Consider the following 1,071,991-nt stretch of genomic DNA (forward strand, 5'->3'; position numbering starts at 1 on the left):
GTTATTGTTTAGTGATCCTTTATATGCTTTCAATCTGAATTGCAAGTCTAAGTAACGTACAGTTTTCTTTTTACAGGGGTTTAACTGAGTGAAGTTGTGTCAATGTGCCAGAATGGAGAAAACTGAGGTGAGAGCTGTGATTAAATATTTTGTGAAGAAGAAGTGGACGGTATCCAAAATTCATGAGGACTTGGTGGATACATTAGGGGACAGTGCTCCTTCATACAATATGGTGAAGAGATGGTGTCGTGAATTTAATTGTGGGAGAGAGTCGTGTGAGGATGAACATGCAGGTGGAGCACCAAAAACTGTCATGACGACCGAAAACATTAACAAAGTCCACGATATCGTGCTGAAGGATCGTCGAGTCACTATCCGTCATGTTGCTGATATGTGTGGCCTGTCATATGGCACTGTGCAAAACATAATTACCCAGGAATTGCAAATGAAAAAAATTGCTGCAAGATGGGTCCCTCGAAACCTCACCCCAGATCAGAAGCGCACCCGAGTGCTCATCAGTCAAGAACTTCTTGCCAAGTTTCGTGCTGATATAGACGATGTTCTTGCCCGATTTGTAACTATGGATGAAACATGGGTCCATCACTTCGACCCAGAAACAAAATCACAAAGCATGGAGTGGAAACACCCACATTCTCCACCAACGAAGAAGTTCAAGGTACAAACGTCAGCCAAGAAGGTGATGGCCTCAATTTTCTGGGACTGCAAGGGTGTCCTTCTTGTGGACTATCTACAAAGAGGCCAAACCATCACTGGCACATACTACAGTGATCTAATCAAGAAATTACGTGATTCCATCAAGAAAAAGAGGCGTGGGATGTTGACCCGTGGTGTGCTCCTTCACCAGGACAATGCACCTGTCCACACCTCACGCATTGCGAGGGCCGCTATCGCAAATGCATCGTTCGAATTGCTGCCCCACCCACCCTATTCCCCAGATTTGGCCCCCAGTGATTTCCATTTGTTCAAACATTTGAAGAATGACATTCGTGGGCAAAAATTTTCTGATGATTCTGAGGTGATAAGGGCTGTGGACTCATGGTTGGAGGACCAGTCGGAAGATTTTTTTTGCAAGGTATCCACGCGTTGGAGCACCGATGGGAGAAGTGCATTGGAGTTGCAGGGGAGTATGTTGAAAAATAAAAATAAAATTGAAACTCTATTACCGCTCTTTCTATGTTAGGGTCAGAGCAACCTGATCGCCCCTCGTATGTGTATACAACAGTTAACAAACCGAGTTATAATAATACATGTTAATTAAAGAGAGTGGAATAAAATATCTAACTATTATCTACAAAATTAGCCTACATGAATACAATATTTCAATTATTAAGTACAATGCACAACGTATTTATCTTTACACTCAGTATTTCAGATCTTTACCACCATGTACAATATATATATGTATAAGGAGATACTAATATAATATATAAATTACAAAAAATATGGAAATAAAATAAACACAGTATAAATCGAGGATAGAAGTTATTTACCTTGAAGAAATACATTAATTATGTATGCAATAAAGGATCTGTAAATAATTGACACTCTAGGAAGTACGTACATATATGTAATTGAGTATAAACTACGAAAGAAATATAGATTTACAAAAATTGCGTTTATGTTTACATTGTTGACATTTATTCTTCCATTCCTTGAATTACTTTTTTGAATGTCCCAATAGGCATGTGAAATATATCTAATTTTGGTTCCCTTTCGGAACATCTGTTGTACAGTTCACACATTCTCCTGATAGGTGATTTATTTATAATGTTCGATCTTCTGTTACTACAGTAAAAGAGGCCCCCTTTGGATCGTGTCTTGGAGATAGGAACACGTATGTGTATTTGTTCTAGAAGATGTTGCACTTGAATATTATTGTTCATGATTTTGTATAAGAAACAGAGCAATTGCATCTTCCTTCTCTTGCTGAGAAAAGGCAGGTTGTGGTGTTTACAGAGGGAAGTGTATGATTCGTATCGCGGATATATGCCTGTTTCTTTATAAGTGGCGTACCTTACGAATTTCAACTGTAGCATTTCTATTTTATGCGTGTACTTTTTGTCCTGAGGAGCCCATATTTCTGCTGCATGTTGTACTTTGCTTCGGCGCTTTGGCAGGGTTGTGGTTTAGCGCTCCCATCCCCCCCCCCTATACCAAGCACCGCCATTTTATGTGCGTGTTTCGATATTTTTTTCGTATGCCATGTTTTGGGATATTCACATCCTACATATTTTGAAATGAAAAACAAAGAAAATCTCATTAAAAATAATATAGGTTTTATTTAAAGACTTGTAGTTTGTTTTTCTGATTTTTTAAAAGAAATTTAGCATATTTAAGTATATCTCAGTTATGCCTTAGTGACCGAAGAACATCTTTGAAAAGGTACTATTACTACTACTTTGGTTAAAGAAACTTCCAGCAGTGTGTTACAAGAATAGTCTGTCAAGTGTAAATTTCTCCTTGATATATTATTAAATATTAGTAATTTCTTATTATTATTTAAAGATGATAATCTGCTGACTTATCCCTGAAGATTTTGTATCGATTCATATTGAGACTTCAAATTTAAAGAATGGATAGGGGCCTCGCATTCTAATCTCGCTCAGGTCCTCGCGATATGTTACTACGACACGACAATGGTCTCCAACGAAACCCGCAAATTCGGAGACAATTGTAGGCTACAAGTTTGAACATACAATGTCAAATAACAATTTTTCCATCATCATGGTAACAGTTGTAATACGGTGTGCATGACTGGTATAAACGTGAACGTAAAGAGTAGTGTTGCGTTCATTATTTCTCTAGTGATAGAGTTTTTTCTACACCTTGTGTATCACACCATGCCATGAAGTCACGTATGATTACAAATATTCTCGATCTCGGCCATAGTAGAGGTGATGTGAACAGCACCACCCTCCGGCTGCCTTTGCCTTCCATCGCTGCCCACAAGTACCCATTAATTAAAGGCTGCATGAGGCACAGAGCCGCTCTAACAAGGGCCTCTCATATATTAAAACAGAACGTTATTGATGCTACATTAGTCAGGTGTTCAACGTTCTCTTAATACAGGGTGGAACATTTTCGACTACACATTTTGAGGTTGGCAACACTGCAAAACAAATGCATTGGGAGGGCGGTTTCCTCCTGCCTCGTGTACACTGTGACTTTGGATTTCAGTAGGAATGGAGCGTTGGCCGCTACAGCAACATATATTTTGTGTGGAGCAGTTCGTGTTGACAAAGTCAATTGTAGGGGTGCAGCGTGCATTCCGCAGGGAGTATGGTGATCAACAATGCCGTGGACGAGTTCCTAACAGGAAAACAATCAATTAATGGTGGAAACAATGGCGTGAAGTTGGAAGTGTTCAAAATAAACCGCATGGGAGAACAAGAACAGCCAGAACACCAGAGAACATGGGTCATGCGTAGCTTCCAAGACCGTCTTGCACAATGTGTTGCCTGCCAGGGACGTTATTTGAAAGATGTTATATTCAAGAAATAATTTTATGCACATTGTTCATGTATATATTTTCTGTAATCCAAAGGTGCGATGTTTGTTCTAGAAATGAAAAATGAAAATAAATGTAATCAGCAAATCATCTGTCTTCATTATAAAATAGGTAGTCGAAAATGCTCCACCCTGTATAATGGATGTCTTCTAAAGTCGCCAATTCTTATAAAAGTTCCAAGGGGTTCAGGATTCAGTTTCTCTGTAAGACATTCTGTGGAACGGATTCAAATTTTGACATATCCCGTCCTGGTTAACCTGTTTGTGAGTAAATTGTCTTTCCAACCTTTGAGAGTAGTTCAAGGGTTGCATCATGTAGTCAGCGAGAGTAACTGAAGTTTTCCTTCAGCTGGTACAGTGATTCATGTATTCCCAGTGGAAAATTCCAGTCATAGGTTTATAAATTATGGCCCATTAATGCCAAAATCAGTCTATATATACGGCAGTAATTGACATCAGACAAGTTCTGTGGCCATAGAAACCGAATTACGTAAAATCAATAATGAGATGTATCCGGGTCAATAGAATACAGGACGTTACCTGAATTACAGGTCAGGACGTTTACTATACATGATGGATAAATAAACGCTAGTTCCCATATGCTTGGTAAAAGTGAGGAGCTACACCCTTATGATGTGATTTATAGAAAAAAATTAATTAATTATGAGAACTAGGCAAAATTGAATTTTCGCCTGGTTTTCAAAAGCATCCCTTTATAAGTATCAGTGCTATAGTCCCAAAATTTTCAGAAGGTATAAGCTAAGTTTAATGAAACATTAAGGACCAGACCTTGTTTCTATTAAATATATAGATGAAATCATTTAAAGTCTGAAAAAAAAACAATTGATAGTAGATTATTGATGATGATATGGAACCGCGGTGGTCTAGTCGTCGACCTACGTGGCGGAGTGGTTAGCACAGCCAGGGGTCCCGGATTCGAATCCCTGTTCGGACGTTTGTGTCCGTCCCAAAGAGATTACAGAGAATTCAGAGAAAGTTGATAAATGAGGAAATTGAGGGGGAAAAGTGAAAAGCGGAGGATACTACCGCTTAAGTGCATTACTTTAAAAAAAAAATCGGTAGGGTGTAGGAATTCCACGCGAGAACCCGGGTTCGATTCCCGGGTTGGGTGATCTGTATAACGTGGCTCTGGGGCTCAACCACTTTCAACCCTGGGTGGGGGTAAAGGCGGCGGGATCGTGGTGCTGATCACATCATCTCCAAATTGGTCTAGATCGAGAATGCTTGTGGCCCTACTCTCACATCTTCTAAATGTACCTTCTTGGCACGGTGCTATATACATGGGGAACTTTACCTTTGCCTTTATACCCATAATTGGCATATATGGGGCATGTTATAATAGAGAAGGTATTTTTAACATATGAAACCCATATTTATTAATTATATTGATACCTAAAGGATAGAGTAGTATTTTGTGGGCAATAGTACATCATGTTATTTTATATTATTTTCTTGTTGATATTGCTTTTGTGAATTGTCACTTTGGATACTGTTAACTACTTTAAAAATATTGCTGATAACGCTAAAAATGAAAAAAAGTTGGAGAATTACTTTGAATACCGCACTCCACTACTTATATTGAGCCATAAAGGCTTCTTCTGGAGTTGTTTTCTTTTTTTTCTGTTTATTCGAAAACACTCCAAAATGCCTCGCTTAATACGTCACCACGTCTTGTGCGAGCCCTTGCTTTAGGTGCATCAAGGTGGTTTTGTAGCCATATCTTTACATATTTCTGAGGCTTACCAATTGGTGGGCTTTCTCGACATTATGTTCCCGATTACATGAAACCAGAAGTATTTGACTGTAATAAGTAGGGAAGGGATTTTAAGGTTCGAAATTATAGTCGGTATAGGAGGAAAATGTTTTCAAAAATGTGCAAAAAAAAAGTGCTGATAAATTGCCCTTATTCGATGCTCTGTTTTTCTACGCATTCTGTATATAATACGCGCGGACCTCAGAGAGAACTGTGGTTCTGCCGAATAGGTTTTGTTAAAGTTTGTGTTTTCTCTCGCGGGTTTTGCTACATTATCTTGGGAGCTATTGGGGCTGCAATGATTATACGATTATACAATTTTATAGCTTTCGTTCTGCTCTACAAAATGAGACTAAGGGATATTATGTAGCTGCGCAAGAAGAATGAAAATAATCTATTTTTCTGTCTAGATTTTTAACAAAACATGAAAGAAAAGGAAGGGAAAAGGTGCTGAATTATCAAAGAGTGGGTAAAAAGGGGATAAATGTGCTAATGTCACGAAAAGGTTGCAAAAAGGTGCAACAAAGTGTGTTCATTTTACTTGATTTAACCGAAAATACATAGGCTATCTCAAAAGATTGGTATGAAAACAGCTATATTTTTGAAAAGGTGCTGCACCTTAAAATCCGTTCTGGAGTAATGACCAAATTACATAAATAAATTTGAACGAAACGAAAGCAGAAAGTATACTATATTGAGTAGGTTTAACCAGAGGGTATGCAGCGTATACCGCCGTCTACCCTCGACTACAGCTCTGTTGATTACACAATAATGGTTCTAGGATTTTCATGACTTAGCATTATTTTTTTGTAAGGTTGATGTGTTCCCTAAATAAATAGAAATTCATGTTATGAAGAAACTAATTACAATAAGGTGCTTTTTAAGGGCATATTTAGTCATTTCTACATGATAGAGTATATTTTGATAGATTTTCTGTCATATTCAGCATATTTTCACTTTTTCAAGGAATATACAGCCATTTTCGAAGTGGATTCGTTCTTACTTCCATGTTCACTCAAGTTGTTGAATTTTACACAATTATAGGTCCCAATTAATTTCCTGAAAAATGGTGAAAACCAGTCTCCTTTTCTAATGGAATGAAATCAGAAAATGGGCTTTGACCCAAAATAACTTTGAGCAAATATTAGCTTATTGTAGATTTTTTTCGAAGTGTAGATCATTGTTTATTTTCTGCAAAATTATGAGAACTACCTTCCTCCCCTATTGCAATGCAGTGCACAAAATGCACTTTACCCCAAAACTTCTGAGTGCACACACTTTCAATTGTTTCGCCACAAGCAGGTAGCTACTGGATTTCAGCAAAATCTTTCATTGTACTCGTATTCGTCTTTTATAGAATGTTGTTGAAGATATGTTGAATTTATTTGAAAATTTACAGAAAGTATTCATTGCACATTGCAACTCAGGGCTCAAAGTGAAGTAAAAGTAGTATGTGAAAATATCTCAGCACATGTTAAATATTTATGTTTGAAACAGTTCAGTTGTAAAGGCATATTTTGCAAATTACATAGAGTGCATAGGCTACATTTTTTTAAAAAAATTAGGTTATAAGACCCCTTCCTATTTTGCATATTTTGGTGCGATTTTTTAGTTCATAAAAATCCTAGCCCTCTACATTGCGCTTAGTGTGCCCAATGATGTTTGATTAATGGCTGCTGTATTTTGACATTTGAAGCAGAGGCGCCGAAACCGAGGGGGGTCTAGTTCTATTTTTGCCCCCCCCCCTCATAAGCCCCGATGTACCTATAACTTTCAACACGATTTCATTTTGAAACAAAATATTATTTGTGTAATGGAAATTTCATAAATTATTTCTGGACTCCGTGGCAAATAAAATACCATTCTACTCTGAAATGGGCGTTTCATTCTATCTCAGTATTTCTTCTTCCAAATACACAGTTAATTAACGAAAACTTTAGTGATTAGTAAACTTTCTACTTATACCGGTAAAGGTATGTGTGTTATTTCATACTGCATTACTGCGGCTTATGTTACATATTTATACAATGCATAACTAACCTTTAAAAAGGTCCCGGGTTCGATCCCCGGCCGGTTCAAATCCGGGAACTTTTCTAACGATGGCAGCGGCCCCGGCGCCCACCCAGCGTCGAATAACATGGGTACCTGGGGGAAACCCTGGAGGGTAAAGGTGGTCAGGGGCGTGATGCTGATCACATCACCCCCCCTCACGACCGGATAAAGAAAATGTGGGGCGTTACCCCCACACCCCCTATACGCCTTCATGGCGTGATGCTATGCACAGGGGAGTACTTTACCTTTACCTTTTATAACTAACCTTTAAAAAGTAACTTTGTGTGTATTGTGTGAACATGTGTGTAGATATTAAACACTCACAAAGCATTGTAGGAAAAAGTACAGTATATAAACAGACTATGAAATCAAATTCTCAATCAAAAGTTCCTATAGTATTATGTTTCATAATTATATGAGGGCGAAAGTGTTGGGAAATCGCATCGTTCAGCACATCAACCCGTAAGAACGTGCACACTAGTGCCTTTTTACACGCCCTTTGAACTACTTAGAGGGCTACCAGCCACTTTTCACGTTTACCACATTATCAAGCATGGCACATTTCACAGTTTAACGTGGAAAACGGTGTTTGAATTCTTGGGGCACTTACAGCGTTTACCAATTTTAGTCTTCATATAATCACAATATAGTGATATTTTCCAGCTCATCAAGTTCGACGTATCTTGATATGTATATTTTTGTTGACAGAGCAACATTTTTTTTTGAAAGATTAATCCAAGACTGTAATTTTTTGGTCTCTACTATTGATTTTTTTTTAAAATAAACTTACTCCCCCTTCCGCCGCAAATTTCAAAGATATTGGTATTTATGCTTTCTTTAGCTTTGTCCCCTTCACCAAAATATCTGAAGAAATCGGCGCCTATGGTTCATCCCTTCCTGCGTTATGTTATTTCACGGATTCGTTCCCGGATACGGATCCCTTCGTAAAATGTACGTCCAATTCCGATTAGCCTGTCAGTGCATAAAGTGGAATTAATGCAGATTGTTGACATAACCCTTGTTAAAGTATCTCCATTCATACGTGCATGTCAGCTCTATTTTCAGTGAAAAACTCTCGAACCCAAAGGGATAAAAAAAAAGTATCTCAAGAGCAAAATGAAGAACATAAGAAACTCGGCCAAACATTGTTTAGAGAGGCAAGAACCGGCATCTCCAGCTTGTTGATTTTTACGATGCGTCGCCATGGCAACCGAATGCTCATTAGACGTTCTTTCACTGCCAGTCGCTTTTATAACGAAATCCTATTCACGGTTCATCAGTGCTCACGGACGAATGACGTCACGCACATTGTACAAATCGGAGAGTTACCTTTCAGAGCTCGAGAGAGCGGCTGGTATCCTGCTTCCTCCATTACACACTGTTGATAGGGAATAACGAATTGATAAAATCTATCACATCACACTAATTCGTCTCACTTTACTGTGAAGATTTGCAATGTGCATTGGCTTTGCTATAACAATTAATTTGATTTCTAAGACAGAAGATACATTAGCTATACTGCGTATCATATTATTCTTATACCACGTAGCCGACCTTCATGGCGGAGTGGTTAGCATCTTCCGCTATGACGCCAGGGATCTCGGGTTCGATTCCCGTCCTGAGCGTGGGTGTTCATTGTTAGTGCCACAAGAATTCAAACACCGTCTTCCACGTTAAACTGTGAAATGTGCCATGTTTGATAATGTGGTAAAGGTGAAAAGTGGCTGGTAGCCCTCTAAGTAGTTCAAAGGGCGTGTAAAAAGTCACTAGTGTGAACGTTCGTACGGGCTGATGTGCTGAACGACGCGATTTCCCAACACTTTCGCTTTTGGCACTTACAACGTTTACCACCTTTAGTCCTCAATTTTTCGTCAATCCTCGTCGTCGAGATTAGCAAAAAGTGGAAGAAAAGCGACGCTAAAAGATCAATCTTATACCACACAGACAAACACACACACACACACACACACACACACACACAGAGAGAGAGAGAGAGAGAGAGAGAGAGACACGCACAGGGTTATTCCATAAGTTTCTTGGCTGATTTATTTGAAAAATAAACTTGAACACTGACTAAACTCTGTCTGTCATTTGGGTCTGGAAGAGGAAGCTTGTCGAGTTCGCATTCAAATGTCGAGGGTGATGGTATTTCTCCAGTCTCCGTAATAACTCCACAACTATGTGACTTATCAAAAACAAAGTTAGTAACGAAAAGAAAGGACATTGCAAATACAGGGTGTACATAAAGTCCTGTAACACTGACAAAAAATTATTGTAAAAAACTATTATTACCATTACTAAGTGACACTGTACTCTTTGCAACATCTTAATTGACGGCCCTGAAAAAATTCAAAGTCCTGAATTCGTAAATTTGGCAACATAGCGCTTCAGAGTCCACAAATAGTATCCAACCTAGCAACAGTTTTTCTTTCTAAACGAAAACGCTCTTGTGAATTTCTTTTATTTTTTCACATTCCATGAAGCCTAAACCAGTAATACGCAATTAAACGAAAATCGTAAATTGGAAATAGAAATGTAGATTTTTTTTAAGACTATTCGTTCTGAAATAGAAAATAGGGGAATTTATGTGCATTTGGAAACACTGAAATCGTTCTCCACCACCTGGAGAGAATTGAAATCCCATATCAATGCAATGAAGCAAATTTCTCTCGTTTTTAGGCAAAATTACAGTAAAGATGAATTGCACAATATCGGTCGATTCTACAAAGTGCGTCTTTTCCCTGATCTGTGGCAAAACATGGTTCGGAACTCCGGCAAAATGTTATTTCAACTTAGATCAACTTGTTTTACAGGCTTTCGCGTTAGCAATCTCCTGGAGCAGTTGGTTAAGTGGTCGTCTCGTTTTGCTTTTCGTCAAGAACGAAACATCATAGATTCAAATCTCACCCACTCCTGAATATTTTTTTTAATTATTGTTATTTACGTAGTACAAGTGTTGTAATAATGTAATATAAGATTATTACATTAAATCACTGTAAATATTTGTATTTGTAAATATCTGGCATTAGCACATACGTCTATTTATAACATAGCATAACGATTATCAAAAATTGATGTGTATTGGTTTCAAAGTTTTAGTAACAGCTTCAAATTCCTTTTTCATACATATTATACACTTGCATAGACTAATAATGATACGAATGTGAATATGGCAGTTTGTAAAATTCCGATGTAAGCATTGCCGGATCTACAACCCGCAAAATCCCACCCAGAGACGAGGGTTCGTATATGCCCATATAAAAAATAAACGTAGTTACTCAGAGGTACTGAAACGAATACAATATCACAGGTAAAGTTAAAGTTTCCTTTGCATGTAGCTCCGTGAAGGCACATTTAGGATATGTGGGGGCAGGGCCTCACATATTTTCCATGTTGTACATCTTGGAGGTGATGTGATCCGGCCGCATTTACAACCCCACCCCCTTTCCAACGGGTACCATTTGATTTGATGCTGGGTGGACCCAGGATCAGTTTTTTGCGGGTACAAAGCCGGAAAAATGCCGACCTTAGATCAAATCAGGCTACAATTTCATGAGAAAATAGTGTCATAGATGTACGTATATCACATCACCACCGGTGTCGAAACTGGGAGGGAGGGGTAGAGGGTCCGGGCCCATCCAGTTCTCGTTTGACTCCCTTCTAAGGGGCCCAATGCATATCTTCCAACATATTACATAACTTTTGCACACAGAAACTTAACACACAACAGGTGGGAAATTACGCAGGATTCTGCTCTGAAATGGCCAGAATCAACAACGTGGGATTATCACTCAATTTGATTGTCTTTCTTGTGTTTGTGCGTTTACTATTTCAGTATTTCTTTTTTCAAAATGACAATGAATTAAGGAAAATTATTGGTATATTATGAATGAATATGTGCGAGAATAGAGGAAGAGGCGTGGAAATACTGTAGTCTTCATGCTCTTGAATGAGTGAGTCCATTGCAAAATAGGCTCCTTTGTTTCCCTTCGGAAATATCAAAAATCGCTCGCCCAGATGAAAATTTTATCTTGGGCCTTCCTTTTTTATGTAAATATGTGTGAAGATATTAAACTCCTATAAACGATTGTAAGAATAAGTATTATAAACAGAATATGATAAAAAATATTCTCTGTCAAAAGTTACATGTAAAGTATTATGTTGTATAATTACATAATCACAGTAGCGCAGTGATTTTTTTGTCCAGCTAAAAAAGTTCTATGTACCCTGATATATATGTTTTGTTGTCAAAGACAGTTATTGCAATTACTATTTTTCAAAGGTTAATTCAAGTGTATTAGGTTCCATCTTAAGGGAAAAAAATGCCCCTCTTCCCGCAAACAGAAATAAATCAGTATTTATGGTTTACTTAGCTTTACCCCCCCCCCAAATCTCTCAACAAATCGGCGCCTATGCACATCACCCCCTTCCCATTAAAAAAAATTAAGTTGAATTCAATATGGCGGCCACTAATATGGTGGACCCGCTTGGAACACACCAACGTGGTTCCCCCTAAGCCTAACCTGTTTCTATCAATTGTACCCAGCCTAACTCCTTTACTTTTTATAGGGGGGTTAACGGACTTTTGAATCACCCTGTAGGCCCTCGTATGTGGTTTGTCAACGTGAGATCAAGAATTACACACACAGACATTATATATGTTATATATATATAATGTGTGAGTGTGAAGGTAGGTAAAGGGGGCCTTTGGTTATATTTTGCGGGGGGAGGGGGCAAGATTTGTAGATCCGGCACTGGATGCAAGAGCACATGCAAATTCAGAAGGAAAGTTTTTAAAGCCTTTTTTTTTACCTTTTACCACTGCGAACTGCCATACGTAACAATAACCATCACGAAAACCACGTTTTCTTTTAATTTTTATGTTGGATTCTATTTTTTTTACGTACGTGACGTTTCTTACGTATTTTACGCGTAATTTACGTGTAATGTAGAAAACCCTTTTTGACACGTAATTGCACAACCCTGGCACAAAAGGAATGAATTTAATATCTGTGAGTCATTCAAACTCTTGAAGGCCAAATTCTTTTCTGCTCGCTGTGTGGAATATCTGTTCCTTATTTGTTGGTTGCCTCCCCCTCCCCCCCGCTATGGCAGTGACAACCGAGTGTTCAAATTCCTCTCCCAAAGAGAACGGCGAAATCTATTCGGCAGAGAACAAAGCACGTACTGTCTTCAGCTCTGCTGCTATCGCACTAACGGAGGGAGTGGCGTTTTTTGTATGGTTCCGACCTTGATATACTCGTATAAATCACATAGATAGAATGTTGCAAAATGGCATCTGGTATCTTTAAATTTCCAGTGTTCGATATCACAATCATCCACGCATCATTCAGTGGCGGATCCAAGATTGCCTCTTGGTCGATTCTCCCAACCAACATTTGCATAGGTTCTACGTAAACAAGTACCACTAACAGGAACCTAGCTGGTCTCTCTCGTATAGGGAGTATCATAACTACACCTCGGATTTTTAGGTTCTAAAAAGTGTGCTTTTAGGTTCTTAAAATAGGCTCTAAAAATCCTAAAATAGGTTCTAAACATCCTAAAATAAGTTCTAAAAATCCTAAAATAGGTTCTAAAATCCTAAAATAGGCTCTAAAATCCGAAAATAGGTTCTAAAAATCCGAAAAAAAGGTTCTAAAAATTCGAAAATAGGTTCTAAAAATCCTAAAATAGGTTCTAAAAACCTTAAATTAGGCTCGAAAAATCCTGAAATAGGTTGCAAAAAGACTCAATTTGGTACAAAATTCCTGAAAAATACTGATTAGATACAATCGTTAAAAACAAAATTTCACAAGAACCGTAATAACCAAATATTAATTTTCTAAACAAATTTTCATTTCTTTATATCATTTTCAAAATTATCTACAAATTATTATAATACTGCCTTGTACTGTTAGAAAAAGTTACTTGTTGATATGAAAAATGAATTACGTATGCATAATTTGCTGCACACTATCAGGGTGGCTACTCACTTGGAATTCCTTGAATTCCGGGAATTACACGTGAATTATTGGATCTGGAAATTATTCATGAATTTTGGCAAGACATGAAATAAGGTACAAGCGGATGTTTTCTCTATTCCATTTTTTTCTCCGCAGACGTGAAAAATTGCAACTTTTATTAATCCATATCCCATTAAATTTATACATGTTTATAAATGCCCAAAGGCAAGTTTCTCCCAGTTTACCTTTTATTTTATTAATTTTTTTGAGGATGAAAAGGAAAGCTACACAGAAAATAAAACAAAATTTTCTCAATCCGTTTACTTTGTTAGTGTCTTTTACATAACAATCTATCTGACAAACGGAAGATTATTACAAAATAATATATCTTGAAGTTGATTTTTGTTTTTTGTTACATTGGAATCATACAAACCCTTTATATTGTCAATATTGTTGTGTGTGGAAGGGAGGGTGAGAGTCGGTAATACGTAAGGTTGGAATGTATCCTTGAATTTTTGGAAAGTTCACCTTGAAAACCAGGAATTATACTTGAATTTTATCATGGTCCTAGTGACCACCATGAATCTTTTTGCGTTATCCACACTCAAACTCCACCTTTTGTCTGTGAGGATCATTTAATTTGCTGAAAATTATCTTACAACAGAAACACAGTTATTAGTGCTAATTTGAATGCTGAAATATTACTTCGCAAGGTGTGAATGCCAAAAACGACCAAACTGATGCGGAAGTGAGCAAGTCCACACTGATCAGAAGTTTGCACTTGGGACTGTGCGGGCAGTAGAGACGATTGGGTGGCAAAACTGAGAATGGAAAGGAGGGGGGAAGGGGGGACAAGGACAGTTTACTTTATCTTAGTGGGCAAGGCTTAGAATTAAGAGTCTATAGTGCAGGGGTAAAAAGTAGGGAGGACTGTCTCCTTTCAACCCCACTGTCTGCAGGTAACAGTGACGTCAGACATTTTTGTTTTGTTTAAAGCTTTGATAAACTTCATATACTTGGGGGGAGGGAAATCGACAGAAAACATGTTTCAAACACGCCAGTCATTGAATTATTTCGCCACCAAACCTAGTAAATACCTCTGTGAGATATAAAAATCCTTGCAAAACAAAAAAAATATAAAAACCTAAAAAAGGTTTAATTTAGGCACATAAATCTAAAATAGGTTCTAACAAGCAAAACAGGTTATTTTAAGCACTATAAAACTTTGTCAGTTGTTTCGTGTTTTTATGAAACGCCGATATAACTTGTTATTTCTTATTTACCTGCAAAGGAAAAAATAGGTTAAAAAAACCTAAAATACGAGGTCTAATCATAACACACTGCGGAAATGAACATCATGGGTTCGAATCCGGATTAAGTAATGGATGTTTATTATTTTCTTCCATCATTATTATAATCCTTCCTATTCTTGCGATAAACATAACGATATAAATGTACGACGTGAAATCAGTAGCTTCCTATCTAGAATCATATTTTTCCTGTTAAGTCAGTGTAAAGGCATACTTTCACATGATGAAGAAGAGAGGCTCCGAATGAAGGAGGATTCCATGGGTTGATATAGTGTTGTCGCATTGTTGCTTTACCTTCAGTCACAAACCATTCTGCGGTTAGTCAGCATCTCATGTCCCTTTACATTTGAACCAAGAAGGCCGGTAATAGCAGAGCCATTCCATGAATTTACCAACCCCTTATCGCTAAGCAGTAGTGTATTTTTGGCGGTTCAAAGTCATACTTGGTACGAGGCCTATTATTTTTATTAATTTAAGCACAATGGAAACCCTATTTTGACAAAGTTTTTGTTGATTTTATAGTATTGCAAATCTGTGTTTTTTCATCTCATACTTCGTACGAGTGTCATAATTTCTTTCGAGTTAAAGTACGTAACACCCACACCCACCCACACCTACACTTACACCCACACAAATTTACTTCCGGTCTACTTCCGGTTTACTTCCGATTTACTTCCGGTCTACTTCCGGTCAACTTCCGGTTTACTTCCGGTCTTCTTCCGGTTTACTTGACAGACACCTGTGGGTTTTTCCAGTTTTTTATAAGTACATATATTTTGGGGGTTCAAAGTCATATTTGGTACGAGGCCTATTGTTTTTATTAATTTAACCACAATGGTAAACCTATTTTGATAATGTTTTTGTCGATTTTATGCTATTGCAAATCTGTGTTTTTTCATCTCGTACTTGGTACGAGTGTCATAATTTCTTTCGAGTTAAATTACGCAACATTGCGATGGCTCGTAAGGTAAACTATTGCGCAATGTTTACGCAACAAGTTATTACGCAGACCGGTATCTAGTGTGTTGTTGGTTATGACGTAATGGGTGTCTTCTGATTGACTTACTGTTTCGGATGCTTTTATCCGCGCTTAGGTTACTTAAAGGGTTTTCGCATTACAGATCAGTCAGTATCGTGAGAGTGTTTGTAGAGCACGGATGTGTTGTTGCAGTGTTAAAAGTTAAGTATTTAATGTATTTTAAAGCTACATACTATTTATTATTTTATAAGTTTAAAAATTGTATCAAGTGATTTTTTTTTCATAGTAATTTCGATTAGATTGAGTTTTGGTGTGATCAGATGTTACTTGTTGTCTCCGGAAATTATGTATAAATAACATAGCTGAAAATTTTATCAATTGTCGTAAGTTTAAAAGTGTTTTTTTTTTCTAGTAAATAGAATCTTATTGAATTTTGAGTTGATTGTGCGTCTTATTGTTATTTACTTAAAGCATATTAAAAAAAATGTCATCTACCAATTTCATCGAATGTGTTATTTGTGGGAAATTAATCTCCAAAACTAATATTAGCAAGCATAGGGCAAGATGTAGCGAAACAGGTTCGAAAATAAATCGTTAGTTACCTACTAAGCCTTGTACTCAATGTGGAAAAATAATTAGCATTGCTAATTTAAGTAAACACATGAAAATTTGCAAAGCATCAACCGGACATGGAACATTGAAAAGAAAAATTGATCATCCTGAAACTGAAGCTTCTACTTCTAAACAAATTAAGATGTCTAATGACCAAAAGCCGATTAGATCTGCATTCAACAACCAACTCCTGGATTTTATTTTTACTTCGAAACCAGGCTGTGATATTTCTAGTTTTTTGAGTGAAATTAAAACATCTATCATAAATATTTTGAAAAATAAACTGGAAAACAACTCCATAAAAGTATATGTTGATCTAATTTGTAAATATGAGAAAACCAATGGTATAAGAAATATTTTTTTCACAAAACGAAAAACCAAGTTCTTTATTTGGCAGACATTGATAATTTGAACGTTTTTTATTCTAATCTTACTAGTGAATTGATTAGGAAACACGATGAATTCGAGGCTAAGGGATCAGGTTGATCTTTATGTGGAAGTCCTCACAGATTAATCGCTTATGTAAACAAATTTACACCTTTTTCTGCTTCGAGCTACGTTCCACTTCCGGTAGAATTTCAGCATAAGAGAGCTGTGCTGAACATTCATAACACTCATAATAAGTGTTTTATGTGGTGCATTTTCGTAGCACATCGCGCTGCGACGCTAAGGGTCCCGGGTTCGAATCCCGCTCGGGCTTGGTTGTTTGTGAATGTCCATTCATCAATTTCATCATTTCATCACTCATCCCCATCTTCGCAAATTAGCCAAGAGGCACAAAACGCGAAGTAAAATAAACTAAATCAATCAATCAATCAATTATGTGGTGCGTTTTGGCGGCGTTTCACCCGGTTCATTGGATAGATAATCCGGAACGGGTTAGTCATTATAAAAAAATATGTAGACGAGATTGAATATGCTATGTTAGGTATCCAGTATTCTGTTGCTATATCCGACATACCAAAATTTGAAAGACAAGCGAATGAATCCTTGGCAATCAATGTGTATGCCTATGCAGCAAATAATTTGGTATATCCTCTTAGAATAAGTACTGTTGATAATGATAATACTATCTATCGTCATCAATTTGTTACTTATTAAGGATAATAAAAACTTTCACCATTGCCTCATTCGTAAACTTTCTCGTTTGGTAAGAAGTCAAACAACAAAGCATGAACACCAGATCGAAGTCTGTCGAAGATGCTTAACTATATTTGATGCTGCTCAAAAACTTGAAGAACATAAAATATATTGCGGTGACAACAGGCCTGTACGCATGATTATGCCCAAACTGAATGAAGTAGAACAATTTAAGTCACTCAGAGGATTATTAGAACATCCGGTATGCATATTTGCAGATTTCGAGTCATTTCTGAAACCGATTGCCTATTGTGATCCGAAACCAGATGCATCTTCAACTACACCGTACCAACTTCATGAGGCATAAAGTTTCGGATACATAGTGGTGTGGAAAGATAACGAAAATAGCAAACCGTATGTATACAGAGGACCTAACGTAGTTAAACATTTTCTTGAAAAAATGGTGGAAGAAACTAAGAAAATTGGTCCTGTGTGACAGAAATCTAAACCGATGTTTTTGCCATCTATTGAAGAAATTCGAGAATTTGATAATGCAATCACTTGTCCAATTTGCAATTTGCAATATACAGAGAGTAATAAAAAAGTTTTCCATCACTGCCACTTTTCGGGAAAAATCATCTCGACAATATGTCAATCGTGCAACCTCCAGATTCAGAAACCTAACTATGTACCTATTTTCTTTCATTATGGTTCGAATTATGATTTTCATCATATGATTAGATGTTTGGGTTACGATAAGCAAAATATAAATATCCTAGCAGAGAACGAGGAGAAATATATTTATATTAGTAAGTACGTAACTATTCCCGAAACAGGTAAACAAATTGAGATGCGATTTTTAGATTCGTATAAATTTCTCTCAGCTAGCTTAGACAATCTAGCTAGCAAACTATCAGATGAACAGTTTAGGTTCACTCGTAACATGTTTCCGAATATAGATACAAAATTAATAAGACGGACCATATGACCATGTTACTGACTCTTCCATATTTTCGGATAGAAGCCTTCCTCCTAAAGAGATGTTTTACAGTCAACTTATAGAAGAGCATATTACAGATAAGGAATACGAATATGAGAAATTAATGTGGGATAAGCTAGTGTGTAAAACATTTGGTGACTATCACGATTATTATTTAAGACTAGACGTAACTATTCTTGCGGATGTGTTTCAATTTTTTAGAAAAACATCTATGTCTATTTATCGTCTGGATCCAGTTCATTTCGACGGTCTGCCTGGTTTAGCCTGGGCAGCTATGCTGTTGGGAACAAATGTAAAATTAGAACTTATTTCAGATGTAGATATGTTACTGTTTATCGAGAGGAGTATACGAGGAGGGATGGTTCAGTGTACACAAAGGCATCCTAAAACAAATAATATTTACACGACTGATGGTTCTAATTCTAATTATATTTTCTATGCTGATGTTTATAATCTGTACGGGTATTCTATGATGGGAAAATTATCCTATGCTGGATTTGAGTGGGTTGATCCTACCAAAATAGACATAGTTAATTTTGATGATGAAGAATGTGGATTTTTTGCAGAAGTAGACTTAGAATTCCCGAATAGTTTACATAATTATTTTTCAGATTTGCCACCTGCACCCGAATTTCAGCGTGCACCTGGTAAACTTATGTTGACTTTAGAGCCCAAAAATAGATACGTACTTTATTATAAAAAATTTAAGAATCATAATAGGTATGATGGTTTGTGTAAAACATGTTCACAAAATTCTCAAATTCAAACATTCAGAGTGGTTAAAATTATATATTGACACCAACACTCAGCATAGAACTAATGCTACTTGCGATTTTGATAAAGACTTTTTTAAATTAATGAATAACTCTGTATACCGGAAAACAATGGAAAATGTAAGAAAACACATAGACGTAAAATTAGTGTCAGATAGTAATAAGTGTAGGAAACTAGTGGCTAAACCCTTATTTAAGTCTAGAAAAATTTGCGATGAAAACTTATCATTTTTTATTATGGAAAAGAAAATAATTAAACTCAATAAACCTATTTATGTTCGTGCAGCAATCCTAGATTTATCTAAACTACATATGTTTGAATTACATTATAATGTAATGAAACCATTCTACAAGAATTGTATTTCTCTTCTCTATATAGATACGGATAGTTTTGTTTATAATATTCAGACATCTAATTTTTACGAAGATTTGAAAAATCCGAAACTGTCCAAATATTTAGATACTTCTAACTATCCTCAGCCAAATACAATAATAAAAAAGTTCCAGGCATGTTAAAAGATGAAAAAAATGGTGATATTATTTTAGAATTTGTGGGATTGAGAGCAAACATTTATGCTGTGAAAACGGAAAATGATGTTACTAAAAAGCTAAGGGAACAAGTAAAGATACAGTAAAAAACTTGTTTTTGAAAACTATGTTGAATGTCTGGAATCGCATAAATCAATATTAAAAATTGAAAGAAGATTTCAAAGTAAGGACCATGTATTAAAAACTAATAAAATTCAAAAAGTAGCCCTGGATCCTCGTGATGACAAAAGGTGTATTTTGTCTTGTGGCATTCACACACTACCTTGGGGACACTATTGTTTAGAAATTAGTAAGATATGCCCACAATGCACTTAGGAAAAAAATCTCACACCATCGTTTAGAAATTAATGAACATTGTAATCAATGCACTTAAAAATTAAAACTTATGTAACTATAACAACATATTCGGATACACCGAGCATGTAGACCACTTGTAGACTATTTATCGAAACGTTTAAATATTTATTGGAACATTATAACATGTAACGTGTAACGTCGAGCTCAATGCCATAAGTGTAAAATTAAGAATTGATACAAATATTATATTTTTTGTTTGTATTTTTATTTAATTTATATATGTGATATAATTATTTTTTTATACATTTTATTGAGTCCCTTAAAAAGAAGCTCTGAAGTAAATAATAAAATAATAAAATTTTATTAAAATTGTTCTATTACTCTCGCATTCTTCACATCATGAACATAAGACTTCTCTACTATTAAAATAGCACTGCATATTGTATTTTCAGGTAGAGTTTCATGAAATTCACAGATTAACTTAATATTAGTTCGATCATTAATAACTACCAATTTTGTTTTTGATGCATTGATTAAAAACATTGGTCTGTGAATTATGAACTCATCTGGATTATAATACATATTTATGTTACCTTCAGTTAATCTTTTAAATGCACTATAAGCTTCATATAATTTTAAATAATCTTGTTCTGTAATGTTTAAATTCTAATTTTCACGAGGGAACACCTCATTTCTGCCATTCTTCATGTAAACATTTTTAATTTTACAATTATCAAACTGGCTGCTATCCTTTTCCTGATTGTCATCTGTCCCTGTTTGAAACAGCACAGCTACAAATTCTGGCATGTCATTTTGCAAAGATTGGAACTGATTACTAAGGTCAAATTAAAAAAAATTACCCTCCACTGCCCTCTGAATGCATTGATAAGTATAAAACTGTATCGGAATTTGGGGATTTTTCAAAATGTTGGCTTTGTATGTGAGAGCATAATTCGATTCATATTCAACTATAGGCATTCGTAACTCCATAGACTGGATCACACATTTCGCAGCTTCGGGTAAACTAGCCTCATTAGCTGTTCCATCTGCATTCAAAATTTTGTATCTCATGATGGCATTATGATCATTGTGTGCTCTGCGAAATATGACACTCAAACCACCTTTCCACATAATTTCTTTATAATCAGAGAAAAATCCAAATAGCAATCTCATGGGTAACAGTACTGTGTGACTTTTTGCTTGAATTTTTGTTCCAGCTTCGAACCCACCAACTTTATAATATGCACTCTCTGATTTGGACAGTTTCAATGTCCCCACTTTAGTGGATGTAATTCCAGGGTTATCGATCCTGTCAATCACTGTACCATGCTTCCTGACTTCAATTTGAGGAAAATAAGAATGGATCAAAATTATCTACAAGTTTTACATTAGCCCCGGATGGGGGATATTCTTCACCAGTACTTTGTTTTACAATATCAAATTTTATATACAGATCGGATCTATGTGGATGAATGAATCCGTCCCCCACCGTAATGTCATACTGTATCTCTTTATTAGGCTGATTCAAATTTGCAAATGTCCTCCTGTTTGGAGGGAAGGGCTGTAATTCATAACTCTCAATATTTTCCATCTTGGTATTTATTAATATTTTCTAAATATTAATTTCTATTATCGCAGTGCTATTAGCACAGGCAATATCGATGATTTCATTTTTCTCATTCGTAATTGTTATTTCTATGTAATTAACTTTATCAATAGAAACAGGGAAATAGACTGGTGGGATTGGGGAATAGAAGATAAATTCCGAATTCGGTTCAAATGTAGCAATAATACCTGTCTCCTTGTGACTGCCAATCGAATTTTCTTCTGCTTTGATAATCATACCTTTGGCAATATTACAATGAATATTCAATGTCTCAATAGCTAAGAATTTTGGTATAAATTTACCTATGTGCCTAATACCTGGTTCTAATTTGCTATTGTTCACAAATCCTAAAATTCTCCCATGGTAGATAAGTCCACTGTTTCATTGGTAGTTACAATCTCTACTCTGTGTGTTACAGAATTTTGAGAAAGCAAGACAGTGGTTGGAAGTTCATATTGTAAAGTAGATAAGTTATACTGTCCAGGAGGAATAATTATTTTTTCATTACCTACTAATATAGTGTTGTTGTAGGTAGTTACATTCGGAATCAGATACATACTGTAGAATGCTCTTAGAGCTATGGCTTTTGGATAGATAATATCATCGTGAAGATGTAGTTTCAAAACCGAAGTCTCGCTGGAGAGATGTGAAAATTCCCATATTTAATATATAATACAGCTTTTTGAAAATATTTTAATTTGATGTTTGGTATTTTATTTAAAATTCTGAACATCGTAATGCAAACGTGGCCACATTAAATTTGATCGAAATCTTGAATACGATCGTCGTTGTAATAAATTTTAACATGTTTCAAGTAACGAATTAATTCTGTAGGGGGCACCCCTCCGAAAGAATCGAAAATAAAAGCATTGTCATTTTGTTTATAATAGCATATCCAGTGAGTACCAACGTTTTCGGACTTGTCCAAATTCACCACGCCACATTCTCTAGAGTGAGGACTACCTTTAGGGAGAGAATCAGACATGAAAACCTCCCTGAAGTGTTTATTTTAAATACTTTTATTAAAGGTTCAATGTCTTGGTTGGTAAGAGCTTCTTCTTTTTTAAAAATTTTCTGAGTGCTCTAAACTTCACACCTTTGCCTATTTTTTTCTCCATGGCAAGATTATGACGCTACTGCTCTTCTAGTTCTGCCCTAGTTCTCACAGTTTTGGCAATAGCAGCACTACCACCAGCTAAGCTCCCAACTGCATCCAATGCAGCCAGGATAGCTGGAATGCTGAATATGAATCCTCCACTGTGTGTTTTCTTTCTTGCATTTTGCAGTCGTTTTAATTGTGGCGTACTGAGTAATAATTTCATTCCATTTTATTTGGCTATTCATTGTCTTTTCTTTTCTTGTTGTTTTTTAGTTAAAATCGAATTAAGTTTTAAATTTTTAAGATCATGATATGGTATTTGGTATACAACTCCTTTTGGTTTCATGTTGTTTTATTATTATTATTATTATTATTATTATTATTTTTTTGGTATTTATATTACAAACCCCACCCTAATTTTTGTTTTGTATTCATAGCAATGGTTGTACCCAACGCTGTTATTTTTTCACCCATTGATGCATCTCTGCTTGTTAATCTTCCAAAAGCTGCCTCTTCCAGTTTTTGATCAGCCACATGACGATCATTCAGATCTTTGTGTGTGTTGTATGCAATATGATGTTCTTTGCAAGCTGCATCCAGAGGATTAATACCCCTGTCCCCTCTTTCTATTCGTTTCTCGAGTTTTGTACCAGGACCACAATATTGGTAACCAGGTACGTGTAACTCGAACGGAAGTTTATTAATAATATCATTCACTAAACCTCGACCCTCTGATATATTCCAGAATTTAGAAGGTAAAGTATTGATAATTTTAATCAAGTATCCTATACCTTTAGGATCGTTTACAATAATATTAGCTAATTTGTCACTTATCATGTTTACAATACCCATTATCTCATTATGGAAATTATTGTTCCCAGCATTTTTCCTCCCCTGCTATAACCAGCAACCTATCTATAAGTTTTCTCACATCGTTTACCCATACAAATTCCTTAGGTAGAGTATTGTATTGATTTATACCACTACCGGTTTTAAGTTGATTCCAGATAGGTTTAATCAGACTTTTGTATTTATCCCCGCTGCTCGATTTCACACGCATTTGTCTGGCATCGTTATTTTGGTACAAAGCATCAGAGAGTGTCAAAATTTCAGAGTAACTTTGATAATCATCTTCTGTAAAATTTTTTGGCTGTATTTTGGAAATGAGCTCCCATAGCCCTACTGTACCAGGATATCTGGACCTGCTGTTTCTCCCACCCAAATTAATTTTTATGTTATCCCATTCGAATGTTACTTTAGATTTGCCAATTTTCCATACTACGCCTTCATTAGCCTCTATAGTTGGATACAAACCAAATACTTCATCTTTTTCAAATTTTCCTGTACTCAGGTAATCCCTTACCAGGGGACCCAACTCGATTTCTATTTTATGTTTCATCATATTTTTTTTTATTTTTATAAATTGTTATCTTATATCGTTTCAACGTTTAAAAAGTCTTTGATTTTATTTCTGAATTTACCATTGTTAGGTTTACGAGTCATGTCGATAGTAACAAATCCAAAATCGTCGCTGTTCCAACAAGATGAACAGAATTTTGAAAATTGGTTGTAATTTAAGTCTCCTCCCACATAATCATCGTATACATGTTTCAAATTAGTATGATCTTGACGAAACAAACAGATTAAGTTTGTATTATCTCGTAGTAATTGTTTGGGAATTTTGGAATAAGTTTGAGCTAAATAAAAGCAGTCTATTTCTTTGTGACGACCCTGCGTAAAAAAAATTCTAATTTCATTCTGATTTTCCAGAATAACATCATCGAACACCACAACATAATTTTTCAAACATTGGTCGAGAGGTTTTATTGTTGATGCAAATGTAGCTATGCCCAGTCCCTCGTACAGCTTCATGAGTTGTTGATATTTCGGTTGTTCTAAACTTTTTGAGAATACGTACAAGTGTATTTTTCCAATCTAGCCAATTGGGGGCAAGCAAGAAATTATCAACCAGCAAAGTGTTTTTGCCACAACCTGATGGGCCTGCAAAGAAGCATCTTATGTTATCAGGTAACAACTCTCCATTTTTTTATTAGTTTCCACTACATCTGGTAAACGCTGTACCACATTCCATGTTGGTGTCAAAGAATCACCTGGTTTGCTTCTATCCAACTTTTGTCGGGCAGACCTAACCATTTCACATACAATTTATTATTTTTCTTCAATATTTTCTCGATTAGATATGTATCTCGATATTTTGTTTTACTAAGTTCCTCTTCATAGAATCTCCCTTTCAATATTTTGTTATGATTATCTTTTATGATATATGTATTTCTATTCCCTGGTAAAACTTGAACCACTGAGAATAACTCCGTACTCCAATTTTTAGTGATTCCCTTCTGGAATAACCGTTTATATTTACTGACTCTTACCTGATCCTATATTTTAAACTTTGGCTTTTTGGTAGTATATTTATATTTTTTACAATAGATAGTAGAAATCATTCGTTGCTCATCAGATTTGGTTGCTTCAGCAGGTTTAATGTGAATAGTACTGTGTACTGTATTATTGTAATCATGAACTAGCTCGGGTAAAATTTGCACCCATTTATAATTGCCTTGTAGAGTAAATGGCCTCTACATGCGGTTTTTTAATGTTCTGTTGAATCGTTCCACTATACTAGCTTTCAGATCACTGTATGTAGAATAATGTTTAATATTATGTTGTTGCATTAACTTAGCAAATGTAGAATTGTAAAATTCTTTCCCTCTATCTGTGTGTAAATATTTTGGTATCCTTCCCTCACTAAATATCGACTTAAAAGCCTCGGTAACACAAGTACCAGTCTTGGATTTTAGGGGAACAGCTCATGCATATTTGCTAAAGTTATCAATAACTGTAAGCATATATTTGTAACCATGATTTATCTTATCCAAATTTTTTAAAGTCCCCCTTGGGGGGGCCATTTCAATCAGATCAGCCTGAAACAATTCATTCACGCCTTTCGTTACCACACTCAGTCGTTTATAGTTACGACGAGCTGGTCTGTGTAATTCATTAACTATATCTTGTCTTGACATCGGATTCTATAAGAAAATATGACATAAAATGGATTATCCTCGGGGTATAATTGTTTCACTTCAAATAATAATTTGTCATTAGCTTGCACAGGGAAAACAGATAATTCTTGATCCTCATGTATTTTATATTTATTTCCAGATTCGTCCCAATATACAACAGGTATTTGTAGTGCTCTGTAGACGCCATCTTTTCCCTGTATGGTGAAATTTGGTACTTCCACATGCTTTCCCTTTTTAACATAGCCAAATTTTAAAAATTTAATTTCACCATCAAGGAAAAATTCATGAGACTGACTGTAAGAGTACATTTTGTAAACATTTCCTGCATTGACATAAGTCCAGTGCCCTCGTACATTTGGTACACTCTCAAGCCTAACTATCTCAACAGTGAAAAATTGACGTAATTCGAGATCGTCTAATCTGCTTAATACCGTTTCTTGATATTCGTTTATGATGCGTACCAATTCATCGTAGCTGGGTTTGATTTTCACATCAACATACAATTGTTTAAATTCTTCTTTGAGATCGTGAAGTTCTGATGTGAAACCAGATAAAGCAGATTCCTGACTTGTTTCGAGGGTAACAATTTGTTCTCTAATGTTGGAAGTAATCTCCAGTAAACTTTCTACAAGTTTCAATTTAGTGCTCTGGTTTGTAAGATCTAATACCTGCCTTCTGATTTCTACAAACAATGCATGTAATTCATTCATAATCTGATTGGTAGGCAAAGTAGCAATAGTATCTTGAATTATGGCAATTTCCGCTTGAATATTCTTAATGTCCTCCCACTTCAATATTCTATTTACTGCTCTTTTTACAGATCTCATCTCCTGGGAAGTGGGTAAATTGGATACTGTGTTTTGAACTGAGGTTAAAGCTTGCTTAACTACATCTAATTCTGTAGCAGATGCTACACTGGTTAAGGCTTTTTTAAGTTGCTGTATGTCATCTTGCGTAGGGGTAGACTGTTGCAGTATTTGCAATTTGTTCTGTATGTCGTCTATGAGATGGTGAAAATGAGATAGTTCAGATTCAGTGTTGAGATTCTCCAACTTTGTGATCTGTCGTTGAATTACATTTAAAGATTCGGTTATGCTTGGCAACTTAAATTCCAGAGTTTCCTGTACATTCGTCAATTCGTTTCTCATGGTTGTCAAAGTATCTTCAATACAAGCTATGGTACCCTGTATCTTTCCAAAATCTTCGTAAGTTTCTAATTGCAATTTGATGCTTGCAATACTTCGAGCGATGGCATTTAATTCGGAAGATGAAGGTAAATTATTGATAAAATCTTCTAGTATTTGTAGTTTTGGTTTGAACTTCTGTTATGGCTGCATGTAATTGGTCTGTTTGCAGTTCGGATTTAATATATTCGAGTGAGAGAATTTCAAAAGATAAAAATTGCTCCCGTAATTCAAGAATACTTGCATTAAGCAGTTCATATTGCTCTTGAGTCTTGATAGTTTCAATTATGGAAAGTAGTTCGATACGAATAGTATTTGCTTGGTTATTTAGTTCTTACTTTAGATGTTCCGAGGTAATTGTTTGAATTTGACGGAATTTCTCAAGATCATTTTTTAATTTAGCTAAATTCTCTTTTAAATTTTCAACATTATCGAGAGACGGTAAATTAGAAAATTTTTAAGTAAAGACTTGAGTTCCCCATCAATTTTTACTATGGGATTAATTAATTCAGACTGTAGATTGGTAATTTCAGCATGTAAGCTTACATTCAAAGAATTTTGTAATATTAATAAATCTGATTTAAGTTTCTTTAGACGTGCATCTAAACTAGCAATCTCGCTGGAATTATCTGGAATCTCCTGACGCCTTCTATTACCAAATATATCCATGTTTTTTTTTGTTTTTAGGTATTTTATATATTAATAAGAGGAGAGATTATTCCTATTTCGATAAACAGAGGAATCAATTTATCATACTCTCCAACTATCTCAGCATACAAAAATTCACCAGCTTCCACATCATAAGACGTATCAGGAATAATGTACTATGTTTAATTCTATACAAATTTCGACCTATGTGCAAAACTGCCGCATTGCGTGATGAAATGTTTATTTGAATTTTCCCACTAACAGGTAACTTATATCGTGTCATTCTATAGAATGAAGGGATCTGAACCAGTTAATTAATGGGGTGATGTAAACTACTCATCATTCATCCTCTTGATGAGACCACTCGTCATTGACATGACGAGTTATTGCTTGGCATGCGAAAGGTACAAATTACACAAAAGAATTAAACTACTGAAAAGACAATGGCAACTCGTTGGATTTTGTGAACCGTTGAACCTGTATCATGGCTGGGTGTAGGATAATTACCTGTCTAACTGAAGTCTCTGAGCTCAATGAAAATAGCGAAGTCCTCTGTAAGCTTCTCTCTAACTTGTTGACCAAAGCGTGCTTCCACTATCGACCTCCTGCCTTGCTGACCTCCTCTCTCTCCCCACTCAATTCCCAAAGTCCACCCACTTCCCAGCTTGTCTCACCTCTATATTCCCTGGCCATCGAGCTCTTCCTCGATGCCGAATCGCCGAATCGTGTTTATTATCATAATTGCTACCATGCAAACCGCTGACTCTAAAACCAGAAGTGTTACCTGTTTCCTGAAAGCTCAGGAGGTTTGCATGGCACAACACAATGCATTGTAAACATGCCTAAGAGGCTTGAGACAGCTGAGAGAAAAACAAGTGAATGCCCTGGTCAACATGAAGCGTTCAGAGAGACTTAATAAAATAAACATACAATCTTAGGGATTGATACGTTCGCGCCTCCTAGGAAAAATTTTCTCCTTTGAAAATTTAAAAGTCAAATCGCAAAGCTTGACATGACTCAGGTTCGCCAATTCCATATATTTTCTTAAAAAACTCAAATATACAAAAGAAATACACCATAACTGTCTGTTGTTTGCCATATCCCGAAAGGAAAAAAGGAAAAAAAAAATTTTATTCCCTAAACTTCATAATGAATAATACCCTTAATACTAACAAATTCGTATGTTTATACGATGTAAAAAACAATAATATATACTATTATAAGACTAGAAATCACAAAAGTTCATGTCGTTAAGCGAGAAAACTCTTAATATATCACATGTGCGTGTACGTAATGTGTATTATGTATAATTGCTCATCAATCCGCTCCTAGTCAAGAGTCTGTGATATCTCGCCACGCGGTAACGACTCTGTGTGTTCCGCGAGGCAAGCGGTTGGAGCGTCGTGCAAGATGGAACGGAATTCACAATGTTTATTTATATTTCCACTTGATATAGACTCTTCAAACAAATAGAAAAACCTTAAAAAGGTGCACAAGTAAGTACACGTAAGTAAGCATGTAAAACATTGTCACATCTCACTGTTTTGTCCGTGTGAAAACCTGATCATATCAAAGTGCGTATGTTTTACAAACTACGTAGCACTGCACTCCTAACATCGTTGAATATATGAACTTGCACGGCTATGTTGCACATTCCAAGGTAGTATTATACAATATTCAATGCATATAGTGAATTACACTGAAAACTGTCGCTGGTAAAAACTTAATTATAGCGTTCCATTTTCTCTTCTACATTAAACTGTACACTGTATACATATATATGGCTTGGTGAATACCTTTGTATGACTGCACACAAAATTAATAATCTTGCAAGTGACAAAACTATGTGCTTGAGTTTAAATATCAAATAAATGTTCTGCGAACAAATGTGTCGCTTTCAATATTCCATGTTGGTGAGAAGAGAAAAAGAAAAAAAAATATCACACTAATATCTGCATGCAATAAACATATGCATAAAATATTGTCACTAACGCATGCTTTCTAAAATGTTCGAAAGTGCTGTAATTATGTTTTTTATTGCTTGCATGTCCGTTTATTATTCAAAGTGCAAAATTTCATCGTAAAAAAAAAATTAGGCACTAATTGATGCACTGGTCAATTGACACCACTGATGCTTGTCGCTTCCTTGCAGTATAATGTAAACTTAAATGCATATAAAACTAGTTCTTATGCATGACACAAAACTGAAAATGTATATAAGGACTATGGAAAAGTACTGTTTCCCATAATGCATGTTAAATGACCAAATAGATACACATGATAGGAGCTCACATGTGTATGTGTAGAAACACTGTAGCACAATTCTGTAATTATTGTTTGTGACCAGAACTGCTGGTTGTAGAATGTATGTTTTCTCTGCTTCCTCTTCTTTCTGGATTGCTTGTCGTCTTGACTGCATTGGGGCAATGTAAAAATGTAATAAATTACCCGTAGAACTTGGGAGATAGGGAAAAATTGTTGTTTTAACTGCAAACAGTGTGGAGGGAAATTTTATTTAGCTCCATCACTAAATATTGTTGATAATGTATAGTCCGCTATACTGGGAAATGTATGGTTGTACATCCTTCCTGTAAAGGGTAGTCTCCGTGCAGTAATAAGTAAAATTGTCTGCATGTCTCCCTCAAATTGGTGGTGACGATTCTCTCCTTGAAGTAGTGCTTAAAAATGTCTGCATGTCTCCCTCAAATTGGTGGTGACGATTCTCTCCTTGAAGTAGTGCTTAAAAATGTCTGCATGTCTCCCTCAAATTGGTGGTGACGATTCTCTCCTTGAAGTAGTGCTTAAAAATGTCTGCATGTCTCCCTCATAGAATAGTAATAAGTCTTTCTGCCTGGTAATTGTAGACTGCCTGCGGATGTCCGTCATGAAAAATGCCCATGGATGGTGTAGGTATTGCTTGTCCATGGCGTTCCGTATAGACAGGTTAGGTTGAATAAAGGGAAAATTGTGACAAAGAAAGGAAATTGCAATAGGATGGGTATATGTAATTCAAGTATGCATGTACACAAAACCAACTAATTTCCACTGCCTTTTCTTTTAAAATTAAATTAAATTGTCTCATCAAAAATAAAATATGATTAAAATAAATTGATAAAATAATTGCCATAACTCTTTGAAAATAAATAAGGAAAAATTTAAATAAAATATCCAACCATAATTAAAATATTAATGTCCATGATTAATGTGTTGCCTTAAGCTATTAATTATTACTGCGCTGCTCAGAATGAATCTGTTTAGAAAGCTGATGATGTTTATACAAATAATACCCAAGTACTGATGTTAATAATAAATTCCAAATAACAAAAACTAATATAGACATAGGCAAAGGGTTTAATACTAATTCATGAAATGAAATGTTCTTACTAATTGATTGATTAAGTTGCTTTAAAGCAAGTTCAAGCGGAGTCCATTGGGGAATAGTGAAATCAGATAAATTCTTGGGAATATTAAGTAATAACTCAATTTCCTGCATTTTAACTTGTTCGAAAGCTAACATTCTTGTGTGTAAAATTTGTTGATCCACAATAATTTGCGAAAAATCCTGATAATTAAAAAATAAAGATTGACCTTCGGTAAGCTGAACTGATCTGTGCGTGTTCAAATTATTATTCAAATTCTGAATGACAATAAATTGACCTGAACCTGATATTAAAATACCATTACGTGTCCTAATAAACTGAAATAATTTATTGTCAGTAATAGACTTCACTACAAAATGTAGAATTAATAAACAAAAGTAAGTGTTGCAAGCATGTTCTAAATTCTGTTGAAATTCAAAAAATTTATTATATTATGAACCCTTAAAATAAATATATAAAATTTGTGTTGCGCAAAGCAAGCTGTTAGTATCTAAAAGGTTGCTATGGCAAGCCTCTAATGGCCTCCTAATAAATGATAGGCCGGTGCAATTTGCCGTGGTTGAAATTAATGCAATATAAGACAAAATTTTCAGTAAATGCTACTTCTGAGTTTCGTTGAAACTCCAGGTGGTAACAAAATATAGCATCAGGGAATTAAAAAGGTGAAATTCAAATTTGAAACACAATAAAAATAATAAAACTTTATCAATTTCCAATTTTCTTTAAACAAAAGAAATTTAACCACTCAAAACTTCTTGAGCCCGCCGTATACCTCAAATCACTTGGTCGTGTAAACAGACCCGCCGCGGAAAGGTATACTTGACCCATATAAGAATGGTGTGTCAATCCCTTAGGTATGTTTAAACAAAATAGATAGAGAATAGTTATGCAATATATTAGAATATAAATAAAAATTACTAATTATTACCTACTGTACTAACATTAACACGAAGTTAATCAGTAAGAAGTAATGAATTTATTGCTGCATTGTCGAATAAGGTGCAAATTGGGTAGATAAACTAAACTTCCTAATAATAAATATTAATAATAATAATAATTCTCAAATGATAACATTTGTGGTAAACCACACTGTTTAAATTTGGAAAGGCTAACGATGCTGTGGCGACTTTTGCTGCACATGCCTGTGCTAATCACCGAGGCTTAGCCTGGGCATGTTGCTAATAATCTTGATTACTCTAAGTGCATAAAGTGCTAAAATTGCCCTTTTGTAGAAATTTCCCTGATTTTATCAAAATTTCGTTTATCTCTATCCTGATTCTAATGAAAAAAAATACGTCGATTTCCCAAAATTTAACTTACTATAAATATCTCTATGAAAAACGGGAAAATTTTGCGAGAAAAACGCAAAAAATTCGTCTTGTTGTTCCTTTGAAAATTTATTGGTCGTGATTAGTCTGAAGTGCATAAATGCGACGTTTTATGACAAAATTTATTTATGTAGAACAAAATATCCCTAACATTGTTAACATGAACTTCTATCGTAAAAATCAAATTCTGATGGCTATATGCGTAACTAAACTGATCCCCTAAAATTTTAATGGACGACCGCCACTAATGCGAAAAAATATGCAAAGCCTATGGTAAGTGTTTTCTGACTTCCAGCGTGTTCAAAGTACTCGGAAGAGCGCTTGAGTGCAGAAAAGGAATTCGCTGATACCAGACATTCTAAATTGTGCAAGGTTGCATTTGTGGTCGCTGGACGTAACTGAAAATTTCTCTATGGCGACAACGAGAGCTCTGGCAAGTTCGCTGCCGTGATCGGCGACTTCGGGTACGTTCGGGTGCCGTCGGAGAGGTGGAGGGGAAAATTCGCTGCTTCGAGCAGCGGGCATAGGAACGGAGAAAGAAAATGCAAGGCGATGGTTCGCTGATACATTGAATGACGCGTAACTGTTTACAAAACTTTAAATTACTACGAACAAAGTCTAGTAAGCGCTGCGGGAGTTCGAAATAAAGTCAAGGTCTTTGAAATGACGTAATAAATTGGATGGAAAGAAAAAAAAACTTCGTTGCGCTTACGACAGCGTGTTACTTGAACACTTCCGTGCTGGTAAAATAACAAAACTTGGAAAGCTGCTAGCAAACTAAATGACTAATAAACCTTGCATAAGGTACAATTAAACGTAAAAAATGAATTATACTTAAAATTTAAATCATAATTAATATAAAATTCTAGGAAAACGTGAAGTCGTAAAAAATATGGTCTGTAAACGATACAACAGGTTCGGGAACCTGAAAATTTGGCTTACTTTCTGCTTTTAAAGTAACACTTGAAACTTTCTCGACTTTTACTGGTGACTGATTCGCAAATGACTCTTTAATTTTTACAACTGGCTGAACACAGTGTAAAATAGGCAATTCACTTTCCATTTTGCGACTGTTTTGAACAAAATTAGGACCCTTGCTTACGGCAAATTTCTGAACTCTATCTTTAACGGATAAAATATTCTTCGGCGAATCTATACTGTCGTCTTTAGTGACTAAACTATTTCTGGATACATCTTGAACTTCTTGTTGTACCCTAGGTTGAATAATAATGGACTGAGGCAGTGGAGGCGGCAGTGGCGGATTTATTGTTCTCAATGGTACCACTTCAACAATCGGTGCAATATCGTCATAAATCTGATCAATGGACGGTGGATCATTATTAAGTTTGCTTAACTGTAACTCGTTGGTACACTCATGGTCATAAGTAATAGATTTCTTGCGTTGACATTGAAAATAACAGATTATGAAAATTATAAAAATACTAATAATAAATGTTGTTAATAATAAAATTGTAATTATATTATAAGGATAGTCAAAGGACTTGTTCAACAGATAAATAAAATTAAAAGCTTTTACGTATGGAAGAAATCCGTTTAAAATAACTAAAATCGCAATGATTTTCATGTTGCTTAGGCAATCAAAACAAACAGTTCTTCAAAGCTAATACGTACTTTAAGCCTGCCTAGTCTAATTAGTAAATATTCTAACTCAACTTTTAATTATTTCTGACTCTAGGCTCAAATTATCTGCGTGATTTATTTATTTAATATAATTTATTTATTCTCTAAATTTATTAGCACTGTTTAACTTATCTTATTTTATATTTTACTGCAAACTTATCTTATTTTAATTATCAGGTGTTAACTTTACGTTTAAATTCTTTGAAATCAATCGAACCGTACTGAGGTACAAGGTAAGAAAAAAAATTGAGACTGATTTACTCCTGACTACCTGAAATAAAATAATAACTATTATTTATGCGATCTTTAAATGCATTAAAATACTAACATCACTAAAACTTGAAGAATCTTTAATTCTCTCAACTCATTCTAAAATATGCTTAGCATATTATTGTGGCAAAGCTTTAAACTAAAACCGTTGTGGTTTACTCATAATCATTCTGCGATGGCAGAATGGATTTCCAGGATTATCGGTTGCAATCCAATATCCGAAGGAAAATACTTGTAACTGGAGCGCAAAAAAAAATCTTGACGTCGACGTCTACATATTCATATAATATAAATATTCTCATAACTGGCGCTTAAAAATAAACTTTGCTAATATAATCATATACCTTCTTCTGAAGAGTAACTATAAAATTCCAGTGATGTATTCGCTGAGCTAGTAATGATACATACTGCAAAAAAAAACTTTTGTGCCTAAAGCACATTATTAAATAATAAGTCTGCTTTTAATTGTTAATATTATTAGTGCTATTTTATTATAAATTATTATTATTATTATGTCATGCAAGTGAAATTAAAATGTTAAACCTGTTACTTATATGAATTTTCAATTTTAGTGACCATTATCCGTGCGTGAGTCCGCGTTGTCTTCTTGATGATCTTCATCTTCACCTGCCAAATTCTCTTCGCCTTCACCGTCATCTGGCGCATAATATTTTTTGAGTCTCTGGACGGCAATAGAGTCCACTACTGTCTTTCCGCGCTTGTTTTGGAATTCCACCAGGTATGTATTCGGATTCTCTTCTCGAATAACTGTGGCTGGGCCTTTATAAATACCTGAAAAGCACCGTGCGGTTCCAATTTTCTGGGTGCTGTCAAAAATTAATACTTGATCGCCTGGTTGAAACTTGATCTGTTTCCTCTTCTGATCATAATATTTCTTCACTTCAACATGTCGTTTTGCTAAGTTATCCGTAGCATTGGTTCTTGCTTTCTCCAATACTCGGAACCGTACATCATTCTCCACATTTTCACAGCTTGGTGTGTGTAATGCAAGCTCCCAGGGCAAAGTAGGTTGGAATCCATGTACTAAAAAGAATGGGCTATACCGCAAATTCTGATTCCTCGTAGTATTGTAACTAAATACACTTGGCTGTAAATATTGGACCCAATCAGTGTGTTTCGAATTAACATAACACTTCATTATACTCTGCAGTACGCCGTGGTTGCGTTCAGAAAGACCTATCGAGTTATGAAGACCGACTGGTGAAAACTTGATGTTGATTCCCAATTTATTGCCAAGTTCCTGGAAAAGCTTAGATTTAAATGCAGATCCGCGATCCGTGTAAATATCCTGTGGGACTCCGTAGCGTAACACAATCTCTTCATACACAAATTCTGCTGCTGTACTGGCTGTACAATCTGCAACTGGTTTGGCTATTAAATAGCGCGTCCCAAAATCTGTTGCAGCGATTATGTATCGATGACGAAGATTGGATGAAGGAGGATATGGACCTGAAAAGTCCAGACAAATCCGCTGGAATGGCTTCTGTGCGGGAAAGGTGCACAGTTCCCCTGCTGGTAGACCTGGACGGCGTTTATTCTGCTGGCATGTTATACATTCCCTAATTTTCCTCTGTATAAATAACTTCATATTTGGAAAATAAATTCTTGGTAAGGCCACATTGTAACACTTGGTAAACCCAAGATGAGAACCTCCTATTGGTGAAGCGTGGAGTGTCTCAACGACAGAATCACGTAATGTCATTGGAATGCATAATAATTTCTTGGTAGTAGCTCCTAATTTCTGCTGTCTATACAATAATCCATCTTCCAACACATGATGATAGACCTGCCTCTGGATGTATAGAGGTAATGTTCCATCGTCCCTGTCTGGGTCCTCCAAAACTTTAATAATTGGGCCAAAAAATGAATCCTGTCTCTGATGTTCCGCGACATCTGTGGTTGCATCAAATAAAGTAAGTGTCCTGGGTTCGGGAATGTCCTCTTCAGTGTTGCCATCCTCTACGTTTTCTCCACATTCTCTGCTGAGGGGATCGGCAATATTCTCCGTAGTTTTAACATGGATCGGTGTAAATGAAAAATCCTCCAAAAGGTTGCTCCATCGAAGAAGCTTTGAGCTCAAATTACGGGATGTCCTAATGTACGTAATTGCTTTGTTGTCCGTATATAAATCAAAATGGCGGCCAACAAGATAAAATCTAAATGATTTGAAAGCATATAAAATTGCTGTTAATTCTTGCTCAATAACACTCAATCTTTTTTCAGTGTCGGTCAACGTTCTACTGCAGTACGCACATGGCAAGTACTCTCCTTCTGCATTGGGCTGCATTAATACGCCACTGACCGCATGAGATGAAGCATCGGTGAAAACTTTGGTGTTCTTCGCTGGATCGTACGGTAACAAAACAGGTGCAGTAATTAGAGCTTCCTTTAATTTCTCAAATGCTGATTGTTGTTCAGGACCCCATGTGAATTTCTTGCCCTTACGAATTAAACCCTGTAATGGTGATGCGATATCAGAAAAATTCTTGACATATTTCCTCACGTAGCTGCACAGACCTAAAAACATTTTAACCTTCTTCGTTGTGGTGGGAACCTTATAATTCTTAATGGATGACAGTATTCTATCACTTATACGATAGCCATATTTGCCCACATTGTGGCCCAAGGCAATTGTCTCATAGTATCCAAATGAACATTTAGGTACAGCCAATTTCAATCCGGCAGATCGTAAACATTGAAACATTTTCTCTAAATTGACCAACATATCCTTAAATGTATTGGCAAAAACAAACATGTCATCGATATAAAAGGCGAAATTATTGTCGTTCATCCCCGCTGTAGCGAGCTGAACACATCGGGTCATTGCCGCAGGAGAAGTCACATGTCCCATAGGTGTAAAGTTCATCGCAAATTGTCCCCTGGCTGGTATAGTAAAGGCAGTGTACTTTTTCGATTGTTCTTCTAATGGTATTTGAAAAAATCCTTGTTTCAAGTCAGCACTACAGTAGTAGCTCTTACCGGCCATATTGTGCAATATCTCTGAGATGTTTCCTATAGACACTGCATCGAAAACAGACCTAGCATTAAGTAATCGGAAATCCTGCACCATGCGATAAGCTCCTGATTTCTTCTTGACAAGAAAAACTGGTGAATTGTACGGTGATGTCGTAGGACTGATGACCCCTGCTTCTAGCAAGTTGTCAATTTGCTGGTTAATTTCCTTACGCAGGTGAACTGGTATAGGGTAGGCTGGGACGTGAAATTCCGAATCGTCCTTTAACTTTATACGATGCGTATAATTAGTGGCACAACCAATGTCTTGCTCAGACCAAGAAAATACATCTACATATTTCTCTAATAATTGTCTAAGTTGCAACTTCTGATCGGGTTCTAATGCTGGATTTATGTCAAATTTAGTAATATCGTGCACTGGTTTTGTCACGGTGCCAGTCTCCTTGGTCACCATAACGTTAGGTCCTTCGTCGTCTGCAATATGACGTGAAGCTGGTACTGGATTTTGCCATGCCTCTGCGGTACCTAAGCGTGCCCCTTTCCTAATTTTAACTTTGTAAGAATTTGGATTAGTAATCCAAATTAAAAATGGCTCCGGATTTACAATGGCTCGAGGCACCATTAAGCCTGTGTCCATTTGAAACTGTAAATCTGGTTCCAAATAAGTTAAATTTTGATTACTAGAATTTGTCAATTTGACAGGAATGCACAAATGAGATCTAGGTTTGATTCTAATTTGTCTGGAAGTTACAAATTCCGGCACATATAAATCCCTGATCAGACTAGCAACTTTTATGGAAACGTCAAAGGTCTTTCGGTGTTCCGTCCTTAACTGGTTTCGCGGAGGAGTACCAAATCTCCTCAATGTGAGTCGATTTTGATCAAAATCCAAATTTGCCTTATGAGCTCTTAAAAAATCGTTTCCCAGGATTGTCCCATGTTCAAAATTTGGAATCATCCGAAAAGGATGGGTAAAATTGCGGCCGTTTATTGCAAAAGTTAATAGGACAATCTCTTTAATTTCAATCTGTTCTTTTGCTACTCCCCTTATGGCCGTATGAATTTTGAAACGTTTGGCGGTTGAAGGAATGCCTCGATCACTGGTGACGGATACTTGGCTTCCGGAATCCACGAGAAACCTCTGACGTTGGCCCCCTAATACTGCGTTAATATAAATTAATTCCTCATAGGGGAAAGTAGAGACTGATATCTGTTTGCCAACGAAATCTGCGCATACGTCTCTTCTATGGGCAGTCATTGTTCGTTTAAAGCCTCCGTGTTCTGAAAACAAGTGGCTGCTGTGTGATTAGGGTAATTACAAATTGAGCAGCGTGGTCTCCCCCGTTGCTCTTCCCTGTTTTCCTGGTCTTGCCCTGCTGAAGACGAGGAACCCCGCGAGTTCTGTCCGCGGAAGTTTCCACGTCCTCGCCATTGTTGGGTGTTACCGTATCGCCTATTGCGATCTGTGTTGTTACCATTATTATTACGTCCATTCCTGTATCCCCTATTGTATTGTCGTCTATTATGATTACCCCGATAGGAGCCTCTATAATTATGACTTGACTGATAATTATCCTTATAATAAGGTTCTCTAATTTGTTTTGGAGTAGATGAGTCGGTGCCAGGGTTCTGTTTTTGATCCTCCATGCTATCCAATCTCAAAGTGAGACTGGCTAATCTCGCTTCCAGACCAGTTTCCTGAGCCTGGACTTGAGCTTTGGTATTGTGAGGATTGTTAAATAATTTTAGTTGCTCAACCTCCTTTTGCAATGCTTTGAATTTTGCCTCAATGTCTGAAGTGGGTCGTGCTTGCGCTGACTCAGCAGTAGCCAGATTGTTACTCTGCAGTAAAATCTGCTGCTGTTGCGAAAGTGCTGGTGTATTATGCAAAGGAGAGAATAAACTCTCTCTTTGCTCTTCGTACCTCAATTCCTTCAGCTTGCGCTGTCTCATCAAAAATTGGAGTTTCTCAAAGGATTTTAAATCTTTAAGCAACCCATGCACGGACTCATACTCTTTATGGTGGATATCTTTCATGTAATCCACCTGTAAGCCTAATATGATCTGTTTGATCTGTTGTTGAATACTCATTTTGGGGTCTGCCTTGAGTAGAAGTAATTGTTTGTCCCGAACATAATTCGTAACTGGCTCAGTTTCTTTGTGTAATCTATATCGAATTTGCTCCTCGATCTGGAGTTGATCCAAGGACCCTGTAAATTCGTCTTTAAATTTTTTCTGTATCTCCTCGTAAGTAACTTCCTGATGTTCTGTACCATCTTTCCAGGTCTGGTACCATCGTAATGCTGGCCCGGCCAGAAGGGCTGGAAATAATTCCAGTTTACGGGCATTATTCCAGCCATTTAATATGGCAAGGCTATCCACTTTATCTAAAAATTTTGAAACGTCCTCCCCGGCTATCCCCTGAAATGGGATACCCTCTAAAATAGTTGGGGGAACAAACTGCGACTGAGCCATTGTTGCGAATTGTGTTTGGTCTAAATCTCTAAAATCCTGATCTTGTTGCTCTAATTGTGGTTCACATTTCTGTTTTTCCAATAATTCTCGCTGAAGGCGTCTAGTTAAAATTGGGCTACGTTTAAACTTGGGGGTGGAACTTGCAGCTGGGCCGCTGACATCTAAATTAAAACTTGTAGTTCCTCGTGCTATATCTAATAATTTATCTAATGTTTCGTCGAGTTCATCAGCAAGGTGAAAGCTCGACATCTATCATGGCACAAGTAAATTCTTCTCCCCCCATAAATGCAAAAGTCTTTAAGCCCTATGTATTTTCAAAATTAATTTTGGCAAGGCTATACCAAAATGACTAAACAAATAAGCAAAAAGTTTGGGGTGGGTAAAGAACTAGCACTCACTACGTGTCAAAATTTGGGGTGGGGTTGAATTTAAACTGGCTAACAATTTCTTTTCATTTCTGAAAAAATGAAAAGACCCGCTAATCTCCACCACGTGTCATTCTATAGAATGAAGGGATCTGAACCAGTTAATTAATGGGGTGATGTAAACTACTCATCATTCATCCTCTTGATGAGACCACTCGTCATTGACATGACGAGTTATTGCTTGGCATGCGAAAGGTACAAATTACACAAAAGAATTAAACTACTGAAAAGACAATGGCAACTCGTTGGATTTTGTGAACCGTTGAACCTGTATCATGGCTGGGTGTAGGATAATTACCTGTCTAACTGAAGTCTCTGAGCTCAATGAAAATAGCGAAGTCCTCTGTAAGCTTCTCTCTAACTTGTTGACCAAAGCGTGCTTCCACTATCGACCTCCTGCCTTGCTGACCTCCTCTCTCTCCCCACTCAATTCCCAAAGTCCACCCACTTCCCAGCTTGTCTCACCTCTATATTCCCTGGCCATCGAGCTCTTCCTCGATGCCGAATCGCCGAATCGTGTTTATTATCATAATTGCTACCATGCAAACCGCTGACTCTAAAACCAGAAGTGTTACCTGTTTCCTGAAAGCTCAGGAGGTTTGCATGGCACAACACAATGCATTGTAAACATGCCTAAGAGGCTTGAGACAGCTGAGAGAAAAACAAGTGAATGCCCTGGTCAACATGAAGCGTTCAGAGAGACTTAATAAAATAAACATACAATCTTAGGGATTGATACGATATGATGATAAGTTATTATTAAATACAAATAAGTGCTTTCCAGTATCGTCGTCAACATGAGACCAAATACTGTTCAAGTGAACAAGAAGTAACCCTTTCAATTGATGATAAATTTCTCTAAATACATCCATGTTTACTGGAATTCTCTCTACAGGCTGATTATGTTGTTGCTTCTTAAACCCAAAAATATTCATGACGTTTTATTTTATATATAATAAAAAATTAATAAGTACATCAAAACTCAAGCTGATCGATTAGTGTGTATACTTAGTATGTTACTATTTTTGTTTTTGGTATTTACATATAGTTTTCTGGGGCTCAAATCAAAAAACTATAACTTAATAAAACTATATACTTAAAAAAACTAGAAAACCTACAGGTGTCTGTCAAGTAGACCGGAAGTAAACCGGAAGTAGACCGGCAGTAGACCGGAAGTAAATTTGTGTGGGTGTAAGTATAGGTGTGGGTGGTTGTGGGTGTTACGTACTTTAACTCGAAAGAAATTATGACACTCGTACCAAGTACGAGATGAAAAACACAGATTTGCAATAGTATAAAATCAACAAAAACATCGTCAAAATAGGTTTTCCATTGTGCTTATATTAATAAAAATAATAGGCCTCGTACCAAGTATGACTTTGAACCGCCAAAAATACACTACTCTAAGCCGTTGCGGCTGTTAGGTTTGGCAATGCAAATCGTCTCCTTGGTGGCCAACCTTCATTGATTGGTTCGAGGGTCAACGCATTCTCTTTCTACCCGTCTACGAAAGTAACAAATGGTCACTGACAGCTCTAAACTGTCGTCGTTGAGAGCAACAATTGAATCTAAAATCCTGCACGAAGGCCTGCTACAGAATTAATAACAATAATAATAATAATATTAATAACAACAACAAATACAGTGGACTCTCTTTAATTTAAACTACAAGGGGACACGAAAAATTCGACTTAGAAAATTAATTAAACAAAACTACTGCACTACAGTATAAACAAAAATAATGAACAAACAGTGGACCTTATTTTTAAAATTGCCGAATTTTGTGCGTAGTCCTAAGTGGAAGCAAGAAACAATTCCTCTCACAATAGTAAATTAAGCTACCTCTAAATGGAAAACACGTTTAAGTAAGTACACGGTATTAATCTACAAAATCAGATGCACGTGTAGTGGTGTCACATTTCCCCTCACACCTCTTTCTACTTCTTATAGAACCAGTGGCGGCGATTGGGTTCCAAAACTGCGTGGGGAAAGGTAAGTACAGTTTACTTTCTCTTGGTAGATAAGGTTTAGCACTGTTCTGAGGCAAAAGTGGCAAAAAGTGTGGGGGGGGGAACTGCCCCATCTCGCCCCACCCCCCTAATCGCCACCATTGCTTGGAACTTTTACTTTTTTCTCTAATGTTAAGAATGACATTGCCAACAACGTGCACTGACTATTCACAACTGGCAACTGAGGGCAGATGAGAAGACTTTCACAAATCATTGGCTATTGGGAAAGGATCTCAAGGACGATAACCTGCACAAGCAAGAGGTGAGCAATCACACATTCTTGAAGAGAAGATGGAGGCTGCATATCAGCAAACAGAAATTTTATCTTCCCTGCGGCTATCCCTGGATAGCTGCCTTCGAATTATCAAAATAAAGGTTCGAAAATTCGAATTGTATATGAATTTTTAACATTGGTTTAAATATGAATTTCAAAGGGAATAAACTTCTGTTCGAATTAAAAACAGTCCACTCTATAGTGGGATGCATAAGTATTCCCAAACAAACTGTCCATCACCATGTTTATTCTCTGCTTGTACGCAATGAGAGCTTCAAAGAATTTAAATAAAAATACAAACAAGCTGCTGATAACTTCTGCACCAGCATTCATAAAAAAAATCTCTTCCTTAAAAACACGCAAAATGCAAGAGAAGAATTAATGAAAATAGTCGTGGATAATTCACCAAGCAATACTTGTGTATCCCACTGTACAAGGAAAATATCTTGTGTAAGTAAAACAAATCATGTATCATGTATTGCCGTGCAATTTGATGCTCGCAGCGTTGCAAACTGCCGTGAAAATGTGCAAAAAGTAGGTTTTTCTGCTGACGTCATAAAATTTCATTTCTCTGTCACCCTACACATTGCAACCAAAAGAAATTAGCCTCTTTCGACATTTCTGTGTACGTAGAGACTAAAAGTTCAGAGAAAGTTGTCGTAAACCAGGAATTAAGAGAAGTTTTGGGGCAAAAACATGATTTTGTTCATTTTTTTTTCTCCACCCTGCACGATACTCCTCTCCCTACTGAGTTTCTTCAGGTACGTGGTGTATTTCTTTCAACCGCAAAAACATGCCAAAGAACCATGCTCTCTTGTGTTAAAGTCCTATTCATCTCCGACAATTCGTTACCAACTTACAGCTATTCAAAGTTCAAGGGACAAGACTTTGTGGACACTCTGTACAATATTGATGTAAACAATACAGTAACGATAAATAAAATGTGCTAAAATATATGCAAAAACTAGTCTGGACAGTTGGTAGTGGAGATCGACTCACATCGCCATCTCCATATCACCATATCACTTATTTATGTCCACTCTACTGTAGCCACTGAGCGTTGACGGGAAAATAATCTTATTCTGAAGGATGCAAATTTCTGGGAAAACGAGACAAATAATATTTCACGAACAAAAGACTGGGACTGAGCTTTGAGCAAGACAGCCTCGTCAAAGCACTCACAAGTGAATGGAACGTAAATGCAAAACATCTTATCCGGTATTCGAACACAATACCCTTTGCTTTGTGCAGCAAGCTAATCTAATTGTTGTATCCCAGAGGCCGGTCAAGAGTACACAACGTTAAGTACCTTCGACCCCGCTCCCTGGCAAACACGGTAGGCTTAGAGCTTCAGGAGCAAACTTCGGACACAAACTCTACATGCACCACTATATGTGCTCCATTTTGGCTTCTGTTGATTTAACCAAAAGTTCAATCAATAGAACACAGAACACTTTTTCATGATGTTAATAAAAACGTTTAAAGATAAACATTAAATATAACCAATCCACCCCTAAACTCGTAGTCGTATAATCACTTACACACTATAAAATATGCATTAAACGCATGGAGTCGGCACAAAGTTGCGACTCCAATAGATACAAAGTGGGAGTATGTGCGCTTGACGAAAGAACGGCTCGCTGTCACTTTAGCAACCTGAACATATACTGTCAGCAGTGGCTGTTGTGATGTCATGTATTTATTATCTGCTGTGCAAAATATGCTAACAATTCTAAACCTAACCTACCTAACCTATTCGATTGTTTATTTCTGCTATAAGATGCATGCGTGAGTAGGTTAGGTAGGTTAGGTTTAGTGTTATGTTCAAGTAGGTATAGCTGTCGCAAGACGCTCGTTCCATACATACGAACATTAAGCGTGTGCTAACATGATACAATTCATGTAAGAACATTACGTGAGCCACTCAGAACCTAATAAAGGGCATTCATTAATTAACAACAATTCAATTAAACATTCGGATATAAGTCAATTGAATCGTAAATACCGAGAAAACGTTCACTGAATAAACTTCACACTCAAAACGTTATGGATATCATCAGGCACGTATCTAGAAATATGTTTTGGGGGGGAGGTCCGAACCAAGTGTCTCAGGAATGATAATAATAATAGTAAATTAAAATAATTATATTAAATCAAATTAATACAAATTACAATACATAAATTAATATTATATTATTATTACAGGAATAGGTAAAGAGATAACAACGCATATTCATTACTTACCTGTAGTTAAAATCGGAATAATTTACATAAAAACAAGTGCCCTAGCAATTAAATTAATGTCAAATAGATGAAGAATTGAATATTTATCGAATAACAAAAATGATGTTACATGTGGTTGGAGAAAAGAAAGTTTCTGATTAATATTTTATGCATATTAATTTGAGTAGTAGTGTACATAAATCTTCCTTGTAATGTCATTCAAACCCATATGATTCCAATATAATCCCTGTCTTCCAATAATTGATTGATTGATTGATTTGCTTTATTTTACTTCGCTTTTTGTGTCACTTTTGGCTAATTTGCGAAGATGGAGATGAGTGATGATGTGGTGAAATTGATGAATAAACACTCACAAACATCCATGCCCAGGTCGGGAGTGTATGATGTGGACGGTCGGCTTACTTCAAGTGAATCCTCCGATGAAATATTTTGGGGTCCACTCGGGTCTTGTGCTTTACTTGTTGCTTGAGGAATGATTTCATCTGCAGAACTGGTTATTGAAGCTTCTTCTGTTTCTATACTTGCGAGATCCACAGTAGAAGGAAGAAAATTATCTTCTGCGAACACTTCTGGGTTCTGTGGAATAATCCCACGTTGTTTAAAGCCAGACACTGCATTACCAATGGTTGCAGCTTTTTAGTAAGCCTCAGCGAACAAAGTTGCAACTTGGGATTGTGTAATTGGGCGTGATGGATGGTTCCTCATCCATTTATCACACGCTGTTGAATACTACGTTTTGAGTGGGCAAAAAAAGGCGCGATCCAGTGGTTGTAACTTATTGCTGGTATGGGGTGGTAAATTCAACATCACAATCCCATTTTCCCTACAGAAATCAATCGCCTCGATGGAAATATGAGAGGACCGATTGTCTAGAATCAACAGTACTATTTTGGTGACCGAATTCGATCGTACATGCTGGTGGAAATGATGCAGCCATTCTACGAAAAGCTGTGCGTTGATGAAACCAGAATCAGAGAGCATTCCCACAGAACCAGGCGGTGCTCCATCGAGTAATTCCTGTTTCATCCGTTTTCTGGGGAAGATAAGCGCAGGTGGAATTAAAGAACCAGATGCACTCATGCAACAGACAGCTGTGATGGTACCTCCAAGATAACCAGATACAATTTTATTCACAACTGATTTCTCTTTATTTAACAGCACTTTTGGAACTTTATTAGAAACCATGTTATGCCAGTTTCGTCCATGTTATCGATATTCTGTGGAGGAAACCGTTTTCTCTTACAGTTCCTTCAAAGATACTTAAAAAAGCGTTCAACTTGTGGCTTTCTAAAAGCACGAGCTTTTCCCAAACCAGTCTTTGAAGGCTGTCGCTAAGGGATAGTTGGATGTCTGCGCCGAAAAGACTCTAACCAATCAATCTCTTCCTGCCATTTGATTCACGTGGCTAAAGGGATGAGGCAAGTGCTTACGTTCAGCAAAATCGTACGCCATTTTTCTTACATATTTTCAAGTTAATCCATAAAAGAGGTGATCGAGTAACGTGATATATTCGACTAACTCGTTCTCCATTTCTTCGGTAAACACTGGCTTCATTGTACCCAAACACACTGCACATTCTCCCTGAAAAACAAGGGAAACACAAATCCTTTATCCTCAGGATACATAAATGATCAGAATACACGGGATACAAAACAATAATATATTTTTTTTATTTTATGAAGATATACTTTCCAACTTCCGCTTAATATTTAGGGGTGTTTGATAAGTTCGTGACTTTTCACGAGATGGCACTCCGATCGCAAGTTTCATTTTGTATTTTGTAGTTGAAGTTGACCATCTTCAATAAATAAACACTGGGTATTCTTTAAAAAAATAGAAGAGAGAATCCTGGCAATACTACTTAATGCTTCTTAATGTAACCGAAAATTGTACCTTCTTTAGCCGTTTCCTGAGTGTTGCCTCATGGACACCAAACATTGCAGCCACGCTCCTCTTGCTCTCCCCACGCTTCACTCTCTCCCTTGCTTCTCTAAATTCACGTTCTGTGACAAGTCGCCTGTTTCTTTTTCTCTGATACGTGCGCACCATGATCTGAAACAACCAGAAATTTAATTTCTAGTTTCATCTTACATTTTAAAAGAAAACTTTTACAAGTCACTGTCTATTACAACGAAATGTGCATTCTTGGTTGTTAGCTCTAAATAAAACTGAACAATTTTTTCGATAACAAAACAAGAGGCAAGAGTAAGCACGCGTATCTTTGTCCGGCCTCTATCTGCGTACTCCAACCCTTACTTACACAATGGGCTTTCCCGTGACGTTAGGGTTACCAGATCGCTATAAGGGAAATGTAGGACATAATGTCCCAAAATGTAGGACTTTAAGTCAAAATGTAGGACACAAAACACTCGCAACAAATAATACACATTTCTAGAACAAGTTAGAAAGTAATTTAAAATTGGCACTTTCAGGTTGTTTTTTGTAAAAAAAAAAAAATTGATTTCTTAATGAATTCTAAAGTGCAAAATTCCCAAACTTGTAATCAAAACTAAACAACACACTTCTTACTACGATTTAACTGATACTTCTTAGAGGAATCAATTTTTCTCAAACTTTCAGGTTTCTCAAAATATACCTTTGAGAAACTGATAAACAGTCAAACTCTTTGAAAATACGTATATTAAACCACTCTCAACATTTGCACCGTGACTCAGAAATTACCGTAACTTGAAATGATTCAAGAAGTTTCATCTGGGGTAGTTTTCAGTTCAATAACTTTGTTCTCTATTCCCCTGCTTTACAATCAAAATATTGAATAAGAAACCCCAAGGCAACAAAAAATATTCATAAATTGCAGGACAAACTTTTATTTCCTTTTTTGGGCAAAGACTAAATCAAAATAAATTTCACTATTGAGTTTGTAAGTGCAGTCCATATTTTAACTTGAATGATTTTCTTTGTTCAACTGAGCCTCCCCGATGGCGTAGTGGTAACGTCGTCGTCTTGTAATCAAGCGATCCTGGGTTCGATACCCGGTGCAGGCACATACCATAGTGGTTCGGATCCCACCTTAATATGTAGGTCAAGTTTAGTTTAGCCTTTCTATGCATAAAGTGGACTTAAAGCAACAATTCAATCAATCTTTATTCAACTCAAACACGTATTTTCCTAATTTATCATATGGCGCTCAAAATGTAGGATATTTACGATATTTTTCAAAGTCCTCCCGGACGCCGGACATAAGGCTAAAATGTAGGACATGTCCGGGAAAAACCGGACGTCTGGTAACCCTACGTGACGTTGCACTGGCAACTGGTGGAAAAAGCTCAAATTACTACACGCTGTTAAACAATGGATATGCTAGAAACTAACGCTTTACAGTGCTTTGAATTGCTTAAAAAATTGTCAGTTATTCTTTAAGTACTTATATCACAATATTATATCAAACTATACGAAAAACATAAATACTTACCCAGATCCCTTGTGGTTTTCCGCAGCACGATCAAAAACGTTTAACTACTAGACGCCATACACATCAAACACCACGTGAAGCAGTGTTGCCATACGCGAATTTTTTCCTCTGGTTTTAGGGAATCGTATTCTTACCCCCCTCTACTCTATAGGCTTTTAAAAATGTGAAGTGATACATTGTTTACATCTCATGCGGCCGCCAGTACACCTGCAGCCGTGACCTATTGTAGAGGTCGCTTCTGATTGGTTATGCTACTAAAAATGCTACGGAAATAGGACGGGTTCAATTCTTGAGAAATTGCATGAAATATCCATGACATCTGAAGGAGCCTCCGAGATACTTATATACGGGCCTCACACCAGCTTCCGTGACGTCACAGGATTAGTCGATTATAGTCCATTTACAACATTTACCAAAGTATATTATAAGAGTATAATATTTATTTTTCTGACTGAATCGTCCTTTCTTATTTGCTCAGAACGTAGCTACCACATCAAGAACATTTCAAATGTTATGTGACTATAGAAAATACATAAATAATATTGATAAAAGTAAAATCCAATCTTTACCGTTCTGCATAATGTACCTTTATTTTCCAAGTTACCAAGGGAAAAAAAGTTGATAGAGATAAAATTTTATCCTACAATCGAAACTTACTCTAAGTTCGTAATAATTATCATCGTTATATATAATTGCTATTGAATTGCTGTGGAGTAAACACTTACGATTCAAGTTATGCATATAATGATAACTTTGTAAAAGTTTACGTACAGAAGGTTGAGGAAAGAGCTTGTAAGATTGAAATTTCGTATTAAATAAACTTTCCAACTTTGGAAACTCAATTCCCGTGTGTAATTTGAATTAATTTTTAATGTTCTAGATATCAGGTAAATATTTGGCTGCACAAGCTTGACTGGTTTGATTGTAGCTTTCAATTTTTTTTTTTAATCAGTTTTCGTATTAAAATTTTTACATCAAGCAAAGAGAAAAAGCGTACACATACTAATGCAACGAACATACTAACCTACCTATTCGAAATACGTGGATGAAGAAAACTAAACGTAAATCATCTAACAGTAATTCAAGCCTATGAGAAGTGTAACCACCTTAAACCTCAAAAAGATAGATACAAATGGTAACTACACTAAATAGCAAGGTATGGCAGTGGACCCATGAATATTTTACCAGATGTCTTGTTGTTTCATTAATTAAAACATGTATTTAAATAAGGATGATTTACTTGTTTATTACAACTATGATCAAATAATTGAGCCACAATTTCATTTACATTCATTATGTATCATCATGATTTAATACAACTCAACGTACTCATTTACCTACAGACAAATAAAGTACAACCAACATAACCAACCTAGAATATATGTGTGCACTCTGCGGCTGCTCAGGAAGGAAGAACTCCGTAACAGGCGGAGCCTTCTCTCGCCGAGCAGAGAACGTCACGTGATCAAACAAAAGACAATCTATTACACGATAGTACCAGATCCTTTTTTTATATTGCCTCGTAACGAGTATGTTACAGAAGGGATTTACGATCACAGGGAAAATGAGAATATTAATGCAAGCAAAAAGCAACTTACTTTAATTAAGAAGTCCAAAGCAAAAAGAAGGAGAACACAATAAAAAAACCTCATGTTCTACAGGAGAATATTGTTAGAAGAATTTCGTATTCTAAAATCCTTATATCTCTTTTCGGAAGACAAGCTAGATATAGCCTAGTAATAATCAAGAGACAATTTCTTTTTTCAGGATACGGCATAAGTTTTAGGAATATCAGCGTGTATTTCATTCATCCCTAACAAGGACAATTTACTTGTAACTGTACCTGGACATGTATTGAAATCGAACCATGCTGACATATAAGTTCATATTTATAATTTCCCCTTGTACTTGGGATATTTAGACACAGGTTGAGATATAATCTCGCTCTCCTTCTTTTCCATAGAGGAATAAATTTAAATAAAGCAAATAGGTTACATGAAATCAAAATTGCTGACTGTGCGAGTGTACGAAACGAATTGTCATTCTTTCAATACTTGTAAATTTTCACTTTAGCAACTTGTCTACAGATTCTCGTTCTACATTTCCAATTACCTTAAATTCTGGTGACGCAAGTACACATTATTTTATAGTTCACTAACTACATCACAATAATCATAAAGATTTCTTCCTGTTTTTGACAGAAATAATCAACAAAGGGAAAATATAACATCCATTACTTAGTACAAAGGTACAAAATTATACACAATGTATTTGTAAAATAGGCTACTAAAATTGAACAAACTCGTAAAATTATATTAATGTACATTAGCTATATTTCTTTCACGTGATGTATATCATCAAGATCATAAATCGTGTGAACCGTAACATAGCTTAAAGAAGTAAGTGATTATCTTTTACTGTGGCTAGAAGTAGAAAGTAAAGAAGATGTTTAAGACGTGACTTTTGAACTTTAAACTACACAATTTCAGACAACGTATGAGCAATAATACGGACATGTAAATAACTATTAACATTTTTCGTGTTAAATAAAGGAATATAATTAGTAGTTACAAGTTCGGCATCCGTGTAATTAATATTACCATACACAAATTCTTAAATGTCGTATTTCGCACTGGCTGAACACACTTTTCTATACTAGCATGTTATTAAATATTGTATTACATAGAAAGGCATAAATTTACTTGCAAATGATCAGGACATAACTATGCTTAATTTGCGATAATATAACTATTATTCCTACTCTGAAATAAGTACATTTACAGGAACTCTTTTTCGAACAACTCGCTCATTTAAATGCATGGTATTTCCACAAAACACACAACTAATCTTTTGACGTCATCAGTCCTTATAACATCACAGGTTGCGGCCCATATATACTCCATACACGAAGTACACACATCTCGGAGGCCCCGGCCTGACACAAGGCAATGGTGGATTGCACATAGAGTTAGGCTCAATTGCAGGTTGTCATGTGGAGAATTGATATGTTTGAAATACACGAAAGAATTAAGAAAGCATTATGTATGTAAAAATACAAATAATTCAGTATTTCATCGCAAATGACAAGATAGTTTATGAAAGAAATGTCCTACTATTTCATGGCTGATGAATCTACACAAAAGATAGGAACAGAGGAGAGGAAAAGGTAGGATACGAGACTAAAGGAGAGAAGGAAGAACATAGAATGGAAGACAATAAGGGATAGAAGAGGAAAGGAGAAGAAATGAGAGGAAAGGAGATGCAAGGAGAAGAGAAAAGACCATGAGAGGAGAGGAGAAGGGAAGGCAAGAAGAGAGTGCAGAAGGAAGAGCAGAGGAGGCAAAAAAGAGGGGGATGGAAGAGGAAAGGAGAAGATAGGAGAGGGAAGGAAATGAGATGCAAGAAGTAGAAGAAAACATGAGAGGAGAGGAGAGGGAGAAGCGAAAACAGAGGAGTGGAGAGTAGAATAAAAGAGAGGAAAAGAGAAGAGCGAAGTAAAGAGTGGAGTCGAGAGTCGAAGGCAGGAGAGGAGATAAGAGGAGTAGAGAAGAACGGAGTGAATAGGAGGGGATATGAGATAATAGCAGAGGAGAGAAGGAGAGGAGAACAACGGCGTGGAGACGAGAAGCGAAGATACGAAAGGGTAGGAAATTGCAAGATAAAATATCTAAACAAACAGCAAGAGAGGCAGGTCCAGAAAATATTATCTGAGTGTCAAGAATTGATGCATTGATCGAATTAGCAACATGAAACAATCGATCAACATTTTTAATAGCGTTCTCGGGTCGAAATGCCTTTAGGTTGAGTTAAGAGCAAGATAAAATCTTCCAAGTGAGATTTTCGATTTTACCTGCGATTACATCACCAACAGCGTGAATTTATTATATTTTTTTTAACTTCTCTGTTCGTTGAAATGGAGAGATTGTGTTCTTTAATATTTCGTCGTTAATGAAAGGTAAACACTACTGCAAGTTGTAACACGATTAAGCCTTGTTCCTATGACAGTAAAAACACTAAATATGCTAACCAAGGCAGTCTATATTTGAGTAATAACAAACCCTTAACATGTATATTTCAACTCTCTATCAGGTCTTTCTCAGACTTGAAACCAGCATAAAAATTAAATTTTTGGTTTGGTTTCAAGTCTGAGGAAATCCATGCTAGAACTGATCTCCAGAGGGCGCTGACAGGTTATCAGGGGGGGGGGGGGCGCTTTGTAAACCAAGTAATTTTTTCAAAAGTTTAACAGTATTAAATGAAGGTAAATTGTGTGTGTTAAGTTAATTTCAAATATAAAATTTGCCTCCCCGATGGCGCAGTGGTAGCGTTCGTTGCCTTCCAACCAAGGGGTCCCGGGTTCGATGCCCGGTGGAGGCACACAGTGGTTCGAATCCCACATTAAACTGTTGGTCCAGTCCCGATTAACCTTACTGTGCATAAAGTGGACTTAAAACACCAAATCAATCAATCAGTTTTTTTCTATATCTTCTAAAACATCTCTTGAAGTGAAGGAATGTGGATGATAACGTCAAAGTCACAGATTTCTGTTTGTTTGTTTATTTGAGTTGGTGTTTTAAGTCCACTTCATGTACAGCAAGGCTAATCGGGACTGGACCTACAGTTTAAAGTGGGATCCGAACCACTTGTGCCTCCACCGGGTATTGAACCCGGGACCCCTTGATTACAAGGCTGCGACGCTACCACTGCGCCATCGGGGAGGCCCTCACAGATTTCTGTCATACGAGAGGCTGCAACAGGGGCAGTGAAGGTACAGGTAAAGAAGGCCCCTATGAAAGAACTTTCAAAAGTCTAGATAATCTTCTAAACACTTGCCTCTGCTTAGACTTCTGCACATAAACAAGAACGAACGAAGTTGTGAAAAAATAATATATGCTGTCTGCGTTTACACTCTTCACCTCAAACAAATTAGAATACAAAATAGTTTTACCTAATGTCAAGGGGGCTGGCGGTAGTGCCAGCGGGGCTTAGCCCCCACCTGGCCCCTGCCTGACTACGGGCCTGATAGAGGGTTGAAACGTCACGTGTTAAGTGTTTTTTCGTTACTCTAATATAGACTGCCTTGGTCAGTATATTTAGTGCTTTTACTACTATAAGCTTTCCATCCTGACTCCCCCCCCCCCTTAGGATTCCGTACCCTGGCCTAAGCTGTTGCTGTTCCCGCCCTTGCCAAACGGTGGCCTTTCTGGCAGAAATCAAACGACGTTCTCTCTTTCTGCAGTCAACCCCTCGTCTGGGGAAACCAGGCAACGAACAAGTTGCACGGAAATGCATGGATGTGCACAAAAAAAGGGCAAGACAATAGTTTTTTTTTTTTTTTTTAAGAAGGCAAAAGAGTGAGGATTAAACTAGAAAGTGGCTACAGCACGTACGCAAGCGCTGCTTGTCTGTTTCCTATATGCCTCTAGCTGTCCAGTACATGACATTTTCCTCGTTTCTGATTGACGCAAGCAGGGGGCTTGGCGGAATTTTAAAATTTGGGCTCCGAGGCTATCCTTTGTTTTGGGCTGCCGACATCATCATCATCATCTTCATTATTATTAGTAGTAGTAGTAGTAGTATATTAACAGTTTCGTTATCATGGTACTTCATTACCACTAATTGCATGTTCTCTATTAATAACACTTGTAAACTTTAAAATAAAGACATGATTAGAAATTATTAAAGAAACTTCAATAAAACAATACACACTTAGATTTAACAAGAGAACACTCACCTAAAACTGTTTCCTTCTGGCTTTCACTGCTGCAGGAAACTGATGAATGAGAGACTCAGTAATTTCTTTGCAGGACATCGGCATTCGCTGGGAAGGATGCCAAAATTAGAAAGTCTGTTATCCGATGATGAATTCCTGAAATTTACACATTGACTGAAGCAAAGTATGATTTATGAAGTGAATTCGACTGGTGACTATTTTTTTTTTTGTGTGTAAATCTTTTGAAAAATCTTAAAGTCGATGGTTTTTGTCACTTCTGCGCCTTCAGCATCTCATTTTTGTGCGCCCCCTTGGACTTCTGGACTCACGGCCCCTAGGCTATAGCCTAAGTTACCTGGGCACAACAACTGTCGAGCGATCGCTAGCGCGGGAAAGGTAACAGATTAGTCCAAAGGCGATTTACACCAACCATCTCACGCGTCGCGTCATCTCAGACCTGAACTCATTCCAGCATTCATTTGAACAGCGCCCAGTTGACATAGCGTGCTTTGTTGTTGTGTTCTTGCAGCTACATTAGAAAATAGAAATTCCGAAACGAAAATGTATTGAAAAACTTAAAAAACGAAGAATTAATAAAAAAAATCAGTTCACAAACTATGCTAACCTAGAAAAACTCTATGCTCCAGTACGCCCCTGCACAAAACAAAAGTATGCATGCAGAAAATATCCTGTGTAGTGTATATGAACACACCAACGCGGCACTTTTCTGACGCTTGTGACTGATCATGACGACGAATGATAATAAGATGAAATTGAAGGACAGCAGCGTAACTTTTGAAGAGGTCAACATTGGAAACTCATGTCATAGGAGATTATCAAAAATACCCTTAACTTCTAAATTTTAAGAAACCTGAAAATTTGTGGGGCTAGTGCCATCTTGCCTCACCCCGCGTGATGATGATTAGGGCTCAGAAGTTGATGACCTAAAATATTATCGCTTTAATCTATCGTTTTAAAGTAAAATTAGTCACGATATTTAAAAATATATATACAGGGTGAACATAAACTATAGGGACAAACTTCAGGAGGTGATTTCTGACAAGTAAAGGAACAAAAAAGTTCATATCAACATATGTCCGGAAACGTATATTTGCCAAGGGAGATGGCACTGAACAACGACATAACAACAATCACAGTGTGTTGTGTTGCAGATTGTGTGATTGGAGCTACGTCGAAGCACCATGGTCCTTTATTCATACCAGGAATAAGCCGAGATGGTCTTCGTATACGGTCAAGCAGATGGAAACGGTCGAGAGGCCGCACGGATTTATCGAGCCACGTACACGGACAGACAGCACCACTGAAGCCACAAAACATTTGCAGCCATTTATGGGCGTTTGTTTGAGCATGGGCCCTTTCATACAGGCGAACATGGAGGACGGCCGCGGCATGTGCGTACACCAGATCTGGAGGAACATCTGCTACGCGATATTGAGAACAACCCCAGTACAAGCTCCAGGCAAGTGGCCCTCCAGCATAGTGTAAGCCAAGTGACGGTGTTGTGTATCTGCATGACAACCGTTACTATCCCTATCACTTGCAACGAGTGCAGGGATTATCACCAGCGGATTTTCCTCCAAGGGAATGGTTTTGTTGCTGGTTTTTGCAACAGGCCACCACCATATTGGGATTTCTGTCGTCTGTCCTCTTCACCGATGAAGCGACCTTTGGTAGAGATGGCATCGTCAACCTACACAATCGTCATCTGTGGGCTACAGCCAATCCTCGGGAAATGGTTGAATCGTCTCATCAGCAACGGTTCAGCATCAATGTTTGGGCAGGAATTATTGCCGACCACCTACTTAGACCATTTGTTCTTCCACAACGCCTTAACGGACAGACGTATCTGGAATTCCTGCAAAATACTCTGCTTCTTTTGCTTCGGAATGTGCCTTTGGCAATACGACAGGTAATTTGGTTGATGCATGATGGAGCGCCAGCCCACTTTCGCATTATTGTTCGTCAACACCAGGCGCGGTTGGCCCTATAGCGCACAGGATCAGTGAACCCCCAGTAATATACGATAATCACCTCGAGAATGAACAATGAACAATGTCTTTAAATTTTCACATTATTTCGCTAAAAATTCTACACAATAAGTCATGTATTTGTGCCCGTAACACGGCGAACTCTCTTGCTGAGAAGAAGAAACCGCGAATCGGCCGCCCTGATACAGACCCTCAGTTGAACCCCCACAGGACAGCTCGTGCCATTGGGCGCCTCCAGGATCACTCAGCAACCTAACATTGGGCGCCTCCAGGATCGCTCAGCATGGTAGCAAATGTTGACCTGCTACGTCACACAGTTTTATGGACTTTCCTGGATGCAGAGTTGAGAAGTAGCGATGTCCCAGCCGAAAACAATTGAAAATCGCATCGCGTTGCCTTGTGGCGTCTGCAGCGAAAATGGCAGGGCGTGTAGTGCTGTTGAATACGGTGTCACTATTCATGGATTATGAATCGATGTGATGACATGTAAGGATGCTATTTCAAATTAAAGTATGTGGTTAATCTCGAAGTAAAACATGAGTAGATCTAGATCTGTGTCTACTGTCTATAGAGATACAATTGGGGGGAAATGTTATATTCCTAATTTGAGAGCATTGGTTACAACAAATTCTCTGTGGTTACAATTTTCTTTCTCAAAAATAATAGGTAACCATAGAGGAGTGACATTGGGTGTAGAAAGGTTGTGGCCAGTTTTATTTAAGGATATATATTTTTAATTAAAGATTATTTTCGTATAGGAGTGCAAGTTCGACACAACACTCTACTTCTTGTGTCTTTGTTTGATTTGGTGTTTTAAGTGCACGTTATGCACAGTAAGGCTAATTGGGACTGGACCTACAGTTTAAAGTGGAATCCGAACCACCATGTGCCTACACGGGTATTGTGTGTGTGTGACCTTATTGGTTGTAAACCTTTGTTAGAGTAATTTCGAGAATGTGCTTTGAAATGGGATCATTATTCCTCAATAGTTTCATGCCATTGTTAATAGGTTGGCCCCCGTTGTGGAGTGGTTCCCGGCCTGGGAATGAATGCTTGTGAGTGTCCTTTCATCAGTTTCATGATATCATCACTCATTCCCATTTCGCAAATTTGTCAAAAGTGGCACGAAAGTGAAGTAAAATAAAACAAATCAATCAATCAACCATTGTTAATAGGACAATAATAAATACGATTTAAGAACAATAGTTTCCTTTGAATTTTGTTTTTTATCGTCGCTTTTCTGCCACTTTTGGCTAATCGCGAACATGATGAAAGTGATGAAAGGACACTTTCAAAGAACGCCAGGCTGGGATTCAAACCCGTGACCCTGGCGTCGTAGCACACCACGGAGGTCGGCTTACGAACAGAAATGTTAAACAGTGAGTATAGGTTGCAAAATGTGTGCAAGATTGTATAACGGTGTTCTCACGTTGATTTCACGCAATAATGTTTGATATAGTTTAAATTATCAATTGCTGATTATGCTTTCGTAGCTGCAAAAAAAATGTAAATTAAACCACTATATATAATTATATATAAATAAACACGTACGAATTGGCGTTTATACATGAATATGACACATTTTCTAGTTGTCTTTATGATTAACTCTGCATGATCATCGTTTAAGTTATTGTAATTGTAAATGGATTTTCAAATATCACACGGTGCATTTCTTGATATCACGCTCCCTTGAAAAGTATGTATTTCACCCAGGAAAAGGCCTCGATACTTGATGCCAATTTTTCTTGCAAAAAGAAGCTGGACACGTACTTGAAGAAGGGACATTCATAAATAATATCCCGGAGTGGTTAACACATCGCGCTACGACGCCAGGGGTTCCGGGTTCGAATACCGGCCTGGGCATGCTGTTCCTTGTGAGTGTTCACCATGTCATCACTCATCCTCATTTTCGCGATTAGCCAAAAGTGGAAAAAGGGTTCTTGTTTCTCAACAATGTTGGGTTGCTGAGTGATCCTGGAGGCGCCCATTGTTGAGTAGCAAGAACCCTGGAGGCGCTTGCTACCTGGTTGTTGAGAAGGAGTGACCGCGGCTTCACTCAACATAAAATTCTCTCGCTACCTGCGGTCAACTGTCGTCTGCAAGTCTGTTGTCTTCTGTTAGTTGCAACATGGCGCGGCGGAAGTAAAAGATGCGTGGAGTAAAACGTATTTGCAAGTTTGATTATGTAGCCCAAGCGCACGTTTAGGTCGCACATCCAATAGCCTTAAATAGTAATAACTTTTTCGCCACTATATTCTCGGAGAATGAGTGATCTGTCAACGGATAATTATGCACTGGCTTCAACTGAAGTATATTTATAAAATACCAACAAAAAAACGCAGTTAAAAAAAGTAATGAACCCAAGTACTGTTCACAACATTCAGTTTTTTTGGCAAAACGGATGAGCATGCTTTGCAAACATGTGTTCAACTTGAGGTGGAGACCACTTTTTATCTTGCTAAGTAAGTTTTGGGTTATAGGCATGGATGTTATTTGATTGATTTAATTTATGAGATTGAATTGCCAGTTTCAAACATTCCATTTTTAATTCTATATCACTTTTTACTTTGCATTTTTTCCACTTTTGGCTAATCGCGAAAATGAGGATGAGTGATGACATGGTGAACACTCACAAGGAACAGCATGCCCAGGCCGGTATTCGAACCCGGAACCCCTGGCGTCGTAGCGCGATGTGTTAACCACTCCGGGATATTATTTATGAATGTCCCTTCTTCAAGTACGTGTCCAGCTTCTTTTTGCAAGAAAAATTGGCATCAAGTATCGAGGCCTTTTCCTGGGTGAAATACATACTTTTCAAGGGAGCGTGATATCAAGAAATGCACCGTGTGATATTTGAAAATCCATTTACAATTACAATAACTTAAACGATGATCATGCAGAGTTAATCATAAAGACAACTAGAAAATGTGTCATATTCATGTATAAACGCCAATTCGTACGTGTTTATTTATATATAATTATATATAGTGGTTTAATTTACATTTTTTTTGCAGCTACGAAAGCATAATCAGCAATTGATAATTTAAACTATATCAAACATTATTGCGTGAAATCAACGTGAGAACACCGTTATACAATCTTGCACACATTTTGCAACCTATACTCACTGTTTAACATTTCTGTTCGTAAGCCGACCTCCGTGGTGTGCTACGACGCCAGGGTCACGGGTTTGAATCCCAGCCTGGCGTTCTTTGAAAGTGTCCTTTCATCACTTTCATCATCTTCGCGATTAGCCAAAAGTAGCAGAAAAGCGACGATAAAAAACAAAATTCAAAGGAAACTATTGTTCTTAAATCGTATTTATTATTGTCCTATTAACAATGGTTGATTGATTGATTTGTTTTATTTTACTTCACTTTCGTGCCACTTTTGACAAATTTGCGAAATGGGAATGAGTGATGATATCATGAAACTGATGAAAGGACACTCACAAGCATTCATTCCCAGGCCGGGAACCACTCCACAACGGGGGCCAACCTATTAACAATGGCATGAAACTATTGAGGAATAATGATCCCATTTCAAAGCACATTCTCGAAATTACTCTAACAAAGGTTTACAACCAATAAGGTCACACACACACACAATACCCGTGTAGGCACATGGTGGTTCGGATTCCACTTTAAACTGTAGGTCCAGTCCCAATTAGCCTTACTGTGCATAACGTGCACTTAAAACACCAAATCAAACAAAGACACAAGAAGTAGAGTGTTGTGTCGAACTTGCACTCCTATACGAAAATAATCTTTAATTAAAAATATATATCCTTAAATAAAACTGGCCACAACCTTTCTACACCCAATGTCACTCCTCTATGGTTACCTATTATTTTTGAGAAAGAAAATTGTAACCACAGAGAATTTGTTGTAACCAATGCTCTCAAATTAGGAATATAACATTTCCCCCCAATTGTATCTCTATAGACAGTAGACACAGATCTAGATCTACTCATGTTTTACTTCGAGATTAACCACATACTTTAATTTGAAATAGCATCCTTACATGTCATCACATCGATTCATAATCCATGAATAGTGACACCGTATTCAACAGCACAACACGCCCTGCCATTTTCGCTGCAGACGCCACAAGGCAACGCGATGCGATTTTCAATTGTTTTCGGCTGGGACATCGCTACTTCTCAACTCTGCATCCAGGAAAGTCCATAAAACTGTGTGACGTAGCAGGTCAACATTTGCTACCATGCTGAGCGATCCTGGAGGCGCCCATTGTGAAAGCTTCGTGCGGGAGCAGAAGCGCGAGGAGCTTGTATCATTTTTGCACCGAACTTCTTGGAATAAATGCAAGATTGTGTCAGAGATGGATGAGTGGAAACAAATAGAAGCTGGAATTAGATGCGATGAATTAAAATAAAGGAGATACATTACCAAAATACCTTGTGCATGCATTCAGAGGTTTTTCCTTAAAGGTGGAAACACTTCGGGTTCGCGAAAGAGAAAGAATGGCGCGAAGACGTGTCGCTCGGTGTCAAAGTCTCAAGTTTTTTAGTTTTTGAAGTGCTTGGATACTTGTTGGAAAGTATTAAGTGATGCTGCGAGTGAAACGAGGGATGGACTTTACCTAGGTTATGTCATTTGATGCAGTGTAGGCGTTGCTGTCCGCGCAGGTAAGAAATGACCGATAGAAATGCACATAATTAACGTAAACAAACTTCCTTGTCCACTGAAAAAAAGCGTGTGCTGGTCGACCAGCCCCAAATTTGAACAAACCTGTCGCGTATAAATGAAAGGGTCTCAGGTTCGATTTCTAGTATGCGCATGCCATTAGTTGCCATTTCCCTTTAACAAATGTAGGACCAGTTCTGATTAGTCAGCATGGACTTCCGGAAGGGGAAAAGGGGGCCGCCCCCCCATGGAAATTGAATGTAAACCAAAAATTATATATTACACGCATATAAATTAATTTCAGTCACAGTAATTTTTGGTAATTATTATAAAAGCGTTGCAGTAACTTCAGAATGAAGGAGTGTTTTTTGCTCCTCGTGGGGAAAAAATATATTACTTGCCCCTACTTGAGGACGTCCATGATATTCCAACAAAACTCAACTTTTTTCATAAAGGCACAATTTATTGTAGTTTCAGCCCTAAATTTATTCGCACACCCCTACAACAAAACCTTATACTCCCAGATAAAAAGAATTCTTGACAAAGCTTTTAAACCCTCCCCCATCCTTTTGTTGGGCGAAGGAAGTATATTTTGCGGAAAGTGAATATATGTCACATCACTTCAGTGAACCCCCGGGTAAATAATGCACGAGCCGCGCCTGGTCAACACCTCAAGAACATCTTCCCCAGAAGATGGATCGGATGAGGAGGCTCTGTGGTATGGCCTGCTCGATCACCGGACTTAAACACCCTTGATTTTCACTTGTGTGGACATCTGAAAAGTTTTGTGTATGCTGAGCCAGTTCCTGATGTTCAGACCCTTGAACAGCGCGTCTGTGTAGCCTGTGACGCTATTCGGGTACAGGCTGGAACATTGGGACGAGTGAGGCAATCAATGATGCGACGTGTGGACGCTTGCATTGCATCCCTTGGAGGCCACTTTGGACACCTGTTGTAACATTGATGAAAATCATGCCATGTAATGTGTACCGGCACTAATTGCTTTATTGCAGATTCACCGTCCATTTCCGGACATATGTTGATATGAACTTTTTTGTTCCTTTACCTGTCAGGAATCACCTCCTGAAGTTTGTCCCTATAGTTTCTGTTCACCCTGTATATAAACTGATGTACGCGAAACACAACCGTATTTTCAGATATTGGCCGACTACTGTATCGTGCAAGGGCCACTCTGAAAGGAGGAGATAAACATTGAGGTGTATTTTATGTAACCTTGAAGTAAAAATAAAAAACCCTACATTGACACTTAATTCCTTTTATCCCTTTGCTTCAGTAGTTTGAACCACCAAACAATTGGTTTTATCGAATTATTCAAGTAGACTCTTGTAATTTATGAAAAATCGAGCTTTCATTTTCAGAGCGAAAAATAAGTTTACCACAACAAATTATTTTCGATTAATGGCGAACTTGCTAAAAGGACAATGGCAGGAAATTTAAATATGTAATTTATACTAGCAAATGCATTTAAAGTTAACGAAACAGCAGGAAAGGAGAAGAAAAAGCCTAAAAAATGAGGAAAGATGCAATAAAAACGGGAAAAAATACTGAAAAATGACCCAAAAGTAAAAAAAATGCCGATGTCTCAGATCATAATTAATATGTTTGATAATGTTAACAATAGATGTCAGGGGCTTTTGTGATTAAGCGACACGCAGTAAGCATGGGCGGAGTTTGAGCTTTTTCTTTGGAGGGGCAGACTCTGGGAGAAGCATATGACGTACCTGAGGGTTGTTGAATATCCCCTAGCTTATAAGGGGTCCGGAGGCCTTCCCCCGGAAATTTAAAAAACAACAACTTAAAAACACTGAGTTTCAGGCCTTTTAGATTTGAAAATGTTAAATTTGCTCGCTTAAGTAAACAAATATTTATTAGTATATTGGTTGTCAGTTTTAAAAGAAGCAAAACAGTGCGATTATTGCATTTTGCATTTCATTATTTTTTTATTAATACAATACTAGTATTACTTTAAAAAATTTACGGTACAATAGTAAGCTTCAGAAATTTTAGAAAAATTAAATTAAAAGGTTCTTTGGATGCCTCAACAGTAACTGTTGACTCAACACAAAGTCATTTTACGTTTTCCTTTCTCCAAACTGTACACATCAATCAAATCGTCTAAGTTAATTGTTATAACAACATCTGATTCAGAGTATAAGATCATTAAATTGTTCAATTTCCTTGACCCATTGATCAACGCAACCAGATGTGGATTCGCCTCATAGCAGAAAATATCGTCTCACAAGTGCCCACTTGTAAGAACTACCCGCTATTGCGGCGCAATTACCGCACATGCCATCATGCCAAACGTCAAGATTTGCGGTATGGCTTCATAACAAAAATGTAGTCATGAACTTAATCGTGTTTTATTCTTTTAGTATTTTTTTAAGTTGGGGGGGGCAGAAGGCCCCCTGTCCCCTCCAGAACTCCGCCTATGACAGTGTGTGTTACGCCCTCCCTTGCCCGGGAAAACAAATGCTACCACTACCTAGATAGAGGCGGCAAAATCTCCCTCGGACAAGCGAAATAGCGTTACGGTACAGGTTAAGTTCGTGTGTAGGAACCGGTGACCAACAGTGCATAGTAATAAGCAATATCGAATAAAAACAAAGACATATGTACTTTCAAATTACCACCTCTTTACCTGTAGCCGGGAAGCGGCTAGCTGCGTACCTGAAAATCACGGGTAGCGACATGCATACGAAAATGATATAGCCCAAAATTAACATGAAAATAAAAAGTATATTCTATTCATAACCAACAAAAATGGAATTATTACAGGTCCCCACACTTGCACTCTCACATTCTCTCTCAGATTCAATCCTCATGGGGTCATCGACACAAGAAATTATACATGACATGTACAGGTTTTATGACGACAAGCCCTAATTATTGCATTCTCAATTAATTTTATCTTACTTTTTGTCTAATCAGGTCATTTGTGATTTTGCTCCAGTGCTACTTAAATCCTAGCCAGCTCTTACTTAAGTTCACCTTTTGTTTTTTAAAAAAGAAACTAGTCGGCGCGGTGACCATACATTACTTGACCAGTATAAACAAAGGCGTCTCAACGGCAATTACATTCACGTGGGCGGACGTTTTCCTTTTACAAGACCTCACGTGGTTCCAAACATAACAAATAACCTCCGTTGAGTGGCGCAAACATATACTCTCTAGCAGGCGGGATTTGCGGTATGGCTTCGCCGCGACGAGCAATTCACATTACCAGGCAAATACTTTAACAAATAATCACATATGCGACCGGACATAGCTAGCAGCGACACAGCGCTGACACATAAAAATGAACAAACCTCAAGTAGAATATGCAATTAAGCGGGCGGCGCTTTACTCTAATAGTACGCACTTTAAACAAATACAAAGGAGCACAAACAACAATGAATTTAAGATCATAAAAAAAATATCACAAGGAATACGAAAAATTGACCTGAGACGAATAGATTACAAATGACAAGCGCGACGGGAGTTTGGTATGAAGTTCGAGTTGAGTGGGCGTTTTCAAAATGTCGACGAATTTCAAGGGCGTTCTCTAAATCAATCGGGCCGTCACGTGTTAAGGTTCACACAGATGAATACTTTACCATCTCTCAGCTTCCGGGGTGCATCCTGGCGTCTTTATGGGCGATTGAAAACACATAGTATCCACGCGAAAGGTTTCCTTGGTCGTGACGATGAAGATGCAAAAAGGGTTCAAACACCTAGTTCCCCCGGCTCCTCTTCCTCTCGGGATCGGTGGATCTCCGTGGTATGGCGCGGTTCGGACGTCGCATCTGAGCGGTCGTTGTAGGCGTCGTCGGCGTCGTCGGGGCGTCAACATCTCTCTCTACGTCTCTCTGTCGCGGCTGGTAGGCGTCGTCGGCGTCGTCGGGGCGTCAACATCTCTCTCTACGTCTCTCTGTCGCGGCCGGTAGGCGTCGTCGGCGTCGTCGGGGCGTCAACGTGGCGGATGGTAGGCATCGTCGGCGTATCAATAGGGCGGCGTTCGACGTTCTCTCTCTCTCCATGGCGGCGGATAGGCATCATCGGCGTAGCTTCTTCTGACATCGGGCGAATCGACGTAACGCCCTCATCTCTCTTCTCCCTCTAGCCCGCCATAGTTTCCGGTGTTCCTCGTTTCTCAAAAATTATAAATGGCGTAAGGTAATCACGGAAACACGGTTTCGCTTCAACTTCCCCCAGCGGTTGAGGTAGGCGCACTCGTGTAGACTTACTGCCTATCACACACACTGGTGTTCGCACAACACAACAAAGTCCACTGTACACGAAAGGTAGCACGAAGGTGCTCTCGTTCCAAGAATCGCTGCAAAACTGTATATGGAGAGGTAGCACGGAGCTGCTCTCGTTACAAGGATCGCGGTAAGACTGTGTATCGAAAAACCATGTCCTTCGTTTTATTTGGATTTTGAAAAAGGACGCCAGGCGCACGTTGGAGTGACGCTTCCGAAGAGGTTATTCCACCACGCTCTATTGTCTCCAAACTAGGACGGACCGTGTCCGAAGTTTACTTGTGTGGATTAAGCTTCCGCCTGGCTGTCGCCCATAGCTCAATTGCGATCGCTGTCCACAAACTGATCAATTAGAACCGATTTGATCTGGCGTCCGTAATTGTCGCTTGATCGTGACGAAACTCCACACATCCGTCCTTGCACACATGCCGCTGCGCTGGTATAAGTTTCACATGAATCTGACCGTTGGAAACCGAGATATTTAAATGTTTGTCATTACGGTCGAATTTCCTAAGCTTTAGACGCATAGCGTGACCCTTCAGGTGCTCGCCCTTAACACACGCGAACGTCTCGTTCCTCCCGTCGGCTTGGAAAAAAATCAACTATGTAATCTTACAAATTAAAACACTCAACACTTTGAATCAACACGTCTTTTTACCGCTACATACATGAATAATAATGATAATAATAATAATGACGTTAAATCTGACTGTCACAACAGTAAGTACTATCATTTTCTTTGCCGTGCATCGAACATATTAGGCACAACCAGCTCGGACCAACAGGCAAGCACATTTTGGTACATCAGGCCAACACAGTACACATTTTGGTCCACCAGGATCGCACAAAAAACAGCCGAAAAATGCAAAATTAAAATTATGTTTTCTGGTTCTAACTGAAGGGAAACGGACTGATATCAGGATTAGCATTGTTTCCAAGGCTCAGAAAAAGAGATGAGCTGTCATCAACTCCCAATCCCTATTGATGATCATGGAATATTTGTTTCCGGTGGGCAGGGCTCGAAGGCTGAACATTATGAAAATAAATGCGCTCGGCCGCCGAAGCGGACAGAGTATAGTTTATTTAGTGACGTGTTAACTAGCGAAGTAACTGTAATAGTAATGTGTGCATTTAGCAGTGGCGTAGCGTTATAGTATGCCCGGCGTTCCCTGATTTAAAATTTTAAAAAATCCGTAAATGCTGTAAATATAAAGTAAAACTTGACTAATTTCATATATGTTTGACCTTCATGACATTAAAATAGCTATTTTTCGAGATCCGCTTACAACGTTCGTTCTAGTATTTTTTTCCAATGCCTTTCCTGGCCGGACGCCGGGCAGGTTCGGCGTAAAGGACTCTATCTATATTCCTTGCTGTCCATCTGAAGGGAAAGCTTGGATCTCTACAGCACGCGAGCAAATGCTCTCTCGTACGTCAGCGTATAGAGCAGAGGGCTGGCTACGTGATTGGTTCATGTGACCCTTCCTGCCTTCTGAAGCAGACGGCAGCGGTAGAATTTCTACCCTCGTGCTATGTGATTCTACAATACGCAATATTGACTGATGTAACTTTACCAATCTCAAATATACCACTTCTTAATGGCCACTGTATTGTATAATTTATCGCACGAACAGCGATGTGCATTAAACACTAAAAGATCAACACAGTTCTTGTCAAATAAGTTGGTGAAGTCCTCGTGGTAGAAATTCAGCCTGTGGCTGCTCTACCACTTAACCCGCAAAACTATTTTTTTTAAAATTATTTTTTCGTTATTATCTAACTGCTTAATTTTGTGTCAATGGAAATGTTTAGCATTCATTTAAACTCTTAACATCGAATGGTCTCTGGACAAAATTATTTTAAAATGTTTATCAGCATTCTCAAGATGTAATAAACAGTGGTCTGAATTACTAATCGGCACTATTACGTCAGTAGAGTGTATGATAGTTGGATCATCCACCCCCATCCATGTCAGAGTGTTTTGCACAGCGCGCCAAGACGACAGAGGGCACTGATTCGAATCCCGGCGTGAGCACGGGTGTTCTTTCTGAGTGCCATCACTCATATTCATATTCGCGATTAACCAAAAGTGGTAGAAAGGCGAAGTAAAATAAAGCAAATCAATCAGTAGTTGGATCATCCACAACAATGACGTCTACTGTTGTTCAGAGGCGCTTGTGATTCAGGTAGGTTTTTTAATGACTTGCGTCATGCCGAAAAATATAAAAAAGGGTATAAGACACCAGAGTTCAAAACATTTGTTGCATAGTGAGGCTTCTCATTTTCTAGCTAAAACATGCATGGATGATGTTTTATTGAAAACCAAGCTGACTTCAGTCAAATAAACAATACCTGTGGCGACTAATACCATAAGTAAATTATTAAGCAAAAAGAACCGACCCTTCCTTCGGACTTCGCGTTCCCACCCGAAATGCCCATGCTACGCCACTGATATTTAGAAGAGGGGTTTCAGATTAATCTCAAATCGTCTAGCAGTGCAATGCTCAGTGACATGAAGATAAAAAAAAATAATAAAAGTTTGTTACAAATACGCCCCTAACCAGTGCTCATGCCCGCTTGTTGACGTCACACATACAGTCCAGTTACGTATCAAAACAAGTGCCGGTAAATGAAAGAAAGCGTTCTTACTTTCAAAGCTTACTTATTTTTGCAGAAATTGTACGATCAATTCTATTCTCGTTTCACTTCAACAAGGGAAATGTTTGGCACTGAGATAGAAATTGTTTAATAAAAATAATGCATGGCTGAATTTCGTTGCACCTCGAGAGAGGCTAACTCCATGCTTTCATCCGGGCAACACACACACTTTATGATTGCTTGCGAGTGGTGTACAAGGTTAAAATCAATCCCAATTCATACTGTTTTGTTTTTGTTATTATCATTCCTGCATTCGAGCTACTGATAAGAGATCACGAGCATCAACTTTGCAGTCAATTGTGAAGTAGTGCATCAAAGAGTGCCGAAAGGTAAGCATTTCGAGTTGACGAAATCAGTAGCGAGTCGTCTTGCACAGTGAACAGCGCAGAATCGCAGGATTCTGTCAGTCGGTGGTTGCTTGGTCTGGATCGACGCCTGCTTATACGGCTATTTGTAGAGGTGTCTGTGCTTGCAATGAACGGCGGTAGCGTGGAGCAAGGAATCCAAACCAACAGAAGTGAAATGTCTGTGAAATCAGATGTCCTGGACACACTGGGCATGGTGAATGGTCAGACCTGTGCCCCCGGAACCGGCCAAACGGTAAGGAAGGACACACGTCATGTTTCTTGTGTACCCTTGAACGTGTGCCCCGTACGTGAAATTTGCCGATGCTGTGCTGTTTGTGTAACGCTTTGCCGCTTGCGGTCGGTGTCTTTCATCTAGAGATTGCTTGTTTGTCAGTGTAGCAATTATTTATTCATATTTTAATGGGGTTATATGCTATGATTTTTATATTTATTGAATATTTCCGGAAGAATCCGAAAATATGAGCGCAGAGTTAAGGACTGAAAAATGAAATCGATAACGCGATGTTATTTTTGTTGCTTCTTGACAGCATGGCCTTCGTAGCAAGCCAGTTGCAGCACAGGCTCTTCTTTTCTGTGATTGTAGGATAAAAATTAATGTTTCATTTATATGAAGAAGTTAAACAAAAGCTATTAGCATATTCTGGAATTAATCTCCGATTTTGCAATGTCTGCTGTAGAATATAAACAAATTGATCGTCTGAACCAGCATTACATCTTAGATTTAGACACGAAGACTGTTTAATTTTCAATATTCAAGTTACCGGAATTGAACTTAGAAGTGTTAATTTGAGGTAGTTTATGAAGGTCTTAAGCGTAGTCCAGTATAAATAATAGAAAGAGAATGTTTATTTCTAGTCTGATTTTCACTTTCCATTGATATCGATTACAAACATTTGTTGGAAATTATCGAGACTTGCTCCCTAATTTCTTATAATGACGTTGATTTATTTGTAATCAAAACACATAGAGAGAGAGAGAGAGAGGTGTCTGCTTCCTTGGTGGAATATATATTTCCATGTTATTTCGGCCTTTAATGGATATTTACGTGAAGCTTATATTCATATTTTCGGTAACTGTACTGTTACCATATTTTCTTCCTCGGTTTACATTTGTAGATACGAAATGTATCAGTTCTATTTCCATTTATAATTTGGAAAATTTATTGCACTGACGAATTTTAAAGTGACTGTGACCCTCCACAAAGAATAGAAGCCAGTCTTCTATTATTAAATTTTATTACCTTGACCACTCAGCTGTCAATAACCATATTTTTTTTGTTTACATATATTTGACTGTTTTATGAAAGCTTATTTTCAAAGTCTAAATAGTTGTAGGCGTTAAATGTAATTTTCTTGCATTTTTGTGGAGATTACTAATTCACATAGTTACATGTATGTCTGAACAATTTGGGCATTACTTCTTATGGGGTCGAGATGATTATAATAAACATAAATGAATCCTTGATATCCATGTCAAAAGCATGCCCATTTCCTCACCAGTGCATCAGTTTACACAACTTAGAATAGAGAAAGAAATGCAGGCTACATTGACTCATTAAAAGATGCATGATAACATGGATTGCTGTGTTAAAACTAAGAGAGATAATGGGTAACGGTTCAGATTGTTTTATGATTTCTCCTAACACAAAGACTAATTATCGTAGAATTTTGGAAATCATTGTCACACGAAATTTCAATGTTCCTTAAAGTAATGAGCACTGTTTGGACTCAAAGAAAGTTATTTATGTTGAAAAAAAAAACAACTTTAAAATTACCTTACACACTTCTCATGGACAAGATATTCTCCGTCGACAAGCGACAGTAAATATCGTAAAAATGAATGTAGAAGTAAATTGGAACCTTAGTAGAATGCATTTAGGGACTTTATTTTAATGCTAAGGGGACCAAACCTAGCCTGCCTAACCTAACCACGAAAGCATATATTGAACAAAACCTTAAGTAATCGCTAAAACTTCGCAGTATGTATTAACGGTACATCAAAATTGAACCATGTAAAAATTGCATTCGTAGCATGATGAAATCGCAATAAAACAAAAGGAACTTGGGCCAGATAATCTCTTTAACGGCCCAAGTTCCGATTGTTTAAGTCTGAATTTATTATGGTGGACAGGCAATTTTTACATGATTCAATTTCTAATTATGTCTGTTAACACATCAGTGTCAGTGTTTACTTACTGCATTTTTGTGTGAAGAGCAATTTTGTCCCTTCCATATAGTCCTACATGATTCTTTGTTTGTGAGCGCTCCTTCGTTTACTGTTGTCTTTGATCCGGAGCACTGCTGGTATCCACATTATGTGCAGGGGTGTAAATAGGGTTACCAGATCGCTGTAAGGGAAATGTAGGACATGCTGACCCAAAATATAGGACATTAAGTCAAAATGTAGGACACAAAACATTCCCAATAAATAATACATATTTCTATAGAACACGTTAGAAAGTAGTTGAAAATTGACACTTTTCAGTTTCAAAAAAATGAATTCTTAATGCATTTTTAAATGTAAAATTTCAAAACTTGTAATCATACTAATCAATGCACCTCTTACCTTACTACATGATTTAAGTGGTCCTTCTCAGAGGAGACAATTCTTATTAAAATTTCAAGTTTAGTCAAACTATATTTATTATTTATGTTAGGGTGGACAGTCAAACTCTTTGAAATTATAGGGACCAGTACCAAATATTTTACAGACATTATGAAAAAATAATTTCTCTCGTGAGTCGGTTGTGCTGATTGTAATGAAAGTACTCTCTCAACATTTGAATTATGGCCTGTAATGGCAAACAAATATTCAGCATTTACCGTAATTTAAAATAGTTCCAGAAGTTTCATCTTGGGTAGTTTTTAGTTCAATAACAGCGTGTCTACAAAAATAACAAATCCAGAAATCTTGACTTTTTCTGGACTTTTCTAGACCTTTTTCCAGTTTTTCTTAACGTTTATTTATTCGACCCCTACTTAGATAAAGTTGGAAATTAGTAATTAAGAAAATACATATTTATTTAATGAAAACCCCTACCAAAGGGCCAGTTAAGATGAAAACTGAAGCTGAATTTAAGAAGAGAATTAGATCTGCTTTCTCGTATTAATGCATCCTGAACTGTGTTTGGCAGACAAGCGAGGCTTTGGCGTCTGGACACACAGCCAGTATAATCTTATGTGGGGCTTGTGTCGGTTGTCCCTATATGTTCGTGACTGTCCCTTCATCCATTTTATCTTACCACCATTCATCCTCATCTTCGCGATTAGCCAGAGGGACAGAGAAATGTGAAGTAATATATACTAAATCAACCAATCAGTCATTATGATAGTAAAAATTCTTGACCTCAAGAATACTTTATTGCCTTTTAAATGACTTCTTTTTTATTTCTTTACTTTTTCTTGACTTCCACGACTTTCTTGACTGGCAGACACCCTGAATAACTTCGCTCTATATAACCCTGCTTTACAATCAAATTATATTGAATATTGAATAACAACACCTTGTTCCATCAGTATAAACCCTAAGGCAAAAAATTCTACTCAGGCATTGAACAGTGACGTTATCAGAATGTGGTCCCAAAACTTTGTTCATTAATTGCTTCCGTTTTCCCGTTTGGTTAATAGCAGGACAAACTTTTTCTTTTTGGCCAATGATTGAATCGAAATATATTTTACTATTGAGTTTGGAAGCACAGTCCATAGACTTGTAACTTGCATGATTTTTTCTGTTACATATTTTCCTAATTAATATTATGTGATGCTCAAAATGTAGGACATTTATAATATTTTTCAAATTCCTCCCGGACGCCGGACATAAGGCTAAAATGTTGGACATGTCCGGGAAAATCCGGACGTCTGGTAACCCTAGGTGTAAAGGGGTAGTTTATCGCTAATTGCTTTTGTTGTTAGGCAGGTCAGGTTTATTGCTCTTAACATAAAAATAACATCAAAAAATGATTTAACATCAGATCACGTAAAATCTTGATCACGAAACTCCTTCGAGCCTCGCATGAAAACTAGTCCTAGTCAACAGGCGACCAAGTAAGCCTGCTCACAAACTTACTCCCACAATCGTTACCAGTATTCTAAAGCACTTCCTAATACTCCTATGAAACTTTAAAATAGAGCATTAGACATTCGGAACCATTACCTAATATTCAGTTATTTTGTGTCACATTCTGCCTCCTTGCATAATTGGGCTGGCAAGGATGTAAGATGAACTGATTAAATAGATTGATGAAGGAACAGTCATGCCTTCTTACATAGAATTAAACCTAGAACTTCTTGTTTCATATGTGAGTGAAGCATCACAAGAAATGTAGATATTTTATTATTTATTATTAGAAGCAGTGCTCAAAGTGAGGGGGTGATGGTATCCCCTCAGTTAGCAAAATGTTTGCAAGGCATCCCCCTAGCTAACCCCAAGGCTCGACCAAACACCCCCCTCCCCAGGCCAACATTTTCTGCTTATGTGATTTTTTACTTGATAGAGTGCATAAATGCAGATAGGGGAGTGGAGGTTAATTACAGAAAGCCTTTACATGATAATTTGAACTGAAGTTCAAATGGAATGATGTCATAAACTAAAAGAAAGAAAGAAATAGCTTTGATAGAAATTGAGTATAATGTAATACAGATTGGTGGATTCAAAAAGCCAGTTTATATTAACTATTTGATTGGGTCAACAAAAAATTTAACTCTTTTGTACCAGTCGTTAGACCATTTTTTAAAGTTATTTATGACCAATGTTATGGATCATTGAGATCTTAGCTTTGGAGAAACTTGAGCAAATTAATAGTTAGGTAATCTGCAAGCACAGTTCTTATTAATAATAGTGTTTTCAATATTATGCGAAAAACTTGAATAATATTTAATGTGCATGAAAAGAGTTATACCTTCTTCTTTCTTTTCCCACAAGAAGAATGCTGAAATCTGTCCGAAGTTTGCAGACCAGAAACAGTGTGTTTGTAGCTTGTCGCATCCATGACCAACCACATTGAATGATGTACTAAGTTTTTCTTTTTCCGTAAAGTTCCATGTTCAAGTCTCGGCCCAAGCATGAGTTCATGCATGAAATTCCAGTTCAATTAGCCAAGAGTGGGATAAAAATTATATAAAATAAAATAAAGGAAATTCAGTAATCCACTCTGAATCTCAAGTTAGGCATGGATTTTTATTGCCATTCTTTTTCATTATTTAATCCATTCTATTGTTGCGGTATAAATATGTGATGTACAATTGTGACACATACAAATTGAACATGAACTACATATGCCCAAACCATTAAAAAGTAGCAGCTATCTAGAGAAATTGTTATAATCTTTGGAGAGGACTGTCACACCTTTTCAATGTGTCTTGAAATCGTGGATCCGTAGTTTTTCTTAGCAGTTACCTTGTGTCAATTTTTACTCATGTAACAAAACTGTGGCTTTGTATTGCTCTGTGTGTCATGTAAAAACAAACTTCTTCCTTTCTCGAAGGCTTTTGTACATATATTCTACATGCATGAAATTAAAATGCAAACATATTCTTTAGACTCTGAAGTACTGTAGACCAATATCTGCTGGGGCTGGAAAATGGTCAGTAAACGTCAGTTTCTTCTTTTTTTAAAAAAATATTAAAGTCTGTAGTTTTTTGTTTTCATGAATTCAGTTTGTGATTCTGTGTCTGGTGCCTGTGATTCGTGGATTGCTTTGGAATCAGTAAATTACAGAAATGTTTAGGAAATAAGTGATGCATTGTTGGTGTGCACTTTATTCCTCTTTCCTAGCACTAGTCAGGTGGTTTGTGTTTGTTGTTTTTGATGTGCCAGAATGTTTGCCCAGCTGATCTGATGCATGGCATGGCTGCAACAGTGAATGAGTGTCGATTTTCTTGGGTGGGGGAGAAGTGGGGTTTACCAAACACAACTCACAAGGAAGGAATCTGTTGAAGAAAGTTTATAATAATAACCTGTGCCACAACAGTTACAGGGTGATGTGTGGTCAGCACAACCCCCAGTCGTTGTAGGTTTCCATGACCGAGTTATGTTACTCATTGGTAGCTCCCCAATTTCCTCACAATGGTAGGTGGTCGTTAGTGCCATACACAGGCTGAAATTCCGAGAGAGAAATACTTATGCTTCCCCTAGGAGAGACTAACCTGCACGTGTCTCGTAGCCAGAGCCCAAAGCATGACTCCTTATTCCACACATCCACAGTGCGGGACTGAAGCAAGTTTGGGTTTGAAATCAGTGTCATGGATAAAATATGAAATCAAATTACCGTGAATGGACAATACTCTCGCCCAGCTTTCCGATACTGCAGATTTAAAATTCATTTAGTTTGGAAATAGGCTATTACTGATTTGCCAAGTTTGTCTTCAACTAATTCGGGGTAGTGTGATGTTATAAAGGGAAACAAAGAATGCTGGTGGTGGTACACTTTTTCAAAACTCATTTCAGGGCAAACCTCTGTGGATTGTTTTACAATAATATTAAAAAAAAATAGTGTTATGTAAAGTATGCAAGGAAGCTAAGATAAAAAAAAAAAAACTATTTTTTTCATCAAAGGGAAGCCTTGTTTAATTTTTTGTAGTTTCTAACTTGAAACATGCTTGAATAGAATTCAGTTCCCATGAAACCTCCCAGTGTCACAAAGAGTACTTTGCCTGGTGTTAGGATGGGACGATTATGAGATTATTTTTGTGAACTTATTGCTCAAGTGTTTGAGCCCACCCAATGTTTTTCAAAATTTGGCATCCCTACTCTCTCCATCAAAGTTCCCAGGTACAAGTCCTGCCGTATGCATTGGCATTCATTCTGAATGTCATGTCATAAATTTCATCTAATCATCACTCAATTCTCATGACTGCGATTTGCCAAAAGTGGCAGAAAAGCAATGCTAAGTGACAACATTACAAGTACAGCATTTTGTGATTTTCTTGTTTTTGCTACTGCATTTTGGGGGGAACAAGAAGGCTGCTGGGAAAGATAACATTGCTTCGTTCAAATACAATACACAACACAAAAACAGCATAGTAAGAGAGGCACTAACATTGGAGCTGTGCTTTCAAATCCTTCCTGTAACTGTAATTTTCACTTGTAAATTAAAGCAATGCAAGGAATCGGTAAGAAAAATGCACACAGAAGCAGGGCAGAAAACTATTGAGAAAGAGTTTTTTAATACAGTAAAACCTCGTTAATCCAGACCCGATAAGCCAAATTTTGCTTAATCCGGACAGGCAAAAAAAAAGCAAGGTTTTAAATGTGGCTAGAAGTCAACAAGAGAACTTCTCAAAGAAAAGGCAGTCAACCACTGATGAAATTCTGTTTCCCGCAGACTTTGTACTGTACTGTATAGTGTATTTAGGCCTATGCCCTTTAAATACACCATAATAAACATGTTTTGTTGCTACTTTCATTAAACTGATCAACTTATCCCCCATTAGTCCGGATTAATGAGGTGTTACTCTATCTTCTATTATCCACAAAAATAAAATTGCAATAATGACAAGTTTTCCTTCCAGTAATGATATTTTGTTCTCAAAATTATTATCTTTAATTTGGAATATTTTTACATTAAATGTTTTTGTACAATATTGAAAACAAATTTTAATCTTCATAAATACATTAATTTTGTGTTCAATAGAAATGTGCAAAAGGGGATTTGGAGGCCAAATGACATATTTTTTAAATTAAATCCCAGTTTTCTTTTGAAGATGATAACTTATCACTAATCAGTATTTGGTCAGTTTCCAAGGCTTGCACTAATGTGTATTTGTGCATAATTTACGCACATATTTTGAACTTCTCTGCTGGATGTCATGTGACAATTCATTTTTTTGGTGCAGAATTGGTTATTCAACGAATTTAGTAGTACTGTGTAATTTATACAGCACAATTTTGTTGCACTCATTTAATGTTATGTAAAATTAATTAGAAATATAATTAACTTACAAACCTAAAAGACTAATTGTATGAAGTAAGAGAACAATGAACTTGCTTAAAAACAATGAAATAATGTCGGTCGAATTTCACCTTGGAAGAAAATGGTGTATAAAGTAGCAAATCGTTGCACTAGTAGGTGAGACTTGTGTACTACAGTCATAGCACTGTTTATTACAAGCATTCTTATCTTTGGGCCATTTAACTCGTGTCCATTTCTTTACTGTAAAGCACGGACAGTTTGCTCAGGAAAAATCAACTGCGCATTGGTCAGTTCAGTAGAGTTACTTGCCCTCCTGCAGTGCGATTACTAGACGTTGGGTTTTCTCTTGTCAAAACAAACTAATTTAAATATTACTGGAATGATTTCTCAGTGCATGAGGATTACAACTTTGATCATCCTGACATTCAGCACCAAATATTGGTAATCGAAGGAAAAACTTTAACAAGAGTGCTGCTGTGAATGTATTTTAGTGGAATGTGGCCATAACATGCCCATAGTAATAAGTAACAAATAAATTAAACACCTTAATAATTATTTTTCTACATTTTAGTGTACATAAATAAAACAAGAACAAAATACTTTTTGAAAGGAACAAAATGGATGTTTTGGTTTGATATCAGTGCCTCAAGAATTCTGACTCCCCAAAATTTGATATCATACAAATATTACACCATGGGAATCAAATGACTCCAAATTTCATTACCTTAGTGCGAGCACTGAGGTTTTATTTTTATTTTTTATTATTTGTTTTGGTCAAATAAAGCAGTATTTTCCACTCCTGTAATGCCATGTCATGTGAATAAAAACTGTTAATTTCAAGCAATATCAGACACTTATAGTGCAGATAATATCAAGAATTAGCCTCTTTTAAATAAGATTTTTTGGAATTTCTCTTCTGCTTGGGATTACCAAAAGTCGGAATCTGACCTCTGCAATTCACACCCCGTTATTTTCAATTATTACTTTTTTTTTTTTTACAGTATCCTTCGGCATGTAAAAACATGGATCAGGGGTACCATTAAAGTAGTATCTGTGCTTTGTGAAAAAGTACAAAAAGACAAAAGAACTGTTCATCAATAAAGTGATATTAGATGTTTATTGAAAGGAAGTAAGGCAAATCCAGTTTTGGAGTCTGAACTTGTGTACAGCGCCAAAGTACACCTACCCCGAGATTCGAAGCCAGGTCTTGTGCATGGTAGCCAGATACTATACCAAATGAGCTTCTACAGCTCCGCATCCTATAGTAATAATGTGATCTTACACAGGGGTGCTCATCCATTTCTTTGCGGGCTTTCAAGAATATTAATTTAATATAATGTCAATACTCTTTCTCATGGCCGTAGGCAGGAAAAAATTTCGGAGGGGGGGGTTCATTCATAATTGTTTCCATGGGCGTCGCCAGAAATTTTAATAATAGAAATAATAACAATAATTGCACAATAATAATTAAAATTTCATAATAATAATACTACTAATAATTATTATTATATTATTGTTATATCCTTGAGGAGGCTTATTCAATCCAACAGATGAGTGAATATCCAGCACAATTTTTTTTTTTTTTTACGTTTCATACAGTGTGTACTGAAATGCACAATTATTATACTTCGTCATTAATCTTTAGATACCTTCAAGAGAAAAGCTTTAAAAGTTAGATGGAAATTTTAGTCATAAAGTTTTTGTTGTTTGACTTTAAAATTAAATCTTTGGAATTTTGAAAGGTGTGGAACCAGTTATTCTTTTTAAAAACTTAGCCTGGTGCTTGGATTGTAACCTCAATCGTGAACGTAATGTGCTACAAAACTGGAGATCCTAGGTTTGAACTCCTATCAAGGGGGATTTTCGACTTTATCGGACAGGGAATTTAAAAGCTGGAAAGGGAATTTTGGGACAATCATAAGGGAATCTTCAGTCTATATTCCTTGTGACGCTGGAAAGATGACAGCAGAAGTGATAATGGAGGGGTCGCGGGTGGGCTAAGATTCTGAGAATAAATCCTGTTTCACTCAAGTTTCAGAATTCCAAATGTATGAAAATTCTAGCTCGATCGTTTCAACATTGTCTCCATGTATTTGTGTGATGCTTCGAAAAAAAATTAAAAATTTGTTACAATATTGGTTTCTGAACTTCCATTAATCCAACATGTCAGAAGTTTTGTTTGTGAATATTTCTAATGTACTGAAAATCATATTTTTGTGCACTTTTAGTGCTTCTGTAGAATTATCATCCTCTATAGTTGGCCTCTTGTCAAATAGAGTTTTAGTTTGAAATCTTGGTAAGAGTGCTCTATGGTGTTTATTCTCCATTTATCATGCATTGTCATTGTAACCATTAAGGTTGAGAAGTTGAAGAATTCTGAAAAATAAGTAAATTAATATTTTTTTTCATACTGTTTTCATTGACATTTTATCTATTCTTCAGAGATTGATTTTGATTTCATTTATTATTGAAATTGTTGGCAAAATTGTAACTTTTGGAATATATGTGCGATACTTTTGTAGGTGTATTATAGGTAAATATTCAGTCCAATGTTGAACGACAGTTTTTGAGAAACCGTTACCAACTTTGTAATTGCTTCAGGGGCAGCCACAATGTATTCTAGTAGGGTATAAGATCAATGTGTATACTACAGAGTAGCCAAACCATGATGATTGCACCCCTACCACAGGCAGCAGATGCTGATTTCTGTGGCTGAGGGGCACTATGCGCTATGACGGCAGGGGTCCTGGGTTTGAATTTCAGCCTGGACATGGGTATACTTTGTGAGTGTCCCTTCATCAGTTTCATCATATCATCACTTATCCTAATCTTCACAAGTGGCAGAGAAGCACAGTAAAATAAATCTGTCAGTGTTTTGAGGGAAAGTAATTGCAATAATCATCCAATACACTAGAATCATTTTCAATCTCGCATGAAATACCAATGGAAATAACAAATTGTAGGGTAATAATCTACATATTCAACCTGTCTGGCTGTCAATATCTCAAAAACTAATAAATATGATGTTCCAAAATGTTCAAGATCTTGCAGATACCAGTTAACAGGACATATTTTTCCCCCCTCCTCTCTGCCTGTGTATTAAAGAGAATAATTTCATTCTATCTTGAAATTTATATGGATCTGGAGATCGTGTGTGTGTGTGTATTGCAATCCACTCTTGTTAACTTATCTTTAATTTTCAAATATGGGAAAATAGTCTCTGGGATGGCATATTCCTGAACCTCGCCAGCTCCCATTCACAGAATGGTTATTTTGACAAAATTCTGTTTCCCTGTTGGCTGCTTCGTGGAGGGGGGATTTTAAGGTTGCTGCTTGTTGCCCTTAAGGGGGCAGCGGTAAACCTAATTTACTGCAAGTTTCTTTCTAGGTAAATGCGGCAACAGTGGGTCACTGCCATAAAGACAGGTCCTGCACCAGGAGTTAGCTTGGCTTTACTCTAGTGGTAATGTCTCCTTGTATCAAGGAGTGGGTCTTGGCTTCGATATCTGGTGCAGGTGCATAGTGGTTTGGATCCCACTTTAAACTGTAGGTCCAGTCACGATTAGCCTTTCCGTGCATAAAGTGAACTTAAAAAGAAACTCGGATGTAGAAAGTAACTCCATGGCTTGGGAGTTTAGCTATTTCTTGTCTACTGACCCTGAATTAAATATTCGTATGAAAATTTTGGCTATTGCAAATCCGCAGCAATTGAAACTATAGCAGAGGTCTGTATCATGCATGCTTATTAATGCCCGTAGACATGTTGGGGAAGGTGGAGGTTGTCCCTGTAGAGGATCCAGCAGAACCAAGAACAATGATACATGTACTTGTGTACGTATTGAATTAACAGAAACTCTATAATGTATTAGCCCTTGAAATTTGGATAATTTATCCTTGAATGTTTTGCTTTAATATTGTCTTATAGCCATCCAGAGACCCACTCTTGTTGGTTCTGGTTTATGGTTCTCTTGTTCAAAGCCCATGTGCGCATGCACATAGTCTTAATAAAATTGTCAAACCTGAATAGTCTAACCACTGTCGACCAACCACCTTGCAGTGGGACTTTTCAAGTGGCAAATATACTTGCACCAAATTGGAATTTTGAATTTTAATACTTTCAGTTAAATGGAACACTATCAATAAATTTGGATATGCTGAACGACTGATTCAAAGTGCTCAAACCTTTCTGTACACATTAAAATAGAAGACAAACCATGTGGTACTTAATCTCCTTCAGGATTAAAAATAAAATTTATTTTATATTGTGTAAATGATGCTGTGTATTTGCATAGTAATTGCCTGGCTATAAGTTACACCTAGGGTGGATAAAACTCATGATTTTTATTTTAAAAAATCATTGTTGATCATTTTTTTTATTTAAATCGATTTTTAATTTTAAAAACATGCTTAAAATTACCTGCATGTTTTTTAGCACCACACATATAGATATATTTTTTATACATAGAAAGGCCTTTTTTCTGGTAAACATCTCTGTAAAATATTTGAACAGTTTGATTAAAGTAAGTAAATATTCAAGCCAGACTTAAAGTTCTTGGTGAAAAAGATAATTATTCTTATATTAAATTTTCGTTTCCATTTAATTGAATTTTGTCCCTGTGCAAATCATGTACTCTCTCTCCTGTATACTTGAGTGAGTATAATAGCCAGGTCAGATGCCACTTTTCACTTTTGATTAACCTCTCTGTACTGTAAACAAACTTCATCAATTGTACTCTCAAAAAAGTCACCCTAGTTCGTGTTTATGCATAAGTCGCATCCAAAATTTAGCTTGTAATGTCAAAAAACTGCATCTTTGACTTCAGCACCTAACTACAAATCTCTCACTAAAAATATTTATTCTTGGGGAGGAAAGAACATTAAAGTAACTGTATGTGTGAGGAGGAATGCTATAAAGAAATAAATATATATGCAACAATTTGAGTTAGACCAAAGTCACAACACACTTTAATTTTAGTCCAGATTTTGAAATTCACCTAGATTCTTCATCATGGCAGGAAAGAATAAATTGGTGACAATTTATTTCCTTTCTTGCTCTGGTGGAATAGTAAAGTTTTGTAAGTTATATGTTGTTAATGTCAAGGGGCATTAAACACAATATTTTGTTTGTGAACAGTGTACATTTACATTTTTTTGTAAATGTAAGTAAACATCTCTGTCTGTTAGTATGTTTTAATGTCTTTATGTACAAGAGAGTTCGAGATTAACAGAAACAATTGGAAAAATGTGTGACTTTAATATTTAGTTTGCAGCACTTGAAATGGAAATTCCTAGCTGGGAGATGCTTTGTGACTGTGATGATAGGTGGGATGGGGATTGAAATGGAGACAATACAGTACATGGGGATTGCTTATGCAAATTATTCTAGCTTGGGATGGATGCTTTATGGTGGATAGCATCATGTTCCCCATACTTTGATCACTGGTTTGACACCTATCTTGAATGATTAAATTTGTACTTTGCCTGCTGCACAGATTTTATGCTTGTAATGGGAATTTTAAAATTACATTTTTCAGATGTTTTTGATGCATAATATTTATCGATGTTAAGGGTAATTAAAAAAAAGGAGGGTAGAAACGAGGAGATGATTTCACAAAAAAATAAAATTGACGAAAATTTGTAAAAATACTTAAAATTAAGTATTCTGCCCTTAAAGAACCTAATCAAATGCTAACCTTGGCCGAGATCATTTGCTCCTAGTTCATTAGAAAATTAAATAAAATAAATTTGGCTTGTCCATGACGGGGACTTTCATCTCCGTAGAGTGGATTTTAAAGTCTTTGGAATGGATTTCTGTGTTATTTCCTTTTTAAGCAATCAAACCTTTTCTGTACATAACCTTTCCCTTGGTGAAAAGTAGACAAGAACTTTATTTCTTTTTGATAATACAAATTTTCTTCCATGGTATTTATCTTCCACAACAGTATTTCCTTGTAATCTTGCAGCATAGTGGCTTTCTTCTTTATGGAACATTCTTTTTGGAAATGCTTAATTATCTGGTCTCTGATGACTTCACTAAGCAAAAATGTATTTTTAAAAACTCTACAGGTACTGACCAAGGCAGTTTTATTATAAACTAAACACACTGTACATGTTACGTTTCTACCCTATATCAGGGTGTTCTTCAGGTGAAGAACTAAGCTAAAAGAACTAGAAACGTAACGTGTACAGTGTTTTTAGTTTATAATAATACTGCCTTAGTCAGCACCTGTAGTGTTTTTAATATGGAAACAAGGCTTAATAATATTACCACCTTTTTTTAGTTTCTTCAGAGGGTATTATAAAATTTGGGCCCTAGTTTATCCTTTGTTTTGGACCATACTGACATTATTATTATTATTATTATTATTATTGTTATCATGGTGCTTCATTTCCATTAATTGCATGTGCTCTGTATTAAACCTTTAAAATATACACACAACTGATTAAAAATTATTCATTAATTATAAAAAATATCCTACACGTAGATTTAACATCACCTAAAATTGCTTCCGCAGACATCTGCACTATGTATTTCGCCAACACTAATACCACACACATAACAAAGGAAAAGAAATTGACAAGGATATTGATTTCAACCGCCAGTATCCCTCTGTTTGACTTCCAATTGTCGGCATTCAAAATATTTACATTCATTTCTTAAAGTAATAATTGTTCATATTAATAAAGTGTGAAGTGAATAGATGGAAGAGAGCATTTTGTAAAGTAGCATCCTACGACAGAAAATTGACTTGTTTATTTTCTTCCCCTCACCCTTCAGTTTATTTCAGTTTCTTATTCAGAATTAAGAAAATTGAAGAGAGTATAGTCATTTTCGGAAACATTATTGAAATACTCTAAATTACCACAAATTTGGGAGGTTAATCTTTTTAAAAAATGAATTGCTTATCAATAAGTTAGCTTATTCATTTGGTGAAGAAGAAAATAAATAAATGTATTCGAATCTACAAGAACTCACTTTAAAAGGATAAGTGGGTCTAAAATTACAAATAGTTTTATTGATTAGGATTCAACAAATGATAAAAACATGAAATTTTCCCCACCGTGCACAATAGTATCCTCTCTGTCAGCATCTCAGAGCACGAAGTGGACATTCACAGAGGTGACAAAATGTCTTCTTTTATTGTATCACTGCGTGGAAATACAAGTTAGGAAAACCTAAATTTTCGGATGAGTTCTGTATATAATGTTTATCACTAAATTCATAATACATAATTAATGTGCAAAATTTCTCAGGAAATGTGATCTCAACAAAGTTCGGATATGGAAACTTATTCCCAAAAATCTCATACAAGATGCAAGGCAACTACCTCCAACTGTCCCTTGAAATCACAATGGCTTCCATTACCTTCAATTTCCTGATGTGGAGTGAACAGTGGTACACTCTGTGGATTTTTATAGGAACTTTTTACCAGTGTATACAGTTCCCGCTGGGACATTATATTTTGATATTTTACTCAACTAAGATTTTCATAAAATATTTTTTTTGATATTCATAGGAGGTTCTAAGGTTATTAATCAGTTAATTGCAATATATTAAAACTTAACTTATCTAAAGAAAAAGCTATTAAAATAATCTACATTCATAAATTTTTATTGCAGACAGTCCACAGAGTGGAAAAATGTAAAATTCTGAAAAGAGGAAAAACTTTTCTGGGAGAAATAAAGCTGATGAACCTTGCAACTAATGAGTAAATTAACTCCCATTGAAAAAATGTGTAAATATTTAAAAAAATATATTTTATGACTTCCGGACAAGGTTTCTACCTTTTCTTTTTAATGACCCTTAAAGATAGTTTAACAATTTATTTTATAATTCTTTAGTCAAGCAGCTTTCATTATTGTATTTTGGCTATTTCTATTTATTACTGTGAATGGCTGCCATATGAGTGCTTAATTTTGGATTCTAATCTAAGGCTCCTTGCTTTACGGCACTTACCAATAACTACACTGTCCAAGATTGACGCATGATGTATCAGTAGCTTTCTGAAAAGTTTTGTTGATCAAAATTTTTCACCTTCCAAGAAGTGTAACAGTGCAAAAATGAAAGATATATATATATTTTTTGTATCAAATCATATTGCATTGGGTGCATTCTTCTTTGCTGTCTGATCTTAAAAATAGCAGAAATGTGTTAGTACTGGTATTTACAGTTGATTTTTTGTTAATAAAATTTTCAGCTTTTGCTTCTCAAATTCAAAGTCCAGTTTCAAACCTTGGGTGAAAAATCTTCTCCCTGTATGCTTAGAACCTAGTAAATGGGTTTGAATACAATACCACATCAGTCTCGTTGGTGTAATGATTGGCATAACTCTACTGAGACTAGTTTGAATCATATTTAATACATGGATGCTTTTTGTAAGCACCCCTTATCTATCTCATCGAGTCAGCATTCATACTCATTATTGAAATTAAAATTCAGTCTCATAATAACAAGAAGAGTACCTTAGGTATTATCACCTTTGTAGATCAAAAAAACTAAACCATGGACATCAAGAAATTTCCACTTTAGTATCTGGATTGAAACCAATATTTTTATTTGTAGTAGAAATGTTGAGAGTAAACAGTATTACTTGTTTTGAACAAGTATTTTTATTATGTGTATGACAAATCAGAATATTTGTTGACATGACTTCTTCAAAAACAAAATAAAATTGAGTTGCATTAAATAAACAATGGCTGGTGTTCATTAAATAGCTATCAGCTATTCAACATTGATTAAATGGGTGACGGTACAAAAATATAATGACAGTTACAATTACACACTATTTGAAACTAGAACTCCTGTTTTTGAAGCACCTTTTTTTAATGCCGGTCTTTGTGGCGGAGTTGTTATCACAGTGCGCTACAACATTAGAAGTCCCAGGTTCGAATCCTGTCCTGGGCATGGGTGTTCTTTGTGAGTGTCCCTTCATCATATGATCATCATCTTCGCGATTAACCAGATCAATGGCAGAAATGTGAAGTAAAATAAACCAAATCAATCAAGCTATTCTAACTACTCTTCTACATAAGGCTGAGAAAAATTGTTGTCTTGCATAATTTGAGTGGATTTTTTTTCTGGTAATATTGTTGATGATTTTCTTGTTTCTGTCGTATTATGTGGCTTTCTTTATTTTTGGATATTTAACATGATTGTAGTCAAAGTTTGTTCTTATGTAGGGCCACTTAACAAGACAAAATTCTGATTCATACTTTTAACATTATGCATTATTGGTTAAACAATAATGGGTGTTCCTGTATCTCCCACTGCCAGTGATATAGGCAGCATTGTGACATTTTTCATTGTCATGCTTCCAACTGGTGCCATTGTTTTTCTCCTCTGTGCTGGATGAAGGTGTCATCTATCTCACCACTGCTTGTGGTGGTAATGCTGTGAATATTGCTCCAATCTAGTAAAAATGTCTTAATCCTTTTAAATTTGAGGCAAAGCCCACTGCTACATAAACACAGGACTGTTGCCTCTATGTTCACACATACATCTTGCATTCCAAATGGGGTAGACACCCAAATGTCAACCTCACTTTCACGTAGTAGCATTTACAAACTAAGGAAGCTCTGGCGCCAGAAGGCAGTGAATTTTCAGTTGAAGATGTTCCATTCTTCCAGATCTAGAAGCTTCTAGAATCCGAAAAAGGGTTTGATTTTCGGTGCACTGGTTATCTTATTAACTCTCATTGTCGGCTTGACGAAGACCTTCCGCTTAGGTGTGTTGGTGGTTCCACTCAAATTGTCTGCCCGTAGTTACTGTTTTGTCTATTCTTGTGAAGTGTAAATGTATTGTTACTAAAATAATTTATAAAATGTAAGGATAAAGTGCCCACATTGGAATTAGCTCGAAAAATTGTACATAGCCATATCCCAGAAACTAGTAGCCCCATTATTCTCAAACTTGCTGTAATTTAAACATTTCTTATTTCTGTTGCATACAATGATTATACCGAAAAATAAGGCGTAGAAGACAGCATTCGATACATTGTACACAATCACGAACAGATCATATGTTTTATCTGTAAGCAATAAGCATAAACTTGTGAATCTTACCGGCGTGGTTGTAATGCTAGTGAGCGAGCAGTTTATGCGCAAACTGACAATAATATTATTATAATGTGGTATTTGAAAAATCCCAAGAGCCAAAAGTTGGCAAGTAGAAGGGGGTGCAGAAACCAGAAGGGGGAATCCGCCCTCACTCCCTTCAAATACCACCTTGAAGAAATCTCTTAAATGGAAGTGTTCTTTCGGTACATGTTATATGTAGTTTGTGTGGTCTGTTCAGATAATAATTTTACAATGCGGGAACGCTAGCTTCCACCGTGTAATATGCCACTGTTGGAGTGGGCCTACTGGATAACGTCGTTGCATTGTAATTTAGGGGTCCCAGGTTCGATACCCGGTGGTGGATCCCACTTTAAACTGTAGGTGCAGTCCCGATTAGCCTTCACGTGCATAAAAGTGGACTTACAATTCAAACTCATGCCACTGTTAGTGAAATGCATCTGGATAAACCCAAAAGATTATTCAAGTAAAAATCCGTTTCGTATGTTATTTCCTGTTTAATCTGAAGTTTTATTAATCTCTTAAGAATATGCTATGGGTGGAAAAATTCTCAGGACTTTCTCCAAATTCGCCCGAATCGATATGCAACAGGATGTAAATAGACATAGCGAAGTTAAACTTGGAAATTGGATTTGCCACATACAGACGTCAGCTGTCCCGCTGACGCAAGTAAATGCAGTGTGCGTGTGGAGCTCCTCTGTGCGTCTGAGTTCGTTAGCTGCTAAAATGGATTTAATGTCCTTCTCGAGCACAGAGACAAGGGTCCTAGTGAAAGGGCAAATAGAACAACTGCTACTGGAAAGTGGAAATTTGGTAATTTTTTTGTGGGCTGACGAAGTTTATTTTCTGCGTAACTTAGGCATTTGACACTCCTGTCGTAGGGAATTGTCATCTCTTGCGGCGGACAAGGCATATATACTAATGTTAAAATTAGTGACCAGACCCTTCGAGACGTCAAAATTAGTCCGAGACAGGCTTCTGTAAAATCCTGACGAGAGGAGAGACTATTCATGTGTTTGTATGATATTTGAAAAAGTTTATAGTAATCCAACTCTACTTAAGTATTCGACTTCAGATATACAAAGCGGATAAGGTATATATATATATTCTTATAATAATAAGGTCAGTTCAACAGGGTCAGTTGCGAACCTTCCGTATATTCAATTTAAATTTCCATTTTGGAGGGTTTATAGCGTCGGAACGAGGCGTGTAAAGCCTGACGTCCACTGAAACACGGAAATATCCGGCAACAGAAGTTCTGTTGTCTGCTTCTATTGAAATCAAATGGTGTAACACCCACTACATGGAAAAGCGCGGAACGGAAGTCCGAATTTCCATGCCAGAAGTCTGCAGGTTTTTGCCAACTTGGCCAAAGCCAGGGGTCCCGGGTTCGAATCCCGGTCTGGGCATGGCTGTTTGTGAGTGTGCATTCATCTACATCATCATCTCATCCTCATCTTTGCAATTAGCCATAAGTGGCACAGAAGCGAGACCCGGAAAGCGAGTCTGTTGAGTTCTGTTGGCGCGTTTCCGGTGTGTCAGTTTGCGTCCAGCTTAAGAGACAAATATTCAATTAGGAAACTTTGTCTCGTTGAGACGCTGTTTATATTTCGAGAACGAGGCGGATGTTTATAAATCGAAGCGAGACGGGCATTTTCTACTCGGGACGAGGCACAAGCTGTGTCAATCCTCTTATATACAATATTTCATAATTACCATTTCGTTTTTTTCCCGACTTCTTTACTATCATCATGTCAAAATCTTGATTTTCCCAAAATTTCGGGAGGGGCTGTAACCCCATCAGCCGCTCTGCTTACGCCAGTGATTATGGCAGAGAAAATAAGAATATCACCAGTTAGCATGAGTTAAACTCAACCTTCGACAAAAGTTTAAACGCGTAAAATATTTCCAATAAAAGAAAAGTATTTGAACTCTCGTCAAATCGCTTCCCCTCCACCAGTAATACATGACTGTTGGATGATATATAAAGAAAAGAGTTTTGTTTTCAATCATCAGACACGTGCAAAGTGGATAGTAGTTAAATACGAGGGGAGAGTGAAAAGTTTTGAGCTTTACAGAGAAGGGGTGTTTGAGCTACAGTTTCTCATTATGATTTCTCTACATGATCATATAATCTCTATAATCACCCCACAGATCAATGCACCTATGCATTCTGTGCTGCAAGTTGTTTACAGTCATCTGGTAGAATGATTTGTCCTGAGTCTGTCACCACTGAATGACCGCCTTCGTCCGTGTGGAAGTGACGTCCTCGAAGTGAATTCTTCATAGCAGGGAAAAGATGAAAATCTGAGGGGGGTAGGTCGGGGGATAAGGTGGATGGGGAAGTGCGGTGAAGCCACACTCGACCAAAGCAGCCTGTGCAGTGAGGCCTTGACGACAGAGGTACCGAATCACGGCCAATCTCTTCTCTGGCACTTCATAAATGTTCGCACAGAGTGTCCTAAAAGTCAAACCTCACATCCTCCAGAATTTTAACTACCTAGCATCACTCCTTCCATGTTAGGCTTAAAACTTTTCACTCTCCCCTCGTACAAAATAAACAATTAGGAAAACTCCACATAACCCAACAAAGGCGATAGCTTATCCACGAGAGTAATATAGTTCGTAAATATTCACCACAATCTCGTACAAACAGCATTATGGATGAACACCCTATAGAAATTCCAACAGACGCTCATGTCTGTAGTTGGGCATAAAATGTGTATGATTTGGATACAGAAGCTAGGTAATAAGGGATTGAAAGAGGGAATTAAAAAGAAGTGATTATGGACAATAAAACTAAAACCAAAGCCAAAAAATATTTTTTTAAAATGCATTTCTGCGGTCCTATAATTCCATTCTTGGCGTAACACGATTTTCCATAAATGAACAAGTGTGTACATAACATCGATAAGCTTATACTGAAGCACAATTTGTGCAAGTTTTTTTCTTTGTGAGAGGGCTTTGTGCATAAGTGAAGCGGTATTAATAATTTCCCGCAGGTAGATTCGCCTTGTTTTAGACCAGTTCCTTTGCAACGAGTTTATACATCAAAATAATAACTCATGTTATTTCAGCTTCGCTGTCCTTAGGTTGCCATAGCAATGACAATGGAGCGTTACAAATGCTGTCTGGCAAGTGGTCAGTGAACTGGAAGCAGGAGCTGGCTCCATTGAGCAAAAAGGTATTTTGACAGCAGAATTTGTTTTCATAAATTGCAAAGAAAGATCAAAAAGAGGATTTCTATCCAACTTCACAAAAGACTATTCTTACCTAATTATGCGCATGAATTCAACAGTTTCTACATTGAGGATTCGTCCCATTGTAAAGTATAAGGACAGGCTCTCTGAAACGGTGTTCCGACGATCCTTGATGTGTTTCTCTTTGAATAAATGTTATTTTGAATGTTTGAAATCATGAATGCATGAAATACCCTTGTAGGCACATCAGTTTCACATTCATTATAACTTTTCAAAGCAACAATACTAATTATCTCTTTATTAGCACGTGAGGTTCAGCAGCTAAACCATTCATTAGCAGTGGCGTGCCAAGGATATTCGAATGGGGGAGGGCACGTGTACTTTTTGAGTAGACATCCCTCATTTTGGCATATTTTCCTGCCTTTGAGTTTTTTTTGTTTTGTTAGGAATACTGACCTCCACCAACTACCTTCGGCACGCCACTGTTCATTAGCTACATGCCCCTGCTCATTACAGCATACCGTAAAGGCGTATGGGTAGAAGTGCCCCATGATCCATAATATCACTATAAATCTTGAATAAATTCAATATTCAGTCAAATGTATGTAATTTATTCAAGTTGTGTAGTGTTCAAGTAGTAAATTTTACGAAGTGAAAAAGCCACAATAGTAACGTGGACGTGCCACTAATTAAGCGTTGATTATGCTTGATAATAGTTATAAATACACTAATAGCAGCGATTCAGACACAGAACTTTTGATTGAGTCAAGTGAACTTCAATATCTTCATATACAATTTCTGAACCCAATCGCGATTGTTCAACTCATCTGTGGACCATTAGCATTATTTTTTTATTACCATAATATTAGAAGCGCAACCACCACTACCCAGTTACTTTGAAAACAATGTTTTATTGAAATTGAGTTCCCAAACGCCCAACAGTGAATTTCTCAATGTAGCTCTGATATCATCCATGTGACCCTTCAATACATGGTAGTTGTGTTCCTTCTCCTCACTTTCTTTGGCTTCGGGTTACCGAAAAGTGAAAGTTCAAGAAGGAAAATGTCTGAAAGGATTCACCTTCACCTTTCCTCACCTTTGGAAAAGCATCCCGTCTACCTGACATCATCCCGTATCGGCGGACTTCCATGAACCCAACAATAGGCGCATATTTTATCACTTTCGGTTAAGTGTGCCGCATCGAATGGAATTTGGGACAAGCTTGCACAAAAGGCCGAATTGTACAACCTTTCAGCCGTCAATATATTATTTTCCCTTTGTTCGGTAAATTGCGTTTTTAGGGACTGGCGAAGTTGGATTATTGTTGTGCTTTATAGCTAGCTCTCCCTGGTGTTTTCTGCTATTTTGGACTGACTTTGGAGCAGTGGAAAACTGATACACGTAACCCTATCTCAGGAAAATAAAAGATGTCAATATCTATAACATGTATTATATTATTATATAACAATTCTTTCGTAAACAATCCTCATGTTGAATTCAAACGAACGTAATTCTATTTATTGCTACATTTAAAGAGTTATAAATTAAGCAACGTTTTTCTTAGAGCTTCTGGGCAATGAAATATGAAACTTAACACTGTTAACTACCCTTAAAATACTTTCCCAGATTTATAGCTATAAGCGAACAATTTTGTGTCACGGGTGGGACAGACAAAACACTGCCTCTTTACTTAATAAGAAATTTATTGTAATTTCTGTGAATTGTCAAATTAGGAAAAATAAATCATGAATATTCTAGTGGAGTTGAAGGGGAAATGTAACAATTAATTCTTTTTTGGTGTCACGGTAATTCCAAGGTAATTCAACAAGTTAAAATAAGCAAACAATATGTAAAATACCTTTTACGTTGTAACTTAATTATGTATAATACTTGAAATTTTATCCAAATGACAATTTTATATTGTTCACTAACAAGGTAAAATAAAGTTACAGAATTGCATTTCATTTTAAAAATTGAGATTGAGGGTCACTTTCACATGGAATTCCCCTTCAACAATAATCATGGATAATCTTTGACAGTATAGTTCGTCTGCCTTAGTCATGATTATCGACACAAGTGCGCATGTGCTGACTGAACGACTAAATTGCGAAAAAGAGGTGGGACGGATAAGCGTAACAGGTTCTGTGAAGATCGTCTGCTGCTGAAACAGCTTCGAAGTTTCACACATTCACACATAGTAGTTGTAACGCCCATCGTAAACCACAAGGACAACGAAGCGAGCGATGAAATGAACAAAAGAACCAAACACATACAAACAAAATACTGATCCGGAAGCTACAGTGAGCAATTAAATGAACAAAACAACCAAACAAATACAAACGAATTACTGATCCGGAAGCTACAGTGAGCGATTAAATGAACAAAACAACCAAACAAATACAAACGAAATACTGATCCGGAAGCTACAGTGAGCAATTAAATTAACAAAACAACCAACACACAAACGAAATACTGGTCCGGAAGCTACAGCGTTGTTTCGTGTTCCGTGGTGAGTAGATTCGTCCTCGAGTACTCTGCTTCATTTTTAATGTTATAGTGAAGCCGAATGAATGTAAGTGTACATCACTATTACATCAGTACATGTCTTGTAATTATCGCTTGAAGTGGAAATCGTTAGCCGGGGGGATGTTTGCTAGAGCCTTAGCTGTGGAGAAGCTCCTATATTTTAACGTAGGGACAATCTGACAGCTGGGAGATGTTATGCATATTTTTTTCCTAGCTTGGGAGGATACCATCCCCCCCCCGCATCCCCCTTCACTTCGAGTTCTGCTTGCAATACAAAATTCTCCTTGATTCTATTATAGTTTATCGTCAAGAAATTTGTGATCGTTTAATCATGCAAATCTCAAACTTCTCATTGTTAAAACTTCTAAATTTAAAAATCCAACCTTTTAAATACAATTTTCAAGTACACGTGCTTAAAGATGTTTTATGTTTACAGGTGTGAGAGCCGTGGTAGCTCAGTCGTTAGGTATACTACGTAATTACCATGTGCGAGACCCAGGCTCGATCCCTGGCGGGAGAGAACCGTTTTTTTTCCACCTGTTGAAGCGGCTCCAACGCCCACCCAGCGTCGTATAAAGTGTGTACCTGGAGGAAACTCTGGGGGGTAAAGGCGGCCAAGGGCGTGGTGCTGATCACATCACCCCCACCATTGGCCGTGATCAAGAAAGTGTGGAACCCTAACTCCAAACCCCCTACACGCCTTCATGATGTGGTGCAAAGCACAGGGGAGCACTTTACTTTGCTTACTTTACAAGTGGACCCATTCAATGAAGTTCACCTTCCTTCGGATCTGTTGGGTTAAACATTTATTATTATTATTACTTTGTAGAATCATATTACAACAGGTAAGTCAATGAACACCCTGCACCATTGAGTGGTGCAAGATCATAATTATAAATGTGTATTAAAACAAGTTTTCGATCGCATATTTTTAGTTCAACAAAAGATAGTTGATTCAAACTTGGGGGTGTGATCAAAACGTTGCTTTAATACAAATAAGATGAAATCTTTCCCAGGCAGTCCTTGGGAATGTTTGCTCCTACTTTCAAAGGGAATCATTTGGTGATTATTGTGGCGTGGCCTTTCTCTCTCGTGACTATTGAAGAGGCAGAAGTTTGCACGAGTGCTCTGTCTTCCTTCTTAAACAATTATTACATAATTCCACTGATGGCTTCGGCAAGAGAGTTTAACTGCACAGTCGGGATGAGTCAACAGTGGGAGTTAATTCGTAGAATCCTTTTGCTTTTTCCACGAAAAGATTCATAAGGTTCTCAGTTTTCTAAGTAGCAGGGCTCGAAATTAGCTTCTCCAAGTCGTAAAAAAATTAACGACTTTTCTGATTTTTCAAAGTTTTGTATTTTGTAAGTGGAGAAGTGTTTCTAGTAAATTAAGATTGTTTTTCTTTGTCACGTGACCCTAGTAAATTATTTTATTATTGATGATGATTTTTTTTAGCTCTGATGCTTCGACGTGGTACTTCAAATGTCATTTGATGTCATGTGTCAATCTCCGCGCACGGTGGTTAGGCCTCTGTGAACAGAATGATTCAATTATAATTATCTGAAACCTTAATGGTATAACATTTTTGCATATGGGGTGAACTATTTTTTCCTACTTTTATACTTCACAGGCGGATTTAAAATTAAATTTGATTCTACATAAAGTGTAGAAATCCGTGCAATCCGTTCGCTTTTTTAGTACTACTTAATTATTTTTTTTTTTAAATTTTGGAGTTATGCTACGTTTAGGCCATTGCCAGTCTGGCTGTGCCAGTTAAAGAAATTAGTGTGAAGTCACATACATCTGTTTAGTAAACGGGAAGTAGAATCAACGCATTAAACCAGATAAAAAATATGATTTCAGTTTATTCGGGAGTTCCGAATTAGCCTTCTCCCCTGTAATTTGTTTTCAGAGGCCCAATACCTGCCCTTCCGCCAACAGTTGCTGTCAAAATCTACAGCCACCACACGCCAGCTGCGTTCTCCATACACGAGTGCGATTTCGTTGCATCAGTTCTTTTGGTTAACCTTTTGGCAGCTGTTTGGAAGCGGATTCCAAGCTTTTTTCTACCCTGAAGATAGGAGTGACGTTAGTTCTCGAAAGTTTGGAATGCTTTCCACAACTCACCTGGTCGATAGCCCGAGAGAATGTTTCCATCATTCGTCGCCAGGAAAGCTTCAGGACTTACTTCAGTTTGTCAACTGTTGCACCGAGGCTATAATCGATTGCAGACTTGGATTTTTGGTGAAATGGCAATGTTTGATGTGTCACATCATCCCTTCAAAATGGCGGCCATGTATCAGTGTGCATGGTAGACATCTGACCCCAACTAAGATGGTATGCCCATATTGTCCATAACCACTCACATTTCGAAACTGCAGGACTACCAGGGAACTTAACGATTGATTGATTTGGTTTAATTAACTTCACATTTTCTGCCACTTTTGGCTAATCGCCAAGATGAGGTAGAGTAATGATATGATGGAATTGATGATGAGACACTCACAAAGAACACATACGTATGTATAGGCCGAGTTTCGAACCCAGGCGTCGTAGCGTGCTGTACTAAAGGCAACGTACGAATAACCCTGTAGAGTTGCCATGTGGATTCATCAACCAAGTATAGCGGTCGTGTGTCTTTTCATATACGTACATTATATATATATATATATATATATATATATATATATATATATATATATATATAATGTTGTAATTAATAGCCGCGTCTAGTTTGTTACACTGTGCAACACCGATTCGTTTACTTCGTTGATTTGGTGTCAAGTAATGTATTTGATGTATGCACTGTTTTCTCTACGTTCTGGAGCGGTGTAATGGTCACGTGGTGCGTCCTAACTAATCAAATGAACGAACGTTTAAAGCAGCAGACAGGCATTTGTTAACTCTCCTCTTGAACACCGTTATCCGTTTACTTGGTTGAATGTCATTTCCTTGCACTAGCCTGACACTGGAATGAATATACCTGCACTACACCTAGTGTCAAAAAGTGCAGCGACTACACGGGGTTATTGAGTTGTTAGAGGAACACACCGAAGTGTATTTTGGAATATTTATTACGAATCATCAAGTGGAATCAAGGGGTGGTCCGTCTACCGAATATTAACCAGTGACCATTACAGACAGATCGTCCGAAGGCGTGGCCAGTTTGCCACTGCTACATGTCATTCAGAGCATAATCTGCTTCATCTTTTTAGTAACCGTCATCTGGGAAATGTTAGTTTTTCGGAGAAGACAAAAACACGCAGGAACTTGATTTTGACGATAATGGAGAACAGCAGCTTGCTTTGTTTAGCTTCGTTCTCGGGATCCGGACGGGAAGCCTCGGTTTGCCTTTCATTCGGCAGATCTTATGATCTTATTTTTTTCTGTGCCGCGAGGGGAGTCCTGCAGAGCCGTATCGATTTCGGTGTATTTTGAACAGGCCTCGTAAAGTCGTGATGGCGCTGACGATGCCGGACATTATTACTTAGGGTTAACGTTTATGGACGGCTGGCAGGACGAGGGATTCTACCTGTCTGTCTGTTCAGTATCTAGGTGGAATGAACTGGTTCAGAAGAACGGGTTGGGCAGCATGATGGATCCTACAGTAACAGTTTTCTAAGGCCATGTTTGCAGATTTTGCTGAAAATTTGATCTGTGGCCAAAGATAAGTGCAATTTCATTTTTTTCTGTCCGTGGCTGTAGACAGAAATTATTGATTGATTTGGTTTATCTTCGCTTTTCTGCCACTTTCGTCTAATCGCGAAGGCGCGGATGAATGATGATGAAATTGCTGAAGGGATACTCACAAGAACGCTTATTCTCAGTCCAGGATTCGAACCCGGGACCTCTTAGGTCGTAGCGCACTGTGCTAAGCACCCCGCCACGCCAGAAAAGAACGTTGGGGTGGGGTTTCACTCATAATTGATCCTACTTAAAATGCAGGGTTATATTTAAAGTTGCTCACATTTTGCTCTTAGAGGCAGAGAGTATGTATTATGTAATACACCGATGCTTCAAGAGTAGATACTGGAACCCGCCCACCCACCCCAATATTCTGAAACACCACAGTGGTTTTATGAGATATAATATGGATTGAATCTAGACACTACGCCGACCACTGTGAGCGTAACGTACTACAAGGCCAGAGGTCTCAGGTTCGAACTTTTCCACCAGCATAGGGAATTTAGAAATCGGAAAAATAATTGTGTGACAACCATAAGAGAATTTTCAGTCTGAACCAGGAAGAACACTAGAAACAGGACGGTCAGATCGCAAAAATAAGTTTCAGGAATTCCAAACGTTTGAAAACTCTTGTCTCCATTGTCCCAAGGAACGGTTCTCTCAGCAGTGTCCCCCGGTTGTGTTTTTGTAAATATTTGAATGAATACCGATTTCGTTTTCTGAACTTTCATTAATCCAACTATTAGAAGTTTCGGAAGGGTTGAACCCTACCACGTCCTTTAAATACAGTCTAAGAAATGTGCTGTTTGTCAGGTACGGAAACCAGACATGTGCAGATGCCATTACCAGCATTTGTCCTGAGATGAAGGCGGTACAGAATTCAGGGTTCTCGGGTGACACCCCCTCCCCCTTGATTGCAAGGCGATATTGTTACCAGCACGCCATCGGGAAGGCCCAGTTATTGGAGAAGAGAGAGGTTATGATCAGTGGCGGGCCCAGGATTTTCGAAAGAGGAGGTTGCGTATACATTTTTTTTAGTTGTCGGCCCTAAGTTTGCCATCTTTCTCTGCATTTGACGTTCTTTTTTAGAAACACTGGGTGAGAGAGGGCGTTGATGACCCCCAACCAATTCCCCGTACGGCACTGGTTATGATAGACCAATCACAATGGCAATGGCAGATGGTATGAGTACAACCACAGCAAGTGTAACAATTCTTCTAATATGGTGCGATTATCTTCATTTAATGCACCTTATCCAAAACTTCCTAGTTGTCCATTTTGAAATATCAGCGAATTTTTTATCCTTACCATGGGAGTGAGATGTGTAACATTAGCTATTCTTTTCACTTTCTTCATTTTCCTTGTCCGCAAGAACAAGGACCATTGAGTTGACAGCATGGGGGCGATCTTTACTGTAAGACGAAAGAGAATAAGGGCTGCTTGATGTCGGGGAAGCTATAAAGTGGCGGCGACGTTGCGAACAACGGTCAGTTCTTGGCAGAGCGCCATCGATCTCTGCCTGCCTAAAAGTGGGCGCTCATCATTCGTTTAAGAGAGTTTCAGGGGGAAAAGGGGATGAGGGGGGGATACGTGGAGCAGAGATGATGTTCTGAGCGTGCTTTGCAAACACTTGGTGAGCAGGGTGAAGCCGAGTAGAGGAGGTCCTTTTAACACGTGTACGGTTTATACTTACCCTTAGCAATCTACAATACACAACATACCAGCGTTACACTGCACACACATTCACAGCTTAAAAAGGTTATTAAGGGGAAGAGTAACAGTTTCGCACGAGGCGCCCATTTACTTCAGTATTGTCGAAATGGTGGGCACTGCTACTAAAAAGAAACCGGCTTTCCATGTTGCAAGTGAAAGCGATTTTTCAAGCTGATTATTAAGCTGGACACTAGGTTTTAAGATTGTCTATATAAGAATTTTCACACTCCTATGCACTTTTTATGGAGCAAATAACGCAACACCTTCAAGTTACAGCTAATGAGGAGTTTTCGACTTTTCCTACGTCAATTTAAATCTTCAACATGTCCTCTTTCTGTTCATGTGTTTTTCTACATCGGAAGTGTGGTTTTTCGCAAGAGAAAAAGTAAAATAATACTCCCATAATCGTAATGCTAAGTTTTCTCCTCCTCCTCCTACTATCCAGCGCACATACCTCTCTTTCCCCAGCTTACCGCGGGGAAAGGTCGGTGGGGGATGATCAGTTTAAGGTCCTCGCATCTGGCTGGACACAAACTGTTCCTCCTGCCCTTAAGGTAAAAAAATCTTCATAACGTTTCCCTCTTCGCCGCCTGGTTTCGATGCAACGAACAATCGAAAACTGAAATTTATCATGAATGTGTGTAAAACGACTCTTCAGGCACATAGTTATCATTAATTAATTTTCTAATTACTACAAACAAAATACACAACCTATACACAATTAATCAGGTAGATATCCGCTTGCTTTATCTTAATAAGTTGCACATTAAGGTACATTTGGTTTTAAAGTACCATACACGACACAGAGTCCAGGACAGCAAGCTTTCTTTCGAAATATCTAATCTTGTTCTCGAACCTATTTTTTAAAATGGTGTTTCGCTGTTGATCTTGTCTCAAATTTCGAGGCGGGACAAAATTTTTCGTCTCGGTACCATCCCTAATATCCCCAATATTTGGTTCTTGAACTGTCAGTGAAGCATGACATACGATACGAGTAGCTATCGACAGGTTTTCGAATGCAACATAGGTTTCAATTAGAAAATATAGGAATAAGTAAATTGATTTATTCGTAGTTTCTTTTTCCGAATGCGCTAGTTTTTGCAATCTGTTCTGTTATTGAATCTCAGTTTGGCGTCTGAGTTGCCAGTCTTCAGGCCACAGTCTCGTAGATTAATCGCCAAATCGCGTATATATATATATATATATATATATATATATATATATATATATATATATATATATATATAGAAGTCTAATTTCTCTAGTATTAACAAGGGAGGTACTGCAAGTTTGTATCAAGTAGACCAAGCCTACATCAAATTCAACAAGTTTTATTTATTTCGGAATTTTGGGCTACTTGTCGACTTGTGTATGGATTAGCTGTATAAACTTTCCTTTGTGCCATCCTTTGTTTTGTTGTGCCCCATATCCAGACGAAGTTTCATTGCTTTAAAACTGATACTGGATTCAAGGCGTTTTGCTACAAAATGCCAGAAAGATGAACCCTGTACCCATAAAGTTGTGTTGTTTTGCGCATGATCAATATTTATGGGAAAGTTACTGAAATGTACCACATGACATATTTCCCAGCTTTGGCGGTTGAGGAAGGAAGCTGAATGGTGTGTGCCGATACATTAGGAAACTCTGCGAAAGTTCTCCATCGGAAGCGATGAAAAGCCTCCGATATTAAGCGGATTAAGTGTTGCGTGTCATACGGGGCCTACTTAGAAATTTATTTCTGGAAGATGAGGTTGAAATTGATAGATAATATTAAGGATTCGATGAAGGAATGTAATAGGTTCAGCTTTGATTTAACACCGCAGTAAACATGATAATTACTTTTTCTTTATCACATCAAATCACCACGAAAAAATATCAAATTGTCGTTCTTTGCAGAAGTATACTAATTCTTCCACAGTGTCCATTTGGGATATAGTTGATCTTGTCAACAGATTTATTGAAGTGGTTTTTAAATGGACACTGTGTTTATTTTTGTTCTATTTATGTTGTCACAATTAAATATATTTTATTTTATATGTTCAGCTGTTGCTTCTCAGTAGCCGGAAATTGAAGGCATTTCTGGTTAGGTTGATAATGAATTAAAACATATCTCAATGGGCAAGGTTTCGTATTGCCGAAAAGCTGATGTAAATGCTGTAGCTCTTGTCCAGTCTTACGGCAGGCGCCCTACGTGCTCGCAAGGGGAGCGGGGAAGCGACCAATCCAGGCCGATAAGAAACTCAGCAGCGTGTAGAACGAGGTGCCCGTAGTACTTTCTCCCGACACGTCCTAACTGTCGGCACCACCGTTGTTGCCTCGTTGGCCTGCGACGTATTCCCCGCACCCCACTTCTCTTGCCAGAATGTAGGCCGCATGCCGTAAGAGTAGACAAGACCTATAGTATCTCTAAAATTTTAAATACAGGGTGGCCCATAAGTCAGTTGGCTTTTCAATGGGAATCATAACTGCTAGTGCCAACTGACTTATGGGCCACCTGGTATTTTAAGTAATCAACGTTGGGTTTTGCTCGACTTTTGATAAATTCTGTACAGCAATATTGTTTTTCGAAACATCTTCGCATTTGCAACTAGGAAGGGAGTCACTGACGTCATCTGAACCTACCACTTCGCTAAACCTCTTCCTCAAGCTCTAAATATTGATAGGTTCGCTAGCTGAGCGAAGTTGCGAAAATAATTTGACTCTTTTGTCCGACAATAATAATAAAAAGGGTACTGTATACGTATTTGATATTAGTGGCTTTAATATTCCAAGTAGTTGCTGAAGCCATGTTTACTTCTTCTTCGAGCCACAGCACAGGGTGGAGACGACATGAATGCGCATCTGGTCACAAAAATATACACTGTACAGTGGGATGCGCACGTAAAGCCGGACAAATTGTTCACGGCTGCTTTTCATATACTTCTCTCTTGTATCCTACGTGCTTTCAAAAATATATTTTTATTTTTACTCATGCTGATGCAGAGATTGTCAACAGCTTGTTTAGCGTTCTGTTTCAATTCTTGAAGATTCTCTCATTGGGTAAACCAGATAGAAGAAACATACCATTGGACAATTAGCGTGGTAATGCTTAACGTCTACAGTCACTGTATTTAGTACTAACTCTGAAGCATTCTTAAATCTGAAGGTTTATGGCTGCAGCAACACAAGCTTTCCATCTGTCCCTATCCGGGGCGAGATGAGAATCAATTATTTTCTATCCGTACCTATTTCCTTTAGGTCCATCTCAGCGTTATCCCTCCATCTTCGTCTTAACCTTCCTACAGGTCTCTTAACATCAGGTTGCCAAACAAGAATAGTGTAAACTCTTCTTTCCTCTTCCATTCGTGCCACATGGCCTGCCAACCTAAGTCTCCTTGATTTAATCATTCTAATAATATTTGGACATGCAGTTCACCGAATTTAGTAGCACTGTAGAATTTGTGCACTTATTTTTAACGGTTTGTAAAATTGATTATAAATGTTCACACCTTCAGTATAAAGAATTAAAGACTAATTATGCGAAGGAATTGAAAAATTCTACTTAAAAACAATCGGACAATGTCGGTCGAATTATAAATGTCAGCGAATTGTGGCGAGTGTGCAAGGGCAAACTTCGTCCACTTTTAGAAACTGTTCCCAACTCCGTTATGGAAAAAGGAACTTTCTCACGATTTTAGGCACAACCCCGAGGGGGTCATAGGGAGGACATATCAATGGCATGTGGTCGTCTATCATGTCCATGAGCTCACGGGTTAAGAAACTGTCAAATATTCCTGGAGTCATTCTGCAATGTGTAAGTAACTGATGAAAAAAAGAAAGAAATGTACATAAACCAGTGATTGATTGGCACTCCATTAATAGTGTCATTGATCAAACCTCAGCAAGAGTTTGTTCAAGATAAGCCGAGTATTTCAAGAGCTCATTAACTTGTGATTTATCGTGTACTAATAGCAGTTTATCTGCTTAATGTTATGGTCAGAAAAAACTGATAAAATGCTGTTTTCTGTTGACCTTCCAGGCATGGTCATTACGATATCACACAACTGCTAACAGATAAGATCAACAGTTAATTAATTTTCTTCTCTGGCCATTTTGAAATCATATAGTCTTTCTTATCTCTCGCTAACTCCAAGCAAGGCATTAATCTGACTTAGGTGGCATTGCATTTGTCATTACATTGTATTTTGGTTACTTAACGTCACTGTTACACCCTTTTGGCTAATTGTAGCAGTATGTATTATTGAAGACCTGAGTTTCAACGTGTGTAATGTGTGCAACAAGATAACCGAGGGGAAGAGTGAATGAATGAATGAATGAATTAAAATTTTTGGGTGCGTCGGCACTTAAGGCCATTTTGCACCCTTCAATATGTTTGGGGAAATATCCCCTTACCTAAAATTCTGACTTAAGAGATTAAAACAAGGGGTGTATAAAGCCTCTTGGGAAAAATTAAAAGTGCAAGCTTGTAAAGAGACCTGCACAGGACAAACAATACATTAAGGGCCAGTTGGAGATATCGCCACTCCTAACCAGCACCGGGTTTTTCAATGTGAAAGTAACTGGCAGTTAGCAAATCCTATGTTTGTACTCCAAAATAGTATGTTGGTAATGCTGAAGCGCGGAAAAATAGGGAATCGATCTGTGCGCCATCTACTAGTATAGTTCCAAACCGCGTCGATTGACACAAAGCCTGGCGTTTAATAATAGAACTACAAGCACGCCGCGCTCGAAAGCACGTTATTCCATAGGAAAAGATTGGAACAATGGCTGCGTATCCATTCCGTATGCTTAAGAAATAAATTAACGAAAGCAAGCACTACAGATTTGGTTTTCTTCTAATAAAGGTCAATTCAATTCCATGTGGGGGAAATGCTGTTATGAAGCGCAAGCGCAGATACTTTCTTGTAGAAAAAGCGTGAAGAACTGGAAAGTCGAAATATTAATAATACCTGTCTGTTGATATAAACACTATTAATATGTATATATTGTGCATTTGACTGCATGATTTGTACCTATCTTGCATGCTTGTTGAGCGAGAAAAGAACATGTTAGTAAGCATGCTTTGTAGGTCAGGTTCTAAAAATATGAAAGTACGACCGTACGAGTAAAAATAATTTGAAAATTTGCTGTAACAGTGATCCGAGAACATCATTCAACAATAAAGCATGAATTGAAGGCAACACACGTAATAAATAATTGACAAGAAAAAGAAATGATCCGTGACCAGGACTCGAACACGTATTACAAAACACTCGTAACAACACACTCCGGAAGGTGGTGCTGCTAACCACTGTACTAAATTCCCGTTTGGAGATTGTCCCGCATGGTAGAACGGACATATAGTGTTTATATCAACACAGGTATTATTAATATTTCGACTTTCCAGTTCTTCACGCTTCTTCTCCAACACGACCTCGCCAAGCGAATTCTTAGCAACTACGCTGTTTAATTTCCATATTTGCATCGACATTGGTAAACTCTGCCAAACAAAATAAGTTTTCTGCACCAATTTAACATTTTTATGAATCATATCTTGTTTAATGTGACAGTGAAGTTGCGAATGTGGAACTTCGATAGCTGCATGAGGCAGCCATGTTGCTTCGTAACTTCCAGTTAGGCTGGTAACTACAAGAAGAAGTAGCGCTAAAGGTAATCTCCACCAGAGTTCCAGTTGTGAGCTAACTGTACATTGATAAACATAAATTTTCACAAACTTCCAGTTACGTGCTAACATGATCCTTAACTGTACATTGAAAAACCGGCCCTAAAAGGTCAGAAAGAAACTGAAAGCTTCCTCACAGACGGTGGAAGAGACGACAAACAACCGGAAAGGTTAAAAGTCTGCCGGAGGTAAGCAAGATCGGCACATTCAACAAGAATATGTCGAATGCTTAAATCAGTATTACAAACACGACACAACGGAGGGTCCTGCCCTTGCAGCAAGCGACCGTGGGTTAGGTGGCTGTTCCCAATACGCATTCGGGTTAGAAGAACTTCTTCTCGACGAGAGGGGAAGAAATCGACAAGGCCAATACTTTGTATTGGAATCGAGGAAAGACTAATATTAGCAAGTTATTTTTAAATATTATTATTATTATTTGCTAACAGTGGAGTTAATTTTAATGCCATAATTTCTACATAAAAGTAGTCGTGGACTGCACGCTTCACATTTAGTGTAACTAAATGGAAATTGATCAGTAAAATAGATTTTTCATCTTGGTTTATAATTGATCGATCAAGAAAAAAACTATCAGTAAAGTCAATATTTTTTGTCGTCCTGATTGCATTTTTTTCGATGTTGCATTGCGAGGATACGTGATGACTTCTCATTGAATATCAAACATTTGTGTGTGTGTTTTTTTTAAAAAGTAATATAACTAAGGCTGTTGAGGGAAACAACATTATTTTGTTTTGAAATCAAGACACAACACAAGAACAGCATGATAGAAAACACTAAAATTGGTCCCGATCTTTCGACTCCTTCCCGGAGCCGTCATCTGTCAGTGCAATTTGTGACTGCCTTGAATGTCTAACATTACGGGAATCAACATGGCACAACTCGTGCTAGAAGGAATAGAAGAAGAGAATAATAAAATGCTTGCAAAAGAAGTGCAGAAAACTATTTTAAAGAATTCCTTAATTTCTTTTTTTCACTAGAACCAAGGTAGCTAAATAAAGGCAAGTTCCTTACTCTAATTAATATTGTTCTTGCTATTAATATTTTTTTTAAAATAATGCTTTTGTACAATTATAAAAACATATTTTAATATTCACAAAAACATGAATTTTGTGTTTAGTGAAACAATGCGCGAATGTTGGCTGTGAGATGTGGAGGCCAGATAATATTATACGAAATCTTGTTTTTCATTTAAAATGATGATTTATTACTAGGCCAGTAATGAGTATTTTTATTTTTTACTTTATTTTATCAGTAAAGTCTGTTATTTTGACCTTTTAGTTCGTTTCCACCACTGGAATTGCTAAAACTTCTAACAATAATTTTAAAGTTTGTCAAATCCCAATTAGCCTATATAAGCATAAAGTGGACCCAACTTTTGACAAGGAACTTTCGATGACAAAATGGCTAGTTTAGCACACGCGCATATGTGCATGAATTTTTATTAATGAGGAAATAAGTAATGCAGCAAGAAGTTGATTGGTTTAGTTTATTTTCCTTCACATGTGTTTCTACTTTTGTCTAATCGCGAAGATGATGATGAATGGTGATAAAGTGATATGGATGAAGTGGCAATCATAAACATATAGTCCAGACGCCAGGGCCTAGTTAGTCTGCAAATTGCAATCCAGGGTGTACTACTACGTGGAAGGAAGGTTGACATTTGTCTGTCTTTATAAAGGGTCGTCCCCTTACACCCTAGCAAGATGAAGCAGCAAGGCATTGAAAATTTAATTACAATTTACATATTTATAAACCCCCTCTGTCCATCTCCAACAGATGGGTATTGTGCTGGACTCGGTGAAGTACATCACAGAAGGACGAGAGATCACTAGATTGGACACTTCCTGTTGAGACAGGTACTTCGTGCGGTCCTTATAGGTACTCAAAATGCAGTCGATGAAACTTACCACTTCATAACCGTGAATTATCTTGAGTTTGAATCTGAGAACGAGATATTTTTCTTTGTTGTCAGGTGCTTGAATTTTTACCGTTTTAATAAGTAAGGGCTTTCCAAGCTTCATTGGTACTCGGTGGGCATGCTGACTGAAATCTAGAGAAGCTTCAGGAGCCAATTTATTAACCAGTTTTAGTGCAAATTTATGGAGATTCTTGATAAACCATGTGCCACGACATTGTCAAATACGTTCGGGTAGAATAATGTTGGCTTGTCAGTAGGTTGCTTGATAAACACCATCCCGTGCACTAGCAATGTTAAAAAGAAAACAGTGTAATAATCTTTACGGTAAGAAGTATCATATAACGAAAACTTGATTCAGGATAATTGGGTTTGAAACCCAGAAACGTTAAGGACCTCCACGATGGTGTAGTGGTAACGTCGTAGCAATGTAATCAAGTTGTTGTGAGTTCGTTTCTCGTTGGATGCATGATCCCACTTTAACTGTAGATCCAGTCCCGATTAGTATGTTCGCATAAAAGTGGACGTAGACGCAATCCAGAAAGGTTATGAATAGGGCTAGGATTTTTATGACCTAAAAATCACCAAAATATGACCTAAAATTTTACAAAATATGCACTATAATTTGAAAAATATGCCCTTATAAGTAGACTGTTTCAAACATCAATATCAAACTTATGCTGAAATAGTTTCATATACATACTGTTTTTAGTTCACTTTATGGGCCCTGATGAGTTGAAATGCACAATGAATACTTTCTGTAAATTTTCAATTAAAAATGAAAAAGATTTAGCTGCAGTCCACCCCCCCCCAAAGAATAAACAAACAAAAAAAAAAACCCTGGAGTGAACATGTGAGTAAGAAGGAATCCACTTTGAAAATGACTGTATATTTCTTGAGAAAGCGAAATATACTGAATATGACCGAAAATCCATCAAAATATGCCCTTAAAAAGCACCTTACTTCAATTAGTTTCTTCACAATATGAATTTCTATATATTTAGGGAACGCATCACCGTTACCAAAAAAAAAAAATGTTAAGTCATAAAAATCCTAACCCTATGAATACTGTGGCTCATTTGTCATATTGCCTTTGTCCAATCAGTTAAACATTTTTCTGTTTAGCATTAGTCATTATTGCGTTGCATTTCTAACACAATTCTCAACATTGTTTTTTGTAAAGTTGTTCATATGTTAGAATGGACGTTGAGGCATCTTGAATCCAGTATGTAGTTGTACATTAAAATCTTTGTTGCTGTGAATCCTCATAATGTTTATTGTGCCAAGATGAAGTAACGTGTTTGTATGTTGGTGTTCATTTCGCCTTGTCTACATACCTGCATTACTTTGTACAGATTTTGGCATATTCTAATGTGCCCAGCAAAATCCGTAGCGAGTGACAACACGAAAATTATACGCGAGGAACACTTTGTTTTTTACAAATGTACTGAAGGAATACCAAAGAAATTCCAAAATATTAGGGGGCGAATACCTCAGCATTTTGGTGACGAAGTTACCCCAGAAAATGGGCTAACTTCGTCATCTCTGCTTACGTTCCTAGCAGGTCAAAATTACCCCCATGAAGAGGTATGATCGTTACGCAAAATGGTATGAAGTGCAAAATATGTCCTCTTGTCAAAGTAGTGACGTTTGTGTCATTTATTCTTATTTTATTTCAATTTTTTATTGGTTTTTAAACATTTAAATCTTACAACGTGTTTGAAAACAAAACAAGTTCAGCACATGTATCATAAGGAAACAAAGCGCAAGGTGTTTCGGTACAAAACATAGACAATACAATCAGTCATCATCTTCACTTCTACAGACATCTATCGGTCTCATGACGAAGTTACCTCGTTTGATGGTATCTTAAACTGTTCTGTGTCATTGTAACTTGCGCCAATCGACTAGCAATCGCATTGACTCGCGTCTGAAAGTCCTGGGTTTTGCATTGTTTGTATTCATTCGCTAATCTCGTCGTGGCGAGGTAAAAAAAAAGCGACGTTAAGGGCATGCGGGACAGTTATTCACGGGCCTCTTCCAAAGCTCTTCCCCCCGTGGCAGTGTTGCCAACTTCGCTCTCTTGAAGCCAGATCTGGCTCTTTCGTGCACTCGTTTGGCTGTGAACTGGGACGCCTGCCGTCATGCCCCACTATGAAGCCATCACTGGTTCCGGTCCACATAGACCAATTTTTGCCATGATTATACATTTTGCACGTGATGTGATATTGGCTGCGTCACCCCACTCCCTCTTATCTCCCCATCTACTTTTTTTATAGCGCAGTGTTGACGTGAAATTGACATAATATTGTTATCCTTTCTTTTCGATTTCATACCCAATCGGTGGATTATTGAAATGGGTGGTGCCGCCGGATCTAAGAATAAATTGTCATCAATTTAGAGTGAACGGTAATAGCAGCGCCCTACCCCTTTGACAACTAACATTACCCTAGGAAACACTTTATAAAGCCTTCGTAAATCTAGCTCCTTGAAAGTCAGTTTGAACTCCATTTAAGGTGAAATTGAGCTCTTTTATGCGCACCAGGTTTGGCAACACTGCCAGCATGGCCGTAGGAGGCAAGGAGAAGTGCATTGGGCTTATGGGAGTATTATTTGATTTGTTCTCTTGGGAATATCAAACTTCCGAAGGAATAGAAAAAAAAATATATATCAACGGGAAGAAGGCAGTTTGAAGATGCATTTCACCAGCGGAAAATTCGAAACTTCCATTTAATTAGCCGTAACTTGTTGAAGTTGATTCCCCATAAGGAATACATGGGATTCCGAAAATTTTTATTCATTAAAGTTTCAAACATCGTGGCCAGCTTAATAATCAACATAAAAAAACGCTTCCACTTGCGACATGGAGAGAAATTCATACTCTTGGATACACCCAGGTTATTATTAGTAGCAGTGTCCATTCGGGCGATACTGAAATAAATGCACAATTGGTGAGTAACTGTATCTCCTCCCCTTAAACGCACTTCTGATATGTCCTTTCTCTTCTCCTCTCTCTCTCGCTCGCCCTTTGCCATTCACTCAGCGTCACCGTAATTACATAATGGTACGGAGATGAGACGAGACTTGGTAATGTCTTGTTTCTGTTTTTTTCTCCCTGAGTGTAAAAGCTCTATTGTTCACTGTCACATGTAGAATTGTACGAGGGCGGGCTGAAAAGTAATGCCTCCTATTTTTTTTTGACTGTGTAAAGACATTTTCGATTTTGTGCAACCATGCATTGTACTCTTCAGACTTTCCTCCTTCTCCATTCCAAGTTTCAAACATATATCACCATGGGTTGCTGAACTAGAGAGGAAAATGGCAGCATGTAACCATACTATGTCGGTGCACCTGAAACTGCGTGTGGTGAGCTTAAATACTCTACTTTGACGTAATGAACATAAAATTGCCTGAAGTCATAGGAGTAATAAGCGACATGCGACAGCAACAAGTGTAGTTTGGAAATGAACCCTCAGTAATAAATGCAGCCTTCCAAACGGAAACGACTCGACCGACAAGCGGCACGTGTTGCTTTGTCGCTCGCATGTCGTTCGTACTGGCCAGTTTTCTAATAGCGTGCATAGTGTCGTGTCTGTCTGTTGGTAGGGAATTCACATTGAAAGCTTGCATATAGACTAAGGGAGATTTCACATCTAAGCGACCCGCGATCCGTAACAGGATCGTTTCAGGATTTCACCAATCGAACGCAGGTTTGTGCGGTCTGCCATTCCCCCACGCTGTCAAACGTTGCTGTTGATTGGCTCGTTCCAAAGCGACATGTGTCGCGTGTCGCTTCGGTCTGAAAACTCCCTAAAGGAGCTTGTCGCTTCAACCTGAAAGCCATCTTGGGGAAATTCACACCGAAGCGACAAGCGACAGGTATAATTCACACACAAACGACACAATCCCCTTCAGTCTGAAGGAAAACATTCACCCCGCATCCGTGAACAACGGACCGAGGCGATAAGATACAAGTGCAGCTTCTCGTGTGTCTTCTGTTCGAAAGGTTGCATTGACTACTGAAAGTTCGCTTCCAAGCGACTCGTGTCGCTTGTCGCCTGTAACTTTGGTGTGAAATCTTCCTCACAGGAACCGAAGCGACACAACAAGTTGCTCGTCTCTCTTGTCGCTTGCGTTGGTCAGCTTAGGCCGTTTTCTAGATACCGTGTATCGTCGCGAGGGTTGTTATCCGCGCATGCGCGGTGAGTACTTGCTTATAAACTGAAGTGTCCCTGTAGTTCGTTGCTTCAGTGTGATACTTGCATGTCGCTTCTCACATTCAACAAGCCACAGGAGAGAAGCGACAATCAACATGTTTAGTTTGGAAACGAACCCTCAGTAAACGTAACCTTCCGAACCGAAACACCACGTGTCTTTTGTCGCTTGCGTGTCGCTCAAAGTGGGTCGTTTTCTTAATATCGAGTGTAGAATAGCCTCGATCTGTTGGTACTGTCCGTGCGGTGAATACTTTTATCATAGACGGAACGGAAGGGGATCCTATCGCTTGTCACTTCAGTGTAAACCCCCGTGTGGTTTGTCGCGTGTTCCTTCTGAAAGCTCCTTACGTGTACGATGGGTGAAGAGTGGATGGGAGCCAGAAAAGCAAGGCAGATTCTATACACTATCTAGCTATTGATAATCAATACACTTTATTTGAAATACTCGTGTTCTTATGTTTAAGGAATCATATTTATTTTCACTTTTGTTGGCATATTATCCTGCATTACTTTTCGAGACGGCACGAGACGAGACGAGACAGACCAAAGTCTCGTCTCGTGGGCAACACTACTCATCTTAATATTGTGAATAAGCTACTTAATGGGAGGAAATACAGCTAATCAAAACCTAGGGAGGCCTCCCCGAAGGCGTAGTGGTAATGTCATCGGCCTGCAATCAAGGGGTTCCAATACTTGGTACTCGGTGGAGGCCCATAGCAGTTCGGATCCCACTTTAAACTGTAAGTCCAGTCCCAATTAGCCTATCAGTGCATGAAAGAGGACTTAAAAACTCCCAACTTAAATCCTAGGGTGAAACGGAGACGAGGTTGGCAACCATCGACCAATGGGACCGGAGGTTGTTCCCATCCTTGATTGCATTCCTCAGCGTGTACGTAATGATTAGTATCTGGCACATCTTCGTGCATACAAACACGTTGAAAGTTCCTTAATTCGCATTAACTTCGTGAGCATTCGCCGAGCACTTTCACCTCTCCTAATGAGCTTTTACCTGCAGGAACGTTTCCTACGTGTTCGGGAAGTAGCTTACGTGAGAAACACGATCGTGACTGCCTGAACCACATGAGCTTCCGTAGGATGGCAAATGTATTATTTTTATCTCTACTACTGGCTGTGGATTCAGTCGGCAAAGTTTCAGCTCTTTTGAACGCAACTGCTTCTTTCATAACCCACAAGTACGTCGGATTTTTAGGTTCTTAAAATAGCCTCTAAAATCTTAAGGTTCTAAAAACCTTTAGGTTGGAGAAATCCTGAACTAGGTTCTAAAAGAATTAAATATGTTCAAATTTCCAGAAAAACTGATTAGGTACAATCGTTAAAAACAAAATTTCAAAAGAACTTTAAGAAATTTAAATAGATGTATATAACAACCAAATATTAATTTTCTAACCTAATTTTCATTTGTGTACATAATTTTCAAAATTATCCACTAATCATTGTAATACCAATACTTGCGCTGTTAGTGAAAGTTATTTGTTGATATGAGAAATGAATTATTATACAAGGTGGCGCAAAAGTCATCATCACCTGAATTTCTTAGCCTATAGCTTGGGGTTTAAATTAAACGAAGTAGTTTTTTTTGTGTTGAACTTTTATTGATACTTGTAAGTTTTATGTCCTCAATTTTTAAAGATAACATCCAATAAATGACCACTATTCGAATTGGTGCAAATTTGGCTCTTTTTATTGCGTTTTCCATGGTGTTGTATATCTGCGGGGAAATGTTTTCAATTTCATGCTGAATATTGTCCTTTAGTTGCTGTAACGTTTCTGGCTTATTCACATAAACCAATTACTTCAAATTTTCCCAAAGGAAAAAATCTGGAGCGTAAAATCGGGGGACCTGGCCGGCCATGTCAAATCACCAAAACGGGATATTACTCTGTCCCGGAAAAGTGTCACGCAAAATTGTCACAATTTTTCCGCGTTCTTGTGGGGTAGGGCCTATACTTATTCATTTTCGTACACAATAAATTTCGTGAGTATCTTCTATTTAACTGACAAAACACTACTGATATAAACAACAAAACGTCAAAATAAAGGTCAATTCAAATAGGATGACTTTATGTATTATTTTCTACACAGTACATAACAACAATCTTTTCCATGTTATCCACAGTCAAACTCCACCTTTGTCTGTGAGGATCATCTTGCATGCTGAAAATTATTTTGCACAGAAACATAGTCAGTGGTACAAATTCGAATGCTGAAAGGTTGCTTTGCAAGGCGTGAATGCCACAAAGCACCAAATTGTAATGAAAGTGAGCAAGACCACACGGGTCAGAAGTTTGCACTTTGGACTGTGCCAGCAGCAGCGGCGCCAGACATTTCGCTGCGCTTCGAGCTTCGAAAGGACGTAATGGATATGGGAAGAGAGAAATCGTCATAGTGTATGATTCGAACATACTCATTGAATTTGTTCGTCCCGAAACTGAGCTAATACAAGGCTCATTCATTATATAACCGGAAATATGTTGTAAGAAATATTTGTTACAAGCATCAAAAGAACTACAGTACTATGTTTCAACATCCCCCCCCCAGTTCAATGTATCTACCCAAGCGATTGATAAAGGCACTGATTCCACAGAAGAAAAAAAATGAACGCGTGCGTAACCACTCATGCACCGCTGACTGGACTTCGTCGTCATTCTGGAACTTCGATCTACTGTACTTAGTTCATCTTTCAGTGTGCCAAAGGTGTGGAAATCGGAAGGTGCAAGATCGGGCGAATATGGAGGGTAATGTGTCCTCGATGGTAGACATTGTGACACTGGCAGTGTGTGGTCTCACATTGTCATGGAGCAAAAGCACCAGTGGACACCAGACCTCGTCGTCTCAGTTTCAGTTTTTCGCGCAAAAGGTTGGAGTAAGTGGTACTGTTTACATTATGCTTCCATCTGGGAAGCAATTTCACTGACAGTAATACGCCGGTTCTTCCGTATCAAGTACTCCACTTCAGCAATGTTCCTTTCCGTGAAAGCAGTGACAGCGACCTAGACGCGGAGAATCTTTCAACACTGGTTATGTCCTGTTTGAACTTCTCAGCCCACTCGTACAGGTGTGATCGATTGATACAGTTGTCACCGTACTGAACTGTCATGCGGCGATGAATTTCTATCTGTTACACGCCTTCACTAAACGAAAATCTCAGGACACTTCGCTGCTCCAGCCTGGAGCACTCCTGTAAGGGTGCCGCCATCTTTTGTAACTGTTTCCCAGCGTCCCGTGTGCCACGCAAGCGTGCCAGCCCCAGCTATGAATAGCTTATAGATGCCTTCACAAAATATCAAACGTATAACACTCACGGTCGTATTCTAGATTTTTTAAACTACTTTTCCTGCTATTTATTGAATGCACCTTGTATCTTTGTGTGAGATAAAAAAGGCGCATAATCCTACAATAGGTTCTAACACGAAAGATATATCTTTTAGGCACTATAAAACCTCATCAGTTGTTGCATTTTTGAAAATGAAGGACTGATAACTTGATATTTCTTATTTACGCGTAGATTTAGTCTCGAGCGTTTCCGGCTTCTTTCATAATCTCCTTGTCTAGTAGTAAGTAGACCTAGGATTTTTAGAATCTAAAAGTGTGATTTTAGGTTTCTAAAATGGGCTCTAAAAATCGTAAGGTTCTAAAAACCTTAAATTATGTTACAAAATCCTGAACTTGGTTCTAAAAAACTTAAAATGGTTCAAATTTCATATAAAATACCGAAAAACAAAATTTCAGTGGAACCTTAAAAATTTTTAATAGGTGTTAACAACAAAATATTAATTTTCTTGTTATTTCTTAGTTACCTGCAAAGGAAAAATAGGGTTTTAACATAAAATCCGAGGTCTCCAGTGGTTCAGATCTCACTCAAAACTATTTCCAGCTTGGCCTATGTGCATAAAATGGTGTTCACTTGGAAGCGTCTTAGTCCTGGGAGAATTCAAAGATCTTTAGTTGAGTAGACGAAGAGTTTTCCCAATGAGCAGCCGAGCACTGCTCACCGAGCACTCGGATGCTTGACGTGTCCCCGGAGGACCATTTCTTGGCTGGAGCTTAAGAAAGTGTCAAAAACTTCCTGAGAACCAGCATTTACAACTGTTGCATGGATGACTGGAATCTTTAAAGATTCGTCTCATTCAACGAAGAAAGTAGAGACGGAAACTGCGTTGGATATTGTCACTAAATAACCTCTTCACTCAGGGGTTTATACAGAATTTTTCATCTGTTTAGGAGGAGGGATTGTTATGGTAAATTAGGAGCCGACATTTCCATAAGGCGTTAGTGGTGTGTGGAAAAATCACCGTCTCGGCGTATCATTGCTCGGAAGTTGAAGAATCAACGTTGAAGACCATGCTGAAATTGTTACGTTTACTTCAGTTAGAAGCAGAAAACATTGGTTTTATTTTGCATTTGGCCCCTTTTTAATAAGGTTATTGGCTATATTGGAGTAATTTTTTCAGAGTTTTAATGCATTTTTTAAAATCTTTTTCAAACTGCCTTTTGCTCCTTCGCGGACTTTTTGTGCATTTTAGTCATGTGTACATCTCACAAATTTTTTCAATGGAAAATGGTGCCTCCCCGATGGCGCAGTGGTAGCGTCGTTGCCTTGTAATCAAGGGGTCCCGGGTTCGATACCCGGTGGAGGCACAAGCGGTTCGGATTCCACTTTAAACTGTAGTCCACTCCCGATTAACCTTACCGTGCATAAAGTCGACTTAAAACAACAAATCAATCAATCAAAAATCTTCAGTGGAAAATTAATATTTTCCTTAAAAATATTAGTGACTTTCTAATGCATGCTAATTCATCTTTTACTTCGGTTCAAGTGGAGTTTTCTGGGCGCTTGTTGAAAGCTAAAGACAGAGATAGGAAAAAGTTGTGACATTTACTTATTTTTCTTTCTTTCTTGTATGTACGCATTGCTTGCATTGTAGAATTATTTCTCTTGTAGTCTACGGTTATTACAAGCATAAAAACACAGTTTTTCGTTGTGATTTTTTTTTTAAGGATACAAGATGGCACAGAAAAAAATTAGTTACACGTACATTCTTACCGATTGTCGGAAACTGCGTTATGACAAGAAAATATCAATATTTGCAGGCAGGCTATTAGAAAAGAGACCGCTGTAGAAGGGAGAGCCTTGTAGTAGGAATATGGAAGAACTTTACGTTGCGGGTTGGCCGATTGGCCCTGTCATGTATTGACATGTTAAATCATTATAGAGGGGCCTAGAAAGTTATTTAAAAGTAAGGAAATTTTGTTTTGCAAAACGAGTGAAAACCCAGAATTTATTCGAGAATGTGTGGGGCCGTACCCCGACATCCCCTAAATGTGGCTTCATGGCAGAGTGCTATACGCACGGGTAACTTTACCTTGTACCTTTACGAACTTCTCAATGCAACTTTATTCTTGAAATGGAGTCCTGTATCAACTTTGGACGCAATGTCGCAGACTTCAGTTACATTCAGTTCGTGGTGTAATGGTTAGCGCAGCGCCAGGGGTTCCAGGTTGAAATCCCGGCATGTTTGGTATGATTCATCTTCATCTCGATTAACCAATAGTGGCAAAGAAGCGAAGTAAAATAAACCAAATAAACCAGTAATCAATCAAGTTACATTGTCCTTTAAGCCTCTTGGAAGTTATAGTCGTTCTAATTGTATCCACTTATTACTTGATGCCGCGTGAAAATATATCCTAACGTATTATACGTGCTTTTATTGATAAGCGGAGAGCATCTTTTATTGCTGCACCGCTCATAAATAAATGCAAGAACAAAAGGAAGCGTTAATGGTCACTTCGCACTCCCTGCTCTGTATTCATGCAGCCGAGGGTAGAGGACGCCGCATCATTGTCCCTCAAAGAGAGCGCCACATTTGAATTGCACGCTACACTTGAATCTTCCTTTTTTTTTCTTTTCTCCCTTTTTTATAATAGTGGATAAACAACTCGCTTCGTCGGGTTGGGACGGCACAGGCGTGTGTTTCCGGTCTGGGATTTCAAGATTGCGTGCCTCGACTGGCGATGATTTCTAGAAGAAAAGGCGTCGGCAGTGGAACAACGCGAGAATGGATGACAATGCTTGCGGGAGTGCCAATGGAAGGTTTTTTTCTTTAGCCCTTAACTACTGCAGTTAGGCAAAAACACCAGTATTACAGTGGGCGAATTTTTATCCGTCCTTAGCTTTTATTATTGTTATTATTATTATTTTTATTTATTATGCATGGATATTGTTACGTTCCTCCTGGTTAGTTACAAGTATCCCTTTGCTCCTACAGTCAGGAACACGCACGAAGGTAAAGAGATGTCCCGTATTAGCCGCGTCAGTCCCAATTTTTTTTTAACGTAAAACGGGAGGCCAAAATGTATCTTTTTTGTGACAATAACTTATCGCCGTAGAATTCCTTATCTACTATCACTATGAACTATGGCATAAAACATTCAGTCATCTCAGTCATCCGAATCTCACTACATCGTGATTTGTATTAGAGTATTTATGTAGTTTTAAAACATAACTGTATTTATGACAAAACAGGTTTCATATTTGTGTACATTTTTCCGTCGTGTTTGGTCGTGTTTTTGCTTCAAGAAAATATGACAAATGTCTCGTTTTCTTGTTTTAAAAAGCTGGTCACCTGAACACACACTCTACTGCTGTAACTACTTTGAGACCATCTCAGGTTCACGACAAAGGAACTCGTATGCAACTGCTTCAGTATATTGACCACTTTATTTGAAGAAAACAGCGTACATCCACTGGATACTGGGCATGGAGTAAAAACTCAGATACCTCCACACGGACACAAGATACTGGGTTCTCAAATGCTTAGTGAATACCCGGCTAGCGATTCCTGCCGAAATGGTCCTATACTGGAGTTCCAGATAGAGGAACTGTTTAAGCTAAGCCACCTGGAGTTCCAGGCCAACTACTTCCTCATTCACTGCCTCTCGGAGATTCCGTGGGCCTGCTGGCGATTCCAGTCAGTAATTAGGTATTAGTAGAAAAACTAATTATGCCGAAATTTCGGGGTTTTATATCTGAGCTTTTAACCTCCCAACTTCTTTGATTCGAACTTGACATCATCTTTAATTAACATAAATTCAAATTATTTGGTTGTACATTCAATGATAGTACAGTTTTTAAAGCCTGAAATTATACTTTTCTTTTATTTTACTTCTTTTACAAATAAGAAAATAATTTTCCATTGTGCAGCCATTAGTGGATTACGTAAATGTGGTAGGTTTTGAATAATTGAACATCTCTTTCTCTGTCGCATAAAAATTCCCAACATAACAAAATACCAAAACATATACTGTATCTTTGAAGATTTGTTAAAAAATGTACAGAGTCGTTACAATATATATTCGTATTTTCTTCATTTTGTGTCGCCTCACTCCTGGTGCCGTGGGTATGGATCCCTTTATGAGTGTCATCTTCAATTCATCTAATTATCATTCATTCTTATTCTCGCGATTTGGTTAAAGAGGCAGTAAAGCGACATAAAATAATTAGAAATTAATTTTGACTAAATGTAATTGATGAAAGGACACAAAGGAAGTAACATTTGTACTAGACTGCGACTCGAACCCAGAAGTAGGTAATAGACAATACGACATTATTTTTCTTAGGATAAAGTGTTTTCTTCAGAAGTTTTATCGTGGTACAGTTCTCGACATTATGTGGTGGGTCATCTGCTGGAATAACCATCACGTGAGTGTTTTTTACCCACTGAGAGGAACGATTGAGACACGTGCTTTGTTCTCTGCCAGCCATGCTCGGCGTTCTTTCAATAAGTTCCTAACAAGGAAGTTTCCTCCTGACGTTGATTAAATAAGTATAAGACTACGTAAAAGACACCTCTCATACTAACTTGGCTGAATTAGTCATCCCTAGGCCTAGGACTTTTTATGACTTACCATATTTTTTTTTTTTTTGGTAAGGGTGATGTGTTCCCTAAATATATACAAATTCATATTGTGAAGAAACTAATTGAATTGAGATGCTTTTTAAGGGCATATTTTGTCATTTCTACGTGATATAGTATATTTTGACGGATTTTCGGTCATATTCAGCATATTTTCGCTTTTTCAAGAAATGTACATTCATTTTCCAAGTGGATTCATTCTTACTCCCATGTTCTCTTTTTTTTTTACTGCAGCAAAATCTTTTTCATTTTTAATTGAAAATTTACAGAAAGTATTCATTGTGCATTTTAACTCATCAGGGCCCATAAAGTGAACTAAAAATAGTAAGTAATGAAAATATTTCAACATAAGTTAGATATTGATGTTTGAAACAGTCTAGTTATAAGGGCATATTTTTCAAATTATTGTGCATATTTTGTAAAATTTTAGATCATAAGAGCATATTTTATTTTGCATATTTAGGTGATTTTTTGGTCATAAAAATCCTAGCCCTAGTCATCCCACATCAGCGGCTGAGCGGTCACGATCTCGCTAACGAAAATTTCAATTTCGAGTTCGACCTGGTATGAGTGTTAATTTGTGCCCCTTCATCCATTTTAGGACGATGTTAATGTAGGGCCCCATACATACACGATACAGGTCCTTTTTCAGAGTTGAAGTGATCAGCACAACGCCCTGGCCGCCTCCCCCAGGGTTGCCTCCAGGTAGCTATTTATTAGATGTTGAATGAACCCCATAGCCGCTTCATGCAGGAACGTTGCTGGACAAATTCAATTCTCACTTTAGATCACACATCCCGAGAATCGAAGCTAGTTTCCCACATGGCAGTCAGGCACCATACCTATTGGATCGTCGCAGCTTTACATAATTTATTTTATTTTATGTCGCCTTTCCTCCACTTTCGGCTAATATATACTCCCTCAATACCCTACAAATCTTCTAATCTTTATGATCTTACAGACTCCCTATCAGCGCCGTTTACTGAATGATTTTAGGTACATTTACAAAATTGTCACTGGCAAAATCCGTTGCAACACGCTCCTCCAGGAATCACACTTTCGAGTGCCTATGCGCACAACACACAACACAAAACACAAATCTATTTTACACAAAAAAGCCTAGACTGGAAATTCAAAGAAGATTTCTCTTCCACAGACTTCCCACTCAATATAACGACCTCCCATCAAGTGCTGATGTATTTTCCACAGAGTACGCCTTTCGGTCAACCTTCAGAAAATATCTTGCTAAATAATTAATTACGCTATCTTGACTTATTTATATTAATATTTTGTTATTTTTATTTTTGTTCTTTTCATTGTTACTGATTTCAGTCTAAAATGGCTACGTGCTGTATCTGAAAATTTCTCAATAAAGAAATAAATCTGTGCATCAGTTTTAGTGGTTACGTTGCGTGGTGTACTTGATCCAAATATCATCGGTACTGTGTCGATGAATTGCATTAGATGAACCACGAGAAAATGACGGCAACATTTGTTGGTAAACTAAACGTAGCTGTTGCGAAAGGTTTGTTAACGCTTTCGACCTTCAATAGCTTCCTGTTGCAGCTATTGATTTACTGAGAAGTGACCGCAGCGTTATTATGGAGTTAATTTTCAACCCTTGTACAGGCACGCACACACAAGAGCCATTGAACCAATGTTGGGATTGCGTTGTCGATCGATGCGGGTTTTTAAGGCGCTTGCTGTTAGTGTTGCGTAATTACTATTAGCATCCTGGAATCGGAGATTCCCCGGGTGGTTACTGGATTAAAGCTCTGGAGTCGGATTTTGACCGTTCTTTTCTGCGGTATAAATACTGTGTGCGCGTGCGAGGGAGCGAATTTAAATATAATACGATTCGATTTACTTTCGTAAGAATCAAACTCAGAACTTCAAGTACTACAGTGCTTGGATGTCCAGCAGAAGTCAGTTTTTAGACGTAAACCGAAGTAGGAAAGTGCTTTGATATTAATGGCAGGGTTGGCAAGGTAATTTACTCGTTACTTTTTTTGCGTAAATTACGTCACGTACAAAACCAGTTTTTTACGCAGATGTGGAGAAACTACTTTTCTTTTGTAAATTAATAATAGCTATAAAAACTACTTTAATTATATTATTTTTTAAACTTTAATTTTCTTACATATTATTTCAACACAAAATCCTTATTTTCTGAAGATTGTTTATACAGCCACCTCACACCCTCATCCTCACTAACAGGTTTTTCAAAATAGAACTGTTCATTCACATATTTTTAAAAATACAGAAACCTGTTAATACGACATAACATAACGGTTAATAACAATTTATTTGGATTGAATTTTAAAGTTTTACTAACTGCTTCAAATTTCTTTTCCATGCGTACACTTTCATAGGCTAATTATGATGTGTATGGTAGTTTGTAAAATTCCAATACAAGAGCCCATATAGTATTCGTAAGGAAATTTTTAAAGACTTTTTGTTTTCTGCCACTGGCAACTGCCTGCCATACATAACAATAACCATTGCAAAAAAAAAAATCATGTTTTCTTTTATTGTTTGTTTTTTTACGTATTTTACGCGTAATTTACGTGTCATTTAGAAAACCCTTTTTTAACGCGTAATTCCACAACCCTGATAAATTGTAATGTCAGGAGATATTGTTTTGTGTAAGGGTCCCAGATTCGAAAACCAGTGTGGACACACAATGTTTTGCACTTGACTGTAAACTTTGGACCCATTCCATAAGCCTTCAAGCTGAACGTAAATCTGCGTGATCCATCAGCTTCAATTCAGCACGCGAATTTTTATTTTCGTATGGCTCTTATTTTATTATTGGTATATTCATATATGGAAAGTAAACTTACTGAACTTGCATATTTTTTTCTTAGTTTTATGTTCCATTCTGTTTTTACGCCCGTGCCACTTTCGAATTTTCAATTAGTATCGCATTTTTATTACTATTTTAAACGGGTATATCCTTAAATTTATGGTCAGTTAAAATTCTTCGTTTTTCCTTTAGTTATGTCTCGTGTCATTTTTGTGCATTCATATTATCTATGTATACTCTTAACCAGTCCTCTTTTTTTTCTGGGAAGAAAGATTCCGATACTCGTCAGCTTGCAATGAGAAAAAATGTCCGCCGCAACCGAATTGCGCACACTTTAGATCCAGGATTGCGCACAAATCTCACTGACTTGTTTTGCGCACAGATTTTGATCAAACGTTGCCACTTTGATAGCTTTAACGTCTGTGCGCAAAAGTTTTTTTTTTCTTTAGATAAGAAGAGAGAAATTAGAAATAAAATAGTAAATCATACCAATTTACTCAAACTCAAAAAAGTTATATTAGGTTAGGTACTGCAAAAACACGTGTAAGTCCACACACACACAAACTAACACAACAGAAGTGAGAACTGCTTGAGAACATTTTACATCTGACGACATCCACTCATTTTTTGTGCGCAATCCTGTACATTGTGACAGCTTGTCAACGGCTTATCAGATACACTTATAAAACCGGAAAAGTGTGCGCAATCCGGCTGTAGCCAAAATGTCTACTTCTCCTTCTAGTGTTCGTTGTTTTCTCAGTTCCATTCGTGTTCGTGTCCTTTCCCTTTTCTGTTTTCCCTCCCATTTTCTGTTTTCTTTATTCTTTCTATCGACCTGTTATTTCTCTCCCTCTTTTTGCCTATTTTCTTTCAAATTTCTCTTTTCTTTCTCTCTGGCTTATCTATTTTTTCTAGTTTCTCTTTTTCTCTCTGTCCGTTTCATTTCCCTTTCGCTCTCTCTTTTTCCGAGTGTGCCGCTCTGCTTTTTTATTTCTCTTTGTCTCTCGTTTTTTCCCTTCTCTTTCCTTTGCTCTCTCTCTGGCTTCTTTAATAATCTTCCTTTCCCTCATTCTTCACACCGTCTTCCTTCGTTCTTTTCTATAACACTTCTTTCTTCTGATGACATGATGTTGGAAACACTCGGGTGGAGGCACATAGTGGTTCGGACCACTAGGTCCAGTCCCGTTTTGCCTCAAAGTGCATAAAGTGGACTTGAAACACCAACTCGATCGATCAATCAATGATGGAAAATTTTCTGCTGCATCCATTTTAGAAAATACGCAAAATGTTGCGGTATGTTCATAAATGATTGTGTATTCATGTAGCTACACGCACGTGCTCCCGCGCGCCGCGCACACACACCCAAACACAATTATTTCATTAAAATGAAACCTTGTTACTTTTTTCTCACCTACAAAAATATTCCGGTACTGCGTACCGTTGCCTACCGCCAAAAAAGGAAAAAGAGAAACACTGTCTTTACTATGCAACCAATGGAAAGAGCTAGTAGAATATCTTATGGGTGAACTTCGCCGCAAAATACCAAGTGACAGTGCTGTATTGTTTTTTTTTATGCGCATGGGCCGATCTCCGTGGCGGAGTGCCTCGACGCCAGGGGTGTCTGGTTCGAATCCCGACCTGGGCATGAATGGATAGCCTTAGTAAGTGTCTCTTCATCAAATTCATATTATCATAACTCATCGTCATCGTCGCGAATAGCGAAAAAGTGGCAACACTTCTCGGTGAGTGGCTAAGATGAGGAACATACGATGACCTTATCAGATGATAACGATGCTTTTTTATCGTGATGCTCTTCTGTTATATCGAATCGAACAGAGGAATTTGCATCGAGAAGAAGGAGATATAGAGAGTTGAGAACAAGATCTCCTTTGCACGTGATGAAATGGAAGTATTCTGTATTGGATTCCGTTGATGAATGAATGATCCAAAAGATGGCATAGGCAGCGGATGATAATGGAGCCATAAATCCTCTCTTGCCAGAGCGAGAGGCTAATGGTAACTCCTCCCAGAGTTTTTAGATTTGTGGGGTCTTTCCCCCAAAGTCTGGAGAATAATCACCGCCCGATTCAGGCAGTGGAAAATAAAAAGTCTGCTGGCGAAGTAATTTGAAAACCGAGAAGGGATTTTGTTGCGGCGGGAGTTGTTTGTCTCTTCTGAACTTCGGAAGTCGCCAACCGATGCGGGGATAAAGAGAAAAATGGCAGAGGGGCGGAATTTTAGATTTAGGGTAAGTAGTGCGATAATTGCACTGCTTTTAGTAAAGAGATGTGTAAGAATAGAAGAGCCGATTGTTGCGCAGTTCTTATTGTCGGATTCTCTTGCGTGCTCACGCTCATCTTTAAAGGGTTAACTCTTTTGTGTGAAGAACAAGTTATTCATCTGTTCCAGTATTTGGAAAGCTCCTTTTTAAAAGAAACAGTTCAATTTACTGATTTTAGAAACTGTTTTGCTAAGCGATGGCATTCCAGATGGCGTAGTGGTAACGCATTCGCCTTAAAATCAAGAGATGTCGGGTTCCATTTGCGGTGGACTCTCATAGTGATTCGGTTCAGTTTAAAGCTGTAGATCCAGTTCCTATTAGCCTATCTGTGCACAAAGTGGACTTAAAATAAAAACAAACAAATCCACAGCTTTGATGTCTCGTCAGATATGTTTGTCCATTCATCCCTCTAATCGTGATATTCCGATCGTCGCGATTAGCCAGAAGTGACAAAAAGCGACATAGCAAATTAACGAAGCTATTTTTACAGTTACTTTATTCTAGGCAAGATATATACATTCTCGATCTCGGCCATTTTGGAGGTGATGCGATCAGCATCACACTCCGGCCGCTTTAACCCCAGGTACAGTGGGATCCACTAGTATTCCTCGGCAAATTGTCCATGACTATTTTTATTAATTTTTCTCTTGCATGCTATGTGTTTTTAAGCGGTGGATTTTTATGTATGCCGGTGCAGAAGTTGTCAACAGCTTGCTTTCAGTGTTCTTTTAATTCTTGAAGCTCTTATTGGATCAAATAAATTGCACGAACGTGGTGATGAACAATTTCCACGGTTAACACTCATGGATCCCACTGTACCCATTGATTTGAGGCTGGTTGAGCCCCAGAGTCGCTTTATGCGGGTGGGGGGACAAGGACGGAAAAATCCGACCTTAGATCACCCACCCCGGAAATCGGACCCGGGTCTCACCCGTGGCAATTAGACATCCTAACGACTAGACCACCGCGGCTCTTAATGGATATTTGGTTCAGTTTAAATATCTGGCACAGTGTAATTTAAGTGTTTAATTTCGTTTCGACTGTGTTGAAAGTTTGTGTTACAGTTGCTTATTTCAGAAAAGAACTACTTGCAGTTATCGTTACTCGAAAAAGTACAAGTAATTTCTTACTCCCGCTGACGTCAGACTCGCTTTTAACATGTGTCTCTACTTCGTAGCATTTCTAGAAACCACGGCAAGTCAAAATAAATCTAATCTTGCCACAACGCGTCCCATCCCTCCGTCTAATGTTAGCCCGCCTCTCGAAGACTCCAGACACTGAAGCGAACGTATATTTTGGTATTGGTCAGCGATTTTCGATTTGAAGACAATGGAGCAGCGGAGAGTAACCCCGAGGGATAATCCGAAAGCGGTGGTCCCTGGACATTAGACGAGGCAGCCTCCTGAAGTGGCCTTTACTACTTCCAATTTGAGAGAAATCCAATTACGGACTCCTAGCCACCGGGAGTCACTCGACACAATGACGAGGGTTCACTCGACCAATCTCCCCCCGCTTTCTCCAAGAAGTGACTTCCTAAAAGCAGTAAACAGAATGCAATGCAAGTAGACCACTTAAGGTGCCGTCTCTGGAAGGGGACCCAAACAAAAGGTTATCACCTCTAAACGACTGTTTTAAAGTCAAAAGGCGCGAAAAAAAAACAATTTCTTCCCCCGCTACAACTTTTCAAATAATTAGCTGTGTAGTGACATTGATAAAAGTATCGAAACCTCAGGGTACTATTTTATTTATCCCCTTCTAGAGGTGTATAGTATTGTTTCATGTTTTATGTCGATTTTTTTTCTCTAGCTTAATCGCCACGTGAATGGTGAATTAATATAAAAGGGTATGCCACCAAGGTGGATTGATTTAAATCAGGTGATTTTTTTTAAAAAAAAATCCCTGATTTAAATTACTTTAAATAAATAATTTATAGAATAATGTACATAACGATTTTGTAGATATCAGAATCACTTTTGGTGAATTTACATTAATCTTGCAATCATAAGCTCATATAAAAATAAATGTAGTATGTACACTGTAAACACACTTACATTTCTCTTGACTGAAAATTCAATAATTTTGATAGGCAAAAATCGCAAATATTTTGTGTGGAGAAATATACAAAATTCAAGTCATATTACACCGTAAATAGTAAATTAAACTGTAAATATACATGGCGGCTGATATTTTGGAAACTATCATTAGAAAAATTGACAAAATTCACTGCAAAAACAATTGTAGAGTACATCCGTGTTTTATTTTCACTGTAAGAAAAGTTACTGAAATTATTATAGTTTCATTAACACTCAACAAACATTTCCATAGTAGGTTCATATATGCAGTATCAGTACATTTACATATAATTTTTTATTTGCTTTAATCAAACTGTTCAAATATTTTACAGGGCCGATTACTATTAGAAAAAACTTTTTATAATAAATATCTCTATGTATGGTCCCAAAAACCATAGAAGCAATTTTAAGCATGTTTTTAAAAGACATGAAAAAAATCGAATTAAATAAATCATCAAAAATGATTTTTTCAAATTAAAAATAATGATTTTTATCCACCCTGGTTGCCACTAAGCTGGAAATGCTGGGAAAAAGATAAAAGTACGAGAAATCAGCTTAGGAATGATAAGGCCATGGTAAAGCTAGGGAAACTGGATTGTCAGTATTAGAGGCTGAGAATACACGTTTCACATTTTCTTTTAAAAAATGTTGAGTATGCGTCATTCGTTTGATTAGCATGCAATGTTGAGGCCTTAACATTTACATATTACTATGTTAAAGCATTAATAAATGGTCTACAAATAATTTGAAAAAAAAAATGGCACTGGTGGGAACGTCAGATTTGGCGAAACGAGTTGGATTGGAATGTTCGTGCGTAAAAGCTATTTGGAGATTGTGAATTCCTGTACTCGTACCTAGCTAGCGTACTGATTTCTAAATCAGATGTTGACAGACGTTATCATGGAATATGCCATGGTAACGTAACAATATTTCTCACAAAAGCCAATCGCGGGGAACATTGTGGTTTTTTTTTTGTTTGTTTTTTTTTAAAAAAAAAACTATCCAAGTTTCTAATAATGTATTTTTCTTTGCCGTGTCTTCCCTTTCATATTTTATATTATGCCTTTTGAAATTTCTGAAGGTATTGCCGCGTTTAAGTTAGTTGACACTTTATTGATATTGTGAGACACCTTGGGTGGGGGATACCCAATATACTGCAGTATTATGACATGAACCATGTCAGGAATCTTATTTTGTCAATCGAATCCATTCCACGAAATCTACGAAAAGACTAAGTCGTCCTTGATGATAAGAAGAAAAAAAATATTTATTCTAGAGTTTCACTTTCGAGAACGAGGGTGAAATATTAACGAGTTGAAATGCACTGTGTTTCTTTTTTCACCAGCTTTGTGCATATTGAAGCATTGTGGAACTTTTCCAGTTCTGTTTCCCCTATCCCTGTTGTTGAACTATCTGAATATTTTATGATGTTGCAGAGCATTGTGCAATACACATTTCTGAATAATTTAAAAAGGATGGTCAATATGCGAAAATCCATTTTTTCTCCGGCGCCTTTCCGTTCTGCGCACCGTTATTTTAATTTTTTATGACTCAACCTAGTTGCTATTGGTCGTGCCATTTTGTGTTAGTACTAACTTCGCAGCAGAAAATTTTACGCATCTGATGTGGCGTATGCAGATTCGCACACGAAGTTAAACATTCCAGTGTTGTACCGGCATAGTAATTATCGTCAAAGTTTTTCAGTCGCCGAGATTTTCCAAAGTATGGAAAGGCGTGGAATTGTTCCTAATTTAGGGCTTGGAACTTGATGGAAAATCATATTTTTTTCTGAGCCTTGCAAACAATTCTAAACCTGATAGCAGTCTGTTTCCCTTCACTTAGAACCAGGAAACGTTGTTTTTATTTTGGATTTTTCCGGCCTTTTTTTCGCTTTTAGGTTATTTTTAGTATTTTTGTGCCTTTTTTATTGCATTTTTCTTCAGTTCTGAGGTTTATTTTCCTCTTACCCTGTTTCGTGAACTTCCTGACATAGTCTTTTTAGCAAGTTCGCCGTTAATCAAAAATACAGTCAATGGAAAAGTGTATTTTGTGTAACCTTCAAGTAAAAAAAAAAAAGAACAGTAGCACTTAATTGATCCCCCCTTCCTTCGGTAGTTTAAACCACCAACAACAAGATTTATCGAATTATTCAACTATTGTCTTGTAATTTATGCAAAAATCAAGCTTTGATTTTAAGATCGAAAGTTATTTTTAGGTCATTTTTTATATAATTTTCAAGTCATTTTTTTTATTATTTTAAGGTCATTCTGTAGGTCATTTTTTAAACAATTTTTAGGTCTTCAACTTCCGAGCCAATCTTTGAATGTCCAATAGCAGTAAGTTTTCAGGATGGCTACTCGCCGGGAATTCCGTGAATTATGCGTGAATTCTCCGTGATTTTTCTCCGTAGACGTGAAAAATCGCAAATTTTATTAATCCAGATGAATTCATACATTTTCAAATGCCCCGAGGCAAGTTTTTAACAGTTTAGCTTTTATTTTAATCGAGGAAGGAAAATAAAGAAAACTGCGTGGAAATAAAACAGAATTCGCTTAATCCGTTTACTTTGTTAGTGTCTTTTGCAGAACAACCTACACGCAGATTATTGCAAGATAAGATATCATGGATGTTGATTAGGCAAATTTCAATGTAAAATTATTGTACAATTAACAACTTTATGTAGATTAGTATATCCCGTAACATTTGTAACTTCTGTTTGCAGACGTATTTTGAGTCGTGAGTATTTGAAATGGCAAATGTAAACTCCACACCTTAAATTGAATATTTATATATATTTAAATATATTATATATATATATCATACCGTTTAATTGAATTGAATTAAAATGTTTGTATTTGTTGTAATCACACAGACCCTTTATTTTCTTAATATAATTGAGTGTGTATGTGTGTGAGTGCTGAGAGGTGGTAATACTTAAGTTGGACTAGAGAAAACATCGGCTTGTTACCTTTGAATTTTTTGAAAGCTCACCTTGAAAACCGGGAATTATACTTGAATTTTATCATGGTTCTACAGTGGCCACCCTGGTTTTAGCCTGATCGGCGTTCGATCGTATTAACTGGTCGCCTTTCAGACTCGCAAGTCAAGTTACCGGTTTGGACTCCCGACCTGGGTTAATGTCCCTCATCGTTATCATGTGATAATCATTCATCCTTATTGTCGTGATTAGCCGCAAGTTGCGGAAAAGTGACGCTAAACAACAGCAATACAAACACAGTTTTCGCTGGTCAAACTCTCCGTCATAGATTCGTAGACGGATTGATTTCGTTATTGCCATGGACCCTTGTTGACGCAAAATAAAGAAGTTGATATTCGAGTCGGGATAACACACCTGTCTGTTTACATATTCTACAACGCGTATAGAATGAAATACAGTATAATGAAAATTAGAACGGAAACAATATGGTCATTCTTCTGTAGCTGTAGTGTGGTACTAATTGTGAGCATTATACACATTTTATAACTGTTTATATCTATGATAATTCAGGAACGACAGGACAAAATAATATTTCGTAATTTTTTTTTCTTATTATTAAATATTCCAAATGTTCAAATTAATGGTATAAAGTAATAACGATAAGAGCACGTCCATATTACTCGTGTGACCATCACAGTTTTCAATTTGAAAAATAAATAAATACAGATCTATATTCCGTAAAGGCACCCTCCAAGTTCACGATCGCGGACAGTTGTGGAGGTGACGTGATCAGCATCACGCTCTGGCCACCTTTATCCCAAGGTACCCATTTATTAGAGGCTGGATGAACCCCAAAGACTTTCTGCAGGAAAATCTAGGGAAAAAAATCCTACCTTAGATAACTCGCCCCTGGAATCGAGCCCAGGTCTTCCGCATGGCAGTTAGAAGGCCTACTGACTGAATCATCCTGGTTCTACAGTTTTTTTAAAAATTATATCATAAAATGTACTACTTGAGTAAAACTTTAATAAATTCAGTTCTCTTTTGAATGTATTTGAAACGTAGTCGCGGCAATGGAAGTAATTTTGTTAGTACTGTACCAATGCTACTTTTGTTATGTTCAGGTGCTAATGTAATATTTTCTCCTTTACAGGTATGTATCTCAGGTTTACTGTTTCATAGATATACAGTGGCGTTACTTGATTTCCAAAGGTAAGTTAAAATTACTAAAGTAAGATTTTGTTTTATCGAAAAATTAAAGTGAATCTTTGCATAGTTTGATTTGATCCCATTTCGCCTAATGCTTATCAGTTACTTCTCAAACAGATCTGAGTAGCGCCGTCGCCAACCCGGTGGAGGCACATGGCACAGTGGTTCGGATCCCACTTTAAACTGTAGGTCCAGTCCCGATTAGCCTTACTGTGCATAAAGTGGATTTAAAACATCAACTCAACCAACCAAATCAATATCCGATCTAACAGCTATCCGCCATTTTAGGCGAAATGGGATATCCCATTTCGCCTAAACCGATTGGAAGGGAAATTTTGATGGCGATCAACATAAAGTACAAACAATTTGGAACTAATTTCGAACAGTCTCATGAGCCAAATAGGTGTTCCTAAAAAGGAGCATTATCACACAGTCCAGCAGCCGTTTGTCTAATTTTCCCCACCAAACTTTTCCTGGGTGAGAGCTTTTGTTCTAACAACAAACATAAACAATTAGTTCGGGAGTCGAATATACTTTACTGGAATAATATCTAAAACATACACAAAGAACGGACAACGTAGAGCTTCATCTGTACGGAAACTTAACCAAGCAATCCCCAGAACGCAGAAATTAGTCAGACTTGTTATTTCTTCTCCATTTCTCATCGCCTTTCGTCAGCTACCACAAAGTATATAAATATATTAATAAAACACGTAATAACATTTAGATGTGAATTTTATACAGAAAGCTATTATCTTCTTAACCCTCGCATTACCAAGCGGGGTATTCTGACTACCCCAGGTTGATTTTTCCCTATAATAATTTTATCTGAAGAGCTACATACTTGTGGTTTTATGACTTTGTCCTAAAATGTTTGAAATTGTATTTACACTCGTGACTGACCCAATTTTTTTTGTTTTTATAGTTATTATTGACGGAATATATTGGTGGGGTTGTGAGACTACCCCGCTTGGTATGAAATGTCTTATCTTCTTATTTGTCAAAAATGAAGTTTTTACGAAATCTCTCTCTCATTCATCTTAGTTATTTATTTTTTCCATTGTTGAGTTTTACCATACATCCATTGTTTAGCTCAAATAACATATATTGTTCTCTGTTGTTTCAGGTTACTATTGTTGAGTTGAATTAGAGTGCGCATACATGGCAACGCTGCACTAGTGTCACCATACGGTTTTTATGTTCAGTTTAAATACTTTTAATAATTTGAAAAACTGTATTTCAATACTAAATAAAGCAATTAATTGAAAATAACAGGATCTAGAAACAAATATTACACTAAATAACAAAATTGTATTGGGGTAGTCAAAATACCCCGCTTGGTAAAATAATGGTGTCGAAAAGCTTGGCAACGGGAGGGTTAATGTCTTAATTTCGTTTGCCCTCCCCCCCCCCCCCCTTTAGTCACGCAAGTCGTTGTTCATGTTCATACTGTATTAAAATCTTCAATTTGCAATCGAATTTTAAATGAAGGACGGTCGATGTAATATATTGTATTTTAATTATTTAGTAATTGTAATTGACACATTTGTAATGACTATATATATATATATATATATATATATATATATATATATATATGTATGTATGTATGTGTGTGTTTTTTTTGTGTGTCTGCTCCTTCCCCCACCAATTTGCAGTGATTTCGCACCCTGCACAGAGTATACATGTACACCTACTAACATAACCCAACCTCTGTCCCTTTTTCCATTGGCTGGACCGATCACTGGATCAGGTGTGTAACATCAAGGAGATCTAAGGATGAATTAACATAACAAAACACAGCACATATCTCCGTGTTGAGAGACCATTAAATTTTCTTTATTTGAAATATTTTACTTTCAACCAATTTAGCCGAAAGGGGAAATCCCGTTTCGTCTGAAATGGCGACCAGGTCATTAATCACATTATATTTATCTTAAAAGCAATTATGCGAAACGGGAGTACACGGTTCGATTTCGTTGATTATGTATTTGTGATAGTTTCGTGGCACCGGTAGATTATTTTATATCACAGATAGGACAAATCGCATGAAGAATCATGTGAATATTCCAGAAGGAATTAATAGATGTACATGTGCCGAATTTGGAATACATTTCCCGAAATGCGGGAATCTTTGAAAATGACTTTGCAGGAGATCCAGCTTGAAGGTTAAAACTTTCTCTCGATAACAATAGATCGGATGTTTCTCAATGATTCGTTTATCGAATGCAAATGCATATCATTGCGAGCAAGACGGGAAATAGGCTGCGGAGAGTAATTGCTATCGTGGTTCTTGTTGTTCGCTGCAATTTATCAGACATTTCAAGTTTCTCCCTGCCTAAATTGAATTTATTACTTCCGAGAGTCCCGAGCAAGTTGAACGGGGTTTCATAGAAACAACTCTGCAATTATATCAGTGTTAACCCGGAACCGGAGACACGCTTTCCAACAATACGAAATGCTCGTAAATAATATCATCTTTGCCCATTGTTATTGTTAGTAATTGTGACGCATACGATCACTGTACTTGTAACATTATCTTCTTGCGGTAAGCCGACCCATTAAATGTCTTGAATTATTGTCTATGTTGTTTGTCTCTGTTGTGGGTATCGTATGTGGAACTTTTCAACTGAGCAGAGCGGCTTCTGTATAACCTCAATGGCTGTCAACCGATTTCTACTTGGCTTTCTGTATTTTGTGTGTGACTGGGGTTTAAAGCGGAAGAAATATTTTCCCTCATTTCTTGCTCCATCTCTCTTCTTTTCAATCTTTCTTACTCCCCTTCTTCCTGTTTTTACCATATCTTGCTTTGATTCCCTCTCTCTCTCTTTCACCATCATTTCCTGTTTCTCCATCTCTTTCAGTTTTCGCCTATTTCTCTCTCTCTTTCTTCCTCTGTTTTTTCTTTTCTGCGTTTCCATCCTAAGATTGTTCTTCCTCTTTCATTCTCAATCTGTTTCTTACTCTTCTCCTCCCTGTGTCGAATTTTGGCTATGTTTTTACAGTATAGTGAACTTACATTGGTATATATATATACCTGTATTGGGATTTGATGAAATTGAATATTTGGGAATATAAAATTTATTTAGTTGTGGTTAAGATTTGTGCACATTGTTTCGTAAGAATTACATTCTTTGTATGCGTGAAGTTTTGTAAAAATATTTTTAAAAATGTGACCATTCCCCGTCCAGGATGATGTCTGAAGCAGTTATGTTACATGTATTAAGCAAGTCTAAATCTCTTGTTAAAGTACAGCTTCAGCTTTCCTGTAAACCGGCCTTATGGTAAGGGTTTTCATTGATTAAAAATATATATTTCTCTTAATTTCCAACTCTAAATAGGAGGCGATTAAATAAATGTTAAGAAGAATGAAAAGGTCAAGAGAAAGTCATGAAAAAGTCAAGCATGTTTGATTTGTTATTTTGGTAGACACCCTGTTTTAGCTGAACAAGCGAACACTGTTCAGTAAGCAAAGTTCATTTGTCCGTCAAGGAGCTAAGCGATCACTTTTGTTGCCCGAACGCTTGATGCACCAAGGTTTTTTTCCCTCTGCACAAAATACCGAGCCGATGTCTTCACACGACATCTAAAAACCTTCTGTGCCAAGAACGAAGAGTCGGGTTGGTTTCTTTCCCAGTCCGTTTGATTTGATGCCTCGACGTTGTCGCCCTGTTAACTAGGGTCGGTTAGAATTTGTTCGTGTTCGTTCTGGAAAGAGTTAGTTTCGTCGAATTAGACTGTTGCCTCGACTATATTTATAACTTTGCATGCGGTATGCAAAGTTTTGCTGTTTCTTTAATATTTATGAATCTTATTCGACGATGTTCAACACTGGCGGTAGTTCGCATGATTCATGGATCGCATGCATCGGGAATTCTTTCTCTCTCCCCAACCTCCCAACTAACCTGATTAGCAAGACTGAAACAAGCATAAACCTTTCCTTCCAGATCCTTACATGTTGAGGCAGCAGCTCACCTGCTTAATTTCCTACGCGAAATGCAGGGAGGTGGTAAATTACCAAAGGCTTCTGCTAACTTGGCAGAATTTTATTGAGGAACTGGGGGGAAAGTGTCCTCGCCTCCTGATGCTTGCAGTTACGACATTGTGAATCTCTGGAGTCGTTAAAAGGTGGTGCTGAATTATTTAGTATGTAATCTCGTGCCTCTGGGTTGTGTGAAATATGGAGGTAGTCATTTCCAGATTAGAATTGAAGTTACACCCTGTCCCAGCTGCTGCAGACTTGCTAACGAAGCTACTGAAAGACCTAATAGGTGTCTTTTTTTTTCTCTTTGAAAAATGGTTGGGCGAGAGTGCCGCACTAAATACAGGGTTACCAATAAGGCAGTGTGCGTTTTCTGCTGTGAAAATAGTATGCTTTTGATCCATTGACTACTCAAAGTCTGGAATCTGTGAAGCAAGGCCGCTCATAACGGTAGGGAAGGGGAGAAATCGAGTGGGCGGAGCAAAGCAGTATGCGCTAATGCAAACTGCTAGTAGCTGGAGCCGCGTTTCCCCTCCATGCACTCACTTCCCCTCTTGCGCGTTCATTCTTCCGAGTCCTACTTGCGCAGAGACTTGTTTTCGTTCGTTTGCTCCTCTGACAGGGTGTAATAAAATTATTCATAACAAGCGTTCTAATTATCAGGTACATTTTTATGCAGTCACGAAACGTTTTGTATTTAAAGCAATAAGTACATGCTTCAGTGATTTTTTTACTAGTTCTTAGAAAATGTAATCAGAAAGACTGTAATTAAATATCATAGTGAACAAAGTCATTACCCCATTCCAGCACTTGACATAACTTCCAGATGTCCTGGAATTTGTTAATCTTGTGTTGGTTGAATAAATGAAAGTTCGCATAGATGAAAGTTAGTGCATGATTCGAGTTCTTTCATGCAACAGAATCTCACTGCCAGCTAGTGAGCAACTTAATATTAATTTATAATCTCATGACAATACTGAACGCATACGTTTGTCAAGAAACCAAAAATAAAACAGTCAGTAACAGCAATGCTGCAACTCAGTCTCGTGGCAATCTTAGACAGGGGCTTCGCGTGTGTGCACGTGTTCATTAGGAACCATGTGTTGTATTTCTTGCTAATAGCCGCATAATTTGTGGCCACCATAAAAGTGGTTCGTCTGCCAGTATAAATCGAGTCAATTGTGGCATTCGGACGAAATCAAATATTTTCTTTGCTTTTGATTTGCTCTTTAAGCCCATTTTTGCCAATTGTTGAGATTGAAAATTCAACAATACAGAGTTCCTATTAATGTGAGAATATGCCCGGAACCCCCACAAATGGATCAAGTATTCGTGGCAAGGGACGTAATTTTTAATCTCTGTCAGGAATGATTTACCTCTACCTGTCACTTGTAACAAATATTTCTTCAATGTAAACTGCCGGTCCACGTGGCAGAGTGGTTAGCACATCGCGCTACGACGCGAGGGGTCTCTGGTTAGAATCCTTGCTTGGGCATGGATGTTTGCGAGTGTCCATTCATCAATTTCATCGTATCATCACTCATCCTCATCTTCGCAAATTAGCCAAAAGTAGCACAAGAAGCGAAGTAAAATAAAGCAATTCAATCAATCAATCAAATGTAAACTTGTTTATGAAGCAAGAATCGTTTCGAACAAAAGTACAATGTGTGACAAAATATCTTAAGTATTACAAAATTTACGATAAGTGCCTAGCCTACAACCAAGAAATTGTCAGTTCTAAGTATTTGTTATTGTTAATTAAAAACAATAATATGTGAGTACATTCAAAGTGAAGAATTTTCAAATAAAAGAGATGTAATAGTATACCCAATTCATAATCCTAATAAAATGCAAATAACTGCCCCAATCCTTAAATATAATGTGATAATAACTCAAAGATTGGAGGGAAAATTAATCATCTTAAAATATATCCACCTATAATAGATAAAAATAATAAACCTTAATATACCTTTAAATATACGTACATCTGAAAAAGATTGAAATGTTACACTACTATAAAATTTACCAACTATATAATAATTAAACCGAAAACTATATGATATGGTTATCCTAGTAGAAACCCACAATAAAATAAATACTACCAAATTCAAAAAAGATGTATTTAATACTTCCAAAATTAAATCCTTAGAATAAAATCCAGCTAAAAATGGTATTCCCCATAATCCAAGACTAGAAATACTCGTACATATACAAGAAATAGTTACAGGTATTTTATTAATTAATCCACCTATACAACGACTATCTTGAACATATCCTACAACATGAATTACTGCCCCTACACATAAAAATAGGGATTCAAACATAGCATGTGTTAATAAATGAAAAAAATGCTAACTCCTTAAGTCCTATAGATAATGTCAAGACTGATACATTTCAAAGTTTTGTATTACGATTGTTATATATATTTTTATCTCGTACTTGTATTCGGTTGGAGAGACACCTATTACTTGGTCTATACATTGGCAGGCGATCAGTATATGTTCATAACTTCGCCACGTCATCACTTGGAGATAAATGTACCTCTTTTTCATTGAAATGTACGGAAGCACTGGGCTGAAGATTCTTCCGTGCACCTTGGATATCTTGTTACAGCCGATAGCTGGGGTCGCCGGAGGCAATTTATTATCTGGATGACTCCCCTGTGGCTTGTATGATCGCATCTCGATAAGTGCCTTCATATTTTATCAGCTCCAATAAATTCCCCTCTTTACGGGACGAGGTCAAGCGTCTACGTGTCTCTGTTTTTACTGGTTTCCGATTTTTATCTTCCTTATTGGTCCGATTCCCCCTCCCCGTTTTTTCACTGTTTGTATTGTTAGTTAATTAACGTCACGTTTGTACCTCTGTAGATTAATCGCTGCGACCAGAATGGATAATTAAATGTAATTTATAAAAGGAGCAATAGTGTTCACCTGGGACTCGAACCAGAATATTGAGAGAGCATAGGATGCACATGTGTTCCAATTCTGTTACAGGATGCCTACTCACTGGGAATTCCTTGAAGTCCATGAATTCAGCGTAAATTATAGGCTCCGGGAATTCTGCGTGTTTTCTCCGTAGACGTGAAAAACTGCAACTTTTATTAATGCAAATCTCATTGAATTTATAAATGCCTCGAGAAAAGTTTTTTAGTTTAGCTTTTATTTTTCTGTTTGCTTTTTGTTTTCACTGTGTGAAAAATAAAACATTATCTCTGAATCAGTTTACTTTGATAGTGTCCTTTGCAGAACGATCTATCCGACAGACTAAGATGATTGCAAGATAATGAAGTTGATCAGTTAAATTTGAGTTTTGAATTCTCGTTTAATTAACAGATTTCGTAGATTAGTATACTCCTTGCGTAACATTTGTAACTTGTGTTTGTAGATGTATTTCGAGGCTGAGTATGGGAAATGGCAAATGTAAACTCCACACCTTAAATTAAATATTTGAAATATTAGGACTATACCGTTTAATTGAATTGAATTAGAATTTTTGGATTCACACAGACCTTTTATATTATTAATACTATATATGTGCGTGTGTGGGGGGGGGAGGCAGAAATGTGGAAGGTTGAAATAGAAAAAAAAAACAAATGATTTTACCCCCGAATTTTTAGAAAGTTCACCTTCAAAACCGGGAATGATTCTTGAATTTTATCATGGTTCTAGAGTGGCAACCCTGTCTTAAAATGCGTGCGACTATTTATGTACACATAAACTGTGAGTTTTAAATGTGGATTCCTCACATTGCAGTTGTAAGCTGGTGTTGAGTTAATTATATAATTCCGTGCCAAAGTGTCAAAGCCTCGAACCTGACCATCTCCAATTTTCCTGATTTTTCGGACATTGGTTCACCGTAATGGGTGTAATATAGAAACCAAATTCCAACCTGGACATGCTCTAAGTTTTGGAATTATGAAGGGGGGTCAGCGCCTTGTCAACTTCAAACTCGGTTACTATTGATGTTAAAGATGTGATTTGTGGCTCATTGAAAAGCATTTAAAACAACCTTTAACACATTTACATTTGCACGTGTTGTATTGTCAAGGCCTAAGATCTTGACTTTGAATATCTAACCAAAATTTCAACCCTTCAGTAATTTATCCACACACATCACCCTTCAACACCCCTCCTAAATGTTTTTCACAATGGCAGTATTTATGCTACTTTGGCTAAAATTCCTTCCTACCCTTTTGGAAACATTACCACAACACTAGAATGGCAATTCTGAAAAAAAAAAAAAAAAACCTTCCTAACCACAATCCCACTTGATACTTTCTATGCTAGGAAGGGCCAGGGGTTCATGCAGCTGTAATTTTCGGATTCGGGATCTCCATCAATGGACTTTACTTACACTTGGTTGTGGCCGTTGTGGTTAACAGCAAGAATGTACGAAGGCTTGAAGCAATACCACGTAAAACAGAAGTGACGTACGGAAAATGAACCGGCGTCTCAACTGGCTCGACGTGAGGTGCAGTTATATCAGAGCCTTCGGCTTGGGAACAGAAGGCGGTTTATTCCCTTTATGAAATTAGCCTCGTATTTCCTCAGGGTTGACGTTTCTGGGTAGGAACCTGTGACGCGCGTTTGCTCGACAAATTTACACCGCGGGCGCAGTGGTTACAAGACTGGTGTCACTTCAATTTCTCGCAACTTGTATTTTTACCCCAAACTCCGTTCAAACATGGTATAACCTCTGTAAAAGTCATTAACGCACGGGGAGCATCAGGTGTCGGCAGGGCATAAAGAAGGAATTTTGTCGTCCAGTTGACAGGTTGGTAGGCCCATGTACATGTTCGATTCATTGCGACAGTGAGGATGGATGGCGAATTAATATACAGGAAAGAACAAATGCGGTAAAACGTCTGCTGATTCGAACCCAGTACACCTGGCTCCGTTGACCAGTGACGATACACGGACGAGACGGCGTGATTAAGAATTCAAGTCTCGATTAACGCCCGTCTCGATGTTGCTGTCGTTGCCTCGTTCTGTTTCAGTGTCTCGAAGTACATTAGTTGTTGGTTCTACCTTTTAATTACTATATCAAAAGCATGGCGATCAGTTTGTCCTAAGGTACATATTTAGTTCAGTTCTGTTAAAATGCGTGCGAGTATTAGAAAAAGATTGATTGATTTGGTTTATTTACTTCGCTTTTCTGTCACTTTTGGCTAATCGTGAAGATGAGAACACCCATGCCCACCATGGCCAGGGCGAATTTCGAATCAGGAACCCCTGGACTCGTAGAGCGCTGTGCTAACCACTGCACTACGGAGGTGCCTATTAGAAACTGAGAACAGTGAGTTCTACCTAAGAGTTCCTCCTCGCCTTTCAGTTGTAACACGTTATGTTTCGACACTCATGTGTTCCTTATGGAAAATCGTAATGGTGTTTATTGTTTGTTAAGTATAATTCTTACTTGAAGCATTTGAGTGCCTTCCTGATGGCGTAGTGGTAACTGTGGGCTCAGTCCCGATTAACCTCTATGTGCATAAAGTAGACTTCAAAACAAACTCAAGGGCCTCCCTGATGGCGCAGCGGTAGCGTCGTCGCCTTGTAATCAAGGGTCCCGGGTTCGATACCCGGTGGAGGCACATAGTGGTTCGGATCCCACTTTAAACTGTAGGTCCAGTCCCGATTAGCCTTACTGTGCATAAAGTGGACTTTAAACACCAACTCAATCAATCAAAAACAAACTCAAACCGAATCAAATCAATTGAAATTCTTGGATGTGTATAAATATGTGTGATAGATGAACACAGTTGTGCCAAATAATGAGATAAATGGTTTCATAAAAAGGCAGTGAATGTATTGAAACGTCGCGAATTAAAGAAATGCAAGATTTATGATTTTGTTACATTGAAGAATGAAAGCTCTGATTCTTCGGAGTTACGTTGAAGAGCGGATGTTTTCATCCTCTTCAAGAAATGCATGGGACCGATACACATCAAGTTCGAATCTCTTGATCGCATGGCAGTCCCAGAAGAAACTTGGCCTAACATTAGAACAGTGGTTCTCACACTGTGGTACGCGTACCCCCAGGGGTACATGAACTACTTGAAGGTGGTGCGCAATCAGCTCGAAGACTGGTTTTTCATCAATGGTGTACCCAAAAATAAAACAAGTACCGAAATAGACTAAATTTGGAGCCGAATCTCTGCTTGAAAGTTTCAAGTGCACAGTAAGACATGAAGAAACTTCGTCAGTCTACGCAGGCACATCCTTCTCACTTGAAACTTTGTGGATTTACAATTAAAACTACAAAATTGTGCTTGAATGTTTGTTTACAAAGTTATTTTTTACTTTTTTCAATAACTCGGAAAAATGCATGAAAATTAGTTTTTTATATACTCTATAGCATACATGTGTTTGGCATTTTTTATTTTTGTAATTAATTATAAAAGATTATAAACGCAGGAACACCCAATAAATAGGATTCTAATGTTTTTCTTCTATCTATACACGTACAGCCCGGATGCTATTTTTCATTATTGCAAATACACACCTCCAACATATGAAAATCAGCAATCATATCAGGCAGCCAAACAAACAAAATAAAAAAAATCCCCAAAACCAACTTTTCGGAGAAAACCTATTGGGGGGATACATTAGACATTCAGTTACGACTAAAGGGTTACAATGAGAAAAAGTTTGAGAAGCATTAGAGTATTCTTACGTGCTCAAAATACACTTTTTCCTCCCACGTTTCTCACAAAAGAACTTTTTCAGGTATTCACCGCTTCGGGATTGCGGGTAGAATGTTGCTCATCCCGTCACCGCCACGATTGTGATCCTGAACATGTTGGACCCTACCTTGCACCCCCTACAGGCCTTCGTTGCACAGAACATAGTTTTACGTTTCTTTACAAGGAATGTTGTCCATGTATGTACAGTGTGTAACTCTTCCCACCCGTACCCTCTGTGTGGACTACGTTGTATTCGTTAAAAACAAAAAAGAGGCTTTTTACGGCGCTACGGAAAGGTCATATACGAATATGGCACTGGGGGGAGTATTTGGAACGACATGTAACGAATGCCCCTCGGGGTGAAATATTCATTAAGCCATTTCGACGGTGTCATTTAGACCTACACATTCACAGGGCGTCGCTTGCATGTTTCGAACTCGGTCCTTTGGCTCGCGGATAGTTCTCCAGGCGCAAGTGCTCTTGGCAGAGTTTCCCTTGTAATTCAGTATTCAAGTGGTTTTTCCAGGAATAAATTGGGTTTGAGCGCATTCATCTTCATTGAAGGCGAGAGAATTTGTTATTGGCGAAATGTGCCCGTTCTCCTAACGAGATAATTTGGAAGCTGGGGGACGCTTTGAAATCATTACGGAAAGTTTCAGCTGAACTGAAAGCAGATGTCGTCACCGGTGACCGAATCACTGCGCGAATCTCAAAATTGATGATGTGGAAATAATGTAATTTTTTGTCTCGCTGCACGTCGTTTTCTTCTGGTAATGAGAATACTTTTCAACGTTGCCGTTATATTGGTATTTGCTATTAATTTATCGGGGATCGAACTGAATGAACCACAATCACAATAAAAGGAATGAAGATAAATATAGGTTGTGAATGGCAGTAAGTGGTGAATTGTGCCTTTTCGTCCGAAAAAAGAAAAATAATAACCACCCTACAGTGTACAGTGGAGAAAGGAGGGCCTGCCCGATTGTTGTTGACTTGTAATCAATGAAAGCACATTTCACGGTGCGAAGGCAGTTTTTTTAGAAAGGAGAGGAAAAAAAAAACACTCGCGTCGGCTAAAGTTGCAGCCGGACCATAAACTGTAGGTCCAGTACCGATTGGCCTGTGCTTGCATTCGTGGCGGAGTGGTCAGCCTCGTGCTCTATATTCTCGTTTAGGTTTAGGATATGCAAAGGATTTATCATTGTGATTATCTCTTCATCATTTCATAGTTCATCATTAGAGGCATACAAATTTCGTTTTTGACGAAAACACGAAATATGAAAGAACATGCTGCAATGTTCATTTTTCATGTTTCTGAAAGGTCTGAGGTGCATTTTTCTACCCTGTTTCGTCACGAAATAATGCGAAATGAACTGCAAAATGCGAAATTGACTCTTAAACACGAAATTTACCGTTTTTTACCGACGCGACACTTTCTGAAGTATCCTGTGAGTTATGCAATTTACGGAAAATGGATTAATTCTGCTGTAAATATTTTAGAAGCAAGAATGGACCCCTTTACACAGGATAAACTTAATACTCTGGTAACTTCATAAATGTGCTATTAGAAGGGATAAGTTTATTTTGTGTAATAAGTGCAGTTTTAAAATCAAATTTAGGATTATATTCACAATTTTTAAAGCAAAATGTCATTTTATATGGCACTTTTGATGTGATTATTCACCGCTATAACACCAAAATTTTATTTTATTTACCGCTTTTGAACCCGAAATCGACCCTGTTTTTGTACCGAAATTTTGCTTTTTTATTTACCAAAAATATGTGCCTCTATTCATCATCCATTCTCATCGTCGAGAGAAGAAGAGGAAACTGACATAAAGTAACTGAAATACGAGATTAGACTATCCGAGCACTAAGTGAATTTTAAACAAACAAACAAAGGAGAAAGGATGACCCAAGGTATTTGATACATAATCATCGTGGTGAAAGACAAGGTCGATTGGTTACCAATTAGGATGTGTTGTGTTACAATGGAGTATTTCTCTTCCCACTGACCGCTTCTGTTCAGAACATTGCGTCGTGAGGAAAAGAGGGTCAAGCATCGAATTGCACAGTCAGAGCATACTGCAAGGACAATAGCTTGTGTCAAGAGGTTTGACCTACCGGTGTACTCGCTTATATTCGAACGCCTTTCTGAAATCTACGGTGGTCATAGAAGAGATGAAAGTTGTTCGTGAGACAGTCGGTGGTTCTTTTTTTCGCTTTGTTTGTCTTTGGATTTCTCCCAGTTGGTGATGTTTCTGAGGTTCCATTGTCGTTCGAAGGCCTTCGTGTACTGGAATCTTGAGAATCTTTATAATGTAAATAACACAGCACTTCTTAGGATGGAATATAAGTATTTATACAAGTGATTGTCTGTTTTTTCCCCACCTTTTGTAAATGAATGTGTTTATCTCCCTTTCGGTGCGATTCCAGTTGTGTAGGTCTGGAAAGTTTTGTGTCCCTTGTTGTACGATAACTTTAATATGAAGTTGTGAGTGCCTTTTTGTAACTAGATGACTTATTTTGCAAGGAATAAAAGGAGTATTTGCGCCTTAAATTTTATTGAAACTAAACTATTTATCATGCAATTAGACCAATCCATGTTTTTATCGAAGATTAATTTTCCAATTTTCAAGATGATATGGTGTTTTAAGTCCATTTTATGCACAGTAAGGCTAATCGGTACTGGACCTACAGTTTAAAGTGGGATCCGAACCACTGTGCCTCCACCGGGTATCGAACCCGGGACCCCTTAATTAACAAGTAAAGACAATACACGGAACACCATAGATAAATCGTAGTCATAGAACCTCGTTAATCTGCCATGATTCAGTTTCCAGGATGCATTGGTTTCTGAAGAGCAAAATTGGGTGGGATAGGTTATACTTGATGCAATTTATTTGTATTAAATTTTCCTTATTTTTTCGTTGATTTTCTACCTCTCAAGGCTTACCACGACGATGAGAAGGAATGGGGGTTAGATTAAATAGATTGCAAGGAATCACGCATCTGCACTAAAGGATTCGAACCCGGGACCCATTCGGCCATCCAGGGAACTAATTCAGTTTCTTTCATAGGAAATCGAAATTAATTTTTTAAGTGATAACACATTGAGTCTCTCTCACATATTTTACTTCTCTTTTGCCCCACTTTTTGGCTAATCGCGAAGATGGGGACAAGTGACGAAGTGATTCTCACAACAAACGTCCATGCCCAGAGGCCGCGATTCGAACCCAGAATCCCAGCGCCGTGGCTTGTTGTGCTAACCACTCCGTCACTGAGGGCGGCTCGTGTCGATATCATGCCCATTTCAAATATTCTGAGTAGGTGTCTTTTACCCGGTCCATCATAAATAGTCCTTTACTTTCACGACTGAAATTAACGTAGAAGAGGTAGATTAGCCCCCCCCCCCCCATTCAACCTCAACGTTGAGCAACAAAAGGCCAAATAGTTCAATGCTGATATACATGTAATAATAAAGAAGCGAAAAATGCAAGAAATTTCTAAATAATCTGAAACCGGAAAGAAGTCACTTGAGTGGCACGTTGCTGGAGAATCGCAGAATGAGATTTGCCATCGCCAGGGAAAATCTCACATTTAGTTCCGGAAAACTTGGAAAAGTCGAGGAATTTGATAAGGGCCTTTCTGTAGCCGGCCTGATCTTGGCTTTCTTCTTGAAATTATCTCGCCCGCGGCAGTGAACAAGCGAAGATGACAGCTCGCGGTGTGCTGGAAGTTGGGGAAAGTTTTCTTGCCGTGATTATACTGCAAGTATTTTGGAAAATGGGAACAGTGATAATGCGGGCTTCATTCGTAGTTGCACAACCCCGCAGAAACCCACAGAGGTGTTGGCTGGAAAGAAGCCAGCCTAGCTCGGAAACTTGAGACTGGGACGAGGGTTACACAAAAAGTCACTTTCAAGTTTGCAGTATACCACTCAGTGACATGTTGGTAGGAAGTTTTATCGAACTCTGATACATTAATTACCTTTCTTTTGTATGGTCAGTAATTATTACTGCAGTACTATTAATTGCTCGCCAATCAACTTCCTCGTTTGCGAAGTCACACTTCTCTTATATGTACGAATGAACTTCACCATAATACAACTGGAATGCCTGGAATTGATTTCCAGCGTAAGAACAGGGCAAGTCTTTACATTTCTATGTGTTTGCCCAGACTTAAATGTTCAAATTGTAACACGTTCTATCTTCCTAGTCTTCTTTAAACCGAAGGTGTATGGCTGCAGCAACACAACCATCTGTCCCAATACTGGGCAAGATCAGTCCAATCTTTTCCATCCTTACGGATTTCCTCTAGGTCCATCTCAACGTTATCCCTCCATCTTCTCTTTGGTTTTTCTACAGGTCTCTTACCATCAGGTTTCCCAACAAGAATCCTGTACTCTTCTTTCCTCTCCTATTCGTGCCACATGGCCTGCCCACCTAAGTCTTCTTGATTTAACTATTCTAATAATATGTGGACATGAATACAAATTGTACAGTTCTAAATTATGTAATCTTCTCAACTCATCTGTCCCCTCATCCCGTATACAGTAAAACCTCGTTAATCCGGACTAATGGTGAGGGTAAGTTGACCGGTTTAACGAAAGTCCGGATGAACTGAAATAACATAAAAGAACAGTAGAAAGTGGATTAGAACTCCGTTTATAGCAACAAAACACGTTTATTATGGTGTATTTAAAGAGCATAGGCCAAAATACACTATACAGTACAGTACAAAGTCTGCAGGAAACAGAATTTCATCAGTAGTTGACTGCCTTTTCTTTGAGAATTTCTCATGTTGGTTTGTAGCCACATTTAAAAACCTTGCATTCTGCTTCTTTTTTTCTCCCTTTTGCCTATCCGGATTAAGCTAAGTTCGGCTTATCGGGGTCCGGATTAACGAGGTTTTACTGTATATATAAATTATAAGATATATATAATGTATAACACGCGATTTATATTAATATTAATCGACAAAACTTGGGATATAGTACGGAACACGTTCATTTAGATATGGAGTCTAGTCTCTAGTATGGTCTTGAAACATATAATCCACATATACTACGTGTTAACACACAACAAACGTTATATAATGGTCGTTAGGGAAACAACCTGTTTTAAATGTTTTCCTTCACTTACTGCAAAAACCTTACATGTAAGCAGATATTTGCTCTTTTTTTCAGCTGATGTGATTTAGTTCGTAATAAATGTAAAAAGACGCACTTCTGAATTCTTCCACACACTCTTGTTTACTTTACACTGCTGTTTTATAAATGAAAGAAAGTTTACATTCCTTACAGATCATGATTACAAAACAATTTCTCAAATTTTTGACCTTGAAGCTTTTGTTTTCGGCAAGAATATTTTTATACTCGGAAAAAAACATCGCTCTACTTCACAAGATACAATTGGATAACATTTTAAGGCATCAATCTTAAAAGTCAGTATGGAAGTAAATGGAGTACTTCCCTCTCTCTCTAATACATAAGTTTTCCCAATAGCTCTGTCCTTCTCTACCACCGCTGCGTCGCCAGATGTTACAAAATTTACAAAATGTAAAAGTCATAAATTTCAAACAGTGAAATCATTACCTGTAGAGTTTTTTATGCTCTATTTACTGACGGCATTATATAGCCTGTCATAAATTCATGTGATTTGAAGTTTCCATAATTATGGAATTCTGCAAAACGCTTAATTTTTTTCTAGTAAATACTTCAAAAGCCATAAATATCAAAGCGCTTGATCAACTTCGCCAGTTTTTTTCTATGGGATCTATGGTGTTTGTAGATATGATATTCTTCGCCTGAGTGAATTAATTTGCTTACGAAGAGTGTTATATATATATTCGATATTTTGTATAAATCTTAAGACCGTAACACAAAAAATGTGGTTAGCGAGAAACTTTTCGGTTTGTCGCAATAAACGTGCAGACCAAGCGAGAAAAGTGTTGACAATTGTTTGAAGTTATTTTTAGAATGTATTGTTACTCCACAGCACCATTATTTATTGCAGAATCGTAGTTTGTTTACGTATATCAAATTCATTGCGCGCCGCCGAGGTTAAAATTCTGTTGCAGGCAGGTGCCCCGTTTCGTAGAAAGTGCAGTGTTCTGTGTGATAATTGTGGATTGCATGTAAGTTACATACTTTGTTTAATAATGTATAGAGAAGCTGGAAAAATACACAGTATTGGTAAACTTCGAGGTAAAGAACGCATAATAGTTACACATATAATGGAAATGTAAAATAGTACTAAATAGTTACGTCGAAATATAAACTTTTACATGCAAATCTTGAGGTAACTCGCTTTTTCTACGATATTAAGGAAGTAAATTTGTCGCAATCGTTAGCGATTAAGAGCGACTCGATGCGCCTCCGTTTGTTGATCTGTCAACGCCGCGCTCCATTTGACCCATACTTTCCGCATTGTTGACGTTTCTCTCTCAAAAAGAGTAGTATTTGAGTGTTCACGCGAGAACAACAAAGGATTTTTTATCTCCTTTGTTTTGTAAAAGAAAGTGGAGAATAAGCAGCAGTGACGGAATGAAATACGAAGCTCTTTACGTATTAAGAAGACAACACGCCCAACGCACAGACATAAAATACAACTTTAGTAGTCGTTGGCTCTAAAATATGCAAGAAGTTCATATACGTGATTCATAAATGCATTCGCACATGCAATATGCATTTATAAAAAAAAAAACGTTTAAATATTCATATGCATATGCAATATGCATAACTATCCGGACCCTATTAATCTCCCTTCTTTACATCGCATATGTGTATGGGTTGTGAAGATAATATATATGTGAAGAAAACAGGAGAGTATGGCTTTCATTTGTCAGGAAATAAGTAGCAATAAAGTTGCTCCATGCACTCTGCCATGAAGGCACGTGGAGACATGAAGTGAGGGCTTCACACATTTTCGGTCTCTGGCCACGGTGGTAATATCTTCAGCACCATCTTTCGACCACCTCATACCACAGTATGGGCAGGCTCTTCCCTCCGAGTCAGTGTTACCAACTTAGGTCTTTTGGGGCCAGATCTGGCTCTTTCGTGCACTCGATTGGCTGTGAACTGGGGCACCTGCCCTCATGCCCCACTATGAGGTCATCACTGGCTCCGGCCCATATAGACCAACTTTTGTCATGAGTATATATTTTGCACGTGACGTGATATTGTTATATTTGCTGCGTCACCCCCCACCCCTTCTTACCTTCCCAGCTTTTTTATAGCGCCGTGGAGATGACGTAATATTGTTATCCGAGAATCCTTTATTTGCGATTTCATACGACCATCGGTAGATCATTGAGATGGGTGATGCCGCCGGAAAACTTCGAGTAAATTTTCATTACTTCAAAGTTAACGGTAATAGCAGCGCCCCTACCCCTTTGACACCTAAAATTAAAATTTTACTATGAGGCAATTTATCCAGCCTTCGTAAATCTAGCTCCTTGAAAGTAAGGTTTAACTCCATTTAATGTGAAATTTAGCTCTTTTATGCGCATCAGGTTTTGCAACACTGCCGGGATGCCGTAGGTTTGATTTGATTTGATTTAGTTTATTTTACTTCGCGTTTTATGCCTCTTGGCTAATTAGCGAAGATGGGGGATGAGTGATGAAATTGATGAATGGACATTCACAAACAACCAAGCCCGACCAGGATTCGAACCCGGGACCCTTGGCGTCGCAGCGCGATGTGCTAACCACTCGGCCACAGGGTCGGGCGGGGTGCCGTAGGAGGCAAGGAGAAATGCATTGCGCTGATGAGAGTATTATTTGATTTGTTCCCTTGGTAATATCAAACTTCCGATGGCATAGAAAAATATATCAACGGAAAGAGAGCAGTTTGATGAAGCTTTTGACCGGCGGAAAAGTAAAAACTTCCATTTGAAGTTGTTGAGTTTTTTCCTCCATAAGGAATACATGGGATTCTGAAAGTTCTCACTCATCATATTTTTCAAGTATTGTGTCTAGCTTACGCTCCCATTTGCAACATTGTGAGAAATTCATACTCTTGCATACGCCCAGATTTATTTTCAGTAGCAGTGCCCATTGTGACGATATGGAAATAAATGTACTCATGGTGCGTAACTGTAACTCTTCACCTTAAGGACCTTAATAATTTTGTCTGGAACAGTGGCATTCGTGTTTTTGCGAATTTGTTGGCTTAAGAATTTCTTGTTGATTAGTCGGTATACGTTGTGTAATGCTTTACTTCCGTGGGAAATTAATGTCGTCGTCCTTGCTTTTGTGAGTGAAAAAAACTTCCTTCTCTTTCAGAAGTCCTATCTGCATCTGTTTCTGCTGCGAAACGTTGCTAATTCGCAACTTACATTTCCTTTGCAAATCAGCCCAAATTTCTTCATCTCAGGAAGGTGGTGGATGGCAATTTCCAAGAGCGAGACCCGCTAATCGCTCCTGACGAGCTGTTAGCGGCGACGAAGCTGCGATAAAAGGGTGGCAACGAGTGACAGGGATGTCTTCGCCTAGGAGTCCATTTGTTCTGAAGGTCGTTTCTCTTCACTCGAGTCGCGGGGTTATATAGGAGAGCCATCTCGTGTCTTCTCCGTTAAGGCAAGTGCATATTGCAGACTGAATTGAGGGTGATGTGACGTTCATCACGTCGAACAGAGATACAGGCAATATTCAGGATTCCTGCTGGTCAAGAACTCGGGGAAGAAAGGGTCATGGAAAAGTCGAGGGAATTAAATGTTTTTTTTTTTTTTTTCTGTTTCCCAAGATTGTAACTGGAAACTAAGGGCTAGGAACTCTTCAACTTTGGAGCAAAGCGATATTTCTAGGTTGGTCGTGTTTTATGGCATTTCCTGGATGCATAGTTGAATAGCAGGGAGCTACAGCTGATAACAATTGACAATCATATTGCGACCCATGGTTTTCACACCACACACTGTCCGGGTAATCTCTTGAACAAGCGAAGGAAAACATGTCTCTGCGCAAGTAGTGTCTCGAGAGGACAAGGCTCGAGAACGATTGAGAGTGAAAACGCGTCTGTAGTTACCAGCAGTTACCACTCGCTTCCTCCCCTTCTCTACCAGTATGCAGGGCGCAGTGGTAGCGTCGTTGCCTTCTAATCAAGGGGTCCCAGGTTTATTACCCGGTGAAGACACACAGTTGTTCGGATCCCACTTTAAACTGTAAGTTCAGTCCCGATTAGCCTTTCTGTGCGTAAAGTGGACTTAAAACACAAAATTAGTCAATTAACCAATGTACCATTTCTTGTACTTTCTCCGTAGAATCCTGGGACAAGGTTGTACATCTCAAACTTCACAGACGGGCTACGAAAGTTAAGAAGGAGAACCGATCTCATTGTATATTATAACCTTAAAGCTATGCTGCACGTGCCTCCGCCATCTTGCCACTTTACTCCCTCCCAGGAATCTGTGGAGGGACACAGCGCATAACGGCAGAGAAGGGGAGAAAGCGAATGGATAGAACGAACATATGGTAGCTGCAGTAGCCCCATCTTTCCCTCACGCGTTCATTGGTGGAGCCTTCTCGAGTCACTAATTGCGCAGAGGACTCGTTATCGTTCGCTTGCTGCACCACTTCCTTGGACAGAGTAAAACAGACGACCATGTTCAAATTCAAATTCAAAATTTTCTTTATTAAAGGGCGAGGTTCAGCCTGTGGCTGTTCTCCCACCTAACCCCGTTTGACATTTACCTAGTGTACATAAACAAAATCATAAAAAAGAGAAGAAAATACAATAAAAAATGGTTACAAGGTAAGAACAAAGATGAGATTTTAAAAAAAAATCAAGACAACACGTAAAAAAAGAAAGAGAAAAAAAACACATTCACGCACACACACACACACACATTAAAACACACATACTAAACATTTCTGAGCAGGACATTCACGCACGGATGTTGAGATTGATGTACATGATTATGGTAGTTTTGTGAGATACGATAGAACAACGCATACGTAAATATTACAATATAGTTGTAGATTTGTCAAGCATTGGATTGGATTGGCGAGGCTCGTATGTAATCTAAACTGTATTGTGTAGTGTTACTCGTGGGAGCTTGAACAGAGATATTGTTCATCTAACAGAAAATTCTTTAGGTTATTCTTAAATTTGTTAGGACTGGGGAGGGAGGTAATGGAGGGCGGAAGTTCATTCCATGTTTTTGCCGCTGAAAATGTAAAAGACGATTTGAAAATTTCCAGTGAGTGTTTGAAGAGTTCAAGTTTCGCTGTTCCTCTTGTTTTGTAGTTGTGTATTTCCCTTCTGGTTTTTAGTTTCTCGAATAAATTTTCGGGAATTTTTTTATGCAAAAGATTCTGTATAAAGCAACAGAAATGAAGTCTGCGACGTCTGTTCATGTTTAGCATTTTGTTCTCGTTCAGGGTTGGAAGAATATGATCGAATTTTTTAATGCTATATACGAAGCGTAAACACGAATTTTGAACTTTTTGAATTTTGACCTTATTTCGAACAGACAAGTTTGCACCGTATACTATATCACAGTAGTCTAGAAGAGGGAGAATCAGTGTTTGCACAAGTTTCATTTTAGTATTTGTATTTAAGTATTCATTAAATTTATAGAGGGATCTTAGTGCTGCGTAGGCTTTCTTAGTTTGCTCTTGAACGTGAAGGTCCCAGTTCAAGTGTTCGTCTAACATAACTCCTAAATTCTTTATACTTTTTGAATGTGGAATTTCGGATGTCTCTATTTTGACGCGTGGATTATTCGGGTTTATCATTGCAAGGCTATTCTTGGAACCCATGACGGTGAAAACAGACTTTTGAGGATTTATTTTCAGACCATTTGCATTACACCAGGTATTTATGGCTGCCAAATCTTTGTTAAGTAATGCTATTGCATAATCTGGTGATTTTGGTGGAAATGGGATTTGAATTTGGGTGTCATCTGCATAAAAGTGTACGGTACTATGCTCTATGTTGGTTTCTAAATCTGCTGTGAAGATTGTATATAGGAGAGGAGCTAGAATTGATCCTTGCGGAACGCCAGTTTCTAGCGGAAGCGTGTTCGAGAGAGGGGGCGTGGCAGTTTTTAGGAACACGTTCTGTTGCCTGTTTGTCAAGTACGATCTGAACCATTTGAGTGCGGGGTGTGAAAAATTATAATATTTCAACTTGCTTAAGAGTAGGTCGTGATGAACCTTGTCAAAAGCCTTTGTCAGATCCAGTGAAACCAGAGCAACTGTCATACCCTTGTCCATTGAGCGAAATATATCATCCGTGACTTTTAGCAACGCCGTCGCCGTGCTGTGAACAGGGCGGAAGCCCGATTGGCATTTCGGAAGGAGATTGAGGCTGTTCACATGATTTCTGACTTGATTGTAAACAATTTTTTCGGTGATCTTGGAAAGGGTGGGTAGTAGACTTATAGGACGAAGATCGTTTAAAGACGATGTTACTTTTTTCTTAGGTAGAGGGATCACGCGCGCTGTTTTCCAGCTGATTGGATATTGTCCAGTCCGAAAGGAGAAATTTATTATATGTGTCAGGTGACTTAAGATAAACGGAAGTGATAGTTTGAGCATTTTTATTGTTATTCCATCATTGCCAGAGGCATTGGATCGTATATTATTTACTGCTTTAATTGTGTCATATTCACTGATTTCTTTAAGATGAAATTGTTGTGAACTTTCATTAAATATTTTGGAGTTAAAAAAATTACTGGTTTTATTTAAGGCTGATTTCTAGCAGTCGGCCTCACGACAAATGTTTGAAAAATGTTCGTTTATTTTATCTACGTCTCGTATATCAGAGGGTATTTCATTATTAGTAGTTTTACTATACACTCCCCACGAATTGAGTTTGCTCCACAGGTCTTTGTTGTTTTCATTAGATCGTAGGTGATGGTTAAAGAATGCTTTCTTCTCTTGTCGTTGCACCGTAGTTGTAAAGTTTCTTAGTTCCTTGTAGTGTTCCCAGTTGGAGTTTGTCTTTTCGCGTTTATATTTTAATAAAGCTCTGTCGCGGAGTTTCATGAGTAATTTCGTGTTTTCGGATATCCACGGAACACTTTTATGCTTAACCGGTTTAGTGTGGAGAGGTGCATGTTTGTCAAAAAGGTGGATAATATTGGTAGATGTATACTGTACCTTATCTTCGATGTTGTCATAGCTGTTAATTTGTGCCCAATCAATTTTTGCAGCATCATCATCAAATTTCTCCTTATTGAAATTTGAGAAATTACGGTATGTGACATAATGTTTTTCTCTTTTCGGTTTTTCAGTGGCAAGGGTGACACTTACCATGCAGTGATCTGAGTTTCCGATCTGAGTACGGTTACATTTGATGAACGTACAATGGCAGGGTCATCTGTTATTACGACATCCAGGAGTGATTCGCTATTTTCCGTTATTCTAGTTGGTTTATTGATAATTTGCGTAAGGCCGACAGAATTAAGAATCGATCGAAAGTATTTTGTCTCCGGTTTGTGTGGCGAAAGAAAGTCTACGTTTGTATCTCCTAAAATAATCAATTTGTCAACATGCGGGAAAACTTCAGAGATTGCGGTTTCTAAACGTGATAATTTTGTGTAGGATATATTGGGTGCTTTGTATATCCCGATTATTCCCAGGGTTGTGTTTCGAATCTTTATCGCTACGTTTATAATTTCAACTTCATCGTTATTTTCATAATTGGTGGATGTTGAAAGGACCTTGACATTTAAGTCTTCGCGATGATATAAGATAATACCACCTCCACCCTTCGTAGTCCTGTCTTTTTTGATGGCCGTGTAACCAGGGATAGCGAAAGAGGACGTGGGCGCTTCTTCACAGGACCAGCTCTCGGTGATTAGGAGGAAGTCGGGAGGGCACTCGCGTGTGATTGTTATTATTATTATTATTTTTTTTTTATATAGTTCCTCTAATTTTGTCCGCGACAGAGACCTGACGTTAGCCTGTGCGAGGGTGAGGAGGGGTGGTTGGTCTTTCCCTGAAAGGCGATGACCAGGGGGGGAGGGAACAGTTTCTTGCGGTTGCGTCACGTGATGTCGTTGACATGGAAGGCATTTTTGCAGAGAGGAACGGACAGGGGTACCATTTGTTGAGATTGGGACCAGGATGGGTAACAGTTTTTATCAAGGCAGTCGGGTGTTTTTCTTTTTAAAAACGACATAAAAACATTGAATACTATTTGGTGTTTTAAAAATAGATCACGCTGGAGGGATGAAAAGAAGAGAGTGTACGGGTACTTACATGCTGTCTCCTTGTAAAAACTAGCCTCGCCAAACCTCACACAGTTAGCAGTTAACATCTTCACATTTTTAAGCGCTTTCTTACATGTAACTTCACTAAACACAAACACACACACACAAAACACACGAAAGTACACAATAATCAAATACCAAATGAGATAATATGAATTTTTCCAGTAACTGGGGAGTGATAAATTGTGAGTTAATTTCTGGATGGAGTTCATGAGGTACACACACACGCACAAGTTGCAGACAGATAGCACATGAAATCCTTTCTTTCTTCGTAACATCCAAATAACAAGTGCTTTCAGTGCTATGCTGACATGATACTGTATCCGTAAAATATTATCCGACATAAAAGTTTATGCTAGTGGCAACCTTGAATTTGTAACACACGGCTGCATGCACACAGGATAGAAAGCGCCACTCAATCGTCGGCTTGTAGCGTCGAGACCATGCTTTAACGAGCGAAATGTTATCAAGAAAACTTGATGTCCTCTACTCACTGTAAAATTTTTCGTTACTGTGTGAATATTTTCTGAAACGAGCCTGAAGCAACAGGAAAAAATTAATGAAACAAAATTAGTGGAGACATTTTCGAGCCTTGGCTGTACTCTTTGTCCTCCACACATGAATTCCAGGGCTAAATATACGATATGACGTGGTAGGTTTTATATTTCCTCTCTACGCTGAAGCGCGCGTATAAAATGGTGTTTTTCTGCCGTAAAGTCTTCTGTGGAGCATCGTGACGAATATAATACACTGTAAAGTATCCAATGCTTTGCAGTACGCACAGACAGGCACTTGTTTCACTCTCTCCTACTCGGCTTTGTGGCAGCGAGCTCCTATACGCTTTTTTTTGGTCAAATGTTTAAGCGCCATTTATTAGATACTACCTGATTACCCTGCGTGTAAGTACAATTATTAAGTAAAATCTTTTCAAATTCACTATAATATTAATTTAACTCAAAACTTAATTATAAACAACATTTTTAGTTTCACCTCCAGGAGCAAGAATAAATAAATTGAACGGCATTGGGAGTGTCACTATTCATCTTAGCGACCCCGAAAGCTATGGATTCCACATTAATATCGGTCATTTTCGATTATTTTTACATGCCCCCCCTTCCCACCCCCACCCCTAGGGGTGCCAGGGGTGTCTTACCCGCACAGTATTTCTTTCCAGATTCTAAGTCATATGTGTACCAAGTTTGGTTGAAATCGCTCCAGGCGTTCGAGAGTTATGCCGGAACAAACATACATACATACATTTTTTATATATAAATACGCGTAGTTGCGGAGAGTAACTATTTCCAAGTGGAAGCATTCAATCCAATCCGTCGTCATAGTACATCGTGCCCATTTATTCACCCCCATAAATGTTGTCCATAAAAAAAAAATAAGTAAATAAAAGACTTTCTATGCGAGTGGAGTGGAGGTCGTTAGTATTAACATGAAGAATATCTCACACATCTTCCATGTATGTAGCAACACTCGGTACATACATTGCGGCAAAACAGTGAAACATTGAAAATGACGATGCTGCAGGAAAAAGCAGTGTGTGTGATCGTGGGGAACGAAATCTCCTGTAACTGTTCAGTGTCGTTGTAGGGAAGAATACAAGATTAATCCGCCTACGAAACAAATTGCTGGGACGTTGGTTAAAACAATTGCAGGAAACTGGGAACGTGTTACACCAAAAGGGGGCGGGTAGGCCAAGGGTTTCAGATGTAAAAGGTAAAGATATTTGATCTGTTATAAGGGTGAATAATTTATGGCCACACTGTATGGCTACTAACGAGGAGGGGGAAAGGGTGGGGCGTACTTATTTGTTAAGTCCACTTTATGCAAGTACGATGCGAACGACTCTGTCTCTCCACCGTGTATCGAACCCGGGACCGCTTGATTACAAGACGTTGATGTTACCACTACCTCATCAGGGAAGCCTATGGGCGCCAAAGGGTCTGTTTCAAATGTAGCACGTATACCGGGACCTACGTCAAATGCCTTTAATCGTAACGACGTGTTTATGGAAGCTCGAGCATCTACCTTTTGTTTTATTTCCATAGTGAATGTCGGAAAGATAGTAGAACGCATTCGTAGAGGAACTAATTTCGTCTCTAGAAATCTCCGAACTTCTCGCATGAAAAATTCCTCACGTTTGGGCGAAAAGCACTGCAATCCAGGTTAGGTCAGTTGATTTCATACGAAGCAAAGTAATTTTTTCTTCGCGACGTAGAGCAGTGAATTCAGGGCAATTTCGATGATTTTGACGGTGAAGGTCATTTTACAAATTAATGGTAGGACAATTACGACGATCAGGAGTCAGAACCTAACCTAACCAAAGGCGCCACAGAACTAATAATGCTGTAGAAGGTTGGAACAATAAAGTAAATAGGTGGCTTGGAAGACCGCATCCAAAAATTCATGATGTTCTGGCCTGCCTCAAGAGCCAAGCAGAAGACACCGACATGAAGTACATGCGAATGGAACTTAATCTTGAAGGTCAGGAAAGGAAGAAACGTGACGAGAGAGTTGGGAAGTGTATTCGCACATATGAGGAAACGGACAGGTGACTTCAAAAGGTATCTGTTGGCTCTAGTCCATGGTCAAAAACTTGATTGAACAAATTTCCAGCCGAAAATATCAATATTTCACATAATTCTCTTGTAAGAGGTATTATACAGGGTGTTAAGTCACCCTTCAATTTGACAGAAGATTTAAAATGTAATCGCAATTGTCCACCCGCCATTTCACTTCTAAATGTGTTCATCGCAATTGTCCACTATCGCAATTGTCCGGCTACCCGGAGTAGTTCGTGGTTTCGTACAGAGCGATATGCTTTAAGTATCTCCCCTTCTTAGGCCTCTCGGTTAATAGAGAGAAATCGATAGTGTCTGTTGGCAGTCCTTGTTAAAAAGGTGAACAGAATGTGAGAAACGAAACTTATTTGATTGCAATAACATTTTGGCATAATGTATTTTCTAATACAGATCTTACCACCCTTCCTTTCGCAACTACCCCCTTTTGTTCTCGTACCAACGAAAAGTGAGTGGTAAGTAATTCTGGAAGTAAAGCTTACTGGGCCTGTTTTTAAGTGCAGGAAATACACTAACTTTTCAAAACCGAACAAAATGTGCCTACTTTGAAAGAAGAATGCACATTGCTTACCAAATTGAATTGCAACTGACAGTACTAAGCTGATTTCAACAATGTTTCCAAGATTATACTAGCATCATCTAATCGGAATTTTTTAGGTATGTGGCAAACAGACTGCATTTCCTTACCACGGCAGTATTGACTACAGGGACCTTATGCACAGAATTTAACACTACGTGTGAACATTTACACAAGTGGAAAATCTGCCAATGGTAACACTGTTTTTATTATTGCACGATAGTTAAGCGGCCCGAGTTCAAAGCTCTGTTTATTTCCCGATAAAAAACTATAGACTCACCCTTGATAAGCCTCTGTATTAGAGTACTGCATAGGACCACTTTTGCTCGCTGGTGTATTTGTTCGAGTCTCCCGCCCTCCAGGGTTCTACGCACTCAAGCGTACACAATAGAAATACAGGGTGGCCCATAAGTCAGTTGGCATTAGTATTACTTGACTAGAGCAGCAGTTGCCAATTAACTTACGGGCCACCCGGTATTATTTTAATGTGACAATAATCCTAGACACATGTAAAATAGCTGCCTTGGTAGTTTCAGCCCACAATCATTAATTTCATTTTCATGTGTCACTGTGTATTGGTAAGATGGGCTAAACTCCATTTTAACATGGATATGATGACTATATTAGTTTCAATTTTACTGCGTTTTTCACTTCACGATCTATATTTGAGGGTCCACTACCGCAGACAAATTACGGTTATACGTGTACTATTGGGCTTCGAGCGTGTACCTCTTGTTTTTCGCTCGAATGAAGAAGCTCTCAATTCCGTACGCTACCTAGCGTCGTCCGTGCGTAGTATTTGGCGCTCGAGCGAAATCGTCTCCCTGCAGTACTCTACTCTGTATGCATGGAACGGGCCTGAAACGAACATTTGCCATTGCATTAATCAAGAGGGTCCTCGGTAATTTTTCCGAACCTGAAGGGGTGGTTTCTAAGAGTTTCTTGGAGACTATTGGGTATGCTGTCTGCATCTCTGATACACCATAGTCATTTGAATGGAAGCCTCGGCTCTCTCGAACAATGGAAGAGAGTGAGCGTCCGGTAAGCGTTGAGAGCCGTTTCCTTGAGCAGAACTTTGGTAACAAAAGGCAGTCCGGAAGTGGGTGCATGTTGCGGCGAGGAGCAGGCACGCACTTGTCGGAGACAGACGGAGATACATGTCGGGTGGATGGACGTGGATTATTGATTTTGCGTGACAGGGGAAGGTTACGAGGGACGCTCTTCGTCTTCCTGTCTTGTCCTTCAGAAACGGACCATATAAGGCATCGTTGGTTCCTCTTCAGCAGTTTTGGCACCAACGCAGGAGAGTGCTTCTTCCTTTTGGTGGGTGCTCACCTTATGTTTGTACAGTAGACGTGTAAAGTTGAAGTTTATAAGATTCCCTTGAGAGGTAGACAAACCCCACTACACGGCAATACATTCGGTCTCCTACTATCAAGGATTTAACTTTCAAGAGAAAGCCACTCTGCTCCTCGGATCTAAAATGGTCTATGTAAAATTTCAATGAAAGTGACTCCGTGGAATTCAGCTCCCCAGGCCGCTAATTTTCTAATAAGAAAAGGTACCGCTTGATTGGGTTGTGGTTTCCAGTGCCAGATGTTGAACACTCGATGTGACACCTTTTTCAGAAGATGATTAAGGGGTTAAATTTTACTGAAATATAATTTTCATCAAAAATTTGACATTGATATTTTTGGAACCAGGTACAGAATGGAGGAAAAGGCAAGAGTTTTTGAGCTTCAAGGACCATCGCCATGACTTTAACGTACAGTAGTGTCAAAAAGTTAAGCATGACGAAGATATGAGAAAATGTGTTATTGATAAAGTGTCAGAAGTGCACAAAACATAGTGAAAATTAATGAAAACGTTACATGAATTAACAATTATTTTTAGTGTGAAGACACAAAGTACAAACATACGAAAATTGAAGATCGCTTCCTTAACAAGAAAAAGAGGTTTGTATGGCGCGTTATCATCCCAACAGCTACACAGCCTTGCAACGACGTAATATGTGGTTCAAGAGCTCTGCGGGCAGCTGGCGACATTCCCCACGAAGATCAGTGCGGAGTTCTGAAAATGTCTTTGGTGGAGGCTGGAGACCTCAGTGGCCAGACCATGTGCTGATTTCTTCATCTTCAAGAAAGTAATCGAACAATTTGGCTCGATGCGCACATGCATTATCATCCTAGAAGATGAAATCTGGGTCGACTGCGCATCTGAAAAGTTGCACATGTTGTTGGAGTACCTCGTCTCTGACTCTGACTTATGAGCAGTAGTAGTACCTCCAGCAAAAAGGTGCAGCTCTGTACGACCACTTAACGTGATGTCTGCCCACACTAGTATTCCATCAACACTACACTGATCACTTTCCACGATATTCCTCGGATCAAATCGTTCTTGAGGTTCTCTCCAGATGAATGTGCGACGGGAATAATTTTGCACACTGAATGTGGACTGATCTGTGAAGAGCATGTTCCCCCCATTCGTTGGGGGTCCAATTTTGATGGTGCTGGCTCCACTGTAAATGTAGAGCACTTGAACCACATTTTACGTCGTTGCAAGGCTGTGTAGCTGTTGGGATGATCACGCCCCATACAAATCTCTTTTTCTTGTTAAGGAAGCGATCTTCAATTTTCGTATGTTTGTACTTTTTGTCTTCACACTAAAAATAATTGTTAATTCATGTAACGTTTTCATTAATTTTCACTATGTTTTGTGCAGTTCTGACACTTCATCAATAACACATTTTCTCTTCGTCATGCTTAACTTTTGGACACTGCTGTATATTGCAGATATCCTCATTGCAGATTGACTCTACTGTGTCAAGGAAGTAAAATATAATTTTATTATGTTTTGAACTGTAGTGAACAATAAAATTAAAATAATTGGATATTATAGAAATCATGTCTTTGAACATTGGACTCCACGCATCCTCGATCTCTCCCATGGTGAAAGTGGTGTGATATGCACCAAGTATCTGGTGATGACAGCCTTGGAGACGTAAAATTTCCTGCCTGAGATCCCCAACCATGAGAAATCAAGCACTATACTATAAAGCGACCACAAGGGAAAGAACCTTCGGCCAAAAGTCTCCGCTGACCTTCCCCTCCATCGGTTTAACTCAGGCCATGAGGAAGCATGCTCCACTCTGCCTCCCCCCTCCACGCGGGAGTACGATGCACAGGAGTCGAGGGTCTGCGCAGGCTCTTTTTCTTGTGGTTCCACTATAACTGGACCACCAGGTCTTCCTACGGAACAACTGTCTGTAATAACAATTTAAGAAAAATGCATTTATTCATTGAATCAACTTGTAACATATTGATATACAGAAGGTTGTTTCACGTTGATGGTAACGATTTCGATCACCAGGGATCAGCACGTAGGCACAGCACAGAGCAGCCAGAGCCAGTAGGACGAAAGTACTGTGTGTTGACTTGCAAAGACGATGGTTGGTGTGTGAGTGAGTGTTTATATGGCACCAAAAATTCCAGTATTTTGGGAGAGGTACATCTGTGCCCTTTCCGACGTTTGTTATAGTTATAGCCAGATAATTAAACAGTGCCATATGAAAGCATTCCATGTGTCAAAGAAGGGCATCAATGCAGTGTTGAATCGCCATAAAGCTTCCACCGTACATGTTGCTGGAACCAGTCAAAGTGGGCCTCGGACATATCGGAAACCCAGGCGTTCCTCCGATGTTGTGCGGAAAGTGAGATCCTTGGTGTGATGTGAAAACCCTGCAACGCAAAGAGTGATTGCACAGCCAGTGCAATGTTTCCCTGCAACTGTAAATCGCATCATAGCCCAAGATTTACAACTTGTGCGGAAGCACAAGGCTCAAGTTCATAAGTTGCTTTCCTCACATGTCCAAGATAGGAAGACCAACAGTCGGAAGCTCTACGAACGCCATCTGGCAGGGGACCGCTGGAAGTATGTGGTGTCCCTGGATGAAGCATGGGTGTATCTGTCGGGATGTGGTAAAAAAAGGGCCATCTACTATCGTCCACGTGATGCAAGAGGTCTATCTGAGGGGGTACGTGAATGTGCTGAAAGTTTTCCACGCGGGTTCATGGTTGTTGGTGGCTACTGCCATAACGGCAAACTTCCAATGCGCAGAGTGGTAAAAAAGGCTAAAATAAATGCAGCCTATTACCAGACGAATATTTTGGAGCCACTTTACAAATATGAAATTACTTCTCTCTATGACAGCGACACATCTCGTGTTGTCATCCACCAGGACAAGGCTTCCAGTCATACGGCAAAGTCCACGCAGGCATACATGGATCGGATGGCACGTGAAACGGACATTCATGCAATCCCCTTTACAGACATCCCTGTGAAATCCCCCGATGCCTCTTCCATGGATTTTTGTGGGTTTCCGTTGTTGAAACGAGCCTTGGGAAGCAGACGGCTCCGCACAATTGAGGGTCTTTGGAAAGCTTGTCAGGAGGAATATGATCGTTTGGACCAATGTGTTCTTCAACGCAGTCTCCTCCAATGGAAACTCCGCTGCAGGGCCATTGCTGAAAGACAGGGGTATCACGTGGAGCACCACCGCTCGTGGCGTCATGATTTTTCTTAGGGTGAGGTGGGTTCTAACTTTGTTACCATGGCCATGAAACGACCTTCTGTATTTTGTTCATTTCAAAATTGTATTTCCCATCGCTACGAAAATCAGTAAAACATGCACAACCTATTTGTTATCTGTTTTTAGATTCTGTGTTTAAGGGATATGCATGGCAGTTTCCCGAAGTACTGAAATGATTACTCGTAATTTACAAATTTGATTTTACTATCAATGGAGCAACCAACCACCTGGTTTTTAAGGGTACTGATTCGAATGCCCACAATATAAGGATGTAGCAATTGAAACTAATGGCCTCTAAAAACATGTTTAATTCTTTGCTGAAAATGATGGGTTCAGCTGAGTGAGGGGGAGAGAGAGATAGTGTGTGCGCGTGTGTGTGTAAGGCGGCCGACAGGGCACCTACTTTGTACACATATGGGGTAACTTTGTCACTGACGCGCGACCAGGACCTGTCCTTCCGAGTACCCTGTACCCTCGTTCAACGATCCTCAATGCACCATGGTCGATAGCTCAAAAGAGAAAGATGATTCCTCCCTGATCGCCTATTTTATGCCCTGCGAAATACATGTTCCACAGCAGGGCTTCCTCATCAACGACCGCCTATTGCGCAATCTTAGTGCATTGCCAGACCCCGAAACTGCTGCCGAAGCGGAAGTGATTCGACGTCGATACATTCCCTGTCTCACACACTGATCATTCACTGCATATGCACACAAAACCAATTTGAACTACACAATTTACAGAGGTTGTGATTTCTTTTTTAGTGTTTGACGAATAGACTTTTGTTTTGCATGCAACATGAAAGCATTGGTCTGTATGTTTAATTCATTTGATTCTTTTCAGTCTTTGTTATTTGTGTTTGGTGCATAACTGATTAGAAGTAGAATATCAAACATCCTTTGTTTCATATGTTCACGTTTTAGAGTTCTTCGTTGTATGCTAAGTAATCATTTTCCTCTTGTGTCAGCAATTTCGCTTACTTAGTTTTCTACGAGATTCACGGCCGGCCTCCGTGGCGGAGCGGTTAGCACAGCGCGCTACGATGCCAGCAGTCCCGGGTTCGAATCCCGGACTGACCATTGGTTTTCTTCGCGAGCGCCTTTTCATCAATTTCATCGTATCGTCACTCGTTCTCATCTTCGCGACGTGGCTGAAATGCGAAATAAATTAAACCAAATCAACCACTCCCATGACATCCACAAGATGGAAGAGTACACATGACGTTTCTATGTAATTGGCATTTCATTACCTTAGTGCTAACCTAGGTGATGTAGTCCTATGTATAAATAGTTGCGGCAAATTTTGGGAGAGGAATACTACTACTGATCCCTTTGTGGCAACGTCAGTGTAACTAAGCTTGCAATTTTATTGCATTCCAGATGGCAATATGTGAATTTGTATTTGTAATACGACACGTTGAATATGCTGGGTTTAGGTATATCTTCCTCATTGTCCCCTGCGCTCGCCCATTTTGTTTTTTGTGGTGCTGTCCGAAAGCTTGCAAAGCCGGAAAGGTTGCAAATACTAAATGTTGCATTCATCTCTCTTTCAGTCAACACAATGTTTAATCGAGCAAAATAATCGAAGAGAAGATTGATTGATTTAGTTTATTTTACTTCGCGTTTTGCGCCTCTTGGCTAATTTGCGAAGATGGGGATGAGTGATGAAATGATGAATGGACATTCACAAACAACCAAGCCCGAGCGGGATTCGAACCCAGGACCCTTGGCGTCGCAGTGCGATGTGCTAACCACTCCGCTTTAAGAGAAGAGAGAGGAGCAAATCATGTAATAATAAACGAGCCAGCGTGTGGACTTTGTTGTAGAAACACCTGTATTTTTCCTAATTGTAGTGAAATGTGTCTTATCAAATTGTTCGCCGTCGCTCTCTCCCTCTGTGAATGAGTCCGGCTTAGCCGAATGGCTAGCGCTGTCACCTTCGGTGCGAGCAGTCCCTGGTTTGATCCCCAATGGGAGCTCCAACATTTCGGTGTTAATCCAGCATCGTGATGACAGTTGGAAAAGAGTCGTCGCGGACAGCGTCTCGAAAGCCAGAGAAAGCAGCGTGCGAGATCCGAACCACTATGTGCCTCGAACGCGTATCGAACCCAGAACCCTTTGATTACAAGGCCACTACGCCATCTGAGAGGCCTTCCTGCATGTTTGAATATACGTAAGAAAAAATACCATTCTTTTCACTTTCTACCTTCAGATCTTACACACGTTTAATGTGTGCCTGGCAGTCATAAATGTTTTGGAATAAAAGTCCTTTGGTACGTTTACAATGTTCTACAAGTTACACAGTCACCGGGCGCATAGAAATAAAAATCAGGATTCAAATTATACTTGTTTATCTGATAACTTTGAAGTACAGATGACATATTTGTGAACATTGATTTCACAAACGTCTCAAAGTTGTAACAAATCGTATTATAACGATGATTCCTTAATCGGTATTGGCGATTGGATGCCAGAACTGAGGGAGAGGGGCATCTTTCCCCCTAACCCCCATAGGGTATAGAGAAAAGAAGGGGGCAACTACCCCCCGTAATCGCCACTACTACCATACTAACATGTTTAAATTATCGTACTTAATATGTTGTTCTTTGATTCCGAAGGATTTCGGGAACTGTCAAGTGACAATTTTTCCCTTTTGCCGCATTCCTTGTTTTGTTCTGAATTCAGAGGAGGGATGTGGTTGAGTGGAATCCTGCAGCGAAGTCCCAATTTGTCACGTTTCACTTCAGGTGCGCCTGACGCGTAGGCATGTGGAAATGACATCGGGGAACTCTGTGCATGGATAGCATTACGGCAGGCAATAACACTTTCCCTGGGGTACCTCTATACGAGTACAATGCGACAGTAATGATTCGACGCTGTTTGTAATGGCTACCGGAAATGGAAATTTCCTTATTGATGACAGTAATTTCCTTCTGTTATTCGCTGAATACCTTATCAGGCTTGCGAACCGAACTAAATCTCGAACGTCGTCGTACTACTTCAGTTGGATTTCGTAATTGTGCCACTTTAACCCTTAAACGCCCGGGTTGATTTCGCGGTGTTAGCCTCAGCGCGCGAAATTTAAAATTATGTTCTGCTCATAAATACATTTTAATATCGAAAACTAAGAATGCTTGGGTTACAAATTGTAGGAGATAAACGTAAACTGCCCTAATAACTGTGAGCTTTTTGTACGTCCACTTTCTGCACAGATAGGCTAATCGGGATTGGACCTACAGTTTAAAGTGGCATCCGAACCACTATGTGCATACACCGGGTATCGAATCCAGTGCCCCTTGATTTCAAGGCGATGTAGTTACCCCTACGCCATCAGGGAGGCATTGCTCGATTGAGATTGGTGTCAAGAAAAAACCTGCGCAGACCCTCGACTTCTGTGTAGCGTACTCCCGCGTGGAGGTGAGGAGCAGAGTGGAGCATGCTTCCTTATGGCCCGAGCTGAAAGGAAGAAGGGAGAGCTGCGCGGAGACTTTTCGTCGAAGGTTATTTGCCTTGTGGTCGCTCTATATCTAGAATAATGTTGCAAGACGTTTGTCTACCATTGTCGTATAAGCTTGTACAGGAGGAGAACATTGCCGTTGTTACAGAAGCTTTAAAATACACCCTAATATTTCCAAGTTTACATTCCTTTTTTGCATATAAGCGATCAAACTATAATGTACGGTGCAAGTCTGTTTTTTTTCCAGTTAGTGTGTAAGAAGTTGTAGGAATTTCAAAAGCTACTAACAACAGAATTTTTTTTTCTGACTGTACAGTGATGTTCACAAGTACGTGTACTCAAATTCAGTTAAGGAATGTGAGTTCAAAAAAATAAACTATCGACAAACCATAGAGTACGATATCTGATAATATCCTGTAATCCCATTGGATCTAATAGGAAAACTGATTGGAAAGTACTGCAGTTTGGTGTGCAAGGTGTGACCCTTTCCGAAGATACCCAAATGTCAGACTCACTTCCAGGTAGTAAGTACACACTGGACTTCATTTGGTACACTTATGAGGCTCTGGTGTCTGGATCTGCAGCCAGGGCTTCTGTCATCCGTATATTTTTGCGATTGTTTCTTCATCTATCTCACCGCGCATAGCGGAAAAGAAGGGGTTGAAATCGAGTTGGCAGAGCGAAGCAGTACACGCTTCTGCGAAGGCTGGTAACTGCAATCGCTTCCCCCTCCACGCAATCCCGTTCCCTCTCACGTGTTCATTGGTGTAGCCGTCTCGCGTCACTACTTGCGCAGGCACTTTTTTCGTTCTCCTGCTCCATCGATAGCTGGGACAGGGTATATGTTGGAGCTTCAGTGCAAATCCCTTGAACATTAATGCCAGGAAACTTGTTCTTTGTACATAACAAAGTTTATGCCAGGAGATACCATTTCTTGCAGGCAATACGAGAGTGCACATGGGATAAATTGGCAAGGGAGATGAGATTGAGTTTAACTTGGCCAGAGTATAGAGCTCCTGAGGCAAGTAATTTCGAGGTTTGATGGAGCCAGGGAATTAACTAAATGAAATGTTAATTAATGTTCTTTTGACCAACTGAAGTACAGTAAAACCTCGCTAATCCGGACAGGGAAACAGAAAGGGGGGGGAAGCAGAATGCAAGACAGCAAGAGTTTCGAGTGATGGAGAGCCAGGTCCGCCGGGCACATATCATAATATGGGTATCGCGTATGTACGTATTGCTTTACATTTTACTGTACTGTATAGTGTATTTAGGCCTATGCCCTTTAAATACACCATAATAAACGTGTTTTGTTGCTAGAAATGGAGTTCTAATGCACTTTCTACTGTTCTTTTAGGTTATTTCAGTTAATCCGGACTTTCGATAAACCGGTCAACTTATCCCACCCCATTAGTTCGGATTAACGAGGTTTTACTGTATAGCGGAGCAGTGTAGCCAAACCAGTTGGAATCCCACCAATTCCCAAGCGTAAGTTGTGCACGTTCCCCTTTAGTAACTCAACCCTCGCATTCTTTCCTTTGAGTCGCCGTCCCGATAGTCTTTTGAAATCCTGCCAAGCGCCCGTGACGTATTCGGAATATTGTCGAAGGTCTGAACCTGTAGCTCTGGCATTATTAATGCTTCTTGTTCGTTGAGTAACGTATCTGGGTCTCTTAACAGTAATCTTCCTATTGACTTTCATCTCGCCTCGGTGCATGTATCCTTGACCTCGTAAGAATTACTCAAGTCATTCGATTGCATCTAAACTGGAGAGAGAGAGAAATCGGGTCTATTATGTGATCAGACGTGATGATGGTTCGCACCGAAAGAGGTACTTTGTTTCGGCCACGTTTCTTGGAAGATTGGTAATTTTCGCAAATCGCACGGATGATTCAGGATCTGAAGGTTGTTCGTTGCGGCCGCAGAAACGGAGGGGGGCGATGGGGGGAGGCGAGGGCAATGAGTTACGATTGTTTGGCCCCGCTTTAGACGAAAGCATTTTCCTTAGCATTTTTCTTAACATTTATGTCATCAGCAAAAAGGCAACCGTGTAAAGTGAATAATCTTAATGGCATATGCCAGATGGCGTATTTCATGGCATTTCTCAAAGACAGAATTGACCCTATTTCGGTAGCATGACCAATCAGAAGCGACCTCTAGGCCACGAGTGCAGATGTAATGGCGGCTGAGTGAGATGTAAACAATGTGTCACTTCATATTTTTAAAAGCCGGCAACTATTCATCCAAGAGGAATAACGTTTACTAGAAAAGGGCATTAGTTACAAATCAATGGCGCTGCTTAAATGCATACTTTATAGCGTATAATATACGTATGCAAGAATAAATTTGTTGTTTCAATTCGGCTCATCTCATGTCGCCTTCGTGCTCTATATACAGGGTTATTCAAAAAGAATGATACAAAAGTAAAGTTAATTTATTTGTAAGTGAAAAGAGATACGAAAGCAATTCTGGTGGGAAACAAGAAACGAAGGTTGTAAATTTATCTGGACAATTACAAATGTTGGATATAAGCACCCTGGGTAACACGGCAGATGTCAAAACGATAATCCATTTCTTGCCAGACGCTAGTGTTGCCCACGGGACGAGACGGGACAGGCTTTTAAAAATTCGAGACGAGACGAGTTTGATCATGTGTCCCGAGACAAACGAATATTTTCGAGACGAGACAGCATTTCCACGAGACGAGACAGGCCAAAGTCTTGTCTCGTGGGCAACACTACCAGCCGCGTTCCAACATATCCTCGGTTATCAGCTCCACTGTATGAGAGATGCGCTGCTTTAAATTATCCAGGTCCTGCGGTAACGGAGGAACGTATTTTAACTCATTCGCACTAAAGTGTCTCTGAACTGTAACAACTGCCCCTGTTCGTGCAAATTCCATTACGCAATATGCTTGCTCTACCTTCGTTGTTGCCATTTTAGCTATCAACAACAAGTAGCGCCTCTAGCGGATTTTGCGTCAACTACAACCACAGGCTATAAATTTATAACCTTCCTTTCTTCTGTCCTACCAGAATTGCTTTTGTATCTCTTTCCACTTAAAAATAAATTAACCTTACTTTTATAGCATTCTTTTTCAATAACGCTGTATTATCTAACGTTCTCTGCACGCTTCGCATCGCAATTTCAAATGCTAACAGGAATGTTAAAGTAAATGCTTCCGTGTAAAGTATTGTGTACTATGAAAAATGCTTTAAGAATTTTGCTTCCGTCTAGAGCGGGGCTTAGGATCCTCCGGCGATGCAGTCGTCGCTGTGCGGTTGGTAGTATCCTTTCATTATCTACCTACGTTCTGGATACCTCCCCAAAATTCAGGGTCTTTTGAAAGGTTTTCCACTTTAACTTTGTTTGAAGGATACACAAGTCCAAACTGAAAATGATTTTGAATGGACAATTTCATTCACATCACCATACAGGGTACATTCTATAATCTTGTAATTGATGTACACGGGGTAACATTAATCACAACGATATTATTACTTGTAAAGTAATACAGAAGTTGTTCTAACTCGGCTGCGTATTATACACAGCCGTCTCACTCACACCTTACAATGTGTCGTGTCTGTAATGCCATTTTAAGCGTTCGGCATATTCTTATTGAATGTGCAGTTTTTGCTTTCCTCACGCAGACTTTTAATCATCCCTGTTTGAAGTTGACGACTGTGTTTTGCCAATTGTTTTTAGCTTTTTGCGAAGATCTGGTCTCTTCCACTGTCTGTGAGGAAGCTTTTTAGTACATTCTTACTTTTTAATGTGCTGTATTTGTCTTGTGCAGGTCCCTTTACAACCTTGCGCTTTTAACTTTTTCCTACAGGCTTTTTACACCCCTTTTTAAAACTTCTGGTGAGGATTTTGGGTAAGGTGCTATTTCCCCGTGTACATTGAAGGGTGCAAAATGGCCACATGTGCCGAAGCACCCAAACATTTTAATTCATTCATTCATAATTCAGTAACAGTAACTTGGCTTATAAAAAGAAGGAATCCTGCTCCTATTCACCGTTACATACACACAGCTCATGGACACTTGAACCTTAGCTTACCGCGACTAATTTATCTTCCCTACCGCTGATGCGTCCGTGCGTCATCATTACATTATGACATCATTTTACGCAATTACATCACTTGGATTTTGTGTCCTAAAGTTAAAATAAGTACAATGGTTTAGAGAGGAAGTACCACTCTTCCAATGAATAGAGTATAATTAATAAAGAATGCGGGGCTATGATGTCGTTTTAGTAGTAACTTTTCTTCAAGCAAATTCAGAACATTTACTGATCTTAATGTAAAGTATTATTATTGCAGATTTGATGTTGTTCAATATTTGTGTGTTCATAAGCCTAGAGAATAATTTTATCAAATTATTTTTATTAAGGCTGAGCGGATGCCGATGTATCGGTATCGGAAAGTGTCAGTTGGAATTCATCTACCCATACCAGCCGATACTTTTGTGGCATGTTGGTCTTTCACAGGGTCCGCAAAAATGCTGCGCGACACTTTCAAGAGTCAAACTTTATTTTTATTTTTCACCAATTTGCACGAAAAACTATATTTTGTGATTCCATAACATATTCTGATCTTGAATATTCTAAAACAAATTTATTGGTAAATTGATCAATATAATTGAAGAAGAATATTTACACACAAATATCGATCAATATTTTGAAATAATTTTAATTATTGCTGTTTTCAAGTATCGGTGTCTTTGGGAATCGGTAAGAATTTTTATTTAATTTGATTTCTGTTATTGACCTTCGCTTTAATTTCTTTTAACAATACAATGTCGTGACGTCTAGAAGGCTCGTCGTGCTTGAATCTCTGTTTAATGGACTTTTCCGGCTGGTTTGCGCGTGGGATTATACTTAGTTTTTCAGCAAGAACGTAATTATCAGGCTGTCAAAAATGTGTCAGGAAGAAATATCAAAATTGAGAAACTGAAAGGAACAGATTGTGGTCGTTTCCTGCGGTCGATTTAATCAAATGGTTGCCATTCAACAAGATTTGCGAGCGCAATTTTTGCCTTTTAATCAAGAGAAATGAATATTAATGATAAGTTTGGTGTGATTTATTTTGGGAATCCACACTAACGTCCTCTATAATTGATTCAAATCCGCCCGAAGACTTTAGTGAATTTAGTAGGCGCTGCCTGTGATGGAGGAGGCGGGTGTTAAGCCCGTCCTTAAGTTTGCAGCGGCCTCTGAGATTCTTGGGGAACAAAGCAGGATCAGTCCCCGGGTTCAGAAGGAGCTGTTGCCATGGATACCGCGGGCAATGGTCCGGAACACCCTCATGGGGCTGCTCCTCATCCATGCAAGGTTGCTAAAACTCCAGACCGCGATATGCGCTGGTGTTAAGTCAACATACCCAGCAACGGAGCATGGTGCGTTGTCGGGAATGTCTGTCTGATGCTACTTTGAAACTGTTTGATGAGTTTGCTCGCGGGGGATCTTTGCTCGTTTTGCGGGGCACTTGACGCTCTCGTGTTGTGGCGTCAGGCTTGGTTTCAAGAAGTTTTGCAAAGATTCAGCACTTTCTGGTGTTCACGGTACCGGGACAGGAAAATCGTGATTGTAAATCAGAGCTGTGATTTTTACGCGCAATGTAAAGAAACCAGGCAGTGCAAGACTTTGACCTCTAACTTGAACACTTGGTAGATACAACATGCCCTTCAGCACAACTTTAGCCCATTCTTCTATTGTCAAGCTTTAGTATTCCTCAAGTATTTTTTTTATTTCCCTAAGTCCTCTATATTCCCCTACAATTTTTCATTCTCTGTCTTCCGTTTGATTTTCCTTCACGAATTTGTCAACCTTAAGACATACCCAAAACTCACGTTCTATTTCCTATTCTTAATCTGTCACTTTAGGCATTAGTTCCTATTTTCTATTGTGTTTTCATATTTAGCCATTACATTCTTCGGAAGATGGTTTTCATCTAGCTCGAGTAGCCTAACGGACAGAAACTAGACTTGTACACGGACGCTTTTGGAAGTATTGCTCTTTTTAAAAGTATTATTGTGTTACTTGATATGGCTGCATGAAGGACAAGAACGGAAAGAATAATTGATTTTGATGTGATTTTTCTTATTTAGAATCGCTTTTCCGCTTTTCCCACCCCTGTCGTCGTAGCGCGTTATGCTAACCACTCCGCAAAGTATGTTGGTGAAACAGAAGAAAAATGGAAAAGATAAGGTTGTTACGAAAAGTGATAAAACATTGCTTCGATTATTGAAAACTTCAAGATGAAGGAAAATATTTTTTCATTCTTTATAAGAAATACACGCCAGTTGAATAACATTCATTAATGTTATTTTTAAGAAGCTTTATCTAGTCTAATAATAGACTTGGGGTTCCACGTACAACTGCAACGTGAAGAGAAGTCCATAAAGTAGATCTCAGTTTTCTCTTTTTTTCTCTAATACTCGCGTTCATTTCGACTGAATGGAAATGATTTTGTACACCGTAATTGTTCATAATTTTATCATACCTCTTGTATATTACAGCTGAACATATGTTCTTTGTTGACTTTCTTTGCTAGTTCTCGTTTATAAAATACACTTCAATTCATGTTAACATCTATGTTCTTCCATGTGTATTTTCCATTCAACTACCGTTTGAATTCGACCACGTTTCTACGTAATTGACTGGTGGTTGTGTGTGGCAGCTGATCTGTAAATGAGAATGGTACTACAGTAAAGCTTGTTAAAGCATGAAATACTCAATTCTGCAAAATGTTGTAGCAACAGGAGACTGAAATTCGATAGCTCACGATGAGAGAAAATGAAATAGTAACATGTTTATTCTCGTGTTAACGTGTGGGCAGATATGCAAGGGCTTAGTGGCAACGCTGTCGCCTGGGGCACGTCAAGTATCTGAGCGACGCTCTCTGAGCAAGATTTTCGCTCGTTGAGCAGACAGATCATTTACTTGACGCAGTTTGTTCATTGATCAAAATATCAGTGCGTGATCAATGTGGCTGCGTCGAATTGACAAGATTTCGGCGTTTGAGAAGCTGTTAATTATGGAAATAGAATAGTTGATGTGAACAAAACTGTCTAAATTTTCATCTTCACACCCTTGCATTTGGTTAATATTTGGAATAAACAACACTTTCATTTTTATACAATTACAAAAACTGAATATTACATCACCTGTTACTTGAACTTCCTCTCTAATTACGCTATATCGCAAGCCGTTCATCACTAACATAATATTTCCTCATTGATCACCTCGCATCGCCACTCGCGGCTCGCCACCCCGCCATCCTCATACAGTTTTATCTTCGTCTTCCCTTTGCCTCACGAGATCGAAGTACAGAAACGCTATATTCTGTGGCTCAAACCTGTGGCGAGCAAGATTCAAGTTTCCTCAGCGATCAAGTGAGCAGCGCTCGCGGAGCAACGCCTATTTGGCCATGCCTATTTGGCCGTCAAGTAGCTGAGCGATCACGTTGCTCGCTGAGCGCTCAGATACTTGACGCTCCTCTGGTGACCAGAGCGTTCCTTGTTGGATCCAGGTAGAGGTACACTCACCAGCAATGAAAATGGGACACGTAGATCCTCAAATACTATCTTCCCTGCAAGGCGTTATGTGTGTTGCCTAACTACGGGGATGAGTGGATCCTAATAGCAAATTTTCAATGGCAACTTCTACCACGGCCGTAGAATTAGTCAACACACATAACGCCTTGCAGGGAAGCGAGTATTTCAGGATCTGGATGTCCCATTTTTATTGCCGGTGACTGTACATTGCACGGTGGTTATGCTCTCACTATAGGTTCAGGGGTGTAAGGGGTACCTTCACGTAGGCGCCCAAAAGTCAACCTCACTTCCACGCAGTACAACCTGGACAGCAATTTGCAGACGAACGAGCCTCTTGCGACTGGCACTATGGCCAGTATAATTTTGTGTGTGTTGTCCTGTTTTTGTCCTTATGTGTTATTTGTTTTTTGTTATTTTTAGTTATTTGTAATGGTAAAAGGCTTGCCCCGTATAATGTGACGGGTGCAAAATAGCCTAAGTGCAGACGCATCCAAAATTTTCAATTCAAATTAACAAATTCAAATTCTATAGGTTCAGTCCCGATTAGCATATCTCAACATAAAGTCCACTTAAAACATATTTTGCCGAACTTGAATAGGTGCACTTGATTATTTTTTTTCTGTAATGAAAATTTGATGTTCACAAATCGTTTTGTATAACACAGGTTAGAATGCTGAATTAATAGCTCAATAATTTAAAAATATAATATACAGCTTAAAATTGACAGAGAGCGAGTTAACAACCTGAACAACGTGTATAAATGGATACAAAAACATTTTGCTCTTTCTCGGCGTCTTCAAGGAAGTATCGTTGCCAACTCATAACAAATCAGGTTGCCAACTCCAGAACTACCATCATCTAATTGAAATTAATAATTTTATTCACATTTTATAATAAGATTTTTCTTCTGTATTCTACTCTTTAGTTTTCAGGCTTCACAGATAGCCTAGGTACCCTCGAATGTACGCTCCTATAAAATATGTTCTCGTATCCTAGGCAAGGCGCACGTCAAAAATACTGTTCGGTGGCGAGCGCCTTAAGTGGTCGGCTTTGGATCTCGCCAGCGAAGTTCAAGTCACGGCTTAGGCATGCGTGTTGTTTGTGTTTGTACATCAATTTAATGTAATCGTCACTTATATTATTCTTATCGTCGCGATGTAGCAGGAAAGTAACATTAAATAACAAAAATATTAATAAGACGGACAACAATTTAAGTTGGGTAGGAATCCAACAGTTATCTCTGGATACGCCATTGTGTAGAAGAGATACACCGTTCTTTCAGAAGTACATTCTCAACAAGATGGATGGCATAAAAACAAATCTGTATTTCAGATCCATCACGACTGGCAAGATGATGACAGAACTTACGCCTCTCCATCAAGAATTTATGCGTGCGTAATGCTATTCGTCGAAAAACCGGCACCAAAATGGCATTCTGAACTGACGTCACGGCACTATACATGAACTGCCTGACGCATTGAATTTTTAAAATCTCTTATATTTCATGTTTATGCCTGCTTATGATCAGAATATGTTAGTGAGTTCACAGAAAATGTTGATAATGAGCATTAAAGGTTCTGTAACTCCATAAAAACACATAATGTTGCACGAACCCATCTTAAATGAACAAATAATTTGTTTTGTACACATTTTGTGGATCCATTGTTTTTCATCAACTTTTAGGTAATCGCGACGAAGACGATGAATGGTGATTAAATGAGATGATAGAACATCGCAAACACATGTGGACAACACTATACAAATCTCACAGAGGATAGGTTGTTGGTTCGGGCCCCAGATCCTTGCTATTCTGTAAATATTCAGGCCTTTGCGTGCCTTACCACAACGTTACCCCTTACACCCCCAAAATCAGTGTATGTAGTCGATAAATAACCACTGTATGTACTGAACAGCCATGGATTAATTCCGGACATCTATCATCATTGCTACCATTCAGAATAGCACTCGGTTTTCTTCGATACAATCTTAAGATGATTGTGAATGTAATAGTGTGGCGGATTGCCTGTTACTTTAGTAAGGAGAACTTAATATGCCATCTAATTTGGTTACGATTGTGTTGGATTTCTGCATTTTCTGTAATGAAAAATGGTTTGTTGCATATAAATGGTGTTCCTTGACGCTTATATTTGTGTTGTCTCAGTACCTTTATTCTTATTTCGGTTACATCTTCGTCTATTTTGGTTATTTCATATAGATTTTGTACCTCGAGTAATATTAATCGTGATGATGATGTACCGATGAAATGAGTAATGGGACAGACAGAATTGTTAACCAAGGTTCTAACCTAGGGCCTCTGCCTTCGTAGCGCTGACCCCTCTGCCACGAAAATGGGTATAAAAGTAACATAAATGCTGTCTGGAACATGACTGAAAACATGACGGAAACCGCATCTTATATATAGTCGCCGGCAATAAAAAATTGAAAATTTGCTATTAAAATAGCAACGCCGTAGACTTAGGCAACACACATAACGCCTTGCAGGAAAGTGAGTATTGCAGGATCTACGTGTCCCATTTTCATTGCTGGTGACTGTACAAATGTTATGTAGTAATCTACTTGATACGTTTCACAACTGCAACATTCAAATAAATGCCTTTGACATCTTGCATGTATGTAGGAGTTTTCCACCCTGACGTTCACCTGTTTGTTTCTGTGCAAGGTTTTCTTTTGTTCCTGTAGATCGATTGCATTGCGTGCATCTGGCCTTGCTTCTTTTGTTTCTTTATTGTAGTCTGTTCCACCAACAACCAAGTCGATTGATCATCTGAAAGAAACATTGTGCTCTTTTCATGGCGGGTGGTTGGCTAGTCTTCTCTCCATTGTAACAAGAATGTAGCATTCATGTTAACTGGATAGTTATATTTGAAAAGTACACGTGGGATTGAAATAGGGGTAAATTTCTCGTATCGGACAAACGGATTTCGTCAAATTTACAGGAGAAATTACTTACCGAATGCAGTTTATTTATAGTTGTGGAAGTTCGGGGAAGTGTTTTCTCGCATCGTTCATTCAATTTTGCCGGTTAATCATCTTTTTTTCGATATAAATGTGTGACCGTTGCACGAGAGCTCTTGCATCCATTTACTTCCAGGTGGATGTAGCCTGTGCGTGATGACGTAATCCGGTCCAGTGTTTCCAAACATACGTTTATGTAACTGGTCACACGTTTAAATACGTATGATCAGTTGAACGTGATGAACATTTTGAAAATGAGGTGTGCAGGATGCGTGGATGCTAAATTGAACGAAAGGAGTGCTAATGGAACCGAACCTAACAGGCCTAACCTAACCTAGTAGGCATACCTCGTCCCCGTGATGGTCCGTGGGGCTATCTAGAGTTTTGGGCTAACGTCAATGGTTTTTGGGGCTACCCGTGCATGGTTTGTGGGAAATAAGGAACAACAGTAAGTACTCGTTAATGTAGTTAACGTAACATTCTGCATTGCGGAACATTTCTTTAGGTGAAATAATGAATTTGTAACGAAAATAATGTATATTTCTTACATTATCGAGTACTTACTGTTGTTCTTTATTTCCCTCAAACCATCCACGGGTAGCCCCAAAAACCATTGACGTTAGCCTAAAAATTCACAATAGCCCCACGGACCATCACGGGGACGAGAAATGCCTACTAGGTTAGGTTAGGCCTGTTAGGTTAGGTTCCATTAGCACTCCTTTCGTCCAATTTAGCATATACGGACAACGTCGGCTTCTAGCAGCAGCAATAGCGTGTATTTTGCTCTTGTGCAGAAAGCAAATGGCGGCAGCAGCAATAGCTCGTCGGAAATAGATTTTCGTAGAAAACCACAGCAGCAATAGCTCGTCGGAAATAGATTTTCGTAGAAAACCACATGCATTCGCATTAAAATGGATCAAAACTTCATTCCCGAACACGTTTCCCACATTCGGACAACATCGGCTTCTAGCAGCAGCAATAGCGTGTATTGTGCTCTTGTGCAGAAAGCAAATGGCGGCAGCAGCAATAGCTCGTCGAAAATAGATTTTCGTAGAAAACCACAGCAGCAATAGCTCGTCGGAAATAGATTTTCGTAGAAAACTACAGCAGCAATAGCTCGTCGGAAATAGATTTTCGTAGAAAACCACATGCATTCGCATTAAAATGGATCAAAACTACATTCCCGAACACATTTCCGACATTCCTCCTCACCCCTAAATAATGAGCAATTGTGCCGATCGCGGATCACTCAATTTCGCTTATCTTGCACTTTCTACGCGTGGTGGGGTTGAAACATTGCATATGGACTACGGTGATGAAACTGTGACGGCCATTTCCCGTGTTGCGGAAGGAAAGAAGCAACCAAGAAAACTTACTCGATATGACGCAAATATAGCTATTTTCGGTGAAATTAGCGAAATGTAACCTTCAGCAATGTTTGTCAGTGCAGAATACGTAAGTGCGAATATTGAAATGAAAAGAAGTAGGAAATTTCAGCTGTTTGTCCGATACGAGAAATTTACCGAAATAGGATTTTAGTAACTTCAAGACGCTAAACTGAACGCAACTCCAACTTGTCACGTTCATGGTAACTATTCTTACCCTTTACTCCAGTAGCCCAGGGCATAAAGACTCTAATGGTCTTCAATGAAACCCATCTCAAGTTAGTTTTTAGGAAGAATCCAACCAAGGTTGTAAAGTTTTAAGATAAATGTTTATTATACCACTTGTACACTAACAACGAGTAGGTAGATAACTCGTAACTGGAACTTGAAAATCAGCATTTTGTAGATAAAATAATACTCACTGTAAGGTCAACACTAAGGTGGCCCAAATCTAGGATTTACAGAAGAGCGGATTAAACCTATGTCACTTCTTCCTAGACGTGGAGTTATCACCTAAGATGACCAATTTAGGTTTTACAGAAGAGCGGCTTTAACCTATAGCCTTGAACCTATACATATAACTTCTTCCTAAACTGGCACTTTCATCCCATTCGGCCAACCTAGGGTTTACAGAAGAGCGGCTTAAACCTATAGGCTTGAACCTATATAACTTCTTCCTAGACTGACACAGAACTCCTTTCCAAACCAAAATGCTTCGTTTTTATACTTAAGTTTCCAGTCCTTTACGTAATTTCCTGATACAAAATTCAGAATTATAACAGATGGATATCCGAAAAATACATAGTTTTGTTTGTAGTAATTTACAGAGAAAGTTTACATATTCATTTGAGTTAACAATTATTTCTTTAACTGTGATAAACTTCTTACATGTTGGAAAATATACACATTTAAATGTTCCGCCATTATCTAATTACAATTTGGTTAGCTCATTAACATTGGTAATCTGTGATTGGCGAATTTATATTTACATCATAATAAATGCATGTTACGTTAAATGAACTGACTTCATTAGACTAATACATAAAGGTTAATACATTGGATCATAAGCGCTCTGGTTGGTGCGTTCACGTTTGCGTCACAAACTGAGCCATAGCCTACAACATGTAAATTTATAAACATTATCAAGCAATCGAGATTATACTACATCTTTCTTCTTTAAATAGTACATTCACAATCATAATGCGAAATTACAAAATGTGCAAGGTCGTAACAAACTGGCGGCTGGGAAACAGCGAATCCGCGATCAGTTGAATTTTCTTCGACCGAAATCGGGCATTTTCGAGTAACAAGGTACCGAACGTTGTTCGCGGGACGGGACAAATGAGCTTTAGCTCCACCACATGTTGCCGAACGTACGGTAAAACGCGAGAGAGTATTCTTGGGCAACGATATTGCCAGCACCAGAAATCAGCGGGGTGTTAATGGTACAGTGGGATCCTTGAGTATTACCGGGCAAATTGTCCATCACCATGTTCGTGCACTTTATTTGACCCAATAAGAGCTTCAAGAATTAAAAGAACACTCAAAACAAGCTGTTGACAACTTCTGCACCAGCATACATAAAAAATCCATCGCTTAAAAACACACAGAATGCAAGAGAAAAATGAATGAAAATAGTCATGGACAATTTGCACGGTAATACTCATGGATCCCACTGTACAGTCAACGACAAAGATAATGGTAAGCAAATTGTCCACCGCTATTTTCATTACTTTTTTATTCTACATCCGACGTTGTTTTAAGGGATGAAACTATGTTAGTTCGAAGCAGGCATTGTTCTCTCCTAATTGACGTCTTTATTTCAATACATTGTCATCACATTGTGTAATTCAGATCGAATGAAAATGGTGGTGGACAAATCGCCTACTGTTTCTTTCGCCGTTGGGTGTACAACTGCACACGTGGTCCTACATGAGAGAGTTTCACACACAAACACGCAAATAGACAACTGGCAAAAACAGAAATACGCTTGGCAACGTTTCATCGGGAGAGCGATATGACCCCTTCAGCTTTTACTTCGCAACTGAGTTTCTTGATACCCTTCGAGCCACACACCCCCGAAGACGATTGGGGGACAGAAGGGGCCAGAAATAGCCGTCAAGGTCAGCCACCAGTTGAAGTTTCGTTCAGTGTAGCTTTATTGGATTGGCCAAGTAGTTAGCTTAGTGCGATACGAAGCAATGGATCCTGGGTCAAATTCGAATCCTCGATAAGGCAGGAACATTTGATTGAATTTCTTCACTCGTGTATTTTAACAGATCTCTGTTCATACTCATCGCCGGTATTGGCTACAAAGGAACAGCAGTGAGGCCACGTACCACATTTTTTGGCACATTTTTTTGGAGAAAAGTCTGTATACATCGGCGTTTTCTGTTTGAATTTGTATTTTTGTTGTTTAGGGTCGCTTTTCTGTCACTTTTGACGACGGGAATGAACGAAAATCTAAATATGCTGAGCAAGGCAGAATCTATTTTATTTTAAAATATAAACTTAACATTACATTTCAACCTTCTAGCAAGGTCTTCTTCAGACTCTGTACCAAATACAAATTTGTAATGTTTAGCTTGTTTTAAATTAAAATAAATTCTGCCTTGGTCAGCATATTTGTTTTTGGTTGTCATGGAAACAAGGCTTAATGGTGTTATCGTGACGAGAATGAACAATCATTATATTAAATTGATAACGAGACGATCACAAACACAGCTATACGGTGGAGCTCGAACCGGAAGGCGATCTGTCATAACACCATTTATTTCTTCAATCATGTTGCGACATGACCATCTTACTTTAGCGTGTACTACTTGTTTAGTGTCACCAAACCCCTTGAAGTATTATTTTCTTCCCAGCAGGAATAAATTAATTCTAGTATCATATTGGAGAGTTTGAAATGTCTAGTAATTACTGGTGAATTACGAAAAACTAAATATGCTGACCAAGGCAGTAATTTATTTTATTATAAAACATAAACTAACGTAACGTTTCAACCTTCTAGCAAGGTCTTCTTCAGACTCTGTATCAAGTACAAAAAGACTTTTGTACTTGATACAGAGTCTGAAGAAGACCTTGCTAGAAGGTTGAAACGTTACGTTAGTTTATGTTTTATAATAAAATAAATTACTGCCTTGGTCAGCATATTTAGTTTTTCATAATCATGGAAACAAGGCTTAATGGAGTTATAAATGGTGAATTACGAATCGCTGAAACCAGCTATACGCCAGTGGTCTCGGGTTGGTATCCCGGCCTTACCATGGCATGGGTGTTATTTGTGAGCGTCTCCGGCTCCCGTGGCGGAGTGGTTAGAACATCGCGCTACGACGCCAAGGCATGGATGTTTGCGAGTGTCCATTCATCATGTCATCACTCATCCACATCTTTGCAAATTAGCCAAAAGTGGCACAAAAAGTGAAGTAAAATGAATCAATGCAATCAATTAATCATCTTCGCGATTAGCCAAAAGTGACAGAAAAGCGAAGTATAACCCAAACATTGCCAGTTGGGCGACGAAGGTCCTTGGTATTTCTCATCTCCAATTTTTTTTTTTTAGTTCTGATCTGGGCATGATTATATCTCTTTGCCCCATTTTCCCAGTGAAATTGTACAAATCTATATTTGATTGATTGATTGATTTGTTGTTTTAAGTCCACTTTATGCACAGTAAGGCTAATTTGGACTGGACCTACAGTTTAAAGTGGGATCCGAACCACTATGTGCCTCCAGCGGGTATCGAACCCGGGACCCCTTGATTACAAGGCGACGACGCTACCACTGCGCCATCGGGGAGGCCCAAAAAAAATCTATATTTGAACTTGGAGTTGTTAATAATGGCATTTACCAAGAGAAGCTGCATTTACCCAATTGAATATACGTAGCTATACATCAGCCGTTGCTCCTCGCCTCCTATTCAGTCGTCGCAACCAATCTATATTCATGCGATTAATCAGACGTACATTGACTATTCGTTGCACGGATTCATTCATGAAGGGTGTGTATGAGAATTGATCTCGCAGTACGTTAACCAAACGTAGCTGTCAAAAGAGAGAAAGTAATTGGGCTCTCTCGCGGACAGGTGCAGTCCGCAACTAGCGGGACCTGTGTTTATTCTACTTAAGAGAAAACCACGTGGGCAGGTAAAAGCGGCCTTCATGTTCTGAATATTTGTTAACGTCGAGACTTGGAATAATATTTTCACTTGGATCTGGGTCTTAAGACTATTACAAAGAAGTTGCTTCTCGATATGAAATAAGCGCGCGTTCTTAATGGTTGCCCCACCTTTCCTCTGTGTCCTTTTTTAGGTGTACCCGCGAAGCCCTCGTTTGGGGACAACTTTCTTCGTTCCGTTGTTCTCGTTATATTTACAAACGTAGGAAGATCGTCCGTGAATTGGATTTCAAGCTTTTGTGTCTGCTTTGTGTGGTGATATCTCTATAGTTCTAGTTCTGATTCGAACGCCAGTTCTCAGGCACGTATCTAGAAATATATTTCGTGGTGTCCGAACCAAGTGTGCCAGAAATAATAATACTAATAATAATAAAAAAGATGGTGTAAGAATCTAAATATAACAGGATATATTTATTATCCAGTTTGCGTGTACTTAGAATCGCCAAATTTGTATAAGAACAAGGAAATTAATGTCAAATAGATAAGAAATTGAATAATAAAAATGGATGTTCCTGATTAATATTTTATGCATATTTTCTTTAGTATTGTGCATTAATGTTCTTTGGTAATGTCCTTCAAAGCAGCGGCTTGTCTTCCAAGTTCATAGGAAATAAATAACCATGGATTATAGTACAACAAATGCTACAAAGAATATTTTCATAATTTTATTACTTGGCAAGTCTTTGTGTGTGGGGGCGGGGTCCGGAACCCCAACCCCCCTAAATCTTTGAAATAGCCCGAGAGGAAGCCGACCGGAGGGATCAAGCCATTACCTGTTTTTCTGAGAAGCGCTGCTGTCGCTTTTGCCTGCAGTGTTTAGACATCCAACACGATCTGCGACGACGTTACACTCGTAAGGTCTCCACATTGTATAAAGAAAATAGCTGAACACAATAACACAACCTAGCAGAGATAACCGAAACCTCACGTTGTGAAATCTCTAAAGAAACTGAATTGGCAATATCTCATTTACTCCACGTGAACATGAGGACTTTCTTTGAAGTAAAGTGGCGTTCGAATCAGGACTTCAACTTTACTGGACGGGTTGTGTGGTTGAGCTTGTGGTTCACGGTCGATCCATGGCGAGGGCTTGGCCTTTTCCAGTGTTGACATCTGGGGAGCTACAGGAACAAGAAGTAATGGTCTGCCGCGAAGCAAGCCGGAAGATGCTGCGATGGGAGTCGATGTGCTGACCAGACGTCACCGTGCAAGAAAGCCTTCTGACTCCCCAGAGAATTTTTGTCTCGTTGACGAAGAATGATGCAGAGAAGCCTTTTTTTCTTTCGGTATCGACGCCTGGTAGCTGCGTGGTCGGTAAGAAGAAATCCCTGTGTCGCTGCAGCGTCGAAGAAAGTGGCTAGGAAGAGATTAGCAAAATACTTGTGTTTTTAGCTACCATAAGTGGAGAGTCTTCGTTTTAACGCATGCATAATTTTTTGTTCAGACTGGGTATCCTAGACAACAAACGACGTCACGTGACCCCGAGACCAATTTCAAGTTTGCAGAGTTGAAAACGTTGCAAAACTAGAAGACAGAAGCTCCGTTCGTCTGATAATTGTAATCAATCAAACTGTTTTCAATAATCGACAACAATTTTATTTCAGTATCTTCAATTACATGGGCTACACGTTTGAAATTTGGGTGGCTGAATGTCCACTTTATTCCCAACTTAATTCGACATGAAATACCTTGATTGGTCTATTCGTGCGACTGAAACTAGTCAACACTAATGTATTGCTTAGTAATTACTATAGATAACAACATAGAAAACAGCTGGTTCGATACAAGTTGTAGACTGGTTCGGATCCAACTTTAAACTGTAGGTCCATTCACTATTAGCATATCTGTGCATAAAGTGGACTTAAAGCTCGACTGGACCTTTTTCAAATTTTCCTCTCCATTCGAGAAACCTCTCTGATATTCCAATATATTTACATACGCTTAGAATTCCTTCTACTAGAGCATTGATGTGAATTTTCGTGTAGTTTGCTTTCACTGTTATCTACATATTCGCGATTACGTAAGTCTATTAAACTATTGAAAATATCTAGATGACAGTGAAAGCAAACTACGCGAAAATTCACATCAATGCTCTAGTAGAAGGAATTCTAAGCGTATGTAATTTTTCATATTTTGGAATATCAAAGAGGTTTTTCAAATGGAGAGGAAAATTTGAAAAACAAACAAAACAAAAAAACAATTGCCTTTACGGATGCCAAAGGTCCAGTCGAGCCTTAAGAACAAACTCAAACAATCAATAGATAACAGCCCTTGAAAAATCTGCCTAACACGGCATAAATTATCCCCACCGATTCACGCATCTGGTTACTGGAGACAGACAATGTAAAGTAGATAATCGATATTTCTTTATCCTTCGTTATCTCGGAGGCAGATAAGGCTACAAGTGAATAATTTGATGGGCCGATTGACATTCGAAACGAATACTCTCGATCTTCGCGTCTGTTTGCCTGTTCGATTCAACAATCGAACTATTTGATATTTAGTGATTACCCTGAAACTACTTCCGAACATTATACTTCCTCCTGGTTCGATACCCAATGGAGGCACAGTGTGTGTTGGGTCTCGTTTATCGCACAGAGAGCTACCAACTTCGTGTTCTGACGTCAGACTCAGAATGCGTACGTTGTTAGGTTAGGCCTGTTAGCATAAATGCACTGCAAATGTATTATTTATGCTAAGAGAACTAAACCTAACAAGCCTAACAATGAAACCCTTCCGCAATGACGTTAGAAAGTAAGGTTGGTAGCGCGTTGTGCGATAAGGGGGACCCCCAGAGTGTGTTAGAATCCCACTTCAACTGTAGGTCCAATCACTATTATCATATCTGTATAAATTGGACTTGATACAAAGAAACTCAAAATAAACCTGTTGTTTTACCCAAAAGAAGAAAGAACATGATTGATCTCTTATTTCGAAACTCCAAGTATTGAAAGTACAGTAACAGTTATAAGTTCGCAGTGCTCTACCATCACATTGGCTGTCACTAACCAATGAAATGAGGGTCTAAATGTTCGTGCTTTTCGTGTGAGAGACCTTGCTTGAAGCAAACCACGATTAGCAGTGTGTTGATATGGCTTACATGCCAGTGTCCTCACAACTAAACGAAATTCGAGTAGTATGCATCCTACCAGATGAGAGCGGAACATCCAGGCACTTGAATCGTTGGGATTAAACGCAACTGCTGTCTTTGGTAGATAAGGCGCACTTTGCATTGCGGTAGAAGCAGCGGTACGGAAGCAATTATCTCATTTCATGGTTAACAAGAGAGGAAACTTCACAGATGTTCGAATCGCAGGTAATTCAAGTGACCTTTCACCTCTCGACGCTAATCTTGATTTTCGGCATGGCCGTCCGAGGAAGATTAAAACATTAGCTTACTTTTTCTTGGTAGACAAGGCTTAGCATTAAGAGGCCATAGTGCGGGTGCAAAAAGTGGTTCCCTTCATCCCCGCTCCTTATCTGTGGGGGTGCCATTTTGATGAGCTACCTAAACTGGAAATTGTGGTTGAGTATACCCATATTGTGTTAAAATTTTCCATGTACGACACATCATTTCAATTGTTGTGACAACCTTATAATTGTTGTTTATATTCTGACGCATTTGTATGCGTAGTAATGGTGGTTAGGTACGAACCTGTGTGTTGCAATCTCTACAATATATGTTATCTGTTGATTTGGTTTATTTTACTATGCTTTTCTGCCACGTTTTGCCCATCGCGAAGATGAGGATGAGTGATGAGACAATGAAATCGATTCGTACACTCACAAACACGCCCATGCCCAGACCGGGATTCGAACCCGGGACCCCTGTCGTCGTAGCGCTCTGTGCCTTATTATCTGTGTTTTGCATGATGTTGATTGAGTTTTGTTTTTCAAGTCTGTTGTTGTTTGTCTTATTGATTATTATTATTTCCTGAACGGACATTAGACAAGATAAATGGAGATACACCAGTTTGTTGCTTGTAAAGAGCCGAGAGGTCCAATTTAAGAGACTACTGTGTCAGTATTTCAAAATCCCTTTGTGCAGAGCAGAAGATGCGTGTCATCGTGCCATGTTCGTCATGATGCAGTCTTTGCCGTGGTTAACTTTCAGAGAGTGATTAAATAGACGCGGAACCAAATATTTCATAGTTAAGTGGAATGTAAATTGCAATAAATACCCGCTGTATTCGCGCAACGTCGTCTATTTGTAATCTATACCAATGAAGGTTTAATGAGTGTTTTTTAAAACTGTTATTAATATGTGATTATATTTTTATTTATATTACTAATATACAGTGTTTTTTTTTTTGAAGCCGTACGCAACGGTATGTCGTACCGGCATCTTTTTATGGGTGATCATTTATAAATATTGCACTATATTTTCAGGAGTTGGTTTGTTTTTGTATGTAATGAACAGAAGAGCAAACCATCTTGAAGAGTGCCTCTCCGTTTCCTTGCAATCAAGGGGTTCCGGGTTCGATACTCGGTGGAGGCACATAGGGTTTCGGATTCCACTTTAAACTGTAGGTCCAGTCCTGATTAGCCTTACTGTGCATAAAGTGGACTTAAAAAACAAACTCAGACAAACAGACAATCAAACCAACTTGAAGAGTACCGGAACCTTTCTCCCGAGAAAAAAGAAAACATACCATTATTCTTTAATGCAAGATTTAACAGTGTGAATGAAACATGAATTATTGCATGAAATGAATTAAACTTGTATTTTAAGTCGAGGTAAATTTACAAACATGTTCTTACAGGAATTATATTCATAGGAACGTGTTTATAAACGTAAAAGTTCGTAAAACATTTAATCAGAGTCGTATCCACAGTATTTCAGTCTCAGGTTATAGTAACCCAATAATTGCTTCTGCATCGCAAGCTACAGACAGGTCGATACACGCGGTTATCAAACTGACCTCTGAAAACTGACCTCGGTCGTGGAAAGTCTATTCGTGTCAGTCACCAAGAGGTGCTCACGGAACTTGCTGTTCCAGCTTCCGAGTTGTCCACCCACACTTGGCACTTCTCCAACCGAGAGGAGAGGAGTTGACAACCTTCTCACGAGGGAAGCTTCATTAGCTCTGCGTGGCTTTATGGAGGCTCTGAGGTAAAAATCTTCTTTTTTATATTTTTTTTATTTTTAGTTCTTTAGTGCTGTTTTTTCATCTTTAGGTTAATTTCGATAATGGGGATGGATGTATAGATGATGACCAGGGCTCGGAATTTGAAAAATCATATTTTCTGAACCTTGAAGGCAATGCTAAGCCTAATTGTAGTCCGTTTCCCTTCACTTAGAAGCAGAAGGAAAAAGCACTGTTTTTATTTTTTCAAATTTTTTCTTTGCATTTTTATTTTTTTAGGTCATTTTCAGTATTTTCCGTTTTGGCGCTTTTTTTTTCATTTTTGAGGTTTCTTCTTGCTCCTTCCATGTTGTTTTGTGAATTTAAAATGCACGTAATAGCATAACTAACATATTTAAATTTCCTAACACGTTTTTTTTTAGCAAGTAGGCTATGCCATAGCTCGAAAATATGGTCAATACACTCTGAAACCTGGCAATGGATGATATATTTATTTGTGGTAATTGTATTTTTCCTCCAGCAAACTTAAAATACTTTGTGTGAAGCTAACTTCGAGGTCTCCTTGCTCGCCAGCCGGCCCCCGTGCCGGAGTGTTTAGCACATCGCGCTACGACGTCAGGGGTCCCTTGTTCGAATCTTGGCCTGGACATGGATGTTTGTAAGGGTCCATTCATCAATTTCATCATGTCATCCTCATCTTCGCAAATTTGCCAGAAGTAGCGCAAAAAGCGAAGTAAAATAAAGCAAATCAATCAATCCTTGCTGGCCACTATTATCGCTTTAATCTCTGTGGTTTTAGCCACAATATAAAAAATTATAATCTGATGTACACGAAACACAAGTGTATTTTCAGATTCTGACCGACTACTGTACCGTGCAAGGCCCACAGACAGAAAAACCTTGCCGTGTATTTCAAATAACCTTGAAGTAAAACTAAATAAAATTACTAAAGCACTTAATTGCTTCGGTATAATTTAAACCACCAAACACCGGTTTTTGTCGAATTATTCAACTAATAATTATGTAGGTCATTTCTCGAAATTTTTTAGGTCATAAACTTCCAAGCCCTGTGTTGTGTGTATACTATTTCATTAAGCACGAGCTAGCCTGTTATTCGATTGATTCATTTATTTTGTGTTTTAAGTGCACTTTATGCACATTAAGGCTAATCGGGACTGGACCTACAGTTTAAAGTTGGATCCGAACCACTATATGCCTCCACCGTGTATCGAACCCGGGAGCCCTTGATTACAAGCGACGACGCTACCACTGCGCCATCGGAGAGACCCATAGCCTGTTATTCAAACAGGAAGAAGTATTGCACTACGTCAGAACTGTGTTTTCCAATGCAGTTTATCGTACAGTCTCTGGATAGGTGAAATAGAAATCGTACAGTACTCTCATTGATAATGTGTTTCAAGTCCCCCAACTTAGGATTGAGATCTTATCGATGCTAACATGTAAGCTCTAAGAGGAGATAGATACTCATTCTGAAGCCTCTTCCTTTGAGACATTTTAAAATATTTGTCGTTGTCAGTTCACTCCATTTAAAAAATAGTAGAAATTAATTAAGGACTCAAGCCAAAGTGAGTCATTTCCCCACTGATTTCGGGAGAGAAAGACAAGTTCCTTGACTGCCATATTAATCTGTGCTTTGTGACCAGTGGTTATGTGCAGCATCTGATGGATTTGAGAATACATGCATTTGGTTTGAGTTTTGATAATATGATGATGATGAAGGGACACTCACAAAGAACACCCATGTTCAGGCCGGGGATACATGCAGTCAATAAAGAAGTTGTAAGAAGATTCATAATATTAGGCTACTTAGTAATAAAACATTAGCCCTTCAAATATGAATACGAATTTTGATAACGTGATTGTTTCATGTCACTTGCCAATTTTTTTTTGCATTATCGCAAATTCCCATCAGCGGGACCTCCTCTTGAAACACGCCTGTTTTATCTACATATTGTTGTATGTGATGGATATTGCATATAGGATAGATATAGGATCTACCTATAGGATAGATATTGACTACGTATCCGTGGCATGTAATTTGCTGTCGTTATGGAGTCATTAAAGCACACTAAAAGCTACATAATGTGTACTACTTTTTTGACACACAAGTCAGATAATGATAAAAGTTGGAGAGTACACAATGCAAGGTTGTTTTTCAGAATAGGGTGTAAGTTGCACGTAATTTGACGTGTTTTTCATTACGTCCCAAAAAGGTCCATTTTCACCGGATTGTCTAAGAAAGGAAAGAGAACATTTTTAAAGAATGGAGGAAAATTCATTTTTTTTTGTTGCAGTCTATGCCAATGCCATGAAGCATTGGATCATGATTATTGTGAATGGACACGCATTTCCAAATACCACATGCATCCATTTCAGAAGTTACTCATTAACTAGAGTTTACTGCTTTTCAGCACATCATTAATTCGCCACGGCCGTCAATGAAGCCTTTGCCCATTGACTTTTACAAAGATTGCATCCATTCAGTTTCATATCGTGAGACGCGAACATATAAACTAATTTCCCTTCGCCATGGACAGAGTGGCGGAGACATTGTAAGTGTTGCCACAACCAGAAAGCAAAGTTTCCCTTTTGAACGTACAAAATTAATTTGTTTCATCTAAAGTTTCCAAAAAACAAAATTGCTACCATATAACTTTATCTATTATTATTAGTAGTAGCAGCAGCAGTCGTTGTGAAATTATTATTGCTGTTTCATAGAAAACATGAATTCACAGAAATATTAGGTTTGATTGAATGAAAAAAATATATACGAAATATGAAAAACTAGCAAATTTCAATTTTAATCAAGGAAAACGTACTTCACACTCGAATATATGTCTTTCAATTTTGATACTTTTCATAAAATTCCTCTTTTCCAATGAGGGAAATTGCCTTTCATATGGCAAAACTGTCTTTCACGTCCGCAGTCTGAGAGGTTCCGTACACTACAAGGGTCGCTTTTTAACCACTATCGACTGAATCTTGACTCGTGAAGGAAATATTTCCAATATTGATCCATTTCCTGTGAATTGAATGATCTTGTGCTTTGGTTTTGATGTTAAAAAGCATTTGCAAAAATGAGAGGAGGCATGAAGGAATCAATTCATATGGACGTTTTTGCAGAACGATTTAAAAACCAGATTTTTAATTTAATTCAGAGTATTGGCGCAATTTACCGAAAAAAAGATACATGTGTTTGGAAAGGTCTTTGCAACACGACGTGTAATGTTTCTTTAATAGGTTACCGCACGTTCTAGTTGAATCTGAAGACTTACATTATTATCCTCAGAGTTTTGACACACTGTTCGTAGATAAGTTATAACAACTCTATTCATTTTAAATATAAATATATTGCTTTCGTTCTATGCCGTCCTATACGCGTACAACCTAGCACTTTTACCTTCACTCAGGGGCAGTTACGCTCCTTTCTTAAGTAGGAATTTTAGAAAATGTTTTTTTCCCCATATGAAAGGTGCAAATAAGTGTTTACGTACCAAGTAAATTTTAACCCGTTCACTCACATCTATAATATCCAGTCGGTTATTAAATATAAGATTCCGCTGCCATCTGTTTCCACTAACAGTACTTTGAAGTTTTTTTTCACGTCTACCTATTGCTAACACGAGAAAAAAAAACTTTACCTAGAACTTAGTATTCTCTTGTTTCTGTACTCACTGATTTTTTTTTTAAAGTGATTTTGTTGTTCTTGTTTTGGAAGGTAGTACTGCCCATATCAATGTCGCTATATGCAACACCAATGCCATCATGAAATGTAGAGCCAACCTCCGTGGCGGAGTGGTTAGCGAGCTAAGACGCCAGAGTTCCCGTGTTTGAATACCGGCCCAGGCATGGGTGTTCTTTGTGAGTGTCCGTTCATCAATTTTTTCACATCATCGCCAGAGGCGCAACCACGAAATTTTATCGGGGAGGGGCAAGTACCGGGATAAACGTACCAATAATAATAATAACAAGGGCATTATTATTATTGTTGTTACTAGTGGTAGTATCAAAAACGTTATTATCCTCATAAATTACGCAAAAAGGGGGTAGAACAAACGATTTGAAATATTTTTTCAACACCGTTAATTTCATATTAGCTAATAATAGAAAACAACCACACAAACTGTATTTTTGAATGGCAGAAAATGAGTGATAAATGCATTCCGAATATAATTCTTTTTGTACATATAACATCCTATGACTTTCATTTACAACATATATTTTACACACACATGCAACATGCTAACATTAATTGTGTACGTATTCAAAGTTTATTCAATACATATATACACAACACATATTATTTAAATACACATTACAAAAACCAAGCATAATGCGAGCGAAGCGAACAAGAAAATTTTTAGAGCCAATTTTTGCAATTGAAAACAATATTGATTTAATGGGGAACACATAATTTCACTGGACGCCATGGCATTCTCTCTTTTACAACTTTTTTCATTTAGATCGCTCGGCACCTATGGCCGACTCCCGCCGCCGCCTAGTGGCTCTGAACTTGACGAAACTGAGAAAAGGAGAAACTGCTTACGAAGCGAGCTAGAAAATTTTACGAAATATACTTTCATTTGCATAAAATTTGAAATCGAAGGGGCAACTCTCCTCTGTGTCCCCCTAGAATTGACTCCCGTCGAAGGTTGTGGGGGGGGGGGGCAATGCCCCACTGTGGTTGCTCCACTGATCATTTCCTATCCTCATCTTCGCGATTATCCAAAAGTGGCAGAAAAACGAAGTAAAATAAAGTAAATCAATCGGGGAAATTTAGTTTTGAAACACACACGTTTTTGTTTTATGGAAAGACCAAAACCGAAATGAAATCGTAAACACTCCACTGGTTCAAATGAATGTTTCCAGCAATTCCAGAGGCACGCTGGATGCCGGGCGCAACCTGGTTTTGGAGTAAGAATTGATTTTTGATTAACCGGGATCCCCGCGCGCGCTATTCGAGCTGCAGGTTGTCGCGAGCCGGCGCTGGAAACGACGGATATAGAGGGAGGTTTCATTGGGACTCCGGCGGGCGTTTGGACTGGGCATTCTATTTTTAGAAGGGTCGCGAACTTGTTCAACACCTCCCTCGTTGGCCGGCGCTTTCCGCTCTCGGCTTGGCTTGGGTCGGGATGATCAATACGGATTAATGAGAGATGCTTGGAGGCAGGGGGTGCGGGGGGGATTTAAATCTGGTTTCCTTCCATGGAGGCCGCGGTAATGGGACCGAAGCTCATTTCGCATCCGTAACTACCCCGGAGTTGGAAGGTGAGCCTCCGTTCCATAATTTTTGCAGGAAGGTGGGCTTTGCTGGAGGGAGAGTGCATTAAGGGCTTGTGAGGTGTCTGCCGTGACAAATAAGCGTGCATGTTCTCGGATCTGGGTTCAGCAATCGCATCGTCCGCCCTTCACACTTGCTGCTCCCGTTAATAACATTAACTAAGTCAACTTCGGAGCGACACAATCGTGCACCATATCATTCCTGCATACATGGACACCGGCTTGTGTGTGAGTCACCTGTGGTTTGACTCATCAGATGTGGTATTATAAGCAGGGGGTAGAAAAAACGAAAACTAATTCAGGCGCAAGCCCCTTCTTCTCAGGAGCCAGTTTCTTCTTCTTTTTTTCAAATATGGTCTAAGAAAGCCACGAAATTAACTAAGCTACACATTTTGAAACCTGATCTTAAAACATTAGTTTATTAAAATACAAGAATGATAAAAAAGGTAAAGTGCTCCCCTGTGCATAGCACCACACCATGAAGGCGTATATTGGGTGTGGGGGTAACGCCCCAAACTTTCTTGATCCGGTCGTGAATGGGGGTGATGTGATCAGCATCACGCCCCTGAATAAAAAGTAATTAATTCTTGCGCCAAAGGAGCATTCCCTTGATTTGCTTTATTTTACTTCGCTTTTTGTGCCGCTTTTGGCTAATTTGCGAAGATGGGAATGAGGGATGATATGATGAAATTGATGAATGAACACTCCGAAACATCCATCTCCAGGCCAGGATTCGAACCCGAGATCCCTAGCGTTTAGTGTTGCCCACGAGACGAGACTTTGGCCTGTCTCGTCTCGTGGAAATGCTGTGAAATGCTGTCTCGTCTCGAAAATATTCGTTTGTCTCGGGACACATGATCAATCTCGTCTCGTCACGAATTTTTAAAATCCTGTCCCGTCTCGTCCCGTGGGCAACACTAGTAGCGTTGTAGCGCGATGTGCTAACCACTCCGCCACAGAGGCCGGCTGACTAGCATTCCTAAAGAAGGCTAAACTGTTAACAGCATAAATAACTATGCCATCGCGCTACGACGCCAGGGGTCCCGGGTTCGAATCCTGGCCTGGGCATGGATGTTTGTGAGTGTCCATTCATCATGTCATCACTCATCCCCGTCTTCGCATGGCACAAAAAGCGAAGTAAAATAAAGCAAATCAATCAATAAATAACTATGCAGTATATTCTACGTTTGGTTTGATTCAAGGTGGCTCCTATAGCTGTGTATAAGAGGAAGGTTTGACGGGTCCAAACCCCTCACATTTTTGCATTAATTATAGCATTAAAATAGCAAAACCACAACATAATTAAACACTATAGTCCTCGAAAAGGTTTTCGAAACTTTATACGTTAATCTAGTTACTCGAACAGGCCCTCAAAATACCCCAGGGCTTTATTTTCGATGTCTTAGAATTTTTGATTTTACTACATTATGGTGCAATGAATGAAAGTAAGTAATATTTTGGTGTTGAATTCACAGACCAAATTCTTATATTCGGAGGAAAAGTTCTCTTTTTTAAACGGGATTTTGTTCATATTCTCATGGTAGTGTCACTAAAGAATAATATAAAATTGACCTAGACGGTATTGATTGATATGATTTGTTGTTTTAAGTCCACCTTATGGACATTAAGGCTAATCGGGACTGGACCTACAGTTTAAAGTAGAACCGAACCACCATGTGCCTCCACCTGGTTTCGAACCCGGGACATCTTGATTACAAGGCAACAACGCTACCACTGCGGCATCGTGGAGGTCGACCTAGACGGTAGAACTAATAAACGTACATGCATAGTATACTAATGAAATGGTGATTGCTTTGTATGTATATGAGCAATCAACAAACAACATAAATATTGTATACGTAATCTGATGGCGATGATACATTTAATGCCCTTGAAATACTTCTCTTCCCTTCTACGGCAAGGGTGATTGTGCTAAGTGGAAAATGCATGATTTTTGCTGTTTTTTAGGTTGTATTACCTTCCGAAGGAAAAGGTTTTCTGGTTATATTATGCCCAACACGTTACCATGCACAGACAGGGAAGCCATTTGACATTTGACCCGAAGAGTGGGTGGGAACACACGAATCTACTTGAATGGCGCTAAGTAGTTTTGTCTCGGGGATGCACTTATCCCGTCACGACGCTTCTCACCACAAAGAGATGAAAGGAAATATGCATTCGTCTCCTATCCCGCCTGAGCGAGGGGATGATATCTCCGCTTCTGTCTCCGGAGTGCCCCATTTTTCGCCCACGGTTTGATGCGTATTCCCGTCTCGTTGCTGCCTGAATTATAAATTGCGTGGATGGAATTTCGTTCGCGAGTTGGCTGCGAAACCGTGCTATTGATACATAAACGGGGGCTTTACGAGCGGTGGGCCGAGGCCGCTTTTCGTGTTATGGAACTTGTTTAACTGTGTCGAGCGTTTAGACTGTCTCCTGGAGATCACACACGGCTTTTCCATTTTCTTAGTGTTGCTTTGAGGCCTTTTTAAACGTTTGCAAGTTCCAGTTCAACCCCCCCTCTTTACAGTCCCTCCCCAATAAAAATAAAAAGTTAATAAAATAGTTTCCATTAAGGGAAATTTTAGAGCATTCATCCTGAAGTATGTGAATGTTTTCGTAAAATATTACATTGAAATCTCTCTTTCTTTGTTTCCGTTAAGTAGTTTTTTTTCCACGTAAGTTTATCGCAACAATGAGGATGTATGATGAACTGATTAAATTGACGATGAGACATTCGCCGACCCCCGTGGCAGAGTAGTTAGGGTGCTACGATGCCATGGGTCTCCGGTTCGAATTTCGGCCTGGGCATGGGTGCTCTGTTTGAGTGCTCCTTCAATTTAATCATGTCATCACTCATCCTCATCGTCGCGATTAGCCCAAAGTGCCAGAAAAGCTACGCTAAATAACAAAAATCAAACCAGAATATTAACTTGGTTTCGAACCTGCAACCTCTGGTTTCTTTCCGCGTTACATCCAGGACTTATCCACGGAAATCGGCAAAATCAGTTTGTCAGAGTTCCATTTTCTAAGTTTACTTTATACTCAAATCCGCTAATTGGCATTATACCTATAATTTGAAATTGAATCTGAACGGATGTGTAATATTCTTCCTCCCCCCGCTGATCGAGCGCGGTGCTCCTTGATTACAAGGTGCCATGTGAAAGGCCCTGAATATAAAATTACTCTTACTTCATTTCAAGTTACTCTACCTTTTACGGCGCAACTTCCATACGATTAACCGGTACCTTTTTTCTGTATTTTTAGGCAAACAATAGCGACAAAGGAGGATGAATAAGTATAGATGAAAACAACGAAAGAACACTCGCAAGGGAACACTCATGCCCCACCATGATTCGGAACGTGGGACCGTGAGTGGTAGGGATAGTACAGGGACGAAATAAGAGTCGTTGGTCTCGTTTTGACATTAGACACGTGACCGAAACTGCCTTATAGAAATGGAGAGCAGAACGAGACGAGTCTCTGTAAAATCGGTCTCGTTCGATACGGAAAATTTTATCTAAACCAAACGTAATTTACTATGAGACTTCTTTACACATACCGAGCGAATGTCTACCTGATTATTTATAGCATACTTTGTTTATAGTAAATACGAAAACAATCCGTAGTGGTGCTTGTGAACCTGTTTTTCGTGTTTGCATATATATTCAGAATAGTTTTTTGTTATTCGACGACTCGCAGCGACGGAGACACCAAACAGAAACTTCGTATCAAGGAAAGTTCTTTGCCTTAATGAACCCTTTACGACGTGAAAGTTTGTTCGATAACTGCCACACTGTGTATGTTGTTTACACTACATATTGCGGGACTCGAGAGAAGATCGAGAAGAGCCGGCCCCCGTGGCGGAGTGGTTAGCACATCGCGCTACGACGCCGGGGGTCCCGGTTTCGTATCCTCGCCTTGGCATGGATGTTTGTGAGTGTCCATGCATCAATATCATTATATCATCACTCATCTTTGCAAATTAGCCAAAAGTGGCACAAGAAGCGAAGTAAAATAAAGCAAATCAAATTACCCTTGGAGACGAGTCCCAGACTGCCAAGTCTTCGTCTCTCTCGATATCATCCATAGCCAGTGGCGAGATCCACTGTTACGGGCATAACTGGATACTTAAGAATTAGAAACAAAGGAATCGCAGCAGATATGTCGCCATCGTATTGATTTAGCCTCTATGAGAGACAGTTAACACACATTTCAACCTGTGTCATGCACCAATTTTTCAATTACGAGTTGAGTTGATTTGGTGTTTTAAGTCCACTTTATGCACAGTAAGGCTAATCGGGACTGGACCTACAGTTTAAAGTGTGATCCGAACCACTTGTGCCTCCACCGGGTATCGGACCCAGCACCCCTTGATTACAAGGCGACGACGCTACCACTGCGCCATCGGGGAGGCCCTTTTCGATTACGACACACACATGTTAATTTATGCATTATATTGTAAATACAGTTGTGAAAACTGAGCTGGATAATGAACTTGTGTTAAAGAAATATTTTGTAAAAATGATTGGTTTCAAGAACGAAATTCTATAAAGTTCAACATCACATGTTTTAACATGATCTCCGCGATGATGCAGTTGTAGCGTGTCGCTTCGTAATTAAGGGGTACCGAGTTCAATTTCCAGCGAAATCTTATTGCTTCGGTTCACACTTTAATCTGTAAGCGCAGTCCAGATTGACCTATCTCTGCATAAAGTGGGCTTAAAAGAAACATCTTACTGTTGCTGGTAAGTTTTATGGCTCCGGCGATACGGCTAAGCAAATGTTTGTTTTTTTCTCAAAAGATCCACATAGCAGCCCGACCGCCCTCGTTAAAAGAAACTCATTAACGTTAAGATTAAATTTTTCAGCCAGAATTATCAGCGGTGTACTGAAGACGGGAGACATTTATTAAAAAAGCAATTACTATCTCAGATCCACGGTCCAGCAAATACACAAATTTACATTGCATGTGTGCGACTGTGTGTTTATTACCATGGAGCTAGTGTTTTTCTTCTTTTCCCGAGATCGGCAGTGACTTGAAAACCTTCTGAAGCTTTCATATCCAGACTTCCGAGGACATACAATTTCAGCGTGTTTCCTTACTAAATTGCAATATTTCGCACATTGTCGTTCAGCAGTTGTCCTCTGCATACACATTGAATAACTGGCAGTTGATTTCTAGTGAAAAATGAAAAAGCAGTGTCCTGTGAACGAATTTCTTTTCCAATCCTGAGAGATTGCATAGGAACCTTACCCCACCATTATTTGGAGTTTTGTCTGACCTTTACACCACAGGCTGCTCGGCCCCCTTCTTCGTTCCCCCTGTCCCAGACTCCCCTTCCCTCATTTTTTTGAATGTCTCCCCACGGATAAGATGAGTGCTGCGTGTTGCCTAGCAACGTGACGGGGACGCAGAATTGCTAGTAACAAGAGTTCGGAACAATAGTAGAAGTCGTCCCCCTCGCGTGTAGGAGTGGATCGAAGCAGTTAAGTAGTAATTCTAAAAGGGAAATTCTATCCACGTACTCCGGTCATTTGGCAAGAAAACTCGATAAAATATTGATGTACTCTTCCGGCGGATGGCGAAATGGGAATTTGCACCGTGAGTGTAATTTGAAAATTGTTGTTGTTCCCTCTTCTTGCTCGCTTTTACTGCCTTCTTACCCGTTTTCCAAGGCAATCTTACCGTCTGGATTGGCTGGATTCAGTATGGTTGCTTTAATTTTATATTTTTAAACACAGCAATGCACTCTTATCCTGTTCAATAGGCGGCAAGAAACAGGAAGCAAATTGTTCAAGGCTGTATCTATTCTTTTTGAGTTGATGGAACAGAAGCTGTCTGCTTGCTACTGCTTTTGTTTCTATTCTTGAAACTCAAATTGTGAAATCTACAGGATGAGACAAAAGTCATAGGTGAATGGCCACCACGGTCACCAGACCTAACACCCGTGCATTTTAACTTGTGAGGGCACGTAAAGGACATCGTGTACGCTCATAAAATTAAGAGCCTGGGTCACCCCAAAGTAAGGCGTCATCTCCGAAATCACCCACCCCACTAGAAACTTACACAACTGGGAGCATGTACTTGAAGCATGCATTCGACTAGATGGTGCATATATTGAACATACACTAAATGTAACCGTTGCATATCAGTCATGTGTATGCTTGTATGCACGTATTTGTTTTCCTATGTAAACTAATTTGTAGATTGAATGAACTCCATAATGAGCAATTAACCTTATTATCTTGCCCTCGGCTATACATGTTAATGGAACCATTTTAAAAGTGTTGTCCTCTTTTAAAGAGATCTTTTGATGTAACCTTAAGTGGCATAATATTAGAATCAATTATCCACTGACAGCCTTGGTTACCTTGAAGGAGCCGCTTTTTCATCTTTTGTTTTCCACCGATTCAGGTTACCTTGGGCTTCTAGTCATCCTCAGTTGTATACTGATTTCGGAGCATAACAAACAAAACACGTCAATTTTATGGCAACATTTGTAATTTCATAACACACAGTGCGATACATGTTGAGGGATTTTCAGTGAAATTATCGAGTACCAAGATGACTTCACTTTAAACCCACAAAATCAACTGCTGTTTGTGAAAAAAAAGTGTATTTGTAATATATATGATAGTTGAAATTAAGCTTTTTCATCGGTAACCCAGAGTGGTAGATTTGATAGAAATTACGAATTTATGAATGTGAAATAATTTATTTGTAATTCTTTTATTGGAAATATACAATAGGAAATGTATACCTAGTAGAAAATCTAGTACCTACTTTATTATATGGGGTGTAAGGGGTGACCTTCCACGTAGTGCACCCATTTGTCAACCTCACTTCCATGTAGTACCCACCCTGGACTGCATTTTGCAGACGAACGAAGCTCTGGCGACTTGCCCTGGCCAGTATATTTCTATGTCTTGTCCTTATGTGTGCTGGGTGCCTCTTTACAGCCTCAGCTTTTAACCGAAGTCAGGATATTTTATTTACGACACGACATTACAGTTATGTTTATTTCAGTTGTCTTAATCTAAGTCAGAATATTTTAGTCTTCCAACGTTACAGTTATGTTATAAGTTACATTTTAGTTCAGGTAAGGGGCTGGACCCCGTATAAAGTGACGGTGCAAAATAGCCTAAGTGCTGACGCACCCAAAATTTTAAATTCCAATTCCAAATCCTACTTTTTTATATGAACCAGTAAATTATTTTCGTGTAATATTTACGAAGTTTTTCTTTTCATTACAGGTAAGTTTATCCTGGAACTGGAGATCTTAGTAATAGGAAACTGAAAGAGCTGATGCCTGGTAAGTTAACTTATATTGTGGGAACAAGTGGCAACTGCAGAAATTTCGGTGACGACCGTCGCCAACCTCTGACGCATTGAAAGCTGCCAAAGGACCATTTTTTTTTCTGGTGGACCGCACATCGTGTTGTAAGAATTTCCAAACGTCCGTGAGTTTGTGCGAGGGAGTGGTATAAAAATCTCCCATATGTTGTTTGAAAGATTTTTCGATCGGTGTGGTTTGTGCCTGGTTGTAGGAACCGAAAATTGTTCCCCCTTTAATGTACTAGTATTTATTGTTGCAAGTGCTTTAAAAAACACTGTTTCGAACTGTTGAAGCTAGTGAGTGAGAATTTCAAGGGCTAGTATCTGACGTGTTTACAACATACGCGTGCTAGCCACTGCTGAGTCACGAAGTTCGTATTGCCGTTCTATTTAGACTCATTTTCGTAAAGAAAATAGAGTAATTTAATTATTTGTCTCCATTTTCCTTATCATAGTTGCAATCCAAATATTTATCACTTCTTGACGTCTTAAAAATTTCCTAGTTTGTCTATACTGACAAGTCAATATATCTAAACGTTTCTCCACGTTCCTACATTAAGTGTACGGTCCAAAGTTAGAGCAGTACAATTCTCAATATTGTTCTGGGTTATGTACTTCGACCTTTTCGACTGTTACTTTTAAGCTGCTTTTGTATTGTTTTACAAAATACGTGTTTCAGAGCATTTAGAAAGTAATTCCCTTTTTGATATTTACTTGTACCTTCTTGACGATTCCACAAATTACATGAAGATGAAAGCTTGTGTGCGTTCTGTAAGTATGTTTCCCAAGTTGAAACTAAGAGTTCAAGCCCGAACACATACTAAGCAAGGGACCAAAAACTCAATATGCTGACCAAGGCAGAATTTATTTTATTTTAAAACATAAACCAAACGTTACGTTTCAACCTTCTAGCAAGGTCTTCTTCAGACTCTGTATCAAATACAATTGAAATAAGGTACAAAACAGGAAAATATATATATATATATATATACAGAAAAATCACTCCCCTCCAGACACAGGATTATTAGAAAGTGTTGATCTGGAATGGGGGACTGAAGATAAACAAAGAATGGAAGAAGATGTTAAAAAGAGTGGAGAGGACAAGAGCGAAGGAGGAGAAAAGAAGGAAGAGGAATGAAGAAAGAAAGGATAAGGAAAAAGAGCGTCAGATAAGGAGTCCAACCACGTTCCAGATGAAAGGAAATGTTTATCTAAGTCGCCTGTCAGGTGAAACAAAGTTGACAGGAAAAGGCCACCTGCTGGAACACCTGGAAAGGAATGTTCGAGATATACAACTTTCTAATAATCTTGTTGTGTGGAGGGGAGTGATTTTTGTGTATATACTTGTACATATCTTCCTGTTTTGTACCTTATTTCATGTGTGTTTGGTACAGAGTCTGAAGAAGACCTTGCTAGAAGGTTGAAACGTAACGTTTAGTTTATGTTTTATAATAAAATAAATTCTGCCTTGGTCAGCATATTGAGTTTTTGGTTATCATGGAAACAAGGCTTAATGGTGTTATAAGCAAAGGAATCTACTAAGTTTGAGTAGATTATTTGTTTTGAGTTTTTAGTCCACTCTATATAGGTTAATTGGGTCTGGTCCTGTAGTTTAAAGTGGGATCTGAACCACTGTGTTTCTCCACCTTGGTATCCCTTTAATTACAAGTATACTAAATAGTAGCAATTGATGATATAGTTCATGAATGTGTAGAAGGAAACACATCAGTGGATATGCGCTCATGAAAAGAAGAGAAGAAGAAAAAAAAATCGCTGTATGTATGGAACATTTGAATGAACAAAAAGGAATCTATTTTTGCCACGTATAGTGGATAGTTATAGTATAGTAACTATATCGTGAAAAATATGCTCTTCGACTACTGTGTCGACCAGCCCTCTTTACAAGAAAAAACTATATTTTATCCCAAATACGCATTTTAGTATCTCCTTTTGAAGTTGTTTGTGTCCTCTGTCAAATAATCAGAGCAAGGGAATAGGAGAAAGCGCGCAAAATCCGAACAAGCGGATAAGTGAGCGAACAAAGTAACGAACAAATGGTTGAAAGTGAGTATCAGAAATTCAGTAGTCTTAATTTTTGGCATCATTAATTTTTATAGGTACATTATGCCATGCCTTTAGACCTCATCTATTCTTTAGCCAGAACAGGCCAGGCTCCGGCATTTTAAAGGGAATAGTTTGGTTTCTTTCGAGATCTGTAGCCTTTCGTTGACCGACAGTGCTCGGCAAGTAAAGTCGAATACCAGATGGGTATAGTGTGACTTCAGTTAATATTCTCCGCCATGCCCCTCCACCCGTTTTCTTCTTTTAGCGAGTTTGATATGACGTTCTGTCAAAATATTTTTGAAGATTACTTCAAATATTTTTCTTTTCTCGACGTATTTTTTGTACAGCGCAGACTCAAAATTGGTTTATTTTCTGTTTTTCGATCTTCAGTGGGGAAGAGCGCCGAGAGTGAGACTAACGGTGATGCCTTCAAGGGCAACGTATACAGGATAATTCAAAATGAATGGCACCAAAATACACCATACCTGTGACTGCTGTAATAAATTTAATTCACAATTATCAACATAACATGATAGTTAACTTTCCAGGTTTCATCTGGCAACACTGAATCAAAACAAGCTTGTCATCCAAAATGGCGGCATCAGCAAAAGAAAAGGCTTATTGTGTGCTAGAATGCGCAAAAACTTCATCGGTAACCGTTGTTCAGGGGCGTTTCCGGACGAAATTTTCCAAAGAAGATCATCACCGTCACAACATCGCAAGGTGGGTAAAACAGTTTGAGGACACACGATGCTTAGCAAGGGGAACATCACAGGACAGCCATTTGTCAAGAACGAAGTGGTTGAAAACATTTGTGTGACTTACCTACGAAGCCCCACCAAGTCAACATCATATGGCAGCAGACATCTGTGAATGTCGGTAGAAACGTGTAGTTTGTACCAAGTAACTTGATGAGTTGACTTTTCATGTTATATCGATAATTGTGAATTGCATTCATTACAGGAATCACAGGCATGGTTTCTTTTTGCACTATTCATTTTGAATTAACCTATATTATTGTTTAAGGAAGCATATATAAGTAGGGTCCACTCTTGTTTCCTCAAAACTGCTTGTCCAAGTTTTCCAGAGATTGTAAAATAACTTTCCAGATCAATGTAATGTTTTACGTTGCTTTAATACTATTTACGGTACATTTTGGGGGGAAATATTAAATATAGGAACACAGTTACAATTAACTAACCACTAACTAACTCTCTAGCCTTCTTAAACCCGAAGGTTCATGGCTGCAGCAACACAGGTCTTCCATCTGTCCCTATCTTGAGCAAGATCTATATACTCTTTTCCATCCCTACCGATTTCCTTTAGGTCCATCTCAACGTTGTCCCTCCATTTTCGTCTTGGCCTTCCTACAGGTCTCTTACCATCAGGTTTCCCAACAAGAATCCTGTAAACTCCTCTTTCCTCTCCCATTCGTGCCACATGGCCTGCCCACCTAAGTCTTCTTGATTTAATTATTCTAATAATATCTGGACATGAATACAAATTATGTAGTTTTAAATTATGTAACCTTCTCCATTCACCTGTCTCCTCATCCCTTTTAGGTCCAAAGATTTTCCTAAGGATCTTATTTTCAAATACTCTCAACTTATGTTCCTCTTTCAATGTAAGGGACCAAGTTTCACATCCATATAATACTACAGGCAAAATTACTGTTTTGTATATTTTAACTTTTAGTTTCTTAGATATTAAACGAGAAGACAAAAGTTTATGAAGAGAGAAGAGTAGGTGGAAGGGGCGACTCTGGGCCTGTCCTTTGACCTACTTTTCTCACCTTAATGGATTTCTCTCGTAAGGCATGAGCAGTGTTGCCAACTCCTCACTCGAAAAATCACCAAGGTTTTTGTTTTTGGGTATAACCTAACCTACAATGAGAGAAAAATGGACAGAAGAAAAGCTCTGGCATTATTTTTTAAGCTATTTTTTATGCTAACTCGTTTTTTGACGTACATTTGAAATGACTTACGATATTTTCCTATAAGGCTGTCTCCTCTTACTGTAAGGCCCCCCCCCCCAGTGTAATCTACTACAACCTGCTAATAGGCTTTTGCTCTCGGCGTAATCTGTTTTACGCACTAAACTAACCTACAATAAAAGAAAATTAGGCAGAAGAAAAGCTCTGGCATCATTTTTTTAAGCTATTTTTTTATCTTCTGCAAATATTGCTCTTATGCTACCTCGCTTTTTGACCTACATTTGAAATGACTTACGATATTTTCCTATAAGGCTGTCTCCTCTTACTGTAAGGCCCCCCCCCCCCCCCAGTGTAATCTACTACAACCTGCTAATAGGCTTTTGCTCTCGGCGTAATCTGTTTTACGCACTAAACTAACCTACAATAAAAGAAAATTAGGCAGAAGAAAAGCTCTGGCATCACTTTTTAAGCTATTTTTTTTTTTTTTACCTTCTGTAAATTTTGCTCTTATGCTACCTCGCTTTTTGACCTATATTTGAAATGACTTACGATATTTTCCTATAAGGCTGTCTCCTCTTACTGTAAGGTCCCTCAGTGTAATCTACCACGACCTTGCACTCTCAGCGTAATCTGCCACAATGTTTTGTTATTAAAACTCTCAGGTGTGATCTTCTACAATGTGTGTGTGTGATAATCAAAATTTTATTTTTTTGTTAAGGAAATCCCTGGCCCCCCAAAAAAGAAAATATCCCGCCAGGGGTGCGTGGTGCCCAACACAGTTCTAATGGCCACGGCTAACAAAGCCATGCCTTTGTAGAGTTTCATGGTTTTTTTTTTTTTAAACCCCCCCATGACTCCCTACAGAGGACTTCCGTGTGTAATGTGTGTGTTTTATGATTGAAGAGAAGAAAAATTTTTTGGTTAAGAATGGAATGTGTAAGAACTAAAAAAGTTTCCGTAGGGGGTGCAGCATCTGAAAGAAATAAAAAAATATCCTCAAAATAGTGTACATAATATGATAGAAAAATATTAAAAAAAAGTGTGAATGCAAAAATTAGTGTGAATAATTGTTTTTTTTAAAAAAATATAGAAAAATATAAAAAAAAATGTGAATGCAAAAATAAGTGTGAATAATTGTTTTTTTTTAAAAAAAAAAAAGTGGTGCAAGAAATAATACGTATTTTTTTGATGCGGAAGTCTAATGGTGCGAGCAGATTTCTTCCTCGTCATGGCATCCCCATTCTCGGGTGTGGATGTTGCAGTCTAGCAACCTCAATTTGGTGTCGTGGGGATCAAGCGCCACTTTGTTGATCGTGGATGTATGCAACTGGTCGATGGTGCTCGTGATCCGATGTTCGGTCATGCGTTTGATTTTTTTGTCGAACAAGCACGACTTGTAATCTTCTACGGTTAGTTTGTTTGTGCTTGAACGCCCCACCCCTTTTGCCTTTTTTATTTCAGTCTCATCCTGAATTTTGATGGCATACATTTTTGCTCGAAGACCCGCAAACTCTGTGATGATGCGGCCGTTGACTTCATCCTTCATCTTCCCGATCGTCATTTTCTGGCTGTCGTCGAAGAGAGCGTGATCTTTCGGATAGTTTGAGAAGTCGAAATGCTGGCTCATGTTTTTCAGATCTTCGTATAGATCATCAGTGTGGATGTTGTACACGAAGCTGTCCGTGTCGGTGTACGCCACCTCGATGGCCTCTCCATAGCGTGGTTTCATGATGTCGTAGTGAAACTTGTACATGGCCAGCTTCGACAACTCGAGGATCGCGACTCCCGCGGCGATTGGTTTGTTGAATGTTATGAGGTGGAGAGCACGTTCGATCAATACCAACGTGTCGCTCAGTATCGTGAAGTTTTTGTACGTGGGCTGAGCGACGCGCTTGTTTATTTTCTTCGGGTCGGAGACCAAGTTGATATTTCTTCTTTTCCTCGCATCTTCCATGCTCTTGCCGTAGATGCTGTTGTTCATCAATTTGTATAGGTCTTTGTCTGCGGAAGAAGAAGCTGATGCTCGACGTTGAGTGTTGCCGTCGATATAGGGTGCTAGCCACCTGGTCTGTCTAAACTTCAATCCCGAGTGCACGCGCTTCAAAACCAATCCATGCCGGAGGTAGAATTGTAGGAGACGATAATGCACCACGTAATTCTCTTTGCTCTTGAAGGTGAGCATCAGCTTCTTCTCCGGAGCCGATTCCATCACAGGTGCCATCGCAAATCCATGGTGTTTTCGATGAAGCGATGCAGGATATTCCAAATCTACTTTCAGAAAACATCCATTTTCATGATCTTCGCTCCATTCCAAACAATCTTGAAGTTCCTGCTCGCTCATCCATTCGTATTCTCCGATGGGCAGAGGCTCGGACATGGCATAACCATACAGATTGTTCATGTCCCAGTATGCCAAGAAGTTTGTCGGTTTTTTTGCATCAAAATCGGCGACATATGGATTGTTGGCTTTGACGTATCGAAGGGGACACTGGACGATTCCACCACGTTTTGCCTCTTCGACAAACAAAAGTTGATTGACGTCTTTGATGAGTTCTATCTTCACCTTCGTGGATTTTAACATCGCCTGCCAAGAATAACCCGGTGTGGTGTAGCTGAAAGCGGGGTCCAAACCATATGCTGCTATTCCTCTCGAGCGATGGAGATGAAAACGATCGCTCAATAGCGTAACATCTAGTTTCAGATACAGATCGTGATAGTCGGCCATGGTTTGACAAGAGAATGTAGACCACACGAGCTGAGCATGATGGTAGTCCTCTTCGGTGCAACAGGTGTCGCTAAGGCGACTGTAGAATGCTTCTCTCGGTGGTAACGATGTTTCTGAGAATTTGGAAGCATCCGTCATGTATTCGTACGGGTAAACACCCTTGCGTCTCAACAGTGCTAAATGTTGGTCGCCGAAACATTTCCTGGTGGCGACCAAATCATCGTCGGTGAGTTGAGACGCGAGTGTCGCCAAACTCGAAGACAGAAAGTTGTAGGAGTCCAAGAAGCGAATTTCTACGTGATTGCGATTTCCAACGTCCACCTTCTTGCTGAATGAAATGAATTTCTCGTTGGTGCGAGGTATGACGCTAATGGGTTGAGCGTCGCATCCCATCTCCTTTATGAAGATTTTGGCGTCGTAGCCCTCCAAATTGTGAATGAATACGGGAATAAAATTTGGTTTTTTGATTTGAAGATTACAGTTGTTACACACGGGGGCCACATATTTTCCCGTGTGATGGTTGTGGTGGCGAACTTTGACATTTTCGAGGGTGAAGTTACTTTCGCACACACCACACTGAGAGGCAAGGTCGTATGCTTCCTTCTCTTCCTGGGTGAGAGGCTCCATTGCTTTGTCTTCTCTTAGTAGAGGAGCGAATTGTATGGCCATCTGTTTCAGGGTTTGAATGAATTTTTGTGGAGCATCATTGCCACGATGTAAAATAACATTGCCTGTGTTGTTGACCATCAATCCAAAAGCGCAGGCTTCGTGATGTAGAATTTCGGTGGTGCTCGATACGCTGGGATTCGGTTCGCATGTGGCGAGTGGAAGTTGGAAACTTTCAAAGTCGGCGCATATCACCACGGGATGCCAGAATAATGCCTTGTAGTTGGAAAATGTCATGTCATGAGAAGGCATTTTGATAGCCGTAGCCGGATGTTTACTACAAATTTCATGATGATCTTGGAGTTCTTCATCAGCATTCTTTTTTCCTCGACCGTAGAATATACTCAGACATCTGTCGCATACTCGAATTTTATGTTGATGTGTGGTAATTTGACTTCTTGTTAATTTTGGAAGATTCTGAATTAGACAGTAATGATAATTATCATCATCTTCGATCAGGAGTAATCTGATGACACGATTACTTTTAATGTTGCTGTGTCTGAGAACGTAGATGGTGTTGTTTTTGTCTAATCCGAAGATGTGTACTGCTATACTTTCGTTTTTATCTGTCTTGTACTGTGCCTCAAATTTACTGTCTCGTAGATTTACAGGGTAATTAATGCCAGCCATAGGTTTTTCAAATTCTGAGAGATATTCTGGCTTGTTGTAGTGGTATAAACGATGTTTGTGATCATTGACTGGGTGATGATCGGCAATGATGCACCACAAAAAGCATCTGTTATCCTCATTTTGTATGTTGATTATGGCTTTCTTAGCGGCTATTTCCCGAGGCAAATTGATGTAGCTGGATGCTCCCATCGGGTTGTATCGTGCCACCTTCAAAGTTAAAGTGTGAGGCGAACCGCAAAGTGTCCAACCCGATCCACGTTTTTGGAAAGTCTCGTGCTTGTTCAACAAAGCGTCAAACATCTGGTTGCAAATGGCATCCACCTCATCGACGTCGGCGGCGTGGAGGCTCTTTACACCAGTGTAATGATGGAAAGTTTCTCGCTCTTTTTTCATGTTTTCGTAAATGACGGAAACGATGAGGTGGATTTTCAACGAGCATTGCAACAAAACTTCGGTGATAGACGAAATTAACTTGCTTTTGACCGAGCGAAAAAAGTTGTTTAGATCAGATGTTTCTTCAGATCGGAAAGTCTCCTCGGTTAAAATATTTTTAATATTTTCGCCGGCACTTTTCTGCTTTTTTCGTGGCGCTTGATCGTCAACATCGAGCTCTCTCTTACTTGATCCTTCGCCATGCATATCCTTCCGATGTCTACTCAAGTTAGAAATGGATATATATTTCCCACATTGGTCGCATGCACGTTTCGCTTCCTTCTTCTCCATTTTTTGTGCTAAGAAAAAAAAGATGAAGTTACTAAATTGCACACATTTTTTTGTGGTGTTATTTATATTAGATACGATCTCAATTTTTTTCTTAAATAACCAACATGAATCTTTTTGGTTTCCGAAAGCAAACAATGGAGACTGTACACCGCACGACGACAGATCATGAATTTCTACCTTCCGCGTTAACTAAACTCAACGGTCTGTTGATTATTCACCTCAACAGCATTTGGACGAAATTGGATGAGGACGTGGGCAAGATGTTTTATGTTTTTAATAACAATTTACATTTCTATGAAATTCCGATCGAGGGGAAACTTCGGATCACCGTGAATCCGGAGAACGTAGGCGAAATCAAAATATCTACCGGCAAGAACATTTTTCGAATCAAGCACGACAAAATGCTTTCTAACATGGCATACGATGTTTCCGCAGGAGATTACTTTTACGTGGAACTCCTCGGAGATTATGACAAACTTATTCCTCTCTTCGTAGAATTACGAATCGTCTATCCTATTATAAATAACCGTTAACCCAAAATGCCTAACGACATTTTCATTAACACCAAGCGTGTAGACCATGCAGAAGAGATTCTCATGTTGGACATTCGAGTTAAGAAGTTGAGGAGCGATTTGATTGCTTTGCAGGAGACCTTAAACAAAAGTTTAGAGTCGGAAATCGCCACGCTCCAAACGCAATGTCTCGACCCCATTCTGAAAATTGATTCCGAACTGAAGACGCTGATAAAAAATTATGTCGACGTACCTTCTTACGACAGCGTTCAAAATATACAGTTGAGCGTGGATTCGCTTCAAAATGATTTGGCCAAATTACAGCAATTTCAATCGAAAAATGAAGATTTGGAAAAATTGAAACTCGAAATCGAAGAACGAACTTCCGCAATCGAAAAAAATTTCTCCGAACTTCAAACCGTGGTGAACGATATTGATGTAGAACGCTTGCACGTCGTCGTTTCCAAATTACAAGAAGAATTCACCGGCACGTTGGAAGAAATTAAATCCAAGTTACAGACTTTGGAAGATACCATAACGAACCTACCATCGTCGGACGAACTGCAGGTCATCGGTAAAAGCGTCGCGAACATAAAAATTCAATTGGAGGCGTATCGAGATTTCGAACACATTCAAACCACCATCGCTACGCTTCAGGCGTCCTTGGAATTGATCAACGAAGAAATTAAAAATATTCACGCTGAAGCAAGAGCGTTGACGAGCATTCAAGACACGTTAAGCACGGTTCAGCAGAAGATCGAATATTTAGAAAATTTGAACGTCGAAACGAATCTCGCTCATTTTCATCACGTACTCGACAACATACAGGGTGACTTGGAATCGTTACGGACGAGCGTGCCTTCGAGCGAAGATTTGGAAAAATTGAAAACGGCGGTGACGGCACTATCCGATTCGAGCGACATCAAAAGTTCGTTGAGCGAACTCGAGAGTAGGGTGGCCAATCTCCCCACCTCCAAAGAATTACACGCTTTGAAAAGGAACATATCACGTATGCTGAAACGACTGGAAACGGAAACGGCGAACGTGGAACAGATTCGAGAAGAAATTAGTTCGCTGGTGTCGACGCTGCCCACTTCGCAGAGCGTTGCCGACCTTCACACGCAGTTTACAGAGATGCGAAGCATCGTGAACGATCTTACCGAGAAGAGCTCGAAATTGAATCAAGTCGAGAACCTTCAGAACATTGTCGTCAACATCAGAGATCAAGTTGGAGTGCTGGAATCCACGCAGGAATCGACGCTAGCCTCTTTCGGTGCCAAGTTGCAAGAACTCAACGAAAACTACAAGCAGTTGAACGTGGAAGTGAAAATCAAACCGTCGTTTTCTGCCGTAACGGATACCATAGTCGAGCATTTGCTGCCCATCGAAAATAAACTCGGACAAGTTCACAGTAATCTGCTCGGCGTCGACACTAAATTCGCTAAACTGCATTCTCTGCAAGCCATCGAAATCAACAGCGTACCCAATCAACAGAGAATCTCCACGTTCGTCGAAGGTAACAAACTGTACATGTTGCATCCTTATCATCCGTACTACAAGTTTCTCCTCGATGGCACGATTCAGATAAACGAATTTTCGTACTGGTCTCACGGTAGAAAAGCTAGCGTTCCTACCATGACTTTGATATCGAATCGTGGTGTCCAGAAAGCAGGAAACATTCCTCTGGCACGTTGGAACGAAACGCGCAACATATATGAAATACACGAAGACGAAGATCTTACCGTTTTCGACGTGAGTGCCGGCGATAAGCTGATCATTCAAAACACGAGCGAAGTGCCACCCTCTTTGAATCCCATCACGCTTGTGCTTCTCTTGAAACGTAATCTCTAAAAAAAATGTCTAGGCAAGCCATCGTCGAAGAATTGCATAAACCTGCACGCCGCAACTACGAACGTTTGGCTGTGGTAACCAAGGGCATCGACGACCTCTGGCAAAGCGACCTCGTGGAGATGAGCAGCGGCAATTTGAAAAACGTACATAAATTGAACAAGGGCAACAAGTACCTCCTCACCGTCATAGACACATTTTCGAAATTCGCATGGGCTCTACCTTTGAAGGCGAAAACGGGATCGTGTGTCACGGAAGCATTCAAGACAATTTTTCGCGAAAGCGGCGGCAGACGACCTCGGTTTCTGCAAACGGACAAGGGGAAGGAATTTTACAACGCCGTATTCCAAAAATTTATTCAAAAACATGGCATTCGACATTATTCGACCTTCAGTCACATCAAAGCCAGCATCGTGGAAAGATTCAATCGAACCTTGAAAACACACATGTGGAAACGATTCACGCTTCGGGGAAATTACAAATGGGTCGACATCCTGACGGAACTCGTCGACACCTATAATGATACGGTACACAGAACGATAGGCATGAAGCCAGCCGACGTTACGAAATCTGACGAGCAGCGTTTAATTTCTACAGTTTACTGTGCAAAGTACACACCCGCGACAAAAAAAGCTAAATACAAAATTGGAGACCGGGTGAGGATCAGCAAATTCAAACGCACCTTCGAGAAGGGATTCACAAAAAATTGGAGCACGGAACTTTTTACGGTGGTTCGAGTTTTACCCGGAAACCGACACACGTATATAATAAAAGATAGTAGCGGCGAGATTTTGAAAGGAAGATTTTACGAAGAGGAACTCTCTAAAACGAAACACCCCGACACGTACCTCATCGAGAAAGTATTGCGTAGGAAAGGTGACAAACTGTTTGTCAAATGGCTGGGACTTCCGGAAAAAAGTTGGATCGACGCGAACGAAGTGATCTTGTGAGTACGTGGAACGTGGTGAAGCGTCTACCGGATCCGGAAAATCAAACGAAGAAAAAGAACGGTAAGTTGCTTCCCGACAGCATCCGCTGTCTGATCGTAGGTCCTTCGGGGTGTGGGAAAACGACATTGCTCGTGGACAATTTTCTCCTCGCACCGAATTGGTTAGATTGGAAGAACAGGCACCTGTACGTGTTCTCGAAAAGTTTGGAGCAAACCAAATACCAGCAACTGATGAAACTGTACGATGGTCTGGACATTGCAACGTTCGCCTCGGAAATAAAACCACTCGACGATTGTCGTGAAAATTCAGTCGTTGTGTTCGACGATGCCATCCTGGAAAATCAAAATGAAATTCGCAACTTTTTCACGCAAGGTCGTCACAAAGGAATGGATTGTTTTTACCTAGCTCAAACGTTTTCCAAAATTCCAAAACAGTTAGTGCGCGACAACGCTAATTTCATATGTTTGTTTCGTCAAGATCACACCAACCTCAAGCACGCGTACGATGACTACGTAGGCGGAGACATGAACTACAATCAATTTTCGGAACGCTGCTGCTCTACTTGCTGGAACGGTGACGATTTCGGATTCGCGACGATCGACATGACGAGGAAACCCAACGAGGGAAAATACAGAAACAAAATCAACGACTTTCTAAACGTTGCAACGTTGTGAGAAACGACGTATATAAATAACGTCATGGCGAAACGAAAAATCGAAGACGAAAATCTCAAGCTTCGCGATTACCTCGCGAAACGCTTCAAAGGTTGGAAATCCGAGAATCGCGGATTCTACGAAGAGAAGAAACGTCAGGATCAACCCGTGATCGATGCCATCAGCAGTCTAGGTAAAGAAATTAAAAGTGTCACGGAACAAAATAAAAATTTGATCAACGAACTCGTACCGCTCGCAGCTAAAAGTTACGCCGTACCCACACCCATTTCGAGCATTCCTTCGACACCGTTCGAACTGAAGGATGCACCGGCACGACGTCGAGCTATTGGTAGCACGTCTTCGGATAAAATCGAGTTGGGGCCTTTGGCACAAAACTACCTGAGTACGGGGAAATTCGACAAGGATGAAGTGTTCGGATTGTATCCCAGCATGGAAACCAACGAAGGCGGTGGTGTGGTGTGGAAGATTGGGAAATCGAAGGTGACCTTCGAGGGCAACGATATTAAAGTCAATTTAGGCGACAAGGATAGTTGGAACAGGTATCCGGGTACGGTGGGACTGGGGAACTCGTCGCCAAAAAGCAGCCGAAAGATTACACCGACGAAGATTACCAGAGTTACAAGGAAATTCTGATCATGACGGATGCCTTGTACCAGAACAACGACGCCTCGCAGAATAGGGTGAAATCGAGCAGCGGCGAGAAGTACAGGAATCTCATCAAACCGATTTGGAACCAGGTCAAAACAGGCAGCGGCGTCAAACGCTACAACACGTTACCCAAAGAATTCGTTTGGGTGGATGATGTGAGGAAACTCGTGGACCGATTGTTGGTGATAGCCGGCGAAGAGAATGCAGGCAACCGTAATTTCTACAACGAGAAGGTTGGCATCGTGGACATGATCAGCACGAAACTTTCCAACTTCATCGTGAACGACGACAAGGGCATAGGTTACCTGATCAAAATCATCAACACGCTGCCTCCGAAATTTTGGAACGTGGCCGAAGGAAAGGGACTCGTGAACGACATCATCAACAAGTTACCTTTCGAGATGCATCTACCTGGCTACCAGTACTGCGGACCGGGTACCAAACTCGAGAAAAGATTGGAGAGAGGAGACAAGGGTGTGAATCCGTTGGACGCCGCATACAAAGATCACGACATCGCCTACAACACCACGCAGACGGATCTGGATGCACGTCACGAAGCAGACAGAAAATTAGAGCACGCAGCTTTCGAAAGATTCGTGAGCAGAGACGCATCGTTGGGTGAACGGGTCGCCGCACTGGGTACCACCATCGCCATGAACACAAAACAAAAATTGGGGTGGGGTATATAAATAACATACAGTAAAAAAAAACAACATGGCTTGCATAACTGATTTGCCGCACGAACTACTATCTAAAATATTCAAAAAGGTAGTTAACGGAGATGTTAATAAACTTGTGATCATAGCTAGAACGACGCCGGCATTTCGCATGGGATGCGAAATAGTTCTCAAGGACCATCTTCGGGAGATCAGCGGCCTGAGGTGCGGTGATCTCAACATTCTGCTTTTGGCTGCAGGGGAGAAATTGAACGAGAGGTTGGATGAACTGCACGAGGCGAGGCAGGGAAGAAGACGGTATACTGATGATTGGTGTAAGTCCAAACAGGAAACTGAAGAAATCATCACGCAAATCATCGCGTTCTCCGAAGCACGAACTTTCTTCCTCTGTTAAAAAAATCTTCGATACAAATCGTGAAAAAAATATATATAAATAACACGCATCGTGAAAAAAATAATCTTCGGTATAAATAACACACATCGTGAAAAAAAAAATTAAATTTCTCTAACACACACACTGAAAATTTCTCTTCTTCGATATGACAACTGAAAAAATGAGTGACCTCCAAGCATTAAAACAAATGCTAAATTTGTCAGTCGAGTATGTAAAAATTCGGGGATTGGAAGTCGACAAATCTTACACGATAACTTCCGGTTCAATTGTTTCTACCCAGTATGGTCCCAAGGTACGCCTGTTGCTCAACGCACAATACAGTCTATTTTTACCAGATCGATACGCTAACATGTTATCGGACGAGAAGCTATCTATTTTAATCGAGAACAAAACTCAAATCGTGTACAAGGGGGCAAAGGAACTTCTTGGCAAGAAAACGAAGCACGTAATAGAATTTGTGTAGCGACTGCGGGGCCGTGAAAAAAAAAATCTCAGAATATTTATATATAAATAACATACCGTAAAAAAACTACACAAGAGAAAAATATCAGAATATATATATAAATAACATACCGTGAAAATAACACACAGAGCATCAACATGAAGCCCAAGGGTGTCGTGTACCAGATACCATACTCCAATCTGAAAAATCTAGGTGCCCTCGATGGGTTACTCACCAAGAAACAACGTGAGAAGAAACGTTCTTGCTTGTCGAAAGGACATGGAATGAAATTACTTCTCAGCACACCTCAATTGAGACGCTTGCAGCGTTCGCGGAAACAGCAAAAGGTCGGAGGTTTCATATTCAGCATCCCGGCCATCCTGGCAGCATTGGGGGCCGTTGGAAGTTTAGCCGGCGGTAGCGCCGCCATCGCGAAAACCGTCATCGACTCGAAGAAGAACAAGGCGGAATTGGAAGAACAGAAACGTCACAACCTGGCCATGGAGAAGAAAGGGGGCAAGGGGGTGGGCGTGATGAGAAAGTTTAAAAAAAAGAAACAGAAGCACTCACCAACCGAGACATTGAATCTCTGATCGAACCGTTACAAATCAAATACTTCAGAGGAGTTTTCATGTCCGACTCGCTTCCTTCAAGCGTTAAAAGAAGAGAATGCGGAGTAGTCAACTTGGACGGTCAAGAAAATCCAGGCACGCATTGGATATGTTACCACAAAAACGATGATAAAGCATTTGTTTTCGATTCTTTCGGAGGTGTTCCACCTACAAATTTAATTTATTATCTGAAAACGAACAAAACCTCTATATACTACAACGACGAACGCATTCAAAATTTCGGAGACGTGAACTGCGGCCATCTCTGCCTCTCCGTGCTCGCGTTTCTCTCTAAAATAAATAACCCTACGATCGAGGATTTCCAGAAAGCATTGTGGAACCTCAAACAGCATCACTAGGATGGGCGTGTTCCATCTCACGAGCGAATCTTCAATCTTGAAACTCACGCTGCACGACGACATCGTCTATCCTAAATCCGTGGCTCTGCGTGCATTCTACAGCATGTACCTCATACCTAACGTCACGCAGCACAACAACAAAATTAGCGTCGGAAGCGAACACATCGTCGTCACGCCAGGACAATACAATCTTTCCACTTTGCAAGCTCAGTTACCCAAAGGCACATACCTTTCTCAAAATTCGGTCACGCACAGAGTGGAAATCCTATCCGCGACGGAAACCGTGGACCTGGGCACCATGGGAGAACTTTTAGGTTTCGAGAACGACACCAAACTCGAAGCTGGCATCAAGCACGTAGCAACCAACATTCCTAAATTCTTGGCCATAGAGACTCTGAACGTACACTGCAACGTGGCGGAAGGTATGATCACGAAATCTTCGGACGGATTGTTAAGAAGTCACAAGCAGACGGGAATCATAGCCACTTTCAAACCAAGTTCCGAGTTCATGGAACCGATCATCTACACGCCCTCTTCGCCGATCTATTTTCCAGTATGTCGCAACCGCATAGACGACATAGAGTTGGTGGTGACGAACGAGAAAGGAGACGTGGTGGATTTCGCAGGTGCCACTACGACGGCCATCGTGGAGATCAACATATAATAAATAACCATACATGTAAAATGGAGCAAATCGAAAGTTACGAATTGCAATCTTTCCCTCCCAACCGTCGCACGTTCGCCAATCTCAACGAGGCGAACAGAGAGATCGAATACGACGTGGACGTAGGCGACGGGTTCGTTCATCCTCACAGAGCGGACCTCTACCTTCAATTCGACGTGGTGAAGAAAGAAAGCGGAGACGCGTTTCCGCCCAATGCCAATTTGAAACTCGTGGACAACTTCGTGCCTCACCTGTTCTCGCAGGTGGAGGTGAGGAAACACAACACCGTCATCGACAGAATAGATTATCCAGGCATCACGTCGACGGCAGTGGGAACATTGAAATTATCCAAAACGGACGCAGCGTACTACCAGGCCGGGGGATTCGAAGCCGCGACCAAAATATCGACGAGAAGTCACACGGTGCTCTTTCCCATGCGTCTGCTGCCTGGTTTCTTCTCGGACTACAAGGAGATCATGTGGAAGGGGGGACTGAGGATCACGTTTCGAAGAGCGGCCAACGACAACGACGCACTGATGCGATACACCAACTTAAACGCCGACGGCACGCCGATAGCCAACACTTTACCCGAAGCGGCGAAATGCGTCATCCGAAGCATGGAATTGAGAATGCCAGTGCTGGAATACGAAACGAACTACGCCCTCAAGTACAAAGCGGAGATCTTGAAAAGTCCGCAGGTGCCGATTCACTTTCACGGGTACCAGTGCGTGCAGAAGATGGCGTCGGGAAGTCACATGGAATTCGACGTGACGACGCAGTTCAACAACATACAGTTCGACATGCCAGATTTCGTCGTAGTGCTCTTTCAAACCGGGCGCGATAACAATCAGGAAAAAGATTCCAGCAAATTCGACGACTGCAAGATCAAGAACGTTTATCTCAAGAATGGACGCAACGAAGTGTTCCCGCGCGAGAATTACAACCTGGACATAACCAAAGATGATTACCTCAAACTTTACGAAGCTTACACGGCTTACAAACGCGTGACCGAGGGAAGTGTGGACATGTACTACACCCCCAGCGAATTCAAAATCCGCAGGCCGATGTTCGTCATCAACACCACAAAAAGAAAACAGGTGGTGGTCAACGATCGAACCAACATCAAGGTCGTCTGCGAGTTCCACGACGCGCTGCCTGCCGATACTCTGTGCAGCGTCATCCTGATTGCAGAGAAGTCCTTCGCGTACGACGTGAAAAACGAGAGGGTCACAGAGCTGTTTTAAAAAATATCGCCAACAAGCAAGAATAGCTTTTCTACATTCCCAATTACAAAATTTTTTAATCTAAAAACACATCCAAAGCATCAAATCGAATTTCTTAAACAAATTGATGGGGGGAAAGGGGGGGGGGCTTGCTTGTAGTTGAGTAGTTATTATCAAAACCTATCCAACAAACCCACAATCATCATCCTAGCTCAATTAGGAGCCGAGAAAATCAATGTCTTAGAAAACGTCTTAAGATAATTGTCTTAAGAATATTTTCTTGACAGACCGGAAGTAACATCTTGAGAGACCGGAAGTTGACTTTCTTAAAGATTAAGATATTTGTCTTAAGACGTTTTCCAAGACGTTGATTTTCTCGGCTCCTATGGGGTCTAGAACCATGTAACTTTGATCTATGTATATACCAGTACTTGCCCAACCCTGTGGCCGAGTGGTTAGCACATCGCGCTGCGATGCCAAGGGTCCCGGGTTCGAATCCCGGTCGAGCATGGTTGTTTGTGAATATCTATTCATCCATTTCATCACTCATCCCCAATCTTCGCAAATTAGCCAAAAGATACAAAACGCGAAGTAAAATAAACTAAATCAATAAATCGATCATTAAGTTCCGTGTGTTGCAATCATGAAATTAAATTTTAATTAACTTTTTTTCCTATCCATCTCTCTCTCTCAAATCTATATAGCCTGTTCATATTTGGCATGTTGGCCATTTTGTTTACGTGGTAAAAAAAAATCTCAAGCCACTTTTTTGCGAATGCTCGTTCTGTAGCCATAAGTATAATTGGATATAGTTGTCAGATTTTATTTAATTTGAGGTTTAATATCAATAAGCGTGCATAAAAACTAAATATTTTAAATGAAATAAGATTCGAATAACTATGTACTTTCACTAGACTTTGCGATGGCGCAGCGGTAGCGTCGTTGCCTTGTAATCAAGGCTTCGATACCCGCACAAGTAGTTCTTGAAACTGTAGGTCCACCCCCGATTCGTCTTAATGTGCATAAAATGGACTTAAAACATCAAATCAATCAGTACTTCCACTAGCCTCTGCGATGGCGCAGCGATAACGTTGTTGTCTTGTAATCAAGAGTTCGATACCCCGGTGGAGGTACAAGTGGTTCTTGAAACTGTAGGTCCAGTCTCGATTAGTCTTACTGTGTATAAAGTGTACTTAAACCATCAAATCAATCAGTACTTCCACTAGATATCAAAAACTCGCAACTCTCCTCTATTTTTTTTCTTGCTTTCCTCTAACAATTTAACACATTTATTTTTTTTAAATATGCCCCCTTTCCCCCCCACACACATATTTCCTACCTACCAACAACGGCACACGGAACAAAAAAAAATATTCCAGCTACCAAGATGCATGCTTCAAATATATAAAAAGCAGAGAGAGACGTGAAACATCTTCTATATTCTCTCTCTTTTTTTGCATGTTTTGTGAGTATATTTTCTTCCACAATACATAAAAGCTATTTGGTTTTCAAGAAGTTATACCTTCCTTCCACAATCTCTTATATCTGTTTTGGCTAGTTTCAAAAATCAACTCACAAAAGCAAAGTTATACTTATAAATCAAAACCAACTCATGCAAGCTAAGAAACAAAGTTACTTACTTTTGGAAAATACTGCAGAAATACTCTTCACTATCGTTCAAAATAAAAACAGAACTTTCTACACCAGTGCTTTAAGTTTTATACGGTTTTCTAATAAGGTCAAAAATGAAATGTTAGCCAACGCAGCGTGGACCAATAGAAATCCGAGACAATCCGCTCTAGAAGATTCTTCTTTTATATTTCAGCCACATCATTTTGAATAATGCATCGCATTGCATTACTGGTATCTATGCTGCTAACTGACGTCACTATATATACTTCCGTCATCCCAAGGCCTACATATTGTTGAATTTTGTGTTATTGCGTCAATATTGATAGCACGCGAAATCCCCTTTCGCATTACAGGTATTTCAATGTAATAAAAAAGCTTTAGAATTTCATTAGAGATAAGAGGACTTGCATCACTGGTATCTATGCTGCTAACTGACATTACTATATATACTTCCGTCATCCCAAGGCCTACATATTGTTGAATTTGTGTTATTGCGTCAATGTTGATAGCACGCGAAATCCCCTTTCGCATTACAGGTATTTCAATATAATAAAAAGCTTTAGAATTTCATTAGAGATAAGAGGATGGTATTTCGAAACCAACACAATACAATTTCCTGCTCAGTCTCGTAACCTACTCCATATTTGAGTGAACACTCTCTTGTTCAACATCCGTCTGTCATTTGACAGACTTGACCGGGACTTGCAAAATTGCAATAAAATATATTCATCCTTCCCCCTTCACGCAGCACACTCGATTTCAAATATCGCTACAATACCAATTTTTACATCATGAGGAGAAAAATATCATAACAGGGGCTTAAAATATTATAGGAGAAGTTTTGTTAGGTTGTAGTTTGTTAGGTTGTAGTAGGGATTTCCTTAACAAAAAATAAAATTTTGATTATCACACACACACATTGTAGAAGATCACACCTGAGAGTTTTAATAACAAAACATTGTGGCAGATTACGCTGAGAGTGCAAGGTCGTGGTAGATTACACTGAGGGACCTTACAGTAAGAGGAGACAGCCTTATAGGAAAATATCGTAAGTCATTTCAAATATAGGTCAAAAAGCGAGGTAGCATAAGAGCAAAATTTACAGAAGGTAAAAAAAAAAAAATAGCTTAAAAAGTGATGCCAGAGCTTTTCTTCTGCCTAATTTTTCTTTTATTGTAGGTTAGTTTAGTGCGTAAAACAGATTACGCCGAGAGCAAAAGCCTATTAGCAGGTTGTAGTAGATTACACTGGGGGGGGGGGGGGGCCTTACAGTAAGAGGAGACAGCCTTATAGGAAAATATCGTAAGTCATTTCAAATGTAGGTCAAAAAACGAGTTAGCATAAAAAATAGCTTAAAAAATAATGCCAGAGCTTTTCTTCTGTCCATTTTTCTCTCATTGTAGGTTAGGTTATACCCAAAAACAAGAACCTTGGTGATTTTTCGAGTGAGGAGTTGGCAACACTGCTCATGCCTTACGAGAGAAATCCATTAAGGTGAGAAAAGTAGGTCAAAGGACAGGCCCAGAGTCGCCCCTTCCACCTACTGAGAAGTAACATGCATTTCCTGAATTAAGCCTACTTTTTATTTCCTCTTTAATATATTTTTCATTTGTTAATATTACTCTTATGTACTTGAATTTGGAAACTGTTTCAAACGAGTTGTTATCAATAATTAGATTTTGATTATTACCTAACACTTGGTTTCGGCCTGTAAGCATATATTTAGTTTTCTCTTTGTTAACTTCCAAACCTATCTCTTTAGCAGTTTTGAAAAATATTTTAGCATTATTCTTAATTGTATTCACATCATCCCCCAGTAAGTCTACATCATCTGCATATGCTAACAACTGAGTCACACCATTTAATTTTAGTCCTTCTTTAGTTTCTTTTACCTTCCTTACAGCATATTCTAAGGCAAAATTAAAGAGCAATGGAGAAAATGCATCTCCTTGTTTTAACCCATCATGAATTGTAAATTTGTCAGACATATTAATACCCACACGAATTTTACTATGTTTCACTGGTGCATATTTTTATCATACTAAATACAATGGACACCGTATTTCAAAGATTTTCTTTCAGCTTGTAATGTTTGTTGTATCAGATCAGGATGTGGGAATTTGTATAATATTCGTAATCACTGCAATTGCAAAAATCATTAAAATTCCCCGACTTTCCAATATTTCTTGGAAATTCCCTAAATGACTTTCTGACAGGTGAATTTTACTGAGTTTTAAAGCTTACGTAGATATTTCAGAATATTACTATTATTGTTATATCCAAATCGAAAAAAGTAAGTTTCCTACAAAATAACGTAATAGAATATTTTAATGAGAAAATGATAGAATCTGAGAGCTAGCCTTCGTGGCAGAGTTGGTATCTCATTTTGCTACAAGTCATAGGTCCCAGGTTCGAACCCTGGTCAGCCATACATGTTTGATTGATTGAAATGAAAATTTTGGGTGCGTCAGCACTTGCACTATATGAACTCGTCACATTACACGTCATTGACAGAGTCTAAGCCTATTACAGTAATAAAAATCAAAACGTTTCTTTCAGGACTAAGATCTTGTTACCCAGGTTAAAAGCTGGGGTTGTAAAAGGTCGCTCAATAGCTACATTATAAGGGCAACACACAGCCCTACAGAGGACTACACTGACTGTAGATCCAGACGCCAGAGCCTCGTTGGTCTACAGCTACCAGGGTTACGCAGAGGTGAGGTTGACTTTTGGGTGCCATTCCTCGCATCCCACCAGACATGGATGTGTCGTCGTGTTGGCCCCATCACCAGTTTCATCAATTCATTATTCTTCCTCATCGTCGCGATTAACCCAAGATATGATTAAGGCACGGAAAATAATCGTTTCTTTGTGTCGAGCCACGAAGATGTCAACTTAGTACACCTGAATTGGATTTTTCAGACTAGCGAGGCTCAGGCGTCTGGACTCCCGGCCAATATAATCCTTGGTTGTTAAAGGTCCAGGAATTGTAAATAAATTCAATTCCGGTCCGGGAGAAAAGTAAAAAAGTAAAGTGTTCCCCTGTGCATAGCATCACGCCATGAAGGCGTATAGGGGGTGTGGGGGTAACGCCCCACACTTTCTTGATCCGGTCGTGAGTGGGGTGATGTGATCAGCATCACGCCCCTGACCACCTTTACCCCCCAGGGTTTCCCCCAGGTACCCATGTTATTCGACGCTGGGTGGGCGCCGGGGCCGCTTCCATCGTTAGAAAAGTTCCCGGATTTGAACCGGCCGGGGATCGAACCCGGAACTTTTAGCATGGTAGTCAGACGCGTTACCGACTGAGCCACCGCGGCCACGGGAGAGGAAATCTGAAAGCTTAAATGAGTTGTGGACCCAGTGGCGTATTCTGAGTCCAATATCTGGGCTATCTCACGTGCTCCTAGGCTATGAATAGAAATAAATTTACCAACTCCTAAGAAATCAAGTTGCCAACTCATAAGAATTCAGGTTACCAACGCATAAGAAATCAGGTTACCAACGCATAAGAAATCAGGTTACCAACTGAAAGGAAATCAGGTTGCCAACCCATAGGAAATCCGGTTACCAGCTCATAGGAAATCCGGTTACCAGCTCATAAGAAATATCATAAGGTTGCCAACCCCAGAATCAGCATCATCATCTTACTGATATGAATAATATTATCTACAATTTCTGATCGATTTTTCTCCTGTATTTTATTCTCTAGGCTTCGCAGATAGCCTAGCTAGCCTAGAATATATACACCTGTCTGGACCGTAAAGTATTTGAATCCGGTCCTGGAACCTTTTTTTCCGGATCTATTTAAATACAGTCCAAGTTCGGTATTGAAATGAAACAATACGCAACTTGGACCAAATTTAAATTGTGCTAGAAAAAAGATTCGGTTCTTGGTCCCGTCAGGGAACCCAATATAACCCATTAGAATTTATGGGTTCCCGGACCTGTAACAATCCTGGTATAATCAATCCTGTGTGGGACTCCTGTTGTGTTGTCCCAATGTGTCTGTCATTGTCCCTTCATCCATCTCATCTTATCATCATTCATGTTCGCGATTAGCCACGAAGATCAAGATTTAGATTGGATAATTTTTTTTTAAAACAAATCACTGATTAAATCACTTTAAATAAATAATTGATAGAATAATGTGCATAAGTATTTTGTAGATATCACAATCAATTTTGGTGAAAGTACATTAATCTCCTAATCATTTAATGGTGTTTATTGGGCTCTAAGAAAGGAAACATAATATATGTACTGATGGTGTGAAGCTCATACGAAGGAACATGTAAACATTTCTCTTGATTTAAAATTCAATAATTTGTATAGGCAAAAATGGCAAACATTTTGTGTAGAAAAGTATACAATATACTAATCATGTTAAGCCATAAATAGTGTCATTATCATTAAACTGTAAATAAACAAGGCAGGTGATGTTTTTGAAAGTACCATTAAAAAAAAGTCTCCAAAATTCAGTCACAACGACTATAAAATTATTTAAGTCAATATTTTAAGTTACACTTATAGAGCAGATCCAGAATGTTTATCATCACTGGAAGAAAAGTTACTGAAAATTATAGTTTCATTGACACGCTCAACAAACATTTCCATAGTAGGTACAGTATCAGAAACAGAAAAATGTTTATTTACATATAATTTTGTAATTGCATTAATCAAACTGTTTACAGGGCCGTTTACTAGAAAAAGCCTTTCTATAGAAACATAGATCTATATAAAATGGTGCCAGAAAACATGCAAGCAATTTTAAGCGTGTTTTTTTTTAAAGAAAATCCTATTTAAATTTAAAAAATCAACAAAAATTATTTTTTTAAAACAAAAATCATGATTTTTATCCACCCTTGCTCTAAGCCTAAATAATACGCCGTTAGTGTAATAATTTATGGTCAAGCCTCGAATAATTGCAGTGTATTTATGCTAAGAACCCTAAATAACATGCCTAACCTAACAATGAAAGTAATCGCGCGAAGGTGCTCAATACGGTGTGCGATCAGTGAGAGCAGTCCACTTGCATGTGTACCTCTTCGCCGCTGGACTGCGGGCCAGTACGTCTACCAGAGGAGCAAATAGAAGACTGGAAACATTTTGTTGCGCCCAAGTGTTTCAGCTGGATGAGGAATGTAATTAGGCTGTCTCAGACTGCTGCAAAACAGACGCTCGCGGGCTAAGTGATGGCTCTGCCTCGTGGAGCGTGGGAGCGTGAGAAAACAAATATTTCATCGCTCTTTGGATATCGGCCATTTCCGGTTTTTGGATCGGAACCAAGTCGATTAGGAAACGTAATCCTGTGTTATCGCTGCCTTGGCACGGATTCCATGGTTCGGCTCTTCAGCGCCAGATGCCTTCATCCCTCGCGAATCTCCTGCGATGGATTCCCGTCATGCAAAACACTCCATTACCGTGAGATCGGGGATGTTGCTCGTGATGAGTTCGTGCGTTATCGTGTGATTTTATTGCCGACTGCGATATGTGGATTTGTTCTTCATTCGGTCTGTTTGTGTTTATTGTGTGCGAAGTGCTGGCAGCTTCAAGTGTTGAAGTGTCGAGCCATTTGTCCTCTATAGGTGAAAACAAATCCACGTGCTTTTTGAGAATCCCTATTTGTTGTTCGAATGGGAAACTTACAGGAATCTTGCACATAGGAATATATTGGATTTACTCCTAATTCTTGTGTGCGTGCCATCGGCTTTGAGTAGAGTTGAGTTGGTGTTTTAAGTCACTTTTATGCACAGTAAGTCTAATCGGGACTGGACCTACAGTTTAAAGTGGAATCCGAACCACCGGGTATCGAACCCTGGACCCCTTGATTACAAGGCGACGACGCTACCTCTACGCCATCGGCTGTGAGCAATACATCAACTTTAATACTAGGGATGGTCGAATCTATAAAATTTTATCCGGATATCGGATAATTTTCTATTCGGATTATCCTGATATTCAGATTATTCGAATTATCCGGACCCTTTTATCGTTTTATCTCTTATATGGGCTATCCACATTTTTTTTTCATGTTCGTATTTCACTGTACGGATTTTCTAAAAATATTCTTCAGTTTTGTACTATCCGGGTATCCAAATTATCCGTTGTATCCGAAGCGGATATCGGATAATTTGAAATCCGGATATCCGTTATCCGAATTTTGTGGTCATCCCTATTTAATACATCTTTTTTTCTCCTCTTTCAGTATAGTATACATTATCAAATGCACTTCGTATGGGCGTTATCATAGAGTTCTTTACTTAAGCTTCCATTTCGTCCTCTTCCTTCCATTTCGTCCTCTTCTTTTTTCCGCCTCCTCATTGCACCCCTTTTCACCCTAATTTTGTGTTCGAACACTCCTTTTTCTCCAGTTTCCATCTTCCTTTCTCGTACCGTTGTTTCATGCACTCTGCACCAGCTTCGATGTACACGAAAGGACCCACAATTCCAACATATGGTATGGCTTTATTCCATCCACTATATTCCTGCAGCGTGATTGCATTTATATTCATGATATTTTTTATTTTCAATTTTTAAAGGGTCCATACCATCAAAACGAGCCACGATACAGAACATTGAGAAAAATTGTTTCTCTTATGACCTCTATACGCTATTGAAGTTTGTTCCATGACATATTGTTGGCTATTTATTATATATATATTTATATATATATATATATATATATATATATATATATATATATATATATATAATATTATATATATATATATATTTCGAGACGGGACCTAGACTTGCCTCTCGAATCACAAACGAGAAGAGGCAGTTTTTTTATCAGTTGCTAGGAGGCCGAGAATGAGGCATTTGCAACTCGAGACAAGACAATACAAATATTCGTCGCCTCTCGATATCATCCGTAATTGATTCACTCACGATTTCGTCACAGAGGGTTCGAGTTTTCGACATTATGAGGTTCAGAGCACATGCGACGTAACTCCACTTTTCATGAAAATTGAGTTGTATAACTTAGAACAAAACATTAAAATGCTGACCAAGGCAAAACTTAATGTATAAAAAATATACACTAAAAACGTAACGTTTCCACCCTCTAACAGAGTCTTCTTTAGACGAAGGTTGATTTTCAGTCCCCCATTCCAGTTCATTATTTCTTCCTCTCATTTTTTCTCTATTTCCTTGGCCTTTTTTCCACTTCCTCACTAGTTTTCTCGTCTCCCTCCCTATCTTCCTAGCCTTCTCCCATTCTATGTCTTGTCCCGTTTCTTTTGTATGCTCTCCCTTTTTAGTCTTACGCCATCCTTATGTTGCTTCAACCTGTTTTTCAGTCTCTTTTTCGTTTCCTCTATGTACACACTATCACATTATTTGCACTGAACCTCATAGACAATCCCTTCCTCTTCCTCTTGTCTGACCGGCCCCCTTGGCGGAGTGGTTAGCACATCGCGCTACGACGCCAGGGGTCCCGGGTTCGAATCCTGGCCTGGGCATGGTTGTTTGTGAGTATCCATTCATCAATTTCATTATATCATCGCTCATCCCCATCTTCGGAAATTAGCCAAAAGTGGCACAAAAGGCAAAGTAAAATAAAGGAAATGAAATCAAATCAAATCCTCTTCTCTGTTTTCTTCCTTCTTCTTGTTCGCTATCCTTAAAATGCAGCGGCCTCCCTTTCTGTACGTTCTTATGCCCGCTTTTCTAGTACTTTGCTTATCCATACTGTGGCTTTCCCCATAGGCCTACACCTTATGCCAAACCACATCTCTTTTTATTTCTTCTTCTCCCTCTCCTGTTTCTTTATCTTCTTTCTTCCTTCTTCTGTTTACGTAAAGTCTGTCTTCCTTTTCGTACATACTCGTTTCTAGCTGCTTCCATAGGCTATCTATTTTGCTTTCTTTTTCCTCTTCTTTTGTGCATATTTTCTTGATTCTGTCTTCCATATTCTTTATGAAAAGAAGACCCCTGCTGCACACTTTTTCTGATGCCAAGTGGTCTCAATATCCTTTCCCATTTCATCATTATATCTAGGGAACTTATCTTCTCTTCCTCTTCTATTTCAAACCCCAGCAATATCACTCGTGTTTCATCTTCTATTTCTTTGACAAATATATCCAGCTGCCTCCTTGTTCCCTTCCTTTTCCGATCACTTTCTTTTCCCATTCGTTCGTCACCAATTCTGCTTGCTAACACTGGGCTTAAGCTAGAGCCTATATTTAGGCCTTCACTCATTTTCATTATATTATCCCCCACTTTGCAGTAACCATTATCCCAAACAGTTTGCAGTGCTTTCACTACGTGTTCACCGTCCCTTTCTCCTATTATTTCTTGCCCCATCTTCTTCCTAACAATTTTCACTGTGTGTTCCCTCTTGATGCTCGGGAACATGCTTTTCACATCCAAGCTAAACATAGTCGTCTTGTCACCACTCACCTTCAGTCCTTTTATAAGTTTCATCACCTGCTCACTGTTCCTCACTGCTCTGCTTTCTTGCTCTTTCCCTAACACTCCAGTCATCTTATTTAACTTCTTCTCTAAGGGTTCCAAAACTTTGTTCCTGCAATCCATTACTGGTCTCAATTGTATCTCCTCTTTGTGTATCTATGGAAAGCCTTTCAAACTGGGCAGTTTCCTGTCTCCTTTATGCACTTTTTAAATCCTCTCCTCCCACAGTCTTTTATGATCTTCTCTCTAATATTTTGTTCCTGTTCTGATCCACAAATCTCCTCATAGCCGTCCCCTTTTAGATCTTCATACTTCTCTCGTACCATTCTTTTTTCCATAACTACAATGGCTTTTCCCTTATCTGCCTGCTCCGCCACCATATCATTTCTTGCCTTGATTTTCTTCTTTCCGGTTCTTTCTTCAATATAGCTGCCGTCTTCCTTCTAATTTTGTCCCTTTCTGCCTCTTCTTTTATCTGGAGCACTGCTTCCTTGATGTCATATATAATTTTTCATAGTCTACATTTCTCTCCTTCACTTTGAAACCTCGGCCTAGTTTCAAAATGGCTTCCTCTTCTTCTGCTGTCCTCCTTCTCTTCCCATTCTCTTCTTTCCTCTTTCCATCCTAGTCTCTCTCCTTTTTTAATCTTCATTCTTATGTTCTCTCTAAACTTTTCCTGCCAGCTTCTCATTTCTTGGAACGTATATTCTCTTGTTTAGTGGAACCACAAGCAAAGAAACCTGCGCAGACCCGCGACTCCTGTGCAGCATACTCCCGCGAGGACGGGAGGGGGAGAGTGGACCATGCTTCCTTATGGCCCGAGCTGAAGGGAAAGCTTTTCGTCCAAGGTCTTTTTTCCTTGTGGTCGATCTATAAATATGGAGAGCCCATCTTCTATGGTTTCCTCTATTATTGTCAGGTCCTCCTTTAATCTTTGCATCTTCTTTCTTCTCGCTCTTATTTCATTCCATATCAGTTCCTTCTTCATTTTGTGCACAATTCTCTGCCATCTGGTGTGGCAATTTACTCCCTTCTTATTTATCTTCAATCCTTTCGGCGTTGTACCCCTCTCCAAACATTATCTCAAAAATTGTTCTTGTTCCTGCTTGTGTACTTCTTTCCTCTTCAAGTCCTTCCAGTTGTCAGCGTCGGAAAATGTCCAATGGTAACCAGTAATGGATTGCAGGAACACTGTTTTGGAACCCTTAGGGAAGAAGTTAAAGAAGATTATTGGAGTGTTAGTGAAAGAGCAAGAAAGCAGAGCAGTGAGCAGGTGGTGTTAGAAAGAGTGGAAAGGATGAGAGAAAAGGAGGAAAGAAGAATAACGAAGAGAGAAAGTAGGAGGAAGGAGTCCAGGAGATAAGGAATCTGTCCACATCCAGATGTTGAGGAATTGATAAGGCACAGACTCTCACCAGGTACCTGTCATTCACCTGTCAGGAGATTCCACACTCAGGTATTCCTAACAGGAAATGTTCTCTGATAAGGACTGTCACCTTCTTGTTGTTTCGTGTATGGACCCTGTACTGTGAGTGTATATATAAAATGATGGTAGGATCGTTCATCAAGTTATTGTGAATCTTCGTCTGAAGAACACCCTGTTAGAGGGTGGAAACGTTACGTTTTTAGTGTATATTTTTTATACAACAAATTTTGCCTTGGTCAGCATTTTAATGTTTTATTAACATTGAAACAAGGCTCAACAGTGTTACATAACTTAGAAGTGTCAAGTATCAACTTTTCAGTGCTAGAAGTAACTGTCTCCTAAGTTCCAAATCCCTGCTCATAGAGGCACCACTATGCTTGTTCTTCAGTAGCTAAGCATAGTACTAAGCTATCTAAATGTGCCTTTTTCTCAAATCTGTCCTCAATGCAGTTACACCACTTGTCCCCTGGATCCCTTATATCTGGATATGTGTGTCCTTTTGAGAGTGTCAGGAAGGGTCTGTAGAGAGCCGGTATAATTTTTTATCCCCTTGGATCAATAAAGTTAAACTCATTCGCGCTCTCTTTCACCAAAAAAATCTGACGTCATGCCATGACCTGTTTCTCCTTTGTAGAAACGTCCAATCGTTTCCTCGTTTAGGTTTCAATTTCATCTCGAAGACATTTTGCGAAGACGTACAAAGGCTTCCTTTCCGCTAAAGCTTGGAATTGGAATTAACAAATTGTGTCTTTTGTTTCTCGATCTGCGCTTCATTCATGTTAATTCTTGCCGTAAGTGAATTATCGGAAGTAAATTGTAAGCAAGCGAGGGAAAAAAGAATTCTGAAAGCGTGGATTAAGCTGTGGTTAAGACAATTGACTTAGTTTTGCAGAAAGGCTATTAGATGGCGTTACCAGTCTTCCTTGCAGCGATGAAATTGTAAACTTGATTAGTGAATGAAATTGGAAGTTCTTTTGCTTCACAAAGAACCACTCTAATTGTGTAGCGTTGTGGGTGGACGCAAGTACATCAGTATCCCACCATGCAAAGCAATAAAGAAAATATTATTGTACTATATTTTCTATATGAACATTTAAAAAGGTTTACATGAAATTATATGGCGACAATTTTCGAATTAATTATTGCGTATTGTCGGCCTTCGTGACTGAGTGGCTAGTGTGCTACGACGGCAGGGATCCCGGGTACGAATCCCGGCCTGGGTGTTTTTGTGAACGTACATCCAATTCATCATCCCATCCCTCATTCCCATCTTCGCGATAGCCAAAAGTGGAAGAAAAGCGAAGTAAAATAAAACAAATCGAAATAAAGAAAGTATTGAGTTTCCTGTGTGATACAAAATATGTATTTTGATTATGTATGCGGTTTTGACGCAGTAAGGATATGTATTTTGTGCGAATTGCTATTATGAAACTGGTACTGTAATCAGAAGAAAGATGCTACTTCACCAAGAAGACAGAAACCCTTCGGCGCTTTCGTCGAATTTTCAACCGAAGTGGTCGCAGGGAGCGTGCGTGATACAGTTCGGTGCTTGGCATGTAATCCTGACCCTGTGTTGCCAATATGAGTGACATTCATCAACACACGTTGTCATCCCGATTCGCTTTCGAGTGTTGATATCATCATCAATGGGAAAACCATATACATTGCAAGCAGAATTGGTTAACGTTTTTGAAATTTTTGACGATGACGCACGGGAGAGGAGTTATTATGGCAACACGAGGGCATTCGTATACAAGCGAAGGAGACAATTTTCGTCTGGGCCCCAACTGCATATCAGGAGAAAATCACGAAACGTTGGACAAGTGCAGAAACAGTTGTGAGCAATGGCCTAAATAAATGCTTGGTGCCGTATTGGACCTGGGACCAGTGCTCTTTTGCAAGCTTATTTTCTCAATAACTAATGGACTAAATTGTCACCGAACGTTTTGAACCGCCCATAATACACATATGACAATATACTTCAAGAATATAAACTGAAGTAGTTAATTTGATTCATTGTTATTTTACGTCGCTTTTATGCCACTTTTTGCTAATCGTGGCGACCCATTTCCTTAATTTTGATTATACAGTGTTTGCTTTCAAGTCACGTGGACGCAGGGGCGTCAGGTGGATCCCTAGCACCGGTTCCAGGCTATGGAGAGGCCCGCCCTAGTGACAATATAATAATCCTTCTAAATGTTGGAGTACACTTCCTTCTTGTATGTGTCCATATGCATCTAGTCACTGAATCATGACAGAGGTGATAGTTACAATAGCCGGCCCCCGTGGCAGAGTGGTTAACACATCACGCTACTACGCCAGGGGTCCCGGGTTCGAATTCTGGCCTGGGCATGGATGTTTGTGAGTGTCCATTCATCAATTTCATCATATCATCACTCATCCTCATCTACGTAAATTAGCCAAAAGTGGCACAAGAAGCGAAGTAAAATAAAGCAATTCAATCAATCAAGTTACAACAATAATGGAATTAATTGTGACTTTTTGTTTACAAGCAATTGTTGACCGTATGCTTATCATCCCTCTAGGCTGTGTAGTCGGGCACGTTAAAACAAATGCTACCAATATGCGGGCCATATTGCAAAGTAACCGAATGTCAACAACAGACTCGATAGGGAGGGCAACACCCCCGGGCCTTCAGCTGCAAAGAGAATATTTATTGCAATTTTGTTACAGCTTATTGGAATATTCGCCTCTATTATAATTAACTGCTATATCGAATTCGATTCTCGCCGGAAATACAAATAATGACGTCATCAAACACACGGCGGCAGACGACGCATTTTCTCATATGAGGAATCAGCGGGGTGCAAACTGCTCATTCACCTACAAGTGAAAGTCTCGTAGACAAATTTTTACAAAGATGCTATAGTTACATGCTAAATCGGCAGTGGCACTGCATGACTCAAGTGAATATTTTCTAATATACACAACAATTTACCTACGGCCACAAAGATCTCTCAGAATAGAATAGAATAGAAAGTATTTTTATTTACTACAGAGCGAGGTTCAGCCTGTTCAGGCTGCTCTACCACCTAACACTGGTAATCGAAGGAAGTTCTATATAAAATCCTTAAGAGGCAGTGCAAGTTCGAAGAACTAGTGACTTGCAAAGTCGTATGGCTAATTAGTGGAAATTAATTAGCGATTGTGAGGACATTGACGTTCCCGTTAAACGGATTGATAGTGTGGAATTAAGTGTAGTTCTATCAAGATTTGACTATGTATGGACGCGAAGTGAATAATGGAAATTTGGGAACTGGTATAGTGTGAACTTTGATATGATGAGAATCATTAAGAAGAATGAAGAAGATGACCACAACCTTATGGAATAAAGAAGAAGCCCTTGGAACTTCCTTCTCTTCTGGAAGTCCATTTCATATGATTCTTTTATGAAGCTCAAGGTCTAAGGACTTATAATTTGGTATGTTCTAATTATTCAATATATATAAAATTTCTCTTTCATTACTTATTCATTGTTTATTCTTAATGAAGAAGATAGCCTAAATTCCTTGAAAGCAAAATAAGAAGAAGCCTTTGGAACGTCCTACTTCTGGAAGACCAGATACGAGGGAGAATCAAATGAAAACTGCAATTAATTTTTTTCAACTATTTTAATGCAGGGATAATGTTTGATTGTACATTATTTTTCTGTATAGTCCCCTCCCAGTTCAATGCACTTACGCCATTGGATAGGTAGTGCTTCGATACCGCGTGAGAAAAATTCTTTCGGTTGACTGTGTAGCCACTCGTGCACCGCCGATTGGACGTCTTCATCAGACTTGATCCTCTGCCCTCCAAGGTGCTCCTTTAATGGACCAAAGATGTTGGAAATCAGATGGTGCCAAATCTGGTGAGTATGGCGGATGTGGTAGGTACTTGAAGCGTAGGTCATCGATGGTTTTCATGGTTGCACGAGCAGAATGAGAACGGGCGTTATCGTGTTGAAGCAAAACACCTGCAGTCAGCAATCCCCTTCGCTTTGTGCGTATCGCAGGCCTCAAATGGTTCTTGAGAAGGTCGGTGTAGGTGGCACTAGTCACTGTCGTACGGGGGGACATGTAGTGTTCCAGAATAGGACCTTTCTTGTCCCAGAATAAAGTCAACATGACTTTCCCTGCAGAGGGCTGGCTGCGAAACTTCTTTGGTTTCGGCGAAGACGAATGTCGCCATTCTTTGCTTGCACGTTTCGTCTCAGGTTGAAAATGGTGCACCCAACTTTCATCCCCGGTGACAGTGTGAGTTAGAAAATCCTCACCTTCCTCTTCATAACGCCTCACCAGCTCTTGACATGCGTCAACCCGACGGGCTTTCAGTTGCTGCGTCAGCTGTCGAAGAACCCACCTGGCGGACACTTTTCTGTAGAGGAGTTCGTCATGGACTATGTATTGTACTGAACCGAAGCTCATATTCAGCAAGATAGCCATTTCAGCTAGGGCGACACGCCGGTTTTCCTGAATAAGCCGATCTGCTGCGGCTATGAACTTCTCTGTCACAACTCGCTGAGCCTGACCCGGACGGGGAGCATCAGTCAATAAAGTCGTACCTTCTGCGAATTTCTTGCACCAATCGTAGACTTGCCGTTGTGACAGACAGTCGTCCCCATACTTCGTCTGCATTCTCCGATGAATATCAACCGGTTTCATACCTTCACTCCATAAAAATCGAATAACTCCACGCTGTTCCTGCTTGGTGCAACTGCGTAGTGGTGCCGCCATCTTGAATCAGCTGTTACTTACATCCAACCCCACCTACTGGCACTGCTTCGTACTACCAGCTCGGAAAGACGTCAAGGACTGTGTCTGTAAATTACCAAATGCCTAGAAAGAAAAAAGATTTTTAATGGCACTTTTGCGGTTTTCATTTGATTCTCCCTCGTACTTGCAACACCTGTTCCTTTGGGAGGCTTAAGGTCTAAGGACCTATATTACTCAATAAATTTACAAGATAATATCATGTATTCCAAGTTAGTATTTTATTATATTTATCATTATAAATTTCCGTAAGATTTTCAAGCTGAATATTAGCACCAAACAAATCCTTAACATATACAAGTCAATTTAGAAATTTTGGAAACACTGGTCAAACATATGTATGATTTTGTTTGTTATGTTTTATATTCATATTCTGTATATACTTTTCTTTTATTATATTTATTCCTCAAGTACAATAATCTTAGAAAACACAAATATGTATATACACACCTTGGTTTTATTACAGTAATAGGTACCAAGCTCTGAAACTTTTCCCTACAAATACTCGAATCCTCTTCCATATTCCAATCCTAAACAGGACACTGCCGCTCTTGGCGAAATAACAGCTATGATAAGCAATATACACAAAAGTATACGAAGAGAGAGGGTTGCGTAGTGTGAGTGACGAGAGGAGGCTGGAGGACCTCGTCCCTCAGTGTCCCGATCCTTAACTCTGGTAATTGAAAGTTACAATACATATATTTATAACACTAAAATCAAATGTATAAGATAAATGAAAAATAATAAAAGTTTAAGAGAATACAATGACAAATACATTAACACACACACATACCCGCACGTGTACGTACCGACGTTCCAAATCGAGACTAAAATATTTTATACAATACGAAATATTCGTTGTGTCAGGTAAGTGCTCGCAAAATACAGAGTTTTATTTGGTTCTTGTAGGTGCTTACAATTAGTTGTACGAGCTAATGCTCAGTTTTTGTTTTTGCAATAAAAATAGTAGAACTCGTTGTTTGAAACTTTTGGGTGATGTAGTAGATGAAACGTAATCGGGAAGAACATTCCAAATCTTAGCAGACCAGAGGGAGAAGGAGCCTTCGAAACTGACAGCAGAATGGCGTGGAATGTCGATTTTTGTGCCGACCTCTCGTATGAATGTATTGAATTTCTAAATGCCAGTTTCTCGTGGAAATAGCTAGGTGTTTGTAATTTTAATATCTTATATACTAAACAACATTCATGTAAAAGACGTCGCCTAGACATGTTAAGAATTTCGTATGCATTGAGCAAGTGTAAGATATGCTCGTGTATCCTGATTGAGAGAAAGAACGTAACTAATTCAGGAATTCTGTATTTTGAGTGTTCTGTTCAATATTTTACGTTGTAAATTCGTTTCGTACACCACATCAGAATACTCGTAACTACGTGATCATTTAAATATTTCTCTAAACAGCAGTTCGTTGATCATTGTTTGTATCTACCCTTTCACAAAACAATAGTGAAGCCGAATGTAAACGATATTTGCAGTCATTTTTAACTGAAGCTCTTGATATCTATGCGCGAATAATAACGTTTCGTGTTAGGCCAACAAGCTTCCCTGGATCACTGGTGGCCTTCTTAGATTCATATCACTCAAGAATCGGATTAGTTGTCCGAAAAATTAAAATAAAATTACCCATCGTGCAGTACTGTGAAAATATTAGTTTTTACAAGCTCTTGTATTAGAAGATTCCAGATAAAGTGAAGCTATGATACTTGCAAAGGCATATTGCTGAATTAATATAGGGAGGTGCAGTAAAAAAAAAAATGTTTTGAAGCGGGACTATGGTCCCAGGAGTTCCACAAAACATTTTGGTCAACTTTTAACCTCACTGGTATTAAAATAATACAGATAAATGTTTGTAATCAACACAATTTTGACATCAATGACGTTGAACGTTGACGAAAATGTGGCAAGAATCTCTTGGGACTATTTTCTATTAGCTTTAAGGCGCAGAGTGAGTTTCGCACCAGGCGTGCATTTTAATTTTATTTCAGTATCATCGGAATGGGATACTCGTTTGAACCAGTTTCCAAATTCAAATACTTAGGAGTAATATTAACAAATGAAAATTATATTAAAGAGGAAATAAAAAGTAGGCTTAATTCAGGAAATGCATGTTACTTCTCTCTTCATAAACTTTTGTCTTCTCGTTTAATATCTAAGAAACTAAAAGTTAAAATATACAAAACAGTAATTTTGCCTGTAGTATTATACGGGTGTGAAACTTGGTCCCTTACATTAAAAGAGGAACATAAATTGAGAGTATTTGAAAATAAGATTCTTAGGAAAATCTTTGGACCTAAAAGGGATGAGGAGACAGGTGAATGGAGAAAGTTACATAATTTAGAACTACATAATTTGTATTCATGTCCAGATATTATTAGAATAATTAAATCAAGAAGACTTAGGTGGGCAGGCCATGTGGCACGAATGGGAGAGGAAAGAGGAGTTTACAGGATTCTTGTTCGGAAACCAGATGGTAAGAGACCTGTAGGAAGGCCAAGACGAAGATGGAGGGACAACGTTGAGATGGACCTAAAGGAAATCGGTAGGGATGGAAAAGAGTATATAGATCTTGCTCAAGATAGGGACAGATGGAAGGCCTGTGTTGCTGCAGCCATGAACCTTCGGGTTTAAGAAGGCTAGAGAGTTAGTTAGTTATCATCGGAATGGGAAATGCTACTAAAAGTATGCAAGAGAGCATGGATTTCTCCCCATTTTGCAAGAGGAACAGTTTTCTCAAGTTGGTTTCTAGACACGATGTTTGAAAAATAATTAGAAAGTATTTTCAAAATCCCATGCATTGCTTATGGAGAAAAAGAAAACAGCATCAACTTCAACTTCAAGCTAATCAAATTGGAGTTTTCAACTTTTCCGACGGCAAATAAAATCTTCAGTGTGTCCTCTTTCCGTTCATGTGTTTTTCTACGCCATCGGAAGTTTGATATTCCCAATAAAACAAGAAAAATAATACTCTCATAAGCGCATTGCTAACTTTCCTCCACGACTCGGCGCGCAGACCTCTCTTTCTCCAGCTCGCCGCGGGAAAGGTATATGGGGGAGGAGCGGTTTAGGATCCACTGAAACTGTTCCTCCTGGCCTTAACGCTGATGGTTTTTCAGTGTGTTTTTCATAATAGTTACAAGAAGGATAGGAATAAAGACAGAAATCTTGATCCGCAAGGAGAAGAAAGTGGACCCTTCAAGTACTATACTCTGTCCCAGGTATCTGGAGCAAGCGAACGAAAACACGTCTCTGCGCAAGTAGAGACGGCTCACACGTGCGAGGGAATGGGATTGCGTGGAGGGGTGGAAAACGACTGCAATTACCAGCTTCGCAGCAGCGTATACAGCTTCGCTCTGCCCACTCAATCCCCCCCTTCTCCGACGCTATGCGCGGCCTTGCTCTAGAGATATCCTGGACAGAGTATAGAAGGTGACGAGCTATCCATAAAGAGGAAGCACGAGAGAGCTCGATAACATGTAAGATAGCCTTGCCATCTTCCTGACACAAATGGAGTAAGGACCCAATCATGGGATTTCCCGCTCCGTCATCTTAAGGGATTTCACTGCTGAAAATAATAGGACCGGAAGCACCAAGGAACGCGACATCGTCGAACTCGGAATATCGAAATTGCCGACGGAAGATCCCTTATCTGACGTCATGCTTAAGCGTGTTCACGTCATCTAGTTTGGAAATATTCTCCCGGACAATTTCTTCTGCTCCTTTCCCCTATCCTTTATGGGGGAGTGGTGCTAGTTATAATATTCAAGATTCAGTTCACGATATAGACCCGTTCAATTATTAATTCTCAACCAGGAGCAAGGGCGTTGTTAGAAATTTTTGTAAGAGTGGGTGATAAGCAGTGCTCGGATTTTGATGGCCTAAAATATCTGAAAAATGATATATAAAATGACATAAAAAATCAGTAAAATGACTTAAAAATGACTAAAATTGTGTCCTTATTTCATGGTATGATAGTACGACACAGTTCTTAGTTCAGTAACGTTAGAACTGAAAGTACAAAGTGTATGGGAATTTTTAGTATAACCATCTTATTCAAAATTATTACAGTAGGTAATTTCGATGTTGCTTTGATCCTACAATCGCGTAGCGATATAATTCTTGTTTTCATTGTTACAGACAAGGTGATAAATCTCAGTTCCTTGCTTAAAATGAGTTAGTGAAACGCAATGAAATTTCATTACGATATTTTGCTATTACGCAAAGAAAGACCAGAAAAGGACGTGAAACGCGAAAATTATCCAAAACATGGCCTAAAACTTAGAAAATATAACGAGAAAATGCACAATAAAATTAACATTTTTATAACCAGACGTTCATATTCAGAATTTTAATACTTAAGTGCTATGGGAAAAGAATATGACGTCATCAAAATCGGGGCCCTGGTGATAAGGCAGATAAAAACCTGAATAGTATTTAAAATTAATAATTCAACAACTTCAATTAATTTTTGTCTACACAAATCTGACTCTTTTAAAAACAAATAGCCAGGCTTAACTAATCAGAAATAAGATTTTCACGCTACTCTAGGAGAACTCCGCTGTTTGGAGACCCCTAGGGCGGCACTCCGGGTAGTGTTATAGTACGTTGTCATAACTAACTTGTATACAAAATATATTTGTCAAATTTCATTCTGTTATGAGTCCGGACCATTATCATACCAAATATTGAAATTATCCGTCATTTTTCAAATATGGCGGTCTTACCGTGCTAATAATCAACAAAACATTTGATATAATGTTGTTAGTAATGTTTGATATATATATATATATATATATATATATATATATATATATATATATATATATATGTAGCAAGTCCAAGCTGTCATTCTTCAATACTTAACGACAAGGCTTTGATTTATTGATTTGGTGTTTTTAGTCCACTTTATGCACATAAAGGCTAATCGGAACTGGACCTACAGTTTAAAGTGGGATCCGAACCACTATGTGCCTCCACCGGGTATCGAACTCTGAAACCCCTTGATTACAAGGCGACGACGCTACCTACCACTGCGCCATCGAGGAGGCCCCTTAACGACAAGGTGATCGGCGGGGACTTTAATGTTTTTTTATTATTGTCATAATAATGTCATATACTACTTAATTTTATCTTATGAATTAGTTCCTTTATTTTTCCTATTTTTAGTGTACTAAGTTAGCATTATCGTATTTTTAATGAGTCTTCAATATTTTCAAATTTACAGTTAAGTACAAAATTCTCCAGTTTATTTTAAAACAAAATCAACCTACTTTACTCGGTGTAAAATTATCGTTTACTGAGTGCATTGATATTTCGGGTGTCAGGATATGCTATACCCCATTTCTGCAACCTCCCGCATTTTGATACGGCGTTGTCGATCATATTTCAGTGTGTTTGTCATGAGCTGAAATTGCAACCATTCACAGATATGGGGGTCGTACAATAGAATAACCTCCCCTACAGTGCAGTAGGAACACAGACGATGCGGGTGAAAACGTATGCCATTCATATTGAGCATATCATTCAACGAAAACTTTTGTAGACGCGACTAAAGATGCGTAAGTATTCTAAAATCTTAAGATCATCTGGTGTATAACCTTTATTGGTTGTCCAACATAATCTGTTGAAGATGTGCAGACCAACACATCATTGTCATGTTTATTTTAACACGGATTTAAATTAAATTCTTAGGGCCTCCCCGATAGCGTAGTGGTAGCGTCGTCGCCTTGTAATCAAGGCGTCCCGTTTATCGATACCCGGTGGAGGCACAGTGATTCGTATCCCACTTTAAACTGTAGGTCCAGTCCCGATTAGCCTTCCTGTGCATCAAAGTTGACTTAAAACACCAACTCGATTGATTTCGTTTATTTTACTTTTCTGCAACTTTCGGCTAAATGCGAAGATGATGATGATGATTAATGGTAATACGATGAATTTCATAAAGGGACGCTCACAAAGAATGCCCATGCCGTAATTCGAACACGGGACCCCTGGCGTCATAGCGCTATCTAATCCGCCACGGAAGTTGGCATAGAATAGTTCGAAGTCGCAGCATTTTCTTGGAATCCGCGTTCTCTACCATAGTAGCCTTAATATTCCATACTAGCTGATTACCCGGCGTTGCCCGGGTATTTATTTATCCCAATCTTGTATTAGACAGGGACATAATGGATTTTAGCTATAGTGTAAAATGTAGCCAATTTTAAATGTGATCGTGGATGTCACCGATTAGCTTAGTGACTCCGAAAACTATGGATTCGACACTAATGTAGGTCATTTGTGGCCTTTTATTCCCCCCCCATCCATGTCGATAGGTGATGAACTTGGGACTTGAACCGCATTGGGAGTGTCACGAGAACTATGGATTCCATTCGCAACACAGCCTGAATATTAGACAACCCGAGAGACACTATCGTAGTGCGGATTGCATAGAGTCACGGATGTCTGTTTGTGCGGAATTTAATATCGGTGGTTCTCGATTATTTTTACATGTCACCCCTTCCCACCCCAACCCTAGGGGTGCCAGGGATGTCTTACCCCAAAATATTATTTCCAGATAACAAGCGGTACGTGTACCAAGTTTGGTTGAAATTGCTCCAGGCGTTCGAGAGTTATGCCAGAATAAACAAATATACACACCCACACACATCCATCCATTTTTATATATACGTAGGGGAGACCGGGGTAATTAGAACAGGAAACAGCCTGTAGAAGTTCCACTATAAATTACTCAGAAAGTTACTGATGGATTTTTTAAAAAATTCTACCATTTAAAAGGACATCTTTTGCATATTTTTGAAAAAAATAATGACCATACCTGCATTGCAAATACTCGTCCAAAAAAAAAAAAAAATTGTCATGACACCATAAAATTGTTCCAATTACCCCATTTGGGGTTAATGGAACATAAGTTAGAAGTTTCAACTGAATAGCTTTAGATTGCTGTTGGGGTAATAAGAACATCATATATAAATGTCCCATTTACCCTGCAAATTTAAACACAATAGCTCTACTTCTTCTGGAGTTATCAATGCTTGTTTAAATAAAATCCCAAGTTAACGTCTTTTTTCATAAAGTTCAATTTCCCAGCTGTGAAGCAAACATGTGTGAATGAAAATCAGTGTTCTATGATTTATTTGAAAGGTTACAGGCCATTCTACAATGTAGTAAAGAAAAAACTTCTAATAGTTACATGTACAATCTAGTATACCCAAGCGAAATCAAGCAAATTCCGCAATGTTCTAATAACCCCTTTGCAGAAATTTTTGCGGTAATAATAACTTTGCTTATAAAAACCAGGCAAATTGCCCATAGACAACCAAACTCACATGAAAAGATGTGTGCCCTTATGTTTTATTATAGGCGTGAAGAAAATTTTGCAAGGGTTCTTTTATTCACATCCAGTATATGCAGAAGCAGAGAAACACCAAGCATGTGTAACATCATTTTTTGCAGGTGTATAATAAAAGTAAAATAAAACTTACTTTTGTGTAATTCCAATAACAAATTTTATGCATGTAGGTTTAGTGTAGGTAGATAGGTATGAAATGTTATTACACCAGTCTTTTCGTTTTAAATTATTCTACATTAACATGTTCCAATAACCCCATGATCTAATTACCCCGGTCTCCCCTATATAGAAGATCGATAGGTTTAAATATTACATTATGCTTTACTTGTTCTATTGTTTTATTGTTATATTACCCATTTAATTGTACCCAAGTGTACAAAAAGTATATTATTTTTACAGTGCATCAAAACTGTCGTTAACTTATATGGAGATTGACATATGCTACTACTTTCTCACTTCTTCGCGTCCATTCTATTGTTCTCGTTCTTACATATGGGCGTTGATAGACCTACACTAGGGCGTTTGTTTTTGTAATGTCGCTCATTAACGAATCCAATCAAACAATGATTCTACAATTACTGCAAACTACCGTCAAACGGGGTAACTTCGTCTTTGAGGGTAACTTCGTCATGAGACCGATAGATGTCAGTAGGAGTCACATGCTGGTGGAACAAAGGGAGTGTGAAGCCACACACGTGCAGTTGTGGAGCGGACATCAAGGGAGGAAGTGTGTTGTGTGCAAGTGCACTGTGCTTTGGCCCTGTTTGCAGCATTTCCTCCATGCAAATACTACTATGACACAGAGGAGGAGGAGAGGCGAAAAGATTGTTTCTGGCGTCAGTATTGAGCCAATGGCAAATTGGAAATACCAGTAACACGAATGGTCGCACGGGGGAATCGTCCAATGAAGATCTTTGTGCGTGATATGCAAGTGTGAATACAGCACGTACAGGGGGCCTGATTGGCTTCGGTGCGTTTCCTTTATGAAATTGATTTGTGGTGTGTGTAACAAGAGATCCAAAGACAAATATTACACTTGTGAGGCATGTGAAGATGATGACTGATGGTATTCTCTATGTTTTGTACCGAAACACCTTGCTCTTTGTTTCCTTATGATACATGTGCTGAACTTGTTTTGTTTTCAAACACGTTGTAGATTTCAATGCTTAAAGTCCAATAAAAAATTAAAATAAAATAAGAATAAAAGACACACAAACGTCACTACTTCGACAAGAGGATATATTTTGCAATTCATACCATTTTGCGTAACGATCTTACCTCTTCATGGGGGTAATTTTGACCTGCTAGGAACGTAAGCAGAAATGACGAAGTTTACCCCATTTTCTGGGGTAACTTCGTCACGAAAATGCTTATGTATTTATCCCCTAATATTTTGGAATTTCTTTGGTATTCCTTCAGTGCATTTATAAAGGACAAGGTTTTCCTCGCGTATAATGTTCGTGTTGTCAATCGCCACAGATTTTGCAGGGCACATTGGAATATGCCAAAATCTGTACCAGGTTGCCCCGTTTGACGGTATATTCTTTGGTCACCAAAAAAATAAAAGCATTAAAAGTTTCAAACAGATTGCAGTAATTTTTAAGTACTAAGTGGAAGTATCTTAAAGCTTTCATGAAATACTGAATCTGTTATGCTGAATCATAATGGACGAAGTTAACTGATAAAGGGTGGATGCAAATGAACTTTTCATTCAATAAAGGAGAAACGTATTATTAAAACAGCGGGAAGAAAAAATGTCTCAAGAAAAAGTCAAATCAAGAATATCTGATCAGCCCCCACCCCCTTCCACCGCATTTTTTGTAATAATTGAAGGGAAAAGGTTGAGGACGGAAGAAAGGGGGCGGGGGAGGAAAGACGAAGACTGCTAAACGTGCAGAGGAAGCCAGAGCTCTTAAATAAATAGACTTGAAATGAAGCCACTGAAATACTTTTTTAGGAAAGTCGACCATGTCTTTATTTGATTCCACAATGGTTTTTGCTGCGAAATGCTTCATCATTGCGAACTTCTCACTTGAGTAAATTATTTTCTAATATCGAGAAAAGAACGTTTATTTTTTCTTAGAAAGCAACTGGGTTTGCGGATGATGAAAAGCAAACACTCGTCACGCACAAAAGACTAACACATTCGAGTGTTTTCGTTGTGGATGAATTAACTTTGTAGCCAGTAACACGAAAGTGATGCAGGAATTGTTTGTCTTTGGCGCTGAAATTTAATTTCAGTAAGGTCTCGTATGTTATTTTTATTCGCAACGTCGTCTTTAAAATGGTGTAAACCACACATGTAAGTAAACCTGACGAAATAGAGTAATTCCCTACAAAGAACTGAAAATTCGCCCGAATTCCAGTGTGTTTGTGATTGTTTTTGTTTCATTTATTTAAAAGTTTCTTGGTTAAAGCTGCGTTTATTTAATACACATATTATCATGGCTTGCACTTGTATGCGTTATTTCAAGTCCAAAAAGTTAGCTTTTGACAAATAAAAATAATATTTTATTCGTCACCGGGTGATTTAAAAAAAATAACCGATTTTAATAACTAAGTTAATAATTTATAGAATACTGTACATAAGGAATTAGTAGATAATCACTTTTGGGGAAAGTACATTAATCTCTTGATCATTGAATGGTGCTTATTAGGCTGTAAGAAAGGAAAAGGAAGGATATGAAATATGTGTACTGATGGGGTGAAGCTCATACGAAAGGCAATGTAATGTGGAAACACTGAAATTTCTAGATTTAAAATTCAATAATTTTTATAGCAAATAGCAAAAAATTTGAGTAGAATAATATACAAAATACTAATCATGTTAAACCGTAAATAGTGTCATTTGTCATTAAACTGTAAACATGGCAACTCATATTTTGCAAACTATCATTTAAAAAATCGACACAATTCAAGTACAATTCAGGTTCATAAAAAATATTTAAAGTTACAATTATAGCCTATAGTACATCCAGAATGTTTTATTTTCACCGAATTAAAAGTTACTGAAATTATTATATAGGGTGAGGCAGTCAAACGGGAAGATTTTAAAACTTCACAAAAAAAATAGAGAAAGCAATTAGTTAATTTTTGATCATGAATGTACTGTACATGAGTTGAAATTGCTAGTGTACCTGAAAAATTTTCATTCTTTTTTAAATATGGTGTCAGTAAGATGGCGTCCTTGGTTTTGCACACATTGTCTTGAGTCTCATAGTAAATCCGCCCATGACGTTATGCTGACATATTGGTAACCTGTCCTCGATGAATATAACACAGATGGAGAAACACTGTTCCAGCAAGATGATGCAACTAGCCATACTGCCAGAGTGTCTATGGATGTGCTCAGACTCGCATTTCATGGTCGTCTCATCAGCACATTCGGCGATATTCCGTGGCCTGCCCGTTCATCCGATTTGCGGGCTCCTCACTTTTTCTTTTGGGGTTACCTCAAATTCAAAGTATTCAAGGACAACCCTCCCAAGAACCAGGGATGATTTGAAGGATCGAATGCGGCAAGAGATCCACTTCATTCCGTTGGAGATGCTACGAAGCGTCATGGGCGGATTTACTCTGAGACTCCGACAATGCGTGCAACACCTAGGACGCCATCTTACTGACACCATATTAAAGAAAATGAACGTTTTTCAGGTACACTAGTAATTTCAACTCATGTACAGTACATTCATGTTAAAGAATAAACTAATATTTGCTCTCTCTATTGTTTGTGAATTTTTAAATCTTCCCGTTTCACTGCCTCACCCTATAGTTTCATTAACACACTCGACGAACATTTCCATAGTAGGTTCATATACAGGGTGTTTCTGTGACCGTGTTACAGACTTGCAGGGATGATGGAATATGAACGCAACAAAATGAGATAGGGAACCCTGGTCAGGAAATGCCCCAGTCAAAAGTTACAAGGCAAAACCTTCCAAGCACAGGAAACCACGCACAACACGGAGGGGAACCATAAAATATGTCTGAGGAAGTGGAAAACAAACACAGAAGAATCACTGCAGTGGCTTTAATGAATAGTAACTTCAGCCATCATTACAGCAGTTGTTCAAAGTGCCAACACTTTTGACATGACCCCACAAAAAAATCAAGTGGGGTCACGTCAAATAGAAGGAGGAAATAGAGTTGGCAGAGCGAAGCAGTACACGCTGCTGTGAAGCCTGGTAACTGCAGTCGCTTACCCACCTCCAGTCAATCCATTTCTCTCTCCGGTGTTCATTGCACAGACACTTGTTTTCGTTCGCTTGCTCCAGAGATAGATGTGACAGGGTATAGAGCAATAAAAGTTGAATGTTACGATACATTACTATTAGGGGGAAAATGTTTTCATTTTTAAAATATATATTTTTAAACATAACCTGAAAGAAACCAATAAAACCCAGTGTTGCCCGGGTTTTATCTGAAAAGAACCGGGCAAAATGCCAACCCTGTTCTAGACTACACACGTCGAGTTTGACGTTACGTGTTCTCCAGGGCATGCGCGGTGGATTCTTTCCCCCTTTCTTTTATGGTTCCCCTCCGCGTTGTGCGTGGTTGCCTACCCTTCGAAGGTTTTGCCTTGTAACTTTTGATTAAGGCATTTCCGGACCAGGGTTCTCTATCTCATTTTGTTGCCTTTTTTCCCTTCCATTATTCCTGCAAGTCTGTAACACGATCACAGAAACACCCTGTATACAGAATCAGAAACAGATAATGTTTACCCTGAAACATAACTATATGTACGTGTATAGAAGCAATTTAAGCGTCTGTAACGATATAAAAGATCGATTTAAATCCAAATCATGAGATTAAATAAAAAATCATCAAAAATTATTTTTTAAATAATATTTAACCAACAATATAGTTTCTCTTCCATCAACCTCGTTAACGTATCGCACCCTATGATGCTGATCCTGCGTATTTGTAGCATCATCTATTTTTATGAATTCATCTACAATTCTCTTCGTCGCGATTAGCCTATAGAACTACGTAAAATAACCAGAAAGGAAATAGCCTCTGAAAGAAAAGGGAAAACCTTTTGACAGAATAATCATGCATGATCTGCTCCTAGGATGGGATTCCCATTGTAACGAGACCCCGAGAGTAATCGGCTTGGAGTGGGTCTCCGACCTTCGGATTTTTGCTTCCGCCGCTGCAGTCCTGAAAAGGCCCCCGTCACAGGAGGATAATCCTCAGGGTCTGGTGGCCTCTTTGTGGGACGCTGCATTCAGGTACGGACTTCGGCTGGCCCGGTGGCGTCCGGCTCGCTTGGTCATCTGACGTCTACCTTGTGTGAGCAACTGAAAAGCATGTTGGCGAAGCGGAGAAAATGGCGGCAGTAAAGAGTTTTAAAGCGGGAATCACTGACTAGTAGGGGAAAGGTACTGAAAGGGTGAATGGGTGGGGGCAACGTAGGCGAAATTGCAACCCCGGTTTTGAAGTTTCATTTAGGAGAGGAAAGCTTTGGCATCAAAATGTCCGAAGTCGTCTGTCACAGCTTGAGAACTCAAATTCCCTTCATAATGTTAAAAATTCCCTCGTTTTAACCTATTTCCCCTTCCCGTATTTTAACCCATATCGTTGAAATATTGAGTCATGTTCATGAAGCTTCAGTTTCTATTATTAATCAAACATCAATTCATAGAAATTATGAAAACGAGGAAAATTATTAACATCAAATTTCTATACATTTTGCTTAAAATATACTAAATACTAAGGTTTTCATGTCGATAACTAACACTAGAAATATATTATGCGTCTTATTACAGTAATCGCCATCGGTATTATTTTCAAACTAAATTTTAATTATGGGAAACAATTACGTGAAAAAGAAAGGAAGAAAATTTGTGCTAGACCGGTGTCTTCAAATTTCCATGCACTTTTGATATTTTTCACGGAATTTAACTTTTCCTCTTTTTTTTTTACCTAAAATTATGAGGGGAATTTCCCTTCATATGTCACTATCTGAAACTGAATTCTAAGTCTACCAATTCGCGTAGGGGCATAACTCAGTCCGTGGACTTTTGGTTGGAGGAAACGAATGGATATTGGGATGCACTGTGAATGCTATTATCTGTTAACAAAATGGGCTTGTGCTGAACTTTCGCCATGTTTCCTGTGTGACGTCATAAATCCAAGATGAACGCCACAAATCTCAATCAATGGCGGTGGTTCTCAACCTCTCAGTCCGGGACCCACCTTGAAGCATATTAATATTACACTTTATAGGACCCATAAGCATGGGCGCAGAATTACTTGTAGGGGTGTGCACCCAGTTTATAATCATTTTTGCTAACATCGAGTACTTTAAGAAGCCCTATTTTACTAACTAACTAACTAACTCTCTAGCCTTCGTTCATGGCTGCAGCAACACAGGCCTTCCATCTGTTCCTATCTTGAGCAAGTTCTATATACTCTTTTCCATCCCTACCGATTTCCTTTAGGTCCATCTCAACGTTGTCCCTCCATCTTCGTCTTGGCCTTCCTACAGGTCTCTTACCATCAGGTTTCCCAACAAGAATCCTGTAAACTCCTCTTTCCTCTCCCATTCGTGCCACATGGCCTGCCCGCCTAAGTCTTCTTGATTTAATTATTCTAATAATATGTGGACATGAATACAAATTATGTAGTTCTAAATTATGTAACCTTCTCCACTCACCTGTCTCCTCATCCCTTTTAGGTCCAAAGATTTTCCTAAGGATCTTATTTCCAAATACTCTCAATTTATGTTCCTCTTTCAATGTAAGGGACCAAGTTTCACATCCATATAATACTACAGGCAAAATTACTGTTTTGTATATTTTAACTTTTAGTTTCTTAGATATTAAACGAGAAGACAAAAGTTTATGAAGAGAGAAGTAACATGGATTTCCTGAATTAAGCCTACTTTTTATTTCCTCTTTAATATAATTTTCATTTGTTAATATTACTCCTAAGTATTTGAATTTGGAAACTGGTTCAAACGAGTTGTTATCAATAATTAGATTTTGATTATTACCTAACACTTGGTTTCGGCCTGTAAGCATATATTTAGTTTTCTCTGTTAACTTCCAAACCTATCTCTTTAGAAGTTTTGAAAAATATTTTAGCATTATTCTTAATTGTATTTATATCATCCAATATATATATAGCCCCAATCCCACCACTCACTCACTCACTGACATAAATGTTCTCCATGAAGGAAGCCCCGGAGGCGAAAAATACCCGATTACGACCCCCCATGAAATCGTCCCGAAAGGCCGAGAAAATTAAGAAATCGCTCACTTTGCCCTTCCTTAAGGGTGAAAATGCCCTTTTTTCACGTCCCTAGCAACCGTTGCCACGGGCATTTCTTTCGCACACATTGTTTCCTTTAATTCTTAATTGTCGAGATACATTATATTTCTCACAGATCAATAGCACACAGATGAATCATCCAATATATATACAGGGTGTTTCTAAAGGTCGTTTACAACGCTTGGGAGGTGATTCCTCACACGAAAACAAGCCAAAAGTCTAAGTTCCATTTTTACGACTGAGGCTTCGTTTCCGAGATAGGAGCCTCGCAAAAGGTGACAAAGTGAACGTCACACCTGACTGGGACGAATACTATAACAGATAGAGAGGCGGTTCCAAGGGAATCATAAAGGAATCGTATGTGCTCAGTCCGGAAGTCACTATGAAAAGTTCACTGCACGCATGCGCAATGGAGTCCTCAAAGGAATTGGGGATTTCCAGCAAGAACAATACATGGAAAGGGTATGTAACGCAGCAAGAAAGACCGTGACAATGAGAAATGCGTTAAAGACAACACATCCCGACCTCAAACATAAAAACATGAGCACGGAACACAAAATCCGAAAAGTTGAGCACGGTTGCATACCCCAGTTACACGCGAGGAATGAACGAATCATGTCATGTGACATACGAGAGACACATTACTCCACCAGGAGGAGGGAAAGAAAAACACAATATCAGATGATTGCGACAACGTGTATTTTTACACGCGACAACTACGTAATATCCCCCCCCCCCACACACACAACAAACAACAAATGCTCGAATGGTTGGTTCTCTCCGGCAGTCGTTCCAGTCGTGTTGCAGGTGCTGGGATATGATCAGCAGTTGTGTTCGTACGGTGATACGGCCAATTTGTGCAGTGGGCCAGTGTTAACCAAAAACAATACTTTGCAGTTCCAGCTCCCTATTACACAGATGGCTGCGTATACGACCCAGCAGCTAGCAGACATGCATCTCATGTATGGGGAGGCACGTGGTAATAGCCGTGAGGCAAGGCGTCTTATGGAGAACGCTTTCCACATAGACGTTTACCGTCTCACACCTTCTTTCAGGTAGTGGACAGTCGACTGCGTGAAACAGGGTCAGTGTTACCACCGCGGCAAGAAGTTGGAAGACCCCGAAGTGTACGCACACATCAGTTTGCAGAAGATGTGTTAACAGCGGTCGCAGAACATCCTGGCACCAGTACGCGAGTGCTTGCTCGGGCACGAAACACGTCTCATGTGAATTTGTGGCGAGTGTTGTCAGAGGAAGGAATGCACCCTTTTAAACTGCAGAAAGTACAAGAACGGTTACCTCGTGACTTTCGCCCTCGTATAGAGTTTTGCCAATGATTGTTGCATCAGCTGGACACAAACCCTCACTTCGGGGCAAACGTATTGTGGACAGATGAAGCCATTTTTACCAGGATGGATGTCTTCAATAGTAGAAACAGTCATGTATGGGACTTTGACAACCCACATGCACTTTTTGTGGCCCATCACCAGCACAGGTTTTCAGTGAATGTGTGGTGCGGGATAGTACATGATCATTTAATTGGACCATACATTCTCCCTGTTCGCCTGAATGGTCGCACGTATCATGCATTTCTTAGTGAGGTTCTGCCTGAACTGTTGGAGACCGTACCTTTGGCACTGCGGCAAGAAATGTGGTACCAACACGATGGTGCACCAGCTCATTTCGATTGTAATGTACGACATTTCCTGCATGACGTGTTTCGCAATACGTTCATTGGTAGGGATGAGCGTGTTCCTTGGCCACCGAGGTCGCCAGATCTCAACCCTCTCGATTTTTTCTTCTGGGGAGAAATGAAAACCCTCGTATACGACACACCTGTCACATCAGCTGAGGACCTCGTTGCTCGCATCAACGTCGCCGCCGCGACGGTAGCAGATACACCTGGCTTGTTTGCTCGTACTCGACAATCCTTGATTCGTCGCTGTCATCTCTGCGTAGAAGTAAACGGCAGACATTTTGAAAACCGTCTGTGATTATTATCCTCGGCAATCTCAGTGAGAACACTCTTGGTATTGCTCCCCACCCCCTTTGTGTGGTGAAAGTGACATCTTCAGTTGGTGTACAGTGACAGGACTGTCTGTGCGTAAGATATTGTAGCATTTGTTGTTTGTTGTGTGTGGGGGGATATTACGTAGTTGTCGCGTGTAAAAATACACGTTGTCGCAATCATCTGATATTGTGTTTTTCTTTCCCTCCTCCTGGTGGAGTAGTGTCTCTCTTGTATGCCACATGACATAATTCGTTCATTCCTCGCGTGTAACTGGGGTATGCAACCGTGCTCAACTTTTCGGATTTTGTGTTCCGTGCTCATATTTTTATGTTTGAGGTCGGGATGTGTTGTCTTTAACGCATTTCTCATTGTCACGGTCTTTCTTGCTGCGTTACATACCCTTTCCATGTATTGTTCTTGCTGGAAATCCCCAATTCCTTTGAGGACTCCATTGCGCATGCGTGCAGTGAACTTTTCATAGTGACTTCCGGACTGAGCACATACGATTCCTTTATGATTCCCTTGGAACCGCCTCTCTATCTGTTATAGTATTCGTCCCAGTCAGGTGTGACGTTCACTTTGTCACCTTTTGCGAGGCTCCTATCTCGGAAACGAAGCCTCAGTCGTAAAAATGGAACTTAGACTTTTGGCTTGTTTTCGTGTGAGGAATCACCTCCCAAGCGTTGTAAACGACCTTTAGAAACACCCTGTATAGCCCCAATCCCACCACTCACTCATTCACTGACATAAATGTTCTCCATGAAGGAAGCCCCGGAGGCGAAAAATGCCCGATTACGACCCCCCATGAAATCGTCCCGAAAGGCCGAGAAAATTCAAAAATCGCTCAATCGGCCCTTCCTTAAGGGTGAAAATGCCCTTTTCTCACGTCCTTAGCAACTGTTGCCACGGAAATTTTTTGTAGCACACATTGTTTCCTTCAATTCTTAATTGTCGAGATACATTATATTTCTCACAGATCAATAGCACACAGATGAATGAACTCGTGACTTGGAAAAGGTGCCTGAAAGAAGGGTGACATCTACATAATAAGGAGTTTCAGCCCAGATACAATTCCGTATATATTGTTATACTCAATGCGTAAATATCTGCATCGTGCTTGTTTTAACTAAATGTTTAGGGGGTATAATGACATGCAATTCCTTAGAGCTTTGCCGTGCCTGTTGTTGTCCATGGAAACGAACCTTGCTAGGGAACTTAAAGAATGTTTATTTTCACCCCGAAAGCTACTGTAAGGGAATTATGCTAGACTCTTCGAATTTCAAAATGCGAGCATCAGAATTTATTACAGAGGCAAGGTAAGCAAAAGAGGGGAATGACGGAAAACAGTTATTATCCAATTACGTTCAAAAATGTGAAAATGACAAAAGAAGTAAATATAACATTTTCAATTTAGTGTCGCAATTTAATTCGTAAATGCAAAACATCCAACTACTTATCTTGAAACGGTTATTACTTACTCAGTTCATTATTAAGAAAATAGACAATAATATTTTGAATATTTGTACCTTATTAGAGCCCATACACACATAAAGTTACTTTCTAAACTTTTCAAACTTATACATATGTTCCCAATCATCCAATACAACATGCAGATATTTTCAAAGTCATTAAGATCATTGAGGAACCCCATCTAAAACATGATTGCGATCACAACGTGGCCGAAGGTCACGCATGCGAGCGTACAAGACGTGGCCAGAGGCCACGTCGACAGTACGCGAGTCCAATATATATAAAGCCCCAATCCCACCACTCACTCACTCACTGACATAAATGTTCTCCATGAAGGAAGCCCCGGAGGCGAAAAATGCCCGATTACGACCCCCCCATGAAATCGTCCCGAAAGGCCGAGAAAATTAAGAAATCGCTCACTTTGCCCTTCCTTAAGGGTGAAAATGCCCTTTTTTCACGTCCCTAGCAACCGTTGCCACGGGCATTTCTTTCGCACACATTGTTTCCTTTAATTCTTAATTGTCGAGATACATTATATTTCTCACAGATCAATAGCACACAGATGAATCAACTCCTGGCTTTGAAAAGGTGCCTGAAACAAGGGTGACATCTACATAATAAGGAGTTTCAGCCCAGATACAATTACGTATATATTGGTAAACTCAATGCGTAAATATCTGCATCGTGCTTGTTTCAACTAAATGTTTAGGGGGTATAATGACATGCAATTCCTTAGAGCTTGCCGTGCTTGTTGTTCACCATGGAAACGGACGTTGCTAGGGAACTTAAAGAAAGTTTATTTTCACCCCGAATGCTACTGTAAGGGAATTATGCTAGAGTTTTCGATTGATTGATTGATTGATTGATTTGGTGTTTTAAGTCCACTTTGTGCACAGTATTAGAGTTTTCGAATTTTAAAATGTGAGCATCAAAATTCATTGCAGAGGAGAGATAGAAATTTGCGAAGAATGAAGGAAAACATTTCTTTATTTCAATTATGTTTAAAAATGTAAAACTCACTACAGAAGTAAAATGTTACTTTTCCAATTTAATGTCGCTATTGAATTCGTTTACATAAAACATATAACTAACTATCTTGTAACTGTTATTACTTACCCAGCTTATTATTAAGAAAAAAACAATAATATTTTGATTATTTGTACATATTACAGCGCAAACACACATAAATTTACGTTCAAAACTTTCCAAATAAGAAAACCACGTCGGCGAGCGCACGAGACGTGGCCAAAGGCCACGTCGAAAGTGCGCGAGTCCAATATATATAAAGCCCCAATCCCACCACTCACTCACTCACTGACATAAATGTTCTCCATGAAGGAAGCCCCGGAGGCGAAAAATGCCCGATTACGACCCCCCATGAAATCGTCCCGAAAGGCCGAGAAAATTAAGAAATCGCTCACTTTGCCCTTCCTTAAGGGTGAAAATGCCCTTTTTTCACGTCCCTAGCAACCGTTGCCACGGGCATTTCTTTCGCACACATTGTTTCCTTTAATTCTTAATTGTCGAGATACATTATGAATGAAGGAAAACATTTCTTTATTTCAATTATGTTTAAAAATGTAAAACTCACTACAGAAGTAAAATGTTACTTTTCCAATTTAGTGTCGCTATTGAATTCGTTTACATAAAACATATAATTAACTATCTTGTAACTGTTATTACTTACCCAGCTTATTATTAAGAAAAAAACAATAATATTTTGATTATTTGTACATATTACAGCGCAAACACACATAAATTTACGTTCAAAACTTTCCAAATAAGAAAACCACGTCGTGCGCGAGTCCCCTAATAAGTCTACATCATCTGCATATCCTAACAACTGAGTCATACCATTTAATTTTAGTCCTTCATTAGTTTCTTTTACCTTCCTAACAGCATATTCTAAGGCAAAATTAAAGAACAATGGAGATAATGCATCTCCTTGTTTTAACCCATCATGAATTGTAAATTTGTCAGACACATTAATACCCACACGAATTTTACTTTCTGTTTCACTGGTGCATACTTTTATCATACTAACAAGCTTCTTAGGTATTCCAAACTCTACTAATATATTATGTAATTTATCTCTCTTGACCGAATCATATGCTTTTTTGAAATCAATGAATAGCTGATGGACATTTTGATTATATTCCCACTTTTTTTCAAGTGTCTGTCTGATGAAAAATTTGATCTGTAGTTGATCTGTTACGTTTAAATCCACATTGATAATCACCTATAATTTCATTAGCATATGGGGTTAGTCTTGTTAAAATAATGTTAGATAATATTTTATATGTTGTTGAGAGTAGAGAAATTCCACGGTAATTATTGCAGTTCATTTTATCACCTTTTTTAAACACAGGAACAATTATGGATTCTTTCCACTGTTGAGGTATTTCTTCTTTATTCCATATTAAACAAATTAATTTATGAATTTTACATATTAATGAATTTCCACCATATTTAATTAACTCAGCTGATATTAAATCAATGCCAGGTGCTTCGTTATTCTTTAGCCTTTTAATAGCATCTTTAACTTCAGTTAAGTTAGGTTCTGGAACTAAAGTTTCTGCTGTGTGCACTTCATTTACTTCTGATTTATCTCCTACATGAACATTTAAAAGGTCATTAAAGTAGTTCTTCCATCTATTTAGAATATCACATGGGCCAGCTAGAAAATCACCGTTTTTACTTTAGGTTGCCATCCCTTTCTAAATTCATTTACACCTTTATATAAATCTCCGATATTTTTGTTTTTGCTGTTTGTTTCAATTTCGTTAATTTTGCTTTTCAAGTAATCTCTTTTTTTACTTCTAAACGTGCGGTTAACTTCTCGCTTTATTCTATTATAATTGCTTAGATTTGTATCATCAGAGTTATTTAACCACCTAAGTCTAGCCTGATTCCTTATTTCTATTAGATTATGACATTCATTATCAAACCATGGCTTACTTTTTCTTGGTTTATGGTATCCTACACTTTCTTTAGCTGCTGATTCTATTGCATTACGTATGTGCTCCCAATTCTTATTTATGTCTTTTTCATTTATATTTTCATCATCATTTAAATCCTGCAAAACATCAAATCTATTTGACAGTTTAATTTGGTAATCTTTCTTAATTCCAGCAAATTTTCCTGTATTAAATTTTAGAACTTTTAGATTTTGTTGCATATGATTTATCACTGCGACTCTTTCTCTTAATTTAGCAATTACTAAATAATGGTCACTGGCACAGTCAGCACCTCTATGTGTACGAACGTCAATTATATTAGTATGCCTTCTCTTATCAACGATAATATGATCTATCTGATTATGAGTTTTACCATCTGAAGAAGACCAGCTATATTTATGGATATATTTATGTTTAAAAGTGGTACTTTTCACATTTAAATTCTGTGAGGTTGCAAAAGTAATCAATCTATTTTACGCTTGCTTAAATAAATTGCAAATACTACTTCACTCTAGGAAAGTAAATATGTAATTTAAAATAATAATGCTATAAGAATCACCTTTTATTTTCCATTTAACAGAGCATCATATAATTAAATACACATGCTGTAATTGAAAACAAAATATATTTTCACTCACCGAACTAATGTGACCAATGTGCAATGGTAGAGCGCGAATAACAGAAATGTAGAGTTTAGACTACGCACAAAACGGGTTTAATTTAAATGGTTAAAGCAATATATCTTGTTATTTAAATGTAATATTTTTTAAGACTCACAAAAGAAATTTTCGAGCCCGACTTCGCGACCCTCCAAACGCGCCCTCGGGACCCAGCAACCTTCCCTTTGTAATGATGCGATCATTGCTTGATCCTTTTTATTTTATATATTTTTAAATTAATTTAATTATGTCGGTCAGTTTTTAGTTTCATGTGTTTTGGTAATGTTAGTGTGCAACTTTTGTGTAGGTCTTATGTATTCCTGTACGTTTGAATTCTTGGCGGTTGGGGAGGTAGGTGTGTCGCTGGACAGTCGACCAGCGGAAAGTTTCCAGAAACGGGTTAGGTCATTAGCGGGGCCTATAAATAGGAAGGGCAGGGGAGCAGTGGCTCTCAGATGTTTGGCGGAGTATAGTGATGTAAGAGGTATCTATCTCTTTCTCTAAGGGGAGCGGCTGGTCGAACTTTCTTTCCTTACTATGTGAACCAACGGGGATATTATCTTTCTTTCTTTTAATACACACACTTGCTCTTTTCACATTATTTCAGTAGTTCATTTCATGTGGGAAACCGGGTACACACACCTTCAGCCACCCTTTTTGGTACTGAAGGGTTATTTTTTTTTTATTCGTAAAGTCAGTGTCTACACGAGTCTACACACTCCCTTCGGGAAGGGGGGACGGCACCAAGTACATTTAATGTGGGAAACCGGGTACACATACCTTCAGCCACCTTTTTTGGTACTGAAGGGTTATTTTTTTTTACTCGTGAAGCCAGTGGCTACACGGGTCTGCACACTCTCTTCGGGAAGGGGGGACAGGGCACACTGAAATGTGGATTTTGCGAATAACTGCCAAGATTTAAGTTATGTAAATAAGATGATATGAATAAACCTATATATATCAAAAGGGAAATGGGCGTTAAGTTATAATTTGAAAAAAAAATACCTGTCTATTGCCAATAGTTATATCCACTTCAGATACTGCATGTTTTGAACCTAGGGACAAGGTTTTGTAATGTATGGTGAGGGCGCGAGGTGTGAATCGCTTAAAAAACACAATTTATACCTTTACACCTTATAGGGGAGCGTAAATGTTAGACGATGCAGTTGGGCTACATATCGTGCAAACCACACAAATACCACAGTACATGCACATAGGATGTTCGTAGCGAGACACTATTCGGTCTATAATCCTTCCCCTTACTAACGTATATTGTTTCCCTTGGTGCTCATGGACAGGCTCGAGTTAATGCCTAGCTTTAATGCTTTGGAACAAGAGAGCCCGTAATACTCGAGCATGGAACTTCCCACAGTCTGAGCCCGTAACTCACGATCTAGACTGAAGTAAGCTCAGCTGGGGAAACTCAGGAACTGGTTGGGTAGATTGGTGCAAGGGAGAACTACAGTATTTGCATAGAGCGAGATTCTAGTTTTTAAATTATTTTTTTGTATTATAATTTCCTGACAACTATTTCGCCAATTGAATTTCTCTGTTATGAGCAAGTGAGGCGGTCAAATATAGTTTGTGAGAAGAGAATGGCAAGTCGCCCATATCTGAAGGCAGGGTACCTTCCTGCGAATCAGTCCCAGGATTCGAATCCATGGTTAGTAATGAAGACTGTTCGTAATTACCACTCCATCAAAGTCGGTGTATTGTAATCAAATGCCTCTAATTCGACTCCCAGTGGCGGCGATTGGGTTCCAAAACGGGGGGATACAAGGTACCAAAACTGGGGGAACCCAATAAAACCCATTAGAATTTATGTGTTCCTGCACCTTTAACAACCCTGCCGTCAGCATTACATTCTGAAACGGTGTGTGTATGGTCACGTGCTGCGTGCTAATGTTTAAAGCAGCAGACAGGTATTTGTTGAATTGTCTCAACTTGAACAGCGCTATTCGTCTACTTGGTTGAAAGTCATTTCCTTGCACCAGCCACACCCACACTACACCTAGCTCAAAATGTGCAGCTAAGAAGACGGGCCAATTGATAAAAGGACACTCGGATTCGAACTCTGTACCCCTGGCGTCGTAGCGCGTTGTGATACCTACTCCGGCAAGGACAAGGAGCTCGGTTCTTAGAGTTTCTGAATGAAGATGATGGAATGCCACCAAAATAGTGACCCTTGGAAACTATCCGATAGGCAGCCTTACGACACACATTGGCTTATTACGACGGGAGTTACATGGTGATTCAACGCACGGCTGCTTTTTAGTACACATCGATTTGGTCAAAACGTCACAGTGGGGCCAGAGATGGATGCCCGGAGAAATGCCACCGAAGTCGTTATTCCACTAATAACGGTTCGTTTCATTAGCGAAGATTCTTCCATATCCCTCATCTTTTTGTTCGGGACGGAGTTTCCGCTGGTTTCATTGGCTATATAAAGTATTATGATGTTTGTGGTCGCTGTAAAATCTTTGATTGACGAGGCTTAATGTGGCTTTTCTCGGGGTAAAAGGCCCATTATTATTATTACTCGGGTGATATTCTATTCAATCAGGCTTGGCGGCGTGTTTCATGCTTATGCAAGTAGAAAGTCCTTGACCTCCCACTATTTTTTTAAAATTAATGACGTAACAAGTAGTTTTTACAATTGAAGAGTACAGAAGAAAAACCTAAGTCCAATTTTATCAATTTGCTGCTGTCAATTGTATTAAATAGATCCGTCGTTGTAGTTTTGTATGGTGTAACTGTACAGACGAAAAATTTGTTGAGTCCTGAGAAATGTGGAAGTTTAAAAATGGTATACAGGAGGGAAAAATGTATACAAGTTTAAAAAAGAAAAGAGGTTTAAAAAAGAAGAGTTTAAAAAATGATATACTACAAGGTAATGTGACTTATCAGTTTTTTTCCCCTGATCTCTTCAATTGTGTGTGTGCTCACCACAATGCGAGACAAACATACTCTCTTCAACAGGCGTTTACACAATTTTCTGTGCAAGGGTGTTGCTATAGCCTTCGTTTATTTATTGAGTTGGTGTTTCAAATCCAATTTATTCACAGTAAGGCTAATCGGGACTGGACCTACAGTTTAAAGTGGGATCCGAACCACTATGTGCTTCCACCGGGAATCGATTTAGCAACACAACTAACTAGGGAGGTTATCTAAGCATCCCCTTCCGATTTCCATGAAACTTGGCAGGTGTATAGAGGGGCCCAGAGGAAGAAATACGTGTTTTTTTTGTTTCGGCTAAAAAAACTGTTTTAGAAGGCAAAACCCCCCCTCAAATGTCAAGATGAGGACAAATTGAAGTGGGGATCTGACCCCTGTGTCCCCCTCCGATTTCAATGAAACTTGGCAGGTGTATAGAAGGGCCCAAAGGAAGAAATACGTGCTTTCTTGTTTCAGCTAAAAAACTGTTTTAGGGGGGCAAAACACCCCTCAAATGTCAAGATGAGGAGAAATTGAAGTGGGGATCTGACCCCTGTGTTCCCCTCGGATTTCAATGAAACTCGGCAGGTGTACAGAGGGGCCAAAAGGAAGAAATACTTGTTGTTTTTTTTCGGCTAAAAAACTGTTTTAAGGGGCAAAACCTCACCTCTAATGTCAAGATGAGGACAAATTGAAGTGAGGATGTGACCCCTGTGTTCCCATCGGATTTCAATGAAACTTGGCAGGTGTATAGAGGGGCCAAAAGGAAGAAATACCAAGGTGACGAGGTGACACAAAGGGACAAAAACATTACTCTGTTGAGAATACCTCAATGATTGACTGGCTCTCTCCAACCATTAGATTTGTATGGATTTGTGCGACTGTTTTCCGATCTTGTCCTGTTATTACATAGTGACATTAATCTCCACCTACGCAATAACATTATGAAACTACAATCCTCACCCAGGTTTCGACACGGCTTCCAATACGCACGGTATAAGAGTGGGTATCTTCCCGAAAGGCCACCTCCATTTGAAAATCCGGTTACATTCTGTTTTGGTGGTGACAGTAATCAGATATGTGATGTTTTTGGTGCAGTGGCAGTAATCAGATGTGCATGATGTAATCGAACATTATGTTTAAATCATTTTTTTGAGGAGTACCATTACCGTGACGAGTATGTACATTGACACCTTGGAAGCAACAAAATAGGGGCGGTTTTCAATGTGATGCATGGGTGCTTGCCTTTACTTTGTGTTGGCAGATCGGTTACCATAACGTTGTTTCGTGTTACTTCCTGATGGTAATAAATGTTTTATACATGCTGTGTATTCATCTATGGAACTATCCTCTTGTGTCCTTGGCTATGGATATCACCTATATTGATATCTAGGTCATGCTTGATAGGGTTATGGTTCCCGTGTGCGGCTATTTTGATGCTCCTTTGACCTGCTCTGGTCCGTCTATTGTTATGCCCATGCCTATCCGGGAACAACGGTGTCTGTGAACTCGGCATCTCTCAACAATTGCACTGCGTTTGGTACCGACAATCCTACAGTTCTGAGCTGTGTGTGTTCCAATTATAATTATATGAGCGTGTTGTTCCTATGCCAGATTTACGTGGTTTCGGAGTCAGATCCCCACTTCAATCTGTCCTCATCTCGACATTTGAGGGCGGTTTTTAACCCCTAAAACATTTTTTTAGCCGAAACAAAAAAACCGGTATATCTTCCTTTGGCCCCCTCTATACACCTGTCAAGTTTCATGGAAATCTGAGTTGGACACAGGGGTCAGATCCCCACTTCATTTTGACATTTGAAGGATAGTTTTGCCCCCTAAAACCGTTTTTTAGCCGAAACAAAAAAATACCTATTTCTTCCTTTGGGCACCTCTATACACCTGTCAAGTTTCATGGAAATCGGAGTTGGACACAGGGGTCAGATCCCCACTTCATTTTGACATTTGAGGGAGGGTTTTGCCCCCTAAAACAGTTTTTTAGCCGAAACAAAAAAATACGTATTTCTTCCTTTGGGCACCTCTATACACCTTCCAAGTTCATGGAAATCGGAGGGGGACACAGGGGTCAGATCCCCACTTCAGTTTGTCCTCATCTTGACATTACAGGGGAGGTTTTGCCACCTAAAACCGTTCTTTAGCGGAAACAAAAAAAATACGTATTTCTTCCTTTGGGCCTCTCTATACACCTGCCAAGTTTCATAAAATCGGAGGGGAGCACTTAGATAACCTCCCTTGTAAGTGCGTACACACTGCACACGTTGTCAAGTACTTTCAAAATTATCTTAAAATCCGTACAGGTAAACCTTCTATACAGCATGTATTAGTCCCGTTAGGCGATCGATCAAAGTATCGTTGGGAAGGTTGGCTACAAATGCAAAATCGGGCACAGCAATACAAGAAAACAATTCGGTCTACACAATACCGAATCCAAGAAAAAATGTGTTGTCAGACAATTGCATTATTTTATTACAAACATTTAACTCACTGTGACGCAAATAATCGAATCCCATGATAGTAATCCCCCGGTCTCTTTTCGGTCAATTCATACATCCTATTGTAGAGTCAGGTGCGGTATAGTATCGTTATGGAAATGTCAAAATATACGATAAAGTCTCTTCAGTTTACCCTCTTTACTAAAGACAGTGTTGCTTCGTTTTTACTGTTATCTAGTTTGTCTTCCAGAAAAATGAATAAAGCATAAGGATTTCAGGGTGACATTACCAAATGTAGTAAAATATACTATGCGTTTCTATTATGGTTAACATGAGTGTTCAAGGGGTGTCCCTCTGGAAAGCCAACAAACAAAAGAAGTCAACCTATAAACTGCATTGTTGCAAGAAAAGGCTGATTTGGAGCGTGGCGTCAGTCAGTATAATCAGGGTGCCTACCATTCAAGAACGTCAAGAAAAAGTCAAGAAATCAGCTGGTAGGTCAAGAAAGCCAAGAAAAAAAACTATGCTCGTGATCAAGAATTTTTGCTATATTTTACGGTATAGTAAATTTACATTGCTAATACCTGTACTGGGATTTGATAAAATTGAATATTTGGAAATCTAAAATTGTATTTAGTTGTGGTTAAAATTTGTTCACCTAGTTTCTTAAGAATTACATTCTTGTATGCGTGAAGTTTTGTAAAAATATCATATAATGTGCCCATTCCCCATCCAGGATGAAGTCTGTAGCATTAATTTTTACATGCATTAATACTCTTAAAGTACAGCTTCAGCTTTCCTCTTTAACCAGCCTTCTGGTAGAAGTTTTTCATTGAATAAAAATATCTACATATTTTCTTAATTTCCAACTAAACCCAAGTAGTAGGGGGGGAGGGTGATTAAATAAATGTTAAGAAAAAGGTCAAGAATTTTGGATTTGTTATTTTGGTGGACACCCTGATAACCTTCAGTGAGGTTTGTGTTTTGTGTGCCCATAATTTCATCTCATCACAATTCATCTTCACACTTACTGTTAACCAAAAGTAGCAGGAAAGTGACGGAATACAACCAATCAATTTCAACAAAAGGTTTATGATTAATCCCAACAATCCATTTTCTTTCTTCTGTGCTTAAGAGCTTCCCTTTTTCTTTACAGCTGCGGTGGTCCTGTCTTGACTGAATTCGATCCCCGGGTTGGGTAATTGCAGGTGGGGAATTTTTTTCCATCAATGTTCCTACATGGAGCTGCTCTGAGGTTCACCAAGCCTGTAACATGGATACCTGGGATTAACTCTTGAGGGCGGGGATGTAAAGGCGGCCGAAGCGCGGTACTGCTCACATCACATCCACAATTGATTGAATGATTAATTGATTTAGTTTATTTGCCATTTTTGGCTAATCGTAAAGCTGAGAATGAGTAATGACATAATGAAATTGATGAGAGGACACTCACAAACAACACCCACGTCCATGCCGGGATTCGAATCCGGGACACCTGATATCTGCGTCAAATTCACAAATGGACTGGATTCTGAATGTGTGAACCTCTACCTCCACCGCATTTTACAATCTGCGTGAGCTGCTTTTACCCATTTTTAATGAAGTAATATGAATTGAGTTTTATTTTGTAGGCCATGTATTAAATCACAACGAAATATGAATGAAGCCACCCCTTGAACCTGTATTTTTTCATTTTGCAGAGAATGTGTACATTATTAATTGTACTCTGTGAAGTGTCTAATTGTTCGTCCTCCTTTGGCAATTGGTTCTTTCAATAATTATGTAATAATAGTTGTACAAGACGAAGAAGTGGAATTGCAAGAAATTATCGCAAATGGTTAGATGAATTAATTACCTTTTTGAGCACCCTAATTGACGGTGCTTGGCCGGTTGTTTTCGTCGCAGCAGCAGTCGAGGTGGCTACCCAAAACCATCAACGGCTCCTAGCATTCCCACAGGAGACATTTCACAACTCGGGAGTTTTTCTTTCTCGGAACGTGTCAATTTTTGCCTGCAGTTTAGCAGCAGGAGACATCATCAAACTCAAGAGGAAAGGACCTGCGCACGTATGTAACACGGCACGAATTTCCATATTTCAGCTGAAGCACCCAATGGGAGGTGAGTGACAGGTCAAGTGCCCAGCCGTTTTCTCTTCTGCACCAACTTTTTCGGCACTAGGAAAGCAATTTTTACATCGGGTACCTTGTTACTACCATGGTCATACTATGTCCTGTGGCCTGTCTCATTCCCTGTACATGGGGAGCAGTTTTTTAAAGTATCAACATGCCCTACTCGGTTCGTACCGTGTTCGTACCATGATGTGTTTGGTGGTTGGGAGAACGATTCGCGACAAATGAACAGAACATGGACAGCACATGCATCACCGTTTGGCATTACTAACAATATAGTTCTTGTATTTGTATTCTCACAACACGACCATGAAGATGAATGGTGATTATGTTAAATTCATATAATGAGGGTTCTCACTCATACTGAAGCCACGACTCGAACGTAGAACTTTCGGTGGTGAGATCATGAGTCGAAAGCTCATCTATGGCTGGTCCATAAGTGGACGGAGATAGGCGAAGCAGCAAATGATTTCGATGGGTTGCACCGTGATCGCATTCGGAACACGGCTTGTTGCGCGAAAATAAACGCAACAAGACCCCGTCACATGAATGTCGGAACGCAACATGAAGTGTAAGTCTAAAAGCGTTTCTTGCTGGCAACTGAACTTTGTAGCTCTATCTACAGGTAGTCGTTCAAGGTTGACCGAGACATGTGTGAATAAAAAAAGTGGTACATTGTTTGGGAACGATTAAACTGCCAGAAGATGTATCTTCATCCTTCGTCATTATTGTCGTTCGCCCCGACGTAGTTGGCGCATGCGCAGTAGTGTTAGCAAAAATGGCGGCAAGTTGTGTGTCTGTATGATCAAATTCCGTGTGAAGGAGAACTTGAAGTCAGCTAAAACTTTGAGAAGAGTGCAAGCCATAGGGAACAAACGATGTCACGGGCAAGAGTGTACGAATGATGTCAATGGCGAAGAACGCTAGTTGCTGACGAATGAACAGTATGGACACATTTGTCCGACTGGGACATGCAACAACTCTCCGAAATGGTTTTGCTCCATGTTCTTACACTCCGGACTTAGCCCTCGGTGATTATCAGATTTGTTTGGGCCGTTTAAAGAACATATAAGATGGAGGAAATTGAACACTGCAATGACAAAGGATGTCCTGCAGTGTTTACGACAGCAGTCAATTCCTTCTACGCCAACAGACTCGGGGAACTGACACAATGAAGGCTGCCCTGCCTGGATGCTCATCGGGGATTCCTTGGAAAACTCATAGTTTGGTGCTTGTAGGACTTTCCATTTTTTTCCTAGAAATAAAAGTCTCGGTCAACCGTGAACGACCCTTGTACTAATCGTCTTCGAGGGCCTGGATGCTACGGAATGGGCGGGGGAGGGGGTGTTCAGTCTTAGTTGCGAAAACATTATGCTAGGAAGATGATAGACTGTTCTGTTGCCACGTTGTCAAGCGTTACTCGTAATAGGACTGACTCTTCATTAACCCCCGCGTTGACAACTGCGGGAGAGAAGAAACTATGCTCCTACAGTAAGTTTGGCAACATGGGCTATCTCAGATTCCCTCTGGTACCACGACCAGCGTTCGTCATATCTGCGTACATGAAAATAAACGATGCCCGCCGAACACAATTAACCGATCTCTGATTTCCAAACGCCAGTTTAAAAGGTACCCAGCATAAAGGCCGATGCCACTTACATTTATACTTCAACAAATGTTTTTTTAGGTGATCAAACTATTTTTACCTTGTCCTAAGATAACATTAGACGAAATAAGTGATCTGCGAGTCCTTTCTAGTACAGTGAACTAAATTGTCTGCAGCCATATAGATATAAACCTGTAAATTGCAGACAGAGTAAAGCACATTAAAAGTGTAAGTCTTCAGCAATTTGGTTCGAATCCCGGCCTGTGCACGAGTGTGTGTCCGTTCATCAATTTCTTCATAACGCCTTACGGTTCTTATTGGGGATGGAATCTAAGTTTCTGTGAGGGACTGGGTCCAGTGGTAATGGCAACGGGAGGTACACGTTTAGCTTGGGGTAGCACACCGGAGACACAACGTTAACACGTAATATGAGCAAAGGGAGCTCGCCCCTGTGAAATAAGAACAGCACTTAAATATTAGATTTTAACACTTCGATGGTTGACTGGTCTGGCAGGTTCGTTTACCTCTGGTTTCCTGTAGCGTGAAGGTCTGGTTGAATCCAGATCTAGATGTGAAGATACGGTCCTGAAATAAAACTTCTTTCGTTAGCGCAACTCCACGGTAGCTCTTTACTTAACAATCGCAGTTCAGATAACTCGGAGGCAACGACTGTTTACGCGATAGATATCAGAGTACAACTGGACGAGAAATGGTCTTCCGAACTATTTATGTGGAATTGGAATTTCTGATCGTTAAAACCGTTGGCGAGAGCCCGTCTTTTCCCAACGGTGCTTTTAGCATAAAGCTGCGTTTACTATATCTATACGATTTCCGGTAGAATTCACGTCAGCGGATTTTTCAGATCCACTGAAGGTCGCTGGTGTAATTTGCTTCTAAGAAGCTCTTTTCCAGCACTTCAGCGGGACTCCTTTATGAAGTGATTAGACTATCGGGTTATGACGCCCGGGGTACCGGGTTCTAGTCATGCCTTCGGCATGATACGATATCTTAACTCAACCTCATCGTCACGATCAGCCAAAAGTCTCAGAAAAGCGACGCTAAATAACATAAATAAAATTAAATTCGGTGTATATTTTAAATACGTACGTCTTATGCAGTTGTTTTCCTGGCATCTTGTTTTAACGACGCTTTTCTCCTGAGTGTACAGTCTTTTTTTTTATTGTTTCAAATTAAAACAGAAATGTTGGCATTTGTAAAAAAAACACATATGCATTTACTTTAATCCTGTGTGAGAAACTGTTTTTGGAAGTTTGTATTTTGCCTCAGGTTAATTTACATTAATGGTTTCTATAATATTTTAGTGATTGAAGCTTGTTTATAATATTAAAATATTAATGATGTTTTTTTCTTTCTCCTTGCAGGTAAGCCCTTCTCGTAATTGAGATCCATAGAGCTGTTTGGAGGAAGAGGTGATTTTTCGTAAGTTTCGTACTGTTAGGCTGTTTGTTTATTTGGATTTTACCAACAAGAATCTGGCCTCCCCGAATGCTTAGTAGTAACGTTGTCACCTTGAAATCAAGGGTTCACGGTTTCGATCCCTGGCCGAAGCAAATTGCACAGTGGTTATGATACAACTTTAAACTGTAGGTCCAGTTCCAATTAACGTGTTTTACCATAGTAGCCCCAAGATAAACTTTTCATTGTTCTTCGGACTTCGGGAGTATCATTATTCGTTAGGCTATTGATCTGTCGAGACTCCCACGCTGTTGTTTTGAAGCCTTCTCTGTTAACAATGGACGCTGCTGCCAACCCTGTCACGCTTCTCTGGACCAGTAGCGTGGCGTCATTTGTTGGGTTGGCTTGTATACTTACAGGATAAATGTGAGGCGTTTTCGAGGCAGTGTTTATCAGGAAACCATACTTGAATTCATGGTATCTACGATCATCCAACATTTATTGAAGTTGTTTTTGTCCACTCTGTATGTACAGGGTGTATCATAATAGAGTAAACAACTTTAAGAATTTATTTCGACTAAACAATATGGAATACAACAATGATAATTGTTATGTATCAATGAGTAACACTTCAATTTTCTATGGATGTCTATAAATGTTCAGCGTGGCTTCGACCAGTTGTGCGACACACATCCTATCGAAATTCGAGTTCTTTCCACACTTTTCCCAAGAACTCGTCGTTCACCAATAAAAGGTAGTTTCTTATTCTCTCGTTTATCTGTTGCACATTGTGTAGCGTAGGTGGCACATAGACTTTGTCTTTCACAAAGCCCCAAATTCAGAAGTGTATGGTCTGGGGACCTGTTTAAGTCGCAATTTTCTTTAACACTACACCAGTGCCACCATGACCGTGTTTACAAAAATCTTGCTCATGAAAACAAAACTTGAAGATTTTCTCATTGTTAAACAACGAACCTCATTGTTGTGTTCCAGATATTTTGTAAACAATGAACCTGATAAATTGTTTACTCTATTACGATACACGCTGCATGGGTGTGTGACATAGTGATTGGGAACTGTATTTGGCTGTAAGATGAAAACCTTTGTATATTCAAATCATGTCTAACAAATCAGGGTGACCGGTCGTGGTGTCTCTATGGATGGTGATAACGTGAGTACGGAATGATGGGCATTGAGGACGGTCGAAAACCGTTTAGGGGATTGAACTCACTTAACCCCGCATCATTTCATTATGAAGTGGTGACGTCAGTGGCTACGGCAGACTGTTCACATCTAAACCGTCTTGTATTCACTTCATGGAGTCTTCTTCACAACCAGAGAATTAATATACACGTAAAATGGAAATACAGTAAAACCTGTTTAATCCGGACTAATGGGGGACGAGTTGACCGGTTTAACTGAAATAACCTAAAAGAACAATAGAAAGTGCATTAAAATTCCGTTTTGACTTAGCCACATTTAAAACCTTGCATTCTGCCCTTTTTTTATAGCTTGTCCGGATTAAGCAAAGTCCGGCTTATCGGGATCCGGATTAACGAGGTTTTACTGTAAATCGTTGATAGTTTCAGTTGAGAGTAAAGTTTCCACTTGATTCGTTCAGATAAATTACTTTCGCAACGTAATTCAATGAACGTGTAGTATACGATAGAGAATTGATTGATTTGTTAAAATTAAGGTACGTCAGCACATTGGCTACTTACGTTCGTCACCTAATACGGGAACAACGAGAACAAAGGAATGAACAGGACTTCAACAAGATATTGTTTTAAAACTCACAGATTTCTTTTTCTGACACTAATACAGACATCCAACTCATATCTAGACTAAAACTACAGAGACTAAGATCGTCGTGCTTGTGATGAAAGCTCAGGCACTCGGTACACATAAGTGAAGCCACTGTGGTCTGATCGGTATGCCGTGTGACTGCTACGCTGAAGACCCAGGTTCTATTTCCGGTGAGGGCGATCTAAGATCGAAAGTTTTCCGGCCTTGACCCTGCATACTAGCGGCTCTGAGGTTCACCCAGCCTCAAACAAATAGGCGAATGTCGGCAACGCTGCGTGTAAATCGGCCGGAGCGTGGTGCTGATCTGATCACTGGATCGAGACAGTTTGGGACCGTACCTCAACATCCCTTAAATGTGCCTTCATGACACGGTGCAATATGCACGGAAACTTTTACCTACCTTACATAGAAGGACACAACCGTACAGATGATAATATCAGCCAGGGAGTCCTTACTTTTCAGTTTTGCATTTAAAATAATTAAGATTGATTTTTTTAACAAAATACTATCATGAAGTGTGTGACTTGACCACACAAAACATGTTTCGATTGTGTACACTACCAGTTGAAACTCACTGACGTTAACAATTGTTGGTCAGAAATAATATAATGTTCTACGAAATTCCCGAATAAGAAAATATGCTAGTTGAGAGAGTATCCTGACAGTAAGGGTTTTTCGAAAAGTTCTTTGTCCAGCCAAAGGGCAGGAAATAGTTCTAGGGATTAAATTACAGATTTCTGCATCAGTCGCTGTATCACACTGGTTCTGTACTGACCATTGTGCAACACGTTGCGGACGTCAGCTGAAATGTATGTCCCATTATGTTTCAAAGCCCGCAAGGGCTATCGGAAATGTGGCGGTGCAGATATTGTCAATACGCTCCTTTTGTCCGCCGGTTCAAAAAATGATTTGCAATGTTCATAAATTTCGATTGAACGCGGCTCGTTACCTAGAAGTTAGAACCGACCTGAAATTTCCTGCGCGCCGAACAAGAGGGATCGGATCGGGAGTGAAATAATGAAGAACCCTTCTTATAGTAGCCTGCCCGTGTGCCCAATTAATTAACGTTTCTAATTGGGTAAGATGAGAGTTCATCTCCACGGTATCCTTTCGTTTCCACTTCAAGACTCGCTAATTAGTTTTTCTTTAATATTTTCGCTAATGAGAAGTACTTTTTTTTTCTAAAGTTATGTTCGTTACATAGTGGGAAATACTTTGAAAATATGCTGAGGTATTAATTGAATATTGAATTAGTAAAGATCTCACTCGTAAGTCCTCAGATTGCTGCATAAAGTTGCATTCAGGAAATTATTGTTACATTTCAGTTTTTTAATAAAATCTCGTTACCACGTACATACCCTAAATGGTCTCCAAATGCCCAATTTGAAATAGTTTATACATGTTCCGTGATGTTTTTTCAGTGCCATGAAAACATAAGGTATGCAAAACGTAACGCCTTGTTCCTTGTAGTTCTTGATAAAGTGGCTTCCCTTTTTTTTCACAGAAATGCCCCGCGTATGTTACACTGGAACCTGAAATAATTGCATGGCAACATAGTTTGGAGAACTTGTGGGTTTTCAGCCAAGACAATCACCTGTGGCGTTTTTATATTATCTTCCCTTTAAATTGTATTTTTGCATTGTTTTGTGTAGAGTCGAATTACTTTCGGAACATCTCCAGCGGAGTGCGCGAGTCTGTCTAGCGAGCCTAGTGGGCGTGTAGAACCTGAGTAAGGAGCTTAGCGATAGGTTCTGGGTGGAGATGACGTCAGCGGCTCGCTTGGTTAATTGGCTGCTTCGAGAGTTGTGACTCGTTCCGAAGCTTCAAATGCATAACTGCCAAAGATGTTACGGAAATCCCTCTACTGGGCGCTTTACTTAGATCTACTTCTTAGTTTTAATAGTTCTCATACAGCAAAATACCTGGCCTGTGATAACTTTTTTCAATTTGTAATGCATTGTCTGTTCTTACTTCACTATTATGAAATTAATAAAGGAATAGCGCAGTGAAATTCCCTACAAAGGATTTGAAACTGTGTAGACCATCATAACTGGCGACTGACCTTAATGGCTATTTATTTCTGCCAATCGTTTTCCTGTTTCCTGGTTGTATAGGAATGTGTTTAATTTATTCTTGTTTTCATTATTTGGTTTCGGTATGCGAGTTTAATTATTTTTGAGAATGAGCTGTTTGCGTAGGCGCCAAGGGGAGAGAACCGTTATACTCTGTCCAAGCTAACTGTAGGGCAGGCAAACGAAATCAAGTCTCTGCGCAAGTAGTGACGCTGGACGGCTCCACCAATGAACACGTGAGAGTAACGGAATTGCGTGGAGTTGGGGAAAGCTACTGCCTTCCCAGTAGCGTGTACTGCTTCGCTCTGTCCACTCAATATTCTTCGCTTCTCTGACGCAATGCCCGGGCTTGCTCCACAGTTAGATGGGACAGGGTATAGTGTGGAAGAAGCAACATGGCGCGAGTCGCGGTGCTAATTGTGCAGCTGGACAATACAAAGGACAATCGCCCACTAATGTACTCTTTAGCATTCGTGTGCTTTATATCGTTGTGTTTTCATGTGTGAATCAACACAATCCCCAACACTGGTGGAGCTGCAAGACGAGTAATAATTATCTATATCCTGTGGCGAAGCATAATTCTGCCCAGGGTGGATACAAATCATGATTTTATTTAAAAATTCATTTTTGTTGATTTTTTTTTATTTAAATCGATTTTTTTAAACTCTTAAAATTGCTTGTTTGATTTTTGGAATCATACATATAGATATATGCTTTTTTATAGAAAGGCTTTTTCTAGTAAACAGCCTTGTAAAATATTTGCACAGTTTGATTAAAGCAAATAAAAATATATGTAAATATACATTTTTCTGTTTCTGATACTGTACCTACTATGGAAATGTTTGTTCAGTGTGTTGATGAAACTAATAATAATTTTAGCAACTTTTCATCCAGTGAAAATAAAACATTCTGTATGTACTCTGTATTTGTAACTTAAAATATTAACGTAAAATATTTTTATAGTCTTTGTAGCTGAATTTTGGAGATTTTTTTAGTGATAGTTTCAAAAATACCAGCTGCTATGTTTATTTACAGTTTAGTGATAATGACATTATTTATTTTTTAACATGATTAGTAGTTTGTATGTTTTTCTATTTTTGCCTATAAAAATTATTGAATTTTTAATCAAGAGAAATGCGTTTACATTTCCTTTCGTATGAGCTTCACACAATCAGTACGGTATTTTATTTCCTTCTTTTTTCCTATCTTAGAGCGTAATAAACACCATTAAATGATTACGAGATTAATGTGCTTTCAGCAAAAGTGATTCTGATATCTACAAAATCCTTATGTACATTATTTATTTAAAACTGATCAGTCCACCTTGATTCTGCCTCTTGGATGTTTGTGTCTCCTGAGTTTGTTACAAAATCATTCACTTTTTCGTGAAATCTTTTTTGAGCTTTGTTTTCTTGTTATTAATTTTTTATACTAGCTGCGGTTACAACAACGTGAGATGTGTCTTGACACTAATGATGGCAGGAAATGAAACAATGTCGCTGAACACACTTGAACCCTCTCAGATTCGTTACTTTCCGACGGCTAGTATAGCACCCCTGACCCTGTCCATAATTAGTAACAATTCATTTCATATTATTTCCTTCTAAGGAAACACACCTCCATAAAAATACTCCGTAATTCTGTAAATCTCTTCCCAGTTTGTTGCTTTATCGCTCCTACGAATTTCTTGATTGCTTTCAGAGCGTGGTTAATTCAATTGGAAAGTGCTTAAGACCTAGAATCAGAAGACTACGTGCTCGAGAATATCTGTAGCTGGATGCTCGGAAATATTGATAGAAGGGCCTTGGAGTGGGTGAGGAGTGGCTCGTGCTGGAAGTCTGAGCTCTTCAATAGGTGGCAGGTCCTGCTACTTCCGGTGCTGGCAACCTGTCGTTGATCAAGAGGATCTTTCTGTAGGACTATATTCATAATAACTGCCTAAGCAGGATTCATGAGTTGGTGTTTTAAGTTCACTTTATGCACAGTAAGGCTAATTGGAACTACAGTTTAAAGTGGGATACGAAACACTATTGAGTCTCCACCGGGTATCGAAAACGGGCCCCCTTGATTACAAGGCGACGACGTTACCACTACGCCATCGGGGAGGCCCTAAGCAGGATTGAGTATCAAGATTTCTTTATCAATTGCTCTTTCTGAAGTAGATTTCAAGGAATCTTGGAAACTTTTGGTTCATATGTTTTCCCCAAATCAGTCACATTATCTTGGAGTCGTAACTCTTCGCTGTTATTGACACTTATAACTACGTACCTACAAAATCAATGTCATGTACACATGTTGCCCATTGATAACTTTGCACTTGTGTGTAATTTTGAGTGATTGTCCTCATTGCTGATTGTTATTAATCATTGAAGATATAAACGTTAGAGGCTGTGAACCTTCTACACTGGTATAGTCGAATCCGAAGCGCGGAATAATAATAACTTTCTTATAGGCTGAAGGAGCCGTGTAGCTTGACACTTCGGCCTGAAAGACCCCATAAAAGAGTGTATCCACTGCAAATTTTGTTTCTTGCACTGTGATTATAACTACCCGGACAGTATGGGAAAAAAATCTGGTATTTTATTGCATTGGAGGAAAACCAGTCAACGTGTCTCAAGACGAAGAACGACATACTGATATTCCATATATTGCATGTGTTCAAAGTTCTATAAACTCGGTTGATAAAAAAACCGTGGCCGACAAGATTGCAGTTCAGCGAAATCTGTTGACGTGTTTCTCTTTTTCTTTGTTTGTTATTGTACAAACATTTAGTAGGTAGAATGTATTTAGTATGTATATGTATCCATCGGGGTTAGGTGGTAGAACAGCCGCAGGCTGAATCTCGCCCTTTAATAACGGAAAATTGAATTGAATTGAATTGAATATGGTGGACTTTAAAGGTACATTCACCAAACTAGGAGGATACATTAGGTCATTGACTCTGAACCCTTCAGCCTGAACAAACGTCTTTCTGTCTCGATGACCTCACACAGTTTATTGATATGATTTTCTTTTTTGAATGCTCATTTAGTGCTTAATGAAAGCACACTTGAGTCCGCAGCCCATAATGCCCTTGCTTAAAAATATACAAGCAGAGATAAGTAGCGCATTACGCGTAATTCAGGAAAAGAGGAAACATACGTACATGTCAAGCACGAGTTATTGCATGTTATTCTAACCAACCCATGAAGACTCGTTGACATACTTTGATATTAAAATCTAACTGCGAAGAAAAAGGCCAGTAGAGAATTTAACCCCCCACACATGTGTCATTATACAGTCACCAGCAATGAAAATGGAAATACTCGCTTCACTGCAAGTCGTCACGTGTGTTGTTTAACTCTACTGTGATTTTAGTAGTTGCCATTGAAAATTTGCTATTACAGGGTGGCTACTTACCGGGAATTCCAGGAATTCTGCGTGATTTCTCCGTATACTTAATAATTGCAACTTTTATTAATCGAATTCCCATTGAATTTATAGCCCTGAGGCAAGTTTTTCACAGTTTAGCTTAGGTAAATTTGAGTTTGAAATTCATATACAATTAATAATGTTTCGTAGATTAGTGTATCCCGTAACATTTACGATGTATGTTGTTTGTACATGTATTTCGAATCTAAGAAATGAAATTCCAAATTTGCACCTTAACTTAAATATTTTAAGTCTGTATATATTACACTCTTTATATTGTTAATATATTTGTGTGTGTATGTACAGCGGGATCCATGAGGAGTACCGTGCAAATTGTCCATCACCATGTTCGTCCACTTTATTTGACACAATAAGAGCTTCAAGAATTAAAGGAAACCTCAAAGCAACCTGTTGACAACTTCTGCAGCAGCATACATAAAAATCCATTGCTTAAAGACATATACTCCCTCTGTCCCATAATTATTGTCCGGTACACTTTTGTTTGTTGTCACAAAATACTTGTCCGATATTCAAACTGTGACACTTGTGTATACTGAAGAAGAAAATGAAACACGGCAATGAGTCATACAACGTTATTACTCAAGGATCAGTACAAATTGGCCGATCAAGTATCCAAAAGAACATAAATATAAAGTTACCTTTTTGGCATACCGGACTATAATTATGGGACAGAGGGAGTAGGATGTAAGAGGAAAATTAATGAATATAGTCATGTACAATTTGCACGGTTATACCCATGGATTTCACTGTACGAGTTTGGTGAGAGGCGTTAATACATACGGTTCAACAGAGAAAACGTCTGCTTGTACACTTGAATATTTGGAAAGTTCAGCTTGAAAACCGGGAATTGTACTTGAGTTTTATCACGGCCCTGTATTAAAACCCACTTATCGCCGTACAGTTAGGCAACACGCACAACGCCTTGCAGGCAAGCGAGTCTTTCAGAATCTAGGTGTCCTATTTTTATTGCCGATGACCGTACGTGTTTTTCCATTTGCAATTATGTTTTGTTTAGCATCTTCTTCGATGATGGATAACGTTCTAAATTTTTCCATACGAAGGAAAGAAATACAATTTTTATATTTGTGTTTATATAATGTAAGAGAAGGTAGTTCTCTACAGTGCAGGCAGTGCGAATTTTAGGGATAATGTCGTTTTATACAATGATCAAACATTCCTTTGTAGGAGTTGCAAGAGCGGAATTGTGGAAATGGAAAATTCTACTTCCATTAGTAAAACGTGGACGGAATGTCAGAACGTGTTATGGGCATACTTTGTTTTCGAGAGAAGTAGCAAGTCCTGTGCTGCCTTTTCTCGTTCCATTATTCTGATAGGAGAGTGTAGGTACTTAATTCGTTCTTGTAAATATTCCATTTGGAGATTTTCTTGCAGCCGAAGCAGACACGCCCAAGCGGGGAGTGCAGGGCTAAAAAGCGTCGTGTGCAGAGAAACCCTCTTCGTAATCCATGGTGGCAAGTTAATCTAGCTATTTCTGCGCTGGAGTTGGACGGTTCTTCCAAAATGCCTTCACGCTTTCCCGCCACGAGGCTGTAATTTCTGTTGGAGTGGCAGTGCTTCACCCCATCCCAAAGTGTAGTCTTGTTACATTAGCTTTTCCCTCTGCTCTGGGGAAACTGGGTGTGATGCATTAATGTTCGTTTCATTTCTGCGTGGAAACTGTGCTGAGCGTCTGTGATTTAATAATGTTGGGTTTTGCAGCTTTATGGATGATATCATCCTAGAGGTAAGAAGCGGGTGCTGCTTTTGTAGCCAAAATATCGGCCAAGGAAGCGACACGGTATAGTAAGAAAGGGGTTTGATTTAGTACAGAACTCTTGAGACACCATTTTCGTGCGAAGGAAATGCCTCTTTTGGTGGAAAGAGCTTGAAATGTAATTAATTATCATTTAATGAATAATGAATCTATGAACTTCAGTACTATCACAATTGTATAGTTTGCTTTCTTGTATCTGGCAATTACAACAGATTGTCGGGTGTAGAGATTGAAGGTATGAAGTGATGTCACGCCATCTCGAGCACATAAGCACAGACTGTACCAAGAACTACAGTTTAAAGTGGTGTGTGTCTAATCTTGAAAAGTAGCGTCACCAGGATTTGCAGCCCGGTCCTCTCCACTGCAAAGCCAGAACGTTAAAACTTGGCCATTGGAGAATCTAATTTCCAACTTGAGCCCGCTCTATGGCGGAATGGTTAGCACTGCGCGCTGCGTCGCCTGGGGTCCTGGATTCGACTCTCGCCCTGGGCATGGGTCTTCTCCCTTTATCAGCTTCATCATATCATCACTCATCCTAAGTGGCAGAAAACTGTAGTAAAATAAATCAATCGGTCATTTCGAACTTGATTTTACTTTTAACATTTTAAACTTAAAATACCGGACCTTGTACTGTATTCTAAATTATATTTGATATTTTAAATATTTTATCTAATGTAAATTGAAGTCAGAATATGCCGGCGATATTAAAATTAAAATAAGTGACGTAGTAACAAGCTGATTTGATCAGGTGCTGCCAATTCACTACCTTTATATACGTTGTTGACGTGAATGCTTTATATTTCTAGCATCGATTTATCCACACACCCCAACACCCCCTACAATTTATCATGGATGCTCAATTTATGGTCATTTTGGCTAGATTTACCCTTACAGCCCCATAAAGTTGGATTTACACCCCCCCCCCAAATAGAAAATTCTGGCTAAAATCCTGATTTGTGATCATTCGTTGATGTAATTCTGTAACAATCTCTTACGTAGCCTTTAATTGATGCAAAGGTCTTACATATGATTGTCTTGCAGTACCTACATTCAGAAAAATGTGCACCTAAGCTGCCTCAAAAAGTGTTGTAACACCCTATACCCTGTCCCAGCTAACTGTGGAGCAGGGCTGCGCATAGCGGCAGAGGAGGAGTAGAGAAATCGAGTGGTGAACAACCAACCAAACGGTCCTGACCGTACATGTACGGAAATTTCATGGCACGTGCGGACGTACGGTCCAGACCTTAGTCCGTACGCTATATGCACGGCTTGTCAAAATTTGCACTTCTTGTTTTATCCCTAATATTTCCCTGAGAAGTTTTTAAACCAAGCGTACGGACCTGGAGACAAAAATACGGCTCGTTTGCCATGTGCGTACAGGATTGTGGCTTTCAAAAGTGCAACGCTTACAGAGTGAAGCAGAAAATCGAGTAACTCCAGTCGCCCATTACGCAATCCCTTCTCTCTCACTGTTCATTGGTGGAGCCGTCTCGCGTCACTACTTGCGCACCGACTTGTTCTCGTTCTGGTCTACAGTTAGCTGGTATGGACTTTAACTGGTCTGAAAGGCGTCCGTACTTGGTATGGTTTGACAGCAAATGGATTAACAAGACACGAAACGTAGTGCTACAAAACGCCAATTCCGCCTTAACACCAACCGGAGTGTCCTGTTACCACTGTTGGTGGGAAATCGATTGCACATTTTTTACAGCATAGAATATCTAGCAGTAAAAATCTATTGCCCCATCTAGTTGCAACATCAACTTGTCTATTTTGTTGATTTGGTGTCTGCACCGTTTGTACTCCGTTCTGGAGCGTGTGGTGTTGTGTGCTAACTAATCAAATAAACGTTTCATGTAGCAGATAGGCATTTGTTGCAACTTCTGAACTTGAACACCGGTAGCTGGTTCCTTGCACCAGCTCTGACACCGGGACACATCTGCACTACAACTATAGCTCTCGCCACGAAAACAGTCCAGTCACGCCATCCACCTACAGCATCAATTTCAACTTTCAATAATAATTCCCCCCCCCCAAATAATAGAAAGTAATGCTTAACGTAAAAAACATTACGAGGTAATTTTTACACTGAAATACTTTCTTGGCCATTCAGAAAAAAATAAAAAACACGTTTCCATGAAATTGACGAGATTTTTTTTTCTAACAATGCAGCGAATTAGACGGGGTCTATGGTATCAATCATGAAAATTTTCCCCATTGGTTCTGGTATAGTGACTATATTTGTAAACAACTAGTAATTACAAAGTATCACTCGAGCAGACAACGGCTTCAGTCTTCAGGGGCGCTTTAGAGTAAATGAGTGGTAGTTCGAAACTGCGTGTTGTTGGGTCACTAATTGAAGAGCTACCCTCAAGAGAGCGCTGGTTATATATTTCATGACAGGGCTCCATTTGTGAGCACGTGTGAGCAAATGGCAGTTACGACCTCCCCTCCTTTCAATATGCAAGATTTTCACACATGATATAGTGTTACCGTGGGACGTTTGTGGAAGTAATTGCCAGCCTGCAGTGCAATTTGTTGGCAGAGGTCAACGGGAGGGGATTTGTTCTAGGCATGGCTAGCTCTTCACCTTGGTCAAAGACCTCAGTGCTGCATTAACATGGAAATCCGTTTTACTACTATAACTTGACAAGTTTAAAAACAAGACGCTGCAAATAGCTGTTGCGCAGCTCACACCACATTTCCCCACTTCATTTACAGCAGCGACGTTGGTTCGCAGTGTTGCAACCTGGAGGGAGAGGAATGGTCTGAGGATTTTCAACGAAATTTGTATTCCCTTTTCCTGGGCTGTTTTCTACCTGTCGGAGTACAGAGCTTCAGCTCACCTTTCGCCAACGACTATTTTCCTTATTTTGAAACTTGAACTCCCCGATGGCGCAGTGGTAGCGTCGTCGCCTTGTAATCAAGGGATCCCGGGTTCGATTCCCGGTGGAGGCACATAGTGGTTCGGATCCCACTTTAAACTGTACGTCCAGTCCCGATTAGCCTTACTGTGCATAAAGTGGACTTACAACAACAAATCAATCCAATCCATTTCTTTCAAAACTTGAGAAACTATCCATTTAGATACTCCCGTGGCGGCGCTTGTGGACTGATTTCGCAAATATGTTGCAACATTGTAAACAATTTATCTGGCCTGTCCTCTAAGGGGATTTCCAGAGCAGATTGTGGATTTCGTTGGACCCGGCATGATTTGATTTTTGCATTTAAAAAATATGCAGCCAAGAGTAAAGAGCAAGAACATTTAAATGCTTTAAAAAAGAACACAGGCAAGCATGTTATCAGATTGCCTTCTCGTAGTGATTGTTGTACGATAAAGAAAATAACCCCCACCCCACTCGGCTTTAAAAAAAAAAAAACAGGCCACTGCTCGATGTCGCATTCAGAAAATGAAGTCATTCGCCCAGTAGTTTCTCTTCGTTATAAACGTTAACGCGCGTGCGTAATACTACAGTTTACGATCCGCGTACCGCACGCATTTTCAAAGATCGGATTAAATCAAATGAACCACTGATAAACTGATATGAGCCGGCACCGACAATCTACACAATAAAAATGGTTTGTCATATTTGTTTTAGCTTAATTTTGCTGAGTTGGCACCACTCGTAGTCTCAAGGCCAGACCAGTACGTAGAAGAGTGGTGGGGAGGATGACGTAATAGGAAGTGCTCCGCAGCTATCTGCGCATATCGGGACTTAACTTGTCAGGCTTTTCTTGCGTAACACGCTGTGTATTTGAAGACACAGTGCACCTCACACGCACATATTAACTCCCTATTGCAGTCTTACTGGTCACAACTCATATGCATTGTTCTAATTGCGTGTGCGCATATACTTTGTTTAAGTCTACTGATGCATTCAAGGGTAACTGCTGTACACTCGGAAAAAGGTTCATTGGTAGGTACGTGAAGTTTTCGTTTTAAAGATAACATCGAAAAATTGAGTGAAGCAAAATAAAGTGTTTAAAATGCATTTGGGTGGGTACAGGAGGCAATTTTTGGGTGTTTCGTAATCGCGAAATAACGCGAATTATGCTTTTTTTTTTTTTTCAGAATAACACCAAATTTTACACTTTAACACGAAAAACGCCGCGAAATATGCAATATAAACTGGAGATGGCAGTTCTTCTGTTCAAAAAGAATTACCTGAAGCGCTATTCTGTCATTTGTGGTTTAGCTGATGATAGTTCCGATTCAAAAGAGATTATCACGATTCATTTATTGCAGTTTGGCGCAGACATGACTGACAATGTTTAACCTCGTCGTGAAATAGATTTCGCTCGGGGGGGATTTTCCCAGAAGGAAAATTTCGTAGAAACGAGAAAATTTTCAGGGAGAAGCAAGTGTTGTGTTTTGGAAAGGGGGGTGGGGGTGGGGGCGTGTGTGTACACAAACCGGTATTTTGAGGTCGCATAGGGATTTTTGGGCATTATTAGGGAAATGTGATGTGTATGATTGTGTACAAAGATTTGGGTGTTATCATTCAATAAATATTTTATATTTAGTGGCTGATGAGATGAAATAGTTTTCCAAATGGAAACATTTGGTCATTTCTCACAAAGGTAAGCAATACTTTATTTTTGTCATTAAAAAATAAAATGTGTCTAAATTTTCCAGAACTAACACAATGTGAAAATCTTTAGCATAGAAGGAACAGTAAAAATGTACGTTGTAAAAATAACATTGATTTTAAATTAATAACACAGAATTTTGCCCTAAACCATGAAAAATAACATCGAATTGCAGTAAAAAATAACTATCGAAATTTAGGGAAAAGTAAAACTGAAACTTCACGTCCCTATTCATTGGTCGTTAATTGTCCATAAAATCCTAGCATGGAGACTCGAATCTGTCAACTATACTGATCACGGGCCCATAGATCACCTACATAGCTCCATCTGTCCACGGATCCTCTTCAGGGGTGTGTGCCTGCCTCTATGGGCGTCAACAACCTCAGTTGCGATTTGCGAAGTAAAAGCTGTAGGGGTAACATCGCTCTCCGGTTACAACGTTGCCAAGCTTACGTCCGTTTTTGTCGTGGTTTTTCATTATCTTGTTTATAGTGTGTTTGGTTGCTGTGTACTAATTTTCCGTCCTTGGTGTACTATTGTACAACTTTTATCCAGTAACGACGCTGATCAGCTCTCTCTCTTCCCCGCGTTGTAATACGTTTGGCAACATGGTCCATATCCGACACTCATTTGTTTCGTCCTACCGGCATCCGACGAAAAATGCCGGATGAGAGTTCAGATGATCGCTGATTCATTGTTTCGCAGCCGCAAGCTGGAAATGCGAGTACTATAGGTGTGTCATACCGCCATTTAGACCATTTACTTGATTAGTATTTTTTCTATTTTATGTAGTTTTTCTACCACTTTTGGCCGATAGCGATTAGGATGAGTGATGATTAAGTGAAATTCATGAACTTACACTCACAGTCACTAGCGTACGCAGGATATTCATTCAAAATTGTCTGGATTTGTAAAAGTGGATGTCACGTAGCTGCTTTCTAGGTTGAGACAGGATACGCCATGAAATACCAGATAACTGCAATTCATAACCAACGTTTTCAAGGTGTCCAATGACAAAAATTATAATCGGGTGTAATTTTAGGTGGAGTTTGCATTTACCACTTTGGTTTTACCAAATCAAAATTTCGGATGGGACTACTGCCCTGTCAGCTTCCTCTACGTACGCAACAGCTAATACTAATGCCCAGGGCGCGATTCTAACCCGGAAAATTCGATGATCGCCCACGTATCCGGCGAACATGTGTTTTTTGTCCATGTTTATTTTGGGGAAAAAATATTAATTTTTAGACTAAATTTTAAAATTATGATGTTTTATCCAGTTGTATAGAATTCAGTATCCTCGAAAATGTCCACATGCTCAAAGTGGCCATTAGAAAAATTATCGAAATTATATTATCCGTTTTTACAATCATCTTCAATCCTAACAAGTACTTATTATTCGTCTCTCTCTGATATGTATTGTATTGTTGTGATGTATACAGAAGAAGCCTATGTTGCATATTTTCCTAGTGTGAAGCCAATACTGTAGTTGCCGTATATTTCCTCTTGTTATTATACCTGCAAGCCTCTTTCCTTTAACTCTGAACATTTAGTTCGTATGTAAATTGCGTCACCATTTTCTCAAATTTGTATTTTTCACACAACATTTCGGAGGACTGTAAACTTCCCAGTTTTTCCTATCATTTCGTTTGATTTAGAATTAATAACAGAATCTCATGCTTGGACGCAAATCATGCAATGGGTTTTGTAATCAACTGTCGTAGCAATTTCAATTTGTGTTTTGTCATTTATCCTCGTATTTATTATCGTAATTACAAAATATTAGTTTCCCTTATTTTTTTTTATTCCGTGAGGTGGTATTATTACTTTATCGAAACACTGACATGTCGCTATTTTCAAATCAATAATGACAGCTAACATTAATTACATTGTTGCAGAGTATGATATTACTGTCATGGTCAATTGAATATCAGCACACAAACATACAAGGGAACCGCGGCGGTCTAGTTGTTAGGGCGTCTGGCTGCAACGCGAGAGACCTGGGTTCGATTCCGTGGGTGGGATCCAAGGTCAGAATTTTTCAGGCCTCGTCCCTGCAAATGCGGCTTTCGGGTTCACGTAGCCTCAAATCAGAGGGTACCTGGGGCAACCCTGGGTGGTAATGGCGGCCGGAACGTGTTGCTGATCACATTACCTCCAAAATGGACGAGATCGAAAATGTGTGGAAGTATTTCCCCATATCCCCCAAATGTGTCTTCATGGCACGGTGACTTTACCTTACCTTGTCCCTGCAGCTCTAGGGCTCACCCAGCCTAAAATAAAAGGGGAGTAAGTGTGATCAGCACTTAATTAATTTGAAACCTACGATTCATCTGAGCATTGCTCTACCGGCGTGTATATGTATTGTGTCTATAGTGTTCCAACTTCAGGGTGAAACAAGAAACAATGCTGAGAATCCCCGCCAAGTCCGTTAGTGGAACACTGAAAGCGATTCCCGTACAGAGGGCGCCATTGCGAAGTGACAGCTCCCAGTTGAGATTTGCAAATATTGCTAGGCAGAACATTGCTTTGCTCTTTTGTGGTATGACTGGAACGGTGTCTGCATTCATCAGCCTGCTTTCAGTGTTCGAAACTATCCATCATGTTCGCTGGCTGACAGACACCAACCGCTAACAAGAGAAGCGTGTTATTATTTTAAACTTTATTTTGCTTTTATTTCCTTTATGTCATTTTCGTGTAGTCGCAGCGATCAATACCTTGCTTTGTTGTGTGGACTGGAAACGAACAATACGATGTTATTTTAAAACTTGAGAGGTATTCGTGCTTATTTTTATTGTTTCTAATGAACTCTGGTCTCCCCGGTGGCGCAGTGGTAGCGTCATCGCATCGAAATCAAGGGGTCCTGAGTTCGATACCCGGTGGAGGCACATGGCGCAGTGGTTCGGATCCCACTTTAAACTCTAGGGCCAGTCCCGATTAGCCTTACTGTGCATAAAGTGGACTTAAAACAGCAAATCAATCAATCTAATAAACTCTCTGTCAATCCTAACACCGAAGGATTATTGCCACAGCACATAATGTTTTCCATCTATCTTAATTGTGGGGGCAAGTTCAACTCTTGCTAAAATCATCCACGTCCATCTTAATATCGTAATTCTAGGATTCTTTATTATTTCAAGTACTTGAACGTGTTCACTGTTGCATCTTTTGTATTTTAATTGTATGTCTTATGATTTTCGGTCATTTTTGTTAAATCCTGGTATTCAGGATGGACAAAATGAGATTAAATTCATGAAGGGTTACTCAAAAAGAACACTCACGGCCAGGTCGTGAGTCGAACCCACAACCTTCGGTAGCGAGATAGAAAGCAGGGTTGTTAAAGGTCCAGGAACCCATATATTCTAATGGGTTCTTTTCGGTTCCGCTACAGGACCGAAACCTTTTCTCTCGCACAATTAAAATTCGGTTAAAGCTGTGCATTGTTTCATTGAAAAATTGTTTGTGGCCTGTATTAAATTGATCCGGTAAAAATGTTCCTGGACCGAATTGAAATACTTTACAGATAAAGAGGTTATTTAAAGGGGTCCCGGGTTCGATACCCGGTGGAGGCACATAGTGGTTCGGATCCCACTTTAAACTGTAGGTCCAGTCCCAATTAGCCTTACTGTGCATAAAGTGGACTTAAAACACCAAATCAACAACAACAAAAAGTTTATTTACTGTCCAGAACCCATTTACGGTTGCTGATTTTCTCTCACTGTCGGAAATTGAATTTATTTCCAATTCCTGTACCTTAAACAACCCTGAGATTGTTAAAGATCCAGGAACACATACATTCTAATGGGTTCTATTGGGTTCCGAAACAAGACCGAAACGTTTTTTCTTGCACAATTTAAATTCGGTCTAAGCTGTGTATTGTTTCATTACAATACGGTTGATTGATTGCTTTATTACTACTCTTTTTGTGCCACTTTTGGCTAATTTGCGAAGATAGGGATGAGTGATGAAAGATGATATGATGAAATTGATGAATGGACACTCACAAACATCCATGCCCAGGCCATGAATCGAACCCGAGAAACCTTGCGTCGTAGCGCGATGTGCTAACCACTCCTCCACGGGGGCCTGGTATATTACAATACGGAACTGATCCGGAAAAGAGGTTCCTGGACCGTATTTAAATTAATCCAGAAAGAAAAGGTTCCTGTACAGAATTGAAATACTTTACAGATAAAAACGTTCTTTACGGTCCAGAATCCATTTACGCCTACTGATTTTCTCTCCTGGATCGGAATTGAATTTATCTAAAATTCCTGGACGTTTAACAACCCTCATCGAAAGACACAAACACAATCGAGCCATGCCAAATGTGTATGAAGTGTCTTACACCGTGACAACAGTTTTGGTCGCCAGTGTCGGTGGCAAACAGATAGCGCGCTAATTGTGGGTAGAACATTAACGTTTCATTCTGTTGGTTGATATAATCATTATTTTCCATGGTATCGATTAACCGAAGAAGGTACAAAGGCAGCGTTAAATTACCAAAAATACATGCAAGGTATTTTCGTGTTTTGAGTTTTCTGCCTTGGCGTCCTATTGCATTTAGTGATGGATTCACATCCACAAGTTCCCCCGGCCTGTATATGGATGGGAGTTTCTTCGTGAGTGGCCTTCTTCAACTTCATTTGATCGTAATTCATCCTATTTGTCACGATCGGCCAAAAGTGGAAAACAGGGACGTAAAATACTTTGCCTTGAGAAAAAAATGTTAGTATTGTTGAGAAGCTATGATACTGCCAGTCTAGTTTTAAACCCTTGCACTAAGGTGTTTTTGTAACGAATTACGTGAGTTGCTTTTAGGCCTCCGTATTCAATCTAAGCCCAATTCACGATGTACCTACCGACAACTTGTGAGACGTGGCTTAACGGGCATGGTCGCTTTATTCTTAGAACAGAAAGGGGAGGGGTGACAAGGTATTGTTACATGGTAATCTGTAGGGGTGATCGGTTAATTCTCGATTTCAAGGTGAACGGCAATCGCCTTTTAAACTTTTAAGTGTGGATCGGCATTACAACTAGCATTATTTATATATATATATATATATATATATATATATATATATATATATATACACGCGACTCGGCGTTAATTTTGGATGTTAAGGAGGTAGGGAAGAGAATCGTCTCGTATATTAATTGTTAGTTTTCTATTGCGGGGGGGGGGCTTCCTGATGGTGCAGTGGGAGCGTCGTCGCCTTGTAATCAAGGGGTCCCGGGTTCGATACTCGGAGGAGGCACTTAGTGGTTCGGATCCCACTTTAAACTGTATGTCCAGTCCCGATTAGCCTTACTGTGTTTAAAGTGGACTTAAAACGCCAAACCAATCAACTCTATTGGGGGGGGGGAAGGTGTTACGTAAATGATTCACATAGTTCATATGTGTGTGTGTGTTTGTGTAATATATCATCCTGAGGGCATGTGACTGCCATGTGAGAGACCCGGGTTCGATCTCCGGCGAGGGAGAACCGGGATTTTTTTTTTTGTTGTTCAAGCGGCTTCGGCACCCTCCCAGCGTCGTATAAAGTGGGCACCTGGAGGAAACTCTGCGAGCTAAAGGCGGCCATGGACGTGGTGCTGTTCACATCACCACCACCTTCGGCTGTGATCAAGAAAGTGTGTGGCCCTAACGTCACACTCAAAATACGCCTTCGGGGGGGGGTGCAAAGCACAGGGGGCACTTTACTTGTATTTACTTAATACATTAAATGAACTGTTCTAAAACATTTGCGCTACGATGCGAGGAGTCCCGGGTTTGAATCCCGGCCTGGGCATGTATGTTTCTGAGTGTCCATTCATCAATTTCATCACCCATCCCCATCTACTCAAGTTGGCCAAAAGTGGCACAAAAAGCGTAGTAAAATAAAGCAATCAATCAATCTAAACATCATGTCGCTTAGCAACTACGGTACAATTCCATGCAGTAGGGTTTTGAAAGCACCCTAATGCAAAGCCCAGAAAGCATCCCAAAGCCTCCGTGTCATTGTTCGCCGATGGGATTTGTAAACTGGGAACGAACGGACTATGAAACTATGTGGAAAATTCAGAGCTGCTCAGCCACGTCGATGCGAGGCTGTGTTATTGTGCGAACCAACAAACCAGTAGAAAATATTTTGCATTGGACAAAAGGCTGGAATGTTAGCCACGTCGGAGCGAGTCTAGGTATAATATTAAGCCGGAAAGTCCCACGTATTCTCGTTCGTAATCCATTCTGAGCAAGAACGCTTTGAAGAGAAGAATTTACCCCTATTGCCCCGATGGAAATTTGGTACTGCAGGAGCATAACACTGCACGCACGGCCACATTTCCACCACTTTTTTCTTTTAATGCCAAATCCCATTTCTAGACCTCTTGTTATAATTGTCAAATGATATGTTACTTGATTACGATTATATATATTTTTTTAGACTTGTGCGCTTTCCAACCAGTGTAATTCCATATTAGGCGTATTTTTAGAAAATTATCAGGGAAATTAAAAAATTACTGACCTATTTACCGTACCTACACGAGCGTAGGCGCGGACGAGGGGCAGGGGAATGAAATTGTAGTTGGATATTACATAATTGCTTTCGAAGGGGCTATATGCCCTATAATATATAAATATTTCGTAATTAGTTTTTAACCGTCGTTTTTAAAGTTGCTTTCATTTTAATGGAGTTTCATATAAAAGTTTATTTTTTTTCCTTTAATTCTTTTCTGCTTTCGTTTGAAAATTTTGTTATTTTCAAAATTTCAGGAAGGGCGTAAGCCAGTGTAACCTTCGAAAAGAAAAGGATCTTATTAGTGCCGTTCACGGAGGAGGCGGATGGTGTTGGGTGTCATACCCTTTCCCCTCCTTTGGTCCATTCAGGATTCCTGGGAAAAAAGAGGATAGCCTAATGAATGCAAAAACATTTTAAAACGATTTATTTTGCGTCTTTTTTCCTCCACTTTGAACTCATCGCTGCGATGATTGATGATTAGGTGAAATTGATGAAGGGAGACTCACCATGTCCAGGGCGGTATTCGAACTCGGGAACATCGGTGGCCTGATCGCGAAATTCGACCAGCTGGCACACTCAGAGAATGGAATTTCTAAAACACGATAGATTGGAAACATGTGTCCATGATATTTCATTGAACGACCATCATTTTTGGCATTTGAAATGCCATGAACTTCGTTCTCTTTACGGTTTGTTTCGTTTCGTGAATCCGATATTATTCCCCATATTGGTTGGTAAGGTGCGTGCTGCCCTGATTATTTTTGTAAGCAGTTTTAATTGATTGATTTTGTTTATTTTACTTCGCTTTTCTGACAGTTTTGGCTAATCGCGAGGATGTGAGTGATGATACGATGAAATTGATGAAGGGACACTCACAAAAACACCCATACCCAGAGTGGGATTCGAACGCGGAACCCCTGGCGTCGTAGCGTACTGTATTCACCATCCCGTCACTGAGGTCGGCGTAAGCAACTTTGAGTGCTAACGCAAGAACAGGTGACGAAAGTGTTTGAATATTCAATTTTCGTAAGTTTCGATTTGAATTAGCTGTCTGATACGCAGCAAACGTACCTCCCGTTGCTTCCCAGCCGACTTCCTGATCGGACAAGGAGTTGTGCACTGCTGGGTGTGCAGTGAGTGATTCATTGCTCTTAGAGAAACTTATGAACGCTATGTCTCAGACTGTGGTTTCTATCAAGGCCTGCTGGCGGCGTGTTTGGAAATGTTCTGTCGCCGGACCTTCTAATGTTAAGAGATCCATTTATGAAAGGTCGTTCACGTCGTTTTTTGTTCCTTTCAATCATGAATGTGCTCAGGATGTGACTGGGGAACTGTTGGCAAGAGTACTTCAATGGTCTTGTGGTGAATTTTCAAGATGATGGATCTAGTGTGACTATTTGAAAAAGACTGAACAAATTTGGTAGAATCATGCTAATAATCAACAAACAGTCATCATACACACAATACCAAAATGTGTCAGGTGACACTAACGTGTTGACTCCTGTAATACATGCAAGTGCATAAATTGCTAATGACATACAAAAAAAACACAGAAATACAGAAAAGGTGTACTTTTATGACCTGTTTTTCCTTTCAATGCACTAAAATGCATAATTCGAGATGATCAGAAACGACTATTTGAAAGAAATCAAATTTACTATATCAGTGGTTCTCAAACTTTTCTCATTGTACCCTTTAGTTGTAACTAAACGTGTAATGTACCCTCACCATACGTTTTCTCCGAATGGTGGATTTTGGGTAATTTTTTTGGCTGCCTGATTGGTGGGGTGTTTTTGCTATGTAGGAGGCGTGTATCTGCAATAGAGCAAAATAGCATTCGGGCTGTATCTGGAAAGATTGTAAACAAATAAGCATTAGAATCCTACGTTTATTATTTACTGGGTGTTTCTACGTTTACAATCTTTATGATTAATTACAAGAATAAAAATGCAAATTAAAAACTTTAATTTTTCACATATTTCTTTCAGAGTTGTTGAAATAAGTAATGATCATAAATAAGTAAACAAACTGTCAAGCACAATTTTGGAGTTATAAATCCTCAGAGTTTCTAGTAAGAAGGATATGCCTGCATAGCCTGAGACAGTCTCTTGATGTCTAGTTATGCACTTGAAACTTTCAAGCGGAGATTCGGCTCCATATTTAGTCTGTTGTAGATTTCGAACGAGTATTTTATTTCAAAACACACGAAACAAAGATAAGAGTATCAGTGACAAAATCAGCTTTATTTTCCTGTTCAGTGTTAAAGCTATGGAGTCTGAAACAATGAAGTCTGCTCTACACACCTGCAGCAAAAATGTCGTGTGGGTATTCTCGACAGTTCTCTTCAGAGCTGATCTCGTAGCACCTTCAAGTCGTTCATGTACCCCTGGGGGTACGCGTACCACAGTTTGAGAACCACTGTACTATATCATTGATGTATTTCGAGTTGTGTGTTATTTGATGAGACTATTTTAAACCAAACTCAACATTCAATCTCCTCTAGTTCGCAGTTGACGCAACATCATATTTCAATCTCTCTTCCTTCAGTATTAGAAGAAGGCTAATTCAACGGAATATTCAGTTGCGTACCTGCTAAGAATCGAATCCTTGACGACTGTACCAAAGCCGAAATCATAGAACTTTCCTAGTTGTGAGTTCTATCATTTTCTACTGGCATTAGTTACTGGAATATTCGTTCGTTTTGAAAGCCTCGGCGACACTGTATCCGGGCTTGATTTGCCACTCTGTTACCCGTTAATCTTATTTGATCAAAGAGAATAGGTATACGTTTTACAGTGCGTTTTAATGATTCCATAATAATGGCCAATTTGGTCAAATGAATGGGAACCCTGATTAAGAGTCATCGGAAAGCAGACATTTTGTTGACGGAAAGCATTGAAAAATATCCAGAGAGTTGGTACAATCAGCGCGAGAAAATTATTTACATACAATACAACGCATAGAGCTAATATCAGTTGAGGACTGTTCCTCGGCTCAGCTACACAATACCAGGTTTGTATACTGTAGTGTTCTTAGACCTGAATTTACGATAAGGTATAATGCTGAATCAAGCAATCGAGTATGTGGTCTCTCTTAGATTTATTATTCACAGAAAAATTTTACCGATGTCCTTCTATGAACTTGTGTGCAATGTTGGTTTCACGTTTTCAGCCAAAATCCGTTGCAATTGTTTTGTGTATATGATAATAAGAAAGGAACGTGCCCTTCTGTGCGAATGCCAGACGGTTGCAGTTTCGCAGGGCTGGCTGTGGGGAACCGGAGATCCCGGGAGTCGGTTTCTGAGTTAATTGCCTTGGCAGCCAGTGCAGAGGATTAATTACGAATTGTAAGCGATTAACAAACTTCTCCCTTGTTCGCAATGCTTACACCATGTTGCTAATAATATTAATGTAATCTGGTCTTTGTGGAGAGGGCTGCTGTTCCAAATTAGTTAGTTCAGTCTCGCAGGGCTCTTGTTCATCCCGGATTTGGTAAATAGCAAATTTTCTTTGCTTCTAACTAAAGGCCTCTGCTAGGACATATAATATCCTGTGCTTTTTTCCGCTTTAGTTTGTTGTAGTTTTTCCTAACCCAACTTTTGCAATTGGAAGCAAAACAAATTGTTTGTATGATGTCCTTTAAACAACTGTTGTTATAAAAATTTGGAAGTATAAGCAATAAGAGATATTAATCTCGCTGGAAAAATTATAATATTGGAATGCCCAATGCACAATTCAGCATAAATTGAAATTGAATTAAATTTTTTTGGGGTGCGTCAGCACTGAGGATATTTTGCACCCGTCACACTATACGGGGTCCAGCCCCTTATCATAACAAAAATAAAAGCGTGTTTGAAAACTAAAATTTCCTTACCTTGGTTAAAAGCTGAGGCTAAAAAGGGCGCTCAGCACAAATAAGGACAACACACAGGACAACACAAACAAAATTATACTGGCCATGTGGCCAGTCGCCAGAGCCTCGTTAGTCTGCAGTCTAGGGTGTACTACGTGGAAGTGAGGTTGAATATTGAGTGCACTATGTGGAAGGAGCACCCCTTACACCCCAATTCGGCAAAAAGTTAACGGTTATACAGGTACAATTTCCGATAAATTTGACAAGTTTGGTGTGGAATCCAAATGTTTTTATTTAGTTTAAGAGTGTGTAGCATAAAACTGTAAATGAGGCAATTTTTTATCCTATTGTATAACTATTGTATAGAAAAAAGATATGCAAAGATATACAGGGTGAAGCAAAAATCTCCATTTATGGTGATATTGAAGTTTGTCACTCTGCAGCAGATTTATTGCAATATGTGTTCGATATGTGCCCCCTGCACGTCATTGATTGCAAAGTGACACGCTGTTCTTTTACTCACGGCAAACACTTGATCTCTCATTCTTCCCTTCTGGTGGTCGATATCACGAATTTTCTCCCGATGTGGTCTGGTGACCTCGCCGGCCACTCCACCGAGCCACGTTAGCCGATCCGATATCCATGAAACTGCTGATCTAGCCATTCGCGGACCTGCCTGCACGGAACCTGTCTTCTTTAATTTCTGAATCAGTTTGGCCGTTGTGTTGTGGGTAATTTGCGCATCGTGCGTCACATTGAAAGTCTGCGCCACGTAGCGGGTGCAAACCACTCCTTGCAAGAAGGATTATGTCAATCCGCTCTTCCTTCGTTAGTGGCATTATCTCGTCTTACTTGTTGTTCCGCAACACTCCACCCTTACCGGGTCGCTTCTGGCAGGAAAAAAAGAAAATAAACAACTAAATAAGCTTGTTAGTCCTGGGTTCCCATCCCGTTCCTCACCAGAGCGCTCGGAACCAAAGAATCAGTCACTGGTAAGAACGTACTGAATTAATGTTGCAGGGCGATGGCTGAAAACTTGCAGAAATGGACTTTGTACATTTATTTACAATTCAACAAACAAGCCTCGGATTCTTCCATTAGTTCGCTCATTTACATTATTCACATTTCTCTAATTTGAGTCCCACGGCAGAACTGCCAAGTGGAAGCTAGCATCGGCGGAACCGCCTCGGGATGCTTTTTCTGATGGGAGGCCGCTGAAGACCGAAAGATTACTCTCCCTTCTACAGGGTGATTTTTTTAAAACTCATGGTTTTCTTTGTTCTGTAAAATTTGTAAATGAAGTATTATTTCCATGCGGTTTGTGGCAAATGAATAAGGAAGGATGGGAGATTTATTGGAGTATGTTTACCGGTTTATATGCATCCCGGGTAATATCGCCCATGCCTCAACAAAAACAGCAAATATTCACCAGTGTACCTTTCGCGTCTATATGGTCTGGGGGTTTGGATGCAGTGCGGAGGTTTAAGTTTCCTCCTGTAGATAGCACTGTTGTCATTGTCAACAATAACCAGGAAACTGAGCTGTTATATTGTTGTGCTGGAAAGTTGTGTGCTTTTGCGTAATTGTTGTGCTGAAAAGTTGCGTTATTGTGATCAGGACACACAGTAAGAATGGTGTTCTCCTTGCAGGAACGTGTGTTTATCGTGAAAAGTTTTTGGAAAACTGATTCTGTTGTTGCCACGCAAAGGGTATTTAGAAACAAATTTGCCTCACGTTCTGCCCCAAACAGTAACACAATATTCTCGCTAGTGAAGAAATTGGAAGAAACAGGATCGCTTCTGAGTGAGACAGGGAAGCATCGGACCCCGCGGGCAGGTGTTGTGGAAGATGTCAGTGCTCGACTCTTGAGGTCGCCCAAGAAATCTCTCCGTCGTTTGTCACAAGAAACCGGCTATAGCTATTCAACATGTCAAAAGGCAGCGAAAACTGCGAAACTAAGGGCGTACAAAATTACAGCTGTTCAAGAATTGAAGGATCCAGATAAAGTTAAACGTGTAGATTACTGTAATTGGTTTTTAATGTTTATTGTGCGTAATCCTGATATTCTGAAAATAACGTGGTTTACTGATGAAGCCTGGTTTCATCTCTGGGTATGTTAATTCTCAGAATACACAGATATGGGCAGCTGAAAATCCACATAGTGTAATCGAAATTCCGTTGCACTCACAGAAAGTTGGGGTATGGTGCGCTGTCTCAGCATCACGTATAGTGGGTCCAATCTTCTTCAATGAAACAGTGAACACAGAGCGGTACAGGGCAATATTCATGGAATTTGTTGGAAGTTTGGACGACATTGAACTCACACAGGGTTATTTTCAACAGGATGGTGCTACATGCCATACATCGTATGACAGTATGGCACTCATTGAAAGTTTCTTTGCGAATAGGGTTATTTCAAAGGGATTGTGGCCTCCGAGGTCTCCAGACTTAACTTCACTTGACTTCTTTCTGTGGGGCTTCCTAAAGGGACGTGTGTACACAAACAACCCTACATCCCTGGAAATGTTGAAGCAGAACATTATCACTGAAATTGCGAACATTACCGCAGAAACACTATGTCAGACAGCCCTTAACATGGAACGGCGTGTTCAACTTTGTTTACAGGAAGGAGGTCGACACTTTCAGCACCTTCTTTAATGGTGAGATGTTATGTCATATGTCTGTGCCATAATTTTTATGTTTTATTTATGTTTGAGTGAATACAAAAAAAAAGAACTCATTTTCATTTTCATTAATTCAGTTTAGCAAAAATCCAATACTTCAATGTTATTGTAGGGTACACTGATGAATATTTGCTGTTTTTGTTGAGGCGTGGGCGATATTACCCGGGATGCATATAAACCGGTAAACATACTCCAATAAATCTCCCATCCTTCCTTATTCATTTGCCACAAACCGCATGGAAATAATACTTCATTTACAAATTTTACACAACAAAGAAAACCATGAGTTTTAAAAAAATCACCCTGTACTATCCATTTCACACCCACTGTCCTGTCCTCAGTCAGAGAAGTCATATTTATGGTTCCTCCCTCGTCGCATGGAGGAGGGTTGAAAATTCAAATCTTATTGGCTCTTTTAAACTACACTGAACTATGGAAGAAACCCAAGCATACAGAATTATACACAAAACACAAAAGGACAAAAACAAATACTGTTTGTAACATTCTTTAACTCCCTGTGATGCAAACGAAAAAAATACAGATCGTCGTGTGTATGGAGATTGAATATGTTAGAAATCCAATGATATTCTATTTATTGAATATGTTAGAAATCCAATGATATTCTATTTATTGAATGTATTACAAATCCTATTTATCTATTTAATATTGATTGTTTCATAAAAGATCTCAAAACATTAGTATTTCAAGTAAGAAGTAACAATGAAATATTAGCGTAAGCTATTATCTCAGTACCCTTCCTAAAGTAAGAACAATCCTTTGAGTAATAAGGTATATTATGCCAACATTTATAACAGCAATTACTAAGGACACAGATAATTCATATTAATATATCTTCAAACGAAAAATAAAATATCACTATATCCTGAAAATCATGGACATCGTAGAAGTAGATATAAATTAATAATACGTAAGTATATATTTACTGTACATACAGTACAACAATGTTTTATTGTAGTAATTTATTGTACAAGTACCCTTAATAAAAAGTAGGACATTGCAACTTGTCATGAAGATAGGTGCAATAGGGCTCCAGACATTCTCGATCTCGGCCATAGTAGAGGTGCTGTGATCAGATCAGCACTTGTACTCTTTCTGCCTGTACCAACAAAGGTTGCTCCCAAGGGCCAATTTCTACGTGGTTGGTTTAACCCCAGAACAACTTTCAAAGGGCATCGACAGTAATGTTTCTACCTTAAATCGATCACCCATTATTGCAACAGAACCCGGGTCTCTCACCTGGCAGTCGGCCCAATAACAAAGTCACAATTTTGACTATCCTTCCTCACACAAAATACAATGTACATCTACTTCCATTACAATGTACATCTACTTCCATTATATCTATTGTTTGTTGATCTATATTTGTTTTTGTAGTTTCGACCCAAGTACCACAATTAATTAGTATCGCTTCAGGATTTTCCTTTCCGGCTTAGCTTCTTGTTCTGCGCCTGAGTGTTGAATCTTGTAAGGAAAATTAAACTTGCGCAATTTCACAAACAAGGAGCGTAAGTAAAATTGGGTCACCCGTCCTTCAACTTCGGCTTCAATAGCAATTGAATGTTAATGTAGACTCTGTGAATGGTCGACAGGTCGAGTTCTTGAATAATCTCGGATACTGAAATGTATGAATACGTATAAACAAACTGCGTGTAGACACTATTAATATAACCTTGGCTTTGCAGTTATCCTGCTTAATTACTTAGACCGCGTTATGTCATTGAATGACGTCTTAATTTTATGATGAACGTTTAACTTATTTTGCACCGTTGCGAGTTATAAGGCAGTCCGCGTGTGTATTCTGTTGCCTTGTTTCTAAACGTGAGATCTTAAAATTTACTTCGACAATGCAAGGGGCATGTTTTCTGCTTCCTTCACTTTAATAAGAATTTCAGGTGGACTTAATTATGATTTTAGTCGAGAACGAAGTGTGTTGAATACAGGCAATTAATGCATCTGACATCCTTAATTAGGAACTCTCCCCTCGCACCAGGAGCGTATATTTTGAGCTAGCTAGGCTATCTGCGAAGCCTGAAGTCTAGAGAATAAAATAAAGGAGAGAAATCGATCAGAAATTGTAAATAATATTATTCATATCATTGAGATGATGATGCTGATTGTGGAGTTTGCAACCTGATTTCTTATGAGTTTGCAACCAGATTTCCTATGAGTTAGAAACCTGATTTCCTATGAGTTGGAAACCTGATTTCCTGAGAGTTGGAAACCTGATTTCCTGAGAGTTGGAAACCTGATTTCCTGAGAGTTGGAAACCTGATTTCCTGAGAGTTGGCAACCTGATTTCCTATGAGTTGGCAACCTGATTTCCTATGAGTTGGCAGCGTGATTTCCTATGAGTTGGCAGCGTGATTTCCTATGAGTTGGCAGCGTGATTTCCTATGAGTTGGCAACCTGATTTCCTATGAGTTGGCAACCTGATTTCCTATGAGTTGGCAACCTGATTTCTTAGGAGCATTCAGGCGAATCTTCGTGTGCTTTGCTTTCTACAGTCTAGATATTTGCCATAGTTTCGTTACTACGTGACTATTCAACAAATTCGAATACCTATTGCGACCAGAAGCCAGAGACCCCAGGTTCGTGCCCTACGTAAGACGTGGATGTATCGTCATTCACTTAATCACTCAGGACCTCCCCGATGGCGTAGTGGTAGCGTCGCCGCCTTGTAATCAAGGGGTCCCGGGTTCGATACCCCGTGGAGCCACATAGTTGTTTGGGTCCCACTTTAAAACTGTAGGTACAGTCCTGATTAGCCTTACTGTGCACAAAGTGGACTTAGAATACCAACTCAATCAATCAATGTAATCACTCTATCCTCATCATCGCGATCTGATTCGAAATTTTACTGGTGATTAGTTGTATAATCACTTTCTCTGAAGTAGTGCGAATCCCTGAAGTTGATACATTCTTCTTCTGGATATAAAATAAACTGGAAGAAATAAACTGAGATGCATACGTTTAACACATAGTATAGTTTATATTCAGGAAAGTATTACGTAGCGGAAACGATATGGGTTTTTCAGGAACCAACGAGAGACTGTTTCTTCAATATTACCAGACACGATGCACTTTCGTGCACATTGATTTGCATTTCCGCAGCAAGGACTGCGGATGTGCTGGAATTTCTTTCTTCTTCCTTTTAGCTTTTCTTGTCTCATTGAGCTAGTTACAAAATGATGATTAAACATCATGCTCTCGAGCATGGAACCTTTGGTGGCGGAATTACGAGTCAACGCATTCGGCCATCAGCCGAGGCAGGAACCGACAGCTCTGTATGCGCAGGTGCATTGTCGTGCTGAATAATTCATTTTAATGAAATTTTGATAATAATTAATCACTTTCAGAAACCTCAAAAAAAGAACATCACGTTTACTACTACATCCTCGTGTAAAAATCTCATTTTGTATAACATTACGAGAAATAAACGATAGTTATGGCGTTGAAATTTGATTTGCTTTTTGCGTTTTCTTTTTTGTTTCGGTGAATTCGGCGCGTTCCACTCTTCGGCGTAGCGTATGGTTTCATATTTACATTCGAAACCAAACTTTCGTTACTTGTTACAAAGTAGTCCAGAAAATCTGGCTCGCTTCCAAGTCGTAAAACTTTTTCCCGGATACTTTGCTATTTGATCTCCACTGATATTTTTTTTGTCGGAACTATCTTTGCTCACAGCTTTCTCTTGTAAGAATTTGTTCAAAACACCAGCAATCATATTGCACTGTCAAACATCCATCGAAATTGATGGAAACTTCACGCCACACTGTAGCTAACCAGGATCTCTTGGTACCAGATCTTGATCTTCTCCATAGGTCCTAAAATCATAAGGTTTTTTTGATCCGCAATGGTCATGTTTATTACATTAATTTATTGATACACATGATACAGAAAACACACAAACATTAAAAAACACGTACTAATTTTTTTCAGTAAGCATTTTTTAAATTTTTTTATTAAAAAATTCAGGCGCCCAGTGAAAATTTTCAGGGGCCATTATTTTCAATACAAGCCGTTTTTGAATTATATGCTAAACTTAAGCCCGACCCTGTGGCCGAGTGGTTAGCACTTCGCGCTGCGACGCCAAGGGTCCCGGGTTCGAATCCCGGTCGGGCTTGGTTGTTTGTGAATGTCCATTCACCAATTTCATCATTTCATCACTCATCCCCATCTTCGCAAATTAGCCAAGAGGCACAAAAACGCGAAGTAAAATAAACTAAATCAAATCAAATGCTAAACTTAAGGCTTGACGTAAACCTGCTTCGGTAAGGCGTACCTTTGTACCTAAAAAATGCGGAAGAAGCTTTTTTGGTGTTTGTTTTAGGTGAAATCATTTTTTCCTGTGTCAATATGAACCATTATCCATTCATGTTATACTGATCACATTTCCAGCTGATGGGTGACCTTCATGCCTATTTCTTGCTCTTCCTGTCCCCCAATCGTCTTCGGGGCGGGGGTGGGAGGGGTGGCTCTATGGGTGGCAACAAACTCATTTGCGAAGTAAGAGGTGTAGGGGCAACATCGCTCTTTCGAAGCAACGTTGCCAAGATGTACTGTTTTTTTGCCAATATCATACCGACCTGTGGACGGTCGTTCCGAAAACTTAATTGTGCAGGACCACGTGTGCAGTTGTACCCCTGTTGCTTTCTGATGCCGACGATATTGTTGCCGGAGAACCCTCGCTTTACAGTACGTTTGACAACATGTGGACGCTCATTCGTTCAGTAACTTTTAACAGCGTTCGGTGCCTTGCGACTCGAAAATGCCCGATGTCAGTCGAAGAAAATTCAACTGTTGGCTGATTCGCTGTTTCCCAGCCGCCAACTGGCAATGCGACCAGTATATAGCATCTTGAAACTGATTGATTCCATTTAAATTTTTTTAGCTATTTTGCACGTCTATTATACGAGGCCCAGCCCCTTCACATAACTAAAATGAGGGGTGTGTCAGAAATATTTTCGTGTTTGAATCCGCCCTCTGGGGCAATTCGTACATTACGGAGAAATGAGATAGACAACACACACACACACACTCCTACAGAGGATTATACTGCCCGTAAGTCCAGATGCCAGGGCCTCGCTAGTCTACAAAATGCAGTCCAGGGTGTACTTCGTGGAAGTGAGGTAGACATTTCGGTGTACTACGTGGATCACCATTTACCCCGCGTGTTCGAACCTGTACAGAACGTCGTTAGTTGTAGCTAACGAGTTCATTGATTTTTTTTCTGTTTCATAAACAAGGAAAAACAATCTGATGGCCATATGATCACCCAACCATAAATGTAATCCTCTTTCTACCACAATCCTGTATAAAATAGATTACTCACTTTCCCCAAATTAGAGATGTACCGAAACCCAAGTTTCTGCGGCGAAGCGTGGAAACTTGTGTTAATTGAAGAGGAGGAATCACGGTCCACCTGTGGCGAGGCGCATCAACACGCCATAGAATCCGCTCGACCAGCTGGCGTAGTTTCTTTCGGCTGCGGTGGACACTAAAAACAAATCTCATTAAGCCTGTATGGATCTGGTCTTGGAGTTCAAAACCCTGAAACGCATTGCCACTCTGGGTGTTGTATAATTATTTTCGGGCTGTTGACTGTGTCTGGTAAAGGAAAATGGACATCAGGTTTGTGATATGGGCTGGAAGCGTACACGCATCTTTATTCGTTAGTCGTGTCATGCGAGGAGCGGAACCGTGTAAAACAATCTTATGAGGGGGGAAATGTACGGGGTGTCTGAACCTCTGTTAGCGTTTCAACTGCATGCAACCTGGTCTGAGCGATTGCTACGCTGCTACTTCTATTCTTCTATATTTTACGTCGAATTTCTACGAGGGGAGAGTGAAAAGTTTTGAGCCTAACATGGAAGGAGTGATGCTAGCTGGTTAAAATTTTGGAGGATGTAAGGTTTGAGTTTTACTGTGCGAACTTTTATGAAATTCACATGTTTTCTTCTATTATTTTATCAGGTTGAAAATTAATGAAGTGTCAGACAAGAGAGTGGCCGACAGAGGCGTGATTCGGTACCTCTGTCGGAAAGGCCTCACTGCACAGGCTGCTTTGGTCGAGTGTGGCTTCACCGCACTTCCCCATCCACCTTATTCCCCCGACCTACCCCCCTCAGATTTTCATCTTTTCCCTGCTATGAAGAATTCACTTCGAGGACGTCACTTCCACACGGACGAAGGCGGTCATTCAGTGGTGACAGACTCAGGACAAATCATTCTACCAGATGACTGTAAACAACTTGCTGCACAGAATGCATAGGTGCATTGATCTGTGGGGTGATTATAGAGATTATATAATCATGTAGAGAAATCATAATGAGAAACTGTAGCTCAAACACCCCTTCCCTGTGAGGCTCAAAACATTTCACTCTCCCCTCGTACCTCTGCGATAAGGATGAGCTATGATTATATGAAATAGATGAACGGCCAAATACAACGAAATACTCACGACCAGACAGAGTCTCGAATCCAGAACCTTCAGCTTTGAGACACTTCTATTCTCCAGTATTATTGTGCCTCTTCGTATTCCATTCTCCCATATTATCAGGGAACTACCCTTAGAACTGACCTGAAAAACGTGAAAATACAAGGAAGTCGTAAAAATAATAAAAAAAACCATGAAAGCTAGGGATATTGAATGTTTCTTTTGTATTTTACTAGCCAGGGTTGAAAACGTTAAAATACAATTAGTTTAAGAGCTATACTGTACATTCAGGAGCATTCGCTTCTTGCCCTGGTGCCTGTAATATAAACTAAGTCGTCAGTTACTTCATAATTATCGTTCTATTTTTTGTGTGTGGGCCTCCCCGATGGGGCAGTGGTAGCGTTGTTGCTTTGTAATCAAGGGGTCCCGAATTCGATACCCGGTGGAGGCACAAGTGGTTCGGATCCCACTTTAAACTGTAGGTTCAGTCCCGATTAGCCATACTGTGCATAAAGTGGACTTAACAAACAACAAATCAATCTTTTTTATGTGTGTGCGTTATTAGTTTACATTAAATTTACAGTTGTATGGATTGCAGAACAAGTCTGGTTTAAAGATATATTTTTTAGTTCTGTGTTGATATTAATATGATTTGTAAGTTTTGAAAAGTTTTATATAGCTATTTTAAGTGGAGTTTTGTGTGTTCACGGTTATGAAATATAACTACACAGGCCTGCGATGAAAAAAATACAAGGGAAGTGATAGGTGAACTTTATGTATTTTGTCGTGCTGAGTTCAAAAAAAATAAAGAAAACTGTCTATCACGTCACGTTTTCTTGAAAAATTTAATTGTACGTGGATTTGTATGAACATTTACCATAAATATGTTGTTTCGGCGTGGAATAGCTTTCCTCCCTTCCTGACCATTACAAACTATGTAAGAAAACTTTGTCTTGCGTATTTTGGCATGAAACTCTGAGACCAGGACAAATCGTGGGCTCCTCATAAAGTGTGTGTGCAGTGTCTCAATGATCTACGCTTATGGTTCAACGGAAAGAACACTGCTTTACGCTTTGGAATTCCTATGACATGGAGGGAGCCGGGAAACCACTGTGATGATTGTTACTTTTGTGCCTGCCATGTCCGTGGGTATAACCGAAAAAATCACAAGCTAATCTCTTATCCTGAGAACATTATATCGGCCATACGCCCCGTTCCTCATGTACCTGATGTGCCAGTGCCTTTGCCTCCAACTGAATTACCAGTCATCTCTTCAGTGTCTTCAGACTCGGAACATCCAGACGGTCAAGGCTCCGATACCGAATATAAGCCCTCTGGAGGCGATTCACCTCAGCCCTTCTCTCAGGTTGAACTTAATGATCTGATTAGAGATCTGGGCCTTTCGAAAGAGGCAGCTGAATTGTTGGGCTCCGGATTGAAAGAAGAACGTTTATTGGCCAAAGGAACCACGTTTTATTGGTACAGGAATCGAGAAAAGGACTTTGTTCAGTACTTTGAGAAAGCGGAGAACCTGGTCTATTGTTCTGATGTTCCCGGATTGATGAGCAAATTTAATATCACCTACGATAAAGATGAATGGAGGCTGTTTATAGATTCATCGACAAGGAGCCTGAAAGCTGTCCTTCTTCATCACGGAAGCCAGTATGCATCTGTACCAGTTGCACACTCGGTACATTTACAAGAACGCTATGGAAACCTGGCTCTTGTCCTCAACAAAATAAAATATGCCGACCACGGTTGGACCATTTGCGGTGATTTGAAAGTTATCTCCATGCTTCTTGGTCAACAAGACGAATATACAAAGTTCCCATGTTTCATTTGTGAGTGGGACAGCCGTGCAAAGACTCAACATTGGGTCAAGAAAGAATGGCTAGAAGACAAAATCTTGAACCAGGCACCAAGAATGTGATTCGGAACAGCTTAGTTGACCCAAAAAAGTATTGTTACCCCCGTTGCATATCAAATTAGGTGTAATGAAGCAATTTGTCAAGGCTATTCCAAAAGATGGCGATTGTTTCAAATACCTGTGCAAAAAGTTTCCAGGTTTATCTGCAACCAAGTTGACAGAGGGAATCTTTGTTGGTCCAGATATCCGCAAGCTCATGAAGGATAAAGACTTTGAGACTAGCATGACAACAACGGAGAAAGAAGCTTGGGTTGCCTTCAAAGATGTGGTCAGTAAATTTCTGGGAAATTACAAGGATCCTGACTATAAAGCACTTGTTATGAATATGCTGGACAAATTTCAAGCGTTGGGTTGCTCCATGAGTGTCAAACTACATTTCCTTCACTCACATGTGGACTATTTCCCCGAAAATTTAGGAGCAGTCAGCGAAGAACAGGGTGAAAGGTTCCACCAAGATATTAAAGATATGGAGTGCAAATATCAATAACAACGGAACAAGAACATGCTCGCCGACTACTATTGGATGTTAACACGAGAGAGGCCTGAGATTGCACATAAAAGAAGAACGTCAAAAAGAAGTTTCAAAGGCAAAAGGGTACGTACGTAAATATAAACTTTGTTTGTGTTTGGTTTTGTTGTTTGTTCAGTTTACAATTTGTGTCAAACGTTCATGTACACATACATTGCTTCTCGTGGTCAATCGTCTATTTTATGTACGTTACCTTAATAAACACAAATGAACATAATACGTTGGTGCTTTTTTTCTAGAAACTTCACCATAATGGGATGTTAAAAGTGTAAACTCAAGAGAACTTTGTGTTTTTCTCTCGACCAGAGGTGGCTCGTGCGATCTGGCAACAGTGGTTTTCTTCCATTTAAACCTATACAAAATAAAATCAATTGCTAATAAATCAATTTGCATCACCAAGCATCAATTTTACATAGATTTAAATGGATCAAAACCACTGTTGCCAGATAGTGCATGCAAAATTATTCGCGAAAATTCCTTTTCACATAGGATTTTAGCAAAAATATCGATATCGATTGTACAAGAAATCCTGACGTGATGGAAAAAAATGGAGGTCATTTTCGAAATCAGCACACCCAATAACATAATACTCAGCGTACACGTCTCTTGTATTTTTCAACAACTTCAATTTCGCAGGCCTGTGCTATTATTGTTAGTTTATTTTATGTAGTGCAAGTGAGTTTACGGGATATAGCCCCCCCCCATGGCGCAGTGTTAGCGTCGTCGCCTTGTAATAAAGATGTCCCGGGTTCGATACCCGGTGGAGACACATAGTGGTTCGGATCCATCTTTAAACTGTAGGTCCAGTCCCAATTAACCTTTCTGTGCATTAGTGGACTTAAAACACCAACTCAATCAATCAATTTATTTAGAGATATGTGTTGCCAAGTTTATGGGTGAAGGAATTGAGATTAACTTTGAAATGGGAGTGTTTAGTCGGTTAAGCTCTGTTATTTAGTGAGGGATGTTTTTATTAAATAACAAGGTACTAAGCAGTATTAACAATAATACGAAATTAGTGTATAATAAATTATATTGCAAAGGCAAAATACATTAAAAATCATAAATTATAGAAACAGTTAACCAATACCATAACAGGATTTAGGTAATGTAAAACATTAAAGGTCGTTACAGCAACCAGGAATCGGACGTGAGAGTGTGGCTTTGTGTGGTACGCCAGAATACCTGCTACGCCGGAATGATTCTAGACTCGAAACATACCGATAAGCATAAATGGGGAATAGAGTGGAATGCAAATGATAGCCGCCTGCCTGTTATGAATAAAACTTCAGAAAACCGTTCGTAGCTCTGTCGTGGAGAGAAACCAGAAGAAAGAAACGTTGCAACATATTGAATCGAAAAATCGAACTGGAACGAGAAGATGGATAATCAATTCTGTAGTGTTCCTGCCTCGTTTTTCCTGACTTCCAATTTTATTATCGTTTCGCCGCGGGAGAGTGAATTTTGATGGCGCGGGTCGAAAGTTTTTTACTCGATAGGCAGGGCAGTTTCGGCATGGCTCTACTTTTACGCTTTCCACAGTAATGGCCGCGGACCAAGCCGCGTACTTCCGCATTTACCGTCTGACATTGTCGAACATTTCGATATTCCAACAGCAAAAAGCAGTGCCGCAGCCTCTGGTGCCAGCTTTGTTTATATCGAAGAACACTATCGTTGTTATTGAATCATTTCCAGAGTTTATACTTTCAAGTTCTGTTAGTTTGCAGAATTGTAACAAGAAAATATATATGAATGGCTTATTGCAGAAAGGGACCTGAGTCACATTTTTGAGGTATCGGAGTTAATGGTATTTTTGATTATCCTAGTTACAGACACATCTTTTGGTGCAGAAAGGAAGTCAGTCACACGAAGCTATAGCTATAGCCAAGAAAATGCACAGTGAAAAGTATACTTTAATGCAGAAAGGTACCTGAGTCACTGACTCGGGTCCCTTTCTGCAATAAACTTAGCCGTATTTATACGTTGTACGAACTGTGTACGCTAATCTGTAATGCAGCTCGAGGCGGTAAAAATACTGTCAAGCTTATTGACACCAGTAACATTATTGGTTTCGCAACGTGGTGACCTCATGTCTATAAAAAAATGTGGCATTTGTGAAAACTACCATGTGTTCCTACAAGAATAGGCAGTATTTTCACATTTCCAAGTATCATTCCTTTGATTGATTGATTGATTGATATGTTGTTTTAAGTCCACTTTATGCACAGTAAGGCTAATCGGGACTGGACCTACAGTTTATAGTGGGATCCGAACCACTTGTGCCTCCACCGGGTATCGAACCTGGGACCCCTTGAAAACAAGGCGACGACGCTACCACTGCGCCATCCGGGAGGCCTATCATTCCTTTGAATACTGTGTTGAACATAGGGTACAGTCAAGGTTTCCGAATTCATCAAAGCTTTGACGTCTTACACCTTCTATCTGTCCAAAGGTGCAAGAATTTGTAATTCCTACGTCACGTACGTTCCCCGTTGCACGTATGCCGATCAATCTTACTAAATTGAAGGACATACGAACTGCCTTGTCGTATGTACCAGATGGTGTCAAAGGATTTTATGAAGATATTCTTCAGTGGCCCACTACACACGGCAATGAAACAAGACTCAGATGTAGAATAACACATGCATGTATGAGCTCGTACATTATTGTACTTCATACACCGACAATAAAGTCCAGAAAGTGCAGTACACTGTCATTTATTGATGAATCTATAATTTCCTGTGGCATATATAACATAACCTAACCTAGCGTATGTGGCAACGACAAACGGGCGTTTGTAGGACATTTCTTGTCTTATTTCACATAGTTTCCACTTTTATTGCAGAAAGGTACCCGAGTCACAACTTTTTCATCTCCACTGTCTCTAGCAGCATACTGCAGGGGGGCGCATTGAGGGTTGCAAAATTAACTATTCATTATGGTGAATATTTGAGCCAATAACGGCACATTTCTTTCTTACACTCTCAACGATTTTTCTTGTTTTTCTCAGAATTGCGCAAAAGTGACTCAGGTCCCTTTCTGCAATAAGCCATTCATATATACAGTGTTTTTTTTCTGGCTCTACGCAACGGTACGTCGTACCGGTGTCTTTTTATAGGTGAGAATGAAAACTAATAACGTTTTATTTGAACGAAAGAAGTGTGGGTTTATGCGTGTAAGTGCATGCACGATTATTTATGAAATTACTACATTATTTTGAGTACTTGTTATAAGGACACCTACATAAAGTTTCCATCCTTTAGATAGATATACGGACATTATGTTTACATGTCATCATAAGAAAGGGAGTTAGAAAAAGAAGTAGATGAAAGAAGCGGTAATTGATAGATACTAAAACTGAGAAAAACCGATTGCTAGAAGATAAAAGGACAAAAAGAGACAAAATATTCACAAATAAAAGCGAAGGGCGAAGAAGAAGTGTGCATTTTTCCTCCCCCCGACCTTCTCTGTGGACGCCGATAAGTTCATGTAACCCTTTGTATGGATAAACTATGAAGACAAGAAGTAATTGCAATTTCAAAAGCGAACTGGAAATGTAACAAATGTACAAATATCGATTTTTTTTCCAAATTTTCTATCTAAATACAACACTGGAATTAGACGATGTTGGGAACAGTTATCATTGAATTACTCGCAGTACAGTTCATGAAGAAATAAGAAAAACAAAAAGGTGCAGTATCCTCTAATTGGTATTGTGTGAGGCACGATTTTCGTGTGTGTGCGATTCCACCTCCGTGCGCAGTCAGTGGTTAGCACAGCCCGCTATGACGCTAGGGGTTCCCCTGTTCGAATCACATCTTGGGCATGGGTGTTCTTTGTGAGTGTCCCTTATTCCATTTCATCACCCTTCCTCATCTTCGCGATTAGCCAAAAGTGGCAAAACGGCCAAGTTAAATAAACCAAAAGATCAATCAATGTGTGTGTGTGTGCGTGCGCGCGTGTGTGACGGAGAAAGAGGATTTGAAAATAAAGGACTCTTCGTGGAGTTAATTCGCTTCGTTACGTATTTGTACCTTGCGTCCATGTCCTTGCGAGGCCGAGAGATCGGGAGAGGTGTGGCGGGCGGCGCTAGCGGAGATGCCGGCATTATCGACCAGTAACGTCCCTCTTAAGTTTTCCCTCGAAAGCGTTTTGCCTCGCTCGGAATCGTTTGGAGGTTTCGAATGTGCAACAGTGTATCAATATTACATTACAGACTAAACCGTTAAAAGTCAATGGTTTTCGTGAGCATTGTTTTTAATCTGAAAGCTCCGACTGGAGTTGTTATTTCCTTCGCGACTACAGGTGCCCTGGACAGAACTGCGAATGGAGTGAGGAACAGACCTTAAACCAAGAGCGTGTTAATTTCATACTGTGTGAAAGAGTGTGGTTTTTGGTTACTTGCCGTGCTACTTCTTTGTGTAATTTTAGTGTGTGGGTGTTGTGTGTAAGTTAGGCGATTGAAATGTCAGCCGCAAAATTCACGTTAGAACAAATAATTTTTATGTATGACACTTAGACAGACTCGTGTCGAAACGTGTGCAGGCAACTTGCACAGAAATTCCCTGTATGCTAAGATATGTTTATGAAAATAAGCGGGACGTTACTGGTCGAAAATGTCGTCTAGCGCCGCCCGCCACACTTCTCCCGATCTCTGCCTCGCAAGGAAATAGACGTTCGGTATTTTCCTTAATTATGACGCTTTTCTCCTTCTCGTAAAGATGAGAATGATTTTTATGTAGGTGAAATTGAAAAAAGATAATGTATGGTTGAACACACAGCTTTTGAAGACTTTATTCTGTCTGTTGTTAACTGGTTTGGACCAATCTCGTACTATCTGCCATTGGCCACCGTATCTTACTAGTGATAGATTTTCGGAAGAGGATATGAGTTAGCCGAACTCCTTGGCGCGCTATGTATCCAAATGTCTTGGGTTCAAATCCCAGCTTGGGTTATAAGTGTTCTTTGTGAGTGTCTCTTCATGAATTTCATAATACCATAACTCATCCTCATCTTCGCGATTAGATAAAAGTAGCAGAAAACCGAAGAAAATAAATAAAATCAGTCAGGCATATGAGTAAGATGTTTCAGATGTAATTGGGGACGACGCCGAAATATATCAAGACGCTCTTTTTGTAAGACTTCGTGGTTAGGTTCAGGCCGGAAGCGGGGAGGTAAGCTTGTTGCGTCCCTTCAATCTCCTTCTTCCTCGTCCAGCATCCCGCTTGATCTTCCCGAGTGGACGTTATGGCCGTAACACGGAAAAGCTTTTTACTGTCCAGTCGTTTTGAAGTTCCCGTGGACACCTTTACCAGTTTGTGTGCGTAGTTCTTCGGAACGTTTGTCATTGGCTCTTTCAATTACGGACAACAATATACACACACACGCTCACTCTCGCAAACCTCTTAGTAGTTCAGGGTCTCTACCAGTCAAGAAATCAACAGATAGATCAAGAAATTGTACTTGTGGTCAAGAATTTTTGCATTTTATCTACAGGGTAGTGAACTTACATTCTTATAGCCTATACCTGTACTAGGATTTGATAAAATTGAATATTTGGAAATATAAAATTGTATTGAGTTGTGGTTATGATTTGTTCACTTTGTTTCTTAAGAATTACATTCTTGTATGCATGAAGTTTTGTAAAAATCTTCTTCTTCTATCTATCTTGTTTTCTAACATATAAAAATGGATGTTTGTGTTTGTCCCGGCATAACTCTCGAACGCCTGGAGCGATTTCAACCAAACTTGGTACACGTATCACTTGCAATCTCGAAAGAAATACTGTGGGGGTAAGACACCCCTGGCACCCCTAGGGGTGGGGGTGGAAGGGTGTGGCATGTAAAAATAATCGAAAACAAACCGATATTAGTGTGGAATCCATAGTTTTTGGGGTCAATAAGATGAATAGTGACACTGCGAATGCCGTTCAAACCCCTGGCACCGCTAGGGGTGTGGGTAGTAAGAGGTTGACATGTAAAAATAATCGAAAACGACGGATATTTGTGTGGAATCCATAGTTTTCGGGGTCGCTAATTTTTTGTGCACAATAAGTTAACGGACTATGTACCCTTTTTAATATATTATAAAAACCTATTCATTAGGGCGTGTAATTTTGGAGTTCTTTAGGTTTGTTAACATATTATTATATAACACCTGGATACAGTTTCTCGATAATTCTTAATTATAGTGACTGAATTTTTTTAATAATATGCACAGAAAATCGCTCATGGAGCTATGTGGTGTGGGGCGCCTTTCGCCACACAAAACTCTTTAGAAAGGCTAGCGCTGCCGGCGACCTTTGGCCTAAAATTGTCAAATTAACTACTAATGGAATAACGATCATTCCGAAGAAATAAATCTTCGAGTTCATTTTCGAATTGTTCATAGCCTTTATATAATTTCAGAGAAGTGGGGAAAATCGAATGGTCAGAGCAAAGCAGTGAACGCTGCTGAGAAGGCTGGTAACAGCAGTCACTCCCCCCCCCCCTTCCACGCATACAGGCCCCTCTCGCGTGTTCATTGGTGGAGGCATCTCGCGTCACTACTTGCGCAGACACATGTTTTCGTTCGCCTGCTCCAGAGATAAATGGGACAGAGTGTAATAAAGCGAGAATCAACCAGCGTCCATTATCTACTCCTTAAGAGCCAGCAGCTAATCATGTAGCAGCATTAAAGGAGAATCTCGTCTCAGTGGCAGTTGGAAATGCTCGCCACGCCATCTACTGCCCCGTAAATGAATTAATAATGCAACAGCTCAACAGTATAAGTTAACCTTTAGCTTACCAAGCCCATTTTGCCATGTAAGCCCCCCGTACCGGGCCATTTTTCAGCAAAATGCAGAGTTTCATTTAGATGACTGTACATCGTAGGCTAATTGCCTTAGACAGACGAATGGTATATAGTTATACGCGGAATGAATCATAGATTCGGACTACATACAATTTATGCACATTGAGTGTATATATGGACGAGGGGGAAGGGGAGGAACAGGAAAATTCCAAAATCTCAGAAAAATGCCCCTCGGCCCCTAGACAACAAAGTACAGTACATTGTCAAAATACACATGGAAGTGATCGCTGGCATGTCTGGAAGAAGAAAATAATTGCACTATTATCATCCCAAACAACATGTCTATGCGCCACTGACTCAGTCTCAAAGGAAGCCGCCATTGCCCCTCCCCCAATTTTACGGAAGAACAAGACGTGCAAGAGTCTTTATGGTGCAGTATATGTGTTAAGAATAAAAGAAGAAAATCACAATTCCAGCGAAAAATAGCGACATTATGACGTAAAAACTACGAAAATGACAACATATCTTTTGAAAGATATGTGGTACCCCTGGGGTTACAGGAACATATCTTTTAAATGATAATGTGGTATACTAGAGGCTAAATTGAAAGAATCTATGAGAGTGTCCTTGTGTCAATTGAGTCAATATCCTGCTACCTCAGAAAGAACAAAACGGTGAGAATGTTATTTCGTATCAATCCCTAAGATTGTATGTTTATTTTATTTAAGTCTCTCCTTGAAATAGTACTTAAAAATGTCTGCATGTCTCCCTCAAATTGGTGGTGACAAGTCTCTCCGCATGGTAATTAAATTCATAGAAATGCCAAGAATTGGTGTAGGCATTGCTTTGTCCATGGTGCTCCGTATAGACAGGTTAGGTTAAAAGGAAAATTATGACAAAGAAAGGAAATAGCGAAGGATAGGAAATATATAATTCACGTTCATGCATGCACACAATACCAACTTATTTCCATTGCCTTTTCTTGAAAATTAAATTAAATTGTCTCATCAAAAAAATAAAATATGATTAAAATAAATTAATTAAATAATTGCCATAATTCTTTGAAAATAAATAAGGAAAATTTAAATAAAGTATACAACCGTAATGAATGACACGATTTCAAAACCTGATTCAACCATATTTACTTTGTATCGCTCTGTCGTTTGTTTCATAAAGTGTCCAGTTCTTAAATTGGACGACATAATCTGCATCGGTGCAGGCTAACAGGGCTGAGGCGCCTCTATTTTCCTCTCTATTTTCCTTGTGAATGTATTCTCTACAGGTCAGCACCCCCTTCCCGCAACAAATTTTCATCCTAACAGTAACAATAACAAAAGAATGGTTATATTTGAAGGCAAGATTTCTGCATATTGGAATCACGCTATCTGCTCCTTCATATTAGGTGGCGATACTCATGTCCAAAGTGTAATAATCAACTTCGAAGCAGTGACACTTAGTTCCCTTGCTGTTTACTGTAGTGAATCACTCGTATGAATTAGTTCCGAATTGAGAATAGTTTTCCATTGCCTGCTGCTTTTTTTATTATTAACATTTCTTGCATGTACAGCATGCAAATTCTCATTCGATTAGTATTTAATTTGCCAATTTTGAGGAGGGGTCGTCGGCAATCCTTACTAATATGTTAGATAAGTATTATCATTGTACTTCTAATGTGTGTGTGTAGGGCTTTCTTCGACGAAATAAGCCACACAATAACTCGGCACCCCTGAGCACCCATAGATGTTACGTGTGTGTATCCTTGTCTTTGTGAGAAACTTGTCTGTTAACTATTACAAGTAACCAAGAAAACTGTGCACCTCTACGATACAGCTGTTGTCTGTATCAACAATACCAAATTATTACTTCGACATTGTTGTATGCCTGGAAGATGTATATTGAAACCAAATGCATCCTCTCAGGTTAATAAAGACGATGAGGTTGAATGATGCTATGACAGAATAAATTCTTACAATTTTAGCTAGCAAAATTATATTTAAATGCATTCAAATCTTGTAGCATTTTTGTAGTAGATATTAACGTGACGCAAATATTCCGCGTAGCATTGATTTAGTATTTGTAATTGCTTTGGCAGAAAAATATATTATTGTCCAGAAAAAAAACAAAAAGATTCGATACAGTTTTAGTAAACGTTATATGCAATTTTGAAAAGAAAGATTCAATGCAAGCACCTAAGAATTTATTCGATACTCCAGAATGTTGATTGATTGATTTTACTTCGCTTCTTGTGCCACTTTGGCTAATCTGCGAAAATAGGCATGAATGATGATATGATGAATTAACACTCACAAACATCCATGCCCAGGCCAGGATTCGAACCCGGGATCCCTGGCGTCGTAGCGCGATGTGCTAAACACTCTGCCACGGGGACCGGCGAAACACCACGATTAATATCGCATGTGCTTTAAAAATATAAAATTAATATTTATGAAAGTGGGCGTCCTTGATTGTGTACTGGAAAGGTAGTCAAGGGGTCCCGGGTTCGATTACCAGTGGAGAAACTTTGGTACATAATATGTGCATGGCGCATAAGCTTGAGTCAAGAGATTCTTGACGTCTGCCCCACAGCTTTGCCCAACGTACGTACCGGACCAGAATTTTTTTTCCCAACGAGGACCATAATATCATCTCTTCTCAGTATTACGGTACCACTATGCGCAGATAATAAATTTAGAACCGATGTAAACGGAACCTTTTTTGAACCCTTTTTCTTTTTCACTACATTTTTCGATTCTTGGACCGAGTAGGGAGAAAAGGGTTCTTTACGGTCCAGAACCCATTTACGCTTGCTGATTTTCTCTCCCGGACGATTCCTGGACCCTTGACAACCCTGCCCGCGAACCCTTGAGTCAGCAAGATATCTGAATGCAGAATACATAAAAGAAACAAAAGACACACCACATTTTGGTCCAAGTTGGTGTTGATTACAACCATTTATCTATAATATTTTGACACCATTAAGACTGTCTGTGTCACTTCAATTCCATTTTTTTTTCGCAGTGTAAGGCTGGTATTCAACGTACAAAGGAAACTAAGAGAGTGATTCCGTCTTTCTTTTGTCGATCTCTGTGGCAGAGTTGTCAGCTTATCGTGCTACGATACTGGAGGTCCCAGATTCGCAACCTGGTTAGGGAAATGGCATATCCATTTCATTATTCATACTCATTGTCGCGATTAACCAGTGGTACAAAAGCGAGGTAAAACCACTTTGAATGGAGAGGTACATAGACTACCTCTATTTTACCTGATATTAAGCTTAGTTTTTTAATCCGCAATAAAAAAAATTGGAAAGGCATAATCCTCAGGTGTTTCTGAAATATATAGTTAAGTTACCAATATTTGAACTGAGTAATTAACCCCAAAACCAAGTGTTAACTCGTAATATTAAATCTACATTTATCACATAGCCGAAATTTGAGATGTTTTCTTTTTCATCCATTACAGCCAATACGTGAATTCACACAATCACTAATCATCATGAATCCTTTACGAATACCCTGATGCGAGAGTTCTGTAATAATGTGCCAAACGTTATGCACGATTACATATTATTGCATAAATGTTCCTCGCACAAATTATTCTGCTCAATGTACGAAATAATAAAAATTAGTTATTTTGTATTTTATTGGTGCGTAGCTGCTGCAACAGATCTAATCAAGCGTTAATTTCCCTGCTTTAGATCATTCCCGGAAAATTGTAATTACTGTTGTAGAAAGGAGGGGGCGGGGAGGGAGGAGGTTGTATGTACGTATTTCTTTCTTTGGTGCGTTATCAGTCGTAAATAGGATTGAGCACCAATCACTGATGGTATAGAACGGAGATAATCTGTCGGTTGATGAAAAGCATTGGCGTGGAAAATATGCGTCATTGGAGAGAATGGTATAAATATCAATAAAACCATCTCTCTCTCTCTCTCTCCCCCTTCCGATATATCTCGGCAGCTATTTTTTTAATATTTACATTTATATAAAATAATAGTATAAGGTATATGAATTTGAATTTCTAAATTTTGCATCGCTTTTGTGCCACTTCTAACTAATCGCGACAATAAGTTATGCTTTATTTTGCGAATTACTCGTATTTGAGCATAATCTAGGACATGGCTGTAAAATTATTTTTGTAGACAGGTTATCCTTTTGCATATCAAGCACACATAGATTTTAGTTTGTGTTTCTGTGGGTCATTCCGTATCAAATTAACGGAAATATGCCACCACCTCCTCCACCCCCCGAAAGAACAACTCACCCGTTTGAGTTATGACATTTTGAAAATTTATGTTTTTTATACATCTTATGTATTGCATCGTTTACCTCTGCTTCAATATGATATGCACAACTCGGAAAACAGCCATTTTGTACGAGGTGTGTTCAGCTTCTAAGTTCTCCGAATTCTTTTTCAGGATCGGGAGCAGGTAGAAAGTGGAAACATGACGGTTGTTTTAAAGGAGGCCAGTTTTAATTAAGGTTGTGGGAGGCAGTTTTGCTGGCTGTTGAAGAAAAAACCTTTTGGACACGAATATTCACGTTCCAAGAACAGTGGGTTATCGCATGTCCTATGTATCCACAGAAATTCGTCAGTAGCGACTATATATATATATATATATATATATATATATGATATGTGTGTGTGGGCGCTTTATGGCGGATCGAATTTTAGAACCATATAGAACTATAACGGTTGCATTATGCGATAAAGTGATAATACTTCAACATATACATTTCGTGTAATGTGAGCTAAATTTTAACTGCAGTAGAATGCAAAAAATGCAAAAGAAAGCCGATATTTTTAACTTTTTTTTTCTTTCAGAAAAATAAGTCTTGTTTGATATTTTCGTATTTACTCTATTGGGAAAAAAATATAAGGAAGTGCTGGGATAGGAGAGACTGTCCTTTACACACAGAGAATGAGGATAGGTAGATTTAAATTTGAAAATCTAAATTCTCCGAAACGTACTAGGGTCAAATTGCGAACCATCTGCCATCACCCCATCCGGTTTTGACGAAATTTACAGAATTTGTCCTCACAGATACCCTGATCATACATGTAAATTTTGTGTGAGGAAAACGCATCCAGTTCCGAATTACGATATTTTTAAAAAATGTAATGATTTTGAAAACGAATTGCGTTTCTCGTCGATCATATCAGCTTCTAAATGAGATACATAGCTGGGAACTCTTTTTGTAGCACTTGAGAGTCACGCATATTACGTCAGGCCGAAAATACAAAATTTTGAAGACGTTATTCGAAAATTTTCCGTCCATCAATTTTATTATTTTTTTAATATTTTCAGGGTAGGCACCCTCTCAGTACATCCTCAAAGTTCGGTAAATATAATTTTTATTTCAATAAATTAATTATTTGTATGAAATACTCCTTTACAAATCGTGACTGTACCACAGTATTTTCTAGAAAAAAATCTCCTTCTAGATAAAAGTTACATTCGCCATGCAAATGTATACAAACATTTTATACACGAAAGAGTAAAACAGCGAAATGATGTTACCATCACTGGTCTCAAGTTGCTAATTACTTCGTTACCATATTTACGGATGTTGTTTCATCTAATGGTCGAGCGAACAAACTGATTCAGTATTACCCTATTGTTTCCGGACGTGGACTCGCGTCCCTAATGGCCCCTCAGCATTCCGGATCGCCAAACAACTCGCACCGAAGTGGAAGCACGACAAAGCTAGGCCTCTGTGCTTTTAACGGATAGAGAAACGAGAAAACGAAGAAGCGTGAACAAACAGAATGCTTTAGCGGTGGCGTCTGAGGCAAGCGGAGGCAGCACCCCAATCAACCAGGACTTCTGCGGCACGCACCTCTTGCGAACTTTTCTCTCCACAACTTCTGTAGGGCGCAATTGGAGAACTCTGCACACTGGGAATGTTTTTGGTCTCATGCACAGTAAGGCTAATGGGGACTGGATCCGAACCACTATGTGTTTCCACCGGGTATCGAACCCGGGCCCCTTGATTACAAGGCGACGACGCTACCACAGTGTCATCGGGGAGGCCCCACCTTCGTTAGGAAATGCTTCTCTGTTTATATTTCTCTACATTTGTATTTTACGTCCCTTTACTAGCTCTTACCGTGATTAATTTGTTTGCTAAACAAAATATTAAACGTACAATTTTTTGACACATACAGGGTGGCGCAAAAGTCAGTTTACCCATACACAAAAGTAATGTATACATACAACATACAAGTAGATACACAGAATTCCAGTGTCAGTGGTTTTGTTCAAAGTGTCCTCTATTGCTTGCAATACATTATGTGCAACGATCAACAACAGAATTGCAAATACGATGCAGTAAACTTGTATCATTGAATTTAATGTCACGTAACATTCTCTGAACACTCCGACGGCTTATTTGCAATTGCTGTTCTGCTTGCCTTGTGGACTTATGGGGACGTTTTACAAATGCTTGGGCAGTTTTCAATATGTCACAGACCAGAACTTGCTTGCAAACAACAAACAACCCCACTACAACAAGCCAGAGACTCAACTATCGACAAAAGAATAACGAATGCACTGTTGCCAGTGTCACACGACAATGTTACCAATCGTATACCTAAAAATATTACTTAGCACAAGAAGCACATACACTGTCGTAATACTATTATCAATGTGCTTTTTGGGTAAACTGACGTTTGCGCCACCTGGTATTTTGAATATGACAAACTTCCCTCTCTTGCCGGCACTGGGTTTTGTATGGCATATAATGAATGATGACGATAACGAAAAGACTTGAAATTTAGACGTACAAAAAATTAACGTAGCTAACCTATTTATCATTTTGTACCATAAATTTCAATTATTTTCTTTCATCTAGGCATTGAGTGAATAACATAGCCAGATGTCCTATAACAATGAATGGGGGTTCGTCGTGCTGACCACACGTCACCGTGTAACTGATTGGGTTATTAACCACCTCTGCCGAGGCCGGCAGCTGGTACGGGCTGTTGCAGCAATGGTTATGTTAATGCATTAGAATTTGTACCCATTCTCAATTTGAAGATAGTGCCTCCCCGATGTTGCAGCTGTAGCGTCGGCGCCGTGTAATCAAGGGGTCTCGAGTTCGATTCTCGGCGGAGGCACATAGTTGTTCGGATCCTACTTTAGACTGTATGTCCAGTCCCGATTAGCCTTACTGTGCTTAAAGTGGACTTAAAACAACAAATCAATCGATCAATTTGAAGATAACTTTACAAATGTGGCTCGAGATTTCGGTGCATGAAGCAACGCATGCTTTGGTCTGGTTTTTAGTTGAGGAACACGATATTGCATTGTAGGTACTAATACTGTTGAGTCGATTTTATAGTTTTTAATATTATCAACTGCGACCATGAGGGTGAATGATATACCGATAAAATGAATGAATGGACGAACACAATAATACATTCGTGCTTATGCTAGGGTTCAAACCTGGGATTTCTGGCTTCATTCCCAATTATGCCCACCAGTCCGACACAAGAGCCATACGAAATAAGATAGCCTGTTCCAAAAAAATAAATTGTACATGTGTACGCCGGCCCCCGTGGCGGAGTGGTTAGCGCTACGACGACAGGGGCCCAGGATTCGAATCCCGACATGGATGTTTGTTAGTGTACATTTATCAATTTCGTCGTCCCCATCTTCGCAAATTAGACAAAAGTGGCACAAAAACCGTAGTAAAATAAAGCAATTTAATCAACGTAATCGTGAACTTCTAAATCCTTGTACAAACCTCGGAAAGCACTGATTTTGTAACTCTTGAGTTTGCGCATAGTAGATGTCCAGCGATATTGATGCATATGAGAGCAGGGAAGTAACCACGATATCAGAATGGTTGTAATGGTAACTGTAATGATATTAATTAAATATTATAAGTTTTGCACTCATGACGCATGAAATCTTAAGTTTTAGAAAATTTCCAATAAATTAATTTGTGTTTCTGCTCTGTTACGTCGAAGCTACAGAAATGGTAGTGAAATCATGTTATTTAAAGAAGCAGGCTCTTAGAAGTTCAATGCAGAGGAAGAACGAACCCGAGGAAATACGTAAAGATAAAAGAAATGGTTGAGAAAGGAAGGCTATGGGAGAAGAACACTGTTAAAGGAAGATTTGGAAGATGAGCGTTTGGAAGGCAATTTGACGGAAAAAAGAGCTCAAACAAAAAGGACTGCTGCTTGAATGCATGACGGGATCTCAAAGGAAGGGGGCTTCACCGTCAAAAGAAGTTTACGCGCTCTTTAGTCTCGTGCTGGATAAAAATAGAACTGCAGAGAGATGTTTAGATTCAGACATTTTCGGCATTTTAAAATACTGTTCCACGTGTTTCGTTTACGGTGGTAGTCATTTTAGAACGTACAGACACATTACAGACTGGCAAGTTCTATCAATAAAATATTAAAATATTACTACAAATTTCATTCGCCAACTCAGTGATATATCAAAGTTATCCAGGCACATTTGTCTTTTACATCTCCTCCCAAAACTTTAAGGTTAGGCAAGCGAAATTGCAATCGAATCAATCGCGATTTGAATTCCTGAAAATATTCTTTCCACAGAGACATCTGTTGGGGTGCTGCCGAACAACTAGAAATTTGCGTATGATGATCACGGGGGCATTTCAATAGTCTTGCTCGCTTGACTCTATTGGAACTCACGTGTCAACAAAGTTCAACAACCCCCAGTTGTCTAATTCGTTGATTTGGTGTCACGTAGTGTGTTTGGCGTCTGCGAAGTTTGCACTACGTTCTGGAGCAGTGTGAAGCATGTCACGTGCCTAACGAAACAATGAACGTTGAAAACAGCAGGTTGGCATGTTTATTGTTTTTACATGTCACATTACAATACACTGCCCTCTTCCATTTCTATATTTCGGAGTTTTGTGCCAGTCCCACATTCTCCGAGAAAAAAAATAATAATTGTTATGACTCACGCCTCAACCCTCGTATATTATTATGTAATGCAACTGAACGAAGAAGATATTACTGTTTATACCACCGGAAGATATGTGGCGAAACAACGTACGGGAAGGAAGGTAGAATAGTCTACAGCGTATTTTTACCACCGATTACATAATTCTTTACAAAGTTGCGATTCAGTTTCCCATAGTCGCCACCTGTACCCATGGTAAAACCTTGAGGATACCTTTGCATACTGCTTGACCTAATAGAACTGTCACAAAAGAAATATAAATAACCATAGCTAAAGAATCTTAAATTTCCGATTTTGTCCATTCAATTTCCGACTTTTCCCGGTTTAGAGAATAGAAGTGGAAGTCGGGAGCTGCTGCTCGCAACGGAAATAAAAATATGGCGAGGAGACAAAGAAGAGCTATGTATAAGACAGCAGTCATCGTTAGTCGAGAACGTGTCCGGATTGGGAAAGGAGTGCTATTTATTTTCCCATATTTTTTCTCAGGCAGCTTCCACAATATTTTTCTCCCAACACTAGCAGCTGCTGCATGTGTATAATGTGAACGAAGATTATATTGGCAGTACTCTGTGTGTTTATATTTTATTTTCAACATAATGTTTTAGGGTGCTGTAGTAGTAACTATTAGCTGTATTAGTTTTTGAAGATATGGTGGCACTCGTTGTTCCTAACTCAAAGGTAATTAATTTTAAATTGAAATGTATTACTCATTTGTGCATTTTTAAGTATTAGCTATGTACTACATGGACCGGCAGAAAAAGCTGACGGTTTTGAAATATGTATATAAATAAAACAATTAATGTAATGCAAGGTTTAATAATAAAAATTGCTACAAAAATAATTGCCATTTACAGGGCTTACATTAATTTTTCTTTGTTTTGAAAATTGTGTCCGATAAATGATGACCATTCCTTACACATTCATGTAGCCTTGCCTTCATTCGGAATAGCTAACTTGAGATCACCAATTGTTTTTCAAATGGTTGAAATGTTCAAAAATGAATGGTGTTTACCTTTGATACAATTGGATTGTTGTGTGAGGTCTTTCAACGGCGGAGTAGGGGGAATGCTCATTGGCTTCGTCACTCAACGCCATTTCAATTAAGATGGAGCAGTGGACCGGGCGACACCGTGCTTTGTGTTAGAGGGATATTTTAAAAATGGTGCTTACCTTTGACGTAATTGGATTGTTTCGAAGGAAGTTCCATATCGATCGTGACGGCCGTGTACCCAGTCAGAATACGATACTGCTTTGGGTCAGAACTTTTCGAGAGAGAGGGGGGGGGGGGGTCAACAAGTCTGGAAAATAATCTCAATGGACATTGTCCGGGAAATGTTTCCTGGACTTATAGTGTCAAGAAATGGTGACGTTCCGTAGCCTCATCGCTCCCGGATCTGACGATGTGTTATTATTTCCTCTGGGGCTACCTCAAATCAAACGTGTATGTTGAAAGACGTTACACAATTGGTGATCTCAAGTTAGCTATTCGCAACGAAATAGCAGCAATTCCGAATGAAATGCTCGTGAGGGCTACTTCCAACTTAAAGGCAAGGCTACATGAATGTGTAAGGAATGGAGGTTTTATCATTTATCGGACACAATTTTCAAAACAAAGAAAAATTAATGTAAGCCCTGTAAATGGTAATAATTTTTGTAGCAATTTTGATTATTAAACCTTGCATTACATTAATTGTTTTATTTATATACACATTTCAAAACCGTCTGCTTTTTCTGCCCGTCCCTGTACTTGCTTCTGGATGCGACATGGATATAACTCATTTTTTTAAAATACACAGAAACAAATTAAATCATTTACACTGAAGCCGCATAGTACGTAACACGCTACTGTGATGATTGCTCTTCCTTAGTTGCTTAGTTATGGTACATTCTGCTGAAAGTGTCCACTATTCACACCCACACACATACACACACACACACACAGGGAGAGAGGGAGAGAGAGATAGATGCGTTTCTTTTATACGTAATTTAACTTCAAATTGTGAAAACCTGGATCATTGATATATTCCAACATCCTTAAGTATTTGAAGTAAGCCGCTGTATTAAGCAATCTTGGAACATATTGCAAAACAACATTATAAGTTCGATTACTTACTGAGCAAAATGTAAATAATATCTGATCACAAACCACGTTGGATCACGAGCCAAAGATGACTACTATTTAGATGGAGCAGGTCAGACGGACGATATGACAATAATGACTTGTATCCCCACTCACGAGCGGATCAAGAAAGTGTGGGGCGTTACCCCCACACCCCCTATACGCCTTCATGGCGTGGTGCTAAGCACAGGGGAACACTTTACTTTTTTTTGAACCTCTAGATGCATATTCTGCAATTTATATTACCTTCCTGTTTTTTTCCTTGCATGTTCCTGGAGCAACAACCCTGTTGGGGCCCACGAAGCGGCTTTTCAATGGGCGACGTCCATTGTTGTCTGACCTTCGAGACCGAAGTTAGCTACTATTGCTATGAAGTAGCTTCCCAATTTTCCTTATGCTGGATCAACACCGAAATTGTTACTTCCGGGGATCTAACTAGGGACCCACCTGCACTAGAACGCGAGCCATTTTTCTACACAGAGCTCCAAGTCCATGTATGCGTAAATACTCTAATCTGAATTGGATCTACAGTTTAATATGGAATCTGAAGCACTATGTTCCCCAACAGGAGATATTTTTACTTCTAGGAAAAATATCAATAAATATTGGACAAGTTGCGTTGTCAATTGCGATGTTCATTATAGAGTAGCCTGAAAGCTACGTCTGGAAAGAACTACGTGATTCGCATACACATATATGTAAAACAATCCAGCTACCCACGGACGGAATGTTGGATCAAGCTGAATCCGTGACAGTTATTACCCGAGTTTTCACATAAAAATATTCAGCGCAGAAGCAGGTCGGAGAAACTTGCCGATATTACTACTACGCCCTTATATGCAGCGGACGGTCACAAACGTGCTTTTTCATTCATAACTTATGCGAAGACCTGATGTAACAGTCGTGAAGCTGCCGATGCCGTTCTTGTGGTACCTCCCAACAAGGTGACACAGATCTGAGCGTACACGCACGGTAGGGTTACGGTAGGCGCAACCTTGGGGATACGTGTTGAGTGGGAAGAATGCTGCGATTGGGGGGAAAAAATCGACTTGCGTAACTGGATTTAATCTACTTGGTGTTTCCTTATATGTTTAGCCCTTATGGTCCAGATCTTCACATCCTGCTCTGTGCAGAGAATACATTTAGATACGATTCCATACGGCAGCATGGGGACATTTTCGATCCATGTCACGCGTTTGTGATGAGACACCGGTATCTGCAAACATGACCCTTGTGAGTTCCAAGACTTTTTGCTGGGAAAATTACTTGAGCTGACAGTCTTTCTTGATTGTCTTAAGGCAACACAACTACTTTATGAAGATGGTTGCTAATCAGGGTGGATAAAAATCACAATTTTTTATTTAAAAAAAATATTTTTGATGATTATTTTATTTAAATCTGATTTTTATTTTTTAAAAAAGACGCTTAACGTTGCATGTATGGTTTTTGGCACGATACATGTAGATATGTTTTTTTGTCTTTTTTTATAGAAAGGCTTTTTCTAGTAAAGGCCCTGTAAAATATTTGAACAGTTTGATTGAAGCAAATGAAGGACAAAAATAATGCGAGTATATATTTTTTCTTTTTCCGACACTGTATATATGAACCTCCTACGGAAATGTTTGTTGAGTATGTTAATGAAACTATAATACATAATTTCAGTAACTTTTGTTCCAGTGAAAATAAAACATTTTGATGTACTCTGTAATTGAAACTTAAAATATTTGTTAAAGTCTTTGTAGCTGAATTTTGGCAAATTTTTAAATGATAAGTGTGCAAAATATCAGCCGCTACGTTTATTTACAGTTTAATCACAACGACACAATTTACGGGTTTAACATGAGTAGTATTTTGTATAATTTTCTACACAAAATGTTTGCTATTTTTGCCTATAAAAATATTGAATTTTAAATCAGAGAAATTTAAGTGTCTTTACAGTTTACATATTACATTTCCTTTCGTATGAGCTTCACACCATCAGTACATATATTTTGTTTCCTTTCTTTTCCTTTCTTAGAGCCTAATAAACACTATTCAATTATTACAAGATTAATGTACTTTCACTAAAAGTGATTCTAATATCTACAAAATCCTTATGTACATTTTTCTATAAATTATTTATGTATAGTGATTTAAATCTTTAAAAAATCACCTGATTTAAATCAATCCACCTTGTTGCTAATTTATCTAATAGTTTATGGCTAAACTTACAAAACAAATATTTATTAACACACTTATCTCCTATATTCTATGGAAATATGCAATTTTTAATATCTACGTTGTGTTTGCTTAGTTTTTGCATTTGGTGCATATTTTGTAGACTTATTTTTCAGCTTTGGACATTTTATGTTTTCTTGAACCAAAGTAATAGATCAGTCCCGAAAGTAAGAAGTACAGTGTCATGAATCAACGTATTGTAATTGTCGGTAACAATATTTGTATGAGTACAGCTGTGATTCTCGAGTCAACTTGCCGATCTTAAGTTTTGATATATTTATTTATTTACTCAGAGTTTCAGATACAGTCTTATTTGGCCATTTTACACTGAAACAACATAAAGTAGAAACAAGAAATAACTAAAGATAAAAACAATAATAAGATGGGATAGATTTTTGGTCAGTAATATATACGTTCTGGAAGGAAAATATCTACATCCAGGGGAAGTTTGTTGTAGATTTCTGGCAGCCTGTAAAACAAGGAGTGTTGTAGAAGGGATAGCCTAGTGGTTAGGTTGTGGAAGAGTTGCAGGTTGCGCGTTTCCTTTTGGGGTACCCTAAGTGTGAATTCACTGATTAGGAGATCTGTTCTGATCTTGCCATTTATTATTATCTTGTATAAAATATTCATGTCAGCTAGATCTCGACGAAAGGATGAAGAGCGAATATTCAGAGCAGCCATGGTGTCTGATTTGGATACATGTCGGAAAAAAGGTATTCTATGGCGAACAATGGCAAGAAAGAAACTGAAAACAGAATCTATTCTGGTAAGATTGGTTTTTGAGGCCATTAACATATCCAGTATGTAGGTTGATTTTGTTTATTTTGCTTCTCTTTTCTGACATTTTGGGCTAATCGCGAAGATGTGGATAAGTGATGATGTGACCGAATTGATGAAGGGACAGTCACATGCCGGAATTTGAACCCGGGACCCCTGGCATCCTAGCGGCGCCGTGATAACCGCCGTGGAGGCTTGCCAGTCATTCTGTCTTCCTATTTCCGAGATCCAAAACTAATTTTAATGTTAGAACGTAACGGAATTTTTATTAGTTGGGTCTCTCAGTTTCGTAGATACAGCGTGTGGGTATTTTTATTTGTTGGGTGTCTCAATTTCGTAGATACAGCGTGTGGGTATTCTTATTGGTAGGGTCTCTCAGTTTCGTAGATACAGCGTGTGGGTATTTTTATTGGTTGGGTTTCTCAGTTTCATAGATACAGCGTGGGCCTGTGGTAACAAAGCGATACAGTCGTACAAGTGCGACAAGGGGTCCCGGGTTCGATATCCGGCGGATGCACATTGCACATGGGTTCGGACGCCACTTTCTTTAAACTGTAGGTCCAGTCCAGATTAGCCTGTATGTGCATCAAGTGGACTTAGAACAACAATTCAATTAAACAGTCTACCTGTACAAGTTCGACATTCGTCGTGTATCCAGACACCTCTTTCGCTTATGAGGCCACTGCCCGTAAGTGGTTCACCGAACCGTAGGTAGCAATGTCCAAATAGCTAAATCAAGAGGACCATTATCAAGTTGGAGGAGGGATGAATGTGTACACCTGTCAACGAAAGTGTGCTGGAGTTGGGTCAAAATACTAAATTGAACTTTGAATCTGAATTAATCACTCTACCCTGGCAGTTAGGCTATACACCATATTGACTGTGCACATTGCATAACATGCAAGGATATATACACTGATGATAATGAGGAGGTACTCTGAAGGTAGTGATGCGACTCTGATGGCAGATCTTCAGGGACACCTCTAGCCTCTCGCTCTCTTTCCGATTTCCGTGCTGTGGTCGTTAGAACTGGGTGAGTCCTGATAAGTGGCGGTTGACGTTAGGGTAGTCAGACCCTGCGGGAAGATGTGCTTATGAGGGGATGGGGTGATTTGGCTGACAACCGGACCTTGGAAAACCAATGTACGTTCGGAAACTGAGGAGAGAGATCATTGCCTCGGGCAATGGATCAGCGGAAATGAGAATTTGCGACAGAACATGGATAATAAACTGACAATAGACACTGCGCTTCAACTAGTATGATGATCTTAATATGAGAAATGCATGAATTCGAAATTGGAGAACGAAGGAAGGGATAAAGGGAACTCTGACGAAGGGGAGAAGAGGAAGGGGTAGAAGTTTTCTCTTTCATGTTTTGTATAATACTTGTGGAATGTAGGTAATAAAATGGACAGAAATGTCCGAGATAGCAACGCAATATCTGATCACAACGCTAGAAAAAGTCCTCCTTTGTGCCCGTGTGGTCTAAGGTGCTGTGCTTTGGACTCCGACTGCGGGACAGCATGAATTCGAGTCCGCCTTTGTTCAAACTCCGGGTTCTCGGACTGTGTATAGGGCCGGTGGCAACCCACCATTGTGATGAAATTATGGAGATAAAGTGAGTAGCGCAACCCGGTCACGGATATCTCCTATAACGGCTGGGGGTCCGACGTGCTGACCCCACGTCATCCCATTGCCGGTTGAAGAGCTCCACACCTCTAGGTAGGATTGTGGGAGGGAGATTGGCAGTCGGGAGAAAGACCTAGGCCCTTCAAGGGCTGTCGAGCCACGGGTTATTTTATATATATATATATATATATATATATATATATATATATATATATATATATATATATATATATATATAACTCAAGAAAAAGGATGACTTCTCTGGAGTTCACGGTATTTTTGCTTTTGGTGGTAAATGCACTCATTCGTTATCTGAAATAGGGTTCTCACATAGTACACACTGGTAACTGCTTCTTGCAGGCCAACTAGGCTATGGCGCCTGGACCCACGGCCAGTTCTTTGTGAGGTTGGTGTTGTTCTGAGTTTGTTCTGGTGGGCGCACGTAGTGGTTCGGATCCAACTTTAAACCTTATGTCCAATCCCGATTGGCTTTACTGTGCACAAAGTGGACTTAAAACACCAACTCAATCAATCCTTCTGTGTGCTGCTTGCCCCTTTACATCCTCAGCTTTAAATTAGGTAGGGAGATTTTAGTCAGTAACAGTTTAGTTCTTGTTAAGTAGTGAATGAATGAATTAATATTAAGAATGGAGTAAGGAGCTTTTCAACAGATATATTTATTTCATTTTCTTGTTAGGGGTCTGCCCTCAATTTTGTTTAGTTAAGCCCCGTTTCTATTACCACAAATTTGCTGCGCAACATGACGCGCTGCATGCGATGCATCTGTTGAAATGGAAACTGTCTGCAACATGCCGCGGCGCAAGTACCGGGGCCAAAATTGCCCCAAAACGATTTTGACGCACAACATGCGCCGCGGACAATGGAAACAGCCTGCAGCAAGTTCCTGGGGCACGCGCATGCACACTAGAGTAGAAAGAGACGACGCGACTACAACCACGTGCTCGCTGTTCGGAATGAAGCGGCGTCACGACACAACATCCTGTTATTTGAGTGTAGTTGTTGTAGTTGGTTGTGTAGTTGTACGTGAGTGTTTTGTGGACAATATGGAGTGGTCGAAAGATAAAGTAGTAAAACTTATAGAGGATATGAACAGGAGTCAGTGTTGTGGAATATCACCAGTTCGCGCCTGCCATAACCACAAAACTCGCCATAGCTGTCCATCTTTACACAAGTTAAATCACCACCAAATTATTATAAAAGAGAGGAAACACTGAACTACTCTAAAGCACTGCACAACGCTACACTGCGGTCCTGCACTCCAGTGTTGTTGCGGGCGTATTTTGCAGAAGTAGTTTTGAATTAGAAACAGTGCACTAAATGACGCGCAACATGCGCCTGCGCGTCATGAGTATGCAACTTGTCAGAATGGAAACGTAGCTTTAAGGTGCTTATTCCGTATTGCGGGATGAGCAAGAATGTTGAATGCGCTCGTATTATAAAAATCGATCAATGGAATAAGGTTGTAAGGGGGAGACGTCTTCCGAAGACACCCAAATGTAAACCTCTCTTTCACGTAGTGCACCTTGGACTGCATTTTGCAGACTAAAGAGGCTCTGGCATCTGGACACAGCCAGTATAATCCTCTGTGGGTCTTGTGTTGGCGTTCTGTCGATATCAATTTCATCTTAACATCATTCATCCTCATCATCGCGATTAGCCAAAAGTGGTATGAAAGCGAAATGAAGCCGGCCTCCGCGACGGAGAGGTTAGCATATCGCTCTACGACTGCAGGGTTCCCTTGTTCGAATTCCGGCGTATACTGAGTCAAAGGTCTGGGCTATCTATGCCACAAGGTTCTTGGTTATGAATAGAAATAAGTTTTCCAGCTCCTAAGACATCAGATTGCCAACTCATAAGAAATCAGGTTGCCAACTCAAATGAAACCAGGTTGCCAACTCAAATGAAACCAGGTTGCCAACTCAAATGAAACCAGGTTGCCAACTCAATTGAAATCAGATTGCCAACTCAAATGAAATCAGGTTGCCAAATCACAACAAATCAGGTTGCCAACTCCAGAATCACCATTAGTGTTGCCCACGAGACGAGACGAGACTTTTATCTGTCCCATCGTGAAAATGCTGTCTCGTCTCGTGTCTCGTCTCGAAAATATTCGTTTGTCCCGTCTCGTGTCCCGTCTCGAAGGGTTCTGTCTCGTCTCGTCTCGTCTCGTCTCGTAAAAGTGATCCGGGATATCATGCCAACAAAAGTCAAAAGTAGCAGAAACACAATACTTTTCCGGAAAGTGGGATAAAGCTCCAAATATTTTACCCATTGCGTGGTGAGAATAAATAAGGTCCGTTAATAATGAGGACATTAATATTAAAAATGCAGTTTGTTGGTTACTGATTGCTAGGTATCTTATGAAATCCTTGTGGTTTTTCTGGCTTTCATACAAGAATGTTCTTTTCATTACTGCTATACCTTTTGGAAGTTTTGAAATGTTTTCCACTAGACCTTCTTTCTTTCTGAATGTCGAACTTCCGTACACTTTGAAAATGTACATTTCTTCTTTAAATTCTAACCTTGGCGCTCGGGAGCAACAAAAAAAGTTTTTAAATATGTAGTACGAACCCAAAAGACTATTTAAAATTTCAATACTTAGTATATTACAAATAGAAAGCATTTATTGTTCTTAATATTGTTAAACATCTTCTATGACATAAATTTCAAAAAGTGTTTCTTTGTTACATTGTGCTTTTTCTTATGCTCAGCTTATGACGCACATACTTCTTTGTTTTCCCTTTAGCCTCTAAGTCCGGTACCACCACCGCTTGATCTAATTTATCCTTCGGCAGGCTCGCATCTAGAAATATATGTCGGGGGAGGGTGTCTGAGCCAAGTGTTTCAGAAAAAATGATAATAATAACATTAACGACAACAATTAAGCAAATGTTTAAATTAATACATTAATATAATTCATAGGTCTATTCACTTGAATATGTAAATTAATCAATTCTATTATTGTTATTGCATGAAATGTTACAAAGATGGTAGAAGAATAGTAATATAACAGCACGAATATTAGCTAATATCTAGCTTACGTGTAGTTAAGATCGCCAAAATTTGCATAAAAACAGCTGTCCTGGCAAGAAGTTTAATGTAAAAAAAAGGTGATGAATTGAATATTTGCTGAATAACAAAAAAGGATGTTACATCCAGTTGACGAAAAATAAAGTTCCTGATTAATATTTTATGCTCATTATTATAAGTAGTAATGTACATAAATCTTCATTGATACTGTCATTCAAAGCCGTATGATCGCAATAAAATCCTTGTTCGGCAGAAAAAAGTAATCATCGATTATGCTAAACAAATATATTTTTTGTTTAGCTAGGATGCAAGAAGCCGTTCCTGCAAAAGTGTATGTTGTACGAAGCGAAGTGTCCCCGCGTTCGATACGCAATGGAGGCACGAAGTGGATCGGATCGCACTTTAAACTGTAGGTCGGTTCGCGATTTATCCTATTTGTGAATCAAGTGGACTTAAAAAAGAAAACAATATCAAGCTTAAGAATATTAGAATCCACTATATAATTCACCCGCAGCTAAGTCAAATTTCACATATCCCTTTTCATCCTCGTTCATAGACTTCCTGCAATACTCTTGTGCATGTGGGGTGTAAGGGTGACCTTCCACGTAGTACACCCAATAGTCAACCTCACTTCCACATTAGTACACCCTGGACTGAAGACTAACGAGGCTCTGGCGACTAGCCCCATGGCCAGTATAATTTTGTTTGTATTGTCCTGTTCTTTTGTCCTTATGTGTGCTGAGTGCCCCTTTACAGCCTCAGCTTTTAACAGAAGTCAGAATATTTTAACATTTTTAATTATGCAACGTTAGAGTTGTTCTTTGTAATGATAAGGGGCTGGCCCCCGTATAATGTGACGGGAACAAAATAGCCTAAGTGCTGACGCTCCCACAATTTTAAAATCAAATTCAAATTCAAAGTATCTTGTGCATGTGTATTGCATCCCACCAGATGCGAGAAATATGAGGAGTTATTCTTTCCCTGTACTGCGTTATTTCTTTTCATAACAGTAAGGCTAATTTCTCGTTTTATCTGAACTTTTAAAAAAACTTGCAAAATACTTCTCTATCTTTAAACAACCACCCTTTCTCATGTATGCCTAAAATAATCCCACTCTGTCTCAGAAAACCTCTTCCTACGATCAAATGGCGGAAACGACTCTCAAGTCTCAACAATTATAATGTTTTGCTTAAATTTCCTATAATTTATACAAACAGTAGCACATATCACGTCCTTTGGTGCAACACTGTCAACAGCTAATGTTACTTTCCTCGTCCTAATAAATTTACTTCCAACCAGTAACGGCGCCAGGGAAATGTGACTGGGGGGGGGGGCGGAAGGCTGGCAACAAAATATTGTAAGGGGGCAGTCACATTAAAACGCCCGAAAACACTACACATATATATACATATATAATAATAATAATTATTATTATAATTATTATTATTATTATGTTCATGTATGGTGTTTTGTGTTTGTCTTTTATTTAGAGTGGACGTTTACGGTCTAAATTTACGTCTTGATTACGAGTTTATCTCCACATGATTCGTTTTAATAAAGACAATAATTCTTTTTTATTGGTAAGTTACGTTGTCTCGAGTGGCCTATTTCAGTATTGGAAGACATTCATAATTTTATAAATTCATCGTCTTTCTTGAGATGAAACTACTGATATAAATATTTAAGTTATAAGATAATAATATAAATGACGAAAAAATGCTTCGAAGAGTTTAATTTTCTTGCAAAATAAACGTGACGTTGGAAGAAATGGATCTTCTTAAGTATTAGAAACAATGTAAGGCACTTCTCCTGTAGGAGAATTCTGCTCTATGTGCTTTGGAGAACACATTGCCCACCTTTGGTACGTCCAGGACTTGACATTTCTTCTCAATGGCAAGAACATCCAAATGAAGCAGTTTGCATATAGCATCCTGTTTCGAGCAAGCCTTTTCAAAGATTTTAAGGACAACCATCTTCGTAACGCTGAAGAGTTTTGGGCAAAATTTGTGTTTCACCTTTCAGGGAAATGTTACAGACAAAGGTTACAGTTATCTGATAATTTAAGAAACATTCTGACCATGGCATTACTTACTTTTACTCTACCACTCCAACGTATGTCTGTGCTACCCAATTACAGGAACATATGGTGTTCGTGGGAAGAAGTTCTTCGATTTTGATATGTACGAGAAAGAGCGAACCTGCATCCAATGATTGAAGAGTGGCAAATCCTAATAAGCATTCTTTTACCTGCCCGCGATATGTTTTGAATCGAATTTTAAGTGTAATTTGCATTTTAAGGTTCACGTTCAATACATTTCCAAATAATATCCCCTCATTAACTTCAAGAGTATCGAAGAAATTCCCTTTGTTAAGGTTTCCTCAGACTCATCATCTCGAAATTCAAGTCCCTGAATAGTAAGAAACCGCGATGAATCCACAACAACTGATATGTAGTGTCGGGTTTTCTTCGATCACATTTGGTCCTGGGTTCGATACCCAGTGGAGGCACTTTAAACTATAAGTCCAGTCCCGATTAGCCTTACTGTGCATAAAGTGGACTTAAAATATCAAATCAACCAACTACAGCGCCTTGAATAACGTAGTGTGGAAAACGACCCAAGAAACTGGTTCCCCGAGACGATGACAAGTAGATGGCAGTGCGATCGACACAGCGGCTAATTTTGTTATGAAAGGTATGCGGCTTAGTTAGTTTTTGGAATATATTGTGTAGATTTGTTTCTCTACAAAGGCGGTAAGTGAATTGATGGAAACAGTTATATTTGTGGAGTGATTTGCAGTCACGAAATGGTATTAATTTACACAGAAAAGTAACATAAATACGTTTTATGTGCAACGCAACACGAGCATCAACATATCGCATGTGAGGCTGGACGTCAAACGTTGAATTGTGTACACAAGTTTATTTTTGTATACTAATAAAATTGAAATAGTGTCATGAAGGGGAAAGAATGTTTCGTGGCGTACATATTATGAAGTCATTTTCCCGAAATGCAGATATTCGAAAGAATTTAATTTCATATTCCATGGAGTTGAAATAGCCGATTACGATGTACCTTGTCATCTCTATCAACAAATTGCTTTACATTCGTGTCGATTGGTAAGTAGAACTTTGGTGTTAAGGACTGTGCATTTTTACTCGTGACTTGGCTGTAAAATGTCTACCTTGTACTTGATGAAAATAAACCGCAAATTAATTAAATTAATTAATAATAAAATTAATTAATTAATTAATTAATTAAAATAAACGAGTATTGTCTGTGAATTTCCATAAAAATAATATTTGTGACAATGACAATATTAATGAACCTTTCAGAATAATGCATACACAATACTAATTCTCGCAGCAATTGTCATGTTACGTGTTACAATCCATACCTATGTTTTCTTCCGTATTGTTAATAAAAAACTCAAGGACAGGTCATGATAGACGGTTCATAATATTCTTTAATATTTTCGCGAGTACTGTACCAAATATCATAACAATTTTCTGATGCAAAGAAATGTTACAAAGAAAAGAATCAGACGTTGCAGCAAAAACCCCATTTACTTCCATTATAAGCAGTCAAGCGCTGTACCCCGGTGTCAACACCAGCGCCTCTAGCGGATTTCATTTTCGAGTGGAACCAGCGAGAGAGAGCAAAACCATGCCGTTTTCCACACTACGTTATTCTAGGCGCTGTACAACCAACCAACCAAATCTTGAATCAACTTTGAAAGTCTTTAGCGTTGTCACTAACGACCACGATTAGAATAATTTGCGCGTACTACAGATGATGTCTTGTGGTCCTGAAAATATTCGTGATGTTTTAAAACCATCCATATTCAACACTTTTTCCCAGTTCTTAAGACTGGGTAAAACTTAGGTTAATCTCGGCTATTACAGGACATAAATGAATGAGAAATCACCTATGCCCAGGTCGGCGCTCGAATCTTGAACGAAAGTCACATACACGTAGCGATATATATACTAAACAAATTAATATTTGTTAATCAAGTTGGTATTATAGGCAGGAAAGTGATATCATGCAGAATACACCACTTTGAAAAGGTGAAAATCGCCATACTCTTATAAATGAACTCTTTTATTATTCGATATTTAATTAACTTCAATTGGAGGGCCCTCGGGGGGGGGGGGAAGTGTCTGACATGGGGCGTCCCCCTGCCTCCTCTGGCGTCGTTACTGCTTCCAACTCTCTAATAACTTCGCTGCTGATAGCCTCACCTACCACAGTACCATCGGGGAGTCCCCATACAACAAAGTTTCCTTCTACGACGATTATACAGAACTTAGTGCACTTCCTTCATTTGAAATCTATTCTATATCAGGCTCAGTATTTCGTTATTACAATACAAGGAATAGTATTCTCCTTAAATAAGAAATAAATAAATAAAAAAGCATTGGAAATAATCTTCAAACGGACGTAAAAACATCGAATCCAACCACCTGTAGAATGCCTGAGGGAAACAACAAGAATTTTCTCAACAAAGACATTTCCGAAATTTCCATAACATTCTAAAAATTTCGCAACCCGTGCAAATAATCATGTGGTAAAATCTTGTCAAGGTTCCCTGTAAACACTAAAATCACCAAATCACTTCTTTCCATATTTCCCGTATTTTCTCCTCCTCTTTAGCTCTCAGCTGCTCGGAGTGGGATAATGCAAGATTATTTGTCCCTAATTATCTCCTTCTTAGTCTTGCTAATACCTTGTTATCCTTCATAACTTTCCCAACAACTCCTTATCAATTTGTACTACCATGTTTTCTACAATGTTTTTCCTACTTCCTAATAACATTCACTTCTGTACACCCTTTGATGTAAAAATTAAATAATAATAATAAACCATATCCGTCGGTCCGTTTATCTTTCCAACCTATAGAGCTGAGACTATTTTTACAAGATAAACCTCGGACGCAGACACTCCACGATCTTTTCGCCCTTCCTTCCACCTTCTCTACCTGCTGCCCTTTTACTTTATATTATTCAGAATTGTATTAGTATCTGGAGTACTATCGTAACATAGTTATTAATCTGGAATAAATTGAAAAACAAAAATGGGGAGTAATGCTGTGTTTGGATAGAGTATTGAAAATAAGTTTAAGTATTCATTCATTACTCTCTCTAGAATAGTCTTCTTTTGACTTAATACGCGCTTATCAACGTTTCTAATTGAAATACTTTATTCCAAGCAAACAAGTATTTGCAACTGATTAAATATTTTGATTTTATTTTTTCGAGACATTCGAGACGAGACGAGACTTTTCAAAAGCCGTCCCGTCCCGTCTCGTGTCTCGTCTCGAAAACGAGACGAGAAAGGCATTCCGTCTCGTCCCGTCTCGAATTTCAAAAGGCTTTTCCCGTCTCATGTCTCGTCTCGAAAACGAGACGAGACGGGACATGTCCCGTCCCGTGAGCAACACTAATCACCATCTATCACTGAAATGAATAATTTTATTTACAATTTCTGATCGATTTTTCTCCTGTATTTTATTCTCTAGACTTCAGGCTTCGCAGATAGCCTAGCTAGCCTAGAATATACGCTCCTGTGGGCGTGGTTATTTTTTGTGAGTCTCACTTCATCAATTTCAACGTATCATCACTCATCCTCATCTTCGCGATTAGCCTAAAGTGGCAGAAATGCGAAGTCAAATAAAAGTATTAACAAAATAAATATAAAGAAAACAAGCGAAGTAAAATAAATCAAGTCACTCCATCTTAACTCAATCTTTTTTACTCGTCATGTACTGGGGATCAATAAGTATTACCATGCAAATTGTCCATCACAACGTGTACTCCCTTTGTTTTATGTAATGAGAGCTTGTAGAACTGACACAAAACACCAAACAATCTGTTTACAACCTCTGAACCAGTATACGTACAAATACAGTCCTTACCCAACGAAAATAGTGATGGACAATTTGCTGATCAATACTTATGGGTCCCACTGTACAAGATCTAATGATAGAGGCTCTGTGTGGAAGGCTTTAGCGACCTTGTACAAAATAAGATTGTAGTATACTAGGGGAGACAAACCAGCAAAGTATGTTCAGGATAAGGATAAACTGAAAGCTTGTGTAACTATTTCAGCGTCTCTTGGAATAATGATACCTAATATAGGTAACAGGAACACGGAACATTAAAAGAGGAAATATTGACAGTGGCTGCCGGATTAGATGGTGAAATTTTAATCGCTCGGCAGTTATTGTTTCGGTGTTAATACAAACAGATGCGGTAGACCGTTCATAATCTGGTTAATCCAGCTCTAGTCCATTGCCTGACGCGTTTGTGGCAAACATTTTGAGATCATCAAAATTTGACCACTTGGAAAATCGCCAGAGAAATGAACTGAATAGTACAAAGTAATGTTGGCAGTGATATTGTGCGGAATATTCAGTTAAATTGCACGTGTAATGCGATATTTTGCAACTGACTTTTTTCCCCACGATTTATTACTGCTAGAACCAACTGTAAATAAATGTTGAACTAAACTTCCAATTAAATCATCGTGGTAAACGCTACATTGGCGAGTGTGTGCATTTCGCTATTCACATATTACCTGCAACATTCAAACGCATCTGAAAACACTCAATTTGCCTTGTAATCAAGCTGTCCCGGATTCTTTACCCGGTGGAGGCACGTTGCTGACTTGTTCGGACCGAGTCCTATATTGTCGGTCTCAGCATAAAGTTAACTTAACAAAGAGAATCGTTGGCTAAAGAAAGAAAAACCCTTCTTTTAGTGTTAATACTAAATTGGAGTTGTTCAGCACCATGTCTGTTAAACTGTCTAGGGGCTTTTAACACTCGATTAGGTATTGTGTATACCCAGTGCTTTTTTTTCAGGGAAGGAAGGTTCCTGTACTCTTCATGTTGGTTTGTTCTTGTGCTCATCATAAGAACCACTCAAAATATTGTGATATGTTCACAAATGATCACATCACATGTAAAAAGTTGCCGGTTCGGCGTACCGCCAGAAAAAGAAAGCACTGATTATATCCATTTGTAGTGGCAATTCGGTATTATATATTTTTAGTGTGTACAGAGTCACCAAAATATACAAGTAGAATTATATCCTTTGCATTGTACACCCAACGTCAAAGATAATAATAGGCAAATTGTCCATAGCCTTTTTTATTCTACATCCTGTGTTTTAAGTAGTGGAATTCTTTTGATTCGAAGTAGATGTTGCCCCATGTTTGTTGACGTACTTATTTCAATTTATGATCACCGCATTGTGGGAAAAGGACTATGAAAATGGTGATAGGCAAATCGCCTACTATTTCTTTTGCCGTTGGGTGTACCGTGGCAGGATGCTTTTTATCGTGTCCGGGGCAGTGAAGGTGGTGTGATCCGCATTGTGCTTCGCTTGCCCTTACACCTCCACCTCCACTGATGTGAGTCCGAGAGCCGCTTATGGAGGGACATCGACGACAAATTCTTGCCTGATATCACCCACTCCATGAATCGAACACTCATTTCCGTAGCCGTTTCGATACGTCCTATCGACTGGACTACCACTATTCATTGTACCACGTGTCCAAACTTTGTTTTGGGACCAACCTGTTACTTGAGCAGTTTATCGTGTGGGTTATTACATTTTGCATGAAGATAATTCCTCAAAATTAGCTTTTATGAGTTACTAAGGCGGTCACGCATATATTCAGGTGAAATGTTGCCCCATGTTTACTTCCATAACCCACGAAAAAAATATTGCGTGACAATATATACCCGATTGGTATCTTCAAACTTGGAAGTGAAATTTGACATGAAAGTGCAGGTACTTTTTCCTCCTAGGGGTTGCGTGCGTTTGAATTTATGTATGTGTAGATGGCATAAAGGAAGCAGGGCCGTTCGCTATCTTTTAGCCGGAGTTTAAGTTCACACTTTTAAATCTTCTTTCCACAATCAGGTTTCCGTCTCCCCCAGAGGAAAAGTTCTCTTCGTGTGTAATCCATCAGGAAAAGTCTTGAAACTTTCACTCTTGAGGCCTCAAATTAATCGACTGGTGCAGGGTGGGAGGTGGTTATGAATTTTCGAGGCACGATGTGCCGTGATTTGAAGCTTAGGCTCTTTGAGATGTTCTGGAAACGATTAGACTGTTATCCTTCCCAGCCTCGCTGATTAAGAATGGAAATGAGGCGAGACAGCATAGTCTCGGTCTCGTCTCTAGTCTCAAAATATACAGGGTGTCCCAGAAGTAATGGGGCAACTGTGTATGATCTATTGATCGCCGTTTATTGAACTTGGTACACATAGAAATAGTTTGAAGGAACAGTATGATTAGTATTGCCACACTGAAAGTGTAGTTCATAGCAAGTGTTCAAATAGCGCACCATTGCTTTCCATGCATTTGGTGCTCTGTGACGCACACTTTGGTACACAGATCCACGGGAATGCTTGTACGAGTTCTTCAGTCGTACGTGACTTCTTGGTACGCCTCATTCTTCAGAACACCCCCACAGGAAAAAGCTTGTAGGCGTAAGATCGGGGGAGCTAGGGGAGTCTCTGAATACAACGATTAGGAAAATGTTCATTCAGCCAATTGCATTCTCAGATGTTGTAGTGCGGTGGTGCCCCGTCGTGTTGGAACCACACGGCATTAATGTTTTCCCAATGGAAGGAACGACGACAACGTCCTTATTCCAGAGTGCCCCCTTACTTCTGGGACGCCCGGTATGTAGTACCTACTTCCCGTGCTACGACGTCAAGGGTCCCTGAATCGAATCCCAGCCAGGGTATGGGTGTTCTTTATGAGTGTCACTTTAACAATTTCATTATCACTCATCCTCATCTTCGTGACTAACCAAAAGAGGAAGAAATGCTACGTTCAATAACAAAAATCCAATGTAGTTGTACGAGGGGGTGCTGGTAATTTCTTAGCCTTTGCAAGAAACAAATGAGGCAGAGATGGAAATCAATTTTTTTTATTCAACATAATCCCCTCTGAGGTGAACACACTTCCTAAGTATTTTCTCCAGTTGTTGTAACCCCCCCCCAAAAAAAAAATTCTTTGGTTGGTCCGCAAACCACGTACGTACAGCATCCTGTGCCTCAGAAAGTGACCCAAATCTGACCCTCTTCAGAAATTTCTTGAGATTTGGAAATAGGAAGTAGTCAGAGGGGGCCAGATCTGGTGAATGAGCAGGGTGTTCCAAAACTGTGAACTACAAATCCTTTAATTTTTGCTGGGTAATGCCTGCAGTGTGTGGAGAGACATTGTCGTGGAAATACAGAATTCCATTTGTCAATTTTCCGCGTCGTTTGGACTTAATTGTCTGCTTCAAATTATCAAGAAGTGATGAATAATATGCCCCTGTAATAGTTGCACCCTTTTCCAAAAAGTCAATTAGCAGTACACCGTCTTTGTCCCAAAAAACACTGGCCATCACCTTGGCTGCCGTCTTTTGCACACGGGCCTTCTTTGGGCGTGGTGACTCAGAGCGGGTCCATGCCTTTGACTGGTCTTTTGTTTCAGGATCATAGAGGTAGATCCAGGTCTCATCCTCAGTCACCAATCGAGACTAAATGTGGACGCATCCTTTTGAAAATAATCAAGAATCACTTTGGATGTCCTCACCCTGTCACGGTGCTGATCAGCGTTCAAAAGTTTCGGGATCCACTTTGCTGAAACCTTATTCATACCTAGATGGTCGTGGATAATAACACCAACTCTTTCACGGGAGATGTTTAGAGACTCAGCAATGATTTTAGTGGAAATTCGCCGATCTTGAAGAATTAGATCATGCACAGCATCGATTACTTCCGGAACAACCACACATGCTGGCCTTCCTGTGTGTGGCTCATCATCTGAGCTGAAATGGCCGTTTTAAATTTAGCTACCCAGTTCTTAACAGTGGCATATGCAGGGGCATGGTCTCCCAAAATCTGTACCAACGTGTCATGTATCTCCTTGCCGGACTTTCTCTGCAGGAATAAAAACTTTATCACCACTCTATGGTCTTTCACTGTAAATGTTGCTTCAGGTGCTGCCATCTTTCAGTCACATCTGAAATAAAGAAAAACCATTAGACGTACAAATATAATTTTCTCTACCAACAATATACAGACATTAAGCTGCAATTTAAGACCAAATTGATGAAAATACGACAACATGAAGGGGGTAAGGCTAAGAAATTACCAGCACCCCCTCGTAGATAATCTCGAATAAAGCAACTGTAACTGGGTGATATTTAAAGAAGAGTAAGTTACGTTTTGAACAAAATAACTGTACCTCATTAATTTATTTAAAAAGAACAACTTGCCAATACCTATGAGAGCATAACCGCTGTCCACTACTCTGTGTGCGTATGGATGCAGGGCCATACAAGAAAGGCGTTATAGGACCAGAGCCTTTTCGCCTTCATTTTTGTGAAGAAAATAGGGCAAAATAGTTGATTCGTTCCATTTCTTCTTGTAGTTGCTTCATTTTCCACCCAGCGTTCCTATGTGCTTAGGTCCAATTTCTTCAAGATGTGCCTTAGTCTGAATGAAGCAATTACAACAATATGGCGCTCCATATCCACCCTGCAGTGCGGCATTATTAGCACTGGGCTGGAATTTGAAAACGCCCTAGAACACAATATTGAAATGGAATCGAACCTTTCGCCACCAGGATCGGAAGCACGTTTACGTGAATGAATGCTTTAGTTATCCTCCGAAGGCAGTGCAATTTCCTGTTTTTTATAAAAACATCGAACAATTTGTTTTCATTTGCACTTGCGCACGAAGTCCTTACTTTTATAGACATTCTTCAATAAGTTTGTATTCGTAGAGATCTATCTGAATTCCCAAGTCTGAAAATTATATGGATGATGTCATGTGCAGAACCATGACTAAACCTGTAAGTGATTTGCAACTTAATCGATAGTCTTGCTCAGTATTGTTGCTGTGGGTGTGTCACCCCCCCCCCCCCCTATTGTTCTCAATTCCGTAAACGCTCCACTGTTGTACGACGTTGTCTCAGTATTGTGCTGAAAATCTTGGATGTAAATTGTTGATCTGTCTTAGGTGTAAGTAATTGCCGATTTAGCAGTGATTTTTTTCAGTTTCTATACTTGCATACTGGGTAACCGAATCAAGAAGCACAATTTCGACTAAATAACTATCAGTATAAGTAACCAACTAACAGATATTTTTTCTAGCATTTTGCATTTGGCAGGAAAACTAATTGGTGCCAATTTAAGATCACAAAACTCGAAGTTGTTCATTCGAAAATCTGTTTCTTGTACCGTGCGTTCTAAAAGTAACTATACACCTATATGAACACGATTATATGATGAGGGATTGCATTTCGTGCGCTGCGAGTAATGTTTTCTACAAAGGTTGGTAATCCTGCGTTGTGTTCAGTTTTCTTCCGCGAGCCAGTCAGGATGGTGCTTTGAGACGAGGAGTTGTGTCTGGTTCTTTGTTGTTCATTGTGTGTTCGTCGCCTGACAGGTGTAGAGTTACTTTTCGAACGCACTGTATATAGCTCTAATGCATAGTGCCCCTCAATTGTTCTATCGTCAGAGGCGATTGTCTAAGTATTTGTTTGTATGGAGCATGTTCCTTGTTCTTGATCTAACGTGTACTTTCTTTATTTTCAGGTAAGTGTGTATGCTGGAACCTGTTAAGGAAAAGCGGAACTAGTAAGTGTCAAAAAAGTAATACAATGGCCTGTCATTTCTTCATTCCCCGGAAGAAAAAAACAGACTTGCTCTACGTGCTTACATTCCAGTGTAATTCACGTCGCATTCAAAACATTGCCGCCAACTGCATTTGTAATGCATTGTAATGCTTGCTCATGCGCAAGCAAGTGTATTCATTATAGGTGTATAAACTCGGAGAGTTTCTGTATCTTGTAAATTGAAAATCATAACAATGTCTTCCTCTGTTTTTAAACGGCGAGCATTTATTTCTCGATCCCCCAAAGCGGAACACGCTGCATTACAGATGATACGATCAGTTCCAAGCTTCTGCCGCCTTTACCCTCATGGTTGCCTCCGGGTACCCATCCATTAGAGGGAGGATGGGCCGCATATTGATGGATTGATGGAATAATTCCCACTTGTGATCATCCACCCCAGGAATCAAACCCGGGTCTTCTGCGTGGTAGTTAGACCTCTATCAATTAGACCTGTTTGTATCTTTATTTATGTACACACACACACACATCGACATAAGGTTCGGATCTAATGTGTAAATGTCAGAAATGTGAAGTTCTTGGTAATTGCCATTTGAATATGCCTATAATCTTCTATTGGGAGCTAATGTTAGGTGTATTTTTTTAAAAAAAGAAAAGTGTTACACATTTCGAACAAAAAATTTGTAAGCGTTCATCATTCAATATACAGGAGTAGTCTAAAAGAAATAGACACTTTCACTGAAATACTTCCATGGTTTGAAGAGTACGTCCTAAAGTTTACATTGATAAGTTACAAGTGTTCTAAGTGTGACCCTTTTGTAACACTACAGAATGCGATAGTCCACTTCTCTCCCAGGACGTTTTCCCTTGCACAGTCAACCAGTTTCCTCAAATGTCTTGCTCCAATCGTAGATTGACTGCCTTGTGGGTGGTTGTTTACCATACCATGTTCTAAAACGACGGTGCACGACAGTAACAGAATTTGTTTTTGCAAATTCAATCACGCAGAAAGCCTTCTCCATCTGGCTAGCGGCCATACTGCTCGACTTACGTCAAGGGTGCTCACGTGATGCTGACGTCACGAAGACAAACGAAAAGCGGAGGTCGTAAACTTGAAGACTCTCTATACAACAGCAGTACTAAATCCTTTCTGATGTAACAAACACATTTCAATTTATAAAGCGTTTAAACTGTCTATTTCTTACGCTAACCCTGCATTGTTGGTGAATATTATAAGTATTGCATAAGATTTGCTGATGACATGGCATTATTCGCTGAGGATGAAATAACCATAAATAGTATGTTAGAAGAGTTAAACAGCAGCTGTGAGCAGTATGGAATGAAGATTAATGTAAAGAAGACAAAGGCAATGGTTATAGGACGGAAACCAAGGAATATTAATGTGAGAGCAAACAGTGAAAGAATCCAGAAAGTGGATAGCTTCAAGTACCTCGGATGCACTATAAGCAGTGACATGAGCTGCAACCAAGAAGTGAAAATGAGAATCGCAATAGCAAAAGAAGCTTTCAATAGAAGAAAAAATGTTTTTTGTGGACCCATGGACATAGGTCTAAGGAAGAGATTAGTGAAATGTTTTGTGTGGAGTGTAGCACTATATGGTGCAGAAACCTGGACGTTGAGAAGAAATGAAGAGAAACGACTCCAAGCTTTTGAAATGTGGACATGGCGAAAAATGGAGCGTGTAAAATGGACAGACAAGGTAAGAAACGAAGCCGTACTGAAAAGAGTTGGTGAAAAAAGATCTATACTGGAGACCATCAAGAAGAGGAAAAGAAACTGGTTAGGACACTGTCTAAGAAGAAACTGCCTGCTAAGAGATGCCTTGGAGGGAATGGTTGAAGGAAGAAAAGTCCGTGGAAGAAAAAGATATCAGCTTATGGATGATATTAAATTAACTGGGTCGTATGCTATTACGAAGCGTAAGGCAGAGAACAGGGAAAGCTGGAGATTGCAGTGAAAAACCTGCCAATTAGGCAGAAAACAATGAATGAATGAATGAATGAATTATAAGAAGAGCTCTTGACACATACTTCATATACTTCCAAAAAATATTCGACACATTCAACGCTGTTACTAGAATTGGAATCCGAAACTAATTCCAGAAAAGTCGGTAGCTATGAGGTTTACTCTCAAATCAACTTTTTCAGCATCCTATTAACTATGCAACCACGTGCAACAGCACAAAAATCTTAAAATCATTTTCGAAAGAAAACGGAACTTCAGCCAGCATATGGATTACATCGTGGGTTAATTTAGAGAGATCACTCATGTTTCTGCCTTATAAATCTTTCTCTTCTTTACCTTTCAGACTCGAAATTTCTGTACAGAATCATGAACAAGTTTTGATAAGTGAACTCTTGCCACATTTCATACCCGAATCCTATGTTGTATCAATCATCAAATGTTACAACTTTAAAAAAAGAGCTAAGGCTATCCTTGAAACACAGGATACTTTGGAATAGGATTCGAACTCTGAATAATTCATGTCTCGAAACTAGCAGCACAGCGTGAATCAACCAGCTACAAGAGTTCATAATAGATAATACTGCATACAATACTGCTCTTATTATATATGTTTTATTACCTTATTTGTCGTTCTGATATCCTGATATGAAATGATTGATTGATTTGCTTTATTTTACTTCGCTTCTTCTGCCACTTTTGGCTAATTTGCGAAGATGGGGATGAGTGATGATACGATGAAAATGTTGAATGGACACTCGCAAACATTCATGGCCAGGGCAGGATTCTATGTGCCACGGGGGCCCGCTGATATGAAATGGATTTACCGATTTTTAACATAAATTTGATATGTTTTTAAATTTTTTTGTACTCATTGTAAATTCTGTGAGATTCATGTGCAATTCACTAAAAGGTCCTCAGAATGTTGACTTGCTAGTCAGATAACTGATGGATTGGTTTGTCTTACGTTGTTTTCTTTCTTCTTTTTGCTCCTCGCGACGAATGGTGATGAGAACGATGCAGAAGCAATCGCAAATATACAGTGGCGGCGATTAGAGGTGCTTGGAGGCAGTTGCCTACCTCCGTTTTACTACTTGTTCGCCCCGCACTATGGCCTATTGTCTACCAAGAAATAAACTGTCCGCCCCCCCCCCCCTCGATTTGGAACCCCGTTGCCGCTACTGCAGATACATATGGACGACACAACACGAGACCCACAGAATTATGTGTGCCAGACGCCAGAACGTCGTTAGTTTGCAGAAGCTATTTGGATGACGAGCTAATAATAGAGTTTAATGTGGTCGCTATAGAAGCATATTTAACCCGGCGTGGTCTTTGCAGCTCTAACTAACGCCGTGGCCTTTGTACAGAACTGCACCGATTTATATCGCTTTCTACTTCATGCTTGATATGATGTTAATTACAAAACACAGGATATGAGTAGGTGTTTATCCTTGAACACTTTCCGCCTTTGGTTGGTGCTTAGTACCATAGAGAACTCGAGCATCAGGTCGATTAACCGTGAGGAATCGCTTTCTTCTTGCTTGTTCTCTAGTTGAATGACCTACAGAAGAGTACAGCGAGAATAAAGCCAACAAAGAATTAGTAATCGATATTGCTCAAGTTTTGAAAATAATTTGTCCCACAAAAGAATAGGCAGAAGCAATTAATATCTTCTCATTTTTTTCAAAATGCACTTTTAGGGAAACACAGGGTTGTTATTATCCCGCTAGGAAATCCAAACGTTCCGCAATAACTTTTTAATGTGATTGAGTTAGTATTGAGACACATTTAACTTTTTCGACTATTTTTACAAATTGTGAACGGAATTAGCAAAGTTTATGGATAGTAGAAGGGATTTAACACTGCCATGTATATTTCGCTGTGGAGGGGGGGGGACGTACAGAGTTCTTACTCTTTCCCTAACAAGTAAATAAATCTACATTAGAGCTATCAAAGCCTATTTGAACCACATCATGTGCTCTCCCCGATGGCGCAGTGGTAGCGTCGTTACCTTGTAATCAAGAGGTCCCGGGTTCGATACCTATCCACTTTAAACTGTAGGTTTAGTCCCGATTAGCCTTACTGTGCATAAAATTAACTTAAAACGTCAAATCAATCAATCGATCCACATCAAGCTATAGAAACAACAAACGTGACGATAAATTACAGTTTCCGGCCTCCGTGACGGAGTGGTTAGTACAGCGCGCTATGATGCCTGGGATTCCAGGTTCGAATCCCGGCCTGAGCATTGGTGTTTGTGGGTTTCTCTTCATATATTTCATTGTATCATCACTCATCATCACCTTTGCGATTAGACGAAAGTGGCAGAAAAGCGATGTAGAATAAAATAAATCAATCCGATAATTTGCAATTACGGCCAGTTTAATCCATTGCTGGCCATTTTTATCATGTTTGTAAAAAAGACACTGGAGAACTTGGAGATGAATACTTTTCACAAAGTGTGCGCGAATATCTTTCCTCCAGCGTTGCGTCCTATCCCACATTAATTTCCTTCTCTGTTAGTACTATTATTCCACAATAAATGCTAAATTAATAAAAGATGTTTTTTTAAGAGTGATAGAACTTTCGATAGGGATAGCTGTCATTTGTATTGTTTTGATGACATGTTGTTTTGTCATTTCATATCAGTGAGCATTGGCAAATAATCATGGAAAGAATGACGCCGCAACAACGTTTACAAATTGTGGAAATATATTTCCAAAATCAATGTTCTGTTCGCCAAACGTATAGAGCACTTCGGAAATATCGGTGCTGTCAGTGAATTGGCCTCACAAGATCATGGGACCTAACGCCACTGGATTTTTTTATTTGGGATATCTAAAGTCTCTAGTTTATGATGATAAACCAGCAACAATTGACGCTTTGGAAGCCAACATAACTCGTGTTATTAACGACATACGTCCCAAATTACTTGAAAAAGTGGTACAAAATTGGACTGATCGAATCCGGTTCATCACAGCTAGTGGTGGTAGACATATGCCGGAAATTATTTTCAAAAAGTAAATGTCAGAAAGTTATCTTTCAAATGAAAACACAATTGGCTTCAAACTTATTTTTTTATGTGTTTTATTTGAATATCACTCTAAAAAAAACACCCTATAGATGGAGAACGATACACACGCTGATGACTTTATTATGTATCCTTGCAGTTTATGCACTATGCCAATTCGTTGTGTGTTTCGGGTTGTCTACCCATTAGGATTGATTCCATATTAGTCTTCTCATGTTTGTTTACCGAGATTTCCATCGGACTTTTGCTTTTGGCTGTACCGTAGGTCGAACGTTCTTGTTACAAATTTATGGAAAACTGTTTCCTTTGTCACTTGTTAAGCACACTGCCGTGCGTTCCCTGAAGTCGGGGAAGATGTCTCGGAAGTAATTGAAGGTTCAAGAGCTGCGGTGAATTATGTGGGGGGCCGCTCCGTGTAATACAATACGGTGCCTCCTTCCAGTCTCTTTGTCGCGCTGCGGTACGGTGCTGGCAATAGGGCTAATGACGGAAAAGTTCTTGTTTGCAACTACTCGGGTGACGTGAAAAGTTGCCGAGTAATGTCGTTAAAGTGTAAAGTTTGCATCTTCCCCGGCACCATAAACAATAATCGCGTTAGGTAGCGAAGAAGTAATTGAGATGGGACTCCTTGTTTGTCTCGGCTCGACTGTGAAATGGCGTTAAATTTGTTGAAGGCTCTAATGCAAGTAAATTGGCACCTGAGCTCGTGCTTCCCTCCTCCGGGATTTTCGCTTAATATTCATAATGAGAGATTTTGGAATTTTGGAGTGCAAAGGTCTTGGTCATAGCGTCTGGGATGCTGAAGAGCTGTCTAGGGAAGAATCAGACACAGTAGAACAGTTGCGTACCCAGGACTTTATTTTGAGAGATTGCTGAACCAGGGCCGTCTCAAGATATAATTTTCACCCGGGCAAGATGGATTTTTGCACTCCTCTTCAATTAAAAGCATGGCCATGTTATATATTTATGATATTAATGACGAAAATAACAGCCTTACTTTTTAAATGCTTTAAGTGTTAAGGAATACTTTTATTGTAGGTATGTGTTTATTTGATACCTACATAATGACACCAATGCAACAGCAGTAATAACATAATACTAATTACCCGTAGCTCTACAGCCCGTAAGGGTCTTGGCCTATCTCCCGACTGCCAGTCTCCCTCCCACAACCCTACCTAGAGGTGTAGAGATCTTCAGCCAGTAATGGGGTAACGAGTGGTCAGCACGTCGAACCCCCAGCCGTTATAGAAGATTTCTGAGACCGGGTTACGCTACTTACTCATAGCTTCCCAATTTCCTCACGATGGTGAGTTGCCACCGGTCCTATACACAGGCCGATGACCCAGGCGGACTTGAATCCATGGTGTCCCGCAGTCGGAGTCCAAAGCACAGCACCTTAGACCGCACGGCCACGAGGAGGACATTGTAATAGTAGATTTTCCGATATATTTTATGCAGCAGTAACATCTTGTTAATTGAGTTAATTCTTGTCTACATAAATCCAACTCCTTTTAAAACAAAAGCCGCGCCTATGCAATGAGAAATGAGGTTTTGGCTCTACTCAACAGGGTACCTCCCAAGTACAGGGTCTCCTGGCTCTTAAGCCGCCCTGGGCTGAACTAGGAGTCTTATTTCACTGTAGAATTTCAGGATTTCTTTCTCCTAATCCATTTCAGCTTATCTGATGTTACTTTTCATTGTAATGTATATTCACATGAAACCTTAAGATTAACAAGTATCGAGCCGAGTGGTTATCACTGCGCGCTACGACTCCACGGATCCCGGGTTCGAATCGCGGTCTGGGCATGGATGTTCTTTGTGAGTGTCATTTCATCATGTCATCAGTCATTCTCGTCGTCCTGATTAGCCAAAAGTGGAAGAAAAGCGACGCTAAATAACAAAAATGAAATTAACAAATATCGAATTTGTACGGATGACAAGCAAGGCAGTAAAGTCACTTTAATGTACTGCCACTACATCTGATATCTTGCAAAAACGCCTATCTTTTCTAAAGGAGCATTTATATACAGTGAGTGTAAAAAGTGCTTGGACACCATTGATGGTACGTAAACAGAGGATCCGCTCAGGGTTGTGGGTGCAGGTAGGCAAGTTTAATAAAAACAACATTATTCTACCTCATTACTTATTTATCTGATACAACAGGAAAATACAAAATATAAAAAAGAAACCATCTATAAACAATAACGAAAATATCACATATTTTGAACACAAAAAGTATTTGGACACTTGTCATTCTTGTCCATATTTTTTGCAAAAAACATAAGCATTTGATATTTTGTTGGATTTCCTTTGGCACGAATCACTGCCTGGAGCCTGTCTGGTACAGATTTTTCCAGATCTGCAGTAATCTGAGGTGAAATGGCGTTCCATTCCTCCTGCAGTACTAATTTTAGGTCGGATTTGCTGGATATGTTTCTTTATCTTATCTGTTTCTCTAATATACTCCATAAATTTTCTATGGGGTTCAGATCTGGGGATTGAGGGGGTGTGTGAAGTTGTTTTTGGGGTGTTATTATAAGAGCCACAATTTTGTATTAAGGGCGGTATGCTTAGGATCGTTGTTCTGTTGAAACAAGTAATCATTATCCAAGTTCATTTGAGCCGCACTAGCGCTCAAATTATTCTTCAATATATCAATATACATGTACTGATCCATCGTCCAATCTATGAAATGCAACTTGCCGACCCCAGCAGCACTAGTACAACCCCATACTAAGAGTGAACCGCCACCGTGTTTGACAGTTGGGATTAAGATTCGCGGCTCCAACTCTGTATTTCTTTGCCTACCATCCGACCCAAATAAGTTGAAATTGCTTTCGTCCGAAAAAATGGCCTTTTTTCAGAAGTCTGCATCGTAATTGCGGTGATATAGGGCAAATTCGAGGCGTTTCTTTCTGTTCATTGCACTAACCCAAAATTTCTTCCTTGCGACGCGTCCATGGTAGGTATTTTCGTCGGCATACATTACGAACTGTACTGGAGGAAACTTGCTTACCTCGGTCTCGAAGGCTTGCAGACAACGTCGGAGCACTAGTTTTGGGGTCTTTTTTGATAGTTCGCAAAATAAACCGTTCGTCTTGCACAGAAAGCGCTCTTGGTTGTCCACTCCTCAGCTTACTTTCTACTGTTTTTCTTTCGCCAAAGCGATCTATGATCACGTGCACTGTTGATTTAGGAATTCCGGACAAGCGTGATATTTCCCTTAACGATTTGCACTGGTTGTGTAGCCGGATAACTTGCCGACGTTCAGAAAATGTGAACTCTCTCCTTCCGGGACCCATATTGCACTATCGTGTTCAATGAGGCGGAGCTACTGCCGGTACTGAGACTTGCGAACTGACAGTTGTGAGCCCAGAGGTTGAATGGGTCAGTGGTACGTGTATGCAGTTGAAACCTAGTTTCAGTTCGGCCCGGAATGAAACATTGCGGTTCACTTTCAGTTCTCGAACTGAAACTGGAATGAAACCGGAGTATATATGTCCGAACCAGAACTGGAATGATCTGATGTTTTGTGTCCAGTTCGGCCCGGAATGAAACCATTCGGTTCATTTTCAGTTTTCGAACTGAAACTGGAATGGAACCGGAATATATATGTCCGAAACCGTAACTGGAATGATCTCAGATTATAGTTTCAGTTCGGTCCGGAATAAAACCTTTCGGTTCACTTTCAGTTCTCGAACTGAAACTGGAATGAAACCACAATATATCTATTTGAACCGTAACTGAAATGATCTGGGGTTGTACTTCTAGTTCGGCCCGGAATGAAACCCTTCTGTTCATTTTCAGTTCAAGAACTAAAATTGGAACGAAACCGGAATATATCTACCCGAACTGTAATTGGATGGTCTGAACTTTCACTTCCAGTTTGGCCCGGAATGAAAGTTTTCAGTTCAGTTTCAGTTCTCGAACTTAAACCATTTCCAGACCCAAATGTTAAGGATCTCGGCGCGTTTTGCTATGTTTGAGATCGAGAAAAATACTGAGTAACTTTTACATTTTCTTCATTTAAGAACTGTATCTCACATTGTACTGACGATTGTACTTTTTTGTAATTATCTGTGAAATGAAAACGAAAAGTTTATATGAATCTGCCGCGTCACTTTTACCTCAGTTGATTCAGTTCAAAATGGCATCAAACAATGGGATGAAAATTAACTGTGAAAAAAGTTACGTATCTTCATTACAGTAACCAAATTGTAGTTAATCAAACATACATTTCTGAAAGTAGCGTATGACATCACAGTACAGTAACCAAATTGTAGTTAAACAAATACATTTATGAAAGTAGGGTATGTCATCACAGTACAGCAAAAAAAATTGTAGTTAATAAAACAGATACAATTCTACGTATGTGAGCTGTGGCTGGCTTCATTAGTGTGTCCATTTTCCCACAAAACTACAACATCAATAAGATTAATACACATTAGATTTTCCTATGGCAGCAAATTTTCCAATTCATGGAAAATGGCATTTACTCTTTTGTATGTAATTACATAATTTTGTTTGGTTTTCTGAATTCCTGAAAATAGAAAATTAAAATAAAATAGCGTATGAACTGTTAATTTATGAAAAACGCAATAAGCATCTATCCTCGATGGATATTTTCACACCTACAAATAACCATGGATTAAAGAAAAAGCCCTTAAAAATATGCTTCACAAACTTTGGTTGATTGTAAATGATACATGTCATAATTTTGTAGTACAAGTTCCTCCTCCTCGTATGTACCATAGTATTTGCACCTACTGATATTTGAATCAACAGTGTTATTTCTTTTATGTTGTAACAATATTACATTTATTTTGTCATAATTGAAATCTGGGCTATAAAATATGAAAAATGACACCAAACACGACCAAAATATACGAATTACAAACATATTGCCACTCAGAAATAATAATTACGTATCCATATTATTATGTAACGTACTGGCACACTTATTTCATACAATTTTTAGGTATATAAAATATTGAGAATTCAGGGGGTACACAGACATATTCAGTTATGTCAAGGGGTACTCTCAGGCAAAAAGTTTGAGAAACACTGCCTTAATGGCATTTTGGATCTTACCTATTTCCAAATATTCGGATCTGGCCGCCCCCAAAATACCAAAATTGTTCACTACGAAGTTTTAATCCGAAACAAAACTTAAACTGAAAGTACACGGAGAGTTATGGTGCACCAGAATGTAGCGAAACATTTCAGTTCAGGTTCGGGTGCGAACCAAAAGTGTTCACAACGAGGTTTCATTTCGGAACTGAACTGAAACTACATGGAGGATTATGGTGCACCGGAATGTAGCGAAACATTTCAGTTCAGATTTGGGTGCGAACCAAAAGTGTTCACAATGAGGTTTCATTCCGGAACTGAACTGAAACTGAAACTACACGGAGGGTTATGGTGCACCAGAATGTAGTGAAACATTTCAGTTCAGGTTCGGGTGCGAAATATAAGTCGAACTGGAGCATGTTTCAGTTCGAGTTCAAATTCGGTTCGCAGTCCCTGGTATGGCAGTCCAGGTTTATTGATCGTGTTTCACAGAGGTCCTTTTTAATTTTTTTTATGTAAATGTCCAAAGACTTTCTGTGCCCATAATTTGTGTCATTTTTCTTATAATTGTTCATGGATTGTTTATGTTTTGATATTTTTATTTCGTTGTTGTGCCAAGAAAGAAAGAATTTGAGGTAGAACCATTGCACTTTTATCCCGCTCATCCAGAACGCCAAGAGGATCCATTATTAACGTAACTACAGCAGTGTCCAAACACTTTTTACACTCACTGTATCTACTTTTTTAATTATTATATTTTCATTCGGAGAACCGTGAGGATGGTAAGAGTAAAAACGCGTCAACGATGGCTGTGGATTCCCTCTGGTGCCGCTAGTCCGTATATGAGGTTTCTACCTTTATCTTACCCATGTCTATGGTATATTCAGAATGGAAATTGTGTGATTGTGTTCGTCAGGACCCAAAATTAATGCTGGGGACCAGTATTTATGAATTAGAATGGAAATGTATATTAACGTTAAGGAACTGGGTATTTTCCTTCCGTTCGCAATTACGTCGACGCGAACTAAACGAGAAAAGAAAAGCTGACTGCTGCTTGTAATCTCTGGCTAAGGCCGATATCCAATCGCTTCGTAGTTCAGGGAACATTGGAAGTTTCGACAGATGGAGCATATGTTGGGAGGGACCGCTGACGTCAGCTTAATAAATTCCTCCCTGATGAATTTTGATGTGCTTGCCATTGGAAATTGGAATTCGGAAGCTTTGAAACCGCATTACCATACTGCTCGCCAGTGTGTGCTGCTTTGGTCCGAATTTTAATCTCCGCCTCATAAAGCCACGAACACGTGCTGCGAACGTCGAGCAGCTGTTCGTCTGTGTTCTTCTGCGGGAACATGTTATTACTCGTTGTTCCAACAAGGGAGATCCTGAAAGCACCATGGACGCTGTTTGTTTTAAAAATATGCAGAACTAAATGAACGCATTCACATTGAGATCGCATAGCGCTATGCTGCAGAGATATTGCTGAAAGTTGGTAATCGCTGGAGTAGTTGGCGCATCATGCTACGATACTACTGTCCCGGGTTCGAATCCCTAAATGGCTATTCTTTGTTTGTTTGAGTTTGTTTTTACGTCCACTTTATGCACTGAAAGGCTAATCGGGACTGGACCTACGGTTTAAAGTGCACTTTAAACTGTAAGTCCAGTCCCGATTAGCCTTTCTGTGCATAAGGTTGCCAGATTTCTCAAATAATCATACAGATTATTAAGGCATGGATATAGTTAAATTTATTTTTTATAACATTTTTAGAAATTACAAAATCAATTGCTGTTTAAAGCATTGTTAATCCCTAATTTTTAACATTTTGACAAAATATATTAATATTTGAGTGAACTCTTGGTGTACTTTAAGAGGACATTTTTTCCCAATGCATTACTATGAAATTCAGAACATGACTTATTCTCATTCACTTATTATTTCTTTAGCTATATACGGGACAAATGGGCGTCCCGAGAACATTTTCCGGGATACTGGGACATTTCTTTAAAAAAGGGGACAATCCCGTATATACGGGACGTCTGGCAACCCTAAGTGGACTTAAACAAAAACTCAAAGCCAATCCATTAGTGATAATTGTAAGCCTGTGTTGCCTGATCCGATCCAGTTTTCTATGTACCTCCACCGAGTATCGAACCTGCGACCCCTTGGTTACAAAAGTATTATTTGTAAGTGCTTCTTCATCAATTTCATCATGGCATCCTTATCGTCGCAATTATCCAAAAGTGGCAGAAAAGCGACGCTAAAAAATGAAATAAAATGAAAAGTCAGTAATCTTTTGCATGCTGGTTGAGCGAACGACGTGAACGTAATATTTTTTTGTATAATATTTTTTGATTATCGTACATCGCCATTTGTTGTTTGAAGAAAAATAGAAATAATTGAGTCTTGATGATGATTGAACAAGAAGTAATTGGTTAAAGTGGGCAACGTTTAGAACGTAATGCTAGTGAAATAATAATAATACCGTAATCATATTGGTGTTGTTTTTATTGCTGAAACAATAGCAAGGCATGAGGGAAGAGTAGAATAACTGTAATCATGAAAGAAGTATGTATAAAATTCAGTGGAACGTTGTCGTGGAATTATACTGTGAGTGTCTACAACCACAGTTGCGAAGTTAAAAGCTGTAGGGGTAACATCGCTCTCCCGTTGCAATGTTGCCAAGCGTACGTCTGTTTTGTGACTTGTTGTTATTAGCTTGTTTGTACAGTGCTTGTGTGTTTTGTGTTCTAATTTTCTGGGCTTTGTGTACAACTTTTATCTAGTAACGACGCTGATTAACTCTCCCCCGCCCTCGTTTTACAGTACGTTTGGCAACATGCTGTGTATTTATTTGTTTCGTCCCGCCAGTAACTTTCGTTGCCTTATGACTCGAAAATGCTCGATGTCGGTCGAAGAGAATTCAACTGATCGCTGATTCGTTATTTCCCAGCTGGAAACGCCATCAGTATACTGGTAGAAACAGATTAGTTTTGGAATTACAGTAAAACCTTGATAACTCGTACCTCACCAACTCGAATAAAACCTTCATAAGACGAATTTTTGTACAGTTTATGGGATGCTGTTCGAGCTCAATAACTCGAAGGTAGGCTATGGAAAAAACCTCTATAAGTCGAAGTTATATTCTAATCACCTCTATAACTCGAAGTTTTAGTCCCACGGACCTCAATAAGTCAAAGTGTAGTGAACCTCTGTAACTCGAAGTCGGCGATTTTGTCCTTCCATAACTCGAACCTTGGTAAGTCGAAATCCTTGATACCTCGAATTCCCCCCCTCCCCAAGTTCGAGTTATCAAGGTTGCACTGTATCTTCATGTAGCTGCAGGTTTATGGGTACCAAGCCTACCAACAGTGTGGAGCGTGAGCAAGAAGGTTAGCGATAGGTGCTGCGTTGAGATGACGTCAGCGGCTCCTTTGCGGATTGGCGGCTACGGGAGTTACGACTCGCTCCCAAGCTACAAATGCACAACAGACAGATATGTTACGAAATTTATCTCACTCTAAAAATTGGTGTCGTTTGGGGCTTATAATGTGCAGATGCAATACATGCTATCAACATACCGTCACAAACTTCTGCGTGTAAGATAATTTGGCAACATAAAGTCAAAACTGAAGGTCAGCTACTGTTGGCAACTCTGTTTATGACAATCGGCGATTCAGCTGTCGCCACCTACAAACGCGGTGCTTTCTTTTGTTTCATCACGTTCGTTTTTTAAAGAAGAAATAACATGCATCGTGATTCCATGCAGCACGTAGCTTCCAATTCATTATAAATATTGTTTTTCTTTTCTTCTTCTGAGCATGCCTCTCCGTGTGGTTCATCAATTTTCATTTGCTTTTCAACTATAAAAAGCATTTGTATAGGTATAGTTTTGTCTTTATCTGATCTTTGTGTTTGCGATGTTTTGATGTGCAAGTTTCCAATAAGTAAAAGTATTTTGAAGTCCTCCTCCGTGGCCGTATGGACTCCCGACTGTGGGACGGCCTGGGTTCAGTCTCCGGGTTCTCGGTCTGTGTATAGGACAGGTGGCAACCCAACATCGTGATGAAATTGGGGAGCTACGAGTGAGTAGCGTAACCCGGTCTCGGAAATCTCCTATAACGACTGAGGGTTCGACGTGCTGACCCCACGTCACCCCATTACCGGTTGAAGATCTCCATCCACACCTCTAGGTAGGATTGTGGGAGGGAGACTGAAAGTCGGGAGATCGACCTAGGCCATTCACGGGCTGTCGAGCCACGGGTTATTTATTAATAAAGGTATTTTCAGTTAATTGTAATTGTGGGTCAATATCAAAAGGTCCCCCCTCCCCTTTCCGGTCTAGTTGTGAAAGTTTGGTAAATATCCGAAGTATTGGAAACTGCTAGATTTGATTTTGATTGTTATTGTAAATTGTTATTTACCTTCATTTTTCTTCCATTTTTGGCTAATCACGATGATGAGGATTACTAATGACATGATGAAATTGATGAAGGGCACTCACGAAGAACACCCATGGCAAGGTTGGGACACCTGTCGACCTATCGACCTATCGCGCTGTTCTAATCACTCCGAAGTATTGGGAACATAAATTATATTCAGGGTGATATTTAAAAAAAATTCCAATCCTTGAAAATTCGTGTAAATATTCTTGAAACGTCGGGATATTTCCCCATCACACTCTTCAAATACAACCCTTCATTTATTTGTCTTCCTTTGAAGAACAGATCAATCTACGTGCGTGCGTTGCAGTTTCGGGTTGCGTTTCACTAATACACTCAGTTCGGAAAGTATGACGTGAGGAATCCGATTGCAGAATCGCAGTGCTTTCCTTTCATGTTTCGAGCGGAACACTTCACAGAGGCAACTTCACGGAAACTCATCCGCTAAAAGGGGTTTCAACAGTTAATTTCATCGGATATCACAGGGTGCAATCTGGTTCTCAGCGCTCCGTCTGCGGTAATGCTCCGTTAATCGTATGCGACGAGAGCACTGTAATGATGATGTCCCCTGTCAGTTCATTATGATTGATTGATTGATTCGGTATAGATGTGTTCTGTTATCCTCGTGTCCCTAATCGATGTATTACGATAGCTGGACCTACAACATCGCGCGGGACTAGGGCTCCCAAATGAGTTCATGCTTGACTGACTTCGCAAGTAACCCCAGTGTTAACACACAGCACGTTTTCATGTTCCAATGTTCGCACACTGGAAATGGACATTCAGGGAATTTCCCCATTTCCTGTAGGACCTGCTTGAGGTGGAATTATTTTCGTGGCATTTCTTATGTATATTTTGTTAATATTACGTTGCTTCGTAATAAGCCATAATAAGCTTACTTCAAGGTAATAATGACAATGAAAGTGAATGTTGAATTCCCTTATCATAAAATCTATCTAGGACGATCTTATCAGATTTTAATTTGTTTTCCTCCTACGTTATTACTTGAAATAACTATTGTGACTGCAACAACACATCTTCCTCTTGGACTTTCTGCAAGTCTCTTACCATCAGGTTTCCCAACAACAATCCTGAAAACTCTTCTTTCCTCTCCCATTCTTGCTACATGACCTTCCCACCTAAGTCGCCTTGATTTAATCATTCTAATAATATCTGGACATGAATACAAATTATGTAACCTCCCACTCACCTGTCTCCTTTTTAGGTCGAAATATTTTCCTGAGGATTTTATTTTCAAATACTTTTAATTTATGTTCCTCTTTTAATGTAAGCACAAAGTTTCACAGGCAATACTACAGGCAAAATTAATGTTTTGTAGAAGGTAAAAGTTTATGAAGAGAAATCCAACACGCATTTCCTAAATTAGATCTGCCTTTTATTTCATCTTTAATAGCATTTTCATTTGTTAATGAAGCGAACTTCATGTTTTCGACCCACCCTAATGCAAAACTCTCCTAATGGGAAATTGTGAATTTCTGCAAGGGTTGACTTACAATAAATTCTACTTTTTTACTTCTCATATCAATCAGTTTGGTCCGCCATTAACGGTCTAAATCCCGAAGATTCGAGAAACAAAAGCTGCCCATTGAGCAGCGATTGCTCTCACCTACAAAGATACTCTTTGTCTTCGTAAAGTCGGGTATGATGTGGCCCCCGGTTACCTAAAACCGACGCTTTTATGGGAGTCCATTGCAACGGTTTTTTTTAAACGTTTTCTTTCCCAAATGGAAATCTAACGTTGAGCAAAGCATGATGAAATAAGGGCATACATATGGATGCACAGGTAAAAAAAATGTTATTGAATCTTTATTTAAAAACTTGATTGCCGCCAGGCTTGCAATTAAATACCAAAAAAATGAAGATCAATGCGACTGTTAGTGCCGATAAGTGCAATAAAGTGTTTAAATGCTGTAGAGAATAATGTATAAAGTTTGAAAAGAGTTTTTTTTAGTGTCCTCCTGTTTTGTTTTTCCCACGGGCTATTAAAATTGTACAAAGTGAAAATTTTGATTTTTTTTTTGAAAGACAAACTGAGCTGTACATCTATGCAGAAATCGTTAAATTGTAACATGTGATCGCTTCCTTCGAGGTTGAGATGATTTTTATTTAATGACTACGGAGTTAGGTACTTGCAACAATTGTGGATATGCAATGCGATTTTTCTATTATTTCACAAGGTTTATTTATAAATAGCTTATATGTAGTTATTTCACGATTAAATACTTTTTTTAGTGTATTTTAATAAATATTGACCTAAAATGTTTGAATCGGTCAACCTCCATGAAGTGGCGGAGTGGTTAGTCAGCGCGTCACGACGCTAGGGGTCCCGGATTCGAATCCCGGCCTGGGCATGGATATTTGTGAGTATCCATTCATCAATTTCATTACATCGTCACTCATCTCCATCTTCGCAAATTAGCTAAAATTGGCACTAATGCGAAGTAAAGCAAATCAATCAATCAATCATCCTCATCGTTCCGATATGCCACGTGGCAAGAAAGCGACGCTAAATAACAAATGCTATGTTTTGCTTCTAATATTTCCACCAGTTTATGCAGGTTTTATCCATCTAGGTAGGTGAGGTAAACGTAAAGCTACCCTGTATCTTGCAGACACACAGTGAATGCGTGTGGAGGTGATGTGATCAGCACCATCTTTAACTCCCTCTCCCCCCAGGTGCCCATTTATTAGAGGATTATAGGGTGTCAGGAAAAACGTGTCGATAAATAAGTGATTATTTCAAGACGAGAACGAGACTGGAGTTTAGTTACCGAGACGATAATGAGAACGATAGTGTGTGTCTCATTCACCCATCGAGGCTGTGACAAGTTTTATTTTTCCTTGTCTCCTTTAAGCTCGCCTCCCTCTTTTGAATTCAACACGCACGGGTGAAAGTGGACGTCCGAGAGGCGCAGATGAAATTCTTGCTTCTATGCATGATGCGTCGCGCCATGACGTCAAAACGATAAGGATCGCCTGCTTCAAAGGCAATGTAATCACGAGATGGTTCGTCCTGTACAGACGTTTTCCTTTTAATGTAGCATACGTGTGGTGTTGGAAGCTCTTCTGTATTTCAGGAGAAAGCCTGTTACATCGTGGAGAGCAGTGTTGCCAAATATGAGCATTAAAAGAAGATGTAAGCTTTCAGGTAGATAAAGTAACAGCAACTTAACTCTGTGTTCAGGAGATAAAATAGTACCCAACCCAACCTGTGTTCGAATTTCACATAATTCTCTCTCTTGCGGATACTTAATGGTCAGCGTAACGTTATAATAATCCGGAAAGCCGAGTTTGTAAGGAGTGGATGCATCATTGTGCTTGTCTCATAATCCATTTTATCATTCGTCCACTTCATCGTTATTAACCCAATAGGTAGAACATCCGATAAATTTCGACTGTTTAGCAGATAGTTATCCCGGGGATGGCTACCCTGTTGTTGTTTTTTAAAGTGACTTAAATGTGTACACATGTATTTTTCAAATTTCCATCATGTTTGTGGAGATGAATATTTGTGCGAGTCCTTTATTATTTCTCTTGTACACACAAAAAAAGGCTTCACTGCCAACTTGGCAGTGGCGTAACAGTGGAATTGCCAAGCATTACCTTTAACTCTCATGTAAATATTTTTCACAAATACAAAATTCCTTGCGGCCGAATAGTTCCACTACGGGAGCGTATTGCATAATATTATGTGTGAACTTCCTCTGTATACTTCTTAATTGATGTAAAAAAACGTTCATGTTAAGTACAATGAAATACAATATTGCATTACTATTTATAAATACAGTACAGTCCACCAAACAACAGATGTAAAGGGCGGGCGAACAGCTCTAAACGCACGACCATGAAATTAGGCGGGTGGCAGAAGTTCGCGCTGTTGCCACGTCGGAGCACAACCCCGTGTGTTCGGAGTTTTAAGAGAATGAAAGATCTCGTTGTAGAGTTGGTCTTTGTAATCCACGTGATACAAACTGACAGTATTTGCTCGAAAGGTCAGGGATGACACAATACAGCCCCGGAGAGAGGTCGGTCTGACGCTCGAACTAGGCAACGCAGTTGACGTTGCTACACATTGCGCGGGAACCAGCGACATTTGTCCCGCTCTCGCTTTCCTTTTTCCATATGTGGCACCAGCGCAATTGTACCAATATCTTTATTGTTAGTAGAAACTATTTATCGTTGCAAGAATGAGATGGCTGAATATAATAGGTGGTAAAATTAAACAATATTAAAGATAATATTGAAACTTGCAGTCAAACAGCCAGTTAGGCCTATCGCTGCCCCGTGGACAACAAGCGGAAACCTCTCCCCGAAGCGGCCACCATGAAAACAGGATTTTGTCAAAATAGCCGTTCTTGCGCTGTGAATGGTGTGACGGTCATCAAGAAAATTCATACTTTCTGAGAAAAATATAACCGCAGCTGTCATTTGTAAAAAAATCAGCTTTTAGCAAATAAGGTGACCGCTTGAGTAATGATCTTTACTTGTCAAAATAACACGCTAACTATGCTGATTTTGTCCCGTGATGATAACTTAAAACATGGAGCATGTAATTATGAATTAACAAAGCTTAATGTAAAAATATGATGATATGCTAGGATTTTATCACGTGAAGTTAAAAAAAGCTCGGGATATCTGAGCCAAGTGAGATTGCCAATGGGCCAGATCTGGCTCCAAAAGATCCTGGTTGGCAACCCTGTAGAAGATCTTCGAACATCGTAACGCTCTCAAGGTGAAGCGTGTGTAATGATGGTGATGTACAGATCGATAGTGTGTCACCTGCATTGCGAATTGGGGCCCCAAAGTCTAGAGAGGTATTTATAGCCAGGGAATACAGACGTTGAAAGGATTATGGTTTCGCCATGAATCGTAAATGAAGGATATTTCGCGGTATATTCTAATCTCCTTTTCAGAGCGCCAGTTGGAACAAAGATATCAGAAGCACAATCTTAGATACTTTGACTTGTAAATGACGTGAATATTAGCATCTAAGTGTTTTCCTTCTTGGATTAATTTAGGTTTCATTTCTTGCTTATTTCTACTTTGACTTTGCCTATCTCTTACATGAGCCAAGGAGATAGATCTCCATATTGTTTTTACCACCATCTTCTACATAATGCTCTCGTCTTTTAATTCCCTATTCTTTCTTTATCAGTCAGTTTCCAACCTTTTTTTTTTTCTTCTTCTTGAATTTACGTCTGAATCATTCCCACTTCGTTTCTTGAATTTTGTTTTCAATATTTTTATGTTTCTTTATTTCCGTGATATTCCGTTTGATATTTTTCCCGTTCTCAAATTCCAATCACTCGTATCAGATCATGAATATTTGTCCTGACTTTCACTTTTGACAGCCATATAAGAACACTGATATTACATTTCTTTCAACAGGGTATCCCCAAGGTAGGAAGTCTCGACAAAGCGTAAAGATGAAGCAAAACTCATGGGAAGTGAGTGATTTGTCTTTAAAAAGTCAGGGACATTTAAATCAAACTCAATCGGTTTTAACCTGGTGTCGCAAAGTGGGGCACAATCACCGCTGAACACACTTACTCTTTGTGTCGCAGACAGCCAATATCCTCCCCTTGCCACTAATGAAATCACTTATTTCCTGACAATTGATTTATGTTGGGCTACATACACATTCTGCGTGACTTGTGTTACATTTTGGAGGTTTCAGTCTCGCACTTACTTTGTACATAAAAACATTAATAACATTTTTTAAAACATACTAGTTACATGTGAGTCCATTCTACTCTACATTATTTTGCATTATTCTACAATTATTTTACCTTATTCTTATCTTGTTATACCGTGCGTTCGTTTCGATCTTCAGCCGAGAGATCGGGATAAGCGTGGCGGGTGGCGCTGACGGAGATGCCGACATTTGCGGCCTGTAATGCCCGCTTATTTTTATGGACATATGCAGACATTTATATAAATATTGCAAAACGAGCTCTAACCTGTGTTATAACACGCAAAAGTTCTGTACTTCATCCAAGTTTCTCTCTTATATACAAAAATAAATACGCTTTAGAAACGATGTTAAGAACCGCAGATAATAAAACATTTTAATCATAGTTTTGAACAGTAACGTCAACGTAACCAGTAAGTTTATATCCTTGAAAGATTTTTGTGTGGATGGGGATCGTTTGGAGGTTTCGAATGTGCAACACTGTATCAAGATTACGCTGCAGACGAAACCGTTAAAAGTCAATGGTTTTCGTGAGCTTCCTTGCAAGCCGAAATATCCAAACTCGAGTTTTTCGTTTCTTCGCGACTAGATGAAGACAGAGCTGTGAATATAGTGGCGAGCAATGTAAACCAAGAGCGTGTTAATTTCGTACTGTGCGCAAGAGTGTTATTCTTGGTTACTTGCCGTTACTTGTTTGTGTTGTTGCAGTGTGTATGTGTGTTGTGTCAGTGAGACGATCGGAATGCCAGCCTCAAGGTTCACGATAGAACAAAGAATTTTTATGTATGACAGTTACGTGAAAACAGACTTGTGTCGAGGCGTGTGTAGGCAATTTGTACAGAAATATGCAATATTTATATAAATGTCTGCATATGTCCATAAAAATTAGCGGGCATTACAGGCCGCAAATGTCGGCATCTCCGTCAGCACTGCCCGCCACGCTTCTCCCGATCTCTCGGCTGAAGATCGAAACGAACGCACGGTATATCTGTAGTGACTGTGTGCTAATTATACCTCGGATTTTTAGGTTCTAAAAAGTATGCTTTTAGGTTCCTAAAATAGGCTCTAAAAATCCTAAAATAGGTTCGAAAAATCCTAAAATAGGTCTTAAAAATTTTAAGTTACGCTAAAAAAAATCCGGAAGTAGGTTTAAAAAAACTTAAAAACAATAGTTCAAATTTCTTGAAAATGCTGATTAGGTATAGCCACCGGCAATTAAAATGGGACACCTATATTCTTAAATGCGCACTATCTTGCATAACGTTATGTGCGTTGCCTAACCCTACGGCGATGGCAGAACTTACCATTGGAAATTTGCTATTAAAATCCACTCTTCGCCATATAGTTAGGCAACAGTCTTTTTTTCATGGCGTGAATGCCACAAAGCACCGAAGTGAAGCGAAAGTGAGCGAGACCACACAGATCAGACCACTTTGGATTGTACAGGTTACAGTGGCACCAGACATTTTGCTTTGAAAAATCACCATGGACTTGGAGGAAGGGAAATCGACAGAGAGTACGTTTCAAACACGTTCATCATTGAATGTTTTCGTGACCAAACAAAGCAAATACCTCTGTTGAGACATAAAATTTCTGTAAAATCTTTAAAAATATATAACAACCTAAAAAAAGGCTTGATTTAGGCTCATATACCTAAAATAGGTTCTAACAAGCAAAATAGTATTTTTTTAGTCACTATGAAACTTCATCAGTTGTTGCGTTTTTTTAACGAAACGCTGACATAACTTATTATTTCTTACATACCTGTAAAGGAAGAAAAATGGTTACAAGCCTAAAATCCGAGGTCTAGTTATAATACGTTAAATATTTTGTTATTATTCTTTCCGTTTAATATTAGAATGTTATTAAATCCAACCGAAATATTGCGTTTTTGTGCTTTTAGTTGACAATGTTTATGTGAAATGTCAAGGTTATGTTGTGGGTAATTAATCAATTACGTATGTGTATGTGGATGGATATATGTTCCATTCCTACAGTTGTATACACTTACTTTACTTTACTATCTTATGCATATTAATATGTGTGTGTGTGTGTGCTTTATGTGCTCTTATATTATTATATGTTGATTATTTGAATACAAAAGTGTAAGCTTTCCTGTAATTGGAGATATTTTTCTCTGTTGGAGGCAAATAAATACCGCAATTACTGGATGCAAATAACTTTTTGCACAGTAGGTGGTTGGAGAACGTTAATTGTTGGAGAAGGCCATTGCTTATCTGTGGCCATATCAAGAAATACAAGTATGTTGAAGTATGGTCATTTTCCAACAAGAACATTTTCCTTACAATCCTTGGAAAGCCCACTTCCCAAATGTAAGTTGGCTTCATTTAAAACTACAGCTTCAGAATGTGTTAAGAAGTTTCCAAAGCACAAAGCCTTCAATTCCGTTCCTTGACATTGATTTGCTGCATGTCATGAAAAATTTTATGATACAGTGCTGCAAGCCTGACAAGTTTGGTTAAGCTGTTAACTTTATATCTTTCAAGAAGCGAAATTTCCCCTTGGCGGAGGAAATTGATATTGGGTTCAGTGCTAAAAAAGGTGTTAAAAGAAGCGAAGTGCTCAGACAGGAAAAATTAGAATGAGGCTTGAATTTAAAAAACGTCTCATCAGTATTATTGGAAAACTTCGGGAGAAAAGCTCCCTTAGATATAGACTTTTTCACGGTATAACTTGTATAGATCTGAACATTATTGTCCGCCACCAGTGTCTAAAAATAATGATACATTTAATTATCTCTTTGAGCAGTCCATGCAGTCAACAAAATCCTCTTTTTTTTAAAATGCAATGATGTGATCGTGACTCATTTATTGAAAAACACAAACAAAGGTATTTCTGTGACGTCCTGGGTTTTTTAATGTCAGGGAAAGTCAGGAAAGTAAATTTTCACAATTCTTGGAACATCCTGTTCAGTGATCTTGAAGAACAGAATGTCGTGAGATTTCCATATTTAATTGTTGCCGGTCAGTATTTCCTTGTGCTCTTTCTACATTCCACTCTGTATTTTCCTCTGTCCTTGATGTGTTGTATTTACTCTCTAGTAACAAACGTCGTCTGTTGTTTATTTTCTATATCTTAGTTCTTTATTGTTAATTGTTGAATGGTATTTTTAACCTGTCGCCTCTATTTTCTCTTGTGGACAGTGATTTTCATTCTTATTATAGAGTAATAATGATAATGCATGTGGGGGCCCCCCCTGAACCTTAATTGTTAAAATTAAATTAAATGTTGAAACTTATATCCTATCTTGTCAGTGAGCAATCTAAAATTAGAAGGTAGTTGGTATTTTACATATTGTTAGTTTATTTTAACTTTTAGATTTACCTTTGTTTTCCATTGTGTCCCACCCGTGAAATTTCTCTTTTAACTGTTAAATTTCCTCCTCTACTCCACTAGAATATTCAAAGAGCAGTTATTTGATAGGTCAATAAATAACCGGATTAATGCCGTGATAAAGCGAAATAAAGTGACAGAGCGATGAAACTTACGGGATATGTAGGCCAGGCTGGGGTACGCCACATGTCTGCGAGACGAGTTCCAGACCGCGTCGCTAGGTGGCAGCACTGGCAAGGAAGGTAGGTTGTGTATGTGCAATTTGCCTCCAAGGCGCCGGTCAGTCATTCAGTGAGGTGAGTCATTTCGATTGTGGCAATGACGAGATCGTGCTCAACCGATATACGCCAAAGAGTAAACGTGACAGCAAGGAGTGGAATCACCCGTCGTCCCCGCGACCCAAGAAAAGCAGACAAGTCGACTTTGTTCGCAAGGTGATGTTCGTGTTTTTCTTTTATCATCATGGTCCACTTCCTCCGGCAGGGTGAGAAAATGCCGTCAAAAACTGTATCACGGATCGCTGAGCCTCCTTTGTGGCACCTGACACTGTGAACGCCATGACTCACCTCACTGAATGACTGACTGGCGCCTTGGAGGCAAATTGCACATGTACAACCTCTCTTCCCTCCCAGTGCTGCCACCTAGCGACGGGGTCTGGAACTCGTCTCGCAGACATGTGGCGTACCCCAGCCTGGCCTACATATCCCGTAAGATTCATCGCTCGATGTCACTTTATTTCGCTTTTTCACGGCATTAATCCGGTTATTTATTGACCGTACCAAATACCATCTCTCTTTGTCTTTAGTTTCCATCATTTGAAAATACGCAGAAATTATGATAACGTTCTCATTAAGTGAAGAAGCAGTGTTTCGTTTGTCCCACCCGTGACACAAAGTTGTTCACTTGTAGCTACAATTCTGGGCAAGTATTTTAGGGGTAGTTATGTTTCATCAACAGTGTTAAGTTTCATATTTCATTGCACAGAAACTGTAAGAAAAATGTTCCTTAACTATCGGTAGAATAGCTACTTTAGTATAAAAAATGCAGTCCGTGTGTCCCACCTCTGATAATGGAATGCCCCATGTATTTAGCGGCAAAAGTTTAGCAAAATGAAGCAGTCTTGAATTCCCAAGTTTGCAACGAATGTTCTTCGGCGTTGGTTTACGCGCCAAACGTAGTCTGAAGGACCAACTGATGGTATCGACGTTAAGATTTACGAACGGATATTAAGCCATTACCGTCTGCACTCTACGATAATGTCTTCATATCCGCCCACCCGAGTTGCGACTGAATCTGGCCAGAGTTTCCAATAAGCAAGTGAAAATTGAACATGTACTACGATTCTGTCATTGAAATCCACGGGGGAAAAGTAGCGAGGTCTCCCACCATGTAGTGGAGTGTTGGCTGAACCTTCGATCGATTTTTTAATTGTGCGGAGAATATCGTCAGCTAATTTTCTAATAGACTCAGAATCCCTGATCAGTGTTGCCGGAACATATTTTAAGAAAATACATAAACGGCACCGAAAAGAGAGATAAAAACCAGCATCAAGGAGCCAGGTTTACAAAGGTACGATAACTTGTTTCCATGTCCTAGGAATGGTTACAGCGCGCTCTCAAACTAGAGTTATTGTGTTCGAATATCTCGGAAAACTACCACAAGCGCTTATAACTAGTACTTAAATTGTTAAGTCCACTTAATGTACATAAATGCTAATCCGGGCTGGACCTACAGTTTAAAGTGATATCCAAACCATTATGTGCCTTCTGGGTATCGAACCGGTATCCATTGATTAATGCGAGGACGTTACCACCACGCCATCTACGAGGCACGTCACTAGTATTTGAACTACACTCTTGACGCAAAGGGGGCACGTGGAAGCCCAATTCTTGAGCATGGGCATTTTTCTCCGTAGAGGTAGAAATATGCAGTGCAATCTTTGAATTTATCGCCATTGTTTTGATAAAATTAAGTTGGAAATTTGATTTGCTATTGGTCCATATTTGGAGCTTTATTTTTTTGTAATGGATTTATTCGATTCGTGAATTTGGAATGTAAATTGGCAACAATACTTACTTGCAGAGCCGCCGGTTGTAGGTACGCGTGAGACTTGAAGCTTCTATTATAAAAATGTTTGAAATGTGGAATTTTTACATTTTTATATGCAGCGTGTGCATGGTGTTATGTGTGTTGCCAAACTCTTCGGCGATAAGCGAAGTTGAAGAGATCTATTCTATATCCGCTATAAGAACGAAGTCATTGTAAACAAATACACGTCGCTTCGGAGATATCATATTGCTTGCTCAAATGGCAGCTGTGCAGGAATATAGAGCATGCAATAACACTCAACGTAATGGGTGCATTGTTTCTCCTTTCCCATCCCTCTTTTTCTCCAACTCCATTTTTATCTCTCTCTTTTTCTCCAACTCCATTTTTATCTCTCTCTTTTTCTGCTCCATCTTTCTTGCCCGACCCTGTGGCCGAGTGGTTAGCACATCGCGCTGCGACGCCAAGGGTCCCGGGTTCGAATCCAGGTCGGGCTTGGTTGTTTGTGAATGTCCATTCATCAATTTCATCATTTCATCACTCATCCCCATCTTCGCAAATTAGCCAAGAGGCACAAAACGCGAAGTAAAATAAACTAAATCAAATCCTCCATCTTTCTCTCTTTTTCTCCTTCGCCATCTTTCTCTTTTTCTTCATCTTTTTATTTTTCTTTCCCCAACTTTCATTTTCTATTACTCATTTTCCGTCTTTCTTTTTCTCTATTTGTCTCCTCCGTTTTTCTTTTTATCTTTTTCTCCTCCATCTTTCTTTCCCTTTTTCTCCTCCATCTTTCTTTCCCTTTTTCTCTTCCGTCTTTATTTATGTTTCTCCTTTTGCGTCTTTATTTATGTTTCTACTTTTGCGTCTTTCTTTATGTTTCTCCTTTTCCGTCTTTATTTATTTTTCTCCTTTTTCGTCTTTATTTATTTTTCTCCTCCGTCTTTCTTTCTCTTTTTCTCCTACTTCATATTTATTTCTCTCTTTTCTCCTTCATCTTTCTTTTTCTGTCTTTTCTTTCTCCATCTTCCTTTTTCTCACAAAGTTCTGGAAACATGATATGAGCTGTACATCTACGACCAGTATAATCATGGGAATAATTGCGCAAGAAGTCACGTGGGTTTGCTTACATTAACTTAGTTCTTGCAGTGGCGAGAATGGGCGTCTTATTTTTATTGTGGATGTGTGTGGAACGAGGAGAAAGGTGCCGTAATTGGCGACTTACTGAAAAAGCATTTTTGGAACTTACGCCCCATCCTACAATAATAATAAAACACACTTTCAATCGTTTATTGCCTCTTTAATTTTTACCATTAATCGGCTGCCGAGTTAATGGCATTTCATTAGAGACATTTGAGTATGTGTTGAAATGATTACATTACAACGGGAATTTTCTCCTAAGCGTACCGTCAGTTTATTAATTATATTTCACGGGTTTTAATATGGAGCTTTATTTTGATACCGTGATCGATATTAATCTACCAATCATGATTTGTGCTGGAATTAATATGTCGGTATCGTGCCCAGGATAGGGTCAAAATTGTAATGCGTTTAACATCCTACGTAGTAGTAACGCCGTCGCCTTGTAACAAGGTGTCCTGGAATCTGTATCTTTATTCAGACTTTATTTTAAACTTTAGGTATAGTCCCGATTAAAGTTGAAGTCGTGATTCGAACGCCAGTTCGATATCTTTGACATAGCCCGAGAGGAAGCCGACCGGACGCGTATCTGGTTTCGAGCCAGCACCTGTTTTCTGAGAAGCGCTGTTCTCACTTTTACCTGCAGCAAAGCAACCAGTGGCCGCGTTAGCTCAGTCGTTAGGGCGTCTGACTACCATGCGAGAGATCCCGGTTCGATCCCCGGCGGCGGAGAACCTGGATTTTTCCCACCTGTTCAAGCGGCTCCAGCGCCCACCCAGCGTCGTATAAAGTGGGTACCTGGAGGAAACTCCGGGCGGTAAAAGCGGCCAGGGGCGTGGTGCTGACATGTGCACAACAACCCCACCTTCGGCCGTGATGAAGAAAGTGTGGAGCCCTAACCTCACATAGCACAGGTGAGCACTTTTCCTTTTACCATCAAAGATAACCGAAACCTGACGCTATGAAATCTCTAAAGAAACTGAATGGCAACAACTCATTTATTCCACGTAGACTTGGCAAGTACTGTCAATTCCTAAAACGGACGCTATTGGTGGGAAAGGTTTGAGAGGAGGATATACTGGGCTCCGCGAGGACTTGACATATGGTTGTCAGAGGAAAACTGATCTTTCGAAACTTTCTTTGAAGTAAAGTGACGTTCGAATCAGGACTTCAACTTTAACCTATCTGTGTATAGAGGGAACTTAACTTATCGAACAATAACAACAACAAATCTCCCCAACTCAGCACTGCCTTGGGTTCCAGTTCTTTTTGTGGAAAACCAACCAAATTTACTTAATGCAGAAGCTTAGAAACCATCAACAATGCCTTGGGATCTTATATTTATTAGACTAAACTTGCGTAGCACTCCGCCACATAAGTATGAATGCTCTCGTTTGTTTCTTTGTTTTAAAAATAAATAGCATCATGCATCCCGTCTCTAGGAAGTAACACTTCTGTGTTGAAGGTTTCGTAGAATTACTTAGGGGTGTAGTAAATCATGAAACATTATATATCTTAGAGCTGCTACCGAGACAGACTTCTCAAAATTGATACGAGACTAGATTTAGTGTCAGGTACTCTCTATCTCGTTCGAGACTTCTGTATGAAATAATTTAGAAATTTACATATACCAAGTTTACTTGTAGCACACAAGCCTCCCCAATGGTGCAGTTGTAACATCGTCGCCTTGTAATCAAAGGGTCCTGGGTTCGATACCCGGTGGAGTCATAAGTAGGGATGTGAAATTTTCGTTTAACGATAACATCGAAAAGTTGAGGAAAACAAAATAAAGTGTTTAAAATGTATTTGGGTAGATAAAGAAGGCAAGTTTTCGGTGTTTTGGAATCGCGAAATAACGCGAATTATGCAATTTTCAGAATAACACCGAATTTTACACTTTAACACGAAAAACGCCGCAAAATATGAAATATTAACTGGGGATAACACTCCTGTTCAAAAATAAATACCTGAGGCGCTATTCTGTCATTTGTAGTTTATCTGGTGATAGTTCGATTCAAAATAGATTGTCACGATTCATTTATTGTAGTTTGGCGCAGACATGACTGACAATGTTCCCTCCTATTCTTCTTCTCTCTCTCTCTTCTTCTCCTTCCTCTTCTTCTCTCCTTCTTCCATTTTCTTTCTTTCCTTTCAACTTTCTTTCCTTCTCTTTCTTTCCTTCTTTCTTTCCTTCTTTCTTTCCTTCTTTTTTTCTTTCTTTCTTTCTTTCTTTCTTTCTTTCCTTCTTTCCTTCTTTCCTTCTTTCTTTCTTTCCTTCTTTCTTTCCTTCTTTCTTTCTTTCCTTCTTTCTTTCCTTCTTTCTTTCTTTCCTTCTTTCTTTCTTTCCTTCCTTCTCTATAGAGAGAGAAAGAGAGAGAGTGAGTAAAGAAAGAAAGGAAGAAGAGAGGAGAATGAGAGATTTAGCCTCGTCCTGAAATAAAGGTTCATTGTTCCTAGAAGGGAAATTTCGTAGAAACGGGATAATTTTCAGGGAGAAGCACCTGTTGTGTTTTGGAGACAGGGGAGGGGAAGGCGTTTATGTGTGTGTACACAAAACGGTATTTTGAAGTAGCAGAGTGTTTGTTTCGCATTGTTAGGGAAATGTGACGTGTATGATTGTGTTCAAAGATTTGGTTATCATCATTCAATAAACATTTCATATTCAGTGGCTGATGAGATGAAATAGTTTTCCAAGTGGAAGAAATTTGGTCAGTTCTCACAAAGGTAAGCCATATTTTTTTGTTTTAAAACTAAAATATGTTCCAAAACAATATGAAAATCTTAAGCATAGAAGGAACGGTAAAACTGCATGTAAAAGTAACCGATTTTAAATTAATGACACCGAATCTCGCCATAAACCGCGAAAATTAACACCAAATTGCAGTAAGAAATAACATCGAAATTTAGGGAAGAATAAAACGAAAACTTCACGTCCCGAGGCATAAGTGGTTCTGATCCCACATTAAACTGTAGGTTCAGTCCCGATTAGCCTTACTGTGCATAAAGTGGACTAAAGCAAGAAAGTCCTCAAACTTATACCACATCTTTAGAGAGGCGAGACGAGACAGACAAGCAAGTCTCGTCTCACCTGGATACCATCCCTGCTTATGTCTACCACACACGTCTTACCATAGCTGAGCAAACGATCTAAAATGACTGTTCCTGTTTTAAATTCTGGATTTTCGTTGCCTATGCAGTTCTCTCATGATACGCCGGTTCATCATAACACCAGGCTTTGCACATCGTTCACGTAGGATCGAGATGTTACGATATAGAAAAGGATTCCATGGAAAATGTTAAATTGTTTCGCTATAACGTGCATTTCCTGTACTAAACGCACTAAGTATTCATTGCTATGTAAATCCCAGCTTTTTTTCCAGTTTGGAGCAGAATCCCTGAATTATTCATGGCGTGATTCCGTTACCTGACTTCTGTATCTGAAATGCATTTTGTTGCAAGCAGGAGGAGGAATAAATGGCGTGGAAACAGTACGTACGCGGCTGCAGATTTTGAATTAGATTCCTTCGTGTCGTGTTTGGGTTCCATTTGAAACATTTGTTCTTCTTCCTACGTATGATTCATATACTTTCTGGCTCGCAGTTTTTATAAACTTTTTTCCATACTTTCCTGTCGGTTCATTTTGTATACAAACCAGTGGCGTAGTGGTTTTCATAATGTATGTGCAGTTATATTATAATTAAATAAAAAAGGGGGTGTAACCCGCCTCCACTCGCATACATTCGAGGGTATGTGCTTACAGTCCTGGTGCCTTTCATTAAACCAGGACCTCATTTGCTCAGAATTTACTGATTCCCTCGTTTAACTATTATTATTTTGTTTATTTATCTCTTGTTTACAGATCATATCATATAAAAAGAAAGACAACAGAGAAAATAATATGTCTGCTCTTCTCTTTCTCTCTCTATCTCTCTTCTTTTTCTACTCCACCTCCCTTCTTTTACCTTCTTCCTGAGAGTGAGAAAGAGAACAAAGGGGGTTGGGCAATGAGCGAGATCTCTCTCTGGGGTGGGAGCAACGGCGGAGATTCGAACAATACTTCTTCCTGTTTCAAAAAATAAAAATATAGTCGCCCTGGTATAGAGGAAGTTAGGACATATGTGGTTAATCGCACACCGTTGTATTATCTGTCCGTCGTTCCTACCCCTTACATCCGGATTCTTCCAGCATTCAGTCTATCAGAACACTCAGCGCCGTCTGTTCAACTGGTGTCTATTTACAAGATCTTTGGTTACACATTCAAAGCACTAGCGCCACGCCACAACTTCAGTGTCAGAGCGTCTCAAATATTGGTGGGTTGATGCGATCAGATAAAATGGGTGCCCTTGAAGATATTTCACCATAAGGTTCTCAGGAATCTCTCCACCTACAGTTTGCTCTTCTAACTTTAATTTTTACTTGTTGCGACTTTGGTCTTGGCGGAAGGTTTTTTTTGTGTGAAAAGTTGCGGGTTTCTCCACTGTTGCCTTCGCGCGGCCACTTTTCTTGACTTGTCGAGAGAGAAATACGTTTCCCGTAGTAACTGCGCGCATACAAGTCTCGTGATGAGGTGCTCTGCTTGTCTGCGAGGCGGATGAGCCCGGCGCCCCCTGTCCCCTTTTGTGAGGGGAGAGAAATCTCGCTCTATACTTGGCCACGAAAATCAATAGCGACGCAACGAGGCCCCGGCCAGGAGCAAAATTCAGGAAGATCAGGTTGAATAGTGTTATACAGGAAGTTCGGGTTTCGACAAATGTGTGAAATCAACTTGTGTTGTTACTGTTTTCTTGCACTCTTACTGTCCTTCAAGGTTGAACATTTGTTTTGGATTTACGTGTCCTCCTCTTTGACTCAAACTTCAGAGTAGGCACTTATCTAATTATTCACATTGAATTTAATGCGGAAGAAAGTAAGAGAACGCCGTGGCGAAGTGGGTAATACAGTGCGCTTTGACGTCAGGGGTCCTGGGTTCGAATCCCGGCCTGGGCATGAGTTTGTTTCGTTAGTGTCCCTTCATCAATTTCATCATATCACTTATCATCGCCGCCATTATTATCCAAAATGGCAGAAAAGTGACATAAATTAACCTAATTTAATCAAAGACATAGATTTATTTTTTATTATTTAAGACCACTCCATGTTTGTACACCGGCCTTATGTTAGCTTTATATTTGTTAGTGGCGAACCCTAGTGGTAACGTGACATTAGGCGTGCTTATCTCTGATTGGTGCACCCGAAAACGAACTCGAGCGTCCTGGGTAGCACGCACACTTCAGGAATTTGGGTGGGTATTTGGAAAATAATGGACAAAATTTCAGTTAGTTGCACACATATACACATTTAGTGCACTCTCATACACACTTCATAAGGTTTATACAGGGTGGGCCAAAAGTCAGGTGACAGCATTGTCATAGGAAAGGCTGGTGTGTTGGAGGTCCACTTTGGCTACATATGATGTTTGGGGGGAAGGCCAAACCCAAGGATACATGTGACCACCCCGGGCGCCATCCTGGAATCCGCCATCTTGAACGCAACTTAGGTTTCTTAAATGGAACCATAGGCATGTGGCATATCATTTCCAATTGTTTTTTCGTCAGGAGTTCAATGCCGCAAACCGTTTTGTCCTATCGTGAACCTTTTCCTAATTATGGCCTGTTTTATCTTTGCAGGTATCGCCGACTGAATAATGGTGCTGACGACCGAAGAACGTGTGGAGATCATCCTCATGTGTGGAAATCGGAGCTCGCGTGTGGTGGCTGCAGAGTTTAATGCATTACACCCCGATAGGGAGCCAATTTCCCACAATGGTGTGGCCAAACTCATCAGCAGATTCCGAAATACGGGATCTGTGGCCGATAAAGCACGCAGTGGTCGCCCGAAAACTTCAACAGATGAGGCAACCACTGTCGCTGTCCTCGCATCCTTCTCCAAAAGCCCCCAACGTAGCACCGGACGTATCGCCCTTGAATCTGGAGTTAGCCGAACGTCCATACGGAGGATACTGTACCCGACGGTCAGGATCGCCCTCTGTCAGATGCTGGTGCATCTGAATTTTGTATGGGTGCCACTTGTTAACAGCAAGTATCCTCCGTATGGACGTTCGGCTAACTCCAGATTCAAGGGCGATACGTCCGGTGCTACGTTGGGGGCTTTTGGAGAAGGATGCGAGGACAGCGACAGTGGTTGCCTCATCTGTTGAAGTTTTCGGGCGACCACTGCGTGCTTTATCGGCCACAGATCCCGTATTTCGGAATCTGCTGATGAGTTTGGCCGCACCATTGCGGGAAATTGGCTCCCTATCGGGGTGTAATGCATTAAACTCTGCAGCCACCACACGCGAGCTCCGATTTCCACACATGAGGATGATCTCCACACGTTCTTCGGTCGTCAGCACCATTATTCAGTCGGTGATACCTGCAAAGATAAAACAGGCCATAATTAGGAAAAGGTTCACGATAGGACAAAACGGTTTGCGGCATTGAACTCCTGACGAAAAAACAATTGGAAATGATATGCCACATGCCTATGGTTCCATTTAAGAAACCTAAGTTGCGTTCAAGATGGCGGATTCCAAGATGGCGCCCGGGGTAGTCACATGTATCCTTGGGTTTGCCGCTCCCCCAAACATCATATGTAGCCAAAGTGGACCTCCAACACACCAGCCTTTCTTATGACAATGCTGTCACCTGACTTTTGGCCCACCCTGTAGAGTTCGTTAGGTGAAAAATGTTCAACTTGTGAAACGTAATTATGTTCAAGAGATATTTCTCTGTAAATTAAGGTTAAAGGTTGTAATTGAAAGGTATTGAATGTGTGTAAATTGAATCTGTTACATGTGTTAAATCTCGAGAAGTTTGTTAATTTGGGCAATGAATAAAATAGAAGGTCAAAATAATTATATTTTAATTGAAAAGCAATGCTGGTTTACCACTGATGTTAAACCTGGATTGTAATTTATGAAAAAGAAGATACACGGTTAATTTATCGAAGGCTTTTGAAATGTCCAAAGAATAACATCAAGCTTGTATTCGTTTGAAATGAATTGAGTAGCATGAGAAAATAACACAAATATTGGTAAGCAAGAGCCTCCTGGAAGAAAACCACAAATATAAACTTTTTGGCAACTGGAAGGATTATGAATTACTGTACTGATGCGATAGCCTATACATATTCTCCATCCATCGATTTGTTAACAAACAAAAACAATCGATTACGATTAAGAATTACAGGAGATACAAAGAAATGTACTCAACTTATATGGTAGTATCCTACTGCGACGTAAATTCTCATTTGAAAGTTGAACATCCACTACCCTTGAAGGATTAAAATGAACGTTCTCGAGGTGCACATAATCTGTGAGTCGTTTCCACTGCACGGTTACATCAGTCTCGATTCAGTGCAGGAGTCGTGTCCTTTAAGGAATCGAGGGTGGTGGATGTTCAACTTTCAAATGAGAATATACGTCGCAGTAGGATACTACCATATAAGTTGAGTACATTTCTTTGTATCTCCTGTAATTCTTAATCGTAATCGATTGTTTTTGTTTGTTAACAAGTCGCTGGATGGAGAATATGTATATCGCATCAGTACAGTAATTCATAATCCTTCCAGTTGCCAAAAAGTTTATATTTGTGGTTTTCTTCCAAAAGCTCTTGCTTACCAATATTTGTGTTATTTTCTCATGCTACTCAATCCATTTCAAACGAATACAAACTTGATGTTATTCTTTGGACATTTCAAAAGTCTTCGATAAATTTACCATGTATCTTCTTTTTCATAAATTACAATCCAGATTTAACATCAGTGGTAAATTCTGTTGTTTACTAGATGGCTGCGTTTACGAAAGCAGAATGTTATCCTTTCGGGTACCTCTTTCTGCTTTCTACCTGTTTTGTCTGAAGTACCGAAAGGAAGCATCATAACTACATTGGTATTCCGTATTTAGATGGATGATATCTCAGTGAATGTACTTCTGGTTTGCCTACTACTGTAACCTGTTCAAAGAAATATCGATCAGAACATGGTCCATTAATCTACTTGTGCGGTGTCGTCAATAGAATCTGCAATTGAATCCTCAGAAAGGTTTTCTGCCTCACTATTTCCCTTTATATAATAAATAAATAAAAAAAAGTTTATTCTCTTGAAAACAGTCACATCAAAGAAGTTTCTTCCCAAAAATATCTTTGCATTTTAAACGACAAAAAAATATACTTCAATGATCGTACTACTACCAAAAGAGCCATGCGTCTCTTTGATGTCATTTACATAGGTTTACTGAAACCTAAAATCAATCGTCCATTACCATATTTTTAAAATCTTCCGTTTCCCCTATCTGTACCATGACTTCTAAAATGGCCGTTCAGCACTGTAGCTGAAACTTTAAGCAAATACATATACAGGGTGATTCAAAAAAGGTCTTTACAACTTTGAAAGCATATGGAAATTTATTCAGATAACTTACAGAGTTGGTTGAGGTGCATTGCAAAGCAAAACACATCAAGTTTTGATTCACGTAGTCCATTAGTACCGAACTCACCCACCCACCAGTAGCGCTGTCAGCATTGTTCTTGAAAATTGCTACTTTTACTGGTGCGGACCGTGCTCGCTGTGTGTTTTGGTTTCACGAGACGTAATCATCAACTGCAGTGCATCGTAAGTTTCGTACGGAGTATCGTAAGGCGCCTCCTAGTAGGCCTAGAATTTACTCTCGACACCAAACCTTCGTTGAGACTGTTTACATGGCCACCTCGCTCCCCAGATTTAACCCGCTAGGTTTTTTCTTGTGGGGTTTCATTAAAGATCGGGTTTTTGTACCACCTTTACCTGCTGATCTTGCTGAGCCGAGACTTCTAATTAACGCCGCCGCTGCAGAAGTGACGTGTTACTTACTGGTGAAAGTCTGGAATGAAATCGACTTCAGGTGGGATGTATGCCGCATTACAAATGGCAGTCACATCGACTCATTGTATATTGTATGCCATACGTGATGTGTTTTGCTTTGCGATGCCGACATCTGCAAGTTATCTGAAAAAAGATTCTATATGCTTTCAAAGTTGTAAAATCCTTTTTGAATCACCCTGTATAAATATAATTATAGTTTGTTACGTTCCGATTATTTTACTGGCCTAGGCAGATTGGCAGACCACTGGGTCATGTGTCTCTCGGCATTGAGCTATTAGGTCCAGTGGCGTACTCAAGGCGGTGTTGGTAGGAGTTGTAATCTCCCCATTTGACCCAGAATTCTTGTTAAAAGGACGTCAAGTGCCGAAAAGATGCCCTACAGAAATAAGAAAAATAAGCCGCAACCTCATCCTTTACAGCTATATCCCACGCCCTTCCGTAGACCCTAGACACAACGCTCAATAGCTCAGTCGGTCCATCAAATTTCATCTTTATAACTCTGGGATAGTTTCTGAAATACTGACAGTCGACAGTGGCAGATGGACAAGAACATCGCACAGGAATAATTTATTCCCGCTTTCGCTGATAGTATCCTTAAAGAGATTAGGGCTTCTTTGGTGAACATGGAGTAATTTGTTCCATATGGGAAAACCTCGGGTCAATTGAAATCCACAGCGATCTGTGCGAACAGGCGAGTGTTCTGTTGGAGGTATAAGCTCAGTATGAGCTCTTTGTGGGAATTCAGTCCGAACTAGGGCCCGCTGTTCTACATGTAATTGTCCCCCACCGTAATTGGAGCCAGAACCGCTAACATTCGGCCCAAGTCCACCGACGCCACAACTCCTGTTCACAATGATCTATAATGAAATTGCCTGACATTGCAGCCGGGCTGCACGTCGAAGTGACGGAGATACCTTGTCGCATGAAGTGCACATTTATTCAAGACTGCCAAGATACGCCGTTGTACTGAAAGAAAAAGCATCGACGGAATTATTCTCGAGTTGCAATTGTAAGCTGGACTTTATTATTACGTTAGTAACAGCGTGAATGTTCCTACTGACGTGGAAATCCTTAGAATAGAAATAAACTTAAAAGTGAAAAAAAATGTATAAAAATGTTATGAAAGCTGGTAACGTCCGGGAAATTAATATACAGGGTGTTCCGTTCAAACCTCCATTTAAATTCATCATTGCTAAAAGGTTATGAAACATAATGGAATGCGAGTTGTACTAGACGAAAGAGAAACTCAAAGAATGTTACTGCATGAAGCACTGAACACCAATACACCTCTACATGAACTCTAATGCACCTCTATATGTGCACCGTTTGTAGCACGAATAATATCCAATCTGAGAACCACCGGATTGTTTATTAACACTTCCAGTCGCCAAAAATTTCGCACACCATGCCTTGATGGTTTCCCCATCAGGTAATTCACCTCTATATTCTCTCCGGTCATTTCTTTGCACTGTAATGATTGATTTGGCCTCTGCATACCAGAATACATATTGTGCGCGCTGCTGCGGAGTCGCCATTGTGCTTTATGCGATTGTGGCGCTGCATAGTGAGAGAACGGTGAACTTCGATGTCATGCAATAACATTATTTGAGTTTCTCTTTAGTCTAGTACCACTCGCATTCCATTACGTTTCATAACCTTTTAGCAATGATGAATTGAAATGTGGGAGGTTTGAACGGAACACACTGTATTTTTGCTTGTCAGGATGAGAGATCGAAAACACATTTCACTTTTCCTGCAACTGTCTTCTTGGTTCAAGATAGTTTATGTAATAATGTTCTAACATTTTATTTTTGTTCATTTATTTATTCTGTAATCTTGGATGCAAACGTTCTTCCGGAGGTGTTGAAAATTTCAAGAAATTTCATAGCATTGAATTAGTTGCAATCGTGTTTTGCTGAGTAATAATATTTGGAGCGTTATTGTCGCGTAATTCCTTTCCCGTTCAGCGATTCAAAAAAATGGATGATATTCAACTTGACGTCATCGCGCAGTGCACTCTGGGAAGAAATCCGGCAAACAGATCCGCGTGTGTTCCTCATATGATCACGATAATCGTGCCTTGAATCAATTCGACAAAGATCATACGCACAGTGCTTAACCGGTAAGTTTTCAACGCAGGATCTGATTTGTTTGTCGGAAATATGGCGCAATGAATTGTGGAGGAAGTTGTTCACTGAAAGTGTAGTGATAAAAGTTATCTCGGTAAAGTCCCGCACAATATTTTCCTTTACTCTTTCTTGTATGGGGTGTCAAGGTTTAATAGGTGCTTTGCGTCAATATGGTTTGGGAAATGTGTTAACAATAATTGCATCCATGCACCGTAATGGAGTGTGTGCTTGGTATGGTAATGTACGTACGTGTAATGGTGGGGCGGCGTAAATGATCCCGAATGACTTGCGCCAGGAAATCTGCCCTTTCCGGTTGTGTTTATCGGACGGAGACAGATCAATCGGCGATTTTCCTTGTCGTGTCAGGCCGTATCATTGCAGCAACACGCCAGACGCAAGATTGATCGCTCAGTCAACTATCACGCCTCCTTTTAAGCTAAAAGCACGACACCCCTTTCCCCTGCCGGCGACTGATTACCTCTAAAAGGGTGGTCACTCACTCACAGCCTCTTTCTCTTCTACCAGTCTTTTTCTTCAAAGCCTAGAGCCAACTACAATGACTTTTCTGTGATTTGAATTGTGTGTACCATTATTCTCTAAATAATGCCAACTTACGATGAACTATCGCTCGTCACAAAAAAATTGTTTGTCCTCGACAGTTTCAATTATTAAGACCCTTCTTGTTGACTTCTTAGACTTGTGTTTGCTTTTTGACGGTGGCGGCGCCACGGACCGTTGATATACTTGGGTCAGTCCATTTAAAGTGGACCAATTGAATCATTTTTTTCACGCCTGTTTTAGAAGTGACTATATGATTCCTTCACGACTCGTTAGGAATTTTGCGCCTGAATCTGTAAATCCTAGACCCCTGCAACAAGGTTCATTCTAATCAGTACACTTTCGAGAACTATTTATGTTGTAATAATATATGTAAAATCTTTTACTCAAGAGAGATAACATAAGGAAGAGATTTCTTCCTTCCCGCGATCTTCCTTTCCTTATTAAGGATCTGTCTACTTAAACATATTCATATCCATCTTACATGTCTAAGGACATTGTGTATTTTTCTCCTACCTTCTTTTTGTTCAGTGTCCATTATTCTGTGTGCGAGTTGTGACACTGAATGTGTTTGTGTGCATGTGTGTGTGTGTGAGAGAGAGAGAGAGAGAGAGAGAGTGAAAGTGCATGTCAGGGTGCGATTCTTGGTGTGCCTAAAACTATTTGCATGAACGCCCTTTTCATGTTCAAAATGCAAAATATCTGAAGACCCAATGTGGTACGGTTGAATTCTCAACCTGAACCTGCGAAAGTGTTTTGTTTTTTAATAAATAAATGAATATATGTCCAATATGTGTAATAAATGTCCAATTTTAGTCATATGTGAATCAAATAAAAAGTTCAAATGGCGTCCCCTTCACATGAACAATATAGTACTGATGCCCAAAATACAGGGTATACACAAATGAATGGTGCGGTTATAAATGTCAATAAAAGAAATATTTTTCAACTTACGTGGTTGCAGCAAACACTGTTAGAGGCGGAAGCTGTCCCAGTTTTGGTTAGGTGAGTTAAAATTACATTCCTTCAATGTGGGCTCCCCTGGTCACACGACACACATCAACGCGGTAATCAAACTCGTTCCAGACACGGTGTAACATGTCCACTGTAATGTCCTCCATTGCATGCATTATCCGATCACGAAGTTGCTGGATGGAAGTTGGCATTGGTTGTTCATAAACCCTTTCTTTAATAAACCCCCATAGAAAGAAATCGCACGGCGTAAGATCCGGGGAACGAGGGGGGCAAGGGAGAATGTGATTTTTTTGTGGGAAATCCTTACGTGATGGCCATATTTCGAATCAGCGTATCAAGAAGATTGTAATTTTAACTCACACATCAAAAACTGGGATAGTGTTTTCTGCAACCACGTAAGTTGATTTTTTTTATTCATATTTATAACCACACCATTCATTTTTGTATACCCTGTATATCCAACCATGATACACAGAATGTGAAATAAACTTCCATTCAGTGGATTTCTACTGGGTATTTCATGTACTCGTTGGGCGTATGGAGCTTCGGCACGAACATCAAAGAAACTTCCATTAGTTGTCCTTTGGGCATTTTGCGATTTGTATGGGATCGTATAAGAATTAAATTTTTCAAAAATGGTCGAGCCATTCATATGGAAACCTTCAAAAAGTCAACAAGGGCCTCCCTGATGGCGCAGTGGTAGCGTCGTCGCCTTGTAATCAAGGGGTCCCGGGTTCGATACCCGCTGGAGGCACATAGTGGTTCGGATCCCACTTTAAACTGTAGGTCCAGTCCCAATTAGCCTTACTGTGCATAAAGTGAACTTAAAACAACAAATCAATCAATCAATCAAAAAGTCAACAAAAAAAAGATGTTAATAAATTATATTGGAGAGGAAAATAAAGTTATTTTCTGTGAACACCAATAGTTTGTTCAAATTAATGTAATTAAAATAATTATATCCAACGATAAAGGTTCAATATTATGAATCGAACTACGATTTTGATTGATTGAGTTGGTGTTTTAAGTCCACTTTATGCACAGTAAGGCTGATCAGGACTGGACCTACAGTTTAAAGTGGGATCCGAACCACTATGTGCCTCCACCGAATCGAACTACGAGTCCCTCTCAAGAAAATGAAGTCATTACGTTTTGTTGGAACACTTCTAGGAATAGTACAGTATGTCACGTTGTTATTATTATTATTATTATTTATTTTTGCTTTTTACCTTCACACCATTTCATGGCAAGACGTACTTTCTTATGTCAAATACTCCTAATTTTTGTAGTGAATTCGGCAAATCACCGTTAGAGTTTTATTGAGCCCTTTTCAGGCACAGTGTTAGTCAATTCGGGAATTTCTTATTTCGTCTTCCATTGCCTGTGACCCTTCTTCTGCTTCGAAATAACTGTTTCTGTTGCATCATCCTTGTATTGAGCACAGTCTACCTGCTCATTCTGTACTGGCGGATAATGTGAAAGTTTCTTCTCATCCCTGTGCAGCAGGATGCTTGCTATTTCATGAATCCTGAACTTTCCTCGTTAAAGCTAGATTATTTGCCTAACAAAATCTCGTCACACTAATTGCCACTCTGAAATTAGAAGATTAACGTTGCCCTGTGGTTTGCAAAGTCTGAGGTACCATCTCCTGGTGGACGCAGCCACGATATTAGTAAGGGGTTTGGAAAGCAGGTCCTTCCTTAGTGTATAAACAAATTGTTCATGCAGTGTACTTGTGATAGTAACAAAAAAAAATATACTCTGGCATGCCTAAATACGAATGCTTATTGCCACAACAACACACGTCTTCCACCTATCTCTATTCTGGGCAACAACAGTCTACTCTTGACCATTTTTATTAATTTCCTTCATGTACATCTTAATATTGTCATTCCGCCTTCAATTTGGCCTTTCTACAGGTCTCTTACCACTAGGTTTCCCAACAAGAACCCTGTAAACGTATCTATCCTCTCCTGAGAGAGCCACGTGGCGTGCACACCGTGGTCATCTTTATGTAACTATTCTACTAAGACATCTTCTGAACGCGCACTTTTTCATTTGTAGTTGCATTGTTCGAATCCTCCGTCACTATTTTGCCTCATGAGGCTCATTGGTTGTCATGGCCATGAAATTAGGCGGCTGGTAGAAGTTCGCGCTGTTGCTGTTGCTCGAATGGTCAGAGATGACACAAAAGTGCCCCGGAGAGAAGTCGGTCTGACGCTAGAACTAGGCAACGCAGCCCGGTTGACGCTGCCACACAGTCCCCCTCTCGCTTTGCTTTTCCCATATGAGGCACCAGCGCAATTTTGCCCAGCCGCCTATTTCCATGGCTGTGCGTTTAGATGTCATCGATAAAGGAGCGCTCACAAACGTATACCTGTGTCCAGGAAGGGACTCTATCCCGGAACCTACGGCGGTGAGATCGTAAGCCAAATCTCTCAGCTTGCTCGGTGACAAAGCTGACATTTGGTATTAACTATGGCTGAGCCGATACCGTTGCCGATATTCTTACCGATTCCCACCGATACCGATACTTGAAAATTGGAATAATTTAAATCTGTTCAAAATACAGTAAAACCTCGTTAATCCGGACCCCGATAAGCCGGACTTCGCTTAATCCGCACAGGCAAAAGCCCCCCCCCCAAAAAAAGCAGAATGCAAGGTTTTAAATGTGGATAGAAGTCAAGAAGAGAACTTCCCAAAGAAAAGGCAGTCAACTACTGATGAAATTCTGTTTCCCCGCAGACTTTGTACTGTACTGTATAGTGTATTTAAGCCCATGCCCTTTAAATACACCATAATAAACGTGTTTTGTTGCTATAAACAGAGTTTTAATGCACTTTCTACTGTTCATTTAGGTTATTTCAGTTACTCCGAACTTTCGTTAAACCGGTCAACTTATCTCCGCCATTAGTCCGGATTAACGATGTTTTACTGTATTGATCAATATTAGTGTGTAAGTATTCTACTTCAATTGCATGCATCAATTTACCAAGAATTTTGTTTTAAAATATATCCTGAATTACATCAGAATATTCAAATACATGTTATGTAACAAAAATCCAGTTTTTTAAACCGCAAAATAGGTGCAATATAAAAGTAAGTGCGATGATTGTTATTGATTTGGTGTTTAAAGTCCACTTTATGCACAGAAAGGGTAATCGGGACTGGACCTACAGTTTAAAGTGGGATCCGAACCACTATGTGTCTCCACCGGGTATCGAACTCGGGACCCCTTGATTACAAGGCGACGACGGTACCACTGCGCCATCGGGGAGGCCCAAAAGGAGGTTCGAGTTTTGCATGATTTCCAGGATAATTACACTCCACGAAAATGTCGTGCAGCATTTTTGCAGATCCCCATGAAAGATCAAATATCGGCTGGTATCGGTAAATAAATTCCAACTGATACTTTCCGATACCACTGATATGGCCGATACCGATGCATCGGCTCAGCCCTAGTACAGTATTAACATATTTAAATCAAAGTGTATAAATACAAATTAGGAGTAGATTCTGTCGACCAGGAGTACTCGGAACGAGTTATGTTGTGCTGATCACAGCACTTCCAAAGTGGCAGAGATCGAGAATGTGTGGGGCCCTACCCCCACTGTGCTATATGCACGGGGAACTTCACCTTTACCTTACCAAGTTAATTGCACGGAAAGGCATAGGTAATCAAATATTCTCGGAGTCCCCGATAGAGTCGAGCTATGTGAATATAATGATGACACACAAAGGGAGAAGTAATCATTAGAACCTCTTTGCAGTAGATGTTTTGCGAATATATGGATGGAAGTGGATATGGCAGCAGGGAACAAGCATACTTCTTTCGTCACTGCACTTCTTCCTGACGGGGAAGTCAAAGTATTGTCGTCTTTGTCCTGTTCGGTTTAGTTTCTGCAATGTGGATGGAACCTACCCCCCCCCCCCCCTTGACTCTATATCGAATAAACGGAATTTCCGACGTGCTGTTGCATCATGCTTCCACGTTCCTTCCACCTGCTTTTAATAATGCAGAGTAGTATTTTTGGAGGAAAAGGGACGCAAGGAATTTTTGTAGGGTGCTGGAATCCAGACGAGACTTGGCATTGTCTCGCTCTCGTTTCGAGTTGTAAATCCTTATCTCGTCTCCAGACTCGAAATACGGAGTATAAGTAACGCGTACAATGTGTGTCTGCACAAACTTCCACAAACGCGATTGTAGCATGAATATGTATGCAACCACATAGCACAGGGGAAAATCTACAACTTATGTGTAAAGAATGAGCCATGTATTTGGTTGTTGTGTCTGAAGTAGTAGTCCTCCAGTAATTTTTACATATTTTTTTCAAGTATCGTACGGAAGTCTTGAACGAAACCTAGAATCTCCTACTCTACAGTTTGTTTCGGGAATCTGTGGAGCTAGGCCGTGCATAACAGTAGAGAAGGGAAGATAGCAGTACGTGCTGCTGCAATGGGCTGGTAGCTGCAGCCGCGTTTTCCTCTCAATCCACTCAGATCTTCACTCACGCGTTTGTTAGTATAGTCCTCTCGAGTCACTACTTGCGCAGAAGACTTGTTTTCGTTTCTCCAGAGATTTCCCAGACAGAGTGAAAGTCTCAGTCTTGTCTCGATTTTATAGAGGCCTGTTTCGGTCTCCTCTCAGTACCATCCCTATATTTTTAGAGGAGTATATAGGTGAATGTTAAATACAGTCCTTGTTCAGCAATATTGAGGGAAGTATTAGTGTGTGTAATTCAGCTAGGTATTATGAGAACTATACCCTGCCTAGGGTATCCCTGGAGCAAGGCTGCGCATAGCGTCAGAGAAGTGGGGAAATTCGAGTGGGCAGAGGGAGGCTGTACACGCTCCTGCGAAGGCTGGTCAGTGCAGTCGCTTTCCACCTCCACCCGATTCAGTTCCTCTCACGTGTTCATTGGTGGAACCGTCTCGCGTCACTACTTGTGCAGACTTGTTTTCGGTCGCCTGCTCCAGAGAGTTGCTTATCCATAGCGTATGTGTGTATTCGTGACGAAATAATAATGACAATACTTTCAGTTGTTCCGGTACACAAACTTTTCAGCCATCTGCGAACTGAAATATGTTCCCTTCATCATTCGTCAGCAACTGATGTCGCATGGATGGCAACATGTGCTCTTAAATATGCATATATGAAATATTCATATACGAGTCATCATCCCCACCCTTCCATCCGTTATTAGTGGTTTCTTTGTTTTTTGCCCCCCCCCCCCCCCCCAATTTTCCTCTTTCTGTATTTTTACCCTCTGTGGAGACTGGCACTCTGTCATCGGATTCAGATGCTATTTCCTGTTTCCCTGTGATAAACTGAGGCTTCTTCCGTGAGGCCGGGGCTTTGTTTCAGTGGAGGCCACTTTTCCACATCAACCGGGTAGACAGACGTGCATATTTTTCCCGCGCGTACCTAATGTTCTCGTGGCCCAGTGGACCGCTCCCTTGACATTGTGATCTCCTGGGCTGGTTGCCAAGGACCGCTCTCGCCGCCAGCTGTGTGTGTCACGTAGCCAGGAGGGATACGGAACTCTCCAGTTATGACTCAACACTTTCGGTTTTATTTGAAACAACCGGCGTAAGTTTCTCCGGCGATGCGCTTCAAATGGGTGCCATGATGATTGACGACTTCTCTTCCCAGCAGACGGGATGGTGCTGTAGCCATTCACTTGTAGACGTCATTCACTCACTAAAAGGGTAATTCTGTAAAGAGGAAAGAAGAGAGGCTTGATCGTAGATATACCACATCGCGAGAATTTAAAGTAAAATTTGTACCACCAATATTTTTGTCTGTGGATCGAACCAGGAACTTTGCGCAGGCGGAGTTCGTTGATGTACAGCGCTGTAGTTGAGGTAATAATCCACGTCTAATATACGCCGCCTTTTTTCTACCTCGACACGATGATGGGGCAAACACAATGATACCTGATCAAGGTTCGAACCTGGGTCCTTTGACTATATACATATACTGTAAATAGTTGACTGAAAAAATGTTTGACTGTAAATTTTATTTGCTGTCCATCTACCGTAAGAAATGTCCATTACCGTTTTTAAAGTACTAACGGCCATTACATTGATTGATTTTTGTGATCTGAACACATTAGCATGTGGTTACATTCATTGATTGATTTTTGTGATCTGAACAGATTAGCTCGTAGGTTACATTGATTTTTGTGATCTGAACATATTAGCAAGTAGGTTACATTGATTGATTGATGTTTGTGGTCTGAACACATAAGCACGTATGTTACATTGATTGATTGATTTTTGTGATCTGAACACATTAGCACGTAGGTTACATTGATTGATTGATTGATGTTTGTGGTCTGAACACATAATCACGTATGTTACATTGATTGATTAATTTTTATGATCTGAACACATTAGCACGTGGTTACATTGGTTGATTGATGTTTGTGATCTGAACACATAAGCACGTATGTTACATTGATTGGTTGGTTTTTGTGATCTGAACACATTAGCACGAGGCTATTTTTGCCCGTAACGCAATATGGGGATAAACCCCTTAACGAAAACAACATTGAGGACAGGTCTCCTATCAAGAAAAAGAAATACGTCTTTTGAAAAATAACACAATTTTTCAAACTAATTCATTCATTACTTACCAAGAACTAAAACTATACTATCTCTGAGAACTAAAATCTTACGTATTTTTTTGTGTGAATTCTGAAAATAACGTTCTTTCATACTGAGTAGTGATAGAGTATATCCGCTGAAAATCTAACTTGAGTGAGAAACTGTTTTGGTACAGTAAGTGAAGTTGATGTGTGTTTTTTTTAAAAAGTAATATATGCAGAGGTGAAGCATCATGTACCGGACATTAGAAAAAAACTATTGTCAATGTGTGAAACTCGATTTCTAGAAAAACATGATTCACTTCATGTTTTTGTTAAATTTCTTCACCGAGTGAACCATCTCTGATCTTCTAGCCGCAGTTGAAGAAGGGGACTTTCTTAATTGTACTACTTATCTGAGAAAAGGTTTTCAGTTTTCTGTACAGTTGTGAAAGTATGTAGAGCCCCCATCACAATTTAGCCTCTGTTCTTTCTTATGCCAAGAGACGTGCAGAACTGCTTCAGAGACTTCGTGAAATTTCAAATGAAGAGTTCAGTGAAATATTTCGCACTGCTTCTGAAAAGTGTCAACAGACATTCAATTCTGAAATTACGATTTGTAGAATAACAAAACGCAATAATAATAATAATAATAATAATAATAATAATAAACGAGATAACTATCATCGTATTATTATTGGCCTTGGGGAATGGGCACCTCTGGCTAGACTCCCCGCTAATTTTCTTGTTGGATACGCCCCTGCACACAAAGACAAACATAAGTAAATTATATGCATACTGATACATTTCAACAATAAATGTAGGTAAAGTTCTCCGTGCACTTTGCACCTTGCCAGGAGGCATATAAGGAGTGGGAGTAGGACCCCACACATTCTATCGATCTAGGCCATGTTGGAGATGATGTGATCAGCACCACGCTCCTGCTACCTTTACCCCCTACGGTTGCCCCCAGGTACCCGTATAAAAATTTCAACTGTAGAGTATTGTAAATTTGAGTTTAACTTCAAACAGTGTATCTATCGCATCGCGCTGATCACTCAGCAACAGAGGACGGCAGTTTTTAATCCAAGACTGAAATATACAGTAGGGCTTTCCTGATGGTGTCCCCTTGCAGTCCCGGGCTCGATATCAGGTGAAGGCACATATCGGTTCCGATTCAACTTTAAACTTCAGGACCAGTCCCGATTAACCTTAACGCGCATAAAGTGAATGTATAGTCAGTGGTGAAACCATTACAGGGTGACTACTCACCGGAAATTTCTTGAATTCCGGGAATTCTGCATGAATTATTGGCTCCGGGAATTATGCGTGAATTCTACGTGAATCTTTCTCCGTAGACGTGAAAAATGGCAACTTTTATTACTCCCAATCCCATTGAATTTATACTTATTTATTAATGCCATGAGGCAATTTTTTCACAGTATAGCTTTTATTTTTATCGAGGAAGGAGAAGAAAAGAGAGCTAGAGTGTCCTTTGCAGAACAATCTATGACAGAGGGAATATTATTGCAAGATATCTTGAAGTTGATTAGGTAAATTATAGTGTGAAATTCTTATAGAATTTTTCGTAGATTAGTATATCCGTAGCATTTGTGACTTGTGTTTGTGTATTTTGAGTCTGAGTATGTGAAATGGCAAATGTAAATTCCGTACCTAGATGTGGCTAGAAAAAAACCGGACTGTTGCTACAAAATCTTTTATTGGTTATTTTGTACAATATGAACATTATCCCCTTCAAAGTACTCCCCTACACTATCGATACACCGCTCCATACGAATCTTCCATTGCTGGAGACAGTGCTGGAAATCATTTTCCGAAACCATGTTGATGACTTCCGTCCTGGTTCCTTTCAGTGCTGATTCGACCTTTGGGAATAAAAAAAAGTAGCACGGAGCGAGATCCGGCGAATAGGGTGGATGATGTTCTAACACTGGGATCCCATACTTGGCCAATAAAGCCTTCACTGACAATTCCTTGCGGGCAGAAACATTGTCCTGATGATGAATCCATGACCTGCTTTTCCACAAATCAGGTCGTCGTCTTCTTACTCGCCCACGAAGAGTCGTCAGCATCTTAATGAAATATCCTTGGTTGACAGTTTGACCTTCGGGAACACAATTCGAATCAATTCACCGACGTTTGCAATGTTTGATTCCGTTTTTGACGTGCAAGACCGTCCAGGACGCTTGTCGTTCGCAATCACTTCTCGTCCCTCGCTAAACCTTTGAAACCACTCAAATACACTTCCTTCAACAAACCATAAGTTTCTGTGGCGGATTTTCCGATACCCTGTTCCACTTTCACACTTAATTTATTTTCCGACGGAGCACAGATGTACGGTTCACTTCGTCCAGAAACTACAGAAGAACTGAGCGCCGCGCACCCTGGGCAATCTCACAGCCGGCAGGCAAGATATCACGTTATACACCCATGTACCGCTTTACCTTGACGCACTTGCAGTTTGTCGACAGCAACATCAATCCGTTTTTTTTCTAGCCATACCTCGTATATACCGTTTAATTGAATTGAATTAGAATTTTTGGATAAATTAGAATCACGCAGGCCCTTTATATTGTTATATTTGTGTGTGGGTGGTGAGAGGCGGTATTAGGTAAGGTTGAAACAGTGAAAACATTTTCTTGTACCCTTGAATTTTTGGAGAGTTCGCCTTGAAAACCGGGAATTATACTTGAATTTTATCAAGGTTCTTGAGAAGCCATCCTGTCTTTATGCATTACTTTTCTATCAAAATTCCAGATTGTGTGTGCGTGTGGGAAATCAATAGCTCTTACTGTAGAACGCGTTTTTTGCGTGTTCGTCCTGCTACATGTTGAGCAGCAGTTTAATGCGTGCACAAACAACCTGCGTGCAGGCCCAAATTGAAGACTGCTTTATATGTTGAACAAGATGGGAGATAATAAATATAGTCTCCCCACTCAAGGTAATCTCGATAGCTCTCTGTAAGGATTACCGAAACCAGAAAACCTTTGTAAGCACTAGAGATTCTTCAAGTAATTTGTGCAGGGTACACAAAAAGGTCTATGGGATTTTATTATAAGATAAATGTCAAATTTCACTTTAGTGACTAAGTGACGAAAAATGCGTCGTGACCATGGTTGGCAAGGTAATTTACTCGTTACGCTTTTCGCGTAATTTACTAGACGTCCAGTTTTTTACGCAGATTTAAAAAACTCATTTTCTTTCGTACGACTACTTTTATTATATTACGTTTTAAATTTTAATTTTCTTACCTTACATATTTTAGGACAAAATCATTATTTTCTGAAGATTTGTATATACAGCCACCTCACCCTCACTAACAGATTTTTTTTAAAAAATGGAACTGTTCTTTCACATATTTTTAAAAAGTGAGAAACCTGTCGATATATTCGTCTTACACTAGTACCTACTTGTATTTAAACATAATGTAACGATTAAGAACAATTATTTGGATTGGATTTAAAAGTTTTGTTACAGCTTCAAATTCTTTTTCCATGCGTATTATAGGCTAATTATGATGTGAATGTGAATATGGCAGTTTGCAAAATTCCAATATAGGAGCACATGGAAGGAGGGGTTTTTTAAAGGCTTTTTTTTTTGGTTTTGTACCACTGCCAATTGCCACACATAACAATAACCATCGCAAGAAACATGTTTTATTTTAATTTTTACGTTTGATTCAAGCTTTTTATGTACTTATACGTATTGTTACGACGTTACTTATTTTGTAACTTTGCAATTCCATGTTAAAAGAGAAATTGATATAGTGTTACCTCGAGTTCTTGTTAATGTCTATGATACTACATGTTGTGACGCAAATATGAACGCGCCAATCAAGGCGTTGTTGAACTAATGTATTAATCTTCCTGTAGCAATCTAATGAAGTCAGCTCGCTTAAGACAACGGGCATTTATTATGATGTAAATATAGATTTGGCAATCAAAGATTATCAATGTTTGAAGAACTAACCTAATTGTAATTAAATAATGGCGGAACATTTAAATTTGTATAATTCCAAAACGTAAGATTTTATCAACGTTAAAGAAATAATTGTTAACTCAAATGCATATGTACACTTTCTTTGTAAATTATTAATTGCCAAACTATGTATTTTTCAAATATCTTTCTGTTGTAATTTGGAGTATTGTAATAAGAAATTACCTAAAGACATGTGTTCGAGGCTGGAACTTTGGGTATAAATACGAAGTAGTTTGGTCCGTAAGGAGGTCTGTTCTGGTGTCAGTCTTGGAAGAAGTGAATAGGTGCAAGCCGCTCTACTGTAAAACCTAGACTGGCCAAATAGGAACGGTCTAATCTAGGAAGAAGTGAATTGAATAGGTGTATGCCGCTCTTCTGTAAAACCTAGGTTAGCCGAATGGGATATAAGTTCCAATTTAGGAAGAAGTGAATAGGTGCAAGCCGCTCTTCTGTGAAAACCTAAATTGGCCATCTCGGGTGATAACTCCAAGTCTAGGAAGAAGTGAATAGGTGTATGCCGCTCTTCTGTAAAACCTAGGTTTGGGTCACCCTAGCTTGACCTTTCTAGTAAGTTTGAAATTATCTATTAACAATTGATCTCCAAGTTCCAGTTATGAATTACCTAACCACTGGCTGTAAGTACTCAAGCAGTAAATAAACATTTCACTAAAACTTCACGACTTTGGTTGGATTTGTTCTGCACCTACCCTGAAGATAGGTTTCAGTGTAGACCCTTAGAGCCTCAATGCTCCCGGCTATAGGAGTAAAGGGTGAGGAAAGTTACTAGGAACGTAACAGTATTTTACGCATTTTTTTACGCGTAATTTACCTATCATGTAGAAAACCTTTTTTTTACGCGTAATTGCACAACCCCGGTCGTGACCCTGCAGCAACTCAAGCGATACTCCTATCTGTCCCAACTTTCACGTGAGCACCTTATACTCTGTCCCAGCTAACTGTGGAGCAGGCAAACGAAAACAAGTCTGCGCAAGTAGTGACGCGAGACGGCTCCACCAATGAATTCGCGAGAGGAACGGAATTGCGTGGAGTGGGGGAAATCGACTGCAGTTACCAGCCTTCTCAGCAGCGTGTACTGCTTCGCTCTGGCCACTCGATTTCCTTCGCTTCTGTGACGCTATGCGCGCCATGCTCCACAGTTAGCTGGGACAAGGTATAGATATATTTACTCTAATGTCCGAAGACAGATTCCAGATTCACCTCGCCCAGGTGAACATTTTTTCTTGATCCCCTCCTTCTCGTTCATGGGCGTCGCGAGAGGGGAGGGGTGGAACTGATCGACCTCATAGAAATGTAAATGATTAATTTCAAATTAGAAATAAAAGTATAAAGCGTATGTAAACATAAGGTTCTGTCAGTTGGCATTCCAGCAGAACAGAAAAAAAAAACAAAGAAAACAACGAGGCGACACATGGTAAAACGTAATGACTAAAGTAAGAATATCAGCAATAAAATAATGATTTATTAATAATTTGCAATAAATATTATTTGTACTATTTATATCAATGACCTAACCACCCCTTCAAAAATTCTGGCGACACCCAAGCTCGGATGCCTCTGTAAAGGCAACATAATGGTAGCATTCATGTTGAAGTGGCGTTTTCTCCTCGTCACAAATTCACGGTCCAGTCAGTCGTTTATTGCAGAATCGAAACCGACCTCTGAAAAACTGCACAATCCGTAGCAGTTCCAGCAATTGGAACTCCCCCACTGGAATGATGACGTAGGCGTGCCGACAACCTGTGTGCCTCTCCTGCCAAGCAGCCCGTTCAGTTTATCGGTTTTCGAAGTCTGACTTGGCTCCAAGCCAACGGAGGGATGTTCCATCACACGTTTGCGCTTTTTCACACGAGAAAATGCGGCTCTTGACAGTGCGTAAACGTTAATTAGGAAATGAGTTTGGCTCGTGCTGTGAGGTTTTCGGCTGCAATCCAGCCTGGGTGGAGTATAGTGTGTATCCGTCGCAGAGGTTGACCAGCTGTGGCGCTTCGGATTGGGGTGAAGGTCGAACGCGTATCTAGATCCATGCCTCCAGATGTTTTTAGTTTCGGACACATTTGCCAGCAATAGTGTTTTGTTAACCCTAAACCGACACACCTAAAAAGAAGTTACACTTGAGCCACACTCAGTTCCCTGTGACCCAGTTTTTTATTGTATTTTTTATGTACATAAAAATTTGGAAATGCAATATTTCTTCATGCTGCCTTGAAATGTGTTTATTGGTAGTTGAAACAACAGTGTGTTCACATGATAAAAACTATATATTCACACTGTAACAAATAGATATATTTTGATAAATATATTTACATCATGGCAAAATATGCACATATAGAAGTGAGTGTATATGAAGAACTATCTGCATCATTCTCTCCAATCTTCATATGTGAGAAGCCCTAATGTGCCAGTAATTAAATATTAATTATAAAACACAGAAATGAGAAAAATAACACAACTACAGTTTGACCAAAACCTCACGACCAGAGCGCTGGTATAGTCCCTTTCTCTAGGTGATTTTTCTCACTTTTCAAAACAATGTAAACAACGTATACCGGTTTTTACCATAAAGCAAATTAGACTGTCAGTCTTTCTGCCATATTCAGCTTCTACATCTCCTATGTACATTGGCCGATTCACCTTCATTACTAGGGAGCGGTAGTTGATGAAATTGTCATATTTTTTTCTGACATCTCGTACACGATGCCCATTAAATATAGCCTACACAATATTACACTTCGTCTAGAACCCCAAAAAGCTAATTTTAAAGTGCATTTTTTTTGCATTTTTTGCCAATTTTTACGTTTTAGGTCATTTTCCCCCATTTTCGGCATTTTCCTTCATTTTTCGCAATATTTGGTGTGTTGTTTCGTCATATTTTGTCACTTCTTTCATTTTGGTAATATTCTTGAGTCTATTCACCAAGGCGAAATACATTTCTCGCAGGATTGCAATTTACGTGCAAAAGAAATGTTGAACTGGTGACAGTCTTTGTTGTGTAGGGTGAAACCGCCAGGTGTCCGCCTGGGACAAACTCAAATTTAAGATCAGATAAGGAGATTGCATTTTGTTGAATTTCCTTTTCATTTAAATTTTTAACCCGAAACCAACAAATTTAATGGTCATTTTTTGCATTTTTTACGTAATTTTTTCCCATTTTTTAGGACATTCTATAGGTCATATACCTATACTTTTTAGGTCATCAACTTCCGCTCCCTATTCATTACCATCTTCATCTAAGCTTTCCCATGTATCTCATTCATGTTCACTAACCTCATACGAGGGTCACTATTTATATTTTGAGCCTTGGCAACACTGATTGAAGTTAGGCGCGATTTGACGTTTGCACGGAATCGTCTGGCATTATTGACCATAACGTACTTCAAATGTTTTGTCAAGAGCTTCATTTGTGTTGTTTATGTTGCCTTGGAGATTGCGCGACAACAATAAAATGGAATCAACTCGTGAACATTTTCGTGCGATGATTTTTTACGATTTTCGACGTGGATTATCAAGACAAGAGTGCATCGATCAACTTACTTCCACATTTGGCGGTGAAGCCCCATCCTTTGCCACTGTGAAACGCTGGTATAACGAATTTAATCGTGGCCGCCATTCGCTCACCGACGAGATTCGCGAAGGTCGTCCAAAATCAGTTGTTGTTCAAGAAAACATTGATGCTGTACAAAACCTAATACTGCAAGATCGTCATGTGTCAAACTGCGAGATTGAGGCAACCATAGGCATTAGTTCCACCAGCATATATAAAATATTACATGATCATTTAGCTGTGAAAAAGGTGTGTTCTCGTTGGATCCCACACAATTTGACAAAAACTCAAAAAGACGCTCGCGTCAATTGGTGCAAACAAATGCTCAATAAATACAATCGTGGTGCTTCAAAAGACGTATATAAGATTGTAACAGGTGACGAATCATGGATATATGCATATGAGTCGGAACGTAAACAGCAGTCGACTGTATGGGTGTTTCAAGATGAACCCAATCCAACAAAAGTTGTTCGCGCTCGAAGCACATCGAAACAAATGGTCACCTGTTTTTTCGGGAAAACTGGTCATGTGGCAACTGTGCCTTTAGAGGAACGTAGAACGGTCAACTCTGAATGGTACACAACAATTTGTTTGCCAGAAGTCTTCGGTCAAATACGGAAAACAAACAAACGCCGTCCGATCATTCTTCATCAAGACAATGCCAGCTGTCACACATCTCGTCTAACAACAGACTTTATGAACAGTCAAAAAATCGAATTAATGGATCATCCGCCGTACATTCCTGATTTGGCACCCAATGACTTCTTCTTGTTTCCGAATGTCGAGAATAAATTGCGTGGACAACGATTTTCGTCGGCGGAAGACGCCGTTGATGCGTTCAAAAACCATATTATGGAGGTGTCTCAAGAAGATTGGAAAAAACTGCTTTGACAAATGGTTTGAACGAATGCAAAAGTGTATTGACCATAAAGGAGAATACTTCGAAAAACAATAAAGCAGTTTTCAATGCCAAATTCCTGTTTCTTCATTGTTAGGCTCAAAATATAAATAGTGACCCTCGTATTCACTATCAGCACCACTGATATTCGTCAATATCTGTTAGGGGATCATTCAAGATTGCAAGGATGCGAACGACGCACCTGTGTCCTAGGGACCAAATGTTAGTTGCTTTTGTCATATTTAGTACTTTTACAGCGTTAATCACTCCACTGGCTCGAAGAGAAGAAAGGGCTAGGAGCCAACGCAAAATAAATTTTCGTCGGGACCCTAGTACCCAGGTGTGTCGGTACGTTGCGAAATCTTCGGACTGTTGTGTGAGGACATTTTCCATTATTTACTGAAGAAAACAACTGGACAAAGTTTGACTGCAAAATGTACACATTTCAATAAAAACTCTTTCGTCATAACTCGTACGTATGTTTGAAAAGTAAATAAATAAATACCGTGTAAATAACCTACATAATATGGTGACAGCACTGCACTCCAACCAAGCAGTCCTTTAGAATTAGAAGTCATTGATATTTTGGATCTTCGTCAGTACTTCCTTCTTTTCAAATAACATTTTGTAAAAGTTTCCACACGTGTGAATAATGTTCATATTAGTAATCAACATAACTTTCGAAGTTTGTACTGAAAGAACGTTCTTCACTTGTCTAAAAACCATTCATGTACGAAATCTACTGATTCAGTGAGGGCATTAGTTCCAGGTAACAGAGAAGAAACTAAATTTCAAGAAAATTAGAACGTGTCACATTGTTGAAATTGAAATGTGAAATAATTTCTACCCAACAATGCCATTGTTATATGGCAATAGTAGATAAGGCGTCCTGTTTACGTTCCTAAAAAATCGGGACAGACTCAAAAAGAGCCACTATCCCAGGTAGAGTGCTGCATCGAAGCTTTTTTGCTCGATCGTCTAATACATAGTTCGCACGGATGACGCTAGATGGCTTACGGAATCGACTGTTTCTTCGCTCGAGCGAATAACGCTCGAACATTCAAACGATCGGTATATGCTCGAAGCCCAGTAGTTCACGTACAACCGTAATTTGTCTGTGGTAGTGGGCCTTCAAATATACGAAGTGAATTTGAAACTAAAGTGAAAATAGTCATCTCCGTGTTAAAATGTAATTTAGTCTATCTTGCCACTTTAAAGCAATATATGAAAATGAATAGATGATTATGGGCTGAAACGACCAGCACGAATTTTACACATATATTTGTACAATTATTGTCACATTGAAATGATATTTGATATTCTATATATGCGAGCGTGGGAGATTCGATCCAGTTTGAGCTAAAGTGGCTCAATGCAATACTTTAATCCCAGGCAATACGGAATGTTTCGCCACCTTACTGTTGTGCATTGTTGATGTTTGTCCCACGCTGTGATGCGATGGCAATGGCGGATTATTGTCATTCTCTCGTGTCGTGTGGGCCTGAAACGTGTATAATATATATATATATATATAATGTACCCAGTTAGGTTCATTCAAGGTTTAGTGTTATTTAGACCTTGTCTCCAAGGGTGATCACTTAATTCTGGCCCCTTGATGTTGAGGTGAACAAATAGTTTTACTGTCGGCAGCTGTCGCCACCCGAATCCGCCGGAGAGGTAGAAACGCATGCTTCAACTATCTGTAGTTTTGTTTGTGTTTTTAAGTCCAATGTATGCACGAAAAGGCTAATCGGGACTAGACCTACAGTTTAAAGTTGGATCCGAACCACTGTGTGCCTCCAAAGGGTGTCAAACCCGGGACCCCTTGATTGCAAGGTGACGACGATACCACTATGAACTCGCTGTGGGGCTTCCTGAATAGCGTAGTCTAAGCAGTGTTGTAACTGCCATTGAAGCTCTCTCCCAGGGAGCCAAAAATTAGCAAAGGGGGATGGATAGTGGTGCAACCTAATCTAAACTAATTCGTGGTAACCAGGTAAGTTACCACGAATTCGCTTCTCGTAACCCGATTAAGAAAAAATAATACTTTGTGCCAATCAAATCTTTCACTCAACAGAAACAAAAAGTGTATTCTTTGTGTCTTAGCTATTTGGAACTCCGTTGACATGTTCAATGCACTTTCTCCTCTAGGAAAACGTAGACGTCTTCTTTTCGATTTCCAAGAAATTCTATTTTTTCTATTTTGTCAATACTACTGTATAATTCTGTATTTCCGTGTCTTAAAAATATCGAACGGCTGCTAAATTTATCACACCGCCAGTGGCAAGATTCACAGGACAGGCTCTTGAAGAGTAACCAGCAGAAATTTAAAAGTGTTTTTTGTTAAAAAAAAAAAAAAAAAATCATGGTGGCTACTCTCCGGGAATTCCTTGAAGTCCTGGAATTATGCGTGAATTCTACGTAAATGTTTCTCCGTAGACTTCAAAAATTGTAAATTTTATTAATCCAAAGGAATTCATACATTTACAAATGCCCAGAGGCAAGTTTTTCACAGTGTAGCGTTTATTTTTATCGAAGAAGGAAAAAGGAAGTTGCGTGAAGAATAAAACATAATTGTCGTAGAATTTTAGAGTAGGTCACTATATCCCGTAACATTTGTGACTTGCCTTTGTAGATATATTTCGAGCCTGAGTATATGAAATGGCAAATGTAAACTCGCACCTTAAGGTCAATATTTTAAATAGTATATATACCGTTTAATTGAATTGAATTAGAATTTTTGGATACATTGGAATCATACAGACCCTTTGTATTGTTGATATATTTGTATGAGTATGTGTATGGATGGTGAGAGCCAGTAATACGTCAGGTAGATGTAGAGAAGACATCTGTTTGTACTCTTTAAATTTTGGAAAGTTCGCCTTGAAAACCGGTAGTTAGACTTGAATTTTATCATGGTCGTAGAGTGGCCACCCTGAAAATGTTGAGAATAAAATAAACAAAAGGATACACCTGGATCGCATTGCAATTAAACAGATTTTCCGCTCCAAATTCTGACGCCCCTGGGCTTTGATCGTAGGTTCGAATCCTGGATAAAGAATCATCGTCCTCATCGCGACAAACTCAATGCGTAGAAGGCCCACACAAAATAAACAAGCAAAACAAAATGTTTTCAGAGTTCTGACTACTTTTTATACAAATTTGCATTTCATTAACATGGAATCGCCAAGTATAGAAAATAAATTGGGAAAAGATATACTTTTATTCTTAGTAAATATTTTCTCAGAACATGGAGGAAAATTAAGAAGTAGATGTTTTAATTGGATGACCGAGTGGACTCTCAGTTTATAACGCAGGGTCTGAAATTTTTATTTGCTTTTATGTTCATTATGGTGCAGAAAGGAGCCCATCTGTTCGGTAAGAAATTTTCCCTTTCAAGGCGACTTCATATTTTCCATTTCCCAGGGCAGCTGGAAGCTTGAGAATTGAGGGTCTGTGACTGAATCTTTGCTATTCCTTTGACTGCGTTTTCCCTGCATTTTTAACAAGCAGAAGGCGATTTGCTGGCAGCCCTTCGTATCAAGAGTCGGCGGTGATTAAAATGTAATTGGTTTCCCCTCAAGAACATGCGCTGCCTGGCCGTTACTTCCCAAGTTTAGTTTTGACGTGAATGGAATCGGGAATGAAGACTTTTTCGCTCACCCTCTGACTTCTGTTCAAATGGGAAGGCACCATATTATGCTCTGGAAGCAGTGATTTCCAGTGTTGCCAAGCCGTGTAGAAAACAGTTAATTCCCACCTAAGGTAGAGCCAAAAATCTGTTTGAAAGACTAAATTTGCCTGTAGCTAACTAACTCATTCACTAGCCGCCTTCTTATACCCGAAGGCTTATGGCTGCACCAAACACAACCCTTTCTGGGCAAGAACAATCCAATCTGTTCCATATTTACCGATTTCCTTTAGGTCAATATCAACGTTGTCCCTCCATCTTCATCTTGGCCTTCCTACAGGTCTCTTACCATCAGGTTTCCCCAACAAGAAACCTGTAAACTCTTCTTTCCTCTCCCATTCGTGCTACATGGCTTGCCCGCCTAAGTCTTCTTGATTTAATCATTCTAATAATATCTGGACATGAATACAAATTATGTAGTTCTAAATTATGCAACCTTCTCCACTCACCTGTCTCCTCATCCGTTTTAGGTCCAAATATTTTTGTAAGGATTTTATTTTCAAATACTTTTACTTTATGTTCCTCTTTTAGTTTGCCTCTAGCAGATGTAATAATTATTATTTTTATTGTCAATTTTCGTCATTTACATATTCATACCTGTCTGCCTTGAACTTCGAATGTAAATTAACGAAGAAAAATATAAATTATTTTCTTATTTGTATTTTTACGTAGTTTCTGCAATATTTAAATATGATATTGGAAGTGGGGGGGGGGGAATATGACCACCTTGAGGAGAAATTGCTAACAATTAAAGACATTTATTGAAATCTAAATAAGTTTCATATTGCAAAATGAAGACCAGTCTTTGCACTGTATCTGGTAGTACACATGAGTAAAAATCTATTTCTATAAAGGAACAAGAAATGCACAAAGAAAAGTCTGCAAAACCCATATTACCCCCCACTGATAGGGGTAATATGGACACACCGGTGTGGAATATGGGCAATTATGTTTTATGGATGCATTTAAGGACATATAACTTGTGGAACAGGTAACTTTTGTGCTACTGAAGCTGGAATTCTTCTAATAGAGTGATTTTCTGTGTCGGTACCCACACTATATACGCCCTTGTTTAGTACTCATCAATGCAATAAAACTGAGATGAAATTAGGTTTTTCTTTCTTCGATTGATTAAGGCTTTTGTCCCCTTAACATCGGATCTGCGCACGCCTATGATCATAAACATGTCCTTCAGTCCTCAAATTTCCTCATCCCCCTTACAATTAGGGTGGATGAAATGCATTTCTTCCTGTATACAAAGACAATGATTATGATCCCGCAAGGAGTAAAGGAGACAACAAATCCACTCTTCACCACGACACCAACCCAGTGCATCCAGGGCACTGACTGTGTCGTTAGATGCATCTGTTAGTGAAATACGATGTGAATTTGTTATGGATCGTGAAGGGTCATGAGTAATACAGTCCTTATCTTTCCGAAATGCCCATATCACACCGAATTGCTGTGCTCATTTTCCCCCAAGTTGCAAACTTTTGTGTAAGTTGGTACTACTGTGTTGGGATGACACACAATACCATGATGTAATTCGTAGGGTGTGATCCATTGTTCTAGTTTTGTTGTTAGTACATACACAGATCATTATCTCAAGCAATTTTCTGCTCAGATCTTAACTCTTTGTAGTCAAAAATAACATCAGCTGTATTTTATAGCACAATTTCGAGAAGCACTTCCCTTTCAACAGATCCAGAACGCTTATTTTCATCCGCTCAGATGAGTACGCAGTTACACGTGACAATCAAAACTCCACCAATGTTGTCAACCTACAATTGATTTTTTTCACCGCACAGAGCATATGCTGTGACGCAATAAACTTAAGTGTGCCCATATTCCCCACCTACTCATTTTCCCCAAAGTTCCCCTAATGTTAAGTATTATACAACATTGTAAGTTTATAATTAAGGAAGAAATATGTAGTTTCATTCATAAATAAAACAATGTCGGTGCTCTAAAAATGTATCTTGGTTTTTCACCTAACTGATGCATTTTATTTACACCATCTCTTTGCCTTTCTTCAGTTCCATTCAAGAATTCCCGTTGTACTTTTTTATTCATGAATTAGCCATCCATTTTGACATGTATTTAATATTTGTTTCCTTCTTTTCAGGTAAGTTCATATTTTCTGGTCGTCTCCTGGTCATGAATGTGTAAGTACGATATGGAATTTCACTTTACCATTCTCATTTATGTTCAAATATTGATAGTTTTGTTGACTACTAATTTTCGTTTTGTTCCTCGAGAGCTTCAACAAGTACCAATCCCTGTAGACCCCCTGTGGTTGTAAGCAAATGTGTATCGTTTCTCCATCCGTTTCATATGATATTTCCTGCCAATATCTACACACGTTCATAATTTTATATATGCACTCGATTTTGTGGGGTAATAAATCATCATGATGTAGTAACCACTCGCCTTGAGTTTCTGGAGTACACAGAAATACGGGAATAATTTGATTCCTTTCGAATATATGAACGAAACGAGTGTTATTGTGTTGGAAATCGCGTTGTAATAATGCATTCAACCTTGTTAGTGGAAAGGATTCTAAATTTCCTTTCATTACTTATGTGTTGATGTGATTCCCTTCACGACGCAAATATGTCAATTTTCCTCGGATATACGTGTAATTAGGGACTGAAATTATAAGTGGTAGAAATGTGAAAATGTTTATTTTATGTACTACAAATACACACGAAAAATTGAAACAATATTTGTCAACGTCGTATAATTCTATTACACATATTGACATATTTATACATGAATCAAAATTTCGTCTACGCCTGAGCATTACATTCGTAATGCACATACAGAAACGTAAACGCATTAATAGAAAAGAAGTGCATAAAAGCTGTGGCTTCAAGTTCATGTTTAAATGCATCAAATATTAAGTGTGCATTAAAATGCATTTGTTTTAATATATTACTCGACATGCAAAAATGCATAAAGAATTTTACAAACACACTTGCAAACAAATTTGATTTTTAATTCTCAAAATAAAATTGGTCCATCCTGATAATTAGAATAAGGCTTCCTTGGTCCCATTGCAGAAAATAATTTTGTATACTGCATAGCATATTGAATATGTTCTCTGTGCGAGAGAACTTTTTATTTTTGCATCTTCTTGCCAATAACTTAAAAAGAATTATATCCAGAAGAATAGAAGAAAATTCATTGATATTTATCAAACCATTCGTATCAATTATTGATGCAAGAAAAGGCATTAAAGTTTGATTCAAGTACACAAAGGTATTCCAGTTTCTCTCTTAACATACGCATCTTAAGGCATCGTTTTCGGCTTATACAGCCGACCCCCGTGGAGGAGTGGTTAGCTACAGCGCCACAGGTCCCAGGATCGAATTCCGGCCTGGGCATGGATGTTTGTGAGTGTCCATTCATCAATTTCGTCATCATCACGCAACCCCATCTTGGCAATTTGCCAAAAGTGGCACAAAAAGCGAAATAAAATCAATCAATCAATCAATCGGCTGATCAGGATATTTTAGTTTTTAGAAAAGGTATTACATGCCCATAACTGTCTGCTTATATTATTCTGGAGGACGAAATTTCTATATTCCTTTCGTAATAGTGAAGCAAGTGTTGCCAGATTGAAGCTAATTTTGTCACGCCGTCAGTGGAATCGTTTTTTCGTATAACTGATGGACCGTCCTAAGACCTGTTCTATGTCATCGATAGTCCTGAAGGGACGTCCTCGTAGAGGATCTTTTAGTTTCCGAAACAAGACATAGTCGAAAAGAATCATGTCCGGACTATAAGGGGGTTCTCTAGCACTTCACAATCCCACTGCTAAAGCAGTTGCCTCACTCAATTTGCAAAGTGGCTCCTTTGTGTTGGAGCATAATTTGATGTCTCACCAGAAATATTGTTCGTTTTGGACGAATTGCAGGACGTACAGGTGGTTCTCCAGAAAGTTACCATAATACTCACTCTTCACCGTAACTCCCTTCGGTACTGTGTGACAAAGGGAACGACTTCGTAGTTGTAAGCAACAACAAGCATCACTTTACTGTTGCTGGGTGCTTGTCGGAACATTCGTTGTCTTGGTTGTATTAATATGGCGAACCACTGTACCACTGTTGGATACGGAAGTACCTCATCACTACAATCTTGCACAAGTTCTGTGTGACATTTTACAGCATTTCTTCACGTTCAGTTTCAATTTTGATGAACGCAATTTATTCTTTTCTTGAGAGCATTGTTTTAGAACACTACTCAATAAGGCTACAGTTAGCGCACTGCTGCCGCTGCACGTCTATCTGTGGAACTTCGACTTGTCACATGACGAGCGGCTAGGAACAGCCTTAGCACCTTGGGATATATGCTAACAGCTCCAAACCTAACTTGTAATCAAGGGATCCCGGGTTCGATACTAGGTTGAGGCACATATTGGTTCGGATCCCACTTTAAACTGTAGGGCCAGCCCCGATTAGCCTTACTGTGCATAAAGTGGACTTAAAACACCAACTCAATCAATCAATCTACCTAACCTATCCACGTATGCATATAATAACGTAAATAACCATGTAAATAGGCAAAACAGTTTAAATTATGTTTATTTAAGCAATTATATGCATACGTAAATAGATTAGGCAGGTCAGGTTTGGTGCTGTTAGCATGTATTTCCAAGTTGCTAAGGCTGTCCCTAGCCGCTCGCTGTCACATGTACAGGCGGGAATAAAGTCATTGTGTGGATACGTGGGTCATTGTTGCTACCAGTGATAAACAGTGGAGATATTGTTGATGTGTACTGAATTTGATTTGTTGCACTAAATTTATATTTTCTTTCGTTACGGATTTCGTAGGCTACTTAATTGTGATCACCGGTTAATGTAGCACAAGTCAAGCAGCGTTTTCGCCGGACAGTATTCGGATGGGTGACCGTCGCAATACCAGGTTCAACATAGAAATAATTTGAGTCAACCACTTACTACAAGGGCAGAAGAAATACAAAGGCAAATATATGTAATAGAATTGAAATGATCAAGTGTAGCTACTTGGCCAATACTACAGAGTATTCCCTGACATTCGCTACGAGACTCGGCGGCAAGCGGTCCGGCATCAGCGCTTTTCCCGTTGAACGGGTCCGCGACAGTCGCACGCTACAGTCTGTTTTTTCGCTCTCCCTGGCTTCGCTCTCTTTCCCTTTCTGCTGACGTTGCAGACTGACGCCAGTATAATCTTCCCTCGGAAGTTGTGTTGTGTTGTGTCGTGTCCGTGTGTTGAAGATTTTGACTTAATATGGCAGCACAAAAGTTTACATTACAACAAAGGATTTATCTTGTCGAGTGTTACTTCGGAAAGAGGAATTGTGGAGAAGTGCGACGACGTTTTGCAACGAAATTTCCTAGTGTTCCCGTTCCACATAGGAGAACTATGTTAAACATCGTAAAAAAGTTTAGAGTAACAGGGTCAGTTCTGAGTAAAAGTGGAAAGAAAAATGGGGAAATCTAACAAATAGAGCAACAATGTTGCCGAGAGTTCAACAAAAATTGCAAAACCATCTGACTACTCCTATGCTGTCCAGTGAATGCCGAAATGAAATATGGTCATCAACCTTAACAAACGGAATATTGATGAAGCTGGTGCTTTCAGAAGCTTCCGTCATATCGACATTGCCATTTGTAGTGGTCCTCTTTCTTTGAGGCCTGAAATACGAAGCACGCAGAGGTTCTGATATTGGAAACCGATTGCTGACATAAGGACCAGGTGCTTGGAAATTTTGATATTTTGCAAAACTTTGCATCTTCTCTACGCCATGATATCTTGTTTTTGTTCGTTCTCCAAAGCGAATCGCTCCATACATTTGTAGCTTGCAGATGTGGACGGTTGACTCACCCTTCGTATCTTGGTTGATTGATTTGGTGTTTTAAGTCCACTTTGTGCACAGTAAGGCTAATCGGGAGTGGACCTACAGGTTATCCGAACCACTGTGTGCCTCCACCGGGTACCCTTCGTATCTGAACGCAAGGTGCTTGATTGTGCTCGCCACAGAATGTTCGAAAATGAGAACGTAAGCCATACTGCGACGAATTTGCAAGTGCAGAACTAAAGAAGTACAAAGTTGCATTGATTAGTAAGACTACGCTTTTGTAGATAGAATTCACACATCAGAATACAGACTCAAAATTCAGGCACGGAAATACAGCGTGTCCCATTTGACATGTCTTATTTTCATTGCGCTATTTCTCCCAAAATATTAGACATATCGAAATAAACTAAAAAAATAATTAATCTGACTCATCAAGTTTGTATAGAAAAATTATACCGCTTCAACATGTTCTCCACTAGTCACACGAAGGATATCCAACCGATGATCGATTTCTCTCCATGTGCGTTGAAGCATTTCAGGTGTGACGTTTGCAATGACATTCTCAATGCGCTCACTCAGTTGCTGGATGTTCGCTACTTTTGTCGCATACACCCTGTCCTTGACGTACCTCCACAAGAAGAAGTCCAGGTGGGTTATGTCAGGCGATATGGGTGGCCATGGAATTGCTTCACTCCGATCCACCTACCAGGAAACTCATTATCCAGTCTTTCCCTCACCTCTTTGTGCCAGTGCGGAGGTGCCCCATCGTGTTGAAAAAAGATAAGAGGATGACTATGCTGAATTTGTGGGAACACAAACTGCTCCAACATGTTAAGGTATGTAATGCCCCTTACAGTACCTTCAGCAAAGAAGAAGGTACTGTACCATCTTCCATGAGTCCACACCACACATTAATTTTACGGCTGTCTCTCTCGAAATCAATTACCTGACTAGGAGGTTCTTACCCCCCCGATTCTTACTTTAGACGATTACGTACAACTCTGTGGACAGTCGTTTTTGGTATAGCCAGTTCCTGCGAGGCTCTACGAATGGAGTTACGCGGACTTCTTTGAAATGTTTCGGCAATGCGCTGCGCATTGTCTGCTGATACACTTTGTCGGCCACCGCCGTGCTTTTTTGCCACTGAACCAGTCTCCAAAAATGTATCTTTCCATGCTCTAATCCTCTTCGCATTGGGAGGATCTTTCTGGTACTGCCGACGGAATCGTCGTTGCACTGCCACAATCGAGCCAAGTTCTGCGTACCACCAAACGACCTGTGCGTTCTCTGCGACGGTCGCCATTTCACTGCCTGCTGCCACCTGGCGTTTATTTGGAATATCAAACCATTTCCTACAAAACTCGTACGTTCACCTAGAAAAAAACAAAATATATATACACATTAATTTATAATCGCAAATTAAAAATAGGACATTTCAAATGGGACACGCTGTATAAACCATACTAGTGAATTTGCGGCATCATTGGTTTCTTCCTTCTTGCGACTCTGTCAGAACCTTGTAATTTTTCATTTCAAATTTGGGGCATCCCACGAAAAGTGGCCCTACTCCATGTAAATAACAATATGAATTAATATGGAAGATATAGTTTTTAATTACATCAGGGTTTAGATGTTTATGAATGCATATACTACCAGCATCTACCCCTTATCTACAGCCTATGTGCTTCACAGACAAATGAAGTCAAAATTTGCTACATTTTTAAGGCATCACACACGTAACGCACATTTGTTAATGTTTTTCATGCATTCAGCCCATGCCATCATACTCATACAGTACTTCATAATTGCATGAAATCAGTTCATTTTAAATATTTTAATCCAACCTCTTTTCCCTCATGTCTAGAACCTTAAATTCTGTTTGTAAAATGTCACGTAACGCTGGAATGCCCCTCATTTGCGCTCGTGTAAATTCTCGCCCGAAATTTAGTTGCGTCTTGGGATCGTAATAGAGGCACCCGTTTACAGGAAATAGAAACATGTAGTTATGTCATGGTATTGGGGTGAATTTAGAGAACAATAGGCTTGAAGTGGAATGTTAATATCAAACAATGATCTTAGTTGCAAAATAGTTGGAAGGACCTTCTTAGCGATTTATTAAGTTATTAATTTTCAGTTTTGTTTTTGATTTGATTAGATTTTGTGTTTTAAGTCCACTTTATGCACAGTAAGGCTAATCGGGACTGGACCTACAGTTTAAAGTGGGATCCGAACCACTATGTGCCTCCACCGGGTATCGAACCCGGGACCCCTTGATTACAAGGCAACGACGCTACCACTACACTCGGGGAGGCCTAGTTTTTAATTTTATTGTACTCATTGTACTTGATCTAAACTGCGAGTATGCTACCGCAGAGCCTCCCGGAGTAATCCGCAGAATACGTACGGACGTCCTTAGTAGTGTCAAATCATTGTTTGTTTATATTTCTTTATGTTCTATATAAAGTAAAATAACCCAATGACATATTTCTTCTTCATTATCTGTTATCGTCTTATGGTAGTTAAAGTTTTGTTAGTATTGTTCCTTGCCAATACCAGCGTTTGTGATCTTACCTTAATGTTAGCAAATTTGTATTTCATTCGTTAAAGCAGAAAACCCACTGACTAGTTTCTGCGTAACGTTAACCATGCCACGCTCCAAAATTCTTCCGTCCCTAAGCTGCATTCATTAATATCTTTGCTGTCTTCTAAATAGGGTCTCCTTATTTTACTCAATCCTCTGTAACAACGACCTTATCCAGTTTTCTATGCTCTACGTCTTGAGGGGATGTAATATAATGGTTCTGAAACACACACACTCTCTCTCTCACACACAAGTAATGGAGCAAGATTTTTGTTTGCTGCATGAATTCTTATTAGGAGACGTGCGAATCCAAGTTGCTCTAGTAGAATATATGTCTGTTCAAGAGTCAAATAAACTCGCATAATATTTTTACCCCAAAGGAGGAGAGTAGCTTATCAGGAATTATTTTGTTTCCAAGTAATAGCGGAGGAGGTTGAGCTATGACACGTTGTAGTCAGGCTATATTTTACCATGTTTTATGTATACTGAAATTTTAAAAGAAAATTTGAGCAAAGTTAGGGGGCGGTTATAAATCCAATCAACCCTAACCTAGGCAGTCGATTCCAGTAATGACTTGTGAAGAAGCTACAAAAAAATACACACACATACATACAGGGTGATTCAGAAATAATTCTACATTGCAAGTGTGAAAAGTACACACTAGGACAAGTATAGAAATTCGCAGTCGACATAGGCCCGAGAAAATGGCGGATGTATGCATGTATTGTAATTGTTGTACGTGCTGTAGCATATTTTTCGTGATGTAGAGTTTATACTCCCAAGTATTGCATTCGACTACCTTCTCATTGTATGTGTTCTACACTGTTGATGTTGGAGTAAACCTAACCAATTGTTGACATTGGCTATTATTTTACGAATAACTAATTCTAGGTCTGAAATTAACGGAAAACTGATAATGAACCAAAATGCAACCTGTGGCGTACAACGCACTTAGAATCTGCTGCTTTCAGTTTGCACTGTGTTCTGTATAAGTAATTTATATTTTCTTGTAATGTTTAACTAAAACTTGAAGGAGTACTACCGAGAAATTACGAGCACACGAGCGTTCGAATAAGTACAGGATTCTCGTGCTTAGTAAACAATTTCAATTGTGATCCGACTATTATGCCCTGCAGTGAAGAAGCGTTAGAAGCAGGTACGTACACACCTGCTGCACTAGTGGAGGGCGTGCTCAGAGTTGCCAAATTGAATACGTTGGACTGTTCCACGGAAATGGATAAATTATAATAGTCAAGCTCTCGTATCATTAATAACAAAATTAAAAGTTACTTTTTTGTTTCGTCGTGGTGACCTTCTGGTAAGGCACTCAAACAAGGCCACCCGCGGGGGTGGAGGGGTAGCATTCTTTAAAGTGGGGGAATGATGGGGTGATGTTTTCCTCCAGTTTAGAGAATTTTCATAGTGGATCCGTAGACTAGAATAATTTGTATAGGCACTTAATCTGCTGTCTTTTACGGCACCCTCGTCCATGTTTTCACGCCAAACTTCAAATTTTGAATTACATGAATTCTTTCCAAATATCTTGGGGGAGCAAGTGCCCCCATGGCCCCCCTTTGCGGGCGTCCTTGCACCCAAAATCAACCTCACTTCCACGTACCACACCCCGGCAGGCCAACGAGGCTCTGGCGCCGGACCAACCGCCAGGATAGTCCTCTGCGGGGTCCTGTTTGACCTTGTGTGCCCCTTTACAGCCTCAGTTGTTAACCTAGGTAAGGACATTTTAGTCCTCGGAGACAGTATAGTTTAAGTTCTTGTTAAGTACTTGTTAAAATTTGAGTGAGGAAGTATTTAATACATGATATTTTCTAATTTTAGTAAGGGGCTTATTCCTGTAATGGTTGACGAACAAAATTAGCCTGTGTGTTGGTGTGCCCACAATATAAGAATCAGTTTTCCGTTTCATCAAAACCCAATTTAGGATGAAGAGGCACCGTCAGGAATTGGTAAGTTGTTTAATGCCAATCCATTTCGGCCTACTTTCGCTCATGCACCTTCCAAGGCTGCGTATCATAAGCATTTCTCCAGACTTCTGAGCATTCTAGCAACGCCTTGGACTGCCTGGAAACACATTGTTTAACTCCCGTTTTATAGTTTGTCCTTGTTATGGATTTATTCAATTGATGCTTGGAACAGAGTTTAGCGTCGTTAGGTTCGTCGCCCGCCTTCTAACCTCAATTAGGTATCTAATTTGAAAAGTTTAGTCTATTCATCTAGTTCAGTCCCCAGTCTCTTTAAGTCTGCTCATTCTTCAGGCGGAAATGGTCGGTTGAACTTTTCCTCCCCTGGGGGGAGCTCCGTAATGTCGCTCCTGCTCGAAGTAAGCGAAGCGACTTAACCATGTTGCGTGAACTATCCAAGTGTTTCCAGAGTGTCAGCGTGGAAGGTGCGTTTCCAATTAGCGAAGGTGGGAAGGCTTCTTTGTTCTGTCACTCGTCTCTTCCTTTGACGCGGGGAGGACCTCTCGGAGAAGTTGCGGGAGCGAAGGAAAGTTCGCAAAAAATCTACACCCTGTCTATGGAATATGTGGAGCAAGGACGCGCATAAAGGTAGAAAAGGGGAGAAAGCGAGTGAGCGGAACAAAGCAGTGCCTACTGTTGCAAGCGGCTGTAGCTGCAGCTGCGTTCCCGCCTCCATCCATTTGTCGAACCCTCTCGAGTCACTTCTTGCTCCACAGATTCCCGGAACATAAGTAGTCAAAAGTGCAAGGCGTCATGTAAACTGTGAATTGTTTAACTATGCAAATCCTATTGTTAACTTCGTGGGGCCGATTTAACCCAGTAGTGGAGGTTTATGTAATAATAATAATAATAATATCGTCTTTATTGAGAGGGGGTGTTTCGGCCTCGCGGGCCGTTCTTACAACAAACCCTTTAAAAAAAAAACATATTACAATTGACACTTTCCACTTCTTGAAAATCTTTGTTGCAGTAGAAAGAATAAAAATACAAAAAAGAGAAATTAAAAAAAAACATTCCTACTTATAATGTAAACAATTAATGTACTGAAGGTACAGAGTTAAATACCACAATTAAAATACAATTATTACAGCTAAAACTACAACCAATACCTCATTCCCATTCATTACAGAAAAGACAAAGCCAGGCACTATTGTTTGGACAGCAGATGTTTCTTTAGATTTATTTTGTATGTTGCATAAGAAATGAAGGTTGTTACTTAGCTATTCCCTGTCCCAGCTAGCTGTGGAGCAAGGCTGCGCATAGCGTCAGAGAAGAGAGGGAAATCTATTGGCCAGAGCGAAGCAGTAGACGCTGCTGGGAAGGCTGGTACCTTCAGTCGTTTCCTCCACTCCGCAATTCCGTTCCTCTCACGTGTTCATTGGTGGAGCCGTCTCGCGTCACTACTTGCGCAGATACTTGCTTTCGTTTGCCTGCTCCACAGTTAGCTGGGACGGAGTATAGTTACTTCATTCTATAGCACTTTCTTTGCAAGCGGGATGTTCAGTTTTTGATTCCAAATTAACCTCATCCTTTAAAATGTAATAATAATTGAATTACAATGAAATATCCATACTTGAAAATGATAACATTTTATTTACTTCCTTCGCAAACAGCAATGTTCTTACTGTTGAAAGATGCAGGTTTCCAGAATGATTATCGGATATTGTTATATTGTAAGTTTTCTAAAATGAATATTCTTGGGTCATATGGTGTGGCGATTTTGACGATAAAAGTAGACTATTTTTATCTCATTTTTAATAATCATCCACTTGATCATTTCTTAGGCGAACGGTAGATTGAAAATATTGCAAGAGAAGAACATTTCCTTTCATGCTAAAATATGGAATAAAAGTAACTCTTGAATTCATGACTAGTTATTGGAAAAAAGTAACTGAATCACAGGTACTGTTACTGTAACTGTTAGGTGTAACTATCTTACTAGTGAATCGTCAGGAAAGTCAGTTTAACATATTTCTGCTTAGTGAACGTACTTACTGTGATTCGAGTTTTCCCGACTTTTGTCGTTGGTTACAGTTATACTCACAATTTAGTGCTTTAAATATGCAGTTGGCAACTTTGTCAGAGGTCATTCGAGCTGCCTTCAGGTAGGCTAATCAGGTGGGGACCGCGAATCATATAATCGAATCCTGCGGGAATTGGAACTTGGATCACTTGATTGCAATGCTATAACATTAATCACTCTTAGCGTCAAAGTTCTGGCACTTCCGGTCCGCTATCGTGCTAGCTGGTAAGTTGTTTCCTATTTACAGTTATTTTTTAGCTTTACAAACACGCAAACATAATTTAGTATTCTGTATTGGTTGTGCTATGAGCCCGAAATGCCACTACCTTAATTTAAAGTGATATTTGCATTGTTTCACGTGTAGAAATCTTACGTCACGATCAGCGTTCAGTTGACTTCCTACCAAGCAATGTGAATTCATTTAAATCACTTTACATAAATAATTTATAGAATAATGTACATAAGGATTTTGTAGATATCAGAATCACTTTTGGTGAAAGTATAATAATCTCGTAACCATTTAAAGGTGTTTATTAGGCTCTAAGAAAGGAAACAAAATATATGTACTGATGGGGTGAAGCTCATGCGAAAGGAAATGTAATATGTAAACTGTAAACACACTTAAATTTATCTTGATTTAAAATTGTTTTATAGGCAAAAATAGCAAACATTTTGTGTATAAAAATATACAAAATCCTAATCATGTTAAACAGTAATAGTGTCAATATCATTGAACTGTAAATAAACATGGCACCTGATATTTTGTAAACTATCAATAAAGAAATGTCAAAATTCAGCTACAAACACTGTAAAATATAGAGTACATCCAGAATGTTTTATTTCCACTGGAAGAAAAGTTAATGAAATTATTATAGTTTCATTAACACACTCAACAAACATTATTATATTAGGTTCATATACACAGGATCAGAAACAGAAAAATGTGTATTTTTCATTTGCCTTAACCGTTCAAATATTTTACTGGGCTGTTTATTTGCAAAATACTTTCTATAAAGAAAATCATATATCTATTTGTATGGTACCAAAGACCACACAAGCAATTTTAAGCGTATTTTTTAAATAATAATAATCAATTTAAATAAAAAAAATCCGATTTAAAAAAAAATCACCATTTATTATTGTTTTCCACCCTGCTAGCAAGTACAATAGAACTTACGATGGGGAAGGCAAAGTAGTGTAAATGTACTTCACCTTTTGCACCTGCCGTAACTAACTACTTGCGTTGTTTTATTTGTAGTGCATAGTTTTCCTTTGTTTCTTATAAGAACACTTAGTATGCCTTACCTGAGTGAGAAATTATGCTCTCCTTCCCTTACACCCGGCCTTTCTATCTTCTGAAATGGAATTGGTACAGTTTAACCGTAGGGAAACAAGGAAGTCAATTTAGATTTTTTCTTTTTTGTAATTGGAGATGTACCGAATCTAATTAACCTTTCTTTGTCTCTGAATGAAGTTAGAATGAGTTTCTTGTGATTGCGGTTTTCCTTTTCTTATTTTGAGATTTAGTTGCGTTAAATGAGGTGTATCTTTTCTTTTAAAAAATCATTGTTTCTGAAGCCCTTTTGGGAAGCTGTGTAAATAGAGCTCTATGTTTTGAATTATTGTGATTAAAAAGCACCTTTGTTCTTTCTACATCAGATCTGTGTTTACAGTATTTAAGTTAACCCTTCTAAAAACACAGTTTGCCCACCTCCGTGGAGGAGTGGTTAGCACAGTGCGATACGACGCCAGGGGTCCTGGCTTCGAATCCCGACCTAGGCGTGGATGTTCTTTGTGAGTGTTCCTTCATAGGTGTTATCATATTATCGCTCATCCTTATGGTCGCAATTAGTCAAAAATTGCAGAAAGGCGACGTAAAATAGCCTAATTCTATCAATAACAGTTTGTGGTAGGTGAAGAAAAAGAATGCTCATAGTGCTTCCTAGCAAGAACATTTAGTTTGGCAGAGATACAAGAGAATCGAAAATCTTCAGGATCTTAGATTTTCAAGATCGTGAGTCGTTTGCCACCAAGTCTCCAAGTTTCTTCATAAATCTTCATTTTTCATACATATTTTTAAGGTCTAGGTAGATTTTGGATGCTTTTTTAACAGTGTCTCCATATGTCTGATCAGGCAGCTACATGCACCGAAGTCTGCTCTTTGTATTATTGCTTGTAATGTATTCCAATGTAATGCATTTATTCAATGGAGAATATCTACCATCAGAAAAGTAAGGTAAAGACGCAATACGTACAATGGACCGTTCTATGAAAGCACGCAATAGCGATCCAACCGCTAGGGCACGTGACTGCCCCGTGGGAGATCCGTGGTTATGATCTCGGCTCCGAGTCTCGCCCAACCTCCAACCATGGTGGTAAAGGCGGCCGAGACTTGGTGCTGATGATATCCCGTTCACTACAGCCAAGATCGAGAATGTGCGGGGCTTACCCCCACACCCCCTATGTGCCATCAGAATAGAAGAGAGGTACGTATCATCTTCGACATGAAATTTGTCAGACATTTATGACTATTTATTCGGCTGAATATTTGAACAGGTGCACACCATTACTGAGCGTAGGTGTTGAAACATCTGAACTCTTCTTGACCAGTTAATTAAGTGAAAAGTGGACGATCGCTCTGGTTCCAAACACGGTGAACATACTTTAGCAAGGACATTGGCAGCCCGTAGCAATGACCTCGCAATAACTGACATTCCGAAACATAAATGGAATCTATGAAGTGAAAGCAAATCGCAGTATCATAAGTTAATTTAAATATGGTGGTTATTGATGGGAAAGGATCACAAACATTTTGACTGTGGAAACCCAGTGGAAAATGAAAGCTCTGTACAACGGCCTCGGCCTCGAAATAAATTTATCTCTCAGCAATTCGCGGGTGGAGAGAGAGAGAGAGAGAGAGAGAGAGAGAGAAATTAAGGCATCCAGCATTTCCAGAACTTATTTCGCTGGTGGTTGACAGATACCACGTGAAATGCGCAGAATAAATAATATTTTGTTGGGGTGATGGGAAGATAATAATTAACTCATTTTATTTGATGTTCAATATCAGAATCAGGATATGTCGCGTAAATTTGATGTGAGGTGCTTCAAATATTCCATGCAACAGAAGCTTAGTAATGTAATTGAAATAAAAGAAAAAAATACATTTTAGATGCACGCTCAAGAGCACAAACAAAAAAAACATGATTGCGAATTACCCACAATATCCTGTTTTAAGTCCACTTTATGCACATTAAGGCTAATCGGGACAGGACCTACAGTTTAAAGTGGGATCCGATCCACTATGTGCCGAACCCGAGACTATATCCTGTTCAAGAATAAATATTTATGACATATTGTTCATAACGTGTGTTAACTCAATTTCTGACACACACCACTGCTGAATTGAAAAAAAAAAATGAAACCTCGCCAATCGACTGGATTTCATTAAACTTCTGATGAGTATTATTGCGCTAGAGAAAAATGAAATAAGCTGATCAGAACTATGTAGCTATACGTTAATTTTTACAATAGTATAATGTACTTTTTTTTATATTATTAGAGCATTTGGTACTCAGTAAATATCCGTTTTCATCTACTCCCCCCTCCCCAAGAGAACAGGAAGAATGGGATTTCAACCTACCTATAAACAATCTGAACTGAATTATCATTTTGTACGAAAAGAGGATAATTTTACTCTATAACGTCACCTGGTGAGAACACTTTTTAGAACAAGTTGTTTTTCGTTAAAGCAACCACTTGCTCGTGTTCTGAACACATTGTCTCCACTAATTGTGAAAAATTTACATGTTTGAGAACTGTTCTGTATTGTGGAAGCTATTGTAAAGTAAATTTTGCAGAAACTCTTGAGATATTTACTGCTTTATGTTCAAACTTGACTGCGATTTCCTACAGGTGGAGCAAAATCCAGTTCATATATTAAACATCACGTAAATTCTCTAGTTCCAGTTTGGGTGTGTAAAATCGAAATATTCTACAACTTTCTTAATTCAGTGTACGTTTTCTGCGTGTTATACTGGTTTATAGCTCCTAACTTCATGGAATATGCGAGATTGTAAATCTTGCACCACAAAGCTTTTCTCGTCTAGTGAGCGGTCTTGCCGTGAAGTTGGCACTTATTGCCAGATTTACGAATTCTGGACTTACTTTTTTTTTTGCTGGGCTGTTAAATAGCAAGTTATAAATTGTACCGTCACCCGCAATAAAATGATGGATCCTGAAATACATGCTTTACTGAATGGTGTTATATGTGTTCCTTAACTCGAAAGATAGTCTTCAACAGAAACTTTGTCTTTCGCGAACAGTCGGCTACAGATAGTCATGTGAGAACCAGGGGGAATAACTCCAATTGATCAAATTTACAGGAGAGAGGAAACGAGATATTCTTAGAAATATGTCTGACTTTTAAAAGGAGTCATTTAATTGGAGATAAGTGATTCCATCTTACTGCTAACGATTAGAAGTGAAGATATGTCGATCTCATTCCAAAGAGGAGTTTAAGTAAACACAACCGAGAATCTGTTGGTGCCAAGACAAACATAAAGGGACTATACCGGGTGTTTCATAAATACTTGAGGTATACCGGGTGTTTCATAAATACTTCAGGGGTTATAAAATTTATTGGAAGTAAAGTATTGAACTTACGTTAAACGTTTACTTTGGATGAATCACGCTCATATTCGACGAATTCGCGAGGATTCTGGGTATCCCATATTCGACAGTTATGTCTGTTCACTCTGTCATTTGTGCGGAAAGTTGCCTCATCACTAAAGATTATGCGATCCACAAAGTTCTCATCCTCTTCCATGAATCGTTGTACTCGGATACAAAACTCGTAGCGCTGTTGTTTATCATTTGGTTTCAATTTATGCAAGAGCTGCAATTTATAGGGCTTCATACACAGTCTCTTACGTAGAGTTCTCCAAACTGTCGTCCGTGGTATTTGCAGCTCGCGGGATGCTCGACGAACAGACTTTTTCGGACTTCTTACAAATGACTCTCTCACGATCAACGGTCTCCTCACTCACTGTAGGATGGCCACTCCTTTTGTTAGGACACAGGCAACCAGTAGTCACAAATTTATCATGCATAAATAGACTTCCTGCTTGGTGCTTCTTTCTTGTACCTTGTCCTAAACTTCCGTTGCACATCTGTAGCACTCTTGTTTTTATCGAACTCCAACACACAGATAGCACGCTCTGCACCAGAAGTCGCCATGTTTACAACACGCCAACGCCAACTGCGGTGAATGTGGGAACTACGAGCATTGCCTGAAAGAAAACAAAAACATTTGAGATACTCTTTCATATGACATATAAACGAAAGCTATATCACTTGTAGTTTTTGTGTAATGAATTAAGAAAAGTGTTACCGGACTTTTGGGACACGGTGTATTTTCTTAATTTCCTGCTGTATCTAAGTAGGGGACGATTTTAAAAATGTTAAGAAATTGAAGAAAAAGGAAAGAAGGACCATGAAAAAGTCAATAATTTTATATTTCTTATTTTGGTAGACACCCTGTTTGCATTTTATAGGGGGTGTTATGGGACTTTTGACTCACCTTGTAGAACCCAGTCGAATGAGTGCGAAGATGTGGGCAATATACTTACAGTAATGATTCAGTTCCTCAAGACGATGCAATCTGAAAACAAGACCCGTGCCACGTGCCTTCATCCTAATTGGAATAGGAAACTAGGTTCTAGGCCACCGCCTGCTGGTTTGCCGATCCCTTGTGCTACAACTGAATCATTTATAACGACGCATGAAACAGAGATATGCACGATGGCTTGTGGTGCCATTACGATCCTATTTTATGCCCGCGTCGTGGCTATGGATGAATATGTAATTTGAAGCTGACGTTGGGTTCAATTTATGGAGGAAGAATTCCGTAATGAGAGTTATAACCGCTGCCGATATGCTAATGTGTTAGCTTTCATATGCATCTGCAGTAAAATGGGGAGCATACGCTGTAGGTGTGGGGGTGAGGAAAGCTGAAAAGAAGCGGCCTCATCCTAAAAAGTGCATTGTTATAGGCTACCCAGGCTCTGGTGCCTAGAGGGGTGTAAGGGGTGACCCTTTTCTTGCGACACCCAAACGTCAACCTCACTTACACATAGTAAATACAGCCTAGACTGCATTTTGCAAACTATCGAGGCTCTGGCGTCTTGACTCGCGGTCAATATAATCCTCGTGGGGCCCGTGTTGTGTCCGTATATATATTTGTAATTGTCGTTTCTTCTTATCACCATTCATTCCCATCTTCCCGATTAGCAAGAAGTGGCAGAAAAGAGAAGCAAAGTAAACTAAATCAATCAATCAATTTCTCAAATGTGGTCCCTAGACCCAATTTAATCCTCTGGGGATTGTTCTGAACGTCTATATAACCAAAAACTCAATATGCTGGCCAAGGCACAATTTATTTTATTTTAAAACATAAACTAAGCGTTACGTTTCAACCTTCTAGCAAGGTCTTCTTCAGACTCTGTACCAAATGCAAATGAAATAAGGTACAAAACGTATTTCATTTGGATTTGGTACAGTCTGAAGAAGACCTAGAAGGTTGAAACGTAACGTTTAGTTTGTTTTAAAATAAAAAAAAATTCTGCCTTGGTCAGCATATTGAGTTATTGGTTATCATGGTGTTATGTCTATATAGTCTGGATCTGCATTTATGCAGGATAACGAGGCTCTGCTGCCTTGACCTGCAGCCAGCATAATCCTCTTCGGGAGTTGTGTTTTTATCCCAATCAACTCAAAACAGAAGAAGGCGGTCATAAAAAAACAAAACCAGACAATAGCATTTTGCCAACACTCATTGTTTCATATTTTTAAGGGTACAATAGATTCGACATTATAGGCATGAATTGAATAGTGTCCCTGTTTTGCACAAAATTCTTTGTGGAGCATCCGCCCGTGTTGCGTAGGAAGGGGGTGATCGATATGTATCGTGTCCCATCACAGCAGCCACCTTTCATTGCGGCATTGATCGAAGGCAATGGTTTTGTGTGCTTTTATCCTGAAATTGAAATACCTCCATTAACGAACCTTTTGTTAATTTGAAAAGTTGACGTAGCGCTGTGGTATCGCTCAAACCATAAACAGAAACTAAATGTGTAAATATAATCTACGCCCCCCTCGCCCTGCTCATCCACCGACATGGAGTATTGCTAGTGTAGATTACGTACATAAAAGAAATGCTGTTGGACAAAGAGAAGAAGAAAAATAAATGTTTATATTGTATGAGGTTAATCTTGATTGGTCGAAACTTTTAGTTCACATGACAGGGTGTTCAGCTCAAAATTCCACAATTTTAATTCACGTCTGGAGGCAAACTGCTGCGCCTGAAGTTAAAACATGAGCTTGGAGTGAAAAGAAACTCGCCATATCTATTGACAAAAACAGTACACTTCCGCATGTGTTCTTTTGGCGGCACGGACAGGCTGTCATTCTCCTATCGCCCCTGACACGCTCCGGAACACCTGGCGAGTTTTGTTTCCCCCTAAAATGGTCATTTATGGACATCGATGAGAAAATAGTATTGTTGACATTTTTGCCCGCATAACGTGGTTTGTATTTATGATGACCAGACGTCCTCTTTTATCCGGACATGTCCTCCTTTTTAGGTGTCTGTCCAGCGTCCGGGCGGATTTTTTAGAAATCGGTAAATGTCCTCCTTTTTTAGAATGAGTATAATATCGAACGTAGCAAATGTTCTGCATAGAGAATACTTCCACGCATAATGATATTCATATCACTTTGGGTGCGTTAAATATTAGAGCAATGCTCACCTAGCATCTGGGAGCTGAACATGATCACTTTCCCGACTGAGTCATTAGTAGGGGTGTGCGCAATCTAGAAAGTCCGTTCCGAGATCGGTAAAAAAAAAAAAGTTCCCCGTCCCGATCCTGACTTCGGGAAATGATTTCCAGACATTCTGGGATCCCGAGCAGTTCGGAACTTTCAAATGGTCGTTTTAGAAACTGGTCAATTCTTGATGTTTTCTGCTTTGTAAGTGTGTTGACACTTATTAGCTTTTATTTCAGAAAAGAAAAAAAAAAAGAGAAATGACGTAAAATTCACGATTTCCACAGCGTCGGGAATTTTCTTTATCATTTCCCGTTACTGAAAATTTCCCGGGTTGGTCGGGAAATTGCGGATTTCACCCGTCCCGAACGTCAGAATTTAAAAAAAAATTGCCCGTTCCGACCAAAAAAAGTTCTTTCCCGCACACCCCTAGTCATTAGTACGTATTGTTATTCTAACTCGTTGCTTCGCAATCTGAGACTTGTGAAACACATGTAATTTGAGCAGTTCCTTTTTGATTGACTGATACGTATGGTGTATTTTAATTCGGTTTTCTGCTACTTTTGGTCAATCGCGATGATGAGGATGAGCAATGATATGATGATTTTGATGAAGGGACACTCGCAAAGATCATCCATGCCCAGGCAGGGATTCGAACCTGGGACCTCTGGCGTTGTGGCGCGGTGTGCTAACCACTTCGCCACAGATGTTGGCCAGTTCATTTTCGAGTCATACATACGTGATACAGAAACGCGTAGTGAGAATTTTGATTATTAAGTCATATTTACTTTTATGAAATAACGAAGCGAATATGCATCAATGATCTTGCAAGAAAATATCCAGCTTCTAAAGGATGGAAGAAACGAATATGAGGTTAAGTGTAAGGTGGCTGTCACTTTCCCCTGCTGTTGAAAGAGTGCTAGAATGTCCGTGGCATTAAAATCATATTTCTCTACCCAATCCAAACTACGTAAAATTTAAATTCTGTTTTGGAAATAAGTTAAAGCGAAGCTTACTTGTTACGTTTGCATTCACTTGTGGTGATATTGCATTCTTATATCCAAGATTGTAGAAAGAGTAAAATTCTGTTCTTCAAACTATAGATATTCTTAGTTATGATTGTCGTGTGAGGAGATTCCTTTCGTTGCTTTAAGGTAAGAGGAAATTGTTTAAAAACTCATCAGAATTATATGTGAGCAAAGTCTTGGTACGGTTTTTTTTATATTGATTAAATTATGAGTAATGGCAAATGAGTTGCCATTTTTGCGGTGTCCTCTTTTTTATGACTTTGTCCTCCTTTTCACCATGCTCTGTCCTCTTTTTTACATGTATGTGTCTGGTCACCCTATTTGTATTAGGATGAGTATTAGACACGCTCTCTCGTACGATAGTATTGTTACTTGTCAGAAGGTCATGCTTCGAAGACTAGTGTGATGATAGCTTGATGGTCAGTTCTGTGAGATAGCAGGTCTATTGCGCAGGTCGCCTCAGTTCGTCTGTGCAGTCTACTGGTGACGCTGTGTTGATGAAACGTCAAGAAAATGTTGTTGATGCCGGAAGGCGTAGTCTTTCTGCAAGAGAACGCAAGGCATCACACAGTTAACCGCACCCGCGAGCATTTAATCGGAAGTTTTCCATTTTCAGCTCCGAGTACGTGTTATCCTCTATTCCTATCTCTGAATAAATTGAAGATTTGATCATGTTCTCATCAATCGGACAAGCATATAAAATAATTTGAAATTTTTTTCTGTTGCAAATTTCTGTCATTCTTACCATATATGCAGAATAGAGAAGAAATGGCAGCTTTCATTTGTACGATTATAGAGAACCAACCACCATAGTGTAGTGGTCAACTTGTTTCGATGAAATAGATTGCGTTATCTATGTCGTGTGATTATCATCCATGTGTATTAATCCATATAAGTCTCAAGGTTCTGTCATACAGAAACTAATTCCATAATGCCGACAAATTGTGAATAAAGTGCAGAGTATAATTTACAGTTATCATCATACATATGATATTTGTATGTATCTATGTGTGTATATATCTAACCACAGATTAACATATTGAACTCAGATATTGAACTGTGGCAGGAAAGCATCTTCGCTTACCTCCTGCTGTGAAGTACTCTCCGCCAGAAGTTTTGAGTCTCGTCCGTTTATCTCTGATGTAACTTAAAATTCGCAAAGCGTTCAGTGTCATGGATATTTCATTGTGCTTATCTAATCGTAACTGCATAGAGAGAGATGGATAACGAAAATGCTAACAGCAAAAAATATTTCTCTTTATTTTCTAAGTAATGTTTCTTGTATTTTGTTGATTTTACGCCGGTTTCAAATTGTTTTTATGTAGATCACAGGGTACCAGGAAAAAACGAGCGGTTTTCATAATTGTCATAACAGCGCAATCTAATATATGGTATTGATCACAACATTTATCTAAAAGCTGAGGAGTTAAAGATATACTCTACGTACAGTATGAATTGATTGATTTTTTTATACTTCGCTTTTCTGCTACTTTTGACTAATCATGAAGATGAGGATGAATGCTGATATGATGAAATTGATGAAGGGATATTTACAAAGAACACCCATGCCGGAATTCGATCCCGGGATCTCTGGCGCCGTAGCGCGCTGTGCAAACCACTCCGCCACGGAGGTCAGCACAGTGTCCATAACAAATTGTCCCATAGGTTCAAGTAGTGATCGGCAAGAAAAATTGAAATGTGTACAAGACACTCCCGGGTCAATTTACATCAGTTTTCACTTACCGTGTATGGGTTGGAGTGAACTTTTCGATCTGTATTCAAAGCACACTTGAGTAGGTTTAATGTTTATGCATGTTTTCGGCATAATACTGCGAATTTAGCTCTTTATGTAACTCTTCTACATCATCTCTAGGATGAAAGTGTTATGATTTAATATTAAAAAAGAAATGCCCCTAGCACGGCACATCCTCACTTTTAAGTTAAATCGTGGCAATGCGAATGAAGTGCTATAACAGGAGTGACCTGTAGGAAGACCAAGACGAAGATGGAGGAATAACGTGAGATGGACCTAAAGGAAATCTGTAAGGATGGAAGGTTTGTGTTGCTGCAGTCATAAACCTCCGGGTTTGAGAAAGCGAGAGAGTAAGCTAAAATAAGTAACAAACACATTAAAAATATCCACACCTTGCCTCCCGGATTCGAACCTAGAACCTTTACATTTGTACTGCAGCTGGCCGTCTGCTTTATTGTAAACAAACATTTCAGAATATCTATTTATGCCGACCCTCGTCTCCCCCATTATTTTGATGGGAGCAACATTTACATGTCAAGGTTACGTATAAACTGTCTTACAAGTAACTTTAAGCCGGTCATATTCTCGACTAAAATAAAACCTTTATTATTGCTCTGTGAAGGAAATTGTCCTTTGCCCAGGTCCTTCACTGCGTTTTTATTGTGCAATTATGGATAACGTAGTGGAAAATCCTCCGATTTATAATCTGTTCGAATCTGTGACGTTCGTTCGGAACTTTGCATTATTGCCTGTTCGGGTAGCATTAGCCACGGGTGGTAAGCTTGCAGTGTGTTTCCTTGTAAATACCTGTCTGTAATGGAGCTGTGTTGGTTCATGCTATGCAAGAGCGAACTCGTGATCTGTAATCGTCGAAACCAGGTTGTTGCGCTGATGAGAGGCGCTCGGCTAATAGTGCCAATGCCACGAGGAGTTATTGATCATTGCGTCGTAGAAAGCGTTTCAAATGGCCGCGTTTGTGTCGAAGTAATTCAACCCCTGCACTCGCTGTTCAGCTCATTCGCTTTGAAGCTAAACTCGCAGTTGGAACCAATTTTAACCTGTCGCTGTTTTATACTCTCGGCAGTTACAAAAGAGCCGATGTTTTTTTTTCCTGTTTTACTACTTTTTATGTATTAATTCATTTAACATTATTTTTCCACCATTTTTGGCTAACGCGACGATGAGGATGAATGAATGGTGATCAGATGACTGAAGTGACAATCAGAAATGCACATGTACCACACATCATAATCATCCACAGAGGATTATTCTGGGGATCCAGGCGCCAGAGCCTCGCCAGCTTGTTCATTCCAGAGTGTACTACGTAGAACATACGTTGACAGTTACGTGCCTTCACAGAAGGTCAACTAATTCCTACACCCCTTGTTTTACTATGAAAGAGGGTTAGTTTATTATGTAGACACACACACACACCCACACAATAAGCAAAATCCAAAATTACTTATACGCGTACGTATATAACACCTTGATCAGACCAGTATGGTTACGGAATATGAACATTCGGGAATCGAGTTGTAATCAAGGTGTTCCGGGTTCGTTAGCCGGTGAAGGCACATAAGATCCCACTTTGAACTGTAGTTCCAGTCCCAATTAGCCTATATGTTTGTAAAAGTGGCCTTAAAACTCGATTATCCACGAAGAAACAAGCCAATGTAAAAATTGCTATGAAGTATGTTGATTTTCCATTTATTTGGAATCGAAAAAACGTCATCGACAGATGTAAACACCATGTATGACTGTCCTTAAGGCAAAATAATATCCTTCACATGAAGATGTAATTAAAGCTAATTATGTGATGAGATAAAAATTTATCTTCTCACACTTGAATAAATATTTAAATCGTGAAGGTGATTGTCGGTAAATATAGGAACACATTTCTATGTATGTTGACTTTAATAAATGTTTAGAACATTTGCACCTTACTTTCCGATGAACCCATCTAATCAGTATGTCCCATCCTGGTTCCTATTTCCTTTATTCTTCAGCTTCCTTAATTATTGTTTTAAATTGTGTGAACTTGCGTACGCATACTGCTACGTAATCGCACCATTATTCTTTCTTGCGTACAGAGTTGAAGGTGAGTTCAGACGTATCACATGCAGCCGTGACCGTATCCTCGACTTGTGCTTACGAGCCGAGGATAGCTAAGCGTGACGTATGACGAAACATATGATTTGTAGTTGGAGATTACTTCAACGTGCATTGCGTAAAGTTGTATAATAATAACAATAATAATAAAAAAATTTAAAAAAATATTCACTGAACATTTAGCCCGCATGTTCTGGAGGGATTGTGCGAAATTACACTCAGCTCAGCGTTTAACACTGGCGCTTTTTCGTATGAGCGGTCTCTTGTTCGATACTCGGTAGGACCCGAAAAATGGCGATGTTGACCCAGCACAGTGGTGCCAATTGGACATCTCGAAAAGAAGCAATCATAGGATTCTAGTGTGGAAAAAACAGAACACATCGGCAATGGGATGAAAGGAACAGACTGCAGCCTTGCTAATCTGAAGTTGTGCCGTTTCCGGGACGTATTATATAATATATTATATAATAAAGTATATAATTGTCAGTACTTGTCCGGCTATAGTGCATGGTTCTTAGGTTCTTGTCTTAATTTTGAGAGTTCATATTGGACAAACAAGGGGCAAAAACTTTTGTTATGAGTGCGAGCTGGAAGTTGATGATAAAACATATTTTTTTCTGGGCCTTGAAGACAGTGCTAAACATATCAGTCCGTTTTCCTTCAGCTAGAACTAGAAAACCCGGATTTTTTTCCCAGTATTTTTGCAGCTTCCGTTGCATTTTTAAAATCATAGTTGAAGTTTAAGTTCGTGAAATTTAAATGCACTTAATTGCTTCTTCCTAGTTTCAGTAGTTTAAAGCACCAAGCAAAGGGTTTTAATTAATTACTCTCTTGTAATTTATGAAAAAACTCAAGCGTTCATTTTAAGAGCGAAAGTTATTTTTAAGCCATTTTAAAAATAATTTAAAGGCCATTCAAGCTGTTTTTAAGACTTTTTTTTTTTTAGGTCGTCAACTTTCGAGCCTAGTTGTGAGGAAGACATAGTGGGTCGTATGAAAAAAAGAAGGTTGAAAGTGGAAGAGAACTTGCACTATTGGTGAACTTGTTCTTTTGATTCAAGAGAAAATGAGCACTTTCACGGAAAACACTTTGCGACCCAACCACCGTTTGAAGGCCAGGGTCCGTGAAGCGTCTTTTTTACTGAATGACGCGTTGTCTGCGCATCGAGTCTTATCGTCGCTGTTTTCTGGCTTTCGAAACCGGAATTAGCCACTCATACTTCCACGTAGCTCCCGATGCTGGATCAACACCGAAATTTTGGACATTCTGCAGGGGATCGAACCCAGATCTGCTGTTCTGCTGCTTCATTTGATCTGACTTGCTCGCAGAGTAGTAGTGAGCGCTCAGATGCTTCATGCCTCCCACGTACTCATTGGGAAGCCAGGTGAACCACAGGAATATCGACGTTAAAAATTCCTTCCTGAAGTCACCCACTGTAGAGCCACGGAGGTCGACTGGACGACTGCGGCTCTCGGCAGGATAAAGAAATAGCCGAGTGGGCGTAACTTGGAAGTGGGGCCGGGTGGGACAGAATCGAACTTTGGGGTTGAGGAGAATCAAAATGTTTTCCATCCCATCAAAATAGCATCCAAGGCTGTTTTGCTAAATAACTTTTTACATTTGCGAAATCATATAAAGTTACTCACTCCTTTGCTCCTCAGGCCCCAGGAGATTAACTAACGTACCATTAATAATAATTAATAATTTAATAACTCTGCAAAACACCCCCGAGAATATTTTTCACAACGGACAAGTTTATGGTTACTTTGACCCTAAACTTATCCTTACAACCCTCTAAATTTGAACGTACCTCCACCCTCTCTGACATGGGAAATTCTGGATAAATCTCTGATCAGAGCAATGGTGAAAGTTCCGTATTCATCTTGTTTGGTGCTCTTTCAGATTCCCTCGAACAAAACATTAGCACCTCTGCATGGAAAGCAACGCATTGTGAGCGTCGTCGTACACGAAAGAGCAGCCCTGATTGTTTGTAGGGGACTGGTTTCGTGTTGTGCTTATTGGCACGTGAAGGGCAGCCTGCGAGGTTGACACCCGGCCTCAGGGACGGCAGCGCGGGTGTGACATTGACAGAGAGAAGTGCACGTCACGGTATTGAAATAGCGAGCGGGGGGGAGGGAGATGTGATGCAACGGGAAGTGAGTTCAACGCCATCTTTCCTCGACGTGCCGGCTAGTACTATTGTACACCGTCCACTGTGCAGGTCTTTTCAAGTCTCCGAGTGAGTGTGCTTTTTGTTTTTTCCTCACTTCAAGTGCTCTCTGAAGTGTTACGCTTGTGGGATTCCGAAGCAAGAGCTGGTGAGTGCTGATTTACATGACTTGTGGTAGATTGTATCGTTCATCGGCATGATCGCGAAGGAGTATACATTAGTAGCGATTGGATGAAGAAAAGTTGTGGTACAGTAGTCATATAGGCTTCTGTGTACAGTACAAGGTCGCACCTGAGTTAATTATGAAGGCATATCCCGGTGCCCGCTTTTTTTTAGTGCATTTTAAAGAAATAGTTCAGCTTTATATTTATTAGAACCGCGGTGCTCTAGTCGGTATGGCGTCTGACAGCTACACGGGAGACCCAGGTTTGATTCCCGGGATGAGTGATCTAAGGTTGGAAGTTTTTCCGGCCTTGTCCCCGCATAATGCGGATCTGGAGCTCACCCAGCCTAAATGAATAGGTACCTTGGGGTATAGGCGGACTCAGCGTGATGCTGATCACATCACTCCCAAAATTGCCAATGTCGATAGAATGTGTGGGGCCGACCCGCACGTCAATGCCTTATGGCATGGTTCAAAGAGCACGGGGAACTTTATCTTTACCTTACCTTATATTTATTTATTAGTTGTAGTCGTTATTTGCTTACATAGATCTTAGGTAACTTCCTTCAAGAGTTCACTGTATTTGTTTTTTTTTTCTGATTCGAATCCTGGTGATCTTTGTGAGTGTCCCTTAATTAATTTCCTCATATCATCATTTACCCTCGTCGTCGCAATTATCCAAAAGTGACAAGAAAACGTGGATAAATACAAATCAAATCAAGCACCATGGGAAGTTTTGTATTATTATTATTATTAACTCCTGCCAGCCTACATGGCGTTGTGGCTATCGTAGCGCTATACGAAAGCAAGAATCCCCTCGGTGCCATCGCCAGAATGAAATGCGTGTGCGGGGTTGGGGGGGGGAGGCAGTGGAGGCGGGTGTCATACTCGTAGCATAATCAAAATTCAGCACACAAATGATAGAACAGGCTTTTGGAAGATGGAAATGTTTCTACAAAATTGCAGTGAGTTCACATACACAGTCCGTCCAGTAGGAAAGGTGACTGACTTTTATGCCACGGAACCACCAGTGCCATCTATGGAGAAGTATATGTACTACGTAGCGACACATTTCGACTTTCTTCCTGCAAATGTGCAAAGCACTAACGTCGACTGTCGACGCATACGGATCTTGTGACTGACAGTACCTGCTGAAACGGAGCAATGTGCCAAATTAAATTCTGTTTCACATTGGGTAAAAGTGCAACAGAGACGTCTCAAATGATTCAAACTGTTTACGGTATTGAGGCATTGAGCCGTAATAACGTGTTTAAGTGGTATGCAAGATTTCGTGATGGTCCAGGGCCCAGGCTCTGCAAAACCGAAGAAAGTGTTCATGCAGAATAGCCGAATCAAAACCCTGCTCACGGTTTTCTTCGATTCCAAAGGCATCATCCACAAGGAATTCACTCCAGACGGTCACACAGTGAACGCTGAGTATTACGTGGGTGTTTGGCATCGTTTATTGTCCAGGATTCGTAGAGTTCGGCCTGAATATCGGTAACAGGGCTCATGGTCTCTGTTGCACGACAATGCACCCGTGCACAAGAGCAGGTTGGTACGCCAGTTTTTGGCCAAAAAAGGGATAGTGGAGCTCAATCACCCCCCATAGTCTCCAGATTTAGCTCCATGCTACTTCTGGTTATTTCCAAAACTGAAATTGGCGTTGAAAGGAATGCGTTCGACACCATTCTAGACATCCAAAAGGCTTCGACCGCGATTTTGGAGGCAATTCCGAAACAGGAGTGCCAAGACTGCTTCACAAAGTTCTACAACCGCGATTTTGGAGGCAATTCCGAAACAGGAGTGCCAAGACTGCTTCACAAAGTTCTACAACCGCTTCAGTGCATGTATTGACTCAAAAGGTGTCTATTTTGAATAAACGTTATCGTAAACTACCGGTCCACAACGTCTTGGCTTTCATTTCTCATTAGTCACCTTTCCCACTGGACGGACTGTATTCTTGCAATATTTTCTTCGGACCTCATCATGTAAGAAGTTTCATGTTTAAGTCGAATCTTTCTCTGATTTTCAATTGTGAGAACCTTGTATTAAATATTTTCCAAAGGGACATAAACGCAGATATGTACCTAATATTGGTATCACACTGAAAGTATTTGAAGACTGATGTTTTAGACACCTAAGTTCTTTAACTTGCTCAGGTTTAAGGATGATAGTGCTCGAAAATGACCTTCTATTCGAATTCTAGGAAAAGCATAATGTTAATTTAATGGCTAAGTTACGTTGAGTCATAAAGCGTGATGACGCGATGTTTCCTATGCTGCCACCTACATCCATTGCATAATGGAGCGTTTAGAGATAATAGGAACAACGGAAACGTCTTTATCTCGTAGCCGTTCATAGTTTCCTGTTTTAAACTAGTAGTTTTAGGGTACGAATCAGCAAGAAAGAAAAAAAAAACTTTAAAACAACTCTGCGTCCGTACGTTCATGTCAACTTATAACATCTTCGCTTCTAAAACGACAGTTGGTGGGCAGATAGGCATACCAAATAACAACTAAATAGTAAACGGCAGTTATGTAACCTATAGAAATATCCGAAAATAATACATCTACAGATCTACATGTTTCTAAAATTTATAACCAGCAAATACTACTGTCGGATTAAAATTATCGATACTAGAATTTGGACTCCGATTAAAAATTTTCCAGTTGATCTACGTAAAAACGAGTTGCATCAAAATTTAGCTCACTTAATTCTGCGTTAAACTATCGTAACATTTTTTTTTAATATTATTCCTTCGATTTTTTGTCGTCGCGAGAACATAAAAAGTACATTTCATTTTATTGTTTTCCAAACAACCGCTCTCTTGGAAATTCTATAAATAAAAAACTTGACCTCCAATCGTGATTAAATTTAAATACAGTGCAGGTAGAAAGGTTTTAAATACGATTCTTAATTTTTATATTTTGTAAAAACAGCCAATAAAACGTTTCTTGTGAATTTTGTGAAACAAGTTATTCTTAGTATTGAATACTCCTACAAATACAATCTTGGTCTTGTTCTGAAGCTCTTTGCAACTGTTTATGAAATCCATTATCATTATCAATTCACATTGGGAAACCGATTTTGTACAGATTTTTATTCAACAGAGTAAACATTTGTGTCGGACGTGGTAACACAGCTCGCAGGGAGAGCCCGCAGTTTCCACGGTTCAACGGTTATCGCTGTAGTGACAGCACGCGCGATGTTGCCACGTTCAACACACATGTTTACTTCGTTGAATAAAAATCTGTATACAATCGGTTTCTCAATTTGAATTGAGAATGAGAAGGTGTTTTATAAACAGCTGCAAAGAGCTTCAGAACAAGACCAAGATTGTATTTGTAGGAGTATTCAATAGTAAGAAAAAGTTGTTTCACAAAATTCACAAGAAACGTTTTTTTTTGGCTGTTTTTTACAAAATATGAAAATTAAGAATGGTATTTAAAATCTTTCTGCCTGCACTGTATTTACATTTCTTCACGATCGGGTTTCAAGTTTTGTATTTATGGAATTAGAAATAGAGTGGTCGTTTGGAAAACACCAAAGAGCGGTACTTTTTTGGTTCTCACGACAATAAAAAAATCGAAGGCATACTCGAAAAAAAAATGGCCGTTATAGCTTAATGCAGAATTAAATAAGCTAAATTTTGACGTAAGTCGTTTTCATGTAGGTCAACTGGTTAATTTTTAATTGGAGTCCAAACTCGAGTATCTATCATTTTAAATCCGATGGTAGTTTGTTAGTCTATAACAGTACTACGAAAATAAGAAGTCAGATGTTATTTTAGGCAGTCATCCTAGGCGATTATTTCAAATGCTATTCTAAATGATTTAGTTTTTTCCGCGAGGGAACAATGGAACTCTGGCTCTCGTTCAGTTGCTTATGTTTTCATGTAGTTGTGTGCACGATGTTAATTTCTGTTCCGTAGCTCCAAAATTTCTGTGGAGACCCAGGGGAGCTACTTGAAACGAAGTAGCGGGCTGCGGTCCCGAAAACCAGGAAACAGCATCGATGGGACTCGATGCTCTGACTACTCGTCACTTAAAGAAAAACCCTTTGCATTTCAAGGGCAGTTCTGCCACCGAATTTAGTATCGTATCGTTTAGTTTAGTCCCCCCCCCCCAGGAAAATGATAAGCATACCGTTGAAGCTACCAACATAAACCATTTGATACATGTCCATTACTCGGAAATGATTAGAAATATAAAGATAAAATTTGGTGGACTGAGAGTCCCATTAAATACTAATTTGTGGCTATGTAAGGTAGCCTGCTAATCGGTTCGTTGCACTGTTAAGAAACGAATGAAACATCCTTGCTGGTTTCTGATAATAACTCTTATCACGGTTACACAGTAATTTCATGTCCAACTTGTTTCCTTTAATTTCCTTCTTTCTGGAGATTCTTCCGCATTCAGAGGTGAAGCGGACTTATGTGATAAATTGCATTTCCCCGCAACCGTCTTCTTGATATCGGAAGAAATTATTCCGCGTTCTGTAAGAGGGTTAATATCCAAGACCCTTTGAAGCATGGGAGGATTTGTTGATTCAACATTCTGGCCGAAATGGACCATCTGTAATCTGTCAGAACACACAAGGCAGCCATTTATTACGTTGTATTCTCTCGCTCTCTCTCTCTCTTTCCCTCCCTCCCTCCCCCCTTCCTGTATTCTTCCTTTTTCTTTATTAAGCTGCGATGAGAAAGAGTAGTTCGTGAAAGAACTTGACGAACGGGTATCACGTCTAGACAAAACACTGACGTAACAGTTGAGACTGTGCACCAACCCTTGCTTCCAGCGACGAAATTAAGAATTATTAACCGGCACACCTGATATTATTCTTCGTCGTGTACAAAGTTTTCGGCAAATATTTTCAGGACGCGTGCTGGGCCTGTATTACTCAGAATCCAAAATACTTCATTAAGTTCGAATTACAGTTTTTTTTAATGAATTTGGCCCTGCCCGATGGCGCAGTGGTAGCGTTGTTGCCTTGGGGTTCGATACCCGGTGGAGGCATATGGCACAGTGGTTCGGATGCCACTTTAAACTGTAGGTCCAGTCCCGATTAGCCTTACTGTGCATAAAGTGGACTTAAAACAACAAATCAGTCAATCAAATCAATATTTTAATGAATGTAAATAATATCTTTATTGATTAAACTACTTTTATTAATTTTGAACATTTTTATTGTACTAGACAAATGAGAAAAAGGAAGATAATGTTGAAATCAGGGTGGAGTGATTTAAATCACTCTAAATAAATAATTTCTAGAATAATGTACATAAGGATTTTGTAGATATCAGAAAAACTTTTGGTGAAAGTACATTACTCTCGTAATCATTTTATGGTGATTATTAGGTTCTAAGATAGGAAAATAAGTGAAATAAAATATATGTACTGATTGTGTGAAGCTTATACGAAAGGAAATGTAAACATAGGATTTCTCTTGATTTAAAATTCAATAATTTTGTGGGCAAAAATAGCAAACATTTTGTGTAGAAAAATATACAGAATACTAATCATGTTAAACCATAAATAGTGTTATTATCATTAGACTGTAAATATTCATGGCAGCTGATATTTTTCGAACTATCATTAAAAAAATCTCCAAATTTCAGCTACAAAGACTATAAAAATATTTAAGTTTATATTTTAAGTTACAATTATAGAGTACATCCAGAATGTTTTATTTTCACTAGAAGAAAAGTTACTGGAATTATTATTAGTTTCATTAACAAACTCAACAAACATGTCCATAGTAGTTACAGTATCAGACACAGAAAAATGTATATTTACGTATATTTTTTTATTTGCTTTAAACTGTCAAATATTTTACAGGGCCGTTTACTAGAAGAAGCCTTTCTATATATAAGAAAATATATCTATGAACATGGTGCAAAACTGCTAAAGAGATAGGTTTGGAAGTTAACAAAGATAAAACTAAATATATGCTTACAGGCCGAAACCAAGTGTTAGGTAATAATCAAAATCTAATTATTGATAACAACTCGTTTGAAACAGTTTCCAAATTCAAATACTTAGGAGTAATATTAACAAATGAAAATTACATTAAAGAGGAAATAAAAAGTAGGCTTAATTCAGGAAATGCATGTTACTTCTCTCTTCATAAACTTTTGTCTTCTCGTTTAATATCTAAGAATCTAAAAGTTAAAATATACAAAACCGTAATTTTGCCTGTAGTATTATATGGGTGTGAAACTTGGTCCCTTACATTGAAAGAGGAACATAAATTGAGAGTATTTGAAAATAGGATCCTTAGGAAAATCTTTGGACCTAAAAGGGATGAGGAGACAGGTGAGTGGAGAAGGTTACATAATTTAGAACTACATAATTTGTATTCATGTCCAGACATTATTAGAATAATTAAATCAAGAAGACTTAGGTGGGCAGGCCATGTGGCACGAATGGGAGAGGAAAGAGGAGTTTTCAGGATTCTTGTTGGGAAACCTGATGGTAAGAGACCAGTAGGAAGGCCAAGACGAAGATGGAGGGACAACGTTGAGATGGACCTAAAGGAAATCGGTAGGGATGGGAAAGAGTATATAGATCTTGCTCAAGATAGGGACAGATGGAAGGCCTGTGTTGCTGCAGCCATGAACCTTCGGGTTTAAGAAGGCTAGAGAGTTAGTTAGTTAGTTATGAACATGGTGCAAAACCATGCAAGCAATTTTAAGCATGTTTTTTAAAAAATCAAAAAAATCGATTTAAATAGAAAAAATCCGATTTAAATTTTAAAAAATCAACAAAAAATATTTGTAAATGTACTTAGGTAATATTCCTACGGCCCTGCGAGCGGAACTAACGAAGTCTCACAGCTGATTCAAGGTCCCCACGCTCGGAAGGGTTGGTTCACTGGAAGGGTTGGCGCTCATTGGAAATATTCAAAATATATTTAATATGGTCTGGGTAATTTTTACCCGTGCGCACATTCTTACGGGTCAACTTCAGTTACTTATATGCACGAGAGCCGCGCTGATGTAGTAGATAGAGCGTCTTACTGCAACGCAGAAGACTTGGGTTCGATTCGCGAGGTGGGCGATCTCATGAGGGATGTTTTTCGACGATGTCCCTGCGATTGGCGGTTATTGTAGTCACTACATTATCTAGAAAAACCTCACCGACGGGTGCGATACACATTTTAACTAATAGGCAGCCTCCAGGGGTGTAAACTTATATGGCCCTTTGTCAAGGCATCCAAATGTCCACCTCATTTCCACGTAGTACACCCTAGAATGCACTTTGCAGAGTAGCGAGGCTCTGGCGTCTGGGCCCATGTTCTGTAAAATCCTTTACGGGCCTTGTGTTGTCCTGTCCACATGTGTTTGTCTCTTAGCTTCATTTATTTTATCCAATCACAATTCATCCTCGCACTTAGTCAAACGTTGTAGAAACGTGAAGTAAAATGAATCATTCATTGCCCACGAGCCCACTCAATAATTTGTCATGTTGTTATGTCGTGGATTCCTTATTGAAATGAGTAAATAACTGACACTCACTCTACAGCCTTCTTAAACCCGAAGGTTTATGGCTGTAGCAGCACAAGCCTTCCATCTGTCCCCATCCTGGGCAAGATCAATCCAATCTTTTCCATCCTTATCGATTTTCTTTAGGTCCATCTCAACGTTATCCTTCCATCTTGGTCTTCCTACAGATCTCTTACCACGAGGTTTCCCAACAAGAATCCTGTAATATCAGTAATTATCAGATTAAAATAAAAATAAGTAAGGAATTGTCGGTGTTCATTAATATTATAACATAAATGAGGTTTTAAGAGATTTTTTGTGAAGTTGTAACTTAAGTATTTGAGCCCACATAATTTTATTCATTTATGGCGGCCTCTTCCCAAAAAACTGACGGCGACTTTTCCAGCTTACGTAGGAGGAAACGCCATAAATGCCCGCGTGTGGTGTCGCTCTTCCAGTCACTACAAATAACATTACATATGCTACATGCAAGTTGATCGATTGTCAGCATTTTCGTTTCGGAACGAAATGGAAGTTCCGACGTTCCGGCCGTGAACCTATAAGGAATGTAGGAGAGTGGAATGGGGGCGGGAAGTGGGATTTCGTGACGGTTGGAACGAATTCCATTTCCTGAATTACAACCGTAGTGTAATAATACGTTACAAATTTATTCATGGGATGGAATTTGTATTGACCAAACTGTTGCTATCACGAGAGAACGAAATATTCATATAGTCTTGAAACTAGCTGCAATGAGGAGGCGGAGAATAGGCGTGCTTTCTTCTGTTGCAGATAATCACATTGTGTCTGCAACAGAGTGATGATTATAATAATGATTTAGGAACGTATCTTGAAGGCCAAATTAGAATTTGGTAGTGCTGAGTCGATTGGGGATTTGATGGAATTGGGAGCCAATGATTTCCTCCCCCCTACTTGTTTTTCTTTTCCAGCCCCTGTATTTGTAATTCCGTTACCAGCTAAGGAAGGGACATTTCCTATCCTCTGAAAATATGGGCTCTCTCATAGTTATACAGGGTGTTCATGAAGTCCCGTTATCATTACAAATTGTTGTTATGCACGAATCATAGATGAGAGAAAGCTGCGGTGTTTTGCAAAATGTTTCAGAACGTCTGCCTTACATTTCTTCATTTTATTTTCATTGTTTGCCGCTCTTAGTGTTAGAGTGGTTAGTATAACACGCTACAACGCCAGGGGTTCCGGATTCGAATCCCGGCCTGCAGATGGGCGTTCTTGGTGAGTGTCCTTTCATCATTTCATCATTCATCCTCATCTTCGCGATTAGACAAAAGTAGCAAGAAGCGAAGTAAAATAATCCAAATCAATACATAATAAATCAGTATTTTCGTTGTTTGTGTCCAAGAATTATGTGGAAATTATTGATGTTGAGTTTTTTAAGTCCACTGTATGCACAGAAAGGCTAATCGGGACTAGACCTACAGTTTAAAGTTGGGTCCGAAATACTATGGAAATTACTGTTCTAATGTATATTGCGTTAATTTTGGTCAGGATGTAAAGAAATAGCTGTACCCAGACTAGTTCTAATCGTAATGTATGTTCACTGTCGGACAACAAACTCTCGTACACTTTGGAGGCCAGCCAGCCCTCCATGCAGTACAAGCATCCCGCCCGCACACTGAACCTCAAGGCCAGTAAACAGCAGAACAGGAGTAAAAACCGCTCGCGCTGAGAAGTATATACTACCGTGGAAAAAGGCGCCCTCCTTTTTTACTAAAGCAGCCATGGCACCTCACTATTATGCACGAATCAGATGACGAGAGATTTCCCACAGCACGAACGGTACACAGTACATCTGTTCGCTCTGGAGTCCACACGCGCATACGAGAGCGATCTTGCACAAAAATGGCGAGTTATCGTTCCTGTTCATCATGATTGCTTCTTGCTTGTGGGTGCAAATGTAAGAATAATCGAATTGTGTGATAAAATTTGTCCCAATTGTTGGTATCTAGTGAAGATCGTACCTTTCAAATTCAAATATTCTGATACAAATTTTCTCAAAAATAACCTATAATAAAACGTGTCGTTTAGGCCTGGAAAACTTGAAATTGCACTGTTGCAAGTTACCGTAATTTTTGCAACATTCTACGATTAAAATTTAACTCTGCCTGATAATTTACAAAGAAGGAGCACAGCCTTTGTTTTCATGAAGGTGGGTGCATTTATGGCGTCGGTGACTTGGTGGAATATTAAACACACACACACTCATACATGTTATACCAATTGGAGCGCAGCATTTAGACATACACGAAAAAGAAATTGAAATTGAAATCTGAATATGCTCAAAATGATTATAAATTACAGTTGTGTGCATCATAAATATATTATTTAAGAAACAAAAAACAGAATAATTAAACTTGAATTCATTACGGATATCTATTTAATAAATGTTATAGTTTAACAGAAATTGTCAGTAATTTTTACGGTAAGGGCCTCCCCGATGGCACAGTGTCGCCTTGTAATCAAGGGGTCCCGGGTTCGATAACCGGTGGAGGCACATAGTGGTTCGGATCCAACTTTAAACTTTAGGTATAATTTCGATTAGCCTTACTGTGCATGAAGTGGACTTAAAACACCAAATCAATCAATCAATTTTTACGGTAAATGCGTGGCGGTAACTTCTCCAGTCAACATTTTAGCGTGTGCTTGTTTGTGCGATCACAATTTTTATCCTTCACATCCCTTGTTAATTTCCGAATGAACGAAGCCTTAATGGGAATTCGCATTTGGGAGGAAACTCAAGCTGGTACTTTCTTACCAAACTGTTGTACAACGAAAATATCGGCAAGGCGTGAGAGATTTTCAAAGAGGTGTCGAGTTCGATGAACTTATTTTGCTAGAAGGATCCTTCCCCTGCCCCGGCCCTGCCAAACGAGAATGCCTGGGGCTCCGAAAAGATTCAAACTTTTTAAATTACGGAGATCCTCGCTGCCTCTGCGGAGACGGTTTCCTCCTTGTAAAAGCCCGGAGGGTCCAGAAATTAAGCGAAAGTCCTATTCATGGGGATTAAGCAATCGTGTTACACATCGGAGTTTCGGTCGATTTCGGTTTGATTTTTATTGCCCTTCTTCTTCTGCTTTCCCTTGCTTTCTCCTCCAGGAAGAGGCTGCGTTTCCGACAGATGCACGATGCTGGGAATGGTTTAGCCCAGGGGGCGAGCCTTTATGAATGCCTTCTTTCTCACGGACTGTGACCAATAAGCTTTCGGCATACGCTTTTGCGGAGCCTTGTTACAATCTCTGTGCTGTTGCTGATCTCCGCGAATAATCCACAGTACAGAAATTCAAGCTTAAATTACAATAGGGTGTTTCAAGAAGAATCACCCGATTTCCAAAGGCTATATATTTCTTTTATTTATCAAACCAGGAACTTGGAATTGCTTTTAAAATACACATCTATACATAATTTTTTTTTTTTTTTACATAAAAAATGTTCATATGCCCTTTGGACAATCGGTATATGTCCATACGGTGGGAGAATTCGTCCGATACAGATGCGAACATGTCTGGAGTCACTGCTTCCACTGCTGCTGTGATCAGATTTCGCAGTTCATCAAGTAGTTGAATCTTATAAGGTTTAAACATCAGGCAATCATGTCAAACTCACGAATATCCTCTTCATAACAGTACGTTGTTTGATGTGTTTTAGCGAACGGTTACTGAGTTAAATGACTTCGAAATCGGATGATATCAATATATATATATATATTCAATATTTGAGTCACTTTACTCCCTTTTCTAGGTAATCGCTAGTTGACCGCTGAACGCTTTGATCTACCGCGGTGGCGTTAAAATTAAAGGTTTATTTTACTTCGCTTTTCATCCACTTATGGCCAATCGCGAAGATGAGAATGAGTGGTGATGGGTCACTCATAAATAACATCCGTCTCCAGACCGGGATTCGAACCCGAGATCCCTGGCAGCCATGGGCGTCCGGAAGGGGGGGGCAAGGGGAGGCCGTGCCCCCCCCCCTGGAAAATGAAAGTCAACCAAAAAATTTGTATCTCGCACATATAATTGCATTCTAGCCACAATAATATGTGTTAATTATTGCATGAACATCATAAATTCAAAATTAAGCAATGTTTTTTTTTAGGGAACAACACTATTTTTTGGGGATAATGTGCCTTGTTTGCCCCCTCCCCCTGGAAAAAATCCTGCGGACGTCCATGCTGGCAGCCGTTACTTTAGACTGTTGAATCAGGCTTTCGTTGGTTACCCATCGCTGCTCCCCCGTTGGGAGAGGGATTTCCGTCATCGTCGTAGTCCGTTGAGATGAATGGTTGGTCTGTCTCCGTAGTCTGTTGAATATCATAGCAGCGAAGAGAAGTTGGCGTGTCCGACGCTGTCAACAAGCACCGTAGTATATGAGGAATCTGTAAGCACAGAAGAATCGCTGTTCCTCGACATGAATCACAGAGAGACTAGATGTGTAATGGAGAAACTGTGAAGTGAAACTTTGGACACGAAGCGCCAATTTTTCATCGGAATTCACGCCCCGCTGAAAAATTAAGGCGTGGGCGTGTAAATAACTTATTCATGTAAGTAAAAGTAAATCTTCGGGAACTGATTCATGTTACTTTGAGGTCAAACACTCGTGTAAACCAAGGATGTCGCCGCTAAGTTAGAAAATAAAATTCCAGTGATTGACACTGAAAACGTTAATAGGGTATGCGATACATGTATAGCGTCCCATTAACATGTAGGAATAGGTGCAGGATTTCAAGGGACCCAAAATTAGCAAACATAATCTATAATTATACATAAATGTTATTCCGAACACAGTAATTTTATACAGGGTATTTCAAAATGATTCGTCGGATTTCAAATGGTCATATATTTTGTGTTTACAACTCCATAGTGGTAGGTGAGCGTCAACCATTCATATAATACCTTATAATTGTAACATCTATAGCTGTCCTAACAACGTCAAGGTGATACTCTAACTCTCTCCAGCATATCTGTTCTCACTGACTACCATATGCACTTTCACATCCCGCTGGGATAACTCTGGATGTTAAGTGGACATTTTCGTTAAAAGTTATGTATTTTAAAATGATTTTTATGTAATTACTAGGTCTCGGAAGTTGAAGATAAATTGCCAAAAAAGACCTATAAAAAGACCTAAAATATATAAAAAAAAGACCTAAAAACGGAAAAAGGACGTATAAATGTGATCCAAATTAATTAATAACTTCAGTTTTAATTACATATTTAATGAATATGCACGGCACCTCCTTATCTGACTTGAGATCTTTTCAGGCGCGTGCTGTCTGGTCGTATACACCGTGCTGAAAGCTTCAAAACAAGGTAAAGTTGCGCCACTTACACCTTCCAGACAAGTTACGGTTAAAGGACCTTGTACCGTACCTGCTTCAATCGTCCAAAAATATTTTCCTCGCGTTTCAGGGATGGTTCAAATATATTTATATATTTCTTTACTACAGAAAGGATGTTTAAGAGGTGATGAACTGATGATGATTCGAATTGAGAATCACCAGTAAAAACCTAGTCGAAAGAAGGTGAAGTTGCGAAAAAAAGCCATTAAGACCTAAAAATAGGCTAAAGAAGGACCAATAAGCCAAAAAACGGCAAAAAAGGACAAACAAAACCCACCTTTTTCTGGCCTACAATGACCCAAAATGAACATTATTATGTTTGGCCTCGTCTTTGGACACTAGGAAGAAAAATGATTTTTCCTCAACTTACGAGCCCTAGTAATTCCATATGTTTTCCTTTGTATGTAGGCAAGCAAAAGTTGCAACTGTCGGCGATTTACGATGTTAGGAACGCTATATGTGAATTTCATGTTACATACTATTTTTTTTTTTTTTTTACATATTATGAGGTCCATTACACATCTCCCGTGTACGTTAACATGTTTTTACATAAAATGCAGTATTTGGACCATGTTTCTGTTATCATTGATTCGGTTTATTTTACGTCATATTTCTTCCACTTTTCGCTAATTGCGAAGATGAAGATGAGTGACGATATACATTGAAGTTTATGAAGGGATCTCAAGACCCCAGAGATATTTGTTGTATCCTTATATAAAACATTAAATGCCGAAAGTATGGATAGGACAGGCGACACACTTATCTTAATATACTCTAATTTAATGTGATACTTTAATTTATCTAATTTAATTTAATTTACTGATTTTTATTTATTTATTTTTGTAGGTGAGTCTTGACAGAGATAAAAAGAATTACGCTCTTGCTTCGCTACTGTAGTTGTTACACATGTGGGTAAGTTAAAATTTTCTTTTTCATATTACTTAAAGCTATTTGTTACTCGAGAAGGGCCTATGCAAACGGTTTCCTGTGTTTCCAAGTGCTTCGGTGGCGGACGATATGTGTCAGTGCTTGATTTGGTCCATGTTGTTATGGGTGACATCATCTCTGGTGCTCACATACTACTACATTTTCGCGGTCTGTATAATTCTCTGAGAATCCATCTATGTAGGGCGAAAATTGATCTGACAATTTTAAATTCTTTTTAAATTGTGCTTTATAATTGGTCATTGCTCATTCCATGTCAAATTAACAAGGTCTTCAACTTTACTTTTTTCGATTCATTTGAACAGGTCACCTGTGGTAAGAACCTATGCAAAGTTGGAGATCCATATCTTTTGTATTTCCGAAATTATAGGAGTGCAAAATTAAGTGATTTAAACAATTTTTTCACCATAAATTTGCAATATTAGGGCAATTAGGGCACCTATAGAAGTGATTCAGACGTCGCTGGAAAGGCTTTAAAGAGCTCTTTCGCTAGAGATATTAAATGCCTATGTCGAGGAAAGAGGGAATTTGGTAAAGGTGGTGTAATTAAAATTTGGGTAGCTATTTTCTCAACGGAACATTTAATTTTTTTCAATAAAGAATATGCCATGCACATTATGTACATTAATTCTGACAATATTGTGTTTACGTTTCATTTTTATTTCTTTTACACTTTTACTTTTGAATTATAGGAATTTATGCATGAAAATAGCCTACCATGATTTTTTTTCGTAGGGTTAGGCAACACACATAACGTCATGCAGCGAAGCGAACGTTTCAGGATCTAGTGACTACCTCCCCAAAACATTTTGCAGAGCCTGGTTTGATTGATTGATTGATTGATTTAGTTTATTTTACTTCGCGTTTTGTGCCTCTTGGCTAATTTGCGAAGATGGGGATGAGTGATGAAATGATGAAATTGATGAATGGACATTCACAAACAACCAAGCCCGACCGGGATTCGAACCCGGGACCCTTGGTGCAGAGCCTGGTGAAAGTAAATTTCCTTTCAATTTCAGATTACAATTACTTGAGAACTACTTGACGTATTACAAATGTAACAAACGCCATTCTTAATGATTTTATCCGTACTTTCAAATGAGCTGAAAATAAAATGGGATTTCCATAAAAAAAATTAAAAAAAACTAAGTTTGTGTTGAAAATAGTACCTCCTTGCGTAGTTGAACGTATTGTTTCCACTAATTTCATGAGCCACTCTCATACCTATATCTGCGAAAGCAGTTTTTCAATATTTATTGTTGATCACGAAATATTTCCGGTGGTAATTTTATGTGACTCACCCTGTATATCCAAGGAGGCATACACTGTTATTTTACACTTTAATTCATTGTACAGTAACCGGCAATAAAATTGGGACACCTAGATCCTGAAACATTCGCTTTCTTGCAAGGCGTTGTGTGTGTGTGTTGTCTAACTATGGCGGGTGCAGATATTGCCATTGCAAATTTTCCATGCGATACAGTCTCCACGGGACTTTTCCCAAACTCTTCCGTCCGTGGCAGTGTGCCAACTAAGCTCTCTTGGAGCCAGATCTGGCTCTTTCGTGCACTCGTTCGGCTGTGAACTGGGACACCCACCCCCGTGCCCCACTATGATGCCATCACTGGTTCCGGCCCACATAGAACAACTTTTTTCACAATTATACATTTTGCACGTGACGTGATATTGTTATATTGGCTGCGTCGCCCCACCCCCCTCTGATACTTCTTTATATCGCCGTGTTTGACGTGAAATTGACATAATATTGTTATCAGGAAATTATTTTATTTTCGATTTCATACGACCATCGCTGGATTATTGAGGTAGGCGATGACGCCGGATCTGGATGTTGAAAACTAAGAATAAATTGTCATCAATTTAGAGGTAACGATAATAGCAGTGCCCCCCACCCCTTTGACAACTAACATGACCCTAGGAGGCACTTTATCCAGCCTTCGAAAATCTAGCTCCATGAAAGTCAGTTTTAACTCCCTTTAATGTGAAATTTAGTTATTTTATGCGCATCAGGTTTGACAACACTGTTAGGTGGCAAGGAGAAAAGCATTGATCATATGATTTGATTCGTTCTCTTGTGAATATAAAACTTCCGATGGAATAGAAAAAAAGATGTCAACGTGAAGAGGGCAGTTTGAAGATGCATTTCACCAGCGGAAAATTCGAAATTTCCATTTGATTAGCCGTAACTTGATGTTGAAGTTGATTCCCCATAAGGAATACGGGGTGATTCAATAAAAACGAGCCCCGCGCGCACTCTTTGTGATATCTCGTACATCCAATCACTAATCACCCTTATTTTAGAGGACATGGCAGAAGCAACGCCTGTGAGCACAACTAGACCTCAATGGAAGCTCGAGCAAAGAATATACTCCGTGAAACATTACTACAAGACAGGCTCGTTCAAGAAAATCCAGGAGACTTTCATGCATCAGTTCGAAAGTGATAAGGCCCCCTCCAAAAGCATACTTTGAGAAGTATGGGACCGTGGAGAACTTCAATGCAGCAAGTGAAAACCGTCCAAGCCCCTCAGGACGTCCCAGGAACCGTACAGCCGAGCTGGTCGAGAGCCTAAAAGAGTCAGTTCAGCAAAGTTCGAGATGCCCTGTGCGCGAAGTCAGTTCCTCGGTATATCCCGTGAGACTACTAGTAAACGAATGTTCTGGTTCCAGTAAGATGGAGCAAGCTCTCACACCTCAAACCTGTCCCGAGATTGGCTGAAGGAGAACTTTAGAAACCGTGTGATCAGTCTCAAGACTGATTTTGAGTGGGCACCTCATAGCCCTCAGATTTCTTTCTTTGGGGCAATCTCAAGGACCGAGTCTACGCAGGGAGACCCAGGACCATCACTGAACTCAAGGAAACCATCAGGGAGGAGATAAGAGCCATTCCTCGGTTTGTTTGCAAGGACAACTTGTGCTGCGCCTCAAGAAATGCAAGCAGCTAAACGGAAGTCATCTCGAACACATGTTCTACAATGAAAAAGAAAAGGCCAAAGACTTCCATGTTTTAATTTGATGTTCTAAACGCAATAAACTAGTTATAACCGAAGTTGCATTTAATTCCGACAAAAAATTAAGACATGAAGCCTATCGAAAGTTGGGGTCCGTTTTGGGGGGGGGGATATAAGGTGGGTTCCGTTTTTTGGGGGGATATAAGGTGGGTGTGCGCAATTTCGCCATGTTTTAAATTCTGCCAGATACCTGTATTTCCCAACACGTCGGCCTAAGTCGGCAGATGGTGCTAGTGTATAGGTAGGTAGCGCACGCTGATCGTGTTTTGTCTCATTTTGATGGGGAGGAGCTAGACGGAAAAGACAGGCAGCCATTGTGTGTGCGAGACGTAGCGTTGTTATAAGATCGAGAGCAACAAAGTGCGGTCCTTTTGTCCAGGAAGGAGGGTTCGAAGCTATGTAGCAAGTATTGCATTGTGAAGACGAACGCTTTCTGCCTACAATGATATGTGTAGTGTTGTGTCGTATACATTGAGAGTCATATTTTCACCCCATTTGTGTAGTCATTGGAAGTGCTTGCAATTTCGCCATGTATCGCATGCCTACCTTCCTATTTACAAAACTGGACTTGTATCCAAGATGGCGGCTTTCAAGATGGCCGCCGTCAAGGGCACCCCCCTTATGACTTCCCCCTAGGCCTAATGTGGTCACACATGGTTGTTATTAATCAATTTCCAGTAAAACGATTTTTACAAGGGGTGGTAAGGGACTTTTGGCCCACCCTGTATATTATGTATGTCATTACTATCTATACTTTTTTCATTATATTCATGGGGTGAAAATATGTTTGTTTTGTAGCGCGGTTTGTCCTGTCCCCTCTGTTTACAGTGGGTGGCAAAATTGTGTACAGGGTGTATTCAATTTCGCCAGTTGCAAGGTTTTTTTCTTTTGTCTTTTGAAGTACCTGATTAATAGCGCATGAACGTGATTTTTTTTCCACACATACCGTAACATATATACTATCAATTTCCAGTATAGACGTTATCATCATACTTATCAGGAATTTGTAACGGTCGTTCAAAGCTTAACGTGGCGAAATTGCGCACACCTACCTTACTACATGGGATTCCGAAAATTCTTATTCATCATATTTTTCAAACATTGTGTCCAGCTTAATAATGAACAGAAAAAAACGCTTCCACTTGCAACATGGAGAAAAATTCTTCCTCTTGGATACACCCAGTCTTTTTTAGTAGCAGTGCCCATTCGGGCGATATTGAAATAAATGCACAATCGGTGCGTAACTGTATCGCCTCCCCTTAAAATCCACTCATCTCCGTAGAGTTAGGCAACACATATAACTCAGTGGAGGGAAGCTAGTATTTCAGGATCTGGGTGTCTTATTTTTATTGCCGGTGACTGTACACTTGATTTCAAAATTTGATATTTCTAATAGAGTGATGAAGCTACTATTATCTTTTCACAGTAAGAAGGAAGTCACTGTAAACAAATACACATGGCTTGTGAGAAATCCTATTGTTTGGTTATTCCAGTGACCGTTGTGCAGGTATCATACGCGCAGGAACATAGTGCATAAGTGAAGCACCCATTGACACCTTAAACGTAGCTGCACAGATATGATCAGGGGGAGAAAAACTAGAAATAATCCCCTTTCCTTAGAAGCGAGGTTTTTTTTTTTTTTTTTTTTTTTTTTTTTTTTTTTTTTTTTTTTTTTTTTTTTGCTAATATGGGCTAAGAAAACCATGAATCACATTGTGAAATGTGATCTTAAAACTAAATAATACAAGATTGGATTAAAAGTAATTAATTCTTGCACCGGAGTGACCTTCCTAAAGAAGGCTCAACTGGAATAGTTATGAGATACATTCTAATGACCTACTCTATCATAGTGCTGCAGATTTTAAAATTCGGTCAGCAAGAGTGCAAAAAATTATTATGGCATGTTCATTTTTCGGATTTAATGATACACGTGATACAAGAAACACAAACATTAAGAAGCGAATGAAGTACTTGTTATTTAAAAATGAAAAGAAAGGTAATGACAATTTCCGCAAGCAAACTCGAAATATTAAAGAAGATTATTGTAGACCATTATTATGTTTACATCTAGGGCTAGCTTGGTTTGTATCCCATCACGTCCAATAGCTAAAAGATGAACCGATTGTAACATGCGTGGAAAGTTTTATAAATAAAATTGGAAGGATTTTTTCAATATTAAAGTAAATTTTCCTCTGTATACCAGAAAAAAGGAAATAAAGGGCTACTTGAAAGTTTCGAAAGGCCTGCACCTCTCTTATCGACGTTCCTGCAAGTCCAGGTTCAACTTGAAATCTTGGTTTCAACACGGTAGCCCTATTTTTCAGTACGTCTGTGGATGCAGCTCCTTTAAACAAGCTGGAAAGAAGAGAGTTTTGCGTATCCACAGATTCTCTCCATCTCGGAGAACAAGACAAAGAACGGTCGAGCGCCCCTTCGTCAGAAACGACAGGATTTGTTTTTCGTTTTTCACTCTCGAATGGTTGGTGAAGAAAATGATTCGAAAAACAGAGGAGGAAGAATTGCTCCGAAGAAGAAGGAAACCCAACCGCCAGGAAAATTTGCCGGCAGCCTCGCAGCATAATTGCATCCCAAGTGCAGAACACGATAAGAAAGAGAACGGAGTGGTTCAAACAACTGAACAAACATCCTTACCATACAAATCAGCTTGTACATTTTGAAGACGTATTACTGCAACATCCTTGTACTGTTTTTAAATTTATATTAAAGCATAAGAGTAGTTCAGTTGCAAACTATATTGATTGACAACCTGAGTTAACCTAACGTAGAAGTAAGTTTGCAGGGTGGCGACAGACCTGGAAAACCGGGAAAAGTCAGGGAATTTGAGGTGTCAAAAAAAGTCAGGGAAATGTCAGGGAATTTCGTCTTCATTGACTTTTTTTATTTTTTATTTTATTTTTTTATTTAAAGATATCGTTATGGAATTCTGCACGGGAACAGGAATCTCGTTCGTAACTTTTAGGCCCCTTTTCTGCGCAACACAACCACAACGCCAGAAACCAGTGATGGCAGGAGAAGAGAGAGAGAGAGAGAGAGAGAAATTTCTCTCGCCCGGGCATTTTAAATTCGAACACTCTTTGGAGGAGAATTGTTATAACTCGGGCACTATGGGAGCAATCTACTTCGGATAACTTTTGTTTTGCAGCTAAAACATCAGCGCATGCAACCGTGTACAATTCACAACACCGAACCGGGGAAGGGGGGCTTGGGGGGGGGGCATGTCCCCCGAATTTCAATGGAAAAAACATAAGAATCTGGAGTTTGCCTCCTCTCCTCCCGCTATTTTGGGGAAAAGGCGCGAACTTTAGTATTATTTTCAAAGAATGGACATTTCTCAAGAGAATGAAACATGTTTCATGTTCTTGGGTGCCATACAAGTTGAATAAAGCCAAAACGTGAATTATTTTTTTGTTGCGAAAAATAGGTAATTTTCATTTTTGGAGGAAAATTGTTATAACTAGGGCACTATGCGAGCAATCTACTTCGGATAAGTTTTGTTTTTCAGCTAAAACATTCGAGCATGCAACCGTGTACAATTCAGAACGCCGGACCGAGGAAGGGGGTTTGTGGGCACGACCCCCGAATTTCAATGGAAAAAACGTAAAAATATGGAGTTTGCCCCTTCTTCCCCCGCTATTTTGGTGAGAGGGCGCGAACTTTAGTATTCTTTTCAAAGAATGGACATTTCTCAAGAGAACGTAACATATTTAATGTTTTTGGGTGCCATACAAGTTTAAAAATAAGCCAAAATGTGATTTTCTTTTTTACGAAAAACAGGTAATTTGCATTTTTGTAGGTAAATTGTTATAACTCGGGCACTATGGGAGCAATCTACTTCGGATAACTTTTGTTTTCCAGCTAAAACATCAGAGCATGCAACCGTGTATAATTCAGAACGCCGAACCGTGGAAGGGGGCTTGGGGGGCGCGACCCCCGAATTTTAATGGAAAAAAACAAATATCTGGAGTTTGCCCCCTCTTCTCCCGCTATTTTGGTGAGAAGGCGCAAACCTTAGTATTCTATTGAAAGAGTGGACGTTTCCAAAGAGAATGAAATATGTTTCATGTTGTTGGGTGCCATACAAGTTGAATAATAAGCCAAAATGTGAAAATCTGTTTTTTACGAAAAATAGGTAATTTGCATATTGCTCAGAAAATTGATATAACTCGGGCACTATGGGAGAACGCCGAACCGAGGAAGGGGGGGTTGGGGAGCGCGACCCCCGAATTTCAATGAAAAAAACATAAAAATCTGTAGTATGCCCCTTCTTCTCCCGCTATTTGGGAAGAAGGTGCAAACTTTAGTATTCTTTTCAAAGAATGGACATTTCTCAACAGAATTAAACATGTTTCATGTTCTTGGGTGCCATACAAGTTGAATAATAAGCCTAAATGTGATTTTTTTTTTTCGAAAAATAGGTAATTTGCATTTTTGGAGGAAGATTGTTATAACTCGGACACTATGGGAGCAATCTACTTCGGACAAGTTTTGTTTTTCAGCTAAAACATCATAGCATGCAAGCGTGTACAATTCAGAACGCCGAACCAAGGAAGAGGGGTTTGGGGGCGCTACTACCGAATTTCAATGAAAAAAAAAACATGAAAATCTGGAGTTTGCCCCCTCTTCTCCTGCTATTTTGGGGAGAAGCCGCAAACCTTCTTTTCAAAGAATGGACGTTTCCAAAGAGATTGGAACATGTTTCATGTTCCTGGGTGCCATACAAGTTGAATAATGAGCCAAAATGTGAAAATGTTCGGAAATGTGGCATGGATATGTTGCAGAGAGGGGGGAAGTTGGTCATCAATATGAATTTCCCAGGTTTGCTCCAGACCTGTGTCAGAGTTTCCACCCAAACAGAAGAGTATGAGGGTCCAAAATGCACATTCATTTCGTAATATGCACCATGATACCATATGGTTTCATCGGGCCAGAACGACCTTACTCTGATGATACCATATAATATCATCGGGGGAGTAAAGGTTAAGCCTCTAAATATTACGTGGAAAATGCATTGAATTATCATTTATTCTTGTCCGTATGGGAGTAGTAAGGGGACTTGTCAACAGATGGAGGGAATAAGAGCGGGTGGCGCCCTCCGATAGTTGTCGGACGTCGTAGTAAGGCATTTTGTTGGACAAACTGAAGGAACATAGAAACAAATAGGTTCCATTGATACATACGAGTTTTGTCGAACATCGCCACCCGACAAAGTATCTCACTACAACATGCGACAGAAATTGCATGGACAAAAATCGAATGCATAAACAAGAAGAGCTTTAGACTGCAAATATGCTGCTGGAATTTTATTACTCTTCTGACTCACTTCACCTTATTTAATATAGCAGTGCTTACGAAGGTTTTCTTTCATCATCCTAACGTATTACTGGTTTCGCAGAAGTTAACATACGTTTACAATGACATAGCACTATTCTTAGATATCAAGAACAATCCAACCGAACGGGATATATATTGAATACTATCACGAAAAAGTGAAACACAAATCTGCATTGGTGAACGTTATAAAAATTGGCAAACTCCCAACCTCAAATTTACTGCAACACTAGTATTGCAATGAAATTAACGCCACTCTCTGTCCTGTCTTTAAACTCATGAGAGATGGTCATTAATCTCTCACTGAGTAAGGTTAATGTCCAATATTATGAAATAAAATACTAATAATAAATACGTCAATATTTTAATATATTTACTCGAATCATAAAAGCAAATCACTTTCTTCAAGAATTGACTTTTCTCTGCCAGCCCTGCTAAATTTTTACTTTTCCATCTACTGATTTATACGAGGGGTGCCCAGAAAGTAATTTCCAGTTAGTAGGGATATTGATTTTTCGCAAACGCCAAAACTGTGAAAAATGGTAATTGCTGCGAAGTTATGTTTAGGAATGTGCAGTGATGTCTGGACACATTTTTTGCCCGTTCGAAATATCGAAATAATGCGAATTGTTGGCGTTTTTAACGATTTTTTTTAAAAAAATGTCCTAAAACAACAAAAAATTCGATGAAATCCAACATTCTTGTCTTTGCTAGGCCATGTTTGTGTACATAGAACATTCAAGTTTTCCAATATTTTACTCGAGTAAACTATAGAATTATATGTACATTGAATAATTCCGACAGCCACATTAAATCATGTATTTCCCACGATTTTTTCAACCTCTATCAAAACCATTTCCATCACAGAGTAAAGTGGCAGGGTTCTAACAGGAGATCGAGTGCGTATCTACTGTCACACAGGAGCCGCACCTTCGTATTTGTCGCACGAGATATGTTTTGAATTACCAAGCTAAGTGCGCACCATCGGCATTTGTTAAGCGAGTAATAATGGAGCTCAGTCGTTAGGGCGTCTGACTACTATGCGAGAGACCCGGGGTCGATACCCTGGAGGGGAGAACCGGGATGTTTTCCACCTATTCAAACTGCTCCGGCGCCCACCCAGCATCATATGAAGCTGGTACCTTGAGGATACTTTGAGGGATAAAGGTAGCCAGGAGCATGGTGCTGATCACATCACCCCCACCTTCAGCCGTGATCAAGAAAGTGGGGCCCTAACTCCACACCCCTATACTCCTTCATGGAAAAGTGCAGGGGACCGGTTTACTTTTACTTCCTCAAAAATCGGTTCCAACATATCAAACTGTCACAAAGATACGTAGACCATGTGACCTCCAATTTAAGATAATAGTTTAAAAGCACAATGGAGTATTAAGTTTCGGTATATTTGACAGATAAATGTTCTAAAACAAAAGTGCGAATTTTGGGAAACGTAACATACAAGTCAAGAAAAGATAATGCCAATTTTTGGTGCCATAATATATCGGTATCTCTCACGTGAGATTGATTGATTTTAATTTTTTGGGTGCGTCGCCACTTATGGTCATTATGCACCCTTCATTATATACGGGGAAAGTTCCATTATCTAAAATCCTTACCTTAAAATTAAAAAAGAGGTGTGGAAAATAACTTTCCCAAAATAACTTTCAAGATATCAAACACTCACGAAGAGGTGTAAGCCATGTGACTTACAATTTGAAACGTTAGTTTAAAAACGCCATGAAGGTATAATTTCAGATATTTGCCAGAAAATGCACTATAATGAAAATGTGATTTTTGGGAGAAATAACACCGTATAGAAAAAAATAAAAAATAAGAGAATATACCAATTTGAAAATAATATAAAATATCAAGGTCCCTACCGATTAGGAATAAATAAAACAAGAATATTAGTTGTAATTTATTACATTAGTAACAGTGAGTCCTAACCTAATTTTTGGCATAATCACCACCGTTGTTCTGGCATTTGTTGTAGCATGGCACTAAATGTTGTATGCCCATGGTATATGTGTCTGACAGCAAAGACTGGAACTATCTTTACCGCAGTGTAGCTGTCAAATCCTTGCCCTGCCAGAAACCTCTTCAGTTAAACAAAGAGATGAAAGTCAGTACATTCAAGGCCCATGCTGTACAGGTAGTGGTCCAAGATCTCTCACCTGAAGTGATGCAAAGGGCCCGTGTGTACTCAGCTGTATGGGGTTGTGCACATTCGATTGGCCTTCCGTGAATTGTCTGCATCATCGTCTGACCATACTATCACTCACGACGTCCGGTCTGCACACCTCACACGATTGCTGGTGGCTCTGTGCCAAATTCTGAGCGTGCAATGTAGGCTACATAGCAGTCAGTGGGAAACTTTATGAGAGCTGCAATCTTTAACCTAGAACTGTCCCAAAACAGCTGCATTGCAACTGTACCAGATTACAGCTACATGCCACTTCTTCCTGCCTGCATGTGTGTGTGTCGCTCTCCGACCACTATTGCTGCGTATAAGCACCATTGGAGCTTTTTTCAGGGTGTCCCTCGTATATGAACTTCAGAAGCTTTTATTATTAGTGTTTTCCTGTTTTAATGTGTGGTTAGCTAAATCAGGTACCTATACAATGCAATTCTATAAATTGCTTGCGTTAAATTTCTAATACCTACATACCCTTTTCGTCAGCATTAATGGTATAACTGCATGTTGTCAGTTTCACAGTACTTCACTTGGATATACTATACTGAAGCAGAAATCCCATTGATAATGTAAGGAAATATGACACTTTATTTTGTTCGATTCAATTGTTTCACTTATATGCAAGAGTTAAGTTGTTTGCTTTACAGAGAAGAGAGAAGTAGCTTTATGCATTGCAAAATAAGTCCGCACTCATGGTTCTTGCAAGCAGAGGGTTCCAAACCTCAGTGGATATATCAAAATATAATACCGAGAATGTATAAGGAGACTGATAAATTACAAATTGTATTTCTCAAACATTCACTCTTCACTCTTATCTCATTTAGTCGTAACTTTAAAAATAATCAAGTATTTTATTTTAAACTTACTGCGTATGACAAAATTCCGTAATCTTCCCTAGCTTGTGAATTGTAATAATTTTCCAAATTCACTATTTTGCAGTTTGAATTCAAATCATAGAGAATAGAGAAATTAAGTCAATTTCATAGAAGATAATATTGGTACTTAACAAAACCATACGTGGATCTGTGTGAGTTTATTATTTCCATTTGCGAAAATATCGATTTAGTTTAGTTTGTAATTGTCAGGGAAAAATGTAAATTTTGTCCAGGAAAACCTGGAAAAGTCAGGGAATTTCATTTCTGCTTTTTTGTAGCCACCCTGGTTTGCCAATGTGAAAAAAAAATGCTTAATGTACATAGAATAGAATATAGGTTTATTTCAGTATGAGCCTTTGCGGCTGTACACACATTTCCATATGCCCGATCCTGTGGCCGATTGGTTAGCACATCGCGCTGCGACGCCAAGGGTCCCGGGTTCGAATCCCGGTCGGGCTTGGTTGTTTGTGAATGTCCATTCATCAATTTCATCATTTCATCACTCATCCCCATCTTCGCAAATTAGCCAAGAGGCACAAAACGCGAAGTAAAATAAACTAAATCAATCAATCAATCACACATTTCCATACATCAATTAAGTTTTTTTTCTTTTTGTCTCCTTATGTCCTCACATGTTCAACTTTACCTTTCATAATAATTTTGTGTTCTTTCCTCACTATAATGTATCAAATTAAGTTTCTTTAATTTTTTTTTTCGAGTTTCAAGAATCATTGGTCAAATTTTGTAAAACTATTTTTTTAACCAATATTTAACAGAAATCCATGATATGAGCACAATTTGAAAGAGAAATACTTGTGGTTTGATCCAGACCTTAAGTGCATTCAATGTACCCCACGTGTGCCACAACAGATGTCCAAGCGGTACTCCCATTCTTCCCAAACCTCTCAAACATGCCTTATGTGACGTTCCCGATGCCAATGTTGATGCGGTTTCTGTGGAAGTGGAAGAACATAAGCATCGTCTTTGATATGAAATTCCACGAGAAGAAATTGCACACTTTGAGGTCCGGTGACCAGGTTGGCCATGTGCAGGATACACCAACTACGTTCGTTTGGTAAGGCAGCTATTTTATCCGACACTGATACATTTTCCCCCTCAAGCAGTATAGTACAAGGGCTATTCCAAATGCGCATTCACATTGTGTAATCGACAGGAATTTGACAATCCTTGGAACATTTCCAACTCAGATTATGGTGTCTCGTAATCGGCCAATAATTTATGAACACTGTGTATAGTTTCCACTTTCTGAGCTAATTGGAAAGCTGCTCACACTTCGCACATACGTAACAAGTAACGCACAAGCACATAACTGCTGTTTTAACGACGATAATTTCACGTAAACTCAAGTGGAAAGTTCTGCCTCGTCCACATGCGGCCCCAGTTGTCATGAAGCTGCATAGACGTAGTTTGACAGACTTCTAACACGTACTTAAGAAATATGAAGAAAAAGTTAATGGAACTAGTGTACTAAAATCGTGCAGGATTACCTTGGCGCTGTGTGACAATGATAATCTTATAAAAAAACGACAAAGTTATCCATTGAGGACGTGCGTTGACGCCTTTTCATATGGCGGCTTAAAAGCAGCGTATCGACAGAGGTATCGGCGTTAGGTTCACTTGCCTTCGGCTGACATCGTCCAGAAGAAGCCGGCACAGCAGTCTCTGCCGCGGCGAAGATATCAATTTTCGTTTCGTCTCCCTCCCTCTTATCACGTGTTCTACCCTGGACACACTCGCACAAACATCATTGAAAACAATTGAATAGCGCTCCAGCTCACGGTTCATACTGTTAGACAGGGACGTTAATGTGGCAGTATAGCATGACGTAATGTTTGCTACTTTTACGCAGTGCATTTTCATTGTCTAGCTAGTAACTAGTGTTGCCAAGTGTATTAATGAAGCATTATTTCCATCACGGAAGGTTAAATCAAAGTGATGGTGAGTTTTGATGGATTGGAAGCACAATAATATTATTATGAGTATTTGACCGGTTTGACGTTGTGTGCGTGTATTGCGTGTGTGTATGTGAAAGTGTGTATGTTTTGATAGTGAACGTTAAATTCCATAATGCCTCCAGTACTATTGTTCATATTTCATCATTTTGGAATTGTTTAAAAGAAAGAAATTATATGGATGCAGGAGCATTTCAACGCTCGGCTCCGTCACGTGTTCTTGTAGGAACTATATGAAGGAAGCTGTTATTTTTGCTGCTTAATGCTATGCATATTGTTTTCTTTGTTATAATTGACATGCTTTGATGGATGATAAGTTCATATCAAAAGAAAAAGCCGCGCGGCTTATCGTGTGGTGGCAATATATATATGTACCTTTTATTCTTGTTATTGTTGCGGAACCCGGTATCATTTGTAGATGTACAACGAAGGCAACCGACTATTTCCCATCACAGAGAGGCAATAATACTGCTTGTGGTCTAATTGTGGCACGTTTGCAGGTTATTAGTTCTAAAACCAGTGGTAGTGTCAGTCGTGTATCACATGTCGTTGCAGTTCCAGTACCAGTGTAGGCGGGTTTATTGGGAGTGAACAGTTAGAAAGCCACCAGGTGCATTAATTCAATGGAAAAATAATAAATTTTATTTGAAATCACACAAATAATGAATCACTATGAAGAAGTCTTCTTGCATCATTTTGGGTAATTTTAAGCATGTGTTGTTAGTCCATATTTTAGTCCACATTTTGCAAAGTTTTAGTCCATATGTATGTACATATAAAGTTACTTGTTAGTACATATTTAATCCTAGCCCTGGTTATAATGCATGAGGTTTAAAACTCAACGTTGGATAGAGCTCTCTAATTTCCTTGTTCTACGTAACAGCTGTGCCTAGGCGCACTGTGGCGATTTTTCTATCTGTTCCATTTGCGAAACAGGTTCTCGCGTTGTGTCGCGCAGCGCGCGGCAGAGACTCCTGGGTCTGGCTCTACTTTCTGTATTTATGAGCCCGAAGACAGTTCACGAGAGAAGGATCGGATTATGCAATGTAACTCAGACAATCTGGTTCCCATCAGCTTTCAGTATGTATTGGTTACCAAGGACGCACGCAGAGGGGGCCAGGGAGAGGGAGGGGTGATATCTGAAAAACTTTATGTAATTCTAATTCTGAAATTGTAGCGTGAAAACGTAGATGGCCGGTGCCACGTGCATCATGAAAAAGTAAGAAAAACATAAAACAAAGAACTGTTCATCGACAAAGTGCATGGAAAGGAAACGAAGACGAATCCAGTTTATATTTTATAAATAGTGGACTCAAGTTTGAACTTGACAACAACGCCAAAGTATTTTAAATTCAATTTCAATGTTATGATTTGTATAAATATAATAATTATAAGAGGTAAAATGTGAGTTTTTGTTACTGACGGGTAAGGCATGAAATCTTAACCTTCAGTGCAGGAAGTGGAAATTCTAGCTGGGGGAGATGATTTGTTCAGTTTGGGGAAAGGTGGGGGGGGGGGGATGCCGATGCAAATTATACTACGTAGTAGGGGATGCTAAATTTCTGCCCTCCCCCGATAAAAAAAATCCTGCGGGCGCCCTTGCTGATTACGGTCCTCCTTCGAATGTGCTTATACTACAGAATGTCGCACCTGGATATAGGCTATATTCCTCAATGTATTTCACCCACAGACAGCGTTTAGAAACGACACAGCAATCAACAAGTTCCAGGATATCTTATTCTTGACTGGGTTACAGAGCTTTAATGGGAATCGTTGGGAAATGACTGAATTGTAGGCTTTCCGTTCACGATGAGAATCAAATTTCCGTGGTTCTTTTGCAGGAAACCCTTCATAGAAATGTTGCTACACTTGGAGGACTTCTACTGAAACGTTTCCTGCCAATCCGGGGAGATCCATTTCACCTGTTGCTGCCTTCGATTATGTTTCCACTCGATGTTTTGCATTCCATATTTGTAATTGCATTATTTTAATTTATACCCGCGTGTATTCATTCACTCCCTTTATAATACTAATACAGTACTAATCTTGATGCACTTCATGTTGTGTTCAGGAAACACTGTTGTATTGAATTGACCCTGTTGTCGCATTTCTTGGAACTGCAAGTAAGATCATAAGACAGCGTCATTGTAATGGTGGAAGTAGTTGAGTATCAGTGCAGACGATGATAGAAGGATCTCATTAATTGCCCCACGCTTTGGGCCAAATTCACAACTGCATAATAAAAATCTTACTGTTGGATGGATGGTCGGTCTCTAGACAGAATTTTGCGGGATATCAGAAGTTTATTGTCAAGTCCATTTTAAAAGCCTGAATGGGCTACTCGGGGCTGGACCTACAGTTTAAAGTGAGATCCAAACCACTTGGGGGAGGGATGCGGAGGTGTGGTATCCCCTCAGGTAGCACTCTACCCTTCATTCATTGTCACCATGTTAAACTTTAATAGGTCGACTGACCTACCGACGCCCATGGAGAGAGCGCTTATCAACAGCCAAGAGGCAAATGCGTTATATTATGATTATAAATAGTTCCAACTTTTAAATTTAGTCAACACATGTGCGTTAGACAATTACAATTTTCGAAACACGTAAAATATCTTCATTTCATTTGATGGAAGTGCCTACTGCAGAGCCTACTCCCTCGTGTTTGTGTCCAATCTTTATGCTTTGCTGCCTACATCCACTGATCTTTCAATTTCGGGTCTGTGTTAAAACGATGCATAGATACCTGAGAATAAGTGTTTGTTCCCTGTCTCATGTTGAAACCAAAAGCCACACAAATATTGTCGCCTTTTCCGAAGACACTGCCTTTACACCTTTGAATTCAATGTTATTATTTTCAAAACCGGAAGTGCAGTCCCCGCCAGCGCCAAGGAAGCACAGAAATGTAACCACCCGGTGAATAGCGTCCATAGCTTAAATTATTCCATCCTCCCAGCTTGTTACGGATTGTTCTGGCTTGAGCTCGCTAGAGAAGCGACGAGGGAATGGCCGTGAGATGCCCATATAAAAGGAAAGTGGTATACTTGATCAGGCTTTCATGTCTAGTTGTGCTACAATTTTTTGTTTTGTTAGCCCATCCGCTCATGCCATATCGAGAAGCACAAGTTTAGCTAGTACTCTGTTAAGCACCTTCTGCATTGTTCATTTTAGGATGCGGTATACTGAAACGCCTTCTCGTTGGTTCTGCGGATTCCCTGGGCGCTTTTGTGTTTCGTGGGATACAAGCCCCGTCCCTCGAGCATCTGCGGCTGAATGAAGCTCCTCTTGGAACTGGTTCCAGACAGAGTTTTCCAGCTCCTTGTTCCCTGACAAGCGGACAGCTTGCAGTTTGTTAAAGCAGAGGCAAGACGTCCATTTCCAAGACAAGATGGGAGAAGTACATTCTGAGGTTGAACCAGCTGGCGTACCAGGAGCACTTGAAATGCGAAATAACTTCCTGGGCCACGCAGATCATGAAGTGGGAGGTTTGCTTTGTTGCGCGCGAGATTTGTTTTGACGCACCGCATTAATTAATTCATTGCGGCTAATGGTAATTAGCGCTCTCGTGGTCCCCGCATCAGCATTTTGAAAGCTCAGGACATAATGCCGTAATTGATGTGGATAGGCTGTAAGCTTCCAATTTAATTATGTGCAGAGAGACTGCTGTATTTGTGCGTATTGTCGCCCGACGTCAATTTGTTTAAACATCTCTGAGGGAAGATGGCACGTTGTGCGTAGGGTCCTCACTGCCATCTGCCGCTGGTCTATCACGCTTCACCTTTCGTGACAAAATTCTGGCAATTATTGCGGCAATCATAGTTGACACGGGAAGACGGACGTCACTGGCGCGCACAAGGCACCCCATTTCAGCTTGACTGATTGGTACCCTAAAGTATGTTATATTTCAATGCCAAAATATATTTGCCAGTACCTGCTGTAGCCCTACGATGGATGAAACAAGACATACTCCATATATCAAATCGTATTGCATGTGCAGTGCTGCCATCTCAGGTCAAGCGCGAAACTACTTCCAAGTAGTACAAGGAAGACTGTTTCTGATTAGCTGGAACCTTTTAAATGTGATTCGCTAATACCTTTATCTTCAAAATGGGGCCTACGGGAGAGTCGGGTCACGATCGCCGCCACTACGAAAGGACAGCTGCGCTTATGTCGTATATTAACAGGCATAGCAGATTGACAATTTACGTTCCACGTTTTTTGGGTTTGAAACCTGTTTCAAAACATTTCGAAACAATTGTATTTCAATGACATAAAGTCTGGGCGGATCGAGTTCATTCATCCCTTCTACCAAAATACTATTTGCAATGTATTCGAACAATGAGAGAACAACGCCTCTTAGGCTGCTGCAAAACTACTAGACAATTACAATAAATGCTTCTCGACGTCAGTTGAGGCGTCTTCTTCTCCACTGTCTTTGGTGAGCCATTGAAAATAACTTCATAAGTTGACTGTACGAACTCGTATTTCGCGATCAACAGTTTGGCTATGCTCCTCCCTCTCTCTGTGTACGTTGTTTCTTCTTCTTTTTTCATGTTTTTCAGTGTTGTTTGCCATTTCCAGTATCCTTTTCATTAGTTTTCCTGCTTAAATGACACGTTCTGATATCATTGCTCATCATCATGGTATAGAATGGAATGGCAAATTCCAGTGTAAGGGACTAATTGTCGAAAATAAGAAATAAATCTGACTAAATCTGTTCTTCATATAAAGGCCATGAAAAGTTTCACCACCCTGCTTTTGTTCAGTTTTCCGTCAGTGTCGGCCATTGTTTTCTTCTCGATATCGCTACTCTCCTTGTGGCGTTACGTCAGGAAGAAATCAATGGCAGAATCAAAAATAAATGGGAGCTAACGTCACTGCGCTGCGTGAGGGATTTGTTTTCATCCAATTCCACGTTTGTTGCGCCGAGGGACGTCAGGGTGTCTGTGGGGAGGGTAATGCTATTCAGGGTATCGACCTGTTGTCGAACGTTGGAAGGAGAAGTTTATTTCTTTTCCGCAACGGAACTATCAATTTGAAGATGCGCTGACCTTTTCATGTTCCCGCTCGTATGAGCTCAAGATGTTGCCCCCCCCCCCCTCCCCGGCAACTCTTGCCAACAGACTGGAAAAACGACAAGAGATTGTGTGCGCGCCTCGAAACTCCGAATGATTCACTCAATTTTATAATCCTTACTGGGAATCTTGAAGTTACAAATGACGCAATCTTTGTGAAATAATAGTAGAAGCCATGCACAGTGCTTTTCACGGTCGAGTTGGCCGTGGAGCGGCGGTTGGCGCGCCGGGAAGTAAGTGCGCGTCTGCCGGCAAACTGGATGCAACATCCACGTAACTGGAACCGCCACCTATGTAATGAAATAAGCTCGTAGAATTACATGAACATTTGGAATTAAAATGAGCACGTACCTTACCTTGTTACAAGAGGTGTTGGAAATGATGTCTCCCTGCATCCACACATTTCCGACATCTTTATAGGAAACTTTCACTAGCACGTATCAGTTCCTCTTTTGAAATTGCTTCAATTTCTCTCCTGATATTTTCTTTCAATTCTTCTAATGTGTGGCTTCAGGTTTAAGCTTGATAGCTCGCCACGCAGACGTCATGAAAATGTCTGTTTCTTGTGCAAGGCGCCGGAGGGATTTTTGAGCACTATGTTCCAATCGTGCTGCAGCGTCGTCTAATTTCTCCTCAGTAAACAAAAATTTTCAACCTTCGCTTTCACCCTGTTTCCCTAAATTTACTCACAAGATTTCGAACACCGTCTCTGTGTGAAACAGGAACATCCGCGAATTCTGCTGTAAAGCGCATTCTAACTTTCCTACAAGAATTCGTAATGACGTAAGAGTCGTACTTAAATATTCGTTGCTTTAAATTGTACTGATAGACTACATTATTAGACTGCAGAATACAATACGTAAACTGAAACAAAACCATCTAAGACATTTGTTAACACCTTAACACTTCAGAAACACATTGAAACTGGACACCAGCTATCTAGATACTGAAGCACTGACGCGTCCTGTGCCAAGGTCAGCGTACAGATGTGGGTCTAAATGCCGGCAGATGCGGTCTTACTTCCCGGCGCGCTAGCCGCCGCTCCACAGCCATTTCGGCCGTGAAAGGCACTGTAGATGCCATTCATACTGGTAGTGGAATTAGCTTCTTGTAATCTTTCGTTGTAATACGCGTAGCTTTGGAACCATATGCGCATTCATATAGCAAAGGTTTTGAAAACTGTGAGCGGGACCTGGGATTGGTCAAATGCAAGAGCACTGTATTTATAGTTGGTAGAGCATCTGGCTACCACGCGGATGACCCGAGTTCGAATCCGGGGCAGGTGCTCAGGAAACTTTCAAAGCCATTTCCCTGTTTCTGCGCTGCTCTGAGACCCACCCAGTCTCGTATAATGGGTACCTGGGGGACCGGGCGTGATGCTGGTCACATCATCCCAACTATGGCCGAGATCTAAAGTATGTGGAGCTCTACCTCCACATCACCCCATATGCCTTCCTTACATGTGTGTGTACATGCACATGGGTACCTTCACTTTACCTTCCTATATTTAAACTTGTTAAATCGAATTTCAAGTTGTCTCTAGCATTGGTATCATAATGAAATACTGCTGAATTGAATTTAACATTTTATTTGTAAGTAAATTAGAATTTTCATCACGTCGTTTCACTCTGTAGTTGCAAACAGGGTTCTTAAAGGTCCAGGAATATTAAATAAATTCAATTCCGGTTCAGGAGAGAAAATCAGCAAACGTAAATAGGTTCTGGACCGTAAAGTACCTTTTTATCTAAACTATTTCAATTCGGTCCAGGAACCTTTTTCCGGCTCAATTTAAATACGGTCCAGGAACCTTTTTTTCAATGAAACAAAACGCAACTTAAATCGAATTTAAATTGTGGGGAAAAAAAGGTTCCCATCCTGTTACGGAACCAAAAAGAATCCATTAGAATGTATGGATTTCTGGATCCTTAATAATCCCAGGGTTGTTAATTTTCCAGGAATTGTAAGTAAATTCAGTTCCCGTCTGGAAGAGAAAAAAAAGCACTTTTAAATGGGTTGTAGGCTGTAAATAACTTTTTTTTATGTATAAAGTATTTCAATTCAATCTAGGAACCTTTTTTCCGGGTCAATTTAAATACGGTCCTGGAACCTTCTTTCAGGATCTATTTGAATTAGGTCCAGGAACCTTTTTTCAATTAAGCAATCCGCAATTTGGACCGAATTTAAATTGTGCGAGAAAAAATTATTCCGGTGCTGCAGCGGAACCCATTAGAATTTATGTCGTCTTTGTAGCTAATCAGTGGTGATTTATTCATTCTAGTTTTTGGAATTTTGACGACTGTTGGTAAATCTCTGATAACAGTGGTTAAAAGTCCAAAAACTAGAATAGAATTTATGTTTTCCTGGACCTTTAACAACACTGGTTACAAACACACATTATTTTTATTAATATTGGAAGAGTAAATTTGATTTCAATAATGAGCGATTCAACTGTTGAATGTGTAAGGTAAAGGCAAAGCCCATTGTGCAATACTATGGAGGCATAGAAGAGGTGTGGAGTTAGGGCCAACACATACTCGTTCTCAGCCATGTTGGAGGTGATGCGATCAGCACCATCCTTCACCTGATCTAATACCCATTGATTAGAGGCGGGGTGAACCCCTAAGCATCGTTCATGCGTGGTCATTGTTGCAACAATATCCACCAGAGACCGTCCAAACCGGGAATCGAACCCCGCTCTCCCACTTGACAGTCAGACGCTCTACCGACAGAACAACCGCGGATAATTGTTTACAAATGTTATTCTATATTTTAACCCGTTTGTGACTGATCTGTCCAGAAATAGACGGAGAAGTTTGAATTAACGCAGGGAAAGAAAACCTCTGGTTAAGGTCATAATTAACTAAATTTGATAATTATGACTAAATTATTTGGTAATTCTAAACAAGTGGGCCTGAGTTCGTCTGAATTTCCTTTCAAATGATTCCGTTGAACAATCTTTTGTTGCTACGTATTTAAGCAAATGTTGTCACCAGCGTCGGTTTTCATCATTCGAAACAAACCTTGTCTTTCTGTGCGAGACATGGAGCCTAGGGCGAGTAATGTCTTCGTATGACCTTGCTTGGAACAGTAACACCACTAAATGGGAATGTTTGCTACGGGAGTCACTGAACGGATAACAGTTTCATACATCGGAGACACGTTTCTTCAATTTTACACAAGAAAACTACTTATGGAAATGAGTTTCTCCAAGGTTTACAACGTTCGTCGAGGTATTTTCTTTCATCGTGGAATATATTTGACCGGGAAATCATGTATTTTTGAAGACATATCTCACCGACGCACAGTTGCTTGCCCTACGACAACCGGATGCTGCGTACGTTTGATGACGTAAGCCCCCTGTCAGTGTTTCAAACTCCCCTTTTTTTAATGTGCTTGCCTAACGTAACCAAACCTAACATAACGTTATCGGAAATGGTTCGTGGGGCTATCGGTCAGCTACTACCGTGCATAATGGTTCATGGGGCTATCCGTGTATGGTTCGTGAGGCTCTCCGTCAGCTACCCGTGCATAATGTACAATTTGCACAAGTGACGAACACAATAGTAGGTATTTTTCGGTGAAGCATGTTGGAAACACTGCATGCGCACTACGGTAGTCAAGATTTGCCCGCCATATTCTGTGTTATGGAAGCGAAAAAAGGAGTCAAAAGAAATTACTCTCTAAGTGAAAAATGTTTTTTTTTTTTCGTGTAAAAAGCATAATGCCACCTTGAACTATGTTCCGCAATACACAATTGGTAAGTACGAACCATGCGAAACACAAAATATCCGATTTTAATGTGTCTCCGATCTATGAAACTGGTAGCACTGAATGTTTTTCAACTTTTGGCACGTTGTTCTGCCATTTTCGACTGGAATCGAGTTCGTTTACACGATTTTCATTTTATGTCGTGACGGCAGCTCGACTTTCTTCAAGGGAGGGATTTTAAGGCACTTTGATAAAGCTCAAGAGTATTCCAAACCGTTTGGAAATTTCGATCTCATGGGATTCGGAATCCACTGAACCTTCGCTCGTAGGAAACCTCGTCTTTCCAAAATGTATGACGTTTGACGTTATCGTCGGGACCGCACATTCCATTTAATATGTATTGGAAGGATTGGCGATGGGTAGGGTTTAAGGATACAAGGCTTCAGGAGAAGGGCCACTCACAGAAATAGCTTTCCATTCCGGTAAGCGTAGCTGGTAGTCGGTAAGAAGTGACTTTTGCCTATCGTAGGAATATGTGGTACGAACCTCATTGCTTTCATTTTGGTTGGTTACTGACGTTTCATCACCTGTTTCTTTGCGAATGTTTGGGGCCCTACCTCCACATCAGCCTCGTATGTCGTCACAGCATGTTGCAATATGTAGTGGGTTGCTTTACTTTTAACTATTTGATTTATATTCAACTTTGCTTTTTTGCCACTTTGATCGCAACGGAGAAGGGAAGTAATGAGACGGCCACAAACAGAACACAACAAGAGTTGCAGAGGATTATACTCACTGTGGGAACCTGCACGCATCTACGTAGTTTCCGGACGCATTGCGTGGAAGAGAGGTTGACTATTAGCCCCATCCGGTTTGCTGCGTGCACCCTATAAGCTCTCGGCATGAAAACAGTCCAGTCAAGGTCGTAGCTCCCCCTTGCCTCCTCCACACTCCTCGTCATCCAGAGTTGCCACACTTCTTCTAAGCTGCTCGGTCGACACTTCTGGATTGTAACGACTCTATTTACTTTCAATTGGATCGTTACAAACCAGAAGTGTCCAAGACTGTACGTACGCAGTTGATTTCGTGCTTTAGTGCTGGCTGGAGCAATGAAATCGTGTTGAACCAAGTAGACGCTGAAGTTCAGAATATTTAACAAACGCCTGTCTGCTGCTTTCAACGTTCATTTGATTGGTTGGCGTGCAGCACGTGACCATACAACACACTGTATACAGCTCCAGGACATTGTCATATCGGTGAGATGATGATGGTAATTCTGGAGTTGGCAACGTGATTTCCTATGAGTTGGCAACCTGATTTCCTAGGAGTTGGCAACCTGATTTCTTAGGACTTTGTAAACTTGTTTCTATTCATAGCCTAGGACCACGTGACAGTGAGATAGCCCAGATCTTGAACTCTGTATAAGCCACTGGTGTGTGTATTCTTTCTACTGCGATTATTGTCGTACTTTTACTGCCTCTTTTAGTTAATCACAACGTTGATATTGAACTTATGAAATTGATGAACGAACAAACATATATTTTCACGTTTTATACCTTGAAATAAATGAATTTCGTAAAATCCATGGTTCAGATTCCACTCTTAGGTTCTCGACAACAGTGTCATTATTCTTGGGAAAAGTTGCTAACACAAGAAATTTGTTACAAGCAAAAACTTGATTTCAGACTGACTGGACTGAAAAGATTGGTGAATATAGAAACTCAATTTGTGGGTGAAATGTTGATTTGTTGCTGGTCGAGTCGTGAAGCTCTGCAGGGTGCGCTTGAATGGAATTTCAATTCACGGCTGCTGCGGTAACGGCGTTATTTGTCAGCGTTATCGCAAGTAGGAGATAACATCCGCCGCATCTCCATCAAGTCAGTGCAGTGAATTCCACTGCGAGAGTTTTTGCGGAATTACAAGAGGCTACATGTATTATTTTCAATTGAGCCTCTTATCGGACTGGACTTCACTTATTTTCTCTTTATTTTCACATCCACATCTTTCCTCCTTACAAGCGGTTCAGAGAAGCTCGTTGCCTGAAATTTACATTTGTATACATTGTTGCCTTTCCTTTCACTGTAGTCATATTTACAGTCTCAAGCATTCAGTAAGACGTCTGGCTTCCACGCAGAAAATCTGGGTTCGATTATCGGTGTGGATATTCATGTATTTCTTGTACGAAATTTCAGCCCATGTCCCATGAAGCGGTCCTTGTGCTCAACAAACCTGTAATAAATAGGTATCTGGGGACAAACGGCGCGGAATGAGGGAGGAGGTGATAAGTAGTGTTGGGCGATATATCGTCCAGACGATATATCGTCACGAGATTTTGGCGATACATATCGTGTCGGCGATATATCGTCAGTAGATTTTGGCGATACATATCGTGGAGACGATATATCACGATTGATTGATTGATAGATTTGCTGTATTTTACTTCGCTTTTGGGCCACGTTTGGCTAATTTGCGAAGATGGGGATGAGTGATGAAATTGATGAATGGACATTCACAAACATCCATGCCCAGGCCGGGATTCGAACCCGGGACCCCTGCCTTCACGATGTGCTAACCACTCCGCCACGGGGGCCGGCTATCGTATCGTCTGTGACGATATATATCACAATATCAAATTTCTAATATCTCCCAACCCTTAACGCACCCATTTTCCCAAAGTGACGACTTTGCGGATTTGGATTCAAGTCGGAACCGGAATGGGTGCTTGCTTTCTGAAGCTTGGAAGATGTAGTAGCGAGAGGTAAACAGGTTTGTTTTGTTGCTGAGAGGGAAGCAGAAATTCAGATGACCGGGGGGGAGTTACGTTCCCTTCCCACTGGGACACTGAGTGGCGCGTTTGTGGAGCCTGAAGAAACACACAGGGACATGACAGAATTGAATGGATTTCCTCGAAGTTGCTCAGAAAGCCAATTAGCTAATACCTCCACTTTTCCAGCGCCCAACATGGGCTTATACACGGATCGGGCAAAAAGAGCGGGGAGGTTACATTTTTACTCCTTTGAGAGTTGTCTCTCGTAGCCGCTGGTTAGCGAGACTGACAAGCTTCGTTTGACAAATAGCTGCAGCTAGAGAATACTCTAGTTATGTCTATAATGAAGGTATAAGTGAAGTTCGCTGTGTACAAGTAACCAACAGATAGAAAACCTCTAAATGTTGCAAGCAACAAAGCGATGATGTTGTAAATGCTGCATATAACAAACCTCTAAATGTTGCAACCAACAAAGAGAAAACCTGTAAACGCCGCAAGCAATAAAGCGAGGATGTTGTAAATGTTGCAACCAACAAAGAGAAAACCCCTAAACGCCTCAAGCAACAAAGCGAGGATTTTGTAAATACTGCATACAACAAACCTCTAAATTTTGCAACCAACAAAGAGAAAACCTCTGAAACGCCGCAAGCAACGAAGCGAGGATTTTGTAAATACTGCATACAACAAACCTTTAAATGTTGCAACGAACAAAGAGAAAACCTCTAAAACGCCGCAAGCAACAAAATTGTAACATAATACAATAACTATGATTTTCGACACACTAACTGTACAAAACAAAAGAAAAATAATGGACAACAATTGTGTTAGATATTCACTGACACGGTTGATCGAGTAGCAAAATCTCTCCATTTATGTAATAATAACAATAAATTTTGGTTGAAATTGGTATATTTTCAATAACTTATAATAGTTATTATTGTGATTGATTAATTGATTTATTTATTGTTTAAGTACACTTTATGCACAGTAAGGCTAATCGGGACTGGATCTACAGTTTCAAGTAGGATCCTAATTGTACCTCCACCGGGTATCGAACCCGGGACCCCTTTATTACAAGGCAACAACGCCATCACTGCGCCATCGGGGAGGCTCTGTTATTATTGTAAAATTTGTAAATTAACAATAAATATTATTGTCATTATTATTTGTACTAATCAAGTTTTATCTAGGGCCTGATCCCCTCTCCAAATATTTCTGACGACGCCCGTGCTGAAAAGGGATGACCCCCCCCCCCGAAATTAAATTCTGGCTACGAGCCTGAGAACAATGCTTTCGGAAGCTGCTAGAATATTTCTTTTAATACAGCATTTCCCCAGAAAACAATTCGTTACGTACATAAAAGGGGTTTCCTTCCAGAAATGTCCTACAGTCGTTTGCCGCCTGATGTGCTACGGAGGGGATGAATTGGGACAACTCGCTGTGCTCATAACTTTGCTTTTATTGGACAAGTGGGTGGGGTGGTGGCCGAGAGGGAATCCGGCACGAATTGAAAAAGGAAGAGAAGTAAACCGTCGCGGCATGCAACAGGGATGATTTGCGTGACGTAATTTGCGCGTGAGAGAAACCACAGCGGACGAGATGGAAAATACATGACGTCATTCGCGAAGTGGTGGAGACGAAAAAATGTCGTCTTGGGTTTGACAAGACGGCGAGACCTGCTTTCGGAATACAAAGTTCCTTGTCATTGTTTGGAAGTTAATAAGTTCCTTTGTGAGCCTCCGTTTTATATGATTGTCGTAACTTCGCTCCCCCATAGCCTTGACCTTAGCCGTAGTGGGAGGGGGGGGGGGAAGTTCGCCGTACAGAACGGAACTTGGGGAAGAAACCGAGAGACTCTTAATTAAGTCGCATTGTATTTGCTCGATATATACATGCTAGAAGAAGGGCTTTCTTTCTCTATTGAAATGTAGAGCGGAGATTCTAGATTACTCGGAATTTCGCACTTTTTTCCCATTGGCCCATTAATTAAAAAGTGGGCCTTGCGGGAATCCAAGTTTCTGGCATAATCAAAAGTAAATGTTCGTCGCCGCAGGAGCGCCCGTCGTTAACCTCGCAGATTTCTCTCAATCTGTTTTTAATATTATCCTTCCGTACTTCTCCCAAAGGAGATGCGCTCTACACGGCCAGCACAGTCGAAACTCTTCTATATTAGTTAACCTGATAACTAGGTGACGGATTTATGTACAAGTGCATGTTTGTTTCGTGTGAATTAAACGAGACGAGACGTGGCAGAGTGGTTAGCGCGGTTCGAATCCCAGTCCTTCCATCTTCTCATTCTTATCGTTGCGATTAGCAAATAATTAAATCAATCAACCAGAACAGGGTGGCGACAGACCTGGAAAACCGGGAAAAGTCAGTGAATTTGAGGTGTCAAAAAAAGTCAGGGAAATGTCAGGGAATTTTGTCTTCATTGATATTATTTCTTCCCCCCCCCCCCCCCAAGATTTCGTTATGGAACTCTGCACGGGAACAGAAAATCTCGTTCATAAGTTTCGGCCTCAACTTTTAGGCCCCTTTTATGCGCAACACAACTACGGCGCCATAAACCAGTGATGGCAGGAGGGGAGGGAGAGAGAGAGAGAGAGAGAGAGAGAGAGAGAGATAGATATAGATAGATAGATAGATAGATATAAATTTATCTCGCCAGGGCTTCTCGGCGGGAATTTTAAATTCGAACACTCTTTGGAGGAAAATTGTTATAAGTCGGGCACTATGGGAGCAATCTACTTTACTTCGGATAAGTTTTGTTTTGCAGCTAAAACATCAGCGCATACAACCGTGTGCAATTCAGATCACCGGACCGAGGAAGGGGGCTTGGGGGGGGGGAGGCACGTCCCCCGAATTTCAATGGAAAAAAAACATAAAAATCTGTAGTTTGCTCCATCTTCTCCCGCTTTTTGGGGGACAAGGCGCGAACTTTACTATTATTTTCAAAGAATGGACATTTTTCAAGAGAATGAAACATGTTTCATGTTCTTGGGTGCCATACAAGTTGAATAATAAGCCAAAATGTGATTTTTTTACGAAAAATAGGTAATTTGCCTTTTTTAGGAAAATTGTTATAACTCGGGCCCTTCGGATAAGTTTTGTTTTGCAGCTAAAACATCATAGCATGCAACCGTCTACAATTAAGAAGGCCGAAACGAGGAAGGGGAGTTTGGGGGGCGCAACCCCTGAATTTCAATGAAAAAACCATAAAAATCAGGAGTTTGCCCCCTCTTCTCCAGCTATTTGGGAAGATGGCGCGAACTTTAGTATTCTTTTCAAAGAATGGATATTTCTCAAGAGAATGAAACACGTTTCATGTTCTTGGGTGCCATACAAGTTGAATAATAAGCCAAAATGTGTTATTTTTGTGTTTTTTGTTTACGAAAAATAGGCCATTTGGAGAAAAATTGCTATAACTCGGGCACTATGGGAGAAATCTACTTCGGACAAGTTTCGTTTTGCAGCTAAAACATCATAGCATGCAACCGTGTACAATTCAGAACGCCGAACCGAGGAAGGAGGGTTTTGGGGTGCGACTACCGAATTTCAATAATAAAAAAAAAAAACATACAAATCTGGAGTTTGTCCCCTCTTCTCCCGCTATTTTGCGAAGAATGCGCAAACCTTAGTATTCTCTTCAAATAATGGAAGTTTCCAAAGAGATTGAAACATGTTTCATGTTCCTGGGTGCCATACATGTTAAATAATGAGCCAAAATGTGAAACTCTGTTTGGAAATGTGCCATGGATATGTTGCGGAGAGGGGGGAGGTTGATCATCAATATGAATTTCCCAGCTTGCTCAGAGTTTCCACCCAAACATAAGAGTATGAAGGTCCAAAAAGCACATTCATTTCGTAATCAGCACCATGATACCATATGGTATCATCGGGCCAGTACGACCTAACTCTGGTGATACCATATGGTATCATCGGGGGAATAAATATTACGTGGAAAATGCATTGAATTATCATTTTTGCTTGTCCGTATGGGAGTAGTAAGGGAACTTGTCAACAGATGGAGGGGATAAGAGCGGGTGGTGCCGTCCGACAGTTGGCATTTTGTTGGGCAAACTGAAGGAACATGGAAATAAATAGGTTCCATTGATTTTTGTCGAATATCGCCACCCGACAAGGTATCTCACTACAACATACGACAATAATTGCATGGACTGCAACATCCAACAAGAATCGCATGCATAAACAAGAAGAGCTTTAGACTGCAAATATGCTGCTGGAATTTTATTACTCTTCTGGCTCACTTCACCTTATTTAATGTAGCCGTGCTTACGAAGGTTTTCTTTCATCATCCTGACGTATTACTTGATTTTGATTTGATTTGATTTGTTTTATTTTACTTCGCTTTTTGTGCCACCTTTGGCTAATTTGCGAAGATGGGAATGAGACATGATATGATGAAATTGATGAATGGACACTTACAAATATCCATGCCCAGGCCAGGATTCGAACCCGGGACCCCTAGCGTCGTAGCGCCTGACGTATTACTGGTTTCGCACAAGTTAACATACGTTTACAATGACATTGCACTATTCTTAGATATCAAGAAGAATCCAACCAAACGGGATATATATTGCAATGAAATTAACGCCACTCTCTGTCCTGTCTGTTTAAACTCGTGAGAGATGGTAATTAATCTCTCACTGAGTACAGTTAATGTCCAATATTATGAAATAAAATGCTAATAATAAATACGTAAATATTTTAATATTATATTTAGTCGAATCATTCAATCATCAAAGCAAATCACTTTCTGCAAGAATTGACTTTTCTCTGCCAGCCCTGCTAAATTTTCACTTTCCATCTACTGATTTATACGAGGGGTGGCCAGAAAGTAATTTCCAATTAGTAGGGACATTGATTTTTCGCAAACGCCAAAACCGTGAAAAATGGTAATTGCTGCGAAGTTAGTTTATGAATGTGCAGAGATGCCTGGACACATTTTTCGTCCGTTCGAAAAATCGAAATAATGCGAATTTGGCATAAAATGCGAATTTGCGTTTATAGCGATTTTTTTTAAAAGAAATGTCCTAAAACAACGAAAAATTCCATAAATTCCAACATTCTTGTCTTTTCTAGGCCATGTTTGTGTACATAGAACATGCAAGTTGTCCAACATTTTACTCAAGAGTAAACTAGAGAGTTATACGTACATGGAATAATTCCGACAGCCACATTAAATCATGTATTTCCCACAATTTTTTCAACTTGTATCAAAACCATTTGCATCACAGAGCAAAGTGGCAGGGTTCTAACGGGAGATCGAGTGCGTATCTACCGTCACACGGGAGCCACATCTTTGTATTTGTCGCACGAGATATGTTTTGAATTACCAAGCTAAGTGCGTACCATCGGCATTTGTTGAGCGAGTAATAATGGAGCTCAGTCCTTAGGGCGTCTGACTACTATGCGAGAGACCCGGGGTCGATCCCCTGCGGGGTAGAATCGGGATGTTTTCCACCTATTCAAACTGCTCCGGCACCCACCCAGCATCATACGAAGCGGGTACCTTGAGGAAACTTTGAGGAATAACGGTAGCCAGGAGCGTGGTGCTGATCACATCACCCCCACCTTCAGCCGTGATCACACCCCTATACACCTTCATGGAAAAGTGCAGGGGACCACTTAACTTTTACTTCCTCAAAAATCTGTTCCGACATATCAACTGTCACGAAAATACGTAGACCATGTGACCTACAATTCAAAATAATAGTTTAAAAGCACAATGGAGTATTAAGTTTCGGTATATTTGGCAGATAAATGTTCTAAAACAAAGACGCGAATTTTGGGAAACGTAACACTAACAAGTCAAAAAAAGATAATGCCAATTTTTGGTGCCATAATATATCGGTATCTGTCACGTGAGATTGATTGATTTTAATTTTTTGGGTGCGTCGCTACTTATGGTCATTATGCACCCTTCAGTGTATACGGGGAAAATTCCATTATCTAAAATCCTTACCTTAAAATTAAAAAAGGGGTATGGAAAATAACTTTCCCAAAATGACTTTCAAGATATCGAACTCTCACGAAGAAGCGTAAGCCATGTGACACAATTTGAAACAGTAGTTTAAAAACACCATGAAGGTATAATTTCAGATATTTTCCAGAAAATGTGCTAAAATGAAAATGTGAATTTTGGTAAAAATAACACCGTATAGTAAAAAATAAAAAAAATAAGAAAATCATTAATTTTAAAAAAATAACAAAATATCAAGGTCCCTACCGATTAGTAATAAATAAAACATGAATATCAGTTGTAATTTATTGCATTAGTAACAGTGAGTCCTAACTTAATTTTCGGCATAATCACCGCCGTTGTTCTGGCATTTGTCGTAGCATGGCAGTAAATTTTGTATGCCCATGGCATATGTGTCTGACAGCAAAGACTGGAACTATCTCTACCGCAGTGTAGCTGTCAAATCCTTGCCCTGCCAGAAACCTCTTCATCTAAACAAAGAGATGAAAGTCGGTACATTCAACGCCAGGGATGTACAGGGAATGGTCCAAGATCTCTCACCTGAAGTGATGCAAAGGGCCCGTGTGTACTCAGCTGTATGGAGTTGTGCACATTCGATTGGCCTTCCGTGAATTGTCTGCACCATCTTCTGACCATCCCATCACTCACGACGGCCGGTCTGCACACCTCACACAATTGCTGGTGGCTCTGTGCCAAATTCCTAGCGTGCAATGTAGGCTACATCTCAGTCGGTGGGAGACTGTATGATGGCCGCGTGCACCAACGCCGAATATTTCGAAGTTCAGATGAACGAGATCAATTTTAATCCACTCTAAATGAACTTGGTTTAAAGAATTGCATTGCACCAAAGAAAAACGACGTTCACGAGATTCCGTTCAAATGATCCGAGATTAATTTGTAAGGCTATACCTGATTGGTTGGCTATAACAAATGACAATCAAGAACCCCACAGAGTAGTGTGATGTGTTAAAGTATCAACGTGTAGGAGAAGAAAGTAATTCGGGCCGCAAATTTATCTGAATTTGAGAAATGTATTGATCAACCTTGTAGTTAAGGTGTAGTAAGGATGTAGTAGGGTGTAAGGAAATAATAATCTTAAAAAAGAACTGACGGCACAAGACAAAAGGATAAGGAGAAAGCATGGAACCTTCTCCTACGGGACTTCAATGCATTACAAAATGCATTCGCGAGAGAAGTATACGCTGAACTTCACTCGCTCAATAAAGATATTTTATTATTATTATTACTGTATTGTGGTAAGTATTTGAATTTTTCATGTCTAAATTCTTATATATTGATATTGTCGTGTCGTGTAAGTAACATGTATTTTCGTAAATTTATACAATCATATTTCCAACACCATGTAGCAATATCGTAACATTGCTCTGTTCTAATTTACCTTGCACTTGCACATGTTTTGTGTCTGGGATAGAAAGTACAGTATTTAGAAACATTTCGACTTTGCACCACAGAACCACAAATTATTATTATTATTTTGGCAGTTTTTAGTTTACTTTACAAATTTCTCGAATTATCAGCATTGTACGTCCAACATCTCTAGCGTTTGCACGCCCTCGATATCACCTTCTTCCGCTCTTTTTATATTAAAAAACAACTGCCTGCAGTCGAAGCGTCAGCATCGTGAACCAGGATCAGACACCAAAACTGTGGCGAATGGCCGATCAGAAGATAAACTCGTTTTGATGTTCCTAGATCGCGATCAAGTGTTGAACCGTCTTCGTGCAACGGAATTTTCCAGTGATCCTTTCCCGATCCGAGTTTAAAATTTGATCTTTGTTCGTGCACACGGCCATGAGAGCTGCAATCTTTAACTTAGAACTGTCCTAAAATGACTGCATTGCAACTGTACCAGATTACAGCTACATGCCACTTCTTCCTGCCTGCATGTGTGTGTGTCTATCTCTGCCCACTAGTGCTGCGTATAAGCACTATTGGAGCTTTTTTCAGGATGCCCCTCGTATATGAAATTTCACAAACTTTTATTATTAGTGTGTTCCTGTTTTAATGTGTGGTTAGCTAAATCAGATACCTATACAATGACATTCTATAAATTCCTTGCGTCAGCATTAATGGTATAACTGCATGTTGTCAGTTTCACAGTACTTCACTTGGATATACTGTACTGAAGCAGAAATCCCATTGATAATCTAAGGAAATATGACACTTTATTTTGTTTGATTCAATTGTTTCACTTATATTCAAGAGTTAAGTTGTTTACTTTACAGAGAAGAGAGAAGTAGCTTTATGCATGGAAAAATGAGTCCGCACTCATGGTTCTTGCAAGCAGAGGGTTCCAAACCTCAGTGGAAATATCAACATATAATACCGAGAATGTATGAGGAGACTGATAAATTACAAATTGTATTTCTTAATCAATCACTATTCACTCTTATCTCATTTAATCGTAACTTTAAAAATAATCAAGTATTTTATTTTAAACTTACTGCGTATGACAAAATTCCGTAATTCTTCCCTAGCTTGTGAATTGTAATAATTTTCCAAATTCACTATTTTGCAGTTTGAAGTCAAATCATAGAGAATAGATAAATTAAGTCAATTTCATAGAAGATAATATTGGTACTTAAGAAAACCATACGTGGATCTGTATGAGTTTATTATTTCCATTTGCAAAAACATCTTATTATTTCCATTTGCAAAATTTCCATTTGCAAAAACATCGTTTTAGTTTAGTTTGTAATTGTCAGGGAAAAATGTAAATTTTGTCCTGGAAAACCTGGAAATGTCAGGGAATTTCATTTCTGCTTGTTTCTAGCCACCCTGTAGAAGAAAATTGATCATTATCCTTCTCGAAAAGCAAATCTCGGCTTGGTCTTAAATATTGAAAGAATATACAGTCAACTCTGCTTATAATGAACCCCTAGGAATTCTTTATCCGAAGTTCACTAATACCGAACCTGAATCTGAATTGAATTTAGTATCTCTCCCTCGCAACACGTGTTTGGTTATCACCGTGAGTCACAACCCCATCCCCTCACCTCCCTCCTCGCCATTTCAGTCCCTCTACCAAAACAAAGCAATGCAGGAAATAGTTTCTTCAAGTCTTGAAGTACTCTACTCTACTTTTGATGCTAACAATTCGCGATTAAAATTATCCGATATACCATCTGGTGGGATTTTTCGGAACTACTCTATGTATGTTGTGTTGAAGTCGTTCATAGCATGGGAAATGTTTGAAAGAGTAACGTTTACTATTTAGTTTTTTGCTCTAAATCGTTTTGTGTGTCAGTACAAGTGAAAAGTTTACATTTGTTTCCACCCCGTGAAATCAACAAAAAGAAGTTTGTAAATAAATCAGGGAAAATATAATTGATTGACATAATATTGGCATGGGAGATAACACTGAAATGCAGCAAGCAAATTACGAATAATGCATGAGTCTGTTCACTTTATTTTCCGAAAGATGATTCTATTACCACGGAAGTAAAGTTTTAAATTGTTCTTTATATATAAAACAATTTTTTAATGAATATATCATCCTGGTATTATGTATGAAATTTTGAACAGGTGCAAGTCGATTAAATGCGAAGATGAAAATAGTTTGAGAAGAAATTAATGTCCGCATCATAAATGTAAGCAAAAAAAGAAAATTGACATGTTATTGTTGCTGTTTCATTCACTAAGCCTTTTATCAGTGAAGATAGCCTCGATGAATTTGTGAATTCTGTTGTTATTATGTTGTTATTAAACCAGTCTGCCTCTTTGGGGGAATAACTTCAACGGCATGTTTACATTTTTCTCCTGCCCAAGCTTTGCAAATACAGCTGAATTGCTTTAATTTAAAATCATTTTCGAGAGCTCCAGTTACAACCTGAGGTGCAGATGAAACAGCACTGCTTTCAAGAACCAGTGCGTATACATTCGTTTCGTCTGCGTTTTCCGTGTTATTTCTGCCTATTATAATTAAATGCTTCGTTCTCAGCACAGCTTCACCTTCGTTATACACTCTGTAAAAAAAAATTAGCATCACTGTATTCTTATTACGGATGTTGACAATTTTGAGTTTCGCATGCATGCATCTTTCCTGCGCAACTTGAAATCAATTGATTGAAGTATTGGTCTGGTATCACTGCGTAGTGTGGTGTTATTCTTTTGTTGATTTAGTGTTTGGAGTGTCCGCTAGAGGGTGTTGCAATCAGTTACTGCTGCAAGGCTTTGTAATCAATTGTCAGGAATCTGTAAAACGATTGTTAGTAGTGCAACTTGTGACGTGTTTTATGTTGCAACTACATGTCCATTATTGACAGTTTGGATACGTTATCATATTTGTGAAGTGTTCTGGTGGTGTGTAGTGTATTTGAGCGTGTTTTCTCGAAAAAATGGGCAGAAATTGTGACATTTCACCACGTAAGCAAGGAATGGTTCTTGCTTTGCATATGGATGGTCATTCTCAGAGAGAAATTGGTCGACAACTTCAAATGCATCAATCCACAGTTAGCTGCTGCCTGCAAAAGTAACAAGAACATGGAAAATCTTCACTGAGAAGTCACTGTGGCAGAGAAAAAAAGACATCATCTCGACTGGATCGTATGATAAAGGACTTGGCACTGAAGAACAGAGGAAAGAGTTCACGCCAAATTGCACATAAACTTCAAAATGAGGTGGGAGTTAATCTTACTCATGCTACTGTAGTATCCCGACTAAAGAAACAGGATGTTTCTAAACATGTCCCAGGTAAAAAACCCAGACTAACTGACGCACATGCAAAAGCTAGACGTGAGTTTGTCACACGTTATGGCGCATGGAATGATACAGATTGGGAACATGTGATATTTTCTGATGAAAAATAATTTAAATTGCTGGGGAATGACAGCTCAGTTAAACTGTGGATGCGGAAGGGATAAGAACTTGCAAAATCTTGTATTTTAGAAACTCAAAAGTTTTGTGGCAGTGTTATGATTTGGGCATGTTTCTCTGCAAAAGGGATTGGCATGATGCATTTTGCACATGGACCGTTAAGGCTGATCAATATCTGGAAATCCTGAATCGGAAAGTTCTACAAACTGCAGGAGATCATTTTTCTGGACAGAATTTGGACTACTTTATTTTTCAAGACGATAATGCAAACTGTCACCGTGCTCAGGTGGTGAATAACTGGTTTCATGATATGAATATTGAAAGACTTTGGTGGCCGCCCAACTCTCCAGACATGAATCCTATAGAAAACCTGTGGGCTATGATATGCAAAAAATTTGGTAATCAGACGTACAGGTCAAAAGAGGAACTTATGGCAGCAATTGTACATGTTTGGAATGAAATTGAGGTCGAATATTGTCAAAATCTCATTCATAGCATGCCTCGAAGGTTGGAAGCACTTAGGAAGGCCAGGGGTGGCAACACTAAGTACTAGTCAATGTATTTACTTACTATCATTTCAAATTGACATATCATGATGCATTTAAAACCTTTGTTCAATCTTTTTACTTGCAAAAATTGCCTTTGTGCGAAAACGTTCCACAAGCTATATTTGCAATAATTTTGTTATTAGTTCTGTCAAGTGCATTATGTACGTAACTATGACTTGAATAATAAAAATATATTGTACAGATATAGTGTTTTATATAATTGTTAGGAAAACAAATTGACAAGTGGAATTAAATCAATAAAACAACTGATAATTCACGAGCGAAATGCTGACGACCAAAAATAATGAAGTGATGCTATTTTTTTTTTACAGGGTGTAATTTCTGGGATTCACATCGCATTCGCAATATTTAAATATATCGCGGAATTTAAACGTTTCTTCCATACCAGCCGTGACAGCACGCTGCTATTACGTACTATGCACAGTACTTTGCAAGGTGTTACTATATTTTATTTGCATAAACTATTCGTAATTATGTCCTTTTGTGTTCAAACTTGTCAGCGATTGAATGTAAACAAAGATTTATCCTACATAGAGCGGCCATATTGCAAGCGACACTAGCGCTCAGGTGGTAATTTTAATCGCGAATGACAATGTTGCATGGACAAGTTTATTTTTAGGTTAAACTGAAGTTGAGAGTTCACTACACACGATATTTGTAAGGTACTTGGGTCGAGAGGACTGGAGCTTTAGGTTCACTATAATCGACTGTTCACTGTATCTAGAGCTGACTGTAACTTAAAGAAAAATTACTTAAGACAATATGTCTTACAGTAATTCCTTTCGCAGACATGTTTTGCACTACATGAGGGGTTGAAAAAACGAGACAATTAATGATTTAATATTACGTGTTCATACAAAAGACTTTTCAGTTTTTTAAATACACTACACTAGAACAAGACATTTATTTTTATTTTTAACGAGAAGAAGAGAGATAGGCAATATATATAATATGTATGTATGTTATCCTTGCCGTTTTAAAATCAAAGTTTGCACCACGTGAAACAGTTCTGAAATACAGCAGCGAGAAAACAGCTTGTGACCATTATTGTTATTGTAAATGTATATTACCATCAACTCTTCGAGCATAGGCGCCGACTTTGGGGGAGGGGGGAAAGGCACTTTCTACCCCCCAAATTCACGTAGGACTCATTTAATGTACACTGCCCTCCAGAAATTAAGCAACAACAAGAAAATGTGAGGTAAAAGAGAAAACAGTTGGAGAAAAGAGAAGAAGAGTGGTGGGCACGCTGAAAGAAAGCAACGAATGCGTTAGGGATCATATCCCTTATTAGTGTCAGACAACGGTCACTTTCGTTACAAATAAAATATGTACACCCTACGGCCTTGTGTTTGATTCTATTGGATGATCACCATTTGTTGCTTAATTTATGGAGAGCAGTGTATATTTGCATATATAAAATATTGTCAGTGTGGTATTCTAAGAAATTTACAGAGGGGGGAAATTCTACTGACCGTCTAGAGACAGCATGTGTGTGTCTAACATGTCAATTGACACTTTATTTTGATTTCAATAACACGTTAACGTGCATAAACTGCAAATTATGCACCTTTTAGTGTGTCAAAATACACATACGAATGTATTAAAGTGTATTTTTATCAGATGAAGTTCCATGGGATGCACTAAAATGCATCATTTTGAAAGATCAGACAAGATCATTTCGAAGATAACAAACGTTCACTTTTAATGCATCAATTGACACAGCTAAATGTGTAATTTTGTTATCTTGGAAATGATTCTTCTCTGATCTTCAAGCATTTTAGTGCATCACACGAAACTTCATCTCATAAAATACCCTTTAATACATTCCTATGTGTATTTTGACACACTGAAAGGTGCATCATATGCAGTTCATGCACGTTAACGTGTTATTGAAAGCAAAATATGTGTAAATTGACACGTTTTGGGTTCTGTGTGTATGTATATACCTTTGTGGCCGCTAGAGGAGAGGGATATCTCAACATTTTAAATGGTAAATTGGGACAAACCACACTTCGATTTATGTCACTCAATTTAAATGTGTTTCTTGGTAGAAAGAAAAGGCCAAGCCCACTTCATGATGAGAACAGCTAACCGGGATTGGGCCTACAGTTTTTAAAGTGAGATTTTGACACCCACCTCTAGAAATCTAGTCTTGGACCTAACTTTTGGGGAACTGAATCTATACTGGGCATAACTTTGGGGGAGGGCAGCATCAAAAAGTTTTCTACCCCATAAAAATAGCACCCAAGATTACTTTGCTAAATTAGTGTTACATTTGCGAAATCACAAAAATTACTCATAAACTTGCTTCTCAGGTCACAGGAGCTTAACACAAGTTACATTAGCTTCTTAATTCTGAAAATTTGTTAGGTGGGCAAATACCCTCGCCAAGTTACGCTAATTAGTCTGGGACTCCTTGAATGCAAGACAATAGCGATTACCACTACCAAAGTTTGTAATATTGTTACGTTAGACAATAGGTAAATGGAATGCAACAACATATGGTGTCTGTCTGGTGGACGTTCTCGACTTTTCGCTGACATATGCCACAGTGCCTATCACCTATTGCCTAACATAATAATGTTACAAACTTTCTGTGAGGAGTGTATATAACACCCATCATTGTGTACGTAATTTCATGATCAATTTCATGATTGTTACGGAACTAATCAAGAGAATGAATTCAATATCGATTATGCAGTATTTTTAGTCATTATATTTAATAAATGTGTTTAGCTTGCTGCAAACTTACAAAACTACCAACTTGACAACATATGCTGAATCCGAAAAATATTTCCAAGAAAGGATACCAACTTCCAACCCGCCATTAATTCAGTGATGTTGAAAGATTACGTATGTATAACTTCATCACTAGATACATCAAGTCATGGCAAACAACAATGAAAAGGAATTCACTCACCACTTTACAACTACTGCCTTCTTGTGTAGATGCACTTGCAAATTTTCAAAACCGATCCTTTGATCGACACAGTTTTCACCGACACCAGCTTTACCAGATTTTCTTCGTTTTGAAGGCAAATTCCCGATATTGCAGAGTCTGGAACTCGTAATGATCACTTGTTTCAGTAATATTCTAGCTTTACAAAGAAATCTAGGTCTTTGTTAAAAAAGAAACAACAAAAAACTATTATTTAAAAAAAAATACTTTGAAAAGGGTTATCGCGCTCGCGTCAAAAATTCCATGTAGGCTATCTTAGTGTACTATTCAGGGTGCGAAATCCCGGGGGGACGGGTGGAATTCCCCCCACCAACAATTGTCCTGAAATCCCCCCCACCAAATTCTTCCAGGGGGAGAGTTTTTGTTTTAACAACAAACATAAACAATTAGTTTGGGATTCGAATATACTTGACTGGAATAATATCGAAAACATACAAAAAGGACGGACAGCAAAGACCCTCATCTCTAAAGACAATGAACCCAGCAATCCCCAGAACACAGGAATTGGACCGACTTGTTATGTCTTCTCCATTTCTCATCGCCTTTCGTTAACAACCACGAAGTATATAAATATATTAATAAAACACGTAATAGCATTTATATGTGAATTTTATACAGAAAACTATTATGTTCTTAATGTCTCTTAATTTTTGCCGCTCCTCCCTTACGCAAATCATTGTTCGTAGCATCAGTAATACATTAAAATCTTCATTTTGCAATTACATTTTGAATGAAAGACAGTCGATATAATATATTATATTTATAATATAATTTGATTATTTAATAATTGACATATATTTAATGACATTATATATACGTACAGGTGTGTTTGTGCGTCTATCTTTCTGTTCCTCCCCCTCCACACCAATCTGCAGTGATTTCGCACCCTGGTACTATTGTTCCTCTCCTACAAATACAGACGTTCTGTGGTGACAAGTTCGAGTCACGTGATAACTCAATTGTAACTTTTACATTCATTGGGGTGGCATCTTCCTGCCAAATTCCGTGGATAAAGAAAAAGGAAGAGGGTAGGTGGTCTTCAACCCTTGCCACTTGTTTGACAGTTCCAGGAATAGAGCAGCGTTTGAGGCCACATCTGAATTCGCCAAATAAATCTTCAGGTTGTCTGACGGAGAAGTATTTCAATTGAATGGCAAAGTAGGAAAAAGTAACTAAATTGCCAATAATTTCTTTTTCCCCCAGGGATATCAAGCAGAGAGGGGGACGGACACATGTATCCAGAGGGGGTGAATTCCCCATCTCCCCTACAAATACCACCCTTAGTATTGTTTATGTCGATCTCGCCCCCCCCCCCCAAATATATCTTAAGTTGGCCCCTCTGTCTTCGAGTACATCACTACACAAAGTTCATTCTTCTTAGTTTACTTGATAAATGCAATTTATGAGCGAAGTAGTTTAGATTTATGTTTGTTTATTAAAGTTTAAGGGTCATTTATACAACCTTGGTGACAATGAAGTTCGACCAGAAAGGAATACGTGATTAAATGCACAGAGGCATAGGCGGTGGAATGGGTGACCCGCAGAAGTGACGCATGTGTGTAAGAGGAGGCGTGTGAGCAGGCAAGAATCGTGATCCCAGCATGTTGCACCCAAGGTCACGTAAAGAACGAAAACGGGGAACTATACGCGTGACATTGAACTTCGACCAGGCACCAGACCCATACGAAAAATTCCAGATAGTGGCGCATTCGACGGAAGCATGACGTCACGGACACGATAAGGGAGTCCGCCGTATATAAGCGCGTGCTGTGCACCGAGGAACCGCAGTGCATAATCACCATGACCAGGGGCAAACCGATTGACAACACCGTGAGGAGAAGAGTGGTGGAGTTGCAGCGGGATGGACTCAGTGAACGGGAAATAGGGCGCCAACTGAACTTACCCAAGTCAACCGTCCACTGCATCATCAAACACCATCAAAATACGGGTACTACAGAGCCAGGCAAGGCCCCCGGTCGAAAACGCCTGCTGAGCGTGCGTGACCTACGGATATTTAGGCGCTATATCCAGACCAACAATCATGTTTCTGTGGCCGAATTACGACTGTGGACTCGAGAACGCTTTCACATTGAAGTGTCAACCAGAACCATTCGCCGTTACCTACAGCGATGCGGTTACCGAGTGTACAAGGCGAAACGTAAACCCTTCCTTTCCATGTTGAACAAAGGCAATCGACTACGGTGGGCACGAATGTACCGGGGATGGACATTTCGGCAGTGGAACAGGGTTTTGTGGACGGACGAATCCATTTTCAATGTTGTGTACGGGAAAATACGGAAAACAGTCATTTGTCGGAAGGAGGAACAGAATGAAGCAAAATGTTAGGCACGTCGGGTACAGAAACCTGCGTCAGTGATGGTATGGGGATGCATGACGGCATCTGGGGTTGGCCCACTACACGTCTGTGAGGGTATTGTGAATGCACACGCCTATACACGCATACTGGAGCGGCATCTTCCCACAGTGCGAAGGCACCTGTTCCACAGGCGGCGTCTCATCTTTCAACACGACAATGCCAGGCCTCATACAGCGCGGCTGACAGAATGGTTGACTCGCCATCACGTGCGAACTCTGCCATGGCCACCATCGAGTCCCGACCTCTCGCCCATTGAGAATGTGTGGCGTGTTCTTAAGCGACGTGTGCAACAGAGGGGACCCACGAAAGTGGCTGCTCTTATCGCCTGCCTGCAGGAGGAATGGCACCGCATCGATGTGGAATACCTTGAACGACTCGTCCGCAGCATGCCCCGATGCATTGCCACAGTTATTCGCCGACGGGGCGGCGTCACACCATGGTAAACAGGATCCCCTCTAACAGTGGTCGAACTTCAATGTCACGTGTAGATGGACGAAAATGTTTTATTTTGTGTGGACACCATACATTGCTGCGTTGCAGCGAAAAATTATGTTTTCCTTTGTTCCATGTAGCCTGCTGAATAAAATATGTTCAGCATATGCATGTGTTCTCCTTCTTTCACAACGCACTCCTATATTTGTGACTGGTCGAACTTCATTGTCACTAAGGTTGTAGTTCCGTCCAACTTATTGTGTTTAGCCAAGATAGAAATACAAATTACAAAGATTTACAACTATTTGCATAAATTATATCGTTTTCTAATGTATCTATCCGTTTCCCCATTTAACGTATTGTGCTAGATTGGAACCTTCGGCATTTTTACAGTCACCCGCAATAAAAGTTAGACTAGATCCTAAAGCACTTGCTCCACTGCAATGCATTATGTATGTGTTACGTAACTTTACGACGTTTACAAAACTCGCTTTTGAAATGTTGCTATTAAGGCTCGCTTATCGCCGTAGAATTGATCAACACGCACAGTGCATTGCAGGGAAGCAAGCACAGGCCGTCTGCATTAGTCGAGACCATTGGCACAAGTGCGCATGCGCTCACTAGACGAGGCCACTTGCGTAATAGGGGTGACTGTTCCAAGTGTAAGGTGAAAATTGTTTTCGTTCCACTTCGAGAGGGTTTGTTAGGAGTTGTAACAGCCATCACATAATTATGACAAACACAAAAATCGAGGAATGATAAACAACCAAACGCATGGAAGAGAGATGCTGATCCGAAACCCACAGCGTAGCTTTGTGCATGTTTCAACCTACCTCCCTCACTTTCGGATTTGGATTCGTCCAAACCGTAGCTTGCTTAAGAAACAGGGCTCAGTTGGTGACACATTTTTTATCACTAAAATTCAAGGAACCACCCTGTTATTGAATCACTGCTTCCTCTGTTGTTGATACAGGTGCCATTGCATAATAATTACAAAATATACCATAATTAATAAAAAAAACCAATTATTTACTATTACTTGCATGAGTGTCACACATTATTTGGCATTCACTAAAACTCAGAAAACCTTATTAATTTTCATCTATGCTTTTCTATAATAGGTGCAGTTATCTATCTATCTTCTATATATATAAAAATGGATGTATGTGTGTGTGGGTGTGCATATTTGTTTTTTCCGGCATAACTCTCGAACGCCTGGAGCAATTTCAACCAAACTTGGTATACGTATCACTTGCAATCTGGAAAGAAATACTGTCGGGGTAAAACACCCCTGGCACCCTCAGCGATGGGGTGGGAAGGGGTGACATGTAATAATAATCGAGAACCACCGATATTAAATTCCGCACAAACAGACATCCGTGACTCTATGCAATCCGCACAACGATAGTGTTTCTCGGGTTGTCTAACATTCAGGCTGTGTTGCGAATGGAATCCATAGTTTTCGTGACACTCCCAATGCGGTTCAACTCCCAAGTTCTTCACCTATCGGCATGGGGGGTGAGAGGGGGTGAAAAATAAAATGACCATGTTTAGTGTCGAATCCATAGTTTTCGGAGTCGCTAAGCTAATTGGTGACATTCATTTTTTTCCTGTCTAATACAAGATTGGGATAAATACCCGAGCAACGCCGGTTAATCAGCTAGTGCGGTACTAATCCAAAATCGTAATTTTTGTCTCGAATGTATGAATCAACGTTGGACGGCTTCACAGTTGTTTCTAACGGATTAACCCTTGAATAACGATGAACAATTATCGAGCCGCTTATAAATAGGTGGATATCCACATCGTATGTCTGAATAAGTCGCATAGTAAACAGGCGCGTATCTAGAACTACTTTGGAGGGGTCCAACCCTGGGTTGTTAAAGGTCCTGCAACCCATAAATTCTATTTTGTTCCGCAATAGGACCGGAACCTTTTTTCGCGCACAATTTAAATTCGGTCCAAGTTGCGCATTGTTTCACTTAAAGAAAGGTCAGGGACCATGTATTTATATTCATCCGGAAGAAAAGGTTTCGGAGTCGTATTTAAATTGATCCGGAAAAATGGTTCCTGGACCGAATTGAAATGATTTACAGATGAAAAGGTCCAGAACCCATTTACGCTTGCTGATTTTTCTCTCCTGGACCGGAATTGAATTTATTTATAATTCCTGGACCTTTAACAACCCTGGTCCAAACCAAGTGTCTCGCATGTAATAATAATAATAATCATCTTTACAATTAAGACATTACTAACATTACTATGTGTATTGATAATAGGCCCAATATTTTTTTTAAAATAGGTCAATTAATTATTATCAGATGGAAGGGTAAATATATTTAAGAATAGAGATATAATATCAATATGTATTATCTATACCCTGTCCCAGGTAACTTTAGAGCAGGGCCGCGCATTGCGGTAGAGGAGGAGGAGGGAAATCGAGTGGTGAAAGCGCAGCGTTGCCAACTGTACAGTCCTGCCCATACATGTACGGACCAGACACGCTAAATGTACGGTTTGTCAAAATTCGCGCTTGCAGTTTTATCCCTATTATTTCCCTATGAAATTCTTAAACCAATCGTACGGACGTGGAGACAAAAATACGGTCCGTTTGCCATGTGCGTTCGGTATTATCCTTTTCAAAAGTTTGCAACGCTTACAGATCGAAGCAGGAAAAACGGGTAACTCCAGTCGTTCATCCCGTTTCTCTTACTGTTCATTTGTGAAGCCACGTCGCGTCACTACTTGCACAGAGACTTCTCGTTCACCTTGTCTACAGTTAACTGGTACAGGGTATAGGCTGTGTCTAGTTACAATCACTACAAATTGAGTAAAAGCAGCTGTCCTACCAAAGGAATAAAGATGAGAAATAAAATTGATGATTTATTGAATGCAAAAATGTTGTTAGGTCAAGCTGATAAAAAATAAAGTTCCTTTTCATTAATTTTATGCGTATTGTTTTTGGTAGTGGACTGTGAAAGCAAAGCTGTATTATCGTAATCTAATCCTTAGTGTTATGTAAGTTCAGTGGAAATAAATCAACTTAATATAAGACGACAATAAGCAAGTATTTTGCAAATATAGTTTTGGATTTGGTACGTTTGCGCTAGGGAGGGGGGTAGACCCTTCTAAATACTCCCTCTGTGCCATAATTATTGTCCGGTACACTTTTGTTTGTTGTCCCAAAATACTTGTCCGATAGATATTCAAACTGTGACATTTGTGTATACAGAAGAAGAAAATGAAACACTGGATTGAGTCATACAAATTACTCAAGGATCAGTACAAATTGGCCGATCAAGTATCCAAAAGAACATAATAAAAAGTTACCATTTTGGCATACCGGACTATATGGGACAGAGGGAGTACTTTGTTTTGTGTTTGAAGGACCATGCATTATACACTCATATTGATACCATTCATAGGCATGCTCCAGTCGTGGGTCAACTCTATATATCGCACTTGATTCTTGCTCGTCACGTGTTGGCGTGGATCCTGTGTCGGCCATGTAGGATGATCACGTTCTCAATGAACGATAGCGAGGAAAAGGTAAAATACGCGGGGAGGCAGGTGTGCGTGTGGTCAGCTCCCGAACCTTTCTCAAGGGGCGGAGCTATCATCTTGCGTAACACACGCGTTTGGTCGAGGCATAGGCGTGACCTGTTTCCCCGCCAAACGCAGCGCGAGGGGAAAGGAAGGTTGCGTTTCATGTGCCGTCTGGAGTTTGTGTTTTGTCTGTCAGTGAGGAATTGTAGGTGAGAGTGAGTGAGCACGTTTTTGCTATCGTTCTGGCAAGGATCGAAGTGGTTGTGTTACGCGTGTGAAAGGTGTCACGTGCTTGTGTTGAAGCAACAGGAGAGTATTTGGAAAGCTGACGCCATTCAAGGTAAGAGAGAACACAAAGGAGTTTTCGATCATGCAAGGGAATGAAGTTCTTCAGTAAATAATTTACCCACAGTGCGAAGCTTTTGCAGAATTCTGTACTGAAACGTTTTGCTTTCTCCCGTACAGTGGGTTGCACAAGTAATGCTCGGCAAATTGTCCATTACTATTTTCATTAATTATTCTTTTGTACGTTACACGTTTGTAAGGACTAGATTCTTACGTATGCTGATGCAGAGTCTCTCAGTCGTTTGTTTGACATTTTGTTTCAATTCCCGAAGCTGTCAGTGCATAAAACAAAGAGAATAAACATGGTGGTGGACAATTTGCTTGTTAATACTCGTGCATCCCACTGTACGTGTGGAGCGAAAATCATCGCGACAAAATGTTACTTGCAATTCAGTCAGGAAATAGTTTGCAGCGTGTCTGCGGGAAACAGTGTAATCTTCCCCTCATCACAGCAACGTTTTGAGAGCCTCTTCACAAGCATCATGACCATCGATTTATAATGGCATTATTTCTGCTTAAAATTTTCCGTATTAACTTTAACTTCACATTTTCCACCCGCACCTTTCAAAAACTTTTGTGGTGACGTCACTGGTCTCGGGTTCACTCGCGAATTATGACTTAATGTGAAGATGAGGTTTGGGCTTCTGTAATTGACAAAATGCATTGTGCTTTCAGATATTTTGAGGGGTCGATAATCCCCACCCCTTCTCATTTGAGACAGATCACTCATCCTCATCGTCGCGATTATCCAAAAATGGCAGAAAAATTACGCTAAATGACTAGAACCAAATCAAGAACTCAAGAAACGCGTCGTTTGAAAAGGAACAAATCAATAGCAACGTGTCACGCTGCCTATATTTGATTGGTTGACGTATTGTTTCGGTTCGGTGTACTCGGATTTGAGTTATTCCTTGCTTTCGACTCTCGGCGGCTTTCTGAGCATACAGTGAAGTCAGGTTTGATTCTGAACAAGTTCATTGCTTCTGAGCATTCTTCAAGCTTATTGACGGAGATTCATTTGCCCACGAATGGTGTGCTTCAACTCGCAAGATTTTTGCAGAAACCTAGCTTTTAATATTCTGGTTTTAATTTCTGTTCAAACTTTTCCTTGCCCTTTTGTTGAAGCAATCATCAAAAATTGCAGTCGATTGTAGAAAACAAACAGTACATAAGCCTCTCTCTACCTTTGCGTGGAAATGACTCGCTAACTCGCATCCATGAAAGCGGCTCACTTTTTTTTAATTGCAGGAACGAACGTACCAAGCGAGAACCGGTTTTCTGAATTAGGAACATGTTCCAACTCGAACATTTGATCAGGTATAAAATCACCTTTCCCGCCATCGTCATGGTTACGCAATCAGATTTTCGAAATAGCTGTGAACTGGCAAACTCTCTCTGCTTTTTGTTTGCTACTTGTAGAAAGAGGATAGCAAAACGTTATTTTCAGGTTTGTTTATATCAAGAGGCTAATCTTGCTTGCTTCCCTTTGGTCTTTTGTGTTAGTACTGATTGATTGATTTGATTTAATTTACTTCGCGTTTCTGACACTTTGGCTAATTGCGAATATAAGGATAAATGGTGATAAAATGAGAAAGATGAGCGGACAATCACAAACACATAATGCAAACCACAACATAAGTCTTACAGAGGATTATGCTGGCCATGGGTCCAGACGCCAGAGCCTCACTAGTCTGCAAATTACACTCCGGGTGTACTATGTGGAAGTGAGGTTGACATTTGGATGTGTGCAGAAATGGTTACCCGTAAACCCCTTGTGTATTAGTATGTAGCTACAGGCATGGACGTCCGCAGGACTTTCTCCAGGGAGGGGCAAACAAGGTAATTTTTTTTCCAGGGACGGCAATTTTTTTTCCCATATTAGTGATGCCCGCTCAAAAACATTGATTCAGTCTGAAATTACCATGTTTCTTGAACACCCTTATAATAAATAACATAAATTGCTGTGACTGAAATTAAATTATGTGTGAATATGTACTTTTTATGTGGACATTCATTTTCCGGGTGGGGGGAGGCATTGCCTCTTCTTGCCATTCCCCCCTTCCGAATGTCCATGCCCAGATAGCACATAAGCTTGTGGCAAGCTTGCGATAACTTCCTTTTAGCTTGTCAAAGCAAGCTTGACATAGCAAGCTCGACGTAAGTCTGATGCATGTGATAACTAGCGTGATAGGATGCATTTTTTTAAAAAATAAAACAATAGACACATCAATTTAATACAACAATAGATATACTTATTAAACATAAACAATAGTGACAAAATGAAATAAAACCGAAATACAGTTTAATAAATTCCAGTGCGAATAAACCACCAAAGCTTTTGTTCCATGCGACATACACTACAGTTGGGAGCTGAGAAGACTGCCAGCGCGGGGTGAGGTTCGGGGGTGAACGGGGAGGAAGTGTGGGGAGGGAAGCTTCGACTTGGTGTTCAATTTTTCAGTGTTGCCAGACATGCAGAAGTCCCTGTAGGAAAGGGTGAGAATCTGGTAATGGAATCGGGACTTACAGTGTGAGGTGCAGTCTGGCGTTCGGAAAAGTTCTGAACCATTCGTGAACCTCCACGGATGATGTCAGCCACGGGACATCTCCAAAGACCAGCAACGGCATAGGGATTCACACTTCTTCCGTGTTTTCGGAAATAAATTTGTTTTAAAAATCGAATGAATGTTCTGGCGTGTGTGTATAAGTAAATGTATATGTATAGAGCAGACTATATCTAGTAAACTGGGTCGCTGAAGGTTAACTATCAATAGAATTAACATGCAACGAAAAGCGGGAAAGCCGGCTCGGGGATTGAGCAAAGGTTTTTTCAGGATTTTTTTTTTTATTTGAGGGGCGTAAGTTTGTGTTTATGTGTGTGAAAAGGTATACTTAGAGGCAAAATGACCATAAATTTGTCCTTTTATAAAAATTGTGTGGGGTGTTAGGGCGTAGTTGGTGGATAAATCAATGGGGCCGAGACATTACAACTTCATGTTCCATAATCCGAAAGTTGCAGAAAAGCGATGCTACATACCAAAATGTAAATACAAACGAGGGAGAAAAATGTACTACCCTGGATAAGTTAAAATTAATTGATCCATGTCCAGGAAAGAAGCATTAACAAGACGCTAGGAAATACACAAAAAGCACGCACACACCCTTACTTCCTTAGTCACGTTGGAAGCAGATTGCTTTGATTTGTGAAGTTTTATTCCATTATTATTATTGCTTTCACATGTTACTATGTAATATGTTCCATTCATTTGCAATGCGTTTTCGTACCATGCCTTTTTTATTTATCCCGCTGCCACCCTGAAAGGAAGACGAGCTGGCTGCACACGGCGACAACAGGCAGGTCAGTTTCGCATTCCTCAGCCTTGCAGTCTTCTCAGCTCCCAACTGTAGATGGCAGTGCGACTCAAATGTTAAAAAAAAACATAAGTTTTAGTAACGTCAGTAAGGATAACTTTGATTGTAATTAGTGAAAAAAGGTGTTTTATTATCATTCGAAAGGTGTGTGAATATTGAAGTTGCAACGAAGATCAGAAAATAAAATGTGGTGAATAAAAGTGAAACTCCCATGATAAATATCTTTATCCCAGACTATATAATGCGGAGCCAAGTACTGCAACGAAAAATGTAATACCAGTGTATAGTTAGAGATTGTTTGATTATTGATTAGTTCAATGAAGTTTTCATCCTAACTGTTGCCTATTTTGGGGGAACACTAAAAGTTTATATAAGTTGCTGACGTTACAGACATGGTGTTTGTTCCTAGTTTTGCTATTATGAATATAAGTGTATTCAATGTACATTACAGTTTATACAGATATATATATATATATATATATATATATATATATGTGTGTGTGTGTGTGTGTGTGTGTGTGTGTGCGCGCTTAAAGATACATATTATCCCTTACTTCGAGCATTATGTAAGCTTACAGCTAGTTATGAGAAGCTTGATGCAAGCATGCCTTGGCAAGCTTGCTGCAACTTCCAATTGTGGTAACTAGATTGCTTAATGCAAGCTTGCATCCAGCTAATAGCTTGCCATGGTAGGGTTGCTTCATGCTCACAGCAAGCTGTCTGTGCTATCTGGGATGGCTACTGTACAAAAATGGAACTCCACCATGATTTTGCGAGACACTATGATCTTTGTATCAGAGTTTGGGAGTATCGCATCGCGTTACTTTTTCGCTACTTGCGTTAATAACGTTTCACTAAAATTACACGAGTAAATTGTAACAGTGCTTCATCATTTTGCATTACACTAATAAGTTCAGAACTGGGCGATTTATTTGCCATGCAAGTTTACACTGTGAATCATGCACTGCTGAGGACTTTTCCAAATAAATTGTTGCACTGCAGAGGACTTTTCCGAATAAATTGTTATAACTTCCAAAGTTGTGAAGTGTTTTTCGGACCACCGTGATACTTGTGTAAATACTTATAATGTCCTTGTAGTATGACGGAAGTAACGGTATTGCGTCTGAACTGTCTTTCACAAGGTAACTCCGAAAGCAACCGCCATGTTAGAGAATGAAGCAAATGAAGGAAATTGTTCTGAAGTCAACTACATCCTCCTATAATGAGCATTGCGAACATTCCCACTGAAGATTGCAAGCATACAAGAGGAAAGCCATAGTCCCCCCTTCCCGACCTCTATTCATAGATCATAGACGCTTGCCATCGGTGAAAGCGAAGGTCGCGTGGTGATTCCAGGGGAACTGGTTCTCTCACCTTCAGCTGCCAGCTGCCGATTCCACGTCCCCTCTTCTTACCTTTTGTCCTTCGGGCGTCTGGGCAAGGGATACCAACAACGTGCTCGAGGGCATGAAAGATTCATTGCCAACATACAGAATTTCCACGTTCTGTGGGGAGAAATTCGTAATATCACAATAACCAGATGGTTTCAGGATAGGAGTTGTGCTATTCTAATTTTCATACATTTGTGGTAAATCTTCAAGAGTCGATGGCTGTGATTTTTGTAAGGTTAAAACTAGATTTAAACATGGTGGACGCTTCCCCCTGGAAGATGAAGGTCCACCTAAAAACTATATATTTCACACATAATTTAATTTGTCACAGTAATTTGTGTTAATTAGTGGTAGTTGAAGAAACTTGATAATTTCGGTCTGAAACAGTGTTTTTTGAGGGGGCATCACTATTATGGGGGGAAATATGCCCCCTCCCCCTGAAAAAATTACCTTCCTAACCTATATAAACCTACGAAAATGTCATTGGGTATTTTTGTGGTTCAGGCGTTTCGATTTTATCTTTGTATAACTGAATGCGTTGTTTGTGGAGAGACAGCCTCCAGAAATCTGCAGTCTGCAACATTGAGTAATTTTAGTTTTATAACCAATTGGGAGGATCCATAGATGAGTTGATCCCCCGCCCCGTCACTTTGGACCATAACATTGCAAACCTACAATTGTACAGCCAACGTCCAATCACTTTTTTGTGTGTGTCGATGCGAAGCAAATATTCACATCTGCTTAGTGGCGTTTTAATTTCATGATCATCACACTGGAAAACTGAATGAAAATAGTAATGGACTATTCGCCTACTGTTACTTTTGCCGTTATGTGAACGCTTAAATCTAGCTGCAATACTACCATAACATTGGTGGTCACATCTAATACTCAACAGCATTTCGCCGACCATCGTGGCGGAGTGGTTAGAATCCCGGCCTGGCATGGGTGTTCTTTGCGAATGTTCATACATCAATTTTATCTTATCATTACTCATCCTCATAGTCGCGACTAGCAAAAAATGGCAGAAAAACTTCCAAACTCAAATATAGCCTTGTTGCCTTGTAATCAAGGGGTCCCGGGCTCGATACCCGGTGGAGGAACGTAGAGGTTCAGATCCCACTGTAAATTGTAAGTCCAGTCCCGATTAGCCTTGCTGTGCGTAAAGTGGACTTAAAAACAGGAACTCAATTAATCCAACACATTTCTGATCTTCTCTATGTTCCACATTTTCTGTTTTGGCCCCTTCCTAAAAAAAATCCTGTGCACGCGCCCGTCGGAAGCCCTGTGTATTTGTTCTTGCAGCAGAAAGATATTAGAACGACTTTGGATTTTTAAGCAGCTAATGCTCTCTTCAATCTAACGCTTCTCTCTGAGTTTCAAAGATTTAGAACAGGAATGTTTCGAGGACAAGTTTTAATCCAGCAGTCAGTGCTTTCTTTCAGCATACAATAAGCAGCCGTGAATTCATATCCTACCCATGACCACCTTGCAGAAACAGAGAACATCTTACAACCCTGTAGATATTTTCACTGCCAGTTGCAAGGGAAGGGAGAGTGGCATTTCCTTCATTTTTTTTAGTATTCCGGTCTGCACTGTGCTGACGAGCGGGAATAATCGTTTTTATTGTGTAGTCATGGATTCCGGTTCGATTGGTTGAGCTGACTCGGTTGTGGGAACAGATGCCCCCGAGCTGATGAGCCACATGTGGAGTTGATCTGCTCTCCTGGCTGGCACAGACCGGCCTTTATTTGCAGCAGCCTCCCCCCCGAGGGAACGGAGTGTGAGCGGTTGCAGAACACCCAGCGCTTCATGCTGAGAGTTACGTCTTCTTTGTGTGAACCACTTCCTGCGACTGGATTGAACGCTTAGTATAGAGTACAGAGCTCTCTCAGGCAATTTTCTATTGCAGATCACGTTATGTATCGGGTGTTACTGAGTTATTCACCTTTACAATAATTTTATTCTAGATAAGATATAACCCGCATAACATGCTCGCGAGCGGTTCTTATATTCCACAACTAGACCTCGGATTTTTAGCTTCCTAAAATAGGCTAAAAATTCTAAAATGGGTTTTAAAAATCCTAAAAATCTTAAGTTAGGCTCGAAAATTCCTGAAGTAGGTTCAAGGAAACTTAAAATAGTTGAAAATTCCTGAAAAATGCTGATTAGGTATAGTCACGGGCAATGAAAATGGGACACCTATATTCTTAAATGCGCACTATCTTTCATAACGTTATGTGTATTCCCTAACCCTAAGGCGATGACAGAACTTACCGTTGGAAATTTGCTATTAAAATCCACTCTTCACCGTATGGTTAGGCAACAATCGTTTTTCATGTTATCCACAGTCAAACTCCGCAATTTTGTCTGTAAGGACCATCTTATATACTGAAAATAATCTTTCAACAAAACATAGTCAGTGGTGCAAACTTCAATGCTGAAATGTTAGTTTGCAAGGCGTGAAGTTTGCACTTTGGACTGTACAGGTAACAGTGGCACCAGACATTTTGCTTTGTTTAGAGCTTTGAAAAATCACCATGGACTTAGACGAAGATAAATCAACAGAGAGTACGTTTCAGACACGTTCGTCATTGACTTTTTCGTAGCCTCCGTGTAACATAAAAATCCTGTAAAACCTTAAAAAATATATGAAAACAGATAAAGGCTTGATATAGGCGCGTAAACCTAAAATAGCTTCTAACAAGCATAATAAGTTTTTAGGCACTATAAAACTACATCAGTTGTGAAATCTTTAGAAATGAATCTCCCCTTTGTTCTCCGATATTCATGAAAACTTGCATGGAACATCCTCTGTCGCAATGATAACCTCCTGACTACACTCCTAGATACAGGGCAGTGAGTGAAAGTGTTGCAAAATCTGCTAACAGTGGATAAAAATAGAAATTTTTCTCTGGAGGTTCTGATTTTACTAACAGTTATAGGAAAAATGACCAAGTGGGTAATGAACGTAGTAGTTTTATCGAATTTGTTACTCTATATAGTATATCTTATACCTCTTGAGTCGACAACCCTTTTGGGGACCGGGGCCTGCCAAGAAGTTTGTCATTGTCTGACACGTGGTCAGAGTATCGTGTTCCATTATCTCTGTGCTGTCTGCGACTTTCTGGACACGAATAATTTAACCTAAATTTTATTAAACTTAGAAACTTCGTAAGACTTCATTATTTATGATTTCTAGTTTCGTGGTTCCTTCATTTTCTGCATTGATGTGAAGAAGGAAATATAATTAGTATTATTAAATGAATAATTTACATTGAGTTGGTAACCTCTGAAAGAGAGGTTTAAAACATTCAGTTTTCATACAAGAAACGCAAAGCAACCAAATTGCATAATTACTGTCCATTTAAAAATGTTTTTTTTTTTTTTCATTTTGTTGCTAGGTAAAGTCTACTCAAATTCGACATGGTTTTCTTCACAGTAGCTGAAATTAAATAAACGTCGTGCTTTTGTGCGAACGAAAAAGCTTGAAGGCATAGGAATGTCCTAGCATTTGTTACTTTCATGCAATGGTCATATTTAATTACATATGCAGTTGTCGCACATTAATATAAGCACGGGCAGGAAAAATGTTGAACATTTATCATGCGATGCATAAAACCCGGTTGTGAATGGTTGGGATTAACTTGTTAATGCTTGTGTGCATTTTAGAATAATGTCCAGCAGTGCCCATTTCTGGCGAACAGCTTTATTCGTAAATGAGAATGAGTAATTTTTTGCCTCTCTCTTGCTGCTGTTTTAATCTAGAAATATGTTTCGGGGCGGGGGGTCATAACCACGTATCTCAAAATAATAATAATAAAAGTAAAAAAGTAAAGTGCTCCCCTGTGCATAGCACCATGCCATGAAGGCGTATAGGGGGTGTGGGGGTAACGCCCCACACTTTCTTGATCCGGTCGTGAGTGGGGGTGATGTGATCAGCATCACGCCCCTGACCGCCTTTACCCCCCAGGGTTTCCCCCAGGTACCCATGTTATTCGACGCTGGGTAGGCGCCGGGACCGCTTCCATCGTTAGAAAAGTTTTCGGATTTGAACCGGCCGGGGATCGAACCCGAAACCTTTAACATGGTAGTCAGACGCGTTACCGACTGAGCAACCGCGGCCACTATAATAATGCTTAAACTAATAAAAATATGCAAATTAATTAACATTATATTTTTATTACATGATTAGGTAAATGGGCGGTATAAGAATAGATATGTAACATTATCTACCTTATGTGTAGTTAAGGTCGGCAAAATTTGTAAAGGAATTTAATGTCAAATAGATAAATAATTTAATATTTATTGAATATAAAAGAAAAAGGATGTTAGATCCAGTTGACGAAAAGCAAAGCCCCTGGCGATATTTTATGAATGTTACCTCAGAAGTAGTAATATATCTTGCATAAATCTTCTTTCGTACTGTGATTCAAAGTCATGATCACAATATAATCCTTGCCTTCCAATAAGTTAGGCGGAAATTAATAACCCTCGATTGAAAAACAAGTATATTTTTATTATTTAAATTTAGTTATTTAATTTTTTGTACTTAGTAAGTATTTCGGGGGGAGTCCGGAACCTACCTCCCTCCGTAAATACGTCCTTGATCTAGATGTATTGTTTTATTAGCTTTATTCTAGGGGGGTCGAAAAAAAACACTAATTAAAAAAATGCAATTTTACAGCAGGCAGTTATTTATGTTAATTCTTTTAATAGTAAACATTACACACATGTTATATATGTTGGATCATTCCTGTTAGGAATCTTTGCACGTGCTGATATAACATTATACGTATATTTTCTTCAGTGTGACTTACATAAAAGCAACGTAGTTCGTGGCCTATTTATGTGCCATTTCCCGAACACCCTAGAATTATGCACAGCCATTCTGTTCCTGACTGGACTAAACGTCACCCAAATGTAGTTCTTTCAGTGAACATAATGTTTTTTGGTAAAAGCATTTCTGTATACTTGACTCCCCTTCCCCCCATGGTCTTCAAGTCAGCTGTTGTAAATTGTGAATTACCATGAAGACACGTGCATGTTGCCTTACAGGTTAACTCGGGGATCTCTAGTATGGTGTGCAGCGTGGGAACTTCACACGAATGTCTGTTTCGTTTTTCTTGCGGCCTCGCTTTGCCACCCGGCCACAAACTCAAATCGAAGACTTTCCTGATATATGTGCAGGCACGAATTTTGTTTCCTTTACCCAGGTTGGTCTTTGTCAAAGTGATGTAGGGTCCGCGCTGGGTAGTAATTTATTTTATCACCGATCTGGTCGCTTTGTTTGCTTTTTGCATTAAGGAAGAGTGATGTGGTAACGCAATAATTCCAGTTCTCTGATGTGTGGTTGCGTACAGCAGATATGGCAAACGTTGTTTGCTGCTGGACTTTCTAAAATTGGAACGACGTTGTGCAAGAGAAGGCGTTAAATTTGAATGAAAAGTCTTTTGCTTGCGGAACGGACAGAAAATGTTGAGTTGACACTATTCATATTCAGCCCCAGCTATAGGTTTCTGACACTTTATACGTTCAGTTGCCTTCCTCAAGAGTTCCAAGGTGTACTCTTTCCGATTCCGGATTTTTGTTCAGTTTATTTCTTTATTGTATCTTTGCCGTCAGAATCGTATCCTTCCTAGAAATAAGGAAGGGCTGCGAAATGTAATTAATGTCGACTCATAGGGGATGAAATAGGCGGATGTTCATCCTTGGCAAAATGAACGAACAAACGCCTACGAATTCACGTAGTCGAATTATAAAATACACATTTATCCCCACATTTCTTCTAAATAACTGGTACAACAGACAGATTCACATTTAGGTGCTAGGTTGGTATAATTTACCTTCTCTGAATGGAAGCTATTTCGTTGCCGGCTCTAGTTCAACTGTAGGTCCAGTCCCGATTAGCCTTACTGTTCATAAAGTGGCCTTAAAACAACAAATCAATCCAATCCTTTTAAAACTTGAGAAACCATCCATTTAGATAATGCCGTGGCGGCGCTTGTGGACTCGACAACATTATACTTAAGTTTATGTAACTCCTTCTAAGTTCGCAAATATGTTGCAACATTGTAAACAATTTATCTGGCCTGTCCTCTAAGGGGCTTTCCATAGCAGATTGTGGATTTCGTTGGACCCGGCATGATTTGATTTTTGTATTTCAAAAATATGCAGTCAAGAGTATAGAGCAAGAACATGTCAATGCTTTAAAAAAGAACACAGGCAAGCATGTTATCAGATTGCCTTCTCGTAGCGATTGTTTTTTTGTTTTTGTTTTTTTGTTTTGTTTTTCTACGATAAACAAAATAACCCCCACCCCACTCGGCTTTTTTTTTAAAAAAAAAAACACAAAAAACAAGCCACTGCTCGATGTCGCATTCAGAAAATGAAGTCATTCACCCAGTAGTTTATCTTCGTTATAAACTTTAACGCGCGTGCGTAATGCTACAGTTTACAATCTGCGCACCGCATGCATTTTCAAAGACCGGATCAAATGAACCACTGATAAACTGATATGAGCCTGCATCGTCAATCTACACAGTAAAAATAGTTTGTCATATTTGTTTTAACTTAATGTTGCTGAGTTCACACCACTCGTAGTCTCAAGGCCAGACTAGTACGTAGAAGAGTGGTGGGGAGGATGACGTAATAGGAAGTGCTCCGCAGCGATCTGCGCATATCGGGACTTAACTTGTCAGCCTATAGTAGTCCAATTTTCAAACTGGCACAACAGTACGCTATATCTTAGTCACTTTCTCTGATGAACTCTTACCGACTGTTTGTTGAGGAGCATCTTTGTCATTTGTTACTCTCTCATCTTCCTTCATCTTTTGCCCAAATATTTGTCTGCATGAGTCCCTGTGTTAGGAGGGTGCCTTAGGAGAGCTTCAACACGAGGCTTCAATTTGCCAAGGAAAATGTTTTGAAAGAACCACACAATCGGGAAAAATGAGATATTTAAAATGTAAGAATATAGATATTCAGCGGCCTTCCGATGTTGTTACACCTGGCCCTCTATACAAATTCGGAGCCTGTTCTGCGTTTTCTAGTTCCATATCTTCCAACTTTTTCGGGATTTCTTAGAAATGTTTTTAATATGATTAATATTATTTTCATGTGGCACTTCTTTGATACTTTGTTTACGTCATATTTATTCAAAACTGATGTTCAGAGTAAACCATTCATTTCATTCGTTCTTTCGTCGTCTTGTTAAGATTTAATTTTTATGCTTCTAAGTGAACGTACAATCACCGGCAATAAGAATTGGACACCAATATCCTGACACGCTCCTTCCCTGCAAGGCGTTATGTGTGTTGCCTAAATCTAAGGCGATAAAATTATTTTAGTAGCAAATTTTCAATAACAACTTCTACTACCGCCATAGAGTAAGGCAATGTTCATAGCGCTTTGCACTTGCAGGGAAGCAAGTATTTCAGGTTATAGGTGTACACTTTTTATTGGCGATGACTGTACATGTTGAGTTGAATGAATAAATAAATAAATAAATAAATAAGGGCCTGGGAGTCGAGCACAGCGTTTAAAGACGTATTGCTATTATTATTAATGATAAAAAGCTTGTCACAGTGCACGCAGTCTTCACACTGCTATAGGTCTCGCGCCACAACTTGAGCTCTGAGGAGAAAGTAATCTAGATGACCGCGGAGGCAATGACAACCTCAAAGCAGTGTTTGTAACCGCACTAATTTCTTGCTATTCTCAGTATATGTTACCAGAAAGCCTATGATAACCCAGAGCATTTCTTAGCAAAGCTGTATATACACTACGTTCTTTTAATTGACAAAAAAGTATATCGCTATTCCAACCAATTACAGCCATGTTTGCTTTCTACGCAATGCTGCGAGCTCCTCTTCCCCCCATTTCCTTCTCTCTCCTTTTCGTAATGGAAGTTATTATATACGTTATGGTATTCTCAATCGATTTATATATATATATATATATACACACACTCTGTAAAGAAAAAAAAACATCATTTCATTACTTTTGGTCGTAAGCATTTCGCTCGTGAATTATCAGTTGTTTTATTGATTTAATTCGACTTGTCGATTTGTTTTCCTAACAATTATATAAAACGCTATATCTACACAATATATTTTTATTATTGGTCATAGTTACGTACATAATGCACTTTACAGAACTAATAACAAAATTATTGCAAATATAGCTTGTGGAACGTTTTCGCACAAAGACAATTTTTACAAGTATAAAAATTGAACAAAGGATTTAAATGCATCATGATATGTCAATTTGTAATGATAGTAAGTAAATACATTGACTAGTACTTAGTGTGGCCACCCCTGGCCTTCCTAAGTGCTTCCAAACTTCGAGGCATGCTATGAATGAGATTTTGACAATATTCGACTTCAATTTCATTCCAAACATGTACAATGGCTGCCATAAGTTCCTCTCTTGACCTGTACGTCTGATTACCAAGTTTTTTGCACATCATCATAGCCCACAGGTTTTCTATAGGATTCGTGTCTGGAGAGTTAGGCGGCCACCAAAGTCTTTCAATATTCATGTGATGAAACCAGTTAATCACCATCTGAGCACGGTGACAGGTTGCATTATCGTCTTGAAAAATAAAGAAGTCCAAATTCTGTCCAGAAAAATGATCTCCTGCAGTTTGTAGAACTTTCCGATTCAAGATTTCCAGATATTGATCAGCCTTAAGGGTCCCTCTGCAAATATGCATCCTGCCAATCCCTTTAGCAGAGAAACATGCCCAAATCATAACACTGCCACAAAACTTTTGAGTTTCTAAAATACAAGATTTTGCGAGTTCTTCTCCCTTCCGCATCCACAGTTTAACTGAGCTGTCATTCCCCAGCAATTTAAATCGTTTTTCATCAGAAAATATCACATGTTCCCAATCTGTATCATTCCATGCGCCATAACGTGTGACAAACTCACGTCTAGCTTTTGTATGTGCGTCAGTTAGTCTGGGTTTTTTACGTGGGACGTGTTTAGAAACACCCTGTTTCTTTAGTCGGGATACTACAGTTGCATGAGTAAGATTAACTCCCACCTCATTTTGAAGTTTATGTGCAATTTGGCGTGAACTCATTCCTCTGTCCTTCGGTGCCATGTCCTTTATCATACGATCCAGTCGAGGTGATGTCTTTTACTTTCTGCCACACTGACTTCTCAGTGATGATTTTCCATGTTCTTGTTGCTTTTGCAGGCAGCGGCTAACTGTGGATTGATGCATTTGAAGTTGTCGACCAATTTCTCTCTGAGAATGACCATCCATATGCAAAGAAAGAACCATTCCTTGCTTACGTGGTGAAATGTCACACTTTCTGCCCATTTTTTTCGAGAAAACACGCTCAAATACACTACACACCACCAGAACACTTCACAAATATGATAACGTATACAAACTGTCAATAATGAACATGTAGTTTGCAACATAAAACACGTCACAAGTTGCACTACTAACAATCGTTTTACAGATTCCTGACAATTGATTACAAAGCCTTGCAGCAGTAACTGATTGCAACACCCTCTAGCGGACACTCCAAACACTAAATCAACAAAAGAATAACACCACACTACGCAGTGATACCAGACCAATGCTTCAATCAATTGATTTCAAGTTGTGCAGGAAAGATGCATGCATGAGAAACTCAAAATTGTCAACATCCGTAATTAGAATATAGTGATGCTATTTTTTTTTTTACAGTGTGTATATCACTAAGGGCCTCAAATATTTTACTTGAGAAAGGCCACAGGAAACTGTGCTACGTCGATGGTTTCCATTAGAAGCCTCTCCTTCTTTTTCCACTAGGTGGTAAAGGCCTTACAACGTCTTTGTCACACTGCCACGTTTTGGCACCGTATGGTGTTCGTTTATGTATGTTTTGTCTAAATAGTAAACTACTCCTCCAGTGTTTTGGAAGTCATGAATGTCTCTAAAGAAATCGGCGCGTACAAAAGTAACATATGGTTTCTTCATCAGAACCTCCTACTGGTTTCTGTTCTTTAATAAGGAAAATAAAGATGAAGTAAACATTTCCAGAATGTGACCCCCAAATCGAAAATTGATTTTTTCTCGCAACTTCTTTGATACCGTAGGTATACGTACAGTAGACAGGAAAGAAACTCTCCCGGCGCAAGTAATTGGCGGACTTCACTTAGGAACAAGTGTTTACTGCCAGAGTACAGACAGAAACACTTACTTTGATAAGTAACAGCCCGCGGGACACTTCACAAGTGTTCTCCCAGGGAGAGATTGAAGACACTTCATAGAAATTCCCTTCAAGAAAGTGTTGTCCGTATCCTTCAAAAGCATCTATTAGATCCCTCTATCTTGTTCCTCGCTTAAACAGAGAATTCCCTGGCCAACTATGAGAGCTTCTCTTCTATCTATCAATTCCTCCTTAGTGCGTGGATTCTGGAACGATTATGGAGAACAGTAGATCGTTACGACCATCGCCAGAGGCTGATAGTATTGTCCACACGTAAGAATCTCTTACAAGCCTTGTAATAACCCCTTTTTACGGTTTGTGGCGGAGTTGTTAGCACAGGGCGCTTCGACGTCATAGGTCCCGGGTTCGAATCCCGGTCTGGGCATGGGTGTTCTTTGTGATTGTCCCTGCATCAGTTTCGTCTAATCAGTTATCCTGATCTTCGCGATTAGCAAAAAGTGGCAGAAAAGCGAAGTAATATAATAAAATCAATCACTGTATTAATAACCCCTTTATCCAAATTGGATTCATTGATTTGGGTCATGTTACTTGGCTTTCCTGCCACCTGTCATCGCGAAGATGACGATGAGTGATGACATTGATGAAGGGACACTCACAAAAACACTACCATCTACAGGACGGAATTGAAATCCTGGCCTTCTCGCATCGTAGCTCGCTGTGCTAACCACTCCGCCACGGATATCGGCGAGTATCTTGGGAAACGAGGCTTCTCCCACATTTCTTGCTTGGCTTCGCAATGCAGAACTACCCTTTTCCGAATTATGCAATTCTACATCTAAACCGAGGGACCAGTTAATTGTTTACATCTGTAGATGGCAACATTGGAATTTTGCTCCACCAACCTGCCTTTTTCTTGACAAAACCCATGTGGCCCCCTCGGATTTCCACTTTCCCCAGAGTTCAAGTTGTCGCGCGAGACCTTTAGTATAAATGTTATATTTAATTATATGAATTAGTGTAATTCAACGGAAAGTTAAGGAAAATCCTCTTCCGACACCATCTTGATGTTACTGTGACATTGTGCTGCTATGTCGTGAGTTAGAAAGTTCCGAAAGCCCTGCTGTGGTTTATTTTGAAGTACATTCTTGGAATGTAAATACTTTTCCACCTGCCAGATTGCCACCACCTCGTTCTGTTGCCAAGAGATGGCCAGCTTGAAGATGTAAATTATGTCCTTGTGCGCTGGGGCTCCCTTTCATCACCCCATGCAGATTTGTGCATGGAATAAACAGGGGGAAGTGAAAGGTTGCTTTCAAAAGGCCGGAAAGGTAGAAGTTGGCTCTGGAGCATGCTTTCTCGCACACGCATCCGAAAAATATTTGCAAGCAGATCGTTCTGTGGACTACCGTGTCTTGACAACGCACTTCTCCTCCACCAGTTTTTACACCTGTTTGTTAGCCTTTCCTTATTTGTTCCATTACACAATCGGTGCCAGCGAGTCAACCGTGACCTCTTAATGCAATGCGGGTTTCTCATGCGAAACGCACAGCGTTTTGATCTAGTTGTTTTCGTGTCTGTTTGTGAACGCTGGACAGAATCTGCACATAAATTTTCTTCTCTAATTGACAGATTGTGCGAGATAGATACTTTTAAAATTACAGTGCTGGGCCGATGGTGCCAAATATTCCAGCAAATGTAGGTTATGGACCTGTCCTTGGCTCCAGGTTAGTCAGCGGAATGCATGAGTGAAAGTTCGCTGCAGACATTTGACAGTTGCCGTTGGCAGGTGGTTGTTTTTTGTTGCTTCTCTTCTGACCACTTCTCCTCGCTAGCGCTTGGTGCCGAGGAGAAAAATCTGATCTTTTTTTACCGTAGTAAAAGTAATTTGCTGTTGAGCAATTGGTATTTGAGGATACGGGAAATCGTGCCCTTCACGTCATTGATCTACTTTCCAATTGGCTGATCAATGGACGTCCTCCGCTGTGCTTTGTGGAAATTTACCGCCCTTGATGTCACGTAATCGAATTAACACGTTTTGCATTCGAAGAAAGTGTCTCCAACCATTATGTAATGAAAAAAAAATAGATTATACCTTACTGTGGAGCAGAGCCGCGCATAGCGGCAGAGGAGTAGTAGGGAAATCGAGTGATGAAGGCGCAGCGTTGTCAACCGTACGGTCCTGACTGTACATGCACGGAAGTACGGTCCAGACCTTAGTCCGTACGCTAAATGTAGGGCTTATCAAAATTTGCAGTTGCTGTTTTATCCCTAATATTTCCATAAGCAATTCTTAAACCAAGCCTACAAACCTGGAGACAAAAATACAGCCCGTTTGCCATGTGCGTACGGTATTGTCGCTTCCAGAACGAAGCAGGGAAATCGGGTAACTCCAGTCGGCAACCCTGTTTCCCTCACTGTTTATTGGTGGAACCGTCTTGCATCACTACTTGCGCAGAGACTTGCTCTCGTTCGCCCGGTCTACAGTTAGCTGGTACAGGGTATATGTCAAGAATCAAGTACATAGTGGATCGCCATTTTTGATTCGCATTGTACGGCCTTACAGAAATGGATGCAATCCACCAGCGGCAAATGGAAACCTTTCCATGAACTGGAGGCACTTTTTACGACGACCATTCCAGTGTCAGTGCAATTTCATCCTGCGGAAACTTATACCATAAAAACGAAAGGGAACAAAAAATACGGCCAATTTTATTAGCTTCAGTCCCAGGTTAAAACAAGATAACCTGTGAATATATATATATATTTTAATCTGGTGTGTATGTGTACATATTATTTGCATACAGAAACTTCTTAATGCGAGGTGAAGCTTTTAAAACTAAATATGCACATGGCTATATGTGTCTACATAGTTATAAGGTTGAGAATATTTTTGGCCACCACTTGTACTATGAACGATACTGAAGTCTATATTCAAGACAATTACTTCTCGTCTTGCGAGTGAGGAAGTAAGTGTGTCTCATTCTCAGTCCGGTATCGAGTTGCAGGTACTTGTTTCATTCTTGTCTCGAGATTCGAAATTCAAGAATATGAACAAAAACTTATTGAAACAATTGAGAACCAAAGTTTTGCCTATTGAACATAATATATAACCAGTCATTCTAGTGTTACCATTGGTCCCGTTTTGACCGGGACAGTTCCGTTTCAGAGGTGTGTCCCGGTCGTCGCGTCCATATTATTAAAAAAGAAAACACTATTTGACGCATTCTATAAAAGTGTACGAGTTATCTTAAAAACCAAGTCTAAATTTGAAAGATATTTCATGCTAAATAAATATTATTGTTTTGTGTGTGCCCCGTTTTTTTATAGAGCAATGAATAAGCATGCAGTTTCTTTACGGAATTGCAACAAGAGTTTAAAATTCCTGCATCTTGACACAAACTCAAAAGAAAAAAATAAGAGTTGCGTGTGTCTGATATGTGAGGTAAGGTTTTCGGGGAGATTTATGAACGGTTGGTGAAGAATAAAGCTTCTCTCTAGAAGATGGGTTCTTCTGCTAAATACGGCATTACTCAACTTCAACATCAAAGTTTGATCAGGAAAGACGAGAAACGATATGTAAGTCTTATCTAGATTATAATAATACCTTTCGAAACGGGATATCATATTTTATTTAATGTTTATGGTGTGTCATTAGTACGTTAATACTAACAATTTTATAATTAGGCTTAACCGATTTTCCAGGAAAAGGGTGGGGGTTAAACTGTCCTCCTTGGGATGTCCCGTTTGGCGGTCAAAATATTATGGCCACCCTAATACAAAGACAGCTACCGTACCCTTAGTATATCCGAACAATTCGCAATTTTGATGTTGGCGAAATAAGTCTCGAATAGATCAACCTCCCGTGGAGTAAGTCTCGGTTGTCTCAATGATACACACGTGTCCGTTCTTGTTTCCATTTTTAAACAGTGACCTCTGTCTCATTATAATACTATATGGCATTAGCCAATAATGGGCGCGTTGAAATTTTAACTTTGTTAGGTAATTCCTGGAAGCTGTAAGCTGTTAACAAAGCACCTGCTTTAAATTATACACAGAAACTTTCGAATTTTCTGTGAATTCGCTGTTGCTTTCTTGCCTGTTAGTGCATGATGGCGTTGCGGTTATCTGTTCGTGGGGTACTCGTTGTCAGCAGTGAATATTACGCTAAGTGGCGGAAGATGACTGCTAATTATATTAGCATTGTTGGAGGTTATGTGCGGGAATTTCCAACAATAGCTTCAGTCAGTTTCTTAAAGGTCGTTTACCTTCAACAGGCGTTTTGAACTTTTGGTTGCGTATCAAGAACAACCTTTTCAATTATTTCATTGAGTTTCCAACTGCCTATAACACAGAAAATCATCCAATTACATTAAGCGTATGATAACGCAAATAGTAATGCACTATATATGAACAAACATCACATTTTATTTGCTATCAGTTATGTATATGTGCATGGCATAAATCAGTTGTTTCAATACATTATATATTATACTTGTGTGCATCATTCAAGATACATGTATTTTTTTTAAATGATAAAAATACTAATATTTGTACTTACAGTACAGACCAATATTATTAATTTGAAAAATCCTAAAGGCAGAATAAACCCACCGACAATAATACCAGTGTTATTAACTCTTTAGCTGCTTGATGCACGCTGTTCTGAAGGTGATGTTCCAATTCAGGAATTATAACTAAAGGCCCCAATTCAGGAACCGCTGCTTCGGGAGGGAAGGGGGAGAGGTAAGGACCGGGTTTTGACATGTTCTTATTACTGCACGTTACCCTGAAATACTGCCTACGTATATTTATTTACAGAAAAAAATACTGTGTACTGGAGTTTCTTCCTTCTTCTAATATATTTTGAGTACATTGCAGATATTATGCTTGTAGCTTAGGTTAACAGTTACATAGGTGTGCGTAATGTCAACTACAGTATTTCAAACGCCAATTCACTCTCCCCCTAGGCAATTAGTAGGACGTCCTGAGTTTGGAAGACATTTCACTCAAGGTCCGTGAAGACTTTCCCCTACCCCGGTTCAAGAGGTCTGAACATAACAACCCCTTTTCCGCAGGGGGCGGGGATCGTAAACTTGTGACGTCACTGCGGAAGCAAACTTTCCCTCTGCTTTGACAAAGTCATTTGAAAACGACGACGACGTGTCAATATTTTCCAATAGTTACAGCAAAATATTTTATTCATTACGTCCTTCACTTCATTACAAAAAAAATCATCACTGTCAATACAAAACTAATTCATTCAATAGCCCGAACGTCAACCACAAATGAATAGACATGGGAAATACTTTGATTTGATTTGGTTTCGTTTATCTTACTTCGATTTTCTGCCACTTTTGGCTAATTACGAAGATGGGCACGAGTGATGATATGATGAAATTGAATCGACTCTCACAATCACCCACTCCCGGATTCAAACCCGTGACCCTTAGCGTCGTAGCGCGATGTGCTAACCACTTCGCCACGAGGGCTGGCTCATGGGAGCTACTACTTATACTACCACCACTACTACTAATATTCATAAACGTGTTAAAACAATGTCATTTTATTTATTATATTTTTGTCATCATTAGTAATTTTTTTCTGGGAAGAAAGGTTTCGGTACTGTTTAGGTTCCTTTGTTTTTATTATTATTTGTTACGTTCATCATAAAAACTAATATAAATATTGTGGTATGTTCATAAACCATCGTTTATGTCAACCTCACTGGACTCCATTATTCAGGGGCGTCTGAATCCATGGCCAGTTTATTCCTCTATGAGGCTTGTGTTGTGTACTGTCAATATGTATTTGTGATTGTCCCTCATCTATATAGTATACTACCATTTTTCCTCGTCTTCGCAATTAACAAAACGTTGCAAAAAGCGCCAAGTAAAATAAACAATTCGTCATTCATAATTGATCGTGCAAGAGAAAAATGGAGTGATTATATTATTATTATTGCATCCTATAAACACAAGATCTATCGCGTCTGTCACTTCAGGAAATTAGGTTCTCAATTAAAACGAATTGCACTGACTGAAATGTGTATTTTTCTAAATTTCGGACCACCTACCAACAAGATAAATTTAGCTCTCTTTCCTATTTACCTATTGTTTACAAGGTGTACTTTTGTGTATTATGTCGCAGAAGGAACTGAGTTCCGCCAACAAACTGAGTTCCGGAGCGTTCCGGCTCACTTTAAACCCTGCATAGTGCAATTAAGTATTTTCTTTTCCTGGGGAGATTCATCCCCTCGGACCCTCCCTCTAAATACGACGTTGCATACAAAAATTCCAACAACAATTGCATACATATAGGTCTGTATACTAATTGAAAACATTCGTGCCTCCAATGCGCTTCCATGTAAAAAGACTGGCGAAGGAAGACAAGTGCTTCCGCGATGACGTCACAGAATTCTCGACCGCGGGGGTTGTTAAAGAACCCAGTTATGGCGGGACCTACTCAGGCAGGGAGGAAGACTGATTTCATGGACCTGGATTTCACTGAAATATCCAACTGGTATAGACCAGTTCCTGAAATGACACGGTTTTCCTTGGAATTTCATAGTTCCCGAGTTGGGAAGTCCCGAATCGGGAATAAATCATTCCGAAAGCTTGTTTGGAGACGTAGAAGCCTGGAGGATCATTTAATGACATGCTTTGTAGTCTATAATGAAGTGACGTTTGTTCTAAGGATATCTTTTGTATCAAACATGTGGCATTTGCTATTTGTATGTTGGGTCCGGATGATGAAAAAGTGGCAAGAATTCACTTGTGAAGAATGAAACGGAGAAGAGAAAAATCACTATCAGATTTTCATATCCTTAGCATTAATTCGCATAGATTTTTATAAGTATCTAATATAAGTGAAGATTCTAAGGTTTTTGTTTTGAGAAGATGACCTTATTATAGAAATTTATATTTTTGATCTTATTACTATACTGTAATTTATTTTTCTGCTATAAATTATTTATTGCCCAAGATACCATTAATTGTAACATTTTATCAGTATCGAAGCAAGACATTGACATATTCTTGCCTCACGCAGCGATGTTGTAGTACTTGCTTGTTCGTGTAGGTATAGATAAGTGTCGAACTGATTATAAATTATTACAATTTAAAGGAGCTTATCTTTTCCATGATATTATAATACTGACAGTCCAATCACAGTTTCAAGGTCGTGTGTTTACCTCGTGTTCTTCCTTATTTTACCATCGTCGGAAAAATGAATGTGCAACAACAAACAAGAAATCACTTCAAAAATTTTCCCCAATTTTTCATGCGAGAAAATTTTGCCTGTGGCCAGGAACTAGATACATTAGAAGGGCGAAATTGAGCCATTTTCGCGTTTTTTTTTTAACTGGGCCCGAACGCTTTTAGTGTCAGGCGTCCATGATATGCAGTGGTGCGGGACGTGATTCACTTCCATATGTCGGGCACGCTGGCTTAATGTGGTTTCTGGCCCTTGGTAATTAATGAGTGTGTCAGCCAATCAGAAGTGTTTGTTTTGCGAACGGCATAGTGTGAGACTTCAGTAGCTTAATTGACCATTATTATTAGGAACTGATTGGTTGTCAATTAGTGCAGCCGCCCGGCAAATGGAAATAGTCTGTAGCTCCCTGAGAGTGCGTTCTTCCAGTTTGTTCCGTTTTTATATGGAATGCGGAAAATTCAATTTCGCTCTCTCTGTTTCCCTCTGCTGTGCATTACCACCCCTGCATCACCCCTTCCCCCATCTTCCCTTTCAGTCGCAGCCCGTACCTAACTCCCGTGAACTTTTGACAAGCGATGTAGGTAAATAAGTTTCCTCGTTTAGGGATGGGTTAATGCATGACGGAGCCAAAAAGAGGTGCTGTTTTTCTGGCCGCTCCAAATCGTTATGCAAATAATTCAGCATTAATGAGGTTTAGATTCAGAAACTGTGTGTGTGTCTTTTTCACATAATTGTGGTGGAATGGTCAGCTAGAGGTCACAGGTTCCAACTCTTTGTTAGGTATGGATGTCTCATCATTGGGGCCGGATTTATATGCACTAAAACAGGTCAAAAATATGAATTGACACAGAAGACAATGAAATGGAAGAGGCATACTTTATTGTATTAAATTAACTCCGATAAATGCATATTAAGCTCAAATATGGACTATAAAACTTTGCCTCAGTGTTCCCAATCAAGTGAAATGAATGAATCCGTTGAAAGCATATGAATTATCCCCAAGAAACAAAAGAAGACATTCAAATATTAAGAAATCCACCTCCTGTTCATCATCATGAACATCATCTCGATTACCTCAAGAGGTAAACCCTACCTTCGTGGCGGAATGGTTAGCACAACGCGCTATGGTGCCAGTGTTCCTGGTTCGAAACCGGTCATGGGTGGTGTTTGTGGATGTCGTTTCATCATCACTCATCCTCATCTGGACCTCCCCGATGGCACAGTGATAGCTAGGCTCTTCGCTTTGTAGTCAAGGGGTCCCGGGTTCGATTTCCGCTGGAGAGACACAGTGGTTCGGATCCCACCTTAAATTGTAGGTCCAGTCCCGATTAGCCTTACTGTGCATAAAGTGGACTTATAACACAATCATCCTCATCGTCGCCATTGACCAAATTGGCAGAAAAGCGAAGTAAAGTAACAGAAATGGGAAAAAGGTTAGGAGATACGTGGTGTCGCCGTATAGCTTTCACAGTACGTGGAGAACATCAAAACGAACACTTCTTAGTAAATTATTACTCGTTGAAACCTCGTTTGAACGTTGTGAGCCCTTGATAAATTTCAATTTTTTCTGTACGTATGCATCCACGCAGCACAGACGACTGTCACTATTCTTTCTGTGGAAATTATACTTAAATTGGAAATACTCTTGAGAAACAATGACACGCCAACCGGATATTATCGAATATATGCACATTTTGATATTATTGTGTCAGTTACAATACTAATGCAATTTATATCGGAAATTAAATTAAGATTAATACATGACGAAAGGCTACGAATTTTCCCTCGTCTGTATATCTGGTGCTTCATGATCGATGTATTTAGTCGACAATGGTGAATAAATCCCAAAGCTCGCGGGAGAAATACCGAAACACTTGATCAACTTCATCGACTGAAGCAGGTGTAATCCTTTGGAATTACCCCCCCCCCTCCCTCTTCAAATCTCGATTTGCTCCCCCGGTGTTATTTAAATTACAGTTGAATTGAGGTGTTCGTTTGTCAGTGACAGGTTGACGGTCCTCGAGATTGTAGTGTCGTTGAATTACCTAAGAAAGGAAACTGTCACCAAGATTAGGGGAGCAACGTAACGCAGGTAATGAGTTACTTGGTAACCCGTTACAAAGGAGTATATCTTTGAACTGAAGAAGGGTAGTTTTACTTTTTTGTTTTGGGAGGTAAACGTCTAACACTCTAGTCTTCTTAAAACCGAAGGTTCATGGCTGCAGCAAACACAAACCTTTCATCTGTCCCTATTCTGGGCGAGATCAGTCAACTCTTTTCCATGCTCACCTATTTCCTTAAGCCAGTCTCATACTGTGCTTAAGTAGGGCGCTACTTCCCTAACTACCTCCGACTCGAAACTACCATAAGATTTTTTACGTCTTCAGTTCGCTAAGGCAGCAAAAGGGGTCTCTCACGATCCTTAAAATCGCATCTGTGAAAATGGCAACTGCACAAACACGGTATACGACTTCGCAAGTTTAGATGCTAATAACTGCTGAACATTTGGGAAAATAATGTTTTCTCTTAAAAGAATAAGAGAATAACATTGGCACTGTTGAAAAATGTAACACATGTAACCCGTGGTAGTGAATGTGAGTATATAACATATGTTATTTCAAGTTGATATATCACTTTACGAACACACTAGCATAAAGAGACCCTTCTCGTACGGTATTGAAATATATCCCCCAATACGTACTAGTCATTTAAATTATATAAACTTCACAACATTCGAAATGCGAAAATTGTGCTGTTTACATTAAGTTACCATATTATATTTATATTTCATTGACACTTCTTTGCTCTTAAAATACTTATTGTGAAATTTACTTTGAAGTTCATGAAGCACTAATTACAATTCATAACTTATATATCATTACAATAGCAGATTAATTTACTGCGGTGCTACACACAGCACAGTCTATCTGTTACAGCCAACAAACAGAGTACATACATACGTATGTGGTTGTTCAGTGTTTATGGTTTACTTTAAAATAGTAAAATAACAGTATCACAGTAGGAAATTTAGACATACGAACTATTTATGTAAAACAATGTTTAGTAGACTTCACTCAACAAATAAAATATTCGCCCCAATCATTTATATAGCTGTATTGGTCGAATCTTTTTATTCTTTAAGCTGCCTTGAATAAACAGTCGAACGTCGATTGCCTTTCTTCTTCTACTTCCTACTTCAGCTGGCCAGTGTGCTGCTCAATTCTGATCGGTAGTTCTATGGTATTAACGATGGATTTAGAGACTATTTCTAATTCTGTCGGGAACTGAAGAAAAAGAAAGCTAGATGTCGATGGCGAAGTGATGACGTAACTAACTGCCGTGTGAGACTGGCTTTAAGGTCCGTCTCAACGTTATCCCTCCATCTTCGTCTTGGCTTTCCTACACGTCTCTTACCATCAGGTTTCCTAACAAGATTCCTGTAAACTCTCCATTTGGTACTCCCAAATCCAAGAGTAACTATTCAAGTTGAAACCACTTGCAATTCGTAATTGTATTTCTGCTATTCTACGTTGTGTGTCTGCCACTTTTGCGTAATCGCGACAGTGAGGATGAGTCGTGATTAGATGAAGTCGAGGAAGAGGCACTTACAATGAATAGCCAGGCCGGGATTCGAACCAGAGTACTTCTGTGGCGAGATCGAAAGTGAACCACTTATCACGGAGCACACAAGATGTTCAAGTATTTTTTGAACATGAACGCTCTCTGTGTGATTTAGATTAGCTTTTCCATTAAGATCGACAGAAATAATACATAAAAAAATATCAATCAATGAGCATTGCAATTGAAAGCAGTGTTAAGTAAAATTTACTCAAAAACCAAACGCTTAAGAAATTGCTTTACTTTACTTCCAAAAGTAATGACCACGAACTTTATTTTCACACCCCTAAAACATGTTGCTGTGATTGTACTACAAATCAGAACTACTCCACGGTGCTTTTCCTGGATTTGTAGTTAAATCTCAGGTCTGTCGTAGGTTCGATCCCCACCACTGGCAGAAAGGAACTTGTTCACTTGAAGACGAAAGAAGAGGTGCTCTCTCGAAACGTGTTAAATAAGTATTTGTTAAAAGCTGTAGACCACGCTATTAAGCTCACCTTAGGTGCGTGTCGTTCCTCGTCCCGTCTCTCTCGTCGAGAAGTTCCCACTCGACTGCGTATTGGGCACAGCCGTGTAACGGATGGTCACTTGCTGCTAGGGCTGAACCCTCAGATGTGTCGTGTTGTTGAATGTGCCGATTTTTCTTTCCTCATGCAGACTTTTGATCTTCCGAACTGTTTGTCATCCCTGTTGGGCGATGACTACAGTGTTTCATCAAATGTTTTTAGGTTTTTGCGAAGAGCTGGCCTCTTCCACTGTGTGCGAAGAAGCTTTTAGTTATTCCTACTTTTTAATGTGTTGTGTTTTTCTTGTGCAGGGTCTTTTACAACCTCGCACTTCTCTTTTACACCCCTGGTTTAACATTTTAAGTAAGAATTTTAGATAAGGGGATATTTACCCGTATACATTGAAGGGTGCAAAATGGTCATGTGTGCCCACGCACCCAACGATTTTTAATTCAATCTATCAACAATCGATAATATTAAATTAACATTGCATGCACTGTAGCAGTGTTTCGTGTGAGGACACTTCGTTTGCAGAGGGTATTGGGTGGTCGACGCGATATTTTCCCACCTGGGAGTATTTCGAATCGTAGTGAGGCATGGTTGTGTTCCTTCAGCAGTTTCCTCTATAATCAATCGTCGTTGCCTTGTAATCAAGGAGTTCCGGGTTCTACACCCGGTGGAGGCACATAGTGGTTCGGATCCCACTTTAAACTGTAGGTCAACTCCCGATTAGCCTTACTGTGCATAAAGTGGACTTAAAACATCAACTCAGTCAATCAATCTTCTATAATCAATGTTCATCTTTGTCTTCGCGACTAACTTAAAAAGTCTGAGTACGCAGAGTGTAGGATTCAGTAAATCGAAAATAACATGGCGCGTTGTAATCTATGTTTGCGGATGCAGAAAATTCAATTTTCTTCCAAGGCATTTTGAAACTTGAGCGAACTTTGTTATTAAGAAAAGTAATCGGCTTGGCACAGTCTAGCGTGTGTGTGCGCCGAAGATCCCCGTTGAAATGAGAAGATAAACAGACAAGTATTGGTTCCATCTCCTGGTTAAACAAATGGAACGATTTTTGAAAATTCAATTTGTAGGCTCATTGATATTCGCTGCAGGAGAATCCCCTCGTGTGAGCTGATAGTCTCCTGGAAGCGATCTTTAGCGGATTACCCGAGCGATGTGTGAGAGAGGCTGGCCTCCGTTCCCGAGTGTTTCATCACTTTAGGCTGCACGCTAGAGGAGCGCGCGCAATATCCTGCATTATTTATCCCCCTCGTGGCTATGGAGATGCTTACCATGGTGGATCGACAGGCTTCATCCCCGTTTTCGTTCTTTCCCAAAAATATTTTCAACTTCACAGTAAATAACTGGCTTACTGAAAGTCAACCAATCTAAACGCAGGCGAGAAATCTTCAAGCCAAAAGTGAAAACGATGTTTCTTACACGAGGTGGACTCAAAAAGTTCCAGGAAACGTGCAGTTGTTTGAGTTTTAAGTTCACTTAATGCACAGAATGGCTGATCGAGAGCGGGCCTTCAGTTTAAAGTGGAGTGCGAACCGCTATGTGCCTCAACCGGGTATCGGACCCGCAACCCCTTGATTACAAGACGACGACATTACCATTACGCCATCACGGAGGCCCTGAAACATACAGTCGTAGTTGACATGTGACAGACATGACAACCTTTACTTTATGAATGAAAACTTCGGAAAGAAACATTGAAATTGGCTATGCCTCGAAAAATATTCCAGTGTTTAGAAATGTTTTGAAATATTAAATACGATTGATTAATTTATTTCACTTTTTTCCCGCTGCCTTTGGTTATGAAATGAATGAAGGGGCAATCACAAACATATATGGCGACACAACACAAATTCCCACAATATTATACTGTCTCAGTCTTAATGACAGAGACTCGTTAATCTTGCAGCAATCATGCAGTGTGATCACATTATGTACGTGTTGTGTAGTTTATGTTCTGAAACAATATATCAAGTGAAATGTCAGTGTTATTTTATTTGCAATCACTAAACGACAGCGGTCAAACGAGTCAAACGGATCGCGTATTCGATCAATCGAACCGGCTTAACAGTCCAAACATCAGATTTTTAGGTGAAATAAAAAAACAAGGTCCGGGTCGGGTACCCTATTCTACATCCTCGAATTTTGAATTATTTTTTTTTTTCATTATGAACATTATTTGATCCTATTTGTGAATAAAAAAAAATTGGAGCGCGGAAAGAAGTATTTACGACTGTACAGCCGTTTAAAGTTGAAATTTTGTCGTTTGAAATGGTTCGCAATTATTTCCAATTTCTAGATCGTGATACTAACACGACACCAAATTTTAACTATCGATCTCAACCTAACTGAACTAACCTATCCACGCGCCAATGGTTCGTAGGGCTAGCGCCAATGGTTCGTGGGGCTAGCGTCAATGGTTCGTGGGGCTAGCGCCAATGGTTCGTGGGGCTAGCGCCAATGGTTCGTGGGGCTAGCGCCAATGGTTCGTGGGGCTAGCGCCTATGGTTCGTGGGGCTAGCGCCTATGGTTCGTGGGGCTAGCGCCTATGGTTCGTGGGGCTAGCGCCTATGGTTCGTGGGGCTAGCGCCTATGGTTCGTGGGGCTAGCGCCAATGGTTCGTGGGGCTAGCGCCAATGGTTCGTGGGGCTAGCGCCAATGGTTCGTGGGGCTAGCGCCAATGGTTCGTGGGGCTAGCGCCAATGGTTCGTGGGGCTAGCGCCAATGGTTCGTGGGGCTAGCGCCAATGGTTCGTGGGGCTAGCGCCAATGGTTCGTGGGGCTAGCGTCAATGGTTCGTGGGGCTAGCGCCAATTGTTCGTGAGGCTAGCGCCAATGAATGGTTCGTGGGGCAGCAGACCATCTCCCTGTAAGTCAAGTACAATGTCCCGTATGTCTCGTCGAACAAAGTCCTCTATGTCCTTCATCCGTTGAACGTGTGTCAATCTCATATTTAGTCCTTTTGTTTTAATTCAATGTCACACAAATCAATTCCAATGTCTAAAGTCGCACAAAACAATTGCAATGTCTCAAATATCCAATCCGCCAATAAATTACATAAATAATATATTGAAATCGCAAATTATCCCATTGCACAAGTCATTCATAACAAGAAAAAATTGCAAATTATCCCATTGCACAAGTCAAAGATAAGAAGAAAAATAAAATGTTCAGACGTGCGCCTGTGACATGAATCTAAGATGCGCCATTATCAAATCGCTGCAAAACCGTTTCGACGTTACATAAGGAATCTAAATATTGAAAAACGTAAGTTTCCTAGCACGTAGATCTAAAAAAATTACTTTCCGCGCTATTTAGAAACATCGTTTATTATGAAGAACTGATTTTCGTAACGAGAATATTTGAAATGTGCGAAAAATCGAGGGTGTAGAAAAGGGTACCCGAGCCCAAGGTCCTCCGCCAGTTGTATGTAAGTGTTCGGTAAACAATCACAGCAATAACCACACCCAAAACATCCACTTTATGCACACTAATAGTAATCGGGACTGAACGTACAGTTTGTTATATATATATACACACGAGGGTTGGGGAGTAAGTCATGGCAATCCAGTAATAATTCGACAATCGAAGGATGTATTAAAAATTTGTTATATACGACTGAAAGAGTATCCATTATGGATATTTTGTTGGTAGGAATCATGAAAGAAAATCCAAGCAACCCTGTGACATACACATGTATTAATGTTCAAGTTACAAAAACCTGTCTGACCCTGTGACATACACATGTGCACAGGTTACAGAAATAATCTCCCGCATTGTCAACAGCACGCTGTGCAGTAGGTCCCGTACACAAGCTGCCTTATGTGGCCTTGCATTATCGTGGAGTATGATTGCATTATCTTGTAGATCTGGACGCTTCTCCCTAACGACACGTCGTAGATGTCGGTGCAGGAACTCTTCCACATCGATAGCAGCGTGCTGTGGGCAATGCGGGAGATTATTTCGAAGGTTTGTCATAATCAGACAAGTTTTTGTAACATGTGCACATGTGTATATGTATGTATATATATTCACACACACATATATCCTTGTTTGTGTTTATGTAACTAACTGGAACAAGTGCAAGAACAGTCAGAGGCTAAACGTCGCCAAATAATTAATTTGATCTTGAATTCTTTGGTTAAAACATTTAGATCCATCAGTTAGTTTTCTTAACTGAATGAACTCTGTGAAATCCACTTGAAATTAACCGGTGAGGTGCCTGGGATCTCAGATACCGCCTCCACTGTCAGTCGCAGGACGTTCTCCAACTTGACGTATTGAGTTAATCCAGGAAATTTGAAAATCCCCCGAGTGGGCGCGAGGCATCAAGAAGAGATGCTACAGTGGACGGAGTTGGGGAAACTTTCTTCTCTCGCTTAAATTCGCGTCTACCCAGACGTCAAACCGCGTTTCCCTCGCTTGAAGTGTGCGGGCAGGTCGCTGCTCGGTTTTTAGGCCTGATTAAAGGCCGTGAGAAACGGCGCAGTAAATTTCATCGGCACACACCCGCTTGGTCGGCGGCACCTTCCAGGATGAAAAGCCTTATTTACTCTCCGTTCGGGTGAAATTAACCACAGGACGCCCATGTCTCCCTCAGTCATTCGTTTCTGAGGTTTTCTTTCTTCCTTCACACCCTGTCGCATCGTTTGGGTGGGATCAAAAGGGGACGGCACGTTTGCTGGTTGGTTTTGCCTCCGTGGTCATGGGATTCCCTTTCTTTCAATCTCTCTCTTTCATTTTTTCTCCTCTCCGCTCTCTCACTCTTTTTTCATTATTTATATTTTTTTCTCTTTCTGGCTTTCTTATTTACTTTTATTTTCTCTCTCTCTCTCATATTCTCACTCTCCGGTATATAATAATTAGGGATCGGAACTTTGTGCTAAAAACACAGAAATATTTTTTTCTTTTATGTGTCATAAATGTTGAAATTATTTGATAAAAACAGGAAAATATGTGACAAAAATAAAAAGGAAAAACACATTTGGTAACAAAAACAAAATATTACATCCATCTTAAACACCTGAAATCAGTTTTTAAATGCTTATTTCTTACCGAGCTATTTTTTGGAAAAGTTGCAGTGGATCACCTTAGTTTTTTCCAAATTCTCCATTGTAAATCTGTGACTATTATCTCTAAAAAGCATCTTATTGTGAGAAAGATCGCTCCACTTCACAAGAAACATTTGAAGCACGACATGTCACTAACGCTGAAGTTTTCCAAAGCTTCCTCTACTTCACCTTCCAAAACACGTGCAATTTGGCACAAAGTTTGAAAACCTTGGTTTTTCCCCAAATCTTCTGTACATTTAGACATTAGCACTTGTGCGTTAGATCCAGTGAGTTCTTTCAGTTTCGTTTCTACTATACGGACTTCACCCACGGAAGCTGCCAAAGTATTCGCGGACGATTCAAGTTTTCGTATGGAATTCGAGAGAAAGGACAGGTTTGTTGAGATGTGTGCCAATTCTACTTTTAAGGAGGTATCCTTCAACAGGTGCGGAGAATAAACATTTTTCCTTTGAGGATTTCGAGGTAGCTGAAGTCAATGAGCGATTTTATGTATTTAAAATGAAAATTCGCAAGATGTGTATTTACATACGGAAAACTGGAAAATATGTGTTTTTATGTAAAATAAAAATTGTTGTGTTGACAGATACGGCTATGATCATAATTTTTGGCAAAAACGAGGGTATATCTTATCGCAGAAAAAAACATTTATTTACCTAAAGTTCCCTTCGCTAATAATAATCAAAAATTGTTACTTTTATGAATATAAACATATAATTCATATTCCGTAGTCTTCTTAGTAAGGCCTTTCCAGTGGCGTACTGGTAACGTCATCAGCCGGCCCCCGTGGCGGAGTTGTTAGCACATCCCGGGTTCGAATCCCGTCCTTGGCATGGATATTTGTTAGTGTCCATTCATCAATTTCATCACATCATTCATCCCCATCTTCGCAAATTCGCCAAAAGTGGCACAAAAGGCGAAGTAAAATAAAGCAAATCACTACCACTGGTAACGTCAATGTGTCTCGGGTTCGATACCCTGTGGAGAGGCACTTCGTGGTTTGAAACCAACTTTAAACCCCTTCCCAGTCCCGATTAGCCTATCTGTGCTTAAAGTGGAGGCCAATACTCTACTATTGTAAAGTAAATGTCAAAATACGCGGTTCCCTTTCAATGACGAAACACATTCTAGACATTTGGTTACATTCTTCAATTAGTATGGTCTACGTTCATGTACTTCTAGGAACACTTACAGTTTTATATGAAATTGGTAGGTCGGTAAAGTTTATATTCGTACTGGATATCATACCTCTCTGTCCCTATTTTTCTTCTCTCTCTCTCTCTCTCTCTCTCTCTCTCTCCCTTTCGCTGACGTGTTTATCTCTATTTTTTGTTTCGTATTTCACTCCTTTTTCTCATTTTCTCATTTCCCCCTGTTTTCTCTCCTTCTTTTCCTTCTTTCTATTCATTTATAATATGTTCCCCTTTCTCCCTCTTTGCCTCGTAGATTGACCCCCCCCCCCCCCGATGTCGCAGTGGTAGCGTTGTCGCCTTGTGATCAAGGGCTCCCAGGTTCGATACCCGGTGGAGGCACAGTGTTTCGGATCCCACTTCAAACTGTAAGTCCAGTCCCGATTAGCCTTACTATGTATAAATTGGATTTAAAACACCAAATCAATCTATCGTAGATTGACCGGAGGCCTGTTGCTCTCTGTTGACGTGGTAACTTCGTGTTATTCCCTCCTTCTAGGAATTTTTAGTTCAGAGTAGTAAAGAATTAGTAGAGGGGTACGTACTATGATTGGAGCAGTTTCGGTCTAAAACTCATTTCCGTTTAAACAATTTTTTATATGAAACTGTATGAGAGGTTTGTCAGTGTTCAAGTTCACTTCATGAGCTGACAACTTCATTGGAATTAGACCTAAAGTTCCAATTGCAATGACAGTGGGGTAATGATGGCGCTATCACTTTGTAATCAAGGCGTCAGAGGCAGTAGCGCCAACTTATGTGGCTCCGTGAGACCCGAGCCCAACCAATAACTTGTCTCGTTATTGTTACTATTATGGCGTGATCGTCGACGTTGGTAAATAACAGGTTGTTTTTTTTAAAAGGAAGGATACATTTCATTGCATTAATATCAATATACGTGCAAGGGAGATTTTTTTTGTCTCCAAGTATTTGGGCCCACCAAATGTTTTACAAAAACTGGCGCCCTTGAGGTTATATTCCCTATGGAGGAACATTACACGCTGTTTCGGATCCCACTCTACAACTGTCAACACCTGTGGCGGAGTGTTTAGCACAGCGCACTACGACGCCAGGGGTCCCGTGTTCCAATTCCGGCCTGGGCATGGATGTTCTTTGTTAGTTTCCCTTCATCAATTTAATATCATCACTTATCCTCATCTCTGCGATTAGCAAAAAGTGACAGAAAACCGAAGTAAATAAACCAAATTAACCAATCAATCAACCCACTATGAAACTAGATACAGTTCCCATTAATTTGTCTGATCAAAACATGAGCTTAACAAGACAAGGATATTATTACAATTCTTGAAAACCGAAGATTTGTTCGTTTCTAACTCAGGTCCAAGGTCAAACCTTACCTTTGCTGAAAGCTAAGCCAGCAGCTCTCGCTGCAACAACATATGACTGACTACACGACGACAGAGAGTCGTTATGATAATTATACTTCTGCTGTTAATGTTAATGCATACTTTTGTTGTTATCGTTGGTTGTTCCAGTGGTGCCTTCTGTGCTCCAGTAGCAGCGTGGGAACCCTTGTGCGGCCCCATCTGTTGAGCGCGAAGGAGCAGCTGCCGTTTGTTGAATATTGATGTTCAGAGGTGTTCAGCCGGTCCGACTTTCGGAGGAATTATGAAGCTCCGGCTAGTCAACGCCTATGCCTTCAGACGTAGAAGGTTCCTGTAACAGAAACTTTATCATGCACGATTTCTGGGAATTAGACGATGAAAACTTGAATGTATCTGACTGTTTTCTAAAAAAAAAAAAAAAAAAAAAAAAAAAAAAAAAAAAAAAAAAAAAAACAATTTTGTCTCCAAAAATTTGCAAACCTTTCCTTTTCCTCATGAAGCGCGAAGATCCGAACCAGAGGGAAATGTACACGTAAGCTAGGTCTTAATTTGAGAGCTTATGGACAGTGGCAGCGATTGGGAGGGGTGGCAGTTCTCCCCATTTTTTCTTCTAGTTTTCACTATAGCATCTTAATGCTAAGCCTTATAAGTGAACTCCCCCCCCCCCTCACACACACGGGTTTCACACCTAATCGTCAATACTGCTTATGGATGTACTTTGTATTATCTGAGGCACGGGTCTTCAACTCGACAGACAGTGCTGGCCACATTAAAAATTTCAATGATGCTCGCGGGCCACGAAGCTATACTACGGTATTGAGGCCCATGCGTTGAAGACCCCTGATTTAAGGACTCTAAGAACAGCTCATAAACGGGTAGAACAACGGTATAACAGTGAATCAAAAAATGCCAAAGCTGTGGTCTGATTAGTAAACACGTCATGTTCTCCATAAGAAATACACTGGAGTCTAAACATGTTCGCTCGATTTAGCTCAATTATCTACTTGGAGATATTAGCATCTGCCACATTAGAAGTACATAATCCAGAACACATCCGAGGCGCTGTTCATTGTTCTATCTGTTGAGGTAAAATTATACATTTTCTTGGCAAAAAGAATGGGCTGTTCTCTGTCAGCTGCAAGAATGAAGTTAATATAATCAAAGACACATTAGATGCGAGAAATCTTAGTGGTTGTTCGAATGGCAGCTGTGCAGAAAGTTTGTGATATAGCCGTATCGCTGAGATATTAAAGTCGTGTGGCATTATATTACGGACTGTACCGTAACGACCTATATTCATGGGCAAAATAGCACCAGAACTAAGACATAGGAGAGGGATTATTTGTCAGAAGTCACGTAGTTTGTTTACATTAACTACGTTCTTGCAGTGGATAGAGAGTAGTTGTTTTGTTCGAAGAAGTCTTATGATCTGAGGAAGACCAGCAAATGACTGTTGAATGAAGTAAAAATAAGCAGCTGAGTGAAATGTGCACTGTACGTTAGAAAATCAACGTGTGATGTTTCGCGAGTTACCTTTTTGTCTTCGTTCTTCGGAAATGTTCTCTTTGCAGGTTTTCTTTCTTGTGTGCATTCTTGTTGACGTGACGTGTGTGCTAGAACGGTGTACGAGTTGTTTGCTGCGGTGAAATTACACATATTTGCGTGAAGGCCCTTCAGTAGTGGAACCGGTTTTTCAGCTTCCTGCTCGATTCCAAACCACAGCAAGTAAAGGGGTTTTTATGGGCTTCCCCTCACGATAGTTGATGAAACTCTTCACAGGAGTCATGAACGAGAGGACATAGGTTGAAAATGTGTAGTTCAATTTGTTGTGTGACATGGGCACATTGGTATAGAATTATCAATGAATGCAACGAATATACCTTAAGATAAATTCTTGAAAGTCTTTTGTTTTTTGCAAACGTTAAAACATTGTCAATCAGAGTATTACGAAAATTTTGCGAAAACCTTCGGATTTACGAGGCGAGAACATGTCAAACTTTGTTTTTGAAAATATATTTTTTTTAATGTTTTATACAGTATTTTATTTGTTTTGAACAAATAAAAAGTTTTTAAAACATATTTCAAGAAAAAAAGCTTAATTTTATGGCTGAGTCGAAGCCACTTTGAACCGATACCGATATTCTTACCAATTCCCAAATGATACCGATACTCTCACCAATTCCCAAATGATACCGATACTCTCACCAATTCCCAAATGATACCGATACTCTCACCAATTCCCAAATGATACCGATACTTTCACCAATTCCCAAATGATACCGATACTCTCACCAATTCCCAAATGATACCGATACTTTCACCAATTCCCAAATGATACCGATACTCTCACCAATTCCCAAATGATACCGATACTCTCACCAATTCCCAAATGATACCGATACTTTCACCAATTCCCAAATGATACCGATACTCTCACCAATTCCCAAATGATACCGATACTCTCACCAATTCCCAAATGATACCGATACTCTCACCAATTCCCAAATGATACCGATACTCTCACCAATTCCCAAATGATACCGATACTTTCACCAATTCCCAAATGATACCGATACTCTCACCAATTCCCAAATGATACCGATACTCTCACCAATTCCCAAATGATACCGATACTCTCACCAATTCCCAAATGATACCGATACTTTCACCAATTCCAAAATGATACCGATACTCTCACCAATTCCAAAATGATACCGATACTCTCACCAATTTACAAACGATACAGATACTCTCACCAATTTACAAACGATACCGATACTCTCACCAATTTACAAACGATACCGATATTCTTACCAATTCCCAAATGATACCGATACTCTCACCAATTCCCAAACGATACCGATACTCTCACCAATTCCCAAATGATACCGATACTCTCACCAATTCCCAAATGATACCGATACTTTCACCAATTCCCAAATGATACCGATACTCTCACCAATTCCCAAATGATACCGATACTCTCACCAATTCCCAAATGATACCGATACTCTCACCAATTCCCAAATGATACCGATACTTTCACCAATTCCAAAATGATACCGATACTCTCACCAATTCCAAAATGATACCGATACTCTCACCAATTTACAAACGATACCGATACTCTCACCAATTTACAAACGATACCGATACCCTCACCAATTTACAAACGATACCGATACTCTCACCAATTTACAAACGATACCGATACTCTCACCAATTTACAAACGATACCGATATTCTTACCAATTCCCAAATGATACCGATACTCTCACCAATTCCCAAACGATACCGATACTCTCACCAATTCCCAAACGATACCGATACTCTCACCAATTTACAAACGATACCGATACTCTCACCAATTTACAAACGATTCCGATACTCTCACCAATTTACAAACGATACCGATACTCTCACCAATTTACAAACGATACCGATACTCTCACCAATTTACAAACGATACCGATACTCTCACCAATTTACAAACGATACCGATACTCTCACCAATTCCCAAAGGATACCGATACTCTCACCAATTTACAAACGATTCCGATACTCTCACCAATTTACAAACGATACCGATACTCTCACCAATTTACAAACAATACCGATACTCGCACCAATTCCCAAGCGATACCAATGCTTGAAAATTATAATTATTTAAATTTGTGTATTTAAAATATTGGTACGTAAGTATTACATTTTCATTATATGCATCAAGTTACCAAGATTTTTGCTTCAATATTGAAGATTTACACAAGAATATTGAATTGAATGTTATGTTATCACAAAATTCAGTTTTTTTAAAACAAAACTGGTACAAAATGGATCAAAACTTCGAATTTTGCATAATTTACAGGATAATTAGACTGCGAAACTGTCGCGACATTTTTGCTCTGTGCAAGAATAAAATCCAGGAAAAGTATCGGTCGGTATCGGTTAATAAATCTATACTTTCCGATACCGATACGTCGGCTGAGCCTACTTAATTTCGAAAAATAATACCGATATGGGATCTCTTAATCATCAAATGAAGGACACTCTTTCTAGACACTTAACTGACTTGATGATATACATATTTACATTATTTGAAAATCTCTCATGCCAATGTTTTTAGATTCCGATTATTTCACAGTTGCCAGGTCCCACTCCACTCACGTGGTTGCTACGCCGTTTTCCGAAACGTACCATTTTATTGTAAATGCCGTAATGTACATTGGCATGAACAACATACGTTGAGTACGGAACAGGTGTGTTTTATCCAAATGCTATTCAATTGAAAATGTGTTTTGAACATGTAAATCCTTCTTTGAAGAGACATTGATTAACTCCTCACGACTTTCAGTGGCATCTATTCACAACTCTGAGTAACTGCAGGCAAGGACGCTAGCGAAGAGAAGGGGGGAGGTGCAGAGGGCACTCCCGCAAGATATCTGGAAAGGCTTCATATAATTCCAAAGGTGAAAACATGGACGAGGGTTGCCGTGAAAGACAGCAAATTAAGTGCCTGTGCGAATTATCCAAGTGCTGTGGATGCTTTATGAGAATTTTCTTATTTGGGTGAAAGCGTATACCCACGTCCCCCCTACTTCGAGCACTGCTGCCCCCCTCTGTTTTGAGAAAAGTCCTGCGGGCGGCCGTGACTGCAAAGACGATATGAGCATGAAATACTCAGAAAATAACAATAAACGTCGATAACTCGCCCCAGGATTCGAACGCAGGATCCCTTGCTTCAAAGCATGTGCCACTGACTATCACGAAAACGACATAATACGGAACATTAGTTCCGGAATGGGTTCACACATGTGACTTTTTCCTCCAAAAGCCATGTCCTTTACGCGCACACTCACATGATTGCGATTATGTTTTGTGTCCTGCATGAGTTCATTTTGCAGTATAATGCACATGTCTGCAACATCCAGGGGTGGACAAAAATATGGAATCTCCTGCGGAGAAAAGCCGGAATGCTGTAGCTAATAAGGTGCAGGACCGCCTTGAGCTTCCAAAACGGCCTACAGTCTCCGAGGAATGGACAAATACAAGTCCTGGATGGTGGATAATGGGATCTTGCACCATTCGTCATATTCACAATCCTTCTCAGTGTCCGTCTGTTTCTGTCACGCAGTGTACATTTCCTTCCACGCAGGTGTTTATCTGATGATGTCTTTCTTGACACACTATTATGTCATTATGATCTTGGATAGAGTCCCTCTCGATACGCCAAATAACTTAGTTACTTCGGCAACAGAGGCGCCTGCAAGGCGGGCACCAACAAATTGCCCTCTTTGAAACACTGTCAGCTCCGACATGATTCAGTATCAACTGCACTGCACGCTATCTACAGTGCAACTGTCGACTCCTACCAGTCCGACAGGGTCCTATCTCACGGCGCAAAACAAAAAAATGTCGCACCGCGTCCGATTTCAACTGGAAAAATTGCGTCGATATCACCCGTTCCGATGTCGTGGTGTTTCCATATTTTTGTCCACCCCCTGTAGGTGTTCAGTGATCTCATATGAGAACCTATCTGATTTTTAAATATCATAATGTGTAGATGTATGGTTTTGGTCCACTATTTATTTTTGCATTTTTTTTTCTTGTAGGTGAGTGAGGGAATCTCCATGAAGAGGCCAATTGCAGTTGATCCATACAGCACGGTAGGGTTTATTCACTAGCCTTGTTTCTATGACAAGAACATTAAAAAATTGGCATATTAACTATATTTGGTTCACCGATTGTGCATGCATTTAAACTGTACGTGGGTAATGATTTACGTCTCTGGTATGCATATTTACGTACTGACAGGTAATGTAGCAAGGCGTTACAAATGTTTCCTGAATACTTTGCACTGTTATCTCTGAAAGAGCGAGCGACAAATTGAAAGTTTGCAATTTAATATTACGATTTCCGAACCAACTTGGTGCGCATGCTCGTAATAGTTCCCAGAATTCTTACGACGTTCTTGTTATAATCTTTCTGCTGCGGGTTATTCTTCATTTTGAAATATTAGAATTATCTTTAAATATTGTGTTCGAGTTTGCGCAGGAGAGTTCGACCGCAAACTTCAGACAGTCGACGTAATCCTATTATAATATGTCTACATGTACAGTCATGAGATACATAGATCCTGAAATGCTTGATCCTAACAGTGGGTCAAGATGCTATGTACGTACGGTTGCATACTGTAGAAACAGCCGAGTTTTAAGCGAAGGTCGGGCAGTTACCAACTGTTGGGGGAAAAAGGCCAACCACACCCATAGTGGAACTTGGCGGAAGTCCCACTCATTCCGAATCTATTCTTTCAACCTTCACATTACAAAGCCCGTTTCTTTACCTGCTTCTCTACTTCTGGATCATCTGTACTGGTGCTGGGAGAGGTGTGGGAGTAGGCGTGGAGTGTGGGAGAATTCCTGTACTCAGGTTACCAGATAACATACAAATCAAGTTATACTAGAGCTACGATGGGGAATAATCCTATTTATTATTTCAGAAGTATTCTTTTTTGTATCATTTTTCTGAGCATTTTTTCATGGTAGGTTATGAATAGAGACCGGATGTTAGGCAAAATGCCTATTCTCTCCTGTTAGAGATATGATGAAAACTACTGTTGCGAAGGCCAGGGGGGAGGGATTAGCTTCATTTAAAGGCAATTTAATTTTCCCTATTTCATACGATATTGCCTATATTATTTCATAAATGCAAGATATTGCCTATTTTAGGCATTTTCTTTAAAATTGGGACATGACTGAACTCTGTGCTTACAATTTCCTGGTCCCAGGATTAGTTTCCGATGCTTCCAAGAAATTTAAAAATAACAGCGAGTCATTGCAGCTAATAAGGACTTGGACAAATTAAGGGCAATTCAACAAGTTCTGAAAGGTGAAAATATACAAACTGAGTTAGATTCACATGTTCTCGCGTGCTTTAAGTATGCTCCAGTAACATCTGTGTAGGTTGAAAGATCCTTTTCAATTATAAAAAAAATATGTTGTCCGATCGCAGACATAACTTGTCGGTTGATCACCTGAAGAAATACCTTGTGATGTGCAACCGCAATTAGTGCTTCTTATTCAGAGACTGCCAAACCGTACAGTACAAACTTGAAATGCATTTAAACAGTTTCTTAGTTCGAACTGCTGTGTGGAATATATAGTGTAAATTGTTAAACTGAAATAACCCTGTGTGCAGTGATAGTGTTATTTAAATAATTTGCGTACTGGTTGGAAGTAGCCAGCAATTTCTTTTGTCAGACTATTGTGTGTAGCCATTATAAATGGAAAATTTTGAGCTCACGTGACTCCTGTTTGCAGTGATTTATTAAGTACAATATTTGACTGCTGTCTCTAATGATGAGCTCCTGGTTTATTTTAAGCAACTGTGAAGAATGTACAGGTATGTTTCTATATTATTTAAACACCTATTTCTTTTTGTACGTCTATGTTAATTATTTTGAGTTAAATTTCATTGCCTTTTTTATTGCCTATTTGTATTTTAATGCCTATTTTGAAAATTATAAGTGCTTATTTCCCTGCCTAATTTATATATTTTTAGTGCCTAAACATCCGATCTCTAGTTATGAACAAACATTAAACTAGGAATAATATGGCCCCCAAAGGGAATTTTCCCCGTTTAATCCAATACAAGTGCCTTAATAAATGCAACAATTCTACTAGCCTCCGGAGTAACTGTAACATGACCTAGAAAGGTCCGGGAAATTGTCTTAAAAGTCGGGAATGATATATATATATATATACATACACACACACACACTTTTGACGTGCCACGGTCACAGACTGAACAATCCTATTTTGGTCAGACAATTTTTTCGATTATGGTAGTTTATTTAAAACTATTTTTCATTTTATTTTTGTTCCTTACTGAATAAAAATAATGTATTTGATTAACGTGCGAGGTTGAAAATTTAACATATTTACAGTATATTAGTGTGCACGTCTGAAAAACATTACCGGTCAGGCAAAATAAGTGGTAAGGGAACTTAAGTAAGAAATAAGATCCCATAATCGTTGCAAATACGGGGGGGAAAAGTTTAAAACTTGATCCAAAAATGGATATTTTTTTGGTAAGGTATTGTAAGAAGTAAAACAGAATTTTTAACTCCAATCTAATGAATATTTTACTGAACCGTTCTGCAACATGGATAACTACATTAATTAAATAGGCTACATACGAGATTGAAAGTATTAGTCAGTAAATGTTTTATCAGATTACAAGTGAAGCACGAGGTGGAAGAACAGCTCATGAAAATATACGTATAATAAACTATATTTATTTCCACACGATATTAGGTACCGATTGTGAAGATTCGTACTGATGAAAAATAGGCAATTGCCGCGGGATAGGTAGCCAATCGCGTTGAGTCAACGACTCACAAGCTCGTCACCGAAGGGTGCAGGTTCGACTGTGTTTTACTCTGACAAGTTCATATGCACTAATGATGTGTCAATTCTTTGGCACGGGAACAAACGAGGAAAGTTTAGGTCCAAGTAATATTAATACGAGTTTATAATAAATCCTTTAACTTTCTGCATAAAATTTACAATTTGTGTTTAAACTGAATTCTCATTAACAATAACTTCAAGTCACACCATGTGTAGTGGAGGTAATATTTGTCAGAATCCGGACATCCGAATTTCAAATGAGCTGATTATCCGGTTTGAACGCAACGGATAATCTTGCTTATTTGCATCCATGTTATCCGATATCCGGACGGTCATACCTAATTAGAATATGGATTGCGTAAGCAACTAACATCACCTATATTCAATGACTGTCTTTCCGGTGATTAATCCGATAAGCATGAAACCGTGGACACGTGGGGGAGAGAAGGTAACATTTGCCGAGCGGAGGGCCGAACAGGATGTGCCCTCAGCAGTCGGTTCCCAACTTCATTATCCTTGATCCAATTTTCAGTCCAGGGGCCAGCTGCGATGTGCGCGATTCGAAGTGCCTGGCCTTTTGTGAGTATTCCGTTGGCATTCCAGCTCCTCGGCTATGTTCTGGAGGAAGGGCTGGAAATCCCTTTTCCCCCTCTTCTGGCGGAACGGCTTCGTCTCGAGTTGCAAACTCTTGCTAGAGAAAAAATCGCCAACAATGTGTGGTTGAAAATTATGTAAAAATTGCTTTTGAACTGTCCCCCGCCAGATGTTTGGAGGGGATTAGGGAAGTCTGGCTTTCAAACTGAACAGAATCAAATCTACCTCCGGCTACTAATGCAAGGACATAATGCAACCCACTATGTTCGTTAACTTAAACTGCGGCTTGCCATGAATCGAGGCTGGATATACGAGGGTCGTCCAGAAAGAAAGTGACATTTTGGTGTAAAACATAATTGACAAATTATGTGTGCAAACATTTATGGTACAGAAACTACATGCATTACTCTACTCATCCGCATATTCGCCATACGCTACTCTTCCACACTAATCAGAGCGTAATAAAAGTTTGTTGATGCCGTCCACTTTAAGTGGCGAGGTCGTGAACGGCAAGGGCGGAACCAGGCTTCGGGTGGGGGTTGATTGAGGTCGGAGAGGTCTTCTCATTTTTTAAACCAACTTAATTACCACGGTGAATAAAAAAAGTTGGTCATATTTTTACTCAACATAAACCGAAAATTGGAATATTACGTATCGTTTCACGTAAAGAAATGTACAAGTTACAGACAGAATTTCAAGACCTTTTAAAAAAATACACTTTCTTGTCCTTTGAAAACCTCCCTCGTCTTAATCGGCTTCCCGTTATGCGAGACTCTTGCAACAATCGACAAGGTTTATTATTGACGAGGTTTTCTCGGGCAATCAAGCTTATCCAGAAATCACCTGGCTGATTTCCCGAGAGAACCTCTCCAATGTTCGCCGCCAGGAAAGCTTCAAGAATTATTTAAGGTTTTTTATTATTATTATTCGCTCGTAAACAGTTCATCGAGGTCTTTACCTAAGGAGGACCAACGCACCTAGAACGGAGAACCAGGGGGCATAGTGGTAAAATGACTTGATCAGCTGCATCAAGGTTTTTACGAAGTTTATACTAATTGACCAATTAAAATTCAATACAGGTTTGCGTATTGAACGTGATTCGTTACGCGCAAGCAAGCTAGTAATACAAAATTACAAACATGGAGTTCTTTCCGAAGTCGTAACCTTGAAGTAATGTGTTTTATTTAGCCAACAACATTTCCTCACCAGCGATAGGTGAAAGGGCCATGATATTGTGCGAACTACCAACCTGGGGCATCGGAAGCTTTGCAATTTGGACTTTCCCTATTCTTTCATTCTAGAATATAATTCACTTCAATTCATTATCATCATCAGGTGTTTTTAGAGCAGATTTTTATCACTGATTCTTGTACGTGAAACAAGGCTTAAGCGTGCAACATTCCAAGGTTCACGTATACGTTTTCATAGTTCTATATATTTGCAAATCTTCACACGAACCTCGTTCTGAATGTACAGTCACAGGCAATAAAAATGGGACTGCTAGATCTTGAAATACTCGCTTCCCTGCAAGGCATTATTTGTTTTGCCTAACTCTATGGCGGTGGTAGAAGTTGCCATTGAAAAATTGCCATTAAAATCCAGTTATCGCCGTAGAGTTTGGCAACACACAAAACCCCTTGCACGGAAGCTAGGATTTCAGGATATAGGTGTCCCGTTTTTATTGCCGGTGACTGTACCTCAGTTTTATTGATTGTCGCTAAACTATCTATATATATATATATATAAGAATGGATGTATGTGTGTGTGTGTGGGGGGGTATATTTGTTTGTTCCGGCATAACTCTCGAACGTCTGGAGCTATTTCAACCAAACTTGGTACATGTATCACTTGCAATCTGGAAAGAAATACTGGGGGGGGGGGGGTAAGACACCCCTGGCGTCCTTAGCGGTGGGGTGGCAAGGGAGTGACATGTAAAACTAATCGAGAACCACCGATGTTAAATTCCGCACATACAGACATCCGTGACTTTATGCAAACCGCACAACGATGTTGTTTCTCGGGTTGTCTAACATTCAGGCTGTGTTGCGAATGGAATCCATAGTTTTCGTGACACTCCTAATGCGGTTAAATTCCAAGTTCATGACACTATAGTTAGGATTCATTATTTTCCTGTGTGATACAAGATTGAGATAAATAAATACCCAGGCAAGACCGGGTAATCAGGTAGTGTAATATATACAGAAGACGATATTTGTAACGAAGAGGAGAGGGAATTGAATTTCACCTCCTAGTTACTTGATAGTTTAGAGCTCCTGAGGCTATGATAGACAATAGGTTCGTAGAAATTTCAGTGAAAATTGCAGGCTCTACCTGGATTCGAACCCAGGTCTCTCGCAGACCGTTGCCACTGCTCTACCAACTGAGCTACCGATCCAGCCATGGTTTTGCCTTACTTTTCGCCGAAATTTCTATGTAGCACATGTCCTGTCTGTGTCAAACAGTATTTTAATGTGCTGTATTAATAAAAAGGAGCGCTCACTGCACGTACTGGAACGACAGAGCAAGAAGTAAGCATTTGCCCCATTTCCTACGCATATTCCCGCCGCCCCTACCTACTTCTTAGAAATATATCGACTTTTTTTTGTAACCTAACCTGGTGACATATACACGATGTTTATGTTTGTGTTTGCTGCTTAGTGTATGAGAATGTATTCTTAAGTCACGTGAACAGATACTAGCTGTGCTGTAGGTACTCTTGAGTGAGCGTTTCTCGAACTGTACGTTCATGCGATATTGATTATGTGCTCCAAACATTATCAGTGGCTGTTCGTTTAACCATCTCACATTCCATATCTCGTGGACCAGCACTGGCGAACGCAAAATGGAGGCTGACGGTGCCGCAGCCCCTCCAGAAATGTTGAGAAAATCAAAATTTTCAAATTAAAGCAGTTAATAACTCGAGAGAAACGAAAGTGGCAACTGAAAGTCCGCCTTAAAATGACCCTGGATTACATTTGTTTGTCTTTGACGAAAACTAAGCCTTTAAGACAAAGGTTAGAAACGGTAATGAAATATTTTACAGTGTACCCCGCCTCATCTTCCTAACGCAATTATATAGCATCCACCTTTAATATTCCAGTCCCCTCCTAAAATAAAAAATCGTGCGTACACCAGTGTGGACCAGTAATTTTGCATCTTGATATATACATACGATGTGGGCATTTTTGTTAGCAAAGGGATGAAAAAAAATGTCAGTTGGAAACACTTCCCATTCTCTTCGCAATCAGACCCAACATTATCTCACTTAGCCGAGCAGAAACTTGGTAGTATTCTTGGCGTATTGTGTTTCGCAGGAACTTCCTCCGGCAACCGGAAAAACTCCAACCCCAAGGAACTGCTGTCGAGCCGGGAAGGGGTCAGGCGAGCGGATAATGGAGGGAGCTCAAGTGGTTCTGGGGGAGAGGCAATCAGAATGATTCTTTCATAGACTTTTCTGTTTTTTGCCCTCTTGAATTCATATGGGGTTGGCTTTTCAAATTTTTGTTGACCGAGCAGTCATATCAGTTTGTATGTACTTATTCTTGAACGTTTGTATTTCAAGTGAGGAATTACCCTAGCTTTCCTCTTAGTTTTTCAATTTTTCAACTGTGAATTTTTTTTATAAAAATTTGAAAATAAATTACATTGTTCCCTGGTGTTCCCAATACTTCTGTATTACTTTTGTTCATAAAAATATAAATGTAATGAGAATAGGGGTAAAAATGCAATTGCAAAAATGCACCATCTTTGATTGAGTGTTATTCGAGACAATAATGCCAGTGACAGTGTACAATTGGTTGTTAATTATTGTAATTACGCGCAACAAAGGAATCAGTGATTCGGTAACAAAATAGTTTCTTGAATTTTAGTGATTAAAAAGAGTTGGGGCCCGTGAGGCCCGGATAAGCTAGGGACTAGGGTTCAGTCAAATTAGAATCGTTCACATCAACGCTAACACGTGGTCTTCATCCAAGATTTCTAGGTTCGATCCCTTTTAAAATCACGTCTGTTTCTTGTATTTGTGGCAGAAAAACGACATAAAATTATTATATATTTTATATATGTAATATAAACAAACAATACACACACACACACATTTGCACGGTACTTTTTACAGTGCAAGTTTGTATTGTTAGAATGGAAATGTACCAAGGTGGATTGATTTAAAACAGGTTAATTTAAATAAATAATTTACAGAACAATGTACATAAGTACATAAGGCTTTTGTAGATATCAGAATCACTTTTGGTCAAAGTACATTAATCTCGTAATCATTTAATGCTGTTTTTTAGGCTGTAAGAAAGGAAACAAAATATATGTACTGATGGGGTGACGCTCATACGAAAGAAAATGTAATACAGAAACTGTAAAAAGACTTAAATTTCTCTTGTTTTAATATTCTTTTATCGACAAAAATAGCAAATATTTTGTGTAGAAAAATATACAAAATACATGCATGTTAAATGTAAATAGTGTCATTATCATTAAACTGTAAATAAACATGGTAGCTGATATTTTGCAAACTATCATTTAAAAAATTGCCAAAATTCAGCTACAAAGACTACACAAATATTTTAAGTTATAATTATAGAGTACATCCTGAATGTTTTATTTTCACTGGATGAAAAATTACTTAAATTATTATAATTTCATTAACACACTCAACAAACATTTCCATAGAAGGTTCATATATACAGTATCAGAAACAGAAAAATGTTTCTTTACATATATTTTTTTTTATTTGCTTTAATCAACTGTTCAAATATTTTACAGGGCCGTTTCCTACAGAAAGCCTTTCTACAAAAGAACATACGTATATCTATGTGAATGGTGCCAAGAAAACATAAAAACAATTTTAAGTGTGTGTTTTTTTTTAAAATCAAAATCATCGATTTAAATAAAATTTAAAAATCGTGATTTTATGTACCATGATATGTACTGAAGTATCCAAACAGAGCAATGCAGCACATTAATACAGATTTGAAAATCACAAATTCTAAATTCCAGCCAGAAGTCAGGTTTCTGTGGTTGGAAGCTCTCGAGTTGACTGTGGGCGTGAGCCCTACCCTTTGGAGGTGGGCGAGTCCCGGAATGTGCGAGAAAGTGGGACAGTGTCAGGGCCGATCTTATTAAAGATTAAGGATGTGGTCACTGGGAGTCACTCGCCTTGAAGGAGCTGTATACAAAACAGCTGTTCACACATCTTCGTCGTGTCCACGGTCAGGTTTTGAGCTTGACGGAAGTCTCAACAGTTTCTGTTCCAGAACGCGTTGCTTCTTTGGACAAAGCTCTCGGTAAACACTGTTACATTGAGAAAATTTCTTCCTTGTTTTCTGCCTTTGTATTTATAGATTTTTCCTATCCTTCGTGTCCGTTTGCTTCAATGTCTTTTCTTCTTTCTTATTCTCTCTCGTTGGGTCTCCCTTTTACTATATTTTCTCTTGTTTACTCTCTCGAACTCCCAAAGACATTTATTTAATTTATATTTCTCCATCTCCTTTATTTTCTATTTCTCTCGTTTCCTTTTTATTTTTAATTTTATTTATGTGATGAATCATCCAAGGATGATAAAGAATTTCTGCATGTAAGAATGTGATAATTAGTAAATGTATCTTCATTGAATTTGTGAGTTTCTGCTGATAAAACAATTCTCCTTCTCTCTCTTCTTTTAAAAGTTTCATCTTTACAATGATGAGTAAACATGACGTCACAGAGTTAATTATTTATTTTACTTCGCATTTCTGCCACTTCTGGCTAATTGCGAAGAAGAAGGTTGGTTATTGGTGGGTGATAAGATGAAATAGAGAAAGGGGCGGGCAGACATACTGGCAGTGGGTCCAGACGCCACACCCTCCTTTGTCTGAAAAATCAGTCCAGGGTGTACTTACGTGGAAGAGATGTTGACATTTGGGTGTCTGGAAAGGGTCACGGTTTTCGACATATATATGCTACTTCAGAAAAGAACATTTTTATATTGATCCCCCACCTGTAGACAATTTTCTGCGGGCGCCCATTTTTCAACAATGACTCTGGTCTAACACTAAAACAAACATTTTGGGGTGCTTTTTAAACACGTTGATCCTATTACTTTAATTAGCTGAATTTATTAAAACAGAAGCAATTTTAGTTTCGTAATTCGTTTTCACAAGCTCTCTGTGTAAAGTGTATACTGTAGTACTTTGGCTGTGTAATCTCGTCAAATTTTCATGACAAAGCCGAGTATTATCTTATTTTTCACCGTGTTTGCCCATGGTTTGGAGCTATGGACACAAGTTTTGTGCTGTCCTGAAATCAACTTGTGTGTTTTGTTCGGAGTTACGTTTAATTATTTCTCTGCCGTTATTAATTTATGAATACTTACTGTATTACAGCACATTAATTTAATTAAATGACCCGACAAGCACGAGAAAGTGCAAACAATATTTTGACACTGAAGCCAAACATAGCCTCTGAATTATTTCACACGTTTGTCGTTCCCCTAAGAAATCTTGTTATTTACTTACAACCAGAAGAAACTATTTGGATTCCTAAATGGCGCTTGCTGATTGCTGAGAAGTTTGTTTTGAGCTTATATTTATGTAGCGAACGTAATCGGTTCTCTGGGTAGGATAGGGCGCAGTGGTAGCGTCGTCGCCTTATAATGAAGGGGTACCGGGTTCGATTCCTGCTGGAGGGACATAGTTGGTCGGATCTCACTTTAAACTGTAGGTCCAGCCCCGATTAGCCTTACTGTGCATAAAGTGGACTTTAAAACACCAACTCGGTCAAAAACTGTGGGTAGGGTCGTGGGCATGGAATTTTTTGTTGATACAGAAAAACTTGATTTATTGTAATTGGAACACATTTGATGAAACTTTTTGTACCCATAAATCACTGTAGTATTGCTATCATTTTACCAAACTGTAGGTAGTAGTTTGAACAGGTGAAAAACTTATATAAAAATAGAAATGTAACAGCATGCGCTCGTTTTCTACCTTGTGTCTAGTTATATAATATATATAATATACTGTATATATATAAGATCATTAAAATTGGGATTTAAAAGTTTTCCTACCAAAGAAATTAATGTCAGAAAGAACATACCAAAAAGGTTATTAGGAGCTAATGAAAACTCCTGATCATTCTTTTTATTCGTTTTATTATTAGTAGTGGTATGCAAGTTCTACGGAAATGAATCAAATTTGGTGTGTAAAGCCGCGTTTACACCAAATGTTAACAACAGATGTTGTCAACAAATGATGTTAACCAGAGCACTAGTTTGCAAGAGGCCGACTGTGAAGGAAGTTGTACTCTCTGTGGCAGCATGTGTCATTTTAGCGCAACAGAGAAACCCAAGAAGATTCTGTGTTAGACCTTCACTGTGAGCAAGAGCTAGTTATAGCGGAAGTGACCTGTTGTTTTTGGTCTTAAATTGTGGATAAGTTTGGTCCCAAAGGATAGGCTTCTCGCGGAACAATTCAACTAAGTTCAGCACTTCATCCTTTGACCACTCCATCTCGCTCAAAAGATTTTCCATGATCAATAAATTTCAAAACAAAACACATCTCGCACGAAACGATGCTGTCGCACTCGCTGGCTGACTGTCACTGGCGTGATGGAGGTGGGAGGGGGAGCGGGGAAAATATTGCTAACATTCTTTGATCTTTACCGATTTCTTGTGGATAGCAACATTTCTGTTGCCAACACTGGAAATCTGTTGCTAACATGAGATGTTAATAACAAATTGACAAGCGTTTTTCGAAACGTTACAAATATTTGTAACGTTTCGAAAACATGGTACGCCCTGGTAACTGCTTCTTGCAGACTAACGAGGATCTGGCGCGTATTATCCTCTGTAGGGCTGTGCGTTACCCTGTGTTTATGTGCTGAGTGCCCCTTTACAGCCTCAGCTTTTTACCTAGATAAGGAGATTTCAATCCTCACAGATAGTGTAGTTTTTGTTCTTGATTAGTAGTGAATGAATGAATTAGTTGTAAATATTGAGTGAGGAATCTTTTGAAAGACATCCTTTATTATTTTTATTTCTGTTCTCAATGTTGTTTTAGTTATGCGTATTAATCCCCGTATTGTATGACGAGCGAAAGTAGCTTATGTGCTCAAAATCAATCAATCAAATTAGACAGCAGTATACAAGTATTTTACTTATTTAGTTTTGGATTTAGTAAGTCTTTCGGAGGAGTCCAGAGCACCCCTAAACACGTCCTTAGTAGTACTTCGGTGTTAATAACGTAAAGTTCGGAAAAAATGTGGATTTATATAGACAAGTACTCGTATTATTGTATTTCAGCTAACTGTACACTTTAAAATGTAGTACAAGAACGGAGACAATGCGGTAGGTATCACTTGACCATCCTATTCTCTGCTCCCTGTAGTTGGGTGTAAAAGGCCAGCAGCGAAGCTAAGGAAAGAGGTGACCAGCCAGCCAGTGGACTCCATCGAGCTGAAGAAATTCTCACGCACTTGGGAAACCACCAGTGTGTGGTAACGAAGATGAAACCCTGCGAAGTTTTGCCCGTAGGGAAGCTCCTATTGAATCCGAGGAAATTTCAATGCATATGAATCGCCCTCCAAGGTCTCATGTCCTCGCGTGGAAAGGTAAAATTCCTCCTGCTTTGGCCGATGGTTTTCTTGAGGACTTGCACAAATGTGACTGGAATGTTCGTTATTCTCTCTTTAATACGCGTATCGATATTACTCGAGGCATGGGCGTCCGCAGTATTTTTTCCATGGAGGAGTAAGCTATTTTTTTTTTTTTTTTATCAGTGCAGGGGAGCAAGGGCATATTTCATATTTCCCCCACAATAGTGTTGCACCCTCGAAATGTACTCCTTCAATTTGGAGTTCCTGAACGCCCTTATAATAATTAACCTCTTTTACTGTGATTGAAATGAAATTATATGTGTAAAATATATACTTATAGGTTGACATTCCTTTGGGGGGGGGGCGTGCTCGCTCTTCCCCCTTCCGGACGCCCATGCTTGCCCATATACTTACTTTGCATGCTTGTACGTGCGCCATCAATAGACAGAGGGGTCGGGGTGGGGTTTGAGTACAAAGTTCGTTTGCATTAAATAGAAAAAAATAATGCTATTGGGAGAATATTTGGAGCAACAGACGTTACCAGACGTAGAGAGACTGCATAGAAAGATTGAAATTATTTATTTAAAATTTCTCTTGCATAGCAGTCATTAAACGAGTAGAATCAACCTGCGAGGCAGCTAAATAACAAGGAGGAAAATAGGAACATAATGACATAGCTTCATATTTTAAACGCTGACTATGCAGAATTCTTTGTAAGTTCGACACAAAATCTCTAGTATGAGAAGATAATGTCTATTTGGCTTGAGGTCTCATGCTTTCGTAATTTGTTGAACATTGATTACTGGATAATTCAAAGCCTTGGGGTTGTTATAGTTATTCATTTCTGTAGTTTCGTGCTCTGAGTAGTGGGATGTTACATTTTGGTCTTCCATTTATCAATTTACACTACCGACAAAAAGTTTAAGACCACCATGAAAATCAGGCAAAAAATCAGTATGGAGTGTTGTATGGAACCAACGTTCCTGTCCAAGAAAGACGTGACAATGATACACATGGAAAATGCAATGTAGTCTAGGATGAACCTCGCAAGACGCGAAACCAATATTTTGCCGAATGTGTAGCATGTGGTTGGCAAAATGGAAAGTGACAAAAACGTTGCTGAAGCTGGCAACATTGCAGCTGTGTGCGTGAAACCGGTCAGTACGGTAGCCAATCTCATGCGCATTCTTATCAGTGACTCAGGGTCAGTTGCTGTTCATGCAGGCGACATTGCTAGCCCATTATTGTGTGTGAAGTCTGCAAGCTAAGTGAAGCTGTGTGAAATGGCCCGTCATCGTGGGGCACAGACGATTTCGGTTGAAAAGGGTGCTGTGATATGTGCACTGAAAAATGAAGGTTATTCGGAACGCGAAATAGCAAGAAAACTGAATATTTCCAAAACTAGTGTTCACTGTGCGTTGGACAGATACCGTAAAACCAACAGTCATGCTGACCGTGCACGTAGTGGAAGAGTTTGTGTAACGTCTGCACCTGACGATAAATATATTACAGTAACTAGCAAACGGAACAGGCGCGTAACAGCACCAGTCATCGCTGCTTCCCTGAATAACAGCAGAGTGACGCCTGTGCCTGTGTCAACGGTGAAGAATAGGTTCCGTGAAGAAGAGCTGCATGGCAGAGTAGCTGCTATAAAGCCAGTGTTACGACGTGTGAACAAGACGAAACGATTGGCCTGGGCTAAAATGCACCAAGGTTGGACTGTGGATAACTGGAAACGGGTACTCTGGACCGTCGAATCCAAATATGAATTATTTGGCAGCAATAGGCGAAACTTTGTGCGTCGAAAGGTCGGAGAGAGAATGCAAGACGAGTGTCTTGTTCCCACAGTGAAACATGATGGTGGAATTTTAATGGTGTGGGGATGTCTTGCCGGAAACCATAGGGGGTACCTTCATAAAATTCAGGGAACATTGGTTAAAGATGGGTATCATCAGATATTGGTGCACCATGCCATCCCCTCGGGTCGTCGTCTTGTTTGTAATGGGTTTATTTATTAACAAGATAATGATCCGAAACATACATCCAAATTGTGCACGCGGTATTTGAAACGCAAGGCAACAGAAGTGACATTAGTTATCATGACGTGACCACCACAGTCTTCTGATCTTTCACAAATTGCACTGCTATGGGACGAAATCGATAGGAACATCTGGAGGAAGGTACCCAGCAACACTCAACAGCTATGGGAATTCATCAACGATGCCTGGCGTAACATTCAACCCTCTTATCTGGTCAAACTATTGGAGTGCATGACACGTGTTTGCACTGCTGTCATTAAGGCCCATAGCGGACATATTGATGAAAGCAAAATATGAGGTGACATTAGTATGTATAGTGGAGTACCTATGTTTGTACATTGCCCAGCAGATTATTACATCTGTTTCTTGTACATGAATTACGAAATACATTCATTTCTACTGATTTTTGGCACTTTTTCCTGGTGGTCTTAAACTTTTTGTCGGTAGTGTATATATCTGCAATATATCTTGAATTAGAAATTTTAGGACTCATTCCATCTGCAGATTTCAAGAAAACCAAAATCGGAAATTGCCTGAAAATTCAAACCGAAAAACATTTTTCAAAGCTGAAAACCGATTCTAAGAAATATCAAAGTTTCTCCACAAACCAGACTTTCTGTCTTTAAAAAAAAAAAAAAAAAAACATTTTTCGTAGGATAACCAATCAGAAGCGAGCGTTATGTCACGAGTGCAGATGTAATGACGGCCGAGTGATATGTGAATATATTGCTTCACAATTTTTAAAACCGATAGGTATAACGTTTCCTATAAAAATGTGTTAAATACAAATGAAAGACGCTGGTTAATTGTATACTTTATAACGAATATATTACACGTATGGAAGAATAAATTAGTTGTTTCAATTATAAACACCGGGAACTGACTCATCTCGTATGCCTTTCGTGCTGTATATATTATCTAACGTTCTCTCAGCCCGCTTCAAATCGCAATCGCAAATGCTAATCAGGATGTTACAGGAAATGCTTCAATGTAAAGTATTCTCTGCTCTAATAAATTGCTATAAGATTTCTAGAAGCATGCATTATTGCTAGTAAGGGAAAATATTTCGTCTAAAGTGGTCCTTAAACTGCGACTAGAAGACTAAAAGATGGAGGATTTAATATTCAACCTTAAAGTAATTTTGAAGAAATGTAGCGAAATGCGGGAAAAATATCCCCCTGATATCCGTTACAAGTAGGACCCTCGTGAAAGTTTCACGTTCTAAGAATTGGGTCGCAGAGTTCAACATTTTAGAAGTACTGATTCGGAACAGTAAGTCACTCAAGTACGTTCATGGGACCCAGAGGAAATTAATCCAAGAATGACGGCGGAGGCTAGTGAGTGAAGAGATTTCCGAAACTGCAAAAAATAAAATGGGGAGGATTCGAGTAGACGAGAACAGGATGTAGAAAGGTTCAGGTAAAGAATCAGCTGCGAATACTGAAGAAGCTTTACCCTCTTGAATACTAAGACCAGGGCTCGAAAAATCCCGGTCGCCATGGCGACTAAAAATTTCAGCCTGATGACTGTGATCTTTTGCTGTAATATGTACGAAATTTTAAAGATTCTAAGTTCAAATTGCAGTACAGCGTAAGTTAGCATTTTTTTTTTTTATCAACTTTGTGAACATTCCATAGAATCAGTAACAATTTCTTACTCTTTGTCCCCCATTTCCTGCTTTCTGAAATGATTTAGCGATATTTTGAATACCGTGATGCTCAACTTCTTATACATAATGTTTCAAAAGTCTCACAACCCAAATTTTGAAAATGTATATCATGAAAACCGTAAGAGATATTTACACCGGGTTTTCTGCATTATAAAGCCTCATCAATTGAGATATTTCCAATGCTAAAAAAAATATCAATTTACGCCACACAGAAAATTAGATAAATTAATAACTGGCAGAAGGCAGCGTTAACATTTTTCCAGAAATTAACTTCTGAGTGAGAAAAAAATGTAAGAAATTATCGAAGGGCCATAATTAAATGTCTGATGCCATGTCAATTTATCATTTACGACCAATATTGGTCATGTGCAACATTTGATGGATTTTTGACTGACGAATGTAGGTGAAAAAGTGACATTTTTCGGACATCTCCGTAGATGCCAACACTAGCAGGTCGAAATATTGTCAACAGACGCACGCAACATGAGCCTAAGTATCGGCCATACATTTACATGAAAAATAATAAATCAAGATTTTGTGCCGAAATTGAACTTTGAGAGAATCCTAGACTGCCCCTGGTTATCCTGAATTCTCTTTGCTCACTTTCGCAGCTACTGTGCCTGTTTATTTTAATTGATTCAGCATGGCGTATACATTGGAGCAGCGCGTGTGCTTTGCTGAAGAGTATTTTATGATACTACTAATTCTTGCACTCATGTGCAAGAAGTTTTCAAAGAAAAATACCCTGCTTCTGCTCTACCTCACAAAGCAACTGTTTTACGATAAACCACCAAGAAATGATCCCACAAATTGTTAACAGTTGGTATTTATTGTTGAAAATCAATTCTCAGATGTTTTCAGCAAATTAACAATGTTTCTTTTTTTTTTCAAATTATGTAATTCCTTTTATTTGGTTAAATGCTAACATAAATTTATTAACCCAGTGATAGCCTAAATGATCAGTTTAGTGCAGAAAACCAGTTGTAAATATCTCTTTCGGTTTTCATGATATATATTTTCAAAGTTTGGATTGCGTGACTTTTGCACAATTGCTAGTAGGTGGTTTCTTGGCGCCTGATTTTCGGAGCTGACACCTAGCTTTGAAGAAAATTTTTCGAGCACTAAGACCTTTTTTTTAAACGAAATATTGTTACCACCTTTGGCCGAGTCTATATAAAGTTATGCATTATCATACGTTGACTTTTTTTTCTGAATTAAATGTATTTAGAAGTTATGACCGAGGGAGAAAAATAAAAAAAAACATCAGAAAATTAGTAAAGTTTGTATTCTTACTAGTTTTTTTCTGTAATAACTAACTAAACTCTAGCCTTCTTAAACCCGAAGATTTATAGCTGCAGCAACACAGGCCTTCCATCTGTCCCTATCCTGGGCAAGATGAATCCAATGTTTTCCATCCTTACCGATTTCCTTTCGATCCATCTCAACGTTACCCCTCCATCTTCGTCTTGGCCTTCCTACTGGTCCCTCTCCCATTCGTGCCACATGCCCTGCCCATTAAGTCTTCTTGATTTAATTATTCTGATGATGTCAAATTCTGCAGTTCTAAATTACTTAACCTTCTCCACCGACTTATCTCCTCATCCGGTTTAGTTCCAATTTTTTCTTCTTCTGTAATCCAGTGGGAAATTTATAAAATGCTAAAAAAAAAAAGGTAAATTGTCTGAACTCAAATGTACTTCTATTAAAAATAACTGAGTATATACCTCCTTCAAGATCATCACAAGTAAAAAAAAAAAGTTACTTTTCCCAAAATAACATGCTGCAAAACACTTGCACTACCAGATCAGTGATGATTGATTAATTGGATTTATTTTACCTCGCTTTTCTGCCTCTTTTGGCTAATCGCGAAGATGAGAATGAGTGGTGATATGATGAAATTGATGGTCGGGACTCGCATGACGACGTAGCACACTGTGCTAACCGCTCCACAGAACAATGTTAAGACCCTGCAACTCAATTCAAAGTACACACATATCCCCTTTTCCATATGATGAGTCACAGGTTGGGTCACCCACCATTGCATACTTAAAATAGCTGTTTTGAGTTTTGCCGCTTTTGTTTGTGATGTGCGATATACAGCGTGTTCCGTTCAAACCTCCCGCATTTCAATTCATCATTGCTAAAAGGTTATGAAACATAGTGGAATGCGAGTGCTACTAGACGAAAGAGAAACGCAAGGAATTTTATTGCATAAGCTCGCAGAACAATGGATGAAACAAAAATGTGAAGAAATTGAAGAACTGGAAAAAAGAGGAAGGTATGACTTGATGTATCGTGAAGTAAACTGCTTGGGCTTCCAAAACAAGAAATGGAAAACAATGTGGATGATAGAAGACGAGGAAGGATGTGAAATCACAGACAAAAAAGGAATATCGAATGTGTGGGGAAAGTACGTTGAAGAGCTCTACCAGAAAGAGAATCGCCCAGACAGTCTGAATGTAGAAAATGAAGACGACGTGCCTGACGATGAGAAAGGATACTATATCCTGAATGAAGAATTTGAGCAAGCACTCAAAGAAATGAGGAATGGGAAAGCAACGGGCACTGATGAAATTCCTGTTGAACTTATCAAATGCCTGGGAGATGGAAAAAGAGAAATACTGCACTTATGCAATGAAATCTATGAGAAAGGGGATTGGCCACAAGATTTCACGGAGACTGTTTTGGTACCTCTGCAGAAGAAAAGCAATGCCAGAAAATGTTCTGAGTACAGGACAATCAGTTTGATATCTCACTCGGCAAAAATTCTTCTAAGAATTCTGAACAGACGCCTATACTCGAAGGTCAGTGGCGAGTTAGAGGAAGAACAGTTTGGTTTCAGGAAAGGAAGAGGTACAAGGGATGCAATTGGTTTACTGAGGACCATTGGGGAAAGATATTTAGAGAAAGGAAAGGAGGTGTTTGTAGTATTTGTAGACCTGGAGAAAGCCTTTGATAGAGTGAATTGGGTTAAACTTTTAGAAATTCTGAAGAAAATTGGTGTAGATTGGAAAGAGAGAAGACTTCTAAGCAACTTATACATGAATCAACGAGTTAAAGTGAGAACAGGAGACGAAATGACAGAAGGCTGTGAAATTGGAAGAGGAGTACGACAAGGATGCTGCCTATCGCCTACTTTGTTTAATATTTATTTAGAAGATATAGTGAAAACTTGTTTCCAGGGCACAGGAGGTGTCAAATTAGGAGGAAGAAGAATAAACTGCATAAGATTTGCTGATGACATGGCATTATTCGCTGAGGATGAAATAACCATAAATAGTATGTTAGAAGAGTTAAACAGCAGCTGTGAGCAGTATGGGATGAAGATTAATGTAAAGAAGACAAAGGCAATGGTTATAGGACGGAAACCAAGGAATATTAATGTGAGAGCAAACAGTGAAAGAATCCAGCAAGTGGATAGCTTCAAGTACCTCGGATGCACTATAAGCAGTGACATGAGCTGCAACCAAGAAGTGAAAATGAGAATCGCAATAGCAAAAGAAGCTTTCAATAGAAGAAAAAATGTTTTTTGTGGACCCATGGACATAGGTCTAAGGAAGAGATTAGTGAAATGTTTTTTGTGGAGTGTAGCACTATATGGTGCAGAAACCTGGACGTTGAGAAGAAATGAAGAGAAACTACTCGAAGCTTTTGAAATGTGGACATGGCGAAAAATGGAGCGTGTAAAATGGACGGACAAGGTAAGAAACGAAGCCGTACTGAAAAGAGTTGGTGAAAAAAGATCTATACTGGAGACCATCAAGAAGAGGAAAAGAAACTGGTTAGGGCACTGTCTAAGAAGAAACTGCCTGCTAAGAGATGCCTTGGAGGGAATGGTTGAAGGGAGAAAAGTCCGTGGAAGAAAGAGATATCAGCTTATGGATGATATTAAATTAACTGGGTCGTATGCTATTACGAAGCGTAAGGCAGAAAACAATGAATGAATGAATGAAGCTCGAAGTTCACCGTTCTCTCACTATGCAGAGACCAAATCAATCATTACGGTGCAAAGAAATTACCGGAGAGAATATGGAGGTGAAGCATCTGATGGGAAAACCATTAAGGCATGGTGAGCGAAGTTTTTGGCGACTGGAAGTGTTAATAAACAATCCGGTGGTTCTCAGATTGGATATTATTCGTGCTACAAACGGTGCACACATAGAGGTAGGTGTATTAGAGTTCAGTGTAGAGGTGTATTGGTGTTCAGTGCTTCATGCAATAACATTCTTTGAGTTTCTCTTTCGTCTAGTACAACTCGCATTCCATTGTGTTTCCTAACCTTTTAGCAATGATGAATTGAAATGTGGGAGGTTTGAACGGAACACCCTGTATATGTGTATGACACGGTGCTATGGTCCACTGAATTTGTAACATATTAATCACCAATTTTTCACTTTTCGTCTCGACTCCCTGCGGGCTACCCTGTGTAAACTTCCCACAAACGAAACGCTCACGAACGAAACAATGAGGGTGAGGGGAAGGCGATAAAGTGGTGAATACCCAGAGGCCCAAAGTGTAGTATGGACAAAACAGTGTCGAGAAAAGGATTGAGTAGCGAGTAGTGCGACATAACAGTGTTGGGGACGAAAAAGCCAAGATTGCAGACTATTGGAGGAGAAAAGCTAGACCGTAGCAAAACTCCCAAACTTCTCATGTTCTAAAGCACTATAATTTCTACATAAGTTTCCTTACCCACTGGAACGTCACGTGTGTTTTAACATGAGCAGTGAATATAGTGCTGTATCACACAGTTTCCTCAAAATTCAATGTGACCTTATAACATGGCAGTCCCGTTCACCTGTAGAGATGTAACCATGAACACTTCTCTTTCGGAATTCCTTGTTGTGTGAGAATTTTGTGTTGTCCTTAATTTTCCTGTTTGTGTCTACTTCTAGAAAGGGGGAAAGGGTGAACTCGTGATTTGCAATGGCCAGTTCCACTTCGATTGTTTTATTACACTTTCTCTCTTGTTTTTTAAAAGCCAAGCACGCCTGAAGTAATTCGCCTGTTGCGTAAACCACACGCCTTGGACCACTCTCCATTCCAAAACCTGCTCTCGTGAAAGCTATTCCTCGCAGTAAAACTACGAGAATTGAACGGATTTTTGGATATTCCTCACCAGGGTGGCGACAGACCTGGAAAACCTGGAAAACCGGGAAAAGTCAGGGAATTTGAGGTGTCAAAAAAAGTCAGGGAAATGTCAGGGAATTTCGTCTTCATTGATTTTTTTTTTTTTATTTTTATTTTTTTTTATTTAAAGATATCGTTATGGAACTCTGCACGGGAACAGGAAATCTCGTTCGCAAGTTTCGGCCTCAACTTTTAGGCCCCTTTTATGCGCAACACAATCACGGCGCCAGAAACCAGTGATGGCAGGAGGAGAAGAGAGAGAGAGAGAGAGAGAGAGAGAGAGAGAGAGAGAGAGAGAGAGAGAGAGAGAGAGAGAGAAATTTCTCTCGTTCGGGCTTCTCGGCGGGAATTTTAAATTCGAACACTCTTTGGAGGAAAATTGTTATAACTCGGGCACTATGGGAGCAATCTACTTCGGATAACTTTTGTTTTGCATCTAAAACATCAGAGCATGCAACCGTGCACAATTCAGAACGCCGGACCGAGGAAGGGGGCTTGGGGGCACGTCCCCCTAATTTCAATGAAAAAATTTAAACAGGAATTTGCCCCCTCTTCTCCCACTACTTTTGGGATAAGGCGCAAATTTTAGTATTCTTTCCAAAGAATGGACATTTCTCAAGAGAATGAAACATATTTTATGTTCTTGGGTGCTATACAAGTCGAATAATAAGCCAAAATGGTATTTTTTTAAAATTTTTTTTTACGAAAAATAGGTAATTTGCATTTTTGGAGGAAAATTGTTACAACTTGGGCACTATCGGAGCAATCTACTTCGGATAAGTTTTGTTTTTCAGCTAAAACATCGGAGCATGCAACCGTGTACAATTCAGAACGCCGAACCGAGGAAGGGTTTGGGGGGCTCGACCACCGAATTTCAATTTTAAAAAAACATAAAAATCTGGAGTTTGCCCCTCTTCTCCCGCTATTTTGGGGAAGAAGGCGCAAACCTTAGTATTCTCTTCAAGGAATGGACGTTTCCAAAGAGATTGATTGAAACATGTTTCATGTTCCTGGGTGCCATACAAGTTGAATAATGAGCCAAAATGTGAAACTCTGTTCGGAAATGTGGCATTGATATGTTGCGGAGAGGGGGAGAGGTTGGTCATCAATATGAATTTCCCAGGCTTGCTCCAGACCTGTGTCAGAGTTCCACCCAAATATAAGAGTATGAAGGTCTAAAAAGCACATTCATTTCATAATCAGAGCACGATGATACCATATGGTATCATCGGGGCAGTGCGACCTTACTCTGATGATACCATATGGTATCATCGGGGGAGTAAAGGTTTATTTTAGCCTCTAAATATTACGTGGAAAATGCATTGAATTATCATTTTTTCTTGTCCGTATGGGAGTAGTAAGGAGTCTTGTCAACAGATGGAGGGGATAAGAGCGGATGGTGTCGTCCGATAGTAAGGCATTTTGTTGGGCAAACTGAAGGAACATGGGAAAAAATAGGTTCTATTGATACATACTATTTTTGTCGAATATCGCCACCCGACAAAGTATCTCACTACAACATGCGACGGAAATTGCATGGACTGCAACATCCAACAAAAATCGCATGCATAAACAAGAAGAGCTTTACACTGAAAATATGCTGCTGGAATTTTATTACTTCTGGCTCACCTCACCTTATTTAATGTAGCAGTGCTTACGAAGGTTTTCTTTCATCATCCTGACGTATTACTGGTTTCGCACAAGTTAACATACGTTTACAATGGCATTGCACTATTATTAGATATCAAGAAGAATCCAACCAAACGGGATATATATTGAATACTATCACGAAAAAGTGAAACATAAATCTGCATTGGTGAACGTTAGAAAAATTTGCAAGTGCATGCTCGCAACCTCAAATTTACTGCAACACTAGTATTGCAATGAAATTAACGCCACTCTCTGTCCTGTCTGTTTGAACTCGTGAGAGATGGTCATTAATCTCTTACTGAGTAAGGTTAATGTCCAATATTATGAAATAAAATACTAATAATAAAAACGTAAATATTTTAATATATTTACTCGAATCATTCAATCATAAAAGCAAATCACTTTCTTCAAGAATTGACTTTTCTCTGCCAGCCCTGCTAAATTTTCACTTTCCATCTACTGATTTATACAAGGGGTGGCCAGAAAGTAATTTCCGATTAGTAGGGAACCGGAAACGCCAAAACCGTGAAAACTGGTAATTGCTGCGAAGTTATGTTGAGGAATGTGCAGTGATGTTTGGACACATTTTTGGTCTTTCGAAATATCGAAATAATGCGAATTTCGCATAAAATGCGAATTGTTGGCATTTTTAGCGATTTTTTTTAAAGAAATGTCCTAAAACAACGAAACATTCTTGTCTTTTCTAGGCCATGTTTGTGTACATAGAACATGCAAGTTTTACAACATTTTACTCAAGAGTAAACTATAGTTATACTTATACGTACATGAAATAATTCCGACAGCCACATTAAATCATGTATTTCCAACGATTTTTTCAACTTCTATCGAAACCATTTGCATGACAGAGCAAAGTGGCAGGGTTCTAACAGGAGATCGAGTGCGTATCTACCGTCACACGAGAGCCACATCTTCGTATTTGTCGCACGAGATATGTTTTGAATTACCAAGCTAAGTGCGCACCATCGGCATTTGTCGAGCGAGTAATAATGGAGCTCAGTCATTAGGGCATCTGACTACTATGCGAGAGACCCGGGGTCGATCCCCTGCAGGGGAGAACCGGGATGTTTTCCACCTATTCAAACTGCTCCGGCACCCACCCAGCATCATATGAAGCTGGTATCTTGAGGAAACTTTGAGGGATAAATGTAGCCAGGAGTGTGGTGCTGATCACATCACCCCCACCTTCGACCGTGATCAAGAAAGTGTGGGACCCTAACTCCACACCCCTATACACCTTCATGGAAAAGTGCAGGGGAGCACTTTACTTTTACTTCCTCAAAAATCTGTTCCAACATATCAAACTGTCACGAAAGTATGTAGACCATGTGACCTACAATTTGAAATAATAGTTTAAAAATCACAATGGACTATTAAGTTTCGGTATATCTGGCAGATAAATGTTCTAAAACAAAAACGCGAATTTTGGGAAACGTAACACTAACAAGTGAAAAAAAGATAATACCAATTTTTGGTGCCATAATATATCGGTAGCTGTCACGTGAGATTGATTGATTTTAATTTTTTGGGTGCGTCGCCACTTATGGTCATTATGCACCCTTCAGTATATACGGGGAAAATTCCATTATCTAAAATTCTTACCTTAAAATTAAAAAAGAGGTATGGAAAATAACTTTCCCAAAATAACTTTCAAGATACTGTATCAAACTCTCACGAAGAGACGTAAGCCATGTGACTTACAATTTGAAACAGTAGTTTTAAAACACCATGAAGGTATAATTTCAGATATTTGCCAGATAATGCGATAAAATGAAAATTTGGAATTTTGGGAAAAATAACACTGTATAGTAAAAAGTAAAAAAATAAGAAAATACACCAATTTGAAAAAAAAATAACAAAACATCAAAGAGTCTGCCGATTAGGTATAAATAAAACAAGAATATCAGTTGTAATTTCTTGCATTAGTAACAGTGAGTCATAACCTAATTTTCGGCATAATCACCACCGTTGTTCTGGCATTTGTCGTAGCATGGCACTAAATTTTGTATGTGCATGGTATATGTGTCTGACAGCAAAGACTGGAACTATCTCTACCGCAGTGTAGCTGTCAAATCCTTGCCCTGCCAGAAACCTCTTCACTTAAGCAAAGAGATGAAAGTCGGTACATTCAAGGCCAGGGCTGTTCCAGGGCCAGGGAGTGGTCCAAGATCTCTCACCTGAAGTGATGCAAAGGGTCCGTGTGTGCTCAGCTGTATGGGGTTGTGCACATTCGATTGGCCTTCCGTGAATTGTCTGCACCATCGTCTGACCATACTATCACTCTCGACGTCCGGTCTTCACACCTCACACGATTGCTGGTGGCTCTGTGCCAAATTCTGAGCGTGCAATGTAGGCTACATCGCAGTCGGTGGGAGACTGTGTGAGAGCTGCAATCTTTAACCTAGAACTGTCCTAAAACTGCTGCATTGCAACTGTACCAGATTACAGCTACATACCACTTCTTCCTGCCTGCATGTGTGTGTGTCGCTCTCCGACCACTAGTGCTGTGTATATACACCATTGGAGCTTTTTCAGGATGCCCCTCGTATATGAACTTTCATAAGCTTTTATTATTAGTGTTTTCCTGTTTTAATGTGTGGTTAGCTAAATCAGGTACCTATACAATGCAATTCTATAAATTCCTTGCGTTAAATTTCTAATACCTACATACCCTTTTCATCAGCATTAATGGTATAACTGCATGTTGTCAGTTTCACATTACTTCACTTGGATATACTGTACTGAAGCAGAAATCCCATTGATAATGTAAGGAAATATGACACTTGATTTTGATCGATTCAATTGTTTCACTTATATGCAAGAGTTAAGTTGTTTGCTTTACAGAGAAAAGAGAAGTAGCTTTATGCATTGAAAAATGAGTCCGCACTCATGGTTTTTGCAAGCAGAGGGCTCCAAACCTCAGTGAAAATATTAATATATAATACCGAAAATGTATAAGGAGACTGATAAATTACAAATTGTATTTCTTAATCAATCTCTCTTCACTCTTATCTCATTTAGTCGTAACTTTAGAAATAATGAAGTATTTTGTTTTAAACTTACTGCGTATGACAAAATTCCGTAATCCTTCCCTAGCTTGTGAACTGTAATAATTTTCCAAATTCACTATTTTGCAGTTTGAATTCAAATCATAGAGAATAGAGAAATTAAGTCAATTTCATAGAAGATAATATTGGTACTTAACAAAACCATACGTGGATCTGTATGAGTTTATTATTTCCATTTGCAAAAACATCGATTTTGTTTAGTTTGTAATTGTCAGGGAAAAATGTAAATTTTGTCCTGGAAAACCTGGAAAAGTCAGGGAATTTCATTTCTGCTTGTTTGTAGCCACCCTGCTCACGCCTACGCAGTATTCTGATATGAGACTTTCCATTGGTTCGTATTATTGCCAAAGAGTGATATTCGTACCGCACTTGCGATTAACCAAAAGTGGCAGAAAAGCGAGGTATAATAACCCAATCAATCGATCGATCGAAACTTACTGTTAGATTAAGTACAATAGCGCTTTCCCGATGGCGCGGTGGTAGCGTCGTCGCCTTGTAATCAAGAGGTTCCGGGTTCGATACCAGGTGGGGCCACATAGAGGTTCGGATCCCACTTTAAACTGTAGATCCACTCCCGATTTGCCTTTCTGCGCATAAAGTGGACTTAAAACTGAAACTCAGTAAGTTCAAGTATAACAACTACTAGTCAATAAAGAATCATTGTCACTAACGTTCAAAAATATTGTTGTGGTCATGTGAGTAGATAATTCCCTTTAATATCTAATTAATAATTTATTTAGTGTTTGACAAGTACAATTTGTCATATGAAAATAAATAGAACGCCAGTGGGAGTTGGAAGCAAATATTATCCTTATTTTGAAAGTTACCTATTTAAACAATTTTACGTATTTTACCACACCGTTCCCCGTAATTCCGAAATTGGGAATGTCGGGTTATACACAACAAAAGAGTATGAAATTACCAAGCTAGCATTTCGAGGGCAGTCCTTTCTAGTCACCAAAAGTGAAAAATTTACATAGGCGGAAAATCAGCGCTAACTACGAAACCCCCCACCCCTTGCGTGAAGGGATGGCCTTGGGAACTCCGTCCCTTCTCGATCTGCTTGTTGCGGATGCTAATGGCAACCTGGGCAAACTTTCCGTGAAGGTCACTCTGTTTATTTCGTGTTAGGTAGCGTTCAGTTAACGGCATTAATTGATGCGTACACACGCAAAGCGAGTGGTATTGTTCGCAGACCGCTGTGACTTTAATAACTTCTGTAGTTAAAAGTTTCAACTGCGGAATATCTCATTCATGATCGTAATCGTGTATTATAATAGAAGGAAGATGATTAATGGATGGATAGGATGCAACTTCCTACTCAATGATCTTTTCCCTCACAGTACCTGGACGAAATATACCGAATGCATCTGTAGTATGGCGTACGGGGATTTTTCAAACAGGCAAAATCAGTTAAGAATTGAAGGGCTCGGGAAAGTGACATTTTTGTAATTTTTGAGTTACAAAGTAAAATGTGCCATCCTTCAAATTTCCAGTGAAATTTGTAAACACAACACGAGAATAATTTATCTATAGTAGAGCTTCTAATAACCATTGTTCTTAATGAACTCAGAAATGACCAAAATGTCACTTACCACGTTTTACACAAGAGCTCTTCAATTCATTAATTATTGCATTAATATTTAAAATATGTGCTATAATATATATGTAAATATAGCTACACATTCTTCACAAAAAGTTTGGAATATTGTTATATTAGGCAATAGGTGATAGGCACTGTGGCATATGTGGGCGAAAAGACGAGAACGTCCACTAGACAGATACCATGTGTTGTTGCATTCGAAGGCTGTGTCTATCACCTATTGTCAAACGTAACCATGTTTCAAACTTTTTGTGAGGAGTGTTGTGTGTGTATATATATATAGATATAAAGATGGGAATTCAAGTTCTTTACGAACTGGTTCAAATTGTCAATAAATTACAGAATACTTGAGATTGTTTTATTACATTGACTCCATGTTGTTATCAGCACTAAAGACAGACAGACAGAGAGAGAGAGAAAAGAGAAGAACGAAAAATGCGCGCGCGTCCGCAATTATCCTTCTGTGTATGAGTTGGTGTTGGTTTGATTGATTTGGTGTTGTAAGTCTACTTTATGCACAGTAAGGCTAAACGGGACTGGACCTACAGTTTAAAGTGTGATCAGAACCACTGTGCCTGCACCGGGTATCGAACCCGGGACCCCTTGATTACAAGGCGACGACGATGAGTTGGTGTTGGACATTATCCTGTAGATATATTTGGAGTCCAAAGTAATTGTTATGAGAACGAACCCCCGCAACTTTTTAGTGTGGTGATATTGTAGGGCAAGATTGTAGTGTACATCGTCGGCCGCGAGACTTAGTATCGTTTTTTCAATACCTATTCGAATTTTGTGCCGAAATTGCGTGGAATAGTGAGTAATTTTTGCATTCAAAATTGTATAATCGTTGGGTGATCCTGCTATAGTTGGTCATGCTTCTCATACCCCCAAGGTATGTCCGTTGCAAATTTCATTCCATTATGACCAATAGTTTGATTATTATATGCAAAAATCAGGGACCGAAAGCGAGTGAATCACCCTGTATTGTTACTCTCTCGCTTAAATTAGCCATATCTCAACTGGAAGAGTTGTAAATAAATTAACAAGTATCATTCTACGAGTATTGAATCGAGCTATGACTGAGACGTGTACGTAATTTAATAAAACAATCAAAGAACGTCGAATGCAATGTGAACTGTAGAAGTATACATTGAAGATAAATTTTAACCTTATAGGCCCTTTTGAATTCTCAATTAGTACGAAGATTTCGGTTTTGACTGGCAAACAACGCTAATGTGTTTCAATTGCGAAATAACACAGTTTCACAAAGCCAGCTGTCTCTCGACGTTAAGTTTACAGGATACATCGGGAAACCTGAACATGTAGGACTTGTCAAAAGCATGTGCGCACCCAACAAAAAGTGAATAATTGAATTCTTCTGCTGGTTAAAAGTGCCGTTAAAAGTCTTTCCTCTCTGAATACAAAGCAGGCAAAGAGGTCCTCGTTGGTGGCGTAGTGGAATATGTTTAGTTATTTACCAATTTCACCATGGCTCGGATTCCGTTTATAACTTTATAACTTTGATCCAGCTCCAAGTGGACAGTAAAGTCAATTTTTCATCTTGGTTTCTAATTATCAGTTTTTAATGGTCAGTAAGTTAGACTTTATTTTTGTTTGTTTTCGTGACTGCAATTTTATATACTTTTTTCGATCTGCATTGTGGACATGCACGAAAATTCCCCAGTCAGAATCCAATACATGAGAAAGACTGCAGGAGAAGAGAATGTATAAGGAGTCAGCACATGTTAGGAGTGGCGAAAACAATGGAAGAAGGAAATGTATGAAAATTGTATTATGTGTAAGAGTGCAGAATGCTATTGAAGAGCGAAGTAGTTCGTTCACGATTTATTTTTAGCCTACGAAACAAAGTAAAAGTAAAGAGAAGCTTTCGTTACAATAATATTTTTATGAGATGGTATTTTTTTACTTTAAATATTTTAGTACAATAATAATAACATATTTTAATGTCCATCGGAACGTTAGCTTGGAGATGATGAGACCAGATAATATATCTTAAAAATAAAATTCCAGTTGTACTTTTAAAATGGTAACTTATCGATAGGCTGTGATTAAATAGATTGGTATTCAGTAGGGCTGGGAAGTTGAGGAAAAATCCTTTTTCTTCCTAGTGTCCAAAGACGAGGCCCAACTTAATATATGTTCATTTTGGGTCATTGTAGGCCAGAAAAAGGTGGGTTTTATTTGTTCTTTTTTGCCTTTTTCGGTGTTTTTTGGCACTTTTTTAGCCTTTTTTTTAGGTCTTAACGGCTTCTTTAAGCACCTTCTTTCGACTACGTTTTAATTACCATTCTCAATTCGAATCTTCATCAGTTCATCACCTCTTAAACATCCTTTCTGTAGTAAAATATATATTTGAACCATCCCTGAAACGAGAGAAAAACATTTTTGGACGACTGAAGCAGGTACGGTACAAGGTCCTTTAACCGTAACTTGTCTGGAAGTGGCAACTTGGTCTTGTTTTGAAGCTTTCAGCACGGTGTATACGGCCAGACAGCACGCGCCTGAAAAGATCTCAAGTCAGCTAAGGAGGTGCCGTGCATATTCATTAAACATGTAATTAGAACTGAAGTTATTAATTAATTTGGATCACATTTATACGTCCATTTTTCCGTTTTTAGGTCCTTTTTTTATATTTTTAGGTCTTTTTATAGGTCTTTTTTGGCAATTTATAGGTCTTCAACTTCAGAGCCTTAGTAATCAGTCTCGATTCGGTCAGGCTTTTTTTCCCCGGCTAGTTAAGTCAGTAATTCTCGGGTACTTTCCGCCCTTATGTCTTATTCATTCACTGTAAGAATAGTGTGGAGCATCTTCGAATATTTTTATTCGTTAAGTAGAAAAGTGATCGATTCACGATATTGTGCCGAGTGTGCTTTTGTTATTATTAGGGAAAGGATTTTAAGGTGCAAAATTATGGTCGGGAAAGGTAAAAATAAAGGTTCTGAAATAGTTTCCAAACAGTTGCTGATAAAATGTCTTTATTCAATGCTCTCTTTTTCTACGCCTTCTGTATATAATGCTCGCGGACCGCAGAGAGAACTGTGGTTCTGCCGAATACGTTTTGTTGAAGTTTGCGTTTTCTCTCGCGGGTTTTGCTACATTATCTTGGCAACTGTTGGGAGCTGCAATGATTGATTATATTATACCTTTTATAGTTCTCGTTCTGCTCTACAAAATGAGACTATAGGATTTTATGTAGCTGCTGAAGAAGAGTGAACATCATTTATGTTTGTGTCCAATTTTTTAACAAAACATGAAAGAAAAGGAAGGGAAGAGGTGCTGAAGCATCGAAGGGGGTGTAACAAAGGGATAGATGTGCTAATCTCACGAAAAGGTGCAACAAAATGTCTTCATTTTCCTTGATTTCATGTCCTAAAATACATATGCCTTCAATTCTTTTGACCTCTTGCATGGCTTCATTTATGTCACGAGGCAAGTACCTTAACCTAGGTCGCGATGTAGACAGAATTCTAATTACGATCCATTGCCTTTGTAAACGTGTATCATAACGATTGCGTCTTGCCAACGAGCTAGCAGCGTACGTACCATTCAGTATGTGCCATTTCTGCACGTTCTGTTTCGTGCTATTGTGCGCAGAAATGTCCTTACGAGCGGTTGCATTCCTCCTTTGTGCAGGCGAATATTGCTTTCCGACCCATCGGGCTTCGAACCGGCGGCCGATTCGTTCCAGGGACCCGCGGCTGGATTCCGCCAATTTTGCCATCCTGCTCAGTTGACCCGTTAAATGGCGTTGCCTTGGGATACATCCGCTGCCTCCCCAGCAGCGAGTGCAAACGTCCGCGGCGAATGGGAGTAATTTCTTTTACTGTTCTCGTTTGCCGAAATAACGGGAATCCCTCTTTTTTTTCCTTCCCACAAACACTTTCGGAAGCTTCTCCCATCATGCATTTTAACGTTCCTGATAGATAATTGAAAATCCAATTACTTTGTCCCTATCTCTTTGTTTTTTGCAGAAGCGGACTCGAATATTAATAACTCTTTTTCCATTTACCCACTTCCCGCCCCCCCGCATGCACGATCCCTTGCAGTTCATAGCACCCGTCACTCATTTATTGCGTCGCTGATATGCGATCACTTTGTCCAAAGTGTTTTTTTTTCTAATATGAAATCGTAATATAAATTTCTCCATTATTTTTTGTGCCAGTTGCATACTTTGGAATTTAATTGAAAGTTTGGATTTACTTCAGTCCCTGGGAAGCAGAATTGGTTTTCAAAAGAGCCACAAAATGAAAAGGATAAGGCATTTGAATGTGACTACAAAGGGAAACCACCAACAATGCGACATAACAGTTTTAACTGAATTTATTACAACAGTTGAAATAATTTTACCTTTTGAGCATAACGTAATTTGCAATAAGAAGATACATATTTCAGTTGGTGAAACAGAAAATCACAGATAAATTATTCTCGTGAGGTAATTTATTACGCCTCCATATAATTTTCGGAAGAAGTATTGACTCGGGACAAACCAAAAGTCGAATCATCCCTTCAAGGTTGTGATAATCGTTAATTAGACAAAACGGAAACTTTAAAATCATTTTTTTACAACTCCACAGACAACATAACCAATAACAAAATACAATCTCCATCAGCACAATCTATCTTCACATTTACCTCTAAGTCTTCTCAACCCTCTTTTTTTTAAAAAGAAATCATAGGCTGGTTTTACTATCAAAAGTCACTTTTAGCCTGTCAGGTTATTTTGTTTGTCTAGAAGACCCCCGAAACTCTGTGTTGTTCCAGCTCTCTCTGCCCCCCTAGGTCCTAAGGAAGGCCCAAAAATCATGTGACACCTGTTCTTTCTTCTTTACCTCTGTTTTCCGATCTTTCCAATTTCTGTTTATCTTCCCACTTGATGCATGTGTACTCCTTTTTATAACCACTTTTGAGTTAACTTCTCGAAGTCTTGGTCACTTGAGCTGTTACAAATTTAGGCCACTGTGGCATTCTTTACCCATGCTGCTTCACTTGGACTAGGCATCCAAATGTCTTCATCCCATGTATCATTTCTTGAAATTTCTTCCAATTGTAGGAATCGTTATTAGGTAAATCTGTAACTTCAAAATCATTTATTACAATTCCATGTAAAACCACTTAAACAACATAATCAATAAAAACACGATCTACATGATCACAGTATCGCTGCACTTTTTTAACACAAGTTGTAGTGCAGGTGCATCCCGGTGTCAGGCTGGTGCAAGGAAATGACGTTCAAACAAGTAGACGGATAACGGTGTTGAAGTTCAGAAGATTCAACAAATACCTGTCTGCTATTTGAAACGTTTATTTGATTCGTTATCACACACCACGTTATCATACAACACACATTTCACCGCCCCAGAACGTAGTGCAAACGGTGCATACACTCATGGGCGTAACTTCGGATCTAACTTTGAGGGGGCAGAATTAAACTGGGTCTAATTTTGAGGGGGCAGAATCAAACTTGGGCCTAATTTGAAGGGTCAGAATCAAACTTGGGCCTAATTTTGAGGGGACAGAATTAAACTGGACCTAATTTTGAGGGGGCAGAAACAAACTTGGCCCTAATTTGAGGGGGCAGAACTAAAATGGGCCTAATTTTGAGGGGTCAGAATCAAACTTGGGCCTAATTTTGAGGGATCAGAATCAAACTTGGACCTAACGGGGGCAGAATTAAACTAAACTAGGCCTAATTTTGAGGGATCTGAATCAACCTTGAGCCTAATTTTGAGGAGGCAGAATCAAAGTTGGGCATAATTTTGAGGGGGCAGAATCAAAGTTGGGCATAATTTTGAGGGGGCAGAATCAAAGTTGGGCATCATTTTGAGGGGGCAGAATTAAACTCGGCCTTATTTTGAGGGGGCAGAATCAGACTTGGGGCCTAATTTTGAAGGGGCAGAATCAATCATGAGGCTTAACTTTGGTGGAAGTGACTCGAAAAGTTGTCCATCCAATAAAAATAGTGTCCAGGATTATTTGGTAAATAACTGACGTTTGCGAAATCAGAAATATTACTCTATTACTTTGTTCCTCGGTCCTCATAACTTGTAAATTTTAATAAACCCGAAACTTTTGGGGCCAAGTGTCACCCTTGCCCCCTCCAAGTTATGCCTATGCATACACTACTTGACACCAAATCAACGAAGTAGACGAGTCGGTGTTGCACTTTATAACCAACTAGACGGGGCTAGTGTATTTTCGCATTTTGTTCTTTGTTTTCTCAATTTTTCTGCCGAAGGTAATGTGAGGTCATAACTCCAATTGAGATAGCAACGTCAAGAAGTCGAATGCGATCAAAATTATGTTCAAATGCGATTCTAACGGGCCCAACCTATGTGAGGCCTATTGGACAATGAAATGCCAGCTGTTAAGGTTTTCAACGTCCTCATTAGACCGTACAGCTTCCTTTCGCAGCTTTCAGAGGCTGTTCTTCCTATCTCGAAACTTGAGGAAAGTAATTTCAGCGCATTATATTCTTGCGAAGAAGGAAGCAGCCTTAGACCAGATGTAAGATAACAGGCAGTGGAAACAAAGGAAAGAAATCCTCCTTACGAAGTTTTTCTCTTACTGGAATTCCAGTAAAATCTTATAAAAAAGGAGGAGAGGGGGAATTTTCTTGAGTTGATTCCATTTTCTAAGTTACGGAAGAAGATATTTGATCCGGATTAGGCATCGCTGGCCAGGAGCTCTCTCTCTGTGTATTTCTTGGGTCCTTCCATCTCCAGAGCGAAGGAAGGCCCTTTGTATGTCGGATTATACTACCGACTTGCGGATATCTTTCTCATAAAGGCTGTTTACGGATGTGAAACAAAAGCCAGTTATACATATTCATGGTAAATCGACATTGTGTATGGCGGTGTGTGAAACTTTCTCTTTCTTGGCTTTTGGCGTTTTCTCTCTATCTCCGTTCGTTTCCTGCAGTTCGTTCCCTATTCTTCGGGGAGGGAAGCGTTCGGAGAATGCGCCGTGGACGTAAATTCCTGCCTCGAAACAGACCGGCACTAATAGGCTGTTCATAAATCACTTTCCACATCGAAATTGTGGACGGAGGCCTCGGAAATTCAGCGGCCGAGGCAATCGGGAGAGTGAAGGATGCCCTTTGCAGCGTTTCAGAGATTGAGAGATGTACAAGCGCTTTGTTCGAAGCTCTCTCTTGTTCTTTCGCGTTACAAAAGCCAACATGAAGGAAATAGTAACATATAGACAATGCAAAACTATCGACAATAAGCACTGGGATGCGACTCCTGACTCGTTTTCGTAATTGTAATATTCGTTTCTACACAATAAGGGGATCGAGCCTCCAGTTCACTCAGTCTAATCGGAAATGGACTTAAAATTTAAAGTTTGATCTTATCGTAGCTACTGTGTATCAACTGGGGATCGAACCGAGGACCCCTTTAATACAATGCGACAACTTTATCACCGTGCTATCGGGGAGACGCGTAATATAAGATTGGGAAACTACATATGTATAATTTCTATAAACTATTTTGGGGCCTTATTTCTTGCTTTGTATGTATATTTACAGATCGAAGTAAATGGGTAGTGGAAGATTATTGCAAGATAAGATATCTTGAATTTGATTAGGTAAATTTGAATTTGAAGTTCTTACACAATTAACAAATTTTTCGTAGATTAGTATATCCCGTGACATTTGTGACTTGTGGTTTGTGGATGTATTTCGTCTCGGACTATGTGAAATGGGAATTCTTTACCTTAAATTATATGTATGTATGTATATATATATATATATATATATATATATATATATATATATATATATATATATATATACGTATATAATATTTGTGTGTGTGGTGAAAGACGGGAATATCGTAAAGTTGAAATGGAAAAAAAAACATCTACTTTTACCCTTGAATTTTTGGAAAGTTCACCTGGAAAGCCGGGAATTATACTTGAATTTTATCGTGGTCCTAGAGTGGCCACCTTGAAATTCAATTCAATTGAATTATACATAATAGAATGATATCATCATCAGATTGACCCCTGTCACAATGCCACCAGGGCAGCCACATGTAAGGGTTTTATTGCGATTAGTTTTTTTTTTTTTTTTAGGGGGGTTAGTGGCGATTGACGGAATGGTTAGCACAGCGCGCTACGACGTCAGGGTTCATAAATTCGATCCCGATCTGGGCATGGGTGTTCTTCGCGAGTGCCCCTTCACGCTGATTATGGAAGTCGTCCTGTAATAGAGATGGAATAGAGACGACACTTGCTTGTCTTGCCTCCTTCTCGGTCTCGATCTCGAAGCGCAGGTCTCGGTGAACCTTTGCCAAACTGATTACTGTGGCCTAAACTAATATTCATCTGGGATGAACCGAAGCAGAAGAAATTCCATGGAGATTGGCTTCCATACCCAGATGTGCAGCACTGTCGATTAACTCGAGCCCTCGCACTTTTCCAGGACTTATCAATCGGATTTCTCGATTGCTTTTAATTAATGCATTTGCAATCTCCTGCGGGTGACAAATAGCTCTGTGGCCACAGCTGCTGCCGTTGCGAACGCAGAAAATTAATATTTAGGGAGTCCGGATTCAACTTTTTTTTTTTGAGCGAGTTTAATTGCTGACCGAATGTTAAATAATACCTCTTATTGTTTAAATTGTCTGAAAATGTTACGGGGTATACTCAGAGGGATTTGAACTACCAAGTTATGAAGTCATGCGAGAGAGGAACCATTTCTCATTAATTTTTCTATTCTAGTAGAGAGAGACAGTAAATTGTACAGAGAGAATATAACACAAAGTTTATCTACTATATCAGCCACTCCACATTGTTCCGCACGAGACTGCCCTACATGCATGCCATCTGCATTTAATGAAACCACATTAAGGGTCTACGCATTTAGTGGCAAGCGACTTGCGTGATGGTACGGGAATTTTCGTGCCCTGGAAAAGTCAACGTGCAAGGAATTACAAATGCGCGGCAGTGTTGCGCCACATCGCTTCCCGTTTTCACCAACAATGCATGAGTATTCCCAGTGAGGCATTTACGGAGGGTTCGAAATGTCCTTTAAACAATGATGAGTTGAGTGAATTTAAATTACCTTGATTTCACGGGCAAACTAAAAAAACACACACACAAGACGATCAAATTCTGGGTTCCCATTTTGGAAAATCAGGTTCCTTGATTTTTCACCGGCTGAATACTATGTTGTCGTATGTCCCTCTGATCTAATTTGCAGGAGATCTGATTCCAAGTTTCACGTTTGTGGATTTTGAATACACTACAAGGTTTGCGCCAACATTTAGTTACTGCTGATAATTTACTCCACTTGACATCCATATATGTTGCTTCTGAACGTGACGCATAAACATTTATGGAACACGATAACGTCACCAACTGATTTCTGACGGATAATGGAGATGCGACAAAACAACATTCAACCGACGTTTTCCATTTTTACCATGCAACCACCGTAAATAAAATGGCAATTTTTAATCATTAACTGCTACTACATAGCTAACCGTAATGAATGTAATTTTAATGTTTCAGTTTTTAAGAATATATTTACGGTGCACACAACTACATTTTATAATCATTATACAAGAAAAAATATTCAAAGTGAAGTTTTTCTTGTTTGTCTCAATGCTGTACTGTAGACCCATATATACAACATGTATGAGTGTGTATCGTGTTTTATATTTCAAGCAGTTACTAACGCCATGGCTGTTTACCATTCTAGCAACAGCACACAGAGGTGGCGATATGAATGCACCTATACTCACGGGGAGAAAAGTCTCGAGTCCTGTTTTATCAAATTAAGAGACAGGCTGGGAAATTTTCGCGGTGGAAAAGTGTAAATTACACCGTAACTTCTAACAATGCATTTGAAAATATTTGTGTTTACTGATGTGTCTATTATATTGGTTGGAGGGAGGGGGGGGGAGGACAAAATCAACCCTGAAGAAGATGGAAATTTATCTGTGTTGCCAAGGATAATTAGATCTCTGGCACCCTGCCTCTTTATTCGCACCCTGTTACAGAGAGCAAATATCTTTCCGGTGGCACAGTGATAACGTCGTTGCCTTGTAATCAAGGAGTCCCGGGTTCGATACCCGGTTGAAGCACATATAGTGGTTCCGATACCACTTTAAACTCTAGGCCCAAAACCCGATTATACTATCTGTGCATAAAGTGTACTAAAAACTCAGAAACCTAACGACCAAATCCAATGAATAAACAGTTCGCATCCTCGGTTCTTCCGGCTAATATGAATCAACCGATTCCCCGGACGTCTGCCAGCGTCCTTCACGGAACAAATAACAATAAAATAATGGCCTCGACTGGAAACACCAGGTAGAGCAAATCTTGAAAACCCGAGCGAGGAACCTCGCATGGAAGGAATGTGGACCACCTCCCACGGGCGACGTTTCAAGGTCTCCTCCATTGTCCGCGACCCAAGGAAAGGTTTCCATCTCGGCCCTCGAGGGCAACCGAAGTCCAATCACATTCTTGGAAAAGAAGAGTCCTCACAAATTACGGGGTGAAACTTCTTGCTAACGCAACACGGGAGGATGGAAGAGTCAGATTCCAACATAGTACATACTAGCATAAACATTCTCGAACAACATGTTTCGCACGTCATCTTTCTGCCTCTTTCCTCAAAACGTCATTTTGAACCTTCGTTCGTTGCGTTGTTCTCACGCGAGATGTTTCATCATTCATCATACGTTGTGTACATTCCTGTTCAGACGAAGTGTGACATACTTCAACTGTCAAAACTTATAAAATGTGTCACTTTATGTGAACAGAAGTGTACTGTCACGGGCAATAATAATGGGACACCTAGATCCTGAAATATTCGTTTCCCTGCAAAGCGGCGGCGACAAACCTTGTCATTGAAAATTTACTATTAAAATGTACTCATCGCCGTTGACTTAGGCAAAACACCAAATAAATATTGCCTTGCAGGGAAGCGAGTATTTCAAGATCTTGGTGTTCCATCTTTATTGCCGGTCACTGTACATTAACAATGAAGCAAACTACAGTGCAATTCTTGAGTAAATATTTAAAAGAAATAAATATGCATCTCATATTCTAATATTCTGTGGGAAAACATTTGGCAGAGAATATAAGCAAATAGTGAACTACCGAAGTACACATTTTGAACAAGTGATGCTGAAATATCACCCCCCACCCCTATTCAAAACCATCAAATATTTCAATCCACACAACACGTGTGCTCGAAAATACATATAGTGAATGGTATTAACAAAAATTTCATACTAGAACAAAATTTTCTATCTTTTGCTAATAGTAGTTTATGCGGATATTTCGAAGGCATTTGATGCTGTTAATCACATCATACTTCTGCAAAAGCATCATTACTATAACCTTTCATCCTCAATTTTAAACCGTCTCTCTCACTTTAAAGACAGGAAACAGTAAGTTAGATACAATGATAGTACGTCTATGGAATTCCAGACATGTTCAGGAGTCCCACAAAGCTCAAATCCTGGCTAACGGTTGCATTCTAGTGACACTAAATGACCTCGGAGAATACAACAAAAAAAGAAAGAAAAAAAAACTCCTCTATGCAGATGATAAAATTTTTTAGAGTATAATAAATAACAGCAATGCTATGGAACTACAAACGGACATTGGAAACCTTGTCGAATTGTTCCATCAGAACAAGTTAAAAACTTAATTTTAGGAAATGTAGAATTATGACTTTTACTCGCAAGAAAACTCATACGTACAGTGATCATGCGTGTACTAGAAAGAGTAACAAACTACAAAAATTTAGATGTTCAATTTGATGAAAATATCAGTTTTCAAAAGCACATTGACCGTATTGTAGTCGAAGGGTATAGAAACCGTGGATTAAAGAATGGGAAATTACTTCACGGAAACAGACACATTTAAATTAAACATAAATCGTACGTTAAGGTTCAAATTGCTTCTATAGTCTGGTCCCCACAAACCCAAAACAAAAGTGACAGAATTGAAAGTGTGTAAAGTCCCAAAGATTCCTTAAACTGAAAGTAAACGGTGTTTACCATAAGTACGTTGCAAATGAGGCATTGAAAAGCTATTTTCAATTTGAATACGAACACAATCGAAACATATTCATCAGCTGTTTCTACATGAACTACCGAACAATACAATTGACTCCTTGCATGTGCTCTCGAAAGTCCAATTTTAAGTTCCACATAATACGGCAGTAAAGAGCTTATTCAAATTCCGACACATCAAACGAAATCAGCAGCTGCAGCACCAATTCGGAGAATGTATAACTTATTTAACGAAATTGCAAAATCAAAGGCCATGATGGATATCTTCAAACGCCGTAGTTGAAACTTGCTTTAATTTTTTTTAATGAAAATGCTATTCGCTTCTTGGGCTATTTTCTATTTTTAACATTTTTACAAGGTAACTCCAAATTAACTTATTTCTTTAGTTGTTATTTATTTATTATTATGCCCCCCATCTCCACAGTCGACGATTCGAAACTCAATACCCAAAGAAATGACGTAACCCGTTGTGTCGTAGATGGCGACTGTAACAACTACACCACGGAAGCCGGACTGTATCTGATTTTAATGTTTCTCGTCCTCCGTTTCCAGGTTTTAGTCTAGGACAAAGCGGAGAGATTTAAATGCGAATTGACATAATGGAAAATAAATCTTGTCAATTGACACTCCCCAGCCGAACACATGGGAACCAACATTGCAGTATCTTTTTTTACTTGCACCCACGACAAATCGTGAGAATTATGATATTCGGGTCGCGATATTTATTTCCCTGACGTACTAAATCATCACCAGGGGATTTTGACCATTTGTAATTGAGGCCAATTCATCAAAAGATTAGAAGGACGCTGGCAATAAATTTACAAAGTGTATGAATGTATTAATAGCTCGTGCTCTTCTCTTCACTTATTATACTTTAAACATTGTCTCATTTAGTTACATTGTGCTGTACAGAAGTTTGCTGCCGTTTTTGAATTCTGAAGACATTGAAATCTCGCCACACAGGGGGAAAAAAAGAAGAGGAGGTTCATTAAGAAGTTGTTACTCCTTGTTTATTTGCTGGAAAATACTTTTAGTAATTGGCTGTTGTCAATATTGTTATAATATCAGATCAGATTTCAAATGTTCATTTCTCACGAACTGTAAAAGATACGTGCCATACATCAATGGATAGAGGAAGATTCAAAGTTTTATAATCCTGCCTATTACTTCCATTCAATACCTGCAACGGCGTTTGTTTTTCTTTACAGGCAAAATGACGACGCCACAGAAGTCGTTTTGTGTGCTGCAGTTTGTGAAGAGTGAATCCATTGTTAAAGTGCAACGTGAATTATCTGTGGGGATACATTAAAGACAAAGTGTATGTACCACCTCTGCCTGCTACTCTTCCAAGATCTGACACATCGAATTGTTGTAGCTATCAATTCGATAACTAGAGACCAGTTAATTCGTGTGTGGCAAGAAATAGTGTACCGATTGATGTTTGTCGGGCAACACATGGTGCTCATGTTGAGTGCATACATTAAAACTTTGAACCTTCCTCTATCCATTGATGTATGGCACGTCTTTTTATCTTTTATAGTTTGTGAGAAATAAAAATTTGAAATCTGCTCTTTCTTTTTGAATAACCTTGTATTGTAAAGAGCAAGAAGAGGAGGAGTTTTTCTTTCAACTGCTGTGAGTTCCATCTCAATCGAACTGCGGGTAAGACAAAGAGTTAGTTCCCCGTGCACATAACACCGTGCCATGAAGGCACATTTAGGGGATGTGGGGGGTACGGCCCACACATTCTCGATCGCGCCCATTTTGGATCTGATGTGATCGGGTACCCTATTGATTTTGAGGCTGGGTGAGCCCCAGAGCCGCTTGATGCGGGAACAAGGCTGGAAAGATCACTTACGCCGGAAATCGAAACTGGGTCTCCTGCGTGGCAGTCACGCCACTATCGCGGCTGATGGTTCGGATGATTATGAAAGCTTCATAAAGATGAAAGATTTACTTAGGATGTTTCAAAGTAAATTTCAATATGAACTTTTTGTTTCCATTTATCAGTTTAATAACAACACTATTTTGCAAAAATAGACTGAAAAGACACTGCTCAGCTATAACGGTGATTTGGACAATAATATGCTTATCTTTGTGAAAAGCTTTTGTCGTGCCTATAGTGGAGTTGTCGAGGAACCCAGTGCATCTGCTGAGTTTATTTCCAGAAACTTCCCGAAGACACAGATTCTACTAGAAAGTTCCAGATTCTGGCAACCAGACACGTCCATTGTCGTAGCAATATCCAAGAGCAACAGGTATTCTCAGATTGAGAGAGAATACGCAGACACATGTTGAGATGGTGAAGGTTTCAGTAAACCTTGAGTTCAAGATGAGTGGCTTTCGTTGTGATTTTACATCACGTCTTGAGAAGGCTCAGTGCAGCCTTAAGTTAAAATAAATTTCTACCTAGTAAGGGCACTGAACAAAGCTTTGTATTACAAACAGTCTCTAATATTATTTTTAAAAAAACGATGAAAACTGGCGACTTTTTTATTCCAAGTAAGCCGTGGAAGATACTTCATATTAAAATTAGTTTATTTAATACATTGGAGTACAGATTCCCTCTAGCTTCGTGGCAAGAATAAATGGTTGTAGTAACATTTCTTCGAGACGTCGTGACCCTTTGGCAGGTTAAGAGGGCCCCCTGCTCTAAGCTACTGGTATGGGCAGGACCGAGACGAGACGGGGCATGGGACTTCTGCAAATATACAAACCTGATTATTTTGCTTTCAGTTGCACATTTTCTGCATAGTAATTGCAATCAATCCATTAGTGACATTTTGTAGCTTGTGCTTTGTAGCTGGATATATTCAGTTGATTGATTCTTGAAATTAAAATTGTGGGTGCGTCAGCACTTGGGCTATTTTGCACCCGTCACATTGTAAGGAGCCAACCCATTGCCGTAGCAAAAGGCAACACTGTCTCAGAGGATTAAAATCTCCTTACCCATGTTAAAAGCTGAGGCTGTAAAGGGGCGCTCAGCACACACGAGGACAATACACAGGCCAACAGATGATTATGTTGGCCGTAGACCCAGACGCCAGAGCCTCGTTGACCTGCAACATTGCAGTTGGGGGCCTTCTCAAAACGTCATCTCCCCACCCCCACTCCGGATATACAGGATGCCGCAAAAGTCAGTTTACCCAAAAAGGACATTGATAATAGTATTATGAGGAATATAACTTACACTTACGTGTCGTCGAAAGAAGGCGCCAAATATACGCTGCATATATTGTATAAACTATACTTCAAGACTTGCCCTTTGCGACAAATACGAGAACGAGACAGATGTTTATAAATCTTGACGAGACCGAGAACACGATAGGCACTACAACTCGATACGAGACTGATACCATAGCTAACCACTTGTGTCCAGGCGGAAAAAGTGAAGAAGGGGGATTTGTCTTCAAGTGGAACAGGAAACTAAGTCTTTTTACGAGCAATTTGCCACACCATGGCAATTCCCATCCTCTATTTTATCGATTTCTTGGTCACGAGTTGCCATTCTCCACATGAAGCCCCATACATCTCTGTTATCCAACACCGCTATTTCAGAATTTATAGCGTAACGTGGCTCTTGGAAGACAGCAATGAAAAAACCCAACCAAATGTGAAGTTGCTACTATGATATGGGATGCTGCATCACAGTGATGAACGAATAAATGTCAGGCAGGGCTAAGGATGGGACGTGCAAGGGAGTGTCATCCTTCTCATGATTTTCTTTTCTCATTTTTTGTACCCCCTCCAGGAAGATTGATTGAATTCCACGGCGCCGAAACCCTTCAGCCAAAGGGGTTACAAAGGGAGGCGCAACTACACGCGGGGCTTCAAAGACCTCTCGCATCCGCGGAAGCGACCGATGGGAAGATACCAAGAGGCAAAAATATCGAGGAAATTCCCTCGCTCCTAAGAGATTTCCATCCGCCATTTTTACCCCCCCCCCCGCCAGACATTCCCAAAGACGCCTTTGTAAGGTCCGCCGGCATTTTTCCAAATCAAGGTAGTCCGAACTCATTGTCGTAAGTGTGCCATTAGCTTTCTTTACCTCGAAATTGGCTCCCGCGTAATTGGAAAACGCTTACTGAAGACTGAAACAAGGACTGGCGACATAATCTCTACCTTCTTGATAGCCAAAACTTGATTGGTTCTCTCAAGAAAATTAAATTTCTCTCTTTCAGATTGCACAAATTTGTGAGTTTGCGTAGCAGTTTCGGGATGCGCGAAAAGTCTGAATCAGTGGTCCCTAACTTCTCACCTTCACCTGTAACCCAAAAAAACATATAACTATTTTCATAGGAAAGGGGTGTTGAAGAACATGTAGTCACCCGCAGAAAAAAATGAGCCTCAGATCCTGAAACACTCCTTCACTGCCATGAGTTATGCATGTTGCCTACATCTACGGCGTTGGCTCGTCCAAGAGTTAGGTAATGAGCGAGTGTCATGATCAAGGTGTTTCATTTTTACTGAAGACTGTACATTAATCTGTGTTTCACTCCACTTTTATAAACATGTATGCTAATCGGGAGTGAACTTACAGTTTTGATAGTTTCTTATTTGGATAATCCAGGTGATGAAGATTACAAGATGAAATAGATGGAAACAGATACATGGACATTCGCAAAGAAACAGACCGAAACTCGATCCCAGTATCTTTGGTGGTGAGATATTTAGGCGACCATTTAACATACAGCCTAAAAGTGAGGTCTGTACCTATACTTACATTTGCCCCTCCAGAAAGCAGCCCTTGGATTCCTTTATTATAACTTTGCCATCAGGAAAGTCCTATAGTGTTTCAATTAAACATTAGTCTGGCACAATAATGGATGAAATATTAGGTGATGCGAGAATATGTTAACTGATAAGAAATAGATCAACTTATTAATTAATACGTACCAGGGACACTGGTTTCCTTATTTATACAGAGCTCCAGCGAAGGCTCTAGCCTTGGGTTCCGGTCTTGACATGGATGTTCATTTGTAAGTGTCCCTTCATCAATTTCATCCGTTCATCATTCATCCACATCGTGTCGTTTAGCCAAAAGAAGTACAAACATTAAGCTAGAACAGCATCTTATGTGATTCACTATTTGATTGTAAAACTGCACATAATATGCAGTTCTACCCCCCTCTTAAATATTCAACACACTATAACCATCTCAAACATAAAAACACCAAATGCAAAATTCAACACAGAGAAAAGAAGAGTCAGATATCTCACACTGAGAAGCTGGTCATCCTTCGGAACTTGGTAACGAAACGTGCTGTCAACTATAAGGTTCTGGCTTCGAATTCCTTGTAATGCATGCGGCGTATACGTTCTGATGCATTCGCCCTTATCGTCAAGATTGCCATAGGGAAACAGTTTTTTTAAAAAATCGAAATAAGAACGAATTTCACCAACAAAATGCCGACGTTCAGAACTGGGCAATGAGACGAGAGTAATAGAAAATGCATAATATGACTTTTAAAAGGCCGAAAATGACAAACTGTTTAAAAAGTTTTAAAAATGACATTTTCTTCAAAAAGGGTCAAAAAATGCAAAAAATGCCCTAACAAAGGCATCCCAATTTATTCACTTTCGTGTAAAACACGTTCCTATGTACTCATGCAATGTTTCTGCCTTACCAATCAAAAGATGCATTTGCATCAAAATCCTAGCCATAGTTATTACATTAAAAAACAAACGTTTCTTTATTTAGAACATGATTCTGGTCTAGGACCATGTTCGTTTACCCCCCAAAGAAAATGTGTACACTCGTAACAGCCTGTTGGGTTGTGTATATTCTGAAATGTATCCAACTCATTGTAAAGTTTATTAGTATTATTATTATTTTTATAATAACATAACACTTTAAACACAGGAGGGTCTGAAAGTACTGCATTAGGATATATTGTTGGGGAGGGGAAGCAGAAGCTAAGGGTTGCAGATGTTTTTTTACTGATAACTTGGGGAGTGTATCAAATGCCCCATTGATAATAATCGCAATCATAAACAATTCTTTCGCCAGGAACGAGGCCTTGCGCTGAAACTTTTTGTAATCCCGAAATATGAGGGAAACCCTCAAAAAGCCCGAATTCCTCCGATATTGCCAGCGAGCAGCGAGAGGCTATTTTTAGCCCGTCCCAGAAGCTGACGGGAAAGCGAGAGTTAGCGATCGACGTGACATCTGTTGGTTCTCCCCGGAAAGTCTCTCCCCGTGTGCTCCAGGTGAAAAGCGCTCGACACGGATGAGTGATCTGTTGCTTCGTTCCGTCAGATCGATTCTCCTGGAGGCCGGGGCCACGGGAACTCGCTTTCGAACGGGATCTATTGGGACATTTTGAATAATTTCGGTGACGCAAATCGAAGCGGCATTGTGTTGGATGTGCTGGTTTCACAGGCTGCAGTGGGGCATGTCATACAGTCATGGTTACTAGATAGCATTTCACCATGATTTTCTACCTAAGTCGAGATTTTTGTTTGTTTATTAGCAACATTCAATTGAGTTGTTCCTATTAGCTCAATACCGTGGATATGAATGAATGTGTTTTATGTCCGTATTCAGTAGGTGCCTCCATTACAAGGTGCAGTGTGTTTCTTCATTACTTGATCAACAAGTTACTATTACAGAAGATACTAATTGTTACACTTTGTTCATTTTCTGTTTATTTATTTATTTATCACGTATAACAGAGCTGTCTACAATAGGCGTACATAGATTAAGAAAATTCATAAATACCAATTGATAACAATACAATGCATTAGAAGAAGAATGAAAACACAACTACAATGATAATTGCGTAAATAATACGAATACAATTTTATACATGAACAAATGAACTAAAATAATATTTGTAGAAGTCAACATAAATACCAGTGGCGTATACTAAGTCCAAGATCTGTGCTATCTCACTATGCCACGTATTCTTAGGCTATGAATAGAAATAAATTTACCAACTCCTAAGAAATCAGGTTGCCAACTCATAGGAAATCAGGTTACCAACTCATAGGAAATCAGGTTGCCAACTCATTGGAAATCAGGTTGCCAACTCATAGGAAATCAGGTTGCCAACTCCAGAATCAGCATCATCATCTCACTGATATGAATAATATTATTTACAATTTCTGATCGATTTTTCTCCTGTATTTTATTCTCTAGACTTCAGGCTTCGCAGATAGCCTAGCGAGCCCAGAATATACGCTCCTGATACATACATACATATATACACATACATGTATATTATATATAAACAGCCGACCTCCATGGCGGACTAGTTAGCACAGTGCGCTACGACGCCAGGAGTCCCGGGTTCGAATCTCTGCCTGGCCATTGATGTTATTTGTGAGTTTCCCTCGATGCATTTCATCATATCATCACTCATATTAGCGATTAGTCAAAAGTGTCAGAAATTCGGAGTAAAATGAACCAACTCAATCAATGAATAATATATAAACACATACGCACTCAAGTACATATACATATTCATAATCAAGTACATATACATATTCATAATCTTTTTACGGATTCATTTAACGATGGAAAAGTATTTTACTTGTCGTAATGGCGAAAAAAATTGTTTCAATACACTTATGGCGGCGACAAGACATGTCACAGTTTTCATCACGCCTACTTGTAGTCTGAACCTCGCACATATTGTACTGAAGAGAACCCGTTCAAGTAAAACCAACTCTTCACTTGTTCATCTTCCGATCACCTGATTCGGTTTTTTTTTGTTCCGGAAATCTTAGAAGATTAAAAAGCTTCCCTTGATGATGGTAAACACCTGCATTTTTACACAGTTCATGCTTTATCCAAAATCACGAGTTTTATGACGCGATATCGCCTTGACCATGGCAGGTGCAAGAAATCAAGTGGCACGGCTTTTCACGATCCTCTTAACAGAGGGGGTGATGCAACCGGCCGTGACTTTATGTGCATTCTTTTATGACCACGTGTAACACTAGACGTCAGGGATGCAGTGTTGTGAAAGTTGTCTTCTGGGTTGGTGTCGAGATCGAAGGTCAGATGTCATACGCGCTTCAACAGGAGGTTCAGATTGAGTCTGCGTATACTCCGTGACAAGGTTTGACGCCCCTCTGTATATACTCCGTGACAGGATATGACGTCCTGCGTTTCCTGTAAAATCTACACATCCAACGAAGGGGGTTGTTGATCCATCACCGCTACTGTCGCGAAATCATTTTCTGTTATCGCAGTCCACCCAAGGCCACACTTACCCACTAAGCCGACCTTTACAACTACTGGTCTAGCTTATTTTACTCCCTTCGAAATCTCTCTTAACATTTACTATCTTAACACCATTTTTTATGGTCGTTATATTCTTGGATTATATAATTATGCTTTTAAGGAATTGCATAGTAATGATTAGGGGCATGCATATTTCGTTTTTGACGAAAAAACGAAATTTCAAAACACACATTGTAGTGTTAATTTTTCATGTTTTTGAAAGGTGTGAGATGCATTTTGCTACCATGTTTTGTCACGAAATAATGCGAAATGAACTGTAAAATGCGAAATAAAGTCTTAAACACGAAATTTAGGGTTTATTTACCAACGCGACACCTTCTGAGGTCTGAATTATCCTGTGAGTTATGCAATTTTCGGAAAATTGATTAATTCCGCTGTTAATATTGGAGAAGCACAAATGGGCTTCTTTACACAGAAATAAACTTCATACCCTGATAACTACATAAATGTGCTATTACAAGTGAAATGTTAATTTTGTGTAATAAGTGTTGTTTTTAAATCAAATTTAAAGATTATTTCACAATTTTAAAACCAAAATGTATTTTTATATACCACTTTTCATCCGATTTTTCACCGCTATAACACCGAAATTTTATTTTATTTACCGCTTTTGAAGCCGAAATTGACTGTTTTTGTACCGAAATTTTGCTTTTTTATTTACCAAAATTATGTGCTCAATTCTGTTGCTTAAAAGTACCTTTTTAGCGGACAGAATTCCACATCATCTGAAATTTGTAATCTCTCCTTATTTTGTAAGTCCATTTCAAAGTTTCACTGTAGCAAGATAACATTGAGAAAACCGACAAGTTAGCCTTCTTTGCTTGTCTTTTGACCTACATAATTAATAAAATGCATTCAAGTTTAGATTTGGTTTATATGTCTTGTAATGCATACAATCGCTCGCTCACGCACATACACACACATCTATGTATGCCATCGGATGTTTGACAATAAGCGACTAGAACATCCCCTTCACTAGAAATAACCTCGTTGAAGATGATTTCAGTTTTTATTGTCGTCATTAATTTATTTCTGGTTGATCTTCTCATTGTCCTGCTGCAACAGTTTTCCTGTAAAGTCTTGTTCTCCCGTGGAAAGTCTTCTTTGGAATGTTCTAACAATGTTATAACAACACAAATTATGGAGAAAGAACTTCTTCATCATTCGCCGGCAGGAAAGATTCAAGAATTACTACAAATTATGGAGTTCCATAAAGCAGTACTTTCTGCATTTGACGTTTATTATTATTATTATTATTATTTTGTGTGTGTCGCTTCCCTGTTCTTTTTAAGGCTGAACGCGTCGGCGAGAATGAAAGATCGTCAGATGTTTACGCTCACGAAAGAATATCCGGGAATCACAATGAGCCAGCGGTATGTCACTTTGGAATCCTTAGCTCTTTGCTGCAGTGATTTCTTTTATTTCGATTATTTAACGTCGCTTTTCTTTGCTCTTTTGGCTAATCGCGACGATGAGGATGGTGACATGATAAAATTGATGATCGTACACTCGCAAAGAACACCCATGTCCAAGCCAGGATTCGAACCCGTGACCAGTATCCCACTGTACTAACTACTCCGTCACGGTGTAGTGGTAGCGTAATGAGTGGCTCTTTGTGTTTATCTTTGTCGTTGCCGTAACTTACAATATGGCAGACTTGCAATCTTTGACATAGGGGCTCCCCAGTGGCGTGGTGGTACTTGTAATCGAGGAATCCTTGTTTCGATACCCGGTGCAGGAGCATAGTGGTTAGGATCCCTCTTAAACTGTACGTCCAGTCCCGATTAGCCTAAATACGCATAATCCAATCAATCGTCCTGGAAATGCCGAGATAGTGCCGAAGGCTTCGGTGCAAATGCAACCACGAGCAAACACCGAGAAGGCACTGCGTCGCCGTAAGCCTCAATTAGGTTCTTTGAAGCGGAGGCCGAGAGCGCTTCGATCGTAGACTTTGTGGAGGTCGCTGGCTGTTGGCACAAGGGATCTGGGGAGGTGGACAAGGGACTGGCTGAACTGAGCTACCGTGTGAAGAATGGAGCTCGGATGCTCCGGAGCAGTCGCTCACAAAAAAGCAGATAAGGGCCTGGCGATGGCCTGAGGGGGTGTGAGGGGCGCTTTAGTCCTGAGTGACGGATGGCCACGCGGACAGGGTAACCTTGTTAAAACTTCATGTTCCAGAGCAGACGCATTTTCTTGATCGCACCGGAGGAAGTGTGGAAGACTGTGCATGACATGGTTAATGCGCCGACAGGGAATCCGGTAAATAGGAAGGACTTTCCAGTTATTTTTAGCCGTCCATTTCGTACCTTCGGAGACTCGCTGTAAGTCATCTGGCTGTTATCCCATTGGCCAAGGTTCGATCTCCAGGCCGAGTTGCTGGACCCTGTGGCCGAGTACTTAGCACATCGCGCTGCGACGCCAAGGGTCCCGGGTTCGAATCCCGCTCGGGCTTGGTTGTTTGTGAATGTCCATTCATTAATTTCATCATTTCATCACTCATCGCAAATTAGCCAAGAGGCACAAAACGCGAAGTAAAATAAACTCAATCAATCAATTCAGGCTGAGACATGGTTGTTTTGGTCCACTTAGCACCTTGTCAGAGTCAAGAAAAACTCTGACACATTTTCATTTTTTTTTTCGGATGCATCAATTGAGAAAAATAATATATTATACATTAGGCTATATGCTACTACACTCTTTGATTTATTTATTGATTTGATGTTTTAAGTCCACTTTATGTAAAGTGAGGCTAATCGGGACTGGACCTACAGTTTAAAGTGGAATCAGGTGTACGGGACTCTTACACAGAAAAATATAATTTATTTGAATTAACAAAACACGTTTGCTTAGACTTTTTATTAAACACTCCCGCTCTCCGTGCCGCAGTTGTTAGCTCAGCACGTTACGACGTCAGGGTCCGGAGTTCGAATCCCGCCCTGGGCATGGGTGAGTGTTCTTTCATCATATCATCATTCATCCTCATCGTCGCGATTAGCCAAAAGTAGCACAAAAGCTGAAATAAATTAAAGTCAGATTTTTATTAACCGCGAACAAGAATGAATAGTAACCTTTACCAAATCTGGTAATTTTGAACAAATTCTTTGAAAACTCTGAACAAATGTGCAAGATTACAAAAATAATAGCCGTGGGGTCCCGTGTTCAAATCCCGGGCATCGTGTTTGTCATTGTCCATTCTTCAGTTTCATCATTCTTGCAATTAATGGCAGAAATGAGAAGTAATATAAACCAAATCAATCATTCAATTATTTAAAATGTTTGGTTCTAGTGTACAGTCATTTGTTTGTTGCGTATTTTAACAACTGTTTGATTACCGGAAACTATGTTTTTGTTACTTTAAACAAACTTTTTCCTCTGTTTAGAGGTCTATTGTATGAAAAGTAAGAACAAGCCGAGAAATTTTCATTCATACCTGCGAAGTTATTCTTCTTTCCTTTTTACGCTTACAGTCATTTGTCTTTTAAGACATAATGCCCCTTTAATTCCAAGTGGACTTTCTAATTGCCTTATCCCCGAGGAAAAAAAATCCGGAACGAAATGTCTTCTCCACGTGTCAGGGTAGCGAGGACTTGTATGGAAGCTCCTATTCTAGAACCAGTTCTTCGCCTGCCTTCATCATTCGAACCGATTCCATCGATCGTTAAGTAAACATGGAACGGATTGAATTATCTGAACCGCTCTTTACACTCGTTGCGAAGGAATCGCCTCGCCCTCGAGACGGGACGAGGCTTTGTGGCCGAGGGTGGGGCGACACTTAGCTTAATTGCTGGCAAAGAAAACAACTCTGGGACGTATCGGCTTCCTCACGTTCGTGCTGCCAGCGTGGAGGATGCGGAGCGGACGAAACTTGTAATTTCCTGTGAGTACGATATCGCAGCGCGCTTCTGGCGATACTAAGGCCGTGTCCTATAGGTGCAAGACCGTACAACAGCTAGACTATCGACTTCCATGTTTTCAAACAAGCGCAGGAGTGTGCAATGTAGCGTGCTGCAGGCGCGATTGCTCGTTTAATTGAGTGCATTCGAGTCCGTCCAGGCTGTCCCGCTGCGGGGAACGCCTTTATGGCTGGTGTCGTATTTACCTACGAAGAAACTTGCAACCAAACAACCAATTAGGCCTACCGGTTAGGTTACTTCGTTGCTTCCGATAAAGCCGCACTTCAAGCCTGCTTTGTCCATCTTTCCGATACAGCCTTATACCCTGTCCCAGGCATCTCTGGAGCAGGCGAACGAAAACAAGGCTGCGCAGCTAGTGACTCGAGACGTCTCCACACCAATGAACACGTGAGAGGGAACGGGATTGCGTGGAAGGAATGAAAGCGACTGCAGATACCAGCCTTCGCAGCAGCTTAAACTGCTTCCCCCCCTCTTCTTCCACTACGGGCGGCTTTCCTCCAGAATTGTCCGGGACAGAGAATAGGTGCACGAATGTGTGCTTTAGAGCTCAACTTTCCATGTATGATATTTATTGATATTGGTACGAGCCCTTCGGCTGTGCGTATCTTACAATATTGTTACATAAACACCCCGACCTTAAACATGCACCCCATTTATCATACATTCAGAAACATTTATAAACAGAAACATTTGGAAAATAATTACATACGATGTACATATATAAATAGCAATGTGGTCCTCTTCTTACATTTGAGATTGTTCATTTTCACAACACTACATTACACTCTCCACTTATGCTTGAGCCCCTGCTGTTCCGTACCCTTCACTTTCACTGACTCCTTGCAGCATTTTCCTGCGCTCCCTCCAAACTGCATGCAAATAGGAGCCCAGGGCTTTGATATTTACATTCGTTATACCACTCCTCTCCTCCCTATATATAGCCTGGATGGTCTGCTCAATGCTGTCCCTTGCACTGTCCCCCCATTTGCGTTGTCTCAGGGGTGCCGACCAAACACACTCGTGTAGGATGTGAGCCCTCGTCTCCTCTTCGCCGCATAACGTGCAGATGGCACGACCGTCCGGCCCCTTTAGTTTGTGTTGCTTCCACCCCCCTAGCAGGAACCAGGCGAATCCACGTCTTTGCTGGTACGTACACGTATCAATGTATCGTTTTCTCCCCCATTCCACCCACATCCCTGGCGGTTGTGCGGCGACGAGCGTTACCTTCTCCCTACATTCTGCCATGATGTCTTGCCTGCTACTGTCCACCAACCTTTCCCTTATGATTTGCAACATCCCAGTTTCGCACCTCCCGCCCCTCACCTCTTCCCACAGTTCCCCCAGACCCATTCTGTACTAGAAACAGCCCAGATAGATAGGATAAAAAAAAGTACCACGATAGGCGCTAGAAATACGCATTAACTTCCAGTGTTAAGAATAATGAAACGTCCAAAATTTCAGTTTTTTACAGCCAAAATTTTGTCCATGGCATGCGAAAGCAATATAAAAATAACACACTAAGTTCGTAATTTTTTTTAAACACATGTTCCTGCCAGTTGCAATCCTTTCCAAACATGAAATCCTGTCAAATCTCGAAATACACATTCTTCCTCTTTGCCGTCAAGTTTCAGATATCAGAATTATCAATGAGAAGTTTTTACTGGTGAATTTTTGCCACTTGTTCATATCCGGATTCCACGTACCAACTGGAAATTCTGCAAGTACTTGTACACAAACTCTTCAAGGCTATCCTTTGAACAAATGTTACTTTTCTATGGACTACAAACCCTCTACAATTTATTAAATAATGTTCCACAGCTCCAGCTTCCTAAGCAAACTTTGAGAACAGCTTGCTTCAAAGCAGCGGAACAATTATTAAAATTGGTTTTACTGTCGTCGTTATTGTTATTAGTATTCTTGTTATGTGCGTTTGTATCCTATTACGCCATATTCATTTTCACTGTTGATATCTTGATATAAAATGTCTATATTCTGTATTCACGATTTTTCAAATAAATTATGGACAGAAGATCGTATATTTTTCATTCTCAACACAAACAGTGATGTATATCTACAGAAACATGTTCAAAATTCTCTGTTGTGTAACCTTCTGACACAATAGAAGAGTTTTAGTTTAGATCTCCCGATCTTTTTCTTTTCTTTCTTCAGAAACATTCGTCGCAATTTCCCAAGATGATGTTTGAACATATATTTCAAATTAACTATTTCTACAGAGATGTTACAGTGTGGGTGTGTTGTTATGGAGATATCTGAACTTTTCTTGAATCTATCCTCAAAAAACCAGGGTTAACGAAAACACGCTTTCAGCCACTTGGGCACTGCCAGTCGAAGTACGTACTTGTGGGCACTATCGAACGCCCTACATATAGTGATTGGGCCTTGAAACGAACTTCTGTACTTGATGCCCACGAACCTGTTCATGAGAAGAAAATCTGCCCAGGTGCTGCTCGCACTGAGATGCAACTGCTACAGTGGAATGAAAGAAAAGCTTGAAGTGTAAGGAAGGAGAGACGGACAGACATCTCGATGCTCTTTGATCAATGGAGCGCTAACTTCGTCCCAATCAGCTGCCTCTACACTTTACGCAAGCAAATACTCCAGTTATTTTATTTGCTTCGTCCTCTCCTTTCCTATAGGGCCACAAGCTTCCAGTTAAACAAGTTCTGAGAGCACCTACTTTGATCTTCTCCCGCTCCTCTTCACTTCACCCTCCTCCTCCTGTTTTCGCCTTCCTCTTCGTCGCTCTCCATTGCCCGCCCTGCAACTTTCTCTGCTAATTTTCTGAGTGTGTATATTTTTAAAATCAATCTGTACTTGCTTCAGGTAATTACTTGATTGCAGCAATGGTGAATTGTGTCGAAACGAGCCGCCAAACAGAAAAGTAAGTACGTTTGTGTAGTACACACTCTTCTTGGAAATCTGTGTAGCAAGGCCGTGCATAACGGTAGAGAAGGGGAGAAAGCGAGTGGGCGGAGCAATGCAGTGTACGCCGCTGGTAACAGATGGTAGCTGCAGCCGCGTTTTCTCCTCAGTGCACTCGAGTCTCTATTTGCGCATAATTGCTCCAGAAATTCCCCGCGACAGAGTATTGATATAATGTCTCTCTTATCGCACAAGCCTCAACCTACCTCCTCGCCTTTCGCCTTCTGGCGTCAGTCGAAATGCTTTTATTGTTAGGCTAAATGCCTCCGTTGTTAGGTTTAGTTCTCTTCGCTTAAATCATACTTTTTTGGTCAACTCCCGAAAAATTGCAGTGTATTCATGCTAAACGAACTAAACCTAGCCTAACAACCAAGGCACTCCACTCGGGGTGTAAGGGATGCTCCTTCCACGTAGTGCACCCAATAGTCAACCTCACTTCCACATAGTACACCATGGACTGCAGACTAACGAGGCTCTGGCGACTGGCTCCATGGCCAGTATAATTCTGTGTCGTCCTGTGTTTTGTCCTTATTCGTGCTGAGCGCCCTTTTTAGCCGCAGCTTTTAACCAAGGTAAGGTAATTTTATTTTTGTTATGATAAGGGGCTGGATCCCGTATAGTGTGACGGGTGCAAAATAGCCTCAGTGCTGACGCACCCAAAAAAAATTAATTCAAAATTCCAAAAGGCACTCCACTCTTACGTCAGAAGGCGAAGGGCAGAAGGCGAAGGGCAGGGAGGTTGGTTGAGGCTTGCGCGATAAGTGAGACCCATCAAAATGTGGTTCTTTGGTGAGAGGCGCACAGGCAGTCCGCACACAGGTAAAACCGCACGTGGTTCTACATGGTTGGAACACGCTTTGGGTTTAATAGTAACACATGCGGAAATAAGTCTTCATAAAATGTTAACGATAACATAAGGAGATATAAGCATATAATTAATTCTTTATATTCTGTATTAGTAGTTCCGAGACTATTTCGAAAGCCCTGTAGGTTGACAACGTTTCTGCAACACATACATATTATTTCAAAACGTCAAGAAATCAACAGGTAGGTCAAGAACGTCAAGAATAAGTCAAAATATTTGTACCTGTCGTCAAGAATTTTTGCTATTTTTACAGTCTAGTGAATTTACAATGTTATATTACCAGTACTGGAATTTGATAAAATTGAATATTTGGAAATCCAAAATTGTATTGGGTTGTGGTTAAAATGTGTTCACTTTGTTTCTTAAAAATTACATTCTTGTATGCGTTAAATTTTGTAAAAATATTAAATCCCTAAAGTAATGTGGCCATTCCCCACCCAGGATAAGGTCTGAATGAATAATTTTTACATGCATTAATAATTAAAGCAAGTCTAAATCTCCTGTTAAAGTACAGCTTCAGTTTTCATCTTAACTGGCCTTGTGGTAAGGGTTTTTTATTAAAAATGTTTTTTTTCTTCTTAATTTTCAACTATACTTAAGTAGGAGGTGATTAAATAAATGTTAAGAAGAGGGGGGGAAAGGTCAAGAAAAGTCAAGAATTTTGGATTTGTTATTTTGCTACACACCCTGTATATGTTGAAATGCGTATTTTTATTAGATTACAAAACCCCCACGTTCTGAAAATGCGGATGTAATTAACAAGTGAAAAGCCGGTAATTAGGTAAATTAAGTGTTTGCTCAGTTTTGTTAACAAGCGCATTGAAATGCGCACAAAGCACTGTGCAGCTGTCTACGCGAAATTATGAGGTCGTCGGTGAAGCTGTGCCAGATTTAAATCGTTATTTGTGCTTGTGTTCGGGGCGGCACAATTTGCGTAAGGGCTTTGGATTGGTCTCCCGAAATTAATTAAACCCTCCCCGGAACACTTTTTCCACGTGCATGGAAATCTGTCGCTCGTTTAGAGAGCTATTGTGAGGTTGTGGGAACAGGTGCTTTCTTTTTTAATTATTTTTTTTAATACATAAAAGAGCTCAAGTTCTGGAAAGTGTGCGCGGGATAAATGACTGAAATATTTTTTTTCAGCTTCGTAGTTCACGGTTTCCATACGTGCATGTTAGGAGATAATTATGTATGCGCGAAAGGCATTGCTAATGTTTCAACCAGTGTACCATATTTTTGCTTTCGTCTCTGTTTGCTATTTGAAACGAACACTTCGTGATTTTTTTTTTTTGGCACATTATCTATAGCGATGAAGTTCAAAGAGTCGTATGTTCTGAATAGGTGTGTTGGCTAGTTTCTGTTTTATGTTGACTATTTGCATTGGCAGAATATTTTGCATTTGGGAAGGACCCCTTGACATTGCATATAGGGAACGTGGAGATAGGACCCCACATATTCACCGTCTTGGCCATTGGCAAATGTGATGTGAGCAGTGGCTGGGTGAGACCCAGAGCAACTATGCAAGAGAATCGCCCGAAAAAATCGAACCCTGGACGTGGGAGTCAGCTGCCCTACCGACTACACCACCGCCGCTCATCAACAATGTTTTTTTTTAGTTCTGTTGTGGCTTTGTTGTTAAGTTCACTTTATGTACAGATAGGCTAATCGGGACTGAACCTACAGAGTAAAGTGGAATACAAACTACTGTGCAATGTGCCTCCACATTACAAGGCGACAGTTGTACAGTCACGGACACTTCTGTGTTGTAATGGCCATTTGAATGTCTAGAGTTGTTACAATCCAGACGTTTGGTTTGAGTTGCGTTTTAAGTCCACTTTATGCACAGTAAGGCTAATCGGGACTGGACCTACAGTTTAAAGTGGGATCCGAACCACTTGTGCCTCCACCGGGTATCGAACCCGGGAACCCTTTATTACAAGGCAATGACGCTACCGCACAATCCAGACGTGTCCGTGACTGTACAACCAGTACGCCATCAGGGAGGCACTGTTAAGGCTTTGCCTAAAGCTGTCTGTCCTGGAATTCTCTGGAGCAAGCGAACGATATAAGTCCTCGCGAAGTGAGTGGATGGAGAGGAAACCGCGGCCGCAGCTACCAACAGTTTGCTGCAGCGCGCACTGGTTTGCTCCGCCCACTCGCTTTCTTCCCTTCTCTACCGTTATGCGCGACCTTGCTCCACAGATTCCCTCGACAGAGTATAGATACAAGTCAAATCGCACAAAAACAAGACAGCAAACATGAAATACTTAAGGTAACAGAATTGATCGCCCTCGTTGTCTGTTAGATCGTATGAAATGGGGTCACTCTTATTGGTTGGTTGTTTGATTTGGGGTTTTAAGTCCACTTTATGCACAGTAAGGCTAATCGTGACTGGGCCTACAGTTTAAAGTGGGATCCGATCCACTATGTGCCTCCACCGGGTATCGAACCCGGGACCTGGATCACTCTTATGTTTGCTCTATTGGATGAACCATAGTTCCTATCAGGATCGAATCATCAGCTCGTAAGACAAGCACGAAATATTCTGAGAGTTCAAACTGTCCACGGCCACAACTCCGAGCCTACATAGGTTGATTATTTTAACGCAATTTAACGTTTCACAAATGTCGGCTCGGAATCATGCGATGAATTTGTCCCCGCATGGCTGGAATAGCATGTGACGGATGCATCGCTTGATTGCACCGGTAGACAGGAGACATAAACCGAGAACATAAATTTTCCTGTCAGCTGATAACCGCCATTTGTTTTGTCCTCGCGCGTCTCTCTTATTGGTCGATCGCTGTGCAGTCTCACTTGGCAACTCTGTAGATACGATCGCACCTACTCTCAAAGTATACAGAGTGGTGAATGTTCTGCACTTTTTTTTGGCATAATTTGAGTAATTAATGTGTTATTGCGTGCTACAATTTAGGTGCCATGTTCAGTGGTGGCGATTGGTGTCCGAAATTGGGTGGGAGAACAGTTTACTTTCCCTTGGTATAGATCCAGCATGATTTCTGAAACCTCGGAAAGTATGCGAACTACAGGCTTACCCGTAAGTTTAACTAGCGACGCTGCTCCCGCTAAGGTTTCAGATGGGTTGGTGGATCTATAGGTAAGGTTAAGCCAGTGATCAGAACCCTACATTTTAATAGTAGCTTAGCTACAGTTACTCTTCCAAAAATGTAGCTTACACAGAGAAAAATGTTTGTTTGGATTAACCAAAAAAAAATGGTAGTGGTGAACAAAACGTTTGTTTAAATGGCATCAACCAAACAATTGTTCACCATTACCAAAAGATTTGGTCAAGTTCTATTTGTTTGTCGTAAACAATTTTTTGGTTACCAAAACCAAATATTATTTTGGTAAATCTAACAAAATGTAGCCCATTTGTTTAGGAAAACCAAATAATTTTGTCAAAATTACGAAACGATTTGGTAAATAATTTATTCATAATTACTTATGTTATAATGTGGGTAATTTTAGCTAGGGTGGATAGTTTGTAGAAACTAACTGATCTGAAAATACACATTCAGAATAGAAAGTTTACGTGAAGTAACCGATTTTCTAGCGTGTTTATTTTTCTACGGCACACTTACCTTCTACTTATATAGTCCAGAATCAAAAGGTTACTCATGGGAGATTCTTTTATTCACTACAGTACATTTTCTTCTTTAATTTGTAGCTTTGACGTTCACATATCTTTCGAAGAATGTTAAAGCACAATTTTTCACTATGATTACAAATCAAACGTACCATTATTTGTTGTACAAAAACTTATGTTTCTTGTAAACATTTTGACAGAACCATCTAGCGGCCGGTGTAGGAAACTCAGTATAAAGTGAGTATATTCTGCGCTTTTTTTCAGTCGCTAGAAGTAGCGCGGGGGCTAAAAGTAGGGTGGAGGGCCTAGTGCACCCCAACGCCCCTCCTAATCGCCGCCACTGGCCATGTTTATTTGCAACTATGGAGTTGAATGTTTATGTAGCTTATGCACGTGTGTCGTGTCGATAACCGAGAGGTCAGGAAGACGCTCCTCTCCCTAAAAAATAATCCGGGAAAATTTATCGATTGATTTGGTTTACTTAGCTTTTCTACAACTGTTTGCTAATCGCGAAGATGAGTACGATACAATTAATGAAGGGACACTCACAAAGAACTCCCAGGCCGGGATTCGAACTTGGGCACCCCTGGCTTCATAATGCGTTGTGCTAACCACTGCAACACGGAAGGCGGCTACCGAAAATTTATTAGTTGCATGTAAAATATTGGTATGATTAGTATTACGACATTGATCTACATAGTTCATAGCAAGTGTTCAAATAGCGTACCATTGCTTTCCAGACATTTGGTAGCTCTTGTGACGAACTGATAAACTGGTACACAGATCCAAGGGAATTTTTGCATGTGGTTGTACGATGTTATATTTCACTTTGTCATTCGTACGGGAGTTTTTAGAATTCACCTCACTCTTCAGAACACCCCACAGGAAAAAGTCTGGACGTTGTATTTGTTTTAGTGTACACGCCGTCATGATCTGCTAAGTTAGAGAGAAGCATGGAGCGCTGTTACTGCAAACAGCACACCATTTACAGAAGTCCTTATTCCAGAGTGCCTCCTTACTTCTGAGACACCCTGTAGATATACAGTATGTAACATTGTTATTCGTACACATAGAATTTCCGAGGAAAAATGTCATATCTACTAGTAAATATAATCATTTTCATATGTACCTGGAAATTAATGTTAATGAAGGTTTCACCAACAAATGTCAATAAAAATGTATGTTCAAAGTGTATAAACAGAACATATAATTTGAGTGAAAAGAGAAAAACACGCTGTTTCATGCAACATTGTTATTCGTACAGGCAAGAGTTTCAATCTTCCTCGCATACAGCGCCACCGCTATTCGGGCGATTTCGTACAGGAACAAGTTTGAACATGCAGGCGCGCTGCGCTCCCCGTCAAGCGGAATGGTGGCGTAGGTATTGTTATAGGCCTATCGTCTATCTATCAGCGTGTTCGAAATGGGCAAGGTGAAGGGACTTAGAAGGACGTTATTATAAATTTGGCCCTTAGAGATTATTCGTTAAGAAAAATTGGACAAACAGTCAATAAATCACACTCCATAGTTCAATACATAGTAAACAAATTTAGAGAGGAAGGTTCAACACAGAATGTGCCGAGAAAACCAAAAGATAGACGGTTAAAATGTCGCTGGCAAGATGATGTCCGATCAAACTGTCCGACGTGACTTGTGGAAGCATGGATATCATAGCAGAATACCACGAAAGAGGCCGTATGTAAATAAGGTGAATCGCAGGAATAGACTTTCATTCGCGAAAGAGCACGGAACCAGGAATTTTGGATAGTGTCATATGGTCAGACGAGTCCAAGATTATATACGGGTCAGATGGGATTAATAGGGTCTGGAGAAAATCAAATAAAGACAATGATCACATTAACACAGTTCCAACAGTTAAACACGGTGGTGGGTCATTAATGATTTGGGGCTGTATGTCGTCCAAAGGTGTTGGTACCATCCAGCTTATTGATGGTATCATGGATGCATATGTCTATTTAGACATATTGAAGAACAGTGCCCAAAAAATGGACATGCTGCCTATCTACAGATTCCAACAAGACAATGACAGTAAGCATAAGGCGCGAGTTAACATAAATTGGCTAATATGGAATGTGCCCAAACTACTACAAACACCAGCTCAAAGTCCAGACTTAAATCCCATTGAGCATTTATGGGCAATTTTGAAGAGGCGAGTCCATGAAGCAGGCATCAAATCCAAACAAGAGTTGAAAACTGTTGTGCAAGCCGAGTGGATTAAATAAGCTCTGAAACATGTCGGAAATTGGTTAATTCGATGAAGAACATGTGTCAAGCAGTAATCAAAGCCAAAGGATACGCATCAAAGTATTAGAACTGTCAGTCAATTTGCTCTGAATATACTTTTTTATTTTATATTATTAAGTGTACGAATAGAAAAGTTGTACAAAAAATAGCATGTTTCTCTTTCAGTTTCATTTAATTTATTATTGTCATTCGTTATACAAAATTTGGGTAAGATTTTATGTTCCTAATGATATTAGTTATTGAATTGTACAGAAACAATTTCAAAAGAGTGTATTTCCTTTCCGATATTTAAGCATTTTCTTTGAAAATCCGTGTGTACGAATAAGAATGTTACATACTGTATATGTAGTGCGTGCAGCCATCGGCTCGCGCATGAGAGGGAAATAAATGTCATACCATAACGGACAGCTACAAAGAAAGAGACTGGTTCAAATGAGCCGAACACAGCAGGAAAAATTGTTCTGTATGTGCAGTATTTGTCCTTTTTTTTACTATGCTTTTCTAGGTTTTTCAGTTTTCTTGTCTCGTAACAGGATGCAATATTATAAACTTGCCGTAAGGCTATGAAGGACAATTACGCACCAGTTGTGTATTTATTTCAATATCGTCGAATTGGGCACTGCTATTTAAAAAAGGGATTAGTATGCAAGAGAGTATGAATTTCTCTCCATGTTGCAAGTGGAAACTGTTGAAGTTGATTTGCAAGCTGGACACGATGTTTGAAAAATATGATTAATACGTATTTACAGAATCCTATGTATTCCTTATGGGAAATCAACTTCAAGTTACGGCTAATCAAATAGGAGTTTCGACTTTTCCTACTACTATGATATAGTTCAACGTGTCCCTTTTCCGTCCATGTACTTTTCTACGTCATTGAATGTTTGATATTCCCGAGAGAACGAATAAAATCATGATGCCATATGCCTAATGCATTTCTCCTTGCCTCCTACGGCCATCCTGGCAGTGTTGCCAAACCTGACGTGCATAAAAGAGCTAAATTTCATTATTAATAGAGCTAAAGATGACTTTCAAAGAGCTAGATTGACGAAGGCTGCATAAAGTGCCTCCTAGGCTAATTTTACGTGTCAAGAGAGAGGGGGCGCTGCTATTATCGTTAGTTTTAAAGTGAAGACAATGTATTCTTAATTTTCACCGCCTATATTTGGCGGCATCACCCATCTCAATAATCCACTGATGCTCATATGAAATCAAAAGTAAAGGATTCCCGGATAACAATATTGTCATCTTAACCTTAGCCACGGCGCTGTATAAAAGTAGCTGGTGAGGTGAGAGGGGTGGGTGACGCAGCCAATATAACAATATCACGTCACTTGCAAAATGTAAACTCATGGGAAAAGTCTTTGTGGGCCGGAGCGAGTGGGGCAGGGTGCGGGTGCCACAGCTAAACGAGTGCACGAAAGAGCCAGATCTGGCTCCAAAAGAGCGAAGTTGGCAACAGTGATAGGCAGCTGCCGCAGCAAGGAAGTCCTAGAGGAACTACAGAGTGTGCGAAATAAGAATTTATATAGTGCGTACAGAGTACGGTTCGCACCATAGAAAATGCAAATAAACATAAACATGCAGTATATGTAGAGTTACTCGGAACATTTCACCGCATGTGGCCTCTCACCGTATCTTAGACCTTGCGTTCGCCGTCTTCTGGAATGCCTCACGTGCACAAGCACACGAGGGACGGACGAAATGAAAAAGAAAATTGCTGCTGGGTAGATCTTCTCCTGCATTGACGTCACGCAAAAATTGCATTCCGAGTTTCCTTTGGGAAGGAGTCATTCGGATTAGACAGGAGGTGGATTCCATGGTAGCACACTCGGAGGACAGCGGCTTTATTGGCAAAGTAGCCGGAATTCCTCTGCCGGAGGAAAGATATCAGACGGACCTTGTGCATTGCGAATCGTCAACGTTGGAAGTACGGGACTGAATTTACTTGTGTGTTTTATAAGGTCGAATTTCGGATTGAAATCTGTGTGTATAGTGAGTCCATGCACGATGAAGTAGAAGTTCCTTATTTCAACTAATTTGCTAATGTAAATGGATGTAAGGGGAGAACTTTTCCAGGGATGATATCGAGACGAAACATGACACTCATCTCGTGTTTCAGGAGGTTCTCGAGTCGAGTCTCGAAATACGGAGGACAAGAGACACACCGCATGTCACTGCACTTCTTAGCAGTCTTGTGTTTTTCTGTTTGACACCTCATTTCGATACAACGAACCTTCAGAAAAAGCTGCGCAGTAATTCATTAAGTTTACAATTACGATAAACAAGATTTTCACTGTTGGTTCCCGTAAGAATTCCAAACACCACATGTTACGTAGTTTGCCAAAATCTCGAACGAGATCCAGTCCACGTCTGTTTAAAAAAAATTGCACACTCTGAAGAGTTGGCCATTGGGTGAGGCTTGAGTAACATTTTGGTTGTCCCGTCATCCATTTTCATCCGTTCATCCTCGTCGTCGGTATTAACTCAAAGGCCAGAAATGCGACGTAAAGATAACCATAATAGACGGAGATAATGTTTTTGCTTCTGACCGTACATAGGTAAGGTAAAGTTCCCCGGCATATAGCACCGTGCCATGAAAGCACATTTAGGGGATGTGGAGGTAGGGCCCCACACATTCTCGATCTCGGCTATTTTGGAGGTGGTGATCAGCACCGCTCTTCGGCCGCCCGCAGGTACTCATTGATTTGAGTCTGGGTAAGTCCGAGAGCCGCTTTATGCTGGAACAAGGCCTTCCCAGACGATTGTATTGGAAGCCCCTAATCGCAGAATTAATGAATAAAATACTCGCCACCATACTTATTAAAAGTTTCTAAGCTAAAATTACGAAATGAGAGTAAAGGAATTTCGTATGGCTGTTTACAACTCAGCTTTGTATAATAAGTAGAAAAATAAAAAAGGTAAAGTGTTCCCGTGTGCTTAGCACCACGCCATGAAGGCTTATATGGGGTGTGGGGGTAACGCCCCACACTTTCTTGATCCGGTCGTGAGTGGGGGTGATGTGATCAGCATCACGCTCCTGACCGCCTTTACCCCCCAGGGTTTCCCCCAGGTACCCATGTTATTCGACCCTGGGTGGGCGCCGGGGCCGCTTCCAACGTTAGAAAAGTTCTCGAAGTTGAACCGGCCAGGGATCGAACCCGGGACCTTTAGCATGGTAGTCAGACGTGTTACCGGCTGAGCCACCGTGGCCACCAATAAGTAGAAAAATACTCATTTCATTTTTGGAGGTAAAAATATTATTGATATATTTAAAGCATGTTTGTGTGTGTTATCAGATACACTCCTCGCAAAAAGCTTGGGATATTGTTATATGAGGCATTAGGTGATAGCCACAGCCTTGGAATGCAACAACATACGGTATCTGTCTCTGCTGGGCGTCCTTGTGTTTTCGCTGACATATGCCACAGCGACTATTACCTATTGCCTATATAACAATATTCCAAACTTTTTATAAATACGCGTAAAATGAAATCGAATGAGCTTGGTGAAGTAAATCACGTCGTTTGCAACCCTTGAATGGAATAGAGAATCGCTTGCAAAATGCAAATAGGTCGCCGTAATGAGTGGTGCATGTAAGCCGCGGAGAATCCTTTCGAAGTCCCCCGAATGACAGCATAGAGGAGGCCAGCAGAGCTCCTCTGATGCGGCATAATTGAAGATGCGTGGCCGTGACGCACATGTAAACAGAGCGAGGGGAGGACACAAAGGGAGACTTGTGCTACAAGCTGCAGGCTACTTACTCATCTGCGAGCTTTGAGAAATGGCCTTTTCCTGGAACTGAATGTGGCGCTCTTGCCGTGTAATCCCGCATATACGTAAATGTGACAAACGCAATTCATGTCTCGACATGGGAATTTAGAGTGCTTCTGGTTTGGTTCTCAAATAGAGACCGAGATGAAGGCTTAAGTCAGTACAGTTCACTCCAGTCTATCGTCTGATGGCTCCTGCTGCCAAACGTATATTTCTTGTAGGCATGGTCTTCGAATACAAATTATTTTCTCCTCGTCATTTGAAATCCCTGTGTCGGTTACGTACCCCTCCCCACCGCAACCAAGGTCATGTCCGTTTTCGCAGCTTCTGAAGCCTAGTGAAGGGCATTAGTCGACTAATATTAGGCGAATTAGTCGCTCGACTTCGACTGATATTAGTTAGTCGTACAACTACTTCGACTAATACATGGTGTATCATGATAGAGTAAAGAGTTGCGACTAAACTATATGGAATACAACAATGATATTCATTATGTATCATTCAGTAACACTTCAAGTTTCTATGATTGTCTACAAATGGCTAGCAATGTCTACAAATGTTCAATGTGGCTTCCACCACTTATGCAACACACATCCCATCGAAATTCGAGTTCTTGCCACACTTTCCCCAAGAACTCCTCGTCCACCAAAGCAAGGGCGTTTCTTATTCTCTTCTTTAGCTGTTGCACATTCTCCGGCATAGGGCACATATAATTTGTCTTTCACAAAGCCCCAAATGCAGAAGTCTAGGGGTGTAAGGTCTGCATGCGGACCTGTGAGAGTCGCCATTTTCTTCAACACTACACCAGCCCCACAATGACAATGTTTACAATAGTCTTGCGCAAGAAAACAAAACTTGAAGACTTTCTCATTGTTATACAACAAACCTCATTGTTGTGTTTCAGATAATCTTTTAACAATAAACCTGATAAGTTGTTTATTATGATACACGTTCTATTAGTCGTTGATTTTAATTATCGACTAACATTAGTCGACCAATGAGCATCACTAGTGGAGACCTGGAAGGCGCGATAAGTGGACACCATTCAACCCTACGCTCGGCAGCCATATTGCAACTTTTACTTTGTAGAAGCGACGTTATTGAATAACGATCTCAAACTCTGTGGTATTTGTAAATTTTATCGATAACACTTTATTTAGAATTAGGTAAAATAAGGAATCGCATGCCACATTTTCAATTTGATTGACCACATTGATACTAGATTGGTGTCTTGCCTACTTCTTCCGTACTGTGCGCCTCCACCCAGAGTGACGTTCGAACCAACACCTGGCGGGAAAATTTGGCAACTGTACTGCTCGGGAACCTTTCGATTCGGACCTCGACGGTACAGGAAAGCGACGGGGAACAACGTAACGTCTACGTTTGCTAATTTGAACACAGCTAAAGTGTTCAAATCGCTTCCCAAAAGGAACTGCGAGCTATGACTGGCAGAGAACGAAGCATGCGCTGTCTCCAGCGCTCCTGCCAGTGGCGGGAACTGTATCATGTGAGCTATAGTCGTCCATGGAATGTATGGACTGATAGGTCTTAAATTAGTAAAAATCAATTGTACAATACAATAGAATAGAGATGAATAATAAATATTCCTCCAGGTTAAAACTCAATAGTTTCTACAATGTTTTATTGTCACTCATTTGGCTCGGCTCAAGCCTTCGGCCATTCGTTAGCATGGGCTTCATCGAAAAGTACAGTTTTATGAGTAGGGAAAGGAACTTCAGGTAAATAAATGTTTTTTCTGCGATAAGATAGAGACCCTCATTTTTGCAAAAATTCTGATCATAGCCTTATATGTCAACACAGCAAATTTTATTTTACATAAAAACACATATTTTCCAGTTTTCCGTATGTAAATACATATTTTGCGAATTTTCATTTTAAATACATAAAATCGCTCATTGACTTCATCTACCTCGAAATCCTCGAAGGAAATATGTTTATTCTCCCCACCTCTTTCATATCGAGAGTGCTAGGTTTGTTTTGTCTTTGAACACCCTCGCTGGCAGACTTCTGGCACCTCGCCTACGATCCTATTGGGAGAAAATAGCTGTGAGTAGCTGGGGCTGGCTACACGTAACGATAGCAAGGCTTTTTAATGAAGCAATGCAGCTATTGTGGCCAGAAGACATAACATTTGACAATGTTCTTCTCTTGACAGATGCTGCAGCTTACATGCAGTGGTCTTGCCGTTAGCTACCCTAAAATGGTGCACGTTACATGTGTCGCGCATGCGTTGCATAGAATATGTGAAAAGATAAGAGCTCTTTTTCCCAATGTCGATAAACTGGTTTCAAATGGGAAGAAAGTTTTTATCAAGTCGCCTAGAAGAATAGACATTTTTAAACAAAAATGTCCTGAGGTTCCCCTTCCCCCTACACCTGTAGTTACGCGATGCAGATGTTATGCCCAGAACTTTGAAAAAAATTCTATCTGTTGTAAATGATCTCAACAAAGAAGAATTCTGCAAGAACTGTTGATGGAGCCCTCCTTAAAAGTCGAATTGGCATACATCTCAACAAACCTGTCCATTCTCTCTAATTCCATATGAAAGCTTGAATCGTCCGCGAACACTTTGGCAGCTTCCATTGGTAAAGTCCGTATAGTAGAAACGAAATTGAAAGAACTCACTGGATCTAAATGTCTAAATGTACAGAACTTTTGGGGAAAAACCAAGGTTTTCAAACATTGTGCCAAATTGCATGTGTTTTGGAAGGAGGTGAAGTAGAGGAAGAGGAAGCTTTGGAAAACTTCAGCGTTAGTGACATTTCGTGCTTCAAATATGCAAGAATTGTTTCTTGTGACGTGGAGCGATCTTTCTCACAATATAAATGCTTTTTAGAGATAATCGTCACAGATTTACAATGGAGAATTTGGAAAAAACGATGGTGATCCGCTGCAACTCTTCCAAAAAATAGGTCGCTAAGAGGTAATCATATAAAAACTAATTTCAGGTGTTTAAAATGCATGTTATAGTTTGTTTTTGTTACCAAATGTTTTTATTTTTGTCACATATTTTCCTGTTTTTATCACATATTTTCAACATTTATGACACATAAAAAATAAATATTTCTGAGTTTTTTAGCACATAAAGTTCCGTTCCCTATTTATGAGTTCGCAATTTCAGAGCTAATGGGAAATGCTTCTCCATAAATAAATTCCTTGTAGGTCAGCGCCCCCCGTTGCTAGGTGGCATTCCCAATTTCGTTTTCGTGTCGGAGGGAAACGACACGTTTCCAGCTGACCCTCTTGCTTTCGGGCCATTAGTTAATGCAGGGGATTTCTCTTCCAAAGGTTTTCAAAGCATATCCCGGGGCTCCCAACCCTTTCATGTGCTCTGTATACGCGGACGCTGTCTCTGTTCTGCGCGCACTTCTTGTTCCAAAGTTTCCCAATTATCCACTGAGCTGGGTTTTTAGGAATAATTCTGGAGGTTACTGTAGAAAAAGGTAACAGTTAGGCTGTATGAAGAAGGGCTTCACAGTATCGAAAGAATTTTACGTTGTTGCCTGATAAGTTCTCGAATGTGCCGTAAAGATACACAGAAAAACAGGATTTGCTTGAATTTACAAGACGCTATTGGTTAAGGTTTTTGGTAACGATGTACAAAAAAATTGGTAGCCATTACTATGTAATTTCAGGTTGGCTACTTACCGGGAATTCTGCATGAATTCTGCTCGATTTTTTCTCGGTAGACGTGAAAAATTGCAAATTTTATTAATCCAAATTCTATTGAATTTATACATATTGATAAATGCCCTGAGGGGAGATTTTCACAGTTGAGTTATTTTTATCGAGGAAGGAAAATAATGTGTGAAAAATGAAACAGAATTCTCTCGATCTGTTTACTTTGTTACTGTCCTTTGTAGAACAATCGAACAGGCGAAAGATTATTGCAAGATAAGATTTCTTGAAGATGATTAGGTAGATTTTAACAATTTTTCGCAGGTTAGAATATATACCATAACATTTGTGTGACTTGTGTTTGTAGATGTAATTCGAGTCTGAGTATATGAAATGGCAAATGTAAACTAAGGACCTCAAATTAAATGTTTTAAATATACCGTTTAATTAAATTAGAATTTTTTGGATACATTGGAATCACACAGACACTTCATATTGTTACTCTATTTGTGTGTGCATATCAGTGGCGCAACCACAGGGAACCTTGTTCCCCCCCCCCCCCCAGACCTTGTATGGGAATCAATTCTAAGGAGGGAAAGGGGGCAAACATTGATGGCCAAGGGTACCTGCAGAGGGCACAGAGGGCAATTATCCCCCTTGATTTAAAATTTTATGCAAATAAAAATACATTTCATAAAATTTTCTCACTCGCTTCGCTCGCAATACCTGCTTTTCTTAGTCTCGTCAAGTTCAGAGCCGTAGATAGGAAGCGGCGGGAGTCGATCCCGAACAATCTAAATGATAGAGTTGTAAAAGAGAGAATGCCATGGCGCCTCGTGAAATTATTTGCGCCCTATTAAATCAATATTGTTTTCAGTTTGCAAGAAATGGATTAGAAATTTTCTTGTTCGCTTCACTCGCAATATGATTGATTTCTGTAATGCACTGTAAATTACCAGAGGAAAAGGAGCGTGCACATTTGAGAGACAATTTATACAATTTTTGCTGTTGGTTTGCTATGAAATGGATGAATTGATTATGTAATGAATATAAATATTAGACCTGTATTCCGTGTATATATATATTAAAGAAATTTGAATACGTACACAATTTAGTGTTCGCATGTATTTTCTTATTTTACATGACTCCATTTTGAATATGTGTAAAACATATGCTGTACATGAAAGTTATACATGTTATATGTACAAAAATAATATTGTTCAGAATGTATTTATCATGCATTTTCTGCCATTCAAAAATTCAGTTTGTGGACTTGTTTTCCATTATTAATTAATATGAAATTGAACGTATTTTTTTTTTAAAAAAAAATTGTGTGATCCAACACGAATGCTTTAACACCGACTTCTACCCCCTTTTTGTGTAATTTACGAGGACGATAACGTCTTTGACACTACCACTACTAATAATAATAATAGTCATAATAATGTCATTGTTATTGGTACGTTTATCCCTGTGCTTTCTCCCCCCCCAGACAAAAGTTCGTGGATGCGCCTGGTGCATCTGTGTGGGTGTTGATGGGCAAGTTTGAAATAGAGAAAACATCTGCTTGTGGCCTTGAATTTTTTGAAAATTTGCCTTGAAAACAGGGAATTATACTTGAATTTTATCATGGTCGTAGAGTGGCCACCCTGATTTGTGTGAATAAAAACTGGTGAGTCTTATCATTTCTTGGCTGTGATTGACAAATTGTAGGGTGTTGGGGATGTTCTTGTAAGGCACTGAAATGTCCACCTCTCTCCGCAGACTAAGGAACCATGGTGCATGGACCCACAGCTATACTCTGTCCCGGGAGTCTGTGGAGCGAGCGAACGAAAGCAAAGTCTCTTCAAGTAGTGACTCGAGAGGGCTCGACAAATGGAACGCGTGTGAGGATACGTGATGGCGTGGAAGGGAAAGAACCACTGGAGATACCAGCTTTCCAGCAGCGTGTACTGCTGGGCTCCGTCCACTCGCGGTCTCCTCTTCTTTGCCCTTATGCGCGGCCTTGCCCCAACGATTCCCGGAAAAGAATATAGTATAACTTTCTCTGAGGTTTGTGTACTGTCGCTCGTGTGTTTGGACGTCGCGATTAGCAATAAGTGGTGGGAAAACGACGCGAAACACAAATACAGACAATTTGTGGCTGTGTAATCGGCACCTTAACATGATGGCCGTACTGTAGATAAAGGCAGCGGGAAAGCAAGAATCGCATAAAATTCTGAGCTTATCCAAAAGTTTTACTGCGGAGGAGAGACTGAATTTGGACTCTGGAGACCGCAAAGCGAAGATGTCGCTCGCAGGAGAGAGATGAAAGGAAATAGAACATTCCTCAGGGCAGACAGGAAAATTGCATTACTGGTGTCGCCGTCTGCCTTCTAACTATTTGTTTCCCCCAGAATTACAAGTGTGGAACGGGTTGATCTGGGAAGATAAAAGTGGCAACAGGCTCAGGGGGGAATCAATGGCAACAACTCAACCGAACGAATATTGATGCGACGCCGAGGAGACATTATGAGGCTGTCTTTCCGCACAACAATTTGGCTCCGTGACACGTGGGCATGTAATCCAATCTTGGCTGCGAAGGGGGTTGGGAGCTCCTAAGGTTAGCGAACTCCCTAATATGCGGGAAGACGGTTTTACTTACACTCCGTGGCTGTCGGGACGTGGACTAATGGATCGACGAGTAACGTGCGGTGACTGCCAAGAGGAGAGGAATCCAGGGGCGAATCTGCAGGATGTCTAGGATGAATTCGCAAATTCTGATCGCAAGGAATCTCTCGGAATCCACCTCATCGTTGATGGGCGGTACGTATCCTCAGAATTGATAGATGAGTAAGTGGGAAGGCGGGGTTACGTGTGGAACCGAAATCGGTGTGGTTTTACAAGCAGTCAGTATCGATCACGTTTATAGCTCTCGCCACGAAAACAGACCAGTCAAGGTCGGTGCTTCTCCTTGCCCCCTCCACACCCCTGGCCTTCCAAGGTTGCCACACTTCTTCTAAGCTGCTCAGTCCACACTTCGCACGTTGTACGTATGCCTTCGGTTTCGTCGGTTGAAATTTTGCTTATTGGCAACACTGTAGGTGGATGGCGTGACCTTTACTCGACTGTTTTCGTGGCGAGAGCTCTAGTAGGTTCAGTACCTCGCGAGGGCCAGTGCCCACCTACAGACTGCCGGCCTTACTCGCACCTGCCGAGGCGTAGAGCGACCACAAGGAAAAGAACCTTCCGTCAGAAGTCTCTGCGCACCTTCACCTTCATGCGTACAACTCGGGCCATAAGGAAGCATGCTCCACTCTACCCCTCCCCTCCACGCGGGAGTACGATGCACAGGAGTCGAGGGTCGGCGTAGGCTCTTTTGCCTGCCTGTAGTACCACTATACAGGGTGATTCTAAAGGTATAGTACAAACGAAAACCACAGATACCTCCCATGAAATAGAGACGAAAGTTCCCCTTCCACTTTGCCGAGAGATGCCTCCGTGAGGAGCTAGACAACGCCGAAAACGTGTGAAAATGAACTTCATACCTCTGTACAGCCAATACCAGTGAAGATAGAAAGGAACACCAAAGTCGCCCATCCGAAAAACACTAGGCGGCAGCTGCGCAACGCATGCGCATGGGGTTCCACAAAGGAAATAGGAGTGTCCCGCAAGACAAGTGAAGGGAAAGGGTAGCGATCGACAACAGTAGGGACAAAAGAAGCAATGAAGCATGAACTAACAATTGCACAGCGGGAAACAAACACATGCAGCGCGTGGGGAGTCCCCAAACAGAGTGGGGAGACACCGCAGCAAGAACAAAGCACGGTTCAACAAAAGAGAAAGAGGACCGGACGGGGAATGGTACCTGTCAAGGAGACAACAAATGCGGGACGAGGGATTCCCCGTAGCAGCACCGAGGGGATGTCACACAGAGGTCGTGCGCCAGCAGGACACACACAGCAACTACGGGCACAGGAGGTTTATTGCCACACAAAGGTGCACTTACAGATGGGAATAGTACGTAGTACGTAGTCGTACCCCGGACTGACGTAGGTACAAAAGTTGCTCAAATTGACGACCAGTACATTCAATGCAGGCATTGCAACGTCGCAGGAAATTCTGGCGAACCCTATCAAAAATCCCTGGCATGGTACACACCTCGGCCGATGCTGCAAGTATCCGCGCTACCAATGTTTCCTTGTCAGGCACCGGGTTCTCGTAGACGAGTGTTTTCACATGGCCCCACAAAAAGAAATCCATTGGTGTGAGGTCAGGCGAACGGGCGGGCCAGTGGACGGGGCCCTCTCTGCCGATCCAGCGCTGTGGGTAGGTATGGTGCAAAAGGGTTCGCACTGTGCCATCAAAATGTGCAGACGCTCCATCCAATTGAAACCACATACGATGTCGCACGTTGAGGGGTAACTTACATCTTCTAGCAGCTCTGGAAGGACTGATACAAGAAAGGTGCGATAGAGGCGGCCATTTAAACGTGGTGGCAGCAGGTATGGACCGATAATCTGTTCATCGATGATACCTGCCCAGATATTCACTGCAAACTGGGTCTGATGGTGCACCTCGACTGCTGCATGTGGATTTTCATAATCCCACACATGGCTGTTTCGGCAATTGAAGATGCCCTCACGGGTGAATGTTGCCTCGTCCGTGAAAAGCACATGGCGCAAAAAACGGGGATCGTCGGTACAAAACTGCAACAGTCGTTGACAGAATTCCACACGTCGTGGGTAATCCCCAGCCTGCAACGCGTGGACTCGCTGTGGATGATAGGGATACAGCAGATCATCATGAAGGACACACCACACTGTCGAATGTGATACTCCCACTACACGTGCAATGCTACGGGTGCTAGTGGACGGTGTGTCGTCCACGCGAGCAAGTACGTCCTCCTCGACCGCCACGGTGCGCACATGTCTTGGGTGACCGACATGATGGCCTGCACGTAACACACCCGATTCACCAAGGGTACGGTGCACGTTCGAAAACAACCTGCTGTCGGGTTGTCGCCTCTCCGGATACCGTCCGCGATAAAGGCGTGCAGCTGCTCGGCCATTGCCATCTGCAAGGCCGTAGACAAAATGCATGTCCCTCAGTTCTACAAATGTGTAGCGTTCCATGGTACGGTGAGGATAGTGCCAATTATGGAATACTGTACTGCAGTGCACAAGTGGCTCACATACACACACACTGGTCACAACGGCTTCGAAACAACGTACTCAATTGTCGTACGTCAAGCACACCACCACCGCACCGGCTCTTTCACTGACACGCTCCCTGACGCTGCACTTCCAAACAGCCCACACGTCCGCACGGCGCTGAGGTACAATCAGCTGACGTTCCTGAGCCACCCGTGCCTGTGCTCTTCACTACGTGACCACTGCCGTCAGGTGGGGCCATGTACTCTGGGGCCTTGTCATCGTGGAACACATGTAGCGTCCTTCATTCTTGCCCCATTCACCCACAACACGTACTTCGTCCGTCTTGCTCGAGCCGACGGGGAGCACTACGTACGATCGTGTGGTGTTTGTGTACACCAATGTGGGGTAACCCAGCAGTTGAACAGACGTGCATACCCCCACGTAGCTTCATTACACGATTGTCCCACGCAGTTTATCTGTCCAGCCTTGCTCGGCCCGGTCTCACACCCACGCGGCAGTGTGCGGCTGCGGAGGTGTGAGGCCACGCTTGGTTTCGGAGCGGAAGGCTGCGGCCGAGGAGGGACTCAAGTTGTTCGGCTGGGGTTGCGCTCGGAAGCAAGCAGCCGCGTCAGGTCTGGGAACGGTGTACCTGGTGATCGGGATGGAAACATTCCGACCTCGTCCATTAGTTTCGTCCACCGTACGGAGTGGTGGGGTCCGTACGACACTCCAGCAGCCTTTCGCCCGCTCCCACCCAGCGATGTGCCTCCGGCTTCATTTCTAAGAGGCTGATTGGGCCCCATCACGACGTTTGTTACAACGTCAGTACGGGGTACGTGGTCCTATCTGTACGTGCACCTTTCATTAGCAATAACCTCCTGTGCCCGTAGTTGCTGTGTTTGTCCTGCTGGCGCACGACCTCTGTGTGACATCCCCTCGGTGCTGCTACGGGGAATCCCTCGTCCCGCATTTGTTGTCTCCTTGGCAGGTACCATTCCCCGTTCGGTCCTCTTTCTCTTTTGTTGCACCGTGCTTTGTTCTTGCTGCGGTGTCTCCCCACTGTGTTTTGGGGACTCCCCTTGCGCTGCACCGCCAGCGCCGCCATTTCTGCCCCGAACTATGTACGCGTCTGTTGCCTGTCGAGTGTCACGGACCACTTTGCTTGCATTCTCGGTGTGTTTTTACATCCTACGTCGTCCTCCCGTGGTTCTGCAACCCCGCACTACTTTTCTCGACTGCACTGCTTCAGTCATGGTGTTTGTTTCCCGCTGTGCAATTGTTACTTCATGCTTCATAGCTTCTTTTCTCCCTACCGTTGTCGATCGCTACCCTTTCCCTTCACTTGTCTTGCGGGACACTCCTATTTCCTTTGTGGAACCCCATGCGCATGCGTTGCGCAGCTGCCGCCTAGTGTTTTTCGGATGGGCGACTTTGGTGTTCCTTTTGAGTTCGTTTGTTCCGCCTTTCTATCTTCACTGGTACTGGCTGTACAGAGGTGTGAAGTTCATTTTCACACGTTTTCGGCGTTGTCTAGCTCCTCACGGAGGCATCTCTCGGCAAAGTGGAAGGTGAACTTTCGTCTCTATTTCATGGGAGGTATCTGTGGTTTTCGTTTGTACTATACCTTTAGAATCACCCTGTAGATCCTCCAACCAGTTACGGGGTGACGTGTGGTCAGCAGGACGAACCCCCAGTCATTGTTGTAGGTTTACTATGACTGGGTTACGCCACTCATTCGTAGCTTCCCAATTTCCTCACGATGGTGGGTGACACGAGGATAAAAGTTGTTACGCTTCCCCTAGGAGATTCGAACCAGAGCGCGTCCCGTAGCCATAGCCCAGAGTATTGAGCCTTAGACCGCACATATTGCAATCAAGGAGTCCCGGGATCGAGTGGAGACATAAGTGGTTCGGATCCCACATTAAACTGGACGTCCAGTCCCAATTAGCCTACCTGTGGACTTCAGACCAAAACTGAAACGCACGGCCGTGATGCCGGGCATAATTATGTTACATACACTCACATACATGTAGGTAAAATTTCCCGTGCACATTGCACCATGCCGTGAACTCGCATATAGAGGGGGATGTGGAGGGTAAGGCCCCACACAAATTTGGTGTCGGGAGCACATCGCGCTACAACGCCTGAGTTCGAATCCCGGCCTGAACGTGGATCTTTTTGTGTGTCCATTCATCAATTTCATCACTCGTCCCCATCTTCGCAAATTAGCCAAAAGTGCCAGAAGAAGCGAAGTAAAATAAAGCAAATCAATCAATCAATCTGTGTCGGGAAAGTGAAGCAATAAAAGACAATAAAGCATTTTCATGTTAAGAGACGCTTTTCAAATAAAATGTCACAGACGTATACACGTCACAGAGTCTGTCCACTAAAGCACAAAAAGAGGAACATTGAAAGGATGAATCATGCCATTATAATGTCACTTTGGATGTCTCACCGCCTGAGGAAATACTCCATTATGTTACATCTCGATGGACGTGTTTGACAGTGATGCACATGCCCTGAAGCGTACGTCTCTACAGCGGTTGCACCCAGTAGCCTGTATGTAACTCTTTTCCACAAAAAAGAGATAATAGAAACTGTGGTGTGTGAAAGAGAACAACAAAAGATTTTTCTAGCGCAATGGAAATTCGTTTTGAATCTACAACCAGTCTCGTCCATTCTAATGCATATCATACTTTACCCATCTGTACTATAATAGCTAAGTATATATCCTAGCATGATTTTGCTTAAAAGAAAGAAAACACTTTTTATAAAAGCACGAGTTGGAGTTATTTGTAAAGGCGCCTGATTTCTATATAGCCAAAATATGCAAGATACGTAGAGACTGGTCACTAAGTGAGCGTACCCCCTCTTTATTTTCGGCACTACGATGATTTTGGTTTAATGCTTGATATGGACACATAACCTGATGTTTTGAGATTCCGGCAGGGTGCGAAATCCTAGGGGGACTGGGGGAATTCCCTCCCCCCACCAAAGATCTTGTCCTAACCCCCTCCCCAAACTTTTCCGGAGGAGAGAGGTTTTGTTCTAACAACAATCATTTTTGAGAAACATAAAGAAAACACCCACAGAGAACAAACAACAAAGAGCCTCATCTCTAAGGCCACTGAACCCGACAATCCCCAGAACAAGAAATAGTCCGACCTGTGATTTCTACTCCATTTCTCATCGCTTTTCGTCAGCTACCGCAAGGTATATAAATATAGAAACACGTAATAGCATTTAGATGTGAATTTCATATCGGAAGCTATTACCTTCTTGGGGTGACGCAAATCACTGTTCATTCACAGTATTAATAAAAAAATCAATATGCAATCGAATTTTGAATGAAGGACAGTTGTATATTTTATAATTTAATTGTTTAATAATTGACATAATTAATGACATTATATATATTGTGTGTGTATGTGTGTGCGTGCTCCTTCCCCAACCATTCTGAACTATTCGTAACTATTTGTGTTGTGTGGTACTCGTTATTTCAGGCTCTGTCATTGAAGAAACCCCAGAGATGAGGTCGGGACTACCTGGAAGTTAGGGTAAGGGGGCTGGGTAATCCACTTGAAACACATTTGTGGCACCATTTTTGCTATTCCGTTATACATTTATAATTAACTTGAGAGAGAGAGGTGTGTGTGTGTGTGTGGGGTGTATTTCTTATATCCTTAAAGATGTTCCTTTTTTTCTAATTTCTGTAAACCATTTGCAATTTTTCTTGAACATTTTCTCGTTTCTTTGCAGGTGAGTGGCACTATGCAGGCAATGGGCACCGTCGACATCGTATTAAATGTATGTATTCACTTTTTTGTATCAAAATTATTATATCTTAGTGGACATTGCATGTAATTCACCACTTAGTTAATTTGCGTAAGTGTTCTGCTTAAATACTGACTAAAATTATTTCTCAGCGATTTCAAAATTTTGCTCTGCTCAAATGAAAATCTTGAACTCTTTAATTTCACCCAACTCACAGAACTTGAAATGTTTATAAAAATTAAAACAATACCAAATTGTAGCCCGTGTTGCTCTAAAATCATTAAGTTCATTCCTTATGTTCCTTGAAAGTATACCAGAGAGACATTTGCAAATATGATCAGAAAAACCTAATATGCATATGAACTGCAGGAAAGGTCACTGATATATATCATTCAGCTCTTTAAAATGAAACATTACTGAAATATTTCAGCGTGTATGTGTGTGTGTGTTCATGTATATCTTTGTCTAGGTTTAGATTTTTTCTGTGTACTTTTTGTTTTGTGTTATTTTTTTCCTAATTCTTTTTTCGTCTTGAGATCGTTTGCTGCGGGACGGCGTAGGTTCGAATCCGGCTCTGGTCGGAATTTATTCGGCCTACGTATAGGGCCGGTGGCAACCCACCATCGTGAGGAAATTGGGGAGCTCCGAGCGAGTGAGCGTAATCCGGTAATGGAGACCTACTATAACGGCTGGGATACGTCGGGCCGACCTCCCGATTATTCCAATACTGGTTAAAGATCTCCACGCTTAGAGGTGACGAAGGAAAGCGTGGGAGGGAGACCGGTAGTCGGTTGGTATGCCTAGGCCCTTCATGGGCTGTTGCGCAACGGATTATTATTATTATTACTAGTTTTTTATTATTTGTAGTCACGAACAATTCTGGGCGCACACCGAATTGAAAAACTTTACTGATAAAAAGGTTCTTTATGGTCCGGGTAAATGCTTGCTGATTTTCTCTCCTCAACCGGAATTGAATTTATTTAAAATCCTGGACCTTTAAGAACCCTACTTTAAAGTTTAAATCCCTGTAAAAATAAGCCTTCTAAATGTACTGCCTTGCTTTACGCATACTACAGGATTTTTTTATCCTTGCTAACAGTGTTTACTAGCTGAAGTAGCATGCAGAAAACAAATTATGGCTTGTAGCTACACTTATGTTTTCTTGATAATATGCAGGTGTCTGCCACAGGGAATGATAAAATGCTGGGATGTTCATTATTGTTGAGAATTACATGGCAAGTATGCGTGTACACGCATCACCTTCTCAAACTGGAGCCTCTAAGATGGTCTTGGTACGTCGTGTGAACAATTCTGAGCTATTTTTAGGGGTTATCTTCCCATTTGCCCTTTACCCCCAGTTTATTAATTTGCCTAACGTTTAATTGATGATTCTGAACCCATCCCGTAAAAAGAACCCCAGAGTAGTGGCATTTTACTATGACATTTGAAAATATATGAAACGTAAATTTCTAGCAGTATTTCGCGTAAATAACAATTAGGGGTCAATTGATTCCCTTGATGTTAATTCAAGGTCCACACCTTTCTGCACATGGTTCTCCACATCAATAAAAGATGGCAGCGGTGTCGAGGAAGGACAAGCTGGAAAGCTGAAGCGCGCGCCATCTGTTGAGATCGATAAAAACCTAGACCGACGGATTCCCTCGTCCAGGCAGCTCTGCCATCTGGTAGCAATGGAACGAATTTCTTGTGGATTTCAGTTTTGGTAAAATGCTATTTACAATGCAAGGTACTGATATCAGTTCGCTTCTATTTATAACCAGGTAGGCGAGGGGAGTCAGTTGCCCCCCCCCCCCCCCGGGTTTTGGAACCCAATCGCCGCCACTTTTTATAACTAAAGAATAAGCACTGCAGTATTCAAAGTAGATTATCGAGAACAGAAAAAAAATCTTCATTGCGATTCGTTTAGCGTGATAGAAAAGTTCGAAATTAAATAATGATTTCATCGTATCATTCGATGCAAAATTAACTTATTGCTAATTTCTTTATTTACATACTGCTATGGGAGCTCGTTCTTTGTAGATTTCTTTCATTTATTTATCCATTAGATAAAACGGTGACCCGACTCCCAAGATCCTGACACGAATGCAGACTCATTCAGTGTTAATGATAATAATTTCTTTATTTTAATTTATTTACCACGACCAGTGAGCCCAGTTTCGCACTTCTTGTATAATATTTCCCTTTTTTATACAAATTTTCCCTTCATCAAATTAAATATCCTTTAGAAAATTTCATCAATTACATATTTTCATTATGCATCTGTGCACGTCATCAAATGCCTTGTCCTGTAGATTATGAATCAGTAGCACATAAAATTACAAATTTACAAGAATACCAGGGTTGACTGAATTAATTAAAATAAGGAAGTCATAAGAAAAAGATAAGATTGGTGGCATCAAATTAAAAATTTGGGAAAAAATATTATTACAAGATATGAAAGTTTTCATGACAACATTTCAGTGTTCGGTGCTCGTTGCATCGTGCCGTGAAACGAAATGGAGATAGGACTTCACACATTCTCCATATCGTCTGGTTTTGGAATTGTTCTGGCCGCTTTTGCTTACCCTAGGATAGTCCCCATGTAACGGTTGCAAATTAATTGCAAACAGCGTCGGGCAATAAGATTTGATTTGATTTGTTGTTTAGCGTCGCTTCTCTGCCACTTGTGACTGATCGCGACGATATGAGGATGAGTGATGATTAGATAAAATTGTTGAAGGGACACTTACAAAGCGCCCAGGCCAGGATTGGAACCTGGGACCCCTGGCGTCGTATCGTGCTGTGCCAACCACTCTGCACGGACGTTGGCTTGGCCAATAAGAAAACACAGTCAGAACCTGTTGATTGCATAAAATTTCAGGAAGTTGTTTTTTGAGAACACCAAAATCGCCCACTCCCCCTTTTTTTACGCAAAGAACAACAACAGTCGTTTAAAATCGTAAGAAGAAATATTTGATTGATTGATTTGTTGTTTTAAGAGGAGGAGGTACAATTACACACCAATTGTGCATTTATTTCAGTATCGCCCTAATGGGCATTGATACTAAAAGGGAACCCTGGGTGTATCCAAGAGTATGAATTTCTCTCGATGTCGCAAGTGGAAGCGTCTTTTTATGTTGATTATTAAACTGGACACGATATTTGAAAGATATGATGAATAAGAATATACGGAATCCCATGTATTCCTTGTGGGGAATCAACTTCAACATCAAGTTACGGCTGATGAAATGGAAGTTTCGACTTTTCCGCTTGTCAAACACATCTTCAAACGGCCCTCTTTCCGTTGATGTCATTTTCTTTTCCATCGGATGTTTGATAGTCCAAACAAATCAAATAATACTCCCCATCAGGCCAATGCATTCTCCTTGCCTCCTACGGCCATCCTGACAGTGTTGCAAAACCTGATGTGCATAAAAGAGCTAAATTTCACCTAAAATTGAGTTAAATCTGACTTTCAAGGAGCTAGATTTACGAAAGCTGGATAAAGTGCCTTCTAGGGTAATGTTAATTGTCAAAGGGGGGCGCTGCTATTACCGTTAACTCTTAAGTTGGTGACAATTTATGCTTAGTTTTCACCATCTAGATCTGGTGGCATCAACTATTTCAATAACACACCGATGGTCGTATGAAATCGAAAAGATAGGATTCCTTGATAAAAATATTATGTCAATTTCACGTCAACACGGCGCTATAAAAAAGTAGCTGTGGATATGAGACGCAGCCAATATAACAATATCACGTCACATGCAAAATGTATAATCATGTCAAAAGTTGTTCTATGTGGGCCGGAACCAGAGATGGCATCATAGTGGGTACGGTGGCAGGCGCCCCAGTTCACAGCCAAACGAGTGCACGAAAGAGCCACGTTTGGCTCCAAGAGAACTAAGTTGGCAACACTGCCACTGGGGAAGAGCTTGGAAAGATCCCTGTGGTGACTGTTTCACATGCCCTTAAGTCCACTTTATGCACAGATAGGCTAATCGGGACTGGACCTACAGTTTAAAGTGGTATCCGAACCACCATGTTCCTCCACTGGGTATCGAACGCGGGGCACCTTGATTACAAGCCGACGACGTTACCACTACATCGTTGGGAAGGTCGTAAGAAATCTTGGACAAATTTATTCAGCCAACTAATGTCCGATGTAAGTAATGTCAATTGAGTTCGCAAAGTGCACTTTTGACCTGCATGATAACGCTATTTGCGAATGTCTATAAACTTTTAATCTAGCAAAATGTAAGCGACTTTTGTTATGTTGTTCATCTTGGAACCTCATTGATCTCACAGGCACATACGTCGATCTCGACGTATGATGGCGGTGATGCTATTTGCACCACGCTCCATTCTCTTTATCCCCTGTTTGGCGTCGGTCTCCAAGTACCCATTGATGAGATCCTGAATGGACCAAAGAGTTATTTAGCAGGGATATCAACGGGAAAAATGAAATTACCCAACCTGAGGGTCGAAACCGGGTCTCTTCAGTGTGAGCTACACAACATGCCGGTTTTTCCCTTACTAAGCGAATCATGTGACTGGTGCTGGAAAAGTATTGTAAGTATATACAGTGAAAAAAAAATTCTAGCGGATTAAATGGTGCGTAAAAGACCGTTGGCTAGACATTGATGCTGCGACCAGCAATATTTACATTTAGAATAAGAATTTCATCAAATAGAGTGATGCCGTCTGTTGTTGAAGAAGGGGCGAGTTTTTTTCATGCAACTATAAAACTCTGGTGCAATCATGCAATATTCAATGCGAGAGCCATGAACGAATGTGCTAAATCTTACTTTTGACAAGAAGTCATTTTAATATTCAATACAATAATAACAACCCATGGCGCGACATCCCTCGAAGGGCCTTGGCCTATCTCCCGACTGCCACTCTTCCTCCCACAATCCTACCTACAGGTGTGGAGATCTTCAACCAGTAATGGGGTGACGTGTGGTCAGCGCGTCGAACCCTCAGCTGTTAGAGATATCCGTGACCGGGTTACGCTACTTACTCGTACCTCCCCAATTTGCTCACGATGGTGGGTTGCCACCGGTCCTATACACAGGCCTAAAACCCAGAAACTGGATCCAGGCGGACTTGAACCCATGCCGTCCCACAGTCGGAGCTCAAAGCATACAAGTTCTACATTTGTAAATGTTCTCATCAGCAAATTATCTACCTTTTTAATGCCTGTTTAATAGGGCATATAAGGTAGCATGCGAATATGTCAACAAAAAGTGAAAAGTTAAAATTGCACATTTGTGGTTTTGGCATTGGAACAACGATATCATCCGAGATTATACTTGCACTAGCCTGTTCTTGGAATTCAGTCTCGCAAGAATTATTTGCTACTTGTGTTCCTTTTTTATTGAAATGCTAGCTGATTTTCCGGCGTTGCCCGGGTATTTATTTATCCCAATCTTCTATTAGACATGAAAGTAATGAATTCTAACTATAGGCCTAGTTTAAAATGAACTTGGAGTTGAACGGTATCTACTGTCACTATTCATCTTAGCGACCCCGAAAACTATGAATCCCACACTAATATCGGTCGTTTTACATGTTACCCCCGATTTTACTTTCAGCTCTTCCACAGTGTTTATCTTCAATTCCTCTTCCCCTCGCCAGTCTTTTTATGCATTTGTTTACTTCTCTCTCTTCGGCCCCAACAGTCGATGATCAGAGCTTCAGCACATGGAGAAGAAAATGCTGAAGTATTTCGCTTAATTATGAAGTGGCATTGTTCTCAGTTCATCTGACACAGAAAACCAAAATGAAACATTAATGTGTTCCAGAGATTCCATCAGAGCTGAACGTTAGTTTCTTCTGTTTTGCATGCAACTTTGTAGTTGGTGCCCTAAAAGCAAATATTCCTTGTGTAAAAGACATTCTATGCTCCCATCAGAAGTTTTAAATCCAATGTTTGAATGCTACACGGGTGCAATCAGTGACAGTGATTACGATTAGTGTGGGGGGGCAGCTGACCCCGTACTATGACCTCTTAATGCTAAGTCTTGTCTACCAAGAAAAACTAAACTGTCCTTGCACCCCCCCCCCCCTTTTCCCGCTTTGGCACCCAATCGCTGCTATTGAGTACAATGTATACTATTGTGTTGTTTGATAATATACGTTTCAATAAAATGAAGTTTATAGTGTTTTTGAACCGTATATTTCTCTTAGGGCCGTCTGTTGTAGGGTTAATACAGGGTGTACACAAAAGAATATCGGAGTTATAAATAGCTATTATGGCCATGCAAGCCAGCGCACGCATTTGTAGCTTAAATGTAACAAAAGAGCAACTGGAAATTTTGGCTGCCAATATTGAAAAGCTGTTTCCTCACCCCGCCGCGTGACTGCGCCAGTGTTCAAGATGGCGACCTCAGCAGAAATGTATTTGTGTTTAGCAGTTTACGAAATGCAATTCAGTCGTTACAGTTTAACGGGCAATCACACGTGGATATGAAAGGATGCTAATTCTGGACTTTTGACGCAAGAATGTACAGTGTGTTGCATCCATTACGCCGGCGACGCTGACCAGAATGTCTAACTACCGTTGGATGTGTGCTGTGTAACGAAGAGATGCAGTGTGTGTGTGGGGTGCGTATAGTAGGTGTTGTATCAACTTGTAGACTTAGTCTTCCATCTCGTGTATGGCTTATTATTGTATGCCGTAGATAAGAAAAATTACACAAATTTAAAACTCCGATATTCTTTTGTGTACACCCTGTATAATGAGAATTAATGAAAAGGCCAGTCACAAAGAACACTCATGCCCAGTCGTGATTCGAATCCGTGACCCCTGGCCTAGTAGCGCGCCGTGCTAACCACTCCGCCATGGAGGGTGGCTATAATGAAAATTATGTTATATTAGTCTAACGGGGGGGGGGGGGGCGGGCTGTGATAATATGGATAAAACGTGGACAATCCACAATTGTAGAATTTGAGACTGTGTAATTTAATCCGCACTAACAAGAAGTGTGCGGTTGCAGCATAAGTGGTGACGCAGTACTTCAGTGGCTAAGCACGTAAGTGGCATGCGCACGAGGTAAATTGTGAACCAGGGGAATGCATTGGAGATTTCCATTTTCCATATGGTTGTAAAGTAGCTAAGCGACGCAGGCAGCACCCGTTCGCAGGTAGGCCATCCATCATGCCGTAGGTGGCGTCTTGAGGCGCGGTGAATCAGTTCCAGCAATAATTACAGCTTCGCGAAGGACGTTTCATTCATGCGAGTTTCGCACGCTCGCTCCGAAGGGCCACACCCATGTGGCCGGCGCATGCCTCGCGCTCTCAGCGGGCCGGTCGCTGCTTTGATCCGTCCGGACGGTGCCAGTCTGCTGGATTACGTGGAGAGATTTACTCTTTCTCTGCAGGGGGAGAAGGTGGGGGATGCTGCGCATCTTATTCCGAGAAGATGCTCCACTTTTTTCCCACCTCGCGTCGTTGGGCAAAATAGATAAGTTTGTATTCCGAATTGCGATTCAAGTAAGCATCAGGCCACAATTAAAGAGGAAATGCATAGAATCTCCACCCAGGCAATTTAGCATTGCAAGCTAGACTTTATTTCCGTCTTGTAAAACATCGTCAATAAATTGAAAAGAGGCCGAATATACCGGGTGTCCACAAATAAAATGTACAACTTCGGAGTGTAAAACAGGGTTGGTCACGAAAAACCGGGCCCGCCTCATCTTGTCACTCATTCGGGCCCCCTCCGTAGCTGTTCCTCTACTTATGTTTCAAGTACATTAATTGAGCAGACCAAGTGACGTGATGCAGGCCGGTTATTCGTATATTCTTATACCCGAAGATTTGTGGCTGCAGCAACACAAGCCTTCCATCTGTCCATATCCTGGGCAAGATCAATCCAATCTTCTCCATCCTTAACCGAGTTCTTTCAGGTCCATCTGAATGTTGTCCCTCCATCTTCATCTTGGCCTTCCTACAGGTCTCTTACCATCAGGTTTCTCAACAAGAATCTTATAGACTTCTTTCCTGTCCCATTCGTGCCACATGGCCTACCCACCTAAGTATTCTTGATTTAATTATTCTAATAATATCTGGACGTGAATATAAACGATGTAGTTCTCAGTTATACAACCTTCTCCACTCACCTGTCTTCTTATACCTTTTAGGTCCAAATATGTTTCTAAAGATTTTAATTTCAAATACTTGTAATGGCCCAATTTTCACATCCATACAATACTATAGGCAAGAGTACTGTTTTGTACAGTTGAACATGTAGTTTCTTAAATATTAAAACCCATGATCCTAGTTTATTATACAGGGTGAGTCACAATTCCTGTTACACTCTAATAGGGGTTGTAGAGGAGATTTAGTAGAGCTGCTTGATTTGACGACCCTGAAGTTAGTTGCATACAGATTACCTCCGAAGGATGTTTGCATACGCACGCTCGAAATTCCTGGTGTGTGCTGAATGGTGTCTGCCGCAGCCAGAACTCGTGCAACCAGGTCTTCCACGACACTACAGGAGTCTCATAAACAAGATTCATGTGGCCCCAATACGAAAAAGTCAAGAGGAGTTAGATCCGGCGATCGTGGTGGCCAAGGAGTTGGTCCACCGCGACCTATCCACCTGCAGCAGCTCTTGTAGTGATGCAAGTAAAGCGGGAGATTATGTGATATTGTCATCTGTGTAGTACCAAAACTGTACGTTCCCGGGCATGGGTTCCTTATCAAAACTTGATCTACTGAGTCCCCTCTACAACCCCTAGAAGTGTGTAATAGGAATTCTGAATCACCCTGTATACGACTACTTGTAGTGATTTTTCCTTCCGGCCACACTTCCTATCGTCCTTGCTGCCTGGCACACCCTTTCGCAATGGAAATTGCTTAGTACACTCTAAGGAAGACGATTTCATGCTTGGGGGGCCAGTATTGTCTGTGTGCTCGCTCCTGGAAAATTCGTTGCACGGCGGAAACAATTTTGATGGAAGGAACTGCCCAAGCGAAGAAGCAGCAACCGAACTCCCTCTCCTTTTGAGGCCCGAGGAATGTTCGATACGTCTGCTGGGCATTCCACGTCTCGGTTCAATATTGACCTTCCCCAGTTCGAGCCTTACGCATCACTCGGGAGAGGGAAGGGCTTCTTCGATTCACTGGAAATCCTCCGTCCGTGATATGATCCCTCCGGCGATCGAAATTCACTCGGATTTCGAGGAGCTTTTTGTGTGTTCCTCCCGCGAAGGATTTGGCTGCAACGGCGCCCGGGACGACGAGGAAAAATCGTTCTCCAAGTTTATCTTCCGGCTAATCATTTCGGGCTCCTGCCTTCCACGTCCCTCCCACGTCCTGATATTTTATAATTCGGTGACGCTAAAGCTCGTCTCTAGCCACCGCTGCAGGAATCACTGTCGCAATGCCAGTGACGCTCTGCTTGGAGCTATATCGTTTTTGCTAACGTCCATGCGGCTTAAAAATAGCCTAAGATGTGACGTTGGATATTGAGGTACGTTCACACGGCGAGGCTCTTGCGCACCCAAACGTCAACATCTCTTACACGTATACTGATCGCAGCAGGGCTGGTGCAGGTCCAGGAACCTTTTTTTCTCGCACAATTTAAATTCGGTCCAAGTTGCGTATTGTTTCGTTTCAATACGTAACTTGGAGCCTATTTAAACTGATTCGCGAAAAAAATGTTCTGGACCGAATTTAAATTGGTCAGTAAAAAAGGATAGTGGATCGTATTTAAATTGATCGGGAGAAAAGGTTCCTGGACCGAATTGAAATACTTTACGGATACAAAGTTTCTTTACGGTCCAGAGCCCATTTACGCTTGCTGATTTTCTCTCCTGCACCGGAATTGAATTGATTTGAAATTCCTGGACCTTTAACCCTTAACCAGGCGCTTCTCTTTCGTTACCTTAAGTAGGCGCGTGAGGGTACATTTGGACCCCCAGGAACTTTGGGACAGCTTCACCTTCCTGTAGTTATTCACTCACTGAAGGAAATAACATTGACGTTTGAATCCGACTGTTTTAGGAAGGTACTAGAAAAACTAGCAGTGTGGTCAACCAACAAGTGCGTGGAATGGATATTAAAAAAATCCTACCTGGAGGTCACATTTAGCCCCGCGCGCCTACTTAAGGGATAACAACCCTGGATCGCAGGCCCAACTAGCTGACCTCTTTTTGCTACATAGCTCTATCTGGCCACCAGTCGTCTTCAGGGGTGTGTGCCTCGATGAGTTTCAATGAAAGCTGTAGGGGTAACATCGCTCTCCCGAAGTACGTTTGGCAACATGCTGTATATCCGGCGCTCATTTGTTTCTTCGCGCCAGGAACTTTCGGTGCCTCGTGACTCGGAAGTGCCCGATGTCAGTCGAAGATAATTCAACTGATCGTTGTTTCCCGGCCGCCAGTTGGAAATGCGATCCATACTGCATTTAGCAAACTAACGAGGCTCTGGCGTCTGAACTCGCATCCCGTAAAACGTTTCTGTGGAGGCTTTGTTGAAGCCTGTCCCTTTCATCAATTTTATCGTATCACCTTTCATCTTTATCTTTGCAATTAGCCAAAAGTGGCAGAAAACCAATCACACGAGTAGAAACGAACTGCACTTCCGTGTATAGTCCACGCGTTTACTTCCTTAACGTCGAAGAAAGCCGCCGCCACGAACGGGCGAGTCGTTTTCGTCCAATCACACTCATCCTTCAGCCAATGTGCGCAGCTGTCATTCAACTCGTCTACTCCACGTGGAGTCTGTCACATGACTGCGTATACGCTGTTGCCGTACTTTGCGACTTCAATGTGGAGACCGTGGGAAGGTGCTAGTGCGCGGAGGGACGAGGTGGCGTAGAGTAGATGTGTGGCAACACTGTGCGTTGAATGTGATTGTTGCAGCTGATGGGCGCGCTCCGTGGACTTCAAAGCCAGCCGGTCGTTAACGTAGCTAGCGCGTCGACTATACGCAGTAAGATGCTGTCTGCAAGCTGAGTTGCTTCGGGCGTCTGTATCTGCGGACGTCATGCATGAACATGACTGAACGCAACAGAAATTTCCTCATATAAAAACACTGCTTGGAGCTTTACCGACCTGTCTTATTACGGTACGGTTCATTTTCTCCTCGTTCATAATTCAACAACTTCAACTTGCATTCGACACAATGGTTTTAACTCTAATGTCTGTCTGTGCGTATGCTACTTTAGTTCTCGCTAAAAGGCGTTGTCTTCCTGCCTTGAATATTGGTAGTGAAAATTGAGCCATTTCTATTCCTGTGACCACAGGGTGGCTACTCACCGGGAATTCTTTGAATTCCGGTAATTATGCGTGAATTATTAGCTCCGGGAATTATGCCTGAATTCTACGTTAATTTTTCTCCGTAGACGTGAAAAAATTCAACTTTCATTAATCCAAATCCCATTCAATTTATATATATTATTTAATGCCCTGGGGCAAGTTTTTCCCAGTTTAGCTTTTAATTTAGTAGAGGTAGGAAAATAAAAGAAAGCCGCGTGGAAAATAAAACAAATTTTCTGGATAAACTGGAATTGCACAGACCCTTTATATTGTTAATATATTTGTGTGTGTGGTGGGGGGTCGGGGGGTGAGAGGTGGTAATACATAAGGCTGAAATGGAGAACACATCTGCTTGTAGCCTTGAATTTTTGGAAGGTTCGCCTTGAAAACCGGGAATTATACTTGAATTTTATCAATGTCCTAGAGTGGCCACTGACCAACAAGTGAATGTTGGTTTGGAATACACTCTTCTATATAATAGGAACAGTTAAAATGGAATGTCCACATTTTTGTGCTAGGTCTTTATTAAATCCTGGCCCTCATCATTAATGGCGATTTTTATGATCATCTTCGTTGAAACTAAATTGAAATTCTTATTTGCAGCGACGTCTCGAAACGTGAGAATCGCATGGAAAGTTATGATTGATTGATTGGAATTAGAATTCTGGTAGTTCTGCCGACAACCTCCTTATCAACGAAATGTAGGACGTGTCGGAAATTAAAAGACAAATGTATTGATTAGAACTAGAACACATCTTATGGATGTGTTTCACATGGTCAAGAAAATACAGGGTATCCATAAAGATTGTTTACAATTTCACACTTTAACAACAAGGACTGTAATTGAATACGGACGCATACTGCGCCTCATATGATGCACCAGTCGAAAAGTTTGTATACTCTGTCCCAGCTATCTGTAGAACAGGCAAACGAAATGAAGTATCTGCGCAAGTAGTGACGCGACATTGGCTCAACCAATGAACACGTGAGAGGAACGGAATTGCGTGGAGTGGGGGAAAGCCACTTCCTTACTGGTAGCGTGTACTGCTTCGCTGTGGCCACTCGATTTTCCTCGCTTCTCTGACGCTATGCGCAGCGTTGCTCCACAGTTAGCTGGGACAGACTATAGGTATTCAGTTCATTCGGACATGGTCGCCTTTGGTTGCCCGTACATCTAAACGACTAGCATGTCCCTCTCAATACTTGCAGTGGGGCACAGAGGGTTTGGATTCCATTTTAAATTGTAGGTTCAGTCCCGATTGGCCTTACTGTGCATAAAATTGACTTAAAACGGCAACTGAAATACTTACAGTGGCATTAGATCATTCACAGCAGTTTGGTACTCTTTATCCTTGACATAATTAAAAATAAACCCAGGGGTATAATATCAGGAGACCTAGGAGGCCATTCAATCGGAACACCTTTACCAATCTAATATGCTGGAAAAGTTGTATTCAGAGCCTCTTCCAGAAGAATCGTGCCACCTGGAGTAGAAAAGAAAAGGCTGGGATCCTTAGCGTCATAGCCTCCTGTGCTAATCACTCAGCCACGGAGATCGATTGCCTAGCCGTAGGAACAGCTGAAAAGTAGCCTAACGAGGTAACGAACCTGCAACTCCTTGATTACAAGCCGATAACAACACTAGCGCTATGGGAGAGGTCCACGTACATTGGAGGAATATGAGCCAGAGAAGGTTTAATTTGGCTCGATTTTAACGTCAAGCAACGAGCAATATTGTGCTGGATCCATCGCAAACCCTTCTCTCTGATCGCCTCCGTTGAAATTAGCAGGAGGCCGTTTGGAGAAAATTGCTGCAGTTGTTTTTATCGTCCTCCGCTTCGAAGGAAATTATTAGGAGGAGCTTTACTCCGAGTGTATATATTCTGCATAGGAATTGGACAATGGAGCGGGACAATTAAGCATAATTTAGCAGCTGCGGACCCTTGCTTTAATCTGCGAGGCGGTTCCTGCAGTTGCGGCCGGCATTCGGTTCTGTGACGTCATGTGCCGAGGAGTTACTGCTGCATAAAAAGACGGCTGGGCGGAGGTGGTGGTGCAGCGGCGTTTTCCCAGCAAAGAAGCAGCTTCCGTCTCTGGAGTTTTCTGTCACGGTTGCCAACCTTCCGCAAAGAAAATCCCTGTTCAACCAAATGGAATCTGCTATTGTATTGCCAAGCGAGTCTAAAGAGATATTTCTCAAGTTTAAGTGGGCTCAAAATCCAGAGACCCTTATATATTTTTTTGTGAAGAACGTGTCCCTGAAATAGCTTCAATAAGCTTCCCTGTGTATTGTAGCGCTTCACGCATTCTCCATCTTGGTCATTTTAGAAGTGACGAGAGGAGGTTGGAGAAAGAGAGAAAACAAAGGAAGATGAAGGAAATAAACCCTTTTCCCCCATCTCTCTCGTTCTGACCACCTTTAACTCTTCCGCTCTGATTAGAGGATGGATGGGGCAGAGAGCCACAGTAACATTTTCAGGTAATTTCCTCACCCAAGGAGTGAGCAGACATTTCGAAATTAATTTGCTTCTTCCCATTTCTCGTATACTACTTGTGTAGCTCTCCTTATATACAAAATTGGATTACCAAAATCTAAATATGCTGACCAAGGCAGAATTCATTTAATTTAAAACATAAACAAAACGTTACGTTTCAACCTTCTAGGAAGGTCATCTTCAGACTCTGTACCAAATACAAATGAAATACGGTACAAAATAGGAAGATATGTATATATGTATATATATTACCAAAAATAACTCCCCTCCAGACAAAAGATTATTAGAAAGTTGTTTATTTGAAACATTTATTTCAAGGTGTTTCACCTGACAGACGATTTAGATAAACATTTTTGTACCTTATTTCATTTGTAGGTATTTGGAACAGAGTCTGAAGAAGACCTTGCTAGAAGGTTGAAGCGTAAAGTTTTGTTTACGTTTTAAATAAAATAAATTTTTGGTCAACATATTGAGTTTTCGGTTATCATGGAAACAAGGCTTGCTGGTGTTAAAATTGGATTTAATGTCAAGAAGCAGTGAAACTTTAAGTCCACATTGTTCGCAAATATACTAATCAGGACTGGGCCTACAGTTTAAGGTAGGATCCGAACAATTATATGCCTCCACCGGCGATCGAAGCCTGGACCCCTTGATTATATTATTCAAGTATTTTGAATATTTTCTTAGCGAAGTAGTTTACTTAGAATATGATTTTAGTAATCTCTGCTAATTTTAGAAACATCCAATCTTCATATTTTTGGATTTTCATTTGGAATCTAAAACACAATTTTTTTAACATGCGACTTGCCAGGCCCACGGTCTCAGAGGAATTTCCCTGTTGTCCTTTGAGGTAGGGTATCGTGTATACAAGCACGTTCCTTTTTTTCTTTTCTAAGTTAAACGCGACGTGTATGATGACTTGTTTATGGAGATTTTGAAGCAACAAATGCAATGCAAAACATTCATGCTTTTTCCAGGATTCGAAACTAGAATTCCCGACATCCTAGCTCTAGTTCTCTCTTTCTCTCTCCCTCTCTCACCTTGATAATTCTCCCTTTCTCTTTCTTTTTCACTGACACCTTGATAACAATGCACGATCAATTCATTGAGAGAGCAAGTGAAAGGGTTCAGAATGCCTTCTTTCGCTTCTTTGCTCTTTTCTGTATTTCGTTCTTTCGACCTTCCCGACATAACTAACCAGTGTACACTCACCTCAATAAGTACTCCAGCAGTTTGTTTCTTTATACAGCACATTTGCACAAGGGCGTCCGCAGGACTTTTTCTCATGGGGCGCAAAGTCACGGAGACTTCTTTTTATTATTATTGCTGTTATTACTGCTATTATTTTGTTTTTGCTATTATTATTATTATTATTACATTACTATTACTACTAGTGCTACTTATGTTTTTTGTTAAATTACATCCATTTCCATATTCTGTATATCTATATACAATTTGCATAACTGTATATTTAACGTTAATTCATGTTGGTTTGGTTGAGTTGCTGTTTTAAGTCCACTTTATGCACAGTAAGGCTAATCGGGACTGGACCTACAGTTTAAAGTGGGATCCGAACCACTTGTGACTCCACCGGGTATCGAACCCGGGACTCCTTGATAACAAGGCAATGACGCTAACACTGCGCCATGGGGGAGTTACTACAATGCACATAAAAATAAAATCCAGTGATGTCCAACTTGATTATTATTGACTTCTTTTTACTTGAAAAATAAGAGGTTTCAATATATCTTTCTCCTAAATTCCGGTTGTATGTCATTTTCCGAGCATTAGTAGTGACAACCATGAATTCCAGTCCTCTATGCTTGAATCCCTCAAAACGTATTGAAGACGGAAGGTTCTGCGTTTACCCCGGCGGAAATTATACTAGGCTTAGGGTAATTAATCATGAGTTTGCACCTCTGGTACTTCCTTGCTTTCGGTTTAATCGAATCTCTTCGCACAAGCCTTGGGAGGCCTGCTCGTCTGTTTATTTCCTGGCTTTATATCGTTTTCCTCCCTAAAAATATAGGCGAATCAAAATCGATTGTGCCTTTAGGTGAATTGGAAATGGGAGAGAGAAATCTTGGAGCTGAAACACAAGTAGGGCTTCCTTAAGCGCATTATCTTTCAATCAGAATAGAAGGGTGTTTTTTCTTCTACTTTCCGTTTTTTTTTTTTTGGAATAACATGATTCGGTAGGCGAAATAAGAGACGAATCCCTTTCCGCTTGCTTTGGTGTTTTAATGAACGCAAGCAGGATATAGAGACGAAAGGCTCCAAGCATGCGGTCGAATATGTTCTGAAAGGTCCAGAGAATTTGACTCCAAATTCTCATAGGGATATGCTATCATCTTGTCAAAGTCGCGAAAGGGTATATATATTTTGGGGTAGGCTATAATACATATTTTCCGTTGAGAACACTATTTTTATATAAATTCTGTATTTACGCAATATTTCAATGACCAATGAAGATATATTTTTGGAACAAACGTTCAAAATATGATAAATTTTTGGAACAAATATTCAAAATATTATAAATTTTTGGGACAAACATTCAAAATATTATAAATTTTTGGGACAAACATTCAAAATATGATAAATTTTTGGAACAAACATTCAAAATATGATAAATTTTTGGAACAAACATTCAAAATATGATAAATTTTTGGAACAAACATTCAAAATATAATAAATTTTTGGAACAAACATTCAAAATATGATCTCTCAAAACTTGGAAATTTTATTTTGGATTATGGTAAGTCGTATTTCAGAAATAATCCCTCCTTTTTGATTCATTGATTGATTTGGTTTATTTTACTTCGCTTTTCTGCCGTGTTTTGCTAATCGCGAAGATGATGATATGAAACTGATGAAAAGACACTCACAATAAATACCCATGACCAGACCGGGACTCGAACCCGGAATCACTGGAAGCCCTGGTGATTCTGGGAATAGTGACTGTCCGTCAGAAGTACATTTTTACTCTCGGGAACCTAAAAAATAACACGGAAATGTTTAAAACAACCGAATATGATGAAATATATTATTATACATTTTAATACAGGCTACTTGCATTTTTTTTACATCTTTGAGCGATTCTTGCTATAGAGCGGCCACAAGCAAAATAACCTTCGGCCAAAACTCTTCGCGCATCTTCCCCTCCATGCACGAGTACGAGGCACAGGACACACGGTCCTGCGCAAGATCTTTTGCCTGTGGTCCCACGCATGTTTTCGCTACATAACAATCAGAATTTTATTTACTATTTGCATGTACATTAATTCGTGTTTGGTTGATCTCTCTTGAATTCAACGAAAGGAGAAACCCGTGCTTTTTCCTTTGTATGCAAAGACAAAAATAGTGGTTGATGGAGAGGTTATAAAAAGTGGAGTCAATTGAGCTTTTAATGGAGCCACCAGGCGGAGGTATTGATCATTAGTTCAGCAAGCAAGGGCGACTTCTAATGAGCAAACACCAGCATTTCGAAAACAGATTTATATCTTGAAATTTAATGAAGGCAAGCATATTTCTTTGTGCGGTGCCGACTTTATCTGGAAGAACTCCAAAATAGAATCGTTCGTGATTTTTCTCTGCGACGAATGTGCACCACTTGGGGGAAGTAGTGCCCGAAATGAACAGTCTTCTGCACGCAATACGGAGCAAGGTTTTGAGGAGGTGGTACTTGACTGAAATGGAGGTCTATATATTACAGTAATGTTTGTTTTCTTGAAACAGTCCAATGGCATTTCTCTTTTCCTTGCATTGGTTCATCGTAGCGCGCATACCGAGACTCCGTTTTGTAAAGACGACCTCAATACAAAAATTATATCATGGCAGAACCGGCCTTGGCAGTGATAGTTGGGACACTGGCCCCCAGGCTTCACTCTCGAATGATATGATGGAATTCATGAAGGCACACTCACAAAGCACACCCATGTTTAGGCCGGGATTCGAACTCGGGACCCTTGACGTCGTAGCGCGCTGTGCTCACCGATTTATAGAAAGCCATGATGAGATAACAGAAGTTTGTATGCAAAAATTTTAATTTAGTCCAGAGAAACATGAGAATTATAATATAAATATTGATTGAAAATTGTTAAGAATCACAACATTCATACGCGTCGACTTTGGGGGCAAGGCACTTTCTACCCCCCTAAAATTCACGTAGAAGGACACATTTTATGTATTTTTACATATATAAAGTATTGTTTATGCCGACCTCTCCCTCCCCCAATATCTTACGTTGGCGCCTCTTGACTACATTGTTAGGTAAAATAAAAAAGTATAATTTCCATGTCATAAATACGCCTGAGTTGGAAAGAAACAAAACGATATCGAAATTTCCACTGCTTTCGCCTCTCTTAGTTTTGACCTTTTTAAGATATTTTTTGCCATGTGTGCCTATAGCAGGGCTGTGATAACCAAGTGATATATTACAATGGCAGAAAAGGGGTCCCCACTGGAAATTAACCAGGATGCAAAGTAACAGTGAAATGCTGAACGAGCCTACTCCGCACTGGAAAATACAGCTTATTTCGAGGAATGTTTTTCGCTGGTCTGTAATTGGAAGCCATTCATGGTAAAATACTGCAAGTGCCTTGATGTTAAATTTCCATCGAGAGCAACTACGGCCTGTGTTGTTCCATTAGCGTAGATTTCCCTTCACGTTCATTGGATACGCCTGCGACACCGTCTACTTCCGGGAACAGATGAGCCTCAGATAGTTTGAATGTGCGGCAGATGAATATATACGATACCAGCCTTAACTTTTCCGACATATTGGTTTTTTCACGAGTCCACAAAAAACCTGCTAGACACTTTCCCAGACTCTAATTATCCTGGAAATTATTCAAAATTCATTTTTATTTATATTTTGCACCACTTTTGCACAAAAATCTATATTTTGTAATTACATAACATTTGTTTTAATATTCTGATGTAATTCTATTCTAAAGCAAATTTCTTGGTAAATTGATGCATGTAATTGAAGAAGAATATTATTGCAATTTTCGAGTATTGGCATCGGTTCAACGCGGTATCGGCTCATCCCTAATATAATACTAGCCGATTGCCCGGCGTTGCCCGGGTATTTATTTATCCCAATCTTGTATTAGACAGGAAAATAATTAATTCTAACTATAGTGTAAAATGTAAGTAATTTTAAATGTGATCGTGAATGTCACAAATTAGCTTAGCGACTCCGAAAACTATGGATTCGACACTAATCTAGGTCATTTGTGGCATTTTATTTTTCACACCCTCTCACCCCCAATGCCGATAGGTGATGAACTTGGAGTTGAATCGCATTGGGAATGTCACGAAAACTATGGATTCCATTCGCAACACAGCCTGAATGTTAGACAACCCGAGAAACAGTATCGTTGTGCGGATTGCATAGAGTCACGGATGTCTGTTTGTGCGGAATTTAATATCGGTGGTTCTCGGTTATTTTTACATGTCACCCTTTCCCACCGCACCCCTAAGGGTGCCAGAGATGTCTTACCCCCACAGTATTTCTTTCCAGATTGCAAGTGATACGTGTACCAAGTTTGGTTGAAATTGCTCCAGACGTTCGAGAGTTATGCCGGAACAAACAAACAAATACACACACACACACACACACACACATCCATTTCTTTATATATAGAAGATTACCAGGAATCACAATTTTTGTTTGCAAAGCTGATATTTATTTTACCCGAATTAGCAACACCATACTATTTTCAAAGGGTGTTAAGGAAGCTGTTCAATTACGTTTACTGACTTATTATTAAAATGTAAACAAAAATCGTGTTCACTTGCTGTACTCCTCCTCCCCCACCCCCCGCGCTCCTTGGAGCGGAGACTAGACAGCACTCGAGCCAAAGGAAAAGAATTTCGCTAATGCACGCTGCAAGTCCCTGCCCACAATTTTACGAATTTTACGTTCAGAAATCTTATTACTACAAAAAAATAAACTAGAACATCTCTGAAGGAAATTAATTTTCATTGGCGCGAATATTCACTTTAAAAAAAATAGTGAAGATCCTCTTTCTTTTTAAACTTCATCTCCATCTGAAAGTTTACTTATAAAATCTTCCCAGTAACTTCAAAAGTTATCGCGGAACTTGTATATAGAAATGGAGGTAAGCTTCTTGGGCCCCACCTTAGCATAGCCGTTTCCCTGAATGATGAAGCCATCCTTGAGTGAGTAGCATGTGATGCATTGGTATTTCATTTTCTTGATGGTTTGTAGTTTTGTAGGTTACTCGCAAAATCGAGGATGTTTATGGAAATTAATGAAATGGAGAACCACTATTTCTTCCCATATTGGTAGGGGGGGGGGTGGGCAAAGCTAAGCAAAGCATAAATGCAAACTATTTCCACTTGCGAGGGTAACAATTTTTTTTCTAGTAGTACGGATACACTTGAAATACACCTTTGAACAATTATAATTACAATTAACTAGCTCAGAAAACACAAACATACTGTACCAGGGTACATTAAACTTTATTAGCTGGACAAAATATGAACTGTATTTTGATTATATAATTGTACAACACGACATTTTATATGTAACTTTTGATTTAGAATTGATAAAGTGTTGTTTAAAACTTATTCCACTATCATTTTCATTTTCTGGAGAACTTCACGCATGCACGCTCATCACACGCACGTGAGCGTGTGTATTTGGCTGCACATCGTACAAACATAGGTATAGCAGTACAACTTCCAGCCACATCAAAAGTAGCTGCAGGACCGGAATATTTTTTTTCGCACAATTTAAATTCGGTCCAAGTTGCATATTGGTAATTTAAAAAAATGGTTCTTGCACAGTATTTAAATTGATCTGGAACAACGGTTCCTGTGCCTAATTGAAATTCTTTTAATATGAAAAGGTTCTACACTGTCGGGAACCCATTTACGCTTGCTGATTTTCTCTCGTGGACCGGAATTGAATTTATTTAATATTCCTGAACCTTTAACAACCCTGTTTACATTAAAAAAATTACTAATCCTGATGAAATAAGGACTTGATATGTTCTCAAACAAAATCCTCAATTAATTTATGAAATTTTCAACACACAAATAATGTTTTTTCAAAATGAAGTAATGTTGAAAATTATACATTGGGCCCCTTATAAGGGGGCCCAAGAGAAGTTTGGGGGTTGCCCCTGTGGGGAACAAGCATAAAATATATTCATTATTTGGCAATGTGTGTGGTAGTCTCTTAAATTAATGTTTTCAGCTTTCTGATTCCAGTAGCTTGCGTGTTTACGCCAATTTCTTTGGCTTATTTTAGTATTTGTTACAGTTACTTGTACAAAAATTAATGCTTAATTTTCTTCCTTACAGGTGAGTGTATTATACAACAAGATATGCTGTGTGGTAATGTACATGTTTCATAGTATAATTTTTGAATATTTGGAAAACATTTAATGGCCAACTTTGTTCTTCTCTATGGATCATGTTTACAAACTACGTGTTCCAAATACTATAAATAGAGCAAGAACAAAAATTATGAAAATTAGTAGTTACTAGAAATCTCCCCACCATGAAACTAACAAGCGTGCGAGAGTTTTTATATGTACCTTTTCTATTCTAGTAAATAGTAGTTAACATTAGAACGGATTCCGTGGTCACCATAACGCGTTGCAAAGTTGGAACTCTGGGTACGAATCCTGGATAGACACGAGTGTATCTATCGTCGTGGTTGTCCAATTATCTATTTTAAATGTTCAACATTCGTCTTCATTGTCATGATAACCTGTAACAGGGGTCTTCAACTCGTCAGACAGTGTGGGCCACATTAACAATTTCAATGACGCTCGCGGGCCACGAAACTATACTACGGTATTGAGAACTGTAAAATTATGCCATCTACCATTTACTGAATCCGCTTTGTGTGTTCAGTACTTAATGTCTCAAACTGGCCACGGCAAAGGACTCTGCGGGTCACCTCTACCCCGCGGGCCATGGTTTGAAGACCCCTGACTTAAGATAATTGCCAAGTAAAATAACCTATCATACTGTTATGTGTGAAGATAACTACCGATAGAAAAATCACTGAAGACGAGTAATTGTGAAACCACTCAACGTTGAAAAATGAAAGAAATCCATTACGTTTTCCCTATCTCACGTACCCGGTATCCATACCATGAGATCTCTCGCTTTATTTTTCCAACGTCCGAACATCTGTTCATTCCCTGGAGACATTCGCTTGCTGGAATAAACTTTAACGCGTTTTCTCCCTGGGTGTTTTTGTGTCCACTGCGAAAAGCTTTGCTCTAGAAAATAATTCCCGTGACATTTCTGTGCTTGTAAAGTATGCTCGTATTTAACCTCCGAAATGAAAGAAAGCATTCTGCCGTGATGATTTGTACTTCTCTCTCTCTCGTACCGTCGTTGCCTTGTAATTAAGGAGTCCCTGGTTCGATTTCTGGTGGAGGCACATAGGGGTTCGGATCCCACTTTAAACTGTAGGACCAGTCCCGATTAGCCTTACTGTGCACCAAGTGGACTTAAAACACAAAATCATTCAATGAATCAATACCCCCCCCCTCTCTCTCTCTCTCTCTCTCTCTCTCTCTCTCTCTCTCACACACACACACACACCCTACCTACCTACCTACCTACCTACCTACCTACCTACCTACCTACCTACCTACCTACCTACCTACCTACCTACCTACCTACCTACCTACCTACCTACCTACCTACCTACCTACCTACCTACCTACCTACCTACCTACCTACCTACCTACCTACCTACCTACCTACCTACCTACCTACCTACCTACCTACCTACCTACCTACCTACCTACCTACCTACCTACCTACCTACCTACCTACCTACCTACCTACCTACCTACCTACCTACCTACCTACCTACCTACCTACCTACCTACCTACCTACCTACCTACCTACCTACCTACCTACCTACCTACCTACCTACCTACCTACCTACCTACCTACCTACCTACCTACCTACCTACCTACCTACCTACCTACCTACCTACCTACCTACCTACCTACCTACCTACCTACCTACCTACCTACCTACCTACCTACCTACCTACCTACCTACCTACCTACCTACCTACCTACCTACCTACCTACCTACCTACCTACCTACCTACCTACCTACCTACCTACCTACCTACCTACCTACCTACCTACCTACCTACCTACCTACCTACCTACCTACCTACCTACCTACCTACCTACCTACCTACCTACCTACCTACCTACCTACCTACCTACCTACCTACCTACCTACCTACCTACCTACCTACCTACCTACCTACCTACCTACCTACCTACCTACCTACCTACCTACCTACCTACCTACCTACCTACCTACCTACCTACCTACCTACCTACCTACCTACCTACCTACCTACCTACCTACCTACCTACCTACCTACCTACCTACCTACCTACCTACCTACCTACCTACCTACCTACCTACCTACCTACCTACCTACCTACCTACCTACCTACCTACCTACCTACCTACCTACCTACCTACCTACCTACCTACCTACCTACCTACCTACCTACCTACCTACCTACCTACCTACCTACCTACCTACCTACCTACCTACCTACCTACCTACCTACCTACCTACCTACCTACCTACCTACCTACCTACCTACCTACCTACCTACCTACCTACCTACCTACCTACCTACCTACCTACCTACCTACCTACCTACCTACCTACCTACCTACCTACCTACCTACCTACCTACCTACCTACCTACCTACCTACCTACCTACCTACCTACCTACCTACCTACCTACCTACCTACCTACCTACCTACCTACCTACCTACCTACCTACCTACCTACCTACCTACCTACCTACCTACCTACCTACCTACCTACCTACCTACCTACCTACCTACCTACCTACCTACCTACCTACCTACCTACCTACCTACCTACCTACCTACCTACCTACCTACCTACCTACCTACCTACCTACCTACCTACCTACCTACCTACCTACCTACCTACCTACCTACCTACCTACCTACCTACCTACCTACCTACCTACCTACCTACCTACCTACCTACCTACCTACCTACCTACCTACCTACCTACCTACCTACCTACCTACCTACCTACCTACCTACCTACCTACCTACCTACCTACCTACCTACCTACCTACCTACCTACCTACCTACCTACCTACCTACCTACCTACCTACCTACCTACCTACCTACCTACCTACCTACCTACCTACCTACCTACCTACCTACCTACCTACCTACCTACCTACCTACCTACCTACCTACCTACCCGTTTATTACATTCACGTCGACCTTAATACGTGATTTGAATGCTGTGCTGTAAATTTTGTTGTGTTCATAAGTGTAAACTAATCTATCCTAGACTTAAACTTATTTAATTAACTTTTAACAGTGCGCGCACACCCACACCCATATTCTGAGGTAATAAATTAGTCACATCGCGTCAATTTTAGTGGTATCGGTGTCGCCTTGTAATCAAGGGATCCCAGATTCGATTCCGGTGAAGACACTTTGCACAGTGATTTGGATCGCACTTTAAACTGTAGGTCCAGTTCCGATTAGCCTTTCTGTGCATAAAGTGTATTTAAAAACAATTAAATTGTCTAATGTTTTACCTATACGTGCACGGCAAAGATCCAATCGTAGATCATTTGTGAAGATCGTTCCGATGCCCATCATAGATCTATGAACGAGTAATTTCACTATCAATAAAATGAAAAAATGTTGATAGAATAAAAATTATTCCATACGCACAACAAAGCGAAGTTCTCAAATAGAATATAATGAGCCTATTATGCATTGTAAATGTCTACATGTTAAATACATCAGTGCGTTAGCTCTCCCATGGTGTACTGTAATTATTGACGTAATGTTGGGCACATGCTATTATGACAAACTAATCCGAAGTGATTGTGTCTAATCGCGTGGTACATTAAATCGGTTGCCGGCCACCGTATTCATGTATCCTACAATCTTGACAAAAGCGGTGTTTCCAGCTGGGTAATTCAGTTTAGCTGATCGAATCAGAAAGAGTTCCATTCAGAGTAACAAATCAAGTCAGCAGTGTTTACGCAATGAATTACATGTCATTCTCATGGTGCTGGATTCTGTATACATTTGCAAAAGATGATGTTCAACACCAGTTATTGGATATCGTTTGTCATGTAATCTTTTTCTTTACAGTAGTCGATTTTTGTTAATTCGGTTCACAAAACATGTGCAATATTATGAGAGAGTGTTTAGCATATTTTATGAAAATAAGTTGTTGATGTGCATATTTTTGTACCCATAACCAACACCGAGCATACTATACTTTATTTTTTTTTATCGCTTCTCTCTTCTCTTCTGTTTTCTTTATCTTTTCTCTTGTTTTTCTTCTTTCAACAACTTGAAACAAGCATCAAAATTATAGAAGACGTTAAAGAGGCCCTCGCCCAGATTGAAGATCCTGTGTATGTACAGAAATTGGATGCAGTATTGAAAAAGAACAGTGGGTATGTAACAATGGTGAAAGTTTGCAAAATTCTGCACACAAAGGGACAACGTGTGGATGATCTGCAACTTGATGTGTCTGACTTTGTTGCCCTAAAATACAGTCCACTTGTATCTTGCGAAGTGGAACGAGTGTTTTCTGAATATAAGACTATTCTAGCTGAAAACAAGGAGTTTCAAGTTCGAAAATTTCAGACATCATGTTGTTATCAAATGCAGTCATGATCTTGATCTGGAATGTATTGTTTCATTTAACGCAGAACCATATTAATAGAAAAAAAATATGTGTAGCGAATGAGCATTCAGAATAATGCATATTCGTTGCCTTGCATGTAATCCTTCATAGTTTGTAATATACAGCATTTATAAATTAAACTTATTTTTAAAGTGCATATTTTACACCTTTTTAGTGCATATTTAGAGGTTTTTTAGTGCATAACTATTCGAGCCCTACTTATATTTATTACTTACATTACTACAATATAAGATACAAATATCCTTTCAGCATTCCGCGCACACACTGTTTCACTGTTGGCTTTCCTGAATTGTCATTTTCACCCATTGTTATTAGAACCTGAAGCCGATCTCCGTGATGGAGTGGTTATCACAGCGCGCTAAGACCCCAGGGGTCCCCGGTTCGAATCCAGTCTGGGCATGGGTGTTCTTTGTGAGCGTCCCTTCAGAATCCTCATCTTCGCGATTAGCCAAAAAGTGCTAGAAAAGCAGAGTACAGTAAATAAACCACCAAGCAAGCATTTAAAAACTGGTGTTAAATTATTTCATTCTGCAACGAATTTAACTTTTTTTATTGGACCAATATTTACATTAAAACATATTCCGAAAACAATCCATGAACCTCAATATAAGTTCTTGTATAAGCATTTGATGTGAAAAGGACGAAACGAGAAACCGTGCAAATGCTGTTATGATTCAGTCTTATGAACTTCCTTCGTTTAAAAACATCCTTCATAAATAAGTAGGTCGATACATACTCATGTCTTACGTGTTATGAGAGATGGCAATGATGACGCTTTAAAACAAGAAAGTTAACATTTCAAAATCCAACGGCAAGCAGAGACATTCCGTGTGGCGCTGCATTCGAATTTTCAACCCCAAAGCGAGCGAAGCTAGAGTGGGTGATGCAATCAGCTGCTTGCTATGTAATGCTGCCCCTGCGTTGCCAAATGTGTCGCGTTCCTCAACACTGCGAAAGCAGGGATGTAAAATGCAACTTTGATGAAATATTTGACGACGGAGGGAGGAAATTTAATAACATGGCAAAACGGGGACACTCCGTTAAGCGAAGAAGAGCAGACATAGAGGAATAAACCAGTGACGTAATCTGAAAATCCTGATTTACCCCAACGATTCTTATTTATTACATATATTTATTATATACCTCATCTAGATTAATTACATGCAATAGATATAAAACACCAATGCAGGAACATAGTGGTTCGGATCCCACTTTAAACCGTAGGTCCAGTCCCTATTAGCCTTACTGTGCATAAATTGGACTTAAAACACCAAATCAACCAATCAACCAATGCAGGCACACAAGAGAAACAAAAACAAAAGTCCTACAACTTCAAATTTACCTGCAATTTCTCTATTTTGCATAAAATTTCCCTTGTTGATCTAAAATTGGATCTGGATTATCCTTTACCAAGGGAAATTACCACTGGCCTAGCAACACTGGCCTAGCGTGGCACAAAAAGCTAGAAGATAGAAGCAGTTTCTTCCAGCGGTGGAACTGACCACCCAGGCAAACCTTTGAAAAAAAAAAAAAGAATAACCACTGGCCCACTATTATTTTGGCTCGTCAGAAGGGTGCGATGGAGAACGATCATTGGCGTACAAAAACCAGTCGTTGTAGTCGTTTTTATAATAATTTACTTAAATTATGGTTTAGAAGCTTGTTTCATTAGTTTGCGTAATATACAATGAGCAATTGCTACTAGTATATTAAAGTGTATAGAAATACATGAAAAAGTTCGTTTGTCGGCGGTTAACATGGAGCCAGGCACGTGTCAATAGATCGACCACAAGGAAAAAAACCTTGGGACGAAAAGTCCCCACGCAGCTTTCCCTTCTTCCCTCCACCTCGGGCCATAAGGAAGCATGGTCCACTCTCCCCCTCCCCTACTCGCGGGGGTACGGTGCACAGGAGTCGCGGGTCTGCGCAGGTTGTTTTGCTCGTGGTTCCATTATAGAAAAAGGTTTTTTTTTTGGGGAGGGGGGTGATCCGAACAAAGTGTCTCAAATTAATAATAATAATTTTTAAACTATAATAAATTAATTGAAATATTATAATTAATTAATATTACATTTTTATTACATGAATATATTAAAGAACCGTACAAGAATAGTGATATAACTGCATGTATTCACTATGTAGCTAGGTGGGCAAAATTTGTAAAAAAAAACTGCCCTTGCAAGGAATTTAATGTCAAATAGATAATGGATTGAATATTTATTTTTAAAAAAATGTTAGAACCAGTTGACGAAAAGTAAAGTTTCTGGTGATATTTTATGAATTTTACGTTGTAAGTAACAATAAATATTGCCTAAATCTTCCTTGGTACTGTCATTCAAAGTCTTATGATCACAATATAATCATTGCTTCCCAATGAGTTTGGCGGAAATAATAAACCTCGATTAAAGAACAAGTATATTTTCATTATTTAATTTTAGTTTATTTAATTATTTTCACTATTTAAATGTTGTACGTAGTAAGTCTTTCGGTGGGAATCCGCTCCCCCTTGACCCCCCTCCCCCTAAATACGTCCTTGCATGGAGCATACGCCAACAGATGTAACTATTAATTATGAGAACCATTGTTGCCAGAGATGACTGAATCAGGAGGGGATCATTATTTAGGGGTGGTATTATGTCGTTGTATTATACTTATTTATAACAACTCAGTAATACTCAGCGGTGAACGATGAAACTCGGCGAAGTGCACAGACTTCTCTCAGCTACAGGGGTAATGTTAGGCAAAGACAATGCTTCACAGCACAGAGAAATATAACCACATTGTTGCAGTAGACAAAACGAAAGGATTTATTATTTATTTATTGCAATTATAACGAAAATATACTTGTACTTGATACTTAGAGTCAAGAAGGTGAGGATTTCGCTTTGACGGTTTCTTGACAACTAAAACACACAACCTCAATGCGTGGCTATCGGCATGCCTATGATCACACACTTCGGCGATCTGTGGCGAATGTGGGTTATTTCTTACGGGATATCCTCGCTTTTTTCAAGATCACAGATCAAGTTCAAATGAATCACTTGCTATTTACAAAAAAAATATGCTATCAACAAAACTGACATCTACACAAGTTTAGAAATACAAATTCACACAGTGCACTCTCTCAAATATAAAGATACAATGGATTACTCATAATAGAGCATAAAATACGATAAATATTAAGCAAAAGATATACATTACAAACAAGGTGCAATTTACATACAATAACACAAAATTTACGTGTTCCTTCACAACAGAATATATAAGTGACATACTTTGAAGTGATGACGTCATGGATCATATGAAGGTGTCACTGACACCCCCTGTTAATTCGTACCTGCACAGTCTTGGAAAGAAATACTTCCCCGATAGAGCCTTAATATCAGTATTCTCATGGGGGAAGCATTTTTTTCTACGACTGTACACAGGTGGAAGCAAAAGATCCGGTATTTTTACGAAACCTTTTCCGAATTCATTTTCTGATATGGAAATATCGTAATTAATAGTGACTAGGTGATATAAATATCAGCTTTATTAGTATTGTTCATGTCTGAGCAGGTCGATGCTCAATTTTAATTCCCATCTCCGCTTTCGCAGTTTAACGCGCTTCCTGCGTTTCATTCGATTTTTCTTATCTCTCTCAAAAGCCTCCCGCCAAAAGAGGTGGGAAGGGGCTCCTTTTCTTTGGGTGCTGCACACCCTTTGGTAGTTGGCGGCGTGGAAAACTTAGCAGTCGTGGCGGAACGATTGTTTCCAACTTCGCTGATTGGGAACAGCCAACTACCACGTTGAAGTTCTGCAGCATCCCTTGTACCAGTCAGTGGTGCCAACCGTGAAGGATAAAAACGAGCCCTTCCAGCTTTTCCTTTCGTTGAACCATGGACCATCTCATCCTGTGAATGTCTTTGTTCCCGGTGGATTTAGGGAATTTCTCTACCACTGTGATATCATAACAGAATAAGTTGCCAGGGGAACCGTAGAAGATTCCACTTTAAACTGTAGGCCCAGTCCCGCATAAAGTAACATCTGGTGTGCTGTTTGTGCTGTATATAACTATGGCTATGCTAGTGTTGCATTTTAAATATTTCCAGCTGGCGTGGGGGGGGGGGGGGGGAGTTCAGTAACTTCTTTCAAATTATCGGCGTATTGTATAACTTACATATACAGGGTGATTCAGAATTCCTAATACACACTTCTAGGGTTTGTAGAGGGGCTTAGTAGATCAAGTTTTGATAAGGAACCCATGTCCGGAAACGTACCGTTTTGGTACTACACAGATGACAAGATCATATAATTTCACATCTCCCGCTTCACGGCAGGCAACCCACATTGACGGAGGACAACGTCTTCAGTCACCTCAAGTCATGTGTGCTGCTTCCAACGTCCTCTGTTTACAATCTGTTTACACAGCACGTGTGGTTCCAACATGATAACGCACCAGCACACTTTTCCCATGACGTCCGACAACATCTCAATCAAACGTACGGGGATAGGTGGATAGGTTGCGGTGGACCACCTCCTTGGCCACCAGGATCGTCGGATCTAACTCCTCTTGACTTTTTCGTTAGGGGCGACATGAAGAGTCTTGTTTATGAGACTCCTGTAGTGTCGGAGGAAGACCTGGTTGCACGAATTCTGGCTGCAGCAGACACGATTCAGAACACACCAGGTATTTTTGAGCGTGTGTATTCAAAAACGAACTTGAGGGTCGCCACATCGAGCAGCTGTTCTAGTGACGCAGATAAAGCGGGCGATGTGAAATTATGTGATCTTGTCATTTGTGTAGTACCAAAACTCATTATCAAAACTTGATCTAATAAGTCCCCTCTACAACCCCTAGAAGTGTGTAATAAGAATTCTGAATCACCCTGTATAATTTCCCTCGAAAGACCAACAATTTACTACCAGAGAGAAAGGTGCGGAAAATGTGGGCAATTCCGATAACCCCCTTAATACCACGCAATCATTAGCTATGTTCTTCTGAACATCCACAGTTAACTGCGAACCATACCACTACGAACTCTGAATATAGCTATAAAGCAAGGTGGACTGATTTAAATCAGGTTGGTGATTTTTTAATTCCATGGCCCGTGTTCAAAAATAATAAAAGACCCTCCCTTTAAAATCAGGTCTCTACTAATGAATAGGTGTATGTCACTGTACGTGTAATCTGACCACAGTATCGGCTTCCACTTTCCATGCAGCTTTTGACGAATTTAGTAGCCAAATAACCTGGCCCATAAAGATCAAAGTTGGCAACAGTGGACGCTATTTGGATCTTTTTTGTTCCAAATTCAGGTCGGATCTTCGTCTGAACGGAATTCTGTAGGAGTCTCTCACTCTCGCCCCGAAACCTGAAGTTGGTGAATTATGTCCGATGTGCAGAGGCTGTACATCAAACTATTCAAGCTCCGGTGTTGATCAGATCTTTCCGTTCTTCAAGAGACGAAATTATGTTCCATTGTTGGCCACACCTGGGACTTTTCACAGCTGCTCCAATGTATTCCGGAGAGCTTCATGATGAAGCGATATTCTGTGCTTTGGGTGCACGGGGCTGTAAATCAGTTTCCATAATTTGCATGCGGCGCTTTAAGCGCTTCGGGGAGCTTTCAAAAACATTCGTTTGTATCTCTTGTTCTGGTCGGCAATGGCGGAGATATTCTAAAAAAGGAGACAGCGTGACAGAAAACCATACTGTTATGTAGATTCCGGTAGGTTCGTCATTTTCTGTGATATTTGTGTGGAGAATTGTCTGTTTGAGTTTGTTTCGAAGTTCACTTTGAACACAGAGATGCTAATCGGGACTGGATGTACAGATTGAAGTGGGATACGAACCACTATGTGCCTCCACGGGGCAACGAACGACGTTACCACTGCGCCATCCGGGAGGACCCGTTAGTACTAAGAGACTATATCTCTACACTGTTGTGTTCATTGGAGAATTAGAAATAAACTCGTGTTCGTTGAAAAGTCATAAGATAATTTTTTAGAAGGTGAGTTTTTGATCGGTGAGGTTGTTCCCAACCATTGTCTGCATTATAGCACAAACCTGTGCCAAACCTGAAAAAATAGCCCGAATTCTAGTTTCCTAAATCACCCTCTTCACACATGTTGAGGGTTTCTGGTCTTTTCCAGAAAAGAATGTTTCTTTATCGCTGTCTCCAAGAGTAATCTCTTCCACATTCAGCTCTGCTAGCTTGTCAGATGATCAAACAATGGAGTGAGATATTCACGTGTAACAAATTTTGCTTCTATGTCCAGCATATACACTTGGAATAGCCATTGTCATTATTAATTCTCAAATCGCACTAAATTACAATATGAGGAATGTGAGAAAAATTAGTTCCACCAAAAGACTTGTATTTCTAAAGTATTTTATCGGTATCGGAAAGTACCGGTTGGAATTAATTTACCGATAGCAGCCAATACTTTTTATCATTTTGGTGTTTTCCGGACTCCTCAAAAATGCTGTGTGATACTTTCGCGGAGTCTAATTATCCTTGAAATTATGCAAAATTCTAAGTGTTTTTTTTTTCCACCAGGTTTGCGTGAAAAACTGAATTTTGTAATAACATGTAATTTATTATTCTAATGTAGTTATTGAATATTTTAAATCTAAAATCTTGGTAAATTGATACATATAATTAGCGGAATACTAACCCTCTAATATGAATCAATATTTGAACTTCGGTATCGGTTCAAAGTACAGTAAAACCTCGTTAATCCGGACTAATGGGGCGGATAAGTTGACCGATTAACTGAAATAACCTAAAAGAACAATAGAAAGTGCATTAAAACTCCGTTTATAGCAACAAAACAAGTTTATTATGGTGTATTTAAAGGGCATTGGACTAAATGCACTATACAGTACAGTAAAATGTAACGACAATGCAGTACGAATGCGATTTTTGACTTCTAGTCACATTTAAAACCTTGCATTCTGATTTTTTTTCCCTTTTGCCTGTCCGGATTAACGAGGTTTTACTGTAATATCGGCTCAGAGGTTTTTTCTTCTTCCCCCAAGCAATGTTCCCGAAAATAAAGGAAAGAAAATATACAAAACTAAATTTAGCTGAAAACCTGGAATAGTATTAGAATTTCCCCTTGCCGCTAGAGTACCCACCGGAATGTGTGGACCTCTCCCCATAACTCCCGCCTACGATGCCAGCCGTGGCGGCATTAAGAGGAATTGCACCCAAAGGTCCGCCGGCTCGACGCTGGAGCAAATCACTCTGGGCGTTTTATGGAGACGTAACAGCTCCGAACGAAATAAAGTCCGGTAGAAGTGGAACGCAGGGAGGGATCCTCGTGCATAAAGTTGAACTTAATCCATTAGATCAAATTCATTCGCATAGACTGCCTGTTTTAATCGCCCTGTTATCGATCACGTTTCGTTGCAACCTTTCAGCCACTTAGCAAGTAAACAGGCGGAAGCCATTTATGTAATTGTGCAGGCTGTATTTCACTGCTGGCCGTTAAACTCTCTGATTATTTCGAAACGCTCTCTATTTATTAAGTATTTTACTGGCGGTAATTTGTGTGTAAATTGCACGGGCCAGCGATTGTGGATTGTAACAACGGTTTGGTGATAAACGAGGCTGGCGTAAAGATTGTTAAAAGTACAATTATCATTTCCTCTGAAGATGAACAGTTGAATGCCAGTCTCCGCTATTTTCATACAAGCTTTGTAGTCCTTTGTTAACCGTGAAGATGAGAAGAGATGGATACCATCGTGATATGAAAAAAATGATATCCACACTTTTCTCTCGGTATTAAAAAACACTGCTGTCACCTTGCGTATTACAATTCATATAAGGTTTTCCATTCTTGATGCGTTATTTAACCGTTCGCTACCTCATAAATATTAATTATCTCACAGGTAACCAACCACTTCACTTAAAAAATGCGTCATAATCTCTTACCAATGACGTCACACTCTTTAACTCGCTAGGTCAAGTAGAGCCACGAGCATCTAGCGACGGTTTTAGCAAGTTGGAGATAGAAGGTTACATGGGGGGAAGGTCCTCACTTATCGCACAGTTCTCAAACATCTTTCTCACCCTTCGATTAGTGACGTCACGAAAATTGCACTGCATTTATGTGAAGAACCCTAAACGCAACATGCTTAACCTAACAAGGAACGCAATCCGCCCTTACGTCAGAAGACGAAGGGGAGGGCTTGACCAAGAAAGGTGTGCGATAAGTGAGGCCAGTTATGGTACAACCACAAACAAAGGAACTTTCGTCCTTCGCGCATCTTCCCCTACACGCGCAAGTACGATGCAGAAGACACGTGATTCTGCGCAGGTTCTTTTCCTTCTGGTCCCACAATAGTAGCGACTGTTATGACGTCACATATTTCGTGCCTGCTGTGCAAAATGCGCTAACAGCACCAAACATAACCTGCCTAACCTATTGACATGTTTATTTAAGCTATTTTATGCATACGTGATTACGTTAGGCAGGTCAGGTTTGGTGCAGTTAACATAACTTATATCTTCAAGTTGCTTTTCGCGATTAAAATTATCCGATATGCCATCTGGTGAGATTTTCGGGAACCACTCCACGTAGGACACCTCGCTGCACTTCACCGTGTTGAAGCCATTCAAAGCATGGGGAACATGCGAAAAAGTAGCATATACTGTTCAGTTTTTTGCTCTAAATCGTTTTGAGGTTCAGGACAAGTGAAAAGCTTACATGTGTTTTCCACCCCGTGGAATCAACCAAATGAAATGTTTAAATAAATCAGGGAAAACAGAACTGATTGACATAACTGAAATGCGGCAAGGAAATTACAAACGAGTCTGTTCACTGTATTTTCCGAAATAAACTTTCGGAAAGATGATTTTATTGCCGTGAAAGTAAGTTTTAAATTGTTCTTTATGAATATAACATTTTTTTCTCAAAAACAATGTATTATGTATGTAATTTGGAACAGGTGCAAGTCGATTAAGTGCAAAGATGAAAATAGTTTGAGAATTAATTAATGTCCGTAATCATAAAGGTAAGTCAGAAAAACATAATTGACATGCTAATGTTGCTGTTTCATTCAGTATGTTAATTTTCAGTGAAGACTGAAGATAGCCTCAATGAAATTGTTGTTATTGTTATTATTATTATCATTATCCGGTGTTGTTATTAAACCAGCCTGCCTCTTTGGGGGAAAAAAACTGCAACAGCATGTTTTCATTTATTTCCTCCCAAGCTTTGCAATACAGGTGAATTGCTTTATTTTCAAATCATTTCTGAGAGCCCGAGTTAGGGAGTTACAACCGAGGTGCAGTGCAGATTAAACAGCACCGCTTTCAAAAACCAGTGCGTATACATTAGTTTCGTGTGCGTTTCCCGTGTTATTTTTATTATCATAATTAAATGCTTCGATCTCAGCACAGCTTCACCTTCGTTATAGTTCCTGGAATACACACCGCATTCGCAATATTTAAATATAACGTGTAATTTAAACGTTTCTTCCATACCAGCAATGACAACACGCTGCTATTACGTACTACTACTGAATGTAAACAAAGATCTGTCCTACGTAGAGCGGCCATATTGGAAGCGACACTAGCGCTCAGGTGGTAATTTTAATCGCGAATAGCTGTCGCTAGCCGCTCGTAGAGGAGCCTGCATATAACGGCCTAATGACGTTTACTATCAAAATAACATAGACCCTCTCCAGGTCGACGAGTTAAGACGTATCAACGGGAAAAAGTATAAATATTGGCGCAGATGCTAACTGGCAACTTTCCCTTTTCTCTGGCTTGCAGCCGGCTCCCTAGGTGGAGTGGTTGTCACATCGCGCTACGACGCCAGTGTCACGGGTTCGATTCCTGGGCTGGCCATGGACGTTTGAGAGTGTCCATTCATCAATTTCATCATCACTCATCCCCATCTTCGCAAATTAGCCAAAAGTGGCAGACAAATCGAAGTAAAATATAGAAAATCAATCAATCTATTTTCTCTGGCTTGCAAACAAAGGAAGACGACAAAAACTGTACAGGGTGGACCAAAAGTCGCAATACATAGGAAAAGTAAACATGTTGTGATAAGAAGCAATGTATTCATATAATGTTCTCTACGTGGTTACCATTGGTTTGCAATACGTTTCTCCCACTCTTGATGAACACGTTAAAAAACAAATAAATATGGAAACTTAAAAACAAAATTTTATTTTCCTATGTATTGCGACTTTTGGTCCACCCTGTATTGACTTGCAATCACGTGTACGAAGTATAAACCTCTCAGTATTATACGCCTTTTGTTATTACTACTACCTGTGAAAGCTCTTCGTATCTTATTTGAGTGCTCGTGCTTACTGCAGGAGGGGCAAAGGGTAATTCCCTCAGTGGCGGAGAGGGAACAATAAGCAAAGGGCTAAGGATCATGTTTCTCATTTCCAGGGTTCTGGTGATAAATGAGAACACTCCAATCAACCTCTGTGTTACTCTAAATTAGTCTTTGCCAAGACCGGCCACAGAAGTTTTGACGCCGTAGAACTTGATGGTAATGTCGTCGTGTAAATTGCAGAACCGTGAGGTCGGCCCCGTTGGTAGATGGCCATCCCATTTCACAGTGGAAACATATTCACTAGTTTTGATAATGGATATTAACGAGAGTTGTCCCTACTTCTGTAATCGCTCACTCACCTTTAGGGGTTTTAGGTTTTCCAGGTCTTTTCCCGCGAGGCAAGCAGTTCGTTAGTTACTCTGGTTTTGCTGCCCGTAATTGACTTTGTAATAATAAAACATGCGTAGACATTTTGTTGATCTAGTTCCGGCTAACCCTTGTCTCTCCTGCTGCCTAATATCTGATTTTTTCGCTGAGGAGAGAGAGAGAGAGAGAGGGGAAAAATAAGTTTAATTAATTGGAAGTATCTCCAGATACTTGGTCTCGAGGCACAACCTATTTTCCGACACCGTGCGAGCGTTGTTTGCTTTGGTTTCATTTCGCCAGGAAAATGTGCTGGCTGAAGCGGATATGTTGCGGAGTGCTAGGAGCTATTGTGACCAAAATGTGTCTCGGAGCTTTGTGTTCTCTATACCTGGCCCAAGCATACATTTCAACCATTTCTGAGACGAGAAAAGGGAATCCATCACATTTTGTATTACTTTATTATTGTTAAAGGAAAAGTCGCGTTTGCGTGGGTGGGCGGAGACGTAGTTTTAATGCATGCCATACACTGTAACCAGGTCGGTAGGGGTACCTCTTGTCGCACAACGTGCTAGCAACCTCACGTTCTGATCTGCACGAGGTGCTTTATTGTTAGGCTAAATGCCTTCTTCGTTAGGTTTACGTAAATAGTACATTTGCAGTGCATTTATGCAAGAAGAACTTAGTTCCTTCACCACTTTGTTTATGTAATGAATAGGGAGACAAATTTGTGGTAAATAAAAACTGAGGAGAGCAGTAAATAAAATGTTAGATCAGCGGTAGAAAAAAATAATTGCCACACACTGTTTCATCATGAGAGGAAACACAAAAGAGCTATAAATTGAAAAACTACTTCATTTTTATATACTGTACACATACACAAGTACTTAGCTGTCAACCGAAAAGAAAACATCAACACAAAATCACTTCATTTCTAAACTGCATATCTCAAGTGATTTATTCATTGTATGTATTTAAAGGATATCCTTGCTGTCCAACAAATAAAATAATCACTACTGCACATACACAAACACATGTTGAAAATCACATGATGATAAACAAAATTCATTCATGACTGAACACAAATGACACCATTGTTTCCCTTGATGTGCGGGAACAGACTAATCTTATCGCTGCTACAGCTAGCAAGTTCAATGAAACTGGAAGTTGAGTAGACATTCGGGGGAAGAAAGGAATGCAGCTTGACAGGGAGTGAAGTTTTCTAACTGAGATTATGTGCATGGGAAATCCCAATTTGCAGCGTCTTCCTGATGTGATCGAAGATAAAACGTTCTTCAGCTGCAAGTGGTAGGAAACTTAGGCAAATCGACAGTTTGCGCGCACAACCTCGATTGCCGGTTTTTGCGTGTTTTCTACTTAATTTGATGATATTTCATTTCGTGGAAAAGCACACATTTCGCATTACTTCGCGAATAAAACTCATGCATATTTCATCATTGGGGGTGTAGTTACGTGCAGAATGTTCAAAATTGCATTTTTTTTTTCACATTTCGCGATTTCGCGCATTGCGAAAATTCAGTGTCCCTAGTAATGAATATATTGCAACTGCGAACCATATTATATTTCAGTGCAAACTTCATGAAACATACAGAGAACATGATTTGTACAAGAGTGAACACCAAACGCTACTGACACTGCCTTGTTTACTAACTACTTCTTCATCCTTGGTAGTCAATATTCTTACAAAATATTTCATCAAGTCGAAAATAATGCTGTAAATATTACATGTATACATGTATATATTATAAGTATAATAATATAACTGGTATAAGTATACAAGTATAATATAACTGGTGTATGGATTATTTCCACAACCAATAAATACTTTTCATGTGTATATATGCCAAGATAACCAAACCTAACAGATTTATTCTAACAACGAAGGCATTTCGCTTTATCGCCAGAACGCGAGGTTGCTAGAGCGTTGTGCGACAAGGGAGACTCTAGTTTTGTTCAGTGCTTCTCCATAACTGTATCTGCGGTTTATTCAGCTTCTCGTCAATGGATCCTGCGAGGGTGTTGGGGGCGGAGGGGAGGGGCAGCCGAAGCGTAGTCCGGATCATGAAAACGCATGGGTGCTGAGTACATGCTCGTATACTCCATTGTGGCAGAGGACGGAACCATGGTATGCATTGTCCAGAGATCAATTTTACTTTTTTTTATTTCTGTATACGTACTTTCCATGTAGTGAAAGGGCATCAGGCTGTCTCAGTGGCGTATACAGAGTCCAAGATATGGGCTATCTCAATACGTCACGTGGTCCTAGGCTATGAATAGATATTAGTTTACCAACTCATAAGAAATCAGGTTGCCAACTCATGTAAAATGAGGTTGCTAACTCATAGGAAATCAGGTTGCCAACTCATAGGAAATCAGGTTGCCAACTCCAGAATCACGATCATCATCATCTCACTGATATGAATAATATATATACAATATCTGTTAGATTTTTCTCCTTTATTTCATTATAAAGTGAGTGGAGAAGGTTACATAATTTAGAACTACATAATTTGTACTCATGTACTCATGTCCAGATATTATTAGAATAATTAAATCGAGAAGACTTAGGTGGGCAGGCCATGTGGCACGAATGGGAGAGGAAAGAGGAGTTTACAGGATTCTTGTTGGGAAACCAGATGGTAAGAGACCTGTAGGAAGGCCAAGACGAAGATGGAGGGACAACGTTGAGATAGACCTAAAGGAAATCGGTAGGGATGGAAAAGAGTATATAGATCTTGCTCAAGATAGGGACAGATGGAAGGCCTGTGTTGCTGCAGCCATGAACCTTCGGGTTTAAGAAGGCTAGAGAGTTAGTTAGTTAGTTAGTTATTTCATTATCTAGACTCCAGGCTTCGCAGGTAGACTAGCTAGTCGAGAATATACGCTCCTGGGCTGTGTCTCCAAACTTTTTTCTACTTGCCTATAGGTCTTTTCTACTCTTGAGGCGGCCGCTCTATATGCTGGCAAGTGAAGTGGGGAGCGGGGAATACGCAGCAAACCAACCAGACAACCGCGGTGGCGCCGAGAGTTACGACGTCGAGGGAGAAACTACTACGTGAGCCTCGTTCTACAGGCTGCTGCGTTTCTTATTGCACTGGATTGGTCTCTTCCCCACTTCCCTTGCCAGCATATAGAGCACCCGCCGTAAGACTGGAAAAAGAGCTAGAGATGAATCGCGACGATGAGGATGAAATGTTGGTTTGGTTAGCTCCAACGGGAAGGATGAAAGGGGACGAGAAGAGCAGTTTAGGAAGCGAAAGGTAGTATCCATGGCCTTCGTTATAAGTGCCACTGCAGCACTTGCCAGTTCGTGACTAATCTTGAGGAGAGATTGTTTACTTGAGAATCGAAAGAACTGACGTCACATAGGAACAATTAATTATACGAACAGATAAAATAAACTTTTGGATTTCTGATTAACAGTTGGTTTTAATATTTAGTAATCGCGAGATTGTTATTGTGGCGCCAGTAGTTACATAAAACAGGGGGAAGGGGATTTGCCTTCCTATACGGATTCTAATCCATGAAAAACCGTGCGGTATGTTCTCTCGGTGAAAATCCACCGATGGTCAAGAAAACATCCATAAATCAAACTGAATCAATAACGTACACTCATGCGGAGGAAGTTGGGGGAGAAAGTGTGACGTTTGTATTTTGAAACCATTGAAAATCTGTCCCGGTGCGCGAGGATGCATTATCACTTCTCCCGTGCTCTTCCTGCTTCGTATCCAGAAGAATCTCTGAATGTGGGTGAAAATTTATCATGGAAGTTTTTGCGCTCGTTTTCTAGGGGGAATGGGGCCGTTTGTTCCGAGGTAACCAAGTCTGCCCCCCCCCCCTGCTGTGTTCCCATCCTCCGAGCAATTTCTTCGCCACAGAGGCGCCAGTGCACCACCCACGAAGAATTACCATATGATGAAAGGTTTGAAATGTTGCTTCTTTGCAGTGTTGCCGATTTGAAATAACCCCGTGCAGTTTAGGTTGTATTTCTTTCCATGCGGCGGAACACTCCACGGAGTTCGAACAATGCGTTATAGTTATGGCTTCCATTGTTCAGCGCGTTGGGGGAAATAGAAGATATAGATCACGCAGAGATCTCGTAGGCGAGAGTCCGCAGCTTCCTCAGTCCAGTGTTGCCACATGAAGGGAAATTTCCCTTTTCTGAAGGGAAATTTAGAGCTAATTTTAAGTAAAAAGGGAAATTCGATTAAAAATAGCTAATTTTTAGGGAATTTTTAAGACAGACACAATATTAACTATATCAAACATTATAAGAGATTGCAGTTTTGAAAGTGAGAATTTTTTTTTAAATTCATTTCAAAGTTAAATTGTTTTAACATTTTATACATACATACGAACATGGATCAACGATAATACTGTATTTATTATTATTAATTAAGGGGAAAAATGGGCGAAAAAGGAAAATTTTACCCCTTGCAAATTGAAATTGTGCTTACAGATTGTAGCAACACTGCCTCAGTCTAGGAGAAGAGCTGGTTTACGACCGCTGCTCTGTGCATTGTCTGGGGTAAAAGCTTATTTCTTGTACTTGAGCTTGAAAATGAGTTGGTTGCGAAAATCTTACAAGGTGATTACTCCGTCATCGATTTGTTCGATATCTATGAGTTACGCTATATCCTATAAGAACTAGTGGCGTGTTCAGAAAGTGGGGGGCGGGGGTTACGTATATATATATTTTTTAATGGTCTGTCCTTGTTTTGCCAACTTTTCCTGTTTTTTGGCATTTTTTTTAGGAATACTGGGCCAATGGAGAGGTTATGATCAAACAAACCCCCTCTTGGGTACGCCACTGATAAGAACCAACAGTATTTCCTATCAAGAATATAATAATAGTAATTTTCTAAACTCTCAACCGTTATAATGATTTTAGATGTTTTTAAGCTTTTTGATTGAGTTGGTGTTGTAAGTCCACTTTATGCATAGAATGGTTAATCGGGACTGGACCTAAAGTGGGATCCGAACCACTATGTGCCTCCACGGGATATCGAACCCGGGACCCCTTGATTACAAGGCGACGACGCTACAACTGCGTCATCGTGGAGGCAGATTTTCTTAAGGAACGCACTGTATTTCAATATATTTATAATGCATATTCACACATGAGACTAATTGTTCAACAAAACGCAGCCTATGCCTTCTGTAATAGGAGGTTTAATCCTCTGTAGAATTACATTTCATAATTAATAAATATTTTAATGTATTTTTGTGTAATTTATGTTGCTGTTTTCTTTTGTTATGCACTATTCTCTTGTCAAATTTGCATTTCGAATTTGTAATATGCACATTCTTGTTTGACCAACTGTATCAATGTTCTTTAGCTGTTTGTCAATAAAATTGAAAGCTTTGTATGAAATTAAATTAAACTTTCGCCGCTTCTTTGTGCACATTTGCAGCGGAGGAAGGTGGTATTTGTATGGTACGCGTGCGTCTGTACACCAGCGTATTATTATTGTTTTGTACTTAGAATTGCATAATTTGTATTCATGTTCAGATATTATTAGAATAATTAAATCAAGAAGACTTAGGTGTGCAGGTCATGTGACACGAATGGGAGAGGAAAGAAGAGTTGGATCACGTTGAGATGGAAGTAAGGGAATCGGTAAGAATGGAAAATATTGGATTGATTTTGCCCAGGGTAGGGACAGATGGAAGCTTGTTTTGCTGCAGCCATAATCCTTCTGGTTTAAGAGGACTAGAGAATTAGTTAGTTAGTTGTTATTATTTGTATTTGCGTTACGTTCTGCCATTTTCGCTAATTGCGGTGATTAGGAGGAATGTATGATGAAGGGACAATGACAAGATCACGTGGGTCAAGGTGTCGGAGCCTCCATTGCACGAAGAAATCAGTTTTCAGTGTATACCACGGTGGAAGATAGGTTGACAAATGAGTGCCCTTCGAAAACATCACCCTTTACGCTCATATGTGCGATTTTATTACTATAAACCCTTCCCAATAAACGGTGGGGTCACGAATTACCCCACGGTTTTTAATAACCGAAAACGTGGTTCATGGACGAAGCTAATTTCCGTAGCTTTGCCCCTGGTTTCCGGTATATTGACTTTGGAATGCTCGTGGGGTGGAAGTTAACGAGGGTTAATTTCTTCGCCGGTTTCAACTCGAGTTGGGAAGTCCCTGCGCCGAAATAGGCAAATGAGGCGATCGCTTTTCCATCCTGCCTCGTCCAGATAGTACCCGCAGGGGATGCCTTGCCCACGGAGTGGTACTGACATGATAACTGGGCTGGAGAGAGAGACTGACTGCTCTCTCGTTTGTCTGTGTGAGAACCCAGCTTTTTTTTTTTTATCTCTAAGTTATTGAAATGGTGCAACGGTGTACTGAACCAGGAATGTCTAACTCCTAGCCACGGATTTTCTACCCACGTCTGAAAATACATGGCGATCTACCAAAGGCGGATTTAATGTATGATAATTTCTTGGTTTGGAAGATCTTTAAAGATGTAATGACATTATTATTTTTCAATAGAGAAACGGAATAATTTATACAGTGTTAAACTATTATTTGCTGGACTTTTAAGTAGAATATTTTACATCCTCGCATTCATAGTTTCTCAGATATCCCCACCACTTAAAATCGATTGTTGTTAGTGGTTGCTTCTCACTGCTGGACAGTGAATTTCGCGTTGAGCTACTGTTCGGTAAGTCAATGAAGACACCAATATCTATATTTAACTTTCGGAGTTCAAAAGATAGTTGAACGGATAGTAGATTTTCTTATTACTGGTTGCATGATTGAAATCATTTGCAATAGCACCTGAACTTCTCTCCCCAGACAGCAGTACGGTCTCGATGTGTTCCTCACGCGTTAGGATCATTCTGGCACTGTTTCCTCACGCCTAGAAAATAAGACATTTGTTACGATCATGCAGTCATAATTTTTCCATGATTAAATATGGGCTGAAAAAAACCTTCACCATTGCATTTCTGGTGAAATTCTATACTGATTTGATAGATAACACTCCTTCCCATTTTAAAATTACCATTTTAAAATTAAGAATTTTTAAATTCAATATGGCGGACGTCCACTTTGTTCCCTCTAGGCCTAAGCTATTATGACCAATTGTACCCAGCCTAAAACCTTTACATTTTATAGGGGATGTTAAGGTACTTTTGAATCACCCTGTAGATGAGTTGATCTTAAAATGCGATGTGCTTCACCATTGTTCAAGTAAATCCGCTTTTGTAGCATTTCTCTACTTTAGTAACATTCTTGAAAGATGAGTTCTGTTTCACTTTCCAACATCCACAAGCAAATGAAGTATATAGTTATTATCATACAATTAGCCAAATTGGCAGGTTATCCGCATTCAGTAACAGTATTCATGAACCTCTTTACAAATCTTACTGTACAGTACTCGATAAACTGTACTGATTTCCGCACTGCATTTGTCTTATTAATTCATAAAGGATGGACAACACAACTCCAAACTCGGATCTCTATATCTAGGAGCTCGGGTTTTTGGTTCAAAATACTTCTACCCTGTTGATTTAGCCGCCCTTGTCTACAAGGACAACACACATTTTGAAAACATGTCCAGTGCGAAATAGAAAGAAAAATTGAAATGAATGTCAACACTGAAGCTTTGATTTAGTACTTTATTTTTACCGATTTGAACTTTCATTCGACAAGGGAAATGCAGTTGTTTCAAAAGGGTCGAAATGTCGAATGCCATGGTTTTGTTTTGTTGGTGTGTTGCAATAAAAATATCGCCCCAAGGGAGACCAGCAATTAAAAGCACCAGTTCACAATGCATTTACGGCTGGTTGTATATTCGATCAGCAATCATCTGCAAGCTGCATCTAAACGTTTTTGAGCCCAGTGTTAGTAATATAGTGGTCGCCTGATGGTTCCATTCCAATCGTTAATGTATATTGTGGGCCTCCCCTTTGTCATAGTGGCAACGTCGTGTAATACAGTATGTGCCCTTGTTTTATGCTCGATGGAGGCACATCATACTGTATGAGCGAGACACTTTAACTATTTGTGTAAATTTTCGGATGTAATTGATATTTGTAATCAATGAGCACTTAAAAGACTGGCACAAGAGCAGCGTTGTGGTAACGTACGGGGAGGGGGTGCTGATAAGTATTGAGCCTTACCCAGAAATAATTGACCTAGGAAGCTGAAATTTGCAGGAAGTACTGGTCAATTCTTCTATATGTAATGGTGTAAAAATCGACTTTCTATGATTTTAATTTCCCTTTGTTTTTCAGGTCCAAAGTGAAAATGGCAGCACCTTCAGAAAAGCTCTCCAAAGACGCCATCCTGTTGCATGACAATGCCTCGCCATTCACGGCAGGTGAAACAATGGCGACACAGACCTCCCTATTCGCCTGACTTGGCTCCATCTGACTATCATCTGTTTCCCCATCTGAAAGAAACACCTAAAGGGACAACGATTTGCAACATGATGACGTCTTTGGAGGGGTTTTACTGGAGGTGCTGCCATTTTCACTTTGGACCTGAAAAACAAAGAGAAATTAAAATCATAAAAAGTCGAGTTTTGCACCATTACATACAGAAGAATTGATCAGTACTTCCTGCAAATTTCAGCCTCCTAGGTCAATTATTTCTGGGTAAGGCTCAATTCTTATCAGCCTCCCCTCGTAGTAGCCTTGTAATAAAGGGATTTCGGGTTCTATACCTGGTGAAGACATATGGTGATTCGGATCCCATTTCAAACTCTAGACTCAGTCCCGATTAGTCTAACTGTGCACAAAGTGGATTTAAAACATTAATTTGTCGGCAAGAAACTCGTTGCAGGCCAACGAGGCTCTGGTACTTGTACCCACGGTCAGGATAATCTTCTGTGGAGTTTTGTGTTATGTCTTCTATTACGTGTAAAGAGCAGGTAGGCCGTTGAGTTCGAAATTTTTGCAACCTTCTCCCACATAAAGCGACTCTCGGGTACGGGGTAGAGGCGGCCGTAGCGTGGTGCTGATCACATCACCTCCAAATTGACCGATATCGAAAATGTGTGCGGCCCTACTCCCCCCCCCCCCTAAATGTACCATCATGCACGGGGAACTTTACTTTGCCTGTCTTCCATACGTGTTTCTTATTATCGCTTCATAATTTCACCTTATCACGCTTCATCTCCATCTTCGTGATTAGCCAGAAGTGGCGGAAAAGCGAATTAAAATAAAACAAATCAAACATTTAAGTTCCAGGTGGAACTGATCGTATTACCGGCGCTGGAGTAATCTCCGAAATTCCCATTACCTTGAAGAAGAGGTCTTAGGAGTTCCATTTAGATAAATTGACAGGTGTAACCTCGCAGCTTCAGGATTTGCAGAACAAATCCAGCCTGTCTCCTTTGTGTGTATTCGGGAAGGGGTGGTATAATTTTACATTTGGAGTAGTCAGGAGGAAGGAAATGCGGGTAAAAGTTCGGCTCTTGAGTAATAAAATGAGAGCAAGTTTTAATGCCTGCAATTTCCCCAGATTTCCTCTCGATGGAACCCGTGGACGTGCGTGAACAGCTTGAACCAACGCCGGAGTTCCTTCCTCCATTAAAGGGTCCCGACGCCCGGACCACAGTTGGATCAGCGTTTCGATGCCGGTGCTTAAGTGAAAGGAAATTGCCGCTTCGCTTTCGGCGGGAGTCTGCCTCAATTTCTTCTCTTAACATCTTTGCCCGCTTACTAAGAGTCTGAAATTTCATTGCTCCCGTATAATTGTAATTGAAATAATAATTGGGGGTTTTCTTACATGATATGTACCATAACATTATAAGTGTAATACGAGGGATGGTCGCAAAAATTATTATACAATGCCTGTAAATTCCAGTAGGTATTTAATAGACTAATACAAACGGACTCGCTTGAAAGAATACTTCTAACACTAGTTCTCAACATTGTGTCCTTCCCGGTTCGGGCATTTATCCCAGCTCTTCACGAGGTTCATGATGTCTGTCGTCTTGTTATCGGGGACCAATCCTTACTTCGTGCTACACAACATCATCAGAGTGCAACCGGCGTCATTGCTGCGCCTACGACATCTCTTTGCTCCTTTGAAGAAGCTTTTCAGATCAGAGATCGGCGAGTAATGGCTGCCATCCGCAACCGGTAATGCATCACTTCAGAATTTCAAAACTAAATAAATGTATAATGGGACGCAATAGACTCAAACTGCGTATATAAGAAGCGAGAAATATATAGTATGTTATCAGTGGCGTATACTGGGTTAAGAACCTGGGCTATCGCACCATATCAGTGTTCGAATGGGTAAAATTTGCTGTTAGGGGTATTTTTGTTTTATTAACTCATTTGGAGCGGCGGGTTGAAGTGGTGTGACTCTGTGATTAAAAATATATACCTCATAAATAAAACATGGAAATGTACACTGTCAGTAAGAAAAGGATTTCAAGAATTTCATTCTTATTTGCATAAATAAGAGGCCCATGTTGTGAAATTTTATTTAGGCCCATATACGAGAATAAAAATAAAATTTCAACCTACCTATTTTCACGATTTTAAGTTCGGGTACTCCTTGTTGGCGCAGTGGTAACGTCGTTGCCTTGAAACTAAGGGGTCCCGGGTTCGATACATGGTGGTTTAGATACAACTTTAACTGTAGGTCCTGATCCCCATTAGCTTATTTGTTCATAAAGTGGACATACAAGACAAATCCACAACGATTTGGAGCTTATAGTCATTTGTAAGCCAAATAGATAGCTTGTTAATTATGTCCTTCATTTCAGTTCACTACGCAACACAGCACATATCATTCACAAAAATACAATCCACTCACTACTGTATTCACACGCTGCCTCTAAATCAATTCCACGCACCGAGACCCTCGACGCGATCTAGACTTGAACTGGTCCTTGTCATTTCGGTGATTTTTAGATGCACTCATAAACCATTCCCGGTCAGCCAACAATTTTCTACTCCCCACTGTATCTCTAGTTGTTTGAAGGTCAAGGACCTCTTTTTCAACTCCTCTGCAAGCGTTCAATGATGTTCTTGTCCCTGCCATGTGACACATTCTCCCCTTGCATGCGATAATTTGGCATCAAAATTCCCTATTCCTGGGAAAATTACATGCTGGGAAAAATTGGTTTGCAACATTGGCCCAGTCTGTTGAGGAAGTTCACAGGGTTTTTCCCCCGCCATATGCAACCCTGTTCTCTCTCCTGTAACAGTTTTGCTCCACAATTCCCCGACCCTTGGGAAATCACATGCTGGGAAATGTTGAACATAGAGAAAGCTTGAAAAATTTCTAACTTTGTGAACAGTGTTTCTGAGATCGAATCCCGCTCGTCGTTCTCGTGAACTACATCGCCCATACTGAGTCCGAAGAATCTTTCAAAACAACAGTGAAATAAAATACTTGATACAAAATGCACTGAATTAAACGTTTTCATGGTACAAGGCAGGTGTAAGGAATTTCGTCCGATAATAGGATTTCCTAACAATGCCTCCTGCTTATTCGTTTATTTAATTAAGCTCTGGAAATGTATTTTGTAATTGCGAGCCAACGTAATCAAAGTGTGTGTTTGTTTATGGATGCAGCCATCGTGATTGAAGTAGTGTGTACACAAGGGCTGTCCTCATCGCGCTACAAATACACTTTCTGGTAGGTGTCGATAAACCCTTATATGGTGTGCATCTATTTGCAATGTGCATTAATGTCTCAATTTACATAAGTTTGTTTGTGTGGGTCTCTTCGATGGCGTATTGATTATGTCGTCGCCTTGTAATCAAGGGGTCCTGGGTTCGATATCTGTTGGAGGCACATTGAGGTTCGGATCCCACTTTAAACTGTAGGTCCAGTCCCGATTATGCTTTCTGTGCATAAAGTGGACTTAAAAACAAGAACTCAAACTCAATTGTGTCTGTGCCGGGCCCCGTGGCGGAGTGGTTAACACATCGCGCTACGACGCCAGGGATCCCGGGTTCGAATCCTGGCCTGGGCATGGATGTTTGTGAGTGTACATACATCAATTTCATCATGTCATCACTCATCCCCATCTTCACAAATTAGCCAAAAGTGGCACAAAAGGCGAAGTAAAATATAGCAAATCATAATAGTAATTAACAATTATGTCTGTAAGTATAGTGATCCACATAGTCTCTATGTATACGTATAGTTCTTAGCAGAATCTCGTCTCGTGCAGAATTAATTAAAATAAACACCTTTTCTTCTTAACGTTTTTTTTTCTGTTTCGTGCCTCGTTTCGATACTACAAACCTTCTGTAAACGGAATTTTTATCCTGGCTGTATACAATCCCGCTACACAGGCTCAAATGGGCTAATCTTAATATATAAAAATGGATGTATGTATGTTTGTTCCAGCATAACTCTCGAACGCCTGGAGCGATTTTAACCAAACTTGGAACACGTATCACTTGCAAGTTGGAAGGAAATACTGTGGGGGTGAGACACACCTGGCACCCCTGGGGGTGGGGATGGGAGGGGTGACATGTAAAAATAGTCGAAAACGTCCGATATTAGTTTGGATTCCATAGTTTTTGGGGTGGATAAGATGAATAGTGACACTCCCAATGCCGTTCCACTCCAAGTTCATCACCTATCTCGATAGAGGGTGAGAGGGTGTGAAAATTAAAATGTCAAAAATGACCAAGATTAGTGCCGAATCCATAGTTTTTGGAGTCGCTGAGCTAATTGGCGACATTCACAATAACCAAACTTGGTACACCTATGACTTACAATGTAGAAAGACATACTGTGGGGTAAGACACCCCTGGCACTCCTAGGGGTGGGGGTGGGAAGGGCTGACATGAAAAAATAATCGAAAACGACCGATATTAGTGTGGAATCCATAGTTTTATCTGTCGCTGAGATGAATAGGGACACTCCCAATGCCGTTCAACTCCAAGACAGCTCTGACACCCCTAAGGGTGGGGTGGGAAGGGTGTGACGTAAAAATAATCGAAAACGACCGATATTAGTGTGGAATTATAGTTTTGGGGGTCGATAAGATGAATAGGGACACTCCCAATGCCGTGCAACTCTTAAGGCACCCCTAGAGGTGGGGGTGGGAAGGGGTGACATGTAAAACGACCGATATTAGTGTGGAATCCATAGTTTCCGGGGCTGGCTAAGATGAATAGTGACACTTTCAATGACATTTAACTCCAAGAAACCTATATCACCCTTAGGGGTTGTAGGAAGGGGGTGACATGTAAAGATAATCGAAAACGACCGATATTAGTGTGGAATCCATAGTTTTCAGGGTCGCTAAGAGGAATAGTGACACTCCCAATGCCGTTCAACTCCAAAATACCCCTGGCACCCCTAGGGGTGGGGGTGGGAAGGGAGTGACATGTAAAACAACCGATATTAGTGTGTAATCCATAGTTTTCGGGGTCGCTAAGATGAAAAGTGACACTCCCAATGCCGTTCAATTGATTTATTCTTGCTCCTGGATGTGGAACTGAAAATGTTGTTGATAAATTGTTGTTAAATTTATTATAGTGAAATTGTAAAATATACTACTTCATAATTTGTATACTGCTCTTATACTTTAAAATACCTGTAAATAAAATTAGTTACATTTTACGCTGTAGTTAGAATCCATTAAACACCCAGGCAACTAGTAATGAAATAACTTTGCAATTGTGGTGAAATATGTGATCTACAGTCTGTCCCGGGAGTCTGTGGAGCATCGTCGGGATAACGGTAGAGAAGGGGAAAAGCGAGTGGGCGGAGCACAGTAGTGTACTATGCTGCAACGGCTGGATGTTGCCCCCTCTATGAAATCCCTTTCCGAGTCATTACGTGCGCAGAGGATTTGTTTTTGTTGTTTGTCTTCTTTTTTTTAAAACAGAATCGTGGGACAAAGTGAATGTGTAAATAAGCAGGATAATATATCCCTTTGGTATGTTTGAATGTGTCTCTTAGGGTGAATTCACACCGAAACGACAGTCGATACCTGTCGCTTGGGAACGAGCCAATCGGCAGCAACGTTTCACACCGTAGCGGCATAACAGGCCGCACAGACCTGCTCTCGATTGAAGGAATGTTGAAGCGATGCTGCAGATTCGGTGCGAATTCTCCCATAGAAAAGTAAATGTTGTTTCAGTAATTATTCCAAATATCATAACGATGTGTCGAACGACACTCAAGAGTCTCAAACAATAATTACTTGTCGTCACTAGTCTCGAGAAGAGTCTGATCCTGTTCTCTTGTTGACTTAGTACTTCTTGATACCATCCCCACCAAGGGCGGCCGCTGAGGGGGCCCATGGGAACACAATCTCTGGAAAGACTTCGTACAATTCAAAATTGAAAACATAGACGAGAGATGTCCTGAAAGACAGCAGATTAAGTGCCTGTGCAAATTATAGCTTAACTGCGGGAAAGCATCACTTAAGTTTTCCCACCTATAAGCACTGCTACCTCACCCCCCCCCCCCCTTCAGATAAAAAAAATCCTGCGGCCGGCCTTGATCCCCACACTCAAGGGACCGAAACAAAATCTCCTCATATGAAGCTTGCAATCATAAATTCTTTGTAAATCTGGATAACCCTTTAATATTTGTTCTCTTTACTAGAAGTTCGTATCACTTTCAGTCACGAGAGCCCCTTTGTGTTCACCAACTTGTCGGACTAAATTTTTCCGCCTTTAATCACGAGCACCTTTGCAGCTTATCTCCAGCGGAATGCCCAAAGCAAAGCTTGTAATGAAGCCTGGGATATGCATAACAAAGCAAAGCTTGTAATGAAGCCTGTGATATGCGCAACAGCCTGTTCATCCACGCAAAAGCCCGAAATTTAACAATAAGCGCCTTTCTGTCAGTAATTTCCATGTGCATCACAAGAGATCATCGTTTCATGCACAGGCACTCAACTTCTAGGTGCTGGCAGCTTGTGATGTTTCGGAAACAAAGAGATTTAAAAATGGGAATTCGGTCTATGATTTGACACACACACACAGGCAGGCATTAGATAGTATACTAAGTAGGAAATTTAGTGAAAAATCCCAAATCATAAGGTAATATACAGCTCTACGCTGTGAGAAACTAGACACCGTCAACGTTATCAGTATTTCAGAGGCATTTCGTTGGGATTAGTGCTGCAGGCATTTTAATAATTAGGTTTGTGTCTCTTCAACAAGTTGATTTAAAAGCATTAGTTGCATACTCGAAACCAGGGCTCGCTCAGTAGCTCGGTTGGTAGAAGAGTGAAACTGCCATGAGAAGGAACTGAAAGTGAATGACGGCGGAAACAACCACTTAGTTGTTTTCCTATATATATGTACAGTCATGGAAAAAAGTTCTTCCCCATAAGGCTTTAATAGGAGCAAGTAATGCAGGAGGGTAGGCAACACATATTGCACCCTTCGATGATCGGGTGATTTTGCCTGTCTGAACACCGAGAAATGTGTTCCACGCGAAGGTCAACATGACAGGAAAGCAAAGACGGTCACGTGACTATTGGTTATGTGGAGTGTTGTGCTTCTCCACGTCCCCAGTTCTTGATCCACATTGCAGAAAAAGTAGAGCTGCATGCAATATATGAAAATAGGTTGTTTTCAACTACACGCTTAATTATGATGTTCCCAATTGTAAATCTATCAGACGTGTCTCCCGATTTAGTCGGGACAGTCTTTTACTTTGAATTCCTGTTTGTCATAGGCGTAACTTGACGGGAGCAGAAAGGGCATTTGTAACCCCCCCCCAAAAGATCAGGTTTCTTAAAGCTGCTAAAACAGGAATTAAATACTATGATTTGACGCGTCCAAAAAAGTATTATATTGAAAGATTTTTCCCAAATACGTAGATAGCAATTTAATACTTTGAAAGTGTCTCAGATTTGTTTATTGTCACAACTTAGTGTGGCACAGGTCTACTACAAAAGTGGAATTTCGTAACAGAAATATGAACCCACTCCTTTTATTTCGTAGCCGATTTCATCTTGAAACTGAAATTAAGAATATTAGTTAACAATGTCATTGGTAAACAATAAAAAAATGTGTTAGACCCAATTCTTTAATACCTTATCATAATCTTTATCGCAAGTTTAAATTTTGTTGTAAGTCCACTTTATGCAACAAAAAAAAAGGTAAAGTTCTCATCTGTGCATGGCGCTACGCCATGAAGGCGTATAGGGGGTGTGGGGGTAACGCCCCACACTTTCTTGATTCGTTCGTGAGTGGGGGTGATGTGATCAGCATCACGCCGCCCCACACTTTCTTGATTCGTTCGTGAGTGGGGGGTGATGTGATCAGCATCACGCCCCTGACCGCCTTTACCCCCAGGGTTTCCCCCAGGTACCCATGTCATTCGACGCTGGGTGGGCGCTGGGGCCGCTTCCAACGTTAGAAAAGTTCCCGGGCTTGAACCGGCCGGGAATCGAACCCGGGACCTATAGCATGGTAGTCAGACGCGTTACCGACTGAGTCACCGGCACAGATAGACTAATCTGAAATGCATACAGTTTAAAGTGGGATCCGAACCACTATGTGCGATCACCTGGTATCGTACCCCAGACCCCTTGATTACAAGGCCTTACCACTACGCCATCAGTGAGGCGCACACAATCTTTGTATTTCGACATTTTTAAACCTATATGTATCATATAAGAGGTTGTTTAACGTTGCTATGCCTCTATGGATTATATTTAGCCAGTATTCGAGCACATAGCGTCAGGTTTCATAGAATATAAGCTTCTCTTCCATGTTTATGGTTTCCTGTCTGCAGTAGAAAAACTGCCAGGTTCCCATAGCTTTTCTTTCAATAGTCTTCCAATGGTTGCATATCATATCACTCAAATTTGATTCATTCGTTTCGAACACAATCCCCGATGGCGCAGTGGGATCGTGGGCGCCTTGTAATTAAGGGATCCCGGGTTCGATACTCGGTGGAGGAACATAGTGGTTCGGATCCCCCTTTAAACTATAGGTCCATTCACGATTAGCCTAACAGGACATAAAGTGGACTTAAGACACCAATCAACCAACCAACACAATCCCGTTATTGTCCAGATTATCGAATCCAGAACCTTCGTCGCGAATAACATAAGCAGGAAGACAATGTGAAATAACCGAACAGAAACAGAACCTAAAACCTACATCGGATAGATTGAATTAAGTCGACGATACAGCACGGGTTCTGAAATGAAAAAGAATACGAAAGTTGAAGGACCTTTATACGCACCCACTTTTCCTCCACTCAATGGGGAAGATATCCTTCTAGCTGAGAAGCCTTTACGTAGGAGTGCCCTGAGGGAACTTCAAGGCCACGACGATAAAGTGTTCTACGTGCAATGACGGGACCAAAACATACGTCAGATAGCTGTGTTCCTCCTTATTTCGTACGCCATTGATAACTGGAACACGTGACCTCATCTTTGGTAGAGCAGAAGCCTGCTTGCTTGCCACCACCCTTTAGTTCAGTGACCTTCGCCCGTAGTCAGCAAGAGTGAATGACTCACCATATACTTGATGTCTGTGAGGCTACACAAGAATAGATATTTCGTTAGTGGCTGTAAGTATTGTTTCATCTGCAGTTATATCAGTTAACATTTTAATAGTTTCCTTCCTAATGGTTACGTTAGTGATAAACATGTAAATTAGTTCTCGAGAGTGAACGTTTTATCTATTTGAACGGGGGATTTTTATACAGCCTGCATGTAATATTTTTTCCTGAAACAAGAAGAAATTCGAAGACGCAAAAAAAGTTGTATAAGAGTAGTTAACAAAAGCAAAAAAGAAGAAGAAAACGAAAATGTAAATGCTGAAATAAATTATGGTAGAGATCGAGTGAATAACATTTTGTCATGGGGCCTCCTCGATGGCGTAGTGATAACGTCGTCGCCTTGTAATCAGTGGATCCCGGGTTTGATACACGGTGGATGCACATAGTGGTTAGTATCCCACTTTAAACTGAAGGTCGAGTCCAGATTAGCATATCTGTGCACCAAACCAAAACTAAGAAAGAAATTGTCACAGTTTAAGAAAATTTCATGTTCAACCAGATACGAAACAAAAGGGAATAATATGTTGCAGGTTGGAGTTCACATCTGTAGCATCTAACCAGCACAATTATGAATCGCAACATATCGTATCAGATCCATTTTTATTATACATGTATGATAATATAAGAGAAGTAGAGGAAAGAGAAAACCAAGCGAAACACGGACGCCTTCTCCAGAATTTCAAATCTCGTTACATAAGGAGTCCCGAACAGGCTTGACTTTCTTGTTCTTGCTCTTTTATCTGCTTCATTTCATCATAATTCATCGTTATGGTTTACCTGCAGGGGAAGAATAATGACAATAATTGCCAATACAAAGCCAATGACAAACAGAACAACTCGATTACGGAGGTGCCAAGAAGAAACGAGACTTGACAGTTTCTCCGTCTCTCGGTTTGTCGAATTGAAAATTGCTCTCCCGTTCTCGGTCTCGATTAGTTAAATATAGAAATCGAAAATGTATGTGAATGAATATACATGTATTTTATATATTCCGGTTTTGTAGGAGATTTCGTGAGAGATGAAATAAGTACTCTTCCATCGTATTTATTAGGGCCTCCCCGATGGTGCAGTGGTAGCGTCGTCGCCTTGTAATCAAGGGGTCCCGGGTTCGATACCTGGTGGAGGCACAAGTGGTTCGATACCTGGTGGAGGCACAAGTGGTTCGGATCCCACTTGAAACTGTAGGTCCAGTCCCGATTAGCCTTACTGTGCATAAAGTGGACTTAAAAAACACCAACTCAACAACCATCGTATTTATTTTTATAATTTTTATTCCCTGTTCGATGATCGCGACGATAAGGACGAGTGACCATTACATGAAATTGATGACGAAATAGTCAAACACCCCCGACAAGGGCGGTACTCAAACCCGGGAACTTTGGCCACGATATCGAATGTCAATCACTTAATGAGCTTGACCACCGAGCCTGCTTAATGTTGTTTCTGTCAGGTAATTCGTAATAATATCCCACATTCACTATCATTTGCTTCATAATTTATCTTATTGTTGTGATTAACCTGAATTCAAAGAATTAGTTGAAAGGCAAAAATGCAAGATTGAATGTCTCTGATGTTACTTCGTGCCGAATAATATGACGTGGTATTATGATATGAATTTATTAATCATATAATATGCCTATTCATTCCATTGATTGATCCCAATTGAGCACACAAAATATGGTATAATGTCCACTCCATGGAGGAGTGGTTAGCACAGCGCGCTACGATGCCATGGGTCCCTGGTTAGAATCTCGACTTGGGCGTGGGTGTCCTTGGTAAGTGTCCCTTCATCAATTTCATCATAGCATCACTCATCTTCATCGTCGCTGTTTGCCAAAAGTGAAAGAATAGCAAATCTAAATAACAAACATCCAATCAAATCGAACATCTCTACCGATTTAATTCTATACGGTACCGAATTCCCACTTTATTACTGCATCTTAAGTCATTTTACAGCATCTCAATTGTTTTCCGATTCGAAAACATTTGGAATGTTGTTTTGTGCAGTTGATTGTGCATTGTTTCGTTGTTTGGAGTGTTTAATTAACGTCGCATTAATTAGTTTTAGACCAATCGTGACTGGGGAAGCAAGAGCACAAAGAAAGCGAAAAATACAAGGAAGAGACCATTTTTTTCTTTAAAGATAGCATCCCGTGAATACAACTCAAGTGACTGCAGAATATTATGAATAAAATTTATTTCGCTTTTTCCTTTTATTTCTGTTTCAGTTATTTTACTTCGCTTTTCTTCTACCACTCGCGTTACTCGTGTCGGTGAGGAAGAATTATAAACTCGTGAAATGGACGATGGTACAAAAAAATATATGCCTCTCCCACGGTTCGAAACTGTCAGTACAAAATATTGTCTTATTTTTAAAATTTACGGGCAAATATGGTTTGTCACGTAGCAATTTTCGCTTATCTCTTTCTCAAGGGGTTCCATTGCCTCTCTGATGTCGTAGTGGTAACGTCTTCGCCATGTAATGAAAGGCTTCCGAATTCAATACCAAATAGATAGGCATTTGGTTCGGGTCCCATTTTAATCTGTAGGTCCAGTGCATGAACTGGACTTAAACAATTAACGTGTGGCATGTGGTCTGTGATGAGAACCATAATTTCAGCGAACCTTCTTGACGATGACTCTAATATCACTTGAAAGAATAGTATTTCCTTACGAGTAGCTCTTGTCAAGAAACCAGTTCCTGAAATTTTCTTCTGGAGGCATCGTAGAACCCAGCTGTTTGTTGTGGCTGGGGCACGAGTCATGTGACTCATGCTATCAAAGCTCAATCCTTCCCGAGAACTCAGAATCACCAGGCAAACTTAGGCGAATATTTTGTTATTTGGGTTGCATAAACAACAGGCTTTAAGACGTTACGAAATTCTACATCCCGTGGCCCAGGTATTTTTTTCTAAGACTGTACAGCTTGTCCGGCTTATAGCTATAATAAACGAAACATGCATTACAGTTTACGAATATCTGCCACAGTCAAAACCTGTTTATGTACGGTACTGCCATCTGTTGCCATTTACGAAAAACACGAAACTGTGTCGCGCGCAGTAAACAAACATGGCGGAGTGGACTCCACAACAGAAGGTGTTCTGTGTGTTATAATTTGTCGAATTGAAGTCCGTGATCCTAGTGTTGTTAGTGAAAGTGACGGAGCCAGTGTGTCTCATTTTGCGATGTGTAATGGCAAGGTATTGTGCATCAGGATACACCTTCATTCCCCATAAATTCTTGGTCAAACAGATTTTGGGACCGTTGCATGTTTTATAGCTCAAAGCCGTACACTCTGTGTATATGTATGTATAGCTATAGGAAGTCGGCAAATGTAATTTGAGTTCATCTTATTAATACTTTATAGATTTGAGAATTGTTCCGTGTGTGACATCGAATTACAATTTTATATGTTGTGCAATTCATGAAAGAAGTTTGAAAAAAAAGTTGAATAAATCGTGTGGTTGTGGATTAATGAATCCATCATATTGTGTTTATATTAATTGCAAAGTCAATCCATCAGTTGCAAATCTGTTCCAGGATAGATTCCTTTCTTTCCAGTGGTTCGCAGCATCGAAACGAGACATAAGACAAAATAAAAATGTTTGTCCTAATGGCCCCATACGCTTTAAAAGATTGTACGATGACACGTTGCCTATGTTGTGTATATTATAAGTATATTCCTCTGGTTGGTTTTCCCACGCTTGTATGGATCGCCGTGCAGACAATGCAGTAGGTGGAGAAAGCTTATGCAAATTATCCTAGCTTTATGAAAATTTTATTTACTGGGAATATACCCCCACGTTCCCCTCCTCACTCGAGCACAGTATTGGAGAAATTTACGTAAGCAAACCAGTACCCATACTCACGGTACACTCGCCGTAGCTACTGGCGAATCGACATGGCATATGTCATGTGCATTGTAAAATTTGCAAGCGATTTACAATTCATAACTATAATTAACATTTTTCAGTGTTGGTGAGTTGCGAAAATTTAATGTCCCTAATGGTTAATGTCCAAAAGGATAGTCTAGCTCATTGAATAATCTGGTAGATTATCGAAATTAGTTCTATGAACTTTGAACAATCTCGGTTTTTCTGTCTTCGTAACATTATGGAGTCCTCTCGAGTTGTGAGAAGTCAAGTGAACATTCTGGGGAAAGTTTCTCATGACCAAACCTTCCCTGCATTTGTTCCGCATCATTTCACTCCCAAGCAAGCCAAAATATTAGTTTTCCATGCGCCGTTTGCGTGGTCGGCGGATTGGGTTTTAATCCATTTCTCGTTTTAGCCAGAGAGAAATTTCGTTGAAATTTGCTCGGATTTAGGATGCTGTGTCATAACTGACGACATTGGAATTTTGTTCTGTGTTTACCACAACACAAACCTTTTGATTGTAAATCTCGTATATAATCTCCCACAGATTTGATCTCAACCTGACAGTATCAAGACTGTAATCCCGTAGCGAGGGTAGGCTATAGGGGCTGAATCAAAGGTAGCTATACTCTGACCCAGGTATCTCTGGACCAAGGCCGCCCATAGAAGAGAAGGTAGGGGTTGAGTAGGCAGAGCGAGGCAGTGCACGCTGCTGGGAAGGCTGGTAACTTCAGTCGCTTTCCCTCTCCACGCAATCCCGTTCCTCTCGCGTATTCATTAGTGGAGCCGTCTCTTGTTTTCCTTCGCCTGCTTGAGAAATAACTGGGACAGGATATAGTTAGTTGATTTTTCCTTTTTTTAAGACAGCAAAGTCAGTTGGCAGAGGGAAGGCCAGAAGGAAAACGGACAAGGCGTCACTCAGTAACCCGTAGTTACTTCCTTTGGACGGTCACCACGTTAAAATAGATGCCACCATTCAACTTGGTACATTTAAATTTCTACTGTGAACATACCGAACACTGTTTTATTTATTTTAATTATTATTATTAACTTTTGTTTCTTTTACTTGAAGGCTTATATTCTGGTAACACACTGCTGGAATGTTGTTTCCCAAGGATGTTTTTTAGACACTAGGCCTTACTGAAACAAACTATTTTTAATCAGAAATGTAAACTACTAATCTTTAAATATAACCTAACAGTTACATTATTTATTTTTTTAGTTTTTATTAGTTTCCTCATTTCAAAATTTGTAGGATGTAAATATCACATATTGAGGGACGTACATAAAATGTTAGTACTTTGTAGAGCGCCGGTGGTGGTGGTGGTGGTGGTGGTTGGGGGGTGCAAACCACAATATGCTCAGGGCCCCAAAATATCTAGCTACGAGGCTGCACTGTAAGACAGTGTTGATGGCAGGCTCGGGTTTATGTATTGGTGGACCCGGGGCAAGCAATAACAATTTCAGTTATAACTTTTAGGACATGTTTAATTTTTAATACCGCATTTGAAATATTTCATTTTTCCTCATTTGGTGGCCATTTACTAATATGTTTTTCCCAGCTTTCCAGGCGCGTGCCCAGGATTTTCGTAAGGGGGGGGTTATGAATCCAATACATTTTCCAGTTCACAGGTCAAATTTCTTGTAATAAATTAGATAATTAATATACTTGGATTTTACCCCCAATGAACGCAATCAATGTATTTGCTATGGATGCTTCATGTTTTTATTGCATCATATAAAAGCACCTGCTTGAATATTTCCAAATTATTAATATTTTATATTTAATTGCTCAAATATAATTTTTAAACAAAAAAATGCACACTCAACATTGTAACAACATTAAAGAGATTAAGACTACTTGATGTCTTAAAGACAGTAATAAATAAGGTACCACAGTTCAACAATTTAAATTCTGAAATTTAGGCATCGAGGTTTCTGTGCGAGTTCTGACAATATGTCGTCACAAGTAACTTTTATATCCCAGTGAATGTTCAGAGCAGCTAACTCATTTAATCTTTCTTCGCAAATGGTATTTCGAAGATAGGTCTTCAACGCCTCAAAGTTGAGAATGATTTATCATTTGATGTTGTTGTTACCGGGATTGTACATAATATGCGCAAACGTGTGTTTACCCAGGGAAATATTACTTCAATGCATATATCAATTGCTTCAAGAGCATTTACTGGACGTCTTTGCATTGCTGCAAGATGACGATACCACAGTTTCATTTCAGTGTGAGCGTCGTCGCCTTGTAATGAAGGTGTTCCGGGTTCAATACCCGGTGGAGGCTAATAGTGGTTCGGATCTCACTTTAAACTTTAGGCCCAGTCCCTATTAGCCTTACTGTGCATAAAGTGGATTTAAAACATCAATTCAATCAACATTGTACTTGTTGTGGAGATGGATTTGCTAAATATTGTGTACATTTTTGGCAATGTATTATTATATTATTGGTCAAAACATTTGTTTGACAGTCGATAAACAAATACGAACCCCTTCAGTAATTAACATTTTCTACTACAGTGTCATTAATGTGTCATATTCATTTTCATATTAGGTCTATGGAGAGGAATTGTGTATAATGTTAACGTTATGGAACTGCGAAACCAACTGTTGAAGGGGCCACTCCCCCCTTCCCCTCCGAAGCCCAGTACCGCACAACAGGATCTGTCACTGAGCCCGACAAAATCTTGCCAGACAGTGCTCGAAATAGAAATTCGTAGCCGAAAAGGGAGGGGATATTTGATCGATTTTGGAAATACGATGGGGTACATCCTTGTATGGATCAACATGGAGACAATACAGTAGGTGGAGGATGCTCAATATGAAAATTATTCTATTTGGGGGTATGATTTGTGAAACTTTCTTAACTGGAGGCAGCATCACCTACTTCGACCACTGATGCCAGAAAAGATGCTTTGAGAAAATGAATTTATTACTGCACACGTATATTACTTATTGTATTTGTTGCGTTTGTATAAGAGAAATATTCAGAAGATTTGTAAGGAATATTTACAGTTAATAGGATGCCTATCTAGTCTATCCCGTGTCGTAATACAAATTTTATCCCTTTCCTACAAAATAATAAAACTGATTTTATAATGTGGTTGCATACATATACACTGTATAGTAGCACCAAGCTTTCTGGGACCTCGGAAAATACGTGAACCACAGGCTTCCCCGTGGCTTTAACTAGCGACACTAGTGCCACTGCTCCGACGCCAGGGTTTCAAATGCCTTGGTGGATCTATAAGATAGGTAATATCGTTTTTCGAGGGTTCGTGAACAAAACAAAAAGTAAATGATTGTAAAGTCCATTTTATATTCAGATACGTTAATCGGGACTGGACTTAAAGTTTAAATCGGGATACGTATGAGGCCCCTGAAATCATTGAGGGAACTTGTTCATCTTCATGTTCTCTCGCCCTGCGAAAGTTTATTGGTGATATAGGGTGACATCCTACACATGTCTTCCAGACATACACACGCGGGCAACCCCCTCCTCTGCACACACACGATTGTATGCTTACATCACATGCTGTGCCCTCCCAGAAAAACAATTCTAAATCCGTCTATGAATATATCTGCTATCAAATAATGAACGTCACTTACCTCGACAGTTCCTTGACATAATGTTGCAACAAGGTTTGCAATATCTTCTGTTATGCCTTCTTGTTGAATATCAAGAGTCTGAAAGTTCGCACGTTTCACTCTCGCAATTCGAATGGAATTCCTCTGAACTTAAATCGACCTTTTCTGACGTTCTATTTGTGGAAGGTGAAGCTTCAACTTCCATTTTTTGTTTCTTTTAGAAATAATCTAATACGTATTTCTCCTCTTTTCTCTATCCATCTTTAGTTCCACGTCAAAAATCTATTACACACGCAGAAACGTAATACACAACACGACCACTTCGACTTGCTACCTTGCAGACTGCAACTCGCTACAACCCCAGAGAACACCAGGACTTGGGACAAAGATACCGGGCGGTCGAATGTCTGAACCATGCATCCAGCTTGGTCCAGCTCAAATTACGTCACCAGTGTTGACAGCAACCAGTAGTGTCAGTGTCAGTCAGAGGCGAAGATATAGTACAAGCAATGCAAGCACTGCTTGCATAATTCGAATATCATTTAATGTACTTAATGTTCTAACCGTATTTAGTTTCCATCGCACTCGATTTCGCGAAAAAATGCGGCCGCAAACTCCCCCAGCAGCTCTGTAGCAAGCACCAGCCTCAATGCTTGCAGCCGTTCTGCGGGAAAATAAGGCCTCCGAAGGAGTCACATGGCGAAGCGTGAATTCTGGTGGAACCCGTCCACAAAGCTTCTACAAAAAGCTGTGCTTTCCGAGCTTGCGTGATTCCCGAAAATAGCCGAGTTCAACCGAAAGCAGAAGGATTCATCTATGGGTACGTTGCCAGCAAACACTAGTAACGAATATTTGTCTTCATGAACACGTAAACAAGATCGCAAATATAATAATAATTGTTAGTCATAAAATAACTAAAAGAAGTTATTATCACTGTTCTAAATTCCATATATATCATATTATATTACAAATTATTTTAGATTTCGCGAAATGTAAAACGCGTAAAAAAAGTTGACATTGGGAGTTGGGGCAGTGGAATTTCTGCACCCCCGTGAAGAGTTTTCTCAGGGAGGGAGGGAAGATTGGAAGGACCTTGGTCCTGCACCCTGCTTCCTGGTCGGTCCAGCTCAAATTACGCCAGAAGTGTTCACCGCTACCAGTGTTTGCAACTGCCAAATTATTTACGCAGTAATTCAAGTGAGCTCTTTTACAAATTTTACAATCAATAAATTGACTGCTTTTGAATAAAACTTTGGGTGAAAATAAAGCTATCTGAGAAAGAACTATATACTGATATTTGTACATGGCATAGAAGTAAATCGTATACATTCTGCATATTATGAGCACAAGAATATGTTTTAATGATTGATTGATTGATTTGTTGTTTTAAGTCCACTTTATGCACAGTAAGGCTAATCGGGACTGGACCTACAGTTTAAAATGGGATCTGAAACACTTGTGCCTCCACCGGGTATCGAACCCGGAACCCCTTGATTACAAGGCGACGACACAACCACTGCGCCATCGGGGAGGCCCGAATATGTTTTAAGTTCTATTATTATGACGCAAGTGGTGTTCCCAGGGTCTTTTTACGGTCCCCATTTTGTCATCTTTTCCTTCCTTTGACGTTTTTTCTTAGATATACTGGGCCAAAAGGGGGTTATGTCTACCATCCATCCCCCCCCCCCCTTCGCGCCGGGCACGCCATTGAATGACACTTTATTACTTAAATATTAATGTACATACTCGTTCTGCTGAAATGATTCTGATTCCTCCGTGTAATTTTTATCTCCAAACTGATATATCTTTCCTTTGTGATGGATAAAATTAAGGAAATAGGTTGGTATCACTTTCTGTTGTTTCAGAGAATTTCAAAGTGTTTTGTGTGGATGCTTGCATTTGCAGTTGTGGAAAGCGCGTGGGATAGTGTGAGTGTTTGTTGCTTCGTGTTTTGTGCTGTGAATTTATCGGAATGAACGCGTATTTAGGAACGGTTGATGTGAAGTGCGGGTGTATTATTGAGCAATTGAAAATTGCTTCGTTTAGCTCGAGAGAGATAAGTGTTAAAATGAAAATCGTGGAAGGGGGTCGACCAACACCAAAAGTTTGAAATTTATTGTGGTGAGTACATCGTCTATGCATGTGTTTCTTTGCTTTGACATGAATTTTTTATTGTTTGTGTTTAACTTTTTATTTAGTGTTTAAGTTACTCCAATGCGGTTTTAAGGGTGCCCAAAAATACTAAATTACATCATGCAGCGTAAAATAAACAAATGATTCCCATTTTTTTTTTTATCTAAATCGGTTTGGTCACCGTTTGACCATATTAAATAATAATGAACAAATAAAGGTACTAATAAGTAAGTAAGAAATTCCGTCTCCCTTTAGTCGTATGCGGAAAGTTCGCATATGCAAAACGTTTAATATCATATGAATAACGTTACCTGGATTTTTTTTAAAAAGTAAATGTGACGTTTGCGGATCATATGGTTTATTTTTAGTACAGTCACTTTATTACGATATTTTGACAAATCCAGCGACTGGGTAAATGAGGCTATAAACCTTGAATCTTTCCCCTCGGCATGTCGTTGTACTACATGTTTTGTTGTACTGAAACATTGCTTGCCTCCTTCGTAAGACTACGCTTCGCTACTGGTGTCAGTAGTGTTGGCAACTGCTAAATTATTTACGCACAAATTCAAGTGAGATCTTTCACACATGTTACAAGAAAATTCAATAAACTGAAGGCTGGAAATTGGTTGAGAAAAAAATATCTAATTTGTAAAGAGCACAAGAGTAAAACGTATAATATTTTGGCATATTAATTGCTTTTATTTTGTTTATGAAACTGACTGAGCCAGTTGGGCTATATAACGCATCCTTCACCCCTCCCTTCCTCCCGGCATGCTATTGTACAAAACATCGCTTGCCTCCTTCGTAAAACCATGCTTCGCTACTGCCTGCAACAATTATTATTATTATTATTATTATAATTATTGATATTTTGAAATAAATATGCATCCATGTGCGAGATGAGATTTTGACTTACTTTGCCAACTAATTGTAGTGATTCAAATCTCACAGAACTTTGCTCTGCTGGCATAAATTGTATAAGAAGGGGAAAGAAAGAAAAGGGAAGTTAGCAGCACTGTCGTAACAGGAAAGGGAGGGTCATTCTCCTAAGAGGGTCATCGTGGGTGAAAGAAAGGGGAGGAGGGATTCCTTCAGTTCGCATTCCAAGGGTTACGGCTCTTTTCTTGACCATACTGAGAAGGAAATTCTCCTTCCTTTTCAGTGACTAAGGAATGAATGAATGCTTGTGCATTGCTGTAACTCAACTCCAATATTATCAAAAGTAATTGAAGAAGCAAATACATTTCTCATTGCCAAATGTAAACATTTTACAATATTGGCGATTTATGAAATAAAATGTATTTCTGCTTTGAATTTTTTAAAATGACGAAACCAATGGGGGGGTTTTAACCCCCACCAACCCCCCCCCCCTGGGCACGCCACTCCAGCTATCCACCAGTTCTTAACAGCATTCCTATCTATCACCGAACTCTACCAAACATCCCCTCGTCCCTGTTGCGAGCGCTGGATAGGCCTGAATAAAGGTTATGGTGCGAACGGCAGTCATATCTCACGGGATATAGGCAACTTATCAGATTCTGCACTGTTCGAAGATATTCGCAAGGTGAGATCTGCGAAGAGAACAGTAACGTCCCTTTCTTTCATTGCTCGTTCTTTCTCCTGTCCTCTTTTATTTCACCTTTCTCTTTCGTTACGGCTCTCTGGGTCAAGGTGCCCTGCGTCAGTTGAGCGGACGAGTGCGAAGAAGGTAATCCCGGGGAAGGAGTATTTTCTGTCTTCATGGTGAAATGATGGTCGCGTTTCTTCTTCCAGGACGCAAATGGAGACGGGCAGAGAGGAGATAAGGAGGGAAGGGAAGAGGTTCAAAAGAAGTTTATGGCGCTGTCTTCTTCCGATTCTAGGGCATAATTCGGGGTCCTGATAGTACGTGTGCGATACCCTGGGAGAGATGCGGTCTCGTTAGTCTGCTGCCGAGACTAAGATTTAAGCGGGAAAGATTGCGGTAGGTAGGCATTCAGATGGAAGAAGCGGAGAGAAGAAAATTCGAGACTCAGCACGGTATCTCGAATTGGGATTGTCTAATCTGAATCTTGTTTGAATGAGCGAAAAGTCACTTGTAAAATATCTTACCGTTTCTTGCTGTTCCAGTAAACAAATGTGTTCAAATCATTTATATTAATATATTGTTGTTGTTTGATTACTAATACATTTTCGCGTCACTGAAAAATTTAGTTAAATATGGCGTATTTTCTACGACAAAATATAGGGTTTTCCAATAAGAACGATATGATTTTGCAATGAAATAAAATAAAAGTTATTTCCGATACAACCAAACTTTTTATATTATTTTGAAGCATAGTTTATTACGTGTTTTGAATAACACATCATTAAGTGCCCACCTCGACTTCGCACACACGAGTGAATTCGATGACTTTGTGCAATAACTCTGGCCTAATGTCACGAATGCAGCGTTCGATGTTCAATCTTAATGCATCAAGTGTTCATGGTCTGTTTTCATAGACTATAGATTTTAAATAACTCCACAAAAAGCAATCTAAAGGAGTTAAATCAACTAACAGTTGCATTTCTTGAAATTATCCTTTCACCAAACAGTTCTTGCAATATATCGATAGTGGCATTAGCACAGTTTTGTTGGGACCACATGCCCTCCAAATCAATTTAATCTAAATTTCGCCACAAAAAATCTGTTAACATCAATCGATACCGCTCACCAGTCACTGTAACTGCATCTCCTACCTCGTTTTGGAAAAGAAAAATGGTCCGATGATGCCAAAAACCACACCATACAGTGACCTTTTGCGGATGCAAGGACTTCTCGTGAATCTCTTATTGATTGTTTTGACACCAAAAACAACAATTTTGTTTGTTAACATATCCACTTAACCAGAAATCAGCTTCATCTGAGAAAATATTTTTTTGCCCAAAATTATGATTCGTTTCAAGTTCAATTTTCATTTTTTTTTTTTTATAATAACCAAACTTTCTTGAACCGTGTATTTAGCCATTATGAACTGCCACAGATACTAAACACAAATTACAACTTGTGACAGTTATAACATTTGAATCATAGTTACCAGTTCATTTCAAAATCATATTCTTATTGGAAAACCCTTTATACAGGGTGTCTCTTAAGTAATAGCGCAAAACTGACACAGGTGAAAGTACACGAGAATAGAAGCAAAAAAGTCTAGGTAAATATGGGTCTGCAAACGAGCCGTTTTCGAGATAATCGCAAATGTGTGATTAGAAGCCGCCACTGACTTCATTGTTTGTAAACGTCGTCCTAGTTGGTAAAATGCTAATAATGTGTGCGAATGTGTGAGTACTACCTCTTGGAAATGTTCTATTGATTCCAACGCCACCTCTCGGAAATGTTCTGTTTTGTAAACAAAGAGCAAACGTCGGACCGCATAAGGAGTAAAGCACTCTGTGTTTACAAAATGCAATCAATGACGGCTTGTAACCACACATTCACACACATATTTAGCATTTACCAAGTAGGACGACGTTTACAAACAATGAAATCAGCGGCGACTTGTAATGACACATTCGCGATTATCTCGAAAACGGCTCGTTTGCAGACCCATGTTTACTGATACTTTTTGCTTCTATTACCGTGTACTTTCACCTGTGTCAGTTTCCGCTATTACTTTTGAGACACCCTGTATACATTCATACCCTAAGCGAATTGCGAATTGAAACATTTATTGACAAACCAGTATTAAAGACTTTTGATATATCAAGTAAATCACTTAATGTGAGATAAACTATCCAACTGTAAAGCCAACCTCCTTGGCGCAATGGGTAGCACAGCGCACTATGGCGCCTGGTTCGAATCCCGTTCTGGGCATTGGTGTTCTTTGACTCTTCCTTCATGAATTTCATCATATCATCACTCATCCTTATCTTGCCGATTATCCATAAGTGGTACTAAGTAAAGTAAATATATCAAATCAATTCAATTTTTGGACCACCCTGTAGGTGAGTGCATATTGATAGGTAATCGGAACATCCTTTACGATAAGGGATGAAGATCTATTGGGAAAGGTTGGTCATGCGGGTGGCCTAGTCTTGAGGTAAGGGTCGTTGGAAGTTTAAATAGTACAATATGACAGAAATCTTGTGGGCGAATAGATCCGGGCTATTCCGTCTGCAGAATCGGGATTACTCTCCCCCAGAGTTCATGAACAGGCTCGCCTCGGGCAAGTAATCCGAACTTCCCAGAAAGGTCTTTTTGGAATCCCCCGGCGCCGCCTGCTCTTAATTCTCAGTTGTTCCTTACGGCTTCGAAGATTCTTGTAATCCTCTCCAGGAGCTCGCCAGATGAACCAGACACGCCAAGGGAAAAGTTTCCTTATTTATTGCGTGGCGGTTAATGTTCCAATTTTTCTTCTTTGGTCCGTGTCGGGTGATAACGACGACAGTTGTTTTTTTTCCTTCTCTGCAGAATGGCCGTAATACTCCTCTCTCCCTCCTTTCATCTCCTTCTCCACTACTCTAGATTAAAGTTGCAAAACAAAAAAGGAACTTTAAGGAAGAATGATAATGAAAAAGGGGATTTTGAGTTTTAAAAAAATGATGTTGTTCCAAATGACTGTCGAGATCAGAGACACAAGGTACTTGAGATAGAGAAGAAACAGATCTGGTGTCAACTCATCACAATCTTCCTGTCGAGGTTTAAGGTTCGAGTTCTTGTATGTGCATGAGGCTTCATTACCTATCATTTCAGCGTTTTCAATCCAGCAGCTGCATAAACACACAGGTAAGGGTAGCCCTACAATCTTTAATACTGAAAGAAGGAAAATATTGCCCAAAAAAACAAATAATGGAATAACTTGTTATGTATATACTGAGACTAATTGTCTAGATATCGACATTGTTCAATGCAATCTTCTGAACGCTAAATAAAATAGAAGTATTTTATACTCTATATCCTAACCACACTAACTAACTAACTAACTCTCTAGCCTTCTTAAACCCGAAGGTTCATGGCTGCATCAACACAGGCCTTCCATCTGTCCCTATCTTGAGCAAGATCTATATATTCTTTTCCATCCCTACCGATTTCCTTTAGATCAATCTCAACGTTGTCCCTCCATCTTCGTCTTGGCCTTCTTACAGGTCTCTTACCCTCAGGTTTCCCAACGAGAATCCTCTAAACTCTTCTTTTCTCTCTCCCATTCGTGTCACATGGCCTGCCCACCTAAGTCTTCTTGATTTAATTATTCCAATAATATCTGGACATGAATACAAATTATGTAGTTCTAAATTATGTAACCTTCTCAACTCACCTGTCTCCTCATCCCTTTTAGGTCCAAAGATTTTCCTAAGGATCTTATTTTCAAATACTCTCAATTTATGTCCCTCTTTCAATGTAAGGGACCAAGTTTGGTTGGTAACCACACACAAGTTTGATTTAATGTTTTTTAAGTCCACTTTGTGCACAGAAAGGCTAATCGGGACTGGACCTACAGTTTAAGGTGGGATCCGAACCACTATGTGCCTCCACCGGGTATCGAACCCTGGACCCCTTGATTACAAGGCGACGACGCTACCACTGCGCCATCGGGGAGGCCCCACACACCAAAGTCTGTATTTATCAGATGCATGAATCAATTGTAATAGTTTTCTCTTCCACATTACACAACAATAAAAAAAAAACACCACAATATATTGAAGTCAGTTTTCACTATAATAGTAGCCTTCACTGCATCAAAACTACCAGCGCTCCTTACATCAGACATTGGAAAATAAATTTCCAACGCACTTCATTTCTTGAGGCACAAACAATGATAACATCAAATTACTCAAAATATTAGACTTTCACTTCTGGGTTAAAAGCAGTGATAATTTAGCGTCTCGAGAATATATATCGCAACACGTGGACCTGTAAGTGAAAAACAAGTCTGCCCTGGCAAATTCGAGACGTTAAGTCACCCAGGCAGGGGCGTTTCTTTGCAAATGTTCATCCGTCAATTCCATCTCATCAATGGCGGCTGGTGGACTGGCTTCATCTCAGGCTTGCATAACTTCGTTCAAATACACCCCCCGTACATAATGCTGCTAAGTGAATTGGCAACACAAAGTTATGACCACCTTTCAGTGATAATGAGACTATGATAGTCGTGTTTCATGAAAAATAATTCAAATATAAAGTGGAAACTTCCTTCCTCGCTTCCTCCAGTTGGTTAGAGCAGCGGATTTGTAGTAAATACCATAGGTTCGATTCCCACCACCGGCAAAGGAAATTTCACCTGAAGACGAGAGAAGAGGTGCTCTCTCGAAACTTAGTGTTATAATAAGTAAGTATTAGTTAAAACCACTAGACAATGGATATAATGTGCAAATAATATTACATGCTAGCTAGCAGTTGTTTTCCCCTCCACTTCCTAACCTCCCTTCTCGTTCAAGGTAAGAACGAGTGGGTTTTTATGTCCCTGCCATGCTCGGAACAGGGTGAGACGGCAAAGATACCATCAAAATTTTCCTTTTCTTAAAATAAATAAAAAAACTCAATTTGCAATGATGTGTACGTTACACGATCTCGAATGAAACATGATTGCAACACTACGTTCCGGCGCATAGCTTGCTGTGCAAATAAAGTCCCTAATGATACAAGCCAGAAGAGCCAATCGGTTTTCTCTCCTCGCTTGCTGCAAGCAGCATCAGAAGTAACACATTTTGATAATTGGGAGCTGGCCTGCTGCGCGAGAGAAAGACTGCAGGGAGACCCTGGTAAGGCTAAGCAAATGGCAGAAGAGGTGGCGTGGGAACATTTCATGTTTTGAAGGAGATGGTGTGAAATAAAGTATAATAAGAATTCATTGCATTTCAGATTTATTTGTGTGTGCACAAGGAGCGTATATTCTGGGCTAGATAGGCTATCTGCGAAGACTGAAGTCTAGAGAATAAAATACGGGAGAAAAATCGATCAGAAATTTTAAATAATATTATTCATATCAGTGAGATGATGATTCTCGAGTTGGCAACCTTATTTGTTATGAGTTGGCAACCTTATTTGTTATGAGTTGGCAACCTTATTTGTTATGAGTTGGCAACCTTATTTGTTGTGAGTTGGCAACCTTATTTGTTATGAGTTGGCAACCTTATTTGTTATGGGTTGGCAACCTTATTTGTTATGGGTTGGCAACCTTATTTGTTATGGGTTGGCAACCTGATTTCTTATGGGTTGGCAACCTGATTTCTTATGGGTTGGCAACCTGATTTCTTATGGGTTGGCAACCTGATTTCTTAGGAGTTGGTAAATTTATTTCAATTCATAGTCTTGGACCACGTGACATAGTGAGAGAGCCCAGATATTGGACTCAGTATAGGCCACTGGTGTGCACATACGAATAGGCAAAAGGCGCAACACCATCTAATCATCATTCATATAAGACAAATACAAAAATTATATCTCTGTCTCCCATATCTCCCCATGTGATTCTTCACAATTTTCAGCGTGCGAGAAAAAGAGGCTCCCACTTAGCGTATCCAATTACACACACTCGACCGGCTTCATTTCGCGAAGAACCAGTGTCCGTTACAGATGACCCCAGGGCGATAATGGCCGTTACGTAGAGAGCAAATATTAACGGTGGCGTAACGAAAGGGGCGAACAGGTGCGAGGTGGGGGGTTGATCAAAGACTTGGTTAAAGGGTCGAAATTTAATTTATTCTCCCGAACGACAGAAACGAAATTATAGATCCATTCCCTGAGCACCAAATTCACTTTTTGGCGCAGGGGATGTTTTGGAATTCTCATTAGTCGCAGCGAGAGAGAAGCACCCGGGAACAAAAGGTTTGAACCTACGGGGAATAGCTCTTGCTTGTCTTCAGCCGACCGTTCTTTTCAAGGAAGGAGAAAATTCTCTTAAGCTTCTTTTGTCTTCCCGAATCCTTTTCTCCCTCTCTCGGAAGATTTTTCTCTCCGCCAACATCTGATATTTTCACGTGATAATGGAGGACCGTAGAAAAAATAGCATCTTTCTTCGTCTTTATCTGGGGAGAGGGTGGGTGACGTGGGTTTCCTATATGTTCACATACAACAAACCAGCGTGTGCAACATTGTGTATAAGGAGAAAGCTACCCCGGACACATTGCAACATGCCGTGGAGATAAATGGGTTAGTGGCGTGACACATTCACAATGTCCATTTTTTTGAGGTGATGTGGTCAGTACCATGCTCCGGAAGCATTTGCCACATCACATTGGCCGTCCCCGTGTCCCAACAAGCCGGGAAAGCAAAGTAATTGTTCCAATTTAATATTTGAAATCCTATTTGAATGTGATAAAACATTGTAATAAGGTGAGTACTCACCGGGAATTCCTCCCGGAATTATGCGTGAATTATTGATTCCGGGAATTCTGCGTAAAGTTTTCTCCGTAGACGCGAAAAATTGCAACTTTTATTGTAAACTCCCTGAGACAACAGTTTAGATTTAATTTTTATCGAGGAAGGAAAAGAAAGGTGCGTGAAAAATAAAACAGAATTCTCTCAATTGTTATTGGCGAGAATTCCGACCGCAATTTACAAACCCTATTTTGCCCACTTATTGCTACTGGGGGGGTGGGGAATGGGGGTGTCAATTTGATGCGGGAAACAGCTTGGGCCACTCTAAACGACAACTTTGCTTATTTGGCTAAACCGCAGAACACCGATAATACACAGTCCGTCCAGTGGGAAAGGTGACTATAGTGCGCGTCAAATCTCCTGCATATGGCGATAGCCAATAGCAGCGCACTGCAGCGGTGCCATGTCGAAATCTCACACGGGTCGAGCGAAACGCCTTGTCACTGAGAACACGGAACATTAGATAATATAACGTATAATAAACTTAATGGGAGAAAAGAACATACCTGATTAGGGACTGCATAATTCTATCAATATTCTCAAGGTGGAAGTTGTAGAGCCTTTGTAAGATATTTTGTCCCGTAAAGAGTACGTTATCTTTTTGGTAGTAGAAAATTCGCCACGATCGTAAATTTCAAAGACTGTTTTACGAACTACGTCTTTTTTCAAAGTCATCTAAATTTATTCGTTCTTTCCGGTATGTTAATGTGCTTTCTAGTCTAGGTTATTGAAACATTGGAGCAGGCCCCGATCCACATTGTTTTGCCCCCGAACATATCCGAGAAACGGTAGCTTGATTCACACCACACGCTTGAGCTGTTAGATCCTGGCACTTCTTAAAGTCAATTTTACTTCTTTGTTCGTCACTCGAACACTTTTTTTTAAAAAAAATGTACACCTGAAAAATCACCTGTCGTGCCTGGCTTCGTACAACACTGTATTTTCCCTCTTCTCTCGCCATCACTACCACTTGGTTTACTCAACGACATGCTGCACACACCCACTAAACACATGAAAAAAAAAAAACGAACAATGACGGTATCCTCTTCGTCAACTTCTTCTGCCATCACTGGGAACGAACGTGCCCTGTTCCCTTAGCTAATCGGAAAGTTTCAGAATGCAACAGGAACGAAGGGAGAGCAAAAAGGATACAATGCAAATACGTTTATAATAACATTACTTCTACAGAGGGAACGGTATAAGCTACAATCACGCTTGTTTTTCGTACATACTCGCAAATTCATTATCTTTCCATCTGTTGAACTACTGACACTTGAAATAATCTATTTATATCCGAGCGCCAGGTACACGATTTAGTAGCGAGATGAAACAGCTTCTGAACTAGGCAACGCCGCACGTCCGTGATTCGCTGGTGCTGTTCAGTCGTTCAAGGCCATATGCAGGAGATTTGACGCGCACTCTAATGAGAAATGAAAGACAAGACGTTGTGGACTGGTTGTTTACGATAACGTTTATTCAAAATAGACACCTTTGGAGTCAATACATGCACTGAAGCGGTTGTAGAACTTTGTGAAGCAGGTCTTGGCACTCCTGTTTCGGAATTGTCTCAAATCGCGGTCGAAGCCTTTTGGATGTCTGGAATGGTGTCGAAACGCAGAAGTCGCATGGAGCTAAATCTGGAGAATATGGGGGTGATTGAGCTCCACTATCCCCTTTTTTGGCCAAAAACTGACGTACCAACCTGTTCTTGTGCACGGGCGCATTGTCGTGTAACAGAGACCATAAGCCCTGTTCCCGATATTCAGGCCGAACTCTACTAATCCTGGCCAATAGACGATACCCACGTAATACTCAGCGTTCACTGTGTGACCGTCTGGAGTGAATTCCTTGTGGATGATGCCTTTGGAATCGAAGAAAACCGTGAGCAGCGTTTTGATTCGGCTCTTCTGAATGCGCACTTTCTTCGGTTTTGGAGAGCCTGGACCCTGGACCATCACGAAATCTTGCATACCACTTAAACACGTTCTTACGACTCAACGCCTCAGTACTGTAAACAGTTTGAATCATTTGAAACGTCTGTTGCACTTTTACCGAATGTGAAACAGAATTTAATGTTAGCACATTGCTCCGTTTCCGACCGACGTTCAGCAGGTACTGTCAGTCACAAGATCCGTATGCGTCGACCGTCGACACTAGTGCTTTGCAACTTTTCCGGAAGAAAGTCTAAATGTGTCGCTACGTAGTACATATACTTCTCCATAGATGGCACTGGTGGTTCCGTGGCAAAAAAAAATCAGTCACCTTTCCTACTGGACGGACTGTGTATGCTGGTTTAAATGAGAATTTCAAAGTCAACAAATTGTATTTATTTTGATAGTACATTTTCGATAAATCCATTTTAGCCCCCCCCCCCCCCATAAAATTTGCCTTTATGTGTATTTCTGAACCTAAGCAGTTGTAGATATTTCAGCGAAAAATGCAGGCTCGACCAGGACTCGAAATCTTACTGAAGCAGTTCGTTTATCATTTCCACATGAAGATGGGACAAATTTACATTTTTTTTTTATTATTATTATTATTATTATTTTACAAGGAGAAACATATGCGATAGTTTTCTTGTCCCGTACATTGCCGATGCGAGAGTCAGTTCATCATATATGGTCAACTAATGGCACGTTTCTCAGTGGTAGAAGATAGGTCCTCCGTCATGGTAACAAATAAAAGCAGCTCGAAGGGAGCAAACATCATTTCGCGATCCATTAGTCACACGGAGATTCGGATCGGAAAGGTTCGGGGGAAGTCGGGTCTCCAATTCCGGCTGAGGGCGAGGCTATGTGTAGTCGAGCAGGGACTTGCGCATTGCTAGGTGATCTGTTTTGGTTTTCGTGGATAGAGTAGTGTGCAGGTGGAGCATACGAAACAGCGCCAGTGTTGTGAACGACGGCCAAGAAAGGAACTAAAGAACTGTCAAAAGCGTGTGCGGGAAGATTTTTGTGAATTTCCAGTGTTCGAGGAGATTGTCACTAAGGCACCAGGATGAACCCGGCTTGTTACTTCCCACTGTTGCCGTTGGTAAGTGGTGTTCCTTTTCGTAGAGAAATGGTTGTCAAGCAACGGGTCGTCTGATGTGCGACCATCACCCTGTCACCTGTTTGCGATGACACTTGCACCTCATGGCTTCGGGCTAAATTACGCTGAAGCATGGTGCTGTGCTAATATTTATAGCAGTGCCAGCACTCAGATGGCGGTTGGTTTAGCTACGATCCCAGCTTCGAAACCTGGTCAGGCTTCGATGCACTATTGTTTGTCTCGTCATGCATCATTCATCCTCATCGTCGCTGTTGACGCAAGACGTAGAGAAGCGACGTAAAATGGCCGAAATAGAAAGACTAGTAATATTTCCGTATTTTCTAACTGGATTCGTACAAGGATTGTTTATCATTCATTTGCGAAGGTTTTCTCACTAAAAATATGCTACTATAATCTTACATTGTGAAGAGTCCAAACAGCATACTACTTTAAGCCTTGATACAGTTTCTGAATATATTTGATCAAATTGGTGTTCGATTTCAAAACAAGTGGGTTTTTCGGCCTTGCTTACACCGGCTACCTAGTTCATAAGACGTCCACCGGCTTCTGTGGCGCAGTTGTCCTAAGTTCAAATCATGGTAACAGAGTAAGGAAATAGTAACATACTCTATGATGGTAGTATATCGTCCCATAATCTATTTCATCCAATCGACATCCATATACATCGCCGCGATTGGCCAAACAGGTAGAAAGCGATTTAATATTTAAGAAATAAATATAATGCGATGATAGTATTTTAGTTGCAACCAAGTTTTTTTGGGGGGGAGGGGGGCAACAACCACTCAGAAACGGCTGCCGTCGCCATGGTTGTCAAGGTATTTGCTCGTCTTGTCTCAGTCCTCATTCAGAAAGTAGGTCGTGTTTCTGATTGATGTAATTTTGCTTTGAATGCCAGCAGTTCCTGAAAGAATTCCCATTCCCATAATAACCTATGGTTAATTCTTAACAAATAAGGATCTTACAACCAGAGAAGGGAATGTGCAAGATAGACTCCTTCAAATAGTTTGCGGAATGTGGGACACCAGTTGCCCGGAGGGTAGGAATTCCCCCTTCAACCCCCCCCCCCTTACACCAGTTGCTTTGGTTGTGCACTTCTGGCTATTACTTTTTCCTCCCAGATGAAAACAGCGTTTGCCACTGATTATACTGTGTGGCTCAACACAATCATATTTGAGAACATGTTCTTATTTTGTATGTACTAATAATATAAAACAATGTAGCCAGGCATAGAACTCCTCTAGAAACAAGTGCTTTACAGAAATATTAAGTTCAGCTCCTGTTTTCGTTTGGTTTGGTTTGGTTTGGGCAGTGGGAAAAGGGAATTTCGATGAAAACCACAATTGCAGGGAAATTTTAAGGTCATCTCACTACATTATTACAGTTTATGTTTATTTCGAATTTCATATTCACATTTTTATGTTATTTATTTATTTTGCTATTCCTACTTGTTTCTGCTCCTTTAAGTTTATTGTACGTTGCTTTTATGCATCTTTGGATAAATAGTAACGATGAGCATTAACGATTAAAACTGAAATGTGAAAATTTTTAAGAATATTTTTTATTCAAACGAATAACGAATTCAACGGAATACTTAAATACATACTACTACTGCTTCCACCACCACCACTAATAATTCTGCTACTACTACTACTAATTATTATTATTATTATTATATAATTTGCTTAGGTGAAGGGAAATATTGGTCCAGAAAGGAAAATTTTGCCCCTTCGAAAGGGAAATTTTTCCCTCATATTGTGGCAACACTGGATTTGAGTTGGTGTTTTAAGTCCATTTTATGCACAGTAAGGCTAATCGGGACTGGACCTACGCTTTAAAGTGGGATCCGAACCACTGTGCCATGTGCCTCCGACGGGTATCGAACCCGGGATCCCTTGATTGCAAGCCGATGACACTACCACTGCGCCAAATCGGAGGCCCTTCCTGTTTTTGTGTTATCCATTGAAATGTAACAGCGATTACCTGAAATGTTGTATCGTATGCATTGTATCTTGTATGTAGAAACCTTATTTTCGCCATCGTAATAACACACACAAGAAAAAAAAAAGAAAAAAAATTGTTTTCAGATAGGTGCTTGCAAGTGAACAGAATAACACGCCGAACACATTTTGAATGAATGGTTTTATTTAAATTCCTTTGCGATTCTTCCACTTTTAGCTAATTGCGAAGATGAGGATGAATGGTAATAAGATGAAATAGATGAAGGGACAATGACGAACACAAAATCGCTAGATTTACTATTGTGTAATTTTTAGTGTTACTTGCAAATTTCACCACATTTTGCACATATAATAAATTTTCACTAAGAATTTTGTGTGTTCGATAGCAGGGTTGTTAAAGGTCCAGGTATTTTAAATAAATTAAATTCCGGTCCAGGAACCTTTTTCCAGATCAATTTAAATTCGGTCCAGGTACCTTTTTCCGGCTTAATTTAAATACAGTCCAGGAACCGTTTTTTAAATCAATTTATTGTTATTGATTTGGTGTTTTAAGTCCACTTTATGCACAGTACCTAAGGCTAATCGGGACTGGACCTACAGCTTAAAGTGGGATCCGAACCACTGTGCCAAGTGTCTCCACCTGGTATCGAACCCGGGGCCAGATCAATTTAAATAGATCCAAGAAGCCTTTTTCAATTAAACAAAACGTAACTTGGATGGAGAAGAAAAGTGTCCATCCCAGGGTTGTTAATTTCCAGGTATTTTGAATCAATTCAATTCCCATTTGGAAGAGAAAATCAGCAAGTGTAAAGGGTTCTAGGCCGTGAAGAACCTTTTTATGTTTAAAGTATTTCAATTCGATCCAGGAACCCTTTTTTCTGGATCAATTTAAATACGGCCCAGGAACTGTTTTTCCATATCAATTTTAATTCGGTCCAGGAACATTTTTTTTCAATGAAACTGTGCGCAACCAAAACACTGTTACACACGCGTGTATATCTTCCTCTCGAAAGATATCTCGGCTACTCGTGTGATAGAAAAGATGGAATATAATTGCAAATATCCAGGCAGCTGTATCCCCCAAGTTGCACTGTAAATAGCCAACCTTCGTGGCGGAATGGTTAGCACAGCGCACTACAACACCAGGGTTACCGGGTTTGAATCCAGGCCTGGGCGCTCATTTCATCATACCTCTCCGATGGCATAGTGGTAACGTAGTCTTGTAATCAAGGGGTCCGGGTTCGATACCCGGTGAATGCACAGAGGTTCGGCTCCCACTTTAAACTGTAGGTCCAGTCCCGATTAGTCAAAAGTGGCAGAAAAGCGAAGTAAAATAACCGGAACCAAGCAAGGACATATCTATTTTTTATTCAACACCGGACCATCATGTTGCTTCCCAGAAATTGGAAGTGCGCTTTGATATTTTTCTTTAATTTCACCGTCAGTCCATCTTAAATTAACAAATAAACCCAATGGACATTTGCCATGCTTTGTTGCCTAATCTAAGAACAGAACAAAGGTGACCTGGTTATGAATTATTTCCGTGAAAAACCTACACCCGTTCCTTCCCGCACCGTACAGCTCCGTGCCTAATAGCTCACCATTATTATCAGATTTCGAGTAAGCGATCGAGGTGTCCCGTTTCCGTTCGTATTAGCTGCAGTCGACGCTGCTATTCGTAGGCTTGGAGGTCGAGGCTAGGTCTCTGTTGAAGTTCTGCCAAGCTCTTGGGTGTGATAAGACAACTTTGAACGCGAAAACTATGCAGAACGAGAGCAGCTGGCAGGCACTCGTTGGGGTGACGCTTAGCCGGGGGAGATTTCCCCCTCCCCCTCCTATTCTGGCGTCAGTGAAGCAAAACAGGCTGTGTCACAACGGATGAGAGGGGTGGGCTAGCAGAATCTCCTAACTTTGCAAATAATCTGCGTTTGTCTCCAAACTGGTTCAGTCGATGAGTAATATGTAAAGACACGTTTTGACCTTTCGATTTGGACCGTTGAAGATAAGAAGTTTCAAGTGGCCTTTGTCACATTCATTTTACTCTGTGCCTTCCCGTTTTCACATTCCAGTACCTAAAACTTGACTCCGTTTACCAGAATGACATGTTTTTATTTGGCATGCATGATTCCGTCTCAAGGACACCCGGGTTCAATCACCCGTCGAGACACACAGTGTCTAAAAATCTAAATCTAAAAATACTTCAGGCGCGAACCCCTTTTCCTCATAAACCTTTTTTTTTTAATGCGGGGTAAGAAAGCCATGAATCCGACTAAAATAAAGTTACACATTTGAAATATGTCTTGAAACATTTAATTTATTAATTGGATTGGATTAAAAGTAATTAATTATTGCGCCGGAAGGGCCTTCCTAAAGACGGCTCTACCGGTAACATCATTAATGACTATGCAATGCATTCTAATATATGGCCAACTCCATGGTGCAGTCTTTCCACCACGGGCCAACTCCACTGTATCGCTGCATATTTTCAAATTCGGCTAGCAACAGTCCAAAAATTTATAATGGAATGTTTAATATTCTGACTATACCGCGTTTGGTAGAACCTGTCCCGCTTCCCGCTCTAGGGAGCGCTCAACAGTTTCGGTGTCAATGAGAAACGAGGAAAAAATCGTCTGCTGGGCAGCGAGGAGCGAATGAAAGCCAGAAGAGAGGCGTTTACGTAGACGCTGTTGCGACGTTGCGTATTTTAATTGGCTGCCTGGCTTTGACTTTCCCCAGCACGGAAACTGTTGAGCGCTCCCTAGCGCGGGAAGCGGGACAGGTTCTACCAAACGCGGTATAGTGATCCACGTGATGAGTATAGGTAAAAATGGCAACGGTAGAAATGGCAAATACAATAAATTACGATTTTACATGAAAATTGAGAAATTATATGTCTTGTATTTCACAGTTTGAAATTTAAAGTTAATATAATTTTGGTGTAATTATCACTAATTTGTCGGGCCTCCCCGATGGCGCAATTGTAGCGTCGCCGCCTTGTAATCAAGGGGTCCCGGGTTCGATACCCGGTGGAGGCACATGGCATAGTGGTTCGGATCCCACTTTAAACCGTAGGTCCAGTCCCAATTAGCATTACTGTGCATAAAGTGGACTTAAAACACCAACTCGTCAAACTCGTCGTCGTCACTAATTTGTCTTTGAATTGATACATTTTATTTGATGTTTCCAAAAATAATTATAATGCCGTTTATTTCTTTATTTCTTCTGGCAGAAGTTGCTGACGCTATAGAATCACATGTTAATATAAGGTAACCTTTGTAAATAATTTGAACCATGTGTGTTTCATGAAACTTAAGGGAAGGGGGGTGCAGCATAGCATGGGTTTTCATCTTGACTGAAACACATTTACGCTTTGCGCACACCTGCTGATCAATCACACGTGTTTGTTACTAGCTGGACTTGAAGACAGTCCTTATCTACCCCCTCGCACTAATTTGTGTCACTGATTTCTCTCAGAGAGAGGAACTTGTTTACTTTTTCAAAATGAAAATTGTTAAATCTCGGAAAGCTGCAGAGAAGCTTGTATGAATCTATGCCTGCACAAAACTGTCTGATCTGAAGAATGTAATGAGGTGGAGGAACAAATTCAAGTGTCGAGGAATTCTAAAAATAAATTTATTGAAACAACATCATGTGTGTTCTTACGACCATAATCCTCCTCCTGATTGCGATGCTGTAATGAATGATAGCCAAGTGTCCTAATGATATGAATATTCGAAATCAACGTTATATTAAATTTTGGACGGTATAAGAGAACATTTCATACTATATAGTACTTGACAACTGCTAGAGAAGAAAACTAGGGTCATTTATACCGACAGTGCTATATAACAAAAGAACAATCCAGAATTTCTTACGAGGAGTAGCACATAACCTAAAGTTGCAATGCATGTAGAGCAACGATATCGAAGGTGAATAAATATTGTTAACTAAATACAGTAAAAGATGACGAAACCCAACGTGAATAAATATTGTCCTGGTTAAATACAGTATTGTAAAGTGACGAAATCAAAGGTGAATAAATATTGATTTTGTTAAACACAGCATTAATATTTTTCTTCTTCACAATTTACATATGAATTATTTATATCAATTATTTATGATTTTCTTTTTGTTTGCGATTTCTACTTTCGCCATTTTTCCATTTGCCATTTTCACTTTGGCCATTTTTTCCTTTGCCATTTTTACCGGACACCCTTTACGTGCATTGCAACTTTAGGTTATGTGCAGCTACTCGTAAGAAATTCTGCATACAATTCATCGTCTCGTCCCAATTACCTTTTCTGTGCACAAAGTGTACTTACATCAAACTATTTAACAAGCAAGGCTTCTATTTTAAAAAAAAATCCATTTATTTTACGTGTCTTTTCTCCCACTTGCGGTTAATCGCAACGAGAGGATGAATATTTATATGAAATGGATGAGGGCACAATCAGCAACAGATTGGACCTGACCGGCCACTTACCAGATCATTCACGTTTAATTTTTTCATGGCAAAATCTACGTCCTTGCCAGTGCGTTTGCACTGTAAATTTGCTAGGTATTTTTTTGCAATTCGAGTATGGCAGTATCGCTGGCAATGGCCTTCCGTTTGGCTGCTCGTGTCCATGTGTCCTGTGTGTGGTATTTCGCGTCACTGTCATCAACACGACTATACACCAATATACGTTCGTCATTGCCATCATGGTGCCTCTTCACAGACACTTCCAAATCTGAACATTTTTTTTTTGTAAGGGAAAGTACAAACTGTAAAAGTAATTTTTTCACAAAAAATATCGTCTCGTTTTCTTCGATATACCCTTGCTCTGTGTTTTTTTTTTGTATAAGGTACAGGGCAGGTAGAAGTAATGACTTACAGAAGAATAACTAAAACTTTATAGTTATTTTTTTTTTTAAAAAAACAAAAACAATTAGTTATAGTTGGAGTTGCGCCATTCACCGTGTTCACCGAACACTTCAAAAACCAATTACTCCGAGTATTTTCAAAGCTTGGTTGCTTTGCTCTCGGAATTCGAGAAGAGCATCGTTTTTTAGATTAGCCTGTTTGAAACTGTCAGTCTATTTCTGGGTTGAAGATGGTCGTTGTAATATGTTCTTATCAATACCTATAAGGTAAATTACAGATCATCAAACACAAAAGAACGAAGTTTAGAAGAAAGGTGTCGTACCATAATTTCATTTCATTGACAGTAATTTGTTAATTATTATAAATTCGTTGAAGAAACATGATAATTTCAGACTGAAGTAGTGTTTTTTGAGGGGCATCACTATTATGGGGGGAAATATACCTGCTTTGCCCCCCCCTCCCCGGAAAAAAATACCTTGCTTGCGCCTTTCTGGAAATAAATCCTGCAGACGTCCATGTGCGTACATCATTGAGATGGAAGAGCCAGAAACTTTGAACGGATACGATTCAAGGACAATACAATCAAGCGGCGAGCAATTTTCACAGGAAGGAATGAACACTCCAACTTGAAGGGTGAGAGCAGTAGAATCAGCGTTGCTAACCTCCCAATAAGGAAAGTGCCTGTTTAGACAATGAAATTGTGTCAGGATCTATTGTTGTTATTAAATTATGATAATTATTATTATTTTCGGATGGGTGTAGTTTCAAGTTTTATTTCTGCTTGTTTAGAGTTTTAAACTTGCATTATAGATTATGTATTATAGTTAAGAAATTTCTGCCATAAAATAAATAAAGAAATAAATAAAAATATGTTCCTGGACCGTATTTAAATTCATTCGGAAAAAGGTTCCTGGACTGAATTGAAATGCTTTAAATATGAAAAGGTTCTACACTGTCTAGAACTCGTTTACGTTTGCTGATATTTTCCCCCAGTCCGGAGTTGAATTTATTTACAATTTCTGGACCAGGGTTGACGACGATTAAAAGTTGCCTTCTAAAAATGTCCGCGAGTACGTTTTACACTGGAATGTCACACTGCGGTTGTAGAAACAGTAGCGCAGGAAATAAATCATGACGCTGTTGTTATCTCGTGGGCCACGTTCAAAAACCTCCCTTGTCGAAGTGTTACATAACGCAATAGACCATATTAGTATGACGTCACATTGAGTTAAAACAAACCACCACGTGTTGCAACGCATGGCCGATGAGTTACCTCATCCAGCCAATAGGAGCCGTGGATGAGGTAACGTGAATCTGTTGGGCTCCCAACAGCTATCACACAAGGGACAGGAAATTCGGAGCAAATGGCTCTGCAAATGGGGCTGTTGCCAAACTTTTCCGGTGCCGACGCCACCCCTGTCGTGTCCCTAAAGAATTTTGTTCGTCACTTGGTTGCCCTAAGATTTACATTGCAGCGCTATAGGATGGCTATTCAAACGTTCTTTTCAATGAAGGCAACAAGCAAGCGAAGGAAAAGCCGCTGCGCAAGTAGTGACTCGAGATGTTTCAACGAAGGGAAGGAACACGCGCGAGAAAATGGGGCTTCATGGAGAGGGGTAAGTAGTATCCATCCCCGCCAGTGGCTGTTTGTGCCCTCGGGCGTTTAATATTCGCAATTCATTTGCACGTATTTATAAATAATTTGCTCGGGTTTTAATTAATTTGCGCGTACTTAGAACTAATTTGCACGTATTTAGAATTCATTTGCATGTACTTAGAGTACTTTACATTTATGTATTTGCATGTTTATAACTTTTTATGAATATATATTTATTTATTTTATGAAAAATATGTATATAGAAGGTAATTAGAGGTACTAAATGCTATGCATATGGTTTTATATTCATTACTGCAAAGTATGTAATGTATAAATCGATAATATTAATGTTTATAATATTGAAAATAAGTTTTCTATGGTTTATGAACCGCTATGAACGGTGGTAATGGGTGTAGGTACAAGTCCAATTACGATTGGGGACGGTCCCGGTACTCGAACCCGAGATATGTAATATTATTAATTAGCACTATGTAATAATGTATGTTATTATATTATGAAACACGATGGTGCAACACGCTAGACAGAATACTGTCTTAGAATCTCGACTCGGCTCTGATGCCAGACAGAGAATGAATTAATATTCAGCGCAGGTAGAGGAGAAAGGAATTTTGGGGAAGCGCGTTCAAGGTCAAATGACGTCACAACGTCAGAACAAAGAAGGAATCTGATTGACCAATCAGAGAACGCGTCGGTAGATTTTCAGAACCGGTTTTTTCAAGGTTAACCAGTACGCAATAACAGGGGAAAGCTATGCAATACTGTAGGGCAGGGGAGGGATTCAACCAGACAACAAAGGATGTCTGAGAATGCACAGCAAGGGTCAAATTTTTTTTTTTTTTTTTGAAACTGCGCGTCGCTTGCAGGCTACAACATGTTTCTGTCAAAGTATGCCAAGGTTACCGAGAACACTAGAACAAAGGATGATGGGAAGGAGTTCAAGGTGAACTAGAACGCAAGAACAAAGAAAGCGTCGGTTTTATTTCAACCAATCAGAAAACGCGTCGGTTTTATTTCAACCAATCAGAAAACGCGTCGGTTTTATTTCAACCAATCAGAGAACGCGTCAGTTTTGTTTATGAAGTATAAAAAAGTGCGTAAATGCGAGAAGATGTTAGTTTGAGAAGAATTTCTGAACCATTGTGTCAGAAAAGATATCAACTTGTGATTATTGTCTGAGATTTGAAGACAAAGAACTCAAAAGAAGCTATAATTAAGGTAAGTGAATTGTTACATATATGTATGGTGCTTTTAAATAATATGTAAACCAAATAATGAACCGAAGCAAGAAACAAATATGCGTAATGTGAACAAGTACTACAACTATTTTTTCTATTTTTACAGGTGATTCTATTGTCTGTGTATCTGCGACTGGAAGGATCTGTTAGTGAAAGATGGCGTCTTCAAGCTCCACAAACGAGGCTAACCACACTGCGGTGAGTACTTCGAACGAAATTATATGTAATTTTCATTCTGGAAAGTACACTTCCCCACTAGAACTCGTTAATGCATACTATGATATGTGTGACAGAGTTATTTTCCATGACGATATCCCTTCATGTGATCCGACTTTTTTCTGCAAGACAGTGCACACAGCAATGTGTCAATTAGGGGTGGGGGCAAGTCAGTTTTCAATTGTGGATGAAAGAGAAAGATATTTTAGACGATTTGGAATGCTAGGACGGGAGGTATCTATTGAAATACCTAATCAGGTTGTGGGCGACCCTGAATATTTGGTTGGGTCCATGTTCCAATTTTTAATGAAAAAGATTTTCTTTGATGTGGCACCGGACAGTCAGGTTGGTTTGATTATTTTCGGCAATGAAACCAATAAGGATATTTATATCCCTTGGCGCCGCCTTTCGGCATTAAATCCTAAAATTATTCAACACTATGTGACCAAAGTGCTGAACAGCAATGAATCCTTCTTTGTAGATAACTCTCTGAAATGCATGGCTCATATTGTCGAACCCAAGCGCGGTAGAGGGAAAAAAAAGTACCCCCTTTACAGAAAATATGCCCCTTTACTATCAATAAACAATCCTAACCAGAGACAGACTGCTTTTACTATTATGACTAATGATGACAATCTGTGCTTGCCACGCGCTATTGCATTTGCCCAAGCCAAAATTGACAAGAACACTAAGAAAGTCGACTCGTTTCGTAGATATGACAATAAATTGAAAGAAGCCGCTCTACGGTTATGCTATGAAGCAGGCGTTGATCCAACCAATGGGTGCACAGTAGAGGACATTGTTAAATTTCAGAATTATTTGGGACCAGAGTACCAAATTGTAGTGTTTTCAATGAAAGAGGGAGAAAGGGAGTATGAAGTTATTCGATCCACTCCGTTCGCCCCTAAACAGATTAATTTACTGTACCACGATCAACATTTTGATATAGTTAATTCTGTCCCCACACTTATTGTGAAGAAGTACTACTGCCCCAAATGCCAAGTCGGATTTAATAATAAATATCAACATACTGAATGCACGAGATATTGTTCATTGTGCGAATACACTCATGATGGCAATAAAGCCACTAACACTATTCCCAGAAAATGCACTGCATGTAATAGGAAATTTCTGTCCCCGGAATGTTATGAAAATCATTTGCGCACAGAAGGGCGGAAATCCAGTGTTTGTCAAACTATACACCAATGTAACGTTTGTTACAAAGTAGTGAACAAGAGAAATCGCAAAACACCACACAAATGCGATGAATTCTTTTGTAAAAGCTGTAATGCTTTTGTAGAACCAGCACACAAATGCTATATTCACCCTGTAAAACCCGAACCAAGTACAAAGTTTCTTTACATTTTTTATGACTTTGAGTGTATGCTGGTAGAAAGAGAAAATGACCAGAAACACGAAGTCAATCTGGCTGTTGCTAAGCAAGCCTGTCATGTCTGTAAAGACACTGATGTAGATTTCTGCGAGACGTGCGGTCCCCGTGTCCATATTTTCCCCAATATTCAAGAATTTATGCAATATATCCAAACTCCGAGGGAAGGGTTTGATAAAATCGTGTGTATTGCACATAATGCAGGGCGATACGATTCACATTTTGTTTTAAATTACCTGATTACTAAAGAGAATATTACCCCCTCCGTAATTATGCAGGGCAGAAAAATAATAGAGATGTCTATTACCAAGAAAGTAGTGTTCAGGGACTCGTTGAATTTCATGCTCATGAAATTGAAAGATCTGCCTGCAAGTCTGGGACTAGCGGAAGATTTGCAGAAAGGCGATTTTCCGTATTTGTTTTCAACCCCTGCAAATCAGAATTATGTAGGTCCATTCCCTGATATTCAATATTATGATATAGATTCCAAGTCCCCCAAAGAAAGAGAAGAGATGCTAAAATGGCACGAGGAAACTGTCCAAGCAGGGAAAATGTTTGATTTTCAAAAAGAGTTGCGCGAATACTGTATTAAAGATGTGGAAATTCTTGCTGCTGCATGTATTAAATTCTCTAATCTGATCGAAGATCTGACTGGAATACAGTGCTTTGTTCGCTGCGCGACTCTTGCGTCGTTAGCGTCTTTGATATTTAGAAGTAAATATCTTAAAGAAAACACGCTTATTAAAGTTCCGCCATTTGGATTTCGGGAACAAGACCAACAGTCTCTAATTGCATTAAAGTGGTTAAAGTGGGTAGAAAATACTGAAAAGATCACTCTAAGACACGCAGGTAATCTCGGGGAGGCTAAAATAGGACGTTATAAGTTGGACGGGCTCCATGAAGAAAGCAAAACTGTTTATAGTTTCCAAGGGTGCTACTACCATGCTTGCAGGATTTGTCTTCCTGAAAACAGAGATAAGCCTCTTAACGAGACTGGCGAGACCCTAGACCATAGGTACGAACGTACTGTTACCCGTAAAGAAATGTTAGAGCAAATGGGGTACAAAGTTGTAGAAAAATGGGAATGTGAATTCAATGAGGAAATTAAAAAAGATCCAGAATTACGCAAATTTATTGCTGAGAATTGTTATTCCCTGAATAACCCACTTATCCCAAAAGAAGCTTTTAATGGGGGACGCACTGAACTTTTCAGGGCAGTTTATGAAAAACAAGAGAATGAAAATACGAGCATGAAACTGCTAGATGTAGTTTCCCTTTACCCTGCAATGATGAAGCAAAGAAAAATGCCTACAGGGAAACCAGTGATTTACACGTCAGAGTTTCCCACCTTGGATAATGTGTTTGGGGTTGTAAAATGTGATATTCTCCCCCCTAAAGATTTATATTTACCAGTACTGGGCATGTCATGCAATAACAAATTAATGTTTGCTTTATGCAGAACTTGTGCACAAAGCGAGAATCAAGAACAATGTTCACACACAGATAAAGAAAGATACTTACATGGCACCTGGGTATCGGAAGAACTGAAACTAGCTGTAAAAAAAGGGTACAAAATACTCAAAACATATGAAATTTGGGATTTTCCTTCGGCTCACCAGAATGATAATGTGTTCAAAGACTATGTAGACACATTTCTTAGACTGAAACAACAGTCTTCAGGATATCCTTCCGGCTGCAGTTCAGAAAATGACAAAGACAAGTATATTCAAGATTATTTCGATCGTGAGGGAATTCAACTTGTAAAAGATGAAATTGCACCTAACCCAGGGCTTCGTTTTATTTCCAAAATTCTGCTGAATTCAATTTTCGGGAAATTTGCCCAAAATCCTTTAAAAACTAAGTCTATTTTCGTAAATACAGAACAGAAATTCCATGATATAGTGTTTAATCCACAGTATGAAATCAGTAATGTTGTTCCTATTTCCGAATCTTGTTTATTAGTGAATTATATTGATCTGGAAAGCAAAAATGAACCGTTAGTACTCTCAAATGTACTTGTCTCTGCGTTTATTACTGCTTATGGAAGAATGCACTTATATTCTTTTATGGACAAAGTCAAGGAAAGTATTCACTACGTGGATACGGACTCTGTGTTCTATGTAGAAAGAGAACATGAAAAACTTATTCCTACAGGCTCATTTCTTGGTGAAATGACGGATGAGATTAAAGAGCCCTACCAAATTACATGCTTTTTGGGTGGTGGTCCCAAAAACTATGCATATAAGATGGTAAACAAACATGATCCTCAGGATGAGAAACATGTTATTAAAGTAAGGGGCATTACCATGAATTACAGAACTCGACTCCAGATTAATTTTGATTATTTTAAGCAACTGGTCAAAGGGGAAATTGAAAAGCGAGTTGTTGAGAACCCACGTAAAATTCTGTAATTCATGGTAATGCCCCTTACTTTAATAACATGTTTCTCATCCTGAGGATCATGTTTGTTTACCATCTTATATGCATAGTTTTTGGGACCACCACCCAAAAAGCATGTAATTTGGTAGGGCTCTTTAATCTCATCCGTCATTTCACCAAGAAATGAGCCTGTAGGAATAAGTTTTTCATGTTCTCTTTCTACATAGAACACAGAGTCCGTATCCACGTAGTGAATACTTTCCTTGACTTTGTCCATAAAAGAATATAAGTGCATTCTTCCATAAGCAGTAATAAACGCAGAGACAAGTACATTTGAGAGTACTAACGGTTCATTTTTGCTTTCCAGATCAATATAATTCACTAATAAACAAGATTCGGAAATAGGAACAACATTACTGATTTCATACTGTGGATTAAACACTATATCATGGAATTTCTGTTCTGTATTTACGAAAATAGACTTAGTTTTTAAAGGATTTTGGGCAAATTTCCCGAAAATTGAATTCAGCAGAATTTTGGAAATAAAACGAAGCCCTGGGTTAGGTGCAATTTCATCTTTTACAAGTTGAATTCCCTCACGATCGAAATAATCTTGAATATACTTGTCTTTGTCATTTTCTGAACTGCAGCCGGAAGGATATCCTGAAGACTGTTGTTTCAGTCTAAGAAATGTGTCTACATAGTCTTTGAACACATTATCATTCTGGTGAGCCGAAGGAAAATCCCAAATTTCATATGTTTTGAGTATTTTGTACCCTTTTTTTACAGCTAGTTTCAGTTCTTCCGATACCCAGGTGCCATGTAAGTATCTTTCTTTATCTGTGTGTGAACATTGTTCTTGATTCTCGCTTTGTGCACAAGTTCTGCATAAAGCAAACATTAATTTGTTATTGCATGACATGCCCAGTACTGGTAAATATAAATCTTTAGGGGGGAGAATATCACATTTTACAACCCCAAACACATTATCCAAGGTGGGAAACTCTGACGTGTAAATCACTGGTTTCCCTGTAGGCATTTTTCTTTGCTTCATCATTGCAGGGTAAAGGGAAACTACATCTAGCAGTTTCATGCTCGTATTTTCATTCTCTTGTTTTTCATAAACTGCCCTGAAAAGTTCAGTGCGTCCCCCATTAAAAGCTTCTTTTGGGATAAGTGGGTTATTCAGGGAATAACAATTCTCAGCAATAAATTTGCGTAATTCTGGATCTTTTTTAATTTCCTCATTGAATTCACATTCCCATTTTTCTACAACTTTGTACCCCATTTGCTCTAACATTTCTTTACGGGTAACAGTACGTTCGTACCTATGGTCTAGGGTCTCGCCAGTCTCGTTAAGAGGCTTATCTCTGTTTTCAGGAAGACAAATCCTGCAAGCATGGTAGTAGCACCCTTGGAAACTATAAACAGTTTTGCTTTCTTCATGGAGCCCGTCCAACTTATAACGTCCTATTTTAGCCTCCCCGAGATTACCTGCGTGTCTTAGAGTGATCTTTTCAGTATTTTCTACCCACTTTAACCACTTTAATGCAATTAGAGACTGTTGGTCTTGTTCCCGAAATCCAAATGGCGGAACTTTAATAAGCGTGTTTTCTTTAAGATATTTACTTCTAAATATCAAAGACGCTAACGACGCAAGAGTCGCGCAGCGAACAAAGCACTGTATTCCAGTCAGATCTTCGATCAGATTAGAGAATTTAATACATGCAGCAGCAAGAATTTCCACATCTTTAATACAGTATTCGCGCAACTCTTTTTGAAAATCAAACATTTTCCCTGCTTGGACAGTTTCCTCGTGCCATTTTAGCATCTCTTCTCTTTCTTTGGGGGACTTGGAATCTATATCATAATATTGAATATCAGGGAATGGACCTACATAATTCTGATTTGCAGGGGTTGAAAACAAATACGGAAAATCGCCTTTCTGCAAATCTTCCGCTAGTCCCAGACTTGCAGGCAGATCTTTCAATTTCATGAGCATGAAATTCAACGAGTCCCTGAACACTACTTTCTTGGTAATAGACATCTCTATTATTTTTCTGCCCTGCATAATTACGGAGGGGGTAATATTCTCTTTAGTAATCAGGTAATTTAAAACAAAATGTGAATCGTATCGCCCTGCATTATGTGCAATACACACGATTTTATCAAACCCTTCCCTCGGAGTTTGGATATATTGCATAAATTCTTGAATATTGGGGAAAATATGGACACGGGGACCGCACGTCTCGCAGAAATCTACATCAGTGTCTTTACAGACATGACAGGCTTGCTTAGCAACAGCCAGATTGACTTCGTGTTTCTGGTCATTTTCTCTTTCTACCAGCATACACTCAAAGTCATAAAAAATGTAAAGAAACTTTGTACTTGGTTCGGGTTTTACAGGGTGAATATAGCATTTGTGTGCTGGTTCTACAAAAGCATTACAGCTTTTACAAAAGAATTCATCGCATTTGTGTGGTGTTTTGCGATTTCTCTTGTTCACTACTTTGTAACAAACGTTACATTGGTGTATAGTTTGACAAACACTGGATTTCCGCCCTTCTGTGCGCAAATGATTTTCATAACATTCCGGGGACAGAAATTTCCTATTACATGCAGTGCATTTTCTGGGAATAGTGTTAGTGGCTTTATTGCCATCATGAGTGTATTCGCACAATGAACAATATCTCGTGCATTCAGTATGTTGATATTTATTATTAAATCCGACTTGGCATTTGGGGCAGTAGTACTTCTTCACAATAAGTGTGGGGACAGAATTAACTATATCAAAATGTTGATCGTGGTACAGTAAATTAATCTGTTTAGGGGCGAACGGAGTGGATCGAATAACTTCATACTCCCTTTCTCCCTCTTTCATTGAAAACACTACAATTTGGTACTCTGGTCCCAAATAATTCTGAAATTTAACAATGTCCTCTACTGTGCACCCATTGGTTGGATCAACGCCTGCTTCATAGCATAACCGTAGAGCGGCTTCTTTCAATTTATTGTCATATCTACGAAACGAGTCGACTTTCTTAGTGTTCTTGTCAATTTTGGCTTGGGCAAATGCAATAGCGCGTGGCAAGCACAGATTGTCATCATTAGTCATAATAGTAAAAGCAGTCTGTCTCTGGTTAGGATTGTTTATTGATAGTAAAGGGGCATATTTTCTGTAAAGGGGGTACTTTTTTTTCCCTCTACCGCGCTTGGGTTCGACAATATGAGCCATGCATTTCAGAGAGTTATCTACAAAGAAGGATTCATTGCTGTTCAGCACTTTGGTCACATAGTGTTGAATAATTTTAGGATTTAATGCCGAAAGGCGGCGCCAAGGGATATAAATATCCTTATTGGTTTCATTGCCGAAAATAATCAAACCAACCTGACTGTCCGGTGCCACATCAAAGAAAATCTTTTTCATTAAAAATTGGAACATGGACCCAACCAAATATTCAGGGTCGCCCACAACCTGAGTAGGTATTTCAATAGATACCTCCCGTCCTAGCATTCCAAATCGTCTAAAATATCTTTCTCTTTCATCCACAATTGAAAACTGACTTGCCCCCACCCCTAATTGACACATTGCTGTGTGCACTGTCTTGCAGAAAAAAGTCGGATCACATGAAGGGATATCGTCATGGAAAATAACTCTGTCACACATATCATAGTATGCATTAACGAGTTCTAGTGGGGAAGTGTACTTTCCAGAATGAAAATTACATATAATTTCGTTCGAAGTACTCACCGCAGTGTGGTTAGCCTCGTTTGTGGAGCTTGAAGACGCCATCTTTCACTAACAGATCCTTCCAGTCGCAGATACACAGACAATAGAATCACCTGTAAAAATAGAAAAAATAGTTGTAGTACTTGTTCACATTACGCATATTTGTTTCTTGCTTCGGTTCATTATTTGGTTTACATATTATTTAAAAGCACCATACATATATGTAACAATTCACTTACCTTAATTATAGCTTCTTTTGAGTTCTTTGTCTTCAAATCTCAGACAATAATCACAAGTTGATATCTTTTCTGACACAATGGTTCAGAAATTCTTCTCAAACTAACATCTTCTCGCATTTACGCACTTTTTTATACTTCATAAACAAAACTGACGCGTTCTCTGATTGGTTGAAATAAAACCGACGCGTTTTCTGATTGGTTGAAATAAAACCGACGCGTTTTCTGATTGGTTGAAATAAAACCGACGCTTTCTTTGTTCTTGCGTTCTAGTTCACCTTGAACTCCTTCCCATCATCCTTTGTTCTAGTGTTCTCGGTAACCTTGGCATACTTTGACAGAAACATGTTGTAGCCTGCAAGCGACGCGCAGTTTCAAAAAAAAAAAAAAAATTTGACCCTTGCTGTGCATTCTCAGACATCCTTTGTTGTCTGGTTGAATCCCTCCCCTGCCCTACAGTATTGCATAGCTTTCCCCTGTTATTGCGTACTGGTTAACCTTGAAAAAACCGGTTCTGAAAATCTACCGACGCGTTCTCTGATTGGTCAATCAGATTCCTTCTTTGTTCTGACGTTGTGACGTCATTTGACCTTGAACGCGCTTCCCCAAAATTCCTTTCTCCTCTACCTGCGCTGAATATTAATTCATTCTCTGTCTGGCATCAGAGCCGAGTCGAGATTCTAAGACAGTATTCTGTCTAGCGTGTTGCACCATCGTGTTTCATAATATAATAACATACATTATTACATAGTGCTAATTAATAATATTACATATCTCGGGTTCGAGTACCGGGACCGTCCCCAATCGTAATTGGACTTGTACCTACACCCATTACCACCGTTCATAGCGGTTCATAAACCATAGAAAACTTATTTTCAATATTATAAACATTAATATTATCGATTTATACATTACATACTTTGCAGTAATGAATATAAAACCATATGCATAGCATTTAGTACCTCTAATTACCTTCTATATACATATTTTTCATAAAATAAATAAATATATATTCATAAAAAGTTATAAACATGCAAATACATAAATGTAAAGTACTCTAAGTACATGCAAATGAATTCTAAATACGTGCAAATTAGTTCTAAGTACGCGCAAATTAATTAAAACCCGAGCAAATTATTTATAAATACGTGCAAATGAATTGCGAATATTAAACGCCCGAGGGCACAAACAGCCACTGGCGGGGATGGATACTACTGGGGTAATCTGACTGAGGCGTTTGCATATCGCCCGTTTCAACCGTTATGCGCTGCCTTGTTCCTTAGAGTCTTGAAACAGCCAGCACCTGGATTAGTCTTTCATGCTCACAGGTGGATAATTGTTTTTCGTCATGTCCGTAATGAGAAACAGGCTTGTTGAAGGAACTTTTTAAAATTTGATCCAAGTTGCGTATTGTTTCATTTCAATACGGAACTTGGACTCTATTAAACTGATTCTGAAGAAAATGTTCCCGGACCGTATTTAATTTCATCTAGAAAAAAGGTTCCTGGACCGAATTGAAATACTCTACAGATAAAAAGGTTCTTTACGATCCAGAACCCATTGACGCTTCGTGATATTCTCTCCTGGACCGGAATTGAATTTATTTAAAATTCCTGGACCTTTAACAACCTTGCTTGAAAGAGTTTGAGAAAAAAAAACTACGACTACCAACAGCTTCCAACTTTCTACCGATTTACTGCCTACAAATTGTCTTTACGAACAATGGTGGTGGGGTGTTGGTTGTAAAATGCTTGACCCTGGGTCGACATATATTTCGTTTGAAGCATGTCCACCATTGACGTAGAAATAAAAATACAGTTACTCCCGGGTCTTATTTCTTCAAAATATCTTCATTTGAATTGAAATCGCATTTGCAGATTATGCTAGATGTTGCCAGAATGCCAAACATGGAGTGCTTACGAGCCGTCTCGGTGGCTTAGCGTGTTCAGGTGTCGACTATCGATCCCCTTGCATAGATTCTCGGTTTCGATTGATCGATTTGGTTTATTTGACTTTGCTTTTCTTCCACTTTTGGCTAATCGCCAAGATGAGGATGAACGATGATATGACGAAGATGGTGAAGGGACTCTCACAAGGAACATCCATGCCCAGGCAGGGACCTCTGTGCTAACCACTCCGCTACGAAGGTCGGCCTGGGCAGTGGTGTTATTTATGACTGCTTCTTCGTGAATTTCATGTAAGCATTACTCATCCTCGTCGTCGCTACCAGCCAAAGGGATAGAAAAATCACAAAAATACAAACAGGCTTTAACGAAGTTCAAATTGTGCTACATTTGGTACTATTATGTTAGGGATGGCATCACTGAGTAGAATGTCACGAGAGGGAGGGGTAGGCGTGAAAAAAATTGAGACATCGCACTGACGTATGCTACCAGCAAATGGTAAAGACAAACGTTTGACCTTTGCAACTGCGAACTGCCCCAAGAGGAGAAATACATACAACGGAAGTGTTGTTCAGTGTCCGAGCGCATGACGACGGGAATGTAATACGCGTGCACCTTATCCACGATGGTGCCTGTAAGAATTATGATCAGTGGCGTACGCAAGGGGGGGGGGTTACCGGGTTTAAACCCCCCCCCTTGAGCTTTTGAAATATTATGGAAAATGCTGTAGAAAAAAATTAAAAGTGGCTAATTTATCATAGTCAAAGATCTGCGTCAGTAATAATAATAATAATAATAATAGTCTACCAATAATAATAATTTGAATTATTATTCCCATGCAGCATGGAGAAAAACACAACATTCCAAACACAATCTAAGCGGCTGCAAAGTTCAATTTTGCAATTTTTTTTTTGCAAAAAAGTCGCGCAGTGACTCTCGCGAGAATTGTGAAAATTCCTTGCTTCGTCGCAGGTAAAGGTAATGTAAATTTCCCCGTGCATATAGCACCGCGCCATGAAGGCACACGTAGTAGTCTGGTGGGCCACACACATTCTCGATCTCGGCCATTCTGCAGGGGATGTGATCAGCACCATGCTCCGACAGCCTTTATCCCCAAGGGTTGCTCTCAGGTACCCATTGATATGAGGCTGGGTGCGGAGACAAGGCTGGAAAAATTCCAACCAATTCCGGGAATCGAACCCGGATCTCCCACGAGGTTGTCAGACTAGACCAGCGCGGCTCTGTGAATGAGTTTCATATTTTGATTTCAATAAATTTAATATATTTGCTTGTTTTTATGGATTTTCTCACACTTGTCTCACCTATCATATACAAATAACCGTTGACTAGACAATTATTTCGTAACAAAGAAACAAAAAAATGTAATTTTGTTCTATTGCTTTCATAAATATATTTATGTAGATCTCTACTACTTCATAATAGTAGTGATATAAGTAGTAACAGCAGCTGCATTAGTAGTACTATTAGTAGTAATTAAATTAATTAATTATAAGTATTATTAATTACTTAATTATGATTATTATTAATTAATTAAAGTATAATAAAACAATGGTAATGTGAATTTGTAGAAATTTTTCGAAATAACCCCCCCCCCTTGATGAAATCCTGCGTACGCTACTGATTATGATGTCCAAATCCGGATTATCCTAAATATACAAATGTATGCATTATCCGTACAGTTTTATCGCTTATCCGTTTCATGGCCTCGTTTATCCGTTTACGGATTCTCAGCATATTATTTAAATGTTTACCCTTTTTGTTTTCTGTTACAGATCTCCGCATTACTAAGTTGAATACTTATCATGTTTGTTCATTATTTTTCAATGTGGGTAATTTTTTGTGTAAGGATAATCTCGAACTTTTTTTTGGGGGGGGGGGTAATTATTTCCTTAATTTCAGAAACCAATATTTTGTCAGAATAACTTACAGAACTTGAAAAAGTAAATAGCGATCTGCATAAACGAATTATCTGGATAATCAGAATATTCGTACTATCCAGATATTTATTTATTACAAACAGAACAGGCATGAACCCAATTACATCGTTCTGTAAATTATAAACCAAAGTTTTACAACGCAATTAACAAAGGCTGAGTACAGTTGTTCTGCAATCACAACGCGGTTTACACTTACATAAATATTATTATTAACTGTGGCACGGTATTCATTCATAATAATTATAATAAACTTAACTGATACAGTCATACAATACATTTAATAATAACCATTCATAACAGAGATAAACAAAACAAGTTCAAGGATATGAGTCTGTTAAATAATAAAGGGTGGAACCCATGAAAATACATTCGAAGGTATGCGCTATTATCCCGGGGCCTTAAATTATACCAGAACGCCAGTTACGCGAAATATTTACCGGATTCCCCCGGTTAGCCTTGTTCTTTATTCTTTACTATCTGATTACCCGGCGTAGCCCGGTATTTATTTATCCCAATCTTGTATTAGACAGGAAAATAATGAATTCTAACTATAGTGTAAAATGTAACTAATTTTAAATGTGATCGTGAATGTCACCAATTAGCTTAGCGACTCCGAAAACTATGGATTCGATACTAATCTAGGTCATTTGTGGCATTTTATTTTTCACGCCCTCTCACCCCCCATGCCGATAGGTGATGAACTTGAAGTTCAACCGCATTGCGAATGTCACGAAAACTGGATTCCTCACTAGTCGGTTTACAAAGCTGTGTCACAGAAGAAGGTTACATGAAATAGTATTCTTGTGGAAATTGTTAAATCATGAAATAGATGCTGAACATCTACTCTGCCAGATTAATTTTCGAATCCCCTCGTCGAAAACTAGACTAAAGAATGAAGTTTTTCTTATAAAGAAGGCTAGATCCGAAATTAAAAAGAAATCTCCAATGTGCAGAATGTGCACCAGTTACAATAACTTGCTAATCAAGAATAACACAATTGACATCTTTTCTATGAACCTAAGGGTCTTCAGTAAAGCCACTATTAACACAATGGCCTAAGCTTAAACACAGAAGTTCGTATTTAAATTGTGTGATAAAGTGTATATATATAAAAAAATATTTTTAATATTTTATGTATATATATATGTATATGTGTGTGTATATGTATATATGTCTATATATGTATATATGTCTATATATGTATGTATGTATGTATATATATATATATGTATATATATATATTTATATATAATTTCTATCTCTATATTACAGAAATATATGTAATTGTAATGACTATGTATCCTTCATATGGGCTCTGTAATTAGGTATGTACCTGTTGAGTTCAATAAATACATAAATAAATAAATATCAGTCGTTTTCGCAACACAGCCTGAATGTTAGACAACCCGAGAAACAGTATCGTTTAGCGGATTGCATAGAGTCACGGATGTCTGTTTGTGCGGAATTTAATATCGGTGGTTCTCTATTATTTTTACATATCACGCCTTCCCACCCCACCCCTAGGGGTGCCAGGGGTGTCTTACCCCAAAATATTATTTCCAGATTGCAAGTGATACGTGTACCAAGTTTGGTTCAAATTGCTCCAGGCGTTCGAGAGTTATGTCGGAACAAACAAATATAATTTAATATCATGCCAGAAAATGGACCAATGATTATTCGGAGACCAGAATAATCATTGGTTTACATACAAAAGTGTTAGTAGGGTTAAAATGTTACTGTGTTAGAATTATTAATTCTTAATATCTTAAGGTTAGTGAGAACAGGTTAGTAATCGGAAGGTTAATACTTAAAGTTGACAAAGTTACTAATTGGTTGTAGGAAGTTTGATAGCCTCTATTTGTTGTTAATTTTTATGTGTTAAAAGTTCATCACCACCATGAGTTTCTTAAATATTCAATATACACATACCATATATGTATATAGTTTTTCAATTTACTACGTCTACTGCCCGAAATTTATCCAGCCGAATTATTCGTATCATTTGGATATCCGTTATCGGTTATCCAGATATTCAAATTATCCGCTGTACCTGAAACGGATATTGGATAATTTGAAATCCGAATATCCGTTATCCTGCTTTTGTGGCCATCCTTACTAAGAATGCGGAATTAGTTTTCTGTTCGAACTGTTCGCATCCAACATTCATTGCATTTCTCTGTACAAATGCGCGTTTACGAATTGCATTGATTTATAGGTTATGGTCGGGTAGTCATTAGCATAGCGTGGTTTCCCCCTCAGAAAACAAGGTAAACCTCGCTCCCGAGGCCCGCACTACATGTTCTATTAAATAATGCAGAGGGATGCTGGTAGCACATTTGATGTGGTTTCGTCCATGCCACGGGAGGCCAATTTTTGCAGTTTTATGAAAATTACTCGAACACGCGACAGCCTTTTAAGCTTTCGGAGATCAGAAGCTCCATCCACTCTCATGCGGGCGCAACAATGATGTTTGGTTTATTTACCTGTAAGTGGTTTCCTTTGATCTCCAGAGCACTGTCGAGTCGTTAGGGTTTTTTTGAGGAGCAATTTTTCTCTTGATAAAGTTGCCCGAATGTCAAAATTGGCATTGTTTGTACAAGCAGGAGTAAGTTGTCGTTGTCATGCACATATGGCTAAGCATATTCAAATTCCCCAACTTGTACAGCCACGAACACTTCTGGGTTGTAACAACAACATTTACTTTCAATGGGATCATTACAACTGTCCGTGACTGTATCGTGTATTACCTGTTGATTTTTACCATTGTCTGGCATGTCAGCCAAAAGAGAATATAAATTATAGGCAATAATCATTCCAGAACAATGGAGATTTCGTTCTTACTGTATAAGGCATGTTTTTAACATGTATCAAAACCAGATCTCGTCTGAACGAACTGATAGTTACGATATATATGCGAAAGTTGCCTATTACGAGATACAGTTTTTAAAATGAATATGTAGGCAATAAAATAGGAAACAAATGCATTTTTCAGATAACTCGCAAGCACTTCGAAGTAATTTTTAAGAGAATCAAGTTTAATAGACGTAACTACTAGTCAGGAAACTATTGATAATATTATACAACAGCAAAAGCAAGCGAAATGTCACGTGAATGCTCTAGAAGGAATTCCAAACATATGTAATTTTTCACATTTTATAGTATTTTTTTGGAAAGGAGAAGAACTGCCAGGTCGTCGACCTAAGGTCCAGCCAAGCCATTTTCATCGAACAAATGGTATAGGTTCTTGGAACTGTCACAGAACTCGCTTAGTAACTATAGAGGGGCTCAACTTTAAAAGTCATGTGAAAGTAAATGGAGTACTTCCCCCCTCTCTCTCTCTAATACATACGTTTTGCCAATAGCTCTGTCCTTCTCTACCACCGCTGCGTCGCCAGATGTTACAAAATTTACAAAATGTAAAAATCATAAATTTCGAACAGTGAAATCATTATCCTGTAGAGTTTTTTATGCTCTATTCAATGACGGCATTATACAGAGTGTCCGAAAAGTCACGCAACCCGGTGTTTACGACCGTATAACGGAATAGCGAAACGGAATGAGAAGAAACGCTTTCTGCCAAAAGAATGCCCTGTATATTGGGAAAATTTAGAGAGACAAACGTATGTAAGAACATGCATGTTTTAATAACAAATAAGAAAAGTGTTGCCAAAGGCGGAAAAAAAATATTTGCAAATCGTATGTATTGATGCACAGAACTCACTGAGGTAAATTATTGCAACATTTCACAATACCAACGAACAATTTGGATGGCCATCTATTGAATTTGACAGAAAAAAGAACTTTGACGAAGTTTCAAAAACATTGCAGAAGGGAATAAATGGGCTGTTCCAAAAATCGATGTTTTCACAATATTACGAGGGACACTGGCAACACTGGTGCTGTCACGTGTCACTAACAGACGTGTTTCACCTCAGGCTATCACACTAAGGCACTTTTAACAACAAAGGAGAAAGTTGGTTATTCTCGAACATATGCAATAAATTACATACACCTTGCAACCCCGAAATGTGGGTATCCCTAAATGCTTCTCTTACACAAGAATACGACGATGTTCGGATATATTCTTCAACAATAAACACTCTTTCCTGTGTAGAATATGGCATTTTAAAAACACACACAAGACGTCAGGACAAATAGACACAATCTGGAATGCCGTTCGCGGCAAACAGCAACCACCTAAGGCACAGAAAACATAGCAATTGATACACGTTCTTCTGTACCCACATTTCAGGGTTGCAAGGTGTATGTAATGTAATTTATTGCATATGTTCGAGAATAACCAACTTTCTCCTTTGTCGTTAAAAGTGCCTTAGTGTGATAGCCTGAGGTTAAAAACGTCAGTTAGTGACACGTGACAGCACCAGTGTTGCCAGTGTCCCTCGTAATATTGTGAAAACATCGATTTTTGGAACAGCCCATTTATTCCCTTCTGCAATGTTTTTGAAACTTCGTCAAAGTTATTTTTCTGTCAAATTCATTAGATGGCCATCCATATTGTTCGTTGGTATTGTGAAATGTTGCAATAATTTACCTCAGTGAGTTCTGTGCATCAATACATACGATTTACAAATATTTTTTTTTCCGCCTTTAGCAACACTTTTCTTATTTGTTATTAAAACATGCATGTTCTTACATACGTTTGTCTCTCTAAATTTTCCCAATATACAGGGCATTCTTTTGGCAGAAAGCGTTTCTTCTCATTCCGTTTCGCTATTCCGTTATACGGTCGTAAACACCGGGTTGCGTGACTTTTCGGACACTCTGTATAACCTGTCATAAATTCATGTGATCTGAAATTTCTATAATAATGCAATTTTTTAAAAAGCTTAATTTTTTTCTAGATTTCAAAAGCCATAAATATGAAATCGCTTGAACAACTTCGCCAGTTTTTTTTCTATGGGATCTATGGTGTTTGTAGATATGATATTCTTCGCCAGAGGAGAGTTATATATATACATTGGACAATTTTATATAAATCATCAGACCGTAACACGAAAAAGTTGGTTAGCGAGAAACTTTTCGGTTTGTCGCGATACACGTGCAGACAAAGCGAGAAAAGTGTTGACAATATTTTTAGAATGCATTGTTACTCCACAGCACCGTTATTTATTCCGCAATCGTAGTTTGTTTACGCGGGCTGTCTCGCGTATCAAATTAAGTTGGAGGCATGTGCCTCGGTTCGTAGGAAGTGCAGTGTGCTTTATTTTCCGGAAAAAATATATCTTTATGTTTGTTTTGTATTTACTTAATTCTGTTTATTTAAAGGATACAACATTCAACGAAAGAAGTAACAATAGTTGCTTGTATTACACATATAATGCAAATGTAAAATAGTAAATAGTACGTCGAAATATAAACATTTACATGCAAATCTTGAGTAACTATCGTTTTTTTCCTTTCCAAAATGCATCAAATACATAGATTTTGAATATTTCCTATAAGATATTAAGGAAGTAAATTTGTTGGAATCATTAGCGATTAACAGCGACTCGATGCTCCTCCGTTTGTTGATCTGGCAACGCCGCGCTCCATTTAACCCATACTGACTTTTTAAGGTTGAGACGCTCTATAGGTGTCTCACTGCCCACATACAATAAGTACTCCTGTTACACTTCTTTTTAAACATTCACTCTTATTATTAGTTACAGTACATAACTATAATGTTTTGTTTTTTTTAAATGCAAATTTTCCTAATGTGTGCTTTTCTGTCTCATTTTAGGTAAGTCTTTTGTTCTGAGTCTGCACGCGCCATGAAGTTGTAAGTACTTAATTTCAAACGTTGATTGTTCCGTGCCATCTCCAGGCTTCAAGGTCTTGTGCATTACGCCTCATATCAACGCAGAACCCTCTTCATTCAGTGTAATCAGCTGATATCTTGTAACAGCCGGTTCCTTCTTTGCCAGCGTTCCAGTCAAATTATTTTTTTTCTTCTTGTTCACTTCCACCATTGATCTGTTTCAAACACAGTTTCGTCCAGGTTCCTGCACCATATAGAGCAACACTGCACACAAAACTATACTCTGTCCCGTTGGTCTGTGAACGAAAACAAGTCCTCTGCGCAAGTAGTCACTGGAGAGGGTGCAGTGGCGCTCACTGGTTTGCTCTACCCACACGCTTTCTCACCTTTACCGTTATGCGCGGCCTTGCTCCACAGACTCCTGAGACGGAGTGTACATACAAAGTGATACATCATGGTGTATTAACCCTAGATTGCCCGTGCCGTACGAGAAAATTACATGATGGGCAGGGCTGAGAGGCCCATGCATTATTAGTATTACTAAAAATTCAAGAAATCGTTTAATTATTGAATCACTGTTGTTCTTGTTTATGTGGATGTAGTTATATAATAATTATAATAGTTACAAAATTACCACCATGAATCGAAAATAAGAACCAATTATTTCACGAGTGTCACGCACATATTTTATCATTCACTAAACTTCCCAAGAAACTATATTAATGCTGCAGCCGGTGTTTCTTTATATATGAAGTCACATAGTTGATACAGGTATCAGTATCATGTTGGAACATACATTCCAAAGAGCCGGGGGAAGGGGGAGCGGATGCTAGATAGGCCTACTACGCGATTTTTCCCCCACGTAGATACGTTTATGATTTTGTGAACAAAGGTAATAGAGAGACATTGAGAACACAACTATGAACAATGAAATGTTCAATTTTTTATAGAAATATTCACAGCTGAAAAATCGAAAAACAAGAGGTGGTGTGCTTAACAGCCCCCCCCCCCCCCGGCTAAGCTAGGGTTAAATTGTTGTTCGTAGATAAATTTCCTTCTCGAATGCAATTAAGAATCCAAATTCAATACACACACACACACACACACCTACACTTTCTCACACTTTTGTAACTTGGTAACAAGGATCATCTACCTACATGAACGTCCGCAGGATTTTTTTCCAGGGAGGGGGCAAGCAAAGTATTATTTTTCCAGGGGGCAAAGGAGGCATATTTTCCCCCATAATAGTGATGCCCCCTCAAAAACCACCATTTCAGTCTGAAATTATCATGTTTTTTCAACGAATTTATAATGATTAACATAAATTACTGTGACAAATGAAATTGTGTGAAATATATAATTTTTAGGTGGACATTCATTTTCCATGGAATTGGGGCGTGGCCCTCCCTTGCCCCCCTTCCGGACGTCCTTGTCTACCTACACGCTTCGCAGAAGAGGAGCTAGGTTTTGCTTGCTTCTCCGAATCCCAGACACTCCACCCATTGACGAGTGTAAATGCGATTTCTCGTTCAACCGGAGAATAAATGTAACCGCGTAGGTTTTTGCGGGCAGAGTTCTATAGAGAAATACTTGCGTGGGAATACCTTTGTTAAGGCCTGATATTCGAAATTTAATTATAACTAACATTCCTGCAGCTTCGTTCGCAGCCTACGCCCTTCGTTTGCGTCTTTCCCTTTGATTGGGCCGAGCTTGATAGCTTCCCTGGCGCCGATGTGTTCTCCGTGCGTTGCTCGGTTTCTGCCTTTGTGCCTGCATGGTGACAGTCTGCATTTGATGGGATTCTATTCATTCAATGATGGATGCGCAACCGCTATTCTGCGGTTTCCATGTTTTGAGAGAAGACCGCTAGTGACGTAATATCTACGTTGTTTTAAAATAACTGACATTCAGTAAACATGGCGTTTATCGAGTCTTCTTTGAAATATTCATTGATAGGATAATTTTCAGAAAGATTAACTTTAACACTAGCATACCCGAGGGGTGTTGTCAGGCCTCTGATTTTTTCAATATTTCAACTGTGAATTTTTTTATAAAAAAATGAAATAAATGACTTCAGCGCCCGATACGATGAAACTTTTGGACCACTTTTTTCAGAGATTGTTGGTGTACGTCACCCTTATTGCATTGAATTATGAAACAAAGTATATATAAATGTCCAGTAATGGGATAGAGCGACATGCCAGCGCTACATCCATCTGTGTGCCCCTCCAAGGAACTGTCGTAAATTGTATTCGCGGGCAGCAGGTGTGGAAGAGAAGCGGTTGTGTATTTTGCTACCCCCGTCGACGGTTTAACGGTCTTTCCAGAACCTCGGGTCTGAACATTCGTAACTGTGTGATCTGCCATACAGCATCTCTGTAACAAGTTTGTTCATGATTGTCCTCTAAACAGTGGCGGCGATTGGGTTCCAAAACCCGGGTAGGGGGGGCAAGGTGCCAAAACTGGGGGTGGGGAAGACAGTAAGTATATTTCCCTTTGTAGATAAGCTTTATCATAGTTCGGGAGCAAAAGTGGCGAAAAGTGGGGTGCATCTGCCCCCCTTCACTTCCCCTAATCGCCGCCACTGCCTCTAAACTTGGAATTATACAGCGTGTCCCAAAAATGATTATCGGGATTTCTATTTCCCTCATATGTGGTGTACAAGGACAAAGCTTACATGGGAGTAAGCAACTCAACAAGTTACAAACAGAGTATGGCGGCGATTGGGGGGCGAGGTGTGGTAGTCGCCCCCCACCCCCACCCCCCGCCCCCAGGTTTGTCCTTTGCACCCTGGTTATGGAACCCAATCGCTGCCACTGTGTGAGCACCTTTCGTGACACGGCACACAGCCATCCGGTAGTCCAATGCTTCTCGACGCTTTCGTTCGACACTTGGACGTCCAGAAGTCTCCCCTTTGCAGACGCATCCAGTTGATTGAAACTTAATAAACCATCGACGAATGTTGTTATGGGACGTAGGATTACTTCCAAATCATCGTCGAAAAGCTCGTTGAACTGAAACAGCAGAACCTCACCTTGCAAATTCAATGACACAAAAAGACTTGTACACCTACGCCGCTGCGACTGATGGGAAAGAAATGATATGCGCTCATGGTAGCAAACTTCGACAGTCGTTCTTATCGTACATAAACATTCACCTTCTCCTGTTGCAATATACCAACTACTTGAAACCCCTATAATTATAATTATAATGATTATAATCATTTCGATACACGCTGTACTTGAGATTTGTCTTCGGTATCACCCGTGAAAACTTTCTATAGATATTGGAGTTTCGCTTGAATAATGGCAGCTGGACACCTCTGTTCCTATGGCAATTAAACCTCACGTTTCAAGATTCCAGGCACTCTGTCCGTGTCGGTTTACAACAAATATTTACGCATGAATCCTATATCATAACAATTATACTTTTGCACACCAGAACTTAGTACATATTCGTAATAGTTCTCCTCGGATGCATGCTGCACAGATTTAGCATGACCGCACTTCTTATGAAGGACAATGTATTGAGAAGCAGTGTACTTACACCACTCTCTGCCCTAATTTAGAGATTATTTTTCGCATAAAAACGATGGAGCGAGAAAGAGTTCGCGCATCGTTGAACTAATTAACTTCGTAATGAAGTCGCAGCGGCAGAATGTCAATATTATCTTTTTAAAAACCCAACACAGTATCATTAGTGCTCGCTCCCCCCTCGTAAGCCACTGCTAAAATTCGAAAGGAACATAGGAGAGGAAGTGAATTGGCAGTGGGGTACAGTTAGTGAAGAGAGCGGAAAGGTGCTTGGGATATTTTTTTCACTTCATAATAAAAAATTCTGGATGTTTTTCTCCAAGCTAATTAAGATTGGATATTTTTTCATCTTTTTTGTGTGGAAATTTTTCATTTGTGTATTGATGCATGCTGTCAATGCCAATTAACGTGGATTTAGGTCCTCAAATACCTTATGTTTCAAGCAGTTGTCTAGGACTTCCTCTTCAGTTAGAAATGACTCCATTATCCCATACATAATGTGACAATATGAAGAGGCGAAATACTTTATATGGTAAATGCGGTGATCTCTTTAATTCTAAGATATCTTAAGTTGCAATATAATTGTGGAAGATTGTTCTATTTCATTCATGCGATATTAGCATGTACAGGATTACTCCTACTTGGAATAGATTATGAAGTTTCGAATTATTATGAAGTATATGTTACTTTTTCTATTGGTGTTCGTTACACAGATTGCATTTATTTGTTATTCAAGAACAATATTTATTTATTTGGTTTCAGCAGCGAACATGTTGGCTCCTATACGTACATAAACCCCAATCCAATATCCAAGCATAAGAATTCTGGCTTAACAGTATTTGTATTATTTTTGTTTTACGTCGCATTTGTCCAAATTCGGCTGATCGCGGCGATGAGGATAAGTGGTGATCATGTAAAATTCATAAAGGAACACTAACAAACAATACCGAAGCCAGGACTCGAACCATGGAACTTCGGTGGTGAGGTCTAAAGTCGATCACCGATCGGCGTGTTGCCTAATACGAGTAGTTAATGGCAGTGTGTATGATATAAATGGCTATAGTGAGATCAAGCTGAATTCTGGCTGGTGGAATGCCTTTATTACAAAGAAACTTGCAGTCAAAAGTACAGGGCTATTCTAAATGATCTTCCCGATTTCAAAGTTTAATATATCACGTTTATTTAGTCACAATGACATGCAAATTATTTTAAATGAAAGAAAAACTCAAAAAGGTTTTAGTGTATGGCAAAGCTGATGTTTAGTTACGCGTTCTGCCGCTAGGGCGACAGTAAATCAAAATGGCTGAAAACGAAGACCGGAGAGCATTTTGTGTCCTGGAATTTCATGTACAACACTCAGTTATTTGTGTCCAACGAAGTTTTAGGACGAAGTTCGGGTTTGATCCACCAAGCGGGCCCTCAATTCGGAAGTGGTATAGACAATTTAAAGAAAGTGGGTGTATCTGCAAGAGTAAATCAACAGGCCGGCCAGGAGTTAGTGAAGAAACAGTTGATCGGCTGCGTGCGACTTTTGTCAGAAGCCCCAACAAATCAACGGTTCGTGCAAGCAGAGAATTGAACTTGAAGCAGACAACAGTGTGGCACCAGTATGTCAGGAGGGAACTCAACAGAAGGTTACCAAATCAATGGATAGAACGAGCTAGTCGTGAGGATCAGGTTCTGCTTCCTTGGCCCCCCCGTTCGCCAGATATCACCCCGTGTGACTTTTTTTGTGGGGTTATGTTAAAAACAAAGTGTATGAGCCTCCCCTACCTAACAACTTACCTGAACTTCGAGTACGCATCCAAGAAGCAGTTGCGTCCATTGACTCTGAGATGTTGGGAAGAGTGTGGCAAGAATGTGATTATCGGCTTGATGTGTGCCGAATTACAAAAGGCACTCATATTGAGCACCTTTGACGTGGAACATAACACGTATGTATGTAAATAAAACTTTTTGAGTTTTTCTTTCATTTAAAATAATTTGCATGTCATTGTGACCAAATAAACGTGAGATATTAAACTTTGAAATCGGGAAGATCATTTAGAATAGCCCTGTATAGTTAGGCCTACCGCTGCCCCCTTTTGGGGCAAGGAGCGGTAGAATCCCTTCTCCCCCAAGCAGCCAGCAGGAAAACAGGATTTTGTCAAAATTACCGTTCTGCGCTGTGAATGGGGGCCGGTTCTTACGGCGGCACTGCTCTAGTTTTAATACTATGTTTTTCAAAATTGTTCCCCATTATACGCTACAGAACTAGTTGATGATACAAAATGTACTTTGATTATCGGAACAGAGTTCGCCTGGGAATTATTGTAGCGGTCAGAAACTCGTATCTGTGTAAGCACACACGTCTGGAGATGGACTGCTTATCTTTGAGATATTGCGGCAGCACCGTGGGGAAGCGAATGTCCTTTGTGCGACCGTTCATGTAAATCGGGCGCTGGGTGTGGGGCAAACACCATACGGCACCAGAACAATAACGCTGCGGCCACCAGTGCTGACACAACACAGGTAATTAATTTCGCCTCCTTTTTCATCCTTTTTTTAAGCAGCGGGAGACCTGACCAGCATCCCAGATCGAATCCCGCCCCTTCCCCTCCTCTCTCAACCCCCACAAACCGTTTACCGATAATCGAGAAATTCCCCAACTCCAGCGGCCAGGTCCGAATGAGAACAATAAAGCCTGTTGTACAATGCGGGCTTCTGTTATTTATGAAGCACCCAGTGATGCAGGAGGGTTTTGGCGCGGACGTCCGACGTATGTCACATGTGAAATGTTGCAATGTAATCCTGCATCGCTTAAAAAAAAAAAGCACTACGCGTTCAGTTTTCAGTGTGATTTATACTACGGTTGTTTTGAACCAAATTTGTGGGCAACCACCTCTCGACTCATTGCCTTTTGACAGAGTTTATATGTATTTGAAGAAATATAAAATATTTTTCCAGTTAATAGTGTTGCCCACAGGACGAGACGGGACAGGCTTTTAAAAATTCGAGACGAGACGAGATTGATCATGTGTCCCTTTGACAAACGAATATTTTCGAGACGAGACAGCATTTCACAGCATTTCCACGAGACGAGACAGGAAAAAGTCTCGTCTCGTGGGCAACACTAGCAGTTAATCATCCAATGTTCAACAAAAGTGCAGACATTGATTTTTTCAAATTCGAATAGAATAATACAGCTGGCCACTAAGCCCTGGGTAACTTATGAAGTACTCTTATGATAAAATGCACTCCTCGCAAAAGGTTTGGAATTTTGGTGATAGACACGGCCTCGGAATGCACCACATGGTGTCTGTCTGGTGGCCGTTCTCGTCTTTTCGCCGACATATGCCACCGTACCTATCACCTATTGCCTAATATAATACTATTCCAAACCTTTTTTGAGGAGTGTATCATTGTTATATCATGATAACTCCCATAACAGTCGTTCAAAATCTTCGGTATTTTGTCAACATACAAAGATAATGTGTGTCAGTAGAGTACATAGATTTTTTTTCTTCAGTAGAGTACATAGTGTTTGGGGAGCCACGATGGTGTAGTCGGTATGGCGTGTTACTGCCGCGCGAGAGACCCAGGTTCAATTCCCGGAGTGGGCGATCTAAAGTAGGAATTATCTTTTTCCGCCTTGGCTCTGGGGCTCACCCAGTCTCAACTAAATGTGTACCTGGGGTAAACAGGCCGGAGTATGGTGCTGATTAGATCACCTCCACCATGGCCGAGATCAATATAATGTGTGGGCCCTACCCCCACATCCCCCTAATACGCTTCATGGCATGGTGCTAAGTGCACCGGGATGTTTACCTTTACACAGTGGTAACGGGTGATATCTCAGCGCGCTACGACACCAGGAGTCCCGGGTTCGAATCTCAGCCTGGACATGTGTGTTTTGTGAGTGTGTCCCTTCCTTAATCCCATCATATCATCACTCATCCTTATCTTCGCGATTAACCAAAAGTGGCAGAAAAGCGAAGTAAAGTAACCAAACCAATCAATTCATAGTACCTATAGTCTTTGTTTTTGTCACAATTGTAGAACATGAGAGCACCTCCTCCGCCTCCAAGCCACCACCATTGGTAGAGCAAACGAATGAAGGGCAATTGTGATGAAGCCAAAATCACGGACAATTGCGATGATTTTTAGACGGTGAAGGTCATTTTAAAAATTAATGATAGGACAGTTGCGACGATCAGGAGTCAGAACCTAACCTAACCAAAGACGCCACAGAACAAATAATGCTGTAGAAGGTTGGAACAACAAAGTAAATAGGTGGCTTGGAAGACCGCATCCAAATTTTCATGATGTTCTGGCCTGCCTCGAGAGCCAAGCAGAAGACACCAACATCAAGTACATGCGGATGGAACTTAATCTTGAAGGTCAGGAAAGGAAGAAACTTGGCGAGAGAGTTGGAAAGTGTATTCGCAGATATGAGGAAACGGGCCACTTCAGAAGGTGTCTGTTGGCTCTAGTCCATGGTCAAAAACTTGATTGAACCAATACCCAGCCGAAAATATCAATATTTCACATAATTCTCTTGTAAGAGGTATTGTACAGGGTACTAAGTCACCCTTGAATTTGATAGAAGATTTAATATGTTATCGCAATTGTCCATCCGCCCTTTCATTTCTGTGTTCATCGCAATTGTCCGACTACCAGAGCAAACCTCCTCCAACCAAACCATGTTCAGTTCCAAGGGCTGCTATAGACGGTGGTGACATGCAAAGAATCTACAATACAATATGTTACATGAAAATGTCATATCATCATTCATCCACATCTTCCAAATTAGCCAAAAGTGCCACAAGAAGGAAAATAAAGCAAATCAATCAATACACCTTTTAATAACCCCTAACCACCTGTAACCAACTGTGGAATGGAGAATATCAAAGATTCATACTGTTAAAATAAGTATGGCGTTACCGTGGGCAATTTATTTTTGTCACTGTGTGACGCCCGTCGCAAGGCTGTCAATTATTTTGGAGGTAAGACTTCGATAAGTTAATACTTTTTTACTCCAATATGTTTTCTTCCCTTACCCGGAAGCTTACTGTGAGGAGGGGTGTGCCAACACTTCATTTTATCACGGATGACGCAAAAGGTAAACAATAGGCTATGGCGGAACGCAGTTGAGATTCGTCGCAGAATTCTCCGTTGTTGGTCGCTTCTTCTTCTCCTAGCTGGATAGAGGAAACGTGATAAAATTTAATCGGATTTGGTGCATGATTTATTTATGAGGTTGACAAGTGCTTTACGACCCGGCAACAGTCTTCTCATTTCCTTCTGATCCAGACGTGTTGCACCTGTTCCCAAAGGATTTTTATGTCGCGGACCAATCATCGGCGAAGAAAACGGCTCCCCCGGGTTTCGGTGCCAAAGCATCCGTTTCTTTCTAGTTCGGTGCAGGGCGCGAAATTGCATTTTGGTAAACAATTCGGGTTTGTGTGGCACCGAAGCACCGCTCCCACGATTCTTATTATTTCTTCTCTGAGACGGAATAGGAATTTCAGTTCCTCCGATGCAGCGCTAAACTGTCCGAGGAACACCTGCGGTCAGTACATTTCATATATTTCTTTAATTTTTCGAAGTACTCAATGCCGAAAGTATATTCTTAAACCCAGACCCGTAGCCAGAATTTTATTTCAGAAGAGGCTCATCCCTCATCAGCAGTCACCATCTAAAGGCGTTAAAGGGGGGGGGGGGAGTGTAGAAGCCCTGATTCCGTTTACAAGACTCACGTGGGCGAAGCGCACAAGGGAAGTTCGGTGGGCGAAGCTCACAAAGAGAATTCGGTGGGTGTACTCTTCTGTACAAGCAACTTGTATATTACTAGAATGACTAAATATTTACAAAATGACATCTCGATCTACCGATATAACTTTGACTTTTCTGTACAGTAGTACAACCAACTTGTACAAGCGGCCTCATGACCTTGTCAATTGGCATGCTATAGACTTAAAATTATGGCACCTTATTTAAAAATGAATATACAATATGGCGGTTTTCGTCTCATGTCGCACAATGTGTCATAAGTAATTACAAAATGACGTCATTTACAGAGATAACCCTTATTCTAGCTTCGTAATATGCGCCAGTGTACGTAAGCATTTCAGCAAATCTCCTTCCAAGTACATATTCAGAACCCTCCGCATTCGTTGGTCAACCTAACCTAACAAGAATATTCACGGGCTCAGGTTCAGTTCGGGTTAGCCTCACTGTGCATGAAGTGAACTTAAGTCACCAAATCCATTAATCACTCAATAACAATATTGTTTCTATGCTTCAACCACGGCACCGAAGCCCTGTAGTTGAATTTCTCAGTATATTATACAACTTATTATACAAGATGTTTAATCCTGCTAAAGAAATAAAATTAATTATACTAATTACGAGTATATAGTGTTTGAATTAGATATTTGTAGGGTTTCGGGGGGAGCTTCAGCCCCCTGGCTACGTGCTTGCTCAGACCAGTATGTGTATTGGAAGGTGGGATGGCCAAGTTCCTCGAGTGATCAAATTATAATCTTGCCACCTAAGGCACGAAACATCTGCCGAAGGTTCATAGAGTCCCGGCGTAGAAGTGGGTGTGGCATCATCAGTTGTATCTAATCGTCATATATCCTCATCGTCGAAGAAGTAACGAAAAATGCAACTATGCGAGAAATACAAATTCACACGTGGTAACATGAATCCCCCTCTATTTCAACTGGCGATCAACAAGGTATTCATCCTCCCTCCAGTAACCCACCATTTCTTCAGATTTTCGCATCTTAAATAGGAAATGCACTCTCAGATGTCATAGTGCCAACTTCCCAATACATTTTGCCATTTACAGAAATCCTACATCGTTATTGTTTGCAAAAAATCTGCAACGTATTAACAAGTTTAATGGGAGAAAATCATAGAAAGAGAGATGATGTGTCAAGCCTGGTCAGTCTGCCGTATTTGGTAGAGATCGCGCTCGTGTGCATGTGCAAAGCAAGCAGAGGTACTGTAGCGTTGTAAGGCGTTTTGAGCTAGGCAGGAGGCTACGTCGGACTCGTTCCTGCAGTGGGAAACCTCTGGTCATCTGATTCGTGAGTAACCGTGTAGTCTGACATTGTAATAATTACAGAAGAAACAGTTTATTGTATTCATGTAGTTAATAGTAATAAACTGGATTTAGCCTCCACCCCTTAACAGTGGTCCGTGTATACATCTATGTGCATATTAAATAAAAAAGAAGTTTAATTTACACATCGTCTGAAACTCTGTTCGAAATTCAAGGCATGGAATCACACTACCAAGTATACCATACGTATTGCACACTAGAGATTTAGTTAATAAAGAGGTATACTTGACTTTCGAGACGAAACATGCGGTGTGATTTCGAACCAGGGTTCTTCGGTTGGAACTCTGGACAAGGCATGTATGTATCATTGTGTGTTCCTCTCATCGTAGTGATTAAGCCAAGAGGTAGAAAAGTGACGCCGCAAAGGGACATTGTACTGAGATTTTTTTTACCGTCGGTTGCTCATTGTCTTCTATACTCATCCTTGCGACCAAAACACATCCACGGACAACACAGTGTCGACTTGTAATCAGAGGTCTGGAGTTCAATCCCCCGTGGCAGGGTCAGCTCAAGATAAAATATTCACCAGAGCGAGGTGGATTTTGGCGCAACTTCATTAATTTCTACACTGCCACTCACCTAACCTTCCACCTTGGAGTCCGTAATTTTCAGCACACGTAAGAAAAGAATGATGATATTATATACGGTTGTATCGAGGTTGTTTAAGTCCACTTTATGCACAGTAAGGCTAATCGGGACTGGACGTACAGTTTAAAGTGGGATCCGAACCTCTGGTATCGAACCTGGGGCCCTTTGATTACAAGGCGACGACGCTATCTACCACTGCTCCATCGGGGAAACCTGTATCGAGGTTGTATACGGTTGTATTTTCTAAGTACTTAAGCGTTACTGTCGAAGATCAACTTAATGATATCACAGTAACAGTAATCCGATCCATTAGCTTAAATTGATAAATGATTTTGCAACATAATTATGATGTTATGGAACAGCAACTTCAATTATTTTTATCTTCTCAAGGGGAGATTTGACGCCCCGGCAGTCGCACGACCCTTAAGCCACCCCTGTCCATTGGAGACAAATTGCAACAGTGATTCGCATCTCGTCCAGTTCGGATTAGCCTACCTGTGCATAAAGTGGACGTTAATTTTTTGACAACGAACAACACAGACTTCAGTTGTCGTGGTGCTCTGAAAACTAATGCAGCAGAAGCCGCCATCTTTCTCTCAAAGCGAGCAAAAAGGTAGCCGTAACGAACCTCAATTTGAACCGGGACCGCCGGTCGGAATCTCAGATTAACCGCATCCTTAAATCATCGGGTAAAGTCCTCGGGAGAGCCTTTGAAGGCGAAATTGCGCGCGTGTTTTATTTCCGCGAGAAACGAGAGGCCATGTTGAACGAGGCCACATCCAATAAGGTTTGGTGACGCCAGGGCATTCCTCAAAAGGCACCGTTTTGTGTACCGTGTGCTTGCTGGATTTTTTCCGGCCAGAAAACAAACTCATCCCTAAATCACTGCCTTTATTGAGCTCAAAGGAAGTTGTTACACATGCTAATCAAGACTAGACCAACAGCATTAATTCAGAAGCCCGAAATGGAACCACAACCCGGATTGGGCTCGAAACCATTCGATTGCGGTGTTATAAAAAATAACTATTCTCTCTCTGTCTCTCTTTCTTAATTCGTTGTTATTCTTTTTCTATACGCCGACCCCGTGACGGTGTGGTTACCACTGCGCGCTATGACGTCAAAGTCCCGGGTTCGAGTCCCGACCTGGGCGTGGGTGTTATTTTTGAGGATGGACAATTGCGATGACATTTTAAATCTTCGGTCAAATTGAAGGGTGACTTAACACCCTGTACAATACCTCTTACAAGAGAATTATGTGAAATATTGATATATTCGGCTTGGAATTTGGTTCAATCAAGTTTTTGATCATGGGCTAGAGCCAAGAGACACCTTTTGAAGTGACCCGTTTCCTCATACGTGCTACTACACTTCCCAACTCTCTCGTCACCTTTCTTCTATGACCTTCAAGATTAAGTTCCATCCGCATGTACTTGATGTTGGTGTCTTCTGCTTGGCTCTTGAGGCAGGCCAGAACATCATGAATTTTTGGATGCGGTCTTCCAAGCCACCTATTTATTTTGTTGTTCCAACCTTCTACAGCATTGTTCTGTGGCGTCTTTGGTTAGGTTAGGCCCTGATCGTCACAATTGTCCGTGATTTTGGCTTCATCGCAATTGTCCGCCATCGTAATTCTCCTAGATTCATTTTTGAGTGTCCCTTCATCATATCATCACTCATCCTCATCTTCGCGATTAGCCAAAAGAGCCAGAAAAGCGAAGTGAAATAAACCAAATCAGTCAGTCAGTCAACTCTTTCTATCTTTGTTGCTTTCTTTCTTTCTCTCTTCCCCCCCCCCCACATTCCTTACTTCCATCTCTCGTGAAATATACATCTGATGTTCATTACCTCGATTTGTTGCAGAGAGAAAAAGAGCGCGAGATCATTTTTGCTCCAAAAGCCAAAACGAAGGGATACGTTTGAAAAATAAGTGTTCTTGTATTGAAACTTATTTTTGAGTTGTTTTATAAATTTTAATTTATATGTTGATGCTTCTTGTAATTTTTGAAATTGTGAGGATGGGAACATTTTCTCCGTATTTCTCAGTCAGCTACGAGAGACAAAGAATGTTTCCCTTTTAAAATTGAACTTGAAACTAGCACATCCCAGCTCCCAACAGAAGCTTACCTGATGTTGCAAAAATGTGGCCCGAAGACAGTGGAGGGTCAAAAGCAATTTTGGCTAGATAGACCCACGAGTCATTTTACTGTACAATCAAAATTCATGGAAAAAGTATATTGGGGCTTTTTTCCCAACAAGAAGTAACTACTGTCGATATGAAAAATTTGCGGAGAATGCATCACGGTCCCGTGTTCAAATAGCAATCTGGATATGGGTGTTTCTTCGTGAATGCCTAATTTCATGTTAATCATCCATCAAACTCATCTGGATTAACAAGAAAGGAATATGATGCATAATAAGAAAAATAGTGGATGTCAACACTGTTAGCATTAGTTATTTACATGATTGACTCTACTTGTGAACAACTGAAGAAAAATTGTAGAAAGTTCAGGAACGGGAGTCTTGAGTTGTAGAGGTACCAATATTTTATAATTAATTACTATAGGTATTTTCTACTCTTACGGCGGGCGCCCTACATGTTGGCAAGGGAAGTTGGGAGCGTGAAAGCAACCAATCCAGTGCCATAAGAAACAGAGCAACCTGTAGAACGAGGTAGGGGCTGCACCTTCTCCCCTCGACATCGTAACCCTCGGCGCCTCCGCTGTTGTCTGTCCCCACTTCCCTTGCCAGCATGAGGGCCGCCCGCCGTAAGAGTAGAAGAGACCTATAGTTATGTCGGAGAATTGCTGCGTGTTTTCACAGAGTGCTTTGGTGATTTGTTTTCCAGTCAGTTTGAACGCATGAACAAACATTTAATTGAATTGAAACAGGCGGGGATATTTTGTGTGGAAGGGGATGTATATCACATTTGTTATGCCCTGAAATATAAAATTTAATGTGCATCAGTGGCCAGAACACAGCTATTCTTGTACATTATTCGCTACACTTCAAAAAAAAAAAAAAACATTTAAACAACCACATCTACATTCAAAACAAGCTCAAAGCAGTTGTACATACTAGGTATTAGATTCTGTCATTTTTTATCATGGTACCAGTCTTTTGATATAATTTTAATAGCAGTGTTACCATCTGTGTCATGTTTTTACTAGTATTTGAGAATGATAGGTGCCTACATACTATAAGTAAGTGGCTTGCAATTAGGATGCTATCCAAATATATATATATAATTCAGTAGGATTGTTCATGTTTATATATTAACACATTTTTAATTAGCATTAATTGTTTCAGCCGGTCCCTGTGGCCGAGTGGTTAGCACATCGCGCTGCGACGGGTTCGAATCCCGCTTGGGCTTTGTTGTTTGTGCATGTCCATTCATCAATTTCATCACTCATCCCCATCTTCGCAAATTAGTCAAGAGGCACAAAACGCGAAGTAAAATAAACTAAATCAATCAATAAATAAATAAATAATTATTTCATTTCTCAATAGCCGAATATAAAGGCCGTATTTTGAACGAAAATATGGGTGGCAACCTTGACCAACAACTAAATGAAACTAGGTAATGATGAAGATATTTATACTTTTGGCAAAGGAACAAATTAATCCTATCTCGCTACACAGTGACATGGCGACATTTCTTGTTGTTCTTTTCTATTGACAGTAAAGGGGGGAAAAACGTATACAAAGTTTACTTCAAAACGCCGAGACGAAGTGAAGTTGTAGCGAAATTTTCACTACAATAATATTATAGCGGAGCTACAGCTACAATTTTTAAAATGTAGTGCTATAGCTACATCTTCACATTTTGTAGCTAGCTACATTAATGCCACAACAAGTAGCGCTTTACTTCCGATCAGTGAGTGATGCGCATATTTGGTACTATTTTTTTTTCTTATCCTGCCCTTGAGTCTTTTCTCTTTAGTTCGTCGTGGAAATTCTATTTTGTCCCAATGTTTAGTGTCAGAGATTTTCGCCTTCAGTAATTTTTAGTAACGTGGGAATGGTAGAATTCATGATAGATAAAAAAAAAAAAGTAAATGTTTAAGCATACGAAACTTGAAAAGACCCGTAACGCTTTTGTTTATGGAGCAAAAGAATAGTTTTCATCAAGATTTTTATTTTCTCTTGTTCTTACTTTCTGCGAAGTAGCTTAAAAAGATATTCTCGCTCATGTTCTGACAAAGAACGAGCCAGCTCAAAGCAAAATCTGCCCTTTCATGGTGCTTGTTCGAAATCCGAAGGAACCATGTCTAGCGAGTCGTATGTAGTTGCACTTTTCTCCTGCAGATGGCAAATGTGTTCTGTCTGTAACAAGTTGAAACCTGCAAATATGATGATGAGCAGCTGCCGTAATGCAATGAAAGCTGAAGATGAAAGAGATTGGGAAGAGTTAAATATCATGATTTGGGTACGTTGAATAATGTTAACAAGGAAATAAACGATAATACGTTATTATATGTTGAATAATATTCAATGAAGCTTTGCATATTTTTATCGCACGCAAGCATTGTAGGCTGCGACAGCTAGACGATTACATGGCATACACGTTCACACATAAAATGGAAGTGAAAAACTTACTGCATTGCAGATATTTACTGTAGCATCGTTCTGGAAGAGCAGGAAAGCAAGTTTTTTAAATGTTCCTTGCGTAACTAGCAGTCGTACCCAATTTAAGTACAAAAACTGTCACCGCAGCGTAGCTTTTATGTAGGTACGGTGATCAGTTACGCTTGATAAAGGAGGGGGTTATCGTCTTGACCAGTTATCACTCGATTTTTATCTGTTGGTCTCCACATCCGTACGAACATATTGCTTGTCTCTCCCCTCTACATTTCTTCAGAACATTGCAAAGTCAACAACAGCAATAACAGTGAAACCGACTGTTCCTTTTTTTTTAAGCACGACTCACTTGCCTAGAGTTTACCTTCTCGGTGACCTACGGAATAGCATAGTTAGCCAAATTATAAGAACTACGACCATAGACTCAGCTATTCCAACCATCCATATTATTTAAAGTAAAAGTAACGTTGTACCCTGTGCGTGCGCATTGCACCGGGTTATGAAGGCATGTGGGGGTGTGTAGGCAAGACTCCGCACTTTCCCGATCTCGACCTTAGTTGAGGTCGTGTGATCAGCACCATGCTCCGGATTCTATTACTACATGTACTAATTTATGAGAGGTTGAATGAGACCCAAAGCTGCTTAAGGAGTACCTTGATTGGGAAAAGTGCTGCCTGAAATCGAATCCAAGCCTCACGTGGCAATCAGACGCCGTACCGAATGTTGTCATCTCTTTAAAGTCAATGCAAGTAGTCAAGTATACTATTGTACACTTAAAAATACGTATATTAAATTTAAAACAGGTGTAAGCGCCCCCTTTGCCCTCTCATAATAGCGTGTCAAATCAGTACGGTATTTTTATTTGTCTAAGTTTGAGTGCATAGCTCACATTCTTCTTCCCTGCGATTACTTCTTTGATACGATTATTGTCATCAGATTACCCATCCATTTAAATTGAAACGTTATTGCAGTGTTTCCAACCGGGCTTTGTTGCAGCCACATTTGTCCCCTTTGCATTCCTTAGGTTCCAACATGACTTAATGCCCCAAAGAGACCCACAGGAATCTATTTTTCAATCGCAAGACCACTGTTCTTTCATACGTTACCGTATGTTAGACTTGAGAACTACTGCTAGGGTCAATAACTGTCAAAAACTTTGCCTGTGTGCACGTGATGCTTTATTTGTGAATGAGTCGAAATCTCTTTAGTGCTCCCCACCCACTAAAGGCTGTTTTCCTTCTCCCTCCAAGTGTTGCCAGCCACGTAGCAATGAATATGGGTGTTACACTTAATGAGAAACGACTATTTTTGACTCAAGTATACAATACACTAGAAACTTTGTTAGACCGCCCCCATTTTGGATAAACGAATTCTCATATAGTATGTAACAGTAACATATTGCATAAAACACGTAGGCTACTGTCCCATAAAGTTGACATTTCCGCTGTAAGAACGAAGTCAGTGTAAACAATACACGTGGCTTCTGAGAAATACTATTGCTTATTCCAATGGAAGCTGCGCAGAAATCGTGCGCATAGAATTATAATTTATGCGATAAAAAGCCATACCAGTGATACCACTCGCTCAATGTAGCTGCTATATTCAAGTTGTGGTACCTTATATTGTATGCTGGACAGCTACAAACAATATATTCACGGGCAAAATAACACCGGAACAAACATCAGAAATCATGTGGTTTCGTTTACATTAACTTCGTTCTTACAGCGGATGAAGAATAGTATTACCGTAGAGTGTAGTTACTGTAGAAAGATACGATAATGTTCTAGCCATTTGCAATAGTGATGCACTGTACTGAATAATGTTATGTAGTTACAGTATACAGGATGTCCCAAAAGTCAGGTCTCATAGGGAAAGTCGTAAAAGGTGAAGGAATGATTAATTTCTTGCAGGTAAACGAATGTGGATGAAATGAATGCCAGGGATCGAACGTACACTATACAAGAGAAAGCCGAAATTGTGATTATGCATGTCTCAGGTCTCTCCCAACGGCAAACATGTCGCCAGACCTCACACCTCTAGATTTTTTTTGTATGGGTGCACCTTAAATCTGTTGTGTATAACACACGTCCACGTCCAATAGAGAATCTCAAAGAAAACATTCGTGTTGCATTGGACGCCATCACACCAACAATGTTACGCAATGTAAAAGAGCTTTCCATTCTCGTATCCATACCTGCAGGGCTCAAGAGGGCTTCACTTTTAACATTTGTTGCCGTAATGCTTTCCTATCTGAAACAAAGGCTATATTATCAATTTTCAACATTCAAGACTTCCGACTTTTCCTATGAGATTGTATTTAGGGTCACCCGTATATTACGTTTACAATTTTGTATCACGTGGAATCGCTCGTTTATGATTAATTATAACGCGGAAAATGTTTCGCGTGTTTGTACAATTCGCTACAAATCGTTTAGGATAATCGAGCGTTTATTTTACTCGGAGCCACAGCTAAACGCATTTCTTGTCCCCATGCGTTGGCTAGCGCTCGCGTTCTCATTCCACTGCTCTCACCTCCACCCCTTCCACCGTCGCCTCTCGCCCCACAGCAACCGCGGGTAGGTTCAGTCTGAATATTCATGCATCACCAGTGTTTGTGCTGCTTATGTGATTTTGTGAAAATGGCGAGGGTTCATGCGAGGCAACAGTACTGCAGTGGATACACTGCATTGCTGTGTAGAGATGTATTTTTAAACATGTTGATGGCAACTAGGTCAAATGCTACGAAAAACGCAGTGTCAGAATGGCGTGTTATTGCTTTTGAAAATTGCCACAATTTCAACTCGACTATTACAATTGGATAAAAAATTCTACTAGGTTTTATTAATGCATAAAACGAATACATATGTCGTTCAGAATGGTTCCAGCGACACGCCCCCGCACACACATGATGGGTTGGTTCCAGTGAGGGACAAGTAAGTAACTTTTTAACAGTGGGGTGGGGAGCATATTTTTCCCAATAATAGTGAGGCCACCTCAAAAAACAGTGCTTCAGTCTAATATTATCATGTTCCTCACACCCTTATAATAATTAACATACATTTTTAGGTGGACCTTCATACGGCCCCCTCTTGTCGCACATTAAGCAACTAAATTCGTATTAATTTTAAGGAACTGAGTGGGCCGCAATTTGGCCATAGCATTTCAGAAATCTAATGCTTTGTTTATTACTTTAGTAATACACTTCAGTTCTTTTGTTTGTAAGTTCCTTAATATTTTCTAATCCTTTCCCCGGGTCTTATACGTAACTACAAGTGTTGGAAATTGAAAGTGGTGTATTGAAAAAAATTTGCTCCCTGTCACAGGTTCAACTGTTCCGGTAGACTTCTGTTTTCAGTAACTTTTGTTATGCTCCGGGCACGGTGGACGTTTGTTACAGGAATACGTCACCGCAGGTGGTTCTTTTTTTTTGTACCTTCTGACCGGGTGGGGTTTCTGAGAGAGGGAAAATGTACACCTCTGGAGTGGAAGCTTAATTGAATTTTCATCTGTGAAAGAGGAACAAAATTACACTGGATAATAGGCACCGTGCTCAACGCGCATTTTGCAATCGACATGCCCCTTTTATTCGTTGCGTCGAATTGGCCCTGTGGGCATACGTGTAATTCTGGGTATTGGAAACGTCACCTCCGCATACCTTTTGTGTATATTGAAATTGAACAAGATGCGATCCATCTGCAGAAGGGAAGGGGAGGTGCATTCAGGTTTTCCCACTTTTTTTACCGCCCCTCCCTTCTCAACCAATATCTCCGCAATTTACACAGAGCTCACTCTCAGCTGATCCCGTTCTCGGAAGCTCTGTGGAGCTGCAGCTCTGCGGAGACCAAGCTCGGAGCTTCACAAATGGAAGCGACACAATGCCGGTCGCCCATTATTATTCTGAATCGATACTGAAGGTGTAGGAAAGGGAGGATGCCAGCAACTGGGTAGCCTCCAGCTTCTGCTTAATTTCTTGCTTAACATTATCTTCACTATCAGTTTTATATTTCTTTCTGTTCGAGTTTTTTTTTTCCATCGCTTTTGTACCTCTTGGATTAATCGCATCGTAAAGATAATGATAAATAATGAATTCATGTCTGTATCAGGGGTCCACTAGAAATGTTAGGGAAGTAAACGGGGTGAAAGGGTCATGGTCAAGTCAGGGAATTTTGTAAACACGTTCAAAAGGTCTGGAATTATCAGGAAAATTGAATGTTTTGTTTCCTTGCCAGGATTGGAAACTGCCAACACATTTCACTTTTTCCAACTGGTTTCTTTTTGAGAGAATGTTTCATTGTAACGTGGCGTGGAAAGTTATTTAAAAGTACCTTGAAAAGTCGGGAAATGTAGTTTTGGAAAATGAGTGTACACAAGAGCCAAAAACAAAATTTAATTTTATTGAAGAAATTGTCCTTTCTCTGTTACCACGAAACAACATCTACTGTTACTTTATTATCATTATTTTGCAAGCTGTTATTTAACGTCGTTTTCTATCTCCGCAATATTACTTTTAAGAGTTAAAGGAAAGAAGCACAATAAGAATTTATGTCTGACGTTTTTTTATGGCCTCCCTCCCCAATGGCGTAGTAATAACGTCATCGTCGCCTTATATTCAGGCGGTCCCGAGTTCGATACCCGGCGGAGACTCATCGGATCCCACTTTAAACTGTAGGTCGAGTCCTGATTAGCCTAGTTGTGAATAAATTGGTCTAAAAGCGGCAACTCTTTTTTTTCTACGGTTTTAAAAATTGAATTAGAAATGCGAAAAAAATGTGTTTATTATTTGAGACGAAACATGATCGCCCGATTAGTCTGCTGTTGATTTGAATACAGCAAGGAGACTCAGTTGCAATCCCTAAAATATAAGAAATTATAGAGCCATGATCTACAATACTGTCGTGTTTACCGTACACGGTCACAGTCCCGTCTCGTGAAAGCGAAACAAGGCGTTCTCTCCTGTTTTCAACTCCTCGTTGTCTACGCGGTCTGGAAGGAATAATTTCGAGTCTCGACGTAAACTCGCAGCTTCCCCCAGGCAGAAACCCGTGATGTATGTCTGAATAAGACGCATTGTAAAGCACTTTTGTTTCATGCACTTTACGTACCAAGTTACTAATATTACGAATGAGACAAGATTATCGGGCAGCCGTCTCGATGTTCTAAATTGAGGCATCGGACTTCGAGACTAAATAGTTAATTCGACACTATTTCCAGCGGGATATCGAAAGAAAGCGCAAATACTAGTATTTATATTACGCCAAATTCCGTATGTGGAAAAGTGCATATACGAGGGTGGTTCAGCATGCTCCGCCCCTGACCCATTTCCATTGATAGTAGAGACCTGTAATTTTATATGTAATATTGTTCATTCTTTAGACTAATATCCACAAAGTTTCAAGAATTTACAACAATTTCTCTCTTTGTTACACGTTGATGATCAGTAAGAAGTGTAGCCACATGTGATACAATGGAAAAATCTGAGGTCCGAGCAGTGATAAAATATTTACTCAAGAAAAATCTAACACCGAAAGACATCCATGCAGATATGGTGGGAACTCTTGGAGACTCTAACCCCTCATATGATCTAGTGAAGAGATGGTGCCGTGAATTTAAATGTGGTCGGCAGACCTGTGAAGATGAGCATGGTGGTGGCTCATCTGCAACGGTGACCACAGCAGAAATGATTACAAAAGTGCATGACATGATTTTGGCAGACCGGCGAGTGACTGTCCGCCATATAGAAGACACATGTGGCATCTCAACTGGCAGTGTGCATTCAATTTTTCATCATCATTTGTTAATAGAAAAAATCTCTGCACATTGGGTCCCGAGAATGCTGACGGTCAACCAAAAGAGAACACGTCGTGTGAGAAGTCAGAACCTGTTGCGGACAATAAAGGCTGACAAGCCAAAGTTTCTGAAGAGATTTGTTACAATGGATGAAACGTGGGTTCACCACTTCGATCCCGAAAGAAAACGCCAAAGCATGCAATGGAAACACCCCCAAAGAAATTCAAGGTTCAACCATCAAAGGGCAGAGTGATGGCATCTGTGTTCTGGGATGCAGAAGGAATCCTTTTGATAGATTATCTCCAACAGGAAAGACAATCACAGGTGTTTATTTTGCAACCCTAATTGAAGAATTACGTACTGCCATAAAGGAGAAACGCCGCGGAATGTTCGCCCGTGGTGTGTTGTTCCATTGTGACAATGCTCCCGCCCACACCTCCCAAGTTGCGGTGGCTGCAATTCATGCAGCAGGGTTTGAAATTGTTCCCCATGCCCCTTATTCTCCAGATCTGGCCCCCAGTGACTTCCACCTGTTCCCGAACATGAAGAAACACCTTTGTGGAAAACATTTTGCCAGTGATTCCGAGGTTATGGATGTTGTGAATGCTTGGTTGCAGGACCAACCAAAATATTTTTTTTCTGCTGGGATTGAAGCACTGGAAGGCCGATTGGAAAAGTGTGTTAATGTTGCAGGGGACTATGTTGAAAAGTGACAGTGATTTGGTTTTCCTACGAGGGTTCCTTCTATGTCAGGGGCGGAGCATGCTGAACCACCCTCGTACTATTCGCTTTCATAATAAATGTACCACACCCGCGCCTACTTTAAAGACACTTTGTTCTCTAAAGTGTAAAATTGCACAGTAAGTTGACAACACTTAACGAATTTGTGAACCATAACAACTAATCCTCGTTCTTGCATGGCTCTCAAACTTTCAGTTGAATCACACGACTTTAAATATGGCCTCTCCGAATGGTATCGCTGTGACCTTGCAATCGAGAGGTCTTGGGTGCGATACCCGACAATGGTACACTGCGCAGTGGTTCGGATCCCATTGTGTCCAATCGAGATTACTCTGAGCATAGAGTGGACTTAAATAACACTATGTGATATACCTTATTAACACTCGTAAGGATTCGGTATTAACACTGATGTTTGTAACTGGGAACGCTGTATAATCGCAACACGTGGCAGGAAGGTAGACAAGCTTTGTGCATATCTTCGTCCCCATCATATTTTTTCGTTCAAAACGTACGTGTCTGGGGGGAAATTCCCAGCTGGGAAGGTCGTTGATTGGAAGCAGAGGCTGGGCGAAAGTTCCCGTGGAAGGAGAGGAAACCAGCGGGAGGACTTGTTTGTCTTCGAACGAAGTTGACACTTGGACATGTCATTTTACCAGCAGACCGGCTGTTCCCATCCTGCGGAAACCTTCCGTCAACCTTCAAATGGAAGCGAAGACAGCTCGGAAGACACTGAGAGAAAAACGTTTCCACTTTCAAGAACTTCTCCAATGCCAATCACGTTATACTTTGTTTTAATGCAAATACAGAAAGAGGTATAATATATGTAGTGTCGTGTATGACAGGGTTTATCCAGAATTTTCCATCTGGTGATGTAAGATTGTCTTTAGGACGGTACAAGTGCCAAAATGACGATAAATTGGACTTTGGAAACAATTTGTCAGGCGTTGAGAAATATTTGTTGGATGGATAGTGAGTGTTGAGAAGGTGTGAATAAATCAAGGAGCTTGCTGCTGGAACTTCAGAGCAAGAATTAGAATAGGATCTAATTAGTATTATTAATTATTTCCATAAAAAAGTGCAAAACATGAAAATATTTTAAAATATTAGCCCCGACTGCTAAAACATTTCTTCCAAGGCAGCCCACACACGTAGGCTATGCTTGTGTGCATATATTCAGTCAATGTAGAAATAATAAATTACACCTAAAGTAGATGTTGAAATCCGAAGAGGGTGGAGAAGTTAGATGTATGGATTAATGTCCGTACTAGAAAACCCGATAATTCGAATCTAGGAAAGTTGTGATCGGAACAAGTTTAAGGACATATCCGATCACTTGATGGGAGAATATTTTATTTTAAAAGTTACGCACACAGATTGGCAGAATCATCATCTGCGTATCTTTGAGGCAAGGTTCAAAACGTGGACTCCATAAAGGGGGTATCGAAGCAATGTTCATCCGCCGAGCATCGATAGAATAGAAGACGACGGCGTTACCACTAAGTCATTGAGGAGACTGCTGGACTCGCACCAGAGTACAAGGAATATCAAGAAAGATGCGAATTTAGAAGGCCAGATAAAGATGAAAGTAGATCTTAAAATCGACGAGGGTTGAAAAATTCTGTAAAAAATTCAAAGCAAGAAATGAGTCTGCTGACTTTAGCCCATGTCTTGAAACTTGCCTTCCAAAGTTGACGAAATAACACAATAGTGACGAAGGACCTTTCCTTATGGTTAAACTAGCAAATTTTCTCTGAATTGATATTTCATCTGGGGGGAAAAAGTGTTGAAAAAGTAAGAAACACCACAAAGAAATAAATACAGAACTCGCCTCATGTGATCGGAATTGTCCGTGGGAAATTTCACTTAATCTAATTTGTTGGCAATGCAGTCGCAAATTGTCCGGATATTGATAATTCCTTGCGCAGGCGTCGCTAACTATTACAGTCAGACACTTCTGTGTTGTAACAATTCCATTGACTCCCAATGGAATCGTTACATTCCAGAAGTGTCCGTGATTGAACAAGCAAGTATATGAGAAAAAGAACATTCATTGAATACGAATATTCTTTTGAATGCCCTGCGAAGACTTCCGAAAACAATACATAGGCTATTATCATCATTTCTTTTTACGTTTATACATTATGTTCATACAGCTTATTGTGAAGAATTCAGTTTAATTTAGCTCTTCATGCCAGCATTCCCCCAGTTAAGAAGAAAATGTGTAAAGCATCACCCCCTCTCCCTCTCCCGCTAGGATAATTTGCCTTAGCAATTGTCTGCATGTTGAATCATACAAGCATCACTCCACCTAGGAATTTCCACTTCGAGCACTGCTCGAATAGCCACTTGGTGTGAATTAAAGATGGGATGAGAATTTCTATAGGAAAGTCAAAGCATAATGTACGATTCTGTTGTTCCATGTCCAGTAATCAAAATGTAAAAACGAGAAGATGCTCTTTAACCCAAATCTTTGTTGAGATGAAAGCTTTCCAAATTCAATGAGATTCCTGTACTTATGACTCATTCATCTCTTCATAATGATAAATGTTATATGCAGAGAAGATGTCTGCATCCGCGATGAGTGATTGCAATACTTGGCCCTTTTGAAAAGTCCTTGTTGTTCGCGGACGGCGGGGTAGCATATTCATCCCTAACCGCTCTGGTCTGAAATTTGCAGGGGATGTGAGAGAACGAAAGGTCGTAAGTCATCACCGTCCGAATGTTTTGTTCGTCCGGAATCTCATTGTGGGTACAATGGGAAGTAAGATGCATGGGCGAGGCGCAGAGTGTATTAGATTATACGTGTGTGCAAGACGTTCAAAGAGATCGTCGGAAAATAACACTGTTTACCAAATTGGATGTTAGTGGTGTATAAATAATGAACTTTTTTTTTTAATTTTCAATTTTTTTCTCATATTTTGTAGCTATTGTTGTGAGTTTCTTTGATTTTGAGGAGCAGCTTACCTGTGTTCAGATCTCCTGTAGGCGTTAGTGAATATTGCTTTTTTTTTCTTTTAAAGAAAGCAGTGCTTTTATGCAAATATATTTTTGAAAAGCGCTTATTAAGTATTAATACCTCATCATTGTTGTAGGACTATTGTTTGGTAAGGCCTTTAAGAAGGTTTTTAATCAACGAAAGCTTTTCAGACGCAGTTTTAATCTTTCATCCCAAACTAATGTACGTATATTTACGGAATATTGCAGCGTTAAGAAGAAAGCGGATTAGGATGATAAAAACCTATCTTGGATCTCCATTTTGTAATATTTTTCTACGATGTCGAGAGCAAATTCTAGGGGACCGTGTTGTAGAGATTTCGCAAATTTATATTTTCGCGTGCAAGGATCAATCTTTACTCTAGAATTCCCTACAGAAGAAAAGTAAACGGATTTTAACATGAAGGCACTTTCCTATTTTGTTCTCAATGTTTTTCTCTACATTTTATAAAAACAAAGATGTAAAGTGTGAATAAGTTATATGATTTTTTCTGGTGTGATTTTGCGCACAGCCGGTCTCGCATTGTCGTATTTCAGTAGTGTTGGAAGCAAGGTAACCTGCTCTTCACATTTTTCAAGGAAGGAACTAAAGAAGGAAAGTAGGAATGCGGAGCAGGCGTAGGGGAGAAGAAATGGAGATAGATAAAAAGACAAATTGATTGCTTTGGTTTATTTTACTTCGCTTTTCTGCCACTTTTGGCTAATCGCGAAGATGACGATGAGTGGTGATGAAATTGATGAAGGTACACTCACGAACTCCCATGCCGAGGCCGGGATTCGAACCCGGGACCCCTGGCGTCGTAGCACCCTGTGCTAACCACTCCGCCACAGAAACCGGCATATAGAGAGAAAAGACATGAGTAGCTTAAAGATAGTAGATGGAAAGAAAGGGAGACATGAGAAGCTAAAAGATAGGGTCCGAGTGTAGGAAGATAGAAGAAAATGAGAGAGGATGGGCATAGAAAATGAGAGAGAGAGAGAGGTGTTTGTGTGTAAATTGGTATACGGAGTAAGTATTCAACACTCCGTTACCATTTGATAAATTTTGGAATGTGAGCATGGTAGACACACCACTAAGATTAGATTCCAGCTAGGTAAAGTGCCCGAATAAAATTCGCCCGTCCAAAGTGTCTTTCTTGGATCCGTTACTATTGTTGATATTAGTATGGCAACTTATTGCGAGTTCATAGCGAAGACGCTGACAAACCTTAAGATTACAATTTTAAAATTGTCGAACAAATTTTCAGTGAATTTCTAAGAAGATCGTTTGCTTAAAATTAGTTATAAATGATTTTGTATTAAAATTGATGATACTGACCATTAAACATAATTAAATTGTTGGAGTATGACACGCACCTACGTATGTGTAAATGTCCTAAGGTTGCTAATTTCCCTTAATCGGATTTCTCAGGGTTTTTTTATATAAGGCAAGGCGCCACAACAACTTAATTTACACAAAATTCTATGCGTATAGGAAAATAGTTGTGTTTTACTTTCACAAATAACGCACTACAAACATATTTCCAATATTTATATTCCTCTGTTTTGAAAAACCTACATTCTTTTGCACAATATTAAGTTTGACCAACGTTAATAACTTTAAACACTGAAAGAATAATTAACATGGAACTTAGAAATAGTTACATCCATATACTTGTCTCCAATCTCAATTATCACATTTTTTGGAGTTCAACATAAAGGTTGGTCATCAACCACAAGTTCTCAAAAATGCGTCATACTTTTGAAATTCCAGTTATCACCAACAAGCCCGTTACAAGTAACTTTTCGGGAAATCTTTTCTATCGTTCTTTTACGAGAAAACTGAAATATGGGACTTTAATATCTTGATTTAGAGTCTACGATACCACGACAGTACACAAGCTGTTTTGTTTGTTTTCCAGGGCCCTGCGGACATGATGAACGGGAGGTACCGGGTTTAGATGCACCGTAAGGGATTTTCTCCCGTAATTCCCTGTTCACACAACATCGATCGTCAGTTGCTCAGGCGATGTAAAATAAATGCAATTTAATCGATGGACCACCCTTCCGGCTCTTGTTTGCTGCTTCCCCGGGCGAAAAATGCACCTTTTGTAGACGACAAGTCTAGCGGGATGGCCCAATAATTCACTTACAGCGACCTAAATAAGGAGCCTGGAACTCGCCGAGGGGCCGGGGGCATTCGTCTGTCGGCTCAGGACAAGGGAATCTGCTCCAGCTTGACAAATGGACCTTGGAGGCATTAAAAGCTTTCTTTTTCTCCCAAAGAAGACGGAAAGTGCACTTCAAGTAATGTCCAATTGAATTTTCATTCCACCGTGATGAATTCAATGCTATTAAAGTTCTTACATCGCGAAGAGGAAAAAGATAGGCTCGGATTTAATGCGATTGCCTGGTAATCAACGTGCGCCGGGTTCGATTCCCACTGGTTAAAGCGAATCTCATTAGTGCTCTCCATCTAAATTTAAAATGAATTTGGCGGGCAAGAGTAGTTAGCGAACTTTTTTTTTTATTGCTGCACGTTCAGTGCCTCAAATCTCACTACTTCGATGTTGTGAAAATTTTCAGGAAAATTCGTAAAATAATGGCCTTAAAATTATAAGAAAGTTACTTTAGATATTTAAGATATAAGCTTCAATTTTCATTTTAAAAAATCGCTGTACTTGATAAAGTAATTGATTAATTCGATGCTGAATCTAAGGGTAAAAAAAGCAAAGGTTATGTACTTTTTATTTATTTTAGCTTGAAAGGTTACATTGTGTTAGAAGTTATCACAAAAAATAACAATATAGAACACCATTATTCATTATACCTAGGTATACTTATTTAATTTCTTCGAGCTTTCTATTAAGACAATACACTGCATATATCCCTGTGAACCAATGCTACACGCATTTATAATTTCTCTATTTTCCTTCCTGTATTCGCATTGTTACTAGAATTACATTTTCGTGAAGGTTTGACTAATTTTGTAAGTTCTAAAATAAAATACTTGAAGTTATACGTTGCATAGGGTCGAATATAGTTGGAAATACGGTTTTCCGCTACATTTCTTGCGTAAGTTGAAGTTGACATTGTATTGTGTTTTGTTTTGATTGATTGATTGAGTTTGTGTTTTAAGTCCACTTTATGCACAGTAAGGCTAATCGGGACTGGACCTACAGTTTAAAGTGGAATCCGAACCACTATGTGCCTCCACCGGGTATCGTCAACGACGCTACCAGTGCGCCATCTCGGAGGCCCTATTGTGTTTTGTGTTGGGAATTTCTGTAAGAAAATTAAGACGAGTTATCACACAGAATTCTCTTCGTGATTTTCAGGCTGGAACATAGCGTTTTTAAAGAAGGTCGTAGCTAATTTTTATTACCTGTATTTGCACATCTGAAGTTTTTTTCCTTTATTTTTTTTGTTCGTTTTCCGCATCCAATCTGATGCGAGTAGGAGAAAAAAAAAGGCAGCAGACCGTTAAGAATAACTAATGGAACAAATGAACCGAGAAACTAAATTAAGTTATCAGACGAGCTCTCTGGAAATATTCATTCATGCTAATCATAATTCTCCTTCAACCGTTCAAGGTAGAAATAATGAGGGATGGCTTCTTTTCTCTGGTGTTATGACTTGACAGTGAACCTGATGGTGGCCAACTTCAAACAAGTGGAGCTTGGATAACAGCACCATGCCTGTAATTGAAACATGCATGGCGAATGGCCATAATACTGTAGAAACTGTGTTCCTTCTTAAGTGCTACTCATTTAGACGATGAAATGTATTATTTTTCAAGTGTGTAGAGACATTCTCCTTATTAGTATGTCTTAATAGAATAGAATATAGGTTTATTTCAGTATGAGCCTTTGCGGCTGTACACAGATTTCCATACATCACTGAAGTTTTTATTCCCTTTCTTTATGTTTTCCTATTCCATCTTCTTATGTCCTCACATGTTCAACTTTACCATTCATATTAATTATGGGTCCTTCCCTCACTACAATCTACAAACATATTTTTTTTTCTTCATCATTTTACGCTGATAGCACTAGTTATTGTATTGTCAACAAGAAGCTTTTTGCACGCCGCTCTCAGGCACTTTCACTCCCGTCCCTCATCTTATTCACCCTCTTTGTCTAGACGTAATATAGGAATGTTCCCAGGTCCCTTATTTGAGTTCCCTCCCCGTAATGGCCCTCATTAGCCCCTCAATTTTAGATTCGTTCATATGCCTTACGAATTTCAGTCTAGCCTCTGCTGTTTCTTTGCACTGGAGGAGGATGTGGAATTTCGTCTCGTCTTCCCCACACATTGGTCATTCTGCCCTCCCGTCCTCTCTCACGCGCTTGAATTTTGCCCACCTCCCTAGCCTGAACCACACACGTCTACGTATTTTCACCTTCCCCATTGCCTATCTCCTTCCACGATTTGTGCCGCAGTTAAAGATACTTTTCCCGCACATTCTTCCAAAATGTTTGTTGCAGATGTCATCCGATCTGTCCCCATTTCCTGCATGCCCGCCCTCCCCTCGACTCCTCCTTCCGAAATCCACCCCAGTCCGATGGTGTACAGTTCATTCTTTATCACTGTTACCCATTCGCGTTCCTTTGGGTCATTGTTCTGCGCTTGTATCGCAAGTTTATTTTAGATTTCCGTCCCCCATATTTAGCAGGCTTGCCCAATATTTCAATCCTCTCATTTTTGCTTCTACTTCCTCCTTATGCTTTTCTATTTTCCTAAGAACCCCGCACGTTGCCGTCTCCTCCCCATCCTTCGAACTTGTTTTAGAAAGTTTGCTTGTAAACAGTTTACAATTTCTGTTGATCCCCAGACCCACACCAGAAATTATACAAATATCGAGGATGCACAGTTTTTTTTTTATGTAGAAACATTCAGTTGTTTCCATGTTTTATGCCACACATGATTCTGACCTCCATATAAATATGACGTTGATTCGCAACTTCGGCATACGTATATTATTTTTCTTTCGATGCCCTCTTATGTAAATTAATACACATGTATATCCCGGTTCATAATGTATCAATACTAGATTTTCATTGTCAAGTTCCACGTACGCGTAGACACACTGGTCCATCCATTCTCTTCGATAAGTTTCCAATAACTCAATATGCTGACCAAAGGAGAATTTATTTTATTTTAAAACATAAACTAAACGTAACGTTTCAACCTTCTAGCAAGGTCTTCTTCAGACTCTGTACCAAGTACAAATGAAACAAGTTACAAAACAGGAAGATATTGATATATTTAAACACACCGAGAGAAACAGGACATGACATCGAGTGGGATGAGACTAAGCTAAGCATATAGGAAGGGAGAAGAGAGTACTAGTGAGAAAATTGAAAAAGGCCAAGGAAATGGAGGAGAAGAGACAATGAACTGGAATGGGTGACTGAAGATAAACAAAGAATAGAAGAAGGTGTTGAAATGAGTGGAAAGGACAAGAGCGAAAAAAAGAAAGGAAAAAAACGTGAGATAAAGAGTCCAACCACTTTCCAGATGATGGGAAATGTTAAGCTAAAGCTTGAAGTTGCATCCGAACAAGACGCTGCTCTCAGTTATGCAGGACCTCCGTGAACTTAATGGGAATTATTGCATCTATACTCTATCCCGGGAATGTCTGGAGAAAGGCCGCGCATAACGGTAGACAATGGGAGAAAGCTAATGGGTGGAGCGAAGCAATACTCGTTGATGCAGTCGCTTTTCCCCCTCCATGCAATCCCGTTCCGTCGCACTTGTTCATTGGTCGAGCCCTCTGGAGTCACTACGTGCGCAGAGACATGCTTTCGTATAAGACTTTTGCCATTCGCTGTTTCAGATGGTCACTGCGGGCGACTTTCTCAGTCTAGAAGGGTAAGTTCTCCGAATATCTGTCTTCCTGGGAGTTGGGCATCAAACCATTCGAAGTAACACTCTGTAACCCTATTTTTGAACCCACCCTGTTATTTGTGCAGTCAATATAGTGGTGTAAGAAGCCCTCTGAAGTAATTACCTTATGCTGTGTGATCTTGCGGGAGTAAACGCTGGCGAGAGTGGGTTTTTGCATCCTCCGAGGTACTTCGCCGAATCCGATAATGCATTACCTCGGCGGGCGGATGCATAATCGCGGGTTTACTTTGCGAAGCGCGCTCGGGCCTCAACCTGAATTATGCACGGGCGATAGGAAGGAACCGACCGCCGCGGAAGGTGAGTTTCTAATGTCTACTCCGTTCCGAAGGTTTGTCTCGTGCTTCTACTTTAAGCATTATCTGATTTGGCGTTGTTTTTCCTTCATTTTTCGACTTGTTTTTCCTTGCACCCGGAAGATAATGAATTTAATACCGCCTCACGAGAGCTCAGGAATGTTTTCAAGTCGGCCGGGCTCCTGCGATAGCAGAGTCCCCTGCTGATGAGCTCCGTGTTAATGGCCGCAAGGAAAGGTCCTGAATAATGCATGCTTCCCCGGGAAGACCTTAACACTTAATCACAAAGTTTTGAATGAAACTGAGTGAAGTGTTTCGTATTACAGTTGTGCTCGCATCAAGCTGCCGGGAGAGAGAAATATCTCCTTACTTCCGGAAGTTCTTCCTTTTTACAAGCAGCGTTCGCAGTTCAGAACTTTTTCATTGCAGGAGAGGATTTTCTCTTTCTTTGTGTTGTTTCATTTGCATCAGAAGTCTTGGCGTTAAAAGTGGAACTTTTTAAATCCTAATTGCCACTTGTAGCGTTGTTCAAGCGCTTGTATTAGTTGCGTCCCGATGTCCAAAACTTATTTCATTTTCTCTTCTTACGCGCAATAGAAGAGTTGATGGGAGTCACTGACTGGAACCTGACGTTCTGAACGGTCAAGAAAGAGCCTAGTTTAAATCCAACTTGACAGTGGGTGAGCGCTACCTAATTCAGTTTACGAAGCTTGTTACAAACTGACGTTAAATACTCTTATTAAACTTTCGGTCGAATTGGTTTCACTCTCTGTAACATCGTTCACGGTCAGCTTCCATGCTTTCGTTCGTACAGTCGGCGTAAAATATTTTAGTAGGCGTGCAACGAAATAAGCTGCTTGCCATCGATTGTGAGTTCAGAAATGTTTGATTTGAGGGCATGCATCTTTTTTTTGCTCTTGATGGCTACAGCAACTTTTTACACCCTTTGAACCTGCAGCCCCAAGTGGAATTCTGAACATCGAATTCTTCATCACCCTCCCGACGGTGTAGCGATTGACGCTGGCAACACTGGTTCACATCAGTGTACGAATACTTCTTTTTCATTTGGAGGAGGTAATGCCGTCCAATGCTGTACTAACAGGAAATCATTTACAAAGAAAACCACTTTTATTTATTTAAATTAGGGTACATATATTTCTCTTCCACAAGTATATATCTCTGGTATCTCAACCTTTCGCGGTTTAATCTCTTTTTTTTTTAGACGAATTGCTACTTTTAGAAAAACTTAGTTGTTTTATTGATCAAAATAACATTTCTTGTACCTTGATATGTGATTTACCAAGAACGTGTTCACCAACTTCGTCTTGCGAATTCATTTTATGTGACAGTAACAGAATGGTAAGCTTAATAATGGTGTACATTTGTCATCACCGTTTTACATTGCTGTTAATATAGTACTGAAAATATTGTTGGGTATTCATTGATAATAAGCCGAGTATCATACACACTATCAGTTTCGCAGTAGCCTGTTGTTTTGGAGATTCACACTGATGATGTTTGAAAGCAGAAATGCTCAAGTTTCAAAATCTAATAGAAATATTGGTTATGTTGCAATTACCTTGACAGCGATAAGAATTTACCTATATTGCCAGGATTGCCTGGGTGTATTGGGGCGGTCTCTCCCCCCCTCCTTCCTCCCCGCTCATACGCACCCTGGATCGAATCAGCACTTTAAACTCTACCTCCAATCTAGATTATCCTATATGTTGCGAAAAGTGTCTCAAACAAACACTACCCTGTTAATTTAAGATCTTCACAAGTTTCAATTTCTTCAATATTAGTCTGTATAGTTTTCCCGACCAACTTCCTTTTCTTTTCCCCACGGGTCTTCCCGAGTAAGCGAGAGAAGGTGGGGTGAAATAATCTTCAGGTAAGCAGAGTGAAAATAAGATATTTCTAATGCGTTATATACGTAAATTACCCACAGTTGACTGTACCCAAGGGAAATCTTGTTGAGCAGCTTTCGATCTTCTGAATAAGTTCCTTAAAATTGTCTGAAGAAATATGCAGGTTATTATGTGCCCTTTCCTCAAATTTACGTTCATTTTCCTTCCACTGGCGGGCTGAGTTTGAAATTACCTTCGCCTGTCTATTCCTATGAACTTTTCATTTGTCATTTCAGACTTCAAACCCCCACAATGATTGCAACCGCCAAATCATATTTGAAGAACGTGAATTAAGAATTTTACCTCATATTCTAAATTATACTGAACGTTTTCCCAGCAGCTTTTCTCCGTAAGCGACCGAATAAAGATGTTGATTTCTTTCATTAATGCCATTTTTTTTTTATTTATCTTCTTTGGTTCAGCTGCTTGGTGATGCAAAGTCACTACAGAACAATGTATTTTCAATGACAGTTATTATGAGAAATCCATTGCGTCCAGAATCAGTTGTTCGAATTACGCATAAAAGACAGAGGAAAAAGTAGATGTTTTTTTCTACACAAATTTTGATCTTTTAACAATTTTGTTCTACATTGTTTCCGTTAGTTTCGTTCCCATAGAATATAATGACTTGAGTCCGGATTTTTATGTAATTACATTTTTTTTTCTTTCGCACGTAACCAATCAAGAATGACAAATGTTAACGAATTACATTGTAAAGAACGATATACATAAATTTCATGTTAGTTTTTTTTTTAATATATAAAATGCACTAATATTGAAGTCGCAAAGCAAAAAGTTTAGGCTTTATAAGCACGTTAAAGGAAATGCATTTCACAATTGCCTAGAAAAGTAATCAAATTTGTTTTTAACAAAATTCGCGTTGTAGCTATCGGTGTATGACCAAAAAAAAATGGTGGCTAACAGTCATGAAAAATCTACTGGAATTAACATTTACTTTCTTGGAAAATCTTCAGGTCAAAAGCATTGAATTGAATTGTCATATATTTTGTGTCTGCCTCCGAATCGAGAGGTTTTTAAAGGTGGGGAAACTGTTGTTGATGGCAGTTCGTTTCATCTTCGACGGCAGAAAAACGGTGACAAAGAAGAGGAAGCGTTGCGGACAGAGGGCAGGGAAAAGGACGGGAAATTCGAACTTTGCACGCACGCACGTTGATGAAATTTTGCCAGAAATGTTACCCAAGAAAATCAATAGGCAGGCAGTCGACAACAGGAGCATTGCGTGTTGCATGCGGTGGAGGCGTTGCTGTGATACGCGGCTCCTCTCCGGCTGCTGAGTGGTGGAGAATCATGAGCAGTGTTGCCACATTAGGGGGAAATTTCCCTCGGTCGGGAAAATTAGGGCAGAAAATGTGAAATTTGCTGGGAAATTTGAGGATGTCTCCTTTATGTACTAAATTTAACCTCATCAGAAATATTTTTGATGCGTGATTTATGGGAAATTTGAGGATGTGTCCTTTGCATACTAAATTTAACCTCATTAGAAATATTTTTGATGCGTGATTTAATTCTCCCCCAAAGCGAACCATCATTAAAATTTTGAATTTGGCTTGGGAACAGTTAATATCCTCCCATGATGACCATCGAATTTTTAAAATTATTGTTACAATTCAACCAGTAAACCAAGTGTATATTAAATTTCTATATTACGTCTATTTTTAGCAAGGTACACGAGAATACCTTTCCATTGTCTCTTTTTCCTTAGTTATCCACCGATCCAACCTATAGGTCTTCAGTATAGTAATATTCTACTAATATTGCTACTACCATTACTACTATTAATAATAATAGTTGGTAGTTTTATAATCGTGATTTAAGTTTTTCTAAGATGAAGGTGAAATGTTGATGGGGAAAGGGAAATTTTGATTGGGATAAGGAACATTTTTTATGGGGAAAGGGAAATTTTGCAGTTGTAAAATATAAATCATGTTTTCTGGTTGTGGCAGCACTGATGCACAGGAAGATGCGGAGGTGCGGGAAACTCAAAACGACTCCGTCCACACAGCACAAAAAAGAAACTTCATCGCAGCTGAGTCCCCGACCGTGCTCCGTGGGGAATATGCTGTACGCGCTGACTTGCGAATAAATAATGTTCTTTGCTCTGCGCGGTTTTTGCCGCATGTAACTGGCGTTGTAATTACGTACACATGTCCAAGCCCTGTCAAGTGCCCCCTTTTTTTAATGTACAAGAGAAGAAGAAAGCCCTTGCTCTCCATGTTTTCCCCAATCTTGAATCCAAATTGTCTGGGACTGGCCTTCGTCTGACAACGCTACACATCAAGAGGTCCTTGGTTCGAATCCTGGGCAAAGCATGGATGTCATTGTTTTGCTTTATTTTGATTGACTTGCTTAATTTTTACTTCTCTTTTTGTGCCGGGATTCGAACCCGCGACCCCTGGTGTCGTAGGGCGATGTGCTAACCACTCCGCCAATGGGGACAGACTATGGATGTGTCGTTGTGTTCGCCCAAAAAACTATCCAAAATAGAAACAATTTATATGTCATGCTCTTTGAGACCGAAATGTGAACCTAGTCATTCCTTGAGCAGCGTCATTTAATTTTCCCTCTATCGGTTTCCATTTGCCCTGCATCGGATGGCGACACGTCTTCAGCTGCCAAAGTTTCCAAAGATAGCCGCAGGAGTCCTGTCTATTCTTGGAGAAATAGCGTCACATCCATTTGTTCCCGGAAGCTCTAGGCACATAACTGGCTGCCTATCCTTTATTATCGCGTATCGGTATTTCCCCGATAAAAGAACTGCTGCTTATTCCTGCATTCAAAATGAGACTTGTTCTAATATTAGCAATTAGCAATAGTCACTAAAGATTGTGTTGACCTACAGTCGAGATATGTTATCCTGTGAAAAGTTTGTCAATCAATGTCTTTACTTGCAAATCTTTCTTATTGTCTCCAGGAGTATACTCGCTACACTTTTTAAATATAAAATTAAGTGAAATTTAATATAATAGGTTCCGTTGTGCTGCTATATAGAATATACGAGGGACTGTTATTTGAAATATGTGTTTTGAGTAGTACACCTTGGAACCTGCATTCTGGCAGTATAACGAGGCTGTACTCGAAGCCAGAGCAATCCTCTGAAAGTGTTAAATACAAGGTTTTTATCCTATCGAGTTCTCTGCATTATCCCGTGTCCGTAGAGTACCAACGTCATGTTATCGGCAGTAATACATACCTATGTGTAATGGCAACAATGAATCTGTAGTCCATGACTATAGCAAATATGATACAATATTTGTATCGAGGTCTCGCGGAGCCGAGTAATTCCTAATGCCGCTAAATTTATCAATTTTATCTTTAAACAAGGCCTCGACTAGAAAAAAAAAGTTTGTTTTGATGTTCTGTACACAGGGTGAAGTTTTGTTGGCTTACGGCGAAACCCTTTGTATACACACACACAAATACTAATAATGAATATTTACGAGAAATTGAACTTTTTCCATTTTAATTTTTACTTCAGAAGATAATGGACTCGAGGATGTAGTTCGCACAGAGCTTCACGTTTCCTAATGGCAGCCCTGCTCTTAGATGTCGTATGATGTCCTGTCTGTGGATAGAGTTTATCCCGATAACATAATTTCTTGAATGAAACTGTATTTTGTTTGTTAAAGGGCTTCTTCTGCACCAACGCACCCACAGTACTTCTAATAATCGAATCAAATATGTCCTTCCCAGGCAACTCATATTTCGTGAAACTTCTGTTGTGATCAAGTGTTAACAATTTACTGAGTATAGTAGTGCAGCATTAGGATATTTTATGGCTTAGGAAAAATAAGAGTTTTCATAACATGGCTGAAATACGGACAGGGTTGGAATAGTATGTCCTGAAGTTTACATGGCTAAGTTACAAATGTTCTGTGTGACCCTTTTGAAATATAGAATGCTATAGTCAGTGCAGTTATCTCCAAACACGTTTTAGCATGTACATGTCAAGAGTTTCCTCAAATTTCTGGCTCCAATCGTAGATGGACTGCCTTGTAGGTAGTTGTTTACCATACCGTGTTCTAAAACGACTCTGTACGACAGTTTGTTTCTGCAAATTCAGGCACACAAGCCTTTTCTACTTGGTTGGCGGTCATATTGCTCGACTGAGGTCAAGGGCGCTCACGTGATGCTGACGTCACGAAAACAAACGAATAGTGGAGATCATAAACTTGAAGACTTTCTGTATAAAACAGTACTAAATGCTTCCTGAGAAAACAGTTTTCGATTTATAAAGTCTTTAACCTATTTCTTTTTGGCTCACCGTGTACAATGAAATAGAAACATGAAATAATAACATGCTTTTCCTATACATTGAAGCTTTCTTTCCTCTTATTCAACGGGCCTCACGATGGCGCAGTGGTAGAGTCGTCGCCTTGTAATCAAGGGGTCCGGGTTCGATACCCAGTGGGGACACCTAGTGGTTCGGATCCCACTTTAAGCTGTAGGTCCAGTCCCGATTAGCCTTACTGTGCATAAAGTGCACTTAAAACACCAAATCAATCAATTTCCTCTTATCCAAATCTTATTTCTGTTAATTTATAACAAGATGTCTACTTTCTCTTCTGTGAGCAGCGAAATTAATTACTTGTCCCTGGCTTGGGGATAAAATTTCAGAATTGCGATTACAAACTTATAGTTATTTAGTACCTTGGAGGGAAAACTAAAATTTTGAACGTGCTCTGAGACCGATCTCTTGACTATTTTCTCATCTAGAATATTCCTCCGGGCGGGAAAGAAGATATGCGATACTTCCTGTGTAGAGGGAACTAGAGGAGAGAATGAGAAGACGACAAAAAAAAGGGTCTTCCTGATACTGTCTCTCTGGTTTTTATTGTCTTAGAGAACTTCCAGAACTGTTTGCTAAATAAATGTAACTGTTACATTTGGGAAATAATAAATGTAACTTCTTAAGTCCGAGGAGATTAACGAAAGTGGCATTAACTTGTAAATTTTTATCAACCTGCAAATTGAGGGCGAGGAGGGGGGGGGGGGGGAGTAAGTACTACCCTTGTCCTCGCGAAGTTACGCCTATGAACCCCTGAATAGGAAATATTTTCCCCTTTGATCGGATAAATTTTTACATCTCGCATGGATGGGTACACAATATGCATTTTGTAAATGTGACAATACTTTGATGTTGTTGAATGACAATAATTCATAAGAAATTCCGCTGCATCGAATTGGTTGCGAATGTTATAAGATAACTCATTGTGTACAGAATTACATTATAAGAGTGTTGGATTAGGATAGCTTATACATCCTATATCGGGTATGGACTGATATTTTCCGACCAGATATTGAACACACCCCTCCCCCAAAGGCCTTTCACATTCCATAGTTCCAAGGCTTACATATCACATCCGCCACCCTGGCGTCGTTTTCCTACATCATTCCAAGCGAATTGCAAGGCTATGCCTTTGACGAAGACCACAGGCGCTTCTTCCCACCTTCGTCCTCTCCGTCGCACTTGACCTAATGTACACAAAGCAGCGACGTTAATTAAATCAACTCTGTTTCCCTGCTTGCATGCTCCATTTTGTGATACCCAGACAAAGCAGATGAACACTAAAACGAATTTTAATAAAAGCAGAAACGAAATACCTACGTCATCCATCCTCGAATTCTATATCCCGTTGTGGAATGCGGCGGCTTTGAATGACTCGCGTCAGTCATACAAAACGACGTATTCTGCGTGACAGAGAAATTGTTTTATCGTGGTTTCGCGTGCTCTCCATCCAATAAGAGAAGGCGAGCACCCCGTAACTTCAAAATTGTATTACACGCTGAGCGACCATTGGTGTAGGGTGGGCTAAGGCAGACGACAAAATCAATCTTCTGCACCGTTAAATTCTGACTTGTAGTAAGCACGAGATTGATGGATTTTCACAGAAGGCGAGAGCGTTTATTCCAGAACCTTCAGTTGTGTACATCTTTTCTTCTGTCCAGATAACGGCAACTTAAAAGTAACATGAGGATGTTGGTTCAAAAACACACCCAGTATACTGTCTAAATTAATTGTCCAGTTCTAGTTCTTCGGAGATAGACCAACCCAAGCTAATGTTTTATGTGATAATCCCGACAGTGAGGTATGGCACCCACCTCAAAGATCGTTGGAGACATCTTTAGGCTGAAGCAGCTTGATGGATCAGACTTCTCAGATTTGTGTTAAGTCACTGTCTAACTGCTGCAGATCCTAGATTCCTATTGGAATATATAGAATATTATTGTCTTCTATTTTCCAACTGTTTCTTTGAGTTATGTTTGTATGGTGTGCTTAAAATTGCGTAAATCAAGTTCTATGTAACTCAGTCGGCTGTCTTTAGAACGGAAATGAGATAGGCTAAACTAGCAATCAAAATGTGTACATGGCGTATTGGACATGACATTATGTTCGATCGAGGTACAAGTATTCATAAAACGTTCTCCTCTCTATAGGTTACTATGGATCACTTAATGTGCATACATGGGAAATATGATCCGGAAATCACTACGTTATTGGAGAAGCCCCTAAATGTTCACGTGGATTTCTGCCATCAAGAGTCAAATTGTTAAAAAATGTTGCAAATTAGTGATCACGAGTAGAAAAATACGACTTCAATTATTCACTTTAGTCTAACTGAACTTATTAGCCGATTATATCAATTCACATCCTCGTACACATGATGGAAAATGTGCATGTTATCGTGAATCTTTTAAATACAGGAACATGAATATTTGACGTTTTCTGTTAATTGGGCAGGAGTAATTTCTGTTAAATTACTTCCCTGGGTTGTTCGCGATCAGTAGACAACAACCAAACAATGTCCTAGTCTGGATCTAGCTTCTCAACATCAAACACACATCTTCTACACACCGTGAAAACTTCACAGTTTGACATCTGGACTGGTTTTCGAAGTGTTATGTGGACAAAAGTGTCAAAGGAATATTCTTAATAAATTCAGTTTGCATGAATTTTATTTCTTGTTATGTTGGTCTAAAAATGCGCAGAAATGCATGTTTCTGATATAAACGAGTTTTGATTTATATTTAAACGTCATGCATTGATCATCCATTGGCGCTTAAACATAGACACTTATTTCTAGATCCCCTGGTATGGTTGTACTCATATAGAAATCATGGCCTATATTCAAAGGAAAATTTTTATTCAAGGCATTTTTAACTACAGTAGCTTATCAATCTGCATTTTCACACAAGACCCGAATCTTGAAACCCTATTTTCTCGGCCCAGCGTTTAAACTTGTCTCGCTAACCTATGCGAAACCCTTAATAGCATAAAGAAAATGACCATTATACTTCAAGTGCTGTGAAATATGCACCTTACCTTGTGGTTTTATTATCCTCTCTACCTTTTTTAAGTGAAATAATGCCACCTTGGAGATTAGGACAAAAACTCGTCGTTTATCAAGAAAAAGTCCGAAATATATTCTCCAAGCTTGTGCGATGAAACTCAGCGTACCAACATTATTTTCAGTGATCTAGTTTTTGCATATTACTTCGTTTCTAATACGTTTAAATATTTTGAAGCGTTTGATTAACTTGAAATCATGAAATGTGATATGGTGTCGATAACCGAGAGTTACTAGCACAAGTCGTAATTGTTAAGTCTTTGTAGCTTCAGAATGTCGGTTGTGGTTTCCACGTTTATGGAAACACTTTGAACAATGATGTGTCTTACCACTCACCAATCTTCTTTTATAATAATAATAATACTATGCATTGCGATTTTAAGGTTTCAAATCTTCGGTGTCGGTTCATGTAAATGCTGATTGCTTATGTGATGTAAATATTTAGCCAGTTAAAAATTTGTAATGGTTACATGTGACCCATATTAACCTCCATTTCCAATATAGACTTTAAAATATTTTTTTCCGTAGTTTCTACTCTCAATTCGTTTTACGCGCTAAGGAGTGATTTTTTTAATCTTTTTTTTTTCGCTTCGATAGGATTTTTATATTTTTAAATTAATTTTTGAATTCATACACTACATTGCATGAACATATCTTTATTCTTTTATGTTTTTTTTAGTAAGTGCTGCTGCTATTTCAGGAAAATAATATTGGAGGATTTCATATGTAGGTCGTATCTTATAACCATAATCCAAACAGTTTCAGAGACACTTATTACTTCTATTTCCCTTGATATATTGTATTTCCCGTGAAATATTGTATACTATGCGCGAATTAAATTAATTTTACGTTCATAGTTTACGCCATGCATAGGATATCGGAAGCAGTTTTAATCTCCATGAAAAAGTGCATAAAAAATTCCCAGCTAACACTTGTCTACAAATAATGCAGCAGGTATAATTCTCTATACCATCATCTCCTGGAGTAACCCCATGAGGAATGTGTGTTTTTTGTGTCGAAAACTTCGATAGAGAACGTACAAATGTTGTGAGTATTCACTGGAATATTTCAGCTGCAACAAGGAAAACTGAAAGAACTTATGCTGAGCCTCTTTCAGGGTGAATGAATATATATGTGTGTGTGTGCGTGTGCGCGTTAACGTGCACCTATTTGTAGGACTTTCTTCCACTTAAACGATCAAAAGTCTTCACGTCAAGTGTCCACGCTCAGCTTATTGAATAGAACTAAATTGATACTTAGGAAAGAGCACAAGTAATTACAAATGAAATATATAGATTTCGCCGTTACTTGATTTTTTTGAGCCGAATCTGTTCCATCAATAACACGACAACAAAGCTTCCTACCGTAGCAAGTGAGCGATGCTCGCTGAGCGCTGATACTTGACGTGCCCCAAGTAATTATTCAAATGTTCTCGTTAACTGACAAATAGCATTATCTATACATCCAGGGTTACTATATTAGGAGAAATGCGCGGTCCCGTATCAGCAACTCCACAAAACTGGCAACTTCAGAGTAAGCGGTGTAACATCATCATAAAATATACATAAATGCACCCTCTTCCCTAAGCTGCCACGGGCGACTTGCTCTCTGCGTTAATCCTCCCCCAATCAGCGTTATCTCCAAGCTGCTCACGTAGTTCGGCCCTCGAGGCGTTCCGTGACGCAAGATGTTCCGTGTAATGAAGCATGATATCAGCTGGGGGGGTTAAGGAGAAAGTAATGTGAACTATGGCTTGTAAATAGAATTAAAACCTTCTTCGCAATTGACGGGAGTTTGCTCCGTCAGAATAAATAGGGAAAGTTTCCCTACACCGTGTAATCATTTCGACTCCCAAGGAAACGAACATCGTGAATATGCAATGGCTTATAAAGTGCCAAGGTATGGCCCTGCATAGTCAGTGATCAGGACCGTAACCATCGTTACAGGGAATATGGTATTGAAGTAACAACTTTCAACATATCTCTCACTATACACCAATTAATGAACAGCCTCAGGCTGAACCTCGCCCATGCAAATAAAGAATTTGAATTTGAATCGTAAGATACTACCACAGATAAATATATCTTTATATATAAATATATCTTGCCCCTGTGTTATCGGACGCAGCAGTAAATTTACGATTTGACAATATCTGGAAAATTTCGTCATTTTCCGAGAAACGCTAAACTAATCACGTAAAATACAAATTTTGCATTATCATGATGTTCATCATGAATACAAAATTCATTTGTACAAATTTTATACATTTAGCATAAATTTCAAGCAAGAACTAATATTTTTGCTGTTTTCACAATCGCAATAAATAAGTCCCTATACCTCTACGTATAGAGCATACAAAATGCAATATTTAGGAGTTGTTTCAGACGCATTTCCTTTCATAACATGAAAACAAAACAAACAACAGAAAAGCCCAGTCAGGAATGGTTTGACGTTTTTCGATTTCAGCGCCCCAAAATGTATGAAAATCATTGTTTCTGTACAAACTGCATTGTACTGCAAGAAAATTTGGCAAAATGTCGGGAGGGACTATTGCGAACTAAATGTTCCATTAAGCCCAGTTTATTCCCAGATCGGCTATTGGGACTGGACCTACAGTTTAATGTGGAAACCGAACCACTATGTGACTCCACCTGGTATAGAAACCGGTATCCCTTAATTACAAGGCGGCGACGTTACCACTACACCACCATGGAGGCTTTCCGTGTCAAGCGTTAGAAATTAATTTACTTCTAACCTAATTTACAAAAAGTATGTGAATGTGGCGGGGGAGATATTAATTGTATTGATTATAAAATTACGTTGTATATGCTAAACGGTTTGTAATTTTGAAATGTTCTGAATGTTTTCCAAGTTTTGTTTTCCTCCATATTCTAAATATGACACTTATTCAAATAGCCGTTACTGTGAAATGTAAGTTGATAGAATTATGAATAAAGCAAAGTAAGTTCAACAGAGTTCGTTTTCACTTCCCATAAGTACGTACAAAAAACTCGAAACACTTTTGTTGATGTTATTTATAATAACCTTTATGTAGCTTGATCGACATAAAGAGCAGCTTGTCACTGCCACAGGCGAAATACATACTCTAGAATACATCAGAGGCCTTTTCTCGATATGCAAGTACACTTTGACAATTGACCTAATTTTACACCGTATGCAAAACTCGACTCCATGTCTTTGAACTTGTTTTACGTGTTCTTTAATGCGTGTGGATTAGTAACTAACTTCGTGAAGAGTCAGGTGATGCTAATCAACGCATCTATTCCCGTCGCCACTGTTATCTGGTTTTCTATTTTGGAGTCCTCTGCCCTTATTATGCTTTTGGGTATCTCACCAGGGATCAAACCTGGGCCGCACGCATCGTATGCACCCTGCTTGAGGCCATTCTATACTCTGTCTCGTTTCTCTCTGGAGCAAGGCTGCGCATAGCGGTTGAGGAAGGGGGTTCGAGTAGGCAGAGCGAAGCAGTACACGCTGCTGCGAATGCTGGTAAATGCCGTCGCTTCCCCCCTTCCACGCAATCCCGTGTCCTCTCAAGTGTTCATTCATATCTCGTCAATACACAGAGACTTGTTTTCGCTCGCTTGCTCTAGAGATAGCCGGGACGGAGTATAGGTTAATAATTATAAAAATGCTATGCGAATTTGCGAATTCGAAGCCTTGAGTTGATGGGAAACTTAGAGCGGACTCTACGTTCGGAAGCTTCTGCTAAGGGCAAGTCACCCTTAAACTATGCAGAGCATTTTGCTAACCCCCGAAGTAGCCTTCATGTCTTCCGATACGGTCTCCTTTCATTAAACTTCCCACATTCCACTTGTTGAAGAAGTATGTGTGCCCTTTTCATGTGCCTTCCAGGGCTGTCGGTCCTTGGATTAAAAATAAATGTACTTTACGCGTTTTTACGCGTAATTTACGTGTCATGTAGAAAACTTTTTTTTACGCGTAATTGCACAACCCTGGCTCCATTGAAGCACCGGCACATAGAGCCTAAAGGGGGAGGGGGGCTTCTCCTCCATTCCTCTATGCGTTTCCCTGCAATGGTGATCCGAACTTGTTCCTAGAACTGCAGATGTTTCATGACTTGGGGAGCTGCGGTGAAGTTGTTGATCCATCACCGACGGTGCCAGAACTTTGCAGGCGAGCCTTCCCACTCGTTCGCGGTGGAGTGGGTTGTTTCAGTTTCCCTCGGGAAGTTCGTCTAAACATTTGTCGTGCTTGTTTCGAAGCCGCATCTGTTATTCCTCGCTTATCGCCGAAGTACAGTTTTAACCGAGCTAAATCTGGAGGAATCATTGGGGACTTAATCTTGATGCACAGGTAGAACTCGAACGTTACGCGGGCCTCCCCCGTGGCGCAGTGGTTGCGTCGTCGCCTTGTAAGTAAGGGGTCCCGGGTTCGATACCCGGTGGAGGCACCTAGTGGCTCGGATCCCACTTTAAACTGTAGGTCCAGTCCCGATTAGCCTTACTGTGCATAAAGTGGACTTAAAACACCAAATCAATCAATCAATTGAACGTTACGCTGAACATGACTGCGTGGTCAAATTAGTGTCTCGAATTAAAATATTGGCGTTTTCCTATGTTTTTTTATCGTGTTCTAAAAAAGGGTTGTTCATATTCACAAGTGTGTGTCTATTGTTGGATAGATATATGCGAGGTAGAGTCATATTTCGTGACGGATGGTTATCGCACTCAGACACGAAGCCAAGAGGTCTCTTTTCTAATCCTGGGTGACGCTTATACGTTTTATTGTGTTTATTCTTTCATTTATTTCACCAATTTGGTATTTATCCACGTTCATTAACCGACAGAAGTAGAAAATGACATAAAAATAACTTATTAATTGTAAAATTTCCGGAATTGTGCTTTTGTATTCGGAAGGAATAAGACATGGCAACATTGATTCTCTAATGCAGTGGCGGAACCCGGGATTTTTTTTTACTAGTTAGCTCTCATTTTGCCATCTTTTCCCTCCTACCTTTGACTTTTTTTTTTAGGAATGCTGGGCCAAAGGAGGGTTATGGCCCTCATTAACCCATCTCCTTTGGGTACGCCACTCCACTATCTGAATGATACCCGACACAATAATGTGCGACTGCATTGTCTGTGGATAGACTGATAAACTATTATTGCTATTTAGCGTCGCTTTTCTTCCCCTGTTTGACTACTCGTGACGATGAGGATGTGGTGATTAGATGAGATTGATGAAAGGACAGTCACAGATAACTCAAGTCCAGGTTGAGACTCGAACACAGGAACTTCGGAGCCTAGATCGAAAGTCTACAACTTCAGGCACTCGACCATCTAGTCTGCTAGTGCATCTCGCGGAATGACAAGTAAAAACATCCATGCCGTGCCCAATATCTTTTATTTCTGACTCATCCTTATGCAGATAGTTTTGAGTTCAATTAGTGGACTTATTTGTTTGTTCTTTCATTTGTTCATCTGATTATTGACCATCATCGCCACGATTAACCTCCAAAGGTTGGAAAACGACGATACATATCGAACAGCAAATAAATTACTTAATTCAAGGTAAACTCACAATGTTTTAGTGAACTGTGAGGGTATGTATGTAGGAGTATGGAGGAATGTAGTCTCCAAGGTTACGAGCTTTGTTTTTTCGCCTTTGATGCGAGTGAAGCGGTCCCGGGTTGAATTCCTGAAGGGTTACATAATGAAAAGCCTTTGCATCCCAAGGCTGCTGTGCCAGTGCGTACTTTGAAAAACACTCAGGAGCAGACTTGTTTAATTGTTTACAGCAGCTGGTTGTAACTCAGTTTGCAAACTTTTTTCATTACTTGCACCGCAACCACGCGTCCCCGAGCATATATATATCTACCGCTTACTTTAGGAATGTGTAGCGTTTTCCATGCCTCTGTTTACAGAACTATTTTACGAAATTCTTATTTCAGTCACTGCATCGTCTAACCGAATCCAGTGTTGTCACAATCACGAAACTCAATTTCCCTTACGTAAAAGAAATTCCTTGTTAGAAATTGTCGGGATAAAATGATATCGTGTTGATTATTATTATTATGAAAACTTTAAAAACGTGAAACAAAGTTCAAACCCTTTTATCAGATTATTACGTGCACAAAGTTTAAACAGAACTACTACGAACAACAACATTATTCTGAATGGTTAACACAGTTAAATGTGTCTACCGCTTAGCTTAGAAGAAAGAAGAAAAATGAAAATGATAAATTTTTGTACAGAAGATTTTAACTTTCCAAATAGATAGTGAATACTTTTTGAATATCTTAGAAAATTCCCAGATAAATATCTCAATTCTTACATGTCTAAATAAGGCCAGATGTTTAGTAGCTGAACTTGTTGAAACTTTCTTGAATTTATGATGACGTATAAGATTGTAGGATCTACTGAATTATTTTATCATTATGTATTCAATTTTTTAATTTTGTATGACGAATTTTGACATAGTGCTGTACCTGGTTGTCAAATCGTGCTTATCGCTTAAATAAGTATATTTATTATTATTATTATTATTATTATTGCCATTGACGCAGAGAAAACGTCAATTTAGAAACATACTAGAATCGATTGAGTGAATGAAAATAAGGCTGGAGTATAAAGTTAATGATATCAATTTGTATATTTTGCAAAAGTTTAAGAAATACGATAATGTTCATGGCAACAGTTAACATTATATCTGTTCTTTACGGTAACTTCTGGTTACTCCCAAGCTAAATTAGAAGTATAATTTTGCATTTTAGGGAATAAATTAGACGACAAACAAATGAGAAGGAAAAAGGTATATTAAGAAGAGCTTGAATCTAATGTATAGCTAGCTACAACTTTTGGAAATACTTGAATGCTCGTCTCTCTCCATCTAAAATGTTACCTAAATTTCCTCCACAGGGGAAGATTTCCCGTTATATGGCTACCCTGACCAAGTCCATCCCACCCGTGAAGTAAATCTTTTCTGTAGTTAAATTTAGGAGTCGAAAATTCAACTCTGGAAGTTGTTCGTGCTCAAAACAATGGGGTGCAATAACCTTCTGCACACTCCACAGTGCAGGTGTATCTCCAGCAGCAGTGAAGCCATAGGAGGTAGAGCTATTTTTGGCCAGTGCTGCAGGTGCAGCTTTCTCGAGATCATAATGTACTCGGAACTTCCGCACAATAATATTTCCGTCCCATGCGGAAATGCATGTGAATATACTTCTCTCTTTTGGTGTGACATATAATTGTATTATATTATATTCCAGTTTTGAAATAAAATATGTATACTGTATAGTCTACTTGATGGCCGAGAGCGAAAGATCCAGTCACCCTGCACATAGAAAAATGTCAAGACACATTAGGTATTGAATATGTATTAAAATATACCTGGTTTTTAGAAATACTTTTGTGTCACATTACTTACTAAGTAAATGTTATATACATTTTCCACGCACTGTTTCATAGATCATTTTCAAATATTTATTGATAAGCAAACAAGAATGGTAACAACAGTTTATAAAAATAAACATATAAAGTACAAGAAAATGCATCAGACTTTGTATTCAAGACCCTTGATTTTTCTTTTGAAGCCTTAAAAATGCATCGGATTAGAGGGGTGTAAGGGGTGACATTTCTTTAAGGCACTCAAAGGTCAACCTTTACCCACGTAATACGCCCTGGACTGTGTTTTGCGGACTAACAAGATTATAACATCTGGGCTCAGTCAGTATAATCCTCTATAAGCCTTGAGTTGTCTTATTCATGTGTATTTATGATTGTCTTTTTACCTTGTCTTTCTTATCACCATCTATTCTCATCTTCGCGATTATCCAAAACTGGAAGATAAACGAAGATAAAACCAAACAACGACGACGAATCAAGACACCAAGATTTACACACACGGTTCAATCAGATCAGTGTCTTATCGGAGGGGTGTGGGATGGAGGAAGTCATAGCCCCCCCCCCCCCGTCCTTTAGCCTAGTATTTCTAAAAACAAAGACGTCAAAGCCAGGAGAAAATGGAAAATGAGAACTGACTACTAAAAAAAAAAAGTATGCGTAACCCCTCGCCCCCTTTCGAAAATCCTGAGCACGCATCTGTACCAGATAATACATTAGCAGTGGTTAAAATAAAGCTAATGGCTTTTGTTTTCTGTGTGTAAGTTCCTGGTTCGAAGCCCTGTTTGGGCATGCGTTTCCTTTTATGAGTGTTCCATCAATTTCCTGCAATTATCATCCTAATCGACGCGATTAGCAAAAAATGACAGGGAAACAATGTAAAATAACTAAAATACATAATATTGAGTTACACTTTTTTTTCAGCAACTGAAACGCGTTCGAAGATTACGTACTTGAAACTTATAAATTTCCAAAAAATACTCTTGATGGGATTGAATATATATTTTGTAGTATTTTCTTGCCGATAGTTGTGGATTCGTCGATTTCTTTGCAGCTGAGAGATGCAGTTCAAAATGCAGGCACCCCTTACCCCCCCCCCCCTCCTTACGCTTCATCTCTTGAGCAGTATTTATAACGCGCACCATCTGGTGCCGAAAGGAGCAGGAGGCTACACCGCGACATCCTCCCACGCTAATCCCCAGAAACGAATGGTGGCTCTGCTTGGGACTTTTTCATGAGGACCAGTGTTGCCAACCCATACTTTACATATACTTCGTAATTGCTGCCATCGTAGATATCTGCTTCATGAGAAAACTTTGACGACTGATCACCGTCTGAGCCTGTCTTTTTAACACTACTCATTATTGAGCAGTATTCGTGTTTACTGTTTCGCGTAGGAGTTATAACTCGACAAGAAGTACACGTTGTTTTTACAAACAAATTGACACATGTTCGGTGACTCCTGCGCATTGAACGCAAGGTCGTATCGATGTCGAGGGTATCTTAGGCATTCTCTCCGTGGTGTGGTCGTCACCACACACCAACGACCTTTATTCCCAGGGTCACCCACCAATTACAAATTGATGAGAACTGATTAGCCTCAGAGAACGTAGCCCGAAGATCGTTCATTATCATTGTAATTCAGGAGACCAAACAAAAAATAGCATGTATCGTTGCACACGTATGCACACTGCTATCCATACATAGCATCACTGTTGCGAACTTGGCTCTTTCAGGCTTTCATTTAGCTCTCAAGTGAAGATGCTCAGGAGAGCCTTATAATCTAGTCATTATAGTGAAGACCATATTTGTCACATTAACAATAAAAATGCATACTATTGTTTATCCTCTATTCATCAGTATAATACTTTTCGATGCAGGACATTTTAGGTTGTCGGGCCTGCATAAATCTATCCCCTTGATAGTGATAAAACTCCATTTGATCTAGCACTTTTATGCAGATCTGGTTTGGCAACACTGTTTAGCTTTGAACAACCCGAGTTGGCAACACAGAATGAATACCAATACGCCTTCTTTTGTGGAGTGAAGAGACGGAACCGCTGCCTCACATATGGTGAACACATTTAACTTTTAACATAAATTGTTAGCTCCGGCTTCGCGGGAGACCCCTTCGCCTTCATCTGGCACAGCACATCTTCGATGTCTTTGCCTTGTCACATCAGCAAACACGTGTGTCTTGTCTGATCCTTTAATCCCGCCTCTTCCCTTCTTTCTCTGGGAGGAGGTAACCCGCTGCCTGCATTTGTGATTCCCCGCACGGGAGAGAAGGGGGTGGGACGGGAAGGCGAATAATAATGAAACATCTCTTTGAGAAAATGTCTTCTGTTGAAAGATAAGATGACAGCTGCTGGCTGGAAGTGCATGCACGAGAACAAGATGGCAGAAAGAGGCTGTACCGCTACAGGCTTCCTTTCAACATTCGGCTGATGGCAAGACGAAATTCTTAGTCGCAGGAATTCCCAGGAAAGGAAATAACAGCGAGGATTGCCAAAGTTACAAGAGTAACCAGTAATGAAAAAAATAAATCGGTGCTCTAGAATTCTTACTTGGAGGCAGTGTTTGAAACTATGCTTCGATATTCAGTAGTAGAGGGATTCTGTGTAGAAGCACAGCTGAAAGAAATAGGCCATTAGACGTACCCCAAGACTACTAGAAGGAAAGGCTGGGGTCAGACACGCCTCTTTTCACGACTGCTGCGGGTGTGACGTCATGGGCGGACAAAACCCAGCTGAGTCTTTACCCCATACGGAAAGAAACGTGGAAAGCTGATCTGTTTTGTTCTTTTCGCTCCATTTTTCTTGTATTTCTCGATTGTTGGGTTCAGGGTGCGAAATCCTGGAGGGGACGAGGGGGATTTCCCCCCACCAACAATCTTGGCCACAAAAAAAATAACACCAAAAATTTCCCGGGGGAAAGAGTTTTTGTTATAACAATGGAAAGATAAGCAATTACTTTAAATTTCAAATATACTTTACTAAGAATAATATTGAAAACACACACAAATTAGTGTAGTTGTGAGTGTTGAATGCTTTCTGTCTCAAGAGATCATTAACAAATCTACATCAATATGTATGAAAGTAACAAATTAATTTCTAATTAATAATCACAATAATTATTTTAATTGAGTAATTTATTTTTACTTTTAATAACATTACAAATAAGCACATCGTATAATTCACACATATGTTTCTGGGGAGGGGGGTTGTAGGTTACGAACTTTCTCCCCCTCACCAGTTTTCAATGATTTCGCACCCTGGTGGCTTGTGAGGTGTCGTAGTTCACAATGCCCTCAGTGAGGTGTTGCGACGTGTCGTGATCTCCGATGAAAAAAATAAAAACAGCGGGCGACAATATATAACTGAACACATCGCATCTAACGAGACTTGTTAGTGGATTGCAATACCAGTAGTCTCATTACACAACATCAGGCTACCATACACTTCAAAATACACAACTTGCTATTTATATACGAGTGATGCTTAAATGACAACGTAGTTCAACTTCCGTCCTCCATTGTTCTATTATTTATTCAGTCAAATTTTCATCACAACCCCCCCCCCCCCCAAAGTTAAGTGGACTCAACCAGCTTTCACATACCCGCCTGTAGGCACCCCTGTTCGACATTCCACTGATTATATATACGTATAAGTATATAAAGTGACCCTCGACTTTCTTCAGTTCTATGTCTCAAGTTTTCGTTCAGTGAAAAGTTTTTTAAAGTGTGTGTTACATAATACACACGGAACTTCCTCACATTCCTCCCTGTGTAGTTCAAAGATTCATAAGACTCAGAATTGTAATCTGAATAAGGAAATTTAATTAAGAAATAAATACCAATAGTCGAAGCAAAGTTACCAAATTTGAAGAAGTTAAGTGAAAACAGCTCCTCTCTCACTCCTAAAAGAGAGCAATAGACGAGATTGTTTTCTTTTACATATTCAACTTATCCATAATTTTGGCTTTCTGCCTTTCTTTATTTAACAAAATTATTTTACGCATTCAACATATATATTTTTCTTTCTGCCCTAACAAAATGCATTACTAGGTGTATTAACCGCAATTTTACATGAAACTAATGTTTCACAGAGAAATGTGACGACATATAAACTACCGATAAAATGTGTGCGTAAATGGCTGTGTAATCCAACTGTAAGGACATACGTTATGTCGGATCCTAAGTAAGTCTGTGTATTCACTCCCAATTAGCTTCTGGGCATAATTACGGCTCTTTTTTGTTCATAATTACTGCTTTGATTCGGCTGCGAAACCGGAGCGTAGAGCGATCTGTCCGCGCGTGACGTCACGCCTGACGTGAAGGACCACGTGATCAGGTATGGCCCCAGCCTTCTACTCTAGTAGTCTTGGACGTACCCTTGGCCCTGTCCCGGTACGACTGTTCCCCACCCCAAATTTATTTTCGAAGAATGAATGACACTAATTCTTTTACATTCTGAAGAGCAGAATGTATTCTCCTGGAGCAGCCACAGATATCTTTTGGCGGCTTATGCTCATTATATACTTCGGCTCTGTCCGAAAGGTACAAAGTACGGACTTGAAGTATGGTCTTAGCAGAAGTGACGTCACCTAGTACAGTTCGAAAGCGCCAAGAACAGAAGTACTCAAGTGCACAGCTTGCAGTACAGACGGGAGCTGACTAGGTCACGTGATTTCCACACTCGTTGTTCAGTTGTTTAAAATCACGGAGGTGTTAAAGTTCTTATAATGTGTAGAAATGTATGTGTAGGAACATTTGAATATGCTATGTGATTTCTATGGTGAAAAACAAGTGTTTAAACAGTGGGGAAAACAACGAGTACTAAGTTTTATCTACTGATCGTATTTGGCGCTGCAGTCGAAGTGCAATTCAGAAGACTTTCACTTGCAGTCCACGACTTGAAAACCGCACTCCAAGACCATACTTGGAGGATACTCGCTTCAAGTACGGCCTTGCACGTTTCGGGCACGGCCTTATTATACTAGATTGTAAATCTCTCACACCCTGTTTCTCTTTCGCCCTTGTTCTCCCTTTCTCTCTTTTTTCCCTAGCTCCCTCCCTCTTCTGTTTCTCCATCGCTTTCTATCAAGCTTCTGTCTCGTAATGTCAACACCTCTATTTCTGTTTCCCCCTCTCTGCTACAAATGAATATGAACATTTCTCATTGTACTGTTCAACATCGAGTGTAATCCTCAGGAATATTCTCCTGCATGCTCTAGGGGAAAGTATTGTAACTTCTGTAATTGTGTCAGCCGATAATACTTGGTGCGAAAATCCAGTGTAAAATGTCAACATAGTTCCACTTAGTGGTGGATTTGCCCTATTTCTGTAACTCCACCTTTCAAACCGTAGCGTAGCTGTTCTAGTTAGCAGATACCAGCAGGGGGTTGCATGATGCGTGTGCCCGATTGAGAAGGCTCGCCTTTATTTTTGGCGGAGTGTATCTTGGGAGCCGGTGGTAGCGTGCCTTGGAAACCCCCGAACGAAGAATCAATCGATGGAGCTAAGTGAAACTTAAATTGCTGCCTCTTTCTTACGTGGTGCATCATTAGAACTGGCCGAGAGGGAGAGAGAAATAACAGTAATAGAAAAAAGTTCGCCGGGGTTATTTTTCTTTTCTTCCTGTCACGCACCACCGTCTTGATAAACTGCCCGAGAGTTTCTTTCCAGATTGAGAAGCTGAGACTCGTTGCGTTCTGCCTTCTCTACACGTTTGTATGGGCTTCATGCATCCGAAACATTGTTACAACAAATTGCGCAATGAATTTGCTTCCCCCCGCCCCCTTGAGTGTACTAATATGGAATTTTTTTGCATAAACAGAAATGATTGTAATATCCTAAGATTATCCAGCATCACAATTTTGTTTAGAATTTACAGCAAATTAGATATGAGTGTATAGAATAACCAAATTATCTAGTCTGTATAATCGAAAAGTGTGTTTCGGTTTATGATTATCAAAACTATGAACCACACATTTTTTTATTAACTGGTATAATCTGAGAATCTAAATAATCTGTGTATTCAGATCGTTATTTTTTTTCTCAAGTTCAGTAAGTTATTCTGGTAAGAATAGTATCTGAAATTAAGGAAATAATTTCCAAATAAACCGCGTTAGCTCAGTCGTTAGGGCGTCTGACCCAGGTTCTATCCCCACCTGTTCAAGCGGCTCCAGCGCCCACCCAGAGTCGTATAAGTGGGTACCAAAAAGAAACTCTGGGAAGTAAAGGCAGCAAGGGGCGTGGTGCTGATCACATCACCCCCACCTTCGGCAGTGATCAAGAAAATGTGGGGCCCGAACACCCCCTATACGCCTTCGTTGCGTGGTGCAAAGCACAGGGGAGCATTTTACTTTTATTTCCAAATAAGGTATCGGGACATGAAAGTGAGAATGTTGTATTCTAAACTGTATCTTTTTTTTCGGCGGAAAACTGTGTACGCTTATATTGAACTTAGTAATACAGAGATCTGTTTTAGGCAAAAAAAAGTTGAACATTTAAAATATGCGGAGAATCCATAAAACATACATGTTGGATAAAGGATTTGTAAACAATCCGTAAAGTAGAAATACGAAGATAAATAGAATAATATGCGGAGAGCCTATAAAACTTATAAACGATAAAACTGTACGGATAATGCACACATTCAAGTATTTCGAATAATTCGGATGTCTGATGTCTGGATCATTCTAACATGCGGATAATCCGAATAACCGGAAATCTGATATTTGAAATCAGGATAGAAAATTATCCGGATAAAATTTTAAACTGCATTTGGCCATCCATAGGATACACACGTTTTTTCTTTCTCGACTGGAACTCCCAAGACAAGACCGAGAACGACATTCTTCATAGGTTCGTGTCTGTACCATGTTCGTAATCGGCATGAACAGTGGAAATCATAAACTTGCATATTACATCCCGCGACGTGATAAGCATTGGGGCGAGTACCGCGAAAAGGTTGAAACGTGTGTATCTCCAAATAACATGAGAGTTGGAAAATCCATTAGATGTCTTGAGTTACGACGGAGTGAGTTCGTGGCGGGTGGGTGTATGACAAGCAGAGCAGGCACGAAAGGATGTGCTTATAAAAGAGTCAATGAGAAAATTGCTTTTAGGTCAGTGTTATCAGCTCTTGTGAATACGTATTAAACGAGTCGAACCCCCGCCGCCCGAAATTGCGGTTTATTACCTCGGGAGGAAGTAGGTCTCGCAAGAGATTGCAAATGATTAAGGTCAGAATAATTATTTTCTTTGGATGAAGAATCTAAAAAATTCGCCTCTCCTAAGAGGCTCCATGGCCTTCCCAATGGCGTAGTGCTAACGTCGTCGCCTTGTAATCAAGGATTCCGGGTTCGATCCACGGTGGAAGCACAAGTGTTTCGAATCTCACTTTAAACTGTAGGTCCAGTCCTGATTAGCCTTACTGTGCATAAAGTGGACTTAAAACTCAAATTCGAACATGGCTCCAGTCTTGAACGCATTTTTCTTTGTCTCATACAATTAACGCAGTTTCCATGAAAATATCCTCTTTTTTTTGGGAACAGACGCCTGAGCAGCTTGTAAAATGCACTTTTCGGTCAACGAAGCTCTGCTTAGGCCACTATCACATCAGTATCTTCGCCTGTCATTCTTTGTATTGCTGTGTTGTGTATTTTTATTATTTTACATCTCTTTCTGCCAGTTTAGGCTAATGAAGACAAATTAGAATTAGATCAAGTTGAACAAATACAGCCACGCAAAGGACAAGTTTACACTCTTAAGCCCACCATAGATGCATGGCGTTCCTCGTCCCGTCCCTCTCGTCGATAAGTTCTTCTCACTCGACTGCGTATTGGACACAGCCGTGTAACCCATGGTCACTTGATGCAAGGGCTCGACCCTCCGATGTGTCGTGTTTGTAATTCCGTTATAAGTATTCGGCATATTCTTGTTGAATGTGCCGATTTAAATTTCCTCAGGCAGACTTTTAACCTTACCAATTGTTTGTCATTCCGGTTGGGAGATGACGACAGTGTTTTATCAAATGTTTTGTTTTTGCGAAGAGTTGGACTCTTCCATTGTCTGTAAGGAAGCTTTAGTACATTCTTATTTTTTATGTGTTGTGTTTGTCTTGTGCAGGTCTCTTTACGACCTTGCACTTTTAACTTTCTCAATGGCCTTTTTACACCCCTTGTTTTAAATTTTTAATTAAGAAAAATAGATAAAATAAGCTGATATTTCCCCGTGTACATTGAAGGGTGCAAAATGGGCATATGTTTGCCGACGCCCTGAACAATTTTAATTCAATCAGTAAATCAGCAAAGGACCGTGACCAGGCTAGTGGTCGAACCTGGAACCTTCCTTGGCGACCGCGTTCACTAGTACCACGGGCGTTTAACATAATTCTGTTCTAGTTTTGCGTCGCATTTTTATCTCTTGGGTTAATCGCCACGAGGATGAGGGATGAACTGATGAAATGGATGATGCAACAAACAGAATGATTCATCATGTATGGCTTTACCAGGCTTCGAAGAGGGTGACTCTGTCCACTCCCGCCACGGGATACTGACGATTCTATTTTTTTAAAAAGATATTCCGCAGCCTTGTTTATTTTACTGGTATGAAAATAGTTTTATATGATCATTTTTTTCTATTATGGACATGTATGTGCTCGTTATACATAATTAATATTTTCCTTCTTTCTTTTCAGGTAAGTTCCAATTTCGGATTAGCTTCTCGTCACGAGCGTGTAAGTAGAAAATGGTGTTTATATTTCACGTGTTGCTGTAGTTTCGCAGTAGGTCAGCTTGTATTCAGTGCAATTTGATGTGTGTAAAGCAAGTCATATGGCCCACATTCATTCTCACATTCGATAGCTTTCATGTAATTGACAAAGTACTCTAAAATATTAACCACAACATCCCCCAGACCTCAATACGCTCGAAAATGAGTGGAATGATAATGGGGGAGCTACTTCGACCCCAGGATATACAACTTGATTTTCTTGGAAGAGCAAAAGTTCTGTTCTCAAGAAGTGATCTACAGTAATGTTTTTCTGCCTTCGAGCCGACGCCCGGCACCCTGGCTCACACCGGGCCTAGAGGCTCTATTGAAAGTTTTTCCAACGCCATTAAAATCAAATTAATAATACAATTTTCGAGTATGTTAACATAGCCGTGGTAACGTCGCCTTTTAATCAAGGGCTCCCATACCCGGTGGGAGCACATAGTGGTTCCGATCCCACTTTAAACTGTAGGTCCAGTCTCGATTAGCCTATCTGAGCATAAAGTAGACTTGAAATACACACAACTCAACTCAGTTAATGTAGTTATGGATTACCCAATTAGTGACAAGTGTTCACATCGCAATGATTACTTTGAATTAATCAAATTAATTTAATGATGTTTACCTGAGAAAAATACAAATTTCCATTGGCAAGTAAGTCAAACCAAATTGTATATTTGTCAACAAGCCTACACATGATAAAAATATTACACGTTATGAATTATGATTATGCCATATGCCAGTGGTTCCCAAAGTGTGCACCAGGCTCCCTGAGTGCCGTTCGAAAATTTTCTGACTTGGTTGTTTCGTCCCGAATGTCGGGATTTTTTTTTTAAATCCCGATCCCGTCCCGACCCAAAAAATTCTGTCCCGCACACCCCTATTATTCATTAAGGCAACAATTTACAATACCGTACCCTTCTGTAATTTCTATGCTACGTCTTATACTCACGAAGTAATTAGTCGTGATGATTTATCTAAAGTTAACATATTTGGGTGAGGTGAAAAAAATGTTCATTAACGTGTAGAAGTTGTAAAATAAGCTTTTCAATTCTCGCAATGCTTCTCAGTATACAAGTGTGGTAGCCATATTTGTTGATATGAACAATTGACGTTCGCAATTAGTTACGCTGTCTACAGCGTTGCCACACTGTTGATTTCATACTTGGAGAGCATGGATCGTGCAAGAATGGCGGAAGAGAACAGTAAAAAAGTTGTTAATGTTGTACAGATTGTTAGGTGGAGTGTGCAGGAGGATGGCTGTGGGCTAATTAATAAACTTATGGATTTCGGTATATTGCCGAAGAAGGTGCTTACATCTGACAGCGACAATCACGATGTAGAAGAACATGTGGAGTGTGGACTGATTTGATTACAGGTAAGTTTGGCAACAGTGCATCGATCGTAAAATTGCAGGATACGAAAATAAGACTTTTTTATCGGTTCGTAATCACAATTAGCGCAAAACCATTCACGGATAGCCCCACTGACCATTCTCGGTAAAGTTAGGTTAGGCAAGGCAAACATAGTTAAAATTTGGGGTCGAAAAACCATGCACAGGTAGCCCCACAAACCATTGACGGATAGCCCCACGAACAATTCAGGTTAGGTTACGAGAGGCAAACGTAGTTATAATTTGGGGTCGTAGTACGTAATATCAGGAATGTATATTTCGTTTTTTAAGTATTGGAAACACAAAATCTTCCAGTAAATAATGGGCAATCGTGCCGATCGCGGACCACTCAACTTCACGTATTTTGCAATTTCTACACGTGACCCCCAAATTTTAACTGCAAATTCGTGATTAGGAGGCCTCAATTAGTGAGTATGCGAAATATTACAAAAAACGGGGAGGGCTCCTGTATTGTAAATTCGCTCCTTCATTAATTGTGGAAGCACCGAGCAGAAAGATTTCGTAAGTAAATGTGTATATTTTATATTCTGTTTTGCGTGCTCATGAGGTTGCGTTTTTTTTAGTCGCTTTACTTGGCGTAGGGACATTTGGTCAGTTGTAGGGACATTGCCGAAAAGTGGTTAGCAACACTGTAGGCTAACAGACGTAGTGAGTGTACCGTACCCTCATGCTCACCTCTTTGCTTGCGTTTATCAGTACGTGTGTTTTTTATACTGTTACTGATTTTGTGTGCTATTCAGTACTAGTGCTTTATTGTGTGTTAATTGTTATTCATTCATTAGTTATGCCGCTAAACAAATATAGTCTTGAACAAAGAGTTTTTATGTACGATGAATACGTGAAATACAGGCAATTACGAGAGACAGGATCTCTTGAACCTAAGAAACGTGTTGTATTGCTGTTGAAGGAGGTCATTTTCAACATCTCTTGTAACACAGGAGGTTAGTGATCATCGTTATTATTACTTTTAAATATCATTTTACGCTTTCGGTTTGCTTTAGGCGCCGGGATGCTGTCTTCCCTTTCTGTCAACTGAGGATAAAGTAGCGATGTCTAATCTAAGATTAGATGTCAGAAATAAGGTGCCAGAAATATTTGTATTTGGGAGGACACCTTTTTTCAGCATCCTTGCCGCAAGGTACGTGCTTATTTCAATTGTAATTGTAATTGTGAAAAGTGGAAACATTAGAAAACAAGCGGTTTCTGTTACGGACTTCCTGTAAGTCAATTTGCCGGGACCTGTTGCATGAAGGGGCCGCTCGGCGGCCGACACTCTGGCTGTAAAGGACTGAAATAGCCTCCCTGAACCTTTTACATGTAAAATGAATCTGATCACATCACCCCCACCTTCAAAAAGAAAATGTGGGATCCTAACTCCACACCCCCTAGATGCGTTCATGGCTTGGTGCTAAGCAGGGGAGCACTTTACTTTTACTTTTTAAAAAATCTGTTCCAGCATATCAAACTGTCACGAAAATACGTAAACCGTGTGACCTACAATTTAAAATAATAGTTTAAAAGCACAATGGAAGTATTAAGTTTTGGTATATTTGGCAGAAAAATGTTCTAAAACAAAAACGAGAATTTTGGGAAACGTAACACTAACAAGTCAAAAAAAGATAATGCCAATTTTTGGTGCCATAATATATCGGTATCTGTCACGTGAGATTGATTGATTTAAATTTTTTGGGTACGTCTATACTTATGGTCATTATGCATCCTTCAGTATATACGGGGAAAATTCCATTATCTAAAACTCTTACCTTAAAATTAAAAAGGGGTATGGAAAATAACTTTCCCAAAATAACTTCCAAGATATCAAACTCTCGGGCCATGTGACTTACAATTTGAAACAGTAGTTTAAAAACACCAGGTATTTGCCAGAAAATGCGCTAAAATGAAAATGTGAATTTTGGGAAAAATAACACCGAATAGTTAAAAGTAAAATACAAAAAAATACACCAATTTGAAAAAACAACAACAAGAAATCAAGGTCCTTACCGATTAGGCATAAATAAAACAAGAACATCAGTAGTAATTTATTGCATTAGTGAGTCCTAACCTAATTTTCGGCATAATCACCACCGTTGTTCTGACATTTGTCGTAGCATGTCACTAAATTTTGTATGCCCATGGCGTATGTGTGTGACAGCAAAGACTGGAACTATCTCTACTGCAGCGTAGCTGTCAAATCCTTGTCCTGCCAGAAACGTCTTCAGTTGAACAAAGAGATAAAAGTCGGTACATGCAAGGCTAGGGCTGTATAGGGAGTGGTCTAAGATTTCACCTGAAGTGATGCAAAGGGCCCACGTTTACTCAGTTGTATGGGGTTGTGCACGATTGTGCACATTCGATTGGCCCTCTGTAAATTGTCTGCGCCATCGTCTGACCATACTATCATTCACGACGTCCGGCCTGCACACCTCACACGATTGCTGGTGGCTCTGTGCCAAATTCTGAGCGTGCAAAAATCTGATTACTACACGTAGGCTACATTGCAGTCGGTGGGACATTGTATGAGAGCTGCAATCTTTAACCTAGAACTGTCCTAGATTACAGCTACATGCCACTTCTTCCTGCCCGCATGTGTGTCTCCGGCCACTAGTGTTGCGTGCAGGCATCATTGGAGCTTTTTTTCAGGATGCCCCTCGTATATGAGCTTTCAGAAGCTGTTATTAACAGAGTGTTCCTGTTTTAATGTTTGGTTAGCTAAATCAGGTACCTATACAATGCAATTCTATAAATTCCTTGCGTTTAATTTCTAATACCTACATACCCTTTTCGTCAGCAATAATGGTATAACTGCATGTTGTCAGTTTCACAGTACTTAACGTGGATATACTGTACTGAAACAGAAATCCCATTGATAATGTAAGGAAGGAAATATGACACTTTCTTTTGTACAATTCAATTGTTTCACTTATATTCAAGAGTTAAGTTGTTTGCTTTACGGAGAAGAGAGAAGTAGCTTTATGCATCGAAAAATGAGTCTTCACTCATGGTCCTTGCAAGCAGAGGGTTCCAAACCTCAGTGGAAATATCAAGATATAATACCGAGAATGTATAAGGAGACTGATAAATTACAAAATGTATTTCTTAATCCATCACTCTTCACTCAATTAGTCGTAACTTTAAAAATAATCAAGTATTTTATTTTAAATTTACTGCGTATGATAACATTTCGTAATCCTTCTATAGCTTGTGAATTGTAATAATTTTCCAAATTCACTATTTTGGAGTTTGAATTCAAATCATAGAGAATAGAGAAATGAAGTCAATTTCATAGAAGATAATATTGGTACTTAACAAATCCATACGTGGATCTGTATGAGTTTATTATTTCCATTTGCAAAAACATGCATTTAGTTTAGTTTGTAATTATGAGGGAAAAATTTAGATTTTGTCCTGGAAAACCTGGAAAAGTCGGGGAATTTCATTTCTGCTTGTTTGTAGCCACCCTGTGTATGTGGTTACGTTAGGAGCAGTGTTGCCACAATCTGAGGGGCAAAATTTCCCTTTTGGACCATTTTTCCCTTCACCTAAACAAATATAATAATAATAATTATTATTATTAGCAGTGGTAGTAGTATTAAAATTTCCGTTGGTCCATGATCGTATGAATAAAAAAAATGTTGCACAAATTTTTCACATACATGTAAGCTTCATCGCTTTCTGGTCAGATGTCCCAGGAATCCATTAAATCGTTAATTCTAATCATTACAATTATCCGAAGATAGAGAAAAGCGACGTACAATAAATGTAAGAGAAATATAAATAGATACAAGTTTATATTCAAGGGAGCAGAAATAAGGATCAGAAAATAATAAAAATGTGAATATGAATCTGGAATTTGACATAAACTGTAATAATATAGTCAGAAATCTTAAAATTTCCCTGAAATTGTGATATTTTTCACGGAAATTCCCTTTTCCCTTTTGGCTAAAACTTCAGTCCAAATTTCCCTGTAAAAGGGAAATTTCTCTTCATGTGGCAACACTGGTTAGGAGGGCAAGGTTTAGAGCCGTCAGAGCTGGATTGCCCAGCAGGGCCGCAGCAGACCCTTCTCTACTTTTATCTTTTCTTCCTCACCATAGATCGCTGTATGCAGGCGCGGAACTTCTGGGATCTCTCGCATCGATCATAATCGTTACGGTGAACCAAAGCGTAAAATAACTAGGCGACCAACAATCAGAATTTGTTCCTTTTTGTTGAACTAAATCTTCTATACCTTGCAGTCTCAAGAAGGAACTTTTCTTTGTTGTCAAACTTTGGCGAGCGAGAAGAGCCGGGTTCTCGAGATTATCGACGTTTGCGAGCGAAACTTGGAAAGCCGTGAAGAATGGGCTCCGTGCAGCCTGGCAATGGAAGGTTGGGATGCCGCCGCCTCCCATATGAAGAGCGCCTTTGCATTGTAGTTGAAGCCGGATATTGTAAAGTCTGAGGAAATACGGCTGCATCTGACTTGGCGTCGGAAATTAAATTTCGTGCCTGTGGCGAATCGTGCCAGTGTCTCCCAATTTATGAATGGCGGGATTCCAGCAGTTTTCAGGAACTTCTCTAGTTTCCTGTCGAAGGAGGGATTTTTTTTTTAGCCTGATTCCGCCATCCTGTAATGGAGGAATGAGGCTGATATCCGCAGCTTCGATTAAGGAAGCAGTCGGCGCTGTTCGTTCAGTAAGCATTGGTTTTTACCGCACATTCTCAATGGTTAATTAAAAAGTATTGATTTAGGTCTGTAGTGCATAGTGGTTGGTTCTGTGCGCATTTCCAAACACAAGTTGAGCATGATCCTCTCTGATTTTTTTATTTACTCAACTCGCTGCTGTTGGCAGGCCCGTAGCCAGGATTTTATTTGGGGTGGGGGAGGGCTCATCCCTATGAGCACAGACATCACCAGAAATATTTGTAGAGGGGCAGGCCACTTATAAAACTTGATTAGTATAAATAATAATGAAAAATCAATATGCTGACCAAGGCAGAAATTTATTTTATTATAAAACATAAACTAAACGTAACGTTTTAACCTTCTAGCAAGGTCTTCTTCAGACTGCACCAAGTACAAATGTGGCTTTTCCCTTTCGAAGTCTCATTCCTTTTTTTATACAGCAAATTGTGTACCGTTTTTTCTTTAATTATATTTAGACTGAAGTGTACAGATTAAAAAGATAATATTCAAAATTGACGTGCAAAATCCATACTAAAATCTGGAGCAGGTTGCTTGAAATTAAAGCTCATAAAAGTGCATTTATTCGTCTGCTCCGTCACGGAAGGAAGGAAGGAGAGGTATTGTTGAGCTCTTGATTACTCTGTCGAGATGCAATTTGAACAAAAACAGGAACAGGATTATCGCTCATTTTTCACAGGGCTATCGCGGACGAGGATTAGCGGCTGCTAGAGATGAAGTTTCTGTTATTTATCTTCCACATCTGCAGGAGGTGTGTTGCAATTGGTCGCCAGAACTTTATGGTCGGTCGTTTTCGCGTTTAAGTGTCTTTCCCCGTCGCCCCTTTCGGTGGAAATATATATCTGGAACGCATCACTACGGAGGAGAAAGCATTATGTTACAATTTCTGTACTTTCCGTGAGGACTTTGGGTTGTAATTATTGCTTGAGGCTGTGCGCCCAGGTAGGAAATGATGTGAACTGCTTTTATGGGGTTTTCCGATCGAGCGGTGCTTAAACTCCGGGGTTGAATTGTTCCCATTCGATTCGGCTCACACTTTGTAGCAATGGCATGTTCCCGCTGCGATTTAAGCGTTCCAAAACAGTGTTTAATTGTATTGGCATCTGTTTCAGACAATGACTATTTGTAATGGGACGAGCATTCAGTTCTAGACAGCAGTTTGCTCAGTCCCAACTGCCTGTTTGAGCGCAGAAAGGACGTGGTGTCAAAACAACTTTAGATCTCTTGCTAATGACAGTTACCAACATTTATTTAATAAGAACATAAGTCGGAAAAGTTATTTGTTTTTTCTTCTTCATTTTTACTATTAAAGGTCAAATCGGCCCCCTTGACGGACGCCAGGGATCCCGGGTTCGAATCACGGCCTGAGCATTGATGTTTGTGAGTGTCCATTCATCAATTCCATCATATCATCACTCATCCCCATCTTCGCAAATTAGCCAGAAGTGGCACAAAAAGGGAAGTAAAATAAAGCAAACCAATCAATCAATCAATCAATTACACGTCAATTTTTTTATATATATTCAAATCATACTTTTATCTCAGAGATCCGTAGTGAATTTTGTGTTCTTTCGATTTTTTTTACGATTTTTGTAACTAACTAACTCTCTAGCCTTCTTGAACCCGAAGGTTCATGGCTGCAGCAACACAGGCCTTCCATCTTTCCCTATCCTGAACAAGATCTATATACACTTTTCCATCCCTACCAACTTCCTTTAGGTCCATCTCAACATTATCCCTCCATCTTCGTCTTGGTCTTCCTACTGGTCTGTTACCATGAGGCTTTCCAACAAGAATCCTGTAAACTCCTCTTTCCTCTCCCATGCGTGCCACCTTTCCTCTCCCATGCGTGCCACATGGCCTGCCCACCTAAGTCTTCTTGATTTAATCATTCTAGTAATATCTGGACATGGATACAATTTATGTACTTCTAAATTATGTAACCTTCTCCACTGACCTGTCTCCCCATCCCTTTTAGGTCCAAATATTTCCCTAAGGATCTTATTTTCAAATACTCTCAATTTGAGTTCCTCTTTCAATGTAAGGGACCAAGTTTCGTATCCATATAATATTACAGGCAAAATTACTGTTTTGTATATTTTAACTTTTAGTTTCTTAGATATTAAACCAGAAGACAAAAGTTTATGAAGAGAAAAGTAACATGCATTTCCTGAATTAAGCCTGCTTTTTTTTTATTTCCTCTTTAATATTATTTTCAGTTGTTATCAATAATTAGATTTTGATTAATATTACCTAACACTTGGTTTCGGCCTGTAAGAATATATTTAGTTTTGTCTTTGCTAACTTCCAAACCTATCTCTTTAGCTGGTTTTAAAAATATTTTAGCATTATTCTTAATTGTCCCCAGTAAGTCTACATCATCTGCATATGCTAACTGCTGAGTCGCAACGTTTAATTTTAGTCCTTTGTTAGTTTCTTTTACCTTCCTAACAGCGTATTCTAAGGCAAAATTAAAGAGCAATGGAGATAATGCATCTCCTTGTTTTAACCCATCATGAACTTTCTATTGAAAATTTGGTATTGAAGTTGGCTTATCGCTGTAGAGCTACCAAATGGTGGCTGATCGTCGATCAACCGTGGGAGACAACAATCTACTTCTACAGTGATGTGTCGATAACTCAGAAACTAGTAACTTAGAGTTGATAAAAGTCCAGGAATTTTAAATAAATTCAATTCCTTTCCAGGAGAGAAAGTCAGGAAGCGTAAATGTGTTCTGGAACGTAAAGAACATTTTTATCTGTAAAGTACTTCAATTCGGTCCAGGAACCTTTTTTCCGGATCAATTTAAATACGGTCCAGGATCTTTTATCTCCGGATCAATTTAAATTCGGTCCACCTTGTACCGAATTTAAATTGTGCGAGAAAAAAAGGTCCCGGTCATACGAACCCAATAGAACCCATGGGCTAGTAACTGTTAAGGTAAAAGAAAATATCTAAATTTCGAAGATTTCGCAAAGAGAAATTCAACACAGGTATTTTTTTAATTGCCGTCCGTGGCGCTCTTAAAATGAATATTCTCATTACTTCTTAAAGTTGTTATGAACAAAGAAGTTATCAAAAGATTTCAATCCATCCTTGGAAGCTCGCCGCGTTTCTGCAAAGCTGGGAAGTAGCTCTTTTGTTCGGGAACTTTAGCGATCTTTGTTCTATAAAATAGGAGTAAATAATATATTAGCTCCACAAAGATCTATCTCAACTGATGCTGATAAGCACCACAGATAATGATACCGTTTGTAGACCGTTGATTAACGAAATTTCTTCCCCGTAAAAACCTCGTCTTCGACATTTTTTTGACGTGATTGCCCTTGGCGTAAATGAACCGAAATAATTCCTTCAGTGCGCCTCCGTAACGGGCAATTAAAGGGTAGTTCATTAATTCTGATGACTGAAACGCGAGCGCCCGCGTGGGAGGGGGAGGGTTTGATTTTACAAGGTTATCAACTTGCGGGGCTTCGGGGCGAGTCAGCCAGGGGTTCCGGACGTGACCAGAAATCCTGCGATGCCTCGTTTTATTCGGAGTCCTCATCTCGGTCCTCGTTCGTGGCGTTCGCAATCGATGAGACTCGTTCCCTTGGTAACGATAGCGTTCCCTGTCTCGGGGGTATTGTGTCATTCAGGTACGGAGAGAAACACGGCGGAATCCCATGCATTTCATCTGGTTCCGGATTGATTGGTGCACTGCGAGTACCTTTTCAGACCCGCGGAAGAAACAAGTAAACATCACACATGCGATTCAGTATTAGAAGAATCGTGATAAGTCGTGACAGATTAATGAATTAGGTTATTTTACGTCGCTCTTATACGGTTTTGGATAATCGCGACGATGAGGATGAGTGCAGGTATCGTGAAACTGATGAAGGAACACCCACAAAGAATACCAATTCCCAAGCCTGGATTCGAAGCCGGTGCCCCTGGCGTCGTACAGCTGCACTTACCACTCCGCCACAGAGGTCGGCAAGCCTTGGGACGAGTGTTTTCAGTGGCGTGCCCAAGAGGGGAGTTGGTAGGAGTCATACCCCTCCCCCTCCTCTTGGCCCAAAATCAGGAAAAGATGGCAAAATGAGGACTCTTTAAAAGTATGAATATACGTAACACCCCCTTTCGGAAATCGTGGGTACGCCACTGTGTGTTGTCCAGTGGCTCAAAATACTCAAATGACACCCTCACGGAGAATGCCTGGTTAAAGGAAGGTATACACGTGGGCATATTTTCCCGATTTCCGCAGTTCGAACGAAATTTAATCCGCAAGATTCTTACTTACGTTTAATATGCCGTAGCTATACTTAATATTTTTTCAGTATTTTTTAAACGTCTATAATTTTATCATCAACTTTTGTATTGCACTGTACTGCATAGGCATTATACATGTAACTTTTACAAGTATATATATTTTTTTTTCAAAATTTGATACAATTTTTATGTATTTCAAAATGTGGCACTGTAAAAGGCAATAAATAAATCAATGTAAAAAGGAAAGGCGGGCGCTGGACAGCTTTTATGGTAAGTTCTTGTCGAAATGATAGGGGTCCTAGGTTTTAGTCGCGGGTAAACCTCCGTAAGATATATATATATATATCTTTGCTTCCAATATGGAGCAAAATATATACGCATATTTTAAACCGTAGAATACAAAAGTGGTCAGAAATATTTGATAAAATTTCCCCTTTACAAGCAGGATTCAGGAAAGGGCATAGTACCCTAGATAATATATTCATATTGCACACATTAGTACTTGAGCGAATTAAAGAGAAACGAAAAAAGTTGTACGCGTGCTTCATTGATTACGAGAAGGCGTTTGACAAAGTTCACAGGGGTATTTTGTGGGGGAAACTGCAAGAAAAAGGAATGTCGGCGCGCATGATAAGGGCGCTACAAGCTATTTATGAAAACGTACAATTTTGTGTGAGATGCGATGGCCACAGAGTATCATCATTACAACCCTCGCATTCCGGGTTAAAACAAGGATGTATCCTGTCGCCAATTTTATTCTCTCTCTTCATTGATTGGGTGGCGAACGAAGTATCATGGGAGCAGGGCGCAACCCCATCTATAGGGGAGCAAGAGATACCTGTACTCTTGTATGCGGACGATATAGTCATCATGTCGGAGACAATAGAGGGGCTACAAAGGGGACTAAATAGCATATACGAGGGGTGCCAAAAATACAAAATGACAGTTAACATTAAAAAAACTAAAATCATGGCTTTCAAAAATGGGTATACTTTCAGCAAACAAGAAAAATGGAATTACGGGGGGGAAGTAATTGAGCCTGTCAAGCGTTTCACGTACTTAGGAGTAACATTATCTATGACTGGAAGTTGGACGCAACATATACAGACACGAAAAAGCAAAGCAAAGCTCGCAATAGACCAAGTAATACGTACCATAAGTAAAGTACCGCAAATGCCGTTCTCAGTGATTCAGGGTTTGTACAAGTCAATAATAACAGGAACTTTGAACTATGGGGTTGAACTGTGGGGGGCAAGAGGAGGGAGCACAGTCGCAAGCATTCAAACAGAATACTACAAAAAAGTGTTGTGTGTAAGTAGAAGTACTGCCAATTGTGGGGTACTTAAAGAATTAGGTCTAAGCAAAGAGACAGTACAAGCTAGGATGAGAACTTTAAAGTATTGGCTTCAGCTAGCAAGGGAGGGTAACACGACACTTAAGGGTCAATGTCTGATAATGCAAGTAAGAGAAGAAAATACACGGAACTGGGCGAGGGATATAAAAAACATGTTGAACTCTATTGGGATGGGGTGGGTTTGGGAAGCAGGAGGGAGGGTAGATACATCAGTTGAAAATCAAATTAGAGGGAGACTTATGGACATAGACAGGCAAGAAATACTAGCCGACTGTCAGACGAAGACTTCACTAAGAGATCATTTGAAATCAAGGGATTGGGGGAAAGCAAGATACATAAACTTGGTAGGCAAAAAAGAAAGGGGAGGGATAGCATGGTTCAGACTGGGGGGTTGGAAACAAGTAAAAATTAAGAATGAAGCAGGGGAAACTATATGCTCTTTGTGCGGGGAGGGAGAGACGGGCGAGCATCTGCTCTCTGCCTGCCCCTCTACGCGTGATTTACGAGACAAGTGGGTTGAGAACGTAACAGAGAGGGAAATAATGGAAGTGGTAGAAGACAGAAGAGGAATCATAAGTGAGATAGTGCAACGAGTGGGGAGATATTTGTGGGAAGTGAGGGAGCGACGAGGAAAGGCGTTAGCGGTCAGCGATAAGAACGAAGAAACCGCACAAAGTGAACCGAGCGTGTAATACGTGTACTGTGGGTCTAGCAGTGTGCAATGTATATGTGTTTTGTTTTGTTCTGTTCTGTTTTGTTTTTCACATTATTCAACAAAGAAATTCAAATTCAGGAGGCCGAATGAACCGGACACACAACTTTATTTGCATGTGCAATACTTCGAATGTTAAAATATACTAATTATGTTTAATTTTTTCTTTTGTATCTGATCAACGGCTAAGAGCTATTTGTATACTAACGTAAAGAAGGTATAATATTAATACACGACTTTGAGGGAAGAGAAAGTGTGTGTAATGTAAAATTAATGTAGTGCGTACAGCGTACAGCTCGCACAAGGAAAATGTAAATAAATACAAATACAAAATATATACCAGACCAGAGCGGGTCGCAACAAGTTGCGGTTTTACCACGAATTAACATGACTAAGGAATTCTAAGCAGTTCTGCATTTTCTGAATTCGTAATATGATCTGAGAGATGCTCAGAGTCCAGCGGAAACTTCATAACAACGCTATCGGGAAAGCTGGAGGGCTTTCTCCCCTTTTTTCGTGTTTACGAATTATCTCTCTCTCCCAACGTAATTTTCTGCCTTTTCCTAGGCCTGCACACACGGTGTGGTCATGCTTCCGGCTTCCTCAGCTGCTTCTCGGTCGGATCGATGGAGTCTTCCCCTCAGAATTCTTGTTACCCCTTTGTGTCCCACGGGCGCAGCCACAGGCACCATCCGGTGGCTTTGACCATGCAGTTATCTCGTGACGAGATTACGAGAACATTGAACGGCATTTTCTCCAGCAGGCAATGGAGAGCTCCACATTTAATGAAATCTCGACTTCAGTTGTCGTCTGTGAAAATTCCTGTTTTATGCGCAATGTGCTTGTTCTTCGTGTGGCGGTCTCTGCAGCTGTTGGTCAGTCAACAAAGTAAATGGTTCCCATAGCCGGATCTAGAATGTTTTATGGAGTGGTAACACAGTGTATGTATGTATGTGTGTGTGTTAGTGTGTGCTCTCATGAGAGGAGGGGGATTGCAAACAACTTTTAGTAATTACGTTTTTCTCATTTCGATGCTATGAATCCTCGAAAAAGGGCATTTGTTTGCTGTATGCATGCAAGCACATAACAGAGTCACTGTTGCAAAAACTAACTAGCTCTCAAGCCTCGAAGGTTTATGGTTGGGTTGCTGCAAACCTTCCATCTGTCCCTATCCTGGGCAAGATCAATCCAATCTTTTCCAACCGATTTTCTTAGGCCCATCTCAACGTCACCCTCCATCCTCCCAACAAGAATCTTGTAAACTCCTCTTTCATCTCCCATTCGTGAAACATGGCCTGCCCACCTAAGTCTTCTTGATTTAATTATTCTAATAATATCTGGACATGGATACAAATTATGCAGTTCTAAATTATGTAACTTTCTCCACTCAGCTGTGTCATCTTCTCTTTTAGATCCAAATATTTCTATTGCCAATGGCATTTATTGTTTCTGTCGGAAAGCGACAAGACTTGTACTGGTAGGATACGGACATACTAGGCATCCATGGGGCTATGCGAAACTTACGAATTTTTTATTTAATGCAGTAAATGCCAGTTTCAACCACAAAGCTGTTCACGAGGTTGCATACATGCAGGATAGAAAGTGTTATTTTTGAACGGCTCGAAGTATCGAAATGAGCAAACCGTGACGAAGGAAGTTCTTCGTCTTCATATCCTCAACACGCTGTAAATATTGTATGTCGGTGTTGCACAGTGACACACTTGTGTGTTTTTGTTCAGACAATTGTAATATATTGATTGACACAATCTTTTAAATTATGTTGAAATATTCACATTGCAATGTTTATTGTAACATGTGTAATATGGAAAATAATAAGATGTCTGCTGAAAGTAGTGCAAGGCACAATCTGCTAAATTTTGGGCCAAAATATGTAGCAATTATTAATTAATTAGCCATTATTTAGCTGGAAGGATCGATATTAGTTGGAGTAAAAACATTATATTAGGGAATGAAACTAAGTTGTATAGGCTTCTGCTCATTGGTGGTGATAGAGGCTGCTCAGACCTTGCAATGCACGAGGGAACAGGTAAACGATTCATTCGTACCACAGTCATTAAGATACCTTTGTTCCATCGTGTAACGAGTATACGAAATATCCCTCGGAAACTTAATATTATACATTAATCACAGGACACTAATCGTAGAAATCTTTCATTAATCAAGGGGGCTCCTATTTGTTTGTCGAGTGTGAAAACAAATGTTCTGCACCAATTTTAAAACTTTACATAATATGTTGCAAAATGATCTGCATAACCAGTACATTGTCTATAGTAGTTCAAAAATCTTCCTGAAATATCAAGTAGGGTCCTGAGACCCACTAAATCCGCCAGTGTGTTTCCCACCGTGCTATAAAGACATACAAATAGCTCGTAATAGTTCAACATCTTGTATGTCTTAGTCTAGGATTTGCGTCGGATGAAAATACGAAATGAGAATCGTATATTAGTCATGTCTCGCACTATTCTGTGAGTTTACGGTGAAACATGACGTATCAAGTAGGAAACTTCGGCTCTTGTCTGTCTGGATGAACACTAATGTTCTAAGAAAAGGAGATGGTTAACTATGTGATCACTTCTTGATCGCGGAAAACGTCCGCCTTTTATTGTGTATAACATGGCAGCTTTGCGGTCAGATGACGTCATGTTTTCTTTCCTCGCGATTAGATACATAGCACATGATAACTAATGACGCAGAATAATTTAAATCTGTATTTTGCTAATGAACCGCGTCACTGAAGAGTCCATATAAAGATATGAAGTACGGAACTGTATGATTTTCAAACGGGGAAAGATATCTAGCAAGAAGGGTTAGATATGCGTCAACTTTCGACTTCTGTGCGGGTCGTGAGGTACAGGCACTGGCGACACCAGAAAAAAATTAGAACCGATCCAAAGTAGACCACAGTGGCAGATAAGGAGTACACAACAATTCTCAGTTAATAATGATACCATTATATATTAGGGGACCACGTAGGGGAAACCGATTTTCGAGGGTGGGGATACTAAGCGTCGTCATTACGTACGTGAAGAGTACTATGTCGCCTGTCGTTCGGTTCGGGGTGTAAGGGATGACATTTTCGGAAGACACTCAAATGTCAATCTCCCTTCCACGCAGTACAACGCCGAAACTGAATTCTTTCAGGCTGACGAGGCTCTTGAGCAGGGACACACAATCAGTAATATAATTTGTAGGGGTTTGGGTTCGGGTTCGGTGCCCTGTCTATGGTGGTTTGCTATCTTCCATAACTTCCATCTAATTGCAGTTCATCCTCATCGTTTCTATTAATCAAAGCGACATAAAATACGAGTTCAATACTGGTTGGATTTTCATTTTTGGGTAGCAATGCCAAGAATTTGTTTTATTCAGTGAAGCTTCGTTACCTTTACCATCTGCCATGCTTCTGAGGGGAAGTAAAAGATACCACATGAATTTACCAGAGGAGAGTTTAATCTTGGAAACTTGCCAGCGAACCTAGCCTTACTGTGCATAAAGTGGACTTAAAACAACAATTCGAATTGTCAGCGAACCTATAGTTGATGCTAATACAGAGAATGCACGATGGTTTGCGCATTCGCCTGAGGGTCGATATCGATTGTGGAAGAGGTCTACTGTACAAGTTAGACAATGGACTCGCACTAGAGATTTCCATATATGTAGTAAATTGTGTGAAAAGGTTATTTCGTGAACCTTCCGTATTGTGTTTTCTCAAAGCAAGTTACCCACAAAAGGCGGTATTGGGTCAATGGATCTCTCGTATGGATATTGTTTTGATCATGTATCCTCAACATCAGTTTATTGTGGCATTACAAGTAACCTTTTAATGCCATTATTTATACACACACACACGACCATGCTAACGCACACACAGAAAGAGAGAGTGTGCGTGTGCGAACTAAGCTCCTTGTTTTGGAGACATGTAGTGTATTCCTGGAATCATATATGCTACACACATTATGACCACACACACGACTACCTAGTGGGAGTTGGATGGGAAGAATGTCAAAACGATGGCGCATTCGTATCATTCTAGTGAATGATGTGATCGAAACCTACCACTCCCAGAATAAATCGATGGATGGTGTAGCTTATTAATCATTCATCCTCATAAATGATGAGAGCACTTGTCATTAAGATGACAAGTCTAAATGCTTGGCTGCGAATTGCAAATCTGAAATAAAATCTCTAAGCAACTAGAAAAGACAATGGTCACTCATTCGGTTTTATGAATCTTCAAACCTGAATCATGCATGTAGGTTGGATAAATACCTGTCTATCTGAAGAATGATCATGACGAATTTAAAATGTCGTAGAATACAATTTATCTAAACTCTCTTTGGACTTCGTTGCTTGTTGACCAGCGACACTCTGACCTCTCCTCTCTCTCTCAAATCCAAATCAAAAGTCAGTCCTCTCCCAGCCTGTCGACCCTCTCAAAACCCAGGCCATGGAGCTCTTCCTCCATGCCGAATCGTGAGTTTTCCACCTGTTTATTGCAAACAGCTGACCACCTATGTTCCTCATCAAACTCCTGTTTCCTCAACACATCAGGAAGTTTCGCTTAACGCTTAACTGTGCAATATTGAAATACCACAGAGGGTAGACGACTGGTGTAAACAAGTGCATGCCCTGGTCAATATGATCCATCCAGAGAAGGTTTAAATAAAATACAATCTTATGGATTAATACGCATTGAAGAAAGTAATGAAGAAGAAAGTTGTAAAGAAAATAAGGTTTGTAGTTGCATTGGAAATTGAAAGGAAGAGAACTATCTCTATTTTGGTATTTTCCTTATTTTACGTCCCTTTTTGCCTCGTTAGGCTAATTGCGACGTTGAGAATGAAAGATGCTGAAGAGATGCTCACAAAAGAACACCAGTGCTCAGTCCAGGCATCGAAACGTTAACATTCGATGGCAAGGTCGTGGATCGACCACTGTACAGGCCGAAAAGTATTTGAACAACATGAAAATAGTAATAATATTGCCGACCTACGTGGCAGAGTGGTTACCACCACACGCAATGGAGCCTGGCGTCCCGGATTTGAATCCCGGCCTGGACATGGTGTTCTTTGTATGTGTCCCTTCATCAATTTCATATCATTACTCATCCTCATATTCGCGATTAACCAAAAGTGGCAGAAAAACGATGTTAAATAACATAATCAAAATCAAATAAGTGATATTGTTTTATATTAATGTGCGTGCTTAACTCACCTTTTAACATACAATTTCATATTTAACAAGGAATTAGAACTGTAGTCCGCCGATTCCGATATTGTGATTATCATGTTGACAATTGCCGGCGAATACATTAACAATGGCTGCGTGTGATTGTTTCATTTCACACATCTCTCTTTGGAAACTAATGCACGTTTTGGTGGATAAAGCACGCATCATAAGTATAGGCATGGCGTGTCATTCATTTGCCGCTTTTCGGAACTGACCCACACGTGGTTAAATATCCTGTCAAATCTTTAATCTTTCCAGATGATGTCAACGAGAGCCATAACGGTTTTTACCTGTCGATTATGCATAAACAGCGCGTTATTTGTTCAAGCCTTACAGCAATGATTGTTGCGTGATTCATCATGACGGTACGTTCATAAGCAAATATGATCGTACCATTGAACTTTTAGCCAAGGGGGAGGGGGTTGCGTGTTGTGGATATGGACAATTTCTCTAATAAGACCTGCAAGTCCTACGTTATCATGTATTGTAAGGTTTCCGTACCTATGCTGTTGTATTTGAGCTCGAGGGAAGGAGTTGGTTGGTTGTCTTTCGTATTGGTTAATCTACGCTAGCGTAAACGCGTTAGTAAATGGTGTGCTTTGAAATATTGCTGCTTAGCTATCATTCTGTACGTGTATCAATCTTCCCGTTGCTACTTGTTATAATGAAGAAATTAACTATTCAATTCCGTTTATAGTTGAGGCACATTTTTAGCGGTTTGGATCGCTTTTTTACACAAACCTTTCGACGTTTTTTTTTTTTTCAGTGTAAATATTGCTATCATAATCTTCAAATTTGTACATCCACAAAGAATATCGGAAATACGCGAAGGACACTGTGGGGAGAGTGTGTGTGTGTGTGGGGGGGTCCTCTAAGAAACCTCCGAATTTCTGGAATGGAAATTCCAAAGGGGATTCGGCGCCGCACACTGTAGTGGGCGTTGCACTACTGGTTTCATGAGAAGTAGACAACGAGAATTTATTTTCGGCTCCTGCATTGGTTCTTAGCGCATTGGTGGGTAACATTCAGGGTAACATTTCATTTTCTTTCTGAATCACCTCTATTGATTCTGATTGATTGAATTTTATATTATAGGTACTTCAGCACATAGGCTATTTTAGCCCGTCACGGTAAACGGGATAAACAAAATTGAGGGCAGGCTCCTAAAAAGAAAACAAAATGTCTCTTAGAAACTTCCTTACACAATTTTTGCAACTAATTCGTCCATTCACTACTAAACAAGAGCTAAAACTACACTCTCTGCGAGGACTGAAATCTTACCTATTTAAAGCTGAGGCTGTAAAGGGCACTCAGCACATACAAGGGCAAACACAGGGTAACGCACAGTCATACAGATGATAATACGCGCCAGAGCCTCGTTAGTCTGCAAGAAGCAGTTACCGGGGTGTACTACGTAGAAGTGAGGTTGACTTTTGGTGCCTTACCAGTAGGTCATCCCTTACACCTCACTATTGATTCTCCCTTCCCTGTCATATTCAGACAGTGTTCCGGTTAACTTTTAACGTGAATAAAATAACCGTAGTTTTATGTGCGTTATCCATTTTATTCGCGAATTGTTGTTGGAAAAATGTTAAATGAATTTCAATAAATATTGAAATAAATTGTATTTTTTAATCAAGTTGAATTTATTAGTCTTCCTGTAAATAGTGGAAATCGGTGAATTAACCCTGCTTGCGTGGTAGATTTAAATATCAAGGCACTGGAAGGGTCTTAAGGACATTTACGTGGTACTCATATAAATCAAAATTACAAGAAAAATGCATTGGCATTATTTATTGACCTGTGACCATTTGTGGGAAAACGCTATCTGCTCTGCAGTAGCAGATCCGTTGCCGTTACATGTTTTCTGCTACCCCCTTCTCGAATGTTTTCGGCCTTTGTAAGCCTTCGTGCTCTTGGGTGTGCAATTAATGACATTACTTGAGTTCAGAGGCAATCTGGTTACCAAATCGATGGGAGTAACTTCTCTCTCTCTCTCTGTCATCCTCTGTTGTGCAGCTAAGTAAATGTAATTGGGATGCGTAAGAAAGGAAGGAAGGAACTAGTTAGAAGTTCTTGATCGTAATCTAGGGGAGGAACAGGCAGTTGTGTAAACTGAGCTGCTGCGGCAGGGGAGGGCGGACTTGAATTCGTTTTTGTGTTAATGCATGTTTGCTTAGTGGTTCAGCGTCATCTGCGAGACATGGATTCACATTGCATTTCTGTGCCGGAGGACGAAACACGACGGATATTCAAGTACGATGGAAGCGCTTTCTTCTTTAGTTCCCCGCTGGAGGGGATGATGCTGTAATTTCATCAATACCGCATACACTTTGTTTCGGTAGAATCGACACAAATAAGCACGGCTGGACCTTTGGCATGCGAATGGGCGATTTTTTTTCAAATTTTCCTCTCCATTCGAAAAACCTCTTGGATATTTCAAAATATGAAAAATTGCATACGCTTAGAATTCCTTCTAGAGCATTGACGTGAATTTTTGTGTAGTTTTCTTTCACTGTTGTCTAAATATTATCAATAGTTTAATAGACTTACGCAACCAGGAAACTATTGATAATATCTAGTAGTCAGTACCACCCTACCAGCTGCCACTAAATAATGTCATGTCTCCGCCATACAACCAGTGCTTAAATTGTAACTTGGTAAAGTGCTGAGGGATGATATCCCCACAGCTACCAAAATTTTCGAAAAGTATTCCAAAGCTAACATTTTCCACCTCAAGCTCTGATCAGAAATTCAGAATATTCAGTCTTCATTTACAAAGCAGACAGGCAGTCTGCAAGCCAACTACTATTACGACAGATATAAATTCATAAGACAGCTTGGCAGGGACACGAGGTTAAGGTCGGGGCAGATTAGTTACGAACAACGTGTGACGAATTCGGATTTGCGAGGGGAATCTTGCAGAATATTACTACCAAGAGCTTGCTAAATCGAAGATATGTTGGAACGTCAAGAAATATAGAGAAATGAAAGAATGCTTAACCGATGAAATAAATTACATGAAAGTTAGATATTTATATGGACAGTCATAGAAAAGAACTGTGTTCAGCAACACGCAAGCGACAAGCGACACGTGCAGCTTATCGTGTTTCTTCGGTTCGGAATGTGACATTTATTAACGGAGGGTCGTTTCTAAGCGACATAGGTTGTTGCTTTAGTCTGCTGGTCAGTTCTTACTTCGCTCTGACCTATGCGACAAGCAACAGGCGAAAAGCGAGAAGTGTCGCTTGGAAACGAACCTACAGTAATGAATGCAATCTTTCGAACAGAAGCGACGCGACAAGCATGAGAGGATATCGATCACCCAGTGAAGTTGTGCCACAAATCAGTCCCTTACTTTTAATTCACTGGATTCAAGCGTTTTTGTGCTCCATCCTTAGTTCCTGTCCGTGAGGTGTGAGGGAGGGATTACAAACAGCAAGGCAAATTACAGACCTTGATATATATATATTTTTTCACACATTGAAAGCGTTAAAAACATTCCAGCTGTTTTAAGAATAAGCAAATAATTTCATTAATATGGAAAAGCAAACAAAGCCCGTAATTTTCTTCGTAAGGTTTAGGGCCTCCCGATGGCATCGTCACTTTGTAATCAAGGGGTCCCGGGTTCGATACCCGGTGGAAGCACATAGTGGTTCGGTTTCCACTTTAAACTGTAGGTCCAGTCCCGATTAGCCTTATTGTGCACAAAGTGGACTTAAAACACCAACTCAAACCAAACCAAATTCTTCGTAAGGTTTTCAATATTTTTATAAATTTCCCACTCAAACAAATTATTGAGAACAGCTGTCTTATCACAATGTATTTTCAAATAGATATCTGAATCGGTATTGTACTTGAATCTAGAGTACTATTAAAACAAAATTATTAAGCTTGAATACATTGAAAAATGGAAGTAATTCTGGATTTCGAAAGAGTGTTAAAAATATGTAGGATACACTTTTGTTGATGTAATACACGCTGATTTGGATTTCAAACAAAAATACTTTATTCCGAGTAAATAATTTGCCACTGATTACTTATTTTGTTTGTATTCGTCGTCGCCTTTTAATCATAGGGTCCCGGGTTCGATACCCGGTGGATTCACATAGTGGTTCGGATCCCACTTTAAATTGTAGGTCCAGTCCCGATTAGCCTTACTGTGCACAAAGTGGACTTAAAAACACCAAATCAATCAATCAATTTTGTTTGTATTTTTTCGAGACTTCCGAGCCGAGACGAGACGGACAGATTTTTATGTTCAATTCCAATATTTTCTTCCTTCTAACATAATGGAATAATAATAGTAATAGTGGCGCGTATATGTCGATTGTTTAGTTTATTTAATTACTTAAAGGCACGGCATGAAATTAGGCGGGTAGCAGAAGTTTGCACTGTTGCCAGGAGCACAACCCCGTGTGTTCGGAGGGTTAAGAGAATGAAAGATCTCGTTGTAGGGGTGGTTTGTGTAATCCATGTGATACAAACTGACAGTATTTGCTCGAAAGGTCAGGGATGACACAAAAGTGCCCCGGAGAGAGGTAGGTCTGACGCTAGAACTATAGTGGAACCACGAGCAAAACAATCTTGCGCAGAGGTCGATCTATAGGCAAAGCAGCCCGGTCAACGTTGCCACACAGTCCCGCTCTCGCTTTGCTTTTCCATATGTGGCACCAGCGCAATTCTGCCCAGCCGCCTATTTTCATGGCCTTGGGTTTAAGGCTCGGCTGGACCTTTGACATTCGAATAGCTGATTTTTTTTTTCAAATTTTCCTCTCCATTCGAAAAACCTCTTTCATATTTCAAAATATGAAAAATTACATACGTTTAGAATTCCTTCTAGAGCATTGACGTGAATTTTCGTGTAGTTTTCTTTCACTGGTGTCTAGATATTATCAATACTTTCGTCATTACGTAAGTCTATTAAACTATTGATAATATATAGACAACAGTGAAAGAAAACTACACGAAAATTCACGCCAATGCTCTAGAAGCAATTCTGAGCGTATGTAATTTTTCATATTTTGAAATATCCAAAAGGTTTTTCGAATGGAGAGGAAAATTTGAAAAAAATCGCCCATTCCCATGCTTATTTGTGCCGTTGTGTTCGGCCGCAAAAAAAAAAATAGCAAGGCGAAAGTTGGAGAAAGATGACCGAGAGTAAAATTTTTAGCCCGTGGTAGCAATCGTTTGAATCTAGATTCTGAAAGTCAGTCTAACTCTATTTATAATAATGGCCGAAATGCACATCGAACCAGAACTACAATCATAAATGATCTTACACGAGACATTACATCATTTGTTGTAATACTTATTCCTAAGTAGACCGTTACAAAGTACCAAATGTAACACAATATAGCAATAATGTGGAGTAAGAAAATGCAAATTCAGCCAAATTTTTGCACCTATATATAATTCCGTGACTTTTTAAGGAAATAGTTAAATTCGTTAATTACTGAATTGGCATTTGTGTTGGAAAATCAAGTGAAACTCAAAAATTATACTTGTACTATTCCTTCCTTTTTGATAGATATTTCCTAGAAATTTGAAATGATATATATTAACAATGGCAATTGTGTCTTGATCAATTACCGGTCGAATTACAAAATATGATCATTATCAAACCCGCCAGCCTCTCGTGTCGTGTCGTTTCCAGACTTCAATGCATATCAGATATCATTTAGCAGTTATGACAAACACTTAGCGACGGATTTTAACGCACGTCACGCCGATTTTGTCTGTGATAATTGACATCGTTATTTGCGCATTGCATTTTGCAGGGATGGTTCTGTTTGATAACCAAAGGGGAAGGGGGCGTGTTGCATAAAGTAATAGTAGATCATCTGGCTTTGTGCAGTGATGCACGCGGGGCCATTAACAAATTGGCCTCCTGTCTAAAGCGTTTAGATGTGTACAAAGTTGTGATTGGAAATATTAAAGTGGCTTGATAGTGATTTCACTGAATTTCCTTCATGTTTCTCAGCACGTGAACTTCAAAGGGAAATTATAAGCGCAAAGTTTCGTTTTGCACTGTGAGAGTTTGCATTGAAGCCAACTTTATAAGCACCTTAATCCATGCCGGTATGTCTAATGTGTTATGAGGGGAACCCCCGTATCTCCACCAGTAGCATTCGATGTTGAAAATATTTTCGACATTTTTAAGATGAAAATCTCATTTAAGGATTTCGAAATAATATATCCGTTTCGAAATACCTGTAGACAAGGGATAATACCAAGATGAGGGATAGCAGAATCTCAGTTTCGTCTCTAGTTGTGAATGCCTCTTTGTCTCGGTCTGGTACAGTCACGGACACTTCTGGGTTGTAACAAACCCGTTGGCTTTCAATAGAATTATTACAATCCAGAAGTGTCCGTGACCAGAGGTGTTCATTTTGAGTCAACCTCCCCTCACCCTCACCCTCCAAGATCGCAATCGCCCTCGCCCTCCACCGCCCTCACCCTCCGAGATCGCACATCGCCCTCGCCCTCCATCGCCCTCACCCTCCAAGATCGCAATCGCCCTCGCCCTCCACCGCCCTCACCCTCCGAGATCGCACATCGCCCTCGCCCTCCACCGCCCTCACCCTCCGAGATCGCAGTCGCCCTCGCCCTCCACCGCCCTCACCCTCCGAGATCGCACGTCGCCCTCTCCCTCCACCGCCCTCACCCTCCGAGATCGCACGTCGCCCTCTCCCTCCACCGCCCTCACCCTCCGAGATCGCACGTCGCCCTCGCCCTCCACCGCCCTCACCCTCCGACATCGCTCTCGCCCTCGCCCTCCACCGCCCTCACCCTCCGACATCGCCCTCGCCCTCCACCGCCCTCACCCTCCGAGATCGCAGTCGCCCTCGCCCTCACCCTCCGAGATCGCAGTTGCCCTCACCCTCACAAGTCTTCCGGAGGGTGAGGGTGAGTGTGAGGTCTGCCCTCACGAGGGTCGCCCTCGGAGGGTGAACACCTCTGTCCGTGACTGTACAATGGTCATTTCACAACCTTTCACAGTGTACGGAAGTTGTTAAGTTTCTGTTGATATCCTGATATAAAATGGATTCTCTCTGTATTCAGGATTTCTCTAATAAATAAATTTAAAAAATAAGGTTTTTTGGTTTGCGTCTCGTCTCGACGCTACGAACCCTCGAAAAGCGTTATTTTATCGTAATGTATCCAACCACGCTGTACAGGTTCTCAGTTCCCACTTGTCAGTAATCCACGTGCTTTACAATTACGATGAACAATACTATATTTTGAACTTACTTACAAATTTTCAGGTACATATCATCTGGGTTCATATGAGGAAGTCACTTAGTAAGAGTATAATAATATATATATCATACCAAGGTCTTGAACGAGACGTAGGAGTCTCGGACGTTAAATCTCATTCTTGTCTTGGTATCATCACTATTGTTGAGAAACTTCTTCTATATTCCATATTAATTAACCTGTGAATCTGATATATAGGGCCCGGATAGTTAGGCATTTTGCATGTTACATATGCAAATGAATATGAATCATGTGTGTAAAGTGTAAACTCGTGCAAAATTTAGTCAACAACCATTACTAAAATTGTATTTTACGTATACGTAATGTTCTTCAGTGAGTCCAGTCCCGATTAGCCTTTCTGTGCATAAAGTGGAGTAAAAAACAAACGCAGCTTACGATTTCAGTTTACTAACCCTCCCCCCTCGCTCAGGCACGTATCTAAAAATATATTTCGGGGGGATTCGAACCAAGTGTCTCTGGAGAACTAATAATGTTTAAATTACAATACATTAAATTAAATAAATACTCATTAAAATATATCAATTAATAATATATTGTTGGTATGACACGAAATAGGCATAATTTGTATAAAAACAAGTGCCCTGGCAAAGAAATTAATGTCAAATTGATGGAGAATTGAATATTTATTGTATAACAATAAAGAATATTAGATCCATCTGCAAAATCAAAGCAAAGTTCCTGATTAATATTTTGGGCATAATATTATAAATAGTAGTGTGGAAGCATAAATATTGGGTACTATCCTTGAAAAGATATATGATTCCAATATAATCGCTGCCTTCCGATAAGTTCAGAGGAAATTACTAACCACCGTACAACAAATGCTAAGAAAGTGTATTTTAATTATTTCATGCTAGTACTTGGTAAGTCTTTCGGAGGGGTCAGGACCCCCTGGACCCCCTTGAATACGTCCTTACCCTCCCTACCCCATCTTGAATTTAACTGTCTTCGTTATGGAAGCCTGTTTTGTGCTGCTACCTTGATTCACGGATACTACCTTCTTTCCAGAATTTCCAATGTGGACGATGTGAGGGCGTTTGATGAAAGGGGATGGCGTGGTGGTAATTTTAGCGTCAATATCATTATAAGCCAAGTATTTGTGAATTTTTTGTGCCTTTCCACGATTTTCTTGTTCGTTATTAAAAAGTAAATAATCTTGGTGAAAGCAAAGCCCCCCCCCCCCCCCCGAAGGAAGCAATCCGGCGATTGCATGTCTCCTCTTTGTCCCGTGATTCCGTTCGTCAGGGTGGAATTTCCGGGGCAATCTTTCCACACACATTCTGGAGAGCAGTTCGTAACCGCGAACAATGGAACTTGCTGTCCAGCCTCCCAAACACGGCCATTCAAGTGGCAAGAAGCGGGCAGGTAATTGAAAGGAGAGTGGGCGCGCCGTGTTCGCTAATAGAGCTCTCCCCCTTTTTCCATTTTAATACGCCGCTCCACCCATGTTTGTTATTCGTGCTTTGGAAAAATAACCAACTAGTAACGTTCGATTCTTCCACATTGCTGTTGTCCAATCTTCTTTCCATTGTGCGCATTTCATTATAGAAATGTTTTTTTACGTCGCAGTTTCTGAGTAAGGTTTCTTCTGTAGTGGTCAATGTTGTGGAGCGGAAATGCAAGGTTAATTGTTGTTGCATGATGACACTGATTTGTGAATTGCAAATGTCCATGCTTTGATCGGAACAGACGAAATAGGTTGCGGAGTAGAGTTTGTCCATTTTTGTTTCTCACAATAACGCTAAGCTTGTTCTAAATAATGATAGTTTCGGGAATATGCTTTATTTAATTTTGATACGTTTTACTATTATTAGCGAGGTATTCAGTGGTTGTATTATATTTAATAATAATAACAGAATAATGTTCTGCGGTGAACGATGAGACTCGCGGAAGTACACAGACTCCTCTCAGGTCCAGGGGTAGTTTTTATTTGATTTGCTTTATTTTACTTCGCCTTTTGTACCATTTTTGGCTAATTTGCGAAGATGGGGATGAGTGATGGTATGATGAAATTGATGAATGAACACTCTCAAACATCCATGCCCAGGCCAGGAATCGAACCCGGGACCCCTGGTGTCGTAGCGCCATGTGATAACCACTCCGCCACAGAGGCCGGGTACAGGGGTAGTGTTAGGTAACGATAATATTTCACAACCCAGAGGAAAAAAAATACATTACTACCGTAGGTAAAATGAAAGGATTTATTATTTATTTATTAGAATTATAATGCAAATATATACTTTGAACGAATGTAAGGATTTCGTCTTAGCTCAATTACAACACATAACGGAGCTATTTGAGGCCATCGACATGGCGTACGTATAGTATATAAGTTTCTACCCCAAGTTATATAAACATTCTTTTCAAGTACAGAAGTATATTCATAGAATTACTCAAAATAGAACATAAATGCAATAAATATTAAACTAGAGATATAGACTCTACATGAAAATTAAGGTACAATTCATATACAATATCAGAAAAATTACGTTCTCTCTCACAAAACGAACATATTTTCACTTATTTTGACAAATTTTCAAGTAGTGACGTCACGTCATATCAATTTTAAAAATACAAAATCTAACTTTATTTTTTTTAATGATAATATTCATCTAAATATTAGTAACGTGTTATATGTGAACTAACTGTTTCTTTCTTTTCTTACAGGTAAGTTTCTACAAACGTTTCTAGAACTGCAGTAAGTAAACCATACTTTGTTCTGTCTGTTTTGAAGGCCAGGAAATTTTCACACGGGAAATACGCATGTGAGTAGGTGAGGTTTGCTGCTCTGTATTGTCGTAACGTAAAGAGAATAGCTTTTGAATAAAGTACTTAAAAGGAACAGCCTGCATTTGTGTCAAATATCAACCAATTGGATAAGTGTAAGTGATGCGGTCATTCTCATCTTGACGACTGAACTAGGCACGAAAAGGGTGTTACAAAATAGCAAAATCACATAAATTGGAATAAAAATGAAATCGACAATTATATGAAATCAGTTAAATGTTCCACTTCCCGAATTAATAGGATCCAATAAAACGTGAAATTTTCCATCATGTTTGTAAGAATCTGGAATTTTTGTTCTCACAAAGCAGTGAACTGAAAAATATAGTACTGAGTTGCACCGGAAGTGAATGCAATGTGTTACCCATTACAGTTGATTAACGCAGCTCCCATTTGAGGGTTACAGGCTTCTATACTTGGTGTTGTTTGACAGCCAATTGTGCGACAATACATAAAAGATGGTGCTGACCATTACACCAAAAGTATTGTTCTGTAGATCAAGTCCTGAGTATTGGTGTTACCAGGCCTCGCGTTGCAATGCGCCACACTTTATTTACACTGTAGGCAGCAAAGTAAAAACATCTATGTTTCAATGAATAAAAACCATCAATTGCGTCTTGTCGTGTGATGTTTGCTTAGATCTCGGAAGCTTTCAGTGCAGTCACCTTGTTTCCAGTTTGCCTATACTCTGTCCCGGCTATCTCTGGAGGAAGCAAACGAAGACAAGTCTCTGCGCAAGTAGTGACGCGAGACGGCTCCACCAATGAACACGCGAGACGAAATGGGATTGCGTGGAGGGAGGGGCGAAGCGACTTCAGTTACCAGTCTTCGCAGCAGCGCGTACTGCTTCGCTCTGCCCACTCGATTTCCCACCCCTTCCCTGCCGCTATGCGCGGTCTTGCTCCAGACATACCTGAGACAGAGTATAGTAGGGAGATGTTGTAACTGAGAGAACTGGAACCGCCTCAGATCTTGAAAGGAAGTATAGAGAACAGCGGCGCTGCAAAATATCGTGTATTAAAATGCCTCGCAGAAGCCCCCCAATGCGTCATTGTTGTTTCATTAAGGAAGGCCACCGTCGCCCTGCGTTGCGAATCTTCCTCTAATTGCATCAGGTAGGACGGTAAGAAGGGGAGGAGTCGGGGATGAATTATTCGCAGTTGTTCTGCTGCGGTTCCAGAAATCTTCCTCAGCTGCTCCTGTAAAACCGCATCCGCTGCATAATAAATGCGCTTTCTGGTGCCTCAGGTTTGCTTCTAAGAAAATGCGGATCTTACAAAGGAGAGAACAGCGCAGGGAGAGGTGCATAATTCTGCATTGTACACCTCGTGAATGCTAAGAAAAAAGAACCTGGTTCGAAGACGAGACTGCGTAATCTTGTTGTAATCGAAAAAGGAGAAGAGAGTTGGAATTCCATCGGACACAGAGATATACTAACTGATACTAATGCATCTGTCAAGGGTTAGGGTCCCATTTCAGACGATGACTGTGTTCTTTAGTCCAATTGGCATTCATACCCACCGTCGAAAATAAGCTGAATGACGTTTAATAATTATTAATTAATTAATATTATATAATCAGAAAGGAGAATATTAAGAAAAATATTTGGCCCCTCCAAATTGAGCGATGGCTCTTGGAGAATAAAAACAAATGACGAGTTAGACCAGTTGATTAAGCATAAGAATATAATTCGATTCATAAAAGCCCAAAGATTAAGCTGGTTAGGTCATATTGAATGATTGTCTGATGAGAGAACAGTCAAAAAGATATATAAATGGAAACCATTTGTCAAGAGGCCAGTAGGTAGACCTAAAGTTAGATGGGAAGATGATGTTAAAAACGATATTAGAATAATGAAGATCTCAAATTGGAAGAAGGATGCCCAGGTTGAGCAGGCCAAAACTCATAAAGAGTTCTAGCGCCAAATAATAAGAAGAAGAATCAGAATTCACATAACCAGCTTCGAAGGCATAGTATGTTGCCTCCTAGACTCACAATCGTGCACTGAAGGTTCTAGATTCAAATTCATCTTTTCATCTATTTCATGAAATCATCATCTATCGTCAACGTCACGATTAGCCTAAAAGTCAGAAATAAGTAAATTTAATATCTTCTCTTCTTCTTCCTCTTTCCCCTTTTGCCTCTTAGCGTCTAGGTTGCCTCTGTCCACTCCTTCCATCTCTCCAGTTCCTTTGTCATTTCTCTTATTCCTTTCTGTTGTCCTATTTCTTCTGTTCCTTTTTCGAATGTCTTCCGGGGTCTACCTCTTGTTCTCCTTCCCTCTGGTCTAGCTTCCATAAATTGTTTTGCTTTTCTATCTTCGTCCATTCTTACCACATGCCCAAACCATTTTAATTGTCTTTGTGTCAGTTTATCTTCTATTGGCTTCTGATTTAATTCTTCCCTGATTCTCTGATTACGTCTCTTCTTGTTTTACCAACTATTCTACGGAAGCATTTCATCTCTACTGTCGTTATTTGTCGTAAATTCAATATAAAGGAACAAATGCAAAAAATAAAGGGAGGATTGTTTAAATCATGATTGCATTTAATTGTTGTTAAAAATTAAGTGGAAATATCAAACAGTTGTTCTAGAACCCTTTTCTTCAAATAACCAAGATGGTTTCCTTACACTGTCTGGGAATCTTATTGATAGTCTCTCTTTTCTATTAGTGATATTAATTCGTACAATGTTTCCGCTGGTGAAGAAAAAGTCAGGGAATTATTTGTTTCTTGTCAGGATTGGAAACTGAGCAAACATTTAACTTCTTCCTCAACGGGCTCTTTTTGGGAATATTACAGCAATTCTTATTAATCTTTAATTTCGTCATTTATGTACAACAATATGGGCCTCCCCGATGGCGTAGTGGTAACGTCATCGCCTTGTAATCAAGGGGTTCCTGGTACGATACCCGTCGGAGGCACATAGTGGTTCGAATTCCATTTAAACTGTAGGTCCAATCTCGATTAGCCTATTTGTTCACAAATCAATCAATGTTCAACAATATTGAATAGTTTGATTAACATGCAAATTCAAAGCTTCTTGAGTATGTCTATTACAGTCAACGGCAAAGATAACAGTAGAGAAATTGTTCATCGATATTTTCATTACTTTTTTATTCTGCATTCTCTACATTTTTAATGAAAAAAATCTGTAGATTCGGAGCAGGTGTTATCCTCTGCATATTATCGTTATTTCAATTCAATATCATCACATTGTGTAAAACGGATCGACGATAATGATCCTGGTCAATTCACGTACTGTTTCTTTTGCCGTTGGGTGTACCTGAAAAAATCAGGAAATTTTGTTTTGCAAAATGAGTGGGAAACCTGTTATAGCATCCGTCACCTTTACTTGAATATCGATTATGTTCTATTGTATTGCTTTTTTTCCTGTTTTCGTATGGGATGTGATATTTGGAGAAATTTTGGTGCATATTTTGCCATTTTTGTGCGTACGTGAATCGTCATTTCGTTCCCACTTTACTGTTTGAGTATCGTGAGAGCTGACCATGTTGTAGGCGGGAGACCATTTAATCTACAGCCACTCGTCGTTTTTCCGCTGTTGACCTTTATTCTGCTGCGTTATTATTTCAGCGCTGGAAATTCATACACCCACGCCTACATGCTGAGAATTTTCACAAGTATTTTCAGCCAGAAGTATGAAATGACGCACCTAGTGCTGACCGCGTAGTGAAGACGTACGGCGATAAATGTTGTGTACATTGCTCGGTGAACGGTGTAAAGATCGCGGAAGAATGGGAGGTTCATGCGGAGCAAAGTTCGCGTTGTACGGATGAACAAAATACGAAGTAGCGGGAATACACTGGAGCTTCGTCTCCATGGCAACCGGATTCTTCGCCCGCCAAAGGGAAGGGAAACATCGGCGTTTTCTTCCATAACGTTCAGTGCGAGACACGGGAGTCGCCTTCGCAAAGCTCGGAGCTTCTGCTGCCGAATCACGTGATCATTGTTTGATTGCATTCTTCTGGTTTCAACGATGTCTCTCTCGAGGCTGGCGCAGAAACTGCAGCAATCTGCTTGATCGTCCTCCAGAGGTGAGGAAGCGTCGTGTTTTGTTTTTCAGCACCGTGGGCGATTCTGTTCGCTTCTTCACGTCGCATGTTTCATACGCAACCCATTATTACGCAGTGCCCACAGCATCAATTTCCTATTGTCTGAACTCGAATAAACTCCCAGTTCGGATGCAACCAAAATAACCACATAGGCCTAAGTACACTTCTGGTGGTTTTCGAAACGCATGTTTACATGCGGCGAACATGTCGTTACTTAACAAAATCTAGTGAAATCATTGGTAACTAGCAACAGTGCACTCCCACTAAAGACGACGCACGCAATGAATCAGACAATAAAAATATATTTGTTTCTTTAGGAAAAAGTTAATATTGAGATGGACCTAAAGGAAATCTGTAAGGATGGATTGTACTGATCTTGCCCAGGATAGGGACATTGGACTGATTTGGTGTTTTAAGTCCACTTTATGCACAGTAAGGCTAATCGGGACTGGACGTACAGTTTAAAGTGGGATCCGAACCACTATGTGCCTCCACCGGGAATCGAACCCGGGGTCCCCTTGATTACAAGGCGACAACGCTACCACTGCGCCATCGGGGAGGCCCTCAGGATAGGGACAGATGGAAGGCTTGAGTTGCTGCAGCCATAAACCTTAGGGTTTAAGAAGGCTAGAGAGTTAGTTAGTGAAAAAAAGAGTGAATTAAACTCCGCTGTGGATATTAGCTCTAAGAGAATTGCAAAATTTCACTTTGAAACTACTTTTTTGTGGTACTACCAAGAACCTATCACTCTTCTATGTGGGAAGTGCGGTTGCTCCCTGCACGAACGGCTAGCGACAGCTACAGCAGCTTCGAGATAAATGCACCAAACCTGACCTTCCTAACCTACTCTCGTGTACATCTAATAGTAGATATAAGTACAAAGTGTCTCAAAATAGTGTTTACACTCTTTGAACGTTAATAATGGCAAGGTGGCTACTCACCGGGAATTCCGGGAATTATGCGTGCATTCTACGTGAATTTTTCTCCGTAGATGTGAAAAATTGCAACTTTTAATAATCCAGATCCCATTGAATTTAATATACATATTTATGAATGCCCTGAGGCACACAGTTTAGCTTTTATTTTTATGGAAAAAGGGAAAGAAAGCTGCGTGGAAAATAGCAAAGTCCATTTACTTTGTTAGTGTCCTTTGCAGAACAGTCTGTGTGGCAGATGGAAGATTATGGTTATTGGAAGATAAGATATCTTGAAGTTCATGAGTTAAATTTGAGTTAGATATTCTTATACAATTAACAATATTTAGTAGACTAGTAAATCCCGTAACATTTGTGACTTGTACTCGTAGATATATTTCGGTAAACTCCGAATCTTAAAGTCAATATTTTAAACTTACGCTCTGTATACCATTTAATTGTATTGGATTAGAAATGTTTGATACATTGGAATTGGAACATTTGTATTGTTAATATACTTGTATATAATATAATATATTTGTGTGTGTACGAGTGTTGGTGGTGAGAGGCGAGATTGAATTTGGAAAATTCACCTTGAAAACCGGGAATTATACTTGAATTTTATCATGGTTCTGGAGTGGCCACCCTGAATGGGAACACTAATAAGAGCAAGTGTGAACTTTTTTGTGTGTCACATACCTTAATGTTCATTGGCAGCAATACGTTGTCTGCAATGCTACAGAGCAGATCAACAAATAGCAGATATGGTTTCTACAAAAAAGGGAAGCAAGCACAAGTGAAATGGCCGCGGTGGCTCAGTCGGTAACACGTCTGACTACCATGCTAAAAGTCCCGGGTTCGATCCCCGGCCGGTTTAAATTCTGGAACTTTTCTAACGTTGGAAGCGGCCCCGGCGCCCACCCAGCGTCGAATGACATGCAGTTATGTGATGGTAGTTTTCCACTTGATCTGTGATGCCAAATCATGGGTGGTGCCTTTACTATATATATATGCCTGCTCTGCCTGCATTATCCCTTCCGAGCAGAGGCGGTCTTAGGGAGGGGCAACTCGGAAAGTCCCTCCGAGGCTCTGTACAATTAATTGCCAGTTTATATGAAATTGAGTAACTAAAATCCCCGATATTTTTCATATGTTATATATAGACCCTCCTGCCACGCTGGGTCTGGTTAGTGTTTTTCCGTAGTTCGTGAACAAACATTTGTAAATAAATGTGAAACACTATCTAAAAACGTACAATAACTGTGTGCCATTTTTCCTAATAATTAGATTCACAAACAAAGGTTCAAAGAACACTTGTATAGGCATTTTGTCCTCTCTTTAAAATACATTCTACTACTATAAATAATTTACCCTTTGCATTTCGTTCGGCTCGATTACGCCATCCGAGAGACCAATTTGTTGGGAAGATTGCGCTATTAAAAAATATGCAGAAGCATTTTATTTTCATTTTCTTTATCAGGGACCCATACTACAGAACATAACTAGTGTACTATTTATAATATTATTAATAAGGATCCCTTGAATTTGCCTGTTATAGCCCCGCTCCTATGTAGACCCTCCTTCGGATTAATGTTCAGTAAGAGGATTAGTCTGGCTGTAATTGCTTATAATTTTATGCGTATTTGTGACTCCGTTGTTTACATTGTTCCATTGATCAGAGGTGGTGACCACCTTTTCTTCTGCAGTGGTTAATGCAGTTCGTATCGGGTCCCGGTTACCGTAGTGCGTCGATGAAATTGAAGCGTCGAACACAAACAATGGTGTGGCGTTTGTTCTTGGTTACCGAAGTGCAATTTTTTTCACCCTGTCCCAATCCTCTTTCTGGTATCTGTAGTTCCCCAATGCGCATGGCCGATCGCCCGTCGTTCTCCGCACTACCACAAGATGTCACGGCAGTCGGTTCACTGCAGCGACGCATCGATCTGCGCGGTGTGGAGCCTTGCTGAACAGGAAAACGGTAGAAGGGCACGTATTGCCAACAAAATTGAACACTATTCCGCAGTCTTTGGTTGTTTTTGCCTAAATTGGGCCCGCCCGGTGCTGCACTCCGCGCGTGTTGTGTTTTTCATCCAGTGTTTACGGCCCCAGTGTCAGCCATTGTTACAGTTGTCCCTTTGAAAGAGAGGGGGGCGAACCTTGTGCTACTGCTCGCCAGACCAGTCCAGGAGGAGGGACACAGTGACTGCACACGAGATATCGTGGACCAGTTCGGTGAATTTTCGGCTCAAAGTCACCCAAGTGCCTTCGTCGAAGCGGTGCATAGCTCCATCGCCCAGCGCTGCACGGCCACAGTGGGAAGTTGGAGTCTAAGGTGCCAAGTGAACTAGACAGGCTCAGGCGCCATACATTTGGCGAACGTTTTATGTGCTAGCGTTCTTCTTCAACAGCCAAGCTGTGGGGCTCAGGGGCCTTTTTTCTTCCGCCACAGGGAGTATACTATCCAGTAAGTAACCTAGCCAGTATTTTCATTTATCCAGAATACTTTAGTGCAAGGGCTACCTTCTCGAAAGCCCAGAACGTACGGCGTATCGATCATTTTCCACTAGAGTAAGAATGGCATTTGAGGAAAATGTATCATTTAAACCACATATTCGGCGCTGAAAAGCAGTATGTTCAATTATCGTTGTTGTAACCTGTTCATTTCTAGAGACAGCTGTTAGCAATTTTGTGGCATACCACGTCGCATGCTGCTGCCATGTGGATGGGCACATATTGTGTTTACTGTTGTAGAATAGGATCCGTAAGTCTTACCAGGTAGAGTGGTCGTCACCACGCCTCGGTGTTTTACTCGATGATAGGTTCACCCCTGATTTGAAACAACCCGAACAAAAACTGCAGATAACCCTTCCAAAATTATACGTTAAAAAAGAAAGGGCGCTTAAAAGCACGTAGGATGTAAGAGATTGTTTATTGATTTGCTTTATTTTACTTCGCTTTTTGTGCCACTTCTGGCTAATTTACGAAGATAGGGATGAGTAGTGATATGATGAAATTGATGAATGGATACTCACAAACATTCATGCCCATGCAGGGATTCGATCCCGGGACCCCTGGCGTAGAATGTAGGAGAGAAATTAATGAAAATAGTAATGGGCATTTGTACATCGGACTGTACAATCGAGAGTAAATTGCCGTTGTTACGGGATCATTAAATATATGTAAAAATTTATACATATATTTTTTGACTCCCAAGCCAGGTGATGCTAAAAATCAGAAGACAATACAGGATGCAAGATTGTTTTTCAGGAGAAGGTATAAGTTCTGAAAATGTCCGTTTATATTTGTGTGTAAATCTCTAACAGTGACTGTTTATACTCCTGTCTGAAGACATCAAAATGTTGCCAGTAATAACTTATTAGATGTATTGTTTACATGCTTTAGTCATATTGCAATGCAAGTTCACAGGCAAATATTCTTTTTATTATTACCGATTATTTAATTCATAATCCTTTCCTAACTTTTTGAGTGAGATAATATAACATATTTTTTTTTTAAAAAAAACGTTAATTGGAAAGAGAGTAAATTAACTTTCAATATACCGCATGGCCTTGAAATGTATTGTTCGCTAGCGTAAAGGCAGGGAATCATTTTACCGCCCTCTTGCAACTTTTAATATCTGTAACGACGCAAGGAAAATGAAAGTGGGGATACTAACGTTTAATATGCTCTTGAATTCCATAAAGTGACATGGGGAAAAAGAGCATGTATTTATGCAGTTTTACTTGTTTGTCACGGGTGGTAAGGGGTGCGTCCGCCACTGCCCTCTCTGGCATAGTCACTGGGAATCCATGTGCGTCCGAGAGGACTATGAGAGGGCAAAAGATGCCCACCTGGAAAGTCAAGGTAAAACCATCCCGATCTCGACTATAATGGAGCTGATGCGATCAGCACCAGGCTTCTGTCTCATCCCCCCCTCTCCCCCTCGGCCTTCAGGTCCCTATTCATCACACCCCGGAGCCGCTTTGTAGACGGACATAGTTGGAAAGATCCTCACCTGAGATCATCCAACCGGGTGTCCCACGTGGCAGTCAGACGGCCTGGAAAGTGAATGCCAGGCCAAACTGCTTGCTCCATACCTGTAATTTCATTTCGTTGACTATAATTGGGGCCCGATGACAGGTTTATTGAAAGGAGTGTGGCTGCAAATTCAATCAATGTTGGCTTGTCGAGGAAAAAATGACGCATTGAAGTTTTTTTTTGGGGGGGGGGGCGGGTAGAAGTTCCAGACAACTTTATCTTCCGCCGAGCATTTAAATCTGGCATGGTGTTTTTATTATCACACAATTTCTAGTTTCATATTCCAAAGATTTAGAAGATCGAGACAGGATCTCCAATAAATATATTGATTTTCGTATCAACCACAAATTTCGTTAAGCAAATTGTAAATAGGGCGTGATAAATTTGAAACCCATCCCCTGACTGCGTTATCCGTCGTGCCAATGCAAAACGACCAAATTTGAAGATTGTTCTTGACAAAAATAACTTCGGACGGAGTTCAAATGTTACCTACAGGGAAAATATTCGAGGAACATCAGCAGTTTTCAACCTTTAGGGCACTCTCGGTAAGGAAAATAGGGTGGACGGGGATATTTTCTGGATGACGGGGTGCTGAACAGTACCACATTCGCCCCTCCACTGGTGCAGTCGTTGCTGCTTAGTTATTGTCCCCTGATCAGCTTAATAATGTCATAAATATATGTATCTTCCTTTATTCATTTACTTGAAATCGCTTGTCTGTCTAGTCTCACCTTTTAAGATTATGGGTGAAATTTACATCTGCTAACTGCTTACTGAGCGTAAAGTGCATTGGCTTGGCTTCTGTTTTTTAAGCGATTGAGTGTTGGAAAAAGTACTTACTTGCTGAAGTGTATAGAACATACATCCTACTCGATGTGTAGTGTAGTAATTTTGCCATTTAGAACTTCTCTTACTTTTAGATTTCTTATTTCTGTTATGCTATGATACCGATATGATTTTAAGTGTTGAGTGGTTCCCAGGGTCAGATTTAAAGTGTTGGCTCCCCCCCCCACCCCCACCCCGAGGCTGGTGTGCAAATGGAAATGCAAAATGCAAATGCAAGTCTAAATTTATTGAAAATTAACCTCCAATCGTGCTTTGTTACATGTCTTGAAGGGTCGGGTGTAAGGGGACCCTTTTTGAAGGTCAACCTCCGTTCTAGGTAGTAGACCCTGAACTGCATTTTGCAGATTAGCGAGGCCCTGGCGTCTGGATTCGCAACCAGTATAATCCTCGCCCGTGTTGTATTCCCTAATGTTTCTGATTGTCCCTTCGTTCATTTCATTTAATCACCATTCATCCTCATCTTCGCGATTAGCCAAACGGTGACAGAAAAGCGAAGTAAAATGAAACAAATCAATGAATCATGTATTGAAGGGTGAAATTTTTGAAGAACGTTTTCTTTGCAAAACCTGCTGATACACTACGCCAATGCGGCATTGTTAATATCAATTGGTGTTTCGAAGCGAGCAGTTCAAATACAGAGTAATTGATAATTTATTGTTTTGTTTTGCATTTCATCATATTCTCTGTCGTTCTCGTCGCGTTGATTAAGCTGAACAGGCAGAAATGTTCAAAATAATTAAAATACAATGTAAATACTAAAGAAATGTAATTCCTAAGTGTGAGAGCAATAAATATCCCAGAGCCTCTCGATGACGTAGTTGTAACCTCGTAGTTGTCCCGGGTTTGATACCCAGTGGAAGCCCATAGTGGTTTGCATCCCACTTTAAACTGTAAGTCCAGACTCAATTATGTGTACATAAAGTGGACAAACAAATAAAAACAAAATACTCAATAAATATCCCAAGTTCAAAAAAGATCAAACAAAACGTGTAGATATTTCATAACGTTTCTGAGCCAGAACTGCGTAGTCGCCAAAACTATTGACGAGCGAATTACAAATTACAGTTACATTTTTTAACTTGCGACCTTTAATTTCGAATTCTTTTTCACACCTTTGTTCTCTAATTTGGGAGTATGTTGGTGTGGAAGCTAGATCGTGGAAGGCCTGTACAATGTAAACGCATAATTCGCTCATTGCCTATTCACAGGATAATTACGATTCAGAACAAAGCTGGGCAATGCAGCGCACAGAATACAACCTCTCTATCTGGTAGCCATTAACTAGTTGGAAAGCCTCCCCACTTTCACCTTGTAATCAGAGAATCTATCTCGGAACCCCGACGTCCCAGATTGGAATCGTAGGTAAGGCATGGATGAATGCTTCCAAAGAGCAAGCCAAATTCGAAAGCTGAACACGGATGAGGACGCAAACCTACGCCGAATATTTAAAGAAAAGGTTGGCCCATCACCAATTTCATAACTTCCATCATTTATCCTCATCGCAAGAGGTAGAAAAGTGATGTAGGGTAACTGATATATACCTGGAGCTTCTTTCCTCTATTTGCTCCTAAATTTCCGTTGAGCATCTGTAGCGCTCTTTGTTTTATCAAAATGTGGCACGCAAAAAAAAATTCAGCTCCAGAAAGCACCATCATGAATTTGCCACCATCTAGCGGCGAGAAATGGAACTACGGGGGGAGGGGGAAACCCACTTACGACTTGACTCTTTCAAGTAATGTGCTGTGTCACATACTAATGCTAATATTTTTTTTTACAATAAATTTTTGAGTTACTGGACTTTCTATAGACCCTGTATAGGAAGGAAAGTTAAGTTAGCGATACAATTGGCCCCCAATCGGTATTGTGATTAACACTAAGTATGTAATGTGGGAGTTCAAAGAGAGCAAATTCCCCCACACACGCACATATATCCGTGGCTCCCGGCCCGGGTATGGATCTTGCTGTAGGAGCTAGATCGTGGGTCGTTCACAAATTTCATCATATCAGTGAATATCTTTGCGAATAGCCAAAAATGGCAAAAATCCAAGTAAAATAATGTAAATCAGTCGATCTCTGGCGGAATGGTTATCACAGCTCGCCACAGGTCACGAATTCGAATCCCTGCCTGGGCATGTTGTGTTTTTTTGTGGGTGTCCCTTCATCAATGTCATCATCACTCATGCTCACCTTCGTGATTAGCCAAAAGTGGCAGAAAAGCGAAGTAATGTAAACTAAAGCAATCGATCAATGCATCATGATTTTTGATATCGCTGTCCTTTTTGTCTGCTCAACCTCGTAATCATACAGTCGGTTAGCAAATATGTGAAGATGTACACCGCACCACAGGTGCGTAACTGAGAGCTTTCAATCTGGCTCACGCGATCTGGGAGTTTTATTTTTGGGCGCTGATTTCTGGCAGATGATCTCCATTCTTCCACGCTTTCTCTTGGTAATTTGGCAGCCGAGCTTTGATCTTGAAAGACAGCGATGCGTGTGATTTAACAGAAACATCCATTTGTTTACACCATGTTTCCCCGTAAAAGTTTACACAGGTGTTTTGTGAAATAACAAACACGTCGGTGCTTTACGGTTTACCTCCTGCAGAGAAAGAATAAGAGACGTACACAGTTACTTGGCAATAGGTGGCATGCTTGTGCATGTGCTTACCGAATAGCCAGTTACCAGTTATGACAAGTTGTGGCTTACCGGTTGGTTGAGCATGAAGACAGCGAATAAAGTTAAGAATGAGAGGGTTATACCCATTTTTAAAGCTCGTTGTCAACGGATTTAATTTTCTCTGGATTCAAACGCGGTGACTTCGGAGTCCAAGCGCGAGTAGCCGAACGAGAGAGTACGAGGTCTCGCAGCTGGATTTTTATGTGGGTGCTTATGAAAGGATTACTCCCTCTGTGCCATAATTATTGTCCGGTACACTTTTGTTTGTTGTCACAAAATACTTGTCCGATATTCAAACTGTAACATTTGTGTATACAGAAGAAGAAAATGAAACACGGGAATGAGTCATACAACGTTATTACTCAAGGATAAGTACAAATTGGCCGATCAAGCATCCAAAATAACATAAATAAAAAGTTACCATTTTGGCATACCGGACTATAATTATGGGACAGAGGGAGTATTTTTTAAGTACTCAGTGTTGCCTCATAATGATGCACAGCGGGAGATGGTTCCACCATGTTTGCTGTAGTGTAAACAGAACGGCCCATAGTTAACTGTTTATTACGAGAACGAAAATTTCACGACAAATGAATAGTGTTGAAAAACGCATATTTTAAAACTACTAAGTTCTCATTCCTAAATAAGCAAAAACGTCCCTTTACCTCACCACGGTTTCAAGAACCACAAAACCTGAAAGCGCACACTGATGCAATTTAATAAACCACTGGACATCCATTGAAAGCTTCCGTGTCGAACTTTTGCCCCTCCCTCTTCCCAACACACATTTGCAGCATGTGGCAACAATCAGTAGTAGACAGTAGCGGGTAAACAGAAGTAACGAATGCGTATTCGTAAGATTATCTGGGTTGTAAGAGAATGGGTAGAAAATGATAACATTACAATCCCTATATTTGGTGCATATTCATTATTTGCTCTTCGAATATTTACGACATTCCTTTCTGGCATAAACACTTTTTTGGGGAATGGTGATCTCAGAACTAATAACGTATAAGGCTAAAATAATTGGCTCATAGCGAAAATTCGAAGCGCGAGAGTTTTTATTCCGCACGAGAAATACATGGGAGTCGGAACACATTTATTAATCATATTTTAATCAGGGTTCCAATCCTGGCCTGGGCATGGATGGCAAGCTCGTTCTACGTATATTCGAATAAAAAGCATAGTTAAGGTGACGAGGTACAGTTTCGCCTAATGTGCACAATTATTTCCATGATATGAAAATGGACGCGAGTTTTAGGGAAAAAGAACTGAGAGTTCTAGATCACGGGCCGGTCATTCGGCGACATTCTAATATTATTTAACTTAATCGTCCGGATTAACAGAAGTGATGGAAACAAGTCATCTTTGTTGTCGCATAATGCTAGCCCGGTCCTTCATAACAAGCTATGTTGCTTTTTAGGGTACACATCTAATCATACTTTTAGTGTAGCAATACTGTATAATGCAACACTGGTGCAGTTTTCTGTTTTACGGAATGGGATACACGTGCGGCAGAAATGAACAGGAACTCCATGAAGCCTTTCGCCTCTACTTAGATTTTCGGTGGCGAAAGACATGGAACCCTTGGGTTGACTGAATGTAAAACGAAGCCTCACGCCTCATTGTGATTTACGCAAAAAATATAGGCCAGCCTCAACTCGCCACGTTATGATAACCGCAGTCTATGTGGTAGTAGTTTTGGTGCAGCGGTGCTTGCTTCGTATTCGGATGCAGATAGTGTCAAATTCTCGAAGGACATTTTCTCTTCAGAAGCTGAGCATCCAGCCCACGGCATGATAAATTATCGTCCTCTGCTGTACCATAAAACACAATGTGAGAACACGCGGCGGAATTTGTCAAGGGAGCTTAACGTGACCGGGAAGGAAATTTTAAGATAAATTAATGCTGCCCTTGGGGAGAGGTAAATTCAAGACTGAAATGTGGGATTGTAATTGCACAACTTCTACCCCTGTAATGGATTTCAGACAACACTTTTTTTTTCTGCAAAGGGTCGGTCGTTGGGGAAAATTGCCTTGAGCTTAGGGTATATCGGGATATTTGAAATGTGGTAAAAATGTGTAAGAAAATATGTACTTGACTTAGTTATAACTGAAATTGTTTATAGGGAGTCTGACGATGTTGTTAACTCCGAGCCTTCACATATATAAATGTTGACTTGCTGCAAGTTGATAAGACCGAAACAATTGAACTAAGCTAAGCCCCTTGGTAGATCTTGCAACCCTCAAAGTGGTGTTGCACTGCGGAGTTCGTGTATGTAATATTGTAGTCTTACAACACCAAAATACCAACAACAAAAGAAGAAACATCTAAAACAATATTCTCATTCCAAAATAATCCCAGTGAATCCGAATTGTTTGAAAGTTGTATTTTGGCGTCGCCGAAGGTTTAGATCGTGATTTTTTAAAAAAATCGATTATTGCATCGATAATAAAATTGAATAAATGTTTTTCACAAAGTTTCGTTTACGTGTCCTGAACAATACGTTTGCTGAACATATTGAAATTGACTATTTACAGTGGGTTGTGACGTAGATAGGAGTTTCATCTAACAAGCAAACTTATGTGTCCACTCTTTTGCGATGAAGCCATGATGGAACAACTTATGGAGTAGACGTGCTTTCTGTTTCTATCTAATGTGATAGAAAACCTCACGTGCATGAAATATTCCCACCTTACACCCGAGACCACGTTTGGTTTCAATTTCCCAGCAGCATTGAAATGTGCAAAGAAAAACCATTCCTTCGTGTATATCAGTTGAATTCGTTCATGCAAGATATTTGATCGCCAATAAATTTCACCGTGTCGTATTTCAAATATCGCAATGTCAATATCTCGTTCTTTCTTTGCCAGTGTGTTGGAATAAATAAGCCGCATGCAAGATCGCTGTCGTCGGGGAGTATGCAATCTCATTTCTTAGCGGAGATTGTTCCTTTGAAGTTGTGCCTTTGCGAAGAAATGTTCGAATTTCAAATTTTACGTGCCGCAATACATGTTTCTTCAGCGAATCTGGGAAAACCAATAAACATGGGTTCCTTCTTAATTTTAACCCTTCCTCATGCAAAAGTGGAGAGGAGTCTTTTCCCTCCCAAAAGAGTAAATTGATGAACGCAAAGTTCTTCAGAAATACTGCTTTTAGGTTATCACATATTGCCAACCCCGCAAATGCAATATTCAATTCAGTTATCCTTTATTGAAGGGCGAGGTTTAGCCTGTAGCCGTTCTGCCACCTAACCCCAATAGATACATATGCTACATACAAATAAGAAAAATAAAGAAAAAGAAGACACATAAAGAACAAATACCAAAGTGAGAGCGAAGGCTTGCTTACACACAGAGATAGGAAAAAAAAGTTAAAACTACACAAAGGATACATAAATTAAGAGAGACGATTGTGCGTGGTAACATATGGGTAGGACTAATGCAAATTAAGATGACATCAAAATGTATAAATATTTTTAATACACGAGAAAGGTCAAAATATAGTCAAGTGTTGGCAACATGTAAGGGGAAATGTAAAGAACAAAATGAGAATACTTGTTTTTAAGAAGTTAGTTCAGAAGTGAGAGTACTATTCGTGAGTGCTGGAACACAGATATTGTTCATTTAACAATAGATTTTGAGTTTGTCTTTGAAGTTGTTGCTATTAGCGAGGGACGTTATGGAAGGAGGTAATTCATTCCACGCTCTTGCAGCTGAATATGTAAAAGATGCTTCGAAAAGCACTGGTGTGTGCTTTGGAAGCTGAATTTTTTATTTTCCCCTTGTTTTATAATTATTTATTTCCCTTCTGTTCATTATTAATGTTCATATCATTCACCATCGTACATCACTACTACGTAGTTCCGTTATAAACAATTTCGACATGTACGAGGTATGGCTAAATAGCTAGATGCAATGTTTTTGATCGGTGAAGTATGCTAGAGTGTGTTTCACTTTCCAGTAGATGGATGAAGACTATGCTAATGTGTGTTGAGCAGCTCGCCATAGACGTTTGTGACGTCAATTGTATCGATTTTTTTTTTTTTTAATGCTGGTCTTGTCTCAGTACCATCTTCGATGTGTGCACAGTTCTGTGTGGACGAATTAACACAACAAATAATCCGTTTTCAATATTTCTTGCTGTTCATGAAGATCCAAATTGGAATAATTCTCGCGGTTTTCGATCAAGTTCTCAGCCGAGACGAAATTTCCTTTGCCTTTTTGTGATCAAAGCAAATAATGCAACGCTCACTGCAGCGCGCTGCATCGAGACGCGCAGTAGGGGCTTGTGAAATTTCCATCCCAGAAACCCAGAGGTTTCTTGAGAGTATTGTCGTTTCGATGTGTCTCCAAATGCGGGGTGAAGAGTTCTGGGTCTACAACCAGTATAATCCTTTTTGGGCTCATGTTATGTCGTCCATGTTTGTCCCTCCGCCTCTTTCATCGTTATCACTATTCAACCTCATCTTCGCGATTAACCAAAAGTGGCAGAAAAGCAAAGTCAAATAAAACAAATCGAAAATCTCCGAATGCGCTCTCGTGCCATTCGCGTATTCCCTTCCATTTTTTATAAGCAGAACGACCTCGGGCTGAACCTCGCCCACGCAAATAAAGAATTTGAATTGAGATAAATTGCAGGAGACGAGCGTTGTTGTTTCTATACAGCAGCGGTACAGTTAATATGTACAGTCACGAACACTTCTTGGTTGTAACAATTTCATGGAAAATTAATGGGATTGTTGCAAGACAGAAATGTCCGGTGGCTATGCAAGTCCCCTTTCCTTTTCGAGACCATAATTTAATAAGACCATTGAGTTTACTTGGGTTAAAGCATATAGTAATATTACAAGCAATTCCCGTGCTGATGAGTGTGCAAAGAAAGCAACGTGCCTTCCAAAAAATTACGGACATATCATTATACTATACTGATGTTCTTCCTAGAGTAAAGAAGAAAATCTTGAATGAATTGTACAGGGTGTCCCACGAACGGCGCAACTGGGAATTAAGAGTGGCGTTACTTTGTAACCGAAACCTGTACATACATAAGTCATACACCAAATGTTAGCCCTGTCCAAGTAGATATTTTTAAACATAGAAACAACAAACGGGGTGCAGTGTTGTTCATGCAGTGTTGCCAAATGTAAGTGAAAGTGTAAATTTATTTTTCCACAAAGCATGGAAAATTGCATGTCAAACATTCGTACGGAAATTTGGACGTCAATTTCCACCTTGGGTAGGTGGACTATTTCGCCATCTATAGTTCAGAGAAGAAAACCGATCGTTTTCGCGTATAGCCAATCCTGATTTCCAGTATTTCCATGTCATAGACCATCACTAAACACACCTTTTGTTGCCTTCAAACATCAACAGTGTTGCCACTGTACCTCATAATTTTTTTAAAACACCCATTTGGACCGGTACGCCTTTACGAGGCATTTCAGGATTGGCTATACGCGAAAACGATCGGTTTGACATGCAATTTTCCATGCTTTGTGGAAAAATAAATTTACACTTTCACTTACATTTGGCAACACTGCACCCCGTTTGTTGTTCTATGTTTAAAAATATCTACTTGGACAGGGCTAACATTTGGTGTATGACTTATGTATGTACAGGTTTCGGTTACAAAGTAACGCCACTCTTAATTCCCAGTTGCGCCGTTCGTGGGACACCCTGTATGATTGGTGTCGAAATGAACTTGTAACAGTTGGAAAATCATACAGATCATTTGCCGAATTCATGCCCCAGAAACCATGGTTTCATCATAAATGGTACAACAAATGTAATTGTTTTAATTAATAGACTGAGATTCGGTCATTTGTGTACTAGGCAACATTTACCCAGAATTGGAATAACGAAAAATAAGAGTGAATGTGGCTGGGAAAGTGCAGACGCGCAATATATAATACTGGAATGGCCAAAATATAATAAAGAAAGAAATGTCTTTTATAAAACTATACATAATCTAATGGTTCAGTTTGCAATAAATTTGTCAAGTTTGGTTCTCAATTCAGATGTGAGGATGGGTTATAGTTTAACATTTTTAAGGAAGTGTAACATACAATTGTAAAAGGGGAAGTGTTATCTTTTTATTAATCTAATATATGTAAAATAAGGGGAAAGACTGATAATTTTAATGTAAAACAATTATGTATGTTTTATATGTAGTATATTGTAATGCACAAGAAACGGCATAAAAGCTGTTAGTTCCAAAAAAAAAAAAAAAAAAAAAAAAAGGAATGAATAGGTGGAGCTGGATCGGTGGCTGAAACGTGAAAGCGAGTCATTCCTCATCTAATCCGTTCTGATCAGGTGCGGGGCATGATCTGAGATTAGATTATGATTGAAGTTGTGCTATGCGTTTGGATCTATGCAAGCGGACGTACGAACTTCTGGGATTAATTTAAAATTACCCTGGATAGGTAGCTGCAACTTCCGAGCCATATGCAAGTTCATAATATTAATGAGCCAGCTTCCCTTCCCCCCTACTCCTGCTTCCGAGGTCGTTTTTATTTTCCACTCCGCTATGCATGTGAAGTTCCGCCATTCACGGGATGTTAAATTAATAACTCTTATCTTGGAACCTGGGGTAGATGTCGAGCAAGTTTCCCTTCGCTGTCCGAAGTTCTCCGTCCACCGCGAACTTTCGTCATTCTCCGAAGTCTTCCTCCGGGAGGAAAGTTTAAAATTAAATCAGTCTGTCAACACGCCTTTTTTCCCTTCCCTTTTATATACAGTTCATGCATTTTTGGGAAGTGGAGTCAAGTTTCAGTTAACCCCTTCAGGCGATCGTTGCATGCGATGCAGCGAGGAAAGTTCGATCTTGTCGAAGTTGCAGAGTGAGTGTGTGCTACCAATGTGCTTTTTTCCTGGCGGCTTCTGGGAGAATGGGATTGCTGGTTATGTCGAACTGTTGTTCATGTAAGGGCCTGTAGTAGAATTTGTCCTTGTTTAAGGAAACTACACAACCGAGAGAACCGAAGCAGATGCTTCGGTTGCTACTGGGTGTTACGGTAAATGATTCTTGCCTTCTGATCCGAGTTTGGACGTGATATCTGCAGCTCCCCTCAGAAAGTATAATTGCACGCACATGTAACGCATCTCTTTTTTTTTCTCTCCATAAAACCATGGTTCTTGAATTGTACTTAATGAACTGTAATCCATATGAAACAAAAGCTTAGCGACTTAAACTTCATCTGACATTGGTCCGTCATGTGTGGTTGTGATGCATTGCGTGTTCTGGGAGACCTGAAATTTATCAATGCAGATTCGATGGCCTGTCACATTGAATTGGGATGCTCGGTAACTCGACACCGAAGCTCCCAGTCCTGTGACATGAGCACTCTGTGAGTGCCCCTTCACCATTGCAACGTACCCTCAAGGCAAAGGGGGACGGCGGGATGTGGATGTGATCAGGATCATGCTCCGACCAATGAGTCGTTATTCATCCCCGCCATCTTCTAGCAGAAAAATAACATTATGTGCTATTTGTTTTTTTAAGAAAGCCCAAAATTGATGAGTATATGATCTACCTATTTTTTAATAGTTTGTTCTACTGTATTATTCTGCTGTGTCATGCCCAGGAGGGGTTAGGGAGGAATAATAACTCCCTTTATTAAAATATTAAAAAAATCAAAGTCGGGGAAAGATGGCAAAATTAGGGCTCAGTGCGTAACCCCCCCTATAGAATATCCTGGGCACGCCACTGTCATTTTGGCACCTAATTGGACCTTTAGAAGGAAATATGCCCTCAGTTAACATCTCTCCTCAAGATTAAAAAAAGAACCCGAAATTATTTTGTACTGTGTATCGATGCAACTAGCTTCCAACAAAATGCCACAATTATTAAATCACCCTATAGATACGAAAAAGGATAGGATTCTTTCAACGCTGCGTGCCGAGAAATAAATATAAGACCGTTGCTTGTTCTCCTTTCAGGAGATGTTTCAGAACTTCGACTGCAATGCCCCGAGGGTTCGGCGTTTCGTCTTTCATCCTCGCCTCCAGCGGGGAATTCTTTTTTGTGAGGGCCTAAAGAAGGTCAAGGAAACAGGAAGGGGGACCCAGCCGTTGAGGGTCACGTGGAGCCCGATAAAGCTGTTAAATGTTGCGTTCGCCGAATGCAGGACTTGGGCCTTTTCTAATGGCTTCAGACGTAGGCGAAGATCTCCATCGACCTTCTCTTCTTTATTTTTTACGTATATTTAGCATTTGTAGTTGACAAACCGACGTTTGTTCGCACATGAATTATTGAAGCAATAGCTATTTCTGTATTTTTGAACCTTCGAAACTTTTCCTCTGATGGAAAAGGAGAAGTTGAATGAAAATAGATTTTTGAGCCTTTAATTTTGCTTTGTATATTTTCCCTTGATGTTTAGGAAATAGGTATATCGGAATTTTCTTGTGACTTGATAGCGTAAAACTCGTAATCCGAAGATCTCAGGTTCAAATCCCGCATCCTGCCACCGTAACTACTTACGTATCCAACCTGTCTATTGGCTGCTCTACCCAATATCACGATGTACAGTACATGGGGCCGGAAATGTATCCATATTGAAGCTTTCTTTGAATTTTCAGCGGTTGGCTAGCGTTTGGTAAATGAAGTTGCTCTAACGAAAAACTTGTTCGCCGTCATATCGGAGTTTGTCGAACCATGACAAGCTTTTTTCGTCCTACCGTTTTTTTCCCCACTCCAATCTTTTAATTCATTATTGTTTGGGTAATCTCTGTTCTTTCTTATGATAAGTTCAAAATATTCAAATTTGTTCCTCTTCATAATTGACTATTGCCCCGGTTTTGTTCACTTCATTTGTTCTTCATGGAATTTTTTAATAATCTTATATATAACTGATCAAAGTTCATGACACGTAAGCATAAAATAATAACGTTTATCATCAACGGGAAGCGAAGGTGGTTATTTCAGATAGAGACGTGGAGAAATTTTGCCAAAAATAATAGGTGAAAAAAAAATGGAGAAGAAGAAAAAAAAAACATTGACTACAACAGGAAGCCTTGATCTTAGTTTTTAAGACTGTTTTCTGGAATACCATTGTATCGCTTGAGGTTTCATATTTATTAGATCACCCTGAATTTTTTAACTAACGTATTCTCCCACAAAAGACTCAAACAGTCCCTACGTTCGCCGCTGGATGTTCCGAGCTGGTTTCCAGGCATTTGTCAATTTTCAGCCAGCGAATAAATTGGTTTCTTCCTTTTCAGCGCCCCCTGATCATGTCACATCCTGCCTGCTGAATTAGGTGGTCATGGGAACAGCGATGTACCACACACTCCTTCTTTCCCCCACGCCCGAAATTTCTCCCAATTGTTCGCTTGTATGCAGGAAGGGATCCGTGTCGTAATGACGTTGCTACATTAGCCTCGTCTTTTTCGCTGCACTTTTTGACTCTCTCTGCACTGGCATGTCTAGTTGGTTACACGGTGCAACAACGACTCGAGACGAGTCAAATTGTGTCAAGTAGTGTATTTGGTGTCTGCACCTTGTGTACCACGTTCTGGAACGGTGTAATGTGTGGTGTATGGTCACGTGGTGCGTGCTAACTAATCAAATGAACTTTTAAAGCAGCAGACAGGCATTTGTTGAATCTTCTGAACTTGCACCAGCCTGACACCGGGATGCACCTAGCGTCAAACAGCGCAACGAACTAGACCGGGCCAGGGAGAACCATATAGTTTCTACGCGTACAGGCGAATCCCTAAAATGATATAATTTATACGTTAAGTTTGGACAAACGAGAAATTCATATCACATCCCCACAGTTCCATTGCTTGCAATAGCTGGCACGTTGGGGGCTGGGAAGAAGAATCAGTGCGTGTGAGACATTTCATACAAGTATAATGTCTGGCTATCACAATATTTTAAGGAGCTTATTCCTAATCACACAACTATTTATAATTACATTTGTGGATATAGAAACTGGAAATTTGTCGTTTAACCAATATAGTAGCGAGCTGTAATGGTAAATCGGTTTATATCCTCCAGTTTCATTAGTCCCTTTTCCCCAAGGCTGCCGCCCTCCGGGGATCTCTGGAGCAAGGTAGCGCATAAAGGCAGAGAAGAGGAGACAGCGAATGGCCAGAGCGAAGCAGTACACTGCTGCAAAGGCTGATAACTGCATTGGCTTTTCCCCTCTACGTAATCCCGTTTCCTCTAACTTGTTTATTGGTCGAGCCACTACATGCTCAGATACTTTCTTTCGTTCGCTCGCTCCAGAGTTTCCCGGGACAGAGTATAGATGCCATTAGGGCTGTACTCCATTGCAGAGATATTACATATCCCTAACGCAACCCCAAATTATTCCAATGTCCCCTAAACGGGTGAAATGCTAAAATTATTTAGGTGTTAAATGTTAAATTTACCTTTCCTCCAATATGGCAAATCTCGATAAACTCTGCTTTATTTCTCACCAATATTTCCGAATACTAATTTATGTCACCTTTGATTTTCAATATCCTTTCCCCACATCAGCGTCTTCACTCTTTTACTCAAGTTCTGTCCGCAGACCATTATATTCCAGGCAATAATTTGACACACACACTGAGAATGCACTACGTAAAAAGATCTACGAAAATGCAGGATCGACCAGGACTAGAACCCGGGTCTTTGACATACCTTGGCAATTGAGTCACCGAGTCAGCTATGGTTTTGCCTGTTTTTACGTTGCCGTTGTCATAACATCGTTTATGTTGTTGAAATTTTTCCTTTGTTGCTGAAAATCCTTTTTTTTTTTCCAATCACATTGAACCCCCCCATTTCTCAAACTGATTGGTACGCTTTCATTTTGCTTCTCCTCTTCTATCCAACTGGTCTTCAATGTTTGCTAATGATGATGGAAAAAAGGAGAGAAAAAAAAATTGAAATCACATAGAATTCCCTTTGATCATACTTTCAACACTTAAATATAACTGTGTGTACCGCTCGAGGCATACGGAAGCTTTAGCCGTTGCCGCGTGAAAGTAAACTTCCATTTGACGTTTTCTCTCCTACTTTGTCGCCCAGAAAATTTGCTCATTGATCTGAAATTCCTCCATCTGAGTGTGTAATTGCTTGTGTAGTTGGAAAATAAACTGAGAAATTGGCTTTTTGTAGCCTTCTAATGGCGAATTTGTTTCTTTCGTCAACAAGAGACAAGAATCAATCAAAATTTTGAATCCTTGCATGTAGTAAGGAGGAAAACCGTGTAAAACAAAGAAAAAGTAGACAGGCATCTATAAATACGTTGTGAAACCTTTTAGCACTCATTTCCTGAAACGAACTATGTTGCCCTAGTAACGCAGACACCACATTAAATATCATGTGACATTGAAACGTTCTTGTAATGACGGCGACTCTAGCTTAGCTGCAATTTTTGGGAACTCGCGCTATGTTCATTAGGGACGGGAGTACAGCAAATCTGCATAATTCTTTCCTTGCCCATTGTTTTTCGTTCTGTTTTGCAACTTTACTGCACTATTAGCAAACACATACTTAGAAAAATATTTCTGTAGAGAAGCAGAAATCCCATTGATAATGCAAGGAAATATGACACTTTATTTTGTTCGATTCAATTGTTTCACTTATATGCAAGAGTTAAGTTGTTTGCTTTACAGAGAAGAGAGAAGTAGCTTTATGCATTGAAAAATGAGTCCGTACTCATGGTTCTTGAAAGCAGAAGGTTCCAAACCTCAGAGGAAATAAAAATATATAATACCGAGAATGGATAAGGAGACTGATAAATTACAAATTTTATTTCTTAATCAGTCACTCTTCACTCTTATCTCATTTAGTCGTAACTTGAAAAATAATAAAGTATTTTATTTTAAACTTACTGCGTATGACAAAATTCCGTAATCCTTCCCTAGCTTGTGAATTTGTAATAATTTTCCAAATTCACTATTTAGCAGTTTGAATTCAAATCATAGAGAATAGAGAAATTAAATCAATTTAATAGAAGATTATATTGGTACTTAACAAAACCATACGTGAATCTGTATGAGTTTATTATTTCCATTTGCAAAAAACATCGATTTAGTTTAGTTTGTAATTGTCAGGGAAAAATATAAATTTCGTCCTGGACAACTTGGAAAAGTCAGGAAATTTCATTTCTGCTCAGTGTTGCCAGGTCTACTGATTTCGCAGGAGATTTCCTGATTTTCAGCATGATCTACTGATCTCCTGACAAATTTCAGGAAAATGGGGAAATCTCCTGATTTTTTGCTTCCTTAAATATTTATAATGAACTAATATTTTAAAAATCGAAAGTTGATTTAAAATTTACATATTCAGCTGATGGAATGCAAAGACCCATGAATACTCCGCAGAGAGAGAGAGAGAGAGAGAGAGAGAGAGAGAGAGAGAGAGAGAGAGAGGGAGAGGGAGGGAGGGAGGTAGGTGTGGGGGAGGATGGTCATACCAGGCTTGATGACACTGGGAAAGACGTGCGGCTTCTTGAGCAATTTGTGCATTGGGAACTCCAAGGCGGGTGTCCTAATTTTCCCTATTGAGGTTTTTTGTCAAGGGGGAGGAAATTGGTAACAATAAAATACCAATGTTGCCACACACACATACAATCAAGTATTCAGTGTTATGGTAGTGTCTATTGCAAATGCTAGATACAGGTTCAGGTTTATAACTCTGATAGAAAAGGGAGTCCACATTACGAATGCAGCCAAAGGTTATGGTTACAAAAGCTCTTAGTAAAATGTCGAATGATTGATTTGGTTTATTGTACTTCGCATTTCTGCTACTTTTGGCTAATCGCGAAGACGAGGATGAGTGATGATATGATGAAATTGATGTAGGGACAACCATGGCCTGGCCGAGATTCGATCCCGAGACGGGATCCCTGATGTCATAGCTCTGTGCTAACTACTCAGCCACAGAGGTCGGCTTAGTAGACTGTTGTTCCAGACTTAAGCGTCACAATTTTATTTTTCCTTAATCATCTCTTAACTTAGAAATAATAGTTCATGTTTTCATAGCATTGTTTTTTTTTCTTTTTAAGCTATTTCTGAAGGTAACTACTACTACAAGTGCTCTTATGTACCTTTATACTCAGTCAATACTGTGCTGTAGAAGAAAAAATCTGCGACTTCTCTGATACTGGGCCCCGGGTTCGAATCCCGGACTGGGACTGGGATATTTCGGGGGTTCAGGCATGATAGCCCTTCTCCATTACCATTAATGCGAGTATGCTATGAATGTGTTGTTAAAAAAGTGTGGTCTTTCTTATATCCTGTAACTTTGGCTAGTTTTAAAGAAAAGCAATCTATGGTGTTATCAGGTAGAATATTTAAAAAATATATCCCCGAATGCATAGTGGCTGAAGCTCTAGTCCTAGTTAATACAAAAATCACAAAATGTTTCCATAAACTCTTAAACGCCAAGTACGTAAATCCACACACAGTCACAACTTATTTTAGAATATTTGTGAGAGATGATGAGAAAATCGAGGTCGCATTTTTTCCAGTAAAGTCACTGCTTTTTGCAATGTGTAGGGGCAGTGCCGACGATTAGGGGGGCCAATCCTTGCACCCCCCTCAGTTTTGGCATGCGATCATCACCACTGGTTGGGGGAAACTGTACCTTTACCTTTGGTGAAATAAGGTGGTGGGGTTATCATGCCTCTTGAAGTGCAAATTCATAATAAAATTTGTATTAACATAACAGTAATAAAGTTATCTTTTGACTTCTAAAATTAATAATTAACGTTCAATAATGATAGTGGAAAGCTTTACCCACTCTACCCCCCCCCCCAGAACGTTGATAATCCGCTATTATTAGTTCTTCTGATCTTTTAAGCAGATCTCCTGATTTTTCAGGGGACGATCTCCTGATTTTTAAAAATCTGACCTGGCAACGCTGTTTCTGCTTGTTACCCTGTTTTAACGGAAGGGAATTCCTGTTGACATTTGAAACCCACCCATGCTAGAAAGTTTGGGTGTGGGTGCATGGACAAAGAAAAAGCATCCCATATCGAAGCATGAAAACTGTAAACTGGGGGGGTCTCCATCAGCTTGTAGTGGTAATCTAGGTTTACACAATGTATTTTATGAGATGGGTAAACAACGAGGAAAGGGAAGCGAGAGCCAAGGGTGTGGATTGTACCCTACGAAGAAAGCCGCGCAAGGGTAGGAGATTCGCAGGATTTGCCAAACAATGCGCCAACAAGAGCGAAATTGTGCTGGTCGCAGCAGAACCAGCCCTGGCCGTTCGTCTCCTTCCACTCGCGAGGATCTATGCCGCGCATAAAGCAGACCCATTGAAAGGAGCGCCTGTCGCCCGCAGCGCGCGTGGGAGAGGGAGTGTTTGTCCGGACCATTTTGAAGAGGAACCGTAAATCATGTCGCTGCTTGTGTGGGGTGGCGACGCTCCCTTCTGCTGGCGAGTCGAGCCCCGTTTCGCGTGTGCATTCGAGATCAATCGTCGTTTCCGCAGTGCGGCGACCCTGCTTTGGAATATCGCAACTAAATTTGCTCCCAGCGGATACCTTTTTGCATGCAAGGTGTTGGCAGCCCCCTTCAGTTCCAAGTCCCAGCGTACTTTACGTGCCATGCTTTGATATCCGCAGTGAGTAAGAGGCCTGTCTCGACATATTACCTCCCAATTACCACTGATGAAATAACCTTGTAATAATAAAAAACAAAACATTTCCGACATGTATGTCTAAATAACTCTTATTGGTAATAAAGTTTGTCTCGTTTCGAAGGGTCTCGTCTCGCTACCTTGCATAGTTGTTTTCATGATGTTTGCAAATTAATAAGCACTAACTATATTATGTCTTAAAAGAGAATCTTTGTTATATATCCCAAGAAAGCATGCTGCTAGATGAACTTATAGCTTGTGGATATGGCACGTCATGTATTTAGAAACTGTTGTTAAATAATTGAATGCGTGTTGCTTTTCGCCCCTTTCAAGGGAATCACCAGTTTAGGAATCGCATTTTCTGTATGTGTGTCTTTTTGCCGAGTTCCTGAATTCGTTCATTCTTGAACTCATTCTAACGCGACAGAAAAAATGGGTACTTTAGTATTATACGCAATTTTGAAGTATTTTCGCCGCTTTTTGTTAGTAAAAACTGTTTGTATGTACACTAAAATGGCGATAGAACACGCCGAAAATAATTATCAGTACCAAACCTAACAATTATAACCTAACTACGTAAAATTATAGCTGCTGTTGTGGAAAGTCGTTTTGGGAGCTATATTCACTTGCGTGAAACTTACGAGCTGTTCTGCTTCACAGTACATTAAAAAATCATCATCATATGTACACCATACAAAATATTTCACTTGAAACATGTACATACAACGGAGGTAGTCCATATAATACTAAAGTACCAAAAAATGTCCTCCCCTTTGATGTACTATGATGTCAAATCCTTTTGAAAAATTGAAATCTGAAATTTTTGTAGAACGAAGTTTCTCCCCCTCTACATTTTGTTCACTGATTTTAATCGTCTATTTTATTCTCTTATTTCATTCTTGGATTCTACGACGCCAAGGGTCCCGGGTGGTTCGAATCCCGGCCTGGGCATGGATATTTGCGAGTGAATTTCATCATATCATCATTCATGTTCGCAAATTAGCCAAACGTGGCACGCAGAAAAGGCGAAGTGAAATAAAGCAAATCAATCAATCAGTCTTGGATTTTTTTGGCCTCCTCAATGGTGTAGTGGTAATATCGTCGCCTTGTAATCAAGGGGTCCAGGGTTCGATACCCGGTGGAGGCACATAGTGGTTCGAATCCCAGTTTAATTTGTAGGCCCATTCCCGATTAGCCTTTCTGTGCATACAAGTGGGCTTAAAAACGAATCAATCACCAGATTTTTCGTTAATACCCATGGTAGCTTCTTTTAGATTGTGTACAAATATGACTGCTGGCTGGCACATCAGCAATTAACCTACGATGATGCATGTAGAAGGTATATATTTTTTTTCAAACATATGTATTAGTACAGAGATCAAAATTAATTTAGCAACATAATATTTCACGTAGGGTATGAATGAATATCGACAAGGAACGGGCTCCTCATTCCGTAATTAGTAGTGCGTGTTTAATTTTTCATTGTGATTTGTGGAAGTGTACACTCTATTCTAACAGTTCGTAGTGCGTGAGGCTTTGGGTTGCAAGTTTCCTCTCGTGGCATGTGGCGCGGTTGGATATTTTTCAATGCTTCGTTTCTTGGAGTTTGGAGGAAAAGCAGGCCATTCCTATTATGGCAGTAACAGCGAGTGGCTGGAAGACGAAAAGCCCGAAATAGACACAGGCTGTTGTAAACTGCATAGCGCAGGAGGATTTGTGAGCCGACCCCACCCGCGTGGTTTGGTTTGTGTGCATGAACGGTCTGATCTGGACCCCCTACGAAGGTGTTGAAGTGGGCAAAGTTGAGGAAAAGAATGATTGAAATAGTAGGGGAGGGGGTGTATTTCATCCTGGGTATAAATTATATATATAGTTCACAGCTTCCTCATATGATTACAATTTCAAGACATTTCGGAACAGTTATATACCATATGTTTGCCTTCTCTTATTAAAAACACATGCGTTATCTTGTTGTAAATGACAGTTTCTACTTGTTGTGGAGAAAAAATATACATGTATTACGTCGCTGTAAAGTCACTCGGCATATTAATTACTTAATCAATTTGTAAACCTTTTTCTGTAAAATGCGGAAAAGCGCATGTGGCCGCGGTGGCTCAGTCGGTAACGCGTCTGACTACCATGCTAAAGGTCCCGGGTTCGATCCCCGGCCGGTTCAAATCCGGGAACTTTTCTAACGGTGGAAGCGGCCCCGGCGCACACCCAGCGTCGAATAACATGGGTACCTGGGGTAAACCCTGGGGGGTAAAGGCAGTCAGGGGCGTGATGCTGATCACATCACCCCCACTCACGACCGGATCAAGAAAGTGTGGGGCGTTACCCCCACACCCCCTATACGACTTCATGGCGTGGTGCTATGCACAGGGGAACACTTTACCTTTACCTTTTTGCGGAAAAGCGACATCTTTTTGTAGTCAATATACTCACCACAAGTTTTCTGAAACTCGCGTTTCAGCGCAGCGCAGAAGATGGAGTCACAAATCACGTGGCTAAATCCGGATAAAATTTTATCCGGATATCAAATATTCTATTATCTGAAATATCCGGATATTAGAATTATCCTAAATGTCTGGATTCCGAATGTGTGCAGTATCCGGAGAGTTTTTATAGTTTATCCGTTTTATGGTCTATCCACATATTCTTTATTCGTCATTCGTATGGATTATCCGTTGAATCCGAAACGGATATCGGGTAATTTGAAATCTGAAAGTCTCATATTGCCCCATTATGCTTCTTATTCATTTTCCAACAACAGTCTCAACTTTCAGGAAAGAACACTTCCGATTACTACCCAGAAAATGCGTTTTCTGTCATTCACCATACGAGCCGAGACGTTCGTTTTCGTTGGTTATGTGACTTCCAGGAAAACGTCGTTGCTCTATTTTTTGCTGCTGGTGTTAGACGGTTGGTATTTTTGTTATGCGAGCAATGCGGTTGTTTGAAAGAGAATAAAATTCATGGCAGAAGAAAATCCAGCTTTGAGGTAACGCGAACTGCTGTTCTCTAAAAATAACTCCCTAGGTGGAGCCCGTAACTGGAAATCTCTACACGTCATCCATTGGTTCTCTGTATGCCAATACTTACAATTCAACATGGAAGCACTTGTTGATAAAGTCAAAGTTAGCATTTGAAAATGGTGCCTCTTCTACCCTTCACAACGAATTAAACTTCCATTGTTTCGGTTATCGAGCAACATCAGACAATTTCGTGACTGTACTCAAGATAGAACTCGTAGATGCTTTTACAGTAGAAGTTGAACGCCGGACAAAATTTTATCCAAGATGTCTTGTCATTTGGAATTGGCCGTTGAGACACTCATTAGTAGATAATGGACGGTAGCGTACAAGGCGATTAGTTTGCGAGTTGACTCTGAATATTCCATTTAAAAAATAAAATTTGCGTGGCGTACCAAGTCTCATTTTCGAATGGACGTTTGGCAATTCTCCAGTAACGGAGTTGGCTATACTGCTCCCACTTTAGAATTGATGAGACGTAACTGCAGTTCATCTGTTTCAATTGTGCACAAAGGTGATTGCGACAATTAGGTTATAGGCGAGAACCGAGCAGCTCGTTTAATGTCGTCGGAGGGAACCAAACAGAAGGCTCCGTTATTTCAGCATTACAATCCCTTTGCTTTTGTGTTAATTCCGTGCCACTGTATGGCTCATAGCTGTAGACTTCCATCTGGCTTTCGACGGATCATGGGATGTAAATTTACTTAGTTCGAATATACCACATCTGAAGGTTTGATCGATCCAAAACAATAAAGTATCTTAAAAAAGCACTACAAATTTGGGAGGTATTCTAGAAATTAAGAACATTTTCCATTGAAAATATTGTCACTGCGTCTTCAGAACTCCCCCTCCTCTTTTCTTCTTGTGAAGCCTCTCCGATGGCGCAGTGCTAGCGTCGTTGCCTTGTAATCAAGGGGCCCTGGTTCGATACCCGGTGGAGGCACATAGTGGTACGGATCCCACTTCAAACTGTAGGCCCAGTCCCGATTAGCCTTACTGTGCATAAAGTTGACTTAAAACACCAAATCAATCAAACAAGAAACTAAAACAATTCCGGAATGATGTTGAAGCCTTCGCCCTGTCCATATCTTGGTTTTCTACAGGCCTCTTACCATCAAGGATACTGTAAAATTTATTTTCCCCACCCATGCGTTCCACATGACCCAAGGGTCGAAATCTTGTTTTGAATAGAGCAATAATATTAGGAGATGAATATAGATTATGCTCAGAGAAGACCAGAAACTCCCTTTTCCGATGTGATTTTAATTTATTTTTCTTCGACGGTGTCGTACTATGTCTTACAGCGTATTTGACTTATTTCGTTGTGATTATGTCACTGATGTCATTGTAGTGTGTGTGTATTGAGCCTTCGACAAAAACTTACTTTTGATGGTTTTATTTCGAAGAACCAGGCCCATATTAGGATTTAGAAAAAAATACGTATAAAGTGAAAAATCTTACGCCATTTCTGATGCCTTGCCATCTCCCGTAGCTTAGCTGTCAGGACGAGATCTGCATCCAAATATATATAGGCGGCTTTCACATGTAAACAATTTATCACTTCAACCAAGAAGAAAAAGACAACTTTACCATGAATAAAAATACACGTGCAATGTGCGTTTGGAAGGATGTATTGGTTTGTATGAATTGCTGTGGTTCGCTGACATAATTTTATGAAATAGATGCATGATTTTTTTTTGTAAGAAGATCTACTGGTAATGTTATTATTTAATCCTCCCCCTATATAATTCGCAATACTAAGCTACTCACAAAGTTTTAATTTATTTATGCATACTTTGTATTGACACACAGGTATGTTAGTCAATGTTAACATATTCTTGAGTAGTGAATAACCCCTTCTATTTCAATACATTTCATAGCACTACTTTTCTGTCAACCGGTATGGGTGTTCTTTGTGAATGTCCCTTTGTTATTTCATCACTTCTCATCGTCGCGATAAGCCAAAAGTGGCAGAAAAGCAACGCTAAATAACAAAAACCAATCAAACTACCATCCTCAAAATCATTTTCGACATAATATTGGCCCCACAAGACAACAGTTAATAAAAATTGAACAGAAAGGTAGCAAGAAAACAATGACTCAGCTTGAACATAGAATGTTAAAGCTTGAAACTGCATTATCATTGGTGTACAAAATCGTACTATATATATATATATATAACCTGAGTGAAATTCTGCTATAAAAATTGTTAACTTTATATTCTATCAGCGAATTTCTTCAAAGCGAGGATTTGCTATTTTACATCTTTGCGACTTGTTTTTGATTTAGTTGAGAAAAAGAAAGAATTGTGGAATTCTTGGACGTGTCCTTGTCGAATGGCTTGGGTCTTTCGTCAGGCCAATTAGGACGAAGGGAACTCGGGATCCCGTGTGAATTGCGCTGTAGGAGGGACCTGCCCTTCCGTTGGCCGCCTTCGGCCCAAGCCTGCAATTTGGCCGAATAATAAACAAAGAAGAAGAGCTGCGAGGGTAGTGCCCGGAAAGAAACATGTGTGCGTCCCCAACGACAGAAATAGACCGACGAAGGATGTTGCTGCGTCAAGAAAGAAACCTTCAAATGCCTGCGGGACAGTCGGAGGCAAACGTTTCAGACTTGTGTGGGCGAATTAGCAAGGGACTCCCGATAAGAAAACATGCTCCTTATTCTGTCGAATTACATGTTAAATGGTGATGAATTGTGCTAATATCTATTATAAAATTAATAATATGTTATGCATCTACTTTCCGAAATGAGTTAAGATTGAACGAGAGAAAGTTTGAATGATTTGATTCCACTTTAAAGCGGAACACTAGTCTTATTTGTGCCATGATATGTTTCTCACAAGGTATATGGGGAGAGGAGAGGGTACGGTTGAAAAAGTATAATCCTTGGCCCGGAAACAAGATCTGGATATAATTTTATTATTCATTTCTCAAAATCTCGTCATTTGAAGTGAATTTGTTCCTCCCAGAGAAGCAAGTTGGCAAATTTTGCTAGATTTTTCCCATTTTGCAAACACAGGGTGCTAGGGTTGACTGAACGTCTCGCTTTTTAAATTTTTACTCTATTCGATACAAATCAATTGATTTTATTTGCGAGGACTTATTATTCTCCTTAAGTCTACAAGAACAGAATATGGTGGATATTTATTTATTTATTATTGCAGTAGTATTAAAGTTAAGCTTACTGCTTACAATTTACTTGTACTTTTGTACTGATTCTACAACAGTTCAAAGCCGCCCCCCGTAGCGGAGTGGTTAGCACATCACGGTACGACACCAGGGGTACCGGGTTCTAATCCCGGCCTGGATATGGATGTTTGTGAGTGTCCATTCATCAATTTCATCATGTCATCACTCATCCCCATCCTCGCAAATTAGCCAAAAGTGGCACAAGAAGCGAAGTAAAATAAAGCAAATCTTAAATGTACCCTAACTTGTTAAAAACAGCTTTTCGTCCTACATGCATTGATTTGTTAAGCTATACAGTTGTCTAGTAGTTTATGAATATACAGAACAGGGAAATTACAAATGGATGTAATTTGACCTAAGAAAAACGTGTTTAAATAGATTCGTAACTTGCATGTGGGAATGTGGTAAATGAGGCACGGTGTCAGTATTCATAAATTAATGTCCTAATATGTTGTTTAAATTTAGCCAAATGTCTCTCCTTTCTGCAGTTTACAGGCAGTTCATTCCATTGTTCTATTGTCAGAGATGATAGGAATTTTGATCCGTATCTTTACTTGTTAACATTTCGGTGCTCTGATACTATTGGCGTTATTAGATCGTCGACTGCCGATAGCCGACTTCAGTGGAACTTGTGTTGAATGATTGACTCGCTACCGTTGCCTTTTGTGTGAACTTCCATTCATCAGTTTCACCTAATCACCATTCGTACTCCGGGAGAGACTGCCCAGAATTTTCGAAAGGAGGGTGCTACGCATATTTTTTAGTAGTACGCCTCATTTTGCCGTCTTTTCCTACCTTTGACATTCTTTTTTTTGGAATGCTGGGTCAAATGGGAAGTATGTCCCCACTTTGGGCAGGCATTAGAGCTATTTTCTTTATTGCAAATGCAGAAATTTGAAAGTACTGCTGTACAAAATAAACTCTACAATTTCCACCATGTTAAATGGCATTTTTGAAACCATGCATATACGCATTGAAATACAGGAAGTAAAAAGTTGCTTGAAAAATTTTCATGTTTGTTTTCTCGGGTATAAATGCTTCAATATACTAGACAGGATGTACTTTATCACATTTTCCCTTCATGTACAATGGTCCGATTGAGGTTAAACTCCGTCGGGGGTTATTTTCGGGGTCTCTCTTTATCTTCGTGAATGCCATTAACCTTTGACATTTCGTAGCTACTTAACAGCGGTTCTTTGTTTTTCGGTTCACTTGGAGATTTGTCCACGGGAGGGATAATTTATGAACATGTTTGTTAATTTCAAATGTCAGCGCGTGTTAGTTTTTGAACGCGCTATTTTCTCCATCTCCGAGGGAAAATTCCAATTTGTTGCGTTGTATCTGTAAGGTTGGCCTTCCAACATCAAAAGCATTGGCCTCTCGTTCTGAAGCGTACCTTCAGATAACCTATAGAGACCTCTGTTAGTTCATTTTAACCTTGAACAAGTTCAAGGCACAATGTTCTCGAGTGCTAGGGCATGTAGTCATTGAAATTAGATTACATTTTATTAATTTAAAATACTCGCGGTAGCTCAGTCGTTATGGCGTCTGACTACCATCGAGAAACTCGGGTTCGATCCTCGGCGGGAGAGAACCGGGATTTTTTTTCACCCGTTCAAACGGCTCCGGAACGCACCCAGCGTTGTATAATGTAGGTAAAAGGAGGAACCTTGGGGGAGTAAAGGCGACCAGAGGCGTGGTGCTGATTACTAGGGAAAGGAACTTTAGGTAAATAAATGTTTTTTCTGCGATAAGATAGAGACCCTCATTTTTGCCAAAATTCTGATCATAGCCTTATATGTCAACACAGCAAATTTTATTTTACATAAAAACACATATTTTCCAGTTTTCCGTATGTAAATACATATTTTGCGAATTTTCATTTTAAATACATAAAATCGCTCATTGACTTCATCTACCTCGAAATCCTGGAAGGAAAAATGTTTATTCTCCGCACCTCTTTCATATGGAGAGTGCTAGGTTTGTTTTGTCTTTGAACACTCTCGCTGGCAGACTTCTGGCACCTCGCCTACGATCCTATTGGGAGAAAATAGCTGTAAGTAGCTGTGGCTGGCTACACGTAACGATAGCAAGGCTTTTTAATGAAGCAATGCAGCTATTGTGGCCGGAAGGCATAAAATTTGACAATGTTCTTCTCTTGGCAGATGCTGCAGCTTACATGCAGTGGTCTTGCCGTTAGCTACCCCAAAATGGTGCACGTTACATGTGTGGCTTATGCATTGCATAGAATATGTGAAAAGATAAGAGCTCTTTATCCCAATGTCGATAAACTGGTTTCAAATGGGAAGAAAGTTTTTAAGTCGCCTAGAAGAATAGACATTTTTAAACAAAAATGTCCTGAGGTTCCCCTTCCCCCTACACCTGTAGTTGCGCGATGCAGATGTTATGCCCAGAACTTTGAAAAAATTGTATCTGTTGTAAATGATCACGACAAAGAAGAATTCTGCAAGAACTGTTGATGGAGCCCTCCTTAAAAGTCGAATTGGCATACATCTCAACAAACCTGTCCATTCTTTCTAATTCCATATGAAAGCTTGAATCGTCCGCGAACACTTTGGCAGCTTCCATTGGTGAAGTCCGCATAGTAGAAACGAAACTCAAAGAACTCACTGGATCTAAATGTACAGAAATTTTTGGGAAAAACCAAGGTTTTCAAACATTGTGCCAAATTGCATGTGTTTTGGAAGGAGGTGAAGTAGAGGAAGTGGAAGCTTTGTAAAACTTCAGCGTTAGTGACATTTCGTGCTTCAAATATGCAAGAATTGTTTCTTGTGACGTGGAGCGATCTTTCTCACAATATAAGATGCTTTTTAGAGATAATCGTCACAGATTTACAATGGAGAATTTGGAGAAAACTATGGTGATCCACTGCAACTCTTCCAAAAAATATCTCGCTAAGAGGTAATCATTTAGAAACTAATTTCAGGTGTTTAAAATACATGTTATAGTTTGTTTTTGTTACAAAATGTTTTTATTTTTGTCACATATTTTCCTGTTTTTATCACATATTTTCAACATTTATGACATAAAAAATAAATATTTCTGAGTTTTTTAGCACATAAAGTTCCGTTCCCTACTGATTACATCACCCCCCACCTTCGGTTGTGATCAAGAAAGTGTGGTGCCCTAACTCCACATCCCCTATACGCCTTGCATGGCGTGGTGCAAAGCACTCTCTTATTGGTGATTTTCAATGCATGCGCTTCAAGCAAACTATAATATTTGAAACAAATGATGAGGGGGAAGTTCGCATTTTTTTTCCATTCGTGTAGTGATAGTGGTGGAAGAGGAAACAGAAAATCGTGTTTGAAGGTTATTTAGCCACCTCGGTGGCCCAGCGTGTTGAGTGGTTCAGTTACTATGTCCTCCAACCGAAGTTCCGGGTTTGAGTCTTGGCCTATGTTTTATTGTTAGTGTGCCTTCACTAATTATCATAATTCATATTTATCGTAGCGATTAGCGTGAAGAGACATAAAACAACATAAAACTATAAATGCATGAGGGCTAGGAGGGTATAGGTATGGAAAAATGCTTATTATTGTAAGACACATACAAAGCCGACATTGCTCATGATAGATTATGTTCTACAATATGCGTGTTCGATAGTGATAAAACTCAATTTTGGGAAAATATCACTGTTTATTTTCTCTCGAAAGTATGTATCAGATTATTTAAAGTTAATGTTTACATTAAGAGGATGTTCTGACCTTATTGGTACGAAAATTGACAAAAGCATTTCCGTCATATTTAAGCAGGGATTCAAATTTCATTGCCTAGTGACTATTAAACCTTAAAAATAGCTTCCTTACAGAATGCAAGAAAATAACCGTATAATACGTCGAAATTGTTCTCTTCATTGCCTTCAAAATTAGATGAAATTGCCAAGAAGAGAGAGAGAGATAGAAATTAAGCCCTTATTTGATGCAATTAACGTGCTCGATTTAATCACATGGCCCCACTCGTATTGTATTATGCTCTACAGTGCATTATGCCATTGTAAGCATTTCAGAGATTCCGCCAAAGATTTTACTGGCCTTTGGACAGAGGTTTAGTTTCTGCAGGTGTGCCCAAAAATAAAGTAGGTTTGTTTCTGGAGAGACTGAAAATACTCTATCGAGGACAAAGGAACCAGGTGTCTCTCGCTCATGGAGTTTCTTGGTACCCTATGTAGTCAGTATTCATGTGTTCATGATAAAATGAATTGCCAGCCTAAAATATGCCAATTTCTATAAGTTGTGGAAGTCCTCTTTTGGACTATCTAACATCTGACGCTGTCTTGAACCTGTGCTGCTGAAGATGAAATCGAGGAATTCCAGGTGCTCGTTGGACATTTCCAGATTGCCAATGGGACGGTGTGTATTTAAATTGTACGATTATGAGCATCGGACCATATCAGGACTGTGTGTATTTAAATTGTATGATAATGAGCATCGTACCAAATCGTATACCCCTCTAAGAATACCATACGAACAGCAATAGTTTGTATTATTTGTTTATTCCTGTTATTTACAGAGTTTGTTATACCTATGATACGTTCAAAGAAACATCTGATTTTACTTATACCGGTACTTGTTGGGTAATTCGCATACTGTTAAATTCAATTCGCACATATGAGCTTCGTTGGGCAAAGCGTGTTTTTATGATACAAGGTGGCGCAAAAGTCATCACCTGATTTTCTTAGCCTATAGGTTGGGTTTTAAATTAAACCAAGTAGTTTTTTTTGTGTGTGTGTGTGTGTGTGTGTGTTAAACCTTTATTGATACTTGTAAGTTTTATGTCCTCAATTTTTAAAGATGACATCCAATAAATGACCACCATTCGGATTGATGTAAATTTGGGCTCTTTTTATTGCGTTTTCCATGGTGTTGGAAATTTTTCAATTTCATGCTGAATATTGTCCTTTAGTTGCTGTAACGTCTCTGGCTTATTCACATAATCCAATGACCTCAAATGTCCCCAAAGGTAAAAAATCTGGACCGTTTAAATCGGGGGACCTGGCCGGCCATGGCAAATCACCAAAACGGGATATTACTCTGCCAGGAAAAGTGTCACGCAAAATAGTCACAATTTTTCCACGTTCTTGTGGCGTATACTTATTCATTTTTGCACACAATAAATTTCGTGAGTATCTTCTATTTAACTGACAAAACACTACTGATATAAACAACAAGATGTCAAAATAAAGGTCAGTTCAAATAGGATTACTTTTGCGCCACCCTTTAGAAATGAGAGATGTAATTGATCCTGTAGACCTGTCTTGGGAAATACGGAACCTGTAGAAAGACGAAGACAAATTGGTAGTGAATAAGACGGAGTTGGTTTGGAAAGATATGTTGACTTGCCATTGGAGCAAGAAACTCCAAGTGTTATAATCCATGAGTTATATAACCTGTGCGGTTGTCTTTCAGTAAAGGGTACCAATTCTAGGCATTTCTCTGTGTGCTTGGCTCATTAACTTCCTAACAACACAGGGCCTTCCCGGTGGAGGCACATAGTGGTTCGGATCCCACTTTATACTGTAGGTCCAGTCCCGATTAGCCTTTCTGTGCATACAATGGACTTAAAACACTAACTCAATCAATCAAAAAATCCTAACAACACACTATTTTTTTTTCTGGCCGTGCCTTTCGCCCGTAACAACGTTTTTCATTTTCTATCTCCATGTGGCGTCCATTTGGCACCTTGACATGTTCTGTCAAAATATTGAAAATCCTTATTCGACAGCATTCGATCCCAGAACCTATGATTTCAGAGTACATATGTTGGAGAATTATCTCTAGAAACTAACCACGATATATCTTTTTATATATTTTTGTATTCGCAAATAACAGAACTTTTCTCTTGCTCATTTTGCTAATGCATTTGTTTTTATATAACCAATTGCTTATTTTATGTATATCCAGTGCTTTAAGAAACCTGCACTCCCATTGGCCAGTTCATATCGGGTGCGGTGCCTAGTTGCCGCCATCTTTGCGCGGAAGCTTACTTCCGCCAGTGTTCGTGCAGAAGTCACTCCGGCAACAGCCGAGTCACCGCGTTGCGGATATTCATCAAATACGTAAGCCTAACGTGGCTACGTTTCATTCAGCATATCAGTGAAGTGCAGTGATATGTAGTTCAGTTTCACAGGAACATTACAGTGCTGATATCATTCAGTGAAGAACTAGTGACGTGTTATTGTAACACCGGCTTCCAATTTCATATAAACAGTTTACTGAGGCAGGAGTGCAGGACAGTGTAATTACGTGTTATGTGTACATATTTATTATTAATATAACGTTATTAGTTTTAGTAAGTGCCTTCATTTTCTTTACACCTTAAGAAGATCGCGGTGAACTCAGCTCTATGGTGATACCATCCATTCCAGAGAGACAATCAGGGTCCTACCGGGCAGCAAACGCATTCATTTGGTCCTCCGGGCCGGATCTCCTTTGTATTGAACATGAGGTACGTTATCATCAGTGATTTTAGTGACATTGTGTTGTGCAAACTTTATTTCAAGTACAGTAACTACAAGTTATTGAAAGCATTACGTCATTCGTTGTAGCGCGCGAGATATTTTCCACGTGGCTGAAGGACACGCCCGGTACTTCCCCGAACGAGAACGCTCTCGCTGTTCACTTGTCAGTGACGTTTCACACTCCGCTCCCTTCTCCCCTCCTGCTGTGTGAGGAACAGTCGGCGACCAGTGGCATGACGTCATACACCCGTGGTGTGTCCCTGAGTTATTTTTAGACTGCAGTTTTCAGTTCCTTCACGGGACTGGCTTTTCGTTCGTTTCGTGCGGGAAACTCGTAGCGAGGAAAAACGTATCGCGGAGAGGTGCATAGCAGCCCACGCGTGCAGACGTGACATCACTATAGCAACCGTGCATCAGCTGTTCCAGTACTCGTCAGTGTCAACGACTACCTGCAGTGTTGCAGCCTAACCAGGATTTCAGATGCCCAGATGGTCCAGTGAATGCCAGATCGGTGAGTACAACAGTGTTTGGTTCAATATTTCCTCATTTTTTCCTTTCATTTCAATACGCATTGCTTGTCCCTCCCACCTTGAGGCATGGCAGACTTAGCACATCTTCTAAAGCAACGTGCCGCCTACAGGGGGCAAATAACGAGATTGCAGTCGTACATTAGCAGTGTTGATCCAGAGGCGCCGAACGTTCAACAGATCAAGGTTCGGCTGGAGCAACTGAACACATTATGGCCCAAGATAGAAGAAATTCAGGATTGCATTGAATTTGAAGCCACAGACGATGAACACACGGCAGTTCGAGAGACAATCGAACTTTCATATTTCGATCTCAAGTCGCAGATGCTAACATTAATTGAGGGAAATCATTCAAATACAGACGGCGCGGAAAATGAACACAGGGCTTCGTGCAAGTCTCAAGTCAAGTTGCCATTAATAGAGCTTCCGCATTTCAGTGGAAATTACACTCAGTGGGTATCGTTCAAAGACACATTTTCTTCGCTCATACATGATAATTCGGATATTTCAGATATTCAGAAATTCCAGTATTTACGTGTCGCACTGAAGGGTGAGGCATTGCAAATCATTGAAAGCATACCAATTACAGCATCCAACTACGGTGTAGCGTGGAAACAACTCCAAAAGCGTTTTGACAACAAGCGTCTCATAGCTGCTTCGCACGTCAATGATATTTTGCATATAAAACCAGTGTCGAGAGAAAACGCAGAAGAGTTGCGATCGTTCACAAACACGGCAATCAGTTCCATCTCAGCGTTAAAATTATTAGCAGGAGATAGTTCACTATCAGATATAGTGTTAGTTCAACATCTTACCTCTCAGCTTGATGCCACCACACGAAAGGCTTTTGAATTAGAAGTGAATGATTCTGAATTCACCACTCTTGACAGTTTGTTTCAATTTCTAGAGCACAGAACCAAGGCTTTAGAGAAATTCAAACCAATTTCCAATGAAAGATCAACATTCAAACCACAGTTTAGTGGCAACACCAAACAACAAAGTTACAAATCTGCGCATCCTTCTCCTTCAAGATCGTATGTTTCTACTGTATCTCCTTCATGCCTGTATTGTAAGGATACTATGAAGAATAATAAGCATCCGCTGTTTGCGTGCAGTTCTTTCAAAGCAGCTACTATAGCTCAGAAGTACAAATTTCTTCGAGAAAACCAGATCTGTTTCAATTGTCTTGGACAGTCAGATCACCAGGGATTTAGGTCAGGATGCAAGGCAGGATCTTGCAAATATTGCGGCGAGAAACATAATTCCCTTCTTCATGAAGATAAGAACAGCAGAGAACGTCAAACACAGAAGCAGCCCAGTAAATCCAGAAGTAAATCGGCAGTAGGCGATGATACTCGTTTTCAGGATAATGATGTCCAGACTAAAGCAACATATTGTTCTGTCAAGAACAGAGAAACTTCGCAAGTTCTCCTAGCCACAGCAGTCATAAAAATTAAGAACGCATACGGCGAGTGGCTCCCATGTCGTGCACTTTTGGATGGAGCCTCGCAGAGTAATATTATGACAGAGCACCTTGCTCAGCAGCTACGCATCAAGAAACAAAAACGCCGAATACCTATCCAAGGGATAAATGAAGCTACAGTGCAAGCCTTTCACACCATGGAGACGCAGATTAAATCCAGCATAAGTGGATTCACCATGGATATATCTTGTTCCATCTTGCCAAACATCACAGGTTCGATGCCAGCGCAGAGGCTCGAAACTTCCACATGGGGAATTCCGAGTGACATACAGTTAGCAGATCCTAGCTTCCATACACCTGGCAACATTGACCTACTTCTGTCTGCAGATGTGTTCTACACGATTCTCAAGCCAGAAAAACTTTCAAGAACAGGAAACTATCCAGCGTTGCAAAACACTGAATTTGGGTGGATTGTAGCAGGAAGGATTCCCAATGCACCATCTACGAACGGACCTTCGAAGTCATTCTTTGTTCGCACAGAAGATACAGTCAATTTCCATTTACAGAGATTTTGGGATTTGGAGGAATTCCATGATAAGTTGCCTTCGCCAGAAGAAATCGCCTGTGAAAAACATTTCCAGGAAACTACATCTCGTGATCGAGAAGGTCGATACACAGTCAAACTACCCTTGAAGAAGGACAGATCCGTTCTTGGGGATTCTCTGCAAACAGCGATTTCACGATTTAACCAATTAGAAAGAAGACTTGATCGGAACATGGAATTGAAAAGAGAGTACACAGAATTCATGGTCGAGTACCAACAACTCAAACACATGCAACCAATTGGGACATTGGAAGATGTATCCAGAGACAAGGAGACAAGGTACTACATTCCACATCACTGTGTGATCAAGGAATCAAGCAAAACTACACGTTTAAGAGTGGTTTTTGATGGAAGCTCGGCCACAACTACGGGGGAATCGTTGAACAGTATACAGATGATTGGTCCCACGATACAAGAAGAATTGTTTTCAATCCTGCTCAGATTTCGTAGTCACAAAATCGCACTGACTGCAGGCACGGCTAAAATGTATAGGCAAATTAACATGCATTCAGAAGACAGACCACTTCAATGCATCTTATGGAGAGCATCACGTGACGAACCAATTCATGTTTACAGTTTGAACACAGTCACTTATGGATTAACTTCAAGTTCATTCTTGGCCACAAGATGCCTCAAGCAGTTGGCAGAAGATGAATCATCAAATTTCACAGTAGCCACTCATGTCTTGACACATGACTTCTACGTTGACGATTTTCTGGGAGGAAATCATTGCATTGAAGGTGCAATAAAGCTGCGTGAAAGTCTCACAGAATTACTCCAGAAGGGAGGATTCAATCTACGTAAATGGTGCTCCAATAGCAAGGCAGTGTTGCAATCTATTCCAGAAGAATTGAAGGCAGTACAGGATCTAGTGAAATTCGACACAGAAGGCACAAAAACATTGGGAATTTCATGGCGCCCATCCACGGACGAATTTCTTATGGACAGCAAGGTCGCCACAACAGTGGATGGAGGCTCGTTGAAGATCTTCTCAAAGCGCCAAGTTGCCAGCATAATTGCACAAGTGTTCGATCCAATCGGACTAATATCGCCAGTGGTGATAACATACAAGTCATTCCTGCAGCAGTTATGGCTCCACAATGTAGGATGGGATGATCCGCTTCCTATAGATTTGCAGAAAACATGGCATCGTCTTCATTCGCAGCTCACATGTATTAACGAAGTAAAAGTACCACGCTTCGTTTTGGCTCCAGGAGACATCCATAAAGTTCAAATTCACGGTTTCTCTGATGCATCAGAGAGAAACTATGGCAGTGTTCTCTTCGTAAGATCAATTGATTCAGAGGGTCACATAAGTGTGAACTTATTGTGTTCAAAGTCCAAGGTGGCTCCGGTGAAGAGAACCACTCTTCCACGTTTGGAATTATGTGCGGCAGTTCTACTAGCCAAACTGGTACACAAAGCATTGCCCATACTGCGTCTATGTATACACACCATTCACCTATGGACCGACTCAAAAATCGTCCTAGCTTGGCTGGCGTCACCAGCCAGTAAATGGAAACCTTTTGTTGCCAACCGAGTTGCTATGGTACAGGAACTCACACAGGTCAGTGATTGGAAGCACGTTCCGTCAAAAGACAATCCTGCAGATCTGATCTCACGAGGAGTCGATGCAAAAACTATCAGATCACTTCAGCTTTGGTGGCACGGACCCACCTGGCTCCAAGAAGAGGAGACACAGTGGCCATCATCCAGTTTAGCATTCCGTCCAGACGACAACACTATTCCAGAGCAGCGTAAGGTAGCAGCTACCACATTGGTCACTCATGTAACAACTGAAGAAGAAATCATATCTAGATATTCAAGTTTATCCAAGCTGCTGAGAGTAGTGTCACCCTGCAAAAGGTTCATCAGCAATTGCAGAAACTCAAGAGAGAAAAGGAGTGAAGACCTTACCACCTTTGAAATTCAAGGCGCCACACTTGCCTGCATCAAGATAACACAACGTGCATTCTTCTCTCAGGAAATCAAGGATTTGTCTGACAAGCAGCAAGTACACAACAAAAGCATTTTGAGGAACCTTCATCCATTTCTCGACAATGAAAAAGTAATTCGTGTCGGAGGAAGATTGGAAAACAGTGAATTGGAGTTTCAAAGCAAGCATCAAATTATTCTTCATCCGAAGAGTCATTTCGCGAAAATTCTGATAGCATCAGAACACAAAAGACTTATGCATGCTGGTCCACAGCTTCTCATATCATCACTTCGTGAGAAATACTGGATACCTCGCATACGACAGGTGGTCAAACAGATCATTCACCAGTGCAACATATGCTATCGTTTGAAGGCTTCAGCCGCCCAGCAGCTGATGGGGCAGTTACCCTCCAGTAGAGTGAGACCCAGCAAGCCATTCCATCACGTAGGCGTTGATTACGCAGGGCCATACCACATCAAGACCGGAGCCGCAAGAAGCAGATCCACAAGAAAATGCTACATTGCAGTTTTCACTTGTCTTGCCACAAGGGCAATTCATCTAGAGATTGTCTCAGACTTGACATCACAAGCCTTCATCGCAGCTCTACTACGCTTCACCGCGAGAAGAGGAAAGTGTGCAAGTATTTTTAGCGACAATGCTACGACGTTCCATGGTGCTAAAAATGAATTGCAGGAATTACGTAAACTCTTTCAATCACAAGAGTTCAACAAGGACATCAACAGATTTGCAGCAGAAGAGAATTTCCAATGGAAGTATTCTCCACCACGCAGTCCATCATTTGGCGGGATTTTTGAAAGTGCAGTGAAGTCTATGAAATACCATCTCCGCAGAGTAGCAGGAAACGCCGTGCTAACATACGAAGAACTAGTAACTCTGCTATGCCAAATAGAGGCCTGCCTCAACTCCCGTCCTCTTTCCACACTCCCTGATTCTCATGATGAATTCAGCTACATTACCCCTGGTCATTTTCTTATTGGAGGTCCTCTAACCTCATTTCCTGAACCAAACATTACAGATCTGGCTGCCAACAGATTATCCAGATGGCAGCGCATACAGCAGTTCCAGCAGCGAGTGTGGAGGAAGTGGTCTCAGGACTATCTGCATAGTCTGCAGCAGCGACAGAAATGGACAGCCGTTCAGTCGAATTTGAAGCCTGGCACACCAGTGCTATTGAAGGAGGACAATCTTCCACCACTCTCGTGGAGAGTCGGCGTCATCCAAGAAGTGTTTCCGGGAAGGGATAACCTAGTGCGCGTAGTCACCGTTCGTACTAGAGACGGAGTCTACAAGAGAGCATTAAGCAAAATTGTGCCTTTACCACATTGGGAAGAACACGCTCCATGAAGCTAAAGCATTGACAATATATCCCCTAGTGTTAGGTTGGATGTGAACATTCCAACGGGGGGGAGTATGTTGGAGAATTATCTCTAGAAACTAACCACGATATATCTTTTTATATATTTTTGTATTCGCAAATAACAGAACTTTTCTCTTGCTCATTTTGCTAATGCATTTGTTTTTATATAACCAATTGCTTATTTTATGTATATCCAGTGCTTTAAGAAACCTGCACTCCCATTGGCCAGTTCATATCGGGTGCGGTGCCTAGTTGCCGCCATCTTTGCGCGGAAGCTTACTTCCGCCAGTGTTCGTGCAGAAGTCACTCCGGCAACAGCCGAGTCACCGCGTTGCGGATATTCATCAAATACGTAAGCCTAACGTGGCTACGTTTCATTCAGCATATCAGTGAAGTGCAGTGATATGTAGTTCAGTTTCACAGGAACATTACAGTGCTGATATCATTCAGTGAAGAACTAGTGACGTGTTATTGTAACACCGGCTTCCAATTTCATATAAACAGTTTACTGAGGCAGGAGTGCAGGACAGTGTAATTACGTGTTATGTGTACATATTTATTATTAATATAACGTTATTAGTTTTAGTAAGTGCCTTCATTTTCTTTACACCTTAAGAAGATCGCGGTGAACTCAGCTCTATGGTGATACCATCCATTCCAGAGAGACAATCAGGGTCCTACCGGGCAGCAAACGCATTCACTCTGTGTGCTTGGCTCATTAACTTCCTAACAACACAGGGCCTTCCCGGTGGAGGCACATAGTGGTTCGGATCCCACTTTATACTGTAGGTCCAGTCCCGATTAGCCTTTCTGTGCATACAATGGACTTAAAACACTAACTCAATCAATCAAAAAATCCTAACAACACACTATTTTTTTTTCTGGCCGTGCCTTTCGCCCGTAACAACGTTTTTCATTTTCTATCTCCATGTGGCGTCCATTTGGCACCTTGACATGTTCTGTCAAAATATTGAAAATCCTTATTCGACAGCATTCGATCCCAGAACCTATGATTTCAGAGTACATCCTGACAAATTCACCGAGAAATCTTGCATACGTAGCATCGATTTCGCGGCACGTTGTGCTTAGAGCAAATAACCATGTTTCGCCTCTCGCGTGAAAATTATTTTGATGCTGTAATAATTGAACAGTTAAAAATGTTCTGTTACACGCGGACATGTAATTTACGGCGCAGTAAAATGCTCAGCAACTTGATTTTATTTCCGCATTAACAGAGAGGACCTTCGGCATTAGCCCGTGTCCAGCGGAGTCGCTGTTCTATGAAATCGTGATTACAAGTTCAGCGTGTCCGTAATTATGACGGTGGAGCGTGGTGGGCACCGAGATGGAATGGACGTGCGACAGCTGCGCCGCAGCCGGGTCACAGGCTAACTATAATAGCGAGTCCAGATTCATCTGCCGGGAAGATTGGACTGGACGTACAGTGTCGCGCAAGGCCCGTCGTAAAACAAAATAATAATAGCATTCGCAGACATGGAGAATAATTTTATCGGCATCAATACCTCATGTTTTTTTATGCGTATTTTTTTTCTGTCACTCCTTCCTGGTTAGTTCTCAGCTGGAAGCTTTCATCGAATTTTTCTTTCAAATATTTCTAGATTTCAGTGCTATGTTTTGATTGTCATTGCATGTTTTGCTGTTATGTTACATCACCTTTCTGCCTCTCAAGGCAAATTGCAATCCACGATAAAGGATTAGGTGCAATTGATGAGATGACCTGTATAAAGACACACCCATGCACAGCAGTGCCCGTAATTGGCAATCTGCGCCAACTATGTACATTTTTATTACAGAGTTGTAGACCTAGTGATACCCTACACGTTCTGTGACTCGTTCTTTGAGCACACACTGTAATCTAGATAGCGGTTTAAAAATGCTAAATGTGGACAATTAAAAAAACAAAAAAAAACTGACCGGAGCGTGGTGCTAATCACATCACCTCCACTACAGTTAAACTCCAAGCCTTCCATGTGCATTCAATGCACAGGACATAGCTTTACCTTTATCATATACATATATACACATATAATACATAAAACCGCACGTCCTCTATTTACTCGAGCACCCCTCGCCCTATTATGTACATAATACGAGTAGATGCCACTTAACATCCTTACATCTTTCCGGCAGAAGTTTTATGCTGCATTTCACAATCACAAATTCATGTTAACTAGTGTCATCTGACAGTTCAACCTCGTACAAGCGATTTACAGCAGATGAAAATATTTCTTCCCCAAATTTCACTCAGTAACTTGTAGTGGGTGCATTCCCACCTCAGCCGCGAATTCTAATTTTCTACTTTTTAGTCATAAATGTGTACAGGATACTCGAGTAAATACAGTGTATTATGTATTTTCGTGATCTCCACATCAAGATCGGGGCCTATTTGGTGGCGTAGTGGTAACGTCGTCGCCTTGTTATCGAGTGGTATTGGGTTCGATACCCCGGGGGAGAAACATTGCACTTTCAATTGTATGTGGAGTCCCGATTAGCCTATCTGTTCAATTCTGCTAGGAAAATGTCCAGAATATGTTCCAACCTAGTCTATAAAACATCCTTTTTACACCCCAATAACATCCAGAAAATGTTAAGAACTAGTCCAAAAATGTATATTTCACATCTAAATAATGTCCAGATAATATCCATATGTAGTCTAAAAATTGTACTTTTCGTATCCATACGATATCCAAAGTACGTACAAAAACTGTCTAAATCAAAGCATATAATGTCTAGGTAACGTCCCACTTGATGTCCAAAGCATGTTCAAAAGTGATCAGGAAACATATCCACTGGATATCACGTATGCTTACAAATAGATATCCAGGGGACATCCAATGGATGTCTGTTAGATATCCAGAACTTTCGACCCGAATATCCAATGGATGTCTTTTGGACATTTGTGTGCTGTATGGGATAAAGTGGACTTAAAACCTCAAACGCATATCAAGATCGATGCGTGGTATGTAGTGCTCAGATTCTGCAGTGGGAGTGCATTTTTAGAGAGTAGCATACTTGACCAGATCTAGCTCGTGATTCCGGCAATGAATGCCAATGTTAGTTCCTGTCTGCCTCAACATCCCCACGCTTTTCATCTGAAGATTCCTTCGGTTGATTAAGACCTGTGTGTGCCGCATTTGATTGTAGAGGACGAACGAATTATACGTGAAACTAATATTGTAGATTCGTTTTTCACTTCAGGAAAGAAGACGTCCTCGTTGCCTACTCTGCGGTTAGACTAGTTGCTGAATGTGTGTCTTTCTCCCTTGTTAATCATCTCCAGAGAACCGTAATTAATTCCACGACATCACCGTGTTCCTCAGAAAGCAGGCGTGATGCCACGATCCTATACGTCGTGTTCTTGGAGAATTTTATCAAAGGAAGCCTCCCGACTGGGACCTCCTTTTTCCGAGGGATTAATAAAAAGGGTCTAATGAGGTCCATAAAGCAGCGCCAAGTAGGGCTGCCAGATAATGGGTCTGTTGGCCAGGAGGTGACGTGTGTAGTGACGTCAAACACTGGGGGCAGGGTGCTGTGTCGCTGTGAATTGTTCCGAGACTTGGGAATAATTTGACCGACTTCGTTGCTGTCTGCCACCGGAATTAAATTCTGTCTCGGTTGGAAACGTCACGAGTGTTCAAGTACATTTGTTGCTCCAGCTGCTTAGAGTAGCATACAGCAGCGTGGAATCTATTAAAAGTTTACGTTGTCTACAGGGGGCATTATGGCATTCCAATTAGTCTTTGCTGAGGCAGAGTAAAGGGCCAGGTCCAACTCTCGTATTGACTTTTGCTAGCTGTGGCCTCTTGTAACGTTGTCGCCTTGTAATCAGGGAGTTCCAATGTTCGAAACCCGATGGAGGCACATTGCACAAATTATTGTTCGGATCTCACTTTAAACTATAGGTCCAGCCCCAGTTAGCCTATCTGTGCATAAAGTGGGCTTAAGGCTCGGCTGGACCTTTGGCACGCGAATGGGCGATTTTTTTTTAAATTTTCCTCTCCATTCGAAAAACCTCTTTGATATGCCAAAATATAAAAAAATTACATACGCTTAGAATTGCTTCTAGAGCATTGATGTGAATTTTCGTGCAGTTTTCTTTCACTGTTGTCTAGATATTATCAATAGTTTCGTGATTACATAAGCCTATTAAATTATTGATAATATCTAGATAACAGCGAAAGCAAACTACGCGAAAATTCACATCAATGCTCTAGAAGGAATTCTAAGCGTATGTAATTTTTCATATTTTGAAATGTCCAAAAGGTTTTTCGAATGGAGAGGAAAATTTGAAAAAAAGTTATTCAAACAATTCAAATTCTTTCCAGCTGTCCCTGAGCTACCTGCACACATGTTGTGCTACTCCTGAATGGTATGCAACCCAATTAAGCTCAAGGTATGATTGGTTGTCGAAGCGCAAGGAAACGTTCCAGGTGTTCGCAGGTGTTTAACGATGTTGCCACATGCTCTGCCAGATCCAGGTTTTTCATTCGCCGAAATCTTGGGTATAGTGGGCTAGATTTGCAGCTTAGACTTGGACTAGATTTATGCTGAATCCATCAGCCCAGATGAATCGTACACGTAGATTTGAAGAGCAAACTTTGCCTTATATTAGTTGTTTGTTATTTCCGAAGTAACTTAATCTTGGAAGGGTGAATTGAAAATTTGTGTATTTGAAAATAAAATCCTTAGAAAAATATTTGGACCTAAAAGGGATGAGGGGTGAGTGGAGAAGGTTACATAATTTATAACCACATAATTTGTATTCGTGTCCAGATATTATTAGAATGATTAAATCAAGAAGACTTAGGTTGCCCACCATGTCACACGAATGGGAGAGGAGTTTACTGGATTCATGTTGGGAAACCTGACGGTAAGAGACCTGTAGGAAGGCCAAGACGAAGATGGAGGGATAACGTTGAGATGGACCTAAAGGAAATCGGTAGGGTGGATAAGAGTGGATGTATCTTCCTCAGGATGGGACAGATGGAAGGCTTGTGTTGCTGCAGCCATAAACCTTCGGGTTTAAGAAGGCTAGAGAGTTAGTTAGCTTGTCGTAACCCTTTTATGGGAAGAATTTATATCTGCTTGTCCACAACCTCCATCGGAACACAAAATCATGGTGTTATTCCATAGAACCAACAAAGAGTAGTGAAATAAGATGGGACATTGAACATAATTAATATTAAATGGTGAGCACAGGTGTTGTTGCCTTACATTCTCCTACCAGAGCACCCTTTGCAGTGTTCCCAACCGTGAGTAAACTTCTGTCGAGACTAGCGCAACCACTTAGCACAGAGTGTTCTGACGTTATTACTGCTGCTCTCAGATTGCAATTAAGACCAGTCGAGAGGAGATAGCTTATTCAGACCACTGTAAAATTGAGTCTTGTTCATGAGCTACAAAATGGAGGGTGGGGGGAGGTCTTTTAATATGATACTGGACTTTAGTTCCTCCAGGCAGACACCGTTGCTCTCTCCAAAGGCACATCAAATCTAAAGTAGTGGAGCAAACCTTAGACGGATAAGGTTAAATTATATACCACATGCTGATATATAATTTACCAGTCTGCCCTTTTTAGTTCTTCATGGTTCAGCTCTTCGCCGTCTTGCCTACAATTATTACTTCAAGTTTCAGATACAGTGCTGTACGACTATTTGATGCTGACTATACAAAAAGTGCTTCCTCTTAGAGGAACATAAATTAAGAATATTTAAAAAAAAAATCCTCAGGAAGATATTTGGACCTAAAAGGAATCAGACAGGTGAGTGGAGAATGTAGAACTACACAATTTTTATTCCTGTCCAGATATTATTAGAATAATTAAATGAAGAGGACTTAAGTGGGCAGGCCATGTGGCACGAATGGGCAGAAAAGAAGAGTTTACAGGATTGTTGTTGGGAGACCTGTAGGAAGGCCAAGACGAGAATGGAGGGATAACGTTGAGAGAGGTATATTCTTTACATATTTTTGCGGATTTGGTATGAGCTTTCTTTCTAAGTGAATTTTACACCCCAACGCTAAAGCCATGCAAGTGTTGTATAAAGGAAATTAATAGGCCACATTCCCCGAGGATAAAGAACGGCATCAGAGGTGCTAATTGCCCACCGGAACAAATTCAGTAAATAAATATTAAGAAAACACGAACGCTTTAATAAAAAGTGCATTCTGGTCTTGACTCCAGACATATTTTTGTTATGATATTGTAGAGTGAGTGGGATTATTTCCGTAACATCTTTGGCTGTTATGCATTTGAAGCTTCGGAACGAGTCGCAACTCTCGAAGCAGCCAATTAACCAAGCGAGCCGCTGACGTAATCTCAACCCAGAACCTATCGCTAAGCCCTTCGCTCAGGTTCTACATGCCCACTAGGCTCGCTAGACAGACTCACGCAGTCCGCTGGAGATATTCCGAAAGTAATTCGACTCTACCTAAGGCTATAAGAGACAGTTTCGCATCAAGTGAACATTTCTTTGGATAACGTCGAAATGTGAACTGCTACTGAACAAAACGACAGAGACCAAAGAGAGCATGAATTTCTCCCCATGTTGGAAATGGAAACTCTTTTTAAGTTGATTATTGAGCCAGATACGATCTGTGAAAAATATGATGAATAAGTACGAGTATCGTATTTACAAGATCCCATGTATTCCTTATGGAGAGGCAACTTCAACTTCAAGTTACGTCTAATCAAATTGACATTTCGACGATTCCAACCGCAAATGAAATCTTGAGCCTGATCTGTTTACGTTCATGCCTTTTTTCTTTGCCATCGGAAATTTGATATTCCCAAAATAACAATAATAATAATTATAATAATAATACTCATAAGGGTAAGGCTCCTCCTACGACCATCCAGCGCACAGACCTCTTTCCCGAGCTCGACGCAGCGAAAGATCGGTGGGGGGAGCAGTAGTTTAGGGTCCTCGCGTCTGGCTGGACACACTGTTTTAAAACGTAGCGTGTTGCTTTTACACCTGTTATGGAAAAATAATGTTAACCCTCTTTTTTCAACTTTCTGAAAAGGGTTGCTCTTCATATGGGGGGTTGACTAGACATATCCAAGCAAATGAAAAGAAACTTCCTCGAGTTACATCCACGTGGCATGGAAAATAACTTTTACCGATGACAAGGCTTCATTGTGGGGTGGGTGGAGTTGTTCCCCCAGCGTGCTAATTGGCGTGCAATCTCCGTTGCCTTCGACGCAAGCAAACAAGAGAAGCCATGGAATGAATATTGAATAAAACTGAACTTTCTGAATACGTAATGAAAACTTCAGAGAGAAATAATTAAAATGTAATGCACGCCTTGTGCGTAGGCTCCCTTGTGAAAAGGAAACATGGTTGTGATATTCGATGGAGGGAGAATTTTAAAACAAGATTGTGTTAGTAAATGTCCCTTGACATTTCGACTTCCGAAACTCTTAGATAAGGAAGTCTCGTCTTTGGACACGCGTGCTGAGAAACAGGAAGATTCTGTTCTGCAAGAATTACAGTCTGACAAGTAACGTTGTTTTCAACCTTTGACTGTGAATAAATTGGGCGTGGGTCTAAAATTTCACATCTCCTTCAGTAATTTCTGCGACTGTTCGTAAAAATGTTCCGGATAAGAGCATTTATAATAGTTTATTATGAAAGTTGGATTTGCTGAAACTTCATAGAGGCCATGGGGAAGCGAATGATGACGAAAAAAGTTCAAATTTTCACCACTAGGCGCAAATGTGGCGCTTAAGTAACAACTACCAGTAATTTGAGTTTGTCTGTACAGCAGTGTTCAGTATGCGCCCTGTCAAGCGACAATGGCTTTTGTAGCGTAAGACAGTGTTGTCAATGGTCCCGTCATAAGGTTCGCTGGTCCAAATGCACAGGAATATTGAAGAAATCCTTATTACAGGGGTTCCCAAACGTTTTCTTTTCACGGTGCCCTTAGTGTAGTGCTTCAAGAAATTTCCGCAGCGCCCAAGTCAGAATGTAGGGCTATCTAACACTTGCAACACTCAGTTAGTGTGGTTAGGTTGCTTGCCTTAAGTTAAAAAATAAACCGTTATTTCAAATTGAGAAACATTTTATTTTTTAAAAAAGTACTAAATAAGCACATATTTGGAGCAATCATATCACTGAAAATATTTGAACATTTCGCGGCGCTCCTGTAAACCAGTCGCGGCGCACACTTTGGGAATCACTACTCTATTATATTCTGCAGTGTGTGATTGCCAATTTCAAGCAACATTTTTGACTATTTTTAAAGCAAGATAAAGTCAATTAAAATATAACATCAACAAACATGTTTACATATTCCCGTATACATTTTTTTGTGGAGAATGAAATCACCGCCGCTTTAATTTAATCAACGGTTTCACTAATTAGATATTGTCTTGGCATTGGCCGTGCGGTTTAAGGCGCTGTGCTTGCGACTCCTACTGTGGGACGGCATGGGTTCGAGTCCTCCTGGGTTCAGTCTCTGGGTTTTCGGCCGTGTATAGGATCTGTGGCAACCCACCATCGTGAGGAAATTGGGGAGGTACGAGTGAGTAGCGTAATCCGGTCTCGGAAATCTCTAACGGCTGAGGGTTCGACGTGCTGACCCCACTTCACCCAATTGCCGGTTGAAGAACTCCACACCTCTAGGTAGGATTGTGGGAGAGAGACTGGCAGTCGGGAGATAGGCCAAGGTCCTTCGAGGGCTGTCGAGCCACGGATTATTATTATTCGATTCCACATTATTTCCCAACCATTGTTCTTTTCTTCTGTCTGCTTTGTGCAGTTCTACGTATTAAGCGCATGTTCCTAGAATACTTAAATGAAAACTTTGTAAAGGACATACTCCTGGGTGCTTAATGCTTTCCCTCCCCATAAAGTTCGTTAAGTGCAAATTGCGTGTTTATACTTTATTTTACAATCATAGAGATTGGCGATTAAGGGTAATAGTTTGTCAAGATTTCTGTTTCGTAAAATCTAACGTTATGGTCATGCAATTAGTGCGCTCGTCACTGTATTGGAAGAACAGCTCCGAAAAATGAAAGAGGGAAGTTTAATCGAGAGGTAATGATTGGTTTTCTCTTGAATTTTCTCCACGCGAACACCCCCTCCTATCTTTTTTAATTCCCAATGAGGTTGTCGGGAGCAGCAAGGAAGTCACGAGCTACTCGTGCCTGCGTGTCGTGCTTTCCCTCTCCACTCAACAGATATAGCGCTGGCACTGTTGCCAACTCGGTGCTTTTGGAACCAGATCTCGTTAGTTTGAACTCTAATTAGTTGCTGTTAGGAGTATTCTGGCCCCACGAGTAAATCTCTTTACTCCAAATCTATCCATCTTGTCGTATTATTTTGAAACGAACGTCGCACTTCAGCTATCATGGAAGGAAATATTTTATAACTAATGTTGTAAGCTTCGTAGCTCCCCACATGTTCCGACTTAAGTCTGTGACAGGTTTTTTCCATGTACTTTATACACTTAATATCGCTTACTTTTCAATCCAGTAATGTAGTGCTTAATGGTGGTGTCTCGTAATCAAGAGAAGTGTCGCCGCTTCAGGTTGACAGTTGATTCATGACCTGGAGTCCTAACGATATATATACGAGCCTTGGCCTGGACACACTTGTCATAAAACTACCATTCTTACGTAAACCAATAACCGATTTAATCCAAACATTAACACCCTTCTTTTGTGAGTATACCTTTATCTGTTTCATTTGATCACCATTCATTGTCATCTTCGCTATTGACTGAAAGTAGCAGAGAAGCGGCAACACGCCATGTCCAGGATTCGATTCCCGATGGACTTACATTTCGTTGAGTTTAAATTCCACATGACGTTGAAGGTAGAATCCTGATGAGGCTATATTTACAATAAATTGGTTATGTATAACGTTAAGAACGTCCGTATCATATTAGCGCCAGACTGTGGTGTGATTATCTCTGACACAGTGTTGTCTTACATTTTAAATACCGCTCCCATTTCGAGCGATATTTAGCTCTTTTCTATTAATCCTATGTGGCTACACTGAGCACAGCACACGCGACCAGCACGCTGCGTGCGAGCGGCACGGGATAAGAATAATGTTAATGGGCAAGGAACGAAGCAGTTGTATTATACAGTACATGCTTAAAAAGTCGTCGCGTGAAATATCGATTTATTCCATGCAGACCTGAAGTGCGCAGACATGGCGTGAGATTCAAATCTCGCTTGACAGCCAACGGTATCGGTGAAGTGCTGTGTCATCCGTCATGGTAGCCTGCTAATGTGCAATACGTAACATGGCCAGCAATTGGCAACTGATCGTGCAGGATGGGTAATTTGGAAGGTCTTTGATTCTTTGCACTGCCACTTAACGAGCACTCCATGTGTTAGGCAGGAGCCCATTTCTCAGCATTCCCTATCAAACGACCATCAGTCAGTATTCCTCACCTGTGTGGCATCAGCTGATTTCCTACAAAGTGAATTATGCAGGGTTAGGGAAAAGTCAGGTTACATGGGAAACAAAGTATGCACACAATCTGTTTGAATGCATGTCTCATTTCGACGCCCCCAGTTGCGTAAGATATCTGCTAATGTGGTGAGAGTAATTTTATAGATGTCGCCCTTGAAGCTCTTTATTTTCTTGGTGTACACGATGGCCTTCATGTCTACCCGCAAGTAGAAACCAGGTGTGTTAGGTCTGGCGACCGTGGTTCACCTACGTACATTGATTTTTGCGTCACTGTACAACCTCACGCAAAATATAAAGAGAAGATGGATGGCAAGGAAAACACGGTCTACATAGTTGAATAGGAAAACTAAACAAGAGTAACGAATTTGTACCAGGGTCAAACTTCCATAAAATACCTGTTTAAAACTAAATTTACGGCGGTTTTCACTGTTAGACAGTGTGTTACGTGGCGTCCACTCCACTCTTAAACTATGTACTATATATTAAATATGGCATTGCCAGATTGTACCTCAAGTATCTAAAAGTGTTTTGAAAATGCCAAAGAAAAAGGGCAGAATGCAGTTTTAGAAATGTCTCTGACCCTGATACAAGCAAGCTGAACAGTGTATTGTATTTATTTCTATTTTCCTTGTGCGAGCTGTAGGCTGTACGCATAAATTATATTTTTATACATTATAGCGTTCTCCCCTTGAAGACATGCATAACGTTGCACCCTCTTGACGTTAATATACACATAGACCTTAGTAGTTATTCAGTTACAAGACAACAGAAAATAAGCACAGGGTGATGTCTGGATATCCTGGAAAAGTCAGGGAATTTACTGTTTCTGGACATATTTTTGTAGTAGTGCACTAAAAGTAGGTAATTTTGAACAAAGCAAAAAAAGGACAAGTAAGAAATTTTAATTAGTATTAATTAGTTGTGGGCAAACTATACTTCAATTTGATATACAGTGTGTTCGGCTTAAAAGTATGACAAAAGAAAAAATAATAACTTGTAAGTTTATTAAGATATTTCAGTACAGTTTTCTTCTACAGAATAATTCAAAAAGTTTTTTTTACGCACGTAATTTACTTCGATATGTATACCATTAGTTGCATGACAGATGTTCAACCTATATTCAAGCTTTGCCATGTGTTGTACAGCATTATTGGCGTCACATTCCGGATTGCAGCACAAGTGCGACGTCATAAATCGGGAAGATTACGATCTCGTGTTTGGTACACTTAAGACTACTGTGGACATTACTGTGCTTGATTCTTTTCTGTGGGGTTTTGTAAATTCTCAAGTGTACCAAACATGAGATCGTAATCTTCCTGATCTATGACGTCGCACTTGTGCTGCAATCCGGAATGTGACGCTAGTAATGCTCTACAACACATGCCCAAAGCGTCAATATACATAGGTTGAACATCTGTCATACAACTATTGGTGTACATATCGAAGTAAATTACGTGTGTAAAAATACTTTTTGAATTATTCTGTTGGTAGAAGAAAACTGTACGGAAATATCTTAATAAACTTACAAGTTATTAATTTTTCTTGTTATACTTTAAGTCGGACAAACTGTACTGAGTATTACCGGTAGTTACAGTAGAAATTAAATATTAAATACTCTAGGCAAAATCATGTTTTGAACTGTTTCCGTGTAGAAATATACTACAGAAAGTAGCTATTGCAAGTTCTGCTTTCTTATTTCATTTTTCGGTTGTGTTCGGTAAATATTATAATTAATACTTTTTTTTACTAATTTTACTCTTAATTATGTATTATCTTGGCTATAACTGTTATGATTTTTTTTTATATAAAAATATAATTCTTTGTTAACTATAGTCAATCCTGCCATTATCACTTTTACATGTTAAGGTAAACACTTCGCTAAGTGGGATTGTAAGTGTGGTGTTAGCTAAAATATAGTGTTGTGTTCTTGCACACAAGTTGCGTCTTATAGTTGGCTCCACAACATCAGATATATTTGAAAATTTCCTCCAAAGAGTTTCTGCCTTTCAAGCGCCAGCGTGTAGTAAAGTGAGTGGTGGTAACACGGTCGCCTGGCAATTCACGAGTCCTTTGTTCGATACCCGGCCGAGGACATAGGCGCCGATTTCTTCCGATATTTGGGGGGGGGGGGGCAAACCTAAGCAAGGCATAAATACAGACTTTTTTTCGTTTGCGGATGGGGGCAAGGTTTTCTTTTTCAGTAGTAGGGACACGCTTGAAAAAAAATCTTTCAAAAATTGTGTTTGCAATTAACTAAATACTGAAGTGGGGTGTTTGCACAGGCATGGTGAACACTATAAAGACTCTGCTGGGGGATAGACTCCACAATTTTGATATGCCAATTTCAGAAGAGATCCCTGCGTAATTTCCCGCCTCTTTGCATGCAAAGTTCCTGCATGTAAAAGTTTTATAATCATAAATAGAAGAAATAATTCGAATTGGAAATCGGAGGAAAAAAAGGACCTAAAATGTTTTCACTAAAATTTATACTTTGGGCCCCCTTACATGGGGGACCCGGCCACCCCTGGTCGAGGCGCACAGCAAATAATGCGGGTGTCCAGTCCCGATCTGAGCATGGCTCTCTCCGGACGCAGCACGATTGCGGACGACCGCATTTTGTATCCCGCTCCGTCGTCGCGGTGCGGAGGGAATTGATTTTCTGGCTGTTTGTTGTTCTTTCGCCCCGTGATTAAGTGATCTTGGCGATGACTGAGACTTCTGAGTCCGGCCGTCGACGTGGAGGAGTCGCTCTCCTGAGAAGGTGTCGTTCTGGTAATTGCGTCCCGGGCTTAGCTGTGCAGTCACGTAGCCAGGCGGAGGAGGAAATTGCGCCCCGTCTTGACTGATGCCGCGTGTTTGTCACCGGAGAACTGGCGGGCCTGCTGTTTCCTTGCTCAGTTCTTAACAATCGGTCCACTTATAAACCCTTTTCGGACAGGACTCTCTTGGAATTCATCACCAGTGAGCAAGGAGATGACTGGAATCTTGTCTTCGCCCCTTCCCCCTTAAACTGGCCGTTCTGTGGCACTCTCTTCCAACTATCCATAGTATTAATAGGAGCATTTAACAATTTGAGATAGTTCAACATGTATGTATGGAAGTGAAAATGGAGGGGGGGGCGCCACTGTTACCACCCTCCAAACGAACAAGAAACACTAAGTAAGTAAATACTCTTTTAGCTCCAGTATGCAATTTGTATTCTCTCCCTGCCTTCTCCGCCCAGTTGCATCTCCACTCTTTCTCCTTGTGCCAGTGCTGATATGGAAACCGTAGTTCCGAACACCCAGTTCAAGTTTGAAAGAGAGTCCCTCTGATAGCGTAGTGGTAACGTCGTTGCCTCGTAATCAAAGAGTCCCGTGTTCGGTACCCGGTGGAGACATAGGCGTATAGTGATTCGGATTTTGCTATAGGCTCATCCCCAATTAGGTTATCTGTGTACTTAAAATTTATTTTCAATCCCCTTCTGCCTTTTAAGCGTCGGGTTCCATCGTCCACTTCGTGTACACTTTTCGGTCCAAGGCTTGTTTTCGTACTTGTGCCATTGTTTTCCCTTTCTTCTTTTCTATCTTTTCCACATATTCTTCACATTGAACTTTTAAAACACACACACACACAAACCCCGGTAAACCACATTCTTATTCAACAAGACTGATTCTTCGATTCTGATTGAAATTTCTGTACAAACTGAAAATTCTCCATTCTCCTCCCAAAGCAACTGCAGTTTGTCACAACTGTTTAAGAATCCTCTTGTAAATATTGTTTACATTTGTGGCACAATATTTTTTTTCTATCAATTAAGCGCGTTTTGTCTTGTGGTTGTGAACTGTCGCCACTGTCGGTCAGAAACGTAACCACTACGCTATCATAGAGGTCCTTGCGCATGCTGCAAAAAGACAAATGTTCATAATGAGAACTTGCCTTTGGTCTATAAGGAAAAGTCCTTTCATGGGTTGTTCTGGGGATCAGCAAGGTTCTCGTCAACTTGGTTTGCCCCTGGCGGGCGGAGATTAAAGGCTGCTGGAGCGTTGTGTTGATCACGTAACCTATACTATGCCAAAGATCGAGAATGCACGGACCTCACGTCCTCGCATTCCCCCATGTGTCTTCTTGATATGCTGCCACTCACAAGGGAGGACTTCGTTGCTTATTATTTTTCTTTCGGTTATTGTGCTAATCGCGATGAAGGCGATGATGATAAACGATGAGAGAGAGAAAGGAATAAGCACAATTATACATCCAACCTGGAATATTTGGTTTCGTGACACCGGCTATTCTGTCACGGAGGCCAGACCTTGTGTTGCTCAATTTTTTCACCTGATACAGAATAGCATCTTTTTGAAGGGAGAAGACAAAAAAATGTCTAGTAATTCGAGACGTTTACTGATGAGAACTAACAGTTTTTCGATAAAGTTCTGCCAAGAGATTCACGCGCACTCAAGCAGTTGATTTGTGGTTCAAATTTTCCAGGGATAAAATTCGAATACTTTGGGAATTGTTTCGTTTCGACCCTTTTCTACCAGAGGGAAAAGTACAGTGCACTTCGTTCCGCTCTTTTTCCTTCCGGTACACGTAACTGGCGGAGAACACGGAATTAAAATTAATTAGGGCATTCATTATTCTGCAGCGTTAATCTTCCTAACTTTAGCGGAGTTTCCGGGGTTTAGCTTTGCCGGAATGCAGCTTACAAAAATGAAACGAAGAAAAGAATAGAAAGCAACCAACAAAACACAAACCATTGCTTCAAACAGAAATTACTTCCTTTAGTTGAATTATTCAGCTGTTGGTTAGTGTTGCCCACGAGACGAGACTTTGGCCTGTCTGGTCTCGTGGAAATGCTGTGAAATGCTGTCTCGTCTCGAAAATATTCGTTTGTCTCGGGACACATGATCAATCTCGTCTCGAATTTTAAAAGCCTGTCCCGTCTCGTCCCGTGGGCAACACTACTGTTGGTACGCCGTCCGTGCAACCAATTGTTACACATCCGAGAGTGCCTGTGTAAGAATTCTAGCTTTCGTCGGTCATCATGCCTCATATACAGGGTGTCTCAAAAGTAATAACGCAAACTGACACAGATAAAAGTACACGATAATAGAAGCAAAAAAGTCTCAGTAAACATTGGTTCGTAAACGAGCAGTTTTCGAAATAACTGCGAATGTGTGGTTACAAGCCGCCACCGACTTCATTGTTTGTAAACATCGTCCTAGTTCGTACAGTGCTAATAATACAGTAAGAACAGTCATTGGAGATCTCATTGCATGTACAATTCTCTGTAGTGATTGTATCCATCCTGTTTGATTACAACGCCACCTTTCGAAAATGTTGTGTTTTTTAAACAAAGAGCAAACCCCGGAACGCGCAAGGAGTAAAGCACTCGGTGTTCACAAAATGCAATCAATGACTGCTTGTAACCACGCATTATTAGCATTTTACCAACTAGGACAAACAATAATGTCAGTGGCGGCTTGTAATCACACATTTGCGATTATCTCGAAAACTTCTCGTTTGCACACCCATGTTTACTGAGACTTTTTTTGCTTCTATTATCGTGTACTTTCACCTGTGTCAGTTTGCACTTTTACTTATGAGACACCCTGTATATGGATCTTCCCCCCGTCCAGTCTCTTACCGAGAAAAATGTACCCCTCATCCTCACAAGGCTGCAGTTGACCTCCGTAGCGGTGTGGTTAGCGCAGCGACAGAGGTCCTGGGTTCGAACCTCGGTCTTTGTGAGTGTCCCTTCCTCAATTTCATCATATCACTCATTCTGATCTTCGCGATTATTCAAAAGTGACAGAAAAGCGAAGTAAAGTAAACCAATCAATCAATGGGAAGGGCTTACTTAGATTTCTCTCTCTCTCTCTCTCTCTCTCTCTCTCTCTCTCTCTCGTTCGATCAGGATTTTAGAATCTTTTCATATATTAACAACAGAATATTAACGCTGTAGTGCCAGATTAAGAGTGAGTTCGTATAGCAACCCTTGCTACGGTGTTCAAATTGTACTCTTGAACGCTCACTAAGGTACAGGATTTATCAGATGGAGGTGACAGATCTACTTTTATTTACTTGAACATGTGATTTATTATAAGCATGGCCTTGTAGTGAGACCTATGGCGACAAAAACTAGGTATCTCTACAGTTTCCAGTTTCCAATTTCGCTCTGGAAAAAGCCGGGTGTTGCGACAAATACCGCGGAATCAGCCCGGTGTAAAGGTAGCCGAGAAACCACGCTTTTGATCCTTGAATGTTGCTCGCTTAGTTCAGCTTGCTTTTCAAGTGACTCTTTATAATCCATTTCAGTGATGTAAAGCATGCTTGCACACGGTTGTACAGAATCGGTTATCCGCAGCTAGTATCGATCTGCTGCCTCTTTCCATTACTTTTATTTAAGTAATTGCACCTGCAGCGAAGGATCTTTATCGTGTTGAGAGCTTTCCTCGTTACGTTAACTCAACTGCGGGACAACCTGTCTACAATGGCGCGGCGGCGTTTCTAAGAGGTGAAGGAGCAGCAGTCCCAACGGTTGCTGTCATCCAAGAAGGATTCGAGTACCTTCATTGATCTTCGTGTCGTCAGCCGCAGAAATTGTTTAGCTGCGATAGGAAGATTGGCTTATGTAAACCGTTTACATTTCTTTGGAGAGGAGAACAGTAGCCTTGTCTAAAATTATCGTCTACTGCTTGTCGCAGAGTATGATGTTTTCTCAAGGCAAATTCCAAATGACACTTTCAATGGAAATACACGGTTCATTCCATTCCAACTTCATACTTCAGTTAAAAATACTTTCGAAAGGTTAGCAAGCCGGTATGGAAACCTCAGGGTAATCTTCTGGAATAGAAATCCGGATACTGCATGTCTGGACATCAGCGAGCATCTACTGTATAAGATTCCAGATTGATTCACTTCTATGTGAGCCGCGGAGGTCTACTCGGTAGGGCGTTTGGCTGCCACGCAGGAGACCCGAGTGGTGATCTAAGGTCGACTTGGGGTCCGGGTTCGATACCCTGTGGAGGCACAAATGGTTCGGATCCCACTTTAGGTTCAGTCCCGATCACCGTTACTGTGCATAAAGTGGACTTAAAACTCAAAAGCAAATATGCATAGCAGTCCGTATTAATTTACAATATGTTTAATGTAATCGTCATGCTTTTCTGCTCGTTAGTAATATCTGAACATTTCTGGTGTCGTATTGTGTGTATTGTTCTATAATCAGCTGTAATATCTTAAAACAACAAATAGTTTAGAAAACGTGTCAATAAGGCTTAGTCTTATAATCAGTGCTCGAAAAATCTTCTTAAGAGCTAGACGCCAGGGAACCACATACTAACAATTGTGCATACTATAAGAAGTTGAGCATCACCGTATTCAAAACATCCCTAAATCATGTGAGAAAGCAGAAAATTAGGGGTTGGGGGACAAAGAGTAAGGTACTGATTCTATGAAATGTTCACAACGTTGATAAAAAAACATTTGCTAACTTACACTGTACCGCAATTTGAACTTAGAATCTTCAAAATTTCGTACATGCAAACTTAAAATAACGGCAATATTACAGCAACAGATCACGGTCGCCAGGCTGAATATCTTAGTCGCCATGGCGACCTGGCGACTGAAATTTTTCGAGAGCCCTGCTGGTAATAGATGTAAAACGGATAAGAAGAAAAAAGTAAATGTGCATTGTACATATTGGAGAACCTCCCCAATAGCATTGTGGAAAGGTTCGATATTCGGTGGAGGCACATATCATAGTGACCTACTTCAGCCCCCGTGGCGGAGTGCTTAGCACATCGCGCTACGACGCCAGAGGTCCCGGGATCGAATCGAAATTCTATACCGTGATTAGACGGAAAGTAAAACAGTTCAAGCGTGAATAGAAAGAGAAGAAGCATAACGCAGTTATTGTTGTTCGAATCGTAGTTCCCCTTCCCGTAACATGGTTACATCCATATTGTTCCCAGGGTTCACTGCGAGGAAAGAGTTGCCGATTGGTACTCAGGGAAATCAACAATGCATGAAAACTGTCTTCTATTTGAATTCGCAGCCGTGTTATCAAAGGTTATATAATGTCGCCCTTTTGCTTTTCAAGTGAGTGTTTTGCTTTTTACATCCTCCATTATTTTTCTCAAATAAGAGCATTCTGTGCGCATTTATAAAAATTTACTGAGCAGAAATTTGATTTCATTGCTGATTCCTTTGTTTCCCACAATAGATCTAATTATTTGTTTCGCCGTCGGCTGCATTTTCATTTTGAGAATTACTGACTCGCTTTCATCGTATTTCACGGCAGGAGGAAGGTAATAAACGTTGCAAATAGGCGCGACGCGTTCTTGATTCAAAATTAATAAATTCTGTTGTCTTTTTTTTACATCGCTGTATTCAATATCTTGCACCACGGTTTTACAGACCAATTTTTACGCCTGCGTGTCCATGTTAGGGTAGATTACGTTCATACGGTGTAGCTCGGAAGCAATAAATTACTCTAAAAGACTTGCTTTGTTCTTATGATGGTGCATGCTGAATTGAAAAAAGTGTTTTCGTTTAACGGAAAGGACGATGCACATAGCAATATAACCACTCTTACCAATAAATTTATTTGACTGCATGGAAATGTCCATAACTGTCACTTCTATATTTTCAGACAGATTATCCAAACGCTAGTATATTTTTGTTTTATATACGCGTTTATGTGTTTGAAACGTGTAAATTAAGTTAAAATTCTATGCAAGGTTAATTCTAAGACAAAGAATTCTGAAGTCGCTGGTGGTACCTGTTTATGCCCGTTCCGGATTATAAATTTCTTTAAAATTGCTTGGTTACTAGTGATATTCCGGTGTAATGTTCAATACTTGGGTTCAAAGCAAGTCTGTAATTTTTTAATTATATTTAGCGATTTTTGAATCCTGAGTTGTTAGTTTCTTCAATGTAAACGTTTTTGTTATCATTGTGATAAATAGCAAGAACTCGCAAAGTAAAATGCTATTTGGAAGAAACTAGTTTATTGTGAAATAGGTAAAGCTAAAATTGTCTCCTGTGCATTGCACCATGCCATGAAAGGCACGCAGAGGTGTGGAGGTAAGGCCTCGTACATTCCAGATCTGCGTCTGATCAGAACCACTGACCATCTTTACCCCCCACCACGGGCTCATTGATTAGGGACTGGGCGAGCACCAAGGCCGCATTTTGCAGGGGGCAATATCGGAAAAACTCTCATCCCAGACCATCCAACTAGGTCACCGTTGTGTCCTCTGTGCGTGTGGGTTTGGGAGAGCGCCAGTGGTTTTTCGTTAGGTGACGCGTGACCAGCGCATCCCCGCTCTTTTCAGTGGTTCGAGGCTACAGTCCCGCGGCTTTTGCTTTCTTCTGGTTCCTCAATTATCCTGATGATACTGTGTAAACACCGACATATTGAAACTCCCTTCGGGATCGAACTCGGGACCGCTTTTTTAAGAGGCTAATAGATGCCACCTTGATTGCAATTACACACAGAGAAGAGTTTGTTTGGAGTAACTGAAACAATTGCGACAAACAAAATAATGTTCACGAGAACCAAGTTCTGTTAGCATTCGTTCACATTTGCCTCAGTTACAAAATATTTAGTCAAAGTTACCAAATTTAGCAAATTCCAAAAAGCTTAACTAAACTTTTTTTTTTGTTAAACAAATCCATTTTTTGTGTAATGCGTGTAATTAGCATTATTGCGGTCAGAGCGGTGAATGCAGTACACAAAAATTCAGACCGTTTCGACACTACAAAACATTGGCAAACAAGGAATTCACAATTATTTCCTCTTCTTGCTTCTGTTTGAACAAAGCTGCCACGTGCCCCACAACGTCCCTCTTGGAAAATGAATGTCAACTTAAAATTATATATTTCACAATTCACACATGTAATTTCATTTAAGTCAAAGTAATTTGTCTTAATTATAGTAAGGGCTTTTGCAGGAACATGATATAACTTGATAACAGGAACTAACTCTCTAGCCTTTTTAAATCCGAAGGTTTATGGCTGTAGCAACACAAGCCTTCCATCTGTCCCTATCCTGGGCAAGATCAATCCAATATTTTTGCATGGTTATCGATTTATTTAGACCCATCTCAACATTAAACCCCCCGCATCTACGTCTTTGTTTTCCCGCAGGTCTCTTACAATCAGGTTTCCCAACAAGAATCCTGTAAACTCGTCTTTCCTCTTCCATTCTCGCTACATGACCTGCCCACCTAAGTCTTCTTGATTTAATTAAATTTATGCCCGCTTAGATGTTAAGCATGGTGGATAGTGTTGCCCACGAGACGAGACTTTGGCCTGTCTTGTCTCGTAGAGTCTCGTAGAAATGCTGTCTCGTCTCGAAAATATTCGTTTGTCTTATGACACATGGTCAATCTCGTCTCGTCTCGAATTTTTAAAAGCTTGTCCCGTCTCGTCCCGTGGGCAACACTAATGGTGGATATCTTTTTCAATCTCTCTCACTCTCTCTGTGTGTGTGTGTGTGTGTGTGTGTGTGCGTGCGTGTGTGCGCGCGCGCGCTCATATATATATATATATATATATATATATATATATATATATATATATATATATATATATATATATACATACATACACATATTATTCCCATAAAAATCAATGTTATAAAAGAAGTAAAAGAAAATCCCTTCGTTTATAAAGAGGAGCTTTCAATAAATTAAATTACTTTCTGGAGAAGCAAGTGCTGCCATAACAGTTTTCATTTCTCTCCATGACAGGAAAATAATTGTATACGCAGCATATTTAACTGCAGTGAAACAAATGGCTTCCTTTGAGGAGAAGTTTTGAAGGAGTTTGGCCGAAGCTGCAGTAGCAGAGCCGCAGCAGTTCGTTCCAAGAACTTAAAAGTTTGCAAATCAATTCGAGACCCACTTTGGCTTCTTCAATGGGAGCTGCAACTTGGCCTTGGCATTAGGTTTCTCAACTTCTGGAATGGCTGTGAAAGAGTCCCGTATAATTGCTACAGAAGACGAAAGTTCATGAACAATAGAGATGTTTTAGCCGAACATAAATGGCTTCAACTGGAAAGCGTCGTTGCGGAAATGCGGAACCACGTTTTCTCAACAAATCTAGATTGAAATGACCTGTTCCTCTCCATAAGGGAGTTCATTGTTGTACACTTCACTGCTCCCCTCCACATAGGCGTAACTTTGGGGGAGGGGGGGTGAGCAGAAACGAACTTCTAGCTTAACTTGGGGGAGGGGGTGAGCAGAAGCGAACTTCGAGCTTAACTTTGGGAGGGAGAATCAAAGTTTTGAGGCCCATAAAATTATAATCCAGGATTATTTTGATAAATAACTGTTACATTTGCAAAATCATAAAACTTACTCGTTACTTTGCTCCTCAGTTTCCAGGAGGTCAACGAGAGTTTAACTTGTAAAATTGTTACGCCAAGTTACGCCTTTGCCCCTCCATACAAATCTTGAATCAAATGTTCAATTTCAGGTGCCACTGAAAAGTTTTATTTACTACGAATACCTTATATTTTCATACTTATGTTGTAATGGTGCACGAGGGCCTCCCCGATGGCGCAATGGTAGCATCGCCGCCTTCTAATCAAGGGGTCCCGGGTTCGATACCCGATGGAGACACATAGTGGTTCGGATCCCACTTCAAACTGTAGGCCCAGTGTTACTGTGCATAAAGTGGACTTACAACACCAAATCAATCAATCTAATGGTGCATCTGTGTCGGTTAATCACGAGGACGGAGGATGAATCTATTGTAAACGAACAACTTGTGGCTTAACCTGGCGTTCGAATCTAAAGCGTTAGATCGGTAATTTCGTCATAAACTCGGCATATGCAAACAACAGATGTTTCAGGAAACGATTACGATTTCTTTGTAAAGCCAGCATTCGTATGAAAACTATTAAGATTTTTTTCGCTTATTCAGGTTCAGATAATGCGTGTATGGAGATCGCTATTATTTATTCAAGTTTGGTGAGTTATTCTGGTTTCTAAAATTAAGGAAATAATTACCAAATAGAGGTTACATATTATCCTTGCACGAATGACTCGCATTGAAAAATAAACAAACTTAAAAAAGATACAGAACTTGGTAATGTAGAAATCCATTTTAAGAAAATGAAGGTAAACATTGAAAAGTTTATGCTGAGAATCCGTACGTAAGAAATACAGACATGACGAACAAAACAACTTGATGTGGAGAGACCTTAAAAAACGATGAAGCGTCCGGATAATGTACACATTTGGATATTTCAAATATCAAGATATTTCGGATAATCCTACTCCGTATATTTAATTTTTAGTGAATGACAGCCTCAGGTGATTGGTTTCAACCCTGATCCCACATGCATATTCGCATGCAGACACCGATCCCTGCAGCGTGCTCTGGAATATTGCAAAGGGAGGATGGATATCTCCATGTAATCAGCCTAAATACGCCACTGATTCCACGGATATTCCTTGCGTTGGTTTTCGTCTTCAGGGAGAAAGTCAATGCAAAATACGTTAACTATCGGCGAATTTTCGGGAAGAAACTTGTGCACCAACGCGTTTCGCGAATATCCGATATGCATGCGCAACGTCCACCATTGTCCTTTTGTATCTTTCATTTTATAGTCTCTGTAAGCGGACCAGAACACTCGTAATCTCGTTGAATTATTGAGAGAGAAAAAGGGACACGCGAACTGCAACTTCCTGGAGCACAGACTCTGGAACAGGACCTGCGCTCGTTTCTGGAATAAGATGTTTTCTCTAGGGACGTTTTGGTTTTATCGTCGGCCCTTTATTGATCATTCTGCTGCGTAACTCGAACACTTGATCTCTAAAGTTCAGGGCGCACCTGTGTGTTGTTCGAGATGAATTATAGCTCCACTTTCCTTTCCTTCTTTCCCTTTTTTTCGTTTGAAAAGGAAGATCTGAAGTAGACCCGCAAAGGACCCGAACATATATGCGACTCCCCCGATCAACACCACTGTCCAGCAGCTGACCTCCGTGGCTGAGTGGTTAATACACCACGCTGCGATGCCAGGGGTTCCGGGTTCTAATCCCGGCATGGGTCTTATTTGCGTGTGTCCCTTCATCTATTTCATCACTCATCCTCATCTTCGCGATCAGTCAAAAGTGGCAGGAAAGCGAAGTAAAATAAACCAAACCAATCAGTCAACAACCACTGTCCAGCTAGTTGTGATTGCTATAAATTGCTAGGTTTTGAAACAGTTGCACAGAAACAATCGTACCACTTGCATATAACTGGATGTTTAGGTCGGGATATAATGTTAGTTATAATTCTAATTCTATCGGCGGTATCGCAGGTGGTTAATTCCTTCATCTTGGAGCCTACATAGTGTTCTAACATTTCTATAGAAAACTTGCACAGTTTCAAGATTGCATGCAATAACATTGGTTACATTATACACATTGGATGCCACAAAATGTGTAGCCTATACTACAGTTAAAGAGGAAGCCAAATTGAAGATACACCACTCCCAAATTGTATATATTTTTAAAGAGAATTTTGACAGCATTGGATAAAATAGGTACTTATGTTCGTTAACTTCACGTAAGGAAACGTGGTGAAAGGTGTAGAAAGACAGTTTCACAATGCACTGTATTTTCGTGGCATTCAAGTACCGAAAACTTCAATCTGGAAGGGTGTCACTTCGCGTTGTACGAGGTGAGAAATGGTAAAAAGGACGAAACGTTACAGTACTTCCCATATACGTACATCACCTGTGAACATGATGGACCATTTATAATTTGATGAATTCTATGGCTTGTTGAAGTGTGTCGCAAAGATATAGCGCCATTCATTGCACCTTAGACGTAACTCAGAGTAAGTGGGAATGAAATTAGGAAGTCGTATTGTAATGTTATTCCATTGTTACCATGCACAGTCCACCTGGAATTGTGCGCGCGTGTGTGGATGAAAGCTGTTTATGTCCCATTCAGGTTTGGATTTGATTATTTTTTTCTACACAGCAGAATTTACAGATATCCATATTTCTTAGCATATCTCGTTATTCTTGGAATGTCTCTCCTCCTCCTCTTAGGAAATATTCAAACGTGGATTTACAGGGCAGGAAGAAAACAAGTGAAGATGCAGCACTTTTGTTGAACCAGTGTTATTGTCCTCAGAGATGGCTGTAATTGAAAATGGAAGTTTTTTCTTCATGCTCCAGGTCTTTCGCAGTCTTCCTATCATCGTATACTTGAAGTTTATAGAAGTCGTCCCTTTTGTATGGTTTCATGAAATTCCTCTTCAGAACTGCCAAGAAAGAAGCTCTGTGTATTGCTTTGAATAGGATTGATATCAAAAGTGGGGTGATTTAGGAAGTGCTTCTTTCAGCCGGGTTGGCGGGAGGGGGGGGTGAATGACAGAATGCGACTGATCTTAACAACGTTGAAGGACGTTCAACTGGCAGGTAAACTTTAGCATCATAGAGGAACGGCTGCCAGGCTTTTCTTCCAAAACACTCCTCATTCCAGTTCTTCGCTTCCTTGAAATCTTCCAGGTCGTCTTATCGATTGGGTCCCGGCAGTTAGCGAGGGTTGGTAGAAATTGCTGTTATCTCTTTCTGGAGCGCAGGAGCTTCGGAAATCTTTAGAGGTCAAGGAAAAATGGGCCCTTATTTGGGCGCCATATTGTGTCCGACAGAAGTCGCGTTTCGAATATTGTGAAGTGTAGAATAATTTCCAAAGTTTGATTGTAGTAGTTGCTAGAGTAATTAAGCGTGTAGCTTTGTGTCTGAAAAGGATCTGCGCCTCTTTCTCTCTCAGCGTTTGGTGGAATGTTAAATATCAGTGTGACACGTAAAGGTCCTTTGAATCGATCCGATGTGCACGGGGTGAGATTTCCACTTTCCGTACAAAACAAGTCTGTATCTACGTCCTTCTTCAACCATCTCAGTTTCGAATTACACTTTACTTTATTTACATAAGTTTTGCAGCTTGTATCCTTATAACGAATAAAACGAAAGGTGTGTAGTTGCTCTGGTTATTCAGTAGCAAACGCTCGGCACCATCATTGGAAATTTAGCCTGGCTGCGTTAGTCCTGTATGAGTCATCGCACCAAACTCAAACACCTTCTTGGTCAAGCGCCGTATTTCATCTTCTGACGCAAGCGCTGATGGTTTTCGTGGTTAGGTTTCTTAGGTTTAAATCTCTTAACATAAATACACTACATTTAGCCTAACAACGAAAGCATTTAGCCTGACGTCAGAAGACGAAATACGGCGCTTGACCAAGAATGTTGATTGATTTGCTTTGATTTACTTTGCTTCTTGTGCCACTTTTGGCTAATTTGCGAAGATGGGGATGAGTGATGATATGATGAAATTAATGAATGGACACTCACAAACATCCATGCCCAGACCAGGATTCGAACCCGGGACCCCTTGACCAAGAACGTGTTTGAGTTTGGTGCGATAAGTGGGACCTGAGTTAGTCGCTACCATTTACGCACGTGCGCATGCATTAACTTTTGAAGGAAAGTTGATGACCTATTGATATCTTATGTCCTAATATGTTAACTCTTTTTAATAGACATTACACATTTAGGTACCATGTACAGAGTTTTACATTAGCTTGATTTTTAAATATAAATTATATTCTTAAAATGTACTTTTGGAGAAATGCTTGTACATAATGTCTTTCAGTTCATACCGTGTGGTTGTCCTGGTCTCGCTTTTAACATTTAGTACATACTAAGTATTGTAGTGTTAACAGTTAAAGTTGCTAAAAGTAGACAATTGTGTGTGTAGCAGAGATTTTATGCACAGTATTGCGAATTAGTGATCGGCAGTTGTAAATTTCTTATGGAGTTGTTAATGGTTTTGAGAGAGAAAATTAGAGGAGGAAATGTTGGCGAGATAACGAGGGATGGAAAAATACCTCGGGGATCCCCACTTGAGAATCTTGCCATTAGTCTCCGTTCCAGGAAGTGGCCGCATTGGCTATTATTTTCCCCAATATCCTCCTCCTCTTTGTTCGTTCGCCTTCATTAACCTTGGCTCCGTAAGACTGATCAATATTGCATATCTGTAAATAACAGCTCCCCTGGCTGTGAATCGAGGGAAGGAAACCCTTTGTTTGGGAGACGGAAGATAACCTTAGGCACGGTGAGTGATTAACATCCTCCGCCTTCTCTGTTTCTGCAGCACCCATTGTGTCTGGTAGCAGTCGCTGCCGAGGAATCTGACGTCGCGTGCAGCTGTCTTGAGACTCGCTTCTCGACAATGCCATTCGTACGAATTTGCTTGCCCGGGCGGAAAGGTATTGTCTCTTCCTCTCGGGAACTGCGCATTTAACCTTTAGATCGCAGGTCCATTTTATGAAACGTAATTGGTGTGCTAAGTCTTTTGACACATCGTACCTCGCCGACCGTCATGACCTACGTTCTTCTTCAGGGATTCCAAGATAATCCTTAGAACTTACGTTGCTCTTTTTAAAAGCAAAATTCTCTGTCCTGATCGGAATACCATCTTGAAAACTTATGAATTACTGTTCTGACCGGGACTTCATCTTGGAAATGTATGGATTACTGCCCTGACCTGGACTCCATCTTGGAAACTTGTGGATTATTGTCCTGGTCGGGACTACATCTTGTATATGTATGGATTACTGTCCTGACCGGGACTCCATCTTGCGAACTTATGGATTACTGTCCTGACCTGGATTCCATCTTGGAAACTTACGTATTACTGTCTTGACCGGGACTCCATCTTACGAACTTATGGATTACTGTCCTGACCGGGACTCCATCTTGCTAACTTATGGATTACTGTCCTGACCGGGACTTCATCTTGCGAAATTATGGATTACTGTCCTGACCGGAACTCCATCTTGGAAATGTATGGATTACTGCCCTGACCTGGACTCCATCTTGGAAACTTGTGGATTATTGTCCTGATCAGGACTTCATCTTGGAAATGTATGGATTACTGTCCTGACCGGGACTCCATCTTGCGAACTTATGGATTACTGTCCTGACCGGGACTTCATCTTGGAAATGTATGGGTTACTGCCCTGACCTGGATTCCATCTTGGAAACTTATGTATTACTGTCTTGACCGGGACTCCATCTTGCGAACTTATGGATTACTGTCCTGACCGGGACTCCATCTTGCTAACTTATGGATTACTGTCCTGACCGGGACTTCATCTTGCGAAATTATGGATTACTGTCCTGACCGGAACTCCATCTTGGAAATGTATGGATTACTGCCCTGACCTGGACTCCATCTTGGAAACTTGTGGATTATTGTCCTGATCGGGACTACATCTTGTATATGTATGGATTACTGTCCTGACCGGGACTCCATCTTGCGAACTTATGGATTACTGTCCTGACCGGGACTCCATCTTGGAAATGTATGGATTACTGCCCTGACCTGGATTCCATCTTGGAAACTTTTGGATTACTGTCCTGACCGGGACTCCCGTGTTGGAAACTTATAGATCACAGATGTCTGCTACATTCTTCATCGCATTCTGTGTATTTGTTTTGTGTGCTGTACTGCCTTGGGATCTTTCCTCCCCACTGTACTGCCTTGGGATCTTTCCTCCCCAGAAAATACCGCATACGTGCCATGCGTATACGCCCTCCGTCAAGTGATAGAAAACGCACATATAAGGCGGAGACATATTGCTCCAGCTTCCAATGGTAGGTTTTACTTTATTATGGAAGTGGATGAAATAGCCTACGCATCCAGAACTTCACCACCACCTAGTGACACTAGCCTAGGAATCGCCAAGTCGTCGGTAGGTCGTGGAAATATTTTCGTGGTTTGTGAATTGTTGGCCACGTATTACAGGAGCTGGCAGCCTTTTTGAGACACATCATAGGCGATCGACAGCCTGGTCAATATTTTGAGAAGCATTCACAACAATAGTTATATAACTTAGACCTTGATTGAACGAGGATACTAATCAAGAAAGTTGTAAATAAAGGAACCTTATGGACACACTGTCCATTCATCCGTGTCAACCAGGTGTGCTCCATAACCGACGGAGACACATTGGGCAGTGGCTTGGATACTACTTCAAATTGTAGGCCCAGTCCCATAAATTGGATAAACTTAAGGCGTCCGTGTCAAGTATCGATTTCTCGGTAAGATCTACAAAGTACCAATGGAGTCGATCTACACTCTTGTCTCCGGAATCTGTGAAACAAGTCCACGCATAACGGTAGAGAAGGGGAGAAAGCGAGTGAGCGGAGCAAAGCAGTGCACGCTGCTGCATACCACGTAGCAGTTGCCACGTTTTCCCCTCCATGCACTCACTTCCCCTCTCGCGTTCATTGGTCGAGCCCTCTCGAGTCGCTACTTCCATGGAGAACTTCAGGCTGGCAACTCACCGGGAATTCCTGGAATTATGCGTGAATTATTGGCTCCGGGAATTATGCGTGAATTCTGCTTGAATTTTTCTCGGTAGACGTGAAAATTTGCAACTTTTATTAATCCAAATGCCATTATATTTTGACAAGTTTTTCACGGTTTAGCTTTTATCGAGGAAGGGGAAAAAAGACAGCTGCGTGGAAAATTGAATTCTCTCAATCAATTTGCTTTGTTAGTGTCCTTTACATAACAATCTATCGGACAGACGGAAGATTATTGCAAGATAAGTTATCTTGAAGTTGATTAGGTAAATTTGAAATTCTTATACAATTAACAATGTTTCCTAAATTACTATATCCCGCAACATTTGTGCCTTGTGTTTGTAGATGTATTTCTAGTCTGAGTATGTTAAATGGCAAATGTAAACGCCACACCTTAAATTAAATATTTTAAATACTTATACATACCGTTGTACTGAATTGAAGTAGAATTTTTGGATGCATTAGAATTGCACAGATCCTTCATATGGCCAATATATTTGTGTGCGTCTGTGTGTGGGTAATACGTAGAGAAAACATCTCTTGTATATGGAAAACTAAATATGCTGACCAAGGCAGTAAATTTATTTTATTAAAAACATAAACTAAACGTAACGTTTCAACCTTCTAGCAAGGTCTTCTTCAGACTCTGTACTTTTGTACTTGATACAGAGTCTGAAGAAGACCTTGCTAGAAGGTTGAAACGTTACGTTTAGTTTGTTTTTAATAAAATAAATTACTGCCTTGGTCAGCATATTTAGTTTTTCATAATCATGGAAACAAGGCTTAATGGTGTTATATCTCTTGTATCCTTGAATTTTTGGAAAGTTCGCCTTGAAAACCGGGAATAATGCTTGAATTTTATCATGGTCCTGAACTTGTTTGCATTCGCGTGCTGCAGAAAGTCCCGGGACAGAGGGTAAATGTACCATACCTCAAACTAGTAAAAAAATTAAACAATCAAATCTAAATTTAACACGTCATAGTTTTATTCTGTCCGTGAATATATTTACAATAATAGAAATTAAAAATTCAACACTAAAAATGCTTACCAGGGCAGAATTTATTGTCAAATAAACTCACCAAAAACATGAAGTTTCAACCTTATAGCAAGGTATTCTTCAGACTCTGAACCAAATTAAAATCTGTGAGAAGTTTTTAATTTTAATTTGGTTCAGAGTCTGATGAAGACTTTGCTATAAGGTCAAAACGTCACATTTATGGTGTTTTTTTTTTTTTTTTACAATAAATTCTGCCTTGGTCAGTACTTAAGTGTTCTATTAAACATAGAAACAATGCTTAATAGTGTTATCATTAAGAATTCAATACAACCCGGTACCCGGTGGAGGCACCTTGTGGTTCGGATCCCACTTTAAACTGTAGGTCCAGTCTCGATTAGCCTTACTGTGCATAAAGTGGACTTAAAACACCAACTCAATCAATCAATCCACCCCGGTAGTTCGCCATGTACAAGTATCTTCAAATGTGTTCAAATCTATCGTCTAAATTATACAGTTGGAGGGAGTTCGGAATTATGTTACTGTAGGTAAGTATATATACTTCAGAAAGTTTGGTTTCTGGTAGCCCTAATACCAGTAGAATTGTTTGATGATGTGCTCTGTGTATACTTTCATTGCTATGTATGTAATAAATATATCTAATTGATTTTCCTCTCTCCGCAGCACATGGTTCAGACGGGGATGGCAACACCATACACGACGCAGTACACACAGAACGGGGAGGCAGGGCCTCCGAAAGCCACAGAGCCCGGGAAAGAGGGCCCACCAACAGGACCCCCCTTCTCCCCGCCAACAGTCACAGCAAACGGCGTCGAGCAGCAGACAGTGAGCATCGTAAGTACAAATTATTTGATTCATTCTTCTGGTTTCAGGTTTGTAAAATATGGGAGACTGAAAACCGGGTTTCCTCTAATTTTCTGGCGCGTAAGCACTTGACACACAAAAAAGGTACATGTAACTACAATGGGTCTGTTATTCGCACACCGTTTTGAACTCCCTCTTTTAGAGACGTCAGCGCGGAATGCCTTCGTTGTTAGGTTAGGTCTGTTAGCATAAATATACTGCAACCTAACCTCACAACAAGAACAGTTATCATGACGTCAATAGACGAGGGAGCTCAAAACGATGTGCGACTAATGACTTACATCTAGCAGCATTTGGGAGTTGTATTTTATTTATCCCGTTCAAGCTGGAGATGCAAATTGCGTGAACTTTTGGATAGTTCGTGATTTGGTAATAGTAATGTGAAGATGTGAACGGGGTGTTTGTTAATGACTGACAAATCAGCTACCGAAATTAAATATCGCCCAGCTGCCACGCTGCTTCTCTCGTTACCATTACTGTTTGCGTATGTTGTTTGTTTTTGTTCGATGGTAATGAAGAATGTGTTTGACTAGCAACTCGATCTTGAACCTTTCAAGACAGCATTTAATGCACTCTCCAAGGGGAGTTATAAAATGGTCGGGGGTACTTATTGTCGGAGAAATCGAAGGCGTAAGGATCAATACTTCATCTGCTGTTTCTCTAATTATTATTCCTACGCTGTTATATATAAGCCTTCGTCATTGGAAGTAAGTGGATCTCCATGAAACTTGGCGAAGCAAGAAGACACGCATAATTCATGTTAATGTAGGGCGACATGCCTTTACCATTATTGTTGTTTGAAAGTTGGGGGGGACGATATCTGTATTACTAGTAAACCATTTTGGTAAAAATAAGTTATTAATTGCTAAAAGGTTGGAAAGGCGCTATTAATTTCATCAGTATGAGAGTGGCTGCTTGGTCTTACTTATTGCACGTAAGTCTCACACCTTCTCGGTCAAGCGCAGTGTTTCGTCTTCTGACGTCAGGTTAAATGCTTTCGTTGTTAGGCTAAATGTAGTGTATTTATTCTAAGAGATTTAAACCTAACTAACCTAATCTAACTACAAAAGCATTCCGCGCTTGCGTTAGAAGATTAAATACACCGCTTGACCGAGAAGGTGTTTGACTTACGTGCGATGAATCATACCTGAGGCTGCTACAGGGCAAGTAATAGCGGCGAGTCAAGTCGTGTCCCAGCAGTTTTAGATAAAATATTTCTGTGGTAATATTTATTAGCACTATATTACTAATAAGATACCAGCTTAAAAGGGGTTTGTGTTGCCTTCCCACATTCTGATGTAATATTTGCGCTGGACAGTTTTCCTCTGGCGTTGGACATATTGCCGAATCAAACGCGGAGCATTTTGACCCACTCTTACTACTAGAGTGCGCGTCAAATCTCCTGCATATGGCCTTGAACTGCTGAACAGCACCAGCGAATCGCAGACGTGCAGCGTTGCCTAGTTCAGAACCTGTTTCACCTCGCTACTAAATCGTGTACCTGGCGCTCGGATATAAATATATTATTTCAAGTGTCAGTAGTTCAACAGATGGAAAGATAATGAATTTGCGAGTATGTACGAAAAACAAGCGTGATTGTAGCTTATACCGTTCCCTCTGTAGAAGCAATGTCATTATAAACGTATTTGCATTGTATCGTTTTTGTTCTCCCTTCGTTCCTGTTGCATTCCGAAACTTTCCGATTAGCGAAGGGAACAGGGCAGGTTCGTTCCCAGTGATGGTAGAAGGAGAAATTGACGAAGAGGATACCGTCACTGTTCGTTTTTCCCACGTTTTTAGTGTGTGTGTGTGTGTGTGTGTGTGTGTGTGTGCAGCATGTCGTTGAGTAAACCAAGTGGTAGTGATAGCGAGAGAAGAGAGAACAATACAGTGTTGTACGAAGCCAGGCACGACGGGTGATTTTTCAGGTGTACAATTTTTTTTAAAAAAAATGTTCGAGTGAAGAAGAGAGAAGTAAAATTGACTTTAAGAAGTGCCAGGCTCTAACAGCTCAAGCGTGTGGTGTGAATCAAGCTACCGTTTCTCGGATATGTTCGGGGGCAAAACAATGTGGATCGGGGCCTGCTCAAATGTTTCAATCACCTAGAAAGCACATTAACGTACCAAAAAAGAACGACAAACTTAGATAACTTTGAAAAAGACGTAGTTCGTAGAACCGTCTTTGAAATTTACGATTGTGGCGAATTTTCTACTGCCAAAAGGATAACGTACTCTTTACGGGGCAAAATATCTTACAAAGGCTGTACAACTTCCACTTTGAGAATATTGAAACAATTATGCAGTCCCTCTGACACAATCAGGTATGTTCTATTCTTCCATTAAGTTTATTATATGTTATATTATCTAATGTTCCGTGCTCTCCGTGACAAGGCGTTTCGCTCAACCACGCTGTCTCTTTTCCGTGTGAGATTTCGACATGGCACCGCTGCAGTGCGCTGCTATTGGCTATCGCCATATGCAGGAGATTTGACGCGCACTATAGTGTGTTCAATCCCGTGTATTTCTAAATTAGTCTCACCATATAAGGATGGGAATCGTAAACTGGTCCAACCCAGCACGAATAATTTCGGATGAAAATAATTCCCAATGGCTTCTCTGCAAGAGGGAATAATGGCTGGTGTTGCACCTTCGTTGCCTCAGTAAATGCGAGGATGGAGGGAATCAGGTATTTGAATTGTAATCACGTGAGAGATTCCCAAATCTTTTGCAGCGTTTGCTGAGCACTCCACTGTAATTTTGCCAGCGCTTCATCGGTTGCAGCTGAAGATTCGAACACGCTTTCGGTTGTTTCCGCCGGCGGCAAGCACAGATTCCCTCTTTCCTGCTTCTCCTGCGCATAATTTTGTGCAGCGCAACCACTCGGATGAATCGAATTTGATTTCCAGCGTACCTGTCAGATGTTATTTCTCCCTCTTCATCCTGAATAAATTTCTCGCCACGAGGAAAATTACTGTCTGCTGATGCAAATAATCGGTATTTGAATATTTCCGGTAGAAAAACAGAGAGCTGAGATTTTGAAGTGCGTAGGAAGTAGAATGAGCGGGTGGACTTTTTTTAAAAGTGTAAATCAAGCGGACTTCAAAACGAAAACAAACGATTGATACAAATTTTTGAATAAAGTAAAATCAAGGCAGACGCCGTAACATTTCTTACAAGTTTTCGTCCAGAAAGTAGAAATGAGTTAGGAACCAAATAGTAAGTATAAATGCTTATTTTTTTGTGTATATATTAAAATAAACTAGTGATCGCAAAATATAGAATAGCGAAGTGCTATTCTCCATTCATTTATGCCATTTTCCTGGCCTCCGTGGTGGAGTGTTAGCACAGTGCCGGCCTCGGCATTTGTGTTCTGTGTGAGTGTCCCTTCACGAACTACATCATGTCAACACTCGTCCTCATCTTTACGATTTATGTTATTGTAATGCATATGATCACAGAAATAAAAAAAAAAAGTTACGTATTGAAAAATCAACTTATAATGTGGAAGCCACTCAACAGTGGAAAGAATCCATAATTGTTCCTGTGTTTAAAAAAGGTGATAAAATGAACTGCAGTAATTACCGTGGAATTTCTCTACTCTCAACAACATATAAAATATTATCTAACATTCTTTTAACAAGACTAACCCCATATGCTAATGAAATTATAGGTGATTATCAATGTGGATTTAAACGTAACCGATCAACTACAGATCAAATTTTTCACATCAGACAGACACTTGAAAAAAAGTGGGAATATAATCAAAATGTCCATCAGCTATTCATTGATTTCAAAAAAGCATATGATTCGGTGAAAAGAGATAAATTATATAATATATTAGTAGAGTTTGGAATACCTAAGAAGCTTGTTAGTATGATAAAAATATGCACCAGTGAAACAGAAAGTAAAATTCGTGTGGGTATTAATATGTCTGACAAATTTACAATTCATGATGGGTTAAAACAAGGAGATGCATTATCTCCATTGCTCTTTAATTTTGCCTTAGAATATGCTTTTAGGAAGGTAAGAGAAACTAAAGAAGGACTAAAATTAAATGGTGTGACTCAGTTGTTAGCATATGCAGATGATGTAGACTTACTGGGGGATGATGTGAATACAATTAAGAATAATGCTAAAATATTTTTCAAAACTGCTAAAGAGATAGGTTTGGAAGTTAACAAAGAGAAAACTAAATATATGCTTACAGGCCGAAACCAAGTGTTAGGTAATAATCAAAATCTAATTATTGATAACAACTCGTTTGAAACAGTTTCCAAATTCAAATACTTAGGAGTAATATTAACAAATGAAAATTATATTAAAGAGGAAATAAAAAGTAGGCTTAATTCAGGAAATGCATGTTACTTCTCTCTTCATAAACTTTTGTCTTCTCGTTTAATATCTAAGAAACTAAGAGTTAAAATATACAAAGCAGTAATTTTGCCTGTAGTATTATATGGGTGTGAAACTTGGTCCCTTACATTGAAAGAGGAACATAAATTGAGAGTATTTGAAAATAAGATCCTTAGGAAAATCTTTGGACCTAAAAGGGATGAGGAGACAGGTGAGTGGAGAAGGTTACATAATTTAGAACTACATAATTTGTACTCATGTCCGGATATTATTAGAATAATTAAATCAAGAAGACTTAGGTGGGCAGGCCATGTGGCACGAATGGGAGAGGAAAGAGGAGTTTACAGGATTCTTGTTGGGAAACCTGATGGTAAGAGACCTGTAGGAAGGCCAAGACGAAGATGGAGGGACAACGTTGAGATGGACCTAAAGGAAATCGGTAGGGATGGGAAAGAGTATATATATCTTGCTCAAGATAGGGACAGATGGAAGGCCTGTGTTGCTGCAGCCATGAACCTTCGGGTTTAAGAAGGCTAGAGAGTTAGTTAGTTAGTGTGGAAGCCTGAAAACAGTAATACGTTCTTGACCTATTTGTGATAGTCTCTTCAAGCTACAGTTTTCTGCCATAATATGTTTTAAAGGGAATGTTGAACCAGACACATGCACATGTGCTATCATGATTTTGTATAGTTTTACACTTTCTGAGATATTGGTAACTTATTATCGATTGGTTATTTTATTTGGTCATTCTACGTACCGCCCACATCGTTTATAACCTCTTGTGTTTTTTTTGTAGAGGTTGTGTCGAAACGAGATTGGCCTTGGCAGTCTACAAATGTATAGTATACGCAAAATATACGATGCGTTACCGCACAAACTTTCAGAGTGTATATATTATATTATATACTCTTACAACGTTCTTCAGTTTTACGCCTCGTGTCGGCGCTACGAACCCTCGAAAAAACACCTTGGTCCTGAATTTATGCAATCACGCTGTACGGCTTCAGTTGCCACCAATAGATTAACTTTGCATTTACCATAAACAAAAACTAAAGGGACCTGTCCATAAATAATCGGGTTGATCTGTGTCGTAAGCTTGAATAAATTACTCCCCCCCCCCTCAAGTATTACACATTCTTATAAAAATTTTAGCGAAAAATGCATCGAGTCCTGGTCGACCCTGCTTTTTTGTTAGTGCATCTCCTGTTTGTACCAAATCGTAAGTAATGATATATTCTTGGTAACCAAAGCAGGCCCGTAGTCAGGAAGGGGCCCCCTGAATCTGCCGTCAGCCATCTTGAGATTAGGTTATTAAGTAGAACTATTTTTTGTATAATTTGTTTGCAGTGAAAAGTGAAAATGCAGACAACAGCTATTACATTCATTCATCTTGTTTATGAACCGAAGTCTACGTAGAAGATTCTCTAGACTTTATAGAAAGTTATTTTTTAAGGGAACTTCTTTTTCTGTACCTTTCCACATCTGCGTCAAAAGGTCAACAGCTCCCAATTTTCGAAAACGAAGGGGAGTTTTATTGCTTCGGGCAGGGGTCGAATGTACTGTACGCACTATAATTGAATATTGTGTATTTTTTCTGGTATGATATAAATATCTATATCATCGAAAGTAGTATGTGTGTAGGAAGGGATGATGTCAGTAGCAGTCAATTAACACTTGAAGAGATGTTTTGGAAGATACGTATAGAAGAAACTGTAGTATTTGCATATTTCTAAATTTTAAGTTTTACATTAACTTGACGACAACCCCCCCCCCCCCCAACACACACACATAATTTACCTTTATTTAATAGGTAACACTTTACTAATATACCGGAGACGGATTTCTTCAAATTTACAGGAGAAAGTACTTACGCAAATCATTTTCTGTAGCGTTGTTGATGTTCGGGAATGTAGTTTTGATCCATTTTAATGCAAATGCATGTTGTTTTCTGCGAAAATCTATTTCCGACGAGCTATTACTGCTGCCGCCATTTGCTTTCAGCACGAGAGCACAATACGCGCTATTGCTGCTGCTATAAGCCGATGTTGTCCGTATATGCTAAATTGAACGAAAGGAGTGCTAATGGAACCTAACCTAGTAGGCATACCTCGTCCCTGTGATGGTTCGTGGGGCTAACGTCAATGGTTTTTGGGGCTACCCGTGGATGGTTTGTGGGAAATAAGGAACAACAGTAAGTACTCATTGTAATAAATAGACATTATTTTCGTTAGAAATTCATTATTTCACCTAAAGAAATGTTCCACAATGCAGAATAGTACGTTATCAATGTAAAAAATTGTGAAATAAATCATTGATAGGTGTCTCCGGTATAGTAAAGTAGTACCATTTAATACTGTTAAACTTTCGAAAATGGACTTGATCTACAAAGTCCCCACTGGAGATCAATTCTAGCTACGGGCCTGAACGAAAGTCTCGAACGAGACTGAAAGTCGCCGTACCATCGTGAGATGCCATTAAATCGCGGAAGGACGAACTGGATTACTCGACAAATGTATCATGTTGAGCTAGTACTTGTCGTCGTAGCCTAATGTGCTGTAATGTATGTGTGATGATACAGATTGTGCACAACGTTCTTCAAAATAGAAATACTTTCCCCCTTTATCTTAGTGTCATAAAAAAGTAAGATTGTTATAGCACGCCACTATGCAGTCACTGCAGTTATTTTAATCAATACCCAGGGGGCTATGAACTTTATTGCCCTTGTTGTACTATGTCAGATAAACTAAGCGGCTTGGAGGGGAAGGGGATGTAGAGAGAGATTGCAATTCTTCTTTGCATAGTTTAACCATTAAGCTTTGCTCCACTTCGGTCGCAATCCTTTTTTTAGATAAACGCTTCCCCCACATTTTCTTGAAACTCGCTCCTCGCATGGCCCGCGGAACATGAAATCGGTCCCTTATCGAGCTCTTTCGTGACCTTTATTTTGAACCGACAGTACGTGGCTTTTCAGCTTCCATTATTGATCTCTTCAAACTTCGGTTAGCTAAGGATAGAGCATGTGGTGCCCCTTTTTTTTTCTTATTCACTGCAGCATAATTCTAATTGCACGTTTCTCTTATGGTTATGCATTTTACGGTGATACTTTACGATGCACCCGTGTTCCATACCCGCTGGAGGCACATTGGACAGTGGTTCGGATCCCAAAAACTGTAGGTCCTGTCCCAATTAGCCCATCTGTGCATAAAGTGGACTTAAAACAACAATTCAATTCAATTCAACTATACGATGCATGTGCTTTGATTGGACTATTAATGTAAGATATTCGTACTAGTAATTTAATATAAAGACACTTTTGGACTGTCAAAACTAAGCTCTCTGCATTATATTCATTATAACTGTAAACTTGCGTTTATATCGTACTACCAATGCATTGATATTTTAGTTAACTCAGTTTTTTTAAGACAATGTACAGTCACTGGTAATAAAAACACACTAAGCTACCGAATTTCTGGCTTCTCTGCAATGCCTACATCCAAGGCACTCCAATACCAACTTTTCAATAACAGGTTCTGCTATAGCTCATAAGGAACATTGCAGTGAAGCCAGCATTTTAAGTTCTAGGAGTCCCATCTTTATTGCCGGTGAGTGTACCTTGTGGAAGGGAGTGTAGGCGGAATTTTTTGACACTTTTATAAACTATTTATATTGCTAATATGTAATTTAAACAAAATAGGTGTTCAAAAGTGCAGCAGCAACTTGCAGTTAAATTCAGTGTAGTGTATGTTTGTATATATATTTTACAGCTAACCCCCTGCATAACCTTGTAAAATACCGTGAAAACTTAGAGGGGAAGACGTGATGTGATCAGAACCACATTCCAGCCGCCTTTACCTCTGCGTTTACCCTCACATATTAGAGGCTGAGTAAACCCCACAGGTGGAGAAATTCCCATCTAAATATCACACAACGTGGAGGCAGATTGTCTTGACATTTTTGCGAAAAGTAGTCTGAAAACAGAAGAAAAATATGTTCACCTCTCTGGGTCATGTTTAAGCAAACAGATTTCCTACAAAAGACGATAGCATGTCCCTTCTTCCTCCTATATAGAGAAAAGGAGAAATAGTATTTTGCGGCTAACTTTTCAGTCACTTAGTAATCATTCCAGGAACTAGCAGATAGGACTGCGTGGGCCTCTACCCACAGATATTAGTCATCCAACAACTGGCAGCATCGGGAAGTTCCCATTCCTTCAAGTAGGTCACAATGAGAATACTATTAATAACTCAGTTTATATCTGTTAAATGCGTACAACTTTCCTCTTTCCAAGAAATTTGGTATTCCATTAGAAACACCATGTTACTGGTAAGGTTCAGCATAGTGCTGACTATATTTCCATTCTAACCAGTTTTCCCTGACATATTTCAATAAACTTTCATATAACGTATGGAAATTTACGTTTATTTTGTTTGAAGAATATATTGCTACATCTTGGAATTTGATCAAGAACTACAGTATGCGCCAAAATATACAGTACTGAAATTAAAAGACGAAAATTACATTGTTGTCATCTGTGAGTTTATTTATCCTGAAAGAAACACTACATACACACTATTAGCGAGTTAAAACTTCCTTTTCACTACTGAGAACACGAGCGGCTGGAGCTATGCCCCATCGACAAACGCACATGCGCGTTCGAGGTGCGCGAGCTTCAGTACTGTATATTTTGGCGCATACCGTAGTCGTATTCCATAGCTTGGTTTGTTGGCATTTCAGGGTGTACGTTCCCAATCTTGATATTGTTTAAGCATAAAGTGTATCATGCAATTTGAGAACAACCCTTTAGACATGTGACACACATGGCTGCCGTTATTACTCGTTGTATACTTTGTGCGAATACACTGTGTAGTAACATCTTAAAAGTTCCTCTCGATATTTTATATTTTTGAAAATTTACATGCATATAATTCCTTGTAGATCATTAAAAGTGAATCCTTACGTAGTTTGCTTTCACTGTTTTGCCTAAATATCTGCGATATATTTTCATGGTACCGTAAGCGTATTGCGTGTGTTCGATATCTGGAACGTATCGAAACAAAACAATAGATATTCGCTTCAACACACTGGAAGGAAATCAATCAGATGTAATTTTTAAAGATACGAATATCGTAACACTTTTTTAATGCTTTCCAGTAGTTAAGCAGCAACTAAAAGTAGAACACAGCAGTTTGTTTTACCTTTTCCACCTACCAGTTTGCCATTTCAGTGAAAATAAGCTGCTTACGTAACGGGGCTTAGTTGAGGAAGTTTGTGTTAGAGGTTCTGAATATTTTAGGTACGTTAACTCATCAGCAAATCTAATTCAGTTTTTTAAAAAAAATAACGTAACTTAAATTGAAGGTCCATCCCAAAGAAAGTGCATTCTGGAACTGCAATGCGTATATTTCGTCGAAATCATTCGTGTCCAATCAACTGCTTCTCGCTCTATGCACCAATCCGTGTACTACCTTATTGTGTACTCTTTAAAGGATCATTCTGCAGGTGAGATAGAATTGTTTTGCGAAATACTTGTTTTACTCACGTGTATTTCAAGAAACTTTTCTAAATTAATTTATTATACGAGATGTAGATGTGGATAGATAGATTCAGCTGTAAAATGAGCTGCAGATCAATGTATTTTGCAATTGCGAAGGCATTGTTGGAGCCGGTCCGACGAAATTGCTTTTCCGCCATAGAGTTTGTTTCCACTTCTGATAATTCATCTTCGGGCATTGGGCCAAAAGGGGTGGCAGAGGGGAGGCCACCCAGGACCTGCAGTGCGGCTCGCTGCTGAAGCTCGTGCGTTGTATTGCGAAGATGCATTGCGAGTACGAGTTTCTCTTGGCCGCAGCCACACGGCTGGCTCCTTCGTTTTCGAAATTTTTGCCCTGAAATTGGAACCCGCTTCGGTATTCCGGTGCGCCACATTTGCAAGGCACGCAGGATGTTGGAACTTTGCGTTCGCTCTTTTCTTCCTTTGAAGCTATTCTTTGTACGCAAGGGAATACCGTGATCAAACCGTTCTTGGCGCCGTTAACGCATGTCGAGGACATCCATGTCATTGATGAGGACAATTATTTTAGTCGTCTCTTTTGAACCTCTTTCTAAGTATGTGCATACACGTAATATGCTGTTACCAGTAATATGTTTTACGCTGATCAAACACTTGGTATGTTTAGCATACTTTACTCTCCAGGTTCACACCCCTCCCCCCAGTTTCCGCATCATCCCATAAAATTTTTCATGAAGGTTCAAAAGGTCTAATATATGGTCATTTTGGCACTAAATGATCTTAACCTCTGGTGATAACGCTGGCTGCTTTTACTGAAAGGGTCCCGGAAACTGTCCCTTCCCTATTAGCTTATATTTAAGTACAAAGTGAACTTGAAACAATCTTTGACTTTGCAGTTTTAACTGCAGCACTTAAAAAGTTTGAAAATTTATTGTAAATAGTATTGTTATCACTACACAGTGAGTGTTCCATAACAACTTTTCATTGAAGCACAGAAAGCACGAAATTTATTTTTGAACACAGTTGCGATGCATCTGAGAACTAGATTTTACACTTCTGTGTCCTCCATGTGCATCCGAAGTTGTGCATGTAGTGCCATATTCGTTCATGTCAGCTGTGCTGTTGTCCTTAGGCGATTTGCCAACACTCTTCCCTGCAGAAAGTTCAAAAGGAACAACAATATGGAGAAGATACCGTGCGTCCATTTCGATCTTCAGCCGAGAGATCGGGAGAAGCGTGACGGGCGGCGCTGACGGAGATGCCGACATTTGCGGCCTGTAATGCCCTCTTATTGTTATGGACATATGCAGACATTTATATAAATATTGCAAAACGAGCACTAACCTGTGTTATAAGAGTTGTTCAAACTGATATCCACCAAGTGCCAAGTGTGTAGACCTTCGGGGAGAATACGTTGAATAGCCTAAAATTTTCGTGCCTGTATCTAAAGTCCTTCTGGGTCGGGCCGAGAACTTATCAGCCCCCCCCCCCCCCGTAACGTGAACCTTGCGGCTGGCATTCCAATCCTCTTACTGACACAACTCACATACACACTGCAATAACACAAACAAGTAACGGCAAGTAACCAATAATAACACTCTTGCGCACAGTACGAAATTAACACGCTATTGGTTTACATCTGCTCGCCACTATATTCACAGCTCTTGTCTTCAACTAGTCGCGAAGGAACAAAAAAACTCGAGCTCAGAGATTTCGGATTGCAAGGAAGCTCACGAACACCATTGACTTTTAACGGTTTCGTCTACAGCGTAATCTTGATACAGTGTTGCACATTCGAAACCTCCAAACGATCCCCATCGGCACAAAACTCTTTCAAGGATATAAACTTAAGCAGGACCTTACTGGTCAAAACTATGATTAAAATGTTTTATTATCTGTGGCTCTTAACATCGTTTCTAAAGCGTATTTTTTTTGTGTATATAAGGGCAGAACTTGGATGAATTACAGATGATAAATTATAACACAGGTTACTGCTCGTTTTGCAATATTTATATAAATGTCTGCATATGTCCATAAAAATAAGCGGGCATTACAGGCCGAAAATGTCGGCATCTCCGCCAGCGCCGCCCGCCACGCTTCTCCCGATCTCTCGGCTGAAGATCGAAATGGACGCCCTGTAGAATGGATATCTTGTAATCTAGCAGGGTTTTAACTCAAAAACAGGAAGAATAACAATTTACTTGCGTCTAACTAACCACACAAACTACAACGAAGCAAATGAATGTCTATAACATGTCGACTCCGACCATAGGCGCATCCAGGAATTTTCTGTGAGGGGGGGGGGGATTTCAACCAAATGAAAACAAAAAAACTAGTGGTTGTTATTCTCAAGCAACAACCTTGGTACCTTGGTAGGGGATGAATTGGAAGTAGGAAAAGGTGCAACGGTTGATAAAGGCTGCTGTGCCTTTCCAAACAGTGATCCTGTTATTCGAAAATGATAAAAGGATGAGAAATTTCCATTATAAATTATGGAAAAAAAAATCTGTATAACATGATGACCCAAAGGAAGGGGCCCGTTTTGACCCCGTAACCCCCTCTTCGGTGCGCCCATGACTCCTCTATATTGTTTATTCAAGCACCACAAGTTTAAGTTATCTGTGTAAGTAGACTCGTAACTTCAAGAATGTTATACCACATAGTTTACATGGATCACTGCATATAATTCTCACCTGTAAATTTTCTTGTATTTCCGAAACTTACTTGTAACCTGAGAACTCTGTAGATTATGGGAAATCAACGATTTAATTTCTGCTTCGCACCCAATGAATGTAATTGGTGTATTGTGTGCCCATATCAGCGCAAAGGTACTACGATGCATAAATATTCTCTGCTAAAGTAAATTAGGACACCCTCTCTTCAGGGGACAGTACTAATAGCATGCTGTGTCATGCAGCAACCAAGATCATCTGTCTAGTAGTAAATGCACATATTTTTCCTGTGTAGTCTTAGCCTAGGTTATTGCTTCAATAGCCATTTCGGTGAGAAGAGACCCTGCGATGGCCACTAGAATAGATAGATATACGTAGCATTAGTCCATCATCTCTTCGTGACATAAAAACACATTCCTTGCAGTCGTGTAATCCGGGGCTATTTTTTTCGGAGGACGAACGCATAGTTGCTTCCCTGCCAGCTGCCTGCGACTACCATCACACATGTAGGAAGGAGCAGGAACCTATTTATGTCCAGCGCCCGTCATAATCCCAAACGTATGTTGACAGCTGTGCCTGTGCGTCAGAATCGAGGTGACAGCCGGATGTAGCGCATTCACCGAACTTTTAAAGAGAAAGGCTCAGTTTGTCTTCACCAGAGGACTCGTCAAGAGTATAAGTATAGTTAAAAAAGAATTATTTCGCCTGTGTAAGAAGCGGATTTTCTTAGAAGCGATCTTGAGAAACCCTTAATGTATGTTAATAACTTATCTGCGTCTACTCAGCCTGAAATGTTTTCCGCTGAAGAATCGTTATCCAGCGACTGAATATGGGGACTCACTACTGTGGTTTTGCTTCCTGCGTTGATACTCCACCGCTTTGTTTCGTTAGGCCTCCCCGATGGCGCAGTGGTAGCGTCGTTGCCTTGTAATTCCGATTAGCCTTACTGTGTAACTCCACCGCTTTGTTAAAACATCAAGCAAATTGGAGGCTGTGTACTTGACCTAGTTTCAAATGTCACGATCAAATGTGGGTTGTAACTGGGCATAGAATATTCATTTTCTGACGTGACATGTATAAGTTTATAAATAAAGTGTGTCTGAGAATGGCCTGAGCAAATGCGATGAATCACTGTAACATCAACTTTGGCACGTCCAGAACTGGATGACGTGGATGCTAGACAGTGACGATGTATAAAAGATGAAGATAAATGTTTGGTCAGTATGAGACGATGGTAAGAAAAGAAGTGTGTATTATTTTGCATTAGCTTACAGTGTGCATCCAAGCCTTCGGCTACGTGATAATGTGAATTTTCTTCATTATTAACGTCGTGCTCAATCATTCATCTTCATCCCATCTTGAAAATTGCCGAATTTCAATGTTTATGCATTTGCCCTTGAAATACAAGTCGCGATGACTGACATGATACAAATTAGCAAATAAGTGCGGCAGTTTCTTCACCCTTATCATATGCCTTATCCTGTTCACTTTTACAATATAAATTATGTTATGATTAGAAAGTTACACTCGAACTGAGATGCGATTGTGCAGGTATATATGCGATGATTTTTAGAAGCAGTGTAATTTTTCCGTTTGCCTTGTATTTAAAGGGGTCCCGTTTTCGATGTCCAGTGTGAGACAACTTTGTTCTTTGATTTCCATTCTCAAATATAATCTCCGTGCTTTTTGATCTAGCTAAGAGAAAAGTTGATTGAAAACATTACTTTTGTGTTTGCAAAGTGGGAATGGTTTTATTTTTACCTAGTCTTAATATAACTTCTGTGAATAGGGGGGTGGGGGAGATGTATGGATATTTTTAATGTAAAGCAATTGGGTCTGCTGATAAATTAAAGGTATAGAGTTCAAAATAAAATATTGAATTTTGTAAAAGGAGCCCCTCACATGCTAAGAAACTAAACTTTTAAGGGCCAAAACCTGCCAAGCAGCTTTTCGTTAAGTAATCCCATGTCAGCCCATCGAGTGCTATCGCCGTCGTTAACCTGGCTTTTGCGGGCTTTCAAGTAGCTCCCCAATTGGACTTACGTTGCTGGGTCAGTGGGTGCGAACCCGGAAGGCGAGAGAGCTAGCCATTCTGCTGAGCGGGAGCTGCAAGTGGAATTTTCGAAATTATGAATCGCAGGTTCCACCACAACATTGGAATTTCCTCCATGTGGCTGAAATTACGAGATGAGATGGCGCCCAATCAGATACCTTCTAGGTAGAGGTGGTCATAATTCATCAAAACAAAGAATTGGATGGCTTCACTCGGATTTCGTCTCCGCAATTTTTGTTTGTTGGTGGACGTAAGTGCTGTTTGCGACCGTTAAGCCACGAGCTTCCATTTAAACTTGGCGACTTTCATCCTGTTATTGGATTCAGCGAGCAGGCGGACCGCGGTTCCGATTTAATTAGTTTCCTGTAATTGGAATGCATTAGCCTTCGAATCCAGGAACTCCCCTCCCCCGGGACGGCCCCCGTCTGCTTTAAGCTCTGCGGCAGTTTATTACGTACACTAACGCACCGTGGCATTGCGTGTCGTCCCGCAAAACACTTCGCCGATGGCCGCGTTCAAGTTAGGCGATTAACCATATAGTGCTTTGTTTATTGCAGGTGTCGGCGGAAAGTTGCCTAAATTTGCTGGTTCAGGGATTCGAAATTGGACCAACTCGAATGGTTCATCCGCTTTACATGGCCGTGACAGGATTACAGCTGTCCTTATTGCGACGGTGGAATTAAATTATCAGAGTTTGGGTTCCGAATATTGCAATCGTGGACTTGTGAGTAGGATTAGTCCTTTCCCATAATTCCGTCCAATTGTTGAAACGGTTATCAATATTCCAAGCTGAATGTGAAACAGATTCCATTGGATTACGCTAGCTTTGAATTGTGCATTTGGCGTATTCGTGCGCACTACTTGAACATCTGGAAGGTGTCTAGTATACAGGGTGATTCAAAAGGTTGTGCACTAACTGAAGGAGCGCATGGGAAGGTCGAAATATAGGAATTTTGCGAGAGTTTGGACTGGGAAGCGATCCCGAGTCTGTATAGGCCTATGAAGATCAGGAACTACATGATGGCAGGAGGTAAGGTCCGATCACGTGATCGCCGATATACATTCCCTCACCCTATGTAGCATGGTGATTGTGATCCGCCCAGACATGCCTGGGTTATTGGGAGAGTACGTCATAGTTTCTAGCGACGATGCTATGCTTGCATTGAATGTAGTGGTCGCTATGGTTCGAACATCTTCATCAATAATTGCAACGTGCATGTAATCTTTGCATTATTTGTGCACAAATTACTATTACGTCATTGGTATACTGTAAAGCATGTGGTTCCAGACCTTCAAGACCTGTACTGACTCAGAATGGCTCCTACCTTTCAAATAATGTTGTATCAAACTTCCATTTTTGTTTACTCTTAAAATGTGTGTTATAGTGAATTTGAAGACAAATAGTTCGACAGGTAAACGCATAAGCACACAAATGGGAAGTCAGGTACCGAAACAGTCTCCTCAATGCCATTATGGGTAATGAAATTGTGCGAAATAGTTATATTGACCTGTATTCTTCAAGAAAAGTAGGTCCAAAGTTGGGGGTGGGGCGGAGGTTCTCGCTATGTGAAACAAACCGCTCTATACGTGACCGAGGATAAATATACTACGACCTGCTTGCGTATCGTTAGTCAAGTTAAGGCGAAATCAGTTTCTAGTCTCCATGGTGAATTGCTGTGTTCTTGGTTCGAATTCCGAATAAGGCACCTGTTCGTACGATTTACCAATCCACCAATGCCCCTTCCTTTTCATGGATTAAAAAAAAATGTTTAAGTCCACTTTGTGCTTAGGCAAATCAAAACTGTTTAAAGTTGTATCCAAACTACCGTGCAATTTGGCACCGGGAATTGAACCCGCATCCTGTTGACTACGAGGTGCAAACGTTAACCATTACGTTGTTGTTTAAAATATATGCTAGGAAATGTTTCTTGCGATTCCCAGAGCTGCATGGTGATGTGTTGCGGAACTTTCTATTGAAGCTCGCTTATGGTTGGTTGGTTGATTTGGTGTTTTTAAGTCCACTATATGCACAGTAAGGCCAATCGGGACTGGACGTACACTTTAAAGTAGGATGAGAACCACTATGTGCCTCCACGGGGTATCGAACCCGGGACTCCTTGATTACAAGGCGGCGACGCTGCCACTGCGCCATCGGGGAGACAATTATAGTCGTAGAGTTAGGCAAAAAAACATAATGACATGCAGCATGCGAGTACATCAGGATACAAGTATGTGTCCCATTTTTTATTGTAGAAGTCTACAATGACGAAATTGTTTTCTCACACGGATATCCCCCCCCCCCCCAGAACTGTGACTAATATATATGCAATGTAAATATTTGTATATGCTGAATGGAAACTTTCTGGAACTGGTAGAGCCAGCCGATAATATATTGTGGGAGCAGGCCCATTAGAACACCCATTTGGATGAAAAACCCAATCTCCGCAGGGGAAAGCTTTTAATGGAAGCTAAACGGTTTTTATTTGGGCAAGTCATCTATCATTTGCGAACCTGATGGTTTGCATTCGAAATGGAGATACCTGCCACAGATAATATCTCTCTATTCCTTTTTTCTCTCTCTGGAACAGACTTCATTTCTGCAGGAGGAGATGGGATAGGAATCCAGAGCTAGTAATCAGAACCATAACGTTTTGTCTTTAGAACTGAGGGTATCAGCTGCCTTTGACGATATTTTAACTAACTTCAATACGTTGTGTTATTTTAGTATATCATTCAACGTTTATACGTTTGATTACCTTTGTTTCTTCGGAAGCCACATTTAAAATCCACCCATGTTATACGTAGTCTAAACTCTACATTTCTGCTATTCGCGCTCTATCATTGCTTTTCACCGGCATCTCTCTGATGTTTAACTCAAGGGTGTCGGATATCTGTGATTTTCATTTCGGTCGCACCAATGTTTTCTTAATTATCTGTGTCACATGCATATTTACTTTTCTAGAATGATGTATGTGTAATTTGTAAAAGAGGGTTTCTTAAAGTACTCGATGTTATTAAAAATGATTATAAGTTGATGCACACCCCTACAAATAATTCTGCCGACGCCTATACTTATGGCCCCCACGAAGTGTAATATCCTTGAAGGTGGGTCCCGGAATGAGAAAGGTTGAGGACCACTCAATCCTAATTATCCTCTCATCAGAAAGTGGACTCAAACAAGCCTGGAGAAATAGGTTTGGGTATATGCCATGTATTGTTGCACCTTACGTAAATTCTTTCTGAATATTCTAGGGATGGACCGATATGAAATTTCTGCCTATGCCGATAATGTACCGACATAAATAAAATTGACCGATATTCTACCGATCCGACATAAAATTGTAAATGTTTGTTGATTTGTTAATTCGTTCGTTCGTTCGTTAGTTAGTTTGACTCCTTGTATTTAACAATTATCTACAATGGGGTTTGTCTAGGGCTGACCCGATACCACTTTGAACCGATACTGATACTCTTACCGATTCTCACCGATACCGATACTTGAAAATTGTAATAATTAAAATTTGTTTAAAATATTGATCAGTATTGGTGTGTAAATATTCATTTCCAATAATATGAATCAATTTACCAAGAAATTTGCTTCATAATATTCAAGAATTACATCGGAATATTAAAATATATATTATGTAATCGTAAAATATAGTTTTTCGGACAAAATTGGTGCAAAATAAATAGAAAGTTTGAATTTTGCATAATTTCCAGGATAATTAAACGCCGCGAATGTGGCGCCCAGCATTTTTGCGGACCCTGTGAAAGACCAATATGCGGGAAAAGTATCGGCAATCGGTATTGGCTCAGCCCTAGTTTTGTCCTTTTCTAAGAATGCATATTTGAACATTTACTTTATAAAACCAAGACATATGAAGCATATGTTTGTAAAACTGGTAGAATTTTGTACTAAATTACAGGCTATTTATACTATGTACATGGGGTCAGTAGTTTTACCGATAAACCACTGTCTGTATTGGCGGATACCGGTAGAGTTCCGATTTCTCTGACCCACTCCTGTAATTTTCTTTAACTATTAGGTCCGCAATTGAGCTACGTATTCTATACAAAATAAATTTTAGGTCAATAAATATGGAATCTGCAGAGCAAAGGAAAATATCTAGCCATAATTTACATAAAGAGAGCATTCAGTAAAGCATTATTTTTTTAAGAAGTGGTGTTTTACAAAATTGATGTGATTGAGTAATCGAGAGACAAGCAAAATTATCAACCGTGGGAAGTATCAATAAATTTGTGAATCTATGAATTGTGTGTATTTTTCTCAACAGTTTCTACCAAACCAGTGATTGGCTGTGTATACCATGTCAATACATGCGTTCTCTGCATCCATCATCGTGTTCAAGTGTAGATGGCAAGTGAACCTTGCTCAACCTTTGCGAAATCAGTATCCTTGAGTGAGGCTCGTGGGGCCAGCTTCGTTCCGTGTGAACCGAGGATCTGATAAAAATTTATGGAGCGGCGACCACAACTTCCATACCCCAGCACGCAATATCGATATGTCGCATGTTAGGGTCAGCGGTGGCCCCCGGCGCGTTGTTTCTTCCCCCTCTTTATTTTCCTTCCCTTTGCTTGTCCTGCGGCAGGAGAATAGCAACGTGCCACGTGAAATTAAATCGAGAAGTGTTTATTTCGTGTAGGGAAGTGATATTCCTTGTTCCGTTCTGAAGTCCCACCCAAAGAGGAATTATATTTCTAGTGCAAAGGTGTAAAATGTTGATACACAGGAGTTGTACATGCATTGTTGAAAATAATATATAACAATGTTCAAGTTCGTACCCACTCTGGAAATACTCAACACTAACATTGAAAACCGAATTACATTGTTCAGTGTTGATAACATCTATGCTGACTTGTGCTTGTGTTGTGTGGCAACATAACGCCACAACTTACAGAATTACTCACAATGTTGTTCGAGAGTAGTAAACGAAAGCAAAAATTACAATTATCCTTAGTACATTAAATATTCTCCCAGCATGTAGTTATAACACACGTGATTTATTTACAACAGTTTGTTCCCCAATAAAGTTTATTAGTAACGAGAAACATACATTTTTAGTAAAACCACGCTACTTTGATGTCACATTTCTGTTCGTACAGTTGCAATGAAAACAGAAAAACAAATGTTACAAAATGAGACAGTTTAATACCCAGATGCATAACCCTTGGCTTTAAAAACTGCTTGGCATCTTCTGTGCATAGAAGCGACCAAAGTGTTGCAGATGTCTGGGCTGATTCCCTCCCACTCTAAAGCGACGGTCCTCTTCAAATCTTCCTTTCACTTGCACTCATGTTTATGGACACGTTTCTTCAAAAAATGTCCATAAATGTTCGGATTCAGGTGTGAACTTTGAACTAGTGTTTTCAATTACTTTGGTACATTCAAAACCAACCAGTCCCTGTTAAGTTGAGCAGTATGTTTGCTGTCGTTATCCTGCTGGAACTTAAACAAACGTGACAACCCCATTTGCTGGGCACTATTTTTCACGTTATTATTCAGGATATTATTACAGACATGTTTGTCCATGATTCCACGAATGACTTTCATTTTTCCAACTCCTTTAGTCGACACGCAGGCCCAGATCTTAATTCACCCTCGACCATGTTTTACCGTAGGCATTGTATTGGCAACATTGTCCTGCGTATTTGCCTTCCTCCACATTCTGGTCACACCATCTGATCATGCAGGTTTATTTTGGTTCAATCGTTGTACCAAAACTCCTGATCCTTATGTAAATGCTATTTAGCAAATCTGACTCGATACATTTGCCCTGTACGAACAACATTGTGAGTAACTGTATAAATCGAATCCATAGTGTGCAGAATAAGACCCTACGAATAATAACAGCTGCAGACTGATACGTTTCAAATATACAGATACGAAACATACTGGACGACCAAGGGACACTATTAGACTTTATGCAGAGAGAAAAATAAAATTCTGGACGAAACAGCCTCACCATCCAAACCCTACAATCCAGAATACAGGTCAAGGGAGGCAAGAAGACCCATAAAATGCAGCATCTTAATCTATAAGAATATGCAACTAAATGTAACTTTACATGCTATCAATTAATTAACTAACTAACTAACTCTCTAGCCTTCTTAAACCCGAAGGTTCATGGCTGCAGCAACACAGGCCTTCCATCTGTCCCTATCCTGAGCAATTAATTATCTCCATCTAAATGTAGAATAAGTAGATCGGGTGTACACCTGTGTGAATCTGACTCTTGTCATGTAATGCGTATATTAGAGAATCTCTTGTAAACATACGTATTGCTTAATAACCTGGCCATGATTCGTAGGGAAAAATTTTCTAGTAACACGGCAGTTGTGTGAAAGAAGTGTTTCGTCAAGAATTTCTAAGCAGCAAGCATAAGGTCAAAATTCATAACTCAAAGTTACTGAAACTTCAATTTAAACCGCCACGGTAGTCTTGATCTTGATCTGTAATCTAATCACTCCATGTCTAATATTGCGTCTCCACCAAAGTTGGATGGTAGAAATAAGTTCTCGATATTAGACTCGCTACTGAAGAAAGAAGACATACTTCCCCCCTCCCCCACCTGCCGAGACGCTTCTTTCATTATACAGTTGTAGTTCTTTGACGACACACATGAAAGACATGCAAGTTAGAGCACAACTAGGATCGATTTCAGTGTCACATTTCTATCTGCTTAAAGTTTAATCATAAGAAATAACCTTGCCATGTAGAAATGACAAATTCATCTTTATTATTTCCTAACAGACTTCATATTGCTAGTACGTCAACATTATTTTAAGAATCATTCTCGTTTTCTGTTCTACAGGAATCCTAGATTCGTTGTACAATTACTGCATTAATGTCTTCACCAAAAACCTAGGATCGTCTGTAGTGTGCCTTTCTGTCCAACTTCGTTTGCATAGATACATAGATCACCTGAATTGTCCACGTTATACACATTGTATACATGCTGACAAAAATGAAGAAACAACTGTGGCGAGAACGGGGGGACGCTATCCTCAGACGTTAAATTTTCCGTAAACATCCTCCACCTAGGAAGTCCCACTTGAAGCAGTGAGTGAGACTAAAGATAAGTAAAGTCACTTCAAAATCTAGCCCCCCCCCCCCCCTCTCTATCTCTCCACTTTGTATACAGGGTGTTTCGTAAGATCGTTTACAACGCTTGGGAGGTGATTGTACGAGTGAAAATACGCGGCAATGTTGTGCAGTGTCGGCGCAAGGAATTCCCTAAAGGACGCGAACGAAGATGTTGACGGGAGTGGGGTTGGTGTGCGTTCTGTGTGAGCTGGTATCGACGAAAATTGGCATGTGTTGAATGGCACCAAAAATCAAAGAAAATTTCCTGAGCGAAGGGCACCATGACGTAAAAACGAAAAAAATGAACTGTCATAGGTTGCATACCCTGAAGGGAACCTCATCACAGACGGTTTTCAAAGTGTCCACCATGTACTTCCAAGCAGAGGCGACAACGGCGAATCAAGGATTGTCTAGTGCGACCCAACAACCCCGGCGTTTCTGCTATCGATGCTGCAGCTACATTGATACGGGCAACGAGGTCCTCGGCTGACACAACTGGTGTTTCGAAAACGAGGCGTTTCATCTCTCCCCAGAGGAAGAAATCCAGGGGCGTAATATCAGGCGATCGAGGTGGCCATGGCACAGGCCCTCCCCTGTCAATGCACTGGTTGTGGAATACGGTATTGAGGAAATGTCGCACATTCCGATCGAAATGTGGGGGTGCACAGTCATGTTGAAACCACAGTCGTTGTCTCAGTGCCAAGGGCACGTCCTCTAGTAGTTCAGGCAAAACCTCACTGAGAAATGCTTGATAAGTGGGTCCACATAGGCGAACAGGGAGAATGTACGGTCCAATCAAATGTTTGTGTAGTATCCCGCACCACACATTCACTGCAAATCTGTGCTGATGATGTGCCACTAGCAGTGCATGTGGATTTTCATGTTCCCACACATGACTGTTTTTACTATAGAACACACCAGTTTTCGTGAAGATAGCCTCATCAGTCCATAGTACCGTATTCTGAAAATTGGGGATAGTTTCAATTTGATGAACAAACCATTGGCAAAAGTCCTCACGTGGGCCAAAGTCCCGAGGTAAAAGGTCTTGCACTTTCTTCAATTTGTACGGGTGCATCCCCTCTTCTGCCAGGACTCGCCACACTTTCACATGGGAGGTGTTTCGTTCGTGGGCTAGTGCGCGCGTACTGGTGCCTGGATGATTCATCACTGCAGTTAGCACATCTTCCACAAACCGTCGTGTTCGCACACTTCGCGGTCGTCCAACTTCTCGACGAGGTGGCAACACAAATAAGGTGTGCGATGGTGTGAAACGCCCTCGCTTGCCCGGGAAAACAAATGCTACCACTACCTAGATAGAGGCGGCAAAATCTCCGTCGGACAAGCGAAATAGCGTTACGGTCCAGGTTAAGTTCGTGTGTAGGAACCGGTGACCGACAGTGCATAGTGATAAGCCATATCGAATAAAAACAAAGACATATGTACTTTCAAATAACCACCTCTTTACCTGTAGCCGGGAAGCGGCTAGCTGCATACCTGAAAATCACGGGTAGCGACATGCGTACGAAATGATATAGCCCAAATTTAACATGAAAATAAAAAGTATATTCTATTCATAATCAACAAAGATCAATTTACTACATCTCCCCCTCTTTCACTCTCACTTTCACTCACAGAATCAATCCTCACGGGGTCATCGACACAAAGAATGATACATGACATGTACAGGTGTTATGACGATAAGCCCTAATTATTGCATTCTCAATTAATTTTACCTTACTTTTTGTCTAATCAGGTCATTTGTGATTTTGCTCCAGTGCTACTCAAATCCTAGCCAGCCCTTACTTAAGTTCACCTTTTAAAAAGAAACTAGTCGGCGCGGTGACAATACATTATTTAACCAGCATAAACAAAGGCGTCTCAACGGCAATTACATTCACGTGGGCGGACGTTTTCCTTTTACAAGACCTCACGTGGTTCAAACATAACCTCCGTTGAGTGACGCAAACATATACTCTCTAGCAGGCGGGACTTAAACACTTCGCCGCGACGAGCAATTCATGTTACCAGGCAAATACTTTTACTAAATAATCACACATGCTGCCTGACATAGCTAGCACTGACACATACAAAATTAACACCTCAAGTAGATTAAACAATTAAGTGGGCGGCGCTTTACTCTAATAGTACGCACTTTAAACGAATACAAAGGAGCACAAACAACAATAAATTTAAGACCATTAAAAAAATATCACAAGGAATAAGAAAAATTGACCTGAGACGAATAAATTACAAATGACAAGCGCGACGGGAGTTTGATATAAAATTTCGAGTTGAGTGGGCGTTTTCAAAATGTTGACGAATTTCAAGGGCGTTCTCTAAATCAATCGGGCCGTCACGTGCTGACAATCACACAGATGAATACATTACCAACTCTCAGCTTCCGAGGTGCATCCTGGCGTCGTTATGGGCGATTGAAAAACACATAGTATTCACACGGAAGGTTTCCTTGGTCGCGACGATAAAGATGCGAAACGTGTTCATACTTCTGGTTCCTCGGTTTCTCTTCCCCTCGGGATCGGTGGTCTGGGCGTCGGGACGTCAACGTGGCGGATGGTAGGCATCATCGGCGTATCAATAGGGAGGCGTTCGACGTTCTCTCTCTCTCCATGGCGGCTGGTAGGCATCATCGGCGTATCAATAGGGCGGCGTTCGACGTTCTCTCTCTCTCCATGGCGGCGGATAGGCATCATCGGCGTAGTCTCTTCTGACATCGGGCGAATCGACGTAACGCCCTCATCTCTCTTCTTCCTCTAGCCCGCCATAGTTTCCGGTGTTCCTCGTTTCTCAATAAATTATAAACGGCGTAAGGCAATCACAAAAAACACGGTCTCGCTTCAACTGCTCCCAGCGGTTGAGGTAGGCGCACTCGTGTAGACTTACTGTCTATCACACACACTGGTGTTCGTAAAACACAACAAAGCCCACTGTACACGCAGAGGTAGCACGAAGGTGCTCTTGTTACAAGAATCGCGGCAAAACTGTATATGGAGAGATAGCACGGAGCTGCTCTCGCTACAAGGATCGCGGTAAGACTGTGTGTCGAAAAACCTTCGTTTTATTTAGATTTTGAAAAGAGACGCTAGGCGTTCGTTGAAGTGACGCTTCCGAAGAGGTCATTTCACTTTGCTCTATTGTCTCCCAAGTGGGACGAGCCGTGCTCGAAGTTGAGTTTGTGCGGATTAAGCCTCAGCCTCGCTGTCGCCCATAGCTCAATTGCAACCGGTGTCCACAAACTGATCAATTACAACCGATTTGATCTGGCGTCCGTAATTGTTGCTTGATCGCGACGAAACTCCACACATCCGTCCTTGCACACATGCCGCTGCGCTGGTATAAGTTTCACGTGAATCTGACCGCTGGAAACCGAGATATTTAAATGTTTGTCACTACGGTCGTATTTCCTAAGCTTTAGACGCATAACGTGACCCTTCAGGTGCTCACCCTTGAAACACGCGAACGTCTCGTTCCTCCCGTCGGCTTGGCAAAAATCAAATATGTATTCTTACAAATTAAAACTCTCAACGCTTTGAATCAACACATTTTTTTACCGCTATGGACAATAATAATAATAATAATGACGTCGGTAAATCTGACTGTCACAATGGTAACACCCTATTTGGAAAACGTGCCCCATACAGACGCCTTGCAGCACGGCTATTACCTCCAGCCTCCCCATAAATCAGATGCATGTCCGCCAGCTCTTGGGACTTGTATGCAGCCATCACTTACACCGGGCTACAAGTGTTTATGACCGTTAACACTAGTACACTTCACAACACGATTGGCTGTGACTAAGAATTAACACGTAATACTGCTAGGTCAAATGTTTGCCCAACACTACTGTCCAAGAACCTCACGTCTTTCCATTCAACCGTGAATGTTTAACAACCTGCTGCTGGCACAGCACCTGAAGCACGAATGGCACAGACACGTGCGCTCCTTCATGAGGAAACCTACACTGTTGGCGCCCCTAGCGGGAAATGTGGTACTTAAATTCAGATCACACAGCCACCCATCTGCGCTTCAGGGTATGCAACCTATGACAGTTCATTTTTTTCTTTTTTACGTCATGGTGCCATTCGCTCAGGAAATTTTCTTTGTTTTTTGGTGGCATTCAACACATGCCAATTTTCGTCGATACCAGCTCACACAGCACACCCACCCCACTCCCGTTAACATCTTCGTTCGCGTCCTTTGGGGAATCCCTTGCGCCGACATCGCACAACATTGCGGCGTGATTTTTTGACAAGAGTGTACCCAATTTCTTAGTGGACAGCCCAACACCGACGACTTCTCTCCACCCGTTTTGCCATTATTCACTTCGGAAAATCATTTTCCCACGTTTTCAAACGTCAATAACTCTGCAACAAAGCCGTTTCCGGAATTTCGTTACATGAACTTTCCACCTTATTTTCACTCGTATAATCACCTCCCAAGCGTTGTAAACGAACTTACGAAACACCCTGTATACGTATTTGGGGGTCTTTTAATGACTTCTTGTGGCTTTCCTTAAATTTATCTGGTCGGACATCTCTTGAGCTATTTTGCCCTTGGCGTTTCCATTGCCTGTACTTTCCACGCTCTGAAAATGTAAACCATTTTAGTGACATCGTACGTGCTGTTACCGTACGGGAATACAAATGGATTACCACGATGACGCAGTGGTAACGTCGTCGCCTTTGTGATCAAAGAGTCTCGGGTTTATTATCCGGTAGAGGCACATACCGGTTTGAATCTTTTTTTAAACTGTAGGCCCAGTCCCGATTAGCATATCTGCGCATAAAGTTGACTTTAAATAACTCTGAACTCATTAGAAAGACGCAATAGTGCTTTGGTACTGCTACAATTATGAGAATTCTTTCGTCCTGAACATTCAGCTAGCTATATTCGCGCCTTGCTTGCATGCAGCTCAAAAGGAAAACTTGCTTGGAGATGGGCGGAACACGTGGAATGCCACGTCCACACAGAGCACGTTGGAATTTACTGCGTTCCTAAGGATTTTCAGGCGCGTATTTTTGGCGTTGCAAGTGCACATGGGCGCCGTCCTGGTAGTTTTCCGTCGGATTTTTCACAAGAAGGGAAGCGTGGAGGCTGGTTATTTTTATCGTTTTTTAACCTTCAGGCAATGCGCTTCTATCCTGCCAAGTTTCAGACTAACGTTCTTCAACCGAGTCGTTCGTTTCTACGAATGTTTTAGATTTTCGTTGCCCCACACGAGTCTAATCGACTTCCAGTCTCATGGTTTTAGTTTTATCTGTCTTGACTTTTCTTTCACTTTTAGCAAATTGCAATGGTGAAGATCATGATGATTAAATGAAATACCATTTCAATTCAGTACATTTGGAACTGTGCATATTGTGAAATTCAAAGATATGTGGAAGTAAATTGTTCATAAATTTTCATTCTTTGCTTTTTTTATAGGGTGTTACCTTCAACTATACGCCGTGAGAAGAACGTACTAAAAACTGTTCAGTTGTTCCTAGGAAATCAGAAATTTGTTCATTTTCGTGATAATACATGGGTGTAGCAAATTTTTAAAAAATCTACTTCAATACACGTGAATTATCCCTCATATTCATGGTCTAAGATGGGTATAGGATGGGATAAGAATCGTAACTCAGACATCTGATTGATCTGTTTCATGAGGGGGGACTACAATCGAATTTACAGGGTTTCCAATATTATTGTTTGGTAAGGTTATTGTCGAAGATACTGAAATTACATTTTCTGCAGTCTGCATTGTGCACTAGCGGGTAGGAAGTTGCAGTGAGAGCTTGCGAGTTGTGAGATGTACACCGTACCGCTTGTGTCCTATGACTGGTAAATCGTAAATCTATGATTCTGACGCAAAAGTAATCCAGGCTCGGTTGTGTGTGTGTGTCGAAATATATCGTGGGCATTCATCTTGTCTGCCAAAAATTATACAAAGCGAACTGAAACTCTCCTCCATGAGACTTTGCCATTGTAACAAATACTGCATGCCCCAGATATGCGTTTAGCATTCTTACTTCGATTTTTGCGGTGCTATGGCTTCCATCTCTTCGCCTATTCCTTAGAAAATGCCCCGAAACTTATCCGAGAAACGCCGTGATCGTGTTCTTTATATTTGTTCCTCTTTTATTCTCGAAGTATTCAACGTAATCCCTGGAATTAATGGTCCCGTTTAAACTTCTAAGCCAGGCTTAAGTCCACATCTGTGTGTGAGCGTTGGTGGTAGGTTTGCTTCAGAGACGGGTCGAGCCACCTCGAGGATGAACGTAAACAGTGTGTGATTGGCATATTTACACTTTCATCTTTGACGTCATTTTCACCAAAATCATTGGACTAGAAAAACAACTTTTCCTGATTTTTTTGTTGTTTATTTTACCACCTCTTAGATTTACAAACGAGCTGTAGAAATGAGTAGTAGTTTGTGCGTAGTATTTCCATGATTACTTTTTATTTATGAAAATGAGGAGAAATGTAAAGTTCGAACGTGTGTATTACCCTGAATATAAGTTTTGCCTGACACGCTGCACTGTCGACTTGTATTCAAGGTTTCCTGTGTTCGATTATAGGCAGGCGTCCAATTCAGTGGTTCTAATCACACTTTAAACTAGAACTCCACTCCCGATTAGCATCGTGCTTTATGTAGCGAGAATGGAATGTGTGTTCTCTTTTGTGCATTAATTCGAGAGTTATGATTATTAGCGTATCAGTATCGAATGTTTATTTTCTGATTTTAGAGTAATAATAATAATGCGTTTGAGAGTGGAGTCTTGTCGACCAGTGCCAATGTAGATCGTCTTTTGCACGTACTGGCAACACTGCAGAGTCCCCAGTCAGCTTTTGCTGGATATAATAGGACCTTCCCCAGTAACTCGGAATTAAGTAATTGGCTTTCATTAGCTTCAGCGTGGCACTTCTTTAAATTGGCGCGTTTCTGTGCCAGGAGAACTGAACCAAATCCTCTTTTGAAAATATGCAAACCGTTGAAGAGTGGTTTTTGGCTTTTTTGTGTCGCGATTTTATGTAATTTTCTTGTGTGAATTTTCTCGCTGGTTCACAGTCGCTAGTCACTTCAAGTTAATGACTAGGATAAGGATTATATTAAACTGATGAAAGACCAATGGGACACTCTTATTCCAGGAGTGGGACATGATCAATTATGTCAGCAAAAGTGGGTTTTTCATCTTTGCCGTCAGTGGAGTCAGTATTTTTCTGTTGGTGACTGCATTTGTGTTTTTTTTCTTATCGTTATTGCATTTCGGGGAATTCATGATGACTTCCTAGGGAGGTGACACATTTTTTTTCCAGTTCAATTACAGATAGGCAATTTTCCCAGCGAAGTAATAACTATTATTGTACTGACAAAGTAGCTCTATATAAACATTGACTTTCCCTAGATGCTGGAAATATTATTACTGTTATGATGGCCGTGTTCTCTTCTCTGCTTTCTCATATGCTATTCACAATGTTGCCTTTCTTTACAGTGCATTAATTAAAGTGAACACTTGTACGGCAATGAAAATATTGCATTATCATCTTAAAAATATTAGTTTGGTGTTCAATAAAAATGTGTTGCTGGCGGTTGGGATATTTGGGTGCCGGATACTATTTTTTTTTTTAAAAAAAAAAAATCAATCCCAGTTTCAATTTTAGCATGCTCGTTTGTCTATATGATCTAATTAAGTTGATTAGTTAAGTCAGTTTTACTACTTTCCACCCCCTGATATCCGAGCGTAGTCGGGACTCTTATCCAGAACCTTCGGTCACCCTGGCGGCAAGAAAGGAATTCGTTGTCACAAAACCTCTAAAGTTGTCGACAGTGACCTTCATTATTTATTTATTTATTTATTTATTTATTTATTTATTTATTTATTTATTTACGACTTTGTTTACATGGCGAAGTTAAGGCATTAATGCCTTCTCTTCCACTTAACCATTAATTACAGGGATCATTTTTTTCTTTGCAGTAAATTGTATACAATTAAAAAATAAAATAATAAAAGAAAAATAAAGTAGTGAAAGTAAAATGAAACTAAAAATGAAAGCAATACAGTTTGAATACGAGCAGTCAAGCCCTGGATTAACCATTAATTACGTACATTGCTCATTATTTTTACTAACACAATGAAAAAAAGTAGCTTAGAAGAAATTAAAAATAAAAGCAATACAGTTTCTACATGCACACACACACACACAAACACACATTCACACACAAGTACCTACATAGAAAGCATATTTCGTGGGCTAAATGTATAACGTATTTCTTTCTGGGAATTTAATCTAGGTCCAATTGTTTAGCATGTATAATTTTAATTGTCTTTTGAATGTTACAACTGAGGAGGAGGCTTGGGTTTCGGGGGGCTGTCTGTTCCAGTGTCCTGCAGAGGTAACGGTAAACGAATTGGCGTAGAAGTTAGATCTGTGGATAGGGATGGATAAGAGAGATTTTTCACGTGATCTGGTGTTGGGGGAGTGAAAGTCCGAAAGATATTGAAAGGTATTTTGGATCTTTTATATCTAGGGCTTTGTACAGTAGGACAAGGTTGTGGTAAATCCGTTTGTCACTTAATTTCAGCCACTCGACCTTCGCATAATACGGTGTCAAATGTTCTGAATATTTTATGTCGAAAACGAAGCGGACACAGGCGTTCTGGATTCGCTGAAGGCGTTTAGCTTGCTCGCAATTAACGTCCGAGTAAACAGTGTCACAGTAATCAATAATAGGGAAAACAAGAGATTGAACAAGTTTGGTTTTTATACGTTCGGGGAGGAAGTTTTTAAGCCGGTAAAGAGAGTGTAGTGCACCGAAAGCTCTTTTACACACGGAGTTTACGTGTTCTCTCCAGGTAAGATTATTGTTTAGTGTAATTCCCAGATTTTTAACCGTGGTAGAGAGAGGCAAGTGTTTATCGTTGACCGTAAGATTAGGGAGATTTAATTCGTCAATTCTGTTCAGAATCTTTGGGGAGCCTACGAGCATACACTGGGTTTTGGTCGGGTTGACGTGCAAGCCGTGGTCTACAGACCACTTGTTGATTTTTTTCAGGTCGTTGTTTAGACGTTCGGTTGCATTCAATATTTCTTGAGGAGGGAAAGAAAAGTATAATTGGAAGTCGTCGGCATAGATGTGATACCTACAGTGATTAAGCACCGACGGGAGGTCGTTAATATACAGTGTAAACAGGAGGGGGCCCAGTACGGTGCCTTGAGGGACGCCACAGGGGATGCTTTTCCAGGATGATCTTCGATGTGGGTCGACGACACATTGTTGACGTCCAGACAGGTAGGAACGGAACCAGTTAACCGTAGAGTTCGAGAAGCTGAATAGGGATGATAGTTTTGTGAGTAAAATTTCGTGATCAATGGTTTGGAAAGCTTTGGTAAAATCGAGAAGAACAAGGATTGTAAGTTGTCGATTGTCCGTGGCTAACCTAATGTCGTCGGTTACGCTGGCGAGAGCCGTGCATGTGCTGTGGTTGCTACGGAACCCAGATTGAAAGTGGTTTATTAGGTTATTTCGTGCTAGGAAGTCACGGGTTTGACCACTAATAAGATGTTCTAGAGCCTTAGACAGAGCTGGGAGGATGCTGATTGGTCTAAAATTGTTTAAATTGATTTCGTTGCTTGTTTTAGGTATAGGGAGTACCTGGGCGAGTTTCCAAAGCGACGGAAATGTGTCAGAAAGCAAGGAGAAATTGAATATGTCCGTGATGGGAATAAGGACATGGTGGAGGATTTTTTTTATCATGAGAATGGAAACTTCATCTACTCCTACGGCCGACGATTTTATCTTAAGTAATGATTTTCTAACGTCTTCCGGTGAAATCCAGGAAAAGCAAAATTTTGAAGCATTTGTGGAGTGCGTTGCGATGTTCCGAATAGTTTCAATTTTGACATTATTTTCAATAGTCGGGAGGTCACAAAAATGATTATTCAGTACATCTGGTGCAAACTTAGGAATGTAGTCGTCCTTTTTCTGTTTCCCAACACCTAGAATTTTCAACTTTTTCCATAGAACGTCCGGTTTATTTTGGTGGTTGAGCAATTCGTATGCGAATCGGCGCTTGGCTTTTCTTACCTCCTGATTGCAGCGGTTCCTCAGGGTTCTATAATTTTCGAAGCTGCATGTGCTAGAGTCACCTTTTTTTACGTCATTTCTGTATTTGGTGTAAGCTCTGTCTCTCATGACCATAAGTCGACGTACGTCGTCCGTCAGCCAGGGGGCGGGGGGACGTGAGACCCGTTTCTTTCTGACGGGAGCATGTTTATTGAACAGCTCAAGAATAAATGTATTTAACATTGAACTTGCTCGTCCACTGTCGGTAACGTGCTAATTACGTGCCACGGAACGAGTGCAGCGTCTTCGTTCAAGCGGGTTTCGTCAACGTTCTTTATGTCCCTGTAAGATACTTGTTTAGGCTTAAATTTTGGAACGCGGATGTTATATGATACGTGAATTAAATCATGATAGGAAATCCCAGGTACCGGAATTTGGCCATGGCTCGTTACGCGATTTTCGTCCGAGACCAGAATGACGTCAAGCCAGGAGTCTTCATTAAATTCCATTGCAACGATAATCTTATTCCATTTACTTTCAAGTTAATAACAACTATCTTAATTACAGAAAGATTATTATAATTCGAAAAGCATATATTAAAATGATTCTTGGGAGTGGTAATCGGTAGAGAGGTGTGGTGGAACTTAGTCAGAGGTTGTCTATTAGCTCGGTTATTTCTATAGTAACTGCATGTTATGAGAAGGACCCAGTTTCAAACCATTTACTTAGTCACTATTTTCAATTTGCTTTTTATGACATCGGAAACTTTCTCATCGTCGCTTCCAAGTACAATGCGAATTATTTAAAATCTAGAAAAGAAACCTACAAAGAGTTAGTTTGCACCCAAAAGGCAGGCTTGCGTTATAAGTTATTTCTGCATTCTTGGAAGAAATTTGCAGAGTGAATGTTGATAAATGGTTTGTTTGCGTGCCGGTAAGTAAACATCCTCTATTATCCAACGAACAGCGCATGACATTGGTGGTAACCTTATGTGGTATCAGTCTTACATGAAAACATAATTGATATGGTTGCCAAAAATGCTTATGTTGCGTATAAGAAATGGAGTATCTTGCTATCACGAAAGTGAAGGTTAGCTGCGACGTCAGTAATTCCCTTAATAAAACTACTGTAAATACAGTTAGTTTTTGGAAGAACTGGAACGTTTGTCTTCAGTAACATCGTGCAGTAGGACGAATAAATATTACCAGGTCGATTGTCCTCGCATTTTCATTCATATATCCATCATGTTTTTAGTGGGATCCATTGGGATTTTCTGAAGATTGTGCAGAGGCCTTGAACTGCGTTGTTGGTGTTTTGTTTCGATCCTTGAACCTTGTATTGCGCAATACAAAGTGATTGAAGATGGCAATGGACGATTTATCTGATAGCTAGTATTTCTGCCTCTTACTCGACGAGAAAGAACTTCTATGAACAAAAATTGGTTATGTAAAGCACTTCATTCTGTTAAGAATTTTTGTATAACTTTACTTGGCGTGCAGGTAGTAATTTCTAGCTTCACCCCCTTTCTTTCTCTCCTTCCCTCTCTTCTTCTTTCTCTTTCCAAATAGTTTATGTCTGAAAACATATCCACCTAGGGTAAGGATTCTTGACTCTAAATAAGAATCCCAACACGAAGTTCATAGTGGTTCAGTGTTCACTCAAGTTACCTTACTTCAAATAGTTGCGGAGGATGATTCGAAAAATCTATGGATACTCTTATGGCAGCTTAGATCAAATTTAATTACCATTCACTCCTATCGTATGCCTTCTCCAGATCCACAAATACTATAAATACTTTCTTTCTGTAGGTATCTTTCGTCATAAAACTTTCTAAATAAACTTTCGGCTTGTCTACTCAAATGAAACAAATGCACTTCGGCCTGGAACACCTGAAAGGGAATATTTCTTCCCTTTAAAATCTTCGGCGAAACAGGAAGACACGTACAGGGGTGCCAACCCCTCTCCCTCGCAATAAACAGGGATGAAGAATTGACAACAGGGCTCAACAGCTATTCCTTGGTTTTTGAGTGCTTGACAGGAATCTTTCTGCTGCCTTGATCCGCCCGGACTCTTTAGTTATCATACAACGCTTTGATTCCTTGGTTTGAACGAAATCAAAGACATTTCTACTATGTTGTCCCATGGTCGCGATTAAACTAGAAGGGTAGGATTGCGAAAGAGTCGAAATAAGTTTCAAGTCAGAATCTGAAAGAAACTTACACAAATTATGTTAGTGGTGGTTTTCGGCAAACTGTTCAAGGTGTTTCGTGTATCTCATTTCTCGCATTTATGGTACCACTTTTCGGTTATTGCTTAAGTGCCGAATATTGCCAATCCAGTTTCCTTCTCACATCGACGATTTAAAAAAAATCCTCCTTTCATAATTTTCTGTTAATTTTTTTTCGTTAGTACTAGCTGGCAAAATGCGTTTGTTAGATTAATTTATTCGCAATGCATATGAAACATTATTGCCTGTCCAGACCTTTCGGCGCACTGCATTGAAAATATTCTTCTTTCCTGATGCGAGTGTCGTACTCCGTGGCCCGTTGAATTTGTCATGCCGACGTGATGGTGGCCCAAAAGGGGCGGGCACTTGTAAAATATGAATGGTTGAAGTTGAAGATACCCAGAGGCTGGAATTGTTGCCATCTTTCAGTTGCCAGGAGCGTCTGTTAGGAGATTGGAAGTGTTCCAGGAATTCCATCAGATTCGTTGACATGCAACCTGGCTCAGACAGCAGAGCGCAGGATCCATTCGTCTGATTTATCTGCATTTGAAGCGTAGCCTCATCTCTGGACAAAAGTAGTACGGGTAAAACGAGGGAGAAGGTCGTAATGGAAAATACAGTTTTCTCCAGATTCGTATGGCCTTCACGTGCCTACCAACGACAAATGCGGAGTGTGTACCCACAATTAGGTCAGCATGGAAAAATGCGTATCCTAGCCGAAGATAATAGTATAATTTCTGATTGTCTAACTGTGCGATTATCTATATAAAGTAATTAATAAAAACAATAAATATTTAAGGGGCTGCAATTCACGTATCCAAACAATTTGAAAAGCCAAGGATATCCAGAAACCCTCGTGATAGGCCCAGTCGGAAGAGAGGTTGACAGGCGAGTCCCTTCATAAGCAGCGATGATCTTTACACTCCTTCTCCCCCTTTTCCCACTCTGATGGCACACATTTGAGGCTTTTGTATCCTAGACACTTCTCATGCTATTTGAAATGCAAAATGTCTCCCAATGTTGTCCTGACAAGAACCTTTCAGCGGTTTTATTTTAGGGACTGCTCAGCCTGAATCCCTTCTCTATCGAAAATGAAGTTATAAGTTCTTAGGGCTCCCCCGTAACCAAATGGTTATTGCTCTCGCCTCTAGTGCGAGCGGTCCCGGGTTCGATTCCCAGGGGGGAGCCCCAAAATTTCGGCGTTGACCCAGCGTCGTGACGACAATTGGGGAGCTACTTGATGTAGTAGCGGGCTCCGGTCTCGAAAGCCCGGAAATGGCAGCGATGGGACTCGATGCGATGACCACGCGTCGCCCAATGAAAGAAGCCCGCCCCTCTGGCAGGCTTAGAGGGTTGTTGTGCCTGGGGTTTAGCTTTTCTTATATGTTCTTATTCACTGCTCTACTTTACGAATACCAATCCAGTAACATTGACTTGTCATTTTAAGACATTACAGTTTGGTTACTGAAGACTGACTGACTTTCTGCTCAGTCGTATTTAATCGGATGTGTATATTCGGGGAACGGTCGGAATATGGCCCTCGTGCGAAAATGTTACCGTTCTTTCGGATGATACATTACGCATGCACCTAATGGGAAAAACAACTGTGATTGGGTGCTGGGATTGTCAGACTTGATTACCTGTTCCAAGCTATTTCGACCGTTTCGTATTGTTTCATTCCGCTTGCTGATGGTGTTTGCAAACAGTGGCCGCTCCGCGCCTTCAGTTGCGATGCGCGGTGATGCGGTTCCTATTCCATGCACGTTGAAGGTGGAGGGGAGATGAGGAGTAGGGGTGAGTACATTTAAAATGTCGGAACATTCTGTGCGGATTTCCAATCGCTGTCCACTCCGTGATTTAGTTGCTCTCGTTTGCAGTTGCGTCATGTCCAAGCGAGATTGTGATTCCGCTTCATGCGATTTGCGAAGATTGAGCCGTAGGGAGGGGGGCACACACTGGAATGAATTCGCTCTCTGTCGAAAACGGATTTGTTCCGTTGTCCATTTCAGCCGGAGAAGTGGAGGGAGGGGGCATTGACGTAAACACTCCATGAACGTTATTCGATTATAACGAGCGGCGCAGTATGTCGTGGAAAAGTTCGCATTGTTACAGCTGCGTTGCATAAATGTGCATTATTATTGCATTTGCATTTTCAATCATGAATGAGATTCTAGTCGAGGTACGCAATCCGTTATTCATTCTCTCGTTCTCTCTCCCTCCCTGTCACGCGCACACACACATACACACAAAATCAATCCGTGTTAATTTTTGCTGCTGATACCATCTGTGCATTCGTCTATTTCAAACTTCGTTTTGGTGAAATATTTATATCATTTCCACCTGATTGGTACAAACAATAATGATATACACACTCATTTATTTTCTTTGTGCGAGTCCAATCATATGGTTATCGTCAGTGGGAAATGTGATATGGATGTTTCATTTAATGATTGATTGATTTTGCTGTTTAAAGTGGGATCCCAACTACTTGTGCCTCCACCGGGGATCGTACCCGGGACCCCTTGATTACAAGGCGACGACGCTACCACTGAGCCATCGGGGAGGCCCAATGTTTCATTTAAATTACTTGATTACAGAAAGCATGTTTTTGTTAAGAGCATAGGAAGTATGTCTGTTTCTTTCTATCTATTTAACTTCTCCAGATTACTCTTCTCTTTCACCTTTGTATTTCGAAAGGTTAGCACTCGACAACTTTCATATTGAACGCAAGAAAAAATGTAATTATAAAGCAAGAAATCAAACATGATCCTGTGTCGGAGATTTGAAATTCAACCTTCCAATTGCAAAAATAGAATCCAATTTCCGGTTACGGTATTCGAAAATGTCACGTAATAAAAACGGGCATTTCTCTAGAAACTCTGGAAGATTTATCGATTTTCTCTGTTCGGAGAAAATGGCATTTGAAATGAGTTCCCATTGCTAACCCGGCTAATTGTATGAGTATAATGTTGTTTAGCACTAATGCGAGATATTAAGGGGTTTTCATGAACTGTCGCACGTTTAGATAACCATATTATTGCGAAGCACGAGTTCCCATTACTAGCATCCATAAGGGTCAATTTGGTTCGAATCTCAATGGCGGACAGACCCTTATGACTAATATATTGAACCAGCTGTCGTAAAGTTGGATCGAAATTGCGAGTGAGCTGACAGGCCTATTAAACGTTATGCTGTTTGAGACAATGCTGTAGCTATCAGTAATATACGTACCGGTGGTTGATGAGAGACCAAATTTGTACCTGATGAACAATGTGCCTCTTGTATGGTGCCCTAGAGTGGATTTCGATTGGCAGTGCTGCGAGATTATCTTCAGTAGAAGCTTTCTTTATAGTGGAACCACAAGCAAAGAAACCTGCGACTCCTGTGCACCGTACTCCCGCTCGGAGGGGAGGCGGAGAGTGGACCATGCTTCCTTATGGCCCGAGCTGGACGGAGGAAGGGAAAGCTGCGCGGGGACTTTTCGTCCAAGGTTTTTTTTCCTTGTGGTCGCTCTATAGCAGGGTGCGAAATCATTTAAGACTGGTGGGGGTAGAAAGATCTTAATCTACAACCCCGCCTCCCCACAAACATACATATAAATTATAAGATATACATATTTATAATGTTATTAAAGGTAAAAATAAATTACTAAATTAAGAATATATAAATTTGTTACTTTTAAATATATCAGATATTATAAAGTAGCGAACTACGTCCTTTACTAACTGGTTAAAGATGTTAATAAATTATGAAATAGTTGAAGTGGTTTTATTATGTGTAAGTTTTTTATTAAATTTTTGCTTTATGTTAATCAATTAAATTTCATAGTTATTATTGTTTTGCATCCTTGTTTTACTTTTATTGTTTGTATTCATGTAGATTTGTTAATGATCTCTTGAGAGAGAAAGAGCATTGAACACTCACTAGTACAGTATATTTGAAATTAAAAGTAATTGTTTATCTTTTGTTTGTTGTAACAAAAACTCCCCCCCTAAAGTTTTTTGTGGGGGTAATTTTGAGGCCAATATTGTTGGTGGGGGAAATCCCTCCCAGGATTTCGCACCCTTTTCTATAGCATGTTGCAAATTCTTTGGCCTGTATTTTCTCCCCCTCACACTTTGTTACGGCCTAACACGACATAGTTATTAATAGCCTCCTCTAGTTCGCTGCACTTGCGCGTCAAGTTGCTTACACGGTGCAACACCGACGCGTCTACTTCGTTGATTTGGTGTCAAGTAGTGTATTGCCAGCACCGTTTTCACTACGTTCTGGAGCTGTGTGGTGTATGATGATCACGTGGTGCGTGCTAACTAATCAAATGAACGTTTAAAGCAGCAGACAGGCATTTGTTGAATCTTCTGAACCTGAACACCGCTATCAGTCTACTTCGTTGAACGTCATTTCCTTGCACCAGCTTGACACCGGGATGCGCCTGCACTACACCTAATGTTAAAAAGGGCAGCGAACTAGACTGGGATAATAACAGTATCGATTTATGGGGCCCAAATGAAGAGGAGAGAAAAAGGTTACTGACGCTCAAGGTGGAAGATGAAGATGTTTTGTCTATTCTAATTTGAGGTTAGAGGTTTTCAGGAATTAGGTATTCGAATAAAGTATTAATTTTAAAAATCCATTTTACTAAGAACTTGAATCTCTGAGCGAAGAACTACTGGTGCCTGTTAACGTTACATGCTTATCGGCAAGAGATGATCGAAAAGTAAGGGGTGGGGGTAGAGGGGAGTTACGTTTCATGGACATGGGTGGAGGTCCAGCTTCCTCTTCCTCAAGGATGCCATTCCAGAAAGATCTCTATGTTTGGCATGCGACTGCTTGCACGACTGGATTTCAGAGCTGTCGTGTAACATGCAGGACTACGGTACGTTCCTGGTGGATTAGTAATTACAGATAATTCTCAGAAGCCTTCAGCTATGGTCTTATACTCTTTTCCATTGTACTCTTAGAAAGATGGTTTTTCATTTTTTTCTTTGAAGTTGGTATGAGAGTTAACCCAGCCACGATCCTGCTACAAATCATCGCTTACTTTGTAAACGTAAAAGTGTAGCTTTGCATGTAACATTCTAGAAAATCGCCGCCTACATATGTACGTAACAAAAAGTCGCGAAAGTTGTGTGACTCCCTCATTGTGGAAGCACAGTTAAATTGACTTGTTCTTTTAATTAAATAATTTTGATAGTCACACACTCTAGGCAATGATCAGAATTTTACCAAATTCATCTGATAACTGAATAACTTGTACTTACATAGAGTTTTAATAACATCGTAGTTATTTTTCATCGTTCTTAAAACATATCTTGAAACATGACTAATATATGTAAAATTATATAACTTTTTTGAATCACCTAGTTTAGATTTCACAAGAAAAGTGTCGAAGAACTTAGTTGGACCAAATTTTATTTGTAGAGTGATGCTTTCGAAGGCTATTCTAGGTGTCTAAAACTTCGTTTTGTTTTCCTTGTTTAGAACTCATAGGTCTAAGTACAATAAAGAACCCTGTCTTGTGTGAACCTTTATATTATCTTTAAATTGCAAAAAAATGGATAAAATGTCTATAACAAATCGTTACACAAACTACACTTCTTCGTAAGGCAGACATTGTGGATTTTGTGCGGGTGCAGGAATTTAGAGAGACCCTCTTTTTCTTGGTGTGGTAATAAAAAAAAAAACTAGTCTACATTTGTAAGAAGGAAGGAAAAACCTAATTTATTAAAATTCAAGAGGAGAAGCTGGTGTTCTGTTCACGAGGGTGGTATTTCTAGCACCACGCCCACAGTAATGCATAAACTTCAAAGGAATAGAAAAAAATCAAGAGATTTCCAAAGCAAAACATACGTATTCACACATTATCCGTGGCATGTCCTGTGTATAATGGCAGGGTGAAATCATAACACGTGTACAGAACGAAATAAAACTGAATTGGGTTACCGTGGGGAATGAAAATCGCGCTTTTCGCTCAATGCTGTGTCGTTTTGAGGGCGGGGAGGTGAATTCATTTGCATATACCCTGTGTGACGCGATTACCAAGCAGGTCGTGGATCGATCTGCAGAGAGAGGATGTTTCTGTTCGGTAGGTCACTGGACCAATTTGTGTGGAGTGGTTCTTCAATGTTTTTACCCCCGAGTATGATTATATTTGTATCTCCCCTTCCCCCAAATCTGTGGTTGGTCTATTTATTCTTAGGCGGGAACGGATTTGTATGTAGTAAAATAAATATTTAGTTATTTTCACCTAAATATGTACTGAGAATTGTAAAAGTTTACCTTCTTACTAATATAAGACACTACAAGACATACATAATAAGCCTATCTTTACATTAATTGTAAAACAACACAAAATGTGTTTTCATTTTCTGTTTCCCAAAACAATGAATAACAAAATTTTGTTTTATGTTTTCGAACGGGAATTTCCTCCTGTCGTCTCTTAAGATGGATTTATATTGACTAAAACTACGTTCAATATCCCAAGAAGTACTGGGAGCGCATTTCAAAGTTGTCAGTTATTCGCAGGAAATTCATCCGACTCTTTCGGTCACACGGGGACATGTAGTTATTGCGCGAATATGGAGTATATGTTGAGAAATGTTCTGAAATATGGAAATAATATTCTAAAGTAATTGGGACAAGAATAAATTACAGGGTACCATAAACTGTAAGATATTTTCTAATTGTCGAAGTGATAATTTTCCACTTGCTTGCAAAAATTATGATATGCATAATAGGAAAAAGAAAAAAAAGGTAAAGTTCCCCGTGCATATAGCATCGTTGCATGAAAGCGCATTTAAGGGATGTGGTGGTAGGGTCGCACACATTCTCAATCTAGGCCATTTTGGAGCAGCACCACTCTCCGGCCGCCTTTACCCTCCAGGGTTGCTCACAAGTACCCATTGATTTGAGGCTGGGTGAGCCCCAGAGCCGCTTTATGCAGGAACGTGGCCAATAAAATTCCGACCCATAGATCACTCACCCGGGAAATCGAACCCCGGTCTCCCGCGTGGAAGTCAGACGCTCTGTCGATTCGACTACTGCGGCTCTTTATTATTCATTATTAATAATATGAATGTACATTTATGCAACGCAGCTGTAACAGAGCGGGCTTTTCCACGAGATGCTGCTCCTCTCATTATAATCGAATAATGTTCATGAAGTGTTTACGTCAATCTGAGCATAAAATTTGACAAACTTTTTGTTTCTTTTACCAAGAATACTGAAATGAAAAATTAGAAATGTCTAAATTTCACAAAAGATAAAAAGCATATGCCTCTACTAATGGGGAACGAGAAAAAGTTTCACGGTTGATAGAACGGTATTCCCTATCGGGGATAGATTCTCGGATAACTTGATAATGACGCTAAGTAGGTGGGAAGGATCTTCTTGGCGATCTTTTCTCCAGGATCCTTCTTCAATGAGTGAACCAATTGAAGCCGTTGCGTATATTTCTGTTCTGCAAAGACTCACCCCCCCCCCCCCCCCCGCCTTTCTCCTCCTCCATCCGGAAGGGCGCCGCTGGATTGAGAACACCTTCACTAATTAAGTGAAGTATAATTTCCCGCAATGACCCACTCCGCTTTTGTCAGAGGAGGATGCAGGGAAAATCTACACGAAAGAAATTGTGAAGGAGTTTCGATTTAAAACGACTTCTTTTGCGAGGTTTTAGTGAAATGACTTCGACTTTCGTTGCTTATCGCCTCAATTAATTTGTTTCTTGAAAGGACGCGCCGAGTTGCGTCTCGGTTGGCGCTCCTTTGTGAATCTGAAGAAAGCGACATTGTTCTCCTTCATCTTTCTTGCGGAGAAAATGGCAAGAAGGAGCCGTGGTAGAAAGAAACGAATGGAGGTCTATTAAGCTGACGGGGGAAACTTGGACTGATATGATTAGTCTGTAACGTTCTGGCAACAGTGCCAAAGGATATACTTTTTTTTGTTTTTGTATGTACCCAAAGTTTGTTTCTTTTGCAATGTTTGGAAAGTTCCTTTTTAGAAGTATAACTGTAAAGACACTTTTCTATGTACTTTGAGCTGAAAAGTATCACACTCCTATTATATTATTCATCCCTACTCCTACTCCTTTTCTTTTTCTTGCTTTCTCCCCAAGTTTTCTATTTCTGTATTGTTCTCTCCGTGTCTTCTCCGTCGCTACCCACCCGCACCTTCCCAACTCACAGTGGTCGGCCCGTGGGACCCAAATCCACCTAATAGTTTCTCATGTTCAAATTATTATTATTATTATACGTATGTTGTTATCGTGATTTGTGGTACAGTGCGTATTGAAACCAGTAAACAACAGATTTTAAGAAAATATAGAAATAATGATATAAGTTGGTGTGGATGAGTTTCGTGGTATATGGAAGGAAGGATTTTTTTTTTTTAGCCCAATCAATATTTTTCAAAAGTTGGCCCACCTGCCAACTTACACTGCGAGCTGTAAACAATGTACAAAACCAAAATTAAAACTGAAATCTGTATGCGCAGTCAAAGGTAGTGGGAATAACATTAGAGCTAGTTTGACTTTCTGTTTAAGTCCACTTTGTGGCTAATTTGGTCTGGACCTACAGTTTAAAGTGGAATCCGAACCACATTGTGCCTCCGTCATGTATCGAACCCAGGAACCTCTGATTTGATTACAAGCCGACGTCCTTACCACTACACCATCGGAGAGTCAATAACATTAAATCATGCGTTGTCTTAATGTAGCACTCAACACAGTCCGGATTGTAGGCGAGGTTACTTCTACAAAAATTACGCCACTCTATCGAAACTAGAGAAGACAAACTAACGAAGCAGACAAGTATTTTAATATTTTGATTTCATTTGTTTGCATTTTGATAATTATTCCCGAAAAGTATTCAGTTTTTGATTTGGTTTATTTTACTTCGCTTTTCTACCACACTCTCACAAACACCCATGCCGGGATTCGACCCCGTGACCCCTGGCTTTGTAGCGCGATGTTCTAACCACTCCGTCGGCAAGTGTTCACTCTTTTCGAAGCTTCAGGGGTAATGCCCATTCAGTGACAGTAGTAAATGACCACGGACATCAGAGGAGAACGTTTTGTTCAATGTTTCAAGAGAATTACCACTGGGACACTTGCACCAATTTCTCCTGAACTCGCGTAACAACCTAATGAAATCAAGTAACAACCCTCGTACGTGCCACGTTTTTAATAATGTTGTGCGCGGTACAGAAAGGATTGGAACGCACATCGAGTCTCCCCAGGGTTTACCTGATGACGCCCCGGGAGACGAACAGCATCCGTCAGAAAATTCCATAACTTGTATGCGGATCGACGTCCGTCCAGTGTCCTCTGCCAAACTTCATTTCCGATCTCCATCCCCGCCCGTTAAGTGCGCCTGTTATCTCCCTCCCTGCAGAACATCTCGCACGGTTGTGTAAAATCGATTAGCATCGTCGCGGGGCGCAGTCGACACTCATTCAAAGCTTCGGAGAAGAAATTGCTTCTGACAGAAGGAAGTGTATGTTGTTTGCAAACAAATTCTTAACTCGTGGATGTTCTCTCTCGTATATACATCACGACCTTACTATTTAATATTTTAGTGTTGTTACACGAAATGACATTTTCCTTAGTCGTATCGCTGGTGACAATTTGCGCAACTGCGAATTCTCATGTACAGGATGTCCAAATGTTGAAAATAAATTTTGGACACCTTGTTTATGCGACGGTGCATAAGCAAGGCCACAAGCGATCTATTTCCATACTTTATTCTTATTTCCATTGCAAGTACGATGTACACGATCCTTGAAACATCACTGCTTAAATAGTAATAATAAATGTTAAGGATTTCTATCTGGTTCCCAAGGCGACCAATTCTCCGTTCTGCGCGCTCGGAAGGAAAGTTCATTGAACCATTTTGTTTTTTGACTATTCTCGAGAAAGTAATGTTCGTGTTTTGATTCTTAAAAAGTCCCTTGTCACAGCAACATCGCTTCGGATAAAACACTCTGAAGACTGATAGTGTCGAGCATATGAAAAAAAAAAACCGGGAAAACTAGCCCTGTAAGTGCTGGAGAACACTTGAACACGTACAACGAAAGGCGCGCACGCTGAAGATTTTTGCAGTACTGATTTTATATGTAATGAAATGTTTTTGAGCATCGCATCGTGCCAGACTTGGAGATTATATGCATAGAAACGGAGTCAAACCTTTTTCTCCCAAAAAAACACACATGTTTCCAATTATTTCTTGTTTCTGTAGAATTTTTACACAACCCAGTCGAGTAAGCCATCTTCAATATTCTCTTCTGTAGTAGAAAATGAATCGATGTGCAGCTTTTATTTATTAATGCCAGAGCAGATGTTGTCAACGCTTCCGGTCTAGATCCACCCACCATCATAGAGCTGAGGCTGTACGTAGATCTCTCAGCTGTTCAGAGTTCGAGAGAGAGCTTACTCTATGAATTACACAAATCAATAGAAGAAAGAAAATGTTCTCGGTTAAAGGATATTTGCCCAGTGAAGAGGTAAAGGAGTGTTGTTGAGGGGTTACCGTGTCATAAATAATTAAATATAAATAATAGTGCAGATTTTCAATACTTCAGTTCAAACTCTACTGTTTGAAAAAAATGATGAGCGCGTTCCAGATGTCTATATCAAACTAGATAGGTAGAAAAGCTCGGTGATATACATACAAAAAGGAAAATAAAAGTATTTGAAGTCTTTCACAAATATTAATTAACTGAATATGATTTTTAAGTGAAGTCCAGTCGAGATTGCCATGTTATGATTAGTTTTTTATATATATAAGGAGGAAAATATGTGCAGAAACGAAACAAAATAGTTCATTCGTTAATAACGCCATTTTTCACACCCAAAAATATTCTAAAGAATATTTTACTTGATTTGATTGTAATTTATTATTATTTATTATTTAGCGTCGCTTTTCTACCACTTTTAGCTAATCGCGACGATGAGGATGAGTAATGATTTGATGAAAATGATGATGGGACAGTCACAAAGAATGCCCGGGCTGGGATTCGAACCCGAGACCCCTGACGTCGTAGTGCGGTACCTTACAGTAATTATACGTATTTTGTTCTCATAATGATTTATTTATATAAAGGATATTTTGCCTTGAATAACTTGTACCGTAATGAAAACATACTTTAATCTTCATGTACTTTTTTATTTACAATAAAAACATGCATCGGCTCGCTATGGACATGTCGAGACCACATAACGTATTTTTAAAAATGATTTTTTTTCAATGCTAATGTATGGATAGTCTCTTAATTAAATTGGTTAATAACCAGTTTTTTTCTTTTTATTCCCCGAGGTGGTTGCCAGTTACGTCTGTAATTTTGAGTACCCCTGGAACGGTTATGTTTTCCATCCCCATAGTTTCAAGTTGTTGTTTTTTTTTTGGGGGGGGGGGGGCTAAGAGCAGAGGGAAGGATGCAAACCCAGGCCAGATTAGTTCCGTGTTTGCGGGCAGCGGACCGTCCTTGCCAAAGCACTTAGTGGTGCTCGCCCGTTAAGAATGGGCGCTCGCAACTTATTGCCGTGCGTCGGTCGGGAACAGAAGCACTCGGAGGCGCAGTAATTAGTAAAAAGCCCAGCGCCGAGTGTTTTTCTGGCCGCGGTCGGAGAAGCGCGGGAAATGGAAATATCGATTGGCGGGGTTGGTTGGTCTTCTGGATAAAGGTTGATGACATTTGCCGTCTCGGTTGAATCTGAATTAATTGCACGAATTGTTCGGAGCGGAGAAGTTGTAATAAGTTCATTTACTGCAATTTTATAGCCGACTGTAAGGAGCCCTGAAGGTGGCATTACATTGCAAGGTCGTATTCTGTGATGACATCATTATGTCGTAGCTCGATATTAAGCGACCGTAATTCTTAACAGTTTGTGTAATTATATAATGAAGAGCACGTAAGAAATTTTGATCTGATATTACGAGTCGCGGTGTGTGCCCCAGCATGTAGTCTTACTGCATCCTCCACTCATAGCATTAGCCAGTGGCGACGATTAGGAGAGGAGGCCATTTGCCACCCCTGCTTTTTGTCACTTATTGCAAAGATCTCAATATAGGTATCACAGTTCTGTTTCTATTTATACCAGAAGTCTTCTGAACAGGCGGTCGGTTTAATTCTGTTCGGCTGCCATCCATGGACGTCCGGAAGGGGGGGGGGGTCCCTCCCGGAAAATGAATGCCCACCTAAAATTATATATTTCATACACAATTTTATTTGTCAGAGTAACTTGTTAATTATTATAAGTGCGTTGAAATAATATAATTTCATACTTAAGCAGTTCTTTTTGAGGAGGCATTACTATTATAGACTTCATAGTATGCAGCGGATACAGCAAAGCTTTTGTTAAGTTGCCCAATCTTGTGTGCTACAAACTCTCATACTTCGTCACACGTATACGAACAAGAAATTGTTGGTGCATGTTCAATGTAAAGTGTTGATTTTACTGTAGAAATTATTTTTAGCCTTGAATTTTTCAAAATTTCCCCTTGAGAAACTGGAATTATACTTTTATATGTAAAGACGAAGTAAATCGTCCATGTCTACGATGAAATGTAAAGCATTGGTCACGATAAGGTCAAGATGGACGGAACACCGCAAATGGCCTCGTTACCTTGAAACTGCATTGTGTATGTGCACTGTGAGGGCACAAGTTCCTATTCAAGCTGATGGTTGATATTAATGGGTAAGGCAAGATTTGCTGCAAATTGGCATCATTTACCTTACATGTTTGTCTATGTTTTTATGTCTTTCTGTGGTAGTATTGAATCAACTAATACTAATCCCTGTGTTTTCGTTTATTTCAGCAAACCGAGCCCGAAGCAGACACGCCGGCGTCCCAAAGTGCAACGCAGACATCAGCAGTAACGGTAGCAGCGACGGCCGCCACGGAAGCTCCCAAAAATCAGGCGAAGCGTCTCCATGTATCGAACATCCCCTTCCGGTTCAGGGATCCCGACCTCAGGGCCATGTTTGGGGTGAGTTGCGCACGTATTTCAACCCTGTTTTTCAATGGTATGAATTTGGCGCATTTATTTTTATTATAAGTTAAGGGCAGCGGTGTATGTTATAGTAATGTGACCCTGGAAAGCATAAATATTGGAACTTCAATCTTGACACCTGCCCATATTCACTATGTACTGTGTACTTTGGTATGATCTCCCACAGAATACTTTCACAGAAATTGTAATTTTTTAAAAAAAAATATTTTGTGGGATAAGTATCTAAAGATTGTAATTTTGAAGGGCAGGTAAAAATTTTCAGTCTGCTATTACCATTGAATTAGCTTGAAAATTTGTGTAATTTTTATGGGGATAGTATAGATTCCCTTCCTTCCCTTAAGTGTTGCCACAACAGGAAAGTACATTTTCCTTTCAAAGGTGCAAAATATAATTGTCTCCAAGAAAGTAAAATTTATTTAAGTCTGCTTGGCTTAAATATGTGATTTGGTTATCTTCAAAATTCCCTGCAGTTTCGATATATTTCATGAAAATACCTTTTCGACCTAAAATTTTCCGTCACTAGAGAAATTTCCCTTCATGTGGCAACACTGGTTCCAACATCTAATCTTCTGGATTGTAAATAAACCTGGGCACTGCTAGACATGAGGGGAATTAGAGAACGTTCGAATGTCTACAACTCTGTCTGAGCAAAGTTGAACATGCGCTGCGACGCCAAGGGTCCAGGTTTCGAATCCCGCTCGGGCTTTGTTGTTTTTTGAATGTCCATTCATCAATTTCATCACTCATCCCAATCTTCGCAAATTAGCCAAGAGCCACAAAACGCGAAGTACAATAAACTAAATCAATCAAAGTTGAACATGTTAGACATTTCTATATGTCAGCTGGAGTGTCGGTAAGTGCTATATCCAGAGTTTCCAGTCTGAAGAAGGCGTAAGGGATGTGTTTAGTGGTGTGAAGGTAAATTTAGAAAAGAAATTAACCAACTCGTGCTGATTCCATGGTGTTTGCCTCAACGCTCAGCCTTTTCCAGCGCGAAATTTGAAATTATGTCCTGCTTACAAATAAAATTTAATATATCTGAGACTAAGAATAATATAACCCTAATTTATATCTCGTTTTGTTCGTCATAGATCAGGCTATAAGGCCATCTTAATAGGACTGGTTTGTGTTAGTAAATAGAAGAAGAAGAAAAAGTAAAAATCCCTCTTTCCCCCCCCCAAAAAATATTTTTTGTCCCCCACCCCTCCACTACTGAGGGTTTCTCCCGTCTCCAATTACGCCATACATACAACCATGGCAACAATCAATGGATTCTGTTATTCTTGGCAGCCTAGTCTGTCCAGGAGTGCTCCAGTCACACACCGAACCCGTTCCCACCATACCTGAACCCACTTGCGAGTTGGCTTCCATTCCTGTACATCCACTCTACATAATAGTCCGTTGTGATGCAATTCTGTACCACTGACACACACTGCTGCACGTTCCAATGCACTACGCTGAACTAATCACTATAGTTTACTCTGTCACCACATGTGACACTACCTCGCCACCGACCCTATAATTTCAGTTTCTACGGATCAAAGCAATGGTCAGAGTAACCCATTGCAAGCATATGGATATTACCTCGTATTTTCGATGAATTTCACGCTAAACTCCCAATAAGCATCCTTCCACCATCAGTATTATTTACTGGTGAATGGCTCAACCTGCAAGCAGGTTGGTCATAAAGGACGTAGCACAACTTCCCGAATGCAAATAGTGATTGTGCTCACTTGTCCAAAGACGCCGCATTATTCCATAACTATTTCCACGATGCTTGCATACAGGGTTATTCTGCTGTAAAATTAAACACACTCGATGTTTATTTTGCTTCCCCATACATGCCTAAGCCATAGATGAAACACTTCTCTCACGCGGATGTAAGGTTTTGTTTGTCGAACAATAGAAAGTAAATGGCTCCTCTCTTATTAAATATGTTGTTCTGTTTCCTGTTCTTTCTTCAGCCAGATACTATAGGAGGTCGGTGACGTTGAAGCTGCAGGCATAAATTCCAGAGTCCAATTACAAGCATGTATTTTTTTTAGACTGAACATTGCAATACCTGTTAATTTTCACGATAGCTGCAGTTGTAACCACTAGCGTAAGCAGGATATTTTTTTTGGTGGGGAGGGGTGGGATTATAAAGGTAGATATTGCATAGCTGAATTATGGGCGGACGACGGGATATATTATAAAATATTTCGAAATTATTATTTTAATATTTTTAAAAGATGTTTAAAGACATATGGTAATCCTGAATCATTTTAAGGGGTGTTGCATTTACCACTTGTTTTTTTTTTTCCAGAGTTCTTTGCGTGCTTTCATTTGAAAATTGGATTTCCTCAAAATTTCGGGAGGGGCTGTTGCCCCATCAGCTCCCCCCTGCGTACGTCAGTGGTTGTAACAGAGATCAATTCCTTACATTGCAATGCTAGTCATTAGTGCAATCACAGCTTACTATAGCAGGCTTCTATCTTAATTGGCAGTTATTTTCTCCCGCTCCCCCCCTCTCCCTCTCTCTCTCCCTCTCTCTCTCCCTCTCTCTCTCCCTCTCTCTCTCTCTCTCTCTCTCTCTCTCTCTCTCTCTCTCTCTCTCGCTCTCGCTCGCTCGCTCAGTCTTTCTCTGCAGGACATTGGCAGTATTTGAATTGTTTTGCGGGCGTATTTTGAAGCAAAATATACTGCCCTTTATCTCCCTGTCGCATTCAGTGCTGGTGAAGGGATTGCGGTTGATGTAGTTTTGCCAGTTATTGGGAAAAGGGCAAATTAGTCAAGCCGCAGTGCATCTGCTGCCAGCGACCGGTTGTCAGAACTCGACCAACTTTCCTGCGGGGATAAGGATAAAGAATGAATGGCGGAAGGTAAAATATTGTCTGATCGATGTGAAACTAGGTGACGTGGTTCTGTAATTAGTACATGGTTAGGAACGGTCCGGAGCTGTGGTTGCGGCACTACCTGCAATGCTTCATGGAACCTAATTAATGACGTGCTCTCTCACGGCTGATTGAAATTACGTGCAAAACCTACTGTGACTAGCTCTTATAAATATGAAGTTAGTCTCGCATGCATATAATTTGGTGAAATATCACTTAATTTTCTTGTAGTTTCATAAATGCAATGTAGTTGTGCGAGTTAACGTTTCATGTATATAATTAGCTTATGTTCTTAGCCTGCAATTTACCATGAAATTGTTTTCTTTCCCTAGTACAGTATCGGAGAATACCTTTGCCTAATGTAGATCATAGTAAGTAGGGGAAGTTAAAAGAAATTGCGCAACTCGGCTGATTCCCGCCCTATACCAGCTAACTGTAGACCAGGCAAACGAGAACAAGTCTCTGCGCAAGAAGTGACTCGAGACAGCTCCACCAATGAACAGTGAGAGAAGTTGAAAGCATCAGAAATTTCAAGGCATTGCCGTAAAACTGAATTGAACTTCCGTTTTGGAACAATCATCTGGACGTACCGGGATGCAAATAAGATGGGCTTTTCCAAATGCAGGCTCCCGAGAACCGAGCTTCGAGATCGCTAAGTAATCCCTGGCTTGCGCGCTGCCCTCCGCTAATTCTGGATCCTCCAAAGCAATAAAAGAACGCGCTCCACCTGCGAGACCCGCCGGCACGAAAATAAAACAACTTCTTAAACATAGAGGCAATCGTTCCCCTTCGCCTCGGCGATAAGATTTTCAGAAGTATTGGAGGAGGAATTTCTTCTCGCGTCGGAGAGGGAAATGGCCTCTCCACTCGCCTTCCTCTCGAGGGCCGGTCGCCGACGGAGCTGAATTATGGATCCAGGTCGGGTCTCCACTCGGGAGATTTCTCCATCCGCCTCTGCGTTGCTACACTGGGTTGCCTCCCTCTTTCTCTCCCTCAGGTTTCGAAAATCACTGTGGAAAAAAAGACCGCCATTTTAATCACCCCGACCTGCGGAGTTCACCCTCGCAGGCAGTGCCAGTGTGTTCAACTTTACTTACGTCTGCAGTTCAGGGGGTTATCATTTGTCAGGGTGCTGGTTTTAGACAAACACTATTTCAGCCTACAGAAACTATTCGGAAGGGAATTCGAAACTCTGCAAGGATTTTTCTACGGCACTACAAAAGAATGTATTTCAATATATCTTTTTGTATTATTAGTTTCGCTTTTCTAACTTCTCAGTTAATCCTGACAAACACATATTTCTCTTGTTTTACGTTGCTTGCGGAAATCGCGACGACGAGGAAGAAGGATGAGTTCATGAAATGGCTGATGGGACGCAAAAGATGGAACTGAACTAATACAAGGAAACTTCCAGAATCGAACCACGAAGTTATGTTTCAGAGGATTCCAAATTGCATATTTCAAAGCTTCACGTTGAGTAGAGTGCGAAACTACTAATTGGCCATCCTCATTAACATCATTGCTTCCTCAAGAAGAAAATTTCCAAGCTGGGAAAGCTTTCTCATATGTTGATCTCTCTAAATTGCGTATTGATCCGCCGCCATAAAAAAAACTATGGAAAAAATACGAATTTATCACCAACATTGTAGAATATTGGTAAGTAATTGATAGGATTTACTTTTCATTCGAACCCAGGATGCATAGTTTTATAGTGCACAACTTTGTTGGATATAATCGTAGTGTATCGACTAACTTGTTAGTTTATCCAACCAATCTTTCAAGGATTCGTAGCATCGAATTGAAGCCTCAATTAGAAGAAATAATACGCGATCGTTTTCACAACTGGTCTGGTGGTTCCGAATTCAGAACGAATCATATTCCACAGTTCTCATTGAATTTATGACGTCATCTCAACACAACAGTCTTGTACAGTCAGCCAGAGAATAATAATCTTATCCTACTGCATAACGTTCAAACAAAGAAGTTCGTTGCGTGCGGCGTTGCCTTTTGCTTGCTGTCCTTAAAATCAGTGTTACCACAATCCAAGGACACAATTTCCTTTGAAACGAGCAAAGTCTCCCTTCATATAAAGAAATCATCCACTAAGTAGTAGTAATAGCAGCAGCAGTAGTAGTTGTAGCAGTATTTGCATTGGACCGTGTTTGTAATTAAGAAATATGTCAAACAAATTACAAGCTTACCTCTTAGCTAACGGACATGTCCCAGATTCTAACCCTGGGCAGGCTTTTGTGTTTACTACACTCGATTCGTAAGTTAATTATTCATCCTAATAGTTGCTATTATCCGAAAAGCAACGTAAAATTAACTAAATAGACATAATTTTCTCGTACTCAAAGGAGTGGAGGGGCATCCCCGATGGCGTAGCTGTAACGTCGTCGCCTTATAATAAAAGAGACCCGGGTTCGATACCCGGTGGAGGCATGTTGCACAGTGGTTCCGATCCCACTTTAAACTGTAGGTCCAGTCGCGATTAGCCTATTTGTGCATAAAGTGAACTTATAGCAAATCAATCAAAGGAGTGGAAATGAGAACTAATAACAAAACATTATTCATATGAAACTGGAACCAAATATAACCTGTAGTATAATCTACGCTAATATTGAGTCTTATGTCCTCAAATTTCCATGAAATTTTGGTGAACCAAATTTCCCTTTTCGATTGGAATTATGTGTTCCCTGTATAAAGAGAAATTTCCTTCGTGTGGCAACACTGCTTGAAATACTTCTGCAGAAGAGAATTTCGCTGACAGGATATTACAGTGGAAAACCTCAAGGTCCATTTCAGGGACTGCCGCCATCCATCAATGTCCAGGGTACGTGCCTGTCAATTAAACCCAGAAACTCTGATGTTGGCCGTTCTCAGTCCACAGGAAGTTCTTCGGACGAGGGAGCAATTCTCTAATGAGCTTTCTTAAGAAATGAAGAACCCTCTCCTGTATTACAAATCCGCATCGCTCATTCTGTTCTGTCTGCTGCTCTGATTGCATCCTCATCCTTTTTGGACTGAATTTGATTCTTGAGCTGAATTCCAGAAAGATAATTTGTGGTAACTTGGATATTCGTTCTTGTTCTAGAAGTTTTTCTAATTGATCGATAAAGCTGCAGACCGTCAAGTTTATTTTTTTGTTGATCTTGAGAAGATTTAATTGAGGCTTGGAAACAATTCATCGTGGAACTCATTTTTTTAAAAAAATTACTGTTTGAACTTGTATTTCAATATACATATATGTAGGCTGTAGAAACTGATGTTTTTTTGTTAGAGTTAGAAATCATTTTTCCTCACTGAAATTATATCTTTAAGAGATTTCATCATGGAAAATGTTTTTCTTTCTCGTTTCCATTAGCACATTGTGTGAATTACAGCCAGAAACACAAAATTTGAATTCTTCCCTTCGGTCGGTGTGTTACAGACTAAAAGGTTTTATGTGGCATTGACAGTAACGTCTCTGCAAATACTGTCAGATACATGCCCCCCCCCCCCTCCTTGAATGGCGTTTCTTACATAACTAGTGGTAACTCGAAAGAGTTGATATTATAGGTTATGTTATCAATAAACATTAAAGTGCTGTTCAAGGGTTGATATACTAAATAGTTTGTAGTCTGTGCGAAGCTGCACGGTTATCGATGTTCCACTGGTTTATTCTCTCTGATTTATATATATATGACTTGTGTTCGTCCGAGCAAATTGGTCTAATAAAATTCTCGGAATAGAAACTACAATGTTCTTCATTAATCCAACAGATATTTCACCAAACATAGGTTCCATCGTAAGTCAATTAACCTTTTTGTTATTGTTGACCCATAAAGTTGTTGCTGTAAGAACGGGTAAGCCTTTCTGGAAGATTGTGCAATTCCAGACTCCTTGTTCCTATGAAACAACGCATATCCTTTCCTTTCCCCGGGGACACATGCCATCGTTTGAAGTCAGGGAAACGCAGGGTTTCTTCTCTGTAGGAGGGAGCGAATTGATTCTGTGGGTCCCCTACTTACACACATTTCTTCGCTTGATGGAAACAACACGAAATGCTTCTCTTGCTAAAGCCTTTACGTGTTTTGTGGAAATTGAAATTCATGCTCCAATTGCGATCGGATGAAGGGGAATTCTCAAGAAACAAAACTAGTTGACTGGCTTCAGAGAAATCCTCTCACTCTTCCCGGGAGACCAGCGCTGTCTTCCCCTCAGCCGAGATATTTGGAGGAGACATAGATGAATGCCCTAACTGTTTTTCGGGCTGCTTCTTATTCAATACCTTCGCGTGGTATTAGCGTCCAATAATATGATAATAAGAATGGGATAGTACTTTAATCTTGTCTTCGAGGTGAGAATACAGACGTCCTCGTTACGGTAGAGCAACTGGGTGCGAGGCTTCTTGCGTTTTCAAGTACCAGTTTCAGGTAACAGATACTTTCTCAAAGTATTGGGAACTGTAACTATATTTGTTTCGAACAAGTGCATCATGTAATTTTTCAAGAATAGATGCTACTTGAACTTTCAAGCATGAAAATTAGTGTTACTTGTACCTCGGGAAAAGAGCAGCGTATTACTTAACTGAGCTCAGTTCCTTTCTTAAAAATAATTTTCCACAGACTGGAGGTTACATATACACCAGAGGCGTATATTCGGGGCTATCTAGGCTATTTGCGAAGCCCAAACTCAGTGACCAAAATACAGAAAAAAATATATATCAGAAAATGTGCATAAAATTGTTCATTTCAAGAAGAAGATGAAGCTAATTTCTTATGAGTTGGAAACATTGCCCGCTCTCTTTGAATTCGGGAGAGGGGCAACTCCACGGGGGTGAGGGGCAAGCGTGACAGGGCTACCACAAAGATCACCCGATCAATGTTGCAAACCAATTTTTCCCAGCATGTAATTTCCACAGGATCGGGGAATTTTGAAGCCAAATTATCGCAGGCAAGGGGGAAAGTGGCTGAACGCTTGCAGAGGAGTTGAAAAAGAGGTCGTTGACCTTCAAACAACTAGAGATACAGTGGGGGGTAGAAAATTGTTGGCTTACCGGGAATTGTTTATGAATGCAAATAATTACCGATATGGCAAGGACATGCAGTTCTAGTCTAGATAGCGTCGCGTGGTCTTGGTGCGTGGATTTTATTTAGAGGCAGCGTGTGAATGCAGTAGTGAGTGGATTGTATTTTTGTGAATGATATGTGCTGTGTTGTGTAGTGAACTGAAATGAGGGACATGATTAGCAAGCTGTCTATTGGGCTTACGAATGACAATAAGCTCCGAATCGTTGTGGATTTTTCTTGTATGTCCACTTTATGAACAGATAAGCTAATGGGGATCGGACCTACAGTTAAAGTGGTATCTAAACTACCATGTATCGAAATTGGGACCCCTTAGTTTCAAGGCACCGACGTTACCACTGCGCCAACAAGGAGTATCCGAACTTAAAATTGTGAAAATAGGTAGGTTGAAATTTTATTTTTATTCTCGTATATAGGCCTACATAATGTTTCACAATATGGGTCTCTTATTTATACAAATAAGAATGAAGTTCTTGAAATCCTTTCCTTACTGACAGTAAATTTCCATGTTTTATTTATAAAGTATATAATCAGTCACATCACTTCAACCCGCCACCCCAAATGAGTTAAAAAAATATTTAAAAAACACCCACCATTCGAACACTATGATATGGTGCGATAGCCCAGGTTTTTAACCCTGTATACGCCACCGATATACATGAAATTTTCTTAAACTGGCTGCTATATTCTGCAAGAATTGCACTACATGAAGTGTGGGTACAGTCGCCACCATCGCTTATTAAAATGTTCTCCTACATGGAGTTTCACACTGAAGTGATATGCCACGTACGACATGTAACTTTGGTGTAAAATCTCTATAAAGGTTCTTACGCGTGCAAACCGAAGGACATAAACTCTCATGTAATAACAGTGCGTCTCCTTGTGTACATTCCAGAAACAAAGAACAGTGGACATACAACCAAATGGCACATTGCATAGCGTGCTTGGGTGTATTTAAATGGCTGACAAAAGGATCTTTTGTTTCACGTCCAGTTTGATACATTTCAGAAATTCAGGTAGTAATAGCATCAGAAAGGAATGTGAAGAATATAAATATATTTTTGAAATATTCATTTCAATTCGCGATTGAAATTAACCGATATGCCATCTGGTGGGACTTTCAGGAACTAGTCTAAGTAGGATACGTTGTGATGAAGTCGTTTAAAGCATGGGGAATATGCGAAAGAGGTTCATGTTTTTGTGTGCTCTAAATCGTTTTATGGGTCAGAACAAATGAAAAATTTTCATGTATTTCCACCCCGTGGAATCAACAAAATGAAATTTGTAAATAAATCAGGGGAAACGTAATTTATTGACAGAAGATTGGCATGGGGAATAACACTGTAATTCGGCAAGGAAATTACGAAGAATGCACAAGTCTATTCACTTTATTTTTCGAGAGATTGCCATGAAAGTAAAGTTTTAAGTTGTACTTTATACAAAAAAAAAAACACTTTCTCTTTTTCGAAAAGTCATGAAGCGTCTTACCCAATGCATTCATGTATTATGTATGTGTGAAATTTGGAACAGGTGCAAGTCGATTAAGAGAGAATATGAAAATAGTTTGAGAATGAAGGAATGTCGAATGTAACCAGAAAAATAAAATGGAAATGCTAATGTTGCTGCTTCATTCAGTACGATGTCCTTTCTCAGTGAGAATAGCCTGGTCATGAAATCGTGAATATTATCGAGAAAGAACTGCAACGATATGTTTGCAATTTTCTCCTGCCAGCTTTTCAAGTATAGGTCAATTTCAATTTCTTTATTTTCAAATAATTTCCGAGAATCCCAGTTACAACATGAGGTGCAGATGATACAGCACTGCTTTGAAGAACCAGTGCGTATACATTATTTTCGTCTGCGTTTTCCCTGTTATTTTGCCTATCATAATTAAATGCTTCGTTCTCATCACAGCTTCACCTTCGTTAGAGTTCCTGGAATTTACATCGCATTCGCAATATTTAAAAATATCGCGTAATTTAAACGTTTCTCCTCCATAGCAGCCATGGCAACACGCTGCTGTTTCGTACTACTGCAGAGTGTAAACAAAGAGTTATCCTACTTAGAGCGGCCATATTGGAAGCGACGCTAGCGCTCAGGTGGTAATTTTAATCGCGAATAGACTATGCATTGCGCCATTTTTTGTATTTTCGGTTGCTTCGTCGTGGGGATTGGGCTGTTTATTCTAAGTTTACCCCCCCCCCCCCCATAAACTAAACCATTTTTACTCGATACATTTACGAGGACGCGACTGTGGTTGCAAGAATAAGAGTTTAAAGCCAAGTGTGTGTGTGATTCGTAGGGCCACTCATTTTTCACGAAGAAGGTAAGAACATGTCTCCAAAAATGAAAGCGTAGTATTGAAAATTCTTTAATTTAAGTTTAATTTAATTTAAGTAAATTATTTAAGTTGTTTCATGCATTTGAAAGTTTATTTTAGTGAAAATATATATAAAATGTATTTTATTTTATTTTATTGGCTGAGAAAGTTTGCTGATTGTTTACATCCGCAACTTCGACAGTGAAGGACAAAAGCATTGGTGAAGTAGATTGCAACCTGGCAGTAGTCATTTTACTCTGCTGTGATCTGCTACTCCACCCTCAGGTTCGCTTTTAGAAAAATACGCCCCGTTTTCACGTTCTGAACATAGCTTTCACATGTTTGTTTCCGAAGATGCCACACTGCACACCTGACCCATCACCGTATACACAACCCTTGTAGGAAGGGAAAGCTAAGAAAGAGACGTCAGAAGTGGCACTCTTTCGACTGTCATTCACAGCTCGCAGGCTCCGGCGTGTCAGTACTGCGGTACTTGCCCCTCTCGCCCCCCTCGAGACTTGCTCTGTGTCGGGGTATCGATCAGTTTGCGGCCCGAAGCCTTCTCCACAACCAGAGGCAACTCAATGAGCAAGCAGGCGCTCTCCGATCGGGCCTCTCATCCCCGAGTCTGCACGTGTTCGCCGCAAAAACGGAGGAAAGAAAAAGAAAGGGGTGAGAAAAAGTAAACGAAAGGATGAGCATTGGGAGTGGGGACTGAAAAGACTAAGAAAAGGAGTAGGAAAATACTTGAAGGGAACAGCATTGGCAAAGAAAATGCAACCGACACTTTACCGTAACTAGAAAAATTACAGCGAGGAAAACTAGCACCCAACTCAAATTTTATGCATGTCGCTTTGATTGTATACTACGGTTGGATCACAAATCATGACTTTTTTTTTCGCGAGAATGCAGGAGCGGAACAAAAATTCGGAATATAGCCTACAAATGGAATACACCTTATGGAATTGAACAATGTATGAAAAAGGCAGCCCATGTGCAGCAGAACATATAACAGAGATGGTTCCACACTTTTGGCTTAATCTGTAATATATATATTGTTGGTATCTTTTTTGTAATATTACAAACTTTGACTTTAAAAATATATTTTATGGATTAGAAAAATGTACTTATGAAGGCTATAAAGACAAATCCCCACTTCATTGTGTATTTTTTGTCTACATGCTGTTGGAGGTCTTCACTTATGTCCTTTTTTTTATTTCAGCAATTTGGTCCTATTCTTGACGTAGAAATAATTTTTAATGAAAGAGGCTCTAAGGTAAGCAATTTTCCACATTTTTTGTTTCTTATATGCTTTGAAAAAGTGCCAGTTAATTTTTTTGGCAAGAATAAAGATTAATTATTTAAATTTAAATTTTTGAACTGTTTTGAAGAAAGGAAAATTCAGTAAATGATATCTTTGGAAGAAATAAATACAAATGCCATTTTCTTATGTGTAATAGTAAAATTATTTATTAAGAATGTTTCAAATCAAAACTTTGTGCTTTCCACAACAGTTATACACTTTTTTTTAAAAATTGAGGCATTAAATTTGCATGTTTCAATTCCATCTGAAAAAGAGCATGTAATTCCTGTTTTCTCATTTTAAAAATTTTAAATAAGAATCTTATATGATGGTATCATTACTATACGCATGTTTACAAGTGTGTTAGTCTTGTGTGGTTCTATTTTTTTAAAACATGTTTTTGGCTTTCAAGAGTGATTTACTGTTTACTTGTTCTAATTTTTTTCTTTTTCCTATGTAGGCGTTTGTGCAGACATTAATATTTTATACTGTTTATCTTTACCAATTTCCTGTAGAACAGTTATCTTAGGCGAATGTTGTGTCAGCCAGATCCCCGTTTTTCGAATGCATATTATGCTATGTATTCATGAGCATTCAGCAAGTAACCATACAAAAGTCGAGCAGTAAATAGGGTCCTGCTTTTCTAAAATCTTCACATGTGAAGAGTATATTTTGTCTTAATGTTTTTTTCCCAGTGCAGAGCAGATAGAGTAACCCAATTTCATGTAGTCAGACAGCATGCTTCACTATTCGAATTCATCAGAAATGTCCCAAGTGCATGATGCTAGTGTGAAGTTCAATTCATTTGTGGTGCAATTTATTTATTATAATGAGTATCTGGCCAAATGTCCCATTCTCAGCATAATTAAAATTACCACTTGAACCTTGTGACTTCGTCTTTTAAGCAACTCATTTGAATATTTCCAGTAAATTTGTGATATAAACGACAGCTGTGAAGATTTAAAATGTAAATCTCATTGCTTTTTACCTTGCTTGTCCAGCATGTCTATATAGATATATAAAAAATGAGAAAGTAATAGTAAAAATTCACCAGACATTGAAAATGTTTTTTTCGTAGCTGCATCTTCAGTAGGAAAAGGAACCTACCATATCTGAAATCTCATCTACGAGGGTTGGGGCATAACTCGTGGCAACTTTTTTTTCTCTCTCTCTTTCGCGAGAATGTGGGACCGGCACAAAAATCTGAAATATACAAATGGAAGGGGACAGTGTGTGTTATTGTGGATTGTATGAACAATGCAGATTATGAGTACCAGTTGTAGGATGCAGAAGAGAACAAAACATCCTTAAATATAGAATCGTACCACATGTGTTTGCAAGTCAGAAAGTATACATTAGCTTTACAGGAACAAAAGAGGAGCATACTATGGTAGAACACCATTCCCCACAGTCTCCACCAGCTCTCTGGCATTTCTCTCCCAAGGAATTGCTATTTTGATACATGAGAACTGTTCGCGGTGAGGCACGGCGGTTGACTCAACAATGAATTACCACTGCCCCCTGTACAATAACCGTTCATCACATTGCCATCTAGTCACATGTTCACATACTCCGGGACATTTGATCATATTATGGTACTGTGGTTTAAATTTGAGAAAAAATATAGTTGCCATGACTTGTGTCCCAGATCCTTACCTGTAACATCTGTGGTAGCTTTTACCTGGCTTAAACATACACAGCCCTCAACGTGAGTGCCCGCAACTACCGCTCTTTCACCCAAAACCTAAACTTCACTGTCGCTCTCCATATCAAAAATCACAATACCCCTTTCAACATCTGCTTCTAGGTAGCGATCATCCACCCTTTAACGCAGTCCACCAGCACCTCAGTACGAAAATGCTTCAAGAGAGCCTACAAATCAGCCATGAGTGCAACCACACCCTCTGGCTTGAATAAGGCCACACATTAACTTCCTAACCATCTACATTGCTCCCAACATACACCACACCTACCCTACCACTAAATTTTTGACTAGCCTGACAATAGAACCACGTTTTCCATGCCATGTGTAGCCTGGCAGCCTTGTAGATCCAACTCTTATTTCCATTTCTGTCCTCTTTCACCTATATCTGAAGATGTGACCTGTGACTATGAAAATATAAACATCCCCATTGTCTGACGAGTGCTTCCTATTTTCTCAGTTTTTATATTAGCTCTTCTTGCACTACTTCCTTTCACCCGTTGTATATATATATATACACACACACACACACACAGGGTTATTCAAAATGAAGCCTACGACTCCTAAACATTTATTGTAATAGAAGCTTACACATTTGAGAATTTACTTACAATGACACAAGTTCTCGATGTGTGCTCCATGCGTAACCCTACATATGGCAAGGTCATAGTCAGATTCAACCCATAATTTCTACAGCATCTCGTGCTTTTATGCTTGCAAATGACCTCACCCTCAATGAACCATTTATACTACTTAATTAAGGTGGTAGTCCTTATTGAACTCGTTTCGAAACAATCCTTTCACTGCAACAATAGTTTTTCCATAATGAGCAAGCACACAAAAAACTTTCTCACGGGGGGATGTCATGTTTGCACTGAACTCTCAAACCATACTGCATCCATATGTTACCATCTGTAGGAAATTTAACTACACTTTTCTAAATAAACTTTAATTACTTTTTGCAAATATTATTGAGATCTTAACCCTGTGTATGTATGTGTGTGCGCACGTACACCATCTCCCAAACTTATTTCAGATGTTGTAGTGCTTTGATATAATAATTTTAACATCACAAATTTCTATAAACTGAAAACATAATTTTGAATTTCTATATACTTTGTACACGCTAGTAAAAAAAATACAGAAAAATGAAAAGAGAAAACATTTCTTACTTTCTTCCAAAAATTCTGTCCGTTAAAGTCAAGAATCACTGTGCCATTAGGTGTGATCAAACACCTGATTTCCATTTTGAAACTGTATTATTAATTGAATCCTCCAGCAAACAATCTACAGTGAAATTGTTCATATCATGATATTAACACAATCTAGAAACTATCATGTGCACATCATTGATCAAGATGCCCAGCTTAATTACACTGCTTATATGCAGTAAATACTAATTGTGTTCCTATTTGTTATAAGTGCCTATGTAATTCATGCCTAGTTCTTTCGTAAATTCCGTGATTGAATATTCTGTATGTTTGTATTTTAAATATTAGAGTATATTTTATACAGATATGAAAATATTGATATTAATATTGTGTGAATTTTTCTTAATTGTCAAGTACTTACTGAGCTGTTACTAAATAGTAATGTGTGTCAAATAGCAAAATATGCTTATATGCAGCATTTGAATTTAGCAAACTGAAGAAGGGGGAAACTTCAGAAATATCTTTCTTCCTGACTTATGTCATTTCAAATATTGGCATTATAATGACAGCAGCAACGAAGGTTATATAATTGTAGCTATGCTTGTTAAAAGTTACAACCCTTTTTTTTTTTACTAAAATTTCAAATTTGTATAAATTTAACTTTAAAATTTCAGGATATGCACACTTTTTTTTTTACAAAGATTTGATATGCCAGTAGTACAGTTATGCAAATTTAGTTATGATAATGATAATATTTTGATACAAATTAACTAGGATAGTACATATAACCTCAGAGGGGCAGAAAATTTTCTCCTTCTGTTTGGAATGAATCTAGAAATGTTAACCCTGGAAAAAGAAACCAGGAGAAGGGTATTTCCCCTTCTTCTCCACTTAAATTTGATAACTCATGAAACATGTCTTTCAACAATACAGCCTTGGAGGAAGAAATGTGTTTCTTAATGCTTGTGATCATATGTATGGTGTGTTTAATAAGAATTTAGATTCTTCTTACCACATGGAAAGAATTACCCGTGGGAGATTTCTCAACCCGATGACCTTCAGAATGAGTGTTTCTATTTTTTGTTAATGTTGCTCTCAAAAATGTTTTCAAAATTGTAACTCAAGCTGCAAGAGTTTGAATTTGCAGCCCTTGACTGGAACTTCTCCTGAGTACTGATGTACTTTACACAGAGCATTATTAGGGTCACTTTACTATTATCTGATCACTTCAGTTGACATTGCATATGCATTTTTGAACTCTTTACTAATGGATAACTATATTCTTGTAATTATTCAGTAACAAGCTATGCAACCTCTGTTGAGCTCCACATATGTCTGTTGTGTGTGTTTGCATCAATGTTCACTACGTTATCAGTTATGAATCCATAAACGTAAATTTGATCGCAAATATCTTAAGGTAGAAGCAACCTGGAAATTGCGTGCCAAAGTCATACTAGATATTGTTTATATCTTGCTGAATTAACTTTTCAATAAAAACAACGTACTCCTGTAACATAAAACTGAAGTACAAGGAAAAAGACCCTATTGTATTTTAGAAACAATGTTCATCTGTTTAACATTTTACACTGTTACATACCTCTCTATGTTCAAAGAATGTAAGAAGCTAAAATTACAGCAAAGTATCAAAGTTTTCATTATTGCATTTTTTTAATGAAAGTTTTTAAAGAAACTTCAGTGGTGAGCCCAGGATACAGTGCTGGCATAAATAAGACATTCCTCCATTTCCTTTATCAATCACACTTCCATTTAAAATTGCTGGGCATGCCACTGTATATCCTGTTTTATGTCTTTCCAATTGGTAGAATGAAATCTATAAATGCTTCGGTATATACAACTGACACCTTTATTATACAAGTATTCAATATGGCACTTTTTTTTGGATCTTTTTTCACATTTGAAGTTACATTGCATACTTTTTTCACATATTGCATGTGATTTCACTCGGTAGCCAAGCCCCAAGCCTTATATTTAAAAAAAAAAAAAGAAGAAAAAAATGTACAAAAAGTTGTTTGGTATATATCCGAATGACTTTCAAGGTGTACTGACCTCATGAAATGCCATGCCACCACCACAGGTTGTGTTCTATCAGACAACCAGCATTACATCTGAGTTTCCATTGTAGCAAACTAAAACTACACTTTGGAGAATGGTCATGGGAATCTTATCCCATCCCTCTCTGCAGGATTTCGAAAGACCAGGGAGGGTGCGTGATGCCGATGTTTGAGACTTTATTTCAAGAGTCCAAATGTACAGAAATCCACAGGACTGGCATCAGGGCTTTTCAGCAGAATGCCCTGAAATGGGATAACACAGATCCCTATTTCCCACACCATCTTCTGATAAAAGTGGAGATAAATGCACCGCAGCGAGAGACTCTTTTATGGATGATAGTGTTCTTGGTGGAAGGAGCCATATCCACCCTCCATCTCATTTTGGTTTGGTGGATTTTCTTGGCATGCGATTTGCTGAATTTCTGAGTACAACAGGCGAATTTTGTGGGCGAATGTTTACCAACAGGCCCCTGTTGTGTGCGCCAGGACACTAGGTCTTTCAGTAAGTCATTTGGATATATCCCAAACAACCTTCTGTAGACATTCTATTAAGAAAATATTATATTTTTGTATGGTAAAAACATACTCCTTAATTGTCATTTCACTCATTCAATTAAGTATGCATTGGTAATATTTTGTTAGAGTTGATTTTCCCTTTGCCTTTTAAGAAACGAGAATACCACATTTGCATGTGCATGTGTTTCTGACATCTTGTCTGTCATGCCATATATATCGGAAACCACAATAACTAGTAGTAATATGGTTGTGGAACAATGAGATTAATTATGTTCACTGGCTTAACAACTTGAGCCATAGTACATTAGTAGCATTCCCTCAAAAACCTCTGATTACATATCGTCAAACATGTCATGCATTGAAGTATGGCAAAATTTGAGAAACTCTTATCTGGAAAATTTAACTTAACTTTCTCGTCAAGCACCTCTCTCCAAAATTGATCTATCAAATCAATCAATCTTGTAGACTAATAGGCTTATTTAATTACAATATGCTAAATGATTTTTACATAACCCCAAGACTAACTTCAAAGGAATACAGATCACTTTTGTGTATCCATACACAACAGCTAACCCATTAATAAATATGACAATGTTCGTAGTATACCCTGGAGTAATAATTGGTTGTGCAGTGTGAATACAAAACTGAAGGAATGGTTTTTGAACAATTTAACGTTTACTCTCTTTCTCTCTCAGCATTATAATTTATGAACAAACAATATAATGAGAATATGGTGCAGGAAAACAATCCTGAGAAGTTTATTAACTATATATTACTAACAAGAAAAGCAAAACACCATATACATATCAACTGATGAATCTGACAAGAAACTTGTTAGATAAATGTATAGGCACCATGAGTGCCTTCCTGATAACGTTGTGCTTAACTTTATTGCCCAGTATCCAAGCAGCCTCAGCACACTCTCCACTCACTGTAACATTTTTTACAAAGGCCCAATTTATGGAGTTCTACAAGTTATAATCATGTAGTAGAATCTTCAGGAGAAACATCTCCAAGAGTTGGATAATAAATAACAGTGGCAACATGTCTAGTTCTCAAATTACTTCATTACCAAAGCCAGATCCTTTAACGTTCCTTGGACGTATTCTCTTAGCATGTCCGCCTCTTGCTGCCACACGTATGGGAGGCGTTGTACGCTCTTTATGATATCTGTATTCCTACAGCATGGATATTGTAGTATCTGGCATGCTTCAGTTCCACTCAAAATGTCTGTTTCATCTTGGCCAATCACAAGGCCTCGTATCAGAGAAATGTGTCCCAGTATTTCCCACTTCCAGCAGTGAAGGAGATTCTTCATGGAGGCTGCACTTGCATCATGCAGCCCCACTTTTTATCCACAAGTGCTACTTTACTTGAGTAACCATGTCCTTTTGCACTTCAAGGTAATGCATGCTAATACATAAACACACCATCATCCAATCCATGCAGTTTGCATAATGTAGGGTGCTCCCGTATACTTTAATGGTTTATTCTCTTGCCTTTGGCGCATGTGATCTGAAGTTCAATAACTTGTGGGGCCCCAAATGTTTCAGTGCCTCAGCATCTTATGCACAACCACATCAGTAGCAGTGGGTTTAGGTCAAGAGAGCCAGATAACAGCCAAGATAGGTGTTGTGACTGCATGATACCCAAGAAACATGACGGTTGGCAAGCTGTTGCCCTTCAAAGGCACCCGACAGTTGTTAGCATGTTTCAGACACAGTTTCGATAAGCGGAGTGCATTTCTCAGATGCATCTTTCAAAGCAGATGTGACAGGTTTATCAGATGGCATGGTGAGGAAGAGAGGTTAATATTTGAACAACATTTATTGGGATTCAAATTGGAGAATATAAGAACTCCCTGAGAGATTGCTGATTTCATATGTAAATAATTTTACTAATGCTCTGTAGTGGATCCAGAATATGTTGTCATGACGGGCTTCCTTTTGTTGCCATTCAGGCCTCCCCATTGCCTTGGTGGAGGGAGTACCCTGTTTATAAGTTTAGTGATGTTTTGATATCACATTGATTTTTGGTCTCAGATGTGGTTTTGTTTTGTTCCACAAGTTGAAAAATCAAATGACAGCCATTGAGCAATTCTAGATTTGGCTCGTGAAGTGATTTAAATTTTCACTCTTGTGCCCATTTTAATGGAATGCCACATGTTCACTGAACATTCATGTATTCACTTTGTATCTTAGGTGTGAATTGTCTGCAGTATCAATTTATTTATGTTAACATGAGGCATTCTCAGTAAAATGGTCATTACACGAATACACAGCTCATGCAAACTGTTGAAATATTAATTACTATTTAAGATATTGTAGCATATACAAGATAGTGCAGTTGTCTTTCAATTCAGAAAGAAACTAATTTTTTGTGTACTTTAAGAGTCTGTTCTGAAAAATGTGTCATATCATACAACAGGAAATTATAAACTATCATATTCGGTGTGAGTGCGTTAAATTTGAGGCCTGATCTTTAAAACCAAGTTTCAACAATATGCCAGTCACGTGTACTTCGTTGAGCACATGTAGTATCCATAAAAGATTGCAAGCTGATTATACTCATGGTTAGAGCAAAACAAATCCCACTCGATAACAACTCTTTACTTATTAACCATTCAATGCACAATTCATTAGAAATAGTAGCTTAACTTCGGTACTAGTCAACAATTTGTGTTTGCATAATTTTTTCCGATGCTTAACACTCAGCCTTCCATTTTGCCTGGCTTTCTAATACACATAGTCTCTTTTAGTCTTACATCCTAATAATGATCTAGCTAGTTAATCTATGTGTTCCATAGAAGATATTACATTATCCAAAAAATTAATGTTAAATTCAAGAAATTGAAGGTGCATTCATGAGAATTTATCATACAATGCATAAATGCAATGTGGAAAGCACAAAGTACATGTATGTAGATATGAGCATATATAACATTGTGTACAAATTTGTCTTGCTGTTTTTTTGTCTGAATGATTACTGTAAAGATTTTTTAAATTATTTTTTTAATGAGATCCCATAATGACTGTTGCTTCATGTTGATGCAGATTGCTTTTCTTGTGTCAGTTGTATTTTTCTCTAAATTGGCACCGTGGGACTATGTAACAAAATGTAGTTCACTATGATGTTCCACTTTACTACAGCATAGTGTCAGTGTTGGAAAAGACTTCACTAATATGTGTGAGAAGCTGTAGAAAGCATGAGGATTTGTTTCAGCTAGCAAAGAATTGTGTGGCTCGATTCATTTAAAGGTTTATGGTCTCTGGCACAGTATTGTATATAGACTGAGTTTTTTCAGCATCCAGTCTTGTGGCTTTTATCACAGCTTAGCTTTAGAAATATCAAAAATCACTCCTCACAATTAGAAAACCATGCTGAGTGGAGATCTATGTGTATTTTTTTTTTAATTGTCTCTAATATTTGAAAGCAAAGTGTGTTTAATGGTATTTTTCCAGAGTAGTAATCTAGCTTCTTGTTACTTTTTTCAGTCATGGTTTACCATTATTAAGTATGTTCTTCCAGATCATTGATTTAAGTAGCCAAGGCTTAGTCCATTTTTCTGGCATGACATAAAGATGGCTTTGCCTCACACCTACACTGCAGGCCCGATTGTGTGTCATATTGTCCCTGGTGTACATAACACCAAGGATTTAATGTTTTCAATGATATATCTCACTCCTTTTTTAATTAAAATAATAGTAATCCTGTGATTATTTGATCATTACTTATTATGATGGTTGATGAAATGATTATGTAGCATTTGTATGTGAAAGTTTTTTGGAATCTATACTGTATTGACAAACATTATTTTTCTTGGTCATATTTGTTGCACGATTTTTACCGACGCGATTTAATGCATGTTTTGTCTGTCTGCATGCAGGGATTCGGTTTTGTAACATTCGCAAATAGTGCTGATGCCGACCGAGCACGAGAGAAGCTACACGGCACCGTGGTTGAGGGAAGAAAGATAGAGGTGTGCATGTCTTTGATTTACATTTGTGGTAGCACTCACTGTAATTTTAACTGTAACCAAAGCTGTAAGAATAGATATCTTTTTCTGACCTTCTGTTCTCTTACCTCTCTCATGCCCATATGCTATTTACCCATGTTGATTGTTTGAAACCTTTCCCTCATTATAATTATCTTTTATTTTAAATATAAATAATCCTCCTCTTGCTCAGCAAAGCAATGTCAAGCTAGCATAGAAATACGTGAACTTTTTTTTGTTTGTTCTTTTTTTTTTCACCCAGTTAGGCTTTTCCCATTGTCTTGTTGGGGACTGGTGTTGTTATATATAATATACACATATATTTAAAGATAACCAGTAGCATTCCATACTGTAGAAAACAAGGTGCTGGGATGATTGTTGATAGGGGCTGATTTGAATGAAGTCTTGACAGCTACGCATTGTTTGCATTGTTATGAATTGTTGTTCAATCTTGTTTGTTTGTTTGTTCTTGGGTATCTTTATTTTTCCAGGCTTATCCCCCCCCCCTCCTTGACAGTGCTGTGTTTGTAGAAGTGATTGTTGAGCCTGGATTTTATTTCTCCTGTAGAAAGCTTGTATTCAAATTAAAACTAAAAACTGAAACTTGTTTTATGCATATTTTAACCTTAACGCGCACCTCTGGGCTTGCTTTCTTCCTCTGCGTTTGACATTTCTTTGCTGAACATTGCTGTTTTTTACTTGTTAGTTCATAAGTATAGTAGGCTAAGTTAATCTGATTGAGCAAGATTTAGAAAACAATAGTTATTAATTTTCATATTCACTATTTTATCCTCCCATGGAGCAATTGCTATAATATATATTTTTGGATTACACGAGAGCCTTGCTCGATCAGAAGCATAGTGTAAGATATTTTTTAAACTCAATATTCCAATATGTATTCTACTCTACTTCTCTAGACGGCCATGTGCCGATGAAAGTGTTAAACCGAGGGGAGCCGAAGAGGTAAGGCATGGTATGGATGAAGTGTTACTTCAGTCTTTGCAAGGTATATACACACTCACTCACTCACTCCAGTAAATACATTGAAATGAAAGAAATGAAAACAGACCAAATCATCTAGCCTTTATGCGTGTGATGAGCTGTTGCTGTCTTTTCTCTATTTTCCTAGTAGGGAAAATGTCCTTTGGATGCTGCTTTGTGGCATGAATGTTTTATTTTTTCCCATTTCCCCCCACTGAAGTCTTGTTTTATATTAAACAAAACACTCTCTACTCTAATGCTGCAGGTAGGGATTGTCCTGCCTCATATAAAATGTCCTTTGTTGTTGCACTTCTGTAGTAGCCATGGAATGTTATTGCATATTTTTCACAGCTGTTGTTTCATTAGGAAGGTAAGTTGTGATGATTGCATTTCAAACAAAGCAAATTGTTGTTGGATAGATGAAAAAGTGCATGCAGTAGCTGTACCTATGAAGGTTGAATAGCACTTTTAAATCCAGATTTGCTCATGATCACACAAACACTGAAGCTAAATAGTAGTAGAATGTATGTTTCATGTAGTAGAATAATTGTGGTAGAGATATTATTTTTAAATTACATAATTAAGAATAATGTGTTACCGATTATTTTATGTATGTCAACATGTTTGTAGTCAGCTGATTTTAACATGTTATGATTTCATAAATATTGCACTCATTTAAAATTACCATTGTTCAGTGTTTTTCTAATAAAGAGAATAAATAGATGAGCTTCATAAGTTTTCTCCAATTGCATAAGATAATGACAATAGCATAATAGAAAACGATGTGTTGAAATAAATTACATTTTAATATTAATACATTGTAATATGTAATATACATATTACAATTCTGTTAAGTCAATAGCACATAAGGTAATATGCAAGCTAGAACATGCACTCTTCATGTTGTGGAACTTGAACACAGTAAGATATTAACATGCAAGATATTAAGAATCAAAGAAGTACATGATGATGATGATAATAATGATGAAAAATAACTTTGTTTAATATTTTTAATACCTTAGATTGCACTTGATGTACCTTCAGATTAGCCATTAAGAAATATTTATTGGTGCTGCTACAGGCTTGAAAATTATATTTTAGAGAGGAGCTGTATTGAAATCAAAAATATATTCAATAGTTGATAAATAATGTTATATTGTATGAAGTTAAAACTGGCAAAGGACACAATTGGAAATTTTTAGCTTAAGATCAAATTTTGTAGATTTGTTATTCCTATTCCAGCTTCAAAAATAAGCTTTTGTTGCACTTGTGCAATATTAACATTGGTGTTTTATATATAGTTCAGTATTAATGATATTTACATCTATAAAAATTTGTTGGTAGTAATCAGAATATAACAAACATTGGTTTCTAATATGAAGTATATTTGAAAATTTTGTATTTGTGCGTGGATATGGATTCAAAATACAAATATGTACAGCACACTCATTGTTCAAATAATTCTGATGCACTTATTTTATGAAGGATAGTTAATAAATAGGCCACAAGCAGTTATAAAATAGATAATAATAGTAGTTAGTTTCAAAAGATGTCAGTAGATTACAGTACATCCAGCTTGAAAACAGGGGTAAAGGTATGAAATAAATATTGACATAAACTATGCCATGCAAAAATGACTACCAATAGCTTGATCAACCTGTGAATCTTGTAGAATACACAACAGTAATTTGTTCTTTTGGAATCTAATGACTGAAATAAGATAGTCTGAGTATAAATCCACACTTTTTAAAATTGTACAGGAAATATGAGTGCATGTGGGACATCTCATTGCAAAACATAGATGGAACACATCTATTTTGTCGAGGTGGGGATGGTATTGGGTAACAAGTGCAAGGAGGGGGTTTTATGGTAGGTTTCTTGGTGGGAGCTTATGATGCAGCTCAGGATATTTGTTTAGTGACCAGTGTGGAAGGATATCCACGGTTCATCAAGGCTTGGTGTAGGTGCCAGTTGTAGTTCTGTCGGGAGGTGGGTGAAGTGTTGAAACGTTATCCACTAAAATCCAGGGAGAATGGGAGGGATATTCTTGGTGTGGATGGGTGTTAATGCAAATGATCCTTAAAGAAAGTATTGTGGAAGCACATGTTCAAACTTGCATCTCGTGGAAAGAAATTCATGAATTCACACTGTTGTCCCAGTATGAGGAACATTGTAATGATGATGTCACTATTAAAAGGATGTGTTGCCATAGTGCCAGGTTTCCACTATTCAAGAAAAATCAGGTGATATTAAAATACTATTCCATGTGCAAAGGAATACTTAAACTGGAGCCAGTTTTATGCTCTGAAAGTATGCTTCAAGTATTGTAGAATGAAACATTCTTATCAATTTTCATAATTTATTATGTAGATGGATGCTTAGTAAAACATTCATGCAGGATGACTTAGTGGACAAAATATGTGACAGTAAAGGTTAAAGAATGCTTACAAAATATCACTAGCAGATAATAAAATTGGTGCTTCATGAAGAAAGGGAAATACTGGTAGCTTGCTATTGTGTGTGGCAAGAGAACATAATATCAGAGCTCGTTGTTTTAAACCAAATTAGTTGTAGCCCTCCTTGTGAAAAATAATTTTTAACAAAAAATCTAGCTTTGTATATTTGCCTAGATATATATGTTGTGTATAATATGAACACACTCGTGCATGAATCTACAGTAAATGATTGCTACAGAAGTGCAACAATGATCACCTTGTTTCATTCTAAATTGGCCCGATTTGTCTTCATCCTGCAGCTGAAAGTATAATGGAAGAATGGTCCGTGAATACTGAAATTCTGCATGTGTAAAATACTTCATAGCCATTACAGAACTAATTTTCCTCTTTTTTAACCCCTGAATGTCTGAAGTTTTTTTCAGAAAGTAAAGTCTCCTGCTTCTTCCACTGACTGTGTAGATTGCCTTCGAAAATGAAAGAAAAAAGATATTCTTATCTGGCTTGGTAGAAGTACATTGTATAATTATCAGCTTAAGTTGTGAACTGTGGCTTGTGTGTGTGAAGAAGCTTGGGTATGATATTAGACATTAGCCATTCATCATCAACAAAAGGTGGCAGGTTATAAATTTAAGTAATAGATTACAATTATGTGAGAAGCGTTTTAAAAATGTTGTTTTATTTCTAAGCATTCTTATTTCCTCATGCATGTGTAGTCCCTCCAACCCTCCAAATATAATTTGCAGTGAACAAAAGAGAACTTGAACTTACTTGAGTAAGATTTTATTGAACTTCTTTCTTCAGTTTCCAGTCTCTGGATGGGTTAGCATAGAACTTAAAGCTCTCCATCTTCTGATCTTATTATCCACTTCCTTTCTTCGAACATCTTGACTTCTTGTCCTTCCTGGTCTCCATCCTCTTCTTTGTCCAAATCGCCTAATCTTCCACTTCCTACAATCATGCTTAGCTTTTGTAAATGTTGTTTGTTGAAATATTCTTGGCATAACTTGTGTAAAGAGTTGTTAATGTGATCCAGGAAAGTATTTATATAATTCTGATTGTTTTGGGTGACTCTCTTCTCCTCTTATTCACTGGTATCTGTCTCAGAATTTGGCTTTAGACATATTCAGTGGATATATAAATACTGAAATATCTTGCCCAGGGGAGTGCCCAGGATTTTCTGGGGGGGGGGGGTCCGTGTACTTTTTCTTGGTAGTCCACCCTCATTTTGCCATATTTTCCTACCATTGACGTTATTTTTTTGAGGAATATTGGGCTGGGGAGGGGGGGGGGGCATGCCACTGATCTTGCCCCAACCCCACCCACAACCTTCCTTTGGAAAAATATATATTCAGTATAGTAGAAAGGGTTTATTAATAATGCTATGCTAGTTAATCCTATTAGTTTATTATTCATTAATTATGAATATATCTGAGAATTGAAGAAAAACATGTAGTATTGATATTCTTGAATGCTCATCCTGTTTCATGATATTTCTGCATGGTTTTTAACAAGATTTGTTGCACATTTATTTGGATTGAGTATTTCACCCTGCAGTTGATAAGAATGCATATGCAAGTAATTATACAGTATAAATATTACTGAAATCTTTTTTTTTTCAATAAGATATGAAATTTGTTGTTAAATATAAAATGCCTCTCACAGTATTGTTCTGAGTGTCTAATTATAGAGGGAAAATTGTTGATGATGAATGGTTGTATTTTGCACACAAGTGTCATCATCTGTCTTATGTTGTAGGATTCTGCTGGTTTTTATAGTATTATTTTACACATTTTAAGGTTTTTTGATTGCGATTTAGGATTTATTAATTTTATATAAAGGGTATATGTTTCTCAAAAGAGCATTGTGTGCATTTGAATGCACTTTATTTCCTTATGTATTTGAGTGCATGATCAAGGTACTGATATTTAACTAGGTTAGTCTTAAATATATATTTATATATTTTGTGACTGTTAAGAATTTACAATTTTCTCAATATAAAGAAAGAAAAAATAATTTAAAACTTTTTTCATATTAAGTTTTGAAGATTTGTTCATTTATATATTTCACTTCAATTAAATTTTCACATTTTGACATTCATTTGCATTTTATGAAAGTAAATAAGTATTCAATATAATTGCTTAAGTACATTGAAATAATCAGTATACTACATAATCCTGAATTCTTTGTTCACTTACAAATGAATATACTTCACAACTTTCAGGTCAACAATGCCACAGCACGAGTTCAAACGAAAAAGCCTCCAACTGTTCCAAATGGTAAGTTAGTGAGTTTAGATGTACAAGTGATAATGATAGTTAGAAAATTAGTAGTTTGTACATATGTGCATTCTGTTTTTTGAAGTGCCACAGAATCAGCTGACACAGTTTTATTATTAGTTGTAGTATTCTTTATTATTTTATTTATCCAGTACCAGAGCTTTGAAATTATTATTATTATTATAACAATGTGAAATTGAGAAAATATTCTTAATACAGGATTTTTCAAGCATGTGTAAAAATAAGTATACTATGTGGTAAGGAAATGCCTTGTACATATTAGAAAAGCAAACAAATAGACTCTTAGCTTTTGATGCTTGGGTGTTGGGAAGTAAGAATATTTTTCATACATGTTCATGCCATGTGTGTGTGTATTTTTTTAATTACTTAGTCCCTGCAAAATCTGTAGCCATGCTTACATGTTTTATTGTTACTTATGAGTTACAGAACTAATTATGATTTCTGTACACATTATTGTCAAACTTCTTGTTCTAGATTGCAGTGTTATACATTTTACTTTTTTACAATTTTAGTTTTTCTAACTAGGAATGGAACGGTGCCTACACTGGGTGAGATAATTCTTTCTTGGTGTGGATTTGATTGTTGTGGGGTTTTGTAGTTGTAATGCTGTAATTTTTCTTTCTTCCACATTCTCAATGTTTTGCTGAATTCTAGGCTGCTCTTGGAAGCGGATGTGACAAAAGATGAAGTTGTCCTATATATTCTACAAAGATGACCTTTCTACACAAGTATATGTTTCTATAATTTTTGTAAGCTTTCTTGAATGTGGAGACATAAGCTACAGATCCTACCCAGGAGAATATGCTAACATTTAAAGTTTGTGTAAAATCTAACAAAATTACCAACTTGTCCCCAATTTGTTTCTTAATGAACATTGATTGGATTTTCTGCTGTTTGGGATAGTAATTTTATAATAGTATGAGCTTCGTAGAGTCAGCCTAGATACTTTTCACTGCCAACAAGCCATAACAGGCATCTCTTTTACAATGCAACATGTTGCAATTTTTTCAGGTGATAGGTTTGAGCTTAGGTTGTCTTTCACTGCAGTCAGGAAAAGCAAGAAGTATTTTATGTGCAAGGTTTTTCTTCTCTCTTTTTGAAGTAGATAATAATGGAAACTGTAATGCTCTCTTTTTTTTAAAAAAAAAATACTGAAAATAACGTTGGCTATAGCTTTGGTGATAAGTTTTCTGGGAGAGAGTACCTTGTTGGCTGTGAATTTGAGGTGCTTGTTTTGATTGTGGTTGACTGCACTTACTTTGCATGGCAGTAGATTATCACTCCTTTTATGTGCACACTGTATTTGCAGTGTAACAAGGACATTCGTGATAGATTAGATATACCTCTATGTTTAGACGTCTTGATAACTTAGCACTTTATCATCTATGTTCTTGTATCTTTATTCTTCTGTACTTTTACTGTAATTTTATTGAGCTGAAATTTTTGAAAGTTTTAACTTATCAGCTGCCTTTGTGTGCACATATGATGAATGTTGACAAGTGTTAGTCTGGTGCCTTGCACATGGAATGTTCCATTTATTATTACTTTTTTTTTCTTTCTTGATGGAGTGTGTTATGTTATGTATATACTTTATATGGCTGATGGTGTTATATTCCTAGTGAAATGTATAATTTGATCTTGTCTTTTGCATCTTTCTTTAATTAATTTATTTTTTGGGAAAATTAAGATTACTGTGATTGATATTTTGGTGAATGATTAAATATTGAAGTGCCCATACCTATTCTGTGTAAAAGATGTAAACTTAATCACAGCCAGCTTTAATTTTTTTTTCCCAGTATTGCAGTTTTTAAGAAGTCGAACCTGACTAAGATCCATCAGTGCTTTTTCTTAACAATAATTTAATTGTATTAAATTCCAGATATCTAGTAATTGACTTAGGATGGAATGTTACAGTATAGTTTTTTTTTCCTTTCTTTGAAAGTATATTTTTTGTATGTATTGGAACTTTAAGCATTAATAGGTTCTAGTGATACAGAACTGGGTGTGCACTCAACCCATATGTGAGCTTGCACTTTTGTAAGTTATAATAGGCTTGGCTAATGTTATGTTGTATTAGGATACAGATTACCACAAGTGCCATGGTCCTGGGTTGGGGGAAACGCCTCTTTAACCTCTCACACTAACCCCCTGATGCTGTCTTCTCGACCTCTCCGACGTAGGTAGGTCATTGATCCCTCTCACTGTGAAATTTCAGCAGTGTGAGATTTGCCATGCTTAAGTGTTCAAAATATTATTAACTATGTTCCCTTTGCATGGAGTGAAATTTCATTTTCATAACATTATGTAACCATCTGTCCAGACCCAGATTTCACCTGATGTTCAGAATTTTTTTTATCCCTTTTTGAAAATAAATTGCTTAGTTTTTTTTCTATGTTCGGTTATTTTAAATTTTAGTTTTCAAAAAAAAAAAAAAAAAAAAAAAAAACACCCTCTTTCACTTTGTTTACTCGTCTCTAGTGCTTCAAGTCGCATCTTGTTCTATCTCCGCTGAATACAGTAGCCTTTTCCACTATTTTAAATTGTTTTAAGTAAATGATGTTATTAAATTCTGACTGTATACTCAGATCAAACTTAGTTGTTACATGATGCAAATTAGTTTCAGTTTCATGGTGTTTTATTAGTTTAGAAGAAGAATAGTTGCTCTGTTTTTGTAACAAACTGTAGCATGAGAGCAATATGGCATGAATGTTTCTCAAGTAGTAAAGTTTCATACTGTGATGACTTCATGAATGTAGGTTTTCATCATGAATTTTAAAAAGTTCTACTTTATAGAATAGATACATTTAAAGTTAATAAGGAAAAGTAGAGTTTCCTCAGCTGATAGTAATTTTTTTTATATATAATACTGTGTCCAAATTACTTGTCACTATAGTCAGTCCAACTCCATAGAATTCCTTAAATACTTTTTTCCAGCCTACCTCTCGCAGTAGATGTGGATTTGGGCCAGTAAGTGGTTTTACAGTTCCTCCTGGAAGGTCATTTCCATAGATAAACAATAGTCTAAGTAGAGAAGCTGTAGCGAATAGATACTGGAATGCTCAGAATTTAATCTTTGTTTTTACTACTATCTACATGTATGGGTTTTTTCCATTCATTTTTTTCACTTGTGCAGTTTTCTCTTGTTCCAAGTGCTCACTGTGTAAATGGCTGTGATTGATTTGGATGTGAAACTGCACTTAATGTGCTTCGTCAGAATTGCAACCTTTCACTGCATTGAATGAACTTAGATCGTAGCTCTTTCCTATTTGTACATACATACATCTACCTCAGCATTTGCCTCGTGCAATGAGGAAGCTACATTCCGTAGTGTGAACAGTGAAGATAGAACAGAGTGCAGGAAGCAGTCACATTTTTTGATTGGCTTCCGTATTTTTTTTTCTTTACTAGCTAATTGTTTCACGTTTGCATGACCATAACAAAGAAAATGTGATGTCATTATGTTGCACTAATTGTAGATTTTGTAGTGACATCTTTCCTAGATAACTGCATAATGCTGAAACTCCATTTGCATTTTGTTCAACAATAAAGCGGCAGTATTGTTACTCACTATGCTTCCATTACCACTCCCCCCCCCCCCCCAATAAATATATATTTCTTAAAGTCAAGCTTGTCCTGTTATTTCCACCAATAAACCTTTCCCTTAACCATAATCCTGGTTTCCTCCTCAACCACCATGGCTCTGGTATTGTTTGGTAGTGTGGCCTGTGGTTTCTCCTGTGTACCACACTATTCCCTATGGGGAGGGTGTAACCAACCTGTTATCCTGGTTGGCCTTGGTTGTTTTTAATTGGTGTGGATTTACTTGAATAAAAAAAAAAGCTGATATTGGACTTGGATCTATGATTGTACTGTCTGTTTTATTTGGACTGGTATGAATTGGAATGGTTTGGATTGGACTGCTGGTACTGAATGTTTTCCCTTGCATGTTTGCCTGGTTTGGCCTTACAGCGGCGGCTCTACGCGGCGTTGCGATCCAACGAGGCCGTGCACGAGCCTATCCCACAGCCGCTGCTGCTGCCGCAGCCTTCGCGCGCCACCCCACTCCACTAACTGCAGCCGCAGCCACTGCTCTGCATGGCTATACACCGTAAGTCTCCATACTGAATTTCACTGGCTTTTGTGTCTACATCACAACAAAGGGATTGCACCACAACTTCCTGTGTGTGCAGAACTTTTCTCTCTGGACTGTAGATGAATGCCTTATAGTCAGTAGTATCATCCTAACAGTAACAAGCAATGTGCTAGTTCTGTCATTGGGGTTACCAGTTTCAAACTGTTAAAATATTCCATACTTTTGTAGAAAGTCTTTAGACCTTAATATTGGGCAGCTTTTGATGTGTTATAATTGTCATAGCTGAGAGTACTAGCACTTACCAATATGCCAAAGCTTTGTGTATAGCATGTATGTAATAATATTAATTTGCATCTATATCTGTGAATGTTTGTATGAACTAGTACACGGGCTGTACGTAATTATGAATAAAATAGGAATATTCTTTTATTATCAGTAGTGCACAGAACAAACTTTCACCACATACTAAAAGTGACATTTCTTTGTGTATGTACAACTACCATGCGCACAAAATGACTGAACAAGAATAGAGGCTTGGTACTGTATTTTAACAGTTTGTAGGTAATAGTAATGGATCAATGAAAAGATGCATTTATTTTCATCTGAAATTGAATTGAAGGTAAGCATATAAGAAGTGCTAGTGAAGTTCATGTACCAGGCATGAGAAAAAATTAAAGAATAAACCTTTGGAACGTTTCAGCTTTGTACAGATTTATACACAATCGAGAGAGAGAGTGTGACAGTGGCATATTCTGAAAATTTGACCTGGTTTACCACAACAATTCTTGCTTATTGTATATGTATTACATATTAATTAGATAAAGGGTGATTCTTATAGAACCGGCCTGATGAATTTGCTAATAATGCAGCAGGTGATGCATATAACCACTCACAATTACAACATAATAATACGTGTTCCATGCTAAGTCGAACGGTGTGTGGGTGGTCTGACAGGTGGCAGCACTTACCCTGCAAGGTTCAAGAACACACAGCTGTGCACGTACGAGCGTGTTTGCAGTCCCAGGCAAGTCATGGAGTACACCGTTGAACAGCAATTTTTTCTCGTGCGCACATACTGGGTGACGGAATCGATTACCAACACACAATTGTTCATGTATAAATTATGTTAATATCTATGTGTTATATTACAGCTCATTTTGTCGGACCGGTTCTATAAGAATCACCCTGTACAATAGAAATAATACACTAATGCAGGCATGCATGTAAAATAAAAACAGAAGTCAGACAATTTCAAATTTTCCGGGAATTTCTACATATATGAAAAAAGTTGGTTTACAGGCAGGAAACCAGATAACATGGGAGAATATGCTACTGGAGAGTGAGTGTGTGAATGAGTTCATGAGTAAATAGTGTAGATAATAGAAAAACATATTCTTGTTCTCCTAGCGTACTTTGAATTACAATTTCTGAAAGGTATTGGTACAAGTAAAAGTCTCAAATTAGAAAACTTGATTTAAATCTATGCATATTACTTCCTATTGTCTGATCTTTCTCTGCTTATTTGTCATGAATAATGGAAGTGAAACATACAGGAAAGTACATGTTTCACAATTAACTTTATAAACTCCTAACTGAGTACTGCCTCTTTCTTCCATATGGAACCATAATATTTGCAGAACCTTACTTGTGGTGACAATGCTATGTAATACTCTCATTGCTTCATCCCCTTCCCTGAAGTAAATTTATAAATGCACTCTTGGTGACTCATCAGATTTGAGAATTTGAGCTAAAGGATTCCAAGGTGCCGTGTGACCAAACATAAATAATAAGACATTTACAGGTTTTTCTTTCCAATGAATATGCCACACAGGGTTTGGCTGAAAGGCAGCTACAGTAGTACTGCTAGAAAGAATGTTAAAGCTGTGCTTGGCTCTGTGGAGGTAAAGCTCAACAAGTTCACCATCTTTGCTATAGTTGAGGTGATGTGACCAACATCATGCTCCAGCTGCCTTTACCTTGTCCCCCAAAGCATTGTTCCCACGAACCCATTGATGAGAGGCCAATCTAGGGTTTTTAAAAAGATAAACATCATTACTTCTAATAGTTGCATAGAATTCATGCTGTAACTGAGAATAAGTAAAAAAGTTGTTAAGCTATCACTCCTATGATTTATATGAATAGCCTTTATTGTCAAAGTTCACTTGAACATAGTATGAACAGAAATTCAAATATGCCACAAGTTTTGTAAAAGGAAAATTAAAGCTACAGCCATCTTCGAAATTTTGGAAAAAACAAAATGTTGAAAGAAAAACAAAGCAGTAAATAACTCAAGAAAAACCAGTGGTAAATGCCCCCCCCCCTTAAAATGTCCCCTGATTACCATTTGTTTTTGAAGAACTCTTTAAAGAAGGTTAATATTTGAAAATTATAAAATATTTTATTGTGTATTCCTCCCTCACTAGAATGCAGCTATGCATTTATCCACCATTACAATTCCAGTCCCCTCTGAAGAAAGAAAAAAAAAAGACATGCTAGTGAGTAAAGTGTGGAAATACAAAGTGATGGCCCTACATAATTCATTGTAGAACTACTTGGTCTTCAAATTCGCTATTGCACTGCAGCAGCATTTAGTTCAACAGCATGCTACCAGCCCAAACTAAAGTACTAAATGATTGCTTTGGATTTCTTCTCATGTAGAAGGTAGGCTGCTTTCACACTGATGTGATGCATATAAGAATCAACCAATCATTTGATTGGTTCATCTCCCAGATATATATATGTCACTTCAATCTGAGAGCAGCCTAATATATTTTGAAATATGAGGCTTGTGGAGATCAAATAATAGATGTGAACAGAGATTTTGAGTGTCATTGTTCATTCTGTATTAGTTAATTAATCCATTTAGTGCATCAAAAAATGAATTTGCACAGTACCTATTTGACATACTTCACATATTGGAGAGATTTCACATGTTTCAGCAATTCCAGACAAATTGAGCAGCCTGAGGCATATGAAACACCTCTATCATGTGTAATATGTCGAATAGACCCATATGGTAAAAGGAGTATACTTCAAAATAACATACAAAGTAAACCAAGTTTATCTATGCAACTCAGTATGTAGTTCATATCTTCAAGCAAGTACATATATTTTCATACTGTTTACATTATTTTACCAAAATGCTATACATACAGTAATGCCCAATATTAAGGCCAAAACATGAAATTTGGTATGGTAGGATATAATATATAGTTCACCTTGTAACCCCAAGAATGCATCCATATTAATTCTAATTGGCTTCCGGTAAAAAAGCCTAGGATTTGCATATTTCTCTGGTGTGTGATGTATGTGCATTGTGCATAACCTTTGATCCTTGTAGAGAAAATAGTAGTTTGTGTTTGTGCCTGGTGGTTGTGACAAAATATAACACAAGCTACTTCTGTCTAGTTTAGAAACTGCTTTTGTGATGATGTTGACATAAAAGCCTTTGAAAGAATGTTGTAGTGTTAATAATCTTTTGAATGTTTGACTTCTTTACTGTAGATATACATTTTATGGTTAACAGTTTTAAAAATATAGTATGTGTAGATAAATTAAATGCTTTTTCTGTACAGTAACATCCTTTTCACAATGTTGGCCATTCAAGTTTTGGCATTAGCTTACATTTTCAGAAAAAAATAGCTATTTGTTGTAAAAGAAATTTTAAATGATATAAGTAGTACGTCTATTATTTTTTAAACCCTTTTATGTTATGTAATTATACTTTTGAAGTATATTTGAACTTTGTATAGTAGCTTTTAATGGTTACTTGATCACGCTAGGTAAATTATCACAAGAAAGAGAATATACTTGTAAAGTTGGAAAATTAAAATTTGCATGTTTCATGTTAGTACAAAAATTAATTTAAAATATAATTATTCTCTCAGGAATCATAGCAAGGATTTGCTAAAATAAATTCCTGTTGGTAGTGTTAGAAGTGGTGATATGACATAACTTACAGAAAAGAGTGGATTTTATTTTTTTCCATCAATTTGTGGGTGGAAAGTCATTTGTTCTGTTAATTTCCGATGTAAAGTGTACAGTAGACAGTAATTATGCTTCTTGAACTCTTGTTACATTCTGACGTATGTTAATGTGTATTTCAGTGGGGTGTATTATGATCCCTTCTTAGCTGCTCATGCTGCTACAGCAGATCCAAATTACAGATTACAGGTATGTATTTTATTGTCTAGTCCAGTAAGTTAAGGACTACCATCTTGCCTATATTTATAGTTATTACTAAAAAAAAAGAAAAAAAGAACAATTTTAAATATTCAAAAGGTAAATTCAACATAATGCATATAGTTATTCTTGCTAAGATTACATAGCAATGAAAATTATAATATTGGTCACTAATTGATAATTACAAAAGCATTAACTTGGGTAGATGACTATGTTGCCTATATTTTTACAATGATACAGTTGTAAGCACTTCATGCAAGAAGCTCTAAGGCCAAGGGAATGAAATTTATCCATTCGATCCTTACAAGCAATCAACATGAATTATTAAAAAATGGCCACAATGCAAACCTTGCATATGTTAACAGTGACACTAGAACTTCAATAACACAAGTCTCATTATTGGTCTTTTAGTTGAAACCTGCTATCTTTCTATGGTTTTTAGTAGATCAATAGGTGTTTTGAAACATCGGCTACTTTTTTTTTTTTACTCTGAATGTTGCTACAATATGAAAACTGTAATGTACTTTCAGTGCTGAAATTCACTAGTACTACATACTGTAGGTCCCATATGTTCCTTCAAGTGACTAAAATTAACCTTCCTTCGCTAAGAAGGTTAATTACAATTAATTAATGACATATTTACAATATGTTGATAATCCTCAGTTAATCAATCCTTCCTTACAATTTTTTCTCTACATTTTGAACATACACCTGGGAACATGTGATCACTACAGTGTAGTGTGTGTGAAGTTACGAGAGGAAAAAAATTGAGGGAACTAATTCAACTCAAGTAGCTACTTGTATAGATAGTTCAACCCCCTCTACTTGTTCAGCAAATGTATAGTAGAAATTCCCATCAGCATTGCATTCTACTAATGCTAGGTGCATTCTTAATAAATATTTAAATGAAATGAAAATACCGTATTTATATGTGTATAATGTGCATGCATGTGTAATGCACACCCTGAATTTTGATAGGGAGAAGCGACAATTTTATCTCGTGTATAATGTGCATATAATGAATGTAAAAATTACAGAAGAATAACACTAATGTGTGTATGAGAAAATATTAGAGAAAAGAATAAGGGAAGTAACAGAGCATGAGAGAGGAACAGTATGGATTTTGAAGAGGCAGATCAACAGTAGATCTGATATTCACCATAAGTCAATTACAGGAAAGGCACTAAGAGTATGGAAATTATTTGATTATGGCATTCCTAGATATAGAAAAGGCATACGAAAGCATGGACAGAACAAAGATTTGGAAGGCTCTAAGAGAGAGAGGAGTTGAGGAAGAGATAATGTGATACAAGGCCAACCAAAGCAGTGTGAAGAACGGAGTGGTTCAATATAAGTAATGGACTAAACAGGGAATTGCTCTTCATAATTACAATGGATGCAATTAACTTAGAGGTGGGGAAGAAGATAGGAGAGGAAGAGAGGAAGGCCCTGTTGATCGCTGAAGACTTGGTAATATGTGGAAAAAGGGGAGAAGTACAGAGGCAGCTTGATAGTTGGAATGAGGAAATTAGAAGAGCAGGAATGAAATTCATTGCAGAAAAGAGTTGGGTGCTAATAACAACAAGAAACAGAGCCAGAAATGTACCAAAAATAAAGATGGACACAGAAGAGTTGAGGGTAGTGGAGAGTTTCAAATATCCAGAAAGCATAATTGAGAGAAGTGGAAGAATAGATGAGGGGGTAAACAGAAGGAAAAATTGGTGGTGGGCTCTATCAAAGTGTTTGAAGATTAATATGGGACAGTGATGTACCTATGAAATGCAAGAAGGTAATATATAACACATACTATGTGCCAATAATTACGTATGGAGCAGAGACTCGGACAATGACAGAGAGAGACAAAAGAAAGATGCAGGCAGTGGAGATGAAATTTTTAATGAGTATATTGGAGAAGACTAGAAGGGATAGAATAAGGAATGAGGAGATCCGACAGACAGTGGGGAAGGTGAAGCTTCAGGACAGGATAGATTAAGCACAGATGAGATGGTTCGGACTCATGAAGAGGATGGATGCAGAGACTACCAGTAAGAGCTTATAATGCACAAGGAGTGGGAATAAGGCCAAGCGGGAGACCAAGATGTTGGTGGAAAGAGCAGATAGTGGAGAGTGTTAGGAGAAGAGGACAAGATTGAAACACCGTGGAAAGAGAGGAGTGGTGAATGGATTTACAGGGCTCGGGAAGTTATTTTTTATTATTTCTCACCCGACAGCTTATACGCATCCCGTGTGATGGAAGGTGCATACTTTAATTCCACCAGAATGGTACCACTTTTCTCGGTGTCGCAAAATGTTCAGTTACAAAGTGAATAATCGTGGGAAACGGCACTTAAACTTTTATATTATCATTGCTCAAGAAACCCAACCTGGTAATTTGTATTTGTACTTGGTGATATATGCATATTATACGCAGCGACATGGTAAAAACATGCGTGGTTTCATGCTGGCTGTCCAAATTATTTCGGGCATTATACATGAGTAAATACGGTATCTGTTCTTCCATTGTTACCCCCCCCCCCCCCCCCAAATCTCCAAGAAAATAAATGTAGCATATTAACAAATGTGTCAATTGTTGTAGCCTACGTGTAAGGAATGTGTAGTTACTTTTAAATTTGAAATTATTTTATCCACATAATTTCACATCTGCCTATCTAGTTGTGACTGTACTTTTTCCATTAATGTGATTTAGTGAAGTGAACCTTTTCTTTCAGCATATGTATTAAATTGCAATGTCGACTTAAAACACAAAAGCATTTATTTTCCCTTAGAGGTTATACTCGCATTTTGTGTAAATTTTGAGTGTGATTGTTGTGTGGGGGCAGCCTTTCTACCAACCTTGCCACTAGAACTACCTGTCTTGAAATGTGTTAGTTGTTGCTGACAATTTTTTAACATTGGCTGTAGTAGTTCATGATCTATAATGCTGTTCTTGGCATGAAAGTCAACGGATATAGAAGTCAGGTGTGCATGAACAGCATGCATCTTTTCTGCAAGCACTTTCTACCCCGGTATTTTAATTTCAGTTTAAAGAAAAATGCAACATTTATAATTTATTTTTCATTATTCATGTCTGGTTTATGTCATTAATTATTGTTATGCTCCTTGACTTCATTTTATGTAAACCCAAGACGTTCAACATTCAACACCTTTATGGAATATTAAATGTGAGCATGTGAAATATTATGAAACTATATTTTCTTTTTCACTTGGGTATGATACAGGCATGAAAATAACCATGCAGGTGTTCTTGTGCTCTTTGGCGGGTTGTCTCTTTATGTTAAGTTTAGTGTATTTTCTGTATTCGCGCTGGTTTATTATTTACGGGGGCTTTCCTACGTAGTTGATTTTAAACATTGGTCTTGTAACAGTTAAATTTGTTGCAACAAGTCGTCGCGTTATAGAGCAGGCTTTTTATTAAGGCTAAGTGTGCCAAAACTTGTATATTGATAAATATAGCTTATGTCTTGTTTGCCGTAGAGAACATTACTGTATGTTCTACAAGCTAAACTTTATATGATCATACCTTTTTTTTTTCCTTCAGTGAAGCTCCTTACCTATACAATATATGAACTTTCATTAGTAGTGCTTCGTTTCTATTTAATGGATTGTACTAACTGGTTATTCATTTTTCCGTTATTTCATTGTGTTGTGTTGGTTTGCTTGTGCTTCATGTTGCATGCACATAGTTGCTACAGGCCCCCCTCTATTTCAGTCCAATGCTGCTGCTGCTGCTGCCGCCGCTGCTGCTGCTGCTTCAGCTACTCCTCTATTAAAAACTCCTCTATCAACTGCCCAACAGGCCAGCTATGCTGCAGCCGCCAGCTACACAGCAGCCGCAGCCAGGGCATACGGAGCAGCTGCCGCCGCTGCACAACCTGTTGCAGGCTATGCAGCAGTTGCAGGGTAAGTCTCCAATTTTTTTTGGAAAGAAAGAAAAAATAGAGAGATGGAGACATTCAAAATACCCTAATCCTTACTTTTGACCCAAGAATTTACCAGCCTCCATTACACCCATTGCCCTATGCCCTGTTCACAAAACCCCTCACCTTCTACCTCTTCAACTCTTGTGGTATCTAGTAAGTTATCAATTTATATGTCTTGCAAATGCTACTATGTTAATGCAGACACAATATTAAGTTTTTATTCATTTAATTTAACCCATCATTAAAATGAAGAATAAAATAATTTTTTGCATTAAGTAGCATTGTTCAAGATATACAATTTAAGAACTCAAGTTCTCGTAAGTATATTTCTTGAAGCAACAAGACAACTGTCAGATATTTAAGTTTTCTGTAGAATTTTTTCACTGTAAATAAAAAATCCAAAGCACTGGAAATAATTGCATAACTTGATACATTTTATGAAATAATTCCTCCAGTGACATAGTTGCATGAAATACTTTTTATGTATAATATGGAGGTTCTCATCACATTGTTGATGCAAGTAAGTATAGGAAAACCCAGATTTTACATTCCATAGTTTCACATTTTCCCAAATTATACATTCAATCTTGATGGTCCCAGTGTAGCAAAATGTTATAAAATTTTCCCGCATTTGATGTTTTTTCAGTGTGGTCCCCTGAAAAACACAAAATCTAAGTTCTACTGTATTTGGAGTGCAAAAGAGTAAATGCAGTTCTTTAAATGAACATGCTTTTTATAACCTAGATTCAGGATGTAATGTGCCTGAAGGTGGCTGCAGACCTTCAAAATGAATAATTTCAGAAATTTCACTCGACAACTTAGATGATAGAAACTGTTACAAAACATTGGTTTGATTTGAGTATTAACATATGTTTTATCTAAATTGTAAACTGTGAAATTGAATGTGTTATTGTATCATACAAGATGAAATCCAACACAAACTATTAATTTATCTTTTAGTACAAGTACTTGCAGCTTCAAAATCTACATAATCTTACTTGACTTGATACCATTTTATTTAACTTCTTTTCTAGGGTTTTGGGGAGGGTGGATTTTTTAGGTTCATTAAAAGTTTATTGCTAGTTTTAAAAGTAGGTTTTGAGGTGAACTGCTTAATTTTATATACTGTTGCATTCTGTAGTGTGCATTTCTCTTCACTTGCCAGATATAAGTTGCTCTTAATGTCTGTTATTAGCTAGATGATAACTGTTAAAAATAATATCAATATATGTGTTTTGTTTAGATCCCTGTATTTCTTACAGAGAATGAAAATTCTACATCTTTAACTATACATTTTCTCTAGTGAAAGCCACATTTTGGAATTGCTTGTTTAGTGTTATTTTCTTTCTCCTTTACACCAATGCCAGTTATATTATGTAACAAGCCTCTGTGAGACAGTTGCTATTTACTCTCATATTAATTGATAACTTAGCTTTGAAAGTCCCCCCTCCCCCTCTCCAAACTTCGATCCACCCATGAACACAGTGTATCAAGGGTGATGGAAGAAATGTCAGTTTCCATGTGCTAAGAAAATATTCACTGCTTTTCACGTTGGAAGTGACATTCCATATCACCAAAGAAGCACATGATAAAAATGCAGGGATGATACTTTCCAATAAATTTAGTGGGATACCCTACTAGCTGATCATATTTTAAACTCCCAAGTACTTTAGTTTCCTACTAGAAAAAAATTAAATTGAGAAGTTTTAATGGGTACACCCTGTACATTTCTATATGATTTGCATTTTGCCAGTCTTGGCCAAACATGTTTTACACACACACACATATATATAATAATATTGTTTATTCTGTGAAGCAGTACATTTATTTTGTCAAACACCTTAAATGATATTTAATCTACAATATTGTAAAAAGAAATCATAAAGGTCATATTCATTATTACTACATACATATTGGGGAAATTTTGATTATATTGTATTAAAGTGCAAGTACAATGATTTTAAATTAATTTAACTAATATAAGAAAACCAATGCTAATTTTAACTCATCTTTTTCATGTAGTTATGGTCGTGAATATGCAGATCCATACCTTGGACACAGCATAGGACCTGTTGCAGGTTATGGGGTAAGTATCATAGATCCGCCACTGCATTTGAAACGCTGGCGTGGAAGCAGTGGTGCTGGTGTTACTAGTTTAAGTCATGGGGAAGCTTTTATTTTACATACTTTTCAGTGTTTCAGAAATCTTGGTGTTAGTGCAAGAAGTAGATCGAATTTTTACACGAATGTTGGAAGTTCAGATTTCATCCAGAGGGTATTTTAATAGGCCCAGAACAAATGCAGATCTGACTGTCATACTACATAACTCCTACCATCCAACTTAGGGCTAGCTTTTCAATGTATGATTAAGGTTCAAGTTAGGATGTAGCTGGGAGCGTGGTGATTATCTTAACCGATCGTTCTTGCAGTTACTAGATCAACTGGAAGTTGCGTAGCATGGCTGCCTCATGGAGCTATCGAACTTCAACACAGGGTCAGATTATACAAGATATAATTCACTAAAATGTTAAATTGGTATAGAAGAAGACTTGTTTTGTTTGGTAGAGTTCAACCAATGTCCATGCAAGAAGGGAAATTAAAATTTGTGCAATTTGTAACTAAAAGGATGTTATTTGCCATAGAGCAATGCTGTATAAATGTGGACAACGTTCGAAAGAAATTCAGGAGTAGTGTCAGAGTTTCTTGTGGATAAGTGGAGGATAGACCTCTATTACCGATTAGTCCATCTTAGCAAAAAGGGCATTTAACCCTTAACTGCTATGGTGGGGTCTCACAGACCTAATCATTTGTATTCTTTAATACTATTCTGAGCTTTGCCACTAGAGGACTCTGTGTGTCCAGGTATTCTCTAGCGGACATCTGATCTCAAAATCAGTCGATATACAGCATACTTTGGGTCCAGTAGACCCCACCAGAATATAAACCTAACCAAATCCAGCAGAACAGGAACCTACGAGAAAAAGCTACTGCTCATTTTGTCCTCAAGGAACTGATAGAAAAACATGAAATGTTATGTGCTTCATGTCTAAAATATATTTGCCTCGAAAACTCAAAGCTATATTGTCCTGAATGTTGTAAGTAATGTGCTCATATCATTTCCTGTACCTGTGGAGTTATGACAGCAAAAGAAAAAAATGTAATTAGAGTAGTTAAGGTAACAAGCATTGTCTCATGAAAATGATCAGAGACGTGTTCCGAAAATGTAAAATTTTATACTACTTTTTTTTTTAATGCAACAACATATTATTGTCACTTTCTGTATGTGTATTGAGATGGCATAGAATATATGCTGAGAACTACACAAATATGTGTGTAGTGCAAATGGGTATGCTGACTAAACATTAAACCTGAACATTTTTTATGTGAACATTTTTTGAGATCATACTGCAACCACATGCGTTACAATTTATCAGCGTAAAATTAATATAACAATAGCCATAAAAACAGTACTTAGCCTTTCAAATACGATTCATATTGCATCCCTGATTGGGAAAATAACGCCATCCTAACTACTGGCAAAACTGTATGATTGGTATGGTCTTCTTTCAGAATAACATAAACAATATTAACATCTGCACACATTACTGCACCAAAAGTAAACTTCATTTGTAAATACCCACTTCAGTAACACTATCAGAAGTGTTAAACTCTGGTCTATTTTCATTCACACAGTGTTTATTTTGTTACACACTTGCTGTTGCTTGCCAGACCTTGTTGTTTCAGCTGGATTTCCCATACTGTCCTGCACCGCTGATGTTAATTTGAATATCATCCATTGTAACAGTTGCTCGAAGATACACATATGGTAATCAGGGGGGTGCTATTATAATATGAGCATTTTCGATCTCTGCTATAGCAGGACGGAAAGTTTTTTTTAAAGATATTCTTGTATAATTTTGTCTACATTTTCATAAATAGATGTATTAATGTTATGTCCCTCACAAATCTTTTCTTGTGTATCTTGCAGGCAGCTGTGTACCGGAGTAGCTATAATCGTTTCGCCCCTTACTAAAGAAATGGCTGGAATAAAGAATTCTTCACTGAGACATGACAATTCATTGCTCACGTTTATCAAGTTTACTCATTACATTATCATTGGTCTGTTATAACGGACTCTCCCAGACCTGTGATGGCACTTACCATACTCTGTGAATCTGTTCAAGTGCTGGTTATTTTGTTCACTTGAGTTTTTCAGAGTTCATTTGTACAGTACACCTTTCAAATTGTATTATACAATCTTTAAACTCTGTACCTGAAAACAGGTCTAGCTTCTGATGCATTCAGCAGATGCTCTGCAGCCATATATTACAAAAGAAAAGGTCTTACCATAATAGAAAGATTAGCTGCAATAACAGAAGGTGTAAAATTGGCAGCTAGAACGAATTTAACCTATAGGTTAAGCAAGTGTTCAGTGTGCACCTTGCATCTTTCGTTTTTATTATTATTTTTCATTGTCTTGTGTGTGAAATAAGTTTACACGTATAATGTATCGTCAATGCTCTTCAGCATTGCTATGGAAGGAAAAAGAAAATCAGTGTTGCTGCTGTGGCTACATTCCAAGATTCAGAAATCACTATCCTTATTTTAACTTACTCTTTTAGTACCCTCAAATTAAAGTTTGCATAAATTCTGGGTGTCAGAACTAAAGAAAAACTATTCATGTTTCTTTTATATAGTTTTTTATGATTATTATTGTGTGTATTTATTGTGGTAGTTTGTAAACTACATCATAGAAAGTGTGTAAGAATCTCATACTTATTTGAATATCCAAAATGCCACAAGCTGGACTTTTTTAAACACACTATTGTGTGTTGATATTTTTAAAACCATTGTGCTAAACAGTAACAAGTAGTGTCAACAGTACGTCTCTTCAAGCACTTGAAAGAAATCATGTAGCATTTATAAATACATATATACAAGCTGTGAAATTGAAAAGTGATAATTTTTTTGTCGGAATGGTAGTGACTGTCGACGAAACTGAAACTTGAATCATGTGAGCTACCAACTCCGTTGACTACATTGAGTGTAACTTCCTGTACTTCAGGGAAACAAGTATAAAAAGCAAGGTTTGGACTGATATTAATCATGTGATGTGTGTGTGTGTGTGTTTGTATGTATGTATGTGTGAGTGCATGTGTGTGTGTATATATAAAGAAACTTGTTTTATATATATATATCTATATATATATAAAATATACTCAGCAAATATATTGTATACATGCAAAATTTCATTGATCAGCTGGTATTTACAAAAGCTTAGTTTTTAAAATTAATTTTGTTCTAAATCAAATTTGTGTTTCAATTTGGTAAACATTTTGTGCAGAACTGCCTTGAAAGCAGTACATGTTATATTTTTTTCTAAAAAGGAAAAGGAAACTTTTGATAATCCTTATTTACAGGATTCAGCAACGTATTGGATACTGTGTTCTCACTCAGTGTCACTGCTCATGCAATTTTACAGGTACACTGCGATCGCTCTCTGTTAATATGAACAAGTGTAAGATGTAGAATTGTGTCAGGTGAAAGTGATGGACATGTGTTAGGTAGAAAATAATTGTAAAGAGAATACAGATTTTATCTGCATGTATTTCTACCTGTCCCTCCCCCCAATCCCTCGTTCGAGAGGGTGAAACAACGTGACTATTTCAATGTATTGTAACTTTTTCTAGAATTATAGCACTATATTATATGTGTTACAACTGTCACATAGATTGCAGATGTTTTTATATACATGAAACGAAACAAGTCAATTTGAAGGGAACTAAGTAATATAGATTTTTAAGATATTGTAAATTCACTGAAATATAATTTGTAGGGAGGGAAAAACATTCACACATCGCCATCACATTGGAAAGTTTAAATGTGAGTCATTTATTATTCATCTTTGTGTGGGTATCAAGGTGGTTAGTGCCACCTCATAGTGAAGTCTCACTTTCCTAACCTTACTAACCTTTTCAACTGAGGACAGACTGCCTGTAGTGCAAAATTGGTTTCACCATTTATAAACAAAGAGTTCATGTAGGATAGTTTCATAAGCAACCATTTTGTACTATATGGCACCTGATCAACCAAAGACATGACCAGTATTTTTTCTGCTCAATCTGTTTAAAAACAAAAAATACTGTCTGTATTATAGGTCATGTACAGACCAACATAATAGTGGTAAATCTTTAAGAAACGTGGGAAAGAAACTGAAATCATGAGCAAAGTGTAAATGTTCATATTCATTTTCTTTTAATCAAAGAAAAATGCACCATCAGTTGCTTTTCTTTCAGCACTTGCTATGCCAGGAAGGCAAAGCTATGATGTTCTTGAAAAAGTCTTCCCATAGCACAAAGAATTATGTCGCACATTTGGATGTTGTTAGTGAGGAAAGTGAGCACAAGTTTTTATGTGACCAATTACATAATTTTCATTTTATCTTGCGATTTATTTTTTATTTGAAGAGATACTCTTCTGAGAACTTTATCCTCATTTGAGTTTGATCTAAAAGACAGAATGTGTATGTTAACTAAGTCAAAACTGATATTACCCGCAACCTATTTTCAATTGAACTGAAAAGAGGAAGACAACATGCAAAGATATTCTAGTTTTCCATCTAGTGTTTGTATTCTATTAGTGTTTCTGGACTGTGTGAATCTCTTTATATTGTTCTCATGTGCAGTCATCACTTGTACAAAGAAAGAAAAAAACACCTGTACTCACTGTCTTATGTATCAAACTGATGGAATAAAAGGCTCTCAGAATGTACCAACTTGTCTAATTGTGTTCATCACCTCCACCCATGATCTAAACTAAGTTTTTTTGTGTACAGGGTTGCAACAGATTAAAAATCTCTACAAAGCACAACAGTGGCACAAAAGAACTGTATCGAAGAGAGAAAAAAGCACTGCCCGAGGCATTGCTGCACTGGCATGTTAAACTTATTAGTGTAGTGTTGATAATTATCTCTGTAGTTATGTTAGCTTGAATTCAGGCTGCAATATGTTAGTGTGGGTGTAAGTATAATGCAGTAGCGTTTCATACAGGTTTTCACTCTTCACTCAGTTCTGGTGTGTAATAACCCTATTGACTTTCAATGGGATCAAGGGGGCCAAGTGCCCCCCCCCCCCTCTCCTTCTGAGGTTTTTGGAAAGATTTCATATAATTCGAATAGTGAAATTGTAGCATGAAAACATGGACACATACAGAAGGTTGTTCGCTTTATATCCGACCATGTTTGACGGGTACTCACCTTAAGAGATGCCACATCGCCACCACCGATCATGGTCTATTGGACCCCCAGCATTGTGGACTATCACCCAGCATCACTGTTTCCATTGCAGCAAGATCCGGCGTAGGACAGGTATGGAAATTCTGTCCCACTCCTCCCTGCAAGCTTTCCATAGACCATCCAGAGTGCGCGGGCAGTGATGTTGAAGATGTTGTTTCAACAGTCCAAATGCACAAAAATTCATTGGACTGGTATCTGGGCTTTTCACAGGAATGTCTTCAAATGGAATGACACGAATTCCTAATTCCTCTGCCATTTCCTGATAAAAACGTAGTGATGTTCTGGCGGTATGACTCGAAGCCTTGTCCATATGGATCATCACCTGGTTCGCGTCCATTCCATACAATTCTGGGATGTCTCTCCGATAGATAGGTGTCAGAATGGAGTCTTGGAAGTATCTGGCATTCACCTTCACGTTTTTGTCCACCTTGCGTATCATCAACTTACCCTCATATCCGAATCCCATCTCAACCATAAAGCCACGAGGGAAACTTTCCCCGCACTGACGAACAAAGTTGCTGCGCCCTTTGCCGTCAATGTCACGGTATGTGTTCGCCTGAATGTGACCACCAGCAGTGAGATGGACATATGATTCATCCATTGTGACGACTTTCTTCCATTTGGAACCTGCCAGGTACTTTTCATACAGTTTCCTGCAGTTCATCTTATGTTCGGCAATTTGACACAGGCCTTCCGCACACACTTCAACCTGAGGCGCTTGTAAATTGTTTTGTTCACAGTTGACGGTGCAAGGTGAAATGTGGGCCATATCACGTTGAGTCGGTGGATTTGTTGGCATGCCAATCGACGGATCTCCCTTAGCACTACAGGTGACACTTTGCTTGCAGCCCTTCTCCTGGTGGTTTTCGTGGGTGAATGTTTCGCGAGGAGAGCCTGTTGTGCGTAACGGGCCACAATAGCTTTCGCAGTAGTCACCCAAGTGTTAACCCATTCTCCCGACACTGTTTCACAATGCGTACGTATGAAAACTTAGCATGGAAAAGGGACCATTACGTAACCCTCCCAATACCGGTTGATTTTCGGCGTCATTTGATAACATTCACTACCAACACTCACGCACCTACAAGGTCAGACACAACACTGCTCCCGCCAGCAGACCCATAGTTCCAGCATGATACGCCAGGTGGCAGCACCGAATCGACAATGGTCGGATATAAAGCGAACAACCTCTGTAGTGCCATGAAAGACAGCAGATTAAGTGTCTATGCAAATTATCCTAGAGGTGGCATTGCTTTGTGAGATTTTTTTTTAACTGGGGGAAAGCATCATTCCACATTTCTTCCCTTTCTGAGAAATAATCCTGTGGGCAACCTTGAATGGGATCATTACAACCCACAATGATCTGTGACTGTACCATATTCCTGTTTTTTATACCAATCTTACGCCCCACAGTATGTATTTTTGAAGGGAGAAAGTAACACTATTGAAAAGGGTAATAGTGTTGGTGTGATATCAACATTAAGTACTCTCAGGAATGTTTTCCTGTAAGACTACTGGTATTGCATAAAAGTTGAGTGTATTGTAATGAGGGGTAAAAGCATCATGGACCATATACCATGCAAAAAAAAGTAGCTAATCCACTCCAGGTATGTTTTACCTCACTTTTCTACTCTTGTACTATTTGCAGTGGTGATGAATGATGAAATTCATGATGAAGTGTACACTTCCACAGTGGCCAAGAGCATTAAGTGGTCCTTGCTACCAAAGATTCCAGGTTCATTTCCTGGCCCTGAGAATGCACTTTATTAACTCTTTCGCTATTAGCCAAATGAGAAAAAAAAATCAACATAAATATGCACACACTTGTTTTATCAAGAGTAAGTTGAGACCTAATTACAAAACAGGTCAACTTTGAATTACTAGAAATGAACATCTGCACTTTAACTTTCCTCTTTCCTAAAAATTATGTCCCATGTCGACAGCCATCTGCTAGCCATAATAATAATAATAACCCATGATGCAACAGCCCGTGAGGGCCAGGGCCTACTGAATTAGGCAAAATTAGTCAAAAACATCTTTCCATGGTTTTATGTGAAGTATAACCTGCCCAATGATGTTCGTTTAATGGCTGCGGTGTTTGACTGCAAAATCATTATTATAAAATTTTACTTTAAAGTGAAAAGGCTTTATTTTTTTAAGGGGACAATAAGACCCTATAGATCTTTATTTTGTTTTAATAATATTTTGATTAGTGTACTTACCAACTGCCAGCCTCACCCCCACCTGCTGGGTGGGAGATCATCCAACCGGTTCCAGGTGACAGGTGGTCAGCATGACGAACCCCCAGTCATCGTTGCAGGTTTTCATGACTGGTTTACACTACTTATTTGTAGCTCCCCCAAATTACTGAGGATGGTGGGTGGCCGCCAGTCCCATACACAGGCAAAATCTCAAAGAGAAAAGTTGTTACACTTCCCTGAGGAGACTCGAACCTGTGCAGGTTCCATAGCTGGAGCCCAAAAGCATGATGTCTTAAACCACACAGCCACAGTGCGGGACATCTGCTAACTATAGTCCCATTGAATATGGGCTCTTTTTTCAGGGTGTGTGTAATAATCTGGGCGAATGCCCTCCAGTCAGCCAGTTCCCCCCTGCGAAAACGAAAAAGTATTATTATTTTTCCTCCTAAATATGGGATTCTTTTATGGTGTTCAGAAGTTTTATAAATGGATTCACGTAATCTCTAAAAACAAAATTACCCATAAATACTGAGGTAGCATCCTGGCCCCAGATGCTGCGGAGTCGGGACAATATGCGAAGTGCACGGCAACTTAATCTTTCTTAAAAATCCCCTTCTGCCGCACTATCCCCATCAACGAACTGTAACATTTCTTCACGAACTTCGGGCTCTTCCGCAAAGTCTGAAATGGTACTTTACTAAACATGTTATGTGGAACATACAGAACATACTAACCTGTCACGATACAACTCGCGTTAAATAATTTCCCGAGCACGAACTGATGGTATCTTGAAAGCACTTGAAATTTTTGTTCCAGTGGGACTTGGAGAAAAGAGGAACAAGTAGATGGACAAAAAAACCAAAACAACAATGCCCAAAAAAGAACTCGCTGAGCTGTAGGCAAATATTTAAAGACACACACAGGCCACTTAAAACAAAAGAAGAAACAATTCTTAACAACAATACTGGCAAAAGGAAAGACAGTGCAGGAAAATATATGAAGCTTCTCTTTCAATGCTTGGCTGTTGTATACAATATCAGTGGTCTCGCTACAATACCTAACATTCGGATGCTCAATGTGACTACGACATATGACACTGTAAGAGTCAATGTTTTCAACATAGGTTTTTAATAGGGGGTGCGGAAGAAAATTATGGGGCGTGCAAGCACCTTTTCATGACACCCGTGACTGCAGATGAGTGACTTTGTCCTCCATGGTTAAGTTGGGAGATGCACTTGCATAGAATAGAAGAGAGGTGGTGAAGGTGACAGTATGGGGAACCCAGCATGATGCAATTTTCCTCGTGTTGACTGTTCTCACAGACACTTACCGACCCCCACCAAACACACCCATTGTGTAACCATCAGATAATGGCAAGACATGCTTCACATAGGTCTTCATGACATTCTTGCCTTGGGCCACCTGGAATTTGATCCATGATCGCAGTTGTACCTTTGTAAACCTTGCAATGAAGTATGTCAAGGGGAAATTTATATCACGGAAAACAAAGTTACATGGCTGGTGAATGTTGAAGGGTAGAAACCAGGTCCTGCATGAAGATCAGTTGAAGTGGGTAGAAGACAAGAAAGATGGATATCATATTACAAGTTAGAAGGAGGAGGAGGATAAAGATGAACGAGTACATGGACCTGATACAGGTCAAGACAGCACAATCGTTTTCTGTGATGATTGCAGGAAAAAGTGGAAGAAGTGGCACCTGAAGCTTCTACGCCAGATGACAAACCTTCTACATCATATTCTGATAATTCCTGCAGCTCACATCAACAGTAGCAGCAGTGTAGGAGGTTCTATCAACAGAGAAAACCACAGGATAGGCTAAAATATAACTAAATCAAATAAGGAAGAGGGGAGAAATGTTAAGTGTGGATAATATTTGAATCGTGTTAGAATTGAATATCAACATTCAATTGTTTGTAAAGTTGTTTATGTATATAAATATAAGTTGAGTCATCTTAGAAATGGTTTTGTAAGTTGCGTATTAAATAGTTGTTCAGCCTACAGCTGAACCTCGCCTGCTAAATAAATGAATTATTATTATTATTATTATGAATCCTCGTGATGGTATTTATTCCATAAACCTACGTGCGTGCCTAAATTAACCTTTATGTACATACATGACAATGGATTCTCTCTGTATTCAGGATTTCTCAAATAAATAAATACTGTTCACTTCAACCAGAAGCACATGCTGCACCAACTGCCTTGGGCACTCTATTCATCAACATGGGCTCCAACTGATGCTGCTCACTGCACTTGCAGTGTTATAATCTCTTCCCCAGTGTATTGCCACTTTTAGATTTATAACCCACATAGAAAGTAGATAATATGAAAGAATAAATAGCTAGTTAAATTTGAATGAAAGACTATGAAAACTAGAGCACTGGCATTTTTTGCAATTAAATACAGGGTGGTGCAAAATTCCGTTTACAACGCTTGGGAGGTGATTCGACAAGTAAAAATAAGGAAAAAATGCCATGTGAAAAAATGTCGAAATCGGCACCGTTTTCGAGTGACAGGCGTGCGAAAATCGCCTCACACCATGTTTAAAGCACAATAACTCAAGAAGGAAGAAATATAGCAATGTCGGATTAAAATAATACAAAGAAAATCGTACCTGGCGAATACAATGGTGCAGCAATTGAGGCCCAGTGTAAATTGCGCAAGGGGACTCACAAAGAAAGTGGGGAATCCCCTGATGGAAAATACAGGAAATTTACTACTATTTTCTACATAATGGTGAGATCGGAATGTAGCCAGTAAAAAATGACGACGTATGTCCACATGTCCCACTACTGCTGGGACACCCACACTCGGGAAATAGGAAAATAACTGCAAATCTCCTGTTGCACATTGTTCACATTGCGGTACGAAGAAGAAAAGAAACCAATTTGTCGAATGTCCCACTACTGCTGGGACACCATCCCAAATGGAAAAATATGGGAAAACCAAGAAAAAAGTATTCAATTCCCTAATGTTGACACACTACTTTGCAGTACGAAAAACAAAAGTTAAACAATGACCACATGTCGTCAGGCTGTACATACTACAAGAGAGCTCCCCAAAGAAAGTGGGTAATCCTCGAAAGAATGAAGACGGAGAATGGCGAGAAAACGCACACAATTGCATGTAAAATTTCCAGGCACAGCACATCTTGAAGGGATTATCCTGAGAAGCGCACAACATCCGCACATGCAGATCGACGGTATGTACTACAGCGATCTCCAGCATCTTCACTCGCACCTTTCACTAAAGGACACTATGCGGTGCTGATAGGGGCTCACAAACACTGGCATACTCAGAGACGTTGTTGAAAATGTCCGCCATTGACTTTAAGACAAAGATGGCATCGGCGAAGCATTGATTGTCTGGTACGCGCAAATACCTCTGGCATGTCACCAAATGTCCCAGCAGCGGCACTAACACGAGCAACGAGGTCTTCGGCACTTTCCTCAGGGGTTTCATGCACAAGCCTTTTCATTTCTCCCCCCACACAGAAATCCAGTGGAATGAGGTCGGGGGAGCGAGGTGGCCACGGTAAAGGTCTACCCCTGCCAATCCAACGATAGCCGAAAAAGCGTTGAGTAAGGCCCTGGTTCCCCGGTCAAAGTGCGTGGGGGCGCCGTCGTGTTGAAACCAGATACCTTGTGTACCTGCCAGTGACACGTTTTCCAAAAGTTGAGGTAATACGTCATGTAGAAACACCCGATAATTCCCACCACACAAAGTAGAGGGCAAAATTTACGGGTATATCATGTGGTCACCTACTACGCCACACCACACATTCACTGCGAACCTATGTTGATGATGGAGCACAATGATTGCATGCGGATTGTCCATATTCCAGACGTGGCTGTTGTGGCTATTGAACATGTCGTCCATGGTGAACATTGCCTCATCGGTCCACAAAACTCTTGTTGGGAAATCTGGAATGGCAAGAGTTAGTTGCACGTACTATTGGCAGAAATTCATGCGTAGGGGAAAGTCCGTGGGCAGTATGTAGTGCACCTTATGCAATTTGTATGGGTGCAATCCCTTCTCCTGAAGATCGCAGAACACATTGCTATGGTGGGTTTGTCGCGTACGAGCAATGACACGTGTGCCGGTGCCAGGAAGGTCTCATCGCGTCCAAAACGTCCTCTTCAAATTGCAGAGTACGGGGTCTTCCACAATCCCACCTACGGGATAGTAGAGATACAGTTTCACGCAGTCGATCATCAGGTCTTTGAAAGAGTGCATGTGCTGCCAACCGCCTATTGGCAAAACGTTCGTGAAACGAACGCCGTGCTTCACGGTTGTTTCGGTTTGCATCTCCATAAACGAGATGCATATCAGCAAGCTCGTGGGTAGAGTACTCCGCCATTGTCCTGTTCGAGAACCGACCAACAACGGGGGGCACTTTCCCTCCGAGTGACGGATCACAACTACCGTGATTAGCACCCACGTAATGTTACACATGTGTCCACGCAGTTGTTGCAAACCGAGAAAGAACACTGGAATACGTACTCTACGTACAATATTCCTTGGAGCAATACAACCACACACACACGCCAGACTAAACTCCACGCTCCGACACGCAGAACATGCAGGAAGAACAACGGTCGACTACACTCTCTACGTAGTATCCACCAATGCTAATACGTAACAGGTGACCTACACTCCCAGCGCCTCTAGTGGGGCTTTCTGTATCAACCTCAGCGTAATCTGACGACATAGCGTTATTTTCGGGTGAATTTCCTATTTCCCGAGTGTGGGACGGTGTCCCAGCAGTAGTGGGACATGTGGACATACGTCGTCATTTTTTACTGGCTACATTCCGATCTCACCATTATGTAGAAAATAGTAGTAAATTTCCTGTATTTTCCATCAGGGGATTCCCCACTTTCTTTGTGAGTCCCCTTGCGCAATTTACACTGGACCTCAATTGCTGCACCATTGTATTCGTCAGGTACGACTTTCTTTGTATTATTTTAATCCGACATTGCTATATTTCTTCCTTCTTGAGTTATTGTGCTTTAAACATTGTGTGAGGCGATTTTCGCACGCCTGTCACTCGAAAACGGTGCCGATTTCGACATTTTTTCACATGGCATTTTTTCCTTATTTTTACTTGTCGAATCACCTCCCAAGCGTTGTAAACGGAATTTTGCACCACCCTGTATAAATAAAAATATTATGAAAATAACAAACGGAAATAACAGAATTAATGAAGTGGTTCAGTTTGCATGTTTCCAACAATCATTCTTTACTTTAGAGGCACCAAACTTCATTAAAAATTGTCACACAGTATCCGACATTGTTTCTTTCTACTTACAGGGTGAATTTGAAATGTATTTTCCCTGAGATTTCCAGAATCTTCAATTTTTTCCAGAGTAGTCAATACACAGTTCAATATTGTTTATTTTTTTTTTACAATAGCCTCAATTTCCCCTCTCAGCAATAACATCACCACATTACTAGTATTATACTGTAGATGAGATGGACTAGCTGATTGATTGATTTAAAATTTTTGGGTGCTTCGGCCTTTGTGGCCATTTTGCACCCTTCTAATTATCCCCTTATCTAAAAACCCTTACCTTAAAATTCAAAAACGGGTTAAAAATGCAAGTTGTAAAGGGATTTCCACAGGGCAAACACAAAATTTAAAAAGGCAAGAATAGTCTAAAAACTTTCTCAGAAACAGTGTAAAAGACCCGTTCTTCTCAAAAAATATAAAAACATTTGGTAAAACACTGTCATCATCTTCCGAAATGGATGGATGATAAATCCTTGGGAAGTTTAAAACTGTCTAGGAAATTAAAATCAGCACATGCGAGAAGAATGTGCCGAACACTTAATACAACGTTACAGGTACGGCACAGTGGAGAGTCCAGCCCTTGCAGCAAATGGCAATGTGTGAGACGGTTGTGTCAGATTCGAAGAAGAGTTAAGATGACTTATTCTCGGCGAGAGAGAGAACGAGAATGAGGTGGATGAGAAGATCGCCATCTGCGTCAGCAGACTTGGGGATAGCATCAGCTCCTTCGTTCCCCTTGATGCCTACATGACTACCCAGCACAAGAAAACTAATTGTTACTATTATTGCTATGGGCATATCTGTGTATCAGTAATATTACTGATAATTTTAGCCACTTTTTATTACTTTTATGAATAAAATAATACAATTTGTATGTCATGGTTTTGTGAAGTAAATGTCTAAATAAGCAGTTCATTATTTAAGTAAATCATATTGAATCACTTGGTTGCATACATTAATTGAGGAGGTGAACAAATATACCACATATAGAACAAATATTTTCACACTTTTCAGAAACAGAAATTTACAAACTGACACAATATCAATTAATCTGTAATGGAAAATAAACATATATTACAAGCCTATGTCTTTGAAGCAGCTTGAGGGAAGAAAATCAATGGTAGGAGCATATTCTGGTTCTTCAGATGTACTTCAATGTGACTCGTTGATCAATTAGGTGATTTTCCCTGAGAATTTTACTTTTTTCAAATTCCCTGAGATTTCCAGTTTTACCAGGTGTGTGGGAACTCTGTACTACTATATAGCCATTGAATGTCCAAACACACTTCACTAAAATCTCTCTCCTGTGTAGCTGCAATCTAAAGAAGCACAAGTCTTCTTTGATCAATATTTTGCTGCCTTTGATTTTTTCTTAGTTAACACGGCTTGGAAACAATAATTGTTGAATTTCAGGCACATATATTCTAGGCTAGCGAGGCTATCTCTGAAGCCCAGACAAAATTCAGAAAATCGACTAGCAATGCTCCGCGGAAGTCGCATTATTGCGAGTTCATACTTCCACTCGCTGCATTTCAGAAGTACGTCATTTTTAGTAGCCTCCTGACATCTGTTGATAGTATTTTGAACTATTTGAACTTGTAGTTTGTTTTTATCCGTATGATGTCGCTAATTATGCCTCCGTTTAGAATTCTTTCACATACGAGCGTTGAGCAGTTTCAAATGCATGTTCGAATGTAAACAACATGGCTTCGTCAAGTCGTCAACACTTGTCTGATAATGATGTTACTCAACTGTTATTTGCCGACTCAGAATCAGAAGGTGAATTAAGTTGTGACGATAATAGCGACAGTTTTTATGAGACTTCAAGTGGTGACAGTGATTGTGTAGTATCTGATGAAGAATTTGTACGGCCATCCGTAACATCATGGAGCAGAGTGCAAAACAGCATTGATCTAGGTGCGGGAATTTCAAAATTTTTCAAAATATCATACTACCAGGGACTACAGAATGGTTTGCCAGTGCAAGGCATGACTTTTGCAAGTTCTTTATAACATATTTTGCAATGTAATTTTGTAAAATTATTCTTTCTAAAAAAATGTTGTTTTTTTTTCAAAATTTCAAAATTTTTCAAAATCATACCACCAGGGGCTACAGAATGGTTTTCCAGTACAAGGAATGACTTTTGTAAGTTCTCTATAACATATTTTGCAATTTAATTGTGTAAAATTGTTTCTAAAAAAAAGTTGTTTTTTTTCAAAATTTCAAAATCATACCACCAGGGACTACAGAATGGTTTTCCAGTACAAGGAATGACTTTTGTAAATTCTCTATAACATATTTTGCAATTTAATTGTGTAAAATGTTTCTAAAAAAATGTTTTTTTTTCAACATTTCAAAATTTCAAAATGTTTCAAAATATCATACCACCAAGGACTACAGATTGGTTTTCCAGTGCAAGGAATGAGTTTTGTAAGTTCTCTATCATATATAATGCAATGTAATTGTGAAAATTATTTTTTTATAAAAAAAAATATATTTTCAAATTTATTTACGCAGCCAAGGGATATTGTGTGCCAGAGAATTCCGCAGCGAAAGAGTTAAAGCTCTCACCAGGCATGTTTGTTCCCGACCAGCACCTGGAGGCGATCAGTGACGTATTTGTAGTGGCTTCCAAACCCCAGCTTTGGACAGGGAACCAAGCGGTAGACAGGGTAGTCTTCATTTTACAACGGAGGTAATACCTTACAGCGATGCCAATTCGCTAACCAGCATGGGATTATTCCCAGAAAAGGGAAATTTTTAAACGGAAATACAATTACAGGAATGGGAAAAGATGGCAAAGTAATAGGGATTTTTTTTCCCTCTGGGCCAACACTGTTCCATTGAACACACAGAGAAGCGAGAGTGCTGGCCTTCAACCAACCATGCTTTACAATGGTGACAAAAGTTTTGAACCCCTCGGCTGCTTCATTTATGACTGGGGGAGAGTGGCTGACCGCGTTGAAGGAAGTTTAAGAAAATTACGTACCTTACTGCGCTGATTTTATTTAGTGTCCTGAGTGAGTGTGTTATATGTTTTGAATGATCTGTGCTGCTTAGTGTAGTGTATGAACCTGACATAATTAATGAACTATTGACGAAACAATTTACTCTGCTTTTGTATGAGGATAAGCTTCAAATCTTGAAGATATGCAGACCTGGCATCCCAAAGAAGAGCAGAATGGATTTGCTTTAATTTTGTTATTTAGAGTCGCTTTTCTGCCACTTTAGCTAATTGTGACGACGAGGATGACTGACAATACAAGGAAATTGATGAAGGGACATTCACAAAGAATAACCATTCCCAGGACTGGATTTGAACCTGGGACCCCTGGCATCATAGCACGTTGTACTAACCATTTTACACAGACATCTTGAACATGGCACCCCTGGCATCATAGTATGCTGTACTAACCATTTTACCACAGACATCAGCAAGATAAGAATGGAGTTCCTGTTCAAAAATTCAAGGTAAGAAGTTTATTATGTATTTTATAAATAACCATAAAATACTTGAAATCCTACTGTTTCTATATTAATGAAACAGTGACATTTTTATAATTATTTGTAAATTGTAAGGTACGTGTTTTTAATCACAATGTCACATCACTTCAGTGGCGGATCCAGAAATTACAGTTGGCAGGGGCAAATTTCAGTAGCGTGCCTCACCTCACCAAGAATAATTTCTAACATACACTTGAACTGTTTTATATGAACAATATATCATACTCTAAACAGGAATCAATTGATCCAGAGATTATAGTATTGTTTTGCATGCAAAGATAGGAAGGGACCCAGTACATGGTTTGATTGATTTGGTTTATTTTTCTTCACTTTTTTGCCACTTTTGGATAATCAAGAAGATGAGGAGGATTGATGATATGACGAAATTGATGATGGAACACCCAAAGAACACTCATGCCCAGACCGGGATTCGAAGTAGATGGTAGATGGTCATTAGTGTATGTTGTATGTTCCTCCTATTGCCACCGTAAACTGGTCGATAGATACGAGGAATAAACTGAATCAACAAATAAAACAAAAACCTATTCTCTCAAGGGGTTCTGATTCGATTCCCCTTTTAACGCGTATTGCACGTTCGGATCAAAATTTAAACTCTAAGTGCAGCTCCAATTAGCGTACCTTGAACACAAAGCTGACTTAAATCAAACTTTTAAAAAATATATCCAAAAGCCTGGTAGTTGGGAGGGGTGATCGATCACCCTTATTGCCTCCCCCCGTGGATCTGCACCTGCATCACTTCAAAATCCAAGAAACTGAATGAAAAAGATCCTCGCATTCGAACATTACTGTATGAAGAGATAGTCCAGGTTTTGAACCCAGCATATGCCACTGGTGAATTTAACAATAATTGGTGTGATCTTACCTTCAGACTCGCCCCCTACCCCATGGCTCCTGCATATTTCTGATGGCTCCATTTCACTTCTGAGGAAAATCATTCCTGTTCTTCATGGACCATTTGCAACTTTATATCAGATTGGTAGAATATCAGTTACCAGTGTTGGCAAAAATTTCATATCCGTCTGCTCCCATCAACAAATTAATACTCACTTGCAATATTTAATAATTTAATATCTTACTTTATTTTACATATGATGTATTGTAGTGATGCAAGGAATTATGAAATTTGCCAATTCCAATACATATTAACATTCCAAGCATTTCCACATCCTCATAGATATACTGCTGAAGAAGAGGTTATTCATATATGAGAAAGGAATAAAAAGTGAGAGATTTGAAAAGATTACAAGAAAACCACCCATAATTTTTAGATTTTCCCTTGCAACTTAAACATGAACAATACACTTCCTTTAATTCAACTTTAAAAGTAAGGAACAGAGTATGAGAATCCTTTTTCAAAACCAAACTTTTTCAGTGTGCAAATGTCATCTGATATTCATACATCGGAAACTACCTTTATCTAAACCCTATTACATTGGCATAAGTAGGAAATAAGTTCACAAAATTTCAAACAAATTTAAAATCATTACAACATTTCAATTTATTTCATTCGTCCAACAGTAACCGTTACACTATATTTTCATAATACACACACGAGTTCACTTTTTACCAAAGACAATTTCATATTACACACAGAATTTTTTTATCTTATTACACTCAGTCTGCTTAGCACCTGCAACTTTAAATGGCTAAAAATATCTAATTTATCACAGGCTTCATCATGCCACCATTATTTAGAAATCCAGCATCTGAAATAAAAGTAGGAAAGCAAAATTACAATATAATCTTGTCATTACACATGATTACATTTTAAAAGTAGCTTCGCAACAGCTACAGCTACTCCTGTCCGCTACTTCTGCACAAAAAAATTAAAACAACCATGTGGATATTCCAAAGAAGCTCCTAGTATTGTAGTTGTACAGTGGGATCCATGAGTATTACCCTGCAAATTGTCCATCACCATGTTTGTGGACTTTATTTTACCAAATAAGAGTTTCAAGAATTAAAAGAAAACTCAAAACAAGCTGTTGAACACTTCTGCACGAGCATACATAAAAATCCATCACTTAAAAACAGACATGATGTAAGAGAAAAATTAATTAAAATAGTCATGGACAATTTCCACGGTAATGGAAAATAGATTCTGTTATTCATTATCATGATTCCCATCATTCGATATTTCTGATAGCAGTGTTACTTGAGTTACTTTTTCTTAGTACAGTGCTTCAGAATAATGTACCTATGCAAGTGGCATATCAGTTCAAATTTGACACATCAATATTGCAATAAGGGTGTTAGTTATGCAAATTAATGATTACAACTACAGTATACACAAATAAAAATTTGGCAGGATTATTTGTTTATATGTCAACATATTCTTCTTGACAATAAATATTTCATTTTTAATAGACAAACATGAAGGCAGCATCTTAAACGAAAAATACATAGCCTATTGGAGGGTAAACTATGCTTTATAATGATCATTTCTCTTATTAAATATTCCTGTTGCTCACGGGAATATTAATGAAAACGATGTCTTACACGTCTGTGTGTTGTTCTCATTGTCACATCAAAAATATTTCTATGACTTTTTAAAATTAATTGGAAATTATTGTATGTATCAAAATTAAGTATAACATGTTGTGCAAAATGGGAATAAGATAAAAATGTGATATTTGTCAATTTAATCTTCTTAGCACTTACACGAATATTAGTTAGGGGAGGGGGGGATATTTAGTCAAACCTTGGGGATAGATGGGGGATGCATCTAATGGTATAAATGAGAAACTGGTGGAGCAATGCTTTACATAAGTTTCCATGTTGGAATTGCTTCCCTGAAGACACAGTGGAAATTGTATCGCCTTGTACACAAAATGCCCCAGGTTATATACCCGGCTGAGGCACATAGAGGTTCGGATCCAGTCTCGATCTGCTTATCTATGCATACAGTGGACTCAAAACCAGGCGCGGCTCGTGCATAATTTTCCTGGGGGTTCACCAAAATTATGCAAAGTGGACTTATCTAAACCTTTTGAGACACTACACGCTTTGGTTCGTAGAGATAGTACTGGGAAAATTATCAAATTTTGGCCGGTAGATTACTGACAAAGTTAATTTGCTTTATGTTCAGATAACAGTGACAGCACCAAGGAGAGTGTGTGTAGGGGGCGATCATTTTAATTTAAGATTTTCGTATGGTATTGTATTTAGGGGTATCTCAATTCAGAAAATATTCTCGCCTCAATTTTACCTTTTCCACTCTTGCCAACTCTTTTTTGGTCCCACCACTGTCAAATAGACTATATTATTGGAACTGGATCCTGAACCTACAGTTAAAAATACAAATCTCTGCCTGCTAAAATGAATATGTATCAGTAACCGAACCCAAGACCCCTTGATTACAAGATAATTCTTATATAACTATTCGAAAGTATATCGCTAAATCAAAGCGATTCGATTCTATTCTATGCAATATGTTAACTTCGCACACAGCAACAACTACACTCCTTCCAGTACACAATCCACCTCCCTCCACTCAACGTATCATCACGCCATATATATTTCATTCACCAGCCACGCACTTCAAAACAAACTAACAAGTATGGAGGCAATGACACGTAACAAAGTCAATCGCGCGCGTCCCCTCGAACACCCTCTCCTTACAGCTGTACTCTCGTTCTAGAGTATAACTGATCGCACAAAACCCAGACAACTTTTTGGTCATCTTCTGACGTAAGTGCGAAATGCCTTCATTGTTAGGTTAGGCTTGAATAAATAGTAAATACTACATTTTTGGTCAAGCACGGTAAAGAAACCGAAAATTGCAGTGTATATATTCTAAGACAACTAAACCTAAAAAGTCTAACATGTCAACGAAAGCATTTAGTCTGACGTAAGAAGACCAAAAGGTTGTTTAAGTCTTGTCCGATAAGCAACCCCTCTCCCTCGCGCTATTTTTTACTTTTCGGCTCCTTCCACCTGAAGTGTTTCCATCTTAAAAATGAAAACTCTGAATGTGTAGGCAAGTTGTTTTCTATCATATTTATCTTATTTGTCCCATCATCTTTACTTCTAGCTTTCGTTTGAGGTCACCTCTACATTTATATTACACCCTCTTCATTAATGTAATAAGTCTTGTAAAATATAAATAATACAAAGAGAATGCCAAATAAATTCAAATTGAAACACACAGTGCAACACTGGAAGAGAGAAGAGCGTGGTTCACTCGAGCTCGCTGGTGATCCTACGAACTGCGCATGTCCGTTTTGACAAGACGACCTTCCTGAAGTATCAGACTGCATGTATTTTCGCCATATGTACGCGTCGAGCTTCTGCTAGCCGTCCTAAGCTTTTAGCATGGTAGGGGTTGCCTTGCGGAGGTTCAGCGGAAACTTTGCATGAAACGGAACTAGAGGGGAGCTGAGTAGCTCTGGCACGCGGTTTCTCCTTCCCACTAAGAGAATTTGGCACTCTAAGCTTATGAACATCTCAGTTATTGTTTATTTTGTATATTACTGTTGCTGGTTGACGCTTATTCTCATTGGATATCTGTATGGAGTGTGAAGAATATGCAATTTGACACCATGATTGGTAATTTAGATGAATTTTCTTCATGCTTTGGATATCCGAAAACCTATGTTACAGACAATGGCCAACCATTTGCTGCTTTCAAGATGATAGGAAAATTGTGTATAGTGCAACCTCGCAATGAAGACTCAAATTGTATATTGTCAATTAAAGTATAGACAGAACCTGTATCCACTAGGAATGTAATCTTAGAATTGTTGACTTGTAAGTCGATAAACAACGATCCCTGTGTATGCCAAACAGATTCACTTTCTTTAGTAACGAAAGTAGTGAAAATTTCTGGACACTGAGCGTTACATTGGATACCAGCGGCGCTGTAATCAACAAATTCGTTCTTAGATTTTTCTTCTTGAATATCTGCAAATTTGTAATCTATGGGAATGCACGGCACATTAAAATCTGAAAAATGTGATTGCTTGAAATTGCTGTGATTGTTTGGTACAATCGTAGGTTTTGAATAAGCTGGAACATTGATAGATCTTTCATTGATACGTGTGTTAAGCACAATGTTTGTGTTAGAAACCAATTTGTTTTTGCTAGAATTGTTATATTCTCTCTTCTTGCAGGCTGTCAAGCAATGATTTTTCTTTTTACAATATCTGCAAGTAGCCCCGAAAGCTGGGCATTTCCCGTTAGGATGAAAAGAATTACAATTACCACACGGTTTACCAGAATCATTGTTTGATTTGTTACCAATATTCCTTGTATCAGCTCTATTTTGTCTGATGTTCATTCCAAGATTGCCCTTGTACCTGTTTTGTATTCGCGAAGTGAATTCAGTCGGAGTTTCAGAATATTCCACAGCATTCTTTGAGTGACTTTGGTTAACAATTCCCTCATTTAATTCTAGCTCGTTGAGATACATGGCCGTATCTATTGCCTTTTTCAAAGTCAAATCAGGATCTGATAACAGTCTATTTCTAACACGCACACTTCTCATACCAAGAATAAATACGTCTCGACACATTGAATCGATGAGATCACCAAAATCACATTTTGAGGTCTGCTCTTTAATTTGCACAATGAAATCAGGAATGCTTTGATTATCTTTCTGTTTAATAAGAAAAAACTTATGCCTTTCAAGTACGAGATTCTTCTTGGGCTCATAATGGCGGATTAATGTTTGTTGAATTTGAGCAAGACTGAGCTCTGATATTGATTTAGGTTGTATGAGATTGTATAAATCAGCATACGTTGTGTGCCCTATTGCTGCTAATAGAACATGCTTAGCCTTATCGTCAGGAATGTCTGAAGCTTTGCAGAAATGCTAGAATCTATCGAAGTATTGTTTAATACTTTCCTGCTCCCTGCAGAATTCAGAAAATTGAGACAACTTTTGCATTGTGTACAGAGATTCTTACCTCCAACAGACAGCTTGAAGAACAATCATAAGAAATATGTAAAATTACGTGAAGTAAGTATCAAATGAAGTTTCCAAGATCCTCGTCGCCATTGTTGAGTTTTGGGTTCTCTCTGTTCTTCGGTAATTCAGGAAATGGAGTAAAGAATACGACTGAAGTTTCAACACAAACAAAAGTGTATAATTCACCAACCCAATAACAGAATTATTACAATACCTTACATAATGATATAAATGCGAGAAGCCTCGTCATGAACGACGGCTATGACTTTTCATACATACTCGACAGGAACAATGCACAGACTGAAGACGAACAACATTTAATAATCAGGTCTGGCGTTCAAGTTCAATTGGTATACGACACACTGCACATTTGCGCTATACAGCCAACCACACCTGCTCAAAACAAAAACTAGGAAAGATGCCTAGTTGGGAGGATCAGATCCTCCTGCTCCTCCATTCCCCACACTGCTCATCATTCTTCCTCATTCTCACCATTAGCCACAAGTGGCAGAAAGTGACTATAGATAAGAGAATAAGTAAATAAACCACTCATCCTCATTGCCATGATTAGCGAAAAGCCACGCAAAAGTAAGAAAAATACATAAATATGTACATATATAAATTAACTAAAGAAAATTGCTGTTTCTGCAGGAAAGTCAATACCTTGTACGTACTTTTTACAATATGACAAAATATATTGAGGAAACTGACATGTAAAACCTATTGTAATTTTGCAATTTGTGAACAAATATTAACACAAAAATAATTGTAATTCCAGAAACTCTTTCGCCGGCCCCCGTGGCAGAGTGGTTAGCACATTGCCTATGATGCCAGGGGTCACGGGTTCAAATCCTGGCCTGGGCATGAATGTTTGTCCATTCATCAATTTTATCATATCATAACTAATTCCCATATTTGCAAGTTAACAAAAAGTGGCACAAAAAGAGAAGTGAAATAAAGCAAACCAATCAATCAGAAACTCTATCATTCTTGTAACAATAATTTCTTGCTGGTGATATCCTTTGTACTGACAATAATCAATGCTGTTAACGTACTGAGCCATAGTCTGGCACTATTGCTTTGTCAGTGTAGTAGATAAGTGATCAATCATTTTTGCACTGCAAGTTGTGTTTTACATAGTAATTATTGATATTTTGCTGTCTCTTACACCATGAATATCCAAAGAATTTGTTCGAGGGGCGATGCAAATGAGGTTGTTTTTTTTCATCGGTGCAGCATGTTTCTCCCCAAAATAGCAATGCAGCTCAAAAAAACGTAGCTGTTAGCTGGAATATATCCATACATGTCAGATAGTTATCTGGATATTATAATTATTTAGATACTAATGAAAAAAATTATGCAGATATCTATAATCTGCGATATCAAGATATTTATAATCTATATTCTCCGTATTTCCTCGTAATAGACTGGCTTCATGAACCTCCTGCAAAAGCAAGTTTTATTGTCGATTTTTTTTTGACGCTGTTGTCACATTCAAAATTTACCTCAAAATGTTGAGAAAAATGTAGCTGTAGCAAAATGTTCGCTACTACTACGGGAATTTTTTAGCTTCGCTAGAACTACAGCTACAAATTTTGAAGTTAGCTACAGTACAGTAGTGACGCTACAAGTAGCATGCAACTTCCGACCACTGGCTAAACATTAGTTCAAACTTAAATTATTTATCAATAGAATTAGAAACGAATCTTTGTGGAGCTAGTAGAGTGCTGGAGTAGATTGGCATGGTCAAGTTGGAATATAACTCTTATTGTTTTAACATTAATATTTACAACTTTCTCAAATGTTCAAGTAATTTTTATAAATAGCTAACTGAGTCATTACGTATACCAATATTTTAGTACTGACAAATGTTAGTTAGTATTAAAAATGTAATTCTGAATTTACTACCTGATAGTGGCAAATGCATTTCCCAAGTATTTATCTGGTTAGTGAACCTATTATTATTTTAACACTCTAAGCAATAAATTAAATTGGTTGAAAAGTGGTGTCAGCAAAGGTCATATTCAGCGAGCTGCAAATGACCTTGAAAATGAGTGGTAAAAATTTCATTTGGTTCATTGTGCATTTTACATTGGAAAGTAAAAATAAATGTGATTCGCTTTTCAAATAATTCAAAATAAAGCATTGCCACAATTTCGAAGTATACGAGGTGTGTTCAAAAAAAGACTGAAGTTTTTTAATAGCGCACCAATGGTTGCAAATGGTGTGATCCGACTACCATGCGCACCTAGCGGCATATCTTGGTAAGAGATTGCCTTTTACTGGGTTCCGATCTATGCATTAGTTGTCGAGTAGCAGCCGATTGAGAGAGGTCATGCACAAGCGGCTCGTCGGATTAGTGACAAAGCAACAATGAAAGAGTTGGAGGAACAACGTGCGAATGTGAAATTTTGCGTAAAACTTGAGAAAACTTTTACGGAAACATTCCAAATGCTTAACCATGCATACAGGGATGTCTACATGAGCCGAACGCAGTACTATGATTGGTTTAAGCGCTTTAAGGAGGGCTGGAGTTCGATTCCCGTAGATCGAAGGGCTGGGCGACCTTCCACGTAAAAGACAACCAAAATGTTGAGATTGTTTGTGCCGTGATTCGTGAAAATCGTGGTTAACTGTCCATGAGGTTGCTGAATAAGTTGGCATAAGTGTAGAATCCTGCTATAAAATCCTGACTGAAAAACTTGACATGCATAGCGTCAGTGCAAAATTTGTTCCGTGTTTGTTGACAGATGACCAGAAGCAGAATAGAGTTCAAATTTGTTACGAATTGCTTGCAAATGCAAATGCGGATGAAAACTTTCTCAAGAACATCGTAATAGGAGAGTGAGACATAAATTTACGGATACAATGTGGAAACGAAGAGGCAGTCTTTGCAATGGGGTGGGGAGGGGTCTACTCGACCAAAGAAAGCACGGATGAGTCGGTCAAAAATTAAGGTGATGATGGTTGTGTTTTTTGATTGGAAAGGCGTTGTGCACAATGAATTTGTACCACCTGGTCAGACAGTAAAGAAGGAAGTCTACCAGAGAATTCTAACACGACTGAGAGATGCTGTGCGTAGGACGAGGCCTGAACTGTGGGGGAATCAGTCGCGGATGTTGCATCATGACAACGCTCCACCACACACATCGCTCCTTGTCACAAGTTATCTGGTAAAAAATTGCACTTCTGTTGTGCCCCACGCACCCTATTCTCCGGACTTGGCCCCTGCAGACTTTTTTCTCTTTCCAAAATTAAAATTCATTTTTAAAGGACGTCGTTTCCATACCATCGAGGAAATTCAGGAAAATGCGACGAGACTACTGCACGCCATTGAAGAAAGTGACTTCCAAAATTGGAAGAAACAATGGCAACAGTGTATTCATACTGGGAGGGAGTGCTTTGAAGGGGAGAGTGGTTGAAAGTGTGTATCATGAGTAATAAAGCAAGAACAATAAAAGTTCGTTTTTATTTTTTGAACACACCTGGTATATTCCTTGCCCTCCCTGGGAAAGTGTAATTTGCCTCGCTGGAAAAAAGGTCTTGTTTTCCAAGCCAAACATTCTCCTGGGAAAAAGTCTGGGTATACCAATGGTATCAACTCAGCCTTAGTTCAAGATATACTAAGCTTAAAGTACAGTTCACGATATTTTGAGTAGAATGGGATCATGTGGATAGCGAATCTCGAGGCCAAGATTGTTAGTGTGTAATGAGGTCGTCAGTGTGCAAGTGGATATGTGTATAACCAGAAACCTTCTTCAGTAGTGGCATTCTGAAGCTCCCAAAACACTCGTGAAAGTGCTTTGATGTTGACAGGCAAATTGAAAAATGTACATTACATGTTTTCATTACAATGCTAATAAAGATAATCCACACAAATTCTTGTTCTTTTTATTTGAATGCTCACTGCATATTTCACAAGCATTTGATACAAACTGCACAAGAGTTTGTTGCTCATTTCATGTATCTGTAGTTGCACATTTGCCCTCTGAATGCATTCAGCACATGAGCTTTTCATCATTTTTTGAACACATAGCTATGCTTCGAGCCACACTTATGCTTTCGCTTTTAGTGCAAGCAGTCTCAGGTTTCATCCCCAGCGGGATATAAAAAATTGCGATGTTGATTCAGTATTGTGAGGACGATTGAGGAGCTACATCAGTAGACTGTGGTCTCAAAAGCCAAGACACAGCAGTGATGTGACTCCAATGCAATTACCACCATGTCACTCAATGATAAGCTGCTTGTCAGAGCTTGGCCCTCAACACATCAAAGTGTCGAAAGACAGACGGCACAGCAGATTCAGATGATAAATGGAGGTGGGTTAGTAAGGAAACTGAGGACATGGAAGTGTGTGTTAATGACAAAGCAAACATGAAAGTTACCATGTGACCAAAAGTGAATATGACACTGCTTCAGTTGTGACATATTTAGGCACATGGGTGACAACTGTCACCCAAGCATAACTTTATAATATTACATGACTTAGAAGTGCAGCAGAAGACACAGCTGAGCTTAGAACATAGACAAAGAAATAATGCTCACCACACATGGGCAGTATAGTTCCCAGTATATTGCATTCTTTAAAGGTAGTTACAGGGTTGGGTGACGAATGCCACCCACGTCCATAAGTATGTTACAGAAAAGTATGCACCTAACGCAGGGTAAAATAGATAATACCGGGTGTTTCATAAATAATTGAGGGGTTACAAAAATGTATTGTAGGTAAAGTATTGAACTTACGTTAATGAAATCAGTCCAGAATGAACAAGAAACTCAAATATTTTTTACACCTACAAATGTTCAATGTGTGCACCATGGGTGACATGGCACACATCGACACGATAGTCTAGTTCTTGCCACACTCGCATTAACATGCACCTGTCGATAGTGTCTATCGCTCCCTTAGGGATGCGATATCACGCGGCATCGGTAAGACGAGTACCCTGTCTTTGATGAAACCCCACAAAAAAGAAGTCACACAGAGTAAGGTCTGGTGATCTTGGGAACCAAAACATTGCACAAAACACTGTGAGTGATGTGGGTGATTTGAGTGTCGCCTAGCGACAGGGATGTGAACTCTCAGCTTAACAAAACATACGCACAAACTGTTTGTGTTCCTCGATCGTTCTGGACTGGTTTCATTAATGTAAGTTCAATACTTTACTTGCAATAAATTTTTGTAACCCCTCAAGTATTTATGAAACACCCGGTATTTGAATATTTTTTGTTTGAAGATAGCTACCAGATTTGTGGAGAGATTTTCATGTACTAGATTAAAAAAAAAGAACTGGGCATCTAGTTAGAAATATAGCATAACCAGATGTAGGTAGCATGATTTAAATTTCAACTTTTGTGTATTAGGAGGGATTACTGTACGTTTTAAACAACATATTAAAATTTTACATTAACCCATTGACATAATGCTAGATAGTTCCTCCTTCAAAAAAAAAAAAAATGTATGGAACAGTTTTCCTAGAATAAATCCTGGAACCAAACACCAACTGTTCATATTTCATTAGTGTAGAGACTAGCCATGTAAGGTTACATGTGTATGTAAATTGGTAGTGTAAAATTGAAAACATTCTGGGGAACCAGAATAAAACACAGCAGCAACAATATATAAAAAAAACTTTCATAGTAAAATTTACTGTATTGTTTTGTAAAATAGAAGATGGTGTTTTAAAATCACCTGTAAACATACCAACTGTAACAAGACCTTTTCAACATGGCTTGCTCGAACAACATCTGAACTTTCTCTCGTAGCTTGACGGGCACATCTTAGGCCAGCTTCCAATGCCACAACTCTCACCAACTCAGCCACTAAACACGAGAGTTCATCTGTTACCCGGGTTTTAGGATCTGCTAGCCATAGCTTCAGAACTTCTCTTACTGTAGTCTGAAAAATAAAAATGTGTGTATGTGTTAGAGTACTGCATCGGACCACTTTCGCTTACTCAAACTCATTCAAATCTTCTACGCTTGAGTGTGCTACGCTTGAACGTACTGCACTCGCAGTGGAATGATTGGCATCATCCCGTTTTTCAGTCTAATAAGCATCACTGTCAACATAAAACCCATACATGAAAGGAAACCACTCTACGCAATTACAATTCTAAATAATAATTTTGTATATTATGTAAGACACAAATACAGCCCATATGAAAGTATGCAATATCTACAGACCGAAACGTAAAATAGACACACATGCTGACAGACCTGCCTAAGCAATTACAAATATCGTATCACAGTGCCAGAAGAATGTGTACACGTACATCTTGTTCGCTTACCGAAAAGGATAATCATATTCTGCAAAATAATAAAATGCAGTTATAACATTCAATTGAACATCATTTCAACGTGAAAATAATCGTAGAAATATAAAATGTCAGTCTAGTTAGTTTCAGCCCATAATCATTTATTTCATTTCCACATATCTCGGTACGTTATACAAAACTGCATTTTAACATTGAGATTATGACTATGTTCACTTATTTTTAAATTTCACTTCGTCTTTTACTTCACGATCCATATTTGAGGTTCACTACCATAGACAAATTACGGAAATATGTCTACTAATAGGGTTCGAGAGTTAGAGTGTATTTCGCTCGTTCGGTCATTCTTCGCTCGAGTAGAAGAACTATCGGTTCTGCATGCCATCTAGCATTGCTCGTACGAACTATTTGCCACTCGAGCGAAAAATGCTCATTGCATTACTCTAGTGTGTGTCATGTGCCAATGTGCATTAGGCAAGGGAGGGGGGCTAAACACTATATCACATTTCAAAAGCATTTATGGCTAAAAGGTTGCATTATGCCATAAAAAAATTTAAATAATTTTAATGAATGTGCACCAAGTGCATCAGCTAACAAAATTTAAAGACAATTTTATTTTTATTTCTTTCATATACGTATGATGATTTTTTTATTGTACTGAATGAAAAAGTGTGAGGATAGCAAAATTTGCATGTTGGTCATGGATTGATCGATTGATTTGCTTTATTTTATTTGGCTATTTGTGCCACTTTTGGCTAATTTGCGAAGATGAACATGAGCGATGATATGATGAAATTGATGAATGGGCACTCGCAAACATCCATGCCCAGGCTGGGATTCGAACCCAGGACCCCTGGCATCGTAACACGATATGCTAACCACTCCGCCATGGGGGCCAGCTGTTGGTTATGGAGAGTGAGTGAGGAGGACAAAATTCCCTTGTTGTGGTGAAAATTGAAATTCCTACCTAAGGAATGTAGTATCAAGTGTCACGGTGAATGTTAGTACATATGTATCTTTTCATGTTTAGTACCAAGAAGATACTGCAATGTACCCAGTCTTATCATAACTATTGTAACAAGGTTTTGAATGAAATAACATACTGGGAAGATACTTGAAGATATTGTAATATCCCACGGATATATTGTGTACACAAAGCACTAATCATTGTTCAAATTGACCACCTTTGACTCACACATATAGCCAGAGCTCGGAAAATCCTGGTCGCGAGGTCGCCACGGCGACTTAAAATTTCAGCCTGGCGACTGTGATCTTTTGCTGTAATATGTACAAAATTTTAACGATTCTAAGTTCAAATTGCAGTAGAGCGTAAGTTAGTAAATGATTTTTTTTTCTTTTATCAACGTTGTGAACATTCCATAGAGTCAGTAACAATTTCTTACCCTTTGTCCCCCAACACCCCATTTCCTGCTTTCTCAAATAATTTAGCGATGTTTTGAATACTGTGATGCTCAGCATCTTATACAGTGTGTTTCAAAAGTCGCACAACCCAAACTTTGGAAATGTATATCATGAAAACCGTAAGAAATATTTACACTGGGTTTTCTGCATTATAAAGCCTCATCCATTGAGATATTTTTCAATACTTAAAATTCAGTTCACTCCTTACAAAAAATTATATAAATTAATAACTGACGGAAAGCAGCATTCAATTTTTTCCAGAAATGAACTTCTGAGTAAGAAAAATATGTAAGAAATGATCAAAGGGTCATAATTAAACATTTGATGACTGATGTCATGTCAGTCTGTCATTTGCGACAAATATTGGTCATGTGCAACATTTGATGAATTTTTGACTGGCGATTTTATGGGTTGAGTGAAAAGTGCCATTTTTGGGACATATCTCCATATATGGCAACACTAGCAAATATTGCCAACAGTCGCATGCAACATGTGTTTAACTATTGGCTATACATTTACGTGAAAAATCGTAAATCAAGATTTTGTGCTGAAATAGGACTCTTGAGAGAATTATAGACTGCCCCTGATTACATTGAATTCTCTTCGCTCACTTTTGCCGCTACTGTGCCTGTTTTTTTTTTTTTAATTGATTCAGCATGGCGTATTCATTGAAGCAGTGCGTGTGCATTGCTGAAGAGTATTTTACTACTCATCACACACATGTGCAAGGGGTTTTCCAATAAAAATGCCCTGCTTCTTCTGTACCTCACAAAGCAACTGTTTTACAACCAGTCAAACACCAACAAATTATCCCACAAATTGTTTAAGAGTTGGAATTTATTGTTGAAAATCAGTACTCAGATGTTTTCAGCAAATTAACAATGTTTTTTTAAAAAATAATGTAATTGCATTTATTTAGATAAATGCTAACATAAATTTATGAACCCAGTGATAGCCTACAGGATTAGTTTAGTGCAGAAAACCTGGTGTAAATATCTCTTACGATTTTCATGATATACATTTTCAAAGTTTGGATTGCATGACTTTTGAACCATACTGTAGTATGCACTATTGCTATAGCCTGACAAGTTAAGTCCCGATATGCGCAGATCGCTGCGGAGCACTTCGTATTACGTCATCCTCCCCACCACTCTTCTACTCACTGGTCTGGCGTTGAGAGTACCAGTGGTGCCAACTCAGCAAAATTAAGCTAAAACAAATATGACAAACAATTTTCACTGTTAAGCCTGACGGTGCATGCAGGCTCCTATTATATCAGTGGTTCATTTTATTTAATCCGGCCTTTGAAAATGAGTGCGGTGCGCCGATCGTAAACTGTAGTATTACGCACGTGCGTTAAGGTTTATAACGAAGAGAAACTACAGGGCGAATGACTTCATTTTCTGAATGCGACATCAAGCAGTGTCCAGTTTTTTTTGTTTTATTATTTTTTTTTTAACCGAGTGGGGTGGTGGCTCGTTTGTTTATCGTACAACAATCACCACGAGAAGGCAATCTGATAACACGCTTGCCTGTGTTCTTTTCTAAAGCATTGAAATGTTCATGCTCTTTACTCTTGGCTGCAAGATTCTTACTTTAAGAGATGGACTTATGGACGAGCGTGTAGATGAATTGATAATTAGACTTGGTGAAGCCGATTCAGACACGAACACAGATTGATCGGTAGACACAGACTCGGATGAGTGGGAGAGTGAAACTGATGAAGGAGAACTGGAAAACATTTAGAAGGTGATCTCAGTTCTATCGTTTATATATTTTTCATTTTTCTATAATTTTATTTCATACATTTCTTATGCTGGTAAGAAATATCCCTAATATAACTTAATTCATTTAAGGTTTAAAGGGAAAATATCAAAATGTATTTAGAATTTAGGGCAATCAATAGGTAGCGTAGGTGACGGGATACTGATTCATGCCTTTCACATTCAAATTTCGTTGAAAATTCTCAGAGGATTCAGCTCCCTCCAGTTTGCAACACTGCGAATGAACGTTGCCGCAGACAATGGAGTGGGGAAATGTGATGTGAGGTGCGCAAACAATGGATTGCATCGTCTTGTTTTTAAACTTGTCAAGTTATAGTAGGTGGTTTCATCCAAAAACAATTAATTGAATTATGCAATGGTTCAGAAAGCATAATAGGTACAGATAAGTACCTTAGTTAAGCAGTATGCTATTATAGGCACTGTGTACAGCTATATATGTTCTACTGTCACAAACAGCTTTTCTCACTGTGCACTAAATTGGGGTCAAACTAGGTGGACATTTTTTTATTTTTTAAAAGTAGTGGTTTGCAAAATAGTAGTCACGTTTGGTACATAACTTCAGGCAACCTGGTTACATAGCCATTTCTTGAACCAATAGTTTCCTAATGAATAGTTGGCAACTTGCATAACATATATTAATTATTTTTCTATGATAAACTATGGGATAATTGTCAACTATACTTAGCACACATATAAGCAGATAATAGTGCTATATATATATATTTTTTTTTCACTCTGAATTAATGCGGAGGCTGAAAAGCGATTTCTTAAGTAAATTATCCTTTTTTACTCCTTAATCTAATTGCAGTTGTATCTAGATGGAATGTCAACATGCTACTATCTCTGAAAGCATAGCGATCCCACCCAAAATAAATAAATTTAAAATCTCTCAACAACACATATTTCTCATTCTAGAGGGAGTCTGAAAAGTCCCGCACCATAGGCAAAATCACAGTATTTGTTCAATGTGCTCTCAGTTGAGTTCCACACATGTTTGTAGGTAGAATCGCAAATTGTTGAGCACACGGAGGACATAATCTGGGGTAATGGCTTCGCATACGTCCTTGATTCTTGTGTGAAGATGAGACATATTGTGAATCTTCAAGCCGTACACCAGAAATTTAACATGCCCCAGAAAGCACAGTCCAATGGATTAAAATCCAGTGAGCATGGGGCCCGTTCGCCGGCTCCTCTGCGACCTATACACTGTTCCGGAAATCTGAGTAGGTTAAATTTTACCATTTTGCCTGTGGTGCGGGACTTTTTGGACATCCTGTATGATTCGTTAGAAAGTTCTGCTTCTGATAAGCTTATAATAATTATGTTGCCTTGTAATTAAGTGTGTCGTGCCTCCTTATGTATGAAAAAAAGTAAAAACAAACAAACGAAAATATTATCTGTGCTTCCAGAGAAATGGACTGCTAGTGCTTTGCTGCTTACATGGTAATTCATGCATGGACCTGCAGGCATCAATAGCTTAAACTAAACTTTCTACCTCCCCCCTCCACTTTTCACCACCTCAATAAGTTTTCTGAAGGCATGGATCAACTAAGCTAACTACTACAACAATGTGGTTTACAGTGGCGATGCATGACATTTTTACGTAACTGTAAGACTTACCAATCGTCAGGGCCAATCTTTCAACCAGGGTGGAATTCCTACATTCATAATGATGATAACAGTGTTCATACATGACATGTGAAGTAGATATGGCCAAATCCATTTTTTCTAAGGAGTATATGATCGCAAAATAAAGAAAACAAAACTTTCTTAGTAAATTCTACCAGAAAATATGGAAATTCCGAAATTCGGATTGCTTCCAAATCCAGGTAGTAAAATTTCAGAATCGAAATTTAAAATTTTCCGGAATCCTGGTATTTTTTGCCATTCCTGGTGTGTAAGATATGTTAGCGAAAAGGTTCTGTCTGAGTATGTCTGTCACCTCGAGAACAAAAATCTTGATCAGTCTTGTCATTTGTAACAATACAAAACAACATGAAGTACTTCGTGTTTTGTAAAGCAAGAACATTTTTTTCCAAAATCAATATTTGAACTGCTGGATCCGAAAAAATACTATGAAGGAAATACAATGGATCCAGAACTGCTTTCTTTTTCCAGTTCTTTCTAGCACTAAGTGTGGGGAAATTTATGCTTTTGCTTGCTTATATTTTTTCTTATGCATGTATTCTGTGTAAGATGCTCTTCAAAATGTGTTTTTCTCTTAAAAACAAGAGCGTTGCATGCTTTACAGTGCTGGACATTCTGAGATGTTCATCTTGATGACGTCACAGAAACCCTGCTGTTTTTTGTAAACAAGGGGGCTGAAAAAGGTCTCCTATGACCAGACCTTCAAGAGCGAGGAAAAAGCGGTCGAAGGACTTTGGATTCGCAGACCTGCAGCGATGACCTGAGCCACCTGACACCACTGCACTCAACAGAAAATGTAGCGGGATGGTTGGGCACAGGGTATAGATGCACTAAACTTAGCGAATCTCTTGCATATTTCTGTTTCCTGGTATCACTTGACTAATTTTGCTCAAATATGCGAATATTCTGACTTATTATTTTTACTTCTTCTCTAAAATATTTAAAAAACAATATTTTTAATATTTTGCTTTGTCATCGCCACAAAACTGGTGGTATAATACATTTACGGCAGATTGAACTCCTTGGACAGAGACATAATTTAGTGAAAGAAACTCTTTGTGTATACCTGAATGAGATTCCTTCAATAGGAGTTTCTGGCATGTCAAAATATTTGAAGGGGTACAATTTGGATTGAAGGATTTAGGAGGGTGAAACGTACTTTGGTCAAAAGAACATGATTTAACTACCAATAAGTTCACATGAAAGACTCGAAAGCATACACGTGATGCCTCTCAGGGTATGGGGTAATATCTCTCTTCGTTCGTTGGTCAAAACAAATCAAAGTCAAGTGTTCGCTAAGAGAAAAGAATTATATTTTACGTCTTAGCAAAATAAATACTTATGTGCATAAAATCCACTTCAATCAAAGAAATCACAGCTTCTTACAATTCAACTTAACCACTCTTTTAAAACTCAAAGCCCGAACTCCTAAGTCAAGACAAAAGACACTCGTAATTCCCATGGCAACAGCTCTTAACAAGATAATTATATACAGGTTAGTCACTATCCTGACATTATCAGTGATAGGTAAATTACAGTAATTGATATTACAAAAACAATAAACATTTGCACAAGAAAAGATAATTAATAACAATAGATATTAACAATAAATATTTGTGCAATGGGAAAGGACGTGTCAATTGCCCCCTCCGAAGAAAAATCAAAATCGACGACGAACTGGAAAACTGTCAACAGTCTAGGAGATTTTGGTTTCAATCTCTGGAAAACAGTTTACAATTCTTCATGTATTTAGTTCACAAGTTCTGACAAAACTGGACGTTTGAAGAAAGATTCATTTTTTTTAGTACAGCATGGGACTTCTGATACATCATAAATAAACTATGACACTTCATACAACTAAGAAGACCAGATCAAATAAACATTCAGCAGCCTATTCAAATATGCTCTCGTTCTATAACATGTCGTAACCACAAACTCATAGAAAACGTTTCCAGTGCCAGGCCTTTCCAAAGACACCTTCCTATTGATCGTGAAGATTTCAACTTAAATCGGTACTTCGTTCCATTTTCAGTAATTTTACTGGAATCAATCTTCTTTTTCATATCTCTTGGTGAAGGAATCCATTACTAATGGCTAGCTTTAAATTTCCGGACCCTTATTTACTTGTCTACGGAATTATTCTCTTCTAGCTCCTTTTAAATTGACACTCCGTCCACCATTAAATATAATATTCTATGTATAAGACTGATTTCAGTTTTATACTTTCGCAGAAACGATTAACCAACAGCAGATCTTATTGTAAATCTTTTATAATTAAGATTTCCATGAGAATGGTGCTTTCAGTAGTTTCGAACACTGAGTTACGCTTGCCTACAAATTCAAGTTCTGAATTCTAGTTCTAGCTCACTGAATTTTTATACTTAACGATCTGCCTTAATTTACACATAAATTCTGATTTGTTACGAATATCAGCATAATATCTTTGTCACCAGACTGTAAAATCTCTCTTCTTGCCACCAGTTCCCTCCAAGACTGCCTAACATAAGGAACGTTTCTATGTCAAGCGAGGGGTGAAATCCTGCACCTGGTCCAGATTAGATCCGGTGTCCCAACAGAAGTTCCTCGTTACTGCCACACTTCGCTGTTGCTCAACGCTGGGATATAGTTCAACAATGTCTGTCTGCACGCGACTGCTCGTCATTTGAGTTCCGGGAGCATTATTGCTATCTCTCGGTGGAGATAAACGTTGTTGACTCGGCGAAGAAAACCCGCTGTTAGGATACGGTCTATCGTAAGGATTACCTCTGGAAGCTGGATATTCTCGTCGTGATCTAAACTGACGCTGTTGACGGTAATTATTTCCATTTCTAGGGTATGGACTCTCAGCTGGGTTACTCCTATTTTGTTGCTGAACTAAGCGAATTCTAGACGTTCTTTGAACATCTCTGCTGTTTTGTTGAGAGCTAGTTTCTCGTCTCCATGTAGACCGCCAAGCATCTTGTTCCTCTGCTTGCTCATATCTCTTAACAAAATCCGCTAAGAGATCCACGGTGTTCGGAGCATGAGCCAAGCACAATTGCTTTACTCTAAAAGGTAGCTGTCCGATGATTAGGTTAACTACTTCCTGCTCGGTGTAATGAATACTCAGATTCCTATAGGCAGAGTACACAGACCAAACATATTCCTCCACATTGTTATCATTCTGCTTATTGTACCGCCTAGTCCTCACAGATGCCAATTCTCTCTCTTTCGCTTCTGTTGAAGCAAAACGCTTCTTGAACTCTCTGCAGAAATCAGAGTAAGTGCGGAAATCGTTCTTATGCGAATAAAACCAGTGATAGGCCTTTCCAGTTAACAAACGTGGAATGATTTCAAGCCTATAATGTTGAGGAATCTGTAGAATTTCAAAGTTTGTATTCAATTCCTTTAAATATATTTCAGCTGAAGTAGCGACAATATTGCCGTCGAACTTTCTCATAGAATTTATGTCTGCCATTCTAGGAGTTACCCCAGTGTGTACCATGCGTGAAGCAGGCTCTCTTCTGTTTCTTCTGCTGCGAGCAGTTGATTCACTGTCTGAGGAGCTGGATTCGTTCATCTTCTTGTACCTCTTTTTCCGTGACGTTTTTCCTTGTAGGTTTGAAGCTTCATCTGAACAGATGGGATAAAATGTCGATCTTCCAGAACCTTCATCAACACGGTGGATTTTAGGATGATCAGTGTTCGTCTGGATCTGTAACCTATTCAGCTGATCAGAAATATGCAGTGATAGAACGCTACATTTTAAAAGTAGCTTCGCTACAGCTACAGCTACTCTTCCAAAATGTAGCTTCGCTACAGCTACAGCTACATTTACCAAAAAGTAGCTCGCTACGCTACTCCTGTTCGCTACTCGCTACTTCGCTACTTTTTGCGCTACTTCTGCATAAAAAAATGAAAACAACCATATGGGTATTAAAAAAAATCCCCTACTACTGGTAAATAGATTCTGTTATTAATTATCATGATTCCAGTCATTCCATAATTTTGATAGCAGTGTTACTTCAGTTACTTATTTTTACTATAGTTTTTGAGAATACCATACCTATGCAAGTGCCATATCAATTCAAATTTGATATATGAATATTGCAATTAGGGTGTTATGCAAATTAATTATTACAACTATACACAAATAAAATTTGGTAGGATTAAATGTTTATGTTCACATCAACATATTTTTCTTGAGAATAAATATTTCATTTTTTATAGACTCATATGAAGTCAGCATTTTGAATGAAAAGTACCTGGAGCCCTTTGACTACAAAAGGGCCCCAGGTTCGATACCCAACGGAGGCACATAGTGGTTAGGATCCAGTCTCGATCAGCTTATCTATGCATAAAATGGACTCAAAACAAAAACTAGGAAAGACGCCAAGTGAGGAGGATCAGATTCTCCTGCTCCTCCATTCCCCACTCTGCTCATCATTCATCATTCTTCCTCGTTCTCACAATTAGCCGAAAGTGGCAGAAAGCGACTATAGATAATAGAATATTTAAATAAACCATTCATCCTCATTGTCATGATTGAGAGAAGTGGAAGAATAATGAGGAGGTAAACAGAAGAGGACAAATGGGTGGTGGACTACTATATCAATGCGTTCGAAGATTAATATGGAACAGGGATGTACCTATGAAACACATACTATGTGCCAATAATTACGTAAGGAGCAGACTTTGACAATGACAGAGAGAGATAAAAGAAAGATGCAGGCAGTTGTACATAAAATTTTTAAGGAGTATATTGGGGAAGACTAGGAAGGGATAGAATAAGGAATGAGGAGATCCGACAGACAGTGGGTGTAGTGAAGCTTCAGGACAGAATAGATAAGGCACAGATGAGATGGTTCGGACACATGAAGATGATTGATGCAGAAAGACTACCAGTAAGAGCTTACAATGCACAAGGAGTGGGAATAAGGCCAAGGGGGAGACCAAGATGTCGGTGGAAAGAGCAGATAGGGGAGAGTGTTAGGAGAAGAGGACAAGATTGGAACACCGTGGAAAGAGAGGACTGGTGGAAGACCAGGAAAAAATGGAGAGGCTTGACTTCTATGCCGACCCAGCCAGAGGCAGGAAACAGCAAAGGATGATAATGATGATGCCATGATTAGCAAAAGTTACAGAAAAGGGACGCAAAAGTAGGAGAAATACATAAATTTGAAAACTAAGTATATTAACTAAAGAAAATTGTCGTTTCTGCAGGAAAGTCAATAAATCGTACATACTTTCTGCAATATGATAAAATTATTGAGGAAACTGTCGTGTAAACCTGAGTGTTATAAACGTATTGTAACTTTAAAATTTGTGAACAAATACTATCGCGAAAATAATTGTAATTCCAGAAACTCTATCATTCTTGTAACAATAATTTCTTGCTGGTGAGATCCTATATACTGACGATGATCAATGCTGTTAACGTACTGAGCCATTTATTGCTGGCACTATTCCCTTGCCAGTGCAGTGGAAAATCCATCGCTCGTTTTTGCACTGCAAGTTGCGTCTTACACAGCAATTAATGACATTTTGGTGTCTCTTACACCATGAATATCCACAGGATTTGTTCCGGGGGTGACGCAAACGAGGCACTTTTTTCCAGTGGTGCAGCTAGCGAGGCATGTTTCTCCCCAAAATAGCGATGCAGCTAAAAAAACGTAGCTGTTAGCAGGAATATATTCATATATGTCAGTTAGTTATATGGATATCTGAATTATTCAGATACTAATTAAATAAATTAAGCAGATATCTTTAATCTACAATCTAGATAATCTGTATCTCCATGTAATAGACTGTCTTTATGAACCTCCTGCAAAATTAAGGGTTTTTGTCGATTTTTTTTCTGACGCTGTTGCCACATTCAAAATTCACCTCAAAATGCTGAGAAAAAATGTAGCTGTAGCGAAATTTTCGCTACAACTACAGGAATTTTGTAGCTTCGCTACCGCTACAACTACAATTTTCAAAATGTAGCGTCGCTACAGCTACAGCTACAAATTTTGTAGCTAGCTACAGTAGCGACACTACAAGTAGCTCGCTACTTCTGACCACTGGAAATATGAACAATTTCACTACAGATATGACCAACATCTGAGGAAAATTTGTCTTGTTTAGTTTCAACTGTTTTCCTCCATTCTTCGTCAGCTTTTCGGTATCCCTCGGTTTCATTTATATTCTCAGCAAGTTTCTCTGCCACTTTGTGATTAATGGTATCTTCTAACTTGTCTGTGATAACAGTTACCTGGTGATTCACATTTTCAAACACTTTCTTTCTGAAACTGCTCTGTTCTTCAGCGATTTCCTTACGAAAGTTACCCTGAGATTGTTCAACCTCTTCTCTCAACAGGGCAATTTTTTTTTGCACATTTGATTCCACTTGTAGAGAGTTTGCTTCACATGTCTGACGAAAGTTAACGATCTCTATTTGAATGCTTTCTTTTATCCTCTGTTGATTTTCTTCCATTTTTACAGTCAAATTGTCCAGTCTCTGTCCCATCTCCAAAGCAGATTCTGTGAGTTTCGAATAACCCTGTGAAAACTTCTCTTCTAAGCGCTGTTCTGATTCCACCAGATTTCTACCACTTTCCTCTAACTTTAAGTTCAAACTGCGTTCCAACATGGCTACATTCTCCTGAAACTTAGCTTCCAGATTGCTGGAACTTTCTCTAATGTTTTCCTGAATTTTAGTTTCCATAGCCCTTGTACTTTCCTCCAACATAATCCGTATTGAAGAAAGCAGGTCTGCTGTAACTGGAACTGACTGCACTTGAGATTCATTTTCTTCAGCCGACGATTTACTTGCACTTCTCAACATCTTCTTATCCATATTCTTCTAGCACAGAATTTCCATCACAAGCACAAATCAATTACTCTTCACGAACACACAAAAATGAACACCACTAACGAAAAACAGATTTCGGGCCCCGCGTTATAGCGCCAAAATATTGAAACGTACTTTGGTCAAAAGAACATGATTTAACTACCAGAGCACTAATAATAAGTTCACATGAAAGACTCGAAAGCATACACGTGATGCCTCTCAGGGTATGGGGTAATATCTCTCTTCGTTCGTTGGTCAAAACAAATCAAAGTCAAGTGTTCGCTAAGAGAAAAGGGTAAATTTCTCGTAAGGGACAGACGGATTTCATCAAATTTACAGTAGAAATTACTTACCGAATGCAGTTTCTTTATACTTCTGGAAGTTCGGGGAAGTGTTTTCTCGCATCGTTCATTGAATTTTGCCGGTAAATCATCTATTTTTCGATATAAATGTGTGACCGATGCACGAAAACTCTTGCATCCATTTACTTCCAGGTGGATGTAGCCTGTGTGTGATGACGTAATCCCGGTCAGTGTTTCCAAACATGCGTTTTTGTAACTGAAGAAGGTACGTTTCCGAAAATGGTTTGTGGGGCTATGTGTCAATGGTTCGTGGGGCTATGTGTCAATGGTTTGTGGGGCTATACGAGAATGGTGTGTGGGGCTACGCATATTTTTTTCGAAACCAATTTTTAACTATTGTAACCTATACGTGACCCTACCTAACCTAACCTTACCAGAAATGGTTCGTGGGGCTATGCGTCAATGGTTTGTGGGGCTACGTAGGTATTTTTGGGTGCAGTGGGGTGGAAACACTGCATGCCGAGTACGGTAGTGAAACTGTGACCGCCATTTTGTGTGTTACTGAAGCCAAAAAGAAACTAAGAAAACTTACCCGATATGTCGCAAAAAGAGCATATTTCCGTGAAATGAGCGAAATGCCACCTTCAGCAATGTTTCTCAATGCAGAATACGTAAGTACGAATATTCAAATTAAATGAACTAGCAAATTTCAGCCGTCTGTCCCTTACGAGAAATTTACCGAGAAAAGAATTATATTTTACGTCTTAGCAAAATAAATACTTATGTGCATAAAATCCACTTCAGTCAAAGAAATCACAGCTTCTTACAATTCAACTTAACCACTCTTTTAAAACTCGAAGCCCGAACTCCTAAGTCAAGACAAAAGACACTCGTAATTCCCATGGCAACAGCTCTTAACAAGATAATTATATACAGGTTAGTCACTATCCTGATATTATCAGTGATAGGTAAATTACAGTAATTGATATTACAAAAACAATAAACATTTGCACAAGAAAAGATAATTAATAACAATAGATATTAACAATAAATATTTGTGCAATGGGAAAGGACGCGTCAAGGGATCCCCAGCAGGGAAGGACTGGGATTTTTTCCACCTGTTCAAGAGGTACCAGTGCGCACCCAGCATCATATAAAGTGGGTACCTGGAGGAAACTCTGGGGGGGGGGGGGGTAAAGGTGGGCAGGGGTGCTAATCACCTCTCCCCCACCTTCGACCGTGATCAAGAAAGTGTGGGGCCTAAACTCAACACACCCTATGCAGTTAGGTACAAGGCACAGGTGAGCACTTTACTTTTCTATTTAGGAGGAGGGGACATACCTTTAAAAAATGTGGGGAATAGATCACAAGGGCGGTAGTGGTAGCGTGTATCCCAGGCAAACTGAGAACTGTATATAGCTAAAGTTGGAAGTGTTGGAAATATGGCTTTGTTGAAAGAGAGAGAAATTTTTTCAACTGTTCTTTTTACAGCTATTTCCCCAAGTTTTTCAAATCAATGAAAATACATTAGCTAGTAGCCTTTTTCTTCTCCCACAGCTTTCATAAGGACAACATTTTTTAACTTAAAATGCAACTTTTGACATGGAACTCATAGCTAGACATAACCAGTAGTTTCAAAAATCCTTTCGAATGTAGGTAACAGTTCTGAATGTTTAATGTTTTTTTTTTTTTCAGTTTCTTAGGAGAAAGATGAAATATTGCAGAAATGTAGAAATGATTGTTCCAGTAAATTTGAACCTTGGTGAAAGTAATTACCACTGCTTGGAGTTCCAAAACGTGCAATGTATCGGTAAAAAAAGACAAAAACCTTGTGCAAGCATCCACCCTTCCCATCAACAAGCCATTTTTCAATAATAGAAGAAAGATAAAGTATCGCAGAATAGTGGGAATGATTATGAAAGTAAGTTTAAATCTTTTGGAAAGTAATTAGCACTGTTTGCAGTTCCGAAAAGTCTTATTTATAGGCAAAAAGAAGATGTAAAAGTACCTTACTCAAATAACATCACTTCCCATCGACAAGGCAGACTACTGCCCACATGAGGTTCAAAGGGGTGTCATACTAATACCAACATGACGAGATGTTGAAAGCATTTAGGGAAATTATTGCTATGCTAATAGTCCTGAACTTGGCCTGCCTAACCTAACCATGAAAGCATATAGAGACATTATTTGAATACTAAGAGCCCTAAACCTAACTTGTGTAATTAAGCTAACTACAAAACACCTTCGCACCACACACATGTGACCTAGATGGCAGCAGCAGTCTGTAAAGGACAGTAAACAAATGATTGGTTGCACGTAATTCGTAAGGTAATTTTTAGGTTTGCTTTCCAACATAAATAGCTTTTTCGAAATTCAAACAGTGCTCATTACTAGGGGGTGGATTTTTGCAATTTGCATGTTTTTTTTCCTTAAGGAAAATTCATATGCTCTCAACGGATTTATCCATTTCACTTGATATGGATTACTCTGGTCAAGTTTCATATGGATTACTCTGGTAAAGTTTTATAGTGCATATAAATGCATATTTGGGACATCAGTGCATAGTTTAGCTTAACGTGCATATAATTTGCATATATTGGGAGTAATTTTCATGTAATTGTTCGTTTGAAGTTTGTCTGCTTCATTTTCCCCGTTCTTTGTGTCAGCATTAAAAAATAGTTGGGTCAAGGAGGTCTGGTTGCGAAGATAAAGAAAACCCACCCTTTCATCAACCAACGAACGACCTTTCAGGGATGTGAGTCACATTTCCAAATTCCAGGGACAACACTGGGGTCACGTTATTTGAGGATTATCTGTTAATGAGACTCTCTCTCTCTCTCTCTAGCAGGGACGTCGTTAGGGAGGGGCACGGGGGGCCTGGTTCTAGCTATAGTGGATGTCAGTGTAGGAACCTAGCACTTCGATATTTCTCGGAATTTTGAAGGAGCGGTCTTTCCACCCCTCAACAACAGGCAGGGTTGGGCGTTGGATGTTGCCGTTGCGTCCAAACAATGTTTCGAGCTTGAGTAGTTTGTGACCAGATTGAAGAACAACCGCTTGGCATCGGTAAACCACATATATGCAAACAGTTACAAGTGGTACCGAATCAGAGCGCAATACATGCTAAAATAAGTACCATAATGATGGCAGGATGCCTATGTAGATTATCATATCTTCGGGTAAGTAGTATTCGCACCAAATAACTATTGGGACAGTCTAAAACACGCAACGTGTTAAAAGTAATTATCTTCACAAACTGTACGATTTCTTGAGTCGCATATTTTTCTCGATTTCGTGAAGACCAATTTTGAGAATCCTCCTTAATTGATTGATTTAGTTTTTTTTACTTCGCGTTTTGTGCCTCTTGGCTAATTTGCGAAGATAGGGATGAGTGATGAAATGATGAATGGACATTCACTAACAACCAAGCCCGAGCGGGATTCGAACCCGGGACCCTTGGCGTCGCAGCGCGATGTGCTAACCATTCGGCCACAGGGTCCGGCGAGAATCCTCCTTAACAAACGGTGCCTCCCCGATGGCGCAGTGATAGTGTCATTGCCTTGTAATCGAGGGGTCCCAGGTTCGATACATGGGTGAAGGCACATAGTGGTCCGGATCTTACTTCAAACTGTAGGTTCAGTCCCGATTAGCCTTACTGTGTATAAAGTGGACTTAAAACACCAACTCAACTCAACTCCTTAACAAACGTTTCGAAGAATCAAAAATTTAAACAAGAACAAGTAAATGCATTTTTGTCATTTTGAAGTAAATTATTATTATTATTGTGGCTATTTTTTGTTCGTATGAATCTGCCTCACACAGTAAGTTTATTTCATTGAGTCAAGTACAAAACCCAACCCTTGCAATAAGTCACTGGAAAGACATGTGTGGTTGCACATATATTTAAGCTTCTATAAATAAATAATTACCCATGGTTCGACAGCCCTGGAAGAGCCTTGGCCTATCTCCCGACTGCCAGTCTCTCTCCCACAATCCTACCTAGAGGTGTGGAGGTTTTTAACCAGTAATGGGGAGACGTGGGGTCAGCACGTCGAACCCCCAACCGTTATAGGGGATATCCGTAAAGAATAATTATATTCTTGTGGTAAGGAGTCGTTGTAATTTAACAAACTTTATTGATTTATTCCATCAGCATTATTTAAAAGAAAGTGCCATACTAAACTTACCAACTTGGCAAAGGCACAGTGATTGCTTAATGAGACATTTTCCTTGTGTTGCAGAGCAGGTTCAGTTTTTGTAGTATTGCAATGTTTTACACAGTCCGTTCGAAGAATTTTGAGAACATTGATGTTTTGTCAGAGGGACCACAGCCGAATAAATATCTTTGGATGTTTTACAGGTTTCATCGTATTTAAGAAGGTAATTTTCCGGTGCAACTTTCCACCGTACAACATGTCTTTTGCCACTCAGGCTGAAGAGCCGATTCATAGGTGGAACGACCTTGGCGATTGGCTCCATGTTGACAACTGACTCAAGAAGTACCGCAACCGACAAAACTCGAAGCGCTCGGATCCTACTGTGACATACACTTTGGTTGAACACAAACAGATGTGTTGGTAGGAAATGCGGTGATTTTATGGGCCCTCCGTTTCTGGGAAGTCGGTGACCTTTTGAAAACATATTTTCTCTTCATGCACACCACGAGCCTAAGCCAGGTCACCCCCTCCGACAAAATCTTCTCTTCATCTGGCTCTGTTTATCGGCTGCGCACAAACAAGAAGATTTAGCTGCAGGTAGCTAGGACTATCTGGGTTAATTACTTTATGGTTCAGGATGGACATAGGCTTTTCAATTTGCAAGAGACAAAATTCTATTGTTTGTCCCTTTTCTGGCGGGAGATGCATGACAAAGATGTCGCGGTTCCCTCAGGTTCCCACACTCAACCCTTGTGCTCATAACCTGCAATAAACCATAATAAGCCTTTGTACTGTACCGACTCCCTTGGTAACTTTCAACGCATTTTCAAGAAACATCGCCCTACTGTGTTGATTGGTAGACAATTGATGATTGTCAGATAGTTCGAAGTACAGTTTCATCCGAGAAGTGGTTCCATAGTTAGCTTCTGTAAACGCGAGATTCCGGTAGGATCACGGAGTGCTTGTGATCTCGTTTTCATACATTGCGAGAGAAATTTTGATTGATTTGGTTCATTTTACTTAACTTTTCGGCCACATTTGGCTCATTGCGAAGATGGGGATTAGTGACGATATGATGAAATTGGTCAATGGACAATCACAAACACCCATGCCCAGTCCGGGACACCTGGCATTGTAGCACGATGTGCTAACCACTATGCCACGGGGGCGGGCGAAGTGTAATCTCGAGTGTGAAGCTGACAGCTTGTTGTCCTCCCGAAAAAAAAATGATCGACCAAATGTCCAACATATTGACGTTCTAAATTGGTGTCCGACTACCACACAGGAGCAGGGGTTTGAGTCCCAGGGCGGTTCATCTCACATGTGATGAAGAATAAGTCAAGTTTCATTTATGGAAGGAAACGAGGTATGAAGTAAACTTTTTTAAAGTAGTGTGTATGCTCTAGAAATATTACGTTTAAAACTTCTGCATATTTTTATGACTTTTTGTGACTTTTCTTAATTTACACCAGGGTTGTCAAAGGCCCAGGAAGCCATAAGTTGTAATAGATTTTATTGGGTTCCGTTGCAGGACCGGAACCATTTTTCTAGCACAATTTAAATTCGGTCCAAGTAGGGTATTGTTTCATTAAGAAAAGGTTACTGGATCGTATTTAAATTGATCCGGAAAAATATTCCTGCACCGAATTTTAATTGATCCGGAAAAAAGTTTCCTGGACAGTGTTTAAATTCAGCCGCAAATAAGGTTCCTACACCATATTAAAATTCAACCGGAAAAAGGGTTCCTGTACCGTATTTAAATTCATACGGAAAACAAGTTCCTGGACCGAATTGAGGCCTAGAACCCATTTACACTTGCCGATTTTCTCTTCCGGACGGGAAATGAATTTATTAACAATTCCTGGACCATTAGCAACCCTGGAATTGTTAAAGATCCAGGAACGCATACATTCTAATTTGTTCTATAGGGTTCCGTAACAGGACCGGAACCTTTTTTCTCGCACAATTTAAATTCGTACCAAATTGCGATTTGTTTCATTCCAATACGGAACTTGGACCCTATTTAAACTGACCCGGAAAAAAAATGTTCGTTGACCGTATTTAAATTCATCACGAAATAAGGTTCCTGTACCGAATTTAAATTCATCTCGAAAAAATATTCCTGGACCGAATTGAAAACTTTACAGATGAGAAGGTTCCTTACGGTCCAGAACTCATTTACGCTTGCTGATTTTCTCTCCTGGACGGGAATTGAATTTATTTAAAATTCCTGAACCTTTAACAACCCTGGCCTCCACCCGCAAATGCAGACGCTGTGGCTGCTGCTTAGGCGGGAAAGTTGACTACACATACAAATAGAATTAATCCGAAGTTATATAACAAATAATTGTTACTTACATAATAATATCATGAAATATGGAGAGCCAAAATACTTATCAAACAATTCCTGTTATTTACCTCTAGTGGGAGCGAAAATCTTTTGCCCTTCGTGATGAACTCGGTTCCTGCAAATTCAAGATGGCATTTTCTAATTTTCATTTCTATTTGGGCCGATAACTCCGTGGTGGAGTGGTTAGCAGGTTACGCTATGAAGTAGTGTGTCCCGGGTTCGAATCCCAGCCTGGGCATGTGTCTTCTTTGTGATGGTCCTTACATCAATTTAATCTTAACTCATTCTCATCTTCACGATTAGCCAAAAAGTGTCAGAAAAGTGAAGTAAAATGAACCAAGTCAATCAATAATTTCTCTTTCGTTATTTTACGCCACTTTTCTACCTCTTGGGTTAAATGCGACGATGAGATTGAATGATGATCCGAAGGAATAGCGATGCGAGAGACATTTTGCAACCACACCTGTCCAAGGTCCGAACCTGGGACCTGTGGTTTCGTAGCGCGTCATGCTCATGCTTCGGGAGTGGAATCCTTTGAATGAAAAACTATAAAAGTAGGGTGAAAGAAAACAACATTGTACTGCGCAAAAAAGCCATGTTTTTCCTCTAAAGAAAAGTACAATTATTCAGTAAAATTAATTTTGAAGGACAAAGCCTCCGAAGTGTTTCTCCATTCGGTGACGCGTGGTCATCATATCGAGTCCCATCTACTTTTGAGAGTGGAATTCGCTTACACATTGATTTCAACTAGCTTCCCAATTGTCCTCACGATGTTTGGCCATCACAGAAATTATGGAGTTCCTACCAGGGATCGAACCTTGAACCTGTGTTACCAAAGACGAGAGCACAATAACTTTAGCACGCGGGAATTTTGTTATTTCTATTGCCATCATATACAGAGAAAAATAAGATTACTTTTAAGAAATTAGATGTGTGCATAAAATTTCATATATATAGTCATCATTCTCCAATGTGTACAGTACGATGCCACAAAAGACTCGGGCATGTCCCATAGAATAGTGGTTAACGGTGTCGCCTTGAACTAAAGGACTCCGGATTCGATTCTGGTGTAAACAATATACATGGAACGCCTATCTTGAACTCATTACAAACATTTCATTCTCGCACCATTGTCATACTTGTACACCTGATTCCAGCACCCTTTTATATCTAAACCCACGGAAGAGGGTTTACTCTACTTCTCAATTTTCTTCGAGCAAATTTACAAATCTAAGGAGTTAGGACTAATGACATTGTTCTTGGTGTCTCAAATCTGACATAAGAGAAAATACATGAATTTTTAAAGACTGTCTAGATGCCATTAAGTTAATGAGTTCATTCTGCATTTAGATTCCCGAATAATGGCCGTGGATTTCGCGAGTCTATATTCGTAAATTTTGGGGGCTACAGGAGAAAATAATGTTCTCTTAAAAATAGGATATACATATATATATATATATATAAAGCACACACACATACTGTACTTATATGTAGGCCTATATGGTATATTAATAGTTTGTTAGTTTTTAAAGGTCTGGTAGAAAAATCTTAAGTTTTGGGCCCCCCCAAACTGATCAACCTAGCTACGTCCCTGCTATCTAGCCTTCTTAAACCCGAAGGTTCATGGCTGCAGCAACACAGGCCTTCCATCTGTCCCTATCTTGAGCAAGATCTATATACTCTTTTCCATCCTTACCGATTTACTTTAGATCCATCTCAACGTTGTCCCTCCATCTTCGTCTTGGCCTTCCTACAGGTATCTTACAATCAGGTTTCCCAACAAGAATCCTGTAAATTCCTCTTTCCTCTCCCATTCGTGCCACATGGCCTGCCCACCTAAGTCTTCTTGATTTAATTATTCTAATAATATCTGGACATGAATACAAATTATGTAGTTCTCACCTGTCTCCTCATCCCTTTTAGGTCCAAAGATTTTTCTAAGAATCTTATTTTGAAATACTCTCAATTTATGTTCCTCTTTCAATGTAAAGGACCAAGATTCACATCCATATAATACTACAGCCAAATTACTGTTTTGTATATTTTAACTTTTAGTTTCTTAGATATTAAACGTGAAGACAAAAGTTTATGAAGAGAGAAGTAACATGCATTTCCTGAATTAAGCCTACTTTTTATTTCCTCTTTAATATAATTTTCATTTTTTAATATTACTTCTAAGTATTTGAATTTGGAAACTGGTTCAAACGAGTTGTTATCAATAATTAGATTTTGATTATTACCTAACACTAGGTTTCGGGTTGTAAGCATATATTTAGTTTTCTCTTTGTTGACTTCCAAACCTATTCTTTAGCAGTTTTGAAAAATATTTTAGCATTATTCTTAATTGTATTTATATCATCCCCTAATAAGTCTACATCATCTGCATATGCTAACAACTGAGTCACACCATTTAATTTTAGTCTTTCTTTCTTTTACCTTGCTAACAGCATATTCTAAGGCAAAATTAAAGAGCAATGGAGATAATGCATCTCCTTGTTTTAACCCATCATGAATTGTAAATTTGTCAGACACATTAATACCCACATGAATTTTACTTTCTGAGACATCTTGATAAATCTCTGGGTGTGTGTGTGTGTGCTGCAGAAGTGACAATAAATGCTGAAGGAGAGAAGTAACAGAATATTGCTCCAACAGTGGTTAGAAGGTCACGATGCATTTACCAATGCTGGCAGAGTTATTTATTGCCAAGCATACTCTAAATATGTAATACATTTCAAGTATTTAGAGTAGTTTTTGGAAGCTTAAATGGAAATTTGTCAAAATGTAAATTTACCATGCTCAAGCAGAGCTCTTATTTTTGGTAACAGAAAACATTTGTTGCCTGCATAGGTCTGATTTTTATAAACTTATGTTAATTTCTGCGGACAATGCTGCTGTATAACCTAGTGAAGGATCATCCTGTTATTTGTGCACAAAATAAGAAGACAGTAGAAAGTAAGGGAATGACGGTCAGATGATGGAGATACACACTGTTAGTGTATTTTATTCTAAAATTAGATATAATAAAATTAAAATAACCTTTTGTGATTTTGACTGTCGGCTAAATATTCGGTACCAGTTAGATATGCCGGAGACACATTTAACTCGTTTAATTTCAAATAAAATTCATTTCTTCTTACCTCATATGCATAGCGGAACATTTTTCACCTTTGGATCACTTTTTTTTACATGAAAAAGCGTTATTTTTAACATTATAATTATTTATTGGTCGTTGATAATTCGGCGAGCAAATCTTGACTCACGTTGTCTATTGTCGGAACGACTTGAGATGACCGGACCCCTCTCCGATTTTCTTCATATTTGGCATACTCACTAATTGAGGCCTCCTAATCACGAATCTGAAGTTAAAATTTGTCGGAAATGTCTAGAAATTGCAAAATAAGCGAAAATAAGGCATTAGTTTTCGGAATGAAAACTGTAGATTTTCGCAAACTTTTTTGTTTCACAACCATATATATATTCCTGATACAACCACGACACCAAATTTTAACTATGTTTGCCTAACCTAACCACGTGCCAATGGTTCGTGAGGCTAGCATCAATGGTTCACAATTTCTAGACGTGACTGACAAATTTTAACTTCAGATTTGTGATTAGGAGGCCTCAATTAGTGAGTATGCCAAATATGAAGAAAATCGAAGAGGGGTCCGGTTATCTCAAGTCATACCCTATCGTCAGCTGATATGCAGTATCGTCAGCTGATGTGCAGTGTTTCCAAACTTATGAACCGATAAATGCTGCACAAACTATTCACAAAAGGTTTTTAAGCGAAAATTGATCCACAAACCATTCACGGAAGGTTAGGTTAGGTTCAGTTAGGTTAGGCAAACAGAAAATTGAATTGGAAAAAAAATTGCTCACACGTCATCTTGTAAAACTACCGCGTGGTTGTTACACTAACACTTATTAACCGAAAAATGATTACTAATCCACAAACCATTCACGGAAGGTTAGGTTAGGTTCAGTTAGGTTAGGCAAACAGAAAATTAATTTGGAAAAAAAAATCCCGCTCACACGTCATCTTGTAAAACTACTGCGTGATTGCTACACTGACAGGGGATTACATAATCGAAAGCTTGGAACATTTGATTCATGTAGTCGACGGTAATGGTGGCACGAGCTATCGTGCAACGGAGATACATGAATGTCGAAAAATACCTTATTTACAGGCCGAATAAGTTGCACGATTCGAAAAAAACACTTTCCCCAGCTTCATAAAGTCCAGAAGAATTCCGTAAGTACTTTCTCGTCTTTTCTCCTGTAAATTTCAAGAAATGTGTTTCCGGTTTATCTAATCGTTATCAAATATTCAAACAATATTGGTGAGGTTTAAAAATGATTTTTGGGTGATTTTCTTCATTAAAGTAGTAGTGATTTGAAGTGCTTATTTTACTACTAAAGTAGTTGGAAGGAGAAAGATGGCAGTTCTATAGAATCTGAGATGTCATCTGTAGGATTTGTGTACTTATTGATACATTTAATGCCATTTTTATAGGCGTATAATACGGTCCCTGGTTTTGATAACGAAAATTGCCACAATAATATCTCGTATATAATTTGCAACACAATTTATGTAAAAAAAAAATGCTTTTCTTATTCTTTGGTCTATTGTTGTGCATTATTTTTCATTAAATCTTACGCGACTAACAGCATTTGTTCGACTCTCATGTTACGGTAGGTGTGAACCACAGATTCATAGTGCAGAGAGCTTGCGGCCTGAGTTCAATATCTGCCTATAATACATTTATCGCTGTGCGAACTCTATCGCCACCAGAACTGCACGTTAAATGCAGCAATCCAGCATTGCTTTCTTTGAATTTGACCTTAAGGTGATAGATTCACATTCGAAGTGTTTGCAGTTTGAATCCCCGCACCAGGCCATTCAGACCATTGTGGTATGTCTGTAGTTGTACCATGTGCAATTTATGATTGTGTTGGTAACTTGTATCAAAATGTAGCTATTCTGAATCTTAAATAAAGTATTAAAAATATGGTAAAATTTTATTAATAATTTTGAACGGACAAAGATTAAAAAAAAATTTCTTCCTTTGTCCATACAATTTCTTTTAATGTTGCCCAAATGAAAATAGTACCAGGAAAAGTTGAGAAAGCTGAATTGGAGATACAGTCAGCAATAACTTCCAGAAACCCAGGTTTGCAGTTCCTGTGACAGGTGAATTCGGTGTTGCAGGGGGAACATGTCCATGATATGTCTGGGAATTCCACAACTGAAATTTATTTATTTGAAATTCTGAATACAGAAAAATCTATTTTACATCAGGATATCAACACAAGAAAGGAAACGAACACAACTATCCAGTGGCATCTTGTGAAATGGAAAGAAGATTTTCAAAATACAAAGATTTACTTTCTCACAATCACAAGAGTCTTCTACCTGAAAACATTGATAAATAAATTCTAATGTATTGAAATGCAAATGTAAAAGAATAAGATATTGATTAATGCAACAAAATGAGCATAGTGTTTCCAATAAGATACGTATATCATTATAATTGCAATATTGCAGTTTTTAGAACAAGCCTCCAGACAAAGAAATGCATGTAATATAGGCCTAATTATTTTGGTACGTGAAACTAAAAACATTTGTAAATTAGTATTTTTTGGTGATCATAAATAGTGCAAATTAATAGTTCAGAACCTTAAAATAGGTTGTTTTGAAGATTTTTGGTGCATATTTTGCCCTATTTTAGTGCATATAAATCTGCCACCTACTCATTACTTTAAGGAAGGTTCAAATTTTGTGGGCAATGCTTGCCAAAATTCTACGATAATTAGGTTTTCTGCTAGGAGAATTTGAAAAAATCATAAAACAATCGGAACAGTTACCAAAACAATCAGAACTTGGATCTTTCAATACACTTATTAAATATATCTGCATAGTGTTGTTGTACAGGGTGGTCCATATGTCTTGTTACCCCCATAATTTTACATAACTTGATAATAATACAACTTTATAATAATACAATATAATATAATGAAGTGTGACATGTCGTGTGACACCAACAATTTTACATAATTTTATATTATGATAATAACAATATAACAATTTGTAAGACGTATGGATTCAGCGTCAACCAGGATGTTGTTCACGCATCCAAAAGGTCAATATGACCACCATTATTTTCATGGCACAAAATGACACGGCGCCATGACCTGTGTGAGATTTTACGAAGCACATTTTTCGTGATTGTTGTCTGAAAGGCTGCCCTAATAGCGTCCTTTAATTGTTCTGTTTTTTGGTATCATTGTTGTGATACCTTTTCCTTAATAATGCCCCAGAGGACATTGTCACAAGACGAGAGATCAGGGCTTCTGGGAGGCCAATCCAGAGGTGCCGGATGATGTACCGATCCGCGTCCTATCCACCTATTGGGAAACACTTCACTTAAATATTCCCTGACAGCGATGGCATAGTGGGGCGGTGCTCCATCCTGTTGAAACCAGGAACGTCCCAGGAGATTCATTCTTTGGGGCTGTGGAACAAAAAATGTCCGTAACATGGCGAGATAGGAGTGTTGATTGACTACGCCATAGAAGAAATAGGGACCTATCAAGTGTTTAGCGGACATAGCGACCCAGAGCATCACATGTGGGGGGTTGTTTTCCAGCTCTTCGTAATAATGCGGATTTTCCTTGGACCAGAAATACACATTCCTTGCACGTGCACTTCGATATATTGCTCATTCATCGGAGAAGAAAAGGTCAGCCCGCTGAGGGAGTGTCGGAAATATCTCCAACATTCTTCCTCATGCTGCATGTCGTCTATGCATGTCATCATCACTGAGCTCGTTGACGCTTGCTGGTTTAAAGGATTTCAATCGAAGATCCTTCTTCGTGTGTTGTAACATTGTTGTTTTCGTGATTCCAAGCTCAGCAGACCGTTTGAGCAGTGACTTCTGTGGTGACCGAAGCACAGATGCCTCCACCCCTGCACATGTGTTCTGTCTTTTGGTTGGTGCACCAGGCCTCGGTTTGTCTTTGATACATCCCAACATAAACAGTTTCTTTTCCCAACGCAGTATTGGTGGTGCATTTTTTTGGAATCGTCTTGTGAAATCTCGTCACACATCCTCCATGCTCTTGCCGGTATATGGACGTTCATGGGCCCAAACACTGACAACAAGACGCTCTTCTATATTGTAGGAGCTTGTGTCAGCCATCTATTCAAAATAAACACTGATTTAGAGATAACAAGATATTGATTCGAGGGGGTAACAAGACATATGGACCACCCTGTAGAATGTCGTGTTTGGTGCTTCAGGCTGTTCTGCTTTACATTAACCCTCAACTACAGTTCTGATGTCCCACCGACCAGAGCCTTCCTTTTGCTTGTTACCCCACCATTAGTTTTGATCTTGAGGCTACTTTTCTTTACCTTCCTCAACTTCCGTGTGCTGTGAAAGCATGACGGAAAAGGTTGCATTATTTGCTTCTGTGGTGTTCTGTTTATATACTACGGTCCCGCAGTATATGTGTTTGGGGATTAAAATCACCGACGATTTATTACGATCAATAGACAAGAGAATGGCAGATTTTTTATTTGTGGCTATACTGAATAGAGGGACCCGCGGTTTTGAAGAATGAATGTTAAGCAACAACTAAGGACTAAATTCACGTTGATCAGCTGTATATAAATACTCAGTTAAGAGATATTTTGGCTTAGTGAATATGTTTTCCTTAAACTCACAATATAAACAAAATACTTTTTTTGAGAATTTAAAAAAATAATGTTTTGCTCTCAAAACTATGTAATTGTGTTCAGTGAATAAAAAATCATACAACATGATTAAATTCACATCATTTAAAATATGTCTTGATATAGTCATATTCCTTCTTTTCTTAGAGGTCCTGTGAACCGCACGACTATGTTACTGCCCGAAACGTTCACGACAGTGGTTAAGGGTTAGATATGAATTTACAATACCGGAAGTATCTCCAACTGCTTTCAAATTCAGCATACTCACTAATTTTGGCCTCGTAATCATGAATCTCCAGTTAAAAATTGGCAGTCATGTCTAGAAATTGCAAAATAACCTTGTCAATTACCGCTACGATTCTCCATACACTAACATGGAAATGATATGAGGACATCTTCCTTTCTGCTTAACAGTCTTGCTACCAACGTTGCTTAAGTGTTGTGCTGTGCAATAAGTGAGAGCGTTGATTTGCATGTGAGAAAATGGCATCTCGCGTAGAGGTGGAAAACATGTTTGCCCCACGAACCATTCACGGTAAGGTAAGGTAAGGTAAGGTTAGGCAAGCATAGTTAAAATTAAGGGTCATCATAAACATAGTTTTGAAACACTAATCATTGCAAAAAATACTTGTTTTCTTCATAAATCAAGGGTGTTTACTCTGTTCACGGACCCACTTTTTTCGAATTATTTTGCAATTTCTACACGTGACCGCCAAATTTTAACTGCAGATTCGTAATTACGAGGCCAAAATTAGTGAGTATGCCAAATTTGAAAGCAATTGAAGATATTTCCGGTATTGTAAATTCGCTCCAAGGGTTAAGGTAACAGGCATACTTCGCTTCACAAAAATACATTTCCACGAGGTAAAAACTCATGAACAAGTTCATAAACAAAATAATCTTCATAAAGCATGCAAAATATTTTACTTTCTCGAGGGGGTACACTTTTGGCTAATCGCGAAAATGGGAATGAATACTGATAACGTAGCAACACAAACCCCACAGAGGATTTATCTGGGTATGACTGAAGATGACCGGACCCCTCGCCGATTTTCTTCATATTTGGCATACTTACTAATTGAGGCCTGCTAATGACGAATCTGAAGTTAAAATTTGTCGGAAACGTCTAGAAATTGTAAAATAATTGCGAACCATTGACGCTAGCCCCACAAACCATTGACGTGTGGTTAGGTTGGGCAAACATAGTTAAAATTTTGTGTTGTGGTAGTATCAGGATCTAGAAATTGCAAAATAATTGCGAACCATTGATGCTAGCCCCACGAACCATTGGCACTAGCCCCACAAACCATTGACGTGTGGTTAGTTTAGTTTCAGTTATGGGTACTACTTTACTATACCTGAGACACCTGGGAATGATTTCTTTCGCACTTTTTTACATTGCTAACGTACTATTCTTCACTCCGGAACACTTATTTAGGTGAAATAATGGAATCTGTAACGAAAATAATGTATATTTCTTACATTTACGAGTACTTACTGTTCTTGTTTATTTCCACACACAACATGGCGATAGCTTACCGTTGATCGTTCGTTGTGCCAGTGTTTTGTCGATTTGGAGTGTGCATGCAATTTAGGAATTTTAAATTGACTTTTTTACTTCCTTACGGGGACGAGGTATGCCTACTAGGTTAGGTTAGGTTCCATTAGCACTCCTTTCGTTCAATTTAGAATATACGGACATCCGCTTGTAGCAGCAGCAATAGCGCGTCGGAAATAGATTTTCGTAGAAAACCACACGCATTCGCATTAAAATGGATCAAAACTACATTCCCGAACATCAACAACGCTACAGAAAATTATTTGCGTAAGTACTTTCTCCTGTAAATTTGAAGGAATCATTCTCAGGTATAGTAAAGTGTTACCCAGTTATGTTAGGAATATATATATATATATTCTTGTGAAACAAAAAATTTCGCGAAAATCGTCGGTTTCCATTCCGAAAACTAACGCTTTATTTTAGCTTAATTTGCTATTTCTAGACGTTTCTGACAACTTTTAACTTCAGATTCGTGATTAGGAGGCCTCAACTAGTGAGTATGCCAAATATGAAAAAAATCTGAGAGGGGTCCGGTCATCTTCAGTCGCTCCATTATCTGGACTGTAGATTCAGGCGCCAGAGCTTCATCAACCTGAAAATATGCAGCCCGGGTTTAGTGCCTTCTGAAGAGGCCATCCCTTACACCCAGGTTCTGCACCGCGTAACTATTTGATAACGAATAGACATGTGCGTTTGATAAATAATGGTGGTAAGATGAATGTAGTGACAACACAAGTCAAACAGAAAATTATCCGACCTGTAGATCCATGCGACAGAGGCTCGTCTTTATTGTACATTAACTTCTTCTTTTTACGGAACAAAACTTACATGCTTAAATCTGGTACCATCTTGAAGCAATCCTCTCGCTATTTCGTCCATTAATAATTCAATTCATTCATTTTTTTAAATTATTCGCACGCAAGATTTCAAATTTGGAATCGTGAAGAAGAATCAATCAACATAATACAATACTACGTCAGACAGTATGCAAATTGTCCATCGCTATATTCATGTTCATTTATTGTCCATCGCATGTCTTCCAAAAGAACAGAATTGAAGAGATGTAAGCGAAATGGACAGACCTTTATTATTTTTTGTTTCAATTCTAGAACTTCGTGTTGTGTAATACGATGCGAAAGAACACGGTGGTGGACAATTTGCATACATAGTCGGGTTCTTTTTACGCAGACAGTGGTGCAGGTTACAGCGTCTTGAATAACTTAGTGTGGAAAACGACCCAAGATACTGGCTCCCGAGACGGATGACAACATATTAAGCCCCTATCACACGGAACTAGATTTCTAGTTGGAATGCTCTAGTTGACGCTGGACTGGCTACCCATTTGCTAGTTTTCGCCTCACACGGTACTTGTTATACCGTACTTGTCGATAGTCTTTAAAATACGATAACTATCCAACCGAGAAAAATATCGCATCGCATTAAATGGTTTTAGGTAGAGAAGAACGGCGCTGATAAAATACATACTTTACAATGTATACTATACACGTATGGAAGAATATTTTAGCTTTTTCAATTGTAAACATGCCTTTCGTGTTGTATGCACTCGGAAGCCACAGACAAAAAAAGGCTACTTTACAAACTCACAGATTATCTTCACATGGCCAAACTTTGCTCTGATTGGCTGTTCCACAGAATCTAGTCGAAGAAGTTAGTAGCAATTAGAACATGTCCTATTCCTCAAAACCAGTCAAGCAGTCAGCCAGGCGGCCATGATTACTACCCAGAAAGTCAGTTCATCGCCAACTAGGGCATTCCAACTAGAAATCCAGTTCCGTGTGATAGGGGCTTTAGATGGCAATGCGATCAGTACTGCTGCTAATTTTCTTATGAAAGTAATGCGGCTTAGTTTGTTTTGGACTATATTGTGTAGATTTGTTTGTCTTGAAAGGATTGGCATTAATTTGGAAAGAAAAGTAAAATAAAATTAATAAGTCAATAGCATGCGTAATACAAGAAGAAACATCGCAATGTGATTCCGGACGTCAGGTGTTGGATTGTGTACTAGAGATTATTTTTCTATGTTATTACAATATAAATAATATCCTGAGAGATATTTCATACCTAGACGACGAACCACAAGTGTTGCTTGGAAGCGAAAAAAAGGTAAAGTGCTCCCCTGTGGTTAGCACCACGCCATGAATGCATATAGGGGGTGTGGGGGTAACGCCCCACACTTTCTTGATCCTGCTGCACACCAGATCCAGGGTCCCCCCCAAAACCCGCACTTTCTCTTCATCTGGCCCTGCACTGGCACCATGGCCGCCGAAAGGACGACACAAACAGGAAGATTTAGCTACGGGTGGCTAGAACTTTCTGGGTTAATTATTTTATGGTTCAGAAAAGATATCCCCATGCGTTTCAAATTCCAAGAACAGAATTCTATTGCTTGTCCCTTTTTCGGCGCGGGAATGAATGACATAGCAGTTCTTCTCACATGCACTCAACTCTCCTGCTAATGAGGGGAAATGCCACTTTCTGAAAATTCGGAGAAACATCGAAGCTTTCGGTTCAACTGTTTACTTGGTTGACAATTGATATCTGTCAGATAGTTTGAAGTAGGATTTGTGGTCCGAGCGTTTGTAAACTTCTGTAAACGCGAGAAGATAGCATCACGAAGTGTTTGTGATCTCGTTTTCCTACATCGCTAGTAAAATGTCGAATGAGAAACTGCCAGATTGTCTTCCTCTGGAAACAATGAACCAGGATCGACTGATCGACCAAATATCCAACATATTGGCATTCTAAAAGAGAGTCTGACTACCACACAAGATCCTGGGTTCGACTCCCAGGGTGGTAGATCTCATGTAATGAAGAATAAACCACGTTTCAATTAAGGCCGTACTAAAGGCAATTTTGTGGTAATTTTTCGATAACAGATGGCAGCACCATTTGCCATGGCAGCCGAGGGCCATGTTGCCAGACCTCCGCGTAATCAAGGCAGATACATACAGGTTGGTCGATAAGGGTACTCGATGTGAGATGAAGCCATATTGGTTAGAGGTGAGTTAGTGGATTAAAAAGAAATAGTAGTAAATCAGGGAAATTGATAATCATGAGATTTTAGTTATATGTTCTTCTTACAGAAATAAGCAATATATCATCAGTGGAAGGTAGTAATAGTCGAAATATTAATATAAAATCCGTTGTTTTATATTAAGTATTTTTTTAATATTTAGAACGCAGAGAAGAAAATGCAATAATAAGTGTAGTTAAATATTAGTATAAAATCCGTTGTATTATATTCAGATTTATCTTAATATTTAGAACGCAGAGAAGAAAATACAATTATTAGTGTAGTTAATTCAAACACGAAACGGGTCAAGTGAGGACAGTAATTGAAATAATTGAAAACATTTTGTGAATTCGTTTGAAGCAAATGCTGTGTTGACTCAGGCACGTATCCAAGGGGGGCCTCGAGCCCCCCCCCCGAAAGTTTTCGGTTAACACCTGATAAAATGGGTCTTTTTGGTTTCTTGTGTGTGTGAAATAAAAAATGTGACGAAAATTTAAGAAGAGAAATAATTATCGAGGCAAGGTAAATTTTTCTATAACCCTGTAACTGATAATAGCACGTATCCAAGGTGGGGATAAGACGGGTCGAGCCCACCCTCAGGAAATATTTCAGTTTACACTAGATAAAGTAGGTTTTTGGCTTCTTGAATAATGTGACGATAATTTGAGGAGAGTATTAATTATCTAGGCAAGACAGAAAATGTTCTATAACCTTTTTATTAATAATAGCATGTATCAAGATGGAGATCAGGGAGGTGTGTCGAACCCCCCCCCCCCACCACCGAGAAATCTTTCAGTTTACAATAGATAAATTAGGTTTTTGGTTTCTTGAAAAATACGACGATAATTTAAGGAGAGAAATAATTATGGAGGCAAGATAGAGAATGTTTCATAACCATTTTATTGATAATAGCACGTATTCAAGGTGGAGATCAGGGGGTCGAGCTCCCGCAGGAAATCTATCAGTTTACACTGGATAAATTAGTTTTTTGGCTTCTTGAATAATGTGACGATAATTTAAGGAGAGTAATTGTCGAGGCAAGACGGAGAATGTTCTGTAACCCTTTTGTTGACAATATTGCACGTAAACTTTTATTGCGCTTTCATTGTTGTTGTCGCAGCGAGCGCGATCATTGTGTAAAGATTTGTCATCATTTAGAAGCTGCACAACAAAGCCTGCCACGAGTAGGACGATTCTTTGTATTGTTTATTCTTTGGAAAGCGGAAAAGGGAACATTCTTAAATAAGAGGTGGAGTCGAACTACTGGTAACATTGACGAAAGGTTTTATCTGCGGAACATTCTAGAATATAATGAAGACATAAATAAATACCCGGCTTCAATTTTCCGATTGATCAGTACCAGTGGCGTACGCAAGGGGGGGGGGTAAGGGGTTTAACCCCCCCCCCTTGAGCTTGTGAAATATTATGAAAAATGCTGTGAAAACAATTTAAATGGCCAATTTTTCACAGTCAAAGATCTGGGACAATAATATTACTATCACTACTTCTACTACTACTACTACTACTACTACTACTACTACTACTAATAATAATAATAATAATAATAATATAATTTGAATTATTATTTCCATGTAGCATGGAGAAAAGCACAGCATTCCAAACACACGCGTCTTTCAGAGTGATGCCTTGAAAATAACCACGAGTTTATGAGGTTAGGTTAGGGTAACTATGATTTAAAAGAGAAAAAAGTTGTTTTGTATCTCAGTTGCAACAATGTTCAACACACTGGCGTACAAAGGATTTTTTTTTTCGGGAGGGGCTGGAATAGTAAATGTGTATAGCACATGGCTTCGTTTTGGAGGGCAGGATGCATAATAAAATATTTCGTATTTTTGGAGCTTTTCTTCAGTCTATTAAAATTGTATTCAAAGACAAAAATGGTAATCGGGATTCACTTTAAAAATCGGTTAAAGTTCTTAACCGATTTTTATTTGAAAATTCTGATTTTCTCAAAATTTCGGTAGGGGCTGGAACACCATCGGCCATCCCTCTACGTACGCCAGTGTTCAAAGAACATGTATTTTTTTGTGTGTGAACAATGAGAATTAACTAAATAAAGTTATTGGTACGTTGCAAGAGGCTAATGTATAGACAAAGGCTAGGCGGACAAGAATACAGTCACCAATTCGCCTTCCCATTATATTGTTTACCACAGCTCGTCTGAATGTCTCTCTTTAAAATGTGTCACCTTGTTGCCTAGACAATTATTAAAACGACAATAAGCTTAACTATTGTAAAATGTTTTGTTGGTAAGATCAGCGAGATAATTCAGATGTGAATTATCGGTGACATTTATGCGGGGGAAAAGCCGGAAAAATTCAAACCAATTTCGGGAATCGAATCCGGATCTCCCGAGTGATTGTCACTTGTCAGACGCTCTACCGACCAGATCACCGCAGCTCCTTGGATGAGTTCCATACTTTGATTATTTCAATTTATTTTAATATATTTTCTTGTATTTATGGATCTTCTTCGCCCTTGAAATGTCTCACCTCGTTGACCAGACAATTATTTCGTAACAAAAAAACAAATAATGCTCCCAGGTTTGATAAAAATCGAATGACTAGAAAGTAATTTCGTTCTATTGTTTTCATAAATACAATATTTATGTAGATCTCTACAACTTAATAGTAGTAGTAGTGGTATTTGTAGTGTTATTAGTATTAATTCAGCTAATTAATTAATTATAAGTATTATTAATTAATTGTGATTATTATTATTTAATTCAAGTATAATAAAACAATGGTAATGTGAATTTGGAAAAAAGTTTTAGAAATAACACCCCCCTTGATGAAATCCTGCGTACGCTACTGATCAGTACAACAGTAGTAATTCGAAAATGAAGCGGACTAGAGACGCAATTTCCTGTAAACTACGGAAGTCTACTTCTAGTTCCAGTTCGTGTCCAAAGTTGAAGATATTGCCGACTAGGAGCCTCAGTGTAGTGCTAGTTCGAGGGATGAGCCGAAGAGATCGAAGGTCTCTAAAGTCAACATTTCACGAGTACCGGATATTGGGGCGGTTTATTAAGACATAAATAAGTTGCACAGATCAACTGTAATTTTATTTGTGCCCGGGCCAAATTTCGTGTATGCAGTCCGAGACTTTCATGGGATAAAAAGGAACTGGGTTTGACACACACTCAAACACTTAACTACTACAAAGGGACAGCCGAAAATGTTATGAATGTCAAGAAGAGAAAGCAGGAAGATGTTGCATATGTAGATATTTTAGCGGAATTTTCAGGCTCTGCCTGGACCCGAACCAGGGTCTCTGGTATATTGTGCCGGTGCTATACTGGCATACCCATTATTTTCGAAGGGTGAGGGTACGTATACTCTTTTCGGTAGTCAGTCCTCATTTTACCATCTTTCTCTGCTTTATACCTTCATTTTTTTTAGAAATACTTACCCAAAGGAGGGTTATGACCCCCACCAACACTCACTCCCTTGGGCACGCCACTGGAGATAAATGAGTGAGCATTTTATCATATTGGAAGACGAAACATTAGATGTGTTGGGAACGGAAGGGTTCTCACTGTGAATTAATTGTTTCTTGATCCAGCTGTATTCGAGAAGACTTCCTTTGTTTCGTACCGATATATGACAAGACTGCGGAAGCTGTGACGTACAATTTCGAACACTTGCGAGTGCTTAGGCCTGAATATGCACAATTTGGTGTGTTTCAGCTTGTATAAGAGCTGCAAACATGGGAAGACAAGACACATTAGTGGTGTTCAGGCTCGAATCAGGAAGAAATATTCGAAAACTGTGTGCGTCCAGTTCGCAGCCCACAGTTTGAATCTCGCATTGTCAAGTGGATTGTCCATCAATTGTGTAACAGCTTGAGAAAACACTCAGACACCAAAGATGTTTTGATGCCAGATGAGAAGAAACGGACAAACACGTTGTGATAAAAATGGCAGCCTTAAATGGTGGCTACTATTTAGGGGACAGTTGCTTACCATTTTTCTGCCTCCACATTATGGCCTCGTAATGCTAGGCCTTGTCTACGAGAGAAAGTAAACTTTCCTTGTCCTTCCCCCCCGTTTTGCCACCAAAGGGCACCACTGCCCTTAAACATACACTTGTGAGTTTATATCTACACCCTTTAAAAATATATTGTTCAGCCCCCCTCGAAAGGAATTTCTGGATACGTGCCTGCGTTGACTGTACACTTCATTTTGTATGACAGTACTTTCTACCATTGATTGGAGACTTTATACTCTGTCCCGACTATCTCTGCTGCAGCAAGGCTGCACATAGCGGCAGAGAAAGGGGGGGGGGGGGATTGAGTGGGCAGAGCGAAGCAGTACACGATGCTGCGAAAGCTAGTAACTACAGCAGCTTTCACCCGTTCCACGGAATCCCGTTCCCTCTCACGTGTTCATTGGTAGAGCCGTCTCGCGTCACTACTTGCGCAGAGACTTGTTTTCGTTCGTTTGGGCCCGACCCTGTGGCCGAGCGGTTAGCACATCGCGCTGCGACGCCAAGGGTCCCGGGTTCGATTCCCGGTCGGGCTTGGTTGTTTGATGTCCATTCATCAATTTCATCCTTTCATCACTCATCCTCATCTTCGCAAATTAGCCAAGAGGCACAAAACGCGAAGTAAAATAAACTAAATCAATCAATCAATCAATCGTTCGTTTGCTCCAGCAAAGTTCTTTTCTTGTGTATGGAGTGACCGTTCAAATATTCTTGGGTAGAACGCAACGCAACGCAACGTGCTTTCATTGTTGAAATACCATTTTCCGCACCCTGTATTAGTAAAATGAAATTAAAGATAAAACACATTTTCAATTTTTTCAATTATAAACATTGTTGAAAAATGCTTAAAAGTCGTAATGTTAATTTTTCCACAAGGCCGTAAATTTCAGTTTCTTCATGTACTTTTCTTGCAGAATTCCAATTGATACAAAAAAGTGTTCCATTTTCTCAGGATGACGATAAGACCAAATAATCTTTTAGTTTATAATATTTTCGGGTATATTAAAACCTGCAAAAGTTCTTATTCGCAATATTGGAAGAAGACTGAAGATGGAAATAAAAAAAAAACATTAAAAGCATAGTATAGTATAAAAAATATATAGGGTAAAGACCCCCAATATGAGGATAGGCACCTAAAATGAGACCCCATGTATCTCGTAAACAAAGAGCTGCACCCTAGTGGAAAGGAGCTGAAACACAAGGAGGAATCGCGCCATAGCACTGGAAGTCACGTGAGCTCTTTGTGTGTAGAGTTGGTGACGCAGCGAATGTGAAAAAGAAAGCGTGCTCCTGGAAATTTTGCTGCCGTTTGGAAATTAGATGCTGAAAATGGATAAGGTAAGTTGTTACTGATCCCCTTTTTAATGTGTTTCGTAGTGGTGAGTGTGTGTGTTGTACCATGTAATTAGTTGCTAGTTTTCGTCCACTTGTACGAGAGATAGCGTTGTTCATTTGTTTACCCTGCGAAGGTCCTATTATGAGACCTGGAAGAGGTTCAATATATGAGACCGGTCTCATAATAGGACTACCATAATAATGAAGGGTCTCATATTAGGAGTCACAAAATATATCTAATATTTTACGTTGATTTTCATCATTGCTTTTCCTAATTTGGAAGCTACGTTGCAATTATATTACAAATGAAATGGTTATTAATCTTTACCTTTTGTTATATGTAATGATCAGAATATTCTTGTAGTTTTTACACAAAATAACGAACTATATCGGACTATATAACCAAGCTGCAGCAGGTTAGGCCAACTTGAACAGGAACAGGAGCCTGAAAGCAGTCCAATTCAGGCTACGCAGTCTTCAAACAGTACCACCCCTGATGACGATGCCATTGTAATGCCAGAAGACATTGAGCCACTGCCCACACTAGACAGCCCATCTCTTACCAACTCCGAGAAATCTCGCGTAGTGAATCAACCAGTAGTTATAACAACGACACCATACAAAAAAAGGACTTGCAGACAATTCGAAGAAATGTAAGAAGGAAGTGAAGAAGAACCTGTTTGGTAGGGGTGTTACAGGCAGTCACAGTAGGAAGCCTACTGAGGTCCAGAAAAAGCAGCAATCAGATTACTCGCGTTCTACTTCACCTAAGAAGAGGAAGGTTGTATCAAAGAAATGTGAAGAATCCACAGATGAGTCGGAAGAAACTTTCTCATTAGCAGAATCGTCTGACAGTTTAGAATTAGATGAAGATGAATATGATACAGAATGTGTATTTTGTGGTTCATCGTATTCCAAAGATCAACGTGGTGAAGAGTGGGTAAAGTGCACACATTGTTACAAGTGGGCTCATGCTCATTGTGGTGCAGATGACACTTTGTGTGTCCGATGTCCAAAAATCAAAAGTAAACACATTATGAACTTAGTTTCTACCAGGTAGCTACTCATGTGTAACACAATGTAGGTCTTTTCACAGTTTCATTTGAAGTGAATTTTGGTGACAACAGGACAGCTACTAGGATAGCATAGAAGGAACATTTTGTTTTGTATTTTTAGCATGGTAAAAATAATCAGTTTCTTTTTTTAGAATAGCCTAATCAATTACTATTTCTTTCGCATACAAAGGAATTTTCTTTTGTTCCATTTTTACAGTTTGTTGAATCATGTCCTCGACTGAAACAATGGATTGAAATCGTGAGACCATGAGAACAATCTTATTTATTGCCAAGAACCAGAATGTATCTATTCCCAGCGAATTTTAATTAGAATAATTTCGACATAAGGCTATATAATCTCCAATAATCCTCATTGGTATACAACAGTTCAACAGTAATTCTGAATAATATATTGTTTGCTCAACAAAAATACAATAACATATTATTTTTTCATCTTTAAGTAAAGATGTGGATTTTATTGCTTCTGTATTTACATATAAAATATATTAACTTAGTTATAATTATATGGTTGATTGATTTAGTTTATTTTACTAAGCTTTTTTGTCTAATCGCTAAGATGAGAACAAGTGATAATATGATGAAACTTATGAAGGATCACATACAAAGAATATCCATGCCGGGATTCGAACTCGCTGTTCCAACCACTCCAACACGGAGACAAGCAGTTATAATTATATATAAAACTTAATGCCAAGTTGTTGGTGGTCATCTGTGATGAAATTAATAGTGCTCTTGCATTTCATGTTGTGAACCATGTCTTAAAATATACAACTAATCTAGAATAAAGTAATTATTACAATTATTGTAATAGTAACTAAATTAGATACTTCTTAAAGCAACAGTAATTATAACTGAATTAATTTCTCAAATGATTAACTTTGAATTACTTTTGAAAAATAACTTTCCAAAGGCTGTTGATATCTTAGAGTTCAGCATTACTCAGATAAGAATTGTAAGAGAAGTTTTCTAAGATACAATATGGTAATAATTACCATTAGAATAAAATTCAAATCATTCAAAAATCATTGCATGAAAGGACTACAAAAACTATATATTCAGCTTATACGTATAAATTCACATTAACATTTTTGTTTCAGTGTAACTTCATTCTCCTTCTTGCTCATCCTGCAAAACATTATGTCGTTCTTTCATAGATACGTATGCTTCTTGTTGTCTTGTAATCATCATCCCATTCAGAAAGCAATGATGGGCAAATACCCTTAAAAATTAGAACTAGCAAATATTTCAAGGGACGTGTGCTATAACTTGACAGACAAGACACACACGTTATACCATTCCCATTATTTTCAGTTTCTCTAATATACCGTTCCAAATTGCTGACTACTTGCAACCAGATATTAAGAAGTCTTGGAACATAATTTCTTGAGTATATTTTGGACTCTTCATATCTTGTAAACCATCAACATTCAACCATGTATCTGCAAATTGTGTACAGGTCAAACAATCCACAAAGACGATTTTGATTCCATAGAAGCATATCCACAAACTTCCACGGTGTTGGGTTGCCATTGTTTGTAAAATCTGTTGTCCTTTTTACAAATTTCAAGGTATTCTTAGAAGACATATCAAATGGATTCTCAAATGTTCATCTGCAAAAGGAGCAAATAAAAATATTGTTAATATTGTGTATGAGACTATGAACTTAACAAAGATTAAAAAAACAAAACAAAAAAAAACACTTTCATTACATTGTTACAATCTGAGACAAGTTGAGCTAATAATAAAATGAAAACAACTTAGAGATGTTGTGTAAGTGGATGTGAATATAATTGATCTAAACTACACCATAATTGTTAACGTAGTGGTCCTGTTATAACAGAATCATTAAAGGTTTGATTCACTATATCAGCTCAGATTCAGATCTATCTTTACAGTGCATGTTAAATATGACTTGGATTTCAGTAGGTTATTGAATCAAATATTCGTAACATAATCAGGACAGATTATGATTTCTCTGAAAATCAATCAATCTTACCCACAAATAAATGATTGGCTTGCACTTGTAAAATATGTAAACTAGTAAACTTTCCTAACTAATTTGTAAATTCTCAGTAAATACGCAAATTATTGTTTGGTAGACTGTTAGGACTTTACTCTTTTAGCTGTTAGGGTGTACTTTTACACTTTAAATACATAAAGCTTGAACTTATTGGAAATTCTGCACTACCATTACAAGGCGTTCAAGATTATGAAAGAACGAGAAAACCGAGGAGTTTTATACAGCTTACAAACCCGGTTTTCTAACCTGATTCTGTGAAAGAAGATAACAGAACGTTGTCCAGAACTTGCACAAACAAAGTCTCAGTTCATGGAACCTATCATCTACACACCCTCCTCACCTATCTATTTTCCAGTATCTCACAATCGTATAGATCACATAGAGTTGGTGGTAACCAATGAAAAAGGAGAAGTAGTAGATTTTGCTGGTGCCTTCACAACAGCAATCATAGAAATTAATATATAAAATTACCATTAACATGGAGCATATTGAAAGTTATGAATTACAATCTTTTCCTCCCAATCATCGTTCATTTACTAATCTCAATGAACCCAATCATGAAATTGAATTGGATGTGTACGTGGGTGACAGTTTTATAGATCCTCACAGGGCTGACTTATATATTAAATTTGTAATAGTAAAAAATGAAAATAATGAAACATTTCCCCCTGGTGCAAACATAAAACTAGTAGATAATTTTGTACCACATTTGTTCTCTCAAGTAGAAATTAGAAAACATGGTACTGTGATATATAGAATAGACTATCCTGGCATTACTTCTACTGCCATAGGAACACTTAAATTTTCCAAAATAGATGTAACATATTACCAGGCAGGGGGATTTGAATCAGGAACCAAAATTCTGACAAAAAATCACACAGTACTATTTCCCATGCGTCTGCTGCCAGGTTTCTTTTCAGACTACAAGGACATCATATGAAAAGGTGGATTGAGGGTCATTTTTTGCAGGGCAGCTAATAACAATAATGCACTAATGCGTTATAGTACTTTGAATCCTTATGGTACAACATTACCCAACAACTTACCTGAAACAGCCGAGTGTATCATCAAGATCATGGAGCTAAGAATACCAGTAGTAAAATATGAAACTCATTATGCCCTCAAATACAAAGAAAATATTCTAAAAAATCCACAAATTCATATGGGATTTTACAATTACCAGTGTGTCCAAAAACAAGCCTCTGGTGGACATTATGAATTTGACGCAACTAATCAATTCAGTAGTATACAGTATGATATGCCAGATTTTGTAATTGTGTTGTTTCAGACTGGGAGAGAGAATAGTCAAGAAAAAGATTCTAGCAAATTTGATGACTGCAAGATTAAATATTTATCTTAAAAATGGACGTAATGAGATTTTTCCCCCATGAAAATTATAATTTGGACAGATGATTTTCTTAAATTATATGACGATTACACTGCTTACAAGAGAGTAACTGAAGGAAACATAGATGTATACTACACTCCTAGTGAATTCAAGGCACACATACCAATGTTTGTTATTAACACATCAAAAAGAAAACAAGTGGTAGTCAATGATAGAAATAATATTAAAATTGTATGTGAATTCCATGAGCCTCTGCCTGACAACACTTTATGTAGTGTTATTCTTATTGTAGATAATACTTTTGTATATGATGTGAAGAATGAAAGAGTCACAGAACAATTTTAGTTGTCAAAACTCTCTTGATTGTTAATATTATTTAGATCCAAATATTATAAAATTGAACTCTTAAATAAGAGTATATAATAAGTAACCTACTTGTAGTACAAGGTAACCAAAAAAAGTACTTGTTGTTTTTAATGTCTCATGGGAAGATGTGATCACTGATTGGAAAATATGTGTGCCAGGTGCCGGAAAAGTGGTCCGGGTGGGAGTGGGGACATTAGTCTTACCCAATACAGACACATTGCACACTCATAGCAGCCATAGCTTGAGCATGGGCAAAGAGAAATGGAAGTGTTAAAACAGCTCGTTCGGGTTTGTCTGCTTTATGACTTTAAGGTCGGCTTGTCAGGAGCAGAATCAAGTTGCCGAATACATCAAGCCTTTGGGGATAATGCTGTGAATGAACACACTGATAGGTATTGGACCCTGTGTCTCACACCCCAAGACCACCTTTACATCAAGCTCTGTATGATGGACTAGTTGCCAAGTGGTGCACCAATGGGTCAAACCAATGACCTCTACTCGCAGCAGTTGGAACGTGCACAACAGGCACCGAAGCATAAGGAGCCAGCATTGGCTAATCACAAGTGTATACTGATATCTTCATGACAATGCCATGCCGCATGTGGCACGGGTGGGCAGGGATACCAAACAGCGACTTGGCTGGGAGACACTGTGTCATCACGGTACTTCCCGGATCTTGAGCCAACAGATTATCACCTCTTCCATTCCCTGGACAACCACCTTCATGGGAAATCCTTCGCAAATGAGCCAGACTTGCGACAAATACTCGCGGACTTCTTTGCATCCGAGACCCCCAAGTTTTATCGCCACGGCATTGCACAGCTGGAGGCATGTTGGCAAAAGGTGCTGGATGCTGATGGGGATTACTTTGAGGACTAATTGCACGTTGTAAGCCCATAGTGTACGATAGCTCATTGGTGACGTATTGAAGACTCAATATACATGTGACTAAGGTAGGGTATGCCATTGGCTAAGCTTCTGCGCTGGTTGAGCGAGGAGTTTGGCGTGGCAGATCCTTGCCAACTGGGGGAGATGTAGGACTAACTGGACACAGGCTGAGTATACTGTATTTCCGTGTATCACCCTTTTTGGGCCTGCATGGCCTGGTGTAATTTGCTTAACGTTAATATAGTTATTTTGACTTCTTAAAAGGGCAAGAGAAGGATTTTTTTTTTTTTTTTAAGGTAGATTGCTCCGGGTCATGTTGGCTGTGGGGGTTTTGGGTGGGGCTGCAGTTGACTCGGACTCGTATAGCCGTTACGTACTGACTTTTGACAATCTAATTGGACAAACTGTTATAATTTAATTGGGAGATAAAACATAGTTATTTTTGTTGAGTTAACTAAAATGTGGTTTTTAGGTGTTTTGATTAGGTATGAATGAACCATGTGATGGATATATAAATTTGGAAAGTATAATTAATGATATGATTTGTTAATAAAGTTTATGGTTGAAAGAATATTAAGTTTAAATTAAATAGTTTAATTACCTACTAAATGATAATTAACTTCCAGTACGCAGATAATATAATCATCGTCTCACTTCTTTATTATTTATAAAGGGGAAATAAGAGACGTACAGGATTATAAGAGCAGAGCATGGTTACATGGTTGTTCTGTCTCCGGTACTTGTGTACAATTGGCTATCAATATTTCTAGTTTGGTTAGACTGTAAAATTGTGCGGTAATATGGCTACCTCTCGGAATTATTATACAGTAGATATTACGGGAACAGTGGATGGGAGGAATTTTGTTCCGCCTTTTCCCCCACTTTCATCAACTCGTAGAGAACATTCTGCTTCGCAGTTGTTAAATGAATTTGTTGGACCCTTTCAACACACTCCAGAAAATACCCATGGACGACAAAGGGAGGGGGAAGATGTAGAAACGTACGTAAAGGTACCTTGTAAACCCGGGTGGGTGAATAAACGTCCAAGTAAGCCTTTGGAAAGTTCGTTGTCATCTGATGAAGACGAATGAGTATTATATAATAGGTCCGATTTGAGAAAGTTAAACATGGAAATGGCTAAAGAAAATTTGGCTCAATTAATAGCTACTGTACCTATAGTTAAGGAAATTAATGCTGAAAGCCTGTATCGATTTCTGTATGTATTGCAGGGTATTGAAGACAGAAAAATGTTTCTTTCTCACGAGATTATGCTCGCAGTTTTACCAAAATTAAATGCTGAAATGGGTAAATTACGGATGAGATGTGTAATTAAAAATATCCCTTGGAATGATGAAGTTCAAATGATCTTAAAGAAGTATGCAACTTCTATTGGGAGGCAGTATTTATGTAATAAGTATGTAATGGGTAAGCAAAGAGACAATGAAACTCCCTTAGATTATTTCGAAAGTAGAGTTCGAGCTGCTAAGATTTTGCAGTACGAGGGTCACTATTTATATTTTCAGCCTTGGCAACACTGATTGAAGTTAGGCGCGATTTGACATTTGCACGGAATCGTCTGGCATTATTGACCATAGAGTACTTCAAATGTTTTGTCAATAGCTTCATTTGTGTTATGTTGCCTTGGAGATTTCGTGACAACAATAAAATGGAATTAACTCGTGAACATTTTCGTGCAATGATTTTTTACGATTTTCGACGTGGATTATCAAGACAAGAGTGCATCGATCAACTTAGTTCCACATTTGGCGATGAAGCCCCATCCTTTGCCACTGTGAAACGCTGGTATAACGAATTTAATCGTGGCCGCCATTCGCTCACCGACAAGATTCGCGAAGGTCGTCCAAAATCAGTTGTTGTTCAAGAAAACATTGATGCTGTGCAAAACCTAATACTGCAAGATCGTCATGTGACATACTGTGAGATTGAGGCAACCATAGGCATTAGTTCCACCAGCATATATAAAATATTACATGATCATTTAGCTGTGAGAAAGGTATGTTCTCGTTGGATCCCACACAATTTGACAAAAACTCAAAAAGACGCTCACGTCAATTGGTGCAAACAAATGCTCAATAAATACAATCGTGGTGCTTCAAAAGACGTATATAAGATTGTAACAGGTGACGAATCATGGATATATGCATATGAGCCGGAACGTAAACAGCAATCGACTGTATGGGTGTTTCAAGATGAACCCAATCCAACAAAAGTTGTTCGCGCTCAAAGCACATCGAAACAAATGGTCGCCTGTTTTTTTCGGGAAAACTGGTCATGTGGCAACTGTGCCTTTAGAGGAACGTAGAACGGTCAACTCTGAATGGTACACAACAATTTGTTTGCCAGAGGTCTTCGGTCAAATACGGAAAACAAACAAACGCCGTCGGATCATTCTTCATGAAGACAATGCCAGCTGTCACACATCTCGTCTAACAACTGACTTTATGAACAGTCAAAAAATCGAATTGATGGGTCATCCGCCGTACAGTCCTGATTTGGCACCCAATGACTTCTTCTTGTTCCCGAATGTCAAGAATAAATTGTGTGGACAACGATTTTCGTCGGCGGAAGATGCCGTTGATGCGTTCAAAAACCATATTATGGAGGTGTCTCAAGAAGATTGAAAAAACTGCTTTGACAAATGGTTCGAACGAATGCAAAAGTGTATTGACCATAAAGGAGAATACTTCGAAAAACAATAAAGCAGTTTTCAATGCCAAATTCATGTTTTTTCATTGTTAGGCTCAAGATATAAATAGTGACCCTCGTATGATATTGATGAAAGTACATTTGTAAGTTATCTTGTGGATAGACTTAAACCTCAGTATTCCGAAAAATTGTATCTAAAGGGTATACCTAATACCTTAAATGAATTGCAGAATGAGTTGAAAGTTTTAGAAAAACTTTCTTATTTGTCCAAGGATTTTTTGGGATTGCATAATATCGAACGACAATTCAAGGCTAAAGGTTATGCATTCAAAGACTATACTCCCAAATATTGTCGTAAATGTTCAGCAAGTGAACATTTTGATGGATGGTGTCCGATGCAGGTGAGAGGTGCTCAATTTGCTTTGCAAGGATCGCGTAGTGACATAGGACCCAGACAAGGTGGTGAAACTAATGTGACTGCTGTGTTTGTTGACTGTAAAATCAATAATCTGAAGTTAATGGCTTGTTTAGAATCTGTGTCAACGTACAGTTTAATTAGTGAAAGTCTATTAGAACGAATAAAGACTATGGGAACTGTTCAAGAATGGGATCTTGATATGCAAGTGATAGTTGGTAACAATAACCTCATGAATATTAAAAAAGGAGTTATGTTAAATGTTGTTCTTGGAAATTTATCGTGGACAACAACCTTTCATGTTTGCAAAAACATGCCTCTAGACTTAGTGCTTGGTGTGAGATTTCAAAAACAGTGCCGCATGGTGATTAACTATTTAGAACAAATTGTTGGTTTTTCCGGAATTAATGAGAAAATTCCAATTAAATGGACATCTGAAAGCTTATGCAAAAATTTTCGTGTTTTACAGAATATAGGTCAAAGACAAGATCGTCCTTCATTTCCTGTATGTTTTTCTGCCCAGGGTTCCGCCAGCACGGGCCGAGGAGTCAGAGCTCGGTCTTATCAGCGCACGAGAACTGACCAAGGTCAACATGTAGCTTTCCAGCAGGCAGCAGGTGCAAACCAGGAAAACTTCGTCAGAAATGTAAACATTGGTGAGAACTCCTTTCCTAGCCAGTCTAGGACTTCATGGAGGCCACAAGTGAGAAGGCGTGGACTCGAATCCAGATCTTTTGATGTTTCTGGCGCATCTTTTGGACAGTTTGCATTAGAGGATACTGAACAACAGTTATGTAAGTTGAAAAGTGAATTTTCTGATGTTATTACTTCTAAGCTAGGATGTTTAAAGAACTTTTCGTATAAAATTAAATTATATGATAATGTTCCTGTACATCGGAGTCCATATTTTGTTTCACCATCTAAACAACAGGAACTAGATGGAGTGATTACTGAATTATTAGAACAAAACATTATTGAAGCTTCTTCGTCACCGTACGCAGCACCTTGCTTTGTAATTCCTTCTTCAGGGGGTACTAAAAGACTTATTTGTGATTATTCTGCAGTGAATAAGAAAATAATCTATGATGCGCATCCAGTGGCTAATATGGAAGAAACTATAGCTCAATTGAGTCAGGGGCGAGTATTTTCTGTTATTGATTTGAAAAGAGCGATCAACCAAGTAAATTTGGATGAATCTAGTAGAGATGTAACAGCCTTTGTAACTCCTAATAATCAGTATAGATATAAGGTCATTCCATTTGGCATTAGTATTGGGCCAAGTTGCATGTCACGAGTCATGAACAAAGTTTTTCATGATTGTAAGGGAAGGTTTTTACATTTATTTTGTGATGACATAATTGTTCATAGTGCTAATGAGAAAGAACATCTGGAACATTTACGTTTAGTACTGCAGAGATTACGAGAATATGGGTTAACGATTTCCCCCAATAAAAGTTGTTTTTTGAAAAGGAGAATAAAATTCTTGGGATTTATTGTGGGGCAAGGAAACTGTGAAATGGATCCAGACAGAATTGAAGCTATTCAAAATCTTCCTTCTCCAAGAAATTTAAAAGGATTATTAAGATTATTGGGTACCTTAAATTTTTATTCTAAATTTATTCCAGAGAATTCTACTGTAGTAGCACCCTTAAATTAAATCCGAACACCCAAAATAAAGTTTCATTGGGGTTCTAGGCAACAAGAGGCACTAGAAAAAATTAAAACTTTATTTAGAGAACATGTAATTTTGAAATTGCCTGACTTAAATAAACCGTTTGTTATTCAATGTGATGGGTCCTTGAGAGGATTCGGCTCTTGTCTTTTGCAAGCTGATGAAAATAATAATCTGAGACCAGTGGCGTTCTTTTCTAAAAGATTAAAGGAAGTTGATAGAAAACGAACAATTTATGAGATTGAACTTATAAGTTTAATGCAAGCTATATCACGTTTTGAATACTGTTTTAAAATTCAGCCTTTTATTATTCAATTAGATAATATGAGCCTTAGTTATATGGTTAAACAATCCAAGAAATATTCCAAATATGCAAGATGGATGGAAACACTCTCTTGTTATAAGTTTGAAGTGGTGCACATACCCTCTAAGCAAAATGTGACTTCTGATTTATTATCTCGTATGTATGACTGGAGGATTATTAGATTCTGATTATGTTAGTAATGTTAATTTGGCCATGTTGGTGAACCCATTTCATGCCGATACCTTGAAGAAAGAAATGTTGAACGATCAGGAATTGGTTAATATTATACGACAAATGGAGCAAGGTATAAATTTACCAGATTATAGATTGCATCGAGGTTTCTTGTACAAAAGAACTCAAGCCAAGAATTTTTATTATAGGATATGTGTACCAGATAATTTGAAACATCCTTTAATATTATATTATCACACTAATATGCGAACAGGATCTCATGGTAATTGGTTGAAAACACTTAGGCGTCTACAGACACACTTTACTTGGGAACATATGTCTCAGGATGTTAAGGATTTAGTTCAATCTTGTTTGGTTTGATTTGGTTTGAGTTGCTGTTTTAAGTCCACTTTATGCACAGTAAGGCTAATCGGGACTGGACCTACAGTTTAAAGTGGAATCCGAACCACTTGTGCCTCCACCGGGTATCGAACCCGGGACCCCTTGATTACAAGGCAATGACGCTACCACTGCGCCATGGGGGAGGCCCCTAGTTCAATCTTGTGATGTATGTCAACGAGCTAAGTGTAAAAACACAACCCCTGAAAATATATTAACGTCTGAAATTGTAACAATTCCTATGAAAAGGTTGTACATAGATATTTGTGGACCATTACCTGTATCTAATGGTTATAAATATATTTTTGTTCTGGTAGATGGAGCATCAAAATTTTCTATATTTGAGCCAATTAGGAAATTGAGTTCAAAAGTTTTGATTGATAAATTAGATCATATTTTTATGACTTATGGCTATTGTTATGAGATTGTATCAGACAATGCTTCATATTTTGTGGCAGATGCATTTACCAGTTATTTATTTAACCATGGAATTCAGCATATTAGATTATCTGTTGGCAATCCTCAGGCCAATTTAAGTGAAAGATACATATGTACCTTGAAAACTGCTTTGAGATGTTATTATTCAGCAGATCAAACTAAATGGCATGAAGATTTGAGAAAGATACAGTATAGTTTAAATTGTTCATACCATCATACATTGAAGTATACTCCATCAGAATTGTTTTTGGGAAGACAATTGTGGGATCCATTGGAGGTCCAATGGCAATTGTCTAATTTGGATTTTAATGTAGCAGATGGTAATTTGCAAGATAAATGGAAGAACGCTATCAGAAATATGCAAAGGGAATGGGAGAAGAGAAAACAATTGTATAAGAAGCGATATGCTCCCATAACGTTTCAAGTCAATGACAAGGTATTGGTTAGGACTAAGATTAAATCTTCCTTGGAGGACAAGATAACTAAAAGTCTTTCTAATACGTAAGAGGGTCCATATTTAGTAAGTAAATTTCTAACAGAGAATTCAGTTCTGGTTAAGAAAGTTGATGATGAAAATGTATGTTCCAAAGTACATGTGAATAAATTGAAAAGATATTTGGAGCCCAGGAGAGGCAATAATAGGTAATTTTACTACATAGATCGGCAAGATCTCAGAATTTATGTAAAGTTAATTAAGAATTCTCCCATTATATGAATGTAAATTATTGTAGATTTGGTGTATGTTGCCTGTATTATAGTGAGAATGAATGGTTTATGTTTGTAAACTTGTACTGGTAACGGTTTGTTTTCTTTTTCTTTTTGAATATTTACAGGCGATGGAGTTGGAGGGATGACATGCACAAACGCCTATAACTATTACGAAACCTCGCTCTAAAGCTTGAATCTTTGTTGTATATGAAGAGTATGTTTGAAATGTGAATTCTGAGAAGATATGTGTAACTAGGAGTACACTATGTGCGGTAAATTGAATTTTTGGGGGAGAGGTTGTTTTGTAAGCCCATAGTGTACGATAGCTGATTGGTGACATATTGAAGACTCAATATACATGTGACTAAGGTAGGGTATGCCATTGGCTAAGCTTCTGCGCTGGTTGAGCGAGGAGTTTGGCGTGGCAGATCCTTGCCGACTGGGGCAGACGTAGGACTAACTGGACACAGGCTGAGTATACTGTATTTCCGTGTATCACCCTTTTCGGGCCTGCATGGCCTGGTGTAATTTGCCTAACGTTAATATAGTTATTTTGACTTCTTAAAAGGGCAAGAGAAGGATTTTTTTTTTTTTTAAGGTAGATTGCTCCGGGTCATGTTGGCTGTGGGGGTTTTGGGCAGGGCTGCAGTTGACTCGGACTCGTATAGCCGTTACATACTGACTTTTGACAATCTAATTGGACGGACTGTTATAATTGAATTGGGAGTTTTGTTGAGTTAACTAAAATGTGGTTTTTAGGTGTTTTGATTGGGTATGAATGAACCACGTGATGGATATATAAATTTGGAAAGTACAATTAATGATATGATTTGTTAATAAAGATTATGGTTGAAAGAATATTAAGTTTAAATTAAATAGTTTAATTACCTACTAAATGATAATTAACTTCCACTGCGCAGATAATATAATCCTCGTCTCACTTCCTTATTATTTATAAAGGGGAAATAAGAGACGTACAGGATTATAACGTGACATTTGCTGCATACCTTTTTGTCTCTGACGATCAAAAATGGCAAGAATTTTTTTGGTTAACTTGTATTTACTAGATCTAAGCAAATAATAATATCTAAAAAATAACTAGTAATGATACCTAAAAATCCACCTTGACTCTTTCTTGAACAAAACTAGCCACCTGCTTGGAGCATAACCACAAGTACACTCTCAACCAATCAACAGAGTGTCATATGACTCTGAGGGTAGAATTCCCAAGCTAGATATTAAAAAATTTTCATCACCCCAGTACGAAGGTTTTTAAAATTCATACTAGTGTTGGGCATTTTGCTACACCTACAGATTAGCTAAATCTACCAGAAGATATGAAAATATAGCTTGATTTTGACCAAAATAGTTTACTAATATTAATCATCCTAGAACTAGGTGGGACAGAACATATCAACTCCTTCTGGAAATTTGCTACACCTAGAAATTAGCTAAATCCACAAGAAGATATAAAAATATAGCTTAATTTTGACCAAAATAGTTCACTAAAGTTAATCATCATGGTACGAGGGTTTTAGAATTCGTGGCATGATTAGACCATTTTGCTGTACCTATGAATTAGCTAAATCCACCAGAAGATATGAAAATATAGCTTAATTTTAGCCCAAATAGGTTATGGTATCAAATGACCTTGGACAAGGTCGTCCGGCGAACTCTCCAATATATACTACTAAAATAGACTCTTATTACAAAAATTACGATATTGCCAAATTATCATTAACAGTCCTCTGCATTCTTTCACGGATTCAAATTTTTGTTTGCTAGTTTGGTCAAGTCTAGTTTTGGAGGTCGATCGCTCTCACTCCTGACATTGTGCTTCTCAAGTAATATTTGATGAATTGTATCTTGGAAAATAATTTCGTCAAGAATTTTTTTTTTAATTTCTCTTTTCCGTTTGGTAAAAATTGTAAGTAGCGAGAAACTCAGCATTGCAAGCGTGTTCTCTTGCCTGTTGTCTACCCTTCAGCTACGTAAACCATTCAGCTAATGAAGTTTTGTGTTTCTAATCTGGTAATCCACTTTCTACTTGTGATTAACATTTTCTGTTTGCAGTTGTAAGGGCATTGTAGAGGCATAACATATAATATGCTCGGTTGAAAATATACGTATTTTAACGCCAAAAGTAAACCTTTTGTGAACTATCGGTCCTTCTTAGTTTATCATTCTTACTGCGCACCGTGGGGTTCCGGCAGTGTTATTTACAACACTGCATTTATCACATGTTCAATCTTTCGTTCAATAGCCCACAGCGATATGCATAACTCGAAAAAGGGGCGAATTTCCAAGAAGTGGGAAGATAAGCTTCTAGGGGAGAGATTTCTTTCGTACTGCTGTCAGTTCGCCATTGTCAGTTGTGTTATGTTCCTGTGATAAAATAACATAATTGTTTGAACTTGATCTTATTTATCTCAATTCCTCATAATATATAAATGGGTGTAAAATATTTTCGGTTAGAAATCGCTTATTGACGAGTTACAATTATTCAGAATTGCTGGAAATTCAAGAACATAATATACAGTAAAACCTGTCTATCCCGGAACATGATGATTCCGAGCAATATTTTCCGTCTTAACAGTTTTCCTTCTTATACAGGGTTGACTTTAAATACAGTATTGAGCACTGCAGGAAATAATGGAAAGACAGATTTACATTTCGCATTACTTATGATGTAGAGTACTAATGCATGTATGTACATGAATAAAAATGCGATAGCAGAGATTACAATTATGTAACTACACAACATGTTGGTACACTTTATACAGTATTGTACAGTACGTACTTATGTATCTTTCGAACCCGGGACCCCTGGCGTTGTAGTGTAATGTGCATAGAGGAGAGGGAAAGAGAAAGATTGAAAGATGGAATAAGAGAGGTGAAGAAAGATTGAGATAAAAGCGAAGAAACAAGAAAATAACAAGATAAATAGAAAGATGATGAACGAACAGAGGAGAAATAGACAAAGAGAGGTGGAGAAAGAGGGTAAGAGATGAAAGAAATAAACTGATTTGTAACAACTATGAGTATTGTAGCACATTCTTTCATATCGACAATGTTACCGATAACTGAGTGGCAACAGAGGCGTGTTCCACTTACAGTATTGCATTGTTTTCTTGCGAGCGAAAAAAAATAAAGGAAGAAGTTTCCGTCTTACTGAGAATAAAAACATCACGTTGGTCTTTAAATGGTGTTCCGTTTCCGCGTTAAGGATGTTTCCGCCTTAAGCAGGTCATTTTCAGGTATAAAATCTGTGTTCTGAGGACTTTTTTTTCCGTATTTACAGGTTTCCTTCTTATAGAGGTTCCAGGATATGCAGTCTTTACTGTATTAAGAAAGTGCCATTCGTTTAAGATGTAAATGAGAACCTAATTTCCTGAAATAACAGACGTGATACACCTTGGGTTTACACATTTACTTCGGATGCAATAGTAATAATTATAATACGGTGAAGGGACATAGTGGTTCGGATTCCAATTTAAACTGTAGGTCCAGTCCCGATTAGCCTTACTGTGCATAAAGTGTACTTAAAACACCAAATCAACCAATCAATAATAATAATAATATACCATTGTTATCTTCATATGCATTTATTATTGTTGTTGATATTAGTAGTAGTAGTCCCTAATCATTTGTGGTTGCTGTTCCGGCTATTTACAGAAATCACTTTAGACACTCCCAATATTACTACTACTACTATTAAAATATGTCAATGGTCTGACTTCCCCTACAAGAATTTCTTTCGATGTCTATGACTATGGACTACACATATGTATTCTTCCGATCGAGAAAATGCATTGTAGTTTTTGAATACCCAGTAGTGTAAGTAAAAGTAAAGTGCTCCCCTGTGCTTAGCACCATGCCATGAAGGCGTATAGGGGGTGTGAGGGTAACGCCCCACACTTTCTTGATCCGGTCGTGATTGGGGGTGATGTGATCAGCATCATGCCCCTGACCGCCTTTACCCCCAAGGGTTTCCCCCAGGTACCCATGTCATCCGAAGCTGGGTGGGCGCCAGGCCGCTTCCAATGTTAGAAAAGTTCCCGGATTTGAACCGGCCGGGGATAGAACCCGGGACCTTTAGCATGGTAGTCATACATGTTACTGACTGAGCCACCGCGGGCATTAGTGCAAAGGCAATGGTGTAAGATACATATTACCTTTCTCCCCTTCAAAATATTGGATATTAACATGACTCAGCTGCAACTGTAACCTAATTTATCTCCTTTCTTTCAACAACATGACTTGATATTGCCTCCAGATTCAACAGTTGTCACTGATCATGTCAGGTATACAACTTTGCTCCGGTACCCCTTTCTACACCCACGATTTCAGGCACATTTCAAATATTTTCGTGAAAATATTTAGTTCCTCATAACAAACAGTGTTTGCAAATAGTGCGGAAGTTAATTTTTTAGATCTACATGCTACGAAACTTACGTTTTTTATGAAATTAAAATTCCTTGCGTAACGTCAAAAAGGTTTTTCAGAACTCTTATGATGGCGAATGATGGATTCATGTCAGAGGCGCAAGTCTGAAGATTTCGGATCATCGATTCATGTCACAGGTGCACGTCTGCTTCTTCTCTTTCTCTTCTTATGATTGACTTGTGCAATGGGAACATTTGCGATTGCGATATGTTATTTGTGTGATATATTGTTGGATTGGTCATTTCAGACATCGAATTTCATTTATGCGACTTCAAAAGTTGGAAATAATTATTTCTTTTTGGCAACTGCAGGGCGTAAAGGGGAGGGTTATTTTTTCTAAATGACTTGTGGGATGGGATAATTTGCGACTTCTAATTTTTATGATGGGACGGGAGTGGAGGGTGGTATTCTGTGGAAAAGGACAACAAGGACTTTCAACGTAGGAGTTGCTTAATTTTTGGACTTACAAATTGAACTTCGACCCACAATTCAATACCTGGCCTTGGTAAAAAGAGGTAAGTTACCTTCTTAGGTTTAATTTTAGCCTTCATTTTTGGTATCTTCATGTGTCAATGCGGAAAACAGTGAGAAATAGTGTTGGGGGCAGGTGACTCTGGCCAATTTGTAACATGCCTTTAAAAGGGACTCTATAGATAAAGGTGGGGCCGCGGTAGCGGTAGGGGGCGGTAAGTCAATTACCCCAGGGGCGGAGCCCGGAATCTGTGGGAAATTTGGACTCAACAATTTCAAACGACAAAATCTCAACTTTAAATGGCTGTACAGTCGTAAATACTTCTTTCCCCGCTCCAATTTTTTTTATTCACAATTAGTATCACCTAATCTTCATAATGAAAGAAAAAAAAATGAAAATTCAAGGGTGTAGAATAGGGCAGTGTTCCGCAACCGGTTAGTCGTCACAAGGTGAAAGGTGTGACGTGAACTTTTACCTACTATTGTAATATTGTAAGAAATTAATTGTCAATTTTAAGTAAGAAGGTGCTTGTTTATTCTTGCTGATAACTGTTATATTTTCATAGAAATTAGATGTAATTTATATACTCAATATTGTTATAGTTTGCTCATCTTATATGTATTCTCGCCTGTAATATTGGGCTGGTTTGATGGGTTACAGGCAGCAAGCTTTGTGTTCACCTGAAAGAAAGCCGCATAAGACTTTTAGCAAGCCTTTTAGCGGCCCGCACCAATCATACAATCATGTGAGTTCTTTGTTTGTAACACTGCATCCCCCCTCCATGTAGGACTGCCTTGACGGGGCGAGGGGGCTTAGTAGGGAGGCCATTTTCATCTCATCATTTCACCCATTCTTCACATCCATATCTCACGTTTTCACCATTCCATCACGTCATTCATCTCCATATCTTTGACCTCCCTATAACTAAGGTAGGGAGGCCATTTTCATCTCATCATTTCACTCATTCTTCACATCCATATCTCACGTTTTCACCATTCCATCACGTCATTCATCTCCATATCTTTGACCTCCCTATAACTAAGGGTCCTGCTAGAGGAGACAACCTCGATAAAAAAAACCTATCCCAAGGTGTGAGTTGCATGTGCCGATGGGACAGTGTTGGCTGCAGGGGTAGGTGCAGTCGCGAACATGGCCTCGGGGATTTCGGTTTGGTCCTCGAGTAGCCTCCATTTTTGGGGGTAGGCCTTCCTTGGCATAGAGGGCATGGCGAGGCGACAATTTATGGACCCTCCTATATAAAATTATTTTATATATGGGTACAAAAAACAACTCAAACAGGGGGAAACCCCCAAAATGAGCACGGCCTTCGAACCCGCTTCAATTGTTGGAAAAGACAAGTAACGTGCCACGTTATCTTGTGATTAGTATTGTGCAGAAGACCGAGAGTACCGATGCATCTGCAACAACCAAGAAACATGGGGCTGCTACTTTGAAGGACTTGTCACCGTTCCTTATCAAGAAACAGCTAGACTACGCCGCTGGTTCAGATAATCCAGAAATAAAGAAGCTGAGAAATGGGAGTCTACTTACCCAGACCAGCACAGATCGCCAGACAAACAACCTTTTGAAGCTAAGATCTTTGGGCGACTTCCCTGTTAATGTTGAACCTCACCGTCAACTTAACAGTAGTAAAGGTGTGATTCGCCACTGGAATCCGCTAAATGCTGAGGAGGAAGAGATTCTTGAAGCACTCTCAGACCAACATGTGACCGCAGTGCAGCGAATAAAGATGCGAAAATCCGGAGAACTTCTACCAACTGCTTCAATTATACTGACCTTTCAAACGACCACTCTCCCAGATAGGGTACGGGCTGGATATTTGAGACTCAAAGTCCGGCCGTACATCCCTAACACGATGCGATGTTTCAAATGCCAGCACTTTGGGCACACTCAACCTTCCTGCAATCCACTACCACCCTTTGTGGTAAGTGTAGCCTGCCTGATCATGGGACCGAACCTTGTTCTTCTGGTCCCAAATGCATTAATTGCCAAGGCGAGCACCCAGTCTGGCATCGTGACTGCCCCTCTTTCCAACAAGAGAAGAAAATCAGAGAGTTGGTCCTCACAGAGAAAATCTCCGCTGGTGAAGCAAAACAACGTCTCCGCGAAAGTATACGCACCACTTTACCTGTGCCATTCGCTACAGTTGATGCAGTTGCTCTTACCCATCGCAGTGTAGGGGTACAAACCAACGACGTGTCAACTCAAACAACAACGATTCCCGTAGTAGCTGGCCCTGCTTTGAGAAAACCAGCAACCACTCCTCGCTCCACAGAGAAAAAGTTCAAGCAGGTGCATACCAAAGAATATTTTCTGAAGTCTACTAGCTCTCCAGTCAGGGCGGCATCGACCACCCTGAGACTTAAAGTGCAGCTGAAAGCTGCCCGGCAGGCGCGAAAAGCACCCACCCACACTCCCCCTTCTTCATCCCCTTCGCCCTCTGTGTCCTTACCCAAGGACATGATACAGGACGAAGCCGCGGATGAAGAATTTATCAAGGTGACAGGGCCTAGAAATAGAGTACGCCTCAAAAGGTAACTATAATACCTCCAGCTATGGCTTATTGTCTCCAATGGAACCTTAACGGTTTCCATACTCATCTCGAGGAACTGCAAATCTTAATATCTGAATTTGACCCTGCCATCGTATGTCTCCAAGAGACACATTTTCGTCCAAATGAATCAGTGATTCTGAACGGATACACGCTTTACCACACCGACAAGCTTCCTGAGGGTCATCGTGCACACGGTGGTGTTGCAATCGGTGTTCGAGATACCATCCACTCAACACCAATCTTTCTCACCACCCCCTCCAAGCTGTCGACGTGCGGGTCCATCTACCACAGCCAATATCTGTGTGCTGTGTCTACATCACAAGGGAGGAGTGATTCTCTCTTGAGGACCTCCTTTGTATATTCGAACAACTTCCGTCTCCTGTAGTTCTTTTGGGCGATTTTAATTCCTACCATCGTTTGTGGGGCTCCGTTCGTACAGAGCCCCGGGGTCAAATTGTAGATCAATTCCGTGAGGCATCAGGTTTAACGTTGCTGAATGATGGGACTCCCACATATTTCAGTCCTTCCTCAGGCACACACTCTGCGTTGGACTTGTCCTTCTGCAGTCCCAGCCTTGCTCCTATCACATCTTGGAGCCCTCACCCTAATCTCTGTGGGAGTGATCACTTCCCACTCCTTCTAACTTTCAAACATCTTCAGCACTCACGTGAACAACACCCTCACTGGCATCTCAGTTGGGCCGACTGGGGTGCCTTCGAGTGTGCAGTGGACCTTGAAGTCGATCTAGCGTCGACTTTGCCAGCCATCGACGCCTTAGATATATTTGTGTCACGAGTGCATGATGCTGCACGCACCTCCATTCCACATCCCAGTGGACCTGCGAGGCGACGCCCAGTCCCCTGGTGGACTGCGGAGATCAGTGCAGGCATCAAGGACCGCAATCATGCCCTAGATCGATTCAATAGGAACCACACTGCCGCAAACCTCGAGCAGTTCCGCATTAAGCGTGCCCGTGGGCTCATTCGAGCCAGTAAGAAGGCATACTGGGTCCAATACGTGTCTTCTCTGACGAAGCAGGCTTCGTCGAAAGCCGTTTGGACCAAAGTACGTCGCATCCAGGGGGTGCATCTACTCCTCTGAGAGCTCTGGAGCACGATGGGACATTGTACACCGGTTCCGGAGACATAGCTAATATCTTGGCCACGCAGTTTTCTGATGCGTCTAGCTCGGAAAACTATGAACCACGTTTCCGCCATGAGAAGGACCGTCAGGAACGACGCCCTCTAGTTTTTCGAAGTCATAACAGCGAGCCATACAACTCTCCATTCACCGAACGGGAGTTCGATCAGGCTCTTCGAGATTCTAAGAATACAGCTCCTGGAGTGGACAAGATCCACTATGAGATGCTTCGTCATCTGCCCATTGGAGCAAGAAATTTCCTTTTGGCGGTATTCAACAGGCTTTCGTTAGAGGACTCTTTCCCCACTTCCTGGAAAGAAGCTATTATTGTTCCCATCCTGAAACCAAGTAAACAACGCACCGCAGCCTCGAGTTATAGGCCTATTGCCTTAACTAGCTGTGTGTGCAAGTTGATGGAACACATGATCAACAAGCCTCTCACCTGGTTTTTGGAGGAAAACTCATTGATAAGTAATTTTCAATGTGGTTTTCGCTCCAACCGTTCCACACTGGACCATCTGGTTCAGCTGGAAACACATATTCAGGACGCATTCCTCAACAAGGAACATTTAGTTGCAGTTTTCTTTGACCTCCAAAAAGCATATGACACGACGTGGCACTTTGGCATCATCAAGCAGCTCCATTTTTGGGGCGTCCGTGCCCATATGGCGTACTTTATTGAAAACTTTTTATCAGATCGTTTTTTCCGCGTACGTGTTGGGAACTCCTTTTCGGATCTTCACGAACAAGAGAACGGTGTCCCGCAGGGCAGCGTATTAAGTGTGACTCTGTTTGCCATTGCAGTGAACAGTGTTATGGCAAGCAGAGTTGCCCCTGTCCATGGTCTCCTTTATGTAGACAACCTCACGATCTTTTGTCTCTCACGGAATCTCGCGTCAGCTTCTCGTCAACTCCAACTGACGATAAACCGTTTGGTTGAGTGCTCTTCCCAAACAGGTTTCACCTTCTCATCCGAGAAATCCGTGTGTGTTCACTTTTGTCGTCAGCGTACATGTCATTTCGATCCTGACCTGTACATGGGGAAATCTCCCTTGTGCTTCGTGAATGAGGTCCGCTTCCTGGGCCTCATTTTCGATTAGAAATTAACATGGCTACCTCACCTTCGCCAGTTAAAGTTATCTTGTTTTTAGAACTTCGTGCGAAGCACCCCAATTTTAATGTGTTTTACACGGATGGGTCCAAGACAGTCGAATCAGTTGGTTGCACCTTCGTCCTAGACTCTCAAAGTTCCAGTTACTCGCTACATCCTGCCTATTCCATCTATACGGCAGAGTTGTACGCCATTCTAAAGACACTGGACTTTGCAGACGTCAATTGTCTGAAGAAAGTCCTTGTGTGCAGTGATTCGACCAGCGTGTTGCAGACTCTGGATTCGCCGTATTCCCGGCATCCGGTAGCGCAACGCATATTCAGACGGCTTGTGTCCTTATCTGCCAGTGCGGATGTCCACTTCTGTTGGGTCCCTAGCCACGTGGGCATCCAGGGGAACGAAGCAGCTGATGCTGCCGACAAGTCTGCTGATGCAGATGGCGACTTTCTCGTCCACCTTTTGCCAGCTAGCGACCTGCAGAATGTGTTCCGTTGTTGCTTTCTTGACACATGGCAGGCCGAGTGGGATACGGAAACGGGTAACAAGCTTCACGCTGTTAAGCCCACCATAGGTGTTTGGCGTTCCTCGTCTCGCCCCTCTCGATGGGAAGAAGTTATTCTTACCCGCATGCGTCTAGGACACAGCCATCTTACGCATAGTCATTTGCTACAAGGGCTGGACCCTCCGTTGTGTCGTGTTTGTAATGTTATTTTAAGTATTCGACACATTCTCATTGAATGTGTCGATCTTGCTTACCTTAGGCAGACTTTTAACCTTTCCGGCTGTTTGCCATTCCTCTTGGGTGATGACAGCAGTATTTTATCAAATGTTTTAGTTTTCTTTGAAGAGCTGGACTCTTCCACCGTCTGTAAGGAGGTTTTTAGTTTGTTTGTTCTGACTTTTTAATGTATTGTGCTTGTCTCGTGCAGGTCTTTTTACAACCTTGCACTTTTAGTTTTTCCCAAGGGGCCATTTACACCGCATTCTTAGTTTTGAGTCAGAATTTTTTGATAAGGGGATGTTTCCCCATATACACGGAAGGGTGCAAAATGACCTTCAGTGCCGACGCACCCAAAACATTTTAAATCCATCAATCAATCAATTAACACTGCATCTTTTGTGTACGGCTGGCTGTTTTGTGCCTGTTTGTCGGCGCTTCTTAAACTTTATTGCTCTTTTCCTTCGCCGAAGGACCCACACATTGTCAGACAACAATTACAGTATTTCAGTTCAAAGTTCAGTTCTATCACAGCTGTGCTCTGCAGTAGTGCGAATATTAGAATTAGAATTAGAATTTCTTTATTCATGGGCGAAGTTCAGCCTGTGGCTGCTCTACCACTTAACCCGCAAAATCAACTACAATAAAACAGACAAAATACAATTACTACTATAACATACGAATTCCATTACATTTTCACTTCTAAATATTTCAGTAATTAACACACTAAAAAGATAAAGAACAATTTTTCTCATTCACACACATCAAAATGTTCATCTTGGGTTCGAATCTGCTCATTTTTTGTTTTGATTTCAACGTAAGCATGCTGAATCTAGTCATGTGTACTGAGGATTTGTCCTTGCTCATGTAGAAGTACTTTTGTTACTGCCCTTTTAAAGCTGTTATATGTCGCACACGAGGTAACATCTGGTGGCAGCGCATTCCAACAATATGCAGAAGCAGCTTTGAAGGATGACAGGAATATGGATTTTGAGAATCTGTCCAGATTAAGTTTCTTAGAGTGTCGAGTCGTGTAGTTGTGTATGTCGTGTCTAAATTGGAGTCTGTCGTATAAGTATGTGGGTGTTTTTGTTTGCAGAATTTTTAATATTGTGCAGGCCAGATGTAGTTTTCTGCGTCGTGTCATATTCAGCCAATTAACGTCATTTAAGTAAGGCAGTATGTGATCCCTTCGTTTCAAGCTAAATGCAAAACGTATACAAGAATTCTGTACTTTTTGTGCAATTTTAGCATTCTTTTTTGTTAAATTAACACCGTAAACAACGTCACAGTAATCGAAAATTGGAAGAACTAGAGCTTGCATAAGGCGCAATTTAACATCACAGTCGAAAGTAAGTGTGATGATTTATAGAGTGATCTAAGTATACCATAAGCTTTTGAACTCTGAGACGTTACGTGGTTTTGCCAGTCAAGTTTCTCATTAAATATCACACCTAAGTTCTTAACAGTTGTGCAGTGTGGGACCCTCTCATCATTAATATTAATTGATAACCCAATTATTTGAATTTTATTGAAGGCAGTGCTAGAACCAATTAATGTAAAGCAGCATTTAGAGGGGTTGATTACAAGACCATTACGTTTACACCATTTATAAATAGCATGAAGGTCACGGTTCAGGAGACCAATTGCTGGTTTTGCATTTTTGGGATCTACTGGCATCATCAGCTGCGTGTCATCTGCATAACAATGAGGTACACTGTGTCGTACATTTAGGGGTAGGTCTGCGGTGAAGAGGGAATATAGAAAAGGGCCTAGAATACTTCCTTGCGCAACCCCTGAGGGTATCGTAAGGGGAATTGATGTAGCTCCTGAGGGAAGCGTCACCGATTGCACTCGCCCAGTAAGGTAAGACTGGAACCATTTTATTGCTCCCGGCGAAAAACCGTAGTAACTCATTTTCGAAAGGAGTAGCTGATGAGATACAAGATTAAACGCCTTGGACAAGTCAAGCAACACCAAGACTGCAGCCTTACTTTTGTTTAGTGTTTGTAAAATGTCGTCTGTTACTTTCATGAGCGCCGTTGCGGTGCTGTGGGAAGGTCGGAAACCAGACTCTACTGCAGGCAATATTTGATTTTTGGTAACAAAACTTTCTATCTGCTTGTACACTGCTTTCTCGATAACGTTTGATAAGACAGGTAATATACTAATTGGTCGTAAGTCGTTCATGTCGGTCACGTGTCGTTTCTTCGGTAAGGGCAGGATTCTAGCCTCCTTCCATGCAAGGGGAAAGGTGTTCTTATCTAACGAGAAATTTATCAAGTGAGTAAGAGGTGAAAGAATGTGTGGAAGAATTAGCTTTATCATTTTTAGGTTTATGCCGTCTGTGCCACAGGAATTGGAACGGATTTTGGACAGGAGTTGTGCAATTTCTACTTCTTTGACGGGTCGAAAGAAGAAGGTGTCGCCATTTTCAGTAAACGTAGTTGTAAGGAAGCGTTCGCACTCTTCGAGGATGAGATCGGTTTCTTGGTTAGAGGGACTGGCGTTGTCAATAAAGCGAGTGTTTAACAGATGCGGATCATTTAAAAAGTGTGGGACACTCGGCTCCACCTTTCCGTAAATACCACATTTCTTTATCTCTTTCCACATTAATTTTGAATCATGGACGTTTCTATTGATGTGGAACGAGAGGTAGACTTTCTTCTCCTGTCTTATAACCGACGTGGTGAAATTCCGCAGTTCTTTATAATAATCCCAATGTGACGGATTGTTCGTCAGTTTATATTTTCTGAGAACATTATCTCTAAGTTTCATTAATAGTTTGGTATTGTCGGTTACCCACGGTACTTTTTTCTTGGCTATTCGTGCAGTACGTATAGGGGCATGCTTATCGAAAATAGTCTTAATACCATTATTAAGAAAGTTTACTTTTTTGTCAATACTCAGTAAGTGCTTAATATTGTCCCAGCGAATATGTTTAGCGTCCGTTTCAAAACTCTCCATATCGAAGGATGAGTAGTTTCTGTACGAAATTCTTTTGAAACGTTTGTCGGGTTTCTCAATAAGGACCGTGATGTAAGTCAAACAATGGTCTGAATTGCTGATCGGCACCGTTACGTCAGCGGAGTGTACAATGGATGGATCATCTACAATGATGACGTCCACTAATGTTTTAGAGGTTCTTGTGATTCTAGTGGGTTTACGAATGACTTGCGTCATGCCGAAAGTATCTACTATTGATTTGAGGAAAACTGTTTCTGGTTTATTAGGTGATAAATAATCGCTATTCATGTCACCGGCTACAATTAAATTATCCACAGTAGGAAACACGTGCGCAATGTAATCTTCAAGAACTGACAACCTAGTATAGGGGATATTTGGGGGTCTATATGCGGCAATTATGCCAAGTGATTTGTTATTTACTTTCAATGACGCACATAGTATTTCTATGTCCTCGCCGGGAGCAACATTTTCGCAGTCAAGCATCTGGGCAGGAATATCAGCACGACAGTAAACAACAATGCCACCGGCGCGTTTGTGGACTCGATCCTTTCGAAGTACCGTGTAGCCTTCGACGTGGAAACTGGAAGCATCATCGTTGTCTTTCAGCCAACTTTCTGTGACGATTACTACATCATATTTGCTTTCGAGAACAATGTGTCTGAACTCGTCTATTTTCCCCGAGATGGACCTCATGTTTACTGATGCGATTGTGAGACACTGGAGGGGAGGGGTCCGGTTGGGAAGTGTCGGGGGCGACGGGCAGCCTGTGAAACCGTTACCTCTTTTCCTAGGGGTCCGAGGGAAGGGGCGAGTTCCAGATGCGCCGTGCGCGGGCAGGTTTACCAACTGCTTAGTTTGAGACATTGTTTACTAGTGAGTGAAGGAACAGAGCAGATACATATATTAATGATATGAAACAGCGTACTTACGTTGAGAGAAATCCTTGTGGGTGTCCAACTGAGCAGCTCGAGCATAATTACATATAATGAAAGATGAACACTACACACAACACACACATATACACGAATACAAAAAGTTAATTTTCATTGGCTGTTTCTTTAACATGGTTAAAAAGGTATGAAAAAGTTTCACATAGAACACTAAAAACACACTCATAGTTTCGTCTTCGGCGACGCTCACATTACGACCGCTTGCACGTGAGGGATTTCAATTCACGCTCAGTTTCTATAAAATGTTTCCCTTCCGGCGTAACTACCACAATCTTTCCATCGATCGTGTAGCACTTGTTGTTGCCGAACGTTGCCTTGGCATCTTGGAGAAGCCTTTGCCTCTTGGAGTCAGCGACTCCGTTAGTAGGTATTGGCTCCCCTTGAAGTTCTTCTTCGCTCGCCACAAAGCATCGCGATGTTTATACGAAATGAATTTTATAATCAAAGGTCGATGACCTTGTCTGACGACGTCGGCCGCCGACCTTCTCTTCCTCAGTGCTCCCAGGCGATGGCATCTGCTTACGAAGTCAGAAGAAACTTCAACGCCAAGTTTTGTGGAGAATATCTGTAGAGCAACTTCCGTGGGGACCTCCTCCGGCGTTTCCGGTACTCCATGCAGCAGCAAGCACTCCCTCCGGCTGTATTGTTGCAGCTTATCTAATTCCTCTTCCTGGTGAGTCAATTGGGATTGAATATTCTCCATGTCTTCCCGGAAGACGACCAGCTCGTCTCTGATGTCCTGCAATTCTCTCCGTAACTCCTCAAGTCCAGAAGGGGCATCAGCCACCCTTATCCCGGGATCCAACTGCGCCCCGCCGCAAGGAGCCGCTTCCAACTTGTCCTCCACGGTCTTGAGTTTCGCCTCCAGCGCGCTGCATCGTTGGCCGAGGTGCTTGTTCGCCATGGCTCTTGTGGTAGCACTGTCTCCGCGTCGCTATTCACTCACAAGCACGAGAATTGAGAACCGAGAACTTTTTTGTAAAAAGTGTTTTTTTTAGTATGTTGTGGGATATGGAGCGAAATCTATAGTACTACAAGCCACGGGTTGACTACTTATACGTGCCGTAAGAACATTTGGTGGCGTGATAATGCTCTATGTTAATAAAAAGTGAAAGTTATTTTCGGAGCCGACTTTACACGCGACTAGTACTATCCGCCATAACTCATAACTCATCACTTGCTACACCAGTCTTACTATTTTCTTTTTTCGATATGGATAAGTTCCTTGTACGGAGTGGTCCGTCCTCGAGTGCAAGTAGTGAAACCATCGAGCCCGAAAAAAAGAAACAGAAAGTAGTTCACCGGCAATATAGTGATAACTATTTATCTTACGGGTTTTTTGCTGTGGTGTCAAAACATGCCCAATCCATGAGTGTGTTGTGTGTGGAGAAAAACTCAGTAATGCTGCTATGGTTCCCAGTAAATTAAGGCCAAAATTTTCAACAAGACATTCCTCTCTGTTAAGTAAAGATGTGAATTATTTTCGTCGGTTGTTGGAAAAAAAAAACAAAAAAAACAAGTGACGCTCATGACTACGTCGGTACGTGTTTCGCAAAAAGTACAGGAAGCTAGCTATAAGGTAGCCGAACTTATCGTAAAAGCCAAAAAACCACACACAATGCCCACATGTAAAGAAATGGTAAAAATAGTCCTGGGTACAGAAGCTGCTACTGAAATTTCAAAAATTTGTTTCTTTGCTGACACAATCAGCCTTCGAGTTAGTGACACTATGAAGGTGAAAATAAAGAGCAGTCGAAAGTTCTCACTTCAGATTGACGAGTCCACCGATATTGGCGGTCACGCACAACTTCTTTCCTACATAAGGTATGTTGATGGAGATGTAATTGCAAGTAATTTTTTTTTTGCAAAGAACTACCCGAGCGAGCAACCGGTGAAGAAATATTTCGTACGACTAATGAATATGTGGTCCGTAATGAATTAACATGGGAGAACTGCGTTAGTGTTTGTACAGACGGAGCCGCTTCTATGACAGGCCGAGTGAAAGGATTCGTGGGTAAAGTACGCGAAGTAAACCCGACCATTACGACCCGAATCTTACGAACCGACCATTGTCTCAATCACCGCGAAGCCATTGTTGCTAAGTCTTTGCCATCTCCTCTGAAAATTGTGATGGACGAAGTAGTAAAAGTCGTGAACTTCATCAAATCGAGGCCCCTAAATATGCGGCTTTTTAATGTTTTGCGTCAAGAAATGGGATCAGAGCACACTACACTTCTGCTACATAGAGAAGTACGATGGTTATCTCGAGGTAAAGTGTTAAGGCGAATGTTTGAACTGAAAGAGGAGGTACTTTCATTTTTGACTATTGAGGGGCATGAGTATGCGGATTTATTTGCAGATGATGAATGGGTATCTAAGTTGGTATATCTTTCCGATATTTTCGTACACTTGAATGAACTAAACAGAAAAATGCAAGGTAGAAACGAAAATCTTCTGACTAGAGTATGGATAAGATTCAAGGATTTATTAATAAGTTGAACTTGTGGATACAGACAATTGAAAATAGATCGTGTGAGATGTTCCAAACTGTATGATCCCTTGCTGACGATAACATGGTGTTGATAGACTTAAAATTTACACTTACAAGAGGAACTGACAGATTTGATAGCAGACAGAACATTGAAATTAAAATTTTCGAAGTGTCTTTGAATACATTTTGGATGTCAATAAGCAGTGAATACCTGACTATCTCCGAGATGGCAGTTAATGTGTTATTACCATTTTCAACTACTTATTTGTGTGAACTGGGCTTCTCGACGTTGACTGCATTAAAACATCATAGAGAGAGAGACTCAAATCCATCGATGAAGAAATGAGGCTTGCTTTGTCAACGATTCCGCCACGGATCAGCCGTCTGTGTACAGCTAAGCAGGCTCAAGTATCACATTGAAGGTATGAGTAGAGTTATTTACTTTAAAATTCGTATTAGAAATGTGTATTTTCTACAGTGAATTAATGTTAATAAATTTTAAATAAATGCATAAGTCTATTCATGTTTTATAATAATAATAATAACAATGATAATAATTGATTACATAACGACGTAATATTTCGTAATTATATTAAGATTCATATGATTTTGAGGGGAGAGACATTTTGGTGTGCCGTGTTGAGTCTAGGCCTATCTGGGGTGTGCCGTGAGTAAAAAAAAGTTGCGGAACACTGGAATAGGGTACCCGATCCTACAACTGCACTGGACCTTATACGACAACTGCCTCTTATAGATGGGACAGATCCAAATACCTTATATAAATTCTTGTTGATTCTTCATCGAACTATTAACTTGAACTTACTAGACATAGAATCTATTCCTTTATTGACTTTTTCGAAATCAAGTGGATCTTTCCGTGAAATATGGTATGAGGCTTTACTGGAAAAATTACCTTGGCCATTGTTTTTGGCACAGATTGGTCTCCCCTCACGATATTAGAACTTTAATTAACCAACATTTATTACGCAGCCAGTTACCCTTGGAGTTTCTTTCTTCATATTTACGTTTAGTATATGAAGCTTTTCACATTTTTCCTATTGACTGGACAGAGGATGCCCTTTTGTATTCTATTTTTACTGGTCTACAATATTTTTACTGGTCTACAACATCAAACGCGTTGTGGGATACCAACGTCCAACGTCAATAGAATACTTTATGCATATGGCGCGTGAGTAGGTAGTAAACCTTCATTTGAGGCCAACTTCAACTTTGAACCTTCAAAAACCTGTCATTTTAGTGCACGAACTTACTATTTCTCTACGTTTCGCGGCTGTTTTATTGCAGTAACGAACTAAAAGAGTGAGAAAAAAGGCTCTGAAAAGTGAGTGTCAAAAACGTACTTTCAGGTACGCATGCTCTAGCGTTGTAACTTTCTAAACACGTCCATGTTTCTATATCGTGAGCTTTGTTAACCTAATGTTGCTTTGCTTCCCTCGTGACCTTTGTAAACCTAACGTTTTCCTCTTATTTAGGTTTCCATATTGTGATCTTTGTAACAACCTCTCATTTTCTGTAAACCAAAATGTGTGCTTTCAAGCAAAAACATCTGGCCAGGGTGTGGGTGTGTGGTTATCTACTGGCTGTGTGCGGCACACACCTCTGTAGAGTTTTTATTTTCCCATGAAACCCTCCTACCGTAAATGCATGCAACGACTCTAGTGTTATTTTTGATTTTTTGAATGAGAGATGTTTTATTATTTTTCTTGATGAAGATGTATAGAGAATATGTTACATGCTTTTTTTTTTCTAGTGTGTGTGCTTGTTGTTGTTCAGCAGCATTTTTTCGTGCTATAGTGCAAAATTCTCATTATCTCATACTATAGTGGCAACTGGTGTAACTGATTATCTCGTGCTATAGTGCAAAACTGGTGTAACTGATTATCTTGTGCTATAGTACAAAAATTGTTGTGATATAGTGCAAAAACTTCTTATCTCGTGCTTTTTTTTTGTCATGCAATCTGTTAAAACTGCTCCGACAATCTTTCGTGCTTCACGTCATAGATGAAGGACTTCTCTGCAATCAGGATGATGCTGCACACGGTGTCCTCGGGCAGAGCATCGTGGAACTCGCACACGACCTTGATGTTGGTGCTATCATTGACCACCATCTGCTTCCTCTTTGCCGTGTTGATCACGAGCATGGGTCTGTGTGCTTTGAATTCGCTGGGTGCGTAGTACATGTCCACGTTTCCCTCGGTCACCCGCTTGTAAGCAGAGTACGCTTCGTATAGTTTGAGAAAATCATCTTTTGTCATGTCGAGGTTGTAATTCTCGCGCGGGAATACTTCGTTCCTACCGTTCTTCAGATAAACGTTCTTGATCTTCCAGTCGTCAAATTTATTGGAATCTTTTTCCTGATTGTTGTCCCTCGCGGTCTGAAAGAGCACTACGACGAAATCTGGCATGTCGTACTGTATGTTATTGAATTGCGTCGTGACGTCGAAATCCAGGTGACTTCCTGACGCTATTTTCTGCACGCACTGGTAGCCGTGAAAGTGAATCGGTGTCTGTGGATTTTTCAAGATCTCTGCTTCGTACTTGAGAGCGTAGTTGGTTTCGTATTCCACCACCATAATTCTCAGCTCCATGCTGCGGATGATGCATTTTGCTCCTTCGGGCAGAGTGTTTGGTAAAGGTGTGATCCCGTCCGGACCCAAGTTGCTGTATCGCATCAGTGCGTCGTTGTCGTTGGCCGCTCTGCAAAATGTGATTCTCAGTCCTCCTTTCCACATGATCTCCTTGTAGTCCGAGAAGAAACTCGGAAGCAGACGCATGGGAAAGAACACCGTGTGACTTCTCGTTAATATTTTTGTTCCGCTTCGAATCCTCCCGCCAGATAGTATGCTGCGTCCGTCTTCGATAATTTCAATGTTCCTACTGCCGTTGACGTGATGCCTGGATAATCGATTCTATCGATGACCGTTCCGTGTTTCCTGACTTCGACCTGCAAGAACAGGTAAGGCACGAAGTTGTCCACGAGTTTTAAATTTGCTGCGGCTGGGAATGCATCTCCGCTTTGTTTTTTCACCACGTCGAATTGAATGTAAAGGTCCGCTCTGTGAGGATGAACAAACCCGTGGCCTACGTCCATGTCATATTCGAGTTCCCGGTTCGCTTCGTTGAGATTGGCGAACGTGCGACGGTTCGGAGGGAAAGATTGCAATTCGTAACTTTCAATCTGTTCCCTGATGTACGGTTATTTATTATATGTTGATCTCGACGATGGCCGTAGTTGTGGCGCCTGCAAAATCCACCACGTCTCCTTTCTCATTCTTCACCACTAACTCTAACTGATCTATGCGATTGCGACATACTGGAAAATAAATCGGCGAAGAGGGTGTGTAGATGATCGGTTCCATGAACTCGGAACTGGGTTTGAATGTGGCGATGATTCCTGTCTGCTTGTGACTTCCTAACAATCCTTCAGATTTAGTGATCATGCCTTCAGCTACGTTGCAGTGAATGTTTAACGTCTCGATGACTAGAAATTTAGGAATGTTTGCTCCTGTGTGCTTGATGCCAGCTTCGAGTTTGGTGTTGTTCTCGAAACCTAATAGTTCTCCTATCGGGCCCAGATCCACCGTCTCCGTCGCGGACACAATTTCAACTCTGTGCGTGACGGAATTTTGAGAAAGGAATGTGCCTCTAGGTAACTGAGCTTGCAAAGTAGAAAGATTGTATTGACCTGGTGTGATGATGATATTTTCACTTCCGACGCTAATTTTGTTATTGTGCTCTGTGACGTTAGGTATGGGATACATGCTGTAGAATGAACGTAAAGCTATGGATTTAGGGTAGACGATGTCGTCGTGCAAATTGAGTTTCAAGACCGAAGTCTCGCTCGTGAGATGGAACACTCCCATCGTGTTTCAGGTTCCACAGTGCTTTCTGGAAATCTTCGATCGTAGGGTTATTTATTTTAGAGAGAAACGCGAGCATGGAGAGACAGAGATGACCACAGTTCACGTCTCCGAAATCTTGAATGCATTCGTCGTTGTAGTATAGGTTGTTCGTTTTCAGATAATTGACTAAATTTGTAGGTGGAACACCTCCGAAAGAATCGAAAACAAATGCTTTATTATTTGCGTAGTGGTAACATATCCAATGCGTGCCTGGATTTTGGTGACTGTCCAAGTTAACTACGCCACATTCTCTATTTCTAACGGTTGAAGGTAATGAATCTGTCATGAAAACGCCTCTGAAGTGTTTGATGATTTGTAATGGTTTGATTAAAGATTCAATGTCGTAGTTGGTGAGTGCTTCTTCTTTTTTTTAAACTTGCCTTTCCCCTTCTTCTCCATGGCCAGGTTGTGATGTTTCTGTTCTTCCAATTCCGCCTTGTTTTTTTTGAGTCGATCACTGTTTTCGCTATGACGGCGCTACCCCCTGCCAAACTCCCTACAGTCCCCAAAGCCGCTAAAATTGCCGGGATGCTGAATATGAAACCTCCTGTCTTTTGCTGTTTCCTCGACTGCTGCAACCTTCTCAATTGTGGAGTGCTGAGCAGCAATTTCATTCCGTGTCCTTTCGTCAAGCAAGAATGTTTCTTCTCGCGTTGTTTCTTGGTGAGTAACCCATCGAGGGCACCCAGCGTTTTCAGATTCGAATATGGTATCTGGTGCACGACACCCTTTGGCTTCATTGTAGATTTTTTTCATGGTATGTTATTTATATATATTCTGAGATTTTTTCTGTTAAACAAATTCTATTACGTGTTTTGTTTTCTTACCAAGAAGTTCTTTTGTCCCCTTGTACACGATTCGAGTTTTGTTCTTGATTAAAATAGACAGCTTCTGGTCAGATAACATGATAGTGTATCGATCTGGTAAAAATAGGCTGTATTGTCCATTGAGCAAGAGACGTACTTTGGGACCATACTGGGTTGCAACAATTTCACCGGAAGTTATCGTGTAAGGTTTGTCCACTTCCAATTCCTGCATTTTTATATACTCGACTGACAAATTTAGCATTTGTTTTAATGCTTGGACGTCTCTCATTTTTTTCAGGGTGTGTTATAAGATTTTTTCACGATGTGTTATTTATGTATCGTTTTCACAGTGTGTTATTTATATATTTGTGTGTGTGTGTGTGTGTGTGTATGTGTGTGTGTGTGTGTGTGTGTGTGTGTGTTAGAGGAAGAAAGTAAGTTCGTGCTTTGGAGAACGCGATGATGTGTGTGATGATATATTCACTCTCCTGTTTAGACTTGCGCCAATCATCCGTGTATCGTCTTCTCCCCTGCCTCACCTCGTGAAGTTCGTCCATCCTGTCGTTTAATTTTTCCCCTGCAGCTGAAAGAAGAGTGTCGAGATCACTGCACCTCATGCCACTTATCTCCCGAAGATGGTCCTTGAAAACCATTTCACATGGGATACGAAATTCCGGCGTTGTTCTTGCTATGATTACAAGTTTCTCAACATCCTCGCAATCTCCGTTTAAAGTGTGTTTGAATATTTTACATAGCAGTTCAGACGGTAAATCAGTTATACAAGACTGCAACATATTGTATGTTATTTATACACCCCACCCAAATTTTTGTTTTGCGTTCATGGCGACGGTGGTGCCCAACGCTGCAACTCTTTCACCCAAGGATGCGTCTCTGCTGACGAGTCTCGCGAAAGCTGCATGTCACAATTTTTTGTCTGCTTCGTGACGTGCATCTAAATTGGTGTGCGTGTTGTATGCAATGTCGTGATCTTTGCATGCAGCGTCCAACGGATTCACTCCTTTGTCTCCTCTTTCCAATCTTTTCTTGAGTTTGGTACCGGGGCCACAGTACTGGTAACCTGGTAAATGCATTTCGAAAGGTAACTTGTTGATGTCGTTCACGAGACCTTTTCCTTCGGCCATGTTCCAGAATCTTGGAGGCAGCGTGTTGATAATTTTAATGAAGTACCCGATACCTGTGTCGTCGCTCACGATGAAGTTTGAAAGTTTGGTGCTGATCATTTCCACGATGCCCACCTTCTCGTTGTAGAAATTACGATTACCTGCATTCTCTTCACCGGCTATCACTAACAATCTGTCAATTAGTTTTCTCACGTCGTCCACCCAAACGAATTCTTTTGGTAACGTGTTGTAGCGTTTGACACCACTTCCACTTTTGATATCGTTCCATATCGGTTTGATGAGATTCCTGTACTTCTCACCGCTGCTCGATTTCACCCTATTCTGTGTGGCGTCATTATTTTGATACATGGCATCCGTCATGATTAAAATTTCCCTGTAACTCTGGTAATCTTCGTCGGTGTAATTTTTCGGATATTTTTTGGCAACGAGTTCCCACAATCCCACTGTACCTGGATACCTAGACCAACTGTTCTTCTCACCTAAATTAATTTTAATGTCGTTACCTTCGAAGGTGACTTTCGATTTTCCAATCTTCCACACGACGCCTTCGTTGATTTCCATGCTCGGGTACAATCCGAACACCTCGTCCTTGTCGAATTTCCCCGTGCTCAGGTAGTTTTGTGCCAAAGGACCCAACTCGATCTTCTTCGAAGAAGAAGTGCTGCCTATGGCTTGACGTCTTGGCAGTTGTCTAAGTTCCAGAGGAGTGTGAATGCTGGAGAGAGACGTCGGAGGAAAATCTTCATAATTTCGAGCGACAAGAGGTACGATTTCCGTGATCAGATCCTTGTTCTGTTCCGTGACATTTTTAATTTCCTTGCCGAGACCGCTGATGGCGTCGATGATAGGTTGTCCTTCGCGCTTGTTCTCTTCGTAGAATCCGCGATTCTCGGATTTCCAACCTTTGAAGCGTTTCGTGAGGTAATCACGCAGCTTAAGATTATCCTCTTCTTGAAATTTGCGTTTCGACATTTTTTTTTGAGCCTATATACTTTCTGTTTGTCGTCACCAAAACTTGAGATGATCCACTTTTCGATATTAAGGTTATTTATATATGTTTGACCTTTTGCGTTCAGTTCATTTTTTTTGTTTTGTGTCTTGAAAATTTTGCGTTTTCATATGACGTTATTTTATAACGTTGAGACGTTTAGAAAAACGTTGACTTTATTCCTGTACTTTCCGTCATTAGGTTTTCGTGTCATGTCGATCGTAACAAAACCAAAGTCGTCTTGATTCCAACAGTCCGAGCAAAATTTAGAAAACTGATTGTAATTCATGTCAGCTCCCACGTAATCATCATGTGCATGTCTTAAATTCGTATGGTCTTGACGAAACAAGCAAATGAAATTAGCATTATCGCGTAGCAGTTTCGGAACCTCGGAAAAAGTTTGTGCCAGGTAAAAACAATCTAATCCTTTGTGACGACCTCGAGTGAAAGAAAAATACGAACCTCACTTTGATTTTCCAGGATCATGTCGTCGAACATGATAACGGAATTATCGAGACAATCGTCCAGTGGAATGATTTCGGAAGAGAACGTACTAATGCCCAGTTCCTCGTACAAATGAATAAGTTGCCTGAATTTTGGTTGTTCGAGACTTTTTGAAAATATATAGAGATGCCTGTTTTCCCAGTCTAACCAATCGGGTGCGAGAAGAAAATTATCAATGAGTAGTGTCGTCTTTCCAAACCCTGAAGGTCCTACGATTAGACAACGCATGCTGTCGGGTAATAGCTCGCAGTTTTTTTTTCGCGTTCCGAATCGGGTAAACGTTTTACAACGTTCCACGTTGAGTTCATAGTATCACTTTGTTCGCGTCGATCCAACTCTTTTCCGGAAGTCCCAGCCATTTGACAAACAGTTTGTTATCTTTCCTACGCAATCCTTTCTTGATGAGGTACGTGTCGGTGTGTTTCGTTTTAGAGAGTTCCTCTTGGTAAAACCTTCCTTTCAAAATTTCACAGCTACTATCCTTTATTATATACGTGTGACGATTTCCGGGTAAAACTCGAACCACGGTAAAAAGTTCCGTGCTCCAATTTCTAGTGAATCCCTTCTCAAAAGTACGTTTGAATTTGCTGATCCTCACCTGGTTTCCAATTTTGAATTTTGATTTCTTGGTCGTGGGACTGTATTTTGGACAATAAACCGTAGAAATTAATCGCTGTTCGTCGGATTGTTTCACGTCCACTGGTTTTATGCCTATCGTACTGTGAACGGTATGATTGTAATCGTCAACGAATTCCGGCAGGATGTCGACCCACTTGTAATTTCCCCGAAGCGTGAATCGTTTACACATGTGCGTTTTCAAGGTTCGATGAAATCTTTCCACGATGCTGGCTTTCAAGTGACTGAAAGTCGAATAATGTTGAATGTCGTGCTTATGAATAAACTTTTGGAATACGGTGTTGTAGAATTCCTTCCCATTGTCTGTTTGCAGAAATCGTGGTCGTCTGCCACTTTCATCGAAAATAGTTTTGAATGCTTCCGTGAGGCATGTCCCCGTTTTGGCTTTCAACGGTAGAGCCCACGCGAATTTTGAAAACGTGTCTATGACGGTGAGGAGGTACTTGCGACCCTTGTTCAATTTATATACATTTTTCAAATTACCGCTGCTCATTTCGACGAGGTCCGCCTGCCATAGGTCGTCGATACCCTTTGTTACTACAGCTAAACGTTCGTAGTTGCGGCGTGCAGGTTTGTGCAACTCTTCAACGATGGCTTGCCTAGACATTGAGATTTAGTTTGAAGAGAAGGACTAACGTGATGGGATTCAATGAAGGTGGTACCTCACTTGTGTTTTGAATGATAAGTTTATCACCTGCACTCACATCAAACACAGTAAGATCTTCGTCTTGGTGTATTTCATATATGTTGTGTGTTTCGTTCCAATGTGCCAAAGGAATGTTTCCTGCTTTCTGGACACCACGATTCGATATTAAGGTCATGGTGGGAACACTAGCTTTTCTGCCGTGAGACCAATACGAAAATTCGTGTATCTGAATAGTGCCATCGATGAGAAACTTGTAATACGGATGATAAGGATGTAACATGTACAGTTTGTTACCTTCAACGAACGTGGAAATTCTCTGCTCATTCGGTACGCTGTTGATTTCAATGGCATCCAGAGAATGCAGTTTAGCAAATTTAGTATCGACACTAACGAACGAGGTTACTGTGAAGCTGACCAAGTGTATTTTGTATGGGCAACAAATGTTCGACGATGGTATCCGTTACGGAAGAAAACGATGCTTTAATTTTTACTTCGACGTTCATCTGTTTGTAGTTTTCGTTCAGTTCTTGCAACTTGGCACCGAAAGCGGCCAGCGTCGATTCCTGAGTGGACTCCAGCGCTCCAATTTGATCTCTAATGTTGACTACAATGTTCTGAAGGTTCTCAACTAGATTCAATTTCGAGCTTTTCACGGTAAGGTCGTTCACGATGTCCCTCATCTCGGTAAACTGGGTATGAAGATCCGTGACACTCTGCGATGTCGGCAACCTGGACACCGTGTCGCGAAACGAAGCAATTTCATCTCGAATCTGTTCCACGTTTGTTGTTTCTGTTTCTAATAGTTTTAGCATTCGAGATATGTTCCTTTTCAAAGCATGCAATTCTTTAGAGGTGGGAAGATTGGCTACTGTATTTTCGAGAGCACTCAATTAACTTTTTATGTCACTCGACTCGGATAAAGCCGTCACTGCCGTTTTCAATTTTTCTAAATCTTTGTTCGAAGGCACACTCGTCTGTAACAATTCCAAATCACCCTGTATGTTGTCCAGTACATGATGAAAATGGTTAAGATTTCTTGCAACCTTCAAATTTTCCAGGTAGTCGATTTTCTGCTGAACCGTGCTTAAAGTGTCTTGAATACCCGTTTGGGCTTCAGCCTCCAAAGATGCCTGAAGCGTAGCAATAGTGGTTTGAATGTGTTCGAAATCTTGATAAGCCTCTAATTGAATTTTGATGTTTGCCACGCTCTTGCTAATAACTTTTAATTGATCGGAGGATGGTAGATTTGAATTTGGAAACATCATCGTGTAGACGTTCCACATGAAGCTCAGAGAAATTCTTCTCAATTGTGGAAGTTCGTTCTTCGATTTCGAATTTTAATTTTTCCAAATTTTTCGTTTGAAATTGCTGTAATTTGGCCAAATCATTTTGAAGCGAATCCACACTCAATTGTACATTTTGAACGTTATCGTACGAAGGCACGTCAACATAATTTTTTATTAGCGTTTTCAACTCGGAATCAATTTTCACAATAGGATCCAAGCATTGTGTTTGTAAATTAGCCACTTCAGATTTTAAACTGTTGTTTAACGTCTCCTGCCAAGAAATCAGGTCACTTCTCAACTTTTTAACTCGAACATCCAGCATGAGAATCTCGTCAGCATGGTCTACACGCTTGGTGTGTCCGAAAATGTCGTTAGGCATTATGGTTATTATTAAAGGAAAGACGATTCGTAATTCTATGAAGAGAGGAATGAGTTTGTCGTAATCTCCAAGGAGTTCCATGTATAACCGATCTCCTGTAGAAACATCATACGCGATGTCGGAAAGCATCTTATCGTGCTTGATGCGATAAATGTTCTTGCCAGAGGAGACTTTGATTTCACCTACGTTCTCAGGATTCACGGTGATCCGAAGTTTCCCACCGATCGGAATTTCGTAGAAATGTAAATTGTTGTTGACTAACTAACTAACTCCCTAGCCTTCTTAAACCCGAAGGTTCATGGCTGCAGCAACACAGGCCTTCCATCTTTCCCTATCTGGAGCAAGTTCTATATACTCTTTTCCATCCCTACCGATTTCCCTTAGGTCCATCTCAACGTTGTCCCTCCATCTTCGTCTTGGCCTTCCTACAGGTCTCTTACCATCAGGTTTCCCAACAAGAATCCTGTAAACTATTCTTTCCTCTCCCATTCGTGCCACATGGCCTGCCCACCTAAGTCTTCTTGATTTAATTATTCTAATAATATTTGGACATGAATACAAATTATGTAGTTCTAAATTATGTAACCTTCTCCACTCACCTGTCTCGTCATCCCTTTTAGGTCCAAAGATCTAAAGGTCTAAGGATCTTATTTTCAAATACTCTCAATTTATGTTCCTCTTTCAATGTAAGGGACCAAGTTTCACATGCATTAAATACTACAGGCAAAATTACTGTTTTGTATATTTTAACTTTTAGTTTCTTAGATATTAAACGAGAAGACAAAAGTTTATGAAGAGAGAAGTAACATGCATTTCCTGAATTAAGCTTACTTTTTATTTCATCTTTAATATCATTTTCATTTGTTAATATTACTCCTAAGTATTTGAATTTGGAAACTGGTTCAAACGAGTTGTTATCAATAATTAGATTTTGATTATTACCTAACACTTGGTTTCGGCCTGTAAGCATATATTTAGTTTTCTCTTTGTTAACTTCCAAACCTATCTCTTTAGCAGTTTTGAAAAATATTTTAGCATTATTCTTAATTGTATTCACATCATCCCCCAGTAAGTCTACATCATCTGCATATGCTAACAACTGAGTCACACCATTTAATTTTAGTCCTTCTTTAGTTTCTTTTACCTTCCTTACAGCATATTCTAAGGGAAAGTTAAAGAGCAATGGAGATAATGCATCTCCTTGTTTTAACCCATCATGAATTGTAAATTTGTCAGACATATTAATACCCACTGTTCACTAGTGCATATTCTTATCATACTAACAAGCTTCTTAGGTATTCCAAACTCTACTAATATATTATATAATTTATCTCCTTTGACCGAGTCATATGCTTTTTTGAAATCAATGAATAGCTGATGGACATTTTGATTATATTCCCACTTTCTTTCAAGTGTCTGTCTGATGTGAAAAATTTGATCTGTAGTTGATCTGTTACGTTTAAATCCACATTGATAATCACCTATAATTTCATTAGCATATGGGGTTAGTCTTGTTAAAAGAATGTTAGATAATATTTTATATGTTGTTGAGAGTAGAGAAATTCCACGATAATTATTGCAGTTCATTTTATCACCTTTTTTAAACACAGGAACAATTATGGATTCTTTCCACTGTTGAGGGATTTCTTCTTTATTCCATATTGAACAAATTAATTTATGAATTTGACATATTAATGAATTTCCACCATATTTAATTAACTCAGCTGGTATTAAATCAATGCCCGGTGCTTTGTTATTCTTTAGCCTTTTAATAGCATCTTTAACTTCAGTCAAGTTAGGTTCTGGAACTAAGGTTCTGCTGTGTGTACTTAATTTATTTCTGATTTATCTCCTACATGAACATTTAAAAGATCATTGAAGTAGTTCTTCCATCTATTTAGAATATCGCTTGGGTCAGCTAGAAAATCACCATCTTTATCTTTTATCAACTTTACTTTAGGTTGCCCCCCTTTCTAAACTCATTTACACCGTTATATAAATCTCTGATATTTTTATTTTTGCTGTTTGTTTCAATTTCGTTAATTTTGCTTTTCAAGTAATCTCTTTTATTACTTCTAAACGTGCGGTTAACTTCTCGCTTTATTCTATTATAACTGTTTAGATTTGTATCATCAGAGTTATTTAACCACCTAAGTCTAGCTTGATTTCTTTTTTCTATTAGATTATTACATTCATTATCAAACCATGGCTTACTTTTTCTCGGTTTATGGTATCCTATACTTTCTTTAGCTGCTGATTCTATTGCATTACGTATGTGCTCCCAATTCTTATTTACGTCTGTTTCATTTATATTTTCATCATCATTTAAATCCTGCAAAACATCAAATCTATTTGACAGTTTAATTTGGTAATCTTTCTTAATTCTTTCATCAGTAAACTTTCCTGTATCAAATTTTAGAGCTTTTAGATTTTGTTGCTTATGATTTATCACTGAGAGTCTTTCACTTAATTTAGCAATTACTAAATAATGGTCACTGGCACAGTCAGCATCTCTATGTGTACGAACGTCAATTATACTAGTATGCCTTCTCTTATCAATGAGAATATGATCTATCTGATTATGAGTTTTACAATCTGGAGAAGACCAGGTATATTTATGGATATCTTTATGTTTAAAAGTGGTACTTATCACAACTAAATTTTTTGAGGTTGCAAAAGTAATCAATCTTATACCATTATCATTACTTAATTCATGAAGACTTTTCTTTACCAATCGTGGGTTTAAATGTCTCTTCTTTGCCAATCTGTTCATTACAGTCACCTAACAGAATTTTCATATAATACTGAGAAAATTTATCAAAGACCTCTTCTAACTCTGTATAAAAATCATCTTTAGTATTATCATCTTTATCTTCCGTTGGTGCATGTATGTTTATTGAAATAATTTTACACCACCTACCCTGTAAAACTGCATATGATATCCTATTATTAATAAATTCTACTGTTTTAAGAGCCGAGATAATTCTATTATTTATGAAAAAGCCTGTTCCAAAATTATGATTTTCAGTACCACCATAGAAAAAAGTATAATTTTTAGTTTTACAATTCCCTTCTCCTGGCCACCTAACTTCCTGGACAGCTACTAACCGCTCCATGGCAACACCTGCAACAATGAAGAAAACAACAACTGCTAATCAAATCGGAGTGATAGTAGATACTAGAAATGATAAGAACAGGGCTGCCAACAAAACATTTAAAAAATGGCGCCAGATTCAAAAGTTGCGGACTTTATGGGACACCCTATACATCTAATTTATACTTAACTATCTCATTAACTGTACTCTGAAATGCCCCAGGCCGGTAAAGGCTCAGAACATTCCAGGTGCCTAATTTAATATTCTTATTCCTAACGTAGATCTTATCCTTAGTCCAGGGACCTCCCAAAGTAGTCCCCACCCAGAGATCCGAACGGGGGACTATTTTACCTCCGGAATATTTTACCTTGGGAACATCCATGGCCTTCTATTGCTGTTTCTTGACATTTGTTTTTACAGTGCAGAGTTGTCAGCTCTACGCCTAACCCCCAATATGAATGGAGGAACTAGTACACAAGACAAACAAAAACACATTAGACAGCACAATTACTACATAAGACGAACACAAACACATTAGACAGCAAAACTACTACCCAAGACACACACAAACACATCACAACTATAACACAATATAAACACAAACACACCACAACTACTACACAATATAAACATAAACAAACTACACACCACAACTACTACACAAGACAACAAACACAAACAAATTAGACAGCACAACTACTGCGCAAGACAAAAACAAACATACTAGACAGCACAACTACTACACAACCATACTAGACAGCACAACTACAACACAAGACACATACATACACATCACATTATTTATTTATTATGTACAAATTGTTGTTGAAGATGTAAAAAGTTTTGCCGACATCGTCGTCGAATTTCGTCCAAATACTGTTGATGTGAATGATCAACAGACCGTTGAGTTTGGATAGTAATGAATTATCTGTCGTCGTGTTGCGTACAGTTTCCATGTTGGTTTGTTTTCTGAAACCAAATAAATCCATCGGCATTTTCACGTTATTTAATACATTAAACAAATTCTATGGCGTGTTTTGGTTTATTGCCAGGAAGATCCAATTTACCATTATAGACAATTTGAGTTTTGTTTTTGATTAACGTAGACAGTTTCTTATCGGATAACATGTTAGTATATCTTTCCGGTAAAAATACGCTGTATTTATCATTAAGTAACAAGCGTATCCGAGAACAAAATTGAGTTGAAATGATTTCACCAGAAGTTATCACATAAGGTTTCTTTATTTCTAAGTCTTGAAGCTTGATGTACTCCACTGATGCATTTAGCATCTTTTTCAACGCTTGAACATCATTCATTGTTGGTTGCACTTACGTGTTATGTTATTTTATAAGGATGAATGAGGTAGAAAAAAGTTGCAGGTGGTAGAGCTGAACTTAATGACTTTCGCCTGGAGGCATGAGTGAAGATCGCTCGTTACCTCTTTCCAAGCACGCAAAACAGAAAAGAGAGAGGGCAAATCGGTTAGCGTGCTCTAGTTGGGGAGACACATGCTACATTTGTCACTGGTATTCCAGTGTCCCCACTCTCGTGTATGTACTTGAGAATCAAGTACATTTAATTTATTGTCCGTACCATCCAATGCTAGCTTGGTCACGCGTGTTGTGTAGAGTTCGTGCGAAGTATTCGCAATGCGATGATCGGTGGTTAGCTTATTTTTTTTTTTAAACAGCCATTCTTTGTAATCTTCTATGGTGAATCTAGCTGTGCTAGTTTTTCCCACCCCCTATGCTTTCTTGGTCTCTTTCTTATCTGCAATCTTCACGCAGTACATTTTTGCCCAAAGTCCTGCAAATTCACTGATGTAATTACCGACCGCTTCGTCTTTGAACTTTCCTATGGTCATTTTATTTTCCGATGAATGCAAGGGATGGCCTGATGGTAAGTTGCTAAAATCAAAGAGATGCTTCATCGAAGTCAGATCATGATGGAGGTCTTGTGTTTGGATTAGAAACACAAAGCTATCAGTATCAATGTAGCAAATTTGAATGTTATCGCCATAAGCTGGTTGGAATTGATCATAGTAGGATTCGTACATGTGTAATTTAGAGAGTTCAAGAACGGTGGCACCTATAGCAATCGGCTTATTGAGCTTCACTTCCTTCTTGTTACGTTCAACGAATATTAAATTCTCAATGAAAATGGTGAATGTTTTAAAGTATGGGGAAGCAGCAATTTTCTCAAACTTCTTCACATCCGTGTCTAATGTTGCATCGATGTACTTGCGCACGTTCTCCATTGTTTTGCCGTAAATTGCATTGTTAAACAACTTGTAGAGGCCTTTGTCCGCAGAAGTTGTAGATTGTGCTCGACGCTTGGTGTTCTCAGCAATATACGGCTCCAACCATTTGCTCTGTCTGAACTTCAAACCTCTATGTAATTTCTTGAGCTGCAAACCATGATTCAGATAGAATTGAAGTAACCTGTAGTGGAGAATGTAATTTCGTTTGTTCTTCAAGCTTAATACGAGTTTTGGCTCCGATCCTCCAGGCGGTTTTTCTTTTACTGGAGCCATGGCCAATCCTTGATGTTTATCATGGAGCGTTTCGGGATAATCAAGGTCCACTTCCAACAAACAGCCCCATTTGTTACTTTCGGCCCAGTTGAGAAAATTCTTGGAGGAGAGTTCCTCTTCGTCCATCCATTGATAGTCACTGATGGGAAGACACTGCGACATGGAATGACCATATAAATTATTCACATCCCAGTAGACAATGTAGGTGTCAGGTTTTGATGCGTCGTAACCAGGAGAATAAAGATTATTTGTAACAACATGGCGACGTGGACGTTGGACAATGCCACCGCGTACTGCATTCTCAAGAAATACATATTGCTCCTTGTTCGTGATGAGGTCCAGAGCCACACTGGTGTATTTCAACATGGACTCCCATGTCAGCCCCGGTGTTGTAAAAAAATGTACTGGGTAGATTGCAATACATCTGTTCGAAAATATCCATCAAAAGGGTGACATCAAGTTTGAGATACAGGTCGTGATAGTCCCGAAAAGTTTGACAGTTGAAGGCCGACCACACTCTACGGGCATGTTGATAATCATCTTCGGAACAAACGTCCTCGGTGAGATGAGAATAAAATGCAGTACGCGGTGGCAGTTCGGTCTCGTCGAATTTGCCGAAATCATTGACGTATTCATAGGGGTAGACGCCCTTACGTTTCAAAAGATTCAAATTGTCTTCCCCAAAACATTGTTTCGTGGCCACAAGATCTTCGTCGCTAAGTTGAGCTGCAAGGGTGGCCAGGCTGGAAGACAGGAAATTGTAAGAGTCTAGGATTCGCACTTCTACACTTTCTCCGTCTTCGAGAGAAATCGACACCCTTACAGCAATATACTTTTCGCTCGTTCTCGGAATGATCCTGATGCGATTCGTGATGTTGTAAAGCTCATTGATGAACAGATGTGTATCGTACTTCTCTGTGTAATGGAGATACACAGCAATAAATCGTGCTTCCTTGATTTTGAGATTGCAGACGTTACAAATAATGGACAAAATTTTAGAATTTTGATGGTTGTGATGTACTACCTTGTGGTTTTCGGGGGTGAAATCAAGAAAGCACACCTCGCATCTTGTCGCTATTTCATGTCTCTGACGTTGTTCCGTTGTGAGTGGGGTGGAAAAACGTAAGGGCCTTTAAGTCTATGTGCAAGTTCTTTGGCACATTCTGCTATTTTTTTGCCAAAGTTTTTCCCAGCATCGGGTCCACAATACGTAATAACCTTATTTAACTTTTCCCCGTAAATGGCAAAACTGCAAGGTTCGTGGTGAAAAGTTGGTATTGTGTTTGAGATAGTGGGGTCAGAGTCACATGAGTCTAACGGAACTTGAAAACTTTCAAAATCAGCATAAAAAACAATAGGATGGGGGAGAAGAGCCTGACATTTTTGAAATGTTATCTTGCTTCCGGGTTCCGGCATGACATCTTCGGGTTCTGCATGCATGGAACCGAAACACTTGTGTTATACCATTTTCCCCCCCCGAAAAATTCTCAACTACCGATCGCAAATTTCAATCTTGTTGTGATCCTTGCTGATTTGACTTCCCCTAAGGCGTGAAAAGTTGCGAATTAAACTGTAACGGTCGTCCATGAGAAGAAGTCTGATTACGCTATTTTGACTTTTTGCAGGTCTGAGAACGCAAATGTCGCCGCAATCGTCAACCCCGAACACGGAAATATCAATGTTTTGCCCCTTTTCTTCTTTATACTGTTTTATAAATATGTCGATGTCATTTAAACCCACTGGATATGAAATTCCCTTCATCACTTTTTTATATCTCCTCTCATATCTGGTGTAGTTGGACAGACGTTGGGGATGATCATTGGCTGGGTGTAACGTTGCGATGACAGACCATAAGAAACTCTTCTTATCTTTACTTTCTATGTTTACCACTGCATTTTGCTTTTTTTTTTTAATGTCTGTCTTCGCAGCATGTTTTTGAGCTCTACCTAAAGCTCTAAAACTACACACTTTAATTTGATTTGATTTGCTTTATTTTACTTCGCTTTTTGTGCCACTTTTGGCTAATTGGCGAAGATGGGGATGAGTGATGACATGATGAAATTGATGAATGGACACTCACAAATACCCATGCCCAGGCCAGGATTCGAACCCGGGACCCCTGGCGTCGTAGCGCGATGTGCTAACCACTCCGCCACAGGAGCCGGCTACACACTCTAAGCTGCAACATGTGGTTACGGCCACAAAGACTCCAACCGCTTCCGTGACCTTCAAATTCTTCTTGTTTTCTTACTAGATGGTTAAATAGACGCATTATAATTTCGTCAAGATCGTCGTGATTACCCTGATGTAAGCCTTCACATCCTACATAGAAACTGAAACTGCTTGTCTTGGACGAGACGACTTTCTCATACATAAGGGTTAACACAAGATGAATTTTGATTGCGACGTTAATAATGCAATCGCGTAATTTGTCAACGATAAGAGATTTCAAATTATCCAAGAACGTGCCGGAATCGCATTTTTCATGAGGTGAAGATTTATACGTCATGGTACGGGCACTTTTATTCAAAGCAGAGCCTTCATGTGCACCAATGCGACATTTTTTGCCGGGGGGACATCAACACTTTTATTTTGCGGTAGGCGACATCTCTTCTTATGCTTAGACATGTTTAGTTTAAAAATCAATTTCCCACAGTTGCGTCATGGTACATTTTTGCAAAGACCATAGGGTCCGGGTGGCGGCTCCATTCTGTATGTATGTTATTTATATATTGTAATGACTGCCTACCGGTAGAAATAGGGAGCCACCACATCATGGAGGCAACAGTGCCTCCAGAAACCAGTTGGGCAACAAAACAAAACAAATCAAAAATTAAATCCACGGCTAGCTATGCATACAACCACAACTGGCTCCTTGTAACACACACATATGTAGGTGAAACTTAACATGAGCAGGTAAATCGAGATGCAAACACAATCATTATTATTTCCATAATTTTAATTTATATTAGTTTCGCTAACTATGCATGAAACAAAACTGATCCAAGAATAAAGACCTATAAACATATTAATAAAATTTACACACACACTGTCACAAGCTAAATTAGCAATGAAGAGTTGAAATTATTTGGCCAATTACATAATGCATGCAGTACGCGTACTACACTACAGTTTGCACATTACCTTGTCTGCCGATGCACATCAGAAAGAAATATATATATATATATATATATATATATATATATATATATATATATATAAGCGCGCACTGAGTTCATCGTTGGGGCCCAGTCTTCTGATATGGTCCTAATGTCACGTTTAAAGCGATATGGATGGGGGGGGGGGTAATAGATGAAATGATGGCGGTCCTTCAGTATAGCAGCTACAACCACTGGTGGGTTCCTTGGTCGTCTCCGGTTCAGTCCATTTCAGCACGCTTGATCACTGTATAAGCTGTTCTGCAGGCATCTTAACGTTGGACTCACCGTACTTGACGGTGCTTCAACACTTGTCCGTTCACGCGTCCGAGCGTCAACAAATCAGCACTGCACACAGTTCGTACTTGGCGCTGTTTTAACACTTGCCCGTTCACATGCCCGAGCGTCAACAGATCCGCACTGCTCTCATATGTGTACAAGGCAAAGAATCAAAGAACTTTTCGAGAGCGACCACTTCGCCTCCTTACTTCTTCACCGTTAAAACTTAGACTGTCTGTCCCAGGACTCTCCACACTCCTGGAAACACTATTTTGCACTATTGTGCTTCCCTGACCAATCAGGAGCTTGCACTTTCTTCTCCATTATGCACTACTGACAATGAACATGGAGGGTGTGTGACTTCGCAAGTTTACAGCGTTATATATAATTCACCCTTTTACTAAAGTGGACAGAAACATGCCTAGGTTCGAAATTTATGAAGGTAAATAGTTCTCCTTTGAGCTTAATTCTGAAATTTACACGCAAGGGATGTTTTCGAAATGGTGACAGGCTTGTAAATATTCGAGAGACAAATATATGGTCGCACAGATGGACAGAGAAAAGGATTGACGTGAGAATGTCTGAAAATATGGTGCGACTCGAATCGAAAGGGACCCCCCTCCCCTAGAATGGAGGGTGTGGAGCCATCCAGCATGGAAGAAAATCACTAGATTTAGAAATTTGAAAGAGGAAAAGACAAAGTGATATCTTTACATACTTATGCCGATGAAATTTTGACATGCCTGACAACATTGACGTCCAGACGCGCATTTCGTTGAGGAGACCTAGCTCTATTGTTACATTTTTTCAGCTTTCTAGACTGGCTGCTGCATTCTGTCCCTCGGCCGTGAAAGTCGCATGGTGGTAAATTCACGTAACTGTGACAGCACCATGTTGTGCGAAGAAGGTGGTCAAAAATAGGGGTGACGTCCATGAGAGTTCCCACGACCCACGCTAACTTTCCAAAATAAGAAAAAAATGAATAACAAAAAAAACCTTGGGGTGGACGCTTGGAAAAGTCCATCACAATATGTCCAAAGCTTTGATTTTTTGGGGCGACGGGGACTGAAACAGGAGAAAAAAAAAGCTGACATCGAGCACGTACTGTTGTAAAAAAATAGAGCAAAGTGTGTGGCATGACTTTAAAAATGTTATGGCTCCTCCGGCTATGTCTCATCTTCAAAAACACGAAAAAAATGTCACGCGAAATTTCTCTCAGTTGACCACAAGAATTTGAATATATTCGGGTTATGGATACGACACTAAATCTGCATCAAATTAAAATCCTTCACTATGTGCCTGAAGAATTCATACCGTGGGAACGAAGAGATATAACATATTAACTATAAGAACTCCTGCCAGTTTGGCGGATTTCAAATCGAACCCGATGTACAAACAGTTTTTGAAGAAAATGTACAGCCCGTATCATTTTATACAACGCATCGATTAAAATTAGACAGCATAAACTTTACAAAATTCGCATCGTGTTTACGTCGCTTTTCGAGATTGGTTACGTACGCAATATTGGTTGCCACTTGTCCTTTATGGTAAATTAACGTATAGCGAATTGAAAAAATTAAAAATACTTTCCTAGAGAGCACATTTTGATTTTCTTCACAAAGTGGCTTGAACGAATACATGTGTTTTCCATTTTTAGAATAACCAAATTGCTGTATACAGAAAATAGTGAACAGGATATTCTTTTTTAGTTTACACATATTCATGTTTTGGTAATATCATTTTTTTTCACAGATTGACAAATATGCGGCGAGGTATTGTTTAAAAAGTATGAAATAGTCAAGTTTTTCCGAACACCAATCTTGGGAAAAATAACTAAGAGTCGAAGTTAAGTTATATAGATGTGTGGTAAGTTACACACGATAAGGATAAGTATGTACCTCCGAAGGGTAATAGGATAACGTGTCAACATTTTGTTGCGAATGGGTCCAGAAACAGTAATAGTTTCAGTTATTAGTCTGTCTACTTCATCATCGCTTACGTGCGACAGTGCAGTAGACGTAATGGTTTAGTATACCAAGTTCCTCGCATGAAGCCCCATTTTAACCCGGAGAGAAAAAAACAGCCAGCCGTGTCGTCATCGCTTACACTCTCTCGTTTGCTCTTTCCTTCGACATCGAAGCAGTAGACATTATCTGATCTGGTGCAGTGCCGCGCCACCGATAAACTACACACACCTGACAACAAACAATTCTCACTTCTCTTCGTGTGGCCTAGAAAAAAACACAACCAACCGTGGCATTTGCTCGGTTCAGCTTTTCTGTCGCTTCCTTTTCCCGTTTGCGCAAAACGAGCTGTGGGAAAATTTAGCCTGGACGCTGAAACAATGGTCAGATACTTGAGCACCTGACAACGTCCTGTCCGATGCGATTTGATTGTCGCGACCTAGATTTTTCGCTCTTGCATTGTTCAGAAAAAGGAAGCGACAGAAAAGCTGAACCGAGCAAAAACGCCAGGTGCGCTTTTCTGCCTGATGTGAAAATAATTGACGCGAGCCAGCTGCCACCCCGTCGTGGTTTATTTCTCTGCCTGAGTGCTTCCAAAATGAGTAAAGGCTAACAGTAGAAGATGAACTGCCGTAACAGTAAAGTACATAGGTCGAAACAATAGTATCATAACATCAGCGCCTACACATCGGTCGACCTAAAACACAACTTTTCTGATACTCAGAAATCATTTTTCCTTTTGACACCACAAAACATAAGGAAAGCAAAAACTCTCGAAACATTAGGTTTTACAAAGGTCACGATATAGAAACATGATTTTAGAAAATTACATTACTGGAGCATCAGTACTTGAAAGTACGTTTTTAACACTTACTTTTTCAGAGCCTTTTCTTGTCGCTCTTTTAGCTTGTTATAGCACAAGATAATCAGTTACAATAGAAATTTTGCACTATAGCACGAGATAATGAGAATTTTGCACTATAGCACGAAATAATGCTGCTGAACAACAAGCACACACACTAGAAAAAAAAAGCATGCAACATATTCTCTATACATCTTCATCAAGAAAAATAATAAAACATCTCTCATTCAAAAAATCAAAAATAACACTAGAGTCGTTGCATGCATTTACGGTAGGAGGGTTTCATGGGAAAATAAAAACTCTACAGAGGTGTATGCCGCACACAGCCATTAGATAACCACACACACACACACCCTGGCCAGATGTTTTTGCTTGAAAGCACACATTTTGGTTTAGAGAAAATGAGAGGTTGTTACAAAGATCACGATATGGAAACCTAAATAAGAGGAAAACATTAGGTTTACAAAGGTGACGAGGGAAGCAAAGCAACATTAGGTTAACAAAGCTCACGATATAGAACCATGGACATGTTTAGAAAGTTACAACGCTAGAGCATGAGTACCTGAAAGTACGTTTTTGACACTCACTTTTCAGAGCCTTTTTCTCACTCTTTTAGTTCGTTACTGCAATAAAACAGCCGCGAAACGTAGAGAAATAGTAAGTTCGTGCACTAAAATGACAGGTTTTTGAAGGTTCAAAGTTGAAGTTGGCCTCAAATGAAGGTTTACTACCTACTCGCGTGAAATTTGGCCTATGGAACTAAAGTTGAAATCACCAACCCTGAGACCTTCTGTAAACAAAACCAAGTGCATGCAGAAAGCATTGCAAATTCATAGAAGTAAAATAATCCACACAGGATTCATTACGGAAGGTAAAACAACGGCCAATTTGTATTATGGAATACGCTGCCGTAAATGATGTCTCACTTTAAACCCAATGCTCTTTCTTTTGTACTTATTGCTTCACCTTTATGGTTAACTCTTTAAACCAGTAATCATTTCCCATAAATTTGGCTTCTTTCTTGCATGCGAATTGAATATATTTACTTGCATTTTTTTTAGACAAAATGATATAACATTGTAATGTATATTTCTAAGGTTTGTATAGATAGGAGCGTATTTGAAATTTGTTTGTAGATTTCATGTAAATTCTATCTTATGTAAATAAAATATATAATGGGCATAAACAGCCATATGCAATGCTGCAAGTCCAATAAATATATTGATGATGATGATCAAAACAAGACAAAGGAAGTTCGTAAATTTATTGCGGTTGGCAACTTTGACAAGCATCCTAATAACGATTTTTGTTCCGCCAAATATAGTGCACTTCGTAAAATAACTTGGTGACATGGCAGGGCAAGATAAGTGTGAACATTTTGTAGGAATATGCATTGTAACTTTCAATGAGCTTAGAGATTTGTGTACATAATGATATTTTATAATGTTGGCTATCTTCTAAAAATAATCATGTGAACGGCAAGGAAGTAGTGCCACTTTTAACATGGCTAGTTCTATGCGGTAGTCGGCAGTCATGAATAGGTGAGATGGTATGTTTACAGAAGGTCTCAGGGTTGGTGATTTACACTTTACATCCTTTGCAATCTGTTATGGAACTCCAACTAGCAATGTTGTCCCACAGGAGGAGGTTTAGGGAATGTAGTACTTGTACTTCTCCTTCACCTTCATTGCATGAAGAAGACCACGTGGAAGTACAATCCCAAACTATATCAGCTTACTCTATTCAACCTTCCACCTTACCTGATTTACCTACATCTGATTCTTTATATGAAGTACCATGTATGCATTCCATAGATCTTCTACATTTAGATCACCCCTTCTCTATAAATGAGAAATCAGTACCAGTGGTTCAGGTACCAATTAAATTTGGTCCCATCGCGCATTCTTTTAGATACTGGTAGTTCGGTCTCTTTAATTGCCAGTGGCTTTTGGTCCACTCTTTCATTGAACTATACTATCTCACGGGATAAAACTCAGCAATTGTGTACAGTGGATAGTCAACCACTTTCACTGAACACACGGGTTTCCTTATCTGTTAATATAGATGCCTTGTCATAGAAATGGGATTTCTAGGTATTAGATTCTCTCCCTTTCCCTGTGATAATAGGTGCAGATTTTTTAATCATACAAAAGCATCTATTTCATTTGAACATTTGACGCTTTCTTTTCCCTTTTCTTCGGCATCTATTCAATTTTTGACAAAACCACAGACAAATCAATTTATCAAGAGTTCTGATTTACAATCTCAGAATATAACTTCTTCTCCGTTTCCAAAAGCAACATTTTGATGTGGTTACGGATCGCGTGGGGGAATGTAAATTGGAACCAGTTAGTATACCCGTTATTAGTGGTGTGCCTTTTCGTTGCAAACCCTTCCAATTAAATCCTACTCAAACTAGTATACTTAGGGAGCAAATTGCTGATCTTATATCACAAAATATTATTGAAGAGTGTTCCTCACCTTATGCTTCCCCGTGTTTTTTTGTGGATAAAAAGAACGGTGGGCATCGTTTAGTGTGCTCTTATAAACATCTTAATAGAATTATAGCCTATGATGCATTTCCACAACCAAAAATACATCTAATTTTTCAACTTTTGCAATCGTCTAGAGTCTTTTCTTGGCTTGAATTGTGCAAAAGTTTCCACCAAATTCGTTTGGACGAACTCAGTAAAAATTTAACTGCCTTTGTTACATCTTTAGGTCAGTGTTGTTACACTAGAGTACCTTTCGGAATAAATCTTGGTACACAATTGTTGACACGTGCTTTAGACACCTACGCAGACGATTTATTGATATTTAGTCCCGATGAAGCCACCCATCTACAGCATCTTTAGCAGGTCTTGTTTGCTTTACATGAGGATGGATTGATAGTAAACCCATCAACATCTAAATGGATGCAACGGGAGATCAAATATCTAGGATACATCTTGCGTGAGGGTGAACTTATTTTAGATCCTGATCGCATTTCTGCTATTCAAGATCTACACCCACCTAATAACATTAAAGCTCTACAATGCATTCTGGCCTTATTGGCGTACTTCGCAAAATTCATTCCATCCTATGCGGAACTGACTAGCTTTCTAACAGATAAAAAGAGAAAAGGTGTTACATTTTCCTGGTCCGAGGATGACCAGCACAAATTTGACAAGCTTAAAAGTATTGTCTTAAACCAGATTTCTTGCGAGAGTTTGTTTTACAATGCAATGCCTCAGGTTTGGCACTGGGCGCTACACTTAACCAACGTGAGCCTGATGGTTCGTTATGCCCTATTACATTTGAGTCTCGCAACCTTACAGATTTAGAACGCCGTCAGTCGAGGCGGGATGTTGTGCCATAATTTTTGGATTAAAAAAAATTGAAATGTATCTCACTGCCAAGTCTTTTACACTACAAACTGATAACCAGGCCCTTTCATGGTTGCTTCGCCATCCTGAACAATATGGGGAAGTTTGGACGCTGAATTCTCTACCTTTCCCGTTTTTCATACTCGGTGGAACACATTCCTTCACGTCTTAATCCTGTAGCGGATTGCTTGTCCCGCATGTTTTCGCCTGAAAACTTTCAATTGTCTGACTCGGCTATAACATCTTTGGCATGTACAGCAATCCACTACAGGATTAAGACGTGAAGGAGTGTGTTCCACCGAGTATGAAAACGGGAAAGGTAGAGAAGCCAGCATCCAAACTTCCCCATATTGTTCAGGAGTTACGTACTAGCCAAATAGAACATCATCATTATGCACTCTATCGAGACATATTGGTGGTATGGCAATCTCCTCGAGAAAGAGCTACATCCTCATTGGTGGTTGAACCTTAGTCTTTGCAGCACCTTATTTGCCGATATTATCATCATATCCCTTCTGGAGGATCTCGCTTAGGTATCCATATTTGTACTAAGAAGATTAACTCTTTATTTTGGTGGCCTACTTGTCGATAAGACATTAAAATATATATTCAATCATGTGACTCTTGTCAAAAGGCAAAGTTAGCTATTAGAAAACCTCCTGGCTTATTGTCTTTAGAAGTGATTAGAAAATTTAAAGTAGGGGAGTTGGACATCCATGGCGTCGCCTATATATATATACCTTGTGGATCCTTTGACTCGTTCTTCAAAAGAAAATGTGTTTATACTAGTAGTAGTTGATGCCTTTTTTAAATGGACTTCTTTGTATCCTCTTCATTCGGCTACTTCTAGCCAAATAGTATATAAGTTATGTCATTTGTTTCTTACCTTTGGTGCTCCCTGCGAATTGGTATTTGATAATGCATCCTACTTCAGATCACACCTATTTAAAAAAAAATGTTTGGATCCCAGGTTAAGCATATTTACACAAGTGTCTATTAGCCGAACCCATCCCTGGTAGAATGCTTTATATGTAACTTAAAAGCTTCTTTAATTAGTTTTCACTCAGACGACCATACAAAATGGGATGTTCATTTGGAAGCTATTTCCTTTGCTTTTAATACTGCCATTCATGACAGTATTCAAACTTCTCCATCCGAGATTCATTTTGGTCGGGATATGGATGGTCCAATGAACTTTCATTGGGAACTCCAGTCTGATTCAGATTTGGCTGGTCCGCCTTTAACGGAACGGGCACAACGCTGGTCACAAGCGTTTCAACACCTACAAAAGGCTTGGTGTACCCGTAAGTACAAATATGATAAAAACGCCAACCAACAAAATTTAAAGTAGGGGAGTTGGTACATTATCGAACATTTCCTCAAAGTAAGGTCCTTCAGCATATTTCGGCCAAACTCCAGGAGCATTGGTCTGGGTCCGGGCAGACCCTTAAATTATAAGGTCCTGTGACGGTACTCCTTGTTGACCCCGATACCCAGCTATAAATAAGGAAGCCAAAGATATCTCTACACAAGATGAACCATTGGAACCATCTTTGGCTTCCTTATTTATGTCTGGAGCTCGATCCCATCCTATTACATGTACATCAAACTATAATTGTACCTTTTGCCATAAATCAGGTCATACTTATCCGTATTGCCATAAACGCGATTCATGGTTACATATCCACTAATTGTTTTGCTCAATTTAAAAAGGTATTATCATGCATAATATGGTCCTGAAAATGTTTATATTTTGTTCACAATATAATGTTTCTAATCTATGGTATTATTTCATGAAGCAGTATTAATATCTATGTGATAATGATTATGAAATTTTCTACATATTTATTGATTGAATTTTTGGTATGTTGTGTGTGTTTACCATTGTTTGGCAATTTTTTGTATATATTTCTATCATACATATAATTTCAATTCAATAAGGTTTTTTTTTCAAAATTTTGACTTGATTCCTTTGCAGAAGAATAACATATTCATTTTTTTTCAAATTTCATTTGGTGTTATAATCATATAATATTTTTCACTACCAATTTAGGATAAACAGTTCCATGTTTCCTTGTAAAGCCTTATATTATAATGTTATGCTAAGAGATTCTTTTCTTTCCTCAACTCTTTCCTATTTCTTCTTCTCTTCATGCTATATTTATGGTTAAATTTTTGTTCTATGAATTTTCGAGGAAGGGATTCGTCTCGAATGCAACAAAGAACAACTGCTTTGTATCATTATAAGGAAGTAACATTAATTGAGATAATACATCACATTTTTCTGTTGCACTATAAATATTCATCATATATTTGCAACTTTATTATTTTTTTGTTGCATAAGTTCAATTTAATAGCTGGTTATTTCATTCATTACTATTATTATCTTATTCATTGAGCATACATTGAATGTTCTCATTTCTCATGGATCTAATGCAAAAAAAAATTTCGGTGTTATAAAATCATGAGTTTTTGGACAGTGTCTTGCTTCATGTGTGGATATTTATATGTTTGATCATTCGGAAGCTACCTATAATAATTCATTTTTGTTTTCAACATTCATATATATGATTCATGATTACCTTTTTCATCACATTTACTCAATTTATATTATGTGTTTGGGTTCATATATCTAACTCAGTGCATATTTTCCATATAATATATATATATATATATCTTCTAGTGGTCTTATGTCACACTTCACAATTTGTATGGAGTTTCTTATTGATTCATATTGGTTTTCCATTATTCATACAATTTCTTTTCACCTTAAGATGTATTCTATTTTTGAATTTGATACATATAACTCTCAAATTCTGAAGTGTTGATGATATTTCATGGAAACATTGGCATAGATCTATACAGTGAGTTTTTTCATGGACTTTTTGGATTGGTTACTGATTAAATGAAATCCTAATCTGGTTTTCCTTTTTTGACAAATTTGATAGAATCTAAAATTGGTATTTTCCAATGTTTGGTGTAATGATTGTCATGGTATGCTGTCATTGGCTGCCCTATTTTCTATTGTTAGAGGCTACTGATTGCTTTCTTTTTTATGACGGAGGGGAGATATGTAGCGATTTTCAGTAAATCGTCAAATCTCTGCAATCTTCATACTTCGGTAAATGCTCTCGCATTTCAGAGCATGAGCCTTGTGCGACTCCCAAGTAGTTGCCTGGATGTTCAACAGATGGCAGCACATAGCATGCATCATTTGATGTTAAAGCCACCTATGGCGCTTTTCTAAACTAATTTTATTCTTCTGGTTGCTTGCATAGTTTCAATTCACTCTGCAACGAAATTCGACGAGTAAGCTGCACCTGACTGTTACGTCAGTAACTGTTACTGTGTTGGTAATGTACAAAATGTGGGAATTTTCCACTTGACTGCGAAAGCATATAATGTGCGTTGGTATCTAAATTGACATAAAGTGACATGTGTTAGTTGTTACGAACGTGCCTT

The 1,071,991-nt window shown here is 39.5% G+C and overlaps 2 protein-coding genes across 23 annotated transcripts; one reads left to right on the forward strand and one right to left on the reverse strand.

The window, feature by feature from the left end:
* The first annotated feature begins 67,423 nt into the window (after positions 1–67,423).
* On the forward strand, positions 67,424–953,723 carry Rbfox1 (RNA-binding Fox protein 1). Of its 22 annotated transcripts, XM_083136862.1 has the most exons (15): positions 421,195–421,290; positions 435,012–435,077; positions 520,649–520,702; positions 598,001–598,048; positions 860,813–860,983; positions 907,808–907,978; positions 919,487–919,540; positions 928,895–928,987; positions 934,661–934,715; positions 935,249–935,284; positions 938,706–938,844; positions 942,936–943,002; positions 946,742–946,932; positions 948,975–949,038; positions 950,941–953,723. In XM_083136862.1, the coding sequence occupies exons 2-15, from the start codon at positions 435,072–435,074 to the stop codon at positions 950,983–950,985; spliced, it is 1,194 nt and encodes a 397-aa protein (XP_082992988.1). In that variant the 5' UTR covers positions 421,195–421,290; positions 435,012–435,071; the 3' UTR covers positions 950,986–953,723. The 22 variants fall into 22 exon arrangements, with proteins under 22 accessions (XP_082992979.1, XP_082992985.1, XP_082992981.1 ...); XM_083136853.1 differs by lacking the exons at positions 421,195–421,290; positions 435,012–435,077 and adding an exon at positions 67,424–67,853; XM_083136859.1 differs by lacking the exons at positions 421,195–421,290; positions 435,012–435,077 and adding an exon at positions 67,424–67,853 and having other exon boundaries at positions 946,829–946,932.
* Positions 953,724–966,765: 13,042 nt separating this feature from the next.
* LOC145999455 (centromere protein X-like) lies at positions 966,766–1,006,213 on the reverse strand. The gene is made up of 3 exons (XM_083136413.1): positions 1,006,073–1,006,213; positions 976,899–977,093; positions 966,766–966,992 (listed from the first exon to the last, which is right to left on the reverse strand). The coding sequence occupies exons 1-3, from the start codon at positions 1,006,121–1,006,123 to the stop codon at positions 966,978–966,980; spliced, it is 261 nt and encodes an 86-aa protein (XP_082992539.1). The 5' UTR covers positions 1,006,124–1,006,213; the 3' UTR covers positions 966,766–966,977.
* Between the last annotated feature and the right edge of the window lie 65,778 nt (positions 1,006,214–1,071,991).

The sequence above is a fragment of the Lepisma saccharinum genome, chromosome 15 (genome assembly GCF_977018435.1).
Source record: "Lepisma saccharinum chromosome 15, izLepSacc3.1, whole genome shotgun sequence".
Taxonomy (NCBI): domain Eukaryota; kingdom Metazoa; phylum Arthropoda; class Insecta; order Zygentoma; family Lepismatidae; genus Lepisma; species Lepisma saccharinum.

Bases quoted from the DNA above. Each gene is read 5' to 3' on its own strand.
- Rbfox1 (XM_083136853.1), top strand. From the start codon at position 67,728: ATGAACGGCGGTAGCGTGGAGCAAGGAATCCAAACCAACAGAAGTGAA. The intron at 67,854-520,648 runs GTAAGGAAGGAC...TTTTTCTTGTAG, and splicing joins CCCCCGGAACCGGCCAAACG to GTGAGTGAGGGAATCTCCAT. The intron at 907,979-919,486 runs GTGAGTTGCGCA...TTTTTATTTCAG, and splicing joins ACCTCAGGGCCATGTTTGGG to CAATTTGGTCCTATTCTTGA.
- LOC145999455 (XM_083136413.1), bottom strand. From the start codon at position 1,006,123: ATGGACGAAATAGCGAGAGGATTGCTTCAAGATGGTACCAGATTTAAG. The intron at 977,094-1,006,072 runs GTAAGTTTTGTT...TTTATTTTTCAG, and splicing joins ATGGTACCAGATTTAAGCAT to ACTACAGTAAGAGAAGTTCT.